The 1,144,098-nt window shown below is 42.7% G+C and overlaps 8 protein-coding genes, 1 long non-coding RNA gene, 1 other non-coding gene and 8 pseudogenes across 41 annotated transcripts; 11 read left to right on the top strand and 7 right to left on the bottom strand.

The window, feature by feature from the left end:
- Positions 1–3,929: 3,929 nt before the first annotated feature.
- On the top strand, positions 3,930–5,800 carry LOC101033551 (interferon alpha-inducible protein 27-like protein 2). The gene is given in 5 exon segments (XM_039469014.2): positions 3,930–4,098; positions 4,303–4,332; positions 4,953–5,114; positions 5,633–5,705; positions 5,707–5,800. Coding segments are annotated over 5 exon segments (516 nt in total). The 3' UTR covers positions 5,789–5,800.
- Positions 5,801–9,789: 3,989 nt separating this feature from the next.
- On the bottom strand, positions 9,790–14,645 carry LOC101053429 (interferon alpha-inducible protein 27, mitochondrial). Its single transcript, XM_039469279.2, has 5 exons — positions 14,576–14,645; positions 11,507–11,533; positions 11,392–11,394; positions 10,415–10,576; positions 9,790–9,910 (listed from the first exon to the last, which is right to left on the bottom strand). The coding sequence occupies exons 1-5, from the start codon at positions 14,643–14,645 to the stop codon at positions 9,825–9,827; spliced, it is 348 nt and encodes a 115-aa protein (XP_039325213.1). The 3' UTR covers positions 9,790–9,824.
- Positions 14,646–68,005: 53,360 nt separating this feature from the next.
- Positions 68,006–68,895, top strand: LOC101035273 (large ribosomal subunit protein uL13-like; annotated as a pseudogene).
- Positions 68,896–78,801: 9,906 nt separating this feature from the next.
- On the bottom strand, positions 78,802–152,544 carry SEC23A (SEC23 homolog A, COPII coat complex component). 5 transcript variants are annotated; one of them, XM_074393539.1, is made up of 22 exons: positions 138,644–138,807; positions 136,299–136,415; positions 135,913–136,136; positions 133,383–133,624; positions 130,400–130,457; positions 130,097–130,183; positions 129,028–129,264; positions 125,038–125,117; positions 123,864–124,008; positions 117,375–117,533; positions 116,235–116,350; positions 112,576–112,699; positions 110,678–110,758; positions 109,076–109,165; positions 107,393–107,499; positions 104,032–104,185; positions 97,488–97,565; positions 93,981–94,142; positions 91,609–91,695; positions 89,674–89,829; positions 87,980–88,045; positions 78,802–80,194 (listed from the first exon to the last, which is right to left on the bottom strand). In XM_074393539.1, exons 4-22 carry the CDS (start codon positions 133,601–133,603, stop codon positions 80,105–80,107), a joined length of 2,298 nt encoding a protein of 765 aa, XP_074249640.1. In that variant the 5' UTR covers positions 133,604–133,624; positions 135,913–136,136; positions 136,299–136,415; positions 138,644–138,807; the 3' UTR covers positions 78,802–80,104. The 5 variants fall into 5 exon arrangements, with proteins under 5 accessions (XP_074249640.1, XP_074249641.1, XP_074249639.1 ...); XM_074393540.1 differs by lacking the exon at positions 135,913–136,136; XM_074393538.1 differs by lacking the exon at positions 136,299–136,415.
- Positions 142,022–144,341, top strand: LOC141583584 (peptidyl-prolyl cis-trans isomerase A pseudogene; annotated as a pseudogene).
- Positions 152,545–152,654: 110 nt separating the features above from the next.
- Positions 152,655–179,557, top strand: GEMIN2 (gem nuclear organelle associated protein 2). Of its 6 annotated transcripts, none has more exons than XM_039469445.2 (10): positions 152,670–152,839; positions 153,225–153,309; positions 156,359–156,448; positions 156,886–156,945; positions 161,323–161,436; positions 164,367–164,411; positions 167,955–168,023; positions 171,425–171,535; positions 175,983–176,041; positions 179,149–179,557. In XM_039469445.2, exons 1-10 carry the CDS (start codon positions 152,703–152,705, stop codon positions 179,186–179,188), a joined length of 810 nt encoding a protein of 269 aa, XP_039325379.1. In that variant the 5' UTR covers positions 152,670–152,702; the 3' UTR covers positions 179,189–179,557. The 6 variants fall into 6 exon arrangements, with proteins under 6 accessions (XP_074249642.1, XP_039325379.1, XP_074249644.1 ...); XM_074393543.1 differs by having other exon boundaries at positions 177,483–179,557; XM_074393541.1 differs by lacking the exon at positions 175,983–176,041 and having other exon boundaries at positions 152,655–152,839; positions 176,571–179,557.
- A 4,073-nt stretch (positions 179,558–183,630) lies between these two features.
- Positions 183,631–188,076, bottom strand: LOC141583585 (uncharacterized). Its single transcript, XR_012516242.1, has 2 exons — positions 183,839–188,076; positions 183,631–183,762 (listed from the first exon to the last, which is right to left on the bottom strand). It is a non-coding gene; the product is annotated as an uncharacterized LOC141583585 (long non-coding RNA).
- Positions 188,077–195,061: 6,985 nt separating this feature from the next.
- Positions 195,062–222,691, bottom strand: TRAPPC6B (trafficking protein particle complex subunit 6B). Of its 5 annotated transcripts, none has more exons than XM_003928810.4 (6): positions 222,297–222,690; positions 214,165–214,232; positions 212,982–213,099; positions 207,803–207,886; positions 204,494–204,587; positions 195,062–203,340 (listed from the first exon to the last, which is right to left on the bottom strand). In XM_003928810.4, exons 1-6 carry the CDS (start codon positions 222,375–222,377, stop codon positions 203,309–203,311), a joined length of 477 nt encoding a protein of 158 aa, XP_003928859.1. In that variant the 5' UTR covers positions 222,378–222,690; the 3' UTR covers positions 195,062–203,308. The 5 variants fall into 5 exon arrangements, with proteins under 5 accessions (XP_003928859.1, XP_074249648.1, XP_074249645.1 ...); XM_074393545.1 differs by lacking the exon at positions 195,062–203,340 and adding an exon at positions 203,352–203,811; XM_074393547.1 differs by lacking the exon at positions 207,803–207,886 and having other exon boundaries at positions 222,297–222,691.
- Positions 222,692–230,687: 7,996 nt separating this feature from the next.
- Positions 230,688–238,546, top strand: PNN (pinin, desmosome associated protein). Its single transcript, XM_003928809.4, has 9 exons — positions 230,688–230,866; positions 231,540–231,611; positions 231,920–231,988; positions 232,801–232,873; positions 232,982–233,076; positions 233,229–233,304; positions 234,966–235,121; positions 235,199–235,337; positions 236,067–238,546. Exons 1-9 carry the CDS (start codon positions 230,754–230,756, stop codon positions 237,449–237,451), a joined length of 2,178 nt encoding a protein of 725 aa, XP_003928858.1. The 5' UTR covers positions 230,688–230,753; the 3' UTR covers positions 237,452–238,546.
- Positions 238,547–265,685: 27,139 nt separating this feature from the next.
- On the bottom strand, positions 265,686–266,372 carry LOC120363985 (RNA-binding motif protein, X chromosome-like; annotated as a pseudogene).
- A 1,443-nt stretch (positions 266,373–267,815) lies between these two features.
- LOC101052477 (transmembrane protein 92 pseudogene) lies at positions 267,816–268,945 on the top strand (annotated as a pseudogene).
- Positions 268,946–282,538: 13,593 nt separating this feature from the next.
- Positions 282,539–390,157, top strand: MIA2 (MIA SH3 domain ER export factor 2). Of its 11 annotated transcripts, XM_010339445.3 has the most exons (29): positions 282,544–282,886; positions 286,148–286,281; positions 290,068–290,154; positions 292,410–293,640; positions 299,492–299,695; positions 299,798–299,898; positions 320,444–320,575; positions 323,044–323,065; positions 323,153–323,241; positions 333,232–333,309; positions 337,151–337,261; positions 337,895–337,966; positions 338,925–339,029; positions 343,532–343,654; positions 345,124–345,244; positions 346,470–346,516; positions 347,274–347,364; positions 352,098–352,236; positions 356,958–357,059; positions 358,364–358,424; positions 359,276–359,311; positions 361,542–361,609; positions 363,172–363,254; positions 364,907–365,035; positions 369,892–370,050; positions 384,032–384,154; positions 386,297–386,355; positions 387,892–388,126; positions 389,596–390,157. In XM_010339445.3, the coding sequence occupies exons 1-29, from the start codon at positions 282,772–282,774 to the stop codon at positions 389,760–389,762; spliced, it is 4,224 nt and encodes a 1,407-aa protein (XP_010337747.1). In that variant the 5' UTR covers positions 282,544–282,771; the 3' UTR covers positions 389,763–390,157. The 11 variants fall into 11 exon arrangements, 10 of the variants coding, with proteins under 10 accessions (XP_010337747.1, XP_074249634.1, XP_074249635.1 ...); XM_074393533.1 differs by lacking the exon at positions 364,907–365,035; XM_074393534.1 differs by lacking the exon at positions 299,492–299,695 and having other exon boundaries at positions 282,545–282,886.
- Positions 390,158–436,980: 46,823 nt separating this feature from the next.
- LOC141582652 (small ribosomal subunit protein eS19 pseudogene) lies at positions 436,981–437,418 on the top strand (annotated as a pseudogene).
- A 5,366-nt stretch (positions 437,419–442,784) lies between these two features.
- LOC120363084 (palmitoyltransferase ZDHHC3-like) lies at positions 442,785–445,389 on the top strand (annotated as a pseudogene).
- Positions 445,390–532,372: 86,983 nt separating this feature from the next.
- On the top strand, positions 532,373–532,477 carry LOC120364098 (U6 spliceosomal RNA). The gene has a single exon (XR_005579450.1). It is a non-coding gene; the product is annotated as a U6 spliceosomal RNA (small nuclear RNA).
- A 5,346-nt stretch (positions 532,478–537,823) lies between these two features.
- TLN2 (talin 2) lies at positions 537,824–1,012,615 on the top strand. 9 transcript variants are annotated; one of them, XM_074393531.1, is made up of 60 exons: positions 537,824–537,976; positions 601,461–601,600; positions 747,420–747,495; positions 747,628–747,689; positions 811,385–811,556; positions 814,307–814,404; positions 816,057–816,186; positions 817,499–817,651; positions 820,145–820,287; positions 821,973–822,100; positions 839,473–839,536; positions 841,182–841,286; positions 853,521–853,676; positions 859,036–859,137; positions 860,527–860,603; positions 863,984–864,164; positions 865,030–865,143; positions 867,450–867,558; positions 868,344–868,552; positions 869,118–869,216; positions 872,658–872,825; positions 874,353–874,647; positions 877,823–877,989; positions 881,975–882,103; positions 884,172–884,285; positions 886,400–886,513; positions 889,006–889,140; positions 891,514–891,642; positions 893,943–894,045; positions 903,713–903,921; positions 905,041–905,160; positions 906,197–906,394; positions 907,466–907,605; positions 915,887–915,980; positions 917,843–917,932; positions 919,819–919,941; positions 921,265–921,408; positions 923,002–923,163; positions 929,033–929,173; positions 929,622–929,803; positions 931,089–931,221; positions 933,837–933,938; positions 938,487–938,657; positions 944,287–944,433; positions 946,585–946,686; positions 949,218–949,337; positions 957,331–957,477; positions 960,781–960,947; positions 961,889–962,072; positions 967,160–967,285; positions 967,444–967,560; positions 973,303–973,488; positions 977,677–977,784; positions 987,099–987,204; positions 988,038–988,162; positions 1,001,811–1,001,936; positions 1,003,890–1,003,952; positions 1,004,040–1,004,267; positions 1,006,996–1,007,121; positions 1,008,490–1,012,615. In XM_074393531.1, exons 5-60 carry the CDS (start codon positions 811,421–811,423, stop codon positions 1,008,616–1,008,618), a joined length of 7,674 nt encoding a protein of 2,557 aa, XP_074249632.1. In that variant the 5' UTR covers positions 537,824–537,976; positions 601,461–601,600; positions 747,420–747,495; positions 747,628–747,689; positions 811,385–811,420; the 3' UTR covers positions 1,008,619–1,012,615. The 9 variants fall into 9 exon arrangements, with proteins under 9 accessions (XP_074249632.1, XP_039324839.1, XP_074249625.1 ...); XM_039468905.2 differs by lacking the exon at positions 747,628–747,689 and having other exon boundaries at positions 537,825–537,976; positions 1,004,040–1,004,222; XM_074393524.1 differs by lacking the exon at positions 747,628–747,689 and having other exon boundaries at positions 537,825–537,976.
- Positions 538,824–539,742, bottom strand: LOC101038915 (uncharacterized; annotated as a pseudogene).
- On the bottom strand, positions 681,687–682,304 carry LOC101033230 (adenylate kinase isoenzyme 6-like; annotated as a pseudogene).
- Positions 1,012,616–1,144,098: the final 131,483 nt, after the last annotated feature.

Raw genomic sequence — 1,144,098 nt, 5'->3', positions numbered from 1 at the left:
TCCTAGGTTTTTAACTAAGGCAGTAGTTTTTAGCAGACAGTAGTTTTCAACTATTAATACAAAGGCTCAGTTTCCTTGATGAGTTATAGTGTGGTCAGGACTTTGAAAAATGGTTCTAAGACTGGAATTGGATTACGCTAAGGAAGGACAAACTTTCCAGGTAACTACGTCAAAGACGCGCTCACTCCACACCTGGACTCCATTGCACAGGTAGTTGAAAAGACGCAGAATCTAAGTCAAGCCACCTGTGCTGGAATCCTCTTGCCAACCCCAGCGAGCTGTGTGACCTCTGCTAAGCCTCAGTTTCTTGGTGATTAAATGGGCATGATGGTTTTTCCAATTCAAGGTTGTGGTGAGGACTAAATTAAATAACACAGGAGATGAAGGACTTTGGAGCTGTGGCAGGCAAGCTTCACCCACAAGGTAGTCAATAAATACTGATTGACTGAAAAGTTTAGGCGAACTCTTATCATTATTACTTTTTTATTTTTTGAGATGGAGTCTTGCCCTATCGCCCAAGCTGGAGTGTAGCAGCATGATCTCACCTCACCGCAACCTCCGCCTCCTGGGTTCAAGAAATTCTCATGCCTCAGCCTCCTAAGTAGCTAGGATCACAGGCATGTGCCACCATGCCCAGCTAATTTTTTTGTATCTTAGTAGGACAGGGTTTCACCATGTTGCCCTGGCTGGTCTATGAACTCCTGAGTTCAGGCAATCTATCCACCTCAGCCTCTCAAGGAAACTGAGCAAATGGGACCCTTGTTAGTTCTTGAAGAAATATTTTAATCAATTTATTTGGCACTATTCAGAGATCATATGCTATTTGTTAAGTATTTCATCATCATTAGGGAGCAACTAATTGACAATTAATTTACAGGATTACACACTTAACTAATCTGGTAATTTTTAATTTTGGTTACATTGAAATGTGCAGATATGCATAAATCATCATTAGAGTTGTCCTAACCAACAAAGCCTTCAAATTTGCTGCTAATGGTCGAAATGAAGTGGAGACCCACCTGCCTCTCAATTTGGAAGTGTCCAATTCACTTCCATGGCTCCTGCCCTGCTGAAGACACAAAGCCAGTTATCATCTCAGGAGGCGGGAGTGTGGAGGGGGTAGTGGAGGAGGGCAGAGACCTCCCCAGTCACTTCTTTTGCCTTTTTTTTTTTTTTTCCAAAATAAAAGACCATTTCTTAGAGAAAAAAAAAAAAAAAAATACAAAGGCAGTAGGCCAAGGCAGTAGTTTTTAACAGGATGGTACTGCCCCCTAGGGAGCATTTGGGAAATGTGATGGTGTGCTTTTAGTAGTCAGCAACTGGTGGGGGGTGCTGGTATTTAGTTCTTGGGACAGGGGCCTGACATCCTGAAATAAGTAAGACAATCCTGCATAACTAAAAGTTACCCTGTATAAGTGTCAAAGTTCTTTTCATACAAGCAAAATGCTCATAATTATTTCAGCCTAGAACTTAACCATGTTTTAGTTATTGTTGGCATAGTTTTAATATAGATTGAATTTGTAGGAATTTTGTTATCTTGCAAATAAGGGAGAAATCATACTTAATTTGTTCCAAACTTTACCAAGAGTTATTCACCATTTCAGAAAATCGTATCACTGGTAGCAGTGCTGGATTTGCAGTTGTCCCATTCACGGTGATCAGATGTAGATATACGTATATAAATATATGGATATGTTTCTTAAGTCCTTGTTTTAAAACACCAAATATAAAAAATAAGCCTTGGTTGGGCACAATGGCTCATACCTGTAATCCCAGTACTTTGGGAGGCTGAGGCGGGTGGATCACGAGGTCAGGAGTTCGAAACCAGCCTGGCCGACATGGTGAAATTCTGTCTCTACTAAAAACACAGAAGTTAGCTGGGCATGGTGGCGCGTGCCTGTATACTCGGGAGGCTGAGGCAGAAGAAACGCTCAAACCCAGGAGTCAGAAGTTTCAGTGAGCCAAGATGGCTCTGCTGCACTCCAGCCTGACAGAGCAAGACTCCGTCTCAAGAAAAAAAAGAAAGGCATTAAGAATTTACCATTGAATATTGTATCATCCTAAATCCAAACTTATATGGGTGCGAACAACTCATTCCTTCATTATACCTTCTGGTGTAATAGTGCTTGACCATGTGCATATTGAAATATACACTATTTTATTACAAATAATTTTATTTCTCTTCTGTTTGGGCAATACCTTGTGTGCAACTATAACAGATGATGTTATCTATGAATTTCATTTCAGGATAGTAGAAAACTTTACAAAGTATTTTTAATCTTCACAAAAAATGTGTAGCTCTGGGTTAACAATTCTGATACTGCTGTGCACAGTCAGATTTTAAATCAAATAATGAATTTATAAGATTGAAACAGTGTGCTCTTGTTGCCAAAAGAGGGAGCTTTTGGAATAGAACAGAAAATATCCAAACAGATATACTGGACAGTGAGTTTTGAATATAAGGAGGGGATATCAAAGCAATGACTTGATTTAATAACAGTAATGGAACAACTGGCCAAGACACTTATGAATACGTAAAACACTGTATGTACAAATCTAAATTCCAGATGGATTAAAGTAAATCTTAAATAGCAAACTCCCAGAAGAACCTAAAGAAAATACAAGTGACAGTGTACTGAATAGCTAGCAGAAATGGCCTTTTCTAAAGACAAAAATAATAAAGTAAAATATTGGTAAGTTCTCATAAATATTAAACACTTTTCTATGAAAAAAAGATACCAAAAAGGCAGCAATGAACTAGAAATAAAAATTTGCAACATCTGTAAGAATGGATGAAGATAATTAATATATCATGAATTCCTATATATCAATAAGGAAAAAAATACTTCAGTAAAACAAAGGTCCAAGAATATGAGAAGATAACTCACAAAATAAGGAGTACATGAGGCTAATAAGCTTAAAAATAGTTTAGTCTCACTCGTGGTAAAGGGAAGTGTATATTAAAAGAAGTCACATATTAAATCAACAAAGGGTTTTTGCTGTTGTTTCTTAAGGACAAAGCTAATTGTTAGTGAGGAGCAGAAAAAATAGATCATCCTACAAACTTCTGGGAAAATGTAAACTGATGGCAATGTTTTTGGACGTCAACATAACAACATAGATATTAGGTGCTATTAGGAAAAAAAATGCATACTTTCTGACCCAGCAGTTCCACCTCCAGCAATATACAGAAAATACTTGTGCCTCACAATGTTAGCACTTCATGCTAAGATAACTTATCAGGGCAAAAATTAGACCTTAAACCCTTAAAAGGGGGCCTGATACGTTGAATCCAGGGGGATGGAATGTTTAATGACAGTTCAGTATCATGTTAAAGTTCTGGAAAAGGCAAGTGTGCGGGGATGGGATAGTTGCCGGGAGCGGAGACGGGGTGACTCCAAAAGAGCCTGAGAGAATTTGGTGGAGGGGCCGGGCATGTAAAAAAATGGTTTGTATCAGAGCTGTCAAAGTCACCCTGACCCACAGAAGTGTACACCAAAAGGGTGAATTTTAACTTGTGTAAATGACATACGCCTTAATAAACTTGGCTTTTAAAAAATCTTGTTGAAGAATATTAAACAACCTAGGTAAATCTAAATGGTTGAGTAGCTAAAGTGAGTAACCAGCAAAGCGGAGTGTGACGGGAACTTGCAGGTGGTGGAGGGGTGTTTACATATTCAGGCTGGAAGAAAAGGTCAGAATGTATTATGTTAGCGTCTCTCTGGAGGTGAAATTAAACACCGTTTTTCTCCTTGTATCTTGTTCGTTATTGTTGTGTTGTTTTTGGTTTTTGGTTTTGAGGTTTGTTTTTTTGTTTTGTTTTTGCAGCGTGGTTATTGGCGGGTTGGAGTCGGGGCGGGTGTTACAGCAATTTGGGAGCACGGCCCACTGGCTATGGCTTCTAGGTTCTTTCCAGCGCTTTTCTCTTGATGGATCCGTCGAGCGGGGCGGGAGAGCGCGGTGTGGGGAGGGCGGGGCCTGCGTCTTGCTGGGCAAAGGGTGCGGGCGTATCCCTGTTGGATGGAGGGGGAAGGAACACCCCAAGAAGGCTGACATTTCCTGGGTCGAGTTGGAACCCAGACGGCCTCACCTTGCTGGGTGAGTCTTGCTTCCCCAGGGGGCGGGCGGGCTGGGAGCCGAGCAGGCCTTCCCGACCCCAGGCCTGGAAGGGACGGGAAATAGCTTAGTTCCCTGATTCCATTAACCCGCTGATTACTGACTCCCTCCCTCTCCCTCCCTTTTCTTCTCTCTCTCTTCCTTCTCCCTTCTCCCCTCTGCTTTCCCCTGGCACTCTCTTTCTAGAAGTGGCAGCTGCTGCTGCAGTGGGAGGAGGTAAGTTACCTGGATCGATCGCTTCTGACTCTGGACCATCACCTAGCCTGGTCCGGGGGTGCTGGGAGGCCGCAGAGATGACGCGCTGAGCTGGCTCTCACCCCCTCACCCTCCACTCCCGAAGCTGCCTGAGTGAACCATAGGGGAGAGCAGCATCAAGATACTCCAGGGAAAAGCTCCCTCCCAATCAGGACAGCTTCTCCTCTAGTCCTTATATAGAATAAGTGTAGAAGGAAGATTTCGTTTGAAAGAGGATTTGCAGCTAAACTCCACATGGCTCTTTTCACATTTATATTCAGACACACACACACACACACACACACACACACACACACACACACACACACAAAACTAGAGACCCAATGAAGGGTGTTGACTTTCACCGCATCACACAGCAAGTTAGAGACAAACCAGGGCTATGCCTGGCCTTCCTATGACATCTTTGCCTCGCCTGGTTCCACACTCACCACCTCTTCTTCACCATGAGACCCCGAAGCTGCCATCTCCCTCTTGCTAAAGCTGACAGTCCCCAGAAACAGTCAAGGAATTCCTAAGGGGAGAGTTCCCTTCTCCTGAGCCCATCTCTGCACCCAGCCCACCCAGCTTCTCTCTCCCCACAGCCCTGGCAGTGGGGGCTGTGCCCATGGTGCTCAGTGCCATGGGCTTCACTGGGGCAGGAATCGCTGCGTCCTCCATAGCAGCCAATATGATGTCCGCAGCAGCCATGGCCAACGGGGGTGGGATTTCTGCGGGGAGCCTGGTGGCTATTCTGCAGTCAGTGGGTAAGTGTCCCGGACAGACCACCAGAACTGGGAAAAGACAGCCTGAGGCTGAGCCCAAGGGAGGCCTTCTCCTCTCCCTGCAGTTCTGTGACCTTCAGCTTCCTGGATCTTCAGTCTCTCCCTCACTGTCCCCTCTTCTGGCTCCTTCTGAGTGAGGTTTGGGGTGGGAGTAGAGGGGTGATGGGGTGCTGGGTAGGGAGAAGAGGAAGGGAACCCAGGCCAGAAGTGATGCCTGTGCTCTTTCACCTGGGTGACCTGGGCAAGGTCCCCTGCCGTCTCTGGGCCTCAGTGGCCTCCTGTGTAAAGTGAACACCCTGTAGCTCTTGGGGTCTGTCTGTGGATGACTTTCCACCTCTCAGTTTCCATGAATTCACCCCTGACTTGTCTTTTAGCTGCCTCTAGCAGTCTCTACCCAAAGCAGGGCCCCGGGGTTTTCAGGACGTGAAGGGGGGATCTGGGCGGGATTTCCAGGTCACTGCCTGTACCCTGTCCTCATTCATTCTTTGTCTCCTCCCCAGGGGCAGCTGGACTCTCCACATTATCCAACGTCTTCCTGGTCATTGGTGGGTCAGTGATGGGGGCCTGCTTGGGGGGAAGGAGATGAAGCAATAGAAAATGTACCCCAAGGTGAACCTCTAAAACCCCCACTAAGGTCAGAGAAACATGAGGAATAAAGGTCACGTGCAGATGCGCCTCACTGTGTTTACTTCTTGTAGCCCTGTTTGGAGTTGTGAGCTGGAGGTTGCCCGTTCTCTCCACCTCCCAGTCTGCCTTGTCATGGAGGGGCAGAGGGAGGGCTTAACGTTGCACAGCATTGGTAAGCAGAAGGCTTTGGTTGGTCTCAGCCTTACAAGGAAGGGCCGTATGACCCAGGGCCATTCATGGGCCTTCTGTGGGCCTCAATTTCCCCCTTATTCAATGTTGGCACTGTCACAGGTTCCTGGTGGGAGCGGGTGAGGGGTAGCCAGGGCACTTCAGGAGCCACTGACCTCAGAGCCCTCTGTTCTTCTTCATTAATGACACTAGACACCCAGAATGAGCAAGACACAGCCTTCCCTTGCCCAACCTCAAAGTCTTGCCAGAGGCTGACAAGCAAGCCAGCAGAAAGAGACAGTGCCAAGGGTTACATTCGGGCTCTGGGCACTTTGAGGGGAGGAGGCTGTCAGAAATGGTCACCAAACTGTGTCTGGAAGATCGAAGGAGAGGCTGAGTTCATGCGTGAGGACCTGGAGCCCTGACCACACCCTCGCTGTGTTAGTCTGTTTTGGGTTACAGTAAAGGAATACCTGAAACTGGGAAATTTATAAAGAAAAGAGGCCAGGCACTGTGGCTCACGCCTGTAATCCCAACACTTTGGGAGGCCGAGGCAGGCAGATCATGAAGTCAGGAGTTCGAGACCAGATGGGCCAACATAGTGAAACCCTATCTCTACTAAAAATACAAAACAATTAGCCAGGCGTGGTGGTGGTCCCAGCTACTCATGAGGCTGAGGCAGGAGAATCACTTGAACCCAGGAGGCGGAGGTTGCAGTGAGTAAAGATAGTGCCGGTGCGCTCCAGCCGGGGCGACCGTGTGAGACTCCATCAAAAAGAAAGAAAGAAAGAAAGAAAAGCAGCCTGTTTGACCCACAGTTCTGCAGACTGTACAAGAAGCATGGTTCCAGCATTTACTTCTGGTGAGAGCCTCGGGAAGCTTACAATTGCAGAAGGGGATGAAGGAGGAGCAGGCATGTCACATGACGAGAGAGGGAGCAAGAGAGATGCCAGGCTAGTCTAAGCAGCTAGGTATCTTGTGAACAAATAGAATGAAAACTCACTCCTTACTGTGGGGAGGGCACCAAGTCATTCACGAGGAATCTGCCTCTATGACCCGAACGCTAGGTCACACTTCCAATGCTGGGAATCACATTTTAACACGAGTCTTGGAGGAGACAAACATCCAAACTCTTATCAGTCACCTAAAGACTCAAGTCTTCGTTCATGTGACGGGTGCTAGAGTGGATGGGAGGGGTCCATATGGAGCCCCAGGAGACTATGATGACAGGAGAAACTGGGCACTTACCCGAACAAAAGTGACGCAGACCGTTATGTTCAGTGCAGTGATAGACTCCAACTAGCATGGGAGGAGTCAGAGAAGGCAGGGATCTGTTCTCATACCTGGGGAGCCTTCCTGGAAGAGGAGGCAAAAGGCCTGGACCTTGAAAGGTGAATGGAAGTCTAACAGAGGAGGAGGGAGGCAAAGGGAAGATGTCCCAGGAGGAAGTAAGTCCCAGCTGCTCAGTGAGAGAACTGGAGAGGGATATGTAATTGGGTCTTTCCATGGCAGCGTGGGTGGAAGGCAGTAGCTCCGAAAAGCTATCAAGAGAAAGGGGACATCCAATGGAGACCATCGGAGGCAGGAGGGAACTTCCAAGCATGGAGGTTTTACAGGGAGGCACCTCTGGTCTGGGTGACCCCCAGCTGTCCTTCTGCCCCCATGCATTTTAGGTCCCCTGTGCCAAGGCACGTGCATCCTCAGCTGCTCCTGAAACTCCCCTTTGCCCAGCTGGAGTGTAGTGGCACAATCATGGCTCAGTGCGGCCTCAACCTCTTGACTCAAGTGATTCTCCCACGTCTGACTCCTGAGTAATTGGGACAACAGGTGTGCACCACCGTGCCTGGCTAAATGTTTGTGGGGGTTTTTTGTGTGTAGTGATGGAGTTTCATCATGTTTGAGACCAGCCTGGGATCAAGGGATTCCTCTGATCTCCCAAAGTGCAGAGATTGCAGGCATGAGCTACCTTGCCCGGCTGATAATCTCCTTTTTGCCATTTACATACCAAAATCACAAGAGTGATAGCTCAACACGTTCAGAAGCTTCACCAACACCCAGCGAGGAGGGGATTATGCCAGGGAGCTCATTGGGCCCCATTCTTAGAATTAGGCCTGTCACAGAGGCCAAGCTGAGGGGTCAGAGGTAAAGAATCAGATGAGAGCCATGCAGCCAAGGTGGGGTGAGGAGCTGGCTGCCAGAATGGAAACAGGCCCTGGGAACTGGAAGGCCTCACCTTCATGAGGGGAGCAAGGGAGGAGGTCACAATCCACACCTAGAATAATGGATGCTCCGAGGTGACCTGCCTTGCATGACTGTTTACTGGGCTTCAGCCGGGATGCAGGCTCATCCATCCTCCCAAACCCAGGTCAGACCTGCTTTCCTTTCGGAAAGGCTCGGATTTCTAGTTAATGCAGGGGGTTTTACCTTTCACTTCAGTGAAGGTCTTCCAATGTTCTAATGAATGCCGTAACATCGAGGGAATTATTTGGGGAATGTGTACATTTTGTGAAGAGAAGTTTCACAGCTTTTTCCAGATTCCCCAAGGCATCAAAGAAAGGGGAAGGTGGGGGAAAAGAATCACATATTGAAAGAACACCCTGAGAAGGTTAATTCCTACGGCTGGATAGAAACCATGCTTCACTGACCCAATTAAGAGACATGGATGAGTTGTTGAATGTTTTTGAAATGCCTATAGCACTAGACTCACAGTTCTGCTTCCCTTTGGAAACCTAGGGTGAGGTGCACAGGGTTGTAGTGTCTGCGGTCACTGCACAGTTGAAAACCCTTCAGTGCCTCTCCAAAGTCCTCAGGATAAAATTCACACGCCCCTTCCTTGACATGCCTCTGGCCCCCCAAGGCATGGGCTGGCCCCTGTCATAGCACTTATCAGAGGTCAGTGCCCATGGCCATCTGCCTGTGGGTCCATCCCTTCAGCTCACCGTGAGGGCTGCCTAGGCAAAGACTGAGCTGTGCCCTTCTCTTCCTTGGGGTCCAGCCCTGTGCATGGACCACAGCATGTGCTCATAGACGGCGTGGAAAGGAGCAGCAAAACGACGTATGAACGAATTCCTGATACTCTGGGGCAGAACACATTGCAGCGATGAGAAGTGTCTACGAGGCCTTGTTCTGGTTAGGCAAGGACATTTCGGGACAAGGATCCTAAGGAAGAAAGGTCAGCGCCCTGACAAATTAAGGTTTCCTATTGGCTATTGGGTGAAAAGGGACGACTCGGGACATTCACGGTGAGATGAGTCAGTGGCATATCTGAGCCTAAGCCAACCACTCGGGAAACAGCCACTGGATTTGCAGAGTAGGGGCGGGGTACGTGTGCAAAGATGTGAGGCTCTGGCTTTGGGGTAAGTGGCTAAAAACAGGCTGTTCGAACCCCCCACCACCACCCCTCACTTCCCCCACCGCTTTCCCTGCTCTCGAGTCCTCACAGGAACTGAGCCAAACACAACCCTGGTTGGGATCTTGAAGGCCATTTAGTTCAACTCCCATTTAGAGAGGCGCAAACAGACAGAGAGGTGACCTGCCAGGGTTACGTATGGAGTCAGTAGCAGGGTAGCGACAGCTTATCTTCAAATTTAGATTCATTTCGGTTCATCATATCCCAAGTTTTTGTCATGACAGTGTGGGGAAAGAGAATTGAGCCCTAATGAGCCCCTTCCCCACCCCAAGTATCACACTGGGCCTGCCCCACAGCCAGCGAGAGGCAAAGCTTCTGGGAAGAGTCACAACAATCCATCTTTATTTCTTATTTTCCTCTGGGGGTGCAGAATTTGGTGTATTTCACCCAAGGTGTATTTGCTATAGTTGGCACCTCACTGGGTCAGGGCGGATGGGCACCTTCTCTCCTGGCACGGTTCTCTTCTCTGCAGGGCGAGGGGCAGGGAGCTAGAAGAAGCTCACAAAGCCAGCCGCCACGGCAGACCCAGTGGAGCCCAGGACTAACTTGGTCAACCTGGAGAGCCCAGTTGCTCCTGGGAAGGAGAGGGTGAACGCAGGGGGGCATGCCTGTCACGGAAGCTCTATGGGACAGGACTGTGGGGGAAGAGGCTCCAGTGACCCTCAGGAGGGCCGGAGGCCCAGAGACCCCACGCAGTCCCCTTGTGTTCCCAGCACCCTCGGGCGTTTGTTCTGGGCGAGGCTGCTGCAGGCATGAACTCTTGTAAATTCCAGAGCTGGAAGCAGCCTCGCTCTTCAGGGAAGGAGGCTGCACCCCAGAGGGGAGGAGACGCCCAGGTAACCCAGCAAGTCTGCTTCAGGATGAGTGTTCCTGAGCCCGCTGTCCCTGGCCAGGGCTCTTTCCCTCCCTCCCCGTCTCCCGCAGGGCTGTTAGCTCATCAGAGAAATCCTGAGAGAATGGTAGAGAGAGACAGAAGAAGAGAGAGACGGAGGCCCATGGGGTTGAGCTCAGGACGGGGCCGTTGGAGGCTCTTGCTCTCCTCATCGCCCTCCCCAGCAAGCCCTGCCAGGATGCTTACCCAGTGACTGCAGAGTAGCCACCAGGCTGCTCGAGGCAACTCTGCCCCCGTCGGCGATGGCCGCTGCGGACATCACGTTGGCTGCTATGGAGTTCTCGGCCATTCCCACCCCAGTGAAGCCCCTGGCACCGAGCACCACAGGCACAGCCTGCACCGCCGTGGCTGCGGGGAAGAGGAGCTGGGTTGGTTCGCGGGCTCAAGAGAAGGAACATCCCCACCCCCACCCCCGACCGCCCAACATACACTGGGTCAGGCTTGGGGACCTCAGGGAATCTGGAGAAAGAGGTGAACTCTGAGCTTGGGAGAGACTATGGGCACGGCCAGTAGGCATGACTCAAGGGGAGCACAGGCAGGCGGGGGAAGTAGAGGAAACGCTAGTGGGGTCACTGGGCACAGGGCTCTGGGCCAAGCTCTGACAGGCAGCAGGACCCTCCTTGGAAAAGTCACTTGACCTCCCACTCAGTGTCTGCCTTAGCCAAATGCTGGAACAGGGGAGTGGTTTGCAAGTTTCTCATCTTTGCTTTCATCATTTGGGGAGCAAATCTCGTTAGAGGAGCAGATCTTGCCCTGGAGATTATGTAAGAGGCACATTCAGAGCAGCTCAAAGAGGCAGCTCGAGGCCTCCGAGGTGTTGCCACAGAGCACATCAGAAGCCACTAAAGCAAGGGGAGCTGAGCCCCACATCTCCTTCCTGTCTCCTGCGTTCAATCTCTATTGGTTCACCCTATGCAATCCTGGTGACAGTCCTGAATGGGCATTACCAACCCTTTCCCTGGAGAGGAACGGGAGCTCAGAGGAGTTCAAAGACATGCCTACGGTCATTCAGTGAACACTCTGCCAAGGGGAAATGGCCCCTGCCCGGCTGCCACCATGCCCTGCCCACACACATTCCAGCTCCCAGTCTCCAGGTTCCCTGCTGCCAGCTTCCAGCACCGTTATTTCTAGTTCCTTGTTTCATATGTAGCCCCTCATCCCACCTCCTCCCCTGACCACCCACGCGAAGGGAGGCTTGGCACGGACAAGGTCGGCTGCTCCCCAAGTCCGCCTCCCTAGAGGCAGGAAGTTACTTGAGCCCCTTCCCCACAGACTCACCCCCACTCACAACTGTAGCAACCCTGGCTGGAAACCGAAAGAACAGTGTGAGTGGATTCACGTTGGCCTCCCCTCCACTGTCTGAGCCAGCTGCCCATCTAGTAGGAGGGGGCTGCCCCAGGTTGGGAGCCAGAAGAAGGGATGACCCCCTCTACCGCTCTGTTTCATTTCGGGAAGTGGAATTACTGAAGAAGGCGAAGGTCACTGGGGGGTTTGACTCCAGTGCTGGTCCTGATTAATTTACGTGGTCCTGACCTAGTTGGTTGGTTGGGTGATTGGGGGAAATCAGAGGGTCTCTTTTCTTCCTCCTAAGCCAGGTTTAGTTCAAATAAAAGGCAGAACAAAAATGAACAAAACCTTCTAGATGTGGCTAGGAAGGCATGCTACTGTGACGTCCGTTCGCGGTAACACAGGATCCTTGGCAATGGAATTTAGGGCTAGGTGGTTTGACCGGGACAGGGAGAAGTGAAGAGGATGGGTGTCGTGCTTTCTGAGCAGGGCTGTTAGCTCATCTGAAGCAGGGTCAGTGTTTATCAGTGAGGGATACCGTGACTTTCTCCTGTAGTCCAGAAAAACTCTTCAGATAGTAATAAGTCCTCATGGTAGAGAAAGATGGGCTTCGTTTTGCACTGCGTGGCTGAAGTCAGGGCAAGCACTGTGGAATGCTTGAATGCCACTTGAGAGCAATGCTTGAATGGAATGACTTGAAAGCTTCTGATTCTTCAAGGCCCATGCTATTTCTCCCTCCTCCAGGAAGCCTTCCCAGATTCTTCCAATCAGAACTCATCTTTGCTCCTCCATGACTGGAGCCACTCACAGCACTGGGGATGCATGGTTTGCTCCCCCACATGGTGAGCCCCTGGGAAGCAGGCAGAGCTTCCACTCCCCAGCAGCCAGAGGGGCCAAAACTGCAATTTGGAACCAGGAGTTCTAAAGATAGCCAGATGTGCAGGAATGAGCTCAGCCAGCTCCCAGGGAGAGGCCTTAGAGCGATGGTGGAGGAAGTAAAGAGACGCAGGTGTGAAGGCCAAACCCTGAGTGACCAGAAAGGCCACCTGGAGGGCTTATGAGCCCCAGGACTCAGGAATCAATAACCAGGTTAGAAGGTTCAGTTTTACTGGCAGGCAGGAGAGGTGATGCCAAGTTGCCTGGCAGCCTGGAAAGCCTGGCCCTGACACACAAAAGCCCTCAGGAACTGGCTGCTGTGTGTCTCGGGGCCTGCCTGTTAGGCTCAGCTGATGGGCATTGATAGGGCAAAGGAGCCTGGTCTCTGCCCTATGCACCCTTCAGAACCTTCTCTGCCCTGAGACCTCCATGCAACCTTCCCCAACTTCTATTACTTTTATTTTTTTGAGACAGTCTTGCTCTGTCGCCCAGGCTGGAGCGCAGTGGCACAATCTTGGGTCACTGCAACCTCTGCCTCCTGGATTCAAGTGATTCTCCTGCCTCAGTCTCCCAAGTAGCTGGGATTACAGGCATGTACCACCATGCCTGGCTAATTTTTGTATTTTTGGTAGAGACGGGGTGTCACCAGGTGTCACCTGGCCAACAGGCCAGGCTGGTCTCAAACTCCTGACCTCAAGTGATCCCCCACCCACCCACCGCCTTGGCTTGCAGGTGTGAGGCACTGTGCCAGGCATATTAATACTTCTTGTCATTGTTCATTATTCTACCTTCTGTTCCAAGCCTGGAAGCAGCACCCCCACACCCTCCTGTCCTGCACAGAGCACTTGGACAACAGTAAATTGTCCCTGTTGGTAAATAAAAGATAGCATTATCTTCTTATCTTCCTCTGGGGTTGTTACAAGAATTAAACAAATGGACAAACTCAAGTGCTAGACTTCATGACTAGGACATAAAAGTGCTGGCTCAAATTGAGCTGTTATTATTTTAATTTTACAAATTGCCTAATCTTAAACTGAGAAGTCATCTGCATTTCTGACAAACAGAAAGGACTGCTGGGTGTGGCCCAGGCCCTCACTTGCTCATGACACTTCTCTGAACTGAGTTGGGGGTACACAGAGTGGTGTGTGTTGCCAAGGGCCAGTTACCTCCAAGTCGCAAAAGAGGGTGCCAGTGAAGGACCCCAGCATGAAGGAGCTAGCCTCCGGTGCCCCCAACAAGGGTCTGAGGATAGATGTGTTGGGGCTCAGGGCAGCCGAGGATGACAGGGTCAGCAAAGGGTGAGGGCACAGGGCTCAAATAAAGGGTAGAGGTTGGGGCAGGGTCAGAATAAGTCAGGGTAGGGGTCATTCAAGCCTATGCCATTTGTGCTGGTGGAGTTGGAAGAATCCCTGGATGTCCACCCAGGAGACAGAAAGGTAAAGAGCAGTGGATACCTGCAGAGAAGCACTTGCCAGCAGGTAGAAGCTGGGATTAGATGCTCACTGAATAACATTGATGGATCTCAAGAATATGGTTCAGTGTGGGAAAGGGCAATAGAATGGGATCTATAACATGCTCTCCTGCATGTCAATTATAACACATGCAAACAAAACACAATCCCCGTTCTGCAAAAATACATATGAAAACCAGACACACATCAAATCTATTACAAAGGTTGACTTTGAGGGATGGGAATTGAGGGTGAAAAGGAGGACAAATGAGAATAAATAAATAAAACCAGAAAGAGATCTTATAGAAACCAGTGAAAAAAGTGGGCTGAAGAATTTTGTTAAAATCAGTACTCTGGATTGAGATCTCGTAGGGCGCAGGGGCCCTGTTGACAAGGGAAACTCCCAAAGGAGATGAATTCTGATGGTGAATTCAGGAGAAGGAAGAGCTGAAGAAAGTGGGACTCAGTGATAGATAGACAGTTTTGGGCTAGACAGGAGGAGGTCTGGGCCGGCGGGGTGGGGGAGGGACCTGCGGGACACCCAGGGCCTAGGCCTGCCCCTGGCCCCTTCCCAGATTGAAAGCCAGGGCGGACACCTGCAGTGGGAGGACAGGGCAGGGCAGCAAGGCTGCAGGTGTTCCCCCATTTTCTCTCCCATGGTTCCCTGGACAGGACCGCCACCTGCCACAGTCGTCTCCTCGTCCCCAGCAGCAGCCCCTCCCGGGAACACTCACCCACAGGCAAAGCTACGGCACAGCCAGAGGCCACCCGGGCCACACCAGTCACTGCTCGGGTGAATTCCATGGCCTAGAGAGTAAGTTCCTCAACTTCAGCCAAAGGGATGGAGCTCTAAGGACATGATGGGCACACAACCTGGCTTGCCTCCCACTGTCCTGAAAGACATGAGAGGCTCCAGGGGGCTAGGGAGGCTGCTGTAAGCTGTGGGGACAGCAGGCCTGGAAAGGAACTGGGGGTGAGGGAAGGAGGGATGTTGGGGAGTTGGGGCTACCAAAGGACGTGTGTTAGCCCAGGGCCCTGAGGGATGTTATTTCCCCTGGGATAGCAGGGGGGTGCTGGTTTCTTCCTCCTGAAAGTCCCAGTGCCAACTTCTTAGACAGTTCTGGGACTTTTTATATCTCCATGGAGCAATTGAAAAAACACCAAAATTAGGAAATCAGAACCAATCACATTTTAAGGCGTATATAGCAGGTAAGGTTAACTGTTCTTCTGTAATCTCCTCACTAACATGAAAAAGATAGGACACCCCCCAACCCATGTTACAGATGAGGAAACACGGTCTGGCTCAGTGATTTGCTCCAGGTCAGAGGCTTCCCATAGCAAAGCAACACCCCATCTCTATACACACACACACACACACACACACACACACACACACACACACACACACACACGACAAATACTATATAATTCCACCAATCAGCAGTACCCAGAGTAGTGAAATTCATAAAGACAGAATGTAGAATTCCCAGGGCAGGGGGAGCGGGTAGAGCAGATCTGTTTAATAGGGACGGAGATTCATTTTCACAAGATGAAAAACTTCTGGAGATGTATCACAACAACGTGAGTATGTATCTAACACTGCTGAACTGTACTTAAAAAATGGTGGCTGGGCAAGGTGGCTCACACCTGTAATCCCAGCACTTCAGGAGGCCGAGGCGGGTGGATCACGTGAGGTCAAGAGTTGGAGACCAGCCTGACCAACATGGTGAAACCCTGTCTCTACCAAAGATACAAAAAAATTAGCCAGGCATGGTGGCAGACACCTGTAATTCCAGCTACTCAAGAGGCCAAAGCAGGAGAATCGCTTGAACCCAGGAGGCAGAGGTTGCAGAGAACTGAGACTACACCACTGCACTCCAGCCTGGTGACAGAGTGACATTCCATCTCAAGAAAACATGGTCAAGGTGGTAAATTTTATGAGTTTTTGTCACAATATAAAAGGGAGGGGGGTCCATGGAAAGAAACGTATGGAATCGCAGCAGCACTTTATTTCTGAGAGTGGGACGGGCAGAATGAGGGGCAAGGATGCTCAGCAGAAAGGGGATTTAGCCTTACCTGCAGGAATTTAGGTTTTCAAGAGTAGAAGGTACTTCAAGATTTCTTAAGTAATTTAAATGAAATAAAAAGCTAATTTTCATTAGAAAATAATATAATCCGATGCTGTAAAGTTAAAACATGTTGTCTTTTCTGGCAATTCCTTTCTGGTATAAAGAGTTTGTCTTTCTAATGAGTTCTCTTCTGATTTCATGTTTGGTTTTCACATACATCAGTAAACGATATGACTCTTTTACATTCCCCCCACCACCACTTTTTTTCTCAATATCTTTCAAAAGGAAAGATGAATATACCAACATTGGGCATGGGATGATTAGTTAAAAGCCATTAGGGCAATTGCCACCGATTCTGAGGGACTTTGGTCTCCAAAGAACAAAGTCCCCCGTATAAGAATAAACTGAGCACAAATGGCAGAGTTTTCACAAGAACCTACCAGTCTCAGGAAAACTTCCATGCAACAGGAGAATCATGGTTGCCAGTCAGACAAGGAGGGCAAAGCCCTTCCACCAAGTAAAAGAAGTATCCCTGTGTCAGTCATGCTTTTAAAACAAACACTTTGCCCAAACCCTTAAAATTCATTAACTGCTTATAAGATTTCCTTTTGTTCTCAAGAAGTAATAAGAAATGGAATGGGATTCCCAAATTCTAAGGCATACCAGAACAACCTTCCTTTGGGGACTCTAGCTGGTTATAGAGTCAAACATTGTGGTGGGGAGCGACAGGGAAGGTGGCGGATAGGAGACGAAGCTAATGTGCAGCTCCCACTTGAACGGACAGACCAGTGTATGAAGACACACCACAAACTTCCAAGAACCCCTACAGGATCATAGGAGAAAACAGAAGGAATTTACAGATCTTTTGAAAGAAGCCACACGTCACTGCACATTCTGCGAGACAAGCAAAAAACTGAGTCCCCAAAGTGTGAGGGGGTCACCTGCCTCCAAACACACGTCCTCACTGGGGAACTGGCAAATCCAGATCACGGGAGGATTTAACCCTACTTAGAGCTGGAACGGCTTTAGGGAGCTGTGCAAGACATCAAAGTGAAAGCAACAGCAGGAAGAGCTCTGTAGACATTCCTGGTCTCCAGCTTGAGCCCAGGGAAGCTATCCCTGACTCTATCTCACAGGGGCGCTCAAGGAACCCAGCGGAATCAGGGAGGGGTCACAGGGTATAAGAAGCTTCCAACTGAATTCTGCAATAATTTCAGCTGGGCACAGACTTTCTAGAGCAGAGTCCAGGGGATGAATGGAACTGCGGCAGACAAGAGGGCAGGAGCCACAGCTGACACTGTAGGCAGAGAGGGAGGGGAGAAACCTGAAAGCCGAGCTTGCTTGCTCAGCAGGGTAGTTTATGGCCTGGGGCTAGGTCTAATCTCTGCACACACAAGATGCCTGGATCTAAACTTGGCACTATTAGTGGGGCACTGCAGGAGCGAGACCAGCCTCTCCAATGCATGGGAGGTGGTTGAGGCCTTTTGCTACCAGCTCTCCCCACTTACCTGGTGAACAATACTGCTAGGAAGAGGCAGCCACACTCCCCTCTGGAACATAAACCCACTGGCCTGAGAACCAGCCCCACATACCCCACAGTGGTCACAGCAAGTCCCACTCAAGGAGACTCTGAGCCCACACTCACCTAACCCTGCTCTCTCACCTGATGGTATTCCTCTATCTGCTGTTGTAGCTGAACACACAAGATATATACCCTTGGTAGCTTTATGGCTGCACCCACCACCTTAGTAATGAGAATACCTCCCCTGGCCAACGCACAGAAAGCTTACATGCCACTGCTAATACTGTGGCTGGTCCTTTCTTGCAAGTGCCAACTCCTGGTTGGAGGCCAGCCAGCTCAGGCCATTACAGCAACTCATGACAGAACAACCCTGCTCCCAGGAAGGAGAAAATGACAGTTAATACCACTGCCTGCAACATCCTGGCTAACCGGAAGCCCTGTGTCTGTCCACTTGACACCATCACTGCTAGCATAACCAGCATTCGAGAAAGCCAGCACACCCAACCTACCTACAACCAAGAACTCTCACAGAGTCTATCTACTTCACTCCCCTGCCACCTCCACCACAGCAGGTGCGGATATCCATGGCTGGGAGACCTGAAGATGGACCACATCACAGGACTCTTGGTAGACACTCCCCAGTACCAGCTCAGAGCCTGGTGGCCCCACTGGGTGGATAGACCCAGAAGAGCAATAACAATCACTGTAGTAGGGGTCTCAGGAAGCCCCATCCCTAGGGAAATGGGGAGAGTACATTAAGGGATCACCTCATGGGACAAAAGAATCCGAACAGCAGGGCTTGAGTTGCGGATCTTTCCATTGGTGTAGCTTCTCGCCGCAGAGACACAATTGCAAGTGCTAGGTGCAGGAGTGAAAGTCTGCACCTATATCCCAACAGGCTGGAGTTTGAGACCAGCCTGGCTAACATGGTGAAACCCCATCTCTAAAAACAAAAATACAAAAATTAGCTGGGCGTGGTGGCACAGGCCGTAATTCCAGCTACTTAAGGGGCTGAGGTAGAAGGATCAGGAGCTTGCAAGATGATTTCAATTTGAAATTTTGCTGATTCTTCCTAATGTTTTGTTTTCCATATAGAAGGAAATCTTTTTAAAGCTATCTGCAGCTCACAACAAGTTAATGCGGGGGTTGCATGGCAACATATTCAAGCTTACGTATAAGGCATTTGAGTTTGAGGCATGGAAAAATACTGAGGCATTGCATGTATGTTGTTTGTGCAGGAGACTCTAGCTCCTTGACCCTGAAAACAGGGCCAGGAACGAAAAATGTGATAAGGATTGCTGAAAACAGCCTCCTGAGAATGTGGTCTGAATGCTTTAGAGATAGTCAACAAGGCCATACGTGCCTCATGACCCCATCGCACATCGCCCCCTGGTGGATGTTTTTTGACTGAATTGTAGTTCAGCAAGCTCTCTCAATAAGTATTCGGTGGGGCACTGTCTCAGAAGAGCTGCTCCCCGCCCCACTCGGCTGGAATCGTCTGAGTACTTCATTAACTGCAGCTACAAGCTGCAGGTAAAATACGCTTTTGTTAACAAAATGGAAACATTTATTTTCCCCCCACCTGATCCCTCCAAAATTTGGAAACTATATATGAGTGTTCTCATTTTTGTGGTAAATATTTGCATAAGCTTAGTAAGAATCTGCCCTCTTTATAACAAGATACAACTGAAAATGTTGTTATATTACTAAAATTTTGACTAGGATGTCATATTGAAGATCGTCTATAGGTATTGCTATAGAGTCTGTTTTAGTTGGGTTTCCTAGCCTAAAGAGGTTTTCAAATCTGAGAGCCCTATGTGGTCAATTACTATTCTTCCTGCACTTAAGCAAATAGTCAGGCTAAGTCTGATGAGGCTAAAGGCTAAACTTAGTAAATAAACATATTGGTCTTATTTTTATTACCTTTGGTAAAAATGGAGGTGTTAAAAAATTATGTTTCAGAAAAAAAAAATCTGTAGTAACCCTGTTATTAGACTGTAACCTTGTTCAATGTTTTTGAGTTTTTATTCTTTACCTACAATGTGGACTGAATCCTGAATTATTCTATAGTTTCCTCTGAGATCCAGATTAAGTCTCACCTGGGTCCCCGTAGTCATTTGATTTGTTTAATTGGTTATCTTCAGGCTTGGGTTCATGATTCAAAACTGTTATGCATACTGGAGTCATCATATTATTATGAATTTGGCTTTGCATGGTCCTTTTTCAACTTTGTACCTATTGCCTGTCAAATTTCTACAGAAATACAATAGCTAACAGAACAGTGCTGGCCCAGTGCTTTGAAATAAAAACCGACACCCATGTAACGGACAAACTTGCACTTAACAGTGAACTCCAGGCAGACTTTGCCTGAGAGCTACTTTAGCCAAAAGGGTTTTGACACTGACTCTCAGTTGCCAATCCCTTCCCTCCAATGTGGGACCAGGCCAACCAGGACAGTCCATCCTAGTACTGAGCTATAAGCAAAACCTAACCACAGGATGACTGATCAGCAGTGTTTTCAGAGAAGGATTATCAAGAGAGGGAAATGTGGAAGTTGTCAGAATCAATATGGAGCCGCCTGTGCCAAACCCTAACAAAATAGAGGCAGAAGCCTATCAAGGAGGGCCTCTCATTCACACAAGACTATGATAAAAATGATTACAAGACTCTCTGAAGACTACAACCCTGCAGAAAGGCCACTGTAACTGAGGCAGGAGAATAGAATAAGCAGGGAACCTACGTCAAACAGAAAAGCCCCAGCTTTCCATGCCCAAGTAAAAACTTTGTCACTTTACTTCAGCAATGACAGGAAACATCCTCTCCATTTACATAGAGTGTACACCAAGTAAATAACTGTAATCTCACTACATCCTATTCATTTACATAGGGCATACAACAAGTAACTAATGGGAAACCTCGAGAGGCTATTTAAATACCCGGAAATTTCTCTAATTGAGCTGCTTGCTGGAGCCCACTCCCACTCTGTGGAGTGTATCTTCACTTCAATAAATAGGTGCCTTTCTTTCATTGCTTTGTGCCTTTTGTCCAATTCTTTGTTCAAAATGTCAAGAACCTGGATACCCTCTACTGGTAACATATTTTGGTGAACCAACCAGGAATTAAGTCCAAAGTTTGGGATTTACTTTTCTTCTCCTCTTCTTTCCCTCTCTACTCCATACAGGTGAAACCTTAATGGCAAAAGATAACGTCTCTTAGGCATTTTGACCTCCTTTCTCCTACTCAATCTATTAGACTGGGCAAGGACAAAAGAAACCCACCCAGCCTCCAGTTCCTATCATTAAGGTTCGTGGCTATAACATTCGTGGAACAGGAAGCATGGGAAAGTGTGGCCATATCAAATTATAAGGATGCATGAAGTCAAGGCCTTCATCCAAGGACAAAAGGAAAGCTCATAGTAGGCCATCACCTCTGAAAGGAAAACATGCAAAATGGCCCCGGTGCCCACCTAAGAGATGTCTGACACTCAGATTGAGCCCCAAAGCAGGGCACCCCCAGGGGATCCTCCAGACCTCAACCTCTCCAAAAAGGACACCCTCACCACAGGCTCTGACGTCTCGTACTAAGCCCTCCTCAGAAGTTTCTCTCACAGTTGCAATACTGTTTGGCCCCCACGCTGTTTGGAACCAAGAGTTTGCTGCTGAGTGGGAAAGTGGGATGAGTTGCATGTATCTAGGCTTGTGCTGTTATTCTAAGCAGGGCCAGGCCTGGTTACTACGGATGTTCTCCTTCGGTGCTGTTTGGCCCCAGTGTTCTTTGGAATCTGAGGAGGTTTGGTCTTAAAAAGCAAACTGCCATGAAAACTGCTTTACCCAAAATTTGGGTTCACAGCCTTCATTGGATTACCTCTTGGGGCAAACAAAGCAAAACCAGTGAGCTTGTATTGCTATCTCATGGCTGGATTTCCAAGGTAAAAGCTACTGGCTCTCCATTGGCGTGTGTGTATACATGTTTAGATGTGTTTACTCATATGTACACTTAAACTGTTATACATCTACCAAATTAGCTTATAAGAGTGCTCCTACATATAAGTAAATACGTCTAAGGAGTTGTCAAGTTCATGTGACTTAAGTATAACTCTACTAAACAAACTGGCTTTAAAAATATTGGTAAAGTAAAAATAGAAGTACCTTCAGAATTTTCAGCATACGTTTTTGTCTGGATTTTATATGTGTCTCTGGTAGATAGTTTAAGGTGTCAGGGTGTGGCACAGAAGGCTGTACAACTATAAACCTACCCAAAACAAAATGATCTTCGTGCAGTTTTTTTGATAAGTAAGACTAATTATGTTATTGGTTCAATGAAAAGAGCTGAATCTTCTGAGTTACTGGTGAAAATGCCTATGTAGTTAACTTTAAGGTTCTGATTTCAGTGAATACCTGATATTTACAGATTACAAAATGGTTATTGAGCCTACAGTTTGAATATGATTTGTTTGGCTTCCCTAAGTCTTGTGCTAAAATTTGATCCCCGATGTTGGAGGTAAGGCCTAGTGGGAGATGTCTGGATCATGGGGGCAGATCTCTTATGAATGCACTGGTGCTATTCTCATGAGAATGAGTTTTCACTCTCAGTTCTCGTGAGAACTGTTTGTTAAAGAAAACCCTAAAACTCTTTCTCCCCATGTGACATGCCAGTTCCTTCTACCATGAGTGGAAGCAGCCTGAGGCCCTCAGCAGAAGTAGAAGCCGGAATCATTATTGCTGTACAGCCTGCAGAACTGTGAAACAAACAAAACTCTATTTTTAATAAGTTACCCAGCCTCATGTATCCCATTACAGCAAGATTGTCCACCCATGGCCCGTGACCTGCATGTAGCCCAGGATGGCTTTGAATGCAGCCCAACACAAATTCATAAACTTTTTTAAAACATTATGAGGTTTTTTTGCAATTTGTTTAGTTCATCAGCTATCATTAGTGTTAGTGCATTTTATGTGTGGCCCATGACAATTTTTCTTCTTCCAATGTGTCCTAGGAAAGCCAAAAGACTGGACACCCCTACTTTATAGCAACACAAATGGACTTGGACCCCTTCCTTTACCTCTCTGGGTATGTCTATGCACTTAAATTTTTTTTAAGTGTGACTTTGTGCATCAAAAGACACAATAGACAGAGTGAAAAGGCAACCTGCAAAATGGGAAAAATATCTATAAATCATATATTTGATAAGAAGTTAATATCTACCTTCATGGTTCACCATAGCTTGTGTAATCCCAGATTGCAATCCCCTGTCATTCATTCTCTAATAAACTGTTTTCTTTGAAGAGCCCCTCTTTTTGTTGTTATTTTTGATTGACAGAATCATCCCTAATTCCTTTCTTTTCATCTCATTCCATGTCCAGTCTGTTAATAAATCCTGTTGACTTACCCTTTAATATATGTCCAGAATCTGACCACTTCATAATACCTCCATCACTGCCGTCCTAGTCCACTATCACCTCTTACTGTCTAAGATCAGGAATATAAAACACTGAATGGAGACGTATCTATTGGCTGCTGTGGTACAGGGAAAAGTGATGTTGTTGACCCACCCATCTGTTTAAAACCCCTCAGCAGCCTCGTATGGCCCATAGGATAAGCAAGCCATCCATGAACTGGCTTTTGCCTCTGCCTAAACTTATTGCTGCCAATATCCAGCTATGGTCCTGTCCTGAGGAACAAATAGGAGTCATTCCCTGCTCTTTTAGGCCTCTGATCCTTTGTGTGCCAGATCCAGGGAAATTTTCAGGACCTCACCATCTTACATATTCTCCAGGAAGACTTCCACACGTTCCCAATCTCCCTTAACCAACTATACCTCCACCTATGCACTCAAATTGAGTCCACTATGTCTTTTCTGCCACAGAATTTCCCACAATGCAATGTTGTTCTCTATCTCCTCTGCTGGATTTGGAGCTTTCTAAAGTCAAGGACTGCTATGGTTTAGATGTTTGTCCTCTCCAAACCTCATGTTGAAATGTGATCTTCATTGTTGGTGGTGGGGCCTGGTGGGAGGTGCTTGGGTCATGGGGGAAAATCCCTTTTGAATGGCTTGCTGCCCTCCCCATGCTAATGAATGAATTCTCACTCTGCTTATTCATGCAAGAGCTGGTTGTTTAAAGAAGCCTGGCATCTCCTCCTCTCACTCCTGCTCCCTCTCTTGCCATACAACACACCTGCTCCCCTTCAACTTCTGCCACGAGTAAAAGCTTCCTGAGGCCTCACCAGAAGCTGAGCAGATGCTGGTGCCATGCTTGTAGAACCTACAGAACCATGAGCCAAATAAACCTCTTTTCTTATAAATTACCCAGCTTCAGGTATTCCCTTACAGAAATGCAAAACTGACCAACACAAGTCAGGAGCCATTCATTGCTGCCTCCCTTAATGCTAGGCCCAGACCTGGGATCAAGTAGACACTGAGTATTTCATAAAAAGATGCATGGATAAAGAGTGTGTCTAAGGCTGGCAACAGTGGCTGGCACCTGTAATCCCAGTTACTGCAGAAGCTAAGACAAGAAAATCGCTTGAGGCCAGGAGTTCTAGACCAGCCTGGGCATCACAGCTAGACTTTCATCTCTAAAAAAAAAATCTCTAAAAATTATCTGATTATGTCATGTGTACCTGCAGTCCCAGCTACTTGGGAGGCTGAGACTGGAGTATTGCTTGAGCCTAGGAAGTCTAGGCTGCAGTAAGCTATTATCATGCTACTACACTCCAGCCTGGGCAACAGAGTGAGACCCTGTCTCTAAATTTTTTTTAACTGTGCCTTTGTGCATCAAAAGACACAATAGACAGAGTGAAAAGGCAACCTGCAAAATGGGAAAAATATCTATAAATCATTTATTTGATAAGAAGTTAATATCCAGAACTACAACTCAACAACAACAACAAAACTCAATTAAAAATTGACAAAGGACTCAAAGAGATACTTCTTAAAGAAGATATACAAACAGCTAACAAGCATATGAAAAGATGCTTAACATCATTAATCAGGAAAATGAAAATCCAAATCACCTTACATACATTAGGATGGCTACAAACAAAAAATCTGAAAACAACATGTTTGAAAGGACGTGGAGAAATTGGAACCCTTGTGCACTGTTGGTGGAAATGTAAAATTGTACAACTGCTATAGAAAACAATATGGCAGTTTGTCAAAAAATTAAAAATAGATTCTCACATAATCCTGTAAACCCACTTTTGGGTAAATACCCTAAGTAACTGAAAGCCTAGTCTGGAAGAGATATTTATATACCCATGTTCATAGCAGCATTGTTCATAGTAGCTAAAAGACAGAAGCAACTCAAGCATCCATCAACAGACAAATGAATAAACAAAATATAATATATATATATAGAATGGAACATTATTCAGTCTTCACAAGAAAGGAAATTCTAATATATTCTAGAGCAAGGATAAATCTTGAAGATCTTCCATTCTGCTAAATGAAATTAAGTCTGCCACAAAAAGACAAATGCTGTATGATCCCAATTATATGAGGTACCTGGAACAGTCAAATCCATAGAGACAGAAAGTAGAATGGTGGTTTCCCAGGGCTAGTGGGAGTACAGGATGGGGAGTTGTTGCTTAATGGATACAGAGTTTCAATTTTATAAGATTACGAGTTCTGGAAATGGGTGGCAGTGATGGCTGCACAATGCATATGTATATAATTCTACTGAATTGTATAGTTTAAAAATTATTAAGATGGTAAATTTTATGTGTATTTTACCCAAATTAAAAATAATAACGAAAAAGGACTGTCTCTGCTGTCCTGCCCCAGATGGCCCCACTGTAGAGGTGGGAAAGCTCAGCAAGGGTATGTTGGGGAGAAGGACATTATTGATTGGGCCCTGGGGCAGCAAGGGGGAGCACCCGAAGAAATGAAACTTAACACAGGCTGTGAGGGCTCTGGGGCCAACAGGCAGGGCGCAGGCAGTGGACTGTGGAAATAGGCGAGCCTGAGCCTGTACCTGCTGGAGCCAGGAGCCTGAGCCAGCAGACCTCTGCAGAAACCACGAGGCCAGCATGAACCTATACCACCCAGTTAGATATAACCTAGCACTGGGAGACACCTGAGAGTGACCTAATCCTGCTCCTACATTTTGAAACAAACCAACTAAGGCCCAGAGACAAGAAGTGCAGTACCTCATCTCCTGTCATACGCTGTGCCCCTTTTCTGACATTGCAGGTGGTAGAGACTCCATCAGGGCCATGTGCCTTCATAATGACAATTTAGAAGTCTGGGCCAAGCAGTGGGGTGGAGTGGGATGAAGCAGGTGGACTGAGATTTCTACAAGAGGGCATCAATGGCAACTCCTTTCCCATTTCCTATGGCTCTAGCTGATCTCTCAGCAGCAATGTGAAGGTACTCGGTGCACAGACCTATGGCCATCACGATCTTTCCCAAAAACAGAGCATGTAAAATTGAAAGTGCTCTGCCTGACAGGTGACATATGGTAGTTCAGAGCCCCGCGCCCTGTCCTATAGCAGTTTGTGGGTGCTCTGCCTGATAGGTGACATATGGTAGTTCAGAGCCCCACGCCCTGTCCTATAGCTGTTTGTGGGTGCTCTGCCTGACGGGTGACATATGATAGTTCAGAGCCCCGCGCCCTGTCCCATAGCGGTTTGTGGTGCTCTGCCTGATGGGTGACATATGGTAGTTCAGAGCCCCACGCCCTGTCCTATAGCAGTTTGTGGGGTGCTCTGCCTGACAGGTGACATATGGTAGTTCAGAGCCCCGCGCCCTGTCCTATAGCAGTTTGTGGGCCACTTCCAGAATGCCCCCAAATCTGCACAGACCACAGCTTTTAAAGTTAATGACTTTGCATGGGTCCCTAATCTCCATGGTTCTGTTCTTCTCTAACTTCTGTCTGTCCCATGCCCACTATGCCCCTACCCAGCCCAGGTTTTAGGCCTTGAGGGAAGTGTAGGTTGGGACCAGGCCAGTTTCTCTCAAAGGCTCAGGGTAAGGATGGGCTTGAGCCCCTTCCCAAGCAGACACTCACCACTGATCACCATGCAAGCAGCCCTGGATGGAGGTGAAGAAAAATGCTGTGTGTGGAGTCCCTGTTGCTCCCTCCCCTCCCCACTTCCCAGACCCCTACTCACCTTAAGACAGTAGTTTCCTGAGAGCACAGAGCAGTCTCCACAGTCCCGAGTGTGGCGAGGTTGCTGAGGAGTCTGATTTCAGATGGCTAAATAGCCTCACCCTGAATGAAGTACAATTCCAGGTGTCAAATGGAGACAGTGAGTCAGTCTCATACTCACAAGATAAATTAACCAAGGCTTGGTGCTAATTAAATCTGACCCTTGGCTTGCTAATGTAAGGATGGGCTGGCCCTCTTCAGGAAAATCCAATTCCAACACATCCTAATACCAGGAGCGTTACTTTCCCCTTCAAAACGCCCTTCTTGGATATGTGAGGAATTCACAATCCTCCTTTTCATAATGACTGCATTTCTTGTGAACTTCATTTTGTATGGAAAACATCCCTCCACCCCACACACAATATTTACAGTATGAAACATTCTCCGTTAGCTGACAAATGGCATGGAGCCCTACTCCTTTATTAGTGATAAGCAGGAAGTCAGCATGGACTGGTGGCTAATGCCATGATCTCTGACCAGTGGTCCTGGTTGAAATCCTTATAGCTGTGGCCCTGGAGCAAGTTAATTAACCTTGATGTACCTTAGTTTGGTGACAAACAGGGACTTAGTACTTTTTTTTTTTTTTTTTTTTTTTTTGCATTTGCTCATTTCTGTCCTTTCCCCTACTGGAAACAAGGATGTGACTATCTTTTTCTCTTGGGTCAGTGCTCAGGAGTTTGATAAATATGTTTTGAATGAAACAATGAATGAAGAGGAAAGAAAGAGTCTTAGTGTGAAGTCCGGGGAGAGATGAATACAGAAAATGAAAAAAGGGGCAGAATCAGGGGTGGGAAAGGCCCTCTGCTTGGGATACCCTCTAATGTCCTGGAAATGAGGCTGTATCCCTTGTGCAAGACAAAGAAAGGAGGAAAACTGTGCCCTGCATCCCAACCCCAGTCCTGTTTAGTTTTGGAACACTGCCAAATAATTCAGCAAAAGACCTTGCTGATAAAGCAGCATGAGGTAAAGAAGCCAGCCCAAATCCACCAAAACCTAGATCGTGACGGAAGTTACCTCCGTCACTCTGGGAATTGCCCACCACCCCTATCCCAGAAAACCCATGAATAAGCCACCCCTTGTTTCACATACAATCAAGATACAACTGTAAGTATTATCAGTCCAGCAACCCAAAATGCTGCTTTGCCTATGGAGTAGCCATTCATTTATTCCTTTGCTTTCTTAATAAGCTTGCTCTCACTTCACTCTGGATTCACCTAAAATTCTTTCCTGTGTGAGGTCCAAGCACCCTCTCTTGGGGTCTGCATTAGACCCCTTTTCAGTAACATGCTCCTGGTGAACCATGCAAGGACGATACTGAGGAAACCCTTGACCCAAAGGAAATAGACTGCAACACCAATTGGCTGACTTTGGGTAAGCGGTGGGGTACATTTTACCTGGGTTAAGAATGAGATTGGGTTAGAAGCCCAACGTAGGGGAGTTTCTCCTAAGACAGAGTGCGTTAAAGGCCCCTCTTAATAAAAGGCAAGGATGCTTGACCAAACTCATGTTCGAGGCCCAATTTAGGAAGGTTAGAGTCCTTCCTAAGATTTAAGGGGTTAGAGGCCCTCTCAGTAAAGTCCCTCTTGGTTAAAAATGGATTTGGCACTAACAAGATACTGCTATTCTCTTTGGGTTAATTTGCCATGCACTCTTTGCTGATGGCTGTGAGTGGCAGGATTAAGCACGTGCAGCATCATGGGACATGGGGACCTTTTTTTCTCTTGAAAGGGGGAAAATAGAGAGCTGATCCCTTCAGGATGACAAGTAGCCACCTGAATTTTTGAGTCAGTGTTGCTGCAATGAGTGGGTCTTTCTCTGGCCTCCCTGAGCTCTTCGCCTTCTGCACCCTGCCCCAGGCAATGCTTTCCTTTCCCTTCCCTATATTTTCTGGTACCCAGGGCAACCATTTTGCCCAGGGACCACATGTCAAAACTCCTGGTCAGAGGTCCTTGCAACAAACAAAAAAACTGGATGAGGTTTCCCTCTCCTTTTGTTTTATGTCCTTGGGAGCTTCACCATGTAACCACATGGTGGTACTTTCTCTTGGTCTATGCCATTCAGTGGAAGGACCCTGAAGCCCATAATCCAATTAAGAAACTGGCAATAAAAAATTTTACAACTACTGGATCTTCTTCTGTCTGTCTGTGTATTTACATGTGTTGGATATGTAATGTTTATATGAAAGAGCTCTGATTAATTGGCTTAAATAAAATATTTTGTCAGAAACATAAAAATGTAACTCCTCTTAGTTCACATGACAAGTAATCTTTGAGAAATAAAGATAGTTTTAAAAATCATAGGTAAAATAAGAATGTCTTCAAAACAAAGACATTAGGCAGGTCAGATATTAGGTTTGCTAAAGACTTTAAAGTCATAAACTGCTTCTTGGATTCTTGAAAATTTTTCAACATACCTGCTTTGGAGCCATTTGATTTTAGGTAAGGCCTGGGGACATTTGGTGGAGTTAGCCATGGCCCTGGCTATGCTGAAGTCAGACCCTATTTGCATTTCTGCCTGGTGTCCTAGGCTCCATACCTAGCTAGTACACAATCAAAATTGCTTACTTGCCAGGTTTTTCACCAAAAATTTAAAAATTCCGAAGAGTTAACAGTATAATGTATACTTGAGACTACTGGAAAAACAGTTTTGTATGCAAGGTGTGTAAGGAAAGTAAAATGTGTTTTTGATAAAAGGTTATAAGAAGCCATGGGAATGTGGATTTTTTTTTGCCTAAATTAAAGGGTTAAAGGATTGTTTTAAGTTATTATAGGAAAAAGCTGAAGGTTTGAGCAAACTGTAGAAGGTTAATCTTGTAAAAAAAATTCTGTGTGAACATACTGGCTAAAGTGAAAGTGTTTTTGCATTAGTCCATTCTCATGCTGCTGATAAAGACATACCCAAGACTGGATAATTTATAAAGAAAAAGAGGGCTGGATGCGGTGGCGGTGGCTGACGCCTGTAATCCCAGCACTTTGGGAGGCTGAGGCAGGTAGACCATGAGGTCAAAAGATTGAGACCATCCTGGCCAACATGGTGAAACCCGGTCTCTACCGAAATACAAAAATTATCTGGGCACGGTGGCACACACCTGTAGTCCCAGCCATTCGGGAGGCTGAGGCAGGAGAATTGCTTGAACCCAGGATGTGGAGGTTGCAGTGAGCTGAGATTGTGCCACTGCACTCAAGCTTGGTGACAGAGTGAGACTCTATCTCAAAAAAGAGAAAGAGAAAAGAAAAAGAGATTTAATGAACTCAGAGTTCCACATGGCTAGGGAGGTCTCACAAATCATGGCAGAAGGGGAAAGGTACAACTTACATGGCGGCAGGCAAAGGGCAAATGAAAAGCCAAGCAGAAAGGAAAACCCCTTATAAAATCATCAGATCTCATGAGACTTATTCACTACCATGAGAACAGTATGGGGGAAACTGCCACCATGATACAATTATCTCCCACTGGGTCCCTTCCACAACACATGGGAATTATGGGAGCTACAATTCAAGATAAAATTTGGGTGGGGACACTTAAACCAGGTATTCTTCAGTTGTTCTGTAAATTGAACATTGGAATAAAAGCACAACAGGGTTTTCCTTAAAGAACTTATCTTCTCTTTAGCAAAAATTTGTAAAGGGTTATAAAAGGTATAAGAGAATCTTGCCTTATGGTCAAACTGATTAAGATTGATTTATCTATAAGGTTTTATTAAGAATTGAGTTTGACATCAATAGCACACAAATGTAAAGGGTGAAATTTGGCTTTCTCTTTTAAACAAGATTTCCATGTTGGCTTTTTTTTGAGATGGAGTCTCACTCTGTCACCCAGGCTGGAGTGTAGTGACACATCTCAGCTCACTGAAACCACCACCTGCTGGCCTCAAGCAATTCTACTGCCTCAACCTCCTGAGTAGCTGGGATTACAGGTGCCTGCCACTACACCTGGCTAATTTTTTTGTATTTTTAGTAGAGATGGGGTTTCACCATGTTGGCCAGGCCGGTCTCAAACTCTTGACTTCAGGTAATCCACCCACCTCAGCCTCCGAAAGTTCTGAGATTACAGCCGTGAGCCACCATACCCAGCCAATTTTCAAGTTACATTTAAAAAATGAAAGATTTTTGTTTGCCTTTTGAATAAACTATAGACAAAAAAAGGGAAAGGAAAGAGATTGTCTGGAAAGCTACGTCTTCCCTCTGTTAATGAGTAAAGGTTTTGCCTTTTAAAAAATTCTGAGTTATTGTTTTGGCTAAGTAAATGACTTATGGTGACCTGCAATTTGGTTTTTTAGTATCAAATGTTTTAAATCTTTGATATTTGACAAACTTTCCAAAATCAAATTATAAATTATGTCTTTTTCTGATCTATTAATTAATCTTTTAGCTATTAGGTCTCCTAAAATCAAAAAATAATATATCTGGCTTATTTGGTATAACAATCATACAGGAAGCATGGTTAAATATGAAACAGTGGGGTGTTTGGCTTTCTTTGGGCTGTATTTGTATAATTTAAGTTATTGGTATGTTCTCCAAAATTATGGGAAATTCATATAATCATGATATGACTTAGTGTATATTAATAATAGTTGTAATTGTTATATAAAATTGTTGTATGCCATAGAAGGAACCAAAATTCCTAGCCAATTGTGGCTGTAATAGTGGCTGTTCCAAGACTTTTTGTCATCCACAGGCAATTGTTATCTTGTTTTGATCCTCTTTAAAAGGTGACCCTTAACTAGCTACAGCATTTTGACAGATGCTTTTAAATGCAGGTTTCTGATAACTTTGAACATTGTGACATTAGAATAGAGAAAATCTTTCAGGACTCTTACGGAGAGCTGAAATGTTCATGAGCTTCAGACAGAACAGGAGTTAACTGCATTAACTAAACTAATAGAAGTCTGAAACAATCTTTTTGACTTTTTGCTTAAAACATTGCTGATCTTTTACAGAGCCAAAAAACTGTTATTTTAAGCTATTTACAACTTTTGATAATTGAGTAAAGTATACTCCTGTAAACAAAATTTGGAGTGTATTTGCTTCTCTCTACCTGATTTCTCCAGAATTTGGAAACTGTGTGTTCTTAATTTATAGCAATATAGTTATCTGCATAAGTACGATAATAATCCATTTTATTTTGCAACTGGACACAATTGGAGACTAGGCTCCATGGTTATTTTACCAAGGCTTTGACTGTAATGACATATTTTCCTTTAAGGAATGAAACTTGACTTACAGAGCCAATAAAAGCCCCTTGGGAAAACTAGCCTCGTACCTTGCCTACACAGTCACTGTACAGGGGTTCCTGACCAAAGAATGTCACTTTCTGATGGGCCCAGAAGCCCCAACTTATCTTGAAATCTCTTAAGGAGAAGAATTCACCCAAACTCATAGGTATTTGTTACCAACCCATGGCTGGACTCAGCTTTAAAAAAGTCTTGGCTGGCTCTCACCTATAATCCCAGCACTTTGGGAGGCCAAGGCAGACAGACTATGAGGTCAAGAGATTGAGACCATCCTGGCCAACATGGTGAAACCCCATCTCTACTAAAATACAAAAATTAGCTGGGCATGGGGGAACATGCCTGTAGTCCCAGCTACGTGGGAGGCTGAGGCAGGAGAATTGTTTGGACACAGGAGGCAGAGATTGCAGTAAGCCGAGACCATGCCACTGCTCTCTAGGCTGGTGACAGAGTGAGATTCCATCTAAAAAAAAAAAAAAAAAGGCTTATCTGAGATTCCTTTTATGAAAGAAAGTTCCACCAAAGCCAATTTAAAAAGCCTATGTGAAATAGAATCATTCTTACTGCACTGTATACAAATAATCAGGCCAAATATAATAAACCAAATCTGTCATAATTCTGATATGTTTTAAATAAAAATGAGGACTGGAGAGAGAAAAGTTATGTTTCGAAAACAATGGTACACCTGTTATTAAACTCTAGTTTGGTTCTTCTGTTTTGTAGGAGTAAGGACTCTGTTATTCATTTAAAAACTAAATAAAAATTTAGTTTTACCTTCATATAGCACTGGGTACCTTTGGAAGACTTTTTTTTGAGACGGAGTTTTGCTCTTGTTACCCAGGCTGGAGTGCAATGGCACAATCTCGGCTCACAGCAACCTCTGCCTCCTGGGTTCAGGCAATTCTCCTGCCTCAGCCTCCTGAGTAGCTGGGATTATAGGCACGTGCCACCATGCCCAGCTAATTTTTTTTTTTTTGTATTTTTAGTAGAGACGGGGTTTCACCACGTTGACCAGGATGGTCTTGATCTCTTGACCTTGTGATCCACCCGCCTCGGCCTCCCAAAATGCTGGGATTACAGGCGTGAGCCACCGCTCCCGGCCTTCCCTCCCATCTTCTAACCCCAACTCCATCCTAGGACCTAGGACAGTTCTCAGAACAGAGTAGAGTTCAAATGTTGTTCAGATGACTGACATTTCTTTATAGCTAATATGTTATGGGGGGAAATAAATATCCTTAGACATCTTCATACATTTGAAAATCTCAACAGGGCAAGAAGTGATAATTCAGATGAAAGCTACACTGAAAAACCTCAGTAGAGAGAACCAAACACCTCATTATCTGAAGATAACTGCTTGAGTCTGCAATAAATGTATTTTTGTAGGGTTTTCTTAAAACTTTACTGCATGACATTTTTAAATTCGAAATAAAGCTATTTTAAATTATTGCAATTCAACTGTCCACTTGCTCAAAGAAGATATTTATACGGTTATTTTGTTTCTCCAATAGGAATAACTGGCTCACTGCATGCAAAATTGAATTCTTTTGATAATATTTCAGTTTCCAATTATATCTAAAAAATAGAATGATATGGCATTTTATTGAATTATTTGATTCTATATAGGCTCATATGAGTATCAAGGTTTTTCTTCTATACTCTAGATATCATTCTTATTCACCAAGATAAGAAATTTGGTTGACCCTAGTTCACTTTTTTCTTCAAAAGTGATGTCTTTTAAACATTGGGACATGAAATCTATATTTTAGTTTCTTATTCAGCATGGCTTATAGTTTCTCTTTAGAATTCTACATTCCAAAGAAATCAATTCTAATTTTCTCAAAACCAAAAATTACTCCAGATAAAAATCAGCAATAGCAAACACTGATCCAGCATGAAAACTGAAATAATTTAAAATTTATTACTTCATCTGCTCTCTCATATATTCAATATTAGAACTAAAATAATTCTTAATATCTCCCCAAATTCTACACCAGTAAAATTGAGTTGTTTCATTACTTCTTTAAAACAAGTTATGCAAGTCAGGAATCACTTGTCAAAAACCACATTATATTTTATAATGATTTAACAACTATGTAATCAAAACTCTCCTTCTAGTCAATATTATTTATTTGGTGAAACTCAATGAATTTTTTATATTAAGTTCAACATAGCCTAAGCTTCTTTTATATATGTTACTTTGAACCCATCTGCTATCATTAGATTGGAAGGGAGGAAATAGACTTTAAAATAGTTTAACTTTAGCATAATGATTAATTCTAAATTTTATTAAATCCTAATAACTTGCAGATATGTTATCTAATGTGTATGTTCACGTATATAGTAAATATTTCTGACATACATAGGAGCAATTATTATAATTCCATTTTATTGATGGAGAAAGTGAAAGACTAGTGGAGTTTTAAAAATTAATTTGAAATAAAAGGAATAGGATCTGGGTTTCCCCACTCCTACTCAAGTGTATCTCTTCTGGTTATTAACTTTTGGAGCTATGGATCTTTAAATGAATTACATTAATTCATTTTTAAAACCAAAATTTGTCTCAGTTATAATAGCAACTTGAAGTATGAAGATGTTAGTAATTTTCATGTGTTCGCATTCTTCAATTGCTGTAAAGATCAAGTTTAGAACACTGTATTCAACTCATTCAAAAGCACACACTGATGACACTGACCAATATGGGGAAAGAAGTAACTGCAGTTGTACTGATAACTGCCAATGATGATCAGAGATGGAGAAATACTGAGTGTGGGACCTGGAGGGAGCTATTCAGGTAGAGATGTTCATCAGGTAACTATTTATGGACTCTTACTGTGCATCAGCTTATTACAAAGGCACCTGAGACACAAAAACAAATCTCAGTAAGGAAAAAAGGAGAGAATAGCTGTCAGTGTCTGTCAGGGTCCAATTAGGGCATAGAGATCACACTAATTATTTTTAATAGACACATTTAGTGTAGATAGTTATTAAGTATATACTGAGTAGTTGAAAAGGCAAAGAGAGAACTCTAAGGTATCACAGAGATACTACCTGCAGGAAGCCACTTCTACCCCAAAAATTGGGAAAACAAGGTGAAATGTTGGGATTATTAAAATTTAGAAGATTAGAGGAGGTGACTCATATGACTGAGACTCAGACATCTAAGAAGGAGCACTGCTCACCTAATGGGTCTGATTCTGCCACTATTAGAGAGACTGCAAAGTGCATTTGATTGCTGCTATTGGACTCAACTGCCCATGCCGGGGTAAAGTGAGGCAAGAGCAACCCTGACAAAATTAGGAAGCACACATGAACTCAACAGGAAAGAGCAAGTGCCTTTTCCCTCCACCATCTGTGCAGTCTCCCTGTAACCCCTGCTGAGAAAGCCTAAGATGAGAGAACTGGCCAGGCAGAGATGTGATTTACAGAGTGCTGGCCCCAGCACCACAGAGCAGGCTATACAAGGATGAAGGGTTTGGAACTGAGAGAGATCAGAGCTTTAAAAATGAAACAATAATTTATTCCAATTGAGGCAGAGGAGATCAAAAAGGTTTCAATAAATAAAGTTGAATTGAGTCATAGAAGCTACAATTTATTGAATAATTAGAATGGTCAAGCATAGTATTAGGCACCTCAAGTTCATTAGTTCACTTAATTTAATCTTCACAACAACCACTTGAAGTAGATACTGTTATACCCAGGCAAGTTAGATGGAACAGCACCACATATGAGTTTCAAATTATGAGTCCTTTATCTTTAGCTGGTGATCAAGAGACAGCTAATGCCCAAAATTCTATCAGCTCTGAGGAAGGGGCTTGATTATCTTTTATACCCTGATTTAGGTAGGGGAGGGGGAGCCTAGCTGGAGCAGAGTTTACAGAAGCAGACAAGCATGTTAGATAAGGAGGCTGGTAACTAGGAGGCCAGGAGGTACTCATGACTGTTGACTTTTTAAAGAGGGTATACATAAGTAGTTCCCATGATTGCTGGTTACCAAGGCGGGTATTCAATATTTGTCATATAATCAATCATGGGTAGGGGGGGCATTCACCATGGCAAGTGGGCTTGCCAAGCAGGCTATGGTTACAAAGTTTATATGTTTCTATAGTTCTAAGTATAGCATGGCCCAGCACAGTAGCAAGACGCAGGTATGCACTTAAGGGAGGAGTGGTGGGGACAGGAAGGTGGAGGTCAAGATGGAGTCTATCTGGCTCTCAGCAAAATGGAGTCTGTCTGGCTAACACAGGGTAGGTTAGCACAATATTATTATCCCCAGTTTGTAGATAAGAAAATTGAGGTTCAAAGAGGTTATATGACTTGACCAAAGCTATATAGTTAGTAATTGGGGATCCAGGACTCAACTCCAGTTCCATCTGCTTCCAAAATATAAGCTCTCAAACATTATAACATACATTCTCTTGAAAAACTGGTAGGTGTTTAGTAAATAGAAAACTGAGCAAAGGCCATTTCAAGCAGAGGAAAGTACAACCAAAGTCACAGAGGTAAGAAATGGCCTGGCAGAAGTAGGAAACCATAAGAAATTCTACAGTTTAAATCTAATATAAAAAGGAATACCGAGGCCAGGCACAGTGGCTCATGCCTGAATTTCTAGCACTTTGGGAGGCCAAGGTAGGCAGATCACCTGAGATCAGGAGTTCAAGACCAGCCTGGACAACATGGTGAAACCCCATCTCTACTAAAAAGAAATACAAAAATATATATACATATTAGCCTGTATTACAAGGGCATAGTAGCATCTGTATCCCAACTACTCTATGGGCTGAGGCAGGAGAATGAGGCAGGAGAATAGTTTGAACCTGGGAAGCGGAGGTTGCAGCGAGCTGAGATTGCATCACTGCACTCCAGCCTGGGCGACAGAGCGAGACTATGTCTCAAAAAAAAAAAAAAAAAAAAGGAATACAGAGTAAGTGGTTCATTGGATAATTCATCAGAAGCCAGTGCAAGGAAGACTTAACAGAGCATATTTTAATGGGTCCACGTTTTCATGGCTCAGCTTTATCCTGAGTGCAGTGGAGCGCCATTGACAGGTTAAACAGCAGAATAGCCTAATAATTTTGTGTTTTTTTAAGTGTGCTTGCAAACTTGTGGAAGGTATATTGAACAGGTGTCAGGGTGGAAACAAGAGTTAGTTAGACTTTTCCCGGAATCCAGAGAACACATAAGAACGGCATGAATAAAACCAGTAGTGGTAGGGATGGAGTTAAGTGAATCAAGAAGAGAAATGCTAAGAAGGTAGAACATATAAACTGATGGCACACTGTTCTCTCAATTTTGGTGTTATAATAAAAGTTAACATCTTCTGGACAAATAAATATACATCAAGATAAATAGAACTGTCTTTTTACTCAAAAGATAGAATGTGCTTCTAATGACAGCAGTGGCCAAGTGAAGACAGTAAACCATTGTTCACAACCCAAGGTCAAGAGTTGCTATAGTTTCTTTTGAAATGATGCAGCATATCCTTCTACATCCTAACAAAAAACAAGAGCCCACTCATCAAACAGTAAGGTAACAAATAGCTCCAAAGTGACCAATGTAATCAAAGAGCAACCTACAACCTACCTCTAAGGGAAAATAAATACAAGGATTGGGGCTTGTTTTTGTCTGTTTGTTTTTTTCCCTTAAACAAAAAAAAAAATGTCAGTATTCTTTTAAAATCTAAAATACTCACCATGTTATTTTTGGACTGCATAGCCCAAAGATAATTTAAAAGTTAGCACTTGGAAATAACAAAAACAGCAGACATCTTTTAACACAGCAGACATTTTTTTTTTTTTTTTTTGAGGTGGAGTCTCACTCTGTCATCAGGTTGGAGTGCACTGGTGCAATGCTGGGTTCAAGCGATTCTCCTGCCTTAATCTCCCAAGTAGCTGGGACTACAGGTATGTGCCACCATGCTGGGCTAATTTTTTTATTTTTAGTAAAGACGGGGTTTCACCATGTTGGCCAGGATGGTCTCCATCTCTTGACTTCATGATCCACCCGCCTCAGCCTCCCAAAGTGCTGGGATTACAGGCGTGAGCCACCATGCCCAGCCCACAGCAGACATCTTTTAAGCAACTACTATGCGTGCAGCCAAAGAGCAGAAGCCACATTACGTCTAACTCACTGGGGAATTTAGGGCCTCTTTAATATTTTGAGAATAATTTATCTTTTTTTCTTTCTTTTCTTTTTTTTTTTTTCAGGTTTAATATTAGAATCTTACTAAGAATATCTCCTTCAGTCCCCAGACCACTGTTAGCTGTAGCGACAAGCCTGGTGACTTCTATACTATATAATCTAAATCAGGCATCCTCAAACTACGGCCCACGGGCCGCATGCGGCCCCCTGAGGCCATTTATCCGGCCCCCCGCTGCACTTCAGGAAGGGGCACCTCTTTCATTGGTGGTCAGTGAAAGGAGCACAGTATGTGGCGGCCCTCCAACAGTCTGAGGGACAGTGAACTGGCCCCCTGTGTAAAAAGTTTGGGGAAGCCTGATCTAAATTCATGTGTACTTTTAATAAATATTTTCTAAATGCTGCATTCTAATCATTTTTAAACAAAACATAAAATGATTTATTATTTCTAAAAAACTACCTATGCAAATATACTACGGAATAAATGATATCTGCATTAAGCAAATTTGCAAAATCACTAACAAACCCCACTAGGCTATGAGATGACATCCAGACAGTGCCATCAAAATCCCATTCAAGGACCCTTACCAATGCCAACGGTCAGCACCCATGAGACGGAGCAGGAGAAGAAGTAAAAGAAACATCTTTTTGACACGTTCACATCTCTTTGGCTCTTTGCTAGATTTTTTTCCCTGCCATGTCCCTAGCAGTTAGTGGACACTATCCTCCTCAGCGTGAACAAAGTAAATAATCAATACTGGCTCCCTTTAACCTCTGGACAGCTTTATCCTATCTGAATATAGTTGGTGTATAATATTAATTGGACACTCACACCAACAATGAATAAATGTTTGAGTGTCTGCTAGATGTCAGGCAACATAACAATACAGACCTAGACAAAGCAGGGGATGGGTGTTCCAGACAAAGGAAGGCATGTGTATAGTTTTCCTAGTGCCAACCAAGAGCATCTTTGGCTGCTGAGTTGCCTCTCACCACTCAGCACAGTAATCCATCTGGGATCTTGGGTGAGGTCTTACCTCTCTTAATCTCAATCTATCAAAGAGAAACTTTATATCAAGAAAAACAAGATTTCATTGTATAAGTACTGACTTTAGTGGTAGCTTGTGATTCAGCCCATTATTGTTAATCTTTGAAAATTAACCCATCCAGCTAATTTTCAAGAAAACAATGTGACAACCACGTATTATGATAGTAACTAGCTAACTGTCGATCACATAGTATCTGATTTTTAGATGATAGTATCAGATTTTTACATGTTAAAAAAATGCATTTTTGTACATACATCAGTGGGGTTAATAGTATAAATAAAGGGTAAATAAAGTATAACTGACAGGTAAGAACAGTAGTACCAATATGGTCTCTAAGATAAATTATATTTTTATTCATTTTGAAGTTTTCCTTTAGATATACCCTCTGACTAAATTTCTTGAATAGATAAATTGTCATCACTAAGATACGTGTAATTTGGGGCCTTTTGATGCTTCAGTAACAAAACAAAAATTAGTTTTTCACGAATCGTAATTCCTTTAAGTCTATATTGAACTAATTCATCTTAAAGCAAAATGAAAAACATAATGAGAACTATACTTGGTTAAATTGGAAAAGAACACATTTGCTTGTAGTTTGGCACTGTAATTATATTTTTTTAATAAACAAATGTTCCTGAGGGTTTTACATTAGAAATAATCCCCAGGGAATCTACTTTCAGACATGAATGCATACAATTATATAGAATGTATTATTAACACATAAATGTAATGTCTTAAGTTTTAAACAAATTAATTTTTTCCCTCTTTTAAAAATATTTTTTCTTTTGTATTATGTCACAAAATGACATTAGAAGCACAATATTTAATATTAAAACTGAAAATAAAAATCAGGCTGTCCAAAGAGAGTGAGTTATCTCAATTGATTGTTCATAGTTACAGATTGAACTCCTCGTTCTGTTCTTCCCCCGCTTCTCACTACTGCACTTGACTAGTCTTTAAATAAATAAATAAGTGCAAACTAACTCAAATTCATTCCCTTAAGGGGAAATAAAAAATAAAAATATATAATTATATTTTACATGTAAAAAAAAACTAAGACCAACCTGGCCAGTGTGGTGAAACCCCGTCACTACTAAAATTATAAAAATTAGTCAGGTGTGGTGGTGCCTGGCTGTAATCCCAGCTATTTGGGAGGTTGATGAACCCGGGAGGCAGAGGCTGCAGTGAGACGAGATCAAGCCACTACATTCCAGCCTGGGCAACAGAGCGTGACTCCATCACACACACACACACACACACACACACACACACACACACACACACCCTAGATGAAGGTCATATCAAGTAAGAGCACAAGCATGCTATTGGAAAAATAAAGAATGCTACCTCACTTCAGATAGAAATGAAAATATGTATCTCTAGAGTTTAGCTCTCCCTACTACAGTTTTCTAAAAACAAGTGAAAAAGACAGGGGAAGAAGGGAACTTCCTGACATCCTACCTACACAGGCTCTGTGGTAGGCTCTAGGGATTTAGTGGAACAAAGCAGATATGTTTTCTGACCTTACAGGCTTTACATGCAAGAGACTGACAAGAATTGAGAAAATACAGTCTTACAAATAGTGATGAAGCAACCAAGTGCTAGAACACAGAACAATGAAAAACTCTGCTTTAGATGAAGACCTACTCACTGCCCGTTCCCAAAGCTAAATACACAAAGCCTTTTCATTGCTGGTTTTGTTTTTGTTGTTGATTACTATGAAACATAACAAAAATAAATGACATTATGAAAGTTTAAGAAACCTTACCTAGATCTTATAAACACTGTCCCTGGGCTGTATTAGTTCCTGACTCATTTTTTCTCAAATCATAATGAAGCCCTAGTGTTTACTTCATATTAAAAAAAAATTCGTGAGGAATAATCACCCATTTCAAGGATGGCTTGTACATATATTTAACCCCAGCGATGGTACCACACAGAATGTATGGCCCTTGGCCTGGCCAGAATGGAAAACATAAATGGGCATACGTAACATAGTTGCAGTACTCAATCTGGTCTCTTAACCGCTAGTTCCAGGCTCCATAAAATCAATTCAGCAGAGACAGATATTGATCATGAAGACAGCTAATGCAAAGAGATCAACTTTCTCCATTTCTTCTCATTTTTCCAGCAGTTCCTCAAGGGCAGGGAATATGCCTACTTCATTCTCTAGATCTTTATTAGGCCTAAGACAGGGTCATTCACAAAAGGAGCCCCTCCAGGTACCCTTGAGGGAAAATAAGGCATTAAAGGATTCAGTGAGTTATTTTCCCTGACAGTAAACACAACCTCTTGAAACAGTGAATACATAAATCTGACTGAGAAAAAGATGCCTGTGGCTGGGCACAGTGGCTTACACCTGTAATCCCAGCACTTTGGGAAGCCCAGGCAGGAAGATAGCTTGAGCCCAGGAGTTTGAGATAGCCGGGCAACATACTGAAACCCCTGTCACTACAACAAAGCAAACAAAAATTAACCAGGCATGGTGGTACACACCTGTAGTCCCAGCTACTCAGGAAAATGAGGTGAGAAGATCCCCTGAGTCTGGGAGAGTGACGCTGCAGTGAGTCATGATCATGCCACTGCACTCCAGTCTAGACAATAGAGCAAGACCCTGAAAAGAAGGAAAAAGTAAAAGGAAGGAAGGGAGGAAGGGAGGAAAGAAGGAAGGGGGGATGGGGGAGACGGGGGAGGGAGAAGGGCATGTGAGAAAGTGGTAGAGATAAGATTGGATGGTAGGTTGGGGGATACCCTGAGAAAGGCCTGGACAACGAGGTCAGGGAGCTGGAACTCTGTAGAAAATGAAGTCATTAAAGGGAATTCCAGATGCACTACTTAATGCTGAAAGGAGGCTACAGGGAGCTTGGAAAGAAAGAGAGACAGAATCTACAGAAACTGTCAGGTGTGACTAAGAAAGAAAGGGGAAAGGGATGATAGCAGGAGATGCCATGATAATTGAGTCATAGTAATTAATGATAAGAAGGAATATAGAAGAGTAGAGGAAAGTAGAGATGACTCCAAGGCTCCCACTGACTTGCCTGAAAGACTAGTAAAGCCACTGACAAATGGGATCTCATAGAAATTAGGAGGGGAAATCAGTTTGGAGGGATGGTGGTAAGTTTGGTTTTAGCCATGTTGAGTTTGAGGTGACACTGAAGATCTTAAATGGAAATATTTAATGAGCAGTTTGTTATTTATTTGGAATTATAATCTGCCTCCTTTTTTAAAAAGATTGAATTAGCTTGATTAAATTCAAAACAACACAAGGTACAATTTTCTTTTAATGAAAGCAATACAAAAGCCCACAGAAATAATTAGAGGAATAGCCATTACCAGATATCAATGAATTAATTAAGAAACAACTGGAAGGTGAGAGCAGGAGCTCAGGAGAGCTCAGGTAGGTTTAGAACTATAAATGCAGGTGTCATCTGCATACAAATATTTTTAAGTGTTCTAGGTCAGCCCCTGTGCTCTCAGAGGGATGGTCCAAGGGAGAGAATACAGTCATGGCTTCTTAGCTTCAGTTTTCTGTTTCTATTTGAGCCAATAAGGCCCTTTCCTCATCCCTCTTTTCTGCTTATCACTAGAGACAGAGACTAAAAAACACGGCTTCAAGGCTGCTAAAAGCCTTAAGAAAAGCAAAACAGAACATCAACAACAACAACAACAATATAAGGTGGGCTGGACAAGTTTAATGAGGTGTGTAGGAGCAACAACAGAGGCTCCAGAATGCTATTAAGAAGGTGTAAGGTGGTCTGGTGCAATGGCTCATGCCCATAATCCCAGCACCTTGAGAGGCTGAGGTGAGAGAGTCCCTTGAAGCCAGTAGTTTGAGACAAGCCTGGTTAACAAAAACAGACTTTGTCTCTACAAAAAAAAAAAGAAGAAGAAGAAGAAGGAGGAGGAGGAGGAATGAGGGAAATAACTGGGACGCAGAGGATTTTTCCTGAAGCCACATTTGCACGAAAAGAACACGGGTTTTGTTTTTGTTTTTGTTTTAAGTTTGAAGGTTTTAAGTTTGAAGTCTAAAACTCCCTCTGCAAATCATCCCTTGGCTCTAACAATGGTGCTGAACAAAGGAAGACCTCTGCCCTCATGGAGCTAATAGACTAGTCTAGAAAAGAAATCATTTTGTAAGAGAAGGTAAAAGGTAAAGCAATGAAGGAAAATAAATTATGTAAGATAACACTTCAGATGGGATGGGGGACATAATTCAGATTATAAAAATCAAGAGAGGCCATCTGACTAAGTGATGCTTGAGCTAAAGCCTGAAGAATGAGCTGGAGGAAGCCAGAGGAGAGAGATTTGCAGACAGAAGAGCATGTGCAAAGGCCCTGGGGAATAAAAGGTCTTGCCATTCTTGAGGAGCAGAGCTAAAAGGGCAGGTGGCCAGTTCAGAAAGCAAAGGGGACAGGGCACAGTACTGGGTTAAATAGGTAGTAGACATTTTACAGATAAGTCCTTTCTGAGGACTCTTCACCTCAGGAAAGTTAAGTGAAACAGCTGAGCTTACCCAGCTGGAAATTGAAAGCCAGTCCCAGATTCCTGGTCCGTTTGACTCAAAAGTCTACAGTCCTATCCCTTCCAGCAGCTTCCCAAACCTTCCTGACTTTAAGACTTACTTGAGGTGCTTGTTAATATACAGTTTCCAGGCCCTAACCTAAAACTCCAGAATAAAAATTCCATAAAGAGGAGCATCAGGTAGAGTCCCTCAGCAAAGAGATAGCACATTCAAAGTGGATAATTTGAGAAGAGTTTAATAAAGGGCCTGGATTAGTCCCTATCAGGAGAGAAGCCCAATCTCCAAAATCTTCTGTTTCCCCCACATAAGAATGTACAAAACATGCACTCGCTGAACCAAAGATGATGCCTGTGAGTTAAGTGCCATCTTTGTCAATTAATTTGGCTTTCACTTAAGGGGCTGTTTTGCTAGAATACAGGATTACCACATTATGAAATGCTAATTGTTTTTGCTGTCTTGCAAGACTTGCCTGGAATATGAGATGCAAATTAAGATATAATATAATTGTGGCTGCTCTTACCCTATTCGAATGTATTTTTTATCTCCAGCAGGCTCAGGTAAGTGGCCCTTATTTTTTTAATTTCCAGCATCCTACTTTACCTCCTACATCTTGCAGCCTAAGGGCTCTACCCTAATATTAACATAATAGTGAGACTTCTTGTTTTAAACAAAGGTATTAGACTTCTGCATGCAAGTCTTATCTTTCTAAATAATCACCTTGGGAGGCTCAATATTTAATCTACATGGCTGCATTTTTATACCAGTGAACTCTCATTAAAATACTATATTAAGATAAATCCTGAAAAAGAAAAGAAGACTCGTCAGAGAAGAATGGCATATATCAGCTTGGGAGCTACTTGTAAAGGCAGGGCTACATTTTGCATTAACGGCCATGGAGAGTTTACTGGTAAGCAGAAACTTTGGTTCTTCTTTTTTTTTTTTTTTTTTTTTTGACGGAGTTTTGCTCTTGTTGCCCAGGCTGGAGTGTAGTGGCGCGATCTCAGCTCACCGTAACCTCCGCCACCTGGGTTCACGTGATTCTCCTGCCTCAGCTTCTCGAATAGCTGGGATTACAGGCATGCGCCACCACACTGGGGTAATTTTTTGTATTTCTAGTAGAGATGGGGTTTCTCCATGTTGGTCAGGCTGGTCTCGAACTCCCTACCTTAGGTGATCTGCCCACCTCGGCCTCCCAAAGTGCTATGAACCACCGCACCCAGCCACCTTGGTTCTTTACCACCAGCTGGTAAAGCCTCCTCTTAGCCTCCTTGCCAGCTACCCACTCTGATTCAGTCCCACTATCTGACCAGGACAGAACAAAATAAATTACCAATAAAAGTGTTGCCAAAAAAAAATTGGGCAGAGAGGAAGGAAGGAGGGAGGCAGGGAGGGAGGGAAAGACAGTATCAAGGGGAAATTTATGCTTTTGGAGAAGTACCTGAAATTCTGGTGTCACTAAGACATTATTAAGCACTCATGTTGCAGAGTGTGAGTTGTTTATACTTTTAAATACTTGAAGCTCCTGAAGTGTTCAACCACAATGGGTGGGTTAAATAAGTAAATTATGGACTATCCATATGAGATGCAGCAGGGGCCCCTCTTAGGGGTCTGAAGGACCCCCAAGCATAGACATAAAGGAAAGTCTTGAGTTCCTTCAAAGGAAATTCCAAGCACCAAGGAAGTCCTAAAAAGTAAATAAGTAACTTGGCCAGCAAGAAGATAATAGTAGCTTAAAACAATATGCAAGGAAGTTCAAATCATGGATTGTTTGGTTCTCCTAAAGGAACTAAAGATAACATATAACATATGTTCCTGAGTTGTTTTTCAGAAACCAGGACCACCATCAAACAGATCCACTGGCACACAGACCTCAGATAGCAGAACTGAGGACTGAATTCTGACTATGGTTCTTTGCTCTAAATCTCTTCATAAGTGGCCTGGGCAAGTCACACCCACAAGCCAAAGCTAATATTATTTTCTACTGACCCCAAGTTTCTAAACAAAGTTTCTCTTCCTTTACCAATTGCAAATCAGAAAACCTTTGAATCTACCTAAGACCTGTAAGCCCGCATATCAAGATATCATGCCCTTTTAGGCCAAAACCAATGTGTAACCGTCATGTATTGATTTCTGTTTTGCCTGTAATTTCTGCTTTCCTGATATTTATCCTTGCCTATAAAACTCTTTCTTGCAAGCCATCAGAGAAGTCAGGACTTAAATCTGAGCTGCCTGATTCCCTTCCCTTGGTATCCTGCAAAAAAATGCCCTCTTTTCTCAAAGAACCAAAAACAGGACTACCATTTGACCCAGCAATCCCATTACTGGATATATACTGAAAGGAAAATAAGTTGTTCTATCAAAAAGACACATGCACTTGTATGTTCATCACAGCACTATTCACAATAGTAAAAATATGAAATCAGCCTAATTGTCAACAAAAGTGGAGCAGATAAAGAAAATGTGGCATATATACACGGTGGACTGCTACACAGCCATAAAAAGAAACACAAGCATGTCTTTTGCAGCAACATGGATGCAGCTAGAGATCATTATCCTAAGTGAATTAACACAGGAACTGAAAACCAAATACCACATGTTCTCACTTTTAAGTGGGTAGACCCTGAGTACATATGGACATAAAGCTGGCAACAACACACACTGGAGACTACTAGAGTGAGGAGGCAGGGAGCAGGGAAGACTTGAAAACCTACCTTTTGGATACTATGCTCACTACCTGGGTGATGGTATCATTCATACAACAAGTCTCAGGGATACACGGTTTACCCATGTAACAAACTTGCACATATACCCCTTGAATCTAAAATAAAAGCTGAAAAATGAAAATAATCACCCTCCTTGCTCCCACTGCAAATCTCAGTGTGGATGTTTGGCCTCACTGTGCTGGGTGAGCGGACTCCAATTTGGTTTCATAACACATACAACGGAACAGTTTGTCATGATTTAAAGTTATAATACAGACCTATCTTCATTGGTGTAAAAAATTAAGTGATAAAAGCAAGTTACAGAAATATATATATATATAATGTGATCTCATTTTTAAAAGATATGTGTGTGTGACTGTGCATGTGTATATACACAGAGAAAAGGAGAGAAAGGGAGGGCAAGATTCCCATTAAATATCAAGATGCAAATGGGTATTTTTGAGAAGGAAAAAATATGGATGATTTCTTTCCTTTTGCTTATTTCTATTTTCTAATTGTTCAACAAGGAATATGACTTACTTGCATAAAAACGTTTTTAAAAGGCTGCCAAAAGAAGACTGAGCAGCTGTGTCTGAAGATTATCATCCAAGTCATTATTCAACATTTACTGTTCTATGTCATCTTTTAAAAGCAAGTAATATTATGCCATCGATACAGTAATATGATTTGCACACAAATCTCTGAAGTCCACATCTAACACTTAAAATCATCCGACTTTGCATATCCAAAATGTATTATTAACCGAAAAAGAAAAAGAAAAATGCAAGAAATGTATGGAGTATGAAATCAGTTTTTTACAACAAATGTTTACTTTCTAATGCAACATAATTTCATCTTTTGTATTCTCACTAACGTGTATTCTGTCATGTTTCCCCAGGATTGCACCTCTGTAACTGGCTTAGTGGTTTAGTCTTGATTTAACATTAATTATATTCAAATATCCACATGCATAAATTTTTTTTACATTTCTACTGATCTCTTTTCAAATATTAAAGATGGCCAGGGTAAAAGTGAACAGTATCAGCACCTAACAGCCAAACTGGTGAATATTTTTATTCCATTCTTCTTAATGGGAGGTTAACCAAGTAAGTCATATAGATAATAAGCCACAATTGAGAATTTGTTGCTAACAGACATGTAGGAGGCACATATTCTTATTCATTATTCTAGTTTGGACTCAGTATTAACTTTTCTTGGATCACAATGCTGCCTCTTTTGTCTCTCCATTAACATGGTGCACCCAATGGGAACATCTGCCCAACAGTAATGAGCTGTTCACAGGAGAAACAGGAACAGAGTACCAAGAGCCAGGGTAAAACAATTAGAAGGGAAGGGGGACAGTTGGCTCCTGACCTACACTGAATTGCTTTTAAGAAACAGAAACAGATTTTTATTTATGTAATCCCTTTGTTCCCCATTTCCTTTAAAATGTAAAGGTCAAATTCCCCTTGCAAATGCTGACGGCCCCATCTGATTTTTTTTTTTTTGTCTGAGATGACTGGCTGGACTGGAACCAGAAGAGGCACCCTGTTCAACCAGATGAATGCAAAGCATTTTTTTCTCTTTGTTATTACCCAAAGTCCTGTTTGGAATAATTAGTTAATAACTACTGTCTTTCTCCCTTTTTTAGCTCATTTTTCTTTCCAAACACGATTCTAAGAGAAATTTAATCTGCCTTTGCTAAGAAGGAGAACTGTTTGAAGGCATATGGATTTGGGATAAACAGAAGTCTAGTTAACTTTTATTTTTGCAAGACTTCACTTTGCTTTGAGGTTGCATTAACCTACTTTTACTCTTATTTTATTAAGTTTGCATTAAATAACGGAAGAGATTTTTCTTCTCACACACTATCCCTCTTCCCTTAGTTCCTCAATCCCCACCCCCTTCCCAGCCTGTACCTGAATCCTTCAGAGCCCAGCTAAGTCCACCTCTTTGAAAGTGACTTCCCCTGTGGCATCAGTTCCCTCTGGCTTGCTCCTCTCTAATTTCCTGCATATTCCTCTTTATGTCATTCACCCTAGCACTTGAGCCCACATTATCTCATCTTTCACTGGCAAGAAATCTGATAAATGGACTCCATCAGTTCACATGACAGGAAATAAAAGGAATTAAGGCACAACTGTGCCCAGATGTTGAATCAGTGTCATTGAAATCTCTCCCTCCTACTTTGTCTCTTAGATCTGCTTTCCAGCTGTGCAGACCCTTTCTCAGGCAAGCTGTCCCCACAAGGCACTTATACAATCCTAGCAGCTGGAAACCCCAGAAAAAGAAGATCCTCCTTCCCAAAGTTCTAGGAGAAATTCCAGGGCTGATGGAGGTCCAGCCCTGAGTTACATGCTTACCTCTGAAACAGGGGTGGAGAACAGCTCCACCTAAAATTCACATTTTGTGAAGAAGAAAAGGAGTGGATCCCAGAAGGAATAGAGGGATTCCGACACCAAATAGAACAATGCTGGATGGACACACACACACACACACACACACACACACACACACACCAGAAAAAAAAAAAAAGCCATCCTCATGACTTAGCACCATTACTGCCCCAGATTTGTGTGTACATTTTGTTTTACCTGCCTAGAAAGTAAGTTCCTGAAGATGAGAAACTTTCACTGCCCTCCAGCAACTGGCCCAGTGTGAAGCACATCATTAGTAAATGATGTTTCAATATCATTCGCTAATGATTATGTAGGTATAACATTCACTAATGATGTGTGCATTATTCAAAGTTCTCTAGAAGTATAGAACTAATAGTATATATGTATATATTAGAGGGAGTTTACTAAGGAGATTTGACTCACACAATCACATGGTAAAGTCCCATGATAGGCCGTCTGCAAATTCAGGAGCAAGGAAGCCAGTGGTGGGTCAGTCCAAGTCCCAAAACCTCAAAAGTAGGGAAGCCAACAATACAGCTTTCAGTCTGTGGTCAGGCCCAAGAGCCCCTGACAAACCACTGGTATAAGTCCGAGTCCAAAAGCTGCAGAACTGGGGTCTGATGTTCAAGAGCAGAAAGCATCCGGCACAGGAGAAAGATGAAGGCCAGAAGACTCAGCAAGTCAAGTCCTTCCATCTTCTTTTGCCTGCTTTATTCTAGCCACACTGGCAGCTGATTAGATGGTGCCTAGCCAGACTGAGGGTGGATCTATCTCTGCCAGTCCACTGACTCAAATGTTAATCTCCCTTGGCAACACCATCATACACACCCAGGAACAATATTTTACATCCTTCAATCCAATCAAGTTGACACACAATATTAGCCATCACAATGTGTTTTATACTGGGCTATATGTATGTGCGTGTGTGTGTGTGTGTGTATACACACACACAAACATTCACTAATCGGTGTGTGTATACATACACATATACATAATTTTTTCAACGAATAAGAAGATTCCTCTAGCCAAAAAAAAAAAAAAATGAGAAGCTCAGTGCAAATCTCAGACTCTGTAAGGTTAAGGATACTTTTACAAGCACAGTGGAGGAAATCCCAATCTTTGGGGCACGTAAACAGCATTTTCAAAGGTGACAAAGGTGAAAGGTCCCAACTGCCCCTGATTCCCTGAAATCTCAAATTGCTGGGTATTTCTTGTGCTGTGGGGAAAATTCCAGATGTTCTGCTTCCATTTTGAAGAGCCTAAAGCAAGAATCCGTGACCTGTTTTCTGTCATAGAGCAGATAATATGTTTTATAGGTTTAGTGAGCCATGTGGTCTCTGTTGCAGCTATTCCACTCTGCTGTTGTGGTTCAGAAATAGCAACAGACAATTCATAAATAAATGAGCATGGCTGAGTGAGTTCCAATAAAATTTTATTTATGGACACTGAAATTTTAATTTCACATAATTTTCATGTGTCACAAAATATTGCCTTTTTTCTTTCAACCACTTCAAACTGAGAAACATATTCTTAGCTTGTAGGCCATGCAAAAATAAACAAGAATCCAGAATTGATTCACAGACCACAGTTGGCCTAGAGCATTTCACTATTTTCTAGAAGTACCTTCTTATGAGTTTACTGGCATAAGATGGAAGCAAAAACCAAATTTGGCAAGTTTACATTTTTCATTTTAGGTTAATTTTTGGAAATCTGATGACCAGTTAAAGTATCAGTATGCATAGTACTTCAGTGTACTGAAGTCTTTTAAATATGTTCTTAATCTGAGGGCCTACAAAAAAACAAACATTTAACCATGCTCACTGGAGTTTTCTAGAATTTAAGCCACACAAGCTTAATAGCAGGAAAAAAAACTCTGCAGATTTAAAAGTCTTATCTCTAACATACTGGTCATTGGATTACCAGTGAATATATAGATAATTTAGCTAACATTTACGTTTCCATTTATTCAGCCCCAAATTGATTAAGACACCTAATTCATGGGGATGAGGGATTCTAAATTCATGTATAAATTCAATCAACATTTATTGAATTCTTACTATGCTCCAGACATTGGATAGCAGCCGCAATTAATATTTTATTTTATTCCACAAAGGAATTGAAGTAGCTAAATAACATTTACATAGTATTCTAAAATTATCAAATTGTTTTGAGAATTATTGTGTCATTTATTTGTCATTATGTCATCATCTAACTTGGTGAATCAGTTGGAAACATTTACATTTTCATGTAAACCCACTTTACTACAAAGAAACAGACAGCCAGAGAACTTAGGCAACTTGAAGAACCAGAACTTGAACCCAGGTTCGTTGGCACTAAATGCTTTTTTTTCTTTCAATGATATCTGATCACAGAGAGAAACTGTTTCAGGCCCTTTGTGAACATGAAATATCTATAGCATACCTGAAATTTTAAAAACTGCACATGAATATAGATATGGAGCAGTGAGGGTAACAGTTTCTTTGCAAAAACAGAAGTTTAAATTGAAAACCCTATCTCATGAGGCAATTAGAATTTCCAGAACAGAAAATGCTTCTAATTGCCATCCCTCTGGAAAACCCCAACAATAGAAAAGCAGGCAGTGTTCCTACAGAAGGTACAAATACATTTCCCCGTAAAGGTAGATCAGAAATGTTAGAAGAAAAATCTTAGACAAATTCAATTGAGGTCAATTGTAGTGGCTCACACCTGTAATCCCAGCACTTTGGGAGGCCAAAGCCGACAGATCACTGGAAATCAGGGGTTTGACACTGGCCTGGTCAACAAGGTGAAACCCTGTCCCTACTAAATCCAAAAATATATATATATATAGCTGGGCATGGCTAGATCTTGCCACTGCATGCCAGCCTGTGTGACAGAGCAAGACTCTGTCTCAAAAAAAAAAAAAAATTCAATTGAACAAAGTATAGAATTGAAAAGAGTTTAATTAAGCAAAGAACAATTTGAGAATCTAGCAGCCGCCAAACCAGAGTAAGTTCAGAGGGGCTCCAGTGCAGCCATATGCTGAAAGATTTATGGACAAGAAAAGCAAACTGACACAGAAAATGGAAGAAAGAGATACGGAAACAGCTGGATTGGTTACAGTTGTGCATTTGCCTTATTTGAACGTGTTTCGAACAGTTAATCACTCTTGAATGGCTGAAACAGTGATTGGCACAAGAGTAGATGACAGTGTGTTTATACACCCAGTTAAGGTTGCAGTTTACTATGTATGGAGAAACCTTTAGGCTGAACTTAAAATATGTAAGGAGGCAGCTTTAGTCCAAACGTAATTTAACAGAAATAACAGATGGTCTCATTCTTGCTTCCACTTTGTCAAGCCTTATCCTTTTTGCTCTTGCCACATGCATGCCCACATTTTTTTCCCACCTGAGCTAATGTCTGCCCAATAAATAAGAAGCTAACTGAGCAATGTTGGTGGCCTAGAAAGACTCTAAAACAAAGCAGCTGTTCACAAGGGACATCAATCATCCCAGGTGTGAAACATGAACTATTACAGAGCCCAGTGACCCAGAAGGCACACAGCTAACCACCATTCTCCTGGGGAAACTCCTACTGTCTCTCAAAAATCGCCCTCATTCACCAAGCATCCCTAGCCTTCCCTGAGCATTCTAGCCCCATGCAGAATGCTTCTCTTAGCACAAATTTGGCACTTGAACAAAGCCTGATGCTTTAATTCAGTGCTATTTAACAATACCTATATGTTCACCACATCACCAACTAGAATGTAATCTTTTCACCACTTTCATTTCCTTGTATCCCCGCCCCTTTATTAGTGTCTACCACAGTAGAAGGCATTGTGAGAGTCTATTATATCAGTGGCTCAATTCACACAAGTATTCACACACTGTGTGCTTCCCTCCCATTTAGTTGGGGTTCTCTGTGTGACTAGCTTTAATCACAGAATGATAGTCAAAGTGACACCGTGCTAGTTCCCAGCCTAACCCTTGAGATAACCTATAACTTCTGCTTTCAGATCATGGCAATTCTAAGCTATGTGCAAGCTGAACTACTCTACTGGAGAGAGACAGAGGCCCTGCCCTCCCAATGTCCCAATTTAGTCCAGTCCCAACTGACCCACAGGAAGTGACCATCAGTAAGATCAGTAGAAGAACTGTTCAGTTGAGCCCATATTGCAGAACCATTAAAAAAAAAAAGTTATATACTTTTAAGCCACTAAATTTTGGGTTTGTTTTGCAACAATGAATAACTGAAACAGGTACTTGGAAAATATTTGTTGACTTAATAAATGAATGAATAAAGTTCGTGATTTATTCATTATTTTTGCTATGAAACTACCACAGTAAAAAATTTGACATTAAAAACTCATAAAGAGTTGAGTCACAGTGACTCATATCTGTAATCCCAGCACTTTGGGAAGCCAAGGAAGGTGGATTATCTGAGGTCAGGAGTTTGAGACCAGCTAGCCAACATGGCGAAACCCCATTTCTACTAAAAATACAAAAATTACCCAGGTATGGTGGTGGGTGCCTGTAATCCCAGCTACTGAGGAGTTGAAGCAGGAGAATCACTTGAACCTAGGAGGCAGAGGTTGCAGTGAGCTGAGATCACGCCGTTGCATTCCAGCCTGGGCAACAAGAGTGAAACTTCACCTCAAAAAACAAAAAATAAACAAATAAAAACTCATAGAGTGATGGCAAAAGAAGAGACATTTTCACATTCACATTTTATTTTCTCAACAACAACCCAATGGGATGGATATTATTTTCCTATGTTTTTATTGATGAGAAAACTGAAGTACTGATCAAATTAACTTGGTCAAGGTCAAACAACTATAAAGTATAAAAACTTGGATTCAAATACACATATTTGTGTTTACAATAGCCATACTTTTTACACCCTATTGTACTGTCCATATAGACATTTGTATCAATTGGGGTATAACTACTAGCCCTAGCTTCATCACTGGTTTTCCTTTTATCCTTTTTCTTCTTTTTTTTTTTTTTTTTTTTTTGAGATGGAGTCTCATTCTGTTGCCCAGACTGGAGTGCAATAGTGCTATCTAGGCTTACTGCAACCTCCGCCTACCAGATTCAAGTGGTTCTCCAGCATCACCCTCCCAAGTGGCTGAGACTACAGGCATAAGCCAGCATGCCTGGCTAATTCTTGCATTTTTAGTAGAGATGGGTTTTACCATGTTGGACAGGCTGGTCTCAAACTCCTGACCTCAGGTAATCTGCCCACCTCAGCCTCTGTGCTAGGATTACAGGCATGAACCACCACCCCCAGCCTCACAATTGGTTTTTCAATGAGATTTTGAGCTTCTTCTGTGACCCTATACACTCAGGTATTAACTTCCTATGTATGACATTACCAAGTTGATCCTGCTGCCTCTTCCCTAAAATCCATCCTAACTCCCAGGATGATTACAAAATTCCAACAGGGTTTCTTGAATGATAGTTGCTTATCTCTTCAGAACAGTCTGGGTGAAAGAAGCCCTTGGAACCAGATCAGACCTGAAACCAGACTCAATGATTCCTCTGGAACAGATGTACCTGTACCAGTAGTGTCCCAGAAACTTAGAAAAGCAAGAGGAGAAGGGCTGTGCCCCAGTCCAATGCACTCCCATGCTCTGGTATACCCACAGTATGCCAGCTCAGTAAGTCTGAGTGTGACAGCAAATAAGTGTGCATTTGGAAAATCTCTCCAATGGATTCTGATGCACATCCAGGTTTGAAAACCACTATTCTAGTCCATTTAAGAATATAACTAATTAAAGAAAAACTATTAGTGTTTACTACTCAGAGTACATGTCACACTGATGGTATGTGAAAGGTCATATATTTTTAAATATGTGGATCATCTATCTTGATATTTTCAACTCACCTAATGTTATCAATCACCTTCTTTAATGTTAACTTGTATAAAAACAGTTTAATATCACCAAAAAAATGAATTTTTAAAATCCCAGTAGTAATCCTAACATTGATGCTCTTACCCCATATATGAGAAAGGTAGATTTAGGTTTGGTTCTTTGAACAGATACTATCGCACCTTTAACATAATGTTTCTAGCTAATACAGTTCAATAGATTTAAGAATACATATCCTGCCTTCGTGCTTCTTTACTTTGCTTATTAAATGAAATACATTATGACTTCAAAATCAAAGTGTAATCTGGCTAACATCCCCCCATAAAGTTGCTCCTATGTTTGCACTGAAAGTATCCACGAGAAATATAAGAAAAAAACCTACCACTCGTATAGCTACATGATCAATAATCTCCACGCCAGAATCTTAGTAGAATCAACATCTAGCCCAACGCATTTGGAATTGCACTGAGAAAAATATTACCTATTGTTCAGCAGGTCACATACTCTGGCACAAAAAAGAGCCATTTGGAGAAGAAATGCACAAACAAAACACATATTTCTATTCCCCCACCTTTAATCCCCTGAGTCCAAAAGAACACAGCAATTAGAGAATAAGGCAGCTGCCCTCGGTGCTCCCTTAGTTTCTCCTTCTGTATGTGCCAAACACAATACTCTCCTTCTCCAGCCCACTTCTCCAAATCTCTGCATCAAGCAGAGACAAATCCGAGAACACAGTGGAGTGATTAGTGTGTGTACAGAGGTAGGAGGCGCTAGGAGGTACTAGTGGCAGCTGGTGCCTTCTGGCTCCTGCCACGGGAACAATGATTGCTGGGGATTGTGGGGTTTTGTTCATTATGGTGGTTCACATATCATAGAATCAAGCATTTGAGATAGACATTACATTAAACAAATACCCACTAAGAACTGGGAAATCTGATTGAAAGCTCAGTGCATTGACCTGCCTTCACATCTCCTGAAAAAAGATACCATATCAATATATGTTTGAAAAACATGGGTAAGGAGGGAATAAGAAAATGTCTATATACACTGAAGACAAACATGGAGTCTGCCTTCACCTCATCTTGTTAAAGAAAAAAAAATATCAACACAAGTCTATGGGGAAAAATTACAAGATAAGGAAAGAGAACAATATTTAAGAGAGTGAGAAAAAGAGCTAACCTCTGAAAATAAACTCTTTTCATAATCCAAAAGAAAATTTCCAAATTCTGATTAACTTCTTGAGCATAGTACAAAAAGACAGAGTTTTTAATAAAGAGAAGCAGAGCAAAGAAGTGAGATGGTAAAACGATGAAACATTTTAAGGAAATTAAAAATATTATAGCACACAGCACAGTTTTGGTAAATGGCTGGGCAATATCTACTAAACCTGATTATATGTATACTCTATTACCCAACAAACCCTCTAGCAGGTATATTTACCCTAAGAAGCTTTACAGAGGCATCGAGATACAAATTTCAACAATGCTTATAACAGCATTGTTTGTCCTAGCCACAAACCATAGAAAACCCAATTGCCCAACTGTTGAGAGGGTAGTATGGTAGTATACACAACTAATGACATGCTGTAAAAAATGAGCAATCTATACCTAGTTTCAACACAGACAAGTGTCACAAATACAATGACTTGTAAAAAAAAAAAAGCCAGATAAAAAATTCAAATTGCTTAATTTTACGTATCAAAAGTTTAAAAACTAAACAACCATATTTAGGGATGCACACTTGGGTTGTCAAGCTGCTAAAAATGAAAAGGTCACACAGTGATTACCATCAAAGTCAGAAGAGTATTGCAGTTAAGAAGAGCAAAGTACTGCAGTTAAGGAGAGCATGCAGCCAGCGCAGTGGCTCGTGCCTGTAATCCTACCACTTTGGGAGGCCTAAGCAGGCAGATCGCCTGAGGTCGGGGATTCAAGACCAGCCTAACCAACATGGAGAAACCCTGTCTCTACCAAAAATACAAAATTGGCCGGTAGTGGTGGCACATGCCTGTAATCCCAGCTACTCAGGAGATTGAGGCAGAAAAATTGCTTGAACCCAGGAGAGCAAGGTTGCAGTGAGCCGAGATCGTGCCCTTGCACTCCAGCCTGGGCAACAACAGTGAAACTTCATCTTGGAAAAAAAAAAATGGAAGAAGATCATGCTTGGTATGAGGCATATGAGGAGCCTATGGGATGCTGTAGTGTTCTGGTTTCTTTTTTTTTAGAGATGAGGTCTTGTCCTGCCACCCAAGCTGTAGTGCAGTGACACAATCATAGCTCCTGCAGCCTTGAACTCCTGGGTTCAAGAAATCCTCCTGCCTCTGCCTCCCAAGTAGCTGGGACTACAGGCACACACTACCATGCCTGGCTAACTTTTGATCTTTTGTAGAGATGGAGGTCTCGCTATATTTCCCAAACTGTCTCAAATGAAGTCCTGAACAATCCTCTTTACTCAGCTTGCCAAAGCACTGGGATTACGTGTGTGAGCGACCACTCCCAGCCTGCAGTGTTCTGTTTATCACCTGAGGTGATACACAGTTTATTCTCATGATTTCTCAAGCTGTATATTTAGGATTTATACCCTTTTCATCAGGTACATGTATTTTTATTATTTTTTAAAGTTTTATAAACATATTAGCAGAATTTAAATCTAGGTTGAGGAAAAAAACAGGTTTAATAAAAGAAAAAAAGAGGAGATGATCCAGGATGGCCAAATAGGAACAGCTCTGGAGTACAGTTCCCAGCAAAAATAAAGAGGGTGAGTGATCACCATATTTCCAAACGAGTTTTTACTGCCCACAGACCAGGAGATTCCCGGGCAGAAAAGTGCCATGAGTCTCCAGCACAGCTGTTTCAGCCAGCACAGTGGGTCTCCGCACAAAAACTGATACAAATCTTGGCAGCCATTTCAACTTGTGCCTGGAACACCTGGGAGACAGAGTCGCACACTCAACTGAAAAAAAGGGGGCTGAAACAGGGAGCCAGGTGATCTGGCTTGGCGGGTCCCACCCCCACAAAGACCAGCAATCAGAAACACTTTGGATTGAGAGTTTCAGAGCAAGCACAGCTGGACCCAGGATGGTCCAGCTCTGTGGCAGGAAGGACATCTGCCATTACCAAGGCAGTCCACCATTATTGAGGCAGTCCACCATTACAGAGGCAGTCTACCATTACCAAGGCAATCTGCCATTACCAAGGCAGTCTGCATTACAGAGGCAATCCGCCATTACTGAGGCAGAACACCATTATCGAGGCAGTTCTAACTATACCTCTATAAACAAACCTGCAAGGAAGTTCACACAGCAGCTGGGCAGAGCCCACAGCAGCTCAGGAATGGCTCCGCTGGCAGACTGTGACTAGGCTACCTCCTCGATGGGCAGGGCATCTCTGAAAAAAGGCAGCAGCAGGACAGAAATTTATAAATAAAGCTCTACCTTCCCAGGACAAAGCACCTGGGGAAAAAGGCAGTTATGAGTTCCACTGCAGCAGACTTAAACATACCTGCCCAGCAGCTCCAAATGGAAAAATGGACTTTGCAGCTCAGCGCTTGAGCTCCTATAAGGGACAGACTCTCCTCAAGCAGCTCCCCGACCCCAGTATATCCAAAGAGACACCTCATAAAGGAGAGCTCAGACTGATATCTGGTAGGTATACTTCTGCGACTAAAATAACAGAAGAAAAAACTAGCAGCAACCCTTACTGTTATGCAGCTGCCCCAGGTGATCCCCAGGCAAGCCTGGTCGGGAGTGGACCTCCAGCAGTCCTACAGCAGAGGGGCCTGACAGTTAGAAGGAAAACTAAAAACAGAAATAAATAACTTCATCAACAAAAAGGATATCCACTGAGAGACCCCATATGAAAGCCACTAACTACAAAGAACATAAGTAGTTAAACCCACAAAGATGGGAAGAAGCCAGTACAAAAAGGACGAAAATACCTAATCTCAAAGTGCCTCTCCTCCTCCAAGGGCTCACAACTCACCAGCAAGGAAACAAGGCCAGATGGAGAATGAGTCTGATAAATTGACAAAAACAGGCTTCAGAAAGGGTAATAACAAACTTCTCTGAGCTAACAGAGCATATTCTAACGCAATGCAAAAAAACTAAGAATCTTGAAAAAAAGGTAGACAAAATACTAACAAGAATAAACAGCTTAGAAAGGAATATAAATGAATTGATGGAGCAGAAAAACACAACATGAGAACTTCACAAAGCATATACAAGTTTCAACAGCTGCATCGACCAAGCAGAAAAAATATATCAGAGATTGAAGATCAACACAATGAAATAAAACAAGAAGGCAAGATTAGAGAAAAAAGAGTAAAAAAAAAAAAATGAGCAAAGCCTCCAAGAAATATGGGATTTTGTGAAAAGACCTAATCTACATTTGATAGGTATACCTGAATATGACAGAGAGAATGAATCCAAGCTGGAAAACACTCTTCAGGATATTATCCAGGAGAACTTCCCCAACCTAGCAAGGCAGACCAACATTCAAGTCCAGGAAATAGAGAGAACACCACAAAGGTATTCCTCAAGAAGAGCAACTCCAAGGCACATAATCATCAGATTCACCAGGGTTGAAATAAAGGAAAAAATGCTAAGTGCAGCCAAAGAGAAAAGTCTGCTACCCACAAAGGGAAGCCCATCATACTCAGAGCAGATCTCTCAGCAGAAACCCTGCAAGCCAGAAGAGAGTGGGGGCTAATACTCGACATCCTTAAAGAAAAGAACTTTCAACCTAGAATTTCATATCCAGCGAAACTAAGCTTCATAAGCAAAGGAGAAGTAAAATCCTTTACGAACAAGCAATTGCTCAGATATTTCATCACCAACAGGCCTGCCTTACAAGATTTCCTGAAAGAAGCACTAAACATAGAAAGGAACAACGAGTACCAGCCAATCAAAAAATGTACCAAATGGTAAAGAGCATCGACACAATGAAGAAATGGCAGCAACTAATGGGCAAAACAACCAGCTAGCATTAAAATGGCAGGATCAAATTCACACATAACAATATTAAACTTAAATGTAAATGGGTTAAATGCCCCAGTCAAAAGACACAAACTGACAAATTGGATAAAAAGTCAAAATACATCCGTGTGCTATATCCAGGAAACCCATCTCACATGCAAGCACACATATAGGCTCAAAATAAAGGGATGAAGATTTACCAAGAAAATGGAGAGCAAAAAAAAAGCAGGAGTTGCAATCCTAGTCTCTGATAAAATAAGACTTTAAACCAACAAAGATCAAAAGAGACAAAGAAGGGCATTACATAATGGTAAAAGGATCAATGCAACAAGAAGAGCTAACGATCCTAAATAAATACACGCCCAATACAGGAGCACCCAGAAAGCAAGTTCTTAATGACTTACAAAGAGACTTAGACTCCCACACAATAATAGTGGGAGACTTTAACACTCCACTGTCAATATTAAGACAGATCAATGAGACAGAAAATTAACAAGGATACCCAGGACTTGAACTCAGACCTGGACCAAGCAAACCTAATAGACATTTACAGAACTCTGCACCCCAAATCCACAGAATATACATTTTTCTCAGCATCACATCACACTTACTCTAAAACTGACCACATAATTGGAGGTAAATCACTCCTCAGCAAATGCAAAATAAAGGAAATCATAACAAACAGTCTCTCACACCACAGTGCAATCAAGTTACAACTCAGGATTAAGAAACTAATTCAGGGCCGGGCGCGGTGGCTCAAGCCTGTAATCCCAGCACTTTGGGAGGCCGAGGCGGGTGGATCACGAGGTCAAGAGATCGAGACCATCCTGGTCAACATGGTGAAACCCCATCTCTACTAAAAATACAAAAAATTAGCTGGGCATGGTGGCGTGTGCCTGTAATCCCAGCTACTCAGGAGGCTGAGGCAGGAGAATTGCCTGAACCCAGGAGGCGGAGGTTGCGGTGAGCCGAGATCGTGCCATTGCACTCCAGCCTGGGTAACAAGAGTGAAACTCCGCCTCAAAAAAAAAAAAAAAAAGAAACTAATTCAGAACCACCAAATTTCATGGAAACTTAACAGCTGGTTTTTGAATGTTGCTGGATAAACAATGAAATGAAGAGAGAAATAAAGATGTTCTTCGAAACCAACTAGAATGAAGCTACAACGTACCAGAATCTCTGGGACACATTTAAAGCAGTGTCTAGAGGAAAATTTATAGCAATAAATGCCCACATGAGAAGCAAGGAGAGATTTAAAGTTGATACACTATCATCAAAATTGAAAGAGCTAGAGGAGCAAGATCAAAAAACTCAAAAGCTAGCAGAAGACAAGAAATGACTAAGATCAGGGCAGAAGTAAAAGAGATAGAAACACCAAAAAAACCCTCAAAAATTAATAAATCCAGGAGCTGGTTTTCTGAAAAGATCAACAATATTTTGATCTATTGACCACTAGCCAGATTAATAAAATGAAAAGAGAGAATAAACAAATAGATGCAATAAAAAACGATAAAGGGGATATCACCACAGATTCCACAGAAATACAAACCACCATCAGACATTACTACAAATAACTCTATGCACATAAACCAGTAAACTTTGAAGAAATGGATAAATTCCTGGACACTTGCATTCTCCCAGGCCTAAACCAGGAAGAAGTCGAAACCCTGAATAGACCAATAGCAAGGGCTGAACTTGGGTCAGCAATTAACAGCCTACGAACAAAAAAAAGCCCAGGTTCAGATGGGTTCATAGCTGGATTCTACCAGATGTACAAAGAGGAGCTGGTACCACTCCTTCTGAAACTATTACAAACAATCCAAAAAAGAGGGAATCCTTTCCAAATCATTTTATGAGACCAACATCATCCTGATACCAAATCCAGCAGAAACTCAACAAGAAAAGAAAACTTCAGGCCAATATTCATGATGAATATAGATGCAAAAATCTTCAATAAAATACTGGCCAACCAACTGCAATGGCACATCAAAAAGCTTATCCATCACAATCAAGTAGGCTTCATCCCAGGGACACAAGGCTGGTTCAACATACACAAGTCTATAAACATAATTCACCACATAAACAGAACCAAAGACAAAAACCACATGATTATCTCAATAGATGCAGAGAAGGCCTTTGACAAAATTCAACAGCCCTTTATGCTGTTGAATTGTTGACAGAATGTATCTCAAAATAATAAAAGCTATTTATGACAAACCCACAGCCAATATCATACTGAATGGGCAAAAACTGGAAGCATTCCCTTTGAAATCTGGCACTCGACAAGGACGCCCTCTGTCATCACTCCTACTCAATATAGTATTGGAAGTTCTAGCCAGAGCAATCAAGTAAGAAAAAGAAATAAAGGGTATTCAATTAGGAAAGGAGGAATTCAAATTGTCTCTATTTACAGACGACATGATTGTATATTGAGAAGACCCTATCGTGTCAGCCCAAAATCTCCTTAAACTGATAAGCAACTTAAAGTCTCAGGATACAAAATTAATGAGCAAAAATCACAAGCATTCCTATACATCAATAACAGACTTAAAGAGAGCCAAATCAAGAACGAAGTGCCATTCACAATTGCTACAAAGTGAATAAAATACCAAGGAATACAACTAACAAAGGATGTAAAGGATCTCTTCAAGGAGAACTACAAACCACTGCTGAAGGAAATAAGAGAGGACACAAACAAATGAAGAAACATTCCATGTTCATGGTTAGGAAGAATCAATATCGTGAAAATGACTATACTGCCCAAAGTCATTTATAAATTCAACACTATCCCCATCAAGCTACCAATGACCTTCTTCACAGAACTGGAAAAAGCCACCTTAAGCTTCATATGAAACCAAAAGAGAGCCCGCATAGCCAAGTCAATTCTAAGCAAAAAGAACAAAGCGGGAGGCATCAAGGCTCCCTGACTTCAAACTATACTACAAGGCTACAGTAATCAAAACAGCATGTTACTGGTACCAAAACAGAGATATAGACCAACGGAAAAGAACAGAGGCCTCGGAGGGAATGCCACACATCTACAACCATCTGATCTTTGACAAACCTGACAAAAACAAAACAGTGGGGAAAGGATTCCCTGTTTAATAAATGGTGTTGGGAAAACTGGCTAGCCATGTGCAGAAAGCAGAAACTGGACCCCCTTCTGACACCTTACACTAAAATTAACTCCAGATGGATTAAACACTTAAACATAAGACCTAACACCATAAAAAACCCTAGAAGAAAACCTAGGCAAAACTATTCAGGATATAGGCATAGGCAAGGACTTCATGAGTAAAACACCAAAAGCATTAGCAACAAAAACCAAAATAGATAAATGGGATCTAATTAAACTCCAGAGCTTCTGCACAGCAAAAGAAACAATCATTAGAGTGAACTGGCAATCAACAGAATGGGAAAAAAATTTTGCAATCTACCCATCTGACAAAGGACTTATATCAAAAATCTACAAAGAACTAAAACAGATTTACAAGAAAAAAACAAGCCCATTCAAAAGTAGGTAAAGGACATGAACAGATACTTTTCAAAACAAGGCATATACGAGGCCAACAAACATATGAAAAATGCTCATCATCACTGGTCATTAGAGAAATGCAAATCAAAACTACACTGAGATACCATCTCGCGCCAGTTGGAATCGCAATCATTAAAAAATCCGGAGACAACAGATGCTGGAGAGGATGTGGAGAAATAGGAACACTTTTACACTGTCGGTGGGAGTGTAAATTAGTTCATCCATTGTGGAAGACAGTGTGGTGATTCCTCAAGAACCTAAAAATAGAAATTCCATTTGACTCACAATTCCATTACTGGGTTTATATCCAAAGGATTATAAATCATTCTATTATAAGGACACATGCACATATATGTTCACTGCAGCACTGTTTACAATAGCAAAGACTTGGAACCAACGCAAATGACCATCGATGATAGACTGCACAGAAAAATGTGGCACATATACACCATGGAATACTATGCAACCATAAAAAAACAATGAGTTCATGTCCTTCGTAGGAACATGGATGAACCTGGAAACCATCATTCTCAGCAAACTGACACAGGAACAGAGAATCAAGCACCACATGTTCTCACTCATAGGCAGGTGCTGAATAATGAGAACACATGGACACAGGGAGGGGAGCATCACACACTGAGATCTGTGTGTGGGGACTAGAGGAGGGACAGTGGGGGATAGGGAGTTGGGGAGGGATAACATGGAGGAAAATGCCAGATATAGGTGATGGGGATAGAGGCAGCAAACCACATTGTCATGTATGTACCCATGAAACAATCCTGCATGTTCTTTACATGTACCCCAGAACCTAAAATGCAATAAAATACATGTATATATATAAAAGATTAAATGTTGAGCATTTTCAAATATTAAAAAAAAGAAAGGAAAAGAAAACCACACACCGCATGTTCTCACTCATAAGTGGGAGTTGAACAATGACAGCACATGGACACAGGGAGGGGAACATCACACACCAAGGTCTGTTCAGGACCAGGGGGCTGGGGGTAGGGATAACACTAGGAAAAATACCTAATGGAGATGATGGGTTGATGGATGCATCAAACCACCATGGCACGTGTATACCTAATTAACAAACCTGTACATTCTACACATGTACCTCAGAACTTAAAGTATAATAATTTTTTTAAAAGAAAAATGTTAAATTGACTGTGTACACAGAGCCATGGGAATTCAGAGAAGCCTTCACTGGAAAGGTATCATTAAGAATGAGCTTTCTAGCCAAAAAGAGGTGACTCCAAGCAGAACACACTTCTCCTCTCCAGATCCTACCACTTCCACTGGCCTCTTCTGAATATCATTCATTCCTCTTGTCTAAATGACAAGTATTTCCCAGACACCTCCTTGTTCACTGCATTCAGCCTGACATTCTTTAGGCTTCTCCACTCTGTACATTTCCCTGCTTTAATCTGCCATGTGATCCTTACTGCCTTCAACAGAAAATCTAAACTTCTTAACCTTATTGATATGGTTTGGATGTTGTCCTGTCTAAATCTCATGTTGAATTGTAATCCCCAGTGTTGGAGGTGGGGCCTGGTGGGAGGTAATTCAGTCACGAGAGTGGATCCCTCATGGTTTGGTGCTATCTTCATGACAGTCAGCGAATTCTCAAGAGATCTGGTTGTTTTAAAGTGTGTGGCACTTCCTCCTCCCCTCTTGCTCTGGTTTCCATCATGTGAAGCATTTGCTCCCTCTTTGCCTTCCACCATGAGTACAAGTTCTCTGGGGCCCTCACCAGAAGCCAAGCAGATGTCAGTGCTATATTTCCTGCACAGCCTGAAGAACTGTGAGCCAATCAAACCTTTTTTCTTTATAAATTACCCAGCCCCAGACCCCAGGTTTTTTTGTTTGTTTGTTTGTTTGTTTGTTTTTAGACAAAATGTCACTCTTTTGCCAGGCTGAAGTGCAGTGATGCAATCTCAGCTCATTCCAACCTCTGCCTCTCGGGTTCAAGTGATTCTCCTGCCTCAGGCTCCCAAGTAGTTGGGACTACAGGCACGTGCCACCATGCCCAGCTAATTTTTGTAATTTTAGTAGAGACAGGGTTTCTCCATGTTGGCCAGGACAATCTCGATCTCTTGACTTCGTGATCCACCCACTTCAACCTCCCAAAGTGCTGGGATTACAGGTGTGAGCCACCGTGCCCAGTCCCTGTTCTTTACGCAACACAAGAAAAGTCTAACACAGCTGACTTCCATGGATCTTCAAGATCTGACCTGTGTTTATTTCACCAGTATCATTTACTGAATTTTCCCCAGTGTATTAAAAGGGAGAGGCAGAAATTACTCAACTAAGATGACTTCCTAGACTCCTGAAAGTGAATTGCTTGCTAGATTTTCTTGCAGGTACCAACATTCTCTTTGCAACACATGCCTGATATAGGAATAGAGCCTGGGAAAGTCCTATACACTTCCAGTGATGGTGATGTTGCAGCTGGGAATGAGGTGCTGGAATTAGACTATAGGTCCATTAAAAATAAATAAATCAGATTACGTGACTCACGCCTGTAATCCCAGCACTTTGGGAGGCTAAGTGGGGTGGATCACTTGAAGCCAAGAGTCTGAGACCAGCCTGACCAACGTGAAGAAACTCCATCTCTACCAAAAATACAAAAATATATTAGCCTGGCATGGTGGCGCATGCCTGTTATCCCAGCTACTAGAGAGGCTGAGGTATGAAAATCACTTGAACCCGGGAGGCAGAGGTTGCAGTGAGCCAAGATCGCACCACTGGACTCCAGCCTGGGTGACAGAGCAAAACTCTGTCTCAAAAAAAGAAAACAGAAAAAAAAAAAAAAAGAAAAAGAAAGAAAGAAATCAGGAGCTTTGGAAGAGAGAGAAAAGAAAGTAGGAGATGGATAATAGTAAAAGGAGATTTGGGATATGTCTAAGGTCTTATGCCTCAACCCAATATCAAAATGCCTGGTGGAGGCGATAAATAGTAGAGATTACAGGTATGTATGAAAATCCCCCATCAAAAGGAGCTTGTATTTTTCTTCCTGCCTGGAGTTCTATTCCACCAACAGATGGCTATATAAGTAGATAATATTAGGGAGAAGGCCTAAGAGAACAGCTGCTCACCCTTACTCACATGTACCAGAGTATGGCTGGGGAGCTGGGAAGAGCTTCAAGAGATTTCAAAACACTTAGCGAACGGCCCAGAAGGTGTCTGAAAATTACAAGACAAAATATTGAGCTTAACCCAATTAAGTGGCAGTGTACAGACCACAGCCAGTGGCCAGAGGGTAGACCAGATGAGTTTTGGAAGATCAGCAGGGCCACTGTGAGCAGATGTGGGGCCTAGCCAGCAGATAGCCATGGCTGGCCTATTCTGGAGCACCCCGAGGAGAAATAGCCCACAAGGTAGAGGAGTAATAAATAGTGAGGAAGCTGATGGCCAAAGGCCAAACAGAATAGCCTTCCAGCCAAAAGCCAGTGATGACCAAACGCCCCTTCCTTGATCTTAGGACTATATGAAAGCTCCATAAGCATGTGATCACTCTCAGGGAAAGGACAGAAAAGGGGCACAGATTCTAGAGCAAACCACTTGGGTTTACATTTCAAGTCTGTCAGTAAGTGCTGTGTCACCTTGAGCAAGTTATACAATCTGTGCCTTAGTTTCCTCATATAAAATGGGTATAATAATGGCACCTATCTCATGGTTATGCTTCACACATAGAACCATGCCTGGTACAGGATGAGCACGCAATTCATATTGCCAGTTAGTAGTTAAGGACATTGTTAGACATTATTAGTAAAGACATATTAGTATAAAGATATTATTAATGCACGCGGTGATGTATTTGTATACAATCTGTACAGGGCAATCTGTGGGTATTACTACTTACCAGTTGTGCAACCTGTCATAAGATCTTTGAGTCTTAGTTTCCTGGTCTGTAAAATGTAGATAATAATGTAGATGTAGGTATCAGTGCCAGGCAGGCTGGCTCACACCTGTAATCCCAGAGCTTCAGGAGGCCAGAGCAGGAGGATCACTTCAGCCCAGGAGTTTAGGGCCAGCCTGGGCAACAAGTGAGACCCTGTCTCTGAAAAAATAATAATAATAATAATGTGGAGTACCTGATAACCAAGGAAGAGTTAGAGAGTAATGCCTTTCATAGGAATGAAGGCAGCCAGCACCTACAGGGCATTTATTAAGTGGCAAGCAGTGTTCTAAATATATTATAGGTACTCAATTGTTTAATCCTCATGCAACTCTATGAAGTAGGTGCTATGATTTTCCCCATCTTACAGCTGAAGCAGCGGGCCCAGAGAAGTTAAGAAATGTGCCCAGAGTGACTCAGCTGAGAAATGGCAAATCTGGGCTTTGAATCTGTACAGTGTTCCAGAGTCTGTGCTCCTATACATTTCACTCTTCCATTCCTCTGCTGTTTGCATTTGTACTTAAAGTCAACATCCGTGGAGTCTTTTCCCCTAAAATATAAGGACTATATCTGTTTCTTCTTCTTCACTAGATGAAAATATATTTGATTATACTGAAAAAAGAAAATGTCTGAATCTAAACGCTGCTGGATTTTCTCTACTGGAAATAGCAAATACTCAGACGTAGATACTTAGAAACAGCTGAAACACCACGATTTCTAACGTTTACCAAGCTGTTTATCCCCACAGAAGAAGCTCCCCACTCATAAGTAATTCACAAGCATGGAAACTGAGTAAGAGAGAATTTCTAACATTTTAGAATCTTCCAATAGATACCACTTTCTGACATAAATTCCCCTGAATATGGAGCTAGTGCTTTTGCTGGATCAAATGTATTACCATGCTTTAAATCTATACTTAGCTGTGACCAAAATAAACACGTGGCCAAAATATTAAATATTCTACAAGAAATTTTACGTTAAAAACGTGGTCACATGTGAAGATGCCAGGATAAGGTGACCTCAAAATCTCACCCAGCCTTTCTTGTCGTGCTATAGAATTCATAATTGTTGTTTTTAAAAGAGTTGACTTACAGGGCAAATAAAGAATTTCACTTTCCCAGGTGGCTGCGGAAGATGGCAGAGGTGCAGGTCCTGGTGCTTGATGGTCGAGGCCATCTCCTGGGCTGCCTGGCAGGTGCTGCTGGTTCAGAAAGTGGTGGTCGTAGGCTGCGAGGGCATCAACATTTCCACCAATTTCTTTCCTTTTTTTTTTTTTTTTTTTAATCTGAGACGGAGTTTCGCTCTTGTTACCCAGGCTGGAGTGCAATGGCGCGATCTCGGCTCACCGCAACCTCCGCCTCCTGGGTTCAGGCAATTCTCCTGCCTCAGCCTCCTGAGTAGCTGGGATTATAGGCACGCGCCACCATGCCCAGCTAATTTTTTGTATGTTTAGTAGAGACTGGGTTTCACCATGTTGACCAGGTTGGTCTCGATCTCTCGACCTTGTGATCCACCCGCCTCGGCCTCCCAAAGTGCTGGGATTACATTTCCACCAGTTTCTACAAGAACAAGCTGAAGTACCTGGCTTCCCGCCGCAAGCAGACAAACACCAACGCTTCCCACGGCCCTGGCCACTTCCGGGCCCTCGGCAGCATTTCCGGCGGGCCGCGCCTGGCGCGCTGCCCGCAGGACCAGGCCAGGCCGCCCCGGACCGCCTCAGGGTGTGTGACGGCATCCCACCGCCCTACGACGAGGGAAAGCAGAACGTGGCTCCTGCCGGCCTCAAGGTGGTGCATCTGAAACCTACAAGAAAATCTGCCTCTCTGGGGCACCTGGCTCACGAGGTTGGTTGGCAGTACCAGGCAGTGACAGCCACCCTGGAGGAGAAGAGGAAGGAGAAAGCCAAGATGCACGGCCGGGAGAAGAAACAGCTGGTGAGGCTGCGGAAACAGGCTGTGAAGAACATGGAGCAGAAAATGGACGAATACACAGAGGTCCTCAGCACCCACGGACTCCTGGTCTGAGCCCAATAAAGGCTGTTAATTCCTCAAAAAAGGGGGAATTCCATATATTTATAATTTTTTTATGGGAACTCAGACTTTGAAAGTCTTTCATGCATGTTGCGCGGTATTTTTCGATTTTGTCCCCTTCTGGAAAACTATGTTTTACTTTTGGGGTCCAATTATTTCAGACATGACTAAGGATTGGCTTTTAAAATCAAGGACTAAAGCATGCGTGTTGATAGAAAAAAAATCACTTAAAGAATTATTAATAGAAAAGTTCAGAATTTAAATTGGAGAAAGAGAAAAGCCTTGAGTTTCCTATTATAGAAGGAGCTACTGCCTCCCTGCGGTGATGAAGTGTCACTGCCTTCAAACTACATTTGCTTCTTGATTGAAGTTTAATTTATCCTTAGCATTTTTTGACATAAAAAGCTTTCCTCTTTATTTTTAATTTATACTTCTCGAATTTCCTTCTTTAGTCATTCTCTTGTTTGTTCAACTAAGCTTTAATGATATTTAAAAAGAGTGAATTAAAATGTTCATTCAGTTCAAAAGCTATTTCAGCAATCCTACAAATAATTACAAAGTGAAAATAATACAGAGAAATGTGAGATCTCCCAACAGAACAAAAGAGCACAGAATAATTTGTGACTGACTCCCAACAGAAATTTTCACAACCCTTCTAAAATTTAATAGGAAAGAACACTTGGCTAGAAATAAAATTGTAATAATAATTTTGTTAAATCACAAGATTTAGAAATAAGGGACAATATACTCTAATGTATAAGTCATCTAACACATGAAAAAATCTGTAATTGATTATTTGAAACGAAATTACCATTTTCTTTCCAGGGAACGTTTTTGGAAGATAATTGATTACATCCCGTGTGCCTCTCTCCCTGCAGACATCTGAGTGGTAGGTTAGTTCTGACTTTCTAGAATCATGAGCAAGTGCTATTTTTAGTATAATGTACTGCTCCACAAATCATATTTATCTTTAGTCTATCAGCAGGTATGTAACCTATATACTGTTGCATATAAAACTACTGAACGATAATATCCCTGAGCTATTTTTTTTAGCCACAACTGCCAAAAAATACTTACTGATGTTATACAAGGTATTATAAAGTTGTGCAAAGGAGTGTCCATTTTTGGCCCAGACTACAGGCAAGTAGGCACTTTCTTTCCTAGAACACCCTTCTTATGGATATAGCCCACAAAAAAATATCCCTACACTGTAGAAAGGACCCAGCAGGCAGAAAGAACATGAACACACAACACGGCAGAAAGCTGCAGCAGCATCTCATGGTTTTTATCAACAAGAATAGTAGATAATCGCCCCGTCCAGCATTTTGGAGACATGCAGAGCCTTTCATTAGAATCCATTGATAAGGATTCAGCTCTTAAGGTATCTTTCTCTCTCTCTCTCTCTCTCTCTCTCTCTCTCTCTCTCTCTCTTTCTCTCTCTCTCCACGGCCTCTGTGTTGCGCAGGCTGCAGTGATCATAGCTCTCTTCAGCTTTAAACATATGGACTAAATCGATCTCCTGCCTCAGCCTCCCAAACAACTGGGACAACAGGCATGCACCACCATTCCTGGATCGGCTCCTAAGGTTTATCTGGGGGCAGTTTGTAAGCAAATCCTGTGAGTAAGAATAAAGGTCTGGGTAAGAACTGTATATCCCAGAGCAAACACTGTGGGGTAAGCATTGAGTGGGTGGGGCCTAGGAGAAACTCTACATATCCTGGGGGAAGAATATGTCAGAGAACAGAACCATTCCCAAGAAATACTGATTAGCAAGTATCCCTGAAAGAAGAACCAGAGAATGACAATGGAATTTTCCATGTGTGTATCATTTATACTTTTTTTGTGGATAAATATGTAACAAGTGGCTTGGACAAGATGTCAAGATAACAGATAGCAAATTCCAAGTAAACTGTAAGATAGACCACCACGGAAAAAAGTAGATGAGATGATGCATATTTCCCACCTAGCACAGGACCTGGCCATTGTTAAACAGGTTTATGTCTACGGTTTACAGTGACCTTGAAGTCTATTAGATAAAAGTGGCCCAAAAATCAGTCTGCTAGATTCTTTACCAAGTAGTTGGGGAGACTGGAGACTACATACATTGAGCAAGTTTAAAGGAACAGTTGGAGACAAAAATACAATAGCCCATGATCCCTGCTCCTTCAATGTACTATTTAAGAGTATGGAGTGAGTTAGAGGTAACTCCATTACTTATTGACATTAAGGCCTTCTGGCCTCAGAAACCTATACATTAGTAATCTGGCTGGATATTGTTTGAAAGACACCTAAATTGGGTGATTTTTTTTCCATTCTGAGTGGACAAATAAAGTAACATAGTGCATCTTCTGGAATCTGTCCTGATGTGGTACACATCTAACTCATTATTTGTTTTCTCAATGTTTAATCCCTATTCTTTGCAACACAGATCAAAAAGTGAATCCTCATGGTCACTGTGATCTTTGTTTCATGAATAAGTTTAAGTCATCTCAAATACTGGAAACTTATTATACCAGATGAACACTTTTGGGAGTAAGGGCAAAAGGATTCCAAAAATAGCCATGCTTCAAGATACAGGGTCATCTAGAAGCTCTCACCCAGCAGAGTTAATGAACCTTCATCCTAGTGTTCCACCTTTAGTACACCTCTTCCACCCCTTGTTTGTTCTGAATCATTTCTTTTTCTCTCACTACAGAATGGCTGCTGCTGTATGAATCTTTCGACTTTTCAAAGAGGAGAGTATAATTAGTCTAGTTAATTATTATTAGCCTTACTAAGGAAACTTTTTCATATCAAGTCATTTCGTAGGTTCAGCAACCAGTCTATGGATTAGGTGCCCTTAGGAAACTTGATCCCACCCCTTTGCTTAAGGAAGAGACTGAGGCTGGCTGCTTAATCCAGCAGAGAGGGGCAAGCAGGAGGACATGGACATGCTGATTGACGTGACTAGTATACTGATGTTAAGGATTTGCATTTTCTACTCTGTAGAGGTAACTTTAGACTTTATTAATTAGCAGATCTTATCTGCTGTGGGAACAGATCCAAATTTAACATATAGCATAGCTACATTATTATTAAACACATTTTGTGATCACATCCTTCTTAATAGATAAAAGTAAGCTCTGGACATGTTTAAACATGTCTCTATTTGACAATCACAGCTTCAATAATCTATTTAATCATAAGAAATCCCTGAATCACTCCACAGAGCTGTTATTTTGTGGAGGGTCTTGCAGAAAGGTGAGGATTTTTCAATCCAGTTAGTTTCCTTCGGCAGATACAGGCAGATTCTTAAGTGTTACAGACAGCTAATGATATCTACTTGAAACTGAAAGGTGCAGATGGTAAAGCAGATGTAGCTGTCACCGTATATATAGGTCGAGTATGCGCAGCAGGTGCACTGAATGTTCTTGCCAAAGAACCTGCAATAATGACATTAGCTCCCTGAAACCATGCTGGACTTTAGACTCCAAATGGAAACTAATCATTAGAGTCATTTACAACAAGCCATGACAGAAGTGTGTATGGCACTCAGTAAGTAAATATAATTCAAAAGGCCCAATGTAAATATACAAGAAGATAAGAAGACCCACCACACAACAGACAGAAAAACAGAAGTCTGTTCGTCCAAAGTCTGCTCAGAGACTGTCACATTTACTTTTCTAACTCCAGTCAGGGTGATGTCAATCTACACTGTAATATTTATCTCATCAATTAACAAACATACCTAATTAAGAACATTGCATAACATACCTTGGCAATGTATTTTATGATCCTAAAAAGTGGCATACATCTTCCTTAAAATAATTAAAGCCTTTTATTTTTTGAGATGGAGTCTCGCTCTGTTGCCCAGGCTAGAGAGCAGTGGTGCGATCTCAGCTTACTGCAACCTCTGCTTCCTGGGTTCAAGCAATTCTCCTGCCTCAGCCTCCTGAGTAGCTGGGATTACAGGCATGCACCACCATGCCCAGCTAATTTTTGTATTTTTGGAAGAGATGGGGTTTCACCATGTTGGCCAGGCTGGTCTTGAACTCCTGACCACAAATGATCCACCCTCCTCAGCCTCACAAAGTGCTGGTATTACAGGTGTGAGCCACCGCACCTGGCCAAAAGACAATTATTACCCAAGCCATTTCACAGTTTATTACTCAGAATCTTATTTTCTCAACATCTCTTTAAAATAAAGAACCTAACTCTGGATTTTCATCAAAACCTTGAATTCAATGATGACATTCTCTTCGGTTACGTGATATTGTACTACCATTAATATTTCAGCAACCTGATGGCCTTTTTAATAGAAATACTTCCTTGCTGAAAAAGATATACTTGATAAATCAGTAGGCTTAATGTTCTCATTAAAAATAGAATTTTAGAATTAAACATTGCAAGCGACCATACAGGATAGCATAATCTGTGCTCAACAGAGGATTGTGTCTGACTCTGTACTCCCTAAGTACCTTATTAGTATTTAGTAAATAATTAAAGAAGAGAGATTTCATCTATTCTCATAACTTCAGCTATCATTCTATGCTTATGGTTCCCAAAACTGAGTCTCCTGAGTCCAAAATGCACATTTCCAACTGACTGCTGGACTTCTTCCTATGGGAGTCCCACAACTTGGCAATCAATGCTGCTCTTTGCTGACATTGCCTTTTTTTTTTTTTTTTTTTTTTTTTTTTTGAGATGGAGTCTCACTCTGTCACCCAGGCTGGAGTGCAGTGGCACCATCTCGGCTCACTGCAACCTCCGCCTCCTGGGTTCAAGAATTCTCTCCCTCTCCCTCAGCCTCCTGAGTAGCTGGGACTACAAGCACCCACCACCATGCCCAGCTAATTTTTGTATTTTTAGTAGAGACAGGATTTCACTATCTTGGCCAGGGTGGTCTTTAACTCCTGACCTCATGATCCACCCACCTCAGCCTTCCAAAGTTCTGGGATTACAGGCATGAGCCACCCTGCCTGGCCAACATTGCCATTTAAATTGTGGTCTGCCACAGCAGCAGCACTGGTACCACCTGAGAGCTTGTTATAATGCAAAACCTCAGAATTACTGGATGGAAATCTGCATTTTATCATTATTCCTTGGGGATTCATGTTCAAGTTTGAGAAGCACTGCTCTATGATTCTTTCATCTCTTCTTTACAAATGTTTTCAAACATGCAGAACACACTTAACCTATTAGCATCTCACAAGGATTTAATGAAGATTAATTTTTAAACCTCTGCAGATTAAGTTACTTTTAAATTGCCTTGAAGAAAAGGCTCTAAGCCACAAAATAAAGTGAAATGTGATCCTTCCTCACTGGAAGTTCTTTAATCAGTATACTTACCACTTCAAAGTGATATCTTTACTGCTATTCATAAATAATCTCCAGATTTGTTATTCTTAGAAAACATTCCAATCTCTACAAAAATTGTTGATTTTGTAGATTTTCCTCTTTTGCCAAACAAATAATGCAGTTCCCAAAACAGGTTAAATGTCACATAGGATAATTCTATAGATGCTTCAACTTGTGCCTCGTTAAGGCAGTTGAGCAAGATCTTGACCAGAAGAGAAAACAGCAGCTTCCCCAGCACAGCAGGCCACACTTTCCATAGGAAACAGACTCAGAACGTCAAGCTCTACAATGTACTTTTCTCCACTTAAATACACGGTTATTGCAGTTGGAAAACACACAGTTCTCTGGAGAGTGTGTCCACGATGTTATGCTTGGGAGCATTCTTCTAACTGGCAAACACCTGCTACATAACTGGCTACCCACTTTATTTTAATGACAGTATCAGAGACTACCAGCTGGCCTTTTAGGTGAAAGCTAATAGCCACTCAGATTGTGTTATTGTGTAAAATGGAATTAAGTGGTCAAAGTTTAATTTGACCAAAATTAATTCTGGTCAAAGTTTAATTTGGTACATCATATACAAATTCTTCCTAACTCAGTAACCCTCTTTTCTCTAAAGGTATAAGTTACTCATAGCATTCAGCAACTTAGAGCTGTGTTGTTTGACTTGTCACTGAAAGTATTTTACACAGGTCAGGTGACAAACAGTGATATTGTAGAGGGATTCTTGAATGAATTGGGTAGAGATAGGACCTAAGGATTTTAACTTTTAACTCCAAAAGTCCAGTTTCCCAACCTACATTCATGAGTGGTGAATGTATAATCGTTACATCAAGTCCCACCTGAAATTCATTAGAGGAAAAGTAGATAGATGGCTTGATCATTAAAAAACTAAGCCGAGATCGCGCCATTGCACTCCAGCCTGGGTAACAAGAGCGAAACTCCATCTCAAAAAAAAAAAAAAAAAAACCTAAACAATTATGCTTCTTAATTGGCATGGGCAAAACACTTTGAATAATTTTTCACTTAAGACTTTCATTTAAAAAACACACGCTTATCAGAAGAATTGATATTCAGTTTTCTTCTTAGCTTTAGAAATGGGTTTATTAATACTTTCAAAATATCACCTTTTCCTTTTATGAACATCTCCATTGATGGAGGGGGTAGAGGGTTGGGGAGGGATAACATGGGGAGAAATGCCAGATATAGGTGATGGGGATGGAGGCAGCAAACCACATTGCCATGTATGTACCTATGCAACAATCCTGCATGTTCTTTACATACACCCAGAACCTAAAATGCAATAAAATATATATCTTAAAAGAAAAAAGAAAGGAAATAATCCGGCTGGGCAAGGTGACTCATACCTGTAATCCTAGAACTTTGGGAGGCCAAGGCAGGAAGATTGCGTAAGGCCAAGAGTTCAAAACCAACCTTGCCATGACGGGCACAGTGGCTCATGTCTGTAATCCCAGCACTTTGGGAAGCTGAAGTGGCCGGATCACCTGAGGTCAGGAGTTCGAGACCAGCCTGACTAACATGGAAAAACCTCTACTAAAAATATAAAAAATTAGTGGATGTGGCGGCACACACCTGTAATCCCAGCAACTCGGGAGGCTGAGGCAGGATAATCCCTTGAACCCAGGAGGCAGAGGTTGCAGTGAGCACCAAGATCATGCCGTTGCACTCCAGCCCAGGCAACAAGTGCAAAACTCTGTCTCAAAACACAAAAAACACCAACCTGGCCAATACAGTGAGACCTCATCTCTATTTTTTTTCATTTAATAAAAATGAAAGGAAATAATCCTAATTTGTCAGCAGTTTGAACTGAAAAAAAAAAAATGCCATGTTCATTTAAAATAAATGCAAGTGCAATAAACCATGGAACTTAATTTGTAATAACCAGTAAAGAATGCATTTGCTTTTGTCACTATATAGATACTAAATACCACACCTAAATTTAATGCTTGGTTACAACTAGAACCCCTCTCCAATACACCTTTTCAACTGTGTCCTTTATGACATTTTCTAGGAGATAACTGGGGTGCGATATGATATATAGTGTATCATATTACCAGGCAGAGTGTTTGGACTTTATCAGGAGAGCTAAAGGAAATGACTGAATCAGACCTGTACTCAGAAATAGCACTCTTGTTGCAGTGTGGAAAGTGAATTGAAAAGGATAGAGAAAAGGAGACTGGAGAAATCAGGCTGCTTAGGAAGCTATTTCACCAAACCAGGTGTGAGAGATAATCAAGGCAGAACAGCAGTGGGATAGAGAACCGGAAATTGATTACGGAGATATCAGAGAAGTTGAATTTGTAGAATGTGGTTACCGAAGATGTTGAGGAGAGTAAGAGTTGAAAATGATTCTTTGGTTTCTGGCCTGAGCTGGACAAGTAAGTACACTCATTAGATGCAGTCTCTGAGTCTCGGGATATGAGAGGGAGTCTATCAAGTGGGGAACTAAATAGAGAAACGGCAGCTCCGTTTTGGAATCTACCAATAAAAGAATAAATTTAACTTGTTACACCAAAATATATGTGTACATAGATGAAGTCTAAGGTCATTTTTAGAGATTCGGCGAGGAGGTAGTAGGTTCAAAAATGAATTCCAAAATAGTTCTGGGTAATATACCAAAGTTTCTCAGTGCTGCTAATAATTTAACAAGTATTCTTTATCCTACTATATTAGTACTGTATTAGTCATTTTCACATACTATAAAGAACTACCTAAGACTGGGTAATTTATGGAGAAAAAAGCTTTAATTGACTCAGTTTCACAGGTTTAACAGGAAGCATAACTGGAAAGCCTCAGAAAACTTACAGGATGGGGGCGTGGTGGGCCAGGGTGGTCTTGGGAAATGCAACGTTTGGGCAGGGAAACAGAAATGCCTGTCTTCACCTAGGTTGGTGAGCACAGGCCTGGGGGTGAAGCCCTAGCCAAGCACCACGCCCTTCCCTTCCCAGCACTTCTCTGCCCCCCTTCCTGGATCAGCGGGGCCTTTGGGAAGTGATAGAGCATGGCGGTACACTCTCATGAATGGAATTAGTGTTTTTACAAAGGTGCCTGAGGAAACTTGTTCACCTCCCTCCCTTCCACCGTGTGAGGATGCATAGAAGGTGCCCTTCTACAAAGCAGACAGACATCACCAGACACCAACTCTACTGGTGCACCTTGATTGTGGATTTCCCAGCCTCCAGAACTGTGAGAAAAAATTTCCATTGTTCATAAATTACTCAGTCTAGGGTATTTTGTTCTAGCAGCCCAAAACAACTAGGATAGGGCTAAATTAGTCCACCTGCCTCGGCCTGCCAAAGTGCTTGGGATTACAGGCATGAGCCATTGTGCCTGATATGGCCAGGTTGGTTTAGACATTTTTTTCAACAGTCTACATAAGTAGATAATAATTTAGAAATAGAAAAATTACACACAAAAAATGATCCCAGGTGATTGCTTTTAAATGGTAAGCTAAAAGGGTATAATACATTTTTTCATCCTTATCCCTTAAATTCAGCTGTAATCAATTTAGAAGTAGAGGACAGTTAGGGCTAAGCACCAAGACAAGAAACAATGGCACAACAGCATTCTTAAAGGACGTAACTTAAGAAGTCAAGCAAATTAAACAGTTGTCATCATTACAATGTCTTTCCTCAATTCAAAATACATGAATTTGGCTGGGCGCAGTGGCTCATGCCTGTAATCCCAAGCACTTTGAGAGGCCGAGGCAGGTGGATCACTTGAGGTCAGGAGTTCAAGACCAGCCTGGCCAATGTGGTGAAACCCCATCTCTATTAAAAATACAAAAATTTGCCAGGCATGGTGGCAGGCATCTGTAATCCCAGCTACTTGGGAGGCTGAGGCAGAAGAATTGCTTGAACCCAGAATGTGGAGTTTGCAGTGAGCTGAGATCATGCCACTGCACTCTAGCCTGGCAACAGAGCAAGACTCCATCTCAAAAAACAACAACAACAACAACCCCTATGTGAACTCCAAAACACACTAGCCTTACAACAGAAATGAGCAACTATTTGGGAGTGATAAAAATACTTTAAAATTGAAGCCGGGTGCGGTGGCTCAAGCCTGTAATCCCAGCACTTTGGGAGGCTGAGGCGGGTGGATCACGAAGTCAAGAGATCGAGACCATCCTGGTCAACATGGTGAAACCCCGTCTCTACTAAAGATACAAAAAAAAATTAGCTGGGCATGGTGGCACGTGCCTGTAATCCCAGCTACTCAGGAGGCTGAGGCAGGAGAATTGCTTGAACCCAGGAGGCAGAGGTTGCGGTGAGCTGAGATGGCGCCATTGCACTCCAGCCTGAGTGAAACTCCATCTCAAAAAAAAAAAAAAAAAAAAAAAAACTTTAAAATTGATTGTGGTGATGTGGTTACATAACTTCATGAAAATACTCAAAACTACTGAATTGTGTGCTTAACAGGGCTATGGTGTGTGAATTATATCTTAAAGGTTATTTTTTAAATGAGTAGCTTTTAAATAGATTTTAAATAGTCTAATTTTACATTAGGGTTCTCAGGTTTACTAGATTTCAAAATAGCCAGAAAAACAGTGGAAAGTATATTTTATTGGCATTTAGGCCTAGCACAGTTCAATTCAAATAAAGTAAAACAAAGCAATTTATTTAAACAATATTTTCTTAAGTTTCTGTTTTACCATCATATGATTGTGTTCATGCAAGTACAATCATCAAAACTGTCCTCCTAAGTATATATCATAGCACCACCTTTTACTTGCAGTACTTGATATGTATATTTCGTTGTCAAAACTTATCTGGCTTTATCAATGTAAACATATTTGCTATAAATAAACTTTAAAGGTAAAAGTGAATGATGCTAATGAATAAATCAAAATAGAATTGAGCATCACATGATATAATTAAACAAATATTATATAATACTGTTTCAATAAGAACCACAACTTAATAAATTTCACAAAAAGGAAGAAAAAACAAAAAGTTATGTGTAAACTGCCAAAATAATGTTAAAATACTGAAGGATATAATGTAAAATTTACCTCAGAAAAACAAGGGGAAACAACAAAACCATGCTGTGAAAACCAAATTTGGTGTAGTAGTTACAACAGTCATTTTACTGGAAATGCTTACTAAAATGCACTCTAACAAAACTATTTTCTATCTCCTTTTTAAAAAACTATTGCATTTAGTCACATAAGTCGGGTATTTTGTGGAAATTTCACATTTATTTTCAGTTACGGGACTGTTACCCAAAAAAAAAAAACCTTTTCATCTCTAAACTCCTTTTCCAAATAATCAAAAACATTAAGTTATCATAAAAATTACCATTATAAAGTCAAATAATTCCTAAACAAATCATAAAAATAAATCTGCCTTAACCTAATAAGTACAGAGAAAGTGTATACATAAATGCTGAAAATTATAGAAAAATACTCAATGAATAAGCAAAAATGTTCACATTTATCATTACTATTGTTTTTTCACTTTCTGGCTAAAATTAAGAAACAAGTTTTTTAAAAGTCAGCAAGGACATTCAGTGCCACTTTGGGTCTGCCTGCAACATACAAATGAGTTACATCTGTACTACAAGGCAGACTCTATTTTTATTCTTAAACATAATTAAGTTATAAAGACCAAATTTCTAGAACCAGTTATAACACTGTGGTAAGCAAAATAAATTTGTTCTTATTGCTCTCATTATAATTCCAGCTTTATCTACAAATGTGAACATTTTCCATATGTTGTCTCAAATCATACTAATACAAAAAAATATAGAACAATATCTGTTGGTTTACACAGATAAATGGAAAAAGAAAAAAATAAAATGTGAATATTATTTCATCTTCTTAAATATCTTTAACATGTTTAGCACTTCAAGCAGCACTGGACACAGCAAGTTTCTTCAAATGATCCATAAAGACTTGTAAACTAACATCATCTGTGAGAATAGGTGCTCCAGACTCCTAGAGGAAAGAAGATATTTGTTATGATTAAAACACAGGGTGATACCTTAGAATTTACATGCAAATGTTTAAAAGACAAGGAAATTATTTGAAATAGAACAATGCCTATGATCCTATTAAATAAAAAGAATCTAACTGGCCTTCATCCCTAGTTCCTGAAAGGGAGACTCTACATCCTTAGAATTCTCTGATTAATAGGAGTGTCTTTATTCATAGGCTGATGGGATCACCTCTGAGTTTATGCTATGAGATGAGATGACTCAGGATGGGGACTAGTCATCAGAAAGACCAACAATGTAATTAGAGGCTTGAGACTTTAAAAGAAAGCCTGACCTCCAGACCCTTTCTCCCTGGCATTTTAACAGAAATGTCAGCTGGAAGGAAGCAAACTCATAATATCATTTTTAAAATAAACTATGCTTATCAAGTTTTCAGGTCATTTTAATTGATTTCTGTAGGGCCCAAGTAATTAACAAGAATTAGGAAAAATTCCTATTATCCATTTTAATAAAAACTGTGTTGACAGAATGACCTTGGTAACCCAATCTATTAACAATGGATTTTGAAATTTTTTTGAAATTTGAAATTTTACTTCAGCAAAAGAAAGTATTTCTAGAAGATTTTTTTATCTGAATTTTAAATTTTTCCTCTAATACTTAATTCTAAATATTCAAAGCCTAAAACAGGGAAATTAATTTTCAGCAAATGAATGGCAAATGTGAGATGAAAACTTATAGCTCCTGTGAACCTACTCTGGCAGAGCCAAACATGCCATAACCTCTCCTGAATAAAGGGAAATCAATTTTATCATACATTAATTCAAAATAACTTGAAAAACTTGATAATGAAGGGAGGCAATCCCTTACTGGGATTAAGGGTATAAAGTCTGGAGTCAGCATTTCTAGGTTCAAATTCTGGCTCCGCCACTTCCTACCCATACGACTAAAGAAGTTACTTAAACTATGTCTCAGTTTCCCCATGTGTAAAATAAGGATAATAACTAGACCTATCTTACACAATTATTGTAATGATTAAATGAGTTAAATTCTATAAAGCAAACAGAACAATACCTAGTACATACAGTAGACATACAAGTTTTAGGGATTTTTATTATTCCTCCTTTTGAAAAATCTAATATAACAATGAAATACTTTTCTTTATTCTATATGCATAGCTAACACAGAGAAGCACAAGTCTCAAAACTGTAACCTAAACCAATAACAACCTGATGGCCCCTACTTTTTTCTTCCTGTAAGTGTACCTAATTTTATTTTCATCTAACAATGCTTTCCATCTCAAGTCACCCAATCTCAGAGCCACTTCTAGTCAAGATAATATATATGGATTTCCTAATTTATATACCACAGAGCTCCTAAAATTATAAATACCAATGCTCAATTCAATTTTATAAAAAATTAGCAGTTGGTTGATCTCAATTTTTTAAATGGACCCTTTTTCTATTTAAAATATATCCAGGGTTAGGCAGAAAGGTACAAGCTTTACATTATCTAGTATACGAAGCACTACAGCAACGGAGGCCGCCAGCACCCTGTCACAGAAGAAGTGTTGCAGTGCTGCCCTCTTCCGGCTGTTCATGGATAATACCTATCAGAGGGTCCTTGATTTCAGACTCCCAAAAAATCCTGTAAGCTGTTAGAGTCCACTAATTTTTAGTAAAATGCTTGGTGACTGTTATTTCCTTTAAATACAATCATCATATTAACTTAATAATTAAAAATTCAGAGTATGGAGTCAGATAGGCCTTGGTTAAAATCTAGACCCTGCCGCAGTTTAGCTACATGATCTTGCATAAAATACTTAATCTATATGAGCCTCCATTTCCTCTCTTGAAATATAGGGTTACTAGTATCCACCTTAAAAGTTAATTAAATGAGAGTGCACTAAAAGCATAGTGAATAAACATAGTACAGATTCAGCCTATTAGATATTATGATTATTAAAATATTAACATCATTACTCATAAAAATCTTTTTTTTTTTTTTTTTTTTGAGACGGAGTTTCACTCTTGTTACCCAGGCTGGAGTGCAATGGCGTGATCTCGGCTCACCGCAACCTCCGCCTCCTGGGTTCAGGCAATTCTCCTGCCTCAGCCTCCTGAGTAGCTGGGATTATAGGCACGCACCACCACGCCCAGCTAATTTTTTGTATTTTTAGTAGAGACGGGGTTTCACCATGTTGACCAGGATGGTCTCGATCTCTCGACCTTGTGATCCACCTGCCTCGGCCTCCCAAAGTGCTGGGATTACAGGCTTGAGCCACCGCGCCCGGCCATTACTCATAAAAATCTTAAGAAAGACTTGAGCACTCTTGTTTATGCCTATAATGCCCCCACTTCCAGGCAGTAACAATTAAACTTCAGAGTTTAAAGTAAGTTTCCTTTCCCATATTAAACATAAGAAGTGACTTTTTTCCCATTGATAACAGTGAAAACTAATAGCTAATATTTACTGAGTATTACTGTCCATTTCAAGCACATTTTATTAAACTCTGTAGACAAGGAAGTGTAAACAACAAGAAGTCAGGTAACTTGCAGAGTCTGCATTTTTCCACTACCAGTCTTCCACCCTTCCAAGATTCATCTCCTTTACTTGTTATAACATCTCCATCTTCCAGGACTTTTGGACTTTGGATTCAATTTATTTATCTATATCACAAAAACTCCTTAACTCCTAACCACCTCCACTGATCTCCAATATTCTAATCTCAGCTCTCTCCTGTCCAGATCTTTTATTCAATACATGCTATTTTTAAGATGCTATGGAAAATCAAAAATGAAAATGACAGCTATTGCCTCAATTAACTAACAATCTAACCATAGGAAATAGATGGGGGAAAAGGGATGACAGGGCAGGGATATTACACAAATTCAATCATGCAATTGTAGGACAGTACTATGGTTTGAATACCCGTCTCTTCTAAAGCTCATTTTGAAAATCCCCAGTGTGGTAGTATAAAGGTTGGGGCCTTTAAGAGATGACTGAGTCATGAGGGTTCTGCCCTCATGAAAGAATTAAAAGCTATTCATAGATTTGCCCAAGCACAGTGGCTTATGCCTGTAATCCCAGTACTTTGGGAGGCCGAGGTGGGCAGAACACTTAAGGTCAGGAGTTTGAGACCAGCCTGGCCAACATGGTGAACCCCGTCCCTACCAAAAATATAAAATATTAGCCAGGTGTGGTAGTGCACACCTGTAATTCCAGCTACTCGGGAGGCTGTAATTCAATAAGGGATTATGTAAGGTTTCAGAGGCTGATATTCAGGACTACTACATTAGAGAGACTATTCTGGCCACTACCAAAATAGAGAAAAAAGCTGACACACCTGGCCAGTTAGCAGATACTACTACTAACAGTTCATGTGAAAAGTAACAAGGGCCTGACCTTGGCTAGAGACATGGAAAAGAGAGAAGGATAGGGAAAACAAGGAAAAGGTTTGTGAGTAATTAGGCACAGAAAGCAGAAACTGTAAATGACTAAAGTCCTAAATCTTGGGAACTGAGACAATAGGGAGGTGCTCTAAAAACAGGAAATCAGGAAAAACAAGATAGTGCAAAAATAGAGTCCAAGTTGGCCTATTCTGCCTGTGAAACTTCTACAGGAAATTCAAATGATGCATAGCTGGCAGTTAAAGAAATGCAGGTCTATAGCTCAATGTGAAGCCAAACAAAAAATGGAGATTTGCAAGTTAGCCTTCAGATGAAAGCTGAAGCCACAATGGTGAATGCAGTCACCCAGAGAAACAACGAAGGTATAAGAAAACAGGACAAAATTTTGAGACACCTTTATATTCAAAGAGAAGGGGCCTTCATCTCAGTTACTGCTCCATTTATCTTCTCCCTAACCTGGACCCCATAATTAGTCAATTAACATTGCTTTAAACTATTCTACCCTCTTTCTTTTTTTTTTTTTTTTTTGAGACGGAGTTTCGCTCTTGTTACCCAGGCTGGAGTGCAATGGCGTGATCTCGGCTCACCGCAACCTCCGCCTCCTGGGTTCAGGCAATTCTCCTGCCTCAGCCTCCTGAGTAGCTGGGATTACAGGCACGCACCACCATGCCCAGCTATTTTTTTTGTATTTTTAGTAGAGACGGGGTTTCACCATGTTGACCAGGATGGTCTCGATCTCTTGACCTTGTGACCCACCCACCTCGGCCTCCCAAAGTGCTGGGATTACAGGCTTGAGCCACCGCGCCCGGCCGTATTCTACCCCCTTTCTAATGTGCCTGCCTTTCTCAGTTACAGTCCTAATTACCCCCAAAGTCTTGCAGCTTTGATCCGGTACCTGAAGTACAAAGCATGGTTAAAGAACATTATGAAAGCATACTCTAGAAATTTTTAGTAAATAAAATGGCCCCTCACCACTGCTGCAAAAGTCTTTTATTAATCTTCAGTTGATTTTTGTATTCTTTAAAATTGTTTTTAATCTTTTCTCGTTTTTTGGTCCATGACTCCAGATTTTTTCACTCCTAAACAATCTTGTATTATTGAAAAGAAACAGGCAATTATCCAATGTGAGTTTTCATGCCACCTAAAAACCTTTCTGTCTTCACCCTTCTTCTCATCTTTTGCTTTTGCAGAAATAAATGTCCTGCCTCCAGCCGGGCGCGGTGGCTCAAGCCTGTAATCCCAGCACTTTGGGAGACCGAGGCGGGTGGATCACGAGGTCGAGAGATCGAGACCATCCTGGTCAACACGGTGAAACCCCGTCTCAACTAAAAATACAAAAAAAACTAGCTGGGCGTGGTGGCGCGTGCCTGTAATCCCAGCTACTTAGGAGGCTAAGGCAGGAGAATTGCCTGAACCCAGGAGGCGGAGGTTGCGGTGAGCCGAGACCGCGCCATTGCACTCCAGCCTGGGTAACAAGAGCGAAACTCCGTCTCAAAAAAATAATAATAATAATAAAAAAAAATAAATGTCCTGCCTCCTTACCAATGCTTAACCCCCATATAGTGCTTATGATCATACTGTCTCCTGACAATCTTAAACATCTGTTCTTTTGCTTTCCCTATATTGGCTCTTTATGCTTGGTTTCCAAATGAGTTCTGTGCCCTTACTCTAATAACAATCATCTGTCTATCCTACTATTTGCCCTCAGGTTAAATGTGCAAAAGAATCATTTACACTTTCAACCTCCATTTCTTTGTCACCCACTAAGTCCTTATAAATTTATCTTCTTATTCAACCACCATATTACAGCTGCTTACAGAAGGCCACAAATAACCTCCTAGTCATCAAATCCAAGCACCTTTTCTCACTCTGTATCCCCTTTCGACTCTCTGCGGCATGTCAGTTTGTTACCCCCTTCTTCTTCCTTCCATAAAGTCACCTTTTATGACACAGTATTCTTTTCATTCTGCCTGATAATTCACTAAACACTCCTAACACTCGTACTCCCTGAAGTTTTTGTCTCATCTCTCCCTTACCTCTTTACTGTCTCTTCAGAGAAGCAATTACTGTGATGACTTAAGAATTACCTTTCTAAAATCAACTTTCACATCATTGCCCTGACCACCCAAATTGCCAACAGCCTATGCAGCATGGCCATAAGCAATATGGTCATCTTACTGTAGCTCAATAAGACCTTCTAGAGAGTCCCTCAAACTCAGTATCTAAACCAAACAATTTATCTCCACTATCCCATCTATTGACACATGTTCTCCTAGTCATTCAGGCTCAAAACCCCAAAATACCCTGTTTCTCCTCACCTATTTTTTAAAAATTTAAGACTACATTAAAGTTGAGAAAGAGGTATAATAAACACCCACATACCATATCTAAATTCAGATTGTTAACATTTTGCCACGTATGCTTTAAGTTTCTACATTATTTTTCCTTTTCTTTTTTTCTTCTTTTTATTGAATAACTCCTGCAAGTTGAAGCCATCATGGCATTTTATCCCTAAATACTTCATGATGTATCTCCTAAGATCAGGAAGCATCTCCTACATAACCACAGTGACATATCATTCTCAAATTTCTTTTTTTTTTTTTTTTTGAGGCGGAGTTTCGCTCTTGTTACCCAGGCTGGAGTGCAATGGCGCGACCTCGGCTCACTGCAACCTCCGTCTCCTGGGTTCAGGCACTTCTCCTGCCTTAGCCTCCTGAGTAGCTGGGATTACAGGCACGCGCCACCACTCCCAGCTAATTTTTTGTATTTTTAGTAGAGACGGGGTTTCACCATGTTGACCAGGATGGTCTCGATCTCTTGACCTCGTGATCCACCCACCTCGGCCTCCCAAAGTGCTAGGATTACAGGCATGAGCCACCGCGCCTGCCCTCAAATTTCTTAATTTAATTTAAATTATTCTATCCCCTTTCTAAATGTGCCTGTCTTTCTCAGCTCCAGTCCTGTGTTACCCCCAGTTATCTGATATATGATCTATATTCAAATCTCATAAGTTTCCCTATTGTGTTCTTTATAGCTATTCTCTCCCTCTAATCCAGGATCCAATCAGAAATCAGATTTTGTGCATAGCTGCCATGACCTGGAATAATTACTTTTCTGCAACTTCTAATCAAGTCCTATTGAGAATCTACTTTTGAAATATCTTCCAGATTGATTCCTTTCACCATCTTGCCTTCGTTCCCTCTCACTTGGATTATTTTCATAAATATACTTTCAACCTACAGACTACTTCCATTTAATCTTAAGATTCGACTATACTATCTAAGACTCAAATGTGCCCCTCAGTCCACCTTCAATGACTTGCCGTTAGTTACCAAATAAATACTCAAATTCTCACTCTTCAACCTGACATTCAAGATCCTCCACAATTTAGCTGCACAACACATTTCCGTTTTATGTTCTTCTAGTCAGCTCTACATGTAGTCTTTTACCTTCACCCATACCATCCTCTACCTAGATTTCCCTTCCTCATGCAATTTCCAATTACTAAAGTAACCATTCTTCAATGAAATGCTCCTTTTTTCTAAGCTCCTTTCTGATTACGCACTCTTCTCCTGCTACCACTATGTGACCTCCTTCCATCTTCCTCTTCCAACCTTTGTAATACTTCATAGCTTTCTAAAGACAAATATCCCAGTCTGCCTTATATTCCACTTAGGTATGTATGCATCTAAGATAAGCTACATATCTAAGTAGAATATTAGACTACAAATATTAGACTCCAATATTAGACTACAAGCTCTTCAAAGGCATGGGTAATAACTGCATCCTAAAGTGCCAATACAAAGTCCCAAACATACTGACATTCAATAAATGTTGGTATGTTACACCAAGAAGTTAAGACTTTTTTTTTTTTTTTTTTTTAAGAGATGGAGTCTTGCTATGTTGCCCAGGCTGGTCTCAAACTCCTGGCCTCAAGTGATCCTCCTTGCCTCAGCCTCTCGAGTAGCTGGGATTACAGGCATCAGCCACTACACCCAGCAGGACTTTTACCAAATTAAACTATACCAATAATGACTTGCAGGGTTCCTGCCCATCCTGCTCAACTACAGTCCCTGGCCTCTCTTGGCTAATTGTGGCCTCTTGTAGTTCACAACCTAGCATTAAGCCTGAGTCATCACTTCTTATCTTATACACTTTATTGCTTTTTGTCTCAAGGGTATAGTGCTAAACTTGGAGTCTATTTGATAGGATCACTTTTTTATTTTCTACGGTGTCACCAAATATTGTTTTCTACTCTTATTTTTACATTACTTTTCCAATAGAAATCATTACTAAACAGGAAAAATGCTGCTTTCACTAAAATAACAAACAATAAATATACAAAGAAATAATTTTCAAGACCTGCTTTTTACACTTACCTGCCCCCAGGCATACATATTATTATGAGTCTGTGAAGGGTTGACTTTTGAAAGGAGGAAACGGGCCTTTAAAACAAAGAAGAAATAATATTATCCATCAAAAATGGTTTTAGTCAATATCAGCTGAATAATTATATCATGTTAAATCAATTTTATTTAGTACATCTTAGTAAAATTAATTTTATCCAAATTAATTTTAAAAAGATCAACTGAACTTTGAAATGTATAGGTCACTATGTATTATAAATAAATAATAAATACTCCTCTTCTCTCCAAATCAAACACCCAAAATAACAAATACATTGTTGAGTCCAAAACTCAGCATATAAAAACTATGTGTGCAACAATTATGACAAGGTTATTGTAAAATTACTAAATACTTGGTCAGAAGTTCAAAATCCCAAATAATGATAAAAATAAAAGCCATGAAAATCCGTATGTTCTTTTGCTTAAAATTATGACACTTAAGCTCTCTTAACCCACAGGTGATTCTATGAGACAAATGATCCAACATTTCATCCTTCTACCCACTACAGCTTATCATCGTGAAAATAATAACCGGAATAAAAGAGGAAAATGGTAATACACACAATGAGACATCAAGGAAAGAACCAGAAAGATTTTTAATTCATAATGGAAGAACACATACAGTAACATCTTTTGAAATTCAGTATCATACAAAATCTTTTTCTACTCTCTAGGGTAATCAGTTTAACCTAAGAGTGAAGAGCACTGGCCCTGGAGTACCAGGACTGAAATCCCATTCCTGCATTTACTGTGTTTCCTTAGCCATAAGTAACCTAGGTCTCAGTTTTATTATCTGTTAAATGAAAATAACACTAGAATTCTTGTGAGGATCAAATGAGATAAGGCACGCAGAAGTACTCTGCAAATTCTCAATATGTGATAACTCGTATAAATACAGTAAAACTCTAATAATAATCATTTCTGAATAGCAGTTACTGTTATTTGCTACCTATTTTATAGTACTGTACTAGGCAATAGGGAATACAAAGCATAATCCCTGCCTTCAAAGAGAAAGTAAAACAAACTAATAATGACATAATTAATTTATTATAACTCATAAGAATTACAAAAGAGAAGAGGTATTTTATGAGTGTATGTTAAGGAACCTAACTTAGCCTTCTAAAGGGCTCAAAGCAACTGTGTATGCATGTATATGTATCTAATAATCCTCATAATCCTAAAACCATAAAATCTTTTCATAAACCAGTGTTTTCCTATTACATGAAAATTTATTTTCTAGAAAACTGGAATGATAGAATGAAGACAATGAAAAAATGTAAGTTACCACAAATGTCATATTCATAGATTTTATCAGTAAATAAACAGCTTTAAGAAAAGTACATTAAGTTACTTTCCAAGCTGCTCATATCTTCTTGTTCATCCAAAGCTAACATACCAGCACAATGCCATCCTGGCCCTGTTCAGGAAGGAAGCTAGGCTAGCGACGTAGATGATAGAAACTGCCAGGTTTAGGTAACTAGTCAATAATCTTACTGCTTTGCTCTCAAAAGCTAACGCAAAAAGTATGTACTGATACCTTCCCCTCCCATGTCCTTACCTTTCTATCTGCTTTGTGAAGCAATCTATTAAACTCAGAAGGCTAATAGGTTACACCTCACTGCAAACCTAACAACAAACAAGCACACAAAAAAATTAACACTACTTACCTGGCTGCCTCCATGTTCAGTGTCAATGTATCTTGGCATTGGAAATCTGGAGTGAAGAATTTCCTGTGCATCATCCACTGGGGCTTGCAGAAGGTGGCGGAAATTTTCATATTCAGGCATGTCCTGGTATCCTGACTTCCGCCACTGTGCTATGGTCTAATTTTAAAGCAATTAAAGAAATTACTTTCAATTTCTTGCCCATCCAAAAATCTTGAGAAGATTTTTTGAAAGAAAGTAATCTCTAGAAACTAAGAAAATTATATACCATTATTCCATTTACCTCAATTTTTTAAAAATTACAAACACTAATTTAAGTAGAGAAAATACTCTTAAGTTAAAAAATGTAAAATTAGACTTTCTTTTAAAAGTAAAATGAAAGAATACTTACATAAGTCAGAAAATTTTTAAAATACTATGCTTATCAAATGAACGTTAGTTAAAAGCTATCTACCTAAGCTTATGATATGTGAGAGGGAGATTTGTTACAGAAGAGTTCTAAAAGATTTCAAAATTAATGACCTACTCTATGAAGTCTTTACCAATGGAGCTACTTTCTGGCAAGACACAGAAACATAAAAACTTCAATAAAAATAATAACATTAAAAAGATAATATACCTTTAGAAGAGCAACTGAATCAATCCATTTATTAAGGTAAGAAGCTCTAAAAACCATGTAATTAAATTATCTAAAAACCTATGTCTGCTTTATTTTCTAAATTAGCTGAAATCAGTCAACACATATTCTTTTACAGCTTTATACCTCTGTATAAAGCTATAAAACAATCATGTGCATTTCTGATTTCTCCTTGAACAAGCTGCTTGAAAAAGTAAAAAGCACTATAAACACAAAAGCAAAAAACAATAAGCTTTGCCAGTATTACAGGTTTTTTGGGTTTTTTTTTTAACAGAGGCAACGAAGTTAAAACAGGCATTATTCTTAATAAGTAAAGGGCATTAGACACTGGTATCAATTAAAAATAATTTACAAAATAATAATAATTAAATCTTTTAAAAGTCCTGAGTAGTACTACTTCAAAGAATATTTTGAGTAATACCTTTACTATTACAGTAGAAATCTTTAAAAAAATTTTTTTTGTAGAGACGGGGTCTTACTATGATGCCCATGTTGGTCCTGAACTCCTGGGCTCAAGCAATCCTCCTGCCTTGGCTTCCCAAAATGCTGAAATTAGAGGGATGAGCCACCACAGCCAGCCACAGTGCAAATCTAAAATCATTTACAATTAAAGCAACTGAAAAAAATAAATCTGCACAAGTTACTAAAATACTAGACTATAAGCTTGAGAGCAGATTTGTGAAAAAAGAACATCTGTATCTTCCAAAGCATCCAGAGGAAGCATAGAACTATTGGCTGAGCAAATAAATGCAGGAATCAATCAAGGTCTGCTAAATACCTGGGTTAAAGCTTGATAGCAACTAAAATCTTCTGCTCTCTGCAATCATTTACCATTCCAATTATGTGACACTACAAATTTTAATTCATGTATCCTTCAAATGAGTTTTCAAGTTCATGTAGAACACTTAAAAATAGCTTCTTATAATGATTACATAACATAAAAGGAAAGCCTGCCCACTGACAAAGGCTGACTTTTCCCCTCTTAATATTTTCAGGTAAAACCTGAAAGTGCCATATGTCTATGCATAGCCATTGTGCTTACTTTTACAACACTACGCTTTGTGCAAAAACCATTTGTCCAATCGTGTGGGAACAAATGAACAAAATAATCACATGTGGATCAATTGCAATTGAAACCTAAAATCTTATAGTAAGCACAATCATATTTTATATATATTTTATGAAAATGGAAATCAAAGTTTATCATAAATGAAACACTAGCCATACAATAAGCAGAAAAAAAATCTTTTCTAAATAAAAAGATTTTGCATGCATAGTTTTAAATGCTATTGAAATCTTACCTCACCATGATAAATCAAAATCTGGAAGAATGTGTCCATGAGAAGAATACGATCTGCAAGAATGCTACTGCTATCAAGAAGAACCGGCTAACATAAAGAAAACAATGAGAAATGAGGAAAAAGGAAAAATAAACTACTTAACAATATAAAATTGATGTTTCCAGGTTATTTTCCGAGTCTCTTTTTTTTTGGGGGGGGGCGGGGGGATTAGTGGGAACAGGGTCTTGCTCTGTCACCTAGGCTGGAATGCAGTGGCATGATCTCAGCTCACTGTAGCCTCATCCTCCCAGGCTCCAGCAATCCTCCCACCTCAGACTAGCAGCTGGGACTATAGGTGTATAACACCACATCCAGCTAATTTTTTAATTTTTTTGTAGAGATGGGATCTCACTACGCTCCCTAGGCGGGTCTCAAATTCCCAGACTGAAGTGATCCTCCTGTCTCAGCCTCCCAAAGGCTGGGATTACAGGCTTAGCACTAAATTAGAAAGTTAGGCCACCACGCATGGCCTAAATTTCAGATTTATATTTTATTACTTAAAATCTCTTGCTATTATGGATTCTTACAGTGTATTTTAATTTTCTAACAAATCTCTTTAAACAGAGGTAACAAACAATTTAAAAACAGAATAAAGTCAAGAAGAATTCAGCGATAACTCCTAAGCCTAAACGGGGAAAGGCCTGGGATAGAGCCAATTCAGAGCACATGGGAAAATAGTTCTACATATGAAATGAAAGGGAGTGGTCTGAAGGGATGACATAAATTTAGGTGTCACATGCACAAAGATAGTCATTAAAGCAATGGGATTAGACTGCATCACACAGAAAGACTGAAGATAGGGAAAGCCAGAAGATTGATCCCTTAAGCATGTCAACACTTAGAGGTCTGAAAGGGAGAAGCTAGCAAAAGACTGAGAAGAAATAGTGACTAAGAGGAAAACCAGGAAGGTATAGTAGGTGTTACAGAAGCCCAGAGCAAAAGGTTTTCAAGCCCAGTATTTACCTAGTGAGGACTAGGTTAATACTGCTGAGAGCTCTGGTGAGATATAGGACATTGGTGGTCTTTATAAGAGCCATTTCAATATAATGTTAGGGACAAAAGTCTTATATAGGTTGAGAAGACAATGTGAGGTGAAAAAGTGTAAAAAACAAATAACTTTTTTGAGTTTAACTGTGACCAGGAGTGGAGAAATGGGGTGCAAGTTAGAAAAAAAAAAAGTGAGTCATGGTCAGGGGTGGGGGTTTGTCTGTTTTTTTTTTTTTTTTAAATATGAGTGTTGCCATGGTTTCTATGTTAATAAGAATGATCCAGGTGGAAATAAAGTGATGATGTAAGAAAGAAAGAAGATAACTCCAAAAGCAAAACCCTAAGAAAATGAAGCTGATAGGATTAATGAATTAAATCAAAAGGCTGAAATTTAACAGGAGGAGGCACTAGGGATAGTGAGATTCCAGTTTTCTTATAAACACTATTCTACATATTTCAGATGTCTACAATGCACATATATTACTAAGAAAAAAGGTTATTTCTACTATAGTCCTGATTTAAAGAATATAAGACCAAAATACATATAGCCAAGCCAACATATTAAAAATACGTATTTTCCTAGAAAAGTAGAAACTATTTGACCAATTACAAAAAAATTATTGTAACGAAATAAAACATTTTACACATTTTTACAAAACCATAAATAACAGCATCATGAGTGATCATTAATCAAGAGATACTGTAAACATTCTCTTTATATTGACCTTCCTAAAATATTTTCAAATACAGTAACTACATACTTGTAAAACAGACCATTTTAACTACGGAATGGAAAAATGGTTCATTTGATAACAGGTTAGATTAAGTGGGACAGTCTGCTAAGAAGGTTAAATGGATAACTTTATCACTCTTCTAATCATATGTCTTTATAATCAACTATTTTTTATGCTCTCAAAAAAAAAACAAAGGAAAATGAGATTAAAACAAGAGACTTTGTTTAGACAGAATATCATAACTGTCAGACACTAAACTCTAGAATAAGCTACAGTATACAGAATCATAATCACTTCTGGACATTGTTAAAGACATAAAGAATAATCATATGCTTTGAAGGATTTGATCAACCAAATGGCTGGACAAAATAATCTAAAAGTCTCTTCCATTTCATTTAAAAAAACATTCTTAACAATATTCTAATACAACTTACATGGTATCTAACCTATAGTAAACACTCATAAATATATTAAATGAATACATAAATAGGTTGAGATGTCCATTCTTTAAAATTCTATTTATTAACTATATATTTTTTTAAGTTATTTTCACTTGTTTAATGCCACACATTACACTAAAAGACCAATTTACTTTTTTTCTGCCCCTCTTACCTCTGGTGGTCCATTAAAAGAATACGCATACAGGATAGGTTGAATCATAATTAGAGACTGGGTCAGATCTTGACGCATAAAATGATGACGATAATATGAACTCTCATCAGGACTATTGTTAAAAACTTGCAGGAAAGGAGATCTTCTTAAATGAAACATAAACTGTAAGATAAACATGTGAGATAGCTGTTACTGATTTTAATATTACAACAGGTGTTTACTATTAGCAAAAGCATTTGATTACAAACTATTAACAGTATAATAAAACATGTTATAATAAGAATGTTCTAATTCCTTCCTCAGAAAGGAATCCTATTCACAATATGTATCAGCTGCTTAAAAATAAAATTCTACAAGAAAAAAAAATTAAAGAAATTTAAAAAATTAAGTTAAAGTAAAAAAAGGATGGCTGGGCATGGTGGCTCACACCTATAATCCCAACACTCTGGGAGGTTGAGGAAGGAGGATGGCTTGAGGCCCAGGAGTTGGACAACAGTCTAGGCAGCATAGCAAGAACCTTGTCTGTATTTAGAAGGGTTAAAAAACAAGACAAAAACCCTTTGCTCAAATCTAAGTTATTCACAGGCTGATGCCAGGTAGTAAACTATGACCATTCTTTATTTTTAATCCTCACCCTTTTGACCATATATTTGGGCTTTTTTATTACTACTCATTACCAACACCAAAAGATTCTAAGAGAATAAAAAATAAATTACAGATTTTCTACTTTCTGCATGGCTGATACGATTTTGGCTGTGTCCCCACACAAATCTCACCTTGAATTGTCAATTCAAGTTTACTTGTCAAGGGTGGGGATAACTAAATCATGGAAGGCAGTTTCCCCAACACTGTTCTCATGGTAGTAAGTCTCATGAGATCTGATGGTTTTATAAATGGGAATTCCCCTGCACACGTTCTCTTGCTTGCTGTCAGGTAAGATGTGTCTTGCTTCCTTTTCACTTTCTGCCATGATTGTGAGGCCTCCTCAGGCATGTGGAACTATGAGTCAATTAAACCTGTTGGCCAGGCATGGTGGCTCACTCTTGTAATCCCAGCACTTTGGGAGGCTGAGACAGGCAGATCACCGGAGGTTGGAAGTTCAAGACCAGCCTGGCCAACATGGTGAAACCCTGTCTCTACTAAAAATACAAAAAAACAATTAGCCGGGTATGGTGGCACATGCCTGTAATCCCAGCTACTCTGGAGGCTGAGGCGTAAGAATTGCTTGAACCAGGGAGGCAGAGGCTGCAGTGAGCTGAGATCACGTCACTGCACTCCAGCCTGGGTAACAGAGTGAGACGCTGTTTCAAAAACAAATAAATAAATAAACCTCTTTCCCTTATAAATTACCCAGTCCTGGGTATGTCTATTAGCAGCATGAGAACAAACTAATACAATGACTTTTAAAAATTGTACTGGGAAGGGTCTATAGTGGTTTAAAAGAAAACTACGTATACATATATGCCCATATAATTTCTTAATAGTTAACATTTTCCCTATACCTAAGAAACAGTCTCCAGATTTTGTTTCACTTATTTTTTCTCCTTTCAATTTCTTCCCTCCACCTACTCCTCACATGAAAGAAATCAAAAAGAGGAAGAGTTAGGCCTGAATAATGGACAGCTACATTGGGTTTTTGATAAAACTGATTAGGATCAGCCCCAAAGCATTCCCACTTGTCTTTAGTCACTCCTCTTAAATTCTTCCAACCCTCAGGTTCCCAGTGCCTATATGTTGCTCCTGCCTGGGACTCACTCAGCAGTTTTCTCGCAACATGTCACTCACTAAAATTCTCATTCCTATTCTGTTTTGAGGATCCATAATTCATTGAGAGGCTCCTGCACCCCTTACCACTTCAGTCATTCATGTTTACTCACGGAAATGTCTAATTGGTAAATGTTAGGTAATATTTTGAGAATGAAGACTTCCCTTAAATTTAGTCTACGCCATCTTTTAGAATTTTATCAGACTTTGAAAACCCAAAGGTATTTCTGGGTCCTCTGCTTCCTATTTCCAGGAAAGGGGGAAAGATGGAAATGTCCAGATCTCTCTTCAGATCTAAAAGCCCAACAAGAAGGCTTGAGGCAGGGAGAGAAGAGAAAGAAAGGGAAGTGTGGAGAATTTAGTCAAACACTTAAGTTAATGTCTTCAATCACTTTTCTATTAGTTTCTGCTATAAAAATGACAAAACAGAAAGAATTTTGCATGCTTTCAGACAGGCAGATCTTGCCTTTTCCTGGTTCTCCAAAATCTCACCAGAGGTTTTAGGGGAGTCTCTCCTCTATAAGCACAGTGTTTCTGGGTTATAGATCAATAAACAATAAAGGATCTTCAAAAAACAACCACCAAAAAAACACAATAAATAAAGCAGCTCTGAAAAAGAAAGCTCATGCTTTAGACAAAATTCTCATGGGCAAAAATATGACTTTCCGTATCTCAATATCAAGCATCCTTCCAAGTTAAGCTAAAAGGCTACCTCCTCCTTTAAAAGACATATAAAATCATCCATATGGAAGGATTCCTTTAAGTTTTCTTTAAATTCTGTATATCTCTATAGCATTTCTCACTTTCTGTTCTGTGTTGTTTCTGTGTATTTCACATCTCACCCTTTATAGTAAAAGCTCCTTTAAAGAGGGATCCTTTTAAGAGGATAGTCACCTGTATCCTCCTAAAGTTCCTTGCACATAGCACTCAAAACACACAAACTTAAAAGTATCTATCAAATCAACAGGAAGAATGAAGGGATAGATTCCACTGCTCCAGACGAAAAATATTCTATAAAGTAATCAAATTAGTTTCTTTTCCATCTGGTCTGGCCCCATAGACTTGTTCTCAGGTGATGATACCATACTGTAAGACCAGCTTATTGGTAAAATAACCTCAGATGAAGTCCTTCTGGTACCACTATAATTAGGTCCCCTTATGTCAAACTGAAAACTAACCAGGCTTTCACCTAATGCTACCTACTGTAGGGGTCCCATGTAAATCTCTACTCACCACAAATAAATGGTTATTTACAAGGCCAGTATAAAAATACTATGCATTTTTCACCAACTACTCACAGCACAATATTAATTTCTTAGCTATCCCAAACTTACCTAACAAAAAGAACCCAATAAAATAGGTTCTATAAAAAGAGCAATAAAAAAAGGAAAAAATAGGAAAAATGAGGCTCAATGCTGTTGGCCACACAAGAAAAGAATATGGGTCTGGCTGGGTATGGCACTATTAGTACTTTGGGAGGTCAGGCAGATGGACTGCTTGAGGCTAAGAGTTCAAGACCAGCCTGGGCAACATAGCAAGAAACAATCCCTACCAAAAAAAAAAAAAAACATTAGCTGGGCATGGTGGTACACACCTGTAGTCCTAGCTACTCAGAAGGCTAAGCCCAGGAGTTCTAGGTTACAATAAGCTACGATCGAGTCACTGCACTCCAGCTTGGGTGACACAGTGAGACCTTATCGCTAAAAAAGAAAAGAAAAGAATATGAACTTTTTACCTACTTACCTGTGGATAAAGGGAGAAAGTTTCTGAAAATCTGAAGGAACTTGGGTCATCTTTATGATATTCTCCAAATTTCTGACACTAAATAATAAAATAAAATAATTACCAAATAGTAATTCATTTTCTGGAATAAGAGCTAAAACTGTTAGCCACCACACCTGGCAGAATAAATTCTTAAAGGCAGAATTACTGAGTAAAGGAACGTTACCAACTGCCTTCTATATATAAAGTTATACAGCTGTTTATAAAGGTGGTACAGATTCATTCACCAGACCTATAAACATTAATGCTGTCCATTTCCCTGAATACTAGCCAGCTCTAAGTATTATCCTGTTTTTCTAATTCTTACCAGTTTAACAGGTAAAAATTCTTGTCTTGTTCTATGCTGCAACTTTGATTATAAGGAAGACTGGTAACTCTTCTGTATGTTGACTGGTCACTTGCATTCCTTCTTTTGTTAATTCTTTGATCATGACCTTTGCCCATTCTTTACCCAAATCTTATTGACTTGTAAGAGCTCTTATATATGAAAATTCTCACATTCTGTCATGCATGTAACAAATGTTGGCACTAAACTCTAATTACGGTAGTTTACCAATCAGATCTTGTTTTGTTTTAGCGTAATAAAAATATTTCAACACTTTTGTTTAATGGTTCCTGCCTTTGGTTTCATGTTTTAAAAAATCCTTCCACATCTAGCAGTTAAATACATATTAACCTATTTCTTGATAAATACAGTTTATAGCACAGATAATAATATAAAATTTGTATAATATATACATATAAATTTCTAATCTGTGGGTTGCCTCTTTCAAAAAGTTTTGAGCCAGGTGTGCTGACTCATGTCTGTAATTCGAGCACTTTGGAAAGCCAACACAGGAGGATCACTTGAGTCCAGGAGTTTGAGACCAGCTTGGGCAACATAGCGAGATCCTGTCTCTACAAAAAATAAAAAAAAATTAGTCAGACTGCACATAGCTGCAGTCCCAGCTACTCCGGAGGCTGTGGCAGGAGGATTGTTTGAACCTAGGAGGTTGAGGGTACTGTAAGGTATGATCATGTCACTGCAATCCAGCCTGGGAGACAAAGCAAGATCCCATCTCATAAAAGAATAAAACAACTTTTTTTGAAAACCTGTAAAATGCTCTAGTATCAGTTACTTGAATCATGAGGAGCAGTCCTTATTTACAACCCAACTAAAACACTCACACAAATGGAAAACATAAACCTCACAATGTACTGAAGCATAAAGAAGGTATATCCAAGACCCACTATTTAAGTTATTCAGAAGTAGTAAGACTGGACAGATAAAGCAACAGTAACATGATTTTCTTGAGGAAAATTACATCTCTTACAAAAAGACTAATTCCTTCTTTAATTCAGCAATCATTTATGCATAAAGGCAGCCACATAAAAGGACCTTAGGGGTCAGTACCTAACCCCTGTAAGAAAATGGTAATGACAAAAGTGGTATCTGTAAAAACAGCAAAACTAAAGTGCTTCATTCCATTGGTGCAGCAAGAAAAAACCTGGCTTGCAGGGAAAGTCCCAATAGTCTTAAGACAGAGATTTCCTGAGCCAAGTCTGATCAGGTGAAGTGTTTACCCACAATGGCTAGCAATGCAGCTAAAAGAAGAATACAATTAGTGGTTGATGGGTAAACCAAAGGTCAAAGATGAAGAAAAATCAGCCATCAATTTTAAGCTGTGAAACAGAAAAGGTCAGGAGTCAAAAAATGATAAGGAAGCAAGGAGCAGTGGCACAGGGCTGTAGTTCCTGCTACTCAGGGGGCTGAGGTGGGAGGATCACTTGAGCCCAGAAGTTCAAGTTCAGCCTGGGTAAGTAATATGGTGAGACCCCATCTCAAAAGAAGGAAAAAAGATACAGAAGAACAGATCCCTGAAGTTGGATGCAAGATGGATCCGAACAAGAGACTAAGAATAGAGGCAGTAAATCACATGTGGATACCAGTATCTTATGTGATAAATGACTTAGGTGGTAATGCACTTTAGTTTCAGTAGCTATTCTAGAATGGCATCATTTTCTTGTACTGGTAACTTCACTGCTGAATTTTCAGCTATTACAACAACAGCAACACAAATAGAGAAAAAGTTCATACTGTTTAGGTATTACAACTTTTATATGTTTTTTACTAAAGAAACATCTAGGAAATTATATTAACAAATTTCTTTGCCTCAATTTGGCATAGTAATACAAGCGTTTTCTTTTCCTTGATGACTTACAAAAAAGAAACATCATTTTTTGTGTACTGTTTCAGAGATAGTGTGCATTAGAGAGCCAAATTGGTGCTGACACCATATCTGTTTTGGACACCTTTAACATGAGAGCTCTTGCTTCCCTCAGTCATTATCATTAAATGGAGTCACAAGACTCATCTGGTCTCTAGCCCCAATTGCCCTGCTGCTGTTGTAAATGCTGCAAAATGTAGAATATGTGGAGTGAAAGTAAAGTACATTGTGAGATTCATGTAATTTTGTAATTTTTGCAGTTGTCTTGTTTAATTAATTACTAGGCCCCTCTGTTTTATATTAGTGCCTGTGTTTTAGAAACATGTCAAACAACGTGGCAACTTTTGAAACTAAGGTATGAGACAAAGTCATGGAATCTACCTAAATGTCCATCAATAATAGACTGGATAAAGAAAACGTGGTACGTATACAACATGAAATACTATGCAGCCATAGAAAGGAAGATTGGCTGGGCGTGGTGGTTCACACCTATAATCCTAGCACTTTGGGAGGCTGAGGTGGGCAGATCACTTAAGGCCAAGAGTTCGAGACCAGCCTGGCCAACATGGTGAAACCCCATCCCTACTAAAAATACAAAAAAAGTACCTGGGTGTGGTGGTACACACCTGTAATCCCAGCTGCTTGGGAGGCTGAAGCAGGAGGATCACTTGAACCTGGAGGAGGAGGTTGCAGTGAGCCAAGATCATGCCACTGCACTACAGTGTAGGCAACAGGGCAAGACTCCATCTCAAAAAACAAAAAAGGAACCAGATCATGCCATTTGCAGGGACACAGATGGAGTTGAAAGCCATTACCCTCAGCAAACTAACACAGGAATAGAAAACCAAACACCACATGCTGTCACTTATAAGTGGGAGCTGACTGATGAGAACACATGCACATATGGGGCAACAACACACACTAGGCACCTGTGGGGGACAGGGCGAGGGAGAGCATTGGGAAGAATAGCTAATATATGCTGAGCTATAATACCTGGGTAACGGGATATCTGTGCAGTAAACCACCATGGCACACGTTTACCTATATGACAAACCTGCATATCCTGCATGTGTATGCCTGAACTTAACAAGTTGGAAAAAATAAAAAATTAAAAAACAATGTCAAAATTGAGGTGTGAAATGAAAGATACAAAAGAGAACAATTGTAGACATAAGCCTCCAGAGAATCCTGAGAATTCTGAAGAATTACAATCATATGAGTCATTTCAGTATACTCATGCAACAAGGGACACAAAAAAAAATATATCTTTACAAGGAAAATCAGTGGGTTTTACATGGGACAGTAATCCAAGTTGTACTATTCAATTTGTGTCATATGTGACAACCTACAAATTCAGCAATATATCTGGCAAGATGGGAAATGCCCTTTACTACAAATCCCAGCAACTCCAGAGGCTGAGGCAGGAGAATCGCGTGAACCCAGGAAGGGGAGGATGCAGTGAGCCAAGGTTGCGCCACTGCACTCCAGCCTGGGCAACAAAAGCCAAACTCTGTCTCAAAAAAAAAAAAAAATGCAGTCTGAGAAACTGAAAAGGTCCTATTTTTTAAAAGTACAATAAGTCAAAGTACTGATGGCATGTCACATGATGCTGGCGGCATCTGTGTATAGTAAACTGAAAAATAATAGATTACAGAGTTAACAAGTTTCACTGATGTCATGTCAGATTTCTAGTAACAGTGAAATTCAAGAAAACATTTTTGCTACAAAGAGAAACTTTTCTGCTGTTCTAAATAAGCAAGGGTCAAAATATACTTAATGTTACATCTATCTGGAAACAAAAGATCCACCTTGAAGGAACTGTGTTGGCATTTGTGCTGATAGTGTCCCATCAATTGTGGACCCCATGAGAGTTCTAATCTCTCGTTAAAAAAAAAAAAAAAAAAAAATTGTGGTAATATTATCATACTGCTGCTTTCCTTCTCCTCCTCCCCCTCCTTCCCCTCCTCCCCCTCCTTCTCCTCCCTCTCCTGCTCCTTCTCCTTCTTCTGATGGAATCTTGCTCTGTTGGCAGGCTGGAGTGCAGTGGCACAATCTTGGCTCACTAATGCTGCTTTTTTCAAAGAGGTACTAGCATAAAGAAACTCTCGGGAATGAAATGAAAAAAAGTTCTGAACAATACTACAAAAATGGCTAACTTTTTAAAACAAGTCTAGTTCACTCAAGAATTTTTTAAATTACATGAAAACCTATACCAACAACACAAAAACTGCCAGACACAGAAATTCGATAGCTTAGCAAACAGAGTTCTCAACAGGGTGTTTAAACTAAAGACTGCATAAAGAAGAACCTTCAAAGAATTAATAGGCCAGAGGTTGCTGAGCAGAAATGGAGCATTAAGAACTGAGCTTAGCCGGGTGTGGTGGCTAATGCCTGTAAACCCAGTACTCCAAGAGACCAAGGTGGGAGAGTTGCTTGAGCACAGCAGTTTGAGACTAGCTTGAGCAAATTAGTGAGACCCAGTCTCAACAAACTTTTATTAGCCAGGCATGGTGACGGTGGCTCATCCCTGTAATCCCAACACTTTGGGAGAATGAGGTGGGAGAGGCATTTAAACCTAGGAATCCAGGAGTTCAAGACCAGCTTGGGCAACATAAGGAGACCATCTCTACAAAAAATCTGTAAATTTTCCAGGTGTTGTGGTATGAGCCTCTAGTCCCAGCCACTCAGGAGGCTGAGGTGAAAGGGTCGCTTGAGCATGGAAGGTCAAAGCTATGGTGAGCCATGATCATCTCACCGAACTCCAGTCTGGGTAACAGAGTGAGACCCTGTCTAAAAAAAAAGGGAAAAAAAAAAAAAGGAACTAATAAAGTGCTCTATGGCATAATCCAAGTACAGTAATGGTGTTCTGGCATTTTAAAAACCCAAGTAAGCCAGGCACAGTGGCTCACGCCTGTAATCCCAGCACTTTGGGAGGCCGAGGCAGGTGGATCAAGAGGTCAAGAGATCGAGACCATCCTGATCAACACGGTAAAACCCCATCTCTACTAAAAAATACAAAAATTAGATGGGCGCGGTGGCACACGCCTGTAGTCCCAGCTACTCGGGAGGCTGAGGCAAGAGAATTGCTTGAAACCAGGAGGCAGCGATTGCAGTGAGCCAAGATTGCAGTCAAGATTCCACTGCACTCCAGCCTGGCACCTGGTGACAGAGTGAGACTGTCTCAAAAAAAAAAAAAAAAAAAACACGAAGTAAGGCCAGGCGCGGTGGCTCAAGCCTGTAATCCCAGCACTTTGGGAGGCCGAGGCGGGTGGATCACGAGGTCAAAAGATCGAGACCATCCTGGTCAACATGGTGAAACCCCGTCTCTACTAAAAATACACAAAAAAAACTAGCTGGGCGTGGTGGCGCGTGCCTGTAATCCCAGCTACTTAGGAGGCTGAGGCAGAAGAATTGCCTGAGCCCAGGAGGCGGAGGTTGCGGTGAGCCGAGATCGCGCCATTGCACTCCAGCCTGGGTAACAAGAGCGAAACTCCGTCTCAAAAAAAAAAAAAAAACACGAAGTAAATCAACACTACTAATAACTTTATTAGCACATGCCTTAGTAATCTAGAACCAGATAATACAGCCTTGTCTATATTTTGCATGTTAATATGTATAATTTTTCTACCCAAATTAATTTCTTTTTTTGACACAGGGTCTCACTCTGTTGGCCAGGCTGGAGTGCAGCAGCACGATCACAGCTAACTGCAGCCTCAAACCTCCTAGACTCAAGTGATACTCCCACCTCAGCCTCTGGAGTAGCTGGGACTAGACATCACATCTGGCTAATTTTTTTATTATTATTTTTTTGTAGAGATGGGGGTTTTGCCATGTTGCCCAAGCTGATCTTGAACCCCTGGCCCAAAGTGCTGGGATTACTGCCAATAGCCACCATTCCTGGCCTAATTTCTTTCAAAAGATGCATATAAGAGTTCCATTAAAAAGTAGAAAACTAAGACCATAGCAATGAAGAAATATGTTAAAAAGCAATAAAAATAGTTACAGTAACATAGAAATAAATTTGGAACTAACCTCATTCCAGCCAATAAGAATTGAAAATAATAGGTTACATAATTGTCACTCTTACATTTTAAGGAAAAATGGCAATCTGGTTTACTGAATGAGATTACTGAATTCTATTATTCATTAATGTGCTACTGTCTCAGTAATCTGAATACAAGTTTCTCATACATGATTTCAGACACACTGCTAAGTACTTCAAAAGAGATTATCTGCAACAAACATTCACTATAAATGAAAGCAGATAGATTTAGAAAAGCACAGTGTTTACTTCTTACCAGTCGAATGAGCTGTCTATCCAGCCACCTAAGCACATCTGGACCTTCTTCTGTTTCTGCTCTATATATTGCCAGCCGGGCCATAAGAATGGCAGCTGCCTCCTGGTCAAAAGATGCAGCAATGTTTTGGATTTGAGTTTGAGCATCTGCCCAGCTAAAGACAATAAGAAAGCACAGAAATGCTGCTGAATTATTATATCCACCATATCATAGTTGGCTACCACACAAAATTTAAAAGATAAAAGATACAGAAACTACCTTGATATTTCAAAATTCCAATATTACTTAGACAAATTAGTTTTTTGTTCATTTGGTTTTTTTTTGGAGACAAGAGTCTCTCTCTGTCACCCAGGCTGGAGTGTAGTGAAGGGATCTCAGCTCACTGCTGCAACATCCATGTCCTGGGTTCAAGCAATTCTCGTGCCTCAGCCTCCTGAGTAGCTGGGACTATAGCCTCCAGCTAAATTTTTTGTATTTTAGTAGAAACGGGGTTTCACCATGTTGCCCAGGCTGGTCTCGAACTCCTGAGCTCAGGCAATCCACCCAACTGGACCTCCCAAAGTGTTGGGATTATAGCTGTGAGCCACTGCACCTGGCTTAAATTAGCATATTTTTTTTTCAAATCACTAATAGCAGTTATAGTATAGTATTCATTGTTTTTCAGAAAAATACAACCAAACCTAAAGAAATCTTCCAAAGTAAGTGTAAAGGCAGGTCTCCAACCACATTCCTTAAAACATTTTGGTTTTGGTTTTTTTTGAGATGGAGTTTCACTCTTGTTGCCCTGGATGGAATGCAATGGCATGATCTTGGCTCACCACAACCTCTGGATCCCAGGTTCAAGCGATTCTCCTGTCTCAGCATCCTGAGTAGCTGGGATTATAGCCATGTACCACTACACCCAGCTAACTTTGTATTTTTAGTAGAGATAGGGTTTCTCCATGTTGGTCAGGCTGGTCTGAAACTCCCAACCTCAGATGATCTGCCTGCCTCAGCCTCCCAAAGTCCTGGGATTACAGGCATGCACCATGGTGACCAGCCAAAACATTAAGATATCTACTGGTCCAGTCGCCATGGTGGCACACAACTGTAGTCCGTTATTCAGGAGGCTAAGTTGGGAGAATCACTTAAGCCCAGAAGTTTGAGTTCAGCCTGAGAAACAGCAAGACCCTATCTCTAGGCTGGTTGTGGTGGCTCACGCCTGTAATCCCAACACTTTGGGAAGCCAAGGCAGGCAGATTGCTTGAGCTTAGGAGTTCAAGATCGCCTCGGCAACAAGGTGAAAATCCATCTCTACTAAAAATACAAAAACTAGCTGGGCATGGTGGTGCATGCCTGTAATCCCAGCAAATCTGGAGAAGAGATTTGCCTTAACCTGGGAAGCAGAGGCCGCAGTAAGCCAAAATGGCACCGTCACACTCAAGCCTGAGTGACAGAGCGAGTCATACAGAAAGACCATATTCATATTTCCCTAACTGTCTAATAATGGCTTCTAAAGCAAACTTCTCCCTGACGTCACATTTGGTCTAGGACCACGCACTGGCATTAGTGGTAGTATTTCTTTAGTTTCCTTTAATCTGGACCAGTTACTCAGACGTCTTCCAAGACATTTTTGAATAGTATAAACCAGTGACTTTGTAAAAAGTCTCTCATTTGGTATGTCATTGTTTCCTTAAGCAAATGTTTGAATGTCCAATTCAGTGCACATGTGTGCCTCTGTGTGTGTGTGTGTGTGTGTGTGTGTTGAGAGGCATAAATAAACTGAGAAGTTTGCCAAGAATCAGTACTTCCTAGTTCCTTATCTGAAATCTGAACAAATCAAAGGGAAGATTCAGTTGACATTTTTTCTTAAAATGAATAATGTATTCCCTTGACATTGTTCCAGAATGTTAAATCAAAGCAAAGTAACAGAACAGGACACTAAATCTATGTACAATCCTGTGCTAAGTAACAGATCATACAACACAACTAATACTCAGTTCAAATGTTGGGTTCATGTCCATCACTCACCAAAAGTCTAATGATTTTCAGAAATGAAGCTAGAGTTTAAGTACAGTTAATGAAAATGAGAACTACAGATGCCCTCCTTGTCCATTGTCTAGACCATGACTAAACTGGGTAAGTTTATTGATCAGCACTTTCCCTATTAAGACAACCAAGTTCAAGACAAACAGTTTAGAGATCAAAACTTGTTCACTTCTAGATTCACCTCATCTAAAAATCTCCTCCTAACCTCATTCCACAATTATTTTCCTTTGGTTTTATACTTCACAAATATATAAAGATACCAAAGTAGCAAAGTAATAATTTATTCCTAATTCTTAATAAAAAGAAGGGTACTTAATTCAGTTCAATTTGTTGTCTCTGCAAATGCTGGGTAAAGAGCACATGAACAAAAATACACACCTTATTTAGAGAACCTATCACAAAGATAGGAATAAGAAAAGGTATCTGTTGTGCCTACTTATCCCTTTTGGGGACCCTGCATATATCAACAAATTAGGACACAACTATCTTACACAAAAATATTACCCTATAGTCAAATCTGTTAGATAGAGACTTTATCTTTTACAGTCTCAACAAGGCTAGTCAAAGTGTGGCATGTCAACCACTGCCATGAGGTAAGAAGAGGAACTGAGAATGAATACTTAGAAACTGAGCAACTTCAAAAAGTAATCTTATGTCTTATTAATCTAACAATAAGAGTTTTGTTTTAAATCATTTTTTTAATTTCATTTTTCTAGTAACTCATTTTTATTGTATTTAATAAAAGCATCTGTACCCGAAGGATTACGAAAGAAAACACAACTGGCCCTTTACTACAGTCAAGGTAAGGACTAGTCTATACCACACCATCATACAGGAGGAAGCTAAGTATGTTCACAGATTCTGCATTCATACTCTCTGACAACAGAATCTACCCCACAAAGCAGAAACTGAGTAAAGGCTTAATAAATAAATTGAATTACTGATAACACTTGAAAAATACAGCTAAGAATTTTTATCACTAATTGAAAAATAATCCGATTAATTATTGTGCTATATCATTTATACATATAATGAATTATATACATTATTGACTATTGTAGGTAAATGTTTGATTTTTCTCCTCTCACATGAATGAGGTAAATAAAATAATATTTTGAAGGGTGTGCCTTAGAAGTACTTTTTAAAAATTGCTCTTACAGTTCTTGGCAATGAATACTGTAGCAAACAAGCTGGATTAGAAAGCAATAAAATACTATTCGTCGCGAATATTCACTTGCTAGTCATGGATGTCACCCAAAATAGGAATCCAGTTTAGAAACACAACCCAGTTAGTCGTGATTTGAAAATCAAATCTCTAACAAATGCAACTTACTTCCTAGCTATGGTGGTCACTCGGATGCGCCTCTGCCCACTTGAATGCTGATACTGAGTCACAAACTGGATTGCACCTCGGCCTCCTTGAGGAATTGGAGCATTGTGCTATATAAAAATAGTGGAGTAAAACCTAAGCAAAATGTACTATGCTGTTGTCATACAATCACAGGCTACGTGTCCTAGCACTAAAAAAAATTCATTCTAAAATTGATTAGGATACTTATTTCAAGTGCATACAAAACAGTTATGAGTTGTTACACAGAAGAAGAGAAATTAATTGGGAGAGGAAGAAAGTAATGAAGAATGAGAGAAGTAAGTCCTGCTAGGAAACCAATTTTCAAATAATATATAAGCCAGAGGTACATGAAAGAACAAAGAAAAGGGAGATCACAAAGAAATTAACAAACAAGACCTAAGTGAGTCCATTTAAGCCAAATTGCATAGGTTGAATATCCCTTATCCAAAATGCTTGGGACCAGAAACGTTTTGGATTTTGTATTTTTTCAAGCCTTATACCAACTTAACATCCCCAAATGCAAAAATCCCAAATCCAAAATGCTCTCCAATGAGCATTTTCTTCGAATGTCATGTCTGCATTCAGAAAGTTCCAGATTTTGAAACATTTCAGATTTCAGCTTTTCAGATTTGAGATATCAACTTGTAACTAAATAAAGAGAAATTGAGCTAAGTCCTCCTCCCCAGACATAAAAGATGAAAACAGGCTGGGCATGGTGGCTCATGCTTACACTCCCAGCACTTTGGGAGGCCAAGACGTGGATCACCTGAGGTCAGGAGTCCGAGACCAGCCTGACCAATATAGTGAAACCCCATCTCTAAAAAGAAAAAAAAAAAAATTTTTAAGATGAAAACAGAACTTTTAAGAACACAATCATATGATGAACAAATAACCAATGAACGATTAATGACAAGAAACTAATAGTAATATATAATTATCATCAGAAATATAAGCAGTCAATAGGAAAACTTTATTCATGCCCTCTGACAACATGACAACAGACATTCTTGCTTTGTTGTTTTATTTTTTGTCAATAAGTCAATATATTTCATACAAATTTTAATGTTTAAAAAAAACTACTGCACCTGTCTTAGGAAAGCTGTTAATATTTTGTGGTTCATTTTATGTCTAATAACTATTAATACGTAAGTCAGTAATTTGTATTATTCTTCAATGTGATTAATTACCTCTTGTAGCAAAAAAAAAAAAAAAAAAAAATCTTTCCAAATATGACTACTTTCCAATCTTTGTCTATGGATTTTGACATATCAGACTTCCTTGCAGGAGGACTTATATATCATTATACACTTTGTGACAACTAAGAAGAGCTAGACATCTAATCTCAAAAATGTGTTACTAGAAGGGAATTTTAAATAACTGCTTTTATCCTTCAATTTTATATTCAAAAAAGAAGGAAGAAAACAGACTGAAAGTTGGACTACCCAAAGTTTGGCATTTGTAGGTTTCCCTGTATTTCTATTACAATGTCTCCAGCAAGGAGTTTAGCCTTGAAAAATGAAAAAAAAAATGACAAATATAAATTCTAATACAGAAGGTAAATTTTGGGTCATATTTACCACAGGGAAAAACATATGAACTATTCATAGCCTAAAGTATGTACTTATTCAAAAATACATTTTAATATTCAAATGTAGAAAGCCATACCTGATTGACAACCTCAAAATATATAGCTAAGGTTGTAGTGGGACTAAGTCCACATATCTTCCACTGACAAGTGCCACCTGTTCCTATCTCCTGTAAAAATAAAATTTAGCATGTTTGAAAACCAGAGACACAATTTATTAGTAGTAGTAGTAATAGTAGTAGTAGTAGTAGTAGTAGTAATTTTGAGATAGAATCTTGCTCTGTAGCCCAGACTGGAGTGCAGTGGTTCGATCTCGACTCACTGCAACCTCCGCCTCCCAGTTCCCAGTTCTAGCAATTCTCCTACCTGAGCCTCCCAAGTAGCTGGGATTACAGGCACGAGTTACCATGCCCAGCTAATTTTTGTATTTTTTAGCAGAGATGGGGTTTCACCATGTTGGACAGACTAGTCTTGAACTCCTGACCCCACAATCCACCTGCCTCGGCCTCCCAAAGTGCTGGGATTACAGGCGTGAGCCACCACGCCCAGCCACAATTTACTAATTTTATATTAAGGTGAGAAAGGAAAAAGACCACAGGTTAAAAAAAAAAAAAAAAAAGTCATGTTTCAAGTTAATTCAAAGATGTTAAGAGCTTAAAATGTTTTAAGACCATAAGTATATTATAAAATAAAATTAAGCATTTTTTACATAATAAAAAACAGATTTTACATAATAAAAGTAAAATTCAAATTCTTGCTAAGTACATTACAAAAGTATTAATATAAGTTCTTCATACTGTTGTCTTCAAAAGCATGTTATTTAACAGAGTAATTACAACTAACATTGTATCTTTCTATCCAAGTACTTGATCTGTGTAAAGAAAAACTGATTTAATATATAATATGTGCATTTAGGAACACAGGTTCTCTGAATGAGAATTGTTAAGCACTCTGATTCCCAAGAAAATGGCATATAGATAGACCTTAACCATGTAAACTGCTTATACACATTAATTTTTTAACTTTGTCATTTTTAAAGTTGATTACCTGCTTTGTATTATTTGTCCCATCATCCTCTCTAGAGCTACATGATTCGACCATTTTAGAGTGCATTATATCTCCATTAAATTGGATAAGAAGAACATAAGGATCCGAAATTCCAAATCTGGCTAATTTGGTTACTTTTTTAAAAATTCTGGTAAAAAAGATCAATCTAGAGCTAATTTTAACTTTCAGAAGTCTCCAAATTTCCAAATCATGAGGCTTTTTTTTTTTTTTTTGGCACACTGGGGCAAGATATAATTTAGGCATAAAAAAATAGAAAAGTTTTAATTTAGGGCTGGATGGGAAAAGGGTATGCAGAAAGAGCAACCACAAATAGAGGTATACCAATAGGAAGCTGAACTACATAAAGCAACCAATATAATAATTTTGAAAGGAGTGCTATAGTCTGCCACCCCAAGTCTTTGTTGGTGCTATCTGGTGCATTTACTGTATTTTGTTTTTTTCTTTTTTAGGGGGGATGACTGGTGGGAAACAGGATCTCTCTCTGTTGCCTGAGCTGGTCTCCAACTCCTGGGCTTAAGCAATCCTCCTGCCACAGCCTTCCAAGTAGATGGGATTACAGGTGCAAGCTACGGTTCCTGGCCCTGTATTTTCTTTTTAGAATAAAGGTGACTTACATTTTCAGACACACAGGGTCCTTTAGAACTGAGTGACACACAGGGTCCAATAGCTCCTGAAATCTTTATTTCCCTTGAGGTCTGCAAAATAAGAATATAGCATGTTCGGTTTCCTCAAAGATAAGTTCAAATGTTCAACTACAGGTATATAAGAATATAAGATATTCATCTATATTTAAAACTCAAAAGCCAATGAAAATATACTAACATTAAAAATAATCAGTCGATGAGCATTTCTATGCTCACTGCCAAATTTAAAATCTGGTACCAACCTAATTTCAGTCTTCTATTTCCATTAGCACATAGTGGGTCTCCGTTTGGGAACCTCATCGGGTCTTCACACTCCTACCTACCCATCCAAATTCACATGTCCTAATCCAAAACCTTAGACACCCTATTCTATTTTTCCTCCTACAGAAAATCCATCAAAATTGGCCTCTCCCCAGTCTCTCTGCCACCAAACTTTAAGCTATCACAATACCTTCTACCTAAAACAAAAAATTAGAAAGCCTACTTCTGTTTTCCTACTTGAAATGACATATCCAGAATACCACTATCAGAAGAATCTTACCCAAAATACCTAGTATGACTTCTGCCTACACATGCTTCTCCACAGTACAAACGACTCCTCCAAATTTAAGCTGTAAGCTATTTCCCCTCATTCCAATACAAAGCATCGACTCTCACTGGCCAGTTTTCTCAAAGATACAATGCTGAGTCTCATCTCTACGCCTTTCCTCACACTGGGTTCCTAAATAAAATGCATTATCCTCTGACATCTTTAAAAAACAACTGTAAGTCACACTCCCCTAGAATAAATTGTCCTATATACATTCATTTTTCTTCTCTAAACCTTTATAGCACTTTTATAATTTACTATTATGTCATTCTATTATATGCACTGTTTTATCTTTTCCTGCCTCTCTATCAAGACTGTTTCTCTATAGCAAGATCTATACCTTAAATATCCCTAGACATCTGTGTAATTTCCCAGCATAACACTGGGCATATAGCAAGCATTCAACAAATAATAAATATTTAATGAAAATTCAAAATTAATGTGCTTAGAATCAATTTAAATCAATAAGAATCAATTAGGATTAGAAACACTAAGCCCTTGGGTATTTGAAATCAATGATAGAATTATGCAATAACAACTAATCATAAAACAATTACTGATTACCCAAAAGGCAAAAAGCAGTTTCCTCTTGAGTTAGACAACAATTCCTATCATTAACCTAGCACTAACATAAATAGATTTGGCCCTACAAAAGATAAAACAGCCAGGCATGGTGGCTCACACCTGTAATCTCAGTGCTTTGGGAGGCTGACACAGGCAGATCACCTGAGTTTGAGACCAGGAGTCCGAGACCAGCCGTCCGAGACCAGCCCAGTCAATATGGTGAAACTCCACCTCAACTAAAAATATAAAAATCAGCCAGATGTGGTGGCACACGCCTGTAGTCCCAGCAACTTGGGAGGGTGAGGCTGGAGAATCACTTGAACCCAGGAGGCAAAAGTTGCAGTGAGCCAAGATTATGCCATTGAACTCCAGCCTGGGCAACAGAGGAAGACTCTGTCTCAAAAAAGAAAAAAAAAAAAAGATAAAACATACCTTAAAGATTTAAACCCTATATAAAGAAACAGTAGAAAGTTAAGGAATATTTTACCAATATTGTTCTACTTTTCTAACAATTGTTCAGAAATGCTCAAGTATAGTCTCATACACTTAATGATAACACTGCAGGTGAAGAAAATCTCTAACTCAGGTTTCGATATAAAATAATGACAATTTTGAAGGCAAATATTAAATTTGATTAATGCCATTTTAGAATTATACTCAAGCCTATAAGTTTTCTCTTGACAACAGAACAAACATGTCAAGTTTTGGTTCTTACCTTTATTTCTAGTGTACCACCAAAGCCCATTTTAAACTGCCCACGCATGTCTTTGGTAAAGACTCTTTGAAAAGTTTGTTTGAATAACGAAGTATTGAAAGAATCACCCATTACCATGTATCCTCTGCATGGAAAGAACAAAAGAACATACTTGACACAGTTACTGAGTCCATGTGTTAAAATCGTAGAAGAGCCAGGCGCGGTGGCTCAAGCCTGTAATCCTAGCACTTTGGGAGGCCCAGGCAGGTGGATCACGAGGTCGAGAGATCGAGACCATTCTGGTCAACACGGTGAAACCCCGTCTCTACTAAAGATACAAAAAAATTAGCTGGGCATGGTGGCACGTGCCTGTAATCCCAGCTACTCAGGAGGCTGAGGCAGGAGAATTGCTTGAACCCAGGAGGCGGAGGTTGCGGTGAGCCGAGATCGCGCCATTGCACTCCAGCCTGGGTAACAAGAGCAAAACTCCGTCTCAAAAAAAAAAAAAAAAATCGTAGAAGAAAAAAATGTACTGCATTATTAATTTTTAATATTCAAATATATATGAGAATATCCTCATCGCACAAATAATCTCAATTCTGAGGGTAACAGAGTGCCCCTTACAGTTGCATTTGTCCTTGGTAATTTAAAAAAATTATTCTTTAAATAGGCAATACATCCACCATATTACAATACTCAAAAGGTACAGAAGGGAATATAGTAACAAATGTGTCTCTCCCAGCCATCACCCAGTTCTCCATTTTGGTAAAGATACCTAACAGTTTCCAGCATGCATTCTCTTTTCTTTTTTTTCAGACTGGGTCTCGCTCTGTCGCCTAGACTGGAGTTCAGAGTCATGATCACGGCTCACAGCAGCCGCAACCTCCTGGGCTCAAGTGATCCTCCTACCTCAGCCTCCCACACAGCTGGACTACAGGTTGTGCCAACACGCCCAGCTAATCTTTGCTTTTTTTGTAGAGATAGGTTTCTTCCATGTTGCCCAGGTTGGTCTAGAACTTCTGGGCTCAAACAATATGCTCACCTCAGGCTCCCAAAGTGCTAGGATTACAGGCGTGAGCTACCTACCCGGCCTATTAACACTCTTAAAAACAAGTACATGTGTGTATGTATATGCATGTATTATCTGATCACATGAAACATTCATGTTATGCCGAGCAAATGAGAATGGAAGAAAATTAAGATAGTATTTTCACTTTATGTATTTACTTTAAATTTTTTTCAATAAGCATATACCTGCTTTTTTAATTTAAAAAAGCTTTTTAACATTAATTGGAAAGTGGAAAACTATTTTGATACCATTCCTTCTCTGTCAAAAATCAGTTTGGCAACAACATATTATGTCGGTGAAGCTACAGAAAAGCAGGCACTCTCATACACTTCTGCTGGGAATGCAAAATAGTACAAGCCCAGTACAGAGCAACTCGAGAATATCTAACAAAATTATACATGGATCTCCTCCTTAATCCAGCCACCCCTCTAACAGTAATCTGTCCCAAAGATACTCTAGCAAAACAAAAAGAGAAAAACAAAATATATGCCACGAGGTTATTCACTGAAGTACTATTTGTAATAATAAAAGTTTTTCCTTTTTTAAATACCCCATTTTAAACACAAACCCAGAATAATAGAAAATTGAAAACAATCCAAATAATCATGTAATTAGAGACTAGTTGAAAAAATATCACATCCACACAATGCAGTAATATACTGCTACAGACCAATTTCTAGGATATAAGTGAAAAACACAAAGTGGAGAAAGATATATAAAACATTCTCTTTATACAAAAAGGGGTATACACATACGCATACAAATATTTAGATATACTTGCTCACATTTTTAAAATATTTTAAGTATTACTTAAACGTCAATAAAGGATACAATAAAAAATCAAAATAGGCAAAAGAATAAAACTGATGGCCGGGCGCAGTGGCTCAGGCCTGTAATCTCAGCACTTTGGGAGGCCGAGGCGGGTGGATCATGAGGTCAAGAGATCGAGACCATACCGGTCAACATGGTGAAACCCCGTCTCTACTAAAAACACAAAAAATTAGCTGGGCATGGTGGTGCGTGCCTGTAATGCCAGCTACTCAGGAGGCTGAGGCAGGAGAACTGCCTGAACCCGGGAGGCGGAGGTTGCGGTGAGCTGAGATCGCGCCACTGCACACTCCAGCCTGGGTAACAAGAGAGAAACTCCATCTCAAAAAAAAAAAAAAAAAAAAAAAGAATAAAACTGATGTGATATAACTAATTGATCATAATTTTACTTTTGATACTATTTAAAGTTTTTATGTTATCTCTGATGCTGATTAGATATTGTATCCTTTTAAATATTTTTATTTATGTTACTGGTATATAAATATATAATTAAACTTTGTACACTGACCTTGACCCAGAAATCTTGTCAACTTGACATATTAATTCCAATATTTACAGATTCTTTCAGATTTTCTACACACGTTATCTATGATGATCTATGTTATCATTATACCGGATAATGCATCCTAGATTAATGACAATTTATATACAAATATCCAGAACAGGCCAGCATGGTGGCTCACATCTGTAATCCCAGCACTTAGGGAGACCAAGGCAGGCATATCATCTGAGATCAGGAGTTAGGGACCAGTCTGAACAACATGGAGAAACTCCATCTCTACTGAAAAGACAAAAAATTAGCCAGGCGTGGTAGCACACACCTGTAATCCCAGCTACTCAGGAGGCTGAGACTGGAGAATTGCTTGAACCAGAGAGGTGGAGGTTGAAGTGAGCCGAGATCACGTCATTGCACTCCAAAACAAAAACTAATCTCCATCTCAAAAAAAATATATATATATATATCCAGAACAGGCAATTATCAACTGTCTAAGGCTGAGAGGGTGGTGTGAAGGGAAAGGAGGGAGTAATGGCAAGTGACTGCTAATGGGTACAAAGTTTCTAGGATAATGCAAATGTTCTAAACAAATTATGGTGATGGCTGTGCATCCTGCAAAAATACTAAAAGCATCAAATTTTACATTGTAAATGGTAAGTTTACGGTACATGAATTATATCTCCAAAATGCTGTTAATATTATAAAACAAAATAATGACTTGAAGATATCAAAGTGAGCTTTACAAACAGTCTTGGACCTGCCAGGTGTGGTGGCTCACGTCTGTAATCCCAGCACTTTGGGAGGCTGAGGCGGGCGGATCACCTGAAGTTGGGAGTTCAAGACTAGCCTGACCAACATGGAGAAACCCCATCTCTACTAAAAATACAAAATTTGCCGGGTGTGGTGGCACATGCCTATAATCCCAGCTACTTGGGAGGCTGAGATGGGAAAATCGCTTGAACCCATGTTGTAGTGAGCAAAGATTACGCCATTGCACTCCAGCCTGGGCAACAAGAGTGAGACTCTGTCTCAAAAAAAAAAAAAAAAAAGAAAGAAAGACACAGGATTGGACCTTTATAACTCCATATTTTAGAAAAAATTTATAACTCCATATTTTAGAAAAAATTTAAAAGTGTGCTTTACTGAAAGGTGTATCAAAAGCTATTACAGATGTGTTCCCTGAAGTAGTGGGAAGATGACCTTTTTCCCTAAACCATCATTATTAGTTTATAACAGTAAATGTAATTTGCTTGTAATTACAAAAATTGTAAAAGTTTAAATACATACCCAGTAAGATTGGGACAGCATTTCATCTCCAGGAGACCTGTCTGATCTAATGCACATGCATAGATATCAATAACATGGCCAGTCGTAGCAGCTCGATTAGCCAATGCTTCAAAATGCTACAAAAGATTTTTTAATTAAAATAATATACAAAATCATCCTTCAATCTTTTTTCCATTAATGGATCAAAATATATATATATTTTATATATATATATATATATATATAAAATACTGATAATGACTACCAAAAAAATGCAAGATGATACAGCACAAACCAAACTAAAACTGAACTCTAGAGAATTAAAAAATTAACAGAGAAATTAACAAATAGAACCAAATAGGCTGGGCATGGTGGTTCACACTGATAATCCCAGCACTTTGGGAGGCTGAGATGGGTGGATCACCTGAGGTTGGGAGTTTGAGAGCAGCCTGACCAACATGGAAACCCCACCTCTACTAAAAACACAAAAATTAGTCGGGCGTGATGGTGCATGCCTATAATCCCAGCTACTCTGGAGGCTAAGGCAGGAGAATCGCTTGAACCTGCGAGGCAGAGGTTGTGGTGAGCTGAGATCATGCCATTGAACTCCAGCCTGGGCAACAAGAGCAAAACTCAGATTCAAAAAAAACAAAAGAAAAAAACAAATAGAACCAATATAAGAGAGTCAAAAATTAGTATCAAACTGTACTTACACAAACCCAAAAATGGGAATTTAGATGAACATAAAACAACTCACAAGAAAATGATGAACTATTTAAGCTACGAACAATATTCGTATCTGAAGAAAAAATTAAGAACTGCCTCTTGGAAATGAAAAACTGAAAAATGTGAAAACAACTTTTCCTAAAAAGAAAGACATTCTTTAACATGAATATTTTAAAAGGCATAGAATGTTTCTCTCAGGAATGATTTTTAAGGAGATACCTGCTGATACCTGCTATTAAATGTTTAACTATTTCAAACCAGAAAAATTGTAACAAGTTATCAAGAAAAACGAATATTTTCTCTAATTCTGAATAGTAGTTATAGTATTAAACTGTATAATATCAATTTCTATCAAAAACTATTTTTATTCTTCTTCTTCTAGCAAATGAATGCCTGTTTTCCAATAAGGCAAAAAGATTTAAAAGACAAAATTACCTTAGTTCCTTTTTTAACATATTTGGCATTGTCTTTTTCAATGTCATGCCACGATCTTATAGGTGTCTTTAACTCATCTCCAACCACCATTCCAGGCCCCTGAGTAGCAGGACCACCAATGAACATCATGACACGAGCACCAGTATTGGGAAAAGTACACTATTAAAAAACAAAGTCAAGAGTTTAAAAGAAAACATATGGATATACATTTCTGATAATCGTTTACATACTCCTTCTAAATAAGAGAAAAGCATATATTTTCTAAGAAATAAAATAATCAAATGTTTACAATAAAATTTGAAAACAAAGGTGAACTTTTTTTTTAATCCTATGGTAAATCACAGTACATTCCTAATTCTAAACTAATCTATAAGCCTAATTCCTATAAACAAGGACATTTCTCCTACTTAACTCATCTCAGACTGGGAAGAGCAGAGAGTGAAATGGAAGAGCGAACATTTTTTGGTTTTTTGGGGTTTTTTTTTTTTTTTGAGACAGGGTCTCACTATGTTGCCAACGCTGGACTTGAACTCCTAGGCTCAACTGATCTTCCCACTTGGGCTTTCCAAGTAGCTGGAATGGGAAGAACATGCCACGGCACCTAGTTCTTCTGTTTTGTTGTCGGTGTTTCACTTTTGTTTTTTGATGTTTAGAACACAAATATGATTTAAAACAAAAAAAAGGCTGGGCGCAGTGGCACACACTTGTAATTACAGAACTTTGGAAGGCCAAGGCGGGTGGATCACCTGAGATCAGGAGTTGAAAACCAGCCTGGACAACGTGGTGAAACTTCATCTCTACTAAAAACACAAAAAAATTAGCTGGGCATGGTGGCAGACACCTGTAATCCAGTTACTTGGAAGGCTGAGGCAGGACAATCACTTAAACCTAGGAGGCGGGGGTTGCAGTGAACTGAGTTCACACCATGGCACTTCAGCATGGGCAACAAAGTAAGATTCCATTTAAAAAAAAAAAAAGAGGCCAGACCCGGTGGCTCATGCCTGTAACCCCAGCACTTTGGGAGGCTGGAGGCTGAGGCAGGTGGATCACCTGAGGTCAGAAGTTTGAAACCAGTCTAGCCAACATGATAAAACCCTGTCTCTACTAAAAATACAAAAATTAGCTGGGCATGGGGGTACATGCCTAGAGTTCCAGCTATTCAAGAGGCTGAGGCAGGAGAATTGCTTGAACTTGGGAGGTGGAAGTTGCAGTGAGCCAAGATTGCACCACTGCACTCTAGCCTACGCGATAGAGCAAGACTCCATCCCCACCCCTAAAAAGAAAAGAAGAAAGAAAGAAACATAAGAATGCATGACTTACACTTCTAGTTCAAGTTAATGGGTTGAATACTCCAATTTACTTTCCCTTCCTCACAAGATGCCAGTGAAATAAGAGAAAAGTTATTATTTTGGACGAATTACTTGAGGCCAGGAGTTCCAGACTAGCCTGGCCACCATGGAGAAACCCTGTTTCTCCTAAAAAAAAATACAGACCAGGCGTAGTGGCTCATGCCTATAATCCCAACACTCTGGGAGGCAAAGGCAGGTAGATCACAAGGTCAAGAGTTCGAGACCAGCCTGGCCAACATGGTGAAATCCCCTCTCTACTAAAAATACAAAAATATTAGCCAGGCATGCTGGTAGCCACCTGTAATCCCAGCTACTTGGGAGACTAAGGCAGGAGAATTACGTAAAACGGGAGGTGGAGGTTGCTGTGAGCTGAGATCACGTGCCACTGCATTCCAGCCTGGGCAACAAGAGCAAAACTCCATCTCAAAAATTAATTAATTAATTTTATGGTTAACAAATCTGGAGAACAAGGAAAGTTGCCTTCTACTTATTTGTATACACCACTGCATATTGTTTAAATGTTTTCACAAGGTATGCTTACTTCTATAACTTCCTTAACTAATAACAAAAATACCCTCTTCATTCTGATATTTAATAGCAGTCATGTAAAGCTGAAAAAATGAAGAACAAGAGCAAATAAAACTATATACACATACTTTCATAAAACTACAACACAAAGAACATCCAAACTTCAAATTTTCTATAAGTGGGGAAAAAAACTACTAAATCCTCATGAACCACATCTCCCATGCTCTCACTGCCAGTCTTCAAAAAGATCAAGGGCAGCTTGGGAAGAGAAAAGAGGGAAGCAAACAGCAGGCCTAGAAGAACAACTACAGATTCAAATGAAAACTTCGTAAGAGGCACTAAAGAAAAGAAAACAAAAAACAAGAGAATGAAAATGAAACAAAGAAATAGAAAGATTGCTGAAACAACAAGCAAGCAAAGAAGAGTAAATTTATATATAATGGGAGTTTTTGGTTCTTTTCTGAAATAGTCTCGCTCTGTTGGCAGACTGGAATGCAGTAGCACAATCTTGGCTCATTGCAATTTCCATCTCCCAGGCTCAAGCAATTCTCCTGCCTCAGCCTTCAGAGTAGCTAGGATTACAGGTGTATGCCACCACGTCTGGCTAATTCTTATATTTTTAGTAGAGACAGGGTTTCACCATGTTGGCCAGGCTGGTCTCAAACTCCTGACCTCATGCAATCCACCCACCTCGGCCTCCCAAAGTGCTGGGATTACAGACATGAGCCACTGTGCCCAGCCAGGAGCTCTTAAAGAAGGTAAAACAATGGAACAAAACTAATATTTAAAGCCATAAGAAAACTTTACAGGAAAAAATACATATAAAAGACGGCCTACCACATACTAGAAAAAATTAATCTGCAACAAAAACCCTCCAAGGAAAAATGCCTCAAGACCATCAAGGAAATGATCAAATAATTTATAAAAGCAAGAAAATAAGACTGGCATCAGCCTTTTCAAAAAACATCAGCCAAGGTGGGAGAATCACTTGAGACCAGGAGTTCGAGACCAGCCTAAGCAACATGGCAAGACACTGTCTCTACAAACTTAAAAATTAGCTGGGCATGGTAGCATTGCCCTGTAGACCCAGCTACTTGGGAGGAGTCTGAGGTGGAAGGATTGCTTGAGACCAGGAGTTTGAGGCTGCAGTGCTGCAGTGAGCTATGATCACGTACTGCACTCCAGCCTGAGCAACAGAGGTTCTGTTTAAAAAAAAATCAAAACACATCAAGGCAAGAAAACAATGAAGAAGCATTTTCTGAAAACCCTAGGAAAAAAAATGAGAACCAAGGCTTTTTATATCCAACCAAGCTGTTCTTTGACTATCAGCACCATAGGAAAAATGTTTAAACATTGAACAGCTCAGAAAATTCTGTACTCTTAAGTAATTCTGTACTCTTAAATAATTTACTAGCAGATACAAATAAAATAACAAAGAATAACATAATCACACTAAGGGTAGTAGAGGGGAATAAGCCACTTAACTTTTGAACGTTGTATTTTATACTATATATTCTCAGAACATTAAACAAATAATGAGCTCTTACTCCTAAGCTTCTTTCTAACAGAGGTATAAGATAGAAACTCTGAAACTATTCTATATATTCTAGGACTGAGAAAATCCTAGGGAAAAGTCAAGCTGGAAACTGCTAGGGCAAACCACCACCCATTCTATTCAAAGTCAACCCTCTGCTCACTGAGGTAAATTAATATCTGCCTGCCTCCTTTGGGAAAGGCTAATCAGAACTCAAAAGAATACACCTCCCTGTGTCTCTCACCTACCTGTCTCTCACCTGCCTGAGACATGACAGCCCCTCCCTGCTTGAGTTGTCCCCCCATCTGGACGGAACCAACATACATCTTACATATATGTCTCCCTAAAATGTGTAAAACCAACTGTGCTCTGACCATGTTGGACACATGTCATCAGGAGCTCCAGAGGCTGTGCCATGGGCATGTGTCCTCCGCCTTGGCAAAACAAACTTTCTTTTTTTTTTTTTTTTTTTTTTGAGACAGAGTCTTCCTCTGTCACCCAGGCTGAAGTACAGTGGCAAGACCCTGGCTCAGGGCAACCTCTGCCTCCCAGGTTCAAGTGATTCTCCTGCTTCAGACTCCCAAGTAGCTGAGACTACAGGTGCCTACCACCACACCCAGCTAATTTTTAGTAGAGACAGGATTTCACTATGTTGGTCAGGCTGGTATCAAACTCCTGACCTCAAGCAATCCACCCACCTCGGCCTCCCACAGTGCTGGGATTACAGGCGTGAGCCAACATACCCAACCCAAAATTAACTTTCTAAATTAATTGAGACTGTCTCAGATATTCAGGTTCACAATCTGTTTGGAGAAAAAAATTATTTGTACACTTCTTGCATCTTTTCTGTAAATTTGATAGTTTTTCAAATTTTTTATTTTATTTTATTTTATTTTTGAGACGGAGTTTCACTCTTGTTACCCAGGCTGGAGTGCAATGGCGCGATCTCGGCTCACCGCAACCTCCGCCTCCCGGGTTCAGGCAGTTCTCCTGCCTCAGCCTCCTGAGTAGCTGGGATTACAGGCACGCACCATGCCCAGCTAATTTTTTGTATTTTTAGTACAGACGGGGTTTCACCATGTTGACCAGGATGGTCTCGATCTCTTGACCTCGTGATCCACCCACCTCTGCCTCCCACAGTGCTGGGATTACAGGCGTGAGCCACCGCACCCGGCCATTTCAAATTTTTTAAAAAACACTTTAAGACCAGGTGCAGTGGCTCACACCTATAATCCCAGCACTTTGGTAGGCCGAGGTAGATCACCTGAGGTTGGGAATTTGAGACCAGCCTAACATGGAGAAACCCCATCTCTACTAAAAATACAAAATTAGACAGGCATGGTGGCACACACTTGTAATCCCAGCTACTTGGGAGGCTGAAGCAGGAGAATCACTTGAACCTAGGAGGCGGAGGCTGTAGTGAGCAGAGATTGCGCCATTACACTCCAGCCCGGGATACAATGGCAAAACTCCATCTCAAAAAAAAATTCTTTTTAATTATTTTGTCAATCTAAAGCTAAAATATGTATAGCGTAAAATTTTCTAATTCTATCTAAAACTCCACTTATTGTACCACTGTTAGCATCTGGGTGAAATTCTTTCCAGAATCCTGTCTGTACAGGATATATACAAAACAATATACAAGACAATACACTGGAGAAAAATACTTCACATAGATAAAATCATACACTCACTGTCCTATAACCTGATTTTTTTTTACTCAATATTATCTTATACATACCATTTCCCATTATACCGTGAAATATATTTTTTCCTCTCCTTTCCTGACACACAGCTACTAAAAGCCTTGAAATCTGTAGAATGACAAGAGAACCTTTTGTTTTTTGGGCTTTTTGGTTGTGTTTTTTTTTTTTGAGACTGAGTCTCACTCTGTCACTTAGGCTGGAGTGCAGTGAAGCAATCTCAGCTCACTGCAACTTCCACCTCCCAGGTTCAAGCAATTCTCCCTGCCTCAGCCTCCCAAGTAGTTGGGATCACAGGCACCTGCCACCACACCTGGCCAATTTTTGAATTTTTAGTAGAGACAGGGTTTTGCCATGTGGGCCAGGCTAGTCTCGAACTCCAGAGCTCAGGTGATCCTCCCATCTCAGCCTCCCAAATTGCTAGGACTACAGTCATGAGGCACCCAGCCAAGAGTACTTTTTGTGTATTAATATAATGACTCCTAGGCCAGGCGCAGTGGCTCATGCCTATAATCCCAGCACTTTGGGAGGCCAAGGCAGGCAGATCATCTGAGGTCGGGAGTTCAAGACCAGCCTGACCAACATGGAGAAATCCCATCTCTAAAACAAACAAACAAAAAGACTCCTAGATATCTTCAAGATGTGGGCTGGTCATCGAAAAGCCTAAAGCATGATTAGAAGGTTTAGACTTTCAGTTCCACACCCCCATCCTCCGAGAGAGGGGATAATGGTTAGTGATGTTAATCAATCATGCCTATGTAGTGAAGCCTTCGTGAAAATCCAAAAGAACACGGTTTGGAGCGCTTCCAGACAAATATGTAGAGGTTCCTGGAGGGTGGTACTCCAGAGAAGGCATAGAAACTTGGAACCCCTTCTCCCACACTTCACTCTATGCATTTAGTCCATCTGACTGTTCATCTATATTCTTTGTAATATCTCTATCATAAACCAGGAAACTTAAGTAAAGTGTTTGCTAGAGTTCTCTGAGCCATTCTAGCAAATTAATCAAACCCAAGAAGAGTGTCATGGGAACCTCCAATTTACAGCCAATCTGTCAGAAGTATAGGTAACAACCTACAACTTGTGAATGGCACTGAAGTGGGACTGAGCCCTCAATCTGTGAGATGTGATTTTATCTCCAGTTAGACAGTGACAGAATTGAACTGAATTATAACACACCCAACTATTATCGAAGGCAGAACTGCTTGGTTGGTATAAGGGGGAAACCACAGAAGTATTCTTTGTTGATGCTGACTGAGAGAATAGGGAGGAAAAAAAGCAATTTGGTTCTTCCTATATCCTTACAATTATACATACATACACACACACACACACACACACACATTACATTCCAAAACAAAACCATCTTCCCTACCTCCAGTAGTCCTACAGCTATGGAAAGTGCCACTCCGGAGGAACGCAAAGGTCTCTTTCCCTGTGGTACAGGCCAAGGGTCTCGCTGGAGTTCTCCCAGAAGATCTGTGAGATTCATGTCTATTTTCTGTACTGGTTGTAAGAATCTGAGAAACAAAATTAAATAAAAAGCCATTTGTAAATGTTCATGGGTGAGAGTCCAAAAAACAAATTTCACTTTCCTAAAAATAGAAAACAATACTTTGAACACACAGCAGACCATTGATTCTCAAAACTTTCGTGTAGTACACAAGAACCATCTAGAGGGCTTGTTTTAACACATATTGCTAGGTCCCAGTTCTAGAGTTCATTCTGGTAGGTCTGGAGTGTCCCAAGAATTTGCATTTCAAATGCATTCCTAAACGTAACTTCGTGCTATCAGCCCCAGAAACCATATTTTGAGTACAACTACCATAAACAAAACACTCAAACCAAGTATTACTTGAGGACTTCATCTTTCACTTAACAGTCTAGTTTTAGGTTACTGAAATAATTAGGAGAAAATACATCAACTCAACTTTAGTAATACTACTTCTGACTAGAAAGCTTAGGGGAGAAAGCTAGCAGGGTGCGGTGGCTCACACCTGTAATCCTAGCACTTGGGGAGGCCAAGGCGGGAGGATCACAAGGTCAGGAGTTCAAGATGGTGAAACCATCTCTAAAAAAACACGAAAATTAGCCAGGCATGGTGGCACATGCCTCTAATCCCAGCTACTCGGGAGAATGAGGCAGGATAATTGCTTGAACCCAGGAGGCGGAAGTTGCAGTGAGCAGATGGCACCACTGCACTCCAGAAAGCTTAAGGGCAAAAGCTACCTCTAAAGCTAAGAAGAAAAAATAAAAAGCTTGGCCGCCCTAAAACTACACAAAAAGAAGTTTCTTCCAAAGTTCAAAGCAGAAAATAAGCAAAATATCAAAACTAAAGTAACTCCTCACATTGTTATGACAAAAAAAAAAAATTTAATGACATGATTTTGCCTCAATTCTTTAAAAAGTATGTTAATACAATTTACTTATATTCCTAAAAATATTTAACAATATAGTATCACTGAATGCCTACGTTCAAGGTAAGGGTATGGAATGTTTAAAATAGCTACAGAAACGGTCAAATTCTTTTCACCATAGTTAATTATTACCTGTTGGAAGGAGGAGGCTGCTGTACCTGAGGACCACGTGTTGCTTGAGTAACCGGCACTTTAGAGAGCCCCAGCATTTCCTGTAAAGAGATTACTTGTGCAGTATTCATTTAACTACTTTTACAAAGATTTATCAACTATTTATCATGTATAAAATGCTGTGCTAGACATTAGGAACACAAAAAATAAAAAATACAAGGTCTCCTTTCTCAGAAAACAGAGTCCAGTAGAAGAGATTATCAAGAAAACAAGAACGCAAAATAATCATGAGAGAGCAAAGTACAAGGTGTTACATAACCAAAGAGGAAGGATATTAGCTCAGAAGCATTTTATTTCTAATTTACAGTAGTCAAAATAACTTGTCATGTAACTTAAATGTCCATACTTTTTAATTTATATTCATTCATCCATTTCAGCAAACTATATCATAAGTACCTGCTAAGGCAGGAATACAATGGTAAAAACTAACTAGTCCCTTACTTCATGGAAATTAAATCAGAAAACAGAAATTAATCAAATCATCAGATAAACAAATGTAAAACTGAAACAGTAATAAGTAGTTATGAGATGGGGAGTTATAAGGTTCACATACTTTGTATGTATTTATATATTCATTTTCTAATGTAATTCCTAACCAAACTGCCAGCTTTGTTTTGAATTTCAGATATTTGCACAATTCCTCTCTAGACAAATAAAAATAATGTTATCATACTAAATTTTTCTTGAATCTAGAAATGCTTAGTCATGAAGTACTGAGTAATAAAACTATATAACAGAAAATCAAAGTCTAAAGAAGTACAAAGATAAAATTAGTGAACTAATCCTGCAATATTTCTATACTGTTAGCAGAAACAGCAACTCTTAGTACTAAGAACTTACTATGTAACAGATTCGGTGCTAAAATCTTTATATATATTATTTCCTCACACAATAATGAAATAGATTTCTTCTTCATTTCTACTTTACAAATGAAAATTAACAGTCAGAAAGACTAAGTAATTTGTCTGAGGTTACACAACCAGTAAGTAACAAAGCAAGATTTTAAATCACGTTTTTCTATAAAGCCCTATAAGGCTTGACACCATACTGAGAATTCTCATTTAGTACTAGTAACCTGGCAAAATAAGTATTGTTTATTCCTTTCTATGAAGAATGAGATAATCAGCAAAGACATAAACCCAAGATCATACAACTAGAAGAGTTTAAGATTTGAATCCAGGACTATTGAGGGAGCAAAGACCAGGCTCTTTTCAACCAGATGGATGGGGAAAGAAAATTAAAATGTTTCAATGGAGAAAAAAATTTTAGTCTGCAGACATTCATTTGCCTCCTGAAAAAAGGAAAATGTGGCAAGGCACAGTGGCTCACACTTGTAATCCCAGCACTTTGGGAGGCCAAGGCAGGTGGATCACCTAAGGTCAAGAGTTTGAGACCAGCCTGGCCAACATGGTGAAACCCCATCTCTAAAAAAAATACAAATACTAGGGCTAGGCCTAGTGGCTCACACCTGTAATCCCAGCACTTTAGGAAGGTAAGAGGGCGGATCACGAGGTCAGGAGTTTGAGACCAGCCTGGCCAACATGGTAAAACCCCGTCTCTACTAAAAATACAAAAATTAGCTGGGCATAGTGGCATGCTTCTGTAATCCCAGCTACTTGAGAGGCTGAGGCAGGAAAAACACTTGAACCCAGGAGGCAGAGGTTGCACTGAGCCGAGATTCCACCAGTGCACTCCAGTCTAGGTGACAGAGTGAGACTCCATAGCAAAAACAAAAAAAAAGAAAAACAAAAGATGTTTCATGTGCTTCGTATGTATTATACAATTTAATTAAAAGGTACTCTACAATCAAAACAGTAAACCATTCTAAATAAATTCATAATTTAATAATATTAATAGTAGCAAACACTTAAATGTACAATTCATTTAATTCTCATGACTACCCTGTGAGGTATATACTATTACTATCTCTATTTTATAAATGAAAAAAACTAAAGCACAGAGATTTAAACTGGTTCACTTTTTCTCCTGTCTCATGGAAACATGATTCTCCTCTCCAAGGTGGTCCGCTTCCTGTGCTCCTGAAGAAATCCCTACCATATCTTCCTAAACCTCACTTTCCTCATCTCACTCTTGTTTTCACTCATCCTCTTTAGTCTCTTTCCCTTCTCCTTCCTCCGAAAATACATCTCTTTAACTCAGTTCTCTCTCAAATTCCCTTGCTATCTCCCCCTTCCTTACCTTCAACAACAAACCTCTTACAAGAACAAACTTCAGGCCAGCGCCAATGGCTCACGCCTGTAATCCCAGCACTCTGGAAGGCTGAGGCAGGAGGATCACCTGAGGTCAGGGGCTCAAGACCAGCCTAGTCAACATGACGAAATCCCATCTCCACAAAAATATAAAAATTAGCCGGGCATGATGGCAGGTACCTACAGTCCCAGCTACTTGAGAGGCTGAGGCAGGAGAATCTCTTGAACCCAGGAGATGGAGGTTGCAGTGAGCTGAGATCGCACCACTGCACTCCAGCCTGCGTGACAGAATGAGATTGTCTCAAAAAAAAAAAAAAAAAAAAGAACAAACTTCAATTTTTCTCTGCCTTCTCAAATGTTACTCACAACTGGTTGACTAACTCATTCATTACTCATTATCCTCCCCATTTAAACCTGCAAATTCCTCTAGTATGCTCTTTTAGTTAACTGTAGCACCACTAAGTTTCAAATTAGACTCATCTTCAAAAATCTCTTCCTTTCTTCTTCATTTTGCTCTACCTGGAGGCCTCTAAAGTCTGATTTCACATCTGTCAACTTTATGCCAGGTTTATCTATCATCTTCTGGGGTAACTGTTTTCAACTAGGAGTTGCACCAGAATTACTTAGAAAGTTTTTTCAAAGTACCTACATGAACAACCTTATGCTACCAACCATCTCCCAATACAAACAGACATTCATTTACTACTCTCTTATGGACTATCAAAATCTCTGGGCAGAAAAAAAGATGTTGATCTGAGCAGATGATCTTAGTATGCTACACATAACTCCTTTGACTTGGAAGAGAAAGCTTCATTTCATCCCAATGATAAAAATCACTAAAACACATATATAGCCATAATTCATACATTAAAAAACTGTCCAGTCTCAAAATAACTCCCCTTGCCAAACATACTAAAATGTTTGTTCCTAAATGAAATATTAAAAAACAAAAGCTCTCTCCTCAGCTGCCACCAAGGTGCTCGGTTCTTATGAGGAAGCTAAGACCACACTGGGTGAGGCCCTCACTTCATCAGGTGACTACCACTGTGTCGGGCAGCACCAGCCCTGCACTCGCCCACACCGTGGCCACCATCAGGAGCTCTTCTGCATCTACTTGAACCTCATTCTACTTGACAACGAGGTGACCATCATAGCCAATGCCCTCATTAAAGCAGCTTATATGAATGTTGAACCTTTCTGGCCTGGCTTGTTTGCAAAGGACTGGCCAATGTCAACATCAGGAGCTTCATCTGCAATGTAGGGGCAGGCGGACCTGCCAGTTGGTGTTGCACCAGCAGGAGGTGCTGCCCCAGCTGAGGAAAAGAAAGTGGAAACAAAGAAGAACCTGGGGAGTATGATGATGACATGGACTTTGATCTTTTTGATTAAATCTTTTATAACGTGTTCAATAAAAAGCTGAACTCAAAAAAGAAACAAGCTAATATTCTGTAGTTGCTCTCTCTTAGCCTTCAGCATGACTCTCCATAAGGCTTTCAAATCTCTAGTAAAATAGCTTTGGTTTGACTTTAAATTTTAAAGATACAGTTAAAAGTGAAGGGTCTTCAATCTGTAAGGCACATCAAAGAAAACTGATGCCAGCACTGAACTTAAAGCCTTTGTTATAATACAATTATATTAGTCATTCATAATAAAAATTTTCCTAGAAACATAACAGAAGGCATTTATAAACATATATAGAATAATGTTCAGATAGGTGAAAACTACCATTCTTGTCGTTTACCTGCAGTTGTTTGGCAGATAAATCTTTTGTTCCTCTGAAGACATAGCTTTTTGAAATGCCTTCACATCCAAGTTCATGAACCTGAACCATTCTCCCAAAAGTAATAAGTCCAACCAAAGCTGTAGGTGGTAAAAGACTTAATGACATCTGCATGGATTCTTTCAGAGCTTGTAAATCTTCATCTTCCATGCAAGTATCAACCACATAGAGGAATATCAAAGGCATCTGAGGACCACGCTTTTTAAAAAATTCACAAAAAAGAAAAAATACGTATTTTAGAGCACAATATACAAGACAGTCAATAGGGAACTAATTAAGTAACAGACACAACAGAATCCTAGCAAAGCCATTTCAAAAATGAAACAGGTTATTTGTAGTCATGGAGAGAGATCTAAGATGTATCACTGGGTAAAAAATTAAGTTTAAGAATATTAGGTATAGTTATACAGAGGGGATTTCACTTTCCATTTTATTTAACTCATGCATAAGGTTTCATTTGACTTTTATAAAATAATTAGTAAACCTGTCTTGGATTTTCAGAGGACTAGAAATTAGCCAGGCTGGACAAATTACTGAATGGTCCAAGTGACCAATAATTGTTTTCTCTAAAACATTCATATAAGATATTATTGCTTCCACACTTAAATATGTAAACAACACAGTAAGTATTCAGAAAGAGAAGAAAAATGATTTTCCTACGAAGGACCAATGCAAGATTATTTTCATTAATTAGACCTAGGGGATACATCAGCCAACTCCAACATCATATTGACTATTTGTTAACTGATCTTCCAATCACAAAGCAAGATTGATACTTGACTGTTTACTGATCTACTCAGTATAGTAAATCACACCACCTATCCCGTATCCTGGCCACCCATCAAATAACTACAATAGAAGAATTACCCTGCTCAAACTGACCTCAACAGTTCTTATCTTTGAAATGTTCCATCAAATCAATGTGAGAATTAAGCATGATTTCTTCTAAATCATCACAATTAAATAATTATTTCGGCATAAATTACTGAGTATTTAAAGCTTTCTTAAATATTTGTTCTTATGTTCTTACCAGAACAACATATTCAATGCTAGAAAACTGAGGTAAAAGTTCAGCAGGCTGATTCAGTTCAGAGATACCAGCATAACTAGGTGGAAACTACAAATAGAAAAAAAAATAACATATTTGTAACAAATTATTGGCCAGAGAGAGTAATAAAATTTTAAACTGAAAATAAGTATTTCCTGATCATTTATTTATTTTAAAAAGGCATTTTCATTAAATGAGAAATAATTATTTTTATCTTTTTTTAAAATATGCATTTTCTACATAACTAGTATTTTAACATTAACATCTGCAATGGAGTTTTCTTACCTGATTCCTTTGATAACAAAAGTTGCAAGCCCAAAGTTTTGCTCGATAATCCACTTGACTGTTTTAAAAAAAGAAAAGCTATATCAGTTCATATTTCAGTTCAATTTTACAAAAATCCTAATTTCAATAATTTCTTCCTAAAACATTAATATATTCAAATTGATTGTCAAAGTAACTTTTAAAAGCCATGTAGTTTTACACACTGCCAATATCTAATTCATACGTTCAACACATACAAGTTCATCTAAATAGTGACTATATTATAATGTTTAACATACAGTAAATATTGGCTGGGTGCAGTAGCTCACACCTGTAATCCCAGCACTTTGGGAGCCTGAGGCGGCAGATGACTTGAGTCCGTGAGTTCAAGACAAGCTTGGCCAATAGGGTAAAACCCAGTCTTTACAAAAAAATACCAACAATCATCCAGGCATAGTGGCACATCCCTGTATTCCCAGCTACTCAGGAGGCTAAGGTGGGAGGATAATCTGAACCCAGGAGGTTAAGGATACAGCCAGCCAGAATCACACCACTGCACTCCAGTCTGAGTGACAGAGTGCAACCATCTCAAAAAATACGTATGTATGTATGTATGCGTGTGCATGTGTGTGTATACACATATATAGCAAATATCAATAAAATTAAAATAATCCAATTTTTTTCTTCAAATGACTTCAGTTACATCTACACTTAGACCTAGAAATCATATATTCAGGTCAAAAATATATTTACTGAATACCTAATATGTACCAACCATTATTTTAGGTGTGGTGATACAATAGTTAAACAAAAGAAAACTGCTCCCATGGAGTTTATATTCCAGAAAAGGCAGACAAAAAACAAGTAGATGCACAAACAAAAAAATACTTTTGTTTTGGTTTTTTTGAGACAGGGTCTCTTTCTGTTGCCCAGGCTGCAATGGTAGAATCATAGCTCCCTGCAGTGTTGAACTCCTGGCTCAAGTGTTTCTCCCATCTTCAGCCTCCCAAGTAGTTAGGACTACAGACACATACCACCACACCCGTGTGTGTGTGTGTGTGTGTGTGTGTGTGTGTGTGTGTGTGTGTATGTGTGTGTGTTCCCCTGTAGAGATGGAACTTTATGTGTGTGTGTTTTCCCCTATAGAGATGGGATCTTGCTTTGTGTGTGTGTTTTCCCCTGCAGAGATGGGGCTTGCTTTGTTGCCCAAGCAATGCACATACCACCACACCCGTGTGTGTGTGTGTGTGTGTGTGTGTTTTCCCCTGTAGAGATGGGGTCTTGCTTGCTTTTTTGCCCAAGCAGTCTTCCCACCTTAGCCTCCCAAAGTACTGGGATTACAGGCATGAGCTACTATGCCCAGCTGAAAATACTTTACATAGTAATAAGAGATTAAAGAAAACAAAGTAGAATGTGAGAATGTATTTAAGAGGGCTGCTTTTAAAAACAGCCTTCTTACTGGCTAGGCACAGTGGCTCACATCTGTAATCCCAACACTTCAGGAGGCCAAGGAGGGCAGATCAGGAGATCAAGACCATCCTAGCCAACATGGTGAAGCCCCATCTCTACTAAAAAAAAAAAAATTAGCTGGGCATGGTGGTGTGTGCCTGTAATCACAGCTACTCCGGAGGCTGAGGCAGGAGAATCACCTGAATCAGGGAGTCGGAGGTTTCGGTGAACAGAGATCATGCCACTGCACTCCAGCTTGGTGACAGAGCAAGACTCTGTCTCAAAAAAAAAAAAAAAAAAAAAAACAGCCTTCTTAAACAGACAAGTAAAGTATGACCAGAATGAAAAGGAACCAATCACAAGAAAGTTTGGACACAGAAGAATCCAGGTAGAATGCACACCTACTATACCAATGTCAAGTTAGGAATAAGTTTGAAATGTTCAAGAACCAGAGAGAGGATTACAGGGTTAAAGTATTATGTAGATGAGAATAAGGAAAATAGATAATACAAGATGAAGGCAGAAATATATACAGAGGTTAGATCATACAAGGCTTTACAGGTCTTGATAAGGGGTTTGGATTTCTTATTCCGAGAATAAGAAACTACTACTGGAAGATTTTAATAATCTGATTTTCATTCATAAAACTCTAGCTTCTGGGTGGAGAACAGATTGCTGAAAGACAAGAATAGAAACAGGGAGAGCAGGTAGGAGGATACTGAAACTGCCCCGGAAAAAGATGGTGGTATCTTGAAGCAGAGTATACTACCAAAAATGGAATAAGAGACTGTAAGAGATGGAATCCGTCATGTTCTAGAGGCAGATCACCCAGATTTGCTAGTGGATTGGCTGAGGGGAGAAGGAATGGAAAGAGAAATAAAATGGTTTCTAAGATTTTGGCTTAAGCAACAGAAATCACAACATTTTTGGAACACCACGTTATTCAATTATGACTCATTTTTTTTTTTTTTCTTTTTGAGAGGGAGTCCTGCTCCGTCGCCCAGGCTAGCGTGCAGCGGCACCAACTCATCTCACTGCAACCTCTGCCTCCCAGGCTCAAGCAATTCTCCTGTCTCAGCCTCCCGAGTAGCCATGACTACAGGCAAACGCCACCAGGCCTGGCTAAGTTTTGTATTTTTAGTAGAGACGGGATTTCACCATATTGGTCAGGCTGGTCTCAAACTCCTGACCTCAGGTGATCCACCACCTCAGCTTCCCAAAGTGCTGGGAGTACAGGCATAAGCCACCACGCCCGGCCAATTATGACTTTTCTAATGACACAAGATGGGTTGATACACAGCCACCACCACTATTCAGAAAACACTGATGGGATCTAACAGTTTTTACAGTGACACTTTTTTACATTTGGTCTCTTTATATTATCAACTCACTACAACTGGATCTTAAAATTTTATAGCTCTCTGGATTTGACTGTCCTAATTTGAAAAAATTGCTATGAACAAAAACAAAGGGATTTTTATATAAATATGCAAAAAAAAAACCCTACATTTTAAAATCACATTGCCACATTAGTTTTTCTACATATTTTACTTACCATAAAGGATTCAAAACTGCACGGCAAGTGGTCCTACTACACAGAACAGGTTCATATTGAATAGGTGGTAAGTCAGGTCTCTCCTTCAGTGGTGTAAACAGGGCTGCCACAGGAACAACCATTCTTGTAGCTTCCAGTCGACTTGACGGCCAAACATTCCAACTAAATCGGACTCCATCTCGTTCTTCATTTTGTTGAATGAATTCCAAATAGGTTGTCATTGTGGAGTTTGATTCTTATTTCTGTACCAAATTTTTAAAACATTTTAAAATCCAAGATCCTCTTAAGAAAAGGTTCGAAATAAGTATGTTTTCCCCACATTCAGCCATATTAACACATTAGAAATCAGGACCAAATGAAAATATTTATCTCAGAAAAAATCAGCAAGCAACTCCTAACAAAATAATAAATGGTTCTACTCAATGTCCATGAGGCTGAATAAGAGGTATTTAACACTTTTTCATTCATTCTAAAAGATGATGGCAAAAAACAGCAAGTGTCCTATTTATTTAAGGGTAAATAGGAAAGAAATGCAAAATTAGGGGGGAAACCTAAATCCAATGTTTTCCATATCAGTTTTGAAAGTTACATGAATTCATATAAACAGATTTCAAAATTATAAAGTTCTAAAACTCAGATGGTTTCTATCTGAAAAAAAAAAAAAAAAACTTTTCTCTAAACTTTATAAAAGACAATGTTTAACGGCATATAACAAAAAGATTTTCCTAAAACTGGGCACTTCTGCTTTGGACAGGTAATTTTCTTATTGTGCAAATATATGCTATTTGTAGCACAATAAATAAAATGCTTGATAAGTACTGTTCCCCCAATTTATATATCATTTAGCCTCTTTTGCAGAAACTTACTTCAGAATATTTTTAACATTCCAAATTATGAGAGCATTTCAAACTCCCATTTGAGATATTAAATTTCAGTATACTAATTTAAGTTTACTAACCAGGGAAAGAGGATGCACTCTGGGGAGGGTCCAGTGTTAAAAGACAGCTCCATTTTTACTGTCTAAATGCCTACATAAGATGCCAGCTTTCCTACGTAGGCAACAGCTCTATCTCATGCTGTCAAACTGCAACAGTGGTTAGTCATGGAAGGAAGCTGAAGAATTTAAAGGTGTGGGAGGACAAAAATATTCAAGTGTTATGTAGCAGAGATGAAGGATGTTAAGTTAAAAGAACTGAACTGTGAACCTTGGGTGCCTGGAAAACCCAACACGGATGTTTAAAGTTGATAAGAACAATGGTGGGAGGAGAAATTGATTCTAAAATTTAAGTGAAGAAAAAAGAGATATTATTGGGGGGCAGAGGGAGTTAGACATAACAACTTTAATTTTAGAAAATCTTTCAAATGCATTTTGATAAAACAAATTACAGAAAGTGAAGCTTAACAAATCTAAGCATTCCAAGCAGTTAAGAAATTTCTCTTCTTTAAGAAAATAAAGTATTTCCTCCTATTGTGCCAGAATCTTGGAGACAGATAGAAAATCTTATGCTAATCAAAAAAGACTGTGGATTTTTCAAAGCTGTATAAAGGGTAAAGATAAATTCCAAGACTAAACTTGTTTAGAAAAGACTATTTGGGCCGGGCACAGTGGCTCACGCCTGTAACCCCAGCACTTTGGAAGACTGAGGCGGGTGGATAACGAGGTCAGGAGTTCAACACCAGCCTGACCAACACGGTGAAACCCTGTCTCTACTATAAATACAAAAATTAGCTGGGCGTGGTGGCAGGTGCCTGTAATCCCAGCTACTTGGGAGGCCAAGGCAGGAGAATCGCTTCAACCCAGGAGGCACAGGTTGCAGTGAGCTGAGATCACACCACTGCCCTCCAGCCTAGGTGACAGAGCGAGACTTCATCTCCAAAAAAAAAAGAGAGAAAGAGACAGAGAGAGAGAGAGAAATAAAATGAAATCAGGACAGGGATGACTACATTTGACAAAAAAAAAATAAGTCATAAGAAATATCATGTTGTTAAGAAAAAATAAGAACTCTAATGTGCAATAACAAAAAAAATAAAACGCATCTAAAACACATCTGCAAAAGGCATTAAAATATCTAGAACACAAAAGATGTTTTGAATGACTATTTTCTCAATTCTCCCAAGGATAGTACATAACTAGTACTTAGATATTATACAGACATTTTCTCAAAAATGTATGAAGCAAACCTGTCACTTCATAGAAAACAACTAATAGTATTTTTTGCCAACGATAAAAACTTGAGCTTTCAAGCAAATACTCAATTGTTTTAAAACTTGTGCCTGCTACCATGAGCTTGACAAATTCCTAATATGTAAAGATGTTTCTGATGAGATCACTGTTGGTATTAACGTGATTTGATATTGTATAACAAAATATATTAACATTTAGAAGATATGCATTACTCAGTGAAGTAATCTCTCTCAAACAATTCATGATGTTAAAATACTATATATGGGTGGATGATCCTTCAAAGTGCAGAATAGACCAATGGGTTTGAAGGTAATAACGTATAAAAAGTTCACTCCTGGCTCTCACCGGTAATCCCAGCACTTTGGGAGGCCTAAGCGGGCAGATCACTTGAGGTCAGGAATTCAAAACCAGCCTTGTCAACATGGTGAAACTCCGTCTCTACCAGAAGTACAACAATTAGCCGGGCATGCTGGCATGTCCCAGCTACTTGGGAGGCTGAGGCAGGAGAACTGTTTGAATCCGGGAGGCGGAGGTTGCAGTGAGCCAAGTTCACACCATTACACTTCAGCCTGGGCGAAGAAGCAAGACTGTCTCATACACAAAAAAAGTTCACTCCTAAGCTTTCAGATTCCACACTGCAATTAACCTTTTAATTTCTTAATTAGTCCTTCATACAATTCAACCAAAATAATGTATCACAATAAACTGCAGAAACAGATATGAAAACCCACCTGCCGGGCGCGGTGGCTCAAGTCTGTAATCCCAGCACTTTGGGAGGCCGAGGCGGGTGGATCACGAGGTCAAGAGATTGAGACCATCCTGGTCAACAAGGTGAAACCCCTTCTCTACTAAAAATACAAAAAATTAGCTGGGCATGGTGGCGCATGCCTGTAATCCCAGCTTCTCAGGAGGCTGAGGCAGGAGAATTGCCTGAACCCAGGAGGCGGAGGTTGTGGTGAGCCGAGATCGCGCCATTGCACTCCAGTCTGGGTAACAAGAGTGAAACTCTGTCTCAAAAAAAAAAAAAAGAAAAAGAAAAAAGAAAACCCACCTGTCTTCTATTTAGCCATTTTTTTTTCTCTTTGGATACTCAATAATATTTCAGTTAGGGGTCCTAAGAACCACTGCCTTAGGACCATTAGGAAACCTCACTAACAAAAGTTCTAGGAGTCTTAGCAGGAAGATAGTTACACAGAGACAATACCGAGGTTTAAGTTTCTGCAACTGGTTAACAAGCTTAATTGTAACTCCACATTCTTGCTTCTCATTAAGACATACTAAATATCACCTGAGTGATATATGAGCACAACTCCCCTTCTCTTCACATTTTTTCCTCACAATCTCTCTGTTCTAAGATCCACTTGCTTGCTAAATCACATCTATTATACTTCTTACATTCTCACTTTCCTGCACTAGTTTGAAGAAAGTCCCAACTGTTTCTTGTTGGTTCAATTACATGGCTATGCACAACACTTCCCTGACATCCCTCACCTTTCCATAGTAGAAATCATGCAATCTTAAAATAACGAATTCAAGTACAAAATTTGCTAAGCTTAGTCTCATGTCCAACAATAGCATATCTGAAACAAAGTCCTTTTACAAGCTAGCTTTTCATAAAATGTTATTATTTGATAAGCACTCTCTCCCCTAATATTAACATGTTTGCATGAAAGTATTAAACCAAAGAAATATTATCCCACACACTATATTAGAATGCAGACTTAGCATACTAGTTTGTTTTTTTTTTTTTTTCCTTTGAGATGGAGTCTCACTCTATCACCCAGGTTGGAGTGCAGTGGCACGATCACAGCTCACTGCAACCTCCACCAATTTCAGTACAATTTACTTTAAACAATTTATCATGGTATAGAGCTAAAAGCTAAGAAGCAACCCATTATGTCACTTTAACCTAGTATATCAAATACGTGACTAATCCCTATGATAGTTTTTCAATATTCTAATTTAAGCCCTTTTATTCATATCTAATGGGAAATTTACTTGCCAAGTAAATTTGAGTTCCTTCCCATTATATATATTTGCTAGCAGCTAATTAAAAGTCTCCTTTTCACTTGTAAAATCCTCAATGAACTGTCTTCAGTTACTTCTGACAATGAGCTTTATGATCTTGGACAATTTAACCTCTCTGAATTCTCAACTTTCTCATCAGCAAGATGAGAGACTTGCACTAGAAAATCACAAGGTCCCATCTAACTCCAAAATTCTGTAAATCAATTAAAAATAGCTGGGCTTTCTGAAATGATGTTCATTCACTACCAGAGGAAAAAGAGAAGGAAAACTTAACATGCATTTATATTTAAATCTAAAACTTTTTTAAACCAAGTTAATTTGGCTAGTTATCCACGGCTTTGGAGGGTAGAGGTTGAGGGAGTTTACGTGAAAACGGGAATTCCACACCCCCACTCCAGGGACTCATGTAGATTTGCTATGACTTTGCTCAGGTAATACCTTTACCACCAAATAGGAAAACAGTACCTACGGCAGAAAGGAAGCCCCATGGGATAGGACTGGTCCTGTTGGAAAACTGAACTCTTTGTAATCAAAACCCAAGGCATTAGCTTTACCTACTAGCACTTTTCCCCTTAACCCCTTTAACTTCCAAGGCCGAATTACGCGTGACGTAGTCAATTCAGTTCAAAGTCTAGGACACTCCTTATCAAGCAAGGAATGAAATCAGGAGTCCAAGTGCCCAGGAGCGATGATGGGCTTGGGTGGAGAAGGTGGGTGGCCCAGGAGGTGGGAGTGGGTGCTGGGCGAGATGCTCGAACCACCGTTTTCCACACGCCTCCCATCTTTCCACCTAATCCAGGGGAGCTGGGGGAAGAGGCCGGGCCCCTGGCACCGGCAGAGCGAAGCAGAGCTTGGTGGATGAGAGGGTGGCAGGCTCAGCGCTCAACGCTCCCACCGCCGGACCGGCCCTTAGCCTGCGCCCGCAGCACGGAGAGGGCAGAGCCGGGACCACCCCAGGACGCCAGCCGCCAGCCCGCCGCCGACACCCGGCCCCGGCTTCCCGCTGCGCACCTGTGGTAGCTGGGAGCGGAGAAGAGGCGGCCCTTACCTCACTGTCCCCCTACTGGACCCGTCGCAGCCTCCGCTTTGCAAAATCAGTCCTCTCCACCCAGCAGGAGCAGTTCGTGGCACCCCAATCAGGGCCGGCGCCGCCCCGCCCCCGGCCTCCGCCGAGACCTCCGCCCAGCCAACATGGCTGGCGCCGCCTCTGCCACGTCAAGGGGAGGGGGCGGGGCGTGAGGCAGGAAGGGGCGGGCGCAGAGCTACCGGGGCGGGCTACCGGAAACCCGGGCGTGGACGCGCAGGGTTTGGGAATGGCGCGCGGCGGGCGAAGGGATCGAGAGGGCGAGAAGGGAGGAGAGGTAGCGGGAACCAAGCCATAGGGGCGAAAGCACCCTGACGACCCAGGCAGCTGGGCGGCCGAGGGGCGTTGCAGAGCGAGACCGAGAAAGAGGCGGCGCCGGGGGAGCGCCTTTCCCGGCTCTCCGAAGCCACCGCGGATCCCACTCCCGGCAGGTCAGAGAAAAAGTCGAGAACTGGTGCCACTGGGACACCTTAGCTCACCGAGAGAAATAGAGACATCTCAGGACCCTGGTTGATTCCGAGAATCACAAACCACATCTCTGAAAAAAGTGAGAAGTTTATTCTTTGGCTTAGTGCAACAAATGTTTAATGAACACCTACTATGTGCCAGACACAACTGAGATGCTGGTGATATGATGCAGGCAAAGTAGGCCCAGATCCCTGGCCCGGAAGAATTTACGTACTATTTATGTATTCTAGTCTATTTTTTCCTCCTACATTGCCTCTGCCACCTCAACTCTGTCTCCCCTCACCCCCCAACACACACAGAGTACAATATTTGGTTGATTCATCTTGATGTGTTCAATGCTTTTCTTTCCAAGAAAACAGCAAAATGAGAAAGCAACCGATTGGTAAGACATTAGAGTTTTGTGGTCTCAGACAACCCCATACTTCAGTGAGGAGTTTCCCATGGAATTAATTACGTATATGACAACCACCTAAAATCTTGCAAAGCTTAGCCATATCAGCATTTTATGGAATAGAAAAAAAGATCTGATCGCTGTCCTTCAAAGCTTATCTTCATGAAAAATAAAATACCAGCACCAAACATAGATTTCCCTTCCTATAATGTGTGCACTAAAGTTGTTTTGGAAGGTGGAAGAGGATGCATTTTCTTGTCAAAGTATAATACAATCCTGAAGAGGGCAATGGGACTCAAAAGCCAAAAATTAGTGTAAGCCTCCAAATAAAGTAGGTTCAGGGTGCTACCTTAACAAGGATTCTTGACAGCACACCATGTAAACAGCAGGGGTAATGTTACAAAGGTGGAATAAGTACATCCACAAAAAGTGACAAGATCTAAGTGACAAGTAGTGTAAAAAGACGTAGATCTTTGTCCATTTAGGCTGCTATAGTAACATACCCTCAACTGGGTAGCTCATAAACAACAGAAATTTATTTCTCACTGTTTTGGAGGCCGAGAAGTTCAGGATCAAGATGCCAGCCAATTTGGTGTCCAGTGAGGACCTGCTTTCTGATTCATAGGTGGTGCCTTCTGACTGTATTGGGGCTGGCTAGCTCTCTGGGGTCTCTTTTACGAGGGTACTACTGTAATCCCATTCATGAGAGGCCAGCCCTCATGACCTATTCACCTCTCAAAGGCCCTACCTTCTAATACCATCACCTTAGCAGTTAGGATTTCAACATATGAGATTGTAGGTGGACACAAACATTCAGACCATAGCAACATTAATGAGAAGATCCACAAAGATCCTGGAATTCAATGATGAACAAATCAAAGTATAGCATCTTTGGTAGTTAATTCATTTCATGGTACCCAGAAAGGCATCTTTACCATCCAGCTCAGTGAAGTCTTTTTAAAAACTCATCATTCCTTTGTTTTCAGTTGATCAAAGGTTTTGTTTCCCTATTACAATGAAATCGATGTTAGGATGCATAACAAACTCAGTTGCATCTGTCTTTATGTACTTTAAGATGAATGACTTTAATCCTTGGATGTACTATAAGGATCAGGATCTTCTGGACCCAACTTCAGTCTTTCAGGGTTTGGTTTTTTGGGTTTTTTTGTTTTTGAGTTCTATTCTGATTTTCTTGAGATGGAGTTTCATTCTTGTTGCCCAGGCTGGAGTGCAGTGGCATGATCTTGACTCACCGCAACCTCTGCCTCCCAGGTTCAAGTGATTCTCCTGCCTCAGTCTCCCCAGTAGCTGGGATTACAGGCATATACCACCATGCCCAGCTAATTTTGTATTTTTAGTAGAGACAGCATTCCTCCATGTTGGTTAGCCTGGTTTTGAACCCTCAACCTCAGGTGATCCACCTGCCTTGGCCTCCGAAAGTGCTGGGATTACAGGCATGAGCCACCACACCCAGCCGTGAGTTCTGCTCTTAAGGATTGATATTTCATGATTTTTATTCCTTCATAGACGTCTTCCTAACAACAAAGAGAAAATTTACTTTCTAAAAAAAATAGATGTGGTGACTCACACCTGTAATCCTAGCAGTTTGGGAAGCTGAAGGGGGAAGATCCCTTGAGCCCAGGAGTTCGAGACCAGATTGGGAAACATGGCGAAATCCCATCTCTACCAAAAAAATAGAAAAATTAGCAGGGCACAGTGGTGTGTGCCTTTAATCCCAGCTACTCAGGAGGCTGAAGTGGGAGAATCACCTCAGCCCAGGAGGTCAAGGCTGCAGTGAGCCATGATGACACGGCTGCATGACTGTGCCACTGCCTGGGTGATAGTGTGAGACTCTGTCTCAAAAATAAAATACATAAAATTACAAAATGGAATAAAACTCATTATGTTTGCAGTTCCCATATACATCCATCGGACTCTTATAAACGTAGGACACATCATGGGATTTACTAATTTTTTTTCCTGTATGTTGGAGCATTCTGCTACTTCATCAACCATAGCATTATTTCATCCTTACTGATCAACTATTCCAAGCTATGCTTTAAAAAATACAAAAATCGCCGGGCGTGGTGGCTCAAGCCTGTAATCCCAGCACTTTGGGAGGCCGAGGCGGGTGGATCACGAGGTCGAGAGTTCGAGACCATCCTGGTCGACATGGTGAAACCCCGTCTCTACTAAAAATACAAAAAATCAGCTGGGCATGGTGGCGTGTGCCTGTAATCCCAGCTACTCGGGAGGCTGAGACAGGAGAATTGCCTGAACCCAGGAGGCGGAGGTTGCGGTGAGCCGAGATCGCGCCATTGCACTCCAGCCTGGGTAACAAGAGCAAAACTCCGTCTCAAAAAAAAAAAAAAAATACAAAAATCGGCGGGGCATGGTGGCTTACGCCTGTAATCCCAGCACTTTGGGAGGCCAAGGCAGGTGGATCACCTGAAGTCGGGAGTTTGAGACCAGCCTGACCAACATGGAGAAACCCCATCTCTACTAAAAATACAAAATTAACTGGGTGTGGTGGTGCACACCTGTATCCCAGCTCCTGGGGAGGCTGAGGTAGGAGAATCACTTCAACCCGGGAGGTTGAGTTTGCTTAGCCAAGATCATGCCATTGCAATCTAGCCTGGGCAATAAGAGCAAAACTCTGTCTCAAAAAAAAAAAAAAAAAAAAAAAAAAGACAAAAATCAGGCTGGCACAGTGGCTCACGGATATAATTCCAGGGGTTTCACTATGTTGGCCAGACTGGTCTCAAACTCCTGGCCTCAAGTGATCTGCCTGCCTAAGCCTCCCAAAGTGCTGGGATTACAGGCATAAGCCACCGTGCTCTACCTCTTTTTTCTTTTTTAATAGGTATGGGGTCTCTCTATGTTGCTCAGGTTGGAACTGAACTCCTGGACTCAAGGGATCCTCCCACCTCGACCTCCCAAAGTGTTGGGATTATAGGCATGATTTTTTCTAGTATGCTGGTTAGGAGGTTTCAACCTGTGGAAGAGTAGAAAGAGCCTGGAAATTTTTTTTTTAACTCCTGTGAAAGGAAGGTCAGAACATATAAGAGATTGTAAAAAAATATAAAATCTCATATAAGCTCTCTTCAAAAGAGTCTTTTAAAAGCAAATACTCCTAAGTTCACTACTTCTTCAAACTGGCATTTTTAAGAAATGCTAGAGATTAAAAAGGGAGGGAAAGATTCTGTGGTCGAATAAAGGCATGCACAACCAAGAACATTTCTTAAAGATATTTGACATTGCAACTTTTTTCCCAGGAACTGTTTTGGGTCAAGTACTCTAAACACTCTATGAAAGACTTTGACTTACACCATTAAATATTAGTTAATGCGTAACAGCCAGTAATCTTCATATTTCAGAACCCACAGATATTTCTAAACTGAGGTTCCAGTACTACAGTCCAGTGAAGTATGTCAGTTTCTTGGAATTGTAGATGTTAACCACCAGAGGGAGCTTTCACCTCTACTTTTCCCTTTGGGTTTACTCTTATTTTCTAGTTTGATGAAGCATTTGCAGTTTTTTTTTTTTTTCTCACATGGATTCTCTTCCATTTGTTTAGATAGTGACAGATTAAGGCACTGGCCAACTATTTTTGGAGTTGTCACTTGAAAAAGCAATATCCATATTCCTATAATTTTGAACTTTCAGCATTAGTAGTGTGTTAAAGTTATATTCATGAAATAACATATTTCTGATGCTCTATTCTGCACTCATAATGACTACAATTGTGTTAAATATAATAATAAAGCTAATTAATAAATGACATGGAAATTACACAATTGTAAACACAAATAAGCCTTAGTGATCAGTTAGTCTAATCCCCATACAGGACGAATAAATGTGAGGACAAGAGAAGTGGCACACTTAACAACACCTAAGGCCAGGGTACTGATGCTCATTTAAAACCTACAACACTGGCTTTGCAAACACCACTGCCAGGAGCCCCCATACTATCAGCATGGTCAGCACCACAGTGTTCTTCAACATCGTGGTCGATGGTGAGCCCTTGGGCCACGTTTCCTTCGAGCTGTTTGCAGACACGTTTCCAAGGACAGTAGAAAACTTTCATGCTCTGTGCATTGGAGAGAAAGGATTGGGTTATTAGGGTTCCTGCCTTCACAGAATTATTCCAGGGTTTACATATCAAGGTGGTGACTTCACACACCATAATAGCACTGGTGGCAAGCCCATCTATGGGGAGAAATTTGATAACGAGAATTTCATCCTAAAGCATACAGGTCCTGGCATCTTGTCCATGGCAAATGCTGGATCCATCACAAACAGTTCCCAGTTTTTCATCTACACTGCCAAGACTGAGTGGTTGGATGGCCAGCATGTGGTCTTTGGCAAGGTGAAGAAAGGCATGAATATTGTGGAGGCCATGGAGTGCTTTGGGTCCAGGAATGGCAAGACCAGCAAGAAAATCACCACTGCTGACTGTGGGTAACTCTAATAAGTTTGCCATTCCATCTCTAGCTCAGGAGAGCACCCCTCCACCCCATTGGCTTGCAGTATCCTATAATCTTTGTGCTCTCTCTGCAATTCCCTTTGAGTTCCATGTTTTCCTTGTTTCCGTCCATGCCTAGCTGATTGCAGAGTTAAGTTTATGATTATGAAATAAAAACTAAATAACAAAAAAAAAAACCCTGCAACATTGTCATTTCATGCCTGTCTTTTCCTCTTTAAATGCTGACAAGACTAGATTTTCTAACTCTTGTTCAAATAGCTATTGTTTATTTTATTTAAAATATATTGTTGAGACAGGGTCTCACTGTGTCACCTAGCCTGGAGTACAGTGGCAGGATAACAGCTTCCTGCAGCCTTGACCCCCTGGGCTCAGGAGATCCTTCCACCTAAGCCTCCTGGGCAGCTGGGACTTACAGGTGCGTGCCAGCATGCCCAGCTAATTTTCGTATTTTTTGTATAGATGGGGTTTCACCGTGTTGCCCAGGCTGGTCTCAAACTCTTGGGCTCAGGTGATCCTCCTACCTTGGTTTCTCCAAGTACTGGGTTTACAGGCATGACCCACCACACTCAGCCCAAACAGCAATCGTCTCTATTCCACAGAGTGTCCCAATAGTGGTATACTCCAGTATCTCTTCATTCTGCCACTCTGACCAATCCCAGAATTATTACTAAGAGTTAATTTAATAAAACTAAACAAATGAAATTCATTGATGTGCTCTTAAACCATTTACAGTGGCCCAAATAAAACATAATTATCTACTGGCAGGTTTATTCTTCTTTTTATCTTTTGTTTGATTTGTAAAGAACATAAGAATGATTAAAATGCCATATAATAAAGGAGGGAAATCCCACTCTAAAAGAAAGGAAACAGATTTGCCTTTTTTTTACTTTAAAAGAGGAGTTAAGTTTTTGTTTTATGTTCCGTAATTAAACTAGACGTTGTCTTGATTTTCTGACATCAAGTCAGCACTCTCTCTTTGTGGATCTGGACCTCAGAGCCAAAGGACAGCATTCTCAGACAACGGAGATAAGGAGACTACTCATGCCTAGCTGGCAATGTACTCAGACTAGGAAGCAAACTGGATCTGTCTGCATTTAATCTTCATTGCCTCTCGCTAATTTATGGCCAGTGGGTCATAAAGACTCACAGAACGCCAGGCACAGTGGCTCATGCCTGTAATCCCAGCATTTTGGGAGGCCAAGGCAGGCAGATCACCTGAGGTCAGGAGTTTAAGATCAGCCTCACTAAATGACAAAACCCTGTCACTCCTAAAAGTACAAAAATTAGCTGGGCACGGCCACAGGTGCCGGTAATCCTAACTACTCAGGAAGCTGAGTCAAGAGAATAATTGAACCCGGTAGGCAGAGGTTTCAGTGAGCTGAGATCACACCACTGCACTCCAGCCTGGTCGACAAGAGTGAGACTTTGTCTCAAAAAAATAAAAAAAGACTCACAGGAACCTTCCCTTTTTTGTTTGTTTGTTTTTACTAATTTTTACTGAGCTGCATCTTGCACAGGACAGAGATTTAGAGCAATGGCTTGGAGCCCAGGATAGAATCTCAATTCCATTACTTCCTTCTTGTGTGATACGGGCATGTTGCAGTTTCTTCCCCTGCAAATGAAGATAACAATAGTAACTACCACTTAAATAATCATGTATTGTGAAGATAAAATGAGGTAATCCATGTAAAATATTTAGTCCTGAAAAAGAGAAAAACAGCGCCAGAGAGCTGGAATGTATAACCTGGACAGCATAACCCTGTGTCTACTAAAAATACAAAAATTAGCCAGGTGTAGTGGCCTCAGGAGGCTGAGGCAGAAGACTTGCTGAAACCCAGGAGAGGCGGAGGTTGCAGTGAGCAGAGACGGCAACTGCACTGCAGCCTGGGTGACAGGGCAACAGAGCAACAGAGCGAGACTGTCAAAAAAAAAAAAAAAAAAAAAAGAAAAAGCTTCTTAAAATGTCAGTTTCTGAGCCCCACACCCAACCAACAGAAACAGAAGCTCTGGAAGAAAGAGCTATAAAATACAGGATTCTGTATTTTAAATAATTTCTTCCAAGTGATTCCTATACACACGACCATTTAGAATAACTGAGCTGCTTAAAGGGATAGAAAACAGAGACATGGAGGCCAAAGTGGGTGGATCATCTGAAGTCAGGAGTTCAAGACCAGCCAGGCCAACATGGTGAAACCCCGTCTCTACTAAAAATTAGGCGGGAGTGGTGGCATGCGCCTATAATCCCAGCTACTCAGGAGGCTGAGGCAGGAGAATCCCTTCAAGCCAGGAGGCGGAGGTTGCAGTGAGCAGTGCCACTGCACTCCAGCCTGGGCAACACAGCAAGATTCCATCTCAGGAAAAAAAAAAAAAAGCAGAAAAGAAAACATGGAGACAGAGAAACTGCAGTTGGCTGTGTGTAAGGTTGACTTAACAAATGCCTCCATCATCATTAAATGGCCACATCATCAATAAACACACAACAGAATATTCTGTTCTCACAATCCTCGTGTAACTCCTACAGCTAACCAATGGTGTGAGAAATACTGAAATAAAAGTTTTTTCATCATTAACTAAAAACGGGTGATAAATCTCTAAAAACAGGGCACCAGAAGTAGTTCAGTACCTTAGGAATAGTCCTTCCTGGAACAGGTTAGACAAAATGTTATTGTAGTTTCAGAAGTTCACCTTTCCAAATAGTAAGCATTTTTTTCAGAATAATTTCATCAACCAAATACAACTTACCTCATGTATTCCATATTTCACTGAAGCATTAAAAAAATTCTTAGTGCAACTTCTGAAAACTCTGCTTGAAATCTCATTAGTAATTCTTTTAAATCAAATTAAATTTGAAGTAGCACAAAGCTATATCATCATCTCTTCTTTTGGAACATAATTAATTATTATTTTCCTGGACAATCTTTGTTCCATTCCCCTATTCTCTCCTTTCTTGTTTAATCTATGTGTAGTTCTAACACATACTTATGCACAGACTCCAGTGTTAGTCATTGTTCCATTGGCAGTTTTTTGTTTGTTTGTTTGTTTGTTTTTTGATACAGAATTTCGCTCTTGTTACCCAGACTGGAGTGCAATGGCGCAATCTCGGCTCACCGCAACCTCTGCCTCCTGGGTTCAAGCAGTTCTCCTGCCTCAGCCCCCCGAGTAGCTGGGACAACAGGGGTGCACCACCACGCCCAGCTAATTTTTGTGTTTTTAGTAGAGACAGGGTTTTCACCTTGTTGACCAAGATGGTCTCGATCTCTTGACCTCGTGATCCACCCGCCTCGGCCTCCCAAAGTGCTGGAATTATTGGCATTAGCCACCGCGCCCGGCCTCCATTGGCAGTTGATTGGCAAGGTAACCTATTCTCTTCTCCAGAAAAATGGAGAGAAAATGCTAACAATTTACAGTAAAAAATAAAAATTTTTTAAAAATGTATTTGTGGTCTGGTGCAGTGACTCACACCTGTAATCCCAGCACTTTGGTAGGCCAAGGTGAGTGTTGCTCGAGCCCAGGAGGTCGAGGCTGAGTATTTTATTTTATTGAGATGGAGTTTCCCTCTTGTTGCCCAGGCTGGAGTGCAATAGCACGATCTTGGCTCACTCCCACCTCCACCTCCTGGGTTCAAGCGAGTCTCCTGCCTCGGCTCCTGAGTACCTGGGATTACAGGTGCCCACCACCACACCCACCTAATTTTTTGTATTTTTAGTGAAGACAGTGTTTCACCATATTGGCCAGCCTGGTCTCAAGTTCCTGATCTCAGGTGATCCCCCCAGCTTGGCTTCCCAAAGAGGTGGGATTACAGGCATGAGCCACCACTCCTGGCCAAGATCCTTTACAGATGCAAATTGACCCCCACAAAGAACAGCTTTGCCGGGCCATTTCAAAATACAGCAAAGAAACATGTTTTGGGGTAAAATATTTTTATTTTTTTTCCTTGTCTCATAATGTTATAACAAAGTCAGGTTGTAAAGTAAATCATGACACATAGGATTAAATAAAACACATCTGATGAGAATTTATGATTTGTACGCCATGACTTCCAAGACCCCTTAGGAATTTGGGCAAGATTTAAAAAAAAAAAAAAAAAAATCAGAGTTTAGTCCTCAAGTCACTACTTTTCAAATTTGTCCTTGATTATCACCAAAATGTTCGCGGACAAGAGTATTTCTCCCACTTGTAAGTCTGTTTTTCCAAAACCGGTGAAAATTTTTTAACCAAATAACTGTAGTTTGCAGCCAGGTAATATTTTTCCCAAGTGTCCCAACGGTTTAGTTACAGTTCCTAAGCATTAAGTACTTAAATAAGCTAAGCTAAGCTCTCAACAAGAATGAAGACACAACGTACTAGAATCTCTGGGACACATTTAGACACAGTGTTTAGAAGAAAATCTATAGCAATAAATGCCCACATGAGAAGCAAGGAGAGATCTAAAATCAACACCTTATCATCAAAATTGAAAGAGCTAGAGGAGCAAGATCAAAAAAACTCAAAAACTAGCAGAAGACAAGAAATAACTAAGATCAGAACAGAACTGAAGGAGATAGAGACACACCAAAAAAAAAAAAAAAAAAAAAAAAAAAAAAAAAAACCTTCAAAAAATCAATAAATCCAGGAGCTGATTTTTTGAAAAGATCAACAAAATAGACCACTAACCAGATTAATAAAAATGAAAAGAGAGAATAAACAAATAGATGCAATAAAAAACGATAAATGTGATATCACCACAGATTCCACAGAAATACTACCATCAGAGATTACTACAAACAACACTATGCACATAAACCAGTAAACCTGGAAGAAATGGATAAATTCCTGGACACCTGCACCCTCCCAAAACTAAATGAGGAAGAAGGTAAAACCCTGAATAAACGAATAACAAGAGCTGAAGTTAAGGCAGCAATTAATAGTCTACCAACCAAAAAAGGCCCAGGTCCAGATGGGTTCACAGCCGAATTCTACCAGACATACAAAGAGGAGGTGGTACCACTCCTTCTGAAACTATTCCAAACAAACCAAAAAGAGGGAATCCTTCCCAAATCACTTTATGAGACCAACATCATCCTGATACCAAAACCTGGCAGAGACTCAGCAAAAAGAGATAGCTTCAGGCCAATATCCATGATGAATATAGATGCAAAAATCTTCAGTAAAATACTGGCAAACCGTTTGCAACAGCATATCAAAAAGCTTATCCATCACTATTAAGTAGGCTTCATCCCAGGGAGGCAAGGCTGGTTCAACATATGCAAGTCTATAAACATAATTCACCACATAAACAGAACAAATGACAAGAACCTCATGATTATCTCAATAGATGCAGAGAAAGCCTTCGACAAAATCCAACAGCACTTTATGCTAAAAACTCTCAATAAAATAGGTATCAACGGAACATATGTCAAAGTAATACAAGCTACTTACAACAAACCCACAGCCAATATCATACTGAATGGGCAAAAACTGGAAGCATTCCCTTTGAAATGTGGCACTCGACAAGGACGCCCTCTCTCATCATTCCTATTCAACATAGTATTGGAAGTTCTAGCCAGAGCAATCAGGCAAGAAAAAGAAATAAAGCGTATTCAATTAGGAAAGAAGGAAGTCAAATTGTCTCTGTTTGCAGACAACATGATTGTATATTTAGAAGACCCCATCGTCTCAGCCCAAAATCTCCTTAAACCGATAAGCAACTTCAGCAAAGTCTCAGGATACAAAATCAATGTGCAGAAATCACAAGCATTTCTATACACCAATAACAGACTTAAAAAGAACCAAATCAAGAACAAACTGCCATTCACAATTGCCACAAAGAGAATAGAATACCTAGGAATACAATAACAAAGGATGTACAGGATCTCTTCAAGGAGAACTACAAACCACTGCTCAAGGAAATAAGAGAGGACACAAACAGATGGAAAAACATTCCATTCTCATGATTAGGAAGAATCAATATCATGAAAATGGCCGTACTGCCCAATGTAATTTATAGATTAAACGCTATCCCCATCAAGCTACCTATGACCCTCTTCACAGAACTGGAAAAAACCACCTAAACATCATATGGAACCAAAAGAGAGCCCGCATAGCCAAGACAATCCTAAGCAAAAAGAACAAAGCTGGAGGCATCAAGGCTACCTGACTTCAAACTATACTACAAGGCTACAGTAAGCTATACAGCATGGTACTGGTACCAAAACAAGGATATAGACCAATGAAACAGAACAGAGGCCTCAGAGGCAACGTCACACATCTACAACCATCTGATCTTTGACAAACCTGACAAAAACAAGCAATGGGGAAAGGATTCCCTGTTTAATAAATGGTGTTGGGAAAACTGGCTAGCCATGTGCAGAAAGCAGAAACTGGACCCCTTCCTGACACCTTATACTCAAATTAACTCCAGGTGGATTAAAGACTTAAACATAAGACCTAACACCATAAAAACCCTAGAAGAAAATCTAGGCAAAGCCATTTAGGACATAGGCATAGGCAGGGACTTCATGACTAAAACACCGAAAGCATTGATAACAAAAGCCAAAATAGACAAATGGGATCTAATTAAGCTCCAGAGCTTCCGTATAGCAAAAGAAACAATCATTAGAGTGAACTGGCAGCCAACAGAATGGGAAAAAATTTTTTGCAATCTACCCATCTGATAAAGGGCTAATATCCAGAATCTACAAAGAACTAAAACAGATTTACAAGAAAAAAACAAACAAACCCATTCAAAAGTGGGTGAAGGATATGAACAGACACTTTTCAAAAGAAGACATATATGAGGCCAACAAACATATGAAAAAATGCTCATCATCACTGGTCATTAGAGAAATGCACATAAAAACCACATTGAGATATCATCTCATGCCAGTTAGAATGGCAATCATTAAAAAATCTGGAGACAACAGATGCTGGAGAGGATGTGGAGAAATAGGAACACTTTTACACTGTTGGTGGGAGTGTAAATTCATTCAACCATTGTGGAAGACAGTGTGGGGATTCCTCAAGGACCTAGAAATAGAAATTCCATTTGACCCAGCAATCCCATTACTGGGTATATATCCAAAGGATTATAAATAGTTCTATTATAAAGACAAGACACATGCACACGTCTGTTCATTTTGGCTCTGTTTGAATAGCAAAGACCTGGAACCAATCCAAATGCCCATCAATGACAGACTGGACAAGGAAAATGTGGCACATATACACCATGGAATACTATGCAACCATAAAAAACGATGAGTTCCTGTCCTTTGTAGGGACATGGATGAATCTAGAAACCATCATTCTCAGCAAACTGACACAAGAACAGAAAATCAAACACTGCATGTTCTCACTCATAGGCTGATGTTGAACAATAAGAACACATGGACACAGGGAGGGGAGCATCACACACTGGGGTCTGTTGGGGGGGAATAAGGGAGGAACAGCGGCGGGTAGGGAGTTGGGGAGGGATAACATGGGAGAAATGCCAGATATGGGTGATGGGGGAGATGGAGGCAGCAAACCACATTGCCATGTATGTACCTATGCAACAATCCTGCATGTTCTGCACATGTACCCCAGAACCTAAAGTGCAATACATATATATACACACACACATACATATATATATATATGTATGTGTGTGTGTGTGTGTATCATAAAAAATAAGCTAAGGACTATCCTCAGTTTAATTTTTTATCTTCAATTTAAACTTAGCGTTTAAAGATAAGCTCATTTTTGATTTTTTATCTTCAATTTAAACTTACATCCTTGGTTGAAATCAATTCCTTGCAACCTAAAAACAGTGCTATAAATAAAAACAAGTTTTTAAAAAACCTTCGAAAAGAAACATAAATTTTAGAAAAGTCAATTGTATTCATTCAATTGTATTTGTTTAGAAATAATCAGCTATAATACTTGTTTCTTGCCCTGTTTCCTCACCTGTGAAATGGAGATGATGATACTATCTACCTAACAAGATTGACCTAACATTTTTGTTAATTTCTGTATGTTAGCACTAGCTTCATTTTTTTCACTATCTGTAATTAAACGAAGATATTTTTATTTAAAAAAATTGAAAAGTGCTGGCTATTCTAGGAGTAATACTCATTCCAAGTAAACATACAATGATCTTTGAAGTGGTCAAGCACTAGATATTCCTGTAGAGAATTAATTTTTCTTTCATTTGGCATCGGATAAGGAATTGTTGGAATTGGTTCTTCCCCTTTGGGAGACGGTCAGTCCCTCCCCTAACAGAGTATTACTACCCACTTTACAAGATTGTTTTAAGAATCAAGTGAGAAAATGCGTGTGTTTACGAAGGGTTTAAGAATTTAGAGCTCCAAGAATGATAATTACAGTAATATTGTTCATTAATTCAAAAACCATTTTGAAGGATCCCTCACTATTAGGAATGCATAAAAGTTGCTTACCCTCGGCCTTTGCCCAGCCGTAGAAGACAAAACAGAGGGTAAAAGACCAGAAACGCGTTCGAACCAATTCAGCTAGGAATTAAATTCTCAGAACCTTTATTACACCACCGGAGCCTTAACCTTGAGGCAAGCAGCAGTCTGTTCATGCGCAGTTAACGCTCCCTAAACCCACTTGCTCAGCTCCGCGGCGAAGGTTCCTACTTGTGCGCCTGCGCCGTGACCTAGAGTGGGCGCATGCGCTGAGCGGAACTGGCTGGTTTGAAAGCTATGGCGTGGGTACCAGCAGAGTCCGCAGTGGAAGAGTTGATGCCTCGGCTATTGCCGGTAGAGCCCTGCGACTTGACGGAAGGTTTCGATCCCTCGGTACCCCCGAGGACGCCTCAGGAATACCTGAGGCGGGTCCAGTGAGTGATTTGGCCCTAGGTGGGTGGGCTGGTCGTCTGCCCTGCCCCTGGGTACAGTCCCCGGTGCCCCGCTCGACCTGCGTTCGATAAAGTCCCGTTTCTTTCCGTTCCAGTTTCTTGCGAGTTCGGGTCTGTTCAGGATTCTGGATTACATCCTTACGTGGTCGAGTTTCTGTTTAACATGATTGAACGTACCAAGATGTGTGATCTTAGATTTGTTTTCAATCCAGATAATTTCAGAAATATATTCTTTAGTACGTCAAGTGGAAGTCTGAATTTTTTTTTCTAATTTCACAATAAACTGTGGAAATGGATCGCTAGTTTTACTACACCTGAGCAAAGCACAATAGAAATTTAATTTCTTGCATTTATTACTTATTTGTAGGATCGAAGCAGCTCAATGTCCAGATGTTGTGGTAGCTCAAATTGACCCAAAGAAGTTGAAAAGGAAGCAAAGTGTGAATATTTCTGTGAGTTTTATTAACCGTCTGGAGATTACCCCCAACCCCTCAATTAAAAGACTAAGGCTCTTCCTACAGTATCCGATAGTGTCAATCATGGTGTAAGATTTGACTACTCCCTGCAAAGTTAGACATTCGCTTGTACTTTTTCCTCCAGAAAGGCAACTGGCATTTACTGCCTCTAAAGAGGCTTTCTGTAACTCTAGCATTTATGGTGGCTTGCCCATCTTACTTCAGGGACATTATCCTGTCCTTTCAAAGGAGTCTTTAAATGGGTTACTTAGGCTATCTCCTATTTTTTCTTGTTTGTTTATAGAGAGGGAGTCTCTGTTGCCAGCTGGTCTGAAACTCCTGGCCTCAAGCCATCTTCCCACTTCTGCTTCCCAAAGTGTTGGGATTACAGGCTTCAGCCACTGTGCCTGACCTCTTTATTTAATTTTTTGAGACAGAGTCTTGCTGTCATCCAGGCTGGAGTGCAGTGGCACGATCTCGGCTTACTGCAAACTCCGCCTCCCAGGTTCAAGCCATTCTCCTGCCTCAGCCTCCCAAGTAGCTGGAATTACAGGTGCCTGCTGCTGCGCCTGGCTAATTTTTGTATTTTTAGTAGAGATGGAGTTTCACCATGTTGGCTAGGCTGGAACTCCTGACATCAGGTGATCTGCCCACCTCTGCCTCACAAAGTGCTGGGATTACAGGCATGAGCCACTACACCGGGCCCTCCTTTTTTTTTTTTTTTTTAAGGAACCTTTTCCAGTTATTGGATTGGTGTTTAATCCTAGTGTACTTTGCATGTTCTGAATTTGATAAAGTTTCACTTTTTGTCAAAATAGAAACCCAGATGTCTTACACTTTTACAGCTACTTGCACACTGTGGACATTTTCGTTTATTTATTTATCCAGCACATTTTTAATTAAGCAACTAGGTTGTGCCAGGCACTGGGAATATAACAGAGGATAAGATAAAAAAGGATCCTACCCTTGTAGACAGAAAGTAAACAAGCAAACAAATAATTACATATTGTGACTATTGCTATGAAGAAAATAAGCATATGTAATAATAAATGACAGAACTACTGTAGATAGAGGAATCATAGAAGGTCTCTCTTCCGCCCCCCCCCCCATGCTTTTTTTTTTTTTGAGTCTTGTTTTTTCACCCAGGCTGGAGTGCAGTGGTGTGATCTTGGCTCACTGCAACCTCTGCCTCCCGGGTTCAAGAGAGTTTCCTGCCTCAGCCTCCTGAGTAGCTGGGTTTACAGGCGTGTGCTACCACACCTAGCTAATTTTTGTTTTTTTAGTAGAGATGGGGTTTTACCATGTTGGCCAGGCTGGTCTTGAACTCCTGACCTCAAGTGATCTGCCTGCCTTAGCCTCCTAAAGTGCTGGGATTACAGGTGTGAGCCACCACACTTGGCCAGCGAAGGTCTTTCTAAGGAGATGCTATTTAACCTAAGCTTAAAGGAGGTGGCATTTTAAATTGTTGATAGGAATTTCCTTTTCATGTTCAAAGTAATTTCTCTATCTGATATTTATCATCAGAAAATTTTAATTCAGACTCTATAATGTTTCCTAGAATTCCTCTTCAGGATTTTTTAGTTGATTTATTTATTTTTTTGAGACAGAGTCTTGTTCTGTCACCCAGGCTGGAGTACAGTGGCACAGTCTCAACTCATTAGTTGATGTCCATTAGTTGAGGGACATTTAATGGAACAGAATGTCTTATATACCTAATTTGATAGATGGATTGATTGATTGAGACAGAGTCTCGCTTTGTTGCACAGAATAGAGTACAGTAGCATGATCATAACTCACTGCAGACTTGAACTCCTGGGCTCAAGCTATCCTCCCAGCTCAGTCTCCCCAGTAGCTGAGACAACAGGCATGTGCTACCATGCCCAGCTAATTGTATTTTTTGTAGAGGCGAAGTCTTGATATGTTGCTCAGGCTGTATGTGCTGTTTTAGAAAACAGAAGTTTTCTAAACTTCTGTTTAGAAACCAGAACTTTCTAAACTTTGTTTTCTAAAATGTTTAGAAAACCATTTTAAAGTTAAGCATCTTTAAGTACATTTTGCCCATACCAGAGTTCTTATTTTTAATTGTATTGTTACATAATAAGCATAATTTCTTGCTTTATCATGTAGACAAACTAATAATTGTGCATGTTTATGGAGTTCATGTGATATTTTGATGCATACATATAATATATAATAATCAAATCAGAGTAATTAGGGTATCCATCACCTAATTTATAATTTTTTTGTTTTGGGAACATTCAAATCTTCTAGCTGTTTTGAAACATACAATAAATTATTGTTAACTATAGTCACTCTACTGTGCTATTGTATGCTAAAACTCATTCCTTCTATGTAACTGTATTTCATACCAAAATTCTTTATTTAGGGTATATCTCTCTTTTTGTTTCTGTTTGATGTTCTAGAAAGGCAGGTAGGACTAGATCATATCCTCTGGGCTAATTTCATTTAGATTTCATAGGATCTCCAAGTATAAGCCTTTCTACATTTCTCTTATTAAATTGACTAAGGCTCTTTCCCTAATATTTTTAACTGGGATATAAATAGTAAAGTGAAATGTCTACTTTTTTACATCTGCAAAAAATATTTTCTTTTCTTCTTCTTTTTTTTTTTTTTCTTTGCAATGGAATTTTGCTCTTGTTGCCCAGGCTGGGGTGCAGTGGCATGATCTCAGTTCACTGCAGCCTCCACCTGCTGGGTTCAAGCGATTCTCCTGCCTCAGCCTCCCTAGTAGCTGGGATTACAGGTGCCCACCACTATATCCAGCTAATTTTTTGTACTTTTTGTAGAGACGGTGTTTCGCTATGTTGGCCAGGCTAGTCTCAAACTCCTGACCTCAGGCGATCCACTTGCCTCAGCCTCCCAACGTGATGGATTACAGGCATGAGCCACTGCACTCGGCTGTATTTCATTTTTCTTGTATAACCTTTATTATACACTTTATCTTGGTTTTACTTTGCTTTGCAGAGGCATGAGATACTAGTTTTGACACTAATGTTAATCCTAATATTTGTAAACTGATCTCTAGCTTTCAGGATGCCAACCTGCCCCTGAAGGTTATTCACCAACACTTCAGTGGCAACAGCAACAAGTCACACAGTTTTCAACTGTTCGACAGGTAAAGTGTCATGTTTAATCTAATTAAGCCTCTGTTGGACTTATTTCTGTTCCTAGACTGTAGTTAGAAAAATAAAATTTGTGATCCTAAAGTATACAGAGTATTCATGAATTACCAAATTATTATAATTGTTAGACATAATACAGTGTGAAACATTGTATAAGTTTTATTTATTTTATTTATTTCAACAGTCTGGGGGAACAGGTGGGTTTTGGTTACATGCATGAGTTCTTTAGTGGTGATTTCTGAGCTTTTGGTGCACTCATCACCCAAGCAGCATACTCTGTACCCATTAAGTAGTCTTTTATACCTCACCCTCTCCCACTCTTCTGATTTTCCAAGTTTTAGATGGTTAAAATTTTGTGCAGAAACTTATTTGTTTTCAGTTACCCATTTTTTGAAGAGTACCGTCTAATGTCTAACTTTTCTTCCTTTAGAATGTGAACAAACATAGAAGTCACTGGAAATCACAACAGTTGGATAGTAATGTGACCATGGTATGTAAGTTTCTCAGTTTTAAGTTGTACAATGTATACCTGATTGAAAGAATCTACATTTACTTCCAGTCTTTAAAGATTCACTTCCTATTCAGTGTTATTTCACTTCCTATTCAGTTATTCTTTTCAGTATACCATTAATAGTAACAATTCCATTACATTAGTAGCCTGAAAAATATAGATTTTCATGACAATTTTTTTTTTTTTTTTTTTTTTGAGACAGGGTCTTCCTCTGTCTCCCAGGGTGAAGTGCAATTGCACAATCACAGCTCACTGCAGCCTCGACCTCATGGGCTCAAGTGATCCTCCCACCTCAGACTCCCAAGTAACATAAACTAAAGGCACATACCACCATGCCCATCTAATTTTTTAAATTTTTTGTAGAGACAAGATCTCCCTATGTTATCCAGGCTGGTCTCTTACGCCTGGGCTCAAGTGATCCTCCTGCCTTAGCCTCCCAGAGTGCTAGATTACAGGCATGAGCTACTGTACCCAGCCTTTCATGTCAATTTTAATTCACAATATCTTAGGGGACTTTGGATAGGTGACTGCGAAGCTTCTACAAGTTTTTAAGGATTCTTCTAGGCATTTACTTTCTAGGAAATTAATACATTTTTAGTATTTACAAAAAGATTGAATAAAGACTTAATGGATTTTCCTGATGAGGTGATAGTGCCATGCAGTAAACCCACACATTTACAGAACTTGTAAATGATTCTGCTTCTACTCAATGTGATGAGTCTACATCACAATTGCAGTGACATATAAGTGAAGCCTGACATGTATACTGTCATGCATATGTCCTACATTTTATCTTTAGATATAATTTTAAGCTCTTCAGTAGATATATCAGGTCTACAAAATGAAAAAAGGAGTTGGAAAGATGATACATTGTCTCAAGACAGTAGCTTTTAACCTTTTAGGGGATTTCATATTTTTTTCTGAGGACCTAATGAAAGCTATTTATCTTCAGAGGGGAAAAAATGCACCTATGCACAAAATTTTAGTTTCAGGTAGTTCATAGATTTTAGATTTTAGGAGCTGCCTATAGACAGTGCTTCCTGATATCTTTTACAGGTGACACATTAGAATAAATGACGGCTTGCATATTCTTCCTGAAACTAGCTGAAAGCTGAGAGATTCAGTATATGGCATCTCTGTATGCTTCTGCATACCATTTGGAAGCTCTGCTCCAGGAAAAGTGTTAAGGGAAGTAACTTATCACTTGCCAAAGGACTTAACTCGTAAAAGGTATAGCTAGTCCTTCTATCAAAGAAGCATGTGCACATACACACACAAAAGGTGTGCTTAGGGTTCCAACTCAAGGCTGTCTCTAAAGCCTTTGTGCCTTTGACTATGTAATGGTGCCTTCCTAGTCAGAAGGGTATATGTATGTAGTAGGGACCGGGACAGGTAGGTAAATATATTTTTTTCTTACTCAGTGGAAGGGCTTTTGGGTGCATGCCCACTAATTAAAAAAGAAGCCACGGCAAGGCACGGTGGCTCACACCTGTAATCCCAGCACTTTGGGAGGCTGAGGCAGGAGGATCAGGAGGTCAAGAGATTGAGACCATCCTGGCCAATACAGTGAAACCTTGTCTCTACTAAAAGTTCAAAAATTAGCTGGGCATGATGACACACACCTGTAGTCCCAGCTACTCTAGACGCTGAGGCAGTAGAATCACTTGAACCTGGGAGGCAGAGGTTGCAGCGAGCTGAGATCATGCGCTCCAGCCTGGTGACAGAACAAGACTCCGTCTCAAAAAAAGAAAACCACATCAGTAACATGACTTGATAAAATTTTGTCAAAAATGGAAATGACCTAACATAATTGATGCAATAAACTATGGCCCATCAGAACATTGGAATATTATGTGGCAATTATAGATGTCTATCATGGCAAATGTAAACATCATATACATAATAAAATGAAAATATTTTAAAGTATACTCTGGGCCAGGCACGGTGGCTCATGCCTGTAATCCCAGCACTTGGGGAAGCTGAAGCAGGCAGATCACCTGTACTCAGGAGTTCAAGACCAGCCTGGACAACATGGCAAAACCCTATTTCTATTTAAATTATTAAAAAAATAAATAAAGTACACTCTGATGGAAACTGTGTGAAAACATAAATATTTATTAATTGATCCAATAATTTATTAAGCAGGTACTATATTTAATAATCAGGATATTCAGTACTAACTGAAACAGAAACAACTTCTGACCTAATGGAGTGATAGGAAAAGGTAGATACTTTGTTCCAAGACAATAGGGTTTAACTTTTTAGTGTCTCATGATCATCCTGAGGTTTTGTTTTATTTTATTTTATTTTATTTTATTTTGAGATGGATTTCACTCTTATTGCCCAGACTGGAGTGCAATGGCACGATCTTGGCTCACTGTAACCTCTGCCTCCCAGGTTCTAGCAATTCTGCCTCAGCCTCCCGAATAGCTGGAATTAGAGGCACCCACTACTGTACCTGGCCAATTTTGTATTTTTAGTAGAGACAAGGTTTCACCATATTGGCCAGGCTGGTCTTGAACTCCTGACCTCAGGTGATCCATGCTGAGGATTTAATGAAAGCTATTTATTCCCGGGGGGGAAAATAAAAGTTGTTTTAAGGAGGTTATTTGAGCTGAATGCTTCTCCCAACTAGTCCTGCTTTTTCTGTCTGGCAGCATAGAGTAGATCTGTTTCTTCTTTGATTGGACAGTCCTTCAAACATGTCAAATATGTAATCATGTCTCTGTATATGGGATAAATATCCTTCATTCCATTAAGCATTCTTGGTGCATTTTTCCCCCATACTTGTTTCTGTCTTTATCATCCTCTTTTGGACACACCCTTATCCATCAGTGTCCATTAGTCTGGTCCAAACTAAACACGTCGTGGCTGGGCACAGTGGCTCACACTTGTATCGCAGCACTTTGGGAAGCCAAAGCAGAAGAATTGCTTGAGGCCAGGAGTTTGAGACAAGCCTGGGCAACATAGTTGAGACACCTATCTCTGCAAAAAAATTTAAAATTAGCCAGGCGTGGTGGTACGTGCCTGTAATCTCAGCTACCCAAGAGGCTCAGGTGGCAGAATTGCTTGAGCCTGGGAGATTCAGACTGCCATGAACTGTAATCATACCTCTGCACTCCAACCTGGGTGACCGAGCAAGACCCTGACTCAAAAAATGTAATAATAGGCCGGGCGCGGTGGCTCAAGCCTGTAATCCCAGCACTTTGGGAGGCCGAGGCGGGTGGATCACGAGGTCAAGAGATCGAGACCATCCTGGTCAATATGGTGAAACCCCGTCTCTACTAAAAATACAAAAAATTAGCTGGGCATGGTGGCGTGTGCCTGTAATCCCAGCTGCTCAGGAAGCTGAGGCAGGAGAATTGCCTGAACCCAGGAGGCGGAGGTTGCGGTGAGCCGAGATCGGGCCATTGCACTCCAGCCTGGGTAACAAGAGCGAAACTCCGTCTCAAAAAAAAAAAAATGTAATAATAAAATAAGAAAAACAACATGTCCCACATATTGTATAGCCACTTAGGCACTATGTTTGCCAGGGCTGCCGTAACAGACTAGGTGGCTTAAACAACAGAAATTTATTTTCTCACAGTCTTGAAGGTTGAAAGTCCAAGAAGAAGGTGGCAGCAGGGTTGGTCTCTTCTTTTTTTTTTTTTTTTTTTTTTTTTTTTGACAGAGTTTCACTCTTGTTGCCCAGGCTAGAGTGCAATGACATGATCTCAGCTCACTGCATCCTCCACCTCCTGGCTTCAAGTAATTTTCTTGCCTCAGCCTCCGAGTAGCTGGGATTACAGGTGTGCGCCACCATGCTCAGCTAATTTTTTTTTTGTATTTTTAGTACCAAAAAAAGGTAGGGTTTCACCATGTTGGCCAGGCTAGTCTCGAACTCCTGACCTCACGTGATCCGCCCATCTAGGCCTCCCAAAGTGTTGAGATTACAGGCATGAACCACCATGCCCAACCTAAGGCTGGTCTCTTCTAAGGCTTTTTCCATGGCTTGCATATGGCCACCTTCTCTTTTCTCTGTGTGTGGGAGTCCCTGGTGTTTCTTTGTGAGTTCACATTTCCTCTTACAAGGACACTAGTAATATTGGATTAGGGCTGACCCTAATGGTCTCAATTTAACTTAATCACTTCTTTAATCCAAATACATAAATACTGAGGTACTGGAGGTTAGGGTCTTAAAATACAAATGTTGGGGACAGAGATTCTCCCCGTAACTGGCACCCTATCTTTGGGTTGAGGTAATGGGAATGTGGGAGACCCTAACTTATTTTATTTACTGTTCTGTGTAAAAATTAATAAATAACACTGGAATAAATCTGTTTTTGTTTTTGTCTTTTTTTTTTTTTTTTTTTTTAGCCAAAATCTGAAGATGAAGAAGGCTGGAAGAAATTTTGTCTGGGTGAAAAGTTATGTGCTGACGGTGCTGTTGGACCAGCCACAAATGAAAGTCCTGGAATAGATTATGTACAAGTAAGGGCTATGTCAATAAACAGAACAAAAAGCATTTTAATTTTGGTGCATCACTTAATGTAAGGGGTCAGCAAACTACATCCTGGGCCAAGTCCAGTCCTTGGCCTTTTTTATATATCCCATGAGCTATGGATGTTTTTTAAGTTTTTAAAGAGTTGTAAAAAAGAAATCAATAATATGTGACTGAGACTGTACGTGGCCTGCAAAGCCTAAATATTTGCTGTCTGACTCTTGATAGAAAATGTTTGCCAACCCAGACTTAGCTCTTCATCCTAACAAAGCAGCCGTAACTTTTTTTAGGTTGACTTCATAGCCCTTATATTTGGCTTGGTAATCATTTTATGAGTTGGATAAGATTGAGGTTTTTTAAAAATGACGAGGCATCGGGCAAACTGTTATGAGTAGCCAGGGAAAAAATGGAAAACGACACAATTAGGTGCTTTAAAACACATAATCACATATGTCACTTCATGGGCTTGTAAAAAATAAAGTAAATCACCTAATCTGAAGATGAAATATTGAAGATATGTTTAAAATTCACGTGGCTTTAATCATAAGTTATGGAGCCAACTTCTTGTCCTTTCGGATTCACCTGCCCCCAAGCTTGCAGGTGTTCTTTAGAACCCAGTGTGTGCCTCTGCATTAGTGCTTACTCCCTATATCGTGTTGTTCTCTTCAGTTCAACAGGTATTTATTATTTGCTATATGATGCCCATTGTGTTTTTCCCATTGAACACTAATTTTTCCCAAAGATTGAAAGAGCTCCAATTATCAATAAAAAAAACAAGAATCACCCCTCCCCTGCCCAAGAAAAAACAGGCAAAGGATGTAGATACCTCACAGGAAGGAAATAAAATTATTCTTATATGACAAGATGCCAAAAATCACTTGTAATAGAAGTATAACCTGCCGGGCACGGTGGCTCAAGCCTGTAATCCCAGCACTTTGGGAGGCTGAGGCGGGTGGATCACGAGGTCGAGAGATCGAGACCATCCTGGTCAACAAGGTGAAACCCCGTCTCTACTAAAAATACAAAACATTAGCTGGGCATGGTGGTGTGTGCCTGTAATCCCAGCTACTCAGGAGGCTGAGGCAGGAGAATTGCCTGAACCCAGGAGGCGGAGGTTGCGGTGAGCCGAGATCGCGCCATTGCACTCCAGCCTGGGTAACAAGAGCGAAACTCCATCTCCAAAAAAAAAAAAAAAACCTAACTATGCCAAGGTGCTATTTTTCAGGTAACATATTGGCAAAGAAAGTTTGATACACCATATTAACAAGAGCTGGGAAAACAGGCACTCTTATGCATGATACAGGAGTGTAAATAGACTCAAATCTTAGGGAAGGTAATTTGGTACTCTTTCTATAGAACCAATTGATCTTTTGGATGATATCCTTCATATATGTTACATTTCAAAAATGGTTTTCTTTATATATATATATATATATATATCTTTTTGAGACAGGGTCTTCTTCTGTCATCTGTGCTGTAGTGCAGTGGTATAGGTCATAGCTCATTACACCTTCAACCTCCTGGGCTCAAGCAATCCTCCCACATCAGCCCTCCACATAGCAGGGACAGCAGGCACCACCACACCTGGCTAATTTTTTAATTTTTTGTAGAGATAAGTTTACTAATGAAAACATTTTTAATTTTTTATAAAATTTTTTATTAATTTTTTTTTAGTAATACGTTTTTGCCATTTTGCCCAGGTTGGGCTGGAACTCTTGGGCTCAAGCAATCCTTCTGCTGAGATTACAGGCATGAGCCACTGTGGCTGACCAAAAATAATTTTTAATTTAATAAATAATTAAAACTTCCTTATTTAGCTTATTTTCAGAGAATACAGGCAAGTAAAATACACCATGTTAAAATTTAAAAAAAAAAAAAAAAAACCTTAAGTAAGTAAGAGTTTAATGTATATCCTCTTAAGTTTCTCACAAATCAATGTATTTTTGTAATTAGGAATTGCAGCCTCAGACTCCAAAGTACTTTTAATATATGAATCAAATTAGGTTTTTAAAATGTCATTTTAATTGAAATGTCCTTAATTCTTGAGAATGTTAGCTTTAGGCCGGGCGCGGTGGCTCAAGGCTGTAATCCTAGGACTTTGGGAGGCCAAGGTGGGTGGATCACCTGAGGTCAGGAGTTCAAGACCAGCCTGGCCATCATGGTGAAACCCCATCTTAAAACACAAAAATAAAAAAAATAAATTTTAAAAAAAGAGAGAATGTTAGCTTTAGCTGAAAATTTTGTAATGTTGTGTACAACATACTAATGTCATCCTATCAATATGTTACAGTTTTATTGAATATACTTAATAACTTAGTTTTTTCAAGTAATATCATTTTAAAAATTTTTAGTCTTTAACCTTTTAGTTACTAAAATTATACTTTATTTTAAAATTTACATATTCAGACCAGGCGAGGTGGCTCATTCCTATAATCCCAGCACTTTGGGAGGTCCAGGCAGGTAGATCATTTAACTCAGGAGTTCCAGACCAACCTGGGCAACATGGCAAAACCTCACCTCTACCAAAATTACAAAAAATATTACTTGAGCATGGTGACATGCACCTGTGGTCCTAGCTACTCTTGAGGCTGAGGTGGGAGCATCACTTGAACCCAGGAAACAGAGGTTGCAGTGAGCCAAGGTCATGCCACCACACTCCAGCCTGGGTGACAGAGTGAAACCCCATCTGAAAAAAAAAATTAATTACGTATTCAAATTTTAAGATGTTATTTTCTTCCACAGTACTAACATAGTAGTTACCAGAATGTCATATTGTAATGGACAATGAGTGATTTTCTTTTATTTGTTCTCTGTTTCTAAACAACAATGTGGCAAGAAATTCACCAGTTTGAAAAAAATAAAAATGAAGCTCTTCCTTCTAATACCATTTGATAAATTTCAGTCTCATTTTTTCTTTCAGATTGGTTTTCCTCCCTTGCTTAGTATTGTTAGCAGAATGAATCAGGTAAAATTAATGATAAAGATATATGGATTTTTTTGTTTGCATTGAGTGTTAAAGTATTTGAATTATTAATACATTTACTGAATTCTTACAATATACAAGACTTTGTCATAAGCTCTTCAATGGTTCTTATTTAATCCTTACTACAACCCTCTATGGAGAGTTATTATTGATAACTACTTTTATAGATGAGGAAACAGCATTTGAGGTTAAGTAACTTGCAGGTGGTTTTTCAGCAAGTAAATGACAGTACTGGGATTCAGTGCCAGCTATATCTAACTCCAGAGCTCATGCTCTGTCTTAATCATGGTGCCAGAGTATTTATTTCTCTTTTTTTTTCTTTTTTCGTTTCTTTTTTTTTTTTTGAGACAAAGTTTTTCTCCTGTTGCCCAGGCTGGAGTGCAATGGCACGATCTCAGCTCATGGCAACCTCCATCTATCAGATTCAAGTGATTCTCCTGTCTTAGCCTCCCGAGTAGCTGAGATTACAGCCGTGTGCCAGCACACCTGGCTAAATTTTGTCCTTTTAGTAGAGATAGAGTTTCACCATGTTGGTCAGGCTGGTCTCGAACTCCTGACCTCAGATGATCTGCACGCCTCAGCCTCCCAAAGTACTAGGATTACAGGCCTGAGCCACCGCACCCGGCCAGAGTATTCATTTCTGTAGATTTCAGTTATAAGTCTTAGACTCTGGGGTTTGAATTAAATACAGGGTCCCTGACTTACAATGATTCAGTTTAGGAATTTTTTTTTCCATCATGCCTGGCTAATTTTTGTATTTTTAGTAGAGACGGGGTTTCACCATGTTGGCCATGTTTGTCTCGAACTCCTGGTCTCAAGTGATCTGCCCATCTCAGCCTCCCAAAGTGCTGGGATTAGAGGCATGAGCCACCATGCTTGGCCAATTTAGGAATTTTCAGCTTTACAATGTGTTTATCAGCACATAACCCCATTGCAAGTTCAGGGCCATCCGTACTAAGATTAGATTGCTATTTCTAGTTCTAGATGTCCTATACATTCTGTTAAGATTGAAATACATAATTTCTTGGATCAAAGGGGAGAATTATGGAGTTTGGTTCTTCTGTTTTTTAGGAGTAAAGACGCTGTTATTCATTTAAAAACTAAATAAAAATTTAGTTTTACCTTCATATAGCACTGGGTACCTTTGGAAGACTTTTTTTTTTTTTTTGAGACAGAGTTTTGCTCTTGTTACCCAGGCTGGAGTGCAATGGCACGATCTCGGCTCACCGCAACCTCCGCCTCCTGGGTTCAGGCAATTCTCCTGCCTCAGCCTCCTGAGTAGCTGGGATTACAGGCACACGCCACCATGCCCAGCTAATTTTTTGTATTTTTAGTAGAGATGGGGTTTCACCATGTTGACCAGGATGTTCTCGATTTCTTGACCTCGTGATCCACCTGCCTCGGCCTCCCAAAGTGCTGGGATTACAGGCTTGAGCCACCGCGCCCGGCTTTTGTTTGTTTGTTTGTTTGTTTTGGTTTTTTTTTTTTTTTTTTTTTTTTTTTGAGACGGAGTTTCGCTCTTGTTACCCAGGCTGGAGTGCAATGGCGCGATCTCAGCTCACTGCAACCTCCGCATCCTGGGTTCAAGCAATTCTCCTGCCTCAGCCTCCTGAGTAGCTGGGATTACAGGCACGTGCCACCATGCCCAGCTAATTTTTTGTATTTTCAGTAGAGACGGGGTTTCACCATGTTGACCAGGATGGTCTCGATCTCTTGACCTTGTGATCCACCCGCCTCGGCCTCCCAAAGTGCTGGGATTACAGGCTTGAGCCACCGTGCCCGGCCTTTTTTTTTTTTTTTTAAAGCAGGGTCTCATTCTGTTGCCCAGGCTGGAGTACAGTGGTGTGATCCTTGGCTCACTGCAGGCTTGTACTCTGGGGCTCAGGCATTCCTCCCACCTCAGCCTCCTGAGTAGCTGAGACCAGAGGCATGGGCTACCATGCCTAGCTAATTTTATTTGTTTATTTTTTGTAGAGACAAGTTCTCTCTATGTTGCCCAGGCTGGTCTGGAACTCCTGGGCTCAAGCGATCCTCCTACCTCAGCCTCCCAAAGTACTGGGAATACAGGTGTGAACCACTGGGCCCAGCTGACAATTTTTTTTTGTGGGCGATATTCTATTGGAAATAATAAACAAGCTGACAGTTTTACTTCCTTAATCATTTGAATTAAGATATTGTAGCAGTCATAATAAATATCATCAGTGTGATTTTTGTTGTAAGCATCAACTGTATTTGAATAAACCAAGGAATATTTTCAAGAGTTTGATAAATCCATCTGTACAGCTTAAAAACAGATCTTTCTCTAGCTATTTTTTTTCTTCAGATTTGTACTTTAATTTCAATTTGGAAATAAACTGATGGTATTTTTACAAATACATCTTTTTTTTTAGACAGTTTTGCTCTTTTGCCCAGGCTGGAGTGAAGTGGCAGGATCTCAGCCCACGGCAGCCTCTGCCTCCCAGGTTCAAGCAATTCTCCTGCCTCAGCCTCCCAAGTAGCTGGGACTACAGGCACTCACCACCACTGACCTCAAGTGCTCTGCCTGCCTCAGGCTCCCAAAGTGCTGGGATTACAGGCGTGAACCACTGCACCTGGCCACAAATAAATCCTTTTTTAACCTTGTGAAGTTTTTTAAGTAGTTACAAACTAAATTATTAATAGTTAGAAACTAAATCCTCAGATTTAAACCAAGATGTTAGTTGATATTTGAAAGTGTGAAAATACTTGTTTTAAAAGCCTCTCTGGGGCTGGGTGCAGTGGCTTACACCTGTAATCCCTACACTTTGGGAGGCCAAGGCAGGCAGATCGCCTGAGGTCAGGAGTTCGAGACTAACCTGACCAACATGGAGAAACCCTGTCTACTAAAAATACAAAAATTAGCTGGGCGAGGTGGTGCATGCCTGTAATTCCAGCTACTGGGGAGGCTGAGGCAGGAAAATCACTTGAACCCAGGAGGTGGAGGTTGCAGTGAGCCGAGATCGCACCATTGCACTCCAGCCTGAGCAAAAACAGTAAAACTTCATCTCAAGGGGAAAAAAAAAAAGGCCGGGTGTAGTGGTTCACGCCTGTAATCCCAGCACATTAGGAGGCCAAGGTAGGCAGATCACGAGGTCAGGAGATTGAGACCAGCCTGACCAACATGGAGAAATCTGTCTCTACTAAAAATACAAAAACTAGCTGGACATGATGGTACGTACCTGTACTCCCAGCTACTCGGAAAGTTGAGGCAGAAGAATTGCTTGAACCTGGGAGGCAGAGATTGCAGTGAGCCAAGATAGCACCACTGAACTCCAGCCTGGACAACAGAGGGAGACTCTTATCTCAAAAAAAAAAAAGCCTCACTGGATAAGCCATCAAATCAAACTAACTAGAGTCAAACTAATTAGTTTTCTTAGAAAGTTTAAAGAATGAGGTCATTTTAAACATCAGAGTTGCTTTGTAAATAAACTTAATGAAACTTATGTTGAATTCGTGTTTTATTGTTAATACAACTCTTCTCTACCCACCTCCTTTTTTTTTTTTTAGGCAACAGTAACTAGTGTCTTGGAATATCTGAGTAATTGGTTTGGAGAAAGAGACTTTACTCCGGAATTGGTAGTATTGCATCTTTTTCTTTTCATAATGTAGGCAAAAATTAGACATTTTAGGTCAAGAATGGGCCACATATACAGTGGTGCTCCCATAGGATTATAATGCTGTATTTTTACTGCACCTTTTTCTTTTCTTTTGAGACAAGGTCTCACTCTGTTACCCAGGCTGGAATGCAGTATTACAGTCATAGCTCACTGCAACCTTGATCTCCCCAACTCATGCAATCCTCCTTCCTCAGCCTCCTGGGTAGCTAGGACTACAAGTGCACGCAACCAGAGCCAGCTAATTATTATTTTTACTAGAGATAAGATCTCACTATGTTGCCCAGGCTGATGTTTAACTGAGTCCAAATGATCCTCCCTCCTCAGCCTCCCAGAGTGCTGGGGATTACAGGCATGAGCCACCATGCATGGTCTTTTGTGTTTTTTAAATAGAGATGAGGTGTCACTGTGTTTCCCAGGCTGATCTCAAACTCCTAGGCTCAAGTGTTCCTCCCAACTTGGCCTCACAAACTGTTTGTATTATAGGCATGAGCCACTGAGCTCAGCTCCTTTTCAGTGTTTAAATATGGTTAGATGCAGCTGGGCACAGTGGCTCACACCTGTAATCCCAGCTACTGGGGAGGCTGAGGCAGGAGGATCACCTAAGGCCATGGAGGTTGATGCTGCAGTGAGCCATCATTGTGCCACTGCACTTTAGCCTGAGTGACAGAGTGAGATCCTATCTTAAAAAAACATTATGTGGGGTTTTTGGATGCACAAATGTTTACCATTATGTTACAGTTGCCTACAGTATTCAGTACAGTAATGTGCTGTATATGTTTGTAGCCTAGGAGCAATTGGCTATGCAATGTAGTCTAGGTGTGTAGTAGACTATACCATCTAGGTTTATGTAAGTATACTTATGACGCTCATCCAGGGACAAAATCACCTAACGTATTTCTCAGAATATATCCCCTTCATTAAGTGACGCATGACTGTACTTACATTTGAGATGTGACGCTACAGTATTTTATTTATTTATTTGTTTATTTATTTATTTATTTATTTTTTGAGATGGAGTCTCCCTTTGTTGCCCAGGCTGGAGTGCAGTGGTACAATCTCGGCTCACTGCAACCTCCACCTCCTGGGTTCAAGCAGTTCTCCTCCCTCAGACTCCCAAGTAGCTGGGACTGCAGGGTCGTACCACCAAGCCCAGCTAACTTTTGAATTTTTGTAGAGATGGGCTTTCTCCATGTTGGCCAGACTGGTCTTGAACTCCTGACCTCAAGTAATCTACCCGCCTCCACCTCTCAAAAGTGCTGGGATTACAGGCATGAGCCACTGCAACTGTCCAGTATTTATATTTATATATGTGTATGTATGTGTGTATATATATGTTTAATCTGAAGTATGCTTCTTTGTAGTCAAATAAGAAACACTAGAATGTAAATCAACATACTACCTCCTTCATTGAGAAAGTCTTGCTTTGAGGAAAAAAAAAAAGTCAATGAAAGAGTTGATTTATATCTTGGTACAAGGTACAAACTGCTTATCTTACTGCAGACAAGTGTAGAGGATATTTAATGTTTGAATGCTAGCTTTACATAGTAAGTGTATCCCTTAAAATTTGAGTCCAGTTGACATGTATAATTTTTTATAGAAAAATTATTTCCACAATTTGTAAAAGAAACCTGGATTTGAGTCTTTTTATGTAAGAAAAAGTCTTACTATTGATTTGGGTTTGCCTGAGGAACTAATTTAGTGTGTTATATAAATTGCTATTTAAATTTTGCCCTAATATTTTTTAGGTTTCCCCAAAGTAATATGTTGCTAAGAATAAAAGAAGTTGTATACACTACTGATGGAAATACAAATTTGGTATAACCTTTCCAGGATACAATCTGGTGATCATATCTGAAAAAGTTTGATGAGTATATATACTCTTTGTCACCATTTTACTTGCAATACTTAATAAACTTTCCCCATGTTGTCAAATGGGATTAAACAAGGTAATGTTATTAAATACTCTGAACAAGGCACTTAACATTGCCTTGTTAATCCCATTTAACTACATGGGATGGCTGAGTGGGGTGGCTCACGCCTGTAATCCCAGCACTTCGGGAGGCCAAGGCGGGCACGATCACTTGAGGTCAGGAGTTCGATACCAGCCTGGCCAACATGGTAAAACCCCATCTGTACTAAAAATATATTAGCTGGGTATGGTGGTGGGTGCCTCTTGTCTCAGTCTCTCAGGAGGCTGAGGCAGGAGGACTGCTTCAACCTGGGAGGCAGAGGTTGCAGTAAGCCAAGATGGCACCACTGCATTCCAGCCTGGGTGACAGAGGGAGATTCCATCTCAGAAAAAAAAAGGACAAAACAACATGGGAAACATTTTATATGTATTGTAAATAAAAAAGATGGCTACAAGGTGATATTACAACTGATGAAATTTTATTGAAAAAAAGTCATACAGCCAGACACAGTGGCTCACGCCTGTAATCCCACCACTTTGGGAGGTTGAGGTGGGTGGATCACTTGAGGTCAGGAGTTCAAGACCAGCCTGACCAACATGGTGGAAACCCCATCTCTACAAAAAAATACAAAATTAGCCAGGCGTGATGGCGCATGCCTGTAATTCCAGCTACTTGGGAGGCTGCGACAGGATAATCGCTTGAACCCAGGAGACAGAGGTTCCAGTGAACTGAGATCATGCTGTTGCACTCCAGCCTGGGCAACAAGAGTGAAACTCTGTCCAAAAAAAAAAAAAAAAAAAAAAAAAGTTGTACATATGAATAGGAAAAAGAAGAACATTTTAAAAGTGAGTCAAAGTTTTATCTGGAATGTTTGAACTGCAGGTTTGTTTTTTCTTGTGCTTGTGGTATTCTTCACAGTTTCTCCACATCAAATATGTATTTATTTTGTAATGGAAAAACCTATTTTAAAAGGGAGTGGGGATAAATTCAGCCTGTCAAAGTATTTATAGAAGTGTCAAAAAATTATTTCATCTACAGTATAGTTCCTTTGTATGCCCCAGAGGACAAAATTATACAATTATAAAATGACTTGTATATCTGTCCATACAGAACAAAGAAAAAAAGTATCTTAATTTTTTCAAGTATTTATATTCATCTTAATGTAGTTTTCTGCTTACAAATGAGAACTTCCTGTCGTAAGAATATCTGAAATGAACTCTTGGAGATCAGGGAATATTTTCAGGTATCCAGTGTCTTGTGTCTATAGTTATGGGATACAAAAGATAACACCTGGCCTTCCAAATGATGCTTTGTTGTCTATACCCAAACTAATATAGTTAAATGTTCTATGAATTTATTCATAGCAGATAATCAGGCATAACATTGGACATTTAAAATAAACTTCTGCTTCACTATTTGTCTAAATATTACCTTTTTGAATTTTTTTTAGGGAAGATGGCTTTATGCTTTATTGGCTTGTCTTGAAAAGCCTTTATTACCTGAGGCTCATTCACTGATTCGGCAGCTTGCAAGAAGGTGCTCTGAAGTGAGGCTCTTAGTGGTAAGTTTAAAATTAAAAGCACTCACAGATTTATATGGTGCTAAAGAAAGAGTTCAATGAAATAGGAAAACACATGGAATATTTTATTGGTTGCAATTAGATTTGTGCTTATAACAGAAAAGCCCAAAATAATTGTAGCTTAAATAAAGTGGAAATGTTTTTCTCAGATAAAGAAAGTTTGGACCGGGTGAGGTGGCTCACACCTGTTCCCAGCACTTTGGGAGGCTGAGGTGGGTGAATCACCTGAAGTCAGGAGTTTGAGACCAGCCTGGCCAACGTGGTGAAACCACATCTCTACTAAAAATACAAAAATTAGCTAGGCATTGTGGTGGACACCTGTAATCCCAGCTACTCAGGTGGCTGAGGCAGGAGAATCGTTTGAACCTGGAAGGCGGAGGTTGCAGTGAGCTGAGATTGTGCCACTGCTCTCTAGCCAGGGCAACAGAGTGAGACTCTGTCTCAATAAAAAAGTAAGTAAAAAAATTAGATTTTTACGGCCAGGCACAGTGGTTCATGCCTGTAATCCCAGTACTTTAGGAGGTCGAGGCAGGTGGATCACTAGGTTAGGAGTTCAAGAGCAGCCTGTTCAATGTGGTGAAACCCAGAATCTACTAAAAATACAAAAATTAGCCAGGCATTGTGGCACGCACCTGTAATCCCAGCTACTTGGGAGACTGAGGAGGAGAATTGCTTGAATCCAGAAGGCGGAGGTTGCAGTGAGCCGAGACTGTGCCGTTGCACCCCAGCAATGGGTAACAGAGCAAGACTCTCTCAAAAGAAAAAAATTAGATTTTTACTAAGATGGCAGGAGTTTTGTCATATGTGGCTTTCATCCTTATGTTCATCTCATGATCCATGATGGCTGCTGTAGCTTCAGCTATAGTTTTTTGAGATTTTTTTTTTTTTTTTTTTTTTGAGACGGAGTTTCGCTCTTGTTACCCAGGCTGGAGTGCAATGGCGCGATCTCGGCTCACCGCAACCTCCGCCTCCTGGGTTCAGGCAATTCTCCTGCCTCAGCCTCCTGAGTAGCTGGGATTACAGGCACGTGCCACCATGCCCAGCTAATTTTTTGTATTTTTAGTAGAGACGGGGTTTCACCATGTTGACCAGGATGGTCTCGATCTCTTTACCTCGTGATCCACCCGCCTCGGCCTCCCAAAGTGCTGGGATTACAGGCTTGAGCCACCGCGCCCGGCGAAGTCTTGCTCTTGTTGCCTAGGCTGGAGTGCAGTGGCGTGATCTCAGCTCACTGGAACCTCCATCTCCCTAGTTCAAATAATTCTCCTGTCTTAGCCTCCCAAGTAGCTGGGATTAAAGGCATCCACCACCATGCCTGGCTAATTTTTATATTTTTAGTAGAGACAGGGTTTCACAATGTTGGCCAGGCTGGTCTTGAACTCCTGACCTCAGGTGATCCGCCCGCCGCAGCCTCCCAAAGTGCTGGGATTACAGGCGTGTGCCATCGTGCCCAGCCAGCCATAATATTTTGATATAGGCAACTGGAAAGAAGCAGCCCATCCTCTCTAAATAACCTTCTCAAAGGTTCCCCAGGCATATCTGGCTATATAGCTCATTGGCCAGAATTTAGTCACATGGCCATAAAGAACTTTAGGAAATGTTTCTTTTTGCCTGGGCACAAGTATGTCTAGCTAAAAATGAGCTTCTGTTGATAAATAGTAGGGAGACACAGGAAGCCAGAGTCATCAACCAGCACTCCTGGGCATAGTAATTGTTTTGAATTTCTCCAGTCAGACCCTTCCTCTAACTCATGCCTCTACCATTACTGTGTAAATTAATCTAATGCCAGATGAAGCCCAGTTTTGATTTTTCTTTCCTCCCTCCTTCTCCAGCCCCAGAATGTGCATTCACCACTCCAAAATTTTTTTCTTTTTTTTCCCACAAGTTAGGGTCTCACTCTGTTGCCCAGGCTGGAATGGAGTGGTGCAATCACAGCTCACTGCGGCCTCAACCTCCTCAGGCTCAGGTAATCCTCCCACCTCCGGCTCTTAACATAGCTGAGACCGCAGGCATGTACCACCATACTTGCCTAATTTTTATTTTGTAGAGATGGGGTTTTGCCATGTTGCCCAGGCTGATCTCAATCTCCTGGCCTCAAGCAATCTGCCGCCCCAGGGCTTTCAAAGTGCCGGGATTACAGGTGTTGTGTCCAGCCCAAAATATTTTCATTGATCTTCCATGATATGGCCCAAACTAACATTTATATAGACTGTGCTCCAGGAAAAACTGTGCTTACTGTTCACTAAGTGTTCCCTGTGCTTTGTTTCTAGACTTTTTTTCCCTCTACAGAAGTCCCTTTCCACTCTCAATTTGCATTTAAATACCATTTGCTTTTTGTGATCTGGTTCATATTCCACCACATGCTATAATACTTTCCTGAACCTAAGAACTAGAAAGAATCTCTCCATCTTGTTTTTCCAGCATACTTTATATCCTGTGTATGGCACTTAATACATTTTTTCCTTCCAGATTAGCTAATATGTGGTATTTTATCATCTGTACTGCTAGCAGATGTTTTCTTCAGCTTTATTCCATATAATGCTTGCTACATCAAAGAACTTAACATGCAGCTGGGCACAGTGGCTCACACCTGTAATCCCAGCACACTAGGAGGCTGAGGCAGGCAGATCATGAGGTCAGGAGTTTGAGACCATTCTGGCCAACATGGTGAAACCCCGTCTCTACTAAACTACAAAAAATTAGCTGGGCATGGTGGTGTGCACCTATAGTCCCAGCTACTTGGGAGGCTGAGACAGGGGAATCGCTTGAACCCAGGAGGCAGAGGTTACAGTGAGCCGAGATCGCGCCACTGCACTCCAGCCTAGCAACAGAGCAAAACTCTGTCTCAAAAAAAAAAAAAAAAGAATTGAACATGGAAGTGTGTCTCAAATTTGAATTAAATATGTCTGCTGTAACATTACTGAGATTATTGTGACTTTTCCTTGAAATGTATAAAGTTCATATTTTATACCACTACCTTCCATGTGTCTTAAACCTGTCATTTTAACAAATATTTAAAGTGAACTTCTAAAAATATATAGTTCAGACTGTGCATGGTGGCTCACACCTGTAATCCCAGCATTTTGCGATGATGAAGCGGGTGGATCACCTGAGGTCAGGAGTTCAAGACCAGCCTGGCCAACATGGTGAAACCCCATCTCTACTGAAAATACAAAAAATACCCAGGCGTGATGGCGCACGCCTGTAATACCAGCTACTCAGGAGGCTGAGGCAGAAGAATCACTTGAACCTAGGAGGCAGAGACTGCAGTAAGCCAAGAACATACCACTGCACTCCAGCCTGGGTGACAGAGTGAGACTCTGTCTTAAATAAATAAATAAATAGGCCAGGCATGGCAGCTCACACCCCAGCACTTTGGGAGACCAAGGCGGGTGGATCACGAGGTCAAGAGATTGAGACCATCCTGGCCAACATGGTGTAACCCTGTCTCTACTAAAGATACAAAAATTAGCTGGGCATGGTGGCAATTGCCTGCAGTCCCAGCTACTTGGGAGGCTGAGGCAGAAGAATCACTTGAACCTGGGAGGCAGAAGTTGCAGTGAGCTGAGATCACGCCACTGCACTCCAGCCTGGCGACAGAGCAAGACTCTATCTCATAAATAAAGTTCAGAAATTGCCTGCATTTTAATTCAGAAGCCTGACCTAGAATATTTTCTGGTATGACTTATCCTGGAAGCCAAGATTTCACTTTCTTGATTGTGAGTTCCTTAAAACATAGGCATATATGGTGAACCATATATATATTCATTTATATATATACATAGATATTCAGTAATGAGTATGTATATTCAGTAATGAATACATGTAATTCAGTAACGAGTATATATATTCAGTAATGAGTATATATATATATTCAGTAATGAATATATATATAGAAGAACAATAAGAATCCTGTGTCTTGACTGTACAGTGATGAATATATATACATTATATATATTCATATATAGAATATATAGATCTTCATATACTTATATAATGAGAGGAACAATAAGAGTCTTGTGTTTTGGCTGTATAGTGATATATATATGAATATGAATATATATATTCATATATATTCATCACTATTATATATATTCATGTATATATTAATATGAATATATAATATATATATTCATCGCTGTACTGTACACAGGATTCTTATTGTTCTTCTAGTAGGAACCAGGGAAAAATTTCCCCCAACTTAGATCACTCCACTCTTATTTTTTTTCCCTATTCAGAATCTGTAAAAGATAGTCTTGTTTCTTAAGGAATCATTTATCTACAGTGTTCTCCTTTTTCTTTGACGGCTCCTATTTCCACATAATGATTACTATCTTAAAGTTTTCATGTTTCATGTTTCACATTATTTATTTCAAAAATAACAGGGACAATATTTAAATTTTTCTTTTTCTTTTTTTTTTTTTTTTAGGATAGCAAAGATGATGAGAGGGTTCCTGCTTTGAATTTATTAATCTGCTTGGTTAGCAGGTATAGTTAATCCTTGGCTTCTTGATTATTTGTATATCAATGAGGTCAGTGAGGGTAGAACACATTTATTACATTTGTTTTTTGTTTAGTTGGTTTTTTTGAGACCAGGTCTCACTCTGTTGCTATAGCTAGGGTGCAGTGGCACAATCACAGCTCATTACAGCTTTAACTTCCAGGCTCCAGTGATCCTCCTACCTCAGCCTCCTGAGTAGCTAGTTGGACCACAAGCATGCACCACCACAACCAGCTAATTAAAAAAAAAAATTTGTGGAGACAGGGTCTCACTGTGTTGTCCAGGCTGGTCTGAAAACTCCTCAGCTCAAGCGATCTTCCCACCTAAGCCTCCCAGAGTGGTGGGATTACTGGCATAAGCCACTGCACTCAGCCTTCATTTTTTTTTAATTGCCTATGTCTTGTGTTCATTTTCAGTTGTGGCATATTTTTATTTAGTATCTGTTTGATTTCATTTCCTACATAAAAAATTTTCTTGGAATTTATTTGAAAACTTTTTCTTTTTTTTTTTAAACAGAGTCTCAGTCTGTTGTCCAGGCTGGAGTGCAATGGCACCATCTTGGCTCACTGCAACCTCCACCTTCCAGGTTCAAGTGATTTTCCCACTTCAGCCTTCCGAGTAGCTGGGATTACAGACACCCGCCATCGTGCCCGGCTAATTTCTGTATTTTTGTGAAGACGGGGTTTCACCATATTGGCCAGGCTGGTCTTGAACTCTGGACCTCAAGCAATCTGCCTGCCTTGTCCTCCCAAAGTATTGGGATTACAGGCATGAGCCAACACTCCCAGCCTGAAAACTTTTTCATATTCTAAATTCTAAATAAAACACTTACATACTTATTTTAGGTCTCCTCCTGGACATATTTTTATTCCATAGATCATAAGGGTTTTTATTCCAATGCCAGTACCTTTTTAAAGCTTCATAATATACTTAAATATTGAGAAGGCAAGTAAGTGTCCATATTTTCACATATTCAATATCTAGTTTCTTGATCTATAATAATTATGCTGCTAATGAAAATTAACATTTACTGGACAATTTGTGCCAAGCATTCTCCTTACTAAGGAGCCCATTTGATCCTCATAAGGTGGATACTGTTACCAGTTTACAGATGAGGAAACCATGGCAGAAAGAGGTTAAATAACATTACTCCCATCACAAAACTAGTAAGTGGTAGAGTTAGGATCCAAACCCAGGCAACTTGACCCCAGAGCTAAGCTTTTAACTATGCTGATCACAAATGAAGCTAATGCCTACCTCATCTGTTGGTAGTAGCAGTTAAATGAAATGATATAGCATTGCCCTAGTTATTTTATGTATAGTATCTCTACCCTTTACAGTAGCTCAGAGTTGTGTTTTGTTGGTTTTGTTTTAATACATATTATCATTTCAGCTCTGTTGGACTTGATTTTCTTTTTCCTTTTACAGATAATGACACAGATTTGGAAAGGTTAAGTAATTGATGGCTCAGCAAACCAGTAATAAATGAAATCTGAAACTTAAGTATAGCTTCTGACTGCCAATCCATTGAGATTTTACAGTATTATGCAATTATGAAAGCAAAAACATTCAAGTGTATTTTTTACTCTCAAAAAGTTAGATAAAAATGGAAAAAGAGTTCTAGACTAAAGAAGATTGTGAAGCTAACAGCTTTACAAAACAAGACATAAAGATATGAAACTTGGGCCGGGCGCGGTGGCTCAAGCCTGTAATCCCAGCACTTTGGGAGGCCGAGGCGGATGGATCACGAGGTCAAGAGATCCAGACCATCCTGGTCAACATGATGAAACCCCGTCTCTACTAAAAATACAAAAATTAGCTGGGCGTGGTGGTGCGTGCCTGTAATCCCAGCTACTCAGGAGGCTGAGGCAGGAGAATTGCCTGAACCCAGGAGGCGTAGGTTGTGGTGAGCCGAGATCGCGCTATTGCGCTCCAGCCTGGGTAACAAAAGTGAAACTCCGTCTCAAAAAAAAAAAAAAAAAGATTTGAAACTTAAGAAAGAAAGGGCCGGGTGCTGTGGTTCAAGCCTGTTCCCAGCACTTTGAGAAGCCAAAGCAGATGGATTACCTGAGGTCAGGAGTTCAAGGCTAGCCTGGCCAACATGGTGAAACCCTGCCTCTACTAAAAATACAGAAATTACCCAGGCATGGTAGCACATGCCTGTAATCCCAGCTACTCAGGAGACTGAGGCAAGAGAATCACTTGAACCCAGGAGGCGGAGGTTGCAGTGAGCTGAGATAGTGCAATTGTACTCCAGCCTGGGCAACCAGAGGGAAATTCCATCTCAAAGGAAAAAAAAGCCAGGCGCAGTGACTCATACCTGTAATCCCAGTGCTTTGGGAGGCCAAGGTGGGAGGATTGCTTGAGTCCAGGAGTTCAAGAGTTCAGTGAGCCATGATAGAATTTGATTAGTGATTTTCCTTTTTATTTAATCTGGTCTTTTAATTACATAAAATAGTTACCTTGCCAAAGTTAAAATTATATATAATTCAAGGTACATTTGGAGTATTTTAGCATCTATCTTTATCCTCATTAGTCTCTTTTCTCCTTTCTCCTCTAGTTAACCATGTTACTATTAACTTTTGTTTTATCCTTTCATTCATTGTTTCTTTTTAAAAATATAAGTAGGCCAGATGCAGTGGCTCATGCCTATAATCCCAGCACTCTGAGAGGCTGAGGCTGGAAAATTGTTTGACCCCAGGAGTTCAAGACCAGTCCGGGCAATGAGACATGATCGTGCCACTGCACTCTAGCCTCGGTGACAAAGTGAGACCTTGTCTCCAAAAAAAAAAAAAGGAAAAGAAATATATAAGCAAACATGTATATTTGCAATCCTACACATACTCACATAAGGTAGCATACAAAACAATCTGTTTTGTACTTCATTTTTTTCACTTAATAAATCCTGGTATATTTAGTAGTAGTATAAATATCTTCCTCATTCCCTTTTATGGCTTCATAATTTTCCACTACATAGTTGTACTGTAGCTTATTTAACCAGTCTCTTATTGATGGACATTTGGGTTGCTTTTGGTCTTTGGCTATTAAAAATAATGCAACAGTTAATATCTTTACAAATTATTTTTTTTACTAGGTATTTTGACCAGCGTGATTTAGCTGATGAGCCATCTTGATGTAGCTGATCTCTCAGGGATAGAAGATATTTCTCATGAAGGCAGCCTAACTCTGAAGAAAGCAATGCCAATGCAAGTACAGATTGCAACATATCTTCAACACTGTGTGAAGGGTTCACATCTTTACCTGTGCATTTCAGATTGATACTCAGAATATAGGTTGTATTGATTTGAATATCTGAAATATCAATGGAAAATCCCACTCAATTTTTTATGAACAATTTGAACAGTTTTACATAATCAAGCACCTTGCATAGAAATTGTATGATGAAATTTTACATAGGTTCCTGGTGCTGTTTTGTTCTTTTTTTTGTTTTTGTTTTTTGTTTTATTATTTGCTGATATACATATAAAATTTTATTGAAAATCTGTTCTGGTTACAAAAATTTTGTTTGACACCTAACAAAAGACAATGGATAGCCTTAGCATCAGAATTAAAATAATCTAGATTAAATGGCAAGTATGTTCATACTCAGCAGTAATTAATCAAACATTTTTTCCTTTGAGCTCAGTACTTTTTTTTTTTTTTTTTTTTGAGACGGAGTTTTACTCTGTCGCCCAGGCTGGAGTGCAGTGGCATGATCTAGGCTCACTACAACCTCCGCCTCCCAGGTTCAAGTGATTCTCCTGCCTCAGGATCCCAGGTAGCTGGGTCTACAGGTGCCAGCCACCATGCCCAGCTAATTTTTGTGGTTTTGTGTGTGTGTGTGAGACGGAGTTTCGCTCTTGTTACCCAGGCTGGAGTGCAATGGCGCGATCTCGGCTCAACGCAACCTCCGCCCCCTGGGTTCAGGCAATTCTCCTGCCTCAGCCTCCTGAGTAGCTGGGATTACAGGCATGCGCCACCATGCCCAGCTAATTTTTTGTATTTTTAGTAGAGACAGGGTTTCACCATGTTAACCAGGATGGTCTTGATCTCTTGACCTCGTGATCCGCCCGCCTCGGCCTCCCAAAGTGCTGGTAACTTTTGTATTTTCAGTAGAGATGGGGTTTCACCATGTTGGCCAGGCTGGTCCCAAACTCTTGACCTCAGGTGATCCATCTACCTCAGCCTCCCAAAGTGCTGGGATTACAGGTGTGAGCCACAATGCCTGGCCTTGATACTTTTATTTTTAAATGCTTTGTTGCACCAAAAAACTTTAACAAATCATTTTCAAAAATACTCTAACAAGTCAACTGTTTTAATTTTTTTATAATTTATCAATTTTTTATCAGTTAGGAATGTTTTCTGCTTTAAGTAACACAGAAGATCCAAGTGGCAATGGTTCTTCAAATAGGGGTTTATTTTTCTCAGATAACAAGAAATCTAAAGGAGCTGGCCACTGGCATTAGTTTAGTGACTCAGTGATATCAAGGTCTCTGAGATTCCTTTAGCCTTTCCGTCATGGAAATAAGATGGCCATTGCAGTTCAAGGCAGTGTATCTGTATTCAAGACAGTAAGAAGGGGAAGCAGAGCCTTCTACATAAGATCCTTTTCTCTTAAATGTAAAACCTTTTTTAGAAATTTAGCTCATCTACTAGCCAGAAATATATAACATGATCACCCCTTGTTCCCAGAAAAGTGGGGAAATGAAGCTGTAAGCCTTTCCAATCTCAGTAATAGAATGTGGGAAAGGAAAAAGGGGATTGGGAATAACCATGGATCAGACAACCAATAGTTTTGCCATTAGTTATAATTAGAGCAGAGGTCATTTTATATTTGAATCTTTTCTATTATGTCTTCATAAAGCTCACTTTATTATTTTTTTCTTGACATGGAGTCTCGCTTTGTTGCCCAAGCTGGAGTGCAGTGGTGTAATTTTGGCTCACTGCAACCTCCACCTCCTGGGTTCAAGTGATTCTCTCGCCCCAGACTCCTGAGTAGCTGGGACTACAGGCATGCATCACCACACTCAGCTAATTTTTTTGTATTTTGAGTAGAGACAGGGATTCACCATGTTGGTCAGCTGGTCTTGAACTCCTGACCTCAGATGATCCACCTGCCTAGGCCTCCCAAAGTGTTGGGATTACAGGCGTAAGCCACTGTGCCCCACTCATAAAGCTCACTGTAAAATGGCAGTCCAAGTACTTAAAAATTTTTGTTGGATATCTACTTTTTTACTTTTTTTTACTTTTTTTTTTTTTTTTTTTCCAATACGGAGTTTCGCTCGCTACCCAGACTGGAGTGCAATGGCGCGATCTCGGCTCACTGCAACCTCCGCCTCCTGGGTTCAGGCGATTCTCCTGCCTCAGCCTCCTGAGTAGCTGGGATTACAGGCACGCGCCACCATGCCCAGCTATTTTTTTTTATTTATTTATTTTTATTTTTAGTAGAGACGGGGTTTCACCATGTTGACCAGGATGGTCTCAATCTCTTGACCTCGTGATTCACCCGCCTGGACCTCCCAAAGTGCTGAGATTACAGGCGTGAGCTACCGCACCCGGCTTTTTGTTGGATATCTAATTTTATTTTCAGTGCTAATCTAATATAAAAAAATACTACACTGATATCTTCATGTACACAGCTTTTTCCTTTTTCAAACTTTCTTCCTTTGATCAAATGTTCCCAAAAGTAGGCAAGCCATAAGAGTCTATCAGTTAATACTGCATTTGAAAACTTGGCTAAACTGAGGTTTCTAAAATTGTTTTTGTTTCTTATATAATTCTGGTGTAAGAAGTTCAGAATGGTACAGCAGCTCTACAATGACTTAAATATTCTGGGCTCCATCCAGATTTCTCTTTAATCATTTTAGTATGTCATTTTCATCTTTTTGGTTATGAAGTATGGTTTCTTTATCTCTTGCCTCACATCTACACTCCAGGGGAGGAAATGGCTCCACCCCTTCTTGTCATTTATATCTGGGGAGCAGAGGTTTTTAAGAAACCCTCAACTTATATCTCATTGGCCAGAATTATGACATATGACCAGCCCTAATTTTAAAGAATGCTCGAAAATGTAGCTAGGTGCATTGCCACTCCAAACAAAAGTGGGGTTCTATTTTTAAAGGTAGATATTGAGTAGGCAGCCAGCAGTCTACTATAAAAGGTTTAGAATACTAACCTGTACCACGGCTAGCTGTGTTACGGCCTCGCGTTTTTTTGCTGCTATGATACTTGGGGTGGGGGTGGGAGTGGGGGGAGTGGTTGGGGATTGCTTTAATAGAAGTAAAGTGTCAATTGTTTTAATTTACATTTTCTCATAACTAGTGGCTGAGCATACACTTAGGCACTCTACTCATACAGAATAAAATTACTGAGAACTAGATAATATTTAAAAGAATGTGGCCAGGCACAGTGGCTCACACCTGTAATCCCAGCACTTTGAGAGCCAGAGCAGGTGCATCACGAGGTCAGGAGTTCAAGACCAGCCTGGCTAACATTGTGAAACCCCATCTCTACTAAAAATACAAAAATTAGCTGGGCATGCCTGTAATTCCAGCTATTCAGGAGGCTGAGGCAGGCGAGTTGCTTGAACCTGGAAGGTGGAGGTTGCAGTGAGCCAAGATTGCACCACTGCACTCCAGCCTGGGTGACAGAGCAAGACTCTGTCTCAGGAAAAAAAAAAAAAAAAAAAAGAAGAAGCAATTTTGCATGTAAAAAACTTTGGCCAAGCTTGGTGGCTCATGCCTGTAATCCCAGCACTTTGAGAGCCCAGCCAAATGGATCACCTGAGGTCAGGAGTTCAAGACTAGCCTGGACATTTCACAACATGGTGACACCCCATCTCTATTAAAGATACAAAAAAATTAGCCAGGCATAGTGGCAGATGCCTGTAATACCAGCTACTTGGGAGGCTGAGGCAGGAGAAAATCACTTGAACCCAGGAAGTAGAGATTGCAGTGAGCTGAGATCACGCCACTGCACTCTAGCCTGGGCAACACAGCAAGACTCAGTCTCAAAAAAAAAAAAGTTAATGCAGTTACACTTCTACTAGCAAGCTAGAGGATCTCTAATAGTTTAAGAAACCATTTTTATAATGATTTACCTTGGCATAAAGCTATTTTTCAGGAGGATAGAGACAAACTATTTTTTTTTTTAATTTTTTTTTTTGAGATGGAGTCTTGCTCTGTTGCCCAGGCTGGAGTACAGTGGTGTGATCTTGGTTCACTGTACCCTCCACCTTCCGAGTAACTGGGATTACAGGCACTTATCACCATGAGCTAATTTTTGTATTTTTAGAGACAGGGTTTTGCCATGTTGGCCAGGCTGGTCTTGAACTCTTTACCTCAGGTGATCCGCCTGCCTCAGCCTCCCAATGTGCTCGTGTTACAAGCATGAGCCACTGTGCCTGACCAGAAATATTTTAAACCAGAGAAGCAGATATTTTAAACCAAAAGGTCTTTACCAGGTGCACCTGTTGACTTCCTATAGCTTTAGGGCTATCCCGTACCCCCACCCAGCTTCCAGCCTGAAGCACTGTATTAATCACACTGCTGATAAAGAAATACCAGAGACTGGGCAATTTACAAAAGAAAGAGGTTTAATTGGATTTACAGTTCCACGTGGCTGGGGAAGTTCTCACAATCATGAAGGAGGGTGAAAGGCACTTAAATGGTTGCAGCAAGAGAGACTGAAGAAGGGCCGATCCATTCACCTTGGCCTCCCAAAGTGGTGGGATTACACCATGCCTGTAATCCCACCACTTTGGGAGGCCAAGGTTGGTGGATCACCTCAGGTTAGGAGTTTGAGACCAGCTTGACCAACATGGTGAAGCCTGTAGTAAAAATACAAAAAATTAGCCAGGCTAGAGGCCCATACCCTCCGGCTATTCGGGAGGCTGAGGCAGGAAAGTTGCTTGAACCTGGGAGGCAGAGGTTGCAGTGAGCCAAGATAGCGCCATTGCACTCCAGCCTGGGTGACAAGAGAAAAAATCAGTCTCAAAAAGAAAAAAAAAGAATAAGGAAGAATCAAAAGCAAAAACTCCTGATAAACACTTTAGATCTCTTGATACTTATTCACTATCATGAGTATAGCATGGGAAAGACAGGCCTCCATGATTCAATTACCTGCCCCTGGGTCCCTCCCACAACACATGGTAATTCTAGAAAATACCGTTCAAGTTGAGATTTGGTTGAGGACACAGTCAAACCATATCTATTCTACTCCCCTGGCCCCTCCAAATCTCATGTTCTCACATTTCAAAACCAATCATGCCTTCCCAACAGTCCCCCAAAATCTTAACTCATTTTGGCATTAACCCATAAGTCCACAATCCAAAGTCTCATCTGAGACAAGGCAAATCTCTTCCCTCTATGAGCCTGTAAAATCAAAAAGCAAGTCAGTTACTTAATCCTAGATACAATGAGGGTACAAGCATTGGGTAAATACAGCCATTCCAAATGGGAGACATTGGCCAAAACAAAGGGGCTATGGGCCCCATTCAAGTCCGAAATCCAGTGAGGCAATCAAATCTTTAAAGTTTCAAAATGATCTCCTTTGACTCCATGTCTGGCATCTGGGTCACGCTGATGCAAAAGTTGAGTTCCTATGGTCTTAGGCAGCTCAGCTCCACCCCTATGGTTTTGCAGGGTACAGCCTCCCACCTGGCTGCTTTCACGGGCTGGTGTTGAATGTCTGTGGCTTTTCCAGGTACATGGTGGAAGCTGTCCATGGATCTACCATTCTAGGGTCTAGAAGATGATCGCCCTCTTCTCACAGCTCCACTAGGTGGTGCCCAAGTAGGAACTCTATGTGGAGGCTCCAACCCCACATTTCCCTTATGCACTACCCTAGCATAGGTTCTCCATGAGGGCCCCGACCTTGCAGCAAACTTCTGCCTGAGCATCCAGGCGTTTCCATACATCTTCTGAAATCTAGATGGAGGTTCCGAAACCTCAATTCTTGACTTCTGCGTGTACCCACAGGCTCAACACCACATGAAAGCTGCCAAGACTTGGGGCTTCCACCTCTGAAGCCACAGCCTGAGTTGTACTTTGGCCAGCTGGAGCAACCTGGACAAAGGCACCAAGCTGCTAGGCAACACTCAGTACGGGGACCCTGGGTCTGGCCTACAAAACCACTTTTTCCTTCTAGGCCTCCCAGCCTGTGATGAGAGGGGCTGCTATGAAGGTCTCTGACATGGCCTGGAGACATTTTCCCCATGGTCTTGGGGATCATCATTAGGCTCCTTATTTGTTACTTATGCAAATTATGCAGCTGGCTTGAATTTCTCCCCAGAAAATGGGTTTTTCTTTTCTATCACAGTCAGGCTGCAAATTTTCTGAACTTTAATCCTCTGTTCCCCTTTTAAAACTGAATGACTTTAACAGTACTCAAGTCACCTCTTGAATGCTTTGCTGCTCAGAAATTTCTTAAGCCAGATACCCTAAATCCTCTCTCTCAAGTTCAAAGTTCCACAAATCTCTAGGGCAGGGGCAGAATGCCACCACTCTCTTTGATAAAACATAACAAGAGTCACCTTTGCTCCAGTTCCCAACAAGTTTCTCATCTCCCTATGAGACCAACCCAGCCTGGATTTTATTGTCCATATAGCTATCAGCATTTTGGGCAAAGCCATTCAACAAGTCTCTAGAAAGTTCCAAACTTGGCCGGGCGCGGTGGCTCAAGCCTGTAATCCCAGCACTTTGGGAGGCCGAGGCGGGTGGATCACGAGGTCAAGAGATCGAGACCATCCTGGTCAATATGGTGAAACCCCCGTCTCTACTAAAAATACAAAAAATTAGCTGGGCATGGTGGCACATGCCTGTAATCCGAGCTACTCAGGAGGCTGAGGCAGGAGAATTGCCTGAACCCAGGAGGCGGAGGTTGCGGTGAGCCGAGATCGCGCCATTGCACTCCAGCCTGGGTAACAAGAGCAAAACTCCGTCTCAGAAAAAAAAAAAAAAAAAAAAGAAAGTTCCAAACTTGCCTGTTTTCTTGTCTTCTGAGCCCTTCAAACTGTTCCAATCTCTGCCTGTTTCCCAGTTCCAAAGTCATATCCACATTTTTAGGTTATCTTTTCAGCAACGCCCCACTCTACTGGTACCAATTTACTCTATTAGTCCATTTTCACACTCCTGGTAAACGCATACCTGACACTGGGCAATTTACAAAAGAAAGAGGTTTAATTGGACTTACAACTCCACGTGGCTGGGGAAGCTTTACAATCATGGGAGATGGCGAAAGGCACTTCTTACATAGCAGCAGCAAGAGAGAATGAGGAAGAAGCAAGAGTGAAAACCCCTGATACACCCATCAGATCTCTTGAGACTTATTCACTATCACAAGAATAGCACAGGAAAGACCAGCCTCCATGATTCAACTACTTCCTCCCCCTGGGTCCCTCCCACAATATGTGGGAATTCTGGGAGATACGATTCAAGTTGAGATTCAGGTGGGGACACAGCCAAACCATATCAGGCACCCTGTGGAATCCTAGGATTCCAAAAAGTTTAAAAATCACTGGTTGTTTTATCATGTTTTCCCACTCCAGATAAAAAACATGTATTGAGGGGATGATTATTTAAAAGTTCCAAATAGGCTGGGCATGGTGGCTCATGCCTATAATCCTTGCACTTGGGAGGCTGAGGTGGGTGGAACACGAGGTCAGGAGTTCAAGACCAGCCTAGCCAACATGGTGAAACCCTGTGTCTACTAAAAGTACAAAAAATTATCCAGGCATGGTGGTGGGTGCCTGTAATCCCAGATACTCCGGAGGCTAAGGCAGAAGAATCACTTAAACCCCAGGAGGTGGAGGTTGCAGTGAGCCAAGGTCGTGCCATTGCACTCCAGCCTGGGCAGTAAGAGTGAACTCCGTCTCAAAAGAAACAAGAATCTCAAATAATATAGAAACTTAATGTCAAAATTTTCAGAGGACTACTATATAATTTACATGTAACTTGCAGTCTTTTTATACTATATATGTATATATTCATTATATATGCTTAAATATTATATGTGCAGCATCCTATAGCAAAATTTCTCTTACTATACCAGTTAACATCTTTCTATATAAATTCATGTAGATGTATTTCATCCTTTTTAACTGCTGCACAGAATCTCCTTGCATGTTAGCATCGCAATTTAATGAAGTACCATCAAAGGACACTTAACCAAAGAGTGAAAATCCTTATACATACAAGTTTGCATATTCATTTACTTACTTACGTTAACTTTGTAGAAGTGGAATTGCTAGGTTAAAGTGTATGTTTTAAAGTTATACATGCATTTGATTTTATCTTAGAGATGAGGTTTCACCATGCTGGCCAGACTGGTCTCGAACTCCTGACCTCAGGTGATCCACCCACTTTCAGCCTCCCAAAGTGCTGGGATTACAGGCATAAGCCACCACGCCCGGCCTATACGTGCATTTTTAAAACACAAATATTTGACTGGAAGCAGTGGCCCACTTCTGTATCCTAGCACTTTGGAAGGTCGAGGGAGGTGGATCATTTGAGTCCAGGAGTTCGAGACCAGCCTAGGCAACATAGGGAGACCCCGTCTCTATTATTACCAAAAAAATCGCAAATATTCATTTATGTGGTATGCAGTATAGTTTTCCTTTTTTTTTTCTTTCTTTTTTTTTAAATTGTGCTTTCTGCAGTGCAAACTTTGTGTTATGTCCTTTTCTTATTGTGGTTAAAAAACATGAAATCTGGGCCGGGCACGGTGGCTCAAGCCTGTAATCCCAGCACTTTGGGAGGCCGAGGCGGGTGGATCACGAGGTCGAGAGTTCGAGACCATCCTGGTCGACATGGTGAAACCCCGTCTCTACTAAAAATACAAAAAATCAGCTGGGCATGGTGGCGTGTGCCTGTAATCCCAGCTGCTCGGGAGGCTGAGGCAGGAGAATTGCCTGAACCCAGGAGGCGGAGGTTGCGGTGAGCCAAGATGGTGCCATTGCACTCCAGCCTGGGTAACAAGAGCGAAACTCCGTCTCAAAAAAAAAAAAAAAAAAAAAAAAAAAAAAAAACATGAAATCTGGCTGGGCCTGGTGGCTCACATCTGTAATCCCAGCACTCCGGGAGGCCAAGGCAGGTGAATCACCTGAGGTCAGGAATTTGAGACCAGCCTGGCCAGCATGGTGAAACTCCATCTATACTAAAAATACAAAAAAATTTAGCTTGGCATGGTGGCAGGCACCTATAATCCCAGCTACTTCGGAGGCTGAGGCAGGAGAATCACTTGAACCCGGGAGGCAGAGGTTGCAGTAAGCCAAGATCCCGCCACTGCCCTCCAGCTTGGGCAACAAGAGTGAAACTCCATCTCAAAAAAAAAAAAAAAGGAAATCCACCCTCAACAGATGTTAAGTGTACAATACAGTATTGTTACCTATATGCACACTGTTATACAGATCTCTACAACTTTTTCAATCTGTATGACTGAAATGCTATACCAGCTGAACAACTCTCATTTTTCCCTCCCACTATTCCTGTGTAACCACCATTCTACTTTCGGCTTCTAAGTCTGACCACTTTAGATACCTCATAAAAGTGAAATGATGTGGTATTTGCTCTTCTGTAACTGGCTTATTTCACTTAGCATAATGTCCTCAAGGTTCACCATGTTGAAGCTTATGAAATTTTTTAAAATTATTTATTTTTTAAAGATGGGGTTTCATCATGGTCTCAATCTCTTGACCTCGTGATCTGCCCACCTTGGCCTCCCAAAGTGCTGGGATTACAGGCATGAGCCACTGCACCCAGCCTGAAATTTTTTTTTATTTATAGAGACACAGTCTCAATCTGTCGCCCAGGCTAGAGTGCAGTGGCACAATCTCAGCTCATGGTAACCTCCACTGCCCAGGTTCAAGTGATTCTTGTGTCTCAGCCCCCCCGAGTAGCTGGGACTACAGGAGGCCACCACCACACCCAGCTAATTTTTTTTGTATGTTTAGTAGAGACAGGTTTTTGCCATGTTGGCCAGGCTAATCTTGAACTCCTGACCTCAGGTGATCTGCCCGTCTCAGCCTCCCAAAGTGCTGGAATTACAAGCGTGAGCCACTGCACCCAGCCAAAAATCTTTTTTTTTTTTTTTTTTTTTTTGAGACAGAGTCTTGCTCAGGCACCAGGCTGGAGTGCAGTGGCGCGATCTCAGATCACTGCAACCTCCGCCTCCCGGGTTCAAGCGATTCTCCTGCCTCAGCCTCCTGAGTAGCTGGGATTGCAGACACCCAGCTAATTTTTATCTTTTAGTAGAGATGGGGTTTCACTATTTTGGCCAGGATGGTCTTGATCTCTTGACCTCGTGATATGCCAGCCTCGGCCTCCCAAAGTGCTGAGATTACAGGCATGAGCCACCACACCTGGCCCAAAAATCTCTTTTAAGGATAAACAGTATTCCATCATACGCATATATCACATTTTGTTTATGTATTTATCCATTCATCCATAGATACAGAGGTTGTTTCCACCCCTTGGCTATTGTGAATGTTGCAATGAATGGAACTGAAAAGACCCCTTCAAGACCCTAATTTCATTTCTTTTGGATAAAAACCATTTCATCCTGGCTAAACCTGAGGCTGCAGTCACCCCAAAAGAGGGAGCAGAGGAATTCCCTTAAGGGACTGCCCCAAAACATTTGGAAATAAGGCTGGCTACAATTCCAAAGAAAGAAGCATTAAGCATCAGTGATCAGTCCAAAGTATTTATAAGGGAACCTATGTACAGAGGAGGCTCCGGTATCTCCTTGCTGGGACTAGCAAGAAAGGGATGCTTTCCGTGAGTATGCTTAACCTGTGTATGTACACAATGACAAGGTCAGGGATACAGTTTATATGAGGGCTTAAGAAATTTGGCTAGGATGGCCAGGCACGGTGGCTCAAGCCTGTAATCCCAGCACTTTGGGAGGCCGAGGCGGGTGGATCACAAGGTCGAGAGATCGAGACCAACCTGGTCAACATGGTGAAACCCCGTCTCTACTAAAAATACAAAAAAAATTAGCTGGGCATGGTGGCGCGTGCCTGTAATCCCAGCTACTCAGGAGGCTGAGGCAGGAGAATTGCCTGAACCCAGGAGGCGGAGGTTGCGGTGAGCCGAGATCGCACCATTGCACTCCAGCCTGGGTAACAAGAGTGAAACTCCGTCTCAAAAAAAAAAAAAAAAAAAGAAATTTGGCTAGGAGAATCCAAGATGGCTAAATAGGAACAGCTCTGGAATGCAGTTCCCAGCGAGAACACAGAGGGTGAGTGATCACTGTATTTCCAAAAGAATATTTACTGCCCACAGACCAGGAGATTCCCGGATGGAGAAGCGCCACGAGATTCCAGCACAGCTGTTTCAGCCAGTGCCCTGAGTCTCTGCACAAAAACTCATACAAATCTGGGCGGCCATTTCAACTGGCGCCTGGAATGCCTGGGAGACAGAGTCACCATTCAACTGAAAAAAAGGGGCTGAAACAGGGAGCCAGGTGATCTGGCACAGCGGGTCCCACCCCCACAAAGACCAGCAATCTAAAATACTCTGGATTCAGAGTTTCACAGCAAGCATAGGTGGACCCGCAATGGTCTGGCTCTGTGGCGGGAAGGACATCTGCCATTACCAAGGCAGTCCACCACTACTGAGGCAGTCCACCATTAGTGAGGCAGTCCACCATTACTGAGACAGTCCGTCATTACCGAGGCAGTTCTAACTCTACCTCTATAAACAAAACCACAAGGAAGTTCTCTCAGCAGCTGGGCAGAGCCCACAGCAGCTCAGGAACACATCTGCTGGCAGACTGTGACTAGGCTACCTCATCGCTGGGCAAGGCATCTCTGATAAAAGGTAGCAGCATGGTGAGCACGGTGCCTCAAGCCTGTAATCCCAGCACTTTGGGAGACCGAAGCGGGTGGATCACGAGGTCAAGAGATCGAGACCATCCTGGTCAACATGGTGAAACCCTGTCTCTACTAAAAATACAAAAAATTAGCTGGGCATAGTGGCACATGCCTGTAATCCGAGCTACTCAGGAGGCTGGGGCAGGAGAATTGCCTGTACCCAGGAGGTGGAGGTTGCGGTGAGCCAAGATCATGCCATTGCACTCCAGCCTGGGTAACAAGAGCAAAACTCCGTCTCAAAACAAACAAACAAACAAACAAAAAAAGGTAGCAGCATGTCAGGAACTTATAAATGAAGCCCCACTTTCCCAGGACAGAGCACCCGAGGAAAAAAGGCAGTTATGAGTTCCACTGCAGCAGACTTAAACGTACCTGCTCAGTAGCTCTGAACGGAACAAAGGAGCTCACAGCTCAGCACTTGACCTCCTAGAAGGGATAGACTCTCTCCTCAAGCAGCTCCCCAACCCCAGTATATCCAAAAAGACACCTCACAAAGGAGAGCTCAGGCTGACATCTGGCAGGTATCCTTCTGGGACACAGATAACAGAAGAAACTGGCAGCAACCCTTACTGTTCTGCAGCTGCCACAGGTGATCCCCAGGCAAGCAGGGTCTGGAGTGGACCTCCAGCAGTCCTATAACAGAGGGGCCTGTTAGAAGGAAAACTAAAAACTGAAAGAAATAACTTCATCATCAACAAAAAGGACATCCACTCAGACCCCATCCAAAAGTCAAGTATGAAGACCACAGGTAGATAAATCCACAAAGATGGGAAGAAACCAGCACAAAAAGGATGAAAACACCCAAAACCAGAATGCCTCTCCTCCTCCAAGGGATCACAACTCCTCACAAGCAAGGGAACAAAGCTGGATGGAGAATGAGTCTGATGAATTCACAGAAACAGGCTTCAGATGGTGAGTAATAACAAACTTCTCTGAGCCAAAAGAACATGTCCTAACCCAATGCAAAGAAACTAAGAACCTTGAAAAAAGGTTTGATGAAATGCTAACAAGAATAAACAGCTTAGAGAAGAATATACATTAATTGATGGAGCTGAAAACACAACAGGAGAACTTCGCAAATCATACGCAAGTTTCAATAACTGAATCAACCAAGGAGAAGAAGGGATATCAGAGATTGAAGATCAGCTCAATGAAATAAAACAAGAAGGCAAGATTAGAGAAAAAAGAGTAAAAAGAAATGAACAAAGCCTCTAAGAAATATGGGATTATGTGAAAAGACCTAATGTAAGCTTGATAGGTGTACCTGAATGTGACAGAGAATGGATCCAAACTAGAAAACACTCTTGAGGATATGATCCAGGAGAACTTCCCCAACCTAACAAGGCAGGCCAATATTCAAGTCCAGGAAATACAGAGAACATCACAAACATATTGCTAAAGAAGAGCAACCCCAAGGCACATAATCATCAGATTAAACAGGGTTGAAATGAAGGAAAAAATACTAAGAGCAGCCAGAGAGAAAGGTCGGGTTACCCACAAAGGGAAGTCCATCAGACTCTCAGTGGATCTCTCAGCAGAAACCCTTCAAGCCAGAAGAGAGTGGGGCCAGCATTCAACACCTTAAAGAAAAGAACTTTCAACCTAGAATTTCATATCCAGCCAAACTAGGCTTCATAAGCAAAGGAGAAATGAAATCCTTTACGAACAAGCAATTGCTCAGAGATTTCATCACCAACAGGCCTGCTTTACAAGAGCTCCTGAAAGAAGCACTAAACATAGAAAGGAACAACCAGTACCGGCCACTCCAAAAATGTACCCAATGGTAAGGAACATAGACACAATGAAGAAACTGTGTCAACTAATGGGCAAAACAACCAGCTAGCATCAAAATGGCAGGATCAAATTCACACATATCAATATTAACCTTAAATGTAAATGGACTAAATGTCCCAATCAAAAGACACAGATGGCAAGTTGGATAAAAAGTCAAAAACCCATCGGTGTGCTGTATCCAGGAAACCCATCTCACGTGCAAGGACACACATAGGCTCAAAATAAAGAAACAGAGGAAGATTTACCGAGCAAATGGAGAGCAATAAAAAGCAGGAGTTGCAATCCTAGTCTCTGATACAATAGACTTTAAATCAACAAAGATCAAAAGAGACAAAGAAGGGCATTACATAATGGTAAAAGGATCAACACAAGAAGAGCTAATGATCCTAAATATATATGCACCCAATACAGGAGCACTCAGATATATAAAGCAAGTTCTTAATGACCTACAAAGAGACTTAGACTCCTGCACAATAATAGTGGGAGACTTTAACACTCCACTGTCAATCTTAGATCAACAAGACAGAAAATTAACAAGAATATCCAGTACTTGAACACAGATCTGGGCCAAGGAGACCTAATAGACATCTACAGGAACTCTCCACCCCAAATCCACAAAATAGACATTCTTCTCAGCACCACATTGCGCTAACGCTAAAATTGACCACATAATTTGAAGTAAATCACTCCTCAGTAAATGCAAAAGAATGGAAATCATAACAACCAATCTCTCAGACCACAGTGCAATCAAAATAGAACTCAAGATAAAGAAACTCATGCAAAACCACACACTATACAGACACTGAACAACCTGCTCCTGAATGACTACTGGATAAATAATGAAATGAAGGCAGAAATAAAGATGTTCTTTGAAACCAACAAGAATGAAGACACAATGTACCAGAATCTCTGGGACACATTTAAAGCAGTGTCTAGAGGAAAATTTATAGCAATAAATGCCCAAATGAGAAGCAAGGGAAGATCTAAAATTGACACCCTATCATCAAAATTGAAAGAGCTAGTGAAGCAAAATTTTAAAAAACTCAAAAGCTAGCAGAAGACAAGAAATAACTAAGATCAGAGCAGAACTGAAGGAGATGGGGACAGAAAAAAACCTTCAAAAAAATCAGTAAATCCCTGGGCGCAGTGGCTCACGCCTGTAATCCTAGCACTTTGGGAGGCGGAGGTGGGTGGATCACCTGAGGTCAGGAGTTCAAGACCAGCCTGGCCATCAATGGTGAAACCCCATCTTTAAAATAAATAAATAAATAAATAATAAATATAAAAATAAGAATAAATCAATAAATCCAGGAGCTGGTTTTTTTAAAAGATCAACAAAATAGACCACTAGCCAGATTAATAAAAATGAAAAGAGAGAAGAATCAAATAGATGCAATAAAAAACGATAAAGGGGATATCTCCACAGATTCCACAGAAATACAAACTACCATCAGAGATTACTACAAACAACTCTATGCACATAAACCAGTAAACCTGGAAGAAATGGATAAATTCCTGGACACTTGCACCCTCCCAAGACTAAACCAGGAAGAAGTTGAAACCCTGAATAGACCAATAGCAAGGGCTGAAGTTGAGGTAGCAATTAATAGCTTACCAACCAAAAAAGGCCCAGGTCCAGATAGATTCACAGCCGAATTCTACCAGACATACAAAGAGGAGCTGGTACCATCCTTCTGAAACTATTCCGAACAATCCAAAGAGAGGGAATCCTTCCCAAATAATTTTATGAGAGCAACATCATCCTGAAAGCAAAACCCTGCAGAGACTCAAGAAAAAAAGAAAACTTCAGGCCAATATCTATGATGAATATAGATGCAAAAATCTTCAATAAAATACTGGCAAACCGTTTGCAACAGCACATCAAAAAGCTTATCCATCACTATCAAGTAGGCTTCATCCCAGGGATGCAAGGCTGGTTCAACATATGCAAGTCTATACATGTAATCCACCACATAAACAGAACCAAAGAGAAAAACCACATGATTATCTCAATAGAAGCAGAAAAGGCCTTTGACAAAATTCAACAGCCTTTTATGCTAAAAACTCAATAAACTAGGTCTCAATGGAACGTATTTCAATAAAAGTTATTTACAACAAAGCCACAGCCAATATCATACTGAATGGGCAAAAACTGAAAGCATTCCCTTTGAAATCTGGCACTAGACAAGGATGCCGTTTCTCACTACTCCTATTTAATATAGTATTGGAAGTTCTAGCCAGAGCAATCAGGCAAGAAAAAGAAATAAAAGGCATTCAATTAGGAAAAGAGGAAGTCAAATTGTCTCTATTTGCAGACGACATGATTGTATATCTAGAAGACCCCATCATCTCAGCCCAAAATCTCCTGAAACTGATAAGCAACTTCAGCAAAGTCTCAGGATACAAAATTCATGTGCAAAAATCACAAGCATTCCAATACATCAATAACAGACTTAAAGAGAGCCAAATCAAGAACAAACTGCCATTCACAATTGCTACAAAGAGATCAGATACCTAGGAATACAACTAACAAAAGATATAAAAGACCTCTTCAGCCGGTCGCGGTGGCTCAAGCCTGTAATCCCAGCACTTTGGGAGGCCGAGGCGGGTGGATCACGAGGTCGAAAGACCAAGACCATCCTGGTCAACATGGTGAAACCCCGTCTCTACTAAAAATACAAAAAACTAGCTGGGCGTGGTGGCACATGCCTGTAATCCCAGCTACTCAGGAGGCTGAGGCAGGAGAATTGCCTGAACCCAGGAGGCGGAGGTTGCGGTGAGCCGAGATCGTGCCATTGCACTCCAGCCTGGGTAACAAGAGCGAAACTCCGTCTTAAAAAAAAAAAAAAAGACCTCTTCAAGGAAAACTACAAACCACTGCTCAAGGAAATAAGAGAAGACACAAGCAGATGGAAAAACATTCCATGTTCATGGTTAAGAAGATCAATATTGTGAAAATGGCCATACTGCCCAAAGTAATTTATAAATTCAACGCTATCCCCACCAAGCTACCTATGACCCTCTTCACAGAACTGGAAAAAAACGCTTTACACTTCATATGGAATCAAAAGAGAGCCCCCAGAGCCAAGTTAATTCTAAACAAAAAGAACAAAGTTGGAGGCATCATGCTACCTGACTTCAAACTATATTACAACAGACGATACAGTAATCAATACAGCATGGTACTGGTACCAAAACAGAGATATAGACCAATGGAACAGACCAGAGGCCTCAGAGGCAACGTCACACATCTATAACCATCTGATCTTTGACAAACCTGACAAAAACAAGCAATAGGGAAAGGTTTTCCTGTTTCATACATGATGTTGGAGAAACTGGCTAGCCATGTGCAGAAAGCAGAAACTGCACCCTTTCCTGACACCTTATACTAAAATTAACTCCAGATGGATTTAAGACTTAAACAAAAGACCTAACACCATAAAATCCCTAGAAGAAAACCTAGGCAAAACCATTCAAGACATAGGCATAGGCAAGGACTTCATGACTAAAACACCAAAAGCATTGGCAACAAAAGCCAACATAGACAAATGGGATCTAATTAAGCTCCAGAGCTTCTATACAGCAAAAGAAACAATCATTAGAGTGAACTGGCAACCAACAGAATGGGAAAAAAATTTTGTAATCTACCATCTGACAAAGGGCTAATATCTAGAATCTACAAAAAACTAAAACGGATTTACAAGAAAAAAACAAACCCATTCGAAAGTGGGTTAAGGATATGAACACTTTTCAAAAGAAGACATATGAGGCCAACAAACATATGAAAAAATGCTCATCATCACTGGTCATTAGAGAAATGCAAATCAAAACCACACTGAGATACCATCACATGCCAGTCAGAAGGGTGATCATTAAAAAATCTGGAGACAACAGATGCTGGAGAGGATGTGGAGAAATAGGAACACTTTTACACTGTTGGTGGGAGTGTAAATTAGTTCAACCATTGTGGAAGACAGTGTGGCGATTCCTCAAGGACCTAGAAATAGAAATTCCATTTGACCCAGCAATTCCATTACTGGGTATATATCCAAAGAATTATAAATCATTTTATTATAAGGACACATGCACACGTATGTTCACTGCAGCACTGTTTACAATAGCAAAGACCTGGAACCAATCCAAATGCCCATTGATGATAGAGTAGACAAGGAAAATGTGGCACATATAAACCATGGAATACTATGCAGTCATAAAAAACGATGAGTTCGTGTCCTTTGTAAAGACATGGATGAATCTGGAAACTATCATTCTCAGCAAACTGACAAACAGGAAATCAAACATTGCATGTTCTCAGTCATAGGCTAGTGTTGAACAATGAGAACAAATTGTTCACAGGGAAGAGAACATCACACACTGGGGTCTGTTGTGGGGGAATAGGGGAGGGACAGTGGGGATAGGGAATTGTGGAGAAATGCCAGATATAGGTGATGAGGAGATGGAGGCAGCAAACCATATTGCCATGTATGTACCTATGCAACAATCCTGCATGTTCTGCACACGTACACCAGAACCTAAAGTGCAATAAAATATATATTTAAAAAAGAAATTTGGCTCAGGGCTGGAGCTAGTTCCTTTCAGAGTTTTGGACAACAACCTGAAAAACCTTCATCAGTGCCTGGGACTGTCCAAAGTCCTGGCTTGGGTTCAAGCCTGCAGGACAAAAGCAGCAGCTGGCCAGGACACACAACTGTGAAGAAGCCTTTGTTTCTCAGTCAGGACAGAAAACGGAAACTGAGAGACCCAACATACCCCAAAGTCAGACAGCTGCATCTTACAGTTCTATTGCTAATTTTTTAAGGATCCTCCATACTGTATTCTACAGCAGCCATATCATTTTACATTCCCACTAACAGTGCAAAAGGATTCACATTTCTCCACATGCTCACCAACACTTTTTTTTTTGGAGTCGTTGTCTCTCTGCCACCTAGGCTAGAGTGCAGTGGCATTATCATGGTTCAGTACAGCTTCAACCTCCCACGCTCATTATATCCTTCAGACTTAAAAATCCTCTTGTCTCAGCCTTGAAAGAAGCTGGGAATACATGGTCGGCTTTTTTTAATTTTTAGTAGAGATGAAGTCTCGCCACATTTCCCAGGCTGGTCTTGAACTCCTGAGCTCAAGCAATCTTCCTGTCTTGGCCTCCCAAAGTGCTCAGATAACAAATGTGAGTCACCGCACCCAGACTGCTTGGCCTGCTCTGCCCTCCTGTATTATTTATTTATTTATTTATTGAGACAGTCTCGCTCCTGTCACCCAGGCTGGAGTGCAGTGGTGCGATCTCTGCTCACCACAACCTCTGCCTCCTGGGTCCAAGCAGTTCTCCTGCCTCAGCCTCCCAAGTAGCTGGGATTACAGGTGCTCGGCACCATGGCTGGCTAATTTTTGTATTTTCAGTAGAGATAGGGTTTAACCATGTTGGCCAGGCTGATCTTGAACTCCTGACCTCAGGTGATCTGCCTGCCTTGGCCTCCCAAAGTGCTGGAATACAGTCATGAGCCATCACACCACCATATGCTTTAAATTATCTGTAGGGTGGGCATGGCAGCTCTCACCTGTAATCCTAGCACTTTGGGAGGCCGAGGTTGGCCGATTACCTGAGTTTCGGAGTTCAAGACCAGCCTGACCAACATGCAGAAACCCCTTCTCTACTAAAAACAAAAAAAAAAATAGCTGGGCGTGGTGGCACATGCCTATAATCCCAGCTAGTCAGGAGGCTCAGGCAGAAGAGCAAAACTTCATCTCAAAAAAAAAAAAAAAAAAAAAAAAAAAAAAAAATCATCTCTAGATTACTGATACCTGCAACATGATCCATACAGAGATGGGGGAAAAAAAATTACTTATACCTATCATATTGTAAATGCTATATAAATGACTGTTATGCTATATTTTTTAAATGTGTATTTTTATTTTTATAGTCTCTGGTTTTGTTTTTTTTTTGGAGACAAGAGTCTCACTCTGTCACCCAGGCTGGAGTGCAGTGGCACGACTGAGGCTCACTGCAACCTCCACCTCTGAGGTTCAAGCAATTCTCCTGCCTCAGCCTCCCAGGTAGCTCGGACTACAGGCATGTGCCACCACACACTCAACTAATTTTTGTATTTTTAGTAGAGACAGGGTTTCACCATGATGCCCAGGCTTGTCTTGAACTCCTGACCTCAGGTATCTACCCCCTTCAGCCTCCCAAAGTGCTGAGATTATAGACTTGAGCACGGCCTTTTTTTTTCAAATATTTCAAGCCAAGGTTGGTTGAATTCTTGGTTGAACCATCAGATAGAAAGGGCCAAGTGTATATGGTTTGCAAATATTTTCTTCCATTCCTAAGTTGCTTTTTCACTGTCCTTTGCTGTGCATCTTTTTAGTTTGATGTAGTCCCTCTTTTCCACTTCAGCTTTTGTTGCTTATGCTTTTGGTGTCTTACCAAAGAGATCATTACCAAGACCAATGTTATGAAGCTTTTCCCCTATGTTTTCTGCTAGGATTATATAGTTTCGGATTTTACTTTTAAATCTTCAATCCAAGCTGGGCATGGTGGCGTGTGCCTGTAATTCCAGCTACTCAGGAGGCTGAGGCAGGAGAATTGCCTGAACCCAAGAGGCAAAGGTTGCAGTGAGCCGAGATCGCACCATTGTACTCCAGGATGGGTAACAAGAGCGAAACTCCGTCTCAAAAATATATATATATTAAATAAATAAATAAATAAATCTTCAATCCAATTTAATTTGATTTCTATGTACAGCATTAAGACAACAATCCAATTTCATTCCTTTGTATGTGGATTTCCAGTTTTCCAGACACTATTTGTTGAGAGATGTTGCTATATTTTTTTTGTTTTGTTTTACAATTTTCCTTTATGAGTTCCTACATTTGTGTGTTGGAAGGGCCTTCTCTAGCACAAAATCACAAGTATTCTCATTTTTTTTTTTAGTATTTTACAGTTTTATTGTTTTACACGTGAACCTTTAAGTTTCTCCCCACCCACTCCCAAAAGAGATATTCAATTGTCCCATACTATTTTTGAATAACCTAACTCTCCCTTTGTTTCTACTGAGAGAGAGGTTTCTTTTTGGCTACAAGTAACAATATATATATCCAAAGTGAATGTAACAATATACGGAATATCTCACATAACCAAAAGTCCAAAGGTGAAGCAGTTACCAGATTGGTTAATTCAGAAGCACAATTCAGGTGCTTTCTATCTACATCCCACTATGCTCAGTATGATGGCTTTCATCTACATACTTGTCCTTTCATGGCCATCAGAAGGCTGCTGCAGATTAGCTTCAAACATCCATATCACCTATCTGCACTGAGAAGCAGAAAAGGGATGCTGGCAAATCCAATCCCCATCTTCTATCAATTAAGAACAACAGAAAATTTCTTCAAAGCCTTTCAGACTTCCTTTATCTCATTAGCTGAGATTCCATCAAATGATCAAGTAAGCCAATTACCATGATTGGCATAGAATCTAATCAACACTCACCATCTCTGGACTGGGGAAGCACCCTATTCTACAGCACAAAGCAGCCATACAGAGTTTAAAAAAAAAAAAAAGTAAGAAAAAAAATGGGGCTTTGTCTGCAAGGAAGGGAGAAAGAAATGGCTAACAGGTAGGCATACGGGATTGTCTAACAAACTCACTTATTTGAACCTACCTTTTTCACACACACAATTTCTACACCTGTTTTATTTGATGTTCTCTACTGTGTTCCATTTTGATCCACTTTTGTGTCATTAGCTATTCCTGGGTCATTATGACTTTTTTAACATAATAAACTTTATATTTGCATATTTGACAGGAAGTTTCCTAAATTTATTTTTTCAAAATTAAAATTTTTTTCCCCAAATGAGGCTAGAATTAGAATTGCAGTCATGCATTGCTTAACAAAGGGGTATGTTCTGAAAAATGTGTCATTAGGAGATTTTGAAATTGTAGAATCACAGAGTATACTTACACAAACCTAGACGGTATGGCCTACTCTACACCTAGGCTATCGCCTATTGCTCCTAGGCTATAAACCTGTATAGCATATTACTGTAGTGAATACTGTAGGACACTGTAACACAATGGTAAGTACTTGCATATCTAAAGGTAAAGAAGGGCCGGGCACAGTGGCTCACGCCTGTAATACCAGCCCTTGGGAGGCTGAGGTGGGTGGATCACCTGAGGTCAGGAGTTTGAGACCAGCCTGGCCAACATAGCAAAACCCTGTCTTCACTAAAAATACAAAAAATTAGTCAGGCATGGTGGTGTATCCCTGTAATCCCAGCTACTAGAGGGGCTGAGGTAGGAGGATCACTTCAACCTGAGAGGTGGAGGTTGCAGTGAACCTAGATCATGTCACTGCACTCTAGCTTGGGCAACAGAGTGAGACTCCATCTCAAAAATAAAGTAAAATAAACATTAAAAAGGTACAATAAAAATGTGGTATTGTAATCTTATGGGACCACCACTATATATGTATTCTGTCATTGATTGAAACATCATTACAGGACACATAACTAGAATTTAATAAATCAAGTTAAATATCTTTGTAATACTGTATGTATCCTTCCATGAAAGGAAAATGGTATGCCTCTAACCTGAGTTTTCTTTTTTTTTTTTAAAGATGGGGTTTCGGGCCGGGCGCGGTGGCTCAGCTTGTAATCCCAGCATTTTAGGAGGCCGAGGCGGGTGGATCACGAGGTCAAGAGATTGAGACCACCCTGGTCAACATGGTGAAACCCCGTCTCTACTAAAAATACAAAATATTAGCTGGGCATAGTGGCACGTGCCTGTAATCCCAGCTACTTGGGAGGCTGAGGCAGGAGAATTGCCTGAACCCAGGAGGCGGAGGTTGCGGTGAGCCGAGATCGCGCCATTGCACTCCAGCCTGGGTAACAAGAGCAAAACTCCGTCTCAAAAAAAAAAAAAAAAAAAAGACGGGGTTTCACTGTGTTGGTCAGGCTGGTCTTGAACTCCCGACCTCAGGTGATCCGCCAGCCTTGGCCTCCAAAGTGCTTGGATTACAGGCATGAGCCACCATGCCCGGCCCTGAGTTTTCTTTAATATTCTAAAGTAAATTTTTATAGTTCTTATTTCGGGTTTTTAATATAATGTTTGTTTTATTTAGTCGATCTTAATCAGCCATTTCTATGGCAGAGTACCCAATAAAACATCTTGTTTGGTGTGTCAGTCACCCCCTTCTGCAGCGTTCCCTGTCACACAAACACATGCAAAAGGGTAATAAATAAATAGGAAACAAAGTATCGTTTTTATAATCAACATGCAAAGTTCTAACAAAAGCTGGGGATATCTGCTTATGCCAGATAATTTAAGTAAGAGAAAGTATGTGGAAGAGGTGGTGAGTAAGATATATCCAGTGAGCACTGACCCCAAACCACTAAGATGATGTAGTCCAGAGAATGTCAGAATGACTAATCCAAGGGCAGGGAGCGGTGGCTCAAGCCTGTAATTCCAGCACTTATGGGAGACCGAGGCGGGTGGATCACAAGGTCAGGAGTTCAAGACCAGCCTGACCAACACGGTGAAACCCCGTCTCTACGAAAAATATCAAAATTAGCTGGGCGTGGTGGCAGGTGCCTGTAATGCCAGCTACTTGGGAGGCTGAGGCAAGAGAATCACTTGAACCTGGGAGGCAGACGTTGCAGTGAGCCGAGATTGAGCCACTGTACTCCAGCCTGGCAACAAAGCAAGACTCCATCTCAAAAAAAAAAAAAAAAAAAAAAAAAAAAAGAATTACAAATCCTCAGGTGAAAGAGTAAAGAAGGGAATAAAGATATTAGACCCTTTACCAGGATGTCCATGCATGGGGAGAGAAGTTGAAAGTCAAAACTCTAACAGAAATAAATACAAAAATTCCTTTCAAACATACCTAATATTCTTTGGCCCTATAGTCACTGAATTCACATTTAAACTAATCTATATTTCATTTTGATTACATTAATGGAGCTCTGAAGGAATGAAACCTATTAAAACAAAATGAAATTTCTAAACAATTTAGGCAGTCATATATGTATTTATATATATATATATATATATATATACACACACACACACACACACACACACACATACAATGTATATACAAAATCCTTATACAGGTGTAAAAATTCTTAATAAATTATAAGCAATAAAATAAAAAATTTAGTATGTTTGCTTTTTAAAATAAAACATTCATACTTTATCAAAATTTGTTCATTTTTATCACAAATATTCTGTTGGTACACACTTTTCTCTCAAGCAAATTCAGCAAACCCTGAGCTTTGCCTGTCTGTCTATGGCCAAATACGTTAACACTCTAACCAAATAAAAAGGTTTAAAATAAGAGTCCTACATCTTGGTGTCTAGTTATCTGAAATCAGGTTTTCATTTTGAATAGTTTTGGTTAAATATATGTCATGGCAGAATGTCCCTTTATCTCCTTTGAGTTGATCTGTGTAAATTGTTAAAAATACATGCTTACTCCTGTACAAACATCAAACAATGTAATTAAATCATCACTACCTGAAATACTTTATACATGAATAATTTATCTCTTTACACTGTTGAAGCCTTGCATTTCAGTATGTTCTACAGCTTCTGTATCATCACCTGAAATTTGCCTAAAAAAAAATAATAATAATAATTCTTTAATTTTAGATACAAGGAAAACAAGTCTAAACATCAATTTTATTTTCCATATAGGAAATAGTTTCAATCAAGAAACCTACTATGTCAAACAACCTTTTCACATTCTTCATAATATTTAATAAAGTCATCCTATTTAATGGGATGATTATCTAGTTTGTGAGTAGGCACCTTTGTTTCTCTTCATTATTCCTACATTTGGGTACAGTATTTCACTGCTAATGATCATTGTAAATGGAAAGGAAATGCAATGAAGCTCAAGTCCATGTTTTTTTCTTGGTTGGCAGCTCCAGTGAAAAAATCTTTAGGGAGGCATTTAGGGAGACATTTAGTGATAAAAGACTATTTGGGGCCAGGCGCCGTGGCTCACGCCTGTAATTCAAGGCGGGTGGATCACATGAGGTCAGGAGTTCAAGACCAGCCTGGCCAATATGGCAAAATCCCGTCTATAAAAAAAAAAAAATTAATTAATTAATTAAAAAAAGACTATTTGGTTTTACTTAGCTTCATGTAATAGATATATCCTAAACAATTGTTTAAAAATAGCATTTTCACCAGCCCAACCAACATGGTGAAACCCCATCTCTAATAAAAACACAAAAATTAGCCAGGTGTCATGGTGTGCGCCTGTAATCCCAGCTAATCAGGAGGCTGAGGCAGGAGAATCGCTTGAATCTAGGAGGCATTTTCAACGTTCTAGGGAAATTTGCTATCTTAAAGCATTACATCCCTTAAATTGTCTTATAAATCCAAATTCATACAGGCATACATATTCAGAAGATATTATTCTGAATATATATACTTGAATTTTAAAAAGTTATAAATCATATTTATACAGGTATACATATTTAGAATATCTTCTCTAAAAAAGAATATCTGACTTTAAAAAAGTTATAAATCATCCCTTAAATTGTCTTATAAATTTGGATTTTAGTCCATTATTAATTCAAAAATTACTGAATATGAATATAGCATGCAGCATATTATACACTAAATGTTACACTGATAAAACTAAAATGAAAGTTTCAGCATTTTAAATTTTCTCTCAGTTAAAACAAAAACAAACAAAAATATCAGACCTGAAAACAAATTACTGAAACATTTGTAAGAAACATGAATTCAACTTACAAGCAGGCATTGAAGACACTTCGGCTGTTACAATACTTTTTATTCCCAAGTTTGATAAGCCACCTCTGATTAAGCCACATGTAAATGCTAAATACTAAAAGGAAAAAAAATCATTAAAATAGTAAGGATTTACTAAAATAGTAAAGCTATTGAAAAATGCAACATGACATGATTTATTATCAGTAAGTCATTCCTGTTTAAAAAAAAGGACTTTGGAGGAACTGTTCAAATTACTGAAAAATATTGTTAGATTTCCCAGCTCCCCAGAAACTAAAGCATAGACATATGACTTAAGACTTGGCCGGGCGCGGTGGCTCAAGCTTGTAATCCCAGCACTTTGGGAGGCCGAGGTGGGTGGATCACAAGGTCGAGAGATCGAGACCAACCTGGTCAACATGGTGAAACCCCGTCTCTACTAAAAATACAAAAAATTAGCTGGGCATGGTGGTGCGTGCCTGTAATCCCAGCTACTCAGGAGGCTGAGGCAGGAGAATTGCCTGAACCCAGGAGGCGGAGGTTGTGGTGAGCCGAGATCGCGCCATTGCACTCCAGCCTGGGTAACAAGAGCGAAACTCCGTCTCAAAAAAAAAAAAAAAAAAAAAAAAGACTTAAGCTCAGCCAGGGAAGCTGGGCGCTGTGGCTCAGGCCTGTAATCCAAGTACTTTGGGAGGGCGAGGTGGGTGGATCACCTGAGGTCAGGAGTTCGAGACGAGCCTGACCAACATGGAGAAATCCTGTCTCTACTAAAAATACAAAATTAGCCGGGCGTGGTGTTACATGCCTGTAATCCCAGCTACCCGAGAGGCTGAGGCAGGAGAATCACTTGAACCCAGGAGGTAGAGGTTGCACTGAGCCAAGATCCTGCCATTGCACTCCAGCCTGGGCAATAAGAGCAAAACTCTGTCTCAAAAAAAAAAAAAAAGACTTAGGCTCAGCCAATTAAGTAATCCAGGACAGTGAAACTAGAGTGACAAAAACAAGCCAGAAACAGATCAGAATTACTTCTGGAGGCAGTAAAGGTAGTTTGTGTCAACAATCCATGCTGCCTGCAGGATTCTAACTGGACTCATCCTGTGGAGTGACGATGCTATCCTACCAGCTGTCTTAACCTCCCCTGGTTATTGCCTATTTTTAGAGCTTATCAATTGTGTTAGCTTACAAGCAGAGTTTCCTTCCTCTATTTACAACCAAGAATCTGGACTTGTTTAAGACTTATAGCTTGTCACAACAAAGAATTAACTGGTTGAAAATATCAACAGCTTGGATGTTGAGAAACAGTGTCACATAGACACAAAGAAAGGGAAAAGGGCTGAGCTACAGCCCTGAAAATCATGACAAGAACTGAATTGAAAAATCAGTAATTCGAGGCCGGGTGTAGTGGCTCACACCTGTAATCCTAGTACTTTGGGAGGCTGAGGTGGGTGGATCACTTGAGGTCAAGAGTTCAAGACCAGCCTGGCCATCATGAAGAAACCCCATCTTTTTTTTTAAAAAAAAAAAGAAAAATCAGTAATTCAAGGAATTTTTGATTACCCACATCTACGTTGCATGTTCAATATACATAATCTATAATATAAAATATCTCATAATTAATATATATAAATGGGTCCTATTAAGTAATTAAATCTGAGTCATGAAATTCTAAGCTGGAAGAGAACAGGCGTTAAAGATTGTTTACCCCTGACCGGGCACGGTGGCTCAAGCCTGTAATCCCAGCACTTTGGGAGGCCGAGGCGGGTGGATCACAAGGTGGAGAGATCGAGACCATCCTGGTCAACATGGTGAAACCCCGTCTCTACTAAAAATACAAAAAATTAGCTGGGCATGGTGGCGCGTGCCTGTAATCCCAGCTACTCAGGAGGCTGAGGCAGGAGAATTGCCTGAACCCAGGAGGCGGAGGTTGTGGTGAGCCGAGATCGCGCCATTGCACTCCAGCCTGGGTAACAAGAGCGAAACTCCGTCTCAAAAAAAAAAAAAAAGATTGTTTATCCCAAGAGTTCTTAATCTGGGAACCTGTAACCCCTATGAAAATAAAAACCATTTTGCTGTGATACCCCAACTAAAAAAAAAGAAAAGAAAAGAAAAACCATGTATATACGTGTATTTATAGGGAAAGGTGTTCCAATTCTCAAGGATGTCCATTACTTAAAATAGTTAGAAATCAGAGAAATGGTCTAACTTACTCTTTTCACAGGTGAAAAAATCAAGATCCCAAAAAGTTAAGTGAGAACCAGAAATATTAAAGTGAGATGTTAGTAAAAAAAAGAAAATATGCCAGGCACGGTGGCTCATGTCTGTAATCCCAGCATTTTGGGAGGCCGAGGTGGGTGGATCACAAGGTCAGGAGTTTGAGACCAGCCTGGCCAACATGATGAAACCCCATCTCCACTAAAGACACAAAAAATTAGCTAGGTGGGGTGGTGCATGCCAGTAATCCCAGCTACTTAAGAGGCTGAGGCAGGAGAATCACTTGAACCTGGGAGGCGGAGGTTGCAGTGAGCTGATATCATGCCGTTGTACTCCAGCCTGGGTGACAGAGCAAGACTCCATCTCAAAAAAAAGAAAATATACACATTACCCATAAAATTAGAGCCTGTATACTCCAAAAATACAGGAAATAAGCAATCAGGCCAGATGCGGTGGCTCATACCTATAATCCCAACACTTTGGGAGGCTGAGGTGGGATGATCACTTGAGCCCAGGATTTGAAAAGATTGTGGAATCCAATCTCTACAAAACTTTCTTAAAAAATTAGCAGGCATGGTGGCCCACACGTGCAGTCCCAGCTCCTTGGGTGACTGAATTAAGAGGATCGCTTGAGCCCAGGAGGTCAAGTTCAAGATAAGCCATGATCGTACCACTCACTACACTCCAGCCTGGATGACTGAGGAAGACCTTGTCTTAAAAAAAAAAAAAAAAAAAAAAAAAAAAAAAAAAAAAAGTAATCTACCATACATCTACATTTCACTGTCGTTTAGTTAGAATGTTGTATTTTTAGTAGAGACGGGATTTCACCATGTTGGCCAAGCTGGTCTCAAACTCCTAACCTCAGGTAATCCACCTGCCTGGGCCTTCCAAAGTGCTGGGATTACGGGCATGAGCTACCACGCCCGGCCAGTGTTTCTTTAATTGGCTACCATAAGCCTATTTAGCTAAAGATTAGTGTTACTGTGACATGTCTCTCATTTCATAAAAAACTCTTTAAACAAAAAAGAACACTTAAAATATATTTTAAGTTCAACAGTCTGTTGTGACTAGCATTGAACTTTTCCATGTAGTCCTACTATTAACAGAAACCCCATTAAATACCTTAGATGCATGTTCTAAATACTGTTTCCCAGCAGACATCTGAGTAAGCAGGCGAAATTTGTTGTCCTGAAGAACATAGATGCCCTGTTCCAAAAATAGAAAAAACATCCGAAGTCAATGTAACTAGTAGTCCTTAAAATTATTTCCTTCTTTCTTTTTTTTTTTTTTTGAGACAAGAGTCTCACTCTGTCCCCCTGGCTGGAGTACAATGACGACGCTCCCTTGGCTCACCGCAACCTCTCTCTCCCAGGTTCAAGTGATTCTCCTGCCTCAGCCTCCCAAGTAGCCGGGATTACAGGCAGGCAGCACCATGCCAGGTTAATTTTTGCATTTTTAGTAGAGTCAGAGTTTCACCAAGTTGGTCAGGCTGGTCACAAACTCCTGACCTCGCGATCCACCTGCCTCAGCTTCCCAAAGTGCTGGGATTACAGGCACCATGCCTGGCAAATTATTTTATTTCTTATGAAACAATGTAAGTGTTTTTTTTAAAGTTATTAAAAGTCTCCTTCCCATTGGTCGAATTTTCTTTTTCTGTTCTTTGGAGACAGGGTCTCCTCTGGTTGCCCAGGATAGAATGCAGTGGCACAGTCACGGCTCACTGCAGCCTCCAACTCCCAGGCTCAATCGATCCTCCCACCTCAGCCTCCCAAGTATCTGGGACTACAGGTGTGCATCACCACGCTCAGCTAATTTTTATATTTTTTGTAGCAATGGGGCTTTGCATGTTGCCCAGGCTGGTCTCAAACTTCTGAGCTCAAGCAATCTGCCCACTTTGAACTTCCAAAGTGCTGGGATTACAGGCATGAGCCCATGTGCCCAGCCTGGTCAAATTTTGTTTAAATGAAGGAGTTTTGCAATGTTCACACTGAAGAGTTGTGAGTTCAGTATTTTCATAACACTAACATCTACTGAACAGTTTTATACACTAAAGATACAAAAACTGTATGAAACATAGTCCCTATCCCTAAAAACTAATAGTTTAGTACAATGGAATCATTAAGATACATCCATGTGAAACAAGCTGTTTGTTTGTTTATTCACTTATTTTGAGATGAGCTCTCGCTCTGTTGCCTAGGCTGGAGTGTGGTAGTACAATCACAGCTCACTGCACCCTCAAACACCTGGGTGTTTGAGCAATTCAGCAATTCTCTTTCTCTTTTTTTTTTTTTTTTTTTTTTTTTTTGAGACGGAGTTTCGCTCTTGTTACCCCGGCTGGAGTGCAATGGTGCGATCTCGGCTCACCGCAACCTCCGCCTCCTGGGTTCAGGCAATTCTCCTGCCTCAGCATCCTGAGTAGCTCGATTACAGGCACATTCCACCATGCCCAGCTACTTTTTTGTATTTTTAGTAGAGATGGGGTTTCACTATGTTGACCAGGATGGTCTCGATCTCTTGACCTCGTGATCCACCCGCCTCGGCCTCCCAAAGTGCTGGGATTACAGGCTTGAGCCACCACGCCCGGCAGCAATTCTCTTATCTCAGCCTCCTGAGTAGTCGGGACCACAAGCGCACACCACCACATCTGCCTAGTTCTATTAATTTGTATTCATCTTTTTTTTTTTTTTTTTTTTTGAGACGGAGTTTCGCTCTTGTTACCCAGGCTGGAGTGCAATGGTGCAATCTCGGCTTACCACAACCTCCGCCTCCTGGGTTCAGGCAATTCTCCTGCCTCAGCCTCCTGAGTAGCTCGGATTACAGGCACGCGCCACTATGCCCAGCTAATATTTTGTATTTTTAGTAGAGACGGGGTTTCACCATGTTGACCAGGATGGTCTCGATCTCTTGACCTCGTGATCTGCCCGCCTCGGCCTCCCAAAGTGTTGGGATTACAGGCGTGAGCAACCGCACCTGGCCTTTTTTTTTTTTTTTTTTGAGACGGAGTTTCGCTCTTGTTACCCAGGCTGGAGTGCAATGGCGCGATCTCGGCTCACCGCAACCTCCGCCTCCTGGGCTCAGGCAATTCTCCTGCCTCAGCCTCCTAAGTAGCTGGGATTACAGGCACACGCCACCATGCCCAGCTAATTTTTTGCACCTTTAGTAGAGACGGGGTTTTCACCATGTTGACCAGGATGGTCTCGATCTCTCGACCTCGTGATCCACCCGCCTCGGCCTCCCAAAGTGCTGGGATTACAGGCTTGAGCCACCGCGCCCGGCCTTTTTTTTTTTTTTTTAAACAGAGTCTTGATCTGTCACCCAGGCTGAAGTACAGTGACTCGATCACTGCAACCTCTGCCTCCCAGCTCAAGCAATTCTGCTGCCTCAGTCTCCCAAGTAGCTGGGATCACAGATGCCTGACACAGAAGCTCAAGTGATCCTCCTGCCTCAGCCTCCCAACATGCTGGGATTGTAGGTATGAGTCACCATGCCCAACCTAATTTTTATTTTTAATTTTTTTTGAGACAGAGTCTTGCTCTGTCGCCCACGCTGGAGTACAGTGGTATGATCTAGGTTCAATGCAAGCTCGGCCTCCCAGGTTCAAGCAATTCTCCTGACTCAGCCTTCCAAGTGGCTGGGACTACAAGCGTGCACCACCACACCTGGCTAATTTTTGTATTTTTAGTAGAGACAGGGTTCTACCATGTTGGCCAGACTGGTCTCAAACTCCTGACCTCAGGTGATCCACCTGCCTCAGCCTCACAGTGTGCTGGGATTACAGGGGTGAGCTGCCATACCAGGTCTTATTTCTTTAAGAGACAGAATTGTGCATTGTTATCCAGGCAAAAGTGCAGTAGGTCACTGTATCCTTGAATTCCTCCCATGCAGCTGAAACCTCAGGGTCCTGCCAATGTGCTCGGTGAATTTTTTTAATTATTTTTTTTTTTGTAGAAACAGGGTCTCACTATGTTGCTTAGTCTGGTCTCCAACTCCTGAGCTCAAGCAATCCTTATGCCTCAGCCTCCCAAAATGCTGCAATTCTAGGTATGAGCCACCATGTCCAGCCAGCTGATATATAATACTAAATAATGTCTAGGAAGTCAAAAATAAGAGTCATTTCTTCGAATTAGCAATTCAAGTATTTCCAAGCTAAAGTTGGTACAAAATGAATTCTAGGCCAGGCACAGGGGTTCACATCTATAATACCAGCACTCTGCGAGGCCAAGGCAAGAGAATCCCTTGAGCCCAGGAGTTTGAGACCAGTGTGGGCAACACATTGAGACTCTGTGTCTAATTAACTAATAAATAATAAATAATCCTATTCTAATTTTTTTACTTAATCAAATTCCAAATCTATTTCTTTGAAGTTTATAAAATAAAATCTAACAAAGCTAGTAGTGGTGGTACATGCCTATAATCCCAGCTATGCAAGAGATTGAGGCCAAAGAATTACTTGAGTCCAGGAGCTGGAGATCAGCCTGGGCAACACAGTAAGACCCTGTCTCCTTTTTCAATTTTTTTTTTTTTTTTTTTTTTTTGAGACGGAGTTTCGCTCTTGTTACCCAGGCTGGAGTGCAATGGCGCGATCTCGGCTCACCGCAACCTCCGCCTCCTGGGCTCAGGCAATTCTCCTGTCTCGGCCTCCTGAGTAGCTGGGATTACAGGCACGCGCCACCATGCCCAGCTAATTTTTTGTATTTTTAGTAGAGACGGGGTTTCACTATGTTGACCAGGATGGTCTCGATCTCTTGACCTCGTGATCCACCCGCCTCGGCCTCCCAAAGTGCTGGGATTACAGGCTTGAGCCACCGCGCCCGGCCTTCCTTTTTCAATTTTTAATAAATAAATAGCTTACTAGTTTTACAGTAAGAAAAGAATAGAAAATACAACAATAATAATGCAAGAGTTATTTAAGAGTAAAATATGCTCTATAAATTAGACCTTAGAAATGACTATAAAGGATCTCCTCCTCCCACCCAAGGTGCCAAAAGGAAAGGCCAAGGGGAAGAAGGTGGCTCCAGTCCTTGCTGCCATGAAGAAGAAGGAATCCCGTTTGAAAAAAGGCCTAAGAATTCTGACATTAGACAGGACATCCACCCAAAAAGGACCCCACTTGCTTTGTGAAATGGCCCCGGCAGAAAGCCATCCTCTATAAGCAGCGGAAAGTGCCTCCTACGATTAACCAGTTCACCCAGGCCCTGCACTGACAAACAGCTACTCAGCTGCTTAAGCTGGCCCACAAGTACTGACCAGAAACAAAGCAAGAAAAGAAGCAGAGGCTATTGGCCCGGGCTGAAAAGAAAGCTGCAAGTAGCTGGGCATGGCAGCTCACACCTGTAATCCCAGCACTTTGGGAAGCTGAGATGGGCGGATCATCTGAGGTCAGGAGCTCGAGACCAGCCTGGCCAACGTGGTAAAACCCCATCTCTACTAAAAAAAAAAAAAAAAAAAAAAAAAAAGAAAGCTGCAGGCAAAGGGGATGTCCCCCACTAAGAGACCACTTGTCCTCTGAGCAGGAGTAAACACTGTTACCATCTTGGAGGAGAACAAGGAGGCCCAGTTGGTGGTGAATGCACACAATGTGGATCCCATCAAGCCGTCTGTCTTCCTGACTGCCTTGTCGCACAAAATGGGGGTCACTTACTGCATTATCAGGGGAAGGCAAGACTGGGACATCTAGTCCACAAGAAGACCTGTATCACCGTTGCCTTCACAAAGGTTAACTCAGAAGACAAAGGAGCTTAGGTTCAGCTGGTGGAAGCTATTAGAACCAATTACAATGACAGATATGGTAAGATCCACTGTCACTGGGGAGACCATGTCCTGGGTTCCAACTCTGTGGCTTGAATTGAAAACCAGGAAAAGGCAAAGAACTTGTCACCAAACTGGGCTAAATGTACTCTGTTGAGTTTTCTGTATATAAAAATTATTAAAATAATACAAATTATTCTTCAAAATAAAGAAATGATTCTAAACACATAAAGGTGATATATTTGTGGTTCTGTATATTATTACCACCAACTGACAAATACTAAAAGCTATTATCATCCTGACATTTGCTATTTAAAAAAATTTAACATAGCATATAATTGGGTGAAAGAAACAGCTATCATTACTGGTAACTGTCCCTTTGTCTTTATTCATTTCACACTATTAGAAGGAAAAAATTAGTAACTTATTAACACCATAAAAAATATTCCAAAGTTAACCAGAAATTATTTTAGGTTTTAAATAAGTCACTAAAATATGATATTTATATTAAGTTAAATGACTTAAAAGTATAGGTCTTAGTTATTTTAATTACCTGATGATTTGTCCTTAGATTGTCGATTTGTTTCTTGAATACCGTAGTCCAAAAATCTTTACAAATGAACTTCATGATATCTAACTCATCCTTGAACCTTGCAGTATCTTTTGTAAACCTAAAAAGATCAACTAGAAGTAATAGAGTATTTATCCTCCAAAGAAAGCAAGAGGAACAAATTATTAACTAATTTTCAAATGTCAGAACAGCACTGAACATTTATTGGGTTTTTTAACTTTAATTTTTTTTGGCAGGGTCTGGCTCTGTAGCCTAGGCTAGAGTGCAGTAGCATGATCTCAGCTCACTGCAACCTCTATTTACCTCCCAGGCACAAGCCATCCTCCCACCTTAGCCTCCCTAGCAGCTGAGACCACAGGTACATGTCACCATGTCCAGCTAATTTTTTTATTTTTGGAAGAGACGGGGTCCCACTTTGTTGCCCTAACTGGTCTGAATCTCCTGAGCTCAAGTGATTCTCCCACCTTGGCCTCCCAAAGTGCTGAGATATAGGCATGAGCCACCACACCTGGCTGAACATTTATTAACACTCATAAAGTCATAAGCACTAGGCAAAATGATCCTATCTCAATGGATTCACATTACGTTATATAAATTATGAGGCCTCAAATTAGCCTAACATTATAGCCAAAATTTCGGGTGCAATTCTCTAGCACATCAAAAAAATCACAAAATAACAAAGAGGTAAGCATGATCATGACATTATTATATAAAATATAATCAGAGTGTAACTGTTCAAATAGTGAGAAAGAAATACTAAAAAAAATTGATCTATAAGTTGAAAGATAATCATATGCATAAACACAGACTATTGTATTTCAATCCTATGTACTTAAAAATTCTATGCAGGTTAAAGAACCTAGCAGATCTTAAGTTGAAAATGCAGTAAGATTTCACACAGTTGCTTTAATATACCAGTAGTTTCAGGAATAAAGTCTAAAATACATAAAATATATATTTTCTTCAAACATTAAAACATAAAATTTGAATAACTGAGTGAAAATGGCATTGGATCTAAAAAGAAAGTTCAATTTTTGAAGTAAAGAGAAGAAATAACATTCAGGAATTAAAATTAAAATATCTCAAGTTTTATGCAATCTTTTGAAATGGACCATCTTTGTTTATAACCTACCTGCCAGAAAATTTTCAAATCCAACCTGCTCACCTTTCTATCAATCCTTGTCCAACTCGAAACCCCATGTTTTCCAGCTTAGTAATACATCGTCCGTTTTCCTATTTTAAAAAAATAATAGTTTTAATACTTTTAGAATGCTAGGATGTTAGTATTCAGAAATTGTTTTATAATATTGGTTAAAAATAGTAATGTAAATATTTATACTTTTTTCACTGAAACATCTTAAGAAAAAGTGAATTATAAGATTGATACTATTTATTTACTTTACTTTGACTGACTTTTTTTTTTTTTTTAAAGATGGGATTTCACCATGATGGCCAGGCTGGTCTTGAACTCCTGACCTCAGGTGATCCACCCACCTTGGCCTCCCAAAGTGCTAGGATTACAGGCGTGAGCCACTGCACCCGGCACTGACTTACTTTTTACTTTTTTTTTTTTTTTGATAAACAAGTTAATTCATAATTTAGTTAACATATACATAGTCAACCTAAAAATGTCAATAGAAGGATACACTTATAAATTTTATTTTATTTTCAGATGGAGTCTTACTCTGTCACCCAGGGTGCAGTGCAGTGGGTCCATCTTGGCTCACTGCAACCTCCACCTCTCAGGTTAAAGCGATTCTCCTACCTCAGGTTCCCAAGTAGCTGGAATTACAAGCACCCACCACCATGCCTGGCTAATTTTTGTATTTTTAGTAGACATAGGGTTTCACCATGTTGGCCACGCTGGTCTCAAACTCCTGACCTCAAGTGATCCACCCAAAGTATTACAGGCGTGAGCCACCACGCCCAGCCAGAAGGATACACTTTAAAACCACTTGGAAGGCCATCTCTATAGAAGTTACTTTCCCAGGATAGTAACCAGATGTCACCTAAGCCAATACCGTCTTAACTGGCAGAGGTTCAATGGATAGTAGCTTTGTGTTCCTCTACAACACCAAGTTTTTATAATACAAACAAACCCCTCAAGGTACAGTGGCTCATGCCTGTAATCACAGCACTTTGGGAGGCCGAGACGGGTGGATCACGAGGTCAAGAGATCAAGACCATCCTGGTCAACATGGTGAAACCCCGTCTCTACTAAAAATACAAAAAACTGCCGGGCGCGGTGGCTCAAGCCTGTAATCCCAGCACTTTGGGAGGCCGAGGCGGGTGGATCACAAGGTCGAGAGATCGAGACCAACCTGGTCAACATGGTGAAACCCCGTCTCTACTAAAAATACAAAAAATTAGCTGGGCATGGTGGCGCGTGCCTATAATCCCAACTACTCAGGAGGCTGAGGCAGGAGAATTGCCTGAACCCAGGAGGCGGAGGTTGCGGTGAGCCGAGATCGTGCCATTGCACTCCAGCCTGGGTAACAAGAGCGAAACTCCGTCTCAAAAAAAAAAAAAAAAATACAAAAAACTAGCTGGGCATGGTGGCGCGTGCCTGTAATCCCAGCTACTCAGGAGGCTGAGGCAGGAGAATTGCCTGAACCCAGGAGGCGGAGGTTGCGGTGAGCCAAGATCGCGCCATTGCACTCCAGCCTGGGTAACAAGAGCGAAACTCCGTCTCAAAAAAAAAAAAAAAAAAAAAAAGCTGGGGATGGTAGCATGTGCCATTCTGGAGGTTGATGCAGGAGGACTGCTTGAGTCCAGGAAGTTGAGGCTGCAGTGAGCCATGATCATGTCTCGCACTCCAGCCTGGGCAACAGGTTGAGCAAGGGACCCTTTATCAAAAAATAAAAATAAAAAAATAGAAGAAAAGGAAAGTCCAAATTCCTTATGTTATGTCCTTTCCTTGAAGACCCTTGGCTAGTTAACCAAATTCATTAATATCCATATACTCACAAACATTCTTCCCTTCTATCACTCTGAAATTTCTGCAGCAACTCCAAAGTGCCATGCTCTCTTCTGTCTCCATACCTTTGTATGTGCTATTCCCTAGACTTCACATTCTTTAAATTGTGGTCAGTTACTACATTCTCCCAGATGCTTTCCCTGAAACTTCCTTAAGCCCTATGCTGTCATAAAACTCTGTACATACATCTATTTCTGTACTTATCACTGTTTTTGGTTTTTCTACTATTCTCCACACTTGTTCTCAAACATGCTTAGGATGAAGCAAGGCACAGTGCTCATGCCTATAATCCCAGCACTGTAGGAGGCTGAGGTAGGAGGGTTGCTTGAGACTAGGAGTCTGAGACCAGCATGAACAACATAGCAAGACTCTGTTTCTATAAAAAAAGAAAATTGTTTTAATTAGCCAGACATGTAACATGCCCATAGCTCTCACTATTCAGGATGCTAACACGGGAGGATCACTTAAGCCCAGGAGGTCAAGGCTGCAGTAAGCCAAAGTCCCAACAATGCATTCCAGGCTACATGACACAGCAAGACCTTGTCTCTTTTTTATTTTTTAATAGAGACAGTGTTTTACTATGTTTCCCAGGTTGGGCTCCAACTCCTGGGCTCAAGTAATTCTCCCACCTCAGCCTCCCAAAGTGCTGGGATTACAGGTGTGAACCATCACACTCACCCAGAGACCTTGTGTCTTTAAAAAAAAAAATGTTCAGGGGCCGGGCGCGGTGGCTCAAGCCTGTAATCCCAGCACTTTGGGAGGCCGAGGTGGGTGGATCACGAGGTCGAGAGATCGAGACCAACCTGGTCAACATGGTGAAACCCCGTCTCTACCGAAAATACAAAAAATTAGCTGGGCATGGTGGCGCATGCCTGTAATCCCAGCTACTCAGGAGGCTGAGGCAGGAGAATTGCCTGAACCCAGGAGGCGGAGGTTGCGGTGAGCCGAGATCGCGCCATTGCACTCCAGCCTGGGTAACAAGAGTGAAACTCCATCTCAAAAAAAAAAAATGTTCAGGTAGAAAGAGTGCCTGTGAATCATGATGCTCTTTGTGGAATAATCTGCTCTCTTTAGAATCACCTAGGAACATATTTATTATTAGGAAATATTGAAATCACCTTTGTAAAGATTGTAACAGTGAGAAAATTATGACAGTGAAAGAGATCTCACCTAACCAACTCCATCTTGCCTTTAACCTCCAAACTGCCTTTGGTCATTCTTGGATGCGGCCCAAGCTAACTTCGGAAGAAATTTAGTTTACAGAATAATCTTAAAGCAAGAATGATAATAGCCCTTCCCAAAACTAAATCACTTTTACAAAACTAATGAAAGACTACAAAGTTAAGATTATGAGAGGGGTCTGAATTCTGCTAAAATGTAGGTAAGTGTTAACCAGCCATTGTTCTGGCAGTCACAAATTTGTAACTTTCCCAATTACTCCTGTAAATAATATCACTATTGTAGAACCTAAAAAAGGCTTTTTAAGATGTCTTTAAAGACTTTTGCATTTTGGATGACTCCAACTGGTCCTGTGGCCCTACACCTCTGTAACTACATCCCCAACCAATCAGCAGAACCATTCCCTAGCCCGCATCCTGCCAAATGATCCTTGATAAACCCTAGCCTCTGCTGATTTGAGCAATAATAAAACTCTGCTCTCTCATTCAGCCAGCTCTACATAAATGCCTTATTGTAATTCTCCTGTATTGATAAATCAGCTCTATCTGGGCAGCGGGCAAGAAGAACACTGGGCAGTTACAATATGCTTATATAGACACTCTCAAATCCTATGATCACTTGAGCTTTTGAATTAAGCCCTACAACATACCTTTTGATTTTCGTACTTGTTCATGCACTTTTGAGTAGGCACCAAATTTTTAAGAAAAATTCAACTTGGCCGGGCGCGTTGGCTCAAGCCTGTAATCCCAGCACTTTGGGAAGCCGAGGTGGGTGAATCACGAGGTCAAGAGATCAAGACCATCCTGGTCAACATGGTGAAACCCTGCCTCTACTAAAAATACAAAAAATGTAGCTGGGCATGGTGGCACGTGCCTGTAATCTCAGCTACTCATGAGGCTGAGGCAGGAGAATTGCCTGAACCCAGGAGGCGGAGGTTGCGGTGAGCCGAGATCGTGCCATTGCACTCCAGCCTGGGTAACAAGAGCAAAACTCCGTCTCAAAAAAAAAAAAAAAAGAAAAAAGAAAAATTCAACTTGAGAACATTTTGTCCATTAACCTTTTAAAATTCATTCTCCATAAATTGAGAAATGCCCAATTAGTCCATTTTAAGATAATTAATTCCTCTTTAAGCATAATTTGAAAAACATTGATTTAGAGGGTGAGAACATTAGTTCTTTAATTTCAACTCAAATCTTAGGGGAGTTTATTTTCCTATACTGAAAATGTATAAAACTTTATTTCACTTAAAAAAAACTTTTCATAGAAAAAAAAAAAGGGCCAGGAGCAGTGGCTCATGCCTGTAATCCCAACACTTTGGGAGGCTGAAGCGGGTGGATCACAAAGTCAGGAATTAGAGACCATCCTGGACAAAATGGTGAAACCTCATCGCTACCAAAAATACAAAAATGGCCGGGCACGGTGGCTCAAGCCTGTAATCCCAGCACTTTGGGAGGCCGAGGCGGGTGGATCACGAGGTCAAGAGATCGAGACCATCATGGTCAACGAGGTGAAACACCGTCTCTACTAAAAATACAAAAAATTAGCTGGGCATGGTGGCATGTGCCTGTAATCCCAGCTACTCAGGAGGCTGAGGCAGGAGAATTGCCTGAACCCGGGAGGCGGAGGTTGCGGTGAGCCAAGATTGTGCCACTATACTCCAGCCTGGGCAACAGAGACTGTTTCAAAAGAAAAAATAAAAATAAAAGACACATAATCCTGTCATTGAGAAATGGATTTTACAGGTCTTTTCAGACATAAACAATGGTTTTTACGGTCTAAAAAAATCTCAAAAAAATCACTTCTGGATGACAGGATTATGTGTATTTTACATTTTTCATGATGAAAAATTTCAAGCACACTCAAAGTAGGGACACTAATATAAACGCTCCTATACCCAGATTTCAGTATGGGTTCTGATTACGAAGACTACCACATAACTGTTGTTTATATAATCTTTGCTTATTATGTACTTTCAATTCAATTTTTCCCCCATCATAAACACACTGCAGTAGAAAAAGAAAATTATTTTTAGCTTAAATGATTCAAAACTATGAACTTCCTTCCTTTTTTTTTTTTTTTTTTGAGGAGTTTCGCTCTTGTTACCCAGGCTGGAGTGCAATGGCACAATCTTGGCTTACTGCAACCTCCGCCTCCTGGGTTCAGGCAATTCTCCTGCCTCAGCCTCCTGAGTAGCTGGGATTACAGGCACGTGCCACCACGCCCAGCTAATTTTTTTATATTTTTAGTAGAGACGGGGTTTCACCATATTGACCAGGATGGTCTTGATCTCTTGACCTCGTGATCCACCACCCGCCTCGGCCTCCCAAAGTGCTGGGATTACAGGCTTGAGCCACCGTACCTGGTCCTCCTTTCTCTTATATGATTAGTCCATCTCTTAAAATTACTGGGCATGAGTAGAATGGCTCTGTTCATTTTATAAGGATTAACTCACTGGAAAAAAAGGAGAGCTCTTAAAAGGAAGAAAAAATATTCTTCTAGACAAGAGTCAGAAGAGGGACAGGTGTAGTGGCTTACACCTGTAATCCCAGCACTTTGGGAGGCTGTGGCAGGCAGATTACCTGAGGTCATAAGTTCAAGACCCGCCTACTCAACATAGTGAAACTGTCTCTACTAAAAATACAAAAAAATGAGTCAGGCATGGTTGCCGGCACCTGTAATTCCAGCTACTCAGAAGGCTGAGGCAGGAGAATTGCTTGAACCCCGGAGACGGAGGTTCCAGTGAGCTGAGACCACAACACTGCACTCCAGCCTGGGCAACAGGAGCAAAACTCCGTCTCATTTAAAAAAAAAAAAAAAAGGAAAGAAAAAAGAAACAGAGAAGAGGAAAGGTAAGAAGGGAGGGGAGAATGAAGAGAACTGAATACACAAGTGGTGGGGGGGGAGGGGGCCGGGTATGATAAAAAAGTAAAAGGGGTGTGTTATTAACTGTTCTTTGGGGGAAAAGAAGCCTGGTTTTGCACAAACAGTAAACACTGATGTCAATAGTAAAGTCGTAAGTTTGTAACTTGAAAAAAATCTCTATTACAGATGGGTCATTTGGGTAAGAATCGAATTTGCTTCATTTCCAAAACTCTTCCATACATATCTTTCTAATGAAATCTTCAAATGTATCTTGCCTATCCTTCTTGTGCAAACTGGCAGTACCTTTTCTTGGATGTCCTGCAGGGACCTCAAAACTTCAACCTGCCCTGAAATAACTCATTTTACCTCCTCATTTTTTTCTTCTTCTTTATCCCCTTTTCTGATTAATAGCACCACCATCCAACCCAGCTGCCCAAGCAGAAAACCTGATGATATATTTTCAACTCCTCCCATCCTTAAACAAGGCGTACACAATTCCACCTTCTACCTCACAAATCTGTTACCTCCTTTTCTCACTATGTTTTTCTTAATTCAGATCATCATCATTTCCAGCCGTAACTCCTATAATAAAGGAATTTCCCCCTACAAGGATCTTCCATCTCTAGTCCAAATGCTAGATTACTTTCTAAAATGCAAATGGTCCACATCATTCCCCTCCTTAAAAATCCTCCGTTGCCAGGTGTGGTGGCTCACACCTGTAATCCCAACACTTTGGGAGGCCAAGGTGGGCGGGGATCACCAGAGGTCAGGAATTAGAGACCAGACTGACCAAGAGGGAGAAACCGCATCTCTACTAAAAATACAAAATTAGCCGGAAGTAGTGGCGAATGCCTGTAATCCCAACTACTCAGGAGGTTAAGGTAGGAGAATCGCTTGAACCCGGGAGATGGAGGTTGAGGGAGCTGAGATTGCGCCATTGCACTCCAACCTGGGCAACAAGAGTGAAACTCCATCTCAAAAGCAAACAAACAAACAAACAAAAACAGCTTCTCTTGAAAAGATCCGAACTCTTTAATCAGACCAAGTTCTTTCTTTCTTTTTTTTTTTTTTTTGAGACGGAGTTTCGCTCTTGTTACCCAGGCTGGAGTGCAATGGCGCGATCTCGGCTCACCGCAACCTCCGCCTCCTGGGTTCAGGCAATTCTCCTGCCTCAGCCTCCTGAGTAGCTGGGATTACAGGCACACGCCACCATGCCCAGCTAATTTTTTTTGTATTTTTAGTAGAGACGGGGTTTCAGCATGTTGACCAGGATGGTCTCGATCTCTTGACCTCGTGATCCACCCGCCTCAGCCTCCCAAAGTGCTGGGATTACAGGCTTGAGCCACCGCGCCCGGCTCAGACCAAGTTCTTTCTAACTTAAGCTCTTACTTCTCACTCTGCCTCCACTCAATCTAGTCACAATGAAATGCTTAAGTGGTATTTAAATCCACCACTCTTCCATACCTCTATGCCTTTATCTTTACCTAGGATACATTTCCTATCCCCATTCTCCACTCGTTTTATCAATTATATTAAAGAAAGGGCTCCTGACTTGAGCATGACTTTGGAATATTTCTCAAATCCGTTACAACTACATGATTCTACCAGCCAATACTTAATTTTAACTATTCATTAAATCCCTATTCCCTAAAGACCGAGGCAGGGATTTTTATTTTATTTATCTAGCAGTGTCAGGCCCACAATCAGTGATTGAATAAGGACTCCCACATATTAGAAGTAATCACTACATACTATCACATTTCAGATTAAAAAAAAAAAAAGGTAATCTCTACAATTCTACAAGAATGGGCCATTGTTTCATTCACTACTACATCCCTAGCAGCGAGAACTAGCTTTGACATAATGGGCACTATTTTCTGAAACAATTAATTTAAACAGTGTTTCCTAATTATCCTAATGCCTGCAAACTCAACCTTCATTAGGCTTCAGTACTCAAGTTGTGTGGAGCTGTACTGGGCATTAGGAAAGGGGAACGAGGGACACGCTTCTTAGGCTGCGACAGGTCTGGCCAGTGCATGGCTCAAGGGCACAAAAAGGAATCAAATAGCAGAAGATAAGAAAGAGAAAAGGATGAAAGATGACAGATCAAAGGAGACAACTGACAGGTTCTAGGATTTAGGATACCTGGAGGTGGACCACTTTGTCTACACCTCGGGAGGCATCGGGTGGCGACGGGACAGGGGTTGAAGGAGACAGCACTGAGGGGAAACAAGGTGTGTCACCGCAAAAGGACCTCAAGGGCGTGTGGCAGCACTCACCACCTCCCCCTGCTCCGCGGACTTGTACACTCCAGACACCATCTCGTTATGGAGAAGCAAAAACAACGCCTCATCCGCCATTTCCTGCTAATTCTTCCAAGCTCCGAGTTTGGGCTCTCGTCTGAGCTGGTCTGGGGGTTCCGGCTAGCGCCTGGGCGACTTGGCCAGCGCCGTGGCTCCGTCAGGCCGCCCTCTGTCCCTTGTGGCTAAGAAGACACGGCTTCCCAAAGGCTGGTACTGCAGTGACTGGTACTAGACAGAGCCCACACTCCGGGGTACCAAGTCCAAAGGCCGAACGACAGTCTGACAGGAGCAGTAACCAAATCCAGCTCGCGGAGATGCGATCCGGCCCGGGTTTAAGGGGCTGTGGGGGGTGGGGGGGTAGGGAAAAAAACAACTTCCGGTTCCCTCTACGCCGGCATTCCGCCAGCTCTATGATCACTTAGTTCCTCTTTCCCTAGCCCGTAGAGAGCGGCCAGCGCTCCAACATGTCGGGGGCGGAGCAAAATAGAATAATACATAAAGAGCTCCTGCCCTGGGCCAGGCGCGGTAATCCCAGCACTTTGGGAGGCCGAGGCGGGCGGGGATTACCTGCAGTCGGGAGTTCGAGACCTGCCTACCAACATGAAGTAAACTCTGTCTCTACTAAAAATATAAAATTAGCCAGGCGTGGTGGTGCATACCTGTAATCCCAGCTCCTCGGAAGGCCGAGGCAGGAGAATCGCTTGAACCTGGGAAGTGGAGGTTGCGGTGAGCCGACATCATGCCATCGTACTCTAGCCTGGGCAACAAGAGCAAAACCCCCATCCCAAAATAGATAAATAAGAGCCCACCACCTCCGTGTTAATTAGCAATAGAAGTTAGAAAAATTCACAAGAATTTCTATTGGCATTAAAAGCATCCACTTCCTGCCATGATCTTCAATATGAAAACCTGTGAAAAGAGTTTAAAATATCATAAAGCCGGCCGGGCGCGGTGGCTCACGCCTGTAATCCCAGCACTTTGGGAGGCCGAGGCGGGCGGATCACGAGGTCAAGAGATCAAGACCATCCTGGTCAACACGGTGAAACCCCGTCTCTACTAAAAATACAAAAAATTAGCTGGGCATGGTGGTGCGTGCCTATAATCCCAGCTACTCAGGAGGCTGAGGCAGGAGAATTGCCTGAACTCAGGAGGCGGAGGTTGCGGTGAGCCGAGATCGTGCCATTGCACTCCAGCCTGGGTAACAAGAGCGAAGCTCCGTCTCAAAAAAAAAAAAAAAAAAAAAAAAAAAAAAAAAAAAAGTATCCACTTCCTGCCATGATCTTCAATATGAAAACTTGTGAAAAGAGTTTAAAATATCATAAAGCCGGGCGCGGTGGCTCAAGCCTGTAATTCCAGCACTTTGGGAGGCCGAGGCGGGTGGATCACGAGGTCGAGAGATCGAGACCAACCTGGTCAACATGGTGAAACCCCGTCTCAACTAAAAATACAAAAAATTAGCTGGGCATGGTGGCGCATGCCTATAATCCCAGCTACTCAGGAGGCTGAGGCAAGAGAATTGCCTGAACCCAGGAGGCGGAGGTTGCGGTGAGCCGAGATCGCGCCATTGCACTCCAGCCTGGGTAACAAGAGCGAAACTCCGTCTCAAAAAAATAAATAAATAAAATAAAATAAAATATCATAAAGTGTCAGATTAAATTTTTTTAAATATTGAGAAGTTATGCCAATTCCTAGTGAATTAAGCCTGAGTACACAAAAAGAATTAGAACCATTTTGACCACCAGGAATTTTCCTGTTAGTGGGGTGCAAGGGACAAGGGAAGTGAAGCAAGGGAAAAACAAGATACACTTGATCCGAAAAATACAGACTAATCAAAGGATTAGCTGAATGGAAAAGTGTTACAGAATTCAGAAAAGTAATGTGACTAAAGGATGGAGTTCCTTTTTTTTTTTTTTTTTTTTTTTTTTTTGTGAGCCGGAGTTTCGCTCTTGTTACCCAGGCTGGAGTGCAATGGCGCGATCTCGGCTCACCGCAACCTCCGCCTCCTGGGTTCAGGCAATTCTCCTGCCTCAGCCTCCTGAGTAGCTGGGATTACAGGCACGTGCCACCATGCCCAGCTAATTTTTTGTATTTTTAGTAGAGACAAGGTTTCACTATGTTGACCAGGATGGTCTCGATCTCTTGACCTCGTGATCCACCCGCCTCAGCCTCCCAAAGTGCTAGGATTATAGGCTTGAGCCACCGTGCCCGGCTGGAGTTCCTAATAACCTACAGCAGTGTGAGACACCTGTAGGAATTATCTCACTGCATGTGCAAATGAAGCCACATGCTACATCATAGTATGTACATCTTTTTTTTTTTTTTTTGAGGAGGAGGAGTTTCGCTCTTGTTACCCAGGCTGGAGTGCAATGGCACGATCTCGGCTCACCGCAACCTCCGCCTCCTGGGTTCAGGCAATTCTCCTGCCTCAGCCTCCTGAGTAGCTGGGATTACAGGCACACACCACCATGCCCAGCTAATTTTTTGTATTTTTAGTAGAGACGGGGTTTCACCATGTTGACCAGGATGGTCTTGATCTCTTGACCTTGTGATCCACCGGCCTCGGCCTCCCAAAGTGCTGAGATTACAGGCTTGAGCCACCGCGCCCGGCAGTATGTACATCTTAATTTGGCAAATTCAACCTTAAGCATATTGCTTAGCCTGTGATTAGTTCTTTCCTTGGTAATTCACAAAACAATTTTTTTTTCCCCCAAATGTCTCCGTTGTTTTCCTCAAATTAACATATTGAGTTTTCTCAAATTGTTAACAATAACCTCAACTTTTCTTGCCCAGGCCGGGTGTGGTGGCTCACGCCTGTAATCCCAGAACTTTGGGAGGCCAAGGCGGGCAGATCACGAGGTCAGGAGACCAGCCTGACCAACATGGTGAAACCCCATCTCTACTAAAAATACAAAAATTAGCCAGGTGTGGTGGCGCACAACTGTAATCCCAGCTATTCGAGAGGGTGAAGCAGGAGAATCACTTGAAACTGGGAGACAGAGGTTACAGTGAGCTGAGATCATGCCACTGCACTCCATCCTGGGCAACAGACCAAGACTTCGTCTCAAAAAACAAAACAGACTAGGCTGGTCCTAAGGTAGTGAGTTATCTCAATTGATTGTTCACAGTCAGTTACAAATCGAACTGCCTGTTCTACTCTTTCCCTCCTTCTCACTACTGCACTTGACTAGTCTTTAAAAAAAAAAAAAAAAAAAAAAAAAAAAAAAAAAAAAACAAGGCTGGGTACAGGGGTACAGTAGCTCACGCCTATAATCCCAGCACTTTGGGAGGCCGAGATGGGTGGATCACGAGGTCAAGAGATCGAGACCATCCTCGTCAACATGGTGAAACCCCATCTCTACTCAAAATACAAAAATTAGCTGGGCATGGTGGCACGTGCCTGTAATTCCAGCTACTCAGGAGGCTGAGGCAGGAGAATTGCCTGAACCCAGGAGGTGGAGGTTGCGGTTAGCCGAGATCGCGCCATTGCACTCCAGCCGGGGTAACAAGAGCGAAACTCCGTCTCAAAAAAAAAAAAAATGATCATGTTCTAAAATTGTAATTGTGAGCTGGGCATGGTGGCTCACGCCTGTAATCCCAGCACTTTGGGAGGCTGAGGCGGGCGGATCACGAGGTCAAGAGATCGAGACCATCCTGGTCAACATGGTGAAACCCCGTCTCTACTAAAAATACAAAAAATTAGCTGGGCATGGTGGCACGTGCCTGTAATCCCAGCTACTCAGGAGGCTGAGGCAGGAGAATTGCCTGAATCCAGGAGGCGGAGGTTGCGGTGAGCCGAGATTGCGCCATTGCACTCCAGCCTGGGTAACAAGAGCGAAACTCTGTCTCAAAAAAAAAAAAAAATTGTAATTGTGGTAGGTTTTTTTTCTTTTAAATCATGTTCCTTCTTTTTTTTTTTTTTTTTTTTGAGATGGAGTTTTGCCCTGTTGCCCAGGCTGGAGTACAATGGCATGATCTTGGTTCACCGGTAACCTCCACCTCCTGGGTTCAAGCGATTCTCCTGTCTCAGCCTCCTGAGTAGTTGGGATTATAGGCATCTGCTACCACGCCTGGTTATTTTTGTAATTTTTACTAGAGACAGGTATTCTCCATGTTGGCCAGGCTAGAGTTTAGTGGCACTCCAGGTGATCCCACTCTCAGGCAATCGGCCCGTGTCGGCCTCCCAAAGTGCTCACACATTACAGGTGTAAGCCACCACACCCGGCTAACACATTCCTTCTAATGTTTGGATGAGTTTATTCCATTTATCACATAAATCCAGCATAAAAGTTCCACTTAAGCCTTTGAGAAAACTAAATAGTGTAATTTTGAAGAGTATTTTGCCGTAATAACCAATTTTTCCAGCACTAAATTTTCCCTTACGTGAAATCAGGTCCTTTATGTCTAGACTACATTCTCGCCCTCATCACAACCATCAAGAAAAAGGAGTCCAAGTCCAACACACAAGTCAAAAAGAAAGTAGTTGGCCAGTTTATCAAGGTTGACTTCTCCAACCACAATAACATGAGGTTTTTTAAGTCTGTTTTTGGATTGAAAGGAAACTAATATTTAATGAGGACCTACTAAATATTGAACACAGCATCCTACTGCTCCTTCTCCATAAAGCAGACTATTAAATTGCCAAGGCTCCTAGGAATAGATCCTATGGAAGCAGGAATAGACTCTGTGTGTGTGTGTGTGTGTGTGTCTGTGTGTGTGTCTGTGTGTGGCGCCCGCGTGCATGTGTATTTTGTTTGAGACAGAGTCTCATTCTGTTGCCCAGGCTAGAGTGCAGTGGCGTAGTCTTGGCTCACTGCCTGCAAACTTACAAACTTCACCTCCCCTGGCTCAAGCAATTCTGCCTCAGCCTCCTAAGGAACTGAGACTACAGGCGCTTGCCACCACACAGTACTAATTTTGTATTTTTAGTAGAGACCATGTTTCATCATGTTGTCCAGACTGGCCTCGAACTACCAACTTTCAAGTGATCTGCCCGCCTCGGCCTCCCAAAATGCTGGGATTACCAGGCGGACCACACATGGAAACATTCTTACACTTGCTGAATAGGGTGTACTATTATCACACTCTCATGCCTCAGGTACTGCCTAAGATTGTACACAGAGCTGTAATAAGATCAATGAGGCTAAGTATGCTCACAATCAGAATTAAATAATTGTCAATTCTCATCCCCATTATTCATCTCTGCATTTTTTTCTTCTACAGCACTTCCTCCTAACATGCTATACAATTTATTTTTTTATTGAGACACTGTCACTCTGTTGCCCAGGCTAGAGTTCAGTGGCACGATTTCCACTCACTGAAACCTCTGCCTCCCTGGTTCAAGCGATTCTCCTGCCCCAGCCTCCCAAGTAGCTGGGATTACAGGCAAGCACCACCATATCCGGCTAATTTTTGTATTTTTATTAGAAACAGGAATTTGTCATTTTGGCCAGGCTGGTCTTGAACTCCTGACCTCAGGTGATCCACCTGCCTTGGCCTCCCAAAGTGTTGGAATTACAGGCGTGAGCCACTGCATCTGGCAAATTTACTTGTGTTTATAATCTGTATCCACAATTACTCCTGTAAAGTCTTTTCAGAGAGAACTTATTTTTTAGAGATGGGTCTCGCTCTGTAGCCTAGGCTGGAGTGCAGTGGTGCGATCAGAGTTCACTGCAACCTAAAACTCTTGGGCTCAAACAATCATTCCACTTCAGCCTCCCCAGTACAATTTTTAAGTTTTTATTTTATTTTATTTTATTTTTTATTTTTATTGTTATTTTTTGTTTTGAGACAGAGTTTCGCTCTTGTTACCCAGGCTAGAGTGCAATGGCGCGATCTCGGCTCACCGCAACCTCCGCCTCCTGGGTTCAGGCAATTCTCCTGTCTCAGCCTCCTGAGTAGCTGGGATTACAGGCACGTGCCACCATGCCCAGCTAATTTTTTGTATTTTTAGTAGAGAAGGGGTTTCACTATGTTGACCGGGATGGTCTTGATCTCTTGACCTCGCGATCCACCCGCCTCGGCCTCCCAAAGTGCTGGGATTACAGGCTTGAGCCACCGCGCCTGGCCTTAAGTTTTTATTTTTAGAGACAGGATTCTTGCTATGTTGCCCAGACTGGTCTTAACTCCTGGCTCTAGCAATCCTCCCACCTCAGTCTCCCACATATCTGGGATTACAAGCACAATCCACTGGACCTGCTCAGAGATCTTTATTGTACAATGATACATTCAAGTGACTAGATGGCACCTTACACATGGTGGGCACTCAATAAGTTTTTAATTGAACTAATGAATGATCATGGCTCCTTTGGAAGCCTACAAACTCCACACAAGAAGGAATCACAACCATCTTGTTCTAGGTTTTATTTTCAAAGCCTAGCTTACTACTGACACAATGGAGGCACTAAAAAGTGGCTGAAGTAAAGAGGTAGCTTGAGTTAATTTTTTTTTTTTTTTTTTTTTTTTTGAGATGGAGTTTCGCTCTTGTTACCCAGGCTAGAGTGCAATGGCGCGATCTCGGCTCACCGCAACCTCCGCCTCCTGGATTCAGGCAATTCTCCTGTCTCAGCTTCCTGAGTAGCTCGGATTACAGGCACGCGCCACCATGCCCAGCTAATTTTTTGTATTTTTAGTAGAGACTGGGTTTCACCATGTTGACCAGGTTGGTCTCGATCTCTCGACCTTGTGATCCACCCGCCTCGGCCTCCCAAAGTGCTGGGATTACAGGCTTGAGCCACCGCGCCCGGCATAGCTTGAGTTAATTAATACACTGGGCCCACTAATGCTTTGTACAAGAAAGATAGATACCTAGCTGAGATTACTTGTAGCATTGTTTCTGTGGAAAAATGTTTTTTGTTTGTTTGTTTGGGACAGAGTCTCACTCTGTCACACAGGCTGGAGTGCAGTGGTGCAATCTCGGCTCACTGCAACCTCTGCATCCTGGGCTAAAGCGATCCTCCTGCCTCAGCCTCCCGAGGAGCTGGGATTACAGGCATGCACTACCACTACCGGGTAATTTTTGTATTTTTAGTAAAGGTGGGGGTTTCACCATGTTGGCCAGGCTGGTCTCCAACTCCTGTCTCAGCCTCCCAAAGTGCTGGGATTACAGGCATGAGTCACTGCGCCCGGCCTGTGAAAAATTGTTTTCTGAGCTTCAATTTGTATATATATGTATAGAACCAAACCAGTTCCCACATTGGCAGTGCAGGTAGGGCAGAACACACACAGATCCCACTAACAATAGGGCCACTCTCTTAAGCCTGGTCTTAACCAGCTCTAGGCCAGGTGAAGAGGCTAACTCAATCATGACTGCCTGTCTGGCGATTGCTTTCTTTTCAGATGCTCAGGGTCTAATCAAGAGACTAATTCTCAACTGGCCTGACCCAGAGACAGTTATATTATCTCGTCTCAATTTCCTTATCAGTAATAACAGGCATTTTAGTCTCACTTTTAGTTTGTGAGGAATAAGGCATGTAGAAGGTTTCACAGAGGGTCTGGAACAAAACCACCTCCTAACAAATGTTAGCCATTATGATTAATATTTTTCCTAGTTTTTATTTTTGTCTTCCCTCTGCTCAATTTAACCTACTCAGGCCGGGCGTGGTGGCTCACGCCTGTAATCTCAACACTTTGGGAGGTCAAGGCCGGCGAGGATCACCCGAGGTCGGGAATTCGAGACCAGTTTGACTTAACAGGGAGAAACCCCGTCTCTACTAAAAATACAAAATTAGCCGGACGTGGTGGCAAATGCCTGTAATCCCAGCAACTAGGGAGGCTGAGGCAAGAGAATTAGTTGAACCTGGGAGGCGCAGGTTGCAGTGAGCGGAGACAGCGCCATTGCACTCCAGCCTGGGCCACAGAGCAAGATTCCGTCTCAAAAAAAAAAAAAAAAAAAAAAAAAAAAAAAAAAACCTAACCGCGGAAAGCACGCGCCTACCCGCTTTCTGAGCATGCGCACCAACAGAATGGCCGCGCCCTTCCCTAATTAAATCATTAACCAAGGCGAGGGGAAGGAGGAAAAGGAGGCTTGGCTGAGTCCTCCCGTGGTATGATTAGGTTAAAATGAAGTAAGGCACATTACATCATAGGTTAAAATGCCTGGAAAACTCCGCGGTCTCCTTGCCAGAACTGCACGCTCGCGAGCCCAAGTCTCCGAGAACTCAGGGATTGTCAAACCCGCCCTGCCTCTGCGCTAGCAGCGAGATTCAGGCATCGGCAGCTAACTGGAGAGGGAGATTACTGCCTACCCGACTTTTCATTGGCCCAGAGTCACAAAGGCTGCCGGTTCTCCCCCTTCCGGTCGCTGAGTGGTTGAGGCCAGAAAACAACGCTCATCGTCATTGGCTGATCCGGGCTGTCAGTCGTTTCTCGCCTGGGCGGCGCGGCGCGGCCCGGCGCGGCCTGTAGAGCAGTCGCCAAGTCTGCTGCAGAGAGAAGATGGCGGTCGCAGTGAGAACTTTGCAGGAACAGCTAGAAAAGGCCAAAGAGAGCCTTAAGAACGTGGATGAGAATATTCGCAAGCTCACCGGGCGGGATCCGAATGACGTGAGGTAAGAGCCTAACGGGAACTCGGACTCGAAGAGGCAGCCCTCAGGTCGGGGCAAATTGGGGGTGGGGAAGGCGCCCAGTCTTCAGAAGGTTGGAACCTCGAGGCCTGTTCGCTGGGCGGCGGTAGAACCCTGTACTCGCTGAGGTGGAGAGGCCCCAGGCCCCACAGTAGAGCCCTGGTCTCCGGTCCTTGAGGAAGGAGAGCGACGCCTGGGTGCGTCGGCATGTTTTCTCTGCCTTTGAGAAGACTCGGACTGCTGATTCCCGCCCTCGGCCCTGCAGGCCCGGAACTGCAGCACAAAGCCCCTTACCGCTCCGGCGTACACCCAGCCCAGGGCTGGCCCCGAGACTCTGCCAGGACGCGACCCGCCGTCTCATCCCTGCTTCATGCCCACGTGCAGCTTCTTCTGGGATCGCGGGATGGGGACCTGATCCAGGGTTGTTAAAGGTGCGGGGGCATTGAGGTGAATGTAATTTCTGTGATACTGGTCCTGGAGAAACGAGGAAGTTAAATGAAATGGTACTTCTTGTCCTGTTTCAGACGCTTGGATTTATTTGAAACTATCTTTTTGGAACTTTGGTGATTTTCTCCTTAGGATCCACGTCTCTGAAAGTATGTGGTGCAACCAAATATGTCTACATAGGATATTGTACTGATTTATAAATCTCTTACAGGCCCATCCAAGCCAGATTGCTGGCCCTTTCTGGTCCTGGTGGAGGTAGAGGACGTGGTAGTTTATTACTGAGGTAAGATTTCCCTTGGACTTTACTCATACTGAAACTACTGGTACTTTTTATATTAAGGATACTGCTTTGAACAGAACTTGAGATAAAGTCAACCCAGTGTTTGTCTTTGTTTTGTTTAATGTTTGTGACAGATTAGTTTTCTTTGTAAGTAAATATAGTTACCCTGAAAAACTAGAAGTTGAAGAATATATCAAGTGTACCAGTTTTGTGTGAACTTAAAAGTTCAACCATACCATATTCTCTTGTCAAATGTAAATACCATTTACCTTGCATTTCAAGTGCTTTATGTTAAACATTTTTAATTTCAGGCGTGGATTCTCAGATAGTGGAGGAGGACCCCCAGCCAAACAGAGAGACCTTGAAGGGGCAGTCAGTAGGTAGGTTTAAAAAAAGATTGCTGAAGGCCTCTTTAGTTTCTGAGGTAGCACACAGATATAAATACTTGTTAATAATAATGTTGTTTGAGCAGTATTGGAATTGAGTAGTACACCACTTTCCCCCCAAGTTTGCTTGGTATTTGCCTGAACTGAGATAAACAGTATCCCTCAAAACACAGTTCTGCACTCATGATAACCCAAATTTTATCAAAATAAAAGGTAATGTGAAGAGTAAAATTGGAAAGATTGTCAATTAGTACCATTTTTTCTGACTTGTACTTGAAAGATTTAACCAGCTTGAAATAGTTGGAAAAGACAGGAGAGCAAAGTTGTTTTGGGCATTAGTTTACGTATTTTATCCTTTCTCTTCTGGATGAAAGAATAAAATGGGATGGAGACTTAATAGAACAAAGCTTCTGGAAACTAGTCCTAGAAATAGAGGACATGTGCCCTTGGTGGGCAGTTACATAAATATTTCAGCAGTCTTTTAAATTAATTTTTGGCCAGGCGCCATGGCTTATGTCTATAAGCCCAGCATTTGGGGAGGCCAAAGCTGGCAGATTGCTTGAGCCGAGGAGTTCAAGACCGATCTGGGCACATGGTGAAATCTCATCCCTACAATAAGTACAGAAACGTTGGCCATGCCTGCTGTCTCCTGCCTGTATAGTCCCAGCTACTTGAGAGGCTGAGGTGAGAGGATCACCTGAGCCCAGGAGGTCGAGGCCACAGTGAGCCATGTTGGTGCTACTGCACTTCACCTTGGGTGCTATAGTGAAATCCTGTCTCAAAAAAATTAATTTTTTCTATAATAGGCTGGGCGGGGAACGTCGGACCAGAAGAGAATCACGCCAGGAAAGTGACCCAGAGGATGATGATGTTAAAAAGGTATTGAGATTGAAAGGACTTAAATGAATATGATACTTTCACTTTACTGCATTTAAAAGCATACCACCCATATTCTAGTTAAATTACTGAGATTTGATTTTTCTGCAGCCAGCATTGCAGTCTTCAGTTGTAGCTACCTCCAAAGAGCGCACACGTAGAGACCTTATCCAGGATCAAAATATGGATGAAAAGGGAAAGCAAAGGTAACCCTCTGGAGAAAAAAACTACTGTGGATTAATGTAGTTATAAGAAAAATTAAGGGATTGTTCAAGTGCCCTGTAGTATTTCTTAGAAAATGATGGGTTTAAATGAAATGGATCATGGTGACATTAAATTTTTTTATTCTGTTCTTTAGGAACCGGCGAATATTTGGCTTGTTGATGGGTACCCTTCAAAAATTTAAACAAGAATCCACTGTCGCTACAGAAAGGGTATTTATCCAAGTTTTGTTTTATATCATATATTGAAGTTGTCAGAGTAGTAGATTAACATTTTTTGAAAAAAGCCTCTTCCAGGCATGGTTGCTCACGCCTGTAATCCAAGCACTTTGGAGGCCAAGGCTGGCGGATCACCTGAGGTCGGGAGTTCAAGACCAGCCTGACCAACATGGTGAAACCCTGTCTTTAAAAAAAAAAAAAAGCCTCAAAGCTCTTTTAAGACTTAATTGTGGCTCAGCATGGTGACTCACGCCTGTAATCCCAGCACTTTGGAGGCCGAGGTGGATGGATCACGAGGTCAGGAGTTTGAGACCAGCCTGGTCAACATGGTGAGACCCTGTCTCTACTAAAAATACAAAAAAATTAGCAGGGTATGGTGGCAGGTGCCTGCAATCCCAGCTGCTCAGGAGGCTGAGGCAGGAGAATTATTTGAACTCAGGAGGCGGAGGTTGCAGTGAGCCAAAATGGCGCCATTGCCCTCCAGCCTGGGCTATGGGGCAAAACTCCATCTCAAAACAAAACAAAACAAAAATACTTAATTATAAGCCTAAAATAAAGCCAAGTAGAAACTTGGTTTAACAGCCTTACTTAAACATGTGTTGCAATGTAAAAGTTGTTGATGTGTCTAATAATGGTGAAATTTAGATATGTTAAAAAAAAGCCTCAGTCTCCATTTCCTGAAAGACAAATCACAGTCAGTACCAAGTGCTAAGTTCTAATTAGTTGGTATACTGGATTGAAAACTTGAAGTGGTTGGGAACGGTGGCTTACGCATCTAATCCCAGCACTTTTGGAGGCCAAGGCTGGTGGATCACCTGAGGTCAGGAGTTGGGAGAATCACTTGAACCTGAGAGCTGTGTGTTGTAGTGAGTGGAGATCACACCATTGCACTCCAGCCTGGGCAAGAGGAGCAAAACTGTGTCTCAAAAAAAAAAAAAGGTGAAGCATATGCAGATACTTTTTTTTTTTTTAAAGACAGGGTCTTATTCAAACAGTTGGGGTGCTGCAGTGGCCTAATCTTGGCTCGTTGCAACCTGTGCTTCCTGGGCTTAAGCAGTTCTCCAGCCTCAGCCTCCTGTGTAACTGGGATTATAGGCCCAATGCCTGCCAAAAAATATTATTATTATTATTTTTTTTTTTGTAGAGACCTGGTTTCACCATATTGCCTGGGCTGGGCTGAGCTCAAAGCATTTCGCCTGCCTTGGCCTTCCAGAGTGCTGGAATGATGGACAGGCATGAGCCAACTTGTTCAGCCTGCAGATACCTTTACATAGTTTAAAAAAAAAAAAAATTGGGATGGAGTTTGGCTCTTCTTGCCCAGGCTGGAGTGCAGTGGCATGATCTCAGCTCACTGCAGCCTCAGCCTTCTGGGTTCAAGTGATTCTTTTGCTTCAGCCTCCCAAGTACCTGGGATTACAGGCATATATGACCACACCCTGTGAATTCTTTTGTATTTTTAATAGAGATGGGGTTTTACCATGTTGGTCAGACTGGTCTTTAACTCCTGACTTCAGATGATCACTCGCCTTTGTAATGTTTCTCATAATTAGGATGTGTAATAATAGTTTTTTATTATAATTGAACTGAAATCAAATATACCTTGTCTTGTATCTATTTTAACACATAAGTATTAAAGCAAGATACTTAATTTTTAGCAAAAGCGGCGCCAGGAAATTGAACAAAAACTTGAAGTTCAGGCAGAAGAAGAGAGAAAGCAAGTTGAAAATGAAAGGAGAGAGCTGTTTGAAGAGAGGCGTGCTAAACAGACAGAACTGCGGCTTTTAGAACAGAAAGTTGAGCTTGCGCAGCTGGTGAGTAATAATACGAAATTGAAAGATTGGTAATCCTTCAGGTTTACAAAAGCACTGATCTTTTACCTTTTCTTTAGCAAGAAGAATGGAATGAACATAATGCCAAAATAATTAAATATATAAGAACTAAGACAAAGCCCCATTTGTTTTATATTCCTGGAAGAATGTGTCCAGCTACCCAAAAACTAATAGAAGAGTCACAGAGAAAAATGAATGGTAAGTACATGAAGACGTCCGTTGAATTTTTCTTAGTAGGTAAGGTAATACATTCATATGTACACATTTGTTTGTTTTCTAAAATAATTGTGATTCAGTGGTTGATTTGCTGTGTTTGGTTTTTTTAAATAAAAGATAAGATATTCTGAGATGCTGATGAGTTGGTAATATAGGAATATTTGTTTTCATGATGGAATTTAATCTGCAAGTTATCTTGTAGGCAGTGCTTATGCATCTGTATTCCTTAAGCATTTGTGTAAGATTGTTTTTTTTTGTATGCTACATTTAGTGTCCTGATAAAATGCTAATAAAACAAGACAAACGTGAATATCAACAGTTTCTAGCTGGAACACAGATGGAAGGATAGACACTGATGAGATGATGATTTGTCTCTTTGGGATCAAAAAAAAATTGATATATATGATTTTATGTCAAAACTGGTTCTGTTTTACAGAAGTTTTATTTTTCGTCAAACATAATAAAGATTGAACTTCATCGGTTAGAAAGTATCTAGTTTTGTCCACCACTAATTTCTAGTATGTAGATTTCCCATGGATCTTTGCTTGTTTAATTTTATGTCAGTTTGTGATTATAATTGCCATAATCTTTTGTCATCATCACTACAAAAACAAAGATGAAGCTTAATAACAATTTGTGACCAGTTGTAAAATTGTGGCTTTGAATTTTCTTAATCAGTAAATTTTACACATGCAAATTTTTATTTTTTAGCTTTGTTTGAAGGTAGACGCATTGAATTTGCAGAACAAATAAATAAAATGGAGGCTAGGCCTAGAAGACAATCAATGAAGGAAAAAGAGCATCAGGTGGTGCGTAATGAAGAACAGAAGGCGGAACAAGAAGAGGGTAAGGTGGCTCAGCGAGAGGAAGAGTTGGAGGAGACAGGTAATCAGCACAATGATGTAGAAATAGAGGAAGCAGGAGAGGAAGAGGAAAAGGAAATAGCGATTGTTCATAGCGATGCAGAGAAAGAACAGGAGGAGGAAGAACAAAAACAGGAAATGGAGGTTAAGATGGAGGAGGAAACTGAGGTAAGGGAAAGTGAGAAGCAGCAGGATAGTCAGCCTGAAGAAGTTATGGATGTACTAGAGATGGTTGAGAATGTCAAACATGTAATTCCTGACCAGGAGGTAATGGAAACTAATCAAGTTGAAAGTGTAGAACCTTCAGAAAATGAAGCTAGCAAAGAATTGGAACCAGAGATGGAATTTGAAATTGAGCCAGATAAAGAATGTAAATCCCTTTCTCCTGGGAAAGAGAATGTCAGTGCTTTAGACACGGAAAAGGAGTCTGAGGAAAAAGAAGAAAAAGAATCTGAGCCCCAACCTGAGCCTGTGGGTCAGCCCCAGCCTCATCCTCAGCCCCAGCCCCAATCTCAGTCTCAGCCCCAGCCTCAGCTTCAATCTCAGTCCCAACCAGTACTCCAGTCCCAGCCTCCCTCTCAGCCTGAGAATTTGTCATTAACTGTTTTACAGCCAACACCCCAAGTTACTCAGGAGCAAGGGCATTTACTGCCTGAGAGGAAGGAGTTTCCTGTAGAGTCTGTGAAACTCACTGAGGTACCAGTAGAGCCAGTGTTGACAGTACATCCAGAGAGCAAAAGCAAAACCAAAACTAGGAGCAGAAGTAGAGGTCGAGCTAGAAATAAAACAAGCAAGAGTAGAAGTCGAAGTAGTAGCAGCAGTAGTTCTAGTAGCAGTTCAACCAGTAGCAGCAGTGGAAGTAGTTCCAGCAGTGGAAGTAGTAGCAGTCGAAGTAGTTCCAGTAGCAGCTCCAGCACAAGTGGCAGCAGCAGCAGAGATAGTAGCAGCAGCACTAGTAGTAGTAGTGAGAGTAGAAGTCGGAGTAGGGGCCGGGGACATAATAGAGATAGAAAGCACAGAAGGAGCGTGGATCGGAAGAGAAGGGATACTTCAGGACTAGAAAGAAGTCACAAATCTTCAAAAGGCAGTAGTAGTAGAGATATAAAAGGATCAAAGGATAAGAATTCCCGGTCCGACAGAAAGAGGTCTATATCAGAGAGTAGTCGATCAGGCAAAAGATCTTCAAGAAGTGAAAGAGACCGAAAATCAGACAGGAAAGACAAAAGGCGTTAATGGAAGAAGCCAGGCTTTCTTAGCCATTCTTTGCAGCAGAAGATTTCTTGATGTAAAAGGATTACCTTTCCTTGTAAGGAGGATGCTGCCTTAAGAATTGCATGTTGTAAAAAATCTTTTTGGAAAATAGACTGTTTGTTTACCAGACATTCTTGTACTTTTTGCATAATTTTGTAAGAGTTATTTATCAAAATTATGTGAGGTCCCAAAATATGTAAAAATGATAATAATAAAAAAAGATTAACATCCCTTGTCATCTTTTTTAAATATCCTATACTCTTCAGTAAGAATCTGTATATTTTAATAGGCAAATCTTTAAGTCTGTTCCCTTCTAATTCTGTATCATACATTGCTTTTGTAGAAATAAATGTGTGTTTATTTCATTATTTTCGAGATGTCCTCGTTGACACTTGTACAATAAATATCCTCCTTATTGCTTTCAGCTTTTAACACTAGATAGTGCACGTGATTAGAATGTTTTTGAAGGTTTCCTCATTTTTATTTGCCTTAGACAATTTTGAGTTGTCAGAGTCAAATCTTTGCAGCTTTGATGGGGAACAGTTCCCTTTAAAATCATTTGCTATTTTCAAATCTCCCTTATTGTTTTAATCTAAGCATTTCCTGCCCATTTCTCATTTTAACCATATATTTGGTAGATACCTTTAAACAGTATGATCTGGTTGGCATTTTCTTCCTGATGATGAAAGCATCATTCTTTTATCTTCACGGTTACTTGTGTGATTTATAGCATATACGTCTGTTAAAGAAAATCACTTCTTTTTAGGGGAGGGAGTTAAAGTATCTTTCAGACTTGGTTTTTGAGTTCGTGTCTTGTCTTAACTTTTGTGTTGGCTCTAACTGAAACATGCCAATATGTGTTTTCAAGAATTTTGTTTAAGGAAGTATTGTATGGAAGTCTACAAAATGAAGGAAGTTCATCTAGGCTTTAATATGTAAGCAAGATAACACACAAGTGTACCAAGTGATTATTAACTTTGTTGTTTTACAAATTTGTATGAACTTGGAGTATCTGTTGCCCATTACTATACATGTGCAAATAAATGTGGCTTAGACTTGTGTGACTGCTTAAGACTAGTACTTGTATTAACTTTCTGATGCTTTATACAAGAGAGCACTTAAATTACAAATGACCTTTTTTGAGTTTAACATTGTAGCTTTAGCCTTGACGGAATATTCATTATGCCTTCCCTTGACAAGCAAATGGTTACAGTGAAAACATGAAGAAGTATTTCCAATTAGTTTTTGTGTATGTAACTCATTTGTGTAAGTGGATATGTTAAAAGATCTCTTTTTTTAAAAAAAAATCCTTTTATTGGAGTAATTATTAAAACAGTAAATGCATAGGACTTTGCAGAGCAATATGTATCCGTGAGCCAGTTCCACCACTAGTATCTTCATCTATGGCTTATTCAGCAAAATGTTTTATTTCCTGTGTTCCCTGGCAGGAAAGCGGTTGGTAAATAGTGAATTAAAGGGATGATCATATAATTTACCCTGGTTAAAAAGCACCTTATTTGATGACTATTTGTATGCACTAAGATCCTTTGTACAAATTAACTTTTGTCCACTCATCTATACCTGGAAAATTTGAACAGTTTTCATGTTGCTTATAGAAAAGACGTTTTGGCTTGAAGCTCTACTATTGGAGGGGTGGTAATGGAAGTATATTGAATGCTTGAGGGGACAGGAGTACTTTTCAATGATTTCAGTTAAGCACTACTGGTTGTAATATATGAAAGGATTTTTTCTTATTTCTGTATGGAATGCTTGATGAATTTGCATGTCATCTTTGTCTAGGGGTCATTTAAATCTGTCTTTTATTTTTGGAGACAGGGTCTTACACTTTCAGGTAGGCTGGAGTGCAGTGCACAGTCCATCTGACTTGCAGCCTCAGCCTCCTGGGCTCAAAGGATCCTCTCACCTCAGCCTACCAAGTAGTTAGGACTACAGGTGTGTACCACCATGCCCAGTTAATTTTTTAGTTTTTTACAGAGACGGGATCTCACTACATTGCCCAGGCTGCTCTCAAACTGGGCTCAAGTGATATTCCTGCCTTGGCCTCTGAAAGTGGTAGGATTATAGGCATGAGCCACCACTCTTGGCCTATGTGGCCTATGTTGTTCCGATTTTAGTATGTGCTGCTGAATAAAGCACAGGAATTTTAGTAACATCGTACTGACATTTTAAAGTGGTATGCATTTTTAGATTGGAAGCTTTAATTTTTAAAAATAAGATTTTAGGTTTTTTGTGTTTCTGAGCTGTGCTTTATCGTTGAACTAAAATTTTACGGAACTTATGTTGAACCATGGAATTGTACACTTGACACAAGGAATAAGTTAGAATATCAAAGTGATGACACTTTCCTAGGGGGAGAAGACATGCAGTAGTCCTCCTCCCAGATTACTAGTGTTTATGGTTGAGTACAGTGGCTTATAATTCTCAACACTTTGGGAGGCTGAGATGGGAAGATTGCTCGAGCTCAGGGCAACATGGCAAAAACCTGTCTATAAAAAATAGAAAAACTAGCCTAGTGTGGTGGCATGAGCCTGAGTCCCAGCAACTCTGGAGGCTGAGGCAGGAGGATTGGTTGAGCCCAGGAGGTTGAGGCTGCAGTAGCTATGATCACACTATTGCACTCCAACCTGGGTGAAAGAGTGAGACCCTGTCTAAGAAATAACGAGAACCCAAATACTGTTTATGGAAAACTTAGGAGCTGAAAGAGGATAGAGATGGTCACTAAGGACTGAAACCAGTTTAGAGCTGTATTAGGAAAGACAGGCTAGGTGCTATGGCTCACACCTGTAATCCCAGCAAGTTGGGAGGCTAAGGCTAGAGGATGGCTTGAAGCCAGGACAAGACCGGCCTGGGCATCAGCAAGACCCTATCTCTACCAAAAAAATTTAGCCAGGTGATTGCCTGGCTAAGGTGGGAGGATTCTAACTACTTGGGAGGCTAAGGTGGGAAGATTGCTTGAGCCCAGGAGTTTGAGGTTATAAAGAGCTTTGATAGCTCCACTGTACTCCATACTGGGTGACAGACTCTCAAAAAAAAAATAATAATAATTGATACCAAGGTTTGGCTAACCACCAAAAGGTAGTTTGAACTTAAATTTCAATGAGCTATATTTCCAATCTAGGGTCATCCTGCACACTGTCTGTAGAATGATAACTATTTACACGATTACTCAGGTAACTTGGGCGAAGCAAAATCCCCACAGCAATGTATTGATATAAATTTTAAAAGGGAGTAGTGATTACATGGGCCAATGCTATTAAAATCAGTCATTTGTTTTTTTTGTTTGTTTTGTTTTTTTGAGATGGAGTTTCGCTCTTGTTACCCAGGCTGGAGTGCAATGGCGCGATCTCGGCTCACCGCAACCTCCGCCTCCTAGGTTCAGGCAATTCTCCTGCCTCAGCCTCCTGAGTAGCTGGGATTACAGGCACGTGCCACCATGCCCAGCTAATTTTTTGTATTTTTAGTAGAGACGGGGTTTCACCATGTTGACCAGGATGGTCTTGATCTCTCGACCTCGTGATCCACCCGCCTCGGCCTCCCAAAGTGCTGGGATTACAAGCTTGAGCCACCGCGCCCGGCCTTAAAAGCAGTCATTAAAAAGTGGGTTTAAAGTACATAAACAATTTCTTTTATGGCTAATATTGTGTAAGAGTTTTATGACTAGTCAGACTTTAAAATATCTTCTGAAATCTAACTGAACAAATCCAACCCATTTTCCCTTTGTGAGGTTAAAATGAATGCCATTGAATCACAAAGCCCAGAAAACTTAGCTGTGTATTTGGTTTCATACCACTAATCAGTGTAGAGGAGACTACAACTTGGTAAAAATAAACGAGAGGTATCATCTGGGAATGTTTTTCTTAAATGTCTTTCTTTGTCTCACCTAGCATTACTATTTTTTTTTTTTTTTTTTTTTTTAAACAGAGATGAGGTTTCCTCACCCTGTTGCCTAGGCTCCTCTTGAACTTCTGAGCTCGGGTGATCCTCCCACCTTGGCCTCCAAAAGTGCTAGGATTACAGGTGTGAGCCGTCATCTTCAGCCAGTCTTTTCAAAAATGGGATTTATATAATTAGGAAATATGATACTCAAATGCTTTCCAACTCTGCTTTCCATGGCCAGTTGACTACCCTATTCAAATTTGTAACAGCTGCCGCTCCTTGCCATGACTGTCCCAAAATCTTTGTTTTTTTTCCGTAACAATTAGCAGTGTATTTTGTAGTACTTTTGCTTATTGTCTGCTTCCTGATAGAATGCAAACTCCATGAAAACAGGAATTTTTAGTTTATTCCCCCCCTCATTGTTGTATTACACATACCTAAAATAGTACCTGTGCAAAACAAGTTTTCAGTATTACCAGTGAATTATGACAGGTCTCTAACATGACTTAAGTGACTTGGTCTCTGTCTTTCCCACTTTCTTGCCTCTCTTCCAGCACATCCAAATATGTTTGTTTGAAACAATGAGCCAAGTCAGATCCTGAAGTTTGTCCTCGTTGTCTTCCAAATAATGGAGACGATAGTTTCTGTGACCCTTTTTAAATAAATATTTTGTGTACTGTGCAGCTAAAGGGTGACCAGAGTGCTGCTTGTACATACTAAATCTGAAAAGGAGTATGGAGGCATCAAAATTATTTGAGGCTCTTTGTCAGATTACTCAGCCGTTTTGGAGATTTCAGATACAGCCCACCCCCTTTAAGGATCTTTGTTGACTTAGTGAACTAGTGTTGCCTCTAAGTCTCTGTTTTGATGGATGAGGAACAAAGTTATCTAGGAATCAAGATTATATAATGAAGTTTAAAAAGGGCTTTGTTTCTCTTCTAATTCCTTGAATTATGTAAATTTAGTTGCCTTACCCTCAGACTTCTTTTTTTTTTTTTTTTTTTTTTTTTTTGAGACGGAGTTTTGCTCTTGTTACCCAGGCTGGAGTGCAATGGCACGATCTCAGCTCACCGCAACCTCCGCCTCCTGGGTTCAGGCAATTCTCCTGCCTCAGCCTCCTGAGTAGCTGGGATTACAGGCACGTGCCACCATGCCCAGCTAATGTTTTGTATTTTTAGTGGAGACGGGGTTTCACCATGTTGACCAGGATGGTCTCGATCTCTTAACCTCGTGATCCACCCTCCTCGGCCTCCCAAAGTGCTGGGATTACAGGCTTGAGCCACCGCGCCCGGCCCCCCTCAGACTTCTTTTTAATCCAGGTACCTACTCTCAAACCACACTCTTTTCCTCCAATTTTCTGTATTAGACCTGCTATTTTTGATGTTCTGGACTCTTACATCAAACAATCCTGACCTTTCCAAAAATTTGCTTTTTGACAGCCAGCACATTGACTATAAGGAATGATCTTTTATTGTGGAATTCAGTATCCCCTGGTGCCCCAGAGTGAAATAGGGGTGAGTGGGGAATGGGCCACAAAATAAATGCACCCTTCAAATTTAAGTATTCTGTTAATGCCTGTTGGGCCTTTGTTCTTACAGCCTTGTGTTTCTGTTATAGGTACGTATCTGCAGAGCAGTTCGTTCAAGGCCGCTGACCTTTTTGTTAGAAATACAAAATGCATATAACTCAAGACAGTTGCAGGTGGACAGGAAAAAAAAAAAAAAAAGGAAATCCAAAATGTGGCCAGGTGCAGTGGCTCACGCCTGTAATCCCAACACTCTCAGAGGCCGAGGTGGGCAGATTGCTTGAGGTCAGGAGTTCGAGACCAGCCTGGCCAACATGGTGAAACCCCGTCTACTAAAAATGTAAAAATTAGCTGGGCTTGGTGGCAGATGCCTGTAGTCCCAGCTACTCGGGAGGCTGAGGCGGGAGAATTGCTTGAACCTGGGAGGTGGAGGTTGCGGTGAGCCAAGATTGTGTCACTACCCTCCAGCCTGGGCAATAGAGTGAGACTCTTGTCTCAAAAGAAAAAAAAAAAAAAAACCATAATGTTCTCATGCAAATGATGTGGTAATTGGATCACCAGGGAAGGCTCTGCAGGTGAAGTGACCTGGAAGAATAAAGAAAGGCTATTTAATATCTCTGAAGCATATGTTGTATTCCAGGCACTGTTCTAGTTACTGAGTTACAACAGTGAACAAAACAAAAACTTCCAAGCTTATGATTTTGAACTGAAGTTGGATAAATACCCATAACCAAAATGAGTAACTAAGGCCCAAATCTCAGTCATTGAGGTTTATTGAGCTAGCTTGAGGGCATGCCCAGGGGAAAAAAACAGCCACAGATATATCTGTGAAACAAGTTTTTTTTTTTCCAAAGAGGTTCTGAGGAGGTTTAGTATTTATACATTTTTTTTTTCTTTTTTTGGAGACAGGGTGAAACTGTCTCCAGGCTGGAGTGCAGTGGCGTGATCTTGACTCACGGCAATCTCTGACTACGTGGTTCAAGTGATTCTCCTCCCTCAGCCTCCGGAGTAGCTGGGATTAATGGCATGCACCACGATACCCACCTAAGTTTTTTGTATTTTTAGTAGAGACAGGGTTGCACCATGTTAGCCAGGATGGTCTGGATTTCCTGACCTTGTGATCCGCCCGCCTCGGCCTCCCAAAGTGCTATGATTACAGGTGTGAGCCATCAGCACCCGGCCATACCTTTTTTCCTTAAATGTCTGGAGGGTGGGAGGGTGGCAGTGAGATGAATGATTACCAACTTATGAGACTTTAGTTAGTACCCAGTAGATCTACATTTTACATAAGATAAGGTGAAGAAAAGGAAATAGAGGCAGAGGGGTGAAAGACTGATTAATATTATCTTTATTCTCTACCTGGGGAGATACGCTAGTAATTGACATGATCAACATGGAGTCTTGAAAGGACTGGTTTCTGGTTTAGCCCTTGGGGAGGAAAGCCTAATGGCAGTTGGTAAGGGAGTAGGTATAATGAGGCACGTTGGACCTCTAATCCCTTCATGGCTGTGAGCTGTTTCCAAGGTTTCTCTGGGGTCTCTGGCTAAGATGGGGTTAATTCAGTTGGGTTCTTAGAATTTTATTTTTATTTCTCAATGTAAAACCACAATTGGACAGGTGTAGTAACTCTCACCCCTGTAATCCTAGCATTTTGGGAGGCCGAGGTGGGTAGATCCGCTTGAGCCCCAGGGATTTGAGACCAGCCTGGGCAACATGGTGAAACCCATCTCTACAAAAAATACAAAAATTAGCCAGGCATGGTGGCAGGAGCCTGTAGTCCTAGCTACTCTGGAGGCGAAGGTAGGAGGATCACCTGAGCCTGGGAGGTTGAGGCTGTGGTGAGCTGTGATTGTGCCACTGCACTCCAGCCTGGCTGACAGAATGAGACTGTGTTTCAAAAAAATAAATAAGTATTTGGTAGCTCACGCCTATAATCCCAGCACTTTGGGAGGCCGAGGCGGGCGGATCACGAGGTCAAGAGATCGAGACCATCCTGGTCAACAAGGTGAAACCCCGTCTCTACTAAAAATATAAAAATTAGCTGGGCATGGGGGTGCATGCCTATAGTCCCAGCTACTCGGGAGGCTGAGGCAGGAGAATTGCTTGAACACAGGAGGCGGAGGTTGCGGTGAGCCGAGATTGCGCCATTGCACTCCAGCCTGAATAACAAGAGTGAAACTCCGTCTCAAAAAAAAAAAAAAAATACAAAAACTTAGCTGGGCATGGTGGCGCATACCTGTAATCCCAGCTACTCAGGAGGCTGAGGCAGGAGAATTGCCTGAACCCAGGAGGCGGAGGTTGCAGTGAGCCGAGATCGCGCCATTGCACTCCAGCCTGGGTAACAAGAGCAAAACTCCGTCTCAAAAAAAAAAAAAAGAACATTCTCTGTATAATTTCAATCACTTAAAATTTGTTGAGAGTTGCTATTGATTAAGTTTGGAAACTTCGGGCATGTGGCCCTGAAAAAAAAGTTGATTCTGTAGCTATTATATGTAGTTTAGTTTGTGCCAATCAAGTCAATTTTATTACTTCTATTATTCAGATCTTTTATATCCCTACCAAGTCTTTGTGGGCTTGTTCTATCAGTTACCAAGGGAAGAATGTTAAAGTCTCCCACTGTGAATTGTGGATTGTCTTTCTCCTTTCTATTTTTTATTTTACTATTTTGAGGCAATTATAGTAGGTGCATATACATTTAAAATTGCTTCATCTTCCTTGTGAATCCTTGTGGAATTTTCAGATGTCTATTTCAAACAAGGCTGTTGTTTTGCTTGCCATTACTATAGCTACTTAACCTTTCTTTGGGATAATGCTGGTATGGTTTCTCTTTTCCTCTCCTTTTACTTTCAAGCTTTCTGTAATCCTATTAATAGTGCGTCTTGCCGGGCGCGGTGGCTCAAGCCTGTAATCCCAGCACTTTGGGAGGCTGAGGCGGGTGGATCACAAGCTCAAGAGATCGAGACCATCCTGGTCAACATGGTGAAACCCCGTCTCTACTAAAAATACAAAAAAAAATAGCTGGGCATGGTGGTGCATGCCTGTAATCCCAGCTACTCAGGAGGCTGAGGCAGGAGAATTGCCTGAACCCAGGAGGCGGAGGTTGCGGTGAGCCGAGATCACGCCATTGCACTCCAGCCTGGGTAACAAGAGCGAAACTCCGTCTCAAAAAAAAAAAAAAAAAAAAAAAAAAAAAAAAAATAGTGCGTCTTATAAGCAGGTTTAAAAAAAAATTAGGACAGCCTTTGTCTTGACATGGTCTGCTTCAATTTAATTATTGACACATTTAGGTTTAAATCTACTATTTTACTAATTGCCTTTTTTTTTTTTTTTTTTTTGACACGGGAGTCTCATTGTCCACCCAGGTTGGAGCTCAGTGCTGTGATCTCAGTGCACTGCAATCTCTACCTCCCAGGCTCAAGTGATTTTCCCGCCTCAGCCTCCTGAGTAAGCGGGACCACAGGCCTGCACCATCACACCCGCCTAATTATTTGTATTTTTGGTAGAGACAGGATTTCGCCATGTTTTGTTGGCCAGGCTGGTCTCGAACTCCTGAGGTCAAGCAGTCTAGTTAAATACAGCCAAAGTGATGGGATTAGGGGCGTAATCTACCAAGCCCCAGATAATTGCCCCACCCACGCACCCCCACCCCCACCCCCCCTTTTTTTTTTTTTGGCCTATTTTGTGTTTTTCTTCCTCTGAAATGGATGAATAATTTATTATTTATTTATTTTGAGATGGAGTCTCGCTTTGTCTCAGGCTGGAGTGCAGTGGCGCAATCTCAGCTCACTGCAACCTCTGCCTCCTGGGTTCAAGCAATTCTCCTTCCTCAGCCTCCTGAGTAGCTGAGTAGCTGGGACTACAGGTGTGTGCCACCACACCTGGATAATTTTTGTATTTTTAGTAGAGATGGGGTTTCCCCTGTTGACCAGGATGGTCTTGATCACTTGAACTCGTGATCCAGCTGTCTCTAACTCCCAAAGTGCTGGGATTACAGGCATGAGCCATCTCGACTGGCCATGAGTAATTATTAATCTGTTATTCCCCTTCTATTAACTTGATACTTGTGCATTCTTTTTCTGTTGCTTCAGTGATTCTCAGTTTTCCTGGAATTTACAACACACATCCATGCATGATGCAAAATGCTTAGAACATTTTACTCCATTTATGCTACTTTTTCTATGTAGTTTCTCTACTCACGTTAAGCCTCACAATACATTATTATTGATCTATACAACATTCAGTATTCATTTATTGAATACTGCTTTTTAACATTGCTTTTCATACCTTCTTACATCTCTGAATCTTTCTCTGTTGTCCAGGCTGGAATGCAGTGGTGCAATCTTGGCTTTCTGCAGCCTTGACCTCCTGGGCTTGAGGCTCCCGAAGTGTTTGGATTACATGCATGAGCCACCACACTCGGCTACTTATGATTTCTTTATTGTGAGAACATTCAAAATCCTTTCTTCCAGCTATTTGAAATACACGATGCAGCCTGGGCAACTTGGAAAAACCCCAGCTCTACAACACACACACACACACACACACACACACACACACACACACACAAATTAGCTGAGCATGGTGGCATGCACCTGTTTTCCCAGCTATTAATGGAGGCTGAGGTGGAAGGATCACTTGATCCCAGGAGGCGGAGGTTGCAATGAGCCAAGATTGTGCCATTGCACTCCAGCTTGGGCCACAGGGCCATACGCTGTTTCGAAACAAAAAGCAAAAAACAATGTGTTGTTGTTAGCTATAGTCATCCTACTGTGCAATAGAGTATCAGAACTTAGCCCTCTTATTTAACTGTAACATTGTATCCATTGACCAAAACTCCTTCCGTTTACCCCTTCCTCCTATTCTCCCCAGTCTCTGGTAACCACTACTCTATTCCCAACTTCTATGAGATCAGTTTTGTTTAGATTCAACATATGAGTGAATGAGGTCATGTGGTGTCTGTCTTTCTGTTCCTGGCTTATTTCATTTAAGGTAATGTTCTCCAGGCTCATCAATGTTGTTCCAATTGACAGGATTGTATTCTTTTTTTAATGCCTGAATAATATTCCATTGTTTATACATGCCACATTTTCTTAGCCTTAAGAACATCTTGCAGAATTTCTACAAGAATTTCTTATAGAATGTGGATCTTCTGGCGATATTATCGCATTTTCCTGTTTGTCATAAAATTACTTCACCTACCTTTGTAAAGGATATATTTGTTCCGTGTGAAGTTCTATTGGTGAGTATTTTCTTTTTTTTTTTTTGAGACGGAGTTTTGCTCTTGTTACCCCGGCTGGAGTGCAATGGCGTGATCTCGGCTCACCGCAACCTCCGCCTCCTGGGTTCAAGCAATTATCCTGCCTCAGCCTCCCGAGTAGCTGGGACTACAAACTACTACATGCCCAGCTAATTTTTGTATTTTTAGTAGAGACAGGGTTTCACCATGTTGACCAGGATGGTCTCGATCTCTTGACCTCATGATCCACCTGCCTCGGCCTCCCAAAGTGCTGGGATTACAGGCGTGAGCCACTGCACCTGGCCTTGGTGAGTATTTTCTTTCTGTGCTTTCAATTATTGTTTTAACGATCTGTTTTCTGCATTCCATTGTTTCTGTTGAGAAGCCATGTGACAATCTCCTCTGAAAGTAATTTAAACCTTTTCCCTGAAGGGAGATGGAGGCAGGGAGTAGATGAAATACTGCAGGCCAGAAGATTTCATTAATTAATTCAAACAGGCATTCTATAACTAATAATACTTTAGAGATGGACTTCTAGGTTGTTTACAATTTTTCAATATTATATAGTAATTCTGGTGCATATATCTCTTACCATGTGTAACATATCCTTATAGTAAATTCATATATGTAAAATTGATGGGTCAATGAAACATTTCAAGCATATTGGAAATTTATACAAATTTATAAATTTACCTGCTACTGACTGTAGAGGAGGTTGCTTTTTTTCCTCCATATCCTTACCAACATGGATTCTGTCAACTTTATTTATTTGAGGTTGAAAAGAGCAAGCTTCTAAAGAAATTTTGTACTTTTTTTTTTTTTTTTTTTTTTTTGGAGATAGAATTGTGCTCTTGTTGCCCAGGCTAGAGAGCAGTGGCACAATCTCGGCTCACTACAGCCTCCACCTTCCAGGTTCAAGTGATTCTTCTGCCTCAGCCTCCTAAGCAGCTGAGAATATGGGTTCCCGCCAGCACGCCCATCTAAGTTTTGTAATTTTAGTAGAGACTGGGTTTCGCTATGTTGTCCAGGCTGGTCTTGAACTCCTGACCTCAGGTGATCCGCCTGCCTAAGCTTCCCAAAGTGCTGGGATTACAGGGGTAAGTCACCATGCCTGGTCTTCTACATTTCTTTAATAAAGAGTCAAACATGTTTTCTAGCACATTTTTAGGGTTTTTTTTTTTTACATTTAATTGTTAATATATCTGAAATGTATTTAGTTGTTAAAGAAAGGAAAGAAGGGGCCGGGCGTGGTGGCTCAAGCCTGTAATCCCAGCACTTTGGGAGGCTGAGGCGGGTGGATCACAAGGTCAAGAGATCGAGACCATCTTGGTCAACAAGGTGAAACCCCGTCTCTACTAAAAATACAAAAAATTAGCTGGGCATGGTGGCTCATGCCTGTAATCCCAGCTACTCAGGAGGCTGAGACAGGAGAATTGCCTGAACCCAGGAGGCGGAGGTTGCGGTGAGCCGAGATCGTGCCATTGCACTCCAGCCTGGGTAACAAGAGCGAAACTCCATCTCAAAAAAAAAAAAAAAAAAAAAAAAAAGAAAGGAAAGAATGGCCAGGTGAGGTGGCTCATGCCTATAATCCCAGCACCTTGGGAGGCCCAGGCCAGCAGATAATAATTTTCAGTGTGATTATGTTGCCTTGATAAATTAATTTAGAAGTAATCAACATCTTTAGAATATTGACTCTAAATAGAAACAAGTATAATTCTGCATTTAATCTAGCATCTGTATTCTGGAGTAAAATTTTATAGTTTTATTCCTTAGGTCTTGTATATTTTTATTAAGTTTAGCCCTAGAGTGTTTTTGCTAAAACAAAGTTATTTGCTATTGTGAACAGATTTTTTTTCTTTTTATTTGATTTCCACCTATTTGTAGTTTATGTATAGGAAATTTAAAAATGTTTTTCCAGTTTTCAGGAAGCTCCTTTGTCAACCTTTTGTCTAAGTGGAAACTTCTCTGACTGCTTTCTGAGCCATGCTTGACTGGATCACAGTTCAAGAAAAAGTGAGGCACTTCTCGAGTAAGACAAGAAATTTTCTTTTTGTGGTTGGACTTATAAAATGTTGGAATAGTAAGTCTGTCTTTGTCCACTCTGGCTGATATAACAAAATATCATAAACTAGGTAGCTTATGAACAGCAGAAACTGGCCAGTTGCCATGGCTCATGCCTGTAATCCTAGCACTTCGGGAGGCTGAGGTGGGTGGACACAAGATGAAGAGATTAGGACCACGCTGGCCAACATGGTGAAACCCCATCTTTAGTAAAATACGAAAAAAATATATATATTAGCTGGGAGTGGTAGGGGGCACCTATAGTTGCAGCTATTTGGGAGGCTGAGGCAGGAGAATTGCTTGAACCTGGGAGGCAGAGGTTGCAGTGAGCTGAAATTGCACCACTGCACTCCAGCCTGGTGACAGACGAGACTCTGTCTCAATAAATAAATAAATGAACAAACAAACAACAGAAACTTCTCACAATTCTGGAGCCTGGGAAGTCCAAGAACAAGACAAGATTAGATGTCTGATAAGGGCCCACTTTCTTACAGATGATATGTTCTTGCTGTGACCTCACATAATATAAGGGATGAGAAGTCTCTCTTGGCCCTGTTTTGTAAGGTAACAGATCTACTCAAAGACCTCACTTTCTAATATCATCAACCCTGGGGGCTAGGATTTCAACATATGAATTTGGTAAGGGGTGAGACACGGATATTCAGATCATGGCAAAGTCTTAATTCATTAATATGTAATTTTTCACCTGGTGTGACTCACACCTGTAATTCCAGCACTTCCAGAGGCTGAGGCAGGTAGATCACTTGACCCCAGAAGTTCGAGATCAGCCTGGGTAAAATGGCAAAACCCCATTTCTACAAAAAAAAAAAACCAGGCATGGTGGTGCACCTGTAGTCCTTCCCGAGGCAGGAAGGTCACCTGAGCTCAGTAGGCGGTGGTTGCAGTGAGTCATGATTGTGCCAGTGCACTCCAGTCTGGGAGACAGAGCAACACTGTCTCAAAAAAAAAAAAAAAAAAAAAAAAAAAAACCAGCAGTGTAGTATGCCATTAATTACAAAATAAATTTACATATATTAAAATATGTAATTTTCCCCCTGAAACTGTTATGAAAAATGTAATTTGTAATCTAATTACCTGATATAAGTCAACAAAAATTGGACAATTCCGTCCAATTCTATAACCTTAAAAAACACGTTTATTGGCCGGGCGCGGTGGCTCAAGCCTGTAATCCCAGCACTTCGGGAGGCCGAGGCGGGTGAATCACGAGGTCAAGAGATCGAGACCATCCTGGTCAACATGGTGAAACCCCGTCTCTATTAAAAATACAAAAAAAAAGTAGCTGGGCATGGTGGCACATGCCTGTAATCCGAGCTACTCAGGAGGCTGAGACAGGAGAATTGCCTGAACCCAGGAGGCGGAGGTTGCGGTGAGCCGAGATCGCGCCATTGCACTCCAGCCTGGGTAACAAGAGCGAAACTCCGTTTCAAAAAAAAAAAAAAAAACACGTTTATTGATTTTTTTTTTTTTAATTTTATGAGACAGGATCTTTCTCAATCTCCCAGGCTGGGGTGCAGTGGCAGGATCATGGTTCACTACAGCCTCAACATCCTGGCTCCAGCAACCCTTGCACCTCAGCCTTCCAAGTAGCTCGGACTACAGCTGTGTCTCACCACGCCCAGCTATTTTTTTTTTTTTTTTTTTTTGAGAGGGGTTCCCACCATGTTGCTCAGGCTGGTCTCAAACTCCTGAGCTCTGAGCTCAAGTGATCCTCCTGCCTTGGCCTTCCAAAGTGCTGAGACTACAGACATGAACCACCATGCCTGGCCAAAAAACAGTTTTATTGTTAAAAGTTTTAAACATATGAAGGTAGAAAGAATGTTAAATGAACCTCTGTGTACCTGTCACTCAGCTTTAACAGTTATCAACTCATTGCTATTTTTGTTTCAACACTCCAGTATTCCTCACCACAGACACACACACACATACACACACACCACACACACACACCACACACACACACACACACACACACACACACACCCTTAGTCTCTGCCACTTGAATTGTTTATAAAACTTTTTGATGGCTTGGGTTTCCTTGCCCACTGGGGCAACTAGCCTCTTCACAATGTCTATTTGGTCATGAAGACAGTCACATATTACTATGCCATGTAGTAGGAATACATTGGTCTCACTCCTCTTCTCTTTTTTGTTCATTTCTTTCTCTACTGAGTTGCAGCAAACCTGAGGCATTAGATATTGTGCTACTCTTTGGTTTACCAATCTTTAGATGATACCATGAACAGATTCTGACTTGGTAGATGGGTTAATTTGAACACCTCTCAGCTAAATAGCAAGGGGGAGGGGAAAACTGAATGCCAGACATCCCCATTCCCCATCCCTGCACATCCAAAGAGAAGGGGAAAGAGATAGTTGACACTGCTATGAGCTCTGTGTGCTACCTCCCACCTCCATGAGTTAGATTTACAGAAGACTTGTAAAGAGATTATTGAATTCAAAAATGTCAGTTTTTTGAAAATAGAATATAAAAAGTACTCAGTGCCATTTTTGTTCTCAGCTGTAAGTTTTGTTGAGAAATACATGGAAGACAAGAAAGATACTGCTTGATGCATCTATCACAATGTTACATACATAAACTCAAGAAATGTAGGAAATGGCTCCATTGCTGTACTGCTGTTCTGCGTTTCGAGAGAGCTTTGGCACAGGATGTGGGTCCAGGGGCCCAGCTCTGCTTGCAGTAACTTCCCCTTGCCCTGTTCTGCTCTGCAGGGCCACTAAGGCCCTGGGACACTGCAAGTGCTAGAGCTACAGACCATTTGGTTGCAACATGGAGTCCCTCAGGTGTATAGACTCTCTTTTTAAAAATTAACTGGAGATCATCATGGTGGATGGGAGGCCGAACTAGATTGCAGCTCTGACTCTGATGGACAGAGTGTGTTGAGGCTCATGTAGTGAATTTTAGCTTCAGATTGACTGCAAGAACAGACCAGCAATCCTGAGAGGACCCACAGACCCTCTGAAGGAAGTGGACTGCTCCTCCAGGACCTTGGAGACATCCCAAATATTGTGAGTGCCCCAACTGCGGAAGTGGGAAAGGGAGATTCTCCACTCCTGAACACATACCCCCTCTGGAGAAACTGAAGGACTGTTTGCAGGAGAAGTTTCTGGTCTTACCTGGAGCTGAGTCAATTTAGAGAGCCCAGCAGAATACAAGCGTAGAGGAAGCAGCAGGAAAGGCCCTGGGAACTTGCTGGGTCCCCAAGCAGGCCACTCTTGCCTGGCACCACAGGGATCTATCAGGAGAGCAGGCAGAAGAGTGAGGGAAACCACCACAGGGAAACGGAAGTCTCCAGCTGAACTTTGTGACAATTTGAACCTGATGAGAAGCCTCCTGGCCAGAACTTGGGAGGGCTCGAATCGGGTGTGTAGACTCCACAGACGGGGGAAGAACTAAAGCCCTTTTCTTTTGCAGCAGGGAGGCAGGTAGCCTGGGGCAAGTTCTCAAGCCCAGCTCACCTACTGCCTGGAAACAGACTTGGGGATGTTAGGAGGGTACATGGTGGGAGTGAGAGCAGCCCTTTGGTTTGCATGGGAAGTGGGTGAAGCCCGTTACTGCTGCCTTTCCCCTACTTCTCTGACAACCTGCATGACTCAGCAGAGGCAGCCATAATACTCCTATGTACACAACTCGAGTGACCTGAGAACCTCACCCCATCCTCCACAGCAGCTGTAGCAAGACCTGACCAAGGAGAATCTGAGCTCAGACACACCTAGCCCTGCCCCACACCTGATAGGCCTTCCCTATCCACCCTAGTAGCTGAAGACAAAGGGCATACACTCTTGGAAGTTCTAGGGCCCTGACCTATGGGTTCCTCTTCGTACTACCACAGCTGATGCTCTCTGGAAAGCGCCACCTCCCGGCAGGAGGCCAACCAGTACAAAAATAGAGCATTAAACCACCAAATCTAAGAACCCTCACAGAGCCCATTGCTGGGTAGGCATACTAGGTGGCTAGACCCAGAAGAGAGACAACAATCACTGCAGTTTGGCTCATAAGAAGCCACATCCATAGGAAAAGGGGAGAGTACTATATCAAGGGAAAACCCCATGAGACAAAAGAATCGGAACAACAGCCTTCAGCCCTAGACATTTTCTCTGACAAAGTCTACTCAAATGAGAAGGAACCAGAAAACCAACTCTGGTACTATGAAAAAACAAGGCTCTTTAACACCCTCCTTCCCCCAAAAAAATCACACTAGCTCACCAACAGTGGATCCAAACCAAGAAGAGATCCCCGATTTACTTGAAAAAGAATTTAGGAGGTTAGTTAGTAAGCTAATCAGGGAAGCACCAGAGAAAGGTGAAACCCAATGCAAGGAAATTCAAAAAATAATGCAAGAACTCAAGGAAATATATAGCATAAAGAAAAACCAATCAAAACTTTTTGAAACATTGGACACACTTACAGAAATGCAAAATGCTCTGGAAAGTCTCAGCAATAGAATTGAACAGTAGAAGAAAGAAATTCAGAGGACTTTGACTGAACCCAATCCAACACATACAAAAAGAACAAGAAAATATGAACAAAGTCTCCAAGATGTCTGGGATTATGTTAAATGACCAAATCTAAGAATAATTGGTGTTTTGTGACCAGCTTGGCCAACACGGTGAAACCCTGTCTCTACTCAAAATACAAAAATCATCTGGGCATGGTGATGGGTGCCTGTAATCCCAGTGACTCAGGAGGCTGAGGCAGGAGAATGACTTGAACCCAGGAGGTGGAGATTGCAGTGAGCCGAGATCACACCATTGCATTCCAGCCTGGGCGACAAGAGCAAAACTGTCTCAAAGAAAGAAAAAAATAATAATAAATGTTCCTGAAGAACAGAATTCTAAAAGCTTGGAAAACACACTTGGGGGAATAATTGAGGAAAACTTTCCCAGCCACGTTAGAGACCTAGACATCGAAATGCAAGATGCACAAAGAACATCTGGGAAATTCATCACAAAAAGATCATTACCTAGGCACATTGTCATCAGGTTGTCATCAGGTTATCTAAAATTAAGATGAGGGAAATAATCTTAAGAGCTGTGAGGCAGAAGCATCAGGTAACCTATAAAGGAAAATCTATCAGATTAACAGCAGATTTCTTAGCAGAAACCCTACAAGCTAGAAGGATCTGGGGCCCTATCTTCAGACTCTTCAAACAAAACAACTATTAGCCAAGAATTTTGTATCTAGTGTAACTAAGCATATGGAAAGATATGGTCTATTTCAGAGAAACAAATGCTGAGAGAATTCACCCCTACAATTCCTGCTAAAAGAGCTCTAACAGGCTTGGTGCGATGGCTCATGCCTATAATCCCAGTACTTTGGGAGGCCAAGGCAGGTGCATCACCTGAGGTCAGGAGTTCAAGACTAGCCTGGGCAACATGGTGAAACCTCATCTCTACTAAAAATACAAAAATTAGCCAGGTGTGGTGGCAGGTGCCTGTAATCCCAGCTACTCGGGAGGCTGAGGCAGAAGAATCACTCTGCTGGGAGGTGGAGGTTGCAGTGAACCAAGATTGTGCTGTTGCACTTTAGAGAGGCTACAGATCAAAACTCTGTCTCAAAAACAAAAACAAAAAATCTTAAAACAAATCCTGGAAACACAACAAAACAGAACCTCTTTAAAGCATAAATGCCATAGGACCTATAAAACAAAAATACAAGTTAAAAAGTAAAAACAAAAACCCAAGGTACACAGGCAACAAATAGCACAATGAATGCAATGGTACCTCACATCTCAATATTAACATTGACTGTAAATGGCCTAAATGTCCCACTTAAAAGATACAGAACTGCAGAATGGATGAGAACTCATCAATCAACTATCTGCTGCATTTAATAGACTCACCTAACACATAATGACTCACATAAACTTAAAGTAAAGGGATGGAAAATGGCATTTCATGCTAATGGACACCGAGAAGCAAGCAAGGGTAGCTATTATATCAGATAAAACAAACTTTAAAGAAACATCAGTTAAAAGAGACAAAGGGGGACATTATATAATGGTAAAAGTTCCTGTCCAACAGGAAAATATCACAATCCTAAACATATATGCACCTAACACTGGAGCTCCAAAATTTATAAAACAATTACAATAGACCTAAGAAATGAGATAGACAGCAACACAATAATAGTGAGGGACTTAAATATTCCACTGACAGCACTAAACAGGTCATCAAGACAGAAAGTCAATAAAGAAACAATGGATTTAAACTATACCTTGGAACAAATGGACTTAACAGATATATACAGAATATTTCATCCAACAGTCACAGAATATACATTATATTCAACAGCACACGGAACTTTCTCCAAGATAGATCATATGATAGGCCATAAAATGAGCCTCAATAAATTTAAGAAAATTGAAATTATATCAAGCGCTCTCTCAGACCACAGTGGAATAAAACTGGAAATAATCTCTAAGAGGAACATTCAAAACCAGGCAAATACATGGAAATTAAATAACCTGCTCCTGAATTAGCATTGGGTTAAAAATGAGATCAAGATGGAAATTAAAAAATTCTTCAAACTGAACAAGAATAACCTAACCTATCAAAACCTCTGGGATACAGCAAAGGCGGTGCTAAGAGGAAAGTTCATAGACCCAGAAGCCTACATCAAGAAGACTGAAAGAGCACAAACTGACATTCTAAGGTCACACCTCAAGGAACTAGAGAAATAAGAACAAACCAAACCCAAACCCAGCAGAAGAAAGGAAATAACCAATATCAGAGCAGAACTAAATAAAATTGAAACAAAAAACAAAAAAAAAATACAAAAGACAAATAAAATAAAAAGCTGTTTTTTTTTTGAAAAGATGAATAAAATTGATAGCCCATTAACAAGCCTAACCAAGAGGAGAGAAAATCCAAATAACCTCATTAAGAAACAAAACAGGATATATTACAACAGACACCACTGAAATACAGAAGAGCATTCAGAGCTACTATGAACACCATTATGCACATAAACTAGAAAACCTAGAAGAGACAGATAAATTCCTGGAAAAGTATAACCCTCCTAGCTTAAATCAGGAAGAATGAGATATCCTAAACAGACCAATAACAAGCAGCAAGATTGAAATGGTAATTTAGTAACTACGAACAAAAAAAAGTCCAGGACCAGATAGCTTCACAGCAGAATTCTACCAGACATTCAAAGAAGAATTGGTACAAATCCTTTTGACACTATTCCACAAGATAAAGAAGGAACCTTCTGTAATTCATTCTATGAAGCCAGCATTACTCTAATACCAAAATCAGGAAAGGACATAACCAAAAAAGAAAACTACAGACTGGTAACCTTGATGAACATAGAAGCTAAAATCCTTAACAAAATACTAGCTAACCAAATCCAACAACATATCAAAAAGATAATCCACCAAAATCAAGTGGGTTTCATACCAGGGATGCAGGGATGGTTTAACATATGCTAATCAATAAATGTGATACACCACATAAACAGAATTTAAAACAAAAATCACATGATCCATCTCAATACATGAAGAAAAAGCATTGGACAAAATCCAGCATCCCTTTATGATTAAAACCCTCAGCAAAATCAGCATACAAGGGACATACCTTAATGTAATAAAAGCTGTCTATGACGGACCCACAGCCAACATAATACTGAATGGGGAAAAGTTGATATATTCCCTTTGAGAATGGGAACAAAACAAGGATGCCCACTCTTACCATTCCTCTACAATATAGTACTGGTAGTCCTAGCCAGAGCAATCAGATAAGAGAAAAACAGTCCGGTGGCTCACACCTGTAATCCCAGTACTATGGGAGGCCAGGGAGGGTGGATCACGAGGTCAGGAGTTCAAGACCAGCCTGGCCAATATAGTGAAACACCATCTCTACTAAAAATACAAAAATTAGCTGGGCATGGTGGCAGGCACATGTAATCCCAGCTTCTCGGGAGGCTGAGGCAAAAAATTGCTTGAACTCAGGAGGCAGAGGTTGCAGTGAGCCGAGATTGAGCCATTGCACTCCAGCCTGGGTGACAGAGCGAGACTCCCTCTCAAAAAAAGAAAGAAAGAAAGAGAAAGAAAGAAAGAAAGAAAGGGCATCCAAGTTGGTAAAGAAGAAGTCAAACTGTCCCTGTTTGCTGACGATATGATCGTTGGCCTTGAAAACCCTAAGGACTCCTCTAGAAAGTTCCCAGAATTGATAAAAGAATTCAGCAAAGTTTCTGGATATGAGATTAATGTACACGAATCAGTAGCTCTTCTATACACCAACAGTAACCAAGTGGAAAATCACTCAACCTTTAGAATAGCTGCAAATAAATAAATAAATAAATAAATACTTAGGCATATACCTAACAAAGGAGTCAAAAGGCCTCTACAAGGAAAACTAAAAAACACTTTTGAAATAAATCATAGACAATACAAACAAATGGAAACACATCCCATGCTCATAAATGGGTAGAATCAATATTGCAAAAATGACCATACTGCCGAAAGCAATCTACAACTTCAACGCAATCCCCATCAAAATACCACCATCATTCTTTACAGAGTTAGAAAAAACAATTCTAAAATTCATATGGAGCCAAAAAAGAGTCTGCATAGCCGAAGCAAGACTAAGCAAAAATAACAAATCTGGAGGCATCACACTACCTCATTTCAAACTATATTATAAGGCCATAGTCACCAAAACAGCAAGATACTGGTATAAAAATAGGCACATAGACAAATGGAACAGAATAGAGAACCCAGAAATAAACCCAAATACTTATAGTCAACTGATCTTTGACAAAGCAAACAAAAACGTAAAATGGGGAAAGGACACCCTTTTCAACAAATAGTGCTGGGATGATTGGCTAGCCACATGTAGGAGAATGAAGATGGATCCTTATCTCTCACCTTATACAAAAATCAACTCAAGATGGATTAAGGATTTAAACCTAAGACCTGAAAAGATAAAAATTATAGAAGATAACATTGGAAAAACCTACTAGACCTTGGCTTAGGCAAGGATTTCATGACCAAAAAACCAAAAGCAAATGCAATAAAAACAAAGATAAATAGCTGAGATCTAATTAAACTAAAAGCTTTTGCATAGCAGAAGGAACAGTCAGCAAAATAAACAGATAACTCACAGAGTGGGAGAAAATCTTCACAGTCTCTACATCTGACAAAGGACTAATAACCAGTATCTACAACAAACTGAAACAAATCAGTAAGAAAAAAACAATCATCAAAAAGTCCACTAAGGACAGGAATGGACATTTCTCAAAAGATGTAATAAAAGCCATCTGTGACAAACCCACAGCTAACATAATATACGAATGGCCAACAAACATGAAAAAATGCTCAACATCACTAATGATTAGGGAAATGCAAATCAAATGCACAATGTGATACCACCTTACTCCTATAAGAATGGCCATAATTTTTAAAACTAAATTAAAAAAAAACCCATAGATGTTGATGTGGATGCAGGGATCAGGGAAATCTTCTACACTGCTGGTGGGAATGTAAACTAGGATAGCCTCTATGGAAAACAATGCGGAAATTCCTTAAAGAACTAAAAGTAGAGCTACCATTTGATCCAGCAATCCCACTACTGGGTATCTGCCTAGAGGAAAAGAAGTCAGTAGTCAAAAAAGATGCTTGCACATGCATATTTATAGCAGCACAATTTACAATTGCAAAATCTTGGAACCAACACAAAAGCCCATCAATCAACAAGTGGATAAAGAAACTGTGGTATACACACACACATACACACACACACACACACACACACATATATATATACATATATATCCACCATATGTATATATATGATGGAACACTACTCAACCGTAAAAAGAAATAAACAAACAGCATTTGCAACGACCTGGATGAGATTGGAGACTATTATTCTAAGTGAAGTGACTCAGGAATGGAAAACCAAACATCATACGTGTGTTTTCACTGATACGTGGGAGCCAAGCTATGAGGACGCAAAGTCATAAGAATGATACAATGGACTTTGGGGACTTGGGGGGAAGAGTAAGAGCAGGGCAAGGAATAAAAGACAACGTATATGATGCCGTGTATACTGCTCAGGTGCACCAGGATTTCACAAATCACCGCTAAATAACTTATTCATGTAACCAAATACCACTGTACCACAGTAACTTATAGAAAAATAAAATAATAATTAGAAAAGAAAAGAGGTACAAATATAAAAATCAAGGAAATTAAGAAAAATTCTACCATGCTTCATTTGATCTAGAAATATTCATATGAATTTATGATGTATTTTTCTAAAATTCACGTATTTTCTAGGTTTGTCTACTGAAAGGACATAGAAATGATGACTCCCAATGCCAATTATGGTTTCTAAATGCCGTTTCTCTACAAAAAGAAGTAGAACTTAAAAAAAAAAAAAAAAAAAAAGGCTGGGCATGGTGGCCGACACCTGTAATCCCAGCACTTTGGGAGGCTGAGGCAGGCAGAACACAAGGTCTGGAGTTCGAGACCAGCCTGACCAACATGGGTGTGGTGGCACGTGCCTGTAATCCCAGGTACTCAGGCGGCTGAAGCAGGAGAATAGTTTGAACCTGGGAGACGGAGGTTGCAATAAGCCGAGATCATGCCACTACACTCCAGCCTGGGAGACAGACCGAGACTCCATCTTAAAAAAAAAAAAAAAAAAAAAAAAAAAGGCTGATTTCAGTTTTGGGGCAGGAAATGTACAAGGTGAGCTTGAGATATATTATAATGCCAAAAAGCAAGCATGATAGTACAACTATTGGGATTTTATGGACACAAGGATCAACTTAAAGCACACTAGCCAAATTTGGAACAATTTGAACCACACAAAAAAAACAATACCTGCAATGTATTAAAACATACCAAATGTACAAATTCATGTGTTCTGCAAACAAAAAGTCACCTTTAGAGGTTTCTAGGATATCAGCTAATTCTGGACATAGATAAAGTAGTGAATTAAGTACCCTTCCTTTCCCATGTGAATTATATTTCAGAGTAACCAAGTTATAGATGAGTACAAGTGGTAAATTTAGAAGGAAAGATAGTATTAGAAGATATGGCCAGGCACGGTGGCTCATACCTGTAATCCCAAAACTTTGGGAGATCAAGGCAAGTGGATTGCTTGAGATTAGGAGTTTGTAACATGGCAAAAACCCAAAAATACAAAATTAGCCGGGCATGGTGGCACACACCTGTGGTCCCAGCTACTCAGGAGGCTAAGGTGGGAGGATTGCTGGAGGCCAGGAAGTTGAGGTTGCAGTGATCTGTGATCACACCACTCACTCAAGCCTGGGTGACAAAGCAAGATTCCTCCCCTCCAAAATAAATAAATAAATAAATAAAGTATTAGAAAGATACAATTCTGGAGCTCCTGATTAATAAATTTAGGCAGCAATCATCCATTGGCTATTAAAATCATTACATGATAGGTTGATGGAGAACTTTATAATGGGCAGATTACTTTGACAACACATAAATCTATTAGTCAGTCTTAACACCATTAAAAGTTTAGAACCATATATTATGACTTTCCAGTGTGATGAAGTAGCAAGTGCCCAGCATCATATATTGTCCCTGAAGTTGAATCTCAATCTGATTGAGCTTCTAGATTTAATAGTTTACAAAAAAATAAGGATGGAGGATAGAAAAACATGTTAAATGACAACACAAGGATGCAATCAAACTCAGAATGTGACAAATTCTATAGGGCAAATGTCCCAGTTTCTTCAACAGACAAAATTGAATAAAAGGGGGTACCACAATCAAGATATTGAACACATCCATCACTCCCCAATTTTTAAATGTTCCTTAAAATTCCATTATTCCACCCTTCCCCACATTTCCCCCACTTGGTCTCCCCTCCCCTTCACCCTGCGTCTTCACTCCAAGGTGATCACTGATCTGCTTTTGGTCACTCTACATTGCTTTAGATTTCCTTGAAATTTACATAAATGGAATCACACAATACATGTACTCTATTTTGCCTGACTTCTTCACTTAAGAATTTTGAGATTTATTCATGCTGCAGCACATTTATTTTTTGTATTGTAGTATTTGAGTAGTATCTTTGTATTGTAGTATTTGAGTAGTATTATAGTATTGAGTAGCATTTCATTGTATAGCTATACTGCAGTTTGCTATCCCATATACTATTGGCAGACATTTAAGTTTTTTCTAGTTTTTGGCTATTAAAAACTTCTAGAAACAACAACAACAACAACAACAACAACAACAACAAACAGAAAGAAAGAAAAGAAAAGAAAAAAAGGGTGGAGGGAGAAGAAAGAACTATTACAGATTCAAGACAAGAAATATTTAAATATCAACCAAATGCAGTATCTGGATCTTTTTTTTTTTTTTTTTTTTTTTTTGAGGTGGAGTTTCGCTCATTACCCAGGCTGGAGTGCAATGGCGCAATCTCGGCTCACCGCAACCTCTGCCTCCTGTGTTCAGGCAATTCTCCTGCCTCAGCCTCCCGAGTAGCTCGGATTACAGGCATGTGCCACCATGCCCAGCTAATTTTTTGTATTTTTAGTAGAGACGGGGTTTCACCATGTTGACCAGGTTGGTCTCGATCTCTCGACCTTGTGATCCACCCACCTCGGCCTCCCAAAGTGCTGGGATTACAGGCTTGAGCCACCACGCCCGACCTGGATCTTATTTTAGTTCTGTGCAAACAAAGCAACTGTACAAGGCTATTTTTGAGACAACTTGGAAAATTATACATAGTCTAAGAATTGGAAGGAATTGTGAATTTAAATTTAAAAATTTTACTTTAAAATTCTAAAATGGTTATAACAAAAAGGAAAAAAAAAAGTTCCTTGCTCAGCCACATGGTTTATCTTTCAGGACTGACTCCCTTGTGGAGGTAAGGTGAGCAGTTGCCAAGATATGTGCCAAAAGGTGTCTCAGAAGACTTTCCTCCTTGTAAACTCTATCTACCACATCTCCTAGCTGTCCACATAAACACAAACTGGCCCTCCCCAGTCTCCAGCTTGCTGACTTGAGGATGTTGGGACATCTTAGTCTCCATAATTACATGAGCCAATTCTTTATAATAAATCTTTTCTCATATCTAGAGGCACAATTGACACAAATTTTTAAAAAATACGTCTCTCCATATGTATATCTATGTATATATATGTGTGTGTCTATATACATATACACATCCCATTGGTTCTGTTTCTCTGTAGGACACTGACTAATACTGATTAACTTCTTTGTTAGGTATCCCTTTGTTGGCTGAGCAGCTTAAGGGAACATCATTTTATCTATCACAAATCTTTATGATTTCAGGTTGTTTCTCTCATTATTTTCCTTGTTTCCATAGGTTTGAATGTTAAATGTTTTTAAACCCCTGACCTATACACTCAATTGAAAATAAGAATGAAAAATTAGTTCACATTAGAACAATAATCAGGTGAGGGTAGGGACCAGGATGGTGAAACATGCCCCACTGAGAATAGTAAAGAAAGTTTCATGAGCCTGGCTGAATTTGTTTTATCACCTAGAAGTCCATGTTCTTGTTGGAGAACTCTGGAATCTAAGAAGCTCTTCCTCTGTGTCAGAAGCAGAACTGTGTTGTCATTATTCCTGGGCAGACAGAAAGAAGAAAATTTCCTCCCCTCTTCCCAATTTTTATCTATTTTATTTTATTGAGACAGAGTCTTGCCTTGTCCCCCAGGCTGGAGTGCAGTGGTGCAGTCTTGGCTCACTGCAACCTCCACCTCCTGGGTTCAAGCGATTCTCCTGCCTCAGCCTCCCGAGTAACTGGGATTACAGGCACACACCACCATGCCCAGCTAACTTTTGTATTTTTAGTAGAGACAGGGTTTCACTGCCTTGGCTAGGCTGGTCTTGAACTCTTGATGTCAAGTGATCTGCCCTCCTCGGTCTCCCAAAGTGCTGGGATTACAGGGGTAAGCCACTGTGCCCCAGCCAGCCTGGTTTTTAATTGAGTTCTTTAGTTCTCTTCGCCTGCCATGGTGACCTTGGATAGCTTATTTTCTAGATGGTTTAGCTACTGGTTTAGCTGCTTAAAGGGCAGTTCACATAAGCCTGTAGCATGAACAAGAGGCAAACCTTTTTTTTTTTTTTGGCCAAACTTTTTATTTAGTATTCTGTAGTTGTTTAACACACACTTAAATGGTGTTACTGGGGGAGGGGAAAAGGGAGGTTCTTGCAGATTCCCGAGGAAATGTCAGAAAGGCAAAATGGCCAGCATTATCCATTTGCTTTTTTGGGTTTTCTGGGTGAATATTTCCTTACATAGGCATCTGATTTCAGGTTTTTCGTACTGAGATCATGGAGGTTTTAGTTCGAAGACTCCCTGAAATCTTATGAGTAGCATACCCCAACCACCCTCTAACATCTAGCTTATTTGTATAGGCAGAATGATTCATCTCTCCGTTTTAGATGGCTAGATGTTTTGTGGAAGATCTTAGAATTGTTTGCCTCACTTACTGGGAAAAATCATATAGGAAGTGGCCTTTAGGGGCACTTTTACTTGGAAAATTACAACACTAGTACAAGTCTTAACACATTTAACATTTGCTTGTTGAAAAGCAATGTCAAAAAGTCAAATAAAATTAAACATGTTTTACTTTTTTCCTCAGAACATAAAAATTATGGAGGAGAACTTAACAGGGAATTTTTAAAAGATAACACAATGTTTCTTTTTAGTAGTCCTTGGGTAGTTACGACAGAATAGGTTCCACTTTTTGTTGGTTTCTTTGAACTGGGATTTTGGTCCAAAGTTTTGTGTGTTTCAAGTATCTGCTTCTGCCTCCCCCTCTGTCAGATCGGCTTCCTTCACGGCCGCCACCTCTTGCTGCTCCGCGGCTTGAACTGCTGTAGGAATCATGTGGAGCAGGGTACCCCGTTTCCACGGAAGGGGGAAGCCCTCTGTCTTGTCTGCCAACCCGATCACGACCACTTGAGGAGAGATCACCTCCGCTGCTTCAGTAACTGTCTCGACTTCCGCCATATCCGTCCCGTGAGCTGCCGTCATCATCACAGCGACGGCTTCCTCCGTAAGATGGCGGGGCCCTCGTGGAGGCGGAGCACTGCGGAGGTACCATGACGCTCACGTGAATCTCTGGAGGAACCTCCACTTGGTTGATCTGAATAGTCACGACCGTCTCCATCTCTATCGCTATAGCTTCTTCTTCTTCTTCTTTTTTTTTTTTTTTTGAGACGGAGTTTCACTCTTGTTACCCAGGCTGGAGTGCAATGGCGCCATCTCGGCTCACCGCAACCTCTGCCTTCTGGGTTCAGGCAATTCTCCTGCCTCAGCCTTCTGAGTAGCTGGGATTACAGGTGTGTGCCACCATGCCCAGCTGATTTTCTGTATTTTTAGTAGAGACGGGGTTTCACCATGTTGACCGGGATGGCCTCGATCTCTTGACCTCGTGATCCACCCGCCTCGGCCTCCCAAAGTGCTGGGATTACAGGCTTGAGCCACCGCGCCCGGCCGCTATTGCTTCTTGATGGATAGTCATCACGTGAACTGGAATGACCTTAATCACGGTAAATATAATCTCGTGGTGCTGGTGCATAATCTCTTGTATCACGAGAAGTTGGGTAATCTCTGCTGGAATCGCTGTCTTTAGTAGAATACCCATCATCTCTTGGGGGCAAATAAACATCTCTACGAGAAGGCAGCGGTTCTCTTCCAGGTGGACCTCCGTAACTATCTCTTCCACTTGATACAGGAGCTCTTCGTCCCATTCCACTGCTGCTGCCAGCTGGTCCTGAAGGTGCAGATCTCTTAGGAGGAGGACCCCCACTTCTTGGTGGTGGTCCTCTTTTTCCTGGGAGTGGTCCCCTGGAAGAACTCATGTTAAAGTTTATGGATTATCCACTGTCATTCATGTGTCCTCTCCGTGAGGGAGGTCCCCTGGTTCCTCCGCTTCCTCCTCTTCCGCCTCTAAGACCTCTTGGAGGGCCTTTACTTCTTGGAGGTGGAGGTGGCCCACGTCTACCACTTTCAAATGGTGATTTGGTGGCTTGTTCCACCTTGATGGCTTTTCCCTCTAATGACTTTCCATTCATGTCTCTGGCTGCATTCTTAGCATCTGCTGGGCTTTCAAAGGTGGCAAAAGCAAATCCTCTTGATTTGTTGGTTGCACGGTCTTTCATCAAGAGTGCTTCTGCTATTCATCCATATTTGCCAAATACTGCTTCAAGAGCTTTCTCGTTTGTTTCCGTATTAAGCCCACCAATGAAGAGCTTTCCTGGGCCATCTGCTTCAACCACTTTTTTTTTTTTTTTTTTTTTTTTTTTTTTTTGCCGGTGAGTCGGAGGGGTGACAGTGGGTTCAAGCTCCAATGAGCTCGCCGAGAGGGGCTTCCTAGCAGCTTAGCACCAAAGGCGGCTGCTGGGTCCGAGGACCGACCTGCGAAGCCGCTAGCACTACTGCTCAAGGAGTGAGACAGACTTTTACTGTGTTAAGCCATTGAGGTTTATGGGTTATTTGCAACCTTAGCTGATGAATTACCTTGATAAATACACATTGTGGGGATAATGCTGTATAAGCTCTTGCTTTGTATAACCTCCTTAAGTATTCATTTTTGCCATTAAGGAAGTTTTATATTCTGTAACTGTTGGTGGATTTCCATAGATCACAACACCATCCGTCAGTGTTGGCCATTTGGTAAACAAAATGTATACTGCAGCATGATTACTTTTGGTAGTATATCAGATTTGTAGGAAACAATGGTTTCTTTTGTATTCAAAAGTGAAGATATTCTGGCTCATAAGGTGACAAACTCCCTTTTCAGAAACCTCACTGTGTGAACAACTGTGGAGTCTTCCAGTGCTTCCACTGCAGCAAATCAGCATTAGCATTGTGACAGAAGTGTAATCTTCACCCTCCGCTGCACTGTACTCTCCTCACTTCCATGTGAGGGGAGCACTAAGACCACTGTGATCTGATACTATAAAATTATCAACTGTTTCCAGCCATCACTGTAGATATATAATTTTTCTGCTTTTTGATATTTAAGATTATACAGCAGGAAATATTAAGACCATGCTTATTTTGCTTGTGAATAGTATGATTTTCCAAAATCCCCAAATCACACTACAGTTATTTTGAGTCTTCAAATCCACTCCCATTCCCACTCTTTTCCCTGTGTTGACATACTCTATTTTAGAAGCAGAACTCAAGTTTTAGAAAAGGCACTGGCAATTTGGAATGTGAAAGAATGTGGCTGATTCTACCTTGGCTATTCTTAGCTGAGTGAGGCAAACCCAGCATGGGTAGGCACCCTGGAAGTAGACAAAATAAATCTGAGTGTGTCAGTTTGTCTCTCGTACTGTTTTCTACATGTCTTCCTTGATGAAAATGGAGGAAATTGACCGGATTTTTTGTTTGTTTGTTTTTGAGACAGGGTCTTGCTCTGTCATCTAGGCTGGAGTGCAATGCCATGATCTTGGCTCACTGCATCCTTGACCTGTAGGGCTCAGGTGACCCTCCTGTCTCAGCCTCCTGAGTAGCTGGGACCACAGACACATGACAGCATGCCCAGTTAATTTTTTGTCTTTTGTAGAGAAGGGGGTCTCCCTACGTCACCCAGGCTGAGACTTAAAAAAATAAAATCTCTTGCTGGGCACAGTGGCTCACGCCTGTAATTCCAGCACTTTGGGAGGCCAAGGCGGGCAGCTCACTTGAGGTCAGGAGTTCAAGACCAGCCAGGCCAACATGGTGAAACCCTGTCTCTACTAAAAATGAAAATTAGCCAGGCCTGGTAGTGTGCACTTGTAATCCCAACCACTAGTTAGAAGGCAGGAGAATGACTTGAACCGGGGAGGCAAGAGGTTGCAGTGAGCCGTGATCATGCCACTGTACTCCAGCCTGCATGACAGAGTGAGACGCCATCTCAAAAAAAAAAAAAAAAAAAAATCTCCGGAGGCCCCAGCCTCATGCCCACCTTGCTGCTCAGCCTGCTTGCTGGCCCCCAGAAGGTTGCAGCCAAATGTGGTCTCTCCTTTGCCTGCCCCAAAGGATTCAGATATTGTGGTGATAGCTGCTGCCAGGAGAACGAGTTTTTCCCCAGCACCTTGAGGATCCTCATCATCTTCTTGGTCATCCTGCCCCTCTTGTGCATCTGTGATCTGGCTAAGCACTTCTGTCACAACTGCAGAGAGCTGGAGCCAGATGCACTGATGCATTGCCGGGGACCCCCGGAACTGCCCTTCATCATCCCCCCAGAGAGGGTCAGAGCATACCTCTCTGCACCCCCAAACTCCTACAGTGAGGTGATTCTGAAGCCCGTCCTGGGCGCAACTCCCACAGAGCTACCCTCTCTCTCTCTACAGCTTCAGTCCTGAAGAATATACTGGGGATCAGAGGGATATTGACAACTCGGCCTTCTGAGTCACCTCCTGCTTGGAATCTTGCCATCTGCAGCCTCCTTCCCAGTGCCTCCTGAGACTACCGGCACCCCAGGAATATCCCTGCCCATCCTGCCATGTCTCTGTTCATTCTTGGATTCAACTTATTGTTTTTCTGCCTTTGTTCCCACCCCAGCTGCCTCTCTTGTCCTGAGTGTTAGGCTGGAGTGACAGTATCTTCCCACCACCAACCCAAGAAAGAGGCTGCCAGAAGGAAAATGCCAACCATTGGAGGTGTCCAACAGCACAATGGGGTACTCTGAGGGTATTAAGAGCCCCATTTCTGGAGGTATGCAAATCTCAATTGGACAGCCAGCTCTGAGATTTTATCAGGTCCCTTTTTTTTTTTTTTTTTGAGACGGAGTTTCGCTCTTGTTATCCAGGCTGGAGTGTAATGGGGCTATCTCGTCTCACCACAACCTCCGCCTCCTGGGTTCAGGCAATTCTCCTGCCTCAGTCTCCTGAGTAGCTGGGACTACAGGTGTGCACCACCATGCCCAGCTAATTTTTGTATTTTTTAGTAGAGACTGGGTTTCACCATGTTGACCAGGATGGTCTCCATCTCTTGACTTCGTGATCCACCCGCCTCGGCCTCCCAAAGTGCTGGATTATAGGTGTGACCCACCGCGCCTGGCCTATCAGCGCACTTTTATACCTGTGGGAAATTGGACTGGATGAGCTCTGAGCCAGCTTCCAATCTTACCTGAAAAGAGAATTCATTTTACCCGTTCCCAACACATGATAAACACATGTCCTCACGGAAAAAAAAAAATCTCTAATCTATGGGAGGTATTTTATAAACTGGCCAGGTGTGGTGGCTCATGCTTATAATCCCAGCACTTTAGGAGACCAAGGTGGGCAGATCACAAAGTCAGGAGTTCGAGACCAGCCTAACCAACATGATGAAACCCCATCTCTACTAAAAACACAAAAAATTAGCTGGGTGTGGTGGCATGTACCTGTAATCCCAGCTACTTGGGAGGCTGAGGCAGGGGAATCGCTTCAACCCTGGAGGCAGAGGTTGCAGTCAGCTGAGATTGTGCCACTGCCCTCCAGCCTGGTGAAAGAGTGGGATTCTGTCTCCAAAAAAAAAAAAAAAAAAAAAAAAAGTACTATTGGATAGCACTATTCTACACAAAATGCTTGTAAATATTAGTTATTATTTAGAACTATGCTGTCTAATATGTAACTATTGGTTACCTGTAGCCATTAAACACCTGAAATGTGGCTATTCTGAATTTAGAGATGCTGCCAGTATAAAATACATTAGATTTCAAAGGCATAGCATGAGAAAATGAAACTATGTAAAACATTTTAATTTTTTTTTTGAGATGGAGTCACACTGTGTTGCTTGGGCTGAAGTGCAGTGGCACGATTTTGGTTCACCACAACCTCCAGCTCCCAAGTTCAAGTTATTCTCCTGCCTCAGCCTCCTGAGCAGCTGGGATTACAGGCGTATGCCACCATGCCCCGCTAATTTTTACATTTTTAGTAGAGATGGGGTTTCACTATGTTGGCAAGGCTGGTCTCAAACTCCTGACCTTGTGATCTACCTACCTCGGCCTCCCAAAGTGCTGGGATTACAGGCATGAGCCACTGTGCCCAGCCTTTAATAATTTTTATATTGATCCTCATAGTAGGTAGAATAATGGCCCACTGAAGATCACCATGTACACATCTTGAGAACCTGTGAATACATATGTTTTATATGTTACATGGCAAAGGGGAATCAAGACTGCAAATGAACACACTTTTAAATTTATATGTAGGGAGGGAATTTGTCATTCTTCTCGGCTCACCGCAACCTCCGCCTCCTGGGTTCAGGCAATTCTCCTGCCTCAGCCTCCTGAGTAGCTGGGATTACAGGCATGCGCCACCATGCCCAGCTAATTTTTTGTATTTTTAGTAGAGACGGGGTTTCACTATGTTGACCGGGATGGTCTCGATCTCTTGACCTTGTGATCCACCCGCCTTGGCCTCCCAAAGTGCTGGGATTACAGGCTTGAGCCACCGCGCCTGGCCGGGAATTTGTCATTCTTAAACAAACTACAATAATCACAATGTTCAGATAATTCCACAAACTCCTAATGTAGTGTGGCTTGTAAAGAGGAATTTCTAGTCTCTCACCACATTGTAGGAGATGAAGAAACTAAATATAAACCCTCAGGACCCAGGAAGAAATCATAACTTGTGATGTACAGTCAACTTTTCAGATTGACTGGCCAGGATGATATCATGGCATAGATCTCAACTAGCAATCTTGCCCCATGGAAGTTTTGTAAGTCAGTAAAAATTGCCTTGGATCCTGATGATTTAATATAAAGTAAAGTATTACTTGGTGGAGGAAACATATACTTAAGAAGGTTGTTTTGTGATAGCTTGTTGTAATGAAAAATATAGGCTCATACACATAAATGTATGAGCCAATAGTGTTTGAAAATATTTTGAGCCTTGAGGATATGTAAAATAAATTCTTAGGTAATAGGAATAAAAATGCTGAGGCATTTGTTATGAGATTGCCTTTTATGCAACTCTTGTGAGATAAAGTTGTTCCTTGTGAGTCTAAAAGGATGAATGTATTTGGTAGTATAATCATAATGGGTTTAGTGGAGTACATTTTTGTTGGTGGTCAAAGCCTTGGAAAGCACCTCCTCAAATGATTTGTTGTTATCATCAGTAGTATCTTGTTAATCAGTAAGAGTTTGATGAATTAAAATGATATCATACAATCTGAGACAAAAAAGAATTTAAACTGAGAAGTATTGTGTGTTATTGCAACATAAGAAAGGAGATGATAAAGTTTATTACCTCATTTAGAAATCATGTCATATGCTTATTTTTGAAGTTAGTCAGAGTGTACGTTTTGTTGTTTTTAAAACTAGGTAGGCCGTGTCTACTGGGTCATTGAGTGTTATTCTCTAGACATAGGCTTAGTGGAAGATTTTTTTTTTTTTTTTTTTTTTTTTCTGAGACAGAGTCTTGTTTTATCGTCAGGCACCAGACCAGAGTGCAGTGGCGTGATCTCGGTATACTGCAACCTCCACCTCCGGGTCCAAGCAATTCTACTGCCTCAGCCTCCCAAGTAGCTGGGACTACAGGTGTGCACCAATATGCTCAGCTGATTTTTGTATTTTTTAGTAGAGAAGGGGTTTCACCATATTGGCCAGGATGGTTTCAATCTCTTGACCTCGTGATCCACCCGCCTCGGCCTCCCAAAGTGCTGGGATTACAGGCGTGAGCCACCGCACTGGCCTAGTGGAAGTTATTAATAACTGTGAGAGCTTGCATAAGGGCACCACCTCCTGAATCCACTCCATCTCCCTTCTCATCTGCTCCATGAAGCCACCTGGGGAGGCGAGGCCAGTATTCACAGTCCAGAGCCCTGCCGTACCCTCCCACCTCATTCAGCCCTCACTGGAGGCTGCAGAGACTGAGGCTTCTGTTGTTCCTCCCTTCCTCACCTTCCTGCTGTTCTTCTCTTCCCTACCCACTGCCTGTCTCTGCCACCACTTCATTAAGACAAGCCTTGGCCGGGCGCGGTGGCTCAAGCCTGTAATCCCAGCACTTTGGGAGTCCAAGGCGGGTGGATCACGAGGTCAAGAGATCGAGACCATCCTGGTCAACATGGTGAAACCCCGTCTCTACTAGAAATACAAAAAATTAGCTGGGCATGGTGGTGCATGCCTGTAATCCCAGCTACTCAGGAGGCTGAGGCAGGAGAATTGCCTGAACCCAGGAAGCGGAGGTTGCGGTGAGCCGAGATCGCGCCATCGCACTCCAGCCTGGGTAACAAGAACGAAACTCCGTCTCAAAAAAAAAAAAAAGACAAGCCTAGGTGGAGGACAGTTATGAAAAGCAGGCAAAGTTACTGGCAATGTATTAGGACCAGAATGAGTCATGGAAATTATTTTCGCGACAAACAGTATTTCAAAAAGTAGTTACTTTGTTTTTAAATATATTTTATTACATTTTATGCTTCTAATAATTTTTTTTTAGTTTGCATTTTTTTGTTCCCTCAATGTCTAATTCATGTGATTGATCTGACTTTTTACTAACGACAAAAAGCCACTAAGATACATCTATTTAAGTTTTCTCACTTTTGAACTGGTGAAAAGGCTCAAAGTTAACCTTTATTGGAGCATTATCTTGCAGAGATGAAGAAAACAAGATATATTCATTTTGCTTTCAATGATCTTATATATTAAGTTTCTATTCTGCTAAAGGATTAATAAGCCTCAGGAAGAATATCAGCAAAGTAAGAGTTCTCCACATAATTCACATAAGTTTTCAACTTAAATGTTAACTTTAAAATGGCTTTGGGCCAGCCATGGTGGCTCACATCTGCAATCCCAGCACTTTGGGAGGCTGAGGTAAGTGGATCACTTGAGGTTAGGAACTCGAGACCAGCCTGGCCGACATGGTGAAACCCCATCTCTACTAAAAATACAAAAATTAGCCAGGTGTGGTGGTGTACCCTTGTAATCCCAGCTATTTGGGAGGCTGAGGCGGCAGGGTTGCTTAAACCCGGGAAGTGGAGGCTGCAGATTACACCATTGCATTCTAGCCTGGGTGACAGAGTACTCTGTCTCAAAAAAAAAAAAAAAAAAAGAAAGAAAAAGAAAAAAAATTAAGTGAAATGACTTTGAGGCCGGGCGAGGTGGCTCATACCTGTAATCCCAGCACTTTGGGAGGTTGAGGTGGGCCAATTGCCTGAGGTCAGGAGTTTGAGACCAGCCTGGCCAACATGGTAAAACCCCATCTCTACTAAAATACAAAAATTTAGCTGGGCGCATTGGTATCTGCCTGTAGTCTCAGCTACTTGGGAGGCTGAGGCAAGGGCATTGCTTGAACCCAGGAGGCAGAGGTTGCAGTGAGCTGAGATTGTGCCACCGTACTCCACCTGGGCTACAGAGTGAGACTCTGTCTCCAAAAAGACTTTGAACTGTTCTGTATGGTATAGTGGTAGTGGTTGCATGACTATACTCAAAACCCCTAGAACTGTATACTTTTACCACAAAGAGTTAATTTTACTGTATGCAAATATAAAAAAAAATCAACCAGCCGGGCGCGGTGGCTCAAGCCTGTAATCCCAGCACTTTGGGAGGCTGAGGCGGGTGGATCACGAGGTCGAGAGATCGAGGCCATCCTGGTCAACATGGTGAAACCCCGTCTCTACTAAAAATACAAAAAACATTAGCTGGGCATGGTGGCACATGCCTGTAATCCCAGCTGCTCAGGAGGCTGAGGCAGGAGAATTGCTTGAACCCAGGAGGCCGAGGTTGCGGTGAGCCAAGATCGCGCCATTGCACTCCAGCCTGGGTAACAAGAGCGAAACTCTGTCTCAAAAAAAAAAAAAAAAAAAAAAAAAATCAACCAGAATGGCAGGAGGACCCCAAGATGGAATGTACTTTGAAGCTACAAGAGGCTAAGTAGTTTGCCAAGATTTAGCATGACTTCATTGGCAGAGGGGTTTTTTATTTCTTTGTCCCAGGGAAATCTGAAGAAGTGGGGAGAGAGAGAAAAAAAAAAAAAGAAGGAAAATAATAGTATCAGATCAAGGGTTTTTTAGGTTTTTTTTTGAGACAGAGTCTCACTCTTATCACCATGGCTGGAGTGCAGCAGTGCAATCAGGACTCACTGCAACCTCTACCTCCCAGACTCGAGCGATCCTTCCATCTCCGACTCCTGAGTAGCTGGGACCACAGGTAGGTGTCACCAGGCCTGGCTGTTATTTATTTTTATTTTTTGTAGAGACAGGTTATTGCTATGTTGCTTAGGCTGGTTTTGAACTCCGGCCTCAAGCATTCCTCCTGCCTCCCCAAGTGCTGGGATTACAGGCATTAGCCACTGCACCTGGCTTTCAAGGTATTTTTATTTTATACGTCTTTGAAAAAAGTGGATAAAATAAGTAACAATCATAAATAACTTATCTATTCATTTCCATTGTAGAAATTTAATGCTATACATGCTTTTAAAAATCTAATTATTTGGGGGAGGCATAAATATTAAATTACTGACTTTTTTGTGAGTAAATTCATTTTTTTCTTATTTATTTATTTATTTATTTATTTATTTATTTATTTTCAGACAGAGTTTTGCTCTTGTTTCCCAAGCTGGAGTGCCACGGTGCAGTCTCGGCTCAGGGCAACCTCTGTCTCTCAGGTTCAAGTGATTCTCTTGCCTCAGCCTCCATAGTAGCTGGGATTACAAGCATGTGCCACCATGCCTGACTAATTGTGTAGTTTTAGTAGAGACAGGGTTTCTCCACATTGATCAGGCTGGTCTCTTACTCCCGACCTCAGGTGATCTGCCCACCTTGGCCTCCCAAAGTGCTGGGATTACAGGTGTGAGCCACTGTGCATGGCCTAATTTTTTTCATAAAGAAAGTTGGGGCCGGGCGCGGTGGCTCACGCCTGTAATCTCAGCACTTTGGGAGGCCAAGGCGGGTGGATCACGAGGTCAAGAGATCGAGACCATCCTGGTCAACATGGTGAAACCCTGTCTCTACTCAAAATACAAAAACTAGCTGGGCATGGTGGCGCGTGCCTGTAATCCCAGCTACTCAGGAGGCTGAGGCAGGAGAATTGCCTGAACCCAGGAGGCGGAGGTTGCGGTGAGCCGAGATCGTGCCATTGCACTCCAGCCTGGGTAACAAGAGTGAAACTCTGTCTCAAAAAAAAAAAGAAAGTTGGGGGCAGGAGGTATCTAGTACTATGGACACCAAAAAGGCAAGAGAGAGGCAAGGGTACATAAATGGGAAAGGGATGGCTACAGGGAATGAAGGAGGATGATTCTGGAAAGAATGGTGTAAGAGTATCTTAAATTGGCCCATCTGAGTTCTTTTTTTTTCTTTTTTGGTTTCCCTCTTGTTATCCAGGCTGGAGTGCAATGGCATGATCTTGGCTTACTACAACCTCTGCCTCCTAAGTTCAAGTGATTCCCTTGCCTCAGTTTCCAAAATAGCTGGAATTACAGGCAGGCACTGCCACGCCTGACTAATTGTATTTTTAGTAGAGATGGGGTTTTGCCATGTTGGCCAAGCTGTGCTCAAGTGATCTGCACTTTTTGGCCTCCCAAAGTGCTGGGATTAAAGGCGTGAGCCACTGGTCAAGCCCATCTGAGTTCTTTACAGACATCTAGGCTCTTGATGATTGGAAATTAGTAGCAATATTAAATATTTCTAGGCTGTTGCTCATGAACCTATTCATATACGGGACCTTGTCCAAATCCTTGAAGTATTTGGGAATCCAAAGGCTTTTCACAGCTTTGCATCCTGGATATTTGGACTTTTACTGCTACTACCAATATCAATCCAGTGACAAAGATGGATATGGGAAAAGCTAGATCTGATTGAAAAAAATTAATCAAAAGGAATAATTGAATTTTTTTGAAATGTGAGAGAGAGCAGTTGAGCTACACAACTGAGTGCAGAATTTCATTTAGTCATGAGGAATGGCTTCTTGAAAAGGAATCACTTCATTTATTCATTCATGCATATATTTATTCATTAAAAAGTTATTGAGTAATATATTTATCAAGTAATTTAACCTAAGAACCTAAGACACCTAAAGACTAAGTAGGAGTTAGCAAAGAAAAAAAAAAAAAAACCATTGTATGATAAAACACAAATCATATTACACTCTTCCTTAAAACTTCCTGTGACTTCCCATTGTACTTAGAATACAACTCATACTCCACAATTACACAGCTAAAAGTCCCTGAATGATTGGGTTTCTTCTGTCTGTGCCTCTTGTTTCATCTCCTATTACTCTTCACTTGCCTTGATGCTTCTTGAATATATAGGTCAAGTTCATTTTTACCTTAAGGCCATGCTTGCTTTCTTTTTTTCAGAGACAGAATCTTGCTCTGTCGCCCGCACTGGAGTGCAGTAGAGTGATGTCAGTTCACTGCAACGTCTGCCTCCAAATTCAAGTGATTCTCCTGCCTTAGCCTCTTGAGTAGCTGTGACTACAAGTGCATGCTTCATGCCCAGCTAATTCTCTCTCTCTCTCTCTCTCTCTCTCTCTCTGTGTGTGTGTGTGTGTGTGTGTGTGTGTGTGTGTGTAGAGATGGGGTTTCACCATGCTGGCTGGCAAAGCTGGTCTCAAACTCCTGACTTTAGGTGAGCTGCCTGCCTCAGCCTCCCAAAAGTGTTGGGATTACAGGGGTGAGCCACCATGCCTGGCCAAAGTCATTTTTCTAACATACTGTCATACATTTGCATGCCTTCTTTATTTTTTCTTTAGATCTGGGGTAATGAAGCTTCAGACAATGAAGTATAACCTCCTTATTAATTCTTTCCTTTGCACAGTAATTCTGTCTCCCCACTCCCCCATCTTAAGTCAAACGTCAGTCCAGTGATGGCTTCCCAGACAACCTTATCTAAATAGACATTTTTCTCCATAGTAACTTATCACTACCTGAAGTTATCTTGTTTACTTGTTCTTGTCTGTCTCCCTTCGTAAGCATGCAAGGTTCATGAGAGCTGGAACTTTGTCCTGTTCATTTCTATATCTCCAGTCCCTAGAAGAATGCCTCATACATCATGGGCGTTCAACAAATAATGCCTATCCTGGAAGGTGAGATTTGTATGTGAAATATTAAGCTCACTTGTTCAAAGTTGGTGCTCAACAAACATTAATTTTCTTTCCTGCCTATTGATGAGACTAATCAATTTGGTTCCCTGATCAGCAAATAGTCATACACATGTCTTGGATGTAAAGAATGCTGCATACTATTATTCTGAAACAACCTGTAAAGTAATAATGACAATGTGTGGGAGTATTCTCTTTTTGCTCCTCCTAATCCACTCTTCATTCTGCCACTCTGCTCTGTGTCCCTGGAACACAGACTTTTAGGACTGCTTTGATGGGTTCCCTTGTTTGCTGACACTTGGATGGGTTTGGTAAGTGGGAGGCTCCATCAGGAGATCAGAAGGTAGGAGCAGGGTGAGGTTATCTTGACTGAGTTGCTTTACTGAAGACTTCAAGTTCCTGTTGGGCCGTCCTCTCCTAAGTTCTCTCCGGTCAGTGGTCACTATTCCTTCATGCCTGGGAATGTTACATCCTTTGGTTTCCCTTAACCCTGTCCTCACCTTGTAAATAGTCCTTTCATTAAATTCTCCTCAATCATTGAGGAGTGCTATCCCTTTAAAATTGAATGTCCATCTATTTCCTGGTAAAATTCTTACTGATACAGATAGAATTGGAAAAAGTGGTAGAATTACAAGGTGGTCTTCAGTGACACAAAACAACAAACATAAGAAAAGCCATTGGCTGGGCACAGTGGCTCACGCCTGTAATCCCTGCACTTTGGGAGGCCTAAGTGGGTAGATAACCTAAAGTCAGGAGGTCGAGACCAGCCAGGTCAAAACGGGTATGTTCTGTCATCTCCTCTTTTTGTGCCTGTGGATCACCAGCTTCTGAGGTTAGGTCCTCTAGAAGCAGATGCTGAGATAGAGTTTGGGGTTCAAAGGATCAAACCTATGAAAGGAAGTGGCAGATAGCAGGATTGGGCAGAGGGGGAAGTCAAACTGCAATACGGGCCCTACAAAGACTCAGTCAACCTAACAGGAAGCTCTGGGTGAGAAATACCCGTCAGGTTGTCCCACATGAGGCTGGCGTGACTCTGCCTTTGTACTCTCTTTTTATTCACTAGATTCACTAGATCACCCAAGAGGGGGTGATCTTGGGTAAGATCATATGCCAAATGATTCTGAAATACAGGCTCTATCATATTTTTTGAAGGATATAAAAATCTTAGCTCTGAGAAAGCAGGCTTCCTACTGATTATTGTTTTTGGAAAACAAACCAACAACAAACTTCCTTTACTTAGGACCTTGAAAGCAAAAGTCCTTCCTTCACTTTAGCTTGCATGGGAGCTGAGTATTTGTCTCTATGGGGGCTGGAATAGGTCTCTGCAGCTAAGGCAGACCCTGACATAGCTGTCAGTGGAGGCTGTTTACTAACTGTACTCCCTGCAGGTGGGCAGAAAGTCTTATCTTGGAGAGGGGATGTGGAGGGCCGTCTCCATGTCTTCCCCACAAGTCTAAATCGTAATCTCTCCAAAGTCTTTTTTTTTTTTTTTTTTGAGACGGAGTTCCGCTCTTGTTACCCAGGCTGGAGTGCAATGGCGCGATCTCGGCTCACCGCAACCTCCGCCTCCTGGGTTCAAGCAATTCTCCTGCCTCAGCCTCCTGAGTAGCTGGGATTACAGGCACGTGCCACCATGCCCAGCTAATTTTTTGTATTTTTAGTAGAGACGGGGTTTCACCATGTTGACCAGGATGGTCTCGATCTCTCGACCTCGTGATCCACCCGCCTCGGCCTCCCAAAGTGCTGGGATTACAGGCTTGAGCCACCGCGCCCGGCCTTTCTCCAAAGTCTTATCTCTCACTGCACACTGTCATACATGGGAACTGTTTCCAAAGGCTCTGTTCTCATCCGTAGTAAAATCCCTCTAGATTAATCAGTTCTCCTTATCCCAAGCACCTTCTAATTAAATTTCCCTGTCTAATAAATTTGCCAGAGTAACAGGCAGATGGTTGAAGGAAATATGTTCCCACTTTAGGAAATCTGAGATACTAAGAGAGAATACCATACTATATAGTTTCAGAAATAACGTCACCAAGCAGTAGAAGTGCAGCATTCATGATTCTGTCTTTATATTCTCATGGAAAGGATTGCTCTGTGATTCTATCTCTAGGTACTGAATGTGTGTGGCTTTGATGATTCATTATTGTTATTATTATTTTGTTTGTTTTTAGAGACACATTCTTGCTCTGTCACCCAGGCTGGAGTGAAGTGACACAGCCATAATTCACTGCAGTTTTATTTTATTTTATTTTATTTTATTTTATTTTTTTTTTTTTTTGAGACGGAGTTTCGCTCTTGTTAACCCAGGCTGGAGTGCAATGGCACGATCTCGGCTCACCGCAACCTCCGCCTCCTGGGTTCAGGCAATTCTCCTGCCTCAGCCTCCTGAGTAGCTGGGATTACAGGCACACGCCACCATGCCCAGCTAATTTTTTGTATTTTTAGTAGAGACGGGGTTTCACCATGTTGACCAGGCTGGTCTCGATCTCTTGACCTTGTGATCCACCCGCCTCGGCCTCCCAAAGTGCTGGGATTACAGGCTTGAGCCACCGCGCCCGGCCTATTTTTGTTTTTTATTTTTTTTTTGAGACAGAGTCTGTCTCTGTCACTCAGGCTGGAGTACAGTGGCACAGTCTTGGCTCACTGCAACCTCTTTCTCCCAGGTTCCCACGATTCTCCTGCCTCAGCCTCACAAGTAGCTGGGACTACAGGTGCACACCACCACACCTGGCTAATTTTTTTGTGTGTGTGTGTGTTTTTTTAGTAGACATGGGGTGTCACCATATTGGCCAGGCTGGTCTCGAACCCCTGACCTCGTGATCCAAAGTGCTGGGATTACAGGTATGAACCACTATGCTGGGCCCTCACTGCAGTTTTGAACTGCTGTGAGGAGTTCAAGAGATCTGGATTCAAGAGATCCTCATGCCTTAGCCTCCCAGGTGGCAAAATGTGCCACTATGTCTAGCTAATTTAATCTTGCTTTTTTTTTGTAGAGCTGTAGTCCCCCTATGTCACTCAGGCTGCCCAGGCTGGTCTCGAATTCCTAAGCTCAAGTGATTTAAGCTCAAGTGATTCTCCTGTCTTGGCCTCTCAAAGTGCTGGGTTACATGCATGAGCTTCCCTGGCTGGCTGATGATTTATTCTTTAGCATTATGCAATAAATACTCTTACTTCCCATATGGTTTGTGATGAATAGTATAGGCCTTCCAAATTAGTATTCTTGACTGAGTTGTGTTACCATGACACCTTCCTCAGGTATTAACATTTAGCATTACATTTGATGAATTTTGATATATTTGGCAAAATGCATCAGCAATGCGATAATATCTGGCTAAGTTAATATGACTGTTTTTTATAGTGAAAATCACACTTTGGTTTCTTTTAACCAAATGCTCTCATCCCCTTCATGTGTCATCTTCTCATCCAGCTTTGTGCTACCACATTTTCAGATATCTTGTTAACTTATAATGTCAATAACGATCTGAACATAAAATGAGATCATCTGAGTGCATTAAGTAGCAAGAGTGTGGGAGCGTTTCTAGTAGGAGCAAATCTCTCCAGATTGGCATCTTAGGCAATAATTTTTCTTGACTCAGATCTCCCTCAGGCCAATCAATACCAAATTTAGACTTTGCTGGGCTCTTGCTGTTCTTGACTTAGAACATGATTAAATCAATTACTTCTGAATTTATCCATAAATTCTTTATATTGTCTTCAATATTAAATACAAAAACAAGGAGAGTTAAACTACATTAATTACTAAATGTTCTTGATTCAATACTGGATTTGGTAATGTAAGATATGCAAATAACCCTTAGCCAAAGTTTGATGCTGAAGAGCTGATCCTTCTTTAAATGTCTTTAACAACGCAGCTTGCAAAGGTACTCATTTTTTTTTTTTTTTTAATAGAAACAGGGTCTCACTCTGTCACTCAGGATGGCATGCAGTGGTGTGACAATGGCTCACTGTGGCCTCAAACTCCCGAGCAATCCTCCTACCTCAGCCTCCCAAAGTATTGGGATTCCAGGTGTGAGGTACCTGGCCTAAGCTACACCTTTTTGTATGTGTATGGATATAACTATGCAGTGCTGAAACGCATGCTTGATAAGACTCTTTTGAAGGATATAAAAATCTTGGCTCTAACAGAGCAGGCTTCCTATTGATCATTGTTTTTGGAAAATAAACCAACAAACAAACTTCCTTTACTTAGGACCTTCAAAGCAAAAGTCCTTCCTTCACTTTAGCTTGCTCAGGGGCTGGGTATTTGTCCTATTTGTGTCAGGCACTAGAGGGGAGTGTAGCATCGTACAAATGCCAGGTTTTGATAATCAGAAGACCGACTGTGTGCCCGCTGGTATGTCCAAATACAGTGAAAAAGTACAGCAAAGGAGGGCTTAGACACATATTTTCCTGAGAATGAAATTCTACTCAGGACCGGAAGTGGGAGGATTGCTTAAGCCCGGGAGGCCAGCCTGCGCTAGAGTGAGACTCTGTCTCAAAATCAAAACAAAACCAAAAAAGATATATGCTTTTTTTTTTTTTTTTGAGACGGAGTTTCACTCTTGTTACCCAGGCTGTATACTCCCACCACGTGGGGGAGCACTTATGCAGATATTTCTCTTTCATTCTCTCTCCACTTAATGCATAGTTTTTCAAACATGTATGCATACAGAAATATGCATATAGTTTTTAAAACATGGAGTAGTACTCTACCTGCTGTTTCTGGAGTAGTATTGTTGCAGACAGTGACATCTTTACATGGCAGATGACTTGATTCTTGGTGATAAAGCAAGTGGTTACAAGTATGGGGTGTCATAGTGCCTAGGTTGACATTTCTTTTCCACTGGGCCATCGAGTAAGTGACTTAACCCATCTCTCTTTGCCTCAGTTTCCTTATGTACAAAAGTGGGGATGATAATATTACCTACCGCAGAGAGTTGGTGTGAAGGTTAAATCAGATTATATATTTAAGTACTTACTTAAGACAGTACGTGGAACATAGTATTTACTACATTTTAACTATTGTTTTTAACTGTATGTTTTAACTTCATAGTAACAATAAAGAGTTTTTAAATATAAAAGTAGAATATTTTAAAAAATACTTTTCACCATATTTCAAAACCATACTTTTAACATAAATTGTTACTCTTTTTAAACAAAACTGTATACATTCTCCACTGCAACTAGTATTTGCATGTAACTAGTATTTGCAAAGGCCTACTTAAAAACCATCCTGTTGAACTCGAGATAGCTTTAAGTGAGACAGTTTTACATGGGCTTCCTTTGTAAGATATTAGTCCAACTAAAAATCCTTGTTAATTATTAAACCCTTAGGTATTACAGGAATACCTGACACTGCAGATTGAGAACAGACAGTGTTTGTCTCTCAAGTTAAACCAACAAATCGATAGAAAAATGTAGTTATCAGGAGATTTTTAAAACTTCATTTCTTTTTCTCTTATAGTTAGTGAAGAGAGTAGAATATTTCCAGTTTCGGCTGACATCTCTACAACCTGAACAACTGGCTTACACCTCACTTGGAATTCCTGGTTGCTCGTTTTAGCATGGCGAAACTTGGCGTTCACAGAATCCTTCTTGTGGCTATTTCTCTGACAAAGTGTTTGGAAAGTACAAAACTGCTGGCAGACCTTAAAAAATGTGGTGACTTGGAATGTGAAAGTAAGTTTGATTTCCCCCCTGCTTCTTCTAAGTTGAGGCTCTGAAATGACAAAACGTTATTGTGGTCATGAATGATAAAAGTGAGTACTGATATCATTGAGAAATATTTGGATTATGAAGTATAGCTTGGTATAAAAAATGCTGAAAGCAAAGCATTTTGTGATAGTATTTAATAAAAATATACAAATACTAAAAATCAGTTTGCTATAGAAATATATCAGAAGTTAAAATGATATTGATTCATACCTCAAAAACAAACTAATCAGCCCTTTTACTATTTTTAAAGGTAAATCTAGGCGTCTCTGAGCCTACTTTGGCTCAGAAGGCTGCCTGATTAACGACAAAAAAAAAAAAAAAAAAGGTAAATCTAATCGATTCACATAAAAAAAGATACCAGATCAATTTGATAGTCCTTTACTTATGAAGGCCTTTTACTTTTTAGTCTCTGTTTCACACTTAGAACTTTCTGATTCTCATGAGTTTCCTAAAAAGTGCTTTTATTTCAAAATATCAAGATTTGTTCTTCTAAACTTTATCAAATGTTAATCATTTCTGTGTTATTATGTAAAAATACTGAAATCAGTGTTAGAATATAAATATTTTATTTATATCATTGAATATAAAACTTTCTTTAGTACAAACAGAAATTAATTTTCATTCTATTAAGAACTTAATTTGTTTTCTGTAATTAGTTTTATGGTGCAAAATAAATTATATCCCAGTGTATTAGAGTTGCTTTAAATAAGTTCTTTTTTCCTTTATTTTTATTTTATAATAAATACAATTTTTTTCTCTCTCAGCAGAATTAAGAGTTGCTTTAAGTAAATTCTACCTTTCCAGTATGTGAGAATTATTTTTCCTTTTTTTTTTTTTTTTTTTTGAGATGGAGTCTTGCTCTGTCACTCAGGCGGGAGTGTGATGGTGCAATCTCAGCTCACTGCAACCTCTGCCTCCTGGGTTCAAGCGATTCTCCTGTCTCAGCCTCACAAGTTGCTGGGATTACAGGTGCATGCCATCACACCTGGCTAATTTTTTGTGTTTTAGTAGAGATAGGGTTTTACTGTGTTGCCTACCCTGAGTTGCTCAGGCAATCCACCCGTCTCAGCCTCCTAAAGTGCTAGGATTACAAGCGGGAGCCACTGTGCCCAGTTGTGAGAATTATTTCTAATTTGCAACATGAAAATTCAAAATGAAAAACATTATTAGTATAAACATAAATAATTTATAAGTAATAATTTTGAGTAAACATTCTTCCTTAACTTTTTGGACATAAAATGTAATATGTAGATGCTGAAAAATGCTGAGTGTATGATGGACTATATTGCTTACTAAGAACAGTGGCAAGGAAAACCTGGCCATCCCCCACCGCCCCTGCCCAGCCCCCCGTGGAAAACTGCTTGGGGCATTCTAAAGCAGCAAAACAGTATATGTATATCATACACCAGTTAAAACAATTCATGACCCTGCTCCCGTGACTCCCTCGTGAAGAATACTTTCTGGTTTGTCCTTGATCAATGTTAATCAGGCACCAGCTGCCTACTTAGTTGATCTTGGTTCTATGAGAAAACACAGAACACTTCTTTGTTAATAATCATCACCTGTTCAGGGAGAATAAATACAAGGATCAGCATCTGTTTGAAGCCCTCAGCCCGGAATGCTGTCAGCCCCCTGAGGCTGTCAGCTCGGAAGGAAGGCTGTTGGCTCTGGGATAGTCCCACTTTGCTGTTCTGTCTGGGGGTTTGCTTCTTAATGCCTTCAGTGATGGGTAGGCGGGGGTCTCTACAGCTGAGCTGGTCTTGGTATATGGAGAAGTTTATTAGATGATGTTTTATTGTAATAATAATCTTTTGGCTGGGTGTGGTGGCTTGCGCCTATAATCCCAGCATTTTGAGAGGTTGAGGTGGGAGGATCACTTGAGCCCAGGAGTTTGAGACCGGCCTGGGCAACATAGTGAGACCTCATCTCTACAAAAAAATCGAAGAAGTTAGCTGGGCATGGTGGCACAAGCTATGGTCCCAGCTACTAGAGAGACTGAGGTGGGAGGATGGCTTAAGCCTGGGAGGTGGAGGCTGCAGTCAGCTATCACTATGCCACTGCACTCTCGGCTGGGCAGCAGAATAAGACCCTTTCTCAAAAATGTATACATAAAGAAAAAAAATATTTTTTCCCTCTTTACAACCTTATTTTAGTTTCCTTAGGGCCAGACACACAACATGAAAAGGAAACATTCAAATTTATAAAAATTTATAATTTTTTTAACTTTAATTGCATGACAATAAAAATGTCTTATTTTACACGTTAGTGTAATCATAATAGATAATATGGTGTGTATATTACTTCGTGTGTTGAACTGCTGAATCTGGCATATGTGGTTGTGATTCGTTCATAATTATTGATGGCCTACTACATGTTGGGTTGGATGGGGGGCAGGTGCTATGTGTCTAAGGGGAATAAAATGAGATATAAGATAAGTTTCTCCCCCTTCAGAAAGTTTAATTTTATTGAAGGATGACAAGACAGGTTAATATGAAATAGTAAATAGTGATACACCCTAGTAAGGATAATAGGTAATACTAAAGTTCAGAGAAGGGGCAATCCAAGTAGGCTGGAATGATCAGGTTGCCTCATAGGGGAAGCAGGACATGACATAAGCATGAAGGGGGTAAAAGGGTGTCTAGGTTGGGAAAGAGCAAAGGAAAAGCTCAGAATAAGGAAAGGAATTTTGCAGTGATAAGAACATTAGGGCAAATCAGGCTCCACTTGAGCTGTGTGACCAACCCTCTGGGCCTTCGCTAAAGTCTCATTTGTTAGACTGAGATCAAATTATTTACCTCATAGATCTGTTTTGAGGATTTAATAAAATAAAAATAGGAGAGTACTTATCCTAATGCCTAGAATATGTTAAGTGCCAGGAAGAAAACTGATTATCTTTTTTCTTTTCCTGTGGACTACAGAATGATGATACGTTCCAGGGACAATGGGTAAAGAAGCTTGAGTGTAACTGAGTCTGTGTGAAGGAATAGGAAGAGGTCCTTTCAAGTAGAGAAAGGGGATCAGGTTATGGACAGCCTTGGATACCAGGCCCTAAGGCTTAGACTCCATTCTGTGTGCAGTGGGAAGGCTATGTAGGTTTTTGAGGCCATAAATGATATGAAGAAATTAGCATTTGCAAACATATAGGATGAATTGAAGGAAAGCAAGATGAAAAGGGGAGAAGTAACATTTTAATTTATAGTGTGTGTCTTTACATGTTTTACATAGCTTTAATAAGCAGAGTCTCAGCCATGAGAGATTACAGAGGACCAGACTGCCGATACCTGAACTTCACTAAGGGAGAAGAGATATCTGTTTATGTTAAACTTGCAGGAGAAAGAGAAGACTTGTGGGCAGGAAGTGTAAGTAACTACTTTTAAAAATTGAATGCCGAATAAATCAACTTGCACAAGGATTTCTTCCTTTTCTTTTCTTTTCTTTTTTGTTGAGACAGGGGCTGGCTCTGTCACCCAGGCTGGAGTGTAGTGGTGTGATCACAGCTCGCCACAACTTCCAGCCTCCACCTCCTGGGCTCAAGCCATCCTCCCACCTCAGCCTCCTGGGTAGCTAGGACTATAGGTGTGTGCCACCATGCCCAGCTAATTTTTATATTTTTGGTAGAGATGGCATTTCACTATGTTGTCCAGGCTGGTAACAAACTGCTGAGCTGAAGTAATCTGCCCACCTCAGCCTCCCAAAGTGCCAGGATTACAGGTGTGAGCCACCGCACCGCACCCGGGCAAGGATATCTGCTTTTCATATTTAAAGAAACTTTAAGAATTTCAAAACACTGTGTATATATTAAAAAGCCTTAACATATTTAAACAAACAAAAAATGGTCATGTTCAGTGGTGATTCCAACATTTCTATAAAAGAGGCTTTTGGAGACGGCAGTATGGTTGGGATGGAGGGCTAAGAGAATGCCTTAAATTTATTTTTACATAGCATGCATAGTTTTTAAAATTAGATTTTTATATTATTTGGAGGGACTTTATATTATGGGATGACTAGGCAACCCCATTCATTTCTTGGTGCTGCCAATGGTCAAGTTTTAAAGAGACTGCAAAGTTTTAGTTAATCAGATTAGAAGACATGTCTTTCTGAGCAAATGAAGGGCTGAGTTGTTATTGAAGAGATCCCCAGAAGGGTTGATAGCCTAGGGAAGCTAGGTGTATGACGTTTTTATTGTTTGTTTGTTTTTGAGACAAAGTCCCTCTCTGTTGCCCAAGCTGGAGTGCAATGGCACGAGCTCAGCTCACTGCAACCTCTGCTTCCTGGGTTCAAGTGATTCTCCTGCCTCAGCCTCCCGAGTAGTTGGGATTATAGGTACCTGCCACCATGCCCAACTATTTTTTGTATTTTTGGTAGTGATGGGGTTTTACCATGTTGACCAGGCTGGTCTTGAACTCCTGACCTCAAGTGATTGGCTCACCTTGGCCTCCCAAAGGGCTGGGATTACAGGCGTGAGTCACTGCACCTGGCTCTAGGTGTATAAGTTTTTTATAGAAAAAAGTAACAGCTGGGGCCAGGCGGTGGCTCATGCCTGTAATATTAGCACTTCGGGAGGCTAAGGTGAGTGGATCACTTGAGGCAAGGAGTTTGAGACCAGCCTGGGCAACATGGTGAAACCTCAGCTCTACTAAAAATATAAAAATTAGCCAGGTGTAGTAGTGCATGCCTGTAGACCCAGCTACCTGGGAGGCTAAAGTGGGAGGATCACTTGAGCCAGGGAGGTAGATGCTACAGTGAACCATGATTGCACCACTACACTCCAGCCTGGGTGACAGAGTGAGACCCTATCTCAAAAAAAAAAAAAAAAAAAAAAAGAAGCTGGGCTCAGAGGCTCATGCCTATAATCCCAACACTTTAGGAGGCCAAGGCAGGAGGATCACATGAGGTCAGGAGTTTGAGACCAGCCTGACCAATATGATGAAACCCTGTCTCTACTAAAAATACAAAAATTAGCTAGGCGTGGTAGCATGTGCCTATAATCCCAGCTACTTGGGAGGCTGAGACAGGAGAATCGCTTGAACCTGGGAGGCAGAGAGGTAGAGGTTGCAGTGAGCAGAGATTGCGCCATTGCACTCCATCCTGGGCAACAAGAGAAAAACTCCATCTCAAACAAACAAACAAACAAAAAGGCTGGGCACAGTGGCTCATGCCTGTGATCCCAGCACTTTGGGAGGCTGAGGTGGGTGGATCACCTGAGGTCAGGAGTTTGAGACCAGCCTGGCCCCAACATAGTGAAATCCCTTCTCTACTAAACATACAAAAATTAGCCAGATGCAGTGGTGTGCACCTTTAGTCCCAGCTACGTGGGAGGATGAGGCAGGAGAATTGCTTGAACTCCAGATGTGGAGGTTGCAGTGAGCCGAGACTGTGCCATTGCACTCCAGCCTGGCTGACAGAGTGAGACTCTGTCTCAAAAACAAACAAACCAACAAACAAAAAAAACACCAGCAGAGAGAGCCTTTTATTTGGCCCAAAGCCTTAGTATGCTGAAATTCCTGGAAGGTTAAATCATCTCTGAATATATAACATAGGAAAATTAATGATTAATATTTTCCATTGAAAAAAGGTTTATCTTTGATTGTATCATTGTGGTTTACAATGAAAAGGTGCTATGATAAGTACTTTTACTCCCAAGCTGAACAAGCATGACTGACTCGATACATATAACACTTCCATACTACATATGTATCAGATCTCTTTTTTGTGTGTGGTCACTGTTTGAAGGAGCAGATTATATTTAAAAATTCTGCTTTTCCCATCAGTGTCTGTAGGACTGGACTTCTAATTGTCATTGGCCAGAACTGCTTGCCTGGCCTCTGCAGTTCCCAACTTTCCCTACTGCTTCAGGTGCCTTTAAAATGCCAGTCTAAGGCCAGGTGTGGTGGATCATGCCTGTAATCCCAGTGCTTTGGGAAGCTGAGGCAGGAGGAACACTGAGGCCAGGAGTTCAAGACCCAGCCTGGGCAGCATAGCAAGAATATACAAACAAAAGAATAATAATTAGTGGGGTGTTGTGGTACATGCCTGTAGTCCTAGCTACTTGGGAGGCTGAGGCTGGAGGACAGCTTGAACCTGGGAGTTTGAGGTTACAGTGAGCTATGATTGCACTGCTGCACTCCAGCCTGGGCAACAGAGCAAGACTCTGTCTCTATTAAAAAACAAACACAATCTGTCTCGAATTCATTAGAGGCATCCAATGCAGCTGTACAAAAAGTAACCTCTTAGTTGTTGTAAGAGGCAAAGAAAGCATTCTTTTTAATTTACTATATGGGAAAATAGTGTTTCCCACACAAAAGCAGTGTTTAATGTGTGGAATCAGGATGAAGTTTCAGGCACATTTAGCTTTGTGTGTTTGGTGTTTAGTTGGTGCAGTTAGCTGTTGAAGGAACCACACTGTGGACCCACAGGCTGTCAGTTTCCAAATAGTTACAGCAACTGGAGAGCTGGACAAATCACAGTTGAGGTATAATGGTGTTGGATTGGAAGACCAAAAGAAATATGTTCTTTAAAACTTTAACAGGGTTAGGAAATTGGCTGAGGGTGGTTGTGGAAAGCCTTCACTCTTGGAGGACAATCTGCCTGTGCTTGAACTGGATTAACAGGACCTCTGTTATCAAGGTAGCCCCAGAAAAGTAGAACGGAACAAAATCCTCCCTGGAGGACTTGAAGATCTTTACCATCATGATGAATCCACTGTGGCTTTTCAGAGTTTGAACCGCCTGTCTGATTTTAACATCCTAAAAACATTGAATATGTTGCTACTCCATCTAGCTTGGCCACCACCTCCATTGCCTAGCCTTTTGATATCCCAGGTCTACTAGTGTAAGTCTGCACTTGACCTGGATACGAAAGATCATTAAAGAACAGAAAAAGGAAGAAAATGAGTAAGTGGAACAGGTGTTCTTCTGAAGTTTGAAGCAGTGACATTTTACAATTTGCTCTTTGTTCCTTAAATAAATGCTATACTTTTGAATTACAAAAGAATATTATTTCACTCTCTTTTCTATGGAAATTTATAGTCAATTAATGTTTTCGATTTGGAGTAGATGAAAGCCAAGGACATGGGACAAAATTAGGTTCAATAATTATTGCTTTGATCATTCTTTCTCGATAATCTTTGTTCTTTATTTTGACAGAAAGGAAAGGAGTTTGGATATTTTCCCAGAGATGCAGTCCAGATTGAAGAGGTGTTTATATCTGAGGAGATTCAGATATCTACTAAAGTGAGTAAACTCATTCTCAGTTGTTAATTGAATTTAAAATTTCTTGGTTAAAACAGTTTTCCCCAATATCAGCGCAATTGGTTATATACTTTTTATAGTGAATGCATAAAATAGTTGGCCTGAGAACTTACTCTAGGAATAGTTTATCTGAATAAAATTAAGTAAGACACATTTGGTGACAGTAAAAACTTTTGCTTTCTGAGCAATTAATGGACAGGCAATAGAGTGTAGTTGTTAAGAGCATGGATTCTGGAGCTGGACTGAGTTCAAAGTCTGACTCAACTACTTACAAGCTATGTGGCCTGGTATGCCTCAATTTCCTTATCTGTAAATGGGTGTACTGAGTATAATATAGTGCTACCTTACACATATTGAAGGATAAAGTACATAGAACAGCACTTACTAAGTGCTCAGTAAGTGTTAGATATTATTACTAACGCTATTGTCTTACTAAGATCAAAGTTTATTTTCCACCATACTCCTTAGTCTTACATCTGTACACCCTATTTTGCTGTTGGAGTTTTTCATAAGCATGATAATGTTGGGCTTGTTATGAAAGGGAATCAGGAGGTGAATTTTCAATTAATAAGCTTGGTTAGCCCATTTGATTCAGATTCTAAGTTAAGCCAAGTTACCTTAAGTGAGGTCAGTGAGAAATGAGTCTATCTAGTTGAACAAACTGTCTATTTTCTGGCTCTTTCCCATCACAAACTCTGTGATTAGCTGTCTATTTATTGTATAATAATCGTTCCTGTCAGTTCTATATCTAAAATATATCTGGAGCATATTGTCTTCTCTTCAATTCCATTTTCACTATAGCCCTAATTCAAGGCACCATGATCTCTTGGCTGGAACACTATGGTACAATCAAACTGTACTATAGACTAGAATTCCTGGGGCTCAAGCAATCCTCCCTCCTCAGCGTCCCCAGTGGCTGGGACTACACGTGTGCAACCATAAGCGGCTTCATCTATTGATTAGAATACTACAATAGCCTTCTAACTGGTCTCTTTGCCTGTACTTTTGCCCTCTTTCTTTTTTTTGAGACAGAGTTTTGCTCTTGTTACCCAGGCTGGAGTGCAATGGCGCGATCTCGGCTCACTGCAACCTCCGCCTCCTGGGTTCAGGCAGTTCTCCTGCCTCAGCCTCCTGAGTAGCTGGGATTACAGGCACGTGCCACCATGCCCAGCTAATTTTTTGTATTTTTAGTAGAGATGGGGTTTCACCATGTTGACCAGAATGGTCTCGATCTCTTGACCTCGTGATCCACCCGCCTTGGCCTCCCAAAGCGCTGGGATTACAGGCTTGAGCCACTGCGCCTGGCCTTTGCCCTCTTTCAATCCATTCTCCAAACAGCAATGAATCTTGTAAAAACAAAAATAGAAACAAAAAATCAGATTATATCATTCCTTTGCTTAAAGTCGTTTAGTGGGTTTTCACTGGACCTGGAATAAAGCCCAGACTTCTTACTCTGGCTTCACAGTCCCACACAATCTGCTCCTGCCTTGTTTGCTGACCCTTGTTGCCCAGCTTGGGCAGCATAGTGAGACACTATCTTCACAAAAAAACTTTAAATTTGCCAGGTATAGTATCAGCTATCTGGGAGGCTGAGGAGGGAGGATTGCTTGAACCCTGGAATTCAAGCAAACTGTGAGCTATACTCTAGCCTGGGCAGCAGAGCAAGACACTGTCTCTAAAAACAAAGAAACAAAAAAACATAATGTAAAAGGTTTTTCTTTTTTTTTTGTTTTTTTGTTTTGTTTTGTTTTTTTTGAGACAGAGTTTCGCTCTTGTTACCCAGGCTGGAGTGCAATGGCGCGATCTCGGCTCACCGCAACCTCCGCCTCCTGGGTTCAGGCAATTCTCCTGTCTCAGCTTCCTGAGTAGCTGGGATTACAGGCACGCACCACCATGCCCAGCTAATTTTTTGTATTTTTAGTAGAGACGGGGTTTCACCATGTTGACCAGGTTGGTCTCGATCTCTCGACCTTGTGATCCACCCGCCTCGGCCTCCCAAAGTGCTGGGATTACAGGCTTGAGCCACCGCGCCCGGCAATGTAAAAGGTTTTTCATTTAGGTTTACATAATTAGCCTCTACAAGTCAGTTGTGACACAAGTGTTTGAATTTTTGCTCTGCTGTTGAGCTAGTCGTGTGTCTTGGGAAAATCACGGTCATCCATTTTAAATGACTCAGGGAGAAACAAGGAGCTGTAGTACATTCATGTTAATCATATATATATATTTTTTCCTTTTAGGAATCTGACTTTCTTTGCCTTCTTGGAGTGAGCTATACATTTGACAATGAAGATGGTGAATTAAACAGTGATTATGGTGAAAATACACATCCTTATGAAGAAGATAAAGATGAAAAATCTGGTGTACATGAAAGTGATGTTCAGATGGAACCTGGATTTTATGCAACTTATGTAAATACTTTGTTTGAAGACCAATTTCCAGCATTAGAGGCTCCTGAAGAGATCAGAAGTACCAGTAAATCAAAACACTGGGAAGAAGTAGTTGCTGAAAGTGTGGAACAGGATCATATTCCAGAAGCACATGTCCCACCATTTTCAGCTGTGCCTGGAGTTAAAGAATGGTTTGGATTGGTAAGAGAACAAGCTGAAGAGAAGGCTTTTGAATCTGTTATTGAACCTGTACAAGGAAGCACATTTCAAAGTAGAAAAATAGCAGCGGAAGATGAGAATGACCTAGAAGAATTAAATAATGGTGAGCCTCAAACAGAACATCAGCAAGAATCTGAATCAGAAATTGATTCAGTGCCAAAGACACAGTCTGAACTAGCATCTGAATCAGAGCACATTCCCAAACCTCAACCCACCGGTTGGTTTGGTGGTGGATTTACAAGTTATTTAGGTTTTGGAGATGAGGATACAGTGCTTGAATTATTAGCAGAAGAAAGCAATCCACCACTACAAGATTTTCCCAATTCTATATCATCTGATGAAGAAGCCACAGTTCCATGTACAGAAATATTAACAGAAAAAGAAGACACAATCACTAATGATAGCTTGAGTCTCAAGGCAAGTTGGTTTGATTTTGGTTTTGCTATGCTAGGTTTTGCATATGCCAAGGAAGATAAAATTATGTTAGATAACAGGAAAAATGAAGAAGATGGTGGAGCAGATGAACACGAACAACCTCCAACAAGTGAATTTGACCCTGAAAAAGAACAAGAAATAGAAATGATAAAAATTATGGAAACAGAAGATGAAATAGACAAGAAATCAGTCTTAGAAAAAACAGATGAATCTGATACCTTACCATATTTGAAAAAGTTCTTATATAATTTTGACAGCCCTTGGAACTTCCAGAACATTCCAAAGGAAACAGAATTGCCATTTCCCAAACAGATATTGGATCAAAATAATGTAATTGAAAATGAAGAAACAGAAGAATTTTCTGTTGAAAATTATCCCACAGATAATACAAAAGTTATGATGTTTGAAAGTTCATACAGTCAGTCAGGTTGGTATGAAAACATTTATATTATAATTTATTTTATTTTTAAACATAATTTATTTGTGTAAGTACCAATCAGATTAAAAAGGCCAGGAATACAAGTTTTTCAAAATACTTAGCTCTTTCATCAATTTCTGGTTTACTCTAGAATTTAGATTAATATTACAAAATAAAATCTCAACAGGAAAACAATGATTGGAGATCTAAAGATGTTCCAAGAAAATCTAAAATTATTTTACAATAAATTATAATTTTTATCAAAATTGTATGTAAATAGTTTAAAATTTGAAATAGTGCTAAGGTATTTTTTTTTTTTGATGAAAGCAATTTCTGTTCCCTCTGTCTACCTCTACTCCCACTGCTTTCCCAGAGACAGTAATTTTCTTTTTTTGTTTATAAAGCAGTATCTTTTTAGTATTTAAGAGTTTTCTAAATAGAATCTTTATACTGTTCTGCTTTGATTACCCTATTGTAGACAGTATCTATTGACATCCTATTCTGGTAGGTGTGGATTTTCTCATTCACATTCACTTTTTAGCCCAGTAACACCTTCCCAATGCACGTATAGTTGAATGGTTTTCTTAGAAACCTAAGCTAAGGGAAACTTTTTTTTTTTTTCTTTTGAGAAAAGGGTCTCACTTTGTCGTCTAGGCTGGAGTGCAGTGGCATAATCTCAGGTCACTACAGCCTCAACCTCCTAAGTTCATGCAATTCTCCCACTTCACCTCCCCAAGTAGCTGGGAGTATGGGTGCATGCCACCACAGCTGGCTAATTTTTGAATTTTTTGTAGAGACAGTGTTTCACTATGTTGCCCATGCTGGTCTCGAACTCCTGAGCTCAAGCGATCTGCCCCACTCAGCTGCCCAAACTGCTAGGATTACAGGTGTGAGCCACTGTGCCTGGCCAACTAAGGGAAACTTAAATAGTTTTGATTCTTAAATTAGATCTTATTTTAGGTCTGTAGTTTTGCTTTTTTTTTTTTTTTTTTTCCTAGAAAAGCTATGATAACAAGGGTTTCCTTTTGTTTCTGGTTTTGTTTTGAGACAAGATTTTACTCTGTCACCTACGCTGGAGTGCAGTGGTGTGATCACAGTTCACTGCAGCCTCAACCTCCAGGGCTCAATCTATCACCCAACCTCAGCCTCCTGATTAGCTGGGACTACAAGTGTGCACCACTACACCCAGCTAATTTATTTTTAAATGTTGTGGAGATGAGGTCTCCTTATGTTGTCCAGGCTGGTCCAAACTCCTGGGCTCAAGGTATCCTCTTACTTCAGACTCCCAAAGTGCTGGAAATACAGGCATGAGCTACTGTGCCCAATTGATAACAAGGGTTTTCTTTAAGTTTCAAGATAAGAAAACTCAAGCAAAAAAGGAAAAAGTTTTCAACTTTCTCCCTCAAGTCCCGCCATTTTTTTTTTTTTTTTTTTTTTTTTGAGATGGAGTCTTACTCTGTCACCCAAGCTGGAGTGCAATGGCATGGTCTTGGCTCACTGCAACCTTCATCTCCTAGGTTCATGCAATTCTCCTGCCTCAGCTTCCCAAGTAGCTGGGACTATAGGTACGTGCCATCACACCTGGCTAATTTTTGTATTTTTAGTAGAGACGGGGTTTCACTCTGTTGGTCAGGCTGGTCTTGAACTCCTGATCTTGTGATCTGCATGCCTTGACCTCCCAAAGTGCTGGGATTACAGGCATGATTCACCATGCCTGGCCCAAGTCCCTCAATTCTGAGAGTTCAGTAGAGGGCAACAGAAGAGAGCAGAATATAGGATAATACTTTTAGATCTAGATGTCCAGGTATCTAGCACCTCCTATGATTAAAAACAGGTAAGTTGTATTTTAAGTAGAAATTTTTGTAATATGACTTTTCCATATCTCCATCCTTATGTCTCTGTGATGGACAGAATATAAACACAGCAAATATTGACCAATAATACAAAAACAATTAAACTCTAGAATGATAGAAAACCTTTCACAGGAAGAGGCCGACAAACTTAGAAGGAAACACATTTCTATTAGAACCAGGTGATTTTTTTGAATTTCCAGAACTATGTATTATACCTTAACATACCTCAAAATGTGAGCTCTCAATCAGCATCCTCAACCAACATATAGATATTTAGGTTCTAACCCTTTTCCAATTGAGAAAGGTGCAGGTGTAATCTTTTTATGACTAAAAAACGTAGAGATCTTTTTAGGTCGTTAAAGGCTAATTAAGAGGTAAATTCTCTTGTTCTACACTTGCTAGATCCTAAAGGAATATTTATGAAAAGGCAGATCACAGTAATTAGAAGGAAGAGAGACTACAACAAAACGAAACATTAGATCCAGAAATCCAGATGATTCCAAAGATTGATATATAAAAATATTTTACAACATAATCATAGAAACTCCAAGACCTCCTGAAAATCATTTTTGTAAATTTTATTTAGCTGGGAGTGTTGGTGTGCTCCTACATTCCCAAGCTACTTGGAAGGCTGAGGTGAGAAATGGCTTGAGCCTAGGAGTTTGAGACCGGCCTGGGTAACACAGTGATACTTTGTCTCTAAAGAAAATAGTGGGCCAGGAGTGGTGGCTCGGCACCTGTAATCCCAGCACTTTGGGAGGCTGAGGCGGGCGGATCACGAGGTCAAGAGACGGAGACCATCCTGACCAACATGGTGAAACCCTGTCTCTACTAAAATAGAAAAATTAGCTGGATGTGGTGGCGCGTGCCTGTAGTCCCAGCTACTCGGGAGGCTGAGGCAGGAGAATTGCTTGAACCTGGAAAGCAGAGGTTGCAGTGAGCAGAGATTGCGCCACTGCACTCTGGCCTGGCGCCTGGAGACAGAGCAAGACTGTCTAAAAAAAAAAAAAAAAAGAAAAGAAAAGAAAGAAAATATTGGCTGTGCGTGGTGGCTCACGCCTATAGTCCCAGCACATTGAGAGGCAGAGGCGTGTGGATCACTTGAGGTCAGGAGGAGTTTGACATCAGTCTGGCCAACATGGTAAAACCCTGTCTCTACTAGCCAGGCGTTGTGGTGTGCGCTTGTAGTCCCAGACATTTGGGAAGCTGAGGCACGAGAATCGCTTGAACTTGGGAGGCAGAGGTTGCAGCGAGCTGAGATTGTACAATTGCACTTCAGCCTGGGTGACAGAGTGAGACTCAGTCTCAAACAAAGAAAATATTTTAAAAATTTATCATTTCATATAGTGATACAGGAAGACTTTGTAAAATTGGTAAATAATTAAATGAGAATAGGATGTTCCTGCAATTTTAACTAGTTTTGAGGAACTTTTACGAAAATATTCAGAAATTCTTTTTAATTTCAGAAAAAAAAGACGTCATATATTAACAAAGTGGGTTATTCCAAAACACTACAATATTAAATATTAAAGCAAGCTGTGATCATGCAAAAATTTGTTTTTATTTATTTATTTTTTTGTTAATTTAAATTCACTTTTTATTATTTCATAGATTTTAACAATTATACACAACATTTAACATAAAGGTAGTGAAATCTCAAGGATAAGGAGGCAATATAGATGGTCTCTTCTATTCGTGCTTCAGGATGGAAGGAAATCTCCAAAGGGTACCATGTGTGAGATTAACACTGGAAAAATACACATGAAACTTGTTTGACTGGCTCTACTTAGGACCAGGCACAGCAAAATAAATATAGAACTGCATCATCTTAAACGATCATTGTAATTTTAACACATTCTTACTAAAGAAACACATGCTATCAGTGACCAATCTGAAATTCTGTAACAGGTGAAGAGAGACTTATGATTAATATCTAAGCATAGGTTCTCCAGCATCTTCACACGCATACATCAACATTCTTAAAGGGAGTAAGAATGAGTAAAAAAAACAAATTTGGTCCAACTTTCTTCATCATACCATTCATTGCTATCACAATCCTAGTTTGCTGGTAGGTTTAAGATAGGAACAGAAAGTTTTTGAAATCCTTTTAATTTCTACTAGTCTTAGGGCCTCTTGGGGGAGGCCACTGTGGAAGCAACTGAACAAACAGCACCATTAAGTCTGTATCTCAACAAACCACTGCATAGTTTCTATCTGTCAATGTTAAAAAAAGCATCCTAAAAGAGAGATTTCTAGAAAGCTGCAGGCCCTATTTTCTGGATATTAGAGAAAGAGTTAACAGCCAATCTTTTCAGATTTCAACAACTCTTTTAGGGAATAACAAATGAAAACTTGTCATAATTAGAGTGCATAAGCAAGATGAATCACCGATCTTGAACTTATGTTTGCGAAAGGCTCAGACTTGAGATAGCCATATTTATAGAAAACGAACATACTGATTTAGGAACTTACAAAACAGGTAAATTAGGGAACAGTTATTTATATTACAATGTGAATAATGATTTTACTAAAGGATTCCAGTTGTGCATGCTTAAATAATGAGTTTCCCAAGTACAGTTAAATATTAAAAATTATTTTATTTGACTTAAAATTCTGTTAAGCAATTATAAAGAAAAGCATAACTGTATTTAATGTAAATCTTAAAGCTTAGGTTTAATTGTGTAAATAGTACCTAAAATATAATTAAATATGAAAATGGTATAGGGAATATTAATTTTTTATATATTTATTTCAAAGGCATTTTAAAACAATATTTTAAAATAATATAGCTATCTATAAATTTGAGTATAATTATTGAATAATCCTTTTTTTGTAGCATTAAACATTATTGTAGATCACTACTTGAGTCCTGTATGTACAATAATTCCTTTGAATTCAGACTCCTGATTTGAGTGCTCTTGTTAAATATTAAGATCTACAGGTGCTGTTACTAAATTACTGATATGTGTTTGCTCAATTGGGACTTTCATCTTTTAAACAATGATAAATAAGTGACAGTGTCAAAGTGCTATGTTAAGACTCATAAACTCAAAGAGCAAAATTAGACATTGAACAATTTACTTACTACTCTTTATTATTGTTTTTCAAGACCACACTGATACTTTGTGTGTTTTTAAATTTTTTTTAGATATTACACTTTCTGGTTAACAAATACATACATAGCTAGAATGAAATCTCAAGGGAATCTACGTGTTGATTTATTCTTAGTCATATGCTTTATTCTTAGTCATATGCTTCTGTTATATAGTACAACAGAATTGTTTTCAGTTATGTTTTAGGGTTTTTTTAAAGTAATTTTTAGGACAAAAAGGCATGTAGATAATAGAATTATATATAGTTTTTGTAATTCTTCCTTGGCTGAGGATTAAAGAAAAGGCTATTAAAGTAGGCTGAATAAAAGGCCCCTAAAAGATGTCTCTATCTTAACCCCCAGACCCTGTGAATATGTTACTTTATATGGTGGAAAGGACCTTGCAGATGTGATTAAGGATCTTGAAATGGAGAGTTTATCCTTGTGTGTCTAATGTAATTACAAGGCTCCTTATAAGAGGAAGGTAGGAGTGTCAGAGTAAGAGAGACAGAAATTAGAAGATGCTACACTGCTGGCTTTGAAAATGGAGGGTGAGGCCATGAGTCAAGAAATGCAGGAGGCCTCTAGAAGGTAGAAAAAGCCAGGAAATGGATTCTGCTCTAGAACCTCCTAAAGGAATGCAGTCTTGCCAACTTCAATATCTTGGTTTTAGAATTTCTGACTTCCAGAACTCTAAGAGGATAAACTTGCATTGTTTATGCCACCAAGTTTTGGCAATTTATCTTACTAGTAGTCGGAGCTAATACAGGATACAATTTACTTTTTAGTGTATTCTTTCTTTAATGAAGTATCATAATGACCTACAAAAGTTAAAAAAATGACCTGCCTAGGAAACAAAAGGGAAGCCCTCAACAAAGCAAGTATTTGGGAAAAACACATTTCTTTTTATTGGTAGATGTGGTCTCTAACATAGAGTTACCTATGAGAAGTCATGAAGAAGTACATTTCAAACCCTCATCTTCTAAAAATAATGATGAAAATTCAAAACCATCAGTAGACACTGACGGGCCTGCTCTGGTGGAGATAGACAGGTCTATGGAAAATACTCTGCTAAATAGTCAGATGGTTTCAACTGATAACTCTTTGTCTTCTCAAAAAGGTAAGAAACAGGTTATTTATTCTCTAATGCATCAATTAAGGAAGAAATTAGAATCAGAAGTTATATAATATTGTTAACATATTTTTCTTTATAAATCAACAGAAGATGCTTCTGAATTTCAGATTCTGAAATACTTATTCCAAATTGATGTTTATGATTTCATGAATTCTGCATTATCATCAGTTGTAATTCTTACAGAAAGGGTAAGTTTGCCTTTTAAACCTTCTGCAATAATTTTACCTATTTTGCAAAGTATAAGATGGCTGCAAAATATGTTTGAGTGAATCCTCCCTGTGTAATGTTTATATAACGTTTTTCTTTCCATGAAGTTTTACCTGTAAGACTTCTCTTTACATGAATGTTTTGTCATATGGATATTGATTTTTAAAAACATTTCCCTAAGCTTTGTTGATGTTGACCTTGAGTAGTGTTTGCTTTTTGCCCTACCCTCAACTTTTTTCAAATTAGGGAAAGTTATATACTAAATAAGTTAACTCAGAAATAATAGGAACTAGAGCTGAGTGTGGTGTCTTATGCCCGGAGTTCCAGCTACTTGGGCGGCTGAGGCAGGAGGATCCTTTGACTGAATGTGACAAGGAGAATTAAAGGGAAGAGTGAGTCCAAAGGTTTAAGACCAGACCTTATCTCTTAAAACAAAACAAATCAAAACCACACACACACAAACTAAACTGAAAATGAAAAGCAACTTGTTTGTATTCAACTGAGAGCTGTAATCTCAAAATGGTGTAATGTAGGAGTACCAAAGCAATTAATATATCAAAATTTAACCAAGCTGTAACTGAAATTCCAAATTCTATTCACTTTTTCACTTGTTGTAAATCTTACTATTAAATGAGATATTGCAAAAGGACTAGCTATAGTACTTTGCACATGTGAGACCTTTTACAAATGTTCCTTTTCTCATCTACTGCTATGATAGTAATAATTGAGGAAACACTTTTATCTTCTTACTTACAGTCTAAGCTGAAATTTAATAGGGGTTGTCTTCAAGGAGCTTACTCTAGTTGGAGGACACAGATAAAAAAGTAATAATCGTAATACAATGCTGTAATTGTCATAGGCTGCCACCGATATTCAGGAGAGGCTGCCTAGTAGATTGATTAGGTGTGTTAGGTAGAGAGGGTGGGGAGAAGGAGCCTGGGAGAGTGTCCCAGAGAAGATCATATTTGAGCTGATTTTGAAGGAAGAGTAGAAGTTAGCCAAAGAAAAGATGGACATTCTAGGTTGAGAAGAGGATTTTTAAAATACTCAAGTGGAAGAGCATACAGCGCTTTTGGAGCACACTAAGCAATTGAGTTTGATTGAAGATGAGGTGAAGCTGAAGATGTACACAGAGGTCAAATAATAGGGAGTTCGACCCTATTTTGATGGGGCATTATTGAATTTTAGGCAGGGAGTAAAATGAAAAAGTTTCATTTATAAAGTCTATCAGTGTTGTCAAATAAAGATTAAAGTGGTGAAGAGCAGAGGCAGGGGGTTTAGTCAAGAAGCTGTTGCGTTAGTTCTGAAAATGAGGAAATGGCAAAAATCTAAATCAGGGTTTACTAACTCACATGAAATGAGTGAAGTACAGGTAAAGGTGAGCGCTGTAGCCAATTGGAGATTTTATGCCCTGTCTAAAGGATAAAGGTACTACTTATCTTTAGCCTAGTTTCCCCAGATACTCTGATTTTCTAGAAAGGCTGGAAATCTGGATTTTTGTATGTGAAATCTCACAGTTTTTAATACTGGCAAATATTCAGAGTAAAACAAAACACCATGCAGGTTAGACAAAACATTCTGTGAGTGGGATTTGGCCTACTAGCCATATTTTTTAGCCTCTCGCCTACCATCGGATGGTGATAGTTGAAATGATTGAAAGGGCAAATTGGATAGATCTTTTGTAAGTATAATAATTGGACTTAATGAGTGACTGAATGTAGCATGGAGAATTAAAAGGAAAAGTGAGGATACCAGGTTCCCAGCTCGGGGATCTGGTAACTGTTACCAGGTTCCTAGCTTGAGGACCTGTTAGATGGTGGTGCCACTGAGTCTTTGTGAAAACTGGGCTAAATAACAGACATCATTTTGCTTTCGCATTTGCCACTTCCTCACTTAATTTTTTTTTGCTTGGTTTAAGAGAGTTGACATTACATAATAAATAAGCCCAGAGAAATCATTAATTTATTCTGTATGATTTGGTGTTGAAGATGTGGATTATAAAATGTTAGGCTGGGCATGGTGGCTCAGGCCTGTAATCCCAGCACTTTGGGAGGCTGAGGGGGGCAGAATCAATTGAGGTCAGGGGTTCAAGGCCAACCTGGCCAACATGATGAAACCTTATCTCTACAAAAAATATAGAAGTTAGCTGGTTGTGGTGGCACGTGTCTACAATTCCAACTACTTGGGAGGCTGACGAGAACTGCTTCAACCTAGGAGGCAGAGGTTGCAATGAGCCAAGATCATGTCACTGCACTTCATACTGGGCCATAGAGTGAGAGTGTCTCAAACAAGCAAAACAAAAACTAAAAAAGTAGTTAGAAATCTGTCCCAGGTTAGGAGAAAAGAAAAACTAATAATAATGATAATTACAAAATAGTCATAATAAAACTTTCAGCTCCCAATGGAAGTAATTCTACTTTTTGGTATGTCTTGTTGAAATAACCCTCACTTCTTAACCTGCTCCTCCACAAATTATATGAATGAAGTTAAATAATTGAACAGGTAATTTGCTGATCAATACATGATATTCACTTCTATATAAAGTACTTATTTAATAAAGCGTATACTAAGTATCCTTATTTTTTTGATCTCAGTAAACGTAATTAAATACATTTTACTTATACCATTTTGGTTGAAATTATTTAGACATGGAAATATTGAATTTAAATTTATGTTAATTATCTTGTGATCTTGGAAAGTTACTCATTGTCTGGGAAGTAGTCCCAGTTTGAAAACTCCAATATAAGACGCTGAGACGAGATCACAGGCTGCTGGTCAAAACTGGCTTTGTATTGTCAAAGAAAATTATGAATCAGTTGTCAGCATTTAAAAGGTGGGCTCATATTAAAATCTGAATTTCTGTATTCTCTTGAAAAAGTAGAAGACTGTGATATATCGTTGCCAATTTTTCTCAAGCAAAAAGAAGCTCAAGTTGGTTAGTGCTTGCTTACATAGACATGCACTCCCCAATTTCCTACATTTCTGTCAACTGAGCTTGGTCTCTAGAGGGCTTTAAGTTCATATTTAGACTAAATATTCTGAGAGTTCCTGCTAGATCTAGGATTTTAACATTCTAAATGTATCTATTGAGCACCCGTAATATAGATTTGAATAGCTGTAGTAAATGGAAAATTTGAACAATTTTCCAGTTATATTTAGGTGAAAGATTTCCTTGTCTTCTTGTCTAAATATTTTAGATAATTCTTTCAACTCATTGGTAGTTTCAGGTAAATTTTATGCAGAACATACTTTCTTTTTAATGTTCAAGTACTAGGGATCAACACTACATTTTTCTTTTGAAAATTAAAATGATAGTTCTTAAATGACTCCATCACATCAAAAGCAATGTGAAATTAAAGGAGGCAGTTTTTTTTTTCCAAATATAACAAAGAAATTATGACAAAGCAAAGGTTTTGGGAAAAAAATGATTTTTAGGTTTAACGATTCCAAAAATGTGAAGAAATTGGAATCAGCACTACTGAAAACTGAGTAAGTGATTTGAAAGTTCAAATATAGAAACTATCTAAAAAAGAAAAATAAGTAGAAATTATGAGTAAAAAAAAGAAAATGTAGAATAAGCCAAGAGATTTATGCCAAGAATAGAATTTCCAGGAGAGAAAGTAAATGAAGTGAAGAAAGCAATAATTCAAGAAATTTTAGAAAGCAAACTTATCTGAGCTTTAAAAGTTATCAAGTTGGTTTTGAGTGAAATTCTTAATCCTGAGTTCTAATTTGATTGCACTGTGGTCTGAGAGACTGTTATGATTCCGATTCTTTTGCATTTGGTGAGGAGTGATTTACTTCCATTTATGTGGTTGATTTTAGAATAAGTGCTATGTGGCACTGAGAAGAATGTATATTCTGTTGATTTGGGATGGAGATTTCTATAGATGTCTATTAGGTCTGCTTGGTACAGAGCTGAGTTCAAGTCCTGAATATTCCTGTGAATTTTCTCGTTGATCTATCTAATATGAACAGTGGGGTGGTAAAGTCTTCCACTATTATTGTTGGGGGGCTAAGTCTCTTTGTAGGTCTCTAAAAACTTGCTTTATGAATCTGGGTGCTCCTGTATTGGGTGCATATATATTTAGGATGAGTTAACTCTTCTTGTTGCATTGATCCCTTTACCATTATGTAACGCCCTTGCATTTTTTGAGTGGAGTGTCCTGTATATGTCTATTAGGTCTGCTTGGTCCAAATCTGCATTCAAGTCCTGGATATCCTTGTTGACTTTCTGTCTTGTTAATCTGTCCAATATTGTCAGTGGAGTGTTAAAGTCTTCCACTATTATTTTGTGGGGGTCTAAGTCTCTTTGTAGATCTCTAAGAACTTACTTTATGAATCTGAGTGCTCCTGTATTGGGTGCACATATATTTAGGATAGTTAGCTCTTCTTGTTGCATTGATCCCTTTACCATTATCTAAGGGCACTTGTCTTTTTTTATCTTTGTTGGCTTAAAGTCTGTTTTATCAGAGAGTAAGACTGCAATCTCTGCTTTTTTTATTGCTTTCCATTTGCTTGGTAAATCTTCCTCCATCCCTTTATTTTGAGCCTATGTGTGTCTTTGCACATGAGGTGGATCTCCTGAATATAGGACACCAATGGGTCTTGACTTTTTATCCGATTTGCTAGTCTGTGCCTTTTAACTGGGGGCATTTAGCCCATTTACATTTAAAATTAATATTGTTATATATGAATCTGATCCTGTTATCATGATGCTAGCTGGTTATTTTGCACATTAGTTGATGTAGTTTCTCCATAGCGTCATAGGTCTTTATATTTTGGTTTGCTTTTGCGGTGGCTGGTACCAGTTTTTCCTTTCCATATTTAGTGCTTCCTTCAGGATCTCTTGAAAGGCAGGCCTGATGGTGACAAAAATCCCTCAGCATTTGCTTGTCTGGAAAGGATTTTATTTCTCCTTTTCTTATGAAGCTTAGTTTGCCTGAATATGAAATTCTGGGTTGAAAATTCTTTTATTTAAGAATGTTGAATATTGGCCCCCACTCTCTTCTGGCTTGTAGGGTTTCTGCAGAGATCCACTGTTAGTCTGATGGGCTTCCCTTTGTGGGTGACCTGACCTTTCTCTTTTCTGCCCTTGACATTTTTTCCTTTGTTTCAACCTTGGAGAATCTGATGATAATGTGTCTCGGGGTTACTCTTCTCAAGGAATATCTTAGTTGTGTTCTCTGTATTTCCTGAATTTGAATGTTGGCCTGTCTTGCTAGGTTGGGAAAGTTCCCCTAGATCAGGTGTCCCCAAACTTTTTACACAGGGGGCCAGTTCACTGTCCCTCAGACCGTTGGAGGGCTGCCACATACTGTGCTCCTCTCACTGACCACCAATGAAAGAGGTGCCCCTTCCTGAAGTGCGGCGGGGGGACGGATAAATGGCCTCAGGGGGCCACATGCGGCCTGCGGGCCTTAGTTTGGGGACACCTGCCCTAGATAATATCCTGAAGTGTGTTTTTTAACGTAGTTCCATTCTCCCCATCACTTTCAGGTACACCAATGATTGGAGGTTTGGTCTTTTTACATAGTCCCATATTTCTTGGAGGCTTTGTTTTTTCCTTTTCATTCCTTTTTCTCTAATTTTGTCTTCATGCCTTATTTCAGTAAGTTGATCTTCGGTCTGTGATATCCTTGCTTCCTCTTGATTGATTCAGCTATTGATACTTGTGTATGCTTCACGAAGTTCTCGTGCTGTGTTTTTCAGCTCCATCAGGTCATTTATGTTTCTCTCTAAACTGCTTATCCTAGTTAGCAGTTCCTGTAACCTTTTATTGAGGTTCTTAGCTTCCTTGCATTGGGTTAGAACATGCTTTTTTAGCTCAAAGGAGTTTGTTATTAACCACTTTCTGAAGCCTACTTCTGTCAATTTGCCAATCTCATTCTCTGTTCAGTTTTGTGCCCTGACTGGAGAGGAGTTGCAATCATTTGGAGGAGAAGAGGCATTATAATTTTTGGAATTTTCAGCATTTTTGTGCTGGTTTTTCCTCATCTTCATGAATTTATCTACCTCTGATCTTTGAGGCTGGTAACCTTTGGATGAGGTTTTTGTGTGGGGGTCCTTTGTTGATGTTGCTTTCTGTTTGTCAGCTCTCCTTATAACAGTCAGGCCCCTCTTCTGTAGGTCTGCTGCAGTTTGCTGGAGGTCCACTCCAGAACCTGTTCATCTGGGTATCACCAGTGGAGGCTTCAGAATAGCAAAGATTGCTACCTGCTCCTTCCTTTGTAAATTTCATCCCAGAGGGGCACTGGCCTGATGCCAGCCAGAGTTCTCCTGTATGAGGTGTCTCGACACCTGTTGGGAGGTCTCTCCCAGTCAGGAGGCATGGGGGTCAGGGACTCACTTGAGCAGGCAGACTGTCCCTTAGCACAGCTCAGCTGTGCTAAGAGAATCCCTCTTGTTAGGATCAGCTGCTTGCTTCAGGGCCAGCAGGCCAGAACTATTAAATCTGCCGAAGCTGCTCACAGCCACCCCTTCCCCCAGGTGCTCTGACCCAGGAAGATGGGGGTTTTGTCTGTAAGCCATTAACTGGGGCTGTTACCTTTCCTTCAGAGGTGCCCTGCCCAGAGAGGAGGAACCTAGAGAAGCAGTCTGGCTACAGCTGCTTTGCTGTGCTGTGGTGAGTTCTGCCTAGTCCAGACCTCCCAGCCAAGGAGGCAGATTTTAGAGACCTACTAGTATACTGAGTCTCCTGATTCCACGATGGAAAGAGGAGAGTATTTCAAATCTCCACAGGAGCCTTGGCAAGAGTAATCTGAAAATTTAATGTAGGAGAGTATTTCTTTCAAATCTCCACAAGGTGCTTTGGCAAGAGTAATCTGAAAATTTAATGTATGTCTTTTGAAAATTTATTTCCCGTTAGGTCTTTCCTTTTATCTCTTTTCTATTTTTTTGCCCTGTTGCTCAGGCCGGAGTGCAGTGGTACTATCACAGATCACTGCAGCCTCAGCTTGCTAGGCTTAAGCAATCCTCCCATCTCAGGCACTTGAGTAGCTGGGATTACAGGAATGTGGCACTACACCTGGTGGGTAGTTTTTTTTTTTTTTTCCCCCTAAATTTTTTGTAGAGACGAGATCTCACTATGTTGCCTTGGCTGGTCTGGAATGCCTGAGCTCAGGGGAATCCTTCCGCCTTAACCTCCCAAAGTGCTAGGATTATAGGCTTGAGCCATTGTGGCCAGCATCGCTCCCTCCTTTCCTCTCTGTTTTTTTCTCTCTCTCTCCCTCCCTCCCTTTCTTCCTTCGCTCCCTTCTTTTCCGTCCCTCCTTCCCTCCCTCCCTTCCTCCCTCCCTTCCTTCCTTCTTTCTCTTTCTTTTTCCATTTTTGTTTTGGATTCACGGGGTACATGTGCAGGTTTGTTACAAGGGTAGATTTCATGTTGCTGAGATTTGGGCTTCTATTGATTCTGTCATCCAGATAGTGAACATAGTACTCAGTGGAAAGTTTTTCAGTCCTTGACCCAGACTCTCTCCCTCATTTTTGAGTCCCTAGTGTTTATTTTTCTGTCTTTATGTCTGTATCTACCCAAGATTTAGCTACCACTTATAAATGAGAACATGTGATATTTGGTTTTCAGTTTCTGCATTAATTTGCTTAGAACAATGGCCTCGGCCGGGCGCGGTGGCTCAAGCCTATAATCCCAGCACTTTGGGAGGCCGAGGCGGGTGGATCACGAGGTCGAGAGATCGAGACCATCCTGGTCAACATGGTGAAACCCCGTCTCTACTAAAAACACAGAAAATTAGCTGGGCATGGTGGCACATGCCTGTAATCCCAGCTACTCAGGAGGCTGAGGCAGGAGAATTGCCTGAGCCCAGGAGGCGGAGGTTGCGGTGAGCCGAGATCACACCATTGCACTCCAGCCTGGGTAACAAGAGCGAAACTCCGTCTCAAAAAAAAAAAAAAAAAAGAACAATGGCCTCTATCTACATCCACGTTGCTGTAAAGAAAATGATTTCTTTTTTTATGGCTGCATAGTATTCCACAGTGTATATGTATCACATTTTCTTTATCCAATCCACTGTTGATGGCACCTAGCTTGAGTCCCTGTCTTTGCTACTGTGATGCAAAGTGCTGCGATTAACCTAAGAGTGCTTGTGCCTTTGTTAGAACAAGTTACTTTCTTTGGGTATATACCCAGTAATGAGATTGCTGGGTCCAATGGTAGCTCTATTTTTAACACTACTTTTTATGTATTTCATAATTGAGGAGCCTCTTTGAGTTCTAATATTTATATATTCTTAAGTAGAATGCTCTATTTATTCATGAAATATACAATGGAAATTACCTAGCTGTTGTTCAACAGGTAGTTCCTGATTCAATATGTTTTGAGAACAACTCTTACATCGCTAGTACAGAGATCAAAGATGTGGCTCCACAATTCTGATTTTCTTCTAAAGTACTAGAGCTTAAAGCCAGTGACATTGCCTGTTTAATTAAAAGGGAGTAACTAGTACTTACAGCTTTGCAATGGGGCCCTTCAAAAGGGAAATCAGTGTGTGAGTTGTGAACAAAGTTTACTGGTCAGCATGTTTCTGATGTTCTTGGATGTTTTCTAGTATCTGTTACAAACACTAACAGCATTTGTTCTAACATCTGCTTTAAAACAGGTACTATATAAGACCAAGAAAATTCCATGTCTAGTTATGGAGGACAGTCTTTGAACATCTTTTGCATGTTATAAATCATGTACTCTCTCCGAATAGGTTATAGAATAAAACACTGTGGTTTTTATCAGTTATCAAATTCAGGATTTTTCTTTTCAATTATAGAAAGAGGGTAGTAATATGTATGACATTCAAAAAAATAGGCCCATATATATGTGAGTATCTATATATTTAATAAGGAGTGAGGTCCATGAAATTGGGTTATGAGTTGGTAGTCACAACTCCACCTGTAGCACCCCTTTACCACACAAATGTCAAAAGAGGATCACAGTGTGGAAACAGAAGAGTGCAGGATATATTAGAATCTGAAATCTTTCTCAAGGATATGAGGTGCCTGGTAGAACTTTATTTACATGTTAAGAAATTTTAACATGAGCTTTTTAAGAAATGGAACTGAAAAATTTGGAGGAAGAGGTGAGTTTCTATGTTAACTGTTAAGTATACAGAATAAAAAAATAGGTTTGAAATTTTGCCCTAAGTTAGTTAAGCTTTACTGTGTTTTTACTATGGGGGAAACTTAGATTTTTCTCTTTCTTTTCATTTTATTTATCCTGTCCTTAATCTTTTTAGTATTTGGAATGGTAATTATTGAAAATTGAGAGGGGCACAGACTGACTTAGGGAGGGCAAAGGAGGTTTCTTGTTTTTTTTTTTTTTTGTAAGTTCTAAAACCTGAAAATGATTCTGGAGTCTCACGAAAATGTACAGACACATTGAAGAATTTTTATTGAGTAATACAATGCTTTAATTGAGGCATACACATCGTTTTAGGATTCTGTGAAATTCTAAAGATAAAAGTTTGATTATGCTTGTTTTAACTTTAATAATCTATGCACTAATGTAATTTTAATACTGTCTAACACGTATGAAAGTTGTGTAATACCTTATACCTTAACAATGGAGAATTATTGAGCAATTTCGGCTACTCCGATACTAGCATTTCCTGAAACTCCTTAGGCTGATGTGGCAAAGGAGAAACAGCAATTTGAGTTCTAAAAAGCCAGGCCGCATTTTGGTTCTGACAATCACTTGCTGTGAACTTGGGCCAGGTTTTGATTTTTTAAATGGCGTAACAATTCGTTGCTACAAGTAGTTACATCAGGAAAATTTCCCAAGGATTTAAGATTTTGTTCATCTACTGAGTTCTCTTGAGTGTTTTGTTTAGGAAGAAGTATCTGCTCCTTTTTGAGTTGCTTCACCAAAGACCTGAGAAGGCAGAATTTGATGAGAATGATTATGCTGGCAAGGAAGACATATGTATGAGATTGGTTATCCTGTACACCCACGTCCGCTAAAACTGTCTCCTGCGAACAAGTACAGCACTTGGCACTTTATTCAACGGTCCTAAAAATAGGGTCCTAAATTTAGAGGGCAAGGTTCCACTTTTAGCCCCTCTCCTCGGAGGAAAGCAGCGCGCGCTGCGCCGGGCCAAAGTCTACAGGGACTTGATTTCTCATTTGGGTCACTGGGCACCAATGGAATTGAAGACAGCTGGGTCTGGCAGGTGCCCAGGTGCCTCAGGTAAGCGAGGAGACCCGATCGAGGTGCTCTTGCGTGGGGCAGTTTAAACTCTGACCAGACCCAGCTGAGCCAGGACGCCTTCCTGTCCAAAGTCCGAAGTCCGGACACGGTTGGCAGGCACACCGGCGGGCGCCCCACAGGCCGTTTTTCTGACTGGAATGACGGCGGTTGCTGGCTTCCCCGGGCCGGTGGGGTCTCCTGGGGTACGCCGCCGTCAGGGCTTCTGCTGGGCGCAGACAGCGGGCTGTAGCCGGGCGGCGCAAGGAAAGCCCTGGGTGTCGGGGCTGGGCCTGGCGCCGACCCCAGCTCGAGGGGGCGCGCCGCATTCGTCCGCTGGGGTTGCGCGGAGGCGCCTCCAGCAGAAACGTTGCCGCCGCCATCGCGGCCGCCCGAGGCGGGGACCTTGGGACCCAGCCCTGGTCTTTGGGGCCGTGCGGCTCACACGACAGCGCAGAGTAGGAGGCCGAATCCTGTTCTCCAGCCCCAAGCCTCTCTACTACGAGGACTGGGTGGCTTCGCTAGGTAGAGCGCCGGCCCCTTTAAGAGCGAACGACCGGGACACGTCTGCGAAGCTTGCGCGAAGGGGAAGTTCGCGCCTGCCCGCGTCTCCCCGCCTCTCTACCTCCCAGCGGCCGCCTGGCCGAAACCAAACCGATGGGTGGGGTGGCGAGGACAGGGCGCGTCGCAGGCTCGTGCGGCTCGGGCTCAGACCTGCGGTGCCTCAGGATGTAAAGTGTCGCAAGGGGGCCGGCGTGGGCAGCGTGGGCCTGTGAGGCCTGTGTCCCCCAGCTCCCCCCGCAGCCGGCTCCGCAGTGGTCCGCTCCGGTTGCCGGGTGCGGATTCGCGTTCCGGACCCGAGGCTGCGTGTTCTGCGCCGCTTATTGTGGCCCCGGCCGGCCAGGGTTACTGTGGCCACTACCAGAGCAGTCTTGGCGCTATGGAGGAGCCCGGGGCTACTCCTCAGCCGTACTTGGGGCTGGTCTTGGAGGAGCTACGCAGGGTGAGGCCGGGCGCGTTGAGAGTTCTGTGGCCCAGAGGTCGCGGGAGCCGCCCGGGGAAGGAAGCGGCAGACGGGCTTTGAGCTCCGAACCGCGGTGGTCGGAGGTCCCGAAGCCAGTCCTCGCCTGCTGCCCGGTTCCGGCCTGTACTCGAGGCAGTAGGCGGACTCGTAGGGCACTTGAGTGGTTTCTGTGTGGTGGAAGAGGACCTGGGGCTCTGGAAGGTGAAGAAAGCACTTGCTTAGCTGGACTTTGCAAAGGCGTAAATGTTTCCCGATGCCTAAAACTAATTAGCTCTTCCGTTATGTTGTTTAGCAGGGGTCGGTGACACGTGGTTCCTTCGACTGTGAGAAACTTGAGGACTGGTTCTTTAAATTAAATGAGTGATGTAACTTGTCGTTGAACCTTGAAAGGACACCTGAGGTTGGGCGGGGAGTTGAAATTTTGATTCTGCATGTTTTTGGTAAAGAATGCCCCTTCGAGATGCTCTATCACAAGTGAAATTGTTCTTCACTTCTGTCTTGTTAATGTACGGTCTAGAGATAGTAAATTCCCAGTGTTTACTTTTTTTTTTTTTTCCGGGTCTAGTTTATAATCAGGTTGTAGAGATTTTTCTCAAGTGTTTCTAGGTGTCTTTGTTGACATGTGTAGATGCATTTATGTCACTGTGTTTTTAAAAACCGGATTAAATATTTAAAAAGACCACATAATTATTGAGGCAGTTATGATTATGTTTCCCGATGTGAATCAGAAATACTATTGCTGTAGTGTTAGTTTATGAGTTCATAGTTTGCCTAGTGCATACATATATGTATGTGTTTAATATGTAAGGAACATCTTTATGGAGATTCTAAATGGGCTAAGACATAGTTTTGGCCACTTGTATCATGTCTGTTAAGAGAGAGAGGATAAAAAAAAAGATTAAAAAAAAAGTACAAAGTAGAAACTGATGAAGTGCTTACCTAAGCATACACACAAAATGTTTGGGAAATTGACAGGTGGGAGAGATTACATTTTCTTGAGCAGTTAGGAAAGTCTTTCCAGGCTGAGCAAATAACACACAGAGGAGGCCTGAAACAGCACGGTGTGTGCAGGGAACCAGGAGCTGTATTACTTGGAGTATAAAGTGGGTTTAGGGAGTGATGTGCAATGATGCTTGCTGGAGATGTGAGTAGATTCCAAGTGCTGTACAGGTTGGAGAGCTGTTGAAGGCTTTTCACTGGTTAGATTTTGGTTTAAAGGCTCTTTTTGATAGTAGCATGTAGATGTTAGGGAAACAAAACTTGAAATAAGGATTAAGGGAGAGATGTCAGTAGTAGGAATAGAAAATAAGATACTGCATGGGGAAATACCCTCTAAGAGCTAAAAAATGTTTGACTTTATTGATTGCATGTGAAGGGTGAGACAGAAGGAATCTAGAATGACTCCCAGGTTTCTGGCTGTGGTAACTTGTCATTCATAGAGGTAGGGTGTATAGGAAGAGAAGCATATTGTGGGATGGGAGATAATTTCAGATTGCACATTATTTCCCTTTCTTCACTAAAAACAGCAATACTCAAGATTTCGTTTTTATAGGCCTGCCAATTTACAGAGACATGGAGACATGCAGCCAGATTTTGCAGTTTAGTCTGGTGAATTCACCTGTACAGTTTTTTCTTCTCTTTTCTTTTTCTAATGCTACTACCCTGGCCTGGGGGCTAGGATGACACAACATTGTTCTGCTTAAAATTTTTTTTTTTTTTTTTTTTTTGAGACGGAGTTTCGCTCTTGTTACCCAGGCTGGAGTGCAATGGCGCGATCTCGGCTCACCGCAACCTCCGCCTCCTGGGTTCAGGCAATTCTCCTGCCTCAGCCTCCTGAGTAGCTGGGATTACAGGCACGTGCCACCATGCCCAGCTAATTTTTTGTATTTTTAGTAGAGACGGGATTTCACCATGTTGACCAGGATGGTCTCGATCTCTCGACCTCGTGATCCACCCGCCTCGGCCTCCCAAAGTGCTGGGATTACAGGCTTGAGCCACCGTGCCCGGCCAAAATTTTTTTTTAGTTTTAAAAATTTTTTTGTATTGAGATATATTCACAGAGCATAAAATTTATCCTTTTATCATGTCTGTTTCAGTGTTTTCTTGGTATATTCTCTATGTTAATGTAACTATCAGCACAGTTCCTCAACATTTTTGTCACCCCAGAAAATAAACTCTGTACTAATTAGCAGTCCTAATTCACCCCCATCCCTTGACACCGCTAATCTATTTTCTGTCTCTATGAACATGTCTATTCTGCATGTGTCATATAGTCATAATATGTGTGGCCCTTTTGTGTCTGGCTTCTTTTGCTTAGCATGTTTTCAAGACTTATGCATGTTGTAGCATGTAACACCTTTGTTTCTTTTTTCTTTTTTTTTTTTTTTTTAAATTCACATAACAAGAAAACATAATCATAACTGCCTCAGCCTCCCAAAGAGCTGGTATTGCAGGGTCTTACTCCTGTTACTCAGGCTGGAGTTCAGTGGTGTGATTTCAGCTCACTGTAGCCTTGACCTCCCCTGCTCAGGTGATACTCCCACCTCAACCTCCTGAATAGGTGGGACCACAGGCACGTGCCACCAGGCCTGGCTAATTTTTTGAATTTTTTGTATTTTTCTCCATGTTGCCCAGGCTGGTCTTGAACTTCTAGGCTCAAGTGATCTGCCCACCTTGGCCTTCCAAAATGCTGGGATTACATACATGAGCCACTTTGCCTGGCCTGTCATTTCTTTTTTTGTCTGAAAAAATATTCTGTTGTGTGAATATATCACATTTATGTCATAGTTGATGGACATTTGGATTAATACTTTTTGGCTATTATGAATAATGCTGCTATGTGTACAAGTTTTTATATATGTTTTTACTTGTCCTGAGTAAATACCTGGGATGGAATTGCTGAGTCATATTTACCTTATGTGTAACTTTCTGAGGACTGCCAAATTGTTTTCCACAGTCACACCGTTTCACATCCCCACCAGCAGTTTATGAAGGTTCTAGTTTTCCACATCTTTTCCAATGCTTGTGATTTTGTTTTTTTGTTTTTAATTGAATGTACAAGTGAGTGGTATTTCACTCTTTTTTTTTTTTTTTTTTTTTTTTTTTAAGACTGAGTTTTGCTCTGTCACCCAGGCTGGAGTGCAGTGGCTGGATCTTAGCTCACTGCAGCCTCTGCCTCCTGGGTTAAAGCGATTCTCCTGCTTCAGCCTCAAGAGTAGCTGGGACTATAGGCACGTGCCACCACGCCTGGCTAATTTTTGTATTTTTAGTAGAGTTGGGGTTTCACCATGTTGGCCAGGATGATCTTAATCTTCTGGCCTTGTAATTCACCTGCCTTGGCCTCCTAAAGTGCTGGGATTATAGGCGTGCGCCACTGCGCCCTGTCTTACCCTTTTTTTTTTTTTTTTTTTTGGTTGTTGTTGTTTGTTTTGTTTTTTAAGAGATGGGGTCTTGCTTTGTTGCCCAGGCTGGAGTGTAGTGGCATGATCATAGCCCACTACTGCCCTGGTTGTCTGCTGGGCAGCTCCATGGAGGCCTCAGAGGCTCCACCGGAGCAGTGCTGGGAAATTCTCCACAGAGCCTGCTCTCCCCTTCCACACTGTCCTCATGGGCACAGCAGTTCCTGTCCAGGTGCTTGGACCAGTACTGCTTTAAATTCCTGGCCTCAAGGGATCCTCCTGCCTCAGCCTCCCAAAGTGCTGGTATTACAGATATGAGCCACCACATCAGGCCTCATCGTTGTTTTGATTTGTGCTTTCCTAGTGACTAGTGATGTTGAGCATGTGCTTATTGTTTATATGTTCTTTGGAAAAATGTCTATTCATTTCCTTTTGCTCATTTAAAAAATGAGTTATTTGTCTTTTTATTGTTGAATCATACCATTCTGTATACATTTAGGATAGTAGATGCTTATCAGACAAATGATTTAGAAAGATTTTCTCTCATTCTGTGCATTTTCTTTTCACTCTCTTGGTGTGTTTTTAGAAGCATAAGCGTTCTAAATTTTGATTAAGTCAAATTTATCTTTTTTTCCTTAGGTTGCTTTTGCTTTTGGTGTCATATCTAAGAAAGTTGCTTAAGACAAGGTTACAAAGATTTACAGTTAACTCTTCTAAGAGTTTTAGCTCTTAGTTCTTTGATTCATTTTGAGTGATTTTGTTTTTGTATACGTTGTGAAGAATGGGTCTAGATTCATTCCTTGGCATGTGGGTATTTATTGGATTATTCCAGTATGATTTGTTTGAAAGGACTTCTTTTTTTGTTGATGTGTCTCGATACTGTTGAAAATAATTGACTATAAATTTAAGGATTTATTTCTAGACTCTCATTTCTATTTCATTCGTCTGTCCCTATGCCATTGCCACTTTGTCTTAAAAATTTTTTTTTATACAACGTCTTGATTATTGTAGCTTTGTAGTAAGTTACAGTAGGGAAATATGAGTCCTTCAACATTCTTTTTCTTTATCAGTATTGTTTTTCTTTATCAATATTGTTTTGGCTGTTTGGAGTTTCTTGCATTTCTATACAAATTTGAGGAATTCAGTTTTAGGAATTTAGGATTCAGTTTGTCCATTTCTGCAAAAAAGGCAGTTGGAATTTTGATAGGGGTTGCATGGAATTTGTAGATCAGTTTGGGGAGTATTGCTGTCTTAATATTAAGTCTTTCAAGCTGGGTACAGTGGTTCATACTTGTAATCCCACCACGTTGGGAGGCCAAGGTGAGAAGATCACTTGAGCCCGGGACTTAGAGACTAGCTCGGACAACTTGGTAGTCTTTCTGCTCCTTAGCTCAGCTAGGTCTGAGTTCTTGTCTCACAACCAAGAAGAATTAGGCATGCAGACCCAGGAGAGTGAGTGGAATAGAATTTATTACGGTGGCTCAAGCCTGTAATCCCAGCACTTTGGGAGGCCGAGGCGGGTGGATCACCAGGTCAAGAGATCGAGACTATCCTGGTCAACATGGTGAAACCCTGTCTCTACTAAAAATACAAAAAATTAGCTGGGCATGGTGGCGTGTGCCTGTAATCCCAGCTACTCAGGAGGCTGAGGCAGGAGAATTGCCTGAACCCAGGAGGCGGAGGTTGCGGTGAGCCGCACCATTGCACTCCAGCCTGGGCAACAAGAGCGAAACTCCGTCTCAAAAAAAAAAAAAAAAAAAAAGCAGTATGCAATAAAAGGTTAAAGCAAAGACACCACTCAAAGATGGGCATGACAATGTAGAAAACTAATTAGGAAAGGGCAGGTATATGTAAAACAGGTGAAGAGTGGGGATCAATCTGAGGAAAACACACCAAACAGGAAGGCAAGTTCTCAGTTTGGTCCAAGGATTTAACTTGTAGCTTGGCTTTCAAGCTTTAAACTGTCTTCTGCTTGGAATTGGGGTTTCACTAGGCGGCTGCCCCTATCTGTTTAGGCATTTGGTTGCCTCCTGCCACTCTCAAAACGCTGTCTCCAAAAGAAATTAAAAAAATTAGTTGGGCAAGTGGGACGTGCCTGTAGTCCCAGCGACTTGGGAGGCTAAGGTGGGAGGATCATCTAAGCCTGGGGAGGGCGAGGCTGTAGTGAGCCAAGATTGTACCACTGCACTCCAGCCTGGGCGGCAGAGTCAGTCCCTGTCTCAAACAAACAAGTCTTCCAGCCCATGAACATGGAGTAGCTTTACATTTATTTAGGTCTTCCTTATTTTCTTTTCACAGTATTTTGTAATTTTCAGCGTGCACTTGGTTAAATGTATTCCTAATATTCTTTTTGATGCTATTGTAAATGGAAATGTTTTCTTTTTTTTTTTTTTTTTTGAGATGGAGTTTTGCTCTTGTTACCCAGGCTGGAGTGCAATGGCGCGATCTCAGCTCACCGCAACCTCCGCCTCCTGGGTTCAGGCAATTCTCCTGCCTCAGCCTCCTGAGTAGCTGGGATTACAGGCACGCACCACCACGCCCAGCTAATTTTTTTGTATTTTTAGTAGAGACGGGGTTTCACCATGTTGACCATGGATGGTCTCGATCTCTTGACCTTGTGATCCACCCGCCTCCGCCTCCCAAAGTGCTGGGATTACAGGCTTGAGCCACCGCGCCCGGCAATGGAAATGTTTTCTTTATTTCATTTTCAGGTTGCTCTTTGTATAGAAATTCAACTGATTTTTCTATGTTGATTTTGTATTCTGCAACTTTGCTGAGCTTGTTATTAGCTCTGATAGTTTTTCCATAGGTTCTTTAGGATTTTCTATGTATATATAGTAGTATTACATCATTTTCAAACAGTTTTTCTTCTTTCTTTCGTCTGGATGCCTTTTATTTCTTTCTTTTTGCCTAATTCCTCTGGCTAGAACCTCCATTATGATGTTGAGTAAATGTTAATAGAGTGGACATTGTTGTTCCTGATCATAGGAGGAAAGCTTTTTTTTTTTTTTCATCATTAAGTACGATACTAATTGTAGGTTTTGTATAGATGTTCCTCGTCAGTTGAGGAAATTCCCTCAGATTGTACTTAGTTGAGTGTGTGGTTTTTTTTTTGTCGTTGTTGTTTGTTTGGGACAGGGTCTCACTCTGTTGCCCAGGCTGGAGTGCAATGGCATGATCATGATTCACTTCTGTCTTGCTGTCTTGACTTTCTGGGCTCAGGTGATTCTCCTACCTTGGACTTCTGAGTAGCTGGGACTATAGGCATGTGCCACCATGCTTGGCTAATTTTTGTTGAATGTTTTGATTATGAAAGTGTACTAGATATAATCAAATGCTTTTTCTGTGTCTGTTGAGATGATCATGTGTTTTTTTTCCTCTCCATTCTCCTAATATGGTTTATGACATTAATTCATTTTTGTGTGTTAAACCAACCTTGCATTTCTGGGATAAATCTGACTTCGTCTTGGTACATAATCCTTTTTATATGCTACTGGATTTGGTTTATTAATATTTTGTTGTGGATTTTTGCATCTGTAGTCATAAGATATATTGGTGTTTGATTTTCTTTTCTTGTGATATATTTGTCTGGCTTTTAAATTTTTAGGTAAAATCTGAGAGTAAAAATTCTCCTTGAGAAAGCCAGAATAATTTAAACCAGAGTAATGAATTTGAGGTGAATCTTTTAGAACTCAGATTTTTTTTGTGTGTGTTGGAGTCTTGCTCTGTCACCCAGGCTGAATTGCAGTGGTGCAATCTTTGCTCACTGTAGCCTCCTCCTGGGTTCAAACAATTCTGTGTCTAGCCTCCCGAGTAACTGGGATTACAGGGTCACGCCATCACTCCCAACTAATTTTTGTATTTTTAGTAGAGACGAGGTTTCACCATGTTGGCCAGGCTGGTCTCAAATTCCTGACCTCAAGTGATCTGCCCATCTTGGCCTCCCAAAGTGCTGGGATTACAGGACTGAGCCACCGTGGCCGGCCAAGACTCAGATTCTTTGCCTTTCCTCAGTCTACCAGATCTAACCAGCTCAATCAAGGCTTTATTTTATTTTTTATTTTTAAATTTAAAAAAAAAATTATTTCTTAATTTCCATTATTTCCTTAATCCTTTTTTTTTCTTTTAATTTTTTTGGGACAGAGTCTTGCTCTGTCACCTAGGCTGGGGTGCAGTGACATGATCTGCAACCTCTGCTTTCTGGGTTCCAGGGATTCTCCTACCTCAGCCTTTCTAGTAGCTGGAACTACACGTGCCCACTACCATGCCTGGCTAATTTTTGTATTTTTAAATAGAGATGGGGTTTTGCCATGCTGGCCAGGCTGGTCTTAAACTCCTGGCCTCTTGTGATCTGCCCACCTTGCCTTCCCAAAGTGCTGGCATGAGCCACTGTGCCCGGCCCTGGCCCCGGCCTTTAAACTAGAATTTACCATGTCCTTTTAGAAGAGCAGAGCTGATAAAATGTGATTGAATCTAAGAAATACTATTGTACTAAAGATAATTACATATTTGATCTAAGAGATGCTTTTGGAATTGCCTTTTAAAGTATAGTGCCATAAATCATATTGATTACACGATTTTTGAGGTAGTGTGCATCTGTGTGTTGAATACGTTAGCTGAAAGTAAGATGCTTAGGAAGTATGTAAACTGTGACAAGAACTTCTTTTCTCCCTGGTATTGTGTATTGAGTGCCTTTTTTCCCCAATGGCAAAAATAAGTATCTTTTTTTTTTTTTTTAAATAATCAATTGCCTGTAATTACATTAGATTTCTATGAACTGGTACCTAGGGTAATGTAGAGAGGCAGAAGCAGAGATCAGGGTAAAGGGATATTTTTTAGAAGTAAAATCATGTTTGTTTGGTACAGATTAATGAAATATAGATAGCAACTTGGAAGGAGTACATATTTGGATGGGAGTGATAAAAGATTTTGAAGAGGAAAATAACTATAAAAGACTGTTCTTATAGGCAGAAAGGGCCTACAAGGCAGATTTGCTGTAGAGGTTTTGGGTTAAAGCCTGAAAAGAATCAAATCTGATCATACTTCAGAATGTTCTTACGATGGCATTTTTCTTTTTTCCTCTTACCTTTCTCCTTTTCTTTTTGATCGAGTAATATCTTGGGTCTGGTAAGGAAGAGCAGAATAATCCCATTGGGTAAGAATGAGTAATGGGCTAACTCAGAGAAAGGTGAAATATGGAGGCAACAGGAAAAGCCTTAGGCTGTGTTGTGCTGAGGATCTGCTGTGGGGAGAAGTAATGTGGAAAGGCCATGGTCAGAAGATCAGGGTCTTTGGAGGAGATAATAGAAATAATTACCCTTTATTGAGCACCTATCTGGCATGTTCAAACAGTATTATTCTCATTACACATAAGAGAAGGGACCTATAGAGGCAGGGTGGAGAAATTGAAACTCTAAACCCAAAGCTCTATCAGTGGTGTTCAAAACTTTTTTTTTAGTTTTTGAGATAGGTCTTATTTTGTTGTCCAGGCTGGCTTTGAATTAAACTTTTTATTTTTAAAGCTGCAATTTGATTTTTTTTTTCCTGTAGGAAAATTGTATATTGGGGAACTGATTATACTCTACACATAAAACCTAAACTAGTTGAAATCAGGTTAAGAGTACCTGAACCCCAGGTCACTCAGCTTCTTTCTTTGGCCTTCTCTTCTTCTCATCCTCAGAAGTTCTGAGGCACCTCTGTAGAACTCCAGTTTGAAGTTAATTGCATTTCACCTTACTGCTGTTCTTTACTTGGCGATAGTGATTGAAAGTTGCCAGAAAAATGTACTCTGATACCCTCTGTTTGGTGTTAGGCAGCCCATTTTATGTTAACCACATAAACTTTAACCTACGTTTGTAATCAGTATCTTTTATCAAAAGTGCATTTTTAAGGATTTACTTTTCTTTATCTTGAAGGTTGTGGCAGCACTGCCTGAAGGTATGAGACCAGATTCTAATCCTTATGGTTTTCCATGGGAATTGGTGATATGTGCAGCTGTTGTTGGATTTTGTGCTCTTCTCTTTTTTTTGTGGAGAAGTTTTAGATCGGTAAGTAACCAGTGTTGTACTAAGAGAATGTTCATTCTGTCACTGGACTGAACAAATAAAATAACAAATAATATTTGTTATTTTAAGGAAACAAGTTAGGAACTATGTAGGGATTCAGAGGGTTTGGTTTTGTTTTGTTTTGTTTTAAGAGATGAGGGTCAGCAATGGGAGTCAGGCCCAGTGTCATGGCTCTCACCTCTAATCCCAGCACTTGGGAGGCCAAGGCAGAGGGATCGCTTAAGCTTAGGAGTTTGTGACCAGCCAGGGCAACATGGTGAGACCCCATCACTACAAAAAATACAAAAATTAGCTGGACATGGGAATACCTGTCTGTGGTCCCAGCTACTCAGGAGGCTGAGGTGAGAGGATTGCTTGAGTCTGGGAAGTCGAGGCTGCAGTGAGCTGTGATTGTGACACTGCACTCCGCCCTGGGTGACAGAGGGAGACCCTGTATCAAAAATAAAGAGATGAGGGTCTTGTGTTGCCCAGTCTGGTCTTGAACTCCTGGGCTCAAGCAGTCTTCCTGCCTCAGTCTCCCGAAGTGCTGGGATTACAGGTGTGAGCCACCATGCTCGACTTGAATCTTTTAATATAAGATCTTTCACATATATATATTTTTAAAGAGATGAGATCTCACTGTGTTGCCTAGGCTGCAGTGCAGTTGCTGTTCACAGATGTAATCATAGTGTACTATAGCCTCAAACTCCTGGCCTTATGCAACTCTGTTCAGCCTCCTGAGTAGTTGGGGGACTACACAGACCCATGGCACAGTGCCCAGCTTCATCTTTTTTAATTCAGGAAAATTTTATTTATTTTTGAGACAGGGTTTCACTCCTGTCACCCAGGCTGGAGTGCAGTGGCATGATCTCAGCTCACTGCAACCTCTGCTTCCTGGGCTCAAGTGATTCTCTTGCCTCAGCCTCCTGAGTAGCTGGGATTACAGGCCTGCACCACCATGCCTGGCTAATTTTTGTATTTTTTTTTGGTAGAGATGGGGTTTCATTGTGTTATTCAGAACTCCCGGCCTCAAGTGATCTGCCCGCCTCGGTCTCCCAAAGTACTGGGATTATAGGCATTAGCCACCACACCTGACCTAATTTTGGGAAAATTTTCGTGCATTTTTGGGACTGCTATTTTTCAGATGTTGGCCCTTCTACGTCTGACTTCCATATCTCTTAACTTCTATTACTCACTTTCTTTATGGTTTTCTGTACCTTTTGAGAGAGTTCCTCAGTATGAGGAACTGAAATCAGTTCACTTATCCATTCTTCATCTATACTATTGTAGAGTATCTTGTTTTTTAAATGTTTCCCATTTAATTTTATCTCTATTCATATTCTGTAGATGATTCAAGTCCTCATTTCTTTTCTGCTTGTTTGTGTTACCTTAGCCCTAAGACTGATCCTTTTACAAATGAATTCCCCCCTGCTTCATTATTTGAGAGGTTAAGGAATAAAAAAGTTTAGTTTACTGTTCCTTTAGTCAGTTCAGGTCTATGATCCTATGTAACATTTCTCTTTTATTCTGCTGTTTTATTTTGGATATTAGCATCAGGGAATATGATAATAGGGGCTGCTGCTGCTTTTTTTTTTTTTTTTTTGAAATGGAGTCTTGCTCAGTCACAGGTTTAAGTGCAGTGGCGTGATCTTGGCTCACTGCAACCTCTGCTTCTCGGGTTGAAGCAATTCTACTGCCTCAGCCTCCTGAGTAGCTGGGACTACTGGCATGTCCCACCACGCACAGCTGATTTTGTGTGTTTTGTTAGTAGTGACGGGGTTTCACCGTGTTAGCCAGGATGGTCTCGATCTCCTGACCTCGTGATCCACCCACCTCGGTCTCCCAAAATGTTAGGATTACAGATGTGAGCCACCGTGCCTAGGGGTCTTCTTGAGATTATTTTTTTAGGGTCAAAGAAATTAAACAAGTATCTTTAGAGTAAAGTTATTTCAGAGCTTTTAATTTGCTAATTCACAATGTGAATCTTCAATAGGGAGCCTTTAATAAGTAGAATTTAGGCCTGGCGACGTGGCTCATGCCTGTAATCACAGCACTTTGGGAAGCCCAGGTGGGTAGATCAGCTGAGGTCAGGAGTACTAGACCAGCTCGACCAACATGGTGAAACCCTGTCTCTACTAAAAATATAAAAATTAGCCAGACATGGTGGAGAGTGCCTGTGATCCCAGCTCCTTGGGAGGCTGAGGTAAGAGAATCGCTTGAACCCGGAAGCAGAGGTTGCAGTGAGCTGAGATTGCACCATTGCACTTCAGCTTGGGAGACAGAGCAAGACTCTTTTTTTTTAAAAAAAAGGTAGCATTTATTTTCTCATTGGAAATAGAATACCTTCGGTTTACTTGTATTTATACGAAGGCGATAAGAAACCCATATTTTTAAGTTGGTAGTAGATGTTAAAAAATTGGTTTATTTGAGTGTGTATTTGTTTTAATATTTTTGTTGAAAATTTGTTTCAGGTTAGGAGTCGGCTATATGTGGGTAAGTTCTTTTTTCTGCTTTAAATCTCATTGTTGTGATGTAAAATCTTAGAATAATTTACTCATGATGATATTGGCTTGATTTTAGGAAGAGAGAAAAAGCTTGCTGTAATGCTTTCTGGACTAATTGAAGAAAAATGTAAACTACTTGAAAAATTTAGCCTTGTTCAAAAAGAGGTAAGATATTTTTGAAAATAATATTCATCTTAAGAGTCAGAGAACTTTATACTTCTCACTGTAGGTGCTTTTGTGTATATTTAAGATTATGAATGCTTTGTTGCAGAGTATGAGATTTTTCTTGCTTTTCATATTCAACACTTAACCGGTCTTACTAATTTTAATCATTGTAGTAGGTGTACAGTGGTATCTCCTTATGCTTTCCCTCTGTGTTTTCCTGACCGATGAGGTCGAGCACACAAACACATCCTCTGCATGTGCACATTTCTGGTGTCTGTCTGTGTATCTGAATGTTCTCTTCTCATAAAGACACCAGTCAGATTGGATTAGGGCCCACCCTAACAGTGTTAACTTATTTTCACCACCTCCAAAGGCCTTGTGTTCAAATAGAGTCACATTCTGAGGTACTGGGGGTTGGAGTTTCAACATATGAATTTGTGGGGACACAATTCAGTCTGTAATAGTCTTTGATCCATCTAAAATCATAGCTGATGGTGCAGTTGAGGGTGTGTGTGTGTGTGTAAGATTCAGATTTTTATCTGTGTGTATCGAGTTAACCAATGCCATTTATTGGAAGGACCATCTTTTCTCAGTTGTTCTATAGTGTCGTCTTCTTAAGTCACTGAATATATATGAGTCTGTTTCTGTTAAATCTTGTATTTTGTTGGCCTTTTTCTTGTTTGTTTTTTGCCAATAACATGCTTTTTTATGTCGTGTAGTTTTATAACAAGTCTTGGTATCTGGTATGGTTAATTTATAGTTCTTGGCTATTATGAATAAAGTTACTATGAGCATTCTTCAGGTTTTTTTTTGTGGGTATGTATTTTCTTTTCAGTAAGTAGTATTGGTATAGTTTAAGTGTATAAGATACTGGCTATTTTAATCATTTTTTTCTTTGTTTCTGGCTTTCAGCAGTGTTACTATGATTTGTCTAGGTGTGTTTTTTTTTTTTTCTATTTATCCTTTTTGGGGTTTATGATACTTCTAGAATCTGTAGCTTAATGTCTTTTATTAGTTTTTTTGTTTGTTTGTTTTTCTTTTTTTTTGATACAGGGTCTCCCTCTGTTGCCCAGGCTGCTGTGCAGTGGTGTGATCTTGGCTGACTTCAGCCTCCACTTCCTGAGCTCAGGTGATCCTCCCACCTCAGCCTCCTGAGTAGCTGGGATACAGGCATGTGCCAGCCACCATGCCCAGCTAATTAAAAAAAAATTTTCATGGAGATGGGGTTTTGCCACATTGCCCAGGCTGGTCTCGAATTCCTGGGTTCAAGCAATCCTCCTGCCTTGGCTTACCGAAGTGCTGGGATTACAGCTGTGAGCCACTGTGTTTTGCCTTTTATTGGTTTTGAAATACTCTTGATTGTTTCCACATATTATTTTTGCCCTTTCTTCTTTTTTTTTCTGGGACTATAAAAAAGTGTATTTTAACTTTTTATTATATCTCATCTGTCTCTGATGTTCTTTTCCGGGGTTTCCATGTTTTTGTTTGCCCACAGTTCAGTCTTGATATATTCTTCTTATCTAGCTTCCATGTTGCCAGTTGTTTTCATTTATGTTTATTAAACCATCCATTAAGATCTTATTTTCATCTCTTGCCTTTTTCAGTTCTGCAGTTTTATTCTGGCTCTTTTTGTAATTCTTTTCCTCTGGTACAATACTATTTTTAAATTTCTTTTATACATTATATTCTCTTATTTTTGTGGTTTTTTTTTTTTTTCTTTTTTTTTTTGAGATGGAGTGTCACTCTGTCGCCTAGGCTGGAGTGCAGTAGTGTGATCTCGGCTCACTGCAGCCTCCGCCTTCTGGGTTTAAGCAGTTCTCCTGCCTCAGCCTCCTGAGTAGTGGGGACTACAGGCGCACACCGCCACGCCTGGCTAATTTTTTGTATTTTAGTAGAGATGGGGTTTCACTGTGTTGCGCAGACTGGTCTTGAACTCCTGAGTTCAGGCAATCTGCCCGCCATGGCCTTCCAAAGTGCTAGGATTACAAGTGTGAGCCACCACACCCGACCTATGCTCTCTTATTTTATTTATTTATTATTTTTATTTTCTGGTTTTCAGACACCTGCATATTCTTTCTTATTTTAATGTTTGGCTAAGAACTCCATTTTTAATTACTACTGCGTTATCCAGTAGTCTCTTTTTGGTGCTCATTTTTTTTCTTGTTTTTTAGTCAAGTCTTGTCCTCTTGAATGCCAGGTTATTTTACATTGAGTGTCAGTGATAGTATGATAAAAATTGTAGAGATAGGCCGGGCGCGGTGGCTCAAGCCTGTAATCCCAGCACTTTGGGAGGCCGAGGCGGGTGGATCACGAGGTCGAGAGATCGAGACCATCCTGGTCAACACGGTGAAACCCCGTCTCTACTAAAAATACAAAAAATTAGCTGGGCATGGTGGCGCGTGCCTGTAGTCCCAGCTACTCAGGAGGCTGAGGCAGGAGAATTGCTTGAACCCAGGAGGCGGAGGTTGCGGTGAGCCGAGATCGTGCCATTGCACTCCAGCCTGGGTAACAAGAGCGACACTCTGTCTCAAAAAAAAAAAAAAAAAAAAAAAAAAAAAAAATTGTAGAGATAATTTTGAAGCTGTGGATGCTGTCATCTCTCTTCAGTGAGGATTTACAACTGATTTTCATAGGCAGCTAGGCTAGGAACATTAGAAATTTCAGATAATGTTATTTTAGTTTATTTTTTGTAAAATAAGTTTTATTGTGTATATTTAAGGTATAAACATGGTAAGATACATATATAGTAAAATGGTTACTACGGTGAAACAAATTAACATATCCTTTATCTCTCATAGTTACCTGTTCCCTGCCCACCCACCCCACTAAGGACAGCTATAATGTACTCATTTAACAAAAATCCTGAATACAATGCACTGTTATTAACTATGGAACTCATGTTGTACAAGAGATCTTTTAACTTGTTCATCCCACATATTTTCTTTTATTGAGACAGGGTCTTATATTACCCAGGCTGGCGTGCAGTGGTATGATCTTGACTCACTGCACTCTCTATTTCCTGGGCTCAAGTAATCCTCCCACTTCAGATTCCTGAGTAGCTTCAGGTACAGGCACATGATACATGCTTGCCTGATTTTTAAATTTTTTGTAGAGATGGGGGGGTCTCCCTATGTTCCCCAGGATGGTCTCAAACTCCTGGGCTCAGGTGATCCTTTTGCCTCAGCCTCCCAAAGTGTTGGGATTACAGGTGTGAGCCACCATGCTGGGCCATATTTTCTACTTTGTAGTTTTTGACCTACATGTCTCTGTTTCCTCCCTCCCACCCAACCCTTCTAACCACTGTTTTATTCTTTCTGTATATTTGACCTTTACAAAAACTCCACATATAAGTGAGGTCATGCAATATTTTTCTTTCTTTATCTGGCTTATTTTACTTAGCAAAATGTTTTCTAGGTCCATCTGTGTTGTAGCAAATGGCAGGATCTCCACCTTTTTATGGCTGAATAATACTCCATTTTAAATACATACCACAGTTTCTTTATTCATTTGTTTGTTGATGGATACCTAGGTTGTCCCCATACTGGCTGCTACAGGTAATGCTGCAGTGAACATGGATGTGCAGCTGTCTGTACAAGGTGCCAATTTCATTTCTTTTGTATAAATATCTGGAAGAAGGTTTGCTGGATATAGTAGCTCTATTTTAAATTTCTTTACGAATCTCCATACTGTTTTCTGTAATGACTGTATTGATCTACATTCCCTGGCAGTAGTGTACAGTAAGCCCTTAAAGTCCTTGATAGGTTCTTGGAAATTGACTTTAAGTGAAACAATGTATACTGAATCCAGTTTGTTTTTTTTTCATCAGTGTTATAATGAAACAATATTGAAGAAAACAGTGTTATTCAAAGGATCTACTCTATGTCTTTCTCTTTTCTTATCTAGAAAAAGCGTTCCCTTTTTTTTTTAACTTTTAAGTTCAGAGGTAGAAGTGCAGATTTGTTTCATAGGTAAACTTGCATCATGGAGGTTTGTTGTATAACGGTTCTCCTTTCTCCACACCCTCACAAATACTTGTCATCTCTCTTGTCTTTTTGATAATAGCTATTCTAACAGATGTGAAGAAGTATCTTATTGTGTTTTTGATTTGCATTTCCTTGATGATTGGTGATATTGAATACCATTTCATATACCTGTTGGCCATTTTCATGTCATCTTCAGAGAAATATCTATTCAAGTCCTTTGCCTGTTTTTTAATCAGGTTATATGTTTTCTTGCTGTTGAGTTGTATGAGGTCTTTCAAAATATTGAGTATTAACCCCTTATCTGATGTGTTTTTTTCTCAATCTGTAGGTTGCCTTTTTACTATAGTTATGTGTTTTTTAATTTTTTTACCTTGCAGCTTCAGCTCAAAGGAAATTTCATTTTGTTAATTGTTTGTTTTGCTGTCTAGAAGCTTTTTAGTGTGACATAGTCCTATTCACTTATTTTTTGCTTTTGTAGCCTAAGTTTTTGATATGATACTCAGTAAATTATTACCAAGGCCAATGTCAAGGAACTTTTTTTGTTATGTTTTCTTCTAGGAGTTTTGAGGTTACAGGTATTATGTTTAGGTCTGTTATTCGTTTTGAGTTGATTTCTGTGTATTATATAAAGTAAGAATTCAATTTCATTTTTTTTTTTTCTTTTGAGATGGAGTCTCACTCTGTCATCCAGGCTGGAGTGCAGTAATGCGATCTTGGCTGACTGCAACCTCCACCTCCCAGTTCAAGTGATCTTCCTGCCTCAGCCTCCCGAGTAGCTGGGACTGCAGGCAGATGCCACCACCCACGGCTAATTTTACCTTGTTAATTTTACTCCTGTCCTTGTGATCTGCCTGACTTGGCCTCCTAAAGTGCTGGGATTACAGGCATGAGCCACTGTGCCCAGCCAAGGTAGCAAGTTCTGGTTGGTAAGGACGTTAATTTCCTTTTGCTGCTGTAAGAAATTAAACACCGCCGGGCGTGGTGGCTCAAGCCTGTAATCCCAGCACTTTGGGAGGCTGAGGCGGGTGGATCACGAGGTTGACAGATCGAGACCATCCTGGTCAACATGGTGAAACCCTGTCTCTACTAAAAATACAAAAAATTGGCCGGGCGCGGTGGCTCAAGCCTGTAATCCCAGCACTTTGGGAGGCCGAGGCGGGTGGATCACAAGGTCAAGAGATCGAGACCATCTTGGTCAACATGGTGAAACCCCGTCTCTACTAAAAATACAAAAAAAAAATAGCTGGGCATGGTGGTGCGTGCCTGTAATCCCAGCTACTCAGGAGGCTGAGGCAGGAGAATTGCCTGAACCCAGGAGGCGGAGGTTGTGGTGAGCCGAGATCGCGCCATTGCACTCCAGCCTGGGTAACAAGAGCGAAACTCCGTCTCAAAAAAAAAAACAAAAAACAACAACAACAAAAATACAAAAAATTAGCTGGGCATGGTGGCACGTGCCTGTAATTCTAGCTACTCAGGAGGCTGAGGCAGGAGAATTGCCTGAACCCAGGAGGCGGAGGTTGCGGTGAGCCGAGATCACGCCATTGCACTCCAGCCTGGGTAACAAGAGCAAAACTCCGTCTCAAAAAAAAAAAAAAAAAAAAAAGGAAATTAAACACCATGACTGCCTATTTTTTTTTTTTTTTTTTTTTTGTATTTTTTCGTAGAGACAGGGTTTCACCATGTTGGACAGGCTGGTGTCGAACCCCTGTGATCTGCCCACCTTGGCCTCCCAAAGTGCTGGGATTACAGGCACAAGCCATCTTGTGAGGCCTTTTATTTCTTTTTCTTGTCTAATTGCTCTCAATAGTACTTCTAATACTATTTTGTTTTTTATTTTTGAGAAAAGCTCTCATTTTGTTGTCCAGGCTAGAGTGCAGTGGCATGTGGCTTACTGCAGCCACAACCTCCTGAGTTCAGGTGTTTCTCCCACCTCAGACTCCCAAGTAGCATGTACCACCACACTGGTTAATTTTTTGTATTGTTTTGTAAAGATGGGGTCTGGCCATGTTGCCCAGGCTGGTCTTGAACTCCTGGGCTCAAGTGATCTGCTCATCTCTGCCTTCCAGAGTGCTGGGATTAGGTGTGAGCCATCACACCCAGCCCTTCCAGTACTGTTTTGAATAGAAGTGGTGCTTGTGCACATTCTTGCTTTGTACCAGATCTTAGTGGAAAAGGTTTCAGTTTCTCCTCGCTGATGATGATATTTGCTGTAGGTTTTTCATAAATGATCTTTGTTATGTTGAAAATAAACTTTATTTCTTTTTTTTAATTTTTATTTTTCTCATTATTTAAAAAATTTTATTTATTTTGTATTTTTTTTGAGACAGAGTCTTACTTTGTTGCCCAGGATGGAGTGCAGTGGCATGCTTATGGCTCACTAGAGCCTCAACCTCCTGGGTTCAAGTGATTCTTCCACCTTAGCCTCCCTAGAGTAGCTGGGACTACAGGTGTGTGTGTGCCACCAAGCCTGGCTAATTTGTGTATTTTTGGTAGAGACTCCATGTTATCCAGGCTGGAGTCGAACTCCTCGGGCTTCCCAAAGTGTTGGGATTATAGGCATGAGCTGCAACACCTGGCCAGATCTTTATTTCTATACTTAAACTGTTAAGAGTTTGTATCAAGAAACCTTGGTCTGGGCTTGAGGGTATGTGCCTATAGTCCCACCTTCCTGGGAGCCTGAAGTGGGAGGATTGCTTGAGCCCAGGAATTCAAGTCCAGCCTGGGCAACATAGGGAAATCCTATCTCTCAAAATTAAAAAAAAAAATGGATGTTGAATTTTGTTGAATGTTTTTTCTTTGTCAGTTGGTATGATGATGTGGTTTTTGTCTTTCAGTCTGTGAATGTGACGTATCACATTAATTGATTTGCATAGATTAAACCGGCTTTGCATGACAGGGAGAAACCCCACTTAATCACAGTGTATAATCTTTTTGATGTATTCTTAATTTTAACTTGTTGATTATTTAGGATTTTAACATCAGTGTTCATCAGAGATACTGATCTGTAGGTTTTTTTTTTTTTTTTCATACAGAGTCTTGCTGTGTCACCCAGGCAGTAGGGCACGGCTCACAGCATCCTCTGCCTCCCGGGTTCAAGCGATTCCCCTGCCTCAGCCTCCTGAGTAGCTGGGACTACAGGTGCATGCCACCATGCCTGGCTTTTTTTTTTTTTTTTTTTGTATTTTAGTAGAGATGGGGTTTCACCACGTGGGCCAGGATGGTCTCGATCTCCTGACCATGTGATGCCTGCCTCGGCCTCCCAAAGTGCTGGGATTACAGGTGTGAGCCACCACGCCCGGCCTTGTTTGTTTGTTTATTTATTTATTGTGGTGTCTTGGTCTGGCTTAGGTATCCAGGTGATGCTAGACTCAAAAAATGTGTTTGGAAATATTCCCTCCTGTTGTTTTTTTTGGAAGACTTTAAGAAGTGTTGGTAATTCTGCTCTGAAAGTTTGGTAAAATTTAACTGTGAAGTCATCTGGTCGTAGGCTTTTCTTTGTTGGGAGGTCAGATTAAGTTAATAACAGGTTGAGATATTTGGAAGCTGGGCCTTAGTTCAGAGGATTAGTCTGTTTTTTGTTTTGACTTTGTTATAAGGTAGGTAGGTTTTTTGTTGTTGTTGAGATAGCCTTACTCTGTTGCTCGGGCTAGAGTACAGTGGCGGGATCTTGGCTCACTGCCACCTTCGCCTCCTAGGCTGAAATGATTCTTATGCCTCAGCCTCCCAGATAGCATGCCACCATGCCCAACTGATTTTTGTGTTTTTAATAGAAACAGAGTTTCACCTTGTTTGCCAGGCTGGTCTTGAACTCCTGACCTCGTGATCCACCCACCTCGGCCTCCCAAAATGCTGTGATTAAAGGCATGAGCCACTGTGCCCGGCCAAGGTAGCCAGTTTAGGTTGGTAAGGACATTAATTTTCTTTTTTTTTTTTTTTTTTTTTTTTTTTTTTGAGACGGAGTTTCGCTCTTGTTACCCAGGCTGGAGTGCAATGGCAAGATCTTGGCTCACCGCAACCTCCGCCTCCTGGGTTCAGGCAATTCTCCTGCCTCAGCCTCCTGAGTAGCTGGGATTACAGGCACACGTCACCATGCCCAGCTAATTTTTTGCATTTTTAGTAGAGATGGTGTTTCACCATGTCGACCAGGATGGTCTCGAACTCTCGACCTTGTGATCCACCCGCCTCGGCCTCCCAAAGTGCTGGGATTACAGGCTTGAGCCACCGCGCCCGGCAATTTTCTTTTGCTACTGTAATAAATTACTATAAACTTAATGGTGTAAAACAACACACATTTATCCTCTTAAAATTTTGAAGGCCAGAGTCTAGAACTGATCTTTTAATAACTTTATTTTGTTGTAGAGATGGGATCTCACTATGTTGCCTAGGCTGCTCTTGGCCTCAAGTGATTCTCTCACCTTGGCCTCCCAAAGTGCTGGGATTACAGGCATGAGCTACCACACCTAGCCTTAAAACCAATCTTATGGGCAAAAGTTAAGATAGCAGCATGTCTGTTTCTTTACGCATGTTCTAGGAGAGAATATGTGTCTTGTCTCTTCTAGATTCTAGAGTCTACCAGCATACCTTGGCTCATAGCTACATCCTCCCAATTTCTGCTGCTATCTTAATATTATATCATTCTTTTCTAAGTTTGTTCCTCTTGCCTCCTCCTTATAAGGACCCTTGGCATTATATTCGGCCCACCAAAATAATTTGGGATGCTCTTTCCATCTTAAGATCCTTTATTATACCTGGACATTCTCAGGAGTAGAACATAGACATCTTCGGAGAGGTCATTGTTTAGCCAACCACAGGGTCCCATCCTAAAGCCTGAGCTACACTGGTTCATCTGACTTGGCAGGTCCTCAACTGCAAGTTTTTTTTCTCAGCTTCCGAGTCTCCTGCTCTGCTTAGTTTCTCAGCCCATCAGCCTCTTCTGTTAGGGGGAATAGAAAGGTCAGATGCTAGACATGCCTTTCTGGGGATTTCTGCTTCTTTCACAGATTCTCACTGGTTTGATAGCTCTCTCAGGCTTTCAGACAGATACTATTTTATTTGGGTATTTTTGTCATGATCTAGAACAATCTAGTCTTCAGTTTAATCACTTTTTTTTTTGAATCCTTGAAGTGCATTTTGCCAAACAGCATTATATATTGTATTGTTTCTTTCATTTTTTTATGGTCATTCCTTAGTTTTAAGGATTTTTATATGCCACACTTGTTTTGTTGTCTTGTATGAATTAAAAGTGAAAAGTTTTGATGGTCAGTTACTATAAATTTCTCTTTAATGAATAGGCTTAAAGAAGAGGTTTACTTGTTGGGGGCATAATTAGACAGCTTACATAAAAATATGCTTTTTGGGCCAGGTGCGGTAGCTCACGCCTGTAATCCCAGCACTTTGGGAGGCCGAGGCGGGTGGATCACAAGGTCAAGAGATCGAGACCATCCTAGTCAACATAGTGAAACCCTGTCTCTACTAAAAATATAAAAAATTAGCTGGGCATGGTGGCGCGTGCATGTAATCCCAGCTACTCAGGAGGCTGAGGCAGGAGAATTGCCTGAACCCAGGAGGCGGAGGTTGTGGTGAGCTGAGATCGTGCCATTGCACTCCAGCCTGGGTAACAAGAGTGAAACTCGGTCTCAAAAAAAAAAAAAAATGCTTTTTGAGTAAACCTTTGGATAATCTTTAGTACAACCTTAGATTAGAGTTTTTACCTTATTTTTAGCAAAAGATGCTACTATGTCTGCTAATACATGTTCTCTGGGAAGCAGACTTTAGTCTTAGGGGTGAAGTTCTAGCATCTGTTGCCTGAGCTAGTGGTTTGTGATGTGTTAGCTGCTCTGGCATTGGTTGTTACAGTGGTCAGATTTGAAAAACTTAAAGCTAAGTAAATCCAAGTAAATTTAATGTACGTGTGGAAATGGATTCTGTCTGCTTCTTAGGCATCTATCCAGATAAGATTTAGAATAAAACGGGTAGAGTTTTTACTTGTGGTGGTGTTTTGTTTCAGTATGAAGGCTATGAAGTAGAGTCATCTTTAAAGGATGCCAGCTTTGAGAAGGAGGCAACAGAAGCACAAAGTTTGGAGGTAAAAAACCAGATGGTATAATTTTAAAATCTGGGGAAAAGATACTAAGTAACAAAAACTTTAAAAATATATTTTCTGAAAACTAAGTATTTGAAAGAAATGTGAAAGAGCATCTCTGGATGTTAAAACTTAAATAAGAAAGTTAATCGAGGAAATGGAACATTAGTAGGGAGCATTAAATATAAAAAATTGAGCTTTTCTTGCTAACTTGTTTTGAGTGAGGTATGTTTATATTCAAGGACTTAGAAGCTATAAAGAAACTCTTCATTCTATCATTCCTGGGAAAAGTATTAAGGTACTTATTCCTTTTTTGACTCAGTTTGCTCTAGAAAGGAGAAATAGGATTCATTTTACAAACTTAGGAATAGTTGGTAACAACAAATTATGTAAATTATGACTGTATTTGCCTTTACTTTCATCCTGAGGGTATTAAGAACTAACAAGAATTAGGCCAGAAATTTACATTATAAGTAGCGGTATGTTGATAGATGTTTAACAACTGTTTTTGTTTGTTTGTTTGTTTTTAAAGTAGCCTTATCTGTAGCATTTGCTGAGTTCTGTAGTATACTTCCATCATGGCCAGTTTCAAGCTACCAACATGATGTCACTGAATGAAGAGTTTGGGAAGATAATGCTTGAAATAGGCTTTCCTGAGCCAAGTATGATTTACTTAATTTTAAGGAAGGAAAACATGGTAACTTGTAATTTAGCTAAACTAAGATTAGGGTAAGTCATGGGAGTGCCTTACTACTGTTGAGATATGGAAGTGTTGTGAAAAGCAGAGTAGTGACAAAGGATAGCAGAGGACACCTGGGTCTGCAAATACTAAAACAGAAACAGTAGACCTTGTGCCTTTGATAAGTGTCCAGTATTGTCTGGCAGTTCTTTTTTTTTTTTTGAGACGGAGTTTCGTTCTTGTTACCCAGGCTGGAGTGCAATGGCGCGATCTTGGCTCACCGCAACCTCCGCCTCCTGGGTTCAGGCAATTCTCCTGCCTCAGCCTCCTGAGTAGCTGGGATTACAGGCACGTGCCACCATGCCCAGCTAATTTTTTGTATTTTTAGTAGAGATGAGGTTTCACCATGTTAACCAGGATGGTCTCGATCTCTCAACCTCGTGATCCACCCGCCTCCCAAAGTGCTGGGATTATAGGCTTGAGCCACCGCACCCGGCCTGTCTGGCAGTTCTTAATCACTGCTGTCCATAATCATCAGAAAGTCTATGTGCTGTGATTAAGAATTTCCTGGTAGAGTCCAAAAGGAATTTATAAATTGGATTCCAAATAAAATAAGTTTCTTAATATTTTCTTCATTTGTTGCCTATTACTATCTTTATTTTATTTTATTTTTGAGACAGAGTCTTGCTCTGTCATCAGGCTGGAGTGCAGTGGCGCAATCTCGGCTCACTGCAACCTCCGCCTCCTGGGTTCAAGAGATTCTTCTGCCTCAGCCTCCCGAGTAGCTGGGACCACAGGCACGTGCCACCATGCCCTGCTATTTTTTTTATTTATAGTAGAGACGAGGTTTCACCATGTTAGCTGGGATGGTCCCGATTTCTTGACCTCATGATCTGCCTGCCTCGGACTCCCAAAGTGCTGGGTACAGGCGTGAGCTACCACGCTGTGCCTGCCTATTCCTATCTTCAAGAACTTGTTGAAATTATAGTTTATTTGTTGACCCTCTGTCTTAACTACTTTCTCAGTAGTAATTTATTATTTTGATAAATAAAAATAATTTTAGAAGGCATTTGGCATGCTAACAGGAGAAACTAGGGAGCAAAGACATTACTCAAGCTTGATAATATTGAGGATAAAATATTCACACGAATTCTCAAGGTAGTGAATTATTATGGTAGTAAAGTTAGCTGCATTCAACATTTTGGAAAATTTTCTTCAATTTTAGTAATTTTTTAATATGCTATTTTCAGTAATAGTAATCATAACTGAATTCTAACTATACTGTGGTACAGTTTAAAAAAATACTAAAAGATACTGAATCTGTAGATAAAATCAAACCTTGTTGTACCTTTGACACTTATCAAAGGTACAAAGTCTACTGTTTCTGTTTTAGTATTTGCAGATGTAGGTGTCCTCTGCTATCCTTTGTCACTACTCTGCTTTTCACAACACTTCCATATCTCAACAGTAGTAAGGCACTCCCATGACTTACCCTAATCTAGTTTAGCTAAATTACAAGTTACCATGTTTTCCTTCCTTAAAATTAAGTAAATCATACTTGGCTCAGGAAAGCCTATTTCAAGCATTATCTTCCCAAACTCTTCATTCAGTGACATCATGTTGGTAGCTTGAAACTGGCCATGATGGAAGTATACTACAGAACTCAGCAAATGCTACAGATAAGGCTACTTTAAAAACAAACAAACAAACAAAACAGTTGTTAAACATCTATCAACATACCCTTACTTATAATGTAAATTTCTGTAGAGTAGAGTAATTTTGATGTAGGTGAGGGAATTCCTATAATGAAAAAAATATGGGGTAATACGTGTAAACAAATTTTTCAGTCATTATAATGTAGTATGTATTTTCTTCTGCTTTTATTTTCATCTGCATTCAATTCTTTGAATCTTTTGGTTTATTTTTTTTTAAACAAGTTTGTTGAAGGATCACAAATATCAGAGATATGTTTATTATGGTATTTAAAACCCAGTTGAAAGAATCCAATAACTAATCATTTTAAATTAAAAAGGTCATAGAAAATATGTCTTAATTCAATGTGGAATATTAACCATGAAGCAGTCTTGATTTTTTTTTTATTATTTTTTTTTTAAATGTCATGCCTTTAATTAAATTAGCTTTTTTTTTTTTTTTTTTTTTTTTTTGAGATGGGAGTCTTGCTCTCTAGCCCAGGCTGGAGTGCAGTGGCACGATCTCAGCTCACTGCAACCTCTGCCTCCTGGGTCCTGGTTCAAGCAATTCTCCTACCTCAGCCACCCAAGTAGTTGGGATTACAGGCACAAGCCACCATGCCCAGCTAATTTTTGTATTTTTTGATAGAGATGGGGTTTCTCAATGTTGGCCAGTCTGGTCTTGAACACCTGACCTTGTGATCCCCCTGCCTTGGCCTTCCAAAGTGCTGGGATTAACAGGTGTGAGCCACCGTGCCCGCCTAAATTACCTTTTTTTCTCTCTTTTTTTTTCTTTATAATGCTTTTAAGCAGTGTTTGGCAAACTGTGCCTAGTGGGCTCTCCACTTGTTTTTGTAAAACATTTTATTGGAACACAGCCATGCTCATTCATTTAGGTATCGCTTTTGTTTGTCACTACAATGGCATAGTTGAGTAATTGCAACAAGGACTGCATGCCTACGAGCCTGAAGTATTCTCTGGCTCTTTATAGCACTTTGCTGACCACTGCTAGAATTGCTGTTATTTTGATATTATAAAAATGAGCAAATTTATCAATGAAAGTTTTTAACTTACAGTACATACTTTTGATTATGTGTATCTGATTTGCCCTAATGAAAAATTCTCATATCTATTTTATAAAGTTGGCTTTCTCTCTTTTGTTTGTTTTTGAGATGGAGTTTCACTCGTGTTGCCCAGGCTAGAGTGCAATGGCATGATCTCGGCTCACCGCAACCTCTGCCTCCTAGATTCAAGTGATTCTCCTGCCTCAGCCGCCCAAGTAGCTGGGATTACAGGCATGCACCACTGTTCCCAGCTAATTTTTTGTATTTTTAGTAGAGATGGGGTTTCTCCATGTTGGTCAGGCTGGTCTCCAACTCCTGACCTCAGGTGATCCACCCGCCTTGGCCTCCCAACGTGCTAGGATTACAGGCGTGAGCTACCAGAGCCAGCCTAAGTTGGCTTTCTCTTTTAGGCAACCTGTGAAAAGCTGAACAGGTCCAATTCCGAACTTGAAGATGAAATACTCTGTCTAGAAAAAGAGTTAAAAGAAGAGAAATCTAAACATTCTGAGCAAGATGAATTGGTAAGGCTTTTTTATTTGAGGAGAACATAAGAAAAAGAAAATTACCAAGCGTTAACAAATTAATATGATACTGGTTAAAGTATAACATTATTGTAAAAAATGTAAAGAATACAGAAGGTTGTAAATTAGAGAGCAAAATTTTCTGGATCCACTCTTTTCACTTCCCCTTAGAAGTTATTGTGTTAAATTTCTTGCATATTTTTATAAAAATTTTCTATATGCACCATGGAAGTAGCTCATAATAAATAAAAACAGAGTAATCATCTACATAGTGTATATTTGTAATTACTTAACATGTATGTTAAGAACATTATAACTTTTTCTTTTGAAAAAAATCTGTCTCAATGAAAATCTTGATGTATGTGAGATTATTTAGTAAAGCATGTTTGTGGAACTATCTTGAGCCGATATAACTTAAATATTAGGAAATATTAAAGTTGATATGAGATACTATTGTTATATAATGTTTATATAAAATACCTTTAAGCATATGGCTAAATAAACTGAGAAAGTTTCTTAATTTGAGCTCTCACTTACGGAGCAAAAGTGTTAGGTTAACAGTGTATCTAATATATATGGCGTTTTGGAAACTACAGTTTAGTAAATATTTATTGCCTGATACTGTCTTTCTAGATGGCAGATATTTCAAAAAGGATACAGTCTCTAGAAGATGAGTCAAAATCCATCAAATCACAAGTAGCTGAAGTAAGTTGAATTAGTCTAATAGGTCTGTTGCTTTTAAACTGACTTTAATTTAATTTTTTAAAATTAAGAAATAAGATATAGGATTTGAGATATAGTGGATCCCAGGGATATATATTTTTATTTTTATATATATTTTTAGCAATACCTAGATGAATAAGCATGGCTGTGTTGCCCAGGCTGGAGTGTAGTGTCACAATCTTGGCTCACTGCAACCTTCACCTCCTGGGTTCAAGCAGTTCTCCTGCCTCAGCCTCCTGAGTAGCTAGGATTCCAGGCATGTGCTGCCATACCTGGCTAAGTTTTATATTTTTAGTAGAGATTGCGTTTCGCCAATGTTTACCAGGCTGATATCCAACTCCTGAGCTCAAGTCATCAACCCACTTTGAACTCCCAGAGTGCTGGGATTATAGGCATGAGCCATCATGTCCAGCTTGTGTGTGTGTGTGTGTGTGTGTGTGTTTTTTTTTTTAACATAAAGTACTTCAGAAAAGTTCATCTTTTCAATAGATGTGTTTATGGAGCTATTACTGTATGTTGAGCACTGGTTGCTTGACACTTCAGAAAAGTTCATCTTTTCAATAGATAAGTGTTTATGGAGCTATTACTGTATGTTGAGCACTGGTTGCTTGACACTTAATAGACAAAAAAAAGTCCCCATGAAGTTTAAATTTTAGTAGTGGAGATAGAATAAATAGTTATCAAAATTTGCTGCATGGTACATAAAATGTTACAAGAGGTTAAATCATTTGTTGAAGGTTACATCATAGCAAGTTAGTGGGAGAGACAGAATTAGACCCAGATTCTACACAAGCCTTTTTTCTGCTACACCATGCTGCCTCTGCTGTTAATATTGGCATGGTTTTGCCTTTGTTTAATACTGTGTTCTAGGGAGTATGTGTAAAGATGAGCTATGTATTAAATTAATTGTTACAAAATTGATATTTTTTGTTTTACTTAGGCCAAAATGACCTTCAAGATATTTCAAATGAATGAAGAACGACTGAAGATAGCAATAAAAGATGCTTTGAATGAAAATTCTCAACTTCAGGAAAGCCAGAAACAGGTATGTGCTCTCTAGGGACTCCTCAACTTGTAAATATGTAATTACACATGTTCTTGGCATCTTCAGGACTGACCCATGGTACGGACAGGTGTAGGCTTTTCCTGGAAAGCATGAGAGCAGGACAGTCTCCCATACATCCTTCGGTATCTGTCTCTTTTGTATAGTATACAAAAGTGTATACTTTTGGCCAGGCATGGTGGCCCACACCTGTAATCTCAGCACTTTGGGAGGCCGAGGTGGGTGGATCATGAGGTTAAGAGATTGAGACCATCCTGGCCAACATGGTGAAACCCCATCTTTACTAAAAATACAAAAATTAGCTAGGCATGTTGGCACACGCCTTTAGTCCCAGCTACTCTGAAGGCTGAGGCAGGAGAATCGCTTGAACCCAGGAGGTGGAAGTTGCAGTGAGCTGAGATCATGCCACTATGCTACAGCCTGGGCAACAGAGTGAGACTGTGTCTCAAAAAAAAAAAAAAAAAAAAATTGTATGCTTTTGGCACCCTCTATCCCCAGAGCAGGGAAGGTAAGCAAGGGCATTTAGCATTTTTGTAATCATAACCAACTTCTTAACAGCCAGACTGACGGGTTACAGAGAATACAAGTTAGGATTATTGAAGTCATAGATCTGGGGCCTAAAGATAGAAGCAGTTCTGGTGGCAGATCAAATGAGGATGTGGCATTTGCCCTTTCTCTTCCCCATATACGTAGATATTCCCACATATATTTCTTCTTCTGCTTTGCCAGTATAATTGTAATTTTTCCGTAGGAAAATTTTTCAGTGATTAAATTATTATAATTATCCAAATATTACTAACATCAGAGTCACATGGTTTGTTCTTGTTACATATTGTCTTATCCAATATTTTCCTTAGAATTAATAATTGTTTCATTTCTTGTATATTTATCCAGTTCACTTGTATGCTGTCTTCTAGATATACCTTATTTATGCCTTCAAGTGCTTGGGTTAATCTGTTAGTTTCGCTTTCTTTTTTTTTTTTTCCCCAATATTCATTTTTGTCCTGTATCTTTTTTTTTTTTACTTGAAGCAGTTTTTTTCTCAAGTCTCTCTTGGTTTAATAAGAACTTATTTTGCAGGTGTATGTTCTGTTCTGTGTCCTGAGATTTCAGTTCGCCCTCATCCCAATGATTCCCTTGTCTTTCTCCAGTGCTAGATCTTCTATTTCCTATATGTAAGACTTGCTTATTTGTGGTTAATTCTTCTAGTTAAGTAAGTTTCTGAGGAAGAAGTATAGGAGGTAATTTTTTTTTAGAACTTTCATGCCTGAGAAAGTCTTGTTTCTCATACTTGTTGATATTTTCGTTGAATATATTCTCAGTTGACATTTTTTTCCCCTCAGAATTTTGACACTGTCATTCCATTTTCTTGACTTTCCAGTATTGCTTTCAAGAAGTCAGAAGCTATTCAGATAATTGAACATTTTTGATAATCTGCTTTTTTCCTCCCTGGAAGCTTTTAATATCTTCTTATTGTTTCCTGTTCTCTGAAGTTACGTGATGATGTGCCTTGGTGTGGGTTTTTTTTTTTAAATATATATTTTGTTGGACATTTTTGATCTGGAAACTCTTGATCTAAATTCAGTTCTGGGACATTTACTTGAATTATCTCATAGTTTTTTGGTGGATAGTTTATATGATAAGTGTTTGAAAATCTCTTCTTTATTTTGTGTCTTTGAAACTTCTGTCCATTTTTCCTCAGGTTTTCCACTTACAAGAGGTTTTGTTTGTTTTGATTATGCCTTTTATTTGTTTCATAGATGCATGTCTTATCTTGCTGAGGATATTGAGGAGTTTGCAGTTCCCTGAGTTTCCTGTTTCCTTCCTTTCTTTTTTCTTTTTTCTTTTTTTCTTTTTGGTTTGTGTCTTATCTGAAAGGTTCTTCATTCAGATGTTTGGTGATTCATGGCTGGCTGCTCATATAATACTGTAGCTTTCAAATCTAACTGGAAGCTCTCATTTGTCACTGGCGGGCTTCTCTCTCTCTCTCTTTCTCTTCCTTCCCTTCTTGCTTGCTTTCTTCCTTCCTTCCTTCCTTCCTTCCTTCCTTCCTTTTCTTTCAGTGGAGTCTTGCTCTGTTACTATGCTGGAGTGCAGTGGCATGATCTTGGCTCACTGCAACCTCTGCCTCCCAGGTTCAAGCAATTCTCCTGCCTCTGACACTGAAGTAGCTGGGAATACAGGTGCACGCCACCACACCCATCTAATTTTTGTATTTTTAGTAGAGATGGGGTTTCACCACGTTGTCGAGGATGGTCTCGATCTCTTGACCTCGTGATCCACCCGCCTTGGCCTCCCAAAGTGCTGGGATTACTGAGCTACTATGCCTGGCCACTGGTGGACTTTTCTATAGGATAATCTGGTTAGAGTGTTTCTTTTGTTTCTTTCTTTTTTTTTTTTTTTTTGAGACAGACTCTGTTGCCCAGGCTGGAGTGCAGGGTGCAATCTTGGCTCACTGCAACCTGTGTTGCCGAGGTTCAAGTGATTCTCCTGCCTCAGCCTTACGAGTAGCTTGGATTACAGGCATACACCACCCATCTGGCTAATTTTTGTGCTTTTAGTAGAGATGGGGTTTCACCATGTTGGTCAGGTTGGTCTTGAATTCCTGACCTTAAGTGATCTGCCTCTCTCTGCCTCAGCATGTTGGAATTACAGGCGTGAGCCACTGCGCCTGGCCAGGTTAGGGTATTTCTAATTGGAGGATTCTTACTTGTTGATATTTGAAGACTATTTCCACAGGGATGAGTCCTCCACAGGTCCCATTTTGGAGGTGTAAACCTGTTTGCCAGTAGCCTTGCAGCTCAGTCAGGGAAAGAGTGCTGGTATCTCTAGTAAATTTCCTCTATTTAATACTTTTATGTTTTCAGTATGTTACTTCTACCTTCACCTGGATAGATGTCCTTGAGTCTCAGGTTCCATCTCTCCAAAGAATAATGCTGCAGGGTTTTGCCTGTGGAGTCTTCCTATCACACTTCCATCTCTTTCCATTTTCTACTTCTACAGTTATCTTTGGTCTCATCTATTCTCTTTTTTTCCTTGTGGGTTTATGCCTTAAAAAAAAATCTCTTTTCTTGCATTTTAATAGATGTGAGGAGAAAGTGGTAGTAAACCCTGTGTTAAATTGCTGTGTTACAATCAAAAGTGGCCTTTTCCACCTTGGAAAATATTTCACCTAGGTCAGTCTTACTCTTTACAACTGCTTTCATCTAACTCCCTTTTAATCATCAAAGTTCTTGAAATTATCCGTATTCACCGATTCCATGTTCTAATAATGCACTCTTTCTCTAATGTTTTAATACTGCATACTGTGTACTCAGTCTGTTTATTAATAACTCATGGGAGATGACCTAATCACCAAGTGTGAATTTTTTTCTTGAATTCTTATTTGTTTTTACCTGTATCATTTGATTCTTTTATTTATGCATAGAAAAGGATTTGTTTTTCATGTGTAAGGAAATATGCTAATGAAGTCTTAGTTTTGCAGAGAAATCCAATAATTACTATTTGGTAGAACAGAATTTTAAAGACTAAATACATTTAGACTTCTTCATGTATATGACCCATTTCTTTTGTGAATTGCCTGCTCAGGCTTTTTTTTGTCCGTTTTTCTTACTGACTTGTAAGGCTCTTTGCATGCTAAAATGTTATGAATTCCTTTCTTGGTGGGGTGCAGTGGGTCACACCTGTAATCCCAGTGATTTGGAAGGTCCACGTGGGTAGATCGCTTGAGACCAGGAGTTCAAGATCAGTCTGGACAACATTGCAAGACCCTGACTCTACAACAACAACAAAATAGCAGTTTATGGTGACATGTGCTTGTAGTCTAGTTGCTTGGGAGCCTGAGGTGAGAGGATATCTTGGGCCCAGTAGTTTGAGATTATGGTCTAGGTTGGATGACAGAATGAGACCCTGCCTCTTAAAAAAAAAAAAAAAAAAAAAAAATTCTTTCTAGTTATTTGTCTTTAAATTTCTTTTGTGTTATATTTGATTTGTGAAGCTTTTAAGCTTTATGTAGTCAAGTCTACCTTTTATAATGATCTTTCTTTTTGTGTCGTGTTCAGAAAGGCTTTTCTTTCCTGTAAAAGTATATACAGTAGAATATTGTTTGTACCGAATCTGATCTGTTCTAGATTAATGGTATTTCTAAAGTTCAGTTAGTGTAAGTACAAAATTGCACAATGATTTAAAATATAAATTTTAATGCAAGTAAGGTATGGTATTTTATATGGGATATATAAGAAATGGTAAATGATCAAATCAAATCTAAGATATGTATGTCTCAGAAAACTTTTATTTGATATACATATGTGATATAAACTATTTGAAGAATGTGTATGTTATTTTACGCTACCCTATTCTGAAGGTTCTTTGAAAACAAGAGCTATGTCTGTCTTTCTTTTTTAAGTAGCTGCACAATGCCTTTTTAGTGTCTTTTAGTGATTTACCCGTGTGATGAGTTGCATTTTTAAAATGTTCATTTTCAGCTTTTGGAAGAAGCTGAAGTATGGAAAGAACAAGTGAGTGAACTTAATAAACAGAAAATAACATTTGAAGACTCCAAAGCACATGCAGAACAAGTTCTAAATGATAAAGAAAATCACATCAAGGTAAATGGCTCTACTGGTTTTAGTGACCAAGTTGGCTAGAGTTTTATACTAATTCTGAAATCTGAAAACTAGTTTTTAGCAGCTTTTATTATCACAACATATTTTCATAACATATTTGGCCAGATTTTCAAATGTTTCTTGAAGACTTACAGATTTGTAGGATGTACATACACATATACAAACATATTTATATGAAAATTCTTTGTGTCCTTTGTTTTTTAGCCTACATATTTAATAAAGAAATAAAAATAATGGTTTTTACCTTTTCTCTTCAGGATGTTACCTGCTCCTGTTAAGAGGATGTTGGGAAGAGTTTGAGAAATTGGACACATGGTTAGATATATTAATTGAATATCTTTAACTAGTGTATGTACTTTCATGGGGAGGAATACTTTTTTTTTTTTTTTTTTTGGAAACAAGAGTCTCACTCTGTTGCTCATGCTGGAGTGCAGTGGTGCAATCTTTGCTCACTGCAACCTCTGCCTCTGGTGTTCAAGCAATCCTCTGTCTCAGCCTCCGAAGTAGATAGGGTTATAGGCATCCGCCACCATGCCTGGCTAATTTTTTGTATTTTTAGTAGAGGTGGGGTTTCACCATCTTGGCCAGGCTGTTTCTGATCTCCTGACCTAGTGATCCACCCACCTTAGCCTCCAAAAGTGCTGGGATTACAGGCGTGAGCCACCATGCCTCGCTGTGGCATATTGCTTTATTTATTTATTTATTTATAAACTTACTGTACTATAGGGTTTGAGATTCTTTTACATAACAAGAATAAGATGCTAACCTCAGGCTCTGCTAAAAGCTGTGGGCCATGTTATTTGTGCCTGGAACTCTGAAGAGAGGGAGGAGATTGAAGGGTGAAAATTGTAGAGCAGAGTATATTTTTAGGTGGGTCCCTCCAGTGGAATACATGACACATCATTTGATTATCTGTAGTGTTAGAAAATATTTCTTTATTAAACAACATTTAAAAAGTAGTTTTGGAAAACCTCTAATATTCCACTCAAATTCTCTTTTATAAATGTCTTTATCTCAGTTGAACTCCTTAATTGTTTGCTTGAATAAATCAAGTAGAAATCTACAGTCTTTTTATACGTTATATATCTCACTGCACATGTGTTTGATGTCACACAGAATTTACTCTCATGTTAGTTAGGTCACTGTTATTTGTGACGTGAGAAATGTTACATACAAAAATATTTTACTACTTTTTAATCGTATAATATTAATATGTACTGTACTTGATTTGGGAATAACTAGTTTTGGTTTTTATCTTGCAGAGTTTAATAGTCAATAAATGTTATAGTCTTAAGACTTTACAAATATCTTAGTAACAGGTGGAAAATAAGAACTCTTGTGCTATCACTTATGTGGATTATTTTCAAACTATAACTGTACGTTCAGAATTTGTAAAGCTGTTAGTATAATAGCTTTACTGTCTCTGTTTTTCCCCTTTGTTAAATGTCAAGATTCTGACTGAACGCTTGATAAAGATGAAAGATTGGGCCTCTATACTTGGAGAAGAGATAACGGATGATGATAACTTGGAATTAGAAATGAACAGTGAATCGGAAAATGGTGCTTGCTTAGGTATTAAGTCATGACTCATCTTCTTTTGCTAAAATGGTGACTAGCTCTTCTATTTCCTTTTTGTTCCTTGTGTGCACCATGTTCTTTACATGCTTTTACTTTGGCATGTTCTGTCTGTCTGCAACACACTGTCTTTTCTCACCATCCCTTATAGTTAACTTTAGCTGGAGTACTGCCTTTTCAGTAAGTCTTTCTCCAACTGCTCAGACACACAGCCTCCCCGCTGTTTCCTTTGCATATTATACATGTCTTTATTATAGCAATTTTCAATCATAATTACATCATAATCGTTTCAATGCCTGTTTCCCCCTGTACTATAAGCTAATCAAATGGATGAGTGACTAGTTTGAAAAATGAATGTTCTATAAATGAATACTTAAGGATATTTCTTTTTCTTTTGTCAGAGGTTCAGATGGTTACACTCCTTTTAATCTTAGGCATCCAAATTGTTATTGCCATTGCTGATTGTGCTCTAAAGTTGGCAAAAGTGGCAAAAGTTAGTTTCACTATAGCCACTTTGTATTCTCACACCAGTTCCTTTGACTTAAAAAAAACCTTTTTATTTTGAAATATGGCTTCATAGGAAGCTCTAAAACTAGTACAGAGGTTCCTTGTACCCCTCTCTCATTTGACCCCAGTGGTAGTTCTTCAGACTTTTATGTCATTTTTCTGTTCGCTTCCCTAGCCCCCTGTATAAGTAACACATTTATTAAGGAGGAAGAAGTGTGATTAAAATTTTTTTCATAATATTAATATATTGGAAAGAATTACATCCCTAAAATAAGTATATAAAGTTCTGTTTGTACTTTTTAATTTCTACTTCATTATGTATAAAATAATCCTTTCTCTAATTGAGAAAACTCATGCTTGTTTAATGTTATTTTAACTTGGGTTATAATTTTACTCATATTTTGGATGCTGTAAGAATCCAAGAATAGTTAAGAATTGTGGTCTATATTTAGATGAATATTGAATCCTTGCTATAACTGTTCTTGGAGTTGGAGCTGAAGAACCTTGTTAAATGATAATGGCATTTCAGTGTTTTTATTGTTTAGCTTCCTGGGAGCAGGTCCCAGGCCATTCTGCTTTATACCAAATTCTTTATTGTAGCAAGAAGAGGGATTATAAGTCTCTGGTTGAGTGAACTGATAAAATTATTTGGATGTCTTTTGTCATATTGTACTACTTTCCCAAATCATTGTTGTGCTTTCAATTTTCACTGTAGATAATCCTCCAAAAGGAGCTTTGAAGAAACTGATTCATGCTGCTAAGGTTTGTGTTTCATAAATATAAAGAATAGGGGGAAAGAAAGAGAACATAGTTTAAACTCATATCTCCTTTAGTGACTGTTTAAAAAGTCCATTTTATGTTCCCATAGAAATATATTCAATAAATGATCAGAATTTTTGTCATCAATTGCTTTTTACTTTTAATTATTAACTTTAGAAATTTATATAATTTTTAGAATTTATCAAAATAAAAAATTCCAAGTTCTGTACTCATTTTTTCAGATAAGAATATATTTAAAATGTTTCTTGTATTTTATCTTGTACTTCCCTTGATCATTCTTTTTTCTTCTAGTCTAAGTATTTTCTTACCCTTTCTGCCCTAATCCTATTTTGGGAAGTAAATACTAGGTACCTTTTTTTTCTGGTTTATTTCTTCTCTTTTCCACCTTAGTAGTGGTTTCCTAGTTTTTGCTGATCTATATGAAGTCTTGGTAATGCACTTTGAAGGCTGCTTTAATAAAAACTTTGGTTGAAAGTAAATAGAATGAAAATAGTCACTTTTTAAGTATCCAGTGAAAAGCATTCACTACTTTTCTCTATCTCTTGTTCTGAGACTTAACAAGTATTAATGACTTTGCTAGTTTTTTTAGATGGAAGCTGCATTATTGGTTTCTGTATTCTAGGTGATAATTCATCAAAATGATAAAATAACTTAAAAAATGTTAGGGGTGTTATAATGAGGTTTATTATTTTTTTTAAATAACTGATTAATGTTACTTTTTTCCTTCTCTTCTTTAAAGTTAAATGCTTCTTTAAAAACCTTAGAAGGAGAAAGAAACCAAATATATATTCAATTATCTGAAGTTGATAAGACAAAGGAAGACCTTACAGGTAGGTCATCTGCATACATACTTTTAATGTTTTTCTAAGTAAGTACATCTCCTTTTAGAGAATGGTAAAAATTAATTGAATTAATTTTGGGAAGATCCAATTTGATATATATTTTTTTAACTTTTGTTCTTGTTGGGTATTTGTGAAACATTAGTCCTGATTTTAGTTGTCATTGCTAAAGGCATACCAATTTCTTCTACATTTATGTAAAATTAATGAATTTTTTAGATAAACATGTAAAACCATATTTATCTTTGAATGTATTACACTGTTATGTGTTTGGTATGGTTTTAGATGTTTAAAAGTAGCAAATTGAAACTTGAAAGTCTTTGTTAATTGAAAAATTGATCTTCAGTAGTGGTACTACCTGCAGTATGATTCATTCCTTTAATGTACATATGTAGTATATTAGCACATACAAGAGTGATGTTAGACCTGTAGAAATGACGTTTTTGTTTTAATTGAAAACATTTATGTTTATTTTGCAGATAGTGTTTGTATTTTCAAAAAGTAAACAAGTTCTGTCAGTATGTTTCAGAAGTTTTAAAATTGGGATAAATAAGGAGGCTGAGGCAGGAGCATTGCCTGAACCCAGGAGGCGGAGGTTGCGGTGAGCCGAGATGGCGCCATTGCACTCCAGCCTGGGTAATAAGAGCGAAACTCCATCTCAAAAAAAAAAAAAAATTGGGATAAATAGCATCTCATTTTGTACAAATAAAAATTTTAAAAAATTACCATGTACATTTGCATCAAATAAGACCAGAAGGACTTACTCAAATGTCAATAATGATTATCTCCGAATATGGGATTATGGGCAGATTTTTATATTCTTTTCATTTACCTGTATTTTCAAAAACTTTAACAATAAGTGAACTGCATTTATAATACTATTTCAAAAGATTGAACCACCAAAGATAGAGGTTATTAAAAATTATCGTGGGCCGGGCGCAGTGGCTTACGCCTGTAATCTCAGGACTTTGGGAGGCCGAGGTGGGTGGATCATGAGGTCAAGAGATCGAGACCATCCTGGTCAACAAGGTGAAACCCCGTCTCTACCAAAAATACAAAAATTAGCTGGGCATGGTGGCGCGTGCCTGTAATCCCAGCTACTCGGGAGGCTGAGGCAGGAGAATTGCCCGAACCCAGGAGGCGGAGTTTGCGGTGAGCCGAGATCGTGCCACTGCACTCCAGCCTGGGTAACAAGAGCGAAACTCCGTCTCAAAAAAAAAAAAAAAAAAATTATCATATCCCTGGCTGGGTGCAGTGACTCGTGCCTGTAATCCCAGCACTTTGGGAGGCTGAGGCAGGTGGATCTTCTGAGGTCGGGAGTTCGAGACCAGCCTGGCCAACATGAGAAACCCCGTCTCTACTAAAAATACAAAAATTAGCAGGATGTGGCGGTGGGCACTTGTAATCCCAGCTACTCAAGAGGTTGAGGCAGAATCGCTTGAACTCGAGGTGAAGGTTGCAGTGAGCTGAGATTGCACCATTATACTCCAGCCTGGGCAAACAAGAGCAAAACTCTGTCTCAAAAAAAGAAAAAAAGAATGATTGTATCCTCAAATTATTTTAGTAATTGGATTAGTTTTGGATTTTAAGAAACGTTAGTGTTAGTTTGAGACAGTGTTGCTATATGTAAAGCATTGTACTAAAAGTCATGGAAGATTCACAGAAGGAAAAGATAGCTTACTTTCAAGGAAGCTGTATTTGAAAAAATGTGTGTAGAAAGTGCCAGAGTAGCAAAGAAATTTGCTCACCAGTTACCCCACTCCTTAATACAATTTCCTGACAAATCTTTATGTATTTTTCTTAGACTAATATTTGGAGACTGTATATCTGCCTGTACTCTTCTTCCAGATCTAACTTTGTTTTTTTAATGGATCATGAAAGATAAGTTTCTGTAATTGATCATTTATTCATAACATGAAGATTTTCCTCCAAACGGTTTATGCCTTTTCTGGTAGTCAGTTTACAGTGGTTAAGTTACAGACAATTCAAAACAAAATAGCTAGAGTAGAAGTGCAAAAATATGGCCAGGTGCGGTGGCTTGTACCTGTAATCCCAGCACTTTGGGAGGCAGAGATGGGCGGATCACTTGAGCTTGGGAGTTGGAGACCAGCGTGTCCAACATGGCAAAACCATGTCTCTACTAAAAATACAAAAATTAGTTGGGTGTGGTGGCGCATGCCTGTAGTCCCAGATGCTTGAGAGGCTGAGGCATGAGAATTGCTTGAACATGGGAGGTGGAGGTTGCAGTGAGCCAAGATCTCACCACTGCACTCCAGGCTGGGCGACCAAGTGAGACTCTGTGTCAAAAAAAAAAAAAAAAGAAAAGGTACAAAAGTATATTAAAGAATTAAGTGTTGGGTTGTAGTTTGCTTGTTTGTTTTACAGTAGGGATGATGACTTTTAGTAGAGATAATACCCAGTGTTAATTTCTTTACGTGATTGTTCTTGGCAATGGCTTAAAGCCTAGGTCAATGAATTGTTTTTCTGATGTAGATTAAAAAATTTCTGTGAAAAGATAGTTTCGTACAATTTCCTGTACATTTAATGTTTACATATTTACTTAAAATGTTCTTTTGGTGTGTATGTTTAATGAGTTGTATTAGTCCGTTCTCAAATTGCTGTAAGGAGCTACCTGACACTGGGTACTTTGTAAAGAAAAGAGGTTTAAATGACTGATGGTTTTGCAGGCTGTACAGGCTTCTGCTTCTCGGGAGGTATCAGGAAAACTTACAATCATAGTAGAAGGTGAAGGGGAAACTAGCACATCTTACATGGTGGGAGCAGAAGGAAGAGAGTGAAGGGGGTGGTGTTACACACATTTAAACAACCAGATCTTATGAGAACTCTATCACCTAGTGGGAGACAGCACTAGGAGGATGGTAATAAACCATGAGAAACCATGCCCATGATCCATTCACCTCCCATCAGGCCACACCTCTAACACTGGGTGTTACAGTTCAACATGAAATTTGGGTGGGGACACAAACCCAAGTCATATCATGAGTGTTTTAGAATAATTAAATACCATTACATGTAATTCGAAAATTTTCTGCTTGTTAATACTATTTCCAAAACTTCCCTCTTTAGGCAGAGTGAGTTTGTTTTGTCTTTTAAGATTTGTGGTGATGATTCATATACATGTTACGGGAGATGATATGTTCCTTCATCTTAGAGGAGTCGAGTTATTATATTGGTACCTTAATATTAGAGATATTCAGAGTTTATACTTCAATTTTAGAGGAGCTCAGAATTTATTATGTTAAGAGAGAAATGAGGTTTTTAAAAAAATTGGTGCATACATTATAAAGCATTCATAATTTAGAATTATTAATTTTTATAGATTTTTTTAAAACTTGGTTTAGCAGTTCAAACAAAGTTGTTTTTCTCTTCAGTCTTGGTATATTTTAAACTAGGAGTATGTTTGAGCATTTGTTATGAAAAGATGTGGATTTCTAGCTTGACTTAGGTATCAAAATTTTAGATTAAAAGGGATGGCTAGGTAGAATTTATTATTGAGAAATAAAATTTTCACTAGATAAAAACAGGCATTATTCATCATCTGGAAATAGTTTTACAGGGAATGTTGAACTACAGTGTCGCCCTTTAAAACTCTTATCTCCGAAACCTTCCTGAGAACTTTAGTGGCATTTGGCTCCCAAATTGAATATTAGGTGCTTGAATTAGAATGTTGAAGGTTTTAGGAATCCTGTAAATAATAATAAAAATTAAAACTTTTTTTTTCTTTTTTGGAGACAGGGTCTCACTCTGTCACCTAGGCTGGAGTGCAGTGGTGTGATTTTGGCTTACTGCAACCTCTGCCTCTCCTCCTCAGCCTCCCAAGTAGCTGGGATTACAGGCACTTCCCACCATGTCTGACTAATTTTTGTATTTTAAGTAGAGATGGGGTTTTGCCATATTGGCCAGGCTGGTCTTGAACTCCTGGCCTCTGGTGATCCACCCACTTTGGCCTTCCCAAGTGCCGTGATTACAGGCGTGAGCCACTGCGCCTGGCCAAAATTAAAATAATTTATATAGGTCCTTACTTAAAATATTAATACACTCAGTTGAACACTCTTCAGCCGTCAAAAAATTACAGGATTCTGTTTTGTGGCAACATGAGTGAGCCTATTTTAAGTGAAATAAGCCATGCCAGAAAGAGCAGTGCTGCATGTTCTCATATATGGGAGCTAATAAAGTTGGTCTCATTTAGTAGAGAGTGGAATAGTAATAGTAATATGAGGATGGGAAGTGTAGAGGGTAGGGGGTAAAGGAAAGGTTAGTTAGCAGATACAAAATTATAACTAGATAGGTGGAATGATTTCTAGTGTTCTGTAGCACTTTAGAGTGACTAGTTATTGTATATTTATTATTTTTCTTCAATCTACTTCATTTGTCATATTTGTTATTTGTAAATAGCTAGAAGAGAGGATTTTGAATGTTCATAACACGACAAATGTTAGAGGTGATGGATATGCTAATTACCCTAAGATTATTAAACATTGAATACCTGTATTGAGATACCATACTGTACCACATAAATATGTACAATTTTTATGTGTCAGCTAATAATAAAAACGGTTGGGTAAACAAAATACCTTATAGATTTTCTGTTAATGTAAAGAGTTTAGTTTATTAATAATTTATTGTAATTTTTATGTTTCTGAAATGTTAATTTGCAACTCAAATGTTTACTCCTTTAATTATGACTTAAAATTTTTATATAGAGCATATTAAAAATCTTCAGACTGAACAAGCATCTTTGCAGTCAGAAAACACACATTTTGAAAGTGAGAATCAGAAGCTTCAACAGAAACTTAAAGTAATGACTGAGTTATATCAAGAAAATGAAATGAAACTCCACAGGTAATAAAAATTATGTTAACTTCATCGAACAGCAAGTAAGATAGCTTCAGAGATATATGTTACATGTTTAGCTGTAGCAGTTATTGAAAGTTCTCAATTTATGATTGGATTATATTTCATCAAATTATTTTTAAGAAAGGTATTTGATCTGGAAACACTTTTTTTCTTTGTTGGAATTTCCAAGTTAAGACACAGAATCCTCTTTAGCTTCTAGTAAGTAGTCAGCAAATTACTACCTTAGAATTCCTAGTACTGGCTTGAGTGGACACTCTTGATTGAACTGCCCATTAATTCCATCTCTGATACATGTAAAACTGATTTCTCTGTTCTTTGCAAGTTGCTCCTACCCAAGTGTTCCTTGTCTTAGTAAGTGGCAGTGTCATTTACTTAGTTGCTCAGGGTGGCTCCTCAAGCCATTTTTGACCTCTCTGTTTTCTATCTCCTGTTTATTCTGTCATCAAATCCTGTCAGCTTTCTTATAGCCTGAATCTGACCACTTTTTACCATCTCCCATACTGGTCTAGTCCAAGCCATCAGCAGTTAATATCTGGTTTATTATAGTAGCCTTTTAAGTAGTCTCCCTCTTTACACCCTTTCTCCTGTACTATGTTTTCTCTGCAACATGCAGGATGACCCTTAAAATGTGAATTGTGAGTATGGTCACTCTCTAGCTCAAAATCCCTAAGTGCCTTCCTATCACACTCAGAGCTTAACCCATAGCTTTTATATTTTAGCCTGCAAGACTGTACAACCTTGGACCCTTGGCCACCTCTTTAATTTTAGCTTATTCCTGTTCTTTTTCCTCTCAGTACCCTCCATCCAACACTGGCCTTTTTGATGATCTTTAGCACATTGACCTCAGGGTCTTTTGCACTTGCTCCTTCTACCTGGAATGATGTTTCCTTATGCATTTACATGGCTCAATTTTTCATCTTATTTGGGTCTGGGTTCAATTGTTGCCTCAAGGAATCCTTCCCTGTCTACTCTAACTAAAATAATAACTGCTGCTCTTTATTCCCTTATTTTGCCTCATAGCTCTTATTGTCCTCTGATGATTGATTGCTTTTATTTCTTTTATCTTCCCTACGTTAAGCATAAGCTCTGAGAGAGAATTACTTTATTTTCTTCACTTCTGTGTTCCCAGTGCCTAAAGCTGTGTGAGACACATGATAGCTGTTCAGTACATGTTTGTTGAAAATATGTCCAAATATGTTCAGTGCCTTTATATATTGAAAGAGTGTGTGTGTATGCTGTTACCTAAATGCCTAAATACACAGAAGACTCTTGAGATATCTGAAGACTTCAGATTTTCAAATATTACTGTAGCACATATTTTTTTCATCATAAAGGGTAATAAAATGTAACAGACTTTCAGGTTCCTTTAGGGTCTTAATGAAAGTTATTATAGTTGTTTATTAATTATAGAATCTGTATTTGTGAATTCACTTACTTGCCAAAATATATCTGTAAATCAGATCAATACATGCAAAGCTTTTGCAGCCATTCATGGACATATTCAGAATGATGAAAAATTCGAGTTGCCCAATGTGCGTGTTGGCAGCTGAGGTTAAACAAGGTGATGCTCTGCTTTTTTGTTTCAGCTCTCGTTCTGTAAACAAGTGTCCTTTTTACAGTATATTTAGTACCTCATTTTTTATATTGTTATGCTTTTTGCTGGTGATTTAGGTGTTTAAAATGTGCCCTAAGCATACTGCTGAACTGTTATGTAGTGTTTGAAGCATAAGAAGGTTGTGATGTGTGTTACGGAGAAAATACATGCGTTAGATAAACTTCGTTTAGGCATGAATTACAGTGCTTTTGGCTGTGAGTTCAATGTTAATAAATTAACGATATATATATTAAATAAGATACCTTTAAACAGAAGCACACATAAGACAAGGTTATGTATTGATTAGTTGATAAAATTGTTGTGACCAGAGGCTAGCAGGAAGCTAACTCTTTTTGATTACCCTTAGGAGCAGTGATCTGGTATTTGCTGATTCATGATGTGTAGTGACTATGGAATATAGCTAGTACAAATAATGAGAATCTACTTGATATATTTGGAAACTGGTAGAGAATACTAATGCTTCTTTGAGATCAGGATGCTGGGTAGTACTTGGCTCAGTCACTGCTAAGTTCTATACCTCAGTCATGATTTGGATTTCAGTTCACAATTAAAAAGTTATTTGTTATGGACCTTTGGCCATTTGGGACTGCTCAGGGTATGAAAGAGAATAAACTTGACTAAATGAAAGAGTTGCAGTATAACTTTGGGGCTTTTGAGCCAGTATACCTAGGAGCGGGCCCTTCTTTTTAGGCTAAAATGAAACATATTAAAGTAAAACTTGCATATAAAAGTGATTGTTTGAGGTAAAAGCAATACTTTTGTGTATATCTTTTTGAATAAAAAAGGTATATGGTTGATTACAGAATTTGGATGAGCAGTGTTTCAGAAAAAAAAAAAACATTTTCCTTAGATTTTTAAGGCAAGGATAGGAAGCTGAGTAGTGTCCTACTTGTGTGTGTTGTTCACATGATTTCATTTGTTTGAAATATTTTAAATACCTAAAATATGTATTTGCTTCTTATATTTAAATTAAACTACTTGCTACTGAAATTCAATGAATTATGCCATTGGTACTTTTTTAGAGTAAATATTGAGTTGATAGTACCAGTAAATTTATATTCTTGCTGCATATAGAATAAGTTCAGTCTAGATGTTGGCTTGATGTTTTCTTTACTGATAGAGTGTTTTACTACCGTTTTTCCAAATTTAATAATGGAAAGAAATTAAATGGTAGGACTTAGAAGCTTGATGTGTTACTTTTTTTTTTTTTTGAAACGGAGTCTTGCTGTGATGCCTAGGCTGGAGTGCAGTGGTGCAGTCTTGGCTCTCTGTAACCTCCACCTTCTGGGTTCAAGCGATTCTCTTGCCCCAGCCTCCTGGGTAGCTGGGACTACAGGTGTGCCACCATGCCTGGCTAATTTTTTTTTTTTTTGTATTTTTAATAGAGACGGGATTTTTACCATGTTGGCCAGGCTGGTCTCAAACTCCTGACCTCCAGTGATCTGCCCGCCTCGGCCTCCCAAAGTGCTGGGATAACAGGCGTGAGCCACCACACCTGGCCCTTGATGTGTTACTTTAAATATGTATGATTTTCTTTTTTGAGATGCAGTCTCGCTCTGTTGCTCAGGCTGGAGTACAGTGGCGTGATCTTGGCTTACTGCAACCTTTGCCTCCTGGGCTTGAGCAATTCTCCTGCCTCAGCTGCCTGAGTAGCTAGGATTACAGGTGCACGCCACCACACCCTGCTAATTTTTGTATTTTTAGTAGCAGTGGGGTTTCACCATGTTAGCCAGGCCGGTCCTAACCTCCTGACCTTGTGATCTGCCCACCTTGGCATCCCAAAGTGCTGGGATTATAGGCATGAGCCACTGCGCCTGGCCAAGATAGGATTTTTTTAAGTCATATCATCAGGTCTCTTTTCGTAGTGTAATTTCTATCATTAATAGGCCCACTCAAATTCAGTGGGAAGGTACATAGACCTCACCTTTGATCAGTAGGGGTGTCAAATAATTTCTGGCTATCTTCAGTCTACACTGTCTGTAAAAAACATTTCTGTCTTCTAAATCTACGCCTATCTCACTTTTGTGCTCTTCCTAAGGAGAAGACTTATTTTCTTACAACGTACATGAAAGTGATTGACCTGAGGGAATGCTTTCTTAGCAGTAGGTGATATAGTGTATCGAATATAAAACATTTACAGCCACACTCCAAGACTTATTCCTTAGGTAGTTTGTCTTGTTCCTTCTCAAAGTTCATGAAGGAGGGAAGATAACCATTTAGGATTCCAAATTTGTTTTCCCGTGGTGTTCCATAAATATTTTTTGGGTGACCAAGGTTATTAATGATCGTATGTGAAACAACATGGGTATTGTAGCATAAAAGCGTCACTGCTTATGAGCTCTGGAGCTTGGTTTAATTGTTTTATTTCTCTGTGCTTCATTTTCATTTTTGTAAGATGGGAATAAAAGTACCACCCTTCTTGTAGAGCTGTTGTGGTAATTAAATAATATATGTAATAGTCTAAGAACAGTTTTTGGGACATACTAATGGCTCAATAAGTTGTTATTATTAATAGAACTGGGTGTAGTAAATAGGACTGCTACTACTAGTACTGTTTACTTTGGGTTTATTGTAATTATAATGGTGTGTGTATGTGTATGTGTATGTGTATGTGTATACTTGCCTGGAAGCCTAATCACTAACCAATATAAAAGTTAATGAAACATAATTTTGTTTTATTAATTGGTGACTTCTTACTAGCAAATGTAATGCTTGTTTATACAGAAAGGCTGGAAAAGTGATAGTCATAATAGTTTTTATTAAATTTATCTTTGGTCCTATTTTCAAGATAAATTTATATAGAAAACTCTTGTAGTAGGAGTACTGTAGTCGAAAACTATTAGTAATAATAGTAGAAAACCATTAGTAGTTCTGGATTAGACGTAGTGCTTTACAATTTGAGTTTGTAATGTTAAATTCCACACCAGGAATATTTTATACAGGTGCTTTTTTTTTTTTTTTTTCTTGCAGGTGATGTTTTCAGTGGTATTTTAGAAATCACTTCACAGGAATTGCCAGTTTGGGTACAAGTAAAAAGATAGAATTGTCTTATGACATGTATTAAAATAATTAAAACTCTTTTTGCTTTAAGGAAATTAACAGTAGAGGAAAATTACCGGTTAGAGAAAGAAGAAAAACTTTCTAAAATAGACGAAAAGATCAGCCATGCCACTGAAGAGCTGGAGACTTATAGGTATTAAATACATTTTCCCCGTTTCTTTTTTGGGATGAGAAGAGTATCTAAAAAACTTAATGCCAGAAAAAATAATAAATCAACTGAAAATAGAAAACATTTTAAAATCTGACAGTTGGTGCAGACAAAAAATAATATATTTTTGTCTCATCACTTTTCATTCTGATTTCTTGGTTTTAAGCAATTATACAGAAAATATAGAGAGGAAAAATGTTTTTCTTTCAGGTTGTGTGATTTTTAAAATCTCTCACAGTTGAATATGGACAATTTTATGTTAGTGTTAGGAAACTAATGAATAGATATTAATTTTAAGGTCTTTCCTCTTTGGTTCAAATTGAGAAGAATGTATGTAGTGTCAGTGAATCAGTAGGTGTGCCACAAAAAGAAAAGTGAGCGACAGAGCATTCTCAAGTATTTAAAAGACTATAAATCTAGAGTTTACCTTGGTTTGATCCTTACTAGATCCCCAGGAAATCGAAAATACAGAGAAAAAAGGGTAAGATTCAGTAATATCCCAAATAGTTGTGATGCTTCATTTTAGCTCAGGAAGAGCAAGCTTGAGTTTTATCCAAAGAAATTATTTTATGAGATTATGTTAATATCATAAAAGTAACAAGTAACTTTTACTTCACAGTGATTGCTAATTTCCTTGAATTCTATTAAGACTACTGATATCTGGCAGAGCACAGTGGCTCACACCTATAATCCCTGCACTTTGCGAGGCTGAGGTAGATGGATCACCTGAGGTCAGGAGTTTGAGACTAGCCTGGCTAACATGATGAAACTCCATCTCTACTAAAAATACAAAAAATTAGCTGGGCATGGTGGTGGGTGCCTATCTCACCTACTCAGGAGGCTGAGGCAGGAGAATCGCTTGAACCCTGGAGGTGGAGGTCGCAGTGAGCCGAGATTGCACCCCTGCACTCTAGCCTGGGCAACAAGAGTGAAATGCTGTGTCAGAGAAAAAAAAAAAAGACTACCAACATTTTAATAAATCTTCTAGGATCATTCTTCTTAAAAGAAGAAACCTATATACCATGTAATATGAATACTTGTGTGACTTTTGGTTTAGGTAAACTCAAGTAGTAGTATTCTTAAGTTGTAATCAGTGTTAAAATTAGTTTAGGAAAAATTATACTGTAGAACCTCTCAGAGGTGATCATTTCTTAATGGGGAGTTCTGGAGTTATTTTTTACTTGAAGTAGAGCATTCTGGGTGTTTTAATTAATATTTTTAAACTAGAGAGTAAGTCCTGTCATTTCTTATGATATGTTAATAGTAGAATAATTATTCGTTCCGTTTAGAAAGCGAGCCAGAGATCTTGAAGAAGAATTGGAGAGAACTATTCATTCTTATCAAGGGCAGGTATATATATGTGTGTGCGTGTGCGTGTGCGTGTGTGTGTGTGTGTAATTTAATGATCTGTGTGAACTGTTGCAGAAATATAATTACTTGACCAGTTGTACACCTCTTTTGAGGTGTTGCATGTGGCTATGGGACATTTCCAAGGAGCCAAAGATTCTGGGATAAGAAATCTCAAATTGCCTTATTGTCTGGGCGCAGTGGCTCTAGCATGTAATCCCAGCATTCTGGGATGTCTAGATGGGCGGATCACTTGACGTCAGGTGTTCTAGACCAGCCTGGCCAACATGGCAAAACTCTGTCTCTACTTAAAAAAAAAAAAAAAATACAAAAATTAGCCGAGGGTGGTGACACATGACTGTAATCCCAGCTACTTGGGAGGCTGACGCAAGAGAATCACTTGAACTCAAGAGGCAGAGGTTGCAGTGAGCTGAGATTGCGTCATTGCACTACAGCCTGGGGGATAGAGTGAGACTTTGTCCCCCCAAAAAAAAAAAAAAAAATTAAAATTGCCATATCTTCTGTTGCTTTGGGAAGGTAGATTGCATCACATAAATTCATATTAACAGTGGGGTCTTATACTCAGTCAGACAAGTTATATGTTAATTGGCAATTCCTGTTCATTATTGCATAAAGTAAAAGTTTACCAAACAAAAACTTTAATTGTCTTTACATTTAGTTTTTGTTTTAAAATAGATTATGCATACATGAAAATTTGCTTTAAAAATGTTGCTTACTCTTCGGAGATGCTTGGGATATTTTTGGGTTGTCTGCTACATCATAGTGGTAGCTGTGAATGTTTTTTACTTAAGAAAAATAATTGTCAGTGGCATTTTAATTACTTTCTTTTTCAGATTATTTCCCATGAGAAAAAAGCACATGATAATTGGGTAAGTTTTAAATTTCCTTAAGACTGTTTTGTTAGATTGTCCTTTTTTTCCCCATTAGATATGCTGCTCATTTAAATTAGATGAAAATAAAGATAGTATTCTAAAAAATCAGTTTCTTTTAATTTTGGTAATAGTGAAATGATATTCTTTGTGAACTAAACACTTTGTTCTAACACAGTTATTCAAAAAAATCAGATTTTTCCTTCTCTGCTTTCAGCACATTGCTTCTTTGAAAGGAGTTTATTCTCTCTGGGGAAGATGATATAATGTTCATGGATTGATTATTTCAGGGCACTGGATTGCCACTAATTAGTTTTGGATAAGCTACTTAAAATTCTTTGGTCCTATTTTCTGATTTGTGTAACGATGGGATTAGATTAAGTGATCTTCAAAGCCCCTTCTAGTTTTAAAAGTCCTAAAATTCTGTTACCTGATTCTCAGTGTTGGATTACTGGGTACACATTGAGAAAAGGGTCATCGTGATAAATAGTGTATCTGTGCTCCAGAGGAACTAAGTGTGTGAGGAAGCAATAAGGATGCAGATTTTGACTAATTATAAGAAAGACACTCTAACGTATAGGACTATTGTAATAGCTGGCCTTTGGAGTACTTGTCACTAGGAGTCCTCAACAGTAGGCAGTTTGCACAGTGGGTGAATACATGGAGTCTAGAATTAGGCTGTCTTGGCTGGTGTCCTGGCTTCATCACCTATCATCAGTTTTCCTATCTGTAAGACAGATATATCAATAGTACCTATTTCATAGGGTGATTGTGGTGATTAAATTCATGGAAGGTGATTTCCAAGTGCCTGACACATAGCATACATTCAGTGAATGTTAACTGTTGTTTTTATTATTGTTATATTGAAGCTTGATAGATGTTTCTTAGACATGTTGGAGTAGCGATTCCAGCCTCGGGTGAGGGATTAGGTATGTTGAATGTCTAGGTCCTCCTCAGTTCTAAGATTCTGTGTGCTTTGGTATTGAGGGTTCAAATGAAAATCTGTTACTGAATTAAGCTGGGCTTGCAGATAAATTTAGTTAACCACTCCTTACCACTTGTAAAATACTTAGATGTAGATCGCTCTTTAAAGATTGAGAGGTCCACACACAGTCTCAGGGTAGGATCATAATCAGGCTGTTTCTAGAAGGGCAGCAGGAACATCTTACAGATCTTACAGAGGCACTGACTTGTAAAGATCAGAATAAAAACCACAAACAACAATGGCCAAGAAGGGAATGTGCTGAGGCCCAGAGGTAACAATTCCACATTCCTCCCTCACCCCTGCGTATTTAGTGAAATCTCCTAAGGTAGATAAAAGTTATCTCAGACAACATGGATGGAGACTACAAAGAGACTGTTAAGCAGTTGGATATACAGATCTGGGACTGCCAGATGATACCTAGGAAATAACTGTCCTCATGTGCTCTAGAGCACAGGGGCAGGCAGGAAAACCCACGGAACCACAGACTAAATAATTATATATCAGGAAGGTCGCCTGGGAGAAGCTTTACAGACAAGGTATGTTTTTAGCTGACTTCTGATTGGTGGAAGGAATGAAAGTGACACTGAGCAGTAGCTTGTCAAGCGCTCCAGAGCTGAGCTACCCACAGGAGCAGACTGGGGTCTGGGCGGAAGACAGTTAATAGGAGAGACTAATATTAGTTTCTGAAAAGTCACCTGGTAACAGAATTTAACTTGTTATTCAGGGAAAAAGTGTTCATTTCAAGGAACTAATCACCCAATTGGAACCCAGACTGAGTTTAGAGTCTATGAGGCTCTGAATGATTGACCCCAGGGTGGATGGGGACAAGGACATGGCTCAAACTATCAACTTTAGAGAGGGTAGGGGGTTAATAAAGTCTCAACTATAATAACAAAAAGATAGGATGTTTATTAAAATCTCTTGTGTTCTAGGCACCATACTTAAAGGCCTTTTACAAACATTACTTGTTCAGTCTACTCAGTAACTCTTTAAAGTAGGTATTATAATCCCAGATTTATAGATGAGGAAACAGCCTGAGGTCATATGACTAGAGGTAAGAGTAGATACTGAAATTCTGATCTTTCAGAGTCTAAGTCTTACACTTTTTCTTACTTAAGTGATGATGATTTGTATGCCGTTGTTGTGATATATTTTTTTTAATTAATGAATATTTACATTGACATATTTCTACTTATTTTTTAAGTTTATATAAATGTATTTTTAAAATGTGTTATTTTCTTGAAGTTGGCAGCTCGAACTGCTGAAAGAAACCTCAGTGATTTAAGGAAAGAAAATGCTCACAACAGACAACAGTAAGTATTTTAGTGGGAACACTTTAAATTAGTTATTATTCTTACTGTTATTTCATTAATTAGGTAATACTTTTATAAGGTTAAATAAAAAAAACTTGCAGTGAATCCAGCATATCTCGTGAAATATCTTTTTTTTTTTTTTTTTTGAGACGGAGTTTCACTCTTGTTACCCAGGCTGGAGTGCAATGGCGCGATCTCGGCTCACCGCAACCTCCGCCTCCTGGGTTCAGGCAATTCTCCTGCCTCAGCCTCCTGAGTAGCTGGGATTACAGGCACACGCCACCATGCCCAGCTAATTTTTTTTATTTTATTTTATTTTTATTTTTAGTAGAGACGGGGTTTCACCATGTTGACCAGGATGGTCTCGATCTCCTGACCTCGTGATCCACCCGCCTCGGCCTCCCAAAGTGCTGGGATTACAGGCTTGAGCCACCGTGCCCGGCCTTGTGAAATATCTTTTAGTTTTACTAGGAATGACTAGTTTTTTGTTTGTTTGTTTGTTGAAGTACTTGTCTTAGGTCACTGAAGTGACACTTGGGGGAAACTGTTCAAAGATTCTTCTGTAAAAAGTATAACTAAAAATTTTTTTAAACCAGTGTAGTTGGAGGCAGGTATAAATGGCTGGAAAGAGAAAGGATGACTCTCTTTGCTATAGTAATGCCCAGAATATCAACATCTTTTAATGCATAAGTAGATAGGATAATATTCATTAATTTCTCTAATTTCCTGGTTTTGTAATAATGGGGTGATGTTGTTTTACAATAATAAAATGAAAGGTAGAATAAATGTCAGTGTACAATACCAGGGAAGAATAAAAGCTTTTCTATGAAGATGGTAACTGTCTTCTTAGAGCATTATAGTTTCTTGTCAAAATGTACTATTAACATTATCCAGTATTAGTTTTTAGTCCTCTTGCCTGTCTTTTCTAGTTGTAGAAATTAAAATCAAATTATTAAGTGTTCTATTTCAGATCTAGTTCTTGATTAAGAACTAGAAATCAAGAACTAGATTCTTTTAAAATATCACATTTGTAGGATAAAAAGTTTACGAGTAAGATAGTAGGACATATTAATGGGAATTTCCAGTGTTACAACTGGAATCATATGAATCACATTACAATGGAAAGCATACATGACCCAGAGCCAGGACCTGTGTCTTAAATCTGTCACTTTCATCGTGAATAAATCATTAAACTCCTAGCCTCAGTTTCCTTAGTTGTAAAATGACAGACTTGAACTGGTTGACCTTGGAGGACTTTTGTATTTCAAAAATTTGGTTTTGTGATGTAGTACTCATGGTAGTCTGGTTTTTGAAGAAGAAACAAAACAATTCTGAGGCTTCACAAAACATCACTATCCCTAGGGCAGCAAGAACTGGTTACTCTGGTTAATAAGCAGTGGAAAATAAAGGTGTTTTGGTCAGAATAATTTTAGAGGATCTGTTTATTCTGTGCAGATATTAAGACAGTGAAGAGTAGCTTGTACTTGGTAGTGGCATTTTTCTTGAAATGTGGGTGCTTCTCTTGGATGAGTAACTTAGAGATGTTTGTTCTTTATTTGCAGATTAACTGAAACAGAGTTTAAATTTGAACTTTTAGAAAAAGATCCTTATGCACTTGATGTTCCAAATACAGCATTTGGCAGAGGTAGTCTTTTTTTTTTTTAACCCCTCATTTAAAATACATTTTACATATATATATATATATATATATATATATCACATATAGTTTCTATTAGTATAAGTTAACCCTGTTATTTATATAAATATTTTAGATTTTGGAACCAAGGTTCTAGTCTAAGCTCTCTCAGAGACTCCCAAATTGCCAGGTTTTGTTTCCCGAGCAATAATGAAAATCATTGTTGCTTTCATTGCTCAGTAGGATTTTGTAAAATGATATATATTTAGTACCTTGAGCTCCCTGAAGAGCCAGGTGCTTGGCATATACTAAGGTAACTCATTAACAATTTTCCGGGAGATTGAATGAATAAGGAGTGCTTACATAGAATAGCATTGTGACTGTTTACCTATTAACTATACTTTAAAATTTGCTTGCTTAATAATTAAACAATAGTTTTTAATTATTTAAAAGTATTAATTTAAAAGGTGGGAAAACCTCAATCTGAGTTTTGATTATTTTAATTACCTTCAAGGGAGGACCAATTTTTTGTAAGACATACTTAACATTTCTGTCTCATGTTAAGTTAGGGTCTGCAATACTCTCAAACTTTTGCAAACAGTTTAAATTTTTTCATAACAATTTCCGTTGAATTGGAATTAAGCTTCTGAGGTAGTGAAAATTATATATAGGTAGAATCCCATTTTAATAATCTTTGGAAAGTTATGAAAATCACTTTTGAGAGTAAAATTTTATTAAAACGAAAGTTTGTTTCTTTCTACATTAAAAAATACGAGATTATTAAGAATTTTAGGTAGTAACAAAGTTTGGTTTGGGGTGAAGTATACAGAAGGATAGTTGTTTGTTTGAATCCAACACAAAAGTTTCAGGGAGGGTAAATAATGCTTTGATCTTTTCTTGTAGCTGGTTTGAATACCAGCTACACCAATGTTTTAAATTTAATATGTTTTAAAAATGTTATTTTGTTGTTTTTTAAGTTTGTTTGTATTTTGTTTTTGATTATTGACCTTGGAAACAAAACCAGTATTTGAGAGTGGTGAAGTTTGTAAAATGGTAGGTGTCTTGGCTATATAGATCATAGATTAAGTGATTTATTTGATAAATTAGTATTTGTAAACTGACTTTTTACTGGTAATGAATCAAAAGTAATTTGTGGTCTAGCTTCAGAGTATTTTATGCATTTTTCTCCTTTTCATAATCTGAGTATTATTCAAACAATTCATGGCTCAGTACAGCCTGTCTGGTCCTGATTTAAACTGGGTACTTCTGTGTTGCAGTTCTCAGCAGCTGAAATGTCTGGATGTTTTTACTCCTAGTGAAAACAAAAAATCAAACTGTATGCTCCCCATATCCTCCTGTAACTCTAAAACGTATCTCCAATATCCTTTGCTTAATATAAATGATTATTTAAGTGTATTAATTCCCAATAGGTTGATGTTTTTATTGGTTAAAGTGTCTATTTGGTAGACAGATATTGAAAACACCAGACTCCATATTTAATTCTGTTCTCTATTAGCAAAAGCAAAGGGTATGTTCAGGACATGGAATAAACTTAAATTGGCAATACGATGACCTGATGGTAATGATTGAAATGGGATTCTAACTCTATAGTGTAGCTAAGTGAAACTGTGAATTTAAATATGCTGTTTTAATTATTCCAGAGCATTCCCCATATGGTCCCTCACCATTGGGTCGACCTTCATCTGAAACGAGAGCTTTTCTCTCTCCTCCAACTTTGTTGGAGGGTCCACTCAGACTCTCACCTTTGCTTCCAGGGGGAGGAGGAAGAGGTATATTGTTTAAACATCTTTATTACTCTAGATTTCTTCCTTTATATTTTCATTTCATCGTACCTTAAAAATGATCTGTAAAGTAAACATTTGGAAAATATAGGCATTCCTTGCACTTATTGGAAATAATTTTTATTTGGTGTTATAAAAGGCCCTAGCACCTTTGAAAACTCCTGTGTACCTGGAGTTTTCCTTTTTTGATCTCCCACCATACTTACTTTGTCAAGTTGTTTTAAAGTTTTCCGTTAATTTGCGGTGAAATTGAGAGATACAGAGCCCTATTTATTCCAAAATCAGAAGTCTTACATTTTCCGTTCCAAGTCTGCATTTTATAAGAGCGGATTACCTTCTTCACCAGTGAAACGTTCTCACTGTTTTTATCAGTGATTTTAACAGATTGAATTTGAGATAGGAACATAAAGTAATAAATCTAAATAAAAACAACAAATTAAATCCAACAAATCAAAATTCATATACTCAGTTGGCTATTACTCATCTAAATAGTATCTCAGGAAGTCTCTGTACCTGTTAGTTGAAGCTGCTGTTATTCCAAATACTTTTGGAACTCTTCCTTTGAAATTGCTTTCAAAGAATATGAGAAAAATCAACTTTCTACTCTATGATCATGAGATAGTCTTCCTTTCCCCATATATTGTTTGTATCCTCTTTCTCCAGCCTCATTTTGCTACACTTAGAACTGTTCTCATCTACCTCCCAGTTGCCCCTGTAGATTGGGCCACAGCCTGGGGTCCCTTCAGAGTCTTTGCTTGTTTTGCTTTTGAACTGGAAGCTCCTAGGGAGAGGGACTGCCCTATAGACTGATACTTACAGCCTAAGGGAGGCTTTGCATTAAGCACTTTAGGAAAGGGACTGATTTTGACATGTCTGCTGCAAGCTTAGGACTTAGTTCCCTAAGTCCATCCTCACCCTTCCATTTTTTACCTTGACTCACACCAAGAAAAGCATTTTATAGTATGTCATATTGCCCACCAACATAAATATAATTGAAACCTGCTATATATAATAGTACTTACCATATAGCTTTGTTGCTTTCTATTCTGTTTTATCTTGTTTCATTAATTAGCATTATTTTTAAAATTTCACACATCACAAATGAGTAGGAGCTAGCAGTCTGAAAAAAACGGTGTCCTAGAAATAGGGGCATAATTGGCTAAACTGCAAATATGAATCACTGAAAATCGAATTACATAAGTCAAGGATTGCTTGTAGTCAATTGCATATTTGAAATGATTAAAATTTACCTTTGATTTCTCCTCTTCTATCTCCTCTTCTATTCAATTTAAAGATACAGTGTGTTTAGATTATCTGCAAGGGTGTTTTACTATTTGTTTAAAAAGCTACAGAAGTTCTAGGTAAGTTGTCATTGGTTCTTACAGAGTTGATTTGAACTAAAAGTTTCTGTGATCCACCGAAGGAGCATGGAGAGTACCCATTGTTTTCCTTACTTTTACTATCTTTTTAATTTGAAGTTTAGATGAGTGATACATTTGAATAATACTGAGTATACATAGAACAATTTCTTTTTAGAGCACATTGTACGTAACTTTTGGTTTGAATAGAAAACTTTAATCAGTAGTATTTTCAGGCTTATAATTTTCACTGGGTAGTCAGTTGGCCTGTAGCTCTGGTCTTCTGGAAGTAAGCAATCAGGAGGGAAAGCCTTCGAATGTCTCCTTTAAATCTCTGTGCTTCATTCCAGATGAACTCAGCCTGACTGACGCTTGCACATTTTCTGTTTTTCCAGCCTTCTTCTTCTAATGAGCTAATTATTAGGATGAAGAAGCTAGAAGGAAAGATTTGGGGAATTTAATAGAATGTATACCCATAAGGAAAAATGGTAGTTTACTTCCTGATTTAAAAACCAGTTGATCTGAATCTACTAAAGGGAGTAGATGGAAAATTTGTTTTAAAGATTACTATATATTAAACATGAATGCTTATGCTGATTTGTACAAGTTACCAAGAAAAGTTAAAATTAATTTTGGTTTCTTCTCTTAAAGGAAGTACTGAAATGGAGTAAGCATTTCAGTTAGACTTCTTTTTTTTTTTTTTTGAGACGGAGTCTTGCTCTGTCGCCAGGCTGGAGTGCAGTGGCGCAATCTTGGCTCGCTGCAACCTCCACCTCCTGTGTTCAAGGGATTCTTCCCCCTCAGCCTCCTGAGTAGCTGGGACCACAGGTGCATGCCACCATGCCCAGCTAATTTTTGTATTTTTAGTAGAGACAGGGTTTCACCATGTTGGCCAGGATGGTCTCGATCTGTTGATCTCGTGATCCACCCACCTCGGCCTCCCAAAGTGCTGGGATTACAGGCCTGAACCACTGCGCCCGGCCTAGACTTCTTTTTTATTATTTGCTTATTCTTAAGATAGTCTCACTCTGTTGCCCAGGCTGGAGTGCAGTGGCATGATCTCTGCTCATTTGCAACCCCCTACTCCTGGGTTCCAGCGATTCCTGTGCCTCAGCTTTCCGAGTAGCTGGGATTACAGGCGCGTGCCACTACACCCGGTTAATTTTTGTATTTTCAGTAGCGATGGGTTTCACCATGTTGGCCAGGCTGGTTTTGAATTCTTGACTTAAGGTGATCTGCCCACCTCGGCCTCTGAAAGTGCTGGGATTACAGCCATGAGCCACTGCGCCCAGCCGTTTTAGTTAGCCTTTTTTGTTTGTTTTTTTTTTTGAGACGCATGACTCTCGGCTTACTGCAGTCTCTGCCTCCTGCGTTAAAGCAATTTTCCTGCCTCATCCTCCCTAGTAGCTGGGACTACAGGTGTGTGCCACCACGCCCAGCCAACTTTTTTGTGTTTTTAGTAGAGATGGGGTTTCACCGTCTTGGCCAGGATGGCCTTGATCTCCTGACCTCGTGATCCACCCAAAGTGCTGGGATTATAGGCATGAGCCACCATGCCTGGCCCTTAGACTTTTATTGAAAAAAAAAAAATTGTTTTCTGGGTGCAGTGGCTTATACCTATAATCCCAGTAATATGGGAGGCCAAGGTGATGGGATTGCTTGAGCCCAGGAGTTCGAGACCAGCCTGGATAACATGGCAATACCCTGTATCTACAGAAAATACAACAATTAGCAAAGTATGGTTACACATGCCTGTTGTCCCAGCTGCTTGTAAGGCTGAGGTGGGAGGATTGCTTGAGTCCAGGAGATGGAGGTTGCAGCAAGCTGAGAATCGCACCTGTGCACTCTAGTCTAGGAAACAGTGACAACCTGCCTTGCTGTTCTTGAGAATAATAAGCTTTTGTTTCCTGGGCAATATAGTTTGAGAAGACCCCTTTTCCCCCTCAGTGACAGATAAATGAAGTATTAATGTATGTTAAGAATGTTAAAACATTTTTTATATTTGTCTTTTCCATTTTAATTGAATATGGGTTTTATTTTATTTTATTTTATTATTATTATTTTTGAGATAGAGTCTCACTCTGTCACCCAGGCTGGAGTGCAGTGGCACGATCTTGGTTCACTGCAGCCTCTTCCTCCTGAGTTCAAGTGATTATTCTGCCTCAGCCTCCCTAGTAGCTGGGATTAGAGGCACCTGCCACCATGCCTGGCTAATTTTTGTACTTTTATTAGAGACAGGGTTTCACCATGTTGGCCAGGGTGGTCTCGAACTCCTGACCCCAGGTGATTTGCCCTTCTCAACCTCTCAAAGTGCTGTGATTACAGGTGTGAGCCACTGTGCCTGGCCCTGAATATGGGTTTTAAATTAAGGTACTATCTTTTCTGTGGTTATAAGAAGGGGACTTTAAAATTACTCACCGCTTTATGAATGTAAACATACCAGATTTTCTTATCCAAATGAATATTAGCTCATTTAAAGTGATTATTTCAACAGTGCTGTTTTTTTTTGAAACTATTGTTTTAGACTTGTCTTCAGAACTTATGAATTCTCCTTTTGAATGTGAATTTGATATTTAGAAATTACTGCAAGCCATATAGAGCCAATTTATCTGTTGTATATAATGTTTTAAATCAGGCTAGTTAAAATCATTTTTGGGCAGAAGTGTTTCTTATCTTCTCATTGACTCTTAACACTACTCATTGAATTTGGGCAGAAGTGGAGAGTCATGTTTTAATACTGAGATGCAATTTTTTGCATGGTGCTATTTATTTATTTATTTTAAAAATATGGAGTCTTGCTCTGTTGCCAGGCTGGAGTGCAAGTGGCATGATCTTGGCTCACTGCAACCTCCGTCTTCTGGTTTCAGGCGATTCTCCTGCCTCAGCCTCCCGAATAGCTGGGAATACAGGTGTGTGCTACCACACCTAGCTAATTTTTGTATTTTTAGTAGAGACGGGGATTCATCAAGTTGGCCAGAATGGTCTCGATCTCTTGGCCTCGTGATCTGCCTGCCTTGGCCTCCCAAAGTGCTGGGATTACAGGTGTGAGCCACTGGGCCTGGCCTGCTTGGCTCTTAAGTTAATCTGAATGCATTTCCAAAAGAGTTTTTCTGAAAAATACTGTAAATAGTAGGAAAATTACTAAAATAGATATATGACTGCTAAGATCACTGTTTTAAAGAAATCATGCTCATTTGGATTATTGTAATATTAGTTTAAGCAAGAAAATCATTTATTTAAAAAAATTATTGTATTTTCATTTATTTTAATATTTTATATATTTTTTATTTAATCATTTATTATAATCACTTTATAATTATCCTGCTATATCTGGCATAGGGATCATTATAGCAATTTACCTTCTACACTCTTACTTTTCAGATTTCGTATTTATAATTTATGATTTAACCACTGATTTTATGTGTAAAACAAGTATATAGGACTTTTTAAGAGGAAACAAATTTGTATATTTTTTTCTTTAATTAGGCTCAAGAGGCCCAGGGAATACTCTGGACCATCAGATTACCAATGAAAGAGGAGAATCAAGCTGTGATAGGTTAACTGATCCTCATAGGGCTCCTTCTGACACTGGGTCCCTGTCACCTCCATGGGAACAGGACCGCAGGTTGATGTTTCCTCCACCAGGTATGTAAAGGCAATAGTTATTATTTCTTTCTGAAAGACAGCCAGGATGTGAAACACACAGGAATGAAAGAAGAGAGGGGTATATATGTGCTGTCTCTCAAGAAAAACCCTGGTACATTTTGAGAACAATGATGAATAATCTAAACAGAATGAATCTAAATTGAATGATTTGAGAATGATTTGTTTAGAAAGCTGTTTTTCTCCCTAAATGGAATGTTTTTATTGTTTTTGTTGCTTATAGAGATAATGCACGTTTATTTTAGAAAATCCAAATAACGCAGAAATGTGTAAAGTAGTGAAAAATCCCTTTTGTCACCTCAGCGTGTCCTTCCTAGAATTTAGTTGAAGGTATATATCTTTTAGAGTTTTTTTTTTTTTTTAGAGTTTTAAAAATATGTATTTATACACTTAGCTATTCAAATTCTTTAATCACTCTGTGCAGTTGTACCATTCATCCTCTTTTGTAATTGTCTTTTTCACTGAGCATTTTATCTTACCAAAATAAAAATATTTACCAAAAGAGTCACAGCAGAATATTTTGAAATACGATAATAACTGCTGTTTTAATAGCTGCAACATCTACATTAGATATTTCTCCTGATGCTGCCTCTCCCATTTGCCCCCTGCCTCCCAACAGGCCCCAGTGTGTGATGTTCCCCTCCCTGTGCCCATGTTCTTACTGTTCAACTCCCAACTTGTGAGTGAGAACATGCGGTGTTTGATTTTCTGTTATTGTGTTAGTTTGCTGAGAATGATGGTTTCCAGCTTCATCCATGTCCCTGAAAAGGACATTAACTTATCCTTTTTTATGGCTGCATAGTATTCCATGGTGTATATGTGCCACATTTTCTTTATCCAGTCTAACATTGGTGGGCATTTGGGTTGGTTCCAGGTCTTTGCTATTGCAAATAGTGCCATAATAAACATATGTGTGCATGTGTCTTTATAATAGAATGATTTCTAATCCTTTGGGTATATACCCAGTAATGGGATTGCTGAGTCAAATGGTACTTCTATTTCTAGATCCTTGAGGAAGTGCCACACTGTCTTCCACAATGGTTGAACTAATTTATATTCCCACCAACAGTGTAATAGCGTTTCTATTTCTCCACATCCTCTCCAGCATCTGTTGTTTCCTGACTTTTTAATGATTGCCATTCTAACTGCCATGAGGTGATATCTCATTGTGGTTTTGATTTGCATTTCTCTAATGACCAGTGATGATGAGCATTTTTTCATATGTTTGTTTGCTGCATAAATGTCTTCTTTTGAAAAGTGTTTGTTCATATCCTTTGCCCATTTTTCAATGGTTTCGTTTGTTTGTTTCTTGTAAATTTGTTTAAGTTCCTTGTAGATTCTGGATATTAGCCCTTTGTCAGATGGATAGATTGCAAAAGTTTTCTCTCCCATTTTGTAGGTTACCAGTTCACTCCAATGATAGTTTCTTTTGCTGTGCAGAAGCTCTTTAATTTAACTACCCATGTGTCAGTTTTGGCTTTTGTTGCAATTGCTTTTGGTGTTTTAGTTATGAAGTCTTTGCCCATACCTATGTCCTGAATGGTATTATCTAGGTTTTCTTCTAGTGTTTTATGGTTTTAGGTCTTACATTTAAATCTTTAATCCATCTGGAGTTAATTTTTATATAAGGCATAAGGAAGGGGTCCAGTTTCAGTTTTCTGCATGTGGCTAGCCAGTTTTCCCAACACCGTTTATTGAACAGGGAATCCTTTCCCCCTTGCTTGTTTTTGTCAGGTTTGTCAAAGATCAGATGGTTGTAGATTTGTGGCGTTATTTCTGAGGCTTCTGTTCTGTTCTAGTGGTCTGTATATCTGTTTTGGTACCAGTACCATGCTATTTTTGTCACTGTAGCATTGTAGTGTAGTTTGAAGTCAGGTAGTGTGATGCTTCCAGCTTTGTTCTTTTTGCTTAGGATTGTCTTGGCTCTTTGGGCTCTTTTTTGGTTCCATATGAAACTTAAAGTAGTTTTTTCTGATTCTGTGAAGAAAGTTAATGGTAGCTTGATGGGGATAACAATGAATCTTTAAATTACTTTGGGCAGTATAGCTATTTTCATAATATTGATTCTTCCTATCCATGAGCATGGAATGTTTTTCCATTTGTTTGTGTCCTCTCTTATTTCCTTTAGCAGTGGTTTGTAGTTCTGGTTGAAGAGGTCCTTCACATCCCTTGTAAGTTGTATTCCTATGTGTTTTTTTTTCTCTTTGTAGCCATTGTGAATGGGAGTTCACTCATGATTTGGCTCTCCGTTTGTCTATTATTGGTGTATAGGAATGTTTGTGATTTTTCCACATTGATTTTGTATCTGAGACTTTGCTGAAATTCCTTTCAGCTTAAGGAGTTTTGGGGCTGAGATGACGGGGTTTGCTAAATATACAATCATGTAATCTGCAAACAGAGATAAGTTGACTTCCTCTCTTTGTATTCTAATCCCCCTTATTTCTTTCTCTTGCCTGATTGCCCTGGCCAGAACTTCCAATCCTATGTTGAATAGGAATGGTGAGTGAAGGCATCCTTGTCTTGTGCCAGTTTTCAAAGGTAACGCTTCCAGTTTTTGCCCATTCAGTATGATATTGGCTGTGGGTTTGTCATAAATAGCTCTTGTTATTCTCAGATATGTTTCATCAATACCTCGTTTATTGAATGTTTTTAGTGTGAATAGGTGTTGAATTTTGTCAACGGTTGTTCTGCATCTACGGAGATAATCATACGGTTTTTGTCATTGGTTCTGTTTATGTGATGGATTATGTTTATTGATTTGCATATGTCAAACCAGCCTTGCATCACAGGGATGAAGCCAACTTGATTGTCGTAGATAAGCTTTTTAATGTGCTGCTGGATTCAGTTTGCCAGTATTTTACTGAGGATTTTTGCATCAATGTTCATCAGAGATATTGGCCTGAAACTTTTATTTTTTGTTTGTCTCTACCAGGTTTTAGAATCGGATAATGCTGGCCTCACAAAATGAGTTAGGGAAGAGTCCCTCTTTTTATATTGTTTGGAATAGTTTCAGAAGGAATGGTACCAGCTTCTCTTTGTACCTTTGGTAGAATTCGGCTGTGAAACCCTCTGGTCCTGGGCTTTTTTTGGTTGGTAGGCTATTAATTACTGCCTCAGTTTCAGAACTTGTTATTGGTCTATTGAGGGATTTGACTTCTTCCTGGCTTACTCTTGGGAGGGTGTATGTGTCCAGGAATTTATCAGTTTCTTCTGGATTTTGTAGTTTATTGGCGTGGAAGTGTTTATAGTATACTCCAATGGTAGTTTGTATTTCTGTGGAATCAGTGGTAATCTCCCCTTCATCATTTTTTATTGTGTCTATTTGCTTATTCTCTCTTTCCTTCTTTATTAGTCTGCTAGTGGTCTATTTTGTTAATCTTTTCAAAATACCAGCTCCTGGATTCATTGATGGTTTTTTGTTTTTTTTTTGGAAGTTTTTTTGTGTCTTTATCTCATTCAGTTCTTCCCTGATCTTAGTTATTTCTTACCTTCTCCTAGCTTTTGAGTTTATTTGATCTTGCTTCTCTATCTAGTTCTTTTAATTGTGATGTTAGGGTGTCGATTTTAGATCTTTCCCACTTTCTCCTGTGTGCATTTTAGTGCTGTGAATTTCCCTCTTAACACTGATTTAGATATGTCCCAGAGATTCTCGTACGTTGTATCTTTGTTCTCATTGGTTTCAAAGAACATCTTTATTTCTACCTTAATTTTGTTTTTTACCTAGTAGTCATTCAGGAGCAGATTGTTCAGTTTCCATGTAGTTGTGCGGTTTTGAGTGAGTTTCTTAATCCTGAGTTCTAGAGCAGGCTGGCCAAAATAGTGAGATTCTGTCCCCCTCCCCCCCCACCACACACACACACACACACAAACAACCGAAGAATTGTTGACTTATGTACAACAGGAATGGTGATGTTCTAAAGTAATTTGCCTCTCTTTTATGTAAGATTGACTTATTGGGACTCATGAAGAGTCCTTCTCACTAATAATTGTCTTTAATATTTTTCTTAAATTTTAAAATATTTTAGTTTAGAATACTTAAATAATATGACAACTAAAATAAGTTTCTGAAAAATATGGATTCTGCAGTTGAAATTATCTGTCATTTAGTCTGTTAGGGATACTTTGTAAAACGTGTGTATTTTCTTAACATATTACTACTTGGAAGAAAAGTTTCAGATTTCCATTGACTTAAGAGTTAGCAGAAATAATTTAAATAGTTCCATAATTACAAGGAATCATTTATTTTTCCACTGTTAAATACTTCGAAAAGGGAGAAAACTCTTCTTAGCTTATATAGTCAGAAAAAAACTGCTATAACTTACCTTTTTTCTCATGTACCCTATTCCAGACATTCTTTAAAAAAATACTTTAATGTTAACCTTTATTTGAGATTTCATAGGGTACACATGTAGGTTACATGGGTATATTGTGTAATGCTGAGGTTCGGGCATGACTGAACTCATCATCCAGGAAGTGAGCATAGTACCCACAATTTTTCAGCCCTTGCCTCCCTTCCTCTTCCCTCCCTCTACTCTGGTAGTCCCTAGTATTTGTTGTTGCCATCTTTATGTCCATGTGTACCCAGTGTTTAGTTGTCACTTATAAGTGAGAATTGGTTTTCTGTTTTTGCATTAATTCACTTAGGATAATGGCCTCCGGCTGCATCCATGTTGTTGCAAAGGACATGATTTCATTCTTTCTTACATCTGTGTAGTATTCTATGGTGTATATGTACTGTATTTTCTTTATCCAGTCCACTGTTGGTGGGTATCTGGGTTGATTTCATGTCTTTGATATTGTGCATAGTGCTGTGATAAACATAGGAGTGCTCGTGCCATTTTTGTAGAACGACTTAGTTTCTTTTGGAGATATACCTGGTAATGGGATTGCTGGGTCAAATGGTAGTTCTGTTTTAAGTTCTTTGAGGAATGTTAAAACTGATTTCCACAGTGGCCTAACAATTTATATTCCCACCAACAGTGTAAAAGCATTCCATTTTCTCTGCAACTTTGCCAATATCTGTTATTTTGACTTTTTAATAGTAGCCATTCTGACTAGTGGTAAGGTGGAATCTCATTGTGGTTTTGATCCAAAAATTCTTATTACTTAGAGATTTTATTAGCAAGTATACACCTAGTTTCTTCAAGTAATCAACATTTTATTTTCATTATTTTCAATAGCAGACTCAACCTTATAAACTAAAAAGGATTTTAAAACTTTTAAGTTTTCTTTTAAAACTCTGTGTGGAATATAAATCGTTATTAAAGGTTAGTACACAGATTTGGCTGCCTTATTAGGATAGAGCTAATTCTGCTGAAGCACAATATGTATACAGAATTTTATAGTGTTGAATAGTCTGCAGTGTATCTATTCATCTAACATTCTTATATGTGTATTTAATTAGTTAGCATGTTTAGAACAAGAAAAGCATTTAGACTGGAAATCAAGAAATTTGCTTTCTGGTCTTCACTTTCTTATCCTTTAGTGTGATTTAAAAAGATTTATTAAAGATTATTTTTAGAGACAGTGTCTCGCTTTGTCACCCAGCTATGGCGTGGTCATAGCTTACTGTGGCCTTGAACTCCTGGACTCAAGCAGTCCTCCCCCTCAGCCTCCCAAGTAACTGAGACTGTAGGCATATGCCACAATGCCTGGTTAATTTTTGTTTTAATTTATTTTGTTTTAATTTGTTTTTGGAGACGAGGTCTCTCTATGTTACCCAGGCTGGTCTCAAACTTCTAACCTCAAGTGGTCCTCCCACTTCAGTCTCCTAAATAGCATGGGACTACAGGCATGGGCTATCATGCCTGGCTTTTAGTGTGATTTTTAAAACTTGTTTTATTTCTTTTACCTTATATGTTATATAGTGACATAAGCATATATAGTCTATGAGAAACTCATTCAAATATAATATATAAGTAGGTGGAAAGTAAAAGGATAGAAAAGATACACTGTACAAACAGTAATCAAAAGAAAATGGGGTCAAGAAGATATAGCAAATCATAAATATGCATATGCCAAACAGCAGCTACAAAGTATGGGAAACAAAAAGTGGTAGCACTGAGAGGAAAAAAGACAAATCCAGTTATAATTGGAGACTTCAACATCCTTCCCTCAGCAATTGATGGAACAACTGAAGAGAAAATTCATCAAATATATAGATTCGGCATCCCCAAACTTTTTACACAGGGGGCCAGTTCACTGTCCCTCAGACCGTTGGAGGGCCGCCACATACTGTGCTCCTCTCACCACCAATGAAAGAGGTGCCCCTTCCTGAAGTGCGGCGGGGGGCTGGATAAATGGCCTTAGGTGGCCACAGTTTGGGGACGCCTGATATAGAAGAACTGAACATTGCCATCAGCCAATAAGACCTAATTGACATTTATGGAACAAGTTATCCAACAGCAGCAGAGTACACATGCTTTTCAAGTAGCAGTGGAACTTTTTACAAGATAGATTATATCCTGGGCCGTAACATAAAACAAACCTCAAGACATTTAAAAGAAGTGAAATAATACAGAGTATCTTCTTTCGTCACAATGCAATCAAATTATAAATAATGAACTATTGATACCTGCAACAGGTTGGAAGTATCTCAATGATTGAGTGAAGAAAACCAGCCTCATAAGTGTACATACTGTATTATTCTGTGTATGTAACATTCTTTTTTTTTTTTTTTTTGGGAGACAGAGTCTCATTTTATCACCAGGTGTGCCAGGCTGGAGTGCAGTGGCACGACCTTGGCTCACTGCAACCTCCACCTCCTGGGTTCAAGCAATTCTCCTGCCTCAGCCTCCCGAGTAGCTAGGACTACAGGCACGCGCCACCGCACCCAGCTAATTTTTTTGTATTTTTAGTAGAGACGGGGTTTCACCATGTTGGCCAGGATGGTCTCAATCTCTTGACCTTGTGATCTGCCCGCCTCGGCCTCCCAAAGTGCTGGGATTACAGGCGTGAGCCACTGCGCCCGGCATAACATTCTTTTTTTTTGAGATGGAGTCTTGCTCTGTCCCCCAGGCTGAAGTGCTGTGGTGTGATCTTGGCTCACTGCAACCTCTGCCTCCTGGGTTCAAACTATTCTCCTGCCTCAGCCTCCCAAGTAGCTGGGACTACAGGTGCATGCCACCATGCCTGGCTAATTTTTATATTTTTAATAGAGACAGGGTTTTGCTGTGTTAGCCAGGCTGGTCTCGCACTTCTGACTCAAGTGAGCCACCCACTTCAGCCTCCCAAAGTGCTGGGATTGTAGGTGTGAGCTGCCGTACCTGGCCGTATATAACATTCTTGAAATAATATAGAAATGGAAAACAGATTGGTGAATGTAAGAGTTTGCGATAGTAGTGGGGGTGGGGGATGGGTATGACTATAAAGGGGTGGCATGAGGGAGATGTTTTTCGTGGTACAATAATTCTGTATCTTGAGACTGATAGTGATTATACAGATCTACACATACAGTAAAATGTCATCGAACTGTACACATGAGTTTTACCAATATCAGTTTTCTGGCTGTTATACTACACTTCAGTTATGAAAGATGTAAATGTTGAGTAAAGGGTGTGCAGGATCTCTCTGTAGTATTTTTGCAGATTTCTGTGACTCTTAAAAATGTGAAAATCCTCATTGTATATCATACACATACAGAAAAATGTAAGTATTAAGCATATAATGTTTTTCACAATTTGAGCATAGTGATACAACTAGCAGATAAAGGGATAGTTTTCAGTTTGGTTTTTCATTTTTTAAGTTTAATAGGAAATCTTACGATTTTAGCAGAAAAAAATGTTCTTGAATAATATAAGTAAGTTGATAATATTCACATATCATATAGTAATCAGAATTAAAATTTTAACAGAAATATGTCCTGGGAATAACCAGTTCATTATAAATTCTTTATAAATACTAACCTGCAACAAAAATTTATCAATGTGATTTACCTTGCTCAGCACTTCAGTCCATAAGAAAAAACACAAAAGTGTTTTCATATTTAGAATGCAAATATTATAGATCAAAGAGACCTGGTAAGAAAGTAGTTTAAATTGTTCAGTATTGGCTTGTTTTGTCTTCATTTTTAGAAATCAAAGTGAGGTATCGTCATTTATTAAGTAGATAATGTCACCATCCTGTAGATCAGCATTCCCTAACCTTTTTGGCACAAGAGACTGGTTTCATGGAACGTAATTTTTCCATGGTGGTTGTGGGGATGAAAGCGTTCACTTCAGATCATCAGGCATTAGTTATATTGTCATAAGGAATGTGCAAGCTAGATCCCTCGTATGTGCAGTTCACAGTAGAATTCCCACTCGTGTGAGAATAGAATGCCTCAGCTGATCTGACAGGAGGCAGAGCTTCTAACTGTAGCTCAGGTTGGGGGATATAGTTTGAAAATTGTTGCCATAGATTTAGATAGAAAGATACAGTAGGTTAGTAGCTTTCCCAAGGATAATGAGTTAAAATGTTAACTCTATATTTTTAGTTATAAATATATTTTTAGGATCTATATGCTATAGTTTGCTTCATTTTTTACAAGAATTTCTGCTGAACATCTTATTCGAGATGTTGGGATAAAAAGGAATAAATTATTGAAAAGGTGTGGTTATGTAATTCAGTGATAAGTTAATATAATGAAATGAATGTAATACTGAAACAGATCTTTTACTACAACAGCCTGGTCCAATAGAACGTTCTGCAACAATAAAAACGTTTTATATCTATACTGTCCAGTACGGTAGACATTAGGCACATGTGGCTAGTAAGTACTTAAAGTATGTCTGATGTAACTTGAGAAACAAAAATTTTAATTTTACTGAATTTTAATTGTCAGTTAAAATTTATTTTATTTTATTATTTTGTTTTGAGACAGAATCTCACTCTCACCCAGGATGGAGTGTAGTGGCATGAACACAGCTTACTGCAGCATTGACCTCCTGAGCTCAAGTGATCCTCCTGCATTAGCTTCCCAAGTAGCTGGGATTATAGGAATGCACCACTAAAGCCTGACTAATTTTTAAATTTTCTGTAGAGATGGAGTCTCACTGTGTTGCCCAGGCAGGTTCAAAAATCCTCGACTCAAGCAATCCTCCCATGTTGGCCTCCCAAAGTGCTGGGATTACAGATATGAGCCACTAAGCCCTCCTTGTACTTTTTTTTTTTTTTTTAACTTTAGTATTCTTAGTTTTAATTGTTTAAAAGAACAAGGAATGTGTATACGGTTTTTCTTATTTTTGTTGGTTCTTATCTTTTACTGATTTGGATAATTTATGTAAGCATAGCAAAGAGTAAGCAACTATACTTTGGTGGTATAATCATGAGTTAAGTGTGATCTTTAGCCTGGCATATTTAAAAACTCTTTTTCTTGAAGAGCTGAACAAATAAGAGACATAGAATATACAGCTAAATTGATGAGAACAGTTTTGACTCTTTCCTCAAGAAACAAAAGTATGCTAAGCAGATCAAAATACCTTGGATCGCTTTGAACACATAGGCATAGATTTTTACTTTACTGTTTCTGATTTGTAGACATTTATGCTGACCATTGTCCTTCCAGCTTCTGAACAGTTTTTCAGATAAGATTCATTTGGTAGAATTACAGTTTGTCTTAAGGCTCATTTTGATCTCCTTGATGAAAACTTGTAGTCTTCACATACTTAGTAAGGTGTTCTAAAGTCTTGGTATATGCTTTTATCCTCTCGAGGAATGATATTTACTTAAAGTTGTTCCCAAATTTTAGGCCACTACTTTTTTTTGGAATATATATTTCTTTTTTTTTTTTTTTTTTTTTTTTTTGAGACGGAGTTTCGCTCTTGTTACCCAGGCTGGAGTGCAATGGCGCAATCTCGGCTCACCGCAACCTCCGCCTCCTGGGTTCAAGCAATTCTCCTGCCTCAGCCTCCTCAGTTGCTGGGATTACAGGCATGGGCCACCATGCTCAGCTAATTTTTTTTTGTATCTTTAGTAGAGACAGGGTTTCACCATGTTGACCAGGATGGTCTCGATCTCTTGACCTCGTGATCCACCCGCCTCAGCCTCCCAAAGTGCTGGGATTACAGGCTTGAGCCACCGCGCCCGGCTGGAATATATATTTCTTAATCACTTATATCTTGTATAATGATCCTTTATAAATTCTAGTGATTATTTGGTTGATAAATTGCCACTTTATGTGTTTTTATAAACTTTAAACATCTGTATTTACTTTATTAGTCTTCCAGAAGAGACTGGGTTAAGGAGAGATTAAGATCTAGGAACAAATATAGACAGCTTTTTGAAAATGTTTGCTTTGAATGAAAAAGAGATGAGATGGTAGCTGGAGGGAGAGATATTTTGTTTTTTAAAGATGGATAATACTATAACATATTTATTTGCTGATGGGAATAATTCAGGCTAGAAGGAGAAATTAATGATGTTTGGGTGAGAATTCAAACATTAGTAAAGTGTAGTATGATTATAGGGCATTGTTAAGCATCAGTTTGAAATTTATGGTCATAAATTTGAATGAGACCAGTTAACGCTCTATTTTTAATATAGTTTGTAATGATAACAATAAGCTTAATTTATCATCAGATATTGATAAAACTATAAAATTTATTTGTGTCAGACTAAATGCCATTTACTAATCATTCTAACACCCTTAAGAGTGTTATTCTGTTATTCCCATACAGATGAAGAAACAAAAGCACAGTAAGGTTGGGTAACTTGGTGAACATGACAAATTGAGATATTATAGCACAGTCCTGGATATCAGCTTTGGGAATTTACATATTAATATTTGCTTCAGATATATATGTTTGTTTTTATGTATGTAAATGTGTAAATAAAACATAAAAAGCACACTGTGTAAATAAGTTGAACACTATTACATTTCCTTTCCTGGGCATAATACCTTCCTTTCCTAAAGGCAGCCACTCATGAGTTTAGTGTGTGTAAACTTTCAGTTCAAATAATGATTTTTTAAAAAGTAAAGTTCTCTTTTATCAAATTCCCTGATTAGCATTACATACTTGATTTCTTTCAATGTTAATATATATAGAGTTTATTACTTTATTGTGGTATAGTATTTCAATATATAAGAAATCACAATATATTTATCCAGTTCTGTTGGTGAGCATTTAGAGTGTTTCTGGTGTTTCACCATTACTAACAATGCTGCAGCTAACACCCTTTTTGTATATATGTTCTTTCGAGTCCAGGAAATGGAATTGCTAGGTGAAATGATAGGATGTGCATATTTTTGTTGCATATTTTTGTTTTATTTTTAATTTTAATTTTTTGAGACAGGGTCTTACTTTGTCACCCAGGCTGGGGTGCAGTGATGTGATCTTGGCTCACTGCAACCTCAGCCGCTTGGGTTCAAGCAATTCTTGTGTCTCAGAGTCCCGGGTAGCTGGGATCACAGGTCTGTGCCACCATGCGCAGCTAATTTTTTGTGTGTTTTTAGTAGAGATGGGATTTCACCATGTTGGCCAGGCAGACTCGAACTCTTGGCCCCAAGCAGTCCACCTGCTTTGGCCTCCTAAAGTGCTGGGATTATAGGCATGAGCCACCGTGCCTGGCCTATTTTTGGTTTTAATAGATATCTCTCCATCGTCCTCAGCAGAAGCCATGAATGAAATATGTGAGAGTAGCTGATTTCTGCAGTATACTTATTCCCACTCCTTATTTATTTTTTCTTCTGTTTTTTTCTTCTTCCATTCTTTTTTTCTAATCATCTTTTCTATTATAAGGGTGATAGAAAACAAAAGTGTGAAAGCAAAAAAGAAAGGGACCTTTCATGTCCTTATTTTCCATAGTTCATTTCAGTCCTTCATTGGTCATACGCTTTCTACATAACTGTGTCATATTATGTGTATGTATATATGTGTATATGAGAGTGTGTGTGTGTGTGTGTGTGTGTTTGTATGTATGTATGTATGCATGTATATGTGCATTTGACTAGAATACCCTTGATTACTTGTTAATCTTTACTTTTCTTTGAGGGCAAGCTTTACTCCGTTTGACTCCATTTGTGATTCTTGCAATCAGTAGATAGGCTGCCTCTTATGTATATTTCCTTTTATTAAGCCATTAATCACATTGTGTTTCTGTGACAATTAGACTATAAGGGCGTGGACTATATATCAAGACCAACAGCCTATTGTTTGTGCCTGACACATACTAGGCCCTGGTAAGATTTAAGGAATGAATTGTTTTTGCCAGTGGAGGGCAACATAGCCATGTAGTTTATAAAGTAGTACATTTGTAACAAAATTTTTTATTTCTGAGGTTTTTGATGTGTGGGGATATAATTTAGAAGCAAAATAATTATGTGGCATCTTGAGACCTGATTTAAAAAGAGTTGATTTTTAGGTTTCTTTATTTCGTCCCCTTGCCCAGTTCCACCATTTAATTAATCCTGTGTTTGAAGTAGAAAGGGAAAACTCAGTTTAGATAGCAGTGGTTGGTATTGACCTTTTCTTTGATTAGGCTAACTCAAACTCCTTGAAACAGCTCCTCCCTGAGATTTTGAAAGGGAGTGTAAATGAGCCTTCAAGCTATCTGGATCTTTCTCTCCTCTGTCAAATCCACTGACCATTGGGAGCTCATTAAATATAATTCCCTTTATTGACTCTGGTTGATGCCAGGTGGTTTCTCTGGTTTTGTGTAGGAGAGATGGTGTGTCAATAAGGTCCCCTGTGGCAGAGTCAGAGAAGAAGTGACACATCTAACACTGATTCTATAAAGTCAGTCATTAGAGGCAATTTGGGGTTGTTAATCTATATTTGTAATAGGACAGGAGAAAGTTACACAATTCACCTTCTTTGATGTACTCCTTATTTTTGGAGTTGGACATATGCATATCTAGTCTAGCAGTCTGCCATCACCTCTCAAGAATGAGACAGACTACCTATACTTTTTCAAGAGTGATGAGTTCCACCAGGACCCAGGAATTATTAAACAGCAATTACATTTGCACCAACCTAATACCATATTGTCATTATAAATCACGCCTGTGGACAAAAGAGGGTGGCTATAGAAGCACTTGAGATAGTCGGTGTCCAATTTTTGTCTCTCCAGATGTTCTTCATTTCAGCAGTGGGAAACTTTTACTCATCTGTTGAGTCAGATCTTTCCCTTTAGTTTTTTAAAAATTTATTTTCATTTAATTAATTTATTTTGAGATGGAGTCTCACTCTGTCGCCCAGGCTGGAGTGCAGTGGCATGATCTTGGCTCACTGCAACCTCTGCCCCTCCGGGTTCAGGTGATTCTCCTGCTTCAGCCTCCTAAGTAGCTGGGATTACCGGCATGCGGTAGCATGCCTGGCTAATTTTTTTTTTTTTTAGTAGAGACAGGGTTTCACCATGTTGGCCAGGCTGGTCTTGAACTCCTAACCTCAGGTGGTCTGCCTCCTCAGCCTCTCAAAGTGCTGGGATTACAGGTGTGAGCCACTGCACCCGTCTCTTTCCATTTGGTTTGGAATAGACACTAAATTTCAAAATGTCAATGTTACTAAAAGTTTGGCAATGATGACCTTTGAATGATACTCTTTCTGCTTTGATGACAAATTATCACCTGTTCTGCTAAATTTCTTGCTGTGCTTAAAATATTTTTTCCTTTTTATTTTTTTCCTTATATTATTAGCTGTCTCTTGGGTCTTTTTTGATACATTGATGTATTTACTTCCATCCATTATTATTAAAATTGAAAAATGAATTCACTTATATGTATAAAACTAAATTGTTTTCACATATTCTAATTTACACAGTCATTGAAACTTTCAGAGTCCAAAGTAGCAAATTAGCGTGTGTTTACTATGAAAGTTATTGCTATAATAAAATATGCAATTCTTCTGAAATTGTTTACTGTTGTCAACCAAGAAGACGAGTTTAAGTTTTAGAATGGAGGTCAAATGTATAAGTTCAATACATTAAACTTAAGTAAACTTGATTTATATTTATATTAATGAAAACATTTTAAAAACTTACTTTCAAGGACAATTATATCCTGATTCAGCTCTTCCTCCACAAAGGCAAGACAGATTTTATTCTAATTCTGGTAGGCTGTCTGGACCAGCAGAACTCAGAAGTTTTAATATGCCTTCTTTGGATAAAATGGGTAAGAAGTACTTCGTGTTTTTCTTCTTTAAAAATTTTGGTGTCATACTAAACAATTGGAAGCTAGATTAAAGGCCAATATAATTGCTATCTCTGGTAGTTAAGTCCAGAATCTCTTTCCTGAAAATATCCTGGTTTTATGTTTCTTGTTATATTGTACACAGCCATGGCATCCATGGCACTTGGTTGGAGGGTTGGTTTGAGCACCATGGTAATAAGTTTACTCCTTGCACCTATGATGATAAACTTAACTCTGTTCTGTGACTAATTTTCTAATTTTTCTAGTCCACTTACACATGTCCTGTTTAGTAATCAGGGAAATAAGGCAAGCAAGTGTGAATGGATACATAAAAATCCACCGGAAAACAATTTAGATGCATGCTCTGTTGATATTTTAATCAGTTATATTATTTAAACATTTCATACTTGGATATAACTAACATATACTGAGTAGTCTACTATTTGTAGGCTCTCTTTTGCTTAAACTACCTCACAGCAACCCGTTAAAGTTGGGAAATAGATGTATGCAGTGTATCAACCAGAAGTGTAGAACATTAAGAAAATAAAAAAAAAATTTAAAGTCAAGAATTAAAGTAAATGTATTGGTAAAAGGTTTCCTTAGGAAAGGACATATATTTGAAAGAGAGAGTATTATCCAGTGGAAATAGTTTACTATTTCAGAAAATAAATACTTTGTTATTTAAAAAAATATTAAAGAAAAAAATATATAGAGAGAGGGAGAGAGTGTGCACGAGCGAGCCTGTGCCCTGCTCTGTCATCCAGGCTGAATGCAGTGATACGATCTTAGCTCATCACAACCTTGACCTCCTGGCTCAAGTGATCCTCCTACCTCAACCACTTGAATAGCTGGGACTACACGAGTGTGCCACCACACATGGCTAATTTTTTGTATTTTTTGTAGAGATGAGGTTTCGTCCTGTTGCTGAGGCTGGTCTTGAACTCCTGGGCTCAAGCGATCCACCTCTCTCGGCCTCCCAAAGTGTTGGGATTACAGGAATGAGACACCTTGCCTAGCCTAGAAAATCAGTATTTTTTTATTTTTTTATTTTTTTTTTATTTTTCAGACAGAGTCTCACTCTGTTGCCCAGGCTGGAATGCAGTGGCACCATCTTGGCTCCACTGCAGCCTCTACTTCCTGGATTCAAGTGGTTCTCCTGCCTCAGCCTCCTGAGTATCTGGGACTACAGGTACCCACCACCACTCCCAGCTAATTTTTTGTATTTTTAGTAGAGGGGTTTCACCGTGTTGGCCAGGCTGGTCTCAAACCCCTGACCTCAAGTAATCTGCCCTCTTTGGCCTCCCTAAGTACTGGGATTATAGGCATGAGCCACTGTGCCTGGCCAAAAATCAGATTGTAAGACTGTGAAAATAAGCAAAGAAAGCAGTCCCAAAGTTTTACAGAATTATAATTAATTCTTTCTGTTTGGTTTTAGAAATTGTATTCCCACCATTAAATCAGGTTTAATGGAATGAAAGTAATGTGAGATTAAACATTCATTTCTATGCTATTTAAAAATTTTTACATGTGTCAATTTTTTAATACTGGTTGACCAATACCTACTTTGGCATAATAATTTTTAAATGCCACTGTTTGTAGTTGAATATTTCAGTGTTGTGAAGCACACGTGAAAAATGACCAGTAAAACAAGGATATTGATAACTGGCTGAAGTAATGGACTTTGGAGTCTAGTTAATTGTGGAAGTGAGGGAGGAAACTCACTGGTCAGAGTAGTGGAAGCATCAGTGACTTCCAAGGACAGATGTAGTGAGAGTTACTAAAGGAGAAAGCTAGAAGAGGAGAGGTAGTTGTGGTCAGAGGGGATTGCAGTTCTTGATGATAACAAAGTTTGGGAACAGTAGCTGAATTCCAATGGCTAGTCTCTCTTAATGGAGGAATAAGGAAGGAAGGAAGAGGAGGAAGGAGAAGATGAGAGAGAAAAGAGTCTGCCAGAATTTCTAGGAACCCCAAGCTGTTCTTTTGGCGTCGATATGCTATGTTGGTGTCCAGCTGGTTTATGTGCCAACAAGGGGAGTGGGAAAAATATCAGTTTTGTGATCTGGAAATACTATAGGAATGAAGTGATTAATCACATACATTTCATGGTTTAACTTTTATGTCTAGATGGGTCAGTGCCTTCAGAAATGGAATCCAGTAGAAATGATACCAAAGATGATCTTGGTGTAAGTATTGAAAGTGGAATTGTATCCATGTATTCAATTGCCCTGGCTAGAGTGCAGTGGCACCATCTTGGCTTACTGCAACCTCCGCCTCCCAAGTTCAAGCAGTTTTCCTGCCTCAGCTTCCTTAGTAGCTGGGGTTATAGGCATGCGCCACCATGCCCGGCTAATTTTTGTATTTTTTTTTTTTTTTTTTTTTTTTAGTAGAGATGGGGTTTTACCATGTTGGCCAGGCTGGTCTTGAATTCCTGACCTCAGAAAATCCGCCCGCCTCAGCCTCCCAAAGTGCTGGCATTACAGGTGTGAGCCACCTGAGTCTTCTAATCTTATGGTTTACTAGAATATAAATATAGCTAATAATCTAGATTTTGATGCAAAGCTGATTTTCTCTTTTTGACTAATAAACTTTTTTTCTTTTTTTTTTTTTTTCGAGATGGAGCTTTACTCTTGTTGCCCAGGTTGGAGTATAGTGGCACGATCTCCACTCACCACAACCTCTGCCTCCTGGGTTCAAGCAATTCTTCTGCCTCAAGCTTCCCAACTACCTAGAATTACAGGCATGCGCCACTACACCCAGCTAATTTTGTATTTTTAGTAGAGATGGAGTTTCTCCGTGTTGGTCAGGCTGATCTCGAACTCCCAACCTCAGGTAATCCTGCCCGCCTTGGCCTCTCATAGTGCTGGGATTACAGGCGTGAGCCACTGCATCTGGACGACTAATAATACTTTCTACGTAGCGTTAAAGCTGTTTCTTTTGTAGATTGTAAGCTATGGTGATAAAATACAATTTGCAGACTAGGAGTTTGAGTTAGTTTAGTAGTTAAACAAGATTTTATATTCCCCCCACCTTGGATTTTCATTTGAATATTTTAAAGTATATTTTTGTGAATTAAAATATTGATTTTTGGAAAATATAAACATAGACATCTTGTATTTTCTTTTTACCCAGGATATATTTGATAAAAGAATATATATTTTGGTGCTGTTGGGCTATGTTTCTGTTTTATCTTTAGCCAGAATACTACTTTGTTGGTTATAGCTGTTTTCTGTTGACTTAATAAAATATTTGTGATAGCCAAAGTGTGATAGCTGATATATTAATGTGGAAAGCTGTTTGAATCTTTCTCTAGAGCTTTCTAAGACTATCATGGGGCCAGGCGCAGTGGCTCACGCCTATAATCCCCGCACTTTGGGAGGCCGAGGCGGGTGGATCACAAGGTCAAGAGATCGAGACTATCTTGGTCAACATGGTGAAACCCTGTCTCTATTAAAAATACAAAAATTGGCCGGGCATGGTGGTGCAGCCTGTAGTCCCAGCTACTCGAGAGACTGAGGCAGGAGAATTGCTTGAACCCAGGAGGTGGAGGTTGTGGTGAGCGCACCACTGCACTCCAGCCTGGGTAACAAGAGTGAAACTGCATCTCAAAAAAAAAAAAAAGGACTGTCATGGAATGCTTTCTGTCTCTAAGCTTGAGATTTTCAAGAAAACGATTGCAAATTTTGCTGTTTCAGTGACCACCATATGTGAATTTGTTACAGAATTTAAATGTGCCTGATTCATCTCTCCCGGCTGAAAATGAAGCAGCTGGCCCTGGCTTTGCTCCTCCACCTCTTGCTCCAATGAGAGGTCCATTGTTTCCAGTGGATACAAGGGGCCCCTTCGTGAGAAGAGGACCGCCTTTCCCCCTACCTCCTCCAGGAACCATGTTTGGAGCTTCTCGAGATTATTTTCCACCAAGGGATTTCCCAGGTCCACCACATGCTCCATTTGCAAGTATGCTTGTTTTGTAAAAAAAATTTTTTTAAAGTTCAGTATGTGTTTTACCAATCAGAGATATTTTACTATGTGTTCACGTAGTAACAGTGGAGGAAAAATTTTTCTAGCATTCTGTGAGTATACCATTACTTCTCCAAATTGGGAAGGCAGCCAGCCATAAGTGAACTATAATGAGGTTTCAACTGGATTCATCTTAATAATACAGAATTTTTTCTGTATTTTGGGAGTCAAGAAAATAATTAAAGTTTTGCAGGTCTTATGATAGAACTAAAATTACCTGTATCTTATTTGGTAGCAACTGGTTATTCTGGCGGTTAGCTAAACTGTTTAAAATTTACATTCTAGTATTAAAATTATTAAGTTATATTTAAAAGTCTTTTTCGGCCGGGCGCGGTGGCTCAAGCCTGTAATCCCAGCACTTTGGGAGGCCGAGGCGGGTGGATCACAAGGTCAAGAGATCGAGACCATCCTGGTCAACATGGTGAAACCCCGTCCCTACTAAAAATACAAAAAAAAATAGCTGGGCATGGTGGTGCGTGCCTGTAATCCCAGCTACTCAGGAGGCTGAGGCAGGAGAATTGCCTGAACCCAGGAGGCGGAGGTTGCGGTGAGCCGAGATCGCGCCATTGCACTCCAGCCTGGGTAACAAGAGCGAAACTCCGTCTCAAAAAAAAAAAAAAAAGTCTTTTTCATAACTAGTTCTGATGTAGTCATACTTATTTAAAACTTAAAAAGTATTTATTATGTTTGACCTAATTGTTGGATTTATTGAATTCTTTTAAAGCTTCACATAAGAAAAAGCAAATAGTATCTTGCTTTTATTTTCATATTTTACCGTTTTGAACTATAGGGTTCTGTAGAATATGTGGTTACCAAATACTAGGCTTTGCCAAGGAGTGTCTCATGTAGTCATTCCTTCCCTTGTTTCTCTTCTCTTTTTAAAGTTTAAAGTGAATTAAAATGAATTTTGTTTGGGGGAATTTTAAGGTGGTCTTTGATATAACTGGAAATGTTTTAGTATATCAAATCAGAATTGGGACTCAGTGATATAACTGGAAATGTTTTAGTATAACATCAAATGAGAATTGGGAATCAAGGATGTAAATTTTAAGTTTGGTGAAAATTATATTACATGAAAATGTTTTTTTGAGAAGGACTTTGATAATGAAAGAAAAAGTTACTCTTACAGTAGGTTTTCTATATTTTGAAATAATTCCTCTGTTTTGAAAAAACAGGTATTAAGATAGGACAAAAATTACGTAAAAAAAAATTTCCTTTACTCGTCTGTATTTGAAGAGGTACATTTTCCTCAATGTAAAAATTAATATGTTAGATCAAGCAATTATTCTGGTGTCAATTTGCAAATAAAAGAATAGGTAATAGAAATTATAAACTTAATAATTTATTAGTGCACAGCATAGGTTCTTAAAAGTTAAAAAATGTGTTTTACCAATCTCTTTGAACAGTGAGAAATGTCTATCCACCGAGGGGTTTTCCTCCTTACCTTCCCCCAAGACCTGGATTTTTACCCCCAGCCCTACATTCTGAAGGTAGAAGTGAGTTCCCTTCAGGGTTGATTGCACCTTCAAATGAGCCTGCTCCTGAACATCCAGAACCACAGCGAGAAACCTGACAGTATTTTCGCTCTTTTCGAAAGTAATTTTGACTGATCTCATTTTCAGTTTAAGTAACTGCTGTTACTTAAGTGATTACACTTTTGCTCAAATTGAAGCTTAATGGAATTATTATTCTCAGGATAGTATTTTGTAAATAAAGATGATTTAAATATAAATCTTATGAGTAAATTATTTCCATATTATTTTATTCTACATAGTTTAACTATTTTAATTTGGTTAACTAATCCACTATTATATAAACAATAGTTGGAGTTTTATATATGTTATCTTGCAGGTGGGGAGGCTTTAAATTCTAAGAGCTGTGTCTTTATGCCAAGAACTGTTTACTGTGATTGTAGACAAATGTGAAAGTAACTTTATGCTTAATTAAATAAATTTTAGTTGATTTAAAGACTTGTTTGGCAATAATAAAGTCAGCCAGTTTTTCTGTAAATATGGCTCTATTAATTAACTTTTTTCTTTTTACCAGTGGGTTGTTCTTCAATTACGTTATGAAAAATGTGCCTTCTTTCTTGTAAATAGACGTGAATAGCCCGAAGCAACAAATTAATACACTTTTAAAGTTAAAATTGATTATATTTTATTTTTTATTTAATTATTTTACTTTTTTTTTTTTTTTTTTTTTGAGACGGAGTTTCGCTCTTGTTGCCCAGGCTGGAGTGCAATGGCGCGATCTCGGCTCACCGCAACCTCTGCCTCCTGGGTTCAGGCAATTCTCCTGCCTCAGCCTCCTGAGTAGCTGGGATTATAGGCACGCACCACCATGCCCAGCTAATTTTTTGTATTTTTAGTAGAGACGGGGTTTCACCATGTTGACCAGGTTGGTCTCGATCTCTCGACCTCGTGATCCACCCGCCTCGGCCTCCCAAAGTGCTGGGATTACAGGCTTGAGCCACCGCGCCCGGCCTAATTATTTTACTTTAAGTGCATACTATATCTGGCATTTCTCCCCATGTTATTGTTCCCACCCTCCCCTCCCTCCCCATGCCCCACTGTCTCTTTCCTACCCCCCCAAACTGCCCCCAGTGTGTGATGCTCCTCTCCCTGAGTCCATTTGTTCTCGTTGTTCGACACCCACCTATGAGTGAGAACGTGCAGTGTTTCGCTTTCTGTTCTTGTGTCAGTTTGCTGAGAATGATGGTTTCCAGATTCATACAAGTCCCTACAAATGACACAAACTCATTGTTTTTTATGGCTGCGTAGTATTCCATGGTGTATATGTACCACATTTTCTTTGTTCAGTCTATCGTTGATGGGTATTTGGGTTGGTTCCAGGTTTTTGCTATTGTGCACAGGGCTGGAGTGAACATATGTGTGCATGTGTCTTTATAATGGAACAATTTATAGTTCTTTGGGTATATACTCAAAAAATGATTACATTTTAAAGGAAACCAGGACATTATCTAATGGTGAATTTCAGAATTTTGATCTTCTTAGTTTATTCACTGAGTTCCTTGCACAGTTTCTTTCTTGCTATTTGTTCCCCTCTTCTTTTGTAAGATACTTAACTGTTTTCTGGGGGGAATATTGAGATTTACTACAGGATAACTGTAGTGAGTGATATGTCATCATTTTGAGCTTTGGACTCAATGTTTTGTGTTTCCCTACATCAGATTTGTAGGTCATTAATGGGCTTCTTGCACATCAATATGATTACAGAAGGAAAGACATTGAAGCATAACAAATATCACGATACTTACGTTGACCAGTTGGTTGTTGTAGTTTTAAGATTTTTTTTTCAGTGCCAAAAGATAGAAGATTAAATATTATTTAATAAAGCAGTGATACATTTATAATTGGAGTACTTCACACTAGCATTTCCCCAGATGTTGCTTGGAACACTGATCTTGTGAAGTACTTTTGCTGCCTTTCTATTCTAACCCTCACCTTAAAAAACAAAACAAAACAAAAACAAAAAACCCTAAAAAAAATTTGAAATGAAATGAATGCTTGAATAAAATATTAAGTAAAATAAGAACTATGAAAATATCATTACATCGGTGCTTGCTGTGGTCTGAATATGTTCCCCAAAATTCGTATGTTGAAATACTAACCCCCAAGGTGATGTATTGGGAAGTAGCCTTTTCAAAGGTGATATACCTGTTGGCCGTTTATATGTCTTTCAGAATGTGAATTCATGTCCTTTGCCCACTTTTTTTTTTTTTTTTTTTTTTGAGCGAGTCTCGCTTTGTCACCTAGGCTGGAGTATAGTGGTATGATCTTGGCTCACTGCAACCTCTGCCTTCTGGGTTCAAGCGATTCTCCTGCCTCAGTATCCTGAGTAGCTGGGACTACAGGGGTGTGCCAGCAAACCCAGCTAATTTTTGTATTTTTAGCAGATATGGGGTTTTATCATGTTGGTCGGGATGGTCTCGATCTCTTGACCTCATGATCTGCCCACCTTGGCCTCCCAAAGTGCTGGGATTACAGGCTTGAGTCAGTCACCACACCTGGTCCTTTGCCCACGTTTTTATTCATATGTTGAAATACTAACCCCCAAGGTGTTTTTCTTTTTTTAACCATTGAGTACTTTGTATGTTTTTTATATTAGTCCTTTGTTAAATGAATAGTTGGCATATGTTTCCTACCATTCAACCAGTTGGCCCTCAATTGTTGATTGTTTTCTTCTGCTCTTCTGCTGTGTAGAAGCCTGTTAGTTTAATGTAGTCCCATCTGTCAATTTTTGTTTTTGTTGCCTGTGCTTTTGACATCTTAACCATAAAATACTTGTCTAGACCAATGTCCTATAGTGTTCCCCCTATATTTTCTCCTAGTAGTTTTATAGTTTTGGCTTTATGTTTAGGTATTTAATCCATCTTGAGTTTATTTTTGCATATGGTGGGAGATAAGGGTCTTCTAGTTTCATTCTTCTGCATATGGATATCCAGTTTTCCCAACTGCATTTATTGAGAGTATTCTTTCCTCCAGTGTATGTTCTTGGGAACTTGTTGAAAATCAGTTGGCTGTAAATAAATACATGGATTTATTTCTGGGTTCTCTACTGTTTTATTGGTCTATTTTTATACCAGTACCATACTGTTTCGGTTACTATAGCCTTGTAATATATTTTGAAGTCAAATAATGTGATGCCCCCTCCTTTATTCTTCTTGCTCAGGATTGCTTTGGTTAATTGTGGCTCTTTTTTGATTTCATATGAATTTTAGGATTGGTTTTCTATTTTTGTGAAAAATTATGTTGGTATTTTGATAGAGATTGCATTGAATTTATAGATTGCTTTATGTCGTATGGACATTTTAATAATATTATTCCAATCCTGTGATGGTGGGATGGAATCTTTCTGTTGATACCCTCTTTAATTTCTTTCATCAGTATTTTGTAGTTTTCCCTCCTTATTTAAATTTAATCTTTGGTGTTTTACTTTTTTCTTTGTTGTTGTTATAAATGGGATTTCCTTCTTGATTTCTTTTTCAGATATTTCATTCATTGGTATATACAAGCACTGCTGATTTTTGCATGTTGATCTTGTATCTTGCAACTTTGCTAAATTTTTTTTTTTTTTTTTTTTTGAGACGGAGTTTCGCTCTTGTTACCCAGGCTGGAGTGCAATGGCGCGATCTCGGCTCACTGCAACCTCCGCCTCCTGGGTTCAGGCAATTCTCCTGCCTCAGCCTCCTGAGTAGCTGGGATTACAGGCACGCGCCACCATGCCCAGCTAATTTTTTGTATTTTTAGTAGAGACGGAGTTTCACCATGTTGACCAGGATGGTCTCGATCTCTTGACCTCGTGATCCGCCCGCCTCGGCCTCCCAAAGTGCTGGGATTACAGGCTTGAGCCACCGCGCCCGGCCTGTTTTTTTAATTGCATTTTAGGTTTTGGGGTACATGTGAAGAATGTGTAAGACTGTTGCATAGGTACACACATGGCAGTGTGGTTTGATGCCTTCCTCCCCATCACCTATATCTGGCATTTCTCCCGATGTTATCCCTTCCCAACTCCCCACCCCCTGCTGTCCCTCCTCTGTTTGCCCCCCACATACCCCAGTGTGTGATGCTCCTCTCCTGCGTCCCTGTGTTCTCATTGTTCAACACTGCCTATGAGTGAGAACATGCGGTGTTTGATTTTCTGCTCTTGTGTCAGTTTGCTGAGAATGATGGTTTCCAGGTTCATCCATATCCCTACAAAGGACACAAACTCATCGTTTTTTATGGCTGCATAATATTCTGTGGTGTATATGTGCCACATTTTCCTGTCCAGTCTATCATCGATGGGCATTTGGGTTGGTTCCAAGTTTTTGCTGTTGTAAACAGTGCTGCAGTGAATATTCGTGTGCATGTGTCCTTATAATAGAACGATTTATAATCCTTTGGAGAAATACCCAGTAATGGGATTACCAGGTCAAATGGAATTTCTGTGTCTAGGTTCTTGAGGAATTGCCACGCTGTCTTCCATAATGGTTGAACTAATTTACACTCCCACCAACAGTGTAAAAGTGTTCCTATTTCTCCACATCCTCTCCAGCATCTGTTGTCTCCAGATTTTTTAATGATTGCCATTCTAACTGGTGTGAGATGGTATCTCAATGTAGTTTTGATTTGCGTTTCTCTAATGACCAGTAATGATGAGCATTTTTTTCATGTTTTTTGGCCTTATATATGTCTTCTTTTGTAAAGTGTCTGTTCATATACTTTGCCCACTTTTGAATGGGCTTGTTTTTTTCTTGTAAATCTGTTTTAGTTGTGTGTAGATTCTGGACATTAGTCCTTTTTTCAGATGGGTAGATGACAAAAATTTTTTCCCATTGTGTGGGTTGCTGATTCACTGTAGTGACTGTTTCTTTTGCTGTGCAGAAGCTGTGGCGTTCATTCAGATCACATTTGTCAAGTTTAGCTTTTGTTGCCAATGCTTTTGGTATTTTGGTCATGAAGTACTTGCCTATGCCTATGTCCTGAATGGTTTTTCCTAGATTAGCTTCTAGGGTTTTTATGGTGTTAGGTCTTATGTTTAAGTCTTTAATCCATCTGGAGTTAATTTTATTGTAAGGTGTCAGGAAGGGGTCCAGTTTCTGCTTTCTGCACATGGCTAGCCAGTTTTCCCAACACCATTTATTAAACAGGGAATCCTTTCCCCATCGCTTGTTTTTGTCAGGTTTGTTAGAGATCAGATGGTTGTGGATGTGTGGTGTTGCCTTCGAGGCCTCTGTTCTGTTCCATTGGTCTGTATCCCTATTTTGGTATTAAAACCATGCTGTTTTGATTACTGTAGCCCTGTAGTATAGTTTGAAGTCAAGTATCATGATGCCTCCAGCTTTGTTCTTTTTGCTTACTATTGTCTTGGCTATGCAGGCTCTCTTTTGGTTCCATATGAAGTTTAAGGTGTTTTTTTTTTTTCCAGTTCTGTGAAGAGGGTCATAGGTAGCTTGATGGGGATAGCATTGAATCTGTAATTACTTTGGACAGTATGGCCATTTTCACGATAATGATTCTTCCTTACCATGAAAATGGAATGTTTCTCCATCTGTTTGTGTCCTCTCGTATTTCCTTGAGCAGTGGTTTGTAGTTCTCTTTGGAGAGATCCTTTGCATTCTTTGTTAGTTGTATTTCTAGGCATTTTTTCCGCTTTGTAGCAATTGTGAATGATAGTTCATTTCTGATTTGGCTCTGTTATTTGTGTTTAGGAATGCTTGTGATGTTTGTACGTTGATTTTGTATCTTGACACTTTGCTGAAGTTGCTTATCAGTTTCAGGAGATTTTGGGCTGAGACAAGGGGGTCTTCTAAATAGGCAATCATGTCGTCTGCAAATAGAGACAATTTGACTTCCTCCTTTCCTAACTTAATACCCTTTATTTCTTTTTCTTGCCTGATTGCTCTGACTAGAACTTCCAATACTATATTGAATATGAGTAGTGAGAGAGGGCATCCTTGTTGAGTGCCAGATTTCAAAGGGAATGCTTCCAGTTTTTGCCCATTCAGTATGATATTAGCTGTGGGTTTGTCATAAATAGCTTTTTTTTTTTTTTTTTTTTTTTTTTTTTGAGATGGAGTTTCGCTCTTGTTACCCAGGCTGGAGTGCAATGGCGCGATCTCGGCTAACTGCAACCTCCGCTTCCTGGGCTCAGGCAATTCTCCTGCCTCAGCCTCCTAAGTAGCTGGGATTACTGGCACGCGCCACCACGCCCAGCTAGTTTTTTTTGTATTTTTAGTAGAGACGGGGTTTCACTATGTTGACCAGGATGGTCTCGATCTCTCGACCTCGTGATCCACCCGCCTCGGCCTTCCAAAGTGCTGGGATTACAGGCTTGAGCCACCGCGCCCGGCCAATAGCTTTTATTATTTTAAGATACGTTCCATCAATACCTAGTTTATTGAGGGTTTTTAGCATAAGGGCTGTTGAATCTTGTAGAAGGCCTTCTCTGCATCTATTGAGATAATCATGTGGGTTTTGTTTTTGTTCTGTTTATGTGGTGAATTATGTTTATAGACTTACATATGTTGAACCAGCCTTGCATCCCTGGAATGAAGCCTACTTGATCATGGTGGATAAGTTTTTCGATGTGCCATTGCAATCGGTTTGCCAGTATTTTACTGAAGATTTTTGAATCTATGTTGATCATAGATATTGGCCTGAAGTTTTCTTTTCTTGTTGAGTATATGTTAGGTTTTGGTATCAGGATGATGCTGATCTCATAAAATCATTGGGGAATGATTCCCTCTTTTTGGATATTTTCAGAAGGATTGGTACCAGCTCCTCTTTTTATATCTGGTCGAATTTGGCTGTGAACCCATCTGGACCTGGGCTTTTTTTGGTTGGTAGGCTACTAATTGCTGCCTCAACTTCAGCCCTTGTTATTGGTCTGTTCAGGGTTTTGACTTCTTCCTGGTTTAGGCTTGGGAGGATGCAAGTGTCCAGGAATTTATCCATTTCTTCCAAATGGACTAGTTTATGTGCATTGAGTTGTCTGTAATAATCTCTGATGGTTTGTATTTCAGTGGAATCTGTAGTGATATCTCCTTTATTGTTTTTTATTGCATCTATTTGATAATTCTCTTTTTTATTAATCTGGCTAGTGGTCTATTTTGTTGATCTTCTGGATAACCAGCTCCTTGATTTATTGATTTTTTTTTTAGGGGTTTTTTGTGTCTCTATCTCCTTCAGTTATGCTCTGATCTTAGTTACTTCTTGTCTTCTGCTAGGTTTTGAGTTTTTTTTGATCTTGCTCCTCTAGCTCTTTCATTTTTGATGATAGGGTGTTGATTTTATATCTTTCCTTGCTTCTCATGTGGGCATTTATTGCTATATATTTTCCTCTAGACACTGCTTTAAATGTGTCCCAGAAATTCTGGTATGTTGTGTCTTCATTCTCATTGGTTTTGAAGAACATCTTTATTTCTGCCTTCATTTCATTGTTTATCCAGTCAACATTCTAGAGCTAGTTGTTCAGTTTCCATGAAGCTGTACGGTTCTGAGTTAGTTTCTGAATTCTGAGTTCTAACTTGATTGCACTGTGGTCTGAGAGACTGTTAACGATTTTCGTTCTTTTGCATTTGCTGAAGAGTGATTTACTTCCAATTATGTGGTCAATTTTAGGGTAGGTGTGATGTGGTACTGAGAAAAATGTATATTCTGTGGATTTGGGGTGGAGAGTTCTGTAAATGTCTATTAGCTTTGCTTGGTCCAGGTCTGAGTTCAAGTTCTGGATATGCTTGTTAATTTTCTGTCTTGTTGATCTGTCTAATATTGACAGTGTAGTGTTAAAGTCTCCCACTATTATTATGTGGGAGTCTAAGAATCTTTGTAAGTCATTAAGAACTTGCTTTATGTATCTGGGTGCTCCCATATTGGGTGCATAAATATTTAGGATTGTTAGCTCTTCTTGTTGCGTTGATCCTTTTACCATTATGTAATGTCCTTCTTTGTCTCTTGTGATCTTTGTTGGTTTAAAGTCTATTTTATCAGAGACGAGAATTGAAACTCCTTTTTTTTTTTTTTTGCTCTCCATTTGCTTGGTAAATCTTCCTCCATCCCTTTATTTTGAGCCTTTGTGTATCCTTGCATGTGAGATGGGTTTCCTGGATACAGCACACCGATGGGTTTTCGACTTTTTATCCAATTTGCCTGTCTGTGTCTTTTGATTGGGGCATTTAGCCCATTTACATTTAGGGTTAATATTGTTATGTGTGAATTTGATCCTGCTATTTTGATGCTAGCTGGCTGTTTTGCCTTTTAATTGATGCAGTTTCTTCATTGTGTCAATGCTTTTTACCATTTGGTGCCTTTTTGGTGTGGCTGGTACTGCTTCTTCCTATGTTTTGTTTTTCTTTCAGGAGCTCTTGTAAAGCAAGCCTGGTTGTGATGAAATCTCTGAGTAATTGCTTGTTCATAAAGGATTTTATTGCTGCTTTGCTCATGAAGCTTAGTTTGGCTGGATATGAAATTCTAGGTTGAAAGTTCTTTTCTTCAAGGATGTTGAATATTGGCCTTCACTCTCTTCTGGGTTGTAGGGTTTCTGCTGAGAGATCCACTGTGAGTCAGATGGGCTTCTCTTTGTGGATAACCCGACCTTTCTCTCTGGCTGCCCTTAGCGTTTTCTCCTTTGTTTCAATCCTGGTGAATCTCATGATTGTGTGTCTTGGGGTTGTTCTTGAGGAATATCTCTGTGGCATCCTCTGTATTTCCTGGACTTGAATATTGGCCTGCCTTGCTAGGTTGGGGAAGTTTTTCTGGATAATATCCTGAACAGTGTTTTCCACCTTGGATTCACTCTCTTCATCACATTCAATTACACCTATCAAACGTAGATTAGGTCTTTTCACATAATCCCATATTTCTTGGAGACTTTGTTCATTTCTTTTTACCATTTTTTTCTCTAATCTTGCCTTCCCATTTTATTTCATTGTGTTGCTCTTTGACCTCTGATATCCTTTCTTCTGCTTGGTCAATTCGGCTATTGAAACTTGTTGTATGCTTCGCGAAGTTTTCGTGTTGTTTTTCAGCTCCATCAATTTACTTATATTCCTCTCTAAGCTGTTTATTCTCAGTAGCATTTCGTCAAACCTTTTTTTAAGGTTCGTAGTTTCTTTGCATAGGGTTAGAACATGTTCTTTTAGCTCAGAGATGTTTCTTATTACCCACCTTCTGGAGCCTGTTTCTGTCAATTAATCAGACTCATTCTCCATCCTGCCTTGTTCCCTTGCTGGTGAGGAGTTGTGATCCTTTGGAGGAGGAGAGGCATTCTGGTATTGAGTGTTTGTATCCTTTTTGTGCTGGTTTCTTCCTATCTTTGTGGATTTATTTACTTGTGGTCTTTGTAGTTGTTAACTTTCAGATGGGGTCTCTGAGTGGATGTCCCATTTGTTGATGATGACGTTATTTCTTTCTGTTTCTTAGTTTTCCTTCTAACAGTCAGGCCCCTCTTCTGTAGGACTGCTGGAGGTCCACTCCAGGCCCTGCTTGCCTGGGGAATCCCCTGCAGTGGCTGCAGAACAGTTAGGTTTGCTGCCAGTTTCTTCTTTTACTATCTTTGTCCCAGAAGGATACCCGCCAGATGTCAGTCTGAGCTCTCCTTTATGAGGCGACTCTTTGGATATATGGGGGTCAGGGAGCTGCTTGGGGAGACAATGTGTTCTTTATAGGAGCTCAAGTGTTGACCTGTGGGCTCCGTTGTACCATTCAGAGCTGCTGGGCAAGTATGTTTAAGTCTGCTGCAGCAGAACTCATAAACACCTTTTTTCCCCCTCAGTTGCTCTGTCCTGGGAAGTTACGGCTTTATTTATAAGTTTCTGTCATGCTGCTGCCTTTTTTCAGGGCTGCCCTGCCCAGCAAGAGGAAACCTTGTCACAGTCTCCCTGCAGAGGCTTTGCTGAGCTGCTGTGGGGTCCGCTCAGCTGCCATGTGAACTTCCCTGCAGTCCTGTTTATAGGGGTATAGTTAGAACTGCCTGGGCAATGGCAGCCCACCTCTCTAATAGTAGACTCTCTGTGTAATGGTGGAATGTCTCGGCAATGGCCGGCCGCCTTGGCAGTGGCAGACTACCTTGGCAGTGGTGGACTGCCTCAGTAATGGTGGATGACCCTCCCCCACAGAGCTAAACCGTCTGGGGTTCAGCTGTGCTTGCTGTGAAACTCTCAATCCAGAGTGTTTCAGATTGCTGTTTTTTGTGGGGGTGGGACCGGCTGAGCCTGATCACCCAGCTCCCTGCCTCAGACCCCCTTTTTTGTCAGCTGAATGAGCGACTATGTCTCCCAGCTGAAGCAGCTACTGGAGACGCGTGGCTCCTTTTCACCAAGGAATCTCCTGGCCTAACTCCCTGTTTCAGTCCCCTTTTTTTTCAGTTGAACGTGTATGTCTGTATCCCAGCCATTCCAGTTGCCATTTGAAAAGTGGCTGAAAAGCAAGTGCTGAAAGAGAAGGAAAGAAACATTCTCAGAGGACAGGAGGGAACCTCACACCCTCCACTCACCTCTAACTGCCTCCTGAGGGCTCCCTGGTTTTGCTGGCTTTCTTGCTTTTCCTGTAGAATAGGAAGACAGAGGTCTTACTAGGGCAAGGCAGAGATGGCACAGCAAGGGACATACCCCCAGAATGCTACCAATGCCCCAGGACAGGCCCAACCGCGGGACCAGGTTATCAGGGACCTTGTGGGGATGGGGTGGAATCTGTGGGGTGACCCTTCTTCCCCAGGCTGGGAATGAGCAGGACGAGACTGGTGCCTCTACATCTAAGTGACCCTGAAACCCAGCAGTCATATCGTGAGCAAACAAAGAAATCAGTTACTTCTTCCAGCTGTTCTTCAATTTGTTGCTTCTGTTGTTTCTGTGAGGAGAGTCAAATTAAGGGGCCAGGAATGGATTTTAAAGGCAAAGAACTCAGACCCAATGGGACACAAACTGGTAAACTCCTCAAGCTCCCAAGAACAGAGGATTTGGGTCTTTGTTGGTTTTTGCCCACAGCCACAGAACTGAAAGTCTGAATCTGGATTCTCTTGAAAGGACAGTAACATAAACCTTTAGAGACAGAGTTTGAGGAAAGCCCACCCTTCTGCCAGCTTGTGATTTAGGAAGGTGCATTCATTGAGCAAACACTGACTGAGTACATATGGGCAGGTACAGTGCTTCACAGCAGGGATAAAGGACACAAAAGACAGGAGCCCTTGGCCCTGAGGTTTACATTTTACTGGACCTCTAAATCATGGACTCTCAGAGCTAACAGAGACTTTTGATAATCTCTAATTCTACCTCCTTGGAAAATGCAAGGACAAGGAGGAGAAGTGGCTTGTCTAGAATCAAAGAGCAATTGGGGACTGAGTCAGGGCGGAAGTATGAAGCTCCTGACAAGCAATCAGGCTAGCACTTCCCAGAGAAGCAACAACCCCAGGGCATGTGTGGCAAGGACTGGAGCTGGGGTGTCTGCAGAAGAGACAGTAGGCAAAGTGGGCAGCAATGGAAGAGCCATGTTGCATGTTCTGTGCTCTGGGGTACCTCCAGCTGAGGTCTGGGCCCCCCAGGTCCCCATTTGCCCTTGGCACCAGGGACCCCCCCCAGCCCCTTTCTTCAGGACCCCAAGGGGAAACTGGAGCCCAGGACTTGCAGTGTGGAATCAGGGACCCCTCAGGGACCCCACTGGACTCTTACCAATGAGTTGACGGTTTTATTGAGTTGACTGATCGTTATATAACTCAATTCCAGGGTGACTGTTACCTCTTGGCATCAGCTCTGAGGCACATGCAGAGAGGAGAGATTGGAGGACGATGGGGGGAAGGGGTAGAGAGCAATCACTGGGGTTGGGAGGGGTATGGGCTGTCTCAGCTGGCAGAGGGGCACCCAGCTCCCGCTGTGGGAGGAAGTTGGAGGGTCACTGGGTCATGGCCCAGGGCCTCTTACCTCCAGGTCTTTCACAGTGGCAGATGATTCAGGACCCTTTTGATGGATACCTGTTGCGACTACAAGAGATGCAAGTGCACGTGGAGATGTCCTGTCCCCTCACTGTCTCAGCCCTCTGACTCCCTTTCTTCCCCAGCAACTGACATTTTCTTTTCTGCCTCACTTGGAGCTTTTGTCCCATAATCTCTTTGTGCCGGCTTCTCTTATGGTTCTTATCTCCCCGCCAACCCTCCCTCCTGAGCAGCTCTCATCCAGAGTCGCTGCAGCAGGATAAAATGATGTAACAGTCATGGGGTCCAACTCTTTCATGTGAACAGCTTCAAGGGAGACGGCTAGGGAAGAGGCGGCTTCCTCAACATCGCCCAGCAAATCAGCTGGTCTCAAGATCTTTCCTCTCTCTCGTGAATCCTTGCCTCAGTTTCTGTCATACTTCCCTTCCTCCACACTCCCCACTTGGCCTCAGTTTCTGAAGTATCTCAGAAGCAACACCACTGAGCTATTGGGAGAGTGGTTGCAGGCACTCGGTCTATGAAAAGGTCCTAAGGGCAGAGACATGGGGGTGGCTCAGTGGGAAAGAAGGCCTTGCACAGTGCCCTCCCTGCCTCCCTCGGCCTAGAGACTACTGCCCCAATAGGAGACACTCACTTGCTTTCATCCATGAGATTGGGGCCAGCCTCATGATTCTGTGTAGGAAGAAACATATGAGATGGTCATTCCATTTCTGTAAGACTCACCCACGACAGGGAGAGCCAAACTCCCTAGCTCATTTGAACGATATTCCATCTTCCCAAACCTCAAGGAAAAGCCCAGCCTCAGCCTTGCCCCAACCCGGTCCCCAGGAAGGGCACTTGGCCCTAGTGAACAAGCTACCTGTGAAAGGAGAAGAGAATCCATAGTAGCCAGGGAAGAGAAAAGCACTGTCTTCCAGAAGGCCAGTCTGTGTCACAGAGTGACCCTAACTGGGCCCCTGCTGGGCAGAGGACGGTGATGAGGAAGTAGTATTCTGGGCAATGTACAATGTAGCTATCTGCCTCTCTCTTCTCCCTTCCCTTCTCCCCTGCAGTGGCACAATCAGTGGGGGTTACCATCTCCTTCAGCTTACCCAGCTTCTCCTGCAGCTCACCCAGCTTCTCCTACTGCTCGCCAGCTTCTGCAGCCCGCCAAGCTTCTCCTGCAGCTCTTTCTTGATGTGCTGCTCAGACTAAAGTGTGCTGGTGATCTCCATGTTCTCATTGTTCTGGACAGAGAAAGGCAATCGTGCCACCCACTCCAGGTGGAGACCCCAGAGGTTGATGTCTGCCTCCCATGGCACTGGGAAGGAAGCAGGCAGATAAGAAAAATCATCCCCTCTCTCCCACAGCCATTAAAGCAGGGCTCTGGCTCACAGGTGCCTTCAGAAGTGACACTTCACATGAGGGCTGTGCCCCCTGCTGGGGGCCCCATGGCAGCGCGGGGAGGGGCGGGGGCAGTGGTGGTTGGGCTGAGAAAGGAAGCAGACAATAAGGGCTCTTGGATTCTCAAAAAAAAAAAAAAACCAAAAAACAAAACAAAACCCTCCTCTTAGTCCACAGCTCCTCTCAGGCTCCCCAAACTTGGCCTCCCTGCTAATGATTTCTCACACCCTGATGGTAGTCAATCTTCCAAGCCACTTACAGACAGAGACAACCGCAGTGGCTTACAACAGGCACTTTTTCCTCAATTATCCCTTATGGGGATAATTGAAAGAGGAGCTGGTGGATGGACAGGCCACTATCTCCCTCTTTGACCCCATCTCCAGAAAGCCCAGACCCATGACCACCTCTGGATGTGCTCCTCCCATCTCACAGATGCCCGGAATAATCAAGTGACCTTTCTATGGTGGGGGCTGAAGGGTCAAGTCTCACCTACTCTGACATCTGCTGCATCATCTGCCACCACATGGCGCTCTCTCCTTTCAGATTTTCAGCGTGGTGATTTTTCTCCATCCATAGTTGTTTAAGTGACTCCATCACCTGCAGGAATGGACACAGCAGTTAGGAAGGGCTGTCTCTGGTCCTCACCTGCTCCTGGCCACCTGGTATCATCTTCCTCCCAAATTTCTCCCTCTGCAAAGCATCACCCACCCGGATGTGCTTCCAGCTGTGCCCACTCCTCCATGGCCTGCTGTAAACTGCTGGTTAGAATCAGGGGCTTCATAACCAGCTTGAGGACTGGATGGTAGTGAGAAGTTCAGATCTGGGGAGCCTGGGCCATTCCCCACAGTGCCCCTTAAAAGGGCTAGCACTAGGCTCAATGTACAGCTTGGTCAAAAAAGATCTCTACCATCAAGTTTCTTTGCTTCAGAAATGAAAATTAATTTTTAAAAAGATCTCAGGCCAAGGATGGTGGCTCATGCCTGTAATAACAACACTTTGGGAGGCTGAGGTGGGTAGATTGCTTGAGCTCAGAAGTTCAAAAACAGCCTGTGCAACATGGTGAAGCCCCATCTCTACAAACACAAAAATTAGCCAGGGATGGTGGTGTGTGCCTGTAGTCCCAGCTACTTGAGAGGCTAAGGCAAGAGGATCACTTGAGCCTGGGAGGTGGAGGCTGCAGTGAGCCGAGAGCATGCCCCTGCACTTGAGACCCCATCCCCACCCCAAAAAATACCTATTCTCTATTATTACTGTCGAATAGTCGAAGAGTTGGCTTCAACATCACAAGGAAATAAACGGACTCATGAGCTAGCCATATAGGTGTAATCTATAACATAATGGCTTTCATCCATTGTGCATTTTTAAAATTTAAGCCCAACCCTGAGATTCTGATTCCCCAGGTCTATGGCAGGGCCCCAATTTGTAGATTTTTAGCAGTCTCTAGCAGATTCTATGGTAGGACCCAAATTTTCCAGCTCTTGCTTAGAGCCTCCCCACACCCTGCATGATCCCTAGACCATGGTCCCAGCTGGATGGCGCGCCCACAACCTCCAGAACTGCAGCTTCTCGCCATGAAGCAGGAGCTCGGCGCTCTCCAGCTTCTTTTGCAGCTCCTTTAAGTTGAGTGAAATCCCTGACTTCTCGGTCACTAGGACCTGAAGCTTCTCTTTTAGTTCTGGGTTCTTCCGCTTCAGGTCCTCATTGTTTACACCATGGCCAGAGGCAGTAGAGAAAGGAATGAACGAAGAATAGAAAGAACTGCTTTGGTGATCAGCCCTCTATGCTGGCCTCACAATCACAAAACCGTGGCATTGGGAGGGACCCCACAAAGCAAAAGTCTCAGGTGGCAGGCCAGAGAGAAGACTACACCATGAGTGAGTGGCATAACCCGCACCAGAGCTGAGCTGTGCACACAGGCAAACCTGTGTGATCACCTCACCACGCTCACCTGCACCCCTCCCACCTCCCAGCACATCACCCACGCTAAGGGTCCCAGACCTTCCATCCCACCTTCCCCCATCCTGCCTGTTCTTGTACAACTCCAGCCTGAGCTTCTCTCTCTCTTTGGTTACCTCCTTGTTGCACTGAAAATAACGGAAAGCTTAAGTCAGGATACAGCAGGCAGAGGAGCAGCTGGCTGGCCAGGAACAGCTACAGTAGCTACTCCACAGTAACCCTTCCTCATTCTTAATCATGTCTGACATTTTTTCAAGGCATTTCCAAGCCGGGGTCTCATTTGTTCCTCAAAGAAAGGGTGGAAGGGACAGGGAAAGAGATCTAATTTATAGCTAGGTAACAGAGGCCCAGAGAGATCAGATTATATGCTATTGTTATTACCATTATTACTACCACAGCTTGAACCTTTATTGAGGGCTTCACCAGGCACCCATGCTATTAATCCCATTTAATCCTCACAACCATCTTATGAGACTATTATTACCCTATTGCATAGATTTAAAATATGGGGTATTAGAGATTAAGTGCTTGCCTAAGATCACTTAGAGCTGGGATTTGAACAATCAGGTATATTTGATTTTCTAAGCCCATTTTTTCCCTGGGGGTCGGTACACAGAAATGAAAGAGGAAATTAATCTTTTGTTCACTTTTTGAAAGGATGAAAGGATTAGCATAGTCCAAAACTCAGAAGGTACAGAAGGGAAATATCTCTCAGCCACCCTGTTCCTCTCTCCTGAGATTTTTTTTTTTTTTTTTTTTTTTTTTTTTTTTGAGACAGAGTTTCGCTCTTGTTACCCAGGCTGGAGTGCAATGGCGCGATCTCGGCTCACCGCAACCTCCGCCTCCCGGGTTCAGGCAATTCTCCTGCCTCAGCCTCCTGAGTAGCTGGGATTACAGGCACGAGCCACCATGCCCAGCTGATTTTTTGTATTTTTAGTAGAGACGGGGTTTCACCATGTTGACCAGGATGGTCTCGATCTCTTGACCTCGTGATCCACCCGCCTCGGCCTCCCAAAGTGCTGGGATTACAGGCTTGAGCCACCGCGCCCGGCATTCTCCTGAGATTTTTATGAATCCTTTTAACGGCAGGCCAATTCTCGCTGACAATCAAACAGACAGGCCTTCATGACAGTCACACAGACAGGCCTTCACAACAGTCACACAGACAGGCCTTCACGAAAGTCACTCAGAGAAGTCTGCATAGTTCTCCAGTTACACAGACAAAGCTCCATAGAGCTGCCTTAACATTGAGCAAACAGTTAAACCTAGGGAAATCCATGCCCAGACATCAAAGCTAGAAATGAAACATATGGTCAGTAGGAGCTTTGCATAGGCTTCTCCCTAACCTGGAGTAAGTCAAAATAACAGAGACAGTCTTACATTCCTAGTGCCAGGACCTTCCTCGGGTCGACAGAATCTGAGATGAGTCAAGGTAACAGAGGCAGCTGTTTGAATTGATTCATTGGAGAGTCCAAGGTCGCTGTCCAGACCAAGCTATAAGGGAGGTAAGATAGAGATAACTACTCCAGTACCACAGTAGACAGGCCTTGAAGGTACTGGGGCCCTCACAGCTTAATCAGACTTAGCAAGCATTGTTTTTGCCACTGACCTTCTAGTTGAAACAAAATTAGTTACCAATAGACTTAGGCGAATGCTATACTGTAAGTAGGCACATAACCCCAACCTATATAAGCACTATAAAAATTGTAATACTTTGAGTTGGTCTGGTAGAATTACCTCCAGCTTTCTCCCTGTATCCAGTTACAGCAATAAATTCCCTTGTTTCCTAGTTTGCTTCTCATTATTGAGCCTCAAGGAAATGCAGCCAAACCCAGCGTGGTTCAGAGACAACTTTCAAGCATGATTTATGTGTATTATCATAGTATGTATACACACACGCACACCACACACACACATACAATGTTCCCTCTCTCCACACAAATGGTAACATCCTAAAGATACTCCTCTGTACCTTCACAGTACAAGTACCATATATCCTACCTAGGACTTAGCCATGGCCACAGCAAGGTAAGAGCAGGGTGGGCACTTGGCCTCCAAGCTCTGCGTCTAGTGCTCCCCATCCAAGCTCTGCTTGCTCTCCATAGTGCCCCCAATTCACCCACAGCAGCTGACTCAGCCCCAGGCTGCCTCTAACAATCACACACAAAAGCAGCGAGAAATGGCCCATGCTGCCTTCTGGGCAGGACACTCCATTCTGCAGAAGGGACCTTTAGGCTCACTCCTCCATCTGGGAAGCCAGGCTGCCAGGGGATGGGGCAGACAGTAGGACTCACCCTGTCCATGTTCTTCTGCTACATGGAGACAGCTGAGAGAGCCTGCTTCAACTCTCCTACACACTGCGAGGAATACTGCAGGCAGCTGGCCAGATCCTTGGACTGTCCTGTAATGAGAGAGGTTGAGATGGGGCCCAAAGGACTCCCCCTAAAGCCCTGTCAAAGTGCCAGGTTGGGGGATGATGGGGTGCCTGGATTCTCACCTTCAAACTGCCTGGCAACACATTCAGTGTGATACAGCACTATCTTCAACTCTGTTTTCTCAGACATCAAGATTCTAATTGTCTGATTCGAACTTTTGGGAGAAAAGCCAAGCAAGTGCTGAAAGAGAAGGAAAGAAACATTCTCAGAGGACAGGAGGGAACCTCACACCCTCCACTCACCTCTAACTGCCTCCTGAGGGCTCCCTGGTTTTGCTGGCTTTCTTGCTTTTCCTGTACAAGAGGAAGACAGAGGTCTTACTAGGGCAAGGCAGAAATGGCACAGCAAGGGACATGCCCCCAGAATGCCACCAATGCCCCAGGACAGGCCCAACCATGGGACCAGGTTATCAGGGACCTTGTGGGGATGGGGTGGAATCTGCGGGGTGACCCTTCTTCCCCAGGTTGGGAGTAAGCAAGACGCAACTGGGACCTCTACATCTGAGTGACCCCCAAGCCCAGCAGTCACATTGTGAGCAAACCAAGAAATCTTGTTACATCTTCCAGTTGATCCACAATTTCTTGGTTCTGCTGTTTCTGTGGGGAGAGTGAAAGGAAGGTGACCGAGGGTGGCCCCCTCGAATTTATTCCCAGACCAGGAAGTGGTACGCAGGGGCCAGGAATGGATTTTAAAGGCAAAGTTCCCAAACCCACTGAAACCATGAACTGGTAAACCCTCCTCAAGCTCCCAGGGACAGAAGATTTGGGTCTTTATTGGTTTTTGCCCACAGCCACAGAACTGAAAGTCAGAATCTGGATTCTCTTGAAAGGACAGTAAAATAAACCTCTAAGAGGCAGGATCTGGAGGGAGGGTACGTAAGACTGTTTCAGGATGACTTCCTAGAAATAAATTGAAAGGAAAACCCTAACTTTCCATGCCTAAGTAGCAAAAAAACCAGAGGCTGCTACATTTGACCTTTTCTGCTAGGCAGCTGGGAAATTGGCTGTCCACAACAAATCAGACTGATTGCTGGTCAAGTCCTCATTTGCAAAGAAGTATAACTTTGTAACTTCACCACAGGGGCTGAGTGGTTGCTTTTTGCAACCAATCATATTGTTTTCACAGGAATGTGACCTTTGTAACTTCACTTCAGCCTCTGGTTGGCTGCTTTCTGCGACCAATCAGACTGATTGTGGCTACCGCTTCAGTTACATGAGGTGAGCATGAAGTGGCCCAAGGGAAACTTCCAGTAGGTACTTGGACCCAAGAAGAATCTCTATCCTGGCCCTTGAGCTGCTGCTCAGGCCCAATGCCACACTGTGGAGTGCACTTCGGTTTTCAGTAAATCCCTGCTTTTGTTCTTTTGTTGTTTCATTCTTTCCTTTCTTTCCAGGATGTTTCGTCTAATTGTTTGTTCAAAATGCCAAGAACCTAGACAACTTGCAGTCACAACCCTCTACCAGTGACATCTCTAGATGGAGTTTGAGAAAAGCCCACCCTTCTGCCAGCTTGTGATTTAGAAAGGTGCATTCACTCAACATTTACTCAGGACATATGAGCCGGGGACATGGCCCATATCTTCATAGCAGCGATATAGGATGGAAAAGGACAGGCAGGAGCCTTTGGCCCTGAGGTTTGCATTCTAATGGATCTTTAAATCTTGGATACTCACAGCTCACAGAGACCTTTGATACTCTCTACCTCCTCAGGAAATGCAAGCCCAAGAAGGAAAGATGGCTTATCTAGAATCAAAGAGTAAATTAGGGACTGAGTCAGGGCAGAAATACAGACAACCAGTCAGCCTAGCTTCCCTGAGAGGCAACAATCCCAAGGCATGTGTGGCAAGTACTGGCGCAGGGGTGTCTGGAGAAGAGACAGTATGCAAAGATGGCAGCAATGTAACAGCCATGATACATGCCCCATGTTCTGGGGTCCCTCCAGCTGAGGCCTGGGCTCCCCAGATCCCCATTTGTCCTTGGCACCAAGGGCCCCCAGCGCCTTTCTTCAGGGCCTCAAGGGGAAACTGGAGCCCAGGATTGGCAGGGTGGAACCAGGGGACCCTACTGGACTCATACTAATGTCTCCATCGTTCTATTGAGTTGACTGTTAGATAGGTAGAGTCTAGGATACTGTTGGTTGTTGGTATAGGCTCTTGAGATCCATGCAGAGAGTAGGAGCTGGAGGAGGACTCGGGGAGAGACAGAGCAATCATTAGGGTTGGGGGCTGTGTGGGCTGTCTCAGCAGGCAGAGGGGCACCCAACCCCTGCTGTGGGAGGAGGCTGGAGGGCTCCTAGGGGGTCACTGCACCTTGGCCCAGGGCTTCTTACCTCAGCTCCTTCAGGGTAGCGATGACGCAGGGCCCTCCGCGTGGATACATGTTGCTGACTGCAAGAGACAAAGTGCACATGGAGATGTTCTGTCCCCCTCAGTGTCTAGGCCCTCTGACTTCCTTTCTTCCCCAGCAACTGGCGACATTTTCTTTTCTGCCTATCTTGGACCTTTCATCCCATAACTCTTTAGTATCAACTTCTTTCATTGTTCTTATCTCTCCACCATCCATTTCTTCTGAGCAGCTCTCATCTGTTGGTTCCGCAGCAAGATAAAATGATGCAATCAGTCATGTGGTCCAACTCCTTCATGTGAACAGCTTCAAGGGAGAAGGCTCAGGAAGAGGCAACTTCCTCAACATTGCCCTGCAAATGGGCTGCTCCCAGGATCTGACCTCTCTTGTGATTCCCTGCCTTAGTTTCTTTATCATACTTTCCTTGTCCCTGCACCCTACCCCATGCTTCAATTTCTGAGGTACCTCAGAAAACAACACAACTGAGCTGTAGGGAGAGTTACTGCAGGCTCTTGGTCAATGAGAAAGTAGTCCTAGGGGTGGAGACATGGGTCAGGGGTGCAGGTGGCTTGATGGGAAAGAAGATCACGGGCAGTGGCCTTCCTGACTCCCTTGGCTTAGAGACTACTGCCTCAATAGGAGACACTCACTTGCTTTTATCTGTAAGATTAGGGCCATTGTCAGCATCATGATTATGTGTAGGAAGAAATATAAGATGGTCATTCAATTTCTGTTAAGAATCACCCAGGGTGGGGTGAGCCAAGCTCCCATCCCCAGACCTTAAGGAAAAGCCCAGTCTCAGCCTTCTCTCAGCCTTCCCCCAGCCAACAAGCTACCTGTGGGATAGTGAGACCCCATCTAAGTTCTCACTATGTTGCTGGTCTCAAACTCCTGGGCTCAAGCAATCCTCCCACCTTGGTCTCCCAAAGTGTTGGGATTACTTGTGTGAGCCACTGCTCCTGGCCTATTGGCTGTGTTTCTAATTCAGGACTTTTCATGGAAAAAAGCTGCCCAGCTAGAAGTCTCTCCTACTCTCTGGGGGTAAAAAGAGTAAACCATGGTCACTACTTCCACCCCAATCTCTTACATCCAGAAACATCTACCCAACCAAGAAACCTCCCAAGAAAAGAGAGGTAAGACATCTGCCCTATGGCTCTTGGCAACTTTGAAATTGTGGGCCCTCTTTCCTGGGAGCAGCAGCTGGAGACAATCCTAGGATTCAGGACCTGGAGTCATGTGGAGCCTCTCCCTTGCCCCCAACTGGACCTACCTACCTGACCAGAGCCCCACCCAGCCTCTCTCCAGGCTCTGGCCTTACTCTTGGCCCAAGCATCTGGCTCTGGAGATCTTTTAATATCCAACTGGCCAGATGGGCAGACAGTGGAAAAAGCTAGTTGACCAGCTAAGCTTGACCAGAGAAAACCACCAGGGAGCCAGGGCCTGGACAGGGAAGCTGGGTCTGCGGGAAGTGGTTACAGCTTTCTCCAGGGAAGGGACTGCCTGCTCACTGGACCCCCTTCAGTCCTGGCCTCTGAAAACCCAGAATTCCGCTTCCCAGAATTCTTAACCAGTATCCGACAGTCCATTTACAATCTTAACAAGTTGTTCTCTACTGTCCCTTGGGCTGCCTGTCCTCAGGAGCCAGGCCAGCCAAAACTCATCCTCAGTTGAATGGCAACCACCAGAATTGGTTGTCTCAGGGCTACTGCCACTTGTTTTCTTTTTTTCTTTTTTAAGGCTAGTCAAGTGAAGCAGTGGGCGTGGAGAAGGCACTTGTTTTCTTCTTTCTCTTCGCTCCTGATGGATGTCAGGGCTATCCCCTGCTGATATTCTTTTAACTTGGGAAAGAGCAGTCATACTCCTGAGAGCTACCAGATCGTACAGCCCCAAACTCCTTTACAGTTTTTGCCAAATACTCTTAAACACTCTCTGGTTTAATGCCACCAACAACTGTACAAGGTGTTGTCACACTTAGTGACTGAGCGGGATTGATACCATGGCTTAAAAAAAAAAAAAAAGAAAAGAAAAGAAAAGAAAAAGGCAGTACTGGAACTTAAACTCAGTCTTCTGATTCCAAACTCTGGGGTTTTGCCATGAATCAGCACTGCCAGGGACCAAAAGCAGAGGCAGGGGTAGAAAAGTCAACATTAAGTAGGCAGGAACTATAAGCCATGTGGTTTACAGTCATATACCCTCACATGTCTGTTAGTGTAAGAAGTGTACCAGTACCTCTCACACTTTTACATCAATGTGTCCTCATGGCAGAAGGCAGCCTTTCTGTTAAATCTGGGAATTCATCAGAAAGAGGACAACCCAAGCCTCATTTCGGAAAGAAGTCTGGTATACAATTAGAAACCTTATGTGACTGTCATCCCTAAGTACATTAATGTTTTTTCTCTCTCAAGTGAATCAAGGGAAACTGATGGTTCAGAAAGATGTCCCACATTTACCCTGTGGTACTCAAAGTATCCCAGGTGAAGATGATCTGAGGAAGATTCAAGCTGTCAAGTTCAGTTTCCCAAGATCTGTTCCATGGAAGATGAGCAAATCTCACTCCAGAGACCACTGACTGAAGGGCAGTGTGGTCCTAGAACCATGGAGAATTAGAATATGAGGTAGAGAACTCAGAAAAAAAAATGTTAAAGTCTTTCTGGAGAGTACAAGCCTGGGAGAAAACAAAACCAAACCCGTTCTCCCATTGCCACCCAGAGATACTGTAAACGTTTTGAGGTCACAGAAAAATTGTAGGCTTTTCACACTGTCAATGCCTATGTTAAGGGAGTGAGGCAGCCTAAAACCTCTTGCTCCTAGGTCCCATTGTCCCCGTTCCCCTTCCAGCTGGAAATTTGTGCTGCGACCAGAGGAACCAGAAAGGGGGTGAGAACCCTTAGGGGACTGGGTCCTAAGATCAAAGGCAGGTCAGTAATGACAGTTCCCAGGGGGACTGTGACTCATTACATTCCAGTCAGGGGTTGGGGGCAAAGGGACAGGGCACTTCAGCCCGAAATGCTGCTCTGCAATGGGGGAGTGGTGTGGAAGGGGGTGCACAGTAGGGACCCAGGTGCTTTGAGACATGAGTTCAAAGAGCCCAGGGAAGTCCAGCTTGGGGTGGCAGGAGGTGATGCAGAAGTCTGGAGCAGGAAGCCCTGGGAGTCACTGGTCCAAAGTCACCCAGGGGTGACCAGTGAGGATGGGGGCTGGGCTGCTGAGGGGGGTGGCTGGCAGACAAGACTTTGAAAGGGTAAACCCAGAGGCGCCCAGGGGCCCAGCCCGGTGTGCCTCAGGAATGGCATGGACTCTGGCCCTGGTCCTGCTGTCAGAGGGGGCTTGGGGCTAGGTTGGGTGGCTGCAATTTGATGCATTTTACCGTTTTTCTTGGCCATGCCCAATTCGCTGTGTCAGTTTTTCCTGACAACGCAGGGCAGGGAAGGAGGCAGGGGTGGGGCCACATCAGTGTGATCAAGGACAGCTAAATGCTTCTAGTCAGCTACCACTCAGCTGTGTGACTGAGCCAGAAGAGGTGTCATCAGGGTGGCACTAGAATGCAGGATAGGGCATGGCCTCAGTGCTCCAAGTCCATTGGTCGACGAGAAAGATAGAAGGGAAAGGAGGATGGCCAGGTGGCACCATGCCCAGAGGGAGCTGTGGCTTCACAAGGAAAGCAGCACAGGCAACTGCTGTCCCCGCCCACTCCAGGAGAGGGGCAGGGCTGGCTTTTACTTTAAAAACTTCAAAACCAAAAAAAAAGAAAAAAAAATGTGCATGTTACTTTATATGTGTGTCTATGTGTGTGTGTATCTACGTGTTCCTTCGAAGCTGACTTAGTTATCCCGCTTCTATGCCAGGTCTTTGATTTTGGCCTATATTTTTCATCTTCGAATGGAGCACAAGAATTACCAGCATCACCTCAATTGAGGTACAAATCCTATAAAAATGGAAAACCCATAGCATGCTTAATGATTAATGATGCAGACTATAGTATCCAACATTACAGTAAGATTAAAATGACCACAATGATTTCCCCTTTTTGGAAAAAGTTTCTCTTATTCTCCTGTATTATTGTTAAGATTTTTTAAAACAAGAAACATGCCTAGTATCTTTAAAAACACACAAAGCTTTCAATTTAATAAGCACTCAAAGCTCTTTACCAGTTAAAAGAAAATACAAGGCCCTTCTAAAGTAAGGCTAAATGCTAAGTGTGGGGGAGAGAAAACTCTCATGGGGTTAATCACTAAATCCTATTTATCCTATCACCAGGCCTCTCTAAGCCTTGCAAATGATACTGCATTTCTCACTTGATACTTGGCTATGACGTGCAATCATGAAAACCAAGAATTGTGTTATGTCACTGTATATTACATGTTATCTGAATTCCAAACTAGGCTGGGATCAAGGGTTGAATCTTTGATGATTTGCTCCATAACCTGGTGCTTCTTATCCCAGACCAAACTAAGCTTTCTTCTAGAGTTCTACAGGTTACAGTTAGTATACAAGAATGGTTCTCAAAAATGTAGTCTCTGGACCAGCAGCACCAGCGTTACCTGAGAACTTTTTATAAATGCAAATTCTCAGGCCGTACGCTAGACCTGATGAATCAGAAACTCTGGAGAACGGCCCAGCAATCTGTGCTGCAATAAGCCCTGCAGGTATTCAAGAACCTCTGGCACACAGCAGGTAGAAAAATGTGTTTCCTTCTGTAGGTCCAAAGCCACAGATTCTGTATGTTCTGTCTTGATATGATACAAAGACAAGCAATTAAAAGATATAAATTTCCTTTCTACTCCCACCATCCAGCCAATGTGTTTTATTTTTATGAATTAAATAAGAAAAAAGGTGGCAATCAGAGCTTTAGTCTAAAAAGTATATTTACAGGTATCAGTTCTCATCCAGCCTGATCTCATACAATACCAGTTACATTCTCTTACATCTAAAGTTTTAGAAAGGGACCTTCACAATGTAAGTCTCAGTCACACTGGAAGTTCTATAATAAAAGACCAAGTAGATCTGAATGTCCAAACTTACTAGAGAAGAAAAGTAGAATCACTGGCTGTATTTTCAAATTGCATTCAACAGGAAATTAAAGTTTTGCATTTTTTTCACCTTCAGACTTCCAAGTTAATAGATTTAAACCAGAATACTCCATTCTTTCAAAGCCTCTAGCCAGGAAGAGTTTTACTATATTACTTCTTGCTTTCAATGGATAGAAAGCAGAGTCCTGGTAGCACACTGTGTATACTTGCAAAGATGCAGAACTAAGCAGTTGCTCAATATTAAAAGTCCTGTAAACCTCAGATGGTGAATGTTAATACTTCAGCACTAGCACCAAAGCCTCAAATATGAAAAGATACCAAGAACACCACTAGCAAACGAAAGTAAACTCTCAGTCAGGAGCCATAGTTCACATCTGTAATCCGAGCACTTTGGCAAGCCAAGGTGGGGGGATTACTTGAAGTCAGGAGTTCAAGACCAGCTTGGGCTGCATAGTGAATTCACATCTCTACAAAAAGTTTTAAAAATTAGCTGAGCATGGTGGCACACACCTGTAATCCTAGCTACTTGAATGTAAATTCAAGTTTACATTCAGCCCTCATCACCAAAGATGATATATATGTGCCTCTTCCTTGCAACCCATCAGGGCCTAACACATCATATCACCACTTCTGAAATTAGGAAACAGGCTCAGAAGTCCAAGAGCTTGACCAAAGTAACTCAGTTGGTAGGTAGCAGAACCAGAATTCAAAGACCATGTCAGCATGATCATTCTGCAATATCCTGCCAGTTACATGAGCAAGTAGCCTCAAAATCAACAAAAGAAGAGGTTGACAATGTGTCAATGGAGAGAGACTCAAAAGGAAGAGTTTATACACAAGAATAGAACAGAAATGTTCTGGAAGTATACCTGGGGATGTGAAGTAGGAGGGGACACACCAGGTTTCTCTGTGGTCAGGTGGCTCTATAATTCCAACCTGGGCTTCTTCCCCAAGCTCCAGACTTAGCTATCTGTCTTTCTTACTCTAATATAAAATCCAAGGGGCGGAGCAGGACCGTAATCTCTAGCCAGTTCGCTGCAGATTAAAGCAGAGTCTGGCTTAATAGTAAGTGCTTAATAAATATATGAATGAATAAATGAATGAACTATCAAGCTAAAGAAACATTCCACATTGTTGGGGGAAGGGGTTACCATGAAACAGACCCTAGCAGTCACTTAAAAATACAGCTGATCCTCATTATTTGTGGATCCCATGGTTGCAAATGTGCTTACTTGCTAAAATAGCTTTGTAATCTTCAAATTAATACTCGTGGAGCTTTCAAGGTGATTGATGGATATACACATAGTAGTGAAAAATCTGTCACTCCCTGCACACATTCCAAGCTAAGGTCAAATAAGGTGACCCTTGGCCTTCTTGTTTCAGCTCTCATACAAAGATGACCAGAGGGCAGAAACAGTAGAGGGCAGTGCAGCATAGTGCAAGAAACTCTGGCTCGGGGACCAACTGGACGGGAGATCTGAATCTTAACTGTGGCACCTGCTAGTGAGGCAGACTCAGGCAAATCACTCAACACTTCTGTACTTCCTTTATTCTTTTGTAAATAAGAAAATTCAATCTACCAGGGTAAGATGTTTTTAGGAATTAAGATGATAACCTATGTGAGATATGTATATGCATATTTTCCCTAGGAACAAGGGGTTAATACTTCATTAATTCAGCGTACTAGGCAACTTTATAGAAAATAACTGCTGCTAATAATGAGAACTGGCTGTAATTATTTATAAAAAAATACAGAGAAGTGGACAAAACAGTTACTTGGATGAGGTAGAGGCAGGCTTCAAGAAGATTGTGAAGAAAGAGAACTTCCACACCAGGAACATAAGATGTGGAAAAGGCTTGCAAGGGGAGAGAAAGGCACCTACAGAGAGAGGTCCATATGGTGGGAAAAAAACAGGTAGGTTCAGGAAATGGCACTTCAGGAAGTCTAGAGCAGCAGAAGACGAGGCCAGAACACGGTGCTATAGTGCTTCTGCACCCTGTCTATACCCTGTACTACGGAACCTCACTCTGCATTTCATTCTTGGTTTCCAGTCCTCTCTTACATTAAACTGTGAGCTCCTCAAAGTCAAGGTCTCTCAAAAGAAATTATAGCTATAGTCCTCTAAATTTGCAAACAAGTTATTACTAAACACAAATACACCCCAAAAAACTATACGAAAATAACTTTGGTTTTCAATTGCAGTCATAGCAATTCACAACTGGTATAAATTGACAATTTGTCCAGGATTTTTCTCTGATGACTGCTGTAACTCTGTCATAAACTCTTTTCCTTGTTCTAAGATATTGCTCTTTTTAGTGCAATTGATTGATTGGTTGATTGACTGAAATGGATTCTCATTATGTTGCCCAGGCTGGTTTTGAACTCCTAGGTTCAAGAAATCCTCCTGCCTCAGCCCTCCAAGTGTCTGGGATTACAAGCACATACCACTGTGCTGGGTTGTAGTGTGATTTATTCACAAGGCTTAAATATATGGTCCATTAGACAATGCTTCCACCTCAGAGTAAAGATTTCTTTTAATTTACTCTGAATTATTTCTCTATATGCAAGATACAATTTACTATAGTACAAAGAAGCATATATATATATATAATATACATATATGTAATATATATTGCAAGCAGGATAAAGAAAGCAATATATTTTTTTCCACAAAAACTTGCCAAAGCACAGTAAACAGGATGTTAAACTCACAGCTTACATTTCTCCACAGAGAGCTAGGAAAAAGAATTCCAGTTTTTGTAAAGTCACAAAACTAAGCACTGTGAGAATTTACAAGATTCTGTAAACTTGTATATTCTCCCCAACCTCATAAACAAGTAGCCAAAGGAGCCCATCAATCTCACCACAACACCTCAATTTCCTCCAAACTCCAAAATAAAACTCACTGTTCAATATCTGAATTTGTATTTTCAAATGTCTAAAATTAAGAGCAGTACCATTAGCTTTTCCCCATAAAAATTCCTGGTATAATTTTACTTAGGCACAACATAGTAAATTATCTAAAAACAAATGAATAGAACCAACATTACTAAAAACCAAAAGAATACACTACGAAGATGAAAAGAGGATAGATAATGTTGTTTTTAAACAGATTCAGTGCTGTTATTATTCATTCATAGATTGGGTGTGACCAAATCACATTGTGCTGTACAGCTAAGTATGTCCTATATTTTATGACAAAATAGAGTAACACATTATTTGTTGAGGATCTGTTGGGTGCACAGAGGCAGGCTAGAGGCTGTAAAAGACTTGATTCTTGCTCTCAAGAAACTTCCAAGGTTATAGACTACTCCCGAAACAAATAATGAGTGACACTATCTCTAATATATGTATCACCAAATGTGAAATGGAGGTGAAGATGGGGAGGGCCTTACGGTCAGAGATTGTGTTCAGGACTTCATGGGGGCATTTCTCTGATATAATTAAATGTGTAATTATATGCATTTTAAAAATAGGTTAAATTGTCATCAGATCAGTCTGAAATTTATAGAGGCTTTCGTTGGTGAGAAACATTTATAGAATTTATCCACAGGAATGTTTTTGACTGTTATCCATTAAAGACTGCAGTTTACAGTATTTCCCCTATTAACAGTATCTATCTTTTTGGAGCTGCTCTGGAGAAGTTGAGGACCATGTGCTAATTGCTATTTGATGTCGTTCTGGGAGGACAATTGATTGGCTTTCGGTGGGGGTGGGGGAGTTGGAACTTGGAGATGGCTCTGAGTCTAGAGATCTTGCCACTGACTTTTGGCAAGTCTGTTGATTGTACCTTTGGGATTGCCTTTAAATGCCTTATGGAAGGCTAGGTATGGGGCTCATGCCTATAATCCTAGCACTTTGGGAGGTCACTTCAGGACAGGAGTCTGAGACCAGCCTGGCGAACTAGGCAAAAATCCTATCTCTACTAAAAATACAAAAAATTAGCCAGATGTGGTGGTACACACTTGTAGTCCCGGCTTCTCAGGAAGCTGAGGCAGGAGAATCGTCTGAACCTGGGAAGCGGAGGTTGCAGTGAGCCAAGATCAACCTGGGTGGCAGAGCAAAACTCCCTTTCAAAAAAATAATAATAATAAAAATAAATTTCTTATGGAGTACATGTTCCGACTGTTCTGTTCATTTCTAATAGAATAACAGTAATATCATAGAACATCCTTGGGGCATGTTCTGTAAGTTTGGGATTGTTAATACTTACTAGGTTAAAAATGCAATAAATATATGTACTACAGGTAACAAATTAATAAGCACATTCAGGAAATGCTTGGTAAACAGGACTTCTTGGTAAACAGGAAAATGAATTTGCATGGCCATGATTTTTTTTTTTTCAAAGAGCAGTCACAAGACTGTTGTTTGCAGAATACCAGTTGGGAACCGTTAGTGTAGGAATTAGGGTAATTAGGATTTAGACTATTCCAGCTAGAGGCTGTCACTATATTCAAGGAATTGTTCTTAGTCTTCAGTCTTCTTATATATCAGAATTACCTATAGCAACTTAACAAGTAGAAATACAAAAATTGGGCCTTGACTCAGGCCTAACAAATCAGAGTACCTGAAAAGTATGGGTGTGGAAGAGCTTCCAGATGATTCTATGTACTCCCGAGACTGAAAACCACTCAATTCAAATAGGCCTTCTCACCACTTGCTAAATGCATTCTTAATCCTATTTGAGTATGCTTGTGTTTTGTTTTCTTGGATCTGGTCCAGCAACTAGACTGTTGCTATAATTAAGTTCAATTTTATCATTCTTCCCAGAGCATCTGTATCCCAATTTTCAGATTCCATTTCATCAGTGGGGCAAATGTACAGGTCAGTATAGGAGGGGTTTTAAACATTAATGGAAAAGAGATTGTATTACATTTATATTGTCTTTTAAATCTGGCAGCCTTGAGTTTAATTTAGAAAATTCCTCTATTTGTAATTTACCTTTGTTTTGATATATTTTACTATTAGGTGGGTCACATAATTTTCCTCTTTTTCTTGACTTCCTTGTCAACTAATACATTTTCTAACGCTTCTTGTTAACTTCTAATTACAGGTAAGTTCCGTTTTCTGTTTGCTTAACAAGCTCATTGATGTTTTATTGGCAAGTACTCTTCTTGCATCAAATGGAAAATCAATAATGGAACATTTGTGCATCAAGGTCAAAACAGGAAAGCTTAGCAGAGTGATTATTTATTTGTTTTCTGTTAAGTCCATAGAGCTTCTCTGGAAATAAATGAAATGGAAATACAGGGAACAAAATCATTCTAATTAGAGATTGACCTAGAACCTTTTTAAAAAAATTCTATATACAAGTCCTACTTCTCCTCACCCCACCAAAAGCTGGACTACTCCCCTGCCTCCTTTTTTCCTTGATATCTCCACCAAATAATGGACAAAATCTGACAGGTTCATTTACTTAGTAAAAGAAAACCTTGTAAAACAAGGAGACAGAGAAACCATTTCAGTGCAAAGTATAACATGGCCTATAAAATGTTCTACATAATTACAAAAGGTTTTATAAAATTATTTATTTGTGTAATTATTTCAAGTCTAGTTGTTTTTTTAAATCTCACTGTTAGAGACAAAAACTCAAAACATGCACTGTAAATACGGTATAAGGAAAATTTAAAGACCAATAAAGTCTATGAAAGATATTTTAGATTTAGTTCTTAAAAATTTGCAACTCAATACTCAAGAATATACTGAAATTACAACCATTCTTACTTAAATAGATAAATATGTAAGACTGTCAAAGGCATTAAGTATAGTCTGAAGATGTTTCAGAAATATCAAGTCATGATTCTGATTGCAGAATCCAGTTACTCAGTTATAAAAAGAACTCCATCTATAAAGAGTTGCCTTTAACTCAATTCCTAACCTAAGACCATTGATTTCGGTAAGTAGAGTGGGTCATACTTTAATCTACAAAAAAAAAAAACTTGATTCTGACTCAGAGGTACCTAGGCCAAGTATACAGGACACAAAGATTTTGGCTGAAGAACAGTGTTAAGGATTCATTTATATAGGCTCATACTTTAGATGTTACACGTGGAAGAATTTTAGGTTTATAGCTTAATATATGAAAAGGGTCTCAGTTTACAGTCTTAGGAATTACATATGAAAAGGGTCTCAGTTTACAGTCTTAGGAATTACATATGAAAACGGTTTCAGTTTATAGTCTTAGGAATTACATATGAAAAGGGCTTCAGTTTACAGTCTTAGGAATGAAAAGGGGAAGTTGATCTGAGATGCCTGGGTCTCCCTCTTCACCCCACTCTTTGAGACCCTCACCACTTTATAATATTAGTGAGAGGTCTCACTTTCATTCTCACTTTCCAGATTTTCTGAAGAAACAGACTGATAATGTTTCATATAATACACGTGTGATGTCATTTTTTGGCTGACTACAGTAGTGATGAACCCCCTAATCATCTGAAGGAACAGGGGCAGTAGACAAGGGAGCAGTAAACAAACACCTATTATTATTAGAACACTTATGATGAGGGTTTTGAATCCTCCCAAGGATGAGAACCAACCTCCAAATAAGGACTCAGGGTTTAAGTCTGTGCCATATCTGTACAGGCACATGTGCCACTTTGGTCATGTCTCGCACGATATCCTCCACTGCTTGCCCCTGGTCATCTAGGTGCAGACAGCAGTTGGTTAGATTGAATTTTCCACAGACTCCCTCCTCGGCTGCTAGCAAATAATCTAGGGCCAGCCGGTTCTGACAGATCACGTTTCTTATTTGAGTTTCTTGTCGGACCAAGATGGACAGAGCTTTGCCCGTTTCATTAGTGAGTATTTCCACAACAGCCTGCAACCAGATGATCTGGTTGAGCATGTAAACAGGGGTCCGCTATCCCCATGAGCCATCTTCAGCCCATGTGGCTGGCCCATAGTACTCAGTAATTCTCTCCGGTGGCCACTCACCATCTGTCCAATTCCCTAGTTTTAGGTCTCTTTCCTCCCTAGTGGAGTAAACTGGATGCCCTAACAGCTCACCTGTCTTAACAGATAATAGGAAGAAAGAGGGCTTAACGATGCCTATGACACAGCTACCTGTCCATCTCAAGGATTACACACCTTATATTGAGTACCATTATATAAACAGGTTCCCTTCTGTGTCCCCACACATTTATAAGAACTGCAGGACAAAAGAATGGCAGTAACTTTTGCATCCTACCTACCTGGTGTACATACTGAGGGCATTTTTCAAAATTAATGTTCCTACTGTGCAAGTCCAAATATTACAAACAAGTCCCACGATGAATTTCCTCATGCTTCGGCCGTGCATGGACCAGCCAGCTTCTGGGATGTGGCTGGAGCAAGGCTTGTCCTTTTTAAGGTGATTCTGCAGTCCTTGCCTTGGTCTAAGTCTCAGCTGTTGCTGGTTTTTACATGGCTGTGGTGGCTTCAGGCTGGGATTCCCTCAACTTTCATAGCTGTGGGATTGGTCAGGATCAAGTCTGTCCTTTCCATTGCGGCTTTAGAGGGGCTGTACTCCTGTCCTTTATCTACACGTGATTACCTAGTGAGAAAGGGCGAACTGGGGAGAAAAAGGCTTACAAGACATTTATTATTTACTTAGGTTGAAGTATCCTTAGCGGTTCTCCTTAGAGCTGGGAACTAGCATTCTAACTCAATCTCTCCCCACTCCTGAGGAGTTCCTAGGAGTGCCCAGAGTAGGGGAGGGGACCTATGGTATAAGACTTAATAGGGGAATATCCTGTTTTTCCTAAAGGGGGTGCCTCTAATTTTGAATAACCCCAAGGGAAGTACCTGTACCCATTCTAATCTTGTTCCCTGACCTTTCCCTAAGCTGTTTTTGATGGTCCGGTTCATTTTTTTTTCCACTTTTCCAGCACTCTGAGGTCAGTAGGCAGTGTGCAGTTTCCAGGTGATACCCAAGGCCGTTGCTGTTTTCCTAACTAAATCTGCCACAAATGCTGGTCCACCGTCTGCTCCGATGTGCAGTGGCAGTCCAAGCCTAGGGATAAGATCTCGAAGCAGCACACAGGTTACTTCATGAGCTCTTTCAGTCCCATCCAGAATATGTGCACACCAGGACCAACAAATACTTATGTTCCCCACACTTGGACATTTCAATAAAGTCTACCTGGAGTTCTTCAAATGGAGCTGCTCCGTAAGATTCAATTCCAGGGGGAATATTTGGACCCTGCCTCACGTTGTGTTGCCGACATGTAATGCATCACTGTGCCACAGTTTTGGTCAAGGTTGCTAGGTGTGAGATGTAAAAGTACTGGCCCAACATCTTTTCAAGTGACTCTTGACCTAAATGAGTGGCCTCATGTACGGCCTGTACAACTGCTGCCCCCAGCAGCTGCGGTGCTGCTATTCTTCCACCTGGCCGTTGGATCCATCCTTTAATCAGTTGCCCCCTTCTGTCTGGAGAAAGTCTCTTTCCTCCTCAGAGTAACAAGGTATTAGATCAGGGATCTGGGGAATCAGTGGGGCTGTAACTGCTATTCGGTAGGGGACAGATGCTGCCTTACTAGCTGCTGAATCCACTAGGGAATTTCCCAGGGTCACGGAGGTGTGGGCCCACTGATGTCCATGGCAATGCATGACCGCCACCCTCCAGGGCTTCCAGACTGCTTTTAGCAGCTGCAAGATTTCATGCTGATACTTTATTTCTTTTCCCCCTGAAGTTAACAGGCCTTACTCTTTGTACAGTGCTCCATGTACTTGGAGAGCCAGGAAGGCATGTCGAGAGTTGGTGTAAATGTTTACAACCTTGTCTTTACTCAGCTCTAGAGCTGAGTAAAGACAAGGTTCAGCAATGAGTTCAGCCTTCTGAGCTGAGGTGCCCTGAGGCAGGGATTTGGCCTTGATTACAGTGTCCAGAGTTACCACCGCGTAGCCTGTACGTCTGTCCCCTCGTGGATTGACAAAGCTGTCCCATCCACTCATGGATTGACAAAGGGGAAGTTGATCTGAGATGCCTGGGTCTCCCTCTTCACCACCATCATGCCCAGCTAACTTTTTGTATCTTTAATAGAGATGGGGTTTCGTCATGTTGGCCAAGCTGGTCTCAAACTCCTCACCTCAGGTGATCCACCCACCTCAGCCTCCCAAAGTGCTGGGATTATAGGTGTGAGCCACTTGTGCCTGGCCCTAAAAATATACAATGTTTTTAAGGAGCCAAATCTGGGGTTAATTTTGTCACCATAAGTACAACCAACCTATACCTCAACTTCCAATTAATATACCATCAGCATTCCCCCGTAGTGGTACACATCTACTATACTACATCGCAGAATTATTTGCATAATAAATTCACACAGTACAACACTCAAAAGAATGTCTATATCCTAAGTGAAAACTCTCCCTTCTACTCTTGTCCCAAACCACCCAGTTTCCTCTCATTCATCTGCCTTCCTCCACACAAGTTAATCACTATTCTTGTATGTTCTTCTTTAAGATTATACAAGAATATTCATGCACAGCCATTGTTATTAACCACTGTCCCCTACTTTCCCTCACAAACAGTTGCATGCTACAGACACTGGTCTGCCCCTTTTTTCATTCAACACATCTTGGAGAATGTTCCATATCAGTACACAGAAAGCTTTTCTGTTTTAAACACTGAAAAACTTCTATTATATGGATATTCAAATATTTAATCAGTCCCCTATTGGTGGACAACCAGGCTGTTATCAGTATTTTGCTGTTACAATGTTCCAGTGAGCAACACCGTACAGGTATCTGCTGAGTACTGGTAAAAAGGTCCTAGATTAGAGTTGCTGGATCAAAAGATAAATATGCCTTTGTAATTTTGAGATATTGCTAAACTGCCCTTTACAGGACCGTATATTGTGTTTGCCCACTAGTCATTGATGAGAGTGCCTCGCTACAGCCTCACCGGCACAGTACCTCAAACCTTTGTGATTTTTGACAACATACCAAGTGAAAGATGGACTCCCAGTATAGTTTTGATTTGTATTTATATTGTTGAGACTGAGCATGTCTCCGTTATGTCCATGAGCCATTTATTTCTATTTCTGTAAACAGACTTTTTATATCTGTTTCTCTTCTTTTAAAACATGACATAAATTTATGTAAGAACTTTTCCCATTTTTCTACAGCGTAGTCCTTTGCAACTTCTAAGAGCACTTTAAGATAGTAAAGCCGTGTAATAATGCACCTAAAAAACAAAGACATAAAATGTGTAGTAACACGTTTTTCTTAATATCAATGAAAAAGTGTTTTTTTTTAGTCAGACTGTATGCTCATAAAAAAGGCAAAAATGAAAGATTCAGAAACAAACTATGCATAAAAACTACAAATACCATGAAATTCCAAAATGACTGTGAAGCAGTCACTTCCCAAACCTACTGTCCATCACCCAAAACACAAGGAGAAATTAAGAATGTTAGCCTTTCCTGTTCTCCATCATCAGCAGCAAGGTATGCAAAAGCCCAAGTTAAAGGAGTATTTCTGCAGAGGCTATACTGTAATAGGGATTTAGCCCTTTCTATTTTCCTAACTCACTGATTTCTGCTTGTGTATCTTTAATAATTTCCCCAATCTGCTTTCCTTCAGGTTTCTTGATTGTCCTTTCTAACAATGAGTTAGAGGCTTTATTCATTTTCATTCTTTTCTTTTCTTTTTTTTTTTTTTTTTGAGACGGAGTTTTCGCTCTTGTTACCCAGGCTGGAATGCAATGGAGCGATCTCGGCTCACCGCAACCTCCGCCTCCTGGGTTCAGGCAATTCTCCTGCCTCAGCCTCCTGAGTAGCTGGGATTACAGGCACACACCACCATGCCCAGCTAATTTTTTGTATTTTTAGTAGAGACGGGGTTTCACCATGTTGACCAGGATGGTCTCGATCTCTTGACCTTGTGATCCACCCACCTCGGCCTTCCAAAGTGCTGGGATTACAGGCTTGAGCCACCGCGCCCGGCTCATTTTCATTCTTTTCTTAATAACAGAAGGATTTTAAGGCAACGAACATTCCTCAGAGCTCTCATTTAGTCTCTTGTAAGTAATAATTGCATTATTGCTATTCTCTAGACATTCTGCAGTTTTAATTCCAAATTCCTGTTTGACCTAAGGGCTGTTTGCATGAGTTTTAAAATTCCACAAATATTTGTTTTCTGGTTTTGTTATTAACTTACAGATTTAACTAAGATCAGAGAATTACATCTGTCCCTTTTCTACTTTTCAGTACTTGAGGTGTTCTTCATTGAAAAAGATTAGCTTCTTGAATGTTCCAGATAGGAAGAGGGATGGAGAGGGGAGAGAGAGGAATAGATAGAAGATTAGTATTTTAATTATCATTCAATTCTAAGCATTTTAAAATTTCATTTGATTTTTTAAACCATGATTTACAAGGGCGTTTAATTCCCAAATTCATGTAGATTTTTGTTAATCTCTTCATTATTGCCTTCTAACTTTGTTTCATATTTAAATTATAAATTATATGGTGCGTATGGTACCAATTGTTTTTAAATCCTCTGACTTGCTTTATGGATTAATATATAATTAATTTTTCTCCCATAGTTCATATATGCTTGAGAAGGATATATAATATCTAATTATTGGATAGAGAGGTCTGTATTTGTACATTATACCATGCCCGTTCACTGGTTATTCAAATCTGCATATGTGTGTTCTGTTTAACTTACTTATGGTAAGTAGAGTATGTTGAAATCTCCAAATATGATGCTGGACTTGTCAATTTCTCCCTGTGGCTTTATCAGTTTTTCCACTGTATTTTGAGGCTATTTTCATAGGTACATAAAATACAAAAATTGTTACATCCTCCTAATTAACAGACTTTTATCATCTAGTTAATGTTGTTACTAATGCTTTCTGTTCCAAAATTCTATTTTGTTTGATACTAAAGCTACATCACTTGTTTTTGTTAACTTATATTGGCATATCTCTCTCCTTTATAAAAATTTTCAATCTTTTTGTATCCTCGTACTTTAAATATGATGGACTAAACCAGATGGATTTTGTTTTACTTATTCAGTCTTTCTGATAACTTTAGTCCATTTACATTTGTTGTGACTGATTTACGTGGACTTGCTTCTATACCCTTTAGAACTTCTATTTCTCTCACTTTGTAATAAATTTTTAGTATCTCCTAGGATTCCACTAAGACCTATCTTAGACCTCACTCTGCTCTCTCTCCCTGCCTCCACCCCACCAACTTCTGCCCTATTATCTATCCTCATGTCTCTCTATGTAACATTCTGACTTATTTTTTTGGAGATAATTGTCTAATCAATTAATTCTCTCCTCTGACATCTAATCCATCTACTGAGTTTCTTATTTCAACAATTACATTTTGTATATTTTATATTAATTTGAGACAGAGTCTCACTCTGTCAGCCAGACTGGACTGCAATGGCACAAACATGCCTTGGTGCAGCCTCGGCCTCCTCGGCTCCAATGATCCTCGCACCTCAGCCTCCTGAGTAGTTTGGACTACAGGCATGTGCCCCATACCCAGCTAATTTTTTTAGAGGGAGGGACTTTTTTTTTTTTTTTTTTTTTTTTTTTTAGAAACAAGTTCTCACCATGTTTCCCAGGCTGGTCTTGAACTCCTGGGCTCAAGCCATCCTCCTGCCTCAGCTTCCCAAAGTGCTGGGATTACAGGTGTGAGCCAACATACCCAGCTATATATTTTCATTTCTGTAAGTTCTATTTCATCCATTTTCTTTTCAGGTCTTTCTCATCATTCCGGGTGGTCTTACTGCTTGCTCAATTTGATGACTCCTTTTTTCTTTATATTAGATTTCACATGTAACTATTTCTCACAATTCTAATATTTGAAGTCCATGTTCTGTATCGGATAATTTCAAGACCTATAGTCTTCAGGAAATATATCTATTATTCATTATTTCTGACAATCTCAAATATATTGAGTTGACTACTTGAATGCTACGATTGACTGAATTCATATTTGCCTGCTTTTCATCTTTGGGAATCCTACAGGCTTAAATTAGAGATGTTTTTCCTACAAAAAGTATCTATGTCTGTTTCTGATGAGAGCTGTGGATACAACTAACATAAGACCACTTTACCACCTTCTATAATCCCAAAATACTCTTGGATTCTCTTGGAGAATCCCAGGATTACTTAAGGTTCTCAGATTTGGCTCTCCATCCTTGCTCAATTATAAACAGAAGACTAAATTGCTTAGTATAGGTGGCGACCACTTCCTCCTTTCCTGGAAAAAAACTAAAGCAAAACAGATCTCTCATCTGAATGTGGTCACAGACTAGGGGATTCTGTAGGAGAAATAACTGGGGGCTGTGGGCATCAGGGAAAGATTGATGTCTTTCCTGGCCATAGAAATAGGTAAGAAGCTGCTCACTCACAGAACATTTTGGAAGATATGGCAAAGATTAGGCTGTGGGTGTCAGGTAAGTAAACTCTTAAAAAACAATATTGAAAAAAATAAAAATTTTATGATTTTTTTTTTAAAAAGCAAAAGTAAAAAGTAAATAAAAAATTTTAACAAACATTATTTGTTCAGGCACAGTGGCTCACACATGTAATACTAATACTTTGCAAGAACCAGGCAGATGAATCATTTCAGCCCAGGAGTGAGAGACCAGTCTGAGCAACATGGCGAAACCCTGTTTCTACCAAAAATACAAAAATTAGCCAGGCATGGAAGCATGTGCCTGCAGTTCCAGCTACTTAGGAGGCTGAGGTGAGAGAATGGCTTGAGCTCAGGAGGCAGAGGTTGCAGTGAGACACAATTACACCACTGCACTCCAGCTTGGGTGATACGGCAAGACCCTGTCTCAACAAATACATAAGTAAAAAGAGAAAACAGTATTGCTTTACCACGTGGCAGGACTCAAAATGAGCTCAGCACATCCGTGTGTAATACTGAGGTTTTTTTAGTACTTTTGTTTCTCTGAGCTTTACAGATGGACATCATGCCCAAATAACAACTCTGTAGTATCAGCACCACAGTTAATATGTATTCTGACTATACATAAATGACTATTAACAGGATGTTAGCCCCCAAAAGACATACATAAGCATGTAAAGCAAATATAACCAAAAATAACTGTAGGAGCAAAGAACTTCTGGAGAAAGTTCTGAAGTCTTATGTAGTCATATTTTTACCTGAAATGCAAAGATTGCTATCTCAACCACAGAAAGGATCAAAGTAAGGACTGGATATATTTAGATTTTAATCACCATCATGTGGATTACGTCACATAATAGAATTGGTCATCTGTGTTTGAAAATTCTCGTTAAATTGCTCGTACTTTGAGGGTCTACAGAACATGTCATAACCTAATGAATCGTGATCTTTTCCCCACCTTCTGTAAGACTTCCAAGCACAAAAAAAGAAGCAATACAAACTTCAGCAAAACTGCATGACAATTACCATTTGATTCTACTAAACTGCAACTATTACCTGTAGAAGTAGTTAGACAGTCAGCTCGATAGGTCCATGAAATTTCCCGTGATTATTTCTAGAAGTACCAACTATGATCACAGGCATGTGGGGACTACTCTGTAATAACATTCTCTAAACCCTCCACCACAATTTACATTTGAAAAACATTTGTTTTTTATGGTAAAAATATGTGTGTGTGTTTGTGTGTATATATATATGTATGTATGCATGTATATATATATATATATATATATATATATATATATGAGTCATTAAAAACTCTATCAACAACATAATGGTTTATAACCAATAGTTCCAGATGCTCTTCCATAACTCTGGTATGGCGTTGGTTCCACATGCTATTCCATAAACTCTGTATCCCAGAACTCAGGAATCCAGATTTTACAGAAATAAAAAGAGTTCTTCAGGGAGCGGGGAGAAAAAGGTTCAAGGTGTAATCTCAGCGACTCGGGAGGCTGAGGCAGGAGAATCGCTTGAATTTGGGAGGCAGAGGTTGCAGTGAGCTAAGATTGTGTCACTGCACTCTAGCCTGGGCAACGAGAGTAAAACTCTATCTCAAAAAAAAGGTTGAGGGTGACTGTTAAAATGAAGTTTGAGTTACCTTAGTATATGTTAACTCAGAAACAGACTCCCGGGCTGTACAAGGATCTCATAAAGTTATATGATTTCTCATGTAACATCTCAGCCTTCTAAGTTATTATTAAGGATGAGGAACATTCCATTTTTTTAAAGACTACATCACCAGATGGCTCTAAATAGTTGCAAATCAAGTTCGTATATTGAATTGAAAATCACCTATTTGTAATTTGACTTATTCTACTTTTATGCCCCGTGTTCACTAAAAACAAAATGCTTCCATATACATCGTCCTCCAAATAGTTGAAGACAGGCAATTATGAACCCTCATGTTTTCCTCTCTGAATCCACAATTTAACCAGCTATCCCAGGACACAGAATACAATCTCTTCCTAATCCTGGCTATTCTCTAAACGAACCTAAATTTATCTAAATAGACTCTTCTTAAAGTACTACCTCAGAATTCACTTGAGTAATTCAGATGTTGCCTGAAACATCAGAAAATGACTTCCTTAAAAGCACAGCAAGTTGGATTTACCAGTTGCTCACCAGGTCTCATCCCTCCTGCCCCCACTCCCATCTCTGTGTTATGCTTTATCTCAAGTTTCATTTTGCTTATTATTCATGACTCTCATGTTGTCACTATGGACATCAGAAGCCATAAACACATATTGTTCTGGATCTAAAAGTCTGTGAATCACAATACCAATAACTTGGCAATTCAGTTTAAGGTCTTCTCTTCATAAGGCCAGTTAACTCAAGGAATCATTCTTCCCGGGTCTCTTAAGAAATACTCCAACCCCAGAAAAGGCCATTCTTTCTGCTATCAGGAGCCATGGTCCAGAAACACAAATCCAATAGAATTTCAGCTATTTACCTCCCAGATCATCCCCTCCCTGAAGTTCTACCTAAAGCAGGAAAAAATAATGAAAACAATATCTGCAGTCATGAACCCTCATTTCTTGTCCAAGATTTCATATTCCGTTCAAGACACCTCCCAAAGAGGAAGTGACCAGGGAGAACACACCGGGGCTACAGGGACTGATAAGGTTCTATTTCATAAGTTTGGTGTTGGGCATACGGACATACAATTTCGCGTTTTAAAAAAGAAACATACCTTCCTGGGTTTTTTGTGTTTTGTTTTTCTGGTTTTGGCCAGGGTGCTTCATTCGTTCCCCAATATGAATCAGTAAAAATGTACCCACTAGCCACTTCAGTCAATACATACCAAATTCATACTTTAGGAAGACAACCCAACTGACAATCACAACAGATTCTACGATAACAAAAGTGAGAACAAAAACTGATATTTGGGTCATTTCAGGAAAGTTGCATCATAAGATATATCCCCAAGCAAAATATACACACAAAAAAGCTAAGTGAGAAGCTTTTAGAAAATTACTACTATTCTTTTCATAAGTACAAAGGAAGTATTCTTTTATGTCTTTGTTTTTTCCATCAAAATACATCCATAGATTTTTAAACCATTATATTTTATCCAGATTCCATATTAAATCATTAATGTTTTTTCTCGATTCCACTGCTATTCTTTTGTAACCTTTAGTTTTAGGATCTTAAAAATACTTTACTAAACATAACACACAAATTCAGAAAAGTACATAAAATACAGAAGTACACGTACAAGTTATTGTAAATTATGTGCCCATGTAACCACCAACCTGGTCATTCCAGCCAGTATCCAAGAAGCCCACAGATGTACCTTCAGTTCACACCTCCCTACCGCTCACCTAGATGGATTCCTTATCCTAATCTGTATGGTAATCACCTCTTTGTTCTTGATAATTGTACTGCCCAAGTATGAATCCATAAATAAATATTTCTCAGTTTTCTTTTCATGTTTGCACCACTAAGAAGCCTATTTAGTTTTCTTCCTAAGTCTGCCCCACACCCCATGGAACTGTAACACCACAGATACATTGTGTATCTGCATGTGTTTTGTGGCCCTTTGGAGGGCAGAAGACCATTACAACACCTACGATGTTTTTCACTCCAAGGACCAGTTTGCACTCCTCTGCAGGCAATATTGCCTCCACTGAGAATGCATGCCCTAACCAACATTCATTTTACCTATTTCTGATCCATATGTAAAGGGAATTGCACAAAATAGGTTTTGGGGTCTGATCTCTTTTGCTTAACATTGTGTTCAAGATTCACCCATCTTGTCCCACACAGCTATAAGTCATTTTATCAATACCAAAATTCTCCATTTTATTGGAATTAACATTTGGGTTATTTTCTGTTTGGGGCTATTATAAATGATGCTGCTCTGAATATTCCTGTGTCTCCTGTTGTCTAAGTATTCGTTTCCTGTGGAGTATGTATCTACGACATTCCTGAACCATAGGGCATGAGTATCTTCTACTTTACCAAATTGTTTTCCAAAGCACTGCACAAATGCACATCCCCATCAGAAGTATATAGAATCCTGTAACTATTTCCTTACCCTAAAAGAGAAGTTAAGTAAAATATATGCATTCTTTTTCTTTTTAAGATCTGAAGATCATGCCGGGCGCGGTGGCTCAAGCCTGTAATCCCAGCACTTTGGGAGGCCGAGGCGGGTGGATCACGAGGTCAAGAGATCGAGACCATCCAGGCCAACATGGTGAAACCCCGTCTCTACTAAAAATACAAAAAAAATTAGCTGGACATGGTGGTGCATGCCTGTAATCCCAGCTACTCAGGAGGCTGAGGCAGGAGAATTGCCTGAACCCAGGAGGCGGAGGTTGCGGTGAGCCGAGATCGCGCCATTGCACTCCAGCCTGGGTAACAAGAGTGAAACTCCGTCTCAAAAAAAAAAAAAAAAAAAAGATCTGAAGATCAATGTGCAAAGGACTATAAGGGTCAACCCTAAGAATAACAAAACAAAAAACAGTTTAAATTAAAAAAGAATATTTTTTCTTTTTTCTTTTTTTATTAAATTCAAAAATGAACTAGTCTGAGAACTAAAATAGAGCACCTAGGGTCAGTTCCAGAAAGAGAAGGTCTAAAGCTGTTCTACATCCCCAGGAAAAACTGAGGTCACTTACAGCTTCCAGCTCCTTTAGAATAAATGTCCAAAAGAGATGATAATACCCTAAGTCTAATTTTTTCTCCCATTCTTTGAGGAAGTTAATGATGTTATTTCCAAAATAATTGGACTTACAGGCAGATTATGGGATTTTATCCAGCAAGGTTTAAGCTATGCCATCTTCTCTGTAGAGGATATGTCTCTAGGATCTGCTGGGAGCTTTCTCAGAGCTGGCTCTAGGCCTGTTTAGGAGATGAGAATATTTGTTTTCTAGCTTCCTCACCTCCAGTGTTGATGCTGCCTCATTCTTCATAGCCCTCTTTCAGGTGCTCAGAGTCCTCACGTTCCATCTCACCATCCCCTGTCAAAATCAACTCTCATCCCTCCTTAGGGAAGAGACCAGATAACAAAAATGAAAAAGACCCTCAATTCCACCACCTCCTTTTTCTCCCACTTTGCAAGCTGTTGCCCATGGGAAAGTCCAATGGCCAAGAATCTGGCCTAAGGTATACAGGAATCTGTGCTTCTCCCTGGTTCAGAATAAGGGTAACTGGTGTCACGTCTCAAATCCCTGACCATGGGTGGACCTTCTGTGGCCTCATTCTCTCTGCACGGAGGGAAATCACTAGGTTTACACAGGATCTTTATTTAGGGACTTCCCTTGATCCTTTTATGAAATAAGTAAGCTTGTTCTTTTCATCCACCTCCCTACAAAGAGCTGCCTTCCATGGGTTTCACTGTCTCCTAGCAAGTGCTCTACAGTATTTTGTCTCCGTTCACTTCAGAAAATAAGCTCTCAGCTGTCCTCTGACAAAAGGCCAGAATAACTCACACTAAAGTAAAAATGGAATGTAGCTTCCCATTTTATCTAACCAAGCTATTGTACAAGTGATGGATCCAGTGATTTTAAGGGTTGGAACTTGAACTTGTTTCACTTGCTTGCAGTTGGTGAGAAATACTATAGAAAGGGTCATTGGTACCACTTCTGAAATCTGACTTACAGATAGACTCTCTCTGTTGTCTCACTGCCTGTTTTAGAATCCTTTTGTGAAATAAATAAAATGTGTTCCCTTATTCTCGTAGCTCCCCTTTTAGCACTATTCTCTAAGATTTTGGCAGATGTTCTGTCTCCTCCACATTTACTTTTTTTTTTTTTGAGACAGGGTCTTGCTCTGTTACCCAGGCTGGAGTGCCGTGGTGTGATCATGACTCACTGCAGCCTTGACCACTTGGGCTCAAGCGATCCTTTCACCTTAGCATCCCAAGTAGCTGGGATCACAGGCATGCACCAACACACCTGTCTAATTTTTTATTTTTTTGTAGAGATGTCCATGCTCATCTCAAACTCCTGGCTCAAGCAGTCTTCCCCCCTGGCTTCCCGAAGTGCTGGGATTACATGTATGAGCCACCGCAGCTGGCCTTTCTCCACACTTTTAAAAACATCTCTTCTTTGTCCTTTGGGAGAAAAAGACTACATAATTCAAAATAGGATATAAAGGATCCATTTTTTTTTTCTTTTGAAACAATGGCAGTTCTTGGAAGCGAAATAATAAAGTTCTAATGATTACATGTTAGGCAGCACCGCCTGGAGGTAACTGTTAGGAAATGGCAATGGTGAGGCGGGCTATAAATCATCAGCCTTTGTAGAATTTGCCCTGGGGATGATAATTCATCCTGAGTCATTACCAGTCTGTTCTGGGAACTGCCTGAAGGTCTTAAAGAAAGAGAGCCCGGAAAATAGCTACAGCTTTGTATCCTTTTGGGTTGTTTCATAAGCCTCTTACTGATATCGCTATTCAAAAAAATTTTTGTAAGACCTTAAAGAGATTGGTGTTTGAAAAAGGTTGGCACACAGTTATTCTTTTCAGAAGGATCCTGAGACAAAACTGCAAGCTGATAGCATAGTGGACAGCAAAACTGCAAGCTGATGGCATGGCTGATGAAGTGCTAGACTGGGACCAAGCAGGTCTGTTTCAGTTCTGGTTCTTTTCAAAATAAGTGAAATAATCCCCTGAACCTTTTTTTTTTTTTTTTTTTTTTTTTTTTTTTTTTTGAGACAGAGTCTCACTCTGTTGCCGGCGCAAACTCACTGCAACCTCCACCTCCGGGTGCAAGCCATTCTCCTGCCTCAGCCTCCCGAGTAGCTGGGACTACAGGCATGTGCCACCACCCCTGGCTGATTTTTGTATTTTTAGTAGAGACGGGGTTTCACCATGTTGGCCAGGATGACCTTCATCTCCTGACCTCGTGATCTACCCACCTCGGCCTCCCAAAGTGCTGGGATTACAGGCGTGAGCCACTGCGCCTGGCTGTCCCCTGAACTTCTTAATCCTCTATTTCCTCTGGGCAAAATTTTGAAATGCTACTACCAGCCACACAGTTTTGGGAGGAAAATATTAAAAGCCCATTGTCACCAAAAAAGGTTCGAGCAAGGACAAGAAAGTATGAAAAAAAGAGGAGGGCCGTCCCTGCAGCAGAGGGCATGATGGATGTCAGCCAGGGGGCCACCCACACCTGGTATCCCAGGTTGTCTCCATCTTCAGGGTTAGAGTAAGCCTGTCCTGGCCAGAGGAGGGTTTTGGGTATGTCCCAAGATAGGCTTGTCCCACAATAATAGTGGGAGACTTTAACACCCCACTAAAAATATTAGACGGATCACCAAGGCAGAAAATTAACAAAGATAATTAGGACCTGAACTCAGCACTGGATCAAATTGACCTGATAGATACCTGCAGAACTCTCTACCCCAAAGCAATAGAATATACATTCTTCTCATTACCACATGGCACATACTCTAAAATTGACCACATGATTGAAAGTAAAATACTCCTCAGCAAATGCAAAAGGACTGAAATCATAACAGTCTCTCAGACTACAATGCAATCAAATTAGAAATCAAAACTAGGAAATTCACTCAAAAATATACAATCACATGGAAATTGAATAACCTGCTCCTGAATGACTTTGGGGTAAATAATGAAATAAAGGCAGAAATCAAGAATTTATTTGAAACTAATGAGAACAAAGATAAAATATACCAGAATCTCTGGGACACAGCTAAGGCAGTGTTAAGAGGGAAATTTATAGCACTAAATACATCAAAAAATTAGAAAGGCTGGGCACAGTGGCTTATGCCTGTAATCCCATCATTTTGGGAGGCTGAGGCAGGTGGATCACCTGAGGTCAGGAGTTTGAGACCAGCCTGGCCAACATGGAAACTCATCTCTACTAAAAATACAAAAATTAGCTGGGCATGCTGGTGGGGGCCTGTAATCCCAGCTACTAGGGAGGTAGAGGTGAGAGAATCGCTGGAACCCAGGAGGCAAAGGTTGCAGTGAGCTGAGATAGAACCATTGCACTCCAGCCTGGGCAGTCACGGGGGAGGGGAGTTAGAAAAATCTCAAGTTAACAACCTAACATCACAACTAAAAGAACTAGAGACCAAGAGCAAACAAAACCCAAAACTAGTAGAAGACAAGAAATAACCAAAATCAGAGCTCAGCTGAAGGAGACAGAGACATGAAAAAACCATTCAGAAGATCAGTGTAAGGCCGGTTGCCTTGCTGGGAGCTAAATGGACACACCCATCCCTCTCCCTGCCTGATAACTACGTCATCACCAAGCTCATTATCTGGCCTCGCCACATGGCTTCCCCGAACCCGCCTCTGCATACCATACCCATGGCCACACTCAGCACCAAACTATGCACTCAACCCCCAGCCCGCTGTTGGAAAACCCTGCCCAAAATTAAAGAAGCCTCACCAAACACTGCCCAATAGCAGTCTGCCCTGTTGGACGCCGCCGGCCCGCTTACCCAAAGTCCCGCCCACCTACCAATGACAGCTCGCCCTGTGCACGTCCTTTTTCCCTATAGCCAATGAAATTGCCTTTGCTTTGTTTCTCCAATAGCCAATCAATTGCCTCCACTCCCGATAAAACCCCACCCCTGAACAGCAGGGCACGACTTTTGTGGCCCCCTTCTTGGACCATAGAACCTTGCCCAGGCGCTAAATAAACTGGCTTCTCATCTTCTTATACTTGCCTCGGTTTCCTAATTTTACCTAGGTGATAGACCTTACACCAAGAGCTGCTTTTTTGAAAAAAACAATAAAATAGCCTGCAAACTATACTAATCAAGAAGAAAAGAGAGAAGAGCCCCCGTTCCCCCGGCTGGCAGTGCGGAGGTCGCACGATGTCTGGAGTTACTGTAAAAGACGTGAACCAGCAGGAGTTTGTCAGAGCTCTGGCAGCCTTTCTCAAAAAGTCCGGGAAGTTGAAAGTCCCTGAATGGGTGGACACCGTCAAGCTGGCCAAGCACAAAGAGCTTGCTCCCTACGATGAGAACTGCTTCTACACGCCAGCTGCTTCCACAGCGCTGCGCCTGTACCTCCGGGGTGGCGCTGGGGTTGGCTGCATGACCAAGATCTATGGGGGACGTCAGAGAAATGGCGTCATGCCCAGCCACTTCAGCCGAGCCTCCAAGAGCATGGCCCGCCGGGTCCTCCAAGCCCTGGAGGGGCTGAAAATGGTGGATAAGGACCAAGATGGGGGCCGCAAACTGACACCTCAGGGACAGAGAGATCTGAACAGAATTGCTGGACAGGTGACAGCTGCCAACAAGAAGCATTAGAACAAACCATGCTGGGTTAATAAATTGCCTCATTCATAATCCTGGTCTGGGTCTCTTTAGAGTCTGCTCTGTCGCCCAGGCTGGAGTGCAGTGGTATCATCTCAGCTCACTGCAACCTCTGCCTTCTGGGTTCAAGCGATTTTCCTGCCTCAGACTTCCAAAGTGCTGGGATTACAGGTGTGAGCCACAGCTCCTGGTCTGGTCTGGGTCTCCTGATTGGTTGCTCTTTGGGGGCATGAGGAGGAAGAGCTTCCTCCTTTCCCTTGAGTGAGGGTGCCTAAGTGGCTGTGTACCTGGCAGCCAGTAGGGCCTCCCCAGTCAAACAGTTCCTATCTGGGTTTGGAGGAAGGACCTAGGGGCCCTTGTGGCTGACTCCCCCACATCCTGTCTTTGCAGTTCTCAAAAAGTAAGAAAGGACGGCTGTGTGAGCTGTAGAGGGCAGTAAGCTGTGCGCTCAGCTGGACATGGGCTGCAGAGGTGGCTTCTGCTGGAGGAAAGCAAGAGGGTCCACGGCTCACGCTTCTCCCTGGAAGGTGGAGCACAGACAGGCCACCAGGGAGCCTCCACCGCAAAGTGGCCTGTGCTGCCTGCACGCTAACACTCCTGGACCTGCACGTTCTGGATGGTCCTTGTGCCTTCACTCTGCATCTGAGTGACGGGCCTGCTGAGTGTAGCAGTGGCGGGAAGCCGGTGGAAGTGGAGCCTGCTAGGTGCCTGTGCAGAAGTGCAGCTCCCAGTGTGGCCACACGGGGGCTGCATGACCTCAGCAGTCCTCCACCGTGACTGGTTTACACAGCAAAGTGTGATGGGGTCTCCGCCCATGATTGGGCACCTGATCTGGGCAGGAGATCCCAACACCACCCAGTGGGCAAGAAGGGAAAGGAGCTCTTGGGACCTGCTGTGACCTGATGTTGCTCCCAGTTGGGAAGATTAAACTGGTTTGGCCAATATCTCCCAGGATTCCCCTGTCCAAGTTATTCCTGGGATCTGACCCATTTCCTGGAAAGGGCCAAGCCTGGGTTTTGAAGTTTAAAGTACTTGAGTTTAAATCCCAACTCTTCCTAATCACATGTGACCATGTGCACCTTCCACCACCCCGAGCCTTCGCCTCCCCGTGTGTGACCCTGCTAACTCTTAATTGGGCAACATGCCATGGAGAGCCTTGGCTTTGAATAGCTCTGCTGGTGGACAGCCAGTTGGCAGTCCCCAAATCTAAGGCATAAGTGTTGAAAACAGGAAGTATCAAAGCCATCGGGTCCTACACCAGGGGAGAATGAAGCTGCCGCCCTTCCCAGCTTGACTGTCAGTACTGAAGGATTCGTATTTAAAACACGCTTAGAACCTACTGTGTGCCAGCACTGCACTGTGCCAGGCACTTTCCAAATGCATCACTGTGGCCAGGCACAGAGGCTCGCGCATGTAATCCCAGCACTTTGGGACGCTAAGGTGAATCACCTGAGGTCAGGAGTTCCAAGAACAGCCTGGCTAACGTGGTGAAACCCCGTCCCTACTAAAAATATGAAAAATTAGCTAGGTGTGGTGGTGGGTGCCTGTAATCCCAGCTACTGAGGAGGCTGAGGCAGGAGAATTGCTTGAACCCAGGAGGTGGAGGTTGCAGTGAGCCAAGATTGCACCATTACACTCCAGCCTGGGCAACAAGAGTGAAACTCCATCTCAAAAATTAAAATTAAAAGTAAAAATTAGGCCGGGCGCGGTGGCTCAAGCCTGTAATCCCAGCACTTTGGGAGGCCGAGGCGGGTGGATCACGAGGTCGAGAGATCGAGACCATCCTGGTCAACATGGTGAAACCCCGTCTCTACTAAAAGCGCAAAAAATTAGCTGGGCATGGTGGCACGTGCCTGTAATCCCAGCTACTCAGGAGGCTGAGGCAGGAGAATTGCCTGAGCCCAGGAGGCGGAGGTTGCGGTGAGCCGAGATCGCGCCATTGCACTCCAGCCTGGTAACAAGGGCAAAACTCCGTCTCAAAAAAAAAAAAAAAAAAAGTAAAAATTAGCCAAGCATGGTGGCACACACCTGTAATCCCAGCTACTGGAGAGGCTGAGGCAGAAGAATTGCTTGAATCCAGGAGATGGAAGTTTCAGTGAGCCGAGATCACACCACTGCACTGCAGTCTGAGCAGAGCCAGAGTCCATTTCAGAAAAAGAAACAATAAAAATTTTAAAAGCAAAAAAAAAAAAAAGAAAAATAGAGAAGGGTCAAATAAACACAACCCGAAATGACAAGGGAGATATTACCACTGACTCCACAGAAATACAAACAGCCATAAGAGAATATTATGAACACCTCTATGCATATAAGCTAGAAAATCTAGAAGAAACTGATAAATTCCTGGACATATACACCCTCCGAAGACTGAACCAGGAAAAAATTGAATCCCTGAACATACCAATAATGAGTTCTGAAATTGAGGCAGTAATAAATAGCCTACTAACAAAAAAGAAAGAAGAAAAAGAAGACCCAGCACCAGACAGATTCACAGCCAAATTCTATCAGATGTATGAAGAAGAGCTGGTACCATTCCTACTGAAATTGTTCCCAAAAATTGAGGAGGAGGGACTCCTCCATAACTCATACTATGAGGCCAGCATCATCCTGCTACCATAACCTGGCAGAGACACAACAAAAAAAGAAAACTTCTGGCTAATATCCTTGATGACCATCAATGCAAAAATCCTCAATAGAATACTGGCAACCCGAATCCAGTAGCACCACAATCAATTTAGATCCCTTTACCCTGGGATCCAAAGTTGGTTCAACATCTGGAAAACAATAAATGTGATTCATCATATAAACAGAACTAAAGACAAAATCCACATGATTATCTCAATAGATGCAGAAAAGGCTTTTTTCTTAATTTCAAGATCTGCTGAAATTAGATGCAGAAAAAACTTTTGATAAAATTCAACAATGCTTCATGTTAAAAACTCTCAATAAACTAAGTATTTTAGGAATACACCTCAAAATAATAAGAGCCATGTATGACACACCCATAGCCAACATCATACTGAACAGGCAAAAGCTGGAAATATTGAAAGTCAACATAAGACAAGGATGCCTTTTCTCACTACTCGTCAGCATAGTTTTGGAAATCCTGACCAGGGCAATCAGTCAAGAAAAATAAATAAAGAGCATTCAAATAAGAAAAGAAGAAGTCAGACTATCCCCGTTTGCAGATGACAGGATCCTGTATCTAGAAAATCCCTTAGTTTCAGCCCCATAGCTATTCAGGCTAACAAACAACTTTAGCAAAGTCTCAGGATACAAAATTAATTCTCAAAAACCACTAACATTCCTATATACCAACAACAGTCAAGTTGAGAGCCAATTCAGGAACACAATCCCATTCATGATTGCCACCAAAAAGATAAAAATAAAATCCCATTCAAAATTTCCACCAAAAAATAAAAAATAAAAACGTGCCAGCCATTAATTACTTATTCCCAAACAACAGCTTCCATTTTAATAGCTTAGATACTTATAACCAGGGAGGTGAAAGATCTCTGTAAGATGAACTACAAACGCTGCTCAGAGAAATCAGAGATGACACAAGCAAATTGAAAAACATTCTGTGTTCATGGATAGATCAGTATCATTATCATTATCAACATCATTAAATTGATCATACTGCCCAAAGCAATTTCTAGATTCAGTGCTATTCCTGTTAAACTACCACTGACATTCTTCACAGAACTAGAAAAAAAACTATTTTAAAATTCACATGGAACCAAAAAAGGGCCAGAATAGTCAAGGCAATCTTAAAAAAAAAAAGAACAAAGCTGGAGGCATTACACCACCCAACTCTGAACTACACTACAGGGCTACAGTAACCGAAACATAATGGTACTGGTACAAAACCAGACACAGACCAGTAAAGCAGAATAGAGAACCCAGAAATAAGCCCACACACCTGCAACTATCTGATCTTCGATAAATCTGAGAAAAATGAGCAACGGGGACAGTATACCCTATTCAATAAATGGTGCTGCGATAACTGCCTAGCTATATACAGAAGACTGAAACTGGACCCCTTCTTATATCATGTACAAAAATTAAGTTGAGATGGACTAAAGACTTAAATGTAAAACCCAAAAGTATGAAACCCTGGAAGACAACCTAGGCAATACCATTCTGGACATAGGAATGAGCAAAGATTTCATGATGAAGACACCAAAAGCAATTACAACAAAAGCAAAAATTGACAAATGGGATCTAATTAAAGAGCTTCTGCACAGCAAAGGAAACTATCATCGGAGTGAACAGACAACTTACAGAATGGGAAAAATTTTTTTCAAACTATACACCCGACAAAGGTCTTTCATTCAGCATCTATAAGGAACTTAAATTCACAAGACAAAAATAACCCCATTAAACAGTGGGCAAAGGACATAAACAGACACTTTTCAAAAAAAGATATATATGTGGCCAACAATCATATGAAAAAAATGTTTGACATCACTAATTATCAGAGAAATGCAAATTGAAACCACAATAAGATACAATGTCACATCAGTCAGAATGGCTATTATTAAAAAGTCAAAAAATAAGAGATACTGCAGAGAGGTTGTGAAGAAAAAGGAACACATACACGGTTGGTGGGAGTGTAAATTAGTTCAACCATTGCAGAAGACAGTGTGGCGATTTCTCAAAGACCTAAAAACAGAACTGCCATTCAACCCAGCAATCCCATTGCTGGGAATATAACCTCCAGAATAAAAATCGTTCTATTATAAAGACATATGCATGCATATGTTCACTGCAGCACTATTCACAATAGCAAAGACATGAAATCAACCTAAATGCCCATCAGTGGTAGATTGGATAAAGAAAATGTGGTACACTTACACCGTGGGATACTATGTGGCCACAAACACACACACACACACACACACACACACACACACACACACACAATGAGATCGTGTCCCTTGCAGGAACATGGATGCAGCTGGAGGCCATTATTTTCAGCAAACCAACATAGGAACTGAAAACCAAGCAGTTCATGCCCTCATAAGTGGGAGCTGAACAATGAGAACACGTGGACACAGGGAAGGCAACAACACACACAGGGGCCCACTGGGGAGTGAAGGGTGGGAGGAGAGAGAGGATAAGACAAAACAACTAAGAGCCGAACCACCCACTGTCGGGAACTCTCCTGCGCGCCGCCCAGTGTCTGGCGGAGTCCAGAGAGCCGTGGGGCCTCGTTCCAGGAGCCACTGCCGCACCTCGAGGCCTATCGGGCTTGGGGACTGCCTGGGGAGGCGGCAGCAGCGGGACCCTCACCGGGGGCCTGATACTGGGGAACTGCCTCTGGCTTCACGATGCCAGTGTGGACAGAATAGCTTCTGATGCGTATCCCCACCCACCGCTCCCGAGAAGCTGAGCGGAAACCAGAGCCGCCTCCCCACCCGGTCCTGCGGGCACCATGTGGTTTATCCGTGACGGCTGTGGCATCGCCTGTGCCAGCCTTACCTGTGCGGAGTGTGTAGTCCTCTTTGTCATGTTGATTCCATCTCGAGACTACGTGCACAGCGCCATCCACGGAACTGTGTGCCACCAAGGCCGGCCTCCTTGGCCCCGGCCTCCCACTGCTGGGCCGTGCTGACGGACCCGGGGGCGGTGCCCAAAGGAAAGGCCAGTAAAGAATTCATGGGCGCTTCCCGCTGGAGCCGCGGCAGGTGGTGTACAAGTGTCCCAAATGCCGCAGCATTCAGCCTCCCGGGTCCACCACTGCAGCGCCGGTAAGCGGTGCATTCCCAAGACGGAACACCACTGTCCCTGGGTCCACAACTGCGTCTGCGAGAACAACCGGAACTCCTTCGTCCTAGCTCTCGTTTCCTTGCACGTGCTCCTCGCGGTGGGATTCCACTTCCGGCGCTGCTCTGAAGGCGGCTCTACAGAGCGCCGCTTTTCCGCCCACCATGGCGGTTCTCCTCCCTACGCTCAGCAGTGCGGGCCTGCTCTTCCTCAGGCTCGTGTCAGTGACGTTGGCGACCCAGCTGCACTCCATCTGTGCAGATGAGGCGGGAGTGCAACAACTGAAAAAGGAAGAGAGAAAATGGATTTGAAAAAAAAAAAAAAAAAAAAAAGGATGAACATTTTTTTTCACCCACTTTTTTCATCCAGAACAGCCAGGCCAACGTGGTGAAACTTGTCTTTATCAAAGATACCGCCTTTACCAAAAATACAAAAATTAGCAAGGTGTGGTGGCAGGCAGCCACCCCTTCTCTCTAGGCTGGGCCAGCCCCTTAGCCACCACACAGGGGAAGGCAGACGCGCAGCATAGGTGGTCTGAAGGACCCGGACCAGCATGGCCACTCAGACGCAAGCCACAGCACAGCACTACGGTCCCATCCATTCTCATGAATGTTTAAATCAAAAGAACAAAACAACTACTCAAAAACGTTTTTATGTCTGACGTAAAATGGCTGAGCATTGCAGAACCAAAAAAAAGTCCCCACGGTTTTTTTTTGTGTGTGTGAATCATTTTTTTAAATTTTTTTTGGTGACCAAAGCTGCCCTTTTTTCCTTTTAAAATCACTGCTTGGCTGGGCGTAGTGGCTCACGCCTGTAATCCCAACACTTTGGGAGACCGAGGCGGGTAGATCACGAGGTCAAGAGATCAAGACCCTCCTGGCCAACATGGTGAAACCCCGTCTCTACTAAAAATACAAAACTTAGCTGGGCATGGTGGCGCGCGCCTGTAGTCCCAGCTACTCGGGAGGCTGAGGCAGGAGAATTGCTTGAACCCGGTAGGCAGAGGTTGCGGTGAGCCGAGATCTCGCAATGCACTCCAGCCTGGCACCTAGAGCAAGATGCTGTCTCAAAAAACAACAACAAAAAAAAAAACACTGCTAGGCCAGGCACGGTGGCTCACGCTTGTAATCCCAGTACTTTGGGAGGCCGAGGCGGGTGGATCATAAAGTCAGGAGTTCAAGATCACCCTGGCCATGATGTGAAATCCCATCTCTACTAAAAATACAAAACTTAGCCGGACGTGGTGGCGGGCACCTGTAATCCCAGCTACTCAGGAGGCTGAAGCAGGAGAATCACTTGAATCCGGGAGGTGGAGGTTACAGTGTTGTAACCGAGCGAGTGCGAAATCACCACTGAGACAAAGACTAGGCCAAATTACAGGGTCTTTATTGCCGGCAGCCAAGTAGGACTCGCGTCTAACACGTGATCCCTAAAGGAGGGTGTCAAGACCTTTTATGCCTGTAAACCACCTCCTGGGCGGGGATGGGGGCAAGGGGCTTTGGACATTCCGATTGTTACTTAAGTGGTTCACGGAAGTCAAGATAAGCGTTAGTTTACATCTTGTCTAGGGAGGGTGGAAACCACAGACCTTAGTTACTTACTACAAGTCTTAAAACGGTGCAGGGGCCAAGGTGGCGTTGGTTTGGACTGCTTGCCTGTCACATTAGGGCTACAGAGAGCAGTTTCAACAGAAAGCTGAGGTATGGTCGAGGTATGCAGTTTATGGAGCAATTGCCATGTCACAGCAGTGAGCCAAGATTGTCCCACTGCACTCCAGCCTGGGGACAGAGCAAGACTCTGTCTCAAAAAAAACAAAACAAAATCACTTCTCTGGCCTCTGGTTTTTCTCTCACCTCAGATGAAGTAAATTAACAAGCATTTAAACACCTGTGTGAGTTTGGTATCACACAGAAACTCCTCCCTAGGAGGCTAGGCGGGGCTTTGCCAGCCAGACTAATGGCTTTTTAATTTCTCTGTTTTCAAGACTTCCAGTGCATCAGCTTAAAGGGAGAGCCAGCCAGTACAGGGAAGGGGCCCCACCTAGAAGGGGCCCATAAACATCAAAGAAATTTGAAGAGAGATTTTGCTAAAATCCTTCTCAAGGATGCACTTTTTGACGTCTCCAGACCAGCAGCATCAACGTCAGCACCACCTGAGAACTTGTTAGAAATGCACATTCTCACCTGGGCGCAGTAACTCAAGCCTGTAATTCCAGCGCTTTGGGAGGCTGAGGCAGGCGGATCACTTGAGGTCAGGAGTTCAAGACCAGTCTGGCCAACATGGTGAGCAAGGCATGGTGGCAGGAGCCTATAATTCCAGCTACTCTGTAAGTTGAGGTGAAAAGAATTGCTTGAACTAGGGAGGCAGAGGTTGCAGTGAGTCGAGCTGTGCCACTGCACTACGGTCTGAGCAACAAAGCAAGACTCTGTCTCAAAAAAAAGAAAGAAGTGCACATTCTCAGTAACCACTCCAGGCCTGCTGAGCCAGAAACTCAGAATGGGGCCCAGCAGTCTGTATTTGAACAGCCCCCAGGTGATTCTGACTAACTCTCAAGTCTGAGAATCCCCTCGGGGCTTACAGGGGTGGCTCTTCAGGTGGTCCCTGATGCCCGCTAGTGATATGGGTCCTGTGTGCTGCTGAGAGCTCAGCGTAGTGCAGTTGAGTGGGCTGACTGTGAGACAGGCATGTGCTCTCACCGCTGAGAAGCCACTAGGACCTCCTTCCCTCCTCACCTGCGGCCTCCGCAACACATGACTGCCAAGACAGCAAGTGTGTATGAAGTGGATCCAAATTATTAGCCTGCCCACCACTCCTTGTTCATCTCATCGATTGAACCTATCTAGGGAGGGATTCAATTGATGAGACGGGCCCTGAGGTGAAGAACCAGGCCGGAGGGGAAAAGAGAAGAGTAGAACCAAGAGACTTCCAGATGGTAGTGGTGGCTGTGGGGAGTCTAAAGTGGGGGGCGTTTTAGCACCCTGAATACCTGCACATGCCCTAATCTTTGCTTTCCATCTCTGGGCTTCAACACCCACGCAGCTTTTTCTTATATCCTTTGCATACATATCTGACAGTATCACCGCACAGAAGATAAAGAATCATAGTGAAGTAGAAACAAGCCACAGATACACTCAAACTGAAAGTTTTTTTCCCCACCCTCTCCCTCAAGAAAACATCCCTGCTGACTTGGGCAATGTGATGGCCATAGCGAAGCAGAGTGGCCGCCAGGAGCCCCGCTCTGTACACACACACACACACACACACACACACACACACACACACACACAGGAGGAGCCAAGAAAGCTGATCCAAGGAGTGATGACAAGCGCTGCACAGGAACGTTAGCCAAAAGCCTTCTAGGGGACGCAGGGACTCTAACAAGGACATAAGTTTGCCCTGCATTTCCGCAGCTGAAGACATGTAGTCTGGTGACCAAGCATTTGGCTCTTGGCTTCAGCCTTTTGTTCAAATCCCTGCTTGGCTACTTACCACCACATTTTACTACCAAAATGTGACTTTGAGCGGCAACTTCCTTAAGCCTCAGTTTTCTCATCTATAAAATGGAGATGATAATCTAAGTCACAAAGTTGATGGATGGCTCAAACAAGGGTAATAAATGTGAATGTACAATGTCTGGCTACAGCATGGCTTTATAAATGTTAGCTGTGTTAGAGCTGTGCTTTTCAAACCATGGATCACAACTATTCATGGTTTGCAACCAGCATTTTTTTCAAGAAAAAATTTTAATGTATTACATATTGCAGGATAAGCATTATTTTATGAAACTTTTGGGGTTGTGTGCATATGTGTTCTGGGATGCAACAGAAAAATATTTCCTCTTGGGGGTTACAATATGGAGGTATGAAATCTCATATAAATAAATAAATAAACAAATAACAGATACTAGCCTTAATACCTGGGTGACAAAATAATCTGTACAACAAACCTCCATAACACAAGTTTGCCTATATAACAAACCTGCACATGTACCCCTGAACTTAAAAGTTAAAAAAAATAATAAAACAAAAAACAAAAATTAGCCAGGCATGCTGGTGTGTGCCTTCAATCCCAGCTACTCAGGAGGCTGAGGGAGGAGGATCACTTGAGACCAGGAGGTCAAGGCAGCAGTGACCCATGATCATGCCACTGCACTCCAGCCTGGGCAACAGAGCAAGACCCTGTCTCAAAAAAAAGTATTTATTGTTTTTAGTTGACAATAACATTGCATGTTTTATTGTATAGAACAATATGTTTTGAAGAACATTTATACTGTAGAATGGTTAAATCTATCTTCTAGTAAATTTCTGATGGTGGGGATGGTCTTGGAGACCTGACAGTTTTTCATTCTCTCCCATCCAAAACCCTATTGGCTCTCTTGAATAAATGCAGCTGACTTTTTAAATAATCCGTTGAATGAAGCCTACTAATTTCTTGTTCATAATTTTAAATATCTTTTAGCAATATGATTATGCAAATTGAAGAAGAGCAAACAGTGTTATTGAAGTACTCCAGTGCTTAAAAGAACTTGCTGAATAAAGAAAGTCTTGACCAAAAATTATCGCTTTTTAGTCAAAGCTGTTCTTAAGAAGTGTCATGGCTGTTCTTAAAAAGAACAATATTATTTATGAACAGGAAAAGAAACTCCTACTTGAAGTGGATAATTAATATGGCACTTACCATAACTATCTTTTGAAACGGTTTCAGCCCTTGGAGAACTCTATTCTTTTACATGGACTTCTGGCCTGTGAGCAAGTGAAATTCTCATATGTAGTGTTGAAGAAGAAGAAAATAAAAGTTGATGACAATGCTCTTTTTTGCCAGTGGATTAATAAAAAGTTGTTGATGTAATCCTGAAGAGTAGGAAGGCAACTTACGCCATGAGAGATGGTATTATATACTCCAACAAACTGTATTTGAACAGAAGCCCTCTGGGTTGTTAATTTGATGCCAGGACATACCCAATATACTGGCTCACCATGCTAATGTTGAGTATTTTTTCTCATTAATGAAGGTTCACTGGACAAAAGAATGAAATGATTCAGATATGATAACTGTAGAAAAGCTGTGTTGCAATGTAAATGGAACTTAGACTGTAAGTGTAAGGAATTTTATAAGCACATTCTACAAAACAAGGAACCATTAACGAGAGCCAAATCATTGGGGAAATATAATTAAAGCAGCATGTAATTTAGCTACTGATATTTATTTCAAATAAACAACAAGTAATTGTTAAAGTATGTTCTGTACAATATTTTCCTATTATCTGAGTGCATGGACGATTATAAATTCTGATGTAATTAGGCAGCCTGTATTTTTATTTCCTAAGTCTGGCAACCTTTGACACATAGGTTATTTGTCTGGAGACACAGCTAGTAAGTGACAGGGCCAGGATTTAGCAGCATAGAACGTACTAAGACAGGGTGATGGCAGCATCGTGTCAGATAAATAAATCCTAATCTGCCATAAGATGCCAGGAATTTTTGTATTAAATAAATAAATTGAGAGATAATAAAGACATTGCATTGTTTCAGTATGCTCTGAAACATGCCTGCTATTACTTATTTATTCCCAACAATGGATTCCCTTCCATTTTAATAGTTTAGTTGCTTTCTCCCTCTGTCCAATCTGAGTGTTGCGTCCTGCCGTGTGTTCTCCTGTGAGCTACTAATACTACCACAGTGTTAATTATCAAATATTTAATGAGTACCAGTTATGAGTCAGGCTCTTTTAATTATACTCCCTTTGGCAGAAAACAGTTACCTCCCTGATGGGGTCAGAGTTGAAACATGTGTTTCTTCTCCCCTCCATCCCTTGTTCACAGATACCAAATCACCCTACAGGAAGTAGGTAAAGGGCAGACATCAGAGACAGCCCTAGGGATGGAAGGGGTCATTCTTTCCTCTTCCTGGAGTTTCAGTCCTGGTCTCCGATATGCTGGCTCCAGTAGCTGTCTGAAGTGCTCTCCTAGAGGGCCCATCCCATTGTCTATTTTCAGTCCTGAGTTTTATCGGAATACTCTGTAATCTCAGATTGGAGTCAGCCCTCTAACAACCTCAGCCCCAAAGAACATTCACCAACTGGGAAAGCTTCCCACCCCTCAAGAAGAAGGAATCACCCTCAAAAACTCTTACTCTGTATTTCTGTTTTACAGGCTTTACTGTGCTCAAATACATATAAAGTTTAATAACTCTACATATAAAGTTTAATAACTCTACAAGGCAGGCAGCCTGGTTTATCCCCATTCTGTAGATGAGGAACGGAACCATGGAAAGGTTATACGTGGCCATTATGCACTACTACAGCCATACTAATTGTTAAAAAACTGACACAGTTCCAAATGAGGTGGTAAATAACTGTTGCCCCGAATTCGAAGTGATTCTGCTTATAGTTATTCAAACTTTTGTCCCAAAGCCTCTCTTTGCCCCTGGCTGTCCTCGACCTTCTCCCAGGACATCCTAGACCTCACTACAATTCACCAAGTAATTCACAATGGTTAATGCCTAGCACAGCAGGAGTCTTGGGGACCATCCCTCTGATGGGTCAGAACCTGCCCCATATTAGAACATATATTTTCTTACCTTTGCTGGTTATATGACTGACCCAAGATCACATGAGTAAATAACAGAAATAGGAAAGGTATACTGAGGCAACAAAGCTCTCAGTTTAATGGGGCAGAAAAAGGAATAAAGCCTGCCTTGCCCAGTGCTTGTCTTCCCCTTCTTCCTCTTAGAACATTTTAACATTATGTGTATACAAAGCCATCTGATGATAATCCAGATTCCTTTTTAAAGTCTTATAAATATTCATAAAGCTTCCTTGTAATCAAAGGCATACCTAGAGAGTTATATCTGGGCTCTGTTACCTTTACCCTGTCAGAGCTAAAGGCTTTGTATTTCCAATATTTAGCTTATCGTCTGATGCAAGGCTCTGGAACAACACTAATTAGCTCTAATCTCAAGGTGTCAGGAGCTACCAGGTCTCCTCACAGACATTTCCAGTGCTCATAGAGGCAAGCATGTGACAAATCACATGCACCCACAAGAAGAAAATATAACCAAATGAAACGCAAAAGAACACACGTCTGAATTGGGGATGAAGGTCACATCCCCACTTCTCCTCTCAATAATGCCTTCTTGCCTATCCTTGCATCTGGGTTATTATGATGATAGAAATGAAGTTTAACTAGGATGCGGTTGTGAGGAGTTTTCAATATGGCACATGGGCTTTCAGCTACATTAAACCTGTGACAAAAAGCACTCATTGAAGTCAGGCTATCACTGTAGCTAACCATGCATCCAATGAAGTTTCCTAAACTATTGCAAGCAACTCATTCATGAGTTCTAAGATCGGTTCAGCTTGCAACAGTTTAGGAAAGGGCTCCAGAGGCCACAACCACTAATGCAGATGTGGGATGGGCTCTCGAAACCCCCAGAGGTGACCAGCAGAACCATGGCCAGCTCAGCCTAAGTAGGGTATAAAAGGCTAGATAACCTATTTAAGTGGAATCATATAATAATTTTCGTTTTGTAACTGGCTTGTTTTTTTTAATGACTTCAAGTTTCATCCATGTTGTAGCATCTACAGAATTTACAGAATTTCCTTCTTTTTTAATACTAAAATGTCCTCCTTTAAAAATATTCCATTGCAGGTATACACTACATTTTGTTTATCCATTCATGCGTCAGTGAATATCTGTGTTGCTTCTATCTCTTATTTATTTTGAATGACACTGTTATGAACATGTGTGTGAAAATATCTCTTTGAGACACGGCTGTCAGTTCTTCTGGATATACACCCAGAAGTGAGATTGCTTGATCACATGATAGTTTAATTTTTAACATTTTGAGGAATCACAATAGTTCATTTTTATTGCTGAACAATGTTCTGTTCTATATTTTGTTTATTCACACATCAGTTGATAACATTTGAGTTGTTTCCATTTCTTGACCATTAAAAGCGATGCTGCTATGAACATTCATGTGCAGATCTTTGCATGGACATATGTGTGTATGTCTCCTGAGGAGATACTTAGGAGTGGAATTTCCAAGTTGTATGACAAATTTATCTGTAACTTTTAAAGAAATAGACACACTATTTTCCAGAGTGGCTGCACCATTTTGCATTCCCACCAGCAGTGTATGAGGGTTCCCATTTCTCCACACCTTTGCCAACACTTGCCTGTCTTTTTCATTACTGGCTGAAAGTCTCAAGAAAGATTGTAGACTCAGGATCATCTTTATGACTAAGTTTATAGTCTCTAGGAAATACAGAAGGATAGCAGGGCAACCAACAGGCCAACCCAGAATGTGGGACATTCCACAATGTGTAAGACAATTGAGGCATTGTCCTTTCAAAGAGTCATTTTGTTTTTTACAAAGAACTCTCCTAGATTAAAAGAGACTAAAGAGACAGGGCACCCAATGCATATCTCTTTAACTGTATCCTAGTTTCAGAGGGAAAACATCTTTAAGAGACATTTTGGGAACACACAGGTAGTTGAAGCAAATGTGGCAAAATATTAGCAATTGTTGAATCTTCCTATTGGGAATATGTATGTTTTATTGTACTATTCTTGTATGTTGACAATTTTGTGAATGACTTTTTTAAAATCTCACCTGGAAAAAGACAAAAAATAATTTCAGAGCCAATACATCCTGTTTAGCAGAAATCTCAAGAAAATATCTCTAGTCAGCCAGTAGCCTCTACTTGTGTCACATTTTCCAAGTCCTCTTCTAGGCATTATTACCTTCTTGTCAGTAACATCCTTCCTGGAACCCCAGGGATAAGCAATCATGTGACCACTGAACCTCCTTTCCCGTGCTACCTTTTTGAGAACTTATAGACAATTTTAAAAGAATAAATGGTGACTGAACATAGATAATCCTCCCGGAAGGGATTCTACAGAGTTCTCTCTGACCTCATAATGCAGGGTGCTAGCTGAGAATCCAGGAGTGAAATTTCCATATTCAGCACACATTCCTTGTCCTGTTCAACCTTTGGCTCATAACTTGTTACTTTTCATGTATTCGTGTATTTCACCTCTTAGCAACCTCCATGAGACAGGGGAATTCATCTTTAAATCTCCTATAGGGCCAGGCATGGTGGCTCACACCTGTAATCCCAGCACTTTGGAAGGCCGGGGCAGGTGGATTACCTGAGGTTAGTGTAAGGCTGGTTGCCTCTCTGGGAGTTCAAACATGCCCATCTCCCTCCCCGCTTGAAAATTACTGTTATCAGAATATGCCCATCATCTAGCTCCGCCTTGGAAATCCCCTCTGCACTGGGCACCTAGCCCCACCCTTGGAAATCCCCTCTGCACTCAGCACCTAGCCCCACCCTTGGAAATCCCCTCTGCACTCGGCACCCAGCCCCAGCCTTGGAAATCCCCTCTGCACTAGGCACCTAGCCCGCCTTGGGAATCCCCTCTGCACTCGGCACCTAGCCCCACCCTTGGAAATCCCCTCTGCACTGGGCACCTAGCCTGCCTTGGAAATCCCCTCTGCACTCGACACCTAGCCGCAGCCTTGGAAATCCCCTCTGCACTTGGCACCTAGCCCTAGCCTTGGAAATCCCCTCTGCACTGGGCACCTAACCCCACCCTTGGAAATCCCCTCTGCACTCGGCACCTAGCCCCAGCCTTGGAAATCTCCTCTGCACTCGGCACCTAGCCCCAGCCTTGGAAATGCCCTCTGCACTCGGCACCTAGCCCCGCCCTTGGAAATCCCCTCTGCACTCGGCACCTAGCCTGCCTTGGAAATCCCCTCTGCACTTGGCACTTAGCCCACTCACCGGAAATCCCACCTACCTACCAACAGCAGCTTGCCCCGTCCACATCCTGTTTCTCCAAATCCAATCGAACGCCTTCACTCCCTATAAAACCCTACTCCTGAGAGGAGTCAGGCACGACTTCCCTGGTCCCTCTCCCCGGACCACAGAACCTCACCCAGGAGCTGAATAAATTGGCATCTAATTTTCTTGGGCTGGCCTCAGTTTCCTTGTTTTTAACTTGGCAATAAAACTACAGAGAATAAACTTTAGAGTTAGGAGTTCAAGACCAGGCTGGCCAACATGGTAAAACCCCGTCTCTACTAAAAATACAAAAATTAACTGGGCGTGGTGGCACATGCCTGTAATCCCAGCTACTCAGGAGGCTGAGGCGGGAGAATTGCTTGAACCCTGGAGGTGGAAGTTGTAGTAAGCTGAGATCGTGCCACTGCACTCCAGCCTGGGTGACTATAGAGCAAGACTCCATCCCCCCCCCAAAAAAAAAAAAAAAAAAAATCTATAGCACTATAGCACTTAGAGTATGTGCTGTACACAAAGTAGGTATAAATATTTCTACTGAATGAATGAGTAAATGAATGAATGAAATTGTAGAGAGGACTTACAAAGGAAGAACACAGTGGGTAACACAGAAGGAACTGATACAAAGAAGCAGAGAGATTTTTCTAAAGATATCTGAAAGTACCGTCTATGTACACATAGATCTTCTTAGAAATGGGAACCACAAGGACACTGAGAGCCCTTGGAAGCCATTAACTCTTCTTGCCCACCCGCAGCACAGCTGGTGTAAGCGCTTTAGACTCGGTGAGAAACATCCCTTTCTTATCTTTGAGGACAATGCTTATTTTTCCCATTCATTAAAATGCATACACCTGCAAAAATCAATTTTTTGATGATGGCACAATCAGGATCAGAACACCATTAAACTGTTCCTGCTGCTGCTAATTAGAATTAACTCATCAGCACAGAGGGCTAAGCCACCTGGAAGGAAATGAAATATACTTAGTTGAGAATACCTAGTGGCTGGGCAGGAAAAGGGTTTTGTCAGATTTCAGGGCCTTCTGCTCTTTACTGATTTAGAAGAAAAGGGTTCCAATCATGAACTCTAAGGAAATTTATCCTTAAAATGGTAACTTGGAAGAGACAACCAGAAAACCCCAGTACTTACAACGCTCTTTGGATCACGTCACCCATCTGGGTCAGGTGCAGTCGTTCTAGCTTAACTCATGTACACAGGTAACCCAGTGGTCCCAGGCCTTGTGAAGCACAGTCCTGTTCAAGGCCCTTAGGAAACAGAGGTTGGAGAAAGACCAGCAGCTTGATTTTGTAAGACTAGCAGAGCCACCTTGTGGTTGCTTTAGAAAATTGTGTTTGAGACTGTAGTCTCAGTGTTCTGTTACGCACTAGAAACAGCCTAAAATGATGACCTCAGAGGCAGGAGATGCAAAAAGGAAGAAAGCAGCCAGCATTACCAAGGAAACTTGGAAGCAGAGATAACAGCATAGAAAACTTAGTTCCGTTGACAACTGTGTTTAAGCAATTCTGAGTTAAAGTTAAAACAACTTCCTTCTCAGACCCTCTGAGATGTTCTCATTGATTGTGAATCCCTAAAAGCAGTATATTAAGCAGCATTTTAAGGATTAGTATTTGCAATCTGAATATGGTAAACACTATTTAGAGCTGCCTGGTGAATGACACAAAAATCACACCTATCAGTACATGGAAATGTTCCCCCATTATTAGAGAAATCTTATTATTAGAAAACATCAATGTTCTTTGATGACACTGGCCCAGAAGGCTCAAGTATGGAGTCTTTCAGCTGGACAGTTCCTTCAGGCACATTTGATCTAATTCAAGCAGAGCATTCCTTTCCAACACTCCTGAAAGATGGTCACAGAGGCAGAGGCTGACCATGCCACGGACCTCACCATGTTTGAAGCTCATCAGTATGAAGTGACTCATTCCTTCTCTGTTCAACTCTGTAAGAATTTCTTATATTGGGCTGAAGTCAGCCTCTATACCTTACATGAATTGGTCTTAGTTCTGCTATTTAAAGCTCCACAGAGTGACTGATCTTTTTCCTTCGTGACAATCGTTCAGGAATTTGAAGCGTTCTTATTTCATCTCATCTCAAAATCATCTCCAGTGAAAACTACCCCAATATTTTCCATCAACTATAATAGTACCTAGATGTGGTTTTCAGACTCTTCAGCCTCCTGGTTACTCTCCCAAAAATGCTTCCTCTGCCTCAGTGTCCCTCTTAAAAAGTGTATGACCTGGAATTGGATACAGCACTTCAGAGCAATGGATAGTGGGACTACCTTGATATTATACACATACAGAAAATAGGTAAGGAAGTCTAAAATTTTATCAAGGTTTTGAGCTTTTTCAGCACGAATATCCTGAGTCAAAAAAATATTTTTATATGGTTGTTAAGCCAGGATTTCCACATTCTCTACATTTATACATACATTGTTTTTTATAACATAAATGTCACACTTCATTCAGTCCTACTTTATTCAATTGGTGTTAGCCTATCATTTTAGCTTGTTGAGATATTCTTCCCTTCCACTTACTTATCTGTTCACCCTTCTCTTTATTCAATAAAGATTTATTGAATAACTTTTTTTTTTTTTTCCAGACGGAGTTTTGCTCTTGTTACCCAGGCTGGAGTGCAATGGCGCGATCTCAGCTCACTGCAACCTCCACCTCCTGGGTTCAGGCAATTCTCCTGCCTCAGCCTCCTGAGTAGCTGGGATTACAGGCACACGCCACCATGCTCAGCTAATTTTTTGTATTTTTAGTAGAGACGGGGTTTCACTATGTTGACCAGGATTGTCTCGATCTCTTGACCTCATGATCCACCCGCCTAGGCCTCCCAAATGGGATTACAGGCATGAGCCACCGCGCCCGGCCTTGAATAACTTTTATGAATTAATCATTTCTTAGGCTCTGGAGATTCAAAGACAGTGTCTGTTCCAAAAGAGCTTACCACCATCTAGTAAGAGGGCACCAATAATTGTTTCTATAATGTCACTGGGTCCAATAGTTGTCACCAGAAACCCTTCTGCAAAACTAAATTGACCCACACAACAACTGTTTAGTTGGGGTACTTCTAGCAGATAAAACTTTCTCTGAAATGATCACAAGAAATTTATCAGTTGTCTTGCTGAAAACAAGGTTAGGCTTACATTACCAAACCAAGAAAATGTCATCCACATTCAGAAGTAAAATTAAATTTAAAAGAATGGGTGGATCGCCGGGTGTGGTGGTTCAAGCCTGTAATCCCAGCACTTTGGGAGGCCGAGGCGGGTGGATCACAAGGTCAAGAGATCGAGACCATCCTGGTCAACATGGTGAAACCCCGTCTCTACTAAAAATACAAAACATTAGCTGGGCATGGTGGCACATACCTGTAATCCCAGCTACTCAGGAGGTTGAGGCAGGAGAATTGCCTGAACCTAGGAGGCGGAGGTTGCAGTGAGCCGAGATCGCGCCATTGCACTCCAACCTGGGTAACAAGAGTGAAACTCCGTCTCAAAAAAAAAAAAAAAAAAAAAAAAAAAAGAAAGAAAAAGAATGGGTGGATCAAACCCGAACATTAAATGCAGACACACATCAATCTAATTGTATTATCAGATTGCTAACATAACAACAGAGAAAACATAACCAATTCAACTAGTTTTTGAAAATAATATCATCTAAGTGAGTAACATCCTGTGACCAAAAATAACTGCAAAAAATCTTGAATTTACCTAGTAGGTTTGTTGTTAGTAAAGCAACAAGTATAATTCTGAAACTATTTATATATAATTGTAGGATAAAACAAATAAATATATTGATATTTTGGAGAAGAAAATATCAAGCTTCTCACTGTAGGAGAATTTAGAATGAGCGTAAATGCAAAAGAACTCTGTAGTGTTGGGTTTGAATTGCCGGTGTAATATAAAATCAGTATTTTTAAAAATATAGCATATACTCTGGGTATACCCACTGAAGGAGCTTCAAAACAAGATACCCCTGTAACTGGGATGCCCAAAATTTGCTTTTAAAATACCATTCCTCATTAAAAGGAACCAGGGCTCTTTAGAGCAATGGATAATTCCAGGAAAGTATAAGATGAGCCTGAAAAGTCTTATGATTCAAGAAGGTGAAGATATGTTCGAAGACTGACGGAGACATGCCAAAAGGATATGAGAACCAGCTTGAAGAGGCTCCCACGGTCAGCTATAATTTTGATGCAGCTTGAGCATCAAAATTAATAATGAGGTAATGGATTATAATGGACTAGATTTAAAAAAAAAGAGTCCATTTGTGTAAACACTAGAAAACTGGGCTGGAGGGGAAGGGAAGAGATTCTTTTTTACTAAAGAATATCAGTTAATCTCCTCAGCACATGGATCATTCTAAAGGATAGACCATATGTTAGGTCACAAAACAAGTCTTAAAAGATTCAGAAATTGAAAGTTATCAAGCATCTTCTCCGACCACAATGGAATAAAACTAGAAATTAACAACAAGAGGAATTTTGGAAACTATACAAACGCATGGAAATTAAACAATATGCTCCTGAATGACAGTGAAGAAATTAAGAAGAAAATTGAAAAATTTCTTGAAAAAAATGATGATGGAAACACAGCATACCAAAATATGTCAGATACAGCAAAAGCAGCAATATTAAGAGGGAAGCTTGCAGCTATAAGTGCTTACATCGAAAAAGAGAAAATACTTCAAATAATCTAATAATTCATCTTAAAGAACTAGAAAATCAGGAGTAAACCAAACTCAAAATTAGTGGAAGAAATAAACGTCAGAGAAGTAAATCAAATTGAAATTTTAAAAAATGCAAAAGATCAATGAAACAAAAAGTTGGTTTTTTGAAAAGTTAAACAAAATTTACAAACCTTCAGCCAGACTATGAAAAAAAAAAATAGAAAAAATGCCAATAAATAAAATCAAAAATGAAAAAGGAGACATTACAACTGATACTGTGGAAAGTTAAAGGATCATTAGTGGCTACTATAAACAACTATATGCCAATAAATTAGAAAATCTAGAAAAAATGGAAAAATTGCTAGACACATATAACCTACCAAGATTGAACCAGGAGGAAATCCAAAACCTGAACAGACCAATAACAAGTAATGAGATTGAAGTTGTAATAAAAAGTCTCCTAGTAAATAAAAGCCCAGGAACTGATGGCTTTGCTGGTGAATTCTACCAAACATTTAAAGAGGAACTAATACCAATTCTATTCAAACTATTCCAAAACATAGAGGAGGAAGGAACACTTTCAAACTCATTCTAAGAGGCCAGTATTAACATGACACCAAAACCAGACAAACACAGGCCAGAAAAGAAAACTACAGGCCAATATCTCTGATAAATATTGACGCAAAAATCTTCACCAAAATACTAGCAAACCAGATTCAACAATTTCATGAGCATGTGGGATTTGTCCCTGAGATGCAAGGATAGTTCAACACACACAAATCAGTGTGATACATCATATCCACAGAATTAAGAGTGAAAACATATGATCATCTCAATTGATGCTGAAAAAGCATTTGGTAAAATGTAACATTCCTTCATGATAAAAACTCTCAAAAACTGGAGCTAGAAGGAACATACCTCAACATAATAAAAGCCATATATGACAAACCTACAGCTAGTACCATACTGAATAGGGAAAAATGGAAGGTCTTTCATCCAAGATCTGGAGCACAACAAGGATGCCCACTGTCACTATTGCTATTCAACATAGTATTGGAAATCCTAGCTAGAGTGATCAGACAAGAGAATGATAGTAAAGGGCATCCAAATTGGAAATGAAGAAGTCAAATTATCCTTATGTGCAGATGATATGCTCTTATATTTGGAAAAATCTAAAGATTCCACAAGAAAACTATTAGAACTGATAAGAAAACTCAGTAAAGTTGCAGGATACAAGATCAACGTGCAAAAATTTGAAAGTATTCCCTCCTCCTCTATTTTTTGGAATAGTTTGAATAGAATTGGTATCAGTTCTTCTTTAAATGTGTGGTAGAATTCAGCAGCAAAGCCATCAGTCCCTGGGCTTTTATTTACTAGGAGACTTTTTATTACAACTGCAATCTCATTACTTGTTCTGTTACCTGATCTGTTCAGGATTTGGATTTCCTCCTGATTCAATCTTGGTAGATCGTATGTGTCTAGGAATTTGTCCATTTCTATATAGCCAAAGTGAACAAGGGGAAAATAAATTTAAAAGTAACCTCATTTATAATAGCCACGTATCTAATTAAATAGGAATTTGCTTAACCAAAGAAGTGAAAGATCTCTACAATGAAAACTATAAAATACTGATGAAAGAAATTGAAGAGGACATCAAACAATGGGAAAATATGCCACGTTCACGGATTGGAAGAATCAATATTGTTAAACTTTCCATACTACACAAAGCAATCTACAGATTCAACACAATCCCTATTAAAATACCAATGACATTCTTCACAGAAATAGAAAAAAAATCCTAGAATTTATATAGAATCACAAAAGACTCAGAATGGTCAAAGCCACCCTGAGCAAAAATAATAAAACTGGAGGAATCACATTACCTGACTTCAAATTATACTACAGAGCTATGGTAACCAAAACAGCATGGTACTGGTATAAAAACAGGCATAGACCAACAGAACAAAGTAGAGAACCCAGAAACAAATCCACACACTTACAGTGAACTCATTTTCTACATAGGTGTCAAAAACATGCACTAGGAAAAAAACAATATTTTCAATAAATGGTGCTGGAAAAACTGGATATCCATATATTCAAGAATGAAACTAGACCTCTACCTCTCACCTTACACAAAACACAAATCAAAATGGATTAAAGACTTAAATCTAAGACTTCAAACCATAAAACTACTGCAAGAAAACATTGGGGAAAATCTCTAGGACATTGGTCTGCGCAAAAATTTCTTGAGCAATACCTCACAAGCACAGGTAACCAAAGTAAACATGAGCAGATGGGATCACATCAACTTAAAAAGCTTCTGCACAGCAGAGGAAACAATCAACAAAGTGGCGAGACAACCCACAGAATGTGAGATAATATTTGTAAACCACTCATTTGACAAGGAATTAGTAACCAGAATATATGAGGAACTCAAACAACTCTACAGGAAAACAAATCTAATAATCCTTTCAAAAGATAAGCAAAAGGTCTCAATAGACATTTCTCAGAAGAAGACATGCAGCCATACAACTGGCAAACACGTTTATGAAAAGGTGCTCAACATCACTGATCATCAAAGAAATGCCACTCAGAACAACGAGATATCATCTCACTCCAGATAAAATGGCTTAATATAAAAAAGACAGGCAATAACAAATGCTGGCAAGGATGTGGAGAAAAGGGAACCCTTGTACACTGTGGTAGAAATGTAAGTTAGTACAACTACCATGGAGAACAGTTTAGGTGTTCCTCAAAAAAATAAAATAAATAAACAAATAAATAAACTAAAAAAACAAAAATTGAGCTGCCTGATGATCCAGCAATCCCACTGCTGGATATATACCCACAGGAAAGAAAAACAGTATATTAAAGAGATATCTGCATTCCTTTGTTTTTTGCAGCACTATTTACAGTAATTAAAATTTGGAAGCAACCTAAGTCTGTCAACAAATGAATGAATAAAGAAAATGTTTTACAGATGCACAATGGAATACTATTCAGCTCTAAAAACAAAAATGAGATCCTGTCATTTGCAACAGCATGGACGAAATAAGCCAGGCAGAGAAAGAACAAGATCACATATTCCCACTTATTTGTGGGATCTAAAAATCAAAACAATTTAACTCTCAGGCAAAGAGTAGGATGATTATCAGAGGCTGGGAAGGGTAGTTGGGGGATGAAGGAGAGATGGGGATTGTTAAAGTTTACAAAAAATAGAAGGAATAAGACCTAGTATTTGATAGCACAACAGGGTAACTATAGTAAATAACGGTACATTTTAAATTAAAGAGTGTAATGGGATTGTTTGCAACTCAATGGATAAACGCTTGAGGAGATGGATAACCTATTCTTCATGATGTGCTTATTTCACATTGTATGCCTGTATCAAAACATCTCATGTACCCCATAAATATACACACCTACTATGTACCCACAAAATTTAAAAATAAAAAAATTATTTTAAAAAGAATATTAGTTCATAAATATAGAAAAAGTAGAATTTTCTTAAATCTGTATTTTGCAATCACCAATGTAATAATTAATTCAGGCAAATATTATTAATAGATGCCAAACCATTGACTAAAATAAAATAGAATACGCCCATGACCTAAAGGTATTGCCTACAAATATATTATCTATTGATGACAGAGGTAAAAAGGAATATTTACAATAGAAAGATCCGGTGGACACCATTGTACCATATAATTAAATTTAGCATCACTCTACCATAAGATTCTATTACACATCTACTAGAAAAGTTAAAACTTAGAAGATTGACAATACTAAGTTCTGACAAGGATGTGTTACAACCGGAATTTTCATCTATTGCTAGTGGAATGCAAAATTGTACAGCCACCACAAAAAAATAGTTTAGCAGATTCTTATAAAGTTGAGCATACACTTACCGTACAACCCAGTATTCTCATTTCTAAGTATTTATTCAACAGAAATGTAAACAGGTCTACACAGAGGTTCATAGGAGCTTGATTCATAATAACTAAAAGATTCAAACAACCCAAATGTCCATCAACTGTTAGTGGATAAACAACTTTTGCTATATTCAAGGCCGGACGTGGTGGCTCCTGCCTGTTATCCCAGCACTTTGGGAGGCCAAGGCAGGTGGATCATCTAAGGTTGGAAGTTCAAGACCAGCCTGACCAACATGGAGAAACCCTGTCTCTACTAAAAATACAAAATTTGCCAGGTATGGTGGTGCATGCCTGTAATCCAAGCTACTCAGGAGGCTGAGGCAGGAGAATTGCTTGAACCCAGGAGGCAGAGGTTGCGGTGAGCCAAGATCGTCCATTGCATTCCAGCCTGGGTAACAAAAGTGAAACTCCGTCTCAAAAAAAAAAAAAAAAAAAAAAAAGGAAGGAACAAACCAACAATTGACACATGCAACCGCATGGGTAAATCCCAAACATATTATGGTAAATGAAAGAAGCCAGACACAAAAGCTTACATAGTACATGATTCCATTTATTTTACATTCATGAAAAGTCAAAGCTATAGTGGCAGAAATTGACTCTGTGATTCCCTGGATTTGGGGATGTGAAGAAGGGATTGAGTACAAAGGGGCGTGAGAACTTTTGGGGATGGTGGAAATATTTTCCATCTATATCGAAGTGATAGTTATGCAACCGTACACATTTATTAAAGTTATGGGGTCGGACGAGGTGGCTCACACCTGCAATCCCAGCACTTTAGGAGGCCGAGGCGGGTGGATCACCTGAGGTCAGGAGTTCAAGACTATCCCAGTCAACGTGGTGAAATCCCAACCCTACTAAAAACACAAAAATTTGGCCAGGCGCAGTGGCTCACACCTGTAATCCCCGTACTTTGGGAAGCTGAGGCAGGCAGATCACCTAAGGTCAGGAATTCAAGACCAGCCTGGCCAACATGATGAAATTCTGTCTCTACTAAAAATATAAAAGATTAGCTCAGCGTGCTGGTGGGCACCTGTAATCCCAGCTACTCGGGAGGCTGAGGCATGAGAATTGCTTGAATCTAGGAGGTGGAGGTTGCAGTGAGCTGAGATCATGCTGTTGCACTCCAGCCTGGGCAGCACAGTGAAACTCCATCTCAAAAGAAAAAAAAAGTCATGCAACTATACACTAAAAAGGATAGATTATATGATATATAAATTATACCTGAATAAACCTGACCGAAGAAATGACATCACCAATAATGGGAGGGAAATGACATCATGTGCTTCCTAATATGATGAAAGAGAAATATCACCTCTACAGTATTCTTGCCACAAAGTAATCTAAATCTATCCAAGGGGAAAAAATCAGACAACCCAGCCAATAGATCGTCTAACATTCCACAGTACAACTGACCTGAACTCTAGGGCTCAATTTCTTATAAGACAGAAAAAAAATGGAGGTCAGAGCAAGGTAGGGGTTACTTGTTCCAAATTTTAAAAAGCACTGCAACTAAATGCAACGGGGAATTTACTTGAATACTAAATTTTTAAATAAAAACTAACTACAAAGGACATTTTGGGGCTTAATTGGGGAAACTTGAATATGAATATGTAATAGATGATTTTCTATTGAACATCCTAATATGTCATTAAAGCCTTATATGTCATAGCGGTATTGTGATTCCTATATCTTTATTCTTGGGAGATGAATGCCAAAACATACAGAAGTGAAGTGTCATGATGCTTGCAAGTTATTTCTCAATGACTCAACCAAAAAAATTTATATCAGGTGAGGGGAAGGCAGATATGACAAAACCATTAATAACTGGTGAGTCTCAAAGGTGTTCAGGTTTCATGTGCTTTCATTACACTAGTCCTTTAAATTTATATAGATTTGAAAATTTTCAAAATAAAAGGGTGGGGAGAGAAAACAGTTAAATTTTTTAAAGATTTAGACATTTAATTGGCCTAAACTTCAGTTATGTGGAAAATCCATATATTCATATAGAACAACAAATGAGGGGCTTTTTTTTTTTCCTGTTTACCCTGTTACTCACTTTAAATAAAATGACTCAGCTAAGGCTTATCCACTTTTTTCTTTTTAAAACAGCCTAAGATAATTTGAAATGCTGAAACAATCATTTTCTTGACCTCAACTCCATTCTTGAGCCATCACTAATTTGAAGGGATGATATAAAGCAAAAATATATGCAGCAAAAATTGACTGCCCAAGAGAAATGGACAAATCTACCATCAGAGTGGGAGGTATGAATATCCTTCTCTCTGTAATTGACAGATCAGGCATATGAAAAACAATCAGCAAGTATACAGAAGATTTGAGAGGACAGCCGGGTGCGGTTGCTCACACTGGCAATCCCAGCACTTTGGGAGACCGAGGCGGGTGGATCACCTGAGGTTGGGAGTTTGAGATCAGCCTGACCAACATGGAGAAACCCCATCTCTACTAAAAATACAAAAATTAGCCGGCCGTAATGGTGCCTGTAATCCCAGCTACTCAGGAGGCTGAGGCAGGAGAATCACTTGAACCCGGGAGGAGGAGGTTGCAGTGAGCTGAGATCACGCCATTGCACTCCAGCCTGGGCAAAAAGAGTGAAACTCTGTCTCAAAAAAAAAAAAAAAAAAAAAAAAAGAAAGAAAGAAAGAAAAAGATTTGAGAGGACAATAATATAGACATTGTGCCCACAATACTGAAGAAAAGGCTTTTTTTCAAGCACATAGAGAACATTTATAAAAATTGGTCATGTAGTAAGTCACAATTCTCAATAAATTTTGAAGAATCAGAATTGAACAGAAAAAACCTCTAATCGCAATATAACTAAGAGATCAATAACAAAAAGATACCTTTCAAAATCTACAAAATATAAACATATACAAATAATCAATAGGTCAATGACAACATAATCGTGAAAACTAGGAAATTCTTAGAACTCCCTACTCCACAAAAACAAAAAAACCTGCAAATCAAAATATGTTGAAATACAGCTAATGAAGGTGCTGAAAAGAAAATTTATAGCTGTAAATGTTTATAGTGGAATCAAAGTGTCTTAGCCTTTCTGGGATTCCCAGAAAACACAGCCAGCTAAGTAAGGCAGAGCATTGTATTGGAGAGTGACCCCAGGGGGCAAGTTCAAACAAGAGAACAAAGCAGGGAAGAAGTGAGAGCAACATGAGGGTGCATCCTGCGTGCTGCCAGAGATGCTGTGGTTCCTGGGTCCTCACTGAGAAGCCGCATGAAATGCAACTCTGGGTTGTGCATGGTGAAGACAAAAGGAGAGGCAGCGTTTATTGACAGCCTTCATCTACCATCAGTTAGAAGCTTACCCTAAAGGGAGCTAACACTTCCACATTTTAGAATTGAGCGTCTAGGGCAGGAGGGAAGAGGTTAGCGCCACAGGTGTGAGGCAAAGCACTAGCAAGTCTCACTCGCATTAAACTGGCTGGAACCCACACGTTATAAAGTTAAAGGTGGGTCTACCCAGTATTGCACTCCTGGGTATATCCCAGAGAAAACTGCAAAGTTGGCACTAAGAGAACATCCACAAAAGCCTGAGTTTTAGTTTCACAAAATCAGAAACACCCTGATTTCCATTAATAGTAGAATCGAGGCTGGCTGAGTTGGCTCATGCCTATAATCCCAGAACTTTGGGAGGCCAAGGCGGGTGGATCATGTGAGCCCAGGAATCTGCGACCAGCCTGGGCATCACAGTGAGACACTCTCTCTTCAAAAAGTTAAAAAATTAGCCAGGTACGGTGGCATGCACCTGCAGTCCTAGCTCTGGAGGCTAAGGTGGGAGCATCCCTTGAGCCCAGATGCTGGAGGCTGTTTTGAGCTATAATCAAACCTCTGCACTTCAACATGGGTGACAGAGTGAGACTCCATCTCAAAAAAAAAAAAAAAAAAAAAAAAAAAGATAGTAGAATGGATAAAATATGATGGCATAATCATGCAATGGAAATCGAGTACAAATGAACTACAAATTCACCTCAAACACATCTCAAAAGGGATGTTGAAAGAAAAAAAAGTCAACAGAAAAACATGCAGCGTGATTCCATTTACATAAAGGTCTACAATGTACCAAGCAAAACAATGTATCATAGCAGTCTCCATACTTAGATGTAAAGCTACAAAGAAAAGCAAATGAGCAACTGATACAAATTCTGGGGTATCTGTTATGTCTTAAGGGAGCGGATGCAATGGAGGTAGGAGGCGGAATTGAAGAGGGTGGGTCTTCAAAAGTACTAGAAAGATCCCATTTCTGATGCTGAGCGCACAGTACACAGGAATGTGCTTCAATTTTATTCTTCAAACTGTACACAGCATTTATGTTCTCATTTGTAATGTACTTCGCAATAATTTTAAAAATTGTTTTTAAAAAGATTCATGAGCTATTAAGCTGCTGCAAAAGTAATTGCAGTTTTTGCCATTAAAGGTAATGGCAATCCCAGCACTTTGGGAGGCCGAGGCGGGTGGATTACAAGGTCAAGAGATCGAGACCATCCTGGTCAACATGGTGAAACCTCGTCTCTACTAAAAATACAAAGAAATTAGCTGGGCATGGTGGCGCGTGCCTGTAATCCCAGCTACTCAGGAGGCTGAGCCAGGAGAATTGCCTGAACTCGGGAGGCGGAGGTTGCGGTGAGCCGAGATCGCGCCATTGCACTCCAGCCTGGGTAACAAGAGCGAAACTCCATCTCAAAAAAAAAAAAAAAAAAAAAAAAAAAAGTAATGGCAAAAACTGCAATGAATGGCAAAAACCGCAATTACTTTTGCACTAACCTAACGGCGACACCCTCACCTTTTCTCAACCTCACAGTGAGCAAAAAAGGATGAGTAATCACATATATCTAGGACTTTAACTTGTAACTAGATTTCCTTGCATTTTAAAAACACCCTGTAATATCAACCCTAAATAGTGATTTAGCTTAAATGAAGACGACATTCTTCGTGCTTTGGTGCCACACTGTTTAGCATAAATGTGAACTGACAGCACTATTTCAGGCTTTTCACCTTCTACCATCACCTTCTCACTCATGCCTGAAAGTGTACGTTGCCTGCAGCTCTTGCCCTGCTCTAATCAAATGGGTTCCCTTTATGTTCAGTAAATGACACTGTTTCATACATAACTTGTATGTATAGATAAAAGTGTTATAATATATCCCAACATATATATATACACATTCCAACATATATATATACACATATAACTTTTACATATATATAAAAACCATTTACACACATATAACTTTTATATATATAAAAGTGATATTTTTATATATGTAAAATGATATATTTTTATATATAAAAGTTATATGTGTATATAGATGCTTATATATAACTTTTATATATGTATGTATAACATATATACATATATATAAAATCATGTGTGATGTGTTTATGTCTCATATATATGAGCAATAATCATAGTTAAGAACAAAACACCTGTGTTCCTAGAGGAAAAGACCATTTGCTAAAAGCATTTGTTTTACTAAAAGGATTTTTTGCATTACTACTATAGCATATGACTGTAAGATAGTGGAAAACATTGCAAAAAAATCATTAAAATAATTCAGCCTTGAATTTCTCCTAATTTGCATTTTCATTCTTATCAGATTGGAGTAATGGTAAAAAGTTGCCAGAAATATGGGCAGCTCTTCTGCTTTGTAACCATAGCCTAGGACTCTGACGGACCCCCTAGCTGTCTGCAGATAACTGACAGAGCCCCTCCTCTGTGCAGGGATGTGCTTGGGGCTCCACCCCACTGGGCAAAGGCAGCGCTCGGCAAAGCTTCCCTCAGCTCCAAGATGCTCCTCTCAGCCTCTGATCCACAAAGCCCTAAAAGCCTTGGGCTGTTCCTGGAGAGCGCCCCACACCAGGGAGACTTTCTCCAGAGAGAGAAAAAACGCTGAGACTCACCAATATTGAGTTCGGTTTTGTCAAGGCCAGCTCTTTGCTGGCACTGCTATTATTAAAAGATCAGAGCTGACCTGTTACTATCATAAGGCACTATTCTCTCAGGGACACCTGGATTTTAAAAACTGCCTGTCTTAGGTTGGGTTCCCCCGAAGCAGATGCTGACGGGAGAATTCAGGAGCAAATGATTTATTAGAGAAGTGCTTCCACATGCCTGTAATCCCAGCACTTTGGGAGGCTGAAGCGGGCAGATCACCTGAGGTCAGGAGTTCAAGACCAGCCTGACCAACATGGAGAAACCTGTCTCTACTAAAACTACGAAATTAGCTGGGAGTGGTGGCACGTGCCTGTAATCCCAGCTACACGGGAAGCTGAAGCAGGTTCAATCACTTAAACCCGAATGGTGGAGGTTGCAGTGAGCTGAGATCACGCCATTGAACTGAAGCCTGGGCAACAAGAGCAAAACTCCATCTCAAAAAAAAAAAAAAAAAAAAGAAAGAAAAGAAAAGAAAAGAAAGAAAAAGAAGAAGTGCTTCCAGGGGAAACTGGCAAGGGAACTGGGAAGCAGGACAGGGAAAGGTTTGATCTCAGGCAAATCCTACCGAGGTAGCTTTAATCTGTTCTGGCAGGGGAGCTCTGGAGGGTGAGTTATGTCGCAAAGTCTGTCCAGAGCTTAAGCAAGGGAACCAGGTTCCAGACCCAGTCACCACGCAGTCATTGGCTGAGGGCTGGAATGTTCCAGGCATTTCCGACTGTCCAAGTCCATGTGCTCCAATGGCCACAGCAACCCAAAGTGGTCCTCCAAAGAAGAGTTACACATACCAGTAGTAAAAGCAAGGCTGGGGAGAGGCACGTAATCACGTGGAGCCCTAGAGGCGTCCCACTTGCCCATCAGGAGCTTTACCTGAAATGGATCAATGGTGCTAGAATTCACGGTGAAGGGGCAGGTGCAGATGCTTGAAGTTAAGTTGAACCAGCCGGGACGCTGACAAGCCCGTGCCTGTCTGGCCTGCAGTCTCTAAGCTGTGATGCTGTTTTTGCCTCTTGATTTGCTCTCTGGCTTTCCCCTCAAGGCCTTTGGCATGGACCCTAAACCAAAGCTCCCTGGGTTGTTCAGCCCCCCTGCCAGGCGGTCTGAGACAGAACTCGTCTCCAAACCCGGAAGGTGTGTGTGGTCAAAGTCTGGTCGAGTTGGTTAAAGTTTATCAGGTTTCAAACTCTGGAACTGCAGGATCACACAACCTAAGAAACTAAGTGGCCATATTTTAGACAGAGAGTTAGTATCCACCTAAACATCTCTCTGTGAGGTCTCTTAATTCACTCATGCTAACTGATGTCGAAAAAATCCAGGCTCTTTTCAGCCTTTCCTCTGCCACCAACTCCCACCTCTGTCATTTTTGCTTCCCTTTCCCCTCTCCTCCCTGTTTTTGCCTTTCTGACCCCACTGTCCTTCTCCCAGCTGGATGGCCAGTTGTCGGAGCTGGGACCACTGTGACACAGGTGAAGCCACCTGTTTCTTCCAAGCCTTTCTGCCTCCAGCAGCTGTTAGCTGGGCATTTCAAAGGCCCGTTCAAAGGGAAGGAAACAGGACGGGACAAAGCAGGCTCTGCCAGGCCAGCTGGAGTGCTGGCCAGCAGCCGTCATCAGCCTGTCTTGGAAAAACAGATTGGGAATTTTCAGCCAAATCCAAATCGTGGCTCCTATTAAGAATCATCCAGACTCAAATTCCAAGTTATGTTTGCATCTCTGGAGCCACAGGGTATGCTGAAGCCCGTGTGCACATGAACAAACAGAAATTTTTTAAAAGATCCTTTCTTTTACAGCCAATTAAAAAGAAAAAAAAGAAGCGATCTTTTCCAGGAGCCATAGTTCTACACTGTTCACTTGAAATATGAAGGGATGTTCATGGAGGCTGGCTTGGGTCCCCTCCATACTCAGGAGGCCATTTGGCACACAGAACATTGCATTATGTTGGTGCAAAAGTAATTGCGATTTTTGTAATTACTTTTAATTTTGCACCAACCAAATATTACTCCAGTTATTATCCTGTGGCTCAAAGCACAAAGACATATGCTATGCTTTCTTAAATTTCTTTGAGGACTTTGGTTATTTTTACTTATCAGGTTAAGGTGAGTGTTGCATTTAACAATAAATGTGGATGTACATGTACGTTTATTGTGACACTGTTCACAATAGCAAAGACTTGGAACCAACCCAAATACCCATCAATAATAGACTGGATAAAGAAAATGTGGCACATATACACCATGGAATACTATGCAGCCATAAAATAGGATGAGTTCATGTCCTTTGCAGGGACATGGATGAAGCTGGAAACTATCGTTCTCAGCAAACTGACACAAGAACAGAAAACCAAACACAACATGTTCTCACTCATAAGTGGGAGATGAACAATGAGAACACATGGACACAGGAGGGGAACATCGAACACTGGGGCCTGTAGGGAGGTGGGGGTCTAGGGGAAGAATAGCATTAGGAGAAATACCTATCATAACTACCATGGCACATGTACACCTATGTAACAAACCTGCATGTTCTGGACATGTACCCCAGAACTTAAAGTATATTTTTAAAAATTAAAAATAAAAGTAAATAAATATAAATATGGAAAGCATTAAAGAATTCCTTGGCTGGGCGCAGTGGCTCATGCCTGTAATCCCAGCACTTCGGAAGGCTGAGGAGGGAAGATCACTAGGTCAGGAGTTTGAGACCAGCCTGACCAATGTGGTGAGATAAAGAAATACCCGTCTCTACTAAAAATACAAAAATTTACCCAGCGTGGTGGCATGCGCCTGTAATCTCAGCTACTCAGGAGACTGAGGCATGAGAATAGGTTGAATTCAAAAGGTGAAGGTTGCAGTGAGCTGAGATCGCGCCATTGCACTTCAGCCTGGGTGACAGAGTGGGACTCCATCTTTCAAAAAAATAAAAAGAATTCCTCACTCCAGCCAGGTGAGGTGGCTCATCCCCATAATCCCAGCACTTTGAGAGGTTGAGGCAGGTGGATCACTTAAGGTCAGGAGTCTGAGATCAGCTTAGCCGACGTGGGTGAAACCCCATCTCCACTAAAAATAAAAAAATTAGTTGGGCATGGGTGCATGCCTGTAATCCCAACTACTTGGGAATCTGAGGCACGAGAATGCTTTGAATTTGGGAGCAGGTTGCAGTGAGCTGAGATGGCACCACTGCCCTTTAGCCTGGGCAACAGAGCAATTCCATCTTAAAAAAAAAAAAAACAACAACTCTTACTCCTACATCTTTCTGTGTTTTAATCCCTGGATATTTTGCAAAGAAAAGCAGTTTCTGGGGTAGGGCTGTCAATCATATTGTGCTGCCAGCATTGTCTAAGGAAGCCATATACTCACTATTTATGCATATGGAAATGCTTATAAAATAAAAGTACTAATTGCAATTGTTGTAACTGAGTGAGCACGAAATCACCACTGAGATAAAGACTAGGCCAAATTACAGGGTCTTCATTGCCGGCTGCCACAGAGGACTCACGTCTCTCTAACCCATGGCCTCGAAAGGAGGGTGTCAAGACCTTTTATGCCCATAAACCACCTCCTGGGTGGGGGTGGGGGCGAGGGGCTTCGGACATTCCGAGGGCCAAGGGACTTTGGACATTCCGATTGTTACTTAAGTGGTTCACAGAAGTCAAGGTAAGAGTTAGTTTACACATTGTCTGGGAAGGGTGGAAACCACAGACCTCAGTTACTTACTACAAGTCTTAAAATGGCGCAGGGGCCAAAATGGCGTTGGTTTGGACTGCTTGCCTGTCACATCAGGGTTACAGAGGGCAGTTTCAATGGAAAGCCGAGGTATGGTCCACTTACACAGTTTATGGGGCAATTACCATGTCACACAATATGCTAAAGAGGTAGCATGGGGAGAAATGTCAGATACAGGTGAAGGGGAGGAAGGCAGCAAATCACACTGCCATGTGTGTACCTATGCTACTATCTTGCATGTTCTTCACATGTACCCCAAACATAAAATGCAATTTTAAAAAAAAGTTTATAATGCAAAAAAAAAAAAAAAAAAAAAAGTGAAACGTGTAAGGAGATAAGCATAATAGTGATGAAATATTTATCTTTTACATTTTTAAATATTCATTGGTACATTTCCTTTCATCCAAAAACCAGCACTGTCTACTTAGGGATGGTGATAAAATTCTGTGTGCGTGTACGTTAAGCAGTAAATTAAAGAAAATATCTCTTGCAAAATGCCTGGCCAATAAGAAGTTCTAAAATAAGGCAGTTTACGATTGATAAATAGGAAAACTATCTCATCAATTAAGTTTTGGAAAATTTTACTTAAACAAAACTAAGCAGGTACCTTTACTGCAAGCTCTCAGAGCTGCTTACATGCCAATAGCCTTGTGACTAGCCAAGAGAAATAATAAAACACACTCTAAATCCCAGACTTGCATGAACATAGAATCCCTTTTTTTTTTGCCCTAAGACCAGAGTTTTGCGAATGCATTTTGGAAAACACCTATTCAAATTATTCAGAAAATACATTAAGTAATTTTTTTATTTTTTTATTTTTTTGAGACAAGGTCTTTCTCTCTGTCACCCTGGCTGGAGTACAGTAGAATGATCTCGGCTCAACCTCCGCCCCCAGTAGCTGGGTCCACAGGCACATACCACCACGCTTGGCTAATTTTTGTAATTTTTTTGGTAGAGACAGATTCGCCATGTTGCCCAAACTGGTCTCAAACTCTTTGGCCTTAAGCAACCCCCCCACCACGTTGGCCTCCCAAAGTGCTGGGGTTACAGGCATGAGCCGCTGTACCCAATCAAGTAATACATTTTTAAAGCCAGTATCTGTTAGTATACACTTCATGAAATACAGGTTCTCACTCCCATTCACCTACAACCATCCAGCTACCTTTATTTTTAATTTGTTTATTTCATTACTAAATGATCAATTGCATCTTTGTACAAATTTTGGCAAAAGGAGGTCTTGTCAGTGAACTTTAAAACATATTTTCAATTGCAGTCTTTTTGGATATTAAGTGTAACATATACGTACATATGTACCCACATGTGTATATCTCTTATATTTAAACAGGGTACCAATATCAGTTTTTCTTCTGAGTGGCTTAATGATGGGTACCTTGCTAGATATTTCAAACAGAGAGGATTTCATACAGGCAACTCATTACTACACTGTTGAAAAGGCTGAAAGAACAAAAGGGGAAGATGAGATAACCCAAATATTAGGAATGTGAGGAAACACTATCACTCCTGGGACAGTGGAATAAAAGGAGGGGAGAGGGTTACCAGGCACATCCTCTCTTCTCTGCTGCTGGGTTTTCTTGTGCTGTCTTGGACCTACTGGGGAGCAGCCACGGACGAATGCTGAAACTGCCAAGTGCAGCACCACGGAGTAAGCGCTGAGTACTGGCGTGGGAGCTGAGGAATCCTCACCCCCGATAGCAGCGCCTCAGAAGCCCAAAGCAGGCTCTCCCTCTCCTCTGCCTACTTCCCAGTCTATTGTCAGGACTTCCTAGGGCAGAACCTCACAGAAAGCCAACTGACAAGAGTATCTGGGAAATGAAACTTCCAGCTTCCTAAAATACACAACAGGGAACAGAAGGAAAGGAACCGAAGCTAAGGACCCACGAAGGACCAGCACGTCGGCAGAAATGAATTTAAAAGGCAATCATATTGTAAATTTTAAAATAAAGTCATTTTTTCCCCTAGACCAAATCTCGCTCTTTTGCCCTGGCTGGAGTGCAGTGGCAGCATCTCAGCTCACTGCAACCTCCACTCACCCGGTTCAAGCGTTTCTCTTGACTCAGCCTCCCAAGTAGATGGGATTACAGGCACCCACCACCACACCCAGCTAATTTCTATATTTTTAATAGAGTCAGGGTTTCACCTCGATGGCCAGGTTGGTCTCGAATTCCTAACCTCAGGTGATCTGCCTTCGTCAGCCTCCCAAAGTGCTGAGATTACAGCTGTGAACCACCCCACCTGGCCAAAATAAAGTCATTTCTTTTTCGTCTTACAGTCAAGAGACAAACTGGTTTCTTTTAACTTTGCAAATCTGAATTAATAATGAAGACACTAAATTAGCACTGAACTAAGGTAATTTGGGGGAAATAAGGACTTTTTTAAAAAACGAAAATTCTTTCAACTCAGTTTTGAAGGAATGAGAACATGAAATAAAATTTTCATAACTTATAGTCTTAAATTTCTCTAAAATATGAGTACTTGATTTGGCCAAGCATGAAATTTTAATTAGTGCTAAGTATGTCATCTCATGTCACTCCCTTTTTAAAAATGTTTTTGCTTTTTGCAAATTTCACTCCTTGCTCAGGTTCTCAGGGCTATTAACACTCACCTCTGGGCTCTTCCCAGGGCAAACACTGCAGCCTGTTGTCTGTTACTCAGCATGTGCTGAGTAACAGGCTGCAATCCAGCTGCAGCACAGTGAAAACTGTGGCTCTCAATGATGAGCCTGAAGCCCTCAAATTCTTGAGCTGCTTCTGAAATTATTAAAGAATGATTGAATATCATCTGGTTGAATGTTTTGCGTAGCATTTCCCAAAATGTAGTCTGCAAAACTCAAGTTCCTTAGGCTATTAACGGAGTAGCTGAATAGGGGTTTCTTTGATCTAGTAAGTCTGGAGAAAATGGTTTAAACCAGGGCTTTTCAAACTCCCTGTGGTAAAGGACCAATTTTTTTTTTTTAACTTCCAATTGATGCAGGCCAATTTTTTTTGTAGAATACAATAAAACTGATTACTGAATAAATAAAATGTTAAAAAACAAAAAGAAATACCGGCCAGGTGCGGTGGCTCCCAACACTTTGGGAGGCCAAGGCGGGTGGATCACCTGAAGTTGAGAGTTTGAGAGCAGCCTGATCAACATGAAGAAACCCTATCTCTACTAAAAATACAAAAAATTAGCGGGGTGTGGTGGCGCGTGCCTGTAATCACAGCTACTCAGCAGGCTGAGGTAGGAGAATTGCTTGAACCTGGAGTCGTAGGTTGCATTGAGCTGAGACCCCGCCATTGCACTCCAGCCTGAGAGACAAGAGCAAAACTCTGTTTCAAAAAAAAAAAGAAATACTACCCCCAGCTTTTTAAAATTAGTAGTATCAACAAGCATTACATTATTCTACTTTCTCTAAAGTTTCTAAATGCTTACCTAGTTCACTTCAGTACTTAACACAGACCAACAAAAACAATTCATTTAGTTGAATAAGTTTTCAGACCATACTTTATATTGAAACAAAATGTAAATGTTTCATTACTAAAGTACTTCTTTGACATTTTAGTTTGCTAATGGCCACTGGAAATTTAAAAGAGATAGATACAAATTGCAACATTAAGGATATTTATTCAGTTAAATGAAACAGAACCTCTTCTTCTAATTGGTTGGTTTTACCAGAACATGCTGTGGAATCTCTGTTGCATCTAACAGGCTTTGAGTTGCATATAACAGGCTTCAGTATGTTTTGTTAAACTCTAATTCTCTAAAAATTATAGCTCCACATACATTGTATTGGTTCACTTTGCTTCCCAGCAAACCAGTTTTTCCAGGGAATTCCAAATGAGACAGAGAAGGAGAGAGGGGTTGGGGAAAGAGAGAGAGAAAGAGAGAAGAGAGAGAGAGGGAAAGGAAGAGAAAGGAGGAGGAGGAGGAGGGAGGAGGAAGGGAAGAAAAGAAGAAAGGAAGGGAGAGAGTATGTATTATCTTGCATAGGCAGTTATTTATATATGTATGTGTAATTGATGAAAAAGAGTGTGAGGGATAAAAATTCTTTCAAAGTTGTTTCAGTCTTAGACAATTTTCTTTCTTAAATTTTCTTTCTTTTTTAAACTTTGAAAAGTCGTGGCCACATATCCAGACAAGTGGTGCTCAGTGTGGAACCCACTTGTGTTTCGGAAGGAGCTGTGCTGCCAGCCCCAGGAACGGGCTCATTCATAAGGAGGGGAAGCTCATAGGCTGGTGCCTCAGCCTCTGACATTCACAAGGTTAAACATGGGGGTGGCAGGCAAGCCAGGCTTAAGTGTGCTTTCTATTAGACTTCCCTAAGCAACAGCGCGAGCTCCTATGCTATCCTCTCTTCTAACTTCCCACCACTGAGACCTCAGAGATGGCAGCTGCTGACGTCACCACAAAATACATGGCCTTCTGGCCATCCCTTGCAGTCTGTGGATTCCTAAAGATACACAAAGAAGGTGTAGATGGGAATGTCAAATCCCCCTCAGGGGGAACATTTAAGGATGCAGACAGTTGGAGAACTCACATGCCTTGGATTGCCTCTACCAATTGGTGCGGGGCACGAAACCTACATGCCTGTCCCAGAACCCTTGGACTGAGAAGTGCTGGGTTCCAGCAGCCTCAACACTGAGTCTCCTCAGACAACTTCATCACTCTCTGAGGACCACTGTTCTTCCTCCATACAGTGATGCTAGATGACCACTATGGTTCTTTTCAGGATATAATTATGTAACCTTCAATAAAGACATAGGTCTAAGGTAACTATAAGATTATATTAGTATCTACACTACAATCTACTATTAGACATAGATTGACGGGCCTCATTTGCACTTTCCAAATTATGTGGATAATTCACGATGAAAGTATACATTTGAGGCAAATGTGGAAGTGGAATTTCCACAAAAAGCCATCTTTTATATAGAATTTTAGTGGAGTAGTAACTGTTGATGTGGCTTCAAAACCCAGGAAGGTCTCCTTACACAAAACAAATATATCGCACACGTGTTTGCTGAGGCTCCAAGCTCTGCTCATAGCAAGCACAACCTCTCATTTCCCAGAGATCATAGGATGGACTCATGCTATGATGAAGTGCTTGAAAAACAATCTTCCCTGAGAGAAGGTTTTGTCATGGGTCCCAGCTCAGAAACTACCTAGTTAGGCTAGTTAATATGAAATAATTAATTTAATTAATAAGCCATCCAAGGGCCAGCGCGTCAGCATTTATTAGGAGCATGCTAGAAATGCAGACTCTCAGGCCCCAGCCCAGAACTACTGAATCGGAATCTGCATTTTTACCCAACTTTAAAGTTTGAGAAGCTCAGAGCTAAAAGGAAACTGCATTCTGAGTGTTCTGTGCATACAATTGTGAATAATTATGAGTTACTCAGCCTTGAGGGATTCCAGTAAATCAAATTGAGGCTGGTTTGGGTGCAAGCCAGTAAATCTGAGAGGGGGAAAACTCCAGAAAGGGAAACTGAGCGTGGACACAGATAATTTATCTGCTACTTTTGCATAGAATTGGATTGGCTCTTTGTTATTTTCCCTTAATTTGATTTTTTAAATAGAGCTATTAAGACCTAGGTCTAAGGAATTCAGAGTCATCAACCAAAGTGGTGCTGAGAATTAAGAAAGTGACTCTCTCTTCCCTTTTAACATTTTGCGCACTTTTAGGGGGAAGGGAGGTAAATACATTCCCAACTTGCCAGATCAGGGGTCGTTAACTGGTGGTCTGTGATCTGGCCGTGGTGTGGTGGGAGATATCAGTTCTCCAGCATCCAACTACCCTGGGTTTTAATCTAAAGTCTGCACTTTGCCAACCATGTAATTTCAGGCAATTTCATCTCTGAGAGTCTTCATTTCCTCTGTGGTAAAATGAGAATACTGATACTTATACTGCCCTCACAAGCAATTCAAAGATATAGAGTCTCTAAAGCAACTACCTGGGATTAGGCAATCATGGCCCTGTAGCAAATGTGAACGCCTTTCCCAGTTCCAGTGTACCAGGGCGCTTTAGCCCACCTTCCCCGTTTCAAAGCCCCACTCCCACCAGCTCCTCGTCCAGTGGTTTGACAAACGTATTTTTGGGGCCATAGGTGAGCCAGGCAAATTAATAAATAATGGAGCCTTCCCTGTGGATGTCTTCATCCAGTAAGAGGTTCGTATGGAGTTCAATGATTCTGAGACTTTCAGATTTCACAAGTCATTAAAATTTCAAAATAATTTAGGGCAATGATAGAGGGTTGCCAACTTTTGTGTGTGTAGCAATTGTTGAGAAAATTGTTTTGAAACTTTCATTGTTTCTAAAAGAAAAGCCTATTTTAATATCAAAAAGTAGGATACTGTTGAAGGCACCCCTTTTTATATGAATAAATGAATTTAACTCTTTGAAATATATTGCATTGTGCTTTTTAAAGAAACCTCAGTGTAAATAAACAAAAACCTCTTCATGAGCCCGTGGTATTTGGTACCCACTTCCTTTTAAAATGGCAGAAGACTGGCCGGGCGCGGTGGCTCAAGCCTGTAATCCCAGCACTTTGGGAGGCCGAGGCGGGTGGATCACGAGGTCGAGAGATCGAGACCATCCTGGTCAACAAGGTGAAACCCCGTGTCTACTAAAAATACAAAAAGTTAGCTGGGCATGGTGGTGCGTGCCTGTAATCCCAGCTACTTAGGAGGCTGAGGCAGGAGAATTGCCTGAGCCCAGGAGGCGGAGGTTGCGGTGAGCCGAGATCGCGCCATTGCACTCCAGCCTGGGTAACAAGAGCGAAACTCCATCTCAAAAAAAAAAATAAAATAAAATAAAAATAAAAATAAAATAAAATGGCAGAAGACTAAAGGGATAGGTTTTACCCAGAAGTTGCCAGAAGGTCCTGGGGCCTGAGGTTTGCTCACCATATCTAAGCTCTACTTTCACCCCGCTTCTCCACAACACTCCAAGGATTTTGTTTTGTTTTGTTTTGTTTTGTTTGTTTTGGAGACAGAGTCTCCCTGTGTCTCCCAGGCTGGAGTGCAGTGGCATGATCTTGGCTCACTTCAACCTCTGCCTCCCGGGTTGAAGCAATTCTCCTGCCTCAGCCTCCCGAATAACTGAGACTTCAGGTGCACATCACCACACCCAGCTAATTTTAGTATTTTTTGTAGACATAGGGTTTCTCCATGTTGCCCAGGCTGGTCTCAGACTACTGAACTCAAGTGATCTGCCTGCCTCAGCCTCCCAAAGTGCTGGAATTACAGGCATGAACCACCATGCACAACCTGAATATGTTTTATTTGTATAAATCAATGCTTTCAGTAGGTCCTGGTTACAGTCGGGCTTTGGGAGGAAGCTGAAGAGTCTAGCTGATATTAATTAATGCGATTATTTTATTTAATACACTCAGCAAATATATATGTTTCTAAAAGAACAGAAAGGAACCACATCCATATATAGGCAGACGCTATTGTCAGTTAGGTGGGATTACAGATTATTTTTCTGTGCTTTGGACTTTTTACTACTTTCCACATTTCCCCCAGGAAGATATATTATTTATACAATAAGAAACATGAGTTTATCTTGAAAAAAATAAGAACGTAAAAATGTTGGACTATGGGTGTGGGACTCCCTGGAATCACACAGTACATTACCTGCCCAGCCATATGCGATGTGCCTGCATGAAATACACTTAGGGCCACTGCATACCCTTTTACATCTTTTGAATTCTTTTTTGTTTGTTTGTTTTGTTTTGTTTCATTTTGAGGCAGTCTCACTCTATTGCCCAGGCTGCCGTGCAGTGGCATGATATCTGCTCACTTCGACCTCTGCCTCCCGGGTTCAAGCGATTCTCGTGCCTCAGCCTCCTGAGTAGCTGGGATTGCAGGCTCATGCCACCCTGCGTGGCTAGTTTTTGTATTTTTAGTAGAGACGGGGTTTCACTATATTGACCAGGCTGGTCTCAAACTTCTGATCTCAAATTATAGGCCCACCTCAGCTTCACAAAGTGCTGGGATTACAGGAGTGAGCCACCATGCTCAGCCTATATATTTTGAATTCTGTGTTGCATGCATATAGTATATATTTTAAAAAATAATTGGTTAATTTTGGAAATCTTTGGAACACTCAAAGGGGAGTTCCTGTAAACTAAGGTTTAACTCATTTTCTACCTCCCCTTATGAAACCTCGCCCAACCCTCCCCATCTTTGGGCCTTGGGAGGCTCCTCCTGTGGCCACCTAAGTGGGAAGCAGGTGCCGCCCCAATTAGACAGAGTAGAAGATGTGATTATCTCATCTCACAGTGTGGCCTGGCCTAGCTTGATTGTTACAATTAGGATTACAAATCATGAATCAAAACAAAGGGCACTTCAAAAGTCCAGTGCTCACCAAAGCATGATGCTGTATGAAAAAGTTAGGTGAGAAAGAAAAAATAAAGAACTTTGTGAAACCAGGCCGCAGATGACACTGGGTGGACAGAACTCTGGGATCTCCTGGGAACTGTCTCAGGTCTTTAAGGTAAGTTGAACGTTCCTACTCATGAGTAAATATTTGAGGTGAAAGCTTTTTTGCTCACCTAATTATCATTTTTTTCAAAGCATCTGCTTCTGGGGGAAGATTAATTAGTTGGCTATTCCCAAAGGATGGATTTGAGATCAAAGCCCTGCAGAATGGAACAGAGAGAGAACTAAACCGTGGAAATGTTCTCTTTGGAGGAAGGAAGATCAGAATCCATTGTAGCAGCGTCACTGTATGCAAGTAGGAAAGAGAGGCTCCTACCAGGATGCAAATATTTAACTTAAACTGTATTTTACTAGCGTTCTCATGGAAGAACTTCCACCTATAAGTTTCTCTCTCTTTTTGAATAAGCACATCAGAGTGGTGTCCTAAGACTACAGGCAGACACCTTTTAGATACTTCGTGTGAAAAATACAAGACTCAAGGACGGCTACCTGAAATGTTTCCTCATTTTCATTCACCAGAACTTTTTCTTACAGATTTAAACAAGTCAACCAGCAAATAGATATTGACAGTCGGTGCAAGTTTACCCAACATCTGTGCAGACACCTCGAGCTCAGGGACTCAGCTTGCCAGTGTCCCTGTCCCTAGCCCACGGGACTTTGCTCCTCCATGGTTTTTTATTTCGTTTTTAAAACATTGTTGGCCAGGCACGGTGCCTCACACCTGTAATCCCAACACTTTGGGAGGCCAAGGCAGGCAAATCGCAAGGTCAGGAGATTAAGATCATCCTGGCCAACACAGTGAAACTCCGTCTCTACTAAAAACACAGAAAATTAGCTGGGCATGGTGGTATGCACCGGTACTAATTCCATGCAATTCCAGTACTTTGGGAGGCCAAGGCAGGCCGATCACTTGAGGTCAGGAGTTCAACACCAGCCTGGCCAATATGGTGAAACCCTGTCTCTACTAAAAATACAAAAATTAGCCGATTGTAGTGGCTCACACCTGTAGTCCAAGCTACTTGGGAATCTGAGGCAGGAGAATTCCTTGAACCTGGGAGGCAGAGGTTGCAGTGAGCCTAGATGATACCACTGCTTTTCAATCTGGGTGACAGAGCAAGACTCCATCTCAAAAAAAAAAAAAAAAAAAATTGGTTGAATAAGTAGCCAGTGGGTTTCTATTTTCCTAACTTATAAAGAAATTAAACAATTTCCTCAAGGACATGCAACAAGGAAATGACAGAAATGGAGTTCAAACTAGCTCCACTGACCTTTGGAGTTCCAGCTCTTACCTCCCACCCCGAGAGCTGCTCTGGGGCTGGCTTAGAGTCTCTGAGAGAAAAGAGACACACGTGTCTGTCTGTATCACACGTCTGTCACTAGCTTTCTTCTAGAATGCCCGTTTCAAAAAATAAAAGTATCTTTACAATAATTAAAAACAATCTTAAAGAAAAGAGGACGACTGGAGTGTGAAATGGATAAAGTGTGGTACATTTCAAATGTGCTTGAGGGTGATTACGTTTAATGCTGATTAAAGTCCTGAATTCTTGAAATAAACGTATTTCTTTTAGGCCAGTACAGTCATTAGAATGAAAGTACATTTCAGCGTATTCAATATTTTAAGGGACAATTCATAACTTTACACTAATGCATGTATTTATAGTATACTCCAGATAGTAATTAGTTGCCTAAAGGATAAATAGCTTCATGGACGATGTGGTAGATATCGTATAGCTTCTCTAGCTTATGCACTTTAGAACGTGGGACACCTGGAGTGCAGCATGGCGTAGAATAAAGCATTGTAGAGAAAAGCTGTTTTAGCGCGTCTGGATCTAGAACGGGAGCCCAGCTCCAGTTCCCACTTCTTCACCAAGCCCGGAGCCTGTTTCATCTGTCAATACCTACTTCATCGTCTTAAAAGTGAAGCCTATGAATGGACAATGGCTAACCCAGAGAGGGCACTTGATGTATTTTATAGTTATTCTGTTACACACACACACACACACACATAACCAAATGTTTTGATAAACTATAAAAGTAATATTGAATAAAACATACCGTGTACAAGATGAGGAGATAAATTACCCTAAAGATGCAACTCTTTATAATGTTCCTTTTGAGATTTAATGCAATCCAAATCCAAATTTCAAAGAATTTCTGTAGGATTCAATAATGCCATTTTCTAAAATGGGATTACTGAATGGCCATTATGGTGGCTCACACCAGTAATTCCATCATTTTGAAAGACCAAGGAAGGAGGGTCACTTGAAGTCAGGAGTTTGAGACCAGCCTGGTCAGCAAAACAAGACCCCATCTCTACAAGAAAATAGCTGTGTGCAGTGGTACATGCCTGTAGTCCCAGCTACTTGGGAGGCTGAGGTGGGAGGATCGCTTCAGCTTACAAGTTCAAGGCTGCAGTGAGCTATGATTGCACCACTGCACTCCAGCCTGGGCAAGAGAGCAAGACCCTGTCTCAAAAACAAAGTTGTTTTGAGTGCTAATTAAGAGGGAAACACCCAAAGCAGAAACAAAATGCCCTATCTGCCAGAAGCAACCACTGTTCACTGACTGGCAAATACTCTTTTAGACTTTTCACTCTATATACACAAATACAGCCGCAACCTCCATGCTCTGTAGCTATTATTGTAGAAGGGCAAGTTTATTTCACCTATAACCACAGGGTTTCTGTTAGGCATTAAGCACATATGAATCATCCAGCACTATGTGTAAAGAGCCCCGGATCTGAGCAGGGAAACTGTAAACCTAGAAGAGTCCTTTTCCTCTTTCCTCACACCCCTGCCCACACACACACACAGTGCAGAGTGGCAACCTTCTGCTCCCAGTGGGATCAGCCTAGACGTTGGGAGTCAAGTGATTGGTCACCAGTGTGTGGCCTGGGTTTTGGCTTCTCTGTTCTACTGATAAAAGCCAAAGCTCACTCCATCTACAGGTGTGTATTTAACTGCACCATTTCCAGGTAAAAAGCTGTGAGGATAACATTTTCCTTCAAATGCATCGAATGCCGGCATTCCATACGGTAAAATAACCCTTAATTGTCTAGGACAAGGCCCTGGCAAGGCGCAACAGCCACTCACAGAGGGTGACTATCTTAGTCCACTTTTGCAGCTATAACAGAGTAACTGAGACTAGGTAATTTATAAAGAACAGAAATGTATCCTCTCGCAGATCTGGAGGCTGAGAAGTCCAAGACCAAAGCACTGGTGTCTGGGGTGGGCCGCTGTACTGTCCCCTCCCATGGAAGGACAGATGGAAGGACAAGAGAAGAACTCATTTTCACATGGCAGAAGAGCTGAAGGCAACCCCACTCCTCAACCCCTTTTGATAATGGCACTGAGCTATCGATGAGGGCAGAGCCTTCATGACCTGAGCACCTCCCAAGAGGCCACACCTCACAGCGCTGTCACACCGGGGATTAAGTTCCCAACACGTGCATTTGGGAGAGGACATATTCAAAGCTGGCAGTGATTAAATACACTTAGTAGAAGGACTATCTTCATAAGTGTGGCCCAGGTGAAGGGACTACAGGGAGCCGTGAGGCACCCTGGGCTTTGTGTTCTTTTTCTCTCACGCTGGCTCTGGCTCTCATTCTCTCTTCTTTCTCTCTCTGCCTTCTACTGCAGCCTCCAGCAAAGACAATTGAATTTATTGAGTAAATGCATGCCTGATAGAACTCCATCGCACCTTATAACTACCTTAATGTTACCCTTTTAACATTTCCTTCCACTCCTTGGGTTCAGGGAAAGCTCTGAATTTCCAGTTGTATAGATCCAATTCCCCAACTGCTCCTGGGATGAAGCTGCCTGTTCTTTTCTTTCTTTCTTTCGTTTTTTTTTTTTTTTTTTTTCTGAGATGGAGTCTCGCTCTGTCACCCAGGCTGGAGTGCAGTGATGCCATCTAGGCAACTTCCACCTCCCAGGTTCAAGTGACTCTCCTGCCTCAGCCTCCTGAGTAGCTATAATTACAGGCGCACACCACCATGCCCAGCTAATTTTTTTTTGTATTTTTAGTAGAGGCAGGGTTTCGCCATGTTGTCCAGGATGGTCATGAACTCCTCACGTCAGGTGATCCATCCGCCTTGGTCTTCCAAAGTGCTAGGATTACAAGCGTGAGCCACTGCACCCCGCAGAAACTGCTTTTTCTTCTTCTTTTTTTAAAATCTTGCTCTGTCGCCCAGGCTGGAGTGCAGTAGCACAATCTCGGCTCATCGCAACGTCTGCCTCCCAGGTTCAAGAGAGTCTCCTGCCTCAGCCTCCCAAGTAGCTGGGATTACAGGCACCCGCCACCATGCTCAGCTAATTTTTTGTATTTTTAGTAGAGATGAGGTTTCACCATGTCGGCCAGGCTAGTCTTGAACTCCTGAACTCAAGTGATCCGCCCACCTCGGCCTGCCAAAGTGCTAGGATTACAGATGTGAGCCACCGCGCCCACCTGAAGCTGCCTTTTCTTTGCCTCTTGGATTTCTCTGCACCAGCATCCCTGGTGGGGGTTTGTCATGCTATTCTTTGCTGCACTCAGAGTGCTGGGCACAGTAACAAGCTAACACGTGGGTATCACGGATGGCTGGCTGGGATGAGTACCTGAAACTGCCTCTCAAGATCTGAACTTGGTGTTGCCCACAGCTTCCATTCCCTTTCCCTCTGGTTCCTTGTACACCTACATTCTCACAACACCTAAGAGCATTTCTTCAGGAGGAGACCAGGGGCTGTCACCTGCCTCTCCCATACACATCCATGCAGAAGCTTAGAGCAGCCTGTGAGTTTGGCCTAGATCTTCATGATCACGGATGCCTCTGTCCACGGCCAACACTTCCCCTGTCTGATTACAACCTCTTTGGATTTGCTTTTGATATACCAGCCCAGGTTCAAGAGCAGCCAGCTACCTTTTATCACTATCTAACTGAGGTAACCGCCATGGTGGAGAAGATTCCACGGGGTGAGTCAGCTCAGCTCCTGCAGTGACTCCTGCTCACACTTTGTCTAAGCCGAAACCTTACATACCCCTTGTACCCTGCCTTGCTTGAAAGATGTTCAGCTCCCACTAAATAATTAGAAATCATTTTGCCCACTACTTGCCAAGTGGTCAGGAACCAGGTCCTTTCCTCTAGTCTCCTCATTCTCCCAAAGACCCATCCAGAGCCAGCCCTGGATGTACCCTAGATCAGGGAACCCTCTGCTTTCGACCCAGACACCACTCAGTAAAATCCTGCAAATTCTCCAGATCCCCTCTGATACATTCCATCTTGTAGCTCTTCCTTAACTGATTCCAGTACACGCCACCACCACCCACTCCCTGGGCCAGCACTGCATCCCCCACCAAAGCCTTCGCTTTTCATTCCTGGGAGAAACACGGGCCGCATCACCTGCTTCTCCTCCATCCTGGTAGCTTGAAGCAGCCCACGGGAGTTTTGTCTGCTCTGGTCCTCCTGCCAGTTCAGTTGAGATACATCGCTGGCAGACCTGTTCCCCTGCTGAGGGGAGGGGACGACTCTTCCACACAGTCTGCCTAGATTCACCGTTAATATCTCATCTCACTTTCTTAATACATACACATCTATAAAATTTGAATACATGTACATATGTTCTAAATACATATGTATTGTGTATACATGCATATACATATATGTATAGGTATGTAAACATGTATATATGTATATGTGTGTAGTTGAACCATTTGAGAGTCCACTGACGGCATTGTGCCTCTTTGAAATACTTCAGTGTGGCTCGTAAGGAGAAGGATGCTTTCTTACATAACCTCAATACAATTAAGAGAGGAAATTCAACACAGAGGTAACACTGCTATATAATATATAGACGATATTCAGATTTTAACAATTGTCTCAAAACGGCCTTTGTAGCATTTTTTTTTTCCTAATCCTCCTTCCAGTTCAAGATCCCCACTGCACTTGGCTGTCATGTCTTCCTTTATTCTAGAAGACTTGCTTGGCCTTTTTCCTCCAGGACATTGACATTTTTGAAGAGCACAGGCAGGCATTTTGTAGACTGCTATTCAATTCAAATTTGATTATTTCTTCATGGTTAGATTCGGATCAGGGCATCCTGGCAGCAATGCTGCAGACGTGATATAGCTCCTCGGCATATTCAATTCTGGCAGGAGACGCTTTGAAGGAATCAGTTTAAATTCTCCTCCCTGGAGTTCTGCTTCCCTTCCCGCATGTGAGCAGAGAGGAGATCCTGGCCTCCGTACCTCAGGGGAGATTTGAGGCAGGGCAGGAAGTCATAGTCCCCTCCAGGTCCCCTTCCTGGCTTTTATTTCCAAAGACATAGGCTCAATGATTAGAGATGGAGGGACTTTGAAGGAAGCATGAAGCAGAGGAAAGGAAACAACTGTCTCGGACCCAAAGGAAATTCTCCCAGGGTAGGGACAGGAGAGAGAAGCATGTGATTCCCACTAGGAAACAGGAGCAGCATCCTACTCCGTGGCAGGACCTCAGAGGGAAGCACTGCGTGATGCCCCAGGCAGGCTGCATGCTAGGCCTGGGCCCCGGACTTAACAAAGACTCCTGTGTTCGCAGTAGGAGAAGGCCCAGCAGAGCTGGCAGCCCTGAAGCTTCAGACTAAGACAGCAGGGGCCTGCTGACTGTCACCTGGGGGCCTCGCCAGTGCCAGGCCCCAAGAATGACCAGCACCTCCGTGCTCCCCCGGGACATCAGTGCAGCCCTACCAATGACTGCCCAGCAGTCAGTGGACTTGAAAGTAAAATCAAGTTTATTTAAGAAAAGGAAACGTGGTTGGGCACGATGGCACACACCTGTAGTCCTAGCACTTTGGGAGGCCAAGGGGAGAGGCTCACTTGAGCCCAGGAGTTAGAGACCAGCCTGGACAACATGGTAAGACTCCATCTCTACAAAACTGCAAAAATCAGCTAAGTGTGGTGCTGTAAGACTGTGGTTCCAGCTATTTAGGAAGCTGAAGCGGGAGGATTGCTTGACCTCAGGAAGTTGGGCTTGCCTTGCAGTAAGCCACGATTGTGCCATTACAGTCCCACGTGGGTAACACAGCAAGACCTTGGGGGAAAAAAAGGAAGAAAAGAAGGAAGGAAGGGAGGGAGGGAGGAAGAGAGAGATAGTGAGAAAGAAAGAGGAAGAAAGAAAGGGAGGAAGGAGAGACAGAGGGGGGAGAGAAAGAAAGAAGGAAAGAAAAAGAGAGAGGGAGGAAGGAAAGGAAGACAGGAAAGAAGGAAGGAAGGAAGGAAAAAGGGGAGAGAGAGGGCAGAAAGAGAAAGAAGAAAGAAGGAAAGAGGCCGGACATGATGGCTCACACCTGTAATCCCAGCACTTTGGGAGGCTGAGGTGGGCGGATCACCTGAGGTCAGGGGTTCAAGACCCGGCTGAGCCAACATGGTGAAACCTCATCTCTGTTTAAAAAAAAAAAAAAGAAGGAAAGGAAGGAAGGAAGGAAGGAAGGAAGGAAGGAAGGAAGGAGGCGAAGAAAATGCAATATTTCTCTTATCCCCAGATTTCTGGCTGAAATTCAGGCCTGCTGAACACACCCATCACCGCAGCCCCTCTACCAGGTGTGGGCCCAGTTTTACGTAGTTCATGCTGGGCAGAAAACTGGTTGCAAAAGATGCTTAAAGGGCCGGAGGAGCACAAAGGAGAAAGGGATCTCCCAGACATCAGGATGCTGGCGCCCAACTGGCCAGCACAGCACTGGCCTGCTTGAGGTTTTGCCACTGTGTGTGTGTAAATGTTAACCCAAACCAATGGAAAAGAACGGAATATGAGCCACGCCTGCACAGGTGCAGGCTGGCTCTGGGCCACACAGAGCCAAGGTGGCCTTACTCTTCAATTTGTCAGCTGTGGGATCCATGGTTAGGAAAACTTGATGCTTTATTTCACTTCTTTAGCAACCATACAGGATGACTTCCTTACATTTTTTCCATTTTGATTTGTTCTATATTTCCTAGGAGATAGGGCAGAAATATTTGACTCAAGTGCTACACAAAACAGGAAATTGCATTTCACCGAGTTTTATTATTGCTGGTTCCCTTTTGCTCCTACTGCACTTCGTAGTCAAATGTCTGCTTTTGAACAAGAGGCAAATTTAGCAGTAATTCAGAGACATTTATTGAAAGCCTGCTGCTACTGGCCTGATTCTAAGAATTTGAAAAGGAAAGAGGAGAAAAAGAAAAAATATCACAGTCTTCATCTTTAAGTAGCTTACAGTTTTGTTTAGAAATGAGGCTTCTGCACATGCAACTTGAGGAAACAAATAGATAATAGTATAATATATTCCACAGTGTTGAAGTCTGTGGTGCAGATTCTAAGGGTGACAGAATAGCTGTCTCTAGCCGGGCGTGGTAGCTCACACCTGTAATCCCAACACTTTGGGAGGCTGAGGCGGGTGGATGATGAGGTCAGGAGTTCGAGATCAGCCTGACCAACATGGTGAAACCCCATCTCTACTAAAAATACAAAAGTTAGCTGGGCATGGTGGTGCAGGCTTGTAATCTCAGGTACTTGGGAGGCTGAGGCAGGAGAATCACTTGAGCCTGGAAGGCGAAGGTTGCAGTAAGTTGAGATCGAGCCACTAGACCAGTCTGGGCAAAAGAGGGAGACGCCATCTCAAAACAACAACAACAACAACAACAACAACAACAACAACAACAAAAATAATAGCTGTCTCTAAAGGGAGTATATTGGAAGACAAAGGAGACGGCAGGGCAAGTTCCTAGCATGAAGACCTCTGGCAGCAAAAGAGAGAGAAGTGAGCAGGCACCTGTGAGCAGGCAGCAAGATTGCTCAGCTGGGCAGGAAAATGCAAGTAACAGACTTGAGGGTCTTGAACATCAGTTTGAGGAAACTGAACTTAATTCTATAACAGCCGAAATGTGATCATGAGAGCAAGGACAATTATAAACCAAATTGTCCTCATTCTGGTTGTATAGAATACAACATGTAAGCAGCCTAAAAGATGCTCTATTTTAATCAGCATGACTTAAGTAGTAACTTTAATTCTATAAGACTAATAATTAGGTTTTTATAAAATATTGATTCATTATTAGATAGCAAATATTTTATCTTACATCTCAATGAATTTTTTCTGCTAAAATATAAAGTGTAAATATTCCTCGCTATGTGACGTCATTGAATTCCTGAGTTGGGGAAGTGAGATTGGATAGAGAGGGATACTATGCTGTCCGTTTCTATGTTGCCCCTGAATTCCTGAGTTAGGAAAGCAAGGGATTCAAGCCCTAACTCAAAAATTTATCCCATTGTCTTCCAGCCCTGAATGCATATGGGGAAGGTTAAGAAAGCAAAGCGGATCTATACGAAACTTTCCAAGGCACCTTCCTCCTTCCATTCCCCCACCCACTCTTCTCCCTGCTCCCCAGGGCCTGCTCCAACCTGCCTGAGTAAATACCCAAGGCCCCAATCTGGGTCAGCATCTTCTATCACCTGCTCTTAGGTGAGGAAGCTGATAATCAAGGCTTCAAGCCCACCTGCTACTCAGGCGCATGAGCGCGCACACACGCACACACGCACGCACGTACACACGCACACACGTACACACGCACGCACGTACCCACACGCACACGCACGCACAGAGGCGTACGCATTCTGCTGTGAACTTCGAGAAGAGTCCCTCTAGTGGCCACCTGTACAGCACCCTGTGGGTCCCGATGCCGCTGGAAGGCTGACATTGGTAGGTACCTCGCAGTGGCTACACTTGAGGTTTTCTGAGTGGGAGAAGTGGGAGAGGAAATGCAGAGGTTGGCTTTAGCCAGATTGTGAAGGCTGGACTAAGGCTTTTGTGGCTGGACTAAGCCTTTTCCTTATAACAATGTGAGATGTTGGGCATCCAGGGTTTTAGAATAGACAGTGAAGTGATCAGTTCTTGATTTTATAAAGGTATGCTTGCCTTCAGTGCTTAGGTGACTATCAGAGGGTAAATGATGATAATAAAGTCGCCAGCTTAAGACATAAAAAATAAATAGGGCCGGGTGTGGTGGCTCACACCTATAATCCCAGCATTTTGGGAGGCCGAGGAGGGCAGATCATGAGGTCAGGAGTTCAAGACTAGCCTGGCCAACATGGTGAAATCCCAACTCTACTAAAAATACAAAAATGAGTGGGCAGGTGGTACACACCTGTAATCCCAGCTACTCAGGAGGCTGAGGCAGGGGAATCCCTTGAACCTGGGAGGCGGAGGTTGCAGTGAGCAGAGATTGTGCCACTATACTCCAGCCTGGGCGACAGAGTAAGTCTCTGTCTCAAATAAAATAAAAAGAAACATCTTTGTATGTGCTTTGCTCAGTGTGAAGCCGGGAAGAAGGCGCTGCACCTCCTCATTTACCAGGCCAAGGGAGGGAGAAATCGACCTAAGCCCTCTTAACCAGGCTGTGCTCCCCACTGCCTCCTCAGTCCCCAGAGATAGCCTGTCCCCCTCTCCACCACAGCTCTCCCACAGTTTGAGACAGAGACTTCGGTCTAAACAGAGGTCAAGGACAGCTGAAAAAAAGAGAAAAGAAGAAGTTACCACCAAAAGACACTATGGGGACCATACCAATTATAATTAGTAAGTTCATCTCAGAGTAAAAACCCCAAAATAACAGTGGCTTCAACAGATGTAATTACTTTTGTTTTTGTGGGAGTCTTTTTTTTTTTTTCTTCTCTTTTTCATGTAAAAGTCTAGGGGCAAGCAATTCAGGACTGGATTGTGGTTCTGTCCCTCCCTGTTCTCAGGGAACCAGACCATTTCCCTCACTATTCTGCTGTTCCTAGGAAGTAGTTCTTATCTTCATGGTCCAAAATGGATGCCAGAACTCTGGCCATCACATCCTTGTTCCACGCAACAAGGTAAAGGGGAGATCAAAGAGAAGGGGAGGAGCACATGCTAGCACATTTTAAGGAACTGTTCTAGAAGCTGGAACAGCAATTCTGCTTAGACATCATTTTTCAGGCCTTAATCACGTGACCCCACTAAGTGCCAGAGAGGCTGGGAAATTCTAGAAGCCAAATGATAAAGAGGATGTTAGGAAGAAGAGGGTGGGTTTCTTTGAGTCCAAGCCAGTGACCTAATCTTCTTCTTACCTTCTCTGTCCCTCATGCCCGTTGTCTGCTGCCTGGGTCCAAAGCCTGTGTTGTGCCACTGCTCCACAACCCGCTTCTTCCAATGTGTTGTGCTAGTAAACAGGACTATCGCTGCTCTGTATTTACTGCTAGGGGCTCAAGTGCAGGAGGTACCTTTTGAATAAGACTTTTATGTTCTGGAACGGGGGTTGGCAGACATTTTCTGTGACGAGCCAGATAGAAAATCGTTTTGCCTTTGTGGCCCTTGCAGTCTCTGTTGCAACAACGTACTCAACTCCGCCATGGTAGTGTGAAAGCAGTCACAGGCACTGTGGAAACAAATGAGTGTGGTGTATCCCAATAAAACTTTATTTGGGGACATTAAAATTTGAATGACATATAATTTCCACATGTCATGAAATTTTATTCTTTTTGTTATTTTTCAACTATTTAAAAATGTGGGCCGGGCACTGTGGCTCACACCTGTAATCCCAAAACTTTGGGTGGCCGAGGCAGCTGGATCATTTGAGGTCAGAAGTTTGAGACCAGCCTGGCCAACATGGCAAAATCCTGTCTCTACTAAAAATTAAAAAAAAAAAAAAATAGCCAGGTTTGTGGCAAGCGCTTGTAGTCCCAGCTACTGGAAAGGCTGAGGCAGGAGAATCACTTGAACCCCAGAGGTGGAGATTGCAGTAAGCTGACATCATGCCACTGCACTTTAGTCTGGGTGACAAAGTGAGACTCCACCTCAAAATAAATAAATAAATAATAAAAATGTAAACACCGTTTAGTTTTTGCCCATGAGCTGTGGTTTACCAAGCCCTGCCCTAAAAGGTGAAGGTGTAGGATAATCATTATCAATGCTACATGGCATTGTAACGACTAGTGGTGGTGCTGAACTAAGTCCTACACATAATCCTCCATAACCCATGCATAGATAGCCTCTGATTTTATAGACGAGGGAACTGAGGCCCAGAGAGGCTAATTAACTTACCTAAGATTATACAGCCAGTAAGTGATCAAGCCTTATGTAGAGTATGTGTTGAGTCATAGCACTGTGTCAAACTGACAAACCTATGGAACCTGCATGGGGAAGCTGGAAAGAAAGGTTGAAAGAACAAGCAGGGAATATCCTACAAAGGCTCAAGGGGACACAGAGGCAGGTGCCTGCCCAGGGCAACTTGGTGGTCAAGTGTAGACTCTAGGGTCAGAAGCCAGAGGTTCAAATCCCCACTCCACCATCTATTAGCTGTGTGGACTTAAGGAAGTCACAGGACCTCTTTGAACCTTATTTCTCTCATCTGAAAAATAAGGATAATGATATTACTTTCCTCCGAGTTCCTTGGAGTGAAGTGCTTAGCTGGCACCTAGCACAGAGTCACATGATTGTCAAATAGAGGTCCAAGGAGTTTACTATAGGATGAGGGACACAGTAAGCTGCGTCCTTACTGTGCGGAGGCGGGTGAAAGGGGCTTTGGGAATGGCATTGCTGTTTCAGGAAGTATGGAAATACCGCAAGAGAAACTCCTGGGCTGTGCTGGATGGGAGGAGGGAACCTGGGAAACGGAACTTGCTGCTTTGGGCTTTCACATCATGCACTGGGCTGTGGGTGGACAGGGCTGGAGAAGAGAGAGCAAGACCCCACCCAGGGGAGCTGCCTAGTTTGTGGGAAGATGAAACACTTAGATTTGAAAACTGAGAGATTGCGTGCAAAGCAGTATTTCATTACCTCCTGCCTCCAGCCCTCCTCAGCCACAATCACAGCGACACTGTTGAGGAAATAAAAACCCCCAAACACAGCAGGCAGGGCACGGGGAGCTCCCACTCACCCAGATCAGGGCTTGGGAAGAATGGGTTTTGAGACTGGTTACACAACAGAATCCCTGGAAAGACTGTTCTCAAATATAGATAGCTGGATGGGTCTCACCCTTTTAGAAATTTCTATTCGGGCCGGGCGCGGTGGCTCAAGCCTGTAATCCCAGCACTTTGGGAGGCCGAGGCGGGTGGATCACGAGGTCAAGAGATCGAGACCATCCTGGTCAACATGGTGAAACCCCCGTCTCTACTAAAAATACAAAACATTAGCTGGGCATGGTGGCACGTGCCTGTAATCCCAGCTACTCAGGAGGCTGAGGCAGGAGAATTGCTTGAACCCAGGAGGCGGAGGTTGCGGTGAGCCGAGATCGTGCCATTGCACTCCAGCCTGGGTAACAAGAGTGAAACTCCGTCTCAAAAAAAAAAAAAAAAAAAAAAAAAAGAAATTTCTATTCAGTAGGTACTGGGAGGGTCCCAAAAATACACATCCTAAACATTTTTTAAAAACTTATGGCCAGACACATTGGCTCACACCTGTAAGCCCAGCACTTGGAGGGGCTGAGGCGGGCGGATCACAAGGTCAGGAGTTTGAGACCACCCTGGCCAATATGGTGAAACTGCATCTCTACTAAAAATACAAAAATTAGCTGGGTGTGGTGGCAGGGGCCTATAGTCACAGCTACTTAGGAGGCTGAGGCAGGAGAATCGCTTGAACCCGGGAGACGGAGGTCTCACTGAGCCAAGATCTCACCTGCACTCCAGCCTGGGTGACAGAGTGAGATTCCATCTCAAAAAAAAAAAAAAAACAAACAAACAAAAAAAAAAAACACAAAACTACCTTTCCCCAGTGGTAACACCTTGCATAACTATGGTAAGATATCTCACCCAGAAAATCAACATTGATCAAATCTAGCAACTTTATTCAGATTTCACTAGTTTTAACGTGAACTCATATGTGTGTGTAGTTAGTTCTGTGTGATTTTATCACATGTGCAGATTCATGTAACCGCCACACAGTGAAGATACTCAGTTCCATCACACAGCTCTGTTGTGCTACCTTGAATATTTGAAGCCACTTCCCTTCCTCCCTCACCACCTCCCTGACTCCTGGCAACCACTAATTTTTTCTAACACAAATACTTTTAGTAGCCTTTCCAGGTAACTGTGGACATTCTTTGATAGTCTTTAAGCAGTGTCACTCTCTCCTTATTTTTTTTTTTAAGACAATCTCACTCTGTTGCCCAGGCTGGAGTGCTGTGGTGTGATCATGGCCCATTGCAATCTTAAACTCCTGGGCTCAAGCAATCATCCCATCTCCATCTCCACCTCCCCATGAGTAGCTGGGACTACAGGTGTGCACCACCACACCCGGCCAATTTTTAAGTTGTCTGTGGAGACAGGGTCCCACTATGATGCTCAGTTTGGTCTCAGACTTCTGGCCTCAAGCAGTCCGCCCATCTCAGCCTCCCAAAGTGTTGGGATTACAGGCATGAGCCTGGTTGTTTGTTTTTGTTGTTGTTGTTTCATCTCCAGAAGTATTCACTTTGCATAAGTGAAACTTTTGACTAACACCTTCCCATTCCCTCTGTCCCCAGCCCCTGGCGACCATCATTCTGCTCTCTGCTACTGTGTGTGACTACCTGAGTCCACATTCCAGGAGATCATGCAGGATCTCTGGCTGGCTTATTATTTTTCTTTTCTTTCTTTTCTTTTCTTTTCTTTTTTTTTTTTTGAGATGGAGTTTTGCTCTTGTTGCCCAGGCTGGAGTGCAATGGTGCGATCTCGGCTCACCGCAACCTCCGCCTCCTGGGTTCAGGCAATTCTCCTGCCTCAGCCTCCTGAGTAGCTGGGATTACAGGCACATGCCACCATGCCCAACTAATTTTTTGTATTTTTAGTAGAGACGGGGTTTCACCATGTTGACCAGGATGGTCTTGATCTCTTGACCTCGTGATCCACCCACCTCGGCCTCCCAAAGTGCTGGGATTACAGGCTTGAGATACCGCGCCCGGCTGGCTTATTATTTTTCTTAGCAGCATAATGTCCTTCAGACTCATCCATGTTGTTGCAAATGCAATATTTCCTTCTTTTTAAAGGCTGAATAGTATTCCAGCAGGCATATATACCACATTTTCTTTATCTGTTTCTCTGTTGGTGAACACTTAGTTTGATTCATGTCTTGGCAATTGTGGCTATGTGCTGCAATCAGCACAGGCATGCAGTTATTTCTTCAAGAACTAGATTTCACAGGAACATGAATGTTAACAAACACACCAGGTGATTCTGATGCATGCCAACGCTTAAGATGCACGGCTGTAGGAAACACTGGCAGAGACCCTGTAACAGGTGGAAACAGGAGCGAGTTGTCAGACTTAAACTGCAACTGGGCTTCCAGAGAATCAGGAAATAAATGTTGACTTTGTTTTCAATCTTCCAAACCCCAGTTAAATTCAACAAAACTGACTGAGAGTAAAAACGTGCATAACAGAATGAGACCCTGATCTAAGCAGACCCTTGAACCAGAAGCGGGAACACGGAGGCCGCAGGGCAGCTGTCTGGGTGTGGAATGGGTGTTTCTCATCCCCTCCTTCAGGCACACCAAAGCTCTGCAGATCAACTGTCCCAACCTCCTCTGCAGGAGAGGAGAAAGGGTGCACAGTGCACCCCATGGCACAGTGGGGTGAACCTGAGGTGAAGACTGGCCCTTGCTTTCCTGCAGCAGGGAGCTAATGAAGTGTTTCTGAACCAGTTTATTGGGCTACAGATATTGTCATCCATGGAGAACTAAAATTGTCAGGATTACCAAAGGTTCTAAAGCACAGATGGTGGTGATTTGCTGGACTCCACTGGACTTTGCTCAGACACAAAAGTCATTTTCCTGGCTTCAGGAATGGGGCCAAGGGCAGCCCCAAGGAAATCATGTGAGCAGGGAGAGAATCATGACAGTTCGAGGTGAGAACACTGACTCCTGCAGCCTAGAGGACCCACATGATGGTAATGGCCAGCCTAGGGACGGCTGGCAAGGGTCTGTGGTAGGCCAGACCCCACCTGGATTTGCACGTTGATCCCGAGAGGCAGCAAGAGAAGGCAGAAGTTGTTTTCTGCCTGCAGTGGAGGATCAGGCAGTGCCTTTCCCTGCTGCTTCCTTCTTGGGGCCCTGAGATCCTATTCTCCCTGCAAGGAAACAAAAAGGCAATTAAATGAGTGAGACTAGAAAAGACTGACAGGAGGTTGGGCGTGGTTGCTAATGCTTATAATCCCAGCACTTTAGGAGGCCAAGGCAGGCGGTTCACCTGAGGTTGGGAGTTCGAGACCAGCCTTAACTCCCTGTCTCTACTATAAATACAGAATTAGCCGGGCGTGGTGGCGAGCACCTGTAATTCCAGCTACTTGGGAGGCTGAGGCAGGAGAATCACTTGAACCCAGAAAGTGGATGTTGCAGTGAGCCGAGATCACACTACTGCACTCCAGCATGGTCCACAGAGCAAGACTCCATCTTGAATGAAGAAAAGACTGATGGAGAAATGAATGGGAAAACACAGAGGAGGAAAGCCTACAAAGTAAGAGCTACAGAGAAAATAAGAGTAGAAATGGGAGTGGGGGTAAAGAAAAGGGAGGTGTGAGCAGATACAGGGAGAAGGATAAGAGGGCAAGCCCACATTAGAAAGACCAAGAAAGCTGCTCAGACTCAGGGTTCACCATCTCAGCTTCTGGATGGACCACGTAGCCTGTCTATGGGCTCTCTGACCTAGCAGGGCCTCCCTTGGGGCCAGGCAGGCTGGAAGCAGGCCTGTGGTCTTTCTTAGAAGGTGAGAGCCAGACGTGGAGACAAGAAGACAAGGAGAGAAAGCCATCAGAGTAGTAGAGAAGGGGGTGGAGGAAGGCAATCCTCCCTCATGGTGGAGAACACGCAGTTGACAACGGGGATAACAGCACCCACTCTAAGGTTGTTGAGAATAAGACAAGGCCTGTGCAATAGCTACCTCAGTAGCATCCCCCAAGGACTGTTCTAAGAATGGTGATGACAGCCTGCACCATCCAGGGGGCCATGGGGACAGTATGGAGTTGATCCCAGAGGCATTTAAGAGGCAGTCAAGATTGCATCTTGACTGACTAGCTGCAGAAAGAAGAGCAGAAGGAGGCTGAACATGGTGGCTCCCACCTATAATCCCCGTACTTTGGGAGGGTGAGGTGGGTAGATCACCTAAGATCATGAGTTCGAGACCAGCCTGGTCAACATGATGAAACACTGTCTCTACTAAAAATACGAAAATTAGCCTGGTGTGGTAGCCCACACTATAATCCCAGGTACTCTGGAAGCTGAGGCAAGAGAATCGCTTGAACCCAGGAAGTGGAGGTTGCAATGAGCCAAGATCACACCACTGAACTCCAGCCTGGGCAACAGAGCAAGACGCCGTCTCAAAAAAGAAAGAAAGAGAGAAAGAAAGAAGAACAGAAGGAAGACCCAAGTCTGTTCCTGGATTTCTATTTTGGTAACTAGTGGATGATCATGACAGGGAATAAAGGAAACATGGATTCTGGGGAAGAAATCAGTTGTTTCTTATTATTGACATTTTTATCTGTGCAGAAAAGTGTAATGGGCCAATAGACATGAACATGTGTTCTACCTCAACAGTAACTAAAGAATGAAAATTAAAACAAGATCCTTATTTATGAAAATGGGATTCAAAATTCAAAATATCCATTAATGGCAAGGATACAACAGGTGTTTCATACATAGTTGATGGAAGTATAATTTATAAAACCATTTTTGGGGACAATTTGGGAAGACTTATCTAAAATGTTAATGATGCTTTCCTTTTGACCCCACCATTTCCTTTCAAGGAATTTGTTCTAGAGCTTCCAAAGTTAAAAGGACAAGGCTATTCCCTGAAGCTTGTTTGTATTAGCAAGAACACCCAAATTCCTCCGCGTTCCATCCGTATGGTCTTGGGCAAATTACTTTCCCTGCCTGCGCATCAGTTTCCCTACTTGTAAAACCGGCACACATGCACAAAAATAGCACTTAGTTCATTCATTTGTTAGGATTAAATGAGAAAATGCAAGCCAAGCACTTAGCATGGAGCCTGAGCTGTGATCAGCGCCCAGCTAAGGTTAGCATTCATATTCCTCTTGCTAGCAGCAGGGGTTCCTTCCTGATGGCACATTAGTGGAGGGACTCTTAGTGAGGAAAGGAATAGCTGGGCTTTGGGGGAGCACTGCTGCATGAAGCTGAAAGCCCAGAGCAGACAGGAGAGAAAACGAGTCTGCTTCTAAAGTGTCCACTTCAATCACAGCAGGGAAGGAAGCAGGAGATTCAGAGACAGTCTGGAGAGATGTGTAACAACAATATGTGGAATGGAGAGGTACCTGGGATTCTTTGTTTTTTGGTTGGGGAAATTGACAAACCAATGAGCCACAAGGTTCCTATGGAAAAGTCCATAGCCTGGCACAAGCCCCAGAGTCTTGGGGTGGATATATATATATATATATATATATATATATATATATTTTTTTTTTTTTTTTTTTTTTGAGACAGAGACTCACTTTGTTGCCCAGCTGGAGTACAGTGGTGTGATCTCGGATCACTGCAACCTCCAACTCCCTGGTTCAAGCTATTCTCCTGCCTCAGCCTCCCAAGTCACTGGATTACATGCATGTGCCACCATGCCCAGCTAATTTTTTGTATTTTTAGAAGAGGTGGGATTTCACTATGTTGGCCAGGATGGTATCGCTCTCCTGACCTCGTGATCTATCCACCTGGCCTCCCAAAGTGCTGGGACTACAGGTGTGAGCCACCACGCCTCGTCGGAGTGGATTCTTTGGTACTCCTGTGCTGCAGAAGTGCACCTGAGCTTCCAGAACAAGCAGGGGTAAGGAGTGAAAGTGGGAAAAGAATGGCTGCTCTGGAGCTTGGTGGCCCCACAGTGCTGAGAACCCGATTCAACAGTTCCGGGATGATTTGTGAACATGCAGGACCTCTGGATCATCAGTAGGAATTGGTCTGTGGTGTCATGAACCTGACTTGGTTCTCAGCAGCCATGTCACCTGGGGTAATCCATTGTCTGTACTTGAATTGGGCACAGCTCTTTGCATTCTATCTGCCCACTTTTCTTACTGTCATTGCTCATGGGCTCAGAACTGCAAAGATGCTCTGGGCCTGAGCATCTCCTCTCCCCAGCCCCACCAAACCTCCAGAACAGAGTTTAAGGAATAAACAGACACCTTACAGTGCATTTTGTGTGCTCACAAATAGCTCTTGAAATTTAGCCCTTAAAGAGTCCTGTGTTTTGGGATTCCACAAGTATTCCTGACAAATACGTTAACATTTATTTATCAGTTCACATCTGTGTGCAAATACAGGTAATCCCACTGTTCTTCCCTTGGAGCTGTGATCTGTTTAGAAAGACAGTAAGAGGTTTCATGAGGGGGACGGAGAAGAGGGCAACTTCAGAACTCATGCCATTCACAAGGGAAAGGCAGAACTCAGCTTCATGATGAGGTCGGGGTTCTCTGACTTTTTTTTTTTTTTTTTTTTTGAGATGGAGTTTCACTCTTGTCACCCAGGATGGAGTGCAGTGGCTCCATCTTGGCTCATGCAACCTCTGCCTCCCAGGTTCAAAAGATTCTCCTGCCTCAGCCTCCTGATTAGCTGGGATTACAGGCACCCATCAGCATGCCTGGCTAATTTTTGTATTTTTAGTAGAGATGGGGTTTCACCATGTTGGCCAGGCTGGTCTCGAACTCCTGACTTCAGATGACCTGCCTGCCTCAGCCTCCTTACATGCTGGGATTACAGATATGAGCAACTGTGGCTGGCCCTCTGGTTCTTGAAGATCCCTGGAACCTGGAGCAGGAGAGAGGGTATCCAACATAAACCTGACCAGCCCTACAGGGTGGTGGATGGCTGGTAGAATGCAGAGATTGTATGGCTGGGTATAGAAGATCTGCATTCCTGTCTCAATTTTGCAACTTAACAGCTCCATTGACCCAAGTCCCCATGGCTAATCTCTCTTCCCTAGGTTCTAAAGGAGTTGGTCATACCTGCTCCAACGTTTGTTTGAGTGTGACTGTGCTTTGAAAAATTCCCACTGCCACCTAAGCTCAAGCACATTTTTTATCATTACAGTTGGAAACATCCCATGAGGGCTGGCCTCAGGCAGGTCAATGTAGGAGCATACTCTGGACGGCTGAGGCCAGCTGGCCAGCAGCCTTGGCTGCAGGTCTCTCAGAGTTACACACAGAATCACTGAAATGACCTACTCATCTTTGTTGAGTTCAAAACCTTAAACAGAACAAGTCTAATTGATAGCAAGCTTCCTTCAAGGAAATGAACAATTTAGGGCCTGCTGATGCTGGGATAAGATGGTCAAAGAACTCTGGGTTTGTACTTCTGCCCTGGGGAGTGCCTCTGCCAAGGCAGGCAGCCAAGGCCTGTGCCTGGATCTCTTTATTAAAACTGTTTTGTCTTGGGCTGGGCCACAGAGCCCTGAGTCACCCCAGAGCAGCTCCCAGCCCTGCCAAGCAAATGTGGGATGGAGTCTGCACTAGGTGCAAGGGAAGTAGGTGCCCAGCGGGCACAATGTTGTGTGTACAATAAAGAAATTATACAGGACTGCCCCTACTCATGTGGATGGGAGGGAAGATGGAGGCACACAGTGGGGACAATGCCCAACAGCATTTCATAAGAGCAGTGGCGGCAAGGGTGGAAAGAGCCCTCACCACAAGTCAAACCTGGGTTCAAGTCTTTATTCTGCCACCTTCAACCTTTCTCAGTCTCAGTTTCCTCATCTGTAAAAACAAGGATGAGACTGCTGGAGCTCTCTGGCCCACGGTTGTTGTGAAGAGTTCTTGGTCTTATGACGCACTGTACAAATAACCTGTCATTATTGATGAATTATCAGCATTAATGATACATTGCTAATGATTTAAGTGCCAGAGGGAGTACAGTAGAGGTGATGAGATTTGTGTGGCAACTTGATCATTATGAAGCCTATCGGTAAGAATTCTGAAGATTGTTGGTTACAAACAATTGCTTGGTTTTATTTCAACATCATATAAGTCATGGAAGTCAGAGCTAGGAAAAAACAGATTAATCATCTAATTCAAGCACCTTATTTTACAGACAAGCTGACAGAGGCAGAGCCTAGGGAGTCCATCTGATTTCTTTTTGCTTTATGTCATGCTCCTGGCATAGACTAGATGCTCAGTACTAGTTGTCGTTGTTTTGGAGACAGAGTCTTGCTCTGGCTGGAGTGCCGTGGTGCCATCCGGGCTCACTGCGATTTCCACCTCCCAGGTTCAAGCAATTCTTGTGCCCCAGCCTCCCGAGTAGCAGAGATTAGAGGCACGTGTCACCATACCCAGCTGATTTTTGTATTTTTAGTAGAGACAGGGTTTTACCATGTTGCTCTGGCTGGTCTCCAACTCCTGGGCTCAGGCAATTCGCCCCTCTCGGCCTCCCGGAGCACTACGATTACAGGCGTCAGCAACCACACCTGGTCATTGTGCTCAGCACTTAATGAGACAGAACCGAATTAATTCCCCCACCTAAGGCTTAGTGAGTGCAGGGCTGGGACGCTACGGCACAGCGTGGTGAGAAGGAAGGAGAAACAAGTCGGACCAGGCATCGACGTGCGTGTGCACTTTTTCAACAGTCCTCAAAGCATCTGAAACACTTAAAGTGCTTTTTAGACAACATAATTCAATTGCATTATTCTATAATTAATAAAATGATATGCTTATGCCAATGTGTACATACATAGTTTTTGGCAAGAGGAGGTGATGAGGAAAGAGTAAGGTGATCATAATTCCTGCTGGTTACACATCCTGAACTGTAAATGTTCAGGTATTTTAGTTTAGAGGTAGCTCCTTCTTTTGCTGTTGGAAAAAATAATCCCTCAATTTAAAATTAAATTCTTATAAATATGATACACACACGTATGTGCATACATACACACATTTTTATGTATATATCTATCTAGTCCATATATAATTTTTTTTTTAACTGCAAAAAACTGTCCTTCCTAGCTGCATAAGTAACATTGAGTTGTACTGCAGCCCTTCAACATCCTCTTGCCTGGCTACTCTCTCAGATGACCTAGATATGTTTTTATCTCTGGATAGGGACAGCATGCTGCCTGGGGAAGGTTCTGTGAGAGGAATTATTCAGGAGGTCTGGCTGCTTGTCAGAAGTCTTCTGCACTTTACTATGGACCTTGGTTTTCTCCTTGGGGTTGGGGCAGGCCAGGAACACATGAGCTAGTGTCACTTCACAAATATGTATGTCATAGGGTGTATGAGTTGACAGCACCTTTCTAAGTGCTTGCACATATAAACTTATTTAAGCCTCATAACCACCCCATGAGTAGCCATTATTATCCCTTATTTAATAGGTGAGGCTAAATAATTTACTTAAGTTCTGCAATAATTTAGGGGCCCTTGGAAAAGCCCTCTGCCAAGACTAACACCACTTTTTTTTCTTTTTGGTGTAGTTGGCAGGATTTAATACCGTTCTTCAATGAGAAATGAAACTTACCTGATGGCTATTTCTACTAGTAGATACTCTTAACTTTTTGTGGGGTGTCATATACCCCTTTAAAAATCTGATGAGGCTGGCACAGCAGCTCAAATCTGTAATCCCAGCACTTTGGGAGGCTAAAGAGAGTGGATCACCTGAGGTCAGGAGTTCGAGACCAACCTGGTCAATATGGTGAAACTCCATCTCTACTAAAAATATAAAAATTAGCCAGGTGTGGTGGCTGATACCTGTAATCCCAGCTGCTTGGTAGGTTGAGGCAGGAGAATCGCTTGAACCCGGGAGGTGGAGGGTGCAGTGAGCCAAGACTGCACCATTGCACTCCAGCCCGGGTGACGAGTGAAACTCCATCTCAAACAAACAAACAAACAATAAAGAATCTGATGAAAGATTTAGATTCTTTACTTTGAAAATACACACGTGTTAACAAATTAATCTCTATCCCAAAGTCATCTGTGGAATCCAACTTAAAAACACATGTTGTGGTAGAGGTATGCATCAGCACCCTCTGGGAAGAATTACAGCTTCTCTCCATACCAACTCCAAACCAGAGAGTGACAGATTTTGAAATCGACCGTATGCTCTGTGTGCCACATACCCTTTCTTTTTCAATTATTCTAGATTAGAAATCATCTGGACAAATTAATAGCCATAGCAGTTATGAAAGGTGAGATTCTTGAGCACTTTCACATTCTGCATTATGTATTTGTGCAAATATTCTCCTGTAAGCATGTATTACTATTGTAATCAGAAACAAGATGAAAGAAGAAAACCAAAGTTTTCAACACAGACATAATCGTAGATTTGCAAAATTATGTGCATACAAGGATATTCACTGCTGTTTTGCTTGCAATCCTCCTAGATGGCCTCGGTAAAGTGGAGGCTAACAGAACTACCGTGCCTCCTTCACTGGATTGCTGTGTGGCTGCAACCTGCAAGACAGCTCTGAATGTGCTGAAAGAGACTCCGATATAGTGTTAGGAGAATAAAGCAAGATGTAAAATGATGTATAGCATACTACAATTTTGTGGAGGGAAGAAAAGGGAATATTAGTTGATGCATCTAATACCTTTAGGAGGATCAGAAAAACCTGGCAACGGTGATTCTCTAGAAGGTCATAGCAGTAAGGGAGACTTACTGTTCTCTCTATACCCTTTCGGACCTTTGAAATTTGTTCAATTTCTCTATTACCTATTCAATAAATAAATAAAATTTTGTAAAAAAGAAAGAGACCTTAAACAGCGGGAATCACCTCCCTGTTATCTAAGAGCTTTCTTTCTACCACAGAACCCTGCACAGTCTGTCCTTCTTGACTGGAACACCCCTCTGTACCCCAACGCAGCCTGCAGATCTCAGCTCAGTTGAGGGTTCCTCATCAAGGTCGCCCCTGGCCTCCCACGATAGGTCAAACACACTTTTATCTGTTCTTATAACACGCAATGGGCCTTTCCCATCAAACACTTTCCCAGTGCGGTTTTACATATACTCATGTGATTGTTCAATTCATGTGTGTCTCTTCCCATGAGGTATAAGCTACATGAGAGAAGTCTCTTTGATTTTGCTCACCAGTATATCCATATTCATAAAATTTGGAACACAGGAATGTACTTGGTACATTGAATAGGGGAGTATATGTACCAGTCACCATCTCTACCACTGGCCATCAGGCTTGTTTTTTTTTTTAATTAAAAAAATAAATTTAAAAATTTTCATCTATCTATTTATCTATTTTGAGACCAAGTTATGAAACTGGCTACTTTTTGTTTTTTGTTTTTGTTGGTGTTTTTTTTGAGACGGAATCTTGCTCTGTTGTCCAGGCTGGAGTGCAGTGATGTGATCTCAGCTCACTGGAACCTCTGCTTTCTGGGTTCAAGCAATTCTTTTGCCTCAGCTTCCTGAGTAGCTGGGATTACATGCCACCACGCTGGCTTATTTTTATATTTTCAGTTGAGACAGGGTATAGCTATGTTGCCCGGGTTATTCTCAAACTCCTGGGCTCAAGTGGTCCACCCACCTCAGCCTCCCAAGGTATGAGCCCCTGCACCCCATCAGCCTGTTCTTTTTCTTTCTTTCTTTCTTTTTTTTAGAGACAGGGTCTCTCTTTCTGTTGCCCATGCTGGAGTGCAGTGGCATGATCTTGGCTCACTGCAGCCTCAAACTCCTGGGCTTAAGTGGTCCTCCCACCTCAGCCTCTCAAAGTGCTGGGGTCTCAAGCATGAGCCACTGTGCCTGGTCAGGCCTGTTTTTAAATGTCTGAGAACCAGGATCTCACAACATTCTCAAGCTGTCCATTGCACCTTTAGATTCCTCTCACTGTTGTCATTTCAATCTCACATTGAACTAAACTGAGTCTTTGTGGCTTCTACCCACTGGATTTAATTCCACCTCAGTAACACAGAGAGCAGGACAAATCCTCTTTCATATGATTGCTTTTCAAATATTTCAGCATATAGAGTTTCCTTTTTACCTAACTATGAATCTTATATTCTTTCAGCCATTACTAACTGTGACCTCCCTGAGAGTGGGGAAGGTGTCACCTATGTCTCTGTTATCCGTAGCCCCTGGCCGTGGGTTTGGCTTAGTGTATGTTGTTTGGACAGAATCATTTTTTATATGGCATATCTTATATTACTTACCCTGAACATGTTCCACTTTGCCTCTTAAAACATTGGCCAAGCCCGGCGCGGTGGCTCAAGCCTGTAATCCTAGAACTTTGGGAGGCCGAGGCGGGTGGATCACGAGGTCAAGAGATGGAGACCATCCTGGTCAACATGGTGAAACCCCGTCTCTACTAAAAATACAAAACATTAGCTGGGCATGGTGGCGCATGCTACTCAGGAGGCTGAGGCAGGAGAATTGCCTGAACCCGGGAGGAGGTGGAAGTTGCGGTGAGCCGAGGCCACGCCATTGCACTCCAGCCTGGGTAATGAGCGAAACTCCGTCTCAAAAAAAAAAAAAAAAATTGGCCAAAATGCTGGACAAATATCATAGCTTCAGTCTCCCCAGTGCACGTTCTATCCATTGTCCATGCCTCCAGTGATGCCAACGCAGACCCCCTGAGCTTTGGGGACAGCCATTGATGACACAGACCATCCTGTTCGTGCTACTCTCCTTTGTGTTTTTCAGAGCTCCTATTCCTACTCTAGAGGAGTACTATACGCTGTCCCTCATGTATTAGAATGCTGCACTCATCTGCTCCTAGGCTTATTAGAATAGCTAATGTTATAATGTTGACTTGTTTCTCAGACTCTCCAGCAGCTTCATGAAACACTGTGAGTTCCACATCAAGAATGTTATCACCAGTAAAAAATAGGTCCACTTGGACCTGCATGCCACAGCAGATACTATGTGGGGCCAACCCACAATGGTTCCTTCTATAACACCTTTACTCAACGAGTACCTCCAGAGACGAAAGGAAAACTTGAAAGTTTGAGCTTCAAGTGAGAGTTTTTTAAAGGCCAGCCTCTTTACTCATCAACCCTGCTGCTCAGAACTCTGATGAGACCCATTCTCAAGAGCTATTATAATGCTGAATCTAAGCTCTTAGCGTCAGACGACTCCTGGGAAATGTGAGCATGGGCACATCATTGCTAATGTGCACAGTGCTTGGCAGAATGCCACAAGGCCGATATGTCGAGTGTAGCTTCTCAGTCTCTGAGCCAAGACCGACAGTAGAACCAGTCAATCTCCAACATGGTAATAACTCCTCCATGGGGAACATATCCTGACCTAGTAAGGGGACGGACACAGTGATTTAGTTTCTTTTTACCATATTCAGCTTTCATGAGCCATATGACAAATGAGCAAAGGATCAGAGCATGCTGGGAACTAATGAACCAGAGGGAGAAATTCGTTTAATGACTTAAGTGTGTTTTATCTAATGTGAAATGTAGGTCAATTCACTGTAAATTTATTCATAGGGATTATTTGTCCTTAGCCTGATTACATGGCATGCGTTGTAAGATTTCAGCCCTGTGTAAAACAGAGCAGGCCCTGCCTATCCCTCTTCATTCTCCCCTCCCCCCAGCATCCCTTCCCCCCCCACCCCCCCCCACCCCACACACACAGGGGTGGCAGGAATCTAGCAACATCCCTTAGTACTTGTCTCAATAGAAAAGACTGATTTCAAACTATTCAAAACACTGATTTGGGCTCTTTATTTTATTTTTATTTTTTTGAGATAGAGTCTCACTCCACCCTGGCTGGAGTGCAGTGGCATAGTGATAGTTACTGCAGCCTCAACCTCCTGGACTTAAGTGATCCTCCCACCTCAGCCTCGCAGTAGCTGAGACTACAGGTGCACCCCTATACCTAGCTAATTTTCTAAATTTTGTACAGATCTAGTTTTGCCATCTCTACAAAAATTAGAAATTTTTTTTTTCTAATTTCTAATTGGCTGGTCTTGAACTCCTGGACTCAAGCTACCCTCCTTCCTTGGCCTCCCAAAGTGCTGGGATTGGAGGCTTGAGCCACCATGCCCATTTTATTCCATTTTTGGAAACACTTGGAAAAATCTAAAAGCTGGACACCTACACAGAAATTCAGACATATTGCTGAGTAGAGTCCAAAAGAAAAATTAGGCAAGAAGGAGAGAATTTCATCACTCTATTGGTCCAGCCGGGTATGTGTCACCAGAGAGACAAATTTATCAAACGCAGCAACCAGGGAATAACTCCTGGGAGGTTTGGTTAGCAACAGTTTCTCAACTCTAATTTAAGAAACCCAAGATAGCAGTCTTGGGGCACTTGTCATCACTGTCATCGTTATAATTTCGTAAAATGGAAATTAGTAACTGACGAGGTCACCTTGCATCAGTGTCCTGTTAACTTCCTTAGCTTATTTACCTTTTAGAATAAAAAAAGAATGTTCAGTCCTTGGTCCTATAAGATAGGGGTCAGGATGCAATTTGAAGGAAGATTTGAACAAAGGCTTAAGAGAAGACATCGATTCAAAATAGATCCCCACAAGATCACATTTGGGGAAGAAAAATGTGTGGGGACCTAGTTCACATCAGTATAATTTGTGGTTTACTGCAACAATGTGAAAATCTTATCATCAAAAATAATCTTTCTGATTTTTCTTCTCTAACTCAGAGAAGAGAATAACAAAATTGTAAGCTTCTTTTTCTTTTCTAAGTTTAGCATTGATTTTAGAAGAAACATAGGGAAATACTAAGGAACATTAACTTAACATTGAACACTTAGCAAGAAAACCCAAATCCATACCAGTTTCATCTCCAAGACAAAGAACAGGATACTCTTTTTATAATTCTGTAAATTCTTATGCATTTTACAGGAGGAAAAAAAAGAATGTAACTTTTTTTTTTTTTTTTTTTTTGACAAGATCTCACTCTGCTGCCCAGGCTGGAATGCAGTGGCACAATCACTGCTCACTGCAGCCTTGAACTCCTGACCTCAAAGAATCCTCCCACCTCAGCCTCCTAAGTAGCTGGGACTATAGGCATGCACTACCCAGCTGATTTTAATTTTTTTTTTTTTACATGGAATTTTGCTCTTGTTGCCCAGGCTGTTGTGCTATAGACTATGATCTTAGCTCACCACAACCTCCACCTCCTGGGTTCAAGTGATTCTTCTGCCTCAGCCTCCCAAGTAGCTGGGATTACAGGCATCAGTCACCATGCCCGGCTAATTTTGTATTTTTAGTAGAGATGTGGTTTCTCTGTGTTGGTCACGCTGGATTTTAAACTTTTTTGTAGAAGAGACAGGGGTCTCCCTATGTTGCCCAGGCTGGCCTCCAACTCCTGGGCTCAAATAACTTTTTGTTTCTTGTGTTTCTAGTTAAGAAATGAGACCATTAGGTTAAATGCACTCTCCTTATCTCCCCTAGGGATCATAATTTCATTTCCTTTTTTTTTTTTTTTTTTTTTTTTTTTTGTAGAAAACAATGGAAAGGTCAGGCACAGTGGGTCTCCTGGTAATCCCAGCACTTTGGGAAGCCGAGGTGGGAGGATCACTTGAACCTATGAATTCAAGGTTACAATGAACTATGATCATACCACATTGCACTCCAGCTTGGCTGACAGAGTGAGACCCCGTCTCCAAAAAAGCAAAATAAAATAATAAAACGGAAAACAATGGAGAACCCTAGAAAACCTTCAAGTAACTTCTCAAGTCCTATAAAAAGACTTAAATTGCATTGTTCCTGGATGATGGGAGTTTGGAATGTAAGTAATAATAATGCCCTATATTTGTTTTAAATTTTACAGTTTATAATGTGCTTTTACTCATACTATTTTATCTGATCCTCATATTGCCCTGTGATTCTCAGCAGAGCTTCATCTTGCATGAGGGGTTGAGTTCCATAGTCACCAAGGAAGGTAAAATCACATACACTTAACATCTCCTGACCACGAAATATAGAATACATAATTCTATGTCTACGTAAATAAGTTCATTTGCCTTAGAGGCCAATGAAACTTAAAACTTAGTTTTAAGAAATATAGAATACATAATTCTACGTCTATGTAAATAAGTTCATTTGCCTTAGAGGCCAATGAAACTCCACAACTTAAAATCCAATGTGGGGGCTGGGTACAGTATATCATACCTCTACTCCCAGCACTTTGAGAGGTCAAGGCGGGTGGATCACAGTTTGAGAACAGCCTGGCCAACATGGTAAATCCCTGACTCTACTAAAAAAATACAAAAATTAGCGGGCATGGTGGCACATGCCTGTAATCCCAGCTACTGGAAAGGCTGAGGCAAGAGAATGGCTTGAATCCAGGAGGTGGAGTCTGCAGTGAGCCGAGATCACACCACTTCACTCCAGCCTGGGCAACAGAGTGAGACTCCATCTCAAAACAAACAAACGAAAACCCAGTGAGGGACACTTAAGACCTGAGACTGAGTGTTCCATGCCTTCTTCCTCGCCCTCGCTCCAGGGCACAGGCTCATTGCTAGTGGAATTGCCTCGCCTGTTTAGATTCTTATTCTTTCCCTCTTTTTTGTCAAGAGTTTAGTTGCATTGGTTAGGGTCCAATCAGGAAAACAGAAACCGTTCTAAGGTATTTAAACGGAGGGGCTTCATTATGGGGAATTAATTGCCCAGGGGATAGGAATGTCCAGAAGAGGGTTAAGAAGCTGATATGGTTTGGCTATGTCCTCACCCAAATCCCCTCTTGAATTGTGATAATCCCCACGTGACAAGGGCAGGGCCAGGTGGAGGCAACTGAATCATGGGGGCAGTTTCCCCCTTACTTTTCTCGTGATAGTGAGTAAGCCTCACGAGATCTGAGTTCCCCTGCACAAGCTCTTTTTCCTGGTGCCGTGTAAGATGTGATTTTGCTTCTCTTTTGCCTTTTGCATAATAGTGAGGGCTCCCCAGCGATGTGGAACTGTGAGTCCATTAAACCTTTTCCTTTATAAATTACCCAGTCTTAGGTATGTCTTTATTAGCAGCCTGAGAACGGACTAATAGAGAAGTCAAATAAAAGACTAATAGTGAAGCAACCCAGCCGTTCCTGATTTCTGAAAGCCTCTGCCGCCCCTTGGCTGAAGGAAATTATACCAGAACTAGGGGCTGGGATTGCTGAAGTTAAGCTGGAACAAAGTAGGCCTGTTCAGCGAGAAGTGGAGCCATAAAGGAAATGTAGCCACTACTGGAGAAGCCACCCAAGAAGAGAAGAATGAGGAGAAATACCCGAGACCTTCTTCCTGCCCTCCAGTCTCCCACGGGTGCCTTCTGCAGGCGGATCACAGCTGGAAGTCAGCAGAAAGGCATCTGTCTGATGCAGCCTGCAGGGGTCAGCTTCCTTGCCCAAGACGCACAGCAGGTGAAAGGTGAGGAGTGGATCTGAGGACAAATAGCAGGTCCAGCACTATAGCTAAATTCTCTTTGTGCTAATTGCATCCTTGAATTCCTGTATGTTAAATGTGCGTATGATGTGTTGCCACTGTACACATTACCACTTCCAACTGACGCTTAAGAAAACTGGGATCCGGGTTAAATAATTTGCCCGAGATGACAGCGGTAAGACGCCCTGCAGCCAGGTCCTCTGATTTCTGTATCTAGTGCTTTCGCCACTACCCCTGATTCCTTTCTTGTGGATATGTTGGAAAAGGACTAGGATATCTGAGGTTTTAAAAATGCTTTTATAACTCTTAGACCTGTACTTACCCAGGGGATTTTAAACTGAGTCCTCTAGAGCTCTGAGGTCCACAGACTATTCCAGGGAGACTCAGCAGGACCCCAAGATCCACTCTCCACTTCAAACCTTGGGGCAATCTAATCTGTCACGTCTCAGGATTCTAAGTAAATTTGAAGGAAATGATTCTGCTAAAAGAATGAAATTGTTCTAGTCTATTTCTCCTAAATGAAATAGCTATGGCTCAGAGAGAGTCTAGTTAACAGCAGGCTTAAACCCAGGCTTCTACCCTGGTGTTCCTGCTTGTGACTCAATCTCTTATTAGTGAATCCTGCTTTACACTTACTAACAGCGAGTCAAGAAAAAGGGAGAAGCAACAGGGAAAGGCAGGAGAAAAACGTCAAGCAGAAATATGGCAAAAGGAAAAAAAAAATAGAGACCAAGTGGGAAGATGGTGAAAATGCCACTGTGTTTTTGCAATTGGGGCAAAAACAAAGATAACTGTCAGAAATCTGGCCCATTTGTGGAAGGGCTGAGTGAAATCAAGAATAATCATCAAAAAGTGGGAGCAATTCAAATGTCCATCAACCAATGAATAGATAACACATGTGGACTGTTCACGTAGTGGAATACTATTTAGTAATAGAAAGATACTGATCCATGCTACAACATGGGTGGCCCTCAAAAACGTGATGCTAAGTGAAAGAAGCCAGACACAAAAGACTGCACATTGTTTGATTCCATTTATGTGAAATGTCCAAAATAGGCAAATCTGCAGAGACAGAAAATAGATTAGTGACTGCCAGGGGCTGGGAGTAAGAACAGAGAATGCCTGCAAAAGGACCTAAGGTTTCTTTTATGGGTGTTGGAAAATGTTCTAAAAACTAGATTGCAATAATGGGTGTACAACTCTGTAAATTTACTAGTACACTTAAAATGAGTTAATTTTATACCTTACTAAAACTAATTTTTTTTTTTTTATGAGACAGAGTCTCACTCTGTTACCTAGGCTGGAGTGCAGTGGCATGAACATGGCTCACTGTGGCCTCAAACTCACAGGATCAAGCAATCCTCCCACCTCAGCCTCCCAAGTAGTTGGGACCACAGGTGTGTGCCACCAGACCCAGCTAATTTTTTGTATTTTTTGTAGAGATAGGGTTTTGCCACAGAGCCCAGGCTGGTCTCGGACTCCTGGACTCAAGGGACCTACCTGCCTCAGCATCCCAAAGTACTGAGATTACAGGCGTGAGCCACCACACCTGGCCAAAATTAAATTTTTCTTAAAAAAAAAAAAAAAAAGATAAAACAAGAACTGCCTTTAGCCTGGGGTCTTGATGGCACAAAAGCTTGCGCAATAAAATCTCCTAAGGAAAACCTCTTGCAGTGGCTGTTGAGGTGGGCAAGGCATGGCCATTCTACCATTCCTGTGTTGAGTCACATAGGGCACCTGCCTTCAAGCCCAATAATGGATCTGTCATGTGGCAAAATTGTGCCCTGAGACTGCCCAACTCTTTTATGTCCTGGCTTTACAGACCGTAAAAGCTACATAGATACAAATTTGGGGTGAATACCATATGAGAATAAAAACATGTTGTTATATCATATCCCTTGGCACCCCTCATTGTAACTACCTGCATATTAGTCTGTATTCCTTTTGTTGTTTGTTTTCTTTTTTATTTTTATTTATTTTCTTTTTATCTTTATAATTGACAAGTAAATATCATGTATATTTATTATGTACAACATGATGTTTTAAAATATGTATACATGACAAAAAGGCTAAAGCAAGCTTATTTTTTTTTTTTTTTTTTGAGACGGAGTTTCGCTCTTGTTACCCAGGCTGGAGTGCAATGGTTCGATCTCGGCTCACCACAACCTCCGCCTCCTGGGTTCAGGCAATCCTCCTGCCTCAGCCTCCTGAGTACCTGGGATTATAGGCACGTGCCACCATGCCCAGCTAATTTTTTGTATTTTTAGTAGAGACGGGGTTTCACCATGTTGACCAGGTTGGTCTCGATCTCTCGACCTTGTGATCCATCCGCCTCGGCCTCCCAAAGTGCTGGGATTACAGGCTTGAGCCACCGCGCCCGGCCTTAAAGCAAGCTTATTAACATAAACATTACCACATACTTATTGGTGTGTGTTAAGAACCCTTAAAAATCTAATATCTTAGCAATTTTCAAGCATATAATACATTGTTTTGGGTATACAATACATTGCTATCAAATATGGTGTTGTACAATAGATCTCCTCAATGTTTTACTCCTGTATAACTGAAATTTTTTACCCTTTGACTCACACCTTCCCAATCTCTTCCCACTCTCTGGCCCCTGGCAACCATCATTTTATTTGGACTTCCATGAGTTTTACTTCTTTAGATTCCCCATACAAGTGAGTTCATGTGGTAATTACTGTCTTCTTCTTGGCCTGAACTGTTTCGTGTAACATCCTCTAGGTTCACCCATGTTGCTGTAATTCCAGCTACTCTGGAAGCTGAGGCCAGAGAATCACTTGAACCCTGGGAGTGGAGGTTGCAGTGAGCCAAAATTAAGCCATTGAACTTCAGCCTTGGTGACACAGTGAGACTCTTTTTGCTTATTCCGTGTTGTTCTTGATTGGTCCAATCTCTCATTGCCAAATCCTTCAAATGTCCACAGTACTCTAAACCTTTTCATACCTTGTGGATACATTTTCTGCTTTGAAGAACCAACCACCACTCCAACAGCAATTATCAGTGCTGGCAGTTGGCTTCCAAATCTCAAATTTTCATTGTTCTCATCCCCTCTAACTAGTTTATATATCCCTTCAGCAACTCCAGACTAACTCTCTGCCTGACTTAACCCACTTCTGGTCTTGGCACCACCACCCTTCTTTTTTTCTTTTTTAAGAGATGGGGTTTCACCATGTTGGCCAGGCTGGTCTTGAACTGCTGACCTCATGATCCACCTGCCTCGGCCTCCCAAAGTGCTGGGATTCCAGGCATGAGCCACTGTGCCCAGTCAGTCTGTATTCCTTTCTAGACTGTAAGTTCTATGAGAGCAAGGACTATAACCATCTTGTTTACTGTTTTTCACTGCACCATGGAGCACAGGCTTGGTTCATGGTCTGTTCTAAATAACTATTTGTTTAAATAATGTATTTATATTATATATATATATATATATATATATATATTTACACATTTTTTTGAGACAGAATCTTTTTCTGTTGCTCAGACTGGAGTGCTGTGATATGTTCACAGCTTACTGCAGTCTCCTCCCCCCGCAGGCCCAAGCTATCCTGCTGCCTCAGCCTCCCAAGTAGCTGGGGTTAAAGGGATGCACCACCATGTCCAGCAAGTGTTTGAGTATTTTTTTTTTTTTTTTTGCAGACATGAGGGCTCCCTATGTTGCCCAGGCTGGTCTTGAACTCCTGGGCTCAAGCAATTCTTTTGCATTGGCCTCCCAAAGTGCTGAGATTACAGACGTGAGCCACCGACCCCAGCCTAAGAAGTTTTTAAAGTATTGGGAACTCTCTAAAAAAAGGTAGTGATGCTGATTTAATGATCAATTCAATGATTCACAGATTAATCTAACAACCGTGTATTGGGAACACAAACACATTCCCACATGTCATTTTATTTAATCTTCACAGCATCCCTGTTAAGCAGATGTTGGAGGTACATGGCTCAAAAACCTGAAGTGATTTAGTTCAAGGTAGTAGAGAAGGGATTCAATTTCTAATGCTCCGTCCCAGGGCAGTTTCATTGCACAAATTTCACACAAGCAGAGATGGGCTCCTCAACTTATAATAAGGCTGCAGTCCCCATAAACCCATGAAAGGTTGAACATATCATAAATCAAAAGTGCATTTAATATACCTAGCCCACAGAACATCATAGCTTAGCCTCACCCACTGTTGGGCTAAGTCCTCTCACAAATAGTCTATTTTATAAGAAAGTGTTAACATTTCATGTAATATATTGAATACTATACTGCAAGTTAGAAACAGAATGGCTATATGGGTACTCAAAATGCAGTTTCTACTATACATTTTCAACTTGGTTCTAAAGCAACATACAGACAGTTCCAGACTTGCAATGATGCAACTTGAGATTTTTCTTTTTTTTTTTGAGACGGAGTTTCGCTCTTGTTACCCAGGCTGGAGTGCAATGGCGCCATCTCGGCTCACCGCAACCTCCGCCTCCTGGGCTCAGGCAATTCTCCTGCCTCAGCCTCCTAAGTAGCTGGGATTACAGGCACGCGCCACCACGCCCAGCTAGTTTTTTGTACTTTTAGTAGAGATGGGGTTTCACCATGTTGACCAGGATGGTCTCGATCTCTCGACCTCGTGATCCACCCGCCTCAGCCTCCCAAAGTGCTGGGATTACAGGCTTGAGCCACCGCACCTGGCATGAGATTTTTCAAAATTGCCTTCAAATCACTGTAAGGTTGAAAAATCTTGAGTCAAACCATCCCAAGTCAGGAACTATTGGTATATTGCTTTAGATTTCTCCGACGATTCATAGCAAACATACATAAAGGGACTGTGCCTGAAAAGTTCGATACTTTTTATCAGGAAATGACCATATCTGCTTAGTGATTTTTAAAAATGCATTGATAAATAGAGTCAAAAGGTGGAGTGGACCACAGAGGTCTCAGGGAACTAGCTATCAAATGAAGGATAGTTTTTATGTCAGAAATCTGTTCTCTAACTCCTGAGCTCAAGTGATCAGCCTGCCTTGGCCTCCCAAAGTGCTAGGATTACAGGTGTGAGGCAGAGGTTGCAGTGAACCAAGATCTCACCATTGCTCCCCAGCCTGGGCCAGAGTCAGACCCTGTCTCAGGAGGGGGGGAAAAAAAATCTGTTCTAGGAACAGATTGAACCAAGAATAACTGCCTATGAAAGCTTGAGCTTTGCTTGATACTCCTAAAATTTTATTAAATTATCTTATGGAAAGAAAATAAGCTACTCTGGATACTTTACTGAGCAACTTTTAATATAAGTATGTGGTAAACCTAACAATGACTACAGACATGGATGAAAAGATACAAACTTCCAAGAGTCCTTGTAACTGCCTCGGACATTATTATTCCTCGTGATCATCCCCTCTTGGTGAGTGGTCCTCATGCTGAGGAGAGAACATCTTCCTTCTTCAGCTCTTCCCTATTCTCACCTCCCGCAGTTAGCTGTTTCCACACAGCCAGTGGCTGCAACAATTCTGTAAGGTCTTTTAGGCTGACTGACAGCCCCATGGATGCCATGTTAAGTAACCTCTGTGACTTGCGCAGACACTGCAGATGAGTTCCTAGAAAATCTAAAGTGACTGGGAGACCATGAAAAGAGGAAGAAATGATCAACCCTTGCAGCACTACTTAACTTTGAGGCATTCTCTGTTGTTCCTTATTCCCACCCCAATTGATAAGGCCATTGGACCTTGGTCAACCTCATGACTCCACACCTTATGACCCCCTCCTAGCTGGCAAAAAACTGCCCTAAACTGTAACTTTGTAACTTTCCACTGCCTACCCCAAACCTTTAAAACCAACTCCTATCCCACTGCCCTTTACTGACTCTCTGTGTGGACTCAGCCCGCCCTGTGTTGCTCACACAAAGCCTGTTTGGGGGTCTCTTCATTCAGAGACTGAGTTTTACAGATTCTAACATCCTCTTACTTTCCTCCTTCCTTCTCTCTTCCCTGGGTCTACTGAGTCCTGCTAGAGGCTTAAATATGCTCATTCTTTCATCTTTGGGTAAGCTATTCAAGAATAATGAGACCTCATCTCGTTAATCCTAGCACTTTTGAGACAGAAGCGGGCAGACCCCCTGAGGCTGGGAGTTCAAGACCAGCCTGGCCAACAATATGAACCCCATATCTACTAAAAATACAAAAGAATTAGCTGGGCATGTGGTGAGTGCCTGTAATCCCGGCTGCTCGGGAGGCTGAGGCAGGAGAACCACTTGAACCCAAGAGGTGAAGGTTGCAGTGAGCCGAGATAGTGTCACTGCACTCCAGCCTGGGTGACAGAGTGAGACTCTGTCTAAAAAAAAAAATAAGAAAGAAAACTTTTGATATTATTACTCTCACTGAAGATGGAAGAAGAAAAGTATAATCAATCTTGTATTCCCATAAAAGAGTGAGTCCCCGGGTGTCAGGCGTAGTGTCAGGTCCATGCCAGATTCCATCTCAGGTCACCAGAGATCTGGTTCAAGGATTGGCTTCCTCCCGTGTTCTTAGCAAAAGCATAGTTTATTAGAAGTCTAGATGCCCAGGGTTGGAAAAAAATTACAAATACAGTTGTGTAAAAACTCTCTTTTTCCTCTACTGTCATGGCATAACAGTCATCAACACAGAAGACTTCCATGACCAAATGTGTGGGGGGAAACCACACATTGGAAACCACACAAGCAGGGGATACTAGTTCAGTGTTCTCTAGTTCATTTCCAACACTATCTACCTGGAAATGATGTCAGATCCCATAGGTGAGGGCTCAGTCCCCAAGACTGCCCCCCTCAACACACACCAGTTACATGTCTGGGCCTCTGGAACTTCTGACCAACTGGCTTCCAGTTGGTGCTCCCGTGCTTCCCTTTTGGGTTTGATTAATTTGCTGTAATCACTCAGAGAACTCAGGGAACTGCTTACATTTACCAGTTTATTATAAAGGATATTGCAAAGGATATAGATGAAAACATGCTTAGGGCAAAGAATGGGGGAAGGGGCATGAAGCTTCCATGACCCCTCACCTGGGTGCCACCCTCCACGAACCCCCATGTGTTCAGCTATCCAGAAGCTCACTGAACCAAGTCCTCTTGGTTTTTTTTGTTTGTTTGTTTGTTTGTTTGTTTTTGAGACAGAGTTTCGCTCTTGTTACCCAGGCTGGAGTGCAATGGCACGATCTCGGCTCACCGCAACCTCCACCTCCTGGGTTCAGGCAGTTCTCCTGCTTCAGCCTCCTCCTCTTGGGTTTTTATGGAAACTTCATGATGTGAGCATTCCTTCCCCCAGGGCACAGGGCGGGACCCTCTCAAGGGAGGGTCTTAGGACCCACATTCAGAAAGCTGCACAAACACTGGAGTCCTGCCTGGGAGCAAGTGAAAGGTGGGAAGGAGAAGGTCAGAGGCTGCCACTGCAGCCTCACACACCCAACATCATAATAAAAGACTGCAACAAGGGCTATGGCGGTGGTCATGGCTAATACTGAGTGTCAACTTGATTGGATTGAAGGGTACAAAGTACTGCTTCTGGGTGTGTCTGTAAGGGTGTTGCCAAGGAGATTAACATTTGAGTCAGTGGGTTGGGAAAGGCAGACCCACCCTTCATCTGGGTTGGCACAATTACATCAGCTGCCAGAATATAAACTAGAATATAAGCAGGCAGAAAAATGTGAAAAGACAGACTGGCCTAGCCTCCCAGCCCACGTACTTCTCCCATGCTAGAGTCTTCCTGCCCTCAAGTATTGGACTTTAAGTTCTTCAGTTTTGGAACTTAGACTGGCTCTCCTTGCTCCTCAGCCTGCAGACAGCCCATGTTGAGACCTTGTGATCGTGTGAGTTAATACTTAAACTCTCCTAATACAGGGGTTATGAGCCAGGAACCATGGAAGAGCACCAATATATATCATAACACCCTACTAGTTCTGATCCTCCTGTGTTGTGTTAGTCTCTCAAGTAGCTGAGGCTATAGGCACATGCCAACACACCCTGCTAATTTTCTAAAAAAAAATTGGGGCCAGGTCTGGTGGGTCACGCCTGTAATCTCAGCACTTTGGGAGGCTGAGGAGGGTAGATCACGAGGTCAGGAGTTCAAGACCAGCCTGGCCAGATGGTGAAACCCTGTCTCTACTAAAAGCTACAAAAATTAGCCAGGCATGCTGGCACATGCCTGTAATTCCAGCTACTCAGGAGGCTGAGGCAGAGAATTGCTTAAACCCAGGAGGTGGCGATTACAATGAGCTGAGGCAGCGCTGCTGCACTCAAGCCTGGGCGACAGAGCAAGACTCCGTCTCAAAAAGCCCCAAACATTTTTGTAGAGACGAGGGTTCCATTGTTGTCCAGTCTAGTCTTGAACTCCTGGCCTCAAGAGATCCTCCTGCCTTGGCCTCCCAAAGTGCTAGGATTACAAGTGTGAGCCACCACATGTCGCCCTGTTTGTTCTTTAAAGTCTAATCATCTGTACAGTGGCAATCAGAAAAGGTCTTTTAAAATATAATTTTATTATAAAATTATATGTTTTATAATTTTAAAATAATGTTTCCATGGGGTTTGATGGAATAATATGCTCTTATTGTGAAATAGCATTTGACTTGCTAGTTCTAAAACAAAATGAGAAGTTTTTAAATCCAGTTTAGAAGGTAAATTAGCTAAATACACATTTTTATTAGGAAGCGGATGCAGGAGAGAACTATAAATATCCTGACTGTTTGGTGGGTGGTTGGTAAAACTCAATCTTATTATTGACTAGTTACATACCCCTTGGAGAAGCAAACCCTAAGGACACACTGGTACCACATGACTTAACTGTTCTCAGCATGGACCGTCAGTATTTCCAGTCATTTCCACAGCTGACAGACTGACAATTGGATTTGTGCAGCAGTGACCCAGTTCAGTCACTCAGAGAGTTTAAAAGCACAAACATGTCACAACACAGGCAAAAATAGGAAAATGACAGCATGTGAAATACAATCAAGAGAAAAGGAACAACTCTAGGACTGAATCAAGGGAATCGCGGGGGACCTTAAGTCCAGCACCTAATTTTATAGGTGAGAAATGGAGTCATGAACAGATGGAAGCTTGTCTTTGACTACACACTGCCCTAGCTGGAACTCAGACCTCTCAGCAATTAGCCCAGTGGCCCGAGGATTACTGGGCTCCTCATGCCCCAGGTACAGCAGCCTCTGGGCATCACGTTATCACTGTCTCAGAGGGTGTACCTGGCTGCTCTGCTGAAGGGTTGCTGTTCTGAGTAATTATTTTTTTAAAAAATATACCTGTTGTTTTGTACTGAACTTACAGAAAAAGTTTGTTCTTTAAAACAATTTTTTTTACTTCAAAAAAAATTTTTTTTTTTTTTTTTTTTTGGAGGCTGAGTCTTATTCTGTCGTCCAGGCTAGAGTACAGTGGCTCAGCTCACTGTATCCTCCACCTCCTGGGTTCAAGCAATTCTGCTGCCTCAGCCTTCTGAGTAGCTGGGATTACAGGCGTGCACTACCACACGCAGCTAATTTTGTATATTTAGTAGAGATGGGGTTTCACCACGTTAGCCAGGCTGATCTTGAACTCCTAACCTCTGGTGATCTGCCCGCTTCAGCCTCCCAAAGTGCTGGGATTACAGGCATGAGCCACCATGCCCAGCATTTTAAAAGAATTCATTGGAAATTGACAAATTGTAATTGTTTATATTTATAGGGTACAAAGTGCCGTTATCATACATGTATACAATGTGGAATGATTAAATGAAACTAATTAACATATCCATCACCTCAAATATTCATCACTTTTTTATAGTGAGAACATTTGAAATTGGCTCTCTTAACAATTTTGAGCCGGGCGCGCTGGCGCGCCCCTGTAGTCCCAGCTACTCGGGAGGCTGAGGTGGGAGGATTGCTCGAGCCCAGGAGTTCTGGGCCGCAGTGCGCTATGCCTACCGGGTGTCCGCACTAAGTTCGGCATCAATATGGTGACCTCCCGGGAGTGGGGGACCACCAGGTTGCCTAAGGAGGCGTGAACCGGCCCAGGTCGGAAACGGAGCAGGTCAGAACTCCCGTGCTCATCAGTAGTGGGATGGCACCTGTGAATAGCCACTGCACTCTAGCCTGGGCAACATAGCCAGACTACGTCTCTTAAATAAATAAAATAAATGAAAAAAATAAAAAATAAACAATTTTGAGTCCAGGCATGGTGGCTCATGCCTGTAATCCCAGCACCTTGGGAGGCGGATGTGGGAGGATTGTTTGAGTTTGGGAGTTCAAGACCAACCTGGGCAACATGATGAGACCTTATCTCTACTAAAAGTAAGAAATTAACTGGGGGTAATGGTGCACGCTCTTTGTTGAATGCTCTTTGTTGAAGAACTTTCTATGATTATAAATTTTTAAATAAGACATTATACAGGCCAGGTGCAGTGGCTCATGCCTGTAATCCCAGCACTTTGGGAGGCTGAGGCAGGTGGATCACCTGAGGTTGGGAGTTTGAGACCAGACTGACCAACATGGTGAAACCCCACCTCTACTAAAAAAACAAAAAACAAAAATTAGTCGGACACTGTGGCGCATGCCTGTAATCCCAGCTGCTAAGGAGGTTGAGGCAGAAGAATCCCTTGAACCTGTGAAAAGGAGGTTGCAGTGAGCCGAGATTGCACCACTACCCTGCAGCCTGGGTGACAGAGTGAGACCCTGTCTCAATAATAATAATAATAATAATAATAATAATAATAATGCATTATGTGGGTGTGGTGGCACAGACCTGTAGTCCTAATTACTGGGGAGGCTGAAGCCAGAGATCATTTCAGGCCAAGTGTTCAAGGCTGCAGTGAGCTATGACAGTGCCTGTGAATAACCACTGCTTGGGAAACATAGCAAGACTCTGTCTCTCAAAAACAAACAAAAAACACCCTCCAAAATCATGTGTTTCTTTGTGTCCTGCTTTAATCATTGATTGTATCATGAATATTCCCAGAGCAACAGGTTTCATGGCCCACTGTTTTCCAGGATGGAACCCTGTTTATTTTGATCCTCTTGATATTCCCAACATTAAGCATCATACTGGTACACAGCAGAAACCCCATAAATATATATTGAATGAATTAATTAGTAGAATATGTCATAGTTCAACTCATCTTTTATTGTGGCACACTGAGATTGATTCTAGTTTTTCACAATTATAAATACTGCTGCAGTGAACATTCTTTGATGAATCTTTGCACCTACTCTTTATTATTGCCTTATGATACATTCCTAGAAGTGGAATTACTAGATCAAAAGCTTTAGAAACATATTGGCAAATTGCCTTTTAGAAAAATGGTTCAATCCCCCCATCCTCCTGCCAACTTTCTTTCCTTTTTTTTTTTTTTTTTTTTTTGGACAATGAAGATATTTTTCTCTTTAGAATTGTAGTGCTGGCAAAACATTTTAAAAGCACTCCACCCATTTTGATAGAATAAAAACAGCTTTTGGACACTTTATGTCTGTATTATATTAAATCACACCAGTAATTTATCTAGAGGTGAAAGGTTATTGAAGCCACTGCTAAATCACTTATATTCCTTGGACTTGTTCTGCCTTATACGTTTAATAAGAGAAAACATGTGATTTTTGCTTGAAAGAGAGCAAGTGAGCCAAGATTGGCTGTCATGGAACTACTGTTGGATGAATTGGCTAGGAGACCAGGGGATATGGCAGGAGAAGCTGTAGAATTGGAGAATCGCAGCAGCAGGAAGCAATGGGCTACGAACTCACGTGCAGGACGATGTGGGCAGATCTTTAAGCATACGGCAAGGTGGGGAGGAGGGGACACACATTTTTTAAATAAGTAAAAATTAATATGCACATTAAACCATCAGAATGCTGCCTATATGGGAGGAAGGGAGTGGCCCATTGGGATAAAATGTAAGAGGAACAGTGGACAGTCAGTGATGCTGCTAATTTGCCGTAAACCATGGAGTCCAAGTCACCTAGTCCACAAGAAGAAAGGCAGAAAAGAAGGGAGGGAGGAAGAAAGCGGGAAAGGAAAGAAGGAAGGAAGAAAGGAAGGAAGGGAGGAGGAGGAAAAAATGGAGGAAGGCAGGCAAGCTGGGAGGGAGGGAAAGGAAGGAAGGAAGCCCGCAGGGAAGGGAACATCTAAAAAGGGAGGGAAGGACGGAAGGACGGAGAGAGGAAGGAAGGAAGGACGGGCTGTGGCACCCTTTTAGCCCTGACTGGCACTAACTCCATGTGCACTGCCCTGGACTCCTTTATCTCTCTGGGCCTTGGTGGCACTGTAACGGGGAGAGTCTAGATGATTTCTAAGGGGTCAGCCATGCCATGCTGTGGCTCAAAGCACAAGTAGGGCATGAATGCTGTGGCTTGGACCAGGCGTCCCCCAACTACGGCCCGCGCCGCATGTGGCCCCCTGAGGCCATTTATCTGGCCCGCTCCGCACTTCAGGAAGGGGCACCTCTTTCATTGGTGGTCAGTGAGAGGAGCACAGTATGTGGCGGCCCTCCAACGGTCTGAGGGTCAGTGAACTGGCCCCCTGTGTAAAAAGTTTGGGGACGCCTGGCCTAGACTCTTAAGCGTAAATACAGGTGTAGTGTTTTTCCTGTATATGCTGACAAATACTACAAGAAGAAAGCCATGTGCTTTATATAAGAAGGATTTTTCACATAGACTTCCATGATATTATAAGCAGATGTGAGTCGTTTATTACACTTACAAACAGCAAAGTCCCATCATAATGGACCTCCCTAGGACAGCCAGCTATTCTTTGGCAGAATTCCAGCAGGAAATTTTCTGGTGTCGACGGTTCTTCTTTCCTCTTGGAACCACACACTATTAGACAATGTTTGAATTATTTAAATAGGCCCAAGTCTGCAGTTCATTGTCTTATTTCAAAAGATTGTGTGTCTATAAATCATACCAAACGCCTGAGATCCTGACCAAAAAGTTGAGTGAAAAAAAAAAAAAAAATCAGGCACAGATACTCCTGGCTGTTGAAGGAAAAGTATACAGCAGAAGGAAATGATACTGCATAATGAAAGTCAGTATCCATTGTTTGAAAGGTTTATGTAAACACAGGAGGACATCATGCCGTCGGTTGGCCCTAAAGGCAAAGATGTGTGTGAGCCTGGGCAAAATGGCAAAACCCTATCTGTACAAAAAACACAAAAATTACAGGGCATGGTGGTGCATTCCTGTTATCCCAGCCTCCTAGAGAGGCTGAGGTGGGAGGATTGCTTGAGCCCAGGAGGTAGAGGCTGCAGTGAGCCATGAGTGAGCCACTCTATTCCAATATGGGTGAAAGAGCAAGACAGTATCCAAAGAAAAAAAAAAAAAGATGTGTGAGTTAATTTAGTTAAAAATTGCACACCACTCTCATAAGAGTAACGATGAAGTTGGCGTATTACAATATGTGAGGAGCTAGGGGTTGGCTAAAAGCAATGTTTCCCTTTATTATGGAAGGGAACAGCAAACCCTACTGAAACCTTGACACCATCTATGGTGATGGATCCCAGACCATCACTGTGTAATCAGTTTCATCCTGGTTTTCTTTTGAAAGAGGAAGCAGGTTGAAAACCAGGGGTTTTCTCTGATTTTAGAACAAAAAGACAGGCCAACTTTTCAATATTCTCTTTGTCTTAGTCAAGTAATGTAGGACCGAGTCCCTCGGCTCTAGCTGCTGCCAGGAATTAGATACACACATGGAAAGAGATGAGCAGGAACAAAATACCGTGAGCCTTACCAGTGGAGAACATTTCCTCTGTTCTTGGCTTGGCTAATGGAGACTTGGATTCTGGCAAAAACTGTCAGTTTCAGCATTTGCGGAGACAAAGACCAGGGCTTCTCCCAGCATGGGCTGTTCTCTCATGCTGCTGCAGCCCCTGCTGATGTTAGTTCATTTCAGTCTACCTTGCACTGGGGGTGGGTGGATACATGAGAGAGACAGGAAAGTGGTGAGGAACAGAATTACTATCATGAGAAAACAGACCTGAGACTCTGAGATTTGCATGGAGTGGGTTGAGTGGGTTGTGCTTTCAGGAACACACTATTGAGGGAGTAAGGAAAACAGGCTACACGAGAAAAGGCTGGACTGTGATGCAGTCATGAAAAGACCTCTGCCCATTGCAAGGGAGGCTCTGATGCTGGAGTATCTCTTTAGAGCTTTCCCCGTGACCTTTGTTGCCCACTGCCTATATGGGAGGAAGAAAGTGGTTCCCCGTATTTGAATGCCAGTCACATGGTCACTGGATGCTGGCTGTCAACTCCCTCTACCCCACATCCCACATGCCTGGAGGGGCTGGATAGAGACTCAGAAAAGAGCCATCAGCTGCCAACACCCCAGTGGATGGGGAGGAGTGCCTCAGGGGACACACCACAGCATCCACTACACAATATGAAATGCATTTCGGCTGCTCCAGGAAGCAAGCCCAGAGCACCAGCTACAGTGCAAGGCAGTACATTTTAAGTGTCATATGAATGACACCAATTACATGTTTTATAGATGTGCAGAGAAATGACAGAAAGCTAGAAGTGGAATTATGAATTATTAGACTCAACCTGCTCGTTATTTTTTTTGAGATAGAGTCTCTCTGCTACCCAGGCTGGAGTGTGGTGGTGCAATCTTGGCTCACTGCAACCTCCCACTCTGGGGTTCAGGCGATTCTCCCATCTCAGCCTCTGGAGTATCTGGGACTACAGGCGTGTGCCACCACACCTGGCTAATTTTTGTATTTTTGGTAGAGAAAGGGTTTTGACATGTTAGCCAGGCTGGTCTACAACTCCTGACCTCAAGTAATCTGCCCGCCTTGACATCCCAAAGTGCTGGGATTTGAGACATGAGCCACTGCGCCCGGCCACAACCTGTTCATTTTGCAAATAAAATCACTATGATGTTAAAAGGGAAGGGACATATCCAGAGTCACATATCTACTGTGGAGCCACCAGTAGAACCCAGGTTTCCTGATTCTCACTTCAATTTTTATTTTCCTCTTTAATAAATTGCCCCCATTGGGAGTGATTACTTTTGACAGGATTGATCTGCAAAATCTTGAATAGAACCCAATAAAGTAGAAAACAGAAACCCCAAAATAGTCCTCAATTGCAGAATTAAATTCAAGCCAATATCTTTGGTCTTAGTCTTAAAAATGGGCAAAGTCAAGACAAAGGAGTAGAAAGATCCCCGTTATAAATAATTCCATGTTTCCTCACTTGTCCATCTGTGGGAATGTGGGAGGCTGCCATCTCTTCTGAAGGAATGGGCAGCTCTAGCCATGCTCGTTTCGTGGAAATGAGGAATGGTTTCTTATGGTGCTCCCCAAAAAACATCAAAGAATTTACAGGCAAGAAACCACCAGAGTCAACATGAGACCACACTGGTGGCATCTAGAGTTGTCTGGTAAACCATAACTGTAGTCTTAAGTGCGGTCACCTTCTTCCAAATGACAGCATGTTTTCTACTTTACCTGATTCTATTAGTATGATGAGGTTTCCCCAAATGTGGTCTCTCTGGATCAGCTGCAGCATGATCCAGAAAAGATTTTTTTTTTCTCTTTAAGATGGGGTTTCACCATGATGGCCAGGCTGGTCTTGAACTCCTGATCTCAGGTGATCCACCCACCTTGGCCTCCCAAACTGTTAGGATTACAGGCGTGATTTTTTTTTTCTTTTTTTTGGTTACTTCCTCTAGATGGTCAAGTTCGACTGTCTTCTCAGCGCTCTGCCAGGGCCGTGGGCCGACCCGAGGGCCTCACTAAACCATCCCTCTAAGAGTTGTACAGAAAAGATTTTTAAAGGAAAAGATTTAGTAAATGGGTATCTCCTGGAGCAGGGCCTAGGCATTTGAACGAGCTGTCTCGTGAATTTTGTCTCTTTCTAGAGAAATGTCCAATGTCTAGAAAGCCTCCTTCTCTCCAGCCTTTCAGTCCCATGGTTGGTCTCTGTATGGTCTTACCTGAAATCTAGGAATATTCATTTCCCTGGAGATTTCCCCTTCAGAGAGGATTGTTTCCATCTTTTTAACATTATGTAAAGGGAATAATTCTATAATTAATTTCAGATTGGGTAAGAATATTTCTTCTTGCAGATATGGATGAGCTCTTTTACGCAAATGGGGAAAATTTCCCAATATATTTAAAATATTATATAACTGTAGAACCCCTGCCCAACAATATGACTGTGACAATGTGACATATTGCCAAAGTGACAGTATCAGCTGCTCCTAAATGGAGACTTTTAAAAACTTAAATAACAAACAAAGCTTTTGAAACTAAAGGTTTTTTAAAATCTTCATTTGAATGGAATTTAATGGAATTTAACACCTTCTTAGTGTTAATTCCTGTGATCATGTATTTCCATAAACTTTATTATAAACATTCTAATTCAATGAATTCTAAGCTCTTATGAACCTTTCAGGGAAAGAAGGTGCCTACCAAGTATATTCTTTCACATGCTAATGCTAGAATTAGAACATCCGGGCTGGGCACAGTGGCTCACACCTGTAATCCCAGCACTTTGGGAGGCTGAAGTGGGCAGATCACCTGAGGTCAGGAGTTCGAGACCAACCTGGCCAACATGGTGAAATCCCATTTGTATTAAAAATACGAAAAGTAGCCGGGCATGCTGGTGGGCTCCTGTAATCCCAGCTACTCAGGAGGCTGAGGCAGGAGAATCATTTAAATCCGGAAGGTGGAGGTTACAGTGAGCCAAGATGGTGCCACTGCACTCCAGCCTGGGTGATAAAGTGAGACTCCATATCAAAATAATAATAATTTTAAAATTCCTATTTTGTAGCCCCTAATGAATCTTCAGTTCAGACAACACAAATAAGTAGGTGAAACCATTTGATAAAAGGCAGATGGGGAATTTTACAATGGTGAGATCCAGCTGGCACCTCCTGAACATATTGGTCTGCCTCAGCTTCACTGAAAAATGCACAAGCTGACATTATGAGCCCCCTGACATGATGTAATATGGAACACACAGCACCAGCTATGAAGTATGGTTGCCCGAAAGTCAAACCTGAACTGAACTAAGCTGATAGAACCAACTTCAAGTTTACAATAGGAAGTTAGTGGACCAAGTTAAACAACTTCACAAGGAAGCAACACATAGATCGGGAATATGGAACATTCTATGGAACAGCTAAGGAGTTTTCTTCAAGTTAATGCCAGAGAAAAAATAAGAATGGACTACTCTAGATGTCAAGATTAAAAGAGAGTTGAGAAACACAGGAAACTGATCTACTGTTTGGTATTTTAAAGACAGGGAAATCTGTGAATATAGACTGGGTGTGATCATAATATAGATAATATCAAGGAATTATTACTAATTTTAATAGGTGTGATGCCATTGTGCCTCTGTAAGAAAATGTCTATATGTTGTAGAGAGTGGAGTATATATAGTTAGCAGGGGTGAAATCACATGGTGTCTGAGATTAGCTTTAAAATATGCACACATGCCGGGCGTGGTGGCTCATGCCTGTAGTCCCAGCACTTTGGGAGGCTGAGGCGGGTGGATCACCTAATGTCGGGAGTTTGAGACCAACCTGACCAACATGGGAAACTCTGTCTCTACTAAAAATACAAAAAAATTAGCTGGGTGTGGTGGTGCATGCCTGTAATCACAACTACTCGGGAGGCTGAGGCAGAATTGCTTGAACCCAGGAGGCAGAGGTTGCGGTGAGCCAAGATCACACCATTGCACTCCAGCCTGGGCAACAAGAGTGACGCTCCATCTCAAAAAGAAAAAAAAATGCACACACAATCGATAGATGGACCAAGTAGCAATATCTGGAGATTGCTGAAGTGGAGTGATGGGGCATACGTGGTTCATTACATAATTCTCTTTACTTTTGTTATATATTTGAAAATTTTCATAATACATATTAAAAATAAAACCTACCAGTCTGGGCGTGGTGGCAATTCCAGCGCTTCGGGAGGCCGAGGCAGGTGGATTATATGAGGTCAGGAGTTCGAGACCAGCATAGCCAACACGGTGATACTCCATCTCTACTAAAAATACAAAAATGTAGCTGGGCTTGGTGTCACATACCTGTAGTCCCAGCTACTTGGGAGACTGAGGTAGGAGACTCGCTTGAACCTGGGAGGCGGTGGTTGCAGTGAGCCAAGATTGCGCCACGGCACTGCAACCTGGGTGACAGAGTGAGACTCCACCTCCAAAAAAAAAAAAACAAAAAAAAAAACCAAACCTACCTACAAAGTGATAACAAAATAGCAAGAAGCAGAACAGTATGCTATCCTTTGTGGAAAGAAGTGAACATATGTCTATGCTTGTATAGACACAGAATATCCTGGAAAGATACCCAAAAGCCTGGTAGAAGTGACTGCTTCTGAAGAGGCTGGGGCACAGGAATGGGAGGGGTTATTCAAGTAAGTTTTTGAAGAGGGGATGGAGACATTACAAAGGAGAGAAGTTAGTTTCACAAACCTGTCCTCTTGTGAATTTACTTTTTTTCCTGACCAATATCCTAGTCATCTACTGGTTTTAAACTGGGCATTTGTGGGCCTTGTTTATTTATTTATTTGAGATGGAGTCTTGCCCTCTGGCCCAGGCTGGAGTGCAGTGGCAGTATCGTGGCTCACTGCATCCTCTGCCTCCCAGGTTCAAGCGAAGTCTCCTGCCTCAGCCTCCCAAGTAGCTGGGATTACAGGCACGTGCCACCACGCCTGGCTAATTTTTGTATTTTTAGTAGAGACGGTTTCGCCATGTTGGCCAGGCTGGTCTCGAACTCCTGACCTCGGGCGATCCACTCACCTTGCCTCCCAAAGTGCTGGGATTACAGGCGTGAGCCACCGCACCTGGCCTGTGGGCCACATTTAGCTGATAGAGTTAAATTTATCTAAAAGACAGTAGAGAAAATTATTTGATTAACATATATCCAGTGGCTGCTGCTATGGGTGCTGGGTCCTATGGTACAAAAAGATGAGTCAGACATTGTCAGCATCAAAATGATAGAGTATAATAGCAGTTTACTATTGCTTTATTTTTTATTTTAGACATAAAAAGAAACTTCATATGATCAATTCTTTTATTTTTACCATCTTTCCAATCCATTCAAAAGTCTATTTATCTGTACCTATTGGTATGGAAAATGAAGAAAGAGATTCACCAGTCAGTAGTATGACTGAAGCCCAATGAATTTAGAACTTTTGTATGCAGGGAAACTCTGTCCTTAGGTATTACAGCAACAAAGATCATTAAGTAAGAGTTAGAGGGGAGCCAGGCAAGATGGCTCATGCCTGCAATCCTAGCACTTTGGGAGGCTGAGGTGGGAGGATTGCTTGAGCTAAGGAATTTGAGAATAGCCTGGGAACATAGTGAGACCATGTCTCCACAAAAAAACATTAAAAAAAAAAAAATTAGCTGGGTGTGGTGGTGTGTGCCTATAGCCCCAGCTATTTGGGAGGCCGAGGTGGGAGGACTGCTTGAACCCAGTCGGTCAAGCCTGTAGTGAGCTGAGATCCTGCCACTGCAGTCCAGCCTAGATGATAGAGTAAGATACTGTCTCAAAAAACCCAACCAATCAACCAATCAACCAACCAATCAACTAACCAGCAAACAAAATAAAAGAGTTAGAAGGGAATGAAGTGGAATTAGAGAGCTCAGTGATAAGAAAATACCACTTTATTCCACTGACTATTATGAAGAGCTCTGTTTTCCATAGTCCTTGTGGTTCTAAGCTATAGATCAATGGTTTAAAAAGATTTTAAAAACTTTTTTTTTTTTTTTTTTTTTTTTTTTTTTTGAGACGGAGTTTCGCTCTTGTTACCCAGGCTGAAGTGCAATGGCGCGATCTCGGCTCACCGCAACCTCCGCCTCCTGGGTTCAGGCAATTCTCCCGCCTCAGCCTCCTGAGTAGCTGGGATTACAGGCACGTGCCACCATGCCCAGCTAACTTTTTGTATTTTTAGTAGAGACGGGGTTTCACCATGTTGACCAGGATGGTCTCGATCTCTCGACCTCGTGATCCACCCGCCTCGGCCTCCCAAAGTGCTGGGATTACAGGCTTGAGCCACCGCGCCCGGCCTAAGATTTTAAAAACTTTAATTTCATAGGGAGCCAAATGATGTTTTTGCAAATAATCCTTCTAATGTTAGAGAACATAAAATGTTTTCTAGGCTGGGTGTGGTGGCTCACGCCTGTAATCCCAGCACTTTGGGAAGCCCAGGCAGGCAGATCACTTGAGATCACAAGTTCGAGACCATCCTGGCCAACATGATGAAACCCCATCTCTACTAAAAACAAAAATTAGCTGGGTGTGGTGGCACGTGCCTGTAATCTCAGCTACTCCAGAGGCTGAGGCATGAGAATTGCTTGAAAGCGAGGGGCAGAGCTTGTAGTTAGTGGGGATTGTGCCACTGTACTCCAGCTGGGGCAGCAGAGTGAGACTCTGTCTCAAAAAATAAATAAATGTTTTCTAATTATTTCTGATTTTTAATTTGACTTTTTCAATTTTTTGGTGAAGCTATGGATTATATTGAATATATTTTAGTTTTGGGTAGAAAAAAATCAAGCTAATGGAGTTGGTGCTTGAGGTTTTGTTTTTTTCCTTGTTTTCATCTTATTTTAGACTGCACTGGGGAAATATTTAAATAATGTTAAGAACTGATGCACTTCAAATCACTTGAATGGATATTTTCTTCTGTTTCTTTCTCTCCTCAGCTGCCCTCCAACTTTTTTTTTTTTTTTTTTAGATGGGGTTCTACCATGTTGGTCAGGAGGCTGGTCTTGAACTCCTGACCTCGTGATCCACCCACTTTGGCCTTCCAAAGTGCTGGGATTACAGGCGTGAGCCACCGTGCCCAGCCCATTTTACCTTTTATATGGCTATGTAGCATGCCAACTCTACAGTCTTTGTAAAGGTGATTCTAACCTAATCTGAAAATTCTGATTTTGTAAAAACAAATATAGAACCATGTGAAATGTCAAAAGTCTGCAAATCTCAATGGAATCACTTTTTGCTTTTTGAGACGGTGTCTCGCTCTGTCGCTCAGGCTGGAATGCAGTAGCGAGATTTCAGCTTACTGCAACAGTTGCCTCCCAGGTTCAAGCAATTCTTCTGCCTCAGACTCCTTAGTAGCTGGGACTACATGTACATGCCATCACACCCTGCTAATTTTTGTTATTTTTAGTAGAAATGGGGTTTTCACCATCTTGGCCAGGCTGGTCTTGAACTCCTGACTTCAGGTGATCTACCTGCCTTGGCCTCTCAAAGTGCAGTGAATATAGGTATGAGCTACGGCTCCTGCCTTGGAATCACCTTTTGAGGCAAAATTGCAGAAAATCAAAACTTACTGAATTAATGGAGCTCTAGGAGATGTATCTGGCAGGAAATAAAAATATACTCAAAATGGTGAGACTAATAATATATGAGTCATTTCATCAAAGCTCCTGATACAAAATTAACCTTAGAACTTCCAGGCTATTCTGGACTGCTCTGGGCAGCAAAAGGCAGGACAACAAGGACCATATCTGTTACTCTGTACCTAAGACTGCTCTTACCAAAAAATGTCTTCTTTTCATGTTTTCTAAACTCCTGGAGCTTGTAACTCTGAAGGAAGTGATAAGATGAAAGAAGACTTTTAAAGACCTTTTATCAACAGAATCAATTTGAATATCTGGTGTGGCCTCTCTAATCTTAAAAGGGAAGCAGAGACTCTTTTATTAAGTAGATGTCTTCCACAGCTGAGCGGGAGAGTGTCTTGTTCATAATACGTCCTGGTATGAACTCAGTAAATATTTGTTAAATTGATTTAAAGAAATAGGCAAGAATCGTGCTGAACATATTTATTTTGTCTCTGATGTAAACTCATAGTCCCCACTTACCTCCCTGAAGTTACACTAAACATATCTAAGTAATTTCTGCTTAAATTTACTATATTTCATTTAATCACTTTTAATTAAATAATGAAAAACAATCACTGACTTAGACATGATCTAATCATCTTACTTTGTTTAGAACAAATCCATTCCACTTGAGGTAGAACTAGAATAATATTTCCTAGATGATAATAAATATATTATTTTAAAATTAAAATTGGTCAAAACCCTAAATAAAATGCTTTTGATTTTTGTAAAAAGAGTTCTGTGGCATCTATAAATAAATAAAAAATCTCCAGAGCCCCAAAGTCCAAGCTTAGCTAACATATTTTAGTGAGAGGTGGGAGGTGTAACTGTCTGTGATGACAGATTTTTAAAACGATTTTTTAGTTTAGAAGTTTTTCTACTGTATCTTGATATTATGGAACAATTTCATGAAAACCTATCTATATATAACTTTTTTTTTTTTTTAAGACGAGGCTTCACCATGTTGGTCAGGCTGGTCTTGAACTCCCGACCTCAGCGTATCTGCCCGCCTTGGCCTCCAAAGTGCTTGGATTACAGGCGTGAGCCACCATGCCCAGCTATATAACTTAAAAAAAATCCCGTGTTCGCTTCGGCAGCACATACACTAAAATTGGAACGATACAGAGATTAGGATGGCCCCTGTGCAAGGATGATACGCAAATTTTGTGAAGCGTTCCATATTTTTAAAAAATCCCAAATAACCAGAAACTTAAATGATACATATTTAATAAGGCAAATGTGATAATATGCAATAAAATATTTTAAAAAGATTTTTAACCATAGTATAACCCCAAACACATCTTAAATGCTTTGCAAGCAAGCAGCCAAAAGATAAAACATCCTGCGTCCCGTACTAGTCCTCTATATTAACCATTTGATTTGAATTAAGGATCAACTCAACTTAGCAAAATAATTATTGGTATCATATTCTTCTAGACAGTATTAAGGGAAGGTGTTCTCTTTCCAGAGTCCACAAGGGGGCGTAGTTTTAAGGGCAAGAATTTCCCAGCACCATGCCCCGCTCCCATCTCTCTCCATCCAGGAGATTTAATGGTTTATGTTTAAATTTCGTGGGCTCGGTAAGAAACAGAAAGTCAGTCACTCCAGTGGAAGCCCTAAGGAACTTCTTTCATTGGTCAGGGGTCTTAGAGAAGGTGGGGGTTCCTCCCAGGTTAAAAGTCCCCTTTTTCCACATCCCTTGGGACTCCATGTCTGGGTCCCCTTCCAGGAACACTCCCTTATTGGATCTTTCTCTCTCCTGGATTTCCCCTCTGGGGTCCCCTTCTACACTCTCTCGTAGAAGCCTGTCTTCCCCTCTGAAACTCCATCTGTTTCTCTATTCCCTTGCACTCAGTGTGGAAGCTGCTTTTCTCTCCCGGATTCCATCTTTCTGGATTCTCTCACTCAGTGTGAGAGTTAGCTGTTTCTTTCTCTTTCCTCCTGTTTCTCTCTCTCTTTAAATAAAATCACTTTCTACAAACACTTTTGAGTCTGGCATTTACTGCACTCTGGGTCATGGTCCCCTCTCTCAGTCTTAAGAGGGCAAGAGAACAAGAACCTGAAGAAACATCCTCTCAGGGGAGCTAAGGGCACCCTGAACCCCTGAACCCCAATATTACAGTATGTTACTTCAGAGACAAAGTACCTTTTGTAGTATGTTTCATATGATGTAGGAGAAGAAAAATGAAGCATGTTCTGTGTTGGGCACGATGATAACCATTTCCTGAATCTATAGAAGCAATTTCCTCTTTTTCCTTTTTTTCTTAAAAATAAATAAATAAATAAAAGAGATGGGGTCTTGCTATGTTGACCAGGCTGGTCTCAAACTAGTGGCCTCAAGAGATCCTTCTATCTTGGCCTCTCAAACTGCTAGGATTGCAAGCATGAGCCACTGTGCCCAGCCTAATCACCCCTTTTAAATAAGACATTTAAATCCATGTCTGTCATGCTATCCTGATTAGTTAGGAATAAAATGAGTTCCCATGCTTCAAGTTAACTAAAAAGCTAAAATATATTAATTTTTGCAAAATGTCAAACATTTGCTTTTCAAATGAATTAGAAGTAACGTATGAACTATATGCTGTACTACAACTCAGAAAATGTTTCCTATTTTAATTTTTGGTTAATATGCTCTCCTGGAACTTAGAGAAGAGGTGAAGAGGCCGGGAGCGGTGGCTCACGCCTGTAACCCCAGCACTTTGGGAGGCCGAGGCGGGTGGATCAAGAGGTCAAGAGATCGAGACCATCCTGGTCAACATGGTGAAACCCTGTCTCTACTAAAAATACAAAAAATTAGCCGAGCTTGGTGGCACGTGCCTGTAATCCTAGCTACTCAGGAGGCTGAGGCAGGAGAATTGCCTGAACCCAGGAGGTGGAGGTTGTGGTGAGCGGAGATCGCGCCATTGCACTCCAGCCTGGGTAACAAGAGCGAAACTCTGAGTCAAAAAAAAAAAAAAAAAAAAAAAAAAAAGAAAAGAGGTGAAGAGATTTCTACAAACTTAAAGATACCAAATTACAATAGAAGCCTAAGTATCTTCTTTTCATGTCTGGTTCTGAATGATGGACAATTTTTAGAAAATGTGGTTCCTACCTCCCTTGCTCTTGGGAAGGATACAAACATTTTTGAAAGGATAGGAAATCATGAACTGTTGGTATATTGTATCAAGGGAGCCCTTTAAAATATTTTTATATGGCACAAAATACGCTTTTATAAACTGAAACAAAATATTTGGTGGAATTTCTTCTATTTTTTCAACTTTGACACAGTTGAATTTGCACAGCTATGAAAGCTGAGCTAAGTGACCCCCAATACCTACATTTGCTAGGAAGTCAGGAGGTTAAAGTTCAGTGGGATGGGAGGAGGGGGGGCAATCTCTCAGCATCCAGCTCTTTAGCACCAAGCAATGTTTAATTTGATAATTACGAATCTAACTTGTGGAATTTTTTTGTTACAGATATATTTATGATAGTGATTTGGAAGCTATTGCTTTGACTTACCTCCCCAAATGTTCCACTCTGTATTCATACAAAATGTATTATTTTGTTACTTAAGATCTGCTTGGCAGAAGTAAGAGGCTGTAAAGGCTTGAGAAATTGCTTAGATGGAAAGTTTTATCTCCCATCATGCTTTCCTCTGCTGGGTAGAGACAAAGCCCCAAAACATAATCTTGTTTAAAAATAGTTTTTTTTTTTTTTTTTTTTTTTTTTGCTGGTCTACAAATAACGATGATCATGGTGAACAGTAAAGACAGACTACTAGTAGCTGACTCTAAATTTAGAAATAACTCTTTTTAGGTTTAGGTAGGCATCTCAATTTCAGAAAAGTTAGTAAAAGTTACAAGCAAAATCACTTTTATTCTACTGCAGAAATTTTTGAAAAATATGCTAGATATAATAATAGAATGGTTAGTTGATTTCTCTAAAAAAAATACAGTAAACGGCTTTGAAGTCATGAGTGGTTAGAAAAATGTGGAGCTGTAAAATTAAGAAGTAGTCAAAGCCAATTGGTTTGAAGCTAGAACTAAAGCTGAGTCCTAAGGTTGATGTTCTTTCTCACTGGGGGAAAGTATTTAATTGACCTTGGAAAGCCACAAGATAGTGTTAATTAGATTATGAATGCATAAGTATTCAGACACCTGCACCTCACCCTTCTGAATGCTTTAGGATTTAGCTGCAACTTTGAAAAGTAACTGAACCAAACCAAGGCTGTAACTCTACAGGATCTCAACATCCCAGAATTATGCTGACACTCTAATAGGAGAGAGAACTTTTCAAACATTTCAGGAACTAGTAAAATAAACAGTGAACAACTAAGGCTATTTTCATAAAACAGATTTTTTACTGAGTGCCTATTAAATACTATATGCCAGGCTCTTTCAGACACAGAGATACAGATAAAGTTCTTGCTCTCATGGAATGTAGCTTCTAAGACTGAATGGCATCTCACTGATGGGTAGTGGAAAAGTGTGGGGATACTTCCAGGAGGATGCATTAAGCAATGGAAAATCTTGAAATCCAGGTGTCAGAAAGATTGTGAGATGCTTGCTAGGAAGCTATTGGACCCTATGAACTGAGGACTAAGTAGAAGGGGAAAACAACTTTAGCTGCAACCACTTTTTTCCCCCTCTCCTTCTTGATGAGCCTTTTACGTAAACCTGGCATTCGGACCATAAAAATATGGTTATTCTTTGTTAGTAAACCAAGGAACAATTTAGGTGGCATTAATTTAGTGAGCTTATTACCAGGCTGTTACAGAAATCAATAAACATGTACTTTTTAACCATCCCCTGAGGTGGCTTACTGCCACCATTAGTTATTCTGTGAGACTGCTGAATTTAAAAAGATGTGGTGAACAGAAACACTTCCCCTGTACAGTTAGAAATTGTGCCCTGCAACTTTTAGGACTTTCCAAAGTTGCCAAGTAATCGGTACTCTCACTATGCATTTATATGTATTTATACTTTATTACATTTATAAATTATTTTTTGCAGTAAGTTACAAAGTTGTACCCTAAGCTTGCAAAGGTCTTTACTGTTATGATACAGTCTGGTTTATCAGCCTGGACAAGGACAGGCTATTGTTCTTACAGAATGTCCAGCCTTATCCAATGCCCCAATGGAATTATTAAAAAATAATTTTGATTATTTACAAAATCAATTCACTCTCTGGTTTATGGTGACAGCAGTTTCATTCTCTGAGACACTAAAAAGTGGCCAGCAGTTTGGAGTTAACCAAAGAGATTTGCTACCTATTTCTTGGAGAGAGGCCTATCCTGGTCATTCTGTACTGGAATGGAAACATGTGGTCTTTCCTTTTTTTTTTTCTTTCTGAGACTGGGTCCCGCTCTGTCATCCAGGCTGGAGTGCAGTGGTGCGATCCCGCTGACTGCAGCCTTCGAGCTTCTGGACTCAAGTGATCCTCCCAACATTCTTCCCAGTAGCTGGGACTACAGGCATGCGCCACCACACCCGACTAATCTTTAAAATTTTTTTGTAGAGATGGGGTCTCCCTATATTGCCCAGGCCAATCTTAAACTCCCTGGGCTCGAGATCTTCCAGCTTTGGCCTCCCAAAATGTTAGGAGTAAAGGGGTCATGGCTAATTCTTTTCTTATTACTTTTTAAAAAAGAGGATCACCTGAGGTCAGGGATTTAAGACCAGTCTGGCCAACAAGGTGAAACCCTACTTTTTTTTTTTTTTTTAATTACAAGAGTAATGTGTCCCTTACACATAAATAAGTAAAATTACTCACAATTCCACCAGTCACTGAGACTTAGTGGTGTTTACTCATCCAGTCTTTTCTGCCTTTCTCCATAAATCACAGTTGCAAAAAATCGGACCATATGGTATAGCGTCTTGTCTCCTCACCTCCTTAAATAACCTTCACATTGTTCCATTGTACTTAACAGTATTTACTCATAATAACTGTAAACCTAAGAGGTAACTGACTTTATTCAGGGAATGGCAAGCAGGAGTAAATTATTTTCTTCTTGTTAACAGAGCACGCCCCTACCGCCACTCATCCCTATAGTCGTTCTCCAAATTCCTAAGTGACCCCTGAGCAGCAAGGTTTCAGGGTCCCTGTGCTTAAAGGAGCAGGCTCGCCGGGGGTCACAGCCCTCCGCATCGAAGCAAGACCTCGCCGCCCGCCACGGCCCTCCGGTCAGCCACACCTCGCTTCCCCCAGGACCTGGCCAGAGGTCCCGAGAAGGCACTCTGCGGACCTAGGGGCCCCAGCCCACAAGACGCCGCGTCCTCCAGTCATCCCCTTTACACAGCAGAGCCCCGGTTCCGGGAAGCTGGGGTCACCCTGATTCTCCCTTCCCCGTGACAACTCGGCCGCTGCGTCGCTTTCCCTCGCGGACCCTTTCAGCCTCACCGCACTAGGGGAGAGACCCAGGAGGGGCGCCCCAGCCTCGGTAGCGGCCCAGCCTTGGTGCCGCGCGGCGCCGCGGCCGGACCGGAGCCGCGCCGTCCCCGAATGATGACGCGCTTCCTGCCCTCCCAGCGCTCGCGGGCGGTGCGCTCGCGCTCGCCTTCGGCTCTTGTTCCGCGCCCGGAGCCAGCGGCGGCGGCAGCAGCGGCTGAGGCGGCTGCGGGAGCGGAGTGGTCGCCCAGCGCGCGGGGGGACGCGGGCTGCACTGCCGGGCAGGCACTCTGCAATGAGACAGTAAATGCATCCCCCGGTAAGGCGCACGGCTCGCTCGGGTTTTCCTTCCTCCAGCTGCATGCACGTTGCATGAATTTCTCGTGTCTTTTCCCTCCCCTCTCCAGAAGGAAAATGTGGGTGTTTTTTTTTTCCTCCCTTTTGCTTCTCGTGAGTGATGCCAATGCAGGAAAAACCCGTAAAGCTCTCAGATTTGCTGGTCTAGGAGGGCTTCTTGCAGGAAAATAAAAATAAAATGAAATTAATGCACCTGTCTATTGCACATGTATGTTTCTCTGCACTGGACCCGGGCGCAGCGATTTGCAGACAGCCTCGCAGCCGGCGCCAGAGAGCGGATTCCTGGCCGTGGGCGGCCGGTCCCCTCTGGGGCTCTCGCTGGGTTTCCGGTAACTGGGCTTTGAAAAGCGGCCCCGCCTGCATAGTGTCCCCTCGACCCCGGCCGGGCCCCCGCGCCAGGCGAGTTGGCGCGGGCGGAGCGGCTTCATTCCAGCACTGGCCGCCCGGACTCCAGCGCCACTTTGCGAACAAGTCTCCCGCCGAGGCTCTGGGCTAAGACAGTCCGCCAGTGCGGAGCTCCTTTTCCAGTGCCGGACACTCAGACCTGCAGATCCCACGACTGCCCTTTACTGGGCAGTCTCGCCACGGGCGAACTGCTGGCCGCTGAGCGACGGGGGCAGTGCCGGGCCGAGAGCGGGGACAGGCTTTGCATCCAGTACGGCTGGTCTCACGCAGGCTCAGCGGCTCCCTCTCCTTCCTCGGTCCCATGAGCTGAAATTTCGCGCCCATTGGGAGCCGAAGGGACCTGGAGACGGGCATTTCGGGAAACCTGAGGGGATCGAGGAGCGACTTTCGAGGGCGCCATATTTTCAGTGGGTCTTGGCTGTGGAGGGGAGGGGGGCGAGCAGTTTCTGGGCCCCGGGGAGAGGCCTGAGCGGTTGTCGCCGGGAAAGTTTGCGCGCCGAGGCAGTCGCGGAGGCTGCCGTGCAAGGCGCGCACGACTGCTGTCCCCGCAAGGGCGCGCGGGCTACAGCGCGTCGCCACGCCGGCCGGCGGGGTTTGGGGCAGAGAGCCGCCGTCACGGACCGTGTGCTCGGCTTGCGGCTTTCAGCTGTCCCGCCTGGACCCGGCCTTGGGGCTTGGAGGCTCAGGGAACACGCCCCTCTTCCCCGCAGCCGCTCCCCGGGCGCTCCTCCGGAGCCGTGCGCTTGGCGGCGTCCCGGGGCTGGGCGCCGAGTGCAGAGCGTTCTCCCGGCGCCCGGGCTCGTCTGAGTGCTCCGCGGGGTGCGGGAGCCCACTCCTTGCGGGAGAGGAGGCGCCTTGGTTCGTGGATCGGAACCAGGGCCTGGCTGTGATCGCCCCGAGGCCGCCAACCAGCCTGAGCTTCCAGTCGCCTCCTTGGCTTTGGCGGCGACGGCAGTAGCTCCCGCGACTGCGTGCTCTGCTCTGTCAGCTCCTGGAGGCGAGGAAAGGAGGGCCTTTCCAGAAGTTGGGGCTTCAGGTGACGCGTGGGGAAACTTGGATTCTTGCTGTCCGTGAAAAGCTGGGACAACTTAGGCCAGAATTCCTGTGTCTTACAGTGAAAACTTCTGGGTATTTCCAGAAGATCAGAGAGGAATGAGCCAAAGTGTTGGCGATGTCAAAGATATAATTAAAGATGAGTAGGGATGATGTCCTGGAGAAGTGGACTCCAAAATACACATAAATTGCCCTGGTGCTGTAAGTACCACTTACTTTTCCTTTTAATAGTACCTGGGTGTGTTGAGTTGTGGCATTGTCAGGTTGCATGCTGACCTCCCTTCTCCAGAGCTTGGAGGTAGTGACCTTCCTGGAGTGAGGAGGAAGCCGGAGCGGGGAATCTTTGCTTTTGAAATAGACTGTCACCTCTGCTTTGTGAAGGGGCAGGGTAGGGGCGTATCTGCTGACCTACAGGCAGCCGAGTGCAGGAACGCGTTCTCCTTGGCGTGTTACTGAAGTGATGTCATAGTATTGAGGTCTTGTCGGCACTTCGGGTCTTCGACATTGAAGAGGCTAGAAGCGACCACAAAAACCTCTGGGGTTGGGCGTTAGGTGTGCAGAGGGAGGGAAGAGGCTCTCGTGGGAGATGTGCCTGGAGATGTTAGGGATTAGGCAGCTCTTTCCCTCATTCGCTTCAGGAAGCGCCTGCAAAAGTGTCTTCGGTATGAACGGCAGCCAAGATTTTATCTACTTTGATTGCTTATTTGGGACCTTTATGTGAAACCAGAGGATGGCTGTGGGTGTGAGTGTGACAAGTGGCCTTGAAAGAAGAGAGATGCCTACCCAAATACCTTTTTTTTTCATTGAGCGCTAGAGTAGTGGAAAACACCCAGAGCCCAAGATACATTTTTCCAAAATTAGCATAGCTAATTTAGAAGAGGAATCAGTTTAAGTTTCCAGTTTTAGAGGGGAGTACCTTAATCACAGAAATAGGTCTCTTCAAATTGGGGAAGCCACTGGTTGGTTTCTTTCTGCCTTTGTACCCATTCAAGTTATCAGGGAGATTCCAAAGAGCATTAGAGAGTCTCTCTTTTTGGCATTGATGTGGGGCTTCTGCCTCCAAAGAGAAAGTGAACTTTTAAAAACTTGACCCTTTTGAATGAGTTACTAGGGATATTCTGTACAGGTATAGGCTGTATATTTGTTTTGAACTCATACCTACTGCTGACTCATTCAGGTTTTGCAAACACTGTTCCCTAGAGTATTTTCAAGTGAAGTTAGGGTTTAGGAAGAGGTAGGTATGGTATTTTCTAGTCAGTAGCTTTTTTCTATCTCAAAATTAATCTGATTTTCCCCTCCTTCACACCTCACTACCAGAACATCATTAGTTCCTTAGAGCTGTAAAGGACGATTATAGGTGGTGAACAATATGTTTTTACCAACTATGCTCAGAAAAAACCCTATGGATCTAAATATGTATTTATGCATTTTAGCATTATGTTTTTTAACTACATATATACCACATATATTTTATGCATATGTTAAACTTTATATAATAAAAATTAGAGCAGCTTTATTGCAAACCCTCCAATCTTTATTTCCAAGTTTACTACCTTAATTTTTATCAATTTTTTTATGCCTCTCTCAACAAATTGTTATAAATTATGCTTTGTTGCCTCTTGCCTGATTCTTTTTTTTTTTGAAACGGAGTTTCGCTCTTGTTACCCAGGCTGGAGTGCAATGGCGCGATCTCGGCTCACCGCAACCTCCGCCTCCTGGGTTCAGGCAATTCTCCTGCCTCAGCCTCCTGAGTAGCTGGGATTACAGGCACGCGCCACCGTGCCCAGCTAATTTTTTGTATTTTTAGTAGAGACGGGGTTTTCACTATGTTGACCAGGATGGTCTCGATCTCTGGACCTCGTGATCCACCCGCCTCGGCCTCCCAAAGTGCTGGGATTACAGGCTTGAGCCACCGCACCCGGCCCCCCCTTTTTTTTTTTTTTGAGATGGAGCCTTACTCTGTCACCTCAGCCTTCCAAGTAGCTGGAATTACAGGCACGCACCACCACACCCAGCTAATTTTCATATTTTTAGTAGAGACGGGGTTTCACCAGGTTGGCCAGGCTGATCTTGAATTCCTGACCTCAGGTGAGCCACCCGTCTGGGCCTCCCAGGGTACTGGGATTATAGGCACGAGCCAACGCACCTGGCCACCCTGATTCTTATTATTATAACTTCATGGCTTGACCAAAGTTCTTGCATTTTTTTTCCCTCTTTTAAGATTTTGTGGCCAGTCGCAGTGGCTCATGCCTGCAATGCCAGCACTTTGGGAGGCTGAGGTGGGCGGATCACGAAGTCAGGAGATTGAGACCATCCTGGCCAATATGGTGAAACCCCATCACTAGTAAAATACAAAAAATTAGCCGGGCTTGGTGGCACACACCTATAGTCCGAGCTACTCAGGAGGGTGAGGCAGGAGAGTCACTTGAACCCAGGAGGCGGAGGTTGTAGTGAGCCGAGATCGGCCAGTGCACTGCAGCCTGGGTGACGCCATCTCCGTTTCTACGAAAAGTACAAAAAAAGAAAAAAAAAAAAAGAAAGAAAAAAAAGATTTTGTAACTTCAGAAAGTTAGAAAATGAGTATGTGTTTTGGAAAGTTGCCTGTCTCTTTACCAGTCTGTGTAGTGGTATCGTGATGCATGTGTGGCTTGTCCAGACTCTTAAGACAGTGTCTACAACTTGTGATCTGTGACATTATTGCTTCAGAACTTTTGACTCATAATGTTTTTTTGGTGATTTTGAGTGGCTGTTGGCCAATACAGGAAGTACTGAAAAAGTGTTAAATAATTCAGTTATTTTTATTAGGTACAAAAATTTTAAAGACAAGAAGGAAAACAATAAGCAGGGCCAGAATTATAGCCTAACATACCCACCTGTGCCTTTTTATAACAGTACTTTCCCCAGAACTTTTTAATCGTATCACTTTTATATCTATGAAGGAGACTAGTTGAAACATAAGCCAAACATACCTATTACAAATAATAGGGATAAATGGTGGGTATGACCAGATGTTTTGCCTAAAGTTCAAAGAGTTAAGGAATCTGAACTCAGATTTCCCCTGCAGGGCTCACTCCCGCTCCTCAATAAGCTGGAGAAAGGCAAAGAAGTCAGGGTGGAGGAGGGGGAGATGGCGTGCTTAAGGGAGGCTGCTCTTGGATGTTGACCACCCTGACAATCTTTGGCTCAGTGGCAGGTGCCATTTGAATGACAGCTGGTGGACAAGGCTGGGTACAACATGCTTTAGTTGTGAGAGTCTTTATTTATGTGTCGCCTAGAGCTATGAATTGGGACTGGGCTCATTTGCCACCCATTTCACAGTGGAGTTTCAGAGACACTGCCAAGAGCATGTTTTTGTTTTTTCTCTTAACCAACAATTTAATTTCAGCCAAACTGATGCTGTTCTGAAAATGTAGAACAAGGAATGAACATTAGTAATTTACTTTTTACTCTTTTAGCTGCAGTTTTAACAAATATAATTCCCTACCTCTGTTAAACACTTATTCAGTGAATGTTTTTGAGGGTTTAGCATGCACTTTATGCTGAGAAGATATCCCCTGCCCTCACAATGCCCACACATGTGTTCCTGGGAGGTGATACTCTTTTGTCCTTACTCTTTTGTACTTTGTGTATCTAGTAGCCAGGGCTGGGGGCAGGGGTGATGCGGGGGGGGGGGGGGAGAGATGAGTATGTGATGAAACAGTAATACTGAAATACAGCACTATAGAAAGATGAGAAAAGGATGTGACCAGGCAATTCCCAGAAGAAGGGATGCAAATTATTGCATCTCTTCTCAACCTCCCTAGTGGCCAGAGAAATACAATTTAAAAATAGGTATTATTTTCTGTCCATACAATTGATAGATCTTTTAAAAGGTTGGTGATACTCTCTGTTAGATGGGGGGCAGGGTGGGAATTCTCAGACTCTATTGGTGCAAGTGTGAATTGTTACAACCTTTGGGAAAAGGAGATGGTTTCTGTGAAAGTTTGGAGCAAGGGTGTCATGTAACCCAGCAATCCTACATGTGCAACCTTGTTTTACAGAAGGAAAAACATTGGCATGTAGGGCTCTGTGGGTAAGAATGTTTGTTGTAGGATTTTTTGCAGTAAAAAAATTAGAAGCAACAAATATTCATTAGTAAAATGAATAAAATAAGGTTACATACGTAGTATGAATTATTTTGTGAGGGTTGTACATGACATATTAAAAATACATAAAAGCTAGTTGCAGTGTATCATGTGTTGTATGACTGTATTTCTGATTTTAAAAAAGAAGCCCTATGTGTATGACCTTGGAGAAAGATGTGTAAGGACACCCAAAACTTAAGATTGTTTAAGATTAGCAGTGAGGAGGGGGAGGTAATTAACTTTCTCCATATACATTTCAGTTGGTTGACCTGTTCAAACATACAGACTCTTCTATATGAAAACAAATTAAAAAAATATTTGGTTAATGGATAAGAAACTCACCAGCAACCATTTAGAAAAAAAGGCTAGGTAATATCACGCTTACTTTCTCTGTTGCCTCCTCCTATAGTAATCTCTTATCTCTTTGGAAATTTTCAATTAATTGTTTTCTAAAATCCTTTGATTTCTCAGCTTTAAGAGTATACCTTTAGGCCGGGCGCGGTGGCTCAAGCCTGTAATCCCAGCACTTTGGGAGGCCGAGACGGGTAGATCACAAGGTCAAGAGATCGAGACCATCCTGGTCAACATGGTGAAACCCCGTCTCTACTAAAAATACAAAAAATTAGCTGGGCATGCTGGCGCGTGCCTGTAATCCCAGCTACTCAGGAGGCTGAGGCAGGAGAATTGCCTGAACCCAGAAGGCGGAGGTTGCGGTGAGCCGATATCGCGCCATTGCACTCCAGCCTGGGTAACGAGAGCGAAACTCAGTCTCAAAAAAAAAAAAAAAAAAAAGAGTATACCTTTAGTGTAAAGGATAGCTTCAGAAAAAGCTGTTTCCCTCTGCCCCCAGGAGGTGGTGAAGGTAAGACCTCAGGAAAGCTCTTACAAGCACTCCTTTATCTTAACTTTCTCTGATCCCATTCTGAGGGAAGACCAATAATGGCCCCTGCAGGGAGAGCTACTGGCCAATTGAGAAGCCTTTTTAAACAGGGTCTAGCTAGCTGGAGTGCAGTGGCATGATCTCGGCTCACTGCAACCCCAACCTTCTGGGTTCAAGTGATTCTTATGCCTCAGCCTCCTGAGTAGCTGGGATTATAGGCATGTGCCACCACTCCCAGCTAATTTTTTGTATTTTTAGTAGAGATGGAGTTTTACCATGTTGGCCAGGCCTGTCTGGAACTCCTGACTCAGGCAATCCACCTACTTTGGCCTCCCAAAGTGCTAGAATTACAGGCTTGAGCCACGGTGCCTGGCCTGAGTTTTTCTGTTTGAGGTCCAGAGAGGACTAGGCTGGTGTTTGAACCCAGGTCTCTCTCTTTCCATACGATCCCTGGTGTAGCTGGCTGTTTCACCTTTACCATTTTCAACCGAGCTTCTTAATATGATTTTTGAAATCTTGATAGAACTGATGAGTTTTGCCAGTTGCAGCTAAAACCAATCTTTCAAAAGCATTTCACATTTTATTTTTTATCTGAATAATATTTTTAGAGACAGGGTCTCTTTGATGCCCAAGCTGGAGTGCCGTTGTACAATCACACGTCACTACAGCCTCAGACTCTTGCCTTAGTCTCTTGTTAAGCTGGGACTACAGGAGCTTGCCACCATACCTGGCTAAATTGTATCATATATATATATATATATATATATATATATATATATATATATTTTTTGTTGTTGTTGTTGTTTGTTTTTTTTTTTTTTTTTTTTTTTTTTTTTTTTAAGAGACCAGCTCTGTGTTGCCCAGAGTGGTCTCAAGCTCCTGACCTTAAGCGATCCTCCCACCTTGACCTCCCAAAACATTGGGATTATAGGTGTGAGTCACCACACCCTGCTTTACACTAAAAAAAGCACATACTGTGTGATTCTGTGAATCCTGATGGGAGATCTGGAATCTTAACCAACTGGAAGCCAGGGCTGCACAATTCGAAAACCATGCTTGAGATTACATCAGTGGTTTCCAAACTAAAATGTATGGGAATCACCTACAGGTCTCATTAAACCCCAGATTATTGGGCCTAAGTTTCAGATTCTGTGGGTCCTTGGTGGGGTTTGATTTGCATTTTTAACAAGTTTCCAGAAGAGGCTGATCTTGTGGGTCAGCCAGAGAGGGCTGGGCTGGTGTTTGAACCCAGATCTCTTTCCATATGATCCTTGGCTTAGCTGGCTGTTCTGCCTCTGCCATTTTCAGCCCACACCTTTAATGTGATTTTTGAAATCTTGATAGAATTGATAAGTTCTATGGAGAACCACTGGTTTAGAGGAACTAGCTACCTCTCTTCTATGGGTCTTGTGCTCTTTTCCAGCCAGCCATGCTATGGATGTGATATGATTTGGCTTTGTCTGCACCCAGAATCTCATCTTGAATTGTAGTTGCCATAATCCCCATGTGTGTGGGTGGGAAGGAGCCGGTGGGAGGTAATTGAACCATGGGGGTGGTTATACCTATGCTGTTCTCATGATAGTGAGATCTCACAAGACCTGATGGTTCCATAAGGGGCTTTTCCCCCTTTGCTTGGCACTTCTCTATCCTGCTGTCATGTGAAGAAGGATGTGTTTGCTTCCCTTTCCATCATGATTGTAAGTTTTGTGATCTGCCCCCACGCCCCAGTCATGCTGAACTGTGAATCAGTTAAAACCTGTTTCCTTTACAAATTACCCAGTCTCGGGTATGTCCTTTTAGCAACATGAGAATGGATTAATAGAGTAAATTGGTGCCACAGAGAGTGGGATGCTGCTATAAAGACACCCAAATATGTGGAAATGACATTAGAACAGTTTGGAGGGCTCAGAAGAAGACAGGAAGATACAGGAAAGTTTGGAAGTTCCCAGAGACTTTTTGAATGGTTTTGACCAAAATGCCGATAGTGATATGGACAATAAATTCCAGGCTAAAGTGGTCTCAGATGGAGATGAGGAACTCCTTGGTAACTAGAGCTATGGCGACAGTATTTTTGCTATGCTTTGGCAAAAATACTGATGGCTTTTTGCCCTTGCTCTAGAGATCTATGGAACTTTGAATTTGAGAGAGATGATTTAGGGCATTTGGCAGAAGACATTTCTGAGCAGCAGAGCATTTAGAAGGTGACAGAGCATAAAAGTTTAGAAAATTTGTAGCGTTTTGATATAGTAGAAGAGAAAAACCCATTTTCTGGGGAGAAATTCAAGCCAGTTTCAGAAATTTGTGTAAGGAGCAGCCAAATGCTAGTCACCAAGATAAGGGGGAAAATGTCTGCAGGGCATGTCAGAGACCTTTGCTGCAGCCCCACCCACCTGGGGCCCAGAGTTCTAAGAGGAAAAATGGTTTCCTAGGCTGGGTCCAGGGCCGCCCTGCTATGTGAAGCCTTGGGACTTGGTGTCCTGCATCCAAGCCACTCCAGCAGTGGATAAAAAGGGCCGAAGTACAACTCAGGCCATTGCGTCATAGGCTGCAAGTCCCAAGCCTTGGCAGCTTCCATGTGATGTTGGTCATACAAGTGTGCAGAAGAATCGAGGTTTGGGAACCTCTGCTGACATTTCAGAGGATGTAATGAAATGCCTGGATGTCCAGGCAGAATTTTGCTGCAGGGGTGAAGCCCTGATGGAGAACCTCTGCTAGAGCAGTGCAGAAGGAAAATGTTGGATTGAACCCCCCCCCGACAGAGTCCCATTTGGAACGAGTGTAGTTAGCCAATGTCTGTACCCCCATTGTACCTAGGAAGTAACTGACTTGCTTTTGATTTTACAGGCTCCTAGGCGGAAGGGACTTGCCTTGTCTCAGATGAGACTTTGGACTTGGACTTTTGGGTTAATGCTGGAATGAACTAAGACTTTGGAGGACTGTTGGAAAGGCATGATTGTGTTTTGAAATGTGAGGACATGAGATTTGGGAGGGGCTGGGGTGGAATGCAAAAATCTCATCTTGAATTGTGGTTCCCATAATCCCCTTGTGTTGTGGGATGCACCAGCAGGAGGTAATTGAATCATGGGGGTGGTTACCCCATGCTGTTCTTGTGATAGTGAGATCTCACGAGATCTGATGATTTTATGAGGGGCTTTTCCCCTTTGCTTGGCACTTCTCCCTCCTGCTGCCATGTGAAGAAGGAAATGTTTGCTTCCCCTTACACCATTATTTAAAGTTTTCTGAGATCTCCCCAGCCATGCTGAACTGTGACTCAATTAAACCTGTTTCCTTTATAAATTATGCAGTCTCAGGCATGTCCTTATAGCAATGTGAGAATGGACTAATACACGTGAAAGTTAAAATCTCAGCCAAGGCACATTTAACACAATTCTGCCCATTACCCCAAGCCAGGCAAAATAAATATTTGAGTCATATTACTTAATTGTTGTCTGAATTTGTTGTAGGTATTTGGGGATTTAATGATGTTTTATAGAGGTATGTTTCATCGGCAGTGAAAGTGAGAATTCATTGGTATCATTCTAAATAGTTAATAGTGAATTCACTTGGGAAAGAGGGATTCTTATTCCTGTTTTTTCCCACCATACATGCATATTCAAGATTTGATGTCATTGATTTCTTTTAATAAAAAGTTGGCTACATGTGAAGGGTATTGAGAATAATATGGTGACCAGATTATAAATATGGCATAAATTGTGTCATAATCTGATCATTCATGCATGTTTTGGAGGAAATTAAGTGCAGTAGCCATTAATTTCAACAAATGTTTATTGCAGTGTCAGCAAAGGGGTTATGTTTTCAGGTTTTTTTTTTTTTTTGGTAGGATCTCACTCTGTCATCCAGGCTGGAGTGCAGTGGTGTAATCTTGGGTAACTGCAGCCTTTGCCTCCTGGGTTCAAGTGATTGTCCTGCCTCAGCCACCCAAATAGCTGGGGTTACAGCCGTGTGCCACCATGAGCGGCTAATTTTTGTGTTTTTAGCAGAGACAGGATTTCACCGTGTTCCCCAGGCTGTTCTCCAACCCCTGAGCTCAAGTGATCTGCTTACCTCCGCATCCCAAAAGGGTTGTGTTTCTAATGATGCTTATCAGTGACACATAAGTGTTTGGCTGCCCTCTGGGACCCTCGCTTGTCTGGATGTCCTTGAGAGATTTGGATGACTAAAAGCTCAAGCAGAGTATTCCCTAAAAGGCTTTCCTTCTCACTGATCTCCTGGTTCTAAAATTTCTTAGCAGATGAACATTTATTCTGTTTTCAGCCACTTAGTTTTAATTTGTTTTGTTTATTTTTAGAGACAAGGTCTTGCTCTGTCACCCAGACTGGAGTGCTAGCCACTTAGTTTTACAGCCTTGAATATTTTTCTACTGATTTCCTATGTTGGCTCTAGGCAAAGCAAAATTGGCAATGATCGTGGAGTGCAGGAAACAAAGAGGCCTGGAAGGGAAATTGTCATGAAGGAGGTCATGTTTAAGTGGGGGTTTGCAGGATGGGGTTCTTTTGCAGTGTTCCTCGACCTGGCTGCACATTGGTGTCACCTGGAGATTCTGATGTAGTTAGTTTGGGATGGGACCTGGGCATTGGTGGGTAAGTTGTCCAGGTGATTCTGATGTGCAGCCAGGGTAGAGGACCACTCATCTACAGTCCTCTGGGTCACCTTGCCTCATTCTTTGGAGATTTTAGCATCTGGCCTGCAGTCCCCCCTCCCATCAAGATTTTTGGTGACTTGAACATCTATTTAGGTTGTCCATCCAGCTCCCAACCTCTCAGTCCCTTGACCAACTCCCTTTCAGTTATCTTTTTCTCTACCCTGCTTCAGCCACTGCTCTCGTGGTTATCTCTAGAGCACTGATTCTTAGTGATTTTTGCAACAAGGAGGATATTTGGCAATGTCTAGAGACTTTTTTGACTTCCACAACTTTGGAGGGAGAAGAGATGCTGTTGGCATCTAGTGAGGCTGCTGAATATCCTGCAGTGCACAGGACAGACTCACATAACAAGGAATTATGCTGTCCGAAATGTCAGTAGTTCCAGGGTTGAGAAACCTTGCTCTAGCATCTGAAGTTTTTTTTAGCCCCAAGCCACAGGAGAAATATATCTATGTGATGACCCAAGACAAACACACAAAAGTTTCACAAAATAGTGTTTACTCTTAGTGGGTATAATGCATTTTGATACTGAATTGTTTCATTAAAAAAATAAGATGCTGGTTGTAACCCACCACATTGATTTCACTACCCACTAAACTTGCACCTCATCATTTGAAAAATATGATTGTAGACCGTATCAATACTGATAACTGCACCTCCACCAAAATCTTGACAGGCTTACCAGTCTGGCCCTCCCCTTTTCTCTTTCATCTTACTGGCTCTAGTACTCGGTTCCACCTAGCTTTCACCCTACAAGGGCTTCTGACCTGGTGACTTTTTTTTTCATTGTCCCTCACCCCTTCCTTGTCCTTCTTACCCAGCTGAGGTTCTTTCGTATACCCTCAACTCCCTTGACTTTTACCTCCTTTGTCTTACTGTCCTGGGAAAACCCCATCCTTGGTTAAGCCCACCCTCTGCTGACCCTCTGTCAGCTCCAGGCTCATGGTCCTGGCTGGAGAAAACACATATCCCTCCGTATCATCTTGCTTTTAATTTATAACCACAAACCTCAGGGGGATTCTTGACACTTCCGGTTTACTATGTTTCTAGACCCACATCACTCTCTGCTGATGGCCTGGCTTATTTCACTGAGAGAAGAAGCAATTAGAAGAACCATCTTCCTATACTAAACCTACTAACCCACCAACACCTGTAATCACATGGGGATAAGAGCTTGTCCTCACTTGACTTTCATTCATGCAGCTGTCTCCTTTCCCTTTTGCATCTTCAATTTCCCGCTCTGATGGATGGCCGCCATCAGAAACATGCAGTAGTACTTCTCATCTAAAGGGGGAAAAAAACAGCAGCAGCAAAACACTCTTGACCCTATGTCCTAGTCTGCTGGTTTTCCATTCCTCAATATTCCCTTCATAGTAAAAATATTTGAAAGAACTGTCATACTCGCTGACACCATTTCCTCCTCTCTCATTCTTTCTTGAACTCACTCCAATATGGCTTTTGCCAATTTTTTTTTTTCCATGTTTCCCAACTGGTCTTAAACTTTTGGGTTCAAGTGATCTGCCTGCCGTGGCCTCCCAAAGTGTTGGGATTACAGGCATGAGCCACTGTGCCCGTCCCAGAACCAGACTTCTTAAAGTAGCAGCAGTATCCATGTGGTGAAATCCTGTGGCTAACTCTTCAGTTGTCATCTTCTCTCTCTTTTTTTTTTTTTTTTAGACAGAGTTTCGCTCTTGTTACCCAGGCTGGAGTGCAATGGTGCGATCTCGGCTCACCACAACCTCCGCCTCCTGGGTTCAAGCAATTCTCCTACCTCAGCCTCCTGAGTAGCTGGGATTACAGGCACGCACCACCATGCCCAGCTAATTTTTTGTATTTTTTTTAGTAGAGACGGGGTTTCACCATGTTGACCAGGATGGTCTCGATCTCTCGACCTTGTGATCCGCCCGCCTCAGCCTCCCAAAGTGCTGGGATTACAGGCTTGAGCCTCCGCGCCCGGCTCAGTTGTCATCTTCTACAGGCTTTCTTCAGCATTTGGCTAGGTCATTGTTTTCTCTTTGGAACCCTTCCACTGGCTTCCATGTCACAACCTGGTTCTTCTACTACCTGGCTTCTCCAGCTCCAGCCTTGTTGCTGGATGTTTCTTCCTGGCTGAATGTTGGGGGAGCTCTCTCACCTTTCCCTTCATTTAGGAATCTGCTCCAGTATCACCTCTTACAAGGTCACGCTGGCATCCTCCAGCCCCTATTCTCAAGCTTCTTCCTTGTTTTCCTGTCATTTATTATTTCCTGTTACTGCATACAGGACTCACTTATCGTCTATCTCAATGAATTTAGAACATAAGCTCCAGAAGAGAAATCATCTCTGCTGCTGTATCCCTAAGTGTCTAGAAGAATGCCTGGCACATGATAGGTACGGGACAAAAAATTCTTAATGAACACTTGATGAAAGGAACTTGCTGGTTAGAGGTTAGCCTTGGATGAGGAAAAAAAAGTCTTTTCCAGGCTTGAGCTAAGGAAGAGCATAATGTTGAAGTGGAAAAGCAGTGTCTCACATGGTGCAGTATGTTTAGGTCATGTGTCCAGAGTTAGGGGTTCAAGTGCTGAATGAAGGAAGAACATCTTTGTTAAATACTTGTTGAGTGATAGAAGGCACTTTCGGAGACAGCTGGATGGAGACAAATGGTTGTAGTTCTCATCTTTATCTCTGAAGGGGGCACTTAAGCAGTCTATTTAGCAACTTTTGTCACTGGGTTGAAGATGATAAATGGACTTGTCTGAAGTGTTTCTCATTGACCTTAGTGTTCTGGTGACTTGTTTTGGTGAATCACTCATCCCCAGAGTCCACTTCATCACATCCCGAGATGTCTTCTTCTTCTAAGGATTTGAGCTCATTGGGGAGTTCGTTGGGCCTTCTGCACTGCTTCCAGAAAGGTTAAAAGAACCCCAAAGCATCCTCTTCCTGTGTTTAAATGAAACTTCCTCTCTTTTCTTCAGTTTGCATTACCCCAGTATGGTCCACTTAATTACTTGGCACCACCAAGGTCCTAGTTTCATGTAAGCAAGGCTGTTTCCCAAGTGTAGCCTGAGGTCATGCATGGCGGATTTTCCAAGGGGAGCATGGATATTCCTGGGTTTGAGAGATTACATGGAGAGTACTTTAAGAGGCTTAATTTTCTCCTTGAAGGGCTCTCTACTGGACTCAACACCTGTCACTCCTAGGCTCTCCCTGATGGGGTTAAAGGAGCTTGTCCTGTGGATAAGACATCAGCCAAGATGCAGCCTGAGACGCAGCCACAATGCTGTTAGGTTTAGTGCACCCGAGAAGACAGGGCAGATGTCTGTGTGGGACATCTCAGTGACTCAAGAGAAGTTTACTTTTATTATCAGTGTTGTATTTTAAAGGAAGGGTGGTCTGAATGGTTGTAGGTGGGTGTCTCCCTTTGACAGGGAAAGAACTGAGGCTCAGAAGGGTGTGACACTTGATAAAGCTGGCACTAGAACCCCGCTTCCTCCTTTTCTTGGGATGTGCTGTGGCAACCTGTCTGTAATTTAGGGTTGTGGTTCTCTGCCCTGGGTGTGCATCAGAATCTCTAGGGAAGCTTATTAAAACTGCTGGTTCCTAGACCCCACCCGACTCACTGAACTGAATTGGGACCTCTAGGGAGGACCCTAGGAAGGTTGCCTAAGAAAGATGTGTAGGGGGTCAAGGCAGCGAGGGGATTGGGGACAGGCACCCTGCAGGTTAGACGCCTGCTGGCCACACACATTGGACAGACTGGACTCCTTCCTGAGACACGACACCCATCTCAACTGACTGGGTCACAGTTTGCTCCTCATTCTCCGGCACTGCTTCTGGTTGCCAAGACAGACCCTGTAGGGTTCTATTTAAAATGCACTTAGAAAGGGTTTTTTGTTTTCTTTGGGGAAATTTAATTTTCTGGCATTTTCCCAATGTGTTTTGTCCTACTTAGGTGAGAATGAAAGCTGCATTCAGTGTGAGGAAATCACCTCCCTGAGGGTTTTTATGAATCCTCTTGATGAGGGTCCCTAGGTGAGTGCTGAGCTGGCTCTGGGGTGGGGTTTGGGTTTAACCAGCTCTGGTAGAAGCTGATGAGGAACGAGAAGCTGTTTGTGAGTGCTGCTCTGATGGAAGGAACAGAGGGTACAAGCTGGCTGTGCAGGGGTGGATTTTGACAGTTACAAAGGATGGTAAATTGTTGGCTGGTTTGTGCTGGTGAACTTGTCACATGTTTGAGCGCCCTGATCTTGTGACAGTTGCTGTAGGCTGGAGCCGGCCCAGCAAAGCCTGTAGCAATTCCTTGTCCCACTGAACTGGCTTTTTGATGAACCTCAGAAGTTGTTTAGATGGAGCTTTATGAACGTGACTGGTGAAGGGCCTGGAGCGAGCCCTGGGGAATCCGAGAAGCGTCAGGTGGCCATATTCCTAACCATACGGACAGGAGGAGGGCATTTTTCTCTTGAATTTGATGCCGACAGGTTGTATTAGTTTTGTAGAGCTGCTGTAACAAAGTTCCACAGACTGGGTGGCTGGGATCACAGAAATGTATTATATCCATTCTGGAAGCTAGAAGTCTAAAAGCAAGGGTTGATTCCTTCTGAGGACTGTGAGGGGGAACCTGTTCATGCCTCTCTGTGTTTCTTGTAGAGGGGCATCTTCTCTCCGTCTCTTCATTGCCATCCCTCTGATGTAGGGCAGACGAGCCCCAAAGTGGGGCTTTGCCCATAAGGGTTCTTGGCTTTGCCCAGGAAAGAATTCAAGGGCCAGCTAGAGGTAGAGGAAAACAGTTTTGCTGAAGCAGCAGTGTTACAGCTCTGGCAGTGTCACAGCTCCATGCTCACTCCTACAGAGCAGGGCGGCCCCACAGGCAGTGTGCTGACGGTAGCAGCTCAGGGCAGTTTTGCAGTCATATTTTTACCCACTTTTTTTTTTTTTTTTTTTTTTTTTTTGAGATGGAGCTTTGCTCTTATTGCCTAGGCTGGAGTGCAATAGCTTGATCCTAGCTCACTGCAACCTCTGCCTCCTGGGTTGAAGCGATTCTCCTGCCTTAGCCTCCTATAGGCATGCACCATCACACCCTGCTAATTTTGTATTTTTAGTAGAGACGCGGTTTCTCCATGTTGGTCAGGCTGGTCTCGAACTCCTGACCTAAGGTGATTCGCCCTGCTTGGCCTCTCAAAGAGCTGGGATTACAGGCGTGAGTTACTGCGCCTAGCCTTATACCCACTTTTAATAAAATGCAGATTAAGGAGTGATTTATGTGGACGTTTCTAGGGAAGGAGTAGTAACTTTTGGGTCATTAGATCATTGCCATGGAAAGGACGGTAACTGTCCCAGGTGTTGCCATGGCAATGGTAGATTGGCATGGCATATTGGTGGGTATTGTCTGACTGAAAGCTGCTTTCACCCTGGCCCTGTCTTAGCTAGTCCTCAGTCTGGTCTGATATCTAAACCCCACCTCCTGCCTCACCTCTATCCTGTTGTGTCTTTTTCTGTGTTCACATTTCCACTTTTTATAAGGACAACAGTCATATTGGATTAAGGGCACCCTAATGATCTCATTTCCACTTGATTATCTCTGTAAAGACCTTATCTCCAAATAAGGTCCCATTCTGAGGTCCTAGGGGATTGGACTTTAACGTATTTTTTGGGATGGAGGGGGCACAGTTAAACCCATAACACGAATTGTCAGACTGACTTCTGTCTCAGAATCTGCATGGTTCTTAGAATGCTTGTTAGTGAAGTTACCTTTACTGGCTAAGGGACCCGAATTGTGAAATTCCCTTCAGTAAAGTCAACAGAACCAGCAGGTGCAGAATTTCACAGTTCCCTCAATTGTGGAATTCTGCACCTGCTGGTTTTGTTGGCTTTACATTTTATTAAGGTCTTGCACATTGATTACCATCATAATCCTGTGAGGCAGGTATTATTATTACTACTTTGAGGAAGCTAAGATGTAGCAAGGTTTATACACTAAATAGTAGGTAAGTGTGACTGAAGCTAAGCTCTCAGTAACATAGGTTTCTGCCGCAATACTAGTGAGTCTCAAACCTTGATATGCCTAAGAATCTCCTAGGCAACTCATTAAAAATACAGATTTGGGAGGCCTAATGGAATACTTGAGAATCAGAAGCTCAGGTTGCAACCATGAAATATGTATTTTTATTGTTACTCCTGGAGATTTCAATGCATTCAAAGATATGAGGACAAATGTACTCTATCATGGACATAATTTAGAGTAGGCGTCCCCAAACTATGGCCCACAGGCCATTTATCTGGACCCCCCGCTGCACTTCAGGAAGGGGCACCTCTTTCATTGCTGGTCAGTGAGAGGAGCACAGTATGTGGCGGCCCTCCAATGGTCTGAGGGACAGTGAACCGGCCCCCTGTGTAAAAAGTTTGGGGACGCCTGATTCAGAGGGTTAAAAACCACCATCACCACCAAGTTTTCATTTGATTTTTGTTAGCTGGCTTGTATCAGAATTCCTAGGAGATGTCATGGAAAGGTGCTTACTGAGCTAGGTGCAATGCTCATTCCTGTAATCCCAGCACTTTGGGAGGCTGAGGTGGGTGGATCACTTGAGTTTGAGACCAGCCTGGCCAACATGGAGAAACCCTATCTCTACTGAAGTACAAAAATTAGCTGGTATGGTGGCAGGCACCTGTAATTGTAGCTACTTCGGAGGCTGAGGGATGAGAATCGCTTGAACCAGGGAGGCAGAGGTTGCAGTGAACTGAGATCATGCTACTGCACTCCAGCCTGGGTGACACAGTGAGAGAGTAACACTCTGTCTTGAAAAAGAAAAGAAAAGAAATAAAGGAAAGGTGCTCACATTTCAAACTTTAGAGCCCAAGGGGGTTGGCTTCTTGTATAGTACCCCTGCCACCATACTTGTGAGCAGGGTCTGAGATCTTTGCTACCCATGCCACACTAATTGTCCCTCAGTTAGTGGAAAATAAGTCTTTTTTTTTCTTTTGAGACGGAATTTCGCTCTTGTTACCCAGGCTGGAGTGCAATGGCGCGATCTCGGCTCACCGCAACCTCCGCCTCCTGGGTTCAGGCTATTCTCCTGCCTCAGCCTCCTGAGTAGCTGGGATTACAGGTACACCCCACCATGCCCAGCTAATTTTTTGTATTTTTAATAGAGACAGGGTTTCACCATGTTGACCAGGATGGTCTCGATCTCTTGACCTTGTGATCCGCCGGCCTCGGCCTCCCAAAGTGCTGGGATTACAGGCTTGAGCCACCGCGCCCAGCCTTGAAAATAAATCTTGCTTGAACTTTCTGTGCTATACAGATGTACCTTGTACCACAGTGGGGTGGCGGGTGGGAGATAAACTGAGAGGGTGTGGCCACAGATAAGTCACTGCATGGTTTATCAAAGCAAAAATAAAACCAGCAAGAGGACAAGGCAAGAAAAAAATTGTGATTATTAAGTATTTATTGTTATAAAGTGTATTTGTATTAATTAAAATGTGTTCGAGCAGGCATAGTGCAGAAGAAACACCTGGATACATTTTTAAAAACATGGGTGCCTGGGCCCTAGTCCCAGAGATTTTCTTTCAGCAAATCTGAGACGGGCCCCCAAAATTCCGAGCTGCTGGTCAGGAGACCACACTTAGAGCAACCAGCCTAGTATTAATGCAATATTGTCACTCTACAGTTCAGCTTTTGAGATTACAATGATAGTCTCTCTGAATAATGAAACTATTTATAAGCTTTGGCCACTAGCCTGTAGATTATAACTCATATTCAGGACTAATTTCTAAATTATTTCACCATATTAACCCTATTCTAGTGGTTATATAGGAAAGTACGTGGTCTCTTAGCTAGGGCTGTATTTCTTAGAGTGTAGTCTTTGGATCACCACCATCAGATTTATCTGTGATTAAGGTTAAGTATTGTAACTGCCCAATCACTGGAGATTTTAATTTGGTAGTCCAAATTAATTGTGTGGCTCAAGAACTTGTAATTTTCTTTTCTCCTACTCCTCCTTTTTCTCACTTCCCTTCCCTTCCCTTTTTCTCTTTTTCCCTTTTTTCATTTTGTTTCTTTCTTGTAGAGACTAGGTCTTGCTTGTTGCCCAGGTTGTTCTTGACCTCCTGAGCTCAAACAATCCTCCTACCTTGGCCTTGCAAAGTGCTGGGATTTGAGACAGTGTCTTGCTCTGTTTCCCAGGCTGGAATGTAGTGGTGTGATTTTGGCTCACTGCAACCTCTGTCCTCCAGGCTCAAGTGATTCTCCTGCTTCAGCCTTCTGAGTAGCTGGGACCACAGGTGGTACCACCGTAACTGGATGTTTGGAATTTTTTTTGTATAGACTGGCCATGTTCCCATGGCTGGTCTCAAACTCCTGAGCTCAAGCCTTGGGCCTGCCTCAGACTCCCAAAGTGTTGGGATTACAGGCATGAGCCATTGCACCTTGTAGTTTTTATAATCAAAATAATCTTAGATATACTGAAGTTTAAATGTCACTGAACTAGGGTTTGGAAATCAGTTCTGCTTTTGACCAGAAGCCAGTCACACAGTAGGGTTATAAATACTGTTAGGTTGTTTACAGTGGCATTTATTTCCATTTTGATGTTACCTACCAGGATCTTATTCTGCAACGGTGATGTAATCTTAATAGATTGTTGGCTTTCTATTTGAATAACCACTCCTCTTCTCATTTTTTAAGAAAAGCTCCTGCAATTCATTTTAAGATAGTCTTCTAAAAAATTATGTTCATCATCGAAGTAAATTCTTTTGTATCATGGATAGTATGTGAAATATATTAGAGCTTTTTGGAGTTAATTCAAGGAGGCTTTGTGGTTTTAAACTGCACAGGTAGTTAGGAATGACCATGGTTGAAATATATTTATATTCTTGGACTCTGTGTGCATATTTCAAAAATTGGTAAATGTTTTCATATGGGAGGGTGAGGATTGGGAAGAGATACTTTTTTTTTTTTTTTTTTTTTGAGACGGAGTTTCGCTCTTGTTGCCCAGGCTGGAGTGCAATGGCGCGATCTCGGCTCACCGCAACCTCCGCCTCCTGGGCTCAGGCAATTCTCCTGCCTCAGCCTCCTGAGTAGCTGGGATTACAGGCACGCACCACCATGCCCAGCTAATTTTTTGTATTTTTAGTAGAGACGGGGTTTCACCATGTTGACCAGAATGGTCTCGATCTCTCGACCTCGTGATCCACCCGCCTCGGCCTCCCAAAGTGCTGGGATTACAGGCTTGAGCCACCGCGCCCGGCGAGATACTTTCTTATTAGTAGAAGAAATTCAGTTGTCTTGACCAGTGCAATAGATCTTAGTTTTCTAAGTTCTGTGCTTTGCAGCTGTTTCTGCACATTGATTTTTTTTCCCCCCAGATGACAAGATTTTTAGTTATATGTTCCTATTTCTGGCATAATGGGGAACATTTACTTTTAGAAAGGGGGGGGCTAAAATTAATTTTACGTCTTTGGGTCATATATGCTCACATTACTTTATATAATGTATTCTTGAAAAGTTAGGGATAAGTAAACTTTAAAAATTGCAGCAGGAATTGCATGTGTTTGTCAAAATTTATAGAACTGTATCCCTAAAAAGGATGAATTTTACTCTACATAATTTAATAAATCTGATTATAAAAAAATGTGTTGGGGAACTTGTCACTTCAGCCATGCTTTTTGTGAGTTCATTTGCAAAGTAAAGATTCCTTTTGTGAAGCATGTGTTTCCTCAAGGACCCTCTCTGTTTCATACTTATTTGAAAACTGTATGGGAGATCATTCAGCTCTCGAAATGGGGGCCCTAGAAGCAGGGCCTAGGCTATTAGATTTTAAGTTAACTAAAGAGAACAATGGAAAGGAGACAAGGGCACCCATGGGTTATGTGGATGCCTTTGTCTCCTTTACAAGAGGGATGTGGATGAACTAGTTCAGGGTTTCCCAAACTTCTCTGATGATAAGACTCACCTCAGTACTAACTCACAGTAAATTTGTGCAGTTTGCTGGTCATGCTCTGGTGTATTTAATAATTACCCCACTTAATTCTTACCAGGGACATTTGAGAAACACTGGGTTGGATCATAAGTCTCTTTGTCCCTGCAACTTAAAATTGGTCTGTGGACTGCAACATCAGCATCACCTGGAAACTTGTTGGAAATGCAGAATCTTAAGTTAGTCCAGACTTATGGACTCAGAATCTTCATGTTAATCAGATCCTGAGGTGAACTTGAATGCATACTAAATTTGGGGAAAGCCTTGCCAAGAGGACAGGGACACCTGTCAGCATTTGAAACCAGTGAGGTGGTGGTAACAAGGGCTGATATCTCTTTGAGGAATTGGAGGAGATGGAGGTCTGGAATTTGAACTCAAGTTTCTGGCTCCAAATTGACCCTGTGTTCTGTCATCATCAGGGCCCTAGCTGTCCTTCTGCTAATGTTGACCCTGGAAGAATGATGTCCAGGGAGACAGGAGTGTGTATTTTTTGGCACGACTGGGACCACCCAAATGTGTCACAGTCCTTGGCATCCATTAACTCTGTTGAGACACCTTCTTGTTGCCCCCAGGTAAAGAGTTAACATTCAAACGTAAAAGTCAGCAACTTTGAGTTTTTGAAGACCTGTAGGGGTTTACATCACACCAGCGGTGGGTCCCTGAAAAAGTTGTTTTATTTTTGTCCAAGGGCAGGATCAGATGGAGTACAATTTTTCCAATACTCCCCTAGACTCTTAAATCCTGTTTCTCCAAGCACAATGTCAGAGAAAATACCCTGTGAGGCACTTGCCAAATGGCTTGAAATAAGCGTCCGTGCACATTTCCGAAAAGACAATTAGAAGCTTATTTGAGGAACTGAAGTCCTGCTGTGCTAGACATTAGTTGGAGAGCGCCCAGTGCCAATTTGGGAAACTCCCGGGGGCTCTTTCTCATCATAGCCCCTTCTCCGAGAAGCTGAACTAGGGAAGTGGAGAGACTGCCAGGCTTGGGAGAGTAGAAGGCAGGGAGGAGGGGAAAAGGAAGTGACGTGCCCTCGGGAGGAATGAACAATGCCTATATCTCCTCCAAGGAGAATTGAAATCTTTGCAGATAAAATCAAGTGGAAAAGGAAAAGTCATTATAAATTCACCAGCACTTGATTCCTATTACTAGTTAGCACTAGTATCCTGGCCTTGGAAGACTTCAGAAAACTGAGCCCTCATGAGGCTAGGGCCCTGCCCAAGGTGACATGTGGGGTTAGGGATAAAGCCTGATCTGGATCCTGGGATCTTATTTAGTCCATGCTGCCCCTTGTGCTCTGCTGCCTTGGAAGATGCTAAGAATGTAAATTTATAATGATTGGATCCAGATGTGCTGGCCCTGCCCCTACCCCCACGCTAACATAGTGGGTTTTATTGGTAGTCCGTCTTCAGTGCACAAGGCATAAAGATCAGGAAAGAAAAATCTCAAGCCAGTAAATATCTCTATTGTTGGGGATGCTACACCAGGCTGTTTCTCTTGGCTTGAGGCACCAGATAGAGCAACCTATGGAACACAGGACAGGGAAACCTCTGTAGGGTAAGTGGCAGGATGTTTGTGTTCAAAGTCATGGCATGAATCTATATGCTATTGCCAAAATCTGCAGGGACAGGTGCACCTTAAGTTTTTAAAATTAAATTGCAGAAAGGCTGAAACTTTACAATGATTCTTATAGCCTGAGTAGGGGATCTGAAAGGGCTCCAGTGCAGAGGCATGGGGCAGATAGAGCCCTTTTCTGTGATGAAACACCAGATTGCTTGTGCAGAGAATCTGAAGCCTTTGACGTTTCTGCTGCACAGTTCAGCAATAGATTACACATTGTCTTGGTTAAAAATGGTTTAATGTGTATGCCCCTTTTATTTTTGTCTGCTAGATTGAGTCTTGAAGGCAGGAACCAAGCCCTTCATTTATCTGGCAGTCTGAGGGCATGGTAAATGATTAGAGCATCCGGCTGCAGTGGTCAAGGGAGATTGCCTTGGGAAGCTTGAGCTAGAGGCCAAGTGCACTGAATTTTGGTGTCCTTCCATGTGATGTTGGCTGTGGCAGCCAGGCCATTACAACTTCTTCATAATCATATGTCATATTGGTTGAACTCAGTGAAGCATTAGCAAAAAGGATATAATTTGAGAAATTAAATCCTTTTAGATTATAGTAGAAGCAAGTAAGTGGTGCTTGAGGTTTAATTTGATTTGAGAATGTCGGGGAGGGGAGTGGGCCCACGCTTTGATTTCAGTGGTGGAACCACCAGTGTTGCAAGCAGTGCGTTTGAGAACCAGTGGGCTTAGTTTTGCCACTGAGTCCAGTAAGAAGCTAGTTTGTCCTTCAACTAGTGGCTGAGGTGCTGTGTTCAGCAGGCTCCTCAAAGTGTGGCTCAGGAGCAGAGGCAGCAGCAGTATCACCAGAGAACCTACTGCAAATGCAGATTCTCCAGGCTTGCCCCCAACCCACTTAACCATACACTCTGGGCTGGGGCTCAGGAACCGGTGTTTTAACAAGTTCTCATGGGTATTCTGCACACACAGGTTTGAGAACTGCTGTCATACAATTTGTAACAGCAAAAGTGATTTGGACGTTCAGTCTGGTGGGTCGTTGCCAAAAGCATTTCATGTTTGGTTGCTTCTTTGTTCTGGTAACACAGGCCAAGTTGATGGGGGTAAATAAAGTTAGATTTCCATTAGTGCTTAGTAATAATTAATGTCAGCTCCAAGGTCTGGCTGGACGGAACCCTCGAGTCTACCTCCAGTTTAGCTCTGTCAAAAGCAGACTCTGGTTGTGATCCAAGGAGGATTAAATAAAAGAATTTTTCCTTTCAAGGATGCTTTTTAAAAATTTTTATTTATTCATTTATTTTGAGATAGAGTTTTACTCGTGTTGCCCAAACTGGAGTGCAGTGGCACGATCTCGGCTCACCTCTGCCTCCTGAGTTCAAGTAATTCTCCTGCCTCAGCCTCCTGATTAGCTGGGATTACAAGCATGCGCCACCATGCCCAGCTAATTTTTATGTTTTTAATAGAGGCAGGGTTTCACCATGTCGGCCAGGCTGGTCTTGAACTCCTGACGTCAGGTGATCTGCCCACCTCAGTCTCCCAAAGTGCTGGGATTACAGGTGTGAGCCACTGTGTCAAGGATGCCTTTGTTAGTCCTGTTCCTGTTAGGGACAGAGATGGACAGATTTCTGGGAGGAACGGATAGGAGAGGTGCCTGAACTGACTGATAGCTGTACAGGTTTCTGCTGAGGAAGTGTAGCAAGTGGCAGGGCTAAGACGTGGATACGGATGTTTTTCACCTCTGTTCTGCTGGCTGCATGATAGCAAAAATGTTTGATGAATGTTCAGCTGCTGTTGAAAGGACTTTTTCATTGTAACTGTTGAAACAGAGCTCTCTGTTTAAGAAACATTTCCTGGTGGAACAAATTATTCCAACTGAAACAAACTAAATGTTGAGATAGGATTTACTTTGACTTTGAGGGGAAGGAGGACAGCTAACAGTGCCCATTCATTCAACTCCTGCTTGCTTCATTCTGGGGAAACAGCAGCCCAGCAAAACAGGAGTCCCGCTCTGCTGGGGTGACCCAGAGGAAGGGGCCCACTGCCCGGTCCTCCTGGCACAGGGAACAGTACGCTCCAAGGGTTGGGCCAGTGAGCTCAGGGGCTCTCTGACTGGTTGGGAGTTTTGCTCTGGTTGGAGTTTGTGGTCTTTGCAGTATATGAGGTTGAGAGATTGGCACTAAGCTATGTTCAGAGAAACATGTGCCAAGTTTTAGGATCTCTGAGTTGTGGGGTGGGTGGGGAAGGGGGTTTTGGGGAGTGGCCCTCCATGTCCATGCAGTAAATCACATCATAGAACTTAAATGGACCCTATTTTAATTGAAGATGTAATTGACTTAAAAATAATCTAAAGGGAGTCAGGTCTGGGTGGAGGCTGGGATGATTCTGTGAAGAATGTTGGGGAAATATAAATTAAAAACAAAATTGGCTGGGTACAATGGCTCATGCCTATAATCCCAGCATTTTGGAAGGCCAAGGTGGAAGGATCGCTTGAGCTCAGGAGTTCAAGATCAGCTTGAACAATATGGGGAGACCCCTGTCTCTACAAAAAAATACAAAAATTAGCCAGGCATGGTGGCACATGCCTGCAGTCCCAGCTACTTGGGAAGCTGAGGTAGGCGGATCATTTAAGCCCGGGAGGTCAAGGCTGCAGTGAGCTGTAATCGCCACTGCATTCCAGCCTGGGTAACAGAGCAAGACTCTATCTCAAAAAATAAGTAAGTAGATTAATTAATTAAAAACAAAATCTCACTTCAGTCCAGAAAATCTCTCCAGAAAGGTAGAAGAGAAAACACAGTTTTATTATTAAGCCAGAATGTGATGTGTACCACAGGCAGTCTGCTAAAGGAATTGAAAAAGGGGAAGAAATGCTGCTCTTTTATGTAGCTAAGTAGACACAACTCATTATATTTATGTTTTCAAGATGAAACAGCTAAATTTAACTTATCTTTGAGGCTGGAGGTAGGGTTTGCAATTTGGAGTCAGGTGACAGCTGAAATTAGGCCCAATATAGCATTCTCTTCCTTGCTACTACATTTCAAAGAGATGACTCTCAAGCCATTGTGAGAGAGGATTGTTTTGCATTTGACCTGACTGGAGCCGTCTTGCCTCTTTACCCAGAGGAGGGTGGCTTGAGTGTCTTGGAATTCAAGGCTTGCTCAGAGCTCTTGGAGGCTCCCAGGAGACTGGGCTCTGCCTGCGATAAGGGTGTTGACCTTAGATAATTACCTCCCCTTGCTGGCCTCAGGATCCTCACCTGAAAAATGAGGAGTTGGACTGGACTGCTGTGATGCCATGGCATGGGGGCTCTGTTCTCCTCCCCATTTCCATTTCCCCAAGCTGCCATTTCTCTTCTTTTTATCTCCAAAACCTCCTGGCCAGCAGTTGCGAAAGGCTCGAAGCCTAACTAATGTATTCTGCAGATCATCAAGTTACAGAGCAGCTTTTGGAGCTGACACTGGGGAGTGCCATGGAGATGGCATCAGGTATTGTTGGGGCACCCTTTGGCAGGGTCACCTCCTCTTCCCCAAGGCGCGAAGGTCTCTGGGGACAAGTCTGCGTCTGATAGTTGTCTAGTCCTTGCTCTTCCTATCTGGCTCGTTCTGCCTCTATAACTTTATTTAACTCATTTAGTTTGCCTGCCACCCTCCCCAGCTTGCTTCCTTCAGCATCTTTGTCCCTTCTTTGCCCTCCAGTCAGAATCTAGGAAAATCTTTGTTTTCTCATCAGCTTTGTTTCTGGGCTATCTCTAGAGGAAATGGTAAGGCTTTCCGTGCTTTTTCAGACCGAGCGTATTATGCTTCCTCCAATGCCCTGAGCAGCTTAGAAAATTGCTTTACCGTGCCCTTATTATGGACTCTCCAGGAAACTTTGAGTTAAGTGACAGTGTTCACATGTAGAAACATCCTCTCAGATACTGCTTCGGTTACTTGATTCACCCTTCAATTACTGGATCAGAAGATGGTTTTCCCTGTCTGATTCAGCCCTACTGTGGGAACCTCAGACTTGGCATCTGGGTTCAAGAAGAACTGAATCCAGTCTGCAAGGAGGTTTGTGAATTCAGAGCTAAGAAAAGCTCCTGAGGGCTACAAGCCCAGGTGGTAGAGATTCGGTACTGTACTTGACTTTCAGCCACAACAGTACCCGTGGACCAGGCGGCATCAAAGTAGCACCATTGGAGGAATTATGTATTCAGTGTGACAAAAACGTAAAAGCTAGGCTTGTTAGACCTTCCTCTCCCGTTTACCCCTCTGGTTCCCCTTCCCACACTACATTCACTTTGAGACCAGGGTGTGGGTGTTCGAGTGCCTGGCTTTGCCACCGCTGGTCACCTGCCCCCTGGACTGTCTTAAGTTCTGCCTGGTATTTAGTGTAGAGAGGACGCACATTGCTTTCCCCTCCCTTGTCCTTGGATCCTGATGTGGCAAGGTGAGGAAGGAAGGGTCTCTCTGAGAATAGCTGTGGACAAGTTTCCACTGTGACTAATCTCAGATTCTGTATCTACTAAATCCACTTAATATGTCACTGACAAGATGTTGGGACCAAATGGTTCAGTGGTTGTTGCATGCTGGGTACAGTGGTTGACCCACAGTGGGGGCTCTGGGAATCTGCCTTCCCCCATTTCTCTTGATGAGCCCTCCTCTCTCCCAGTTGTGCCTGGTACACTCCTACTCATCCTTAAGACACAGCATTGCAATGATAGACCATTCTAGGATCAAACAACACAAATCCCTCATGATTTTGTCCTTTGAGTTGCTCTTGTATCTTCTGATGATTAAGAAAGGAAAGCATTTGGTATGGAATAATTTGGAAAGAAAAATCTTTAGACCTCTGTTGTCACTCCCCAGAATGGTTGTTGAACACTTGAATTGTGGCTGGTGGGATTGAGGAGCCGAATTTCTGAGTTTATTTTATTTAAATTTTAAACTAGTTATTGGAAAACTTTTAAGCACATTTTGAATAACTTGGGTATGTGAATCAGCTCTTTCAGCTATAAATGTTATGAGATCGAAATATAGATCAAGCATTTCCGATGAAGATTTAGCATTCAGATTGAGATATGTGCTGTAAATGTAAAACACACACCAGATTTCAAAGCCTTGGCAAACAAGAAAAAGAATATAAAATACCCAACTGATTTTTTATATGGTTACATATTGAAATGATAATATTTTAGATATATTGAGTTAAATAAAATATATTATTAAAGGAAAGTTCCCATGTTTCTTTTTATGTTTTAAAATACGGCTACTAGACGATTTAATATCACATACACACACCTTGTATTTCTGATGGACAGTGTTGCCTTAGGCCTCGGCCTGTCTAAATCCAGCTTAAAGGCCACAGGACAGCTGCTGGTGCTAGAAGTTCCTGGAGAGAATGTTGCTTTCTGGAGTCTTCCTTAGTGATCTGCCTACGTTATGTATCGGAGCTGCCACTTAAAATTGGAACTATTGGAGCACCCTCCTGACCTTAATACGATACCTCAGGGATCAAGTTGGAGAGAGCAGCTTTTTTCAGAAAGGTTGCACTGTTCCAGGAAGAAGCAGAGGCTTTTTTTTGGTCTTGCCCTGGCTGGAGTGCAGTGGCACCACCTCAGCTCACTACATCCTTGACCTGTGGGGCTCCAGCTATCCTCCTGCCTCATCCTCCTGAGCAGCTGGGACTACAGGTGCACACCACGAGACCTGGCTAAGTTTTGTATTTTTGGTAGACCATGTTGCCCATGGTCTTGTCTCCAGCTCCTGGGCTCAAGCAGTCCCCCTACCTTGGCCTCCCAAGGTGCTGGGATTACAGGCGTGAGCCACAGTGCCCCTCCTAAACTCCTTATTCCCTGACAACCCAAGGGGCTCCTTATCCCTGTCAGGTTTACTTTCCCAAAGATGGGCCTCTGCCAGGGTTCTTTGAGATTCCCTGTTGATCCCACTTTGCTTTGTTCTTATTTATGTTAGGACCTCAACTGAAGAACAATAACACCAATCAGCTTTGTAAAACTGGAAAGTTAAAAGTGCTGATTCACTCTATAGCAGACTTGCTGAAAGCTGTGTGGTCTAGAATTTAATGTATTTATAGTGGAGTAGTGGGCCAGCATCAACTAGTGGAATTGTATTTAAAAATTTTCAATGCTTAATTTAAAAGATTAAATAGTTTGAGTTAAATAAATATTTTCAATAGAATTTCATGTCATTTTGGATGGTAATGATTAACCAGTCTAGATTTTTCAAAAATTGACATTATGTTAATAGGTGATTAAGAAAATGTTCTTGGAGCACCCCTATGTGTAGATATCCTACTCGTTTTTTGTTTGTTTGTTTGTTTGTTTGTTTTTTGAGACGGAATGTTGCTTTGCCTCCCAGCCTGGAGTACAGTGGTGCAATCTTGGCTCACTGCAACCTCCGCCTCCCAGGTTCAAGCAATTCTCCGCCTCAACCTCCCGAGTAGCTGGGATTGCAGGTATCCACCACCACGCCTGGCTGATTTTTTCTGTATTTTTAGTAGAGACCGGGTTTCACCACGTTGGCCAGGCTGGTCTCAAACTCCTGACCTCAGGCAATCTGCCCGCTTCCACCTTCCAAAGTGTTGGGATTACAGGTGTGAGCCACCATGCCCAGCCTTTATTCTTGTATTTTTAGTAGAGATTGCATGTCTCACTAACAACTGTTTCAGTACTGAGTGGTTAATTTAAATATTGAAAGCCAGTGCCCTTATACAAAGGCTGGGATGTAACAAAAACCTATCAAGAGTTTTGCCTAGTCCTTTCCTGGGCCTTAAGGAAGGAATTCTTTGGGACCCATTTAGGATGAAACAAATTTTATTGTGGGTCTGAAGAAACTCCCCAGGCCTCCATAAGCAAGTTTAATGGGGGTCTGAAGGAATTCCTCAAACCTTGGTGATTTAGCAGGAGACAAGATAAGGGTACTCACCTCAGCACCTGGACCCATTAAGTAAACTTACTGGGGCTCCAGAGAAAGGTTTTCAGGACTCATGCCTTAGTTATAGATTAAAATAAGTTAATCACTTAACGTCTTTAGATGAATGCACACTTACACTTAGACATATTAGTTTAGAAGGTATGTAAACTCTGGAAAACTTCATAATTTTGAGTTGGTCTGGTGATAATTTCTAAGCCTTGTCTCTGTAACCAGTTACAGAAATAAAAACTGTCTTCCTCCCCATTTCATCTGCATCTGGTTATTGGGCCATGAGAAATAGCAGCCTGACCCTCAGTTTGGTTTGGGAACAACGGGGTTTTACCATGTTGGCCATGGCTGGTCTCGAACTCCTGGCCTCAGATGATCTGCCCATCTTGGCCTCCCAAAGTGCTGAGATTACAGGCATGAGCCACTGTACCCAGCCTCTACTTGATGTTTTTTAAGCATAGACAGGGTTGTAAAATGTTATTTTACTAGGGGGCAGGTTAACATACCTATACCTTTATGTACATATGGTACATGGAATGCTATACAGCCATAAAAAAGAATGAGATCGTGTCCTTTGCAGAGATATGGATGGAGCTGGAGGCCCTTATCTTTAGCAAACTAATGCAGGAACAGGAAACTAAATACTATATGTTCTCACTTGTAAGTGGGAACTAAATGTTGAGGACAGATGGACATACAGAGGGGGAAACACACTCTGGGGGGTGGGGGTGGGAGGAGGGAGAGGATCAGGAAAAATAACCCAGACTTAATACTGGGGTGATGAAATAATCTGTATAACAAACCCCCATGACACAAGTTTACCTATATAACAAACCTGTACATGTATCCCTGAACTTAAAAGTTAAGTAAAATTACAGGGGGAAGTTTCTTTTTAGCAATATTACGTCTTCTAACTTAAGCAACCAAAAAGCGAGTGTTGCTGAGAGTAGCGTTAGGAGGAATGATTACTGCGTTGGATAATGTTTTAGGGAGTCATTTTTTGTGTCAGACTTGCCTATTGGCCAGGTGCAGTGGCTCACGCCTGTAATCCCGGCACTTTGGGAGGCCCAGGCAGGTGGATTTCTTGAGGTTGGGAGTTTGAGACCAGCCTGACCAACCTGGTGAAACCCTGTCTCTACTAAAAATACAAAAGTAGCCGGGCCTGGTGGCACATGCCTGTAATTTCAGCTATTTAGGAGGCTGAGGCAGGAAAATCAGTTGAATCCGGGAGGTGGCGGTTGCAGTGAGCCAAGATGTGCGATTGCACTTCAGACTGGGCAGCAAGAACAAAACTGTGTCTCAAAAAAAAAAAAAAAAACAACCCCACAAAAGAAGACTTGCCTATCAAAGCATTTCTCAAAGTGCAGTGCAGGCATCAACCCTCATCAGAGGTGAATCACCTAAGATGTTGTTTAAAGTGCAGATGTCATGGATGGAGAGAAGGCCCAGGAATGTGGATTTTTAAAACTTCTGTATTGCCTATTGATGGGTGTGTGATTTCAGATTGTTTCTTGTGCAGCAGAATTAAAGCAGTTAATTGCTGTTAATAGAAAATTATAGTTTTTACTGTATTACAGTAATTATCTACCCAAATTATCTGAGCATTAGGCCATTTACTATGCAGCTTTTCAGACCAAGATAGAGTTCAGAGGAGCCCCGGAGGTCTCCAAATTGAAGGTACCAGGAATACCTTCTCTTAAGAGTTTCTACCCTTGGTCCTCATTGCATCCCCTGGCACTCCAGCAGCAGTGCAGAAATGCCTTCCACAGGAAGGCCCCAGTCCCACTCCCATCCCTTTGCCATCTTTAACCAACCCATCTTCAACTCCTCCTGTGTGTGGTTTCTGGATTTTTCACCGTCTTTCTTCCACCCTCTGGAGACTGGTTTTCAATTCTGGCTGCTCAGAAAGGCTGGTGGAAACTCGTGAGCTGGTGATGCCTGGACCCCTCTCCTGGAGATGCTAATTTAGATGGTCTGGAGCAGAGCGTGGGTGCTGTTCTTGAACACCAGTGTTGGGAAACCACCCAATCACTCAGACAAGCCCACAGACAGCTTCCTTTGGAGGCCCCGTGCACAGTCTGCATAGAGTCACGCAGCCTGCAGCTGGCTTCTCCCAGAAAGAAGAGGTTATCCTAATGCTGCCCAGGATCCCATTAGCTCTTAAAAAGTCATTGGGACCTGGTGCGGTGGCTCACACCTCCCAGCACTTTGAGAGGCCAAGGCAGGTGGATTGCTTGAGTTCAGAAGTTCAAAACCAGCCTGGGCAACATTGTGACACCTCATCTCTACAAAAAATACAAAAAAAATTTAGCTTGGCATGGTATGTGAGCCTGTAGTCCCAGCTACTTGGGAGGCTGAGGCAGGAGGATCACCTGACCCTGGGAGGTTGAGGCTGCACTGAGCCATGATTGTGCCACTGTACTCTAGCCCAGGCAATAGAGTGAGACCCTGTTTTTTTAAAAACAACCACAACAACAAAACAAAACCAAGCAACAAAGTCATTGGGGGGAAGGGCATGACCTGTGTCTCCATGTCACCAGCACCTAGCCCTATGCTTGACCTCTAATAGGTGTCCTGCAAATGTGTGTGAATGAATATATGGTCACCTGAAACCACAGCTCTTTTTCACACAAACTGCCGGTAAAAATCAGGGCTTGCCCATCTATACTAATGAAATTGATTTTTTTTTTTTTTTTTAAATAGAGTCTCCCTCTGTTGTCCAGACTGGAGTGCAGTGGCATGATCTTGGTTCACTGCAATCTCTGCCTCGTCGGTTCAAGCAATTCTTGTGCCTCAGACTCTCAAGTAGCTGAGATAACAGGTGCCACCACACCCAGATAATTTTTGTATTTTTGTAGAGACAGGGTTTCACCATGTTGGCCAGGCTGGTCTCAAACTCCCGACCTCAGGTGATCCGCCCATCTTGGCCTCCCAAAGTTTTGGAATTACAGGCATGAGTCACTGTGCCTGGCCTGAAACTGATATTTAAGACACCAAATTCAGAGCTTTAATGGACTCTGTGCTTGCATTTGGTAACTTTCCCTCTTTTTGAAGGCTGACCAACGTTGTTGTTAATTGCAACTAGATGTAATTGGGGCAGCAAAATGGTTAGGCGCACTGACTCAGAGCCCTGCACTGGGATTTGAATCCTGGTTCAGACACAGGCTGGCTGTGAAGCATCATGTAAGTTCTTAACTGTCCATGCCTCAGTTTTCTTACTTGTAAATAGGGATAATAATAGTAACTACCTCAGTGGGTTGTGGTGGGATTGAGACATTGCATACAAGGCACATAGCATGAGGCCTTAAGCCTAAAGATGGCACTGATCGGGATGGTTGTGGGGAGTCCACTTATATCATGATTTGCTGCCTTATGCTCCCTTTGAGGCCCGTGGATGAGGCTTCTCTTAATGGAGGCAGCTGGCATTGTGAGTGGCTGAAGAAAGGTGAGAGGATGAGGCGCTGGGTGGTGAAGGCCTCAGGCAGGCTCGGTCCTGTCTTCCTTGAGTGAGCTCTGCAGCGGGTAGGAAAGGATGGCTTTGGTGGCAGGAAACAGCAAGAACACTATACTTGTGTATCGGTGTGTGTGCACGCCTTCACCTGCATCTCTTGCTTTCTCCTGGGACTAGCCAAAGAGCCTTGCTGCTGACCACTCATTAGGCTCACCTGGGAGCTTTTAAACCACACCAGGGCCTAGTCCCACCGCACACCAGGTGAACCTGAAACTAGTCCAGGCAGTCATATTTTTCTTTTTCCTTTTTTTTTGTTTGTTTTGTTTTGAGATAGAGTCTTGCTCTGTCACCCAGGCTGGAGTCTAGTGGTCCAGTCTCGGCTCACTGCAATCTCTGCCTCCCTGGTTCAAGTGATTCTTCTGCCTCAGCCTCCTGAGTAGCTGGGACTACAGGTGTGTGCCACCACGCCCAGCTAACTTTTGTATTTTTAGTAGAGGCGGGGTTTCACCACGTTGGCCAGGCTGGTTTCAAATGATCCACTCACTTCGGCCTCCCAAAGTGCTGGCATCATAGGCGTGAGCTACCATGCCTAGCCTTTTTTTTTTTTTTTTTTAGGTAGAGTCTTGCTCTGTTGCCCAGGCTGGAATGCAGTGGCCCTGTCTCAGCTCACTGCAACCTCCGGCTCCCCGGTTCAAGCAATTCTCCTGCCTCAGCCTCCTGAGTAGCTGGGACCACAGGGGCCTCCCACCACACCTGGCTAATTTTTGTATTTTTAGTAGAGGAGGAATTTTGCTGTGTTGGCCAGGCTGTTCTCAAACTCCTGGCCTCAAGTGATCTGCCCCTCTCAGCTTCCTGAAGTGCTGGGATTACAGGTGTAAACCACTGTGCCCAGCCCCCATTTTTCTTAAAAGCTTCCCAGGTGATTCTAATGTGCTGCTAGGGCACGAGAAACCCTGGGGAAGACCGCCCGAGGTTGATCTCCAGAAGATTCTCCCGTGTTCTCTGAGCTCTGCCCTGGGACGCGCGTCGTCACAGTCTGGTAACTCCCTTTCTTGCATGGGGCCCCTTGCCCTCCCCTGGCAGTTGTAGTGAGGGGCTCTAACTTCAGGGGGATCCTGTCACGTGACAAATCCTTCGTGGCATCATGGAGGCTGCGTGGATTTTTATAGAGGAGCGTTAGGTGTTACCAGAGACCTTTACCAAGGGGACTGGGAGAATTGTATCAGCGTGTTTTTTTTTTGTTTTTTTGTTTTGTTTTTTGAGATGGAGTCTCGCCCTGTGGCTCAGGCTGGAGTGCAATGGCACGTTTTCAGCTCATTGCAACCTCTGCGTCCTGGATTCAAGCAATTCTTCTGCCTCAGCCTTCCAAGTAGCTGGGATTACAGGTGCGCACCACCATGCCTGGCTAATTTTTTGTATCTTTAGTAGAGAAAGCGTTTCTCATATTGGCCAGGCTGTGTATCGCTTTTTAACATTAAAAGGGAGTGAGTCTTCTTGCTTTGGTGTTTGTCTCCTTCTGTACTGTCATAATTGTGCTCTGTTGTATGAGTGGTGTGAAAATGCTTACAAGGGATATGCCCTCCTCGGGTTTAATTTCACCTTCTGCAAGTGCTGGTACTCCAGGGTTGGAGCCTCCTCAGCCTGTGCGCGCGCGCGTGTGTGTGTGTGTGTGTGTGTGCGTGCGCGTGCATTGTTGCTTTTAGTGATAGATGCTCAGTTAATTTGCCATCACTGTTTGAGAGGAGAACCTACTCATTGGCCCACATGGAATAAATCATTCTTTGTGGAGAGCCTTCAGCTCAGCTGCATTAGAGCTGCCAGGAGCCATTTAAACCACTACTCTTGGCTGGGCATGGTGGCTCACGCCTGTAATCTGAGCACTTTGGGAGGTCAAGGCAGATCACTTGAGGTCAGGAGTTTGAGACCACCCTGGCCAACATGGCGAAATCCCGTCTGTATTAAAAATATAAAATTCAGCTGGGTATGGTCGTGGGCACCTGTAATCCCAGCTACTAGGGTGGCTGAGGCAGGAGAATTGCCTGAACCTGGGAGGTGGAGGTTGCAGTGAGCCGAGATTGCGCCACTGCACTCCAGCCTGGGCAACAGAGTGAGACTGTCTCAATAAATAAATAAATAAATAAAAATAAACCACTACTCTTTTGTGGTTTTCAATTTCTAAGTCCTCTTAACTTGTTAACTGCTTCTTTAGTGGGTGGGAGATGGGGAGTTACAGAAATTGCCTTTCTCCAACGCCTGGAAAGCCTCTAGTAAGGTATGGCTCAGCCCCATCTCACATTTCCATGGAAGCATTTGTTCTAAGACCCTGCCTAAGGAGGGCCTTGGAGAAGCCCTGGGGTGGTGTCATCAAGGTGACTCCCGCTGTCACTCCCTTGCTCTTGCATCCTTTGAGGGGGCTGCCAAGTGCCTGTGTCAAGGCTGAAAGTAGGGTAGGTACGGTGTGTAACGCTTCACTCTTTTCCCTCTTCCCATTTGAATGTTTTAGTAGACATTAGCCTCTATCTTTAGGCTCTCCTCTGGAGGAGAAAGCTGTTGCTGTCCTCCTGGGGCTGCCCCTCTGGTCTGGGAGCCAGACCTGTACCTCACTGCCTTGGCTCTGAGTGGGAAGAGAGAGATGCCTGCTGTAGGCTTTAACTGGCAGAGACTGGGGTAAGGAGAAGAGGTAATGTGGACAGGAGCCTGTCAGACCCAGGCAGACCTCAGCCTGGACCAGCTGGTAATTCTTTGCATGATGATGGGAACTGAGTCTCAAGTATGGAAATTTGCCTAAGCTAACTCCTAGTCAGATCACTGGGGGCCCGGGTGTGCTGGGAGTGAGTGGCTCATTCAATTCTGTCTTTCCACTGTGGTTTCTAGTTGGTGCGCGACTTCATGGAATTTTTTTCATTCCCTCGGCAAACCTTGTTTTTGGGAGGCCCTGCCTTGTGGTCACTGCTGGGGACAGAGTTGACCACGGTGGCTGCTCTCCAGGGCCTGAGATTCCAAAGTCTGCTGGGCCAAGTGTGGTCTGGGAGCAGCTGCATGGAAATCACTTTCTGTGCTTGTTAAAATGGCAGATTGTCTTGCCTCATCTCATGCTACTAAACCTGCATTTTTATTAATAACAAGCCACTCAGACTGCCCCCTTCCATTTATACCTTATGCAAAAGGTAGAGAAACTTTGCTCTGATAAAGGTGACAGAAGGGGCTGGCTCAGAGGTTCTGCAGGAGGCAGAGCCAGCAGAGGGTTTTGAGTGATTGGAGGTATCAGGAGGACCCCCAAGGTTATTGGCCTGGGTGCTTTAGTGGCCGGTATCAGTGATGGGCGGGAAGGGTTTGTCCATGCTGATTTTGAGGTCTTTCTCTGCATGATATTCCTCTAGAACTTATTTTATGTTTTTGTTCACAAACATTAAGATTTATGGGTCCGAAGAGGAGGGCTGGGATAGTGTGTGTCTCCCAGGAACTGTGGGGGTAGTTTGTGGGCCCAGCGTAGATTTATGGCTGGGCATAGAAAGTTCTGTCTACTTGAGGTTCTCTTACTTTTGTTCTTCTTGGTCTAAGCTTCTAATACCTTATCCTTGGTATAGTCCGTATTCTGAGGTGTCCTCCACTTGCTGAGTGACTTGGGGTGAGTCCCCCAAGTGGGACTTGAAGGTGGCAGGAAGAGGAAGGCAACAAGAGGAGGGGGCGAGAGGCATGGAGCTGGGGTAACAGCTGGACCGAACTTGGAAACAGGAACCATGTTTACCCCTGCTGGGCCGGGGGTGGATGAGACCAGCCTGGCACTCCCGCCCCTCCCCTTCCACAGCAGCGTCCCTTCCAGACTGCAACCTTCATTTGCCTTCCAGACGATGCCCTTCCAGACTCAGGGATCTGAGTCCCTGGTGACCCCCGCCCTGTCTCTCTGGGGCAGTTTCCAGTTTCTGCTCCCTGGCCATGCTGTGCAGACAACAGACGCGTAAACTGGATCTTGGCTTTGGGGTCTCTTCCTTGGGAAGCCTCAACTCCCTGTTTGTTGCTCATCTTGGCTCTTGCCTTCCGAACTCTGTGGTAATTGCCCCATGTCTTGCCTGAAAACTGAGATTTGTTCCTGGGGCTGGGCAGTACCAGATTCGTGGAAGCTATCAATACGGTAGAGTGATGTATGTGACACATATATTTTATTCCCTCCCTCTTGCTTGTCAGAAGGTAGGATCTATAGGGTCCGTAAGTGGGAGAAGGCTTCAAGACCCTCAGCCTTCTGTTCTTGAACATTCCTTATTGCACCTCCCTGCCCCCCCCATTCTGCTGGTCTTGGGTTTCACAGTCTGTGACCAAAAAAGGAGATGATTGATTTATTTATTGGAAGACAAATAAGGTTTAATAGTTCATAAATGTTACCTGTCCCAGGTACGTTTGCATTTCTTACAGGGAACTTAAGAAATTAGGTGGAAGAGTAATGGGAAGAGGGATGGAGGCACATCTTGCTGTGGTGGCCTTCACACCGGTGACAACTCATCTGCAACTTGAGTCCAGTTAATGCACACAGTAAAGGTCTCCAGCTAGAAGCTTATTTTGTTTGTCTTTGTGGATGTACAGACACTGCCTTCTTTACTTGGTTCCTGTGGTTTGTGTTTAATGTAGACATAATGTTTGTGCGTCTAGAATTTATTTTAAGAACAGTAGGAGCAGGATTTAAACTTGGTTCAGGGAAGAAAGCATGTGAAGCCACGTGCTTTGATCACCCAGCCTATTAAGGCCTTTTTCACGCCTTGCCTGGTGTGTCTGGAGTGGGTTGATCGAGTTCCCCTTTCCATGGTCATAGGGGAATCTCTTTAGGTTCTTTCCCACAGTGGAATGTGGGAAATGCCTTTGAGAAGAGGAAAAGCTCTTTTTATGAGATTCACATGTGCTTCTTTCTTTAAAGAGATGGTATGTGAAATCTGGGAAAGGTATACTGATGCGTGTGCCACGTGTCATATGTCATGTGTTAAAAGTGTGAATTCTGAGAGTGCTACTGTAGTTTCCGGTAGGTAATGTTTTAATGTGTGGTTGTTAGTAATATGAATTTAGTATGCGTTAATTCTTGATCCTGACTGATCTTCAAGAATCACCTGGGATGGCTTTGAAAATACAGATTTCAGAATCTAACCCAGACTCACTGACTCAGAGCATCTGGAGGTGGGACCTGGGGCCCTATGAAAAGCTTCCCCGGGGGAGACAGATGCCATCAGCCTGACTTCTGTCTGGAGACTGGCCGTGGAGCAGCATGCCAGTTTCGACAGGTCACCAGGCCACTTAAGCTTGTGGCTCTGGCTTTGGGGGGGGGGGTGGTTGTGGTGAGCCCTAAGCAATCACTCTGTGGGTGCAGTGATCTTTGATGGCACTGTTTCAGGAAGTAGGAGGAGGAGGAGCCTGGCAGCAAACCGAGGGGAGGCCTGTGTGGGTCGATGGTTCTGCCTGGGATATCTGAGTTTGCTGTTCTTGGAAGCTGGGAGGATGAACTGATGAATGGGTTTGTGAAGCCTCCTGAAACTTTTCCTTTAGCTGCTTTGAAAATTGAAAGACTTGCAGTTTATGAAAAGCACGTGTGTTATGATTGTGTCTGGCCAACTCTGCACTGTGGTCTATTGCAAGTGAGACTTCTTTTAACCCAACTTGAGACCTGTCTTAGCCCCCGGGTTTAGCTACACTCTAAAATTTGGCATGCCAGGTTTGTAGTTTACCAGGGAATTTCACTCTGGCCAGCGTATTTAATTGCCAGGGCTTTTTGGAGGAGCCAGAGAGAGGAAGTAGTGTGGAAGTTTTCTTGAGGCATGCCAGCAGGTTAGGGTTAGTTTGGGGGGTGGAAACTGGAAACTGCTGTGGCTTTCTCCTGGTCAAGGTGCCTAGGGTGGTTTGCTCATTTTTATTATGAATTGCTAGAACATCAGGCATACCAATATCAGAAATACCAGAAATACCAGAAACTTTCTAGAAGCAAACATTATTTAATGCTCAAGTGTTTTCACTGACCTCTGTTTATTTTCTTTGGCAGAGATGATTCAGGCCCCTAATAATATAATTGAGATCATATATTCCTTTCAGCCTATACGTGACTTATCCAAGATCACTAGTTAAGGTTTTTGCATAACTCATATAAATGCAGAGATTTCCTGAGAGACCTGATCCCAACTGATGAGAAAAAAGATTTTGATTTTACCATGATGCCAATTTAGTGGTATTCCCAAACTAGTTTATTCTAGTTCTCCTTTGAGTTCTCTGGGATGTATATATAAGTGAACAGATTTTAAAAAGGAAAAATAAGGTCCTTGTGGCTATGTTTACATATTCTGAACACTTACTGGACTTCTCTTGTAAGCTAGGGTTTATTATTGGTGTTTCAAAGGACGAAATTTCTAGTACAGTTTAATTGACTTTGGAGAATATACCACCATCTAGAAAGTTAAACAACTGTTTGGTCTCTTAAGTGGAAAGCAAATCGTGTATCTGTCTTATTGGGCCATTCAGGGTTAAATTTAAGTCATAGAAACTATCAAAAACAACTCTACCATCCAAACTTTTATTTCCTGTCCAAACTCTTCCCGCTTAGAAGAATCTTGGCCTCAATTAGAACTTTAGCTTCTGTTTTCTTTTCTAGATGTTTGTCCTCTCAATTACATTAATCTGGATGATTTGGGAGGAGGTAGCACTTCCTTGAGTTAATTATTTCTACCACATTTAGGGACATGGTGACTTTAATTGTGCAGGAGTTCAGATGTATAGTGGACAGATCTCATTTCTGTTTGAGAGTTAGTCATACGCACCTATAAATACCTATTGAGCATTTACTGGTGCCCTGCATTGTACTCCCAACCCCACGTGGATCATGAGTGAAGTATAAATCATGGCCCAGTATTTAAGATTAAGCTGTAAGATGGGTAGAGGGAATGATCACAAGGTAATGTGTATGTGTGAGTAATTCAGGGTAAATTGTTTGGGACAGTTACTGAGTGATATTCATGTTAGCCATTGGAGAGATCGATTTGGTCTGAAAGTCTCAAAGGCTTCCTGTAGGAGGTTAGAAAGATTATAAAGCAGGAAAAGCAAAAAGACAAAAAAACCACTCAACTCTTTCCAGGATGATGGTGGTAATTTGCATGATGAAGCACAGGGAGGATCTGAGAGACTTATGGCTTGCTCTGGATTCTTGTTAAGAAATAATGAGCTTGAGCTGACTTTTGAGCCCCAGGCCCACTCAGTGAGGCTTGAGGGGAAAGGACTTTTAACAGGTAGACATCTCTCTGAAGGGCTCCCAGGGTTTGAGCAGAGGACTCTGCCTACCAGAATGTCCTCAATCCTTGGTCACAAGCCTGCTGGAACATGTAACATTGCATGTGGGGCTTTTCCCTTGGAGAAGGGAAATACACTTACATATGTGCATGTATATTAAAATGAACATTAAAAAAATACCTAGTTCAGTAACATTTTTGAATCTGAGATGAGAGAGCAGTGCGGCTAGGGATAAACAGCTAATTAAGGCCGAATGTTCTCCTCTACATACTTGTGGAATGTAATTTGACTGTGCTCTGATGATATGTTAAACACAAAATCAGACAATTACATAATTAGGCAGTTTAAACACGTGCCATATCCAGAGGACACCGAACAGGTAACTGTGAACGTGACCATAGTGCTTGTATGGTTTCTCAGGGTTCGTGCCTGGAAAGATCCCATGTAGCCTTAGACTCTGGAACTTTGAAACCAAACATTGACAAATGGCTTGTTTGAATTTGATGGTTTAAGTTTAGATGCTGAAAGAATCTTTATAGCTCAGCAAACATGGACTTGTGCAGCTTTCTTTAGCTTTCTGCATTTGGAAAAACACTCAGAAGGAAGAAAGGGAAAATTGCATCAGTCGTTCCTCAAATATGTAAATACAAATAAGTGAAATTTCTAAAAATAGAAGACCAGAAATCCATGTGTATTTAGTTCTATGCCCCTGCTCAGCCTTGGTGTAAATGTTTTCCGGATTTCATCTCTATTGAACAAAATATCAGGGGTACAGATGTGGAGTGGGCAAGCTGCTCCAGGCCTCAGGCCCTGGGCCTGCTCCCAGTCCCATCTCTTGCTGTAGGTCAGTGGGACTTACGGAAAGCGTCACAGAAAGGGCATGTTGCTCTTTTAGCTCCTGAATGCGGACAACGAATTCACCTGTGACTCAGAATCATAGCAGGCCTCGCCCTGGTATAGTAGCAGTGGGGCTGTATCCTTCAGTGTGTCAGTGTGTTAATTTTTTTTACTTTTTGTTATTGTATCTTTATTAGATTTTTTCATCGAATTTTTCATTAGGTTCTCTGGAAAAGAATTAAACACTCTAGAAAAGTAATCCTCTATTTGAAGACAAAATGACCATCTTAGTCTGCTTCATGCTGCAGAATCAAATGCCTGAGACTGAGTATTTTAAAATCATAGACATAGGCCAGGTACAGTGGCTCACACCTGTAATCCCAGCACTTTGGGAGGCCAAGGTGGGCGGATCACAAGGTCAGGAGATCGAGACCATCTGGCCAACAGGGTGAAACCCCGTCTCTACTAAAAATACAAAAATTAGTCAGGCGTGGTGGCACCGGCCTCTAATCCCAGCTACTCGGGAGTCAACATGGTGAAAACCTGTCTCTACTAAGAATACAAAAATTAGCTGGGTGTGGTGGCACACACTGGCGTCCTAGCTACTCTGGAGGCTGAGGCAGGAGAATCGTTTGAACCTGGGATGCGGAGGTGGCAGTGAGCCAAGATCGCACCATGGCCAGCCTGATGACAGAGCCAAGACTCTGTCTCAAAAAACACCACCACCACCAGCAAAAATCAGACATTTATTTCTCAGAGTTCTGGAGGCTGAGAGGTCTAAAATCAACGTGCTGGCTTCAGATGAATGCCTTCTTGCTGTGTCCTTAGTGATAGAAGGGCCAAAGAGCAAATCCACCCCTGCAAGTCCTTTTTATAGTGACATTAATCCATTTGTGAGTTTGGAGTCCTCTTTACCTAAACACCTCTCAACACTGTTGCACTGGGGATTGTTTCTAACATAAGAATTCTAGATGACACATTTAGATAATAGTAGTGACATTAGTGTGACAGTGGGAAAAATACGGGACACTGAGAAGTTTGTAAGAGTATCTAAAGTAATGTTTCTGGGCTGTGGAGGGCTAGGATTGACGGAGTGACTCTTGTAATCTAACCATTGTGTATGAAAATGAAAAGGTGGTTACTTCTCTTATATTTCCAGAAAACATACATTTTCCACAAAGATAATGATTCATTTATCATTTACTGAGGAACAGCTGTGTTCTAGGCTTCAGCTCCACTTGTGTTGAGCTAGATGTCCACAGGGTACCAAATTGAGATGATGTGTGTGAAGGCACTTTGAAAGCAACCAGAGACATGCTCATGTGTGCTACGTGATTTGATTTAATTTTACTTTTAAATGTTTTGAGGTTTGGGTTTTTAGAGGTGAAGAAACTGCAGGAGGTGTTTTGTGGAACTTTTACTATGTTCCTGGCGGTTTGCTAGGAGTTGTTTTGCTCCTTTGAGTACATGTATTTAAAACTAGTAGTTGGCGATGACTAATTTAAGGTCCTTTGGTTTATGCCCTAGAATGGGTATTTATAGAATTTCTACACCTCTTGTGAAACATGCTGACTTCAGAAAACCCCTCACATAACTGGCAGGGGAGAAAGAAGTGTCTGTGCCCTATTTTCCTCCCAGCCAAGGAGAAGCCCTCGCCAGGCAGGCATTGGGAGTACTCGTCCAGATGTGTTTGACATAGTTTCTGAAATAGACCACAGCACAAGCCACTTGGTTTCTATTTTAAGATAGTTACGTTGACAGAGGCATTGCTTCCCAAATAGAGGGGCAGAGGGTATGAAATGTGTACTCCTAGGGTGACGAACTGGGTGTCTTCATCTGGTGATGTGAATTTCAACCTGAAATACAAATTGCAGTGTTTTCTGGGAAGAAGACTGCAGTCGTGACAGGGCTCCGGCCTGGGTGGTTCATTCAGAGGCTGTCATCTATACCTGTTGCAGGCCACAGCGACCCAGGGGCAACCTGACACAGAAACCTGAGGGGTTTTGCCTTGGTACTTCTTGTTATATCTTTATTACATCAACTCTAAGGCTGTAGTATCCCTCTGGACTGATTGATTCCTGGTCCAGGAGACCCAATTCACCAAAGTTCTAAAACTCCACAGGGCGTGCTAAGAAGCAGAGGACAGATCCATGTACCATGTGACTGTCACTGAGGAAGATCTCTGGGGCATACTGCCTCTGTTTCTAGTCTTGGCATTAGCCAATCTCAGGTGTGTGAATTCTCTGTTTAATCCTTTTGTCTATGGACTGTGAATGTATTACCTGCTTGCACTGGGTCTGCTCACAGGCTGAGTTGTGTTTTCTGCTTTTGAGTCAAGGTTGTCACTCCCTGGTCTTTCCCCCCAGATGGTCTTTGTACGTAAAGGCCCCTGTTCTGGTGTCAGGGATACTATCTTATACCTGCATCGGTTATTTGAAGCTTGAGTGAATCAAGTCCCTTGTCGGGATTCTTTTCCCGTCTCGTGGATCACTTGAGGTCAGGATTTCAAGGCTGCCTGGCCAGTATGGGGAAACCTCGTCTCTACTAAAAATACAGAAAGTAGCTGGGCATGTAATCCCAGCTACTCAGGAGGCTGAGGCAGGAGAATCACTTGAACTCAGGAGCTGGAGGTTGCAGTGAGCTGAGGTCCTGCCACTGTACTCCAGCCTGGGCAACAGAGCAAGACTCTGTCTCAAAAAAAAAAAAAAAAAGATTCTCTCTAATTTAGGCTCATCTGTCCTCCTTTTTAAAAAATATATAATTTTAATTTTCAAAAAGTTAGGTTTCACATGTGGTATAAATTAAAACCGGTAGAAAGAGGTACACAGCAAAAAGTCTGCTCAAAGCCATCCACTAAAAAGTAAGGTCCCTTCCTAAAGGCAACCACTGTTAGTGGTATTTGTATATTATCCCAGAAATTATCTATGTATCTGTCTTTATGTTCTGACTCCCTTCCCCTCTGAATACACTCTCTAGTATATAAGGTATGTGTATTTATGCAACTTACTTAAACAGTCAACATTGTAAGTTATATCCTGTTAGATTATATAGACTAGCCTCATTCTTTCTTAACAGCATTATTATATTCCATGATAGTATATTCCATTGTATCTTTTAACTGGCTCCCTATTGATACTGGGTTCATCTTTTGTCTTTTGCTGATATGCGTGCACTCTTGCACATGTGTGTGTTCTTTCTCTTGCATACAATTGTGAGTAACATCTGTGGGATAAAGTCCTAAAATGATTAAGTCAGAAAGTATATTCATCTTTAAATTAATATTAATATTGCTAAATTGTCTTCCAAAGAAGTTGTATCATTTTTAATCATTTAACCAACAATGTATGAGAGCGCCTATTCCCAGGAGTCCTTGCCAACACGGAGTGTTGTCAGATTGCCTGTATTTGCCAAGCTACTGGGTAAAAATCAAATCTTGTATCACTTATGGTGTGTGATGTGAGGGTGAGCATCTTTTTTTCCCCTTCAACTTTTAAGTTCTGGGGTACATGTGCAGAATGTGCAGGTTTGTTACATAGGTAAATGTGTGCCATGGTGGTTTGCTGCTCGGATGTTGTTCCCTGCTATGTGTCCATGTGTTCTCATTGTTCAGCTCCCACTTATCAGTGAGAATATGCAGTGTTTGGTTTTCTGTTCCTGCCTTAGGTTGCTGAGGATAATGGCTTTCAGCTCCATCCCTATCGCTGGAAAGGTCCATGATCTTGTTCTTTTTTATGGCTGCATAGCATTCCATGGTGTATATATCCCACATTTTCTTTATCCATGTCTTTGCTGTTGGGCATTTGGATTGATTCCATGTCTTTGCTGTTGTGAATAGTGCTGCAGTGAACATACGCATCCATGTATCTCCATAACAGAATGATTTATATTCCTTTGGGCACATACTCAGTAATGGGATTGCTGGGCCAAACGGTATTTCTGCCTGTAGGTCTTTGGAGAATTGCCACACTGTCTTCCGCAGTGGTTGAACTTACACTGCCACCAACGGTGTAAAACCATTCATTTCTCTCTCCAGAGGTTGACTGTCTTTTATATGCTTAAGTTATTTTTATTTCTTCTTCTGTTCACTCTTTGTGTTCTTTGTCTATTTGTCTATTGTGGTGTTGTCTTTTTCTTGATTTGTATTTGCCTTTTTTTTTTTTTTAACTTTTATTTAGTTATTTTGAGATAGAGTTTTGTTCTTGTTATCCAGGCTGAAGTTCATTGGCACAGTGTTGGCTTACTGCAACCCCGCCTCCTGGGTTCAAGCAATTCTTCTGCCTGAGCCTCCCAAGTAGCTGGGATTACAGGCGCCTGCCACCACGCCTGGCTAATTTTTGTATTTTTAGTAGAGACGGGGCTTCTCCATGTTGGCTAGGCTGGTCTTGAACTCCTGACCTCCTGTGATCTGTCAGCCTCGGCCTCCCAAAGTGTGGGGATTACAGGCGTGAGCCACCACCCCAGGCCTTGCTTTTCATATGTTATGGAAATTAGCATCTGTCACACGCTGTGAGTACTTTCCCTCATTTTGTCCTTTTTACTAGCTTTTTCACTGCAGAAGATTTGTTTTATGTAATCAAATTTCTTAATCTTTATGAATTTGGGATTTCGTTTCATGCTCCATGATATCACTGTTGTGTGCCCTCTCCGCTCTATGAGGATGTTTCTTGTGCCTAATGGTTTTAAACTTACGTCACAAACGCATTTCTCCTTACTCCCCAATGCTTTCTGCATCACAAATGTCCCGCTAACCTCCTGTTTGACCTGCAGTTCTCACTTAGTAGTCTGCCTCATCATTTATTCAATCATCCATCGATCTCTTAGCTCATTGATTCCATGTTCCCTCTAAGTTCCAGGCACTGTGCTGTGTGTTAAGGGTACAGTGGTGAGTATCTGCCCTACGCCCAGGAGCTCATGGAAAGCATAGCCAGGCTTCCACTTAGATGGAATTCAGACTAAGAGTCCTTGGCAACTGTGGGGATGCTGTGTGGGAGGACCTGGTGTTCTACCCTGGCCTGGGGTGAGGCAGAAGGGTGATCAGAGAAGGCTTCCTTGAGGTAATATGTCCAACCCTATAGCCTGAGTGGGAGTTTGCCAGGCTTTCGTGAACAGGTGGCAGGATGTCAGTGGAGGAGGAGGAAGAGAGCTTTCCCTGTTGAGAAAGCTGCCTAGGGAAAGCTCTGCAGTAGACAGGAGCTCGATGTATTTGAGAAACTAGTGAAGATCGGTGTGGCTGGAGCAGGTCCGTGAGAATAGGTCTCAAGAGCCTTGGAGGAATCAGGTTGTTTGATGAGTGTCTCCGGACTGTTAGGGATTTGTTCATTTTCTCCGTGGTTATTTGATTTCTCTTTATTTTGTTTTTAAAGGCAGGGTCTCACTGTCACCCAATCATAGCTCACTGCAGCCTCAGATTTCTGGATTCAAGGGATCCCCTGCCTTGGCCTCTGAGTAACTGGGAATACAGGCATGTGTTCATCACCATGCCCGACTAATTATTAATTTCTTTTTTTTAGAGACAGAGTCTAACTGTGTTGCCCAGGATAGTCTCAAATTCCCAACCCCAAGTGATCCTCCTTCCTTGGCCTCCCTAAGTGTTGGGGTTACAGGCATGAACCGCTGTGCCCAGCCCAATTCTATGATTTCTCTTTTGTATACATCCTCTGACATTTCAGTAGAATTCCTAATAATTTGTTCAATGGACTTTTTATCATTTTGGCTTTCTGTTATTTGCACAGCTAGGTTTCATCTCTCGTTGATTATGAACTGCTTTAGGAAAAAAACCATCAAGGGCTCTTACAAGAGCATTTCCCATGATGGTGTACAGCCTGCCAGAGGTCTAGGAATCCTTTCTGATGAGCACATTCTTCAACAGCAGCATATTAGGAGTTATGGGGGACACATATGGGTTTCATCTTCAGTTTTACCTCCTGGTGATTAGTGGTGGCTGCTGAGAGAGATCATGAGGGCCAGGTCAGCTTCCATGGTCAGGAGTATGGTGATGGATTAATATTTACCACACTGTGGAGGTGGAGGTTACTGCCACATTGCCTCCTATTGGCCATTGTGATCTAGAACATTCATTATAAAGGTGATATTTTTCTTTTTGTTGTTGTTGGAAGGTTTTTTTTAAATTTAATTTTTTTCTTTTTTTTAGATAGAGTCTTGCTTTGTCACTCAGGCTTGAGTGCAGTGGTGTGACCAGCTTACTGCAGGCTTGAGCTCCCAGGCTCAAGTGATTTTCCCACCTCAGCCTCCCAAGTAACTGGGACTGTAAGTGAAAGCCACCACACACAGCTAACTTTTTTTTTTTTTTTTTTTTTTTTTTGCAGAGACGGGATCCCACAATGTTGCCCAGGCTGGTTGTGAACTCCTGGGCTCAAGCAGTCTTCTGCATGTGCCTCCTAAAGTGCTGAGATTATAGGTGTGAGTCACCACACCTGGCTGAAGGGTGCTATTTCACCCTGCCCCTAGGAGTTTGTTGGTATAGGTAAATTTGGGCAAGAGTCATATAATCATAGTACTGTCGCTTTGGGGACATCTGGAGCCATTCTCCTTACTGACATGGGCTTCTAATCCTAGCCCATGCCTAAGATACTGATGCCTCTGTTTAGCTCAGGTTTACTTTTTACCCCTGTAAAACTGTGCTTTCAAAAAACACCATGGTGTGTGTGTGTGTGTCTACCAGTTGGTGCAGTGGCCTCTGCATCCTGAGTTATATTTTCCCCTTGAAACGATCAGGGTTAACAGCATCTGCAAAAATGTATTGATTAACATAGTCATGAATCATTTATGTGACAGCTGGCAGTACAGTGGATTGATTTATAGGCTTTTGGGTGTAGGAGGAGCGCCACACATCTGTGGACCATCCCCTTTCCCACCGTCACTTCTGGTGGGAGCTGACGTACCCTGGTCCGCGAGAGTTCACTGGGGAAGGCAAGCGTTAGAGAGGATGTAGTGGTATGAGCTCAGGGCCAAATAGCATTTAAAGAACCATTACAAGCCAGCTTGGTCAGGTACTCAAACTTATTTCCAGGATGTCTGGCAAAGAGCCATCACTTGCTCCTCTGGAAAGTCCATGACATGACCTAATGTAGAAGTGGTTAAGGGAAAACAAAGGGGCACTGAGTAGCAGCCAGATCACATCCTTGCTTTTTGCAAATTTGGCAGCGGGTGGGAGCTGTTGCACTTTTCCCTGTGGAAATATGGCGTATCCTTGTTAAAAGTTGAAGACAACCTTGTCTGTAAGGCTTAGTCTATCTGACAGGTCCTTTCCTATCCAAATTCCAGTCAGCCTCATTCCCCTCTATAGATGAAAATGTAGCTTTATGTGCTAAGATTTTGTTGTAAGCATGTCAACCTTTAAACATTAGGAGTTGGTGATCTCCTTACCTCTGGCCACTTGCAGCATTTGTTTGTCCCATACAGTTTGATGCATAATCAATCAGCCCATGTTGTTTACAGCATGGAAAGTGTAAGAGGGAAATAAGGGAGGTAGGTGGGGCCAACATTCATCATGTTTGCATCTGAGCCTGGGAATAAGGATGAGCACAAGGCTACTGAGACCACATAGACTCCCTGGAACGGTGCCTTGTCTAGTAAATGGCACTCTGCAGAGTCAGTCCTCTTCACCCCGCTAAGTTTCCCTATGTGTGATATGCCTGGACCAAGACAGATGATCAGGTGATCTTAAAGACCAAGGGAGGGAAGGGTCCCCTGGCTGAGCAGGCCTCAACAGTTGGATCCTTCTAGCAATAGCTGTGCTAGCACATGCCGGACTCGGATTAAAGTCATGCTTCCTACTCTTAATTTCCTTTTTCTTTTGTACTTAGGATTTAACAGTATGGTTGTGGTTTAGATGTGGCTCTCTGTAATATGGGTTTTCTTTATTTTTTTATTTTTTTTTTTGAGGCGGAGTTTCACTCTTGTTACCCAGGCTGGAGTGCAATGGCGCGATCTCGGCTCACCGCAACCTCCGCCTCCTGGGTTCAGGCAATTCTCCTGCCTCAGCCTCCTGAGTGGCTGGGATTACAGGCACACGCCACCATGCCCAGCTAATTTTTTGTATCTTTGGTAGAGACGGGGTTTCACCATGTTGACCAGGATGGTCTCGATCTCTCGACCTCGTGATCCACCCGCCTCAGCCTCCCAAAGTGCTGGGATTACAGGCTTGAGCCACCGCGCCCGGCTGGGTTTTCTTTATTTTTTAAAAGCCAATTAGGGAAAAAGATGATTATATGTGGTTATAAATACATGTATTACGCATATGTATACCGTATAATTAGGATCAAGGATAGTAAATGCCTGACCCCTGTGCTGGGACTTTTTCTCTTGCTCCCATGGCAGACATTGCTAGAAGATCATGACGCTTGACCATGTGTCCTAGGAATGGCAGCCACTGCCAATCGATTGGAGTTGCCACATGTGGTTAAAACCTGTTTGTCAGCCTAGATCTGTTAATAGATTGATCCTGGGATACGGAACATTTGACCTATCTGAGCCAGTTCCCCCCCACCCCACCGAGATGGAATCTTGCTCTGCCCCCGAGGCTGTAGTGCTGTGGCGTGATCTGGGCTCCTTGTAACCTCTGTTTCCTGGTTTCAAGTGATTCTTCTGCCTCAGCCTCCTAAGTAGCTGGGATTACAGGTGTGTACCACCATGCCTAGCTAACTTTTGTATTTTTAGTAGAGATGGGATTTAGCCATATTGGCCAGGCTGGCCTTGAATTTCTGACCTCACATGATCCGCTTCCCTCAGCCTCCCAAAGTGCTGGGATTACAGGCATGAGCCACTGCACCCAGCCTATCTTAGCCAGTTTTCATGGGTGGGGTCAGCATACCACCAGCCTCTGGAAGCCCCATAGTGAGAACAAATGTTTATTTCTGGTGAATGGCCAAAGTCAATGACTCTCTAATTGTGAAAGCCTCTGGCTAGTGTTAGATTTTCCCGCTTTGGTTATGCATTGTCCTATGAGAACGTTGAGATTTTTGGCCTTGATTCGAGTGAATTTACAATTTCAAAAGTTGATTTGGCTTGAAGTCAGAGGCCATTAATTAGGAGGCAAGAAGATATTTGGTGTTTCTGTATTTCAGCTGTCTCTGGGTTAACCAAGGTCAGGGTTATTCTAGGGACAGGAACTCCCTGTGCAGAAACAGGGGCTCTGATACCATGCATGGCAGGACTCTCAGGGCAATGACTGGATTTTAGACAGGGCAGGATAACCTGGATGGTCTCTTCATTTACTTGGTTTAGGCGTGTTCATATTTACTCATTTCACAGATATTCATGAAGAACCTTTCATATGCTGGACACTGCTGTCCATCCCAGGTTCATTTTATACCTTGGCCTACCTGTCTCCTTGATCCCATGGTCTGTCTTTCTTTCAAGTCCCAGTTTGGGCCTCTCGTGAACTGGATTCTTTCTGCCTCTCAGAAGGAGTATGTAACTTACATGTAAGCATTATTTAAATTTGAGATAGAGACCAAATTGTCCCTCATTCTTATATATCTTCCCCCTCTCCTTGCTTAAGTATATGGTACAGGTTTCATTCATTGGGAGAAGAGCATGGTCTTGTCTGCTGATCCATAAATATAACCAAATGGCAGAGCATTTTTTCTGTAATAGACTCCTAACCTAATGGGTGGGGTGGTGTTTGTGCCCAGGGCCGGGGAGGCCGGTGCTGACTGTCCTCACCGTCCTCCTCTGCTTTGGTGAAGGTTTCCATGGCAGCCTCTCTTTCTTTCCCTTCCACCCCTATCCCTGTCTTGCCCTTGGCTGTGGCCTCCTGGATCGCCACGGCAGGGATTATTGACGGTCTTACTTTTACTTCTGATACCTCCTTTCTGAAGTAGAGCTGTCATGGAAAGCAGCATGTGATACTGGTGTACATCTCTTAGTCCTTCAAAAGTTTAGCTCTTTCAACTATTTTTTGTTGAAAATAAATTAGCAAATACTGAAAATACGAATGACTATGACAGCAAATATTGCTCTGAAGGAAGCAGTCTATAAAACAAGGCAATTTCTGTCTTTTGGAAAACTGCCTGTGAAAACAAAGCCAGATTCTGGATCTAGTCTCATTGGTACACAATAGCTGGTTCATCAAGTGCTTTTTCCATTCCTGCCCACTTCACATTCATGCTCTGGGACAGTGTTTCCTAATGAAACTCATTTCCTCAATGGAAATCCATTGAGCTAGTGATTGGTCAGGTGTAAGTGTAACACTGTTCCAGTATGAGCAGACATGGATTTGTCCTGAGTTTAGCTTTGGGACCCGTCACCTAGAGGGAACCCTTCCAAGGCCCTGTGCTAATTTGTATTATTTACTTATCTTTAATTTCCTGAGACACCGTCTTGCTCTGTCACCTAGGCTGGAGTGCAGTGGCATAATCATAGCTCACTGCAGCCTCAAACTCCTGGGCTCAAGTGATCTCTGTGCTGCAGCCTCCCGAGTAGCTGGGAGTACAGTCACATGCAACCATGCCTGGCTTTTTAACTTGTGTGAGCTTCATAGGAACCCACCCTTGGATACAAGTAAACAGAAAACTTTGAGGTAAACTAAAGACAGAACAAACCAATTTTTTTCCCTACCCTCTACTCTTTCACAGTCACTCAACACTCCTGACACCATTGTGTGTTGGGGTGAAAAATTCTCCAGCAGATTCTTCAATGGACACCAACTGGATGTCCTCTAATTTAACTCAGTTTTTACACTATCTACCTGGAGGTACAGGGTCAGATCCCATAGGTTGAGGGTTTAGCCCCACAAGATTGCCCTCACTTCAAATGCCAGTCCCCACTGCTGGGAAAGAGAGAGGGGCCAAAGGTTAAATTGATCACGTATGGCCAATGATATGATCAATCATGTCTGTTTAATGAAGCCTCAATTAAAAACATAAAGCACTGGGTTCAGATGAGCTTCCAGATGGATAAAAACGAGGAGGTTCGTGGAGGGGTGGTGTGCCCCCCAAGAAGGCATGGAAGCTTCACACCCTTTCCCTCATACCTTGCCCTAAGCATCTCTTCTATCCGGCTGTTCATCTTTAGGCTTTGTAATGTTATTGATAAAAGGGTAGGCAGGGCACGATGACTCACGCCTGTAATCCCAGCACTTTGGGGGACGGGCGGATCACCTGAGCTTGGGAGTTCGAGACCAGCCTGGGCAACATGGAGAAACCCCATTTCTACTAAGAGTACAAAATTAGCTGGCATGGTGGTACATGACTGTAATCTCTGCAACTTGGGAGGCTGAGGCAGGGGAATTGCTTGAACCCAGTAGGCAGAGGTTGCAGTGAGCCGAGATCATGCCACTGCATTCTAGCTTGGGCAACAAGAAAGAAACTCTGTCTAAAAATAATAATAAAAGGATAATGACAAATGAAGCGTTTTCTTGAGTGCTGTGAGCTGCTTAACAAATTAAGTGAACCTAAGGGTGGAGTAATGGGAGCCCTGGTTTTTAGCTTGTTAGTCAGGAGCACAGGTCACAACTTGGGGCTTGTGGGCGACAGTCTTGCAGAATTGAGCCATATCCTCTACTTAAACTCAATCTGATAGTGTCAGAATTGAGTTAAATTAGAGGATGTAGCCCAGTGTGGTGGCTCATGCCTGTAATCCCAGCACTTTGGGAGGCCGAGGTGAGTGGATCACCTGAGGTCAGGAGTTTGAGACTAGCCTGGCCAACATGGTGAAATCCTGTCTCTACAAAAAATACAAAACTTAGTGGGTATGGTAGTGCATGCCTGTAATCCCAGCTACATGGGAGGCTGGCGCAGGAGAATCGATTGAACCCGGGAGGTGGAGGTTGCAGTGAGGTGAGATAGTGCCATGGCATTCCAGCCTGGGCGACAGTTAAGACTCTGTCTCAACCTTCAAAGTAAGATCAAAGCAGAAACACTTTGCTGCTGTGGCAAATTACCACCCATTTAGTAGAGTGAAGCGACACACGTGTATTAACTTAGGGTTCTGGAGTTCAGAAGTCCTAAACTCAAGGGGTCAGCAGGGCTGTGACCTTCTGGAGGTTCTACGGGAGAATCCATTTCTTTTCTTTTTCCAGTTTCTTGAGACCGCCTGCAGTCCTTGGCCTGTGGTCCTATCTTCCATCTTCCAAGCCAGCAATGTCACGCCTTCTAAGTTCCCTCTCACTTCTCCTTCCACTCTCCTACCTCCTTTCTTCTGACTTTGATCTGCCTCCTTCCCCTCTTTTCAGGACCTTTGTGGTTACACAGCATGTACCTGGATAATCCAGGCTAGTCTTCCCATCTCAAGATCCTCCTTAATCATGTTTGCAGAGTTCCTTTTGCCATGTAAGGTTAACATTCACAGGTTCTGAGGATTGGGGTGTGAATGTTGTTGGGGACCGTTCAGACTATTGTGGTTATAATTTTAATACTAAATTTGTTACATTCCTTGGTAGTCTAGTTTAATAAATGCCTCTGCTATCTCTTCTGATTCCAGTGTTTGTTTTTTGTGCCCTTCCTGCTTCCTTAACTGGTTCTAATATAAAACTTTATTTTATAACCATTAACAATTTCTTTTGGACAGTGATCTTAATTGGCAAAAGTTCTTCATCTTTGTTATAATATTAACATTGGGCAATAGGAACATGTTTTGGGCTATGAATGAGCTCTTTATCAAAAATGTAAAGGAAGATTTCTTTTCCTCTTCAGTTTTTATTCCCAACTACTTCAAAGGAGGCCCAATCTATTAAAATTCCCAAACTTCAAACTTCAGATTAAAGAATCATTGGAAAGAGATGATATGAGAGTAGGGTATGGAGTATGGACATGCCTCCCTCATTTTCCCTGATTTCACCTGGTGATTGGAGAATCTGAGATTCAGTCTATGGGTGTGTATGATCTGGGAGTCTGGGCTAGATGCAGTGGCTCATGCCTATGATCCCAGCACTTTGGGAGGCGGAGGACAAAGGATTGCTTGAGCCCATGAGTTTGAGATGAACCTGGGTAACGGAGTGAAACCCTGTCTGTACAGAAAACAATTAGCTGGGCATGGTGATATGTGGCTGTAGTCCTAGCTACTTGAGACATTGAGGTGGGAGGATCCCTTGAGCCCAGGAAGGCAGTGCTGCAGTGAGCCATGATTATACCCTTCTGCTCCTGCCTGGGCGGCAGAGCAAGACCCTCAAAAAAAAATAAAGGGGGTAATCCGGTTTCTAGCAGTTCATTGATGTTAACAGTTTACCATCCAGTCAAGAACCTTTATTGAGCACCTACTGATGTGAGCCTTGGAGGGATTTTAATAGTTAATGGTGGGGTGGAGCCGCTTGAACCTGTAAAGAAAGAGGTCTGAGAAGCCACAGCCAGAGAGGGAGAAGGCAGGCCTGGGAAATGTTGAGGAGGAGGGTGAGGTTAGGAATTCTAGGTGCCGCTTAGAGGGCAGGACAAGGAGGTCTGAGAAATGGCCTTGGTCTTCCATGATGTGAGGTCACTGGTCTCCATGGAGGTGACAAATCCCATGTGGACTGTGTCTTCAGATGACTTCATTCTCTGGATGGAGTGGTTTGAATCTCATGTGAAATAAGTTCCAAGAAGTGGCATAGACCGTTTTTTTTTTTTTTTTTTTTTTTTTTTTAAGCTTTTGTGAATTCCCAAATTTGTGAATACTCCCATAGCATATAACTTAGCCTGTAACATGCAATAATGTAGACTTTGAAGATTTTGAGTTGGCCGATATTTCTGCTTTCTAAAGAGCCATCATTTCTCAGTCCCTTTGCCTTCGTCTCCAATTTCGGGCACCAGCACAAGGCTGTTAGTAACTGGTGCGGTCAGTGGTTCTTCACTGCAGGGCCTTGACCCACTCGTGTGTCATGACTGATGGGGAGGTGTGTTGAAGTCATTTGCTTCTAAATACTGACTAAGGTCTAAACTTGATGGATGACTTACTAGAAAATGGGAAGCAAGGCAACTCTTCTAATACTGCTCTTCCCATGTATGTATTCCAGTGTGCTTTACTTGAGTGGGGCAGAAGGGGCAGAAGCAGAGCCAGTTGCTGCTGGGGTGCATATGGTGTTGGATGCTGACAAAGGCATGTGGGGTTGTGCAGTGTTGCCTGTCGTCTGCAGTGTTGGTGCATGTGTGTGTTTGGGGGTTGGTTGAGAGCCACTGGGCCTTACTGATGAACTAAAAGTACAAAGAACCACTAGGCTTGAACAAAATTACAGTTATTATGTATTGTGACCATGGAGTTACCAGGCGATGCTTAGTGTCAGCTATTCAGGGCAAGTTGTGGGCAGGGGAGAGAATACCAGGCTTGGGGATCCCAGGCATCAGGGAAGCATTGTTGGAGGAATTGCTCTTTAAGATACAACAGGAGCTGTTGAAATGCCCTGGCTACAGCACCTGCACATGTGACCCAGCTGACCCAGGCCTCCAGAGCAGTAGTTCTTATCCCTACCTGTGGATGGGAATCACCTGTGGGCTTTATAAGAGTATGGAGACCTCCACCTCCACCTTTGGAGGTCTTGAATCTGCATTAGTGAATAACTCCCTTCCCCACTGCCCCCAGGCAATAATAATGTCTGCTTTGTATGTTAGAGTTTATCTCATGATACTTTTACGTTGTATACTCATAAAAGTATACTTATTTCCTGTAAAGGAATAAGAGGTATCACAGTTTCATCATTGGAACTCTTGTTGTCTTTTTATTTTTTATTTTTTATTTTTTTGAGAGGGAGTCTTGCTCTGTCGCCTAGTTTGTAGTGCAGCGGGGCAATCCTGGCTCACTGCAACCTCCACCGCCACCTCCTGAGTTCAAGCCATTCTCCTGCCTCAGCCTCCTGAGTAGGGGGAAGTACAGACATGCGCCACCACACTCGGCTAATTTTTGTCTTTTTAGTAGAGATGGGGTTTCACCATATTGGTCAGGCTGGTCTTGAACTCCTGACTTCGTGATCTTCCTGGCTCGACCTCCCAGAGTGCTGGGATTACAGATATGAGCCACCGCGCCCTTCCTGGAGCTCTTTCGGAACAGTGACTCACATGCATAATACACTGGTGCACACATACCCTTAAGTAGCATTTGTTTGAATATAATCAGGCCTTATATAGTGTATAAGTAAACATAAATGTAGCTGTCTGAGAAGTAAAATGCTGAAACTATTAATGTGATGTTCCAGTAAAAAGTCAGTCAAGTGTCTTATTCAGCTATACAAACTACAAAAGTCAGTCTTGATTTTTCTTTTTCTTTTTTTTTTTTTTTTTTTTGAGGATGGGTGCAGGGGAGACAGGGTCTTGCCCTGTCACCGAGGATGGAGTGCAATGGCCCGATCACAGTACACAGCAGCTTCGACTTCATGGGCTCAAACCTCTAAGTAGGTTGAATTACAGGCATATGCCACCATGCCCAGCTAAATTTTAAATTTTTATTAGAGATGAGGGCTTACTGTGTTGCCCTGGGCTGATCTCGACTCCTGGGCTCAAGGGATCCTCCCAAAGTGCTGGGATTACAGGCATGAGCCACTGCCTACTGGCCCTTTCTTGATATTCTTGATACTGAGCTCTGAAGTCTTAAACTCCTAATAAGCATTCTGGAATCTTCAGAGTGCTTAACTCCTGTTCAGCAGAGCTTGAATTTTCTTTTTGTATTTTAATTCCTTGTAATTGATAAACCTGTGTCCTATTGCCTGTGGTATTCAGATCACTAGAATACCTTAGGTTCCTTTACCTGGTTGAAGGAACCAGTTGAAGCCTAGAGGAGTAAGGCTGACTTAAATCACAGAAGGAACACTAGCTAGTGAGAAGGAAGTCTTGGGTTCTACTTATGGTTCTACCATTGACTTTTTGTGACTTTGGATGATCCGTTTTACATTTCTGGACTTCAGTTTCCTTATATAAAAAATGAATGGAACCTTGATGATTGCTGTGATTGTAAACATTTTTTGTGTGTTCTAAGACACATCTGTGATTTTTACCATTGGATCTAATACTTTCAAATCAAACAATGTATTCAGTATCTCTACGAGGGCCGGACGAGGGGCTCCAAGACATGTAAGATGTGCTTCTAGCTCAAATGAACATTCTATTTAAGATAATATGTAAATACACACAGAGCTAAATAGCACGGGGTTAAGTAACCATTCAAGTCAGACGTGGCGTAATTAGTTGTCAGAAGAATGGAATAGATCAGCATTTCCCAAACTCTAACCTGGATCATCAGTTCTGCAAGAAGTTAATAGGGCTTCATGAACAAATGGGTTTTTAGGTGAGTGGCATTAAGAAAATGTTGGGTCAAACAAAATCAAACAGTTTGTTTATTAAAGACTTTTTGAGGCCTTTAATAAATTAATCTCCGTAATGTATAGCTGTATCATCTTTGGTTTCCTAGAGTTTGTTCAAGAAGCCCTTAATTTTTTTTTTGTTTTTTTTTAAATCGGGAACTATTCACTAGTTGAATGAAGTGTAACTTCGGAGGCTGGTATTAGTGCTAAGTGTGTTAGGAGTTTAAGTTGGGAGAGGTAGTTTCAACCTGGATGGCCAAGGAAAATTTTACGAGGTGCTGGGTCCAGACCGCAGGGGTGGGTTTGCACAGTGGCACGGGCTTGGAGGAGCTCATGGAAACAGCCTGGAGCTGAGCTGTGAGACAAGTGAATGGAATGGAGTGGTGGATGCTTCACACTTCACAACCTCTGAGGCTCAGTCTTTTTCCCACATGTGCTTCTTGGACAGAGTTAACTTTTCTCCAGAGTTCAAAATCCCTTGAAGCTATGAAGGGCGCTCCGGCCCGCCCCACTCACTCATGTTCATTTCTGGTTTTGCTCCTGCTATGTCCCATCACAAGCCAATTCCTAGGCTTGCTCAGTCTGACGGGCTACTGTGAGGTGCTCGTGACACCAGAATAGAACTTGGCTACTCCTCACTGTGAGTGGGCCGGGACTGAGCTTCCAAAGGCTGGCCGCCACTAATGCAGAATCTTCTGAGGAGGAGCGCCGGAATCTGTATTTCCATCAAGCCCCAAGGCCTGGGATTCAGGAGTTGAACTTGGACTCAGAAGCAGCATGGCTCTGATTGGGCCCAGGGAGCCTGCATATGCTTCCTTACATTAGATTTCACTGGATCCTCTCAGTTGCCCTCGGGGAAGGCTTGGGCAATATGTGTGCTATGGGCTCCAGTCCACAACATTGAGGAGTAACAGGATTCCCAGTTGTTAAGGGCCTGCTTCCATACAGCATCCCTCGAACAACTGCATCCCAATACTCACAGAATTAGGAAGCAGTTATTGAGTCACTCATTTGCAAATGTAGTTATAGAAATGCATGATCCTATTAGAAGGATCCGGGGAGGAGACAATTAGGCTTGCACTGGGCAGGCTGAATGAGCTTCACCTCTGGATTCGCTTTCTTCTGTTGTGTGTTTGCTTTTCCCTCCAGCATCCTCTCGGTCGCGTGCTGCTTTTCTAAAACCTATGTGAAATTATTTATTACAGAGAGATGCCAGGTTTATTACTTTTAAGGGCGAGAACACTTGAAACGTGGGGGAAGGGAGCGACATTGACGTTGTAATCCTGTGGCGTAGCTTATTTTTAATCACAGAGAGAAAGGCTGAGGTTTGTTTAAACTGAGATACAAAATGTTAGAAATAAGCTTTGGCGGTTAGGAATAGTAATTCACAGAGAGGTCTCTAGATTTGCTGATCGGTTATCCCAAATCTGAAGCAGGCAAGTCCTTTTAAAGCCCAACATCAGAACCCAAGTACTGACCTAGTTTAAAACGTTAAAGTGCAGCTCATCCTATCAGGAGAAAACTACTCTAAGAGTATGCTCTTTGAGTTTCTTCTTCTTTATTCGTCCAGGGGGCTGCTTTTTTCCTCAGAGAGAGGGTATTAGTTGCACAATTTTGTAGGGCAACTGGCTTCTTACTCCTTTTACATTCCTTAGTGGTGTCTCAGCTTTGCAGTTTTAGGGGGAAATGAGCTTTTGATGTGTAGTAAAAATGATAACTGATTTTAATATAAAATAGTGAATGCTGGGTATTAAACTCTTTGGCAGCAGGAAAAATAATGTGTCAGAGAGTGTCAGTTTTCAAAACCTGAAATGAAGTGGCTTAACTCATCAACAGAAGCCCCAGCGATGCAGCGAGGCTTAAGAGGAGGGGGCCCAAAATAGATTGGTGGGTGGTATAAGGAGGGGTATCTGGGGCTGTATTTTTCCATGCATAGGTCTTGAAAAGTTTCTTGCATGACCCAGATCTTTTGTTTCTAGGGTAGGGTCTTTGGTCCTAATGCTGGAGTGCTTTCTTCCTGTTCCTCTCTCTGCCAGGATCCTTGGGGCTGCAGTAGATGCTTGATAGCCCAGAAAGACGATGCGCTGGCAGAGGGCAGATAAGTTTACAAATTCCTGTGCAGTACCTTCTGTATCAGGACTGCTCTGGTGTTGAGAATCACTGTCCTTTGAGTGCCAAATTCCCCTTTAAAAACAGGCTGGGTGTGGTGGCTCACCCTGTAATCCCAGCACTTTGGGAGGCAGAGGCAGGAGGGTTGCTTGAGCCCAGGAGGTAAATAAATAAAAATAAAAATTGCTGGACGTGGCCTGTAGTCCCAGTGACTTGCGAGACTGAAGTGGGAAAATTGCTTGAGCCCAGGAGATTGAGGCTGCAGTGAGCTCTGATAGACCCACTGCACCCCAGTCTGGGTGACAGAGCCAAACTCTGTTTTTGAGAAAACAGCAACAGAACCTTGGCCAAGGCGATGCACAGAAAAGACAAGAGAAAGTTGGGGAGTAGCCATATTTCCAGGCTGAGCATTCACAATCAAAAGTGCAGGTTCCGTGATTTTCTGCCTCTGTTTTCTCTCATCACGACTCCCTGCTGGCTTCCTTCTTGCTGTTTCTTCTTTCTCCTGATTGTGAAAGAATTTGGGCTTCTGGTGAAGTTGGGCCACTGTCACTCTCTTGCTCACAATGCTTCAGTAGCTCCCAGTTGCCCTCGTACCTGGACCCCAACTGACTTTCCTAATGTCCTCTACTGTCTCCTGCAGAATCTTTCCTCTGGCCACGCAGCTTCCAGGCTGACCTCTCAGTGTGTGTCTCAGTAGAGTCTTTACCTTTTGGCTTTTATGCAGACTCCTTGCCTGAAACGCTCTTCTCCCCTCCATCTACTAGATCTGACTTTTGGATGGAGCATGAGTGGGGAATTGCGGTTGCTTGTGCACTAGTGTGATGGCTGAAGCTGAGCGAGGAGGCAAATGCAGAAGCTGTCCGAGTCACCATGTTTATAGAAAGCTTATCCTTTAGTTAGCTCGGGCACAGGTTTAACTTGTATATAAATGCATATTCAGCATAGGTAGTCCCCTGTAGGATACAGTTGGGGATTCAGCTTTTTTTTAACCTAACATCTGTGAGTATTGCCCTACATCATTAAATAGACTCCACTCTGTGTGTGTGTGTGTGTGTGTGTGTGTGTGTGTGTGTGTAGTTTGTTTGCTTTCAGACAGGGTCTCGCTTTGTCACCGGGCTGGAGTGCGGTCGGAAGAATGCTGCTCACTGTAGCCTCCACCTCTTGGGCTCAAGTGATCCTCTTGCCTCAGCCTCCTGAGTAGCTGAGTACTAGGTCCTGTGTGCTACTATGCCTAGTTAATTTACTTTGTAGAGATGAGGTCTTGCAATATTGCCCAGGCTGGTCTCGAACTCCTGGGCTCAAGCTGTTCTTCTACCTCAGCCTCCTAAAACGTTGGGATTATAGGCGTGAGCCACCACACCTGGCTCTGTGTGTGTGTGTGTGTGTGTGTGTGTGTGTGTATATGTGTGTGTATTTTTTAGCTCAAATGTTGCTTCTCCATTTTTGTTCTTTTAATGTATGATCTGAGGATACCTGCCTTTACAATTTTCTGGAGTTTTTTTTTTTTTTTTTTTTTTTTTTTTTTTTTTTTTTTTTTTTTCATTTTTGTAGAGATGAGGGCTTGCTATGTTGCTCAGGCTGGTCTTGAACTTCTGGCCTCAAGTGATTCTTTCACCTTGGCCTTTCAAAATGCTTTAGTGGATTATAGGTGTGGGCTTCTGTGCCTGACCTGCCTGGTTCTTGCTAAATTTGAAGATTCCTGGGCCCTGCTGCAGACCCAGAGCGGAGTCCAGGAGAGGACCAGGGCACACTGATAGGATTCTGAGGGCCATGTGCACCATAGCCTCACTTCTAGCCCCTGGAGTCCGTAGACTGCCCCATGTGTCTGGGACATGGTGTGAGGGGCTAGTTGTGGCATTCTGGCCAGGTCAGGGTTGTGTGGGCAAGTAAGGGCTGCCAAGGAAATCTGGATTCTTAAGAGGAGTTGGCTGGGCTGGGAGTGGTGGCTCACACCTGTAATCCCAGTGCTTTGGGAGGCTGAGGCGGGGGGATCACAAGGTCAGGAGATTGAGAGCATCCTAGCTAACATGGTGAAACCTTGTCTTTACTAAAAATACAAAAAACTAGCCGGACGTGGTGGTGTGCTCCTGTAATCCCAGCTACTCGGGAGGTTGAGATAGGAGAACTGCTTGAACCTGGGAGGTGGAGGTTGCAGTGAGCTGAGATCCTACCACTGCATTCCAGCCTGGGTGACAGAGTGAGACTCAATCTCCCCCCACCTCCCCCACGCCCCCCAAAAAAAAGGAGTTGGCTCCATGATTACTTGGCCAGGGACTGACCAGGACTGTGGTGAGGGAGCCTTTGCTACTGTCCTCAACTAGTCTTTGGGCCTTGCAGAGGTCCATGGGCTTCACAAATGCTTTCTGCCCTTGCCTTTGTTTTATCTTTTGATGGTAGGTGTCTGAGCCATGGCTAGAGTGCCCCAAATCTTGTTTTATGTCAAATACCCTCCAAGGCAGACGACCTGCAGTTTTAAATCATACACTTATGTGACGTGATGCCTGCTTTGGGGTCTCCAGAGTCAGAGGGGGTGCATGTGTATGTACAGGTTGATATTTTTGGGCAAAGGGTTATTCCAACTGCAGAGACCGTGTGTCCTCCAGCCCTGAGGCCTCCCTTGTGCCTGTGGAGATTAGCTTCATCACCTCCTGGCTTCTGGTTTTAGATTGTGTCTTAGAGTTGAGCATGGGGTGATGCCAAGGCCCTTAGGACGCACCAAAGATGAAAGAACAGTGGGGTTGTGAGGGTGCTTCTGCGGAAAGCCCCAAAGCCCAGACAAATGCAAGCCAGACAGGAGCCAGGCAGGCTTGCAAGATGTGCCCCCAAGCTGCAGACCTGCTCCTCCCTCCGCCCTGGCCTTCCTTGTGTTTCATTTGTATCCTGCTGCTGATCTGATTTCCTTTTGCATTGTATAAGGTTCTTAGTAGATACCTATTCCATGAAATTAGAGATGAATTAGACTCAAGAGAGAAAGACCTGGCTAAACTGGAAATGAGAAGGAGATTGACAGTTTAAAAACACATTGTGGTAAAAAAGAAGCATAACATAAAATGTATGACTTTACCATTTTAAGTGTATAGTGGAGTGGCATTAAGTACATTCGCATTGTTGGGCAGCATCCCCACCATCCATCTCCAGAGCTCTTTCATCTTGTAAAACTGAAACTGTGCCCATTACTGTTCGTCCTCTTTCCCTCCAGCCCTTGGCAACCTTTATGATTTTGACTACTCTAGGTACCTCAATCAGTGAAGTCATACAGTATTAGCTTTTTTTTTTTTTTTTTAAGTTTACATTTTTCTGTGTTGATATTTTAAGTAAACCCAATAAGTTAAGAAGGGGAGAAGGGACTTGATTTGCCTCTCCTTTGGAGGCAATCCTCCTCCTCCCTTCTGCCTGTCCTTGTTGCCCAGAGTGGCGGGCAAATGTGCTGCTAATCCTCTGTGTAGAATGGGCTGACAGCTGGGGGCTCTCGAAGTTTGCTTCCAGCTGTCCTTGCACTGTAGAGTTTTCTCTGGAATGAAGGTGAAGCAGGATTGCCAGATAAAATACAGGCTGCCCAGCTGAATTAAATCTCACATAAATAGTCTATCACTTTTAGTATAAGTATCTTCCAAAGATTGCATGGGAAATACTTATACTGCAGAATTATCTTTGGTTTACCTGAAATTCAAGTTAAACTAGAATTCCTGCAGTTTTGCTTGCTAAATCTGGGTAATCCAACGGTGAACATAAAATAAAGCCACTCACTGGTAAAAGGCCGTGCATTTGGCTAGGAAGATCTTGGGAGATGAGCAGATTTGATGGTGCAGAGAAAGAGGTTATTTGGCATTATCAACCTGTTTTTTGGTGGAATGTTAACTTGGATCCTAAAAGTAGGATTGGAAGCTAGCTGCGTAGACTCCTGTCATTTGTGTCTTCAGAGAAACAAGCAGCTAGTACTGGCTGATGAGAATATTATCTGCACGTGGGAGGTGCCAAAAGCGTGCTCTAATACAAGGCCCTTTCTTCCTGTGCAGGTGCTGGGCTACCTGACTGCTAGCAGGGAGTGGAGGGCAGTTCTTGAAGAGTCACCCAGAGCCAGCTGCTTATCTGCCCCTGGCCATGGTTTATGTTGTTGACTGATTGCAGCAGCTGCTGAGAGGTGGTTTTATGTCGCGTGAGTAACTGAAACTTGACTCTAAGTTTCCCTCTTGTCCCTTCCTGTTTAATGAACAGTCAACTGTCCTCGAATATATTTTCGGTGGTACTTCGATTCATCCCCCGTGTGAGAATTCATGAAAAATGCATCTACACTGAGTAAGTCAGGCCAGCATTGAATCCCTCTCTCTGTGTTTTCTGTGTGGCTGTTTTTCACTTACTTCCTCCCTGGTGGATCTAGGCTTCTGCGGCTGGTTTGCGTTCTCCTCGGTGTTTTCGAGGACATAAAATGATAGTTCTCAGGGTTTGCAAACAGTGTGAGCCCTTCCTGCCGCTGCTGGTGGGTAGGTCGATAAAATAGGATTGGCTGTGCTTGTCCACAGGCCAGGCACACCCCCAGGTGCCAGTGGCTGACCCCCGGCTGCCTGTTTGGGAATCTGAGTGGCTGGCTGCTACCAGGGCCTCTGTGGCTTGGAGGAGACGGACACACGCGATGCTGCCTTCAGGGCAGTGGTAGGCATGCTTTATTTTGGGGTTTTGAAGCCCTAGCATTGAGTGGCTCATTTTGGCCTTTTTCTTCTCCTAAGGGACTCAGTGATGTTGAATGACTCAACTCTGATTGTTTTCCGGATGTTTCTTTTCCACTGATGTCAGTTTATAGAGCAGTCCGCAAGCAAATGTTTGTGTGGGAAGAGGTCAGAAAGGGAAGGAAGAGGCCAGGGGGCACTTGGAACCCCAAGAATGGGCTTCAACTGCTGCCCCCCACACCAGGGAGGCCAAGCCCTGACTTTTTAATGCCCGGTGCTTTTACTTGCAGACTCCCTGGAGGGGTCTGGTTGAAGCTGGAATGAATGGCACCTGAGGGCTGGTTCCTGCTGCAGGCCTTCTGGTTCTCTAACTGGGTTCTCTGTGAGGACTCTGGGATGCCAGGTGGGGGCACCCTCATGGCGTACAGGATTATTTTTAGGTCTGGTCATTAGGGGTGGGTTGTCTGACAGATGCTTTAGAGCAAATCTTTCAAGAAGTGGGGTGTAGCAGCAGCCCCTGTGCCCCATCACTTCTATGAGCCTCCCTCTGGCTCATCTCTTAGGATTTCAGCTTGACGGGGGGGGGGGGGGGGGGGGGGGGGGCGGTGAGGGAGAAGGCAAGGGCATGGGCAAGAGGGAGGGTTTCGTTTTGAGCAGATAGGTCTGGCTCCTTAGTTGGCCTTAGCCCCTGGAAAACTGGCTTCCTTCATTCAGCCCTTTAGAGGAATGGCCCAGAGTAGGCCGAGCAAGGACTGAACTCCTTGGCATGGCCTCCAGAGCATTCTTCGCAAGACCCTGCCTTCTGCTGACCCTGTGACATCAGGGCAGGGTGGGGACGGAAGAGACAGACACTATCATCCCCCAATCCCAAGTCCCTGCACAAAGCCCATTCCTTACTTTTTCTCCCCACTGGGGCGGGGAGCTGACAGAATCAAACTTGTGAAACATAGGACACAGGGGTTTTGTGGTGGGCAGTTATGCCTGTTACTGAAGTACGAGGAATTTGAGCAAAGGAGGGAGAAAAATAAATAGCTTTTAAAAGATAACTATCATATTCAATGGACTCCTCTTTTTTGAGGGTCTGTCATGGGCAAAAGATTGTGGCGCCTCCTGAGAGTGATACAGAGGCAGTGAGCCCCTGACTCTGCCTGCAGGACTGTGTAGGTAGATGGGGAAACAAAACCCCTGCAGTTTCTAGGTCAGAAGAGAGGTACATGATGGAGGGAACGCGATGGGCAGCTCGGGAAGGGGTTCCTGGAGGCGCACATCAGCCATGCTGCAGCAATCTGCAGAACGTCAAAAAGCCGGTGGGAGAGAGTATTCTGGATGGGAGAGACTGAGTGAACCAAGACAAAAAGATGCGACCGCAGAGTGGGGCAAAGTCAGATAGCACAGGGGTTGTTAAAAGACTGGGGCTCTGCACTGTATGGGGAGTGATGTTTTTGTTTTTTAAACCACTGGCCTAGTGTCAGCTGTGAGCTGTCTGTTGTCTTTTAGAAAGAGTAACCTATACCTTGTTCCTGCTCACTGACTTCTGCGGTTACCACCACGCCAGGGCGCCATTCTGGAAGGCCTCCAGCAACGCTTTGGTGGCCAAATCTCACAGTTTGTTGCCAGGTGCCCTGCTCGGGGCTGCCCGTCATGGGTCACTGCTTATCATCCTCTGACACCCTCTGTCCCTTTTGCCTCTGGGACTCCATATGCCTTGATGGGCCCTTTTCCAATCCCCTTCTGCTATCTCTCCTGACACGGACAGACACCTCCCTTCCCCAGCATCCTGTCCTCAGAGCCATTACCCCTCCTCCGCCGCCACCACCTGTTCTCTGTGCCTGAGCTTTACCTCTTGGCCAGGTTCAGGGCATCCGGCTGACACTTTGTTTTTGCAGAACGGTGCGGCCGGCCCTGCTCCTGGAGTTTACGGTTCTGCAGTTGTGAACCCCAGAAACACAAAGAACTGAAATTCATTCCACAGACATCTATTAAGAACCTACTGGGTGACAGAGTACGACCCTGTCTCTTAAAAAAGGAAGAACCTTACTGGATCAAGCCCCCAGAGAGACAAGTGGCAAGTAACAGCCCTGGGTCATCCGGTGGGTACCTGCTGCTTCTCCAGCCTTCCCTTTCCAAGGGTCTCTTCACTGGGGACCTCTGAGTCAGATCTAAATCTCCAAGAAGGCCAAATCCTTTTTGTCCTTTTCTATAACATCAAACTTCTTATCTCTTAGCCTCCTGCTTCCTAGCAATTTGACCAAAGGTGAAAAGCGTTTCATCAGCTCCTTGGAGCTGCAGTAGTAGTAGCTGCAGCCTCAGCCACATGGAAGGTGGAGGTGAGCTTCAGTGAGTCCTCCCACTGTTTACAGTGCAGGGCTGGAGCTGAGGCATTTGTGTTCCCTGGGTATGCGTCTTGTGCAGGTGACTTTGAATTTGACACCCCTGTCACATAGCCAGTGCCTGAAAACCCTGAAACGATTCTTGGTATTCATAATTCGCATTGGGTAGGCTTAAGTAGTATTTATAGCACTCCCAAGACAAGTTATTGCCAAAGGAGGTAGTGACACTTATCAGGGCCTGTGTAGGAGACACAGAGCTGAGTAGACTCTTTCTCTGGCTAATTTTAGATTCCCAGTTTTGGGGTTGGGAATGAGGGCTTGTCACATAGATAGTATGCATTCAGAGGCTCTGATCTCCCCGAGACTGCAAGTATAAAGGTTCTGTGGCTAGTTCTGTTCCCTGGGGCTTACTTATCATCCGTTGTCTCACTGCATGGCTTCTCCCTGGTTCTGTCCGCTTCTGCTGCCTTGTGGCAGAAAGTGGGGGGTTCAGGGCTCCTTGACATTCTGACATTAGGTCACCAAGCTGTGGGATGGGGCTTCAGGGTGGGGGAAGATTTGACAGTAGGGCACCATGCCTCACAAGCTGCTTTTTACAACGTGTGAATGCCTGACGTACTGTTTAGTTTGCCTGTGGCCCTGTCTACCCTTGGTCAAGGGGAATCTCCCTGGGGAAGGTATTAGTCAGCTCAGGTTGCTATTGCAAAATGTCATGGACTGGATGGCTTAAGCAATAGAAATAAATTTTTTCACAGTTCTAGAGGCTGGAAGTCTGAGATCAGGGTGCTAGCATGGTTGGGTTCTGATGAGGGCCTTCTTTATGGCTTACAGGCAGCTGCCTTCTGGCTGTGTCTTCACATGACAGAGCGAGGGAGGGAGAACATGCGAGCGTGCATGCACAAGCACGCTGTCTGGCATCTCTTCTTAACAGGGCACTAACCCCATCTTGAAGGCTCCACCGCTGACCTCATCTAAACCTACTTCTCTCCCAATGACCCTGTCTACAGCTCCATCCCCCTGGGGGTTAGGGCTTCAGCAGAGGAGTTTTGAGGGGACATGATTGAGTTCATGGCAGGGGTTCTTGGAGGTTTTGGAGCTGCAGATTCTTTGAGGCAGAGGCTGGTTACGGCAGAGGAACTGAGCCGTGTCTTCCTTGGGGGTCAGACCTCCAGTTAGCACTTTGTCCAGTGACCCAGGGAGAATCTCGCAGGGAGAGAGGGACAGCATTCTGGTGGCAGGGCAGGGAGGTGGCTGGTTTGTGTTGGTGTTTTCCTTATGTCTAGATGATGAAGCCACGGCCAGGGGAGGGACCTGACAAAGGGGATGGGTGCGGGAAGGTGCATAGGAAAAGTGCTGTGCCTGCATGGGAGCTGGTTGGCAGGGGAGGGAGCCCTGGGGGTGGAGGGAATGTGAAGTCCCATTTTGCCCACTTGACTGCTTGGCTTCAGGTCCCATCTCCTGTGTCACCTCCTGCAGTGAGCACCTAGAACGGATTCCTGCGGTGTTTTTCCTTTGTGTCGCTCGTCATGACTCATGTTACCTTGTCTAATTAGCCATGTTTTGGAAGTTTGGGATGGTTTGGAAGCAACTCTGCCAGAAAACTGGAAAAAACTGTTTTTCAGTTAACAGTGACATGATGGTCAGATCTGATCAGCGGTCCCTCATCCATAGTTGTTGGGCCTTGGCATCTCCTTGTTGGGATTCTGAAGTTTTTGTATGAGTCAACAATAGAGCCTTTATTGCTGGTGGCTCTCAGAGCACCGCCTCTGCTGTGGTGTGGGCATCTCATTGGTGGGAGCTAGGGCTTATGTAGTGATGGCCAGTGGGGACAAGGCTTACTCTTGTTCCTGGGCCTTTCTTTAGCTTCTCTCCATGTTAAAGGCCTGGTGGGGTCACCTCTTCACCCCTGCCGCCTGCTGCCTCTCCCTGATTCCTTGAGATGGGTGTTGGAAATAGCACGTTTGGAATCCCTTTCACATTGGCGACTTGGCATCTTGTGCCTTTCCAGTTGCTCATTGTGAGCTGGGCCTAATGACGGATGGCATATTGATCACTTGTTAATAAAGAGATGTTCCTGGTTGGTCATGTTTTTTCTTTGCCATTCCTGGAGGGTCTCACATAGCTCTAGGAGGGAGAGAGTTTCCTCTTGAAGACATGTGATTAAGAAACATCTTTTTGAGGGGGCAGCCTGGGGAACATGGCCAAACCTCATCTCTATAAAAAACAAAAATGAGCCCGGTGTGGTGGTGCGCAGCTATAGTCCCAGCTACTCTGGAGGCTGAGGTGGGAGGGTCACCTGAGTCCAGGAGGTCAAGGCTGCAGTGAGCCATGATGGTACCACTGCACTCCAACCTGGGCAGCAGAATGAGACCCTGTCTCAAAAAAAAAAAGACAAAAAAAAACTCAAGGGCAATGCAGGGCTTGAGTGCGACTCTCCTTGCCTGTCGCGGCTTACTTAATCTGCAAAATTTCTTCCTTTTTGCATTCCTCTCCTATCTCTGCCCTCCTCTTTGGTGGCTAGAAGACCTAAGGAGGGGAGGCCGTAGTGGCTAAACCTCTGTTTCAGGAATCTGCTGGTTTATGTGGCACTAGCTCTATTTGGAAAGCAGTAGATTCTGTATTATTATTATTTTTTTAAGTAAAATGGAAATCGGTTTGCTCTTTCTAACTCACAGGGCAGATGTATGAATAGGATGACAAAATAAAAATGCACTTTATTTTAAAAGGAGATGTGTCTTACAAATCAGTAATGATACCTTTATACTATTCCTCAAGCACTGAATGTCCCAATAAGTTAAAAATTTATGGTAGAGAAAAATTTCCTGGAGTTTGAGTAGGAAGGTGTGCCTGCCTGTGTATGAGTGTCTGAATAAACAGGCACAGGTATGCTAGGCAAGTCAAGTCTGAACTTCTGTTTTTTTTTTTTTTTTTTTTTTTTTTTTTTTTTTGAGACGGAGTTTCGCTCTTGTTACCCAGGCTGGAGTGCAATGGCACGATCTCGGCTCACCGCAACCTCCGCCTCCTGGGTTCAAGCAATTCTCCTGCCTCAGCCTCCTGAGGAGCTGGGATTACAGGCATCCGCCACCATGCCCAGCTAAGTTTTGTATTTTTAGTAGAGACGGGGTTTCACTATGTTGACCAGGATGGTCTCGATCTCTTGACCTTGTGATCTACCCGCCTCGGCCTCCCAAAGTGCTGGGATTACAGGCTTGAGCCACCGCGCCCGGCTGAACTTCTGTTTTTCAGGCTGACAACATCCAACCAATACTTGTCTGAGTCCCTTAGTGCAAAAGAATATGCAACCCCATTGCTAACTTTGAATTAAGTCTTGGTAGGTGTCCTGGGGCAGGCTTCAGTTTTTTTTTCTTTTCTCCTCCTATGATCCTGTTCCAGGGGCTTGTCCTTTGGGTCATAGTTGGCCTGGGGCCACCTAGCTGTCTGAGGTCCTAAGCTTTGGAGTGAGCCAAAGCAATTGCTCCTTAGGTCTTCTAGCCACCAAAGAGGAGGGCAGAGATAGGAGAGGAATGCAAAAAGGAAGAAATGAGTACAGGTAGTTTATTCCTCCCCGCCCCCCCCCCCCCCCACCACCACCGCCGTCTCAGAGAGGATTTTCCCCTTGAATGATCAATTTTCATGAAATAATTTAAAAGGAAGGAATTACTAGAAAGAGGCAGCAGGTGACCCACGATTGTTATTCTCCTCCTCTGGTGTGATCCAGGACCTTAGCTCTGTAGCCTCAGCAGAGGTGGAGCTTCAGATGTCTGCCCAGGTGCTGCTTCACCCTCAGGCAGTGACATTCCTACCACCTGTTTCCATTTAAAGCCACTCATATTTATTGGGACCCATACTTTCTAGGACTGCAAAGGGAAAAGAAGATGGCAGCAGCCAGCCATGTGTCCTGGCAGGTTTCAGCTTCAGAGTGCATTTGATGTGTTCACACCTCACCTGAATAACTAGCCACATGGTCTTGTGTGAAGAGGCAGGCGTGTGCCACTCATTCAAGGGAGGCTCTGTCAGGTGCCAATCCTCATGATGGATGGGAATCTTTAGCTGGCTTTGTTAAGAATAAGAATTCCCTGTTTATTTCAGAGATGTTTTCTCTCTTTGCAATGAAGTTTTGTTGAAATAGAGCATAGAGAAATGAACACAAATCATGAATGGACAATTTGGTGAATTTTCACCAGCTGAACTCACCTGTGAAACCCATGTCCAGCTCAGGAAAGAACCGGATTAGAACTTGAGAAGCCCCCGACACCCCTGCTGGTGCGTCACCTTCCCACAGTCTTAATTTTGACTTAATTTTGCCTGTTTTTCAACTTAATATAGATGGACCTGCCCAGTGCATCCTCTTATTTCTGGTTTTGTTCAACATGATGTTTGTTAGATTTGCCTCCATTTCTGTGTGAGTTGTGGGTTTGTCATTCTCATCATAGTATGGTACTCATTGATTTTTTTCATATTATTCTTCTATATGTAGGCATGTAGTCAGTTTACAGACCCCAGCTGTGATCTATAGAGCAATATGAGTAATGTTATTTATACCTTTGACACGGAGGGGTTTATACCTAGATGTAGTATGTATTAATTATTTTGAGACAGAGTTTTGCTTCTGTTCGCCAGGCTGGAGTGCAGTGGCGCGATCTTGGCTCACCGCAACGTCCGCCTCCTAGGTTCAAGTGATTCTTCTGCCTCAGCCTCCCAAGTAGCTGGGATTATAGGCATGTGCCACCATGCCTGGCTGATTTTGTATTTTTAGCAGCAATGGGGTTTCTCCATGTTGATCAAGCTGATCTTGAACACACCACCTCAGGTGATCTGCCCGCCTCGGCCTCCCAAAGTGCTGGGATTACAGGCTTGAGCCACCTCGCCCAGCCTAGATGTAGTATTGAGATGTGTTTGCTTTGCTTTTCCTAGTGCGTTTTGTTTATTGAGTAAACAGTTACTGAGTATCACTGTGGTCCAAGCTCTGCCTCAGGCCCTGGGGTGGGAGCAGAAAGGAGACAAGCAAGGTGTAGTAGGGAGAGAGGGCTGGAGAGAGGCGGCTGTTTTGGATGGCCTCTGAAGAGCAGACATTTCATCAAGGGCTTCAAGAATGAGAGCAAGCCTGCCAGGTAAAAGGCATCTAGGGAAGAGTAACTCCATGCAAGGGGAAGAACACACACAGGAGCACTCACAGAAATTGCTGCTGGCTTAAGAGTGGCCCAGTCACCACAGTGTCCAGCTGTTGGCTAGACCCTGTTCAAGTTGATGAAATCATGCCCTAGGACATTTAACTTTTCATTGTTGGAGTCAGGAGAAAGGGCTATGTCTGTCTGTATTTTTAAAAATAAATTAAATGATAGAAGGAGGACCACAGTGGGCTGTTTCACAGAAGCCCCCAGGAGAGGACCAGGCAATGTGTACTTTGCTTTGTGCTGTCCAGAGTTGGCCCCCTGCTTGGGTCTTCTGGAAGGCCTGTGGGCTCTCCTCTTGAGAGAATTGGCTGGACACATTGTTGGGCCCATCTGTTTTGGAAACCAGCACTGCCCATTGGGTTCCTGGTTTTTAGCTAGTGACTCATTTTCCCTGGACCCTTAAGGTCCAGATTCCCAGGCTGAGAGTGCGCCAGGCATTTTAGTGTCTTGGGGATGCAGGGAAGTCTGGTTAGCCAGAGGGACCCCTGTTTTTAGAAGAAGAGTGAGGTAGTGCTATAGGCTGAACAATGAGACACCAGAGCAGGAGGAAATGGCCCAGCACTGTGGATGTGGCTCTTGCCAGCTGGTGTCCAGATTTCCCTTCCAGAACCAGAATCAGTGTGGGGTGAGGCTTTGGGGAATGAATCCCACATGCAGGCTGCAGGCTGGACAGCCTCCTCTGGCCATTTCTCTTTGCCTCATTCATTGCCTTGTGTCTCATCTGTAATGAAAATGCCCGTGTTTGGAAATTGTCTAGTTCTGGGGAAAATCTCTGGTGACCACAGAGCTGCCGCCCCCATAAGGAGGAGGATGTGGAAGGGGAACACTGAGGACAGTGGCACACTCCCTAGAGTTCCGTCTTTGCTGTGCAGGCTAGCTGATGGTCGTGGCCACAGGAGTACTTATTCCCCATCAGAGTAGGGTTGCCCCTTGCCTTTTCCCTAACCCCCTACCTCTGGCAGCCCTTTTCTGAACTTCTCTGGATGTTTTTCTAGTGTATATTTTCATCCTACAATTTTATTAGTGAGGAAAGAAGATAAAAGGCTCTTGGGTCTTTCATGAACTTCTTGAAACTGTCCCTCTTACAGAGCAAAGCTACAGCCATCCACTGACTTCCCACCTTCCGCACCCCCCCGCCCCCCCACCTCTGTGTTCTGCTCCGGATCTCTTCCTCGCTTTAAAAATCAAACTGCAGTTCTATGTTTTTAGATAGAAATGGTGAGAACTGTTGGTGTTAATTGACAGGTCTTTGTTTCCCGATTTATTTTCTCTATTTCACTTAGATTGTAAATCTGAAATGATGTAGAAAGTGATTCTGGGGAAGCTTAGCCACCAAGAGGGTACCTCCTTACCTTTCGTTAACTCGAGGTGAATGCATTTTAAGAGTTAATCTGACACCAGACTTGTCAGATGTAATTAGCCAGAAGTGTTCTTCAGTCTACTAGGGTACCCAAATACCTTTCTTGCAATGAAATAATTGTGACAAAATTGGGTGTTGTGGGGGGATGGATCACTTTTATTCTCGGTCATGTTAGCAGCCAACTATCGGGCATTCTTGAAATGCTCATTTGAAATGCAAATTCTTTGCACGCTTAGAAGGAAAATGAAATTGTTCTGGCTCCCAGCACTCACTCTGCATTTTTGCCATTCCTTCTGATGGTTGAAGGGAGGGCTCATGACTAAATCCCTCAGCATCTTTATGATGATTTCAGATTTGCACTTGCTGAGAGGAAACATTGCCCTGGGATGTTAACCCTCCATTACCCATGGACACTGTGGGGGTGCATGTGAGATTACTCAGTTTCTAAGAGTCTTTCTCCTCCCCTTAAATGATCTTTAGATTTCTTCTCTCATGTGCTCTATGAATGATGCACGTACTTGGGAAACTTGTGGTGAGTGTGTTTTGATTTTGTTTGGTTTTTGTTTTTAAGGTAAATAAAATGTGCAAAGCCCTTTAGCTCTTCTGCGTGGCAGCAGCAGTATGTGCTGTTTCCTTTTAGCCTTAGAAGATTCCTCTGGTTCGATCTCTTCCGCTGGGAGTTGTCTCTCACTCTCCCCCTTGGCCTAGCCGCCCTGTCCCACCTTGCCACCTGGAGAATCTGTGGCTTGGGGAGTGATGGAGATAATGGGATTCCTGTGCAGCGGGGCTGGGGAAGTGGTTCTGTCTCCGACTCTTTCAGAGAACGAGTGTGATGTAACTGTATGGAGGCAGTGGAAAGTGTAATCCTCTCCCCTAGTCAGGCCAGCTATCTTCCTTTTTCTGGACGTGGAAATTTTACTTGTAAAACAGTCCCTGTGTTCCTGTGTTCTGCGGTTCTCGAGACCATTGGATTGTGTGTGGAGGGGTGTCGCCTCTCAGCTAAGTTGTTATCTTCCGTGGAGCTGTGTAAACTGCTGGAGCCAGTGGAGAAGGTTTGGGGAACGGAAAGGTGGTAGCACGTTTTCTCTATCCACAAAGCAGTGGCTTTAATACTAAGTCTATCCCCTAAGATGGGGTGGTAGGCTGATTTTATGGTTGCTAAGTATTATGAAGATGGAAAATTCCTGTATGTACCCTGAGTGCAATTGCAGCTGTGCTGTTTTCTTTTAATTTTATTGTGAAGTGCTTTTTTCTATTCTGCCTATGCATTTCTGCAAAGCAGAACATACAATTGGAAACGAAGCTCCCACGTCTGGCCTTAGTTTGTTGACTTAATAGTATCATAGGTTTTAGGGTCGAAAGAAGATTGTAGAGTCCAGGAAGACCTGCACCTCATTTCTGTGCACTGGGAGGTCACCAGTGCCTGGCGTGGTGGCTGGTGATAGGGAGAAAGAAGTTGCTTTTAGCATTGCTCCCTTTTCCAGTGGAAATGTGGTAGGGCTTTGAGAGAACTGTGGGAAATGCCCCCTGAGCAGGGCAGGTGTGATGAGAGGCAGCGGCTGCAGGCCTGGAGAACAGCCACGCTTTAAGACTTGGAGAATTAATGGTCGAATTAAGTCTATGGGTTACAAAACCTCTGAAACAGGCCAACCTTTCTGTTCAGTGACAATGAACCGGAGACCCAGGGAGGTCGGTGGTGTGTCAGGAACAAGCAGCCCATCAAGGATTGAATTAAGACTCATGACTTTGCTCCAATCTTCTTCCTGCTCCCTACATTTTAGGGCTTCCCAATCCTCAGCATGTTGGCATTTTGGGCTTTCTTTGTTGTGTGGGACTGGCTTGTGCATCGTAGGGTGTTTAGCAGCCTCCCTGGCCTCTCTACCCACTAGGGGCCACTAGCATCCCCACCCCTTTTAGGTGTGACAGCCAAAAATGTCTCCAGACATTGCCAGATGTTCCCTGAGGGGTATAATTGCTCCTTGTTGAGAACCATTTCTTTAGAGGAATCTGATGCCCCTGGGAATTTGTAAAACAGCTTTTTTTTTTTTGAGACAGAGTCTTGTTCTGTCACTCAGGCTGGAGTGCAGTGGTGTGATCTTGGCTCACTACAACCTCTGCCTCCTGGTTCAAGTGATTCTCCTGCCTCAGCCTCCTGAGTAGCTGGGATTACAGGCATGCATCACCACGCCTAGCTAATTTTTGTATTTTTAGTAGAGATGGGGTTGTACCATGTTGGACAGGCTGGTCTCAAACTCCTGACTTCATGATCCTCCTGCCTCGGGCTCCCAAAGGCTGGGATTACAGGTGCATGCCACTACACCCAGCTAATTTTTGTATTTTTAGTAGAGATGGGGTTTTGCCATGTTGGTCAGGCTGGTCTCGAACTCCTGACCTGGTGATCTGCCCACCTAGGCCTCCCAAAGTGCTGGAATTACAGGCGTGAGCCACCGTGCTCAGCTGTGAAACAGCTTTTATATTAACATGATCCCTTTTCTCTTTTTGCTTTGGAATATAAAATGCACAGTTGAGGCTTTTAGTATTTACTATAGCTCTTCCAGTAGATGACACTGGCTGGAAAGCTGTTGATAGGGAAGCGGTCAATGTCGTTCTGAATTAAACCGCCTTGTGTTTGGATTGACAGTTTTCCCCTGAGGAGATTTGAATTGGGTTTTATTTTCAGATTTGGGATGCTGATGATACCGGCTCTGACTTGTCTCCACTAAGCAGCTTGTACTTTTCATTTTGCAAATGGCTGTGAATGGGAACAAAGTGCCCAGTGGGTGGGGAAGATGTCCAAATATTCCAAAAGCTGATAAGATTTTGGCACTCTGAAAGCCAGTGAAGAATCAGGCCTCCGTTTTGTGAGCCTTGCCTCAGCTTGAGGGAGGACTCTCACCAACTTAAACCTCTCTCAATATAGAGAAGATGTGTGGGCAGATTTTAAAGTTGACCATCGCCTTATGAGATACAGAATGGCTGTGGGTGCCTGTGAACTTGATGGATATGAAGTGGGTAAGAGCCCCATACCAGGAGGCCGGGGACCTGGGCTGTGTGCCTTGGCCTGCTTCCAAGTCTCTTGGTCAAGTCACCAAACATAATTGAGCAGTAGGTTATTGTCTGGAGGGGAAGGAGACAGGCAAAATTTCTGCTTCCCAGATAGGGGTGAAGTGCTGAGTGGTGAGCCCGGATTTGTGAAACCACAAGATAAACCTAAAATATCTTATTGCATCCTTAATTTTACTCAGAGAATATGGAAGACAAAAAATTATTTTAAGGCCAGGCACAGTGGCTCACACCTGTAATCCCAGCACTTTGGGAGTTCGAGGCGGGTGGATCACAGGGTCAGGAGTTTGAGACCAGCCTGGCCAACATGGCAAAACCCTGTCTCTACTAAAAATAGAAAATTAGCTGGGCATGGTGGCACTTGCTTGTAATCCCAGCTACTTGGGAGGCTGAGACAGGAGAATCAGTTGAACCTGGAGGGCAGAGGTTGCAGTGAGCCGAGATCACACCATTGCACTCTAGCCTAGGTGACAGAGTAAGACTGTCTCAGAAGGAAAAAAAAAATTATTTTAGTGTGAAAATAAGTATGCACATATTGCATACTCACAAAATTTGCATGACATGAATTTAAGCTAGAACACAGAACTTCATAAATGAAGGAAACCTCAGACTTGCTGTCAGTGGCTTTCCTCGTGTCAGGTGGCCCACCCCTTTGGTCCTTAATGGAGTTTTGGCCAGATTATCAAATCCCTGCGGGGCCAGATTTCCAAAGTTCCTTCTGCATCTAAAATTTCTGGCTGGAGCAGAAAAGACACATCCTTGGTGTAGAGTCTTGGGTAAGTTCACACACTTATCAGCAGGCAGAGCCCTAGAAAGAATAAACAATAATAATACAAGTTGCCTTGCCTTTAAGAATCCAGACACTTAAGTTTTCCTTTTGGTGTAAATCGGAAAGCTTTTGCCTTCTATTCTGGAGTGTGAGCCCATAACCAAAAATGAAGATAGAGCAGGCCTCATTTTGGTGTGGGACCCTCAGAGCTTAAGTATTACCAGCTAAGACTTTACCGAACCTCAGAAATGAGCCAGAGGGGATAGCATGCTGATCTAAACTTCTTTGAAATGCCTGTAACGAAAGTTGACAAGGGTGTTGGCACTGGGGTCCATGCGAAAGTTAAACTACTGCCATTCCCTGCACAGCTTGGATTGCTAGACTGGGGAAAGGTAAGATGTTAAGACACTCTTTCTGAAATTATTTACTGTTCCAAGGAGTTGTGTGTTGATGTTCGTGATACTTCTATAGAAACTCATGTCAAAGGCTTCAGACAGGGATGCTCATTTCCATGCTGTTTTCTTGAGAGAGATAAGGCCAGGACCTGGCAGCTGAGCCAAAGAACACCTACGAATAAAGCAATTGTCCAGAAAACGCTGCTGTAACCACTTGTCAGCAATTTACCATATGTGAGATGACTTTTCTATATGATGTAATAAAGATAATTTATAATGTTTTCATGAAGGCAGGAGTAGGTGGTAGAGGGGGTTTTCTTTCTCTTTTCTTGGCGTGTAATTGAAACAGAGCTTGGACCAAATGAGAAACATTTGTGTTGGGAAAAAGATTCCCGAGGCTTCTTGACTGGAGTCTAATATTGCTTCCTTATTCTATTGTGAGCATGTAAGCAGAATTCTCATCTAAGACAAGTGTTAAGAACATTGCCATTTGTGTCTGTTCATGAGCAGATGTGTTTTTTGACCTAGGGAACTGTCTAAATTCTAGACCAGATAGCATACACAGTCAATCAGAAGGAAAAATTTGTGAGTTGACTATCTCAAAAGATAAACCTGGCTTTTGTATGGATTTATAAACACAGTTCCTTTCACAGTACTGCTTACCCAGACTGTTCTTTATAAAGAAACATGTGCCCGTGGATTTTGAAGTCCCAGGCTTTTTTAAATTGGCCCCCAAGGAATGTTGGAGTTTGCAGAGGAAGTCTAGTTGTTCTGCCATTGGGAAATAGGGCCTGAAGGGATGAACCAATGTGACTGAATACTCTGTGTTGGTGGAGTGTGCAAAGAAAACCTCTCCTCCTGTTCAGGCTGCTTGTGTGCTTGGCTTGACTCTAGAGTTGGCACTCTTGAGAGCCACCCACAAGCACCCTTAAAGCACTAAGACATAGGCAGTTCCTAAGTGGATGCCTAATGAGGGAAATGTTTTAATCCCTTTTCTCTTACTGACTCTCTTCTAGCTAAGTCTGCAGTTTAAAAAAGTACAAGCCAAATTAAGAATACAGAACCCACTCCTCAATATGTCACCTTCTTCAAACGCAAAACATCCAACTAGATTTTGCCATCTTTCCTGAGCTCAAGATGGGCATGCCTCTCGTGAGTGTTTGTGTGGGTGTGTGCGTGTGTGTGAGAGAGAAAGAGAGCGCACCCTCACACGCACATGTAAGCCCAGCATTTTTATTGATTGACTCAAAACAATACGTTTATAGGGAAACCATTGCTAAGGGCTCAGGAAAAGTAAAGGCTTGCCAATTCCAGAAGGACAAAGGGTTTCAGCAACTTACATGGGAACAAAATGATCTCATGCCCCTTTCCCACTGAGACTGCACATAAGTGGGATCCTTCTCAAATTCTGAGTACTCACTTACAGATACAGTCAGTGTTTCCACCCTATGGGACCCATTCAGGAGGATGGCCAAACCAGGAAACAGATTCCAGAGGTAGCTCTTTGATGTTTAACCCAGACAGTCGACTGACCCGGGCTCCTCAGCCAAGGAGGGGCCGCAGCTCTTCAGTGAGGGACGAGACCCTGGCTTATGCTCAGGCATTAGTCACTACACCCAGTGGCGAGTTCTGTGAAGTCAAAGGCCTGGACCAGAACTGACGGTGGACCTCTGATAACAGTTCTGCATCTCTGGGGCACTAGACGGCCAAACTTTAATTCCTGGTGACTCACACTAGCTGGCCCTCAAACGCCTCAGAGAGCGCGGGCAGGAAGAGGCTGCACGCTCCAGGCCTCCTGATGCCCCTGTGCTCAGCATCCCTAAGAGTGGGCTGGAGCAGGTGCTGGGGAGGTTAGAATGGCATGGACTTCTCAAGTGGCAGGTGGGATGCGTATGCAGGGGCTCGGACTCGGCGCCACTGCCTCTGTTACATACCAAGCCAGTGCAGGCACTGTGCCGGGAGACAAAGGTGGAGGCATCTTTGAAGGTCTATAAGTTTGGTGACGGCTCCCTGCAGGCAGTATCCTTGGAGAGAGAACATAGCAAGACAAAAAGACTATCGACTGAATTCACGTTTCATGAGTCATCACAGCCCTATATACATTTTAAAAGTAACAAAATGTAATTCTGGGATGTTGTTAATCTGTTCTGTAGATAATACTTGACATGTATGTCAGCTGACACAACATGATAAAACTCCTCTGTTTTGCTCCAAAGTGGGGTTAGGGTAGGGGTAAAAACACACGCAAGGCTGGGCATGGTAGCTCACACTTGTAATCCCAGCACTTTGGGAGGCTGAGGCAGGAGGATGGCTTGAGCCCAGGAGTTCCAGGAGAGCCTGAGCAATGTGGTGAAGCCCCGCCTCTACAGAAAATTAGCCGGGCATGATGGTGTGTGCCTGTACTCCCAGCTACTCCGGAGCCTGAGAGGTGGGATCACCTGAGCCCAGGAGGTCGAGGCTACAGTGAGCCGAGATCACGCCATTGCACGGTAGCCCAGGCAAGAAGAGTGAAACACCATCTCAAAAAAAAAAAAAAGTATGTTTTTGAAATAAGGTGTAAACTGTGTCACCACCTGAGTTTGGGTGGGCTCCAGTATGCTATCCCAGGCACACCCTGTGTATAGGTGTCCTGCATGGCCCTTGCAGGGAAGTCCCCTTCACTGGCCCCTTTGTGCTGCTCTAGGATTGTCTGTTCCCTTGTCTCCGACAACCAGGAGTTCCGTACAGAATGGCCCTTTCCTGCTGACTCCCCAGTCCCTTAACTGGGGCCTGGTACCCAAGAGAGTTACACTACGGAAAGAGTGGGAAGAGGGGAAGATGCTTCTTTATGAGGATCTAGAGGTAACTGAGATGAATGGGAACAGTTGGTGGGGGGAAGGGTGAGGTTGGCCCTCTTGCCTGAGAGGCCAGCTTAATTCCATGATTTCACATTCAGGTTTGAAAACTCTGGACTGTAATAAATATACAAGACAAACTCAACAGTCTTCCCAAAGGCTCCACGCAGGTGTACAGCCCAGCCTCTCCCATCAGTCAGTCAGACGGCAGCCGGAGGATGGGGGGCAGAGGCAGAGGGATTCCTTCTTTCTTGAGCCTTTCTGCCCAGCTTGCAGTGGTACGTTCCCTGCCTGCTTTATTCCTTCTCCCCTGCGTTTCACATTCCCCACTGCATTCAGAATAAGGTTTCAATTTCTTACTTTGGGATAGGAAGCCCTTCAGACTTAGATGCTCACCTGATTTCCCCCGGTTCAGCTCCTGTTCCCACCTTTCCCATGCATCCACCCCCATACAAGTCAGTCCCAAGGACTGATGTCTGGGAATCTCCTCACCCACCACATCCTGCCTTATACTCACCCACTTTGGGGTCTGTGTCCAAGTCATTCCTTCCAGCAGACCCTTCCCCACACCAGCTATCTCACAGAACTCTGTTTCTTCCCCCAATCCCACATCACATGTCCCCAGCCTTTGAGATGACTCCTTGCATGCATCTTCCTCGTCTTTTGTCCCACGGTGAGAACCTTCATGCCAGAGGGCTCCTTCTGTGTGCCTTTCACCTGTTATTAGCATGAGTTCCTGATAGGGATGCAGCTACCTTCCCCTTTGGACTCAAGAGAGCATCTGGCACAAAGCTTAGCAAACAGTAAGGACTCGGGCACTTCTCCCGTGCTTCAGTCCTGCACTGAGTATGGGGTGTGGGCCGTCCAAAACTGGGTTCAAATGTTGCTTGATGTCATGGTGTCAATTTTTGGCTATTGTAACTAAAACATAAAAATGACAGCTTTGTCTACTAGTGAGATTACAAAAAAAAGTCTTTTTGGATGACGTACTGTTTTTTCAGACAGAGTCTCTCTCTGTCACCAGGCTGGAGTGCAGTGGCATGATTTCGGCACACTGCAACTTCCGCCTCCTGGGTTCAAGCGATTCTCTTGCCTCAGCCTCCCGAGTAGCCGGGATTATAGTCATGTGCCACCACACCCGACTTATTTTTGTATTTGTAGTAGCAATGGGGTTTCATCATGTTGGCTAGGCTGGTCTCGAATTCCGGACCTCAGGTGATCTGCCCACCTCGGGCTCCCGAAGTGCTGGGATTACAGACCTGAGCCACCATGCTCAGCCCCACATACTCTTGGTCAAATGATTAGGAAAGGAGTGTGCCCTCCTTATTTGGTCAAAATAATAGTGGTGAGTGTGGGAAAGGTTAGGAATTGAGACACACCGATCATGCCCCTGTAGCCTTTACCTATTTATTTGACCAGTGGATGACTTGAACATTCGTTGAACGAGCAGAATTCCCCTGAGGACATGACCATGAGGGGTCTGGAGGAGAAGAGGCAAGGAAGGCAGGCCTCTGTATGCAGCTGAGGAAGCAGGTGGCCCAGGATTCCTCCAAAGTCTGTGATTCTGTCTGCTGCTTTGCTCCTTTCTCAGCTGTCAAGGGTACCTTAATGAGACTGTTCCTGGTCACAGAATGTGCCACAGGAAATAGGCCTGCAGGATGTGTAAGAGGAAAGACCAGCGGGTTTGCAGAAATCTGACACTGACTTTTCCCAGACTGGGAGTCAGCCTCAGAGGTCAGCGTGGCGTTAGCCCAGAGCACAGGACTGTCGCAGGGCGTGGGTTTTTAAAAATGAAAGTGTATTTATAGATGGTGGCCCTGGGGACAGAACTTCCAACTGTTCCTTGTCAGACCCCACCCTTTGACAGCACTGGGCTCACTTCAGTTTTGTTGGTGTGTCTTAAAATGGGGCTGGGAGTAACTGAGAATAAAGCTTGGAGGTTCCTGTCAGTAGCACAAAACTGTGTTTTTTCTTTCTTTCTTTTTTTTTTAAGTGCTTGATTTCCATATACATTCAGAAGAGTATGTAAAATGTAGGTATAATTTAAGGAGTAACATGAACACCTGTGGAGTCAACAACCAGGCTACAAATACCTTTGAATTCCTCCCATCTCAACTTTTAATTTTCACTGATCTTTGCTTTTCATAATTGCACTACCTATGGTTGCCTTCCTCAACAATGTATGCTTTTGCTTATTATTGTTCTTCCTTTGAAAGATTGAGTACAAAGCACCAAAACCTGTGTTGGAATGGAAAGGTTCCTACTGAAAACTTTTTTTTTTTTTTTTTTTTTTTTTTGAGACGGAGTTTTGCTCTTGTTACCCAGGCTGGAGTGCAATGGCACCATCTCGGCTCACCACAACCTCCGCCTCCTGGGTTCAGGCAATTCTCCTGCCTCAGCCTCCTGAGTAGCTGGGATTACAGGCACGTGCCACCATGCCCAGCTAATTTTTTGTATTTTTAGTAGAGACGGGGTTTCACCATGTTGACCAGGATGGTCTCGATCTCTTGACCTCGTGATCCACCCGCCTCAGCCTCCCAAAGTGCTGGGATTACAGGCTTGAGCCACCGCGCCCGGCCTGAAAACTATTAAGTGAAGAATCCTAGGAGAAGTAGAGGGCTTCAACAGTTGGTTGAGCTCAAAAGGCATACTTCTCTCATCAGTGCTGCAGGAAGCCGGTTTCCTCACTGGACTCTGCTCTTCCTGTGCATCCCTTTGTAATTGGGGTTGCCATTCACAACTGTATTTAGACAGGAGTTGTACAAGTCCGGGAGTGGTGGCTCAGGCCTGTAATCCCAGCACTTTGGGAAGCTGAGTGGGGCGGATCACCTGAGGTCAGGAGTTCGAGAGCAGCCTGGCCAACATGGTGAAACCCTGTCTCTACTAAAAATACAGAAAGTAGCCAGGCGTGGTGGCACACACCTGTAATCCCAGCTACTCTGGAGGCTGGGGCAGGAGAATCCCTTGAACCCTGGAGGCAGATGTTGCAGTGAGCTGAGATTGCGCCATTGCATAACCAACCTGGGTAACGAGCGAAACTCGGTCTAAAAACAAAACCAAACCAAAGGAGTTGTGCAGCATTCTGAGAGATTTATAAAAGAGGAATTCCTGCCGGGTGCGGTGGCTCAAGCCTGTAATCCCAGCACTTTGGGAGGCCGGACGGGTGGATCACAAGGTCAAGAGATCGAGACCATCCTGGTCAACATGGTGAAACCCCGTCTCTATTTAAAATACAAAAAGTTAGCTGGGCATGGTGACACGTGCTTGTAATCCCAGCTACTCAGGAGGCTGAGGCAGGAGAATTGTTTGAACCCAGGAAGCAGAGGTTGCGGTGAGCCGAGATCGCGCCATTGCACTCCAGCCTGGGTAACAAGAGCGAAACTTCGTTTCAAAAAAAAAAAAGGAATTCCTTTTCACATGTTCATTTCGCAGGGGTCCTAAACCTGAGGTTCAGAAGGGAATTTTCAGAGGGTTCATAATTGTTTCATGTTCTCCTTTTTAGGTAAAAGGGTCTATCATATTCTTAGAGGAATTTATTAACTCTTCTCCGCTTTTTTTTTTTTTTTTTCCACTTATCAAGAATAAGGGATAATATGGGCTAGGCTCAGTGGTACATGCCTATAATCCCAGTGCTTTGGGAGGTTGAGGTGAAAGGATTGCTTGAGCCTGGGAGTTTGAGACCAACGTAATGAGACCCTGTCTCTACAAAGAATAAAATAAGAAAATTATTAGCCAGGTATGGCAGTGCAGGCCTGTAGTCCTAGCTACTTGGGAGGCTGAGATAGGAGGATCACTTGAGCTAGGAGTTTGAGGCTGCAGTGAGCTATGATTTCACCATTGTCCACGAACCAGGAGGGAAGGGTGAGACCCTGTCTCAAAAAAGAATAAGGAATGATGTGGACGTTATGGTAGTGTTTCGTTTTTTAAATGGACCCTGAGGCTGTTGACGATTCCTTGCAATATGTTTGGTTTGCTTGTGTCAGAGTCTTCATTGGCTTCTCACATTTGAGAAGCAAAATGGGCAGTGAGTTATGCTCTGGGCTTTCCCAGGTGGAATCCTTGACCAGGCTGTGGGTGGCCTTGCAGCCTTTGCTTGTTCTCTGAAATCTGTGTCTCACTCTCTTGACCTACAGTAACTAGAATGCTAATGGGAAAAAAAAAAAAAAGTTGGACTGGTTGCTGTAGTTTCAAAACAAATGACCTCACTGCCTGAGTTCTATGCTATGCAAAAGAAACCCTAACTTTTGCCTTATAAATAATGCTGGACCTTTGAGGAAATAGAGCCAAATAGCCATTTAGTAAGGGTGGGGTATTTGGCTGCTGTTTCCCTAAAGATTCATTTAACAATTTGTCATTGCTGAAGCTTACTTGCTAGAAACAGAATGCAACCACTGTGACACCAGCTTAGAAATTATTTCCTAAGAGATATGGTCATTTAAATTTATAATGACTGACAGTGATTTCTTCAAGTTAAGAAAATAAACTTTGTATAGGTCAACTTAATGGAAACCATTTTCAGTTCTGTTCTAAAAGTGTAATGGAATTCTAGAATTTTCTAGTTGAAGGACACCTGAGTTTTATCACACTCCTCATTTTATAGATGAGTTGACCAAAGGTCTGCAAAGTTAGGTGTCATCTGCTTGAGGTTGCATTGATGTGTCAGGGCTAGCTGAAACTAGAATTCACCGGAAAGAGGCAATTATTTAGATGATTATATTTAAATATATAATTAGATGAAGGTTTAATTAAAAAAAAAAGTCAGAAGCCTTGTTTCTTAGGCAGTTAGCTTTTTGGTCATCTGCTTCATTTCACCAAAATAAAACCTTGGTTTTGTAGACAACAGTCTTAGCCTACCAACCTTTAAAAGGCATGAATTACTATAGTCTCCAAGCATTTTTTCCTGGGATGTGTTCTGGTCTTGGGTCGTTGAACCTGATGTATGGAACAAGAGCTTTTCTTCTTGTTCATATTCTTTATATCTCATACATTCAGATTTTTGAAAAAAGTTTTTAGGTTTCCCTCTACAATTTTTAGATTTTCTTCCCCTGCTCAAATGTGAACAGTTCTTTCTTGAACTTTGTTTTTGATGAAAACCAGGAGTTTCGGTTTGGCTGGTGCAAGTCTTTTGGGATTAAGGAGAGAGAACCGGGGGCATGGTTAAGATCTGGAACTGCAGGCTGCTTTGTCTCTTTAGTTAGGAGTCGGGCAGAGCAAGAATAACATTTGTTTAGAAACCGAGTTTTATTAGAGAGGTAATTTACAGGTAAAATGTAAGCTTTATAGACTTGATTCTGTAATTCTGTTCCTTGCTTTGCCATTCCTTGCTGCTGATTTGTGGCAAGGCCTGTCTTCTGAGTCTTGGCTTTTCTCATCTGTAAAAAGAGGGGCTTAGGCCTGAGTTATTTCCAAGGGCCCTTGGAAGCCATATGACTGGACTCCATGGTGGGATATTTGCAGAGAGGTTTCTCTGGATCTGCTGCTTGTGGTCTGGCACGAAAACTGGAGGCAGAGGTGTTGCCAGCTGTGTTGCTGCACGGAGCCCAAGAGCACAAACACTGTGTGGCAGTTTTCTTTCCTTCTGCTTTGTCATCTGAATCCCAGCCGTGTTGTTCAGTGTTGGGAGAATGTCGCTCGCTCGCTGACCTGGCTGCCTGTGCTGACACATGTCATTTGTGTCCTTTCTGCCACTGCATGGCTGCAGGGTCACATCTGGACTGGCCTCCTCAGCCCTCGGATGCTCAGCTGCCCACAAGTTCCTGGATCAACTTAGTGAAAACCATGAGTGGTCTTCATTTCTAGTTTGCACGCAGCTCTAGACCCGTGGCATCTCCAGCCAGGTCTGGCTGATGGACTCCTGACCTCTGTGGCCAGCCTCTCTCACACCAACCCCAGGAGCCTGGAAGATGGCAGCGGGAACTCAGTACAGGACCCTTCTGCTGCCGGCAACAGTCATAATGGTTTTGGGTCCTTCTGAGTCTACCTCCTTAGAGCTATCTTGTTCCATCACCAGAGCCAAACCCTAGGAGTCCTGATTCTCTTCTTTGGCAGTTAGGGGAGTTTTGACCACTTTCCTGTCTTTGACTTTGCTCCAGCCACACTGGCCTGTGTTCACTGGCCTTCGAGAAAGTGCCGTCTTTATGGTGGCAGATGGAGGTGCCATTTCCTCTGCCCACTATCCTCTTCCCTGGCATGTACCTTCTTATCCATCATATCTCATCCTAATGCCACCCTCTTTAGAGATGCTTTATCTGACTACCTCTCCACTCCCAGGCACGCTTCCTCTCTTTTTCTCTCTGATCCTTACGAGTGTCTGTCTTTGCACTTACAACAGGATAGATCTGTTCAGTCAGTCATTAGTAGACTGCCTATTTGTCCATTCATTCAAAAAATATTTCTGGAGTGTTTACTATTCACTGGCATCGAGATGGGCAGTCTATGCTGTCTAGAGACTTCCAATCCGTGAAGAAAGACTAGACCAAGTAAAAGCCTAAGTAAACTATCATGCTATTTTGGCAGATTGCTGTGTTCTAATTACTCTAAAGCATCCTGGGCATCTTGTTAAAACAGATCCTAACTCAGTATGTCTGGGTGGGCCTGAGAGTATGCGTTTCTCACAAGACCCAGGTGATGCAGCTGCCTTATAGATCACACTTGGAGAAGTAAGGCTCTCAGCTTTTTGATGCAAATAAAACTTGTCCTGGAGTGTGACGCTTTGCTGAACTGCCTGGGCCGATGTGGGTAAAGTTACTGGAGATGCCCAGGGTTTTGTCTGGCTTTGGAGTCTCTTCCAGCTGCAGGAGATTGAGTGGTCTGATACATGAGCCTGATTGAACAGTAGGGGAACCTATTGCCATCACCTGTGTCTGTGTGTTTGTCCTCCTTAAGGTTATCTTACGTTGTAATTCTGGCCGTTGAACTCTGCATTAAATGTTGTGCTTTTCACATTCACTTGGTGAAATTGTACGGGGCCTCACTGCAGGGTATGTTCTGTATAAGTCAGCATTTCTGAAAATACTGAAGGTGTTCGGTTTTTTCTTTTTTTGAGACAGAGTTTTGTTCTTGTTGCCCAGGCTGGAGCACAATGGTGCGATCTCGGCTCACTGCAGCCTCCACCTCCGGGGTTTAAGCTATTCTCCTGCCTCAGCCTCCCAAGTAGCTGGGATTACAGGCATACACTACCACACCTGGCTAATTTTGTATCTTTTTTTTTTTTTAAATAGAGATGGGGTTTCTCCATATTGGTCAGGCTGGTCTTGAACTCCTGATCTCAGGTGATCCACCTACCTTGGCCTTCCAAAGTGCTGGGATTACAGGCTTCAGCCACCACGCCTGCCCAGGTGTTCGGTTTTTAAGAGCAGGCTGTATCAGCTGGACCCACGGGGCACTTGCAGTGGTGTGTTGAGAAAGGAGACCATACTGGAAGCTGTGGTGGGGCAGAACCCTTCAAGCAGGTAGACTGAGGGCCGGAGGGATGCAGGACACTGCTGTCAAAGAGAGCCTTGGGTCCAAGCAGCGACTTGGGCCCCGGGTTGTGCTCCTGATGCTGGGCGGCGGGGGTTAGGGAATGTTGCAGGTTCAGCATTGTCCAGCTGCTGCAGTAGACCTTCTCAAAAAACCTTGCTTTATTTTCACAAGCAGCTAAATTGATCCTCACCCTGAATAGTTAATGGTTCCAACAGCATTCTCCGAGCACTTCCAGTGCCCTAGGCATTGGGCTAAGTGTGTGGCACATGTTCTTGTAACTTAACCCTCCCTGCAGCCCAGGAGGCAGGTGCAGCTCCTGATTTACACAGGACGAGATGGAGGCCCAGGGGCGAAGGAACTTGCCCAGTGGGTCACACAGCGAGAGGTGTAGCCAGGATCCAGCCTGGTCTGTCGGACCGCACATGGGGCTCCTTCTCTTGCTTTTCCCTTTTGCCTCAGGACTGGAAGTGGGATTTTATAGCTGGTGGCAAGATGGGGTTACTTATTATTTGCAGCTGAGGTTATTTGTTATTTTTTTTTTTAACCCACCCTCAGCATAACCCCAGATGGGGTCCTCCCCTGTATGGCAACTTCAAAATGTTGCTTCAAAATGGAGCACTTTGCCTCCCTGAAGTGTGTGTGGGGACGGGGGGGGTGGGGGCGGAGAAACTTGGACAATGTGGGGGCAGACATGAACAGGGAAGAGAAAAAGTGTGTGTTCATTTTGGAGGCAGACTTCTCGTCTACCTCTGCTCGCCTCCACCAGGCTCAACAAAACAGCTCTCCAGGGGGACTCTGTTTCTGGTGGTCTGGAGAGCCAGTGCCAAGACTTAGTCCTTGAGGGCTAAGGCTGGGAGGTAGGAGGTGAGGGGTGGGTTGGGGTTGATTCAGTGTGTTCTGATGACTGTTTTCTTGCTACTTGGTGGGATTTCTGTATGAGAGACAATCTCCAAGTGACCTCACTCTGCTCAGAATTATCTTGTCTGTTCTGTTTCAGATACACAGTTCTAGTATCTTAGGGGTTTTAAATTTTCATTAGGCTTCTCAGTTTTTGGCTTCATGTGTGTGCTTAGTTCTGGGCTGGGCCGAGCCACTCACCAAATGCAGAATTAAGTTGAACCCACTTAGCCAGGCTTCCATGGCCGGGTATGTGTTGCAGTTCCTATGTTTTAGGCAATGGCAGATGGGAACCATGCTGTCACTTTTGTGTTACAAACTCTGTTCCTAAATCCATGCCTATACCTCCCTTCTGGAATGCTGGGATGTCCATCCAGTGATGGGATAGAATCGGATCTCAAAAGCAGCTCCTTCTTGCTTGTTGAGACTTGGCAGGGCTTTCCGTCTAGTCGAGCCTCTGGAGCTTATGGAAGGTGGATTCAAAGCCCAGCTGCATCACATGACACCTTATGCCTGTATGCCTTTACGTGGGCCTCAGTTTCTCATATAGGTACCGAGGATTGGTGGCCTCTATTCTCTGGGCTTATTTCCTCCACAGTAAAGCGGAGAGATGATTTTGTTTTGCAGGGTTATTTTTGATCGATGCCGTTAGACTGCTGTGTACTTCCCTGGCTACTTGTCCTTCAAGGACCGTTTGAAGTGTCCCCTTCCCCTTGCATCTGGCTGATCCCCTCTAATCGAGCGTTTTCCCATCATCTGAGGCAAACTTCTTTGACTTTTTATTTTTATATTTCTGAGACAGAATCTCGCTCTGTCACTCAGGCTAGAGTGCAGTGGTGCAGTCTTGGCTCATTGCTACCTCCATCTCCTAGGTTCAAGCAATTCTTCTGTCTCAGCCTCCTAAGTAGCTGGGATTACAGGCATACACCACCACACCCGGCTAATTTTGTATTTTTAGTAGAGATGGGGTTTCACCACGTTGGCCAGGCTGTTCTCAAACTCCTGGCCTCAAGTGATCTGCCTGCCTTGGCCTCCCAAAGTGCTGGGATTGCATGTGTGAGCCAGTGTGCCCAGCCTTCTTTGTCTTTAGACAGTAAGCCCCTTGAGGGCAGGGACTGTGCTTCATCCTTGTGTCCCAGGGCCCAGCACAGAGCCCTGAGCTCGATAAACATCTGTTAAATGAACTCAACAAAGTAATTCCCTTCGCCATTTGCTTGCCTAAAGCCAGCCTACCTGAAGAGTGATTAATAGGCACCATTGGCAAATACTTGCGCAGACCCGGCAGTGATGGTGGTGGTCCAGCTTGGTCTCGCATCATTGCAAGCCTCCTCATAAAAAGTCAGCAGGTGTTTCCTTGTCTTCCGTGAAGACCTCTCTGGGATCTTCATTATTTGAGTAAAGGGGAAGAGCAGGTGGGTGGAAGATGTTGGATGAGTATCTCAAGAAGTGTTCGTTCCTTCCTGTAACAGATTTTGTTTATATTTCTTATTTTTTTGAGACACAATCTCACTCTGTTGCCCAGGCTGGAGTGCAGTGGCATGATTTCAGCTCACTGCAACCTCTCTCCTGGGTTCAAGTGATTCGCCCGCCTCAACCTCCTGAGTAGCAGGGAGTATAGGCACGTACTACCACGCCTGGCTAATTTTTGTATTTGTAGTAGAGATGGGGTTTCACCAGGTTAGCCGTGTTGGCCAGGGTGATCTCAAACTCCTGGCCTCAAGTGATCCAGCTCCCTTGGCCTCCCAAAGTGCTGGGATTACAGATGTGAGCCACCACACCCGGCCTATATTTCTTTAAAATGTCTTCTTATTTTACAAAGTAACAAAAGTGATTTACAGCCTGTGGATATATTTAAAAATTAGAAAAAGAAGTAAACATATTTATAAAAAGGGAAAGCAGCTTTTTCCATAGTAGTCTTCATCACCCTGGTACGTGGCAGTGCGTCCAGTCTTCTGGTCCTGCATTGCATGCTCTCTGTTACCACACGTGGGACTCTCTTCTCTCATTGTGCCAGGCTGTACTTTTTTTCTTTTTTTTGAAGAAGTCACCATGTAATATAAATTTTAGATGGCCAGAGAGACAAGCCCTTTCCCCTTCAGATGCTGTGCTAAAGTGTTCAGACCTTTCCTGCATTGCTTTCTTTGCTTCCTGGCTTTGCCTCAAGGTGCAATTCTGTCGATCTTCGTCATTCAAAATGTCCCCACCCTGGAGCCAGCACTGCTCACAGGACAGTTGGGGTGCAGGGCACAGAAGAATTTTACCTGCCGCCTATGGCTAAGTACCCATAGGTAGTCCTATTCCAGTGAACGGATTCATTTTATCTTTTTATAACCTTGTCTGAAATGGTGAGTCCATGGGGATGTCCAATCACAATTCTCTTCCTCATCTGGGATCCTGAGGGGCATGTTTCTGTTCATTAAAAAGCATGATTCTTCTAATGAAAGAAATCATTTAACTGAGAAGTTGCAAGGTTTTCTTTTTCTTTTTTTCTCTTGCAAAGAGTGTCTCACCTTGCTTAAAAACAACAAACTATAATGTTAACCACATTTACTATTTGTGAGAAGGAAAAATATTTTCAAGGTAGTATTAGTATGCTATATTACATAAAACACTGATGACCCCTTGTGTGTGAGAAAGTATGTGTGTTTTTTTTGTTTTGTTTTGAGACAAGTTTGAATCCATCACCCAGCTCACTGCAGTCGTGAACTCTTAGGTATAAACAATTGTCCTGTCTCAGCTTCCTGAGTGGCTGGAACTATAGGCACATGCTACCATGTCTGGCTAATTTTTAATTTTTTTTTGTAGCCACAGGGTTGTACTATGATGCCCAGGTTGGTCTAGAACTCTTGGCTCACACGATCCTTCCACCTCAGTCTCCGAAAGTGCTGGTATTATAGGTGTGAGCCCCCACGCCCAGCCAAGAAAGTTTTTTTTTTTTTTTTTTTTTTTTTTTGAGACAAGAGTTTCGCTTTTGTTACCCAGGTTGGAGTGCAATGGCGCGATCTCGGCTCACCGCAGCCTCCGCCTTCTGGGTTCAGGCAATTCTCCTGCCTCAGCCTCCTGAGTAGCTGGGATTACAGGCACGTGCCACCATGCCCAGCTAATTTTTGCATTTTTAGTAGAGTCAGGTTTCACCATGTTGGCCAGGCTGGTCTTGAACTCCTGATCTCAGGTGATCCACCTGTCTCAGCATCCCAAAGTGCTGGGATTACAGACGTGAGCCACTGTGCCCGTCTATTTCTTTATATTAATTGTTACATATTATTTTTATGTAGAAAGAAAAATTATGTAACCACTCATTCCTCTGTTCCTGGGTGTCCCCCACCCCTTGCAATTTATAAAAACATTGGATTGCACATTTCTGTAATTCTACACTGTAGACCCTTATGGACCCTTATAGAATTTCAAGGTCAAAGAATATGCTCCTTTGAAAATTTCCCTTTTAAAAGGTGATAGAATTTATGTCTCCAACAACCGTGAGGGTCCTCACTAGTACAGAATGTTATGAATCTTTAGTTTTTTTTGTTTTTTTTGTTTTTTTTGAGACTGAGTCTTGCTGTGTTGCCCAGGCTGGAGTGCAGTGATGCAATCTAAGCTCACTGCAACCTCTGCCTCCCGAGTTCAAGCAATTTTCCTGCCTCAGCCTCCTGAGTATCTGGGATTACAGGTGCATGCCACCACGCCTGGCTAATTTTTGTATTTTTAATAGAGATGACGTTTTACCATGTTGGCCAGGCTTGTCTCAAATTCCTGACCTTGTGATCTGCCTGCCTCAGCTTCCCAAAGTGCTGGTATTACAGGTGTGAGTCACTGTGCCTGGCTTGTTTAAATTTTTTTTTTTTTTCCATTTTAGAAGCAAAATAAATACAAGAGTTAAAAAAAATGGCTGCTTCAGATCTGAGAATTCACAGGGCTTCAGAGTCTTCTAACCGTTAGACCCAGAGGTGGCCAGGATGCAGTTTCTGGCCTCGTGGTTCAGCCTTCATGGCTTCATTGTGGGGTTTCCCTGGACTTCCCCAGCCCTCCCTGTGGGCTCCTCTTTCTGCATCCCTCCTGTTCTTGTTGTAGCTGTGGTGTTTTGTGTTGACAGATGCTCAGAAGCGACCCCTTCTTGTGCAGGGCAAAAACGGTGTCAGTGAGAGACTGCTCCTAGTCTGGGCCTACAGCAGCCTTGCCTGTCTTCCTGTTCTTGCTCAGAGGGAAGTTCCTTTGATGGCTTGGCTGGTCCGTCTGCATGAGCTGGGATCTTACAGGAACCCAGAATTACTCTGATGTTTGTTGGAAGCACATTTCTTCATGGCAGAGTCACAGCCCTTCTCTTTCATTCTCGGCAGGCATCTCTGGCAGGTCTTGCATTTAACAGGAATGGACAATGACAGGATAATAAAAGGCTGATAAGACTCCCTGCAGGGTGAGCTCTTTCTGACCTGCCCACCCTCAGCAGGCTGCTTCCTTCTGTGTTGTAGCCAGCACCCTGCCCGGCTCATTCCTGTACCAAGGTGCTTAGAGCAGACCTCTCTTTAAGGCCAGAACCATTTCAAGTGCAAGTTCTCAGTTTAATTGTACTGTTCTTTAAAAATGATGTTCTCTGTCTCTGGATAGATCTCCCAGACAGCTGGCCCCTGTTTTAAGTATGCGGAATGCAAATCATCAAAAGCAATGGCTGCTGTTTGTTTCTGGGTCTGCCTTGGGTTGTCTTGACCTCCTTCCTCTGGAATCGCTCTAGTGGTGGGTACATCTCTTCAGCTGTGGGTGGACATGAGCAGTGGGAGCTCCAAATAGGCTCCTCTCTAAAATAAACCTTCTTGATAAAAGCTTTGAGGCTGGACATGGGTCTTAGTAGTTGGGACAGTAGCTATCTCCCCCAGATGTTTTGTTCAATGGAAATATTTCAATGATAAAAATACCTTCAAACTCCCTCTGAGAGCAGAGACAATCATCAGTTAAGTGGCTCCTGTTGTGTAACTGGAGCTAGCCACCACACCCATGGATTACATTTGGCAGCATGTCCTTTGGCCAGCTGCATGGCTTCCAGCAGATAAAAGGGCAGTGCATGGGGAAGATGTGAGGGATAGTGGTGGGGTGGAAGTAGGGAGGAGGTGACCCTTGTGCAGCAGCGGAATTCCCAGGGCTAGGCTGGGGCCTTGCTGCCTACAGCTTACTGTCCAGCTGCTGCCGCTGACTGGGATCTGGAAGGCAGCTGTAGTGATTTGTAGGATCAGAGGAAAGACAAAAGCTGAGTCAGTGTGGCTGTGGCTGCTGGGAGTTTACTGATGAAGTGGATGGGATGTGGAGACTTGGATGCTAGTGCTCTGGGCCGCTGGTGTCTGCCAATGACTTAGTCAAAATGAGCAAATTTTATTACTAAAAAAAGAAATATTAGCATTCTGGTGGCAAAGTAGCCTGCATAACAAGAGCAGATGGTACCAAGGAAGTTCAGCTGACTCCAGGTCACTCATTTTGTGGATTGTCTTTAGAGATCCGTTGGTCTAAGGGCTGTGGTTTTTTTCTTTTCTTTTTTCTTTTTTTTTTTTTGAGACGGAGTTTCGTTCTTGTCACCCAGGCTGGAGTGCAATGGTGCGATCTCGGCTCACCGCAACCTCCGCCTCCTGGGTTCAGGCAATTCTTCTGCCTCAGCCTCCAGAGTAGCTGGGATTATAGGCACGCACCACCATGCCCAGCTAATTTTTTTATTTTTAGTAGAGACGGGGTTTCACCATGTTGACCAGGATGGTCTCGATCTCTTAACCTTGTGATCCACCCGCCTCGGCCTCCCAAAGTGCTGGGATTACAGGCTTGAGCCACTGCGCCTGGCCTTCTTTTCTTTTTGAGACGGAGTTTCACCCTGTTGCCTAGGCTGGAGTGCAATGGCATGATCTTGGCTCACTGCAACCTCCGCCTCCTGGGTTCAAGTGATTCTCCTGCCTCAGCCTCCCCAGTAGCTGGGATTACAGGCACGTACCACCATGCCCAGCTAATTTTTTGTATCTTTAGTAGAGAACAGGGTTTTACCATGTTGACCAGGCCAGTCTCCAACTCCTGACCTCGTGATCTGCCCACCTTAGCCTCCCAAAGTGCTGGGATTACAGTCTTGAGACACCTTGCCCAGCTGGGCCATGGATTTTCTACTGATGCCCCAAGGGTTTTTGGGGTCAAGAACGGATTCCAGGCTCCACTCACCTCACTTCTCAAAACGGATGAAAGCTCACTCATTTCTGATGATGGAGCAGGGTTTGCTTTAGTTTTTTGTTGCTGCAGCAACAAATGACCTTAAACTTGTGACTTGAAACAACACAAATGTATAATCTTACAGTTCTCACTGGGCTGGAATCTAGGTGTGGGGAGGGCTGCGTTCCTTCTGGAAGCTCCAAGGGAGAATCCATTTCCGTGTTTTTTCCACCTAACAGCAGCCTGCATTACTCAGCAGGGGATACCATTCCTTCATCTTCAAATCCAGCTAGGTGATCTGTCTCTCTCTGACCCTCCTTTCACCTTCACATCTCCCTTGGACCACAACTGGGAAAGGTTCTCTGCTTTTCAGAACTTCGGCCCTACCTTGGGCCCACCTGAATCATCCAGGATAATCTCCCCATCTCAAAGTCTTTAACTTGATCACATCTGCAAAGTCCATTTTGCCATGTAGGGTAACACATTCACAGGTTCTGGAGAATAGAACATGGACATCTCTGGGACTATAGTTGTGGCTGCCATAGGGTCAGGTTTACCAGGTTTGCAGTGAGGTGAGTGGCTGCAGCAGGTCCAAGGGTCAGTGCTTCAGCCCTTTCCTTCCTGCTGTTTGCTGTGCTGTTCCATGCCTGGCTGTGTAGTCTCAGTCTCAGTCTCAGTCTCAGGCTGCGCCCTTCACCGCAGCTATTTTGTTCCTGGATGAGAGGCTGTGGACATGAGAACAGGAATTACCGCTTTCCATGAGAAAAGGGCAGAAGCGTGGGGTGGGGGTAGGTGGTTGTGCTCTGAGAATTTGACCTTGCTCTGGAATTGTGTATGGTGATTGTCAAACTAGCCTAAATGAAGTGAGTGGGAACACTCCCTCTCCTCCTCTCTCCCACTCCTCTGCTTATTTAAATCAGATAATCTTCTTTCCCTACACTTCTTCTTATAGAGACCTCACACCTGAAACTTGCCTCTATTCTGAGCTCCTGACAGCTTCCTGGCTCAATCTGTGTGTCTGTCTGTAATGCCTAGGAGATGGATCTGCATGGCTGAGTTTGGATGGGTGTCCAGTTGACTTGGGAGTGGAGAGGGACACAGTTACCTGCGTCTCTGGGTTGGAGGATGGTGACAGATGAATTTAATATGGGGTGCTTTGCTTTATTTAACAGACATTACTATGGAAACACTTGGTGCAAATCAAATGTTTTAATTGAGTGTGGGTTTTTAATTTTTTTGTTTTTTTTTTTGAGATGGAATCTCGCTCTGTTGCCGCGCTGGAGTGCAGTGGCATGATCTCACCTTACCGCAACCTCTGCCTCCCAGGTTCAAGCGATGCTCTTGCCTCAGCCTCCCGAGTAGCTGGGACTACAGGCACCTGCCACCATGCCTGGCTAGTTTTTGTATTTTTAGTAGAGACAGGGGTTTCACCATGTTGGCCAGAATGGTCTTGATCTCCTGACCTCATGATCTGCCTGCCTTGGCCTCCCAAAGTCCTGGGATTACAGGTGTGAGCCATAGCTGCCCACCGAGTGTGTTGTTTTAAAAGACTTTATTTTAAAATGATCTCAGACTTTCAGAAAAGTTAAAAAAAATTCTGTATAGCATTATCTAAATTCATTAATTTTAAACATTTTGCCGTATTTCCTTTTTCTCTGTGTTATATATTATTTTTTCTGAACCTTTTGTAAATTGCACCATCCTGTCCCTTTGCTCCTAAATACTTTTTCCCTAAGATCGAGGGCATTTCTTTTTTCTTTTACTTTTTTGCTAGCCTGACCTTGCTGGCAGACATTCCTTTCATAACCACTGTTCAATTAGTTAAAATCAAGGCATGTAATACTATTATCCAGTATGCAGTTCATATCCAAATTTTGCCACTTAACACAATAATGTCCTTTATAGTAATTCTTCCCCTGCTCTAGGATTCAATCCAGGATTATGCAGATTGTGTACTCAGTTGTCATGTCTCTTCAGTCTTTTTTAATCAGGAACAGTTCCTTTTTTTTTTTTTTTTTTTTTTTTTGCCGTTCATGACATTGACATTTTTAAAGAATCCAGGTCGGTTATTTGGTAGCTATTTTGGTTTGGGTGGTATTTTCTCACTATTAGATTTTCCACAGTTATATCTATTTTTGTCAGGCTTGCTGTATAAATGGTGCTTTGCGTCCTTCTCCGTCCATCACATCAGGAGGCCCATGATGTCATTTTGTCTCATTACTGGAGACATTAGTTTCAATCTCTTAGTTAATGTAGTGTTGAATTTGCATAATGTAATCTATCTGTTCTGTAGGAGTTGAGCATTTAAAATCAGGAGTTTAAAGAGGGCATTGTCCTCTAAAGTTGCGTCTGGTTTGCAAGTGTTTTCTTGGTATGTTGGATTTTCCTAAAGTAGATACCCTTGTTCTTTGCAGGGCGGGTGTGCTCTTTGATACAGGTAGAAGGGCTAATGCGTGCAGAGAGCTCATAGTGAGGAATACATTGCCTGAGATTTGGACACACCATTATCTCTGCCCTTGTAGCAGCTGTGAGGTCCATCCCAGAGATAGAAGCACAAATGCAGTGTTCATGGTGGGTTCCCTTTGACTCTATCCAACTATTCTGGTTGCCTCTGAGTTCCCAGGAGTCGGAAAAATAAATTAGGACGTGGAAAAGTCTCCTCCTTGCACATTTGACGTTTCTGTCAATGCTGAAGATGATGGTCTGGGCTGCTGTCACTGCATTTTCTTCCTTGTAAATCTCTTGTCTTCTGTCATTGACTTGTTGGGTTGATCTGCTGTGGTCACCTTGCGTGATGTCTGCATACCAGGCTGGTCAGACCTGCCCTGGCCGCTCATTCACCGATTATGAGATTCCTTGTAGAAATGATTTTCAGAACTCAGGAGGCCACCATGTAGGAAAGGTGTCCTTCTTAGAACTCTGGACATTTTGGTTTGATTATTGCTAGTATTATCTTGGGTCAGTGCTTCTCAAACTTCGTTCAGTTTGTGAATCATTTTACAATTGAATTGTTTACAAACGCCCAATTGTTGGGCATTTGACCTTGCAGACCCCGGACCTGTTGTTCCCACCTGTCAAACACTTGCTGGATGCAGTGGCTTGCACCTGTAATTCCAGCACTTTTGGAGGCCGAGGTGGGAGGTTCACTTGAGCCCAGGAATTTAAGACCAGCCTGGGCAACATAGGGAGATCTGACTATAAAAAATGAAAATGAAATTTTGCCAGACATGGTGGCAGATGCCTGTAGTCTCACCTTCTTGGGAGGCTGAGGTAGGAGGATCACTTGAGCCCGAGAGGGAGAGACTGCAGTGAGCTTTGATAGCACCCCTGAAACTCTAGCCTGGGCAACAGAGTGACACTCTTGTCTCAAAAAAATAAAAGAAAAAAAAAAAGAAAAAAAGTAAGAAATACATGGTCACATATAATCCACTTTACCATTAATAGAGAAAATGGTACTTTGTAAAATGAAATAGGATAAATGATCACACACACAAAAATGTACATTAGGAACAACAATATATCATGACTGTCCTCCATAGTACAGTTAATAACCTAGGCAAACATGTAAAGGAATGGGACACAGTCCCTGATCTTCCGAAGGAGTACAGATAGTGGTGAAAGTAGAATGGGGACATCTTTTAAGCTGAAGAAATCAGGAAAGGTTTAACCAAGCAGTGGGCCTGAGCTGAGCCTTAGGGACTGGAGTGAGGATGAGAATTGTTGGTAACAATAGGGCAGTGATTATAGACTCATGTTTGGTAATAAAAGCTCAGCCTTGCTGACCACCAGCAGGATCCAGTGGGACTACACTGTGAGGATCACTGCAAAATGGCCTGAATTTATGTTTGTGGGAAAATCTGAGTAATTACTGAATGACTACACAGCATTGCCAATTAAAACAAAACTTGGATGAGACCAGTCTTCCAATTCTGTCTGATGAAACATAAACAGAAAGCCTTTATAATGTAATATTACTGTCTGAGTGATTATTTTCAGAATACAATGATCAGCCAAATGGCTTCTAATTGATCTCAAAATGTTTACTGAGCCTTGCAGTGTGATAATGTTCTGCTGAGTTGCTGATTTATTCCCAAAAGAAGACAGTAAGAATATGAGCATTCCAAGACTAATAAGATACACATACCCTGAATGGTTGAAGATATGAATATAGAATGCACAGCTCTATGAATGACATGAAAGTATACTCAGGGATCCTCTTGCTCCTTTTCTGTACTTTGTCTAAAACAGTCCTTTGGTATCTTCAATGTTTCATAATCTGTGAAAAACCGAACAGGTTACACAACAACTTTTCAAAAAGCGCCTGCATAGGTGTCCCAAGTAATTAAATAGTTTATCTCAGAGGCTCTTTTTAAAAATAACACGGTGCAACCATTCCCTTCTAAGAAACCTTCCCTGTCACTTTTCATATGACCCTTAGTAATTGGAGAACTGGTAATTCCTGGATCCTGTCATTGTTTTTAACACTCTCCTCCCTTCCACGCTACCCCTGAAGCACAAATACCTCATCCTGGTGGTTTTAAAGTCAAGTCTCCAAATTTCTGGCTCTCCTGTCTTTAAGGGACAGAGCCTAATTCCCTTCCCCTTAGATATGGGTTGGACTTAGAAGTGAGTCACAGTGTACAGAATCAGGTGGAAGGGATGACATGTGGTGGCAGAGACCAAATGACAAAAGGCACCATGTCTTTCTGCTTGTTCTCTCTCTCGGATTGCTTCCTCTGAAAGAAGTCAGCTGCCATATTGTGAAGGTGCTCAAGCAGCTGATGGAGAGTCCCACAAAGTGAAGAACTGCATGTTGCCCGTTGTCAACAGCCATATGAGTACCCCATGTTGGCAAACCTTGCTCCTGCCCACATCCTGAGTCCAACTCAGTGAAAGAACCACCTAGTTAAGCCGCTCTCAAGTTCCTGACCATGAAATCTGTGAGATTGTGTTTATGTGAAGGCCTTGCATTCAGGGGTAATTGGTTATGCAGCACCTACAGTAAATAATAGATCTAGATCTGCAGCAGTGATTTTAGCATAATCATAGTGAGACTCACTAGCACTGAGACATAATCCACAGTGATTTTATTACTTTAAGCATTATTTTGAGGCTTTTAAAGTGATAGCTAACAACATGTGATAGATATATTAACCAGTTCCCCCCGCCGCCCCCCGCTGATGTTTATTTTAAAGGAATTGTTACTCTGATAAAATTGATTTATGGATTCATTTGTTTATGAATTTTTAAAAAAATTATTTCTTCTGGGTGGTTGTTAATGCTTGAACTTACTTATGGGAGTTATCGCTGTGTGACTTGGCATACATGTTTGTCTGTGTCCTCAGAGGAATTGGCTGTGGCAGCAGGCCTTCAGCACATCCCAAAGACAGCTGGTTGGAAACATAAATATGCTTGGGCATGAATTCCCAGAGGTTGTACTTGTATATAAAATTGGAGTAAAAATAACAAGCAGCCTTAGGAAAAGATATTTGGAGATGTTCCATCTTCCCCAAAAAGATGTTACTTATTTAATAACTCCTTATCCCATGCCTCGATATTAGCAGGAGCTTCTCAGTGTTGTGTGTGTTCCTACTTTTTAAAGACACAGCTATATGTAACTTGCTGTTCTACCTGTGGAATTGTTTGCACGAGGAAGGGGCTTTGGCCAGGTATACACGTCACCTTTTTTACATAAGTCGTCTGTGTTTGATACAGTAATGCCAGGTAAATGTGCTAGTGCTAGAAATGCCAGAAGTGATTTCCAGGTTCCCATCAGATGGCTTTGGGGTCATTCCCACCTTTAACTCTGAAACCCCAAATCTGAGATGGGTCTCAGTCAATTTAGAAAGTTTATTTTGTCAAAGTTAAGGGCACACGCCCTTGACACAGCCTTAGGAAATCCTGATGACATAGGCCCAAGGCGGTTGGAGCACAGCTTGGTTTTATATATTTTAAGGAGACATGAGATATCAAAATATGTGAGATGGCCCAGCGCAGTGGCACACACCTGTAATCCCAGCACTGTGGGAGGCCGAGGCGGACAGATCACCTGAGGTCAGGAGTTCTCGACCAACCTGGCCAATATGGTGAAACCCCTTCTCTACTAAAAATACAAAAATTAGCTGGGTATGGTGGTACATGCCTGTAATCTCAGCTACTTGGGAAGCTGAGACAGGACAATCATGTCACTTGAACTGGGGAGCAGAGGTTGTGGTGAGCCGAGATCATGCCACTGCATTCCAGCCTGGGGGACAGAGCCAGGCTGTGTGTATGTGTGTGTAAGATGTGCATTGGTTCTTCCTAGAAAGGTGAGACAACTCGAAGTTGGGGGATGGGGGTGGTTTCCAGGTCAGAAGTAGATAAGAGACAAATGGTTGCATTGCTTTGTGTTTCTGATTAGCCCCTCCAAAGGAGGCAGGTTTATCTCAGTTAGCAGAGGGATGACTGAGTTCTGCCTGTCCTTTGTCCACAGGAAATTCCTTGCGAGGGAGGTATATAGATAGCTTTTTTAATGGTAGTAGCTATCTTTTTTAGGAATAGAATGGGAGGCAGGTTTGCCCTAAGCAGCTCCCAGCTTAACTTCTCCCTTTGACTTAGTGCTTTTGGGGTCCCAAGATTAATTTTCCTTTCACAACTCTTACAGTGTGGTAGTGCTTGAACTTGCCTAACAGTCAGGGCAGAACCTCACTACCTGCTTTCTGCTGCAGAAAGGACCCTGTCCTTTAGTGGACAGTTTTTCTGTGTTCTTTTCCTTATTCAGGAATTAACAAAGTAGAGGAAGCCTTATCTTACCAAGGGAAAAAAAGACAAATAATTGGCCTCTGAGGATTGGAGCAGGGAGTGTTAGTGGGGGAATCCTTTTCTCTCAATTTCTGGTAAATAGTTATGTATTTTAATAATTTACTAAATATCTAACAGAATAAATTTATGGGTAAGCCAAGTTATTCAGATGCATTTTATAACTTACTATGTAAGTAATATATACTAGTATAGATAAATTAGAAGATTTGGTCCAGCAAAGGAAAATAAAAACTATTCCAATAGTCTCAATGTCTGGAGATAGTCTTTGTTTTTAAAATAATGAATTTGGCCCTATGTCAGTTTCCTTTTGTAATTTTTTTAAAAAACATTTCCCCCTGTAGATTCAGAATGTCCCAAATTGTGAAATTTATAAATGAAAATGTATATACATAAGTTTTAATTTCCCATTTGTTTATTCCAAACAATTGCCTTTTGTTACAGTAGAATTTGAATAATCACAGAATTCTACCATAGCAGACTCCACAGAATTCCATAGCAGAAAAATTCTGGTAAATCTTTGTGTCTTTAATGGCCCTTGAAAGAGGATTTTCGATGCTGCTTTGGAAAAGGAGGGTAGCCCAGGATGTTCTGGCCACTCTTCCTGCTGTCACTGACATTTGAAGATTCAGAGTGTTATTGTGGCTTCCTGTTAGGGGTGGAAGTTTAAGAAGGATCGAAAATCTGGAACTCACTAATTGCAATTGTGTTCCCTCTGGCCTTCCTTGGGGTGCTGGGTCAGATGTTCATGGTTCCTGGCTTGGGAGCCAGATGATGGGTGTAAATCATGATCTGGGAAGTCTGGTCCCTGAACAGCTGTCTGCCAGCTGCTGCGCTGGAAACTGGGCAAGCACAAGTGAGCTTCCCTCCGGTGGTCTGAAATTCTGTCAGAAACAGCAGAACCATGCTCCCAGGTGCTTGTTGCAAGACCTGAGTTCAAATCCTGCCTCTTCCACCTAATGGCTCTGACTTCAGGCTAGCTATGATGAAGCTTCTGGGCCTCGTTTCCTCACGTGTCGAACGCTAGTGATGTACCTACCCCTGTAGGTTTGTTGTGCCATGGGTGTTAAACGACACATATGCCTGGCTCATGATCACTCATAAGGTCCTGTCCTCCCCTTGCTATTGTAGGGTTACAATTGAGTATAGGATGGGTTTGAACAGATTATTGTCAGGAGTCAGTCTGTTCTAAGCTTGTGTTATAAAAGTCCCCAAATCCACTCAGCCACCACCTGTTATGCTGTCCCACGTAGGAAGCTGACCCAACACTGTGGAACTGTGGATGTTGCCTCTTTTTTTTTTTTTTTTTTTTGAGATGCAGTCTTACTTTGTCGCCCAGGCTAGAGTGCAGTGGCACGATCTTGGCTCACCGCCTACCGGGTTTGAGCGATTCTCCTGCATCAGCCTCTCAAGTAGCTGGGACTATAGGCACACACCTCTATGCCCAGCTAAGTTTTGTATTTTTAGTAGATATGAGATTTTACCATGTTGGCCACACTGGTCTTGAACTCCTCACCCCAGGTGATCCGCCTGCCTTAGCCTCCCAAAGTGCTGGGATTACAGGTGTGAGCCACCACACCAGGCAGAGGTTGCCCCTTAGGTAAGTAAATAACAATTTCTTTGTCTTCAAGAAGGGAGGACACTGTTGATGAAGAGTTTTTTTTTTAGATCTGTCAAAATTACAGTTACAGCCCCCCTTTGTCTGGGTGATCCTGGTATTCTTTTATTTTCAAGAACACAACTGGGAAGAAGCCATGCAGGAGACTGGCTGTGGTAGTTTTCACGTGACTTTTTATCTTCAGTGCTTTTCACATCTTCAATTGTCCAAGTGCTCCAAGCCCATGTTTTGCCTCAGTTTGGGTGGGCCTAGCCGTGGGGGCTCCAGGGCCCTCCAGCCTTCACTCAAGGATGACTTTCCCCAGGCTGAGGGCAGTGGACTCTTGACAGAATTTAATTACCATCTCTACTTATGGCTGGACCTCAGCTGGCAGGGTCTCGGGGGCTTTAAACAAAAGCACAAGCCTCTCCAGAAGTAGATTAGGGAGATGTGCATTCAGGCCGGGGATTTGTATGTGGTGTTAATTCTCCTCCGAGCAGATATCTGCTTGGGAAAGGGCTGTGTGACCCTATTTAGAAAAATGGCTACACTTTGTTAACCTTTTTCCCTTAAGAGGGAAAAATCATTAATGGCAGAAGTTCAGGCCCCAGAGGGGATCTTCTGGGTGATTCTTAGTTTCAAGAGTCATGCTTCCCCAGATGTGATTAAATTCTCAGTAACTTTTAACTCTTCCCTCCCCCATGCTTTAGTTGAAAAAGAAAATCTCTCTTCTTATTTCTTGCATATCATAGGTTTATGTCCCTTTTCAGCTTTATAAGTCAAGGGTAAAGTTTTTTTTTTTTTTTTAAAGGAAGAGGAAAATGATGCTTATTTGAGAAGGCATTGTTGTGTGCGCCCTGCTCCCTCCATGCTTTCATTCGGTGCTGGAAAGTGGTCAGGGAATTCTAGGCAGCCCCCTTGATATGCTGTCCCTTACTGCCAGCCTGCTCGACTCCTCCAGGCTTGATGCAGATGCTGCCTGCTCCCCACACAGCCCTCGTTCCTCTTGGTTCTCGGAACACTGTTTGCTTCTCTTACCGAGAAGGCATTACTGGGTGAAAGAGAATGATGCATGGATGTGGAGCTGGAAGACCCAGGCCCAGCAGCAGCGTTTACCACCTCCTAGCTATGCCATTCTGGGCCTCGGAGCCTGGATTTCTTTACTGCACTTGCAATTGCTCTGTGCAATGCCTTCTCAGTCTCCTGGCTAGAAAATGGAACTCCTGGAGGGCAGGATGCTGTTCATCCTATTATTTCTAGTCATTTATCTAGTCATTCATTTATACAATTACCCTCCCAAGACCTAAGAATAGAGAGACGAACGTGATGATACATGTGGTAGGAATTGTAAGTTGCTGCTGCTTTTCGTTTTGAGTAATCCACTGATGGTTGAGAAAGCCTAGGATCTTTCTCCCCAGAGAGAATGCCGCTAGAGGGAGAGCTGAACATGACCCTGCCTGTTGACCCCGACTGTGACACTTATGAAAGCAATCTTAGGAAAGCCTCTCACGGGAATGGCATTTCCAAGATGAGGGGTAAAGTGGGACCTCCCTGTTGAAAAGTTATCCTGCCCTCTGTCAGTTAAGCATGCCATAAGCAAGGGGAAAGAATATGACTTTTAATGACAGGGGTAGAAATTGGGAGCAAGAAGCTGAACACATAGAACAGAATTTTTTGAAGTGCCTTGTTAAATGAAAATTAGATGTAGGAAAATTTGAAATGCTGGTATTTCAAATGGGCCTAGACCTATTCCACCTGGAGAGGGTAGACTTTTATTACTGCTCCTTTTTCCAGAAGCAGTTTGTGTGTAAAAGCCCCAAAGGGCCACATTCCACTTGATCCCTTTTATTAACAAAATTGTACTTTGCAGCAAGGTGGGGTGTGGCCACAGAGCCCTTTAAAGATCGGAGCCTGGAGGCGGGAGGTTGGCTAATTGCATGTTGTCTTTTGGCTGCTTTCCAGTCTTTCATCATGGATGACCCCTCATCTGTAATTTCTAGGCCAAAAAAAAAAAACAAACAAAAAAACAAACCTGTTTTTCTTCTTTGTGTGCTTTTTCTGAAGCTAAACAGATGATGATCATGATCTAAGCACTGGCTTTGGAAAGCAATTATAGTGGATGGCAAGGGTCAGGATGGATTCTATGCCAGATGTCAGCCTGCAGAGGCTGTGATTCCAGGCTTCACTTGGTTGAAGTGAGGAGCCTGGCCAGCTTTGCTGGGCTCCTCTTTCTGACTCACTGTCCTCATGGATCTCTGGAAGCTGTTGGTTCTTACCTGTCTGCAAAGAGAAGCAGCTCGTTTCCTGGGGTGAGGCATGCCCAGAGAAGGCTTACTTCTCAAAAGGCCTGCTTGAATGTAGTTCACAAGCCTGGCTGTGCCTCAGCATCACCTGTACAGCTTAAAAAGAAATGACAGGGAACCACATCTCTTAGAGATTCCCTGATTCCCTTTGAGATAAGGATTGGAATGTGTATTATAGAGCCCCACCTGTGACTAGGATGGCTGTCAGGACTCAGCACTGTCTGCCTTCCTCACCCTCACTGTGCGGAGTGTGGGCATGGTCTGGCAGCTTGCTGTCTTCTGTGAGCTTATCAGGAATGCAGACTCCCAGATTCCACCAGGCTTCTTGCATCAGAACCCGAAGTTTAAAGGATGGAGAAGCCCTGCTCCAATATGGCATGTGGTATGATCAGTGCTTGATTGGTCCTGCAAATGGAACATTGACCCTATGCGTTGATGGCCCTGGTTTACCAACGCCTCTGCTTCTGAGAACTGGGCCAACATCTGCATAGATCCGATTTTTAAAAATTATAATGTGAATCATCTCTGTTGTGGATCGCAACCAACTGCTTAGTTGCTTTGCCTTCTATTGTCTAGCATACACACAACAATGTAGTTCATTTAAATATACTTAATTTGGAAAATGAGCTGTGTTCTGTAGGCAGATAGGAGTATTTGTTTGTGTTCTGCCTTTATTGCATGTACGCAGGCAGAACACAGACCTCTGCTCCTGGAGGTGTTAAGTAGTCTCTGGTTGTGCCTCCCTCCCCTCAGATGGAGTCAATTTCCTCTTCCTCTGGATTATGGCTTTCCCTTACATGTGTGATTGTGATTGCACTTGCCCTGTGCATTGGAATTTTTTGCTGACATTTCTGACACCTGTGGGAATGAGGCCCTTTTTATTCATAGCTTCATCCCCTGTGTCTAAGAGGGCATACTTAATACATAGTAGGGATTCAATAAATGCTCACTGAGGGAGTGAATGGATGAGTGGGGCTGATGATTGAGAGCTGTCAGTATACCCTGCGTATGGTATATGCAGCTGTCAGTCATCAGCCCCACTCATCCGTTCCTTCCTCCCCAAAATATCTGGGGCAGCATGTAAGAGTCACTTCATTTTCTACTGAAAATGAGAGTACTTGAATCCAGAAGTTTAAATCTTTGAAGGTGAAACGCAGTTAGGCTAAGTGGTCAGACCCTTAGTTAGATCCTTTCTGGGTGATGTGTTTCCCCAGTGGTACTTTCCTCTGCCCCTTATGGAACTCCAGCAGTTGGCTCCTTGCCCACCGATGGATGCAGGATGCCTGCTTCCTCTGTGTGGGAAGAATCCCATTTTCTAGTCCAGGAGTCATTTTTGTTGATAATTCTGAAAATCGTTTTCTCAGAGCTCTGTCCTAAAGTCGTGGTCACTCAGCACCAAGTTAGCCACAAAGGACTCAGTGATAGCAATGGCCTGGTTGCAATAGGATTTTTTTTTCTGGAGGATGGTTTTATGCTGAAAGAGTCTACATTCGGTTTAGTAGAACTTTAAGCAGTTCATATTTGAGAAGATACATTTATAGTTGTACATTTTAAAGAACAATGATTTCCAGTGCTCGTCTGGTTCTTTTTTTCCATGATGGGGTTGTGTTTTTCTGTTATACAGCATTCTGGCTTCCCCATGCTGCTGACCAAGCATGGAAAGTTTGGTTTGCTGTTTTAAAGACAAGAAAAGGCCCATGCTTCCTGTCTTGAAAGATTTGATGTATGGAATTTGGCTAGGTGTGGTGGCTCACTCCAACAATCCCAGCACTTTGTGAGGCTGAGGCAGGCAAATTACTTGAGCTTAGGAGTTTGAGACCAGCTTAGGTAACATGCTGAAACTTTTTGTACAAAAAATACAAAAATTAGCCGTGATCATGCCACTGTACTCTATCCTGGGAGACAGAAACACTGCCTCAAAAAAAAAAAAAAAAAAAAAAAGTCTAGAATTTTTATGCCTGCTAAAGATATTAATAAGAGGCCAGACATGGTGGCTAGTGCCTGTAGCTAGCTCTTTGGGAGGCTGAGGCAGGCGGATCACCTGAGATCAGGATTTTGAGACCAGCCTGGCCAACATGGTGAAATCCCATCTCTACCAAAAATACAAAAATTAGCTGGGGGTGGTGGCGGGTGCCTGCAATTCCAGCTACTTGGGAAGCTGAGGCTGGAGAATCGCTTGAACCTGGTAGGCAGAGGCTGCAGTGAGCTGAGATCACGCCACTGCATGCTAGCCTGGGCGACGAGCAAAACTGCCTCAAAAAAAAAAAAAAAAAAAAAGATATACTTAAGAATTGGATTTTTAAATTGTAAAGTAAATACCCAGGTTCTTCTTACTTAACCTGAGTTTGCTAAGTATCTCTTTATGATTATGAGTGGTTAGATCTTACGAAGGCTGACCCTAAACATTTTTCTTTTTTTTTTTTTTGGTGACGGAGTTTTGCTCTTGTTACCCAGGCTGGAGTGCAATGGTGCGATCTCGGCTCACCGCAACCTCCGCCTCCTGGGTTCAGGCAATTAATTCTCCTGCCTCAGCCTCCTGAGTAGCTGGGATTACAGGCACGTGCCACCATGCCCAGCTAATTTTTTTGTATTTTAGTAGAGACAGGGTTTCACCATGTTGACCAGGATGGTCTCGATCCCTTGACCTTGTGATCCACCTGCCTCGGCCTCCCAAAGTGCTGGGATTACAGGCTTGAGCCACTGCGCCCGGCCTGACCCTAAACATTTTGTACAGTTTTAGTATTCAGTCCTTGAGTGGCCAGTGGTCAGTTCCCCTAATGTCAGCTTGCCTGTTGTCTTAGTGGCCACTTGAGATCTGGCTGGAAGGCCTTGTAACGAGTTTGTTGGAATTACGTATATACAATAATCAGAGTTCCGAGTTTAGGCAAAAGTAACGCTTTCCTAGGAATTGTGGGGCTGTTGGACAGCCTCTTCATTTGCCAAGGGATGTTTTAAAATAATATGCTTCTGTGTCGGTGACTGTGTTCTGGAGAGCTGGGGTCACCTTAAGTCTGATGATATCCCAGTGTCTGTCACAGGAAAGTGAAGTACATCCACGGATTAGCTGATGCCCAATATTTCAGGGGGTATCTTTCCCACAAAATTTGCTTCCTAGGAGGATTTTTTTTCCTTATAGTTCTTTTGATGTATAAATACTAATCAGTCACCAATTCATTACATTTTAGGGATGGAAGAGTCTGCGGAGAACATGAAACATTATTAAAAGGAATTTGGCAAAACTATTAAAGGAATTGACCCACTCTGAGGAGAGCTGTATAGGGGTTATTGTTATTGTTCAACAGAGTAGAGATCAGTTAGTGGAATGTGGAGAGTCTAAAGTCATTGCCGACTTAATGACCAGTGAAAGACCAAGAAGATTGGGTCTTTGCCGCTGTACTTCTTAATGGCAGAATCAAAGAACTTGCTGTGTGAACTTTATGAACGTTTCTATGAATAAACTTGATGACAGGGAATTTTTTTTTTCTAGGCTGTGTTTGTATTTTCAATCTGTTGTTTCTGTTCTCTGGGGCATTATTTTTATTTATTATGAGACATTGACTAGAGGGGCTCATGGCTGTAATCCCAGCACTTGGGGAGGCTGAGGCAGGACCATCACTTGAGCTCAGGAGTCCAAGATCAGCCTGGGCAACATGGCGAAACCCTGTGTCTACCAAAAAATGTGCAAATTGGCCAGGCATGGTGGTGCTCACCTGTAGTCCCAGCTACTTGGGAGGATCGCTTGAGCCCAAGAGGCAGAGGTTACGGTAAGCAGAGGTTGCATCACTGCACTCCAGCCTGGGCACAATGTCTCCAAAAAAAAAAAAAAAAAAAGAAAAGAATAAAGAAAAATGGCCTGGATATGACTTGAAATCAGGCCTCTTTAAAGCAAATGTATTTTAAAACTGGGGGAAAGGGAGGCAGGGCTAACATGCCAACTGATGAACGTAGTTTGCCACAGTTTGCCAATCATTAAATTAGCAGTTTCTTTTAAAAAATTATAATTCAAAATTATAATTCAAGTGAGAGAGGAGAAGCGAAGGTCCAAAATGGATGGTGGGCATTGGTGGTTTTTCTCCTGTTAGAAATGAATGCAGCAGAGCTTTTCTGGCCCAAATAGCTCCACAGAACTTTGATTGCTGGGGAACAAATATTCATTGTCTCCAGCATGCTCAGTACATAGGGAGGCATTGTGGTTGGCCTCCATACAGCAAAACAAGAAGACACCTTTGCAGTGGATTAAAATGTTTAAACTAGGTTCCAGGTGGGTCAGGCAGAGTCTAACTGGCCTTTGGACCCTTGGTGTCAAGCCAAAGCCAAGCTTATAGTAGACAAACATCAATGGAGGCAAGGGAGCAAAGATTTGGTTGAGCAGAATTCTCTCAGAAATGGCTGAGAACGACCCAAATATCTGCTGTGGCAATCTGAAGTGACATCAATGCCCACTTGAAGTTGGGCACAATGTGAAATTCCTTCTTGAGGGAGTGCTGTTGGGAAAGGAATTTTTGCCTCAATTGAGTAACTTTTTCCCTGCTGTTTAATATGCATACTCTTCTTGAGCAGTTAAAGACGCAGAAGAAAGATAGTATTGTTTCAAGACAGTTCTGCCAGGCTGCTCTTGGCCATCTTTTCCAAGTGTGCAGGCCCCATCACAGTCCCTGCAGCAGCACAGTTCTGTGTGGAATTTGGTAACCTGAAGGGGCTTGAAGTCCTGCCAGAGCACTTCTGTTCCTCACAAATAGTGCTACTGAAAAAACGCATCTTGTGCAAGTTTGGGAGCTTAGAAATATTCTGCTTACATGTGCTATGTACCATGGGGCATGTTATAGACCATCCCATTGAGACTTCTCAGAAGGCTGAAGGACCTTGGGACAGGTAAGCCTCCCTCTGTTCATTGTTTTCATTGTTTAAGTAAAGGAGGAATTTTTATCTCTACTTCTTGCTTGTACTTGGCCAAAAGAAGTGAATTGGGTAATCTGTTGGCATACTCAGGGCTAAAAAAGTCCCTTTTGTTCCCATTTCTCCTGAGTAGGTCATATGTGTCTCTCTTTGCCTGCATTTCTCAAATAAGCCTCCAGCTGAGGCCAAGGGCAGGACTGGGGTGGACACCCATGACTGGCCATTGAGAATCCCCATCTATTTCATCCTTGTTAGGCTTGGACCAAAAGAGCGACCCTCCTATGAGGTCACTAGATACACTTAGTGGTTTGCTTGGTTCTCAAAAAATGAAGCTTGCACTCACACTGCCCTGGGAAAACCTGAATTCTTGGTTAGGGCTTTTCATGCTTATGTCATGCCCTAAACAGTAAGACTGCCTGCTGTGGTGCAGCATGTCTGCATTTCAGAAATGACTGACAGGTATTTCTTAGAAGGGAAGAGTCACCATTAGAGGGACCCATCCACACTGATGTGAGTGAACCTTTGCATGTTGTTTTTTCTTTAATTGGACATGGTTATATCAGCAGAATTTGAAGATGGTAGATGATTGCATGCTTTATGATTCTGATGAAGGTTCACTGAGCTTTTCATGTTTTTTATTTAATTTTTAAGTATCTATTTTGAAGAATCGTATAAGCCTGATGCCTCATTTTTGAGATGGTTATTTCCAAGGTAGGGAACTAATGAATGGGCGTCATGTCCATGGAGGGTCAAATACCAAGAATACTAGCTGAAAGCCCAATAAGATGTAGTTTGGGCACCTTGGTATCAGTAGGTTGGATGCGAAGCACGCTTGTGATATGGCTTTGCGACCTTCCTGGCTCTCTTTGTCCGAAGCCTATGATGGGCCCATAGGAGAACTAGTCACAGATGGCTCTGCCTTTGAAAATATGCCTGTCTAATGCATGGATTAGAAGGGATTGCCACAACTTCCTTTCGCTTAAGGAAACTTTACGGAATTGTGGGGCTTATTCTCCTTGACAGGCTGCCACTCCCTTGTGTTTTCATTTAAAAACACAATATGCATTGTTTTTTTCCTAGGGAAAGGCATGGCAGCTTGAATTTACCATATTTGATAGCTTTTCTCAAATGCTTTCAAAACATGGAGTGGCCAAAAAACAAAGACTTGAACTGCTGACTTCCTCTTGTGAGAATGTTAGTTTAGTTTTGGGATTTTAAAATTTCTAAGAATGTCTTTGTGACATGTGGGACAAGCACTCAGAGGGGAGTCAGCCAGGTTGTCAAGCCTGTGCCGCTCCTGGTGCCTGACCTGGGACAGGTTGCTTTAGGCTGCAGGCGTCGGGTTTATTGCCTAAACGCTAGGCCTGGTGATGTGTGGGGTCTCTTTAAATGGTGAATTTCGACAGAAATCATCTGTACTCGATTCCAAAGCTGGTAATCATGACTGTATTGATCCATAAAGACTCATGATGTATCATCTGTGCTTGGCTTCTGGCCTGGCTGGGGGAAAAGAGACAGGGGTATCTGGTTCTGGATCCAGATTTGGAGATGGAATTTGAAAACACACAGGGAGGTTATGAGAACTGCCACTTGCAAAAATGCAAGTGAGTGTGAGATAGAAGGGCCCGGTGGTAGATGGTCTTGGGCTTCTCTGTTTTCATGTCACCTCTGTCTCCCTTCCTTGCTCTTGTACTGTTTGGTAACAACTTTGAGGTGAGTCCTTTCATTTTGGATGTTAAAGAGTCCATAGGTTCGTTGAGGAAAACACCTTTGTGAAGCCTGGAAGGGTTGACTTTACAGTTCCGTTTGCTGCGTTTTCAAATACTGTTTGATTAGCCACCCCCTCTTCCAAGGCCGGGTGGTGTGTGCCTTATGGCCTGGCCAGTCTAAGTCATAGTGCCTGGATCTATGTGGCCGGATTTCGAACTCTGCTACAGCAGAGTTAACAAGTTCCCTTTATAGCCATTAAAATATATGTACATCCATTGTTCTTGATTATAAAAGTACTATGTGCTCTCAGTAGATAATCTATAAACATAGAAAAATACAAAGAGAATAAAAGTCACTCAGTGAAACCAATGAACCTACCCTCCTAGGAAGTAGCCCTCAGTCCTGTGTGACCAGCACTAAGATCTGAACTAACCAGGAGCAGACACCTGGGATCAGCAGGACTTCTCCACATGTTTGTGTGTGCTATGTAATTATTCTACCCTGAGCTTGAATCCTCCACTTACTGCAACTTTTAACACTGATTTCTCTGCTTAACCTTTGTGTGCTTTATACACACAGAGACTTTTTAAGTGATTAGTGATTCTCACTGCCATAGTCTATTAAAGCTTTTTTAGGCAAGTGATTTTCTTTCTGTGGAGTGAAAAGGAAATAACAGTGCCTGCCTTGCTCTTTCCTTTCCCCCCACCCGCTGTGAAATGGAGTCTTGCACTGTCGTCTGGGCTGGAGTGCAGTGGCACGATTTCTGCTCACTGTAACCTCCGTCTCCCGGGTTCAAGTGGTTCTCCTGCCTCAGACTCCCAAGTAGCTGGGATTACAGGCACCTGCCACCATGCCCGGCTACTTTTTTGTATTGTTAGTAGATGCGGGGTTTTGCTATGTTGGCCAGGCTGGTCTTGAACTCCTGACCTCGCGATCCACCTGCCTTGGCCTCCCAAAGTGCTGGGATTACAGGCGTGAGCCACCACGCTGGCCCTGCCTTGCTCTTTAACCTGTCTCTTCTTGGAAATTCCCAGGCATCTTGGTGGCCATGTGTCTGCCCTTGGCTGTGCTCTGTGGACCTCCTGCAGGGTGCCTGCCCCACTTCCTCTCTTGGCTCTTGGCCATATTGGGGCCTTTCTACAAGGATATTGTCCTGTTCTGAATTTTTCATCATCTTTATTGGTTTCATCTCATGTCTCTGTTCTGTGAGCTTGTCTGAGAACCTGGAAGGAAGCCTTACTTAGCTTCAGGGAACAGGTCCTGGGGCTGGGCTAACATCGCTTCCCCAGTTCTTCTCTCTCCTGACAGCCTCCCTTTGATTCTTAGTTTCCAGTGAACTGTGCAGTGTCAAAGACCCTGGAATCTGAAGTAGAGAAAAGAGTATTTCGATTTGGGCTCCACATCTGCCTGTTTCTTCATCTGTGCTTTTTTGAGCCTTTAAAAAAAAAATTCCTAGAATCAGTTACATGTAAGGTTTATGTACGAATTATTGTGCAGAGATTTGCTGTTTGCCAGCTGTTCTTCCCTTTTGTTTTTTTAGAGATCCCTGTCACCCAGGCTGGAGTGCAATGGCACGGTCTCCACTCACTGCAACCTCCACCTCCTGGGTTCAAGCGATTCTCCTGCCTCAGCCTCCCTTGTAGCTGGGATTACTGGCATCCACCACCATGCCCAACTAGTTTTTTGTGTCTTTGGTAGAGACGGGGTTTCATCATGTTGGCCAGGCTGGTCTTGAACTCCTGACCCTGTGATCCACCTGCCTCTGCCTCCCAAAGTGCTGGGATTACAGGCATGAGCCGCTGTGCCTGGCTCTATTCCTCCCTACTTTTGACACACACACAGTAGCTCTAGATTTTGTTGTTGTTCTTGTTAAACTCTGATAGGTCCCTCAAATAAAAGGAAACATATACCGTTTACATGGATTAGAAGACTCAACATGGTTAAGGTGTTATCTCCCCAAATTGATCTATAGGTCCATTGCATTCTCATTCAAATCCCAGAATGCATATAGGTGTTTGTTTTAATACATCAACAAGCTGATTCTAAAATTTGCATGGAAATGCAAAGGGCTCAGAGTAGGCAAATTCGTTTTGGAAAAGAACATAGTTGAAGGGCCTATACAACCTGATTTCAAGGTTTACTTCAAAGCTATAGAAAGCAAGACAGCAAGATATTTGTCTAAGGGCAGACATATTAGATGCATGCAACAGAATAGAGTCCAGAAATAGACCCACACATGTATGATCAACAGATTTTCATCCAAGGGGCCAACGTAATTCAATGGAGAATGGATAGGGTTTTCAACAAGTGATGCTAAAACAGTTAGGTATCCATATGGAAAAGAGTGAACCTTGATCCTTAGGTTATACCATATACAAAAATTACCTTGAGATGGATCATAGTAGTTCCATTAGGTTACTTATTTATTATCAGCGTGAGGGAGGAGCCAGGGTGCTATGTGCTGAGAGGGTAACAGGAAGAGAGGGTAACGGAAAGTAGTTGGTGGTGTGTGTGTGTGTGTGTGTGTGTGTGTGTGTGTGTGTGTATGTGTATGTGTATGTATGTATGTATGTGTGAGACTCTGGGTCATTAAAAACTCTGCCCCACTGCCCTCTTTTTTTGTTGGGTAATAACATCAAAAAACAACATGTTTACTTTTTCTATTGTTCTTGGAAATGGAGTCTTAATCTGTCACCTGGGCTGTAGTGCAGTGGTGGGATCTTGGCTCACTGCTACCTCTGCCTTCCAAATTCAAGCAGTTCTCCTGCCTCAGCCTCCTGGGTAGCTGGGATTACAGATGTGTGCCACCACGCCAAGGTAATTGTTTGTATTTTTAGTAGGGACAGGGTTTCACCATGTTGACCAAGCTGGTCTTGAACTCCAGACCTTGTGATTTGCCCACCTTGGGCTCCCAAAGTGCTGGGAATACAGGCATGAGCCACTCTTCCCAGCCAAAAACATGTTTCTTACTGGTACCTTCAGAGGATAATTTTTGGTTCTCCTGCCTTGTCCTTCTCTTCCTTTTATTTTGTAAGCAGATCTTACTTTAGCTTACACTCTGTGCTCATGAAGAGTTGTCTTAAATCTGGCTTACACTGATCTAAACCTGTTTAAAAATGTACAAGGAAATCCTGGCATCATGTGAGTAAGCCAGAAATCCTTCTGTTTAGCCAGTGTTCTTCCAGAGTTTCTGTCCTGAGTTTCTGCCCACTGGAGCCCACCTGCCCCCTAATTGGAATCTACAGCTGCTAACTAGATCCTTGCACAGCTCTGTAATTTATCTGGTGGCCTCAGGCTACAGTGTTTCCTGGACTTCTCAGAACTCCTGTATTGGCTCTGTCTTAGGCACAAATATGCAAAGTGAAACTTCAAGTCAATCTCCCTCTTCCCCATGCTGGGTTAAGGATTGATTGTGACATCTGTAGGAAGCAAATTAGGGAATTTACAACTGGTACATGAGGAAGGGGGGATTAAGTTCTCCCTAAACTTAATCTATAACATACAGTTTTTGACCTTGTCTGCCTTTGGGTTGGGGGAGGGAGGGCGGCAAAGGAAGGAGAGTATCTGCCTCTTTGGGTAGCCTGAACTTAAATTAGCCAAATATCATTGAACCTCCGTGACTTGAGGCTAGTTACGTGATGGCTAAGTCAATGCCAGGTCTAAGATCATTCTTTCCTTTATTCTATTTATGGAACAAAAGAGAGCATTTACTTTTTGGCAGGCATTGTTCTAGACGTGGGGAAAACAATTTTGAACAAGACTCATAAAGATCTGGCCCTAATGGAGCCTTCGTTCTGGGGAGTCCAAATTTCCTGTTACTTTCTCTCTCGTATCGTTCTCTAAAAGCCCAGCACAAATCCAGGAAACTGTGATATCTCCAGGGGGAAGGGACCTCTCTGTCCTCTGAAATCATTTGTGTGTTCCAGGTTCCAAGAGTGTGGCAGTGATCATAGCACATTATCTAGTGGCTGCTTGTGTGAGGGTTTAGGCTACCCTCTGGGATACTGGACTGGGTCAGACCTTTTTTGGGTGTGGTGAGGGGACAGAGAGTGAGGAGACTCTGCTATGGTGCCTTCCAAATAGGAAATGTTCAGCAAATATTTGTTGAGCAAATGCATATCTGCATGAGGTAGTAACTTGGGTGGTATTACAAACACCAGACTGGATTCCAGCTCTTCGCATTAACATTTGGAATTCCTAGGAACTGTGCTGAACCTGGGAACGATGAGAGCCCTCCTGCCAGGAGACCCTTCAGTTTTTTTCTGGAGCATTCCCAATATGAAATGGAGGTGTGGGGAGTTTTAAATTGCCAGTGTGTTTCAAACAAGCAACATTGTCTTCTGACCTTTCCCTAGGGTCTTGCATACTGTGATATGGCAGAAGCAGGCATTGCTCTGAAGTTATAAATAACTAAGCAACTTGACAGTTACACTCTTGAGTTAAAACAGCTGATTCCACTTTTGTTGTAGAGCAGAAAACTCTCTTTTCAAAATCATGTGTGAGCAGCGTGGCATTCGAACAGGATATTAATCTTCCTAGAAATTACACCAGGAAAACAGAATGCTTCCTCTTCCTCTGCCCTTATTTCTTTTACTTTTTGAGATGGAGTTCCACTCTTTTTGCCCAGGCTTGAATGCAGTGGTATGATCTGGGCTCACTGTAACCTCCGCCTCCCGGGTTCAAGTGATTCTCTTGCTTCAGCCTCCCGAGTAGATGGGATTACAGGCATGCATCACCACACCCACCTAATTTTGTATTTTTAATAGAGTTGGGGTTTCTTCATGTTTGTCAGGCTGGCCTCGAATTCCCAACCTCAGGTGACGTGCCTGCCTCGGCTTCTCAAAGTGCTGGAATTATAGGTGTGAGCCACCATGCCCAGCCTACCTTTATTTTAATTTTTTATTTTTGCTTATATATATCTGTCATTTTAACATCTGTGAAGTGAATGACAAGATATTTGTTATATTTACTGGTGATAACACTTGCTAAACTGCCATTAGCTGATGTAAGGATTAGAAATGATTGTTAAGATTAATCTAGTTTTCCCCAAAGAACTGGTCCAGGAATTGATATAAAGTCAAAAGGAGAAAAAGAAGGATGATGGTTCAAAGATAAATATGCTCAGATAATTGCTTTTTATTAAAAGATACTATTCTTTTGACTTCTTAGGTGTTAAAATGTCTGCTTTTAATGAGAATGTGGTTCAAGGTTGGTTTCTCAAGACAAAGTTATCAGTCAGTACAATTTGGGAAAGGTTGGAATATTCTGCTATGGAATACCAAAGTCTGGTAACATCATCTCATTGAGACCCCAGTGTGATGCTTGAGTTGCCCACCTCCCATTACTAAGTCCCCATCAAGTAGGGATGTTTATACTGTGAGTCCCTTGTCCCAAGGCTGGTCCTTCTTTGGGCAGCTTTAGCTGAATTTGGAGAATAATTGCTATTCTTTGGAAATTTCATAATCATAACCCAGGCAAGTACCTGGGAGGTAGAGCATAGGTGGGTGGGGGTAAAGTTCAGGGTGGGCTTTGGATATCAATTCTTGGATTGCTGTGGCCAAAGCAGAAATGCCCATGAACTTGAGTTAGTGCAGTGAGTTAATTGCATGGTAATTAAATGCTAACATGATTGATCAGAGGAACTGTGTAATTGAAGCATAATAAAATGTGGCATGCTTAGTAAGCAATTGAGTTGTCTTCCCAAGGATTTAGGCAGCACTGGGCAGGAGAAGCACAGATGTCTTGAACAAGTTGTTCCATGCACAATTTTGCCCTTTTGTCTTCTGAGGAAGATGTATGAGTCGAATCCCATATTCCATACCTGAGAACGAGATTCATAATTGTATGTGAGATACTCTTTATTTTGTAGTACTTTGCACAATTTCTGGTATGTAGAATATTTACTTGTTATCATTGGTGAAACCAAGTTTTTTTTGTTTATAGGTTTTTGGGCTTTTCTATATGTATACTGGAATCAAAAGAGGTTTCCATATTGAATTCCCTACAGTAGCTCTCTGAATAAGCCTTAATTGGTGTATTTGGTAGAGATTAATGAAGATACCATTTAATAACGGTGGTAAATTTAAATATATTATGTTTCCTTTTGGATGAATGATTCGGATGAACGATTTTTGCAACAGATTTTTCTTTTCAAAAAAAATTTGGAGAGTTTGAAATAAAAAATGACCAAATTTTCTATCAAGTTGAAAAGAAATTTAGAGAAATATGATTTATTGATCTAATAAAAAAGATAATACCTTTGAATGAATTAAAAGACCAGGTAAATTTTCATAACTTAGGTAGCTATCTTAAATTATTCTGTAAAGTATGGGCCAAACTTTGAGTTGAATTTTTAGTACAGCATTTAGATTCATGTTTTTCTATTTAGGTTTTTTGTGTGTAATATTACTTTTAGAGCAATGGACGTCTCTGTTAGCCTTTGTTGAATCTCTCCCTCTTGTGAATAGAATAATAATCAGTTACTCCTAATCAGTATTCTTGGTGTTTTTATATATATGTGTGATGGTAAGAGTTACATTTATGTGGATGGATTTACTACAAGCCGTTGTGTAATATTAATGTTTTACTTACTTAGCTTCTTAACATTCCTAGGAGGTAGATCCTGTTTTTATCTCCATTTTACAGATAAAGAAACTAAACTATGGAAAGCTTAAGTAACCCGCATAGGATCCCGTAAGCCAGGAATTGGACCAAGGCAGCCTGGCTCTAGGATCTGTGATGTTAACCCTTACCCTATGCTTCCTGTCTGCGTGTACTAGGCATTCTGACTCTGACGGCTTTGGAGCGGTTCAGGATCTTGGAGTAGCTGCTTCATAAAAATACATTGGCTTATTTTTTGTAAAATTTTTTTTCTTTTTTTTTTTTGAGTAATGACCATTGTATGTTCAATCTTTAGTTTGCTAGTAGAGCCTATTTGTTGAGTCAGTCGTGGCTAACAGCATTTGTTACAGGTGATTCCATTGCTTGAGCTCTATTTCTGTTACTTTCTAAGTTTTTTTCCTGTGATCATAATAAAAACATACCCAGCTGGCATCTCAAATCTGTTTGACCTAGCAAACTTTCAAGGTGTCTTCTAGCAGAATCTAGATTCCAAATAGCAGTCCAGCCTGGAGATTGGACTTCTGACACAGCAGTGTGGGTGTGAGGGTCATCCTGCTTCTGTCCTTAGCATGGCTTTCGTGAAATGCACACGCGCTGCTGAGAAGGGCCCTGCCCAGTCCTCTGGTTCCCTCCTTGTAACAACTCACTGATCACACAGAACCAGGGAGGGCTTTCCGGGGCTTGTCAGGTCATCATCTGTGTGCCTCATTTACAGACAGCACCACTAAAACTAGGGGAAGCCGATGGGCTTGCCTCAGCTACCTCCCAATTCCATGCCTGGACCCCCCGCCCGCCCCTCATTCTGCTTCCTAAATGCCTGGGCTCCGTCGAGGCAGAGAATCCAGTGGCTTTGGATTCCGGGTCCACACCCAGTTGTTTCCCAGTCAGAAAAGGAAATATTTAGCTTGGGGTTCAGATAAGGATATTAGTTTCAAGTTAATCCTGTGCTTAAACATTTTCTTTCTTCCTTTTTCCTTCCTGTCCTGTCCTTCTGGTTGATATTTCTTATTGATTAGATTGATTGATTGATCGATTGAGACGAAGTCTCGCTCTGTCGCCAGGTGGAGTGCAATGGCATGATCTTGGCTCACTGCAACCTCCACCTCCCGGGTTCAAGCTGTTCTCCTGCCTCAGCCTCCCAAGTTGCTGGAATTACAGGCACGTGTCGCCACGCCCAGCTAATTTTTGTATTTTTAATAGAGGTGGGGTTTCACCAGAATGGTCTCGATTTTCTGAGCTCATGATCCACCCACCTTGGTGGACCTCCCAAAGTACTGGGATTACAGGCATGAGCCACCCTGCCTGGCTAAACATTTTATTTCTGTAAGTCAATTGAAAAAAAATTTTTTTTAATAAATAAGGAAAGTTTTTAAAACTCTTGGGGTCTTTGCAGTAGTCTGTATCCTCTTCATTCTTTTTGGTGTTTGTCACCGGCATCTTTAGTAAAACATCTTGCAAAACGGGCTGGTAAGATGTGGCCCCAGTACCTAAATGGCGTGTGTTCAGCTTCTCTTCTCATGACAGGTGCTGCCAGCCCCTTGGGGTCAGCACTGGGAGCCACCAGCACATGTGTTTTCCTCAGGGGCCCTGGAGAAGTGTTCTGAAGTGTCAGCCTTTGGCTGGTGAACCAGAGGGTGGGGGCCCTGGGTTTGGGGTTAGCTAGGCTTGGGTGTCACTTAGTTTTATGCGACCATTTGATCATTCTGAGCTTCATTTCCTTAAGCTGTTAAATGGTGCTTACCTTACGCAGTAGTTGAGATAATGTAGATGATGAGATGGCATAGAAATAGGTATATAATGATAATCTATATCATATATAAATGTTGCCCAGCACATAGTAAAACATGCTACTTAGCATGTCATTTAATTTGTAAGTTATGGGTGTTGTAATTTGGGGGCCCTCATGGAGCCTCCATTCTTTTATCCCCGCTAATTAATGCATGGTGATGTTTTGCCTGCTCCAGGGCTATGCTTTGGCAGGTGACGGAGAATTTGCTGGCCTCGCAGGAGAGACAGGGGTGTTGGGCACCAAGCAGTGCCCTTTCTCTGCCCTGCCTGCTCCCAGTGTCTCCAGGTCCTTGGAATGACTCTCTGAGAATTAATAGAATGTGTTTTTATGTATGTAAAAGAAGACAACCCCCAGAAAATCCAGATACATGGTATGAAGTGATACGCCATGCTCGTCCTAAGTCCAGGAAAAGAAGTGCATTTGGAATAAAGTGTAAAAGTTAAAACATAAAGATTGTCTGTTGGCCCCAAGTACGATCCGGAAGCATTTTGACAAGAACTTCCTACAATATTAGTGGGTTGACTGTTGTTTCTGTGCTGTTTGTATCTCGCCCAGTGCTAGCTGCTACAGCTAAGTCGTTTTTCTGTCTTCACTCTGGAGTGACCTCCAGACACTGACCCCTCCTATGGTTGTACTGTTCCAAGCTATTGTTACAAGGCTGAAGTAGGATGATCAGGACATGACAGAATAGCTATTAGCAGCTCTTGTTATTAATGACGTGTGACCATGGTTAAAAATGCAGGCTTCCGACGAGTATGTTAGTGTGTTTTTTTATGTTTAGGAATGTTTCTAAGTTAAAGAAGGGCTGATGAGAATATGAGAATGACTCTATATTTTTCCATGAAAAATTCAACACCTATTCTCAAAACAGCTGGGCCTAGCTCCAAATTGCCCATTGTAGTCTTGTGAAAATTTCTTTGAATTCTCCCTTTTTTTCCTCAGAAGTACTTGGATTTCACATTCTATCCCATAGTGCATTTTATTTGTTTTTATGTTAAAATGCTACTTTTCTTTGCAAATGTTAGAGGAGGGTTGACTTGCTTGCAAGAAGTGCCATGTTCATCTTCAGCACCTCTACCTGCTGTGGGCCCTGGGGGAGCCCTCTCCCTGCCCCACCCGCAGCATGAGAAGTGGAGTTGACAGTTGGATATCTGTGAGAGTAAGTGGCATGCTTCATGGAGTTCACTCGTGAATGTTGAGGATTGATCCTGATTTCCTTGTTTATTATGAAATTTCTGGAGATTGATATATCTAACTCACCATGAGATCATTTCTGTTTAAACTATTCTTTTGAGCCTGGGTAGAAGGAGTGACCCATTTTTCTGAATTTCTTGCCTTTGGTTAAAGCCACAATAGGTATGTAACTTGCCTTTCAATGATCTCTTCTGGGTGTTTTTCTGAGAAGCCACTCTCAAAACGCAGCAGTAACCCTAACCGATTTTGCATGTGTTTAGTGGGAACTGTGCCTGAATTGCTCCCTTGCTGTGCCCTGGTGCCTAGTCCTGCTCAGTGCACTCGGGAGGCCTCCAAAACTGAACTCTAGCCTTAAATACTTCTCATCCGGCACTTGCTTCTTCAGTCACAAAGTTGCTTTTCCCACCCAGCTGCTGTCCTGAGTCAGAGCTGGAGGCAGAAAAGTCTAAGCTTAGTATACTTTGGGTGATGGTTTTTATGCATTTGCCACATGACAGACTCTGGAGGCCCTCAGCATCTTTCTTTGTGGTTTGCATCTGCCACTGAAATGGGGAATTTTAGTCTTTTAATGGTGAAATTTACTACATCATTTTTTGGGCCCTCTGACTGAGCTGGTTGTCTATTCTTAGAATAGGCTCACTTCTGGGCATTTCTTGGTTCAGAAATCTGCTCTTAGTGAAAAGTTATTTCCCTTCTTTTGTTTCTTTAACCGTTTCCCCCTTCTGGATGAACATATACTGATCCTAAGTAGCATAGTAACTCTAAGAAGTCACCCAGAGTCCCACAGAAACTTAAATTGCTGTAGAGGCTACTCATAACTAGACCACTCTGTCTTACCTTTTAAGATACTGACAGCAGGCCGGGCACGGTGGCTGAAGCCTGTAATCCCAGCACTTTGGGAGGCCGAGGCGGGTGGATCACGAGGTCAAGAGATCGAGACCATCCTGGTCAACATGGTGAAACCCCGTCTCTACTAAAAATGCAAAAAATCAGCTGCGCATGGTGGCGCGTGCCTGTAATCCCAGCTACTCAGGAGGCTGAGGCAGGAGAATTGCCTGAACCCGGGAGGCGGAGGTTGCGGTGAGCCGAGATCGCGCCATTGCACTCCAGCCTGGGTAACAAGAGCGAAACTCCGTCTCAAAAAAAAAAAAAAAAAAAAAAAGATACTGACAGCAGACTTAAAAAATTTAGATGGTAATTGCTAAGAGACATGATTTGCTTTTTGCAAGTGTACATTTTCTTTCTTCTCATGGATGGTATTTGAAGTTCTGTAATGATATTAATTTGACAGACATAGAGCCAACCATAAAAAAATTCTTCGGTTACCCTTGCATGGAGTAAGTCAGTGAAATTAGGGGCTATTTGTCCAGATGTGATTTGTCCACAGTGTGTCCCAGTTTCTTGGAAGGAGAACCATTCTACAGAAATCCTCCATGCTGCTCTGATGGTTTGGGTCAGATGCTTTGGGCATCTTCAAGACTTCGCTCTCCTGTTTGGATTGGTAACAGTATCTGTTTCCCATTCATCTGGCCTGCAAAACTTAACTCTAGTCTTAAATCCTCCTTTTCCAGCACTTCTTCAGTCATAAAGTTTCTTCAAGCCTGCTTTCCTGGTCTCCGGATTCAAGGTTCCCAATTTCTCCTAGTTAGCTTTGATTGGTGCCCCAGCCTCTGATCTCTCAATACTGCCCTTTTATGCATCCAAGTTGCAGCAGCTACATGGGCAGTCCCAAGTTCTCCACTTTGCTCCAGTCGGTCTCCCTGCCTCAGGAGCCTCTGGTCATGCTGAGTCCTTCTCACAGTGATGGCCTTGGTCCTCCATCTCCCCCGACAGGGTCCAGCCACAGCCCCCTCCTTACTGCTTTGCAGGCCCTTTGCTGTGCTTTTCCTTTGCTTGCTGTGCCTGTTTGCCTGTCGCCAGATACTGAGAGCCACCTCGTTTCCCAAAGCCAGCTCGGGTCATCCCTGTTTTATGGGCCCTCCCCCTCCCACTACCCGCCTGCCAGGTGGGAAGTGATAGCTTTCCTGCTGAGCACCTGTGATGCCTTGTCTCTTCCTAGTGCTGGTGTCCTTTGCTTTCTGTTAGAACTTCCCACTCTGTTGTAAATGTTGGATTTTCTTCCTGTTTGGGCAGGGACATGTCCTGCAGCCCAGGGTCATGCTGGAATGGTGGAGGGAGTGTATCCCATAGCCTTGTAGACCTGGGTTTACCTTTTGCTAAGGGCAAGTCACTTGACCTCCAGTTAACCATTTGTGAAATGACCCTTCATTCTTCCCTTGCAGGGTGATCGTGATAATGAAAAAAAGAGGTGTGACTCATACTAAGGGGCCTAGCAGAGATCTGGCACATGGACAACTGAGTAAATGCCAGATCCTTCTCTGGGCTTCAATCCAGATAGGGTCTTAGAAGAAGTTGTGCATAAAATTGGCTTTAAGAAAATATTGATGGAATTGCACACCCTCTCAGACTCTGTATGGCATTTTGCAGCTACGGATTAAATGGTGCAAAAGACTGTAGCCTTGTCCGTTGGAGGTATGACTCTGGCTCTGTTTCACTGTCTATACTCTAGGGCAGAGAATATTCCAGATTTCTTACAAGTTAACCCCTCTGCCCTCTACTAACCAAAGCAAAAGAAACACTTGAGGTGACAGAAACCTCAGCGTTTGCTTTGCTATAAGTTGGAAGACACATCTGTTTACTTTTTTGCATAATATATGCACAGAGCATACACCGTACCTAGCTGCTTTCCTCTGGTCACCAGTCCCTTGATGACTACTAGTCTAGTATGTGCACACCTCCAGCTTTTTTAGTTCTTCTCAGTCATTAATTTCCTAGAGGCTCTTACTACTTGAGAACAAAACTTTTGAATATACTATGAAGTTTTACCTCATTTTATGTCAGTGGTATTATGAAAAAATGACAGTAGGCCGGGCATGGTGACCCACGCCTGTAATCCCGGCATTTTGGGAGGTAGAGGCAGGCGGATCAGGAGGTCAGGAGTTTGAGACCAGCCTGGCCAATATGTTGAAACCCCATCTCTATTTAAAAAAAAAACAACAAGCCGGGCGCGGTGGCTCAAGCCTGTAATCCCAGCACTTTGGGAGGCCGAGGCGGGTGGATCACGAGGTCGAGAGATCGAGACCATCCTGGTCAACATGGTGAAACCCCGTCTCTACTAAAAATACAAAAAACTAGCTGGGCGTGGTGGTGCGTGCCTGTAATCCCAGCTACTCAGGAGGCTGAGGCAGGAGAATTGCCTGAGCCTGGGAGGCGGAGGTTGCGGTGAGCCGAGATCGCGCCATTGCACTCCAGCCTGGGCAACAAGAGCGAAACTCCGTCTCAAAAAAAAAACCGAAAAAACAACAAAAAAAAACAAAACAAAAATTAACTGGGTTTAGTGGGATGCATGTGTAATTGCAGCTACTGAGGAAGGTGAGGCAGAATAATTGCTTGAACCCAGAAGGCAGAGGTTGCAGTGAGCTGAAATCGTGCCACTGCACTGCAGCCTGGGCGACAGAACAAGTCTCTGTCTCAAAAAAAAAAAAAAAAAGAGTGACAAAATTTTCTTCATTGTGGCAGTGAAGTATAATTCTGTTAAAAAATTAATTGTCTAATGCTGCTAAGAAAAATCGTGAGTCTCCCTTTACAAGTACATGTGATATGTTGGGAACAAAGTTTTAATGGGCTGCTTTTCTCCCCTCTCAAAGGTCTTTTATAACCTGTATTAGGCAGGTGAGCTTGTTTGATTAGGGTTGGTAATTAATTCATAGTAGTCATTAGCATGGAAACGTAATCTGACCTTCAAGTATTGTAAGAAGAGATTTTAGCAGTTCATGGGCATGACTTCCGACAGAGGAGAGAAAAAGGAAATTGTATCAGTCAGTTTGGTGTATTATTTCAAAACATGGAAATTAATTTTGTGTCAGGTTGTGATTGTAATTGAAGTGTTAAAGACTTCCAGAGTGGTAAATTGCATTTTATCTCTCAGTAGTCCTTAAGTGAGTATTCAACAGATACCTTCCTAAATAACTGGCATTGCTAATGAGAAGAGTTAAGTCAGTTTCTATCTTTACCCTGTTGGAGTGTGGAATTACCAAACTGGGAAAGTTTTCACTTTCCCAGTGAAAGAGAGTGAATATGCAAAATGCCATTTTAAAAAATATACCTTGTCTGGGTGTGGTGGCTCATGCCTGTGGTCCTAGAACTTTGCGAAGCCAAGGTGGGTGGATCACCTGAGGTCAGGATTTGAGACCAGCCTGGACAATGTGGTAAAACCCCATTTCTACCAAAAATACAAAAAAAAATTTAGCTGGACGTGGTGGTGGGTGCCTGTAATCCCAGCTACTTGGGAGGCTGAGGCTGGAAAATTGTTTGAACCCGGGAGGTGAAGGTTGCAGTGAGCCAAGATCACACCACTGCACTGCAGCCTGGGTGATAGAGCTAGACTCTGTCCCCACCCCCCACAAACAATTATATATATATCTGTGTATATATAGATACACACACCCACACCCACCCACCCATGCACACGCACACACACCCCTCATTCAAACCAAGGAGAGCAGAAATGCAAGTCTGGAACATTTTTTGGATAGGAGCAGGTATGATGCAAAGGTACAGACCTAGGAATTAAGAGTACATGAGCCTTGGAACTCTCTACACACTGTTTCCTTCTCTATCAAATGAAGCTGCTTAGCTAGAGAAGATCTAAGTCCCATTCTAATGCTAAGATTTTATTATTTCTGTTTGTCTGATGTTTTTCATCTTCTGCTTAAATCTGTGTGGTAGATGGCTATCTTCAGTCTTCCCCCCAGTACGATTTTAATCCCCCCAAAAGCATATTTATCCTATCAGTTAGCTATTGCTATTTGCCCAGCACTGTGTTGGTGAGATTGATCCATGTTGTTGTTTGTATGACTAGTTTGTTCATAGTAATGCTGCATAGTAATCCATCATGTGAATATACTATAATTTATCCATTTTACTGTCAGTGGAAATTTGTATGGTTTCCAGACTTTGACTACTCCTAAGAGCCGGCGAGTTGTGGTCTTGTTTTCGGGCCTTGCCAGTGTACAGGAATTTAAAACTTTCTCTTTCTCCTTTTATTTGAAATGTAACTACAGCAGATCCTGTTACATGTTGGGTTTAGTAAACTTTGTGATGAGTGTTCTCCCTTCAGGAGAGGCCATTTATTACTTAGATACAGGAAATTATCCTTAGGCTTATCTGTGTCAACTTAACACCAGGGACTGAAGGATCACTGAAAACATGCATACAGTTTCTAGTTTTTCATTTGATCTTCACTTTAAGTGTCCATAAAATGTCCTTCCTGCTGTTGTAAATGTTGGATTTATAACAGAGTGTAATGTTGGTTTTTTTTTTTTTTTTTTTGGGGGGTATTTTTCATACATGTGATTTTTTTTTTTTTTCAGACGTGTTTTTATATCAGTCTGCAGTGAATTCTTTTGGTAGTGGACAGGCCATAAAGTATAAATAAATTCAGCAGAACATACTTGCCATTCCTCTTGTAGCCCCCCTCCGCCTGTCATTTATGTGTGCTGGGCTCGCCCCACAACAGCTGTGGTTGCTGGCATGTCCCACGGTGCAGTGGCTCCCTGAAACCCAAGCCTCACTGCTGCTGAACTCCCTGTGCAACAAGATGCTGGGTGAGAAGAGCAGCTTTGATATGATGGGGCCACGACGCTAAGGGAGCCAATCAAGTGTGAATTCCAAAAGTGAAGGCATTTGATTAGTGTGACCCTCCCTTGTGGATTATCCAATCCAACCATCTCTTTTTATAAGTGGAGATGTGAGTTTAGAGAGGTCAAGTGACTTGTCCAAATAGAAACCATGTCTCTTGCTGCTGTTCCTGCTGCAGCTTATCTGAAGTTATTATTTATGATTAGAGGTTAAGGCAGTATGAAAAGAAGACAGTGTGCTCACAGTTTATTACAGTTTTTGGCAATAGGAGCTTCTAAATTAGGTCCAGAACAACATGTGAATTTGCCTTCTCCTTTCTGCAAATGACACACAGTGTCCTTTCCTCTTTGGATTATGTTTTCAGTATTTTTATATGGGTCGTAGGTTTATTTTGGTCCTAATCACATTATGCTGACATCTAGTTAGGAGTTTTGCTGCTCTACCTGAAGAATTCTACATTTTACCCTATTTGTTTTGACTACAAATAAGACAAAATGTATCTGTCAGATGAAGGAACACGTTCACTCTATGGTGTTGGTAGTGACCTATAATTATGTCAAATCTTTTGATTTCGACTTTGGGTGCATGCTTGCTTCTAGACAGCTGTTGCAGCCTTGATCCCCCTCCTGTCTCTTTTTTTCCTATGGCTTAAGGTCTGGTGGTGTCTTTCTGCCTTTGGTACCATCAGTGTCTGCCCACCCAGCTTAATTGGACAGAAGCTCTGGGGGCAGTTGATGGATCAATCTTAACACAACTCATTTGCCTGATGCTGTGCAATTATTCTTAGTAGCTGTGCCTGGCATCATTTTGAGAGCAGAAAGTTTTGCTTGAGCTGCTTGTATAAGATTTCAGGTAGGAGGTAAGGAAGTGATTGCATGAGGCAGAATACATATTGGTAAACTTGGTCCTGATTTTTATTGCAAAGGTGTAGGCTGACTGGAGAGGAGGGAGACGTGGGTTTCACTGGGACCATCCAGTGATAGGATTGCTCTCACTGATGCTGTAGATTGAAGATGTTGCTGCTCCGTCACCCTGTGACACCTCCTCACTGTTACTACTTCTTTGAAGATCAGTGAATACGGATGAATGAACTAATAAGATTTCAGTGGCTGGTGGACGTTGAAGCCAAGGATGGCGAGAGGTTGCTGCTAATTCAGATTACCAAACCTTCGCCCTTCCTCCCACTTTTTGGCTTGGTGTCCCTGGTTTCTGCACGAGTGCCTTTCATCCACCAGCCTCTATTTGTCTTTCCAGTCTTACTGTTCCTTAGGCTCACCCCGTCCCTTTGTCCTCTTCCTTTTCCTTCGTACCCTCAACTGCTGTTAATAGAAAATCACAGTAAAGGTTGAAGCATTTGCTGCAGTTGGAATAAAATGGGATGCTTCATGTTTTTTGCTTGAAAAATAACTGAGTTAAATCCTTATAGAAACAAATATAAAGATACCCCAGACAAAATTGTTTCTACTTTTGTTTTTAAGTTTGCTTGGGGGCCGTGGTGGTTTACCCCCACCGCATTTGTCCAGCAATGGAGAAGAATGAGGTGGTGATTGCTGTTTTGTAATGAACCTGAATAATTATTCCTCATCCCAAATATTTCAGTGTTGTGCCCCTTTTATAAACAAAAAAATAACGTTGGTCTGGAGATTGAGGACTCTACTTAAATTCTGATTTGACTTTTAAAAGTCAAACACACTGCTAATGTTTTAAGAGAATTGGTGCTTTGTGGCTTACCACACTACCCACTTGTAAAAACAAACATGTTAACTCTAAGGAATACACTGATCTGATGGTACAAAAGTTTCCCAAACCTGTTGGGTAAGTCTGTTTGTCTCTTTCTTTTTTTAAATGAAATAATTATGGGAGACTCTGCAGCCATGTCCCAACTATGCCACTTGCTTAAATATCCCTAGACATATAACTTGAACTATTTAAGCCTCAGTTTTCTCCTGTGAAAAATGGGAGTAATGATTTTGCTTAGCCATAAGATTGCTGTGTGAAATGAGAGTAAAGCACTGACATCAGACTGGGCACATAGTAAATGCTCATCAAATATTGGCTAGCAGCATTGGTTTTTTTTTTTATTTGAGATGGTGTCTCATTCTGTCACCCAGATTGGAGTGCAGTGGCATGATCTTGGCTTACTGCATCCTCCGCCTCCCAGGTTCAAGCCATTCTCCTGTCTCAGCCTCCCAAGTAACTGGTATTACAGGCATGCACCATCACACCTGGCTAATTTTCCTGTTTTTGGCAGAAACGGGCTTTCACCATGTTGGCTGGGGTGGTCTTGAATTTCTGACCTCAAGTGATCCAGCGCCTGGGCCTCCCAAAGTGCTGGGATTACAGCATGAGCCACTGCCAGCACGCTTATTTTCTTTCTTTCTTTCTTTTTTTTTTTTTTGAGACGGAGTCTCACTCTGTCACCTAGGCTGGAATGCAGTGGTGCCATCTCAGCGCACTGCAATTTCCACCTCCCCGGTTCAAGCAGTTCTCTGCCTCAGCCTACAAGTAACTGGGATTACAGGGGCCCACTGCCATGCCTGGCTAATTTTTGAATTCTTAGTAGATACGGGGCTTCACCGTCTTGGCCAGGCTGGTCTTGAACTCCTGACCTCGTGATCCACCCACCTCAGCCTCCCGGGGTGCATTTCTTTCTAGTTATTTGTGTCGGAGGCAGGCAGGAGCCACAGAGTTTGGAGAGGTAGTAGGAGCATAGGTTTGGGAGACAAATAGTCATGGCTTCAGATTTCAGGTCACTAGCAAGTTTGGCAAGACTTTAAGCTTATCTCAGCCTCAGATTTTTCAACCGAAAATTAAATTTCTATCTGTTTTATCAGTGTTTTAAGGACTCAATGGGCTAGAACATGCAAAGTACGGTACATAGTGGAGAGCCATGACCTGTAATGTGTTTTTTCTGTTTTATTTTTTTGAGATGGAGTTTTGCTCTGTCGCCCAGGCTGGAGTGCAGTGTTGCGATTGTGGGTGGCTCCCTGCAACCTCTGCCTCCCGACTTCAAGGAACTTTCCTACCTGAGTCTCCCCAGTAGCTGGGATTACAGGCGCCCACCACCACGCCCAGCTAATTTTTGTGTTTTTAGTAGAAATGGGGTTTCACTATGTTGGCCAGGTTGGTCTCGAACTCCCGACCTTAAGTGATCTGCTCACCTCAGCCTCCCAAAGTCCAGGAGTGAGCCACTGCATCCAGCTTGCAATGTCTTTTTAAGTGTGGATTAGTGGTATTGAAGCAAGAGCGGCTGCAAGAAAGTATCAGAGGTGTCAGACCTCTTGAACACCTAACGATGAAGGAAGAGGTGATTTATTTGCTAACAGCCAAGCTCGTCTAACAAAGAGAAGCTCTGCCTTTATATAGGCTTACAACTCTAGATATTACATATGAAAGGGTCTTGGGTTTACAGTTTTAGAAATTACATGTACAAGGGTCTTGGTCCATGGAATAGGTGTGGGGTGGGGGTTTGATCTTGTTTAAGTAAGAACAGTGCCTTCGGGAGAGATTCCCCCATAGTATGCCTGCTATCTTAGGAAGGCAATTAAGAAGGTACCCCTGAAGGGCCAGGCACCGTGGCTCACACCTGTAATCCTAGCACTTTGGGAGGCCGAGGCAGGTGGATCACGAGGTCAAGAGATGGAGACCATCCTGGTCAACATGTGAAACCCCGTCTCTACTAAAAATACAAAAAATTAGCTAGGCATGGTGGTGCGTGCCTGTAATCCCATCTGCTCAGGAGGCTGAGGCAGGAGAATTGCCTGAACTGAGGAGGCAGAGGTTGCAGTGAGCCGAGATAGCACCATTGCACTCCAGCCTGGGTAACAAGAGCAAAACTCCGCCTCAAAAAAAAAAAAGAAAAAAAAAAAAGGTGCCCCTGGGCCAGCCTTTTCTTCTATTGAAATGCAGTGTGGAAGTCAAGGGGGTGGTGATCCCAGATGCTTGTGTCTCTTTCCTCATTATAACGATTTAAGATCTATGGAGCACTATACATGTGCCACACACAGTTCTAAGCAGGATTTGAAATATTGACTTGTTTAAACCTCGCAGCAATTCTGAGGGGTAACTACTACTATTGTTCCTATTTTACGGATAAGGAAACTGAGATTTAAGTAATTTAGCCACTTGCTCAGGGTCACAAACCTCTATCTTGTAGAGGTGGATGAACCTGGTATGAAGGTGGGGCCCACAGTATTGACCATAGAGCTCAGGCTTTTCCGTGAGACAAACCCTTTCCTCTTGAGGATGCTTTTTATATAAAAGACAGACATTTCCCCAGCAATGGAAGTTGGCGGTCTCAGCACCTTTGGGTAGGGGTAGTTAAGTACCTCTGACTTACATTGGTAAATACCTCATAAATATTAATGGCAGCCTGAGTCAAGTCTTGGCCTGGACCATGTTGATTTTTCTGTTAGTGTTCACACCTTTATTTTAAGCTGCATCCCTGATGGCTCCTAAATGAGACACTGAGGGAATTTGTTTCCTGTGCCTTTTCAATTTAAATTATTAGCTGGATATGATGATAGCATATTAAATAAGCTTAACCTTGGAAGTTTGGCCTCTTTCAGAACAGAGAACTGTAAAATGAAGACTCTAATGTTCTCTTACTTTTACAGGCTGATACAGGTTATGCTGGCTGCTAGAATTAGGCTACGAAGCAAAAGTGGGTCTTGTCGGTGGTTCAGAAGGTATAAGGCATAGTAGTAAATTCCTGTTTGATGGTTGAGGACTATAAAGTTGACCACAGTTTTCAATGAAGGACATTCTCTAGAAGAGAGTATGTTATGTGTATGTGAAATTGAAGTTGTAATTTCTAGGAAAATATTCCTGAAACTTGAAAGTTTTCTAGTGAGTATCTATATTAGTTTGTTTTCACACTGCTGATAAAGACATACTTGAGACTGAGTAATTTACAGCGAAAAAGAGGTTTAATGGACTCACAGATCAGTGTGGCTGGGGAGGCCTCACAATCACGGTAGAGGGCTAAAGGCACGTCTCACTTGGTGACAGACAAGAGAGAAATGAGAACTAAGTGAAAGGAGTTTCACCTTATAAAACCATCAGATCTTGTGAGACTTAGTACTACGAGAACAGTATTGGGGAAACCGCCTCCATGATTCAGTTTTCTCCCACTGGGTCCCTCCAACAATATGTGGCAGTGATGTGTGCTACAATTCAAAATGAGATTTGGGAGGGGACGTAGCTAAACCATATCAGTGTCTAAAGTTTCGAACCAAGATCCTCAAACGTATGCCATTTCTCTCTGGGAATCCAAAGTCTTTGTTGTTGTACAGTTATATGCCTCCCAAAGTTGTGTTTATTAATTGTCGCGTCTGTGGCCCGGCATGGTGGCTCATGCTTGTAAGCCCAGCACTTTGGCAGGCCAAGGAGTGCAGATCCCAAGGTCAGGAGTTCAAGACCAGCCTGACCAACATGGTGAAACCCTGTCTCTACTAAAAATGCGAAAAAATTAGTCAGGCTTGGTGGCACATGCCTGTAAGCTACTTGGGAGGCTGAGGCAGGGGAATTGCTTGAACCAGGGAGGTGGAGGTTGCAGTGAGCTGAGATCACGCCACTGCACTCCAGCCTGGGTGACAGAGCAAGACTCCGTCTCAAAATAAATAAATAAATAAATAAATAAATAAATAAATAAATAAATAAAATAATTGTCCCTCTGATGGAAAATGGCACATTTCCATCTCCCTGCTTCTTGGAAGAGCTTGCAATTTACCCTAGAAGTTTCTTGAAGGTGGAGAGCTGAGTAATGTCTACATCAGTGTAAGTGTATGCCCTGGCATATGACCTTTCTCTAAGGAGTTAGAAAAGATAACCTTGATAGCTTTTGTGTTGAATGTATGGGGAATACAGAATTGTCACTAGGTTTTGTTATATCTGCCCCTCTGTTGGCAACGGGACACTAAGTCAACCTTTTCTTATTTCTTCCAAACAGGAAACATAGCTACAGCCTAGAGAACAAGGAGTGGTTGGAAAGATAACCATATATGTTGTTAAGTGGAAGAAGTAGCGTCATATTGCAAATTTAGGAGGTCCAGTATTAGTTACTTAATAGTTGTTGATTTTAAAGTGTGTGTCTAGCTAGTTTAGAAGTTCTGTCTCTCCAGGGAGATAGAGTGGTTTTTAAAATAATCTCTGATGGCTATCCTTGCATTCTTACTCACCTTTTTTTTTTAGGGATTTAATTTTTATGTACTTGTTAAATTTTTGAGTGGAGTGTGTGTTTAACTCCTTATATACTTAGTCCTTGCTGGGGTGAGTGGTTAAATTAAAGGTGCTTTAAAAGCTCCACACCATTGCCTGCCCTGTTGGCTTGGTTGGAAAGAAGGAAAGTATTCCACTTTAAGCTTTCACTTTCTTTTTTTCTTTTTACACTGTCATTCCTTTGTCCCTCTCACAGATTGATAGGGGAGTGTGTCCGGTTCCTTAACTTCTGGGCCAAACATGGTTAAACTTCAAACCTGAAGCTTGAAGGCAAAGATGATCATAAGAATAGTTTTTTGGTGAAATGCAGATCACATCCTGCCTGCCTTCTCTTTCTCCTCTATGGCTGAATATTTTATATCTGTGCAGTGGTGTTGAGGAAAGCAGAGAATGGCAGGGGCTGGGTGCCGTGGGGGTGGGGGTACAGGGAAAAGCCCTGGAGTAGGGTTAGGATGTTGTTAACCAAAAAACCAAACTCTGTAAAATGATTAAAAAGGTTTATTCTGAAATGATATGAGTGGCCATGGCCTGGGAAACTGTCTCAAGGGGTCCTGAGAAAATGTGCCTGAGGCAGTGGGGTCTGCAGTTTGGTTTTATACATTAGGGAGACAATCCACCTGTAATGTTACAGGTCATAGGTGGATTCCAAGATCTTCTGATAGGCAGTTGGTTGAAAGAGTTAAGCTTTTGTCTAAAGACTTGAAATCAGTAGAAAGAAATCTTGAGTTAAGATGGGCAGGGGGGGTTGTGAGGGCCAAGCTTCTTGTTACGTAGGTGAAGCCTCCAGTTAGCCTTCCAAGAGAGATGGTAAATGTCTCTTTTCTGGCCTTAAAAGGTGTCAGACTCAGTTAATCTCTCCTAGATCATAGAAAGACCTGGCTGCATTAATGGAGATTCCCCCATGCAAATGGAGTTTCCCCCACACACATTTCCCGCATGAAAGATGGCTTTGCAGGGTCATTTCAAAATATGTCAGAGGAATTTATTTTGGGGTAAAATATTGCCATTTCCTTCAGTGTCTGCTGTCTACCATGTGATGTTATACCAGAGTCAAGTTGGAATTTGCCAATACTGCCAGAGTCTGTTGTGGCAGTCTTTGATCTCTGTTTGAATGTTAATGCTGGTCAGTTCTGCCTGAACTCCAAAACAGAGAGGGTATAAAGAGGTGTGTCCAACCTCCCTTCCTATCATGGCTGGAAATTCGGGTTTTTGAGGTTTCTCTCGCGTCCTCTTGGCCAAGAGGAGTCTGTTCAGTTGATGGAGGGGCTTAGGGCTTTGTTTTTGCTCACAGTGTGAATGCATGACCCAAGGGGTTGATGGTCAGCTCTTTGACATGTGGTGAGACCCTCAAGAATCAAAGAAAGCAGGATGTGTCCCCAGCTTGAAATAATCCCTCTTCTATTTTAGAGGGAAGATACCAAGAAATAAAAAAGAGAATCTGTGTCAGAAAATCCTTTTAAAATCATCTGTGGGTGGTTTGACACACTGTCCAGTTGGTTAGTTTCTACCCTTCAAGATTGGTTTTTGAATCAAGTTTTGGTTGTGGTGGTCCATTCTTGGGGATGAAATATGGGTTAGCTTGCCGAAGCATTGGCACAAGTGGCATGTGGATAGGTCAGTGCTGAATCCTGGCTGCTAGACCAGGTACCCTGTGAGCTTTTTGCAGTTACCTGTTTCTGATGAACTTGTAGCTGAAAGACTTATGTCAGGAGTTGCTTTTCAGTAGAGGTGGCTATTTCCTTGTTGTTTTTTTAAAAACAGCAATATTTGTGACTTGTTAACCCCTGAGGCTTTCTAAGAATGTTCTGTTTGCCAGGTTTTCTTGCTGGTTTATTCTGCCTCTTCTTGTTGTTTTTTTCCTGCCCTGCAGCTGACATTTTGAGGACAGAAGGACTCCCAGGTGTCAATTTCAGAGTTCAAAAACCAGAGGAGAAAATTGCATCTTCTCTCTCCCATGTGCAATTAACTTAGACTTTGACAAGGATTCACTCACCTGCTGGGATGTGGGAGAATGTTACAGAGGATTTGAAAGCTGTTAATGAGTGGTCTGCCCTGAATGTGGCGCACGTACACACACATGTGCGCGCACGCTCTCGCTCGCATGCTCGCTCTCTCTCTCTCTCTCTCTCTCTCTCTCTCTCTCTCTCCCTCTCCCTACTTTTCAAGTTATGAGAGCTGTGGTCTGTGTGTCCACTAAATCAAGCTAGTTATTCTCTATATTACTTATTTTTTTGTATATTTGGTCTATCAATTACTGGGATAAATTCTCCCACTTATGCCAATGGATTTGTGAACTTCTCCCTGAGATTCAGCCAACTTCTTCTCTCTATATATGTCCATATATAAAATACATATAATATAGTTAGCATAGTGCTCAGCTCTGAAGATTCTAGCTGCTAATAAAATGGCCCACAACCTGTCTAATGTCACACAGCTATGATCTTAGGGGGTCAGAAAATTAAAGCCCTCTGACTCCCTTGTCTTTTTTGTGGGGATGATGGGGTCTTGCCTTTGTCACCCAGGCTGGAGTGCAATGGCGCAATCTCGTTGACCACAACCTCCGCCTCCTGGGTTTAAGTGATTCTCCTGCCTCAGCTTCCTGAATAGCTGAGATTACAGGTACAGACTACTATGCCTGGATAAAGTTTTGTATTTTAGTAGGGATGGGGTTTCACCACCTTGGCCAGGCTGGTCTCAAACTCCCGACCTCAGGGGATCTGCCCACCTCGGCCTCCCTAAGTGCTGTGATTACAGGCGTGAGCCACTGCCCCCGGCCTGACCCCCTCCTCTTAATCAGAAAGCAGAGTGGGGCAGAGGGGAAGGCAGATTTGTAGAAAGTATTTATTCCTGAACTTTATGGTTAGAGAAGTGCAGGAGACCAGCACCATGTCCAAACCTCACTAAGGATCTTAAGTCACAAGTCAGCTAAATATTTTATCTTCCCCAACTTAACTGCCCAATTTAGGTCATTCTCGCTGGAATTTATCTCCCCGTGTTGCTGGCTTCGGGGCTCTGTAAGAACAGCTGTGCCATGATGCACTTTATATAAACTTCTGATCCTGAGAAATATTTGGCATATTTAAGGCATATAAGAGTTAGTATCTAAACTATAGATAACCTTTGAGAACTTATCCTAGCCCTAGGATCCACAGAATTGTCAGGGGTGGTGGGGTGCAGGGGAGAGAGAGTGGGTGGAGGGAGGGAGGGAGGGAGGGAAGGACATAGTTTTAACACATGTGGTACATTTATGAACAGTGACAGTGTACACACCTCAATACATTTTAAAGAGGCAGTGTCGTGTGGGCCACTTAAAAAAGTCAAAACCAATTAAGTAAGAAATTAAAGACGAAAGGCAACTAAATTGCACAGTGCTGCGTGAATGTGAGATACTCTTTAATTCTTTTCCCATATTGAACATAGCGATCGCAGCTGGGAAGAGCTCAGTCTTGGGGAGATAGCCGGCAACACAGCAGTCTGAGCAAAGCAACTTTATCTAGGTTACTAGGATTAGATGCTGCTGTGATTTCCTTTTGAGGGACCTGGGGTGAAATGTTTGTGGGAACCACATTCTGCTTCACAGTTAGGCATTTTGTAAACATAAATCCCAATCCTCCTATTTTCTTAGGAAGAGCCCTGAAAGCCACCTGGAGTTCTTTGTGTATGGGAATTCTGGGCTATTCCAGCATTCCTGTGCCCTAATAACATAGCCTTTTCAATGCTGGGAGATAAAAATGTCTTATTGCTTCATAAACAAAATCGTCAGCTTTCACAAAGCTGTGAATAGAAGCTTTGTCCACGGCAGATTTTAGACTCCGAATTTTTCTGTTAATGTAACAATTTAACAGTTCCTATTCTTAGAGGGTCTTGCATGTGTGTGCCTGTGTGTGTGGAAAGCAGTTTAGGCATGCACTTGCTTCATCAGGGTGCTGAGACAGCATGCTGTAGAGAAAAGACGCCGGGCTGAGAAGCAAGAGAGACTGTGTCTCCTGGGACAAAAGCCAGTCGTTTCTCCTCTCTAAGCCTCAGACAGGACTTCAGATTCCTACCTTGAAGTAGCTCAGAAAGACTAGTTGAAACCACTATGAACCTTAAACAGCTCTGTTTTGTCGCACAGTAAGTGTCAGTAAATGATACCTATTGAGATTGTCATCTGCAGCTTCATTCATTCCAAGTCACAGCTTTAGAATTCAGAATCAGTTGGGCTGCCTCATAGATGCATTATGTGCTTGCTTTTATTCATTCTTGAGAAACCATGGTAGGAACTGCAAGTTCAGGTTGGTATCCTTTGTCCATGATGATGAGTTTCCCCAGCAAATGAGTAGAAGAAGAACTTAGATTCAAAGGATGTTCAAATTGGAAAGGATTTTCCTTTTTGGATTTTGCACTCAAGGGGAAAAAGGCTCATAAAGTTAAAATGATTTACCTTGAGTCATAGCTAAATAGGACAGAAGCAACATGGTGGAACTCATCCTCATAGTTATCATGATCGCATCTCCGCACGTGAATTCATTTCACAACCTCCTTTTGAGAACACTATTACCATCCAATTTTACATGGTGGCTGTAAGGCACTTGCTGACGGTCACATAGTTCACGCCCTGTGCTGTGTAGCTGCAGACCTTACCCTTCTACTGAGAGCCCTGTGTGCACTGCCTCTCACGTATGTTTATCAGTTTATTAAAGTTAATTTGCTAAGGCCATCCATGTGTCCTCAGGCAGAGTGTCATCTTCGACAAAATCAAGGTGATGTATAAAATGTTCTCTGATTTTTCTGAAATGTATACCAGTCTCTTTGAGATGATTTAAAACCAGCATGGGATTAACTTGCGCATACAGATTTACGCAAGTTGGTTCTGCTTGACTTTATTGAATACGTCCTGCTGTTCACTTCTGAAATGGGGTCATTCACTCAGCCCTTGGGGACCACTCTACCCCACTCTACCTCCTCCAATCATATTTTCTCCAGCCGTTGGCGGAACAGTGCGTGAGGTTAGTACAATGTCTTTTTGTGGTAATGTTGCAATGTAGTGTGATCTTTTTCTTGGGTATCAGAAATTGGTGAAAACATACTGCAGTCACCCTTTTTTTTTTTTTTTTTTGTCAATGTTGGTTTCTTCCACTTTATTCCCTTTTATTACTCTGTCAGTCGCAGAGTTTTGGATACCTCATGGAAAATAGGGCATTTGCTTAGACTTATAGGCTCTTCTGTCCGTATGGTCCCTAAGGCTGTGTAAGGGATCAGGAGACTGAGTCCTGAGAGGTGACGTCCCCATGTGCTGTAGCTTAGTTGCACAGGTGAGGCCAGCTGGATGCTGCCCTCACCTGTTCCCCCCGCCCACACTGCACCCCTACTTCTAGTTCAGGCCTCCTTAGTCAAGGGGCCCCTTGTATCTTGCTGAGGAGTTCTGGCAGTCTGTTAGAGCTCTTGGCGGTGTGCTGTGGGATCTGTAACTCTGCCGCCAGTCAGAACTGCTGTAAGAGAAGATGGAAGAAGGGTAAAGACTTCAGTTTTGCATTAGTCGTGCAGGTAGGGCAGGAGAGGTGGCTTGGAGTAGGCAGTGATGTGGTTGTTCATGTAGTTTATACATTTACTGTTTTTTTCCTTGTATACTCAATAAACAAACCCAATAAGCAAAAACAAAACCAATAAGCAAAAGATCTAAGGGAAAAATCATCATTTCCTTTTTTTTTTTTTTTTTTTTTTTTGGTACAGAGTTTGCTCTGTTGCCCAGGCTAGAGTACAGTGACACAATCTTGGCTTACTGCAACCTCTGCCTCCTGGGTTCAAGCTTTTCTCCTGCCTCAGTCTCCCGAGTAGCTGGGACTACAGGTACAAGTCAACACACCTGGCTGATTTTTGTATTTTCAGTAGAGATGGGGTTTCACCATGTAGACTGGGCTGGTTATTATTTTCTTTCTAATGTGATGAAAACGTTTGTACATTTCCTCTGAGTTAAACCATATGAACACATACAGCCATCATTCTTATGCACTCTGACTCAGTGCTCTGTGCCCCTGGAGCTTTGCTTCTGTATCTCCTCATAGTTCCTTCCGAACCCCAGTGAAGTCCGCACCGGGAGCCAATCCAGGTACCTGGTTTGGGATGGCTAGTTAGTTAGAGTCATCTCAGGGACCCTTCCCTTAGCAGGAAGGGCCCACTGGAAATCTTAAAGGTGGTCTACTTTCAAACAGAAGCAAACATTTTAAATCTTAGGTTTTCTGTATCCACCTAAGATGCTGGCCCAAAAGAATTTCCCCTAGACCCTGGCCCAAGTGATCTTTATTTCTGTTTGGAAGTTGGGAAATGTTCTTTATTTCCATGTGAGAGGTAATGTAGGGGTTATAGATGCCAGCCCCTATTCTCAGGGGCTTATTCTGTGTGCCTACAGACAAGCCATAAATACGTGGAAAGTGAAGCACTGGCATTCACAAAAGTTACATGTATGCTTTGGTTTTGTAGCATGTGTGCACATGTACCAATCTACAGTCTAGAGTCTGCATGTATAGATGTGTGTTTACAGTATACATACATGCACGTATAGACAGGCACATAGTCTGTATGTATAGATGTGTATTTATACTGTACATACATGCATGTATAGACAGGCACATAGAGTCTGTATAAATGTGTATTTACAGTATACATACATGCATGTATAGACAGGCACATTGTATGTATAGATGTGTATACTATACATACATGCACGTATAGACAGGCACATAGAGTCTGTATGTATAGATGTGTATTTACAGTATACATGTATGTATAGACAGGCACATAGAGTCTGTATAGATGTGTATTAACAGTATACATACATGCATGTATAGACAGGCACATAGAGTCTGTATGTATAGATGTGTATTTACAGTATACATACATGCATGTATAGACAGGCACATAGAGTCTGCATGTATAGATGTGTGTTTACAGTATACATACATGCACGTATAGACAGGCACATAGTCTGTATGTATAGATGTGTATTTATACTGTACATACATGCATGTATAGACAGGCACATAGTCTGTATAGATGTGTATTTACATTATACATACATGTACATATAGACAGGCACATAGTCTATGTATAGATGTGTATTTACAGTATACATACATGCACATATAGACAGGCACATAGAGTCTGTATGTATAGATGTGTATTTACAGTATACATACATGCATGTATAGACAGGCACAGAGTCTGTATGTATAGATGTGTATTTACAGTATACATACATGCATGTATAGACAGGCACATTGCATGTATAGATGTGTATTTACAGTATACATACATGCATGTATAGACAGGCACATAGAGTCTATATGTATAGATGTGTATTTACAGTATACATACATGCACGTATAGACAGGCACATAGAGTCTGTATGTATAGATGTGTATTTACAATATACATACATGCACATATAGACAGGCACATAGAGTCTGTATAGATGTGTATTTACAGTATACATACATGCACATATAGACAGGCACATAGAATCTGTATGTATAGATGTGTATTTACAGTATACATACATGTACGTATAGACAGGCACATAGTCTATGTATAGATGTGTATTTACAGTATACATACATGCACGTATAGACAGGCACATAGTCTATGTATAGATGTATATTTACAGTATGTATACATGCATGTATAGACAGGCACATAGAGTCTGTATGTATAGATGTGTATTTACAGTATACATACATGCACGTATAGACAGGCACATAGTCTGTATAGATGTGTATTTACAGTATACATACACGTATAGACAGGCACATAGAGTCTGTATAGATGTGTATTTACAGTATACATACATGTACGTATAGACAGGCACATAGTCTATGTATAGATGTGTATTTACAGTATACATACATGCACGTATAGACAGGCACATGTGGTACCAAAGAGAAACGATGCTGAGCTTCCTTTTGATGCTTGAGAAGGCCTCCAAGGGTTAAATTGTTGAGACATGGGCCTTCACGGGTGGGTTGGGTTTTGAGATTGGAGGTAAGGAGTGCATACCATAGCCAGCAGAATCGGAGCAACAATGTCAGGCGTTTGATGTCAAAATCTGAAGTCTTTTTTGGAATCCCCAGGGTGATGATGACGAGTGAGGTTTGGCCTGTGAGATACATGCTGAGTTCCCTGTTGGGGTTTCTTGCCTGGTTGAACTGGGACCTCTCACCTTGTATTGCTGAGGTGTGGGATAAAATTCCCAGTGCTTCAGAAGCATCCGGAAACCACTGGCTGTATTACACTAAAGCAGACCCCGTCTAATGAAAAGCCCACTTGGTTTATCAGCTGCTGTTGGGTGGAGGTGTTTGAGCAAGGCAGGAGTTCCCTGGCCTCTCAAGTTGGTGAGAGCAGTATGTCACAGGCAAAGGTGATGACCTCATAGCCTTAGAAATAGTGGTAAGTCATTCTCAAGGATGGATATGCCTGGGAAATTGTACAGAAAACTTCTTTCATCTTATTCCTGCAGCAAAACAAGTAGACTGTCTTTGACAGATTTTATTTCAACTGGGAATGCATGCACACTTACGGCTATGTACAGTCAGGCTTTAACTTTCATTCCAGGGCTGTGATTTTAGCTTGTTCTTACCCACTGCCAATCTCTTTGTCTCAAGGGGAAAAATGCTGTTGTGATGATAAAAGTGCAAGATGACCATCACTGAAAGAACTATGAAAGTGAAAGAACAAAGTAGTTACTCCGAATCCTATAGCCGCTTAACCAATATGATAGATTTCCTTCTTGTCTTTTTCTCTGTGTATATTTAAAAGTTTTTGACTCTTCCAGATTATGAAAGTAATACATGTGGAAAAGACAAAAAATATTTAAAAAATCACCTGAATATATGACTTACCTCAGAGATAACCATTGTTAACATTTTAGTGTGTTTCTTTAGTTTTAAAATACATAGATATGTGCATATACTTCTGTTCATTAAAATCAGTTTATTTTTATATAGTTTACATTCTGTTTAATTTTATATTTTTCAAATATTGAGAATGCTTACGAGGTTACTGAAGCCAAAATGTAATTTAAATTGATAATTTGTTAAATGGATATATCAAAACTTATGTGATCATTTCCTATATTTGTCATAGTGGGAAATTATCTTAATGCTGTGGTAGCCTCCAAGGACACTATCCCAGAGGTCACTAACAGAAAGGCTCACAGATCAGATTAAGATGATTGAATCATTCCATTTATTAAGTGAATTTAAGCACACAAAGAGAACTAAGAGGAAGGAGATGGAGTAACTTAGGTCCATCAGGGTAGATGGACCACACTGCTTGTGTTCTGGCTTGGGCAGTGTTCATATCTGGACTCTATGTCTGCCACACACCCTTCCACTCCACTGGCATGGTCATGAGGGCCAGATCTGAGAATGAGCAAGGGGACTCAAGAGACAGAAGGTGCCAGGAGCCCAGATACTTGCTCTGTTGGAGAAATGCAGGGCTGGTGTCTGGCAAAGCTATCACTTAGCAACAGCCCCTCTTGAGTGTCCAAAACTTACTTTTTTTTGTCTGTCTCAGGCAAACAAGTTGGGCCAGAATGAGTGTCACCAATGGGTGGCTGATCTTGGATATTAATGAATACTGAGACACCACTTGGTTTTTCTTTTCTTTTTTCTTTTTTGTCTTCAGCCTTTAGTTTTAAGAGATCATCTACATTTTTTTTCTGAAATAAACTGAAAAGATATCCACTCATTTTGTCAGATGTATTCTGTAGCAATTTAAATATTAAGATCAGTTTTAGTCTCAATCCTTAATAATAATATGTTAATCATATTTCAGATGTTTAGCTTTCTTATGGCGAAAAAGAAACACAGGCATAAGCCTATATACTACCCACCTGCTAGTCCTGCAACATGATTTTAATAAACTATTACTGATACTTGAACAATTTCTATTATGTCAGCTGAGAGATATCCACAAGAGTGATTATAAAGTAGCTCAGTAGCCGGGCGCGGTGGCTCAAGCCTGTAATCCCAGCACTTTGGGAGGCCGAGGCGGGTCGATCATGAGGTCAAGAGATCGAGACCATCCTGATCAACATGGTGAAACTCCGTCTCTACTAAAAATACAAAAAATTAGCTGGGCATGGTGGCACGTGCTTGTAATCCCAGCTACTCAGGAGGCTGAGGCAGGAGAATTGCTTGAACCCAGGAGGCGGAGGTTGCGGTGAGCCGAGATCGTGCCATTGCACTCCAGCCTGGGTAACAAGAGCAAAACTCCGTCATAAAAACATAAATAAATAAAATAAAGTAGCTCAGTTTTTAAGTCAAGAGTTATGATCTTTGATCCTTTGCTTAATCCATTTCAAAATCTAATTTACGTTATTTTCTTGCTATTCTGGTTAATTGCTGGGCAGCGGATAGACGATTTCTTCCTTGTAGGATGCTGTGGCTTCTTCGTAAAGAACTTGAAAAACCTCACACTGAATATTGTCTGTTAGTTTCTTCTCATTATGACCTCTTGTTTCAAGTCTTTCATGCAATACATTGATATCTTCTCATTATGACCTCTTGTTTCAAGTCTTTCATGCAATACATTGATATCTTCTCATTATGACCTCTTGTTTCAAGTCTTTCATGCAATACATTGGTATCTGTTCTCAGCACAAAAACTGTATGAAACCAGCGTTCAGGGAAAAATCACAACCATAGTAATCAACAATAACTCTACCTTCTCTCATTTGGTTATCTAAATCATCAACTACTCTGTCATCTTCTAAAATGGGACAAGCATACTCTTCATTGTAGCCGTCATACAATTGTTCTTCTAGAGCTAAATCACCCACATTAATGTATTCCAGTCCTGATTTTGACTCAGGTTCTTTGCCTAGTGGGGTTTTTCCAACCCCTGATGTACCGGTGAGCATGGTATTCAGAAACAACATGGTCGCAATGGCTCCAAGTGTGCCGTTTGCACTAAGGAGAGGAGCTGGAAGGGATACCACTTGGTATTTCTATCCCTTCCAACCTATGTTCAGACCACGTATCCTCTTCTTTCTTCTTTTATGGTGGTGTCTGACAGCTGCGTGCTTGTTTACTTTCTGTACTTCACACACCTTAGGCGTTTCACTCATCTTATTTGGTTTTGTTGTTTTGTTCTCTGCAGTAGAACTGAACCTCCCTAAAGCACACGTTGCACTGTTTATTTCAGCTTTTTATTCATATAGGTAATGTTTGATGGAGTCTTTGCATATAAAGCTTTATTAGTATCTTAGGATGGATTATCAGAAGTGGAATTACTGAGTCTGAAGTAACGCTTAAACAGGGCCTTTTTGTTTTGAAACAGCTTTGCTCTGTTGCCCAGGCTGGAGTGTGGTGGCATGATCACTGCTCACTGCAGCCTTGACTTCCCAGGCTCAGTTGACCCTTGCACCTCAGCCTCCTGAATAGCTGGGACTACAGGTGTGCACCACCATGCCCGGCTAATTAAAAAAAAAATTTTTAGAGACCGGATCTTTGTTGCCAGGGCTGATCTTGAACTCCTGGGCTCAGGCAATCCTCCCACCGTGGCCTCCCAAAGTGTTGGTATTACAGGTGTGAGCCCCTGTGCCCAGCCTTTTTAGGGCTTTTATCGTCTACTGTAAAGTAAGTATTGAAGAGAGAAATAGGAGAGAACTCTTGCTGCAGCTTTACACTCAGGTGGTCTCTCCTGCCCCATCCTATCTCCAATCCCTGCCCCTCCCTTGCCTCTCTCGTTTTTTGTTATTTTTTTTCTCTTACTTAAAAAAAAATAGGACAGTACATCCACAGAGGACAGATAAGTAGGGAAAATAATTATGACTCCTACCTTTGTCTCTCAGGTACCAGTTTCCTTCCTCACAGGGAACCTTCCCTCATGGTTTATGTGTGTATTTTTTTTTTTTTTTTTTTTTTTTTTTGAGACAGTCTCACTTGATTGCCCAGGCTGGAATACAGTGGTGCAATCTCGGCTCACTGCAACCTCCACCTCCCAGGTTCAAGCGATTCTCCTGCCTCAGCCTCCCAAGTAGCTGAGATTACAGGCATGACCACCATACATGGCTAATTTTGTATTTTTAGTAGAGACTGGGTTTTTCCATGTTTGTCAGACGGGTCTCGAGTCGCCCTCCTCAGCTTCCCAAAGTGGATTACAGGTTATGTGTGTATTTTTAAGCACAAGTGATAATATACCATGTTTACTTTTCAGTAGTTTGTCCTCTATTTTGGAGATCTTTACAGTTACGTAAATAAAGGACTTCTGGTTTGGGGAATTTTAAAAATGGCTGGATTGTATTCTATCATATGGATGTACTGTAACTTATTTGCCCAGTTTCCTGTTGATGGACATATTTTGGTCTCCGGTATTTTGTTATTCTTAGGTGGGTGTGGTGGCTCACATCTCTTATCCCAGCACATTGGGAGGCCGAGGCAGGTGAATCACCTGAGGTCAAGGTTCAAGATCAGCCTGACCAATATAGCAAAACCCCCTCTTTACTAAAAATACAAAAATTAGCTGGGCATGGTGACTTGCACCTGTAGTCCCAGCTACTCCGGAGGCTGAGGCAGGAGAAGTGCTTGAACCCGGGAGGTGGAGGTTGCAGTGAGCTGAGATCGCACCACTGCACTCCAGCCCGGGTGACAGAATAAGATTCTGTCTGAAAAAAAAATATATATATATATATATATATATATTTGTTATTCTTAATGAATATTCATGAACACACAACATTTTGCATATTTGTGAATTTAGGTATTGGAGAAATTCCTAAAAGTAGAATTTTGGGGTCAAAGGAATATACATTTAAAAAGTGGGTAGGCATTGCCTAATTTTTCTTTTTTTGGAAAAGATGTAAGACAACCTGTTCCCAAGACTTCTGTTGTCTGCACTGTTGTACTTTCTGATACTTGTCTTTCTGACACAAGAAAAATAGCATTATGTTTTATTTTGCATTTCTTTTATATGTGGAGTTGAACATCTTTTCACTTGTTGAAGAACTATCGTATTTTCTTTTCTAACAATTATTCATACTTCTGTGCCTGTTTCCCCCGTTAGGTGGTGTTGGTCTATTATTTATTTGTTAGAGGTCTTAATTAAGTTAGTCCATTGTTTTAATCGTGAATAATTTTTCCTATACCACTTGTCTTTATATTATGTATTGCCATTCAGATTTTTTATTAGATTTAGACCCAGTATTCCTACTTTTGGGTGTTTACCCCCAAGATTTGAAGTTTGTGGAGAAGATCTCTGTACTCTCATGGTCACTGCAGCACTGTTCACAATAGCAAAGTTTCAGAATCAACTTAAGTGCCATCAGCAGATGAATAAAGAAAATATGGTACATACTCACAATGGAATTCTATTCAGCCTGAAAAAAGAAATTTGTCATTTGCAACAACATGGGTGGGGTTTTGTGTTTTTTGTTTTAGGGGTTTTTTTGTTTGTTTGTTTTTTTAGTCGAGTTGAGGTCTTGCTGTGTTGCCCAGGCTAGTCTCAAGCTCATGGCTTCAAGCAATCTGCCCGCCGTAGCCTCCCAAAGTGCTGGGATTACAGTTGTGAGCCACTGCATCCAGCATTACTGGGAGTAATTTGAATTTACTGAAAGCTGATGAACTTTCATCAGGCCAGTGGATTGTATCTGGCTTCCAGAGCCAGCCTGCAGCCAGCTGCTCTCCAGAGCCCTTTACGACACACTGCCCACTGTCCCTGTTGGCAGCCACAGTCCCGTCCTGGAAGTGGGACCCAGAACAGTTCCTGCAATACTCCTATGTGAGAGACCAGATCTTACTTTTTCGGAAAAGCATTGCTCTTGATTCACGTGGCAAGTAGTGATTTAGCAACAAAACCATTCCTCTCTGTTGTTTGTTTTTTTGTGAATTTGCTGCCATGATCTGTTGAAACACCTCAACTTTGGTGTTTTAGCCACATAGTAACTTACCTGCTGTGTGACCTTGGGTAAGGATTCCATTTCCCCAATCACTTCTTCCTCAGAAAGTGGGAAACGAGATGGCCCACAATTACGAAGAAGAAGTACTGGATCTAATAATTCTCATGAAACTGTGTACCCAGATCAGATGGCAGTTGGCTTCAAATTTTTATGTGTGCAGGAATTCATGGGGAAGGGGTTGTTAAACATGTGGATTCTAGGCTTGGCGTGATGGCTCACGCTTGTAATCACAGCACTTTGGGAGGCTGAGGCGGGCAGATCACTTGAGGTCAGGAGTTCGAGACCAGCCTGGCCAATGTGGTGAAACCCTATCTGTACTAAAAATACAAAAAATAGCTGTGCGTGGTGGTGTGTGCCTGTAATTCCAGCTACTCAGAGCTCCTCAGGAGGCTGAGACAGGAGAATCCTTGAACCTGGGAGGTGGAGGTTGCAGTGAGCTGAGATTGCACCACTGTACTCCAGCCTCGGCAACAGAGTGAGACCCTGTCTCAAAAACAAACAAAAAACAGTTGGATTCTTGGGCTCAGGGATGGGATCATCTTCAGTGATTCTCAGGCAGGTAGCCCACGTTCCACCCTTTGAGAGCCTTAAGTTAGAGTCACGGAAAGCTGGTCAGGGGGATGTTTTCCGTGATGGCTTCCCCATCCCCTAACCCCCTCCTTCAACAGTGATCTGTTTCTAGTTTAGGTTTGGTTGTGACATCCCTAATTCAGGTTTTTAGACTCTAAGGACCATTATAAATATATATAATAATAGATAAGCACATCTATATAGAGGGAGAGAGACACAGACAGATACTTAGAGGATTAGCTGCTTTTTGTTCTGAGATTAATTGTATTTTTTTCTCACCTCATTGATTACTTAAAGACTTGAAACTTACCTCCCGTAAAAAAAAAAAAAATGCCAGGAGTTTGAATTATGATGGCAAGTATTTAGATGTCTTTCTGGGTGTTGGCAAATGCTAGGACCCGGCCTGTAGACTTCCCTGGTGCTTTGGTAAAGAAAAGTTGGTCTTTCTGTCCAGCAACCTGTGGGCAGCTGTGTAGAAGGGCCCCATGCAGCAAGCCCTGTGGATTACTGTCAGTCTGTGGTGTGACATGCATCCCATCTGGTAGCTTCCAGGCTCAGGTGATTGGCTGCTGTTTGCTTATGGTGTGAGTCACAGATGGTTGCCCATTGTCTTAATTAACAAGAAGCTTTAGCTTGGCTCTGGGATAGGGGTTACTCCAGTGTTTCCAAATGTTAGTGTGAACATAAGTCACCAGGGGTTACAATGTGGATTCTAATTCAGCAGATCCAGTAGGAGCCTGAGGATCTGCTTTTCCAACAGGCTCCCAGGTATGGACCTTATTATCTAGGGACCTCATTTTGAGTAGCAAAGGATTAGGAGTCAGACCGATTAACCTAGATTTAAAGCCTGGCTCCGCCGTTTCAAGCTGTGCTACCTTGTGTGACTTTGTTTACTCAAGTTGCTTTGCTGAAGTTGTTTCTTCTTTGTATGACAGGAACAATACGATTGAATGGAATAAAGCACCTAGCTGGACGAGTGTCAGCATTCCAACCAGACAGTAGTTTGTAAGATTAGAAAGAAGTAAAGAACACTAATAATTCGATGGTCACCAAAATATATCAGAGCAAATAAATTTTGAACAAATCAGGAGCCTTACCAATTGAATAGATTTTTCAAAGTACCAAAGGAAAGAGTTTAGTATGAGGCAATGCCTGTGGTTAAGATGTTTTTTTATGTATTACATGTTTACTGTTCATCCTGTCCTGAGACCTCCGAGAAATAGTTACCTATACAAACACTGTGTGTAGGCCAGTATGATCTAGCAATGCTGGTTTGCTTGGAGAGTAGGGGTTTATGAGAATGAGATTTCTGATTCCCAGGTTTCATAATTCGATACATAGAAGCTAACTTATTTTTGGTAAGCTGTTTTTTTGGAAATAATAATTGTTATTTTGATGGACGCATGCTAGTATATAGAAAAAAAAAAAACAAATCACTTTCTCCTAATATCCGCTTAACAACACTTAGCACAGATTACTTTGTAATCTCTGGTCACCAGGATGTGTGGGGATTTCTTTCCACATATCCAGCAAACAATTCTGCAGGAGATTGATTCTCCTGCAGACACCAGCTGGGTATCCTCTAATTCAATTCTATTTTGACAGTATCTAGAGATAGTGTCAGGTCCCACAGGTTGATGGCTGAGTCCCTTAAGACTGCTCTCTACTTGAGATGCCAGTGGCCAGCACAGATTGTGGCCTGAGCTGCTGACGGACAGGCTATACTTTGGCAGTTCCCATGACACCCTATTTGGATTCAATCAATTTGCTAGAGCAGCTCACAGAACTCAGGGAAACATGATGGAAAAGAAGCATAGGGTGAGGTATGGAGAGAGAACTTAGAGCGTCCATGTCCGTTCCGGGTAGATGTACCACTCTCCAGGAACCTGCATGTGTTCAACTATCTGGAAGCTCCCAGAACCCGGTCCATTTGAGTTTTTATGGAAGCATCGTTATGTAGGAGTAACTGATTAAATCATTTGCCATTGATGTTCAAGTCAACCTTCAGCCCCACTCCTCTCCTCTGAGATTGGTAGTGGGCCTGAAATCAGTCCCAACTTTGTCATGGAGTCTGTGACCAGCCCCCATCCTGAAACTGTCTAGGGTACCCCAGTCATCAGTCATCTCATTAGCACACAAAAGGCACTATTACCACTCTGGAGAGCCCCAGGGCTTTACGGGCTATCTGTCAGGAAACTGGGAAGAACACCAAATATATATTTCACACTATTATAAGGCAGTTGCCTATAATCTTTCTACTTCTTTACACAGAATTAGGAGATGAGGGTTGTGATCCTGGCTCTGTCCCTAAGCGGCATGTGACTTGAGGGAAGTCCTGCCTTTGCTCTGTCCAAGCTCTGTGAGAGCACAGGCTTTGTCTGCCTTGTTCACTGCTAGGTATGGTATCATTTTGGAACCTTGGGTAGTTTTAGGGAACTTCCCTGGATGAGTGGAACGTAGAGTAGATGTGATTTTGCTGTTTGGGAGCCACATTCTATGTGTTAGATGTGTGTTAAGAACACTGTTGTTATTCTTTGTACTGTTCTGCAGGGAATTAGACATGGCTGCCCATGGGAATCACTGGGCACTCAAGTGCCACTGGGTCACTTCCAAAATTCAAAACCTTCCCACTATTCCTAGATTCTGATGTAATTGATCCTGGGGTACAGCCTATGCCTCAGGATTTTAAAAACCTTTCTAGGTGATCTGTGGCAGTGGTGTGGTCCTGGCTACTTGGGAGGCTGAGGCAGGAGGTTTGCTTGAGCCTGGGAATTTAAGACCAGGCAGGACAACACAGTGAGACACTGTCTCTCTTTAAACAAACACCAACCAAACAAACAAATTCTCCAGGTAATTCTAGTATTTAGCCAAGATTGCATAATATTGGATTAGATAACTTGATTTTTTTTTTCTTGTTCATACACTGTGTTGCCCAGGTTGTAGTGCATGATTGCAGCTCACTGCAACTTCCGCCTCTTGGATTCAAGCAATTCCCTGCCTCAGCCTCCTGAGTAGATGGGATTACAGGCAGCCGCTGCCACGCCTGGCTAATTTTTTATTTTAGTAGAGATGGGGTTTCATTACGTTGGCCAGGCTGGTCTTAAACTCCTGACCTTGTGATCTGCCTGCCTCAGCCTCCCAAAGTGCTGGGGTTACAGGTGTGAGCCACCGTGCTTGGCCAGTATGTTCAAAATTTTCATACAATAACTCGTGTGTGTCTGTGTGTGAACATGTCTGACTTTTGAAAAATGCACGAAGTCTTGTGACTGCTACCACTCTCAAAATTTCTAGCATCCAGTTTTCACAAATGTACTTTTGGAGTTTTGCTCCTTGGAATAAAAGTTCAGCCTTCCACTGACATTTATTTTATTGTTACTATTATTGCTGTTACTTCTGAAATCCAGTATCTTAAATAATAAGTATAAATTTCAAGGCTGGGCGCAGTGGTTCACGCCTGTAATCCCAGCACTTTGGGAGGCCGAGACGAGCACATCACCTGAGGTCGGGTGTTTGAGACCAGCCTGACCAACATGATGAAACCCTGTCTCTACCAAAAATAAAAAATTAGCCCAATGTGGTGGTGCATGCTTGAAATCCCAGCTACTTGGGAGACTGAGGAAGGAGAATCACTTGAACCTGGGAGGCGGAGGTTGTGGTGAGCCGAAATGGCGCCCTTGCACTCCAGCCTGGGCAACAAAAGCAAAACTTGTCTCGAAAAAAAAAAAAGAAAAAAAAATTTCAAAACTGTTTTCTAGCCCTTTTTGGCCCTGTAGTTTGGAGACCCTCATAATCAGTTGTTTAGTGGTTTACAGTGTTGGCTGCTTAGTAGAATGACCAGGGAAACTTTTACAGCTACAGCAAATGCTCAGGCTGTGCTTTTTTTTTTTTTTTTAAAGCTGCTCAGGTGTTCCTAATGGGGAGCCAGTCCTGAGAAGGACTCTCCCAAGGCACTCACATTCAGGTCAAAGGTCACAGGTCTTGTCAATTTCCTCATCCCTTCTCTCATCCTTAGGGGTTTCTGCTGTCTTGTTTTTTCTTCTGCGGCACCAATTGGGGTGTATTTTTGAAAAGAAGGAATCCAAGAAAAGGACTAATTAGTACATATTGATTATTGGAGATGGTTAAATGCTGTTAATAAATTTTAGTATTTTTGCCTACCTCTGGTGAAATCCTGCCAATCTCGACGGCACATTTGTTTTGACTTCCTCCCTGGGCTGTCTGAACAGCGCTGTGATAGTGTAGATGTGCCATCTTGCGGCGTGATATCGTCTGTGGGCGTGAGGGAAGAGACGGATGCCCTCTGCTTGGGCTTTGTGAAGTCAGCAGGATGCTTTCCTGACAGAGCTGTTTGCACGAATAAGTGCTGTAATTGTAATTTTTAAAAATCTTTTACAATTTTTAGTAGACCTGGAATAATTGTACATGTTTATAGGATACAGAGTGATATTCTGATAAGTGTATATGTGTGTCATGATCAAATCAGGATAATTAGCATATCCATCACCTCAAACATTTATCATTGTGTTGGGAACATTCGAAATCTATTCTTCTAGCTACTTAAGAATATACAATAAGTTATAGTTAACCGCGTTCACCCTAGAACTCATTGTAGTTTTTAAAAGGTGTTTTCTAAACAGTTGGTGTTCAAGGAACACCTTCACCTCTAGGACTGACAGTTCCTTGCTATTTGGGGATTGGGGGTCTAATCTTCAGTAGTACTTAGTCCGGAAGCTGAACCACCTTACCTGAAGGTCTCAGCTCCTAGAAAGTGGAGTAATACCATACAGTTTCTAAAACACTGTAAAGAAAGATGATCATATTTGATATTCATATAAGAAACCTGTTTTATGGATGTAGAAATGGAGCCTCAAGGAAGGTGGTGATTTACTTGCTCAGTCCCTCAGCTGAGCTTTTCACTTTTCTCTGCCCACGGTCTTGATTGCTCAGCCAGTATAGGTTAGGCTTATCCTAGAGGTGAGATGATGGATGAGGATGTTAAAGGATTATTTTAAGCATGGGTTGGGAGGTGCAGTTCTAGCAACTTTCAACCTGATTGATTGTCCTGCTCCTGTCCTTTGGGGATTTGTGGTCTCAATCACCTAGTTCAGGCATCTAAACAGGGCACCCTTTCCTTTTTATAGTGTTGAGGCCCCTCAGTGTCTTCCCTACTCCCTTGTCTGGCATAGTGTTCCACCTCCTATGCTCTGTTAAGAGCAACAAACTTGGCTGGGCGAGGTGGCTCATTCCTGTAATCTCAGCACTTTGGGAGGCTGAAGTGAGTGGATCACTTGAGGCCAGGAGTTCAAGAACAGCCTGGCCAATGTGGTGAAACTCTGTCTCTACTAAAAATACAAAAATTAGCTGGGCATGGTGATGAGCACCTGTAACCCCAGCTACTCAGAGGCTGAGGTGGAGAATGGCTTGAACCCAGAAGGCAGAGGTTGCAGTGAGCTGAGATCGTGCCACTGCACTTCAGAGCCTGGGCAACAGAGTAAGACTGTCACCACAAAAACAAAACAAAAAAACACCAGTCTCTTCTTTGTTTTTACTATTCTAATATCCTCTCCATTCTTTCATCAAGAGTTGAAGAGTAATATATTAATGGCCCTTGGATATTGAGTACCTACATTTCTGGCCCATTAGCCGTAATACTTACAGGACTACTTCAAACTATTGTCATCAATAGTTTGCATTGAATGCAATATAACTTACCCAAGCCCTCAAAGCCGAGAAAGTGTTAGATGGGAACTCAGCTGTGTCAGATGAATAAATTATTTCCAAATTGTACAGTGGAAAGTTCATTTCAGGGACAGATGTACTTATAGAAACGAATCCTGTCCCTGTTGTATAGGCTCTAGGACCTCTTTCAAATATTCTTCCTCTTCGGTTTTAGATTTGGGGTTTTAGTTTGATTTCCGAATCTACAGGATTCAATATTTCTTTCTTTTTTTCAGACGGAGTTTCGCTCTTGTTACCCAGGCTGGAGTGCAATGGCGTGATCTTGGCTCACTGCAACCTCTGCCTCCTGGGTTCAAGCAGTTCTCCTGCCTTAGCCTCCTGAGTAGCTGGGACTACAGGCATGCGCCACCATGCCCAGCTAATTTTTGTATTTTTAGGAGAGACAGGGTTTCACCATGTTGACCAGATGGTCTCGATCTCTTGACCTTGTGATCCACCCGCCTCGGCCTCCCAAAGTGCTGGGATTATAGACATGAGCCACTGCACCCGGCAGGATTCAGTATTTCTAGGGAGACAAAAAGAAGTTGTACCTATAAGATAGAATGTTAAATTCTCCCCTCTAACCTCTTTCTATATGAGGAAGTATATGTCCACTTGATAGATTCAGGTCATTTGTGAATCAGTAAACCTAGGACTGTCATTTTGCAAAATTGTTACAACTTCTAAGAACAAATGATATGCTTTAAAAAAAATGTAGGGGTAAGTATATCCCTTTTGATCTACTTTGGAGAGAGGGTAAGTGCTTTATAACCTGCTGATTACCATAATAAAATATCTCTATTCTTCAGAAAAACATAAAATGCAAAAGATTTTAAAGTATAGAGCATCCTGTAACTTACTTCTGGTAGGGGATTTAGGAGATTCATTTGTGATTTGCAAAGGGAGAATACTCATGGAGTCTAAATTTCAGGGCCAACCCCAGCAAAATCCATAGCTTACCTGCAGGCAAAGATCTGATGACTTTGTCTCCCTACTCATCCCCTCTTTACCCTTAGCCAAATTGTGAGCAGACATTTTAGGGGAGCTTAAACAATGAAAATCTGAGGCAGTGCTGATAGAATTGAGGCTTGCTTTCTTGAAAGCATTTTTATTTTATACAGGTAAGATGTTGGGAGTGGGAGAAGGTCATCCTCTTATAATAAATCATACCTGTGTCAAGATTGAGTGGTGAGTGGGATTGGTACCTCAGCCCACTGGGCTTTGAATAGTCCTCATGGTGGTGATGGTGGCATTCTCAACAAATCTGTCACCCAGTGGGCCGATGTCCTGAAAAGAACAGCATATATGATTGGAGTGATAATGCACCATCACTGGGAGTGGACTCTCCAGAGATTAGAGGTCTATAGGCAAATTAAGACAAGGGCCTGATGGAGGATGTGATTAAAGTCAGCATCACTGTGAAAGGGTATCAGCAGGAGAGTGCAGTTTGTCTGTCAAATACCTGAGCACTGGAATTAGTGGGCATCTTGGAAACTAGAAGAAGGTAGTTTTGGTGCCTGGTGGGGGCAGGTTGTTAAACCAAGGGGGTCATAAATTCAGACACTGAGCATCTACCTGGCATGAAGCATTCATTGGGAGAGATTTGTAATGTTTAAAGAGTGCTTCTTGCTGTCTCCCTGGCCATCATCTACCCTTTTGTTTGCATCTTATATTCATTAAACAAACATTCACTGAAGACCTCCCATGTGCCAGAATAACTGATAACCTCAAGACCCCTTTTAGGCACAGGAGACCAAAAAAAAAAAAAAAAAAAAGAGATTAAAAGTCTATTTTGACTTAATTGTTAAACTTCCAACTGCTCATTTTGCAGATGCATGTAAATACTTAAACTACAATAAATAAATTCAGATGAACTCATCATTGTGTCCCAAGGGTTCATTAAACATAAAAAATAAAGCAGGCCGGACATGGTGGCTCACAACTATAATCCCAGCACTTTGGGAAGCTGAGGTGGGTGGATCTCCTGAGGTCAGGAGTTCAAGACCAGCCTGGCCAACATGGTAAAACCTGTCTCTACTAAAAATACAAAAAATTAGCTGGGTGTGGTGATAGGTGCCTGTAATCCCAGCTACTCGGGAGGCTGAGGCAGGAGAACCACTTGAATCCAGGAGGCAGAGGTTGCAGTGAGCCGAGATTGCGCCACTGCACTACAACCTGGGTGACAGCCATCTCAGAATGAATGAATGAATGAATGAATGAATGAATCAATCAATCAATCAAAAACAAAACTTTTTCACATGAGTAAACATCTTGGCCTTCAAGGAGTGCTCTGTAAAACTGGGAGTGACCTAAGAACCAATCACATAAAACGAGGTATACAGGTAGAGAGATATATGCTGGACGTTATGAGAATATGGACACGTAGGTGGCGCTTTCTCTAAAGGAGGTAAGGAAAGAAGTGTCAGCCATAGTGTGGTCATTTTGGGACTGTGGTGGGCCGTATTGAAGAGGGTAGGAGGTGAGAAAATGCTTGCAGGAAGTTCAGGACCTGAACTTCCGGAACTCTGAGAAGTCCAGCATAGTGGGAGTTTTAGGAGTGGTGAGGGACTTGAGAGATAAGTATGTGCTAAAATGTGATGGGCCTTTCTGCCTAAGGCAGCATTTGGATTTGATCCCAAAAGGCCTTAGTCTGGGGATTCACAGGGTCAGGATGCATGATCCAGGTGGAAAGGCAGAATTAATATACTCATGAGGAGGATTACCAGCAAGTTCAGGCAGTAACATAGCCAATATATGCTTGTACGTTCCTAATGCTTCATGGGTGGATGCTGGGATCTGGAGGTATTTCCCCAGTCCATCTCAGCTTTGTTATTCCATCGAGGTTTGCTCTGGTCCCTGCTGATAACAGATCAAGATGACTCACCTGTTAAGGTGAGATTCATGTGCTGTAGGAACTAGACTGTGACATTCTGAAGTCAGAATAAGAAACTGACTTACATTTTCACACAGGGCTGCTAAGATGACTTAGATTTGGGGCTAGGGGTGAAGGGTGGTGGTGAAAAGTGGGTAGGTAATAAAGAGTCACCCCAAGTAGACAATTTTTTTTTTTTTTTGGAGACGGAGTTTGGCTCTTGTTACCCAGGCTGGAGTGCAATGGCGCGATCTCGGCTCACCGCAGCCTCCGCCTCCTGGGTTCAGGCAATTCTCCTGCCTCAGCCTCCTGAGTAGCTGGGATTAAAGGCACGCGCCACCATGCCCAGCTAATTTTCTGTATTTTTAGTAGAGACGGGGTTTCACCATGTTGACCAGGATGGTCTCGATCTCTTGACCTCGTGATCCACCTGCCTCGGCCTCCCAAAGTGCTGGGATTACAGGCTTGAGCCACCGCGCCCGGCCCCCAACTAGACAATTTTTATACCTGTGTTATGGGTATGAGGTTTCATACTGTTCTCTCTACTTTTGTATATGTTTAATAGGTTCTGTAACAACATTGAAAATAGGAAGAATAATAGCTTCACGTGTTTTCCTGAGAATTAAATGAGATAACATAAGTAAAGATCCTGTATTGACTGTTGCTATTCTTGGCCACTGTCTTGGTTAAATTTCACTTTTCCTTCCTCACTGTACTATATCTTGCTCTCGACTTTCTTGGCCTATTCTGTTTCCGGCCTGGAATTTGCCTTGTGGATTTTGGACAGGTTAGCTTTTCTGGTTTTGACCCTGGTTGATGCCTGTGTATCTTCTCTGGCCCATCCTGCCCAGGGAACCACCCCGACCAACTCCCCAGTCTATCGCCTACCCAGGGTCAGCCCTGCTGGCTTGAACCTTGTTCCCTCAGGTCCATGTGTGTGTGTTGGAGGGGAGAAGAGGAGACTGAGATAGAAAGAGAATGAGCCATAGAAAGATATTCCAATATCCCCCTTTACACAGTGGAACTCTTCCTGAAATGTTATGTGGCAATTTGATTTTCTTTGCGTTATATTTTTATGTATAGGTGTGTATGTATACAACAGTAAATTCGGTGAATCTGTGAGCCGATGGACATTATTACATTGACACTTACTGTAACTTCAAGATGTTTGTTTTCATTTTGGATGGAGCCTCGATGATCAGTGACTGTCAGCCTTTTTATGTATTCATTTCTGGCTACTGAGGCCGCTTTGCTGTGTTGTGGACTATTTGTAAACAAATATTTTAATATACTAGATGAAAAGATTATTTAAAGGAACCCTGTGGCCAATCCTTTCATGTGATGCAAACAGTATTTATTTAGGACTTGTTAAGTGCCAGATGCTATCCTGGGCCCTTTCTTGTCCCTTGTTGATCCGTAAGCTATCCTTTTGAAGTAAATGTTATATTCGTTTTTACTTTTTCAGAATCACATGCTTAATACAGTAGTCTCTTATTTGAAGGAATTACGTTCCATTTAGTGTTTTCGGAACACAATTGACTGCAGGCAACTGAAACTGCAGATAACAGGAAAACACTGTATATACTAGGATCCAAGTAAAAGAAGACCTACCCTACACCGATTCAAGTAACAAGGATAATTTACTGGTTTTTGTGACTGAGAAGTCCAGCCAGGGGGGTGTGTTTCAGGTATGGCTTGATCCAGAGATTTGTGTTGGTGTTGGGGATCTGGTCACTAGTCCTAGGACTCTCTTGGCTTGCCTTCCTATGTATGTGGTCCTCACCTTCATGCTGTCATCACTCATGGTGACAAAAACAGCCTCAGAAGATTCAGACCTAATGAATGAGCGCCACATCAACCATAGAAGAGCCTGCAACTTTCACCCAGGATCACAAGCAGAAGTCACGAAATTCACTAAGACCGGATTGTCTCAAGTCATGTGTTTGCCTTAAACCAGTCCTCATGGCCAGAGAAAGGGACTGCATTGCTTGGCTTGACCTAGGATACGTGACCTAGAACACGTGTCACCTTCAGCCGTACAATCAAGGAGATGCTGTTTGCTAGGAGGAAATGAGTGCTGGGGAGGCCATCCACAGATGGTCACTACAGGGACAGGGCATGTAGTGCTCTCTGTCCAGCTCCAGAGCTTTTAGTTTTTACTAAAGCAGTGTTGAATGTCTTCACTGTTCGTCCCATTCCTTAGGAAGCCTTGGGTCTTAAGTCACTCTCTACTGATTTTCCCCATCATCAAATTGTTTAGAAACTATTCTCAACAAGGAAGTTGGACTTCATTAATTCAACGTATAGTTACTGAGTACCTACTATGCCAACCTCTAGGTCAGAGGCTGGAGATACAATTATATGCAATGTGGACATGGCCTCTGTCCTTATAGGGCTTATTGACTAGTGGAAGAGACAGAAAAATGATGAGACAGATGTAAGATGGAGCTCTGGGCCTGGTTCGGTGGCTAACACCTATAATCCCAGCACTTTGGGAGGCTGAAGCTGGCAGACTACAAAGTCAAGAGATCAAGACTATCCTGGCCAACATGGTGAAACCCCGTCTCTACTAAAAATACAAAAATTACCTAGACGTGGTGGCGCATGCCTGTATTCTCAGCTATTCGGGAGCTGAGGCAGGAGAATCGCTTGAACCCGGGAGGCAAAGGTTGCAGTGAGCTGAGATCACACCACTGTACTCCAGCCTACCACAGAGCAAGACTCCGTTTCAAAAAAAAAAAAAAAGATGGAACTCTAATACATGCCTGGCCTTTGTAGAGCCTTGGCAAATAGTTACTGAATGAATGAAATAATCACACAAATACAGAATATTAAGCTGTGGTCAGGCTACAATGGGGAGTCATGGGAGCATCTCCGGGGAGGATCTAATACCTGAAAACCCAGGATAAGCCTTGGGCGATTCAGAGCCTGGGGCTGGTGTGGAGGGAGGTGTGGCCCATGAGGTCTATTTTGGCCTTGACACACTCTGATGTCCTCAGACTTAGTGAGGGGTCCTAATGTCTGAGAAAGCCGTAAGAGAAGTTAGCTATCATGCTTTGTATTGTAATCATTCATGTTCCTAGAATGATTCATCTCCATTTGAATCTGCTCTTCATGTTAACCCAAATTTCAGATTCCTTAAAAATGTTTCTTCTTTCTCCAGGTCTTTTAAAAAATATTGTAGAAGGTTCTTCTTCCCTTAGTAGGTGAGGCCTCGGGGGTCCAAGCCCGGCTCGGCGCCTCTTCCCTAGTCTCCCCCGGTTCCCCAAACTCATAGCGCCTCTTCATCTGGACCCCCCAGCACTTGTGGTCTCTGTCTCCTGTGGAGCATCTGCCTCCCTCGCCATCTTTCTGTGGGACTTTTCCAAAAGATTATAAGTGGTGATAACTGGAAAAGGAGCAGATGTGGGGTTGCTCATGGATTCCTGGAATGGCTTGTTTCCACAGACACCTGGGAGAAAAACCTGCACAGTGTGGACGAGGAAGGATCATGCTTTTCTTAAAAAACAGACACTGATTCCATAGTCCTGCAAAGGTTCTAAATTGAGGTGTGCCTTGGAATAGTTTTCATTTCCTGGAGCACCGTTTCTAGCTTATCCACCACTGAGCCATCCTACATTTTCTTTTCTCCATCCACACTCTGATCATCTACCCTTTTAAGAGAAAAATTTTTTAATAGCAAGTGGGATTAGGATAGCTTTTTTTTTTTTTTTTTTTTTTTTTAAATCACAGCCTGAGGCTTCCTTCCATTCCTAGAATGGCAGGTTCTAATGGAAGTAAGGAATGGTGTCGGGATCAGCTAACTTTAGTCTTACTTTCCTTTTCTCCTTATCAATGCTAGTGGCCACACAGTGGCTGTGTTAACAACCCTGGACTTGTGCTAAGTGGAGGTCTGGGGATGACCTCAGGGGTGGTGTACTGTCATACGCTTTTTTTTTTTTTTAATTGACTGGTGTGTATAGAAAAGTTGGGGGATGAAGAAAAGTACATTTCTTAACTCTTTCTTTCAAAAATGTCTTGTTGCAATAACCATTAAGGCACTGAAACAACATGAAAATTTCCACATTTGTCTGTGAGAGAGGAAAGAGGAAAAGAGAAAAATGACGAGGAAAAGGTGGATTATCAGGTTAGGAAACGTTTCCAGTGAGGCAGCATCTTTTTAACCTTGAATTTGCATAGTGTCTCTTGAATCCAACTCTTTTTCTCTGTCTCTCTTTGTGTGTGTCTCAGTCTGTGTTCTTTCCTGGGTTTTGTGGCAGGATTCCAGGGATAGCAGAGCTGCAAATCATTTGCAAATTTGCATATCCTTTTTATGTTCAAGTGAATCAATAGTTAACAATTGTTCCCTGTTCTTGGACGGAGGCCTGAAAACCATATTGCTCTGTGTGCACTGGTGAAACTTAGTAATCTCAGAACTCTTATGTGAGCTCAACCTGGCTGGGGTGTAGTGGCAGGGCCTTATTCTGACTGGTCACTCAATAAGTATTTGTCAAGTGGATATCTGGAATATCAAACCAAAGCTGGGGGTGTTTATGTCCTAGAAGATGCTGTCAGTTCTTTCACCGTGTTTGTGAGAGAGTGCCAGAAGAGGACGTGGCTATGTCTCAGGGATCCAGGTCTTTGTACTGGATCTCCTTTCTGTGCTCTGCTGGTTCTGTGAAGCAGTAGAGCCAGACTTTCAGGACATAAGGTGGGGCTGGAACATTCTGGAATCCTGGAAACTTGATAAAGTGGGAGCAGCTGTTTCTGCTTCTTGAGGGAAGAGCAAGTCCTTTGCTTTGATACCTTGGGGCTGGCCTGACAGTGTGGGGAGGGAGAGAGACACTGATTTCCATCTTTGCCGCCTCTGATGGGGGCTCTTTCCTGACCTGTTGATGACAGAAGGAGTTGCCGCAAACCACTTGGCTTTGCTGAAATTGATTCTTGCTGGAGATTTTCCTTTAAGAAGCTTCAGGACAGGTAAGCTGGGGTACGGCTAATCGTCATCTGTACTGGGTTCCTGGAGTGGTGTGTAAAGTGCTTATAGAGATACTGTGATTGGTGTTTGGTTTGGTTTTTCTCTGATTGAATAGCAATCATTTGGATTCAGCGTTCTGCTTGTACGGTGTTAATTTTGGTATTTCATTTCTTGCCCCATAGTTGGGAGCTACTAAGATGTTTTGGAAAGGTGAACCAGAAAGATGGAAGTATATTAGTCTTCCTAGGAGCATGCCATCTGAAGTTCTGTTTTTTTCCATCCAATTGCAAGGACAGGATAGAGAGTCCCTCTTAGCATTCAGCCAGTGAGAGTGTGAGTAGCTTATGAGGCCATCTTGGCACCATGGCCAGTGTGGATGGAAAGGCAAAACCAGTTTGGTCGGTGGCCACACAGCCAAGGCAGGGTCCCTTAGAACAGAGGGAGCTTTGAGAACTATCTCCAGCAGCCACATGGCTTACAATAAAGCTCAACTTTGAAAGTGTTTACACACTAGGGCAACAAGGAGAACTAATCTCCTGGTGGTAATGTGATCTGCAGAGGCCATGAGGAGGCATGCAGCGTTTCCGTTGCCAGGCCGTTGGTCTATAACACTCAAGTTTGTTTACAAGCCCCTGCTGATAATTTGTGGACCTCTTCAGAACCTATTTAGGAACCAGGAAAAGCCCAGTGTTAATCAGGGAAGAAAGAGGGTAAAGAAGCAGTATTGAAACACTGAATCTGGCCATTTACCAAAGAAACTGCTATTCCTTATGTGAGGGGAAGATTAACTGTTAGTAAGCTCCCAATTATTATAGGTAAAAATGTAAAGATACCTGCCTTATTCTACAGATCACTCATAGTGGTATTTTAAATTTTGTCAGATAGCCCTTTCATTTCTCTAATTTGTTGGAAAACATGTTCAGATGCTGTTAATATTGACCTCAACTGGGATGTCAAAATCCTTGTGCAGAAAAGAGACATAATATCTCACACATACAAAAGGATTTGACTTAAGTGGCCAGGTTAGTATCAATCCTGTGACTATAGTGACATCTTTGTGGCTTGTGTGTGAAAACACACACACACACACACACACACACACACACACACACACATTTAATCATCTTCAGTGGAATTAGTACTGGGTCCCGGACGACTCCTCAACTTACTCATGATCTCCTGATCATCTCTGTGATGGGGATACATCCCAGTCTCTGTTTATTCATATTCCTCATTTAAATCTCACAGATGTACCCCCAGAGTGCTCTAAAGGGATCTGGAGGTACAGGTATGAAAAGGGAATATAAAAGGCTTTGAAGATGGCTGGAGCCTATTGTTCGGTAGATACCTTGGGCTATGTTTTTTCATGTTTTCCATTTTGGTGTTGCCCCCAGGATGATTTTATGCAGATGTTTGCAAGGTATGGGTGTTTACTTTTTAGAACACACAAGTTGGTCTTGCATCTTCTTTGGAAGGACTTCAGCAATCTGCAAATGGGAAAGCAGCCTGATAAATTTCTGATCCTCATCCAGCTGTTACTGCCAGTCTGGTTGTGAAATGTGACAGAGCCATGGCCAATTGTGTGATATTGGAATATGTTGCCTCTGAAATTACTTTGTGTCCTCTACATTGCTATGTGAATTAAGAAGGAGTGAGTGGCAGTGATCAGGAGGTCTAAATCACATTTTGCATTTACCTATACAGAGTTATTGGTTTTCCATTAATCACAAGATATTCTTCCAGGGGCCATTTGCAAATGATTGCAAACATACGGAGCTTCATTCCAGCTTGAGACTATGCTTGTGGAAAGATACTTAAAAGTAGGAAATAGGACATAGATGACAACTAATATCGATAATGAGCCAAGAAAATCATGGTCCTGGATGTTTGCCTTTGGAGGGACTAGGACTCCAGCCTGAGTCTAGAAGACCAGACAGGATTTGAAAAATGAAGAGAGCAAGGGAGGAACATTTCAGGAAGGGGAATGACGCACAAATCAGGAGCTCGGTGTGGATGGGGTATGTTGGGGACAGTTAGAGAGTCTTGGAAAGTGGGTTTATGTGTATCCTAAGAGAATCGGGTAAAATTGGATGGAAAAGTATGAGTGGGCAGACATCATGATGCTTTGGATGACAGAAACCCCAAATAGGCGTAAACAAGAAAGACAATGCGTTGGCTCAGTAACTGGAAAAACAACTACTTTTCTTTCTTTTTTTTTTTTGTTGAGATGGAGTTTCACTCTTGTTACCCAGGCTGGAGTGCAATGGCGCGATCTCCGCTCACCGCAACCTCCGCCTCCTGGGTTCAGGCAATTCTCCTGCCTCAGCCTCCTGAGTAGCTGGGACTACAGGCACGCACCACCATGCCCAGCTAATACAACTACTTTTCAGGTTGCACACAGGGATCTCTAGGTGTGCCTTCCTAGGCCTCGATTTCCTGATGCTCACCAGAAGGCAGCTAGCAATAGCCAGGGCTCCCTGGTTCTTTATTCACACCCATAAGCATCAAACAAAAAGACCTGATATTTGTTCTGATTGGGCCAATTCTTTTTTTTTTTTTTTTTCGAGACGGAGTTTCGCTCTTGTTACCCAGGCTGGAGTGCAATGGCGTGATCTCGGCTCACCGCACCCTCCACCTCCTGGGTTCAGGCAATTGTCCTGGCTCAGCCTCCTGAGTAGCTGGGATTACAGGGCACGCGCCACCATGCCCAGCTAATTTTTTTGTATTTTTAGTAGAGACGGGGTTTCACCATGTTGACCAGGATGGTCTTGATCTCTTGACTTCGTGATCCACCCGCCTCGGCCTCCCAAAGTGCTGGGATTACAGGCTCGAGCCACTGCGCCCGGCCTGATCGGGCCAATTCTAAATAACATGGCAGCCAGGGGAAATGCCACTTTCTTAGAAATGGGTTTTTGTTCATCCTACAGCTGGTCAGAATATGGATGAAATTGTGCTCATTAGATTATGCTGGTAAACATCAACCTCTGGGCCTGATGCCGTGGCTCATGCCTGTAATCCCAGCACTTTGGGAGCCCGAGGTCAGGAGTTTGAGACCAGCCTGGCCAAGATGGCGAAACCCATCTCTATTAAAAATACAAAAATTAGCTGGGCATGATGGTGGATGGCTATAATCCCAGACACTTGGGAGGCTGAGGCAGGAGAATTGTTTCAACCCAGGAGACGGAGGTTGCAATCAGCTGATATCAAGCCATTGCATGACAGAGTGAGACTCCATCTCAAAAAAAAATAAAAAATAAACCTTTGAAGCTAAGTTTGGGGGCAGATCCTGTGGCTGCTACACAGTGATTTCCCAAAGGAAAATCTATCCAGACAGAAAGGAATGGCAGGATAGAGGGTGGATTCACAATAAAAACAATGTCCACTCAAGGATAAAATTATGGGTGGATTTGAATCCTGGGGTAAATAATCTTGAGGAATCCAAGACTTTATTCTATAGGCAGATCCGCTTGAGGTTATTACTCTCTCTGTCTTGGTCCTTGATAGGAGTGTGTAATGGTTGGCCCCTGGTCTTAACTGTATCTGCTATGCCCAGAAAAGTTCTTTGGCAGCTAATTTGCCTTCTTATCCTCATCTGCTTTAGCTCCTTACTAGGACTGTACGTGTACAGCAATTAGCTGCCTTTTATTGAGACCCTACAGAGTGTAAAACATGAATGGCTCTGGAGGGAGATCTTGCCTTCTTCCTGTAGGGCTCCCTGAGAGCCATACTCCAGTTACTTAAGAGTCTTCTGTTAGGTTATTCCTTTTAATCTTCTATTTGATAACATTAACACTGATCACAAATCATGTGGGATTACTGAAGTTTATTTTTTATTATTATTATTTTAATTTGAGACAGGGTCTCACCATGTTGCTCAGGCTGGTTTCTAATACCTGGACCCAAGCAGGCCTCCCACCTCAGCCTCCCAATGTGTTGGGATTACAGATGTGAGCCACTGCATCTGGCTTCTGAAGTTTAATAGTGCCACTCAGAGCCCCACTATGCTTCCATCTCTCCATTGATCCAGTGAGTTCCTGCTATGTGCCAAGAACTCTGCTGGTCATTAGAGGTGAATCCAGGTATGGCACATGGTCCCTACTCAAGAGCTCCCAGCCTGGTTGGGGAATTTGACAAATCTACAATTTTGAATTTATGTGGTATATACTGTTTGTATTGTGCTGTGGAAGTTTCAAGGAGTTTCTCTCAACCAAAGGTGTTGGCTGATAACATTTTTTAGTTGAAATGATGTTTAAAATGGTCTTAGAGAATTGGGTAAGGCAGGGAGCAGATGTTTAGAGCAGAGGGAAACATGATAAATGAATCAAGGTCACAATGATGTCATTTCCAGAAAGCCACAGGTGTTGTTTTATAGCTAAGGCTGTAGTTCTTAAATAGCTGGGAGGTGGAGTGGAAATGCAGGTTCCCAAACCTGCCACCTGAGATTCTTATCAATGCATTGGGAATGTGGTGTGGGCAACACACTTTACAGTTTTTTAGCTGGTTCTGATGATGGTGATCCAAGGAGTACCAGCCTGGGGTAAGAGTTCAGGTGTGAGGCTGGGAGGGTGAGGGATGGAGGCTGGGATATGGGAAGGGCAGGAGTCTCGAGCTTCCAGGTCTGAGTGGCGAACAGGATCTTTTAGAAAGTTAAAGGCCAGCAAAGTATGTTAGAACACTTAGAAAACTTAGAAGTTAGAATACGTAGAACAGCAAATAATAGCTTAGCTTTATTGTTGCAGAATTGAGCTAAAACGTATTTACAGGGGGAAAAAAATTCCTCAAAATCATGACTTGGCTCTAAACTCATGCAGCCGAGAATTCAGGTTCCAAACTTCAAGTGCAGTTCTTAGTCTGCAAGTGTGCCTCCCAGTTGGAAGTTATTTATCTTTGTTATATTAGCTCCGTGATTTGGGAATGCTCTTGAGTAACTTTGGAGGCCGCTCTACAAATTGCGTGATTCATTATTTAAAAATATGATTGATTCAAGACAGAATAAATATTCAGAATACTGAATATTTTTTGTTACTCAGAATAATAGTGAATCCACATGGGTGGTACATTAAAGGGGGTGTGCAACATTTATACAGTTAAGGATATTTGGGGGTTCACTTAAATTGGGCCTCTTTTCATAGAATCATTAAGACATCGAAAGACATTTTAATTTCTTCTCTCAGAAAGGTAACCATAAACCTTCTCAAACTGTTGTGGATTTATTCTGCAAACTGCTTAGAGAGAGCTAGGTTCCCCATCTAATGGATGGTATACTGTAGACTAGAGGTCCGCAACCCTTTTGGCAGGGACTGGTTTTGTGGAAGACAATTTTTTCATGGACCAGGGGCTGCAGGGATGGTTTCTGGATGATTCAAGCACATTACGTTTATTGTGTTCTTTATTTAAATTATTAATACATTGCAATATATAATGAAATAGTTATACAATTCATGATAATGTAGAATCAGTGGGAGCCCTGAACTCGTTTTCCTGCAACTAGATGGTCCCATCTGGGGGTGATGGGAGACAACAACAGAACTGGAGGCATTCGATTCTCATAAGGAGCGCATAACCTAGATCCCTCCCATCCGCAGTTCGCAATGTGTTTACAATCTTAAGAGAATCTAATGCTGCCTCCTCTCTGATGGGAGGTGGATCTCAGGTGGTAAAGTGAGAGATGGGGAGCAGTTGTAAATACAGATGATGCTTTGCTTGCTTGCCAACTGTTCACCTCCTGCTGTGCAGCCTCGTTCCTAACGGTACAGTCTGGTACCAGTCCATGGTCTGGGGATTGGGGAACGCTGCTGTACGTTCTCCTTCTTACTTCCTGTGCAATGAGATTTTTACCTACCTGGTATTAAGAACTGGAGTTCAGGCCGGACATGGTGGCTCACACCTGTAATCTCAGCACTTTGGGAGGCCGAAGTGGGCAGATAATGAGGTCAGGAGTTTGAGACCAGCTTGGCCAACATAGTGAAACCTCATTTCTACTAAAAAAAAAAAAAAAAAAAAAAAAAAAAAATTAGCCAGGCATGGTGGCGAGTATCTGTAATCCCAGCTGCTCGGGAGGCTAAGGCAGGAGAATTGCTTGAACCAAGGAGGCAGAGGTTATAGTGAGCCAAGACCACGCCATTGCAATTCAGCCTGGGCGACAAAGTGAGACTCTGTCTCAAAAAGCAAACAAACAAAAATGGAAAAACTAGATTTCAGACTGGCTGTACGTTTTGCAGTACTGTTGGAGTTACCCCGCCACCATTAACAAGCTTAGTGGAAATGACTGAAAAAGTCCCACTTTTCAGTACAGCTTTTAACTGCTTTGTGTCTTACATCGTGCTGAATTCATTAGTTAAGTTTGAGAACAAGGTGACACGTAACAATGAAGCATGAGAGCTGCTTCATCCTTGACATTAAAATTATTTATTGTGTTAGGTTTTAGCGTGTGGGTTGATAGAGGGTACAAGAAAGCACACATAAAGACAAACCATTGACATTAGTGGGTCGGTTAGCCCCACTGTTGACTTTTTGAGTCAGGTACTTCTTTGTTGTCTTGGGCTGTCTTGAGCATTACTGGATGTTTTACAGCATCCTGGTTGCTACCTGCTAGACCCAGTTTTGAAAATCAACAAATGTCTCTAGACATTGTCAAATGTTTTCTAGGGAACAAAATAACCCCTGATTGACAATCACTGAGTTAGCAGAGACAAAAAAGCCTTTTATAGGCTAGATTTTTATTCTGTTGTTAATCTGTCTTTTGAGAAATTTGTTTTGACTATTAAATAGATACAGTTGATTCCCATTATTCGTGGATGCCATATTTGTGAATTTGCCTACTTCGTGAGATGTATTTGTAAGCTGCAAAACCATGTTTTAGGCCCTTTTGCTGTCATTCATGGACTTACAAAGCATGAAAAATTTGAGTTGACCAATGTGCACATTCCTAGCTGAGATCACACAAGAAAACACTCTGCACTCTTGTTTTAGCTCTCAATTGTACACAAATGTCCTTATTGTGGCCAATTTAATGCCATGCTTCTGCATTTTTAAACTTTTTTTTTTTGCGATTTTGCTGTTTAAAATGATCCCCTGGTATATAGTGCTGAAGGGCTGTCTGGTGTTCCTATGCTCAAGAAGGCTGTGATGTGCCTTAGGGAGAAAATGTGTATGTTAGATAAGCTTCATTCATACAAGAGTTACAGTGCCATTGGCTGGGATAAATATTAGTGAATTGACAATATACTAAAGAAGTCTCTTTAAATGGAAACACAGTTAAAGCAAGATTATGTATTGATTGGCTGACAACAATTTCATGATCAGAGGCTTGTAGGAACATAACCCTGTATTTCCCCTAGGAACAGAGGTTCAGTATTTGCTAATTCAGTGTTTATAGAGACTTTGTAGAACATAACTACTGCAAATAATGAGAACGAACTGTATAAACATTATTTTTCTGGCTTGTATGTCAAAAGCCTACGTTTTAAGGATCTCATGTGATTAAACAAGATTGCTTTTCTTTCTAAAAAATAATATAGCCACATTATAAAAACTTACAAAATAAATAATTGTTGAGTCAGAGGATGTCAATATCTTTAAAGCTCTCACATACCCTATGAAAAAGGTTGTATATTTGCAATTCCAGCTTCAGTATATCTTTGCTGGCATTATTTTGCATTTTTCATATTATTTAAAAATATTGGCGGCTGGCCATAGTGGCTCACACCTGTAATCCCAGCACTTTGGGAGGCAAAGATGGATGGATCATCTGAGGTCAGGAGTTCAAGACTGGCCTGGCCAACCTGTGGAAACCCCATCTTTACTAAAAATAAAAAAATTAGCTGGACGTGGTGGTGGGTGCCTGTAATCCTAGCTACTCAGGAGGCTGAGGCAGGCGAATCACTTGAACCCGAAAGGCAGAGATTTCAGTGAAATGAGATCACACCATTGCACTCCAGCCTGGGTGACAGAACAAGACTCTGTTTCAAAAAGGGAAAAAAATGGCAAAGTTGATTCATGTTCGAGAAAATACAAATTTCACAGATATATTTAAAATACAACTTAAAATGTTTTCCTGCCAGACGTGGTGGCTCACACCTGTAATCCCAGCACTTTGGGAGGCTGAAGTTGGCGGATCACGAGATCAGAAGATGGAGACCATCTTGGCTAACACGGTGAAAACCCATCTCTACTAAAAAGAGTATGAAAGATTAGCGAGCATGGTGGCATGCGCCTATAGTCCCAGCTATTCGGGAGGCTGAAGCAGGAGAATCGCTTGAACCCTGGAGGCAGAGGTTGCAGTGAGCTGACATTGTGCCACTGCACTCCAGCCTGGGCAACAGAGCGAGACTCTGCCTCAAAAAAAAAAAAAAAAAAAAAAAAAAATGCTTTTCCCTTTTAACTTTTTCCCACCTTTTCCTCATGAGTGTTATGAATTTGGTTCACATCATTTTCAGGCCTTTTCAGAAAATGCACATAAAAATAAGTGCATTTTAAAAATAAATGCATCTATATTAAACACCCGTAATTTAATATAGAAGGTACTTAATTTTTGCCTGTTATGTACCATTAGCATTATGCTTCGTTATTGCATATAATTTAGGTGGAAAAATACTTCCTTATTATTTATAAAATGCTTATTAAAATATTTAACTTGTGAAGAGAAATTATATAATGATGCTTCTGTTTAATAGCTGTGGATTACTATTTGTACTGTGCAATTAGCTTGGGATGCATATCTTTTAATCTAATCTTTATTACTATTTTTTGCTAGTAGCTAGAGCCGTAGAACAAAACGCAGATTCAGTCTTGCAGTTGTATTATTTTCTTTCACTAATCTTGACAGAGGATTTCAATAACTCAATTTTCAGGTAGAGAAGTAGTTAATGATTAGATGCAATTGGGTAAACATTATCTAGGATTAGTGAAGATGCGTAATCTAAGTGATTCCAACAGATGTTTGTGGAATGAGTGCAATGTGAGGAAAACACTTGAGTGTTAAAGTGATTCTCTAACCCCTGCCCCGCTCACTGCAGCAGCAGAAAAGAGGATATTAAGGGATGGTTGATGCTCATTCATGTATTTCAGGGAACATAGGGACTACTTAAGAGTACGACTAGAATTCCTGTATAAGATTTCCTTGATCTAGTATGAGGAAGTGAGACCTTGTACCAGCTGTTGATACCAGATGTAGAATTTTGGTTGAGTTTTAAGCACTACTTATACCAGAAAGCTGTAGTTTTGACTTAAGATGACTTAGACAATAAAAACACTACTGGGAAAGAGATACTAAAATGTTCCTAGTTTTGACTGACAGAAAACCTCAAAAGAATTGTAGACCTTTGAAATAAGTCAGATAAGTCATTTCTAGGATGATGGGAGTTTCTAGGATGATGGGACAGGATTACCTGTTTACTGCTTAGAAAACAATAATTTAAAAGGTATGCTTTTACCAAGGCCCAGTAAGAACTATTTTCTGGAACAAATGGAAAAGGCTGGATAATGGTACTGACTGAGCTAAGGGGTTAAGTCAATGCAATACCCAAGCCTCAGTTTCACCTAACAAGGAGACTTCCACTATCATTAAGACCTATAAGATTCTGTTTTCCAGTGAGAGAGTACCACTTGCATGATAACTTTACACCTCCATCCCAAATTCAGCACTCCAGCAAGATGCCAGGAGTTGTTCCAGGTGTGGAGAAACTTAAGGGGTTGGCAGAGATACAGATTTAGAAAATTCATGTAACTGAATTTGCTATGAAAAATTCACAGAATTTTTAAAGTTTGTAGATTCTGTCCTATTTAGGAAAAAAACAAAAACAAAAAACAACCCATCTTTCCCACAAGTTAGGAATTAGGAGAGCTTTTCCCTGTGAAATTCTTAGTTTACTCTCTCAGGGTGATTTTTGTTTGTTTACTATTCAGATAATCATCTAAATCCTACTGAGATGCCCTTTGAAGTGCATAGCTTTTCTTATGGAACTTCTACGGGAGAGGCCCTTAGTAGAATGTTTAGAGGAAAATATTTCAGATAGTTGTCCACATTCCTCTCTTAATTTTATTTCTCAAAAACAACAAAAAAAATTTTTTTTTACTTTACTAATTTTTCATTTGTGAATGTTTATGAAAAGACTCAGTTGAAGTGTTCCTTTATTTAATGTTTTTGCTTGCTCTGAAAGATTTAAACATTATAGAAAGCTTTAGAGTAAAAGTAATAGATCAGGTTGTGTTCCCCCTCAGAAAATATGCGCCAGTTTTAAATATCTTTATTGTATTCTAAATATGAATGTATTTGCTTTCTGCACTTATTCTAGTAAGAATAGAACATGTCTATTTTTATAATGCTGTCACTCATTTTGTTACTGTTGCTTTATAGTATATTTAGTTTTATGAGATTTCCTTTCATTTTTTTTTTTTTTAAACTTTTTTTGGGTCATTTTCTTCCATTTGGACATTAGGATTAATTTTCTGAATTGAGATGCTGGTTGAATTACATTGACTTTACAATCTGAGCAAGAATTGTTGTCTTCTAATATTGAGTCTTCCCATTTGGGAAATGGTAGTTCTCTCCGTTATTTGTATGTTTTTTAAAAAATGTCATTTAGTAAAATTTAAAATAAGATTGGTTTGGCACTTTTATTAGGTAGGTTTATTTTTTAGGAGTTTTTCTTTTTTTTCTTTTTCCTTTCCCCTGCATGCTATTATGAGTAGACTTTTTTAAGTGTCCCCTCCTCTCCCCTTCCCTCCCCTTCCTTTCTTTCTACCTTTCACAGGGTCTCACTTTGTCATCCAGGCTGGAGTGCAGTGGCAGGATCAGGGCTCACTGCGGCCTCAACCTTCTGGGCTTGGGTGATCCTCGAATACCAGCTTTCTGGGTAGCTGGGACTGCAGGTGCATGCCACTATGCCTGGCTAATTTTTTTTTATTATTATTTTTTTTTCATAGAGATGGGGTTTTGCCATGTTGCCCAGGCTGGTCTCAAGAGATCCTCCTGCCTCAGCCTCCCACAGTGCTGGGATTATAGATGTGAGCCACCATATCCAGCTAAAGAAATGCCATTTCCTAAATGGTTACTGTATCTGACCATCTATAATCCACTAGACTCTAGGCAGACAGGCATTCCATTTGCAAATATTGAAAGTTTTACTGCTACTGCCTTCTTGTTAGTACTTTATTTCATTTTTCTGTCTGCACTGGCTAGAGGGTTAAATAAAATACTGAATAGTAATAGCAGGCCTCCTTGTTTTATTCCTGATTGTAATGGGGCACTGGGTGTAACTCACCATTTGTTTGCTCATTTTCATACATTTCTGATTGACTGTCTTTATAAGGAAGTATTTGTTATTGATAAGAAAGTATCAAATTAACTATAATCAGGGGGAAATATTTAAGTCATTTTTTGTTTCTCAAAGGATTTGGCAGTGATATGAGATGTGCCAAGAAATAAAAAAGGTTTTATGATTGATTAAAAACAGATTCTCATTTTTGTCCCTCCTCTGAGGAATTCCTAACGGATAGGATATAGGAGCATGTTAAAACACCCGAAGACCCACTGCACCACACAGAATCTCTGAGAAACTCTAGACACACACTTTGAGCAAGGTTGTCTTACTGTTTGTAAAGGAGGGTGTGAGTGGGATCAAGGGATCTCACCAGTGCCGGTGACCCAGGCTGGGGCAGAGTCTTGGGGTGTGGAAGTCATGTTCTCGAGAAGTAGATGGAGCCACCTAAGTGGGCCCTGGGAGCCAATTGGTAGGGTTGAAATTCAGAAAATCTTGACTACTTGTCAGATCCAGAGGGACTTTGGAGGCTGCATGGAAACAGTGAATTTAGAGACGTCACATACCAGATACAGAGGCAGAGAATGACACACAAGATGTATGATGTGATAGTGCAGGACTCTGGGACTTTTACATGGCAGGGGTCCTTATCTGTGCTACTGAAGAGTGGGTTGGTAGAGTTAAAGCCAAAGGCTTAGAATGTAACTTCAAACTTTGTCATGCCATTCTTTCTTGCTAGTGGATTCTACCACCTGGGAACACATTTTTTTTTTTTTTGAGATGGAGCTTTGCTCTTGTTGCCCAGGCTGGAGTGCAGTGGCATGATCTTAGCTCACTGCAACCTCTACCTCCCAGGTTCAAGGGATTCTCCTGCCTCAGCCTCCCGAGTAGCTGGAATTACAGGCATGTGCCACCACACCCGGCTAATTTTTGTATTTTTAGTAGCGACAGGGTGTCACCATTTTGACAAGGCTGGTCTCAAACTCCCGACCTCAGGTGATCTGCCCACCTCGACTGGGAACATTAGGTAAATTTCAAATTACTATGTGGTGGCTGAAAGCCATAAGCCCTAGTACCTTTTTTTTTCTTCGTTTTTTTGAGGCAGAGTCTTGCTTTGTCACCCAGGCTGGAGTGCAGTGGCATGATCTTGGCTCACTGCAACTTCTACCTCCTGGGTTCAAGCAATTCTCTGCCTCAGCCTCCTGAGTAGCTGGGATTACAGGTGCGTACCTCCATGCCTGGCTAATTTTTGAATTTTTAGTGGAGACAGGGTTTTACCATGTTGGCCAGGCTGATCTTGAACTCCTGACCTCATGATCCACCAGCTTTGCCTCCCAAAGTGCTGGGGTTACAGGCATGAACCACCAGTGCCCAGCGCCCTAATACCTTTAAATGAAAGGTTTTGCCCCAGTGATTCCTGGAGCCTTGTGTTCTGCAGAGACACCTCAGTGGACTACAGGGTTGTGGAGCTCCTGATCTCAACTCCTATTTCAGCCAAAGTAACTCTGCTTTTATGTATCTCTGTTGCTTATTGGACTTCTGAGTGGAATCATATTTGAAGAAAAGACTTTACTGTTAAAAAATTTTTAAAGCTATCATTGTAATTCGTTTTACTGATTTAAATCATTTTTGTATGGGTGATATTGATCTTGTCTACATAACTCGACATTTTGTATCCCAACTCAATTGCATTTCTCAAGGAAAATTTTCTAGCATGAAGGATTTAGAAATGATTTTGTCATTCATCCGATGTAGATGTTACAGCATTTCGAATGGGCAGGCATGTGCTTGGGTCAGTTGTGTGCATGTCTTATTTCCTCTGATAAATGGTGAGCTGCTTGCCTGTAATCCCAGTACTTTGGGATGCTGAGGCGGGTGGATCACTTGAGGTCAGGAGGTTGAAACCAGCGTATCTAACATGGTGAAAACCCGTCTCTACTTAAAATACAAAATTAGCTGGGCATGGTGGTGCATGCCTGTAATCCCAGCTACTTGGGAGGCTGAGGCAGGAGAATTACTTGAACCTGGGAGGCGGAGGTTTAGTGAGCCAAGATTGTGCCACTGCATTCCAACCTGGGCAACAAAAGCAAAACTCTATCTCAAAAAAAAGGATAAAAAAAAGGCTTGTCGCAGTGGCTCACGCCTGTAATCCCAGCACTTTGGGAGGCCGAGGCAGGTGGATCACAAGGTCAAGAGATCGAGACCATCCTGGTCAACATGGTGAAACCCCGTCTGTACTAAAAATACAAAAAATTAGCAGGGCATGGTGGCGCGTGCCTGTAATCCCAGCTACTCAGGAGGCTGAGGCAGGAGAATTGCCTGAACCCAGGAGGAGGAGGTTGCGGTGAGCCAAGATTGCGCCATTGCACTCCAGCCTGGGTAACAAGGCTTAAGAACCTGCTTGTGGGCCGGGCGCAGTGGCTCAAGCCTGTAATCCCAGCACTTTGGGAGGCCGAGGCGGGTGGATCACGAGGTCAAGAGATCGAGACCATCCTGGTCAACATGGTGAAACCCCGTCTTTACTAAAAATACAAAAAATTAGCTGGGTATGGTGGCGTGTGCCTGTAATCCCAGCTACTCAGGAGGCTGAGGCAGGAGAATTGCCTGAACCCAGGAGGCGGAGGTTGCAGTGAGCCAAGATCGCGCCATTGCACTCCAGCCTGGGTAACAAGAGTGAAACTCCGCCTCAAAAAAAAAAAAAAAAAGAAAAATCATTTTTTTCTTCAACCTTCATAGATTCTTAGTTGGAACAGACCCCTGTAACAAAAGACAGATTTAACCAGAGAAAAGCAGAATTACTGACATGTGTATTTCATATAATAGGAAGACAACTAGGGAATGTGTAGTTCGCAAAGCGGTGCGTTTGAATTCCAGGTTATATAGCTTCTTCAACAAAGAACAGTAGGTTTCTAGTGAAGTGATAACGCTGAGGAAAAGGACTTTGAGAGTGTGTGGTGGCAGCTTGGGGGAAGGTAAATAACTGGCAGATAACAGCTAGTCAGCAAAGTTTGTTCACATAGCTTCCTCTGGTACTATCTCCAGCCAGAGAAGTGAGAAGCCTCTGAAGCTGTTCATGGTGGTTAAACTTCGTTCTCCCTGGTAAAAGAGAGGGCAGGATACCTTTCTTCTTTGCAAACCCATGTCCTGCTTTTTGGCAGATACAGGGAGAGCGGAGAGCGTCCCTGCATCTGCTTCTTAATTGTCTTCAGCTCAGTAATCCTTCATATTTTGGGGTGGCCTATTCTGGTCTCCTGTATTCCTGATTCTCTTCAAACCCTAGTGAATGAACATCCCCTTGCCCTTCCGCTAGTGATTTCACTGTGGCAGGAGAGGGGAAATTAAGAGGGAGGAGTTCTCCAGCAGCCTGACTTCCCTCTTGACTCCCAGTGTGCAGGCGAGTTGTTAGAGAGCTCTAAATAGCCTCTTCTGGGGATTGCTGCATTTTACTAGGATCACTGAAAATTGAGGTGGGAGCTTGCCAAGACAACCTCTCCCAGTTCTGCGTGGGCTACAATCTAAGTAACTGAGGCCAGCGGATGTGGACTGAGCCTAGAGGAATTGGGGTCCTACTCTTCATGGCCAAATTGGAGAACTGTCTTCCAAGCAGCTCTGTTTGGCTCACAGTGAGCTGTGCTCTTTATTCTGTAGCCAGACCATGTGCATTATATCACTAGCACTTTCTTGTGCCCGTGCCACCATATTCTGCAACTATCTAATAGAGGATTTTGTCTTCCACACTAGCTCTGAGGTAGCACTGTTGCTATAGCATCTGACATATACTGAGTGCTTATTTTAGGCAAGGCTCTTTGGTGGCAATGGAAACCCATTCATACCAGTTTGATAAGGAAGTTTCCTGTATGCTTTTGGAAACCAGGTGCCTTGGGGATCACCAGAACAGGGGACTGAGGCACTGAAGGTGCTCTCCTGGGCTCCCACACCCCTGGTCCCTCTTTTGGAGGTGGGTGTGCTTTATCTTCTCATTATGCAGATGAACTTGCAAGGTGGTGATTACCTCCCAGTTTCCAGTAGCCCTCTGTGGCTGTCCCAGTCTTTGTGCCTTCATAATCTTCCAGCCACCCAGCTAGAGTTCCACCAAATAGAATGGCTCAGTTACCAGGAAGAATTCCATTGGCCAGAATTGGCCTATTTGAGTGAGACCACACCAGTATTAGGAAGAGAGTAGCTGCCGTAGTGTCAGGGCTCTACTCCTGCCCAGATGGTTTTGGGGGAGTGGGAAGGTAGGGCAGATCCCTGGGGACCAAAGGCAGGGACCAAAGGGTCTGCCCTTTTGGCTGGGCAGGCCACAGAACACATCTCTTAAACTGTTTACGTATTTGCTAGAGAAAATGATTCATCCTATTTTCCAATTCTAATACTCCATGTTTTTTCCTTTTGTTTTTTTGCTTTTTTGAGATAGATTCATGCTTTTGCCACCGAGGCTGGAGTGCGGTGGTATGATCTCGGCTCACTGCAACCTCTGCCTCCTAGGTTCAAGAGATTCTCCTGCCTGAGCCTCCCAAGTTAGCTGGGATTACAAGCGCCTGCCAACATGTCCAGCCAATTTTTGTATTTTTAGTAGAGGTGGAGTTTCACCATGTTGGCCAGGCTGGTCTCGAACTCCTCACCTCAATTGATCCACCTGCCTCAGCCTCCCAAAGTGCTGGGATTACAGGCATGAGCCACCATGCCTGGCCATACTCCATGTTTTGATGTGAAAATTTTCTGTGCCTCCTGTCTTTGGTTAGGAATTACCGGGCATTCTAGGGTACATACTGGAGGATGTATATACAGTACATACTGTCAGCTGTCTGGATGATGCCCCTGCCCTGCTCCTCAGCCCTTTGGGGGGTTGGACTCTGCCTCAGTTGCACAATGAAGGCTTCCAGAGGGGAGGGCAGCCCTGCAGGTGATGGGACTTGAGGACACTATGTCACCCCTTCCCACTCATTGAGTCTGCAGAACTGCAACTGAGGCAGCCGGAGCCAGGAGGCAACGAGGGTTGCTGCAGGCACAGCCTGGTGAGTGGTACCCGCTTGCATGGCTCTTTCCAGAGAGTAAAAATGATTTGGCTTTTCATTTGTACAGAATGTTGCTGCTTCCCATTCTTCCTCTATACAGAAGGAAAGGGAAAAGAAATCATTATTCCAAAAGAAGACGGAAGAAAGAGAACTAGCGCCATTCAGAGAAGCCAGGTTTCTGGCTGGGCTGTGCTTTACAACTTCATTAGGCCCATGTGTTATTTTTGAGTGGCGGGAATAATAGGACTTGCACCTCATCAAGGAAAGGAATTCCAAACAAAAGCTTGGGTGGGGTTTCCTGGGCAGAAGCGTGATATTGTAATAAATGGGAAGCAGGGTGCTACAGTCCAATCTCTGCTCTGATTACACAAATTATAGCAAAGGGCCTGTTTTCAAAGGAATGTAACACACCCCGCTGAGGCCTCTCTTCCACGGGTGTGTCTTCATTTCCTCAGTCTCCTTCCTTAACAGCTAATGCCTTCACCAGGGGAACTGACGGCCTATGCTGAATAATTAAGATGCCTTCTTTAGGGTCTCTGCCTTGGAGCCATTTTACAGGTGAGCTAACCCTATGCTAAAGTCCTTTAGAGACTCCTGTGGCTAAATTCCCCGCCCTTCTCTTGTATTACTGAGCAGAAAGCCAATACAGGAGGCTGACCTTCCAGTCACAATTGCCAGCATTTTCAAGCACTAATGTTGTATGGGGTGGAGGGGTGGAGGGGTGGAGGAAGGCATTTAGATGAAAAGTCTGTCTGTCTGTCTGTCTGTCTGTCTCTCTCTCTTTTTTTTTTTTTTGGCAAAAGGTGCACTATCCTTTGTCACTGTTCCTGATGACCTGCTGCTGTCCCTGGTCTTCAGATCCCCACCCTGGCCTCCTCTCCTCTCCTTCCCTTTCCGACTCCCTGGGCTCAGCCAGTTGAGCCACTCAGGAACTTTGCCTGCTGCTGGCTCTTGCAGTATCAGACTCCCTATCTCCCTTTTCCTTTCCTTTCTTTTCCATCTTCAGATTTTAACATCCTCTCGTCAAGAAAGCTCCCTGTCCTTACCCTTCCTGGACTTGCCCTGAGTCTCTGTTAGATCCCTGGAGCACGCTGGGTTCACGTTTTGAACTGTTATCTCACCCAGTATTAAATGATACCTTTGCCTCTTTCTCCTTTTTAATTTATAAGCTCCTCAAAGTTCAGAACTGTCCATCTTCAAATTTGTGATATTTATGCTGCATAACAGATATATTTTGATCATAGCCCTATCTATGTAGTATTAAAAATTTTTTATACCATTTTGGTTGATTTTTTACCCATGTATCTTGTTGCCTTGTCTCTGTTTAACTTCAAGATGCAAGGAGCCCAGTAACTGTGTGGCAAGGCATCACTGGGATAGTTGCCTGACACCTGATGTCCTGGGTTATCACCCTCATCTTTGACTGGGGATGTGTTCTGGTTACTGCAGAATCTGAAAGGCAAGATAAAATCACACAGGTGCTGGTGCCTGCCTCCTCCCTGCCTGTCTGACACAGACTCCCTCTGCTCCCTCTTGGCTCTGCCCCTTCTAGCCTTCCTGAACATCTCCCATTCATTCATTCATTCATTCATTGATTCAATTTTTTATTTCCATAGATTTTTGGGGAACAGGTGGTATTTGGTTACCCGAGTAAGTTCTTCAGTGGTGATTTCTGAGATTTTGGTGCACCCATCACCTGAGCCATATCCACTGAAGCTTCCTCAGCCCTTCCAACCTTTTCCCCTTGAGTCCCGTAAGTCCACTGTATCATTCTTAGGCCTTTGCATCTTCATAACGTAGCTCCCACTTACAAGTAAGAACATACGGTGTTTGGTTTTCCATTCTTGAGTTGCATCATTTAGAGTAATAGTCTCCAATTCCATCTAGGTTGCTGCAGATGCCATTAATTCATTCCTTTTGATGGCTGAGTAGTATTCTATCAGTCAGCAGTTTATCAGCTTGTTGATGGATGGGCATTTGAGCTGGTTCCACGTTTTTGCAACTGTGAATTGTGCTGCTATAAACATGCGTGTGCAAGTACCTTTTTTATATAATGACTTCTTTTCCTGTGTGGAGATACCCAGTAGTGTGACTGCTGGATCAAATGGTAGTTCTACTTTTAGTTCTTTAAGGAATCGCCACACTCTTTTCCATGTTGGTTGTACTAGTCTACATTCCCACCAGCAGGGTAGAAGTATTTCCTGTTCACCACATCCTCACTAACTTCACCGACTTCGATTATTTTTTGAGTTTTTGCTTATGGCCATCATTGCAGGAGTAAGGTACTGCCTTCTGGCTTTGTTTTGTTTTGTTTGTTTTGAGATGGAGTCTTACTCTGTTCCCAGGCTGGAGTGCAGTGGTACAATTTTGGCTCACTGCAGCCTCTGCTTCCTGGGTTCCAGTGATTCTCCTGCCTCAGCTCCTGAGTAGCTGGGATTACAGGTGCGTGCCACCACACCCAGCTAATTTTTGTATTTTTAGTAGAGATGGGGTTTCACCATGTTGGTCAGGCTGGTCTTGAACTCCTGACCTCATGATCCACCCGCCTTGGCCTCCCAAAGTGCTGGGATTATAGGTGTGAGCCAGTGTGCCCAGCTGCATTGTGGTTTTGATTTGCATTTCCCTGGTCATTAGTGATGTGGAGCATTTTTTCTTTTCTTTTTTTTTTTTTTTTTTTTTTTTTGAGACAGAGTTTCGCTCTTGTTACCCAGGCTGGAGTGCAATGGCGCGATCTCGGCTCACCGCAACCTCCGCCTCCTGGGTTCAGGCAATTCTCCTGCCTCAGCCTCCTGAGTAGCTGGGATTACAGGCACGTGCCACCATGCCCAGCTAATTTTTTGTATTTATAGTAGAGACGGGGTTTCACCATGTTGACCAGGATGGTCTCGATCTCTTGACCTTGTGATCCACCCGCCTCGGCCTCCCAAGAGCATTTTTTCATGTTTGTTGACCATTGGTATATCTTCTTTTGAGAATTGTCTATTCATGTTCTTAGCCCATTTTTTGATGGGATTGTTTATTTTCTTATTACTAATTGACTTTGTTGTAGATTCTGGATATTAGTCCTATATCAGATGTATAGATTGTGAAGATTTTCTCCCACTCTGTGGGTTTACTGTTTACTCAGGTGACTGTTCTTTTTGGCATGCAAAAGCTCTTTAGTTTAATTAAGTCCCACCTTTTATCTTTGTTTTTATTGTATTTGCTTTTGGGTTCTTGGTCACAAAATCCTTGCCTAAGCCAATAGAAGGTCTCCCATTCCTGTGTCTGCTGCACGTTGCACATGCTGGGCCTGGTGTCTCTCCTGATGGGCACAGTGACCTGTCATTCTGCCAGAGTTGGCTTCTCTGGTCTCCTCTGAGAAGCCTTCTGTGATTCCTTCAGCTTCCCCCACCCTGCCCTGAACTCTGTGGGTGAAAGCTCCCAGTGTGCCTCATGTTTTATGGTAATCATTTGTTTATGGGTATCTCCTCTCACTGGATGGAAGGGGGCTCGGTTCACAGGCGGGGAGACTTAGCCTTACTCCTTTTGGTATTGCCCAGCATGTAACCAGGTACCAAGCATGTACTAACTACTAGGTGCTCCAGTAAGTTATTTGATAAGGGACATTTTCTTCTTTAAATAATGAGTTTTAAAAAATTGTTAGTGGTGATATTTTGAGTTTTAGAATTATTGCGCATGTCCTAATATAGTTAAAAGTTTGGGGCTAGGCCAGGTACAATGGCTCATGCCTGTAATCCCAGCATTTTGGGAGGCCAAGGCAGGTGGATCGCCTGAGATTGGGAGACCAGCCTGACCAAAATGGAGAAACCTTGTCTCTAATAAAAATACAAAAATTAGCTAATTGTGGTGGTACATGCCTGTAATCCTAGCTACTTGGAAGGCTGAGGCAGGAGAATCGCTAAAACCCAGGAGGCAGAGGTTCCAGTGAGCCAATATCGTGCCATTGCACTCTAGCCTGGGTGACAAGAGTGAAACTCTTATTTCACAAAGCAAATAAATAAAAAATAAAGTTTGGGGCTTTGCACTGTGCAGTTCTGTTTTACAGATGAGGGAAGGGAGACTCAGAATCGTTAGCCTCCTGCCTTAAGGCCTTCAGAGTCGTCCTCTGGTGGGCTTCTCCCCAAACAAGACAGAGTCCTGGAGACTTCATGAAAATGTTATGCTGGCAGGAGATTTCTGGCGTGCTCCTGGGGTGGAGAGGCTGGACTGCAGGGAACAGGAAGGGCTTTCATAATTATCTCTGATACAGTTCAGAGCTGACCTTGTCACATGTTGGTAGCAAGACTCATTTCAGTCTGCAAAGTGGGAAGATTTCAAAGACAAATGAGAAAGGAGAGATGAGGTTCTGTGAGCACGACAGAAAGTTGTGCTGAGGTTAGAGGTTAGCTTTGCCCCCGGATTATATACCTTATAGATTTTCTTACAGATTTTACTTTTGTGTGTTGTTTTTCCCTGTGTACGTTAATTTTCCTGTGCTGTGTAAGGTACTGCATTTCTGGACCAAGCATACAGGCTCATACCTGTAATCCCAGCACTTTGGGAGGCTGAGGCGGGTGGATCACTTGAGGCCAGGAGTTCGAGACCAGCCTGGCCAACATGGCAAAAACCCATCTCTACTAAAAATACAAAAATTAGTCAGGCATGGTATTGGGCGCCTGTACTCTCAGCTACTAGGGAAGCTGAGGCAGGAGAATCGCTTGAACCCAGGAGGTGGAGGTTGCAGTGAGCTGAGATTGCACCACTTGACTCCAGCCTGGGCGGCAAAGAGAGGCTCCGTCTCAAAAAAAAAAAAAAAAAAAAAGGAAACTGCATTCTGCCCACTGACACACACATACTCAGAAATGCTTATAAATATCCCATTGTTGCCTTCATAATTAGCCCAGAGGAGGAGAGATGCATGCAGGAGCTGCTAATTTGTGCTTGTCTGCTTGCTAGAGATTCACCAGCAGCAAACCCAGACAAGCTGTTAATAAGTGTTAAACACCACGGAGTCTGCATGCTGGGTGAAGTCTCAGCCAACACTCAGGGGACAAAAACCTTTCCCTTGTGGTAGCCTCTCTTGATTGCTATGGTGAATAAAGTTTATAAATACCATTTTGAGAAGTATTTACAATATTCTTTTGGTACAGTAAAATTTCATTAGTTCGGGATAATGGAAAGTCATCTAACCTAGAAGATACAGGGACAATTTAAAAACATTACTTAAAGTATATACATAATAAATTGCACTTGACTGACAGATGATAAAAGAGGTTTAGGAAATATGATCTGTGACACAAATTTAAGACATTGCCCATAGAGGGATTTAGGGGATCTATGGTAATAGATGTTTAAGAGCAGCAATTAACATACCACTTCATAATTAAGTACTCTTGGATTGCTTAAGAGGCACTGTCTGGCAACAGTTGGACCCTTAAATTCCTTACATAGCCCAGTGTTCATTTGAATGAACTTAAAACTATTTGCTACCCTCATTTTGCTACGTAAATGCTTTAATCTTCCAGTTGTGGGTCTAGGGTTATCTCACATTAGGAATTAGTGTGGTCTGCCTGAAGGACATCCATCCTTCTGTGTTTCAAATCAGCAAATATTCGAATGTGTACAGTGTGCAGCCGTGTTGGTCAGCTTTTAAATAACAAAATGTATTTCCCGCCCTCAGGAAGTTTGCAGTCCACTGTGTAGGATAGACAGAGAAACTGGCCTAGCATTGTCAGGGGCTGGGCTTTGGAGTTGGATGGCTGTGCTGTTTACTAGCTGTGTGTGTTCTTTTACCTCTTTTTTTGAAGTCTCACTCTGTTGCCCAGGCTGGAGTGCAGTGGCACAATCTCAGCTTACTGCAGCCTCTGACTTCTTGGTACAAGCAATTCTGCCTCAGCTCTTGAGTAGCTGGGATTACAGGTGCACACCACCACACCCGGCTAATGTTTTGTTTCGGTTTTTTTTTTTTTTTTTTTTTTTTTTTTGAGGCAGAGTTTCGCTCTTGTTATCCAGGCTGGAGTGCAATGGCGCGATCTCGGCTCACCGCAACCTCCGCCTCCTGGGTTCAGGCAATTCTCCTGCCTCAGCCTCCTGAGTAGCTGGGATTACAGGCACGCGCCACCATGCCCAGCTAATTTTTTGTATTTTTAGTAGAGACGGGGTTTCACCATGTTGACCAGGATGGTCTCGATCTCTTGACCTCGTGATCCACCCGCCTCGGCCTCCCAAAGTGTTGGGATTACAGGCTTGAGCCACCGTGCCCGGCCATTTTTTGTATTTTTAGTAGAGACAGCTTTCACCATGCTGGCCAGGCTGGTCTCGAACTCCTGACTTCGTGATCTGCCCGCCTCGGCCTCCCAAAGTGCTGGGATTACAGGCATGAGCCACCACACCTGGCCTCTTTTACCTCTTAAGCCTCAGTTTCTTTATCTGTAAAAATGAGGATGATGATACATTTTAGGGTTATTTTGAGGAAAAGTGAGGTAACTCACATAAACTGTCAAGCATAAGTGTTCATTGTTTATCTGGTGTGGCTGCTGCTCATGCAGTAAAGAAATAACAGATAAAGCATGGCAAATGTTCAGTGAGACTAGGTCTGTGCTGTGGCCTGAGAATACACAGGTGTGAACAAATAACTTCTAACACCCCTGGTAGGGGGTTGGAGTGGGAGCCAGATTGGCCAGTAGCTGGGGAAAAAGTTAGAAGGCTACAGATGAGCAGGACATTAGTACTTCTTGATTCATTCATTTGGCAAACAGTTTTGGAGATTTATGGTGTGCCAGACACTTCACCAGGCACTGGGATTATAGGAGTGAGTCAGAAAAGATTAAAACCCCGTTGGAGCCTACATTCCCTTGGGAGAGAGAAGGGAAGCACACACTCTTGTGTGTAAGAACCCTGGGGTGAGGGCTATAATATGGGTTCTAGGAATGTGGAGTAATTAGAGATGGCCAGAAAGTAGAGGGGTGTGCATGGGGTATAGGGGAACTGGGTGACAAGGTTTAGGAGGGAAGTATGCACATATTTGGGAAGCCTTATGAGTGTTTCTAAAAAACCCGTGGTAGCATTGAGTAGCTACAGGAAGCTTTCCTTTCCTTTCCTTTTTTTTTTTTTTTTTTTTGAGATAGGGTCTTGCTGTGTAGCCCATGTGTCTCAAAAAAAAAAAGGCGCTGGAGCTCAGTGGCACAAGCACAGCTCACTGCAGCCTCAAACTCCTGGGCTCAAGGAGATGCTCTCGCCTCAATCTAAGGTCTCGCTGTGTTTCCCAGGCTGGTCTCAAACTCCAGGACTCAAGTAGTCTCCCTGCCTCAGCCTTTCAAAGCACTGGGGTTATAGACCTGAGCCACTGCGTCCAGCCTACTCTTTTTAAAAAAATATGTAAATATCTTTCTCTGCTGTCATTGTAAGATTATAACATTTGTTATATAAAATATATAGTGTCTGTATATTTTATATATAGATATTTTATATACAGATTATATATTATATGCTTTACAAATAAAGAATTGTATAACTATATATTCTATATAGAGAAAATTCTATATTCTATATACAGCATATATAGGACAAACAGAATATATATAGCATATATAGAATATATATAGAATATAGAATATACATAGAATATAGACTATTATAGAATATAGAATTTATATAATATATATAGTTATACAATTCTTTATATAGAATATATAGTTAAATAATTATGTTTTTTATCCACTTATTATAGAGTAAGCATTTTCTCAGATTCTTATAAACAGTATTTTATTGGCTAAGTAGTATCCAGTCCAGAGTATGAAACATATTTGACTTAACTAGCTCTTTCTTTTGGATCATTCAGTTGTTTCCAAGACCTTGTTAGCATACAGAATGACTGTTTAGCATCTTTATATGTGAAAGCATTTCTGCATGTGAGATGATATCCCAATGTTAAATCTGCAACATTGTGATTACCAGTTCAAGGCACTGGACATTTTCAAAGGTGTTTGAAGTTTGAGACATTATGAGAGTACTTCCCTAAAAGACTGCACTGACAAAAAAATTTGTGTAAACCTCTCTGTGTCATGGAGACAACTGGAGGCATGGCGATGGTGGATTTGAGCAGCAAGACGCTGCCAGGAGTAACAGCAGTCAGGAGACAACACCTCTCCCAAGGCGATGGATGGCCTTGGTGAGGAAAAATGACGGGACAAGCCAGGAGCAGTGGCTCACGCCTATAATCCCAGCACTTTGGGAGGCTGAGGAGGGTGGATCACTTGAGGCCAGGAGTTTGAGCCAGTGTGCCAAACATAGCAAAACCTCATCGACTAAAAATATAAAAATTACCCTGGCGTATTGGCTTGTGCTTGTAATGCCAGCTACTCAGGAGATTGAGGCAGGAGAATCTTTTAAACCTGGGAGGTGGAGGTTGCAGTGAGCTAAGATCATGTTATTGTACTCCAGCCTGGGCGTTAGAGTGAAACTCTGTCTTGGGGGGAAAAATGAGGGGACCTTGCTTGAATGTGAAATGTGTAGGCTTGGAACACATCATGAACGGCAGCGTGGCATGCTGAAGATGACGCCTTTTGGTTTAGGACCTCCAGAATTCCCTCTTCCCTTTCCCCCGTAGTCTTTACCTTATAACCATTTGTATAAATGTCACTATCCTCTACTGAATTGAGTTCTCCGAGCCTATGACCGCAGATACTAGCATTTTTATGTCCCTAATTGTTGTTTAATTAAGGTTTATAAAATGTGGGGGTGAAGGGAAAGGGAGCTGGGCATGGAGTGTGGCTTGGGCAAGGAACATGGCCCTTGTCCAGTGTGGCTGGGACTGGTGGGGCTGGGCAACAGGCGGGAGCGGCAGAAGGGGAGGGACAGACCTCCCTGCCCTGGGTCAGGCAGAGTTGAGCCCCAGCAGGCAGGGGTGGAAGATTTGGCTCTCCATCGTGGCTCTGGTTTCATCACTGAGTGACCTGGGGCAAATCATTACGCTCTCTATGCTTCGTTTTCCTCTGGAGGGGAGGGTGCCAGCAGTGGCAATCTCTTAATTTTCTATGTATTTATTTTTATTGGGACAGTCTTACTCTGTTGCCCGGGCTGGAGTGAGGTGGTGTGATTTCGGCTCACGACAACCTCCGCCTCTCGGGTTCAAGTGAGTCTTCTGCCTCAGCCTCTCGAGAAGCTGGGACTACAGGTACGCGCACCATGCCTGGCTTATTTTTGTATTTTTAGTAGAGACAGGGTTTTACTATGTTGGCCAGGCTGGTCTTGAACTCCTGACTTCGTGATCCACCTGCCTCGGCCTCCCAAACTGCTGGGATTACAGGTGTGAGCCACTGTGCTCAGCTGGCAATGTCTTTAAATGGAACATTGAACAATGATTTTTAGGTCTATAGGTAAGAGGTACAATTTAAAGAAAAGGCGGGGAGTAATGAAATAAAACTCAGAGTACTCACAGTACTGCTCTTCAGAATGTTGGAAGCATGGTGCATGGCCCACCGGGAGTGCTTGGTCTGTGTCAGCAGCGGAGATTGATAATGACAGCCACTCATCTGAGGGTTGCCTTTCTCACTGACCAGCTGGGAATGGTGTGTTTCTTTGGGTGGTCTCTGCCCCTTGACGGATGGAAACACCTTTTCTCTTGACCCTGCCCCTGAGCTTGTCCTTTGGAAGACATCCTTGGCCTGGGCTTTGGGGGCTGGGAACACATTCCCCAGCCCTGCCCTCCTGAGCTCTTCTGTAGCTTCTGGAAGAAGCACTGAAGGATGCCCAGCTGTGCCCTGCCCAGGTCCTTCTGGAATCCCGAGGCTCAATAACCCCTGTGTTAGAGCATGTATGAGTTTCTGAGGGCTGCTGTAACACATGAGCACAACTGGTGGCTTGGAGCAACAGGAATCTGTCCTCTCCCAGTTCTGGAAGCCGGAAGTCTCAAATCAGTGTGTTGATCGGGCCATACTCCCTCCGAAGGCTCTGGGGAGAATCCTTCCTCGCGTCTTTGAGCTGCTGGTGGCTCCATGCCTTCCTCGTCTTGGGTCCGTGTCGTGCCACACTCTGCTTCTGTCTTCATACAGTCTGCCTGTTCTTTGTGTCTTTTATTCTGTCTCTTCTAAGGTCATTTCTTATTGGATTTGGGACCCACCTGTGTAATCCAGGACGCTTTCATCTCAGTATCTCTAATTGCATCTGCAGATACCACTTTCCCAAATAAGGTCACATTCCCAGGTTCCAGGATTTAAGTTGTAGGTATATCTTTATTGGGGGCTACCATTCAACTCCTACAGGCCAGAAATGGAGCTGTGCTCTGATGGGAAGACCCAAGGGTCTCCTCTGGGCACCCGAGTCACAGACATTTGGCCTGACCTGGCTTTAGAGCTTCTCTGCCCTCTTAGGGGAAACTGAGAGAATAAGAAAGTTCCCAGCAGAAGGCAGGGGTTAGCCCTGCATTTGGTGCCCAGGATTGCGTGGGTGCTAGGATTGTCTCTCAGACACACTCTGCTACCCAGACTTTTTGGAAGGATGGCACAGCTCACGTGTGAGGTTGGTGCAGTCTGGAGTCAGAAATCTCTCTTGGCTTCTTATGTAAGCAGGTGAAGCCAGTGGCAGTAATTGTAGCTGTGGTTGGATTTTCGTGGTAAAGGGGAATGGCTGTGGAAAATGGAAGCTGGATAGCATGTGAGAGAAATTTTGTGATTGTGTACGATAGGCACAGCCGAATTTCACTTACCGTAATATTTTTATAAACACCCCAAATAGGCTAATGCAAACAGTATGATTCAAATGGGAAGCTATGATTGGTCATTGTTGAGGTCAGGTATAGATTATATTTCAGGGTTAATCATCAAGCTACCTGCCTTTAAAACTACAGTTGATGAAGCAGTAGTTTGGTGTGAGTTTCCCCTTTCTGCCTGGTCCCAGTCAAAGCTCTGTTCAGTTCTTTGGTGATAACTGTCCTCTCTCTTCCTCCTTCTCTGTCTCTCTTCTCCCTTTGGTTTTCCTTATGCCTGCGCTCCTCCTCTTTCCCCTTAAGACTCTTGAGTGCTGTTGAAAATATTAGCAGGATTGCCCTCTTGATGTGAATGTGTTTCCAAAGTAGTTTCAAAGTGGCTCCATCCAAAAGCTTAGGAGGTTTTTAGGGATTGGCCTTTCTAGACCACATTCCCTCTGCCCCACCCACGGGGAGGGTGCTAGGCAGATCCCTGGCTTGGTCCCAAGTGTGTCAACAGCCTGTTGCTTTCTAGTTCAACAGGAGAGAATAATCTTGGGTAAACATGGCCGTTGGAAAAAAGCAAATATTTGTCTTGGCAGTTGCAGTCACTCAAGTGTTTAGCCCCTCTTGTGTTCCTGGGGACAACGTAGGAGCTATGCTGGAAGGCATGGCATCAAATCTTGCATCTGGTTAAGAAACCTTGGTAGGAACAGATAAATAAAGGACGTTTGGAAGGCCATGCTCTTTCTCCTTTCTTCTTTGCTTTTCTCTCTTTTTTTGTCCTGCTCTTTCTTTCTCCCCGCTTCCCTCTCTGAACAAGTCAGAATATTCCCTTTTCCCTAATTTTTTGGTTGCTTAAGCTAGTGTTTCTCAGCTGTAGCCTGTTGATGTGTTGAGCCAGATCGTTTTTTGTCATATGGTGCAGTTCTGACCTTCAGAGGATGTTAAGCAGCTACCTTGGCCTCTGCTTACTATGCCAGTAGCACTCGGCGACAGTGGTGGCTACCAAATATGTCTCCAGACAATGCTGAATGTCTCCTGGGTGGGAAAATTGCCCTTGGTTGAGAACCACTGGCTAAGCCAGTCTTCTCTAAGGTGTTAAGTGTACTAATGGTGGTGTAGCGGAAGAAGCTTCCATGCATGGGCGTGCGCGTACGTGTGCGTGTGTGTGTGTGTGTGTGTGTATAGAGGAGTGGCAGTTGGGTTCCTTAAACATCACACTTTTTTTGTTGTTGTTTTTTTTTTTTTTTGAGATGGAGTTTCGCTCTTATTGCCCAGGCTGGAGTACAGTTGCATGATCTCAGCTTACCACACCCTCAGCCTTCCAGGTTCAAACTATTCTCCTGCCTCAGCCTCCCTAGTAGATGGGATTACAGGCATGTCTAACCATGCCCAGCTAATTTTTGTATTTTTATTAGAGACGGGGTTTCTTCATGTTGGTCAGGCTAGTCTCAAACTCCTGACTTCATGTGATCTGCCCCCCTTGACCTCCCAAAGTGTTGGGATTACAGGCATGAACCACTGGACCCGGCCTACATACTTACTTCTTAAAGATCACTTTTCAACCCAGCTGTAGTCAGCCTGGCCATAATGCGGGTCTCACAGCAGCGAAGGCAGCTGGTGATGATCAATCAACATGATTGGCTGTTCACTTTTCCAGCAGATCTTAGCTAGCTTCCTTTTCAGGCTTATTGCTATTCCTCCCGTGGTTTTAAAATGCAGATGCCAGTTTGCACTGAGTGCTTGGGAGATGCGCCTGACATTTGGCACCTTTTGGTTGCGTTATTCCTCAGCCAGGCAGCAAAGCATGACAGGATTCTATTGCCTATCACTCCTGTGAGTCAGTCAAACTTATTTCGTGTCATCTTGGGGGAAGGTGCCGAACTGTAATGTCAAGGTGACATGCTCTTTGGGTAAATGTAGTTCCTGGACCTTCTCAAGCATGACTGCACTTTTTACAGCCAGCCAGTCTTGCTTCTTTAGAGAACTTAATAATTGACTCTATCCCTATGGAACTGTCCAACTACCCTTAAAACATTACATATTTTAATCATTTTTTAAAAACACACTTTCAGAGTTTTGACTTTATTGTAGTAATGTCATACTAATACAATTAAGTTAAAAACAAGGTACTTGCCTCCCATTTGTTTTCAGCTTTTTTTTTTTTGGGGAATTTTAAACATGTGCAGGAGTAGAGGGAATGGTAAGCTCCCACACATCAGCTTATCTCCAATTTTCTTTTTTTTTTTTGAGGGGGTGGGGACGGAGTCTTGCTCTGTTACTAGGCTGGAGTGCAGTGGTGTGGCATGATCTTGGTTCACTGCAACCTCCACCTCCCAAGTTCAAGTGATTCTCCTCCTCGGCCTCCCAAGTAGCTGGGACTGCAGGCTCATATCACCACACCCAACTAATTTTTGTATTTTTAGTAGAGATGGGGTTTTACCACGTTGGCTAGGATGGTCTCGATCTCTTGACCTTGTGATCCGCCGGTCTTGACCTCCCAAAGTGCTGAGATTATAGGCGTGAGCCACAGTGCCTGGCATTTTCTCCAGTTTTCAATACATGATCTGTCTTGTTTTACTTAGAGTCCCCCTTTCTCAATTCACTCAGTTATTTTGAAATAAGTCCTCAACATCACATCCTTTCATCTGCACATATTTCAGTATACAACTCCGAAGGGCTCTTTTCTCAAACACAGTTATAATCCCCCCAGATAAACAAGACACCATTACACTTAACCATTCCTCACTATTAAATATTTGCTGTATTTGGTTGCTGAATTTCTCACATATCTTGTGGTCTGCCTCGTAAGACCTCTTCGTGTAATCAAAATCCTTAAGGGCAGGACAGACCTGGAAGTCGTCTTTTGTGTCTGACGTGCTGATATTCGGGGGTGCTGAGCTTTGTACCTGGCACCTGGCAGGAACATCATAGTTACTTTCTTTTCCTCTAATTCCCTCTTACATTCTTCCTTCCAGTTCTCTGGCTTGACACTGGGCATAGCACTTTCTTAAGGGAAATGCTCAGTTGGTTGGTGTTTTAATTGCTTGACAGTTCCTCCCCGCATGCCTGCCCTTGGATGGGCTACTGTCATTACCATCGTTTTTTTGTAAGTCAGGGTCTTGCTCAGTTGCCCAGGCTGGAGTGCAGTGGCATGATCATGACTCACTGTAACCTCGACCTCCTGGGCTCAAGTGATCCATCCACCTTAGCCTCCTATGTAGCTGGGACCATAGGTGTCTGCCACCATGCCCAGCTAAATTTTTGTTTCTATGTTTTGTAAAGACAGGTTCTTACTCTGTTGCCCAGGCTGGTCTCAAACTCCAGGGCTCAAGCTATCCTCCAGCCTTGGCCTCCCAATGTGCTGGGATTACAGGTCAGCCTTTTTTTCCCCCTTAGATGGAGCCTTTTAGATCTACTCTCTGCCAAACTTTTCTGTGCCATATCTGGCACCAGCCTGAGTTCTGGATGTATGTGAACATGTCGTACTGACACTCGAAGCATTTGAGACTAAATAGAGTCTGGATCACTGCTTCCTGACACTTTGTTTGCAAGCTACTTCTGCGGCCTCTGCCTTTCCTTGCCGTTGTCCCGCGGGCCTCTCTGGGGAGGCTGTGCCTGGGTCTGGAGACGAGATCTGTGGGCACGTGACCCCCGATGCATTTTGGAATCCCGTGCTCTGTGCTTGTTCGCCACCTCCTTCTGTTGCGGTCTTCCCTGTCTTGGCCCCCTGACTGCTCCCTGCCTTGTGCTGTCCTCTCCTGGCCAAGGCGTGGCTTCACCATGGAGCTGGTGCCCTGCTCATGGGTCTTCCCAGTTCCCACACCTCTCTTCTCATAGCTGGTGGCTCCAGTGCCCCTACAGGCCAACCCATAACAACTCAGCCCCCAAGCTGACCTTTCCTTACCTGTCTGAAAGTCTTCCCCTCTAATCAGCAACTGGTGTTTATAACCACATCCTGAGCCACATGTGGTTTCCCCAGAAATGTTGCCCCCCACCCCCACTGCTGACATGTTCTGTCCACCTTGATCACACCCCTCACCAGCTCTTTGACCTCCCCAAAACCTTCCTGCAGAAACTTCTCTTTGTCCTCTCATTCTGACAGGCACCCCGTCTCCATTTCCTTCTTTTTTTTTTTTTTTTGAGATAGAGTTTCGCTCTTGTTACCCAGGCTGGAGTGCAATGGCGCGATCTCGGCTCACCGCAACCTCCGCCTCCTGGGTTCAAGCAATTCTCCTGCCTCAGCCTCCTCAGTTGCTGGGATTACAGGCACACGCCACCATGCCCAGCTAATTTTTTGTATTTTTAGTAGAGACGGGGTTTCACCATGTTGACGAGGATGGTCTCGATCTCTCGACCTCGTGATTCACCCGCCTCGGCCTCCCAAAGTGCTGGGATTACAGGCTTGAGCCACCGCGCCCGGCCTTCCATTTCCTTCTTTACCTGGCTCCACTGAGAGATCTGAGCCCTGGAGAACGCAGGCAGTGTGGCCTCCTCTGCCCTCCGGCTCCAGCCCTTGGATGCATCATTAGAGATGGGTGCTAGCTCACATGAGGACACACTACCTGGCTGGGCCCTCTTCCCACATGGCATCCTTCCAGTGAGCACACAGGTTCTTCAGGAAAAATGCAGCTGTTTACCCCTCCTCTTCAGCCTCTGCTTTTCATAGAGAACCCTCCTCCAATCTCTGGTGGATGACAGACGTCTCGTGGGGACATGCACCCAGCTTCTCTCCTCTCTCCCTGACCATGCTCCAGCCTGTGGGTGGAAGAACCTGCCCATTCCCCATCTCCTCCAGGGTCTCCTTTCCCAGGAATCCTCCTCCTTCCCCGGACCGTGGTTTCTCTCTTTCCTTTTGCTCCTTCCCTTCAGTCTACAAGTTGCCCAAATCCCTGATTTAAAAAAAAAAAAACAAAAAACACAAAAAAAACAACAGAAGGAACTCTCCGAAGAACCTTGAGAGGGATTCATTATTATTCCTTTCCATGAATGAGGACACAGTGGCTTGGAGGGGAAGTAGCTGCCCAGGCTCCCAACTCTCTGATTAAAGTTGGAGGCAGGTTGGGAGCTCAGGTTCCTGATTCCCTGCACATGCCCTCAACTTTGGGTCAAAGGTGTGGAAAAGATGCAGCCCTTCCTGGGAGTCCCATCTTTGGTGCAGGGTTAAGGAAGGAGCCTTGGGACCAAATGAAATGACTGCCAGTGGAAGTCATTTGAGGCCTTAAGCTGCTTAACTTTCAACTCCTTGGTATTTTAGGTACCATCTGTCTTTCCATCTCAATTATGAATTCGCCAGGGACTGTCACCTCATTTTTTTTGTTGTTGTTTCTTAGGATACTTTGTGCATAGTTGATGCTTAGTAATGGGCTCTTACTCATCTAGAAATTTTTAGCCTTTATCTTCAACTTGGAAGGGTTTTAAAGAACATGATCAGCCAGGTGTGGTGGCTTAGCCTATAATTCCAGTGCTTTGGGAGGCTGAGGTAAGAGGATCACTTCACTTGTGGCCAGGAGTTTAAGACCAGCCCAAGGAACATAGCTAGACCCTGCCTCTTCAAAAATTAAATAAGAATTAAAAAATTAGCCAGGCGTGGTGGTGCATGCTTGTAGTTCCAGCTACTTGGGAGACTAAGTAGAGAGGATTGCTTGAGCCCAGGTGTTTGAGGTTACAGAGGGCTATATTGTACCACTGAACTCCAGCTTGGGCAACAGGGCGAGACCCTGTCTCAAAAAAAACATAAAATAAAAATTATTTCCTTGTGTGTATATAATGAGTATAATGCATACTTGATGTTTTTGCTTATTGAAGTATGGTCAGTCCAGACTTGAATTTTAGTTTGTATAAATTTTTACATTTCTGAAATCAGGACCCATGGACACTATATTATATGTCACAGTGTAGTTTATAATTCATGGCATTTTATAATTGAAGAAATTTGGCATTTTAGTTGTACATATAAAAATATAAGTGTTACAGATCCTAATCCTAGCTTTTTTCCTTCTAAAAATACAGAATCTCAGCTCACTTTCTCTGTTTATCTTACCACTCCCTACCTCCTACAAATGTAGAGGGAGAGTGCCAAAAAAATGGAAATTCGGGTGGGTTGACTTAGATGAGTGCTTCTGAAATCATCTGAATCATCTGAAAGCTTAATATCTGTTTCAGGGCTGGGCGCAGTGGCTCATGCCTGTAATTCCAACACTTTGGGAGGCTCAAGGGGGCAGATCGCTTGAGCTCAGGAGTTCAAGACTAGCCTGGGCCACAAGATGAAACCTCATCTCTACCAAAAATTTAAAAATTGGTCCAGAGTGGTGGCATGCGCCAGTAGTCCCAGCTACTTGGTAGTCTGAGGTGGGAGGATAGTTTAAGCCTCTAGTGAGCTGAGATTGTGCCACTGCACTTTCTCATAAGTGACACAACAAGACCCCATCTCCAAAAAAAAAAAAAAATTCTTTTCAACTGATACACTTTTGCAGATTTCAATTTAAAAAAAAAAAAATATTGGCGCCGGGCGTGGTGACTCAAGCCTGTAATCCCAGAACTTTGGGAGGCCGAGGCGGGTGGATCACGAGGTCGAGGGATCAAGACCATCCTGGTCAACATGGTGAAACCCCGTCTCTACTAAAAATACAAAAAATTAGCTGGGCGTGGTGGCACGTGCCTGTAATCCCAGCTACTCAGGAGGCTGAGGCAGGAGAATTGCTTGAACCCAGGAGACGGAGGTTGCGGTGAGCCGAGATCGCGCCATTGCACTCCAGCCTGGGTAACAAGAGCGAAACTCCGTCTCAAAAAAAAAAAAAAAAAAAAGAATATTGGCACGTTTTAAAAAGTCAGAATCAGTATAAATCACTTTGTCCAATTGCTATATAGAATTTTCTTAGTGTTTACTCTCAGATTCGGTACTTACTGTGGACCAGACACAAACTGGTGAAGGCAGACCATCTCTTGATAGCATGAGCTAAATAATGGAGGCTTTACTTAATTCATCAATTTCCATGGAATGATTTTTTTAAAAAACCGTGTTAGTCCAGCTTCTTTTGTTTCCTCATGACCATTCAGAAAACACTGCTTGGAAGCATTCTAAAGTGCAGTGCCCTACAGAGGTCAGGCATGAAGGTTCATGTGACTTAGCTTCATCAGTGTTCAAGCTGAAGTTTGCTTCCGTGTTCATTACTTCATCCATCGAAAACCAGTGGAAAGGAAGTGAGTGGCTGTTCTCCAGGTGTATGGAAAATGCCCAGCCCTCCCTGCCTTGTGGTAGTATCGTGGATTTGAATATTTTCCCAACTGCTTAGAGTGAAATTTCAGTATCCCAGGTCATAACAGTTAGATGTAATTTTGTCTTATTCTGTTTCTTTGTGAGGTTAAAAATATGAATTGGGAACTGCTTTTTAAAGTTGGGTTTGGAGCAGTCTTTGGGGTGATTATATGATATTTTATGCTGTAAGGTAGTGGTGATTGTCTTACTAGAACATGTAAATATTTAAATCTTAGTGAGAATTGGCAGGAACTATTCAAGGAAGTATACAGAACAATTCAAAAAAGAAGTCTGAGTTGATTTTTTTGTTTTAAAGTTGTGTTCAAATAACATTTATGGTGAGATATGTAACATGTTTATGCATTTGTGAAAAGGAATTAGAATCTAGAGGAACACTGTCTTAGCTTATATGTTTGATTTTATGTTTCCTAAATTCTATAGTCACATTAAAAAGGTGAAATTAATGATATACTTTGACCCAATCTGTTCACATTACATTCAAAATATAATGGATATAAAATTTTAATGAAGAACTGTTAAATTCTTTGAAATCTATGTACTCAAAGTTTTTTCAGGCTGATACACTTTTGCTAAAATTCAACAAAAATTAAATATTTTTAGAAACATAAAATACAAGTATATTTAAAAAAAATTAGATTTGGCCGGGCGTGGTGGCTCACGCCTGTAATCCCAGCACTTTGGGAGGCCAAGGCAGGCAGATCACCTGAGGTCAGGAGTTTGAGATTATCCTGGCTAACATGGCAAAACCCCGTCTCTACTGAAAATACCAGAATTAGCCAGGTATAGTGGCAGGCGCCTTTAATACCAGCTACTTGGGAGATTGAGGCAGGAGAACCACTTAAACCCAGGAGGCGGAGGTTGCAGTGAGCTGAGATCGTGCCATTACACTCCAGCCTGGATGACAGAGCAAGACTCCATCTCAAAAGAAGTAAAAAATAAATTAGACTTAACCAATGTAAATTATCTTATCCAATTACTATAGAAATTTCTAAAGTTTCTAAATGTTTGCTCTGAATTGCACGTCTCTCATTGCATGTCTCCATTTGGTCTAGTGCCATTTCAAGTGCTCAGTAGCCATATGTGGCTAATGACCATCATATTGGGCAGTACAGAACTAGAGAATCAAAGCCCACTGTAAGGCAGATGATTTATGTAATTACCTGAGTACTTTTGTATTTACATTATTTTTTGATTTTGTCTAAAATAATTTTTAGATGATTTCATGGTTACTCTGACGGGATAGCAGTGGACCCTCAGGGGTTGCTCCCTCCCCATTGGCCTCTGCCAGCTGCATAGGTCGCTTTTTAGCAAGTTAGTCATGTGGAGTAGCTGTCTTTCTCATCCAAGGGGCAGGGAGGGGGCACAAGAATTGCTTGTATTTGCCCCATAAGGACAGAGACCCACAGAGAGACATGAGTAAGACATTGCTCTGTATTTTTTTGCATTTTAAAAGATTGGAGGGGAATAAAAAGATAATGGAATGATTTTTCCCCCCACATAAAAGGGTAATGTGGAGGAAACTTGTTCCTGGAGAATACTTTGCAGTTAGAATATATCGATTTATTTAGTCTATTTTTGACAAAGAGCAAGTAGGGGCTAAGTTACTCTGTGTAGAAAAGCTGATTCTGGAAATGCAAGAGAAACACTGAGAACATAAATGGGAAGTAGAAAGTCCTTGCTGTCCTGTGAGAGCAGAGGCTCATGCAGGCGAGTGGACTAGGGCTCCTTAGGTCCTGGTTTCTGCCCTGGGGAGTGAGATTTGAGAGGGCAGGTGTCCTGCCCATGGTCACCTGGCCAGCTGTGTGCCACCAGGAATCAACTCAGGCCTGCTGTGTCTTTCCTGGGTCACCCTTGTCTTACTTTGCGTACCAGGGAATAGATAGAGTAAGATAGTTGTAGCTTTATTTAATGAGTAGAGAATTCGTTTTCTAAGTGAAAACAGCTTTGTTACGCTTCTTATCATTGTAATAAAATATTTATATTTAAATCTGATATACTTGCTTCAAAATCATCTGCAGTGAGGGCTGGGAAGGAATTAAATGGGGTCTAGGATGAAATAATTTTGGCTATGAGTTGGTAATGATTGAAGCTGAGTAATGAGTACACAGGGGTTCACGATGATGTTTTTTCTTTGTTTTGCATGTTTTAACTTTTTTAAAGAAAGTTTTAAACACATATATGGTATATGATATGGTAAATAAGTTATGAAATCTCATCGTAAAAGAGAACCAGAACCACCAGGAACTGGAATTTTTTTTTTTTTTGAGACGGAGTTTTGCTCTTGTTACCCTGGGCTGGAGTGCAATGGCGCGATCTCCGCTCACCGCAAACTCTGCCTCCTGGGTTCAGGCAATTCTCCTGTCTCAGCCTCCTGAGTAGCTGGGATTACAGGCACGCACCACCATACCCAGCTAATTTTTTGTATTTTTAGTAGAGACGGGGTTTCACCTTGTTGACCAGGATGGTCTCGATCTCTTGACCTCGTGATCCACCCGCCTCAGCCTCCCAAAGTGCTGGGATTACAGGCTCGAGCCACCGCGCCTGGCTGGAAAATATTATTTAATACCATTATACACAGTGTCTCATGCCTGTAGTCCCAGCACTTTGGGAGGCTGAGGTGGGCATATCACCTGAGATTAGGAGTTTGAGACCGGAGAAATCCCATCTCTACTAAAAATACAAAAATTAGCCAGGAGAGTGGTGCACGCCTGTAATTCCAGCTACTCGGGAGGCTGAGGCAGGAGAATCACTTTAACCCCGGAGGCGGAGTTTGCAGTGAGTGAGAGTGCGCCACTGCACTCCAGCCTGGGCAACAGAGCAAGACTCTGTATAAAATAAAATAAAACCACCTCCTGTATATTCCACTTCATGAAAATCCTTTGAAGAAATATAGGCAAGGTGTGAATCCCCATCCTGCTCACAGACGTTTTATTCCGGGTAAAGTGCTGCGAGGCCGCACGTGGGGAGGTGAAAGTTGGCAGTTACTGCAGCTGTGCTGTGCTCGTGTGTCCCTTGCATCAGCCCATGAGGGAGGCCTTGGCGTCTGCCTTTTACAGAGGAGTGGAGTGAGGCATGGAGGGCTTACTGCATCAGGGAGTGAGGATGCCCCTGGCCCTGTGTGACCTGGCGCCAGGCTCAGTGCTCCGGGCTTGAGTATTCTTTCTCCGTGTCTTAGCAGCCTCTATTGTGGATTGGTTATCAGAAAGAATACAACATAGAATGAGTTGCCATTTTATGCAGAGAAACATACAAAACCCATGAAAATTTAGAGAAATCCAAGAGTAGGAGAAAGCACAGGGGAAAGAGCGTGTTAGAAAACGGGGGGCCTTGGAATGACAGCTCAGGGCCAGGAGGGAGGAAACAAGGCTAAGGAGAATTAATTTTCACAGTATACTGACAGGAGGAGGAGACTTCAGCCACAAAAGTAGTTTCTTAGGAGGTGTTTTGGTTTTGAATGAAAGGTGCTGTAACGAATATGCAAAAAGTTACTGGCCATGTGAGAAAAGAGAAGAGGAATTTAGCTTTTGGAGAAATAGATCAGGTGGCAATTTTATGAAAACCGGACTTCACATGGTGACAGAGAGCAGCATAGAAAAATCACTTTGGAAAGATGAATTTTGAGGGTTACAATAGCTGCTCATCAGGGCCAAGCGGCGACAGGTTCTTATTTATGGAAAGTGAGTATTCCTGATTTCCACATTATGTGTACCTGAGTATCTAATTCCGTCTTGATTAGCGGAATCCTCTCAAACGACCTCATGTTCTTGTTTGTGATACTTATCTTAGGTTACTGGGGTTTGACAAGACTCACAGTACACTTTGATTGTTTCTTCCTGTTGCATTTATGCTGTGGTGTGTTGGGTCACAGCATCAGGCAACCAGGCTTTGTGGGCTAGAGGATGGAGCCAGTATCGGTATTGATAGGAACTTGTCCCCTGAAGAGGATGCTCCTCCTCCTCCTAGCTACAGACCAAGATACTTAATTACAGATGACAGAGTTTCCACTGGTAAGGAGAATCAGGTGAGATTCACCACTTGAGGAAGTCACATTCTCTCTCTCCACATCCTTCAGTTGGATCGTGTTACTGCAGAAGCAGTTCCTAAGGTTACAAACATGGAAGAATAGCCCTTGAGCTAATGGTCAGGTGGCAGTGAGAATGGAAACGGAGGATGCACCTTCCCAAGGTCAGTTCTAGCAGCGTGGGGTCTTGTGTGTGCAGCCCCTGTTCAACCTAAGTGCTCTGAGACTGTCAAAGGATCTCTACCTGGACAGGAGGATCCCAGATTCTCCATTGCTGCTTCCCAGGGCCAACCTAACATGTCACTCTTCACGTCTTCCAGGCCCTCACTTGCAGGGGTAAAAGTCCCTATAGGGAGTTCCTTGGCTTCAGTGCCTGGGTGGCATCTGCAGCACCACACCTCTTTCTCTCTGTATTTTAAAAAATATTTTATGTATTTTTAACAGTCTTTATTTTTTCAGAGCAGTTTTGGTTTTACAACAACATTGAGTGGAAAGCACACAGAGCTCCTTTATATCTTCTGTACCCACAGCTGCCCCATTACCAACATCCCATGCCAGGGTACTACATTCGTTAGAGGTGACGAACCTATATTGACACATCATTATCACCTAAAGACCATAGTTTACCTTAAGGTTTCTTCTACTCTTTTTTTTTTTTTTTTTTGAGACGGAGTTTCTCTTGTTACCCAGGCTGGAGTGCAATGGCGCGATCTCGGCTCACCGCAACCTCCGCCTCCTGGGTTCAGGCAATTCTCCTGCCTCAGCCTCCTGAGTAGCTGGGATTACAGGCACGCACCACCATGCCCAGCTAATTTTTTTGTATTTTTAGTAGAGACGGGGTTTCACCGTGTTGACCAGGATGTTCTCGATCTCCTGACCTCATGATCCACCCGCCTCAGCCTCCCAAAGTGCTGGGATTACAGGCATGAGCCACCATGCCCAGCTTATTTGTTTTTTTTTTAAGACAGGGTCTTGCTCTGTTTTCCAGGCTGGAGTGCAGTGGCGAGATCTTGGCTTACTGCAACCTTGATCTCCGGGGCTCAAGTGATCTTCCTGCCTCAGCCTCTTGAGTAGCTGATACTACAGTAGCTGATACACCATACCCAGCTAATTTTTGTATTTTTAGTAGACACAGGGTTTCACCATGTTGGCCAGGCTGGTCTCAAACTCCTGACCTCAGGTAATCCACCTGCCTCAGCCTCCTAAAATTCTGGGATTACAGATATGAGCCACCGTGCCCGGCTCATCCATTGATCTTTTGACTGTCTCCCTAGTGTTGCCTTTTGCAGAATGTTATAGAATTGGAATTGTATAGTATATAGCCTTTTCAGATTGGCTTCTTCAGTTAGTAATGTGAATTTAATTTTCTCCATGTCTTTTCATGGCTCAATAGTGCTTTTCTTTTTAGCACTGAATAGTATTCTATTGTATACATACACCTTCTTGCTCTTTTTGCTAGAACCTCTCATTCTGTTTTCCCAAAAGAAAAACTCAAATAGTTGATGAATAACACTTACCTGTGGTGTACATCAGGTTCCGCTGTTGGTATCCCGTGTGGCTTTGTGCTCTTCCAAAGGGTCCAAGTTGGAATGAATGAGTGAGAATAACAGACACGTGCTCTTAGGGTTCAGGGATGGGGAAACAGCATACAGAGGGGAATCTTTTTGTTTTATTCTTCAATTGTTAAACCTCCAAAAGCCTTAGTTTGCTTTGGAGCTGGGGAAGAAGGCATAAATAAGAAATAATATATTTTCCTAGTTGACAACAGGCCATAGAGGTGAGAAGTTTATTCACAGACACCAGGTTTGTAGAAAAATAGAATAGTGGGCCAGGCACGGTGACTCATGCCTGTAAACCCAGCACTTTGGGAGGGTGAGGCAGATGGATCACCTGAGGTCAGGAGTTTGAGACCAGCCTGGTCAACACAACTAAACACCATCTCTACTAAAAACACAAAAATTAGCTGGATGTGGTAGTATGCACCTGTAGTACCAGCTTCTTGGAAGGCTGAAGTAGGAGAATTGTTTGAAGCTGGGAGGTGGAGGTTGCAGTGAGCGGAGATTGTGCCATTGCACTCCAGCCTGGGCAACAAGAGTAAAAAAAAAAAACAGAATAGTGGGCCAGTGACTGGGACCGAAAGAGCAAAAGGAGGGCTTCAGCTGGAACCTTGAAGTACCAGGGAGGATGATCATAGAATCTGGCAGCCATATCTTTAGTGCACGTGTGTGTGCACATGCACATATGCCTGACCCTGCTGCTGTACCCCAGCTTCTTGCGGTGTCCTGTGCTTGCCTCAGTTTCTTAGAGTTACTGTTTTTCAGACATTTATTGAGCACTTAATGTGTATTAGAAATTGTGCTCTGAGCCCAGGGTAAAAATAACTGGGATGCCGTAGTTCTTGCCCTGTAAGAGCTTGTAGTCTGTGGGGAAATACGGACATGAGAATAGATTATATTTCAACTTTTTTAAGTACAGAAATTGAGATGCGGTCAGTGAAGTCTCTTTGGGGCACGTGGAACTTGATGAACAGCTAGATTGAATGGGGGTATGGGGAGGCCATTGTAGACCTGGAAGAGTGGGCATCAAAGCCCTCTTAGGGGAACACAGCTCAGAGGGCAGGAGACATGAGGTGTGCTGGCTCAGTGGTGGTAGGGCACAGACTCCTAGGGAAGGCTAGGCAGGAGGTGAGGAAGTGCGTATCTGCAGCCTGGGAACTTGGCCTTAAGTTTGTAGGGATTGGGGACCCGACCCCAGTGACTGTGCTAGCTGGTTTACCCTGTTGGAGGGAAGCTGGCAAGCAGGTGGGCCTGGAAAGGCTGCTACAGTAGATCAGAGTAGAGCCCAGCCAGAAGTTGAGGATTGCCCGTAGGAAAACCCTGGCCATGAACTGCTTTGTGTAAGGAATTGGAGTTGGGGAAGGGTTTAATTAATATAGTTTGCTGAGTGACCAAGGAGGAATTAGACACGCGTTATCCCTGCTCTTTACTCCCATGCCCCTTTAAGAAAAAAAATTATTTCAAATGTTTCTAAAATGCATTGCCGGGTTTTGTTACAATGGAGTTTAGCAGAAACGTTTAAGTTTGCAGTTGTCCATTTGAAAGTGTTGTAACATCTCAGGGTTATTTTAAATCTTATGTTCAGAATATTAAGTGTAATTTAATAGTATAGTATATTTCTTTTTTTTTTTTTGAGATGGAGTTTCTCTCTTGTTACCCAGGCTGGAGTGCAATGGTGCGATCTCGGCTCACTGCAACCTCCGTCTCCTGGGTTCAAGCAATTCTCCTGCCTCAGCCTCCTGAGTAGCTGGGATTACAGGCACGTGCCACCATGCCCAGCTAATTTTTTGTATTTTTAGTAGAGATGGGGTTTCACCATGTTGACCAGGATGGTCTCTATCTCTTGACCTCGTGATCCACCCGTCTCAGCCTCCCAAAGTGCTGGGATTACAGGCTTGAGCCACCGCACCCGGCCCGTATATTTCTTGATACTCATATTCCATGGCCAGTTGCTTTTTTCAGGAAATCAGTGACAAAAGCTTATTTTTGTAGATTACCTTTTTGTAAAAGATGAATGTGTTTCTCCTTCCCCAAAAGGAGACCCCTCTGTGTGGCTCTGACTAATTGAAGTTTCTAGTCATTTGAATATTAGTTAATTAGACTTCTATTGAAAACAATTGGCTGTAATAATGTACTCAATATGGTAGTTGGTCTAGAGACAAAAAGTATCATCTAACCCAGAAGTCATAAAGAAAACTATCCTTTTCTCCTCTCCCCACCCCCTTTTCTGGTTGTTGTTGGGAGTACAAAAGATGGGAGACTATGCTGGGAATAAGATGGGGAAAAAAAATAAAACTTCTTTGAGAAAAGAAAAGTAAGAAATCATTTTATAGTGAGTATTTCAAAATCTATTTAAAATATAAAAGCATATAATGTATATTTTGGCCAGTTCATAAAATGAAGTAGTAACATGTTTAAGAACAGCTTTTTTATTCATTCTTGCATTCATGTAGTCAAATATATTTGAGGTATCCTTGTACCCAGCACTGTTCAAGCGCTGGGGATACAGCTCTGTACTAAATAGAGTTCTTGTTCTCATGGAGTTTGCATTCTAGTTATACCTATTGCTAATTGATTTTTATTATAACTGTTTTTAAAATTTTAAGGGGGGGGGTCAGTGAATTATAGAATAATAAAGAATTTACTTGGATTGATCTTATCCATGTTCAAAATAAGCATTTTAAACAGGTAAGTGTGCTTCCGGAGAGACATGTTCTGTTTCAGTGTTCTTTAGGGAGCTTGTTATGATCAGGCAATGAACAACAAGTTTCTACTATGAGCTGTTTCCATCATGGCACCCCCTGAGCTGGAGCTCAAGTCAGCTCAGTGACTATTGAGCATTGCTGATTGCATCAGATATATTATTTCCTTTAATACTCACAACTGCCCTTGGCATTATTACAGAGGAGGAAACTGAGGTACACAGAGGCTAAGGCACACCAAGCCAGATCCAACCAGGACCTCACTCTTAACTGCGGTGCCGTTGCTTTCCCTAAATGCAATGTTTCGTCTCATAAATCCTTATGCTTCTCCGTGGCAAACGTGGACTTGTTTAGCACTAAAGTGGGTCAGAACAGACAGGCCAGCAATTCACATTGGGTGGCCCATGTGTTGTTGGGGGTGGGTTGTGCTTTGGAGTCACAGATACTTAGTCTAACTTAAGTCTCATGATTGCTCATCTCTGAAATTGGAGAGTGGTTCTTGTCCTTTGTCTAACTTCTAGGGAAATTGCTTGGGGAAGAAGCAGCTGCCACCAGATGAAGGGGGTTAATTAGATTTGTACTTTATATCCAACACGCCTGTAAAGAGATTTGTGTATCTACAAGGAATTATGACTTTTTAGCCAAATTTGTAATTATGCTGTCATGAAGATACATGTATTACATGGGACTCCTGAACTTTTACAAATAAAGCAAAATGAGAAGAATAAATTTGTTTGCTGAAGATAAAGTGAACATTATGGGCCCATTACAGGGATACATTTCTGTATTTTGTAATCTCCCTAGAAAAAATTATTTCATATATAAATATAACCCAATAAAAATAAATCTGTGAAGTAGTTACACATATTATAATGGGAAGTATTTTAACCACAGGGAATGGCCCATCTGTACATTTATGTCTCCTTTGTTTTTATTCTTCTTCAGAAATTCTCTTCATCAGTTCCCTTGTTAGTCAGGAATGAATCTACCTGTCTCTTGAAATAGTATTTTGCCTGTTTTCATAGCAGCTTTGAGCTTCTTCAGTTACGTTAGCTGTTATACATAAACATTAGTTGAAATTGTGTGGTAAATCTTCATTCATGTACTACAGGATTTATTACTCTGTTTTCTTTTTCTTTTCTTTTCTTTTTTTTTTTTTTTTTTTTTTTTTTTTGAGACGGAGTTTCGCTCTTGTTACCCAGGCTGGAATGCAATGGCGCGATCTGGGCTCACCGCAACCTCCGCCTCCTGGGTTCAGGCAATTCTCCTGCCTCAGCCTCCCGAGTAGCTGGGATTACAGGCACACGCCACCATGCCCCGCTAATTTTTTTGTATTTTTAGTAGAGACGGGGTTTCACCATGTTGACCAGGATGGTCTCAATCTCTTGACCTCGTGATCCACCTGCCTTGGCCTCCCAAAGTGCTGGGATTACAGGCTTGAGCCACCGCGCCCGGCTATTACTCTGTTTTCAATCGTATGGGATGATTGAGATGGTGGAAGGGAAAGAGAAGCACTATATTAGATGGGATTCATTGGTCGCAGTAACACACTCATGCTAGCTAGCATTAAGTGAAAAGGGATATTTATAAGAAGGATATAGAGTATCTTAGGGACCCAAAGACAGATTGTGATAAACAGCCTTCTAGACACCTCTCTGGACATCCAAGAACACTCATATACAAATGAATCATACTGCATGTGGTCATTTACCTATTTTATTCACTCAGGAGTATATAATGGATATGTTTTCATATCAGTAAATATAGACTTCCAACATTGTTTTCAATATCTATTGATAGATATTGTGGTTTATTCAACATGTCTCATACCTGTGGGCCTGTAAGGGCATTTATCCTTCTTGCTCATAATTATAAACAATTGTGTGTATCCATCTCTCTGCTTACATCATTATCTGCCTTGAGAGAATTCTTGGAAGTGGGATTGCTGGATCAAAGGGCATGCCATTTTACACCCTGAGATAATCTTCCATGTAGCTACAAAATAATATTTCCAGTTTACATTCCCTTTGTGAAAGGACCATCACATTGGCTATTTATTGTCAGTCTTTGTTATCTTTACCAATCTGATAGGTAAAAATAAGGTCTCCATTTTCTAAAATTACGTATTTTTATTGTTAGTACAGTCGATATCTTTTCATATATTTCTTGCTGTTACATTTTTTAAGACATGGCAAGTTTGTCAATTTGTATCCATTTTGAAGGAAGTATGAATTTTCTTGTTTATTTTTAAGGGTATCTTAGTCTGTTTTTGTTGCTATAAAGGAAGGCAGGCATGGTGGCTCACACCTGTAATCCCACAACTTTGGGAGGCTGAGGTGGGCGGATCACCTGAGGTTAGGAGTTCTAGATCAGCCTGGCCAACATGGTAAAACTCTATCTCTACTAAAAATACAAAAATTAGCTAGGTGTGGTGATGGGCACCTGTAACCCGAGCTACATGGGAGGCTGAGGCAGGAGAATTGCTTGAACTCGGGAGGGTGGAGGTCAGTGAGCCAAGATCATGCCATTGCACTCCAGCCTGGGCAACGACAGTGAGACTCCGTCTTTTAAAAAAAAGACAGAAAACAAACAAACAAACCTGAGACTGGGTAATTTATAAAGAAAAGAGATTTATTTGTTTTCTTTTTAATTTTTGTGGGTACATAGTAGCTATATATACTTATGACGTACATGAGATAATTTGATAAAGGCATCTAAAATTACAATAAAAATATGTAATTTTAGAAAATGGAGACCTTATTTTTACCTATCAGATTGGTAAAGGTAACAAACAAAGACTGCATAATAATCACATCAGGGAAGATGGATATTCATCACCTTGAACATTTATCCTTTGATTGTGTTACAACGAACAAATCCAGTTATACTTTTTTAGTTATTTAAAAATGTACAATAAATTATTGTTGACTGTAGTCACCCTGTTGTGCTATCACATACTCAGTTTTATTCATTGTAACTCTAATTTTGTACCTGTTAACCATTCCCACCAGCCCCTACCCTTCCCGCCCTCTGGTAACTATCATTCTATTATTCTCTGTCTCCATGAGTTCAGTCGTTTTAATTTTTAGATCCCACAAATAAGTGAGGACATGGTAAGTTTGTCTTTCTGTGCCTAGCTTACTTTATTTAACACGATGACCTCTAGTTCCATCCCTATTAATGCAAATGACAGGATCTCATTCTTTTTTTATGGTTAAATAGTACTCCACTGTGTATGTGTACCACATTTTCTTTATCTAACATCTGTTGATGGACACTTAGGTTGCTTCTAAATCCTAACTATTGCAAATAGTGCTGCAATAAACATGGGAGTTCATCTGTCTCTGCAGTATACTGACTTTCTTTCTTTTGGATACATACCATATCTTTTCATATTAATCAGTATAAGCCTCCATTGTTGTCTTTAATGTCTATGTGGTTTATTCAACATTTCTCATGTGTGCGGGCATTTAGCGACATTTATTCCCCCCACCCCATAAAGAGATCTATTTGTGCATCTATAAAGAGATCTTTACAGATGTGTTGGATATAAAGTAGGATTGTTGTATCATATGGAAGCTCTATTTTTAGTTTTTTTGAGGAACCTCCAAACTGTTCTTCATAGTGGTTGTACTAAGGAGCTCAAACAAATTAATAGGAAAAAAAAAGTAATACTCTGATTAAAAAGTGGGCAAAAGACCTGAATAGACATTTCTTAAAAGAAGTCATACAGATAGCAAACAGGTATATGAAAAGGTGCTTAACATCGTTAATCATCAGAGAAATGCAAATCCAAACTACAATGAGATATCATCTCACCCCAGTTAAAATGGCTTTTACTCAAAAGACAGGCAATAACAAATACTGGCGAGGATGTAGAGGAAAGGGAACCCTCATAAAAGAGGTTTATTTGGCTCAAGGTTCTGCAGACTGTGTGCATAGCATGGAGCTGGCATCTGCAGCCACTAGGCCCTCTGGCTGCTTCCACTCATGTTGGAAGGAGAGCCAGTATGGGCAGATCACATGGTGAGAGAGGAGGCATAGGAGAGGGGAGGGAAGTGCCAGGTACTTTTCATTAACCGGCTTTATTAGGAACTAACAGAGTAAGAACTTACCATCGAGGGAGAGCGTTAATCTATTCCTGAGAGATCTTCCTGTGGGACCTAAATACCTCCCATGAGGCCTCACCTCCAATATTGGGACCAAATTTCAGCATGGGGTTTGGAAGTGACAAACATCCAAAGTATAGCAAGGACGTTTTTTAAAGTAAGGTTAGCAGCCTTTTCTATGTCTCATGTGTAAATATTTTCTCCAGCTGCTTATTTTTTGACTTTTTTTTTTTTTGAGATGGAGTTTTGCTCTTGTCACCCAGGCTGGAGTGCAGTGGCACAATCTCAGCTCACTGCAACCTCCGCCTCCCGGGTTCAAGCGATTGTCCTGCCTCAGCCTCCTGAGTAGCTGGGATTACAAGCATGTACCACCACGCCCGGCCTCACTGTTTATTTTTTAAATTTCTGTTCTGTTTTCGCCTTTGAGAAATTTTGGGTTAAAAAAAATTGTCACTAGCTACATGTCTCAGTCCTTTATAGTTGCATATTTTGGTGTCATTCTTAAAAAGTCCTTTCCTATCCCCGTATTATAAAACTACCCCTGTACATATTCTTCTAGTATTCATGCTTTATTTTGAGTTTATTCTTCCATAAGTAGGGAAGAATAAACTCTTCCATAAGAGTTTTATTCTCTTGAAGTAGCTAACCAATACCATTTGTTAATTAGTCTGTTATACCTACCCAGATTTGATTGCATGTACTTGGGTCTGTTTCGTATGAATCCTTAGTTCTGCTTCTGGATGTTTATTCTGTTTCGTGCATACGTGTGCACGTTCTCACACAAGCGCCTGCTCGTTAACTGTGGCTAGGCGATTTTGTTGATTTCTACAATTGATTATAGTGCCTCTCTGCTTCAAATGGGTTTCCAGGGAGTAAGTTTCCAGTGCCTTGGAGAACCAGGAGCCACGTGAGAACAGCAAAATCAAGAAGGGCCCACTTCACAGACATATTAAAGGAACTAAACGGGAAAAGAAAAAGGCAAGAGCACCTCATGCAAACTCATTTTAAAAAGAAGCAGAGTGTAGTGCCTGAGATTTTTGTTTCCAACATTTGAGGGAGGTGGATGCCTGTATTTGGTTTTCGTTTAAATTCAAAGTCATTAAAGCATTCCTACCACAAGGAAGAAGAAAATGTGTTTTGTCTCTTTGCCAGCAGTAACATAATTTTGGTCTTCAAAGTAAGTGTCTTGGGACCTGAATTCCCCATGGATAAAGAAAATTCCCAGCCCATGTGTTGTGGCGGAAATTCATCGTTTCCTGAGTTATTTCCTTTCGTGCTTAATGTGGGGAAAATGACCAAATGTATAGATTGCGATCCTTTTTCAAAAACATTACCTGATTCTGATGACTTTTATTATTATTTTAGGTGCTGCAGGAGGCTTCTCACATGCTTCGGGATATCTTCAGGGAAATTCACTCTTAATAGAAACTGAGAATTTAAGGTAGGTCCTTTAACAACGATACTTTATTCTTACCAAGTGTCCAAACCCCTGCATTGGTATAGCTTTATTAAGTGTTAACCTGCTGTCTGTTTCGCTGTCTCATTTGATCTTCACTGTGGTTCTTCGAGGCAGGTGTGTAGAGTGCCTGGTCCTAATACTCCCATTGCGGTCTGATTTTTCCTCCTCGTAGTTGGGTGAGGTGATGCTGGGGCCCAAAGGAGGGGTTGAGTAGCTGTTTTTTTTTTTTTTTTTAATTTTTAAATTTTTATTTTTTTAATCATATTGGACCTTATAGTGTAAATTCTCATTCATTCACACTGGTTTGCTTCATAAATTTTTCTTAAGGGTGGTGTGAGGGGTTAGTATTGGGTAAGGAATTAATGTAGAAAATTCCGGCCGGGCGCGGTGGCTCAAGCCTGTAATCCCAGCACTTTGGGAGGCTGAGACGGGTGGATCACGAGGTCGAGAGATGGAGACCATCCTGGTCAACATGGTGAAACCCCGTCTCTACTAAAAATACAAAAAATTAGCTGGGCATGGTGGTGCGTGCCTGTAATCCCAGCTAATCAGGAGGCTGAGGCAGGAGAATTGCCCGAACCCAGGAGGCGGAGGTTGCGGTGAGCCGAGATCGCGCCATTGCACTCCAGCCTGGGTAACAAGAGCGAAACTCCGTCTCAAAAAAAAAAAAAAAAAAAAAGGAAAAAAAAATGTAGAAAATTCCATTGGTCTTTTTTTTTTTTTTACTTTGATTTTAAGTTTGGGGTACACATGCAGGTTTGTTTCATAGGTAAGCTTGTGTCATGGGAGTTCGTTGTACGGACCATTTCATCACTCAGGTATGAAGTCTATTATCCATTAGTTATTTTTCCTGATCCTCTCCCTCTTCCCACACGCCAACCCCTGATAGGCCCCGGTGTGTATTGTTGTCTTCTCTTTCCCTTTGTTTCTGTGTATTCTTGTCATTTAGCTAACACTTACAAGTGAGAACATACGGTATTTGGTTTTCTGTTCCTATAACAGGTGGTATTTGTTTTTTTTTTTGGTTCCTGTATTAGTTTGCTAAGGATAATAACCTCCAGCTCTATCCATGTTCCTGCAAAGGACATGATCTTGTTCTTTTCATGGCTGCATAATATTCCATGGTGTATGTACCACATTTTCTTTATACAGTCTGTCACTGATATTTTCAGTGGTCTTCGAACTGAAACTTGGTGGTGGTTGCTGGAGCCCTCCATGGTGGCAAGACAGTTGTTCGAGCATGAAATAAAGTAAAACTTTGGTTGTAGATTATTGTTTTCCTTCTTTGGTTGTCCTAGAGGGTGCGGTTGTATGATCCCAAGTAGTGTGTGCAATATCCTGGGCAGAGACACAGGGCTCTTCTGCTGGTCTTAGTTGATGCTCTTACCCGATAGCTGTATCATGGCACACCAGATGTATCAGTTCTGTTTCTGACCAGCTGCAGAACTTGGGACAGGTTAATCATTGTCTCCTTCTCTTCATTTGTAAATTGTGTAGATTGGCCTAATCTAGTCATTTCTATACTTTTAAATTGTTTAGAATGGGAGAAAAATATTTCAGGACCTGTTTCTAATTTTTTTTGGCTATATATAAAGAAAATTGATGATTAAAGCTGAATAGGTGAATGCGGGTTCACTATATTTACATACTGTTCTTTGTATTTTGCGTGTGGAATTTTCAACAAAGATTTATTTTCACAAAATAACTACCATCTACCAGTATGATTTTGTCAAAGAGGAAAAAATACTAAAAGAATAGGATTATTCCTGAATTTGTCCTTAGACTGTACATATTTAGCATTATGAAAATGTTGTTTATTTATTATCTCTTCCTCATTTCTCTGTAGTCCAGTGACTGAGAGACATAGACTAAGCAAAATTAGTCTGAGAACTGGTGTTTGGGAAATATTGGGGCACATGACTGCTGAGGGCTCTTCTGCCGCTGAGACTGTATCGTCTCCTCTGAAGCAGAAAAGAAAAGTACTGTACATTGCCTATTTCTAGAAAATTCTGTGACAGCTAGCATGGCTGAACTCAGGCCAGAGGACCATGCAGAAGGGAAGAGATGATTCTTTTGACAAAATTCAGTAAAAATGGCCCATTTATGGGAACATCCAGTTAAGCTTTGAGTCACACCATGGTCAATGTAAAGACAAAACTTGACAGAGTTTTAAGTAGCCTCATGGAAGTGTACAGGCTCCTCCATTCCTACCATTGTGGGGTAGCCTCTGGCCAGGTGTGATCTGACAGATAAGTATCCACCTGGGATGTGGGATGCTGAGAGCCAGGGATGAGGTGGGCGGAATGCAGACTCCATCGAGTCCAATGCAAACCCTGGGTGTGAGGAGCTCCATGCTTTGTATGGAGGTTGAGGGCACAGTTTAGAGTTCCCAGCTAATGGCAATAGGATCAGGTGTGCTCAGGATAGAGAAGAGCTTGCCTACCCACAGGGCCATCTGGGAATCCAGGGGTGGATATTGTCCTTTGAGGACCCACAGAGGGTGCTCGATAGTCCGATCTGGCTGAAGGACCTGGGGCACAGTGGACAGGAAACACATCAGATCTGTGCCTTTCCCAAGACTTCGTATCTGAAAGGAGTGTTCCAGGTGGACTCTGAAGCCATCATCTGTAGGAAATGGAAAACCGTGCTTTCTGTTTACTTCTCCTTGGGGTGTGGGCATGTGTGTAATGAGGAGGATGGGAGGAAGATAGAGGGAATAATGGGCTGAATTATTTAGCACAGTAAAGTAACATGGGGAAGAGCAGCAATACCTATTCCAAGAAGTCTGTACAATCCTAGCTGCTTCCGAAAGTCCTGAGAAGTTACATGTCCTCTGCGTTGATTGGGGTATGGTGGTTCAGTCCTTTGGAATTCGCTCTTAGTGATTTCTGGCTTTCATTCGTTTTAACATTCTAATATTCTGGGAAACCTCGATGAAATTTGACAGACTTACCTAGTTGTTTTTTCTGTACTGTCAACTCTTGGTTTACTGCCTAATTGGTATCCATCACATGGGTCTCCTCTACCTGGGAATATTTATTCTCTTCCTTTTTAGGAAAAAGCTATATTGAACAACAACAGAAACATTTGTTTTAAATGTATAGGATATGAGAGATTACCTGAAATCCTGACATGTCTGAAAGTATATAAAGTCATGAGTAAATGCTAGCAGGAGCTTTTATTTATTTTTTATTTTTATTTTATTTTATTTTTTTGAGACGGAGTTTTCGCTCTTGTTACCCAGGCTGGAATGCAATGGCGCAACCTCGGCTCACCGCAACCTCTGTCTCCTGGGTTCAGGCAATTCTCCTGCCTCAGCCTCCTGAGTAGCTAGGATTACAGTCACAAGCCATCATGCCTAGCTAATTTTTTGTATTTTTAGTAGAGACAGGGTTTCACCAAGTTGACCAGGATGGTCTCCATCTCTTGACCTCGTGATCCACCCGCCTCGGCCTCCCAAAGTGCTGGGATTACAGGCTTGAGCCACCGTGCTCGGCAGGAGCTTTTATTTTGACATAAACCAGAGGAAGGAGAATTGCTGTAAGTGATCTGGACAAGTCCAAGTCTCAATAAAAGTTAATAAGTGAACAATGTAACCGATCAATCATGTTCTTGAGACTTTCATAAGGCTAAGACATTCTGGATGAGATCTTGTAGGGATGAGCAATTGAGAATTTGAGATGGCCATGCTTTGCCAGAATAAACATGATGCTTTAAAGAATTACATGCATGCATGGATGTGTGTGCGTGTGAGACAAGAGAGATTGATAGATGGTGTAGGGGAATGATAAACGATTTGTTTAGCATTTTACATAATGACTTGTGATATATTCTGGATTTGAGACTAAATGCAGTATTTTGACCTTATCTCTGTATTCCCTGCAGGCTTGTAAGAAAAATATTTTAAAATCTACTTTCAATGAAAAATACTGTTTTTGGCTCTCAGGGAATTTTTAGTTCCCACTGCTGTTTAGGGAGGGTTGTTGAATCTGTGAAAATCAAAGGAGGATCTTCGCAGCTCTTTGTCATTCTGTACCAGTCATTTAAGGGCTATGACGTCAGTGAAGAGTTGTTCTGTGCTTCCTTTACTTCATTAAAAATGTAACCTGTTATGCACTTTTGTCTTCCTGCTACCCTCCATTAGCTGATTCTTTGCTTCTTGATGACTGCAGGCATCACTTGCTCTCCCACCTTCAGGCTCCCCAAGTGACTGAGAGTCCTCCTTAGCATTGTCAATCAAGATTTCTGAACCTAGGCTAGGCTCCTCACTCTGCCATTTGTGCTTAATACATGCTTCAGAACAACTAAGGATTTCCAGGCTGTTTTTCGTAATTAAACTTACTAATCTGTGGTATAATAGGATGTGCTGTTTCCTTGCATTTTTTGGCTAATTGTGTTCATCAGTTAATTTCTTGCCACATTAAGAAGCCCTCCTGGAGAACTCAAGATTTGAGCCTTTTCTGTCTAAGAATTGATTGGATTTCATGGACTCGATGACTCTAGAATACGTTTATCTGCAATTGAGTAGTTTTCTGTAGAACTTGAACCTTTAAAAACAATCACTTTTCTTTTTTAGCTGTGAAATTCCATACTGTGAGGATCTAAAATGATCATCAAGGCCATTCTGTTCTGTTTACAACAAATCAGAATTGGACAGCTTTCCAAATCCATAAAATAACTAGTGTTTTACTTATAGACTATATACTTGACTTTACCAAGATTAAAATAAACACATGTAAGGCCAGCTGCAGTGTTGTCAACATACCACTATAAAGCCTTATAAATGTTGAGCAAAATCCTGCTGCTGTGATTTAAACAATGGTCTTATGGGGGATCTTTAATTTTAAAAAATTTAAGTCAAAATATTGTATGCAAGTGGCTGAAAATAAGAAACATCTTTATGGAACCACGAAAGACCCCAAATAGTCAAAGCAATTTAGAGCCAAAAGTTGGAGGAGTCATACTACTTGACCTCAAAATACACCACAAAGCGATAATAATAGAAACAGTATGGGTATTGTTATAAAAACAGACACAGAGACCAATGGAACAGAATAGAGTGCCCAGAAATAAATCCACACAGTTATGGCCAATTGATTTTTATTTTTGTTATTTGTTTGTTTTGTTTTGTTTTTGAGATAGGATCTGTCTCTGACACCCAGGCTGGACTGCCATGGTGAGATCACGACTCACTGTAGCCTTGACTTCCTAGGTATAAGTGATTCTTTCACTTTAGCCTTCTGAGTAGCTAGTACTACAGGCATGTGCTACCATGCCCAGCTAATTTTTAGTATTTTATAGAGACAAAGTCTCCTTGTGTTGCCCAGGCTGGTCTCAAACTCCTAGGCTCAAGTGATTCAAAGTACTGGGATTACAATGTAGCCACCATGCCCCCCTCAATTGATTTTTGACAAAGATGCCAGGAACACACAATGGGGAAAGGGCAGTCTGTTCAATAAATAGTGTCAGGACAACTGGATATCCACATGTAGAAAAATGAAATTAGACCGTATCTCACATCATATACAAAAATCAAGTCAAAATTCGTGGAAGACTTTCAATGAAAGACCTGAAACAGTAAAACTGTTAAAAGAAAACATAAGAGAAGAGCATTGTGACCTTGGTCTGGGCAAGGATTTTTTGGGACATAAACACGAAAGCACAGGCAGTGAAAACAGAAATAGACAAATGGGATTGCATTAAACTAAAAAGCTTCTGCAAAGCTTAGGAAACAACCAAGATTGAGGAGGCAGCCTGTAGAATGGGAGAAAATACTTGTAAACCATGCATCTGATAAGGGGTTACTATGCAAAATACACGAGGAACTCAAACAACTCAATAGTAAGAAGACAAACAACTTGATTTAAAAAATGATATAGACATTTCTCAAAAGAAGCTGTACAGGCTGGGCGAGGTGGCTCATGCCTGTGATCCCAGCACTTTGGGAGTCCGAGGCAGGCAGATGACAAGATCAGGAGATCGAGACCATCCTGGTGAACACGGTGAAATTCTGTCTTTACTAAAAATAGAAAACTTAGCTGGGCATGGTGGCGTGTGCCTGTAGTCCCAGGTACTCAGGAGGTTGAGGCAGAAGAATCGCTTGAACCCAGGAGGCAGACTTTGCGGTGAGCTGAGATCATGCCACTGCACTCTAGCCTGGGCAACAGAGCGATACTCTGTCTAAAAAAAAAAAAAAGAGAGAGAGAAGATATATAAATGGCCAGCAGGTTTATGAAAAAATACTGAATATCACTAATCATCGGGGAAATAAAAATTACTTAACGAGATAATGCCTCATACTTGTTACAATGATTATTATCAAAACGCTGAAAGATGGGCTGGGTGTGGTGGCTGACGCCTGTATTCCCAGCACTTTGGGAGACTGAGGTGGGTGTATCACTTGAGGTCAGGAGTTTGAGACCAGCCTGGCCACATGTTCCCCATGTTCACCCCATCTCTACTAAAAAATAAAAAAATTAGCCAAGCGTGATGGTGGGCACCTATAATCCCAGCTACTTGGGAGGGTGAGGCAGGAGAATTGCTTGAACCTGGGAGTTAGAGATTGCAGTGAGCCAAGATCGCACCACTGCACTCCAAGCTGGGTGACCGAGCAGACTCCATGTCAAAAAGAAAGAAACGAAGATGAAGGGTAACAAAGGTTGGTGAAGATGTGGAGAAAAGGAAATTGCTTGCACGTAACTGGCAAGAATGTTTAAGTTAGGATGAGCATTATGGAAAACAGATGAGAGACTCCTCAAAAAATTAAAAATAGAACTTCCATTTGAGCCGGCAGTCCTACGTGTTGAAGAGATGAACACTCCCATGCTCATTGCAGCACTGTTCACAGTAGCCAAGGGCATGGAATCAACGTAAGTGTTCATCAGTGGATAAATAAAGAAAATGGAGTATATGTACACAATGAAATACTATTCAGCCTGAAAGGAAATTTTGTCATTTGTAACAACATGGATGAACCTAGAGAGCATTATGTTAAGTGAAATAAGGTAGGCATAGACAAATACCTACCTTCTTATTTACATGTGGAATCGAAAAAAGTTGAACTCAGAAGAGTAGAGAGGGTTGGGCATGGTGGTTCACACCTATAATCCCAGCACTTTGGGAGGCTAAGGTAAGCAGATCACCTGAGGTCAGTTCGAGACCAACCTGGCCAACATGGTGAAACTTGTCTCTACTGAAAGTATAAAAATTAGCCAGGTCTGGTGGTGGGTGCCTGTAATCACAGCCAATTGGGAGGCTGAGGCAATAGGCTTGAACCCGGGAGGTGGAGGTTTCAGTGAGCCAAGATTGTGCCACTGCAGTCCAGCCTGGGCAACAAGAGCAATACTGTGTCTCAAAAAAAGGAAAAAAAGAAGTAGAGAGAAGTGGTTACCAGGTTCTGGGGAGATGTTGGTCAAAGGACACATAGTTTCAGTTAGATAGAAAGAATAAGTTCAAGAGATCTATTGTACAGCATGTTGATTATAGTTAATAATGTAGTCTTGAAAATTGCTAAGAGTAGATTTTAAGTATTCTCATCACAAAAAAAAATATGTGAGGTGATACATATGTTAAGTAGCTTGATTTAGTCATTATATGATACACATATTTTAAGATAAGATGTTTTAGCATGTTCTATAATTTTTATTAATATATTTAAAAATTTTTAATTATAAGGCTGGACGTGGTGGCTCACTCCTATAATCTCAGCACTTTGGGAGGCCAAGGCAGGTGGATCACCTAAGGTCAGGAATTCGAGACCAGCCTGGCCAACATGGCGAAACCCCATCTCTACTAAAAACATAAAAAGTAGCCAGGCGTGGTGGGGGTGCACCTGCAGTCCCGGCTACTCTGGAGGGTGAGGCACGAAAATGTCTTGAACCCAGGAGATAGAGGTTGCAGTGAGCTGAGATTGTACCACTGTGCTCCATCAGCCTGGGTGACAGAGCAAGACGCTGTCTCAAAAAAAATAATAATAATTATGAATTTTAATTCAAAGTATTGCATGCAAGTGGCTAAAAGTAGGAAACATTACAAAAAAGCTTATAGTGAAAAGCAACAGCATCTTGCCTGCCTTCACTTATTTCTACTTCCTAGAGCAACTGCTTTTTTTCCTATAGATATTTTTTACTTCTTTTAGTGACTTCCACATGTATAAATACAGTGCTTGCAGCTCGGCTTCTCACTTCATCAGTCTTAAAGGCTGTTTTGTGGGGGTTTGTTGGGATGGCAGATCACACTGTTAGTTCACTCTGACTGTCCCCAACTCCCTGCCTTCCTACAGCTGATTCTCACTTTCAGTCTGCTGTTCGCCTCTGCACCCTCAGATGACACAGGCAGCCTGATTCTTTTTCTGTCTCCTAGACACACTATTTCTTGTCTACTAACAGCATGCTCCCAGTCCAACCCCTCAATTCCAGCCAGCTGTACCATTAGTTTTATATTGTCAGGGTTTGTAATACCTGTATTCTGTTTTTTAATCTCACTTAGTAAAGGCTTCCGTGATTTTGTCTCTAGATTCTGAACGTTAAAAACCAGTTAGCAGTATTTTTTCTATTACGATTAAGTAGATACTGTTTTCTTTGGAACATAGTTGTGAAGTGGGATTCTAACTCTGAGCCTGAAGTCCTCACCTTTTTGCCCCTCAGTAGAGTATATTTAAATGAATTTCCTCCACCCTTTGTTATTTGAGACAGTCTCACTCTGTCACCCAGGATGAAGTGTAGTGATGTGATCTCAGCTCACTGCAACTTCCGCCTCCCAGGTTGTAGTGATTCTCCTGCCTCAGCCTCTGAGTAGCTGGGACTACAGGCGCATGCCACCACTCCCAGCTAATTTCTTATATTTTTAGTAGAGATGGAGTTTCACCGTGTTGGCCAGGCTGGTCTCAAACTTCTGACCTCAGGTGGTCTGCCCACCTTGGCTTCCCCACAAGTGCGGGGATTACAGGTGTGAGCCACCGCACCCAGCCTGGATTCACCTTTTATACCGCAGCAGCTGCCTTGAGGCTAGCCTCCAGTTTTTCTAGGTTTTTGGTCTCCCTCTCTCATCTCTCAGGAGCCCACTTTGTTTCTAGAGGTCTTGCCCTCACAGCCCTCCTTGGTCAGGACAGGTTGATCTCTAGGTGTGCTGCACAGGGCTCAGCACGTGCCAGTAGCCAGGGGAAGCTCACAATTACTGCTGCTTGAGAATTCCATATCCAAACTGCTCAGATCCAGAAGTGCTTCAGATTTCAGTTTTTTTTTTCAGATTTTGGAATATTTATGTATACATAATGAGACGTCTTTGGGATGGGACCCACATCTATACATGAAGTTTATTTATGTTTTACATTTACCTGATACACATAGCCTGAAGGTAATTTTACACATTATTTAAAATTATTTTGTGTGTGAAACCAAGTTTTGACTGTATGTTGACTGTGACATGTCACATAAGGTCAATTGTGGAATTTTTCGCTTCTGGTATCTTGGCAGCACTCAGAACCTTTCAGACTTTGGAACATTTCAGATTTCAGGTTTTCAGATTAGGGATACTCAACCTGTATTAGAGAATCAGCTTGAGCTGTGGTGTCTCAGATGGGGCAGCGGCCTGATCTATAAAATTTGTCGTCATTTATTGAGGACCTGATGCGTTAGGCACCTACATACTTGAAGCCTGGTGTCTCTTGAAATTCACACACCAGCCTTGTAGAACAGATGTTGTCACTGACATTTCACAAACAAAGAAGTTAGCCCCTGGGTAGATGACTTCTGAGACCATTCCTTTAGTGGAAAGTGCTTCTTGGATCCTGGGGCGGGCTGAGGGCATGGTGGTCAGCTGTGTTTTATAGGTCGGAAAAGACTTCTCTGTCTCTTTCGTGTCTTGCACACATTCCTCAAGAGATCTCTGTCTTTATCCCAGCAGAAAATATCTGCTGCTCTAGCAGAGTCAGCTCTGCTTCATTCTCAGCCTCATCCTTGTTGTGGGTGTGCCTTGTGGCCAGGAGCTCATTCTAAAGAATTCTGCTGTGCGTGGACAGGGAACATCCTTCTCTGCTTAATGTTCCCTTGGAAAATTTGATGCAAGAAAGTTGGGCCTCTTACCCAACCCTGCTGGTAAATGGAAAAACGTATTTTATCAATGATCATTATTGTATTTTGTGTTTTCTCATAGCCCAAAGTCTAAGTGTGTGTGTCAAGTATATCTGATTCTTTTAATGCCTTGTTTATTTTTGAGGTTATTTTGGAAGAAAGGTTAGAAAGATAATCAAGTTTTACTTTCAGCACTTCTGTTTTCTCTCCATTCCTAAGAGAAATGGAATTTTGTCCATTTCTCTCAAGAAAATTTCCTTTCTCAGAAATGGAGAGAAAATAGAAGTGTGAAAAGTAAATTCAGAATGGTGGTCTGAATAAATCCTTTCGTATAGTGGTATTTGTGACTTACCTCCTCTGGTAGTGACCAGATGGATGGCAGGTGCCCTGGGAGATGGGACTCTTACACAGTGTTGATGTCCTTCCCACTCCTTCTCGCTATACAGAACTAGATGAAGCGTTGATCGTGGAATCTGGAGTCTCTCCACAGACCTGTTACCAATCAGCTGTTCTCTGTTTTCCCCTGGAGTAGCACAGTGAAGAGCGGGTGGCTGTGGATGGAGTTCCCCCTCGTTATCTCTGTGTCAGGCCAGGGCGTTGGCATTACCACATGCCAATATGCTTGTTTAAACATATTGGCCTGTTAAGTTTATGCCCCTAAACAGGTATTGTAGGGCCGGGCGCGGTGGCTCAAGCCTGTAATCCCAGCACTTTGGGAGGCCGAGGCGGGTGGATCATGAGGTCGAGAGATCGAGACCATCCTGGTCAACATAGTGAAACCCCGTCTCTACTAAAAAAATACAAAAAAAACTAGCTGGGCATGGTGGCGCGTGCCTGTAATCCCATCTACTTAGGAGGCTGAGGCAGGAGAATTGCCTGAGCCCAGGAGGCGGAGGTTGCGGTGAGCCGAGATCGCGCCATTGCACTCCAGCCTGGGTAACAAGAGCGAAACTCCGTCTCACAAAAAAAACCCAACAAACAAACAAACAAACAAAAAAAACCAGGTATTGGATAAAAGGAAACATCTTTTGAGCTGTGCCTCAGTTACTTAAGGAGGAGACATTTGGCCTTAGTGAGGTAAAGTGTTAAGGGGTAGAGGGTAGAGGAGAGTCAGTATTTAACCGGTTACAGTGGTGACCAGCGGTGATGTCTCTCACATTTAAACTTGATTGTGATAAGCACTCCAGGGTACCCTTTCATCAACTTACAGTGATCTCACTCTGACTTGAAGTTTTTTATGTCAGTTGGTTGTCAGGACAGAATAGAATGCTGGGCAAATAGATTTGTAATCTGTATGTGACAGTTTTTACTCTGTTATACAAAGATCACTAATCTGCGTAGCTTTACAAATCTGGTGAAACTTAGATACAAACCATTTAGTGGCACAAATCTATTTGGAAAATTTAAATCTGAGGCAGACCCCAACCGTTCATCAAGAGAGGGAAACATCAGTGAAGTTTACAAAGCCTTTTTACCTGATCCTAAATATTTCCAAGGCATGTTCTCTGTTCTTCAGTTCATTTATCTCTCAGGGATGAGGAGCGACTCAATCTCTCCTGCAGGAGAACTTTGGGCTCTCGTCGCCCAGGTCGACATGGATGCTCCGTTCATTTGCCTTCCCTTTGGAGAGGTTGTTGCCGGCGCAGAGGCCAAGCAGTGTGAACGTGGGTGTGAGCACTTGCTGTCCCTGTTGGCTGCTCTTCTCAGAAGTTTGGATTCAGAGGAAGTGGATTCAATGCTCTAACCTAGGAAGGAAATTAAAATTGACCGTGAAGGATACAGTGACTTTCGTGCGTTGTTCTGTTGTATTTACATGTTTCCAAAAACACGGCTGTGTAGGGAGGTCTGTGGCAGATGACAAATGAGCAGAAAGAAAGCTGAGAGGAAGAAGGGGATATTGCTAGAGCGGGTAGAGCAGGTTTCCAGGAGGCGGTGAGAAAGTTGATGTGAGTTTTTGCTGATTGTGGCTGAAAAGACTGAAAACAACAGTGTGTTATATAGGATGGAAGTTTAGTTTTCTCTCAGCTAGAATGAAGTCCTGAGGTAGGCTGTTGAGGGCTGGTGGGAGAGCTCACAGAGGTTGTGCAGGGACTTGGGCTCTTTCCAGGATGACTAAGTTTTCAGTGAGGTGCAGTGAAACCTTACTTGGGGTGAACTAAATTCAGTGCATCAGGCAAAAATTCCTTACAGACAAAATTGGCTTGTGAACACCCCTTAGGAAGGTGCCACAGTAGAGGCCAGTATACTGTCTTCCAGTGAGTCCAGCAAGTGGACTTCACTCCAGTGTTGGAGCAGCCTGCTGCCCAGCGGTTGGCTCCTGTGTTTAAGGGCCATGTTTTAAACAGTGGACTCATTATCAGCATCAAGACAGGATCCCAAGAGGCACTGACAAGCCCAGAGCACTGCAAATTCCTGTATTCCCTCCCACCGTCACTGGGGGCTCACGTGCTTAATGAGAGGAATGGCAATGGAGCTGCCTGCCAGATTTGTTTATTCATACTTTCAAAAAAGGAAACCTTCAAACATATTCAAAAGTGAAGAGAATTTTATAGAGACCTGTGCACTAACTACCCAAGTTCAAAGATGATTAATTCTGAGCCAGTGGTGTTTCTTCTGTCCCCTTCCCTCTTTCCACCCATTATTTTGAAACACCTCTTTATTATTTCCTGTCACTATTTCAGTATATAGTAAAAAAGACAGAACTTGAAGATCATCTACATTATCTTATCGTGCCAGAAATGTAAAAGTTACAAATATTTCCTTAATATTATCCAATATCAAACTAATGTGCAAATTTTCTCAGTTGCCTTATTTTTTAAGTTTCTTTGAATCGGTAACCAAATAAGGCTTATTCATTGCAGTTACTTGACATGTCTCTAATCTTTTAATCTGTAGGCTTCTTCTCTGTCTCTCCATGCCTTCTCCCACCCTTGTGATTTATTAAAGAAACTGGCTTGTTTATTTTTTAGAGCAGAGATTCTCAAACAGGGATAATTCTCCTTCCCAATCTTGGGGTATTTGGCAATATCTGGAGACATTTTTGGTTGTCATAACCAGGGAATGCTACTGACACTGAGTGAGTAGAGGCCGCAGACGCTGTTAAACATGTTACAACACGTGGGACACCCCCCACAGCAAAAATGTATCTGAAATGTCAGTTGTACCAAGGTTGAGAAACGCCACTGTAGTTTTGTTTTACCGTCTGGATTTTGGTGGTTGCTTTCCCATTGTGCTGTTTAACATGTTCCTCTCTTCCTTGTATTTTCTATGATTTGTTAGTTAAATCTCAAGATTTGGTCAGACTCAGCTCTCTTGGGGTATGTTTTTTATTTTGTTAGTTTGTTCTTTGGCAAGAATACACGTAGGCAGGCTAGGTATTTTCATTGAGAAATACGTAGTAACTGTAGTCTTTTTACATTATTGGCAATTGATGATCCCTGCCTAGATCTCTTAATTAATTAGTGATTGCAAAATAGTGATATTCTAATTATGTCAGTCCTACCTTGTTTATATACTAGAATACTTATATAAAGAGGAACTTTTAATTTTGTCCTCTCATCATTTATTTGTTCACACTGAAATTCATCTTGGCAAGTCAGGATAAATATGTTCTTTTGTTTTCAAAGCAGCAGCATCACTGAGATTTTGTTTATTCTTTTTAGTGTAATTTAATTGATATGCTTCAATTTAATATACTTATTGATGCCCAAATTGTCCCATATTTGGCCAGTGGAATCTTTTCTTTTTTTCTAATCACTAAAACCATGGAGACAGTGTAAGAAAATAGTGTCTGCTACCTCTATCATAACATAGAAAAGCAGAAAGGCCAAGAGGAGGGAAGTGCTGGGCAGACAGAGAAATCATTGTCTTGTAGTACCCACATCTCTCTATTCTGTTTTTTTTTTTTTTTTTTTTTTTTTTTTTTTTAATAAGAAAAAGAATAAAGAAGAGGAAGAAAGAGGAAGAGGGAGAGAGGATGGGGGTATTGCTTTATTGCCTGGGCTAGAATGCAATCTAAATATGGGTATGCCTATAATTGTCCTATAATGGAGACATAAAAGAAAATGAGGGAAGAGAATAACCAACAAGGAGCCAACCAACATTTCGTTTAAACTTCTAAGTTGATATGATGTGGTACTGATTTTAAGAGTGTATATTTTGCGTATTTAAAGTGGAGAGTTCTATAAATATTAATTACGTTTACTTGTTCCAGATCTAAGTTCAAGTCCTGGATATCGTTGTTAATTTTCTGTCTCATTGATCTGTCTAATATTAATGTTGAAGTCTCCCACTATTATTGTGTGGGAGTCTAAGTCTCTTTATAAGTCTTGTATGTCTGGGTATTCCTGTATTGGGTGCGTATATATTTAGGATCTTTAACTCTTCTTGTTGTTGCATTGATCCTTTTATCATTATATAATGTCCTTCTTTGCTTCTTTTGATCTTTGGTGCTTTAACGACTATTTTATCAGAGGCAAAAATTGTAACTTCTGCTTTTTATTTATTTATTTGAGCTCTCTGTTTGGTTGGTAAATCTTTCTCCATCCCTTGTTTGAATCTTTGTGTATCCTTAAATGTGAGATGGGTCTGGATGCAGCATACTGATGGGTTTTAGTTTTTTATTCAAATTGGCTGTCTGTCTTCGGATTGGGGGATTTAGTCAATTTAAATTTAGAATTAATAATGACATACGTGAGTTTAATACCACCATTTAATATTAGCTGGCTATTTTGCCCATTAGTTGATGTAAATTCTTCATTTTATTGATGCTCTTTTTAGTATTTTTTAGAAAGGCTGATACTGTTTGTTCCTTTCTATGTGTAGTGGTTCTTTCAGAAGCTCTTGTAAAGCAGGCCTGGTGGTGATGAAATCTCTGAGTGCTTGTTTATTCAGAAAAAACTTTATTTTTCCTTCACTTATGAAGCTTAGTTTGGCTGGATGTGAAATTCTTGGTTGAAAGTTCTTTTCTTTAAGGATGTTGAATATTGGTCCCCACTCTCTTCTGGCTTGTAGGGTTTCTGCTGAGAGATCTGCTGTAAGTCTGATAGGCTTCCCTTTGTGGGTAACCTGACCTTTCTCTCTGGCTGCCCTTAGTATTTTCTCCTTCATTTCAACCCTGGTGAATCTGACGATTATGTGCCTTGGAGTTGCTCTTCTTGAGGAATATCTCTGTGGTGTTCTCTGTATTACCTGGAGTTGAATATTATCCTGCCTTACTAGGTTGGGAAAATTTTCCTGAATAATATCCTGAAGCGTATTTTCCAGCTTGGATTCATTCTCTTCGTCACATTCAGGTACACCTATCAAATGTAGATTAGGTGTTTTCACATAGTCCCATAATTGTTGGAGACTTTGCTCGTTCCTTTTTATCCTTTTTTCTCTAATCTTGTCTTCTTGTTTTATTTCATTGAGTTGGTCTTTGACTTCTGATATCCTTTCTTCTGCTTGATCAATTCGGCTGTTAAAACTTGTGCATACTTCACGTAGTTCTTGTATTGTGTTTTTCAGCTCCATCAATTCACTTATATTCCTCTCTAAATTGTGTATTCTTGTTAACATTTCATCAAACCTTTTTTTAAAGTTCTTTGTTTCTTTAGATTGAGTTAGAACAAGTTCTTTTAATTCACAGAAGTTTCTCATTATCCACATTTTGAAGCCTGCTTCTGTAATTGGAACACACTCGTTCTCCATCAAGCCTTGTTCCGTTGCTGATGAGGAACTGTGATCCCCTGCTGAGGGAGAGGCGTTCTGATCTTGGGTATTCGCAGCCTTCTTTGGCTGTTTTCTTCCCTTTGTTATAAATTTATCCATCTGTGGGGTCTTTGTATTTACCGTCTTTGTAATTGGGTTTCTGAGTGGACGTCCAACTTATTGATTCTCAGCGCCGAAATCTGAGCAACCCACTGCACTGACTAAGTCAGCTGCGTTAAGATTGATGGTGCTTTTCTGACTCTGCACCAAGAACCGACTCTCCGAGGTGCCGGCAAAACCACCTCGCCGGTCACAAGAGTCGCGCTGGCGACCCGTGGGGCACCTCCGCTGGGAATCTCCTGGTGCGTGAGCAACAAGAATTCATGTGAAGGTGTGGCGTCCTCTCGTTCTTTGCGCTTTCACTGAGAGCTACAGTCCCGAGCTGCTAGTGATCAGCCATCTTGGATCTCTCTTATGGCCAGTGGAATCTTAATTGGCTCCTGAGTCCTTTTGATATGACTCATGAATTTTTTCTATTTTTTTGTACTTTCTGGTGAGATCAAATGTTACAGGATTGTCTTACCCATTTCTTGCCCCAGACTGAGATCTACTAGTTTCCCAAAGAGCTCTGGTTTCCTTGAGTATTTAGAAGGCACAAGATAGAAACAAGGCATGTTTCTTGCTACTGTATTTATCATTGTTTCTGAATACTTTCAGTGGTCAGAACTAGGGTATATGTGTAGATTATTAGTTCATACTGATTCTGCCACATGAAGTTCGGATGTGCAGGACTTTTACTTAGCTTCTTCAATTATATATTCTGTTCTTTCATCTGTGCCAAAAATCCAGTTCTCAGTGATATCGTCATATTTTTTCATCTGCTTTATCTAATGCTGCATACACAACAGTCTATGTTTGAAAGCTATTTGGAAGAGACTCTCTAACTGTGCCACCAACTGGATACATAGTTAGGCTTATTGGTTTTATTTTATGTTTGCAGAGGTTCCTTTTTTCAATTTCAATTTTAAATAATTATGTACAGTATTGTCAGGGTTCCAGAGTCTCATCTATGAAATCTCACTCTGTGGTCTCTTAGTCCATTTGGGCTGCTATGAATGGGATGGCCTATAAATAACAGAAATTTTTTTTTCTCATAGCTCTGGAGGCTGGGAATTCCAGGATCAAGGCACAGGCAGATTCAGTGTCTGGTGAGGGTGCACTTTCTGGTTTACAGATGCAGCTGCCATGTTGCTTCCTCACATGGCAGAAGGGGAAAGGCAACTCTCTGGGGCACCTTTTATAAGGGCACTAATACCATGAGAGCTGAGACCTTGTGACTGAATCACTTCCCAAAAGCCCCACTGGCAAATAACACAGTATTGGGGATTAGGTTTCAGCTTATGAATTTTGGGGTAACACATTCAGTCTATAGTTAGAGGTGTTTGCTTTCACCCCAGTTCTCCTTCCATCTTGTTTCCTCCCACCCACAGGTAACAATGGAAAAAATTATGGTTTATCCTTAGTGTATTTTTTTAAATGTGTATAAGCAAATGTGCACATACTTTTGTATTTGTGCCTATCTCCCTTCTTAGTTGAGCAATGCATACTTGATGCACGTTTCTCCACTCTGCTTTTTTCATTTAATTTTCCCTAGTTCTTCTTTTGTAGTGACATAGAGCAAGAGTGAGAGAGAGAAAGACCTCACTCCTTTGTGCATCTGCCTCAGCCTCCATGGTGTGCGTTTGCTCTCTCTTACTCATCCTGTGCCCTATTGATGGACATTTAGGTAGTTTCCATTTTTTACAATTACAAATAGCTTTGTGGAGAACAGCCTTGATACTCTTAAAATTATTCTTCTTCTTTAACTTCATGGAAATGAAATGTATATATGATGTGACTCCTGCTTTTGAGAAAGCAGGCTGTCTACAGACTATTGGGATTGAACAGAGCTTTGGAGCAGGAAAGGAAGAGGGAAAATAGAGGACATTTCGGTGGAGCAGACTTTATGTCTTCAAGTAGCAGTAGATAAGGTTTATAGGAAGGTCTGTTCGATCCAGATTTTGATGACCTGTATTGCTAGGCCAAAGGCTATGGATTTTACGATGCAGGCCAGAAGTTAGCGATGTTTTCTGGCAAAGGACTCGACTGCAAATATTTTAGGCTACTGTCTATGTTGCAGCTATTCAACTCTACTACTGGCACACAAAAAGCAGGCATAGACAAATCATAAATGGGTGTGGCTATGTTCCAATGAAACGATTTATGGACACCGAAATCTGAATTTCATATAATTTCTATGTATCATGAAATAGAATTCATTTGCGGTTTTTCCTTAACTCTTTAATATTATGAAAACCATTCTTAGCTTCCGAGCCATAGTTTGTCATCCTGTGCTCTAGGCATTTGGGAACCACAGAAAAGTCTTGCACATAGGAGGGAGCTGCTGCAAAGGGTTGTCAAGGTGGGGTGCAGTGCCTCTCACCTGTAATTCCAGCACTTCGCGAAGCTGAGGTGGGAGGATTACTTGAGCCTAGGAGTTTGAGACCATCCTAGGCAACAAAATGAGACCTCATTTTTTAAAACAAAACAACACGCACACGCACACGCACACGCACACCCCAATTAGCTAGGGGTAGTGGCATGTACCTGTTGTCCCAGCCACTTGGGAGGCTGAGGCAGAAGATTTGAAGCTTCAGTGAGCCAGATTGAGCCACTGCACTCCAGTCTGGGTGAAGAGTGAGACCTTGCTTTAAAAAAAAAAAAAAAAAAAAACAAAAAAAAACTTGTCAGTAGTGTAGTTAAGAGAGTTGAAGTCAATGGTTGAAGTCAAGAGAGCTTCATAAGAGGGAAGGCATAAGAGGTTCAGCCATTGGTGGTTGCAGTGTATAGTTAGAAGGAGGCTGTGAGAATGGAAAGTGGATTTCTTCGCTTTTTTTTTTTTTTTTTTTTTTTTAATCATCTGAGATTACAGGACTATTGGGAAGCATGGAGTTCATTTTATTATCCCATAAGGGATTTATGTTAATCTCTCAAAGCCGTGTTCCATGGCTTTCTACAGGTTATACACAGACCCACACCTACCATCCTGCATCGTGTGGACCTAGGCAGAATTTTCTCATTCTTTGCCTCCTCTTCCTTCTACCCCTTTCCCGCATTAAGAAACCCAAGACTGAGCCCTATCAGAGGTGAACCTTTTGTATCAGCTGTCATATATGTCTTGTTTCTTACTATGTTTGCAGGCTAACTGTTGAATAAATAGTATTTTGTTTGTGGGAAGAAAATCAAAGGTGATATAAATGAAAAGTGCATTTTCATATAATGGAAATTATTAGAGCAACTTTTAAAATGTCACTGCAGATTAATGCAGACAAGAAGGAGCTGAATATATTAGAAAGTAGGTCAAGTTATCTCATGTTTATGAATGAGGTAAATTACGGTGTAGGTTTAAGTTCATAAAATTGGGCAATACTATAGTTTATATGAGTAGCCTAAATGGTATTATACTAAAATATAATTAAAATAAATTGAGTTTGTTCCCTTATCCTTTGTGGCTGAGTATTTTATACCTAATATTTTACAAATTTAATAAACTCTAGTATAAGCAATGAGCTTCTAGTTGTTATTCACATTTCCTGTAGTGGACACAGAATCTACTCTAGGGAATTAAAACTGAAGCCGATTTAATCCAGGGGCAAGTGTGTCCAGAATCCTTGGCAGTTTGGGAGGAATAGGCTTTGGGCTGGGCTTCCGGTATGTACTCCCTATCCCCAGAACCATCTTTTCCTGCCAGAGTCAGGAAAATTGCTGTGGCTGCTGCTATGAGTTGAATTGAGAATCTAGTACTTAAGCTGTCAGCTCAGACACATGCCCCCTCCATGAAGAGATCTTGCTTCTTTTTTTGGGGGGGTCGGGGGGGGTAGACAGAGTCTTGCTCTGTCTCCAGGCTGCAGTGCGGTGGCACAGTCTCGGCTTACTGCAACCTCCACCTCCTGGGTTCAAGCGATTCTTCTCCCTCAACCTCCCGAGTAGCTGGGACTACAGGCACTCCTGGCTAATTTTTTTGTGTTTATTTAATAGAGATGGGGTTTTTACCGTGTTAGCCAGGATGGTCTCTATCTCCTGACCTCGTAATCTGCCTGCCTTGGCCTCCCAAAGTGCTAGGATTACAGGCGTGAGTGCCCGTGCCCAACAAGATCTTACTTCTTATGGATGACCTTGTGCTCTGCTTTTCTTCCCTGTAACTCAGTTGAATACCAGAGTCACCCATAAACCCATGCCATTGGTGTGTCTAAGTCATGTTGGACACCGTGAGCTTAGGTGTCCAAGAGGACTGGGCAATATATGATGTTTAGGCCTGCAGTCCCCCCAGGCTGCAAGTGAACGACCCTTCCCATCTTCACAAAATGCCTCTTCAGATGTGCCTGCAACCACAATTGGGCGGAAGGGCGGGCTATCATAATTTCCCTTCCTTAGACACATTTCACGTGATACCTTTTGATAGACTTGTTTAGAGGTAGTAGAGTTACCCCAGTGTCACTAGTTAAGCAGTATTAGTCAATAGTGCTAGTGATGAGTGAGAGAACCTAGTAAGGCAGTGTCTGCCTTTCCTAAAAGATATTTTTTAGGTTGAAATTATTGTAAATAATACTAGGAAAGAAATGTCTGTGGTTTAACAGTAAAAAAGTTAAGTGATGGTAGAATCCAGGCCTAATGGTATTTGATTTCCCCCTTGTAGGATGGTGGGTCAGAACATGGCCCTGGCCACCTATGACTGAAGCATATATTGTGCTAACCCGAGTATAATGTCAGTGATACAGCATTCCTTCACCCAGTATTGCTGGCTGACTTCCTAACCACTAGACACTGCCTTTTTTCATCTGGGTGAGAGCAGTCATTCACAAGTCACTGGGAACAGTACTTCAAATAGAAGGCCATTGATTCTGAAATTGGGCAGACTGGGGTTTAAGCCCTGACTCCTACCACTTTAATAGATGTGTAGATTGTAGTACAGCCTTTCTGTAGCTGTGTCATCTGCTGTGTGGAGTGGAGTGAATAGCACCCTCCTCGCAGTGTGTGTTATAAGGCGATGCTCGGTGCGGGCCTGGCACAGAGCAAGTGCTCCGTGGTGGACCACAGCTGTTGTGTGGTCACCATCACCACCTCCACCATCGCTACAACCATCATCATTGTCATTGTCCTCATCGTCACCACCGCTGCTGCTGGGAGACCTCTGTCCCTTCCTCCGTATGGCTGGGCCACTCATGCCTCTTCGCAGCAGTAATTTTCTCATCCATGATCCTGGGTCCCTTGGATGTTGCTTCCTTTTTTGTGCTTGTGCAGCTTTCTCCTGCCCTTCAAGAGTCCTTGGCTTCCTGTTAGACGTTCTCTTTCCTCCGGGAAAAAGATCTCTGTTCATGCTTAATAGGCATGAGAGCAGCCATGGGTCACAGAAGTCATGGGAGCTTTCTATTTGTCATCATGACAACATCGAGCCTCAGCCTACTTCTGAGGCTTGAAAGGATGATGGCAGCCTACCCTCACCACCTACCTTCTTAATTAGATTACTGATTCCATTTCCCTGATGGCTTTAAGCTAAAACAGCCTTTTTCTGTTGCCTTTGCATTTTTCTTTTTTGACTCTCTCTCTCCTTTGATCTCCAGCAATACCTAAAGTAAAGTGGTTGACAGTAGCGAGCATATTGGCCGCTGTTCTTTAGCAAAGCCTCCAGAATGGGTGTATAACAATGGATTTTAGAGAAAATATAAGGAATAATAAACGAATGGTTCACAAGGATCCTTCCTTTCACATTGTCATGTATCAAGTGAGTTTCTGTAGGTGGTCCCCTTTTGGGTTTTAGCTGTGGTTTGGTCTTCCTTCTTTATGGTTAATTTGACCCCTATGTGGAATAGGCCCAATTGCCCCACTTCCCTGCTCTTGTGTATGTGTGTGTACACATGCACTCCTCTCTCTTGAGTTTACCATCCATACACCGTGGGCATTGCACCCCACACATTAAGTGTAGTGGAATTGAGTCACGCTGTGGCATGCAACAGCCAGCTGTGGTCTAACTGCTTGCCTGCTTGACTGTGAACAAGTGTTTCCCTTCTTCACTAATGCCTAACCTCAAGGACCTTGAATTTGAGCTGCCAGTTATTTTATGCAAACTCTGTGACATTTTTGTTAGGCTTTTGCCAAGGACATGAGTTGTGTGTTTACTACTTTGGCATATCTGAAGATTCGAGCTTGTGAAATATTAAGTTGATCTGCCACCCCCAGGCCCCCACGCCCCCACCCCTGCATCTAATTGACTCTAATTGACATTCATTTATTCAGCAAACATTTATTGAGCATCTGCAAAGTGCCAGGCAGTCTGCTGGATGTTGGCAGCATTGTTGGAAAAGGAAACTATTTTTATATAGTTGGTGCAGAGGGTTTAAGATAGAGAGTTAGGGTTGATAAATGGATTTTGGAATATCTAATAAGGGGGTGGGGGTGCTGTTAGACTTCTCCCTAAGAATAGTGGACATCTATTATAGGATTTAAGCTTAGTGAGCTATAGGCAGATTTAAATTTTCAGAAGTCCACTGCCTGGGATGTGGAGAGTGCATTGAAGAGCTATAAGAAGAGATGTGAGGAGCCCACTGGGAAGCTGTTGCAGGAATTTGGGCAGGAGACCATGGGACGGCAGTGTCAGAGTAGGAGGAAAACACAGGTTTGAGAGTGATTTAGGAGTTAACATTGGTATCAAGTGGCCAGACACAGGGGCTCATGCCTGTAATCCCAGCACTTTGGGAAGCCGAGGCAGGTAGATGACCGGCGGTTGGGAGTTTGAAATCAGCCAGACCAACATGGACAAACCCCATCTCTACTAAAAAAATACAAAATTAACAGGGCGTGGTAACACATGCCTGTTGTAATCTCAGCTACTTGGGAGGCTGAGGCAGGAGAATCTCTTCAACCTGGGGGATGGAAGTTTCAGTGAGCTTAGATCATGCCGTTACACACCAGCCTGGGCAACAAGAGTGAAATTCCATCTCAAAAAAAAAAAAAAAAAAAAAAAAGGGTGTCAAGGGTGATTTTCCCATTTCTGGTGTTGGCAGGTGGGTGGATCGTGAAGTTACTGAGATCAGTGACACAGGAGGGAAGCAGGTTGGGAAGACGTGGGGACAAGGGAGAGGAGATGAGCTTAGTTTTGAATAAGGTGAATTTGCTATGCTCGTGAAAGACCTTGGGAATGTGGGGCATAGACTTGGATAAGAGGTGCAAGGGAGAGATCTGCCTTCTCTGCAGGCTTGGTGAATGCAAGACCTGAGGACACATGCGATGGACCAGCCAATGGTGTGAGGTAGGAGACAGCATGAGGGAGATTATTTCTAAACGAATAAGAGCCTGTGAGTTGGGGGTGGAGTGGTGCTGGGACCAGACAGAAGTCAAAGGAGGGATAAAATGGGTAATAGAAGGTCTGTTTGGGTAGAGAATTCCTGTAGGCATTGCAGCTGTGCAAGGGAGCATAGAGGCAGGGCACTACCCTGGAGCGTCTGTGGGCTTGCGATGATGGTGGTGGGGGTTACATTAGGGATAGATGGAGAAACAAAGATGAACGCTCCCCCCAACTTCCTCCCTTGTCACACTGACTGCTTTGTGTTACACAGCCTTAAAAGAAATATTTTTAAAGTTTTCGAAACAATCACAAACTTACAGAGAAGCCGAAAATACACCACAAAAAACGCTTTTGAACCATTTGATGGTAAGTTGGTGACCTAAGGCACAATCGCCCACCATTTCTTTTATGTTAGCAGATATTTCCTACAAAAGGATATTCTTGAACACAGCCACAGTGCAATCATCAAAATTGCTGTAATCTAATTCCCAGATGCCATTCAGGTTTTACCAAATGCCCCAGTCATGTTCTTTATAATGAAAGGGTCAAGTTCAGAGCCATGTGTTGCATTAACTTGTCATGTGCAGTTAGTTTCCTTCGGGCTTGAACAGTTCACAAGCCTTTCCTTGACTTTCATAACCTTGACCCTCTTCAAGGTGAAAGGCCAGTTATTTTGTAGAGTATCTCTCAGTTAAGGTTTGTGTCTTTCCACATTCTTGAATGCAGCTGATGCGTCTTTGGTGGGAATATCACAGAAGGGATGATGTGTTCTTTTTGCGCCCCGTCGAGTGGTGCCCAATCTAGATGTGTCCTGTTACCGATGGTGCCCACCTTGTCACTTGACTGAGGTTTGACTGAGGTGGTGTTGGCCAGCTTTTGTCTCTGTAAAGGTTAATCTCTTTCTGTTCTAATGAATATGTATTTTGCGGAGGGGTACTTTGAAACTATGTAGCTATTCTATCCTTCATGAAAATTTCATTTTATTTATTCATTTATTTTTACCATTATGGATTCGTTTCATATTTTATTCATCAAGCGATAATGTTACTATCATTATATTGATGTTCGAATTGTTCTGCATTTAGCCAGTAGGAGTCCTTTCAAACTGCTTGCTTTCAACCCATCTCTAACATTCTTTGAACAATTCTTTACTTTCTGGCATAATAAGACCTACCAGACTCATCTTGTACTTAGCCTTCTCCAGCCCCTAGAACTAGCCATTTTCCCACCGAATCCTGAATTTTTTTTTTTTTTTTTTTGAGATGGAGTCTCACTCTGTTGCACAGGGTAGAGTGCAATGGTGTAATCTTGGCTCCCTGCAACCTCCTCCCAGGTTTTTAAGCAGTTCTGTGCCTCAGCCTCCCGAGTAGCTGGGATTACAGGTACGCACCACCATGCCCAGCAAATTTTTGTATTTTTAGTAGAAACGGGTTTCACCATCTTGGCCTGGCTGGTCTTGAACTCCTGACCTTGTGATCCACCCTCCTCGGCCTCCCAAAATGCTGGAATTACAGGCATGAGCCACTGCACCAGGCCCCTGATTTCTTTTATTACAAAAAAAAGATAATCACAAGTCAAGATCTGAGCACTAAGTAAGCTCTGTGCTATTGAATGTCACTCATCCTAGACTACCTCAATGGACAGAGCTAAGGAATTCCTTTGATTCTTGTTATTTACAGTAATTGTGTTATTACAGTAGTTGTATTCTATAAAGTCTCTTCAAATACTGAATTAGCAAATAGCTCCCAGGAGAAATAGTCTTGGGTTCCTGCAGGATTCTGATCACAAAACTTGTGTCAGCCAGTCAATACGTAACCTTGTTTTATGTGTGTTTCTATTTAAAGATACCTTACTTAATATATATTGTTAATTCATTAACAGTGAACTCATGGCCAACAGCACTGTAACTCATGTCTGAATTAAGCTTATTTAACACATGCATTTTCTCTGCGAGATGCATCACAGTCTCCTTTTGCTTAGGAACACTAGACAGCACCTCAGCGCAATAATTGGGGCCATTTTAAACAGCACAATCAACAAAAGGCAGAAGACGCAAAAAACTTGGCAGTAAGTAAACTGTGAAACAGGCAGATTTAGGAGACTGAAACAAGAAAGCAGAGTGCTGCTGGATGACCTCAGCTGGGAACATGCAAGGCTGGCAGCTCAAATGTTTTGCTGTTCTGCTCTCGTCCATGAGGGACTGCAAACGTGCCAGGAGTATTGATTTTGGGGTCACAAGAAAATTTTAACAAGTGGATTTGCAAATACGGGATCTACAGATAATAAGGATCACCTGTGTATCTCTCTATGCACACACTGCTGCAGAGCAGACGCATGGGTAAACCCATGATTCACACCAATACTTCACATTCCAACTTAACATGATGGGCTCCCTTCTAATTTTTCCCTTTTTCTTGGCCACCGTGGTATCCCCTCCCACATTCCCTGCTGGCACCTGTCTGATCCTTTCCCACCTGATGACTCTAAGCCCGAATTTCTCAGTAAGGGAAGAGTCAGGGGCAAGAAGGGAGAGGTATGTGATTATGTCTTTGGATGGCATTTATGTTCTAGTGTGCTAACTTAAGATAGAGTGATATTAACATATTTATAAAGCCTCTTTTTATCCTCATAATTTAAAATCATGTAAGTATCATCAAAATTAATAAAAAAATGTTTAAGCTGGTGAGGCCCAGCAACTGAAAAAAACTGGCTTTATGCTACTAGATTGTGGCAATACCATGCCACCTGGGAAACAGAAACACCTGCTGTTTTCTCTAGGCTCAGGTATGAATGCTGGGTCTCATAAGAGTGTTAGGAGTGGCCGGGCATGGCGGTTTATGCCTGAAAACCCAGCACTTTGGGAGGCTGAGGTGGGCAGATCACGAGGTCAGGAGTTCAAGACCAGCCTGACCAACATGGTGAATCCCGTCTCTACTAAAAATACAAAAATTAGCAGGGCATGGTGACATGTGCTTACAATTCCAGATACTTGGGAGGCTGAGGCAGGAGAATCGTTGAAACCAGGGAGGTGGAGGTTGCAGTGAGCCAAGATCGTGCTATTGGACTACAGCCTGTGCAACATGAGTGAAACTCTATCTCCAAAATAAATAAATAAATAAAGAACATCAGGAATACATCCCTTGCTGGGAAATCCACTCTGCCTCCCCTGATAGACAGTCTCCAGAGGGCAAGGGACCGTATCTGATTCATTCAATACTGTATCCCCAGGGCCTGGCATGTGAAGTAACTGGTGAACATTTGGGGACGTGACCACATCCGACCATGTGGTTGCCCAGCCTGTCTCTGAAGTCCTCTCCTTCTCCTGTAGTATCTCTTTCTTTTCAGTTTCCCTAGAAGCTCGTATCCTTCCTTCCTGCAGGAAGCCTTCCAGGCCGTCACTTCCCAGAGGGATCATTATCCCACAAGTTTCTGAAGCCTTTAGAGAGATTTTATAACCTAGGAGCTAAGACCATCAGCTTTGGAGTTATCAGAGCCACATTAGGTTTCCAGCTCTACTGCTTAATAGCCACATGATCAGGAGCCTGTCCTGGAACCTTTCCTCAGTCAGTTTAATAATCTGTAAAATGGAGAAAGGAACAATGGCCACGTCATGATTTTTGTGAGGATTAAATGAAACATTTTGGAAGTACTTAGCAAGTGTCCTTCATATTTGTAAAGATGTCAGTGGTGTATAATTATTATATGAGACTGCATGTGTCATGAATTTATGTGAAGTACAATCTCTTTCCCCAACTTGATGATAAATTTCAAATTGGGATAGAGGCCTTGTTTCCTACTTCTTATTTGTGTCTAAACCCCTGACCCCCTGCATCTACCTGCCCAGCCCAGCCTAGTACGGTGCTTTGCAGCCAGTATTAAATATATGTTGAATTATCATTGAACAGTCTTCCTTCACTCTCTGATCCTTCTACCTGTACATGATCTTGCTAATAGAGCAATTTCCTTCCCTCTTGTCAGAGTGCTGGGGAGATACTGATTGTTTTTTTCCAGCCTTTCTTCTTTTTTGATTATGAATCAATATTCTGTATGGCATGGTCGATGTCACAGTCTGCTGCCCCTAAGAAGTGTTGTTTTCCTTGCTTTCTCCTTAATGCAGGTGCTATCTTGGGTCCCTCTTGTACTCTTAGGCTCTCTGCAGACAAAAAGTGGCTGCAGAATTGCCCTCTGTTTCTACCCTTTCAGAACTATGGCAGCAAACTCCCACAAGTTTTAAAAACACAACGCATTGCTAACCTGGTTATCTTCTAGCCCTGGGGGTCTTTATGGTAAGGCCTTTTAGCGACTGGATTGGGTTTTGTGAAAACTCTAGCAGTCTGAGATACAGTGAATAATGAGCCTGCTTGCTCCTGAGCACCAGAAAAGCAATTTCTTAAAAATAAGCCGTGTTTGTTGAAATAATGTCCCCTCACTACTTAGGACTGACTTCTGCACCTAATAGGTGTGATCTGCTGGATTGAGTTAATCAACATCTATTCTGTCATTGCTCTGATGATTTTGCTCTGATGCTTTCCTGAGAAAAGATACCTCAGGGCTTATCAAATAATCTCTTTCTTAAAGATTTGTAATCCATTATCTTTGAGGTAGAACTGGGAAGAAATGCTAGAGATAATTCACAGGGTTATTTATTGTAAAACAAACAGCAGTTAGGAATGTGTAACTGGTAGCAGGGGATACAGGAGGAGTTAAGAGCTAGGGCACAGTGTTTGGTCTTCTGGGTTCAAATCCTGCCTCTGCCACTTACTAAGTAGCTCAGTGATCAAGGGCAATTTATTTGTCCTCAGTTTTCTTGCCTATAAAATGGATTTTGTGGTTCAAATTTAATATCGAATCTTGGGCTTGATTTGATGTTAAATAGAATTACATAGAATAGATTAAATAGATTCGATATTAAATAGATTACATAGAATCTGGCATATTGTAAATACTCATTAAATGTATTTTGTCATTTTTTAAATCTATTTTGCTACTTTTATTATAATCTGTGTTACAGGGAGAGGGCAGAAATTAAAAATACACCTTTGTAATTATTTAGAATGGTCAACGTCTGTGCAGTTCCTAGGAATTAGAGAAATCTATACTTAGTATATGTTGCATAGACAGAAGATCCCATGTCCTACAAAACGCACATAGAACTCGTGTGGAGTGAATGGCACTCATGTACCCTACTGGTGAGAATGGAAAATGGTACCACCTCTTTGGAAAACAGTTTGACAGTTTCTTCCAAAAATTAGTCATGCACCTATCATGTGTCCCAGCCATTCTACTTGACATTTACTCAAGAGAAATATAAGCCACACCCTTGCAAATACTGGTGGGTGAACGTCCAAGGCAGACCATTGGACACATGCACTCTTTACTGTGAGCTTTATTTGTAATAACCCCAAACTACCCAAATGTCCATTCCCATATGGGAGGATCAAAAAAGCATGTTATGTCCATTCAGGGGACTAAGAATAAGCATTAAAGACAAATAATATATCAGTATATGCAACAAGAAGTATCAGTCTCAACATAATTATGCTGAGTAACAAAGCCAGGTCAAAAAATAAAAAAAAAAAAGAATATCTCCTATAAAGATTCCTTTTATACAAAATTCTGGGGAAATGCAAACTAATGGATAGTGACAGGAAACAGATGAGTGGTTGCCAGCCGAGAGTAGAAGGCAAGAGCTGAGGGGGAGCTGATGAGCTGATTTACAAAGTGGCACTGGAAAACTTTTGGGGCTAATGGCTGTGTTTATCATTGTGATTGTCAGGATGGTTTCACAGGTGTATCCAGATACTGAAACTGATTTGTGTACTATAAATATGAGCAGTTTATTATATATAAATTATGACTCAAGAAAATGAGTGCTTTTAAAAAGTCAGGCTTGCTGTACAAAACACCAGTACATTTTGCTGTGCAGCTATAGCACAGAATTCATCAGCTAATTTCCATAAACATTTACTCAATCATTTATTAGCTATTTTGTTTTCTTTTGGAACTTGTAGCAGTTTATTAGGATTTTGGGGGAAAAATATGGCCTCAAGAATTCGAATTAAAAACTTTCCTGCCTTTTGATCACATCCTCTGTGGCAGATAAGGGGTTTTGTAAGTACTGCATTGACTTTATAATTAGTCATTACAGTCTCTAACCTAAAAGTTTTTGTAAACTTTCAATTTTGCTGGTTAGATATCTAAATGGCCCTCTACTTCTTTTAAAAAGAAAATTCTAGTTTTCTCACTCTTGCCAGGCACGGTGGCTCATGCCTGTAATCCTAGCGCTTTGGGAGGCCGAGGTCGGTGGATCACCTGAGGTCAGGAGTTCAAGACCAGCCTGGCCATCATGGTGAAACCCCATCTTAAAAAAATAAAGTAAAATTTAAAAAATTAAAAAAAAAAAAAAAGTTTTCTCACTCTTTCCTCCCTACACCTTTCTGCTCAGAATAATATTCACTTCTTCGTTGTAAAAGGTTTGCAAAGGAAGCCACCTTATTTGACATGACTAGATTTATATTTAGTACTAAAATAATTGTAATTTTCATTGAAAAAGTTAAAACTGAGAATTGTAAAACATATGTACATACATACACACACATTTACACTTTGACATAAAGAATATGTGTGTCTTCAGCAGATGTCTCTGAATGTGGTTTTCATGACTTCACCAGATATCTTTTCATCCCAATTCACTTCTGTGCTGTGGAGTACACAGTTTTTAGTTTGGGGTTCTTTTTTTTTTTTTTGGAGACGGAGTTTCTCTCTGCGCACTGGTGCACTTTTGGCTCACTGCAACCCCCGCCTCCAAGGTTCAAGTGGTTCTCTTGCTTCAGCCTCCTGAGTTGCTGGGAATATAGGCACCCACCACCACACCTTAGTAGAGATGGGGTTTCACCATGTTAAGCTGGTCTTGAACTCCTGACCTCAGGTGATCCGCCCTCCTCAGCCTCCCGAAATGCTGGGATTGCAGATGTGAGCCACCATGCCTGGCCTAGTTTGGGGTTCTTTAAAGAGAAATACAAATTTAAAAGATACTTGAAAAGTCATCTGAAAACAGGCTTCTTTATACGTACCTAAAAAAATTCTTGCTGAGCGTGGTGCCTCACGCCTGTAATCTCAGCACTTTGGGAGGCTAAGGTGGGTGGATCATGAGGTCAGGAGTTAAAGACCAGCGAGGCCAACCTGGTGAAATCCCATCTCTACTAAAAACTACAAAACCTTTTACAACGAAGAAGTGAATATTATTCTGAGCAGAAAGGTGTAGGGAGGGAAGAGTGAGAAAACTTTTTTTTTTTAAATTTTTTAAATTTTACTTTATTTTTTTAAGATGGGGTTTCACCATGATGGCCAGGCTGGTCTTGAACTCCTGACCTCAGGTGATCCACCGACCTCGGCCTCCCAAAGCGCTAGGATTACAGGCATGAGCCACCGTGCCTGGCAAGAGTGAGAAAACTAGAATTTTCTTTTTAAAAGAAGTAGAGGGCCATTTAGATATCTAACCAGCAAAATTGAAAGTTTACAAAAACTTTTAGGTTAGAGACTGTAATGACTAATTATAAAGTCAATGCAGTACTTACAAAACCCCTTATCTGCCACAGAGGATGTGATCAAAAGGCAGGAAAGTTTTTAATTCGAATTCTTGAGGCCATATTTTTCCCCCAAAATCCTAATAAACTGCTACAAGTTCCAAAAGAAAACAAAATAGCTAATAAATGATTGAGTAAATGTTTATGGAAATTAGCTGATGAATTCTGTGCTATAGCTGCACAGCAAAATGTACTGGTGTTTTGTACAGCAAGCCTGACTTTTTAAAAGCACTCATTTTCTTGAGTCATAATTTATATATAATAAACTGCCCATATTTATAGTACACAAATCAGTTTCAGTATCTGGATACACCTGTGAAACCATCCTGACAATCACAATGATAAACACAGCCATTAGCCCCAAAAGTTTTCCAGTGCCACTTTGTAAATCAGCTCATCAGCTCCCCCTCAGCTCTTGCCTTCTACTCTCGGCTGGCAACCACTCATCTGTTTCCTGTCACTATCCATTAGTTTGCATTTCCCCAGAATTTTGTATAAAAGGAACTTTATAGGAGATATTCTTTTTTTTTTTTTTTATTTTTTGACCTGGCTTTGTTACTCAGCATAATTATGTTGAGACTGATACTTCTTGTTGCATATACTGATATATTTCCATATTTCTTGATAGCATGATGAGTGTTGAGACTGCTGCTAAGATGATAGAGAATATCTTGTTTGGATTTGGAAGATAACATTTTTTTTTTTTTTTTTTGGTATCTATTTCCTTGTCATTTGCATTTGTTCTTTTGTGAAGTTTTTATTACTATCTCTTAACCATTCCACCCTCCCACCCCCAACCATTTTGTATCAGGATATTTGTTTTATTTTCTTACTGAGCTTTTAAGCTCCAGATAGTATCTCTTTGGTACATAGTAACCTTTTGTCATTTCCTACAAAAATATTTTCCAAGTTTATTGCTTGTCTTCTGACTTCACCTTTTCACATTTTCTTTTGTGAAATCTCTTTGTGATTTCTTCTTGCAGTGCTTCACTTAGACCTTTCCCAATATGACTCCGATAGTTGGGTCATACAGATACACACATCAACACTGTCTATGCTCTTGTATCGTGTTCATTTTATTTATCTGTCCTGTACAGCATGAGGATATAATTATTTTTGGCTTCATAATTATAAAAAAATGTTGGTATTACTGTCTGGCAAGCAAGTTTCCATCTTTTTCTTTACTATTTTCAATACATTTTCTTCTTCTTTTTTCGCGTTTTGAGAGACAGGGTCTTGCCTTGTTACTCAGGGAGGAATATAGTGGTGTGATTATGAATCACTGCAGCTTCAGTCTCCTCACCTCAAGTGATCCTTCTGCCTCAGCCTCCCAATGTGCTGGGATCACAGGAATGCACTGCTGCACCTAGCCGATATCTTCTGAAATTAGTATCTCTAGATGGAATGCTACCTAGGCTTCTAGACGTGGTGTGAGTTTCTCCCAGCTTTTGTACTCAGTGGGTAATTTCACTGGAAACCTCATGTGGAGTCAAAGAGCCTTTGCTGTCTAATCCGGACATTTGTCGCTTTGCTTCTTGACATAGTTATATTCAACCTTTACTTTAATGAAAGTGTTTTTGCTATTGCTTTTTAAAAACCTAGTTTGAGTTGCCTCATTAGTCTCTTATTAGAAAGCACTTGATAAATAATAATTACTTTCTCAAATAAGCAGTGCAGAGATTGCATGTTCCTGCCTGTGACTGGTGTGATCCTTGCCATCTGGCCCAGCTGTGATGGAGTGGAAGGTGGTGTCTGCCTGCCTGTCTTCATGCAGGATTTTCTAATAGCTCAGAAAAAGAGAGATGGCCTTGCGATGCTGCGTGTAAAACATCCCTATTGGGGTTTGGAGTTGAACCCAAGGTTTCATGGACCTCAGATTGTTTGGACTCGTTAAAAATCATTGTGTAGGCATTCTCAAGAGTGGGGTCAGCTGCTTTCTTTTTTGCCTGTCATCTTATGCATTTGGAGAAAATTGTACAGCAGCTGACACATGTCCAAGCAGAAGGCAGAAGTTGGCTAGGCCAAGTCAGTTTTGCCACCTCTGTGTTACAGGTGAGACCGAGGGTCTGCCTGAAGATGACCACAGTGACTTTGGCATGGGTTGCTCCTGGAAGCATTCCTTGGACTCCTTGGTGATCGCTTTCTGTTTTTGGCATCTCAATCTAGCCCAGTGATATTGAGGTACATTCCTAATCTGATATGCCAAGGCACTCACTTGACATGTTTTTAAGGAGCCATTAGCAGGCAAGAAACATGACTGAACAGAAGCAGGGGGTGCACTGGCTGTTCCCACCCCTTTTCTCCTGCCTCTGTGAGTTCCCTGTGTTGGTGGTCACCACCCTGATCAGAGATGCCATCTCACAAGGCCTCAGCCCCGATGCCACCCTGCTGAATCAGGTACAGCCTAAACATGGCAGTCAGCCACCTCTGACTGCTGAATCAGGTACAGCCCAAACATGGCAGCCCCTGCCTGTTGGAAGTGTTTGCTACGCTGAATGCTTCTCTGTTGGAGTTTCTATTCTTTTTGTTTTTCTTGAACTTCTAAATCAAATGCATAGAGGAGAAGGATTTTAGTGCTGAAGATGTAAAAGAAGGAATTTATACCTTCTGATGTTTAGGAGAAACTAACTCTGTTGTATTTAAAGCAGGCGTCCCCAAACTGCGGCCCCCTGAGGCCATTTATCCGGCCCCCGCCGCACTTCAGGAAGGGGCATCTCATTGGTGGTCAGTGAGAGGAGCACAGTATGTGGCGGCCCTCCAACGGTCTGAGGGACAGTGAACCGGCCCCCTGTGTAAAAAGTTTGGGGACACCTGATTTAAAGTATGAAACTGGAAGCAGAACTGTAGTTTTCCAGTTGAGAAGTCCTTTCTGAAAAGAAAGAAGAATCTTGAAGGAAGCTGAGCTATCCAGGTGATTCATCATTCAGGCAATTTTTTTTTTTTTTTTTTTTTTTTTTGGGTGGAGATAGAGTCTCACTATGTTGCCTAGGTTGGTCTTGAAATCCTGGGCTGAGACAGTTCTCCCACCTGGGCTTCTCAAAGTGTTAAGATTACAGGTTAAGAACCACCTCGCCGGGGCTGAGGCAATTCTTGAGATACGTGTTTGGTTTCTTCAATAACAGTCGAGTGGATCATAGCGGCCCAAGACCCTGGGAAATATTTTTAGTGTTCCATGTAATTTGGAATTCAGTTTGAAAATTTTCACCTATTCTTTCATCCGTTTTTGTTTAGATATTCTGATGGAACTGTGTAGCTTCACTATTTTCTGCTATGAGATTTGTAATGTTAATTTTTACATAATTCTTTTCTCACTCCACACTCTTCCATGACAGAAGGTCTGCCTGGCAGAGGATACCCACACTTGTTACCTTGAGTTGATAACTGAAACTCTGGAACCGTGGGTATTGACAGAGAAGAACTCATTGCAAGCTTCTGGTCAGAGAGCTTAGATGTTGCCATTGTGAGCTGTTTGCATGTTAGCGGGCTTCTGTGTATGTTTTGGGGAGCTCATCATGAGACACAGATTTCCACTGAAGCCCTGGGTATCAGCCAGGTCCTGCTTGTCATGACTAATGCATTGATGAGGGCCTGTGTCTTCTCTGTCCATCCCCTGGAGGAACGATTGACAGAGTTGATGGAGCCGAGTGAGTCAGACCTTTGATGGTTTCCTGCTTAAAAATGCTTTTTGTTACTAGGAGAGTGGTTGATTCCTCAAACCTAGAGAATTCGCAGATGTGTAAGGGTTTTCTGAAGCTTTCCAGTTCATTTCTCCTGTTATGTTGGTTTTTAGAGTGCAATACTGTATTCGAGATGTTGAAAACCTTTTCTGGCTTTATGTGTACAGAACAAAGGTTTGGTTAGAAAGTGTGCATTGTCAAGATGGCTTTCCTTCTTGAGTTGCTGTTAATGTTACAAGCTAAACTCACACCACAGAAACTAGTTTATGGGGTGGAATAGTTGTACCTTTCATTTTTGCAGAATAACTTGGAAAGCAAATTAGCATTTCTGTCTGTGGCCTTTGCTATGCCCTGTTTTCTCTTCTCAGTTTGGATTAATTTATGTTGCTTGGATGCTGAAATGTTTGATTTTTTTTTTTAGCTGAGCATAGCAATGAATCTAGGTTGTTATTTTTTTTTCTCAAAACAGTATATGTTGGTGACAAATCTTTCTTGGATTGGAGGTGAAAGGAGGGAGGCATGATTTTTCTGAAAAACGTTATTTACTTTCCACGTTTGACTCTGATGACACAGCTCTGCTCTGTTAGAGAAGAGTGAGGCGTTGGAGTAGCTGCTGGAGTGGGCGTGCTCGTTCTCATAGCTCACCTCCAGTTTCTCTCCATAGATGAGCTGGCCCACATGCTCCATGCTCCAGTGAGAATTATGCAAATGGCATTCTGCATTTTTATAATTCTACAGAACATATTTTTAAATCAAGAAAATTCTTGCCGTAAGAGTTCCTCCACTCGATTTTTCATTAACAACTGTAGTAGGTTGAATAACAACTGCCCCCCCTGCCAAAATTGTGTGACCTTATTTGGAAATAGTCTTTGCAGGTGTAACTAGTTAAGAATGGAGATAAGATCATAGTGGATTCGGGTGGGCCCTGAATTTGATGACTGAAATCTTTGTAGGAAGAAGAGAGGCCATAAAACACATGCAGGAGAATGGTGTGTGAAGATGGAGCCCCCCAGAAGCTGAAAGGAGAAAAGAAATATTCTTCTAGAGTCTTGGAGAGTAGTGTGGTCCCACTGACACCTGGATTTCAGGCTTCTGACTTCTGTAGCTATGAGAGAACAAATTCCTGTTGTTTTAGGACACCAAGTTTGTGGCAATATATATATATATTTTTTTGAGACGGAGTTTCACTCTTGTTACCCAGGCTGGAGTGCAATGGCATGATCTCGGCTCACCGCAACCTCTGCCTCCTGGGTTCAGGCAATTCTCCTGCCTCAGCCTCCTGAGTAGCTGGGATTATAGACACACGCCACCATGCCCAGCTAATTTTTTGTATTTTTAGTAGAGACGGGGTTTCACCATGTTGACCAGGATGGTCTCGATCTCTTGACCTCGTGATCCACCCGCCTCGGCCTCCCAAAGTGCTGGGATTACAGGCTTGAGCCACCGCGCCCGGCCTTTTTTTTTTTTTTTTTTTTTTTTGAGACGGAGTTTCGCTCTTGTTACCCAGGCTGGAGTGCAATGGCGCGATCTCGGCTCACCGCAACCTCCGCCTCCTGGGTTCAGGCAATTCTCCTGCCTCAGCCTCCTTAGTAGCTGGGATTATAGGCACGCGCCACCATGCCCAGCTAATTTTTTGTATTTTTTTTTTTTTTTTTTTTTTTTTTTTTGAGATGGAGTTTCGCTCTTGTTACCCAGGCTGGAGTGCAATGGCGCGATCTCGGCTCACCGCAACCTCCGCCTCCTGGGCTCAGGCAATTCTCCTGCCTCAGCCTCCTGAGTAGCTCAGATTACAGGCACACGCCACCACGCCCAGCTAGTTTTTGTATTTTTAGTAGAGACGGGGTTTCACCATGTTGGCCAGGATGGTCTCGATCTCTCGACCTCGTGATCCACCCGCCTCGGCCTCCCAAAGTGCTGGGATTACAGGCTTGAGCCACCGTGCCCGGCAATTTTTTGTATTTTTAATAGAGAGGGGTTTCACCATGTTGACCAGGTTGGTCTCGATCTCTCGACCTTGTGATCCACCCACCTCGGCCTCCCAAAGTGCTGGGATTACAGGCTTGAGCCACCGTGCCCTGCCGGCAATATTTTTTTTAAAGCTCTGGGAAACTAATGCCACAACCAGCCCCAGATGGCAGAAATTGAAGGTCAGTCTCCCATTGACCTTCAGCTTTAGGTACCCCGTTTATCTAGGCTTTATTTTTATTTTTAGAGGTCTTGCTCTGTTGCCCAGGCTGGAATACAGTGGCTTGATTAGGGCTCACTGCAGCCTCAAATTCTTAGGCTCAAGCAGTCCTCCCACCTCAGCTTCTCGAGTAGCTGGGACTACAGCTGGGTCCCACCACACCCAGCTTTTTTTTTTATTGCGGGCCAGGGGGAACGGGTAGGAGACAGGGTCTTACTGTGTTGCCAAGGCCAGTCTTAAACTCCTGGCCTCAGTTGACCCATATCAAGGTTTTAAACTACAGTGTCTATAAGCAGTGCAGTAAAATTTTCCATGTGCAAAATGTTCCTATGTTTGATGTACCTTTCATTTTAATTTGGTCAATATATAAGCATATTTACCAGAATCCTACACCGCTTTCCAGTTTCCATGATCTTTAATCTGAACCTTTGGAAATGGCCTGCAGGGATGCATGCCTACTGCTTTTGTTGTCAAAGGGAACTCTCTCTCTGTCTTTCTTTTTCTCTCTCCTTTTGTTTGTTTCTTTCATTTTCTTTTTTCTCTGTTGCCCAAGCTGGAGTGCAGTGGTGTGAACACAGCTCAGTGTAGTCTCAACCTCCTGGACTCAAGCAATCCTCCTACCTCAGCCTCCCAAATAGCTGGCACTGTAGGAGTGTGCCACCGTGCCTGGCTAATTTTTAAAAATTTTTTGGTAGAGACGAGATCTTGCCATGTTGCCCAGGTTGGTCTCAAACTCCTGGGCTTAAGCAATCCTCCCACCTGAGCCTCCCAAAGTGCTGAGATTATAGGTGTGAGCCACCATACCTGGCCCCAAAGTGAGTTTTCAGAATCCTTTAATTTGCTCCTTACAGCACCTGGGGACTTAAGGAATCAACTCTGTCTCTGAAGTATTTTTACCTTTATCAGCCCTCAAGGATTCAGGTTAAAGCATCAGCAAAGTTGAAAACCCTGCAAAGGAGGCATGATGATAATATATGGCTGTGTCCTTTGGAAAGTTTACTGGGAAACACAACATTTGGGGCACAGTATGCTAATTCACGCTATTTGGGTGAGTAGAAAGTGAAGTCGATACGCAGATACTAAGGGCAAGAAAAACGGCATCTTTCAAAGGAGAAATGGTTCTCTTGGTCAGTAGGGATAAATTTACAGTATCTTGGTGGCATTGATTCAGGCCCTCCAAGTTTGTGCCCCCAGCTCTGTATTCTCAGATGTGTACTAGAAGTTTGAATCCAGATAAGGTCAGGTCCTTATGCTGTGAAACTCAATCACGCAGCAGTGATATATTGATATGAAGTGGTGGCAGAGGTACTTATATGGCTGAGAAGTGTTACTGAGCTCCAAAGTCTTGCACTTCCACATGATGTTATTTGGCTAGATTTCTTGGAGCAGGGTTCCTCTTATTTGCTGTGAAGAGCTCCCTGACCAAAGCAAAATTGGCCCAATATAAATGGAACATCATGACGCCAGAGTAGTTACCGGTAGCACGTGCATTAGCAGATACTAAAAAAGAATGGGAAAATGTGGGAGACTTCTTCACACAGAATTTCTAGCTAATTCCACCAAAGATTCTCCCAACACAGATGGCCTCAGGACATAAAAACAGTTTGGATTATGGAGAATCACTCTGCTAGTTTAGATGTCATGTGTGCACATTTAGGAAAATCTTGCTGGTATCCAGTAGAAAGAAACATGCTCTCCCATCCTTCCCAGGCAGTGCCCTGCATGGGCCAGGCTTTTCTTGGTCTAAAGGACTAAGCACTGGGGTGTGGGGGCGGGCTGGGGGTGCAAAGGGACACATTACCAGTTTGATTTAGTCTTAAGAGTAATCCTATGCTTTGTAGGCCTTGGCATTATTAATGTGAAAATGACTGTTAGTCTTGATTTGGAAACTGAGGATCAGAAAATTAAAATGACTCACTCTAGGTGATACAATGAGATAATTAGTGGAACCTTTTGAGGTACACAAGGAAAGAAATGGAAAAGGGTGTGAGTGTGTGTATCTGCAAAAGTTGGGGATTTTTACCGGGGGATGGTTTCTGCTTTCAGCTATGTCATTGCAAACTTGGAGGGACTCCTGGTCCAGACAGGTGGGGAATACCTTGCATCCAATCTCCATTGAGTCCAGTCTTTAGGGTGGAAACTGATGTGTGATCTGTCCTGTTATCTATTAAGCACTTGCCCCTTGATATTGATGAAGGGGACACAGAGACAGCCATGACTCTCCTCTCTGCCCTGAAACAACTTATTATAATTATTAAATGGATAAAATGATTTTTTACCTATATTTACTAAAAAATTTTATATATCCTGTTCATAATTTTTAAAACGAAGACATAGTATTTTGTGATCTCTCTTACACATACATTCACTGAGTTAAGTTGCCTTTGTTCTTATTTAATACATACGTTGATTTTGTTTTGTTTTGTGCCTGAGTCAGTGATAAAAGAGCTAAAAGCTTTGTTGGTCCTGCACTGTATCATCGACACTCCAACTTTGTCTTAATAAAATAAGATGGAGTTTGGGTTTCTCTTGGGCCAGTTCTGTATCTGTAATAACACTCTAAACTGTCGACACAGTATCCATCACTGCCCAGACCAATTGCCCAAAGGCCATCGATATTGCCCATCATCTCTGTCTGTGTGCCCTGCACAGCTGGCCTTGAGTGCCAGCCTGTCTTTCTTACTGCAGCTGACAGGGCTAATCAGGGTGATCAATGTGGCCTCCAGTCCTCATGGTGTAGTCACTAAGTGGATTTACTTTGCTTAATATCCATATGGAGTAACTGAATGGGCAGTGGAGATTTTAACTGAGCCCCTTGCTTATTAACCTCTGCAGGAAAGGAAAAGAATGAAACATTACTGTTTCCATAAAAACCAAAACTCTTTAGGACAGTGTATGCTAAACCAAGTGTGTGTTTATAAATAGTATAGCACTTTAGAATTATTTTTCAGGTGATTATCCATGGCTAAGCATGAAGGGAGCTGTTGGTTGTCACATGCAGGAAATCATTTGTTCTATTTTTGTTGAAAATCTCATAGCTAATAAGTCAAAGAAAAAGATAGTATCTCTTACATAGCTCGCCCAGTGATCTAGTGATGGTTCCGTCTACCAAAACCAACTTACATTTGTGAGCATACTTTTGCAGTATTGCTGAGATAATGATTCTGAGTTCACTCTGTGGTTCTTATATGAAATCCTAGAACCTTTATGGAATGAAAATGCATCGTACCTAAATTAAAGTTTAAATTGGAGCTAATCTATGTCAACACCAACTGAGATCACCATTTGGTATTGACAGTATTCTCTGGAATTATTGTTAACATTTATTTAACCTAAAACTTAAAACATACATTTCCCTTTTTTTTTTTTTGAGATGGAGTTTTGTTCTTGTTGCCCAGGCTGAAGTGCGGTGTGGTGCGATCTCGGCTTACTGCATCCTTCACCTCCCAGGTTCAAACAATTCTCCTGCATCAGCCTCCTGAGTAGCTGAGATTACAGGCATGTGCCACCATGCCCAGCCAATTTTGTATTTTAAGTAAAGACGGGGGTTTCTCCACGTTGGTCTGGATGGTCTCGAACCCCCAGCCTCAGATGATCCGCCTGCCTCAGCCTCCCAAAATGCTGGGATTATAGGCCTGAGCCACTGCACCCAGCCTCACCCATTTCCTTCTAATCCTTTGTTTCTTAGCAAGTTGACTGTTAACAGGCAGTTTACTACTTGATACAGAACCTATTTCCCTTCAGTTTTACTGTTTCTTTTAGGTTAATGTATTTCATTTGGAGGTGAGAATAAGTCTGGTGAGATAGCAACATATGGCAGAAAGGCATATGGACTCTCGGTTTTGGAAGATCAGTTGCTTTGTCATTCCATTGATGAGTGCCCATCAAACTCACTGCTGATGTCAGATCTGCCCTTAGATGGTTCTTTGCTTTAGGTATTACTGTACTTTCCTCTTTGCTGTCAACTACATGATGGCTAGGATTCAGAATGTTCACTGTGTCCTTAACTGCAGAGGAGCACAAGGGATCCGATACCTCGCATGGGCCTGAGGAGAGGCCTGCTCCAAGTGGTTTGATAATAGAGCTACATGTGCGTTTTGTATTCCACTCAGAAATAATGTATTAGTGTTGGTTTTAAATGGCCAATTTAACTCTAACCTTCATTAGATTCAGGAAGATTCATGCTATTTGGCTTGCATATTTGCATACTATTTGCATATGGTCACATTTTTCATATTTGTAACAACTTTTGGAGAAAATTAGTTTTAGCTGGCTTGCAATATTATTTTTCTGATGGATTTAAAAGTTACCTTAGCACTGCCAAAAGATCTCTGCTTCTCAGCTGATAGAGTAGGCCACCACTGCCCTTCCTTTTTTTTTTTTTTTTTTTTTTTTTTTTTTTTTTTTTTTTTGAGATTGAGTTTTGTTCCTGTTGCCCAGGCTGGAGTGCAGTGCAGTGGTGTGATCTCGGCTCACTGCAACCTCCACCTCCCGGGTTCAAGTGATTTTCCTGCCTCAGCATTCCAAGTAGCTGGGTTTACAGGCATGCACCACCATACCTGGCTTTGTATTTTTAGTAGAAACAGGGTTTGACCACGTTTCTCAGGCTGGTCTTGAAATCCTAATCTCAAGTGATCCACCCGCCTAGGCCTCCCAAAGTGCTGGAATTACAGGTGTGAACCACCACACCCGGCCACCACTGCCCTTCTGACTGAATTCCGTCCTGGGTCTCTACAGAAAGACGGAGTGTTCTGTCCCTGGGAAGCCTTGAAGTGAGAAGGTCTCATAGGTGACAGGACGTGTAAATGTGCTGTTTTACAGCTTTGTTTCAGAAGCTTCATCATTCATTGTTGATATTGAAAGGCATAAGATTTTCTCTTAGGCATGGGTAGGAAAGAAAATAACAGTTAAAAGAGGAGCAAAGAAGGAAGAAATAGATAAGCTTTGACCATTCTCCTCTGCCTCTTTGTCAGGTTGTCTTAACACATTTTTCTTAAAAGCACTGGAGTGCTGACTTAATTCCTCAGCAGTCCATTTTGTGATGTCAAAGGGGTGTGGGGGTGTCTCTGTGTGTGTGTGTGTGTGTGTGTGTGTGTGTGTGTATTTGCAAGCATAGTTGTGTACATAAGCACATGATGGCAGTAAGGGCAGAGAGAGTCTGGCTTTAAAAAGTAGAATTAAAGACTAATTAACACCACATCAATCTGACAGCTACTGACCAAATAAGAAAAGAAACAATTGAACTAGGAATGATTAAGCCTGTCTTAATCAGAGGCTATTGCCTTGGTTCCTTAGAGCATGGTGACCCAAAAACTGTTTGTACCAATAATGTCTTATATTGCTTTCACTTTCTCTTTTTGTATTTTTGGTTTTTTTTGGTTGCCTGAGGGGAATATTGCTGGGCTTTCAGGATGACTGGGGGATGCAGGGTTGTTTATTGTCATCATGCTGGAAGTCAAGGCTGATGTGAGGGTATTGGTGAGGGAAGTAGCAGGAAGACCCATCTGTAAATGTCATTATTTGCATTTTGCAAACCACACACAACTGTGGGGCTTGGTTCTTCACTGCAGAATGGAGCTTTAGTATATGACTCAGGCCCCTGACCTACTTTCCTGGTTACTCAAGGCTGAGTGAACCCATTAGGAAAGCCTGGCCAAGGTGGAATCATCCTGATCATCGCTGGAACCTTTCCTTCTTTCTTTTTTGTTTTTTTAACTCGTTGTTTCGCTCTTGCTACCCAGGCTGGAGTGCAATGGCGCGATCTCGGCTCACCGCAACCTCCGCCTCCTGGGTTCAGGCAATTCTCCTGCCTCAGCCTCCTGAGTAGCTGGGATTATAGGCATGCGCCACCATGCCCAGCTAATTTTTTTGGATGTTTTTAGTAGAGACGGGGTTTCACCATGTTTACCAGGATGGTCTCGATCTCTTGACCTCGTGATCCACCCGCCTCGGCCTCCCAAAGTGCTGGTATTACAGGCTTGAGCCACCGCGCCCGGCCTTCTTTCTTTACTTTCTTTTTTTTTTCTGAGCTAGAGTTTTGCTCTTAATGCCTAGGCTGGAGTGCAACGGCGCAATCTCAGCTCACCACAACCTCCAACTCCCGGGTTCAAGTGATTCTCCTGCCTCAGCCTCCCAAGTAGCTGGGATTAAAGACATGTACCACCATGCCTAGCTCGTTTGGCATTTTTAGTAGAGACAGGGTTTCTCCATATCGTTCAGGTTGGTCTCGAACTCCAGACCTCAGGTGATCCCCCTGCCTTGGCCTCCCAAAGTGCTGGGATTACAGGCTTGAACCACCACATCCATTGAACCTTTCAACCCTGTGGCCTATTGTGGAGTCCCCTCCACTAGGGTATGGTTGAGCTCTGGTGGCTGCAGTGTAAGCTGAAGATTTTTCAGTACCCGAGACCAAATTAATTCATCCTTATAATTGAGTTAAAGGTAAGAAGGCCTAGGCTGTGGGTACAGCAAGAAATATGGGAAAATGCCTTCTGCCATGAGATGGTCTTGGAGGTTTCTGCATCCATGCTGTTAGAACGTGATGCTGCTCCAGAGCCAAGAGGAAGCCAGCAGCAGCTGGGAACAGTTAGGCTACTGCACCCAGGCGAGGGCAGAGGGAGGACAGGAACTTCTGCAGCATGTGTGTTGGGGGCTGAAGGTGAAACATGGGTTGAGGCCAATGGGCAGAGAGGAATTTTAAATGGAACCACCTGTCTTTTTAGAGAATAAGACTCTTTTAAATCCAGCCCGTTCTGGGCTTCTGTGTTGCCAGTCTGGCTTTCAGACTGTGGTCTGGTGATGTCATTTTGCCGGAGAGGGCGGAGATCTGAGTGGGCAGATGGGAATGGATGCTGGAGGAAGGACGACAGGCCCATTCCTGTCTGAATGTGTAGTAGAGGGAGGCATGTGGATGCTGTAGGTGGGGTGGGGCCTTAGTTCCCTATCAAATCTGTCCTTGAGCACTGGGCAGATGCCACCTTCTCTCATGGGTGACAGGGCAAGTTTGAGAGAGTCTTCCTGCACTCTTGACTTTAAGGCATTCATCTTAATGATTTGCAGGCATTTGGGATCGTGGCACACAGAAGGGTGCTCGTGTCAGATTAGCAAATGTAGGTACATAGAAGACATTTTAACAGGAGCTGGTCTGGCTTTGAGGGTTTTTAGATTGTTGACTTTCACGTGGTTTTATAGGTCAACAATTCTATCTTGTATTTTCTGGAGTTGTGTTCTCTGTGCTTAGGAAAATACAAACAATTATGTTTGTTGCTTTTCATCTGGTTGAACAAACAAAAACAAAAAGAAATAAGATTCAGTTTGCCTGGAATAATAGCATAAATAGTTTACTGACATCCGCCAGAATGTGGTCTCTCAGCCCCTGGAAGATTATAGTCAAAGACTTAGGCAGGCCAAAGCACTATTGACTTGAATGGGGAAAATGAATGAACATGCTCACTACTGCCCTTCATTATTTTCTTCCCTAATCGTAATATAATATCCTGAATCCCTTGAAACAGTCGAACACAAGAACCTGAGACTGAAGTTCGCTTTTTCCCTGATCTGGGCAAGCCAGCGGCAGGGATGTACACCTAGACACGATGGCACGGGATGCTAGAAGGCCGCTCTGACATCATCTGGTCCTCACCATTTAGTTCACAGAGGAGGAATGTGAAACTCTGAGATGATAAATGGCCTGTCCAAGGACACACAGTTCTTACTTAGGGGCCCATTGATTGCTACTTGGGAGGTTATAAAAGCGAGCTGTTAGTTGGATCAGATATCTGTGTCTGCTGGTGCGAGGTTGACATATGGATGAAACTGAAGATGGCGTAAATTGTGCTTGCTGGATGGTGTATACAGAGGGAAGAAACTTGAGGAGTGGAGGGTTAGTTGTAGCACAAGGACAAATACCAAGGTGTTTCCTCTTGGCAGATATCCAGTTACATTAACATAAGTATTTTAAACTCTGCTCAGCTAAAATAGGATTTGGATATATTTGCAGGGGTTGGTTGCAAGGAAGGACTAAGGCAAATGCTTCTGATAAAAGAATCAAGGAACATCTTGCTTTTTGCTTGCTTGTCCTGGCCACGCCTTTATTACACATGCCTTTTAAAATTTCATTATCACTGAAGGCTAATGCAGTTCTAGTAGTTAGGCCATTTTGTTTCTTGGCAAAAAAGAATTCTTAAGGGGATGGTCCATCCTCTTGAATGTGCAGGAAAGAAGGTTAGATATTAAATTTTCTACATTGTTCTGCCTTTTGGTAGGGTGGAATTATACCCAAATAGCTCAGTTGCTTTCAGCAGGAGATGAAACGGTAGGTGTTTCCTTTCTGTCTTGCTGTCTCTTTGTTGCTCCTGATGGTGGGAGCTGGTGAATTTTGGGAGCTAGCCAAAGAGGGAATTACGTAAGTAAAATCTTTATTTGTGTTTTTTACCTTATATTCAGAGTGGTAACATTTCACAGTTGTAATTATCCTTGAGATAACTAAAGAGATTCATCATGCACAGAATCATCTTGTGAAATGTTGATTTGTGATGCCTAGAGGCTAACAGAAATGGAACTGCTGTGTGTGAGACACATTATTGTAAAAGTCAAAATAGCATCGCCACATGCAGACTAAGGGTTTTGTGTCTGAGCTATACTAGAATTACCTGTATTTATTTGAGTTTTAAAAATTGGTTATTATGAAGTTACCTCATTAGGGTGAAGTACATTACTTTTCTTTATCTTTCCTCATTTCCCAAATTTTCTTTCTTTCTTTTTTTTTTTTTCTTTAAGAAAGCATCTTGTTAAAACTTCCAGAGTAAGTGATTTCTATTAGACGATTTTTGGCTTGCTTGTTTTCCCCGCTTAATTCTTTCCAGGTGGAGCTCAGGTTCTGTTTCCTTTGCCTGTGTCATATGCAGTTTTAGCATTGAAATTTAATCCATAAAGATTCTAATCATGCTATGAATTTCATTTTGAACAGAGAAAATTACAGAAAGGATGAAATCACACAGGGAATGGCAACATGTCCTTTTCCAGAGTCCTGATATAGACATCAGAATTTCATAATTGTATTGACATACATAGGTTCTTTAGCTGAGAAATCTAAGATGAACAGTGACGCTAATTGATAGTTATTGCTCTATTTAAATCTCATATTGCAGTTACTTAGTCTAGGTAACAAGGTGTGGACTATAATTTTCATTCTTCTTTACTAATAACTTACTGTGTAATTATGGGATAAAGCTAAAATGGTTGTAGTTTTGAAACTATTCAAGTACCTATGGGGGCTTCCCTGGCCTTTTGAAGTAGCAGATTCAGATTTCACTGTGTAGGTATCCCATGATGACTCGTATAGGCAAAAACCACAATTTCCGCAATACCTTTGAAACAAGTGCAAAAGCTGTAATAATACTAAACGCATAGAACATCATGTATAATAGCCCTTCAATAACTTTTTGTTTAATTAAATGGAATTATTATAAATGTATGAATTATAGTAGAGACCATATGCTTTTTCTAAGCCTATGGTAAAATAAAGACTTTTTTCAGAGAAAGATCTATATTTTAAGTCTCCATTTTTGACCCTCATAATTAAGATGTAGGATTAGAAGAAGGGTGAGCGTTCCTGTGTACCAAGCATGGAAAGATAATCCAGTTATGAGACCACCCACTGGAGCAGAAGGTTGCATATTGCTGGCGGAACCAGAGCAGAAAGTCCTGGGCGACCTTATGAGATGTGGTCATAAAATGATATTGCACTGTACGTACCTTCTTCCACTCTAGGAATTTCTGGTAACCTGCAATGTTTTCCCAGATAATCTTGGAGACCTAACCTATTTGACGGCGTAATTCCCAGTTTTCTATTTTATTTACCAGAAAATTTGGTAGTGGGGCTGGGTGCATTGTCTCACACCTGTTATCCCAGCACTTTGGGAGGCCAAGGTGAGAGGCAGAAGGATTGCTTGAGCCCAGGAGTTTGCAACCAGCCTGGACAATGTAGTGAGATGCTGTCTCTACAAAAATTCAACAATTAGCCAGGTGTAGTGGCACACGCCTGTAGTCCCAGTTACTTGGGAGGCTGAGGTGGGAGGATCACTTGAGCCCACTAGAGGCTGCAGTGAACCTTGATCACGCCACCACACTCCAGCCTGGGCCACAGAGTGAGACCCTGTTTCAAAAAATAAAACAGGAAATTTTGGTGATGGACTTCATCTAGGCTCTGCCACTTCCTTGATGTCACCAGTTCTTTGTGGCCTTGGATGAAGTAAATAAGATAAACATGGTATGCCTGGCCTATAATACGTGATAAATACATGGTGATATCATTTCTCTGTGAGATAGTACTTTCATGTCAGCCATCTGTGACAGTTTTTCAGGTTTTACTAATTCCAAGTTGATTCTTTTCCTAAGAGAAGAACCCTAAGCTGAGCTTCGGGAGGTGTCTTGGTGTTACCTCCTGTGAAGTTTGTTTTTAAAGCTTTTTAGTTTTGACCTGCCCTTTTGTGTTGATGTCTGTTTTGTGTACTTTTCCCCCAAATGAGGTATTTTCCAAAGTTGTCCTGACATTCCAAGATAGGGCCATGTAAGGCTAAGCCATAAGCTCTCGGTGGGTAGCAGTTTTATTTTGTTGGCAAGAATGTGGCGCAAAACGTGTCAGTGAAATGTTGGTTTCCTTTAGAATATTGATATACTGACTTTGCATATTTTCTGCTCATCTTCAAAATGTATGTTTTCAAGTACATTTTGTTTTGGGGATCCAACAAAAGGCAAATATTAAATTATTTTAAAATAATTAGGATAAAGCCCCAGGGCAGCAGTTAAAACTGAGAGTCCGAATACATTGAAGCTTTGTAAAAAAAAAAAAAAAAAATCCCTTAGAAAATCCATGAACATGGCCGGGCGTGGTGGCTCAAGCCTGTAATCCCAGCACTTTGGGAGGCCGAGGTGGGTGGATCACGAGGTCAAGAGATCAAGACCATCCTGGTCAACATGGTGAAACCCTGTCTCTACTAAAAAATACAAAAAATTAGCTGGGCATGGTGGTGCGTGCCTGTAATCCCAGCTACTCAGGAGGCTGAGGCAGGAGAATTGCCTGAACCCAGGAGGCAGAGGTTGCGGAGAGCCGAGATTGTGCCATTGCACTCCAGCCTGGGTAACAAGAACGAAACTCCATGTCAAAAAAAAAAAAAAAAAACCATGAACATTTTAAAGATAATTGAGGGTACCTTGATCATTTTAACATCCTCTTTCGATTGTTCTTAATCCAGAGCCTCTCTTCTGTCTGTGTCTCCACAGTCAGGAAATTATTATTTTTTGTTTATTTGGTGAGATTATTGTCTGTTATATAGCATATATAACAAGAGCTGCCAGAGTGATCATTCATAACACTGTACAGTCACATCTGTCACAAGTAGCCTTTTTGAAACTATTGGAAAAATTGTGGAAAAATGGCACCAACTAATCATTGTTTTTGTTTATTACTAGGTTGGCTATGACTTGGGAAGAGGATAGGCAATTTAGGTAAAGCCAGACTTTTAGGTATCAGACAGATCTAGAAAACAGACTTGGGTTTTAGATTGGATGACTTCTGAAGTACTCACCTTCCTTAAAAGGTGTCTAGGCTAAAAAAATTGAGAAGGGCCACTCAGACGTTTTTGGTGCTGAATGAGGACTTGACTTCCCAAGATTTTTGCTTTTAAATACATCCCACTCTGTTCCCACTGGCCCCGCAGTCAGACTGGTGGGGCTTAGTCCTAAGAGTGCATATCTCAGAGGAGGAGGAGTACCACAGACATGGGGATCTCATCACAGAGGAAGGGCTTTGAGCAGCCATTCTCCAGTGGTCCAGGGCTGGGTTTGTTTTAACATTGATTTTTATTTTTTTTGAGATGGAGTCTCCCTCTGTCGCCCAGGCTGGAGTGCAGTGGCACGCTCTCAACGCACTGCAACCTTCTCCTCCTGGGTTCAAGCGATTCTCCTGCCTCAGCCTCTGAGTAGCTGGGATTACAGGCGTGTGCCACCACACCCGGCTGATTTTTGTACTTTTAGTAGAGACAGGGTTTCACCGTCTTGGCCAGACTGGTCTTGAACTCCTGACATCGTGATCCACCCACCTTGGCCTCCCCAAGTGCTGGGTATACAGGTGTGAGCCACCGCACCCAGCCGACATGGATTTTTTATTTGTGTTATTGCTCTCTGGAGATATGTCACAAGATTTAAGGAATGTTTTTTGGTCTGCATTTATTTGATGCGTGACATGGTGATTTGAGTTCCACCATTACCTTTTTTTGCTTTCTGATTATGTACCATGTAAGTAAATCAATAAAGAAGAGAATGGAGAAACAGCTCTGCTTAACATTTCAGGGGTGATGGAGTAACGCTGTCTATAAATATTTATATTTTCCTGAGAAGATGTCTTTTTCTTTTTGACATTCAGACAAGTTCACTAAGAGATTCATCACTAAAGAGAGGGGGAGGAGTGTGAGGGGGGAATGAAAAGACATTCCCTCCGCCCAGTAAATTTCTAGATGTCTTTCAAAAGATAAATAGAAAACTCAAAACAGTTTTATTTCGAATAAGTCATTTTTTTCTAAGGCATTGAGATACTTAGCCTTTTCTCACCCAGGATAGTAATAATCAGGGGAATATGGATATGTAATTGAAGGATTCCCCAAAAGCAAAATAGACTGTTGGCTTGCAGCTTCCTGTGAGTTCCACAGCTTCTCATACCTCCCAGGTTGCAGCCTCTCTCTCCTCCTTCCTGCCTCCTCTGCCTCCTGACTTCAGCCTGGTCAGAGCCAAATCACTTCCTAAAGGCCCCACATCTTACTACTGTTGTATTGGGGATTAAGTTTCTACTTGAATCTCGGAGAAGACACTTGCAAACCATAACAGAGGAAGCTTGCTCAGTGGATTCTTAAATCAAGATGCCTTCTCTAACACAGATCATCTCTCATCTATTAGTTTTTCGGGTTTGGTAGTTTTTTTCCCTCTTTTCCCTCTCCCTCTCCCTCTCCCTTTCTCTCTCTCCCTGACCCTTCTTTCCTCCCTCCTCCTCCCCTTCCTCCCTCCCATCTGCCTGCCTGCATTCCTCCCTCCCTCCCTCCCTTCCTTCCTTCCTTCCCTTCCTCTGTCTCTTTTTCTCTCTCACTTTTTCTTTCTCTTTCTCTTTTTCTTTTTTCTTTTTCCTTTTCTTTTTCTTTTGGTAGAGACAGGGTCTCCCTATGTTTCCCACCTTTTGAACTCCTGGACTCAAGCCATCCTCCGGCCTTGGCCTCTCAAAGTGCTGGGATTATAGCCATGAGTCACCATGCCTGCCCTTGATAGTTTTATAGTGAGGTATTTTTTAGTAGTCTCCTCTCTATAGCTGATGATAAAATCTGTCAACCTCAGTTTCACAGGGAGCTGTGGTGATGTGAGTACCCACAAGGATAACAGTAGGTGCAGCCATTGGCCCACTGGGAGGAGAGTGGATCCAAAGCTTCCGTGGGTGCTAGTTAGAAGTTATGTGTGCTCTCCCGCTGATGTTGCTTACAAACTTACTGTTGCAGCTTTCTAGACAGCCCCGGCAGCTGCTTTTAGACAGTCAGTGATAATAAACAACAGTTAAGTGGCGACATGGTTTTGTGCTGGGGGCTAGTGTCCCTGTGAGGGGTGGGGGTAAGGTTGGACAGCTCTCGCTTGTGCTGGAGGCCATTTCTGTTCTGAGAGATTTTGCTATTTGAAAATACAAATCTTATAGCCAGGTACAGTGGCTCATGCCTGTAATCCCAGCACTTCGGGAGGCCAAGGCAGGCAGATCATGAGGTCAGGAGATCAAGACCATCCTGGCTAACAGGGTGAAAACCCGTCTCCACTGAAGAGAAAAAAAAAAAAAAAAAAAAAAAAAAGAGCCAGGTGTGGTGGCACATGCCTGTAGTCCCAGTTACTTGGTAGGCTGAGACAGGAGAATTGCTGGAACCCGGGAGGCGAAGGTTGCCGTGAGTCAGGATCATGCCCCTGCACTCCAGCCTGGGTGACACAGTGAGACTCCATCTAAAAAGAAAAAAAGAAAAAGATAATACAAATCTTACTCATAACTCACTGATGAAATTGATAAGACTTTTGATCTAGCTTTATTAACTATAGGAAAATGATGCTTCATTAGCATACTTCAGTTTAGTTAATAACCTTTTTGTAATTTGGGTTCGACCTGGTAGGCAGTTCTAAAATCTTGGGCTTGCAAGAAGCAGCCCATGGCTGCTCACCAAGCATGTCCACACGGCTTTCTGTAGTAAAGTCTAGTCTAGTCCTTTCTTCTCTCTGTCATTTCTGCCATTTGTAGTATATTTTAAAATTGATGGTAAACATTTATATTTTCTCTGCCTCTTTTCTGTAAATCTGGTTTATTGCCCATGCCAGATCTTTTTTCTCCCGTTCATTTCCTTTGTCAGTTCTGTCTCGGTCTGGTCACTTGCAGCTTGAGTCCTGGACAGCAGGATGATTCTATGGGGTAGATTAAACTATAAAACCTAGATTGATTATTGGCCTTCTCAGTTGTTAATGCATATTCATTCAGTTAACCCATAAATCAAACAGCTGATACCTGTACATTCAGATTTCATTATTTCTTGTTGTTTTGGTATCTTCTAGGTTGCTCTGTAAAAATACTGAGACAATGATGATTGCTTTAACAGAAGGAAGAAATTTAGCTTAATAAAATAATCTGAAATAAAAAACAGAAGAGATTTCAAATAGAAAAATCCTTATTGCATCCTTATTTATAATAGGGAAAACTTGCAAATAGTTGATATATGCAAAAAGTTACAGCTATTAAATTGTGGGGCCTTACTTACGTTATTTATTTATTAAAAACAATGTAAAGAGTTTGCAGTACAGTGGGAAAATATGTAATTAGAATAGGGAGAACTTAGAGTATAGAATTATATAGAGTATATAATCTCAACTACATAAAATAATGCATATACATTAGCAGAAAATGTGGCCGGATGTTAGCGGTATTTATCTTTGAGTGGGGTATGGCCAGACATGGAAGTCTAGATTCAGACAGACTTGGGTTAAACCTTCCTTTCCTCTTGTGTTTGCCTGTTACTTACGAGACATAATCTGTATTAAGCCTAATTTATCTAGGGTAAATAGGATCTCCCTCACCTAATGATTTTCCAGAATCATTAGGTAAGTACTTAGTTCAGTGTATGACATATAATAATGCAACAAGTGAAAGTTCAATTATTAATTAAAGCAACATTATCAATAAAAACCCATTTTTTTCCATCTTACTGTATTCCTGGCACAAGCACTGTATTGATTTCTCCATGTTCCCTTGCGTTTTAAACAGCACACATTAGAAGGCAGAACCCCCAAATCCATGGATTTGGTCAAGTTCACATAACTGTTCTGTTTGGGTTGTCCTACTTGGGTGAAGTCTAAACCCCTTAGGGTGGGGTTATGTTGAAGATTCAGTATCTTCATATGAAAAGGGCTTAGCCTTGGTGCCAGGCACGTAATCACTTACATATGTTAGCTGCTATTATGTACTTAAAATTTTTAAATATGTATATAAGTTAACTGAAACATTGCACATTTTTAGGTATAAAATGGGGGTGATCTTAGCATAAGTGGTGGTAGAAAATGAGGGTCCTTTGGAAAATCCTGTTCAGTCTGTGACTGCTGGATTGGTAATGTGATGATATGCTGATGGACTTAGAGTCTACACAAATGGAAAGTTTAGGCAAGTTTCTTGATTTGTTTCAGTTCTCCAAATATATGCCAGATTTTTTTAGGTCCTTCTGATTTATAGTTGATGGATTAACATAGATCAGTGGCAAGAATAGGTTTTTAATTTTCTTTCATTTTTTCTTCAAAATCAAGAAAATTTTGCCCAAGTCAAAAAATGTGCTATTGCCTTTTAGAGTCATGCATGGTGTGGGTTTTCAGCCCTTTCTTCACTGGTCCTTGCAGGGGAAGGAAATGGAACGAGGAAGCGCAAGATTCTTCCGTTTTTTTAGGTGAAAGCAAACATGGTAATGTAGATTTGCTTGGTCACTTGGCAGCCCAAATCCATGCTGCTTTTAGTAGATGTTCTTCAGTCGGGGCCACACTGTCTCAGTATCAAATTAGGCACAGCATAAAGAGAGTCACTTGAGAAGGAAATCGTGCGCAGTTCTCCTCACTCATTCTTCCAGGTTCAGTCTGGAAGAAAACACTGAACTCCCTCCCCATTACTGTAGATCAAAGCTCCCCCCACCCCCAGGTGAATACCAAGTATATCTATGCTCATCACAGTGGTGTGTGCCTTAATGATAAAGCTCGTGTTGCTCGGCCTCAGCAGGAGCCTGCGGAATATGCCTTCCTGAGATTTTACAGGCTAACCACCAAGGGTCAGCAAAAACAAGTAGTGGGATGAGTTATTCCCTGCTATCTAGACAAATGGTAAATAATTCATAGTTCACCTGGTCTTGACCTTCACTTTTATTTTTCTTCTATTTTTTTCTTGGACCTGACCTTTTCTATTTTTATTGTATCTACTTTTGTAAACAGCCTATTTTCAATCATTTGAATAAGTTAATGTATAAAAGAATTCAAAGTCAGTTCAGTTTAGAGCCACCTTCTTTCTGAAGCTTGTAACAAGAGGAGGAAAATAGCAGATCTCAAAGGTAGACTGCAGAAGGACTGAGATGTATCAGTGATTTATTCAGCTGTCTTGGCAACCACAGGGGAATAGTGAGATTGCTGGAGAGCTGAAACAGCCTTCTTAAACGGTTTGACAAAAAAACAACAGTAACTTCCATACACAGGCCAGGAATTCATGTATCTTTCCAGAACCTCTGTTTTTATCTATGAAAGGGGGTGCAAAAAAATCCAAAATCTTTTTAACTTGCTGGCCTGTTGATCATACTCAGTGAGAAGACGTAAATGGAAGCGCCATGGAGCGCTTCAGTGCTGAGTGGTCATCATGTGATAGCATCTCCTGTTTGTTTCAGTGGTGACGCAGGCCAGGAGGGCTGGTGTTGGAGCAAGGTCACAGCTGAGTGCTCTGAGAGTTGAGGGGAGGAGATGGATCCTTGCTTGTTGGGGCAGGGTTTAAAGACTAGTTTAGGCCAGGTGCAGTGGCTCAGGCCTGTAATCTTAGCACTTTGGGAGGCTGAGGCAGGTGGATCATGAGGTCAGCCATTCAAGACTAGCCTGGCCAACGTCATGAAACCCCGTCTCTACTAAAAATACAAAAACAGTTAGCCAGGCGTGGTGGCACATGCCTGTAATCCCAGCTACTCAGGAGGCTGAGGCAGGAGAATCACTTGAACCCAGGAGGTGGAGGTTGCAGGGAGCTGAACTCTGGCAGGGGCAACAGAGCGAGACTCCAGTTTTTTTTTTAAAGGCTTATTTATTTATATATTTTTGAGACAGAGTCTCGCTCTGTCACCTAGGCTGGATTGTAGTGGCACAATCTTGGCTCACTGAAACCTCTGCTTCCTGGGTTCAAGCAATTCTTCTGTCTCAGCCTCCTGAGTAGCTGAGATTACAGGTGTGTGCCACTCTGTCTGACTTACTTTTGTATTTTAGTTTCACCATATTGGTTAGGCTGGTCTCGAACTGCTGATCTTGGGATCCGCCTGCCTCGACCTCACAAAATGCTGGGATTACAGGCGTGAGCCATTGCACCCAGCCAAAAGGCTAGTTTATAGAAGCAAAGCTGGATGCTGGGCTTGAGGGGTAACAGGGGACCTGGAGCAGAGGGTGGTAACGTTTCAGATACACAGTCTGAAATAATTGAAGCAGTTTGCAGGGATTGAAAAATCTTCCATTTCATTAGTATGGAGGATTCTTAAGGTGTGCAGAGGAGATGGGAAACAGGGGAGATAAGGCTGGGTGGTGGGTGGGGGCCTTAGTCCTTGGGGCTAAGCAGCTTGAACCTGACTGTCCATACATTTCAAAATGCTCTGTGTGCATTAAAGATCAGCTCTAGGCAAAATCATAAAGCTGTGAGAACATAGGTGTTGGCCCCCCTCTCTCCCAGCAATTCCTTTTTTTGTACTCCCCTGCTCACTGCCCTTTCTCCACTATACCAGAGTTCTGCTGTGTTCTGTAGCACACTGTCCCTTCCTCAGCAGAATTCCTCTTAATTAGGCATCCTCTGTAATGAAGGGCAGAGCTCAGCTAAGTTGCCTGGAGGGTTCTGAAACTTACCATTTCTATGACAGTGGTAGGTAGCAAATGCACATATCCACTTTTATAGCAAAGTTTAACTGGGGACAAATCTTTATGACCAACAATATACTTAATGATGGAATTCCAGGTGCCAGTGCCAAGAACTACCTGGCAACGGGAGGGTAACTTGGAGGGATCCTGGGAGGGCACTAATCAACCGTGTGCATACTTTCTCTGTACATTGTGGCAGTATGAGACGGTCTGGCTCTGGTTTTTTAGCAGTGTGACTTTGGGAAGGTCTCTTGATCTCGAGGTTTTAGTTTCTTCAACTGAAAATGGAAAATAATATCAAAGATCTTTTCTCATCATTCTTGTATTCCATGTTGAGGGTACTCTCTGGTTCTTAGAGGAGGCTAGAAATGCTAACTTCTCCCCACCCCATTCATGAGTTAAATATAAATAAGTATTGAGCCCTTCTCTGTGATAGGCATTTCATTGTGAGCAGTATACATGGTGCTTGCCCTCAGGGAGCTTCCATTTCTTTCTGACGTGGCTTGGTTCTTTTTTGAGTTGTTCATTTGAGTTTTCATTTGGAGAACTTCGTCTTGTCAACCATGAGGTTCAGCATCTGTGGTTTCTGGAGCAGGCTGTTGTTGAGTAGACATAAGTTGGTCTGCTGGATGTTGGCTCTCTGTTCATCCTTTAGTTGTGATATTAGTGTGGATAATTCTTTTTTTTTTTTTTTTTTTTTTTTTTTGAGATGGAGTTTAGCTCCTGTTACCCAAGCTGGAGTGCAATGGCGCGATCTCGGCTCACCGCAACCTCTGCGTCCTGGATTCAGGCAATTCTCCTGCCTCAGCCTCCTGAATAGCTGGGATTACAGGCACACACCACCATGCCCAGCTAATTTTTTGTATTTTTAGTAGAGACGGGGTTTCACCATGTTGACCATGATGGTCTCGATCTCTTGACCTCGTGATCCACCCGCCTCGGCCTCCCAAAGTGCTGGGATTACAGGCTTGAGCCACCGCGCGCGGCCAGTGTGGATAATTCTTAATGGCTAATTTAGGGGGGGAATCCGGTTAAATCTTTTCATGGAGTATGTATTAATTCCACAAATATTTATTGAGCACCTACTGTATGGTGGGCACTGTGCAAGGCCTTGAAATACAAAGGTGACTCTAACGATGCAGTTACTGCTCTCTGAGGCCAGCAGGGGAGATGGACTTCTCACGGCAAATGTATTCCTGACACTACATATATATCTTACTGCTGCTACATTGGGGATCATGGTGGCCCTACAGGTTACTTAGGGATATACGGGGTTTGCAGAGCAGCCCTGGGAGCAACGACTTGGCTGGAATTTTTACTGAGCTGCATGGCCTGCTGCTAAGTTTACACCTGTGTGGGTGGTTAATTATTTCTCCTTTGCTCATTTACCACTTGACTTTTAATGATGGTTATTTCTAGTTGAAGTGTTCAAACAATAGTCCTGGTGTCTCTTGCCTCCATGAGGGAGAACTCAAGAGGGATTCTTACATAAATGTTCTCTCTAGTTTTTTGGTCTCCCCACTCTGGCTGTAGATGGGAGCTTAGCTGTCCTGGTCCTATTCTAAGTGGCTGTGAGCCACATGGAAAAAAATCACATCAGCTGTGTTCATTGCTGCTTTTCCTGAGCCTACTATGGCATGGAGCTCTCTCAGGTGTGGATATGGAGACTAGGGCAGCCTCTCCACTCAGGCCCTGCCCTCTGGGTTCGTGCCAGTTGGGAAGAGATATCTAGGGCCCAGTAGGTTGACAAGATTATTAGGGAGTGCCTTGGTAACTTGCAGGAAATGTGGCTCCGTAGTCAACCTGGACTGAGGATGAGATCAAATGGGATGCTCTGCTTCCTTCCCTCCTGATCCGTCCTTAAATTAAAAATACCTGGCTCCCCAGGATACCTGAGCCAGGACTGTCCTGCAGAGTGAGATGGAGGGCAAGACTCTGGCTTTGGCATTTGCAGCACTTCTGGGTAGCTGTGACCCAGTGCACAATGGGTTCTTATCTGCAGAGGAACTACTTCTCTTCCTTCCTTGTAGAGGAGAGGGAGGGAGTGGAGAAGGGGAAGCCCTTTCCTTGGCATTTATTTGAGAGAGCTGAATTGTTCCCAGGAGATTGAGGTGTAAACACAGATGAGCATAGCAAGTACAGCCATCCCAAATTGGGCACAGAGGTCTTCCCAAGAGGTCACAGTGGAGAGTCAGTGGCTGGAGGCCGAGAGAAGAGGGGAATGGTGGCCAGCTCTTAGTCTTGTGGACATCCAAGGCCCCACTGAGGTATGGTGGCCTGTCCCTCTGGTCTTGCCAGGTGGGTACAAATCCCTGTATTACACAGGAGTGTGCACAGCCCCCATTGTGCCGCCTCTAAGCTGCCCCAGGCAGAGCTCATGAACAAGTCCCGGGGTGGAAGTTGATAGTAATGCCAGCCTTGCCCCATTGGGCAAGGGTGAGGGATTTTTTACTCTTGAACTCTTGAGTTGGGGGAACCTAAGTGACCTCCAAGAGAACAGCCTAGGTGCTGTAGGAATTAGATGCTCCACATGCACACGCAGCGTCACAGCTTATCCTCAGATAGTTCTGTGTTTAGGAATAGCATGTCGTATGACTGGAATAAGAATAAACACAGGAACTATATTTATTTTTACTTTATTTTTTTTTGAGATAGAGTCTGGCTTTGTCACTCAGACTAGAGTGCAGTTGCAAGATCTCAGCTCACTGCAACCTCTGCCTCTCAGGTTCCAGTGATTCTCCTGCTTCAAACTCCTGGGTAGCTGGGATTACACGCAGGTGCCACCATGCCTGGCTAATTTTTGTATTTTTGGTGGAGACGGAGTTTCATCACGTTGGCCAGGCTGGTCTTGAACTTCTGACCTCAGGTAATCCGCCCACCTCAACCTCCCAGAGTATTAGGATTACAGGCGTGAGCCACTGCACCCAGCCCACAGGAACTATATTTATTTAAGTAAATAAAGGGCTAACTAGAAGGTGAGCTCCATGTAGACAGGAATTGTACCTGTCTTTGCTCCCTAATGCCTGTTATAGTGTCTAGTACATAATAGATACAAAATAAACAATAAATGATGTTTGTAGCTCAGATAGTGGCCAAATCCAGTATGCTCATTTCAGTGTTTCTGAAACAACTCCCATTAACATTAGGCATACAACTCCCATGACTAATGTTAATAAAAATAATAAGCCCTTACCTAGCCTTTTCTCTGTGCCTTTGACTCATTTCATTGTCTGGCAATCTTACAGACAGATCTGTTCTTCTCTCCCATTTTGTAGAGGAGACTGAGGCAGAGGGCAGTTAAGTGACTGGCTCAGGTCATACAGCTGGTAAGGCAGGTGGCGTCGGGGCACTTTGAGGCCCTCTCTTATAGGCAGAGATCCAAGGGGAGGCTGCTCATCTTGACCAATGATGCATTTATTTTGAAGAGGAGGAAGCCTCTGCTGGAGCTGAACTTGTTTGTCCCGGGGTGACCCAGGGTGAGCCTGGGCAGCCTACGCTGTGGCCATCATCCTGGGCTGTTTACAGCTCTATGGGACTGAAAAGTGTGTATTCTAAAAGAATGTCAGGGTTTCACCACTGGTTCCATTGGCTCCACTTCCACAAGGGAAACTACAAAAGGGTTTTGTGTTGGTTCGGGCAACCTTTACACATACAGTGAGGGCAGAAACGGTCAGAGTGAGACAAGATTATGAAAAGAAACACAGGGCAGGTTTTATGAATTTATACTCAGTCTTTGAGCAAAAAAAAAAAAAAAAAAACAACAAGATTCAATAAGATAGCAGTCATTCAAATTGGGATAAAGGAGAAACGAACAATAATAAGATCATAAAATCGAAAAAGGGATTAGACTATAACAACACTGCAAGAAATTGAACACACATTTGGCTGTGAACTTCCATGCAGCCAAACTACAAAAGGAAACCTGATCAGCTCTCCTAGCCTCCGAGTCTGTACCATGAAAAGCGCAGAGAGGGGTTAGGGTACAGAAAAGTAGGGGCCAGGACTAATTATAGGCTGTGCTGCCGTGAAAACATCACCGTGGACAAGGAGCACAAATCTTAATTGAGATGCGTTGTCTGAGCTGCCTTATTTTCTCAGGGTTTTAGTGGAAGTATAGTTAAATTTCTCACAAGTATGGAAAATACACACTCACCTTTGGTCTACATTTCTAGGTTGCTATGTGTTGTAGTTCTATTTTCTTTTTTGTTGTTGCTGCTGCTGTTGTTGGTTTGTTTGTTTTTGAGACAGAGTCTTGCTGTCGCCCAGGCTGGAGTGCAGTGATGCGATCTCTGCTCACTGCCAACTTCTCCTTCCGGATTCCAGTGATTCTCCTGCCTCAGCCTCCCAGGTAGCTGGGATTACAGAGGCCCACTGCCACACCCGGCTAATTTTTGTATTTTTAGAGGATTTGGGGTTTCGCCATGTTGGCCAGGCTGGTCTTAAACTCCTGATCTCAGGTGATCCACCTGCCTCAGTCTCCCAAAGTGTTAGGATTACAGGTGTGAGCCATTGCACCCGGCCTTAATCCTACTTCTTTTTGCCAAAAGGTAAGTCATGGTACTTGATTCCAACAAGTTTCTATTTTTGCCAGCATCTCGTTTTGTTGTGAGTGGTGCTAGAAACAGCTCATGGCTGTGGTTCTTGTGGGATGGTGAATAAATCCCATGTACTTTGATTTCAGAGCTCATCTAGGTTTCCCTATGTCAGTGACCATCTTGCATGATAATCATTAAAATACCTTGTCTTTAAATATAATGGTGTAGATTACAAAGTATTGGCCTATTAAAGACATTCCTGGGAAGTCAGTCATTGGCCTTATCTTAAGCTTGGAAGAACTGAATCTCAATAAAGCGGAGCCAGAAGTGAGGCGGCGACACTGGGACCTTTTAGTCTTGGCCCCATGTGCAGTGCTCTGTAAGAAGAACTAATTTGGTTTCCATTATTATTATTAATTATTATTTTGGTGTATTGTGTTCCTGTCATGCTTTATTGCAATAGTTAGTTGTTTTAGGGTAAAAAAAAAAAAAAAAAGTTGAGGCCACAAGTCTCGTAGTGAACGTAGCGTTCCTTGTCTGTTGAACACCTACCCTGAACTACCCTCCATTTCATGCTCTGCCCCCTCGTGAGATGTAAGGATGAGGAGACTGTGGATCCAACAGGAATAGTTGGCCAAGTGTTCCATATCTATTATGAAGCTCCTTCTGTGGGAGCAGGCTACTTCCTACTCCCTGAAGGCAGCAGAGGGGAAGTGACAGGTCCAGAGGTCCAAAGTATCAGCAGGCCTGAAACTGAGCCTGCACTGCACTCTCCGTACCCAGGGTCCTTTCTGTGAACCTAGGCTTAGCCACTCGCCTTCTCTGCAGTAGACCCAGGGCACCCATGTGCACCTGGCGCAGAATAGAGCTTATGTATGGTGAGCAAGGGCACTTAGCTAGCCCCAGACTGTCTCTAGGACCATAATAAGGTGGAAACTATGTCTATGTAGATAACTTCCCTATGGAGTTTACAGCAACCATGTGATGTGCACCTTTGGATACAAAGTGTTAAAAGCATACATCTGAGCTACTTCCTGTTCCTCTGTTCCCTCCTAGCATACCTGCTTAGGAGACAAGTCCATCCATACCGGCTGTGCCACCTCTCTCTTCTATCTCTCTCCTGAACCTGCTACTCCACGCTCTGCCCCCCACCCCACAAGCTCTCCAATTTGCTGGATTCAATTGTGATGTCTCGGTTGCCTCCTGCCTGACCTGTGACCAGCAGTGATCCCAGTTGATCTCTCCCTTCTGTTTGATGTGCTTTCTCCTGGGTTCCACCCTCTGTCTATTCTCTTCCCTCACCTACTCCTGCGCCTCCTTTGCCAATTCCTTCTCCTCTTCCAATTCAGAATGTTGTCCCCAGGACTGAGTCGTTAGGTTTCCTCTCGCTCTCCCTCACTCCCTAGAGTCTTTCTAGCCCCTCCCATCCAGTTCTCTTGCCATCTTTGCGTTCAGTTCTCTATTCCACCTCTTCACTGATACCTCTGAAGAAACTCACCTCCAAATCTTTGTCCCCAGCAGGCTTTCTTAGTTGTTTTTGGACCGAGGTTTCCCTCATGTCCTCCTGTTTCTGCTTCTCTCCTTCCTGTCTGCTTCTCAGCTCACAGAGCCGCTCTCCTGTGCACGTGGTGGACCCGTCAGCCCCAGGCGCTTCGTCTTGCCCTGCAGGGTCCCTCTAATTCTGCTGCCCGTTTTAGCACTTTTTCTCTTTGCTCCCCTGTGTGTCTTCCGCTTCCTTCTGAGCTCCAGTATTAGGTCCTGCTGTTACATTTGGCTCTCAGGTCCATTTCCGGGCTCTGTCTTGCCTTGGATGGAATCTCTCTCGGCATAGTTAGGGGACCATTTATTTGCCCTTCAGAAAGCTCAGTTTTTAGCCTGGGAAGGGCAGACTTCACCCCGCAACACTTAAAACTTACTTTTTCCAGGGAACAGAAGATGTTAACCATCCCATCTTCTCTGATGCATCCCATGAACAGCATCCAGGACAGCATGGAGCTCTGCAGCTTTCCTCACTGACTCTTACTGCCAGTGAAGCTTATGGATTTTAGCAATTGTCACCAGCCCCCAGGGGATAGAGTAGCCCATGGAATGATCCGCATCGCAGCAAATTAGTCTGTTTATCTCTAGAGTTTAAGTTTTATTTCCCCCAACTGGGGAGCTGCTGGGTTAACTCGGTCTATAAAGAGAGGAGTAGGGAAAGCTTTTAGATATGACTTTAAAAGTCCTAGAGATCGAAGGTAGGCATTGCCAGATATTTTGAACCCCTCTGCTGTGTCAGCAGTCCATCCACTTCCTAGGCTGTAGTTAATTAATTCACTTTTAGGCAGATTCCCAGTGAACACTGTTATTGTTTATTGAGGAGTATATCCTGACATTTCTCAACTAAGGAATAGTTTCACAATTTTCATGGCCAAATTCATTCAGAATGCAAGCATGGGTCAGAATGACATTACAGTTGGACAGCCTAAAAGCTTGCTTTGTGAGACGTGTAAACCATACCCGAATTCGCCAGAGCATCTGTTGAAAAACATCTCCTGTGTCCAAGTGACCCAGCCACCTGTTGTTAGGAAGCCAGCAATCAAGCGTGCTGAGAAGCTGAGACCCTGGATCCACTGCTGCACTGTCTGGGCCTGAGCAGCCTGCTGTCCCCTCTGCCTTGTGGCCGTCTCATTGCCTCTTAGCACCTGCCTTCTTACGTGGGAGGAAGCTGGAGTCCAGTCTTGGTACTTGCAGGTTTGCTAATAAAACACAGGAAAGAGAGAGTGAGCTTGAAATGCCTATGGATTGATGTTATCTGGGCTGCTCTAAGATTCTATTAGCTAGTAACTAGAAAGGACCTTGTTTTGCTTGCTAGGATGATCCTCAGCTGGTTATGTCTGAGTTGGTTCTTCAGGCACAAAATAAAAAGCATTTGTGATACAGGTTTCTTTGTGTCTCTGCTGTGCCCAAGGGGTATATTTGATAGAGGCTGGCTTGGGTTAAATGAAGAGGGGACAGGTAAGTTTCTGGCCATGAAATAGAGCAGATACTGGACATAACTCCGTGAGCCACCAACTCAAAGGAAAAGCACTAAACTGTTGAACCTTTTTTTTTTTTTTTTTTTTTTTTTTTTTTTAAGATAGAATCTTGCTCTGTTACCCAGGCTGGAATGCAGTGGTGCAATCTTGGCTCACTGAAACCTCCATCTCCCGGGTTCAAGCTGTTCTCCTGCCTTAGCCTCCTAAGTAGCTGGGATTACAGGTACCTGCTGTCATGCCTGGCTAATTTTTGTATTTTTGTAGACATGGTTTCACCACGTTGGCCAGGCTGGTCTTGAACTCCTGACTGCAGGTGATCCGCCTACCTCGGCCTCCCAAAGTGCTGGGATTACAGGTGTGACCCGCCATGCCCAGCTAAATTTATATTTTTAAAAGAAAGTATTTATGAATTAATTCAAACTTAGCCTAAACTTTTCTTTTTGAGACATAGTCTGTCTCACGCTGTTGCCCAGACTAGAGTGTGAAGTGGCACAATCTCAGCTCACTGCAACCACCGTCTCCTGGATTCAAGTGATTCTCCTGCCTCAGCCTCCTGAGTAGCTGGGATTACAGGTGCATGCCACCATGCCAGGCTATATTTTTATATTTTTAATAGAGATGGGTTTCACCATGTTGGGCAGGCTGGTCTCAAACTCCTGACCTCAGGTGTTCCACCTGGCTCAGCCTTTCAAAGTGCTGGGATTACAGGTGTGAGCCACTGCACCCGGCCATCTGTGTATTTTCTAAAACTATTGAACTGCACAAGAAACAAAATAGCTCCATAGTTTGTCTAAACCAAATTAGAGTTGAGTTGGCATTTTATTCCCTTTGAGACCCCAATCACGTGAAGCTGCTTGGTCCCTTTGGATTTAATATTAGCCTCTCTGGCCTCACGTTGATATCCCCTTGGGATTCTATTTTAGGCACTGTGCAGGCCCAATATCATTATGGCCACTTTATTTGGGAAAAAACTGAGACAGAGTGGCCAAAGTTACTTTCTCAGATTGAGACAGGCTCTTAGTGATGGAGCTGGGCCCGGAAGCCAAGGCTTCTGGTAGGTGTGTGGTGGAGTTCTTGTGCCAAGAGGAGCATTTGAGAGGGCTTCCCTGATTTTTCTGTGTACCCAGGAGCTGAGGGGACCCAGGGAACTGAGGCTGTCTTTATGACCCGGTCAAAGGCGCCCAAGACTCTCTGCCTCTTGCACTGGGGACATTAACCCGGAAATTGCACTCCCGGGACCTTCTGTCAGAAACTCCAAGGGACTAGTCAGAGGGAGGGGCAGTGAACATCTGGAGCTCCCTCCTTTCCAGGAGTTCTGCTTGTCACCCTCTAGTAATAACTCTTAGCCAATATGCTGCTATTATCCTCCTTTAAATTTTTCAAAATTGAGTTTTAAAATTTGTTTTGTACATAAAGTACTCTTTTTGTTTACTGTTTTATTCCCTTTCCATGTTTAAAGTCGATTTTAAAGCCCAGTGTTTTTTTCCCCCCAAAACAAATTATTATCATGAATGTCACGGTTTGTCTCTTTGTGTTTTTTCAGACATTGTAAGTGAGACTGTCCACATCATTTAGGAAAATGGTAGCCCTGTCCTTAAAGATTTGTGTCCGCCACTGCAACGTGGTGAAGACCATGCAGTTTGAACCATCTACAGCTGTGTATGATGCATGTCGAGTCATTCGGGAACGGGTACCTGAGGCACAAACTGGGCAAGGTAAGGTCATGGGTTATTTACTGGCTTCTTAAAATGTGTTTGCATGTTTTTCACTTATTTGCTAAAGAGACAGAGGCTCCAAGTGGTACACAAGCCTACTGGCGCGTATATTTCAAGTGAATTATCTTCTTAGATCAGTAACTGCCTACTTCCTATGTGAGACTCGTGATGACAATGACCATGTCCACCCCTGAGTCATCGCTGTCGCTGTACCCAGCAGCTTGACCCTCCCATACATTAGGATTGGGCTCTGCAGCTTACAGATCACCTTCTCATGTATCATCTCATTGTCCCAAGAAAAGTACAAATGAAGCTGCCCTAACAGTATTGGCGGTATACATCCTAAGCCCTGTTTCCATGAACGCTTTCCACTGCCAGTGGAATCCAGGGCAGGTATTACATTTCAAATTGTTTTGCAGGGACATTATGAATTTTATCTCAAATCTTTAAAAAAAGACTTTTGTGAGATATGTTTTGTTTTAAGTTTGGCTGAATCACTCATGCCCATTAATCTGAATTTAACCAAAAGGTACTTGTGCCATTCTATTTTCCCCTTCCCTTTGTCTTCTATGTGTCTTTCCATTATTTAGTGTTTATTTGACAGGCAGTTGAGAAATTAGGTCCCTTCCAAATCAATAAATCTTAAGTGTGAACACGGGATAAAACTTATCTTAAAAATGAAAAGAGTAGGCCAAGCATGGTAGTTCACACCTGTCATCCAAGCAGTTTGTGAGGCCAAGGCGGGAAGATCACTTGAGCCTGGGAGTTAGAGACCAGTCTAGGCACCAAGGTGAAACTCTCTCTGTACTAAAGTCTGAAACATGAGCTGAGTGTGGTGGTATGTGCCTGTAGTCTCAGCTATTGGGGAAGTTGAGGTGGGAAAGTAACTTCAACCCAGGAGTTGACGGCTGCAGTGAGCCGTGATGTAGCCACTGCACTCCAGCCTCGCTGACGGAGCGAGACCCAGACTCAGAAAAGGAAGAATAAAAATCAAACATCACAACAAGGGTAATTATAAATACACAAAGATCTTGAAAAGATCTGCTTTTCATAAAATTCTTTTTGGTCTAAAACATATTGTTATTAGTGTTATTTTTTGAGACAGTATCTTGCTCTGTCACTGAGGCTGGAGTGCAGTGGCCCCATCAGACTTCACTGTAGCCGCATCTCAGCTTCCTGAACAGCTAGGACTACACATACACATGCCACCACACCCGGCTAATTTTTGTAGACTACAAAAAATGTGAGGGAATTTGAAGACAACCATGAAGGAGTCTGAGAACAGACTATCTTTAGATTTTTACGATTTTTTTTTCTTTTCAGTATTTTACAGTTGTCTCAGCTCTATGTCATTTAATACATTTTATAACTATTTTTTTTTTCTTTGAGACACAGTCTCACTCTGTCACCCAGGCTGGAGTTCAGTGGCATAATCTCAGTTCACTGCAACCTCCACCTCCTGGGTTCAAGCGATTCTCCTGCCTCAGCCTCTCGAGTAGCTGGCATTACAGGCACCTGCCACCATGGCCGGCTTTTTTTTTTTTTTTGAGACAGTTTTGCTCTTGCTGTCCAGGCTTGAGTGCAGTGGTGTGATCGTGGCTCACTGCAACCTCTGCCTCCCAGGTTCAAGTGATTCTCCTGCCTCAGCCTCCTGAGTAGCTGGGATTACAGGCACGAGCCACTACACCTAGCTAATACTGCCTTTTTAGTAGAGATGGGGTTTCACCATGTTGCCCAGCCTGGTCTGAAACTCCTGTGCTCAGCTGATCCACCCGCCTCAGCCTCCCAAAGTGCTGGGATTACAGGCATGAGCCACCATGCCCCCTGGCCATTAAAACATTATTTACGTTATTAATAATACTGTGTTGTTGCTAGATTACCCAGAAATAAGATTTGCTACATTCCTAACCTTACTCTGTTTGGTTGTTCAGTCATTTCTGGTGTCTTTACTTTTCTATTCCCTTTTTCTGTTGTTTTTCTTTCAGATTTTTTTCTTTTCGTGGTGGGTAAGGAGCTTGATTGCTATGTAGTGCGGGTGAAGTTGCTTTTCTAAGAAATAGCAGGAGCTCTTACCCTCATCTGGGGCTCTGAAAAGAAACAGAAATTTTGAGGGAAGAAATGGTACTGCTCCTCTCCTCCCATCTCTCCCCCAGCCTCATATTTTTTATGTCGGATTAAGGAGTTCCTGCAGAGAAAACCAAATTTGATTGTGTGCCTTTTACATAACTTGGTTGTAGTAAGGGGCAGAGGCCTCATCTCACAAGGAACTCCTGCCTCTCTTTTAGACTGCTCAGTTGGAATGATGGAGGGGTCATTTGAGACATAAAGGCTTCATTTGTCCCCATTTGCCTGAGTGGACTTGGGCATAGGTGGTCACTCCTTAGTTTCTTCACTGCTGTCTTGTTATTCTCCATGGGATGTTGGTCTGGTTTTTATAGCAAGGGATGGAGAACAAGCTCAAATTCAGTTAGAAAGAAATTTAGACTGCTTCTAAATTTTCCTACATTTTAGGCACAACTGCAGCCCACTGGTTTTAGGCAACACGGACCTTGTTTGGAGGCGTTGCTTCTGCAACTCAGCTCTTACTCCTTCAGATCTCCTGCAGCCCCGGTGGCTGCTTGTGTCGTCAAAACGAAACGTTTCTGTCTGGTGAAGGAGAACACCCACATCCTTGCCGAGTCAGCAGGCTCAAGGCCTGGAAGTCAGTGATGACTTCATCACCACTTTGCCTTCTATTTTTCATATTCCAGCTTCTGACTATGGACTGTTCCTTTCGGATGAAGACCCCAGGAAAGGGATTTGGCTGGAAGCGGGCAGAACTCTGGATTACTACATGTTGCGGAATGGGGTATGCCGCTGATCCCAGTTTGGTTTTCTCATCTCTTTGTCCCTGGGCCTTCCATAGAAGCCAACATGATTATGCTATTTTGATTCAAGGGCATCTTATGAAGAGTTCGATGCATTGTACTTTGTAAGGGCTATTCGGGTGTTGATAGAAAATGTCAGATACCCAAATTCTTGAGATTCCATAGAAGGATTGAAGCAGTTCAGGGTTAGTATTTTAAGTACTTTCTACTTGTCATTGTTGGAATTGGAAATTGTGAGATAAGATACAGCATCTTAACTGTAAGTATGTAAGAGATATTCCTGTGCCTGGTGATGGGAATTAAGATGAGAGAGAAAACCAAGTGTAACCCTAATGGTAGTTAGAGAGTGAATATTAGTGTTTTGGTTTTGAAAAACAAACTTCTCTTTGAGATGTGAGTTTAATAATCATCAGCAGTAGTAACAGCAACAACAAAAATGGTTGTGTTATGGAAGTAGGGGGAGGTGATGAGTAGAAACGTATTAAACATTTTATTCAGCTTAACCTCCAAGATACCGGGTTTTGGTATGTAGGATGGAGTGGACCCATTGCACTGATGGGTATTCCATAAAGTAAGAGTGAAATATGTGATGCTAATCAATTTGAATAGGAAATTAATAGTTTAGTTTTAGGAAGTTCATAGTTCTAGTTTTCAGAAGTGTAGTAAACAAGTTACTTAAAAAAAAAAAAACCCCAAACATATCACCCCAGTTGGTCTTGTCATTATCGTATTTCAACGCATTCTTTCGAAAATTGTTACTACTGTGATATGCCACTAGTGCGAGGAATGATGAGGATGCTATTTATGTCTTTCATTATTTATAATATATAAGGTAAAATGTATTAATAGTAAAAATTAAACACATTTTCATAAGCAGATAATAAAGACATATAGATAGTAAAAGTTGCTTTATGACAGTGTTGAAAGATAATTGGAGACACACACTGCTGTCCTTTTAAAAGCTAAAGAAGGCCGGGCACGGTGGCTCAAGCCTGTAATCCCAGCACTTTGGGAGGCTGAGGCGGGTGGATCACGAGGTCAAGAGATCGAGACCATCCTGGTCAACATGGTGAAACCCCGTCTCTACTAAAGGTGCAAAAAATTAGCTGGGCATGGTGGTGCGTGCCTGTAATCCCAGCTACTCCGGAGGCTGAGGCAGGAGAATTGCCTGAACCCAGGAGGCAGAGGTTGAGGTGAGCCGAGATCGCGCCATTGCACTCCAGCCTGGGTAACAAGAGTGAAACTCCGTCTCAAAAAAAAAAAAAAAAAACGGCAAAGAATCACCTCCCTCTGCTAATTCTCCCTAGAGCAGATCCTTCCCAGACTTTCAGGAGGTCATACGCTACTTACAGTTCACCAAAAATTGTTTTCAGTAATTTTGAGGCATTAAGTATGAGTTCTTTGGGTACAGTTTCACTATCAGATTTTTAAGGCATCTTTATGAAAGCAGTTATTCTGTATTCTCATAGTGGCAATAATCCCCTGAATGCTTAGGAAGGTCTTCAAAGATGTTTTAGAAGGACGAGGAAATCAGAGTCTACTGTGATTTTTTTTTTTTTTTTTAAAGAAAAGTATTCAGTTTGTTACCTGTTTTCCCCCACAGTGTGAAATATGTGTGTGGTTTGTGCTCTAGGATATTTTGGAATATAAAAAGAAACAGAGACCTCAGAAAATCCGAATGCTGGATGGGTCGGTGAAGACGGTGATGGTGGATGATTCCAAGACTGTGGGGGAGCTCCTGGTCACTATTTGTAGCAGAATAGGTGAGCATTCATACACCTTCATGATAACTTTTGCTTGGTTTTTAATTTTAGGCCTCCTCTTTTTTCCTCTCTAGGCAATTGTGAATGTGTCTTAACTCAGCGAATTCTGCCCAATCCCCAGAGGGTGTGTCCGTTCTCCTAACTTGCCAATCTATGAAACGTTGGGACTACTCACTAAGACCCTTGAGAGCTGTCATTTCCCTCTCCAAAACTAGGAGATTTTCAAATGGAAAGTCATGTGTAGTTCAGCCTTCTGCCTACTGCCGCCTTCTGTTCTGTATGAGCACTAGAGATGTTCATTGTCTCCTTGAGGACTCACAGTGACCGCCCTTAGGATTGATTATTAGATAGTTTTTCTTCTTGTGGCTTCTCTTAGTCTCCCCAGAGAACAAGTCTGCCTCCTTTCTAATGAAGTCCTTCAAATATTTAAAGAAAGTAGACTTGCCTATCTTAGTTTTCTCTTCATGCAAAGGCAGCCCAGTTCCTTCAGACACTTCTTGTTTGACCCTGTCTTGCCTTTTTCTGCATGACCTCCTCTGTGGCAGCGTTTCTCAAACTTTATTATAAATGAGATAATTGAATGTGATTTAAGTTTTACTGTAAGTGTGACTTCTTTGGATATGATTTCACTATTAGATTTTATTTTATTTTTTTTGGGAGGTGGAGTCTCGCTCTTGTTGCCCAGGCTGGAGTGCAGTGCTGCAATCTCGGCTCACTGCAACCTCTGCCTCCCGGGTTCAAGTGATTGTCCTGCCTCAGCCTCCCGAGTAGCTGGGATTACAAGCACGCGCCACCTCACCTGGCTAATTTTGTATTTTAAGTAGAGACAGGGTTTCTACATGTTGGTCCGGCTGGTCTCAAACTTCCGACCTCAGGCGACCCACCCAACTCAGCCTCCCAAAGTGCTGGGATTAGATTTTTAATGTATTAGATTTTTAAGAAACCTTTATGAAAGCAATTCCTTAGCACTGGAGATTCTGTATTATTGTAATGACAACCTTGTGAAAACGTAGGAGGTTTTCAAAGACATTTTGGAACAAAGACGCAATCAGAGTCTGATTTTTACAAATTTGTTTTTGAAAGAAAAATGTCCAAGTTCGTTACCTGTTGTTTTCCCTCACAGTGTGACTATGACTTAAGGAGCTGAAGCACCTTCATTTGATCTGATATGGCTGCCTCCCTGGCCCTCACATTAGTAAGGCCGTTTCTGGTTCTTTGCCACCAGGAACTCCTTGGAATATCACAGGCCTTAGGTTAAAAAGAGGTTGATAACAATTTAATTTACAATTATAACCTAATTTCTAATTTTTAGGAATAACAAATTATGAAGAATACTCCTTAATCCAAGAAACTATTGAAGAAAAGAAAGAGGAAGGGACGGGTACGCTGAAAAAAGACAGGACATTGTTACGAGATGAGAGGAAAATGGAGAAGTTGAAGGCTAAGCTGCACACAGATGATGACCGTAAGTGTTTGCAGAGGAAGCGTGTTGCAGACACACAGGCGTTGCCAAGCCTCACTTCTTTACACCATCCGTATGACCCAGGGCAGGGTTTTTGGTTTTTGTTTTTAAAACTCTATTTAAAAAAATGTAGGCTGGGTGCAGTGGCTCACGCCTATAATCCCAGTACTTTGGGAGCCCGAGGCGGGTGGATTACCTGAGGGTCAGGAGTTTGAGACCAGGCTGACTAACACGGTGAAACCCCATCTCTACTGAAAATACAGAAAAAATTAGCCAGGCATGGTTGCAGGCACCTGTAATCCCAGCTACTTGGGAGGCTGAGGCAGGAGAATCACTTGAACCTGGGAGGTGGAGGTTGCAGTGAGCTGAGATCATGCCATTGCATTCCAGCCTGGGTGTCAGAGTGAGACTCTGTCTCAATAAATACATAAATAAATTTTTTAAAAAGTAACTGTAATATTTCACATCTAAAGACATGTCTTAATATCAGTTATACCAATCATGTTCATATTTTCTCCATTATTGTCTAAAAATTTTTTAGTAGTTTGAACTAGGATCTAAATAAGGTTGAACACATTAATTAATTTAGTGAATTAATTTGTTTTACTAAATCTCTTTCCATCTCTCTTTTCTTAAAATTGACTAATACTAATGATGTATATTTATGAGATGCAGTGTGACATATCTATGTAGACGTTGAAGGATTCAATCAAGATAATTAACATACCTATCACCCCACCAATTTATCTTTTTTTGTGGTAAGACTGTTAAAAATCTATTATATTAGCATTTTAAAAATATGTAATACATTATTATTAACTGATCACTACTCAGTGTGGTAGTTCATGTCTTTTTTTGTGTGTAGTTTTTGTTTATGTGAAGGAACCAGATTATTAGTTGTACAGCATTTCCTACAGTCTGGATTTTCTTCATCACATACCTGTGGTGTCATTTAACATGTTCCTCTGCCCCTTTTAATTCCTGAGATCTGGAGGCTTGAATAGATTCAAGTGTTTGTATTTATTTTAGTAAAGATGCTTTCTTCAGTCGTGGTATGTATGTCTATCAGGAAGTTGTTTCTTGTTTTCTCTTTTGAGGGGATGTTTAACATCCATCAGTGACCATTGCCTAGACCCATTATTTCCTTAGGGGTTAAAAATAGTAATAGAAAGGTGGGTACAGTGGCTTATGCCTGTAATTCTAGCACTTTGGGAGGCCGAGGTGGGTGGATCACTTGATGTCAGGAGTTTGAGACCAGTCTGGCCAGCATAGTGAAACCCTGTCTCTACTTAATAATACAAAGATTAGCCAGATGTGGTGGCACGCGCCTGTCATCCCAGCTACTTGGGAGGCTGAGGCAGGAGAATCACTTGAACCTGGGAGGCAGAGGTTGCAGTGAACTGAGATTGCGACACTGCACACTAGCCTGGGAGACAGAGTAAGACTCTGTCAAAAAAAAAAAAAAAGTAATAGAGTTCTATTATTGGAAAGTCATTTTCTACAGCTGCACAGTTAATATGTGGAAAAACCAGCATGTAACCCCATGTGTCCCTAAAGCCCATGCTGTTTGCACCTTGCTGCCTGACCTTCCACTGAAAGGGTCTTAATTTATTACCCAGTCCACCTGGACTTCTGGCCTCTTTCATTGTCTTTGTTCTTGCGGCTGCATCGCGATGACATCATTATTGCCATTGTGTTTATTGATCTTCTGTGAGGCTCTTGTTTCCTCTGACCCTTTCTGTATTTTTTATTCTTTCTGCCTAATTTGTTCTGCTGTTATATACTTCCTTCCAAGAGACTTTAGTAGAAAAATCCCAAGGATGAATTATTATGTGCAAGATACTCTCCCAGGTACTGTGGGAGATGTGGGAGACACGTTTTGTGTGCTCAGGTTGCTTATAATCTAGAGACTCTGGTGATAAGGACTTCACCCACAGTGTGTTTTAAGCCCAGAGAGGAGTGTTGGAGTGAGAGCTGTGAAAGTGTAGAGGGGAGTGATGGATTCCTGTGCACACAGATGTGAGGACAGAGTTCTCAGAATGGCTGAGATAAAGCTGGTCCATAGCATGGTTCTGCCTCCCCACTTTAGTGCTGTCCCCTTCCACTCCCTCTATACTTTGATTTTCTTTCTCATTACTACTTGAGGTCAGAGGTAACTTGTTATGCTTAGAGCCTCTAAATCACATTACCAGCTGAGGCTGGAGTATCCGCCCTCCACCCCGCCACCAGAGAGGCAGCATATTATAAATTCAGTGTAGTGCTTTAGCTAACTTTAGGAATGGCTGGGAATTTTCTCCCTCATTTCCATTTTGGCTGGTCATTTGGTAGATGTGAAATTATTTTGCATAGCTGAAAAACTACAGTTCTAAGATAAGAAGTAACTATAACTAAATATCAGAGTTATAGAAGTCTACGTCACACTGCTCTTTTGGTAAATCCCCTTTAATGAAGAGGAAAAATAAACACAGTTCTCTTATATGTCTTGTTGTGTTGCAGTAAATTGGCTAGATCACAGCCGAACGTTCAGAGAACAAGGAGTAGATGAAAACGAAACGTTGCTGCTTAGACGGAAGTTCTTTTACTCTGATCAGAATGTAGATTCGAGAGACCCTGTGCAGCTGAACTTGCTTTATGTTCAGGTACAGTATTTACTGCTCAGACACTGAGGTTGATGAGACTGCAGGAAGCTCCCGGCTGTATCTTGTGGCGAGTTGGAGGGTGGCACTGGCTTCTGCCACGTTTATGGCGTCATTCCCAGCAGGCGCTGCTCGTGGGTCCCACGTGTTTGATTGTGGTGCAGGTTGATAGTCTTCTTGAGCAGCTGACCATTTGGAGTAGGGCCTCCCTATGGCTTCCCAGATTGTCACCTGGTAGCCAACACTGTCCCTCTCTGCTGGACTTTGAGAGACAGTTACATTTCACTTAACTGGCTTACCATTTCCAATGCAGTAAAAGCCTTAGCCAGCATCGTAGAATGCAAGAGAATATTGGTCAGAAAATCAGGCCTTCTCATTAACTGGAAGGAAGATATTCTCTTAATAACCTTTCATGCCTTTACCCTTACCAGTTGTTTAAACAGACAAGTCATTTAACATGTCTGAGTTGCCCTTTCCCAGTCTGCAAGATGTGGCCTTTGCCCTAGATTGTCCCCAAAGTTTCTTGTGGCTCCAGGAAAACATCCTCCATCTTTGTCCTCTCCTACCAGCTTCCTTTCTTCCTTTCCTTCCCTCTCTCCCTTTCCTCTCCTGTTTATCCGTCTATCTGCCCATAGAAATAATATAGGGGTTGGCAGACTATAGTCATGCTTTTTGCCTGTATTTGCAAATAAAGTTTTATTGAAACACAACTTACCTATTCAAGTATCATATATTGATAGATTCCCTTGAGGGTTATATAATTGTTACACATACCTTCTGTGGCTCTTCTCAAATTCAGTGACAGAACTCAGTAGTTGTGACAGAGACTGTGTGGCCCACAAGCTTTGAAATGTTTACTGTTTGTCCTTTTAGAGAACTTTCCTGACCCCTGAGTTAGTGGATGGGAGGATGGCACGGAAAGAGGGCTGAGAGCAAAGAGGTGGGAAAGCCAAAAGGAGAGAGATAGCAGGGCTGCAAAAAGATGCTTGTTGGCTTAAGCCTCAGAGCAGCAGCTGAGTGTCCATCTTAGGGCAGCGTGGGGTCATTTAACTAGACAAAGGAAAGGCAGAAGGAAGACGGGGGAAAGCAGTGATGGATGGAGAACTGGGAGGAGGAGGTCAGACCCAGCAAGCTCCTCATGTTAAGATGCATTCGCCTGTCATTTCCCCTGCCTGTCTTGAGTATTGAGTTCCTGTCTGTGTGTGTGTATGTACATATCGCCTTTCTTTCTCTCCTATTACACTGGTCTTTATCTGGGGATGGGGATCAGGTTGATTTTACCTCTAGATATTTTGCTGCTAGCTTTGTGATTTAGGATTGTAAAAAGTACACTGTATTTGTCTTTTGGCCTCTTTGAAGCTGATCATTTTTTATGAATGTCCTTGGCGTCTTTTGCTTTTTATAAGCACTCTGCCTTTCTGGATGGTCGTCAAACTTTGCTTTTGCCATAGAGAACACCTCTAATGTTTTCCATTTACAGGCCGTTTTGGACAGAGGATTGTTTTTCTTTTGCCTTAGTTTTCTCCCATGAGGTGATCATCCACTGTGTCCTGCACACGTCACCATGGGTCGGCTGGCATTGTCCCCTGCTCCACAGAGAGTGTGTGCTGGGCCATGGGAATGTGTTGATCCAGAGAATGTGTCCTTCCCCCAAGCCTCTGATGCTTTTCCTTCCTCTTGTGTTTCAGGCTCGGGATGACATCCTGAACGGCTCTCACCCTGTCTCCTTCGAGAAAGCTTGTGAGTTTGGTGGATTTCAAGCCCAGATACAGTTTGGACCTCATGTAGAACATAAACACAAACCTGGATTCTTAGAGTAAATGACATTTTGTGTCTCTTTTTTTCTCTTTTCTCCCCCCTTCTTTTCCTTTCACCTGTTTGTTTTTGAGCGAGGTATCTAAGATCATACCCGGATTTCAGTCAGTTGTGAGAATGATAGCTCTTTGTCAATCAGGTAGACGACTAAATTTGCAGATTTTGGGAAAAGCAAGAGAAATTCAGAAGTTTTTCTTGCTGAATAGAAATTCAGTGATCTGGGTCCTCCTCCACCCCATTTTTTTCCTTCTACTTTCTCTCAGTGCAAAGGAAAGTTTAAAAAAAAAAATCCACTCCAGAGAGTCTCCTGTGGTCACTGTCATGCTTTACGTAGAGTGCAGCCTGTAGGAGGTTTGGAAGTGGGGCCATGGAGTGAACGCCAGCGGGGGATGGGAGGACAGGAGCTTTCCTGTAGGATGTGCCAGTCAGCATGAAATGTGTCCAGGAGGCCATTCATTGTATTGTGCATTCAGTGTATTGTGGGGCGAATATAACGGACAGGCTGCTTTGGCCCTTGACCCCACTTTTACTTTGGTGGAAAGTCATTGGGACCAGAATATGGTTTTGTGTGAGAAGAAAACTTCACTTGTCTTCTGGTGGCAGAGAATGCCTGGCCAATATGCTGTTTGGTCTGGACTGATTTGTTACCCCCGAAAAAGCAAAACTCTGCCTCGGGTGAGTGAATCCCAGGGAGCCTTTATAGGGTGATGGTGTGTCCTGCAGTGCGCCGCACATTGTGAGCCTGGGCTGTGGATGGCTCTGAGCAGTTCCTACCACCTGCTTTGTTCTGTATTCTCCAAATGAGTCAGATGGCTGGTGGTCCTCAGGGCCCGTTTTTACCCCACTAGGCTGGCTTCCTTCCTCAGGAGCCTTGGGAAGCTTGCCTTTGTGTTGAGCCACCTCTCGAAGGCCGGGTGCACAAGTTCCTTTAGCAGTTTCCACCACATTCCCACCTTCTAACCTCTCAGCTGGTCCCTCATATAAAACTGATGTTAGCAGCCTGAGGATTATGGCCACGGATATTGAGGAATAAACACCAAGAGCTAGTGAGGCGTTGGAGGAAGCAAAATTTTGTTTCTGTTTCTAGAGTGACTGGTGACCAATAGAAAATAGAGGGAAGACCGATGAATCCAAACAATGGAAATATTACGTTGACCTGTTTGTAGGCTTTTGTAGCTGTGATTCTGTGTCTTCCTGGTTGGAAGGAGATCCAAATGTAGCCATTCACTGGGTTCCTGTATTGATGATGATGCCACCCTGGTCATTTTATTTGCTAACTTTCTCTGTGGCCCTGGGCAGCTAGTTCTCAGGACTCCCATGTGAATTGAGAACATGCTATTCTATTTGATAGATATGGAAGGAGCAGGAGAGAGAGAAGCGGCTTATTCGCAGTTACTTAAAGAGGTTATCTGCAAATAGCTTCTGACTTGTGATGCTGGGCTCTCATTTTCAAAGGCATCCCTACTGTCAGTGAAAGGCAAAGTTGCCCCTTTCCCCAGGCTCCCACTATGCAGCAAAGGTGCTTAAAAATGGGATTACAAGGTGCTTCTGTGTATTTCCGAGTACTGTAGATTGTACCAGCCACATCATCGTGACTGTTACCTTACAGCTGACTGCCTGTGTCAACATTACAAACTAGTATCAATAATACTAGTGTTGGTCTTAAAATTATGTACTGCAGTTTCTGGTCCTGTTGAATGCTACACACTCACACTCCAGCAACAGTATTCTTCTCTTAATAATCTGAGACAGAAAAAGTTAAGCAATTGCACCGAGTTCATTTCCTTTTTTCTAAGATTATTATATGAAGTTTATGCCTGCAGTGCTACCTATTTCGTTATTCAGATTCCAAATTAAAATAAGGTGGTTATGCCTGGTGGCAATTATTTTTCCTTATGAATTTGATTTACTTTTTAATTAGACCAAATCTTGTCTAGGTAATGAGGCATTTTTATTTAATGTGGATATTTAATTATGTACATTATTGCTCATACCATGCAGGTAAAACTTCTTGAGGATTTAAGTTCCTTCTTAATTAAAACAAAAGAGTGAGGCCATGTTTTGCTGATTTGCAAGTTAGATAGTCAGATCTCGTTTTTGCCTGGGCTGATCCTGGTGACTGGCTGGGCTCTCTTTTACAGCCTTTATATCTTTTCCAATCTAGCATTCATATGTGCAGTCTGCTTCAACAATTTAGGGTTTTAAAAGAATAATGAGAAGGTTGGACTTGTGACAGCCAGGCTGAAGATGCAGCCCATAGAAATATCGGTTACACAGTTTCTGAGGCGAATACATAGGGATGTGAACAAGAGCAAAATCTTTTAATTTTTTGGTAATTTACTCAGCATTTTTGCTCAGAGTCACAATATGGACTGACTTCCTTCCTTCCTTCCTTCGTTCCTTTCTTCTTTCCCTCCCTCCCTCCTTCCCTCCCTCCCTCCCTCCCTCCCTCCTTCCCTCCCTCTTTTCTCCTCTCCCCTCTCCCCTCTCCTCTCTGCCCTCTGCCCTCTGCCCTCTGCCCTCTGCCCTCTCCCCTCTCCCCTCTCCCCTCTCTCCTCTGCCCTCTGCCCTCTCCCCTCTCCCCTCTCCCCTCTGCTCTCTGCCCTCTGCCCTCTCCCCTCTGCCCTCTCTGTCTCCTCTCTCCTCTCTCTTTGTCCGATAGAGTTTTGCTCTTGTTGCACAGGCTGGAGTGCAGTGGTGTGATCTCAGTTCGCTGCAACCTCCACCTCCCGGGTTCAAGCAATTCTCCTGCCTCAGCCTTCCCGAGTAGCTGGGATTATAGATGCATGCCACCACACCCAGCTAATTTAATATTTTTAGTAGAAACAGGTTTCTCCATGTTGGTCAGACTGGTCTCGAACTCCCAACCTCAGGGAATTTGCCCACCTCGGCCTCCTAAAGTGCTGGGATTACAGGCATGAGCCGTTGTGCCCAGCCACAATATGGACATTTTTATGAGATTTGCTTTCAGCTTTCTTCAGACTCTCCAGTGATTTCTGGATTTGGTATTTTAGTGAAGGTACTCATTTAGAAAAATGAAAATCATCAGAGCCTAAAAGATTTTCAGAGTTTTCAGGGATTTAAAGGTTCTTTAATATATCCATCTCCTCTGTCGATGGGGAAAATAAGTGCTAGAGAGAGACAGAGACAGAGCACAGAACAGTCAAGTCTGACAAGCCAGAAGAAAGCTAGATCTCCCAGACTGAGTCTGATGTGCTTTACCTTCATGACGGCTTTCCTCAGGTCACCTTCAGAGGGTCCTAAGAAGGGATGTTTTATTGGTGCATGAAGTAAAAACAACACATAATCTAGTAATCAGGTATTTGCTTTATGATTTTCTGTGATCAGAAAATGCTTGCAGAAAATATGGCATGTGATGTGGATTTTCGTACAAGTGTGTGGGGTTCATGTGAAATTTTGCTACCTATATGTGAGCCTGGTGTTGTTCTTTAACTCATTGAGGACTTACTTGCATATGCGTTTTATTGTGCCAGGTATAGGGAAGATACAAGGGAGATACTGTATACTAAGTCCTTGCTTTTGTGAATCTGCAGTCTGTGTGGCACATAAATATATGAAATGGTTATTATGCAGAACCAAAACTTGGCTCTGATCATTTTAACAAAGTCCAACCTTTTAACTATGTTTTAAGTGCAGGATGGTCTATTTAGGAAGGTGAAAGTTTATTCAGGAAGTTGAAAGTTTATTCAGGAAGTTGAAAGTTGCAGTGCAGGCTGTGGGGACCTGCTATGGATTGTTTCTAGAAAGGTGGGAAGAGTATCATACAAGAAGCAATGTTGATTAAAGAAATTGACAAAGTAGAAGGTAAATCTAAAGAAGAATTAACTCTTAAAATAACAATAACAAAATATATTATAATAACAACTAATGTCTAGACCCTTAAAAACACTGTGGAAAACTTTAAGAAGTGGGTGGTCAGAATAAAAGCCGGCTGTCTACTGTATTTTATTGGAGAATATAAGAGTTACTGGTAAACTTCAGATCTTAAATCAAGTATACATGATGAAATTGAAGGTGACTTGGTGACCGATACGAATGTTCAGTATACAATTTTTTTAGCATTGTGTCGCGTTTGGAATTTTTCGTAATAAAATTGTTGGGAAAGAAGTAAAGATAGCCTAAGAGAATAGACAGACTGTATATAGAAACAATGAAAGAAACCAGACTTTACAAGTTCTTTAATAAAATTTTACTTACTGGTCAAAACAAACAAGAAGAAATAATCTGTGTAGCTTTCAAACCAGTGGGGGTAGGAGGGAAGCAATGGAGACAGCTTGACCATTAAAATAGGAGTTGTGCAGGGTGGCTTGTGGAAACAAGGTGAAAAGTTATGAATTAGATATGGTAATAAACACTTTTAAATATATTAGGCATCATACCAAATATAAGTAAATGAAATGCAACAATTAATAAACAGAGATTCTCATTGAGTGGAATTATTTTTAAAGTCCAGGTCTGTACTGTTTCTAAAAGTCACAGTTTTAGACAAAGAACAGAGAGAATAACAGAAAAGTTTAAATGCATTGAAACTGATAACACCAGGAAATTCCTCCTTAAATCAAAGCTGGACCAGGTACATTTGGTGTTACACAAAGTAGACTCTGAGGCAAACAAAGCATAAGTCAAGATAGAGAAGATTATAAAGATAGAAGGACTAATTTATCAGGATACTAAATAATCGTGAACCTGTAAATGTGCTTAACATTGTATTAAATGGATATATAGGAAAAAGACTATATTACAAAAACTTCACATGTATGATTTTAGTGAAGTGATTTAACATACTTACCTCAGTGAATGATTAGTAGAACAAGATCAAAAGAGAAGAAAGAAAATATTAAAAAGAAAGTAATGAAATAGAAGCCACAGAAAACCAATAAAACCAAAAGCTGGTTCTTTGAAAAACTTAATAAACCCTGGGTAAATTTGATCAAGAAAAACCAAAGAAGGAAATGACAAAATAAGGTAGAGGGAAGTTAAAAAGCAGTTGAGAATGTGATAAACTTGAAACCAAAAAATGGAAAATTTAGAAAAAAATGGGTAGTTAGAAAATTGGAATAAGTCTATAATCTTGAAATAAACTGACTTATCAGTTTAAAATATACCAATCAAAAAACAAAATAAACAGTAGGCCCAGGCTATTTCAGAAAATAAACAAAAAAGTAAAGCTCCTCATCTTCATTTGAAACTAGTCGAACTGTAATACCAAAATGAATGCAGAGATTAGAAAGCTCTTAAACTGAATATAGATGTCTTCCATACAAACGTTATTAAAATATTATCTAAGTCCACCGTGACATAAGTTCATGTGTCAGTGCAAGTTAGAACTAAATAGTATTTCCTTAAAGGACGCAAAATTCATTTATTTAACAAATTTGTTGAGTGCCTTCTATGTGGTAGACAGTAGGCATTGGAGATACAGCAGTGAAAAACACAGTCCGACATTCTGCCCTCATGGAACTTAAATTCTAGTGCAGAGAGGCAGATGATAACTAATCAGTAAGTAAAATACATAATATATTGATGATGAATGCTAAGATATAAAAGCAGAAAAAAGGAATAGGGAGTTTGTGTGTTTTCAAGGATTGAGAGAGAATTTGACATTTTAGAATGAATTGGCAAATGACGCGTCTTAACTGTAGAAAATGTGTTTATATACTTCACCGTGTTCGTTTTTTTTCTAAAAAAGACTATATGATTGTCTTAATGGAGAGAAAGAATTTGATAAAATGAAATAATCTTGATGACAAAAAAAAAAACAAAAAAAAAAAACTGTATGGCATGCCAGAAATTCATGAAAATGTTCTTAGTCTACTAAAGGATATCTATAACAAGTATCATAATTAATAGTTTAATATTTAATTTTAATGTCCAGAAGGATGCCTGTTACCAGTGCTTCTTATCAGCATGATACCAAATATCCTAATGAGTGCAATAAGGAAAGAAAAAGAGCTAAACCATATCGGGATTGGATAAACAAAACTGTCATCAGTTACAGGTGATAGTATTATCTACATAGATAATCAGTCTACAGAGAAACTTACCAGAATTAACAAGACCTTTAAACATGGTTTTTTGAAAAAAACAAAAACAAAAAAACATGTAATAGCATATAGTAGTCTCATACAAATCATCAAAGAGGAAATGTAATTGAAACAAGGGAGTTACCTTTTACATTGTAATTTACCTAGGAAGACAGCTCAACATCTAACCAATAAAATGATAAAAGTCTGTTGCAGAGCATAAAAGGAAGTCTGAGTAAATGAAGTAGTTTGCTATGTTAATGGTAGGAAGACTTGATACCAGTAAAGCACTTCTACCCAAACTTAGATTCAGTTCAATTCCAATCACTTACATAATAATGAGAAAGCTTTTTCTTAATATGGACATCTCAATAAAGCTGTTAAAAATTAATATGAACTAATCAAAGCTCAAGAATGGTCAAGGCGCCGGGCATGGTGGCTCAAGCCTGTAATCCCAGCACTTTGGGAGGCTGAGGCGGGTGGATCACGAGGTCGAGAGATCGAGACCAACCTGGTCAACATGGTGAAACCCCGTCTCTACTAAAAATACAAAAAACTAGCTGGGCGTGGTGGCGCGTGCCTGTAATCCCAGCTACTTAGGAGGCTGAGGCAGGAGAATTGCCTGAGCCCAGGAGGCGGAGGTTGCGGTGAGCCGAGATCGCGCCATCGCACTCCAGCCTGGGTAACAAGAGCGAAACTCCGTCTTAAAAAAAAAAAAAAAAAAAAAAAAAGAATGGTAAAGGCTAATTGAAGATATATGAAGGACTTATACAACCATCACAATTTTTTATAAACGTAAAGCAATTAAAACACTATATTATTGTCATAAGGCTATATAGTAATTCAAAAGTAATCTACCTTTATTAAAATTAAAATATCTTATTAGACAAAGACATCGTCAAGTTAAGAGGAAAACTCCAAATTGGAAATAGGAATTTGCATATTTGCAATGAATATTCCAAGATCAGATTAATATCCAGAAGATATTAAAAAAGAAAAAATAAATCTAAAGAAAAAAGATCACCCAGGATATCAGTAGGCACTTTAAAGAGGAGGAAATGTAATTGGCTTATAAAGATATGAAAAGATGTTTAAGTTAATAGGTGATTCACAAAATGCAAAATCAAAAGGGATAGAGCATTTCACGTCCCTCAGATGGGCATATATTTAAATGTGTAAAAACACCACGGTCCTTATAGAGGAAACGAGGTATTTCAGAATATGAATCTTTGTATTTAAAAATATGTACACAAAGAAAACAGGATGTATTATTGTTTATAGATACAAGGAATTATAGGAAGATATTAAAATATTTGTGGAAACTAATTTCAAAAAAGTGGCTACCTAATAAAGGATATGGGACTTCCGCTCATTCTATAATCTCTAGTAACAGAAGAGAAGTAGCAATCCTGAAGTTAATATGGCAACATGCCAATATGTGTTTCGCCTTGGTGGTGGGTGTATAAGTTATAAGGCATATAATTTTCTATAATTTGAAATGTTTCACACTCAACTTTTTTTTTTTTTTTTTTAGACAGGGTCTCACTCTGTCACCCAGGCTGAAGTACAGTGGCACAACCTGGGGCTCAAGCAATCCCCTCACCGTAGCCTCTCCAGTAGCTGAGACTTGAGGCATGCGTCACCATGCCTGCCTAATTTTTGTATGGAGGTTCCTGGTTTGATGCCCAAGCTTGTCTTAACTCCTGGGTTCAAGCAATTCAGCCTCCCAAAGTGTTGGGATTACAGGCTTGAGACAGGACGCCCAGCCCACTTAACATAAAAAAAAAAAAAAAAATGGTTACAGTAGTCTAGGCTTGAAGTGATAAAAGTTTATATTCATCAAAATTGGCTATTAACACGTGGCCAAGGCAAAAGTAGTAGGCATTGGAGGCCAGACAGAAAGGTTCCATGACTCTGCATATTATGGGAAGGAAATGGTCCAAGGGCTGAGTGTGGGCAGGCTTAGGAAACCTCTCTCATCCTTGACTACCACAGCCTCCTCTTCCTGTTTGGGAATTCCTCGGAAGTATTTTACTGAGAAAACAAAGCAGTCCAGGTCATGAATCTTTGTTGAGAAAGAATTCACGGTGGACTTGGAAATTGTCCCCCACAAACTCAAGATAATTCTATTGTCAACAAGCAAAGCTTTTGACCCAGTAGGAGGCCTTAAGCCAGTTTTTCACTTGGCCTCTGTTCAAACACATATTCCTCCTTTGGAGTTGGTCATGGTCATCTGTGTGCTTTTGTCGGAATAATTTGGCCATTGATTCTGTTTTCAAACCAGAAAGCTGGTTTTCATCAGCTCTCTTACGTTACAATCTTCACCACCATCCTCCTACTAAGTTAAAAGTAAAATGCAATAAAAAGCCACTTGCATACTTTTAGCACTATGGTTTTCTCCCTGTGAGCTTCTCTCTTGTGTTTCTGACAGCCCAGAGCTCTTCTATCCTTTCCATTTTGGGAGGTAGTGACCATTCAATAGTGTCTGTATTGTTTTATCCAAGCAGTCTTCTGAGATTGGTGCCTGTCTCCCTAACTACTTTCAAACTCCAGAACTTTCGAACCAGGAACCACTGAAGGTATCCAGCCCTGAGCTGTCTCTGAGTTCCTGGGTAGTGGTGTGTCCTTACATTAAAGGACATTTGGATTGGTTCAGGATCACAAAACTGCTGTGTGACCAAGATCTTCAAATCCAGTTCCTATGTTTCTACCATGCTGCTGTGGTTTGAATGTGTTTTCTCCAAAATCTGGGTGTTGCCAGTGTGATAGCGTTAAGAGGTGGGGCCTTCAAGGCATGATTAGGTCAGGAGGGCTTTCCCTCGTGAGTGGAATTAAGGCCCTTAGAAAAGAGGCTTCACACGGCATTCAGCTAGCTTGTTCTTCTGCTGCTTTGCCTTGTGAGGACATAGCCTTTCTTCCCTCCCCAGAGGATACCACCCTTACCAGACAGATGAACCTGTCAGTGCCTTTACCTTGGACTTCCCAGCCTCCAGAACTGTGCAGAAATAAATTTCTCTTCTTCATAATTGAATTATGAATTATAGAATTAAATACAATTGAATATAATTAGAATACTGCTCGTTACCCAGTCTGGTATTCTTTTGCAGCAGTACAAACCAACTAACAAGCTGTTTTCACTTTCTACTTTTTCTGGTTTTTTTTTTTTTTTGAGATGGAGTCTTGCTCTGTCAGCCAGGCTAGAGTGCAGTGATGTGATCTCAGCTCACTTGCAACCTCCACCTCCCGGGTCAAGTGATTCTTCTGTCTCAACCTCCCGAGTAGCTGGGACTACAGCTGTGTGCTACCATCCCTGGCTAATTTTTGTATTTTTAGGAGAAAAGGGGTTTCAACATTTTGACCAGGCTGGTCTTAAACTCCTGACCTCATGATCTTCCCGTCTTGGCCTCCCAAAGTGCTGGAATTACAGGCATGAGCCAGAGCGCCCGGCCTTACTTTCCACTTTTTTTTTTGTCACTCTAAGCATTTCCCAGCTCACTCAGTGCTTCCTCCCACCTGTATTATCACCTCACTTCACCAGAACTTAACCACGCTACTCTTGGTTGCAGACATTTTGACATTTGAGTCTGAATTCAAATCCAAACGTGTCTGAATCTGTAATTTGAGCTTTCAGCCCACTGTGTCAGTGGTTCTCCAACTTGAGTCTGATTGGAATTATCTGAAGGGCTTGTTAAAAGATGCCTGGCCTCACCCCCAAAGCCTCTTATCCAGCAGGTGTGGGGTGAAGCCTGAACACTGGCATTTCTATCACATTCCCAGGTTCTGCTGATGGTTCTGGTCCTGGGGCCACACTCTGAGAACCTTATGTGATACTAAATTTGACATGTTGTTGTTAATCATTTGGTGACTCAACATCAAGGTTGGAGGCAGGATCCTGGGTGTTCCAGCATCCTCTGGGTGATGCTGTCCCTATTGTACCTCCACCATCCCTCTCCTCCATTCCTCCACCCTGTGCTGGGTGGACAATCTACTACTTCGTATGTTCATTTGGATTCCCTCAGCTCTCACAAATGAGGCGACATCCCTTGTTTTCAGTTCGTATGAGCGATAACACTCAGGTTGGAAGCCTCTGCTTTTCAAGTGGTAAAAACCAACTTACAGACATGCTGACTTTCCTGTAGTCGTGCAGTGACTTGATGGCAGCCCTGGGACAGATAAGAGGCAGTTCACGTTTCCCCCAAATCATAGCTGTCTCTGTGTACTTGTAACTTACGGCCAGGCTGGGAAACATCTTTGTAACTTCTCTTTTGGAATTACTTGTAGAGGCAGCTTAAATTTTACATAAGAAAATGAGGTTTGATTATGTACATACACAGTGAAATAATATTTAGCCTTAAAAATGGAGATACTGCCATTTGTGACAACATGGATGAACCTAGAGGACATTATTATGTCCTCTGAGTGGAATAAGCCACACTTAGAAAAACTGTGTGATCTCACTCATGTGGAACCGTATAACAAAGAACTCAGATACATAAAAACAGTAGAAAAGTGGTTTCTGTGGGTGGGGAAATGGGGAGATAGTGGTCAAAGGGTACAGAGGCTCAGTTACGTAGGATAAATAAGTCTGGAGGCTTCATGTTCCTTGTGTACAGCATGAGGGCTATAGCTGATAGTTGTATGCTGGAAATTTATAAAAGTAAATTTTAGGTACTTTTATCACACACATAAAAACGGAGATGATGGGTATGTTAATTTGCTTGACTGTAGTAATTCTTTCACTATGTATATTGTATGAAAACGTCACATTGTATACTTAAAATATTTACATTAAATAGCAAAATTGCAAGTCATCCTTCAAAAAGTAGAAAATGAGGTTTTGGTGACATCTGTATTTGAGTTCAGATCCTGTTCCCCTAGATGCGTTAAATTCCCCTTCCCTGATTCTACCGGCTTCTGTGTATTGGTGGCTGTCACCTGGTCTTCACTATCGTAATCTGATTGTTATTTTATTCCACAGGGACTGAAATACTGGTCACGTGGGATATTGTTTGACTAAAGGGTAACTTGGAGGGGTCAGGGTGTGTAGTGGCCCAGAGCATGGTCCCTGGTGCCCACGGATGAGACAGCGTGTGGGCTGTGACCCTGGGCACCTTAGCCTTGCTAAGCTCAGAGTCTGTGTGTAGAATGGGGTCTTTGCTTCCTACTGGCTTTTGTCAGAACTCAGTTAATCTGCTAGTGTTTGTAAAGCACCTGAAACAGGTGTTGGCCTTCAGTAAATGGCAGCTTTTTTAATAGTAGAAACTCTCTCTCCACCTGGTTTGGACTTTGGTTAGAGAGTCCAAAAAGTTGTTTAAAATGTAGAATCATAGCAAGTGACATCTACCCCACGAAACCCTTTATTCTAACATTGAACTTACACATTTTTTGCTAGTATTTTGATGTAGGGCCAAGGTTTTTCCTTGTGTAAGTTTCCTGATGGGATTTCCACAGTGTCTTGCATGAATCATGCATAATGCATCATCTGTGAGGGAATTTAAAGACAACAATGAAGCAATCTGAGAACAGAATATCTTTAGATTTCCATGATTTTCTTTTTCTTTTCAGTATTTTACAGTTGTCTTATGTCTATGTTGTTTAATGCATTTTATAACTTTTTTTTTCTTCGAGACACAGTCTCACTCTGTCACCCAGGCTGGAGTGCAGTGGTGCAATCTCAGTTCACTGCAACCTCTGCCTCCTAGGTTCAAGCGATTCTCGTGTCTCAGCCACTCGAGTAGCTGGCATTACAAGCACCTGCCACCACGCCTGGCTAAATTTTGTATTTTCAGTAGAGATGGAGTTTCATCATATTGGCTAGGCTGGTCTTGAACACCTGACCTTGCAATCCACCCGCCTCAGCTCCCCCCTCAAAGTGCTGGGATTACAGGTGTGAGCCACCACGCCCAGCCAACTATTACCTTTAGGAAGAATGCAGTAGCTCAATTTTTATACTGTTTCTGCAGCTTATGAGCTATGTCATTATATCACATAATTATGTGCTATCTAGCCAGCTGCAACAAATTAAAGAACAAATACAGCATTCTTGACCAGAGCAGAAGTCGGGGTTTGTGAGAAGAGTCTGTTGGCTGCAAACTTTGAACCTCTCATGGATCTTAGAGAGTCTACTAGAGATTCATGTACTAACTTTACTGGAATAGAGAGTCTGAATTATTATGACTGCATTCAGAAAGGGCCATGTTTAAAAGGCTGGCAGTCGGGTTTGGTGGAGAAGTGAGTTCTCAATACACAGTTTGTAGGTGGCTGCCCTTTGAAGGTGAGAACATTTAAGGAGAGAGGGGGAGGGATTTTGTGTGGCTAGAACTTGCTTAATTAGGAAAATTTCCAATCAGGTATGACAATCTCACCCATTTTTTTCTCCGACAAGTCTGACAGATTGCACTTGTGTACATGTCCCAGATGTTAGGAGCCTTCCAGACTCGGGTATGGTAATCAGAACAACAACTGAGCTGGAATTACTGCACTGCTGGCCGGCAGGCCTTGATGACACCCTGCCTGCTCCCTCCCGCTTTGTGCTGACACGGCACACACGGACGATTTACTGGGGAAAATGCATGCCACACGCATGCGCACACTCTTCATGTCTTAAAATGGTTTTTAAACTCCCTGCAAACCGATTCTTGAGACCTCAGAGCTAACACCTCCAGGGCGCCTTCTGATGTTGTTTTCAGTAACTCCTGAAGACTGCACGGGAGGCAGATTCAGCTGGGCTGGTTTGGCGGAGTGTGAATGGAGGGAGCTTGCTGCAGCACAGGATTTTCTTGCCATAGATGGTCAGCATGTTCTACTCCTGCTGGGCCCCTGGACACCACCATCTGGTATTCTTCTAGTGAGAATCATTGCTCTGAGAGAGTTTGACATGGAGCTCTTTTTGGGTGCTTTTGGTAACCTTAACCAAGTCTGTGTTGCTGATGTAGGAGCCATTGTCTAGAGGCTGGCAGCAGTGGTCCTCTCATGATGCCACTTCCTTTAAATGGGCCCCTGGAGAAAGCATGAAGCAGCTGTGTGTTCATGTGGACCCTCTCTTGTTCTAGGAGGTCAGAGGCTCTCTGCTGCTTACCAGCAAGTCCTGTGCATTCAGCTAAGCCTTCACCTCTCTCATACTCAACTTCCTCTTTTCTGATGTTGGTGTCTTCTAACTCTCTCTGAATCATTCATTTTTGCCCATGAAGTTGCTTAATGATTATCTTAATGTCTAAACTGCTGCAGAGTAGATATTTCTTAGATCCCTTGTGCTGATGAACTTGGAATCTTCTCTTTCTCTTATTAGTGAAATCATATTCTCTTTTCTTTTGTGACTGGCTTATTTTCCTTAGCACAGTGTTTTCATGTTGTAGCATGTTTCAGTACTTCCTTCCTTTAGATCCTAATGATTTTCCATTGTATGGAGAAACTACATTTTATCCATTTGTTGATGGACTTTTGAGTTATTGTCCTCTTTTGGCTATCATTAATAATGCTGCTGTGAACATTTATGTTCAAGTTTTTGTGTGGTAGTGTTTTCATTTTTTTCTGAGCATATATTGTGTAGAATTGCTGTGTAATATTTTAAGGAACTGTCAAACGTTTTTTTATAGCAGCTGTACCATTTTACATTCCTGGCAGCCATGTATGAGGGTCCCAGTTTCTCTGTGCCTTTGTCAACACTTGCTGTTGTCCATCTTTTTTATTGTGGCCATCCTCGTGGGTGTGTAGTAGTATCACACTGAGGTTTTTCTTTGCGTCTCCCTCGTGGCTAATAATGTTGAACAGACTTTCATGTGCTTATTAGCCATTTGTATCTCTTCTTTGGAGAAACGTCTGCTCTTGTCCTCTGCCCATTTTTAATTGGGTGTTAGTCTTTTCATTATTCAGTTACAAGGTTTTTTTAAATATATTCTGCTTATATTGTAATTTTCTCATAAATAATTTGCAAATATTTTCCTCCATTCTATGGGTTGTATTTTCACTTTCTTGATGGTGGTATTTGCAATTTAAAAGCTCATAATTTTGAAATAGTGCAGTTTATGTTTTTCTTTTACCGCTTGTGCTTTTGGTATTGCACCTAAAAACTTTTTGCCTCAATCAAGGTCATAAAGATTGACTCCTGTATTTTCTTCTGAGTTTTACAGCTTTAGCTATGACATTTATGTCTGTCATGGGAAGTAGGGGCTCTGGTTTCTATTACATGTGACCATCCTGTTGTCCCAGCACCACTTGGTAACGGAAGTATTCTTTCTTCAGTGAATTGTCTTGGAACCCTTGTTGAAAGTCAGTTGACCATAAAAGTGAGGGTGAATTTCTGGACTGGCAATTCTGTTCTGTTGACCTATGTAACTGTTCTTACATCGTCCCTGCACTGTCTTGGTTACTATAGCTTTGTAGTAAATATATTTCTTATATCTTTAATGTATTATGCCCTCCTTTTCACCACTACTACCAAACTATTTATTTTTGAAGAAACTAAGTTATTTTTATAGAATTTTTTTGTGTTTGGGTTTGGCTAATTGTATCCTGAAGGTTTTCATTGAACGTGTTTCTCAATTCCTCTTTTTGTAACTGGTATTTACATCTAGGGGTTCAATTAAATTCAGTTTCAATTATGTATTTACTTATTCTTTATTAACAAGAATACTTCCTAGGTGGTGCTGTATACTTCCTTTTGTATCAGTCAAGAGACATATAATATGAAAACTGACTATTGGGTTTAGATGTCAGACCGATCCATCTCTTATAAAGTTGCTGATCAACTTATTTTTTTGGTCTTGTAGTCATTGAAATTTGCTTTGATCTGTCAGTTATTTCATTAAAAGTTAAAAAATGATGATTTTGGACTTTTGTTATTTTTTCTACATTTATTAACTGTGATTCTTGCCCTTATTAACATATAGAAACATCAGAGCGAATACTTGCTTCTTTCCCTTCATTTACAGTTTACAGTATGAGTTGGGACCTTAGCAATCTCTTAAGGTGACCAATGCTTTTTAAAAAAAATCTTTCTGGATATTAAGTATCTGTGCTTTAACTTACTGCAATCATCCTTTTTCTGAGCCTCAAATTGTCCCATCGCTTGGTATTAATTATATAATGTCTGGGATTTGCTTCATCATAATCCGGGGGAGGTCAGTGGAATGGGGAAATAGATGAGCCATGATTGAGTTGATAAATGTTGAAGCTGGATGGATGGGTTTATTATTTTGTTCTCTCTTTTTCAATATGAAGTTGTAAATCATCCAATTTTTGGCTAATGGGAATTATTGATGTTGAGAACCAGCCCAGCCCCGTACATGGGTGCCCTTAGTCCCAGCGGTGATGAGGGATTGAGAAAAGGAAAATAAAGACAGAGACACAAGAGTCCAATTTACAGCGTGGGTTCGGGGGACCAGTGGCAAGCTTGGGAACTGCATTGGCCCTGGGCTGTGGGCTCCAAACCCCTTTATTACGTGCACAATCTCATTGATCTTATGGGCGTGGAAGGGGAGGGTGAAGGTGTAGGTAAGATAGCCAGGGTAGGGAGAGCATTTGAGATCCTTCTAAGGCATGCTAAACTAGTACACTGAGTTTATCACTGATTGTTATTAGGGTGTGGCAGCATCAGAAGTATAGCGGATTCGGATTCCGAGTCCGACCACTCCCAATGCATCAAGGGGCTTTTATCTCCCAAGCATTGAGGACAGAGAGCAATTAAAGTCACTCCATATTCTGAGAACCTAGGCAGAGCCTGAGGCCTTTTGTGGTCTCTGCCCAGCAAGGCTTTTCTCCTCCTTGCCAGCTCCCATCTGCAAAGAGCTTCCCAGATCTTGTGAGCAGAGGTCGCCTCCCTTCTCAGAGATCTTTGTATAAGCCGTCTTTACGAGGCCCTCATACAGTCTCCATGTTGAGAAGGCATTCATGGGACCAAAGCAGTAGCGCCTGCTCTGCAACCACCCGGCGCTGTTCCCTGGTGTTACTGCGCTCTCGGATGGTCTTTATCTTAGGCCTCCTGTTGCTGCTTGATTTCTAATTAACTGCATCAATAATATAGTTTAGTTCAGTGTATAAACTTCAGTGCACTGTGAGCCAGTCAAGCTTATAATTATATAGCTAGAATTAACATAGGTCTCCCCCTGGCCATCGTGACCCACAATTGATAGTGGCTCCATTGTCATCTTGGTAGCTTCCTTGATTTAAGCCACAAGAAGTTCCAGGAACATTTTAAACATTTCCTGCCTCAGACCAAGAATCAATGATTTATCTAAGACTTGCTGGTTCGTTTTAGTGGAAATGGTATTTAGAAGAACATCTGGCCTAGGCACTGGGGGTGCCACCAGGTTGTGCTTGCTCCTGGCCTTTAAAGGGGACGTAGCTAGAAAATGTTTTTCAGGAAAAGAATAATGAATCAGGCACTCAGGCCAGTATTTCCTGGTCAAATAAAAGATGAGGAATTTTTAGCCAAGTCTTTTTGCATTTCGTTTATTTTTATCTATTTTGTATTGAAAAGCTTGGTTTCAAACAACAACCATAAACACTCATTTACTTTATCCTAGTTACATGTAACATCGTACTTATATATAATGTGATACCCTAATTGTTGTGTGTGTGTGTGTGTGTGTGTGTGTGTGTGTGTGTGTGTGTGTAGACAGGAGGGAAAGTGGATGCTAATTTTAAATACTAACATTTTTACCAACAAGTCTACTATGGTTTATTTTGCCCATAATATCCTACAAGGGATGTATAGTCAAAAGACTAGTTTGCAAAGTTACCTGAAATAATTATTCTCCCTGTAGTTACGCTGTCAACTTAGTATTCTGTTTTAGTTTGCTTTAGATTTTTTAGGTGTTGCTTCTTTTTGTAATTTCATGTGATTCTAAAATGAAAACTATAATACAAGAAATAGAGTTTAACTTTCATTCTTGTTCCCTTCTCTTTGTTTTTCCCCTCATCCGTGGAGAACCATTTTTATTAGTACTAGGTTTATCTTTGTTTTATTATTTTTTAAAAAATATGTAGACAATAGAAAATAGTGTTTTTAAAATAAAAGCTATTTCTTTCCTTTCTTACAGAGGGTAGCATACTATATACTCTTGTGCTCCTTCCCCCTCCCCCCCCACTTTACAATAGATCCTGGAAATTCTTTCTTCTTTAAATATGTTAGTTTGACCTTTTCTATCCTGCTAGTTTTATGTCTGTGCCCTTATTCAAGTGCATCGTAGGATATAGCAGTCTGTTATTAATTACTCCATAAAATATTGGGGGACATAGTGAGTTAACTGTTTTATTAAACATCTTGGCTTTGCTTCTCATCATAGAACATGATAAATGCCTTTCCTCTTTAAATGTCTCTCTCTCTTAGTCTAAAGGAATTCCTGCCCAAAGAATACATCAAGCAGAGAGGAGCTGAAAAGAGGATCTTTCAGGTATTGGAAATGTACAGAACTTTATTATTCTCCTCACTCCCCATTCTCATTTATTAGTATGAGGGGGCCTCTGCGCATGATAGTTTTATACCTTGTGCCTGTACTCTCATATAATAAATGATTAGCGACTCAAGAGTAAAGAAGCTGACAGTTCTACTTTGGGCAGATTTATTATCTTAATCCATATTTTCTTGCTAAAGGTTACCTAGCCCTTCTGAGAAAAATGTGCATCCATTTAATTTCAAAGGCATTATCTTGGTAACATTGAAACAAGGTTATAGACCGTTAACATGCACTGAGGAAGGAGCTACAAGTAGCCTCTTTGTCCTGAGATTTGTTTTTTGAAGCTGGCATTTGGAAACTAGTGCCTTTAAAAAACCCAGGATTATTCTAAAAGTCAGAGAAGAGACTTGGTCAGGCGCAGTGGCTCACACCTGTAATCCCAGCACTTGGGAGGCTGAGACGGGTGGATCACAAGGTCAGGAGATCGAGACCATCCAGGCCAACATGGTGAAACCCTGTCTCTACTAAAAGTACAAAAATTAGCTGGATATGGTGGTGCATGCCTGTACTCCCAGCTATTTGGGAGGCTGAGGCAGGAGAACTGCTTCAACCCAGAAGGTGGAGGTTGCGTGAGCCGAGACTGCACCACTGAACTCAAGCCTGGCAACAGAGCGAGACTCCGTCTCAAAAACAAAACAAAAGTAAGTCAGAGACTTTTCTGGTCTACACAGCCAGTAAGAAAAGCCCTAACACCAACTTTGCCATGAAACACTCTAAGGAATCCAAGATACCAAAGTCTTCTTTGATCCCGAAATGTAGATATAAATTAAAATACAAATTTCATGTGTATAAAACATCCTTTTCCCAAGTATTGTTTCTGAGTAGTATCGTGTACAGGCATGTCCTATTCTTTGGAAAATGATACCTTTTTTTTTTTTTTTTTTTTTAATTGAGGCAGAGCCAGGATGGAGTGCAATAGGGTGATCCTGGCTCACTGCAACCTCCACCCCTCTCCCCTGCACCCCTCAGGTTCAAGTGATTCTCGTGCCTCAGCCTACCAAGTAGCTAGGATTACAGGCACAGGCCACCACACCTGGATAATTTCTATATTTTCAGTAGAGATGGGGTTTTGCCATGTTGGTCAGGCTGATGTCGAACTCCTGATCTCACATGATCTGCCCGCCTCGGCCTCCCAAAATGTTGACATTATAGGTATGAGCCACCACAACTGGCCAGTACATTTTAGATTGATGTTAGAATGACACATCTCTTGAGAAGAACATTTTTCTTGGTATCATTTAACGTCTTGGCTCTGAACCATTTGGGACGTGAAGTCCTTTGCAAATGTGATTACACTTATGGACCCTGTTCCCACCACACAGCATGAATTGTCACATTTAGTTGTAAAGTAATGTAGGCTGCTTGGCCTTAAACTCTCGTTTGAAATCCCCGTGTTAGAACCTCCTGTGTGCTTTGATCCTTGGTCAGCGGTTGCCTGTGTCATGGAGGGGTCTCAGACACAAACATCACTTAATGATCATTCCTAGCCACTGTGTCCACTGCGTGTAGTAACTACCTCTCTCCAGGTCCACCTGCTGGCAGAGATGCAATAACTGATCCCCGGCTACTGTCACTTTTGCAGGAGCATAAGAACTGCGGGGAGATGAGTGAGATAGAAGCCAAGGTCAAGTACGTGAAACTCGCACGGTCCCTCCGCACATATGGCGTGTCCTTCTTCCTGGTGAAGGTGAGTTGGGCAGAATGGAGAGAGTGTTCGCCTCAGCCACCTCTTTTTTTCCTTTGTTCAAGCATTTGCTGTTAAGCCTGGTTTGACCTGCTCACCCACTAGCATTTGGAGGTGGAACATCTGTCTAGTGCTGACCTGCGTTTAGCCGCAGCACAGGCTTCAGGGGTATGACCTGCGGGCTGTGAGTGAGCCCGGCTGTCCAGGAGCCTCTGGGCAGCTGGGCTTTGGCTCAGATCACTGTCAGGGGTAAAGTCCCTGAAGGAGTTGGTTCACTTTTACTTCATATTCCTTTTCCTGACAGTGTTTCATTTAGGACTGTCAAGAATCCTGTGGATTAAGTGAAGGCTCTTCACCACTGCAGACCAAATCGAATTCATGGGGTAAATGTGGTCCTTAATTTGTATACTTTAAGATAGGACTTTGGATTTTATGGCCTTCAGATGTGATTTCATGGGAATTGTCTGTCTTCCTACTGGAGGAAAAGAGGTGTGCCTTTGAAATTGCACCTGTGAGCAAGCCCAGGTTGGCCCTTGATGGGTTCCATCTTCACTCGACTGAAAAACCTCTCAGTTATCTTGGTTTCCGGTTTTGCTTTTCCTGACCTCAGGAAAATGATACTCCTTTTAGTTGTCTTAACTATTAGGTGTCACTGATTCTGCTTGTTTTGCTTTGACCCCTTTGGCCTCTCGCCTGGGGCCCTGGAGAAAGCTCTAACTTACAGTGAGTCTTCTTGTGTTGCTTTCAGCAAATGGGAGCAAACCAGCTGTGTTGCTTTCAGGGACTGAAGTTGGAAGATAGAACTGACCAGACTAAGAAAGGTGTCTTTGCCCACAGCCAAAGAGAACTGCAGAAGAAGTAGTTATATTTGTCCTTTAAGATGTTTTTCTTGACTCTTCTCATTGGAGCAAGCTGCCTCATTTGGGGAGAGGAGATACCAAGATGTTATATGTAGCAGCCGGGCGTGGTGGCTCAAGCCTGTAATCCCAGCACTTTGGGAGGCTGAGGCAGGTGGATCATGAGGTCAAGAGATCAAGACCATCCTGGTCAACAAGGTGAAACCCCATCTCTACTAAAAATACAAAAAATTAGCTGGGCATGGTGGCGCGTGCCTGTAATCCCAGCTACTCAGGAGGCTGAGGCAGGAGAATTGCCTGAACCAGAAGGCGGAGGCTACAGTGAGCCGAGATCGCGCCATCGCACTCCAGCCTGGGTAACAAGAGCGAAACTCCATCTCAAAAAAAAAAAGATGTTATATGTCAGAAAGACATATGCTGCATGCTTATTAATATGTCAACAAAACTAGCTTTCAGTTTTACACCCAAATCGCTAGGCCTTTGCAATGAAGAAAGTATGTATCAGTCACCTTGGGTTTGTTTTTTGTTTTTTGTTTTAAGTATTAATCACCTGGGTGCAGGTAGGCTAAAGCCGAAAAGGGCGTTCGCCCAGTCACCTTGTTTTTAAGAAAAGTAATTGAGAGGTTGAATTTTTTTACGTTTAGTGGCATTTTAAAGTATTAGTGAATTTTTGAATGGCACTGATGCCATCTAGGTAACAATGACTCCACTTAACCAATATTAATAATAACAGTAATAATGTTCAGTAAATAGCCCTCCATCAAGCTTATCTCATTCAAACCTATCAGCAACCCAGGGGCAGAACTACTACTATTATTTTCTTCTTTTTTTTGGAGACAGAGTCTTGCTTTGTTGCCCAGGCTGGAGTGCAGCGGCATGATTTTGGTTCACTGCAACCTCCGTCTCCCTGGTTCAGGCAGTTCTTCTGCCTTAGCTTCCCAAGTTGTTGGGACCACAAGTGCATGCCACCATGCCTGGCTAATTTTTATATTTTAGTAGAGGCAGGGTTTCACTGTGTAGCCCAGGCTGGTGTTGAACTCCTGAGCTCAGGCAGTCTTCCCATCTCGGCCTCCCAGAGTGCTAGGATTACAAGCGTGAGCCACTGTGCCCAACCCTGTTATCTTCTTTGTATAAGTGAGAACACAGAGGCCCAGCTAGATCCAGTGATTCAGTTGGGGCCATAAGGCTAGTAACTGAAGAAGCCAGGACTTGAATTCAGGTTTCCCTGATTCACAGATGGTGTTCCCAACCTCTAGCTGTACTGCCTTAGCTGTCGTGACCCCATTTGAGAGGTAGTCACCTGCTTCCACTGCTCTAGCTTCCCATCTGTGCCTTGAACACATGGGGAGATCTGCTCATTTTAGAAGGTGCGCTTTTCATTCATTATTGTGAAGGGCATCCAGTAGTAGATGAGCTCCAGTGCCTTGCAGGGACAAAGATTAAACAAATTTTTCATCAAGTCCACTGGTAATGGCATCAATTTCCGTTTATTAATTCTTGAGTTTCCCTGTAGTCCTTTTAGTATGAAATTCAACTCTTACAGTCACATCGTCTTCCATTAATACCATCAGGCTTCACACACAGTTGGTTTCAGTGATGTGCTAAAAAAAAAAAACAAACTTGTGCCTCTTGCATGTAGGTCAGTAAATTCAGGATAATAAAAAACATACAGAAAACTATAATTTGGAAGAGAAATTGAATATCAAATTGTAGGAAAAATAAATTTGTTCTCCAAAGACAATTTAGAGCTGAGAAAAATTGGTCCATGGTCACTAGGATACTTTGAGAGAGAGCAAAGATCTTCTGGTTATAGCAGGGTCTTGCAGATTTGATTAAACCAAATCTCCATTTACAAAATTATTTAAGGCAAAAGAAGAGCATGATAGATTTTGTCCTTTCTTCCTTCCTCCTTTCTTCCCCTTGCCATTTCCCTTTCCTCTCTCTCCTTCCTTCCCTTCTTTCTCTCTCTATATATTTTTTTTAAATTACAACTCTTTGAAAAGAAGAGAGGATTAAGAAAGTAGGCAGCACTTGCAACTTCTTTTTGTTTTAGACAGAGTTTTGCTGTTGTTGCCCAGGCTGGAGTGCCATGGTGCGATCCTGGCTCACTGCAACCTCCACCTCCCAGGTCCAAGAGATTCACCTGCCCCAGCCTCCCAAGTAGCTGAGATTATAGGCATGTGCCACCACGCCTGGCAAATTTTGTACTTTTAGTAGAGATGGGGTTTCTCCATGTTGGTCAGGCTGGTCTCAAACTCCCAACCTCAGGTGGTCCACCCGCCTTGGCCTCCCAGAGTGCTAGGATTAGTAAGCGTGAGCTACTGAGCAGAACCAAGCAATTGCAACTTCGATATACATATTAGATATTAAAATTTTTATTCATTTTATTTTTGTCACTTTCTACAATGTTAATAGCGTATTCACTTTAGTGTTTTGCTCAATTGTTTTTGATAGTTTGCCTTATTTTAAAAGTGGTGTAACTAAAAAATTAAGGAATAAGTCAATATTAAGAATTAATGAACCTTCTAATCAGATCAAGACTTTAAATAAGATGGTATCATATGAGTATTTTATATAAAGTCACTAAGGTGTTTGGTAAAACAACATCTTCTCATTAAAAATTCTTTAAAATGCTGGAATATAAGCATACTGGCTCACCATGATAGAGGATCATCAGTATCAAACGTCTCACTAGTATCATACTTACTAGAAATGCTAGAGAGAAATCTATAAGAGGCTGTACATGGTGGCTCATGCTTGTAATCTCCCAGCACATTGGGAGGCCAAGGCAGGCAGATCACTTGAGGTCAGGAGTTCAAGACTAGCTTGGCCAACATGGTAAAACACTGTCTCTACTAAAAATAGAAAAATTAACTGTGTGGTGGCACACACCTGTAATCTCAGCTACTCTGGAGGCTGAGGCAGGAGAATTGTTTGAACCTGGGATGTGGAGGTTGCAGTGAGCCAAGATTGCACCACTGTACTCCTACCTGGGCGATAGAGCGAGACTCTGTCTCAATGGAGGGAGGGAAAGAAAGAAGGAAGGAATGAAGGAAGGAGGGAAGAAGGGAAGGAGAAAGGGAGGGGGGGAGGAAAGGAGGGAGGAGGGAGGGAGGGAGGGAAGGAGGGAAATCTGTAAGAATTGGAATCAGAATAAATGTGCCCACCATCATGAAGGAAGGAGGGGAGCGGGGAGGAAGGGAGGGAGGGATTCCAAAACATTGTTTTGGAAGTTCTAGGAAATACAGTAAGATTAAAAATTTGGGAAGTGGGGGTGGGAATCATTGCTTTAGCAAATGAAGGAACAAAATAACTATGACTTGTAGCTATGATTATTTATCCTATAACAAGATATACCAAGTCATTTTTTTTTTTTTTACTTTCTACTTTGAAATTATTACAGATTCACAGGAAACTGTAAAACTAACACAGAATCAAAAAGATAGTAACAAGTGTTGGTGGTGAGCATATGGAAAAATTGGAACCCCCATACCCATAACCTGCTGGTGGGAATGTGAAATGGTACAGTTGCTTTGGAAAATAGTCTGTCAGTTCCTCAACTGCTTAAACATAGAAATACCATATAACCCAGCAATCCCACTCCTAGGAATATAGAGCAAAGAAAATTGAAAGTGTATATCCACATAAAAAACTTAGACATATGTGTTCACAGCAGTGTTAGCCAAAAGTTAACAACACAAATCAACTGATTAATGGATAGACAATTTATGGTTTATCCATACAATGCAGCATCAGCCATATATAGGAATGAAATACTGATATATGCTGCAACATGGATAAACATTATAAATGTTAAGCTAAGTGAAAGAAGCCAGTCACAAAAGACCACATACTATGTGATCCCTTTATGTGAAGTGCCCAGAAGAGGGGAATCTATAGAGACAGGAAAGGTGGTTAGTAGTTGCTTAAGAGTAGTCTGGTGAGGGAGATAGGGGAATGATAAAGATAGGGGAATGCTAAAGGGTACAGGGTTCTTTCTGATGTGGTGAAAATGTTCTAAACTGATTGTGGTTTTAAAAATAGCTATAATGGCTGTGGTGGCTATGTCTGTAATCCCAGTATTTTGGGAGGCCAAGGCAGGCGGATCACGAGGTCAGGAGTTCAAGACCAGGCTGGCCAGCATGGTGAAACCCCATCTCTACTAAAAATACAAAAAATTAACCAGGCATGGTTGCACATGCCTATAGTCCCAGCTACTCTGGAGGCTGAGGCAGGAGAATTGCTTGAACCCAGCAGGTAGAGGTTGCAGTAAGCCCGGATTGTGCCACTTCAGTTTGGGCAACAGAGTGAGACTCCATCTTAAAAAACAACCCCCCCCCCAAAAAAAAAAAAACTAATAATACAGAAAGGTTGTATGTGCCCTTCATCAGGTTTCCTCCAATGGTGTAGTAACATAGCCAGGAAAATGATATGGGTACAATCCACAGACCTTATTCAGAGTTCACTTATGTGTGTTTAGTTCTATGCAAGTTTATCATATTTATAGGTTTGTGTAACCCCTACCCTAATCAAGTTACTCCAGCACCATTTGTTGAAAGTGGTATTTTTCCTCCAGTGAATTACTTTTGCATCACTGCCAAAATTTAGTTCAGCACATCTGTATGGGTCTATTTCTGGGTTCTCTGTTTTGTTCTTATTCAAATATGCATCCTTCTTCTAGTCACACTGTCGTGATCAACTTTGGCTATAAAGTAAGCCATAACATCAGATAAAGTGATTACCTTAACTTTTTTCTTCTTTTTCAAAATTGTTTTAGCCCTTTTAGGTTTTTTCCTTTTCATATATACTTCCAAACTTATCTGTGTCTACAAAAAGCCTTGCTCTGATTTTGATAGTAATTGCATTAAATTTATAGATCAATTTGGAGGTAATTGAAATTTTTACTGTGTTAAGTCTTTTAACCGATAAACATGGTGTAGAGAGCCTCCTTGATTGCTTTCAACATTTTGTAATTTTCAGCATACGAATCCTGTACATGTTATAACAGTATGTACACAATCATTTTAATTTTTAGGTTGATTGTTACATTGATTAAATTGGCATAGGAAAAGACATATGTCAACCGTATGAAATAAGCCCTTAGAGTAGGTATGTAAAAATTAGTGAAACCATTTAGAGTATGTGATGAAAAGAGATCACATGCAGAATAGCACCAAAAAAAAAAAAAAATTGTATGCCTAAGGAATTTTTTTTTCTTAATTTCAATTGCTTTTGGGGTACAAGTGGTTTACATGGCTGAATTATACAGCAGTGAATTGTAAGATTTCAGTGCTCCCGTCACCCAAGTGGTATACATTATACCTAATGTGTAGTTTTTTGTCTGTAGCCCCACTCCCACCCTTTCCCTTCTGAGTCTCTAAAGTTCATTATACCACTCTGTATGCCTTTGTGTACTCATAGCTTAACTCCCATTAGATGAGAGCATATGCGTTTTGGTTTTCCACTGCTGTGTTATTCACTTAGAATAATGGCCTCCAGCTCCATCCAAGGTGTTGCAAAAGGCATTTAGTTACTTTTCATGGCTGAGTAGTATTCCAGGGTGTATATATGCCACATTTTCTCTATCCACTCATTAGTTGATGGTCACTTAAGTTGGGTCCACATCTTTGCAGTTGTGAATTGTGGTGCTATAAACATACGTGTGCAAGTATGTTTTTCATATAATGTCTTCTTTTCCTTTGAGTAGATACCCAGTAGTGGGATTGGTGGATTGAATGGTAGATCTACTTTTAGCTTTTTAAGGAATCTCCAGACTGTTTTCCATAGAGGTTGTACTAATTGGGGTAATACATTTTTTAAAAGACATCAATAACAGATTTCTCATGCCCCAAACTGAACATTGCATTAAATTGTGAAGGAATTATGCTAATGAAAGCATAATTTAGGTAGTAAATTAAAAGTGAGTAATTCCTGCTTCCCATTCACTACTTTTATAGGTTTCTTTTAGAAACTCTAAATAAATAAATGAAATTATAATTAATAATGATAATGAACACACTTACTCATACCACACATCCTTGAAATCAGTCATAGATATTTTGAGAGGCCTGGTTTGATGTGCTTAGAGCTGCTTACCATCATATTTTCTTCTGTGTCTGTGAACATTTTGTCCTAGTAGTCAGTATTAAACTTTATGTTATTGTAATAGAAAGTGCTGGCATGTTGGAGTTGGGAAAATTGGCCTAGAATCCAAGATGGTAATTAAACCTTTGTGAGAAATAGTAGAAACTTATGTGACATTAGGGAACATACTTAAACTCTAAATCTCAGTTTATTCATCGGAATTTCTTCATCTCAAAACAGGAATAATTCCTTACAGAGCTCTAACGACAAGCGAGCTAGTGTTTGTAAACAAGTGTGCCGACTGGAAAGTAAGGGTATTTGATTAATTTAATTTATTCTTTTGTTTTATAGACAAGATCTCACTCTGTCACCCAGTCTGGAATGTAGTGGCGTGATCATGGCTCTCTGCAGCCTCCTGAGTAACTGACACTACAGGCACATGCCACGATGCCCAGCTAATTTATTTTTATCTTTTCTTAGAGACAGGTCTCCCTATGTTGCCTAGGCTGGTCTCGAGCTCATCTCCTTAAGGGATCCTTCCACCTCAGGTTTTCCAAGTGTTGGGATTATAGGCATGAGCCACTGTACCTGGCCTGATAAATTTTAGATTATCCCAGTCACTGAACTCTTCCCACACTTCCCAAACCCTGGTCCTAAGGGCCAGATAGTAAACATTTCAAGCTTTGCCAATACTCAGCTTTGCCCCTGTATTATGAAAGCAGCCTTAGGCAAAATGTAAATGAATAGCATGGTTATGTTTCTATAAAGCTTTATGGACTCTGAAATTTGAATTTTATGTAATTTTCGTAGCATCAAATCTTCCTCTTGATTCTTTTTTTTTCTTTACTTTAAAAATGGAGAATTAATTCCTAGCTCTTGGGCCACATAAAATAAGCTGGATTTTGCACTGGCCGTAGTTTACCCACCTTCATACAGAGAATGTCTGCAAGCCATGTAATGAATTCATAGGAAATAGTATTAGGCGCAGTATTCTCAATGGCTAAGAAATAGGCTTTGAAAAAAAAAGGCTTGAGTTTGGATCCTGGCTTTGCCACTTAGTAATTTGACCTTGGATAAGTTACCTTACCTTTCATCTCTAAGCTTCAGTTTGTTCACCTATAAAATTGTGGCTTTTTATGAGGTTTCAATAAGTTAATATACAAAAGGGGACTGCCTCATGTAAGATCTCCATAAATGGGAGCTGTCAAGACCTACATTCTTTCTCTTTCATTGACTTCTGTTCCATTTCATCATGATCTGCTACACCAAAACCCCACAAGCAACAGTAAGGCATTTCCCATGACGAGCATTAAATCCTGTTTTATTCCAGAAAATCATTGTGTAACCCTTGTCACTTCTAAATTTGCCTTTGAAAACTTTTCAGCCATAGCCATAGCCTTGAGATAGGAGATTTACCCGGGGAACTGACCCTCTTCTGCCCTAAACTGTAAAAACATCAGAGAGGGCATTCAGAGCATCTCAGAATCCCGAGTTTAGTTAAAATGGATTATCAGTCACTTGTAGGGAGAGAAATGGCTAATAAACAGGGTCTTTAGCACCCAGGTTTGCTCTTAGCCATTTTTCCCCATGCCCCTAAAAGAAAGAAATATACTGAAGACAGACCAAAACATGCACATCAGCCCTTTGGCCAAGCCAACCTAGAACTCTAGTGAGCTCAGCTGGATCATGGGGAGGACCATTTGGGCTTGGGCCATATTGAAGTGAGGGGCCAGGAGCCAGAAGTTCAGCCCAGTTGCATCCCTCCACCCCGTTTTGGATCTCAGGCGTGAAGCAGAGGTGATGTCAGAATCAGGCAATCTCTATACCTGTGAGTAGAGGCTGCAGACAGCCGGCTTGATCACAGCTGGCTGCCAGGGCTAAACCCGTGGTAGCAGCTGAAATACGTTTGAAAGAGGAGGGGTTGGGTTGTTAATGATTCCTGCCCCTCTTTGGTAGAATACCTGCATTCTCCTGCCTCTGAGTTATACAAGCTGTAGACATTTTCAAAACAAAAACAGTCTCATCCGGACCACCTCAAGAGAAAGGCTTCTAGATGGCAGGCAAAAATCACAGCTCAATCTGTCTGTGTGTGTGTGAGTATATGAGATAGAAGGGTCTTCACTGGTGCCTGCTTTAGCATGCTTTGTCTCCTGAAGATAAAAAGGAGCTGGAGATTGAAGGTTGGAAAGGAAGTGGTATGGGGGGAACGGAGACTTGAGGCATAGGAAGGAAAGAGGGAGCCTTACTACCTTGTGGCCCTCCGCTCACATTCCTGCCATTGAGGCTGTAAGGCACGTGTCTGCACCAGGGAAGAGCTTGCGTCAGGATCACAGGTCTGAGCCATTTGCTATTTTACCTTTCTTCAGCTGCTCTGCGTTTTGTAGGTAGGCACTGAAGTGACTTTATCCCTCCATGTGGTCTCTGTTGCCAGTTCCAGTATTTTTTCTTCCTTCGGTCCCTTTTCCTCAGGTGCGACCTGCTAATGGAATGTTCACTGTAAGTTGTTTGTTCACTGTGGCTTCCTCTCCCAATCTGGAATGATCTTGACAAGAGTTAGGGCAATCCGTCACGATTCTGTGTTCTCGCAGCCAAGAATCCCTCACTGGGGAGCCGTGCAGATGGGAAAGAACGAGGGAAGCAGCTGCAAACCATTTTTTATCTCCTGTCCCCTTCCTGGGTCCCAGAAGCTGGGTTTGTGCCAACCCTGTGCAACTGAATTAGCTGCCTAGAGCCTCTCAACCTAAAACTCTGTGTGGCTCCTGAATCAGAGCAGAGGGACTGACATTGTCTGCTGATCTCACCCCTTGTAGAACTGTTCTTTCTTTGAAAAAAATCTGACCCTTCTCTGTTTTTTAAGACTTGAGGCTCAGGGAAGAATATTCCTCTCCTCAGACACCCAGGCAGATTCCTCATACCATGGTATCCTTCGTGAGGAAGCGGTGACTGTCACCATCTGAGGGTCATCAAATGCTCATGGTGAGGGCAGAGAGGATTTGGCCTTTTCTCTTTTTACTTCCACCAGAAGACAGTAAATTGCAGTAGACAGCTTTTGAAGTCAGAGATATTTTTGAGCCCCTCAGACCTACATTCAAATTATGGCTTTACCACTCACCACTGTTGGTCTCGGTCTCTCCACCTGCAGATTGAAAAATGATGATACCAGTGTTTTGGGGATGCTCTGAAGATAAACATATGATGCTTGTTAAGTATCTAGTATGCTCCAGCTCTGTTTTAAGTGACATTACCCTATGTTGGGTGTGTGTATACACATCCGCAAATGCATAGATACTTTGTGTGAATATTTATATCTGTGCCTCTGAGAATAGCAGTTTAGGTGTTGCTAGGTTTCAGCAAATATGACTTGAAAAGGTTTTCCTGACAACTCTAAAAATATACGTGCATTAAGTGAAATTTTGGAAATAAGGAAACGCACCAAAAAAATAGAAAACACATGAGATGTTCATTGCCATTTTTTCATGTAATGGACGTGTGTTTATGTAAAAATTTTTGTTTCACCTAAGATTAGGCTCTATATTCTGTTTTTTAGGTAATATATTATGAATAATTTACTTCTAGAAAACCAGTTGTTTTTCTACAATATAATTTTTAATAATGTAGGGAAATCTGTTATCTGGATATACTATAATTTGCCTATCAAATCCTGTGTTATAGAAAATTTGGATTGTTTCATCTACAGCCATACCACCCTGAAGGTGCCCAATCTCATCTGAAAGTGTGGGTGGTTTCAAGCTTTTCACTGTGATGTACTGTGGTTGAGCTTTGTGTGGTATAATCTTTACACACATTTATAACTTTAAAAAAAACACACACACACAGAACTAAGTTCCTAAAAGCTAGCTTTGTCAGAAGTAGGAGCTTTTTTTCCTTTCTTTTTTTCGAGACAGAGTCTCACTCTGTCGCCAGGTGCTAGGCTGGAGTGCAGTGGCACAATCTCGGCTCACTGCAGCCTCCACCTCCCGGGTTCAAGCAATTCTCCTGCCTCAGCCTCCCGAGTAGTTGGGACTACAGGCACGTGCCACCACGCCTAGCTAATTTTTGTATATTTAGTAGAGACGGTGTTTCACCATGTTGGCCAGGATGGTCTCGATCTCTTGAACTCGTGATCCGCCTGCCTTGGCCTCTCAAAGTGCTGGGATTACAGGCTTGAGCCACTGCGCCCAGCCAAAAGTAGGAGCTTTTTAAGGGTTTGGATAGATACTGACACATTTTCTCTCATAAAGGCTTTGCTATCTTAAGCTTTCATCAGTAGTGACCCCCTTCACGTCTTCCTCAAATCTGAGTATTAATTTTAATTTTAAAAGAAACAACTCAAATATTTTAAGTGAAAACTTATTTCCTCATTTAGTTATTTTAACATTTTCTGTTCATGCTTTTCAGCGGTTTATTTTGTTGATATATGAATGCATCACATAGACAGTCTATGAAGTCTTTTACCATTACATTCATTGCAAATGTTTATTTCCCAGTCTTTTTCATTTTTTATGAGGTTTCTTTATCTTCTGTTCCCCTCCCCCAATCTATCAAAAGTATATATATTTTGAGTTAAGCCTAGTAATCGTTTTCTTTATGGCTTCTTTTATGTTGGTGTTTTTCCTAGGAAGTCATTTTTCATCCCAAGGATCACAAAAATACCCACTTGGATGTTCTTCCTAAATTATTAATCTCTCTCGAATTTGTTTTGGTATAAGTCTGAGCTAGGGGTCCATTATTTTAATAAACATTACCATATCTTAAAACGTTATTAAAACTAATCATAAAATAAGTTTTAAGAATCAGTAAATATACAAAATACCAAAACAAAGAATCCAAACGGAAATAAATTTCAGAGATTTAAAAAAAGGATAGGCGGCTGTGTCTCCTTATAATGAAAAATAGGCAGAGTTTTAGTTAATTTGAAATATTAGATTAACTCTCTTGTTACTCACTGAGTTGGCCACTGGGAGTGATAGTACCTGGAATTCACCTTTGCTGCTTTTTCTCTGGATGTCTTTTCAGTTCTATCCCGTCTTTCTGACATAGTCTGTTTTTGGAGCAAGCTGCCCTCCTGAACAGGAGCATGCTTTTCTGGATCTTTCCAGACTTCTCATGTCTTTGAGTTCCCATGCCTTTAGTTTAATGAGTTTCCTACCTAGCCTCAAAACCTTGGTTTCCCTATAGCCCTGCCTGTTTTGAAACACAGTATATGCAGGTGAAACATTGAAAAAATCACTGATTCCTTGGCAAAGTCAGATGTATTCAGAGGAAGAGCACTGACTCTCGGTATCTCCTGTTTCAGGAAAAGATGAAAGGCAAGAACAAGCTGGTGCCTCGCCTGCTGGGGATCACCAAAGACTCGGTGATGCGTGTGGATGAGAAGACCAAGGAGGTGCTACAGGAGTGGCCCCTTACCACGGTCAAGCGCTGGGCAGCCTCACCCAAGAGCTTCACACTGGTAGGGACTGGTGGAGGGCAGGGAGAGGGCTAGCATGGCCTTGAGTGATACTGTGGGGACAGGAGACCAGATCCTTGCCCATTGGGTTTCGCTGGACTTAGAGAGCCAGGTGGAGGGGGAAGATGGTGCAAGTCCATGGGTGGGAAAGGGGATGAATGTAGAAGTAAGAGCAAGGTCAGCAAGCCCGGGTTTCTTCAGGCACTGCTGCTTCTCTGCACTCTATATAAGTCAGCCTCTAGTTCAATATCTAGAAAGAGTCACTCACCCAGATGATTCTCAGTTCTGTGTTCCTGATGACATATCCTCAAAGGAAAGTTTCTAGTGCTCTGACGCCCACAGAAAGGCCCCCTCTCTTTGTTTTAGATGTTCCTAAGAATTGTGATTATCTTGCTGAGGAGTGTTTTCCTAGCCTGCCTAGAAAGAGTATGGTATACAATGGAAATAACATGGACTTTAGTGTGGTATTATTGTAGAAATCCACTTGGTCATTTCCCAGCTCTGTGACCTTGTCAACTTACATATCCTCTCTGAGCCTTAATTTCTTCAGCAATAAAATGGTGATAGTCATGTCCATTTCACAGAGTTGCTGTGATTAAGATGAAGATGATAAAATACTTCGTATAAAATTTATGGAAAGTGGTGAAAATATGTTATTTCAGTATTAGCATAGTTGTTAGCATAGTATAACTGTATGCCTTAACTATAGCCACATTTACTTGTGAAACACAATAGGGAAGGTAATTGTGAGAGCAAGCTGTGCAATAAGAAAAAAGTGCTAGAATTTGTCAGTTTCTTTCTTCCTTCCTTCCCTTTTCTTTCTTTTCTCTTTTCTTTTTTCTTTCCTTTTCTTTTTTTCTTTCTTCTTTCTGAGATAGAGTCTCACTCTGTTGCCCAGGCTGGAGTGCAGTGGCACAATCTTGGCTCACTGCAACCTCTGCCTCCCAGGCTCAAGCAATTCTCCTGACTCAGCCTCCTGAGTAGCTGGGATTACAGGCGTGTGCCACCACACCCAGCTAATTTTTGTATTTTCTTTTTTTTTAGTAGAAATGGGGTTTCACCATGTTGGTCAGGCTCGTCTCTTAACTCCTGATCTCGTGATCCACCCTCCTCGGCCTCCTAAAGTGCTGGGATTACAAGCGTGAGCCACCGTGCCCAGCCTGAATTTGTCAGTTTCTTAAGACTCCTGAAGTCTCTACTGAATGCTTGAACTGTCACCTCTTATCTATGCAAAATATTATAATAGGACAAAAAAAAAAAAAAAAAAACTGTGTAAAGAAGGAGCCATGGGCCGGGCGCGGTGGCTCAAGCCTGTAATCCCAGCACTTTGGGAGGCCGAGGCGGGTGGATCACAAGGTCGAGAGATCGAGACCAACCTGGTCAACATGGTGAAACCCCGTCTCTACTAAAAATACAAAAAATTAGCTGGGCATGGTGGCGCGTGCCTATAATCCCAGCTACTCAGGAGGCTGAGGCAGGAGAATTGCCTGAACCCAGGAGGCGGAGGTTGCGGTGAGCTGAGATCGCGCCATTGCACTCCAGCCTGGGTAACAAGAGCGAAACTCCGTCTCAAAAAAAAAAAAGAAGGAGCCATGGAAGGAGTCATTAGTTATCTAATTTGACTGTAGTGATAGGTTCCTGCCAATTAGAAGGAATCTTGAGAAAACATATCTTCTTTCCTCCTTTAGCTGTAACAGCTGTTCCTGTGTGGCCTTCAAAAGATGAACGTTCATACTTAGCTATGACCTCATCTTCCATTGCAGGAAGTCATATATAATTTCTAAATTAGAAAAATCAATAAATTAGTGTAAACGTACTATTTAGAAATACTAGGAGAACTGCTAAAAGAGTTGGAAATGGTTACCTTTGGATGGGCATGTGGTAGTAAGTGAAGACGGGAATGGGTAGGACAGGTAGGATGTTTGTTTTACATCTTTTTTTTTTGAGACGGAGTTTCGCTCTTGTTACCCAGGCTGGAGTGCAATGGCGCGATCTCCGCTCACCGCAACCTCCGCCTCCTGGGTTCAGGCAATTCTCCTGCCTCCGCCTCCTGAGTAGCTCGGATTACAGGCATGTGCCACCATGTCCAGCTAATTTTTTGTATTTTTAGTAGAGACGGGGTTTTACCATGTTGACCAGGATGGTCTCGATCTCTCTTTTTTTTTTTTTTTTTTTTTTTTTTTGAGACGGAGTTTTCGCTCTTGTCACCCAGGCTGGAGTGCAATGGTGCGATCTCGGCTCACCGCAACCTCCGCCTCCTGGGTTCAGGCAATTCTCCTGCCTCAGCCTCCTGAGTAGCTGGGATTACAGGCACGCACCACCATGCCCAGCTATTTTTTTTGTATTTTTAGTAGAGACGGGGTTTCACCATGTTGACCAAGATGGTCTCGATCTCTTGACCTTGTGATCCACCCGCCTCGGCCTCCCAAAGTGCTGGGATTACAGGCTTGAGCCACCGCGCCTGGCCTCGATCTCTTGACCTCATGATCCACCCGCCTCAGCCTCCCAAACTGCTGGGATTACAGGCATGAGCCACCGCGCCCAGCCTTTTATAAAATTAATGTGGACATGATATATCTTTTCTATCCTTTCATTTTCAACCTGCATATACTGTTGTATTTCAAATGAATTTCTTGTAGAGAGCATAATTAGTTGGGTTATTTTTTTTTAATCCATTTTATCTCTGTCTTTTAATTGGTATATTTACACTATTTATATTTAAGCTAATTATTGGTATGTTAGGGCCCAAGTCTATCATTTTGTAGTTTTTCTGGTTTTTTGTTGTTGTTGTTGTTGTTGTTTGTTTTTGCCTTTTCTGTGGGTTACTTCAACAATTTTTAGAGTTCCATTTTGCTTTGTGTGTTACATTTTGAGCGTATCACTTTGTGTAGTGTTCTTAGTGGTTATTCTAGATATTACCGTGTACATATGAAATTCATTACAGCCTATTGGTACTGGCTTTACCCCTTTAAGTGAAGTGTAGACATCTTACTTCCATTTAGGTCTTTTTACCTACGCATTCCCCACACTTTTTGAATACGATGTTTAAATATTTTTTTCATATACACATAAGATAGTTATTTTAAGATAGTTATTTTGTCTGTAACCACATAAGATGCTGTTACAGCTTCTGCTTTGAACAGAAAATGTGATGAAAGAAACTCAGGAGTTGATGAACAGTCTATTACATTTTCTTCATTTTTAACTACCGCGTTATTCTTCTTGCCCTTCTAAACTTCCCAGCCTTCTTTTATCATTTTGTGTTTGGAGAGCTTCCTTTAGCTATTGGTTAAGGGTACATCTGCTAGCAACAAATTCTCTTAGTGTTTTCTTCCTCTGAGAATGTTATTATTTCCCCTTCATTCATGAAGGATAATTTTGCCAGGTACGGCATTTGGGACTGACAGTTCCTTTCTTTTAGAATCTGAACACGGTCATGCCACCTCTTTCCTACCTCCATGGTTTCAAATGAGAAATTTGCTGTCATTCAAGTTGGTGTCAATTTGTAGGTAATAGGTCATTTTTCTGTGGCTGTTTTTAAGGTACTTTTATCTCTACTTTTCAAAATTCTTGGTATAGGTTTCTTAGGATTCATTCTGTTTGGAGTTCACTCAGCTTCTTGAATTTGTGGGTTTAAGTCTTCACTAATTTGGGGAAGTTTTCAGTCATTATTTCTTCAGATACTTTATTTTTGTCCAACACTGTTCTCTCCTGTTACTCTGATGATATTAATGTGAGGTCTTTTGTTACTGTCCTGTAGATTCCCGAAGCTCTGTTTTTTAGTTTCTTTTCTCCGTATTATTCAGATTGACTAAATTCTGTTGATCTGTTTTCAGGTTTGCTGATTTTATTTTTTATTATCTCCACACTAGTTTATTCTGTGTATTTTAAAATTTTGGTTATTGCCTTTTTCAGTTCTATAATTTCCATTTGATTCTTTATTATGACTTCTGTTTCTTTGTGAAACTTTTTATTCTGTAAAATTTGCTTCAAGAGAATTTGCAATTTATTGGTGAAGCGTTTTTATGATGGTTGCTTTAAAGTTCTTACCAGATAATTCCACTGTCTGATTTATTTTAGTATTGGGATGAGTTGATCATCTTTATCGTTCTTACTGTGTTTGTCCTGGCTCTTGATGTCAATATATATATTTTTTAAACATCCTAGACATCTTGGTTATTATAGTAGGAGACTTCTTTTTATTATTTTTTTGAGATAGTCTCTCACTCTGTTGTCCAGGCTGGAGTATGCTGGTATGATCATAGCTTACCTCCTGGACTCAGGCGATCCTCCCACCTCAGCCTCTTGAGGAGCTGGAACTGCAGGCTTACGCCACCATGCCTGGCTAATTTAAAAAAAAAATTTTTTTTTTTTATAGGCAGAGTCTCACCATGTTGCCCAGTCTGGTCTTGAACTCCTGGGCTCAAGTGATCCTCTTGCCTCAACTTCGCAAAGTACCAGGATCACAGGCATGAGCCACTGTGCCTGGCCTATTAGGAGACTTTTGATGTTACTGAAATATTCTATTTTAGCAGGCGGACACTTTGTTCAAGTTTAGTGTGTAGTGTTCTGGCCTACTTTTGTGGGCTTTAGTTGCAACGACAGTTTCATTCTCTGAGACTTTTCAGTGCTATTCTAGACTGATTTTTGATTTTGACACTAACGTTCCTGCTCAAACCCTGTTGGTTCTGTCAATGGGGGCAGAAGGCACTTCCCTGGGCTACCTGCTATTGCTGGATGACCTTCATTGCAGGAAGCGGAAGGCACTGGGCCTGCGTCTCCATAAGCCACTGGCTGGAGGGCAGGGAGACACAGGGCTTTACTTTGTGTGACTGCTGCAGCAAATGAATCAGACCATCCAGCTGCCTGGGTTGTGGAATAGGGTCTGAAAGGGGCCGAGGTTTCAATGCTCTGCAGCTTCATTTGAATGTCAGCCCAGGTTGTCAAGCTGGACTTGGATCTCCTGACTGCTTCCCCAAATTAGTCTCTCTTGGGCTCCTCTTCTCCTGGTTCTTTGACCAAAAGCATGCTTTTAAGAAACTGCCTATTGGAGGTTCCAATGTTCAGGCCTCTATAGCTCTTAGTCTTGGGGGTTATATGGGATAGGAAAGAAAACCCACTAACTCAATCATGTGGTGGTTTTGCAAGTTCTGAGGGCCAGCTGGTCCATCTTTTCAGTTTTCAGAGATCTTTTACCATTGTTGAATATTGTTGAATAAATTTTAGGGTATTCATTTGTATTTAGAGAGGAGGAGCAGGGAAAATTCAATGTATGTCTTACTGTTCTAGAGCTGGACTTCCTAGCCTTTAAAATGTTGATATATCTGATTTACCTGTATTTCCTCCAATGCTGTCTTTTCAGGATTTTGGGGAGTATCAGGAAAGCTACTATTCTGTACAAACCACTGAGGGAGAGCAGATATCCCAGCTGATTGCAGGCTACATTGACATCATCCTGAAAAAGGTATTTTGTATTGATGCAAATCGGAAAAGCAAGACCGCTTTTTAAAAAAGGCCCGGTTTAGGTGATGTGGCTACCTTGAAAAAAAGCCCTTTTAAAAAATACTTGAAGCCAGGTGTGGTGGCTCATGCCTGTAATCCAAGTGCTTTGGAAGGCTGAGGCGGGCAGATCACCTGAGGTCAGGGTTCAAGACCAGCTTGGCCCACATGGCAAAGCCCCATCTCTACTAAAAATACAAAAAAATTAGCTGGGTATGGTGGTGTACACCTATAGTCCCAGTTAGTCGAGAGGCTGAGGCAGGAGAATTGCTTGAAACCAGGAGGTGGAGGTTGCAGTGAGCTGAGATCTTGTCACTGCACCGCAACCTGGGTGACAGAGGGAGACTCTGTCTCAAAACAGAAAAAAACACTTGATTCACTAATTTAATCTTTAATCACCAATTAAGTATGAGATATTTGACCTCAAGATCCTATGAGAATTCCTGCTTTTTCTGCAGCACATATTTGTATCATTTACTACCAGGCAATGAATAATAGCCTGTCACTTAGCTGATGAATGATCCTAGCATGCCTCAGCATCTTCGTCTTCACATAGCTGTACTGTGCTTTTCAGCCTCTGTGGAAATGTGGATTGAGGGGCTAAAAATGATCTTTGTAATTTTCTTGTTTTTTTTTTTTTTTTTAACAAATGTAATGGGGTTATGTGCCATATTGTTATACAGAAAAACAGATTTCTTCAGACTTCAAGATACAGCCCATTCAAAAAAACCAAGTTTTAATGGAATGTTAATATGTGCATCTTGATTTTTTCCTATGTAAAATTAAAGTCTGTGCAATAAATACACGACATCTAACTGTATATTAAATATTTCTTTTTTAATATAATGCTTTTGTTCATCCATCACTTACTAAATATCCAGCATAAGGAATTTTGAGTAAACTTCATCACTTTCCCCGTGTCCCATTAAAATGTTTTATTCAAAGGTCCTTGTATGAAGACCTGCTGATTTTTCCTTTGTTTTTTTTTTGCGGGGGGGAGACAGAGTCTTGTGCTCTCACACAGGCTGGAGTGCAGAGGCACTATCTTCGCTACAACATCTGCCTCCCAGGTTCAAGCAGTTATCCTGCATCATCCTCCATTGTAGCTGGGATTACAGGCTGCTGCCACCATCCCAGGCTGATTTTTGTGTGTGTGTATGTTTTTTAAATTTATTACAGACAGGGTTTCACCATGTTGACCAGGCTGGTCTCGAACTCCTGACCTCAAGCGATCTGCCCACCTCAGCCTCCCAGGGTGCTGGGATTACAGGCATGAGCCACTGCACCTGGCCTGATTTTCATTTTAGCATCTTGTGTTTTTGTTTTTGTTTTTGTTTTTGTTTTGCATTTCCAGAAACAAAGTAAAGATCGATTTGGACTAGAAGGTGATGAGGAGTCAACTATGTTAGAAGAGTCTGTTTCGCCAAAAAAGTAAGTATTAAAAAGAGCACTGGAGAACCACCTTCTCCCTAGATAGGCAGGTTTCCTCTTGCCAGCTCAGAGCCTGCTCCTCCAAAGCCTGTCACCTGGAGAAGATGATAGCAGATGATACAGTTGAGTCTTTTTCTTTCTTTTCCTTTTTTTTTTTTTGAGATGGAGTTTTGCTCTTGTTACCCAGGCTAGAGTGCAATGGCGCGATCTCGGCTCACCGCAACCTCTGCCTCCTGGGTTCTGGCAATTCTCCTGCCTCAGCCTCCCGAGTAGCTGGGATTATAGGCACGCGCCACCATGAGTTGAGTCTTTTTCAAGCATGGTCCCAAGACCAGCAGCATTGATGTGGCACATGTCTCATGAGGGAGGCTGAGGATTTCAGGGAGACATTGACCATGGTGTGGCGTTTAACTGCATCTTTTGAGGCAGTAAGTGTTCATGAGTCCTGCTCTTCATTTCTGATTTAAATCTCATGATCGAATCATGATTATTGAGCCGTATCATCAGAAGGTCAGAGGATGAGCCTGTGTTTGATTCTGGCCCTTTGTGTGGGAGGAGAGAGTGCAGCGGGTGGAGGGGTTGTTACTGTGAAGCACTGCTTCGTGCCACGCTTGTCTCCAGTGTCCTGAGGCAGCATCGTCCAGGTGAGTGGTTAAGAACATGGACTCTTGTTAGGCGCAAATCTAGGGTCCGTGTTTCACTGTGTGCCTCTAGGAAGTTACTGAATTGTCTTCTGGCATGAGCTCATCTATAAAATGGGCATGTTGATATTACCTCCTAAGTAGTTTTATTTCTGTGGTAGTCGATAATAAAGCACGTATAACAATGCCTGGCACATAGTGCTTGCTATTCTAACTATTATCCTTACGATCATTATTTTAAATTCACAGTAACCTCAATTTAGCTCCATTTATAAATGAAGAGATAGATTTATTAAAATTAAGTAACATCTTAATAAATGGTTCTTTTTGGGAAACCTATACAGACATCCCTTTTATATTAATAGAGCAAGGTAACAATTGTTCTTGTATGCTTCAGTATGTGTGTGTCTGACGTTCCGTCTCATCTGGAATTCCAATAACAACTCCCGATGCAAGAGAGAGGCCAAGTACTATCATCCCCATTCCAGATGAGGAAACTGAAGCTCATGAAAATTAGTTGAGATCCACACATGTGGTAGAGCCAGGACTCAGATTCAGATCTTGTGATGTTTCCCATAGTACAATGCTAGAAAGTTCTAGCATCTTCCAGTGCATTAAACTTGCTTGGCTATAGTAGTTTCTCTAACATTTCTACCCTTGCTGCCAGTTTCTCACAGTTTGCTTCCTCATCACCCAAAAGATGTTTTTCCATTTGTCCCCACTAGTGTGCAAGTTGGAACCAAACTCGATACCATACGTTTCTGATACTTGCCACCCTCAGGCAGAGCACCTTAAGTCCTTGGAATTATTTATGACCATTAGATGTAAGTTAGTGAGCTAGTGCTCCCTGATAGGGAGACCTTGCTGTGCTTTGCTTCCCATAGGAGCAGCCCAGTAAGTGAGCCCAGAGGGCTGGAACCTTCACCTGTCTGGAACCACTGTAGCCATCTTTACTGCCCATGGTATCACTGTGGGGTCTGATCAAGGCAAGCAGGAAGAATGGTCAGGATGGTCCCCATCACTAGACCTTCCACTTCTTCCTGCGTTGATCTTTGGCTGAGCTCTCAGAATGCAACTGACTTCTTTCTGGAACCTTCAGACCCACCTTCCCAGTCTCTTACCACCCTACCCCTAGATTGCAGTGTTTCTCCCTGGATGCCTATTGCTTGGGATCCCAGCATGGCTGTCGAGTCTTGCCCTGGGCAACAGGGAACGATCTGTAATAGTGCGAGAGCTCCAGGACAGAGACCTTTTCTCTTCATCCAGCTGTACGTCTACCTTCCTTCCACCTGACAACACATAGATGTCCCAGACTCTGTCTGTGGGTTTGTCCACCAGGCTTCTGAGGAAGACACACCACCCTCAGACTTCTTACCTTCAGATGATCAGCATTTTTTGTACTTATTATTCATTCTAAGAAAATATCAAGTAAAAAATTCGGTTTCTTGGCCAGGTGTTATGGCTCTCGCATGTAATCCCAGCACTCTGGGAGGCCTAGGCAGGTGGTTCACCTGAGGTCAGGTGTTCAAGACCAGCCTGGGTAACATGGTGAAACCCCATCTCTACTAAAAATACAAATAAATAACCAGGTGTGGTGGTGGGCGCCTGTAATCCCAGCTACTTGGAAGGCTAAGCCAGGAGAATCGCTTGAACCTGGGAGGCAGAGGTTACAGTGAGCTGAGATTGTGCAGTTGCACTTTAGCCTGGATGACAAGAGTGAAACTGCTTCAAAAAAATAAAAATGCATTTTTTTTTTCCTTAGATACTCTGAGAGTCTTCCCTGTCGTTAGTTGAAAGCATTTTGAAAGATGTCAGAGCCTCACATGGTCGAGGCTCCAGAGGCGATGCGACACCCTGTGTGGTCAATGGTGCTAGGCCTGAGGGAGGAGAGCTAAGCTGCGGGAGATTTTCCCCTACCTTCATTTCCACATTTCCCCTTTCAAGCTGAAGATAAATGATCTGTATTTCTGATGCCTAGAATGGAACCTGTCGCAGGGTAGATACTTGTTTGATGAATGTTCTTTCAGGTATGATTTACCAAAAATAATATATCAACATATCAAAACATTCACTTAAAACCTGGAACTTCGCTATTATCATTATAGGAATACTTGGGTTGTTGTTGTCATCTTTGTTTTTCTTGAGACAGAGTCTTACTGGAGTACCGTGGTGCGATTATAGGTCACTACAACCTCGGGCTCCCAGGTTCAAGCGATTCTCCTGCCTCATCCTCTTGAGTAGCTAGAACTATAGGCACACACAACCACTCCAAGCTAATTTGTGAATTTTTTCATGAGATCTATAGAGATGAGATCTCATTATGTTGCCCAGGAGGTCTTGAACTCCTGACCTCAAGGAATCTTCCCACCTTGGCCTCTCAAAGGGCTGGGATCACAGTGGTGAAATACTGCATCAGGCCTTGTTTTCTTTTCTTTTCTTTTTTTTCTTTTCTTTTTTTTTTTTTTTTAATAAGAACAACTAATTGCATAATACCATAAATCCATTAAGTGGATAAATTGGGAGTAATTATTTACATTACGTGCCATGAAAGGATCCATCTCGGAGCTCTGCTAAGTGTTGTAGTGCCACTTCTTCATTCCTGCTTCTCTGTCTGTACGTGCCTCTTTAAATTGGCCTTCACAGCATAAAGCAGGAAACATACGTGACATCTGGGGGGTCTCCTCATTGCACTCCACATGAGTGGCTTCCTTGCAGTGACCAAACCGCTTTTCCCGGCAGGTCCACCATCTTGCAGCAGCAGTTCAACCGGACCGGAAAGGCAGAGCATGGCTCAGTGGCGCTGCCGGCCGTGATGCGCTCAGGCTCCAGCGGGCCTGAGACCTTCAACGTTGGCAGCATGCCCTCTCCACAGCAGCAGGTCATGGTTGGGCAGATGCACCGAGGCCACATGCCACCACTGGTGAGGCTTCCTGTCGTCCCCTGCTCGTTAGTCCACTGCCTCCGGTGTGCAAGGTGGACACCAGCAGCAGTGATGGGCTGGGTGTTGGAACTCTAACTCCTCCTGGCTGAACCATGCTGCGTTCAGCTGTGTATATTTTTTAACTGGATGACTCTGATCACTGCCTGTTTAGTATCAGAGGTGTCCTCTGTGACTGGAAAATTAGGGACCTCGCAACATGATTTGTGATACAGGCATAGAACTGTGCTCCCCTGTCCTGCCAGCATCAAGCTGATGGGTGCAGATACCCCTAGGAAAGTCTGAGAAGTAGACCAGGTTTCCAGTGATCTCGAGGTTTCGCCCTGGCGGTCATTAATTCCTTTCCACTGTGCCGGTCTGTCTGACTCGGTGCCTCTCAGGCCGACCTTGGGAATCCCTTGCTATTGCACGAGAACTTTTTGAAAGCTCAGGATTAACTCTTGTCTCTGAAAAAGTATATTATCTGTAGATTTAGTTGGAGTCGTTGTCTGTCAGGAATCATTCTTATTTAACACCCACGTGTTTCCTGTGCTTGAGGAGCTCCTCAGTACTCAAATATTGCATCACCTTACTTCCCCTGGAAGGACTCTTCTGAGCCTCCTAGTCAGCTCCTTCACACACTTCTGATTATTATCCGTCCATGGCAGTCACCTTCATTTTGTGTTGTGTTAATATAATGCAGTATCTATTTCTGGCCTCCAGGTTAAAATGGGAGATGGTTCAGCCGGTTGTTGAGATGTAGCCTGGGCTGCTTTGTCTTGAGCGCAGAGTTCTATTTTGCTTTGTTTTGCATAAAGGGCCATGTCCGGAGTGTGGGATGACTGCTTTATTTTATCTGCCTTTGCAGACCTCAGCCCAGCAGGCCCTGATGGGGACCATCAACACAAGCATGCATGCCGTCCAGCAGGCCCAGGATGATCTCAGTGAGCTCGACTCGCTGCCGCCTCTTGGCCAGGATATGGTAAATACTATTCGGTGATTTTCTTGCCAAGTCTCTGCCCTGGCAGAAAGCAGAGTTATGCACCAGATTCAACTAGGTAAATCTCTCTCTAGGTGAAGAGGAAACCCAAGATTTTTCAAGAGACTGAGTCTTTGTCTCTCATTTGCACCCACAGGAGGAGAGAATCATAGGGTACTGCTGCCAGTACCACAGGAGGGCCGAAAACTTGGACCCTAGGGTCCTGTGATCTGAGTTCAAATCCCAGCTCCATCACTGGCTGCGTGACTCTGGGCTACTTGCCTTCTCTAATCTGTAAATAGAGTTGTTGTGAAGAGGTGATGATCTAATCACCTGTAGAGTTCTTAGCACGGTCCTTAGCACATACGTAGAAAGAGCTCAGTAAGCATTAGCTGTTTGTTATTTTTGTCTCTACCAGTGGTTCTCAAACTCTAGCATACGTTGGCATTACCTGAAGGGCCTGTTAAAACACACATTGCTGGAATTCTGTCCCCAGTTTTTTTTTGACTCAATGGAATCTTGGGTGGGGCCTGAGATTTCGCATTTCCAACAAGATCTTGGGCGATATTAATGCTGCATGCCTGGGAGCTGTCCTTTGAGAACCACTGGCTTACTACCATTGAGTTTTTCAGCAGAGTAGGGTGATTCATCCAGATATTTTTCTGTAGCTGCTGCTGCATGAAATCCCATGATTTTTTTTTTTTTTTTGAAAGCTCAGGAATAACACTTGTCTCTGAAAAAGTTAAATTGGATGACTCAGATCATTGCCTGTTTAGTATCAGAGGTGTCCTCTGTGACTGGAAAATTAGGGATCTCTCAGCATGACTCCTCACTGCTCAAATCGTGCTCCCAGGACCAGCAACATTGGCAATTGTGTGTGAGACTTGCGGAATCGGGGGCCTTCCCCAACCTACTCAAACAGAATCTGCATTTTAGCCAAGTTTCCAGCTTCTTTTTGTGACCATTAAAAAAGCACCAGCCAGTACTGTTATTCTCAGTGCTGCTTTGTAGATTAGAATCATCTCAGAAACTTTAAAAACAAAGCCGAAAGCACCATCTGGGACTAAATAAATCAATGTTGCTGTGGGTGGAACCTGAGAATCAGTGGTTTTTATTCTCCCCAGGGGATTCTAATGGCCAGTGAGGGTTGGCAACCGCTGTGGTAGGACTGACTGGTACCATCGCAGGGGCCAGAACCAAGATACAGTCTGTAGCTTTATCTTGTCCTGCCATGATAACTGCCCTCCAAGTTCTCCGAGAATGCTGAGTTTTTCATTTGCACCCTGTGTGCGTGGAGGGTGCTGGTATCCTCAGCACCATTTCTCTCAGGTATCTGAAAACCGTAAACATTTTGCTTTGAGGAACTCCAGAGTAAAAGCATGGCAGACACCTATATCCAGTATAATTGTGAGGTAGAGTTTTAAAATATTTAAGATTTTACATTGCTGCTTCACCAATTTTCAAAGAATTAGAATGCAATAAATTACTTTTAGTGTTCACATCCCAAACATACATAAATATTTTGGGGATGTTTTAAGAAGCAGATGAGCACCATATTGCAGGGTCATCATTATCAAGATAAGTGATCATTTATTAGGTAAGTTCTGAAATGCCAGAAAATAGAGACCTTGCTACTTATAGGTTCAAATCAACATAAAATGTAAGAGTTGGAAAGGTTTTTATAAACCATTCAATTCCTACAGTAGAAGAAATCTAAGGCGCAGGACCTGACTATGATTTGCCTCAGGTCCTATCACCTGCTAGTGGTAGGTCTGGACCCAGAACAGGGTCTCGACCCATCCCCTCATCTTACCAAGAAAGGTTTTACCATCTACACGAACATGACCTTTGGTCGTCTTCAAGGTGATGGACGTTGTAAGCAAGAGATATTTCCTGCATTGGCAGAGAACACATGTGAGCTGAAACACCCTCCTTCTCACGCTGCTTCCTGCATAGCAAGGTGAAAATTAGCAACAACTATTAATGCTAATGTGCAGTATTATTACGAAACATTGATTTTTTTTTTCTCCTCATTCTTTTTCAGTTGAATTTTTCTACCTAAGATCTTAATAGTTAAAAACACAAACAACATAATTAATGTAAGAAACGGGGAGAATTTGCACACCATTGAGCATCTCTGAAGGAGCAGGAGGCCTGTTAAGGTTCTTGTTTAGGATAACTTAAGGGCCCTGTCAGTGCTCATAAGACGAGCGTAGCCAAAATGCTGGTCTGATTTCATGGCAGAGCCTCTCTGGTCTCCTGGGTCATTCTGTGCTGTGATTGTGTCATGCTGTTGTCTGGCTTTGCAGGCATCTAGGGTATGGGTTCAGAACAAAGTCGACGAATCCAAACACGAAATTCATTCTCAAGTTGATGCTATCACAGCCGGAACGGCTTCCGTTGTCAACCTCACAGCTGGTAAGTCCCTGAGAGATTTGTGCTGTATTGGGGTTTTGCTTAAAAGCTGTTTTTCTAATAGAAAAAAATAAGTTATCTGTTAATTGATAGAATAGACTTCATATTACTAGAGGATAGTCTTTTCTTAGGCCCTTGGAGTGCTTCCAACATTTTCTCCCAGTGACCCAGGAGAGCAGTAAGGAACATGTCATTGCTTTTTGCCTGTATCATGTGCCCTCATTAGAAAGCTCCTATTCAGATCTTCTCATGGTTTGTCAGTGTGCTGGACTTACTGCAAAGTCTGTTGAGGCTGCTTTCTCCCTCCTTGGCACCTACGGTTTGAAAATGATTTTGATTGAACAGACCTATCGTGTGTGCCTTGGGCCATCTTGTCCAGCAGCGGTCTCTTCTGGCACAGCGTGGCTCCCAGCCTTGTGCTGTCAGAGGAGAGCTAGGAACTTGCCTGGCTTCACCTTGCAATGTATCAGCCTTTTAGGAGCAGAGTTGACGCCCTGAGCTGCTGACAGCGGCCTAGAGAAAAGGGCCATGAGATGTCAAGACTTCCTTTGGATTTTTAAAGGTAGTTGTACTCAGAATTTCAATGCATGAAGCCTCCAGGTGAAAGACAGGACCTTCTTGAAGTCACCTTGGAGAAAGGGAGCAAGCCATCTCACTGTGCCCATGGGAAGCTTGGTGTTTGACTCTTGCAGGATGGCGGGTGAGGAACTCCTGCCACTGTGGGGTTTTGAAAATTCTCACCATGACCATATGCCCTCCTGTGGTGGGGATGGTTCTTTTTGTCCTAGGTGACCCTGCAGACACTGACTACACGGCTGTGGGATGCGCGATCACCACTATTTCTTCCAACCTGACGGAGATGTCCAAGGGTGTGAAGCTGTTGGCCGCCCTCATGGATGATGAGGTGGGCAGCGGGGAGGACTTGCTTAGAGCTGCCAGGACCCTCGCTGGGGCAGTGTCAGACTTGCTGAAAGCTGTGCAGCCTACTTCTGGAGAGGTAAGCTCTACAGGCAAGCAGTCCCTCCGGTTCTGATGAGACAGCTGCATCTGCTGGGGGGGACCGTGGTGCTCTTGCTTCTCACGCTGTTCCTTTCATCCTGCTGGGGTATATTTCCCTGCAGAAGTAATTGGAGCTGTGGAATTGGGTGCAGAAGCTCAGCCGCATTCTGGAGTGGTTGAGCTCTTAGTGTGAAGGCCTCCCCCTCATGGGTACTTGAGTAGATGCAACCCCAGGAATGTAACATACATGACTTATACACATTTAAAGGGAATATAAGTTTGGGCCCTAATTTCCGCAGAATGCATATCACCTTCCTACCAGTTGAACAAGGTTCACTAATTGGCCATATAAAATCCGTATACCCATTGCTGGTTTGTGAGACACCGGCTGTTTGCCTGCACAGATTGCACCAGGATGTCTTCTATCTGGCAGACCACCTGAGATTCTCATTGATAGGCAGAGGGAACCAATTCTGTGAGATTCTGCTTTCTGCAATTCCATGTATGATTGCACTGGAGGAAATGCGTTTTCTTTCCAATTAAGGTGTGTTCTCTGTTCATAGCCTCGACAGACGGTTTTGACTGCTGCTGGCAGCATTGGACAGGCCAGTGGGGATCTTCTGAGACAGATTGGAGAGAATGAGACTGATGAGCGATTCCAGGTAAGAAATTCCTTTGTACTCAGAGGTGGTTTATTTTTTGTCTTATCCAAAACCACAAGTGTGGCAGAGAATTCTTTTTTGTGACCCTTCTTTTTCAATACCAGGGACATGTGCTGCTTGTCCTCTGGGGAGCTGCTGTTAACCACTGTGTAGTATCATCTCACTGCAGCTCAGAGGGCATCAGGCATCTCTGCTTGCCTGCCTCCATCCCTGTCCCTCAAAAGGTACAGTGCAGAGGCCACTGCTAGGGTGGTTCAGGCCAGGCTGATCTGCTTATGTACTGATGAGCCAGTCCCCTTTACTCCTCCTCCTGAGTCTCTCATTTTGCAAGTAATGTATAAATACATCCTAATTAAATTGTTACAGTTCTATCCCAGGTTCTCTGAAAGATGCCCTTTTCCAAATCCTATGTTAAGTTCACTGTTTAGGAATTCTACAGAATTTCATTGGCCTGCAATTATTAAAACTTTTTTTCAAATTATTCATTTATATGTATATATATTGAAATATTTACTTAGAAGAAATTACAAGTTACAAACTTATATGAACGAATATTACAGATACCAGCAAGTTCAGAAAAAAATAGCGTAATGTTTTTATTCACTACCTGACACCTCTAAATACCTTTTTTCCTGTATTTTTGGCTTCATCTGTTTTGACCACCTCTTCATTTGGCAATGATTTTATAATATTTAGCAGACAGAACAAAAAGATCATGAGCTTTCCTCTGGTGTTCAGGTTTCTTGCTTCATGGGTGGCCATTTTATCTAGAACTTCCAAATTTTATCAAAAGATGTGTCAGATACACTAAGATGTGATCCTGTTTGTTGTGAGACATGAAACTTCAACCTTCATCCACTGCAGGCTATGAATGAGTCCCATAGCCTAGTACCACAGGCATGTGGAGAGCGAAGGAGGGCAATAAGACATTCAATATACAAGCGTTCATGTCATGATAGAGGTTTTGATGGCATCATTCTTCAGTCCTCCTAAGCGTGAATTTGTATGATGAGTGGTAGGAATATTCCTGGAAGCCATTTCTACACTGAGATGGCCAGTAATAAATTCCCTAGAATCGGAGTGAACTGTAGACCACATGAATATATTCTGCTAAACCCAAGTTAATTGTATCCCCCTCCTGACTTCCCTTTCCAGATCCCCAAACTGGCCTTGCATTGGCCTTTACTTTTTGTATTAGTGCAGGTAATTATTTGCAGGCAGGTACCTACTTAGGAACTTGGTAAATCTGAGATTCCGCTGCTGTTTTACTAGGCTTAATTATCTTGACATCGTCATTTACTTTCCCCAGAAGTATTAATATTATTGTTTTCCGGCAATGTGTTAAGGAAGGTTAAGGAGAAAGTCACAATTCTTCCTTAAAACATCGCACACAACCTTGTGTTTTTTAAAAGCTTTACCTGCCTCTCCCTGCTGTAGTAGGTTGTTTTCATTGTGTATGAATGTAAACCCTGCCTCCTAATGTTTGTTCCCATTTGGATGTGCAGAGGAAGCAGGTTCAGGTTCAGGATGATAGTCCTGCAGAGCTTTTGTTACAGGGACAGGCCTCACTTGAATGTTTCCAATTGTGTGAGGTCTCTAGGTAAAGACCAGTGCAGTAAGGTGATCCTGCAACCTCCTCCAGTTATGGGTAACTGACATTGGATTTCTTACTCTATTTTTCTGATTCTTGAGATCATATCTCAGAGCTTTTCTTGGGTTCTTAATGTACCACATGTTCCCAGAGTTAACAAAGATTTATTTTACACAGGCTACATAATAGTGGTCTTGTTGAAACTTTTGACAAAGGCCTTGTCAGCAGCTATAGCCGTAGTATCACATTCTTTTTCTAACTGTATTTTTTTTTGGACAAAATTAATAAGAGGAACAGAATTTCTTTAAACAGTTCTAACAAAGCCCTTTAGAACAATCATGATTCTATGTGACCAAATCCTGGCCCCCATTTGAAAAGATGAATTCATTTCAAGTGAAGAAATACTGTGACCTACTTTGGAAAGTTATTTTTAAAAATCTTTTAAATATTTTGTGACATTCAAGCTGTGTTTTCACTGAGCATTGAGATAGATGTCCAGGAACTGTAACCATAGTGGGAGCAATTCCTGAAAGTTGTGTGGTAGACAAGTGCCAGTCAGATCCCAAAGGGATCTTCAGCTTTCGCACCATGGGCTTTAGTTTTACCTTGGATATCCCGGAAACATCACAGACCTAAGAAAGACTGGAATAACCTGCTCATTTAAGACCACTTAGTCTTTGCCCAATTTAAAATCAGCTTACTTGATAGATTCATGGGTTTCTGATTTAGCTGGATTATATGTAGTCTTTGTTCTGTATAAAATTGTGCAGCCTGAATATTATTTCCAATATATCTTCTCATAAAATAGCTCACTGTAAAGACGCTGTGGGTGCCCTTTACATTTAGAATCAAAAGTGCTCTTTATCATCTGATGAATTAATAAAGACTTCTGACCGTATTTCCTTGAGGGGAAAAGCCTTGACATGTTTATTCAAAATCAAAATGGCTCCTATGTTTGGGAAGGCATTTCTGAGTCAAATAAACAGTATTAAAAACGAAGAAATAAATTAATTGTAATAGTGGTTATTCTTTAGGTCAAACAGATGGGCGATAAATCTGGTAAGCTCAATCAAAATATTCTAAATTCTACAGGCAGAATGCTTAGTCATTGAATTGAAGCATAAACTGATCTTTTAAGGCTTAGAGCTCCTTGTGTCTTCAGTCAAACCATCTTATAGCTAGTGTATTTATATAGGTTCCATTTCCACTTTCTGTAATAATTTAATTACTATCCAGAAGGCTGCAGAACACTGAGAATAACTCATTTTCAGAGCATTTATTGGCTCTTGAGCTGTAGGTGTTGGTGCCAGCTATGTGTCTTTGCACATCAAATGTTGCCCTCTGGAGGTAGAGATATGGCTAAATTTCTGATGACGACTTGGATCTTTGTGCAAAGTAGAAATCCAGAAGATAAATTTTCAAGTTACAGTGGGGCATGATGACTTGGAGGCCATGAGTTCTAACCTTCCTGTGGCACATGATGTTGTGGCGTCTGGATGTGTTTTCAGCTTCTCCTGATCCACCACATTGACCACGCATCCAAGAGACATGGTCAAGACTTCATGTTAGATAAGTGCACGAATGTGATTCGGTGGTTAAAATAATAACCCTTCCCTCAAATTAACTCTTTTAGATTTAAACCTATGCTGTTTAATGGATGTAAGAGACTGAGTTATTAGGATATACGACTCCTTTTTTAATTACCTCTAAAGATAAGTTGACATTTAAAAAAAACTTCTGAAGTGCTGAAGGAAAAAGATCAAATGGAATTTTAATAACATGTTTATTTTCAGGCCGTGAAAGGTGATTAGAGAAAAATAAATGAAAAGTCTTTGATTCCCTTTTCTTAGGATGTTTTAATGAGTTTGGCCAAAGCTGTTGCCAATGCAGCTGCCATGTTGGTACTAAAGGCAAAGAATGTTGCCCAAGTGGCAGAAGACACTGTCCTACAGAACAGGGTGATTGCTGCTGCTACCCAGTGTGCCCTGTCCACCTCCCAGCTTGTGGCATGTGCCAAGGTAAGCCAGCTGGTACCCTAGCTCTTTCTACCCGGTATCATGTGCTCTTATCTGCTTCCAGGCATCTGGGGAGTAGCGGGGGCAGAATTTGTTCAAATAGTCTTGAGATTTAGAGCTTGCTTCAGTGATGATAGGTCTTACATGATGATAGGATTTTAGCATAAGCTGCCTATTTTTTTTTTTTTTTTTTTTTTTTTTTTGAGACGGAGTTTTGCTCTCGTTACCCAGGCTGGAGTGCAATGGCGCGATCTCGGCTCACCGCAACCTCCGCCTCCTGGGCTCAGGCAATTCTCTTGCCTCAGCCTCCTGAGTAGCTGGGATTACAGGCACGCGCCACCATGCCCAGCTAGTTTTTTGTATTTTTAGTAGAGACGGGGTTTCACCATGTTGACCAGGATGGTCTCGATCTCTCGACCTCGTGATCCACCCGCCTCGGCCTCCCAAAGTGCTGGGATTACAGGCTTGAGCCACCGCGCCCGGCCCTTGCCTATTCTTTTTATCATTTGTTCTTTGCCCAAGTCCTCAGGCCATTGGTACTTTTCACTAGTTCATTTCTGTGTGCAAATTGCTATTTCTGCCCTTTGGACTTCTCAGTGCGTCTTTACACCTGCACAAAAATAGTTCTTGCATTGTGTGATACTGCATTATAAGTGGATTCAGAAATAATCCACAGAGTTTATGGGAACCCTTTCTAGGCTGTGAGCGAGTGGGGATGTGAATTGTTGTGAGGGTATACATACCGTATCATCACCTCATTACATCTCCGCAGCAACCCTGCAAATTAAGCACTATTATCTCTAGTTTACTGATAGGAGCCTGAGGGCCTCTGATGTTAGTATGTTAAGGCCACAGAAGTAGTAAGTGGCAGAACTAGGGTTATAACTCAGGTTCATCCGCCTCCAAATACCCTTTCCCCTCTACTTCATGTGTCCTCGCGGTGATGATGCATTAGAAGATGGAACTGTCCGTTTCTGGACTTGATGGCCTGTCATGTTGTATAGATCTGTGATCTGGCTCAGTGTGGCATCGATAGCCTGTGAGAGGATTTGCAGCATCTCTGGAAGTGTCCTCAATCATCTCCCTCTAGCTTTCCTTGTCCACACTGCTAGAATTTGCAAGGAACTGACAGAACCCCCCTATGAGGCAGAGTTTCAGGTGTTGGGGGAATAAAAATAGAATTCCTTTAGGTAGTCTTTGTATCCCAACTCAGAAGACTCAATCTGAGGGATCCTAAAAGGGAGGAGGTATAATTGGGGAAGCTCAGAAATTTCTCCCTATGTAAGTAGGGCAGTACTATGGACTATCACGTGTGACTAATGAAGATATAAATTAGCGGACATGTAAAATCGCAAGGATGAAGTAGAACAGTGGAGTATGTGAGACCACAGCAATAGTTTAGGTGAATCCCTGGTCCTGTAAGTAAGAAACCGAGGCCCAGAGCAGGAAGGGCTTTGGTGGGACTGTGAGGGGACATGGAAAATAAGGATTGAACCACAGTGTCCAAAACCTGTTCTTGTCTCGCTTCAGGTTGTGAGCCCCACTATCAGCTCCCCTGTGTGCCAGGAGCAGCTGATTGAAGCAGGGAAGCTGGTGGACCGCTCGGTGGAGAACTGCGTACGCGCCTGCCAGGCGGCCACTACCGACAGTGAGCTCCTGAAGCAGGTCAGCGCCGCGGCCAGCGTGGTCAGCCAGGCCCTGCATGATCTCCTGCAGCATGTGCGACAGTTTGCCAGCCGAGGCGAGCCCATCGGCCGCTATGACCAGGCCACCGACACCATCATGTGTGTCACCGAGAGCATCTTCAGCTCCATGGGTGATGCTGGTAAGGCACTGTGCTGTGGGTGGGTGGGTGTGTGGGTGGGTTTTGGGGTGCTGCTCACCCACAGGGAAGATGAAGGCTGCCTGGATGACCGGCCAGGGCAAGTTCTCATCAAAGACTGCCCCACTGAAGCTTGGAAAAAGATAAAAGATGCTCTCATACCCGTGCTTACAGATTTTAACAAAGTTTACCACGTTTTTGTTATAATGGTTAGATTTTGTTATTTTGTTAGATTGACAGTGAATTCCTTTGTTTTGCAAATGTGTGTGTTGGGTATGATATGGCAAAGTTGGAGCAGCCACAGAAGGAAACAAGATCAAGACTTGGAATGAAGTTTATTATACTTGCCTGTCCCCTGGAGGGGGTCACTGCATGCCAAACACGGTCATGGGAGAGCACCGGAGTGGTCAGGAGGGAGAAGACAGGAGCAAGGGTCGGCCTAGACCATGACCTTTTTTTTTTGTTGTTTTTTAAATAAATTTTTTTTTTTTTTTAAGAGATGGGGTTTCTCCATATTGGTCAGGCTGATCTCAAACTCCTGACCTCAGGTGATCTGCCCACCTCAGCCTCCCAAAGTGCTGAGATTACAGGCATGAGCCACCATGCCCGGCCCAACCGTGGCCTTTATTGGAGGTTCCTTGGGAAATCCAAGGCAGGGTAAACAATTTAGGACTGGCTAGTTTAAATAATTTTGGCAGGCTCTAAATTACGGAAGTGGTAGCTAGTTACCTGGTATCTGGCCCCAGAATGATCCAGGCAGAGAAACAGTGTCTTCTGGTTGTCTGGGCCAGACAGAGGAGGAAAAGCTCTAGATTGGTTAGTTCGCAAATCAAAGACATGTTCCCTGCTGAGCCTGTTCAGTCTCTCAGTTGGCCAGCCCTAAGAGGACAGTTTGTCTCCGGCAGAAAGGTGTTTTCAGATCCCAAAGCATCGTACATAATACACGGTCAATTTAAAGCATTTGCAGTACACCTTTTTATACTGCATCGAAAAGTAAGTCTCCCCAAACCCTGCTGCCCCGGCTGGAGTGCAGTGGCACAATCTTGGCTCACTTCATCCTCCACGTCCCGGGTTCAAGATTCTCCCTCCTCAGCCTCTGGAGTAACTGGGACTAACAGGTGTGCGCCACCATGTCCGGCTTATTTTTGTATTTTTAGTAGAGATGGGGTTTTACCTTGTCGGCCAGGCTGGTCTCAAACTCCTGACCTCAGGAGATCTGCTCACCTCGGCCTCCTGAAGTACCACAGTGCTGGGATTACAGCAGTGAGCCACCGTGCCCGGCCTGGACTTTTTTCATTGCCACCTGTACGCTCATCTTTGTACTGGCAGCAGAGTATTCTATTTTGTGTAGGCATCATAATGTAACCAATAATCTTGTAGTGGACATTTAGGTCATTTCTAAGTTTTTTGTTAGTTTTGCTTTTACAAAAATACTACAGTGAACGTTCTTGTAAAAATAATTTACTTTTGTAGGTTCATATGTAGGGTAAATTCCTATTAATAGTGATGCTGGGCCAGTAGGTAGTTTGTTTTTTTTTTAATGTGCCTAAGAAATTTTTCTCCAGAAAGGACCCACAATTTGCATCCCTACTAGTAATTTGTAAGCGATCTGTTGTTGTGCTTCCTTGCCAGCTGAGAACAATACCTTATAACGAGTTTATATATATATTTTTAAGAAGGTTGTCTTGTGGTGTTCTGTAATCTTAAGTGATTTAACAAGATAGGAATGCTCCACACATTTGAATTAGTTGTTTTGGATAATCCTTTTATTTTGAAATACTTTTAAATTTGCAAAAGAAGTTGCAGAGGTAATATGGAGCGTTCCCATTACCTTTCCCAATTTCTCCATTTTTGACATCTTTCCTATAGGATAGCACATTTGTCAAAACCAGGAAATTAGCATTGGTACATTAGTAACTAAACTACAGGCATTATTCAGATTTCATCAGTTTTTCTGCTGATGTCCTTTTTCCATCTCAGGATCCAGTCCAGGATACCACACTGACTTTAGCACATTTTTATTTCAGTAAAAGCTTTTTCTTCCCCGTTTTTTGTTGTAGTGCTTCAGCATTCTTCTCAGATGACCTTTGCAAGAGGAAGAAATCCCTTACATTTGACCCATTCTATTTTTTAATGTTGATCATTATATTCCTCCCACTTGCAGAAGGAAATTAAAATCGATTTCAGTAAAATCACAGGGACAATAAGACTAAACAATAATGCAAGATCAGAATCAGTGCTGGGAAAAAAAAAGGATGAGCAATGAGAAAATTGTCAGGGAAAACTCCAGGCCAAGGCAAGTCATAGCATTTGAACATGAGACTGGTGTCCATGCTTCTATTAGCAAAGGCCAAACGGCATACATCAAGTGGATTGTGTGATATCCCTCATCAAGTGCTAGTTCACCTGCACATTAATAAAAAAATCGAAAAATAATTTTGCTCTGTGCCAGTTCTGCAGAAAGTTTATTATAGAGGCTTTTGTGTAAGTGGTTGTCAAAGTGAAGAAAGCAATGTTTTATAAATAAGTATTTACTAAGGCTCAATTTGTGTAATTTTGTTCCCTATTCTCTCCTTTTTTTTTTTTTTTTTTTTTTTTTTTTTAATTTTGAGATGAGTTTCACTCTTGTTGACCAGGCTGGAGTGTAATGTCACCATCTCAGCTCACTGCAACCTCCTCCTCTGGGTTCAAGTGATTCTCCTTCCTCAGCCTCCTGAGTAGCTGGGATTACAGGCATATACCACCAGGCCTGGCTAAGTTTGTATTTTTGGTAGAGGCAGGGTTTCTCCATGTTGGTCAGGCTGGTCTCAAACTCCTGACCTCAGGTGATCCACTCACCTTGGCCTCCCAAAGTGTTGGGGTTATAGGTGTGAGCCACTGCACCTGGCCTCCCTGCCCTCTCTTTTTATAACGTGTTCCTTTTTGGCTGCTTCTGTCCTGTTTATGCCTCATAGTGAATGGGTGAACCTGGGTATGTTTGGGGAGTACCATCTTGGCAGCCACAGGGAATATTTTCCTTCTGGGTTCTAATTTGGATGCCCAGCTTAGGAGTGGAGTATGGTGGTTCTGCTTCCTTTCTCCCACAAACCAGAGGAGAGACAAGACTATACGGCTCCTGAGGTTTTACTGACCTTTGAAAAACAGACAAACAGACCACATCCTCTATTCCATCCTCTAGGTGAAATGGTGCGCCAGGCACGGGTCCTGGCCCAAGCCACGTCAGACCTTGTCAATGCCATGAGATCAGATGCAGAAGCCGAAATCGACATGGAGAATTCCAAGAAGCTCCTGGCAGCAGCAAAACTCTTGGCCGATTCCACTGCTCGCATGGTGGAAGCTGCAAAGGTATTCTACTGGATTTGTTTGCGTGAAAAGTAAACACTATGAAGTGTTAGATTTGGAGATACCTTCCAGACGGGGGATGGTCAGCTGAGAATACATTTTTATTTGCTTAAAACCTATATGGCTTGTAACATCTAACCCTGTTCTTGTGGCAAAGTAGGTGATGGAACATCTGAATTAAATGCTTCAAGGGAGTGGTACTGACTCAGTCATAGCAGCAAAGTACCTTCTTGAGGGAGGGCTCTTGTTCCATTTGGTCATTGCTGTGGTCTTCATTGAACGTGGTGACTAATTTAAACCTAATATTTTTCAACAGTAAATTCACATAAACCTATTCTCTAACGTAATGCCTTAATGTTACTGTGCCCTCTACTTGACTTCTCAACTAAACTTCTCTCAAAATTTTGCACAGTAGACTGTTTCCTACTTCACGGTTCTTTAAATTCCAGTCACAGTTTTAAATATTATAAAAGGATAAGGAGTTAAGAGTTAGTTTTGTGCTTTTTGACAGCTATGCTATAGCATAATGCTTATAAAACCTAGTGATTCTGAACCAGGAGTCTGTCTCATATAGTTCCCCATGTAACATATTAAAATGCATGTGCCTCAGTTTCATCCCCAGAGATCCTGATTCACAAGGTCACTGGTAGGACCAAGTGTGTGTGTGTGTGTGTGTGTGTGTGTGTGTGTGTGTGCGCGCGCGCACGTGCGTATGTGTGTGTATGTGTGTGGTGTATGTGTGTGGTGTGTGTGTGTATGTGTGTGGTATGTGTGTATATGTGTGGTGTGTGTATATGTGTGGTGTGTGTGTGTATGTGTATGGTGTGTGTATGTGTGTGTGGGGTGTGTGTGTGTGGTGTGTGTGGTGTGTGTGTATATGTGTGTGGTGTGTGTGTGTATATGTGTGTGGTGTGTGTGTATATGTGTGTGGTGTGTGTATGTGTGTGTGTGTGATGTGTGTGTGTATATATGTGTGTGGTGTGTGTGTGTGTGTGTGTGTGTGTATATGTGTGTGTGTCTTTAGGTTCTGCAGGATATTCCAATGTGTACCTCTAGGTGAGAACTGTTTTAAATGAATAAGGCTATATTTTTCTGGGTTTTTATTATGTAGCTAGCACACATTTCTTGTAGAATTAATAGAAAATGCAGATAAATGTGAAAAAAAGAAAATAAAAATCACCTTCAAATTCCTGCCTCCAGAATAATCTTTTAAATGTATTTCTATGCATATAGGATTTATTAAGGCCAGGCATGGTGGCTCATGCCTGTAATCACAGCACTTTGGGAGGCCAGAGTGGGTAGATCGCCTAAGGTCAGGAGTTGGCGAGCAGCCTGCCCAACACAGTGAAACCACAGCGCTACAAAACTTAGCCAGTCATGGTGGGACACACCTGTAATCCCAGCTACTCAGGAGGCTGAGGCAGGAGAATCGCTTGAACCCGGGAGGTGGAGGTTAAAGTGAGCTGAGATCGAGCCACTGCACTCCAGCCTGGAGGACAAGAGCAAAACTCGGTCTCAAAAAAAAAAAGATGCATTAAGTATCTCCATATCTTATATCATCTCCCTGGCTTCAGGGAAGTGGGGGTATGTCTCAACCTAATATGTCTATTTCTTCACTTAAACTGTATTGTGACACATACTGAGCTACGTTGAGGACCTCTCCTGGCTGACTGGCCATAGTGTTACCTGAAGGAGTGAGAGTTCTTAGAGACGCCTCGTGGGTAGGGGTGAAGGAGAGACGCAGGAAGGGGCAGAGTCTGAGCTTCCTTCCTTTGTCTCCTAATCCCTGTTTCAGCCAATGAGCTCTGCTTTTAACCCCCTTCTTTAAGCAGTATATATATGTTTATATTATATATATTTATGTAAACATTGTATATTAGGGTTTTACGTAGTAGTTGAATTTTTAAAAGGTTTTTCTGGTTTACCCCACCTCTGTCAGTCTACACTATATAGCTATTTCAGGCAAACTCATGTTCACAAAAAATTACTTGCTAGGCTGGAAAGAACTATAGGGTAAATCTAGTCCAGTCCTTATTATACAATTGCAAAAAATTAAAACGTAAAAAGATGAATGCTAATGCCACATAAGGAGTACTGGGCCAGGCCAGTGTGCACATATTGTTTCTTGATGTGACTGTTTACCAGGCCAATTCACTGCATTTACCAAGTTACCAAAAACTGTTTCTTCTGAGTATTTATGTGATTTGGGGAGTTTTGGTTACTTACATTAAATGGGACAATGTTAAGGGTTTCTGTAAATTCTTTTAACTTTTAGTTAAAAGTTTTCATTTTGTCTTTGTAGCAATATTTTAATTTGCTGAATTCTGTTGAAAGCTAAAGAACACGGACTGGTTAGAGTTCGAAGGATTATATTTAACATGCAGAAAAAATATATTTCCTGATTAGTAACTACGATTTCAGGACCAAGATTAGTACCCCATATCTGATACATATTCACCATAAAAAAAAAAAAAAAGACAAGACATTGCTGAGCAAGGACCCAAAGCATCCACATCAGTGTGAAGTGCAGAAATGCTGGTTTCCAGCTGCTCGAAATACATAAAATTAAGGCTGATGTGCACTTGAGACATAGATAAAGGAGCGGCTTAGAATATATCTGATGACCGGAAAAAAACAAAATGACTTTCATAAACTTGCAAAAGAATCCAAAAGTAGCCCAAACAATCCTTTTACATATGAAATGAAGAAATAAATATTTTTAACTGCTAGAAACACAAAATCAAGATTATGAGAGTGGTTAAAGTTTGGAGGAATACGAGATTCTATTCGAGAGGGTTGCCAGAATAATTCTGCCACAGACATTAAACCTATTCCATCTGTATGCATTGCTATAACTTTTATAAATAGCTCAAAGAAATTGGTTCTTATAAATTGGTAAATTTAGCAAATTGGCCACTTGGAAAATCTAGACCTTCAGAAAATTGACTTTTGATAAATCAGTGTGCTGTTCTCTGGTGTAGTCTCTGCCTCCAGAGCAAATGTTATTTGCCTGAAGGGATTCATAGGAAGAAACGCGTTGATCTGTAGATGAAGCACATGTTACAAAGCATTCGGGCCCTGGTGAGGGAAATCTTGATTGCTGCTGTTCTTGCTGTTGGGAGAGGAAGGCTGGATGTGCTGTGAATGTTTTTGAATTATTATAAAGTAAAATTATATCCTTTCTCTACCTTACCTGCCTTCCCCTGCTTCAGAATCCCACCCATCTAAATCCATGTAGATTTCTAAGACATGGTCAGCTAAAAGCAACAAAGTAAAAGGGCTAGGGCCGGACAAAGGAAGCGTGACTGGCTACGCACAGTGCCTGCCCCATTTTCTGTCCGATTGAGGACATTAAATTTCTCTCATTAATTCAGTACATTTAGGTACCATCTCTACTTTCCTATACTTTCCAACTGTGGCTCTCTAGGAGTGTGGTTTCTGGTCATGGTCTGTCTTTAACAGAATTTTGTTAGTGTCTTTTTTAACGGCATTCCTGAGCCTTTCCTCCATCCTTCCACCTCCTCCCTCTGTCCGCACCTATGAGTTTACACTGACTCTTACTCCTTCACATTTCCCTGTGCCATGGGGTATTTCAGGAGTGACGTGAAGATGTATGTCATTACGGTGTCGTGCCAATGAAGAGAAAATTCTCCCTGGGAGAGATGGGGAGAGGGGAGATTTAATCTTCCCAGCTTTTAAACCATGGGTTTCTGGCCACAGGTTAATTTGTATGGACCATCAAAGCAGTGTTCTCAAGTGTTTAATTATTACCTTGGATTTCTCACTGCTTAGCCATGCAATTTTGGAACATCCCCTGGTAGGTATTTTTTGTTGCATGAGCAAACATCGTCGTCATAAAGATATTACTTGCAGCATTTGACTATCCTTCCAAATGCCTTCTATTACTAAGAAAAAATAATACTGAAGGCATGAATTCAGCGATGTCCCCCCACTGGACCACTTGAAATCTGTATTTTCACCTTTGCAGGGGGCTGCAGCCAACCCAGAGAATGAAGACCAGCAACAAAGGCTGAGAGAAGCTGCAGAAGGTCTCCGGGTAGCAACCAACGCAGCTGCCCAGAATGCTATTAAGAAAAAAATCGTCAACCGACTGGAGGTCAGGAAAGAGGCCGGCTTTCTGGGATGCCCATCTTAGATTGCAGAGTTACTTGAAGAGATAGTTGAATTGACAAGATGATGCCCATATAAAGAAAGCTAAGTCAGCCGGGCGCAGTGGCTCATGCCTATAATTGCAGCACTTTGGGAGGCTAAGGTGGGCAGATCTTGAGGTCAGGAGTTTGAGACCAGCCTGATAAACATGGTGAAACCCTGTCTCTACTAAAAATAGAAAAATTAGCTGGGCATGGTGACAAACCCTTGTAATCCCAGCTATTCAGGAGGCTGAGGCAGGAGAATTACTTGAACCTGGGAGGTGGAGGTTGCAGTGAGCTGAGCTTGCACCATTGTACTCCAGCCTGGACAACAGTGAGACTCTGTCTCAAAAAAAAAAAAAAAAAGCTAAGTCAAGGTTAACATCATTGTTTAAAGGTTTGAGTACTCTAAAAGCATTGACACAATTGGAAAAAACTGCTTTAGTAAGCTCAAATCCTTTCTGCGTCTAATGTTCAGGAATAGAATGCTGACTCGTTTCAGGAGGAACCAGGTAATTTTTTTCTAGCATTAAAGGATATACACATTGAAGAAGGGCCTTTTGCTGAAAATGCTTCTATTTTGTTGGAGGCAATGACTTTCTCAGGGCTTCCCGTAGGAAATACGGACTTCAAAGACTGGAGGTGAAGATTAGGCTTGAGTGGAGAGGTATGGAAGGGAGTCAGTGAAATATATTTGTTATTTTTTGAAATATTTATTCTGAAAAAGTTGAAATAGTAATAGGCACAAACTATGTTTAAAAAAAGAAGTTTGATGATCTTGGTAGCTCACACCTCTAATCCCAGCACTTTGGGAAGCTGAGGCGGGCAGATCACCTGAGGTCAGGAGTTTGAGACCAGCCTGATCAGTATGGAGAAACCCTATCTCTACTAAATATACAAAAGAAAATTAGCTGGGCTTGGTGGTGCATGCCTGTAATCCCAGCTACTCAGGAGGCTAAGGCAGCAGAATCGCTTGAACCCGAGAGGCGGAGGTTGCAGTGAGCCGAGATCGCGCCATTGCACTCCAGCCTGGGCAACAAGAGTGAAACTCTGTCTCAAAGAAAAGAAAAGAAGATAAAGTTTATACTACAAATGCACACAGGAGACCCTTACACTAAAATTTGAGAGTTTGGAAGCTGAGATCCTGCCTGTGTATTGAGAAGTGCCTCCATATGCAGTCTGCTACATTCTGGAAGAAAAGTAATGTTCTTGGAAAAGACAAGAGGGTAAACGTGATTAAGTGCCATGGTGGGAAATGCTCTACGTTTTCTAACTAAGGCTTCTGATTGCTGTGAGAGGAGGGTCATGGGCACCAGCATTTGTGCTTGAACCATCTATGCTGCTTGTGTGAGATTACTTTTCCCAAAAACATTTAGACCTGGTGCAGCTTGTCAATGTCATTCTGATTGTTGGAATCATCCCTTTTGTTTTTGAGAAAGACAAATGAACTTTAAGGCTTGAGCTTTCAAGAATGCCTGTCTTTTGTCACTTGTCCCAAGGGATGTCAACACAAGGAAGATAGTGTGTTGTATGATTAAGGTCATCACTGGTTTTTTTTCTTTTTTCTTTTTTTAAAAGATGAGGTTTCACCATGATGGCCAGGCTGGTCTTGAACTCCTGACCTCAGGTGATCCCACCTCGGCCTTCCAAAGTGCTAGGATTGCAGGCGTGAGCCACAGCGCCCGGCCTTATTATCACTGGTTTTAAAAGGCAGAGCCTGCTCTTTGGAGTTCCTGTAGAGCAGGCGTCCCCAAACTTTTTACACAGGGGGCCAGTTCACTGTCCCTCAGACTGTTGGAGGGCTGCCACATACTGTGCTCCTCTCACTGACCACCAATGAAAGAGGTGCCCCTTCCTGAAGTGCGGCGGGGGGCCGAATAAATGGCCTCAGGGGGCTGCATGCGGCCCGCGGGCCGCAGTTTGGGAACACCTGCTGTAGAGCAACAAACCTGTGCCGACTCTGGTGGAAGTGAATGTAAAACATGCATGTGTGTTACATATGCAGACCTGGACTCATGTGTCACTCCTCTGCAGGTTGCAGCCAAGCAGGCCGCAGCGGCAGCCACACAGACCATTGCCGCCTCCCAGAACGCGGCCGTTTCCAACAAGAACCCTGCGGCACAGCAGCAGCTGGTCCAGAGTTGCAAGGTGAGGTTCCGGTGCACGGAGAGCCAGGTCAGCTGCAGATGACCCTGATAACATTAGAACGCCAAGTCCCCTGGTAATTCAGTTAAGACAGATTATCCAAGCCCCTAATCCAGTTTGCTGCAGTTCCCATGTTGCAGGTGTATACACGTCTGGTTTTTGTCCATTAAGTGGCTGGCCTGTGTTTGGAAGGAAGGTCTGGTTTTCTTCCAGTATTGTCTTCCTTTTGTCCACAGTTTTCTTTTCAAGGGTCTGAACCAAAGAGGATCAATGACGAGGCCGTTTTAGGGCTCTGAAATAGGAAGGAAGTGTTGAGTTTCCAGAGAGCATTTCTTTTGGAGGCAGGACTTCAAATTCAGCCTTTGCTCCCTGGAGCAGGGTTGATTTCCTGCTTTCTCCTAATTGGACCTCAAGGATTTATTTCATCCGGCCTGGCCTCTGTGACTTTGCGCTTTGGTGCTTTCTCTTGTTCCGCTTTGTCTCTATTCTTCTGACACCTGGGCCTTGATGCTAAATTGAGGCCAGTTTACTACAAAAGGTACAGTAGACACACCCCTGTTGGTTTTTCTAAGAGCCCAGGGACTTGACTCTCTCAGGGCACCTCTGAATCGTGGCAGACACAGAATCCAATTGCAGAGCCACTGTCCACATGTGGGTGGCACATCTGGCTGGCATATTCTGGAAGTATTTGCAGCTAGTCTTGATAGCTGAGTGGGAGGCATGTCTGTCGGTGCTGGGGTTACAAGAACTAACTGCACCCTCTCTCCTCCTTCAAATCTGCTAAATTATTCACATGTGAGGGATGCCACTGTTCCCGCTTCAGAAATGGCTTTACTTCTGATGGGGAGTTGCCTGGAGCCCTCTGTTCCTGATTCTGGGTTCTCCAAGGCCAGCCCTGTTGCTACTGGGGACTGAATGTGCTCCAGGAAGAAAAGCCTCAGCGACAGAGTAGGGTCCTGAGCCAGTGTCTTTGGGTCCTGTGTGGCTAGAGAAGGGGTCTTGCTGAGAAGGAGGCCCCTGCTGTGGGGAGTTTGCTTCCTATTGGGTCCTCAGCTCAGCTGCCAGCAGGGGTGACAACGTGGTATCTTTCTTCTCAGGGAACATGTGCTGCTCACATGCAGGGTCATGCCACTGGATGGGTGAGGCCTCTTGCCCCTCTTTTGCAAAGAGATTGAAGATACTAGGTCTCGAGTGTCACTGCCAGGAAATGAAAGGATTGAAATAGAGAGAGGGAAGTGGAGCAAATGACTAGAACCAGCAAAACTAGCAGTCCTAACGGGGGCTTGGGAAAAATCCCATGGAAATGTTCTTAACCTGTGCTGGAGCAGCCCTAGAAAAAATATGTGTCACCAGGCCAGTATGCACTGGGTGCCTTTATCCACAACGATGGCCACGGTGCTCTGACCTCTGAGAACCTCATTTACCTCATTTTCTGGTTAGTGAGGTTCTCAGAGGTGTGAGCACAGAAAGGAAATGTGGACAGAACATAGAGAAATAAAGGCTTATCTCCCATGGCACCGTAGGAGCCGGTTACATACAGCAGCCCTGCCTCACAGAATGCAGCACCTCTCTCCTTCCCCCTGGCTTTGGACTCTCTGGTTTGAGAAATGAGAAGTGTTACTTAGAACAGAGAAAGACGGGCCATGGCAGCACAAAGCCTGGTGCACAGAATGCATGCCTTTGAAGTAAGAAACCAAAGCACTTACATGCATTGGTAGGCAAGTATTTCCCTTGCCTTCTGAACATGGGGCCACATGACTGGTTTACCACCTGGGAATCATGTAGATCCTTTGATTCTAGTTTTGCAGCACCAGTGAGCCAGATGGTGTGAGTTGCAACTAGGAAAATTCTTTTAGGTCTCATCGTAGACAGTCATCTTGTAAGGAATGTATTGCGACCTCCAGGACCACAGGGTAGAGTGTGTGTAGAGAAGATGCCCACAGAATGGGATTCGATGTTGGTAAGGACCCAGCTAATTACTGCACAGTGTCATTCCAAGGCTGGTGTCCCCTGGAAGTGGATGGCACATCCGGAAACCACACTTGGGTCATGTTCTAGCTTCTTTGGATGATCCCACCATTCTAGCCATGCTGCTTTTATTTCCTTGCCTTCTGTAGGCAGTGGCGGATCACATCCCTCAGCTGGTCCAGGGAGTGCGGGGGAGCCAAGCTCAAGCAGAAGACCTGAGTGCCCAGCTGGCTCTCATCATCTCCAGCCAGAACTTCCTCCAGGTAACATGGCCGTGGTCACCTTGGACCACTCAGAGCCCCTGTCTGGGCAGGGGCTGCCCTTTAGGGAGAGGAGTTGATTAAATCCCCTGCATCAGCTAAGTCTTTGCAGTAGGCAGGCCTTGAAGGTCTCTCCTTTACCTTTCCAGTTTCAGGAGAGAGGAATTCAGCTTGGCAAAGCAGACTGCTGATATGCAGGGAAGGGAGATGGCATATGATCCATTTTCCTAGGATTACCATCTTTATTTCTCTTCAAAGAGAAGAAAACATGTAAAAAGTTGCAAGTTGTGATGAACAGCCTAGGACTAGGCATTGCTTTAGGTTTTCATTTCCGGAGAGCTTAATGCCATTATTCATGGACTGGGGAAAGAATTGTTCAATGCATCTTGTAAGATAGGATCGTTCTTTGTGGCAGTTTTACAGTTAGTATTGTCAGTCTCTGTGGGGTAAAGGGTAGATTCATTTTAAGGAAAATCAAATAAACAAAAATATTAAGCTGTGGGAAAAGTCCCCTTTACATGCGTCTTATATTCAGATCTCTCTACTTTATCAGCACTTTTTCTCGACTTATATGTCATAAGCAGTTGATATGATGAGGTGGGTCAATTCCTCACCCCTTTCTAGTTCAACTGATAGTTGTAGGACCCAGCAGTACATCTATTGGGCTTATTTTTCAAGTTTTGTAACTCTAACTTGCAGAAGTAAAACATGAAAGATTTGATGCGTCACCTCATATTTTAACTGCATACATATACAACACAGGTGTGTATATGTGTATATGTGTGTGTGCATATATGTATATTCTTTTAAATTGGTATTCATTGTATATAGATCCTTTGTGTTTTTCACCCAACGTATTATGAGTGTTAATGATTTTGAATAATCATTTGTTATATGACTATACTCTTCATTTGACTTTTCTCTCATCACGGACATACAGCTTTTGGATTTCTTGCCATCATGAGTAACTTGTGATGTGATACAAATCTTTATGTGCCCAAGTCTTTGTCCTCTTCTTGAATTCCTAGTGATAGGATTGCAAACTGCCTTTTTTAAATCTTTGGGACATTGTGAATCATGACTTGGACAAGGCATGTCCAATTTCTTTCTTCATTTGGGAGGGGAGAGGACCTGGAGCCAGTTGCGGGTACTGTCTCCACCCTGGCAAGATTGTAGGGCTTTAAGATAGAGCCGTGTAGATGTGTTTCTGGTTCCACTCTGTCCCTGCCCTGGTTTTCCCTTTTTCTTTTCTTTTCTTTTCTTTCTTTATTTTTTCTTTAACTTTGCTATTCTAGACACTCTGATCTCTACAAGGGAAGGTTGAAAATAGATAGAAATTGAATTGACAGATCAAAAAGTTGGCACATTTTAAATTTCATCGATGTTATAAAATTGCTCTTCCAGTAGGTTGAACAAGTCTAAATTTACAACTTAGCAGTATATGGAGCATGCTTTTCAGTATATCTTTCATGAGATTGGGAATTAAGCATTTAAGAAAACATGTATGTTTCTGCCAGTTTGCTCTGTAAAACTATTTTTGTTTGATTTTGCATTTCCCCGATACTCACAATGTTAAACATTTTTCATATGTTTCAGTTATTTTTTATTATGTAAAATTATGTTTATGCTTTTTATATATTCATTGTAGCTTTTCTTATAAATATTCTGTAACTATTAAAAATAATAATTTTTGTTTTTAATATTTATCATCTGGTACTTGTTCTAAGTGCAGTTTCATAACATATATATTAAAAGTCCTAAAAGTATGTATACTCTTTGATCCAGAAAGTCTGCTTTTAAAAATTTATATAGAGAAAGTTACAAATATATGCAGATTTAGTTACAAAGCTGTTTATCATAGCATTGTTTATTACACTGGAAAAAATGGAAATATGCCCAACAATGGAGAATTGAAAAATGGCAACAGGGTCATATAGTGGAATATTATATACTTATTTAAAAGGCAGGAAATATGAGACAATGAGATTGTGAAATAGGGTAAATAGTATGGTCTTATTTTTCAAAATATATGTACATACACATAGATATCCATGCACTGGTAAAATTATTCTGCTTTGTAAGATGTGAGATCATTTTAGCTGTTTTATTTGTCTGTCTTCATTTTCCTAAGCAGTCTTTTGGGTGTATGGGAGACTCAGAATAAAGAGCTATTCTGAGAAATAAAAAGAAACCTATTTAATAAGAAACTCTCTTTGAAATGTTTTAAATGAGAATTTCAAGGCACTATTCTAATTTCACCTCCTCTACCCTCCAAGACACCTCCATTTCTTCTTTTTTTTAACATTCTTAAAATGTATTGCCCTGGAGTATCTGACTTGAGGTGGCAATTTGTGAGTAGGGGATACGTTGTTTAATGTTCCCTTTTTTAAGGGTGCAATCAGTTCTGACTGCTGTGGAGGCATTGCTGCTTGGATCTCTTCTCTCTGTCTCTTGCTGCCTAGGAGCTGTCTTACTTTCTTTTCATCTCTCTACAGCCTGGAAGCAAGATGGTGTCCTCTGCCAAAGCCGCAGTGCCCACCGTGAGTGACCAGGCTGCAGCCATGCAGCTGAGCCAGTGTGCCAAGAACCTGGCCACCAGCTTGGCGGAGCTGCGTACCGCCTCGCAGAAGGCAAGTAGACCGTGTCACAGGGGTTAGCTTGTCAGGAAGGGAGCTGGGGTGGTGTGGGTACCACCCAGGACCTGAACGCTGCTGAACCTATCTTGGCAGAGTTGTCCATTCCACTTGCATGACTGTTAAAGATGCCCCTGTGGGTTGGCTTTTGTTGCATTAAGCCACTATCTCCCACACTTAGTATTCACTTTTCAGTTTCAGGTGCCTTTCATTGAACTATTTTGAGTTGAGTTGCATACTTCCTCTTCCTCCTCCTCCTCCCATATCCTGGGACAGGCACTTGTCCATTTTCCATAGTCTTAGGGGATAATGGTAGTCATCAGTGTCTTGGTGCCAGCTAAACTGTGGGCCAAAATAAGTGTTCATATATTCCAGGTATCATCTTACGAACTTAGAAACAAATTGTATAGGCAGAAAATCGACTTTAAAGGGTCATCTTTATTATTTAACGTTTTCACATCTTGCGTGGGAGCATTCACCTTAACAAGGTTTTCAAGAGAACAGAATTGAAGACTAAATGAATTTCTGTCTCTGGAGTATATTAATTACCAAAGGGCCTCATTTGCTACTCTGTTTGATGTGGTATTAGCATGAAGTTCTAGCATGAATTCGCTTTTCTTCACTGTAGCAATCCCTTTATAGAAACAAGCCGTCTCATAAATTGGTAAGAGAAGAAGGTAGAAGCTGACTTGAATTTTTAATATGAGGAGCATATTACACAGCCAAATGAAAATATCCACAGCTTTAGACCATACCCAATAAAAAAGTATTTAGACCTGTGTTTCTCAAAGAGAGGCCCTCACCTGGGGGTGCTTATTAGAATACATATCCCTGGGCATTGCCTCTGAGAAACGAGATTGGAATTTCTCATCGTAGAGCCTGAACATCTGCATTTTAACAAGTTTGTTTGCTAAGTCAGACACACATACCAACATTGAACCACTGCTCCAGAACAGTGATCCTCAAAGTGGGACTCAAGCAAGACTGTCCACTGGGTACAGGAAGACACTTTTTTTGTTGTTTTTTCTTGAGACGGGTTCTTGCCCTGTTGTCCAGACTTGAGTGCACTGGTTCAGTCATTGCTCACTGGAACCTCTCGATCTGCTGGACTTAAGCAGTCTCCCACCTCAGCCATTTGAGTAGCCGGACAACTGGCATGTGCCACGATGTCCAATTAATTTTTTTGTTTTGTTTTAGAGATGAGATTTCATCATATTTTTTGTTTTAGAGATGAGGTTTCACCATGTTGCCTAGGCTGGTCTTGAACTGCTAAGCTCAAGTGATTCTCCCAAAGTGCTAGAATTATAGGGGTGAGCCACCGTACCCGGCGATATTTTTTAATCTATGGTATAAGGATTAAGCATTAAGAGTGCAGGCTCTAATCCCAGCACTTTCGGAGGCTGAGGTGGGTAGATTGCTTGATTCCAGGAGTTCCAGACAAGCCTGACCAACATGGCGAAACTTTGTCTGTACTAAAAATACAAAATTAGCTGGGTGTGGTGGTGCACGCCTATAGTTGCAGCTGCTCAGGAGGGTGAAGCATGAGAATCACTTGAACCCAGGAGGCAGATGTTGCAGTGTGCCAAGACCATCCCGCTGCACTCCAGCCTGGGTGACAGGGCGAGACTAAGTTAGTTAACCTCTCTGTGCCCCAGTTTCCTTCTTAATACTGGCACAAATCGATTAGTATTTATTTCTCCTGTTGTTACTATTATCTAAAAATGGAAAGAAATGAAAGCGTTCCAGTATTTAGTATACTGATCAATAATTACACGTGTATATAATTATTTGTGCCTGTGTATATTGAGGGCAAAGAATCCAGGAATTTGGAGATCAGTGTTGTAAATGAAGTAGTATTCATAAATTACTAAGGAAAAAACTTTTATAATCTTCAGTACAGAAATGTAATCATTTATAATCCAGAAATTTGTAAAGAGAATCAGTAAAGTTGATATAGACTTGCCCCCAGAGTCTTGGGTGGGTTCATTTGTTCATTCACTCATTCACTGCATGTTTCCCGCCTCTGTGTACACACATGGCTGTGCTAGGTGCCTTAAAAACAACCCAGCCAAAGTGAATTAAATGATCCACTGAGTCTAAGAGGCAAGTGCATTTCAGATAAGGATCACTTCCAGAAGACTTACTAGATCCAGTTATGAAACATCCATAATTGATGGTTTGGGGAAGTTAAGAGTAAGGTTCTGACTGAGGGTGATTTTGTTCTCTCCGGAAAAATTCTTGCTTTCCTTGCTCCTCTTGCTGGATTTGGAGAATCACTAGGTATATCCAGAAAGGCATTTTATAAGTTGCAAAAAGTGTTGGGGACTTTTCTCAAGCAGACTGTACGCATATTCCCAACTCTGTTGACAGGCCCATGAAGCCTGTGGTCCAATGGAAATCGATTCAGCTCTGAACACTGTGCAGACACTTAAGAATGAACTGCAGGATGCCAAGATGGCGGCCGTGGAGAGCCAGCTGAAGCCACTTCCAGGGGAAACGGTGAGCTGTTAGATCCAGCTGGGGTGCGGGCCTACCTTTTGTTACGACGTTGTTAAATTATTTGTGGTTAAGATGTTTGCTAAACGTTGAGGCACGTTGAGAAATTTCTAATCCTGTGGCCTTCCTCTGAAAAGAATGCCCAGGGTAAGTGGAGGAACTAGGTGTGGACTTAGGAGTGCTGGCTTCTGGACTCAAGTGCATCATCAAGTAGCAGTGCACACATCCTGTATCTCCTCTACATCTCAAGTATTTTATCTATGAAGTGGGCAGCAGTGAGACTATCATGATAAGCATAGAAAAGATTATCAACAGTCATTTAAAAAAAAATTTTACTTAATGCAGAGCACTGGGATGGACAACGGCAAAGCACGTCCGTGTGGGAAAGCCATACTGCAAATGGAATAGGCACTAGAAATCGACTGTGGTCATATTGCCACACCTCCCGATGCTTATGTCAGAGTTTTGTTGGCTGGAATTTTACTAGTCCTTCTCATGTGCATGCTCTTTCCCACACTGACTGAACATTGCTAGTAAAATATCACTATATATTAAGCACCTGTGAAGCACTGTACACATACAGTCTACTTTATCCTGGTATTAACCTTCATGAGCAGGTTTTTGGTTTGTTTGTTCTTTGTTTTGTTTTGTTTGTTTTGAGATGGAGTTTCGTCCTTGTTGCCCAGGCTGGAGTGCAGTGGTGCAACCTCTGCCTCCCAGGTTCAAGCCATTCTCCTGCCTCAGCCTCCTGAGTAGCTGGGATTACAGGCAGGCGCTACCACACCTGGCTAACTTTGTATTTTTAGTAGAGACAGGGTATCTCCATGTTAGTCAAGTTGGTCTCAAACTTTCAGCCTCAGGTGAGGCACCTGACTCGGCCTCCCAAAGTGCTGAGATTACAAGCATGAACCACCGAGCCCTTGCTATAAGCAAGTTTTATTAACCCTGTTTACAGGTGAGAAAACAGAGGCAGCGTTTGGCACTGTTCTGTCCAATGTTACCTGCCAGTTAGGAGCAGAACCAAGGTTTAAATTCAGATTTGCAGGACTCTAAAACGTGTGCTTTCGAGAGCTTCTGGCTCTTGGAATGAACTAAAGACTTTTAGAATGTACAGGGGACTTCATGAGCCTATAATGTACCATAGAACGATGCCTGGTACATAGGAAGCACTCAGAAAATAGGTGTTAAATTACAAGTTCTCCTAATTGTAAAAAGGAAGAAACTCAGGCTCAGAGAGGTCAAGTCATTTAACTAAGGGCACCCAGTTAGTGACAGAGATGGGATTGCCTCCTGGGCCAAGAGCTTTGCAAAGTGGTCCAAAGTCTCTTCGCAAAGTCCTATGCCCTAGGGAGCGCAAGAGAGGCTGGCATGACATGCCACCTTTACATAGAACATAGTTAGAATGCAGCAAAACACCGTAACATTTTAAAGAAATTGCTCTAAAAAACTCAGTGTTGTGTCCTAACATATTGCTTGCTATAATGAACCAGGCTATATTTTTATTGGAAAGCACTGCCTGTCTTGGAAAACATGTTACGAGGTTTAGAATGCATTTGTTCTCTGATGCTTTTTTGCACTCTCGCAGTATACCTAGAAATTCTCTCCCAAAATGGTGTCCTCATCTAGTAATCAAATAATTATCCATACCCTAGGCCTTTACTGACTTAGTTCCCTGCATTTTTTATTCACTTTACAAAGCAAAATAACATGCTCTTCATGGGAAGCAAGCACTGTGCCCATTTTCATAATCTCATTTGCCGCTCCAACCCTCTATTGCTATTGCATTTCCTTTCCGTTGGAACTCCTCAAAGTATAATGATCAAATTGAACAATGTTAATGGTCCCACATGCCAGGAAGGTGGTGCAGCTGGATGTCTGCCCACTTCCTGCCCAGCCATAATTAATTCTCGCTAAGGATTTGCTGCAGACTTTCTAAATTAGCTTCTAAAGGCATAATACTAATAGCTACCATTTGTTGAGAGCCTACTTTAATTCTCTGAAAACCTTGTGAGCCTAAGCATTAGGATCTCAGAAAACTGAGGCTTGGAGAGGTTCAGTAATTTACTCGATCTCATGTTAGCAATTGGGAGGGGAGGGAGCAGGGGGCAGGAATTTGCACCCCGATGTGTTTGTTCTAAAGCTCAGGCTCCCTTCTCCTGTACCACCCTGCTGCAGCTTAGTCCCATTACTGGGAAAGAGCCAGGGCTCAAAGTTTGATCTGCATGACTTTTCTAAATTATGCTAAGACCTCAGCGGATGTTCCTTTTCTTCTAAGTTGTTTTCCTCCTTGAATATTCTTGTAGCTGGAAAAATGTGCTCAGGACCTGGGAAGCACATCCAAGGCAGTGGGCTCCTCCATGGCGCAGCTGCTGACCTGTGCTGCGCAAGGCAATGAACACTACACAGGTGAGACCCATGCCCTTCATGCTGCAGTGTGGCCAGGTACAGCCCACTGGGTGGGGGATGGGGGAGAAGGGAATTCATTCCTTTGACAATACGCCAACACTCCAGCAGTTCACCATACATTTTTCAAGCACCATGTGCTTGTTGCTGGGCTTGATACTAAGCACACAACAAAGACTAATAAAATATGATTCCCCCAAACCATTTATGGATTGCCCCCATTAGACTATGAAGAAATAGTATAATTATAGACTTCCAGGCCTATCTGTGAATCCAGAAGTCCCACTAAAGCAAAGGCATAAAAAAGGTGGAAGAGAATAAGAAATGACAACAAATAGATGTCAGTGGAATGTGTGAAAACAGAAGACAGATATGTGGTAACAGGTAGAGGCGAGTAAACAGAAACCTGAGGGGTAGGGGAGCCACCAGGAAGCAAGCGATTTGTGTTGCAGAACCCTGGGGGTGAGGCAGTCTTGAGTATTGGTGATGCCAGATGCCCCTGAAGGTAGGAGACTCCTTAAATAGGAGCCTCTATAAGGAACACATTGCATAATCATCAGCTCTAAGAATAGCAGAAAAGATACACAAAAAGGAAATGTTATTGCTGTAGGAAGTGTATACATATCTCTTTTTTAAAACCAAGAGGTTTCAGTATAAGTACATTTTCTTTAATATATATATGGAAGGAAAGCTTAAGGAACCGAGTGGCTCTAGAAGTGGAGATGAGGGTTAGGGATCATTGCTTTTGTTACACCGTAACACTGCTTGACTTCCTCCTGAAATATACGTTATTATTAAAGTATGATATACGCACAGAAGACAACATAAATCCTAAGTGGATACCTTCATAAATTCTCACCAATTGAAAGCACCCAAAAAGCCACTACGAGGATGGAGGAATCAAACATCTTCAGCCTCCCAGATGCTCCCTTGTGCCCCTCCCAATCACTGTATCCCCTTCTTACTTCCCCAGAGGTAAACGCTCATGGCTTCTACAGCATAGATTAATTTTGCTTGTTTTTGAGCTGTACATAGTTGGAATAATACAATATGTGCCCCTCATGTCTAGCTGCTTTTCCTCAGCACTATGTTTGTGAGACTCATCTGTGGTACATAGAGTGGTTTCTTTCATTTCCGTTATCTCTATGGTATTATATTACTTGAACATAGCTGTTCTTTATACTGTTGATGGTCATCTGGGTTGTTTCCAAAAGGCATTGCTACGAACAAGTCCAGTCCCTGTTGTTTGGTGAGCATAGTAAGCATTTTCTTGCTGTGTACCTAGAAGTGGGTTTCCTAGGTCAGTGGCTCCCCATGTGTTCAGTACATTTTTTTCAGCCGTGTATGGAAGGAAGCTCTAGTTGTTCTTTATCCTTGTCACCACTTTGTATTGTTGGTCTTTTAATTTTAGCCTCTTGGTTTGTGAGTCATAGTAGCACATTATGATTTTAATTTGCATTTCCCTGATGAGCAGTGCCATTGAGGACCTTTTCATAGGTTTATTGGCCATTTTGTGAAGTGTGTTGGTGTCTTTTGCCTATTATTTGAAAACTGGGTTATTGTCTTTTCCTCACTTGTAGGAGTTCTTGGTTACCTACATGTATTTCCTGCATATTGTGGTTTGCTTTTTTAGTTTCTTAAAGTGCCTTTTGATGCCCAAAGGTTTTATTTTAATACATTCCAGCTTATCCTTTTGTTTTCTTGATGATTAGTACTTTTTGTGTCGTATTTTAAAACTTTTGCCTAAGATTTTGCAGATGTTCTCCTCTGTCATATCCTAGAGCTTCACTGTTTGATTTTAATGTTTAGAACTTTGATCTTTCTGGAATTAGTTTTGTTTATGTGCAGTAGGGTTCACTTAATTGTTTTTCCACACGGTTGTCCATTCGACCCAGCACCACTGATTGAAAAGCCCACTTTTTCCCGACGATCTTTAGTGCCACTTTGTTGTAACATAAGCGAACATACATGTTTGGGTCAGTTTATGCCTGTTCTTGTATTAGTACTACACTTCTGTAATTACCGTATTGCAGTGTTCTACTAAAGTATTATACTAAAGTATTTATACTAAGTATTAATGTTTGATAATGCACATCCTCCGACTTTGTTATTTTCCTCAAGTCAGTGTTGACTATTCTTGGCCTTTTTGATTTCCACGTAAATTCTTAGAATCAGCTTGTACATTTCTACAACATAAAAAAATACGTACAGTTTTTTTAAACCAGTATTTTTAAACTACTATTGGGATAACATAGAATCAGTTTAGGGAGAATTGACATCTTTATATCATTGAGCCTTCTAATCTGTGAATATCCATTTATTTAGGTCTTCTTTTCTCTCAGTCCAGTTACATGGTTTTCTGCATAGAAGCCTCTGTTGTGGTTAATGTGTACGTGACATTTTTTTTTTATTCTTTTACTTTCAGGTTTTCTTCACATTTATAGTTAATGGGTTGGGTATCCTCCAAGTTTGTCATTGTTCTTTGAGGAGGGCAGAGATTGGTTGGTGGTGCGACAATCTTTTTCTTTCAGTTGGAGTGTTTTGTCTGTGGATAGATAGTGTGATTACTGATATGTTGGGGTTTGAGTCTGTTGTCTTACTATTTGTTTTCTCTGTGCCTACCTGTGGTGCCTTTTTTTTTCCTCTTTGCTTGCCTCCTTTCAGATTCATAGGCATTTTCTAAATTCTATTTTCTTCCCCTTGATTAGCTTGTTAGTTGTACATTAATTTACTATTCTTTTATGATTTCTTTAATGCAAGTTACTCTGTTTACCTCTTTCTGCATAGTGCAAGAATCTTGGGACATGTTAACTTCATTTACCTTTCTTTAAATTATTTTATTGTTGTATGTTTTAATTCTAGGTATATTTTCATCTCCACAAGGCAATCTCTGTATTGTTCCAGGTAGTCCTTATTCCCCTTTCCATCACCCTCCCTTCCTTCTGCATCTTGAGGAGTTTTCATTAGAGATCATTGCTTTTCTACCTGAAGAACTCCTTTCATTACTTTTCTTAGTATTAATCTACTGGTGACCAGTTCTCTCCATTTTGCTTTATCTAAAGATGCTTTTATTTAGCCTTTATTTTGGGTGGATAATATCACTTATTATAAAATTTTAGGTTGACAGTTGTTTTCTTCCAGCACATTGGAGAGGCTATTTCATTATCTCTGGCTTCCTTCATTTCTGCTGTGAAGTTAGCGATCAAGGTATTGTGGTTTTATTTTTTCCCTTTCTCTGCTTTTTGAGTTTTTTTAGTCTTTGGTTTTCCAGCAGTGTGCCTGAAGGAGTTTTCCTATGTATTTGTCCTCCTTTGGGTTTTAAGTACTCCTTGAAAATGGGATTTTTTTTGTCCTATGCCAGTTTTCAAAAACTCTCCACCTTTGTTTCTTCAAATATTGCTTCTGTCCCATTTTCTTACTCTTATATTAGATTATTTCACTGTGTTTTCTACATCTCCTGTACTCTTTGCTTTTTCATCGTTTTTCTTTCCATACTTTATTCTCAATATTTGCTTTCGATCTGTCTTCCCATTCACTTTTCCTCTCTTTAGCAGTATCTATTCTGCTTTCAGCCCCTTCAACTGAGATTTTAATTCTAAGTATCATCTTTTTCAGTTTTAGAATAGTCATTTATTTACTTATAGCTTGTGCCTCTGCCAAAATTCTGTATATTGTCTTCTAATATCTTCAACATATTTATCACAGTTATTTAAAGTTGAAGTCTAGTATCCTAGTATCTAGATGACCTGTAGCCTATTTTTATTGTCAGGGTTGTTTTTGGTTTTGTTTTTGTTTTTCCCCTGTTGGTTTATCAGCCATTAGTCTGTCTCCTTGTGTTTTCATTTTCTTTTTCTTTAAGACTGAACATTGCTATTTTAAATTGTAGAGATCATTTGAGGCTCTGAAATAGGTTTTTCTCCCTACATAGGATTACTCTTTGCTCCTGACAGGTAGTCGAGATAAGGACAGATCAGAATAAAAACGCAGGAACTGAGCTGATTGGAAACTTCGAGATCTGTTTCCAGGTGACCTTTGAGGGTGTCGCCCTTGTGTGTCCGATCTAAAAGGTTTCTGTTTACCAGGGCTGTTCTGTTTCTTGGGCTCAGAACTATGCTTTTTTTCTTCCTAACCCCATGAGATTTCAGGAAATTTTCCTCAGCTTCTTGGCAACAGGTTACAAATTAGGAAATGCCTTTAGAGAAAAAGCAACCCTGAACATTGAACTCACCTCTCTGTACTTTCCTTCTTTTCAAGATCTTGGCCCTCATCACGTTGGTGCCTTGGTCTTTCTCCGGTGCCTTCAGATAGATGTTTTGTATGTATATTTTCCAGAGTTTCTATGTGGGAAGGTGATTCACAGTAAGTTACTCTGCCATCACTACAAGCAAAATCCTCTTTGATTTGTAAAAGCTGTATACATTGATTACTTTGAAAATAAAAATTTAAAAGAGCACAATAGGAACACAAAGTTACAGTACAATATGTTTAGTACCTGCAATCATGAGAACGTAAAATTTGATCCCAATGGAAGGGCAGGGGAAATTTTCAGAGCAGAATGGACACCTGTGAGGGCTTCGAGGATTGGGTGGGACTCCTTTAGCATTCTAGGAGAAGGAAAAGTATGATAAAATTCTTATAAAATCATGAGGTAATAGGAGAGATTTAAATTTCAAAAATTTCTACCCTTGCCCGAAATCTTGCCAGCTGTTGCGTAGATGATGAAATGCATAGTTAGTAGAGAAAAGGCTGCTTTGCAGGTTGTGTCATCTGATACTGATAACATCCAGGAAGACAGGCTTTCTATCTGGTGTCTGAAAAGCAGCCTAGAAGTAGCCTCATTTAATTTTGGCAGGCATTGGCAGGCGGTTGCATAAGTGGGCACTGCATGTGTGATGCCTTAAAGATGAGAGAAAAGAAGTCTGATGGAAGGAACTGAAGAAGCTTAAAATAAAAGACAAAAGCCGGGCGCGGTGGCTCAAGCCTGTAATCCCAGCACTTTGGGAGGCTGAGGCGGGTGGATCACGAGGTCAAGAGATCAAGACCAACCTGGTCAACATGGTGAAACCCCGTCTCTACTAAAAATACAAAAAATTAGCTGGGCATGGTGGCACGTGCCTGTAATCCCAGCTACTCAGGAGGCTGAGGCAGGAGAATTGCCTGAACCCAGGAGGCGGAGGTTGTGGTGAGCCGAGATTGCGCCATTGCACTCCAGCCTGGGTAACAAGAGCGAAACTCCGTCTCAAAAAAAAAAAAAAAAATAAAAAAAAAAAAAATAAATAAAAAAAAATAAAAGACAAAGAGGAAGTGAGGAGTAAGAGGATAGGGCTGAAAAGTTAGGCCAGGGTCAGATCCTAAAGGGCCTCGTCGGCTAAAATAAATGAGTTAGACTTTAACTGAAGAATATGCGAACAGGTTTTTCAGCTGTGGACACAGTTCAAATTGCTTTTTGTATAGGTTGCCCTTCCTCCTGTGTGTAGACTAGTAGGCAAGCAGGCTATTGCATTAACCCGGGTAAGAGGTGGTAGTGTCCTGCAGTACAGACAAAGTGATAGACTGAAGAAGCAAAGACCTGATTGTTCTTGATGACTGTTTAGAAGTTGGTGGAGATGGTAACATAAATGATTCCAAGTGTTTGGCCCTATAGCTGAATGAAGAGTTGTATGAATCACTGATGGGAACACAGAACCATTGGTAGGAGTAGGGGAGGTGAAGTTCAGAAATGCTGGGTTCAGCACTAAATGTATTCCATTAGAGGCGCTTGGAGAATATGCGGGAAGAGCATCATTAGGCAGCTAGATCTTTGGCTCTGAAACTCAGTAGAGAAGGCTAGACTGGATGATACAGATTTGAAAATTATTGATAAAATGATAATGAGGCCGGGCGCGGTGGCTGAAGCCTGTAATCCCAGCACTTTGGGAGGCCGAGGCGGGTGGATCCTGAGGTCAAGAGATCGAGACCATCCTGGTCAACATGGTGAAACCCCGTCTCTACTAAAAATACAAAAAATTAGCTGGGCATGGTGGTGCGTGCCTGTAATCCCAGCTACTCAGGAGGCTGAGGCAGGAGAATTGCCTGAACCCAGGAGGCGGAGGTTGCGGTGAGCTGAGATCGTGCCATTGCACTCCAGCCTGGGCAACAAGAGCGAAACTCCGTCTGAAAAAAAAAAAAAAAAAAAAAACGATAATGATTGGAAGTAGGTAAGTTTGCCAACAGGGAGTGGTAGAGTAAGAGACAGTTGATCAGTTGTAACCCCGAAGAACCTGGCTACTTAAAGAGAAAACTGGCAATGGAAATCTTTGAAAGAAAGAAGAGTACGGAGCTATGGAGATGGCGGGAACACCGGGTGAGAGGGATGTCTCTAGAGCCATAGACACAGTTGCTGCCCAGAAAGTCATGTCAAATGGGAGACTTAAGCATCCATTCGCTTTAGGAATAAGGTTACTATTCTCCTTGTTGAAGGCAGTTTCTGGAAAGTTGGAGAATGGATGGGAAGCAAGGAAAGAAGGAGTATGTGTGGACAACTTCTCCCTGGATCTCAGGTTGCCTGTGAGCTGCTACTGGGCTCCATTCTAATACAATTGTGTTTCTGTTTGGTCAGAGCAGTGTACAAAATATGTTTCTGTATGGCTGATTACAGTGACACAGAACCTTCTGTAAATACTTTGGAAAGGATAAAAGATTTGTGTCATACGAGGTTTTTGCCTTGTGAGCTTGCTGTGTGGTCCAATACTGTCTGGATACACAATCCACATGAATTCTGGTAAAGAATAGCGACCATTATGAAGAATGCTACTATATTTGATATGCCTTCATAAGACTCTGTTACTGAGTATAATTTAAGATCCAGATGGCAAGAATACTGTGAAAGTAATCTGTGTTTTCAAAGGACTGTGGTTATTGAAACAGAAATCCGCTTTAGTATTTCACACTGGTGGTTCTGGCATTGTGATGCACAGTTTGACTACATGAACAGTTCCATTTGGAGGGTGTTGTGTGCTTGGAGATCTGACTCTATAGTGATTACTATTGAGAATGCTGCTGTGCGATCAGCCATGCACAGCCATGGGTGTTTGTTGGGCTTTCTGACCTCTGGTGGCCTTGCTTCATCCTTTTGCTGGTATGGCTTCCTCTTTCCAGAAACCTGATCCCTCTCAAGAAGATCTTTGATGTGCTTTGAGATTTCACAGTGAGTCATTAGCAGAAAGCTTCATGGGATGGACCAGCTTAGGTTTTTGAAATTTAGCTCCTCTGATATCTGTGTTTAATTGTCTGAGTCTATGAAAGGTTTTTCACTAAATGGATTTTGCATAAACATGTCTTTTCTAATTGCATATGATAAATGATTTACCCCTCCAAACTTATATACAGCTCTCATAGAATTGGACCCAAGAGTCCTTATGACAAATGGGAATACAAGAGGAGAGGTCTAGAAATCACAGCCTAGAATCTGCAATGGTCAGAGCTAGGAACTCAGCCTCTCCCAAAATCCATGAGAAACTGAGGCCCAGAGGGAAAAGGCAGCAGTCTAGACCACACAGCTAATCAGCCAGCAGAGCCAGAGCCAGAGGAGGTCTGAACCACATCTGGCACTTTTCTGAGCAACGGCATCCTTCAACCCTGTGCCAAAAGCTTAAGCGTAAAATGGAATGACCGTTCTCCTCAGATTGTTTCTGTCCTTCACCTTAGCTTTTTGTTTACCTTTGTGCTTTCTCTTCTGGGCTTCTCCTGTGCCTTAAAAAGCACTTAGTTGAAAATTTTCATTCCACCAGCTGTACTCAGAAGCACCATGGGATAAATGATAGATTGGCAGGTTTGTAATTTACCTTGATTAGATCGTAGTTCTATATCCCAGCTGTGTGATTTACTAAATATTTACATATTAGCAAGTCTGCAGCACTGCAGACCCGTCTGCTTTTATGGATCTGAGGTCTTTCACACTCTATTGTATTGCACAGCCTCGTCCTCAGTGAGGAAAAGACCACCTGCTCTGTGGGTGCTGACTCAGCTGAAACAGTGTGAAGACCACACTCACTGGTGCCTAGAGACCTTCCAGCGCAGTCCTGTAGAAAATAGTCATTTCAAAGTTGAGTGCAAGAGAGACATCGATTGTGTATTTTTCATGTGGATCTTACATGTTCTAACAAAAAGGGCTCATAGTTCTGTGCCCTAAAGAGCACTATAAAGAGTATTTGACCTCGAAGTGAGGAAAGCTCAGATCTAGCTCTGCTGCCACCTCTGGAAGTGTTTGTGGGCAAGGTATGTCTCAGCACTAGGCTTGTTTCGTCAGATGAGCTCTAGGGTACGCTGTTCAGTGAATCTCAGGCTTATACATGTTGTGGCATCTCCAGTCTTCATTCTCTTCTAGGGTGTGCCAAGGACGACAGGCTAGGTAGTAAGGTTCATGTTTATTCCACGGGACATGGTGCTACAGTTTGAAAGAACTAGTTTATATTCATAGTTTGTCACCAAATCCCATCATCTGTTAGATTGGAATTTAAAGATAAACAGGCACTTGACAAAAGAGGATATCTAAATGGCCATTAAGTGCGTGTAAAGGTGCTCAACGTCATTACTCATTAAGGATATAAAAGTTAAAGCCTCCTTGAGATGCAACTACACATGCATCAGAATGATTACATTAAAATCTGATGCTACCTGGTATTGGCTAGGATGCAGAGCAACTGCAGGTCTTACAGATTGCCAGTGGAATGTGTAATGGCAAAATCATTCTGGAAAACTGTTTTGGTAGTATCTTCTAAAGCTAAATATATACTTACTCTGTGACCCATCATTTCAGCTCCTGGGTTTATATCTAGGAGGTATGATTCCATATTGTCACCTGAATATGCATATGAGAACTTCCTTGGTAGATTCATCCAAACAGCCCCAAAGAACTTTCTTGGTAGATTCATTCAAACAGCCCCAAATGGAAAACAACCCAAATATCCATCAACAGGAGAATGAATAAACAAATGTTGGCATATTTATATAATGGAATACTATACAGCCAGAAAAAAGGAATGAATTGCCACACATCACCTCTTAGCTGAAGCCTGCACCATTATGGTCAGAGAAAGATGGCAGACACAAAAGAATACATATATGTGGTTCTGTTAACATGGAGTTTAAGAACAGGTAAAACTAGTCTAACGTGATAGACATTAAAATGGTGATTACTTCTGGTGTGAAGCGAGTATTGACTAGAAAAGGGCACAATTGATGGTGGGCATGTGGCTGTCTCCATATGTACCAGTTCACTGATCTGCACATGTAGACTTGGTCACTGTATTGTGTGTAAGTTATGCCCCAGAAAGACGATTGAGAGGAAAGATACGTTTAAATGACCTCCAACAAACATGGCCATCTGTGTACTCACTCCCATGAACTTGGTGTTCTAGGTCTAGGGACCTGTGCGGCAGTGGGAGCAAGGGAAGTCAGGGACGTTAGTCTTTAGCATTGCGCTTACTGTAACGTGTCTCTTGCTTTGGCCCAGAGCCAGGGGGATATGTTTCTGAAGCTACTTCTTCAAGAAACACAGCAATTTGAATTTTAGAAAGACCGGTCTGCTGCTACCCTTCTGTGCCAGGGCCTGGTCCAGAAGCTTATTCCTAAGTAAAAGGTGACATTTAAATGGAATCTAATTGGAAATCTGATGGGCTTTCATCCCCAGGGGTGGCTGCTAGAGAGACGGCCCAAGCTCTGAAAACGCTGGCCCAGGCCGCTCGGGGAGTGGCTGCCTCAACAACCGACCCGGCAGCTGCCCATGCCATGTTAGATTCTGCTCGAGATGTGATGGAGGGCTCGGCCATGCTCATTCAAGAGGCCAAGCAGGCCCTGATTGCACCTGGAGATGCAGAGAGTCAACAAAGACTGGCTCAGGTGAGGCTTGGAATAAGAAATTGTGGTTTCATCGTGGTCATTAACGTGGACATGTGGGCGAGCTGTTTCCTGGGTGCTTTTCCCTAGTGGGAACACTGACACAGCAGGTGTTTTTAGAAACTTCCAGAGGTCGTAACAGTGCTGGCCATATGTGTTACGCACTTTTCTAAGTCTTGTATTCTCATTAATGTGTGATCTGTTTAATTCACAGTCAACAGAGGGTATGGGTGCCTTTGAATTCTGTCCTTAGGAGTTTCGGAGCCAGGACATAAGATGCTTGTTCTGGACCTGTGTGTGCAGAACTATCTTGCTCTCCCCAGCCAGGGGGTGAGGTAGATCCAGTAGGGCTGGCCACTCAGAAGTTTCCAACCCTGGCTCTCTGTTACTTCTTTGAATGATTCTTCAACTGCCTGATGGAACCAGTTGGCTAAGGAGCATCCAGGCAGAGTCCTAGATATGGGGCTGGGAAGAAGATGGCTTAGATTAGAGGGAATGGCACCGCCCACCTCCAAAGACCTTCCTTCTGATTGAGGATACCGAAGAATGCAAGCAGGAGCCACTAAACATTCCTAGGCGGCATGAGGGCAACTCCAGCTTGTGCTCAGAGCATCCCACTAGCCTCTGGGCAGGGTGAGTTTTGGGAAGATGGCCCCAGAGGGTCACTGAGGATAAATTAACCACAGGCCTTGCTAATCATGATCCAAAAAACCCAAGGTCTCCTTCCACCCCGGTGACCTCAGCAGGGCTCCCAAGAAGGGAGATATTTCCATTTCTCTTGGTATAAGAAATGTTTGCCTTAGAACCTGACCTCATACTGGAGAGTTAGATGTTTGAATCACAAAACAGTGGCTTAGCCTGGCTTTGGGGAACAGGAGAATATGCTGTGTCACTGTGTCGGACCCTTTGCTGAGACAGAATGTTAATTCCAGTAAGAAGGTAGACATCTTCTCTGGGGCAGGGGACCTGGACGAGGGGATATAAGACATGTGACAGTGGCCGGTGGATGCTGGTGGCTCATTTCCGTATCGGTTTCAGCTCTGCATGTTGTCACTGCTCAGTCCCAACAAATGCACAGAAATGTTTGTACTTAAAGGTGCTTCTCTCCCTTCATGAATCCAGGTGGCTAAAGCCGTCTCCCACTCCTTGAATAACTGCGTCAATTGCCTCCCTGGGCAGAAGGATGTGGACGTGGCCTTGAAGAGCATTGGGGAGTCTAGCAAGAAGCTGCTTGTGGATTCGGTGAGAGGTTCTTTGGTGGGGAAAGGACACTGGGGCACTAGGCCCACATTAGGTGGGAGTGAAGTCGTCATCTCTCCATGACATCTCTGAGCAGCTAACCCTTCCTTTAGGCGTCCTGTTTTTCTCACCAGTCTTTCTCACCAGTTTTCCTTGTTTTGCTGTCTGATCAACCAAGTTCCCAGGTGGAGCTTTTAAAGTTTACTTTTTCTTTGAACCCATGTTACCATTTCCTCCTGGGTCATCCCAGTGAGAGAGGAAGCGGGGGTATGTGATCACCTAGCTTCTTATCACGACTTCTCAGTTAGTGACAGTCAGGTGTCGGAAGGGTACATGTGTCCAAGACTCAGTGAGAGAGCAAGTAGTCTGAGGAATCTCACCTTGGAGCCTGTTCCTTTCCCTGCTTTGTGAGTCTGCTGCAGCAGGGTTTGTGGTCATGCATCTTTGTGTCTTCTCTGCACAGGTATAGAGGCAGTGTATGTGGGTGATGAATGGAGTCTAGCTTTACCCCCTAGAACTTTTCACAGATGGTTATTATTCTGCTAGATGACGTTTGTATTCTGTAAAAAAAAAAAGTTATTACCAAAGACCACTCATATAATTGGTGGCTATTAGTTTGGAAGAGCATGATTTGAAGTTTGATAGCGTCTGCCTTGTAGTTTACAAAGCTAAAACTTTGAGAGTTATTATCTTAAGAGAGACAACATCAGGTAGAGTTTTAGAGACTGGACTCTGGAGGCAGATTGCCTTGGTGTGGATACTGTCTCTGCCACTTAGGAGACTTGAGCCCTTGAAGACAGCTTACATTTTTAGATCCACAGTATCTAGCACTGAGTAGGTGTTCGACAAATTTGAATGAATGAATGAATGTATATGTTGAGGGTCAACCCTGTTAATGGGCTGAGATGACTCAGAGCCTTTTAGTCACGATGACTAAAATACATCCCTAAAGAGTCTGTGTCCCATCCGCAACACCTTCCTTTTATCCCTCCCCTGCAAAGCCAAATGTCTCACAGAGTGTGCCGTCTGTTCCCCATAGCTACCTCCAAGCACCAAGCCTTTCCAGGAAGCCCAGAGTGAACTGAACCAGGCAGCCGCTGATCTGAACCAGTCTGCTGGGGAAGTTGTCCATGCCACCCGGGGCCAGAGCGGAGAGCTGGCTGCAGCCTCTGGAAAGTTCAGTGATGATTTTGATGAATTCCTCGATGCCGGCATTGAGATGGCTGGCCAAGCTCAGGTGGGTATGGAGGTAGTTGTCTGGAGCTGACCTTAGCCTCTCCTGTCGGATGCACGATCCATCCCCGAGTCTGACTGAACAAATAGGCAAAGGGAACCTGTAAACAGCCAGGCCATGGTTGCATTCTTTTCACTGCTTAGGAAGCTCATGCCCTCATGGGAATGGCATCCCCAAAGATGCTATCAGCTTATGCATTATGTGCTGTTAGTAGTGAAGGATAACTTCTCCCACGATCCCCCAGCAGAATGCATAGTCTTACTATTTGGAGGGAGAAGAGGGGAAGGGAGAACGTTTAACAGAGATTAGAACAGCTCTTCGTATTTGGGATAATACAGTAAAAATATATGTGTATTTGAGGTTTAATGGGCCCATTCAAATGGTGTGTGTCTAATACCAAGTGTCAAGTGATTAAAAATTTCCTCTTTCAGATGAACAGATAAACCCCTTGTTTAGAGCAAGGGAGCTTGACCGATCTAGTGTCAGCTTGTGGAGCTGTTTTTTTTTTTTTTTTCTGCGCTCCTATGACCTCCCTAAAGGAGATCACCAAGGGTGTATCTTCTAGTAACTGCAAAGAATTGTTTCTCAGATGGCAACCAGGTGAGAAATGTGTCCTTTCCTGAGTCAGGAACTTGAGGGATGCAGTGAGCTCTGAATATTGAGACAGTGCTGGTCGTTTGTGCCAGGCCGAGACGTACGGCTCCTTGACAACTCCAGCATTGTTGAGCAAGATGCTGGAATCGCTGCCTGGTCTTTGCATTGGCTCACGGCTCGCTCTGCTCCCACCCCGTTCCCCGCTTAATGCCTCTACTTGTGAGAAAGCCCAGCGCTTGGCTGACCCACTTGGGGATGGATTTCTTTCCCTATGGCAAGCATCTTGATCTGAGCATTTGTTGGAAGAAAGGTAGACACTGGTCAGTGTCTCAACGAGTTAGCCATCTGCAGGCTAATGGGATTTAACGTGGTCTATACAGATAACGTGCCTCCATGTCAGGATGCTGCTCCTCGAGCTCTGAATGCTTCCTTCAAGAAATGGACAGGCCCTAATTGCTGTGGCTCCTTTTGACCTTCCAGACAAAAGAAGACCAGATCCAAGTGATAGGGAACCTGAAGAATATCTCGATGGCATCCAGCAAGCTGCTGTTAGCTGCCAAGTCTCTCTCTGTAGATCCAGGGGCTCCCAACGCAAAAAATCTCCTGGCTGCAGCTGCAAGGTAAGAGTCAAAATGTTCCAAAATGTGGTCCAAAATGTGCTCTCCTGTGTGGTTAAACAGTGTCATTTCAGTCTAAGATGTGCCTGACATCCTCCTACTTTTCCTGAGCAAAGAATTGGTGCTGTCCTTAGGTCATGGGAGGTGGAGCTGAGAGTGTTGGAGTTTTATAAAACTGGCTCATTTCCATGTTCTTTCCCCACTAAAAATATCTTCTGTCTTCTCATACAGCGTTTTCAGTAGAAACTGGCTTAGACTTCAGTTTTTTGACTTGTTAACGCAATGGATTAAGTAGACTTTTTTTAAGTAGTGTTACGTTTCAGATTATAAAATAACATGCTTCTTGAAAAATCAGAAATACTGAAAAGCATAAAGATAAAAAGCTGTGCTCAGCTAGTCATTCAACAGTCATTTATTGAGCACTTAACTCTGTGCCTGGCATCAGTGTGAGATTGAATCTGTATCTGTCACATAGGGAAGGCTCCACTTTAGGATGACTAGAGAGGCAGTGTGGACAAATTGTTTTTGGAAATAGAGTAAAGCTTGAGTGTGAATTCCAGATGATTTTGGTGTCCTTTCCTGTTGGTTTCACCCAGGGAAGTGGGTAAAACAGTACAGTTTCTGCTCCAGGAACACAAGTTAGTTCAGTACTTAGCGGTTGAATGTTGGTAGGTGGAGCACTGCAGCGAGAGTCCAGGGAGATCTTACATCAGCAGCCCCTCTTTCATGCTCCTGAACCCAGAGAGTAGGGTTGTTAGGATTCTGTGGTGGTGCAGGCATGTTTTCTTAGTGTTATTTAACATCACATTATATTTAAGAAAGCCGACAATGGAGAGAGATTAAAAGCAGAACCATTAGGGCAGGTGTCCCCAAACTACGGCCCAAGGGCCACATGCGGCCCCCTGAGGCCATTTATCCGGCCCCCCGCTGCACTTCAGGAAGGGGCATCTCTTTCATTGGTGGTCAGTGAGAGGGGCACAGTATGTGGCGGCCCTCCAACGGTCTGAGGGACAGTGAGCTGGCCCCCTGTGTAAAAAGTTTGGGGACGCCTGCATTAGGGGATAGAGAGTAAGTGGAAGCCTTTTCAAAATGTGCAGATTCATGATTTTTGAAAAGCATACCTTCGATTCTGCTTTCTTATTTTAAACTTGGTTTTGTTTGTTTGGGGTGTGTATGTGTGTGTGTGTGTGTTTGTGTGCGTGCGTCTTTATATCTCCCCTGGGAGCTCAATGGCTGTTTTTAAATTGTTGGCATCAAGAGACCTGAATTATATTCCAGGCTTTAATAACTGACCAACTCAGTCACATTGGTCAAGTTGCTCAGTCTGTCTAAACTTTCCCATCTGCAAAGTGGGGGTGTGAACTACATCATCCTTAAAGCTCTCTTTAGCTCTCAGCACATCAGATTTCATGATACTCGTGGTCCAAACCTGTCCTTCCTCCCTTCTTGGCTTGTAGCATTGTTTGTGTGTATGTGTGAAGGTTAGACACTGTCGGAGCAGTTTCCTTGCACGCCCTCGAGTTTCGTCATTTACTCCTGGAGGGTACATCTTAACTGCAAACAATAGCTAGAGCCGCTTGGGACTGGAAATCATCTTCCCATCTCCCTATCTCATGCCTTGTTTGTGACTATTCTAGTAACTAAGTGACCTCCCTTGATGACAGGAGAGATGGGAGTGATGTCTATTCTGTTGAGCAGCTGTTTCTGATAGAAACCCTCCTCTCCATCATTCCTCCCCCCCCCCCCCGCCCCCCGCAAAGAGCATTTGGATAAGGCAACTGACATTTCCGGGTATCTGAACTCAGATGTTTTTCATTATCTTCAATTTTTTGCATCATTTCAAAATTAGTTTCCAACTTGGAATGTGTTCACTCTCCTAAATTGTGGGAGGGAGGAGAATGTATACATTGCCCTTTTGAAAGCCAGGTAGAAGGAAACAGACCTGGAAAGAATATTGCTGGTATATGGCTCTGTGAATAGCTGCAGGCCCCCTGGTGGTGGCTTCGAAGAAAGGACCTGGGGAGAAGGGAAGAAAAGGCTTTCTTTGCCTCTCTGTTCTGGCTTTTAGCAGTTAACAGAGAATTCCCGGCCTGGTGGTTTCATAGTCAAGTAAGCACTTAAAAATCATCACATGAAAATGATTGTCTCGGGATGGAACTGCTGCAAGAAAACGCTGGCACATTCTCCTTGGTTTCTTGGCACATTTTGGCAAGCTTGTGCTCCCTGGGGCTGTTTCTCAGCAGAAACTCCAGCCAGGTCAAGTGGGTCAGGCAGGCTCCTCCTGGGACACAAAGCTCTGCCAGGCTGAGGTTCATTCATTCATTGTCTTATTCTTTCATGTCTTCATTACGTAGATTTTCATCACAGGCCTGATAGGGGCAAGGCCTGGTGCTGAGTGCCCACTGCGAATGAGACAGGAATGTAGCCCTGGGGGAGTTAGGCAGGACTCACCGCGTGCTCCCTCACTTCATCCGGGCCTAACACAGTCTTGCATAAAAGTGCACAGGAAGCTGAGCAGCAGGGATCTGATCATCGTAGTCCTCAGTCTTCAGTCCTCTGTCCTCCCTGTTCTTGAGGCTGTCAGGCCCTGCCTGTCCTCTCTTTGTGTGTCCTCAGAGTCCCCAGAAATGTCATGGCGGGGACCCAGGCCTGGACCAACTCAGCCCTGTCCTGTTCCTGTGTCAGCAGTCTTGAACCCCTTCTTATTTGTGGTCTCTCTCGCCCTTCTTGCTCTGGGAAGAAAAGGTTTGCTTCTGGAGAAAAGGTAAAGGATGTCTTTTTCCTCCGTTTTTTTTTTTTTTTTTTTTTAAAGACAGAGTTTTGCTCTGTTACCACACTGCTGGAGTGCAATGACATGATCTCAACTTACTGCAATCTCCGCCTCTGGAGTTCAGGTGATTCCCCTGCCTTAGCCTCCTGAGTAGCTGGGACTGCAGGCATATGCTACCATGCCTGGCTAATTTTTTATGTTTTAGTAGAAACTGGGTTTCACCACGTTGGCCAGGATGGTCTCCATCTCCTGACCTCGTGATCTGCCCGCCTCAGTCTCCCAAAGTCCTGGGATTACAGGTGTGAGCCAATGCGCCTGGCCTCTTCTGTTCTTAATTCTGCCTCTGAGCCTACACTTTGGGAACCTAGCCCCTTGGTTTTGTATCCCTAGGGGAGAGGAAGTCATCTTCCATTTAGAGTCTGGCTTGTTCCTCTTCTTCCCGTGTAACTGATTGGGCTCTGGCTCTTTTCTGACAAGTTGGGTGGAGCTGGAGACCCGTTGTCTCCTTTCATCAGCCTTTTCCCCAACCAGGGACTGGTCAGGTGCTCCCTAAACTTAGTCAAGGAAATAGAAAGCTAGCTTGCAGTTTCAAAAAGGAAGGGGATGTCCTACCTCTGAGCACCTTCCCTGAATCACTGCTCACCACCACAGTCATCCTGGCCAGCAGGACTCCAGAACTGAGAAGGCTTTAGGCCCACAGAGGCCAGCATCAGACCCCTGGGCCAGGTTTCAGCTGCTTTCCAGTCCTCGGAGGGCACTTCCTAGGAACTTGCAGGTAGCACCTGCCTCCCTGGCTTCCCTTTGGTCTGAGGTTCTTGCTGGACAGGGCTCCTCCTGTCCCCAGAGACCATGAAGACGGATGGTCCAGCAAGCAGCACAGATGAGAAGAGTGCGTCTGCTCTATAAACAGAAAGGTGTACAAGAGACCTTTACTCTCCGTGGGTCTTACCTAGAATGTTTCCTTCTCTCTATCCAAATCAGGATCTCACTTAGCCCTGACTTTTCCAATTGCTTCAGTCCATATTGAGCCCTCCCTTCCAGGTGTACTCTGTGCCCTGTGACTGGGGCTTTCATTTCCTTCTGGCTCCTTGTGAGTCCCCACATATGTCTGGTCCCCTGCTCAGCGATCCATCATGTCCAGCCTGGTGTCCCACCCTGGCACTGCCTTCTTTCATGCAACTTTTTTGGATCTTCTCATTTTCTTGCCTTTTGATTAGATTGCAAACACCTTGCCATCCTAGAGAGCTGTAAATGATTATTTTTGTTACTTTTAATTGTTACTATTATTTTTTTAAAAGATGGAGTTTTGCTGTGTTGCTCAGTCTGGTCTCAAACTCCTGGCCTCTAACCTCACTAGTAGCTGGGATTATAGACACAAGCCACCATGCCTGGCTAGATTATTTTTTAATCTCTGTGCCTTGAGTATAATGGGACCCAGGAAATACTGATAGGTGAATTTCTATTTGCTCTTTCCTCCTTTCCCAGGCACCTCTTCACTGGAGGCAGGAAGAGAGATGTCTGCTGCTGCTTTTTATTCTCTAAGCCTCTGACTGGGTGGGTCACTTGTGCTTAATAGGTGATCAAAAGCACAAAGTGCTTGATTTTCTTCTCACCCTCCACCCCAATTCTGTATCTACTTGAAACTTCTAGCCAGAGCTCATACATTTGCATTGAACCAATTCAGTGTATCTGAACACCAAATAGTTTTTTTTTGCCTTAACCTGTTTCAACCATTGAAGTTGTAGATCCCAGTGTTTAGAAACTGAGAGTAGAGGGATAAGCCTAGATGAAAATCCTCTCTCTGAATGGTAGAATTATGGCTATTAATCTTTTTTGTATTTTTAAAAATGAACTTGTATAGCTTTGATCATTAAAAGAAGATTATAAACAAAAATAAATAAAAGTAACTATAGTTCAGGTCTATTTGGGTTTACAAAGAACAGAGACCCTTCTAATTTTGACCATATTTTTTATAATAATGTAAATTTAATGGAGGTGGGTTTATTGAAATTTTTTCTTTCAAAAGAATATTATAAAGTCCCTTCACATTTTAATGTATGTCATTCTGTCATTTGCTTTGCACATATATGTTTATTTTTTAGATTGGTAGGCCCATTCTATTTATGCTATTTTGTAAATTTTATTTAATCTTGTAGCGCAAATTTTCATCTATGACATTAGTAATATGCGATTCGCTGACTTTTAATGGGTACTCAGGATTTTGTTGTGGGCTGTATATTATTTAATCTTCTCTTGTTACATATTTGGGTTGCTCCCTATTCTTTACTCTTACAAATGACTGCTGGAGTTTAAAACATAAATATTATATTTCATTGTCAGATTTACATAACCATTTGCCTCTGGACCACTTAGCTACTTATTTAGCTATGTAATCTCGACTGTAAAATGAGTTATGGGAATTCGTGATAGCTAAATAATGCTTCTTGGTTCTGGATCAGTATTACCCAAGCATCTCATTTACACATGCGATGCTGTGCTGGCACTTTTGTGGATTACCCAACCCCAAACCCTTAGTCTGATGGTTTTTGTCCCAAGCTTTTATTTGAAAAAATTTTATATCCACAGAAAAGTTTAAGATATTAGTTGGCAGCTTTCCCACAGCTATATATCCTCTGGATTCACCAATTGTAAACACTTAGTTTTTAATGGAAGAAACTTTAGTAACAAGGGTTTTTGTTTGTTTGTTTTTCTTTTTTTTTTTGTTTTTTTGTTTTTTTAAAGCACTATCACCCAGGCTGTAGTGCAGTGGCGCGATCTCGGCTCACTGAGTACTGCACCTGCTGGGTTCAGGCACTTCTCCTGCCTCTGCTTCTCAAGTAGCTGGGACTACAGGCATGCACCACCATGCCCAGCTAATTTTTTCGTATTTTTAGTAGAGACGGGGTTTCACCGTGTTGGCCAGGATGGTCTCCGTCTCCTGACCTCGTGATCCGCCCACCTTGGCATCCCAAAGTGTTGGGATTACAGTAACAAGGTTTTTTAAAAATACTGATAAATAGGAAACACAGAGAAAATTAAGCTAAATAGAAAGATTCTGTGACATGTGAAAATATCCCCAAATGCTCATGCTATTATGATGTTACATGCCAGCCTGTCCTTCCATAAGTGTGCCTCAAGACCACCACCATGTAGAACAGGGTGCTGGACTCCCCAAGGGATACTTTAAATGCACACATTGAGGACCACAATCCTCCACAACCCTTGGAACTAGGGATTGTCTGGATGTCTCCTTATTCTTGTTGTGCTTTGCACCGTAGAGAGCACAGTACTGCCCAGTGACACTTTAATTAAATAGTGGTCCTCAAATAAATGAATCACCAGAGTCAATCTTAAAAAAACTATGTTAGAGTTTTTCCTATCACCCTAGCTCAATTTAAAATTGAAAGCAGTATCTCCTCATCAAATAATTAAGCTGATTGCATTTCTACATTGGCAACATCATTTTCTGTCTAATTTGATATTCTGTGGGAAGCTGCAAAGCCAATTTAACTAATAAAATGAGGCATCTTTTATATAGTGTTGGTGATTAACAGCAATATGTGCCTGTTTTATTTTTGTTTAAATTGTCTTTTAGCTGCAGTGGTTAGAAACTGAGTAGGAATTCTGGGCCCTGCCAGAAGTGTGGACCAGTTATGACAATGCAGAAAAGAATTATGTATTTGGTTTTTGAGTCAGATAGGCATGAGTTTAAGTCTTATTTCTGCTGCTTATTTGTAGCATTCTCTTTGGGAGTTAGCTCAGATTTTTCATTTATAAAATGCATGGGTTTTCAATTTTGAGATTTAGTATAAAACTATTGGTTAAGGGAGTGTGGTATTGACCAAACATCCACCGCGTAGATCAATGGAACACAATGCAGAGTCCAGAAGTGGACCCACACAAATGTAGTCAATTGATTGTCAACAAAGTTGCAAAAACAATTTAGTGGGGGAAGAGATTGTTTTTTCAGCAAATGGGGCTGGAACTATTGGACTTCCAAATGCAAAAAGAATTTTAAAAGAACTACGATCCATATCTTATACTTTACAAAAAGTTAACTACAAATGGCCATGACTTTGAAATCCATGTCGTTACCTGAGACAAATTAAACAGGGGCTGCCCAGGTAGAACAGAGTCCTTGTCAATGTAGAAAAAGCAGGGCTATCTCTTATGTTCTAAGAATAGAAGCAAGTGAAGTCATGCAAGAGTCCCTAGTTTGTTTCTGTTCATGTTAACAAAGAAAATAGCAATTTTAATGAATAATTTTGAAGTAGCTTTAGGAACCAGTCATTCATATAGAATTTAATGGAAGAAAGAAATTTTAAAATCATAGGCACAGTTTACTTTATGTCTGTGTATATTAAAATGTACAAAATATTCAAATTGTTCAGGTTATCTTATTCCTTGGGGACTGCTGATAAAGGGTCTTTTTTTTTTTTTTTTTTTTTTTGAGACGGAGTTTCGCTCTTGTTGCCCAGGCTGGAGTGCAATGGCGTGATCTCGGCTCACCGCAACCTCCGCCTCCTGGCTTCAAGCAATTCTCCTGCCTCAACCTCCTGAGTAGCTGGGATTACAGGCACGCACCACCATGCCCAGCTAATTTTTTGTATTTTTAGTAGAGACGGGTTTTCACCATGTTGACCAGGATGGTCTCGATCTCTTGACCTCGTGATCCACCCGCCTTGGCCTCCCAAAGTGCTGGGATTATAGGCATGAGCCACCGCGTCCGGCGATAAAGGGTTTTAAATAGTGCTAATATGCTTGTTGCAAGTTATTTCTTATGAACGTATTAACTTTCCTAGGAAAACTACAGTTGACCCTTGACCAATGCAAAGGTTGGGGCACCGATCCCTGCACAGTAACAAATTCGCATCTAGTTTTTGCTTCCCTAAACTTTACCAATAGCCTACTGTTGACTGGAAGCCTTGCTGATACCATAAACAGTTAACACATACTTTGTATGTTGTATGTATTATGTACTGTATTCTTATGATACATTGAGCTACTATCAAAATGATAAGGAAGAGAAAATGTACTTTTCACCGAGTGGAAGTGGATCATCATAAAGGTCTTCATTGTCATCATCGTCATATTGAGTAGGCAGCGGAGGAAGAGGGGTTCATCTTGCTGTTGGAGGAGTGGCAGAGTTAGAAGAGATGGAAGGGGAGAAAGGAGAGGTGGGCACACTGGTGTGAGTTTTACTGGGGAAAAAAAACCCAAAAAACAAAAAACGCACCTATAAGCAGTTTTGCACATTGCAAACCCATATTGTTCAAAGGTCAACTATATTAGGACCCCTTCTGGGTCTAGCAAATGAATAATCAGAGGCAAGGTAGGGTTTTCATTCTGTCTTCCCTGGGTGTGGTTTATTTTTGGTTGTGTAGATCCTCTGTGGAAGAGTTCTCCTGGGGACCCGAGCTGAAATAGTGAATTAATTGTATTTCTGGTGAGCCTGTAAAGCATTGTAGGAGAAATTACTGCTGATCCTTAAAAAATATTCTGTTTCTGTCACAGAGCTGTGACAGAGAGCATCAATCAACTCATCACTCTGTGTACCCAGCAAGCTCCAGGCCAGAAAGAGTGTGATAATGCCCTGCGGGAGCTTGAGGTAGGTCCCTGGGAAGGCTGCTGAGGACTCGAGAGAGGGAGAGCGTCTGTGTCTGTGGGTCTGTCTGTCTATGTCTGTGCCTGTTCTTTCCCTATAGGGCTAGTTTTCTCTTCTCTGTCCTTGCCTTTTATCTTCCCTCGGAGGCTGTTGAGGCCGAAGTTCCAATCCAAGTGGAAAGAAACGGAAGAAAAACTAGATTGAGTGGAATTACCATTCCTTCTTCTCCTTTTTCCAGTAGGATGAGATGTATTTTGTTAAAGAATTATTTATTACAAACAGAAAGAGGCCTGTGGTGTTGGGTGTAGGCTGAAGATCAGCACTTTTTATCAAAATAAATTGGAGAGATTATTCTGGAACAAATGGGAGAGAGCTAGAGGCTAGGATAGGCGTGCTTTTGAGTCAGAATGATTTTCCCATACATCGTATTCTGTACCATATAGGGGGCATGTAAGAGGAAACCTAGCACTAACACTGCTTACACAGTCAAGGTGGCTATGGGGCCGCTAAGGGCCCAGAACACAGTGCGGGTGCTTTTCATTTTATGTTTGTACTCATGTTATTTACACTTGAAAAGTTAGGTATCCCCATAGAATGTATGTGGGTAAACATAAAAGCAGCCCACCTCCTTGTATGTCCTAACCTGTAGTCCTAAGCAGTGCAGGTTATACTGAGATGCCAAATCGGTATCTCAGCGGATATGGCTTGGTTGTCCCAAGGTCCCTTCCGTTTTCTGGATGATCGGCGTGGGTCTGGGATGGTGGGAATACCCACTGCAGCTCCTGAAGTTTGACTGAGGCCCTGGTGCTGGCACTAGGCCACTGTGCACAGCTGGAAATGAGAAAGGGATTGTTATCACAGGACCGAAGTATTCTGAAAACAGTTGAGAATGTTTCCTGCATTGGCTGAATTACTACCCTGTTCTGCTCCGTTCACATTTGCAAATATAAATATGTGGGCTGTTGATCTAAATGAGCTCTCTTGGCCTAGGTGCCAATACTCCATCCCATATTGATATCCTTGGTTGAGAAATTATGACTACTTTAGGATTGCTGTTACTAAAACAATTTTGATGATCCAAGGAGTGGGAAGAGGTTCGTGAATGAAATGAGCTTATTCCTTAGGCTGCCCTCTTTCCCTCCCATTTTTAACAGCTCAGCGGTTCCCTTTCCTGATCTCCCAGCCCCCACCAGCCTTTGTAACTCAAATGACTGTCTTTTTGTTGGCTGTGTCCCAAAGACTGCTGGGTCCTAATGTACATTCTCACTCCCTGGGGAGGAGGCTAAATGGCTGCATCCCGGGGAAAAGTCCCTTACAAGTGGTGATCAAAGGCCATTACAGTGCCATGACAGAGCTAGCACTGGTTTTCAGTGGCAGTTTGGGGGAATTATCTTCTTTCATGCCTTCCCATTAAAATATTCCAAAATTGGAAAAACAACGTTCATACTAGTCATGAAGAAATGAACGAATGGCCTTTTGAAATTTAAACTCCTTAGAATTATCCTGCAGAGAAATTGTGCTAATTGACCATGCATGTGATGCCTTGTATTAATGTTCTCTCTCTCTTTTTTTTTTTAATGTTGTCCTTCTGTGTTTACTTTGTTTCTTTTCCTTCAAAACAAAACAAGAGATTCTCATCTCTGGCAAAACTAACCAGAGACCCCCCCTCCCCCATAATGACCATTGTGTTGCTAACAGGAAATCTGAAGTCATGATACCATGATCTAAATTCTCAAAAATCTGAGTAAATGATTGCTCATGACCAGACATCTGTACATAGAGGGAAAGTTGATAGTGGGTAGTTTGTGTTGAATTTCTCTTGCTCTGTGACATGTGTTTGCTTTTTATATTGTGTTCTTCTGTAGACTGTGAAGGGGATGTTGGACAATCCTAATGAACCAGTTAGTGATCTCTCTTACTTTGACTGCATTGAGAGTGTGATGGAAAACTCCAAGGTAAGACTGCCTGTGCCGTAAGTCAGAAATTAGCATTGCTCATCAGTGTGGGGAGAAGCTTAGACATGCCTTAGGTGCCTCTGCCTGTGGCTGGTTAGCAGGGCTAGCCGCCTGTAGCCTGCAACCTTGTTGTGGAGACCGTTGCTCAGGAGCTTCTTGAGCTTGAGGGTGCATCAGAATCACCTGGAGGGCTTGTTAGATACAAATTGCCCACCCCCAAGTTTCTGATCCAGTAGATCTGAGACGAAGCTGAGATTCTGCATTCCTGACCATCTCCCAGGTCCTGCGCCTGTGGTCCAGGAACCATATTTTGAGAACCATTTCCCCTCTTTTTTCACAGATTGGTCTTCATGTGAGTCAAATTGTGTGTTTTCTACAATGGAACTGATCTGGAAAGTCCTTCAGTGACTTACGTGGGATCTTCTTAGGTGTTCTTTTGCAATATAGTCATGGCATGCATTCTCAAGGAGGGTCAAATTGTTTTGTTTTGTTTCGGTAGGATGTTGGAGAGGTGTTGAAAAAAATCTAAGATAATACAGTGGCTTGTTACTCCGCTCCCGTCTTAACCTTACTCAACAAAATCTTATTCCTTGGTATTTGATTAGGGGGAAAAAAACTGAAAAGGCTTCTTAATGGAACAATAGTGAAAAAAATAACTGTTGAGAAACATTCATCTGTGGTAATTATACCAGTGTCTTTTGAGAATGCCTTAAAATCAGCAGGTGAAAATGAAATGGTTGTTGAGCTGTTGCAATCTGACTTTGTAGTTGAAACATGGTCACTTTTATTCTAGCAGGAAAACATCTGCATTGGTAGTGTCAGAAGGACTCAGTTTGATTTGGGCTAAGACTAGAATTTCCTCATGCAGTACCTTTCATGGAATTACGGATTGTCTAAGGGAAGGATGCATGCACACTCAGATCCAAAGAAATGGTAGCTTCTTAAAGAGGAGTGTGGGCTGAGGAGGGAGGGGGAAATATTGTACATAAAACTACCCTCTGCATTCTTTTTTTTTTTTTTTTTTTTTTTTTGCAAGTCCTTATGTAAAATGGATTATTTTGTATGTCTAAGCAGTTTTGGGGAATTTATTTCCATCCAAGATAGCTTACTGGTAAATGGTCTCTGCTTTGGGTTCTAGACTTGGCAATACCATAGTCTCTCCAAAGGGTAAAACATCCTTTAGTTCCGTCATTGTTGCCCAGGAAAATATGAACAGCCCTACTGGGATATAATGGGGTTCACAGACAAGAGAACACCAGATTTGCATTGGGCACCCTGTTACTTGCCCATGTGACCTTCTCTGTGACCTTGTACAAGGTGCTTGACCACTCTGGGTTGGATTCTGAACACTAAAATCTCTTTCAACTCATACTGTAAAGATCTCTAAAGAAGGAATATACCACACCCGTGATTTTCAGTATAAGGCAAAATTCTTAAGATATTCAGGAAACACACATAACAAAGATTTCTATTTGAATTTTACTGTCAATAACGAGATAAATGATATCTGGAAGGGTGAGTCTCCTGCTTTCTGTTTATGACCTCACCTGCAGCTTGGTGGATATGAATTCTATATTCTGGAACTAGGTCTCAGTTTAGACCGTTTACCCATGAGTTGCCTTTTATAGACTGTACTGTATTGTCTACGTACATTAACTGTATCTCCTTGGAATATGGATAACTTTAGGGTTATACTTCCGTTGTACACGTCTCTGGAATGGAAATGATGTAATTCTCTTCTATCTCTTCTTCATACAAATAAAGGAGAAAATGTCAAATGTTCCAAGTTAAGTGGCCTTGACTGTTAAAGTTGGAGTGTTGCTTCCTTTACCCCTTGGTGTGAAGCAGTGCTGGATAAAGGATGTGGCTGGCTGTTTGTTTTGCAGGTTCTGGGTGAATCGATGGCAGGGATTTCACAGAACGCCAAGACTGGGGACCTCCCTGCCTTTGGGGAATGTGTGGGGATTGCATCCAAGGCTCTCTGTGGGCTGACAGAGGCCGCAGCCCAGGTAAGGTGCTGGTCCTGATGCAGCCATGTGCCCTGTGCCAGATCCCTGTGGGATGTGTAGGGGAGCTCCGGCTGCACCTCTTTCTCCAAGTGCCACCACAGAAACCACAGGAAAGGCACTGGCTTCTGTGCTGGCTGGGGCATTTACACAAAACATCAGCCAGTTACCCACCAGGAGCAGAGCAGCTGTGGGCCAGGCTGGGGAGAATGGCGAGACTCAGTAGAGACCCAGCATATAGGTTCAGAGGCCTACTTTTAAATTGTTTTAAAAGTTTTTATTATTGGTAAATTGTTTGGGGTAGAAAAGATAAGCAGTACATAATTTAAATTTTCTGAGGCTTTAGAATTGCAAAAATGTTAAGTCGTGCTCTTTTTAGGATCAGAGAGAGAAAAAGTTTAGATGTCATCATGGAGAGACATGATATGGCACATTCCTTGCCCTTCTTTGACTATCCTACGGATTTTCAATAATGATTGAGCTTATATTACAGAAACTTCAAAGATATCAGCATCTGCTTTAAATGGTTCATCATTTGACATTTACCTTGAACTTAGAAGATTTTACGGAACCAAAGAGAAACATCACTAGTTTAGGGGATGAAATTCTCTACCTTCTCGGGGGAAATGAATTAAAATCAAAATTCCGACACACAGATTCATTTTTTTTCTGTTTTATTTGGCTGACACATCTAAAGGGAATGCAAAGAGAAGACCTTCCCTTGTGCCCTCTTCTCCTCTTGGGAACCAAATGCTGTCTTTTTTGTTCTTGTTTTCTGGGCCATCTTACTCAATTACCAAGTTAAGATCCCTTCTGCTATTGGAAATACTGACCTAAGCAATAAGGACATGCTTTGGTAAGCTATGAGATGAGGAACCCTAGGAGAGGGCAGGCTCCAAGGTTGGCTGACCCAGCAGCTCCACGCCATCAGTCTGCAGGCACCCGCTGTTTCTTGCCTCTCCTGTCTGCCAGCCAAAGAGTCAGCTTCATGCTGAGGCTGGGCAGCCTTGTGATCACAAGACGGCTGCCAGAGTAGTCCGGGCTGCGTTCATCCATGTCCCAAAGAAGAATTTCTTGAGGCTCTCTCTTAAGAACAAGGATACTTTGTTCTGTGAGCCTGTGATAAACTCCTGCTGGCATGTCAAGCTGGCATAAACCTGTTCAGTACTACACCCTTTTTGGTGAGCAGGATGAGATGACCTTGACCAGTTTGCACTAAGGAGTGCCTGAGTGTGACAGCTGCATGTGTAGTGCGGACCGTTGTCCCCCGTAAGCTCACCTAGGAGCATGGAGCCTGAGCTGTGGTTTTTCTCCTTCCCTTTCCAGGCTGCATACTTGGTTGGCATCTCTGATCCAAACAGCCAGGCAGGCCACCAGGGCCTAGTGGACCCCATCCAGTTTGCCAGGGCTAACCAGGCCATCCAAATGGCATGCCAGAACCTGGTGGACCCCGGCAGCAGTCCGTCACAGGTAACTCTTGGGGAGGATGTAAGATTTCAAGCCCTTATGCTCCTCTGGGTAGTTTGTGGGAGACTGGGAAATTAGTAAAGAATCTTGTTCTTTCAGAGCTTGCAAAGGCAGCTAAATGCCAGCACTGTAGATAGTGATTTGGGTGGGGGCAAATACTGCAAAATGTGAAGAATCTGGAAATTTGTAGGTGCTTTGAGATGGGGTGCCAGATGGCAAAAGGAGTGACCTAATCACAGTGAGATTCACAAGGAGTCTTCGTTCATTTCAGGGGACATGCACTGAGGGCTTGTTCTATGCTTAGCTCTAAGGGGTCAGTGTGCACAGGGCTCCATTTTCTACTCCCTTGGCTCTTAGTCTGTTGGGCAAAGTTTGGAAAATGCAGTGATCAGGACACGATGACAGTGCCAGGGATGTGCAAATGAAAGTGTGATTAATTCTCCAAGGGGGCTGTCAGGAGTCACTTCACAGAAGTGGTGGCACTGAGCCGGGCCTCAAAGTTGGGTCAGAATCTGTAGCACAGAAAGAAGCGAGAGTGACATTTGAGGAAGAGGCAGTATGTGTGACATTCCATCACATCTGTCATATCCGAGTGGCATGAGGTCCCAGTCACTTATTAAAACAGTGTGTACCGAAAGGTAGAAGTGGCTGGAATGGGGGTGACAGAGGCAGTCTTATTAGCGGCATGTCTGCCATCAACCTGGGGCCCACACTCTTGAGGCCGGAGAAGGACCTGAATCAAGAAGGAAACACAAAGACCATATGGACCTAAAGCAGGCCCGAGAGCTGGTGTGTCTGGGAGTCCTTACCCATCCAACAAGGCCAAAGGGGTGTTACCAGCTTCAGCAAAGCAGAACAGGTGGATTCAGGAGAGCAGATGAGTTGGGGCTGCGGGGTGGAGCCTGCAGAGCTTTCTGAGCCAGACACCTCAGTAGGTGCCAGCAGCCCTCCCGTGGATGAGGAGGGCTTGATACATGTTTTTCTCATCTGGATCTGGGTTCTCCAGTGTGGTGGCCACTGGCTACCTGTGGCTGTTAAGCACTTGAAATGGAGCTAGTCTAAATTGTGGTGGGCTGTAAACATGCGATGCACACTGGATTTCAAAAACTTGGTATGAAAAAACGATTGAAAATCTCATTAATAGTCTGTTTAAATTGATTATATGATGAAATATTTTGGATATACTGAGTTAAATAAAAAATTGTTTCACTAATTTTTCTTGTTTCTCTACTTATTTTAAAGTGACTGCTAGAAAACTTCACATTGCCTTTGTGTAGATCTTGGTGTAGATTCTATACCCTGGACCTCCTGTCTGGGGTTCCAAAGGCTAAATTGATTCCATCTCCTTTAAGACCACCTGGGGCTCAGCCTAGCCCACCACTATGTCAGCACCTCCTTTTTTCTTTTTCTTTCTTTCTTCTCTTCGCTTAGTATTTCTGGCCCTCCTCTTTCTTGGAGTGACTTTGAGGGTAGCCGTGCTTGTAATGACACAGGCTCTGAACGTGTGAGTTGAACAGAAACCCAGGGCTGAGCACCAGGGTGGACCTCTCTGCACTGTAGCGTGGGGTGCCCCCAACCTAGCTCCGTGCTTTGTAGGTCCTGTCAGCTGCCACGATTGTTGCCAAGCACACGTCGGCCTTGTGCAATGCCTGCCGCATCGCCTCGTCCAAGACGGCCAACCCGGTCGCCAAGAGGCACTTCGTCCAGTCAGCCAAGGAAGTTGCCAACAGCACTGCCAACCTGGTGAAGACCATCAAGGTAGGTCGCTGGACGACAGGCCTTCTTAAACTCGGTGACTCTTGTTCCAGAGGGGAAAGGGGAACAAGATTTAAGCTCTGCTGCCCTCCTTGTCTAGTGAAGCTTAACTTCTAATTCAGTCTTACGGGTTTATGTCATTGAAGAGGCATCGTTTACTAATGGAGACACTCATCATGAAAAACCAACAGCCTTGGTCTCTACTAACCTTTTGGATGGTGGGGAAGGAGGCCACCCCAAATTCTGTACCTGAAGAGCTTAGGGACAGAACTCTGGTGGGCAAGGGTTGGTTACAGGACCACTCTTGGTACTATGCTTGTGTAGCAAATACCCTGTTTTTACTTAAACAATACATTTACTTGCAGCATTTTTGAATGGGCTGGTAGAGGACTCTGCCATCACTGCTGGATATATCCAGACCAAGAGAGTAGGTGGAAGGAGAAGGGAATGGGAAACTGTGGAAAATCACTTAAAACATTTTAATTGTTCCTGTGATATTAATTTTGTTTATAGCTGTGTGAATTTTTTAAAGTGGAGCATCAGCTTTTGAAAACAGAGCCTCTAGTGTTCCTAACAAATTCACCTTTGCGTTAAGGTGTATGGGCATGTCACGGGTGGGCAGGGTTCACTTGTAAGAAGCAAGTGAGAATCACGAGGCTGTAGTACTTGTAAGTGGGGAAGGAAGCCACAAACACAGTCCGCCCTCACCTGGGACCAAGCAGGCAGCAGACAGCTGACAGCCCGGATAACAGACCACAGGCAAAAGGTTCAGCACCATCTCCCAGGATGCCGCTGAAGGGAAAGGCATTGAAGGAGTTAACACTTTTTACTTAAGGGTTTTGTATTCATTCAGATGGGAGGGTTGGCTTTGCTGCTAGCATAGTTCTGGAGTAAGAGGACTTTTTCCTGTTCTCTCCAGAGTATAGGACGCTGCACACCTCGTGTTATTTAGACTACAAAAAGCCAGTGCAGTTGCAAGCAGAAATTAGTCGACAGGATGACCAAGCAGAGGCAAAAGGAGAGAACACTTAACCCAGCACCAGTTGGAAGCTGGCAGTCAGCACTTGGAGCTCACACCCCCGTCAGCAGTTTCTTAGCTCTTTAAACGGAGAAATTTTTAGAAATGAACAAACAGAAACCCCTCCCTATTTGAAGGCAATAGTAAGCTCAGTTGAAAATGGATAAATAAAGCCAGTGTCCAGGTGCCCCATGATCCTGGTGGCAGGTTACCTGAATTACCATCACAGTTTGTAGTAATTAGGAAGTAATAAAGCTTACATTTAAAAATGTTTATTTTGTGCTTTGGGTGTGTTACTCATTCACTCCACACAACCACCCTGTGCTTATGCCCATTTTACAGATGGGAACCTGAGGCACAAAGAAATTGAGTAACTTTGCCAGGGTGACCTGGTCAGGAAGTTATGGGGCAGAATTCAGACCTAGGCCCCAGAATCCCTGTTTTCAGCCCTGGCATGCCGTTCACCTGTTAGGGATGGAAAGACAAAGGCATGTCTCCAGCCTGGGAGGAAGGACCTTGCTGTGTTTGCAGGGCTTTGTGTGTGAGCTTGGGGAGGTGAGGATGGAAAGAGGGGTAAGAGTTGACAGCAGTGGCATCGTTGGTTGCTGTGTAATGAGCTTATCTCAGTTAAAATCAGTCGTTTTTCTGGTCATTAAAAGCGTTCTGTTTAGGTGGACCAATGGAGGAAAAAAAAAAAGTAAAGACCCTCTTTATTCTATAGAAATTACTGCAGGCCTTTCTTGTCTGCCTCCTCCTCGGTTTTAAATCCTGACCTATCTCTATATAAAGCATCTCTGTTAAGATCTCATGCCCTTTTCAGATTCCCCTCACAGTGTGGAGCCCTCTTTGCAATTCCCTGCAGCAAATGAGCTCTTCTGATGGCCTAAAAGATAGGCCTGTGCAGAACATCAGAGGAGGAATGTCGGGCGGTGGGAGGGAGTGGTTTGTAACATGGAAAAGATAAAGGCCTCTGTCTCTTGGAGCACCCTGGAAACAAGGAGCAATCCAAGAGGAACAGATAGGAACATGTTGCCCCTCAACAGTGAAATGGGCCTGGTTTTTCAATTCTCATTGCCTGGCAGGATTTGCTGGGAGCCACGAGCTTTGCTTTTAATTTACTGTAACAAGATAGTGGTAAAGATCATTTCACTGTAGCACATGGTGCTGTATACGGAGTAGATTTCCTGGTTGAAGGAATGGTTATGTGTTCTGTCAAACAGAAAAACAGAGGAATATTTAATCCCCTACGTGCTTAAGACAGCTGCGTATTACTCTTAAGTTTTATGCTGCTTAGTGCTGCTGTTTTTTCTATTAACTGTTAGAATGTGCCCCAGCCTAAATCCCAGCTGCCACACCCTTACGGTCGTGGCGAAGGGAGGGGAGCCTCCAGGAGAAGCCAGAGGGAGCAGGAGCGGATTACCTCACAGTGGCACGTCAGCATCAGTCACTACTGATGGCACTCTTTTTAAAATCCCAGAGCAGGGCTCTACAAGAATCCATTTCTGTGTTTCTGTCGCCTGCCAGGGATGGCTGTAAATGCTGGGCATGGTAGAAGGACCCATACTTCTAACCACAGCTGCTGTCTGTCTCCGAGTCACCAAGTACACTGTTACTTGTTTTCTCTCTTCATTCAGCTCATTACCTAGTCTTGAATCAGATGTGTGGAATGGAATGTTATTTTAAATGTGCAGTCACTCACATTTGGGTGCCAAGTAGAAATTATGCAACAGCAGCATTTGTTTTTCTGAGAAGTTGAAGTTTGGCCTTGCCCCTCACAGCAGAGTTAAAGCTCGGGGTTTTTGCAATTAAGCACTTCCAGTGTGTACCACAGACAGCCGCTCCAGCTCTCTTGAATCGAATTTGACTTGGCTGTGAGTATGCTTTCTTGGTCATCCTTATGTTTGGATTGGGAAAGTGGTTTCTTTAGAAGGAAAAGGAAGAAGGCTCTTGGGCGTTTTACTCCTTGTTCTGTTGCCTTTGTCTAAAGTCAGCAGAAGGGAAGAGAGCCAGGAGGCTCGGGTCCTTGTTTGAGGCATGCCAGTGAGTAGTAGCAAGGTGACCTTGGCAAATCATGCCAGTTTCTAGGTGCTGGTTTTATTGTCTGGAGAATTGGGGGTTTCGTAGTAAAATGTTTTCAGGGTCCCCTGTAACCCCCAAAGTCCATACATCTTTGATTTTATGCATACCCAGAAATTATTTCTCCCCAGGTCTCCGTGGGATTTTGCTAAGGGGGAACACTCGGGGCAGGCTCCAGGTTTGGGAGCATTCTTGTCCTGGTGGGGCCTGGATATATGGCTAAATTTACCCTTTCATCATCATCATGGCTGGTATGCCAGACATTCTGTGATATGCTTGCTTGACATTTCACCATTGGGCAGCTCTGGGTATTCAGTTTACTTGAGTGGCTCTGCTGTGCCCAGTGGAAGCAGAGTTTAGAAGTGAAATAATACCTGTGCAAACCATCCTTTTTTTTTTTTGGAGGCAGTAACTTGTCCTTTTTGAGAATGGAAAATGATGGATGTAGCTTGCTATTCTAGTCCATGTTATTCAAGGCCCTGTGCTGCAAACAGCAATGGGCTGTATGCTAATATGATTCTAGGGCCCATGCTCAAAACAAAAGCCCCAAAGAAACCAGCCTTTTATTCTAGTAGTGCTGTCTATGAAACCTACACAATTAGAAACCCATTTCTTGAGATTACCCTTGAGTAGTCATCTTCTTAGTTTGAAGAAGTTCAGCTTAGGGTTGGTGGCTTGATTTGCTGCCCTTTTTCCCAGTAGACTGAGCGGTTTGTGGGAGTAGAAAAGGGAAGGGAAACATGGAGAGGTAAGAAGCAGGAAGGGGGTGCAGCATCGAGGAAAGGCCAAGCATCTCCTGTTGAGCTGAAAGTCGTGCCATCCCAGTGGAAGGGGTATTATGGAGGAAGCCATGAAGTCACTCCAAAGTTCCTTTTGAGTTTCTTCCGCTCCAGAGTCCACTCTTGCAATCAGCTTGTTTCACACCTTTGCCTATGTTTGGGCCCACCTGTGTCAGGCTCCTGATTAGTGGCACCCACCCTGCCTCACACTGGGGTTCTCTAATTGCTCTGATGTCTGGTAAATCCGGACCTCCAGGGATCTACCAAACTTCAGAGCAATATTAACAGTGCAACAAGATCAGAGTGCCAAGATGGTTCACTTCTATGTGGCCAGTGCCAGCAACGTAAATCAACATTTACCAAGTATGTAAGTGGCAGTGCGAAATGAGGCTTTATATGTGAGCAAGAAGTAGCAGGTGTGCAAGGGTTTCCATCGCGCCTGGAAGAATGGCAGAACTGGAGAGGCGAGGGTAGGGTCAGGGCCTGTCTGGTGGGGGAAGGGCATGAGCCAAGGCGAGCCAGATACTGTATTAGCATAAACACTAAAATAGCCAGGCTTTTGGGAATTTCTCTGAAAATATTACATTGTGGGTATGTAATTATTGTCCCAAGTTGCCAAGGCTTGATTGGAATGTCGTTGCTATTCAAAAATTGCCTTCAAACCAACAATGCCTGCCTCCTCTTGCCTTACTAAAAAACAGAAAAGCCCCTATCTCAGATCTGCTTTGCTTGGTAATGCCGGTGCCCCTGTTTTTTTTTTTTTTTTCTTTTTTTTTAATTGTCTAAATTATTTGTTGCTTTATATGTTGCTCATAAGGGTTAAATTAAAAGTTTTATTGGTCATTTAACAAGGAGATTGGCATTTTTCTGCAAACCTAACTGCCTTCTCGAGTGTAGCATTTCTCTGGGAGGTAGGGTTTCTGTATTTGGGTCACTGGCTGTAGGTTCCAACAGTCTTGATTCTGAGGAGGGGACATCTAGGGCTGGGAACCTCATCGAAGTGTTAACTCTTTGTGAGGCAGTCTGGCGTGGTTCACAGGCCACATTCCTGGATTTGCGTCCATGCAGGCCATAAATCAGCAAAAGGACTGAACTCTATGCCATTGTGTTACCTGCTATTAGGTTTTTGTTTTTTTTTTTTTTAATTATAAAGCGTAAGATGCATATAGAGAAAGCGCACACTATGTGTAGAGTTCATTGAATTTTCTCAAGCGAAACACACCTTGGTAACTCTAGCCAGACTAAGAAACAGAGTGTTACTGGCACCCGGAAGCTTTCCTTATAAAGCCTCCGGTGTTACCTGCTCTTCTCACCATCTGGATTAGGTCCACTTGTGTTTGCACTTGGTACTAATGGAATTGTACAGGAAGTAACCATTTGTGGGTGGCCTGTTTTGTTAAATATTCTGTTTGTGAGATTTGTTTGAATGACTGGGGGTAGTTCCAGTCTATTCCTTCCCATTAGATTGGATTGTGTTCATGTCAAAATGATGACGGTCATGCCTACCTTACCTCCATCAGTCATTAGGCAACACCCACTTGGAAAAAGTTAAAAGTACTGCTTTAAAATACAATAAAGTATGTTTATTGTTTGGGAGAGAATAGACTTAATCTGAGTAAAAGTGAAGATCCCAAGGATTATAGTCTCAAAACTGAGGAGGAAAGTAGTTCTGCTGCATGGCCTGGCACAGGGGGTCACGGGCCGCTGAAGAGCAGGTTGCTGTTTCAGCCTCTGTCTCTGCTTCCTGTGAGTGAAGAGCTGACTGCAGAGTCAGTTGTCCTGTGAGCTACACATTTTTCTTTAATTCTCCACAGTTGCTAACAGGGCCCCTCTGCTTGATGGCAGGGGTCTCTTTAGTCCTTATTTACTGTTTATGAGGTCACCAAACATTTTCAGTGTTCCCATTGAACCATCTTCTTTCACTAAGAGATGATTATTGTAGTTCAGGAATAATTAGAGCTGCTCAATCGGACAGAATCTCCCTGTTTTCTCCTATCAGGCTCTGGATGGGGATTTCTCTGAAGACAATCGCAATAAATGTCGCATTGCCACCGCCCCCTTGATTGAAGCTGTGGAGAACCTGACGGCATTCGCATCTAACCCTGAGTTTGTCAGCATTCCCGCCCAGATCAGTTCTGAGGTAGGGAGTTTTTGCAGAAAGACAATACTAAGATCTTTGACTCATGTTGTGTGGCACCGAGTGAGTTAATAGTTAAAACTCCAAAAGCTGTCTCTATCAACAGGTAGGCTACTGTTACTCTTGTCAGTTACAGCGTGTGCAGTTAGTGAAACTCCATGACTACACATCTCTTGAGAGATAATGTCTGTGTAGAGAACAATCTTACCGCCTAGGTGTAGGGCCATTCTTAGGATGTGGCACACTCAACAAATCCTGTTTAAGGGGTAAACATGGGCTTAAGTTCCCACCATGCAGACCCCAAGCAATCCAGTCTTCATGGTTCCCTGCCCTCTTTATCTTCTTCAAAGGGCAGAAGTGGTGATTTGGCAAAGAACAGGACCTTTCAGGGTCCACTTCATTCAGTCGTTTCTTTGACCCTGACTTTGATTTCTCTGCTATTTGGTCTCAGGGCTCTCAGGCACAGGAACCAATCCTGGTCTCAGCCAAGACCATGCTGGAGAGTTCATCGTACCTCATTCGCACTGCACGCTCTCTGGCCATCAACCCCAAAGACCCGCCCACCTGGTCTGTACTGGCTGGACATTCCCATACGGTGTCCGACTCCATCAAGAGTCTCATCACTTCTATCAGGTCAGTTTCTCATCCAGAGGTTGCTGCCAGCCTGCATCTCAGCGGGGCAGGAGGAGGATAAGCCCATCAGGTGTTTTACTTAATAGTGATATTGTTGATCATTATCATCATCTTTTTCCATCTCTTTGGGACCAGAAGCACTGGTCACAATAGTAATTGCTAACCAAAGTACTTACCATGTATCAAATACTATTCCAAGTGTTTTATCTGAATTACCTTATTTGAACATCACAACAGTCTTGTAAGGTACCACTGCCACTATTTCCATCGTACTGATGAAAAAATTAGGGCAGAAAAAATTTGGTTAATATCTCCAAGGTCACCTTAAGGCCCAGTGGCTGTCTAATCACTGTACCGTATTGTCTGTATCTAGGAGTTTAGGCATTGAGTACCCTTGTTTATTTGGCAGGATTTGGGGTTGCCTTTAGTTTGCTAATAAGACAAAGAATATTCTAGGGCAGGCGTCCCCAAACTGCGGCCCCCTGAGGCCATTTATCCAGCCCCCCGCCGCACTTCAGGAAGGGGCACCTCTTTCATTGGTGGTCAGTGAGAGGAGCACAGTATGTGGCGGCCCTGCTACAGTCTGAGGGACAGTGAACTGGCCCCCTGTGTAGAAAGTCTGGGGATGCCTGTTCTAGGGCCTGCAATAACTCTAAGCATCTCTGATCTCCTTGGTGATAGTGGGAGCCTAAAAAGACATCCCCATATAGACATAACATTTCTGAAGTTAACCAGTTAATACCTCACAGCATGAAATTCTTCTCTTTCCTTAATTATATTTTGCTTCCTAGTTGCTTTTGAAACTCAAAACCACAGTAAACTAACTTTCTTAATGCCTTGCAAAGGAAAATTCACTACATGTTTTAATTCCTACTATAGTCCAGGACTTTGTGACTAGTATGCAACGTGGAAAGTGTGGTACATTTGCACTGGAAATAGTGCTGACCTTTTTTTTTTTTTTTTTCCAAGTAAGGATCGTATGCTTAAGCCAGTGCATAGAGAATCCAAGTCCAAATTGCTCCCTTTGCAGTTGCCTGCCGTGAGCCTAAGGTGGAGGGCAGGACCGTATTCTTTCCACCAGAAACAAGTAGAGTTATCCAAAGAGTTAAGGAATGCATGGGCTGTGCAGTGAGGCGTTGCCAACCAAGAGTCAGGGATTCCTCCTGAGAAGGAGGGGATCAAGTCAGGGAGGACATGGACAGGGATCCTGGACCACCAGTGCTGGAGGAAGCTGTGGGACCTGAGCCCCATGGAGCCTGTGTCCAGCTTGCACTGCTCTTTCCAGGGACAAGGCCCCTGGGCAGAGGGAATGTGACTACTCCATCGATGGCATCAACAGGTGCATCCGGGACATCGAGCAGGCCTCACTGGCTGCCGTTAGCCAGAGCCTGGCCACAAGGGATGACATCTCTGTGGAGGTAAGCTGGGGATCTTGGGGCCTGCTTAGCAGCCTCTAGATATGTTGGAGAATCTCAGCATCAGACTTGGAGGGGTAGAGGTTGTGGGGCCAAGATGTTTCTGTTGCTGGAGTTTCACCATTACACAGACTTCCTCTGTGGAGCCAACCTGGGAACTTTTTGGAGAGGGTAGGGCAGATGCCAAATAGAAGAGGGTGGCTTGGGGGAAGGAATACATGTACTGGGGTGGAAAGTTGAAATGTGGCTGAAATTTGGGGGGAAAATACCAATATCAAGGTAATTTAGGGGTAAGATGGATACCCTGTTTGCTTTAACACAGCAGTAGAGTGGATCTAGGCATGTAAATTTCGAATGGTTCTCTGTTGTCATATTTCACGAGCGTGCTTTCTAGTTAGTTGGCAAATTCAGCATTAAACTCGAATGGATCTGGTCTGTTCAGAGATCAAGGATTCTGCCCTAAGTTATTCAATGTCTAGCATTTGAGGACTTTGGCATCCTATTATTAATTTAAAGCCACTTTGCCCTCTCTCGCTTGTTTTTCCAAAGTTGAGAATGGAATTTTCCTGCTTTTTCCCTTTGGGTTTTTTCTGTTACCTGTCCAAAGGTTCCTGATTTTTACTTCTTTCACTACTGAAGGCACAGTGCTTGACACACAGAAGGTGCTTAATAAAAATGGATGGTCCGTTTATTGATGTTTCTCTTCCTGCCACTGAATTCATTAACAATCAGCTTTCGGCCCAGAGTTAATATTCCTCTTTTTTATTAATAGAGATGTCTATTTAGCTACACCTTCACCATCCTATTTCCAAAAACAGAAAGAAGGAATAAATTTTCTCAGACTGTGTGGGATGCTAGAATTATTCTTTTGAACCCGTTGTTAAAGTCCGTATATGTATGCATCCAGACAAGTGCAGATAAGTGTACCACTTGATAAATTATCACCCACTGAACAGGCCTTTCAGTCAGCACCAAGATCAAGAAGCAAAGATGAGGCTGGGCACTGTATCTCACACCTGTAATTGCAGTACTTTGGGAGGCTGAGGCAGGCAGATCACTTGAGGTCAGGAGTCCAGACCAGCCTGGCCAACATGGTAAAACCCAGTCTTTATTAAAAATACGAAAAGTAGCCAGGCATGGTGGTGGTCGCCTATAATCCCAGCTACTGGGAGGCTGAGGCAGGAGAATCGCTTGAACCTGGGAGGTGGAGGTTGCAGTGAGTGGGCCAAGATCGCACCACCGCCCTTAAGCCTGTGCAACAGAGCAAGAATGCATCTCAGAAAAAAAGCAGCAAAGGTGACCAGCACCCCAGCAGCCCCCTGATCCCCCCATCCTATCACCATATCCTCCCCAACCCAGTACATCTCTGCTTTAACTCCCTCACTAGGAAGAGAACTCTTCTCCTTTAACTGTGTGTGCTCCCTAAACATACGTCATATTTAATTTAACAAACCATCTGTAATAAAATAGTGCTGTTGGAATATTCTTGCATTCTTGACTATAATCACATTATAAATGTGAAGATAATAAGTAATTAGCTAAATAAAACCCTTGGACGTCTTGGAAGTTTCTCTCTGCCCGCTCCCATCTGTCTCTATTTCTCTTTTTTCTTTTTCTTTTTCCAGAGTTTTGTTTTCAAGTTTGCATATTAGTCTGCTCCTCTTGTTGAGGACACTGTACCCCCATCCCCCATGGCCCATAGGCATCATTGTTCTGTGGGAAAGTAGCGAAGGCTAGAGTCTCATTTCTGATGAGCAGGACGTCACCACTTTGGCGAAGTTCACTGAGTTCCATGCTGGTGTGTGCAGACCTAAAACGCCCAGTGCTCTGATGTATTAATCCTGCATCTATCAAGTGAAGTTCCTATGAATAGTCGTACAAAGGGATCTGATCTTTCCTGCCACTGGCTAATAATCTCCGCCTTTGAATTCCCCATCCCCCACATTCTCAGAGTCATCTGGGTATCTTGGTCTGTCTCTTTACAGCATGATTTAATTCTTTGCAGGTGGAGAGGTTAAACCATCTCTCAAACCTGAGAAGCAATGCCTTGAGGGCACCATTTTTAATGTTTGCATGCACACCGCAAACAGTGGATTGAGGTCTGAGCTGAGTTCAGTGGGCATCTTAGCATTTTCACAGTGCACTGTTTGGGAAGCAGTCCTGCTTTCAAAGAGCTAATCTCATTTTTACGTCACTCTCTATCCTTAAGGGTTATTAGTTCTGAGAATACAGCGACCTGGGATGTTCCCTCAGACCCCTCCATTATCTGCCTGCATTTGCACAAAGTTGTCATTCCTTCTTGGAAAGCCATGGCTGTTTTGCATATCCACTAATTACACCAAGGAACGTAAAGTAAAGATAAGAGTAACATCAGTTGTTAGGGTTGACAGGAGCAAGAAGCCAGATCCAAAAGCATCTCTCAGGCCTGCTGCTTCTCTCTCTCGGGAGGAGGCATCACTGAGAAGATCAGGGCAGGGCACAGTGGCTTGATGGCAACACACAGGCATTTGACATTTGTGTTATGTGGCCTTTCTTGTTTTTCAGAAGGGCCTTTTTGAATGAGCGCAGCTCTGTGGGGAACTATTATGGGATGAACTTGACACTTCTTTCCTTATCAGGCCCTGCAGGAGCAGCTGACTTCGGTGGTCCAGGAAATCGGGCACCTTATCGATCCCATCGCCACAGCGGCTCGGGGAGAAGCAGCTCAGCTGGGACATAAGGTAATGCACAGCGAGGGAACCCCATGAGGGTGTGCGTGTGATCACAGGAGAGAGGGTTTTATTGGCTTTACTGCTAGGGTTCCCAAAAGCCTGTGATGCAAGCAAGTATTGTGCCTGAGTCCAATGCTGGTTTAAGCTGCAGAAAATAACACTGAACCTCTCTCTGGCATCCTCTCCAAAAATGATCAGTTCAGGATCTGTTTTTACCTAGCGTTCAGAAGAAAACTTCAGTGCAGCTTTTCTAGTTTGGCCAGAGACGTTAGCCAGCTTGGCATTTACAGTCGTCCATTGCAATCAACCTTTGCTGAGAGAAGCCAGACACTGAAGCAGACACTCCCAGCCTGGAGTCTGCCACCTTTTGTCCCTGGCTGGCTGGCCAGCCAGCCCCACTGTGGTGTGTTTAAGGGTACATTATTCTTTTGTGGTTTGCAACATAGTGTTTAATGTTAGACATAATGAGGCAAAGGCAGGCTTCTCCCTGGATAGCCAAACCCTCCCTAGGTTTCCATTCCAGGGGAACCGTTCAACTGGGGCTTTGTACCCACGTTGTGTTAAGTGCCAAAAGACGTTTTGCCTGGTTGGGGTTCATTTTGCAAATTCTTCAAGGACAATGGGCTTGTCATGCAGCCTGTGTCTCAATAGGGAGAGGCCAGAAATTGGATTTTTAACCAGCTTGGGCTTCCTAGCATTTTATCAGTGCAGCCATCAGTACAGATGTACATCTATACTGGACAGTAGCCAGAATCTTCTTGGCAGGTATCGATCTTAGAAAATCAATATTCTTGCTTTTTCAAATTACAGAATAGCTTAAGAGCCTACTCACCTTCCCGCTGGTTCCAAGTGGGGATTTTTGAGATTTGAAATCTCAAAGGCCAGTGTGTCTCTGCCTTTTTAAGTGTGACACATTTCATTTCTTAGCTGAGTTTCTTTATGCGGTAATTAGAAAAGGGCTTGTCCACCTGTGTGAAGAGGTTTGCAGGGGTGGAAGGCATGGTCTGGTCACTGGAGCCACTGCCTATGTGACCATCAGAGAAACTGAGTGTAGAAGAGAAGCTGCACTGGACATTTTTTCAGCAATTAATTTGATTCCAGAGCTTTTGTAATAAAATATTTCTGGATGTCTTTGGAGGACAATACCCACGTCTCTGCAGATACTTCATTAGTACACAAGATTAATTCCTGTGTTAGTGGTTAGCATCAAAAGAAACGTAATGTATTTATGCCACTTGACTTATAAATTTTCTCTTTGCCCTTGGGCTAATCTGTCTCTTTCCTTCTAAAAGAGAGTTTTGGACAGAGTCAGACTGTGATCCCTCTATCCAGAAGAGCCCTGAACTAGGAGTTACACCCACATTTCCCCCAAGGCTTCATTACAGTGCTCAAGTGGGGTCCCAGATCAGCAGCTTCCACAGCACCTGACAGTGTTAAGAAATGCAAATTCTCAGACCCCAGCTGTGTTCATAAAGTTGTGTGGCTTCAAACAACATAAATTTATTCTCTCGTAGACTTTAGAGGCCAAAAGTCTCAAATCGTATGTTGGCAGGGCCATGCTCCCTCTGGAGACTGTAGAGTGGATTTCTTGGAATCTACTTTGTTTTTTCCTTTTTTTTGCGGGGCGGGGGCGGGTGGCAGGCGGGCAGAGTCTCACTCTGTCACCCAGGCTGGAGTGCAGTGGCGCAATCTCAGCTCACTGCAACCTCTGCTTCCCGGGTTCAAGAGATCTTCCTGCCTCAGCCTCCCGAGTAGCTATGATTATAGGTATGCGCTACCACGCCCAGCTAATTTTTTGTTTTGTATTTTTAGAAGAGATGGGGTTTCACCATGTTGGTCAGGCTAGTCTCAAACTCCTTGTGATCTGCCCACCTTGGCCTCCCAGAGGGCTGGGATAACAGGCATGAGCCACCGTGCCTGGCCTTGTTCTTTGCTTCTTATGTTTTCCTGTGGTTCCTGGTGTTCCTTGACCGTGGCGATGATCCCTGCTTCCATAGTCACATTGTCATCTGCTCTTCTGTGTTTATTCTGTCTCGTGGTTGGACACTGGTTACTGGATTTGGAGCCCACCCAGGGAATCCAGGATGATCTCGTTTCAAGATCCTTAAACCTAAATTTCAAGGTTGCAGGGATTTGGATATGGACATACCTTTTGCAGGGTCACCATTCAATCCACCTGTGTACCTCAACCTAGGAATGAACGTCATGTACCAAACACTCAAAATTCTGTGTTATTTTAATGCATGTGCTAACCCAAGCGAGGATGTTTCCTGTTCTGTCATGTCTCAAGAACAAAAGGTATTAAAGTCCTCGCTAAGCTTCCTAAACACAGAGAAAAGCGCATGCCTTCAAAAAGCTTTGCCTGTAATATGTGAGCCCTGGGTCTTTACTGAGTGCTTCCTATGTGGCAGTTAGCGTGGTGAAGGGCTTTTATGTACATTAATTCTCCTACCAGTCCTGATGAACTCTCAGTGCTATTGTTAATCCCCATTTTATAGATGAGGAAACTGAAGTGGAGCAATTGGAACAATGTGCCAAATATTTCTCAGTAAGGAATTGAGAGGGAGGATTCAAATCCAGTGATTGTGAGGCCCGAGCTGATGTCCTTCGTGGCCCAGCCGTGCTACCTCCATGGCGAAGTCGGACTCCTGTTTAGTTGTTGCATTTAATAATTCTCAGCACACAGCAACAGCTGACATTTGACAGTTGCATTGATGAACTATACTTTTAAAATAATAAAATTAACCTAGAAAACATGTAAGATTCTAAAGCATTAATCATTTTAGCTCCTTTAGGACTTAAAGGACCACCCTAAGCCCTCAGCCCTGATGACCCCTGTGTGCCCCATTCCCTTTGGCAGTGATACCAGTGCCTTTCCTGGGGATGAAGATGAAATCAAATGCAAGCGTGTGGAGCTGCTGCCTGCGGTTGTCCAAGCCATCCCTTCCACAAAGGCATTTGGCCGAAGTGGGAAGTAGGGATCAAAATTCAGCCCATGCTCTGCACCTGGCATCAATAGTGCCTGCCGAAAGCACCTTTACAATTCACCCAAAGGCACCCTAAGGGCCAGCAACAGCTCTGTTCACCAGATTTGAAACCTATTTGCAAGATAACCATAGAGGAGATAACAAAGTACAGATAGGTTCATTCTTGGCCAATAATCATGTCTCATTATTGGCGCTAATTAAGTTTGATTTTTTTTTGGACACATTCCCCCACCTTGCCCCAGCCACCATCCGCTGATCATCCCCAACCGCCTGCTGCTGGCCCAGTGACTGCTCATGTGAGTGGTCTTCATGTCCACATCCCCACAACACTCATTCTTCCAACATGTGATGAGAAGAAGTGGTTAAGCGAGGTGCTGGCTGAAGGTTTGGAACTTAAGTGCTCTTGAAGGGCATCATTTAGCCATTAGTCATTACCGCACAGAATGAGGCATTGAACAGAAAAGTATGATTGGCGCCATTGTATTTTATCTGAGTGAGAATAGATACTGAGAGGGGATAGATCCTGGTATCTGAAGTGAATGTAGCAAAATGTTAAGATCTCATATTCTGATGCCAGGTAAAGGGGCATCCAAACACCAGATGATGAACTCTTAAAACTGCAGTGTTACAACAGCAGCAGGACTGGAATCACAGTGAAAGTGACAGAGATCATAGATCATGGCCACTGAGAGCCGGGGCTATGGGTTGGGATGCTACTGTCTCCACCTCTCAGCTACGTGAGATGGAGCATGCATCTCAACCCCTCGAAGCCTCGGTATCTTCATGTTTATCTCCCTCTTGTGCTTGTGGAGGCTCAGTGAGGAAATGGATGCTAAACTTTTAGCAGAGAGCCTGGCACAGGGGATGCATCCACTAGATATTTGCAACATGTGGTTCATAGCTCCCAGCCGGTAGGCGAGCTTTGGTGAGGGTGCATGGATATGCATGGTATTGCCCTCCTGGAGAGAGGCCTGTGCGGGGGCAGTGGTTCATGTTGGGATAGGCTTTATTTGCTCTCCCAAGTTGGGCTAATCATAAACAGAGCATCTAGGCTGATGTGAAATCGTTTGTGCTTTTATTCCAAATCAAGGCTTGGTCAAAATGCTTCGGGCAAAAGGCAGTTGGGATTTGCTTCCTACAAAGCTTTTGAAGTTTCCTTTCATCTCATTCTTCTCTTTTCTGCTCCCCTGCTACCTTATCCTTCCTCCACTACCCCTTCTTCCTCAGTTTGCAAGACATCTTTAGTCCTTCTAAAAGTTTTTGATTCATAGAAATTGACAGTTTGTAAAACCGAATTCAATTCTCATATCTAACTCTGGATCTCAGAATGGGTTTCTTAGCACTTCCACCATATTTAGAGAGACGAAGAACTCCCCAGAAAAAGTAAAAACCAAGCAAGAGTACATTAATTAGGAAGCACTTTCAGCAGTAAATTGCAGCAGGCCTGCCTCTCCATGTGAGTCCACCCAGCCCTGCTCCCCTCCTGCTCCCTACCATGGAGCCCCTGAAGGAGACACGTGTATTTACACGATACATCTGCGGCTTTTTTTTTTTTTTTTTTCCTTGAAAGGTGACGCAACTGGCGAGCTACTTTGAGCCCTTGATCTTAGCTGCAGTCGGTGTGGCCTCCAAGATTCTTGACCATCAGCAGCAGATGACAGTGCTGGACCAGACCAAGACGCTTGCAGAGTCTGCCCTGCAGATGTTGTATGCAGCCAAAGAAGGTGGTGGAAACCCCAAGGTATGGTCCAGGATATCGGGGACTCACTTAGGACCACTAAGAGGCTATCGTGCCTTCCTGCTGTAATGTGTTCCTCCAGGAAAACACTTCCAGTTCTTGTTGGTGGCATTTGAGCTTCCGCTATGAGATCAGAAATAATCTGTTGGCCTTCCCAGGGTTCTTAGGGAAGAAACCAAGAAATATACATAATTAAGGCTTTTTTATAAGGTACTCTTTTCTTGACAGAACGTGTAGACAAGTGTCCTTGGGGAACAATAATACATGGTGTGATGATTACAGGAATGAAAACCGTAATGCTTACTGGGTCCCTGCTCAGCGTTGACACCCAGTTTGCACAAAAGGAACGCTCTCTTGTGCTCCAGTGAATGTCATTTCCATTCCTAGTGCTTAAGAGACTGCAGTTTAATATGAAAATCTCCCATACCAGTTTGCAAGAGGAACATTTCTTCAGCCTGTCGTGTCACCCAGCTGCTTTAAGTGGCCAAGTATGACGACAGCCTGTCATAGGTGACCTTGCACCGCATTTTACTCTGAACTTGGGAACTGAAGAAGAGAGAGCAGCATATGCCAAGGCATAGGTAGCTTTATTAAAGGGTTGTGGTTTCTTCAGGAATAGTGAGTAGTCTCATCTATCTGGAACACGCAGAGTGGAGGGACCACCAGGCGGGAGGTTGGACAGGGCTGCAGGGTGACGGGTCTCTTCCATGTTATGGACTTCAGTCTTTATGGTAAACAGTGAGGAGCCATTGGTGGTCTTTAAGCTGGGGAATGGCACAACCGGTCCACATTTTAGAAACATTAACCTGGTAGCAGTGTGAATAATGTCACGGACTTTATTTTTCTTTCCTTTCTTTTTTTTTTTTTCCTGAAATAATGTCTCACTGTATTGTCCAGGCTAATCATGAATTCACAGATACATGTGTTGTTGCTGCCTCAGCCTCCCCAGTAGCTGGGGCCATAGGCATGTACCACCATACCTGGCTAGCCTGCTTTCTCATATATTTACTTATTTACTTAATGAATTAATTCGAGATGGGGTCTCCTTCTGTTGCAGGCTCATCTCGAACTCGCGGCCTCAGGCCGTCCTCCCCCTTTATCCTCCCAAGTACCTGGAATTATAAGCACAAGCCACAGCACCCAGCTTGGATGTACATTTTCTATGTTCAGTTTTTTTCATTCATATACTGGGCTGTTATTAAGAGCCTCATTCTGGGGATGCTAAAATATTAAGTGCCAGCCACTGTCTTCAAATTGTTCAAAGTCTCTTAGAAAAGTAAGTTGGGTTGCTGAAGTGGTGGATTAGAGCGAGAACAACAATTCTGTTTTGACTGTGCTGGAGTGACAATAGGGTGCCTTGCAGTCACGCCAGCCCCCTTTGCACCCTCCCCAAACTGGAGGAGGCAGAACTCATCCTCTGAATCACTTCTGGGTTATCTTTTCTCCAGGCCGTTTACTATCACATGTCCCCACTCCTACCTGAGGCTTTCAGTAGTAAGAAAATGCTTCAAAAGAGGAGTTTTGCTCTGGTTGCGCAGGCTGGAGTATAATGGCATGATCTCAGCTCACTGCAAACTCTGCCTCCTGGATTCAAGCGATTCTCCTGTCTCAGCCTCTTGAGTAGCTGGGATTACATGCACCCACCACCACACCCTGCTAATTTTTTTGTATTTTTAGTAGAGACAGGGTTTCACCATGTCGGCAAGGCTGTTCTCGAACTCCTGACTCAGGTCATCTACCCACCTTCCAAAGTGCTGGGATTATAGGCATGAGCCACCACACCTGGCCTTTCTGGATTTTTAAGACAGTAGTACATCTGCTTGGACTGTAAGTTCAGAGCTCCTCGTGGAATAGTATTTCATCTTAACCTTATAACCTCAGCTGCTGCCTTCTGATCAAGCGGGGCCTGTTACTAGAAAGCTTACCATGCTATGTGTGCTCCCAGTCATCAGAGATGGGGTCTTGCTGGGGTATCCAGGCTCATCACAAACTTCTGGCCTCAAGCAGTCCTCCTGCTTCAGCCTCCATGTACCTGGGATTACAGGCACAAGCCACAACACCCAGCTTGGACTTAAGCTTCCTATGCTCCCAGCCATGGGAGCACACATAGCACTGTAAGCTTTCTGGTAACAGCCTGTGCTTGGAAGTGGTGTCTAGAATAATTTTCCACCAATGTGAAGTGTTTTTCAGTAAACCATTAGATGATGAAGTAAGACACGACGAGTGAAGGCAAGGCAGGCGACCACTTCTGTCCCTCATCGGTCTCAGTCAACCATGCTCTCTGTCTGCAAACCCTGGCAGGCTTAGCCCAAAGTGCACCTGGGCCACTACAAGTCTGCTTTTTTGAGCCTTTTCCTAGGAGACCTGCTGCAGAGACGTAATCACCTTGGTTGTTAAGTCTTTGGACAGATATTTTCTAGGTTTTATTTGCTGTGTGCTAGGTGTTAACATATCTCTGTTGGCAGAAGAAATAAAGGTTTGGTAAATAGTTATGGGTAGCTTTGATTTGGTGAAAAACAGCACAAACTGGGCTCAGACATAATTGGATTCAAATCTCACCTCTGCCTCTCACGAGTAGATGACTTCATTTCTTTGTTTCCACACCTAAACAATAAGGGTAATTACGAATACCTCCCTAGCGTAGTGGTAGAGACTAAATGAGATGACGTGCCTGACGTAGTAGATATGTTTAAAAAACAAACAAACAAAAGCGTTGGCCCGGAGCCTGATGCTAATGAATCACATGCTTACCAAGCCGTTGGCAGCATAGCTCTCTTCTGCAATGTTCTTTACCCCACAGAGCTCCCTTCTTCTCTCACCCCCACCCCACCCAATTCCCTTCTGCAACCTCCTTGATGGCCCCCTCTTGATTCTGCCTGCAACACTCCAGCAGAAACAGCCCTTTCCACTGTTCTAATTATTCCTTGTTTTTCTCCCTCTACCAAAGTTGAAATCTGCTCCCCTGTGGCCTTCTCCCGTTTTTTTCCCCGTACTGCTGTGATGTCTGTGCCTGCCATCCTGGGCTTTGTATTTGAAGCGCTGCAATAAAGAAACAAGGCTCCTTTGGAAGCTGACTTCAGACGAGTGTCTAAAACAGAATAGAATCTGATTTTTATCTTGTGTGGTGCCATCAAGAACAGTCACAAGGAACCCCTCGGGAAGCTAAAATAATGACCTCATTGTTGGACCCACTGAGGCGACTTATGAGATTGCCATGGGTTGTTTAAACAGGCCTTAATTGAGTTCCAACTGTGTCTTTGGGTATCTGAACCGATTGCGCTCAACTGGCAGGTGTGTGTGATTTGAGATTAGGCTATCTGATAAAGATGAGGCTTGCCTTTGGAGTTGAGAAGAAAAGGCCCTGGGTGAGGCCTGGAGTAATTGGAGACTTCATAGAAGAGGTAGATGCTGAGCTGACCCTCTAAGAATCTGTAAAAAAAAAAAAAACAAAAAAAACAACCCTTAATTATGAGAAGTGAAGGAGAGCAGGCCTTCTAGAGCATTCATCAGCATGAGTGGATGGGGAGGTAAATCATTTCTGGATTAGCCAAGAGCAAGGATATGCTTTTATAGATTTAGGTGACCTGATATAGGACAAGTGTCCTTTAATTGTCCAAGGAGTTCAGAAAGGTTTGTGACTTACTGCTGCCTCCCAAATTTGCTTCTGAACCTTCCTGAGCCTGCGTGAGAGTATGGATCCTTTGCAAGCAGCACTCCTCTCTCCCCCAGATTGTATACTTTATTTTAATACGAATGTATAGAATTGCTGGCACTTTTTCTGTCTCCAACAGTCATTTCATTCTAAATGAGACTTAGAGATATATGCACCCTCCCTTTCACCTTCTGTATGCATACATATGTATTTGCATGAGATGCTGTTTTTGAAGAGTAGGTACAAGAGGTATCACGTTTCACACTTCTATCATCAAAGTAGAGCAATCTGCACATTTTGTGTTTTACCGTCTCTGTGCCACGAAATCAGCTATCAACCCAAACTACCCATTTGTTTCACTCATCTCAAAGAGAGTTCTGTGTATCCTGACACAGTATCAAGGATAACCACCCATGATCAACATATTTTCCATCTCATCAGATGTCATTTTGAATTACTTGCCTTGCTTCCTATGGGTTTTCAATTCAGACAGGGCCAATTCTTGTGGCTCACATAACCTCTTGGAATTCTCTTGTGGTTTAGAAAGTCACTCAGTGAATTCTCGTTTACCGTTTGCCACTGGCTTCTTTACCTTCTCGTTTACCAAAGTAAAGATACAACATCTTGGCCTTTTGGAAGAGTCGACTGTCCCCCAAGGTGGCTCAGGGCAACCATAGCCACAGCATAGGTAGACCCAGCGCCTGGATGTAATGCAATTCCGAACCTAAATATCTGACGTTAGGTCAGATTTTGCAGAGCAAGGGCACGATCTCCTCCTAGACTGCCCTTATAAATGACAAGGCACCTGCAGCCGTATCATCCCATCACCACATAGTGCTGCTATAGTTGGCCCCATTTTACCTAGGAGGACTCCAGGCCCAGGGCCACTTACCTAGTTAGCCAGTGGTGGAGCCAGAACTAGAACCTTTGGTTTGTCACCTCGGCTCTTCCCCCTGCATCTCGCTACCACTTGAGTTGCCTTTCAGGGAGCCCAGCACTGCCATTGTTTCATTGTTTTCATTCATTCGTTTACCTAGCGGCTACTCTGTGCTTCCCACAGGTGTGAGACACCTGCTTCCTGGTATGGTCTAAGGAATGCATGGGTGGGTACTCGGGACTTTGCCTGCAGAGCCCCATGCATTTCTCCAGCCTCATGGCAATATAAGTTGTGACATAGTTTCAAAGGCTATTAGGCCCTCTACAGACTTATTTCTCTTAGATGTACCTACGTTTCTGTAATCCAGTCTTATCTATAGACAGGGAATTAGAGTGTGTTGGGCAACTTTGAAGAGAAGTACATTTATTTTGAGCACATTTTTTCATTATTAGCTTTTTTTAAATTTTGTTTTTGAGACAGAGTCTTGCTCTGTCACCAGGTGCCAGGCTGGAGTGCAGTGGCACAATCTCGGCTCACTGCAACCTCCACCTCCCAGCTTCAAGCAATTCTCCTGCCTCAGCCTCCCAAGTAGCTGGGACTACAGGCACACACTACCACGCCCAGCTAATTTTTATATTTTAGTAGAGATGGGGTTTCATATGTTGGCCAGGATGGTCTTGATCTCTTAACCTCGTGATCCACCCACCTTGGCCTCCCAAAGTGCTGGGATTACAGGCGCAAGCCACCGTGCCTGGCCTATTATTATTTTTTAAATGTATCAACTTGTATATTTAGGGGCCTGTGGTGTTCCCTTTCTACTCTAGTAACATAGTAACATATAAAATTGGTCATGTCATAAGATTTTGTTTGATATTGCAGTTTTATTTTTCCTCGATTGTGAAGAGATCTTTTTCTGTTTGTCTTTCTGATTTTTATTTACTTTGCAAACAAATGGCCAAACATAAAGATAGGGAAGAAACAGAATACGTTGCTGTGCTCCACTGTGGGAGTACGGTTTTATATTCTTCTTTTTAGGGTTATTTTTAGAAGACTGAGCACCACTCGCTTCTGCTTAAGGAAATGTTTAATGATTCTCTTCTCAGGCACAACACACCCATGACGCCATCACAGAGGCCGCCCAACTGATGAAGGAAGCTGTGGATGACATCATGGTGACACTGAACGAAGCCGCCAGTGAAGTGGGGCTCGTTGGGGGCATGGTGGACGCCATCGCAGAGGCCATGAGCAAGGTGGGCATGGGTGCCAGGGCTCTCTACCCCTTCATCTCCCTAACACGTGGGCCTCGCCTGCTTTTCTCTAAGCTGCTGTCAGGGCTTATGAAGCCACAAGCCTCTTCTTTTCTTGAAGGTTCTGGTTCATGTACAGATGTCCAGTCATACCTCCAACGTATTATTCTTTATTATTAATGCATTACTTCCATAAGCCAGTTGTGCCCCTCCTTCTAATTTTACATGAAAGAAAAAGATGGAGATGGAAAAGATATCACAGGTTTTCTCATGTATAAGATGGAAATAATTATTTACTTCATAGGGTTTGTTGTGGGGAAACAGTTGTCAAAATGAAATAAAAGTGATTCCCAAGGGCTAGTTTTTGAAATGTCTATTTTGGAATCACATAGAGTTTTAAGAATATAGATTCTTGGGCTCCACCCCCAATCCACTCAGTTGGGTTACCTTTTAACGCACTGTATTTAAACATATTCGATTTTGAATGCTCCCTGTGGTTCTGATGTCAGCCAGGCACAGAAACCACTGAAATAGTACCTATGCAAAAGCCGATAGTAAGCTCTTGTAGGCTACAGATGTGTAAGAGAACATGAGTATCATTTTCTCATTTAGTGACCCATCAATTGAGCCTGATCATTAGGGTGACATGCCGGGAGACAGCCTTAATTCCATATTTCCTGTTCTTTCCCTCAAAGAATCCTTCACTTGGCATGTAAGTTTTGACATTCATTGGAATGAATGCTTGTTCATCAGCATTTAATTGCCATCCTATTACAGCATACTAAGAATTTTAGACATCGTCTCTGTTTTGAAATGTCCATTGTAAGATTGTGAATACATTAATAATGTTTTTCAGGGTAATAAGTAGTCTTTAATTGCTAATTTAGAGAAGATTGGTTGTTCATATCTCCATGAAGAAATGATATGCTGAAACTATAATTAGAAAAATTATCCTTAAGCGTTATGTGGTCATTATCAGGCTGAGAAGGAACATAACAAGCCCAGGGTGGAATGCTGTGTCCCTCTTTAGAGACCCCAGGCTCTGCTTTGTCAAATTGGTCATCACTTTCTGCTATGGGCTTCTCATGCTGCAAATGTGGACATTCTGGCAGAAAATGAGTGAAATTTTCCTCTTCTCAAGGCCCTTGGATAAGGGCCTTTTTTGGTTGCCAGGATTTGTTCGGTTTTCAGGACATCAGAATAACAGAGCTTTGAAGATAAACCATGTATCTACGTGAGGACGTTAAATAATGGAGCCCAAGGTTTCTTGGTGCAAATTAGAAATTCAAATGATGATCTTTTTCTTCTTGGGAGAAGATATTTTTCAGAATCACTCAAATGATAGGGAAAGATTCCATAAATCCCAGGAAGATGGACGTCAGATCCAAAGTCTTTCTTTGATAGCCCTGTGCCTTATGCACTGTGATGCGCTGTGGACAGAGAGAGCAGCCCTGTACCACCTGCCATCAGTGGTATAGCATAAGCTGTTTCAGCCAGAGACAAATTTGATTCTTCTGGATGGGCTGGAAATAAGTCTGGTGTTACCTGAGAGCAGTAATTAGGAACTGCTGGCTAACAAGCCACAGAGGCCAAGAGCTATTCTTTCCCCCTCAGTTCTGCAAAGTATGTAAGTGGGGTTTCACTGTTGCCCTTAAACTCTTAGGTACCGTTATCATCCAGGGCATCACACAACACCTCTTCCCCATTCCCATTCTCCCTTTGCTCAGCCTGTTGCTGGGGACTTCGTATTAAGTGATGTTACAGGGTCCTTTGGGTCCCTATGCAGCAAGGCTGGCATAGTCTCTCAGAGTATCGTTAATTTGGTTAAAACACTGAGCTACTATTGGAATCATTGTCTGAAATTCTCAAAGACAGTGAATTGCAGAAACACGTGAGTGTACCTAAAGTGAATTCTAACTTGGATGTGACTGTTAACACTTGGGGGCTTCTCCTGTGGCAAGGCTGGGGGCCTCTCCTTGCCATGTACCCTCAATGCCTTATATGCCCCTCTGTTGAAGTCCTAATTGCACAAATTGGGTAATTCAGTTGAATCTCTGAGGCCCTCTGTTTTTCAAAGTTCCTAATTCTGATAAACACAGTCTGTACTTCAGCAGGCTTCTTATGACCTTTGGATTATTTTCCTCTCCTCTGTAGCTGGATGAAGGCACTCCTCCAGAACCAAAGGGAACATTTGTCGACTATCAGACGACTGTGGTTAAATACTCCAAAGCCATTGCGGTGACAGCTCAGGAAATGGTAAGAGGGGAGAGAGCTGCCCTCCCTACTGGTGGTTTCCTTTGTATCCACAACCACCACTGAGCCTGCAAATCCCAGATCTGTGTGGGAGAGAGAGCCCAGACCCCTCTAGTCCCCCCGGGGCTCCAGCTTCTGTCCTTTCTCTGTGGTCTTTCTGGCTGCCTGTGTGCAGTAGGCCCAGGCTGCTGCAGTTCTTCTGTCGTGAAAAAGCCACAAGAGGAAATCAAAGATGACGGAGACCTGGGCATGGGGACAGAGGAGCACAGGAAGGAGAGGAAAGGAGAAGTCGGGGAAAGCAAGGAACTTGCAGCTAAGGAGACAAATCCTACTCACCTCACAAAGAACTTGAGATGTTTTTAATAGATTGAAATGACAGTGCAAGACAAGATATTTGGGGATCAGATAGAACAGAGGTGAAATTATCTGATGAAATCAAGTTATAATAATAAGGTATTGCCAGTCTTTCAAGCAAAATGAAACAGAATAGTTATGTAAAAAGAAAACACATTTCCCAACAGAAGGCATACAACTTTTGGAGGTAATGTTTTGTTTTGTTTTGCTGGGGTTTTTTTTTTGTTGTTGTTGTTAAAATGTAATGCAACCAGAACTGTATTATACAGATGCTTAGATAAAAAGGGCATTGAGAGACAGTGAATGCTATCTGATACGTTAAGTAGTTATATGTAAGATGACAGATGTTGTCCCCAAAGAATTAGTAAGAGTCCATAGAAAAAGTTTCTCTTGGCTTTTGAAGTCTCCGATGCCATAAGATAAAAGTTCAAAGGAGGCGTCTTTGATACTTGCCACAGAAGCCTGCATTGAGAAATCCACGGGCCTTCCTAGCTGGAGTGACCTGAATGAGCCACCATGTGGTTGCCGTGCCAGGCCCTCTCTGAGTGGTTTTGTCATGTAATCGTGTGTCCACTAGAGGTTGAGCTTGGACCACAAAGTCGTCCCTGGCTGCTGCTGCCACTCATTCATGGAAACTCTGTGACTGTGCCAGGCTGTTTAAAAGAATTCGGGCTTGGGAATGGTACACCCATCTCAGTGTTTGGTGAAAAGCTGGAGCCAAGCCCAGTCTTGTCCTTCTCAGGGGAGCGTAGGGGACGGATCGTAGGTCTGAGCCAGCAGCCCTTCAGTGCGGATTCCTGATGAGCAGGAAGCACAGCGCAGCAGTGGTGAAACATGTTTGAGCAGCCTCATGGCGTTTCTGGAATGTCTCCCCAGCCAGGTTCTGGGCTGGCCTGGCTTGACCCTGGGTGTCTGTGATCTTAAGGATCCCGGCCTCAGGCTGCATGGCTGCTCCTGAGATAACTGGCCTGGCTCCTTGTGTGAAAGAGACCCTCCTCACCCCGTCAGGATGCCCAGACTCCCAGTGCACCTGTTGGCAGGTCGCAGCAGAGCAGCACGTGGCACTACGCACTCTTGTGCAGCTAAGTGTGCGTTCCTTGGAGGCCACATCTCAGCCTGAAGCCTGGGTCGTGTCTTTGTACACATTCCTAAGATGGGGTGGACATTCCTGTCCTGGCTTGACGGATGGAGAGTCATTCAAAAGGCATTTTAAAAGGCTCTTTAAAATCAAGGTCTTAAAGGCCACAAAGAAAGAGACAGTAGTGTTATCCAGAGCAAGAGGAGGTGGAGCGGGGGGAGCCCCTTGATAAGGGACAGTGACACGCTTCTGGGTGGCAGATTAAAACTGCTTTTGTGAGAATTAAGAGGTATTTTTATCCAGAGGAAGAGGAAACGGTAGAAACTGGCATGCCAGCTACCTTAGAGAATTGAGATACATCAGTCTGTGAAACAGAAAAATAATGAGTATCTTCATAATAAAGGTAGAACTTGACCATGTCAGCTACACACTACTCTTAACTAAATTTGTAGCTAAAACCTTGTCATTCTTTGGCACAAATTTACGGCAAAGCTGTGTCCTCTGAGTTTCTTCCTCCAAAACATTGACTTATGCATCACCTCCCATTCATGGTTTTCTTAACAGCCCTGTCCTCATGCCCTCTCACCTGGGTGGGACCTGCTTCTGGCCACCCAGAGACTAGATTAGCTGCCCACAGAAGCCTGGGCTCAGGGGTGAGAAGCGCACAGGGCTTGTGCCTCCTAGGGGTTTCTAGGGGGAATTCCTCTGGTCGCCCCCCCAGGGCAGGGCTGGCCAGGGGCTGGTCTGCTCACCTGCAAGAGGGTGGACCCTGAGGGCTGGCTCCACACTGCACTGCCCAAACCCTAAGCATGTCCCCATCAGGCCCAGCCAGACCCTGTGGCCTAAGCAGGGCCCTGTGAGGGCTCTGGCCTTTTGTGTGCAATGCAGCATGGGCTTGGCTTGAACTGCCCTCTCTAGCATCTAGCCCCAAATGCAAGGCCTGGCCTTCACCCCTTAGGAGCTTAAAAGTGAATGAAACACTTTAGCTTCTAGTGATATTAACACATGGTTCTCATGCTTTTCTCTGTGTGTATGTCTGTGTGTGTGTGTGTGTGTGTGTGTGTGTGTGTGTGTGTGTGTCTTGCTTGTTTTCTTTTTCCAGATGACTAAGTCGGTTACTAACCCGGAGGAGTTGGGAGGACTGGCTTCACAAATGACCAGTGACTATGGGCACCTGGCTCTCCAGGGCCAGATGGCAGCAGCCACGGCGGAACCAGAGGAGGTCTGCCACCTTAAGACCCCTATTTTAAGATGCACACACACACACTGGTGTCTACTCCTGGGTATTTCTTCATAGCTTAGCTCTGCTCTAGAAGACCCCAGCCCAGTAACTAGAGCCTGGTTTATCCCCACCACTGTACAGGTCCAGACCAGTTAGCCCCAGGCTATGCTCAAGGCTCACGGCTCCTTATGGGGCAGACTGGCCAAGAACTGGGACATGGGCTTTCAGACATAAGGACTTTGTATACAATGTTCTGCCAGGTCCGCTGTCCCTAGACCCATCACCTGCTGTCTCTATTAGCATGCCCAAGTTTGGGGCTGCCTCACTTCCTACTCCACTTAGCACATCCCCCGCAATTATTCTTACTTGCCCAAGATTCACAGAAGGGTTGAAAGATTCAAGTATGAGAATTAGCTATTCCGCTCCCTAGAAAGAGCTACTTTCATGAATTAAAGTCTTGCCTGAATATTCTGGGTGGCTAAAAACTGGCCCAGATCCCTGCCCCCATACCTCCTGTGGACTCCTTTTATTACTTCCCTACCTTTCCTAGACCAGGTTTCTTTAGTGGCCAGTGTAGACTTGGCTTTAGAATGCCTGCACCCATAGGAGTCTAACAGTAGCAAAAGTTGGGCCCCAAAGGCCACTTTCTAAGAGCTACCATCTCTGATCCCTCTACTGGGGTGGTCCACTGGGAAGCATGCAGGTCAGGTCGGCTCCAGGGAGCCTCACTGCATCTGTGTCAGTGTGAACACACAGGAGGAGTCCAGGGCTAGGGGAACCACATGGCTTCCTACAGAAAGGAAGCTCAATTTAAAATGACGATTAATGGAGTGGATTACAGGGATACTTGAAAGATAAAGGTAATTATATTCTGTGAAATTCAGCAAGCTGTTTACTGAGTGCAAACCCTGTTCAAGACGTTCCTAAATGAACTGAGCTGTCAAGGCAGAAAATTGTAACTGGTCTTCTCATCTCCTTATAGTGACAGTCAGTGTCCCCAAGTTACTCAGTGTTGCTGTTGCTCCTGAGAGTCAGGTCTAAGTATGTCTTTTCAGAGACTCTCAGAGATACTACAAAAACGAAGACCCAAAACAAATCACTTTCTAATGTGTGGTAACAATGCATGTAAATAGGAGGCTATATATATATGTACTTGCATACATATATATTTAGCATGAGATTACTTAAGTCTCTAACAGTGCCTGCATTTTGAGATATTAGACTAATTGATTGTTTAGGCTGTAGCATGAATAACTCTATTTGCAAAGAGTGTGAAGTCACTACCAAGAAAACAGTTATCAGATACCCACATTGAGATTCTTTACACAGGCCTATCATTTTTTAAACAATAGACTCCCTGTTTTAGTAAGATCATCTAGATTTATAATTCATTTGACTAACCTATAATTTTGACATCCATAAACAAGTGTAAGGGGATTTATGTTACAGTGAGGAAAAAGGGTTGCTTGGACAAAAGGAAAAGTGGGCTGGGCATGATAGCTCACACCTGGAATCCCAGCATTTTGGGAGGCCAAGGAGGCTGGATCACTTGAGGTTAGGAGTTCGAGACCCAACCTGGCCAACATGGTGAAACCACTGTCTTTACAAAAAATTAGCTGGGCGTGGTGGTGCATGCCTGTAATCCCAGCTACTTGGAAGGCTGAGGCAGGAGAATCACTTGAACCCGGGAGGTGGAGTGAGCCAAGATTGTGCCACTGCCCCTTAGCCTGGGCGACAGAGTGAGACTCCATCTCAAAAAAAAAAGGGAAGAAGTATGTGGCAAGGGAGGTTTGGATCACTGTCCACAGAAACCTTTAAAAATGGAACCTACCGGCCGGGTGCGATGGCTCAAGCCTGTAATCCCAGCACTTTGGGAGGCCGAGGCGGGTGGATCACAAGGTCAAGAGATCGAGACCAACCCGGTCAACATGGTGAAACCCCGTCTCTACTAAAAATACAAAACATTAGCTGGGCATGGTGGTGCGTGCCTGTAACCCCAGCTACTCAGGAGGCTGAGGCAGGAGAATTGCCTGAACCCAGGAGGCGGAGGTTGCGGTGAGCCGAGATCGCACCATTGCACTCCAGCCTGGGTAACAAGAGCGAAACTCCGTCTCAAAAAAAAAAAAAAAGGAACCTACCACCATCTGCCTTGGTTAGTTTAACTGCTGGCCTCCCTGAACTGTCTGTGGGGCCCTTTCCACATCTGAATTCTTATAAACTACCCACCCAATGTGTCAAACAAGCAGATTTTTTTTTTATTGCATCAAAGACCTTTGAAGCAAAATATAAAATAATGCCGAAGTGGTAGGAAAGAGAATCCGTTGCTAAAAGCATAACAACAGGTTACTTTGGTTAATGACCCTGCATTGGTAGCAGCTGACATTTTCATTAAGGTTTTCCTTTTCACTGTTATATCTTGAGATGTATTTTACATTCCAGACACGAGAGCAGTGTGACCTAGAGTCAAAGGGGCAGAGAGAATATAAAATTTCCAGTGGCTTGCTAAGGAAAATTCTTCGTGTACATTTGCCAGAGAGATATTTGGGGGAAAACTGAGAAGGTTGGGAGATCCTTGAAGCAATGTAGTTCTTTATTCCAAGACGATGGAATTACTTGTGTACCCAAGAGGGCCCCCCCATCACAGCATGTGAAAATATTTATATCCAGGAGAAGAAAGAAGCTGCCTGCTTCACTGCAGTCCCGCAGTTGGCTGTGCAAAGTCAGCATTTTGGTCTTTTCCAGCATGTGACAATTACAGGAAGAGTCACAGGTCTGTCCTGGAACATCAAGCAGGAGCTTTATTTGCTTTTTTTCCATGGAAAATTCAAACCTTTGTTACCATCACTGTGAAAACTTCTTTCTTTGGGAAAGTTAAAAGCCTCTGGCAGCTTTGCAATTTAAGATTAGTTTCCCCTTAAAAAAGAAGAAGAAAGAAATTGAAATCCTATGAGCCACAACTTCTAAATGTAAATCCTGGGGAAAAGATGTAGCGACGACAGCTTTGTCTAGAGGAAAATGTGCAGTAACCACTTGAAATACTGGATGCCTTAAAAGCTGGCTCAATTGTTTGTTAAGTGCCTGTGGTGAGAACCACAGCCCTTTCCCCCAGATGAAATGGATGTCTGCTTTAGAATTCTCTAAAATTTTCCACCCCAAGACACACATGCTGGAGGTAGGAAAATGATGCCCCGCTGCCATTGGACCCACTGTTTCATTAGGTTGTCGCAAAAGTAAATGCAGTTTTTGCCATTACTTTTAGTAGCATAAACCGCAATTGCTTTTACACCAAACTGATAATAATATTTTGAGCCAGGGTCTCACTCTGTTGCCCAGGCTGGAGTGCAGTAGCGCGATCGCAGCTTACTACAGCCTTGACCTCCCTCTGGGGCTTAAGCAATCCTCCCACCTCAAGCCTCCCAAGTAGCTGAGTCTACACGTGTGTGCCACCATGCCTGGCTAATTTTTGTATTGACAGGATCTCACTATGTTGCTCAGGCCGGTCTCAAACTCCTGCACTCAAGCCATTCACCTGCCTCAGCCTCCCAAGTGCTGGGATTACAGATGTGAGTCACTGTGCCCAGCCATTTTTTTCTTCCATGTTTTTTGTCTTTGTCAGATAAGTTCCATTCTTACCTTTTCAACTTTCACAAGCTATCCCAAGCAAATTATACTTGACCTGGTTTCAGATGTAGTTGTTTTTAAGGCCTAGGAAAAACCAGTGTGTTTTGTTTTGTTTGAGGCAGTGCGGAAAGGTGATCAGGGTTCCTTAGACACCCTCCAACTGGAGTCACATCCAAAACTTCATCAAGACCAGGCTTTTCATTTCCCTCAAGGCGCAAAAGCAGGAGATGATTTTCTTCATTTTACTTTTATTTCCACAAGAAAGGGATTGAGGGTTTTTCTTAAGGCTCAAATAACACTTTTCTAAAGTTGCCAATTTAAAACCCCACATTTTATGTCTTTGAGCAACATTCCTTTCTAATAAACACTGGAAGTTCATTGGATCACCCTGTGGGCTGGTCATATTTATTGAGTAGTATTGCATGGAGAAGCTTAGTATTTTTGAATTCCTTATCTGTTTTGTTTTGTTTTTGAGATGGCGTCTTGCTCTGTCACCCAGGCTGGAGTGCAGTGGTGCAATCTCGGCTCACTGCAACCTCCACCTCCTGGGTTCAAGCAATTCTCCTGCCTCAGCCTCCCAAGTAGCTGAGATTACAGGAGCATGCCACCATGCCCACCTAATTTTTATATTTATAGTAGAGACGGGGTTTCATCATGTTGTCCAGGCTGATCTCAAACTCCTGGCTTCAAGTGATCCAGTCACCTCAGCCTCTCAAAGTGCTGGAATTACAGGCATGAGACTCTGAGCCTAGTCTAAATCTCATCTTTTTCAATACAGACTCAAAAAATGAATTTCCTCAGTGTCTCTCGCCTGTAATCCCAGCACTGTTTATTTGGCCCTCCCATCAGCCTTGGGAATCGGACATGGCTTCTGTCCTTATTCACAGGGGAGGGAACAAAGGCCCCTCAAGGCTAGTGGGCTCACCCAGAATGTCAGGTTCCGAAGAAGGCAGAGCTGGTAGCAAGGTCCCCAGTCCTTTCTGCTGCCCTCACGGGGTGAAAGGTTGAAAAGAAGGCTGACTGGGAATCCTGAGATCCCATCCTTCCTCTTAGATTCACCCGTCCTGGCCCATGAACATCAGTGGGTGAAGCCCATTTCAACTTCTCATTGATAACACTGCCTCCCTCTCCTATGCTGTCCAAATAGAATTTTGCAGCCACAGATAAGAGATTCGTGAGTCTCTTCTAGTGCCGTGGTTTCACGCCATGTTCTTTAAAACTCTGGCCTGCGGAGGAAGTTATGCGTGTTTGCGCCTAGTGTCACTTTTTAAACTTAATTTAACTATTGTTGAAACTGTTAGGAAAAACTGCGCTTGCACTTAGCCTTTCACTCATGTGGGTGGCAGAAAGGACCTTTTGAGTGTGCTTTAGGCCTAATGGGAACTCCTTGGGGGCCACCGGTGCTTTGCTTCAGGCTGCTGAGTGGTTTTGCGCTGATCGCAGGCTGGTGCTGCTTCCACCTTGCCTGCAGTGGTCCAGAGCTGGGAGGAAACTGCTCTCCTTTGCTTCGTCTACGCATGTAACAGGATTTTCTCAACACTGTGTCACCAAAGCAAACTCCAGAAATAATTTCGTGACTGAGACGACCTACCCTCCATAATCTTATCTGTAAAACTTGGGTTCGCTCAGTCTCATTTTTTTAGCTTTTTGTTGGGTCAGAGATACACATTTTAACTCATAAAGGAAGAGCATACCAATAACCCATTACTGTTATTTATTTGACATATTGAGATCTACAGGAGATTTAATTTGGAGAGGGACAGGAAGAGCTCTGCTGCTAAGTAAAAAAATCCAAAAAGTTAGAAAAACACTGATCTCCTGGGTAGAGCACTGTGCTCAGGATGAAAGGCCCGGATTCTCGCCTAGTTTTGCCAAGGACCAGCTGTATGATCTTAGGCAAATCGTATCACTTCTCTGGGGCTCAGTCTCTTTGTCTATAAAATGGAGAAGTTAACTAGTAAGATCTTTTTTTACCTTGAAATTGTCTGTTTCTAACTCCATTTTTTTCTTACATGACCTTTTCAGCAGCACTTTATCCTTTAAAGGTCTGTGGTCATCACCGACCTCAGAGCCCTCGCCTCTAGAGTATATTACCCTGAAATACTTAGGTTTCAACACTGTGGAGCTGGAACACTTCAAGATCTGGATTGTTTAACATTTTAATGGGGTATACCCCTGCTTCAGCTTCACATTATTTTCAAACCAACAAACATGTCCAGTAAACACGTACATTTAAATGACATTACGTTTGTGTGGGCTGAATGGCAGTGTTCTCCCTCCTCAGTGGCAGCCTTACTGCTGCACCACCCAGACCTGTGTGCAGAGCTGTCATGTTGTGCAATCCAGAGGTGCTGCTTATGTTGCATTCTGCACGGAGGTCGTCAGCAAGAGAGCCCTGCTTAATTTATGAAGCATCTGTAGTCTTTAGCACCTGATGTATGAAGGTGTATAGAAGGCACCCAAAAGAAGCTTGGCTGGGCACAGTGGTTCATGCCTATAATCCCAGCACTTTGGGAGGCCGAGGCAGACGAATCACTTGAGTCCAGGACTAGCCTGGTGAACATGGTGAAAACCTGTCTCTACGTTAAAAAATAAAAAAATATACAAAAATTAGCCAGACATTGTGGTGGCCTCCTGTAATCGCAACTATTTGGGAAGCTGAGACAGGAGTATTGCTTGAACCCCGGAGGTGGAGGTTGCGTGAGTCAAGACCGTACCACTGCACTCCAGTCTGGGTGACAGAGCAAGACTGTTTATCTTAAAAAAAAAAAAAAAAAAAGAAAGTCTATAAAGACACCCAAAAGAGCAGAAGCTCAACTTTGTCGATCACGAGAATATTCTACTAAATGGATTTAAAAGTTCTTTGGGCCTTAAGGGATTAGAGGAAGAAGGTTTTTTCCTTAAAAGCAATGTTTCAATCACACGAGAAATAACAATTGCAGCACCCCTCATTCTCCAAAGTCACCATTCCTTAAACCGTGACTAACGAGGTGGTATCAGAATCGAGCATCCAGGTGGCCAAAAATCTCCCAGGTTTTATTCACAATACCTGAGATCTTTTCGTAACTATTCCTGATAGGTGCTGGAAGGACAAGAGCCACAGCTTCTAGCTATTATAAATTCTTGAAAATAACACTGGCTCATGCTTAAAGTTTTGTTTTGGTTTGATTTTAGTCACCTACCTGGGCTGAAAGGCAGATTATTTATGGCAGCGGTATTGATCAGACCAAAATGAAATTTGATGTGAAACAGGGCCGGAGGAATGCAAACTTCGTGGGAGGTGGAGGTGGAATTTATTACACCTTAAAGGAGACAGCTGGCAGCCAGTGGAGCCCATTTGGCCTCTCTTAGGCAAAGTAGCTTTTTTATAATCACACAACCCGGGAGTTACTAAAACAATGTGTGCCCACTGAGCTTTTAGCTCTAAAAATGTGCCTTTTTTTTTTTTTTTTTTTAAAAAAAAAAAGATGAAGTCTCGCTCTGTCACCCAGGTTGGAGTACAGTGGTGTGATCTTGGCTCACTGCAGTCTCCCCCTCGCGGGTTCAAGCGATTCTCCTGCCTCAGCCTCCCAAGTAGCTGGGACTACAGCCACAGGATACCACACCCAGCTAATTTTTTGTATTTTTAGTAGAGATGGTGTTTCACTGTGTTACCTAGGATGGGCTCGATTTCGTGACCTGGGCATCCATTCACCTTGGCCTCGCAAAGTGCTGGGATTACAAGCATGAACCACTGCACCTGGCTGGTTTCCTTTTAAAGGAAATCTCAAACCTGGCCTGATAGAAGGAAGCCTGGGCTTGATAACAGTTGCTGTCCCCATGGGTACAGCTGGGGAAGGGGTGTTTGGGTTGGTAAACATACCAATTTTGCAAGAATCTGAATACTTCAAAATATGCTTAATATGGAAACCACATTTTGAACCTCTCATTACCCTCTAGAGCTGCTGTGAAGAATAAATGAAATTAAACCCATTGCCTTCTTGGAAGAGGCCTTGACACGCGATAGGGGCTCAGTAAATGCTTGTTGAACGAATATTATAATTGTCCCACAGAGTTCATTTATTTAATATTCTTACTAGGTGGCTGGAGGAGCTGATAAGCAAGCTACAAACCCGGGAAGATACATATCAGGCGGGTATTACGCTAGGACCACAAGAAACAGGCTAGCTAGGTAGAGACTGGGCATTTTATAGTCTCTAAAAAGGGAAGCAAAATCGACCAAATTCCATACTTCAACAAACACAGACTCCTAATAGGAGTGGAATTTTCCTAGCCAGGCTCCCATAGGACGTAGGAGAAATTTTCCACATAGGGAAGGCCTCGATGGCAGGGTCCATCACGCTTCTTCCCCATCCTGGGCTTGCCTCTGCAGATCGGATTCCAGATTCGCACTCGTGTGCAGGACCTGGGCCATGGCTGTATCTTCCTGGTGCAGAAGGCAGGGGCCCTCCAGGTGTGCCCCACGGACAGCTACACGAAGAAGGAGCTGATCGAGTGTGCCCGCGCCGTCACGGAGAAGGTAAGGAGCAGCCCTGGGGTCAGAGCCACAGGAGCTTGCGCTGGCTCTCAGTGATGTGCTGTAATCAGGGACGAAAGCAGGAAACCAACCCAGCTGACTCGGCTGTCTCACCCCGATCTTCCCCACTGCCCAGGTTCTTTCAAGAATGGGGCACATCAGGGAGCTGGGGTGCTCCTAGGCCCAGAGAATTTGAGGACTCAGGGAGACTGTCCCTTGAAGGTCAGGCTCTGGCACTCCCCCTTCTTGTAGGGCTGTCCCAAGGGCAGATTATGTTAAAGTCCCCATCAGCAGCCAGGAGCCCCTGGTCAGGGGAGGCCTGGAGCCGGAACCCTTTCCTGCAACCCCTGTTGACACCGTCTTCCTTCTCAAGGAGGCTCCTAAATGCTGAGGGCTGAGTCCGAAATGAAAAGCCCTTTGGTGTGACCTCTTTAATTTACAGATGAGACAGTGAAGTGGGGGAGGGTTAGGCCACGTGGGGCAATGGTGTATGTACCTTTGTGAGGAAGCAGAAACTTGCACTGGGTTTTCCGACTCTAAAGACAGTTGTTTGTAGATAGATTCCCATGGGGTAGTGAACAAGGCTCTAAGATCTTAGCAAAGGTACTTCACCTTTCCACACTCTGATTTCCTCATCTGTAAAATGAAGATAAAAATATATAATGTCTGACTGATAGAACTGCAGAGATTTAATGTGATCGGTGTCAAAGTGCCTGGTACAGTGCCAGACACAGCTAAACATTTCATAAATCTAGCTACTGTTTTCTCGAAACTTTCCTGCAAACTTCTTTTCCCCCAGGCAGTTTCTCCCAGTTAACCATGCCCCATGCTGAATGTTTCCTCATTCTCAAGTAGCTCTTTTGTTCTACACCAGTATTCGAGTGTTTTGCTTTGCTTTTCATCAGGGAATCATTTTTTCAGGTCACCGTTCTGCAGGCTGCCTGAGGTACAGGAGAAAGCATCCAGGCTTGGTGGCTTTTCCCCTTCCCTTCACTCTGGTTCATAGGACATAGAGCTCTGTCCTGTTTAGAAACTGGGCAACAGACTTGAGGGGCGGGCAGGGGGAACCCTCAACTGCAAGCTGCTGCCACAGAGGCTGCTCTGTCCGTGGCCCTCCCTGAGGCCAACCCACAGTCTGGCCTTCTCCGGTAACCCACAGGGCTGTCCAGCCACCTGGGACTCCACAGATGAAATAAATCTCTCAGCTGGAGGAAGGCATTTGCCTTCCTTTCAAAGTCCTTTCTTGTTATTGAAGTTGTTCTTGCCAAGTTCCCCCTTAAAAGGCCTTGTAGCAGGAGCACCAGGGAGGGAGGAGAGGGGTCCAAGCTGCATAGTGTTTGCAGGAAGACCGTGGCCAAGCAGCATGGTCTTCCTGAGCTGGCCTCGGCCCTGCTACCTCTCCCAGCTGTGGGTCCTGGATTTAGGACAGCCGGAGGGATCGCCAAAGGGGAGGAGGTGGCTGGTTCTTAGCAACTGGCCTTTGGACTGTTTTTGCTGTGCATCCTGCCCTCTATGGTTTGTGTCTTGTTCTATGCCTTGATGGTGTGTACAGTGCACCCACACACAGTCATGACTTAGCTGCCTTTGTGTCCTCAGCCCCTGCGGAGTAGCAGATACTCAGTAAACACCTGCTGGCTTGCACACCTTTCTTAGAGGGTGGGGTGCTATCTCTGGACTCTCTTTCACCCGGGCTAAGAATGTCTCTCTCCCACACACATGCACACCCCTGCAGGCTTCCAGCAATACTTGTCTTGGCCTTTGTCACCCATCCTCTGAGGGGCTTTCCGGAACCTCATATCCAGGCCAGGTCTATGCCAGTGTGACTTGTCTTTTCCTCGTAAGACCTGGTAGCATTTAAAAGAAAGGCGGATGAGGAAGAGAAACAGTTCCGTGTGGGCTGGTCGTGGAATGTGGTAGGTACCCAGGAAATGGTCCCTGGGCCTTTCCTGCCAGACTTGTGTCCACAGCCTCTGCTGAGATCTAAGCAGCACAGGGGACAGAGTATCTCATACTCTGTGCCTCTTGCTGACACAATGACTCCCCTGCCCTGGTCAACATGTTTTGAGAAACATGTACACAATATTGTCAGATTCTTCTCTGGGTCAGTCATAGTCAAGGGTGGTGGGTGTGTGCACACAGACATTAATACAAGGGCTCCTGGCCTCAAAGAGCCTCCAGGCACTAGCCTGACACATGCAATTTACACATGCAGTGGCCCTCCTCAGGGCAAGAAGAGTGTGCTGTGGAATCCCAGGAGGCAGGGCTCTCTCTGCAAGAGGACAGCAGGTTGGGGGTGTCCAGGGCTCAGCTGTTTTGAGCTGCGTGAGGCACAGGGTGATGCATCTGTGCTTGGTGGCTGTTCCTTCTTCCTTCACTTTGGTATCTTGCAGGGCAAGTAGTTCAGTGGCTGGGGGAGAGAGGGAGAGGCGTTGCAGGCAGAGAACAGACCCAGGGTGCAGAGGTGGGAGTGTTGGGGAAGTCGGGAGCTGGCGGGTGTGGTGAGAGCCAAGTGAAGCAGACACGTGACCAGAAAGGGAGCTCAGCCAGGGGAAACTGGGAAGCAGGGTGTTAGTGTGGTCGGGTTTATGTCATAGGAAAATATCTCAAGGCGGTGAAGGTATACGTGACAGGTGAGGGGTGACAGCACTGGATTTCTGACATGGAAGACACCAGAGTGAACTTGCTGGACCCTTGGGGCACTGAAATGATGGATTGGGGGTGGGCGACAGCTCGAAGGGTTAGAAGTGGAGCGGTCACATGCACAGATCCCCTCTAGACTCCAGCCCTTCTGAGCTCCATGCTGGAGAATTTCCACCCCAGCAAGGGAGGGATGAGTGTTAGCAGTGTCTGTTCCTACTGAAAACCTAATAAAAGGGGATGTAATCTCCACACCTTTCACAGGAGCCTAATCCTTTATCCCATTGTGTGGTTTCAGAAACATAGTAGTAATTGAATAAATAGCAGCATCTGCCCTCTACTGAGCACTTACTATGTGCCAAATGCCTTGCCAGACGCTTTACAGATTTTTTTTTTTTTCCTACTTAATCCTCTCAACAACCTTGTTAGGCCAGAAATAATGGCCCCATTTTACAGATGAGGAAATTGAGGTTTGGAGAGGTAAAGAAGGTCATGTGGCCTGTAAATGGCGAAGCTGGTTTTCGAACTGAGGCTTTTGACTTCGGACGTGTCCTGTTAACCCCTAAGCTACATCAGCTCCTAGGAGAGAGTTCAGTATTTTCAGAATCTGCTTTTAGGTCTTGCCCTCTCCATTTCCCAGCGCCCCCAACATTCCCTTTCTGCCTACAGGTCTCCTTGGTGCTCTGGGCTCTCCAGGCTGGGAACAAGGGAACCCAAGCATGCATCACAGCTGCCACTGCTGTGTCGGGGATCATTGCTGACCTGGACACCACCATTATGTTTGCAACAGCGGGGACACTGAATGCAGAGAACAGTGAGACCTTCGCAGACCACAGGTATGTGGGGGTCCTGCACGTGGAGAGGTTCAGCCTGGCCTGCCCCCTGAAACTCATAATCGACTTGGAGACGCCACCTGGGAGCCAGAAATGCGGTTATCTGTTTTGATTTCAACAAGATACACAAGCAGGGAGAGTGAACCTTGTAATCAGAATAAGCCCCTTTTGCCAACCGTAAACACAGTGTCATGTTCGAGCTTTGCCTTTGACAGCCTTAAATCCAACCTCTCCAGCAAAGGACAGCTTTAAGACCTGCCACCTTCTGAGACAGAGAGCTGCTCCTGGAACTGCTGGCCAACTGTAGCAGGATGGGGAGTGGTGGGGGCAGGCATATTTCACTTAAGCCCTGTTTTGGGAAGTAGGGCTCAAACCCTCTGTCTCTGCTGAGCTTGCACCGACCCTCTCTATCTGCTTCTCTTCTCTATCTTCAGGGACTCCTGAAACCTCACCACGTGTTTTACACCTTTCTTCCCCTCTGCAAGCTAAGGGCTGGGCTAGGGAGGAGGGTCCCAGAGCCCTGCTGTCCCTTCCCAAATCCAGCCTTTGATCCTGGACAAGGTGCTTCAGCCCATGTGTCCTCACAGTCGCTGGAGCTATGAAGTATTCTGAGGGGCAGTGGGAGCCACAGAAAAGAAGCTGACCTTTCCCTGAACTGCAGCGCTTGGGAAGGGAGCCAGATTGGTGGGCCTGACTCTGTCACTGAGGTTTTCGCGTCAGTGGGCTGTGTGAGTGAATACCAGGGGACTTTCTTCTCCCCCCAGCCCCCAGGTTTGCATTTGTGCAAGATGAGAGTCCCTTGGTAAGGGGAGGTATAACACAGCTCTTCTCTTCCTCAAAGCCCTTTAACAAAAGGCCCCTGTGAGGGATTTCTTTTCTTCCTGAAGTAATCACGCTTTGCCCCCTGTCTCTCCCCCTCTCCCCTGCCCTCCTGGCTCTCCCAGGGAGAACATTCTGAAGACAGCCAAGGCCTTGGTGGAAGACACGAAACTGCTTGTGTCAGGAGCTGCGTCCACTCCTGACAAGCTGGCCCAGGCGGCCCAGTCCTCGGCAGCCACCATCACCCAGCTCGCAGAGGTGGTCAAGCTGGGGGCCGCCAGCCTGGGCTCCGACGACCCCGAGACCCAGGTACCAGCAGGGCCTGGGGAATGTGTCCTCCTGGCGTTCCCATGAACGCTGCACACCAGGCCTCAGAAAAGGCCTGAGGCAGAACAGGAACTTTTGAAGTAGAGCATGTGTATGCGAGTGTGCCCAGTTGGAAGAACCGGTAGGAGGCAGTCATCCAAGCGAGATGGGGGCACAGACTCTGGTGGTGGCCATGAGGGTGGAGACCAGCTGAGGAATTTGAGAGGAGTCTAGAGGGAAGGCTTGGCCTGGCCTGGCGAAGGCTGGAGCACGGGAGCCTGAGGGAGGGGGAGGAGTCAACGGCGGCTCCACGGGCAGCCAGAGTAGGACAGCGGAGCTCCCTGGAGGGAGAGCTGGTGTGGGCAGGGAGATGGAGGTGATGGACGTGCCAGAGCCACACGCTGGTACAACTAGTGAGTGCACGTGAGCCTGCCCAGGCACAGAGCTGTGGGTTCAGGGACTGTAGCCATAGAGACGGCGACTGCAACCACACAAGAGGAAAAGCCAGGGGGTCAGGGCAGAGCTCGGAGGAATCCAGCATTTAGGACCACGTTACCGCTCAAGTGGCGGAGGAGACTGAGAAGCAGCAGCAGCTGCAGGGAGGAAAGCCGTGGGTGTCATGTGGCCAGGATGCAGTGTTTCCACCCATCAGAGACAGAGTCAAGAAAGAGGGAAGTCTGGGAACTGGTTATTGGCCCGTTTCAATAACCATCGAGTGCCATCAAGGACGTTGGTGTCTCCAGCTGCATGTGTGGAGTGGTGGGGCAGCAGCCCGATGGGGGTGAGGAAATGAATGGTCCAGGTGAGAACTTGGGTTTTCAAGGAAGAGCGAGGACTGGAAGGCTAGGGAAGGACTCCGTGCTTCTGTAACCCCTGCTTCTGATATTTGGCAATTCCATTGAGATTACCTGTCTGTTCCTTGGTCTCCCATCCCAGACCATTGCTCCTCAGGGACAGTCACCATGGTTTGCCCATCTTTGAAACCCGCACACCCAGCACAGCTCCTGGCACACAGTGGCTACTGGCTACTGAACAAGTATGTGTTCACCTGTCATTTAACTAATAGCCAACAAAAGTCATTAATAAATGGATGTCTGTTCCCAGATGTTTTTTCCCCAAAACGTTAAAAAAAAAAAAAAAAAAACCTCCATTCTCTCTATTCCCAGAACTGTCAAATGCCAGGCACTTCAGTTTTCACAGCTTAAACCATGCTCAGTAAACTAGTCTGTTTGGACAAAACTGGCTAGAAATCCCCTGCCATTCAGTGTCCCCAGGGGTTGCAGTGACTGTGCTGCCTCACTTGAGGCCATCAGCTTGTTTCCTCACGGCATGACCCTAACTCCTGACATCCATGAGTGTAGCAGAGCTCCCAGAGGAAACAATCCTTATGCTACCATTTCATCCTTGCTGTTGAATTTCTGATAACACCAGAGTTCGCGTTGGCTGCCTTTTGGAATTCTAAGGGTTTGCAAAAATCTCTGCGTGTGGTATTGTATTTACCCCCGTGGAGGAAAGGAGAGCTTGACGGCATATCCCAGGAGCTGGAGCCGTGCAGCAGAAGCATACTCGCCTAGCCTGACTCAACTTTAGCAGAAGGGAGGCCAGAGAGGACTTAAGTCATTTGACACAGAGAAATGTATTCAGTTGCTGTAGAATCTTTTATTTTTTTCTTTAAAAGAAATTTTACTATAATTTCATCATACACAAAAGTAGAATTGTAAAACAAATTCCTACATACCACCACTCAGTGTCAGTGATTGTCAGCATTCACCTTTCCAGTTCCCTGTTCCCCTCACTTTTCTTTTTCCTTCCCTCCTTCCTTCCTTCCTTCCTTCCTTTTTTCTTTTCTTTCTTTTTTTTTTTTTTGACAGAGTCTTGCTCTGTTGCCCAGGCTGGAGTGCAGTGATGCAATCTCAGCTCACTGCAACCTCCACCTCCTGGGTTCAAGCAATTCTTATGCCTCAGCCTCTCAACTATCTGGGATTGCAGGCACGTGCCACCACACCTGGCTAATTTTTTTTTAATTTTTAGTAGAGATAGGGTTTCACCATGTTGGCCAGGCTGGTCTTGAACTCCTGATCTCAGGTGATCAACCCGCCTTGGCTGCCCAAAGTGCTGGGATTATAGGTGTGAGCCACTGTGCCTGGCTTCCCCCACTTTTATTTGTATTATTTTATTATGGTAAGAACATTTAATATATCTACCTTCTTACCATATTTTTGGTGTGCAGTGTAGTATCATAAACTATAGACACAATGTTGGACAGCAGATTTCTAAGACTTATTCATTTTACATACCTGAAACTTGATACTCATAAGGAACCCCCCCATTTCTCCCACCATGCCCCTTTCTGCTCTGCTTCTGAGTTTATTTTCGATGCCTCCTGTAAGTGGAATCAAACAATATTTGTCCTTCTGTGACTGACCTATTTCACTCAGCATAATGTCCTCAAGGTTTATCCATGTAATTGCAAATGGCAGGATCACCTTCTTTTTTTGGAGAAAATAAATACTCCATTAAATAATGACAGTCCCATACTAATAGTCCGTGATATGTATTGACTGCATTTTCTCTATCCATTCATCTGCTGATGGACATTCTGTTTGTTTCCACATTTTGGCTATTGACAATAGTGCTGCTGTGAGCACGACAGTGCTGATATCTCACTGAGATCCTAATTTCAATTCTTTTCACTGAATACCCAGAGGAAAGGATTGTTGGGTCTTATGATAGGTCATTCTACTTTTATGTTTTTTTAGGAACCTCCATGCTCTTTTCCATAATGGCTGCACTATTTTGTATTCCCACCAATAGTGTGTAAGAGTTCCAGTTTCTCTACATCCTTGCCAACACTTGTCCTTTCCCCCCACCCTTTAGGGTCCTCTCACTGTGGCTTTGATTTGCATTTCCCTTGAGCTTCTTTTCAAACACCTGTTGCCTATTTGCATGTCTTTTTTCCGGAGAAATGTCTATTCAGGTCCTTTGCCCATTTTTTAACTGGGTTATTTCTTTTGGCTATTGCTATTAGGATATTAACTCTCTAATTGTCTAAATATCCTGAAGCACTAACTTCTAATGAAGTCTCCCTAATTAAAAAAAAAATCCCTGGCCAGCGGCGGTGACTTACACCTGTAATCCCAGCATTTTCGGAGGCCAAGGTAGACAGATCACGAGGTCAGGAGTTCAAGACCAGCCTGGCCAACATAGTGAAACCCCTTCTCTACTAAAAATACAAACAATTAGCTGGGCGTGGTAGCAGGCACTTGTAATCTCAGCTACTCGGGAGGTTGAGGCAGGGGAATCGCTTGAACCCAGGAGGCAAAGGTTGCAGTGAGCGGATATTGCACCACTGCAGTCCAGCCTAGGTGACGGAGTGAGACTCCATCTCAAAAAATCCCTTCAGAAGAATGTCCCCACTGGTCAGTGAGTTGTCAAGTGACTGATACGGGACAGTGTATCCTGGAGGCTGTGGATGTTGGCAGTAAACCGTTGCTTGCTGTGCCTCTGTGTCCTCATGCTGCTTCTCCTTCCCCACTATGGTTTTGGAATCAGTGTGAGGTTCACATGTGTCACATGTTCCTCATGAGCTCCGTCACAGCCCCATCCTGCCCTGAGGGTTCAGAAGGTTGACTGGGCTTTCGTGTCTCAGTGGGTGAGAAGGCACAGATGGGTATGGGGAGGACTGAAGAGGGCAGGAGGCTGGACAATCGTGGCAGTGCTGTGCTGGCGGCTGTCTGGACCTCCAGAGTCTTAATCCGTGTTCACGTCTGAGATCCCACTTTATCTTCAAAGCAATTTAATGAGGTCGATGGGGCTGGCCCGCTAATTCCACTGTGGATGAGGAGCCGGAGCCACGCCCACACCGTGGCACAGTGCAGAGGTTAAGACAGCTCTCATGCTCACCAGACTCTGAATCCCATCTCTGCGGCTCCTGGCTCTGGTAGTGTGGACATAAGGATTGTGGTTCCCACTCGAAAAGGCAGTGGTGAGGAGTAAATGAGATAATGTGTGTGGAGTGCCTGGCTCGGCACCTGAACACTGCCCTCAGTAAAGGGAAATTGTTTTTATTAGTATAGAAACAGGAGCTACTGGACTGGGAACACTTCAGTGCAATGCCCAATATTGTGTAATTCCCATCTAGGCTGGTACTTCTGACTCTAAATCTGGCAGTTTGAAAAGATGATCTATGGTCTCTGTGACATTAGAAAAGCAAACAGAATGCATCACGTCCAGGTTTATGTGGGAACACACCTGCATCTTCATTCATTCCACAAGTATTTACTGAGTACCTGCTGGGTGCTGGTCCCTGTTCCATATGTGAAACAATACAGATGTCCAGGCCAGGCCTCCTGGAGCTTGCATTCAAGTTGATGGAGAAGACAGGTGATATATAAGTGAATAAATGATCAAATAATCCCACCTACTGATAAGTGCCGTAAATGAAACAGCAGCTTGACAGTTTCAGCAATTGCAGGAGTGGGTCTGTAGCTGAGAGGTCAGGAAAGGCCTCTGAGGACATGATGTTTGAGCTGAGGCGCAAGTGATGGAAGGAACCGAGTTGCAGTTAGAACAGCGAGCAAAGGCCCCAAACAGGAATGAGTTGCGATTTCCCACAGATTAGACAGGCCAGCCCGGGTGCCTATAGCAGAGCACCCTCACAGCCAGAGAGATGGGCAGGGCTGCTGTGGGGCCTTGAGGGCTGGGGTCAGGTGGGGATTTTTACTCAGTGTTTGGGGTGCTAGTTAGGGGTAAGTGGTGTTGCCTCTCCAGTGTTGGCTTAGCTGCCTTCGTGCTGGCAGAAGCAGTTCATCCGTCAAGTTGCTGGCTAGGAGGTTTTACATAAGCCGCACATTTACACCTGACTTCTCCCTTCTGGCTCAGCTTCAGCCTCCCCTGGGCAGCTTTTCGAAGTCCTGAGTCCTGCATCAGAATCGCCAAGGGTGGCTTCCCAGGAGGTCTGCCATGCTGCAGACTTCAGACTGTCTTTCTCTCACGCCCTGTGCCCCAGCCTGCCCTCAGCCTGCATGCTTGGCGAAGCTCGCAGCTGACATCTTGGCGCCCGCTCACCTGGGCTCTGTGCTCTCTTTCAGGTCGTGTTGATCAATGCCATCAAAGACGTGGCCAAGGCCCTCTCCGATCTCATCAGTGCTACCAAGGGAGCTGCCAGCAAGCCAGCCGATGACCCTTCCATGTACCAGCTAAAGGGGGCCGCCAAGGTAGAGTGGGGCTCTGGCTGGGGACAAGCACCTGAGTTCTCTTTTCACTTAAAGGAAGGAGAGGTGTCCTTGCTCATAGCATGCGATCCAGAAGTAAAAGGAGTAGGGTCTGGACATGAGACACTGCACTGTCTGTGTCATTCTCTCTTCCTATGCAGGTGATGGTGACCAATGTCACCTCCCTCCTCAAGACTGTAAAGGCAGTGGAGGATGAGGCCACCCGGGGCACCAGGGCACTTGAGGCCACAATTGAATGCATAAAGCAGGAGCTCACGGTAAGGAGCCATCAGTTACCTCGGGTACCAGAGTCCCACAGCTGACCCCACTGAGGGCTCACTTAAGGTTTTTTATGTAATGAGGTTTTACCTAAAACACCTGAATGGAGAATGCCCCGTCACCTGCCTGCTGGTAACTTTATGTAATTGAGACCCCATGTGTCTCTAAGTTTGGCTGGGATTAATTTGTAACTGTAATCGAGAAGTTAACTGAAGTGTATCACTTAGGACTATACAGGTTTAGTTCCACTAAAATTATAACACAAGATCAAAGCATGGGCCCGGCGCAGTGGCCCACGCCTGTAATCCCAGCACTTTGGGAGGACCAGGTGGGTGGATCATGAGGTTAGGAGATCGAGACCATCCTGGCCAACATGGTGAAATCTCATCTCTACTAAAAATACAAAAATTAGCCAGGCATGATGGCGCCTGCCTGTAATCCCAGCTACTCAGGAGGCTGAGGCAGAAGAATCACTTGAACCCAGGAGGTGGAGGTTGCAGTGAGCAGAGAGCGAATCACTGCATTCCAGCCTAGGGAACAGAGAGGGCGAGACTCTGCCAGAAAAAAAAAAAAAGCATTGTAAAAAAATTCCTGGTGAAAGGGAAACTCAGTCTGGCTGCACTTACCTTGAGCATAAACCCCGTCTACAGTGCATGGCCTCTCTTGATGCACATTGCTGTGGGTACTCACATACATGTGGAATTGGAAGTCTAAGGTTTGCTGTTGGAAAAGCCTGAATGCCATTACCTGAGATACTTCCCTTGAAAATCCAGCTTCCTTCTGTTGGAGTCCTCTGACCTGAGACAATTGACCCTGTTTATTTCTCACTTGTTCCAGCATTGCAGAGTTGAGGACATTCTGGAGTTATCACGATGTGGATGATATCTGCCATCCTTGTGATGCCACAGTGGTTGCGGATTGGCTCATTCTAATCCCCAAAAGTAGAAATATGCTGAAAATGAGTAGTTTCAAACAGATTTCTTTTTGATAGGAGGTTTGATCACAGATTCAACTTTTTGGGGGAATAGAGACCACCTACCTTTCCTGCCAATTGTTCTGCACCTTTGAAGGGTCACCTGCAAAGGCAATCTGAGAGCACTAGAAACAATAGTAGAGCAATTTCACAGGGTTTGGTGACAGAAACTTGGGTTTTCTTGTCATATCTTTAATGAATCTAGCCTTGATTGATGTCGTGCTCAGTTGATGCTTTAAAGGAGAACTGAAAAATACAGGAGTAAATTAAAAGCTGGTGATGCTTTAAGTACCACTGCCTGGCACTTGCCTGGCTGCACAGGCTGGGTGTTTCCTACCAAAATCTGGACACAGCTCCTTTTTAGGTTTTTGTTTATTTTTAATTTTTGTGGGTACATAGTAGCTGTATATACGTATGGGTTACCTGAGATACTTTAATACAGGCATGCAAGGCATAGTAATCACATCAGAATAATTGGGGTATCCATCATCTCCAGTGTTTATCCTTTGTGTTACAATCCAGTTACACTCTTTCAGTTATTTTTTTAATGTACAGTTAAATTTTTTGTTTTACTGTAGTTACCCTGTATGCTATCAAATACTAGGTCTCATTCATTCTTTCTATTTTTTGTACCCGTTATCCCTCCCCACTTCCCCACCCCCAACTCCTACCTCCCTACGACCCTTTACAGCTTCTGGCAACCATACTTTTCCCCTCTATCTTCATGAGTTCAATTATTTTAGTTTTGCTGTCACAAGTGAGAACATGCAAAGTGCTTGGCTTACTTCACTTAATGACCTCCAGTTGCATCCATGTTGCTGAAAATGATGGGATCTCATTTTTTTTTGAGACGGAGTTTCGCTCTTGTTACCCAGGCTGGAGTGCAATGGCGCGATCTCGGCTCACCGCAACCTCCACCTCCTGGATTCAAGCAATTCTCCTGCCTCAGCCTCCTGAGTAGCTGGGACTACAGGCATGTGCCACCATGCCCAGCTAATTTTTGTATTTTTAGTGGAGACGGGGTTTCGCCTTGTTGACCAGGATGGTCTCGATCTCTTGACCTCGTGATCCACCCGCCTCGGCCTCCCAAAGTGCTGGGATTACAGGCGTGAGCCACTGCGCCCGGCCTCATTTTTTTTTTAATGACCGAATAGTACTCCATTGTGTTCATGTACCACAGTAGCCAAGATTTGGAAGCAACCTGTGTCCATCAACAGATGAATGGATACACGTATGCAATGGTAAACACACACACACATATATAATATTGAAGAGATATCTGCACTCCCATGTTTATTACAGTTTATTCTATATTCTCTCTATATATATAGAATATATATATAATTTTGGCTATTGTGAATAGTGCTGCAGTAAACATGGGAGTGCAGATATCTCTTTGATATACTGATTTCCTTTCTTTGGGGTATATACCTTGGAGTAGGATTGCTGTATCATCAAGTAGCTCTGTTTTTAGTTTTGGGGGGAATCTCCAAACTGTTCTCCATAGTGGTTGTACTAACTTACGTTCCCACCCACAGTGTACAGCGGTTCCCTTTTCTCTGCATGCTCGCCAGCGTTTGCTATTGCCTGTCTTTTGGATATAAGCTATTTTAACTGGGGTGAAATGATATCACATTGTAGTTTTGATTTGCATTTCTCTGATGATCAGTGATGTCAAGCACCTTTTCATGTACCCGTTTGCCATTCGTATGTCTTCTTTTGAGAAATGTCTGTTGAGAGCTTTTGCCCATCTTTTGATCATGTTATTAGTTTTTTCCCGTAGAATTGTTTGAACTCCTTAACGGAGGCTAGTTATTAACCCCTTGTCAGATAGGTAGTTTACAAATATTTGCCCCCATTCTGTGGGTTGTTTCCTTTGCTGTGCAGAAGCTTTTTAACTTGATATGCTCTTATTTATCTGCTTTCATCAGCCGTACTCTTCTAGAGTAAATGTTTTTATTTTCCTTCAGCATTTTAAATATGTCATGCCACTCTCTCCTGGCCTGTAAGGCTTCCACTGAGAAGTCTGCTGCACTGGAGCTCCATTGTACATTTTGTGTTTCTTTTCTCTGGCTGCTCTTGGGATCCTTTCTTTATCTTTGACTTTTGGGAGTTTGATTATTAAACTCCTTGAGGTGGTGGTCTTTTTTTTTTTTTTTTTTTTTTTTTTTTTGAGACGGAGTTTCGCTCTTGTTACCCAGGCCGGAGTGCAATGGCACAATCTCGGCTCACCGCAACCTCCACCTCCTGGGTTCGGGCAATTCTCCTGCCTCAGCTTCCTGAGTAGCTGGGATTACAGGAACGCACCACCATGCCCAGCTATTTTTTCGTATTTTTTTTTTTAGTAGAGACGGGGTTTCACCATGTTGACCAGGATGGTCTCGATCTCTTGACTTCGTGATCCACCCGCCTCGGCTTCCCGAGGTGGTCTTCTTTGGGTTAGATCTGCTTGATCTTCTATAACCTTCTTGTACTTGGATATTGGGGTCTTTTTCTAGGTTTGGGAAGCTCTCTTTGAATAAACTCTCTATCTCTTTTTCCACCTCCTTTTTAAGGCCAATAACTCTTAAATTTGTTCTTTTGAAGCTATTTTCTAGATCCTGTAGGCAAGCTTCATTGTTTCTTATTCTTTTTTGTCTCCTCTGACTATGTTTTCAAAGAGCCTGTCTTCAAACGCACTGATTATTTCTTCTACGTGATCAGCTCTGCCATTAAAATACTCTTATGCATTCTTCAGCATGTTAATTGCATTTTTAGCTCCAGAATATCTGCTTGTTTCTTTTTAATTATTTCAATTTCTTTGTTAAATTTATCTGATAGGATTCGGATTCCCTCTTTCAGTTGTCTCGAATTTGAGTTTCCTCAACACAGCTCTTTGGAATTTGGAATTCCTTGTTTGAAAGGCCACATATCCCCAGGATTAGTCCCTGGCACCTTATTTAGTTCAGTTGGTGAGGTTATGTTTTCCTGGATGCTTACAGGTGTTCATGTGTATCTAGACATTAAAGAGTTAGGTATTTATTACAGTCTTCACAGTCTGGGGCTGTTTGTACCCGTCTTTCTTGGGAAGCCTTTCCAGGTATTCAAAAGGCCATGGGTGTTACAATCTAAGCCATGTCTGCATTGGGAGCACCCCAGGCTCAGTAACACTGTAGATTTTTAGACTCACAGAGGTACTATGTTGATGGTCTTGGATACGATTCAGAAGAAATCTCTGGATGACCAGGAAGAAACTCTTGTTTTCTTCTCTTACTTTCTCCCAAACAAATGGAGTCCTTTGCTCTGTGCTAAGCCTCCTGAAGCTGGGGTGGGGTGACACAAGCACCCCTGTGAACACAGCTTCTGATATGCATAAGTGGGCCTAATTGTAGTGATCAAAAAGACTTGAAATTTGGAGCCATCCTGGGAAACTACAGACACATGGTTATTCTAAGTATACCCATGTGATTTAAAATTCACGCAGAAGTGTGGCAGCTCATGCCTATAATCCCAGCACTTTGGGAAGCTGAGGCAGGAGGATTGCTTGAGCCCAGGAGTTTGAGCCCAGCCTGGGCAACATAGGAAAACCACATCTCTACAAAAAATTTAAAAGTTAGCTGAGTATGGTGGCATGAACCTGTAGTCCCAGCTACGCAGGAATCTGAGGTGGAAGAATCACTTCAGCCTAGGAGGTCGAGGCTGCTGGGAGCTAAGTTCACTGAATTTTATTCTGGCTGAATACAATTCACCCAGATTGTGGGTTTCCATGCAGCACATGCCACGAGGGCCACATGGTGAAGGACTCTACACGTGGCCTTCATTCCACTCTAGCGTTCAAGAGTGAAGGGGGGATTTGGGGTCCCAGACTGCTTAATTGCAGCTGCCCATTTTCAGGGAGCGGTGATGTTTGACCCTGGTTGGCACTCCATGGGATGCTCACTGGACCTGCCCTTCTTCCTCAGGGAAGCCTTCCCTGCTGAAACATGGTTGCCTAGGACTGAAGACAGAGCAGCCCCACCTAGGCTAGGGGTCCTCCTGTAGGGACAGATGCACATTCGGCACACATCCACATTCGGCACACATCCAGGGTACCAGTTGCTTATGTTAGAGAGCCAGAACAGATGAGCATGAAGCAGAAATGGGATATTGACTTACCGTCATTAATGTATTTCAGCTTCTTTAAAGGGGGTGGATGGGTGGGTTGCTAAATAATTCACAGTGTCACCATGGCGCACTTGACATGAACACCTCTGCACAATTACGCAGTTATATTTATAAGACAGGCTAAGAATAGAAGGAAGCGATGCTTCATTTCTCCCAACCTCACACCCCCTGAGAGAGAGAGAGGTGTGTCCTGAGTGATACAGTCAGGTCAGTCCTGCCCTGAAACCAGCACGGGACTGAGAGTTTCTGGAAACTGCCAAAGCCCCAGCAGGGACGAGGGAAGAAAACTATGAAGCCATACAACAACCTTTCACAGGATGGGTAGTGTGTAAATATTGGTGTCAGCTTCTACAGACCAGCAGGTATAACGCTCTAGATATGTCTCCCTTACCATATTGTTCCCGTGAGTGCCCAGTATAGGTGTAAGAGGTTTGTCCATGAAAATCTTGAAAACAAAAACTGTATTACTGTACTCAAATTAAATTTCTAATTTCCTGCCACATGACAGTTTCTTCCAGTCACTGGCTCCGTTTTCAGACACAAGCTACAGCCTGGTTGGAGAATAATACATTACTTTTCTGTTTTCCTTTTTGATTTTTTTCACCTCTCTGTTTCTGACTTCCAGGTGTTCCAGTCAAAAGACGTACCTGAAAAGACATCATCACCTGAAGAATCCATAAGGATGACGAAAGGCATCACCATGGCAACAGCCAAAGCTGTGGCAGCTGGGAACTCGTGTAGACAGGAGGATGTGATTGCTACTGCCAACCTGAGCCGGAAGGCTGTGTCAGATATGTTGACAGCTTGCAAGGTAAAGACTGTGGCGTTGTTTTGGATGGATAGATGATTCTCTGTCATGACTGGGTTGCTTAGTGTAGTCTGAAAAAGGGGAGGGGCTCAGAACCTTAAACTTGGTAATAAAAAATGCACACAGGGCCAGGTGTGGTGGCTTATGCCTGTAATCCCAACGCTTTGGTTGCTGAGGCAAGAGGATCACTTGAGACCTGGAATTTGAGACCAGCTTGGGCAACATACTGAGATCCCATCTCTTAAAAAAAAATTTTTTTTAAAATAACCAAGTGTGGTGGTATACACCTATAGTCCTAGCTACTCAAAAGACTGTGGCAGGAGGATCACTTGAGCCCGGGAGTTCAAGGCCGCTGTGAGCTAGGATTATGCTGCTGTACTCCAACCTAGGTGACAGAGCAAAACGCTATCCCTTTATAAAAAAAAAAATGCACACTGAATATGGCAGATGAATGTGGCATACTAGCCTGTGGGAAATGACTCTCTAAGGCAGTTTTGTGTTTGAGAGGGGATGGAGTCAGCCCTGCTGGCCCTAATCCTCCTCCTTCTTTCTAGTTCTTCCTAAATAGTCAGGAAACTTTCCTGCAGAGTGTGGTGGAGGCCTCTCCGAGGGTAGAGGACAGGGATCGCAGCATTTTGTTCCAGCTCCTCCAAATGGAAACTGTTCGCTCTTCCACTGGACCTTCTCCTGCCCCCGTAGGTCAGCCCCTGTGCACTAGGAGAGGTTTGCCATCCCTGGTGAGGAAGTGAGTTGGAGGAACAGAGCAGAACTAGGGAGCTGCTTTTCACAGTCTGTGCTAGACATCTTGGAAAAGTGCCTCTGCTCCTTTGGGTAGACAGTTGGAGCAGCTGCCATGAGCCTGTGCTTGGTGAGGGAGCCGTGGAGACCCAGGACCTAGAAGCTTTATTTGTGATCTGTTAGGAAAGTGAACTCTAAGAGCCCCCACATCACCCTGCGTCCCACCGAGCACCCCACCCCAGGTCTTCACCCTTCTAGGGACAGCCTTGCCCCAGGGACTGTGGCTTCTGCTCAGCGATCAATTGATGATCCCCTGCCATGGTGAGTGAGGGCGGGGATTGACCCAGAATTGCAGACCAGCTCTTACAGCATGGGGTCTGAGGGAACAGAGGTGTTCTTGGTGGTAAAGTGAGTTCTGCTGGCGTTGCTGCTGCAAGATCCAACATTTATGGCTTCTTGGTTGCTCCTCAGAAGGAGGAGGAAGTCAGGGAGGGGTGATGAAAGAATGTATGTGCAAGAGCCTGGCCTGGGAGACAGTACCACATTTACGGGAGCCCTGGGTGTGATGGAGGGTGGAGAGAAGAGGGTGGGTTGGAGAAGACAGGGCTGGGGGAATAGGTAAGGCCACTTTGACAGAGAACCCAGGGCTGCTGGGTCAGGGAGTTAGGACTCTCTCCTGAGGCTCCAAGTGTTGGCCGCAATGATAAGCTTAATGGAGCTCACCTACCAGAAGTGACAGCTGCCAAAGGGGTTACAGCGTCAATCAGAGAGTAGTATGTCCCTAGCAAGACAAGGCCTGCATGCATCAAGGTGTCCACACATGGCACCTCACATTGTAGAAGGGCTGTCATACATATTCTGTCATTTGATTCCAGATGAGAAAGGCAAGATTAATCAATTATTCTGTTTGTCACATGGTAAAATGGGCTGAGAGAGAGAAGTGGCATGACCAAGGTGACACAGCTATTTACTGTCAGAAGCAGAACTGAAACCGGCTCTCCTAATTCCTCAGCCACTCTGTTTCTGCTGCTCAGGGCATCCCAGACGTAATGCTCAAGGTCACTCTGGTTGATACGTGACACACACGTTTGTCCCCAAGCTACAGACCCGATCAGGGGGAACTGAACAGAAAAGAAACCATGATTAAATGGTCTTTTTAAAAGGAATGCAGCTCAGATGTTTGAGTGTCTCCTGATGTCTGGTCTCCTGTTTTCAGGGGAGGAGCTCAGGTAGAACAGTGTGGGTGCCGTTTGCCTGTCCTTAGCTCCTTTCTGTCATCGTGGCACTGGGTCACATTAACTGGGCTTTACAGGACGAGATGGCAGCCATAGCTCTGCAGCCTGTATATCAGCTTCACACACCAAAATCAGAATTGACAGGAGTCACTGCCGAGCCCTGATGCTCCTGTTTGGATAGGACTGACTTAGCTCACTTGCTAGCATTTCTGTTTCCCTTGGTCTCCTGTATTCTTCACCCCTTTGCAAAAGGAAATGGAAAGGGAGTGCCTACAATAAAGCATAGACAGGAAACCTGGTGTGCTGAGTGGTGGATCAAGATGGAAGCCTGCATGCCAAGCAGAAGGGCCAAGTCGCCTTAGTCCAGCTCTGCGTTTGCCCCGGCTACCCTGCTCAGCCCATACACGGAGGGGCAGAAAATTACTTACGGGCTCATCTTAGAATGGAAGGATTACTGCAGTTCCTTAGGCAAAGAGAAAGACTTACCTAAACCCTAAGTTAATTCTCATACGTATTTCTTTCTGGTCTTACTTTCATGTGCACATGTGTATATTAGATATAATTTTATGTCTACTGTTACAATTAATGTTAGAAAGCTATTTCTGTGTTGCTATGTTGGTGACTTTTTAATGACTACAAAATATTCTGTTAATGAATATTACCTTCCCACTGTTGTCAGATATTTAGGCTGTCTGCATTGTTTTAAAATCATGAACTTTACTGCAGTGAACATCTCTGGGCATATCTGGTTTTCTTCTGTGTTTTGGATTATTTCCTTAGGCAAAACTCCCAGAGGTAGAATTAGTGGGTCCAATAGTATAAGAGATTAATTAGTGCCAGATTGTTCTCCCAAAGAGTTCTTCCCAGTTACAGAGTAAGCACCTCAGCTCCACCTCTCCCACCAACCCTCCACACAGGCTTACACATAACCTGCTGGCGGTGACTCTGAGTAACATCCAGGCCTGTGTCTTCCCACAGTGGTGTCTCATCAAACAGATGGGAGCCCTGTGCCTCACCATTGGAGGCACAAGGGTATGAGGATGAATAACAAGTGATGGTGGGTGGCTGGGACCATGGCTCTTGGCTCCTGCCTCTGAGCCCACTAGTCCTCAGATGAGGAAAACCTGGCTCATACATGTAATGCTGGCCATAAGAATTAGCCACAGTCTGTCCAGGGGTTGAGGGTAGATCAAGGGAGAGCCCAGGGTATTCCCATCAGCACTCCCATTCTTAGGAAGAGGGGCTTGAGTGGATAAAACATGGAGGCTGGTCTTTGCCCTCAGGCTCGACCTTTTATCCTAATGTGTGATTTGTATTTGTTCCGATTAGCAACATCTTTATAGTTTTATATGTTTCTGTAAGCCCCTCAGTTTCTTTCCAGAAGAAAGCTGTAGAAGGAAGAAGGGGTAGCGTTGCTAGTTTTAACAAATAAAAAATAGGATGTCCCATACTTGCTAAAAATTGATTGATCTTCTGAAATTCAAATATAACTGGGTGCATTTTATCTCATGACCCTGTGAATGGTTATGCCTTGAGAAATGATGTGTCACGAATGACTCAAGTTAGCAGGTCATAAGTACAAGGAAAAAGCTCAAGATGCTGTGTTAAGCATGTGTACTGGTTTGTGTATCTCGACTTCTGTATCATGTGAGATGAGTTATGGTGCCTCTAGGGCACTGGGGAACTCGCCCTCTGAAGTTTCCCAGGAGCTAGAGGGCCCCGGTCACAGAGACCTCACTGACTGCAGCGTGGTCAGGCCCAGGAATGGGAGCTGGGCTTAATTAGCCTGTGAGCAGAGACGGGTTTTCAGGACCCCTTAAGCTGCTGAAGAGAGGCGAGGCTGACCCTAGGTCAGTATGTCTCCAGCCGTAAGCACTGATCATGAATCTTGCCTGGATGTTTTTGTACATGTGGAATTTTTTTGCATTTCAAAAAAATGTGGGGTGGGAAAAGGAGGAACAAAGCACCAGATTCAGCTGTTTCTATGGTTTGGCCCAGGGCACTACCAAAGTCTACACACAGACTGACTGGGAGAGCCTGCGGTGGACAGGTGGGTGGTGGCAGAAGGTTGTAGGGGAGAGAGAACCTCTTCTGTACAGGGAGTCAGGGCAGTTTCTCGAGGTCACCAGAGTTAAGGTCTCCTGCCTCTTAGTCTGGGTCTGCCCAACGCCGCTGGCTTTTCCCGTTTTAAGATTTCAACATTCCTTTCTCTCTGCAGCAAGCATCCTTCCACCCCGATGTCAGTGAGGAGGTGAGAACCAGAGCGTTGCGTTTCGGGACGGAGTGCACCCTCGGCTACTTGGACCTCCTGGAGCACGTCTTGGTGGTAAGAAGGCGCATGAGTCGGGGCCGGGGTGTAGCTGTGTCACTCTAGCTGCCCTGGCTGATTTGAACTATGCTTTTCTTGGGAAGACCTCTCTCAAAGCCCTGTCTAGTGCCACTGGGAGGCTGGGACTGGATTGAACTGGAATCTCCCATGATGCAGTGATCCAGCACACAGAGCTAAAAGTGCAGTCTGGATGAAGTTGCAGTTAGAATTCAGGAAAGCCCAGTCGTCTCGTGTACCTCAAGGGCAGGATTCGCATGTAAAGGGAGGAGGGAGCAGAATGAAGGACAAAGTAGGTGGGCAGCCAGTGCCAACCTGAAAAAGTGTCAGCAGGTCTTGTTAGGAAGCCCCCAGTACATCCTGCAAGAACGTGGAAGGCTTCTGGCAGAGCCACGCCAGCCTCCGTGGCAAGTTAGGGAGGCTGCCAGTGCTCTAAGTGACCCACCAGCCCTTCAGGACTTCCTCCCATCCTGGAATGAATGGCTTCCGTACCATGGAGAATGACTCCCCCAGCCTGCTGTGCCCTGTATGGAGCTGGGTTAAGAAGGCATAAGCGGCAGACACCAGGCAGGGGCCTTGATGGTCATGGCTGGTGGGCTGCCCACGTGGGAGCAGTTCTTAAGGAGGCTTGACTCACTACAGACCCTAAGGACCAAACCACAGAGCACCAAGAAGTATGCACAGTGTGTGTCTGTCTCTGTTGAGTTCCAGGAGCCATATTGGGAACTGTATAAGGCCTAGGGCAGGCCTCGATAGTCAGGGACACCTCCAGAAAAAGAGTTGATGATGTCTCCCCTCCATCACTACCTTTGCTCTTACCAAACTTACAAAACAGATCCATCAGACCACCTTTAGATACATAATACACATATCTAGAGGAGGAATGTCAAGCCCTTCATTTGCTGGTCATTCTCAAGTTTTCTTATTCTGTCCCTGGGCAGCCATGAGGCTTATAGGCCAAAGGAGTGATCTGAGACCCAGAAAGCTTGTCCCTTTGTTGAAGTCACTCAGCTCTTCAGCAACAGAGCTGGATCCAAATCTCAGTTCCTACTATTCCTAGCTCTGTGTATTTCACTGCCTCCTTTTTAGAAATAAATTTCTTCTGATGCTAAACATTTTAGGTCATTTAAGGGATCATTATTTTTATTATTTATCCAGGTAACTGGTCAATTCTGAAGTGCATTTTTGGGGCAAGTAGCTAGTCTAGGGTACTAACATTGGGCTCTCAAAGTCTGAACCCTTGTGAATAGAGATCAGTATATCATGTGTTCACCAAGGAAAGACATCTTAGCCAGTCAGCACTCAGGCAAGAGCCTCTAGCTAGACAGGTTGGGATATAAAGTGTTCAGTCCGTAAGTGTGCCTAGCAGGAAATTTAGGTTAGAGAGAATAACACCAGCAAGGCTTTCAAAAGGCATCTTTTTCATTATGGAACAATATATTGTGAGTCCCAGAGAACCTTGTTATAACTAAAAATTGGACAGTAGAGTGCTGTCAGTAGGTTTAGAAGCCTCAAGTGCAAATCCTGGTTTTGCCACATAAATAGCTACGTAGCCACCATCATATCGGGGGTTCCGTTTCCTCAGATGTTAAACAGGCAGTTTATTAAGGAGGAAACGAGCATGTCTGGAAACCGAGGGCCTTGTGGGCAACCTCACATTTGCTGAATGCTTTCTTAAAATCTGGCCAGGTGCCATGGCTCACGCCTACAATCCCAGCACTTTAGGCGACTGAGGCTGGTGGACCACTTGAGGTCAGGAGTTCAAGGCTAGCCTGGCCAACATGGGGAAACCCCATCTCTACTAAAAATACAAAAACTAGGTCAACATGGTGGCAGGCGCCTGTAATCCCAGCTACACGGGAGGCTGAGGCAGGAGAATCGCTTGAACCCAGGAGGTGGAAGTTGCAGTGAGCCGAGATTGCACCACTGCACTCCGGCCTGGGTAACAGAGTGAGACTCCATCTGCCCCTGGGAAGGTGCCGTTTCTGGCTAGTGGGTGGTACTTGCTAATGGTGGGCTGGGCTTGAAGCAGCAGTATCCTCTGCCTCCTAAATGGGAGCTCTCCCGCTACGCTCCGTTTCTCCCTATTTTTTCTCTCTCGTGCTTTTGCTTTGTCTCGTTCATTTTGGGGGAAGGGAGGAGAAACAGAGATCCTCCTATGTCCATTTCACCACTTCTCCCCAGTTCCATTTCTTAGTTGAACCAGTTTTCTCCAGCACCTGTGCAGCATGGATAACGTACATGACATCTGTGCGTCCAGGCCCCGCACACACAGGCCTCAGGTTGGCGATCTGTACCTTTGCCCTTGGTGAGTCATTGAACAAGAATATCGCTGTGTAAGGTCTCCCTCCAGCTCTGTGTCTGCCACATACACAGTCCTTGATGGAAATGGAGTGGAGGCCTCCCCTTTCACTCTCCAGCAAAAATACAGCTTATTTTGGGGAGAGGAGTTCTCTCTTCGTCAAGAAGGGCAGCTGCCAGCTTTTGTCTTAAGGAGAAGCTTCTCTCAGGGAAAAGGAAACCGGCGTTCTAACAGGGTCACCTCCCTGACTGCATGCCGACTCTGAACCTTGTCCCAGTATTTGGGAATGAGGCGTTGGATCTGCTCACATGCTTCCTTTTCCCCCTCAGTTCCCCTCTCCATGCCCACCTTGTTTGGGTGAGCAAAATAAGACAAGGCTTTCTTGTGCGTATGGTGTGCATCTGTCCAAGGGGCAGGCCGATGGCTGGCCTCCGCCTGAGCGGAGGCTGAGAGGTCCAGGATCTCTGGGAACATGACAGCAGGTCTAGGAACACTCCCAGGCCACACATTCAGAGACTTCTGCTCAGTGACCACTCAGTCACTACGTCAGCATCAGCCCTGATGGTAATCAGCAGCTTTTTGTGGAACAGGAAGAAGGGCACTTGGTGCAGGGACACCCAGCGTCACAGGTCAATCAGGAGGTTTCATCTCATGGAGGTTGGAGGTTGGAAGGAGGGAGAGTGACCACGGCTTGCTTTCTCAGGGCCTAGGCAAGAACAGATTGCACTTTGTGGCCAGATGTACTTCTCTGGTGACCATTGACATTTTAACTGATTGATTTTCGTTACGGGTTCTTCCTTGTATTTTCTGTGGAATCAGGACCCTGAAATCTTCCATGTGACAAACTTGGGTGGTTGAAGTATCTGTTAAAAGCCTGCCAGCTGAGTTTCTTTTCCTCGTTCTATACAATTGCTGTCAAGGTAGTCGTAACTATGGTAGAAATATCAATGTCCCGGTTCTCTAAGGCCTTTCAGAGGTTTATGGTAGCTGGTACTAAAATGAAATCACTAACAGGAAGAAAAGCTAAATATTTCTATGAAAGAAACAGAATCCATCTCACCTTTGCAGTAAGCATTTTCCCCCTTGAGACGGAAAAGATCCAAATACATTTTTAAAATGAAATTGTCAAAAGTTAGCAACTAAGTATGAGATACATTGAAAGGAAGATTAAAAGTTACCCCCAGAGTTCTCGAGCTTCACTAGCCACCAGGCCTAGCTAATTTTGTCTTTTTAGTAGAGATGGGGTTTCACCATTTTGGCCAGGCTGGTCTTGAACTCCTGACCTCAGGTTATCTGCCCACCTCAGCCTCCCAAAGTGCTGGGATTACAGGCATGAGCCACCATGCCTGGCCAATATGGGCTTTTAATAAGAGCATACAGTACATTCATGAGAGAATAGAGTCAAGGCTAGATCTTGAAAAAACATGAATAAGTAGAAGGAAAAAAGTTGGAGAAATAATGGAAAAAGGGGACTTCAGAAATATTCCCTGACAGAACGGGAATACAGGAAAAAGGCTTATCATTTTGGCTTTATGGTCGATTCATTAAGTCATCATTTATTTTATTGACTTCCTTTAGTAGACCACACAAAAGAAATAGAAGCTAAGCACACAGTGGCCCCTGCCTTCAAGTAGCTCCTAATCCATTTATAATCTAGGCAGCTTCCCTCAGTGGTCTTCGTTGTTGTTTATAGAATGTTAAAGAGTGAAACAAAAGAGAAAACTAACAAAAAAAAGTTTTCCTCCTGGAATTTGACAAGTGCTGATGACTCAGACATCCAGGGATGTGGATGAAATAGCTTTATGTATTTATTTATTTGTTCATGTTCATGTATTTATTTTTGTTCCTTAAAAAGCAAGACAGTATTTTCTAATAAAAATTTATTTTTGTTCTTTAAAAAGCAGAGTATTTTCTAATAAAAATATAGGAGAAAAGCCTCTGTTTCTAGGGAATTATCATAAACATATAAAAAATACAAGTTCCTGGTGAAAAATTATAGAACCCCCCTCAACAGTATTCTGTCACCTAAATTTGTGACATTGGTCATTGTCTTACATCTGCTGCCAAAAATAAGTTCATATTCACACCATTAGCCGTAACTCCTAGAAATCTGGGTTAAAATAAGGATAAGAAAGAGGAATATTATTTCATACTGAGACTCCTGTAAGCCACAGGCCAGTGCTGTGTGAAGACCCAACAAGAAATGAGGAAAATGAGAATGCCCCAACCTGGGAAGTCATGTTCATTTTCAGAGGGAATTCTAACAGCAATCAGAAAATGAAAGCCAAATTGCTAGTCTAGAGAAGACATCAACATTTTTTTGAAATTCTCTTTAGAAGAAAAGCATATGTACTAAAATTGGATGAGTTTTTTGCAGGTGATAGATTTAAAAAGCAATTAAAAACTAGAGATTTTGATTCTCTCTCTCACATAAACACACACTCACACACACACGCTCTCTCACTCACTCTGCCCTTCACTCTGTTCTTTGGTCTCTGCAGAAAGAGTGTATGATCATAGGACCATAGCCTCTCCATTGGAAAGAGCCGACTTAAACCAGACTGTACCTGTAGATCTTGGGGCAGTCTTCCTGAAATGCTTGAAAAATTGATCCCCTGTTTTTAACAATTCCAAAGACAATCAGTGGAGATTCCTGAGAACTGAAGAAAGGTCAGATAATTGTTCATTTTTTTACAAAAAGGGAGAGAAAAAATTCTAGAAATCAAGGTTTAGAGAAAGTGTTCAGCAATCTGCAGAAACAAGTTGAAGTCATTTTCATGTGGTACATGGAAAATCAGGGAGCCTCTTCAGTGAGCTGCTTTTCTTAAGGCACATGAAAATGTGCATGCGTTAATGCTGCCTTGTCCTTGTTCCTTTAAAATGTCTAGAGCCAAGGATTCTTAGCTGTTTTTGGCTAATTTGTATATTTTTTCTTTGGAAGATGCTTAAATAAATACAGAAACTAGTATCAGCGTCCATGTGCCCACAATATATGATTGACTAATTTTATTAACAGTTTGTCCTATTTGCTTCAGATGCTTATATTTTAAAGAAACATATCGATAGTAATAAATGTTTTAATCTATTCCCACTCCCATTCTCTCTTCCTCTGTTATAGATGCCAGTGACTATCACAATTTCAGCATTCTTCATTTTTGTGGGTAATGGGCCCCTTTGAACTGAAAGCCCTGGGTTATTTCTTGCCTCCTGCAACCCTCATCAAAGAAACGTCAGCACAGACACACAGAATGATCCTCAAACTGTTAAGAGGAATCACAGACCCACAAAGCCTAGTTAGAACCTTTTGGTATTTAGAGACTCTAAATGGAGGACCCCTGCCTGGGGAATCCTTTAGAGAATTCAGTTAACTCTCAACAAACATAGGATGTAATTTGGACAGAGCCATCCCCCTGTTGCCCTGAGAGCTGCTTTGTGACACTTTAAGTGGCAGTGGCCTCCTGCATTTGCTGTTTGCTGGTTTATCACAGAGGATTTGTATTGCAGGACAAGAAGCAGCTACTTTGCCTCTGCAACTATCACAGTTCAGTATTTCCGCAAAACCACCGTATGAGATCTTTGGCAGGGCTAAAATTACCCTCGCTTCCACTGGCAGAGCTTTAATTTGGATCTGTCTATTGTCTGCTATCAGAAATCATGTTGACTTAATGGCAGACTAAAAATAGAACTCCTCTCTTCCTCCGTAATCTAAAGCTCAGGTTCTTTATCAGCGCTGTTCTGTGTCTGAGAGAGCCGTCATAGTGTACACTTCTGCATTAACAGCTCTCCTTTTAGAGACAGAAGTCTTTAATCATTCTGCTTTGTGGGAATGTTGATAGAAGTATATGAACAAACATCCTTTCCTTGTCTTGAGCTTAGGGAGAAATCATCCAGTCTTTTACCATTAATTATGAATGTCCCCACCATACCTTTAACCATTTGCTTATTCATGCTGTGTTGGCCACTTTAGAGAAACCAGTGCCTGTGGACTGCTTAGCTAGTGAGATCCTGAGCCATAACTATTAATAACCTGGTAGCCTTACAGCATATGTTGTTTCAGACAAATATGGTACAAGTCTTCTGCAATGACGTGGTGACAAATGCCACCATCTAAGTCTAAAGCAGTGGTTCACAACTATGACCACATATGAGAGTCACCCAGGGAACTTAAAAAGATTCTCATGCTCAGGCCACACACTAGAACTTTTCTATCAGTAGCTCTTTATATTAATTTATATAGTCTCACCACAACTCTATAAGGGAAGACTGTTGTGCTCACTTAATAAACTGAGGCTTAGAAGATAAGTACCTGTTACACAGGTACATTGATATTGACTACTGAACCTATGCTTAACTAAACTGCCTGCCTATTGGCTGTCTTGGAAGGTAAAAGGCATTTATCCCCCTTCCTTCTACTTCTCCATGGTTCTAGTGTTCTTTTGTAACTGGTCTAAGAAGCCGTCAGAGTAGGATTTGTCCCAGTCACATGTTGGTCTGTTTTTCACTCGTTAATTCATTTGTTCATTCATTCAAAGGTCTTTACTGGGTTCTTAATATCTGCAGAGTGGTATATAGAGGCCTAGTGTGAGAGAATGAGAATCACAGAGCAGCCAGAACCATCATAGAAGAGTAGCAAATATGAAAGAAGTGTAAAAGATTGTAAGAGGAGGGAAGATGAGGATCCATGCATGTGAAGTAATGTTCAAAGATTACAGATTAACCCATTTGTGTTTGACATAATGTCATCTATACACTACTGTGTCTAGGGCTGGTCATAGTGTAACCCATTGACTCTTCTAATCTTTTTTTTTTTTTTCTAAGCTTTCTTTATAGTCATGGTGCAAAGGGATTAGTCCTGGGGTCTGAAAGCCATCTTTGCAGGTTCCTAAGAAAGACTGTGCTACCTGGCCAGGGGAAAGAGTGTGCGGCACCAAGAAGGGAATCAACATTTAATGAATGCCTATTGTGTTCTAAGTGTCATGAGAAATACTCCCCATGTGTTAACTCCATTTTATTTATTTATTTACTTATTTTTTTTGAGACAGAGTCTCGCTCTGACACTTAGGCTGGAGTGCAATAGTGCCATCTCGGCTCATTGCAACCTCCGTCTCCCGGGTTCGAGCAATTCTCCTGACTCAGCCTCCCGAGTAGCTGGGACTACAGGTACCCGCCACCATGCCCAGCTAATTTTTATATTTTTAGTAGAGACTACCTTGTTGGTCTCGCTGCTCTCAAACTCCTCACCTCAGATGATCTACCAGCTTCAGCCTCTCAAAGAGCTGGGACTACAGGCGTGAGCCACTGGGTCCAGCTTCCATTTTATCTTTACGCCAACCCTGAGTTATAGGCATTATCTCAGCTTTACAGATGAGAAAACAGATATAAAACCCGTAATGGATGAAGCCAGGTTTGAACACAGGTTTGTCCATTTCCAAAGCTGTTGCTTTGTCCCCTATTCAGAAGCTGCAAAATTGTGCAGAGACAGACAGCAGTTACACTTCTCTCCCAACTGTCTGAACATTTCTAAATCTGAAGATCACCATTGGGAAACACGAGAAAGAGATAACAGAAAAGAGCATTGGAAGAGGTATTTCAAGCATGAGGAAGGGATAGGATGGTGTGCACCAGTATTTAGATCCATGGTGGAAGATGGGGAAGAGCTCTCATCCTGTGTCACAGTTCCATTCATGGATACGTTTGAGAAGAAATCAGCTGTGAATGTCTTAAAGGTGTTGAGGATTCTCAGTACTTTTTAAAAATTCATTTAAAAAAAAGCAAAAGAAGCCGGGCGCGGTAGCTCAAGCCTGTAATCCCAGCACTTTGGGAGGCTGAGGCGGGTGGATCACGAGGTCAAAAGATCGAGACCATCCTGGTCAACATGGTGAAACCCCGTCTCTACTAAAAATACAAAAAAAATTAGCTGGGCATGGTGGCGCGTCCTGTAATCCCAGCTACTCAGGAGGTTGAGGCAGGAGAATTGCCTGAACCCGGGAGGCGGAGGTTGCAGTGAGCTGAGATCGCACCATTGCACTCCAGCCTGGGTAACAAGAGCGAAATTCCGTCTCAAAATAAATAAATAAATAAATAAATAAATAAATAAATAAATAAATAAATAAATAAAGGAAAAGATAATTTTTAAAAACCTTGGAACTAATTCCGAAGAGGGCACATCCTCAGGACTTCTCCCAGGAGAGCTTGCAGTCAAAACTCTGGAAATGGATTGTTTTCTCAGGAATGATCCTCCTGATCAGTCAGTTGTTGCTCCTGTAGGGATTTTGTCTCTAGGACTTGAGTGGCACATTTCCTGTGGTCCTTTGTTCTGTTACAAGTACTGATTGGCCCATAGCCTGAGGCTTTTGCCTTCACTCATCATGTTCTTTGTCATCATTATTATTATAAAGAGACAGAATCTCTCTGTTGCCCAGGCACTGCAGCCTTGCCCTCCTGGGCTTAAGAGATCCTCCCACCTCAGCCTTCTGAATAGTTGGGACTACTGGTGTGTGCCACCATGCCCTGCCAATTTTTAATTTTTTTAAAGATATGCGGTCTCGCTGTGTTGACCAGGCTGGTCTCGAACTCCTGGGCTCCAGCAATCCTCCCACCTTGGCCTCGCAAAGTGCTAAGATACAGGTGTGAGCCTCTATACCCAGCCAGAATGTTCTTAAACTTTGGGTAATCTTCAGGTGCATCTGTGTGTTTTATGTACAAATAAAGGACCAATAAAGGTCCAAATAAAAGACAAGTAAGGACTTTGTCTCCTTTATGATCTTAAGAGCTGTGTCAGAAGGGACTTTAGAGACACCACTGGTTCCCAGCTTTTCATTTCTCACACAGGGAGACTGAAACCTAGTGAGTCTTAAGCGTTTTTCCACAAGAATCTGAAGTCACTTGGGACAGAGATGCAACTTAAACCAGGCTATCTGACTCCACACCCACCAGGAGAAGTGTGCCTCTTTCCCATCCCAGTGGTTACTGTCTTCCTCATGCCTCTCACTTGCCCTTCACCTGTATGTAGATTCTTCAGAAACCAACCCCAGAACTCAAGCAGCAGCTGGCCGCTTTCTCCAAGCGAGTCGCCGGTGCTGTGACGGAGCTCATCCAGGCGGCGGAAGCCATGAAAGGTAGGCTGGATTCTTGTGTCTTCGTGGAGGGCAGCCCTCCCAGGCAGTGCTAATACGGCAGACTGCGCAGAGGAAAAGCATAGCCAGCATAGGCCTTAAGCTGGCAGATGCAGCCAGGAATACAGTGAGGACTTCCTTCAAGCAAATGGGTTTAGAGTGAGTTTGAAACAGTAACATCTTCGCTGAAGCAAGTCTGTTCTCTAGTGTTGTATGTAGTGCTTGACTGAAACGGTATCCTCCATCTGGAACTACTCACTCCGCATTCCTTTTTTGGCTGCATTTTCATTCATCAGGATATTTATTCTCATTCAAATAATCCTCCATGTTTTGAAAATGATGCTATCTGAAAACACCATTGGGACACCCTTTAAAAATGCTTACATAGAAGCAGTCAGCTCACCGGGGAAATGTCTTCTCACCAATTTCCTTTACTTTGAATTAAGGTTGAGGGGTCATTCCTCCTGGGTTCCCGGGAGAAGACCTACAGCATAGTCAAGCGTCTCCTGAGGATACTTACTTATATTTAGGAGCTTAAAGTTCAAAATCAGAGCAAGGCTCAAGCCTTGGTCCATGAGTTCATTTTTGAAGCTGCTTGGTGACTACCCTGTGGTGGAGCCATACACACAACTGACTTAGAAAACCAGGATTATCACCCCCTCCTCCCCACCCCCATCCAGATGGCCTTTACGAGAGCCCAGAAGGAACGTTCCTTAGGATAATACCGGTCAGGCTCCTGGGGCCTTTGTGCATGCAAATCCAGACGTTGTTTGTAATTAAGCTGTGCCCTGAGGTCTGCAGCTACCAAGCATCATCTTCTTTTGGGCTGATTCTAGGAACGGAGTGGGTGGATCCGGAAGACCCAACGGTCATTGCAGAAACGGAGTTACTGGGGGCTGCAGCATCTATTGAAGCTGCTGCTAAGAAGTTAGAGCAACTGAAGCCAAGAGCAAAACCAAAAGTAAGTGTTCATTTGTGGTTGCCTGTCTGGTGTCGATGGGTCTTCCAGAGGGTGGCTGAGAAATGGAGCTAGGAGTACTGCAGGGAGATGAGCTCCTTCCGCATGGTCAGATTAGCAAGCAGAAAACCTATCTACCTGCCCGGCACTGTTTTAGAGTATGGGGGTTAAAAACGGTGGATGAGTCTTTCAAGTTAACCATCCAGAAAAATACCTCTGAGTATCCAGAGGAAGAACTGGGGCATTTCCAGTCTTGATTTAGTTCCATTATGTAAAGCAGGTGTTGGATGCTTCCTGTCGGAAGTTCCTGTTAGTGGATAGGAGATTGTTAGCCTCCAGTTTTCTGGTTTCTCTTTTGCTTTTTACAAAAAAAAAAATAGCACTGCTGGGAATCAGAGGGCAATGAGAACTTCATAAGTACACCCTTTCCAGGCTTTTTCAGACTATGCTGGAGAGGATGGGTAGCTGGTATGTTTTTCCCATCTGTATTTGTCATCTAGATAAACGTTTGAAACTTAAGATTATGAGTATATATGAAGAGAAATAGCCATTTAAAGGAAAGAGATACTATTAGATTAGGCAGGAAGAAGGACACTTTCTAAACAAAAGGATGATAAGCTAGTGCTGTCTCCAGGGGCAAAGCCCCCAACGCTGTTAAGCTAATACCTCCTTCCCCACCTTCCATGACCATCTTCAGTAGGAAGGTGGCAGAACCAGAGGCATCCTCTTTTTCTTCCTATTCAAGTAAGCCCTGGTGGTACATGTAACTCACCAATTTCTAAGGACCCAGATATGTTTGGAAATAAAATCTGGCTTTTCCCCTCAAAAAAGGGTTGGATTCCACCAATTTAGGTATGCCTAAAAATGTATCTAATTTTGTAAGACCAAGGTATGGAATCTGGGCCCTGAAATAGAGGAGACCAGTCAAAAACAGTGCCTGGGCCAATGCAGTGTATGAAATAAACCCAGACTGGTCTGTTAAGCTTGGGAACACTCTTAAAACCTTCGAATTCTTAGAACCAACGTCCTAATAGTCGCTCTGGAGTTGGGAAAGGCACTTAAACATTTTCTCACCAAGATGTAACTTAAGGATTTTAGCCTCTGCTATTGCGGCCTCCACCTGCTGGCCTCCACCTGCGAGTCGTGGGTTGCCTGGTATCATCAGAGTTTTTCCTACAAACTTAAGAGCCAAGTGTGGATGTTGGGACAACTCCATTTTCTGGTTACGCCTTTGTTTCTGCTTTGTCAGTGAAGTTAATCTTGAATGTTAAGTATACTTAAGAATCAACCATTAACTAAGATTTAGAGGTTTGGTGAATAATGCCTTCCATTTCCTCATCCGATTTGTCATGAGTGGCCTCTCTTGGGGAGGGTCCTATCTGCTAATGCCGAAGCCATGTCAGTTGACACATTGGTTCTCCTGGAGAAATGAGCTGGGTGCTAAGTTAACATTAACACTCGCCGTATTCTAAGAGCTCCCGTTTCAGTGTCTTTCCCTTTGTCCTTCTTCAGGGTCCTTCTGAGCTCTTGTCTGTCTCTGTATCCTGGTTTCCCCCTGTCTGGTCATTCACTTCTTGATTCCAGATGGGAAAACAAGATTATTAAAGTTCTTACCCCATAGGATTATTATTATTATAACAATTAAATAAGATGGTATAAGAACACTGCCTGACATACAGGGAGACTCGATAGATAGTAACTGTATCACCATTGCTATCATCATCAGCACTGAAAATATGTGTCTGGGACTTTTTCCCTAGGAAATGCCTGAAATAAAAATTATTCCACAGGCCCCCGAGAAAAGAAAAATAGCTTACATTGTTCGAGGGCCAGGCACCTGCCAGGCAGTCTTTTCTAGGTAGTTGACATGGGCTCACTCGTCTGATCCTTTCAAAAAGTCCATTAGAGTCAGAAGCACCAAGAAGCAAATTACCTTGCCAGGGTCAGACCACCGTCCCTCAGCTGGGAGGCCTGTGTACGGCTCTGGGTGACAGTTTGAGTCCATATCAGTCCCTGTTTCCACGTGCCCACTCCCCATTGTTAGAGAAGGCTGGTCTAGTCCCATGAGGGCCGTTTGTGGTTTATGTGTGCCCTTTGAGCTACTAATCCCACCTCTGGGAATCTGTCCTGAGGAGGAAATCCAAGAGGCGAAGAAAGTTGTATCCTGTGAGAGAGTTGTCCCTTGCAGCGTTGTTCATAGTAATGAGCAGTTGGATGTGACCAAGTGTCCCCTCAAAGGAATATTATTCAGCTATGAAAAATAATGGTTGCCAGGACTGTGTAACATGAAGAAAATGCTGATGGTATGACAGAAAGGATGCAGAATTATGTACTCACGATTACAACTGTAAAAAAAAAAAAATACCTGCAGATGGAGAAAATAAGGAGGGAATGTAGAAGAGTGATAATGGAATTGGATGACGGAACGGTCTGTCTTTTAACCTTTTATGAAACAATGGTTTAAAAATAACTGCACCTTAAAAATTAATGGTGACTGCTGAAGTGGACCAGTAAGGACTCCCTACAGTGCTCTAGGATCATATAGCCTTTGTGTTTACGTTGAGGGTTTTTACAGGAAAGCCAAGGAATCCTTTGGCCAAGTCAAGGTTAACATAACTGATGATGTGAATCCGTTGTTTGAGGGTTCCTACCTTAGGTCACTCCGATCATATTAGGAAGGGTGCTTGGTACTTCTAGAATGCTTTACAATGGTCTGAAGTCTTTCTCTGCCTGATGACCAGAAGCTCCTGCCACATGGATATTATTTTTGAAAAACCTTCAACCCAAAACATAAGTTTTGCGCCTGCCTAATAGGGCAGTACTTTGCAATAACTTTTGCATGAAATAAAACATCCTGTTTGCCTTGATAAAGGAATTTATTTCCCCAATTAAAAAACAACAACAATCTGACACGAAAATCAGCCAGTCTTTAGAGGTTAATCCCTTCTCTCCATTTTCTCCCAAAACCTTAAAAAAAAAATCCTCAGGATACTATAAGTAAACAATTGCTATTACATCCCTATAACCCTACCCTTGTACGCACAAGCCATCAGTATAAAATGAATATGTCTCCCTTCTGGGGAGTATTCCTACTGCTTTCACAAAGAGTTTGGGGAGGGACAGTCATTTTGTTTAAAATGCTCTGCTCACCACATTCTCATGTTGCCTGTTTTTTAAAGGAGAATGGCTCATGGTTTATCATGATGATTCTGGTATATTTCCACCTCAGGCTCCTAAAACTTAAGCATCACTTTGTGCCCGGAATCTCCCAGACATGCACGGTTGAATCCGCCGCTCACCTGGGGAAATGAGAATGTCAGTGAGCTCCGGTGCATGTGCTGACAGTATTGTGAATGGCGCCGTTTCCACACCTGCAGGCAGTCCTGTGCTCCAAAGACAGGTATCGGAGTTGCTGCAAAAGTGACCACCCCCTGCAGCCGTAACCTTCAATACTGTGCCTAGTCTCGAGCTCAGTCAAACCTGGATGCCTTTGCTGCAGGCCTCTGTGTGATATGTTTGATATATTAGGTTGTTATTTAATCCAACTATATATCAAACATATTCCTACAGTGTCTTGCCCTGTCTCCGGGGGTTCCTAATAAAGTTTATAAGGCAACAGGAAAGAACACGTTAAAATCACAAATAGATTTAGAAGACGGAGCACTCATTACAATTCACGTTATATTCCATTTCTTCTTGTAGCGTTTCAGACCTGTACCAGTATTACTAGATTATTTGCTTATTACAGAAACAAATAATAATGATTGATATTTCATAGGAGCCTGGGATATTTTATGCGGCGTAGTTTTGTGCAGTGATGAATCCTTAAGGCATTCAATATGCTTGGTGGAAAAAACGGTTCCAACCCATGTCTGTGACATAGAATAAAGGTCAGGATCGTAGCCTCAAACACATCTAGATTTATATTTCATTTTGGTTCATTTTTATCCTGATCTTCAATTCATCTTCAATGGATAAGTTCATGTCAGGGTTTCAGCAAAAATTCAAGGAGCACGAATCAATTTTCTGTAACTTTCCTTTCTACTCACAGTAACAGAATGTATAAACCAAACCCGCCATATCAACTGCATGGATACTGAGTCAGTGGGCTTTATACAAACCTTGGCTAGGACTAAATATATCTCATGAAGATAATACAATGTTGACCGAACTCTTGAAATTTCCTGTTTAGGTTAACTTGTCAGTGGAGGTTGGTAATATTTAGAATAAGCCAACAATCAGAAAACAACTATATAGTCTAATTGACTGTGGCAGGAAGTTTGGGCTTATGATATAGAAAACATTTTTTTCTGGTACATAACAGCCTTTGGTTGGTTTTGACCTCTTCATTATAGAAGAGCCTGTGAAGTATGTGTGAGTTCATTCTGAGTTCTCTCAACAAATGACTGTGAGCACGGCTTTCTGGAAAGAGAACTACTGTGCTCATAGCTCAGTGTTTTAGAGGAGAAAAGGTGTGAGCGAATGGTTTCCAGGCATCCCCAAACTTTTTACACAGGAGGCCAGTTCACTGTCCCTCAGACCGTTGCAGGGCCGCCACATACTGTGCTCCTCTCACTGACCACCAATGAAAGAGGTGCCCCTTCCTGAAGTGCGGCGGGGGGCTGGATAAATGGCCTCAGGGGGCCATAGTTTGGGGACGCCTGGTTTAAACAGTCAGTCATGAAAGCTTCCCCTGACTATCTAGAAGTCATTGCCACATTGCTTACAGGTGAATCCATAGTGACGGGGTTGCCAACAGCAACAGCTGAGAGAGGGGATGACATAGGAGAGGGTCCTGCGATGTTGGAGTCCCAGAGTTACACGATGGAACCTGTGTCTGGAATCCTTCTCCATTGAGAAGCGATCTGTGTATGCCGGCAGGTGTTCTGTCAGGCGGGTTTCAAGATGCTGCCCCGACTGGTCCCTCCTTCACACAGCTCGAGAACACCGCTTTTGGTTTTGAGTTCACGATAACTTGCTGTCTCTTTTCCGTGGCCATCTGCCATTTCAGTCAAACAGTTGACATTGTTTGACTGAAATGGCAGATGGCCGTAGAAAAGAGACAGCAAGTTATCGTGAACAAAGAAAAACGTGGTTCCAGAAGGACCTGCGGACGAAGCCCATTGGTTTGAATTGTGATTTTTTTTTTTTGTTTCTTTGGGTGACTTTGTCACTGACCGGCATGTCCTCTGTGTTGATTAATATGGTGAAGGGAAAAGGAACCAGTTGTTCAGGGGAGGAGGACAAATACAGCATCTTTTATATGACTGCACGTGGGCTTTGAGTGACACTTGTTGGTTCCAGACCAGGAGCATACAGAGTGTGAAAAGCAAGTTTGGGGCTGGGTGTGGTGGCTCACGCCTGTAATCCCAGCACTTTGGGAGGCTGAGGCGGGCGGATCATTTGAAGCCAAGAGTTCGAGACTAGCCTGACCAACCTGGTGAAACCCCATCTCTACTAAAAAATTTTTAAAAACCCCAAATATCCGGGCGTTGTGGCACGTATCTGTAGCCCCAGGTACTTGGGAGGCTGAGGCAGGAGAATCGCTTGAACCTGGGAGGCAGAGGTTGCTGTAAGCCAAGTTCGCACCGCTCCACTCCAGCCTGGGTGACAGAGCAAGACTCCATCTTAAAAACATAAATAAATAAGAAAAGCAAGTATGAGAGAACTCACCAGTACATATCCCCAAGAGACGCCCCTCCAGGATAGACCAGTAGGCCCTTGTCAGACCGTTCACAGACATATAAAGGGAACTTAAGATGTAGGGAGTGTACCTGATAAATCTTGGGAAGAACTCTGTTATCTTTTGCCTGTGCTTTCTATATAGACATTCAAGGGCCCCTTTTCCTTTTTTACGGAGAGCATGACAAAATCTTCAATTTTTTTTTAATCAAACAGAACTAGTAATTAAAAGATTATTTCAGTGGCCTTGCTTTTCATTTTGAAAACAAAAATACAGCAATGGATACTAGGCGAAAACTACTCCCAAGATACTAATCATGCAAGTGTGGACCTTTTCCAATGAACGATGCATGAACTGGCATTTATTCCGCGAATGCAGAGGGTGTGGTCCCTCCCCAGTCACAGGCACAGCCATTTGGCAGTTTCTTTCTCGGTCAGTCACGTTGCCTGTTTAAGGTGTCTCCAGAACTTTCCCTGAGACAACGCCAGCTGTCTGTGTGTGGCTCTTGGCAGTTCCAGTTGTTCTGAGAGGTTTACCTTTAGTTAGAATTAGTAAAGGGGGCAGTCTCAAAGCCACCCCATCCTTGGGTCCTCCCAAAGAGAAATTGATCTAACCCTTGTAGAGTTTGGGTCTTTGGATACAGGCTAAGGCCTCCCTCAAGGCACCTCTCTGTTCAATACCAGAAGCAAACTAATGGCAGCCAAATTTGCAACAACAAAAAAGAGAAATGTGGCTGCCTGCTCCACTCCAACTTCCAACTGGCAGGAACACGCCTCACTCCTGTTGCGGGAGTTCTAGGCACTGGCCTCCTCCTTTCCCTCAGGGACATTTAAATTAAAGGCAGAATGTTCACACTTTAAAAAATATATATCCAAGAGGATTTTCTAAAAAGTTTTTGATGCACTATGACCTGATTTTTAGCAGCAAGCATTCTGCAAGACTCTGAGTAACACCGAGCCAAGCATGAGCCCCCACTGGAGAGAAAGTAGCAGGAGTGGTTCTTGACTTTGCGGAGCCAGCTGTGAGAAGGGTGGCCATTGTGTTTCGTTTTTAGCTTTCAACAAGCCATTCCCTCAAAGGAAGTTTTCAGGGAGGGAGGCAAGCCCTTTAGCCATTTCTGTGGGTGCCTTATGCTCCTTCACCTTCAAGTTCATTGGGGGGAGGAGCTGGGGAATCGCAGGGTGTAAAGAAAAGGCCAAGAAAGAGACAATGAGAGGACATTCTCTCCCCTGCCCAACACTTGCCCAGGACCCAACAGGGACAGTGGGCAGGGGAAGCGGGCAAGGATGTCGGGTGGGGGTGTTGGTAAGGATATTGAGGAGGCCAAGAGAGGTCAGAAGAGAAAAAGTAGTTCCTGCTTATTGTAGTCACCGCCTTCTAAGGGAAGTTTAATTTGGAACTGTCCATGTCTAGGCTAACGGACCAGGAGGGTTGAGTTGCTCCTCAAGTGACAAACAGAAAACTGAGTAACTGATACCTGGGGAAGGGCAGTGAAGACCCCACAGTCACATGGTCAAAGTACAGAGCAGTGGCTGCCATCCAGATGGTCCCACTCACTCCTGGTTTGGTGCTGAAAGAGAAGCTGGTACCCATCTGTGCTCATAGTTTTTAATTGCTTATAGTTTTTAATTAATTGTTCATAGTTCTTGAGTATCTCCTAGGAGTCAGCCATACTTTACCTATACTGATCATGTACTTGTAAAGACCCCATCAGACAGGTTAGGAGGGGAAATAGGCTTAGAAGGTGAATGAAATGGTGTGAAGACCGTGTTCTCAGAACCCGTGAAAGGCCAAATGCCAAAATGAAAATAAGGAAAGGTCGCCCCTTTTCCTTCTCCCCTTTCCACACCACTTTCTCCACCCCCACCATTTCCTCTTCCAGGGGACATAGAGCTCCTGAAACTTTAAACCCATCAGAGCATACATATAGGGGTCTCAAATACTCTCCCAAGTGAGAAACAGGGGAAGGGAGCCAACCCAGTATGAAACCTTTACCAAGAGGGATCTCACTAGGCCACTGACTTTTTAAAGGGTGAGCAGGAAGGTCAGCATGCAGGGCAGAGGTCAACTACAGAGTGCTCAGATCTTTCTAGAAGCTACCAAAAAGCCCAGGTGAAGAGAAATCCATCATCAAAGTGAGTCAGCTAGACAGCCCAAGAAAGACGATTGCTAAAAGCTGGTGAGCACCTGGCCAATAGCCTTTTCAAGTGGAGGGAAAGGGGGAAAAGAACATTGTATCAAAGAAGAAGTTAGATTCAGCAGGCAAAGGTAGCAGCAAACACCTTCACTCGGCAGAGTAGATGGTTAGTTTGTACATCTGTTCACTCTTTCTTCCACTGCTGTCTTGTTAAAAGCGCCTCTTGGTAAAAATGCCACTGTGTTTACATTTGTATGTCCATGCATGACTAAATGTCACAAACTGTGAATGCTAGATGAAGGATGTAAATAGAGTGTACAATTAACAACCCACGGCCTTAAACGGAGCAGGAACCTGCTGATAGCTGTGTGTGCACCTGTCCACCGTGGCTCAGGAGTGGATATTGATGATATGGATGCTTACTCTGCATTTCTCTTTCTCCCACTTTGTGCGGTGTGCTCTGGCTAAACTTGGGAAACTCATTTTAAATGGATATATTCATTCAGCAAATGTTGGTCGTCATATGGGCTCCTCTGCCCGATTTTGTGCTACAGAGACACAGTCTTGCCTCGGAGGGGCTCACAGGCTGGTAGGATTAAGTTAACTGGTATGTGTTTGTTTTCCCGAGTCCAGGCTACCATTTCCTGCAGAGTAGCGTGTAACCACGTCTGTAAGAAATACAGATTTCTGGCTCCAACCCCAGACCTGCCAAAGCAGCATCTGCATCTTTAACCAGATCCTCAGGTGATTCTGCAGCAAGGGCTATCCATTTATTTTTCTTTTACAATTTTTTTATGTTTAGTTTTTTTTTTTTTTTTTTTTTTTTGAGACGGAGTTTCGCTCTTGTTACCCAGGCTGGAGTGCAATGGCGTGATCTCGGCTCACCGCAACCTCCGCCTCCTGGGTTCAGGCAATTCTCCTGCCTCAGCCTCCTGAGTAGCTGGGATTATAGGCACGTGCCACCATGCCCAGCTAATTTTTTGTATTTTTAGTAGAGACGGGGGTTTCACCATGTTGACCAGGATGGTCTCGATCTCTTGACCTCGTGATCCACCCGCCTCGGCCTCCCAAAGTGCTGGGATTACAGGCTTGAGCCACCGCGCCCGGCCTATGTTTAGTTTTTGAAGTTACGAAGCAGGTATATATATTTATGGGACACATGAGATATTTCGATACAGGCATTGTATTAGCCTGTTCTCACACTGCCTGTATAGACATACCCAGGACGGGGAGATACATAAAGGAAAGGTTTAATTGGCTCACAGTTCCACATGGCAGGGAGGCCTCACAGTCATGGCGCAGAGTGAAGGGGAAGCAAGACATGTCTTCCATGGCAGCAGGCAAAAGGGCTTGTGTAGGGGAACTCCCAACAGATGTCATGAGATTTAGTCACTATCACGAGAACAGCACAGGGAAGATCTGCCCCCATGATTCAGTTACTTCCCACCAGGTCCCTCCCATGACTGGTGGGGATTGTGGGAGCTACAATTCAAGATACGATTTATGTGGGGACAGAGCCAAACTATATCAGGCATGCAATGTGAAGTAACCACATCATGGAGACTGGGGTATCCATCCCCTCAAGCATTTACCCTTTGTGTTACAAATAATCCTATTACAGTATTCTAGTTATTTTTAAATGTGCAATTAAGTTTTTGACCATAGTCACCCTGTTGTGCTGTCAAATAATACGTCTTATTCATTCTATTTTTTTTGTACCCATGAACCATCCCCACCTCCCCTTCCCCCACAACCCCTCACTGCCCTCCCCAGCCTCTGGGAACCATCCTTCTACTCTCTCTGTCCAAGAGTTCAATTGTTTTGATTTTTAGATCCCACAAATAAGTGGGAATACGCGATATTTGTCTTTCTTTGCCTGGCTTATTTCACTCAACATAATGATCTTCAGTTCTGTCTATGTGGTTACAAATGGCAGGATCTCATTCTTTTTACGGCTAAAGACTCTCAGTTTATCCTGTTTAATTAAAGTATTAAGTTCCTTGCTTTAGCTTGAGGCCAGTAATTACAAAGAAATATAAATAGCCACATGCACAGGATTAGTCATAATCTTAAAAGATTATTTTAGCGGGTCTTTACAGGATTCGATTGTTGAAAGAATGAAAAACCCAGCAGTGAGGATTCCATTATACCCCCTGTAAACCTCAGGGACAGATCTGACTCACCCTGGTCAGGTCAGTAACATCTCAGCTAAAGAGGATCTTAAGACACCAACCAGCTGAGCCTCTCTGGTGAAGAGGTGGGAACGAGAGCTCCCTGTGAGGGCCCACCCTCCAGATCCTTCCCTGGAGTCACTGCGTGCCCTGTTGCTCTTCTTAGTCTCCCTAGTGTCTCAGCTGCCGTGGGGACTATTCCATTCACAAATTGTGCATTTTAATTGTGATTCTTTTATTTAGGAAATTCCTTCGAAGACCAAGCCAATTCTGTTTCCCTCCTCATTGTGATGTGGTTAAGTGTGTGTCCCTCCTACCTTCTCCCCTGTTCTATTCTGCATGCTGGTGGGAGCTGGAACTGAGGGGGCATCTGGGTTTTTCACCAAGTCTCCTTGGCTTGGGGAGATCCCGTTTTCTCTAAGGCTAGAAGTTGTATGGTATGAGGAAACATTAAGCGTTGGTGTCTGATTTCAGCAGTAAAGATAGGGTGTACAGTCTGTCTTAAGTCATAAACCTGGTATACAGGAAAATAGGGACCGAGGAGTCAGAAGGCAGGTCTCATCAGGGTACTCCGCCCAAACTGTAGCATCTAACATTAGCCCCCCCATCCCTGTTCCCATCCCAGTCAGCCTTTCTCAGGAGAATCTCAAATACTCTCTAATCAGAGCAAATGTCTCCCAGAGACAAGGCCTTCTGCCATGTCTGTTTTAAAGCATAGACATGTTGTGGAAAGAAAAATAAAAATTCATCAAAGTGCATTATAACAGTTGCCATTACCAGAAAAATCTGTGGGTGTCAAAAATATTTCCCAGTTGAATATCTATTTCAAGCATGTGTTAAAAAAAAAAAAAAATTCCCAGGCAGCGGAAGATGTGGAAGAGGCTCTTAAAATCAGTTGTGATGAGATGATCCTATCAGATCTACCCTTGCTAAAGACTTAGCATTTAATTTTAAGGAAATTTCATTTTTGAAAATCTTAAAATTTGGGAAATCAGAAATCTAACAGAGTATTTCACTCTGTGGGCTCGGGCGTGGAACCCATAGTGTAGCTGCGGCCACATGAGGCAAGAGCATGGGAGAGTTCAGGAACCGCCACGAAGAGCTCCCACGAGCCTCCGTTTCCTCATCTGCAAAGTGAGATGAGTTTGGAGTCAAAAATCCTGTGATTTCCCTAGTGCTTTAATCTGTTATGTGCCTGACATTCTTTGGCAGAATGAATTTCCAGAGAAGCGCTTCATCTCAAGGTTATTAAAATACATATTTTAAGATGTATATCATTTTTATATATTTAAATTAGAGCCTACTGTAATTTTCTTTGGACCTCATACAAGAGTTCCTTTCATGTCAGTGTCTTAAAATGGATCATTTCTGTATTTCAGTCACCGAATTCTGTACTCCACTAATCAAAAATGAGCCCAGTAGCATTGCATTCATTTCTGTCTGAATACTCTTAGAGCAAGACTTGGTCAGAAATAAGAAAGAAACACAAAGGTTGTCTCAGAACTTCTGAAATGCTCCCTGCATTCAGAGCCACTAGAAGTGCGTTGAAATTTTATTTTGATAATGCGGGTTGTAAAGAAAAAAAGATGAGCACCTTCCGTGGGTTGAGATGTGGCCATGAAGAATGGAGAGCTGGAGAGGAATTGTATCCCTCCTGTTGGATGTCTTACATGGGAGCATTAGCAGCTGACTTTGAACCCCTGGCACAAATCATGCCCCACTGATGCCTTAAGGGGTGGCTTTGGCTAAAGTGCCTCATTTTGGAGTCAGATTTAGGTTTAGATTCTGATTGAGAGTCTTCATACTGCCACATGACCTTGGCCCAATAATCTACCTTCCTGAGCTGGGGATTTCTCACTGTAAAAATAAGGATAAAGATAGGCCAGATGCGGTGGCTCACACCTGAAATCCCAGCACCTTGGGAGGCTGAGGCGGGTGGATCACCTGAGGTCAGGAGTTCAAGACCAGCCTAACCAACAGGGACAAACCCCATCTCTGCTAAAAATACAATTAGCTGGGTATGGTGGTGCATGCCTGTAATCCCAGCTACAGGGGAGGCTGAGGCAAGAGAATCGCTTGAACCCGGGAGGTGGAGGTTGTGGCGAGCCGAGATCGCACCATTGCACTGTAAGCCTGGGCAACAAGAGTGAAACTCCATCTAAAAAAATAATAATAAGGATAAAGATAATTCTAATATAGGATCATTTTTCTCTTTTGATGAGAATTAAGGCAGTGTATGTAGAAGTATCATGTACAAGATACTTGGTACATGACAGGCACTGTTAAAAATGTACTGCTGTTGCACAAAGTGTGAATATCTGTAATGCCACTGAGTTGTACACTTGAAATTGAATAAAAGGGTAAGTTTTGTGTTACATATATTTTACCAAACAGACCAAAGTATTGCTGGGCCTGGCCATCATCTCTCAGTGCCTGAAAGGTACCAGCCACATCGTCAACAGTGTGTGACCTGAGGTCAGCTTAACTAGATTGACTTAGTCAGAGAATGTTATCGTGCAGGGGATCTTGGAGGTCTAATCTGACCACCTCCCACAAAACTGTGATGCTGCAACCCGTACAGCCTGGGCCCACAGTCTTTAAACTTGTCCCACTTCCCCAAAGCTTCTCTTCAACTTCCTGAGTTGTTTTAGCAGCAAAGGAGATGGTGGTGAATTTAGACCAGCGCTTCATGGTCTGATAACACCTACGCAATGGTGCCCAGCATTCTTCCCAAGGTGGAGCTGTGCCTCGGGTGTCCAGGGGGCAGAACAAGCTCCGCCTTGATGTTGTGTTGCCCTGGTTTCCTTTTCACCACTGGGCAATCTGTGCTTGGTCTCTAACTAACTCTCTTGTTGCTCAGCCAGTTGCTCAGGAAATGCCAGTGCTGTTTTGGTTTGTTTTTTTTTTTCACCCAGGAAAAAGATGACTTTGGCAGAACTGATAGCCATCTTTCTTTCTTTCTTTTTTTTTTTTTTTGGTTCATTTTTGAGGCTTAGGCTCTCGAAGAGAGTGAGTGCCATGATCTACTTTTTTTTATTTTGATGTATTTCAGTTTTGGTTATTGATGTTGCTAAAACCATTTGAGTATACTTTATTCACACTGAATGCATATCTTTAAAGATTCTGTTGCAGAAAATGAGTCTGTCTTTGAATTTGCTGATTTCATAATTGCTGTGGGATGTCAAGCTAACGGCTTTTTCCTTCTGGTGTGCGGGGGAGGGGCTGCAGGTGGAGCGGCATCTTGACCTTTCTGTCCTCCTGTTGCTGTTCCACAGCAGGGTCGATGTATTAGTACTAATGCTACCAAACAGTACACTTAAAATTAGGTCAAAGGATAAAATTTGTGTGATATGCATTGTGTCACACAAATGGATTGCTGTGCCTGGCCATTAACTCTTAATGCCTGAAAGGTACCAGCCACATCTTCAACACTGTGACCTGAGGGTGGCGCAACCAAATTTACTTAGAGTCCTGGAAGCTGGCACAGGGGACCTCGTGTCTGCTGCTTGTTAAGGAACTGTCCCATTTCAGGTGTGGTTTGTCAGCAAAAAACGATAGGCAGGCAGGTGAAAAGCCAGGTGACCCGGCAGTAAGTGGTTTAGAAGAAAGAGCCATTTGTTGACATGAATTGCATTTGATGCTGTTTTCTTTTGGTTATAGCAAGCGGATGAGACCCTGGACTTTGAGGAACAGATCTTGGAAGCTGCTAAATCCATTGCTGCTGCCACAAGCGCCCTGGTCAAATCGGCCTCAGCGGCCCAGAGGGAGCTGGTGGCCCAAGGAAAGGTGGGTAAAGCCGCTGACCACGTGTGGGACACTCAGGTAAGAAGAGCCTCTGCGGGCCCAGGAAAAGAGCTGCAAGCCTGTGTCCTGACCGAGGAAACACAGGGGATACCTTCCCTCCTCCGATTGCCCTTCTCTGTGCTCAGCAACTGAAAACTGTAGAATTCAGACCAACAGAGAAAGAGGTTTGGCTTCTGGGCCTCTCATCTGCTTCTTGTTAAGGAAAGCTTCCCATTCCAGGCAGTGATTGGGGCCTGAATGAGACATTTATATTCCCACTGTACATGAGGCGGTGTAAAGATGTAAACTGTCCTATTTTCCTGGTGGGCAGCTTTATGATACCACTTGCCAGCTCCAAAGGGCGCCGATGGGACTGTCGAGCCGAATGCTGTCCAGCTTTGCAGTTAGCACTTTGCTCAGTCTGCTGGTGAAAGGGCCAGGCAGATTTTAAATCTGAAACTTCATCTCTAGTCACCCGTTCTGTCTACTTCAGCATAAAAAAGTATAATTGTTTTTCAAGGATTCAGAGAATTTTTAGTACATTAGTAACGCTGGCTATGGAGCAGTCTTCTGATTTAAAATGTTCCGTGTGTCTTGTTAATGTCCATACACATGGAACCTTCCTATCCACATTGGCTTTCAGAGAGCCTCTCGAATGGAGAGACCCTACGGAAACCTGACAGGTTGTGGGTTCGCCATCGCTATCATGCACTTCTGTCCGACATTAAAAGGTCTTCGCTGTCAGCCTGCAGATAGGTGGACGTGAGCTGTGTTTTGGCCCAAGAACGCGCAGTGTAGACAGGAAGGTTGTGCCTGATTATTGTAGGTTCCAGGAAGTCTCCTGTGAGCTTAGCAACGTCTTAGTCTAGTCCACACACCTTGACTGCTCCTTCTAAACCATTGTGTTATATGTTACTCAGCCCTGGCCCATGTCCATCTCCCCACCTGCCACACAAGCTGGTCTCCCCGTTCTGCCCGTCAAGCCCCTGTCGAGCCAACGGAATGCGGACCTTGCCCATCTCGTCCGTACTCAGCAAGTTCTTGCTGGCTGGTCAACATGTAAAGACCACAAATATATGTCATTGAACAGAACATCCTATCTTTAAAAAAAAGTCCTGGTTATTTCAACATTGATAAAGGGCTATGTGTCCGACATGTTGCTTAGATACTAAAGAATCTAACTTGGATATGGCAGAGTCCCTATCTGTCCTCCAAGGAACTTAGGTGTTCAAGCATTTAAAAAGTTGGTGAAGGAGGCTCATCCGGACTTGGGTGAACTGTGGGATTATAGACAGGACCTTGGAGTTTTACCTGACATTCATCAAGCCCTGATATTGTGCCTGTCATTGCTGACACATCCCCAATTTCATATTCAAATTGAGATATTCTCTCTTACCTCACCAAGGGCGTCCCACAAGCATAAAGGTAATTTCCTCCTGTCGTTTCTCCCTCTAGATCTGGACAGAAAATGTCCTACTTGTTGCCATGATTTCTAAATAGAAACAGAGATATATCCATGTTTCTTCCAGCCTTTTATTTCTCTTCCACCCCTGACAAAATGGTCTGTATTTCCTTAAGACAAGGGTCTGCTCTCCATTGAACCAGAGGGAGGTGCATGTAATGGCTCCCACATTTAAAATGGAGAAAGCTCAGCAGAGGAGTAAGTGTAGAAAGACAGCCCCAGGCCATCATTTCTGAGCAGTTTCCTAGAAACGCAGTACCCCGCAGCTAAATGGAGTCATTCTTAGCATTTCCCGTTGCCTCTTGGTGGTGAATCCTGCCAGGATGTTCTGGGCAGTCTTGGCATGGCCTGAGTCCCACGTGAGAAAGGGTGCTCCATTCTCAGGCCTGTGCTGGTGTCGGGAGGCACCAAGCGAGGTACCAGGTGTGGGAGGAAGGGCTGCAGGCCACGGGGGCTGCCTGCACTCATGGATGATTTCTCCATCCGCTCTCCAGGTGGGCTCCATCCCTGCCAACGCTGCAGACGACGGACAGTGGTCACAGGGGCTGATTTCTGCTGTGAGTTGCCCTCTCCTTCCAGTTTGCCTTTTGTGTCCCCTGAGGGAGGTTTGGGCCTTGGGTCACTTCTCTATTGACTGTCCCCAGGCCCGGATGGTGGCGGCTGCGACCAGCAGTCTCTGTGAGGCGGCCAATGCCTCCGTTCAGGGACACGCCAGCGAGGAGAAGCTCATCTCATCTGCCAAGCAGGTCGCCGCTTCCACGGCTCAGCTGCTGGTGGCCTGCAAGGTGAAGGCCGACCAGGACTCAGAGGCCATGAGGCGGCTACAGGTAATGGTCACTGATGCTGGTGGGAAAATACTCCTGTTGGAGCGGGTAAGTATCACCAAAGGGGACAAGCCTCACTTCCTTGGCATGACCCACCAGGCCTTTCATCAGCCAGTTCTATCCACGTTCCAGCCTCATCCTCTACTGCGTGCGTCCATGCATCTGCCACTGCCGCCCCACCGAGCTGCCATCCTCTTCGTGTGCCTTCCGGTCTCATGCCCTGGGGCCCTGCTCCCTACCAGCCCAACCCAGCAAACCCCCCTACTTATCCTTTGTGACTCAAGTTGAAAGTCCCTTGTTCTGGGGAAGCCCTCCTTGACTCCCAGGGTTTGGGCAGTTTACCCCCCACTCTGTCCTTTGAGAGCCCCTCACCACACCACTCGGGTTCACATCAGGTCGGTCTCTGAGCAAGCTGTGAGCCTCCGAGATGCAGATCCCACACCTGTGTCTGTGCCTGCTTCGGAGGAGGCCCTTCAGTCAGTGTCTGCTACAGAAGGGAGCAGGACTGCGATTATATGAGACTGTTGCTGAGGTTGCCCAGAGCCCAGAGAACATGTTACGAAGGTGACAGTCAAGTCCGTCCCAGAGCTGACACATTTTCCTGATTGTTTTAATTATAAAAACATCTGAAACACAGTGAAAGAAATGCTTAAATGAGAAAAATCGCATGGCCCCAACATTTTCATCTGTCAAATGTTAATCATTGTTTCTATTCGTTTTTATCTACATACAAAATAATTTTGTCCAGTTGTAATCATGGCAAGATATATTCTGCTTTCTTTCACATAACATTTTATCATATGTAGTTTTTACCTGAAGATAAGGCTTCATTAACTTCTCTATGCAAAGCTAGCTGGCTCATTCTTCATGAGTCTCATTTTTAATGATTGCATGATATTACATGAACCGATTATGCTAGAATTTTCCTATACTTTGGACATGTTGTTTCCGATTTTTGAAATTTTTTATCATAAGTGTTAAAATGCAGATTGTCTGTCTGTATTGCTCAAAGTACATTCACATCGGTCATGAAGCAAATCATAAATGGCAGAAATGTTGGAACGATTCTAGAAATGTTGGAACGATTCTACCAAAGCTCAGAACTCTTGTACTGTGAAAGGCCTAAAGGCGATCCTGGTGTTTGGCCCTCACGAGTCCCCGTCTGACCCACCACCCTCATCTTTATGATGCCTGGGATAAACCCAGAGAAAAACTGAAGAGCTGTGTGTTTGTGAATATGTGATTTCTGGGTCTGGGGGACACGAGTTAAGAGACACCTGGTTTCAAGTTCTGCTTCTGCCATTTATTAGGTGCACCATCTTCTGTAAATCACTCAAAACTTTTCAGGTCTTAGTGGCTGTATCTGTAAAATGGGGATAGAGATATCCATGCTGACTCTTAAAGGGCTGAATAGGAGAATGGATATATAAGTGCTTTGTTGACGTCCTAAGGATTTACGCAGATGGAATGCAGCGTCACTTATTCCCATCTTTACCGATTTAACTGGATGCTGCAGTGTCGTATTTGAGCCCCTTATAAATGTCTCAGGAGTTCGCTGGGGCTGGATGGACCTATGTGCAGATCCCAGCTGTAAAACTTGCTAGTGGCAAAATCTTGGACAGGTTTCTTGGTTTCACATCAGAAAAGTGGGCTAAAGATTTCTGACCTCATAAACCCTTTAGCGACTAAGCACACTGCCATTACTTGTCAAGTGTTGGTTCCCTTCCCGTCCCGTGCGAGCCTTCATAGTTTGCATTGGTCACTTCAGCTTACAGACCAGATGAGGCAGTAAAAGAACTCCCAACTTTCTGTTGGCAAACCCTCAAGCACAAGCCTTCGACTCTGAGTCGGAACTGGACAAGCATACAAGAGGTTTAATAAAGCCTTAACCACCTTGAGAAGAAAATTCCAAACCTAAGCTGGGGGAGAACACATCCCTGGGGACATACTTCCTGAGCATTAAGAATAAGCCAATACAGGCAGCAGCCCTTAAGGAAGATCAAAGGAAGACAGAAAGGCTCTTCCGTACCTGTCTCTAGCGGTTGATTGCTCCATTTTAGAGTTGGTGGTGGAAAGCCCAGCTGAGACCCTAAAAGTAAATGCAAAAAGCCCTAGTTACTGTGAAGCCCCCAACCCTTCCACACGGTTAGCCCTTCATTCCTTCAAAAAACCTCCGTGAGCACCAACAGTGGACAGCCACAGTGCCACTCCTATGGATGCAGGGACTCCAGTCACTGCCTCTGCTCTCAACTTGCTGACTGTCCAGGAGGGGACAGCCAGCCTCAAGTGTGCAAAGAGGCTGGTACAGCACAGTCCAGGCACCCAGAGGGGTAGGGTGTGGTAGAGCTAAGGCAGGCAGGCGGAAGTGATGTCTGAGCCAAGTCCTCAAGTATGTGCTTAATGAGATGGAGGCTGGGGAGGGGGTTTTCAGACCCAGTAGGCAGAACTCAGGCAGGCTCCTGTTAAAACATATATCACATTGCTGGGATCATTTATAAAATATTTACATAATTGTAATTCTTCTCAAAAATGCATGTTCCCTGGGGGCCAGGCACTTTGTCTCATTCATCTGTGAGTGATTAGGTAGGTGCCAGTGTTGGCAGAATCCATGGATGGATGGACAGACAGATGGGTACTTGCTGGCTAGAGAAGTTGGTGTTATAATTGGGTAATAGATTGACTTGTGGTCTCACAAACTGTACCTTCACGTCTGTCCTGGCCAGGCCCAAATGGCTGTTGCTAATGAGATAATGTGTGTTTTTTGTTCACTCTCCAGGCGGCAGGAAATGCTGTGAAAAGAGCCTCAGACAATCTTGTCCGTGCAGCCCAGAAGGCAGCCTTTGGCAAAGCTGATGATGACGACGTTGTAGTGAAAACCAAGTTTGTGGGGGGCATTGCTCAGGTTTGTGATTAAATCATGAACAATGTTTACTTCCCGAGACAGCTGTTGGGTCCTAACAGCGAGGCAAAAGAACGGTGACTTCACAGTGAAAGTTTATTCCTTCCTCGTGTAGCAGAGACGGTGTGGTGTTTCCTTCCTCTCTGAGGACCAGATCCATCTGCCTTGCTCTTTGACCACCCCAGAGATGTGACCAAGTGGCCCACATGGGCTCAGTAGCCCCCTCAGCTTTCTGTCCGGCAGGAAGAGGGAAAGGAGGGAGGACGTGACCCTAAGCTGCAGGCGTTCCTCCGTCTCACATACCATTGGTCCACACTTAGTCACATGGCCAACCCAGCTGCACGGGAGGCTGGGCAATGGAGTCTTTTCTTTTGAGTACTATTGGCCTAGAAAAAAAAACAAGGATTCTATCACAGAAAAGAGGAAGAACAAAAGTGGAGGACAGTAATAATATTCTACCAGAGCTTTCATACCAGCAGGTAGGAGTCAGACTTAGGCAGGATGGCATTCTCATGCATGGGAGTAAGGAGACAGCTCCAGGAAGTCAGGCTTGTACTTTCTGATGTGTCCATCTTGTAACTCCATTGTAGGGGACTGCTGTATTTATCCGTTCCAGGAGTGCTGAAGATTACTCCTTCCTCATACCTGCCTTAGCTCTTCCTGAACCACGCCCTGTGTTTGGCTGTGCACTGCATGTATTTTTACCGGAATGTGTTTCTCCATGCGCTAATGCCATGAGAAGTTTCACAGTGAAAGGTCTCTGAGCAAATAAGGCTGGAGAGGGCTGCACTCACTCAATAACCCCACCCTGATAAAGGCTCCAAAAAGCCAGAAAAGGAACTAACTTGGCTTTTTCGAACACAGCTTACCCTGTTCACACAATACCTATAAGCAAGTCTTCCTCAGATCACGCCTTCAAAGCATGAAATAAGCATGTGAGGGCCGTCTGGTGGGCCAGGGCTCGGCTTTAGCTTTCCCATACCTGGACCAGGTCCTCCTCCACTAGCTGGGTGATTCCAGAGAAGTCGACCTCCACCTCTCAGCTTCAGATTTCTTACTGGGCATGCTTCACAGGGCAGCCACGTCAGTGAAGGGACTGTCCATGTGGAGTGTTCACACCAGAGCCTGGGACATAGTAGGGCTGCAGCAGACGTTTGCTGTTAAATCACAGGCTTGTTTTCATGGCTCAGCTGGGTCATTAGTCTCAAAACCCAAACAGTGACAGAGGCTGGTCTCCAGAGCTAAGAATGCTGTGCCTGATGTCCTGCTGTGCCCCACGGTTGCAGGAGCCTTGGTAACCCCCGTGAGCAGTGGGGCGGGAGGGTTTTCTAGGAAGCGTTAGGTCCATCCAGCTTATTGTTTGCTTTCTAGATCATCGCCGCCCAGGAAGAAATGCTAAAGAAAGAGCGAGAACTGGAAGAAGCAAGGAAAAAACTCGCCCAGATCCGCCAGCAGCAGTATAAGTTTTTACCTACTGAGCTGAGGGAAGATGAGGGCTAGGGTGCAAGCCAAGATGGCGAGCCCCAGGGGATGGCCCTGCCTGAACTGGACACTCAGTGCTCTCGAGACGCTGGGCACTTACCTGGAAACCGCCCACCTTCCCCGGGGCGAACCTGGGGCCCTGCGTGCTTGTTCTCACATCTGTCCCATCGGCACCAGCTGCATGATCGTGATGTCACACGGTACAATGTCCTACCCACAGCTCCTCCGCCGCGTCCCCTCGTGCCTCACTGTGTCTCAGGAGAGAGGGGTGCACGTTTCGTGGACTGTTACCAATGAAGAAAAGTCAGTATTACGTCCTTCTCAGACACTTGGGCTTTTGTTGGTCCTTCTCTTAGGCCTGCTCCTGGACCTCTCTGTGATACCATAATAGGGAAAAAAATAATGGCTCCGAGGCAATCATTGATGTCATCGAATATTCTTCTTCCTCTCAGGAGGAGACGGAAGCTGGAGTTGGACATGGTTAATAAAAGCCAGAAACACAAACCCATGTGGACTCTGGGAGGGTGACTCAGGTCCTCCTTCCACGTCTTCGGCACTGGCTCACCCAGGGGGCAAAAAATTCCTGCTCCTGTTTGCACGCTTTCTTGCCTCCGTGTGTAAGCTCCTTGTACAGCCTAGACCCATCTTTCTCTTGTGGCCCAGAAAACTGAACGATGATTTTTTTTCCTCCATACTCCAAAGGGCAGAGTTGTGGGAGGCCGTCAGGGCATGGTGAGCAGGGGCTGTAATAAAATATGTGGGCTCTGTACTCTGCAGAGGCTGTTTCAGTTCGTACAGATTCATCCACACAAACCCACGTCTCCCAGTTGACAGTCAGTGCAACGCCCATCTCCTCCGTGTCCAGGGTGGAGACTCTGACAAATAAGAGCTTCCTCAGTGACTCATCATCTTTAGGTCCCACACAGGTTTTATGCCTTCAGAGTGGTCACAAGTCCAGATTGGAAGGCATCTGCTTACAAACCTGTCCCCTGTCCTCCAACCCAAGACGCCTTTTTTTTCCTCAGTCTTAATATCTATAAAATCTACATGCATCCTAAAATCAATGTGAACCTTTAACAAGGTAGTGTTACTTATTATCACATAACTGAAGATACCAGATTTTTTCAGAGTCCATCTTCTGGATGCCGCGCTCCCAGAATTTCCTATTTTGTCCCTCGTTTCTTCCCCCTTTTCAGAGTCCTCCCTGGGGAAGGGCACCTGCGGACCTTGAATTTACCCTTGATCTGAGCCGTTAGCCAAGGCAGTGCATCAAAGATGAATGGCTTGTGGGACAGAGTCTAATGCCAGGTAGCAAGAATGTCTGAAAAAATTCGTAGTGGGGGAGATGAAAGTGAACGGAAGTACATGATTTTCAAAACCGGTAACGTTAAAGGCACTCACCCTTCGTATGCCATCGTGTCTCGTACTCCATCCACGCTGTCGTTTCAGAGTGCCACCAAGGGAGGGAAATTGCTCCTTTGGTCCTCCAAAGATGTCATCCTTTGGCCTTGCTTGATGATCTTTCAACCCTAGCCCATGTCATGGTTTAAAAACATACCATTAAACTTTTGACAGCTTCCCATATTCCTAAGATAGTTTTAAGTGCTGCGCATACTGGAATTTATTTTGAAAAGGAAAAGCAAGTGAGTCTGTAGGGCACTGAGTGTGTGGACACCAGTTCTGGAGAGGAGGGGAGCTGCTGGAGCCCGAGCATCTTGGGGGAAAGCCAGCATGCCCTCAGCTCATCCTCTGAGGAGGGCTGATCAGCACCTCTCGGCTACCCTGGCTGGACACTGAGCGGAGGGGCACAGGAGCTTCCAGAGGTACTCAGGATTCAGACCCCAATGCTCAGGGTCACGATGTGTTAATGGCCTCCTGTAACAGGACTCTGGGAACCCCCTCTGTGGCCCAGCTCACCCCACCATCTGTTCCTCTGCTGTGTGCCGGACAGCTGCCCCTCTTCCACCTGTCCCCGTCACATCCTGGAATCCCAGGACTGAGGCAGGAGCAGGCAGTGAGTTCTTCCACCCTGCCTCAGAGTTGCTTAAAACCTTTACTGCATTTGATACTAGAAAAACCTCCGGAGACGAACCAAATGGAAAGGCCTGTCCTTTACAACTCTAAATGCAGCCACTGAAGAAAGTTTATTTTTGTAGCAGCTATATAAATACTCTCCTTTCTGGAGTTGTCCAGTGCTGGGAGCTCTGGGGAGTCTGGTTCTCAGTTATCACCTGGTGTGGTTCCAGTTTCTCATCTGTCCCTTCTTCACCCACCCTGTTTATGTGTATGTGAACGGCCTCGTGGCTGGCGTGGTGGCTTCTCATTTCGTAAGATGGTTGAAGGACAAAGCTTTGGACATTATGTAATAGGCACTACCGCAGGGTCCTTCTGGTTGTTCAAAGGAAAATAACACAGGCATGAGTTCAACTGGGAGTGTGAACTTTCAGAGCATCTAGGTAGAGGTGTTACTTATTATCACATAACTGAAGTTATGTGTCAGGGTAAAAACGCCAGGTTTGGAGCACAGAAGTGTATGTCTGTGTGAAGCGGGAGCAGGTGTGTTGATATGTCTCTCTTCACACTCCTCTACTCCTTGAGGGCAACGAACTAGGCTTTGAATCATTGGGCTAATCTTTTATCAGCCAGAAATTGCTGTTTCTGATAGCCAAGAGGGGAACCTGAACTTGATTTCAGAATGGCCTGGTGATTTGGAAGTTTGGATTTTACTTGGTTCTGCCTTTCAGAAGTCTTTAGATAGAGATGCTAAGGTCATGTTTGGTTAAATGAATAGCACTTGTTTAAACTTTGCCAGTATCCAGCCAGCTCTGGCCCCGGCCTCCTATGTAGGCAGATACCTTGATTCCTCATGGGCCCTACAGCGTCATTGCAGCCCCTCCAGCTCGGCTGCTGAGGCAGCTGCCCAGCCTGCAGTCTGTGCATGGGCCTTAAGAAATGAGCTGCCTGTAGCCTCGCCGGCACATACTTTTATCAGGGAAAACCTTTTCAGCTGCTCCTGAGTCTCACCTGCTTGCTTTCTGGCTTAATGCTTTTACAGGCAACTAAAGCCTGTTCCTAGTTTATCAAAAAATTGTAACCAAAATTCACCATAACCTAAGAGAGTAAACCCCACCTCCAAAGTGATCCCAAGGCCAAAACCTCATGAAGGAACCAGACACAGGGAAAAGTGGTGAGCACGCCATGGTCTCTGCTCCTGGGGAACTCACAGGTCTCTCCCTGAGGAGCCTTGGTTTCCTCCCTGGCAGGTAGTTCCCAGAATCTTCCCTCTCAGCTCTGAGGTTCGGGGCCCTGGAAAGGCCTCTGGGATTCTGGCCTTAAGACCCCAGCACAGACTATCAGCATGTTCCGTTCTCAGATTCCTGGAGGAAAGGTACCATCTGTTGAGCAAGGGGCTGGCTGCTAGAAATTTGGAGATGTTCGCCTCAGGCTAAAGGGCAGTGGTCCCCAGACAGAGTTCAGAAAGCCCAAGATCTTGACAGCTATGCGAGTAGTGGCTCCGGTCCCATCTCGCCACAGTGCTGACCTCCAGAGGTGACCTCTGCTGGGGAAGGTATCTCTCCCGAAGGCGTCCCCAAGTACCATGTTGAAAATGTCCTGAGTCTACTGCTCCATATTTCTGAGCCTGTGCTTGGTATGTTATGTTTATGGTCATTACAGATGAGTGTGTACAGAGCTTCGGCTGATTGATTTTTTTCAAATGCTACAGAGAAGAGTTATTTCTTTTCAATAAAAGCGGTTTGGATTCGGCCTTCCTCTGAGCCCACCTCCCAGCCCTCCAGGGAGCATCAATGTACCTGAGTCACTTTGTCAGCATCTCTTCATCCCACAAAACATGAGGCTCGGTCTCATTCAGTGGCCTCTCACCAGCCTGCAAGATCCAGAAGAAAACAGGAACACCCATCTCTGCCTTGTGTCATGTCTATTCACATACATTAATTTATCTAACCACATAAGTTATTTTTTTTTTTTATTCGCCAGAAATAAACCTTTAAAGAAACGAACCTGTGTGGAGGACTCATGGGAACGGGAGGAAGGTGGAAAAGAGGGAAAGAGAGCATCTTTATCACAAGAGTAACATTCCACCTTGAGGACTAGCTCCATAGTTACCACAGGTATGTAGGGAGAGAGAGCACATGCGTGTGAGCGAGTGAGATGCGAAGCCACAGGGTGCCAGTGAATTTCATGCAGTTTTGCTGACATAGAGTTAATTTGGAGAAATCGACCTTGAGTAGGAAGACAGTTATTTTCCTCTGAAAGGAGCAGGCGTCCTGGACAAGTAGCTCGGGCTCTTTGGCTTTGCATACTATCTCTGTCAAAACTGCACAGCTAAGCAGAGAAGTGTATATGGGGTCATCTCCATGCATGACCCAGGCTCTGACACAGGAAAGTCAGATTCACTTCTGACAGCTGAGGCCGCAGCTGCAACCCCGGGAAACTGCCAGGCCCTCCTTCCTGCTTTGGGGTGGGAATTGCTGGGCGAGAAGTCACTGTTTGTTGGGGGCAGCCAGACTTAGAAATGTGAGGCATTTTCAATCTGCAAGAGGGGGTGTCAGAGAATCACCATAGCAACCAAGAAAGTCACTGGTGTGTCTAACAACCAATAAGAATTTTTTTTTTCACACTTAAAAGGATGATTTAGGATCTCTAAGCCAGTTAATAATGAAGGTTTTTATATCTTAACAAAATCAACAAAAATGAGGTTGGGGCTGACCACACCCAAAACGAAGGCAGGAAGCCTGAGCAGATCAGGAAGGGGTGCCAGGACTCACTGAGTCTCCTGGGTGTCAGCTCGGTGCTGCTGGACACCTGGAGCCCAGCCCTCGGCAGCTGTGGGGAAGGGGGTATGGCCATTTTGCAGAGTGGCAAACCAAGACTCATGCAGGAAGTGGTCACGTCTGTCGGAATTCAGATCCTCTGCACACACAGCTCAATCAGACTGACCCATCGACAAAGACCTTACCTTAGAAGTGCCCCGGCTCCTGCTATGTATAGGACCCTGGAGACGCGAGCCTACTTCCTGGAGGTGGTCACAGTTCAGAGAGGGCAATCATTGACCTAGGGCAGTGGGGGTAAAGGGCAGAGCCCTGAAGCTGGGAAGGATTTCCAAGAGGAGGACAATTGGCCCGACTCCGAATGAATAGGAGTTCCCCAGGCAGAGAAGGGGTGGGGGTGGTACCAGGCCGCAGGGACCACACTTACATGGACTTGGGTCTCTGAAGAGGCAATTGTTTAAGTAGGTGAACAATTCAGTAAGGCCGGAGAGGAGGGCAGCCAGGAGCACCATGAGGGCCCTTGTGTCAGGGAGGGCACTTCACATCCAGTTAGCAGATGCATCGCTCTGCAGGAGATCAGGAGAGAGATTCCGTCCAGAGACAATTCATGATGGAAGCAAGAGATGCACTAACAAAACAGCAGCTGGATAATGAATTCACTTGCAAGGTAAAAAATCCAGAGCAGGAAGCAGACTGTGAGCTGGGCCAGAGCTGCCCAGTGGGAGATGCTGTAATGGGAGGGGCTGCTGTCGGAGGTAGGATGGGGGAGCGCTGTTCCATCACTAAGATAGCCTACACCCACCTTTATCTCCTTGACTTAATCTTCACAACTATACCCGGTGCAACTCATGGGTGCTCTTATCTCCGTTTTACAGACAGCACGGTGGAGGCACAGAGAGGCTAGGTAACTTGCTCAAGGCCATGCAGCCAGCAGAACTGGGATCTCCCAACCACGTCGTTAAGATCACCCAGCTAGTGAGTGGCAAAGCCAAGACTGAAATTCCAGTTGGTTTCTGAAGGTTTTTTTTTTTTTTTTTTATACAAACAGCCTAGGGAGAACCTCAGTCTGAGTCTGGCCAGTGGGATAGAAATTAAGCAGGCAGACGCAGGGAGAGGGAGCTGGGGAGAGGGGACCGAGTGCATGCGGCAGAGCCTGGGATGTGGTGGGGGCCCCTGGGTGAGTAGGGACAGAGCACATAGGGGCTGGCAGGGGCTGCAGGAGAGGCCAAGTCTGCACATGTCTGTGCCGGGGAAGAGGACATTCTAAGGCCGCTGCGTGAGCCCGTGCAATTGAGCTTGTTCTGTAACATGCAATTACAAAGAGCCTTGCTTAATTTTTTCCCATCGAGTGTCTCCAAAACCCTGCTGTGGGGTCTTTTATCTTTCAGACCACAGCTCTATTCTGGGTTTAAAATAACAGTGTTCACAGGTAGCTATATGGCTCTGAGATATTCCAACAGGCATTTTTATTTGAACACCCTCCACCCCAAGCAGAGCATAATGGCACGAGTTTTGCTGCCTGACTTCTCCAAGGTGAGAAGCCCCAGCCCAGACCCTCTATGGCCAGGCCGACCTGGGGATGGTGGGCAGAAAAGCCCGCCTGTGTGGGCTGGCACCTAGGAGGGACAGTAACAGGGCCTGAGCTCTTTGGGACATATTTGGCGTCTCCTGCCTGCTTGGGTATAGGGTCCAGTCCTATAGGGTTCTGTGAGCCCCTCCCTCCTGGGGTGGAGACCAGAAACTGTAGAAATAAAAGACACAAACACAGAGATAGAGAAAAGAGAGTTTGGGCTCGGGGGTCCACTGCCAACCAAAATGTGGAGACCTGCAGTGGCCCCGAGTGACTGGACACTCTTATATTGAGGACAGAGCAGTGGGCAGGGAAGGCAGGGTGAGGTCATGGTGGTCAGGGACAGGGTCAGGTAAATCACGTGTCTTGAAGGCAGGGGGCCCAAGACTTTCAAGTAGCCGAGGCGAGGAGAAAACCTAATGCATCAGCGCTCTTCACATATTTGTCAGAAATGTCAAAGACACTAAGGTTATGTTACTCTTATTAATTCTTATCTTTTAAGAAAAAGAGAAACCAGGTGCAGAAGCAGGGCGTGAGAGTAGACCTGGAATGTGACCACCGAAGCACAGCACCACGCAGAGACAGTTAAGCCCCCGATGTCTGCGGGTCTCCCTGACAGCCGTCACGCCTTGCCACAAGAGCTTGGAGAAGCGGAGTTTCCTCCTCACTTCTCCAGGAAGGAGGCGTCTCAGCCATGCTGGACATCTCCTTCCCTAGCTGGCTAAACAGCGGGCGCTTTCACAGCGCTGGCGCTGCCGCACAGCCCAGGCAGACGTCATGCGGGCGTGAGAGGGCTTAGAGCGTCCTGCCTTAGGATCACTTTGTTCACAATGTCACCTCAGTTCCACGCCTCATAACCCGACAGTCAGTAGTAAAAGTTACACTGAGTATGTGTCTTGATGATTATAAGTAACTAGAAGATTATATATGATTATATAAAGGAATAACTGTGTGCCTCCATTTCTGATTCTTTTCTAAATTAGTATTTAGATGGGAACAGGCTGAGGCTTCAGACCCTCGCCACGGCACCTGCAGGGTTCTCCCCTACACTCGGGCCTCTCTAAGGAGAATCTGCAGCTTAATTTCAGAAAGAGAAGTTTAATTCCATTAAGCTCACAACTGAATGTTGGAGAAACGCTTTCTGGGCTTATTAGAAGGCTGCCCTGTTCCACATGGGGTCCAAACAAGTCCTGGGGTAGCCCAGGGTGAGAAGGGGCCCAGAGGGAGGCCCTCAATGCCATGCGCCCAGCACCTCAGTGTTGCAGAAGCATTCGGGGAAAGCAGGAAGGGAGAGATGCTTAGAGGCTGCAGGGCAGAGACGGCCTAGTGTCCTCTCAGCTCCCTGACTCTATGGGCTTGAGAGGAGACAGACAGAGAAGGCAAGGCACAGTCCTTCCTTCCAAAGATCTCAGACCACCCTGGAGAAGCCAGTCTCCCGCAAGGAGAAATGAGAGCAATGCAAGCTGTCCAGTGTCAGCGGAGGCCGGCAGGACTCCAGCCTCTGGGAGGGTTCTTGAGGAAGGTAGGTCTGGGGAGGAGGTGGGCTGGAGGAGATTCTCAAAGGATGGGAAGCAGCCTGGGGCTACTGAATAGGGCAGACAGAACACTGAGGGTGTAGGCATGCAGGCAGGAAGGAGGGATTGCAGGGAGAGGACCATGCAAGGCCTAAATCTAGAGGGACAGCTAGGGATGGAGGCTATCCGGCAGGGCCTGCACTCTTTGGAATCAGGGCTGCATTCCAAAGGAAGGAGGGGCCGGGGAAGCTGGGAAGACACAGAAAGCCCTTCAGGCTGGCCATCACCCTGCCTCAGTCCCACATTCTCCATGCCTGCAAGCTCATCAGCAGCTCACCTGATGGATCGGGGCATTTCGCTTGGCTGCCAGCAAGCCACATAGCAGCTCTGTTCTCTGGTTTGCATCCTAGAGGCACCTGTACGTGCTGATTCCATGGATCCTGACAGAGAAGTGTGCCAGTCACGGAGCTTCCCGGGTTGCGTGGAGGAAAGCCCTCTGCACCCAAGTTTGCTGTTCGGCATCCCAGGGGGTTCTGACCACAGGGGGCAGTGTGGTTCCATGGGACTCCGATAGATCCCGCAGGCCTGCTTTCCTGGAGAGAAAAAGGAGGCGTTTCATGGGTAAATAAGTATCAGAAATCAAGCTATGAAAGGTAAACAGGTTCACAGTCTTTTTTTTGAGACAGAGTTTTGCTCTTGTTGCGGAGGCTGGAGTACAATGGTGCGACCTCAGCTCACCACAACCTGTCTCCCAGGTTCAAGGGAATCTCCTGCCTTAGCCTCTCAGGTAGCTGGGATTATAGGCACGTGCCTCCACGCCTGGCTAATTTTGTAATTTTAGTAGAGATGGGTTTCTCCTTCAGGTCAGGCTGGTCTCAAACTGCCGACCTCAGGTGATCCATCCACCTCAGCCTCCTAAAGTGCTGGAATTACAGGCGTGAGCCACCTCGCCCAGTTAATAGGTTAATAATTTAATAAGTCTCTTTGAAACTTCTTAGTGGCTTTAAGATACTCATACGTATAATAGATGGGGCTGCCCAATTTGGAGGGCCTTGGAGCAGTTTTTAATTTCCATATATTGTGAAGGACAGATGTTCCAAAGATCACACCTTGAGAAACACTGCTCCCAAATTCTATCGCAATTACTGTCTCCCCTCCCCGCTTAGCATGTCACACACTCGGGCTAGTGTTACCAGGTAGTATTTCGCCTGCACAGCAGCCTTATCCAGGGAGCAGGCAGGGATCCCAGGCAGCCTCCCTAGCACCTAAAACCAAGCCGTGGACATGTGAGATATTTAATAAAGATTGATTGCCTGGGTGAAAACTTCCGACCATGCAGTTTGTAACCCGTGTTTACCCCCTGCTTGGTGTCAGCTGCTTTGGACTCTGGCTCATTTGAGATTGAACAGACTGAAAAAGCCCGTTCCCAAACAGCTACCACCCACCACAGCGGCTTTCTTCCTCCTCCCACCTCCGCCATGGCCTTGCCACCCTGCAGGGCAACACTATTGCTTAAGACTAAAATAGTTTCTCTGAAAATCACTTTTCTGGGTTTCCTTCCTAAAACAGCTGCAAGGAAACACAACTTGATCCTAAATATCCTGCCGTCTCCTGGTAACTCTCCCCACTGTCCAGGAAAATCCAGATGACAGGCTCCAGCCCAAAGGGAGTTGTTTATTTGTTTACTGAGACGGAGTCTTGCTCTGTTGCCCAGGCTGGAGTGTAGTGGCATGATCCCGGCTCATTGTAACCTCCACCTCCCAGGTTCAAGCAATTCCTACCTCAGCCTCCCAAGCTGCTGGGATGACAGGCAGCCACCACCACACCCAGTTAATTTTTGTATTTTAGTAGAGACGAGGTTTTGTCGTGTTGCCCAGACTGGTTTCAAACTCCTGTCCTCAAGTGATCCACCTCCCTCAGCCTCCCAAACTATAGGGATTACAGGCGTGAGCCACCGTGCCTGGCCAAAGGGAGTTGTTACTGAAATACCGAAAGGACCTCAGACGGTGTGAGCCGATCGCTACCCAACAGTGCCCCTGGTCTGAATGTCAGTGGAATGTGAAGACCATCTGAAACAGAAGGGCAAGGTGGAGGGGAAAAGGGTACTTTAAGAAGCAGAGTTTCCTCCTGCAGCACCAGGCTTCGAAGGGGCACTTGAAATTCAACTCCCCAGTCCTTCCTTCCCTTTTCTTACCTCATGAGGTAGCACAATGAAGTGAAAAGAACAGACGGGCTTTGGACGTTAGAGAGACGTGGCTCTGAGCAAGTCTTGGCTTTCAAGCCTGTTGGGGACAAATAATTGACGTTGTACTTGACTTCCCGACATCTCTTCCCCTCTGCCTTACGGAGTCCAGCCTCAAGTCAAGGATAACACCGTTGCCCCTGTGGGTGATTAGTTCTGGAATGGGCATACAACCTTACTCTGGCCGAGGAGATAAGAGAAAATGTCTGCTGGAGTTAAAAGGAAACACACTCTTGACCGTGTGTTTACTGAATAGATAATATGTATTTCTCTTTCCCACTCCCAGATGCCAAATTCCTTGCCTCTTTGGCCCACCTCACCACAAAAGCTCCATAGTTTATTCACATAAGTTTGAACGGATGCTTCTTCGGGGGAAACTGCAGGGGTTAATGGAATAGTTTCAGAAAGGAATGAGAATGTCTCAAGAGTTGTTCTGTGATGAAAATTGGTCTGTTGTTCTGTTCATGCTGATGGAAAGTAATGTATAGTGCTTAATAAAAATCTATTCTTTTAGTTAAAAAGAAATTGCTCCCTTTCCCTTCACACCTACATGAAAGCAATCTTCAAAATGTGACCAGTGAAAATGGGGTTATCCTTGACCTGAGGCTAAGCACTCTAAAATATTGCTGGACTCCACAAGGCAGAGGGGAATGGGTGTTATTAAGTCAAGCACAATGTCCATCATATATCCACGACAGGCTCTCTCTTCCCTATCAGTGGTGAGTGGAAAAGCCACTTTCTGACCACAAGCAGGACCAGCCTCCACCCCAAGGATTGTGCAATGAAGCCAGTCAAAGACTCTGTATCTTTGGTGGCAGCGTCGATCGGGTGGTCTAACCTAATTCTTCCAGGCTTCCCAGTCCCTAACCTTCCCAGCACACTTCTGCCACGTTTAAGCCAGTGGAGTTGGGCTTGCAGTGAAGGCATCCTAACTATTACCAGATAGCAGTCACATGGGAAGAGGCCAACTAGCATTTGACCACATACTAGCCACACGGTGAAGTGTTGTTCCCTTTTCCTTCACACCTACATGAAAGCAATTTTGAGAATGTGACCAGTGAAAACCCCATTTGGTCCACTTTCAAGAGTTAACAGAGCACTTGTGCCCCTAACATGGTGCCAGACTCACAGGACGTCTTCGACTAATGTTTAGTTTTGGTGCATCTCTAGACTGTGGTGTTGGTAACACCTGGATTCCAGTATATGGCTTACTTGACAGGTGTGGAAAAGGACACCAGGCTTATTGCAGACAGCCGTGGTCCCAGTCCTGTCTCTAGGCTCCGAGAAGAGCAGCTGGGACACAGGTCCCCCTCCCCTCATCTCCATCCCCGTGGTCTGAGAAGCTAGAGAAGTCTGTGGCCAGTCACCTACACAGCAAACCATCTGAGGAATGTCTGGTATTTGGGTATGTGGTATGGTATGGCTTTGTTTTTCCTGTTCGTCATCACTTAGGATGGAAAGAAATCTTTAACTATTTTGACTGGAGGCATGAGCGTGGAGCCGAGGACCCCAGGGACTGGAAGGTCGGGGAGGGCTCAGGACAGTACTGGTCTTTTTTTTTTTTTTGCTCCTGGGACTAAATGGCACCATCCCTGAGCTGGTGTGTTTTGCTCACCAAAAGGCTGTGACTTTTGGTGTGTTTTGCTCACCAAAAAGGCTGTGACTTTTCCCTGTGGCCCCACAAAAGCGTTGATTTAGAAGCACAGAAACAGCAGCGGGGAGACATTTCCTTGGGCAGGGAATCACTGAAAGCTGCAGAGAAGACTCTGACCAGGAGGAGACTCAGCCTCAGCCCCTGTGGGCAGGGCTGCTTGTCCTTTGAGTTCAGTGTCCAGCTCGGCAGTTCTACACAGGGGACAGAATCTGGGCTGGGAGGCCTGAGACCTGGCTTCTGGTTCTGGCTTGGTGAACTTGGGTAAATTTCTTTACTTCTTGGAAACTTTTTGTTTTTATGCATTAACAGGTCTTTTGCCATGACTCTGAGTTATTCTCAAAAAATAAATGATAGACTAAGTCCTCTACTGGGTGTTTTATGAATATCATTCTTTCCCTCATCACAGATAACTGCTTACAATATACCAGTCAACTACAGGTCAAAGGGCTTTTTAAATATTGACACATGTAATCCTACAAGGTAGGGTCTAATCCCGTTTTTTAGATGAGGAAGTGGAAGCAGAATAAAATCAAGTGCAACCAGAAAATTTTGTGCAGCTAGAAAACAACAGAGCCAAGAGGCAAACACTGGCAGCCTGGCTCAGAATTTGTATCCTCAACCACAGTCTTCTATTATGATTCATTATTTCGTTTTTATATAACAAGTCAGAGTATTGCCTCCATGTTATGGCTGAGGAAACTGGAACTGAGAGATGTCTTACCAGTCAGCCAAGAAGACACAGCTTTTACAGGTGCAGCCAAGAGCTAAACCTAGCTGTGCTATCCAAAGGTTTCCACCCCCTCGGGTCAGCTCTTGATGGATCACCCACAGAGAAGGGACTCCGACCCCAGGCTGATCACTGCAGCTTGTGGATTTGATCACGGAGGTTTCCATTTTTGTAGGCATGATGAGGATGTCAAAGGATAGTTTTCCAAAGTTAAAAACATGACTCATACAAATACACAGTGAGCATGTGTCAAAGATTTAACTCAGAAATGACAGAACGAGCAGAATGACAGGATATCATTTAAAAATATAAAGAATATTGCTCATCACTGAGAAAAAGAATACTGCAATTAAGATTACTAAATTACTTATGAAATTAATTATCCTATCAAGTAGCAAAATTATAACCTTTGGGGTTGTAATCTATCCTATCAGAAAAAAAATCACAGCACTTCTATTCAAGAATCCAATGCGTCTCTTATAACTTAATATCTACTTGGAGTAATATAATATCCTAATCAATAGAAAATAGATCAAAAGAATCTATTCCTAAAGAACAGCAGAAGCCTTGAAAGGATCTGTTGGGGAGCTCCAAATAAGTGTGGGGTATTCTTTTGAAACACAGGGCACGGAGCCAGTGCCAGCCGTGGCGCTGTAACCTAGAGAGGCAAGACGTTTAGGGTGAGAAGACCAGCCACCAGCTTCGAACCGGGGGCCACCGCTTGGTATGCTTGTGCAAACCCCTATACTCTCTGAGTCACAGCTTTGTTTCTGTAAAGAATATTCTGTTTTTCAATTGGGAGAACAGTTCTCTCTCGTCAACGTCACAGAATGTTTGCCGGGATCAGCCAACAATGGATATGATAAGGCCTGGGTCCGTGATCCTTCCAGCTTCTGATATAAGGGAACAACCAGGCACTGGCCTTAGCCCCTGGAGGCCTCTTAACCCCTTAATGGAAAACTCCTTTTTCCCCCCCTTTCCTTTTTTTCTTTTTCTGGAGACAGGATCTATCACTGTTGCCCAGGCTGGAGTGCAGCGGCACAAACACAGCTCACTGCAGCATCAACCTCCCCAGGCTCAGGTGGTCCTCCCACCTCAGCCTCCGGAGTAGCTGAGACCACAGGCATATACTACCATGCATGATTAATTTTTGGTGTTTTTGTAAAGACAGGGTTTCGCCATGGTGCACAGGCTGGTCTCAAACTCCTTAGCTCAAGCTATTTGCCTGCCTTGGCCTCCCAAAGTGTCGGGATTATAGGTGTGAGCCACTGCACCCAGCCTGGAAAACTCTCAATGTGCCAGGTGTAAAATGTCAAAGTCCTCAGCTTTCTGTGATACTCCAGCAAACGCTGGCTCATCCAGAGGAACATGCGCCACCTTCGGGTCAAGCCAGCAAAACAAGGATTATGAAAAGTCTTTGAAGACCTAAGTCACATGAATGATTCAGAACTGCTGTGTTTTTGACAATGAAGCTTTGGATGGACACACTGACCCAGTGTCATCTCACCGGCCGTCCCAGGGTGAGCTCCAAAGGGGATGTGTATCACAGTGTTAATCGGCAATTGGCAAGTTTTTCCTTTAAAGGGCCAGTCGGTAGATATTTTAGGCTTAGCAGGCCACAGACAGCCTCTGTTTTTGCATTTTTTAAATGTGCATGCTTTTATTTATTTATTTATTTAACATTTAAAAAATGTAAAAGCTATTTTTGGCTCCCTGGCTATGCGAAAATAAGCAGCGGGCTGGATTGACTCATCAACTGTAGACTGCGTGCCCAGGCGTTACTGGCTTATTTGCAGGCGGTGGAAAGACCACAGGCTTTAGAGCTGAAACTGACTTTGAATCCTGCTGTCCTCACTTTCCAGCTGTGCGAGCTTGGACAAACCTCCTTGCCCCTGAGCCTCTGTCCTAATCAGCAAAATTTTTGCCTGAAATATTCGCTGCACAACTACCACCTTGCCAAGCACAAAAGCAATGCGTATGAGGCTGGAATCCAGTGAAAAAGGTTCCGGCACAGGGAAGGAATGTGCAGAAGGCACGTCGGCTATTGCTTGAGCCCCTAAGTGATTTGGGCTGCCCTGGGCAGGAGATTGTGAAAGGCGCTTCAGTTCCATGATGATGGCCTGGAATCAGACAGGCTGCGTGACCACATCCCAAGAACTCGAATGCAGCTTTTCGGGGCTGGGTCACAAGCATCTCTGTTTTCAGTACAGATCCTCCAGGAGTCTGACCCAAAGCCTAGGTTGAAGAAGCCCCCAGGGAGTTTCCCACAGGTCTGTGGGTCCAGCAGCAGAGCCTCCAAGTGGCCTGAAAGTGGTCATTCGTGCAGTCAGCATGGCACCCCCCTGGTGTCCTCATTCCCACGTGTGCCAGCTAAGCCTGGTAACCCTCATGTGGGGAACATTCCCGTGTGAGACCCCCAAAAGGCGTGAGTCTCACTATACGGTGAGTTTGATCCCAAACACAGTTTCCTACTGGAGGCAGTCGAGCTATCCGGAAAAAAGGAACTTAAAGATGGATGATCAGTTTCTAATATCAACCACGATATCGTTTGGGCCTAAAACTATGCGGTGCTGCTAGACCGAGTGACCCCCTGCCAGCAACCAGTTCCTGCTTTTAACTTTTTTATGACTCTTTAAGAATAAGCCTTAAACCTTTTCTTTGCTTACCTGACTGCCTTGTACCCTAGATAATGGTTTAACTGTCGGGATATTTGCAAAGCAAATGCTACCATAAGGGATGGCTTTGATCCCTGACTCAGAGACTCCTGAATGGGGGAGTTGAGATAAGTTGAGTCAGGAGCAGACAAAGGAGAATCTGGTTAAAAGATATTCCGATGAGCAAAACCAGAAAACCTTTTCACATCTCAGTTCTAGAACAAGATCAAACCAGAGATACCTGCAGCCAGGAGGAATAATGTCTGGATGTAAACAAGCTTTGTGATCACAGGAAATTCTGTTACTTTTTACAACCACTGATTGTGTATCTGACTTCTCTATTGTATAGGCCATGTAAGGTATACATTTGCATTTCCTCTTGCTATGACGTAAACCAGAGCAGAAGAAAGTGTATTTATTCCTGGCCCTTGAAAAATAAAATTTGCTGTTTAGGCATGGCCTATCAGCCCTCCAGATCCCCGCTCAAGCGCACTCTCTCTTCCAGGTATTGGGACCCTCTTGCAGGTCGAGAGACCCCCAGCAGATGTGCCTACCCATCCCGGACGGTCCCTGACACCCTCAAATCAAAGGCTTTTCCCCAGTTTGCTGATGGTGAGACATGTGCTCAAGACACCAGCTTAAAAGACTGTTTCATGTCAAAATCATTAACAAGTGTTTTTATGACAGCACAGAAATGGTAGCAATAGTCACGGACAAATATCCCATTACCATTGTCACAGGGAAGAAAACTGGCATTTCGGAGCGAGACCTGATGTGGACTCATTGTCTGATGCCTGCGTCTGTCCTGGCCTTGTTCACAGATGCAGATGCTGAAGCTCAGAGGCATCACCCAAGGCCCAAGGCCACAGAGTTCATCAATGATTTTGATAAAGAATGAGAGGCCCAGTGAGTATCCAGTGAGGATGGCTCCTCCTGTGAACTGCAGTCCTGTACAGCAAGTCCTCATCTACAGTCGTCAATAGATTCTTGGAGACTTAGACTTTAAGAGAAGCAACAGACAGCAAGTTTTCAAATAATGCCATTTTGTGGGCCGGGCGCGGTGGCTGACGTCTGTAATCCCAGCACTTTGGGAGGCCGAGGCGGGTGGATCACAAGGTCAAGAGATCGAGACCATCCTGGTCAACATAGTGAAACCCCGTATCTACTAAAAATACAAAACATTAGCTGGGCATGGTGGCGTGTGCCTGTAATCCCAGCTACTCGGGAGGCTGAGGCAGGAGAATTGCCTGAACCCAGGAGGCGGAGGTTGCGGTGAGCCGAGATTGTGCCATTGCACTCCAGCCTGGGTAACAAGAGCGAAACTCTGTCTCAAAAAAATAAATAAATAAATAACTCAAATAAATAAATAAATAAACAAAAAACTAATGTCATTTTGTTTAGTGATTTCATTGTAACACTGATGAGGATAAAAATTGGTTTCATCATTATATGTCATTTGGCTTGAAGTCACAGTTTTCAAGAACCTAATGACATTACGGACTTACTGTGGTTTTATGGACACTGCTTTGTGGCATTTTCTTTATGGTTATAGAACAAATATTCCATTATTCTGGCCTACACCCATAGGTCGTGTAGGTCAGAACAATGAGACACGTATGCGAAGAATTTTCAAGTGGAATTTTTTAAAAGTCTTTTTGAGCTCAAGGTTAACTTTAAGAAGCAAATTCCTCTTTCTACTTGGGCCAGTTCTGAGCTGGAGATGCCCAGGTGGTCACTAAATCTATGCTTTGCCCAGTAAATATATTCCTGAAGAGACTGAATAAAATAAAATCAGGTGGCTGGCAAGATGGCCGATGAGGAACAGCTCTGATCTGCAGCTCCCAGCAAGATCAATGCAGGTGGTGGGTGATTGATGCATTTCCAACTGAGGTACCCAGCTTAGCTCATTGGGACTGGTTAGACAGTAGGTGCAGCCCATGGAGGATGAGCAGAAGCAGGGTGGGGTGTCACCTCACCCGGGAAGCACAAGAGGTCAGGGAACTCCCTCCCTAGCCAAGGGAAGCCACAGGGGACTATGCCATGAGGAACGGTGCACTCCAGCCCAGGTACTACGCTTTCCCCATGGTCTTCGCAACCCGCAGACCAGAAGATTCCCTTGGGTGCCTGTGCCACCAGGGCCCTGGGTTTCAAGCACAAAACTCAGCGGCCCTCTGGGCAGACACTAAGCCAGCTGCAGGAGTTTTGTTTCATACCACAGTGGCGCCGGGAACACCAGCAAGACAGAACCATTCACTCCCCTTAAGCCAGGGAGCCAAGTGGTCTAGCTCAGTGGATCCCACCCCCAGAGAGCCCAGCAAGCTAAGATCCTCCAGTTTGAAATCCTCGCTGCCAGCACAGCAGTCTGAAGTCAATGTGAGATGCTCAAGCTTGGTGGGGGGAGGAACATCCACCATTACTGAGGCTTGAGAAGTAAGCCTCACAGGGCAAATAAAGCTGCCAAGAAGTTCAAACTGGGCAGAGCCCACCAGAGTGCCACAAAGGCGCTGTAGCCAGACTGCCTCTCTAGATTCCTCCTCTCTGTGCAGGTCATCCCTGAAAGAAAGGCGGCAGCCCCGGTCAGGGGCTTACAGATCAAACTCCCATCTCCTTGGGACAGAGCACCTGGGGGAAGGCACGGCTGTGGTGCAGCTTCAGCAGACTTAAACGTTCCTGCCTGCCGGCTCTTAAGGGAGCAACAGAGCTCCCAGTACAGTGCTCAGGCTCTGCTAAGCGACAGACTGCCTCCTGAAGTGGGTCCCTGACCCCTGTGCCTCCTGACTGGGAGACACCTCCCAGCAGGGGTCAACAGACACCTCATACAGGAGAGCTCTGGCTGGCATCTAGTGGGTGCTCTTTTGGGATGAAGCTTCCAGAGGAAGGAACAGGCAGCAATCTTTGCTGTTCTGCAGCCTCTGCTGGTGATTCCCAGGCAAACAGGGTCTGGAGTGGATCTCCAGCAAACTCCAGCAGACCTGAAGCAGAGGGGCCTGACTGTTAGAAGGAAAACTAATAAACAGAAAAGAATAGCATCAACATCAACAAAAAGGACATCCAAAGAACCCCATCTGGAGGTCACCAACATCAATGACCAAAGGCAGATAAATCCATGAAGATGGGGAAAAACCAGCACAAAATGACTGAAAATTCCAAAAAACCAGAACACCTCTTCTCCTCCAAAGAATCACAACTCCTCACCAGCAAGGGAACAAAACTGGACAGAGAATGAGTTAGACAAATTGTCAAAAGTAGGCTTCACAAGGTGGGTAATAACGAACTCCCCTGAGCTAAAGGAGCATGTTCTAACCCAAGGCAAGGAAGGTAAGAACCTTGAAATAAAAGTTAGAGGAATTGCTAACTAGAATAAACAGTCTAGAGAAGAACATAAATGACCTAATGGAGCTGAAAAACACAGCATGAGAACTTCCTGAAGCATACACAAGTATCGATAGCCAAATTGATCAAGTGGAAGAAAGGATATCAAAGATTGAAGATCAACTTAACGAAATAAAATGTGAAGACAAGATTAGAGAAGAAAGAATGTAAAGGAACGAACAAAGCCTCCAAGAAATATGGGACTACGTGAAAAGACCAACCCTGCATTTGATTGGTGTACCCGAAAGTGACGGGGAGAATGAAACCAAGTTGGAAAACACTCTTCAGGATATTATCCAGGAGAACTTCCCCAACCTAGCAAGACAGGCCAAAATTCAAATTCAGGAAATACAGAGAACACCACAAAGATACTCCTTGAGAAGAGCAGCACCAAGACACATAATTGTCAGATTCAGCAAGGTTGAAATGAAGGAAAAAAACATTAAGGGCAGTCACAGAGAAAGATTGGGTTACCCACAAAGGGAAGCCATTAGACTATCAGTGGATCTCTCTGCATAAACCCTATATGCCAGAAGAGTGTGGGGGCCAATATTCAATATTCTTAGAGAAAGGAATGTTCAACCCAGAACTTCATATCCAACCAAACTAAGCTTCACATGTGAAGGAGAAATAAAATCCTTTACAGACAAGCAAATGCTGAGAGATTTTGTCACCGCCAGGACTGCCTTACAAGAGCTCCTGAAGGAAGCACTAAATATGGAAAGGAGAAACCAGTACCAGCCACTGCAAAAGCATACAAGACTGTAAAGACCATTAACACTATGAAGAAACTGCGTAAACTAATGATCAAAATAACCAGCTAGCATCATAATGGCAGGATCAAATTCACACATAACAATGTTAACCTTAAATGTAAATGGGCTAAATGCCCCAATTAAAAGACACAGACTGGCAAATTGGATAAAGAGTCAAGACCCATTGGTGTGCTGTATTCAGGAGACCCATCTCACATGCAAAGACACACATAGGCTCAAAATAAAGGGATGGAGGAATATTTACCAAGCAAATGAATAGGAAAAAAAAAAAAAAAAAAGCAGGGGTTGCAATCCTAGTCTCTGATAAAACAGACTTTAAACCAACAATGATCAAAAGAGACAAAGAAGGGCATTACATAATGGTAAAGGGATCAATGCAACAAGAAGAGCTAACTATCCTAAATATATATGCACCCAATATAGGAGCACTCAGATTCATTAAGCAAGTACTTAGAGACCTACAAAGAGACTTAGAGTCCCACACAATAATACTGGGAGACTTTAACACCCTACTGTCAATATTAGATATATCAATGAGACAGAAAATTAACACGCATATCCAGGACTTGAACTCAGCTCTGGACAAAGCAGACCTAATAGACATCTACAGAACTCTCCACCCCAAATCCACAGAATATACGTTCTTCTCAGCACCACGTCACACTTATTCTAAAATTGACCACGTAATTGGAAGTAAACCCTCCTCAGCACATGCAAAAGAATGGAAATCATAACAAAGGGTCTCGTAGACCACAGTGCAATCAAATTGGAGCTCAGGATTTAAAAACTCACTCAAAACTATGCAAAAACATGGAAACCAAAGAACCTACTCCTGAATGACTGCTGGGTAAACAACAAAATTAAGACAGAAATAAATGAGTTATTTCAAACCAATGAGAACAAAGACACAACATAAAGAATCTCTGGGACACAGCTAAAGCAATGTGTAGAGGGAAATTTATAGCACTAAAATCCCCACTGGAGAAATGGGAAAGTTCTAAAATCTACACCCTAATATCACATTAAAAGAACTAGAGAAGCAAGAGCAAACAAATTCAAAAGCTAGCAGAAGACAAGAAATAACTAGGATCAGAGCAGAACTGAAGGAGGTAGAGACACAAAAATCCCTTCAAAAAAATAAATGAATCCAGGAGCTGTGAAAGATTAACAATATAGATAGACTACTTGCCAGACTAATAAAGAAGAAAAGAGAGAAGAATCAAATACATGCAATAAAAATGAAAAAGGGGATATCACCACTAATCCCACTGAAATGCAAACTACCATTAGAGAATACTATAAACACCTCTGCAAATCAACTAGAAAATCTTGAAGAAATGGATAAATTCCTGGACACATATACCCTCCCAAGACTAAACCAGGGAGGGTATATGTGAATAAGTCACCCTCCCTAGTTAGATCCCCAAACAGACCAATAACAAGTTCTGAAATTGAGGCAGCAATTAATAGCCTACCAACCAAAAAAAAGCCCAGGACCAGATGGATTCACAGCTGAATTCTACCAGAGGTACCGAGAAGAGGTGATACCATTCCTTGTGAACCTGTTTCAAACAATAGAAAAAGAAGGACTCCACCCTAACTCATTTTTTGAGACAAGCCTCATCCTGATACCAAAACCTGGCAGACACACAACAAAAAAAGAAAATGTCAGGACAATATCCCTGATGAATATCTATGTGAAACTCCTCAATACAATACTGCCAAACCGAATCCAGTGGCTTATCAAAAAAGCTTATCAACCATGATCAAGTTGGCTTCATTCCTGGAATGCAAGGCTGGCTTGACATACACAAATCAATAAACGTAATCCATCATATAAACAGAACCAAGGACAAAAACCATATGATTATCTCAACAGATGCAGAGAAGGCCTTTGATAAAATTCAACACCTTTTCCTGCTAAAAACTCTCAATAAAGTAGGTACTGATGAAATGTATTTCAAAATAATAAGAGCTATTTATGACAAACCCACAGCCAATATCATACTGAATGGGCAAAAGCTGGAATCATTCCCTTTGAAAACCAGCACAAGACAAGGATGCTCTCCCTTACCACTCCTATTCAACACAATATTGGAAGTCCTGGCCAGGGCAATTAGGTAAGAGAAAGAAATAAAGAGTAGTCAAATAGAAAGAGAGGAAGTCAAATTGTCTCTGTTTGCAGACGACATGGTGGTATACTTAGAAGACCCCATCGTCTCAGCTCTAAATCTCCTTAAGCTGATAAGTAACTTCAGCAAAGTCTCAGGATACAAAATCAATGTGCAAAAATCACAAGCATTCCTATACAGCAATAACACACAAACAGAGAGCCAAATCATGAGTGAACTCCCACTCACAATTGCTACAAAGAGACTAAAATACCTAGGAATACAACTTACAAGGGACATGAAGGACCTCTTCAGGGAAAACTACAAACCACTGCTCAACGAAATAAGAGAGATGGAGAAACCGATGGAGAAACATTCCATTCTCATAGTTAGGAAGAATCAATATCGTAAAAATGGCCATACTCTCAAAAGTAATTTATAGATTCCATGCTATCTCCATCAAGCTACCATTGGCTTTCTTCACAGAATTAGAAAAAACTACTTTAAATTTCATGTGGAACCAAAAAAGAGCCTGCATAGCCAAGACAATCCTAAGCAAAAAGAACAAAGCTGGAGTCATCATCCTATTTGACTTAACTTCAAACTATACTACAAGCCTACAGTAATCAAAACAGCTTGGTACTGGTACCAAGACAGATATATAGACCAATGGAACAGAACAGAGGCCTCGGAAATAACACCACACATCTACAACCATCTTATCTTTGAAAAACTTGACAAAAACAAGCAATGGGGAAAGGATTCCCTATTTAATAAATGGTGTTGGGAAACTGGCTAGCCATATGTAGAAAACTGAAACTGGACCCTTTCCTTACACCTTATATAAAAGTTAACTCAAGATGGATTAAAGACTCAAACATAAGACCTAAAACCATAAAATTCCTAGAAGAAAACATAGGCAATACCATTCAGGACACAGGCATGGGCAAAGACTTTATAACTGAAACAAAAGCAATGGTAACAAAAGCTAAAATTGACAAATGGGATCTAATTAAACTAAAGAGCTTCTGCACAGCCAAAGAAACTAGCATCAGAGTGAACAGGAAACCTACAGAATGGGAGAAAAAATTTGCAATCTATCTATCTATCTAACAAAGGGCTAATATCTAGAATCTACAAAGAACTTAAATTTGTAAGAAAAAAACAATGGGATCAAAAAGTAGGCAAAGGATATGAACAGACATTTCTCAAAAGGCATTTATGCGGCCAACATACATATGAAAAAAAGCTCATCATCACTGGTTATTAGAGAAATGCAAATCAAAACCACAATAAGATACCATCTCACACCAATTAGAATGGTAATCATTAAAATGTCAGGAAACCACATGCTGGTGAGGGCGTGGAGACATAGGAACACTTTTACACTGTCGGTGGGAGTGTAAATTAGTTCAACCATTGTGGAAGACAGTGTGGTGATTCCTCAAGTAAGTATCTAGAACCAGAAATACCATTTGACCCAGCAATCCCATTACTGGGTATATACCCAAAGGATTATAAATCGTTCTACTATAAAGACACAGGCACACATATGTTTACTGCATCACTCTTCACCAGAGCAAAGACTTGGAACCAACCCAAATGCCCGTCAATGATAGACTGGATAAAGAAAATGTGGCGCATACACACTATAAAATACAATGCAGCCATAAAAAGGGTGAGTTCATGTCCTTTGCAGGGACATGGATGAAGCTGGAAACCATCATTCTCAGCAAAGTAACACAGGAACAGAGAACCAAACACTGTATGTTCTCACTCATAAGTGGGAGTTGAACAATGAGAACACATGGGCACAGGGAGGGGACATCACACATTGAGGCCTGTCAGGGGGTAGAGGGCCAGGGGAGGGAGAGCATTAGGAGAAATGCCTAATGTAGATGACTGGTTGACGGGTACAGCAAACCACCCTGGCATGTGTGTGCCTAGGCAACAACCTGCACGTTCCGTATGTGTATCCCAGAACTTAAAGTAGAAACAAATAAAATCAATATATGATTTAAAGGGGATCTCTGGGTATGTTTTGGGTTTTGTTTGTTTGTTTGTTTCTTTGGGCTTCTTTTTAAATAGGAGCATTCTTCTGCAAGGAGAGTAATTTGCCTTTATTTGGTTTGCAGATTTGGATTTTCTGAATTACAGCATATTGGGTTTTCTTAATTATGTCATTTGAACTACTGTGTCTTTAGTGACAGTGTCCTAAATGCCCACAGATGGCATTTACACCGTGTGAACACGGATTCTGTGGTACTTAGAAAGAAAGTAACCACTATTTCTTTTTTTTTTTTTTGAGACGGAGTTTCGCTCTTGTTACCCAGGCTGGAGTGCGATGGCGCAATCTCGGCTCACCGCAACCTCCGCCTCCTGGGTTTAGGCAATTCTCCTGCCTCAGCCTCCCGAGTAGCTGGGATTACAGGCATGCGCCACCATGCCCAGCTAACTTTTTTGTATTTTTAGTAGAGACAGGGTTTCACCACGTTGACCAGGATGGTCTCGATCTCTTGACCTCGTGATCCACCCGCCTCGGCCTCCCAAAGTGCTGGGATTACAGGCTTGAGCCACCGCACCCGGCGTAACCAGCATTTCTTTAGCACCTATGTGCTGGTCACTGCTCAAGCAGATCACATACACTATTTCATTTACTCTTCACAAAGATTCTGCCACATGGGTTGTGTTGTCCCGTGAGGTACAAGCGGTTAGATAAAGAAGCTGAAGTACAAGCTGCTAAATACAGGAAGGAAGAGAAACGACTTTTTCTGACTCTAAGGCAAGTGCTTTTTCCAACTCGGGAAGCATGAGGTTTTTCTCATCATTGAAAAACTAAAATGGAGAAACTTCATCCTTTACCTCTCTATTCCCCAGACCAAAGACCTTCAGGATATCCAAATTGTAAGTTGACATGAAAACATTTGATATCGGCTGGGTGTGGTGGCTCATGCCTGTAATCCCAGCACTTTGGGAGGCTGAGGCGGGCGGATCACCTGAGGTCAGGAGTTCAGGACCAGCCTGGCCAATATGATGAAACTCCATCTCTACTAAAAATACAAAAATTAGTAGGGCATGGTGGCACATGCCTGTAATCCCAGCTACCCAGGAGGCGGAGGCAAGAGAATCACTGAAACCTGGGGGCAGAGGTTGCAGTGAACTGAGATTGCACCACTGTACTCCAGCCTGGGCGACAGAGCAAGACTCTGTCTCAAAAAGAAAGAAAGAAAGAAAACGTTTGATATTAACCCCAGCCACCCTTTTCCACAGAGGGAGAGGAAGCTGGGTTGGACAGGCAGAAACCACAGTGAGGCCAGCCTCTCCCCAAGCAACTGGACGCCTGAACTAGCCTCTGCCAGGCAGTGCAGGACCCAAGCCCAGAGTGGGCTGCAACAGAGAGTGGTCTAGGTGTCCAGATCCCCTGCTGGGTCCTGGCACTGCCCTCTGCTCACTGAGGCTCTGTTTCCTCATCTGTGGTGTGAACCTGCTGCTACTGCCTGAACAGTAAGGTGGCCAGGAGTGGTAAGGTGGTGCTGACAGGTTCTGGACCCCCTATCATTCTGACTTTCCTAATCCATGGACACCCTCTCAGGTGTAAGCACCATCCCTTCACACACACACGCCTTGAAAACCGGGAAGGACTTTTTTTTAAAATGAAAATTTCATTTCCAGGCTCTTACCTGGATAGAACGTTCCTGGGCTCCCTGATGCAGTGAGGACCATGGGGAGGCCAGGGCCATGCAGGGGTGGGGTGGGTGTGAGACAGCACAGGAGCACCCCGGGAACCCCTGCTTCCCCAGAGGCCTTGCTGGCTGTGAGGCTGCTGCCCCCATTCCACACCCTCCCAGACCCTCCCCCACGGCTCAGAGGAGGAGATGGCCACTCCGGCCCCCGACAGCTGCTCTTGGGTACCTGAGGAGCGGAAGAAGCCAGAAGCCACCGGGCCTGGACTTGGCTCCCGCCTCTGCTGCTGGCAGGCTTTGGGACACAGCAGATAACTAAGCTCTTGGAAAAGGGGTGCTGCCACCCCTCACCTCAAATAGCTGCAGGGAGATTAGAAGTTAACTAGAAGAAGGGCCTACCGATCAGTGATTTGCCAACACTGAAATGCCAGTCGCAATCACCCACAGGGTGTAACACACAGGTGCCGAGTCCCTCTCATCTCTGATTCAGCGAGTTTGGGGTGCGGCCCAAAGGGTTTGCATTTCGACCACATTCCCTGGTGACGCCCGTGCCGCTGGCCCACGGGCCACACTTGGAGGGTCACTGCCACTGGCAACAGTTCATGTCCTGTTCCCATCCTCTCACTGCCAGTGCCCCCAGGGCTGGCAGCAGGGCCGACTCCCCACCCGCTCCTGACCAGCCTTGAGGATAGAAGGTGTCCCTAATCACAGTCTTCCCACGGCGGACACGGGGCCGTGATGAGGACCCACGTCCTCCTCCCCTAACCACATCCTCACCCTGGCGGACATACAAAATGGGTGTTAACCCTGGCACAACGTCACCTGCTGAATGAATCCCCCAAGGAGTTTCAGAAAAATATGAATCTGGTACCTGAACCACAGACACTATGACTCAGCAGGTGCCAGGGTGGGCCCAGCCACCACTCTTGTTCCTAAGCACCCAGGTAGTTCCCAGGCAGGCTGGCCCTGGAGAAACCCTGCTCTCTCTTTCCATGTCTGGCCCTCGAGGCAATGGAAGAACAAAGACCCATGGCCTCTCAGATTGGCCTCAGCTGATGTACAAACAGCTTCTAAGCCTCCTTAGATTCTTAGGGAGTAAGGTGGGTTATGAATTAGTAAATCAACAGCTAAGTTAGAGCCATGCTTAGCTTTTAAACCTCAAAAAAGAAACCCTCATTAGAATTCTTTTGGTCAGTATTTCACTTCCAGGTTTTATTTCCAGATCCTATACTTTTTATGTAATCACAGTAAAAAGACGAGTTAATATTCAGCATTCACAGTGAGCCTTGCAGGCACTGCCCAGTCATTTCGTGTAATTCTTTGATGTCTCAATCCCCCCTTTTCCTCTGCTCCTAGAGCAGTGCTTATCAGCGGCGTTAAGTGAATAAAGGCTTCAAACCGATTTTAAATGGTTCCCAAAACTCATATTTTTATCTTATTGGGCAATTTTCCGTGTTCCAAGTGTGACATGGTAAAAGCCCCATAAACTGCATGCCTCAACCATACCTTGGCTTTCTGCTGAAACTGCTCTCTGTAAGCCTAATGTGACAGGCAAGCAGTCCAAACCCACACCGTCTTGGCCCCTGCGACTTGTAATAAGTAACTAAGGCCTGTAATTTCCACCCTACCCAGGCAATGTGTAAACTAACGCTTATCTTGACTTCTGTGAACCACTTAAGTAACAATCGGAATGTTCAAAGCCCCTCACCCTCACCCCAGGAGGTGATTTATGGAATGTCCAAAGTCCCCTGGACCTCGGAATGTCTGAAGCCCCTCACCCCCACCCCCGCCCCTCACTCTGACCTCCGAGGTGGTTTATAGGCATAAAAGGTCTTAACACCCTCCTTTCCAGGCCACGGGTTGGAGAGACGAGAGTCCTCCGGGGCCACTGGCAATAAAGACCCTGCAATTTGGCATACTTTGGTCTTGGTGTTGACTTTCTATGCTCACTCCAGTACAACACAAGGTCATTCCATGACAACTGGGTAGTTAGCTTATCTCCGACTTTTCATTCTGTGAATTAATGCTTCAATGCTGCTCCTGGATTTTGAATGGTAGTTCAAAGTTTGGCCTCTCACCGAAGTCTTGCCTAGCAGGAGTTGTGATAAAAGTGTTGTCCAAAGAAGGTCTTGTCCTCATAGCAAAGGAAAGCAGGAAACTTTCAAACACAGGGGCATCGCCAGATGGCCCTTGGTTGTTCCCAATGACCAGGCATGTCCCCAGAAGTGGGGCTATGGCCATTTTCAGGAGCCATTTCCCATAGCGCCCTTGGAGATGGTTTATGGCAAAGAAAAAGCAAAACTGGGTTTGGCTCTTCCTAGATGGAGAGAGCTAGCACTTTCTGGGTCCCAGCCCACCCATCTGTGTTTGTGCATGCTGGAAACTGCCCCTGGGAGGCCAAAACCCACACAAGGCCCCTGTAGATGAGGGAGGGAGTGGAAAAGAAGCAGTGAGGGCCCCTTGGCCTAGGCGGGTGTTAGGCGTGGCCAGGGAAGAGGGCAGAACAGCTCTAGTTCCTTTCACACCCTTCAAGAGCAGGGCTGCTGAGTATGGACAAGTGAGTTCCCAGGCAGGGTGTGTGGCAGGGGTCATCCTGTGAGTAGCTGCTCCCTGGAGGCATTGGGGGATTCAGAGGCCATCTGGGGCTGCAGCTGATCCCCTCTTGGGGCCCACACATGGCTCTCTAAAAAGACCCTGAAGAGCCAGCCATGGTGGCTCATACCTATAATCCCAGCACTTTGGGAGGCTGAGGTGGGAGACTGCTTGAGGCCAGGAGTTCAAGATCAGCGTAGGCAATGCAGTGAGACTGTCTCTACGAAAAATATTTTAAAAATTAGCCAGTAGAGGTAGTGTGTGCCTGTAGTCGTAGCTACTTAGGAGGCTGAGGCAAGAGGGTGACTTCAGCCCAGGGGTCAAGGCTACAGTGAGTTATGATCATGCTACTGCACTCCAAACTGGGCAGCAGAGTGAGACCCTGTCTCAAAAAAAAAAAGACCCTGGCTTTATTATGAACAGACTTGCCTCTGCAGACTTTGTTGAGTGTGAACCAGTCCATATTAGCAGTTAAAAAACAAAAAGCAGATCCCACTGGCTTATCCCCAGAGAAGCAACATAGATGCTTATCCTGGCCCCGCCCCATATGCCCTCCATGGGCCCACAGGGCCCTAGAGGGACAATGTCACCCAGCACAGTCCATGGCTGTCACCCAATGGCTCTGTGATTCCCTTCAGTCGCTCTGTTTCAGAGCTGTGAGAATGCACCCTCCCTCCAAGGTACCCTCTGTCACATGCCCTGTGTTTCCCAAAGTCCTCCCATGCTCACAGCCTTTTCTCCTCTGTTTCCAGTCCTGATCCCATGGCTAAGCCCTGTCCCTGAGCCAGGCTGGCGAGCTGATTCCTGTAGCCCTCTCCTCCTCCTGTCTCTCTAACCCTGGAAACCATAATCTCCACCCCAAAACCTCATTATTCACAAAAGACCACATATGTCACCATCCCCCTCCACAAAAAATGTTCAGAAACAGGAAAATCTACCAAGACAGAAAGTAGATTGGCAGTTGCCTGGGGCAGGGTGGGAGCTATGATTAACTATAAATGGGCATGAAGGATCTAGGTGAGATAATGAGTGCACAGTTCAGTTAGCTTGCTAAAAACCATTGAACTGTGCACTTAAGTTGGGTGAGTTTTGTGGTATTTAAATTATAAAAGTAATATACCACATAAATTATATATTATTATAAATAGTATATAAATAAGTTGTATATATATTATATTTCAATAAAGTTGTTTAGTAAAAGTTCTCATCAATGCCCCTACTTACTCAGATCTACTTATTTAATTTTTTTTTTTTTGAGATGGAATCTCACTCTATTGCCCAGGCTGGAGTGCAGTGGTGCAATCTCGGCTCACTGCAACCTCCGCCTCCCAGGTCCAAGCGATTCTCCTGCCTCAGCCTCCAGAGTAGCTTGGACTACAGGAATGTGCTTCCACATCCAGCTAATTTTTGCACTTTGAGTGGAGACAGGGGCTTCACCATATTGGCCAGGCTGGTCTTGAACTCCTGACCCTGTGATCTTCCTGCCTCAGTCTCCAAAGTGCTGAGATTACAGCCATAATTCACCATGCCAGGCCAGATCTACTTAAATATCAGTGTGGGCTCAGCTGAGCCTCCTGCTTTGTTCCAATTTTGTATGTGAAGGTTATCTGTATTTATTCACAGGGAAACTGAGGCACTGAGCAGTTCAATGATTGCCCCAGTCAGTCAACAGGTATTCCAACAGATACTGAGTTGCACACTCTGAGCCAAACAACAGTGGGCACTTGAGGGAAGAAACCACGTGGTGGTGGAGAGGGAGGAACTATCATTTATTCAATTTATCTGGACACGGTAGCAGGCCTTGCTTGGCACACTGTCTCAGTCTCCTGTGTCATGGGCAATGCTGCTTCGGGACCTGAAACCTCCAGTGGGGGCATCCTGCCCTTTATTCTAAGACAAACTTTTTTTGCACTTCAACAGCTCTGAAACAGGATGTACCTTATGACAGCTGGCAGCAGGCAGCAGGTGATTGTGATGGAGCTGGCTCACCTTTACTCCTGCATCAAACTTGCAGAACATAGTCAGAAGATTGGAGAAACATCTCAGAATAGTGGAGTGCGTTTTATTTATTATTATTATTTTTAAGGGAGAGCACTAGAGCCTGCGGGACAGCTACTTTCTTGGCTATCTGCAAATGACTGAACCTCGCTAACACGCTTTTGAAAGAAATGTGGCATCATCAACACTCTCAATGTCAAAGGCTCCTATCGTGCAAAAAAACCCAAAAGGCACCCATGTCTCTGTGGCAGAAAGTCACTCTAAAGAGTAAAAAAAAAATTCTTCCAGTAGATACATATGACGGTGGTCTTAGAGGTGGCAGTACATCGGAACTTTCTAGATATTAAATTAGATAAGCTCATGAGACATCAACACAGTTCCTGGCTCATAGTCAGCGCTCCAGGACTCTGTGAGCCAGCCATGGGCCAGGTGCGGAAAATCCAAGGATGAACAAACAGGGAGTCTGCCCTCAGGAAGCACACAGTCTAGCAGGAAGATGAGTCAGGTGCAGAGAAGACAAAGAGCAGGACATGAGCCTTACAGAGAGTAACTGCTCATCTTTGAACTGTCTTTCCTCAAAGTTTAGAGAAAACCAGAAAATTTCTCTGCAGGCCAAATGCCTCTGAGTGGGGCTGACAGGATGATTCAAGCTCCTCACAGCTGCAGGGGCCCCTGGCAGAAACTAGCTGCACAGGGCGGCCATGCAGACTGGAATGAATGAAACCCAGACAGGCCTGCCTGATATGGTTCAGAGGTTTTTTGTATGCCCAACGAGCCCCGCTTGCCACACTGAGCAGAGATTTGTCCCAAAAGGAATTATAGGTACAAAGTTCTTTCTAGAAAACATATTATTGAAAAACTTGTTTTTCTGAATTACATTCTGCTCAGTGTAACAGATATTATTAAATATTAGTTGAAATGAGTGACTATTCTGTGTCAAAGTATGATGAGCACCAGCAGGGAAAGGGCATTATACTGAGAAATAACAGATCTCATACTCTAACATTTAACTACTAACCTTTTTGATAATAAAATTATCCTAACAATAATACTTATTTAATACAATTGCAGATTTCTTCTGAAATCTCAAAGTTCAGTGGTGACTTTTGGCTTCAGCCTCAACTTTAGCCAAATATAGATGTTTAACAATTTAGGCTTTTGCAATCTGGCCAACTGTCTATGTAGAGCACCTCTATGCTCTTACCAGGGAAATGGCAGACAGGAGACCCTGCCTGGACTGGTTTTGGTCCCCTGACTCCTCCGCTCTTTCCTGCCTTCCTGCCTACCCCAGTTCCCAAATAAGTAGTTGGGCTAAGGATGGACAAGTGCCTCAAACCAGGCTACAGCCCTTCCCCATAATTTTTCTAAATGGAACCAGCAGGAAAGAATCTCTTTTTCTTTTCTTTTCTTTTCCTTTTCTTTTTTTTTGAAACCTGAGAGGGATTTGACCTCAGAGCTGCTTCTGAAAGCTTTATTCCTGGGCATGCAGGAAAAAATCAGGGAGAAGAGAAAAAAAGAAAGAGAACTGGTTCCCAGGATCTCAGAGCTGCCCTCACCTCCCATAGTGCTTCCTTTCTGGTTCTGTGAGCTAGCCCGAGGTCCTTCCAAGAAATTCTCCACTTATATTGGTCTCAGTTGAATTTTTGTTGATTGTCACCAAATTAAGCCATAATGAACGTAGCTAGTACAGGGCGTAGCACAGTCTTGCACATGCTAAGCCTGTGACTGTTGCCAAGCACTTGTCTCCATCTATGCCCCTGGAGTCAGAGCAGTGCCTTGCACATGTAGATACTTATAAAGGTTGACCAAGTCTCCTGACCAGCTAAAAACATAACAACCAGCTAACAACAGGATGACAGGACCAAATCCACATATACCAAATCTGCATATATCATTATTAACGTTGAACCTAAGTGGGTTAGACAATCCGCTTAAAAGACACAGAATGGGAAGTTAGAATAAAGAAGTAAGACCCAACTACCTTGTCTTCAAGAGACCCATCTCACATGCAGGGACATCCCCAGGCTCAAAGTAAAGGGATGGAGAAAGATCTATCAAACAAATGGAAAACAAAAAAGAGCAGAGGTCCTTATTCTTATTTCAGACAAAACCAACTTTAAATCAACAATGATCAAAAAAGAAGGGCTTTACATAATGATAAAGGGTTCAATTACAAGAAGACTTAACTATCCTGAATATATGTGCACCAAACACTGGAGCCCAAGATTCATAAAACGAGTTCTTAGAGATTTACAAAAAGACTTAGATAACCATACAGTGAAAGTGGTAGACTTCAACACCCCACTGACAGTGTTGGACAGCTCACTGAGGCAGAATACTATTAATAACAAAGATATTTTTGACCTAACTTGACACTTGATCAAATGGACTTAATAGAAATCTGCAGAACATTCTACCCAACAAAAACCAGAATATATATTCTTCTCATTTGCACATGACACATACTCTAAAAGTGACCACACACTTAACTGTAAAGCAATTCTCAACAAATTCAAAAAAATCAAAATCATGCCAACTACACTCTTGGACCACAGTGCAATAAAAATAGAAATAAATACCAAGATCTCTTCAAAGCATACAATTAAATGGAAATTAAGCAATCTGTTTCAGAATGGCTTTTGTGTAAATAATGAAATTAAAACATAAATAAATTATTTGATACAAATGAAAACAAAGATACAACATACCAGAATCTCACAGCTAAATCAGTGTTAAGAGGCATGTTTATAGCACTAAAGGTCTACACAAGAAGTTAGAAAGGCTCAAATTAATAAGCAAACATCACATCTAGAAGAACTGGAAAAACAAGAACAAACCAACTCCAAAGATGGCAAAAAGAAAGAAAGAACCAAAATCAGAGCCAAAGTAAGCAAAATGGAAATGAGAAAAAACATACAAAAGATTGACAAAACCAAAAGTTTAATATCCCTCATGAATATAGACACGAAAATTCTCAATAAAATACTAGCAAACTGAATCCAGCAGCACAAAGTTAATCCACCATGATCAAGCAGGCTTTATTCCTGCGATGCAAGGCTGGTTCGACATAGCAAATCAAAAACTGTGACTTATTAACAGAACTAAAAACAAAACTGCATGATCATCTCAATAGATGCAGAAAAGGCTTTCTATAAATTCAACATCCCTTCATGTTAAAAAAAAAAAAACCCTCAACAAACTAGGCATCAAAGCTACATACCTCAACATAATAAGAGCCATCTCCAACAAACCCCAGCCAACATCATATTGAACAGGTGACATTGCCATTGAGAACCAGAACAAGGCAAGGATGCCCATTCTCATTACTTCTACTCAACGTAGTACTGGAAGTCCTAGCCAGAGCAATCAAGCAAGAGAAAAAAATAAAAGGCATCCATAAAAGAGGAGAGGAGATCAGACTCTCTCTTTAAGACAACCTGATACTTTACCTAGAAAACCCCCTAGTCTTTACCAAAGGCAAATATCTTCAGTGAAGTTTCAGTGTACAAAATGAATGTACAAAAATCAGTAGCATTTCTGTACAGCAATAACATCTAAGCTGAGAGCCATATCAAAAATTCAACCCCATTCCCAATAGCCACAAAAAGAGTAAAATACCTAGGAGTACAGCTAACCAGAGAGGTAAAAGGTATCTAGGACAATAATTACAAAACACTGCTCAAAGAAATCAGAGACAACACAAACAAACAGAAAAATGTTACATGCTCGTGGATAGAAAGAATCAACGTTGTTAAAATGACCATACTGCCCAAAGCTATTTACAGATTCAGTGCTATTCCTATCAAACTACCAATGACATTTTTCAGAGAATTATACAACATCATTCTAAAATGTATTCAAAGCCGATAAAAAAGAGCCCAAATAGCCAAAGCAATCTAAGCCATAAGAACAAAGCTGGAGGCATCACACTACCTGACTTGAAACTGTATTATAGCAACGAAAACAGCATGGTACTGGTACAAAAATAGACATATAGACCAAAGGAATAGGTTAGAGAAGCCAGGATTAAAGCCATACACCTACAGCAATCTGGTCTGCAACAAAGCAAACAAAAACAAGCAGCGAGGAAATGACTTCCTATTCAGTAAATGCTGCTGGAATAACTGGCTACCATATGCAGAAGGTTGAAACTGGACCCCTACCTTTCACCATATACAAAAATCAAGTCAAGATAGATTGAAGACTTAAATGTAAAACCTAATCTAAAAGAAAATCTAGGAAAGACCATTCTGGAAATGGGCTGAGGCAAAGGCTTCATGATGAAGACTCTAAAAGCAACTGCAACAAAAACAAAATACCAGTCTGGGCAACATGGCAAAACCCCATCTCTACAAAAAAAATTTTAAAATTAGCCAGTCATGGTGGCATGCATCTGTAGTCCCATCTATTCAAGAGGCTGAGGTGGGAAGATTGCTTGTACCCAGGAGATTGATGCTGCAGTGAGCCGTGATCACACCACTGCACTCCAGCCTGGGTGACAGAGCAAGACCCTGTCCCCCCCACCCCCCCCAAAAAAAATTGACAACGGAGACCTGATTAAACTAAAGAGCTTCTGCACAGCCAAAGAACCTGTTAATATAGTATAAATAGACAATCTACAGAATGGGAGAAAATATTAGCACATTATACATCCAGCAGAAGTATAATATCCAGAATCTATAAGAAACTCAAACAAACCAACAAGCAAAAAACAGTCCCCTTAAAAAAATGCACAAAGGACATGAACAGACACTTCTCAAAAGAAGACATACACCTTGGAAGGACAAGGTGGACAAATCATGAGGTCAGAAGATCAAGACCATCTTTACCGACATAATGAAACCTCATCTCTATTAAAAATACAATAATTAGCTGGGTGTGGTGGCACACTCCTGCAGTCCCTGCTACCTGGGAGGCTGAGGCAGGAGAATCACTTGAACCTGTAGTCCCAGCTACCTGGGAGGTGGAGGTTGCAACGAGCTAAGATTGTGCCACTGCACTCCAGCCTGGGCAACAGAATGAGACTCTATCTAAGAAAAAAAAAAAAAAAAAAAAAAAAAAAAAAAGACATACATTGCACATGCAACCAATAAGCATATACAAAAATGCTCAATATTACTAATCATTAGAAACTTATACAATGCCAGTGGGAATGTAATTAGTTCAGCCACTGTGGAAAGCAATATGGATTTTTCTCAAATAACTTAAAATAGAACTACCATTCTACTCAGCAATTCATACCTAAAAGTATATAAATCATTCTACTGTAAAGACACAGGCACATGTATGTTCATTGCAGCGCTATTCACAGCAGCAAAGACACATAGTCAATCTAGAGGTCCATCAGTGGTGGACTTAATAAAGAAAATGTGGTACATTTACACCATGGAATACTGTGCAGCTGGGGAAAAAAAGTTAGATCATGGCCTTTACAAAAACATGGTTGGAGCTGGAGGCCATAAACCTAAGTGAATTAATGCAGGAACAAAAAACCAAAAACCACATGTTCTTCATTATAAGTGAGAACTAAACACTGAGTACACATGGACACAAAGAAGAGAATAATGGACACTGGGGCTTATTTCAGGGTAAAGGTGAAAGGAGGGTGAGAACTGAAAACCACCTAGATTACTGGCAAGATGACTGAACAGGAACAGCTCTGGTGTGCAGCTCCCAGCGAGGTCAACAGAGAAGGAGGGTGATTTCCACTTTTCCAACTGAGGTACCGGATTCATCTCATTGAGACTGGTCGGACAGTGGGTACAGCCCAAGGAGGGCAAGCTGAAGCAGCGTGGGGTGTTGCCTCACCAAGGGGTCATGGAACTCCCCCTCCTAGCCAGGAGAAGCCATTAGGGTCTGTACCCTGCACTCCAGCCCAGACACTGCACTTTTCCCATGGACTTTGCAACATGCAGACTAGGAGATTCCCTCCAGTACCTATACACCACCAGGGCCCTGGGTTTCCAACACAAACTGGGTAGCCATTTGGGCAGACAGCAAGCTAGCCACAGCAGTTTTTTGTTGTCGTTGTCATACCCCAGTGGCACCTGGAATGCCAGTGAGACAGAAATGTTCACTCCCCTGAAAAGAGGGCTGAAGCCAGGGAGCCAAGTGGTCTGACTCAGTGGGTCCCACTCCCATGGAGACCAGCAAGTTAAGATCCACTGGCTTGAAATTCTCGCAGCTAGCATAGCAGTCTGAGCCCCACCAGGGATGCACAAGCTTGGTGGGGGGAGGAGCATCCACCATTGCTGAAGCTTGGGTAAGCGATTTTAACCTCTCAGTGTAAACAAAGCCGCTGGGAAGTTTGAACTGGGGGGAGCCCACCACAGCTCAGCCAGGCAGCTGCAGGTAGACTGTCTCACTAGATTCCTTCCTTGCTGGGAAGGGATCTTTGAAAAAGGCAGCAGCCCACCAGGGATTTATAAATAAAGCCCCCACCTTCCTGGGATACAGTACCTGGGAAATGGGGTGATTGTGGGCACAGCTTCAGCAGACTAAAATGTCCCTGTCTGGCAGCTCTGAAGAGAGCAGTAGATCTCCCAGCACAGCATTCAAGCTCTGATAAGGGACAGACTGCCTCCTCAAGCAGACCCCTGGCACCCGTGTATCCTAACTAGGAGACACCTCCAAATAGGGGCTGACAGACACCTCATACAGGAGAGCTCTGGCTGGCATCTGGTGGGTACCCCTCTGGGATGAAGCTACCAGAGGAAAGAACAGGCAGCAATCTTTGCTGTTCTGCAGCCTCTGCTGGAGATACCCAGGCAAGCAGGATCTGGAGTGGACCTCCAAGCAAACTCCAGCAGACCTGACTCCAGCAGAGAGGCCTAACTGTTGGTAGGAAAACTAACAAACAGAAAGGAGTATTTTCAACATCAAGAAAAAAGGATGTCCATTCAGAAATCCCATCAAAAGTCACCAACTTCAGAGACCAAAGGTAGATAAATCCATGAAGATGGGGAGAAACCAGTCCAAAAAGGCTGAAAATTCCAAAACCCAGAATGACTCTTCTCCAAAGGATCACAACTCCTCACCAGCAAGGGAACAAAACTGGACGGAGAATGAATTTGATGAATTGACAGCAGCAGACTTCAGAAGTTGGGTAATAATAAACTCCAAGCTAAAGGAGCATGTTCTAACACAATGCAAGGAAGCTAAGAACCTTGAAAAAAGGTTAGACAAAATGCTAACTAGAATGACCAGTTTAGAGAAGACCATAAATGACCTGATGGAGCTGAATAACACATCATGAGAACTTCGTGAAGCATACACAAGCTTCAATAGCTGAATTGATCAAGAGGAAGAAAGGATATCAGAGACTGAAGATCAACTCAATGAAATAAAGTGTGAAGACAAGATTAGAGAAAAAAGAATGAAAAGAAACAAAGCCTCCAAGAAATATGGGACTATGCGAAAAGACCAAGTCTATGTTTGATCAGTGTACCTCAAAGTGACAGGAAGAATGAAATCAAGTTGGAAAACACTCTTCAGGATATTATCCAGAAGAACTTCCCCAATCTGGCAAGACAGGCTAACATTCAGATTCAGGAAATACGGAGAACACCATAAAGATACTCCTTGAGAAGAGCAACCTCAAGAGCAACCACAATCGTCAGACTCTCCAAGGTTGAATGAAGGAAAAAATGTTAAGGGCAGTCAGAGAGAAAGGTCGGGTTACCCACAAAGGGAAGCCCATCAGACTAACAGTGGATCTCTCTGCAGAAACCCTATAAGCCAGAGGAGAGTGGGGGCCAATATTTAACATTCTTAGAGAAAAGAATTTTCAGCCCAGAATTTAATATCTAGCCAAACTAAGCTTCATAAGTGAAGGAGAATAAAATCCTTTACAGACAAGCAAATGCTGAGAGATTTGTTACCACCAGGACTGCCTTACGAGAGCTCTCGAAGGAAGCACTAAATATGGAAAAGAACAACCAGTACTAGCCACTGTAAAAACATACCAAATTGTAAAGACCATTGACACTATGAAGAAACTGCAACTAACAAGCAAAATAACCAATTAGCATCATATGGCAGGATCAAATTCACACATAACAATATTAACCTTAAATGTAAATGGGCTAAATGCCCCAATTAAAAGACACAGACTGGCATAGTGGATAGAGAGTCAAGACCCATCAGTATGCTGTATTCAGGAGACCCATCTCACATGCAAAGACACACAAAGACTCAAAATAAAGGGATGGAGGAATATTTACCAAGCAAATGGATAGGAAAAAAAAAAAAAAGCAGGGTTTGCAATCCTAGTCTCTGATAAAACAGACTTTAAACCAACAAAGATCAAAAGAGACAAAGAAGGGCATTACATAAAGGTAAAGGGATCAATGCAACAAGAAGAACTAACTATCCTAAACATATATGCACCCAATATAGGAGCACTCAGATTCATAAAGCAAGTACTTAGAGACCTACAAAGAGACTTAGAGTCCCACACAATAATACTGGGAGACTTTAACACCCTACTGTCAATATTAGACAGATCAATGAGACAGAAAATTGACAAGCATATCCAGGACCTGAACTCAGCTCCGGACCAAGCAGACCTAATAGACATCTACAGAACTCTCCACCCCAAATCCACAGAATATACATTCTTCTCAGCACCACATCACACTTATTCTAAAATTGACCACATAATTGGAAGTAAAACACTCCTCAGCAAATGCAAAATAATGGAAATCATAACAAACAGTCTCTTAGAACACAGTGCAATCAAATTTGAACTCAGGATTAAGAAACTTACTCAAAATCACATAACTACATGGAAACTGAATACCCAGTTCCCGAATGACTATGGGATAAATAATGAAATGAAGGCAGAAATAAAGATGTTCTCTAAAACCAATGAGAATGGAAAACACAATGTACCAGAATCTCTGGAGCACATTTAAAGCAGTGTGTAAAGGGAAATTTATAGCACTAAATGCCCACAGAAGAAAGAAGCAGGAAGGATCTAAAATTGACACCCTAGCATCACAATTAAAAGAACTAGGCCGGGCGCGGTGGCTCACGCCTGTAGTCCCAGCTACTAGGGAGGCTGAGGCAGGAGAATTGCCTGAACCCAGGAGGCAGAGGTTGCAGTGAGCCGAGGTCGCGCCATTGCACTCCAGCCTGGGTAACGACAGTGAAACTCCATCTCAAAAAAAAAAAAAAAAAAAAAAAAAACCCCACACAATTAAAAGAACTAGAAAAGCAAGAGCAAACAAATTCAAAAGCCAGCAGAAGACAAGAAATAACTAAGATCAGAGTAAAACCGAGGGAGACAGACACACACACAAAAAAACTTTCAAAAAATCCATGAATCCAGGAGCTGGTTTTTTGAAAAATTGAAAAAATAGATAGACTGCTAGCCAGGCTAGTAAAGAAGAGATAAAAATCAAACAGAGACAATAAAAATGATAAAGGGGATATCAGCACTGATCCCACAGAAACACAAACTACCATCAGAGAATAGTATAAACTATGCAAATAAACCAGAAAATCCAGAAGAAATGGATAAACTCCTGGACACTTACCCCCTCCTAAAACTAAACCAGGAAGAAGTTGAAGCCCTGAATAGACCAATAACAAGTTCTGAAATTGAGGCAGCAATTAATAACCTACCAACCAAAAAAAGTCCAGGACTAGTCAGTTTCACAGCTGAATTCTACCAGATGTACATAGAAGAGTTGGTGTCATACCTTCTGAAACTACTTCATACAGCAGAAAAAGACGGAATCCTCCCTAATTCATTCCATGAGGCCAATATCATCCTGATACCAAAACATGGCAGAGACAAACCAAAAAAAGAAAATTTCAGGCCAATATCCCTGATGAACATCGAGGCGAACCTCCTCAATAAAATGCTGGCAAACTGAATCCAACAGCACATCCAAAAGCTTATTCACCACGATCAAGTTGGCTTCATCCCGGGGATGGCAAGGCTGGTTCGACATATGCAAATCAATAAACGTAATCCATCACATAAACAGAACCAATGACAAAAACCATATGATTATCTCAATAGATACAGAGAAGGTCTTCAACAAAATTCAACAGCCCTTCATGCTAAAAACTTTCAACAAACTAAGCACTGATGGAACGTATCTCAAAATATCAAGTGCTATTTATGACAGACCCACAGCCAATATCACACTGAATGGGCAAAAGCTGGAAGCATTTCCTTTGAAAACCAGCACAAGACAAGGATGCCCTCTCTCACCACTCCTATTCAACATAGTATTGGAAGTTCTGGCCAGGTAAATTAGGCGAGAGAAAGAAATGAAGAGCATTCGGTTAGGAAAAGAGGAAGGCAAATCGTCTCTGTTTGCAGATGACAGGATCATATACTTAGAAGACCACATCATCTCAGCTCAAAATCTCCTTAAGCTGATAAGCAACTTCAGCAAAGTCTCAGGATACAAAATCAATCAATGGGCAAAAATGACAAGCATTCTCAAACATCAGTAAGAGACAGCCAAATCATGAGTGAACTCCTACTCACAATTGCTACAAAGAGACTAAAATACCTAGGAATACAACTTACAAGGGACATGAAGAACCTCTTCAAGCTACAAACCACTGCTCAAGGCAATAAGAAAGGACACAAACAGATGGAAAAGCATTCCATGCTCATGGTTAGGAAGGATCAATATCATGAAAATTGCCAGACTGCCCAAAGTAATTTATAGATTCCATGCTATCTCCATCAAGCTACCATTGGCTTTCTTCACTGAATTACAAAAAAACCACTTTAAATTTCATGTGAAACCAAAAAAGAGCCTGCATAGCCAAGACAATCCTAAGCAAAAAGAACAAAGCTGGAGTCATCATGCTACTTGACTTGACTTCAAACTATACTACAAGGCTATAGTAATCAAAACAGCTTGGTACTGGTACCAAAACAGAGATATAGACCAATGGAACAGAACAGAGGCCTCAGAAATAATGCCACACATCTACAACCATCTTATCTTTGACAAACCTGATAAAAATAAGCAATGGGGAAAGGATTCCCTATTTAATAAATGATGCTGGGAAAACTGGCTAGCCATATGTAGAAAGCTGAAACTGGATCCCTTCCTTACACCTTATACAAAAATTAACTCAAGATGGATTAAAGACTTAAACATAAGACCTAAAAACCACAAAAATTCTGTAAGACGCCTTTGGAAACCCCTAAGGAGTACCCCATGGGGTTCGTGTCTAGCCTCAACCTAGGCCTAAAGTTTCCTAGAGAAGATGAAGATTATGGAGAAGCTGGTAAGGAAGTCATTCCCAGATCTAATAATGAAGACGACGAAATGCCCATAAACTATTGTTAGCATTCCAAAACACCTAAGGAACACGCTTGCTTCTTCTTAATGGAACTGTAATAAGTATGGGACCAGTCAAGTAGCTGTGCAGGTCACCAATATATGAAAACAACACTGATCTAAGTAAGAAATACAAGATGACAGCTCTGCCCTCCAACTCCTTATTTGGCTGGTTAAAAGTAAATTAAGTTGACAGCATTTACTAGGAAAAACAAGCAGGGAGGCCTGGTGTGGTGGCTCATGCCTGTAATCCCAGCACTTTGGGAGGCTGAAGCGGGAGGATCTCTTGAGGCCAGGAGTTTGGACCAACCTGGGCAACATAGTGAGACCCTATGTCTGTAATAAAATAAAGTAAGCCAGGCATGGTGGCGCCCACCTATCGTCCTAGCTACTCATGAGGCTGAGGCTGGAAGATGCTTGAACCCAGGAGTTAGAGGCTGCAATGAACTATAATCATGCCACTGCACTCCAATCTGGGTGACAGAGCAAGACCCTGTCTCAGAAAGGAAGGAAGGAAGGGAGGAAGGGAGTGGGGGAGGAGAAAGGAGAGGGGGGAAGGGGAGGGGAGGAGAAATAGTTTCTGCTCTAATAAGACTCTTCCTAGCCTCTTGGTTGCTCACGTGAGGAATATGTCCTGGATATGGACAGAGGCACCTGCAGCCCTCTGCTTGGACGATCAACAGGGACCTAGAGGGCCAGTTTCAGTCAGATCAACACCAGAAAACCAGGAATGCCTGGCATAGTACCATTTCTTGGAATGTTGTTACCCAGATTTTAAATCCTGCCTTCCAGGAAGTTAACTCAGAAAATCATTAAGGCTACCAAAAAAGAAAATTAAAACTATGAAAGTCCATTTACAAAAAGAGAGAACTTTTAAAATTGCACAGACAGACTTCGGATCTAGTCATGTCAGTAACTCTGGCCTTGGTGAGTGAGTGAGTCTCATGCCATCCATGTACAAATGACAGAAAAATGTACAATAAAAAAAGTTTCAAATAACTTGCAATGCATTATATATCCCTTATTTTGAGCATATAGAAAAGCATACTGTTTTATTAAAAGAAAAATAAGCACTTTGGGAAGCTGGGCTGGGTGGATCACTTGAGGGCAGAAGTTCGAGACCAGCCTGGCCACATGACGAAACACCATCTCTACAAAAAATACAAAAATTAGCCAGGCATGGGGGTGTGCACCTGTAATCCCAGCTACTTGGGAGGCTGAGGCATGAGAATCACTTGAACCCAGGAGGCAGAGGTTGCAGTAAGCAAGATCGCAACCCTGCACTCCAGCCTGGGCAACAGAGTGAGACTCCATCTCAAAAAAAAAAAAAGAAAAATAGTATTACTATCTTTCCACCCCTGTGCTATATCAGTTTGGAAAGGCCTAGCAAAAGTGTATCCAAAATATATTTTAGCCTAAAACTGAAAGCCCAAGTCTGAAATACTCAACAAAAGCCAAATGTCATGATCACAGAAAACCTTCTGAGATACACAAATAAACCTGTAATTTTATTTTAAATTCTAATTATTTGTATGATTTTACTATGAAAATCTTATTTTAGTTATTAAAACATTGCACCTTGACATGATACAGAAAAATAAACAAACAGAACGGTCAGTTGCTGGATTGCTCCTACAGTTATTATACTGCATGTTTGTATTACTAAGTAGTTGTTCACTTTTACCTGGCACATTTGATGATACCGCTAACCTTTTGACTCAAGGCAATGTAATTTTGGAAAATGTTTTCCAGTGACATGTTTTTACAATCTATAATTGTTATAAGAAGAATAATAGCCCACAAAGATACTCACATTTTAATAACCCAAACCTGTGAGCATATTACTTTACATGGCAAAAGGGACTTTCTTTTTTTCTTTTTTTGGTTTTGCAGGGTTTTTAAAAAATTTGTTTTAGGTTTGGAGGTTCATGTCTAAGTTTGTTATATAGGCAAACTCATGTCACAGGGTTTTTTTTGTACATACTATTTTGTCACCCAGGTACTAAGCTTTGTACCCATTAGTTAGTTTTTCTGCTCCTCTCCCTCTTCCCATCCTCCACCCTCAAGTAGGCCCCAGTGTGTGTTGTTCCCTTCCTTCTGTCCATGTGTTCTCATTATTTAGCTCCCACTTAGAAGTAAGAACATGCACCGTTTGGTTTTCTGTTCTTGTGTTAGTTTGCTAAGGATAATAGCCTCCAACTCTAACCATGTTCCCACAAAAGACATGATCTTGTTTTTGTATGGCTGCTTAGTATTCCATGGTGTACATGTACCACATTTTCTTTACCCAATCTGCCATGGATAGGCTTTTATGTTGATTCCATGTCTTTGCTATTGTGAACGGTGCTGCAATGAATATTCATGTGCATGTGTCTTTACAGTAGAATGATTTCTATTTCCCTGGGTATACACCCAATAACGGGATTTCTCGGTCTAATGGTAGTTCTCTTTGTTGCTCTTTGAGGAATCACCACACTGCCTTCCACGATGGTTGAATTAATTTACATTCTCACCAGTAGTGTATAAGTGTTCCCTTGGCAAAAGAATTTTCAAGGTATAATTAAGATATTGAAATGGGGAGATTATTCTGGATGAACCGAGTGAGCCCAATGTGATCACGGAGCCTTTATGAGGGGAAAGGACAGGCATGGAGTCAGAGAAGGAGGTGTGATAAAAGAAGAGGAGGTGAGAGAAAGAACAAGACCCAGCAGGGTGCAGGCAGGCGGGGGTTGTTGGGGAGGAGATTGATTTGAAGATGCTACTGCTGGCTTTAAAGAAGGAGGAAGAAGCTGAAAGCCAAGGAATGCAGGCAGCCCACAGAAGTTGAAAAGGCAAGAAAATGGATTTTCCGCTAGAGCCTTCAGATGAAACACAATCCTGCTGTTAGCTCTGAGCTCAGAAAACTTATTTTGGACCTCTGACCTCCAGAACTGTCAGATAATAAATGTATGGTAAGCCATTGACTCTGTGGTTACTTTGCTATAGAAGAAATAGGAAACAAAATAACTTAGGAAAATATCTTAAAACTTCCTTATCTTCAGCTTAAGAAAATGATTGGTGGTCTACAGCAATCATCCTGACAATTAAAAAACCCAGTCTCCAAAATTCAAAACTATAAGGAGTTATCTTCTTAAAACATTTTTACAAAAATGTGTTAAGAAATTTGATGATTAGGAAGATCACAGTATATTTAGGGTCCCTCATTTTTCTCTAGTACTTCTGTTCCACATTCTTAGTTTTTTTCGAGACAGGGTCTCACTCTAACCCAGGCTGGATGGAGTGCAGTGGTGTGATCTCAGCTCACTGCAGCCTGGACCGCCTGGGCTCAAGTGATCTTCCTACCTCAGCTTTCCAAATAGCTGGGACTACAGGTATGCACCACCATGCCCAAGTATTTATTTGTTTTGTGTGTGTGTGTGTGTGTGTGTGTGTGTGTGTGTGTGTGTGTGTGTGTGAATAGGGTCTCGCTATGTCGCCCAGGCTGGTCTTGAACTCCCGAGCTTAAGCCATTTGCCTGCCTTGGTCTCCCAAAGTGCTGGGATTATAGGTGTGAGCCCCTGCACCTGGCTAATAGTCTTTAATTTTTCTAGGTTGAGGATAATTGATCACATGTGTTTACATAATTTTAAGTTTTTCCCTACCTTATGAAAATTTGAGGTTGGTGGCAAAGCTGATACTCTGCTTTTAATTAATCTTTAATAAAATGTGAAGAATTTCCAAGTAGAATGTAGTCTTGAAATATTTTGCCCTAAAAAATTAAATAGCTAAAAATTACAGTTCTTAATGTTTAAATGCTGGTGAATAAAATCATTCTACAAAGATTAGAATTATCATGGAAACTCATTAATCTCTCTTATTAAGCTTATTATTTAAACTCTATAAACTTACTAAAAAAGAAAATATTCTTTCTCAATGAATCTGGAGATAAGGCATTTTTCCTAATATTTTTATTAACTATTTCCCTAATTTAAAAACTTTTTTTTTTTTAGATATGGGGTCTTGCTATGTTGCCCAGGGTGGTCTTGACCTCCTGGTCTAAGGTGATCCTCCTGTCTCAGCCTCCCAAAGTGCTGGGATTACAGGTATGAGCCACTAGCCTCTAATTTTTAAAACTATATGAATATAATACTTACATTTTGCAAAATATGAACAGCATTCACAGTCATTACATTTTGTATCATTTTGCTCATCCAATTACACACATTTTCAAGGAGCTGTTTTTCTCTAAAGTATACATCTAGAATCCTTACCAGAATTTGAGAGGAAATATTCAAATAGTAACAACATATCTAAACAAAAGCAGAAAATGCAAAGAAGGAAGAAACTACTACTAATAAACAGTACATCTGATTGACATACTTTGTTCATACCACTACCATTATTTCACAGACTAACTGATATGCAACCAGGAGAGAGATTACTTGCCGATTCCCTGACCTAAGCAATCACCCAAACCACAGGGGCAAGAAGCCTGGAAAGAACACTTCCCAGACTCCCTGGCTGGCAGACTTCAGGTTAGATTCTACCCATGAGAGGCACTTGCTTGTTTGGGGGATGCAGAAGAGAAGGAGAAGCCAGTGTTTCAGAGGCAGGACAGGGAGACACACAGCAGCAGCAGCAGCTCCTGTGGGGTTCTGTATGGAGTCTGGGGCATCTCCTTGACAATCTCCCACCTTGATGCTACGGGAAGCTGACACCATTCATGGCCACTTCCCTGCGATATCTGAACTTTCAGATTCATAAGTGGCCCCAGCACTTTGGGAGGCCGAGGTGGGCGGATCACTAGGTCAGGAGATCGAGACTATCTGGGCTAACACGGTGAAACCCCATCTCTACTACAAATACAAAAAAAAAAAAAAATTAGTCGGGCGCAGTGGCATGTGCCTTTAGTCCCAGCTACTCAGGAGGCTGAGGCAGGAGAAACACTTGAACCCGGGAGGCAGAGACTGCAGTGAGCTGAGATCGCGATGCCACTGCACCACCTGGGCAACAGAGCAAGACTCCGTCTCAAAAAAAAAAAAAAAAAAAAAAAGATAGAAAGTGGCCTTTCTTCTCCTTGCTCTTGTGAGGCTGTGAATGCCTCTAGTCTCCTGTATTGAACCTTCTCCTTCTCTAAAAACCTAGAGTGACTTCTGTTTTCCTGACCCAACTGGCTAATACAACAACATGCACATACAGTCACAAGATCAATTGATCACCCTCAAGTTCAGGGAAGACACGGTGTCTTGAAGCAGGCATCTGAGTATGTGGCCTCCAAAGGCTGACGACAAAGCAAAGCAGATCTCGCCTAACCACCAAGGCTGAAGACGCGTTCCTGTGCACCCCAGTTACTCTCCAGCCAGAGCAAGCCCGCAGGCCTTCATCTGACGAATGTGACAATGCTCAGTGAGGCTGCTCAGCCTTCGTAAGGGTCAACTGTATTTGCTTTTTTCACAGGATGAAATCAGCATAGTGAGGTAATAATACTGCTGGCCTGGGGGCACTTGGGCTCATGCAACCTGAGAAAAGGAACCATCACCAACGCATCAAGTTGCTAGTTAGAGTCTTTCCACATGTGAAGGTGCCGTATGCAGGGCTGGGAGTAAATGAACAGTAAAATGCATCCTTTATGGTGCAAATGACAGGAAACCCCCCCACCCCGCCCCGCCCGCCCTTGATACACACATACCCATCAAGGAATGGGGAAACAGGGCAAGGAAGCCAGTTCAGAGGCAATGAAAAAAAAAAAAAAAAAACCCTACTATGCACCCAGCGTTGTGCTTGTCCAGTGGTTCTCCATGTTTTTGGTCTTAAGGCCCCTTAAAAATTATTGATGGCCCCAGAGAACTTCTGTTTATTGATCAGTATCATTTTATAAATTGAAACTGAGAAAATTTTACACTTGATCTTAGCCAAAAAGCCGAGAAGCAACGAAACGGAGAACATTTTTAGAAGAATACATAGCACACATTCCAACAGCTGTCAGAGCTGGTAGCCTTTGGAAACCACAGGGACGAGAAAATGAGAGCAAAAGGGTAAATAACATCTCGGCATTTTCATGAAAACAGTGTTGACCTTGAAGCTCCCCTGAAACGGTGGTGGGGACTCCTGGACCACACTGTGACAGTTGCTGTGCCAGGCTGTTGCATCATAGCCTGCCTCGTTTCCTTCTCTTAACACTGAAATGTGTGTGATTATTATTCCCGTCTGACAGAGGAAGAAATGGGATCAGAAAGGCCTGGGGACTCCCCAGCTACTCCTCCTGAGTCTGGCCCTGGTGGTCAGGTCCTCTGTTCAAATGGAGGCTCTGGAGGCAGAGAGAGCAGGGCTAAATCCTGGTCTGCTATGGAGTAACTGTGACACCAAGGGCAAGTCACTTAGGTCTTTCTGATCCCGTTTCTTCCCCTGTCAAACAGGAATAATAATCACACACATTTCAGTGTTAAGAGAACGAAACGAGTTAGACTATGATACAACAATACCAAGATGTCATTTATCTTCTTGCTCTCATTTTCTTATCCTTGTGGTTTCCAAAGCCCCTTAGGGGCTGGGCTGGAGAGTGTCTTAGAACAAAACACCGTGGGGACTCCCTCCCAGCCCTGAGCGCTCAGTCCTGCGTCCGGACTACAATCTCAGGGTCGGCTCATCAGCTGAGGGTGGGAGATGGGGCTGCACAGTCTGAGAGGGAAAACAGCTCTATTCTTGCTAATCCACATGGGCAAAGGATCAGCCCAGAGAATCTGGGGCCTCTTCCAGGACCATAATAGGTGATTTCGCTCCAAAGCCTGCCGGTGGAATATCAGTTTAAATCCACCGAGAGCAAGTTTTATATTAGAACGGCATTCCATAGCTACTGCTGGCCTTCCACTGGGGCGCTCTGTTTCCAATCTCCAAGATGTCAAACGATTTTAAAGGCACAGAAGCCCAGCCAGGCAGGCAGTGGCAGAAGGCATGTGGCTGCCAGCATTCCCACAGCAAATGCTCAAGGCAGCTTCAGGGCAGCCCCCACTGCAACCCTGACCCCAGACTCTGGTCTCTATTCTGCTTCCAGCTCCAAGCCAGGCTGGAGGAACAGCTGGCCGAGAAACCTGGGGTGCCCATAGCTACTCACTCAGACCCTTTGTGGGATACATGACTGTCCACACCCTCAAGGCGGCCTGCATTTGCTTATTTAGATACCTAGCTCCTGGCACAGTGTCTGGAATCACAGGCCACTGCCAGGTCCCCCGTGGCCACCATACTCCCTGCCAGCCTGGCATACTCCTTGTGCCACCTCCCAGGCAGGGATGGCCACACTCTGTGAGCAAAAATAACACCAACAATTACTCGTATTGTGAGGCTGTTTCCACTCCAGCTTCTCATGCTCTGTCTTGCTGGAGCTTTACAGAAGCCTCACAGGCTTTGCAAGTGACGGTCCATTGTCCTCCTTCTTTAGAGGTGAGGAAACTGAGGCCTGGTGGGTGAAAGCGGGTGTCTAGGATCACTCCATGGGAGAGCTGGCACTAGGACCCAGGTCTCTCCGTCTCAGCCCAGGGTCCCCTCTGCTGTCTGGCATTTTTGGGGTGAGGTGCAGCACAGGAACAGTGCAGGGCACTGGAGCCAGACGTGTGGGGAGCCCAGGGCCCCTTTCTCGCCTTTGTCTCATCACTGGTGGCCACTGGCCGTGAGTTCTCAAAGGATCATTCTCTGAGCTTAGAAACATACAAATCAGGAGTTTCAATCGGCTGAGCGGTCGGTTTCATTTTAATTTTCTTTCCTAAATTTAATTAAATATTAAATTTAAACGTAAACGGAGAGATTTAAATTGAATACTCAAATCTCTCTCTCCATTTAAGCAATTCCCCTGTGCCTGCTGTTCCTGGTTTCTGCAAAAAGGAGCCTACCTTTGGCCATCTCAGGAGCACTGGTGGGTGAAGCTCATCTTTGGAATCCTTCTTGGGATATGATCGTGGTCACTCTGCAGTTTATTTAACCACATGCCCAGGTGGAAGAAAACCTCTGACTTTCCAGCCACCATGTAATAGGCCCTGCATCCTGCCTTCCTGGGCTTGGGTCATGATGAGACAGAGGGCTCACCTCTCTTTTGGGACAAAGGGAGGTCAGCCCTTGTCTCAGTAAAGCCACCTCTAGGAAGCAGCGATTTGCCCAGTGGTAAACGTGGGCTGGTCCCACCAGACACAGGCCAGGATGATCTCCAGGGCTCCCCGCCCCGACTTGTGCAGTGGTGGGAGGCAAGCCTTAGCACTTACCAGGCTGTTGCTGGACAGATGGGGCCCAAAGCAGGGTCAGGGACAGTCAGGCAGCCAGAGGGAGCCATGTGAGCCCTCAGCAGCGGGACCCCGGCTTGGCCCAGGAGCCCCCACCTCTGACTCTTTATCCAGAGGAGTGGTGTGCAGGGAAGGAAGCTCACTGGGCTGAAGACACTGGGCTCCACGTTGAATTGCACTGTCAGGAAAGGCCTGATGCACGAGTGTCACGTAACAACAGAGAGGACCCTCCAAGCAAAGTCATGGTCTCGCCTCTCGGGGCTGGCTGGCTGCCCCAGCACTTACAAGATGCTGAAGCGGACTTGGGGGGAGAAGCACTCACATGGGTGTTCAGAGCGTCTTGCCTCTCGTGAAGAGGAACCCAGCACTTCTGTGTCTGGAGAGATTCCGCCAAGAGGCTGCTGGAGCCAGTCTCTCGGGCTGGACAGAGACCTTGTGGGTGACTCCAACTTGCCTTTAGGGGCCAGCTCCCCACAGTGCCCTACTAGGAAAAGTCTTTGGGAATCTAAGGAAAGGCACTCTACCAAGCAGACGGCTCAGCTTTGTGCTGTGAAGGCCAACCTTCCTCTCTACAGCAACTCCTCTTGGTAGACGCGTGTGCTCAGCCCTCAGGCTCCCATGGCAGTGTTAGAACAGCACGTTTTATCCCTCACTCTTGGCCATTTGGGTGCTGGGGTCAGCAAAGGTGTAAACTGCTTCCTGCGTCACCGTTCGTGAGACGGTGGCTGATGGCTCACAGGGCTGAGATCAGAAGCAGATGGGACGGCAGGTGGGTAAACAAACAGCTGCAAGAGAACGTGAACTGTCCTTCGTGGAGGCGAGGACCAGGTGCTGGGAGAACGGCAATGGTCGTGACTAATGCTGTGGGAGCAAAAGAGCCTTTGAGGGCGTGATGCCGCCCTAGCCTGCCACGGGTACTGCCTGCTCAGAAGGCTGACGGCATGCTGGGGGAGGCCCAGAGAGGCAGCTGGGAAGACAAGCGCTGAAAGGGAGGAGTCAGAGGGCTGCCCCAACACGTTGATAACGCCTAAGATGGCTCCCTGGGCAGCAGGCCTGACCCCTGCCCACTCCTGAGAGCAGATTCTTAGAGCAGGCTTCTGATGAAGGTGCAGAATGAGTCAGGGTCACTGGGTGCAAGTAGCAGAAACCAATGGGTTAATTTAAGCCAAGAAGAAATCTATAGGGAGGATGATGAGGTGTTCACAGAATCGGTCAGAACTTTTTGGAGAAGCCAGCCTTGGAAAATAGGAACCAAGAGAGGACAGCAGCCAGCAGGTCAAGGGCACGTCCCAGAAACACCTACCACTGCCAGAAGTCATATTTCAACTGTTCCTGCATCTTGGCTGCTTTCTCCAAGGGTCAAAGTTTCAAATGGCAGAAACATGAATCCTAATCCCTGTATCTGGCTGCCAGAGGGCAGGGAGCAGGCTTTGTGGGTCTTGGTGTCTGGGGAAGGGAGGCCTGGAAGCCTTAGGGACGGACATCAGCTTTTCATCATGCAGTCTTGTGGTGGCTAGAGAGTTGCTGACTTTGGGGATTGGGCAGCAACTGCCAGGAGGAAGCATCCCTTCCTCCAGGGGTTTGACTCCTCCTAAGCTATGGAAAAGTTCAGTAACAGCCCGAGGTTGGAGGCATCCCAGGGTCCCAGGCTGGGAGGAGGGCAGAAGTTACTTTTCTGGTTGCTGCCTTTCCTAGTAACTAATTCCTTTCTTTCTATGTCTTTTTGAGAAAATAACTTGTTGTCATCTACATAGCAGAGATCCACTGCGTACAGTACGAGGCAGAGGTAGGGGAATCCTAGGCAGAACATAATGAGGACTCCTCTGTAGAGGAATTTTAACGATTGAAATTTATTAAATGCCTACTGTATGTCAGGTGCTGGATTAAATACACTTTTACGTGGCAGGGAGAAGAATTTATTTTAAAACCTTGCTACACACTATATGTAATAATCTGAAACTGAAAGCTACCCAAATGTGTACCAACACTAGAATAATATCTTTTTTTTAAATTGCATTTTAGGTTTTGGGGTACATGTGAAGAACATGCAAGATTGTTGCATATGTACACATGTGGCGCTGTGATTTGCTGCCTTCCTCCCCTTCACCTGTATCTGGCATTTCTCCCCATGCTATCTTTCCCCACCTCCCCATCCCCCAAATAATACCTTATAGTATATTCACGTATTAGAATACTGTAGTACAGCAGCATTCTTGGAACCTCGCCTGCCCCTATGGGTCCCTGTGATCCTTTCAGGGGAGCTGCAAAATCAAACCTATTTTCATAACAATTCTAAGATATTATTTGCCTTTTCCACTTGATGTACAAAACCAATGGTGGCTTAACACAGATCAAGGCGACAGCACGAAACAGAACTAGCAGTCATCGAATCATTCACTCCCATACATCCTCATGGCAAAGTTTTCAATTTCACTCAAGATTGTATCTTGATCAAGCAGTAAAAGTTATTAATTTTAGTCTCAACCCCTGAATACGTGTCTTTTTAATATTCTGTGTGTCAAAATAAGGAGTTTGCATAAAGCACTTCTGCTAAATACTGAAGTACAGTGTACATCTTGAAGAAAAGCATTTGAGAGATTGTGTGAGTTGCAAACTGAACTAGCTACTTCCTTGTATGTGATTTTTGGTGTACATGTGCAGAGATTCTTGGATTCCAATGGAATTTCTAGGTCATAGGTTATGGGCATGTTCAACTTCATGAGAATACATCAAACTATTCTCCAAAGGAATTATTAGACCTTTACATTTTTTGGCCAAATGAAATGGTCTTTCATTTCAGTCTTCATTTTTGTTTTCCTAATCATTAATGAGGCTGAATGTTCACTGACCACACAGATTGCCTGCCACTGCTAATTTTGAATCAGCCTAGTCAGCTAATGTCACAGAAAACGTCAACATGAGCACATGTGGTACTAGCCAGGGATGGGAGAAGTGGTTTAGTATGACCGTATTTAATGTGTTCTAAGATGCCATCAGTTATAAGATGCACCATCAGCTTAATATAGATTTAATGGAAAAAAGTCATATCAAATTAAACACTTTTTTTTTTTTTTTTTTTTTGAGACGGAGTTTCGCTCGTTACCCAGGCTGGAGGGCAATGGCGCGATCTCGGCTCACCGCAACCTCCGCCTCCTGGGTTCAGGCAATTCTCCTGCCTCAGCCTCCCGAGTAGCTGGGATTACAGGCACACGCCACCATGCCCAGATAGTATTTTGTATTTTTAGTAGAGATGGGGTTTCACCATGTTGACCAGGATGGTCTTGATCTCTTGACCTCGTGATCCACCCGCCTCAGCCTCCCAAAGTGCTGGGATTACAGGCTTGAGCCACCGCGCCCGGCCCCAAATTAAACACTTTTTAAAAAACAAATAATAGTGTACTGTATCAGTCCATTTTCACCCTGCTCTAACGAACTGCCTGAGTCTGGGTAATTTATAAAAGGAAAGAGGCTTAATTGACTCACAGCTCAGCAAGAAACTAACAATTATGGCAGAAGGTGCAGGGGAAGCAAGGCATCTCGTACGTGGCAGCAGGAAAGAGCGCACAGGGGTAACTGCCACTTTAAAAACCATTAGATCTCATGAGAACTCCGCCATGATCATGAGAATGGCGTGTGGGAACTGCCCCATGATCCAGTCATCTCCCCCAGGTCCCTCCCCTGACAGTGGGGATTATAATTCAAGATGAGATTTGGGTAGGGAAACAGAGCCACACCATTCATGTACATTTATCTGTATAATCATGTAGCATTTTCTTCAATATCATCATCAATTCTAAGTTTTCTTTGCATTTACAATCTAAAGACTCTTCCCAGTTGAGGCAAATACTAGAAATATAGAATTATAGATACTGTGCCCAAGAACTTGACCTCCTGAGTATACTCTGTAGTAACAGTTAATATGCTAGGTTTTGCACGCATTTTCTATTTGGTTAAACTCATGGTTTACTTTTCTCTGCAATCGAATCTGGAAATTTGAAAGCCACCCAGATACTTTTGACAGATGGATGTGCAGTATCTAGTGATAATCGGTCACAGGGCACAAATTAACCACAGCAGCCTGTCCCAGATCTCAATTCTGCAATCTCCTTGGAAAGCTTTAGCTAAGTGTGCCTAGCTCAGCGATGACAGCCATGTCTCAACTCACTCCTCTGCTGCTAGTAAATTTGGATTGACATCAATTAAAAGACACAGCCCAATCTCAGAAACGTTCAGAAGTGGAAGAGTGTGCATCTTACTTTTCCTCTAATTACCTATTGAAATTAAAATATATATATATATATATATATATATATATGTGTGTCTATGTATAGGTAAGTGTGTGCGTACGTGCATACGTGTGTATGTGTGTGTGTGTGTGGGGGGGAGAGAGAGAGAGAGAGAGAGAGAGAGAGAGAGAGAGAGACCAACATTCATTAAGCATCTTCCAGGTGATAACTTCCATGACTCCATGTCAGGAATTCTCAATTTATTATCTCTAATCTTTACAGTAATTTTGTGAGGTAGATGAAATCCTCATTTTAAAGGAAACTGAGGTTCAAAAGGTCAAGATAACTTGACCAAGACTCATAAGTTGCAGAATCATAATTCAAATCCAAGTCTATCTAACTTCAAAGCCCATAAACTTTCTAACACATATGAATCTCTTTTTTAGGTACCAAATTCCATGGACCACTACTGGGTAAGACCTCAAATGAATTATTACCAGTTCTGCCTGTTATGTCTCTAAGGTTGGATGCCTCCCTTTATGAAGAGGTTACTGGCAGGGACAATGGAGAGATTTACAAGGGAGTTGAGCAATGTTAAAAATAACAACAAGGTATTTGCTGCTAATCCTGTTAAGCTCCCTTGAGCTCTGCACTGAGTAGGGAGGGCGTGTTAATTTGCTTACACAGAGGTGCGTCTCAGGTTGCTGTTAGAATCTCCCACATCTTCCCGTCTCAGCCAGGGCTTGGTCTCACTTCTTCTAGTGTTCATGGGTACAAAACCCTATTTTTTTTGTTACAATGAACAGTCATAAAACTGATGTGCTAACGTTAATAACAAGGCTAGTTTTGGCCCTGGAATGTACTTCTTTTCATTAAGAGTGTCCTAGCCCAAAGGGCTCTAGACAGGGACTGATGCATGGTGGTGTTGATCCAGACTCAGGGGTTTATACTTTTGCCAATCTCCAAATTACACGCAGGTCCATTTGGAGCTCCTAAAGGCCTGAAGGACCTGGGGGCGGGGGATGGCAGCGAGGGTGGGTGGGGGAGGTTCTTTAACATCAGATACAGCAACCCCTAAGCTATCTTGGGCAAATAAAAAACTTGTGAGTACTCATACCTTGACGAAGGAGAGTGTTCCTTCATCACCCTCAAATGTATGGCTTAGTTTGGCCAATCACAAACTTTTCATCACCAAAAACCCCATTCTGTAACTTCTCCTGCTGGGCTTCTTCTTATGAAGGACTTTTATCCACCAAGTTGCATGCTGGCTTTAAAAAATTCTCTATGAATTAGATATAATCAGCAGAAAAGAGAATTCCCGCCAAAAGGAAAAGAACATGAGATTTTACTCAGCATGCCAAGGTAACATTATCTCAGGTAAAACATAATTTTCCTTAGGTTTTTTTCTCGAAATGTGAAAAATAACTCCATAGTCCCACTCACTACCTTTTCAGATAAATCCTCAGGGGTCCAGTGATCTGGATTTGAAACCACCAGCACGATTTTCTCAACACAGTTCACTTAACTTTGCGGTTGACCTTGGGACCAATCACCACTCACTTTCCACTCCTGCCTTTGGATCAAGACAGTCTACACAGAAAACAAGGTCCTGTATTTCCTCAATCCAGAGATACCATATTAGACTTTTTTCACTGAGGTATAATTTACACCCAGCAAAAGTCATTCTTTTCTATGTAAAAATTCTGAGTTTTGACAAATGCATACATTTGCATAATTGCCATCATAATCAAGATATGCAACAGTTCCATCACACCAAAAAACTTTCCTTGTGCTACCATGTAGCCATCCTTCCCCTCTACTTCTGGCCCTTTGCAACCACTGATCTTTTTTGTCACCTGGGCTGGAGTCCAGTCCTGTAATTATGGCTCACTGCAACCTCAACCTCAAGCAATCCTCCTATCTCAGCCTGCCAGGTAGCTGGGACCACAAGTGTGCACCACCACACCTGGCTAATTTTTAAAAATTATTTTGTAGAGACAAAGTCTCAACTAGGTTGCTGCTTAAACTCCTGGGCTCAAGCAATCCACCCACCTCAGCCCCATAAAGTGCTGGAGTTACAGGCATGAGCCACCATGCTGGGCCCGCTGATCTATTCTTTTTCCCTATAGTCCTCTCTTTTGCTGAATGTCTTATAAATAGAATCAGACAGAGGATGGGCTTTTCCGTCTGGCTCCTTTCACTTAGTAAAAGGCATCTGAGATTTATCCATGTCATTGCCTGTATTTGTTTATTTTTCCTTTTTAGCGCTGAGTAGTATTCCATTGTTTGGATATACCATAGTTTATTTGCTCACCAGTTGATGGACATTTGAACTGTTTTGCATTTGATTATTTTGAATGAAATTACTGTAGATATTTGTGTATGGAATTTCTAGATCATACAATAAGTACATATTTAACTTCATAAGAAACTACTAAATTGTTTCTCTAAGCAGCTGCACCATTTTGCCTCCCATCAGTAATGTGTGAGAGGTGCATCTGCTCTCCCTCCTCACCAGGACTTGATATTGTCATTAAAAAAAAAAACTTTAGCCATTCTAATAGGTGTGTAGTGGTTGTATTTTGCATTTTCCTAATAACTAATGATGGTGAGGATATTTTCTATGCTTAATTGCCATCTACCTACGTTCCTTGGTGAGCTGCCGGAACAAATCTGTTGCCCTTTTTTTTAGTTAGGTTGTTTGTTATTGAGTTTTGAGGGTCCTCTATATATTCTGAATTTAAGTTATTTGTCAAATATATGCTCTGCAAATATGTCTCCTAGTCTGTGGCTTGGCTTCATTTCCTTAGCAGTGTCATATACAGAGCAGGTGGCTTTAATTTTGATGATGTCTGATTCATCGATTTTTCTTTTCTGGATTGTGCTTTTGATATCGTGGTATCTAAGAAATTTTTGCCTAACCCAACATCACAAAGATTTTCTCTCCTATGCTTTCTCCCAATAGTTGTATTGTTTTAGGTTTTACATTTGGGTCTATGATGTATTTTGAGTTAAATTTTGTACAAGGTACAAAATTAGGTACCTAGGGTATGGGTCAAGGGTCAAAATTTGTTGTTGTTACTTTTGCACATGCATATCCAATTATCCCAGCACAATGTATTAAAAAGACTATCCTTTCTTCATTGATTTAATATTGCATCTTTGTTAACTGACCATACTTGCGTGGGTCTGTGTCTAGGCTTTCTTCTCATTCCATTCACCGATACCACCCTGTCTCGATGAGTATAGGAGATGCCTATAGCTACCACCCCAAAATATACCACTCTGGCATGAGGACTGTTCTGAGCTTAAGGCAACTGAGAAAGAGCAGATACAAGAAAAGCTCTCTGCCCTCCCCTAAAATGTGCCTGAAAACGTAAAAGCAGGATATAACTTTATGGGGCGTCTCTCCTCCTCCCTCTATCAAGAAAGATAAAGGTTGAGGCCAAGGTAGGTGGATCACCGGAGGTCAGGAGTTCATGACCAGACTAGCCAAACATGCTGAAACCCCGTCTCTACTAAAAATACAAAAAATTAGCCGGGCGTGACGGCGGGCACCTATAATCCCAGCTACTTGGGAGGCTGAGGCAGGAGAATCACCTGAACCTAGGATTCACCTGAGGCGGAGGTTGCAGTGAACCGAGATCACGCCATTGCACTCCAGCCAGAGCAACAAGAGTGAAACTCCGTCTCAAAAAAATAAATAAAGCTTGATAACTGAAGATAGCTTTAAATCCTTATCAGTCTGAAGATGGCACCAGGGGAATCTACATAACAAACTTCCATTTATTTGCCTTATGAGATAGATATTATTAACCTCATTTTTCAAGTGAAGAAACTAAGACTCAAAGAATTTAAGAAATTTGTCTAAAATAACACAGCTTATCCTTTCCAGACAGTGAATTTACATCCATTATTTCTTATCTCCAAAGACTGTGTTCTTCCCACTGCCCTAGACTGCCTGTGGCTCAAATCATTTTGAGCAGATTATCAGTCGTCTCTTAAAAACTGTGAGGAAGCTGCTAAAAATTAAGGCTACTCAAGTTCCCCCCAAAACCAATGAAATCTGAATCTCTGGGAATGGTTCCTAGGCCTGAATGTCTGAGAATGATTCCTAAACTCCCCATCTGACGCTGAGCTGTGGTCAGGGTTGAGAACCCTGGACTTACCGCTTTCAAAAAGAAGGGTCCTCCTGCCCCCCGCAATGCAAGGTTCCGAGATGCCTGTTCCTTGCATTTGGAAGCAATGAGCAATGAATGCTTTGCGGGAGGCAACCGCCCCATCTGCTTTAGGCCTGGGAGGCTCAGGGCTATAAAAGGCAAGGCTTTCTCCTTCATTTATTAAATGCTAGTAAATCCAAGGAGTGTGTCATGGTATTTTAGCATCAACTTATCGCACATGTTTGTGCTGGCTTACAATTGCAATCCTGATGAAAAACAGGTGCGACTCCTCAAAGCCGCTGTCAAGGACTTAATGGGGTACACAAGGATGCTAATAAAAAGGTTTGATGAGAGGAAGGTGGCCATTTCAGGGGCTATGGTGGGACTCTCATTTCTCAGGGGGATTTGGCCTGCGGGGGCATATTTCCAAACAGAAAGCACAGTTTCTCGCGTCACCGTGGGAGGCAACCGCAACCTGGAGAGATGCCGCCTGGAGTAGCCCAGGGACTGAGACAGGGAACCTGCTCGCTAAAATGGCAGGTTTAGGTGCCAGCCTCAGGGACTCACAGGACAGAATGATCGCATTTTTAGGCTAGATCTTACCAAAGCTTCAGGATGCCTTTAGAAGTTGTCCCGCCCGAGATGTGACATCTAATCTGGGTTAACATATTCTTGCTTGAAATAGCCCTATAACAAGACCCATACTGTTGTTGTGATTTTAAGCTTAGTGTTTCTGTTTATAAAGTTCACATCCGTATCTTGAAAATTTAGAAGATGCAAAACGGTAGTCCAACATAAAGCTAAGGCAAGTTTCACAGGACTAGTACCATGTTAGAACGTGATGTCCATCACCTTATTTAATCCTTGTGAGAACTCCCCTGGGGAGAAGCCTTATTTCTGTCTTCAGATGAAGACGCTAAGGCTTAGGGACCTACCATGCTTTGCTCAGCGCTCCCAGGGAGGCAGATGGCCTGACCCCCACGCCATTCTCATCCCATTACACCTCATAGCCTTTGTATATTTTGGAAATATTTCCATATATCCTTTCTTTTGTTAAGCAAACACTTTCATTTTTGATGTGATGTTTGGATTCCATTTATTTCTTTTTCAGATGAGGGTCTCACTATGTTGCGAGGTAGTCTTGAACTCCTGGGCTACAAGAATCCTCCTGCCTCAGCCTCCTGAGTAGCTGGGATTAAAGGCACAAAGCACTGACCCAGCTTCTGGATTCCATATTTTTGAGCACATGAAAAATCCAGTTTTGCTTCCAGCTTTATTTTCTAGCAACTTGTGAAAGTTGTCAACGAAAGCGGAGTCACTTGTGTTAAAGATCCCCACAAATACAACCAGGAAGGCCATGAAGAAGGGTTCTCCTGCACAAATACCGATAACAAGAACTATCACAAAAGACTGCAGAAACCAGCACCTCGCACAAAGATCATCACAACCTTCCACAAAAAACACTTCTGCGAGGACAACTGCCCAGAAACTGCCTGTCCAACCTCAGAATGACACCACCTGTTACTGATCTTTGTAGGGAAGGATAATTATCACAAAACAATCATGTAATCCTCATTTTTCTTTTAAAACCCTTTGTCTTCCTTTACATCTGTGAATTTTGCAGAGTTTACTATGCCATGTGTATTCCATTGCAATACCCATCCCAAATTTTTTCTCAGAGTCTGCTATTTAGGCTGACAAACTTATTAATAGAAATAGCTTTCAGCTGGGCGCGGTGGCTCAAGCCTGTAATCCCAGCACTTTGGGAGGCTGAGGCGGGTGGATCACGAGGTCAAGAAATCAAGACCATCCTGGTCAACATGGTGAAACCCCGTCTCTACTAAAAATACAAAAAATTAGCTGGGCATGGTGGCGCGTGCCTGTAATCCCAGCTACTCGGGAGGCTGAGGCAGGAGAATTGCCTGAGCCCAGGAGGCAGAGGTTGCGGTGAGCCGTGATCGCGCCATTGCACTCCAGCCTGGGTAACAAGAGTGAAACTCCGTCTCAAAAAAAAAAAAAAGAAATAGTTTTCCATTTGTTTTTGGCCTTTGAGCGTTCATTTGCCAGATGACACACGCTGAACACTAGGCTTTCAGGGGAGTCCCTCCCAGGTAAAGAGTTTGTCTTGGCAAACTTGACTGTTGACGAAACTTGGTTCAAAGAGCAAATTACTTGTGAAAGGGAGTCTGGTACCCGGGGAGCAGAAGTTGACATGGCAGAGTCCAGGGAAATAAAGCTCTCTCCTTTCCCACCACACAGACAGATACAATCCTATATGTAATTATATGTTATTTTATATTATATGTTTAATATATAATAACTAAATATTATATATTAAACATATAATATATAAACAAGTATATATTAATATATATTAAACAAATATATATATATATATATATATATATATATATATATGTTTTTGAGACAGAGTCTTACTCTGTCTCCTGTGCTGGAGTGCAGTGGTGCAATCTCAGCTCACTGCGACCTCTACCTCCTGGGCTCAAGCGATTCTCCTTCCTCATCCCCCCTAGTAGCTGGGTTTGCAGGCACCTCCCACCACGCCTGGTTAATTTTTGTATTTTTAGTAGAGACAGGGTTTCACCATGTTGGCCAGACTGGTCTTGAACTCCTGACCTTAGGTGATCTGCCCACCTCGGCCTCCCAAAGTGCTGAGAATATAGGCGAGAGCCACCATGCTCACACAAGCTAAAATATTTTTTAGCAAACCTCCATCCTGATTGCTCATAGAAAGGGAAGCTTTTACGAAATAAGGAATTTTTTTTGAGACAGGATGACATGGGAAATGAAAAGAATGCTCTTTCCACAGTGATGTGTAAACGCAGGGGGAGCCGAGGGTCTGCACTGGGTTGCTGGAGGGAACGCCCCCACCCTCCCTCCACCCTGTGGACTAAGCAGGTCAAACCTGTGGGAAGCAGAGCAAACAAGACAGAGACGGGGCTTGGGAGACAATGGCAGGCCAGGCAGGCTTGGGGTTCTGGCAGCGAGTGCAAGAGCAGAGACGGTGTTTGTCTTAGAACTCTACGCAGCTATGAGAATTCAGGACATTTCCTGAACCCAGATGGTAGAGGTTGGCTAACCTCTTGCATAACCTCTGTTTCAGGTTAAAGGGACAAAACCCACTTTCACATCTTTCTGGCTAAGGTCTTGCCTTGGCTTTCTTTGCTTCACAATAGAGTCATTGACCCACGCTGGAGTCTGTGGGCGGGACCACAAACAGGAACATTCACACAACAGAACAAACATTTCTCCCTGCAAACTGGGATCCCCGCGCTTTCAATCTGAGGGCTTGCTGATGATCGCCCAGGGCTTCCGGGAGGGATTAGCCCCAACCCTCCACGAAATGACTGTGTTTGCTTCCTTTCATATGTTGACCCCATGATTTTTGGCTAGCATATCAAAGAAGAGAAATCTGAAATGGGTTTCCGAACATTCAAAGCTCCAATTCCTGCAGAAGAGAATTTAAAACAACCCCCGCTTGGACTCTCGGAAGAAGTGGACAGCAGTATCTCCACTTACAAATCTGCAGGTGAAGGACTGGGCGAGCCAGAGGCAATCTGTTTCTCATTAGAATTCTTGGCAAAGCGTTTTGAGGCGCATCTGGAAAAGAAATGAGAAGTAGGACTGCCAGTGAGGTTTGTTTAATAAGCCCCCTTCTCCCCTCACACGTCTGCTGGCTTTCCCGTCCACAGGCCACCTGGGACCAGGTTTTCCAGTCCCTCTGTAGCCCCCCGCATGTGTCTGTATATAATCTGGGTATGGCGTATAAAGTGGAGAATCCAAATAAGGAAAACCCATTTCACTCTCATTTTTCTAAATGTCAAATGAAATTCTCCCTCAGACGCTCTCCCTTTCACAGATGCGGTGGGTAGGAAGGGGAGGAGTCCGTGATAAGGATCCCTTTTATTAATTTATGCAGAACGGCAGTCTCGAAGATGACATCTTAACCATGGCTTTTATCTGAGCATCGTGACATTTGCTTGAAGTAACAGATCTTCATTTTACAGATGGGGAAAACCAGTAACAACAACAACAACAAGAAAAATACAAAACCAAACCAAAGCTGCAGCCCAGAGAGAAGAGGCTTACACATTTCATAGCCACTGGGAGTCAGAGCTGAGATGAGGAATCTGATTCCTGTCTCCTGCTGTGTGCTGTAGATCAGAGCACCCCCCAGATCCCACCACATTCTCTTTCCTGGGCGTCCCAGGTCCTAGCGTAAATGCTGCTGCTGCCTAGAAACCCTCCCTGACCCAAACCCACCCTCAAGTGAGGCCTCTCTGTTAGCACTCTATGCATGTTTTCTTTGTGCCATTTACCTGATTTGCATCAGAGCTGTGTGTGATTATTTGCTTCTATCTCCTCTCCAGCAAGACTGTAAGCTCCCCGAGACAGAAACTGTGTTCTGTCTTGTTCGTCACTTTATCTACACCACCCTGCACAGCACCTAGTCCATGATGGGCCCACAAAAACATATATATTGTGAATCAATGAACAAATGAATGAAGAACTGCCCACTACAGTGGTGAAGGCTGAACACAGACCAGCTTCCTTACTTCCTTGGTGAGTTAGCCAGCAAGGGATTTCCCAAGGAAATTTCCAGAGATTCTGTTGTTTCTCGTTGACATTGCATAAAAACCTTTTGCTAAACATTGAGAAACTTCCTAAGAAGTGAGAGGCTGGCAGACTGAAATGTGCAGGCTTTCTGCTTGTTGCTGGCCTAGGAGCATAAAGGATGAATAGACCAGGAGTGCCGGCAGAAGTTAGTCTGTGCCCTGTGGGTGATGTCCCGCTACCTTGCCCAGCTCTGTATTCTGGGGCATTGTCACTGCTTCCTGGGTGGGTGCATGAGGGCATGATTCAGTCTGAGTAACGGGCTAGTTCTTCCTGGCCTTGCCACCAGACCCACAGCCTGGGAAAGCACCAATCAAAAGGTGGTTGTGGCACACCACTCCAGTTCATATAGGGAAACTGAGGCAAGTGGGGAGGACTGTTCTGGTGGTGGCAGAGCTGGAACCAGAATCCAGGGTTCCTGCTTCTTTGCTATTCTCCCCAGCACTGTTCCGTCAATCATCACTTGGCATGTGCTCAGTGCTGTCTATACCATTAGGTTGGTGCAAAAGTAATTCCAGTTTTTGCTATTGCTTTTAATGGCAAATACCGCAATTACTCACCCATCTAATAGGTTCTGAAATGGATGCAAAAAGTTTTGAAAATTAAGCACAAAAAATTAAGTACCCGAAATGAGCATACGGCATGGTCCCACCTTCTGGGAACTTACAGTGTTGGTAGAGAGTGAAACTAAATTCTTGAAACCTTGATCAAAGAAAGATTGCAGGTCTAGGTCATTACATGCTGTGTTGTGTGCAGGACAGACTCTAAGCGCTGAGAATTCTGAGGTCATTTGACAGCTGTACACAACTCTACAGCTCTACCTTGAGTGCACCTGTGACAGTAAAAAATTTCTGCACACCAGGAAATCCTGGAGGTTGCAGCACAGCAGCGAAGGGCACAGTCTTTGGAGTTAGACCTCCAGGCTCTGCCACTTTCCGCTCTGTGACTGTGGGCAGGTCACTGAGCCTCTCTCGGACTAGACCTTCTCTTCTGTAAAATGAGATAAAGGTACTTCCTTTGTAGGGTTGTTGTGAGAATTACCTTCCTGTAACATTTGTCAACCATTATAAGTTGATTTGCAACAAATAGCAGTAATTATCATTATTAAACATAAAGCTGTAAGTCTGGGCACGGTGGCTCTCGTCTGCAATCCCAGCGCTTTGGAAGACCGAGGTGGGTGGATCACGAGGTCAGGAGTTCGAGACCAGCCTGGCCAACATGGCAAAACCCCATCTCTACTAAAAATACAAAATTAGCCAGGCATGGTGGCAGGTGCCTGTACTCCCAGCTACTCAGGAGGCTGAGGCAGGGGAATCACTTGAACCCAGGAGGTGGAGGTTGCAGTGAGCCGAGACTGTGCCACTGCACTCCAGCCTGGGCAACAAAGAGCAAAACTCCATCAGATAAATAAATAAATAAATAAATAAATAAATAAATAAATAAATAAATAGCTGTATGAAGATAAAATGGGTTATCTTCAGGAGACTGAGTCCCCAGTCACCAATGTTATTTCAACTCTGCTAGAAATTATGGAAGAAATTCAGTTTTAGAAAGGAGTAGCTTCTAGACCCAGATACTTAAGGTCTTTACCAATACTGAGCACAAAGATGAACTTTGAGGACGTGATATGGCCCTTATTGAGAATGCTACCTGTTGGCCAAGCAGAAGTGGGGAAGGGTGTTTCCCAGAAGATGGGAATAGCGTGAGCAGAGGCTCCGAGGTGGCACAGAGCTTGAAGCCATTGTACTCATCTATCCAGAACTCCATCCTGCCCGTGTTTTCTGAACATGTTGCAGAGAGGGCTCTTTACAGCTTGCAGAGGTCCAATCCAATTGGGGGGAACTGCAGTAACTCTGAGGTCTTCCACTTTTGTGTTTCGGAATTTCGTGAACCGTTGAGGGCAGGGGAGTTTGTGAATGTGATATTAATACTAAGGAGTTCTAACCACAGTGGTTCACTCCTGCTCATCAGGGTGGTTTTCTAATGGGCCTGATCTCCTTACGATCAGCTACTGAACTCAGGTGAAACAACCTTCCTCTACCCAAAACAAACAAACCAATGAGGTCATTTTACTGTCTTGCCAAGTCTCTGTACAAACCTCCATGTGGGGCAGCATTATTGGAGACCGAGCTGGTGAAGGAAAAACAATTCACTGGGAAGAGCTTGCTATGACATTCATATGAATTTATAAGGTAATGTTTTAGATTAAATTTGTTTTAGACAGAGTCTCGCTCTGTCACAAGCCTGGAGTGCAGTGGTACGATCTCAGCTCACTGCAACCTCTACTTCCTGGGTTCAAGCGATTCTCCTGCCTCAGCCTCCCGAGTAGCTGGGTCCACATGTGCGTACCACCATGCCCGGCTAATTTTTGTATTATTAGTAGAGATGGGGTTTCACCATGTTGGGCAGGATGGGCTCAATGTCTTGACCTCACAATCTACCCACCTCGGCCTCCCAAAGTGCTGGGATCACAGGGGTGTGAGCCACCATGCCTGGCCTATAAGGTAATTTTAAAAGTAGATATCATAAAAGAAAACTCTGTGGTCACGTTCATATACCCTAAGATCTAGCTATGTACAACTTTTATTAGCAGAATTAACAGGGGAGAGTAATGTTTCTGTATTACCCTGAAATGGAGACCTCTGCATTTCTGCTCAGGCACCCAAGAGAATGTGCTCTGGACTTTCTGCTGGAGAGGCTGAAAGTGATGATTACCTAATGTGCAAAGTAGGACTTAAAAAAAAAAACTAATTGGAAACAACCCTGGATATCTTATACTCCCTCATTTCAATTACAATTGGCTTTATTGACAGTTCAGAGGGTCTGCAGCTAGAAGGCATGAGGGTTGGGGGCTGCTCCTGCAGGCCCAGATGGAGGCTGTGCAGATGGCAACTGTCTCACGGCGCAGAGGACGGTGATGTCTAAGAGCCCTCTTGCTGCCTGCCTCGATGCCTGGGAACCTTCTGAATGAGGAGGGAAACCACACGTTCCCTGTGGCATCGTATACCTTTCAGACTTGTGGTTTTAGTCGTTCTCTGCTGTGCTGAGCTTTGTGTTTTAAAGCCACTGCTGGAGGAAATCAGCTCAGCTGCTACTCCAGAGGGAAAGCCAGACAGAAGGTCACTACTTTCCTCACTGTCCACGACAGCCCTGTTCTCCATAAAAATGTGTTCTTCTACAGCAGACATACCCAAGCTTGGCTTTCAGCGATGCTCTGAGTCTGCCTTATTTGTCACCACATCCCAAGTACCAACCACAAGCACAGTACCAAGTCTACAGTTAATACTCAAGACATATGTGTGTGTGGATGGACGCTCCGTGCTGAGTATATGTTAGTTGCACAACCGTCAAGAAGGTACAGTGGGTGTGGCAGGTATCTGAGAGCAAAGAGAGCTGGCATTGGGTTATGTCCATTTATCCCACAGGGAAGCAGATTTGCTCCAAGACAAGGTACAGAAGGAGGAAGTGAAGGCCCCAGAACCAAGCATGCTCTCCTCTCCCACAGGTCTTCCTCCCTCATCCGCGAGCCAGAGGCCCAAGGATGGATCTCCTTTCCTGTCATTCATTTGAGAGTGTATAATCTCACGTGTCTAAAGGGGGCAACAGAACGTTCCCTCCCTACTCGAGGGGCCATTGGGGGCGGGGGGATATATGACGAGAACAAGGTGCTGCACAGAAGCTGGCCTTTCCTCTGATGACAGAACCAAGCCCTCCCGAGAACTAGTGCCCAAGAACTGCCCGGCATCCTTAGGAAACTGTATTGGGAAGGGCCAGGCAGCTAACTGCTCAGCTATCAGTGAAGGCCGTCATTTCCCAGTGTGCTCAGCCTCCTGGACAGTGAGAACAGGCCCGCCCAAAGAGGCACAAACTGAAGCGAGTTTCAGTGTCAGCTGCTACCTTCTCCACAGTGGGTCTGCCTGGCCCGGGACGTCAGGGAAGACACCAGTGCCCTCTTTCCTTTGTAGGTGAATACGTATGCTTGGATAGAAAGCAACCTTGAATACCTAGGCTTTATTTATTTATTTATTTTTTTCCAAATGAGAAAGTTAGACAAAACCTTCTGGGGCCAACTTGAACATACAAACTTTTAATAATATAGATGGAAAAGTCAACTACTACTACTGAGATACTACTAACAATTCCTTGGCTTTCTTTTTTTTAACAAATTCTGTCAAGGGATCACTTTTCCAATCTAAAAATAGCATTGATTAAGTTCCTTTGAGGGTTTTGTGTGTTCCCCAAATAGTATTTTCAGTCAAAAATAGTTATTTGAAAAAACACCCTGTCGTTGAGAACCTAAGGCCGCTTCTTTACTGAAGAATAATTTTAGGGAGGTAGTTTATCAACAGTATCTTTAGGAAAGGTGATACTCCCTAATTACTGAAACCTGGGCCAGAGAATTTACCTTTCTGGGATATTACTGGACTATGCAAAATTGTATAAAAACTAATTTCTGAAGTTCCAGGCACAGAGATATCTCTTTCTTCATGTGCATAGTTACTTATAAAGTTTTAACCTACTCCTGGGAAGAAAAGCTCTTTTCATTGGAAAGATATGCGCGGTGGCTCACACCTGTAATCCCAGCACTTTGGGAGGCCAAGGCGGGCGGATCACAAGGTCAAGAGATCGAGACCATACTGGTCAACATGGTGAAGCCTGTCTCTCTTAAAAATACAAAAAATTAGCTGGGCATGGTGGTGTGTGCCTGTAATCCCAGCTAGCCTGAGGCAGGAGAATTGCTTGAACCCAGGAGGCGGAGATTGCGGTGAGCTGAGATCGCGCCATTGCACTCCAGCCTGGGTAACAAGAGCGAAACTCCGTCTCCAAAAAAAAAAAAAAAAAAAAGATATGGATGGATGGAATAACAACTATAATTTCCATTTATTATCTTCTTCCTTTTATTACTTATTATGTCAAGTATTATACAAAAGATTTTACGTGTATTATCTCATTTATTTTTCTACAATAGTTTTTGGAGTTCTTTTCTTTCATTTTCAATCCTGTTTTGCCACTAACATATTTTAAAGCTAAAAATATGTCTCTAGGTACTGTTTTATCTGCATTCCATAAGTGTTATTTGTAGTTTTTTTCACAGTTGTTCAAACCTAAATATTTTGTATTTTTTTAAAACTTTCCCTTTCATCCACAGTAAACTTAGGAGTACGTTTGTTTCTAATTTAATAGCATTCTGCATAGAAAATATGATTTCTATGCTATAAATTATTTGAAATTTCTTGGGACTCTTTGCTAAAATGGTTGACATGCGCTTGAAAGTATATATATATATTTTTTTTTTCTCTATTTTGTTGCAGGCTTCCATATATCTATATTGGATCAGGTTTACTAAATTATCTCACCATACCTTACATATCCTTGCTCTTTTTTTTTGTCTGTCTGATCTGTCTGGTCCTGCTAAATCACTTTAAAAATATTATAGTATGACAGAGATGAATGTATGAGTTAATTTAAAAAATATGTTACACGGTGAATACGAATGAATCTAACTTCCCTTTATAATTTAGTCATGTTAAGTGCACACAAATTCACAACCATTATATATTCTTAATGAGATGCTGCTTTTACAACTTTGTAATGTCCTTAATCTTAATAGTGCTTTGGTCTTGTATCTGTGTGTTCTCACACTGCTATAAAAAACTACATGAGACTGGGTAATCTATGAAGAGGTTTAATTGACTTATAGCTACGCAAGCTGTACAGGAAGCACGGCTGGGAGGCCTCAGGAGACTTACAATCACGGTGGAAGGCAAAGGAGGAGCAAGCATGTCTTACCACGGCAGAGCGGGAGAGAGAGAGTGAAGGGAAAAGTGCTACACACTTTTAAATAACCAGATCTCATGAGAACTCATTCACCCTCATGAGAACAGCAAGGGGGAAATCCACCCGTAATCCAATCACCTCCCGCCAGAGCCTTCCCCCAACACTGGGAATTACATACAATTCAACACGAGATTTGGGAGGAGACGAACCATATCAGGTCTTCAATTTTATGTGGTCTGATATAAATATTGTTAGATATGCATATTAATTACATAGCACTGCCATAACAAATTCCCATAAACTGGGTGGCTTAAACTTACAGAAATTTATTCTCTCATAGTTTTAGATGCTAGAAATCTGAAATCAAAGTGGAATCCAAGCCTGAAATTGGCAGGGCCATGCTCCCTCCAACTATTCTAGGAGAGGAGGCTTTCTTGCCTCTTCTAGCGCTTAGCAGCCCTAGCCACTCCTTGGCTTGTGGCAGCGTACACTGGTGTCTGCCTGCCCCACCACATGGCTGGCTTCTGCGCATCTTGTGTCCTTCATCCTCTTAGAAGAACAGCCATCATACTGGCTTGAGGGTCCACCCTATTCCAACGTGACCTCATCTTAATCTTATTAAATCTGCACTGACTCTGTTTCCAAATGAGGTCACGCTGTGAGGTACTGGGGGTTAGGAATTCAACATCATCTTTTGGGGGCACCCAGTTTCAACCATATCAATATATTTCACGTTTGGTTAGCACTGGACTGGCCTATCTTTTCTAACTTTTTATTTCCAATCTTTATGGTTTTGCTTCAGGTATATGTCTTATAAACTTTGTTAATTTATTTTGTCTAATCTGAGAATGTTTCATTTGAGAGGTAATCTGTTTACATTTATTATAATGACGCAGAGTTTAACTTATTTCTGCCGTATTTTCTTTTCTATTTCCTGCCCTTTTGCTTTGCTTCGGTTTTTCTCCTTTCCAGCTGTCTTAGCTCGTCACCCCGACACACACACACACACACACACTCACACACACGTGCACGCACACACACGGCAGACTGAAATAATGGCTTGTCTGCAGCTTGTTTATTTTAGGAAATGATTCAAGGAATAGGAGTGGGGCAGGGGCTGGGAAGAATGAAGAGAAAGCTGATCACTACCATGGGCAAATGGGGCTCAACATCATTAGGACCCTGGATGCATCTTGGTCTTGTCCTGAGAGACGCTAATATTGTTTTTCAAATGCGGCTATGCCATTTTAATTTATGTTTCTATATCACATATACGGGAGAGGTTATTGGGAGCAGAGGGTATACATCGCAGCATCAATTTACACTACTATCTTTGTATGTCTGCTATTTAGCTTCCAAATCATCCTATGACATGCTTTATCATCCCTATTTTAGAAAGGAAGAAATCGAGACTCAGAGAGGTACATTGCCTTAAGTCAGACAGCTAAAAAGCGATGGAGCCAGAACTCAAACTCTGTTTTATCTGATTCCATAGCCATTCCTTCCAGCCTTAAGCTCTACTACCTGTGTGGTGCTGGGTGTGAGTCGGAGCTAGCCTGGGTTTACCAGGGTTGCAGGGTCACCTCTCACCGCACCCTCATCGGTCCTCAAATAGGGGTGCAACTCTTCCACAAAGGACAGTGAAGAGACTGAGCTACTGGACACCAAGCTGTGTGGGATTGAACCCATTCCTGTCCAAACAGGAGTTTCCCAGAGGGACTCTGAAAATTATAGAAGCCAAGAGATTTCATCATCTTTATTCAAAGAAAGGGTTTGTTTTTTGTTTTTGTTTTTGTTTTTTTTTTTTTGGATTTTTTTGTGGGGGGGACCACATCTCTACTCCCGGAAGAGTAAGGATTACAAAGTAAATCAGGTAATTATGGACTAAGTGGCCACTGCGATTGAGAAATGAACCATGTCTGTTTCTCCTCTGTAGCTCACTGGAAAAGAATGTGAGTGATTTCCCTCTTTTTCTCCAGAGGCCTTGGTGTCTTTAAGGCTGGGCTTCTCTCGACCTGGGGGGAAGTTTAAGGACTTTCTTTGATTTTCTAAGGGCCTGTAGACCTAACACTTATGGTTAGAGATTGCAAGGCCTGAGGAGGGGCCCCCAGGGCTGGAGGGCATTCAAAGACTGGCAGGACTCTTGGGTGTCCGGCCTCTTACCCAGCTCCCTGAGGTGCCAAGGACTCTGGAGAGTGGCTGGTGGGGGAGGTGTGCTTCTGAGGACTGAACACGCGCACTGTGGCCTTGAATTTGAAGAGGATGCTGTGAACAGCGGCCTTTTACTGGTCCGCCTGACCCTGGACAATGAGCCACTGGGCAGTGACCATCACAGACCTGATCCACCTCCCCAAGTTTCCAGGATCCTGAGGCCTCTGAGATCTGCACGGAAGGAGAGGACCGGCCTTTAAAAGAGGCCGGGATTGAATTTCCTGAGGTGCTGGTACATGTGGGGTCTAAGAATGATTTAATTTTATTTAGAAATTTGAGAAATGTGTCATTTCTTGCCCCAAGCATTATGGAACAGCTAATACCGGTTACACTAGTGATGACCAAATTCTGTCGTAAATTCTTCTAACATATTGTGTAAAACAGGCCTCACCACTTTTTTAATCTCTTGGAAATGGCTGATGGATAACTGACACAATATAATATTCCAAGCCCTTCTTTTGGTTAAAACGAAAAAGTTTCCTCCAGCCTGGAAATGTAAATTCCAAATCACCTCCAGACGATGCTATTTAAATGCCTTGCAATTAAATCTGCACCAAGTGGAGTTTCTGTGGGAAATTTTGCTGCCTCCCGGGGCATCCTGCAGTGTTTTTTAAAGGCCAGGGATCCAGAAATGCAACTCAGGGCCTCAGAATCTTCGTCTGCATGACTCAGCCTTGGGGCTCGGGGCCCTGGACACTTGCCCAGAGCTGAACATTCAACTGGAAGCACCACAGGAGGGGCGTGCGGGGAGCCGGGAAATATCTTTGGAATCTCACAATCCTTTCTCGCCTACCCTTATTAGACCAAAGAGGCAGAGCCGCAGGGGTGGCGGCCACGGGGCAGAGGGCAGCAGCTGTGGGGTGGGAGGGAACCTGTGTGTGTGTGCACACACTATTCACACGTCATTGTGTCTGTGTCTATGCAGGTCTACGTGTGTCTGCATATCTGTGTGTCTGTGTCTGGGTGTTTCTGTGTGTGCATCTCTGCAGATCTTTGTGTGTCTTTGCATAGCTGTACATGTTTCTGTGTATGCGGGTTGGGTCTCTGTGTGTCTGTATGTTTCTGTTTGTATTTCTATGTGTGTGTGTTTGTCTCTATGTGGCTGTGCCTCTCCATGTCAGCATGTCTGTGTCTTTGCATATCTGTACATATTTCAGGGTTGAGGGTCTGTATCTCTATGTTTCTGTGTGCCTATGTGTGTGTCTCTAAGCCTATGTGGGTCAATGTGTCCGTCTGTGGTCGGAAGAGGGGGCAGGAATGCTTTTGGAGTCCTGGTTTTCTCAGAGTAGGAGGTTCACAGGAGGGGTGGGCCAACCCTTCAGTCCAGAAGCCCCCTCTGGCTCTGGGACCTGCAGACCACCTGCAGCCCCACCCAGTGCCACCCCTGCCCCGTGTGGCTGTGGCCTGAGTGGCAGGCAGGAAAGAGAGTGAGGGCTGGGCGTGAACTTAGGTTAGGTTGGGAGGCGTGGAAAAGAAAACAGCAATGAGGGTGTGTTGGGGGAGCAGACCTGCCGCCTCCTGAGAGGCTGGGGAGGCTAAGGCGGGGTGGGTCCCAAACCTCACTCCAAAGCTCCCAATATACAACCCAGTAGTTCCCCGTGGAAAAATTGTTAGGGTTTGCGAAGTACCCTCCTCCCACAAACCATGTCTTGGCACATGCACCCATGCGAAGGCTCACACTTCTCTCTCTCTCCTCAACTCTGCTTTGGGAAAGCCTGCTGCACCAGAGAATGTGGGACAGGGACAGCCATACCAGCTTTGGCTGGGCACTCCTCTGAACCCTTTCCACTGATCTCACTTAATGTACTTAACACTGACCTCGGCTTTGTTATTCATCTTTTACAAATGAGGAAACTGAGGCTCAGGGAGGGGAAGCGGGTTGCTCAAGGTAACAAGCTGATCAGTGTCAGAGCTGAGTCAGAACCCAGGTGTGCTGAATTCCAGAGTCATTTTCTTTTTTTTTCCTTTCTTTTTTTTTTTTTTTTTTTGAGGAGGAGTTTCGCTCTTGTTACCCAGGCTGGAGTGCAATGGCGTGATCTCGGCTCACCGCAACCTCCGCCTCCTGGGTTCAGACAATTCTCCTGCCTCAGCCTCCTGAGTAGCTGGGATTACAGGCACATGCCACCATGCCCAGCTAATTTTTTGTATTTTTAGTAGAGACGGGGTTTCAGCATGTTGACCAGGATGGTCTCGATCTCTTGACCTCGTGATCCACCCGCCTCGGCCTCCCAAAGTGCTGGGATTACAGGCTTGAGCCACCGCGCCCGGCCCCAGAGTCATTTTCTTACCTGACAGCCCTCTACCTCCAGATGGCCCTCTCTTGACTCTCTTTGCATTTAGAAGCATACCCACGCGAATGCGCGCGCGCGTGCGCGCGCACACACACACACACACACACACACACACTCCTTAGGGCCCTTTTATAAGACACTAGTGCCTAAACAGCAAGGGTATCCACATTATGGTAGTCTCATTTACCACACACATACAAAACAACAGCAGAACTGTAGGTCTAGTGAAAGCCATTCTTTCCCACGCCCTCCTCTTTCCACAGATGGAAAAAGAATCGCAAATTAGCATAATGTTAAGTGCATGAGCTTTGGAATAAGTGAACCTCGAATTAAAACTTCCATGTATTATATTAGCTCTGTGGCTGTAACACTAACCTTTGCAAGCTTCAGCTTCCTCATCTGTGAAATGGAATCATAGTAGTACGTACCTCACTGGCTGTTACATGGATGAAATGAGACCACGCCTATGGATGTAACGCCTTTGGCACCCAATAACCACTCAATAATCGGCAGCTATAATTATTCATAATAATAACGGTGGTAGCAACAAACCGAGCTCAAACATCTGAATGATCGATCACTAAAAACAAGGGGAAGTCAGTTCTATGTAGTAACAAGGATGGGACATTCATGTTGTTGACAAAAGTCTGCAGGGGTTGCCAGGACCAGAGAGACATGGGTGGTGAGGCTGGTCTGGAAGAGAGAGGGAACAAATGTCAAGAACCCCCAACCCTGAGGTGGAAAGTTCTGCGATTGATCCGGATGAATGTCCCTAACCTCCGCCTCTTCTGTTCTCAGTTTTAATGGGGTACACCGTGTACTGGGCACTGACATAGGAGACGTATGACCTACAATAAGGGCTGGAAGTCAGTACTGGAAGGAAGGTACGGGGAGTGGGCAGCCTGGCACCAGGTGCCAGTGAGGTGTCTGCTCTTTGTCCCCACCACCTGTCAGCTAAGGAATTGTGCCTGTCATCAGTGCAATAAAATGTGATCGCCAGAGTGAAAGCCTTGTCACAGACCAGCTGTGGCTTCTCTCAACACCAGTATGTTCAAGGAGGATGCATTTTTAGTGCTTTTGTGGTCTTGATCAAAAAAGAGTCTTGAGCATTGTATAAAATGTATACACAATTAAATAAAAGTATGAAAGTAAAATAGAGTGATTGTAGATTTTTTTTCAGGACACACACGTCTATACACACCTTCAGCAACTGGAATGGTGTGTTTATGAGAGTCCCAGTTAAAGCAACACGGGATGGTCTCATTCTCTTGACCCCATGATCTACCTGCCTCAGCCTCCCAAAGTGCTGGGACTACAGGCGGGAGCCACCACGCCAGGCCAGAGTCAATCTTCTTAGCTAGTGCACTGGGGAGTTTCTGAATCAGGCGGCCCCTGAAACAAAGCCTGACACTGGCAAAATGATTCCTTCCGGGACAGGCGAGGATGGAGAGGAAAGCCGCCTTTATCAAATACTGCTGTGCAATACGCAGAGACCAGGCACCATGTTAAAGGCAAAAACTATCACCGAGCACCAAGACCATCGCTACCTTACACAAAAAATACTTCCTCTGCCCAGCAGCTGCCTTCACCCTTGCGATTTGTTCTTTGTGGCCAAGTAAAACTATTTCAGAACAATTCTGTTTTGAAACGTCGTGTCCTAACAGCCTCCTGCCACAGAGCTGTGGTCATGATTGGCAGATAATATTCACCCTCCAACCTGGTGGAGGTGCTTCCCAAATGAGTGGCTAACCGGGCTCCTCAGTGCCAGGCCATGGGTGGGATTCCAAGCTTTGGGAAAAAAAAAAAAAGTGTCTTACATTTAAGCATGCATAGAAAAAAGTCCGGAAAAATATCCACCGACTATTAGCAAGTGCCGGTCCCCACCCACTCACAGTGGCAGGGGCAGGCTGGTCACAGCGACTTTTCTTTTTTCTTCTGCTTATCTCAATTTTTAAATTTGTTCTACCATGAATATGGATTGTGTGACAGAGACTAAAGGAAGAAAAGGGAGGCGAGGAAACGAGAAATGAAGAAGCAAATGATACTCTAAGGTGCCTCTCAGCAGTCCGGGGCTGGGGTGGTGGTCAGGGTAGCAGGAGGGGCCGAAGGCAGGAGCACAGGGCCCAGTGAGGTGGGCGGGGCCCTTGCAAAGTTGGCTCCTCTTGCGTGTGGGTGTTGGAGGGAGACAGCCCATTGCAGTCCCAGGTTAGGCCCAGGCTGGTTTTAAAGGTCATGATGCATGGGGCTCACGCTTTGTCCTCACAGGACCCTGGGGCACACGGGGTACCCTGCAAGTCAGCCTGAGGAAAAATACTGCCCCAGCTCTGGTTTCCGGAGGGGCCGGGGGGCAAGGCCAAGCAGCTGCATTTTGACACCTCCTCCGGGGCCACACTCATCTGCCAGGTCCTCCTAGGCTGTTTGTTCTTAAAGGCTGCAATCTTTGAGACTAAAAATAACCCTCAGTTTGGCTTCGCTGTTGTCTCTCTGCCCTGGCAACGGAGATGGGGGCGATGCTCCCGGCTGCGGGTGTTTTCAGCCTAGGCTGCACTTTTACCCAGCAGATTCCCTGCACAGCCAGCCACCCTTCATCATGATCCCTCAGCTTAAAAAAAAGAAAGGAAGAAAGAAAGACTGAGAAAGAGGAATTTACAGGAAAGTTACAAAGCCTATTGCTAGTGCAATAGCAAGTCGATGCTTCTAGAATAAAAACGGGGGGATCCTGAACTAAAGTGACAACCCCTTTATCAACTAGGAAGCACCATGCTAAGTAAGCTCTGCTGCAGTGTGAGGTAGGATCCGAAGGGTGCCACAAAGCCAGGCTTACCCCCAAATAGCACCACAATTTTAAACATCCACCATTAGAGTTAATTCCCTTCAAATTCAAAAACGGTGCTCTGTTATAATATCTGGAAGGGTTGGTGCTGGCGATTAGAAGTGAGGCTCTCTTAGGAGGTCAGAAATCATTGCAATTTAAAAATCTTATAAATACAGGGCCTCACTTCCATTCTGATCCTTATTCCTGTGCCTGAAGACCCGCAGGTCGGTGTCATCGTCTCTCCTGGAGGAGAAAACAGCCTCAGCGCCACAATGTTGCAGAAATGCAGCTGTGATTCCAACCCAGTGCTTTTCTCATTATTACCAGTCAGTGATCGGATTAGCTGCTCAGCTCCTCAGGCCCCTGAGGAGGGGAGTAGGGCCAGGTAGGGATGAGTGTTGGAAGAGAACCCACCTCAAGGGGTCCATCAGAGGGCGTCCTTACAGGACAAAGACACACCTCACCCTTTCAGTTTTATGGAGGGCCATCTTGCCTCACAGACAATAGGGTAGAAGGTGCTAGAGCTGCGGATCCCACATGGGGGTGGCAAAAAAATCTGTCTGGAGTTCCCACCGCAATTGTTTCCTGATGCTGCCCAGAGCCCTGTGTTGAGCAATGAGGCGTGATGTGTTACTGCCGTCTGCCCTTGGTGCCGGGTTAGGACATGACAAAACGTGTTTTCCAAGTGTTTGCCATCCCTGCCCGGAACCACCTGGTCCCCCACAGTAGGGGTAACGATGACAGTGGCCCTTGGGGTAGGAGGTGGTGAACACACCACAACAAGAGATACTTCTTGCTTCGATAGCAAGACAGCTGCTCGGAAGGGCTGCTGCCTGTAGCTGATGAGGCGGAACCTGAGAGGCTGCTCTCACACCTGGAAAATGAAGTCATGCTCGTCTGATGCCCACTTAGAGGCTAGGAAATGACTGTGGGAAATGCTTTAGCAGTGAGGTGTCCCACGGGTCTAAGGAAGCAGCGTGGACTTTCCAGCCACGTTCCTCTTTGGCCACTGATGTTTTTCAGAGTCAATGTGGAGAGGGAACGGGATGCACAGGATGGGTAGAAGCTGCTCTAAACGTTTAAGCCACAGCAGTGCTTTAGGGCTGCAGGAGGGCGCCACGTGCCCTTCACAGGTGGCTCTCATGGACCCTGAGTGTTTCTGGGAGGCTGGTCAAGAAAGGATTGCTCTTAGGTGGATGGGACAGCTTCCACAGCCACGGAGCTTGGGCCCTTGTGGGGAAATCAAGGGGCTCAACAGCAGTGAGTCTGGCCTCGCCGTGGCCTCTCCTACATACTACGAACTGTCACCCCTGGCTCAGCCCAATTTCCTGCCTTCTGTCTCCCGCAACTTAACAAGATTTCTCTTCCCTGCTTGCTCTCCTAGCACACCTACTCAGGTTTATTCCAAACTTCGCATCCCACAAGTCCCGAACCTCACTTCCCCAACCCTTGAACAGTTCCTTTTTCACAATAACTGTATCTCAGTTCCTTCTTCACAGTAAAGACAAGGCCAGAACCCCCTTGGCTTTATTCTTTGCTCCTAAATATGTATCTACAGGCATCTTCTCTATCCGGCTATTACTGTGGAAAGTTTGTCTCCTCTGTCCCAAGGAGAGCCCCCTATCTGTATCTTCCATCCCATCTACCTGCTGCTCCCTCTTCCCCAGTACTTTGTCTCTTTCTTCCCCCAGGGACACTTTTTGCTATGAAGAGTGGCCCTGACCAGCCATGTCAGGGCCTGGCAGCAGGGCTATGGAGCCACCTCCCAACACCTCCCTTCCAGTCACTGCCAAATGCAGCGTGTCTCTGGCTTGCTGGGCTGGTTGGTCGGTTTGTTGGTTGGTTGGTTGATTCCTGCAAATACTCGCCACTGTCTAGCCCCTGCCCACTCAGTCTGCCTGTAAACCCCAGCACAAAGGGTTCCTTAACACTGAGCCCTGGGCTCTGGCTGCCCCTGGAGTCTCCTCCCTCCAGCCCACAGATTGCTTACCTGGCTTTTCCCCATGGTTCCCATGCCCTGCATGACCTCAGACACCCAAGTGTTCTCTGAATTCTGAGCATGACTCACTTCAGAATCCAAAGAATCCCAGATCTGTCACTCAAACAGAGGGGTCTCAGGCCATCACAAAGCCTGTTTCCTGTGTCAAGTGCTGATAATAACATGGAGTTATTGTAAAGACAAAATAGGATGATAAATGTAAGGTGCTCAGCACAGTGCTAGCCAATATTAAGTGTTCAATAGATAACGGATATTAGTAATTATCTGGAAGAGCGAATACATCTGCCCATACCTCTGGTTGTGGGCAGTTCAGTGCTTTATTAGGCAACCATTTATTGTTGGACATCACTCTAGTTTTTAGCAAGTTTTCCTTTATTTAACAAAATCTGCCACAGTGCATAGAATGTGCAAGGCACTCTCTTAAGGGCTTTGCAAACTTTCACTGTTTGAATCCTCATGACAACACTATGAGGTTTCCCTGCTTCTGAGAAAATAAGGCACAGAGAGATTAAGTAAGTTGCTCAAGGTCACAGAGTTAATAAGTGGCAGAGCCAGGGATTGAACCCAGGCAGTCTGATGCCAGAACTCTTGTGCTTAATACAATACGCAGCTGCCCATTAGGTTAAGCTTCATTAAAAAGACATAAATCCGGCCGGGCGCAGTGGCTCAAGCCTGTATTCCAGCGCTTTGGGAGGCCGAGGTGGGTGGATCACGAAGTCAAGAGATCGAGACCATCCTGATCAACATGGTGAAACCCCATCTCTACTAAAAATACAAAAAATTAGCTGGGCATGGTGGCGCGTGCCTGTAATCCCAGCTACTCAGGAGGCTGAGGCAGAAGAATTGCTTGAACCCAGGAGGCGGAGGTTGCGGTGAGCTGAGATCGCACCATTGCACTCCAGCCTGGGTAACAGGAGCAAAACTCTGTCTCAAAAAAAAAAAAAAAAAAAAAAACACATAAATCCACTCCTGCTCATCCCTGGGCTCTGAAGTAACACAGCAGTCCCCACACTTAGGCAGTGCATCTTATTTATTGTTGCTCTTTGTTCCCTAGTGCAATACTTAACGGAATATCTAGTAGATGCTAGGCAATATTATGCCCTGACGCCCAGTGGTGACCAAGACAGATGTGGTCCCTGCTCTCACATTGCTGCCAGCACTTCACAGTGGCTGATAGTGCCTGGCACATAGTAGGAACTCAACAGAGCTCGGAGGAATAGGGTGGACTCTGTCTTTTACAGAAAAGCCCCTATCCTCGGTGGCTGCAGCAAGTCCTGTCTTCAGGGGTTACAACTGTAACACAAAGTTTCACTAGAGGGCGATGTTCAGTAGGGCTGCCCCAAGGATCCATTCTCTGCAGGAGGGGAGGTTGGAAGGGCAGCGTTGGGTTGTTCAAGGATATCTTAGGAGGGTTGTAGAACTATAAGAAATCACTCGCATTTTAGCAGGAGGTCCTTGCTCAGTTGCGGCTCCTCTGAGGAGGTGCCAGGACCGGGTCCCGTGACAGCCCAACACACGAATGGCCACGGACAACAGTTGGTCCCCCAGGGAACTTCACAGGCAGCCACTCAGCTCCCCCATTGGGTTTCTGACCAGCCAGTCCAGTGCTGTCCCCCGCTTCTCCATCCCCAAAATCTTGCAGGCAGGACTGAGGCCAAGGTCTGATGCTGAAGACATTGGCTTCAAACCTGGGGCAGTTTGGAGTCCACAGGCAAGGTGAACCAGCATCAGTTGGCCTCTCTGAGCTAGACAGGGATGGGGAGAAGGAGGGGACCCACTGAGACGGTAAGAGTGGCCTGAGGACACGTACTTGCTTGTCCTGAGGATAGAGCATATTCTTCAACATCAGTTTCAAGTTGGGCTTAACCCCACCCCCTGCCCCCCACCCCTGCCCATCACGCTCCCCACTCTGCCCCATGCCTCCACATGCTGCTGGGCTCCTCAGGGTCTCCTCAGACCCGGTCTAGCCCCACTCTCCTGGCCCGCTGCCCTGGTCTCACGGGTCTCCTCACAACCTCAGGAGCACCCTGGCCCTTCCTGTCCTTTCCTTCTGCTGGGAAGGCTCTTCTCATGGAAGTTGGGATATCTGTTTCCTTCTCATTATCCAAGTTCCTGCTCAAAGAGGTCTTTCCCTCAGCACCCTGTCTCCAATGCTGTCCTACAAGCTCCGGGCCCTATCCCCTTGTCCCAACTTACGCTCCTTAGACTGGCAAAGCATAATTTTCAAAAGTTAAAAAACACAGCTCTCATACAAAAATAGAACAAACACGTTAAAGATTTGTTAACTGATTAATGCAGGAACTAGTAAGATTACTTAATGTTGGTTCCAAAAGCATTTGAGAAACTGAGTGTTTACAGACATTAAAGGGAAAACATGTTGTAAGATTGCTAGGTTAGATGTAAAAGTTCTTTCTGGGGGAGGTGGAATTTGAGCAAACACCCTGTCACACGAGGGTGCCAGATCCATTGTCCTCTGCTGCAGTTGCTAACACTTGACAGATTCCTGACTCCAACTCACTGATGCCAGTGCGATCCCCCAGGCCCCAGTGCGGGACTGTGTGTGTGCTGTGAGTGAGGACGGGAGGAGTCAGGATACAGGCACAGCCGACAGTGCCTTCCCTTGCCTTTGTTTTAGGCACAGTGAGTGGGTCTCACTAGCCTGGGTTTTTCCCTGACCTGGAGTGGCGGAGCAACTGTAAGGAAAGGGAATTTTGCTGGTGGTGCCTATGCTCAAAAGGTTACCCCACTTCCCACTGGCCAGGAATCAGCTCCTACCACAGCAGCTTACTGAGAGTGCCCTGTGTGCTACTGGCCCCCAAGGGACACGGTCGGCAGGCAGCACCTCAGTGCTTCATGAGACAGGCCACGCACAGCACTTGGTCCAGCCCAGGAGCCCACCTCGGGCATGAGAGCTTCCAGGGCCTGAGCGATCGGTGCAGTCAAGGTATTATGAGGCTGAGTTTTCTTCTCTTACTTTCTGACCCAAGCCAGAGAGAAGCGATTTCACTGCAACTGGTTCCAAATCGGAGCTCTCAAAATACTTCTGTTGCTGCAGCAGTTGAACTGCACAGACCTGTCCTTGGAACATTCAGCAGACAGGTCCAGCCCATGGAGGATTCAGGGCATTCTGGGCTCCATGTACATTTTAGAACAAAAGGAAAGGAGCATGGTGTTAGGGAAGCAGGAGCCTAGGAGAGCCAGAGTGACGCCATTTTGAAATCAACTGTATCTTAAAACTAGCAAGGCACATTCCTTGCCAGTCACAACCCATGGTCATAGGGTATTTACAGCTGAGGCAGCAGCTTGGTAATGCCTGCCAGGACAAACTCCTACAACACCACAAAGTCCAGATGTCCCAATACCCACAACAATGTATGCTTTCAAGATAATTATAGTTATCCTTTGATGTACTTACACACGAAAATGTGGAAAATAGTGTTGTTTAAATCAATAGAATCATAAATTTTGGGTGGGGCACAGTGGCTCGTGCCTGTAATCCCAGCACATTGGGAAGCTGAGGTGGGCAGTTCACTTGAGGTCAAAAGTTCGAGATCAGCCTGGGCAACATGGTGAAACCCTGTCTCTACTAAAAATAAAAATTTTAGCTGGGCGTGGTGGTGTCCACCTGTAATCCCAGATACTTGGGAGGAAGAGGCAGGAGAATTGCTTGAACCTGGGAGGCAGAGGCTGCAGTGAGCCGACAGTGTGCCATTGCACTCCAGCCTGGGCAACAGAGCGAGACTCTGTCTCAAAAAATAAAAAAAATAAAAAAAATTTTGTCATGCATTCTACTCACCCTCATATAGTCACAGCTTAGTTTGCTCTTTACATACTTAGGACCCCTGTATAAGAATCGCTTAAAACGAAGACGGCACGTTCCTCTGCTTGCTTTTTGACAATGGACTACTCTGTAATGAAGCAGCATTTATTAAATTTGCTTCTTTCACTGCACTTTGCAGTTCACCTTGAATTCCTTCCTTCATGAGAGCCTAGAACCCTCTCTGGGGATCTGAATCGAGACCCCTTTTATTCCAACATCAATGGAAGCCTTGCTTTAATTGCAAAATATATAGTATTTCCGTGTGGGCAGGAGGGAGGAAGTTTATAAGATGCTCCTAGTCCTAGAAGGCGATGCACCAGCTGACTTCTCAGCTGTCCCAACCTGAAGCAGCCCACCTCCCACCGGGATCCTCGACCAGCAAGGACTTCCTGCAGACTTGGAGAGGTCCTATTTCAGCCAGGAACACAAAGACACTTCAGCTCCTGAGGGAGATTTCCAGCTTCTAAGGGAGAGGGTGTTAACCAAGAAGTTTCCCTGAGGCCGAGTTAGTAAAATGAAATACTGTGGGTCAAATGCTATTTCCTGTTCTCTACTACAATGGCTCTTTCTTTAAAGTGAAAATACTGAAACTGGTGAAGACAAAGGTTACTGTCTCTATCAATTTCGTTTCCTTAAAGAGTGGCAAATATCTTTTCAGTAGCTTTTGAAATCTCTTTCTGACAAGAACAACAATGTAATATCTCTATTTATGGGGCCAGTGAAGACAAAGGTTATTGTCTCCATCAATTTCTTTTGCCTAAAAAGTGGCAAATACTTTTTCAGTAGCTTTTGAAATGCCTTTCTGACAACAGCAGCAATGCGATCTCTCTATTTATGGGGCCAGCTGTGGCGTTGCACATCCTATGGGATCTTAACCCTCATAAGAGCCTGCGGGGACTCCCATTTTACAGATGCAGGAGCAGAGGACAGCGCAGGGCTCCCACAGGGTGGGAGGTTGCAGAGCCGGCGACGTGGATGATGACACTAAGCCAGTGATGGTCGTTGTGGGTTAGTCTACATGTTTTACGTCTCTGTCCTCCTCCAGAAATGTTACGAGGCATGATGCCTGGGAGGTCAGCAAGACCCAAAGTGAACGCGACCTAAGTGCGTTATGTCTGTGATGCTGAAAACTCCAAGAAACCACACTGTCCAGTTGAATCTGAACTTCCTTCAAATGCAGAAAGAAGTAACCTCATTCAAAGCAGCAGCTTCCCCCATGAGTCATACTGTTCTCCTGGTAGTGAATCAGTCTTATGAGATCTGATGGTTTTACCCATGAAAGCTATTTTCACAAAAAGCACTAGAAAGGCAGGCTTCACAGAGAGAAGGACTAGAACCCCAGGGAAATTTCCTTTCCTTTTTCTAACTAAAATAAAAAAGCAATTTATTGTAAGTTTACTGACTATTGTGCAGTACTGGGAAAACCTACTTTTCCAAGGCATCCCTGGCAGAACCCTTTTGCTTGGTTTTCATTTTCTCTCTCATCTGCCACCATGTAAGACGTTCCTGGCCAACATGGTAAAACCTGTCTCTACTAAAAACACAAAAATTAGCCAGGCATGGTGGTGGGTGCCTGTAGTCCCAGCTACTCAGGAGGCTGAGGCAGGAGAATCGCTTGATCCCGAGAGGCGGACGTTGCAGAGCTGAGATTGAGCCACTGCACTCCAGCCTGGTGACAGAGCGAGACTCCATTTAAAAAAAAAAAAAAAAACAGAGGACAGTGGAACCAATGACAGTCTCAATGGGAGATGAGGCCACTGAGGTGCAATGAGCTGGAGTTATCCAAGGTCACCGGCCCAGCACGCAGCAGAATCGTGATGGAAGCCTAGGTCTTGTGCCATCTGTGCCCCACCTTGTGGTCCAGCACTGCTGCTGGGCTCTCGGCAAAGCATATGGCCAAGCCCCTTGGGCAGTGCACTTCCTAATTCCGCATGCTGGCAGCTGCAGATGAGACACCTTCTGTAGCTTGTGCCCTTCTGTCTGTGGGACTCTCACAAGCTTTCTATTTGGGGCAACTTGAGAGCTACCATTTCAATGGGAAAGCAAACGCTGAGAAGAGATTAAAATCAAAGTCTTGACTTAATTCTTTACCAGATGTCAGACAGCAGTTAAAATAAGGCAGCATCTGTCAAACAAAACCCAACCAACTATTCCATGTCAGAAGAACAGAGCCAAGTCAGTATCCTTGTTTGGGATTTCCAGGCCCTTTGTGTCCTTGAAAAGAATCCCCATGATAAGAAGCGTGAGGATGGCATGTGAGCTCCAGGAGACATGGACCTCCCTGGCCTCGCCCACTGCTATGTTCCCACATCTAGAACAGTCTGGCACATAGTAGGTGCTCCATGCATATTACAGAGTGAATGAATGCTCCACTTCCACTCTTCCTAAACAAGACTGATATGCTGTCCAGGCAGGAGAAGGAGTCTGCGCTGAAGGACAGCCTCCTCTGATGGGCGCTCCCCCATGCTGATCTCATTTCATCCTCACAGGAGCGCTCGGAGGTGGGAGTAACTTTATAGGCAGAGAATCTGAGACTCAGATTTGCTGCAGGTAATACAATTAATAAAATTAATAACTGATCAGGCTGGGACTCAAACCCAGGTCTGACTGAGTCTAGGCTCTCTCCTTTCCCTACTGAGAAACACCAGCCACCTTCCAAGGCTCTTAGTGTATACACATTTGTGGGACTAAACTCTCTCTTCTCTGCAAGGCAGCCATCTGCCTATGGTGCTAGCTGTGCAGGCTGAGGTGATCTCTCTGCCTTACCACAGTGCACCCTAGCTGCAGGCAGAAGAGCCATAGCTACAGCATCAGAGTTCTGGAAAGGAGTGAGGACAAGTGTGTGTGTGTGTGTGTGTGTGTGTGTGTCAAGCCTGAACCCCAACTGGCAGAAGCAATTCCCAGCACTTAGTAGGTTCTAACTGTACATTAGTGGGATGAATTCATTGGACATGTTGCACAGTATTAGTGCTCATAAGGAAAAACAATTCAATGTTGACTATTCAGCAAAATAACAATACCCCAAGTACCCATGGGTACTATATCTATTTTATCTTGTACCCAAGGGATAGGTAAACCTTGCTCCCATGTAAACAAACAAAAAAAAGTTAAAGCAGAGAAGTTCTATGCTGGCCAAGGACCTGGGAGCTGTTACCCTGCAGAGGCAAAGCACAGCCAGACTCTGGTATCATCAGTACTTTTCAACAGCTCACACTTAGCCCCCTACTGTCCTCTGGCTATTTGCATTGGGTCAGCAGACCTCTGAACCTCTGCCATAGCAGAGCTGTGAGTAGACCAGAAAGATTTCTCAATTTTGTATCCTTACAGAAAATATCAACCTAAACTCCTAAAGCAGGAACAGCCACATGACAAACCTCTCAAACACCGAACTGGGAAGGAAGGGGTGATTCATTCCACCAGGAGCAAGATGGCATGGTTGCCTAACAGCCCAGCTTCCCTCACAAACAAAGTTCCTGCCCTTTTAAAGGCTTACAACTCTAGAAATTACATGTGAAAGGGTCTTGATCTATGAAGTAGGTGTGGGGCATGTGACTTAGGTGGGGGTTTGATCCTGTTTAAGCAAAAGCAATGCCTTCGGAAATATTCCTCCACACCACGCCTGCAAGCTACTGCAGGGTGGTTAAGGGTAGCGGCCAGTCCGCCAGCCTTTACTTCTCATACTGAAATGCAATGCGGAAGTCCAGGGGCAGGTGGTCTTACTGAAATGCTTAGGTCTCCTTCCACGCTCCAACACACCTTTATAGACACACAAGAAAGCTACTTTTACAAACGGCACTAGAAAGACAGACTTCACAGAGAGAAGGACTGGAACCTCAGGGAAATTTCCTTTCCTTTTTCTACTTAAAATAAAAAAGCAGTTTCTTGTGGTCCAGATTATTGTGCAGTGCTGGAAAAACCTACTTTTCCAAGGCATCCCTGGCAGAAGGTGCTCGCAGGTCTCAGGAGTGGAGGTGGGAAGAAAACCTGCAGCTGTTAATCTGCCGGCTGCCCTGCTGCAATGTGACTTGGCAGCTCTAGACGTCAAGCTGAGAACAGCGTTCTCTCAAGTTTATTCCCTGGGCAGCTAGTGTTACTCCGACAACGCTGACTGCCCTTTTGCCTGTGATGGACTGGCATCCCAGCCCTGGTCCCAGGTTTGTGTGAGCCACGGCAGAGCAGTCTTTCAGCGTCAGCGTTAAATGCCTTTCTAAAATAACGTCACTCAAATTTTATGTGCGAAGCAGCTGAGAAGAGCAGGAGGCCCAGCCATCCTTCTAACCTGCAGGTGGAAAGTGTTGCCATCAGTGGTTTGAAACCCACTTGAAGGAGTGGCAGACCCTTGTTGATTATACCTCTCCAAGGCAGGAGAGTTCCTATCTTGGATCTCTGGGCTGACGTAATTATGGCCCAGGTTACGTCCCCGCTTCTACCTCCATCTTGCTGCTCTCCATAGAAAGCACAGCTTTCAATCATTACAAGGAATTTTTTTGTAAAATGACCTCATTTTCCTGTGAGTCTGCCAAATCTGAGGCATGTCAAAGAAGTGTGGGGCCAAGTATCATTTTAGAAATGAGGATGGGCAGTCAAAAGGCAGGAATTTTTGCCAAAGAGGAAGAGGAGGAGGTGCAGGAGGAAGCAGTGGAGGAGAGACGGATGGAATAAATATTGATATTTATCTCCGCCGTGCCCTCCCACCCAACAGCCAGAAATAATGGCCCTCTCACTTACATCTCCAGATCTCTGTAGGCATTGTTGATGAAAAAAGCCAAACTCTGTAAAATATTTGGAAAAGATTTATTCTGAGCCAAGTGTGAGGACCATGGACTCATGACACAGCCTCAGGAGGTCCTGAGGACATGTGCCCAAGATGGTTGGGTTATAGCCTGGTTTTATACATTTTAGAGAGACGTAAGTCATCAGTCAATAGGTATAAGGTACACATTGGTTCAGTCTGGACAGACGGGACAACTCAAAGAGGTAGCTTACACGTCATGAGTGGATGCAGATTTTCTGATTGGTAGTTGGTTGAAAGAGTTATTACTTAAAGACCTAGAATCAAGAGAAAGGAATGTCTCGGTTAAGATAAAGGGTCACAGGGACCAAGGTTGTTACTATATAGATGAAGTCTTATAGATGGCTGCTCTCAGACGCAATAGATGGCCACTATTTTCTATTCAGGTCTTTAAAATGTGCTACACTCTTAACTAATCTCTTCAGGATCAGAAAAAGACCTGGAAAGGAAAGAAGATTCTCTACAGAATGTAAATCTCCTCCACAAGAGACAGCTTTGTGGGCTGTTTCAAAATATGTCAAAAAAAATACTTTGGGGCAAAATATTTTGATTTCTTTCAGGGCCTGCTGTCTGTCATATGATGCTATACTAGAGCCAGGCTGGAATTGGGTATCTTAATGCTACAAAGAGTTTCTCTTTTTTTTTTTTTTTTTTTCAGTCTTAAGATCTCCGTTTTTATGGTAATGCTGGTCAGTTGTCCCTGAATTCTAAAGGGAGGAGAGTTTACCAAGGCATCTCCAACCCTCTCACCCTACTTTCCTCATGGCCTGTCCTAGTTTTCTTTTGGAATCTCCTTGGCCAAGAAAAGAGGTGAATTCAGTCAGCTGGGGGAGAGGGCTTAGAATCTTATTTTTGGTTTAGAGATATTTCAGTCTCAGCATTTATTCAAGGGCTACTACAAACCCCAACTTCAGTATACACCATTCATGTTTCCAGTAGTCTAGGTCACTGGAACCTAGAGTTGTAGAGTAGGTAGCCTGCACAACCATACTTAGGTGGCCTCGGTCTTACCTCATTGTACTATCTAGCTGTGATCCTGACCCCAACTTCCACCCCTCGACTCTACCCAAGACTGTACCACTGAGCACAGGGACAATCCAATGGGTCTCATTTATTTTGGAGGTCCACAGCATGCCAAATGCTGCTTCTATACAGTAGAGCCTCCATAAATGTTTGTGGAGTGAACAGTAGTTTAGAAGCCTTTGAAAGAAGATTGGAAAATTATGTATGTTATCTGCTCATGGGTTTAGTAAGAATAGGCTCAGTTACACACTGTGGTTAAAAGAAAATCTCTCTTTGAAAACATCAACACTGACAAAACTTTAGCTTGACCAAGAAATAGAGAAGGCTCAAATTATGAAAACCTGGAATAACACTGAAAGAAATATCACAATAGACCCTACAGAAATAAAAAGGATTGTAAAAGAATACTGTGAACAATGGTGTGCCAAAAAATTCAGTAACCTAAATGAAATAGAAAAAGTTCTCAAAACACACAAACTACCAAAACTGACTAAAAGAGAAATAAAAAACTGAAGAGAACCTATAAGAGATTGAATTAGTACTTCTTTTTCCCCCACAAAGAAAAGCCCAGACCCAGATGTCTTCATTGGTGAATTCTACCAAGTACTTAGGAAGAATTAACACCAATCTTACCCAGACTCTTCGAAAAAAGCAGAGGAGGAAACACTTCCCAACTCATTCCATGAGGCCAGTATTATCCGGATACCAAAATCATACAAAGACATTTATTATAATATCTCTTACAAATATAAGCACAAGCTTCTCAACAAAATACCAGTAAACCAGATCCAGCAGCATATCAAAATGATTGTATCCCATGATCAATTAAGGAGTTATTCCAGAAAAACAGGTTTGGTTTGAAACACAAAAAGCAATCAAGTGAAATAAAGGACAAAATCAAAAGACAAAAACCATAGGATCATCTCAATAGACAGAGAAAAGGCATTTAACAAAAACCCAAACCCTTTTGATACAGGAGATAGAAAGAAATTATTTAGGCAGTTGAGGCAGATTTTAAGGGCAACAGAGTCCTCGGTGGAATTTCCCTTTTAACAAAAAGCAGCCCCAACATAATTTCCTTTCTAACAAAGAGCAGCCTGAAAAATGGAGCTGCAGACATAGACAAGCAAGCTGGAAGCCTGCACAGGTGAATGCTGGCAGCTGTGCCAATAGAAAAAGGCTATCTGGAAGCCAGGTGTATTCAACTAGGAGATTTCATCTTCCCTTTTCTTTGTCACCACGTGCACAGTAAAGAAGCAGGCAACATGGCGCTGGCCAGGTAGAGCACCCATGTGCATAATGAAAGATTAGGGTGGAGGTGGCTAGATTTTCACTTGCTATGCAAATGGCACACCTGGTTTGACCAACAATTCATGTGCTATGTAAATAAGACACCAACTTCTCAAGCTCATCTATAAAACTTCCTGCCTTTCACCACAGACCAAAAGACCTGCTCGGGACCTATGTCTCTGCAGGAGAGAGCTTTTCTCTTTCTTTTGTCTATTAAACCTCCTCTCTGAACCTCACTCCTGGCATGTCCATGTCCTTGATTTCCTTGGTGTGAGACAATGAACCTTGGGTATTTACCTCAGACAACATCACCACTTTCACAGCAATCTACAAATTAGGAACAGAAAGACGTGTCCTCAACTTGAAAAAGAGCAACTATGAAAAACCCACAGCTAACATCATACTTAATTGTGAAAGACTGGGAGTTTTTCCCTAATATCAGTAAAAAGACAAGGATGTCCATTCTTGTCACTTCTATGCAACACTGTTGTACTGGAGGTTCATAGCCAGAGCAATTGGCAAGAAAGAAAAATTAAAGGCATCTAGATTGGAAAGGAAGAAGTAAAACTAATTGTATTTATAGATAACATGATCTTGTAAATAGAAAATCCTAGGAATCCACCAAGAAATTATTAGAATTATTAAATGAGTTCAAAAGACTGTAGAATACACGGCAAAATACAAAGACACACTTGTATCAGCCTGGCCAACATGGCAAAACCCCAGCTCTACTAAGAATACAAAATTTAGCTGGGCATGGTGATACATGCCTATAATCCCAGCTACTTAGGAGGCTGAGGTAGAAAAATCACTCGAACCTGGGACGTGGAGGTTGCAGTGAGTCAAGATCATGCCACTGCACTCCAGACTGAGCAACAGAGGAAGACTCCATCAAAACAAACAAAAAACACATTTATACATTTATATAATATACAAAAATCAATTGTATTTCTGTACATTAACAAGAAATGATCTGAAAAATGAAACTAAGAAATCAATGTAGCAAGTAAGTTTAAAATTTGTACACTGAAAACTACCACACATCATTGAAAGAAATTAGACTTAAATAAATAAAAAGATGTTCCATGATCATAGATTGAAAGACTTAATATTGTTAAGATGTCTTTACTCTCCAAATTGATATACAAAGTCAATGCAATCCCTACCAAAATCCCAGCTGTCTTTTTTGCAGATGTTTACAAGCTGATCCTAAAATTCATATGAAAAATCAAGAAATCCAAAACAGTCAAAACAATCCTGAAAAAAATAATTGGAGGACTCACGCTTCCCAATTTCAAAACTTACTACACAGCTATTGTAATCAATACTATGTGATAGTAGCATAAGAACAGAAATACAGATCAATGGAAAGGAATTGAGAGCTGAGAAAGAAAGAAACACATTTATGGTCAACTGATTTTTTATAAGAGTGTCAAGACAATTCAATGGAGAAAAAACAAACTTTTTAACAAACGGTGCTTGGTCCGGCAACTGGACATCTACATACAAAAGAGTTAAGTCAGAATCTCTATCTCACACCATATGCAGAAAATAATACAAACTGGATCAGAGACTTCAATATAAGAGCTAAAATCACACACTCTAAGAAGAAAACATGGCACTAAATTTTCATTATCTTAGATTAAGCAACACTTTCTTAGATATGACACCAAAAGTACAAACACCAAAAGAAAAAAACGGATTGGACTTCACAAAAAATTTAAAATTTTTGTTCTTCAAAGGACATCATCAAGAAGGTAAAATCACCACCCACAGAATGGGAAAAAATATTTCAAATCATATATCTGATATTTATATTCAAAATATATAAACAACTCTTACAACTCAATAAAAGGACAAATAACTAAAAACGAGCAAAGGATTTAAATTAACATTTCCTCAGTGAAAAGCTACAAATTGCCGATAAATAAATGAAAAGATGCTCAACATCATTAGCAATCAGGGAAATGCAAATCAAAACCACAATAGCATAGCACTTTACCCATTAGGATGGTAATAATAAAAAAGACAGCTATTTATAAGCGTTGTGGAGAAATTAGAACTCTCTAACCTGTCTGATCGGAATGTAAATGGTGCAGCAACTTTGGAAGATCTGTCAGCTTCTCCAAAGTTTAAACATAGAATTACTAGGTGACTCAGCAATTCCACACTTAAGTGTATACCCAAGAGAATTTGAAACAAATGCCCACACAAAAATTTGTACACATATGTTCACAGCAGCATTACTCATCAAAACCAAAAGGGAGAAATAATCCAGATGTCCATCAACCAATGAATAAACAAAATGTAGTATATGTAATACACAAAATATAGTATATATGGGCTATGATTCAGGAATAAAAGGGAACGAAGTGCTAATACACACTACAATGTGGATGAAAAATGAAAACATTATGCTAAGTGAAAAAGAAACAGACGCAAAAGATTACTTTTTTTTTTTTTTTTTTTGAGGTGTCTTACTTTGTCACCCAGGCTGGAAAGCAGTGGCACGATCTCAGCTCACTGCAACCTCTACCTCCCAGGTTCAAGTGATTCTCCTGCCTTAGTCTCTTGCGTGGCTGGAACTACAGGTGCCCACAACCACAGCTGGCTAATTTTTGTATTTTCAGTAGAGATAGGGTTTCGCCATGTTGGCCAGGCTGGTCTTAAACTCTGATCTCAAGTGATCACTCCACCTCAACCTCCAAGAGTGCTGGGATTACAGGCTTGAGCCACCACACCTGGCCCAAAAGACTTCATATTGTATGAAATGTCCAGAATAGGCAAATCTATATCAACAGAAAGTAGATTAGTAGTTGCCTAGGGCTGGGAGAGGGGTGGGAAAAAATGGGAAGTGACTAGTAATGGGTTTAGGGTTTCTTTTGGGGGTAATAAAAATGTCCCAAAATTAAATAGCAGCGATGGCTACACACAACACGAAATATACTAAAGACCCACTGAAATGTGTAATTTGAAAGGCTAGTTTTATGATATGAGAATTACATCTCAGTGAAGCTCTTCTTTAAAATACTAAACTAATTCAAATTGCCAAAATAGCTTGTGTAAGTATGTACCTGTATAAACACAGGATACTGGGGAAAGAATTTGTATTAAATATTTCTATCACTAGATGGATGGTAGAATAAGTGCACAAATGTAACTAGCACCTGTCAGTTACAGACAGGAGGAAGGGAATTAAATTAAAATTATTGAGCATTTGTCATGTGCCAAGCAGCAGGGCAGATGCTTTCATTTAATATTCACACAATAACACTATTTGGTAGGTGGTGCCTGTATCTATTTCACACATGAGGAAACTGAGGTTAAGAGAGTTGCTCAAGGTCTTACAGCTAATAAAAGGCAGAGCCGGGATTTAAACCGAAGACTGCCTGACTCCTTAACCTTTTGGCACTAATCACAGGGCAAAGAACATGTAAAATCTGATTAAAAGTAGTGGCAAATGGCATTCTGGCCATATTGAGGACCAGAAGAATTTTCCAAAATTATTATAAACTTTGGGATTGGCATCTGATTAAAAATGGATGAGAAGTCTGGTTGTAGCTATGATTTCTATGGTCCCTGCACGTAGCTAACATCACTGTCTCTCAGATTAAAGACTTCAGGGCACATGAAGAATTGCACTGAATCTCCTAAGTCCAAGTTGCTCATGTCTATTTGAGCATTCAATGTTCTTTCTCCTGTGTTAAAGCTATTCCTTAGTGTTTTCACCCTTGTTGAGCAACCTGGACCAGATAAAGCCTTTTATGAACACAAAAGACGTAGAAAGACCAAATTCAGGCAATAGAGTAGCTATCTGGTGGGACACAGATTCCTCACGACATAGAATTGACCTGGGTTTGAGGCCATGAATGACCAAGGTGATTAACTGACCCAAAGATTCATGCTGCTCTTCCATGCTGTGGAGTTACTGCTGGGAAGTCAGGGTCTACATCTCTCTCTTTGCATCTTTGTGGCAGCAGATAATTAGGTCTAGCCAATGGACTGTGAGCAGAAGTTTGGGTGGAAAATTCTGGGATTCTAGGGACCTGGAGTACTGTCTAGTAGGGTTACACAGGCTCTGCATGGATGCACCTCCTTATTCCTGGGACCACGTACCTCTTGGACAGCAGTGTGGCCAGAGGAGGGCCAAAGCGAAGCCCCCTAAGGCACGGGGCCCATATCAGGAGCCCACTTGTCCAGGGGTTATGGGATACTGGCCATGCAACTTCAGGTGAGAATTAACTTCCTTGCCTATCAAAATAGAGATGACCTATATTGTAGAGTTGCTCTGAGGATCAAAGGAAATACTTTATATTAAAAATTTGGTACACAGTTGGTGCTCAATAAATGTTCTTTTTCTTTTTTGTCTCTGACCTTCCTAGTACTTCCCTGTTCTTCCCCTCCTTTCCTTTCATGACCCCTCTCACCCTCATCCCCAGCTGTGTTCCTTCCTCTCTGGAGCCCAGGGGATGGGGTTTGGCTCGCCTGACTACAGCAGCCCTGAGAAGGTCACTGCCCTCCTATATTCAGCTACAAGAAAGCTCTTTTTCCATTTAGAACGTATTCTGGGGTTTTGTCTGATTTTAGGGAAGCGGAGATACTGCAGTTTACAGAATGAGTTAGAAACCTCAGATTACTTTCTTGCTTGCTAATGAGATGTTTGAGAAAGGCTTTTGGGTCCTGACCAAAAACTCTAGGCTTTGGGGGTAGAAATTTGATTTCCTTTGAGATGTCAAAACATGCCACTGAGCATAACTTGCAAAGGTTTGAATTTCACTTATTTGGTTTTGAAATGAACAAAAGGCACTTCCTTTATGTTACCCTCAGCAGAAATGTACACAACTGTGTAACTAGCTCTCAGTGTTTCAGAGACTGACGGACCCTGGCGAGATGCTATCAACTTCAGATCTCTTTTCCAAGCTCTCCTTTTCTTCAAAGCCCCTTGAGCAATGCCTCAGCATCTCATCTTTGTTTCTTGTGATTTGGGCTGTCTTTCCGAATGTTGTTGCTGCCTAGAGAGAGAAGTCCAGGCTTGACACTCAAGCCTGTGTCAAGGATCAGGCCTTCCCTTGGCCTGTGTCTTCACCACCCCCGGGTCTTGCCTTGTGCTTTTGAAGTGGAGGTCTCTTAGAGAAAGTTTAGGTCTTAAAAGTTTTCAAACTTGCTTCTCTTGCTACATGTAGTTATCGAGGAACAAAATGTAACCTCCAGACTCCACATTTATCTGTTCTTTAGTTTTACATTGTTGAGGATCAGAGCGAGAGGTTCAGGAATTCCCCTTCTGGAAGGAATGGCTGAAAATTAATGAAACAATGAAGTTGCTTTCCTTATATGGAATATTTTTCATGAGTAAGATTAATGCATGTTTTCTTCCAACTTTTGCCCAATTCTATATTCATCCTGTTTTCCTATTCCAAAAAGCACTTGACTTTGAACTAGACGTGATAAAAGCGATTCACAATCATTTCTTTATTAATTCCATTTTTTGGGCACATATTTATTGGGCATCTACTATGTATAAGACATCGTGTGGGGCACTGTGAAGGATGAAAGGATTGATGAGCCATGACCTCTGCTCTCAAGCTTTTAAGCCAATCTTGGTTTAGTTATTCTTTCTATTGAGATGTTTTGTGGCCCTCCCTTAGACTGTGAGTCTACATCTGTGGCTTTCTTCTAGAAGCAGAATTTTGTTTATGCAGTTCTTTGTACATTTGAATAAGAAAGTATTCATGTAACGAGTACCCTATCCAGCCCCAAGTATCCAGCACTATAGAGATTCAAAGGAAGCTGAAGTCACCATCCTCTCCTCAATGATCTAGATGAGAAGATAATTATACAGCAATGTAACACAGATGCCCAGATGTAAATACGGAATTTTATAGTCAGTGAGATTTAAACTTCGATAGACAAAATTTAAACTTGCCAGTTATAGTACCTATGTATCTACTAAAGCTTAACATGTGTATACCCTAAGACCCAGCAACTTCAGTCCTAAATAGATACCCAATAGGACTATGTACATATATTCATCAAGACACACTTTAAGCAATGTTCATAACAGCACGCTTTGTAACAGTACCAGAATGGAAACTACCCAAGTGCCCTTGGCATTTGATAAAAAGAATAAGTAAATTATGATATAATCACATAATGGGATACTACATAGCAATGAAAATTAACGTCTGTCTGAATATGTCATAATATATAGATGGCCCTCACAGAAATAACGCTTAGCTAAAGCAACCAGAAGCAAAAAAAAAAAAAAAAAACCCACATTTTCGTTTTCTATGTCTAGAAAGGACAAAAACAGGCAAAAGTATTCTATGGTTTTAGAAGTCACGATAGTGGCTATTTTGAAGGGGTAGTGACTGAAAAAAAGACAGGAGGGGACTTCCAGGGCTGGGAACATTCTGGTCTTGATCTAGGAGCTAGTCCTATTGGTGTGTTCAATTCTGAAACTTTTTTGTTCATTTTTTGGTCTAGATATACTTCATTAAAAAGTTTTCAAGATTCACCAATGGAAAAATTGACAGAATTCGGAATCACCAGTCAAGAACCCTGAATCTTAGAGCTGATTCTGATTGTTGATCATCTCCTGGGGCAAAGCCATCTCTTTGTGCCTTGGTTTTTCGTCCGTGGAGTGGGAGAAGGCTTTCTCCCTGCCTTACAGCTAGCTGCTTTATTCTGTGTAGGGAAACCAGGCACACCAGGAAGTAGTTGTGGGGCTTCTTGGTGCAATTTCACTGTTGATACTTAGGAGCCTGCTCCTCATTAAACCTTATTTCAGGAACCCTGGCCTTTTCTTTTTTTTTTTTTTTTTTTCTTATTTTTTTTTTTTTTATTGAGACCGAGTTTCGCTCTTGTTACCCAGGCTGGAGTGCAATGGCGCGATCTCGGCTCACCGCAACCTCCGGCTCCTGGGTTCAGGCAATTCTCCTGCCTCAGCCTCCTGAGTAGCTGGGATTACAGGCACGCGCCACCATGCCCAGCTAATTTTTTGTATTTTTAGTAGAGACGGGGTTTCACCATGTTGACCAGGATGGTCTCGATCTCCTGACCTCGTGATCCACCCACCTCAGCCTCCCAAAGTGCTGGGATTACAGGCGTGAGCCACCGCACCCTGCTGGCCTTTTCAATGTAAACTCTGACTTGGTCTTTCAACCCCACCTTCCTTCCGCGCTGTGTTCTCTACAGCTCCTCAGTCTCATGGTGCAATTTCTCAGTCTGAATGTTTTACCGTATAACATTAAGGTATTTGGCCTCAAAATACCAAACAGGATATGAAACCCTCTGGGAATACGGAAGCTTATTTGGTTATGTTCTGGAATAACACACATATATGAAAGCTAAAGCCTATGAGAGGGGATACTGAAAAGGAGGCCCTTGCCACACCAGAGTTCAGCTCTGATTCTTTGAAAATGTATCTTGCGGCCGGGTGCGGTGGTTTATGCCTATAATCCCACCACTTTGGGAGGCCGAGGCAGGCAGATGACCTGAGGTCAGGAGTTTGAGACCAGCCTGGTGAATGTGGTGAAACCCCATTTCTACTAAAAATACAAAATTGGCCGGGCGTGGTGGCACCTTTAATCCCAGCAGGAGAATTGCTTGAACCTGGGAGGTGTAGGCTGCGGTGAACTGAGATTGCCCCACTGCACTCCAGTCCAGGCAATAAGCATGAAACTCTGTGCCCCCACCAAAATAAATAAATAAAATGTATCTTGCACTAGATGAGAGGAACAAGTTCAAGTGTTCTATAGCATTCCAGGGTGACTACAATAAACAATGACTTATTGTATATATATATATATTTTTGAGACAGGGTCTCTGTCACCTAGGTGGGCATGTAGTGGCGTGATCACAGCTCACTGCCGACGTGACCTCCTGGGCTCAAGCGATTCCCCTGCCACAGACTCCTGAGTAGCTGGGACTACAGGTGCACACCACCATGCCCAGCTAAGTTTTGTATTTTTTGGATGACAGGGTTTTGCCATGTTCCCCAGGCTGCTCTTGAACTCCTAGACTCAAGCAATCCATCTGCCTCAGCCTTCCAAAGTGCTGGGACTTATTATATATTTTCAAATAGCTGGAAGAGCAGATTTTGAATATTCTCAACATAAAGAAATGATAAATATTAAATGATAAATGAATATGCTAATTACCTGGATTTGATCATTACACATGTATTAAATGATACAGTATTAATTGTATCCCATAAATATGTACAATTACTACATATCGATTAAAAAGAATAATAAAAGAAAGAAACTGCCTTGCTCAAGGCTGGCCTGGCTTCCTCCCACCTTCCCGTTCCCTGCAGGGCTGCCTGACCTTGTGGATGGCGTCCCCCTCCTGTCTGGGTCCCTCGTCAGCAGCTCTGCTCCCAGATGCTCCTAACCCGTGTCTTCCCTTTCCCATCTGTCCTCTTCTAACAGTCCCAACAGAAAAAAAACACAGAGTGCACATCTTTCACTTACTACCCGACAGTTTCAGTATCACACCCCTCCACACAGTGTGTGAGAACTGGACAGAGAGTGGCTCCACATCTCCAGGCTCCATCTTTGTTCTATTACTGTCCTACCGCATTCTACATATTTTATAAACTTCACACTGCATTGCTTTTATTTTTGTTCAGAACAGCCAGATGTCTTCTAGAGAGACTTAATAATTGAAAAATGCTATTAGTTATGAAGTTTAACAGTGTGTAGCATTCATTTCTTTGTTTAGATCTATATTTTCATTTTGTGTCACTTCCTTCTGTCTGAAGAACTTCCATTAACACTCTTTTTTTTTGTAGTGGCACCATCATAGCTCACTGCAGCCTCAAACTCCTGGGCTTAAGCCATCCTCCTGCCTCAGCCTTCCAAAATGCTGCGATTACAGTCATGAGCCACTGCGCCCGGCCCCTTTAACACTTCCTGTACTTCAGTTCTGCTGGTGATTAAGTCTAGTAGATTTTGTATGTCCAAAAGTTTTTATTTTGGTTGAAAAGTATTTTGCCAGGTATAGACTTCTAGGTTGACAGGGTCCCCTCTTTCTAGTGCTTTAAAGACGTCGTTCCATTCTTGTAAGGTTTCCTCAAAACAGATAAATACATAAACAACTGCTGTCATGCTTATCTCTGCTCCTCTGTACATAACTTGTCTTCCTTCTCTCTCTGCTTTTAGGAGCTTCTCTTTACTCCTGGTCTTGAGCAATATGATGATGGCGTGCTGCAGTGTAGCCCCCTCCATCCATCTCGTGCTTAGGATTTAGGGTGATTCTTGGATATGTGGGTTTACAGTGTCCATCAAATTTGAAACATTTTGGCCATTTTTTCTTCAGATAATTTTTTCTGTTTACCAACCTTCTCCCATTCACCTTTAAAGAATCCTGTTACTTATATCAGGCTGCTTAGAATTGTCTCATAGCTCACTGATACTGTTCATTTTCAAATGTTTTTTTCTCTGTGTCTGGTTTCTATTTCTATGTCTTCAAGTTTTCTAATCTTTCTTCTACAGTGTCTTATCTTCCCTTATTCTAATCTGAGATACTGCAGTGCTCATCTCTAGACGTTTGATTGCAGACATTTTTAAATTTTCCATGCTGCCACTGCACATGCTCTGTCTTTCCTTTAGTTTCTTGAATTCATGAAACACAGTTATAAGGACTCTTTTAATGTCCTCTGCTAACTCTAATACCTGTGTCAGTTCTGGGTCAGTTTCAATCGATTGATTGACTGACTGACTGACTGACTGATCTCCTCGATGTGGGTCCTATTTTCCCACTTCTTTGCATGCTGATAATTTTTAATGGGGTGCCAGATATTGTTGGGTGCTGGATATTTTTGTATTCCTATAAATCATTCAGAGCTTTGTTCTGGGACCAAGAGCCTGATGATTTTGAATCTTGCTTTTATAATTTGTTCGGTGGATCTGGAGCAAGACTCCACCTAGGGTTAATTACTCCCCATGGCTGAGGCAGAGCCTTCCTATGTATTCTATCCAGTGCTCTCTGAATTTTCCAGTCTAGCTGTGGGAACAGGCTCTATTTTCAGCTCTGTGTAGTCTTCAAGGATTGTTCCTTTTAATCCTTTAGGGTGGTTCTTTTTCCTGCCTTGGGTAGTTTCTTCATATGAATAAGCTGATCAGTAGGTAGCTGACTACCCTGAAGGTCTCTAAAATTTCCTCTCTGTAAAGCTTTCTCCTCTCTGGTGCCCTGCCCCATGAAATCTGGACACCTCAGCATCCTTGAATTCCCAACTCCATCTCCTCAATTCAGGGAGCCCACCGAGCCTGCCTGGGTTCCCCATCCCGGCGCCACGTTCTGGAAACTGGCTCTATGCAGCAAGCTGGGGTAACTTTAGGAATCTCCAGTCTTCATTGCCTGTCATCTAATGTCTTAAAAACCATTGCTTCCTACACTTGACCCAGTTCTTTAGTTGCTTCAAGTGGGAAGGTCACTTGAAGCAACTAAAAAATTCAGTCACTGCTACTCCATCCTGGCTGGGACAGAAAGGATACTTAAACCCAGTTTACCCAAAGATGTTTGCGGCATGAAGGGTTTTCTCCATCATCTTATAGTGTTTTCAAAGCTAGTATATTTTAAACTTCTCATTTTGAAATAATTTAAAAGTTTCAAAATAGTTGCAAATATGTGCAGAGAATTCCAGTACAACTTGCACACAGCTTCCCCTACTATTACTATATTTTATTTGTATTTTCTTTTTAATACAAAAATAATGAATGTTAATTGTAGAAGAAAATAAAAAATATAAACATATATTTGAAATGGTATACTTTATATATGATGATGTAAATATCATATTCACAGATCATGAATATTTTTCTCATGTTAATAAGTGTTAGTCCAAACCGCACCATTTTGTCAGCTCCCCGTCATTTTGCAGACCTTAGTCCAAGTGGAACATTTCATGGGAGTTTGGGCTGTGAGAAACAGCCTAGCCACCTGACCACAGGTAGACAAAGGCCCAACTGAAGAAACAGACTGCCTCTTACCCTATTCTGCTGAGACAAGTGCAAGGAGCATCACATTCCTCAGGAACAAGGGCCAGAACCACCTCAACATGGGAGCACCTTGTCAATATCTTACTGGGCAGCAAGCCACATGGTGCAGATCCCTCCTGCCCATACCTACAAATTGGCCCAGCCTGTAAGCAGCAGTAGTCTCTGGCAAAAGGCTGGTCCCCGACTCCCATAAGTTTTATGCTGGACATAAAGCCTGAATTTGCTGTCAAACCACCCTCTTTTTGTGTGAGTGTCTTTAATTCTTGCCTTCCCTTCAAAACCTGACAAATATGCATGTATGGGGGAGGGGAGACCCTGTTCTCACTCTATATTCCTGCTGCAGCCCAAAGAAGAGGGGACTTCCACTCCCTTCTCCCTTGGGAATGTTGGAAGTGAAGTAGGAGGTGGGACTCAACTCCGGAGGCAGGGTTCAGACACTGGATCGAATTGAGGACTACCTAAAATCGGGAAAGGGCAGAAGCCACTTTCCATAAGACACACCCACCAGTGCACCATGTCAGTTTACCGTTGCCGTGGCAACACCTGGGACTGACTGTGCTTTTCCATGGCAATGACCCAACAACCCAAAAGTTACTAGCCTTTTCCTAATTTCTGCATAAACGCCACTTCATTTACATTACTTAAAAGTAGGTCTAAATATGACTGCAAAACTGCCCTAAGCTGCTACTCTTAGCACACTGCCTGTGAGGTAGCCATGCTCTGCAGGAGCGAGCATGGAGTTGTAACACTGCCAGAGCTGTAACACTGCTGCTTAAATAAAGTTTTCTATTACCATTGGTTCACCCTTGAATTCCCTGGGCACAGACACGAACCCTCACAGGCTCAGCCCCACTTTGTTTTCTCTCTCCACTCTCAGCTACTCTTTTCAAGTGGACTGAAATAGCTATGAGCTAGTGAGGCCAACATTTAGGCCCTATTTTGCTGTGAACAGGTTTTAAAGTGCCAAAGGTCAGCCTGTGGGGCAGGCTCACTTGACCTCTCTTTGACTTCCTGTCTCCATGGGGTAAACTCACTCAGGAGAAGGCCCAGAACGGCCTCTTTCATTCTCTCTTCCACAGTAAGCAAGTAGGACATGCTGGTAGTCCATGAAGCCAGCTGGGGGACTGGACTCAAGAGTCCCTTCAGAAATGTGAGGAATAAGGCCAGGCATGGTGGCTCACACCTGTAATCCCAGTGCTTTGGGAGGCTGAGGTGGGCAGATCATCTGATGCTGAGAGTTCGAGAGCAGCCTGACCAACATGAAGAAACCCCATCTCTACTAAAAATACAAAATTAGCCAGGCATGGAGGCTCACGCCTGTAATCCCAGCTGCTAGGGAGGCTGAGGCAGGAGAATCTCTTGAACCTGGGAGGTGGAGGTTGCAGTGAGCTGAGATTGTACCACTACACTCTAGTACGGGCAACAAGAGCGAAACTCCATCTCAAAAAAAAAAAAAAAAAAAAAAAAGCAAATGTGAGGAATCAATTTCTATGGTTTATAAACCACTTGGTCTATGGTATTTTGTCATAGCAGCCCAAACAGACCAAGGCAGCCCTGCACTGGGAATTGTTGGTGCTTGCCTGGTTAGTAATCAAGCTATTGGTTTAATACCCATTTGCCCAAGGATTTTCTATTGCCTAGAATCCTTACACTCAAACTCACCCCCAAACCCCTTCTAGAAACTCTGCTATTTTAGCAGAGCAATCTTATGGAAATAACCCCCTAAGTTGACTGCTTCTGTGCACTGGAAACTACAGGTTCCCATAGGGCATGGGGTGCTATTTGTTTAGAGTTGAATTATTAAAAGAAGCAGGGTAAGCCGGGCGTGGTGGCTTACGCCTGTAATCCCAGCACTTTGGGAGGCCAAGGCGGGTGGATCACGAGGTCGAGAGATCGAGACCATCCTGGTCAACATGGTGAAACCCCATCTCTACTAAAAATACAAAAAATCAGCTGGGCATGGTGGCGTGTGCCTGTAATCCCAGCTAATCAGGAGGCTGAGGCAGGAAAATTGCCTGAACCCAGGAGGCGGAGGTTGCGGTGAGCTGAGATCGCGCCATTGCACTCCAGCCTGGGTAACAAGAGCGAAACTCCATCTCAAAAAAAAAAAAAAAAAAGAAGCAGGGTAAGGTCTAAGAATCATTCAGGAGGTCATTTGGTTCTGTCCACCCACCTTGAGCCAAGAATTGCTACTGACTCTGGCCCATGTGTGCAGCAAAGGAAGGAGCTCCAGACCTCATCTCCCTTCTGGAACCAGGAGTCCACAGTCAACTCCAGGGCAATGTGGGAAGGAACCCGGAAGTTCAGTAACACAGGAAAGAGGCAAGAAAAGGAAGTACCTTAGGCAAAGGACTCAGGACACCGGAGGCCCCCAGTCAAGGGGAACTGTTTTCACTGCTAAGATGATAACTAACATCCTTACCAGGCTAACTTACCTCTCGCAGCCTCCCCTACTGCCTTTGTCTTTGTCTGCCCTCTCCTAAATGCTCCTTCTTGCCTTAAGCTTTCTCTCTGAGTGGTCCCTTTGGATCCACAAGGATCCCAGCATGCCCACCACTGAATCCATGCCTGCCCTCAGCCTGAGCCCTCTACTGCCCTGGACCCACCCTCTCTAGAATCACGGTCCTATCCAGCTGTCCTTCTCCATCAACCCTCTGCCACCAAGGTTTGTCATTTATACCCTTCACATGCTTCTCAAACTGGCGGTTCTCATCCTGTTTGCCCTGCCTTGGTGCAGACTCATCATCTTGCCCTGGGCTGTTGGGATCTTCACCAGCTTGGCCTCCTTCACTCTGGCCTCACTCTTTTCTAAACCCGTATTACAGTGCTGCCATGGTTACCTGTAAAATCCCAGGTCTGATAATACCCCCCTGGCTTTCAAATCTTCTATGAACAAATCCAAATTCTTTTTTCTCTACACACTCCTGTGCAGGGCTTACTATCATAACACAAACATCCTGTGTTCAAGTTTTCCATATTGCTTGCAGCTTGTTCAGGGTTTGCAACTGGTATTACTTTTTTTCCTTTTTTTTTTTTTTTAGTTCTGTAGCATTTCAGTATTTCCAATGATTTTTTTTTTCCAAAGTTCTTTGTCCATCTTCTTTTTTGATTTTGCCCAAGACACCCAGGATGGAGTGCAGTAGCACAATCATAGCTCACTGTAGCCTTGACCTCCCTCTGGGCACAAGTGATCCTCCCACCTCAGCCTCCCAAGTGGCTGGGACTAGAGGTGAACACCACCATACCTGGCTAATTTTTTATAATTTTTTTTTTGTAGAGATGGAGTCTCACTATGTTTCCCAGGCTGGCCTTGAACTCCTGGCCTCAAGTGATCCTCCTGCTTTGGCCCCTCAAATTGCTGGGAATAGGTGTGAGCCACCACACCCATCTGTCTATCCTCTTTAGCACAGAGTTTAAATCTGTCTTGCAGTCTACCTGCTTTCCCTTATAATGGTTAACTAATGTTTCTTCTATGATTTCTCAAAGCTCCTGCTGATAGTTGAACTATTTCTGTACTTCTTAAAACTTTCAAATTCATCATCATTAAACAAATAAGAGCTCAGAATGCATAAAATTCTTTGATTAAGTAAACATGCAGTTGGAAATGCCTGCATTTCATACAAAACACTACACAAAGTTAAAAAAAAAACAACACTATATAAATTGGGAATTCTACGTTTAAATTTTAGATTTAAATTAACCTCAAGAAGGTTAACTACATAAATGATCAGAAATGTATCTGATTCTAATACACAGCTCCTCACTAGGCTGTCACGTCTCAGGGTCAACATTTATAAAGTAATACACGTGCTCCTCACACAACCAGTGAAGGTTCTGTGTTCATCGGCAGGAGTGATCAAATTTTAAAATGTACCCAGATGAACTCTTAGAAAGAACACTGTTCTTTATAGAGGCACATCACTGTACAAGCCCACTGTATTATACTTTTGAGTGGCTTAGTCTGGATTCTACCACCCAACCACAGAGCTTGGGCCTGGGGGTGCTCCATAAATGCTGTGGGCCATGGAGAGGGCCCATGCTGAGGTTTTTATAGCCAAGCATGCTGTCTCTAACAGCAGGACCAAGCGCAGCTCTCTGGAAAGAACAATTGTTCTTCCGGGTATCACTTCAAACATTTGGAGTCTTTCCCTAAACATCGGTATCGCCGATGCTCACTCAAAAATTTGTGTTTTAAACATTTACATTTTCCAACCTCTTCCAGTACTTCCATTTGGCGATGTGACCATACCTCATTCCTAACACTACTTCTTTCCATCCTCAAGGGGAATCCTCTGGAACCCATATCTTGAGACTACTGATCAATTCTACCCTATCTGTTCCTTCTTCAACAACATCCACACAGTCTAATCTGAAAAGCTGGCATAACAGTCCCCTGCTGGACAATATCCCTGGTGCCTACTGCAGCAACTGCCCACATAAGTGCTCAACACATGCTTAATGAAGGAATGAATGAACACCACATGCATACCCCCGAGATTCAATTCATTTTATGTAGGTGTCCCAACTTTCCAGTATCGTTCTTCATAGCTTAACTATGACTGGGTTAATTTGCACCAGGCTTAGTCAGAGGCCAGACTCTAAGCCTGTGGAGGCGGGAAGGCAGAAATCCAGAATTTTATCTGAACCACCAGACCACAACTTGGCTGTGCAATGACGGACTGCGTGTCCCCTGACCTTTCTCCTCCTTATCTCTCTGTCCCCTGGGGCCCATGTAGAAAAGACAAGATGCTATTATCTACAGGCAGCTGGGTCAGCAACCTGACGTTGGGCCATAGGCAGGCTGATGTCATCATTTAAAGTTTCTACAGGAACCTCTCTAGACAGGAGCTGGTCCCAGGCAGGCACATTTCCCTAAGAGCTGTTGCCAAAGACCATCACTGAAGAATGTTATGTCGAAGGCTGTAAGTGGTAGAGGACCTTGATCAGGAGGCTGTCGTCTAGCTGAGCCACGAAGGTGTCGAACATCATTTGTCAAGTCAAGGCCTAGCAGATTTAATAGGGCATGTCCATCCTGAGTTTCTGCTCAGTTCTTGGCTTCTGATCACAGTCCCCACCTACAGGGGAGGGGAGCTGGTTGAGTCTCGCTCCATCATTCCTGGGCAAAACGTTGTTAGGCTATAAAATCTGATGCCGCTCATAAGCCCAGGCTTAACCATAAATAATATCAGTTTACTATTCCCTCATTGAGCACCTCCTGAATGCTCAACAAGGCTGTGAGCATGCAACGAGTCATAGCTCCTGCTGGCAGGTATCTCACATTGTAATGGAATTAACTACTGTTCAACCAACAATTGAACTAATTGTTCAAGGAGCAATTACCATCAGATGATAAAAGCTGTGATGAGAGAAAGGTGGGGTAGTTTTTTTCCTCTTACATTGGAACGTTTATATATAAGTATAAAAGTCTATACACCATGCATACGAACTAACACCATTATTAAATGGACACTGAGAAATCCATGACCAAGGTCTACGTTGAGAATATTTGCCAGTTCCCCAGAAGTCCCTTGTCTACTTCTCCCTCATCTGAAGCAAATCTCACTCCACCACCTCAATGGTAACCACTCTCCTGCCTTTGTGTTACCTCCTATACATGATCCCTAAAGAATATAACTTCATTTCGCCTGTTCTAGTAATGGAGTCGCCCTCTAGTAATGGAGTATTTCTTAGCACCTAACATCTTTCATTCAAACTGATGTTTGTGAGATTCACTCATTTTGTTTTGTAGAGCTATGGTTGTTCATTTTAATTGTTGTATAATGTCCCATCATATATTAAAATGTATCTAATCAACTATGGATGGACATTTGTGTTGTGTCCAGTTTTTGCCTATCTTGAACCGCGCTGCTGGGAACATTCTTATTTATGTATGCTGGGGCACGTGTGCATGAGTTTCTCTAGGCCTGGGACTGGAATTGCTGGGTCATGCAGTTTGTACATTTGACATTGGTTGCTGTTGCCAAACACTTTTCCATGATGGATATACACATTTTATATTTCCATCCTCAATAGATGTGAACTCCTATTGCTCCACATCTTTGTCTACAGTTGATACTGTCTGATTTTTAAACTTTGGCTCTCTGTTGAATGCAAAATGATATTTTGTTGGGATTTTATTTAACACATCCCTGATCACTAATTAGGTTGAGTGGTTTGGTTGTGTATTTTTTTTGTTTGTTTGTTTGTTTTCGTATGCTTCTGGGCTGTTTAGATTTCTTCTGTGAAAATGTCTATTTAATCAATTTTTCTACTGGGTGGTTTTTGTTATTCTCCATGCTTCATAGTTATTTTTGTAATCTAGACATTGTTTGGTGATTACATATGGCACATGTCTTCTCTTGTATTTTCATCCTATCCTATTTATGGTATCATTTGAAAAGGTTTTTAACTGTAGTATATATTTATTAATCTTTTTCTTTAGGACTCCTGCATCTTGTGTCTAGCCTAAGAAAGTTTTCTCTACCTTGAAGTCATAAAATATTTTATATTGCCTTCTAAATACTTTTACGTTTTTCCTTTCACTTTTTCAACTTTTACTTTTGAAATAATTACAGACTCACAAAAAGTTGCAAATTCTTCCCCCAGTTTTCCCCAATAGTGTTATCTTAAATAACTGTACTACAATATAAAAACCTGCAAATTGACATTAGTAAATACTGTGAACTAAACAACAGAACTTACTCAGTTTTTACCAGTTTCTACATGCACTCGTACATGTTTGGGGGGGGGGGTGTACATGTGTTTTTTATGCAAGTTGGTGTCATGTATAAATTTGGCTTTCATCGTTTAGTGTTTAATCAATGGAATAGCTTTTGTGCATGATCTGAGGTGGAGATTCAGCTTATTTTCTCCCATATGGATAACCAATTATTCTAGCATCAGTTTTTGAATAGTCCAACCCTTTCCCCACTGATGTGCGATGCCTTTTCTCACAAAAATCAAGTTTCTCCATCTGTGTAGGTTTGTTTCGGATCTCTCTATGCTATTCCATTGATCTAATTGTCCATCACTGCTTTAACACAGTACTATTTTACTTTAGAGTGGTACTAAGTCTTGCTATTTTGCAGGATGATTTCCAAGGCTGTGTTCTTCTTCAAGAGTATCTTGGCTATTCTTGGCCTTTTTCTCTTCAATATAAATTTTAGGACAAAATTCTAGAATAAAACTTTCAAGTTTCACAAATGATCTTCTTAGGATTTTATTGAAACTGTATTAAACTGCTTTGTGGAGAACTGACATCTTTACAACAGTGAATCTTCCTATCCAATAATATGATTTAGCTTTAATTTATCTGAGTTTTCTTTAATGCCTTTCAGTAAAGTGTTGCAACTCTATCCATGAAGAGCTTTGCACGTACTCGGTTAGGTCTGCACCTAAGTATTTTGCACTTTATTTTCTTATAAATGTTATTTCAGTTATACTTTCAAATTGATTGTGGAAATAAATAAAACTTTGTATATTAATTTTTTTTTTTTGAGACAGAGTTTCACTCTTGTTACCCAGGCCAGAGTGCAATGGTGTGATCTCGGCTCACCACAACCTCCGCCTCCTGGGTTCAGGCAATTCTCCTGCCTCAGCCTCCTGAGTTGCTGGGATTATAGGCACGCGCCACCATGCCCAGCTGATTTTTTATATTTTTAGTAGAGACGGGGTTTCACCATGTTGACCAGGATGGTCTCGATCTCTCGACCTCGTGATCTACCCGCCTCGGCCTCCCAAAGTGCTGGGATTACAGGCATGAGCCACCGTGCCTGGCCTGTGTATTAATTTTTTTATCTGTTAACTTTGCTAAAAATCTCTTATCAATTCTAATAACGTATTTATAAATTCTTCTGCTTTTTCTGAGAAGACAATCATACAATCTGCAGTCCATGACAGTTTTATTTCTTCCTTTCTAAACCTTATTCTGTTTCCTCTTATTGTTTTGCGACTGGCCTGGAAAAAATTGAAAAGAACCGATAATGAAACACATCCTAAAAGAAAAACAAACAAAAAAAAGCAGCACATCCTAGCTTGAATTTGTTTGTAAAGAGAAAGTATCTGACATCTTGCCATTAAATTAATGCTTTCTGTAGGCTTTTGTAATTGCCCTAAATTGGGTCAAAAATTTCCTTCTTTCCTAGATTGTTTGTTTATTTGGTCATTTCTTCTAACAGCTCCAACTTTCCTTTTGACATTATTTTTCTTTTTTCTAAAGTATGTTCTTGAGAAGCTCCTTCAATAGGGAATATATTTATGGTGATCTCTCTTGATTTTTGTTTTTCTGAAAATATTTTTATTTTGTTCCTCCTCCTGAAAGGCAGTTTTACTGGTGTAAAATTCTCTGTCTTTTAACTTTATTGAGGTATAAAATGTATATCATAAAATTCACCCATTTGAAGTACGTGATTCAATGACTTTTGCTAAGTTTATCAAGCGATGTCACCATTATCCAACTTTACAGCTTGTATAACATCCCAGTAATATCTCTTGTACCCATTTCAAACAAATCCGCATCTTCACCTGCAAGCCCAGGCAATCCTAGTCTTTCCTGGACATTTACCTTTCCCGGACATTTCATAAAAATGGAATAACATACGTGGCTTTTATGTCTGACTTCTTTCACTTAGCATTCCATGTAGTATTCCACTGTGTGACTATATCTCACTTTGTTTATCCATTCGCTAACTGATGGGCAGTTGGGTTGCTTCCACTTTTCAGCCACTGATGCTATGAACATGATGCAAGTCTTTGTATGGACATATGTTTCTGTTTCTCTTGGGCATATACTAAAGAGTGGAATGTTGTGTCATGTGGCAAATTTTTGTTTAGCTTTTAAAGAAACTGCCAAACTATTTTCCAAAGTAGCTTCCTACCAGTGGGAATGTTTAAGAATTTGGATTTCTCCATGTCCTTGCCCAATGTTATTGTCTGTCTTTGATTACTGCAGTGGGTGTGAAATGGTATCTCATGTGGTTTTACTTTGTGTTTCCTTAATACTTTTGAGCATCTTTTCATGTGCTTATTAGCCATTTGACTATCTTTGGTGAAATGTCTATTCAAATCTTTTGTCTATTTTTAAATTGACATCTGACAAGGAGGATCTCACTCTGTCACCCAGGCTGCAGTGCAGTGGAATGATCATAGCTCACTGCAGCCTTGACCTCCTGGGCTCAAATGATCCTCCCACCTCAGCCTCCTGAGTAGCTGGGTCTACAAGCATGCACCACCACACCTGCTAATTTTTGTGTGTGTGTTTTTTTTTTTTTTTTTTTGTAGAGACGGGGTCTCACTATATTGACCAGACTGGTCTTGAACTCCTGGCCTCAAGTGATCCTCCCACCTCAGCCTCCCAAACTGCTCTGGGATTACAAGTGTGAGCCACCATGCCCACCCTTTTGTCTATTTCTTAACTATTTCTCTTTTTATTAATAAGTTGTAAGAGTTCTTTGTATATTCTAGATAGAAATCCTTTCTCACAGATGTCATTTGCAAATAATTTTTTCCAATTCTGTATACCTTTACAGGGAGCATATGTGCCTTAGAACTTTACTTGTGGAATTCTTCAAGGCTGGGATTGAAATTGCAAAAAAACAAGGGATGAATTGTGTTTGCTCTGCCAGTCACCTGGGGCACTTGCATGATCCCAGATGGCTTTCCCACCAAGTCTGCATTCCAGACAACAGGAAAAGGCCAAAGAGGGAAGGACAGGACAGCTTCTTTCACTGTCAGGGCGTAGGAGGAAGTACCGCACTCCCACTCACAATTCTGCAGCTTAGTCACATGATCACATCTAGCTTTAAGGTCGGCTGGAAAATGGAGCACTTAGCTTGGTGGCTTTGTGCCCAGCTAAAAATTCTATGCAAAAGAAAAATGCTATCACACATATGGTAAATGGCAAGGATCTGCATTCAAACTCAGGGCTGTAAGATCCTAAATCTGTGTGGACTACATTAAGAAGCTAGTAGGATAATATTTTTAAATAGATTCCTAAGAATCCTCAAGTTCCCAGGCAGTAAGTGACCAGAGCCAGGGTCTTTCTTTTTTCTTTCTTTTTTTTTTTTTTTTTTTTTTAGACAGAGTCTTGCTGTGTCTCCCAGGCTAGAGTGCAGTGGCACGATCCCCAGTCACTGCAACCTCCACCTCCCAGGCTCAAGTGATTTTCCTGCCTCAGCCTCCCAAGAAGCTAGGGTTACGGGCATGTGCCACCATGCCTCGCTAATTTTTGTATTTTTAGTAGAGATGGGGTTTTTCATGTTAGCCAGGCTGGTCTCGAACTCCTGACCTCAAGTGATCTGCCCACCTCAGCCTCCCAAAGTGCTGGGATTACAGGCATGAGATACTGTGCCTGGCCTGAACATGGGTCTTCTTAAAGGATCATCTTCTCACTGTACCACTCTGCCACTCTGAACAATTCACGAAAGGGACATTTTTATGATAATCTGGGTGACATTATAGTCATTTTGTATTTTTCTAGACAAGCAGTAGTCATCCTCCCAAATGCATCCTCTCTCTTTCCCCCCACCCCCCAGAAAACTAACTTTGCCCCTAGGCCCAGCAACTAGATTGTCTCCAGCCTGCTTTGTGGCACCCATCCCAATTCTGTGGCCTCCTGACCATCAGGCAGGAAAACTGGGTGTCGGCCCAAAGACACTCTGCCGGGGACAATATTTGGAGGACGCAGCCCCTGACAGAATGCTCACTGTGGCAGCCAGTCAGGAAATGCCACTAGCCTCAAGTCTACACACAGAAGCATCTCTTTCAGCCAGGAGGGTGCCTGAGTATAAAAATCATTGAGTTTCTTTTCTTTCCCTTGAAGAATCCTGCAGGAGTTTGAGAACCAGCGACGTGGGAGAACGGACTGGTAATTTCAAAAGCAAGGTTTCTTCTCTCACTCAAGTTCTCCTTAGCTGTACTGTGGGTGTGTGCTCCAGGTTCACTTCATTTTGCTCTTTGTCTGAAGGGTGGTTAATGGCTCCATAACCAGAGGTGACAAGTCCCATTCAGAGCTGAGGTTGACTTCATGTGGGAGAAATGACATAGAGAAGATAGCGAGCAATGGAAGCGGCTCACAACTGTAAGGAAATTTCATCACGTCTGTTCAAGAGACATGCACACCTGTTCTTTTCACCTTCATTGGGCTATTCACATCTTCCTAAAATCAGAGGCCATGATGAACTTTACTTATCTCAGAAACTCTCAGACTTGAAATTAACTCATCACCCAGCAGCATACTAAAATAAATCCTCTGATAAAATAAATCTGATAAAATAAATCTCCCACCCCAGTAGACTGTAGGGGTGGGAGAAACACAAAAGAATTAGAGGGCACTGTTCAATTTAGCAAATATTGATTGGCCATGTACCATATGACAGGGACCATGTAGAAAACAGCCGTTCCCTTTCAGGGTAAGGCGGTTTTATGTGAGAAATGGTCATGCCAGGAAATAATTACAGCCAAGCATGCTGATGCTCTGGCAGAAGAATGAAATGCCTACTTCGGGAGCCCACAGGTGAGAACCCCCACCCCCACCCCACTCCTGGAGATGCCTGAGCAAGGGTGGGAGGCAGGAAGGAAGACAGAAAGAGCATTCCGGGCTCAGGTACCAGCGTGGAAAAAGGCAAGAGGATGTCAACGTTCCTGGCACGTGAAAAGAACCCCGAGTACCCCAGGGTGATTAAGTGCTCAGTGTAGGAGGTTAGCAAGGGCAGGTGGGACACTGGGAACAGTGATTTGCTGGCTGGCCTCCATTGGTCACTTCAGACCCGCTCTCGGCCTTTCTCTGCCCTGCTCTGGCCCTGGAGGCTGACTTCTGTGGGTGGCAGCACCAGGGCTCCTGGGCAGCTGCCTTCCAGTTAGGTTCAGCGGCCAGAAGCAGCTCAGATGGAGGAGCAAATGCGGTTGGGGCATATATTCTCAACACCCCCCAGCTCCCATCCTGCTCAGCCATGATCTTGGCCGTGGCTGACTTCTCTGCCAGGCCATGGCTCCCTCCAGGGAGCCCTCCTTCATGCTACAGCCCTCTGCAGGCCCCAGCAACACTGCTCTCCCCACTGGCCTCCTTATGCCCAGGGGCAGGGACTGTTTCTCACGGAACCCCTGGCTCCTTTCATCTGACCAACCTCTCTTTAAATAGTCCCTTCTTTAAACTCGTGTGTTGACCTTTATGAGTGGGCCATCTGTTTCACGGCAGGACCCTGGCTAATGCCAGTAGGTGTGTTAAAAATGCCAAGAACAATCATGCTAAGAAGTTGTTTTTTGTTATATTTTTGTTTTTGTTTTGTTTTACAATGACAGTGGCAAACTATAAACTCTTAAAAATTATAAACTGAAATAAGCCAGACACAAAAGATCACATATCCTATAATTCCACTTATATGAAGCATCCAGAAATGGTAAATCTCTAGAGGCAGAAAGCAGATTCGTTGTTTCCTGGGCTGGGAAGTGACTACCCCTGAGCATGAGAGGTCTTTTGAGGGTGGTGGACCGTGGTGACGACTGTACACCTCTTCCTGTACCTCTAGTACCATTTCTTCTTGTACCTCTTGTTCCCAGGTCCAAGATCTTTCTATTGCAGCACAAAGCTATACAGAGGTCTGACTTATGTATACAATACATCCTTAGAGATGGTTTCCTGTTACTAGAGTAATGACTCTGACCTATTGCATCAGATGTGTGCCATTCCAATACTCTATCAAGCAGGCAGCCCTTGGCAGGTGTGGTGCATGATACACTGTCATGAGCTGTCTTCCAGACCTTCAATACATACTAGATCCTGTAGTCAGATGCCATATTGCATGAGATTCTATGACGGAAGATAAAGCAGTCTCTAAATCTCCAAAGATAAAAGCTGGCTGAGGCTCTGAGCAGGGCAGTCAAAGCCGTATCTGAAATAGGTATCTATGCCTGTTAGAATCTCCTCCTGGCCCTTCTAAGATGGAAGGGGCCTTAACAGAGTTAACTTTCTACCAAGTAACTGGCCGCCTTGAGTTATGCCGTATCAGAGGCGCACTGTTAGTTTCTGTTGCTGGCAGATTAAACATCCATAAGTGGTATCTAGATTGGCCCTGGTACGTGGGAAACCACACTTTTAGGCCCTTCTATAGCCACCATTGTTGCTATTCTGCCCAATCCACGTATTTGACCACAGCAGTTCTTGGATGGTGACATCAGCTGGCCAAATCATTTTGCCTATTTGCACGCCTGTTCCATGGTGAAGGCACTCTGGTAGGCATGAACGTGCGATATGTTAACTCGTCATTTCTACCCCCAAATGTTCTTCTGCAAGCATCTACCCCAGACTTCCTTGCTTGTCTTCCAGTCAGTTCCCTTCCAAGTTCCTGATCAGCTGGCCAGGGCACTTGCAGCTGCCAGGAAGCTTGGTATGGATTGTTACTTTGGGTTACTTTTCCCATGACGTACCCTCATTGTCTCTCTGAGAAAGCTCTGCCTTGCCCAGTGCACTTCAAAGCCATCCTGAACGCGTCTATTAAAGAGTTGCCATTTACCTTAGCTTTCACACACCAAACCAACACATCTGTAAGTCGAATTACCTTTTATTCCTTCAATTGGTCATAATGGGCCTCTATCCATAGGTATGAGCCTAAAAACGGGGTGTGAGGCAAACCAATATGGGTGCCCTGGAGGCTTGGGCCATCCACACATCCACCTTGCTTGTGCCCTCTGGTATTACTTGGGTTCAATCCTAGGCTGAGTCATTTTAATCTCTTGATGAACTGATGCTGGTGTGACCACACTTGATCTAATGGGTCTGTCACATAATGGGCATTTCCAGGTGTACGGTCACATGGTAGCTCATGGTTAAGGTTTTCTTCTCTACCAGAGCCTGGGAGCACATGAACCATCTTTAAAATGACACAATCGTCTGCTACAGGTAATACGGCCTTCCTCTTGAACCCTAGGGGACTGCACTGATTCTTGGGGCTTGACATAAATTCCATACTACTTCATACTAATTACTCTTTTAGTTCATAATGTGTTTTAACAGCTTCAAGATGTTAATTATGTACATAGCTTCATATAATGCAACAATTAAAACATGTATATGTTCATGAAACCACTGTGATCGAGGTAAGACATATCCATCAATATATTAAACATGACTGAATTGTACACTTAAAGTGGGCAAATTTTATGACATGTCCAGTATACCTCAACAAAGCTATTAAGATTATATATAAAATATCTCAGTAATAAAGTATGGGAAAGAAAGAAAAAGGTGAAATATTACCATCTATAATCCCAACACCCTAACAGCTATTATCATTTTTTTCCATATTCTATTTGCATTAACTGTATTTGATAATCATGAAAACTGTAATATTAGCTACTGTTTACTGCATGCTTGCCATAGACGAAGTGCTGGGTCAAACACGTACCACATATTATCTCATCTAGTCCCCACTACAACCAGATGAGGAAGATAGTATTATTATCCACACCTTATTTTTATTTCATTTTATTTTGAGATGAAGTCTCGCTCTGTCACCCAGGGTGGAGTGTAGTGGCACAATCTCGGCTCACTGCAGACTCCGCTCCCTGGGTTCAAGCAATTCTCCTGCCTCAGTCTCCCGAGTAGCTGGGATTACAGGCATCCACCACCACGCTCAGGTAATTTTTGTACTCTTAGTAGAGAGAGGGTTTCACCATGTTGGCCAGGCTGGTCTCACACTCCTAACCTCTCAAGTGATCCGCTCACCTCAGCTTCCCAAAGTGCTGTGACTACAGGCATGCACCACTATGTCCGGCCTATCCACGTCTTATTAATGAGAAACCTGAGACTCAGAGAGATTAACTGACTTGCTATGTAAACTTAATTTTCTATCTTGCTGCAGTCTTGTTTCTTTTAATGTCTACAAAATAGTTAATTCTTAACTCTTCCCTTGTTTATAACATATGTGATGTTTCCATTATACAATGAACATCTCCATTAGAAATAACTTTATCCATATTTAATATAATCTTCTTAGGAGGCTTTCCTAGAAGTTGAGTCAAAGGGAGCAAGGCAATTTAAAAATTTTTGGGCCGGGCGCGGTGGCTCAAGCCTGTAATCCCAGCACTTTGGGAGGCCGAGGCGGGTGGATCACGATGTCGAGAGATCGAGACCATCCTGGTCAACATGGTGAAACCCCGTCTCTACTAAAAATACAAAAAATTAGCTGGGCGTGGTGGCGCATGCCTGTAATCCCAGCTACTCAGGAGGCTGAGGCAGGAGAATTGCCTGAACCCAGGAGGCGGAGGTTGCGGTGAGCCGAGATCGCGCCATTGCACTCCAGCCTGGGTAACAAGAGCGAAACTCCGTCTCAAAAAAAAAAAAAAATTTTGGAAGTAAAATTGGTTTCCAAAGGGCTGGAATTTACATTCACAGCTAGCAATTTTGTCCTATCCTCAGCAGCACTAGATCTGCCAAGTTTTTTAATGTTCTGCTTAATTTAGTGGATTCTTAATTCTTGTTTTAATTTTCATTCATTTAACTACTAGAAGGGTTGGGTTTTTATCCAAACCAGTTGAATTACCTCATTTGTAACTTATCTATGTTTTCTGCCCCTTTATTACAAATGATTTATTACTTAATGATTTTCTTACTGATGTACATGAGTTATTTTAATAAACATATGAACTCTTCACGTTTTCTGTTTTTCTCATTTGCCTATTTATTTTACAAATTGATTTAAAAATTTTTTACAACATGAAACTGACTTCTCTTTTCCTTTGTGAATTTTCTGTTGCCTCTAGACTTTCAAAGGCATTGCTCTCCAAGGCTTTGATAATAATATTCAGTTATATTTTCTCCTGGGTTTTTTTTTTCTGTAGCAGGATTTGTCTTACATTTTAAAATATCCCATCATTTATTTTAATGCATAATTTGAGATATGGGCCTAAATTACTTTTTTTCCAAACTATTACCCAACTTTTTCAATACCAAATGTTATCTCCTTTCCGACTGTTTCATGATGCTTCCTTTATCATTCCTTTATATTCCTTTATAAGAGGTCCATTTTGCTCCAGAGCTACATAGTTTTAATGATCTTTGGTTGATAATACGGTTTTGTATTTGGCGAGTCTAAAAAGTCTCATCTACAGGAGGTCAGGCCATCCCACTTACAGGGTACCAGGTATCAGCTGGAAAAATAGTGCTCTCCTGCCGCTCAGCACAGCACACAGGGGACGCTGCTGATACGGTTTGGGATGGTGTATTAGTCTGTTCTCACTCTGCTAATAAAGACATGACTGAGACTGGGTAATTTATAAAGGAAAGTAGTTTAGCTGACTCACAGTTCCGCCTAGCTGGGGAGGCCTCACCATCATGGCAGAAGGTGAATGAGGAACAAAGTCACAACTTACATGGCAGCAGGCAAGAGAGTGTGTACAGGGGAACTCCCATTTATAAAACCATCAGATCTCGTGAGACTTATTCACTATCACGGGAACAGTGCGGGAAAAACATGCTCCCATGATTCACTTACCTCACAGTGGGTCCCTCCCATGACTCATGGGAATTATGGGAGATAGAATTCAAAATGAGATTTAGGTGTGGACATAGCCAAACCATATCAGATGGGGAGTGTTCTAGAGCCCTAGGGGTGACTGAGAACCCCAAAGAAAAGAGTGGACTAAGAAACCTGGCCCTGAGACACTCAGAACAGGGCCAGAAGAGCCTTTCAAGACAATTTTACCCAATTCCTTCAGTGTAGAGAGAAAACCTGGCTGATGAGATTACGTCTTTTGCCCAAACTCACAGAGGTCATTAGTGGCAGATTTGGGATTAGATCTGGGTCTCCTGGCTGCTAGTCAGGGGCTCTCTAACGTTCCCCAGGGAAGAAGGTTCATGGAAGAAGAGGACCATGTGGGCTGCAGCATCAGGGAAGGCATCATAATCGTGAAGATGGCTTATATACAAACACCACTTGCTCAATCCTTTCACCAAATGTCTACACGGACTCTCACCCCAACCCTTCCATCAGCTCCTGTGCAAAGTCCCTTGACCACATTCTCAATAACTGGTCAGGTTAACCAGCTTCCATTCTCTGTCCCAAATACAGCAGCGGATGCTCCCAGCTAGGAGCTTATCTATCACACGCCTCCACAGTTCGGCTCTCCAAATGAGTAGAACATTTACCAAGAATCAATTATCCACATTCCCAAATCTATTTATGCCATGCCACTTATACTTGACACCATGATTATGTAATTTAACCAATGGGAACATAAATCAAAAAAGAAGAGTGTGGAACAAAAGGAACGGTTGCTTTTTATGTCAAACACATGGCTTTAGGAAAGACTTGACGCAAGTGAATCACTAAGAAACTTGCTGAATGAGGTGTGGACGAGATAACTGTAAAAAAATAATAGGGAGTTGGTAGAAATCTAGAAGGATGCTGCACTCAAATTGCTTCAAGAGTACCTTAGGGGTCAGGGGCAGTTGCTCACGCCTGTAATCCCAGCACTTTGGAAGGCCGAGGCAGGTGGATCACGAGGTCAGGAGTTCGAGACCAGCCTGACCAACATGGTGAAACCCAGTCTCTACTAAAAATGCAAAAAAAAAAAAAAAAATTAGCTGGACATGGTGGCGTGTGCCTATAATCCCAGCTACTCAAGAGGCTGAGGCAGGAGGATCTCTTGAACCCAGAAGGAGAGGTTGCAGTGAGCTGAGATTGCACCACTTCACTCCAACCTGGGAGAGAGAGTGAGACTCCATCTCAAAAAAAAGAAAAAGAGTACCTTGGGTTCTCTCTTTTTTATGAAAACAGACACTAGAAATTACTAGTGTTAGCTTACGCAAGACAGAAAAATAGAATTTTCATCTTTTTTAAAGAAAAAGTCTCTGATCCACATCAAAATAGGTTATATGTGTCCTGTTTAATGATTTCTCACCTTGATCAGATATTTTGGTTAACCAACCAACTACCAGTCCTAATTATGCAGGATAAGAGACCTTCCATTGATATAATTTTCATTTTCAGATGAGTTGTCCAGGCTCTCAGCAGCACGGCAAACTGTGAGAGGGGCACACAGGCAGGGATGGGGTGTAGCACAGTACCGCAGGAGGCATCCCACGGGAGGTGGTACGATACCACACTGGCCCCAAACTCCAGCTCCACCCTCACCACTGGTGTGGTCTCAGGCAAATCATTTATTGTCTTGGTTGTTGAGTTTGAGACAGGGTCTCACTCTGTCACCCAGGCTGGAGTGCAGTGGCGCGATCTCAGCTCACTGCAACCTTCACCTCCCAAGTAGCTGCAGTCCCAAGCAGCTGGGACTACAGGCATGTGCCACCATGCCCAGATAATTTTTTGTATTTTTCGCCATGTTAGCCGGGCTGGTCTCAAACTCCTGAATTCAAGTGATCAGCTGAGTTCTCAGCCTCCCAAAATGCTGGGATTACAGGTGTAAGCCACTGTGCCCAGCCTCATTTGTTCTCTTGAAGGTCAGTTTTCTCGCCAGTTAAATAATACCCATCTGCGATTATTGTTTACTTGAAGGAAAGTGTGTTGCCCACACCCAGCATGGCACCAGACCCATTTGAAAATGTCAGCTTCCTTGTCAGACTCTAAATGAAAGAAGGGGGATGAAATGAGCTTTGGTGGGTGGACTGGATGGGATAAGTGGGAAAGACAGATGGCATCCCTCCTCAGCAGCAGATTCTAATTCATAGAAGAAGGCAGTCTTCAGAGAGAGGCATGTGGTAAGTTATCCTAGGTGTACATTCAGACCCTTTGCCCCGGGGACCAAAACAAAAGGCTCCTAGGAGCAGAATGCAAAGGACCACACTCAAGCTGAGTAGAGGAGGCTGCAAGAGTTGTGCGTGGCCCCATGAACTGGCTTTGGGAGAAGTCCATTTGCACATAGTTGCACAACCTTGGAGGTATGCTCTGTGTATCTGGGAAAGCATTCTAAGTCCTGGGACCTGGAAAGCCTTTTCCCTGGTAGTTGAGCCCCGTGACCTTCCCAGCTGCTGAGTCCAGAAATGAGGAGTGCCTTGGCTTCAGTGTGAGAAGCAGCCCCAGTTTCTCAGAACACATCTGTGTGGGTGTCTGACTCTCTGTCTCTCCATGTCTCTGTTTCTGCATCTCTGTCGCTCTGTGCCTGTCTCTCTGTGGGTCTCTGTGGCTGAGTCAGATGGAGGAGTCCTCATGTTTCACTGCTTAGCAGTTTTTGCCCTTCCTAGTACCCGTTCCCAGCCCACAGGATGCAGAAAGAGCTGTTGCTAGCGTGAGTTATTTTTGTCAGCTGAGTCACCATGCCAGAAAGCAAGAAATGACCCCGCTCTGTGTCTGCTCTGAGGAGCTGGAACCAGCTGGGACCTCCGGACCACTGAAAGGCCTGGAACATCGCCCATTTCAGCCCAGGGTCCAGCCCCTAACTGGAGAGGGGCAGCCAAGGACACATCGAAAGGCCCGGCCTGTCCCACCCCTGCCATCTAGCCCTGCCTGGTGATGAAGACTGTCAGGGGTCACCGACTCCCATTTGCAGCCTCAAGTCTTTCTCCCTGCTGAGGAGGACTGCTGCTCATTCTGACCATATCATGGTCAATGCCGTCCCAGTCCTTGGCTGCCCGGCCCGCTAGACTCTGTGTTCCTTCGGGTGAGGGAGCACGCCTGTTTACAACCCTCTGGCCCATATCATAGTGGCTGGGACATAGCAGGTGGTCAGTAAGCATTAGTTCTGTTTCCTTCACTGCGGCTCTGCAGGTGAGCCAGCTGCATCTCACCTCCCCTACCGTTAGCCTTGCTCCTGCTTAAAATGCCCTCTTCATTTCCTCCCTGTAGCCACATCCAACCCAGGGTCCTAGCCCTGGCCCCGTCCACTCAGCCTGTCCTCCAACCCTGCAACCCCCTAAGCCGGCCCCTCTAAGAACTGCTTCCCTTCACTCCCCTTCACCTCCTGAAGTCCTAGGCATATGTGGACATACATACTTTTTCTGGGAATTGCAAAAGAGTCCTTGATCCCCAAGAGGTTTAGAACTACTGAAAGGGAATAGGGGAGGCTGGAAAGGTACTGAATGATACATCCCTTCAGTAAGACAGACCTGGTAGGGTGCAGGGGGGCTTCTCCTCCATTTCTTTCGTAAGGCTTCCTCTTTGCATGGGAGACTTTGTGGAGGCTCCAGGCCTGCGGTGTGTCAGTGTGCGCTTTCCCTGTGACAACATTCAGATAAGGTGAGTAGTCTCTGGCTCTGTCTCCCTCTCCGTCTGAGTGTCTCTATCTGAATAACAAGTCTTGTTGTTTCTACAGTTTTTCTTTCTTTCTTTCCTTTTTCCCCCCCCTACATTCTGGACTTTTTTTTTTTTTTTTTTTGAGACGGAGTTTCGCTCTTGTTACCCAGGCTGGAGTGCAATGGGGCGATCTCGGCTCATCGCAACCTCCGCCTCCTGGGTTCAGGCAATTCTCCTGCCTCAGCCTCCTGAGTAGCTGGGATTACAGGCACGTGCCACCATGCCCAGCTAATTTTTTTGTATTTTTAGTAGAGACGGGGTTTCATCATGTTGAGCAGGATGGTCTCGATCTCTTGACCTCGTGATCCACCCGCCTCAGCCTCCCAAAGTGCTGGGATTACAGGCTTGAGCCACCGCGCCCGGCTCCATTCTGGACATTTTTAAAGCAGAAATCATTTTAGTTCAGCAAGTTGAAACTAGAGAGGGAGTGAATCACCCTGGTCTCATTTAAAATAGATAACGAGGCTGAGTTTGGTAAGAGCTACAGTCAGCCATTTGCTTGGATACCATGCACAGCTGCAAGAAATGATACCCCTTGTAAATAAATCAGCCACGGGCAGCCTCACCTTAGAATATTTATAAGGAAACAGAGATAAACTGTAAGTCTAGGCTGCAAAGATTGTTGGAAGAAGGGCTTTACAGTGTATACAGAAAGTCTGATTCTTGGTTGCCTACAGGAAGACAGAGGAGAAAGAAAGGTGTTTATCTGTGAGTCTTTCTCACTGCCAGATAGGGGAATGTACAGGGAAAGTCTGCCTGTCCTTCTTCCTAACCTCCAAGCTTTGACAAGCCAGCCCAGGGCAGGATGCCCTCAGATGCCTGAAGGGGTTCTCAAGTTTGCTCCCAAACTGTGTCAAAGCCCCATCTGCATCATAGGCCACAGGAAAGCCCAGCCTGGCCCCCCTTCTCTGGTTGTAATGTTGATGAAGCGCTTTGGGTGAAAGGGGATCTTTCATGGAGAAGAGATACGGCTGGGCCCAGGGAAGTATCCATGTACATTTACCTCCACGCAGAGCCAGACGCTGCAAGCGGACTCCAAAGTTCAACGAGCACAGTGTAACCTTAAGCAAGCTGCCGCCTCTCTGAGCCTCTTCCCCACCTCCACCCCTCCCGCCACTTAGTTTGTCTCATTTATTAAATTAAATTCCTCTGGGGACAATGGGAAATCACACCCCACCCCCCAAGGAAAGCGTCAGAGCACCCTCGGAAGGGAGTCTCATGGTATAGTGGAGGAGGAGCGGGCAGGGCATGGGGAGCACTGTGCTGCGTGGCCTTGGACACTTGATTCAGACCTCACAGAGTCCCCATCAGCCACAGTTCATTCAACAACCATTAGTGTGTTGCATGCGTGTCCTATGTGCACCGCTGTCACAGGTAATGGGGGTAAGAAGATGCAAAAAGCAAGACCCCATGCCTCCCAGGAATCAAAAAATTGAAAGAACACAGACACATGAGACAGAATACAATTAATAGAATACTGACGCGGAGAGAGAGAGCTGCCAGCAGGCTGAGTGGGAGGCATGTCTCCCAGCCTAGGGGGGAGGTCGTAATAGGAGGTGGCGTCTGAGCTGGATGCTAAAGGATGGGTGGAGGTAAGCCAGGCCAAAGAGAGGGACGAGAGCCCCGCCTTCCGGGCAGAGCCCCAGAAGTGGGAAACATCACGGCGCAGGAAGAAGATGTGATCATTTTGGTGTTGCTGATGGAAATGGCAAGAAATGAGCCTGGATCTTTAAGCGAGAACAAAATAGAAAGTAACGCTTTGAGAAGGCTTGAAGTGGGTGAGGGAGTGAGCCATAAAGATATCTGGGAAAGTGATGTTCAGGGCACAGGGAACTGCTGTGCCAAGAAATAGACTAGAAATAGAAATAGAAAGGGCCTTGGACCTCTGTGTAAGAGGACTGAACCCTACAGATGGCCCTTCTCAGATGGACCTCAGAGCACATCACTCCTCCACCCAAAGCTCTGCACGGTTCCGTTCCTGTTTCCCCTTTGGTGTCCTTACAACTCCCCACAGACCCAACAGAGCCCGGCTCCCAGGGGCCTGTCCGACTTTACCTCCTTCCCATGACCACCCCCTTGGGCCCCCTCGCCACGTTCTGCCTCTCCCGCAAACCACCCAGATAGCTCCTGCCCAGGGCCTTGGCACTGCAGTTCCTTCTGCCCTGAACGTCCCTTTCCCAGGTATCTTCACGGCTCACTCCTTCACCTCCTTCAAGTCTCCTTGAAATGCTCCTCCTCCATGAGGCTGCCCAGATCACCATGCAGCACGCTCTGCTCCTCACTCCACACTCCTACAGCTCCTCACCCTCTTCAGGTGCTTCCTCTCAGAGCACGTGCCACCTCAACATACTCTATAATTCTCTTACTGACATGCTTCTCTTGTTTATTTCTATAGTGGCATTCATCTGACTACAACATAAATTTGACCAGGGCAGGAATTTTTGTCTGCCTTGTTTACCGCCCTCTCCCCAGCATCTAGAACAGTGACTAGCATGTAAAAGGCTCTCACTAGGTATTTCCTAATTCATGCGTGGACATGCTAGGGGACCACTGACAGGCATTAGGCGGGGACATACTCAGATTTACAAATCCAAATCACTCTAGCTAAACAGCATGGACTCAGGATGGTTATTCCCCATCTTTTTCATCATGACTCACGGTAATACACTCATTTAAATTATGACCATGGACACAGATATACATAAAAGTCTCACTGAAATAAAAATTTTATGAAACAGTAGTTTCACTTTTCACCATTTGCAATATTCTTTATTCTAGTATACTCTTCTATTTTATTCTCTCCTAGTCTATGCTAGTCTATGCTAGTCTATGCTATGTCATCCCAGCCCATCCTATTGCCATGCTATCCTGGTCTATCCTACCCTACCCTATTCTACCCTATGGTTACTTCATTTTTAAAACACACAGTAGGCCAGGCACGGTGGCTCATGCCTGCAATCCCAGCACTGCCAAGGCAGGCAGATCACTTGAGGCCAGGAATTCAGGACCAGCCTGGCCAACATGGTGAAGCTCCATCTCTACTAAAAATACAAAAATTAGCCGGGTGTGGAGGTACATGCCTGTAATTCCAGCTACTCAGGAGGCTGAGGCATAACAATCCCTTGAACATGGGAGGTGAAGGTGGCAGTGAGCCAAGATCATGCCACTGCACTCCCGCCTGGGTGACAGACTCAGTCGCCAAAAAAAAAAAAAAAAAAAAAAAAAAAGAAAGAAAAGAAGAAAAAGAGAAACACACATTGTGGTTACAAACTACTAAATTAATTTCACAAACTACCAACAGATCAAGTTCAGAAAACACTGGCATAACGTTCTGGAATTAGATAGTGACACTAATTGTACATCATTGTAAATGCACTAAACATTACTGAATTGTAAATTTTAAAATGGTTAATATGGTGAATCTTATATGAACTTTATCTGAACAAGAGCATGTATTTTTAATGGTACGGAGGATTAATTGAAAAGAAACTGCCTGGAGATAGGAAGACCAATTAGAAAATGATAATCATAATCCAGGTGAGAGGTGGTAAGTGGGTAAAGATAATTGAAATGGAGAAGAAGGACAATTCCAGAACTATTTAGAAGGTTAAATTGGAAAGCATGAGAGTTAGAGAGAATCAAGGGTAATTCTAGACCTCTGCCTTGGGAACGAGGAGATGGTGATACTCTCCCTCAACATCAAGAACACAGCCATCACATATAGGATACCATTTTTATTTTAAAAATAATTCACGTGTGCGCTCTCATATTGGTCAAGGCATAGAAGGGCTCTGAGACCACACACCACCCCGTCGGCCAGCAAGAGAAGCCTGCAGTGTGAGAGCAGAGGTTGCCCAACCTTCAGTGGGTGGGCACTGGGACAGCAGATATGGAGACCTGGGAGGGCATGGATGCAGAGGGCCTCGGAGTGTGCGGTGCTGTGGGAGCCAGGAGAGCAGAGACTTTCAAGAAATAAGGTGACCAGCAGGAGATGTAGAGATGAGGAGCCCGGGAAGTGTCTGAGGAAGCAGCAAAGATAACATCCAAAGGGCAGGAGGCTGGAAGGCCCAGTCTGACCTGGGGACCTCCAGCGAATGGGCTTTCCGGAACAGCTCTCTCAGGTGTCCAGCCGTCTCAGAGGCAGTCAGGCCTCAGGCAGAAAGGCCAGCGTGCCCCAGCTGTTTCCCCTATCTTCCTTTCATTATCTCTGTAGTAATCTGTTCTCACTTTGCCAACAATGACACATTCGAGATTGGGCAACTTCTAAAGGAAAGAGATTTAATGGACTCACAGTTCCACATGGCTGGAGAGTCCTCACAATCAGGGTGGAAGGCAAAGGGGGAGCAAACTCACTGCTTCCATGGCAGCAGGCAAGAGGGAACGTGCAAGGGAACTTCCCTTTACAAAACCATCGGGTCTCATGAGACTTATTCGCTATCATGAGAACAGCACAGAAAAAAACCCGCGCCATGATTCAGTCACCTCCCACCACGTCCCTCCCAAAACACCTGGGGATTATTGTAATTCACGGTGAGATTTGGGTGGGGACACAGAGGCAAACCATATGACTCTCCTGTCCTCAAGCACCAGCCAGCTCAAGCCACCATCTCTCTCTCCCTGTAATGACTTTTGGACGTGGGGTCCTAGTGGCCTCGGGACACCCTCAGAGGAAATTTCTTATTAACAAGATTCTGCCATGTGAGCTGGACAAAGCATGGGGAGCTGTGGCAACTCCCAGGGCCAGACTGGGTAGAAATAGGAAAATGGAGTTTCACTTTGTGGGGAAAATATGCACAATTATCTACTCAGCTAGACACAGTCCTGACATGTAATATTCTGGTAATAAAGAGTCTTCTACCAGCCACCCGGAGATGGGGCCCAGCCATGAGACCCTGCCTGAGGACAGACAGAGGCTGTCAGGATCTTGACAGCTTTTAAAAGACCCTTTCAGAGAAGTACAGCCTCTCCAGAATAACAAAGTAGATCGCCTGAGGGTCCACAGAGACAAGAGTAGGAGAGGGAGTGAGAGGGCTCCTGATTGTCAATAGAATAAAAGTAGTTCTAATCACTGTTCAACTCAGAAAAGCATCAATTCCACAAACATTCATGAAGCCCCTATCTGTCACCTGCAAAGCAAAAGAGTCAGGGGCTGAGACGGATACAGATCAGGCCTCTTCTACCCTGTACAGAACCTTTGTGTGAAATAGAAAAGGTCACCTCTTTCTCTGGACCAACACGGACCCTTGCCAGGGAGCAGTGCTCAGGCTACATCACCTCCCATCAACTCCCCCTCAGCTAGGGGCTCTTGCACAGTGTCCAACTTGAACAACCCTATGCAGCATCCCCAGATACAGAGATGAACAGGGCAGGGCCTTCAACTCCCAGAAGCTCATAAACTGGTTGGTAAAGAAATATGCATAATCAGCCAATTAACGAAAGCAGCCTGTGGGAAAAGCTAAAGCAGAAATGCACATGGTGGGTCCTGTTAACTAGGAGAGATTCATTCTGACAGGAAAATCTGTGAAGACTTCCTAAGGAGAGAGAATTTGAGCTGGACTCTGAAATGCTGGCAGATATGAGAGTGGAGAAAGAAGGCACAAGATTTCAAGGTGTCTTCTAGGAAGGGGATGTAGATTGTTGGGGCTGAAGGAGAAGAGAGCCAGAAGAATGGAAAGGGAGCCTAAGGAAGATGTAGGAGTTAAGAATAAGGGTCGGCCTAGGGCAGTGTCTCATGCCTGTAATCCCAGCACTTTGGGAGGCTGAGGCAGACAGATCACAAGGTCAGGAGTTCAAGACCAGCCTGGCCAGCATGGTGAAACCCCGAGTCTACTAAAAATACAAAAAATTAGCAGAACATGGTGGCGCAGGCCTGTAGTCCCAGCTACTCAGGAGGCTGAGGCAGGAGAATTGCTTGAACCTGGGAGGTGGAGGTTGTAGTGAGCCAAAATCGTGTCACTGCACTCCAGCCTGGGTGACCCCTTTTCAAGGCAAAAAAAAGAAAAAGAATAAGGGTCAAACTGTGGAGCACTTCGAGTCTTACTGAAGGATGCGCCCTGGGAGGGAGCCAGCGAAGGTTGGAGAGCGGAGAGCTCCCTCTCCAGTCAGGTATACTGGGTCTTTCTCAGAAGTGGGGTTGTCATGGAAAAGGAATTCACATTCATGTGCAACAGCCAAAGTGAGGGGGTGTGTCTGCAGGACCACATCTGCAGGACCAAAACATTAATGTTTTAAGCTGCAGAAGGCTCATCAACAGGATAAGGAGAGTATAGAGAGCCCATCCAGGTTTATTTATCAGAGGTCAGCTCAGACAGCCCTGGCCCTAATTCCATGGTGGAGGGGACACACCCGCTCTGCCTGAGGGCCCTAGGAGACATTTGCATTCCACCAAAGGCTGAGAGGAGCAAGCATGTGCTTCAAAATCCAAGAATGCAGCTCAGTCCCATGACATCACCTGGCCCAAGTAATCCTGGTCACTAGGAGCAGGGTCTTTCTGCCCTGGAATTTCTCAATCCCAAATGGCTCAGTACTCCTCATTCTCTGCTCCTACCTTGGACAGGCAAAAGCATTGCAGATAAAAAGTTCACAACCAACTACTTTCTCCTTCCGAAAAGTCTCTCCCATGACTTCTCCTACATCTTTGCTACTCAAAGTGTGATCTGCTGACCAGTAGCGTCAACATCACCTGGGACCCTTATGGAAGTTCAGAATCTGGTGCTGTATTCCACACCAACTGAGCCAGAATCTGCATTTCCACAAAACCCCCACGCAATTTATTTTGTATATGTTTTAGTCTAGGAAGCTCATTGTCTCCCGTATTCTTTCCTGCTCTTCTCATAACACCCTGGCTACTCCTTCTCAGTCTTCCTTGAGGACATCTTTACCTGCCCCTTTTAATGCTGGCAGGCTCTCTGCCTCTTCCTTCTGCCTCTGCCTCTCTCCCTGGGTAATCTCAGCTACTGCCATGGCTTCAAATATCACCTGCCTGTCATGGACACCACAGTCTGCATAAACAACACAGACCACTTTTCTGGGTATGTGACTCGTAAATCCAAATACCTAAGGGATGGCTCCAACCAACTCTTTAAATTTCACATGCCCCGAGCCGAATTCACCATCTCTCCCCAGCCCTGCAGCCTCATCTGTGTTCTCCAGCTCACCCCAGCACCCGTCCAGAGACTCATCCCAGCCTCCTGTCTCACCCTTAACCCCTAAGTGATTCTGCAACAGTCCTACTTCCTAAACAGTCTTCGATCCTGGCCGCCTTCCCCTCCATCCTCACTGCCACTGTAATGTAGTTGGAAAATTTGTCCCCACCTAAATCTCATGTTGAAATGTGATTCCCAGTATTGGAGGTGGGGCCTGGTGGGAGGTGACCGCATCATGGGGATGGTTTCTCAGGGATGGTTTGGCAATATCGTCTTGGTACTGTCCTCATGATGGTGAGTTCTCACCAGATCTGGTCATTCAGAAGCGCGTGGCACCTCCCCGCCCCACCATGCTCTCTTGCTTCAGTTCTTGCTGTGTGATGGGCCTGCTCCCCCTTTGCCTTCTGCCATGCTTGGAAACTTCCTGAGGCCTCCCCAGAAACACATGCTGCTGTGCTTTCTGTGCAGCCTGCAGAACAGTGAGCCAATTAAACCTCTTTTCTTATAACTTACCCTGTATTGGGTATTTCTTTCTTTTTTTTTGTTTTGAGATGGAGTTTCAGTCTTGTTACCCAGGCTGGAGTGCAATGGTGCGATCTCGGCTCACCGCAACCTCCGCCTCCTGGGTTCAGGCAATTCTCCTGCCTCAGCCTCCTGAGTAGCCGGGATGACAGGCACGCGCCACCGTGCCCAGCTAATTTTTTGTATTTTTTTTTAGTACAGATGGGGTTTCACCATGTTGACCAGGATGGTCTCGATCTCTTGACCTCGTGATCCACCTGCCTCGGCCTCCCAAAGTGCTGGGATTACAGGCTTGAGCCACCGCGCCCGGCTGGGTATTTCTTTATAGCAGTGCAAGAACAGCCTAATACACATTGTCTCCATTCAGGTCCGTATCGTCTCTCTCCCAAATTCTGCTGCAAGGCTGACCAACTTGCCAGCACCACTATCCTTCAAGCAGCAACTCTGCCATCCCGGCTGAGGGAGGTGCTGCCATCCTGCCCTTACTGGCACTGGAACACATGGCTTCCTCGGTTGTTGCTGCAGGGGAAGTGAGTGCTAGAATACCTTGCGCCAACAAAGGGCACAACCCACTGGAAGAACTAACCACATGTCCCCATCCAACTGCAAGGGGTGAGGGATGTAGGGAAGGGTGACCCTCCTATGTCACAGCCTGGAAGAAGGGAACAACTGCGTACGGGTGAATGCCAGAAACCTCTACCAACCATTCTCCTGCGCTGCTTTACCTCCCCTCTACCCCTTGTCATCAGCTGCTGTACCATGCATTTGTCTGTTCACATACTTCTGTCCGACTTCCCCCAACCCTTGTGGAATGTAAGCTTTTGAGGGCAGACAAATTCATTTGGTTCATTGCATTGCTGTATTTCCAGCACCTGCAACAGGGTCTGATGCTTAGTAATCACTCAACTATTTGATGAGTGGCTTATTAATAAAATGAAGAAAATGAATGGTCCGGGCTGTACCTGTTTACTGGGGCAAAGGTAGGGCCAATGTGGGAGGAGGAGCCTGGAAAGTAAGAAGGGATCATATCACAAAAGGCATTATGAGCCGTATAAAGGGGATTTCACTCCTATAGAGGGCAGACGGTCAGGTGCAGGGGCTCACACCTGTAATCCCAGCACTTTGGGAGGCCAATGTAGGTGAATCACTTGAGCCCAGGAGTTCAAGACCAGCCTGGGAAACATGGCAAAACCTTGTCCCTACAAAAGTTTACCCAGATGTTGTGGCCACCTGTAGACCTAGCTACCCGGGGGACAGGTGGGTGCAAAGTTTGAGCCCAAGAGGTCGAGGTTGTAGTGAGCTGTGTTTGTATCACTGCACTCCAGCCTGGGGAACAGAGTGAGATCCTGTCTCAAAAACAAAAGAAAAAAGTGCAGAGAACCACTGGAGGGATCTTAAAAGGGAAGTTACATGTTCTAGAAGATCACTTAGGAGCCAGGTTGGAGGGGGAAGTGGAGGGAACCATCTGGAGGCAGGGAGACCAGCAGGAAGACAAGAGCTGCTGGCGTTAGAGCTGGATGGTGGAATTGTTGAAGCAGGAGCAACAAGACTTGCTGAGAGATTAAATATGGGCTTCAAGAGGAGTCAGTTGACTTTAAAGGATTTGGTGGCTGGGCGCGGCGGCTCATGCCTGTAATCCCAGCACTTTAGGAGTCCGAAGTGGGTGGATCACCTGAGGTCGAGAGTTCGAGACCACCTTGATCAACATGGAGAAACCCTGTCTCTACTAAAAATATTTTTAAAAGTAGCCAGACATGGTGGCGCATGCCTGTAATCCCAGTTACTCAGGAGGCTGAGGCAGGAGAATGGCTTGAACCCAGGAGGCGGAGGTTGTGGTGAGCCGAGATTGTGCCATTGCACTCCAGGCTGGGCAACAAGAGCAAAACTCCATCTCAAGAAAAAAAAAATAGGGATTTAGCATGGGTTACTAGAAGGCTAGGAGGATGGAGTTCCATTTACTCCTCCCCAGGTAAGAAGAACTGAGGGGTGGAGAAGTCATGTCATGAGGAATTGTCTGGGACATGTGAACTTTGCCATGGCTAATCACATACCCAGACCCTGCAAAACTGCAGGCAACTCCCTAGAGAGCTGCTTTTCCTCATCACTGGAATTTTGCACTGTCCCTTGACCCTGGAATAGCTCTCTCTCTCTCTCTCACGTGCTGTCGCTGTCTCACGCACTCGTAACCACGCCTAGATCTGACCTCAGAAAACAAATCATAAAGAAAAGAAGCCCAAGAAGATGGGGCATTCATTCCAGTTCCCACCTTCCCTGATGCCACCAAACTGTTCCTGCCCTCACCCCCAGGTGGGTGTAGAGATCCCCAGAGCTGGAGGAGAGGAGTCAGCTGGGTCCCTTGCAAATCAGGAGCAATGGATGGATGGATGGCTGCTTGGATTGTGGACAGCCTCCAGGCAGGACCAAAATAGGTACCCTATTCAAAGGCAGTCATTACAACCAACTCTTGTTAGCATATTACTTTGCGAAATGCTTCTCTGCCTGACATGGCTTCTGCCTCTCTGCCTTCCCTGGGTTCTTGTCCACAGCCTTGGCCTAATAAGAGTGCTCCTGCCAATCTTGTTCTTATCCTGGCCCAGTTACTCATGCCTGATATCCCTCCCATACACCAGCCTTTTCCATCGTTGTATAGGGTTGAAAGTGATACCACCTGTGCCATCACTCAACAGGAGACAGAAGCCCAGCAGCCCTGTTGCCGTGTCCTTCTGCATGAGGGAAGAATGCCAACCAATATCATCTAGTCCCTGGGAAATCTCGTCTGGCCACCGTCGGAAATAATGAGCTGAGAAGCAGTCCAAGGCCATTGTTCTGCTACAGCCTGACTCCAGCAGTGTGGGTACAAGTGTAATTAGGTGTGCAGTTAGCTGCTCTTCTGCTCCCAACCGCTGCACTGGGAGGTGATTGAATGTCGCCTCATGCATTAACCATGCATGGGAGATAGCTGTGGGAGCTTCATTACCCACCCACCCTCCTATAGCCCCCATCCCTCCATCACAGACCATGTGGATTGACACCTTGATTGGTTACCAAGGGCTCCACTGCGTCTGCTGCAGCGTTACCTGAGGGAACGGGGAGGGGCTGTGTTATGCCTGACCTGTCAGTCTCTGCTGGGTGTCCCCTCTTGTGGCGCATGGGCACTCACGCTGGCATATTCAGTGGAGCCCTCATTTTATGGCCCAATGTCTACTGCTAGTATAGCATCTGCCAATCCACAAACCTACTCCAAGTCTTATAGAAGGGGCTTTGGCAAAAAGAGTTCAAATTCAGCAGTTTTGATAATCCCCCAGAGAAAAGCATCCCTGGGCTGTTTTCAAGGATGGTAAATACCCACATCAATTGGTAAATTATAAAGCTCAGCCACAAAATAAATGGCTGATGCTTTGCAGAGAAATTGGCACAGTCGGGAAAGAAAGAATACGGCCAGTGGTAGAGCCTCCTTTTTCCAAGTGCTGGTGGTGAAGGAGAAATGACAAGCTGCTACATCCAAAGACTTTGGAGGGAGAAGAAAAGAATGTGCCATCTTGATTTTTGGCACAGAGGGCAGTGGCCCTAAGTTTAGCAGGAGAGGAGGAAGAAGAGGGAGGCTAATATTTGTAGAGCTTGTGTTTTGTGTACAGGACATCATTGAATCTGCCACAGCCTCACGAAGCAGGTATTTCTGCACTCATTGGTCAGGTGAGGTAGGAAGCTCAGAGAGGTGATATAGTTTGCCCATGGCCTTACAGCTTGTATATAGGAAACCCGAGCTGTCTCATTCTGAAATCTGACCTCTCTCTACTGTTATTACATGTTTACCCTCACTCCAGCACATTTCAGCGAAGTAGGAAATCCAAGACTTACTTGAAAGGATCTTAACATATTTAAACAAAATCAGAACAAGAAACTTGGGGGCAAGTATCATTGAATAAAATTAGTTTGAATGATCTATATTTATTTAAGTGCCCATGGGGCATTTTATACATACAAATATATACTTGCATATACTTGAACAGAGATTCTCTAGAGATCTGTGTTCAACCCATGTGCTATGCAGATGAGGAAAACCAAACTCCAAAGAGATGCTCACAAATGGGAAGGGAAAGAACTAGGTAAGATTTTTTTTTTTTACTCTGTAGATGTGTTTGTGTTCTGGTGGCATGCGAAGTCTTTCTTTGGCATGTGAATATTATTTATCAAAATGCATGTTCTTATAAAAGAAAGAATCAGCTCGCTTCTGCCCTAGTGGCCTTTGTTCCTACTTCAAATTCATCAGTCACAGAAGCTGGCATACTATACTATTCTGAGGAACTTGTTATATACAATTATGCTTGTTTCAGAATAGTGGGGGGAAATTGGAGAAACAATGTCACAGGTGGGAAATTAAATGGCCATATAATCCATTATTTTATTTAACATATTTCTGAACATTTATCATTCTTAGTTTTAAGTAACATGGATTCTACACTTGCCACATGCTAGAATCTGGGCTGGATGCTTTTTAAACACATTGATTTAATCTTTACAACAACACTACAAAATAAATGGTATAATTCCTAGTGCTACGGGAAACTGAGGCTTGGCAAGTCTAAGTAACTTGCCTCAAATGGCACAAATGGAAAGTTCCAGAGCCATCACTTGAACTGTATCTGCGGATGTTGGACGGAGGGAACACATGTTGGCACCTCAGTAAGCCAGCTGACTTGTCTTGGGTGAGTTATAATGTCTATGAGCCACCTCATGTCTACAGCAGGACAATTACACCTAGTCAATGAAATGCACCGGGGCTTTATGAGGATTAAACACGAGACCACGTGGAATCATATGTGAACACTGAAGTTACGCACAGCCCAGGACTCCTGAGCATGTGTCTGCAGAGGCACACCAGGACACTTACTGCTGCACTGTTTTGTAACCATGAAAAATTGGAAGCAACTGAAATATCCATCAGCAGGAGAATGAATAAAGAAATCATGATGGCTGGGCACGGTGGCTTACGCCTGTAATCCCAGCACTTTGGGAGGCAGAGGTGGGCAGATCACTTGAGGTCAGGAGTTTGAGACCAGCCTGGCCAATGTGGTGAAACCCCATCTCCACTAAAAATACAAAAAATAAAAAATAAATCATGATTCATTCATGCAATAGAATATCATGCAGCAGATAAAATGAACTAGATCTTACAAGTATCAATATGGATAAATTTTGAATACATAATGCTGAGTGAATACATTGTAGAATGTGTGAAGTATTTGTATTAGTCTGTTCTCATGCTGCTGTGAAGAAATACCTGATACTGAGTAATTTATAATGAAAAGAGGTTTAATCGATTCACAGTTTCACATGGCTGGGGAGGCCTCAGGAAACTTAGTCATGGCAGAAGGCACCTCCTCATAGGGCAGCAGGCAAGAGAATGAGTGCCAAGCAATGGGGGATGCCCCTTATAAAACCATCAGATCCCGTGAGAACTCACTCACTATCATGAGAACAGCATGGGGAAAGCAACCTCCATGAGCCAATTGCCTCCACCTGGTCCCACCCTTGACATGTGGGGATTATTACAATTCAAGGTGAGATTTGGGTGGGGACAGACAGCCAAATCATATCAGTATTTATGTAAATTTTAAGCACATGAAAATACTATGAATTGCTTATTGAAGACATACATACCAGTAAAGTCCTAAACTCAGCTGAAAAACTTACACATCCAGTTAGAATAATTCATATCTCTGAGGAGGAGGAAGGGGGATGGAACCAGGGAAGAATACAAAGAACACTACAACTGATAATTTTTTAATCTAAAACTAATATAGTAGATGTTAACATCTGTTCAATCTGGGTAGTGAGTAGCAACGTGTTGTGCTTTTTTTTGTATATGTTTAAAATAGTTCATAATCATAGAAAAGCATCAAGTGGTAAGCAACTGTGAAACATCACTATTATAACTATTCTTTATTGTTACTTCACTGCCATCCAGGGACTCAGGTGACAGTGCTAACCTGGAGATGGGAACACTCATGTGAGCAGAGCTGCCTGATTGACACTCAGGGCTTTTGTAACGATTAAAGGAGGGAGCATCTGCACAGGCCTTCCTTCCTCTATCCCTACCTTAATAACTAAATTAATCCCAATGGAGATCACAGGAATTATCTGTGAAAGAAACCATCCCAATACCCAATTGAATGAAATATTTCAATTATCTTAAATGAGATGATGTGTGCACTTGTTCCATATGTGATGTTCAATAGTGACAACTAGCCAGGTGTGGGGTCACGCCTGTAATCCCAGCATTTTGGGAGGCCAAGGCAGCCACATCACCTGAGGTCAGGAGTTTCAGACCAGCCTGGCCAACATGGTGAAACCCCATCTCTACCAAAAATCTAAAAATTAGCCAGGTGTGGTGACACATGCCTGTAATCCCAGCTACTTGTGAGACTGAGGCAGGTGAATTGCTTGAACCCCAGAGACAGAGGTTGCAGTGAACGGAGATGGTGCCACTGCACTCCAGCCTGAGTGACAGAGTGACACTCTGTCTCCAAAAAAAGCGACAACTATTGGTCTTCCAGGTAACTAGGCTGAACCTAAAAGAGGCATGCCATTGGCCAGGTGAAAGGCAGGGAAACTGGAACCTTATCTCATGCACATAGCTAGCTCTCAACTTCAAGACTCTGAGGCCTCCTTGCCGTACTTGGGATATAAGAAGGGCAAGCAGAAGATGGTTTGAGGGACCCCATGCCCTGACAGTTTTAAACCCTCACCTTGAATTAAATGTTTTGGAAAAATTGTTTTTGTACCAACCTAATATTTTGGTTAATATAAGCCATGACCATAAAGCTGCTCTGCAGGCAAGTCTGAGGCCACGTTTCGATTTTGGCACAGTGGGGGAAGGTAGACAGCTCAGTTATCTGCGGTGATAGGGACCAGGACAGCAGGGGCACAGAGATCCACAGAGGCAGAACGTTCAGAGAACAGCAGCTAGGACCTGAAGGAACAGTGAAAGGAGGGCTTGCCAGAGGAGCAGACACACAGAGGCAGAACCTGGAGGCATTCTGAATATTCCCCCTGCTGCATGCCATGTACTGGCCAGATGTATTGCCAGGTGAATGAAGCACAGGAATGAGATAGACAAGCGTTGTCCAAGCGAACTCTCTGCGACGATGGAACTGTTCTTTATCCATGTGGTCCAATATGGTGCCACTAATGACATACAGCTATTGAGCACTTGACATGTGGCTTGTGTGACTGGGAAAATGAATTTTTGCTTAATTTTAATTAATTGATATTTAAAACCTAAACAGCCACATTTAACTACTGGCTCCTGGATTAGGTGGCACAGGAGAGGATACTGACTTAAACGTTTGATGGAAGGAAAAAGGTTGGGAAAGTTCTGGAACATAAACCACTGTCTATAGGGGTTCACCCTTGATCAGGCACCACCCTGAGGGGTTCCTAAGCAGCTCTGGGCATCTGAGGCCAGGAGGGGAAATTCCAAAGGAAGGAAGGTGACTAAGAAGCGTGACAGCCTCACTAGCCCAAGTTTGTCCAGAAACAATCCTCTTCATTTAGCATCTGGAATTTGACTAAGCAGCTGTGGTTCCATGGTAATGGAACTGACCTCCAACCTCTGTGCAAGCTACGGGAGGCACATTGCTGTGCAGGAAGCAATGCGACGTGACAGTGAGCATTCTTCAACGTCAGGCCCATTCTGTCTATGTCATGCGGTCCCACAAGCTGGAAGAATTGCTGCTCACTCCATTGTTTCCCTTGGTCCCCGCATGTGCCTCTCAGAGAGCACCCACTTTGTGATTTCAACCCTCCCTTTCTTCCTTCTTTCCTTTCCTCTCTTTCCTTCCTTCCTTCCTGTTGGGGTTTTTACTTGCAGGGGTCTGTTCTGCAGACTTTGACTTGGCAACAGATGGATAAAGTACAATGACACACAGATACTATGCTTTGCTAGTTTGAGGGTTTGTGGCTGCTTGCAGACTCTTTGGAGAGTGCTACAAACAGTTGCAACTGCCAGCCTCTACTAGCTTTTATTTAGTAAAATTTAGTTTTATTTATTTAGTAAAGTTTAATTGACAAAGGCTTGGGTTAACACTACTAGAATGGAGAGATTGAATGACAGGTTTTTATGCTTAAAGCAAATACTATTAGAGGGTAATATCTTTGGTTGACTTTTTTTGAGAGAGCTATTTGGCTCAAAGGTTATTTTTAGTACTACATGAGTAAACAAGCTAGTTAGATAAACTTTTACACCTTCCTTCCTTCCTTATTCCCCCCCTCCCTCCTTCCCTCTCTCCCTCCCTGCTTCCT

This window comes from Saimiri boliviensis, chromosome 2 (genome assembly GCF_048565385.1).
Source record: "Saimiri boliviensis isolate mSaiBol1 chromosome 2, mSaiBol1.pri, whole genome shotgun sequence".
NCBI lineage: Eukaryota > Metazoa > Chordata > Mammalia > Primates > Cebidae > Saimiri > Saimiri boliviensis.
This window is presented reverse-complemented; position numbering and strand designations above follow the sequence as displayed.

Bases quoted from the DNA above. Each gene is read 5' to 3' on its own strand.
- LOC101053429 (XM_039469279.2), bottom strand. From the start codon at position 14,645: ATGGAATTCACCCGAGCAGTGACTGGTGTGGCCCGGGTGGCCTCTGGC. The intron at 11,534-14,575 runs GTGAGTGTTCCC...TTCGGTTTCCAG, and splicing joins TGCCGTAGCTTTGCCTGTGG to CCAGGGTTGCTACAGTTGTG. The intron at 9,911-10,414 runs GTAAGCATCCTG...TCTCCTTCCCAG, and splicing joins GGCTACTCTGCAGTCACTGG to GAGCAACTGGGCTCTCCAGG.
- SEC23A (XM_010339453.3), bottom strand. From the start codon at position 133,603: ATGACAACCTATTTGGAATTCATTCAACAAAATGAAGAACGAGATGGA. The intron at 125,118-129,027 runs GTAAACGACAAG...ATCTCTTTACAG, and splicing joins TATCTGCCAAACAACTGCAG to GAAATGCTGGGGCTCTCTAA. The intron at 107,500-109,075 runs GTATGGCTTTCT...ATTTTTATATAG, and splicing joins ATTTTGAGGTTGTCAATCAG to CACAATGCTCCAATTCCTCA.
- GEMIN2 (XM_074393541.1), top strand. From the start codon at position 152,703: ATGGCGTGGGTACCAGCAGAGTCCGCAGTGGAAGAGTTGATGCCTCGG. The intron at 152,840-153,224 runs GTGAGTGATTTG...ACTTATTTGTAG, and splicing joins GAATACCTGAGGCGGGTCCA to GATCGAAGCAGCTCAATGTC. The intron at 168,024-171,424 runs GTAGTATTGCAT...AATTTTTTTTAG, and splicing joins GAGACTTTACTCCGGAATTG to GGAAGATGGCTTTATGCTTT.
- TRAPPC6B (XM_074393544.1), bottom strand. From the start codon at position 222,377: ATGGCGGATGAGGCGTTGTTTTTGCTTCTCCATAACGAGATGGTGTCT. The intron at 207,887-212,981 runs GTAATTAAAATA...TTTTTGGAACAG, and splicing joins ATCTAAGGACAAATCATCAG to GGCATCTATGTTCTTCAGGA. The intron at 204,588-207,802 runs GTATTTAATGGG...TTTTCCTTTTAG, and splicing joins ATTTAGAACATGCATCTAAG to TATTTAGCATTTACATGTGG.
- PNN (XM_003928809.4), top strand. From the start codon at position 230,754: ATGGCGGTCGCAGTGAGAACTTTGCAGGAACAGCTAGAAAAGGCCAAA. The intron at 231,989-232,800 runs GTAGGTTTAAAA...TTTCTATAATAG, and splicing joins CTTGAAGGGGCAGTCAGTAG to GCTGGGCGGGGAACGTCGGA. The intron at 232,874-232,981 runs GTATTGAGATTG...ATTTTTCTGCAG, and splicing joins AGGATGATGATGTTAAAAAG to CCAGCATTGCAGTCTTCAGT.
- MIA2 (XM_010339445.3), top strand. From the start codon at position 282,772: ATGGCGAAACTTGGCGTTCACAGAATCCTTCTTGTGGCTATTTCTCTG. The intron at 323,242-333,231 runs GTAAGATATTTT...GTTTTGTTTCAG, and splicing joins TTAGCCTTGTTCAAAAAGAG to TATGAAGGCTATGAAGTAGA. The intron at 365,036-369,891 runs GTATATTGTTTA...TTCTTTAATTAG, and splicing joins TCCAGGGGGAGGAGGAAGAG to GCTCAAGAGGCCCAGGGAAT.
- TLN2 (XM_074393531.1), top strand. From the start codon at position 811,421: ATGGTAGCCCTGTCCTTAAAGATTTGTGTCCGCCACTGCAACGTGGTG. The intron at 877,990-881,974 runs GTATTCTACTGG...TCACCTTTGCAG, and splicing joins GCATGGTGGAAGCTGCAAAG to GGGGCTGCAGCCAACCCAGA. The intron at 903,922-905,040 runs GTGAGGCTTGGA...TCATGAATCCAG, and splicing joins GTCAACAAAGACTGGCTCAG to GTGGCTAAAGCCGTCTCCCA.